Source organism: Lampetra fluviatilis, chromosome 9 (genome assembly GCF_964198595.1).
Source record: "Lampetra fluviatilis chromosome 9, kcLamFluv1.1, whole genome shotgun sequence".
NCBI lineage: Eukaryota > Metazoa > Chordata > Hyperoartia > Petromyzontiformes > Petromyzontidae > Lampetra > Lampetra fluviatilis.
The window spans coordinates 2727115-3880547 of record NC_136283.1 but is presented as its reverse complement, the minus strand read 5'-3'; the positions used below and the strand labels follow the sequence as shown (position 1 = coordinate 3880547).

Sequence of the window (1153433 nt, the reverse complement as noted above, 5' to 3'; positions counted from 1 at the left end):
TGCGTGTCTCTCTCTCTCATCATAACCACGGTGGCTATGAGATGTTAACTACCTCGCCTGGTATGCAGGAGGTCGTGGGTCCGATCCCGATCCTGACGCCTGCTGCTGCTGTAGATTTGGAGTTTGCGTGTATCTCTCCCCGTGGTCGCGTGGATTTTTTTTCTCCGGGTCCTCCGGTTTTTTTCTCCACGTTTAGAATCAACACGCGTTCAGAGTATTAGGCTGCTATAAATGTCCACACGATAAGCTTCTGAAAAAAGAGCTACAGAGTTCAGCGGGGCTTTACCTGGTGAAAATAAAAAAAATAGTTTAGTTTGTGAAAGTTAAGTTCTAGTACCCCCCCTCCTCCTCCTCATCCACCAAAACTCTCCACAACTCTCCCCCCCTCGAAAAAAACATCGCAGCCGTCACACGCGGTGGCACATCGTGCTCTCCTCTCGCTCGCACAGCACACAGCGCACAGCACACAGCACACAGCAAGGTGGAGAGATAAGATCGTGAGAACGCGGATGGCGCGCACGGGAAGAGCGCACGAGTCACCGCAGATGCGCCCCCACCCACCCACCCCTCCCCCCACCCCTCCCCCCACCACCCCCACCCCTCCCCCGTGAGAGCGCGCGCGCGACTCTCCCACCCTCCCCCACCGCCCCTCCCCTCCCCGCCCCGCCCCCCCTACAACTCCGCACGCGTCACGGACTTTGTGATGTCACGTCCACGCGCTGCGCCCGCAAGGCGGCCAGGCCCAAGTGCGGTGGGGAGGGCGATGGGGGGGGGGCGAGGTGGGAGGGGGGTGGGGGTTGGAGGGGGGGTGGGGGTTGGAGGGGGTTGGAGGGATGAAGGACGCGATCGGGGTGGGGAGGGGGGGATGTCACAAAAGGTGCAAGTACAGGGTGCTCCGGATGTCTTGTGACCACCCCCCCCCCTCAATTAATTGACACCTTACTTGAAAAAATACGTTTTATAGAATTAAATGGGGGGATCTGGACCACCCTGCATGTTGTTGTATGTTGATCTTCTTTCGCAGCGTACGTAGCCCACCGTGCTCATCGGAGGTGCGGTGGGGGGGAACACAACAACAAACACAACACAACAACAAACAAAACGCAACAACAAACACAACACAACAACAAGCAGCGGGGGGAGTGATGGGGCCGTGATGGGAGGGCCACTCCCCCGCCCCCCCTGTTCACTCGGCGTGTCAAATGATCGATCCGCCGTCACCTCCACTCGCTAGGAGCTCGCTAACACCCCACGGAGTAAATTGACGCGATTCGAAGGAGTGGCGATTGGATTCATAATCGATTATTTGTTAAAAAGCCGTGACTTTTATTTATTACGCAATTTTATTTAACCTGCGCCTGTTGTCCGCTTCTATATCTTTTTTTTTTTAAATCCTTTGACGCTTAATATCTTCGGATATGCTATGTCGAACGCGCTGATATTGTGTAACGCAGACTCGTCGTGACAATCCAAGATTTCATTTAAAGAACCGGTCCAAGTCTCGCCGATCCTGGGACTTTTCGCGTGTTTTTTGTTTGTTACTTAATTTTGTATCTCTCTCACTCGGCATCTCAAGGATTTCTCTCGCGGCATCGCACGCCGAGAAGTGGCGACGGACACGGGTTCGCCTTCATCCGGCAGTGGATGGACAACAGATGAACCTCATTTGCGGGAACCCGAGGTCCCGAATAAAGGGAAGTCAAAATCGTAAATAATAAATTGATTTTTGGCGACTCCGTCCCCACCGCGCACATCAACGCCGCGACCCGCCTGGCGCGGATCATTCTGTTGTCAGAAGAAACAAAACTTTGAACTTTGATTAGCGCATCGTGTAGCGCTCGTCGAGAAGAATAGATCGCCGTGCCGTTCGCCTTCAACAGATATAAAATGACGTCGCAACGCAGTTTGTGCGAGAGCCGGGGGCTGATGGGACCCCGGGGTCCCGCCATGAGGTTCAGATGATGATGATGATCATCATCATCATGATCATCACGATGATGCTAAGATTCGCTAGCCAGGCGATTATATATGATTCGTCACTATTCGCTTCGATAATCAATATGCTGTTGTCTCGTGTTAACCGTGTGGTCTGTACGCCCATGCCAGTTTGTGTACACATTATCTCGATGGGACCTTTTTTGCGTCAGTATAAGAGTACGGACATTTGGAAGAGACGTTACCGTTTCTGACAATAAAACCGGTGGTTAATGATCGAGTCTGCACTCGCCACGCGTGCTTTGTGGCAAAAAAAAACATACGAACAAACATACTCCGATGATAGACAAGCAGAGCTTGGGCAATTGTTGACGCCGGGTCATCACATGACTGCTGCTGCAGCCTGCCCCCCCGTCCTCTCGTATTTCATTCCTAGCGCCTCTGAGTTCCCTTCCTCTCTACACCAGAGTGAGCGAATACTGCGTGGATGTTGTCGTGTAGTCAAACAATCCCACCGCGATTGACACGAAGCGGGGAGGCCTTCATCCGGCAGCGGAGCGACTTATGAAGGGCCGTGTGCAATGACACCATCGCAGTGCCGGATGAAGCTAGTGCGGGGCCTGTAGCACATGTTATAATAAAGGGGCCCTAAATAATTAAAAAACACTTCAATATTAACACACACAATTTTTTTACTTGCATAGTAAAGTAATTGTATTTTTTCATTTGCTATACAGCCAGAGAAGACGACAAATCGCTAACCTTAAACACCCAGTCGTTCATAAAAATTGAAGGCGGTATAGTACTATAGTAATAGAGCAAGTGCAGAATCACTGAATCGGAATTGATAGCTTGAAAGCATTTAGCGCGGGGCCCTTGAAAGTGCGGCCCCCCCATATCTACTATATATGTAGTAGCTACACATGTGTAGTAGCTACACATGTAGTAGTGTAGTGTAGCTACTACATGTGCAGCTACTAAACGTGCAGCGACTACACGTGTAGCTTCTTTTGCTACGAGGATCATCCGGCAATGCACCAACGACGACATCCGGCGTCATCGTCATCGTAGCCTGCCTGACTAGTTAGCAGAATAATGTAAAGCGCCCGTACATCATTGCTGCTGTACAAAGACAAAGATGCCACGTATAGCCTTGACACACTATTGGGGCACGTCCTGTTAGCGAGCACCTATGAAGGCCGGCACCGCACACGAGGGGGTGGGTGGCTAGCAACCACGCCGAACCGCTTTTGTCTCCCCAGTGGCGATGTCTACACATCGCACCAGGTACTCATTTGAGGCCGAGTTGACCTAGGGGAGGCCCAGAATCGATTAAAAAAATCGTCACCGGTGTTGGCCGTGAGCGGGAATTGAACCTGGGTCGCCAGGTTCGTAGCGCAGCGTAGCGCTCACGGCTACACTACCGCTCCCCGTATTGCTGCTGTACGCACGCACACACACCACACAGCACACACAGCACAACACACCACACACACCACACACGCACACCTCACACACCGCACAATACACCACACACACCACACGCACCACAACACACAGCACACACAGCACAGCACAACACACACATAACACAACACACACACCACAACACACCACACACACCACACACACACAATACACACACCACACACACCACACGCACCACAGCATACAGCACACACAGCACGACACACCACACACATAACACACCACACACACACACCACACACATAACACACCACACGCACCACATACACCACAACACACCACACACACCACACACATGACACAACACACCACACACACACCACAAACACACCATACACCCCACTCAAACCACAACACACCACACACACTCCATACACCACACATTACGTAATGCGAACGCGTGCGCGGGCAGTATTTTCATTGCACATTCGCCCGTGCTCGCGCGGCCTGGGTCCGAGGGCCCCCCCGCCTCCCCCCGTGTAATTGCCATCCGGCTTTCTCTTCGCCGCGACCCCGCCCGTGTTTACTCTACGCTAGATTAACTCGCTAAATGAGATTATTAAGCGTGAGCCCCGCGGGCTCAAGCTGGTTGCCAGGGCCCCCCCCCCCTTGTTTTTTTCTGGACAAAGTCGTGTTTATGTGCTCGGGTGCAGGTGTCTCTTGCCTCTCCTCCAACCCCGCCTCTCCTCCTCCGTCTCCCCACTCCTGCCCATTCATACGAGATGGTGCGTTCATAGATAATGATGACGATGACGAGCAGCAGCAGCAGGCCCTTTCTCAAGACCTCCTCGCTGTCGATCATAGGGGGTTGTTTACCCATAACTCACCACGATGGTTAGTGCGAGTTGTGGGGAGGAGGGGGTGGGAAGTTGTTATATCACTCACCACTAAGTTTGAGTATCGAGCTTATTTTATTTGTAACACGGATGATCCCGTTAAGCCAGTTGCCCGGCTATAATTTTTTTTTTTACAATGGAAATCCGCGATTTCGTGAGCACAGCAGCAGCAACGACTGAACACTGAGAGCTCTCCAATGTGTATCCAGTTCCCGACGAAGCTCCCAGCACGCGGAGCGAAGCGTCGGACGTCGTACCGTAGAAATACGCGGTTGCAATCAGAAAACACATCGGAGGGATGCCAACTCTGATGGTTCTAGGGTACAGTATTCGTAGAATGCACGGTGGGTTTTCTTGCGGCACTCCGATATCCGCCCACGGGCCACTGATTCAAGGCCATGGCCAAAACGTCCCAATCAATGCAGGATCGTCCCGAAAAAAATTAACCCGTAAAAACAAAGTTTTTCACTATAAATCCTTTATATGCGTGGCGGCTAGAGTCCTCTCGTCCTCTGGCTTGAGATGGCTGCCACCTATGGGTCAGATGATTGCCTGCCACCATTAAGCAATTGGTAAATAAATATAAAAAAAAATTCCTAAAAAGTGAAAAATTTTGGAAACATTTTTTGCACAACGAGTCTGTGTGCAAAATGTCAGCTCGATTGGATCACGGGAAGTGGGTTAAAAACGACCGAAAGATTTGCACGGTCGTAAGCAAGCAAGCAAGCACGCAAGCACGCAAGCAAGCAAGCAAGTGAACTTAATATAAAGGATTTAAAAAGCCACGGAATTTATTCAAGATTTGCGGTATGGCGAGCTTCCTCGAGTGCCGTGGTTCTCAACCTTGTTTGGCTTACCGTACCCCCCTTGCCGAATTTAGTTTCAGCCGAGTACTGCCTTGCCTGACCCAACAAGGATTTAAACCAATTGTTCGTTTTGCGAGGCATCCCTGACTAGCCAGAGACTGCAAGCGAACGAAACAAACTTCTGCGAGCGTGATGCAACTTATTCGCGCTCGCTGATTACTCTTGTAAATCACATTGTTTGCAATCAATTACTTTAGAAAGGTCTTTTACATCGTTCTAGATCACCATGCAGATTTAAATGTTATCGTAGTTATTTCACATTGGCGCATTCGTTACGTGACTATTCACCAATGGCTCATGCATGAAATAATTTCACACGTTTACGAATCACTGCGCGTTACCCACCTGTGGGAACATTTGCTCACGTGCCCCCAGGGGTGTTCAGCGTAACCTCCAGTTGAGAACCACTGCTCTAGTGGGAGACCCTTTCACCAGCAGTGGCGTGAGCAAGGAATTCATGCGCTGCACATTCACCGCTCTTACCCTGGGCAGGCGAAGGGGCTTGGTCCAGACACCACTGTCAGCCATAGGACCCCCACGGTTGCCCGGTTCAATCGCGTACACTGGCTCAAGGTTTTCGTATCGTCGGGCGGTCGTGATGCTTAAACACGTTCACATTTACGCTTCGCCAAGTCTGAAGCTGCGTGTTTTCTATACAAACCGTAAGCATCAGTATCTGCTGGATGAACGCCTGCCCAAGCCGTTGGGCATCTCTATCTCTCGATGCATCGATGCGTTTAGCTACTGCATGCGAGCTCATTCCATCGCTCCATCTCCACGGTGGTACTTCTCTCGGAAAAAAAGGCGCGTATCCTCCTTTGGCTGCCATTCCGTCGTTAGTCTCGACCACCGGCCATCAGCCCTTCCAGCAATGTCTCCTGTCCAAGCCAACTTACTAAAACAAATATAAACGGTCAATGTGAAGTGCCTGACGTGCGTACGCTCTCTGATCCCGCGTGTCCCTCTGTCTGTCTCAGTGGAATTCCCAGCACGCTTCTTTGCGCACATTTAAGCTTTGCGTTCCATCTGCCTTATAAATGCGCGTGTTTTTGATCCATCGGCAATGTTAAGCAACGTCAAGCAATGGTTTTCGATACTATACGACTGTCCCGCATGTTATTCTGAGAAGTATTTGTTTTTTTATTTTAGGAGAGCGATAAATCCCCTGGCTCCCAGTTGCAGAAATGAGATCCTGGGCCGTGTCTAGATGGGTGACCACCATCCACAAAAACAAATCCATCGTTGTGCTGCACTTCTATGCTTCCACGTGGATGCTGCCCCGCCGACAACCCTCGTTGACCAGGAGGGGGTAAAGTATAAACAATTAATTGTCCAAGAGCCGTAAGGCGTTGAGGGGGAGGCCCTCATCCAGCAGCAGATTGACAATTATGGCCGTACGTGTGAATTACTCGAGGCAGGGGAGCATGTCATTTGCTGACGTGTGACCCCGCGGAGGGCAGCGAATGCCCTCCCGGCGGAATAATAATTGCACTGCATTTGGCTCCAACGTAATGAACGTTGTTGAGATTCAAAAAGCAAACACTGGGGGGTGGGAAGGCAGGAGGGAAAGTTACCACTTTAATGCGATCTGTGAATTGGTAAACCGTTTGAGATTCCAAAGCGGTACAAAATGTAACATTTTTAAATACACCACCGTCATCATAGCATAACTCGGTCTCACGCCCTGGCAACGCATCCACAGATTACACTGTTTATAGCGCGGAGTGCCATGAACCTCCGGCCACCTGGGTTCAATTCCCGGTTCACGGATAACATCAGTGGAGAGTAAACTGGGCATGCCCCCCATCCACCCACCCCTAGCCCACTTAACACCAATCTGCATCGACCAGCGTGGTGAAGTATGGTCAGGTCAACCAACCCTCTCCCCCCCCCGCACCCCCCCCATGTCTGACACAGCAAGGGGAGGGAGGGCTTCATCCAGTAGTGGATCGACAAAGGGGGGCTAGGCTTATACCGAGAGAGCCGATATGTGGGGGGCACTGGACACGTGTATATCTCGTGTACATTTATATAGATAATAATACATTTTTTTTTTACCAACGCTAGCGAACTATTAGCAGACGCGCTAAGTTTGAATTTAATAACTTAAAAACTGAAGGGAAAAAAGTACTACGGTTAAATAATTTATAAAGATGTCAATGTTAATCGCCTAACATTTACCGAGGCGTATATTTTAATTCGTGCTGTACATTTGTGAAAAGGAAACAAAAAAAAAACACATTATTATTTTTCTCATCATTATGAAATCAAATCAAACAAATCAAAACCAATGCGATATAATATTGGTAACGTATACATAACAAGTCATTGCCGTTAAATACAGACGTATTATATTGTTATAAAGTGTTTCTTCTTACTGACCATTACGACATCGGTATTGATCTACTGACCCCCACCCCCCCCCACTCCATAACCACCGCAACAACGTTACGATGCACTGCGTTGTGTACCTACGCATGCACGTACGTCCGCTGAACCTCTCTCGCACCCTTACGTTAGCCAACGTCGCTAATCGGAGGTGCGCGTAAATGCCCGCTCGATTGTGTCCGTTGTGTTCGCTGTGAGATTGCCGTGGCCACGTGACTTGCCCTCTTGCGTGCTGCTAAGTGTCCGAACGAGCCTGAATGCGCCCCGATCTGTGTCAAATATCTGAAGTTCGCTAAGCAGGGCGGCTTAAGCCTGGGTAGTGTTCGCATGGGGTGACCATCACCACGCATGCACGGGTTGCCACAGGGTTGCTGCGGCAGGGGCGGGCGGGCGGGGGGGGGGCTACTTTGTAAGCAGCTGAGGAAAATGCAGAAAAAAAAACATTGTTGCATTTTACTTCCCGTGCTCCTACATCTACGCTGCCCACCGTCGACCCACCCACACTGCCCAGCGTGGTGAAGTGATCCCCACGTGCCGCTCCTGCATCGGAAGGCCTCTCGTGCAGCCGTAGATCGAGAGGAGGACCGTACATGCCAGACAAATTCTGTGCATTTTTCGATTTAAAGCTTTCGTGACTGCAGGGATTCATCTTCTTGGTTCTTTCGGTAAAGTCACGTAGAAGGGAAGTAATAACATAATAAAAATAAAACATAATAAAATAAAATAATTCTCACGACGTTTCGGCTACAACGCAAGCAGCCATCTTCAGGTGAAGAATAAGCTCCTAGCTTGGCAGTTTCTCATTCTTCACCTGAAGACGGCTGCTTGAGTTGTAGCCGAAACGTCGTGAGAATTATTTTATTTTATTATGTTTTATTTTTATTATTTTATTACTTCCCTTCTACGTGACTTTACCGAAAAAACCAAGAAGATAAATAGCGTGCAATTGAGTAATTGTGTTCGAGAGTTTCATTCACGTTTTGCTCGACACGTACTCGTGCATAGGCACTTAGTGTGCATGGCCGCTGGGATATTGAAGTGTAGGTATTGTGGGTTGGCCGCGTTGACCAATGATTATTACCACTGGCTTAGTTGGAATGATGCCCTATTCCCCATAAGCAAGTATTTGCGAGGAGCAGTGTAGCACAGCGGTTTAGATCGCGGTGCTACAATGAACCCAGTGATCTCAGTTCAATTCCCGGTCACGGCTAACATCAGTGATGGGTAATATCTAAACCGGTCCTTGGCCCCCCCTTTTCGCCAATCTGAACTGACCAGCGTGGTGAAGTATGGTCAAACATGATCATCATGACCAACATGGCGTGTGGGATGTCTTCTCCCAGCAGTGGATTGACAAAGATCGATAACTTCTTCTCTAAAGCATTTATAGGAATTACTTTTGAGATCTGACTTTACAAACACCCTATGTATAAGACCAATACGGCTATATATTTACTACATTGGCGGCTAAACTTATATAGGAACTTGTGTAAAATACTCTCCATTGCCTTTAGGCTAAAGTCTGCACCGACACACACACTTAGCAGCAGAAGCCAGGAAGGCGACTTGGATTTTAGCCGCGATTCAGCGGAATAAAATATAGTTTAAGATGGCCTCGTCTGTTTTGACCATAGCATCGACTCTCTGGGGAGTGGTGGTGCAGTGGTTAGCGCACTGCACGAGGAACTCGGCTACCAGGCTTCATTTCCCAACCGCGGCCAACATTCGTGGCACGTGATAACCATACTTCACCGGCATGGTGAAGTATGGTCCAACAAACCCACGTGACCAGCACAGCATGGGAAGGATGTCTTCATCCGGCAGTGGATGGACAAGGGGCTGTAAATGATCAAGTGTGGTTTTCATATAATTTGGCTCATTCGGTAAAGTCACGCAGCTATGGAAATAAAACGAAGAATAATAAATCACGACGTTTCGATCGCAACACAAGCGGAAAAAAATTAATCCAGCAATGGAACTGCTAGATTGCTTTGGGCGATCGAAACGTCGTGATATAATATTTTTTATTTTATTTTTTATAACTACGTGACTTTACCGAAAGAACCAAAGAGTATGGATTCCTGCAGTCACGAAAGCTTCAAATCAAGATTATTGTTGTTATAATTGTAACCGTCATTGTATATAATGTCTGTGCCATGGAAATCTTGGGATCATTTTTTTTTAGTTCGCATAGCTTATCGCTGAGACGCGCCAAGGGAAAATATAATGCGCATACACTCGTGATGGCATCGACAGAGATCTCTGACTGACGCCGGCAGTGGGCACGTGCGATCTCGTTCATCGATAACGTCATTCTGCGCGCGACTAAGCTTTTGTCACCTGCACTCAATGGGACTCTGCCACGTCAAAATAAGCATTTACTCGTTACAAGATTATACAATGCCATTAATTATACCCTTGACATTTAAAAAACAATATCACGATATGGATAAAAAAAGGAAAACGTTGAAATGCGGCACACTCGTCGCACGTTTAAGCCCGAGCTTTGTTTCTCATTCAGAAAGGCATCGTGTTACGTAACGAGTGGAGCCACGTGATGGGCCTGCGTCGTTTATATTTGAAGAAAAAACGACTGACCATCTGGGTGTGCGAGAGTGAACCGAGACACACGTGCCGCGCTCACGATCTACACACGGGAGGTGACGCAGTGGCGCTCTGTGCAACGATGGCACGCGGTTCTTTGTGATTTATGACAAGTTCCCTCCCCACGTAGTACTCCGCGAGTCACCGCGTGTTTCATTTCCGTGCCTTATGAGCTCTAAAAAAACCGATAAAACTATATTTTTTATTTTATCAGGTAAGGCCCACTGAGCTATTTATATATTTTTTCAGAAGGCATCACAAATGATAGCTCAGCGAAGTGACTTATCACGTGGATGCAGAGAAACTCCACGCGACCATGGGGGAGAACATGCAAACTCCAAATATACAGCAGGCGCCAGGGTCGGGATCGAACCCATGAGCTCCTGTGTACCAGGCGAGGTAGTTAACATCTCGCCACCGTGGCAGACCTGGGTGAGCTGCACTCGACAGACCAAACATCACCGTTCACCCCTATGCGATAGCAATTCAGGAAATGTAATTTAGGGCCAATATTGGCTGACATCACGTTGCAGTGATGGACCAGCGCAGGTCTAGATTACTTTTCTGTCGAATATATATGTAGCTACATGATGTCTTTTAGCTTTGCGATCACTTCACAAAACACTCCGACACTATAAGCAACAGCATGGCATGGTAGCTGGCCAAATCGGGCCTGTAATGGCTACAGTTTGTTGTGATCCCAAGCCTGTCCACTGGGCTAAAGAAAATGAGTGGAGGGCTGGGGTCAATCCCTTGCGCTGTACCGCGCCTGCGATGGATTTGACAAAGAGCAGCGTTTGCACCTTTTGAGTACGATGCGCGTGTCGCAACGGCCAATCCAGGCTCGGGGCGCCAGTGATGGCCAACACTGCTCCCACGAATCAATTCATCATCTGCCCTGGGTGTGTGTTACAGTCTCTGTGAATGCAAACGGTGGTGGTGGTGGGGAGGGGGGAGGTGTGAGGGGTGGGGGTTCTTCTCTCAGTCTCTGTGTGCTGCAGGAGCGCGCGTGCCCTCCCGTGTTTATCTGCATGCGCACGTCTCCGCCACCATGTTAGGGTAGAGCTTGAGCACGACGTTGTAGTTCTGGTCGAGGAAGAGGAGGCTGAGCGAGGACATGCTTTCGGGCACGCAGCACGGCTCCGGCACGTTCCGCACGATGCCCACGGCGCGGACGATGCTCTGCAGCGTAGCGTGGTTGGACGGGCGTACGGCCTGCGTGTGCGTGTGTGTGTGCGTGCGTGCGTGTGTGCGTGTGTGCGTGCGTGCAGGCGTACGTGAGGACAGCCACACAAGTTAGCCGTTCGGTGGCGATTCCAAGGGGTCGTTTGTTTACCCAGTTGAGGCCTCAAATTAGTTTTTGTACACCGTTTCAGGAAGGTCCTGCATTGTTTTTGTTTGGCCAATTAATTTGCGGGGGGATGTTTTGCATGCTGGGGTGGCGTGGAGGGAGGGGACGGCCGAAACTGGAATACACACGAGAAAAATCAAACACGCAAACAGATCTTTTTTTTTTTTACGGATAAAACGGAAGCCGATTTTCTTTCCTGCAATGCACTGGCACTTGACTGGTGCCGAACAAACCGCGTGTCCTCGTTGCGCGCAACAAAAACGCGTGCGTTAGAATTAACAGAGGAAGCTCATGCGCGCGGAAACATCTGCACGTGGAACTGGGGCTTAACTTCTGCGCTGCAACCTACTGGCACCCAACTAGCCGCGCGTGTCTCTCTCTCTCTCTCTCTCGCGCGCGCCCACGGTCACGGAGCGGCTCGATCAACCGCGGCCTGCCGTGAAGGCGCTCGGCCTCACCCACGTTCGATCGGGGCCCCGACTGTGGGAGAGCAGCGACGAGCGGGTGCGCCGCCCCCCCCCCCCACACACACCCCCACACACACACCCCCCACCCCCCCAACAAGCAGAGTGCCGCGTGAGAGCTAAAGGGAAAAGTTGCCGAGGGGTGGCAGCCGTACACGTGATGGGCATCGTGACCTCAATCTCCGCAGCGATAAACACTGCAGCCAACACCTCCTGTTGGGGCGGGCTGCGGGGCGCAATGGAATATTGTTTTTTTTGGTTTTCCAATGGGGGGGTGGGGTGAGAGAGGGAGGTAACGAGGGGGGGGGGTTGAGAAGCTTCTGCCCTCTGTCCACATGCAAGGAACACCACCGACAGATAATGGCTAATTGATGAACCGGACGACGTCGGCGGCCCACTGCGGACTGCGCACGCGGCCACCGAGGATGTCGTCACGTGGCTCGCCGATTACGCATCTTACGACGGACGAAGCGAAGTGATTTGTACTCAATCTGAAGTTTGTCGATGAAGCTCGGGTTGCTGTCCGCGATTGAGGGCAAAATCGAGAATCTTAACCCCGAACCGTTTGAGTCCTTGTTTGACTATAATGTCATTCAGCCTCCTCGACCAGATGTCAATCCGATTGCTATCTCTCTGGGTTGTCTTTTTATTATTAAACGAATAGTTTAATGATTCGTAGTTGCTGTTTGAATTCCGATTGGCAGGATTCGCTTTTTATTTTTTTTCATTGTGCGATGTGGTCTTGCGTTAAGATCTTGCGAGAGGACGTAAACTGCATTTTCCAAAGCCGAGGTGTAAATGGAATGCCAATCGATAGCAGTCGCGTATCCCCTGTTATCGCATCATTCCATTTCAATCCCTGTGTCAATCTTTTAGCTGGATGAAGGCCTCCCCACGGCGTGTTCGTAACGGAGGTTTTGTGACCGGACTTCACCCCAGTGATTAGTGCGGGTTGATGAAGCGAGGGCGAGGTAGTCAGCATCGCTTCGAACATCACTCACCGCCGAAATTCACATTTCTAATGACCAGGTTCACAGTACAGTGCGCTAACCACTGTACCACCGCTCCACCACCTCCTATTGTCAATGTAAGGACCTATTGTTTTCTCTCGCTGGCAGGCCGGCTTGGCTAATCCACGCAATACGGCCTGAACAAAAGCGTTCGTTTCTTTCCTCGGAGTACGCTTGACTGCGTACGGTGCGAAAGAAGTTCAACTCGGGGTGTTATGGTATGGGGCCGTCCATAAATGACGTCACGCACCTGGGGGGGGGTCAGACATTTGTGAGGATGCGTGACGAGGGGGGGAGGTTTGAGAAATATGACGTCACATCAAAATGCGCAACTTTAAATGAATATAGACAACACGTTCTACTTAATTAAATAGACTTTTTAATAAATGTGTCTCCTATAACATCAGAATTCAGCGCCACATTAAATACGCACTACAATGACAATAGTTTAAAGCGATTTGAAGCATGTTTTATGGTTTTAGGGGGGGGGGTGGGGAGAGCTTTGTGACGTCATATTTGAGGGAGGGGGGGGGTCTGACTTTTTGTGACGCCGTGTGACGAGGGGGTTAAAAAATCGTCCAAAATCGCGTGACGTCATTTATGGACAGCCCCTATCACGTCTCGTGGAACGTTACCGACGGATCCGAACATTGGCGCTCACTTTCAGAGAGCGCGTGTGTCGCCATCTGGTGGTGCAGCGAGGGAAGTGTATTACTCCATTCTAGATTTGAAGCTTTCGTGACTGCAAGGATTCATACCCTTAGTTCTTTCGTTAAAGTCACTTTACCGAAAGAACTAAGAGTATGTATTACTCCAATTACACAATTCCTAATTCAGCTGTTCCTCTACACTTCTATCTACAGGCTTTCCGATTGTAATCGCGCGCATTTAGGAGGAGCGTTTAACAACACACCGGCTGCATTAAAGGAGCTACATTGATGTTGCTACGATGTAGGGCCATTACCCAAAACGTCGCATGTTATATATTTGTCTTATAAGGCCACAGCTTCATTGACGGATTTCGACTTTTTGTTATTGTTAATTGTGTTTGGGCACCACTGCCAACGCAGCTGTTTACCGCGGTGGCGAGATGTTAACTACCTCGCCTGGTATACACGAGGTCGCGGGTTCGATGCCGACCCTGATGCCTGCTGTATATTTGTAGTTTGCGTGTTCTACCCAGTCCAAGCGTGGATTTTTCTCCGGGTCCCCCGGTATTTCCCTCCACGTTTAGAATCGACATCACGCGCTTCGAGTAGTCGGGCTGCTGTGAATGTCCACGTGATGAGCCACTTCGTTGCGCGAGCATTTACGGCCAGGTCGTTTCTGAACGAAGATCGATTAAGCTCCGTCGGCCTTACCCGGTGAATTAAATAAAAAGTTTTGTTTAATGATCTACACGGCAGGGCGGAAAGTCGCTGTCTCTGGTGCTGAATGGTGAACGATGTACTCACTCACGGAGTATCATTTAAGTGGCGTATCGGTGTGTTGATTGATTCCTCGATTAATCTATCTTTTATTACGCGGTAACTAAAGGCCGCTACGATTTAAAAAAAGAGGATCGATTCTAAAAACGAATAGAATCCCAAGTAAAAATGCACAACCTTACAATAGCGTGTTTATTGCAACTCTATTTTAAATGCACCACGATGCATGGAACTTGAATAAACATTTAGCCCTGCTAAATATACACGTCGTGGTTTAAATCCAACGTAAACATATACTGTATGCTTAAATGTAAGAAGTCACTGCACTTGTGCCATTACAGTCGCCGGTAACCCGATCTTACTTCACAAAACGCGTGTTTATACACAGACACACCACACGTACACACACACACACACCGCACGTATACGACTATGCAACCATTCAAGGGTTCTATTTCCATCGGCATAGGGAGGCCTTTGTGCGTATGCTACATTAAGGCAACTGACGTCTATTGACCTCTACCGAAGCATAGACACGGGAGGCAGTGCGATTATGAAATGCAGACCACGAGGGGGAATATTCCCGTGCTCCAAGGACCGATTGACGATGCTCGTTCCATCGGAACCTCATTTTCCAGTAAAAAATATGATGATTGTTTTTTTACCCTTTTATCTGGCAACAAAACTGACACCTTTTTTACAAGGAGTCATGTTTGCATAGACCACAATACCTGCAGTCATAATGCAAACACAAAACATAACTCTGATAATGTATGCACTGTCCTTGAAGTTGATTGGTCCACACCCGAGACAGCTTTCATTAGAGCCTAGTCTCACATGGGTTGGACCAGATGACGCCAAAAGGCGCACAACTCAAAGACAATGCACCATCAGAGTATGAGAGCTCGGGGTAAGCATTTACACCATTGGTACCTCATTTGCCAGTAAAAAATATGATAATTGTTTTTTAACCCTTTTATCTGGCAACAAAACTGACACCTTTTTTTTTTACAAGGAGTCATGTTTGCATAGACCACAATACCTGTGCAGTCATAATGCAAACACAAAACATAACTCGGATAATGTATGCACTGTCCTTGAAGTTGTTTGGTCCACACCCGAGACAGCTTTCCTTAGAAAGCTGTGCGCCTTTTGGCGTTATCTGGTCCAACACCATGTGAAACTAGGCTCTAAGGAAAGCTGTCTCGGGTGTGGACCAATCAACTTCAAGGACAGTGCATACATTATCAGAGTTATGTTTTGTGTTTGCATTATGACTGCAGGTATTGTGGTCTATGCAAACATGACTCCTTGTAAAAAAAGGTGTCCGTTTTGTTGCCAGATAAAAGGGTAAAACACCAATTATGATGCTCGTTTCCTCTCTTGGCCCGACGGACGTTGGGGACATTCCACATTACTATGGCAAGACACAGCCCCCTCCAAATTCGGAATGCTCCCCCTTCCCCTGTGATTCGATTAACCGTTGTGATCTAAGGTTGTGATTTAATTCACAATATCTAATTGTGGTGGTGGTGAATGTAGCGGCCACAAGTGGCTTGCAGGGGTTCAAGTTGAACCCATTTCGCACAACACGTACGAATTTAGATACAACGATGATTTTTGCACACGCAATTTGGATATTTTGGATTATGGATATTTCAACATTGAAGCGTATCAATATATCTATCCACCACTCCACGTCTACTTTATATTTGTATACATTTTGTTGAGACGGGGGGGCAGGGGGGGCATTAGAAAACGGATTCAACGCAATGCAGAGCCTAGCTATGGAAAGTGCCACGTGACCCTAGGCATGGTAAGAGCCACGTGACCCTTGCAATGATAAGAGCCACGTGATCCTAGCTATTGTAAGAACCACGTGACTCTAGGCATGGTAAGAGCCACGTGACCCTTGCAATGGTAAAAACCACGTGACACTAGCCATGGTAAGAACCACGTGACACTAGCCATGGTAAGCGCCACGTGACCCTAGCCATCGTAAGCGCCACGTGACCCTAGCTATCGTAAGCGCCACGTGACCCTAGGCATGGTAAGCACCACGTGACCCTAGCTATGGTAAGAGCCACGTGACACTAGCTATGGTAAGCGCCACGTGACCCTAACTATGGTAAGCGCCACGTGACCCTAGGCATGGTAAGCACCACGTGACCCTAGCTACGGTAAGCACCACGTGGATTGACGTCTTGACCTAACGGACCAAGGGCATCACTGGTGATTTATGCTATTTCTGGGCATGGAGATAATCGCAGATTTTCGATAAGAAATGCACGAAAACAAACGATCGCTGACGAACGAATTTTATATGAATAATACAAATGCCACTATCCAGGAAAGGCTTACCGAGTCGTAAGAATATTTTTTTGTTTCAGGAGGGTCATGCATGTGCATGGTTGGCCAACTCTGTGACCGAGTGTGTGGATTTGGGGTGGAGGAAACCTGAGCACGCGGAGAAAACGCCGCGCGTACGACGAGGGGAAAACGTCCTCAGCCCCGAGCGGGATTCAATAACCAACTGGTTGTGATCGCCATCTCTTGACTACCTCGCAGCACAACGGGGCTTCGTTGCTTCTTTACAAATCTGCTTCATCTGCCAGCCAAGCACCCGATCATCGCCGCAGCAGCGCTGGTTCACAGGGCGTGCGTGGCCGAACCTCTCTCAAACGACGACGGCGGCGGCTTCACTGGTCAACAAAAAAAACATTTTTTTCTGGCCTGGACTTTTGCAGCTGTTTTAGACTAAATTCAGGGTGCTGATTCCAAATCTGATCTCAGATTTGCTCTGTCACATCTCATTTTTATACTATCGGCATACCCCATTTTCATTGATTTTACCCGAAATTAACTCTGTCACTTATGATTGCAAGTTGTTGCGAGTCAGTGACTGCTTTAGTGTTAAACTATGGTGCTGTATTTTTAGGATAGTGTGTTTATAATATCATTTTATGTAGATATCCACATTTATTTAATATTTTTCTTCTGCAGTTTTTATTGAAAATGCAATATTTGATATCTCAAAAACCTCATGTGATAGACAAAAACTGATGCCAGATTTGTAATCAGCACCCTAAAATTATCTTAAAACCGTTGGAATACCTTATGCCATAAAAAGTGTGTTGATCAGTGTAATCAGCGAGACATCGCAGGCCATGTCCTATAGACGGGGCGAATGTTTGTTTTTGTGTTTTTCCAGGTCCGCAATTCTAATGACATTTGCACGAGTGTCGTGAAGCCTCCTAAAGCTACGTGTGTAGTAGCAAGGGGGTTAAAGACGCTTCCAAAACACCGTCGGTCTAGCATCGTTCCGCTATTGTTTTTCTTTCACAGAGATCAAAAGCCATTGGTCGTACATTGGCGATAATCAGCTCTGCAGGCTGTTTCGCCGAAATTTTAAGTACCCGAAGCAAACCCCGGGCATGCAACAGGATAACGCCCAAATCTCCACGCAGGATGACGTGACTGACGCACTAACTGGGAGACGCAAACATGAAGTTGGGTAATTGCTGTCCAGGGCAGAGCGGCGGTGCCACGCTTAGCGCCGCCCTATGGGGCCGTCCATAAATGACGTCACGCGATTTTGGACAATTTTTGACCCCCCCGCCTCCTCCGTCATCACACGGCGTCACAAAAAGTCAGACCCCCCCTCAAATATGACGTCACAAAGCTCTGCCCCCCCCCCCCAAATATATACAACATTCTTCAAATCGCTTTAGACTATTGTCATTGTAGTGCGTATTTAATGTGGCACTGCACTCTGATGTTGTAGGAGAAAACATTAACAAGTCTATTTAATTAAGTAGGACGTGTTGTCTATATTTATTTAAAGTTGCGCATTTTGATGTGACGTCATATTTCTCAACCCCCCCCCACTGTCACACATCGTCACAAATGTCTGACCCCCCCCACCCCCCTAGGTGCGTGACGTCCCTCGTGTTTGATTCAATGACGGGACTAACATCGGCGGCGAGTTGGCGAATCTGCATCGATCGTGGGAACTTCCCTAGGTCGACTTAGCCTGAAATGAATTAGCTGGCGTTGTGTGTAAACAACAGCACTGGGCAGACAACGGCGTCCTCGCTCCGCATCGCTCAGCCTGAAGTGTGCTCCAACAACCCACCCCCACTACCGACAGAGCTCGGCAGGGGAGGCCTTCATCCAGCAGTGGATAGACAAAGGCCCGTATATTATTATTATAATATTCGTTTTCAACATATGGCATGTTTTTTTAATCCTTTATATTAAGTTCACTTGCTTGCTTGCTTGCGCGCTTACAACCGTGCAAATCTTTCGGTCGTGTTTTAACCCACTTCCCGTGATCCAATCGAGCTGACATTTTGCGTGACAATTTATTTTCGTGAAAAAAAGTTCCAAAATTTTACACTTTTTAGGAAAAAATTTAATTATATTTAATTACCAATTGCTTAATGGTGGCAGGCAATCATCTGACCCATAGGTGGCAGCCATCTTAAGCCAGAGGACGAGAGGACTCTAGCCGCCACGCATATAAAGGATTTATAGTGAAAAACTTTGTTTTTAGGGGTTAATTTTTATTTAATTTAATTTACTATAGATCTGATTTTAAGGGTGCAAAGAATGTGTTCGTAGATGGTACATTGTCCTGCCAAGTATGTCGCTACAACCTCGCCACGCATCCCACCCATCCTCCCCCGGGTCTGCTGCTAAGTTTGTCGCGGCCATCATCCAGCAGTGGATTGCCACAGGAGACGTAAAAAAACGAAATATTAATTTAACAAGCAAGACGACTGCCATGGCTGTGGGTCGCGTGATGTTAACTACCTCGCCCGGTATGCAAGAGGTCGTGGGTTCGATCCAGACTCCTGACTCCTGCTGCTGTATATTTGGAGTTTGCGTGTCTCTCTCTCATCATTATCACGGTGGCTAGGAGATGTTAACCACCTCGCATGGTATGCAGGAGATCGTGGGTTTGACCTCGACCCTGACGCCTGCTGCATATTTGGAGTTTGCACGTCTCCATCGCAGTGGTCGCGTCGATTTATTTTCCGAGTCCTCCGGTTTTCCCCTCCACATTTAGAAACACGTGATTCGAGTATATGGCTGCTATCAATGTCCAACGTGATGAGCCACTTCGTTGGGGCTATCATTTGTGACCAGGTCACTTCCGATAAAGCTCAGTGGGGACCTTACTTGGTCACATAAAAAAACCCAACATAATTCTCACGACGTTTCGGCCACAACGCAAGCAGCCGTCCTCACATGAGAAACGTCGTGAGAATTATTTTATTATGTTTTATTTTTATTATTTCCTTATTTCCCTTCTACGTGATTTTACCGAAAGAACCAAGAAGATGAATCCCTGCAGTCACGAAAGCTTTAAATCGAAATTTAAACCCAACATAGTTTGTTACTTTAATGGTTTTCTCACCCGTCACCCACCCGCCCTCTCCTCACCTTGGACATGGGGAAGCGACACACGCCCGCGCAGTAGTGCGCGTCGAACGCCTTGGGCGAGATAATCCATTCGCTCCACCCGATGTCCGCGAAGTCCACGCGGAGGGCGCGCCGGGCGCACGTGTGCGGCTCCTTCATCTGCCTCCGCCGCGCCTGCCGGAGCGTCTGCTCGTCAAAGCTCAGCATTCTGGACGCCGCCTGCTGCTGCTGATGATGCTGCTGCTGAGCTCCCGCTCCTCCGCGCCCCTTGCCCACCACCACCGCCGCCTTCCTGAACGTGGCCTTGCCCCTGCGCCTCTCCCCCTCGCGTCTCCTCGACGCCGCAGCCTTGCGTCGGGACGACGTCTTCGTCACGGTCGAGCCGACGCCGCCCTCGGCGCCCTCGGAGCCCTCCGCGGCCGCGCCGCGTGGCCGCTCGCTCCACGACGCCGCCTCGCTCGCGTTGTTGTCCTCCTCCCCCGCGAGGCCCAGGCTGACGACGACGTCGCGGTGGTGGTCGTCGTCGTCGGGCAGCTCGTTATCGAGCAGGGACGGGGGCAGCGCGGCTCTGCGCTGCCGGCGTCCCTGCGCGGCGGCCGTGGCGTTGTGCGCTCGGTTTGCGGCCGGGTCGCGCTCCTCGTGCAGCGGGAAGCGCCCGTAGCGCTGGAGCGTCGTCACCACGCTGTTGGGCTCCAGGATCTCGGAGTCGTTTGCGTAGACGAGCAGGTAGGGCGAGTTCTCCCACGGGCCGCCGTTGCCACCGCCGCCGCCGCCGCTGCTGCTGTTTTTGTTGTTGATGTTGTTGATGTTGAAGAGCACGTTGTGCATGTCTCGGCGGCGAGCGAGGCGCGCCTCCCCGTACAGGAGCGCGTCTCCACGCGTCCTCGCGTTCTTCACCAGGGAGGTCACGTCCCGTACCTGCCAGCCCTTGGAGCCCGCGTGGGAGGAGGACCACGACGAGGAGGACGATGAAGATGACGAGGAGGATGAGGAGGAGGATGACGAAGTGGTGGGGGATGACGAGAAGCCACGAGGAAGGCCGGGACTTGAAGAAGACCCCCAGAGGGCGAACTGAAGGAGATCCGCGGACCTTGGACCCAGGCAGGGCGAGCGACGATTGTGGGCGCACCAGGAACCTCGGCCTGGGATCATCTCGTCGGCGGTGAAGTGGAACGACGCGGCCAAGATCTTCTCCGAGTTGGGGATGGACGTGAGGTTGAACGTGAAGATCATGCCCTTGTCTCGAAACTCTACGGATCGATGGCGGAATCAAAAATAGGGCAGGGTCATCGAACCGTGTCGAGCAGTCAAATCGAAAACATTTTGTGGGAGGAGGTGGAATCAATTGATAACTGATTAACGATTGTCAGCGTAGTTGTTAATCCACTGATGCACGTGTGTATGTGGGACTTCTCTCGCACCGTGCGTAAGCAACGTGCTTATCGGAGGTGCCGGGGAAATTGACGACAAACTGAACACAACAAGCAATTCTGAAACACAAAAGCAAGCTGACAGAATCGAGTGACATTCAAGAAGCCGACGACTTCACTGCGGTTTCCATTGGGTAGGGTGGCAATCTCAAGAAATCCGCATACATCGAGTGACTTTCTAGTTTCTTGAAAACGGAATTAATTATCTTTAACGGCCTCTGCTGGCATCACGTGTCGTGATCGATACCTGACAGTAGCATTCCCAAAACTAGAGCCCCCTGTTCTTGGGTGTAATCTGTCTCGTGTAGCGAATTTCGACTTAAAAACCCATCAACGGCCGTCTTCAATGCATTCATTTTACGACGTGTTCCAGACGTGTTACAGACGTGTTCCACTCTAACAGCCCGATCCATGTTCCAAGCAACTTTTATTCTGGTTAAATAGCACTTATTCGAGTAAACAAAGCTCCACGATTAATTGTAAAGCGCGCGTCAAATACATGCGGAGTGCACCTTGAAGGGAACGAACGGCAGAGGGCGTTCTCTAAAACTCAGCGAAGACATCAGAATACTCAGAATTTTTTGGAGAAATGTTCTTTAAACCCACAGGCGGGCACTCGGGTTCGCAAAGGGAAACCCCGCTTTGAAGGAAACTTCTTTAAATAACAAAAGCTTTTGGCTGCAAAATAATGGTTGGCTTTGTTGTTGTTGTTGTTGTCTTCAGCAATATTCACTTAGGGCCGTTAAGTTATTTTTCGTTGTCGTAAAATTGAAATATAAGCGGGAATATAAACATTGTCCGCTTGTGTTTATTTTAATGGTTATTAAGGCGCTCGCCACTCCAACCGTGAATATAAATACAGCTCAACCCCAAGTGCTTAATTTCCCTTGAAGGTAATGCGCAACTCTTGAGAGTCAAGTCAGGACTTAGCAGCGCCTCTTTGGATGTTTACATTTTAAATAGGTTTATAAATCACGCTAGTACCAATTCCAATAACAGCAACTCGACGTCAGAGTTTATATATATGTATAAACAAAAATGTTAATTTCCATTGTTTTAATTAGTAGGCATTGTAATGAAAGTAATATTCATTTAAATCTGACATTAGAGTAATCTATTTGAATTATACAAATATTGTAATAATCGCACCTTCGATTAGCGCGGGTGGCTACGTACGGTGCGAAAGAAGTTTAACACACATACAAGGATATTCCGCAACAGATAACTTACAGCAAAGACAAATGACACATACCACACAAAACATAATATCATAACGAAGACAAGTAACTTGTGTGAGACATACAACAACACGTGTATACATACACTGCTCCCCACTCCCCCCCCCCCCCCTTTGTCAATCCACTGCTGGATGAGGGCCTCCCACCACAGACCGTGTCGGTTATGGGGGGGCGCGGAGGGGGGTGGGTGATTTGACCATACTTCACCACCACGCTGGTCAGGACGGGCAACGTAGACGGAGGAGCCGATTACAAAGCACGCATTTTTGACGATTCGGTGTGGAGACGGTCACATCACTCGCAGCGCCTATTTGTTCATTTAAGCAAAGCAAGTCGCGGTTGTCACGCATCGATCATTAAAGGCGTTCGCTGTAAAGTACTCTCCATGTGTACGTGCATCGACACATCTGAATGAAGGCTGGCACAGCGATGCGGCGAGCACCCACAAACGCCACCACTCGCTAACCGCACGTGGCACGCGTCAACTATTTGCAAAGTCAAAACCCGCACAAGGAGTCCCCGGGCTTTCTTCTCTTTCCAGGAGGTCCCTGCTGCGACACCGAGACGCCAGGAATATTCCATTATTGAGTACGTGGCTCCGTGTATGTATGTTGCACTTCTTTCGCACCGTACGTGCGTGAGGTGGGGGGGAGTGGAGAGGACAAGAAACGTAAACCAGAGGTCGCAAACGGGTTTTGATTCCTTACCCGTACCGGGCCGCACCAGGGTCGCAAACGGGTATCCGTACCCGTACCCGTACCCGACCGTACCCGTATCCTACCCGGCCGGGTACGGGTAGGGTACGGGTATCGGGTACCTGATTGCGACCTCTGGGATGAAGCCAATTTGCAGGCGCGGGTGGGTTGATTCTAGGCACTTGAATTGTGAGAAGAGACAAGACGTTGGGAAATGAGTGACAAGCGGTTACTCACCAGTGACTCACGGTCTACCCGTACCCGGCCGCACCAGGGTCGCAAACGGGTACCCGTACCCAGCCGGGTACGGGTAGCCGGGTATCGGGTAGGGTACGGGTATCGGGTACCCGGTTGCGACCTCTGACGTAAACGCAGCAGAAGGAAGCCAGAAAATCCGGAGAAAACCCCCCACCAACACACGAGGAGGTGACAATCCGCGCTCCCATCTGACGGTCACCTCTCGCAGCCGCACGCCTCCTACAACACGCGGCAAAGCCCAGGCGGGCCGCACAACCTGATGGTGCTGATGGTGGTGATGGGGGTTCAGTCAACGATTAAAGTTTTATATTTTTTGTACCACGGTTGTACCGGAAATCTGCAGTTTAAAAAAAAAGCTCAACACCTGCTTAGCCTCAGATATCCAACAGTATGGGTAGCAATCCGGCTGATCTGACTGTGTGATGGGTGACACGTGGACCTTGATTGATAGACAGACGTTCTGTTACCAGTCGAGAACACCCAATCGTAAGGGTGGCATGGGTCATCCCAGTGACAACGCGATGCGTCACAAGCAAGCCGAACGCACGAAGCTGAGACCAAGATGCGTCAGAACATGAAGGCGATTGCACAGAAATCAGTAGTTACGGGAGGGGTACGGTACGCCTTCTGATTATCCGTTTAATTCCCCGTCGTGCGTCAGGACACATGCCGAGCACAAACCCGCAAGGAATTCAGCAATTGGGAATCACGCGCACCTGGGCTATGTTCAAGTCCAACTGTTCCGCTGAACAGACGGTACCGCTGGAGCTGCCACGGCGCTAATCATCGTAGGACGCGTACGCGGTAGGCACACACGCGCTGGCTACTGCCCCTCGATTTCAATAATTGTTTTAATCAAATTAGGCAATCAGTGTAGAAACAATTACCCGTGCGCGCGCACGCACTCACACGCACTCACGCTCGAGGAGCTGTCGCGTGCGATTAGTTAGACAGGCGCCGGTGTTGGTCGTACCGACTGCGGGCTTGAAGCTGCGAATGGTGTTCTGCTCGAGGAAGCGGCTCCCTCCCTTCATGTACTTGTCGTAGAGCTTGAACATGTGCGCAGAGGCCATGTCGTGGCCCAGGGGGTGATGAGAGGTCCTGTCCGCAGCGGTGCTCCTGGGATCGCCTGCGCGCGCTCCTCCGACGCACAGCAGCAGCAGCGGCAGCAGCAGCGACAGCATCGCCGACGTCGCCACGAAGGCGAGCGCGGGTTTTCTCGTCGTCGGTCGCGGCATCATCGCCTCCCCTCCCCGCTCGCGCTCTCGAGGAGGCAACGACAAAGTTGCGGCAAATAAATAATAAAAGGTCCGGAGAGAGATCCTTGGGAGTCAAAAAAAAAAACACCCACCACCAACAACAAAAATAATCTCCCGTGAGGATTTTATGTAATTAATAATATCGATAATGTTGTCTCTGCAGGAGACCCTACAAGCGAAACGTGGCTGGTCTGGCCAATTTGTGCGCGTGAATTTTTTTCCCCCTCTCTTCTCGCTTTAAATTTAAAATAAAACCCGCGACAGTTTCAAATAGTCGGGTTTGTCTGATTGATATCGGAATCGGCTTCCCGTCCGATCTACGTCTTCCCCTCCTCTGTGTGCGCGCGTCTCTCTCCTCCTCGACCCTCCGAGCTCAACCGCCTTCCTTGCCCGGGTCGCGAGTCGAGAATCACCGCGTGCGTGAGAGCCCCTGGGTGCGACTGAGACGCAATCGGTTTTTTTTTTGCGTAAAACTCCCCGGGTATTGCGAGCCGAGTACGCGCGTCTGAGTGACTGTGTGAGTGAGTGTGTGTGAGAGAGAGAGAGAGAGGAGTGTTAGGCGGAGGGGGGGGAGGTCGAGTTGGTTGGTGTGGAACAGAGGGAGGGGTGGGGGCAAGCTTGTTGGCCCCGGAGGGATGGATGGATGGAAGGGAGGGGCTGGAGCAGAGCGGTGAGTTCGTGTAAGTTTGGCAGTGGAGAGGAGGCGAGTGGGGTGCAGACAACGCAGTGACATACATTGCCCTGTGTATGACTCCTGATAATATCATCTTCGTGTGTGTGTGTACAGCAAGACGACTCTTTGAATATTTTGAAATAAACTGCGTGTTGAAGCGCGCGTACGCGCTGCGTGACAATTTTTTGGTAACGGGAAAATGCGCGAGTTCTTCTGGAGTTGCTTAGCCCCTGAATTCTTAGATGGGGGGGGGGCATCATGGTCACCATAGATCTTTACGGGTAGCCGAACGGCCGTCTCGAACCTCGATATAAAGAACAAGAACGTACACTGTCACACGTGGTCTCTCTCCGTCTCTTACATTGCCTGCATGCGTAACATCGTATGTCAATCCACGTCTGGATTAGGATCTTTCCCCCCTCACGCCGCACTTTCAGATCCGCGTCTGCGGCCGTCTGGAACGCTCTTCCTTCGATATTAGGAAGCCCACTGGAGCTGTGCGCTTTCACACCGTCTACATTGACGAACTAATTTCTTTAGAACTGCCTTTGTGTGTTTAGTCTGTCCTTCCCCCGCACCTCCGGTTAGCACGGTTGGCTACGTACGGTGCGAAAGAAGTTCAACGTACGTTCATAACTCGGGTCACCGATTTCGTTTGTGCATTGTGCAAACCCACAGCGCCACCGCCCAACTCCGCCGCTCTTATTATTACTTCGAGTTGTTATCTGCTACCGACATCGACTCAAGCATTCCACATGAACTCGCTCTTATGCAATAAGCGGACCCTGTTAGTGGGGGGAGTTTGCAACAGCAAAAAAATTAATTGGATGTGAAGTTGGGTTCAATTTAAATTACGATCGGCAGTTTAAAATGAGCGTGTTGTTTCCAGGACCTATTTCATACGAAGCGAAGCAAAATAATAATTAGTTTAGACGGTATCACGCTAAGTGTAAAGGTAGGGGGAGAAAGGAACGTTGCTAGAAAAAAAATATTCATTCTGCCGACATTACAATTGGCTTAGTACGACTTACGTTTCCTGAGAAATATCGGGTTAAGAAATCCATTTAGCTCTGTCGTGACGTGGCTATAATAGGGTAAAGCATGTTTAATAACATAATTTATTGTACCAACTTGAAAACGCGTATGTATTCCACGTAAAAAATTACAAAGATCCCCCGTATATCCTCGGCACATTTCTGGGGCAAGTGCTGTTAGCGAGGCACCTATTCAGGTCAGCACGGCACACGAGGGGGGGGGGGAGTGGGGTGGTGTGGCCAGAGCCACGCCCGGCCGCCTTTGTCTCCCTAGTGGCGATGTTTACACACCGCACGGGGAGTGGACAGCACGAGTGGCTGTAGGCAGGAATGTTACTACCCCGAGTCAATTCACCGATTGATGAAGACCTCCCCATGCCGTGTCCGCCATGGGAGTGCTTTAGCCACACTTCACCACGCTGGTCTGCGCGGGTTGGTGAATGCAGCCCCCCCCCCCCCCACAACGACCGATTCTGAAATCTCTCGCCACTATTGTTGGCCATCTGGCGCAGTCAGCTGCAAAGCAAAGCGCGTCAATTGCTGCGCCACCGCTCCTCCGACAGTAAAGGTGTGACGTGTAGGGTTACTCCTCTTGCAAAATAAATGTACCATTTTTTTTTGAAAGGCTATTAAAATCACATTTCCTAATCGCTTTAAAAGCCTGCGTCGCCTTGCAATTACTGCCGAGCAAATACGTTTTTAAATGGGGGGGGGGGGGGGGTGACAGGGACAGCCCTGCAATGTGTGGGTGTGTCGGTTATTTCTGGATTCTAACGACGCTCCGGAAATCAAGACGTGCCACCAAACACTTCGCGTCGCGTGTCAACAAAGTGAGGCAAATCTGGTCTCGCACACAACATGCCTAATCTGGTTATAAAAACGCGCGCACCATTCACTTAATTTTTTTTTTATATAAAGAAATTAGTGGGAGGGGAAAAGTGCGTCTTATAATCCGGTGAATACGGTCATTGTTAATGTTGCAATTACGTGCTGCAGCTGCAGTGATGCGTTCAAACGTGATTACCTGGATCGCGCATTGTTCAATGGGATTAGGCAACCGCGAGCCCAGCCCCTGTAATTGAAACCAGGCATAGGGGCTACTCGTGTGCGCTGGTGTGTGGTGGTTGGTGATAGGCCAACTGGGGGGGGGGGTCCTGAGCAGGCATGTGGAGCGAAAACGTCGGACATCGTGGCGAAACAACACGCAGAACGGCCAACCCAGAATACACGTGCTTGCTCGTGTGGAGCGTCGTCCCCTCGAACGCGTGGTGTGAGGCGTTGTTGTTGTTGTTGTTGTTTTGCTGGTGCTACGGCTCCCCAACCACATTTATCGGGCAGCACAGGAGCTGCTCAGTAAAAATCTACGTCGGCCCCCTGCCCCACTTCTTGCATGCTACGGCCAGCTGAGTTTGATTCCCGACTACGGCTAACAAACAGTGGCGAAGGATCAAGACGGCTGTCCTGCCCTCCCCTCCCTACTGACCAGCACGGGGAAGCATGGCCAAAACAGAACCCCCAGAAGAATCAAAATATTGATTCATGCTGGAGGAATCCGATGAACTATGAAGCTCTTTACCCCCCCCCTCGCCCAGAGATGTCCAGTAGGGTCACGGTCATAATGTCACAACAACAATAACAGCAACTTGGAGAGAGATCCTCAAGCGCAAAAGTGGATTGACAACGCAAACCGGGCGTCCCGTGTCTCTCTGTCTGTCTGTCTCTGACCTACAACACCTACACCTGGATAATTTATTTTAAACGTGGCTTTTTTTAAAATCGCATCTGGCTGCTGCAGAAGGAGCACTCGCCCCGACTCGTGACTTCAGTTTTTATATGGGGCGGTTTTTTTTTTAGGACCACACCTTTTGGCAGCAAGTGTCACAAAGGCTCGCTCGCTGGGTGGAGTGACTCGCATTGTGTGACAACGACGGTGATGATGATGATGATGAAAGCCGCTTATTATCCCCATGACGTTATGGGCGCGTGGACCGTGTGCGCGCTACAGGTTTTCCGTTTAAAATAATCATAACAACAATGAAGCCACTGTGTGTTGAACTGCTTTCTCGCACCGTACGTAGCCGACCGTGCGAATCGGAGGTGCGTGGGGTAAGGACAACAAACTGAACGTTTGCCACCGTGTGCCAGATGCGGTGTGGTTTCTTTGTTTGTTTTGTTTGTAATAATCTTGAGACTTTTTCTTGTTTTCTGTGCCAAGAAAGCACAACCCGAGAGAGGCGCTTCGTCTCGTTTTACGGAGCGCCACGCCGAGGGTCACGTTTGTCCCCTTTTGCGGACGGATAATGTTCGTGGCTTTTGCGTCGAAGGTGCGAAAACAAATTAATAACATCGTAAATAATGAATGCGGTGATTTTGATGGAGGGGGTGGGTGGGTGGCTTGGCCGTACGCGTCACTCGGAACAATCTACATTGCGCACTTGCGAAGATGCTCACTTCCGAACCCTCCTCGGTGAATGCAGTACAGGTACTCCTCTACTTACGAACGAGTTAGGTTCGTGAGTCGATTGGTTCGTAAGTCCAACTTTACTCCTGTCGATTCCAAACATGTTGTACGGCATATACACTAAACACGGAGAATGGCTTTGACAGTTGTGTAATCTCCTGTAGATGTAGATGCCACTGGGTCTTCACGTTCTGCAGATATAGATGCCACTGGTTCTTAATGTTCTGCAGATGTAGATGCCACTGGTTCTTAAAGTTATGTAGATGTAGATGCCACTGGTTCTTCACGTTCTGCAGATGTAGATGCCACTGGTTCTTCACGTTCTACAGATGTAAATGCCACTGGTTCTTCACGTTCTGCAGATGTAGATGCCACTGGTTCTTCACGTTCTGCAGATGTAGATGGCACTGGTTCTGCACGTTCTGCAGATGTAGATGCCACTGGTTCTTCACGTTCTGCAGATGTAGATGCCACTGGTTCTTCACGTTCTGCAGATGTAGATGCCACTGGTTCTTCACGTTCTGCAGATGTAGATGCCACTGGTTCTGCACGTTCAGCAGATGTAGATGCCACCACCACCACCATCTATTACGTGACGGTTGAATTTACTACTCACGATCTGAACCGACAACTGGACATACAGACGGGTTTTTTCGCATTTCCTAAAAGTTCGTAAGTCGAGTGTTCGTAAGTAGATGAGTCCCTGTAAACACACGCGGACACGAGCCGTCAGTCCGTTTTTGCACAATTGCGTTGTTTAGCAGCAGGTCGTATGGAAGAGAATGATGCGCCGTTAAAATTTCACCCGCATTAATTCCCCTTGCACTCAAAAAACGACGTCGTGAATACGTCCGAAAATGTATGAGCTTGTTTTGTCCTTGAATAGCCCTTGTTATTAATCCACTGCTGGATGAGGGCTGCCCACCGCTCTGTGCAGGTCAGAATGGGGTTGTTTGTCCAGACTTGATTCTCGCTCACCGCCAACAGCAGTGACGATTATCTGAACCGGTCCTGGGCCTCCCCTAGGTCGACTCGGCCTCAAATGAGTACCTGGTGCAGTGTGTAAACATCGCCACTAGGGAGACAAAGGCGGCCGGGCGTGGTGCTGGCCACCCACCCCGTCGTGTGCCGTGCCAGCCTTCATAGGTGCTCGCTAAACAGCTCTTGCTCCAAGAGTCTTAAGGCTATACGGGGGATCTGTGTCCTTGTCTTTGACCACACTTCCCAATGATGTGTTGCTGAAGGCGGGGGGAGAGCATAGACGTTTTGAAGCGTTGTACAACACAACAACGGATGCTGTTTGGGTTTCCCTCTGCTGACAACGTGGTCCTGACGCAGCCTACAGCAACTCGGACACCTTGGTTTACGCTTGGAAGGAGTGATCCAGGCTCACCCCCCTGCTTGACTTCTGAGATCTGATGATGTGTGTGCGTGTGCGCGAGATGGAGTGATGTGGTACAGGAGGACGTGGAGCTGAGTGGACTTGCCGATGACTGGTACCAGCGGTGTCAAGATCGGCCTCTGTGGAGGAGGCTCGTGAAGGACGTTACTGGGCAGTTTGGAGGCAGTCGCCCTCCAACAACAACGGAGGGCGGAGGAGCGACGCTCACAACAACGAGCGGAGCGCCGGGTGGCTAAAGCACAGCAAGTTGGTACAGTAGGGGGCACAGGTGGTGCATCAGCCAGTCATCTCGGTCATCTCGGTCAGTCGACCCGTGGCACCTGCTGGGTCTGCCCCGTGACCTCCTGCCAGCGGGCGTTCGACACTTCACGTGGCCTCAAGGTGCACTTGGCCTGGCACAAGCGTCGTGGTGACGTCACCGCCACTTAGTGGCGAATGGCGGTTGTTGTTGTTGTTGAATTCCGGGTGATTTTATTATAATAAAATCGGCACACCGACTGATTCATCGCTCCCTGCGTTACGCTCGTGGATAGTGTTGGCCATTCCGTTCTCTCCGTCTCTCACCTCGTATCCGCGCATGCCCTCAGCCCTGATCGGTGGCATCGAGCCATCGCGCGTGCAGGCGGTGCAACTGCGCAGGACTCCCACGGGCCCATGCCGACCCCGAAACGCCACTGCTCGCAACTCTGCTCGGACGCTTCCCAACGCTGTTCATCAAACCCGCTTCTCGCCCTCACCCTCTCCTCCTCCTCCTCCTCCGTCTGTCCCTCCCCTGTCCCCTCGCCGCCCCATTGTTCATCCTCGTTCACCCCCTGCCACCGCGTGAGAATGGAGCTCCTGTGGGAACCAAGCGGAGGCAGCAGGGGGCCCCGGGACCGTGCCCACTTATCCTCCACTTCACTCCGCCCCCCTCCCCTTCACCGCAGCAACAGGCCCTCTCATTTTAACCCCCTTCCCCAAACCATCGCCCAAAAAAAGAGCCGCGCGCTTTCATCCGACTTTATTTGCCTCGCGTCCCTCCTCTGATGTTGCCCAGCAGAGCGTGGCTTGCGCCAGCCTCGTGCCCGCGCGTTCGCCAAACGCCCCACGTTGTCGCGTTACTTTCCTCGCGGTGCCCTTTTTTGCGGGTTTTACATTCTGTTTGTTGTATTTCTGTCAACAAAATAAAAAAAATGTTCACGCGAATCGCGCTGTCACGAGAGGCGAATGAATGCGTGCGATTCTCTCGCGAGCACAAAAAACTAAAACGGTGCCCAACCAACTTAGTGTTTTTGGAGAACGGCCCTACGGAAGTGGATAACACAAAGCTACGTCCTGGCCATCCCCTGCAAGTGAACTGCGGTCCGTAAAAGTCGAGAGGGGGTGGGCGGTGGGTGGGGGAGGCAACCCTTTCCCCCACCCACTCTGCATGCGACAATTAATGTTTGACGGACGTCTGACTATCCAAGCCAAAAATTGTAATTGTGACAGCTGGAAATAAACCAAAACTGAAGTGTAAAATAAAATGTGGTGTTTTTTTGTCTAATTCTACAACGCGCGACGCGGTATTTGCCAGGGTTCCGGCTTTTCAAACGGGGTCGCCTGTTTTGCTCTCTAACCAAAGTGCATTGCGAGCAATTTAACTTTTTTAACCCAGTTTGCTGATTGGGTGGTTACTGTTCACCTGTCAAACATGTGAACAAATTGCCTCCTTGTTAACATGACTGCCATTGTCGGTGCTTGCTGGCGGCTAGCGCCACGCTGCTCACGGCCAACACCCAGTGACGATTATCTGAACCGGTCCCGGTGCTGGGCCTCCCCTACGTAGACTCAGCCTCAAATGAGTACCCGGTGCGATGTGTAAACATCGCCACTAGGGAGACAAAGGCGGCTGGGCGTTGTGTTGCCCACCCCACCCCCTCGTGTGCCGTGCCGGCCTTCATAGGTGCTCGCTAACTGCACTTGCCCTAACAGTCTGTCAAGGCTATACGGGGGATCTTTGTTTTTGTGCAACTTTGGGGCGTTTTTTTCCGCGTGTGGGTTTGCTCGTGCAAATTTACACGAGACATCTCGCTCCTGCCTACGTACGCCTAAAAACATCTAAAATAGCTCGGCTAAAATGTTGTCAATGTAGATATTATGGTTTTGTATATATTTAATAAATACCGATTAGCTTCTACTGAGTCACTGAAATAATACTATTTGTGAGAGTCTCAAAGCTTGGTAGAAATATATATTTAAGATTAAATGTTTCCAGAATCTTCTTGGTAGATTTTGTGGTCAATGGGATAAAGTTTAACATTGCGTAGGTGTCCCCCCCCCCGCGTCCCCCCCCCCCCCCCGCGTCCCCCTCCCCCCGCGTCCCCCCCACCTTCATCCCACCCCCTTTACTGAGCCCCAAAAATCACGACTCCTCCACTACCGTGAAAATTGGTTTTTTACCCTTCTATCTGCCAACAAAAAAAAAACCAATTATCATATTTTTACTGGCAAATGAGGTTCCCATGCTCTACTACCGCATGCGAATTGACGATTCCTAAAGTTTCGCTTTAAAAATGTTGTTCCTTGGAGCAAACAACTTTATTTCCTCGTGTGAAAATTGTAACGATTGACATGCATTTGGCATTAAGCGATACTACACTTTGCACATGTAAAAAATAACAATAGTCACATATTCGCTGAAAGTTAAGTTGAGTGCTCTCTAATACCACTCTCCAACCTGCTCTTGCCAACCTCCGTTGTGTCATCATTCTAGTCCCGGTTCGCCTTTTAGGAATAATCGCACGGATACTCTCCTGCGTTTAGACCAGTTGTGGGGGGGGGGGATGCCTTTTCACAGATTGTCCTCCCATTATATTTAGCGAACTTGTTACGTAACTTGAGTGTTTGCGCGCAGGAACTAGGAGCCAGATGGTTTCGTTGCATCGTTGGATCGAGATCGATGTCAATAACTTGGGATGGGAGGGGGGGGGGTGAGAGACCTTCATTCAGCAGTCGATAGATCACGGCTGGTGATGTCTTTAGAATACTCTACCTAGAAATATATAATAAAGTACAAATTGGAGGAAGGAAAAACGCGGTCTAGAATTCTTGCTTAATCTCATCGATCGTAACTGCTTTGGCCTGTGCCAACTCACTCGCTGCAGTTTGGTGACCTCTGCTCAGGGCTATTGAGTCTCCAAAGCACAAAAACCGCCTGTTTAATTTTGTCCTCACCTTTTGCTGGCCCCATATATAGCATGTGCCCCATTTCGCTGGGTTCACTATTTTAAAAGGCCAACAGATGTCTGCAAGGCAAGGCTTTCACCTGCGTAAATGCCGCAAAGGGCATCGTTAATTTCGCAGAATTCTGGTTTGTACCATTTATTCGGCCGCTGGCAAGGTTTTCTTTTTTTTGGGGGGGGGGGGAAGGGGGTTATTTTTTCGTCAACTCTTGGGACGGCTTTGTTGTCAATCAAATGTTAAAGGTGCAGGCCCTGCAAATTCTTGGCTCATGCCGCTGCTGACTGAAGGGCCTCCACATGAGAGGGAGTTCTAGGGAGGTCCGCTCGAGGGTGTTTGGCCTACCGAGATGTGGTGGGCGTACCCACACTGTACCCCACCATAATCGACCTGCTGATTGCATAACTTACTACGAGGTTGTTGCCTTGTCATGTCTAAATACAGCTCAATCTGTACAGAAGTTCAATGGTAATTCCCTTTTAACCTGGAGAGCATGAATAGATGTATTACTTATCTTGGACAAACGATTTGCGCGTAGTCTCCATGTGTTGCCCTTCTCTAATGGACGCCTGCCTCAAAATACAGATCCATAATGCAGATTTTGATGTTGACCTTACATTTTTAATATGTAAAACTATGATATAAAACCGCTTCCAAAATGTATGACCTGCATGGAAGAGAAGGCCAAATACTTTTTTAGAGGAGCGCTGTGTAGAGTTTATTTAGTGGGAAGGCCCTTCTGCCAGCAGTGGTATGCGCAAGAAATTGCAGGGCTGCACTTTTAACCGTGTATATATATAATAAAGCAGTCCTTCACAATATGAATCGACATAAACATTGGGGACGTGAGTCTACATCGAGGCTCACACATCCTCATGCCCTACGACTACATCGTCTCTTTCTGCAGCAGTGGAATTATGGGCATATACATCAGGACGGCAGTAGGAGTACATTGATGATGATGATGATGATCTTCGGAATATTGTCATTGAGGCAGCTGTCAATAGGCGTCTCGAATGAACAATCGCAACGAACCGAGGACCACGTGAACCGGGTTTGCCCCCCCCACACCCCCATCTCCAGGCCATACCGCACATTTATAAAAGAAACCAACTTGGGGACAGGGGTTGGCGGGGGGGCGGGGGGGAATTCTTCACGCCTCATATCTGCCGCTGCGCTGCCCGTTCTCGTAATTTGCCGTTTGGATGTTTGAGCTTCATTCGCAATCGCGCGTAAGCCCGAGCCGATGCTAATCGACCTGTTTCGTGGGCCTTAAACACAACGACGGACAACCACGCACATCGACGGCCGTGGGGGTAGCGTTGAAGGTCCTCCTCCTCCTCCTCCACTCCTCTAACGAGACCCCCCAGGAAAAAATTGCCACTTTTGTGTTTGATCGCGACAACGCACGCCCCGGGTATTTCGAAGAATCACGCCGTCTCCAATTTCGCCTCGTGCGCTTCTTTTGGTTGACGATTGCACTCGCGCCCCCCCCCCCCCCCACGTTTCTTGAATGGACAAAGGGGAGAGGCGGAAGGTAGTGGGTGGATTCTTCTCGCGCTCCGCTTTGTGCACGGAGTTTCATCGGGATATCGGATTCCTTTAATTAATTCAAAATGCCTTTACCCCACCCACCCACTCCCCCTTATTCAAACACTCATTGTGGAGCTTAGCATTCCCATCCGGCGGGTCAGGAGTGAAAATACGAGATTTTCAAGCACGCTAATAACAAAAAGCCCTCCTCAACGTTTTCTTAATTTAGACATTTCATTGCCATGGCGAAGGGCGTATAAAGAAATGCTGAAAGCGGTCAAAGCCATCATCAGACTTCAAGAACTTGTTCTCAAATCTTTTATTTCCTGTTGAATACGTCCCTAATACCTAGTGAATATAGGGGGCACACCAAACACAAAAACCGATTCCCAATTTCCCCATCTTTGGGCCCTGACCCTGCACCGCACCACCCTGAGAAGCTCTGGGGTTGAGCCGCGTAATGCCCTCTGCGCGGCCTGCCAGCGGCTCTGGGTCTCGTGTAATCGGTTTTCTTTCTCCTTAAACTCAATTTCTCTCGGCTAATCGCTGGTTCACGCTACGCAGTTCCGAACAATGGTTGGGAGGTGGGGGTGAGGGTGGGGGGGTGAGGGTTGGGGGGGTGAGGGTGGGGTAAGGGTGGGGGGTGACGGTGGGACGGTGGGGGGGGTGAGGGTGGTGGGGGTAAGGGTGGGGGGTGTTTGTGCCTCGGACGAACGGACGGGGGGCTCTGCCCGGGCCAAGTCAGCGCGCGCAGAAGAAAGGAGGCCGCTTTATTTATTTATTTCAAGGTTTGCGGCCCGGAGGGTGAAAGCTGCAATTAAATGAGGGTGGGGGGACGCCCCCCCCCCATGCTGTGATCTTCTATTAACGAGCAATATCAGCGGATTTGTATTCCTTCTTCTGCTTCTGCAGCTCCCAGCATTAGCTGGGAGTGTGTGTGTGTGCGCGCGCGTGTGTGTGTGTGTGCGCGCGTGTGTGTGTGTGTGCGCGCGCGTGGGTGTGCGCGTGTGTGCGTGTGTGCGCGTGCGTGTGCGCGTGTGTGTGTGTGTGCGCGCGCGTGCGTGTGTGCGCGCGTGTGTGTGTGTGTGTGCGCGCGCGTGGGTGTGCGCGTGTGTGCGTGTGTGCGAGTGCGTGTGCGCGTGTGCGCGTGTGTGTGTGTGCGCGCGTGTGTGTGTGTGTGTGCGCGCGTGCGTGTGTGTGTGTGCGCGTGGGTGCGTGTGTGTGCGTGTGTGTGCGCGCGCGTGGGTGTGCGCGTGTGTGCGTGTGTGTGCGCGTGCGTGTGTGTGCGGATGCGTGGTGTGTTTTTTAGCGCGTGCATTTTTTGCCTTTTTGCCGGTTGGGTGGTCAGGAAGTGGGCATTGCTGCTGAGGGCGCTGTTTGCGGCCGACGGTGAAAGTGTCCCGCTGTCATGAACGGAAATTAAGGAGGGGAAAAAAATCAACTTGCATTGTTATTGAGAGGGATAGAGTGCTGCTGTGGGAGGTTATTCTTTTTGTAGACGTGTAATGATAGGAATTACTCACTCCACCATACCCCCTCCACCCTGCAATTCAATGAATTATCACAGTTTGAAGAATCGATTCATGTTGTTTATCTGCCTTTTTAACCATCTCCTATGCGTTTCGCATTCGCATCGTTTCTCGCATGTATGCATGCTCAACTTCTTTCGCACCCTACATAGCCGAACGTTAGCCTCCTGTACAACATTACGTATACTTTACATAAACTGTGAATAATCGATTTTCAGTGGAGTAGTTGGCTGGGAATTCATTGCCCCCCCCCCTTCATTCAATTCCTCCCCTCCTCATAGGCCGGGTCCCTCCATCCCGAGGGACCCTGCGCAGTTGCACCGCCTGCACACTCGATAGCAAAGCCACCCGATAGATTTCCACGATCTGATACTTGTATTGTGAGCATAATTCTTGATTTCACTCGATCGTTACATGCCTGGTATTTTGCTTGGTTTACACACACCCACACAAATACATTTTTTTTAAAAAGCCGAGTAAATTAGAACCTTGAGCCGAAATCGAGAGCAGAAATATTGGCTGACGTTTTCTCGCGTTGAAATGTTATATCGCGGCACATGTTAGCTCTTAATAGGCCCGACCAGCTCCTGTGAAGCGGCAGTGTTTTTGTTATGGACTACGGCGGCGAGGTTTTTTCCAGCACGTGGTGGCACGGTTGTTAAGCATTTGCTCGATATGTTTTTTTTCCCCCGCAAATAACGAAACGAAACATATTGGTCATATCTGACACGCTCGCGACCAGGAAACCCGAGCCGACTTATTTGGTTACCCCCTCCCCCCCCCCCTCCTCCTCCTTTTGGACCTGAAATGGAACCTTGTGTTTAGGTGTTTCTTTTTTCCACTCGGGCGGCGAATGCTATAGGTTGAGAACAATAAACAGATTTAGTGTATTTTTTTAATGTCGCGTATGAGCGAATGCGTTGACATCTGCTACGCGGTGGCTAGAAGATGCTAACTACGTCGCCTGGTATACAGGAGGTCGTGGGTTCGATCCCGATCCTGACGCCTGCTGCTGTATATTTGGAGGCGGTTGCGTGGATTTGTCTCCGGGTCCTCACTGGTTTCTCCCTCCGCATTTAGAATCAACAACACACGTTTGGAGTATTTCTCTGCTACACATTTCCACAATAAGCCACTTGGTTGAGCTCTCATTTGTGGCCAGATCGCTTCTGAGTGAAAAAAACAACCCGTCAGAGCTCAATGGGCCTGACCTGATAAAGTCAAAACAAAAGTTTTAAGTGACTTTCGAGATGTTCCCGGCGACCCGCGCACTCTTCCTCCTCCTCGCGACTGCTGTAGCGATTCTTTTCGGCACCGCGAGGTGTCTACCACCAAGTGCCCCCGACCCACCCACCCCACCCACCCCACCCCTCTCCGCAAGGGGGAACGTGCGAGCGACGTGAAGGTGGCACGTCGGCTATTTGTTTCCTTTCGAAAGGGACATCCAAGATGACAACGTGCAAGTAGTAAGTAGACGTTTCGTGCGGCGACTCCTCTTGGAGGAGGGGTGGGAGGGGGAACCTGCCACACAACAGGTGGTGGACAGGTCTCAGGGAAGAGCTTGATACGGTTTTTACTCTGAGATTGTTTTTTTTCTCTTTTTTTCACATCAAAGAGGCGGCGGGGGTGAGGGGGCAATCCCAGCCACAGAGTGCCCTAAGTCCATGCAGGTGCAATGATTATCGTGCCAAGTCTCTCCGTGGCCTCGTGGCCCCACGCTAAATGTATGCCTTTTATTTCCCGCAAAAATCAACCTCTCGAGCCGGGCATGTGTTTGCCTTCTCTCACGTTGACACCTTGGGCTCGGCTGCCATGCCGTGCCCCCCCCCCCAACCCCGCTCCTGCGTGCTGTAATAGAGAGCCATCGCACGTAAGAGAGAAGAACCTTACTCTTAGTTCTTTCGGTAAAGTCACGTAGGTAAAAATTAAATTAATAAAAAATAAAAACAATAAAATCACGACGTTTCGGAGGCAACACAAGCTTCCGTCTTCAGGTGAAACTGTCACAGCAAAAAATCTGTATCAAGTGACAGTTTCACCTGAAGACGGAAGCTTGTGGTGCCTCCGAAACGTCGTGATTTTATTGCTTTTATTTTTTATTAATTTTAATTTCATTTTTACCTACGTGACTTTACCGAAAGAACTAAGAGTATGAATCCTGCAGTCACGAAAGCTTCAAATCGAGAGAAGACCCATTGTGTGCCGAGAAGTGCGCCATGTTAATGCAATATTCATATGTTTTTTTTCTCTCTCAAGATGATGCTGTAAAATTATTGTCTTGCCTGTAACTACCGTCTATGATAATTGCACCACACTCAAGCAGTGTGGTGAAGTATGGTCAAAGAACCCCCCTATTTTGGTGGTGTAAGGTATTGGGAGCGCTTCATTCAACCGTTGATTTGATAATGGGCTGCACATTATTTTTCGTAACGTTTTTTTTAATCATTGTAATTATAAGCAGGAAGTATGTAAACATACCCAACTTACCCAGATGCCAAGCATTCCAAAAATACACGGTTTACGCACATGTCCGTGTGTGTGGAGCGGTAGAGTAGCAGCGGTTAGCTCTCTTCACTCCAAACTCGGCGACCAGAGATCGATTCCCGCTCACGGCCAACACCAGTGACGATTATCTGAATCGGTGCTACCCCCCCCCCCAAGCTCGACTCGGCCTCAAATGAGTACCTGGTGCGATGTGTAAACATCGCCACTGGGGTAACAAAGGCGTGTTGTTAACTCGTGTGCCGTGCCGGCCTTCATAGGCGCTCGCTAACAGCATTCAATGGGACATCCTGTTTTGGTGAATCATTCCAGTTGTGTGTAGGTAGCTCTTAAGTTCAGCCGGAAAATTCCAGAATGCCGTTCCAGGAATATTTTGGGATGCCACATCCATCTTGCCATGTTGCGTCCTCATACTTTGAATGCCACTTTAATGGAATCGTTGGAATACAGGGGGCGACAATAATATATAATCGTTATGCATAAGTGTACCTTATGCCGATAACACATGCTTCAAGCCAGCCCTAAGCAGCGTTCCACGAAATGTCGAATGAAAAAGTTGTAGGGCATACGTGCTGGTTAGCAGAGTGGAACTTGCAAACCCTCCAAGCTTAATGCAAATCAGAGAATATTTCCACATGGGCCATTGGGCTGGGCTGGGGGCGGACCTTATTATACTTTTTTATTATTATTTATTAATGAATACATTTCACAAGGCCTGTGATTTGTACCGCGAGATGGTGGCAGAAAGGGAGACCAGGAGGCGGTGATAGGCGCGGTTATCTGTAATGATTAGCGGCTGAAAAATTGCCGTGCTTTTTTTTTTTTGGAACTGCGAAGGGTCGCTCTGAACCCCAGGTGTTTGAGGATTTTATTCCCCCATTAACCCCGCGCTATGTGTAATGCATTTCATTATCGGAAAAGGATGGAAATACGCGCGCTCGCTTGCACACATGGTCACAGTTGAGCCGCGCTCTGTTGGTTTCATTTGTGACACTTTAAGCATGTTATTTGCTGGGTGATATCACATTACATACGAGTACAATTTGTGTCCTCCTTGTTTGTTTTCTTCTTATTCCCAAAGTTCATCGCTCTTCCGTATATACGTGCAAATGAACGAGCACGGAGCGCGCATCACATCTGTCTCGTCGCTCGCTCGGTTTCAAGAGGTCGACTCATTTAAAATGTCTTTTCAATATTGAAAGCAATAGATTCAGCAACGCAGTTTAAAGGTTCACTTTGATGTGGCTGCCGGTCTGTGTAAGTCGTGTGTGCTTTCATTAACGCGCGCGCTGCCTTTGATCCGCGTTCAACACTTTCGTAACCTCCCCCCCCCCCTGATTTTTTAGTTTTCCCTCCTCTGCTTGAAAGCTTCCTCCGACCAGAAACCAGAAGAGGGGGTCGAGGGGGTCAGGGTGCAGGCCCCACGCCCTCGCCCGCTAGTCCCGCTTCGGTTTCCCGAGCCGGAGTCTCGCTCCCACTCGCGCTCGCGGGCTGCGGCACATGGAGGCAATCACATTTTGGGAGTGGATTTGTTTTTTAAGAGTCGTCAAGAAGCCCCTGCTAAGAGGTTATCGTTTTGGCTCGGAGACAGAAGACGGTTCGGTTGAATGAAGAGAAACGTCGTTCGTCGAGGAGAGCACGCGGTTTTTTTCTTCTTCTTTAAAACCATCTCCGCATTTTTGGACTCTCGGACAAATCGTTTTTTTTTTGTTTGTAGCAGATTGGAAGGATCGTCTGCTGTGTGTGAGCTCATGGCCCGGGTTTGAGCGCTGTTTGTGAGTGGGGAGCATTGCAATGGCATGCTCTTGAAATCCACATCCGTGTCTTGAATTCCTCCCTAAAATGGAAATGTTCCCGACCCTCTGACCGTATAGTTTGACTCCGAACAAAAATGACTTTGCTTTGTTCCCGTTTATTTTTGTTAACGTTATGGTAACTGTAACGCAGCGAATCTTGAATAGTCTTGCACCAAAATATACAAGGCGAATATTATGTTTGCATTTTTAGCATTTCCAAATTTATTTTGCCTGCTTGCTTGAATCAAGCGCGGACGTCAAATTTGTAATTCGATTTTACACGTGCGTTTTCTGTTTTGTGTCGTTGTAAACCTTTTATAACATAATATAAGCACAAGTATCGAGTTCTCCAATGTTAAAACCACGCTGTATTCACGATATAAAAAAACTGGGAGACGCATTACCAACTCCTCACAATGATTTGTTGCTATAAGTGGCAACTGTTCGTATTCATCGGCCATGATCTATCCGCTGCTTGATGAAGATCTCCCCAAGCCGTTGCCATCTCACGGTTAGCACCGTTGGCCACGTACGGTGCGAAAGAAGTTCTACATTCATACATCTCTCGTCTTGGTAATGCCACAATCCATCCAGCTCCTGCGCATGTCTTCTCAGCCATATGCCCTTGTTTTGGATGCCACTCCCATCTCCACGGTGGAAGTATACAATGTTACACCAAATTAAATCCAAGAATATTTTTTTAAGTGCATAATGACACCAATTACGGTACAAGCATTGCATTGGCATCACAACATATTCAACACAATTAAAATATTCGGCATTTCTAATTGCAATCACGTTTGCTTTACTGCGGAAAAAGATATATTTAAATGCATTACAATTATTTACAACTTCATCAAAACGCAATTAAAATGTAGCGCTCAAATCAAGTGGTAAAGCGTAATTGCAATGGGTCTAAGGAGAGTAATTACATGAATTGTGATTATAATTACCCCCGAGGCTGGCCAGATCAAGAATTATCCCAGCTTGTGCTGTGTGCGACTTTTTCTTTTTTTCGGTGACTTCGTAACCCTGGTTACACATAAATTAGGAAGGACCATCGCCCGTCCAGAGTGGCGTGGAACAAAAGGCGGCTGTAAAATTTACCACCGCACTCATAAATAACTTGAGCACAATGGGACTCGGCTTATTGAAAACATTCAGTTCATTCCATACCAGGATCACAAGCCGAAATAAAAAAAAGTAAATCATTCTGTACAGAAAGTAAAAACCTGGGGAGTGTAAGATCCAATAGATTGTTGCCGTTTGAGTTTTTCAATTCTTTCACGTTCATTGTTTCTCTATCGTTTGACCTTATGGTGAACTCGTCCAAATGTCGCATTATGCTTCACTCTGCCAAAGCGTTCCGAATTCTCTTTTTTGCTATATTTTCATTTTGGCTTGTCCCGGTGTAAGTTTTTAAAAGGGAATGCGAACGTTGATAGAAATGTAAAGAATAATAAAACATTATTTTGCAGAAATGTTACACAAATAAACACGTTTTGAAATGTTCCGATACGACACTTCACATTTTGCGCTATTTAAAACGCGCAATGCGCTCACTTTGAACGCAACGGGTAAGTGAAAACAAGAATGACAGGTATGTGGCATCTGAGTTTGCTTTTTTACATGTATTTATTTATTATATACATTTTCTAAATCATGTGTGGCCGCTCCAAGTTCACGCAACCCAAACATCTCGCGGCGCCACGGCGCCGCCGCCGACGCCGCCGTCGTTCCCTCCGCGAGATCCGCGCACTCCTCGCGGGGCCGAGCGAGTGGCGCGTCTCAACGCACGTGACACTCACTCACGCACGTGACACTCACTCACGCGACACTCACTCACGCACTCACGCACGCGCCACTCACGCACGTGACTCTCACGAACGCGCCACTCACTCACGTGACACCCACTCACGCACGTGACTCTTACTCACGCACGCGCCACTCACGCACGTGACTCTCACGCACGCGCCACTCACGCACGTGACACTCACTCACGCACGTGACTCTCACTCACGCACGCGCCACTCACGCACGTGACTCTCACGCACGTGACACTCACTCACGCACTCACGCTCACCACGACACAGAGAGAACCGCGCTTCCATGATGAACCTCGCGCCATTGTCCCAGCCGTGGAGTCGATCTGTCATTTCTGAAGAGTGCCCCATTGCGTTGTGTGTCTGTGTGTGTGTGTCTGTGTGTGGGGAGCGGTAGTGTAGCGGTTAGCGCGCTGCGCTATGAACCCGGCGACACGAGTTCGATTCCCGCTCACGGCCATCATCAGTGACGATTATCTGAACCCGTCCTGGCCCTCCCCTAGGTCGACTCGGCCTCAAATGACTACCTGGTGCGGTGTGTAGTAAACATCGTCACTGGGGAGACAAAATCGGCCGAGCGAGGTGCTTGTCACCCACCCCGTCGTGTGCCTATCAGGCCTTCATAGGTGCTCGCTAACAGCACTTGCCCCAACAGCCTGTTAAAGCTATACGGGGAGGTGGGATATCTTCATCTTTGTGTATGTACGTTAAACAACTTTCGCACCGTACGTTGCCAACCGTACCAACAAACTAACCACGCCAGGGGCTGTCTTGTTGATTGTTTATTTTCGAGTGCACATCACTGGCCGTTCAACCTCGCGTGTGTACATCGCACGACTGGGTAGGACGTCGCCGCTTATGCGGCGTAGCTCTCCGATGATGTTTTTCGGGTTCTCCTACGCGATCTTTCGTCGGCGCAACCTCCGCAGTTTTGCTCCACGTGCTGCCTGCCGGGAGCTTCACCCAGCTGGCAGCTTCTCCGGCATGGCGGAGCGAAACGTTGGGACATTCGTGCCGAACAACACGCGGTTAGCAAAAACGCAGCTCGCGTTTTCGGAGCGCTATCCACGCGTTCATAACGCGCGACACATTCGTCCAATAGGAAACGTGTTTAGTTGGAGAGGTTTTGGGCAATGGCTCTTCCTCACAGCAGACACCACTTACATATATCATCTTAAATATGGGCTTTCTGTTGCACAAACGTTTGGAAATGACAGATTCGAAGTGTTTGTTTTATGATTTGCTGGTAAGGGGTGTTGGCCGCGCTGCTGTGACATTCTGTAACGACGCCCCAATATTCTAGGAGTCGTAGAAAGTCCAAAAGGCTACATGAGCAGTGAACGATAATATATTTGGCCTCGTGTCAGTATCAAATTCGAAGTATAGGATGTAATGAATCACCACCTGTATCCGTTGATGAATTGTTATGACAGAGGGTCACGATACAATTCACAAGTGTGTTCTTTATTGCCTGAATAGTCTATGCCAAATCTAAAGTGGTTCAATACAATCTACGGGCTCAGTAGTGGAATAGCGATACAATTATTAATTAACAGGGTAACCTACACAATTGCATGCATGCATTGTGAGCATGTAATCGATGATGTAGTGTGAACATACTAATCATTGAATTGTGATATTCCCATCGAATCCTATTATCGCCACGATCGCACTCCCATTGAACCTTTTTGCTGAATATGGCGCGTTCCAGTTCATTGATTGATCGAGTATTTTCTCTCCACTGCTGGATGAACGCCTGCCGATACCCATCACCGTTTGCCGTAATCCTGCAATGCCAAATCCCTCGAACGTAGTAATGCGTCGTGAATAAACACGGACGTTCGCAATTAAAATCCTAATTTTTACTCGTTGGAAAATTGTTAACAATGAGCGCCATGCCTGCTATCGGTGCTACTTGTAAATTTTTACATCGTAAATTTCCGTTCGTTTCAGACACGATTTTTGCCTGCAACCTCCTGACGTGTTCCGCTCAACTTCGTCACCCGTTCCCTCGCACGCGCCGCTGTGACGATGTCGCTCTCGTTCCGTGCCGATGCCCCACGGAACCTCTCCCTTGCAAGCTACAGCTGGGCAACCCGGCTCCATCGTTACTTTCCGCATAACAAACAATCATCGATTTGACACGTGCAGTAATACAACTAAAAATAATACGCCCGCGCGCTTAACACCAAATTGTAATTTTGTTTTGCACAACAAACAACAACAACAACAACACTTCACGCGCGCTTTTTTGGCCAAGAAGCATCATTTGGCGCGGTTTTGACCTCTCAAAAGCCATTTTTAAACACATTGCTGAATCTGTTTGAGTTGACGCAGCAAAGTGATCCAGCACACACACACACAGACACGCACACGCGCGCGCGCGGCAGTTTTCCTACGGCACAAAGGTGTACGCGCTTGACAAGAGGTCCTACGTACACATGCAATAGAACGAATGAACAAAAGTGGCTTTGGTCAAGGGTTGGAAGAGATTTGTTGTTCTTTTGCTTTGCCTCTTTCCTCTCTCGCTGTCTCTGAAGCGACGGCGGTGAACAGAACGAGGGAGAAGATGCTGCAAGGTGACACTGACGGCTGCTCTGTGCTTCCAGTGTTCAGGGGCCTGCTTAAGGCGCGGCTCCGGCTGGAGCACGCCATGTACCACACACATGCCGGTGATGTGCACGTCTTCCTCGAACGCTGGGGAGCCAGTAAAGCCCATCTCTGTACCAGCGTGGACGGCACCCTCATGTTCACCTTCTGAAGCGCTCGCTCGTCACCGTGGCGTGCGCGATGAACACCACCACCACCACCACGTGACTTTTCATTCGTGTTGTGCGCGCTGCATTTAGCGCCACAGCGCGTGGATTTGTAGCGTTTGTTTATTTGTTTGCTGGTGACTTTGTATTTCATATCGGAATCGCCTCCAGTGCGGTTGCTGCTGGCGGCAATAAAAGTTGTTTAAAAGTCAAGTCGAACGCGGCTGTTACCCTAAACACAGCCCCGGTGAAGGTGGCGGGGTGCCAGCGAAAATCATCGGCACTGAATCTCTCCAGATTGTGACGCAAAGAATTAGAAGAAGAAAGCATCCAGTGTATATGTGTTTTGGGTCGGATCGCGTAAATATAAATGCGTCGGGAAACCCGCCACCACCCGACACGGACAATTAGCAAGGCTGCGTCACGTACACCGAACATGCCAATTCGTTATTAGTTTCGCACACCGGTGTGTTGGAGAGGTAAAGCCACAACATTTTCAACGTTCTGTTTACGTGACAAACCTTCACTTAATTGGCCGTGTCGGGTGCTGGCGGGTTTAGCGACACGTTTATATTCACGCAATCTCACCCCCCCCCCAACCCAAAAAAAAGAATGAATAATATTGGTCGCGAAAGCCAACTTACTACGTGGTTTACGAAGAAGACAATTTCGGCGCAAGTGGGGAGGTTGTTTCAAATCCTGGACACCGTATGTTGTGGTTTTTGTGACGTGTTTTTGACAGATTCCCACCGTAAACCCACCAAGAAATATTTAATTAACCCCCCCCACCCTCCTCTCGGATTCGTGTCGGACGCGTCGACGGATTTGCCGCGTCTCTCTCCGAGGGCCACCAGAGTCAAATGTCGGAACGCGTCAACTTTTTTTCCGGCGTTTCTTGCGTGCTCGTTGTGTATATAAAAAAAAAATTATAACACGAGTCGAGCCAAGGTGGTTTCCACTCGCTTGCGTGTACCGGTGGCACTCTCCTCCCGTCAACAGCCCTGAGTAGGGCGCTGACATTCCACGTTCCTATGGTGGGGGTAGTGAGTCGTCGATTCATCGGAACGACGTCTTCCACGACTGTTTGCACTCCCTTCATCGATCCCACCGAGGGTTGAGCACTAAATCAACCATCAACTCGCGATCACGATGCGAACTCTCAATCTTCTCATTTGCAGCCTTCTCGTCCTTCCGCTCTGCCAAATGGCCGAGTTTCCACCTTGTGCGTTGGTAGTTTGTGTGGTTGTCCTTCCCGCGCAACTCCCGATTCGGCACGGTTGGCTACATAGGGTGCGTAAGAAGAAGTGTAACACACACGCACGCGCGCACTGTACATATGAATAACAGCCACTGCCGCTGCCACCCTCGGGCCAAGTTAAAAACTCAACTCTGAATGGTTGCCACAGATGTGGCGCTCTTCATTGTCGCTGCGCGCAAGCTGAAAGGGACTGCACTCGAATTTCACGACGGGGTCTCTTTCATTTCTCTCTCTCTCTTCTAGCGCAAACATTTTTTTGACTCCCAGAAGCTAATTAGGTTGGGTTTTTTTTGTATGCCCGGCACAAACCTCACCTTGGTGGCTACACAAGCGAAGTTACACGGGAACCAGAACCCCAAGGACGGTAGTCGATGGTGGTTGGTTGGTTGGTGGTCAGTGGTGGTGGTGGTTGGTGAGTGGTGGTGGTTGGTGGGTGGTTGGTTGGTGGTCAGTGGTGGTTAGTTGGTGGGTGTTGGTTGGTTGGTGGTCAGTGGTGGTGGTGGTTGGTGAGTGGTGGTGGTTGGTGGGTGGTTGGTTGGTGGTCAGTGGTGGTTGGTTGGTGAGTGGTGGTTGGTTGGTGAGTGGTGGTGGTTGGTGGATGGTTGGTTGGTGGTCAGTGGTGGTGGTTGGTGGGTGAGTGGTGGTTGGTTGATGAGTGGTGGTGGTTGGTTGGTGAGTGGTGGTGGTGGTTGGTTGAGCGGTGGTGGTGGTTGGTTGGTTGGTGGTGGTGGTGGGTGAGTGGTGGTGGTTGGTGAGTGAGTGAGTGGTGGTGGTGGTTGTTGGGTGAGTGGTGGTGGTTGTTGGGTGAGTGGTGGTGATTGGTGGGTGAGTGGTGGTGGTAGTGGGTGAGTGGTGGTGGTAGTGGGTCAGTGGTGGTGGTTGTTGGGTGAGTGAGTGGTGGTGGTTGTTGGGTGAGTGGTGGTGGAAGATGGGTGAGTGGTGGTGGTGGTGGTGGTGGGTGAGTGGTGGTGGTTGGTGGCGCACAAGGGAGTTGGCGGTCGCTGTCGCCGTGAAAGGCTGATGGGACATGGGAGTCGATACAATGGCGACACACCTGTGCTTTGAGTCGCAGAATCATGCCTCCTCTTTCTAGCGAGCGCTGCTCACACAGAAGGGGATTGTGTGTGCGTGTGTGTGCGTGTGTGTGTGCGTATGTGCTGGCGTGTATGTGAGTGCCGGGCGTGGTGTTTGGCCACTCACCCCCTCCTGTTCCACAGTGCCGGCCTTTTCATGGATGCTTCGCGAACAGCACTTGCCCCAACAGTCTGTTGAGGCTATATGAGGTGGGGGGGGGGGGTTTGTCTTTGTTTGGGAGCGTTAGGGGAGCGGTTAACGCGCTGCGCTATGAACCCGACAACCAGACTTCGATTCCCACCAACACCGGTGACGATTGAACTGAACCGGTGCTGAGCCTCCCCTAGGTCGACTCAGCCTCGAATGAATACTCGTTGCGATGTGTTAACATCGCCACTGGGGAGACAAAGGCGGTCGGGCGTGTTGCTGGCCACCCACCGCCCCCGTGTGCAGTGCCGGCCTTAATCGGCGCTGCTCGCTAACAGCACTTGCCCCTAGAGTCTCTGTCAAGGCTACATGGGGGAGCTTTGTCTTGTGTGGGTGCGCGTGCGCGCGGAAATGAGAGAGACACGCTTTGTGGATGCTGAAAATCCACGCCACCTAAATCTGGCTTCATTTGAAGATTTTTTTTCTTTCACTTGAATGACCATGGGAGCCTCCCGTGGTGTTCATGGTCAGCATTCCTGACGACCCCAGGTTAAACAATGCGCAATGACACCTGAAGAACGCGAACGAGTGTGCGCTATCAACACGTGATCAGCGTGTATCAACATAGTTGATAGCTGACGTCACAATGGCAGCCAGTGGATGGGGTAAGCACACGCGCATTGGGAGGCCTGCCGAGTAGATGGGGGCTAATGTGGGGAGAGGCCTTCATCCAGTCGCGGATAGATCATGTCTGATAAGGGCGTGTGTGTGTGTGTGGCCTCCTGAATGAGTCCACATCTGCGCGAAGTGGATATTGCTCCAGACGTTGTCTGTTCTCTATAGCCTCGTGTAGTTCCAGTCCCTTAAGCCTGCAAAAACAAGGCCCGTGAATGTGTTCTCCGGGAATTGAAATAGATCTCATCCGACCCTTCCAGCATTGCAAAGAGCGATTCGCTGGTGAGCGACCCTCTAACATTTCCAATAGTTTACGAAATTTTTCTGTCCGGCCACTCGCAAAGTATTTCTGTAGAACAACAACAAACATTTTAGTGCTCCGAATAAAGTGGAGCGAAGTGGTTTGTTTTAAAGAAGATTTGTAAGACGAAGCTCATTTCTGCGGCCTCTCCGGGGTCACTGATTGTGGAACCGGCGGGCATTTCCTCACCCCTGGGAGTCCCGCAGGATGCATTAGTCAAATATTGTTCAGTCACCGGCGTCGCCTCGTTAATGAATTCCGAGTTCTCAGCCAGCACGAGTTGAGCTGCCGTTGGAGAAAGAGGGGGGGGGGTGAGGGAAAAGAGGTGGAAGAATGTCATAGCCAGACCTCCGCCGTGCTAACAAATCACAGCCCCGAGCAAATGACATCCTCTGCCCCCACCACCACCATCACCACCACCACCTCCTCCTCTTATTATCCCATCAACTTACTCTGGGCAACCATTAACCCCTTGACTCGGAACGCTCCTTCCTCACCATGCATCCCAAGTGAGTGGAGGCCGCTGCTGCTGCTGCTGATGCTCCGTTTCCCGTTTCGCAGCAGTCGCTAAAACTCAACACACGCCTCGAGTCTTTTAGTTCCCCCCCCCCCCCACACATAAACACGACCTAAGGAAATGTATCGAGCGTTCGTGGGTTTACACACACGCACCGAAAAAAAAACACCCGAAAAAAATCAATTTGCTGAACTTTATTGCGCGGACATATGGTTCCCCTCGAATCTCTTCGCACACCACCAGTTTCCGTTATTTTAATGTAAATATTTGCGCTCGTGTAGAGTTCTAATGGATAAACAACGCGGACGTGTATTTGTCCCGGGCAATGTAAAGACACGAACTTGTGTGTGTGTGTGGCGAGATGTTAACTACCTCGCCTGGTATACAGGAGGTCGTGGGTTCGATCCCAACCCTTATGCCTATATATTTGTAAGTTTTTATGATCTCCCCATGATTGCGTGGATTTTTCCCCGTGTCCTGCGATTTTTCCCTCCACATGTAGAATCAATGTGCGTGGAGAGTATTTGGCTGTGATAAAATTTCCACACGATCAGCCACTTCATTGGGGCGATCATTTGCGGCCAGGTCGCTTCTAAAAAAAAGAACCAAGAAGATGAACATTTCATCTATTGTAAAAAATACAAATCGTGCCCAAAAAAAAATGCAGAGTACGGCAACAGTGATGCCAAACAGCTTTCAATAGCAAGTGCAAAAAATGTACCCGAGCGCACTTCTTCTTCTTAACAAGGCGCATGCACGCAACACGTGCGCGGCTCGGGCCCACGCACTCTCCCAGCCGCCTTCTACCATCCATCCTCGTGCCGCGTCTGTCCTCATCTCGCTCGCCCGGCCCTGACAGAAAACAGAAGGAGGTGGTGCCTTGCCGCGGGGGTTACAGGTCGTCCGTGTGATTTTGGAGCTTGAGCTCTGTTCTGTATTTTGTTTTTGTTCAGTCCCTTTTGTTTCTTGCTTCAAGAGATCCTGGGAAATGGCGAGACAAAGGACTCGCGGAGCATGATGGGTACAAATGCGCATGAGCAAAAGCGTTGTTATGCCTCCGAATATCAATGACAAAAAAAAAGTCGAACTGCCTACTTTTTTTTTGCTTTCCAGACCAATATCAACAAGCAGAATTTGTTTTAAGCGCGCAAACTCTGGACCGGTTTTGACCTTCTGGGTTTCATCAGCAGTCAGCCTTGTTAAACGCACGCTCCCGGTGTCACCCAATGGTATTGGCAAGATCGCTCTTTATTTCGTCCCCTAAGGGAGGGGCACGGCAATCATGGGAACTTCCCGGAGTTACTTTAAAATAATTGTAGAATATGACTCGCCATTGCTTTTGTAACGTTTTTTTAATCAGCAGTGGATGTGCACAGTACATGACGCTTAAGTTGAAAGTCGGCTCCGTGTGGCAGGTGCTGGGTTGGTTTATCGCATCGCCAAACTGCAAGAGATGGTGACGGCTTGCGGGGGAGGCCTTTATCCAGCAGTTGACTGAGCATGAAACATAGACTACTTCCAACCAAACAGAACGAGCTTTCACGGTGTAGTTTCTCACTGAGAAAAAAACCCATATCTGTAACCTCTACCTAAATAAACAACTGAGACGATGAGAGATGCAGGGTCATGTAACCACTTCAGGACTTAAGCGGGCACACTGGGCAACACTCCATCATTACAATATACACACTTTACTTAGAAACGTGGTTTTTTTTTGTTTGACATGTGTGTAATAATTTCAGAAGAAGGTTAAAAACGTCACACCACCTCGGGTCTGACTGGTTATTGTTTCGTAAAAAGGGCTCGTAAAATGAGGATTTCAATTGTCCAGCGCTCCTCAAACCGCAAAGAAGCGCCAACCGGGGAAGGGACGACACACTCAACACAAAAGCAGTTCTACATTATTAAAAAATGTCAATATAGATGATTTAAAGTGCATGGCTCCAGTGACTTCCTAATATCGGAAGGAAGAGCGTTCCAGACGGCCGCAGAAGCGCATCTGAAAGCGCCGTGCGATGCGGTGACCGCCGTCTCTGTTCGGTGGCCAGCCAAAAAGCCGCTCCTTGGAGGATCAGCGGAGTTCGCGTGATGGTTCATGCAGCAAGGCACTGTGGTTCATGTGTGGCAGCAGCATCATGATGATACTGCTGCTGACGATGATGATTATCAAACAATTAGTAACAGCAGCTGGCTCTTGTACTCGGGTGACGTTTCGCGCCGGTGCTGCTGGTAAGGCTGGTGGCTCGGCAAGGAAACAGGTGATTTGGCCTGTTGCGTGCAGCGCGCGCACGTAACACAGACGCTATTGTAGCGCCAATGAGATGATTAATGAAGGGGAAAGCTCCTTGGGGGAATGTTTGCACCTCGGTGACTTTTTTAGTCGCAGAAAACGATCAATTACGCAAAACTAGAAAGTCTGCGTCTTGTATTTGTGCGGCGACTGTCGATCGACGCCGGATGATTTTGTGAATGTCATGGATTTTTTTTTTAGTTGCATTGGATTTGTTTTGTTGCACCCATTCGCGATACGGTACACGAGGACGCGGCGCACACGCAACATTGCCTCATGAATGTTGAAGTCACAGCAACATTGCCTCATGAATGTCTAAGACAAGGCAACATTGCCTCATGAGTGTCCAAGTCAAGGCAACATTGCCTCATGAATGTCTAAGACAGGGCAACATTGCCTCATGAATCTTGAAGTCAAGGCAACATTGCCTCATGAATATCTAAGTCAAGGCAACATTGCCTCATGAATGTTGAAGTCAAGGCAACATTGCCTCATGAGTGTCCAAGTCAAGGCAACATTGCCTCATGAATGTCTAAGTCAAGGCAACATTGCCTCATGAGTGTCCAAGTCAAGGCAAGATTGCCTCATGAATGTCTAAGACAGGGCAACATTGCCTCATGAATGTTGAAGTCAAGGCAACATTGCCTCATGAATATCTAAGTCAAGGCAACATTGCCTCATGAATGTCTAAGTCAAGGCAACATTGCCTCATGAATGTCTAAGACAGGGCAACATTGCCTCATGAATGTGTAAGTCACGGCAAACATTGCCTCATGAATGTCTAAGTGAAGGCAACATTGCCTCATGAATGTCTAAGTCAAGGCAACATTGCCTCATGAATGTCTAAGACAGGGCAACATTGCCTCATGAATGTGTAAGTCACGGCAAACATTGCCTCATGAATGTCTAAGTGAAGGCAACATTGCCTCATGAATGTCTAAGTCACGCAAATCATGGGCTCAGCGGTGATGTGAGTCATGTGTGTTAATGGAATGAATTAATGAGTCGTGTAGCCACTAGAGCATTATCTTTGCGCCCGCACTCAATGGCCCCTATGAGGAATGGCAGCTGAAATCCGTAAAGATTAGACGTGTTAAAACAAAACCCAGGAACAAAAATAAATATTCTCAACATTATATCTTTTGGAAGTAGTTCTCGGCAAAACGGTTTACCTTTTAAAGGATGTCCACGACTAAAAATAAACAGACGTTATTTTTCACGCGTACTAGTTTAGATAAAATTGTCGTATAGCAATCATAATTTGCAGTTTGTGCCCCTCCGCTGCCGGATGAAGATCTGACCACACCGTGTCAGTTGTGAGATTCGTTTGACCCTACATCACCGCAATAGTCGGTGATGGTTCGTCAGCGTACGTACAATATGTTGAACTTCTTTCGCACCGTACATTAGACATTCATTGCCAAACTCGACTTAGAGATTCATGGCCAATTGGGGCGTTCCTCACCGGCAGATTCTTCTACGATTTGTTGTTATACGAGTTTTTTTTTGTAACCGTGTGTGTTTTTAAAACTCTAACGCACCGATAGCTCGTAAAAAAAACTAATTCGCCGGGTTATTGCGGTGCCACACCACACCACCATGGCCCCGTTATTACAGTGTAAAACACAACGGAACCCCCCACAAGTTTTGTTTATATGCCACCCCCTCCCCTCCCCTCTCATCTCCTGTGTAAAAGCGCAAACGGCGATGACCTAAACGACCTAAATCAAATTTCGAGTTAAAGCTTTCGTGACTGGAGGGACTCATCTTTTTGGTTCTTTCGGTAAAGTCACGTAGAATGGAAATAATAAAATAATACAAATGAAACATTAAATAATTCTCACGACGTTTCGACAGACCTGTTCTTCACCGGAGGACGGCTGCTTGCATTGTGGCCGAAACTTTTGAGAATTATTTTATTATGTTTTATTTTTATTATTTTATTAATTCCATTCTACGTGACTTTACCGAAAGAACCAAGAAGACCTAAATCAAGTGTCGCGGTTTTCACGCGTTTGTTCATCAGCGACGATTGCGTCGTTGTGCGCGCGCGTGTGCGAAGCAGCAGCGGCAGCAGCTTCTGCTGCAGCAAAAATCAGCAGCAGCAGTAGTTTCTGCTTCTGCAGTTGCCGCTGCGTGACTTGACCGTCGTTGACGTTGAATCTGGCGACAGCGCTGAAGACGTGAATGGCGGTGGCGGTGCGATGGTGCACGGTGGCGCGTTGATGATACGTCGCATCCTTGACATTAGGCAGTAGCGGTGGGGAATCGGTGTCACGTTTGCGTAAAAAAAAACGTTGAAATTGTTACGGAACAAGCGAGCAGAGCAGTGTGCGGCGCGTCTCTTTGAATTTTTTGTGCCACTCGCGAAACATTTAAACAAAAACGAAGGGCCTTCCTTCCTGCGACCACTTAACAATAAACAACAATACGTGGAATGTATTCATATTATATCCCTGCGGTTTAATGAATGCTCCTCAACTTGAGCACTGAAACGATTGGGCAAGATTATTCAATCTCCCCCCCCCCCCAACCCCGGCCTCCAGTCAAGCCAGCAGTATGAATGGTGACACGATCGGCAGTTAGCGCGTGGTGGGGTACAGTGTGAGTACTGCCACCGCCTTCCAAGATGTCTGGCCAGAGTGAAAGAGTAGGCCAAGCCACTACAGCACTCAGATTGTTGATGTTGTTGCTTGGCTCTCCAACACACAGGTGTGCTGTACTAGTGACAAAATTCCACGTTCTGTTGACGTGACAGCCCTTACTAGTTGGCTGTGTCGGGTGGTGGCGGGTTTTAACGACACATTTATAAATTCATGTGATCCAACCAAAAAAAACACGACTACATTCCGTGTTTTTCTTCATCGTAAGTAAATAAATAAATACACCACCGAGTAAAATTGCCCCGTTAAAATGTGGTTTGAATTGCCGTCATAATAATATGTACGAGTGAAAGCCACCCCTCTCCTTCCCCGCGCCAAATTAACAGCTGGAGAAACACATGGCACTGCAATTGAAGTGTGATAAGGTTATCTTGGTTTGAAAAGCTTCACTTTTTACCCTTTTGATATTTTGCAACGCGGGAGGTGTGGGGGCGTGGGGGGGGGGGGGTCCCCAATGATCTCTAAGATTAGACAATCCCAAATGATCCCTAAGATTTAGACAATCCAGGGCTGTGCCCTCGACTGAGTTCCGAGGGTCGCGTGGTGTCGCCCAGCGAGCGGCGCGACATGCGGGCCCGTGCGACTCGGGTCTGTCAGCGTCGCAACAAACTCATCATCTTCTTGGTTCTTTCGGTAAAGTCACGTAGAAGGGAAGTAATAAAATAATAAAAATAAAACATAATAAAATAATTCTCACGACGTTTCGGCCACAACGCGAGCAGCCGTCCTTAGGTGAAGACCAGGTCTGTCGGGGAGACAGCGTCTGAATTAATTTCAGACGCTGTATTCAGACGCTGTCTCCTCGACAGACCTAGTCTTCACCTGAGGACGGCTGCTTGCGTTGTGGCCGAAACGTCGTGAGAATTATTTTGATTATTTTATTATTTTCCTTCTACGTGACTTTACCGAAAGAACCAAGAAGATGAATCCCTGCAGTCACGAAAGCTTTAAATCGAAAAATAAAATCTTCATCATCCCCCCCCTCCTCCTCCGCCCTGTTTGTCTCTCTCATCGTTTAACACCACCCGCCTGGGCGAGGTTATCGATTGCGTGATCGCGGAGGCGAAAACGCCGTAATTGGACCGTGCTTTTTTTTTCATAGATTTTGAGCAACGTGGTTTTAAATCTTCATAATCTACGGAGCTTACGCAAGTCTCGCTCGCGTATCTTTTTTTTTTCTGCAATTCGCACGTTCCGGCCTCCATTCATTCGAACGTTTTTGGTTCATTGACATTCCCTTGACAGCGTGTAGGGCTTCCAACACCCCCCCCCCCCGCACACACCTCCACCCAGGCCCCGGTCGCGCTCGCAGCGCCTCTCGCAGCAGGGTTGCTGTAGCGGCGTCGGCGAGCCGAGGAAATGAAACGTGGCAGGGGGAAACTGGCGAAGCAAAGAGTAAAATGTCCGTGGTATTTGCACTGTGCGCCCCAGGCCATTACCAACACCACCACCCCAACCCCCCACCGCTTCATGTGTTGGTGCAGATCTGCGCACTGCCATTGTTGCCTCCTTATGGCACTTAACAACAACAACAAAACAACCCGCTCGAACGTGCTCCAGGTGTTTCAGTGGGGGGGGGGAGGGGGTTTGGGGGGGCCCAGTTGGGCCACAGAGCATTTGGGTTAATCTCGCTCGGAGTCCTGCACTGGAGCGGCATTTCCTGCGAGCGTAAAGTGTCGCGGCTTTTCAACCCGCGCTGAGAGGTTGCGAAGCCTAATTTGCAAATTATTGTACACAAGCCGAATTGTCTTTCGTGGAATATTTTGAAACTGCCGTCTTCACCCCCGGGGGAGGGGGGGGGGTTCCATAATTCAACTTTAATTAAGTGGGGAAATTATGTAATTGCACGCGATGCCTAGACATACATTAATGAGGAAGTAGATTTTAATTGCAGTGATTTTCTTAAGGCTATTAACCAGATAATATTACTCTGCGGTTTATTTATTGAGTGTCTCGGCCAATGAGTTTTCCCATTTTAGGAAGGCTTTGTAGCCCTGGTCACAAACAAATGTCTGTTTTTGTTTGGGAAGGGAATGTGTCAATGCACATGAGCACATTCGGACGTGATGGATAGACAGTGGCCAAATGTTTCCAAGTGTCCCTGATTGATGAATAGCGCTTGCATCTCGTTTACTTATACACTCAAGGCTAGAGTTCAGCGTACGAGTAAAGATGCTCTTACTAAGCGGGCGAACGTGGCGAGATGTTAACTACCTCGCCTGGTATACAGGAGGTCGTGGGTTAGTTCCTACCCTGACGCCTGCTGTATATTTGGATTTTTTTTACCGGGGTTTTCCCTCGACATTTAGAATCAAAATGCGTTTTGTAGTGTTTGGCTGCTATACATTTCCACATGATAAGGCCACTTCGTTGACTTAACAATTGTGGCCAGATCGCAGTGGGATCTCGCCTGGTAAAATAAAATAAAAATGTTTACTTTTAGTGTCAAATATGGATGTTGTACATGTGTTTGATTCTGCCTGGCAAATATTATCAGCATTGCAGGAGCTCTCTGCACATATTATTTACCATATTGCACCATACGTGCCGATTTCAGCATACTGGGCAGCGTTTAAATTCCATTCCATGTCGAACCTGAAGGCAGCGCATGGAACTAGTTAAAAACAAATTCCTCTTAATAAATTGTACAAGCACAAAATATTACACAAACTATGCACTGTTTTTTTTTAAATACGCACATTTTGATAAGTGAAAAAAAAAACTGGCAAAGCTTTCTTAATTTTCATTTATGGCTTTGCTTTTAAGTACAGTGCCGCTATTGTATGCGGCACTGAAGTAAGTTTGGCAGACAAGAAGTGGCTTTGTGCGGTTTACTGTGTTTGTCAAGAGGTAAGTTTCCATTGCTTTCAATCATTCGCCCCCTTTACGGCACTCGGTGGCATTTGCAGGCTGCTCATGAAAGTCGTCGGGGTTTTTTTTTCCCTCCTCCGTGTTAAAATCAAATGATTGACCCCCACCATTCCCCGCCCCCCCCCCCCCCAACTTTACTGCCAAGCTTTTACTTTCAAAAACTATACTTGACGTCGCAGCTAAAACCGATGTGGTGGTTCACCTCCCTCCCCTCCCAAAAAATCTGACATTTCACCCAACATTTACGTGAAAGCGTTTCTTCTCGACCACTTGTTAAATGACGTTCGCTCTAAACGCTCACGTTCGCGGTTTGACTGCTCCGACAATAACGACGTCGCTAATTTTGCTACTGCTGCGCTTTTAAATTTAGTAATTCCTCCAACGCCAACGTTTATTTTGGCTGGTCTTGTTTATTTGTCAAAATGATTGTCTCACCGCCAAACGAGGAGGTAATGGTGTTTTCCACCCTCCCCCTCCCTCCCCCGCTCTCTCGTGAAGATATTTGTGCGAACGGCGAGAGAAATCATAACGTCTCCTAACACGAAACACCAGTGCCCCCTTTAACACGTTTCCTTTACGGGGTCATTTTATCCACCTCTGACCACATTTCCACGGAGCCAACTCAAATAAACACCTTTCCAGTAGCCTAACGAGCCTAAGGGCAGGGGGTGCCTTGCCCCCCCCTCTCACCCTGGTGGCCAGAGTTACGAGTTGGGGGGGGGGTCCTTGACAACCACCACGAGAGAAGTTTTCAACAACGGTGTAAAAGAACAAAAACGAATTTAAAATGCGGTTTAAATCTAATTGAATGAAGATGCTCTTATTTGCTTTCCACTTTTAATTTTAATTTAATTAGAACACGAGCGTAATATTCCACCAAAGAGGTGAGACGGAGCTGTAGTGGCTTGCGAAGACGCAGCGGCCACTTACAGCGTTAAATGTTCGAGACCGTGAGCTGAACGATGTGCTTAGGCAAGAGGAGACGCGAAACAAAACAGCCTCGAGGTGCGACCGTGCGAGACACATCAACCAGTGCGGCCACCACCTGAACAATTGCCGCATCCCCTGAGCTGGTAATGGAGCTACTACGTCATTGATAGTGTAGCTACTACACCACTGATAGTGTAGCTACTACACCACTGATAATGTAGCTACTACACCACTGATAATGTAGTCACTACGCCACTCGCACTGCCGGAGGACAAACTCCACACGCGGTGCTGTTTTGCGCTCCCACTAACGCCTCTCTCTCGTGCGCTCAGCAACAGAAGCACTCAATGTTGCACGTGCACACGTAGTGCTGCTATACTCGACGTTATTATTTAATATCGGATCGTAACCATAACATTTTTACCCCCCACCACCGTTTAAAGGTTTTGAAATAGTTTGAAATACGCTGCCAAGATGAAAAGTTTGAGACGCCACCCTCCGCACCTTTCCTTTTGAAGGGATTTGCGGTATTCTCTGCATCATAAGATGCTTCAGAGAGTGATGAAGTTAATCCAATCTGCTGGTTACTCACAAAGGCGAACATCTCCAATGAGGCTTTCACCTGTCGGCCTGCAGCTACGAAGGCCGACACGGCACGGGGCACGATGGGAGTGGGTGACCAGCACCTAGCCGCGACTCCCTTTGTATCTCCTAACGGGGATGCTTACACACCACACCAGGTACTCATTTGAGGCTAAGTCGACCTAGGGCAGGGGTCGGCAACCAAAATAACAAGAAGAGCCATTTCTTTCCAATTCGGTACAAAATTCAGTACTTCAAGAGCCGCAATGCATCTGAGTACATACTGTACATACGTACATATCGTCAAGAAGCAGCCCGTGAAGAGCCGCATGCGGCTCCGGAGCCGTAGGTTGCCGACCCCTGACCTAGGGGATGGGCGCGCGACGCGTTCAGATAATCCGTCAATGGTGTTGGTGGCCGTGAGCGAGAATCTAACCCGGATCGCCGAATTCGCAGTGCGGCACGCTAACCGCTGCACCACCGCTCCCCACTGACACACGCACGCATAACAGTCTTGTGAGATCCACCCCCCCCACCCCCCCCCCCCCAAAGGTTACTTTAAAATCCAGGTGGAAAAGTGCGTCATATAATCTGAAAAATATGGTACATCTCATCATTATCCACTGCCGGATGAAGGCCTCCCACAATCCAGCGATGTGGTGGTAATCCACCTTGCACACGATCCGATTTCATCGCTTCATCTCCTCCATGAACATCTGGCCCCTCCTGCGAAATTGAGGCCGTGTGTTTGTTACCGTGTGTTTGTTACCGTGTGCTTCGCTACACGCGTTCTGCCAAGACGGCAGGGCGTGCGGTCGTAGCGGAGTCGATGGCCGTCTCGTGAGGTTGATTGCGGCTGTGTTCGTCGGTCATTGCCAACGGCAACAGTTAGAGAGAGAGAGAGAAAAAAAATGATATTTGGTGAAAAGGAAAGTCGTGCTTCACAATGTCCAACTGTTCCACGATCCCTGGGATGTTGGTAAGAGTCGCCGCGTGTAAGAAATAAAAATTATAGTTGAAAAAAAAAGTTTCCCCCTAACCAAAGTCTGCGCACATTTCGGCTGGGTTTTTTTTTTCGTTTCATGCTGCGTTGGTTTAAAAGACCGCAGTGCGTTTTTCACTTGGCTCGGAGTGACTGAAGGAGACGACTTGGAGCGAAGAATAAACAAAGCACAATGTTAATCGGTAGCACAAACAAGTGCTAAATACCGCCACAAATTACGGTGAGAGATGCCGTATGGTGTAACGTCATCTGGGTCACTCGGGAACAATGGAGGGCCTTAATCCGCAATGCGAGAATTACATCCTAAACATGTGCACACATGTTTAAAATACAATGCCCCATACATTATACGAGTGTGTGCGTGTGCTCGGCGCTTGTGCGCGCGTGCGCGTATGAAGTTGCTTCGCAGAGTAATAGACTTCGTATCGGCACATTTAGTCGGCAGTAAAATCGCTGCTGTGTGGGACTTCGTGGTTGTGCTGTGTGTGTAATGTAGGGTTATACTGGTAGGAACCTCCTGGTTACACCAGCCCACAGGGGATTATTGTGTCCGTCCGTCGTGCAGGGAGGGGCTGGGTGAGGAAGGAGGGTCTGGGTGGGGAGTGGATGGTGGGGAGGGGCTGGGTGGGGAGGATGGGGCTGGGTGGGGAGGGGCTGGGAGGGGAGGGTGGGGAGGGGCTGGGTGCAGAGGGTGGGCCTGGGTGGGAGGTGGGAGGGGTGGGGCTGGGTGGGGAGGGGCTGGGTGGGGAGGGTGGGGAGGGGCTGGGTGGGGCTGGGTGGGGATGGTGGGGAGGGGCTGGGTGGGGAGAGTGGGAAGGGTAGGCCTGGGTGGGAGGGGTGGGGCTGGGTGAGGAGGGGCTGGTCACCCCGTGGTGCCCTTATAAAACTCAACGTGTAACCTACTCACGCCGGCTTGTGCCCGACCTTACAGTCGGGCATATATGCGGAATACACCACGCCGCCGTTGACCTTGGCCATTGACCGAGCAACCCAACGTTCCTACCAGCTCCCTCCGCAGGAATATGTTCTACCACGAGGGGAGCGGTAGTGTAGCGGTCAGCGCGCTGTGGTATGAACCTCGCAACCCGAGTTAGATTCCCGCTCACGGTCACCAACACCCAGTGACGATTATCTGAACCGGTCCTGGGCCTCCCCTAGGTCGCCACAGCCTCAAATGAGTACCTGATGCGGTGTGTAAGGATCACCACTGGGGAAACAAAGGCGGCCGAGTGTGGTGTTGGCCACCCACGCCCTCGTGTGCCGTGGCGGCCTTCATAGGTGCTCGCTAACAGCACTCAATCGTCATGTCCCACGACTAGCTGCACGTGCTTGCGAAAGCTTCAGGAAATTAAGTTGAGCAGCTCCCAGAGCACATGAAGCGGCTCCCGTCGGCGTGGTGGCGAAACGCGCGCGGTGCAACCACGGGACAAAAAAGAACCTTGGTAAACTACATCGCCGTTTGGCCAACAATAAAATGAAAATAAACGTAACATTTGCTATCGTACTAAGAAAGCTTGGGGGGGGGAGGGGGGGGCTGCTGTTTCTTACGCAAATCCCAATGCGCGCGAACTCATAAATCATCCTCCTGGCTGAACAAGACGGCGCTGTCAGAGCCAGGTGGCACCCGTGGCATGCCCCCTGCACCCCTATTTAGGAAGAGCCACTACCTAATACTCTGCAATGGTCTTTCATGAGTTCCCCCCCCCCCTCCCATTTATACGTTTGGAAAGGAAGTTGTTTTGGAAACATGTAAAGTGCTGCAGACTTTGAATTCGCTCTTTTGATTTGGGCTTCGCGGGTGCAAAGTTCACTGGCCGGGTACGAGCGCGGATATTTTTTAAGAACCCGCAGTGAAATGTCGGACCCGTTGGCGTTAGCTGCGTCTCCGCACGATGATTTTTCCACCCACACCCCCCCCCCCCCCCCCCATAAAACATCACTGAGCCCACCGCGGCGAATGACGCAGGTTTTGTGGCCTGGATATTTAAAAAAATTAATCCGCGAGAGATACAATTGCCAATAAACAAACAGGCAAGACCAGCATATAATAATAATATATCACGACGTTTCGATCGCAACACAAGCGGTTTATTATATTTTTATTTTTCTACCTACGTGACTTTTACCGAAATAACCAAAGAGTATGGATTCCTGCAGTCACGAAAGCTTCAAATCAAGATTAGGCAGCATACATAATGTAAGCGAGCCTCGCGATGAAATTGGGGAACAAAGGAATACGATGGCAATCCTCTGAGTTTTGTATCGTTTTGAAGTTGAAAAGACATGATACTATGATTATGCGTGGTTCGTTTTCTATTCACGCCACAAATCACCGACTCGTTTTTTTTCTACCGTCACTCAATTCTCACGCTGGCAATTACATACATTTAGAGAGAATTTGATGAAGTGACATTCGCAGACTGCTGTAAATATGCGCTCGCCACCCGAGGTCGCACAGTGATTCGAGCCACTGGGTTGTGGACACTGCACTGCGAAACCAAAACACATTCCTGCGGAGGGAGCTGGTAGGAACGTTGGGCTGCTCGGTCAATGGCCAGGGTCAACGGCGGCGTGGTGTATTCCGCAAATATGGCCGACTTGTGAGCGCGGGCACAAGCCGGCGTGAGTAGGTTAAACATTGAGTTTTATAAGGGCACCACGGGGTGACCAGCCGCTCCCCACCCAACCCCACCCCTCCAACCCCCTACCCAGCCCCACCCTCCCCACCCAGCCCCTCCCCACCCAGCCCCTCCCCACCCTCCCCACCCAGCACCTCCCCACCCTCCCCTCTCCACCCAGCCCCACCCCTCCCATTTTTGGATGCACGACGGACAGACGGACGGACGCAATAATCCCCTGTGGGCTGGTGTAACCAGGAGGTTCCTACCAGTATTATCCGAGTTGAATTCCTGGCGATGGCTAACACCAGTGGTAGGTGACATCGGAAATGACCATGAGCATTCCCTCGGTAAATTCGGCCTTAAATGAGTACCTGGTGAGATGGGATACACCAGAACTTGTTCCGGGCCACACCAGCGTGCATTGTGCAAGCCTTAATAGGTGCTCGCTAAAAGCACTTGCCCCTAGTGTCTGTAAGGCTACATAGTGAGTCTTTGTCAGTGTACTGTCGATCACGTCCATTTATAATTATCCACCAGAGTCATTTCCAAATAAAAATAGAATGAATCCATATGTGTAGATATGCGGAATGGATGACTAACCCTGTGATTTAGAGCGTGAAGACAGAGTACATGTTATCTCGCTCTGGTTCACGTATTGACCAGGTTCAGTGAATGTATGAACTTCTTTTGCGCCGTACGTAGCCAACCGTGCTAATCGGAAGTGCAGGAGAAGGACACCAAACTAAACACAAAAAGCAGTTCTAAAAAAATTAACCCGTAAAAACAAAGTTTTTCACTATAAATCCTTTATATGCGTGGCGCCTAGAGTCCTCTCGTCCTCTGGCTCGAGATGGCTGCCACCTATGGGTCAGATGATTGCATGCCAGCATTAAGCAATTGGTAATTAAATATAATATTTTTGTCCTAAAAAGTGTAAAATTTTGGAATTTTTTTTCACGAACATTAATTGTCACGCACAACGAGTCTGTGTGGAAAATGTCAGCTCGATTACATCACGGGAAGTGGGTTAAAAAACGACCGAAAGATTTGCAAGGTCGTAAGCAAGCAAGCAAGCGCGCAAGTGAACTTAATATAAACGATTTAAAAAATTAGTTTTCAATCTAGATTTAGCTCCAGTGGCTTTCTGTTATTGGAAGGAAGAGCATTCCAGACGGCCGCAGAAGCGCATCTGAAAGCGCGCGATGCCCATTGTCCAGCCAGAAGCTGGTGCGAGGATGACCGGAGTTTGCATGATGGTTTATGCTGCTCAGTGACAACTCCCTTCCATAAACATTGGCAGCTACACCCTGGAAGCTGTTCAGGACTTCTCCTACTTGGGGTCCACCATCACCTGAAATTCATCCCTTGTCACAGAGATTGACAAGCGCATTGGGAAGTTGTCTACAGCTATGTTCAGGTTGGCGAAAAGAGCGTGGGAGAACAAATCCCTACCGCTCGACACCAAAGTCCTTAGCACCCTCCTCGATGGGTCCGAGTCCTGGGCAACATACGCCCATCAAGAACATCGACTAAACACATTCCACCTCCGATATCTCAGGCGCATCCTCGGTAGCAGATGGCAAGACCGCATTCCCAACACCTCAGTCCTCAACATGGCCAACATTCCCAGCGTGTACTCTCTACTCAGTCACAGACGCCTGAGATGGCTTGGGACACGTGCGCAGGATGGCAGAATACCCGAGGATGTCTTGTACGGCGAGCTGGCATCAGGCACGCGGGCCACTGGTCGCCCAGTCCTCCTTCGCTTCAAACATGTCTGCGAACGGGACACGAAGAGCTGCTGTGAATAGAGGCCTCGGGGAGAGGCGAGGAGAAAAGAAACACCTGCTTGGCAGACCAAGAGAGAGCGACGTCAAGAAAAAGCAACGAACACCTCTGGAGCTGATACTTGTTTTTTTACCCTTCTATCTGGCAACAAAACTGACACCTTTTTACAAGGAGTCATGTTTGCATAGACCGCAATACCTGCAGTCATAGTGTGCCTTTTGGCGTCATCTGGTCCAACCCATGTGAGACTAGGCTCTAAGGAAAGCTGTCTCGGGTGTGGACCAATCAACTTCAAGGACAGTGCACATTATCAGAGTTATGTCTTTTGTTTGTATTATGACTGCAGGTATTGCGGTCTATGCAAACATGACTCCTTGTAAAAAGGTGTCAGTTTTGTTGCCAGATAGAAGGGTAAAAAACCAATTATCATATTTTTACTAGCAAATGAGGTTTCCATAATCGTGGTGATACTTATCACGTATTAACGCCTCAATTTCATATTGTCTCGATCTCCATTCGTTAGGGTAGGGCAGTGGGACAGTGGTTAGCGCACTGCGCTATTAACCCAGTGACCTGCGGTTCACTTTCCGGCCACGGCTAACATCAGTGGCAAGTGATCTCTGAAGCAACCTTTCAATCATGGGGGTTGTTTGACCGCATTTGGCCGCTCTGGTCAGCGTGGGTTGGTGAAGGTTGGAGGGGGGGGGGAGCTCCAGGAATGGTTAATAAATCACTCGCCACTGATGTTAGACGTGACTGGGAACTGAACTCGGGTCACCGGGTTCATAGGGCAGTGTTCAAACCACGACGCCACCGCTCCACACACAGTCCATAGGGAGAGAAAAACGATCTCTAACATCAACGACTACATTGTCACCCATAATTTAATGTTTTACGTACAGAACCCATTCTGGATGTAAACATTCATTGGTATTTGCACTCGGTAATAATTTGAACACAATTTTAACCATTTGCATCACCTGATGTTCATTTAAATTTCTGCCACGCACGTGTTTCTGTGATCGTCCATTTAGTCTCCATGAGATACGGTCAGGCGATACTAAGCCTATTTTGTTAACGTAGTATATTTTGCGAGCATTTTAATTACAAGGCCAAATTGACAATGCAATATGAGTATACACCAAAACAATACAAACGCCCCAGTGGCTGGCAACGCGCGGGTGAGTGGCAGCTTCTCATTGAGAGGCGATCTGACGAGACGAGGCGCTTGAAAGTCTCCCGTGGCAAAGTCCCGCAACCCAGGGGTCCCCTACCCCCGTGCCTGGTCCGTGTCCTGTTAGGAACCGGGCCGCACAGCAGCAGGAGGTGAGAGCGGTGAGTCCGCGCGTGGAACCCGCCCCCATTATTGTATCATTTACCCCTAGTAGCCAAAATGAGTAAAAAAAACAACCGTCGCTGGAGAGCTTCTTTGAATGAAAAGGGGGAAAGACCCAATGATGAACCGCCCCCCCCGGTCCGTGAAAAATGTGTTTTCTTCCACGAAACCGAGAAGATTCGCCGGTGAAACTTTCATCGCGCGAGCGGATTGTTCTCGAGGCGCGCGCGTGCCGTGAGAGAGGGACGAGGCAAGAAGGGCTTCGCTTGCGTGTGTGTATGTGTGCGTGTGTGTGCGTGTGTGTGCGCGTGCGTGCATGTGTGTATGTGCGTGTGTATGTGCGTGTGTGTGCGTGTGAAATACGGACCTGGCGACCTGAGTTCGATTCCCGGCAAACACCAGTGACGATTATCTGAACCGGTCCTCCCCTAGGTCGACTCAGCCTCAAATGAGTACCTGGTGCGGTGTGTAAACATCGCCACTAAGAAGACAAAGGCGGTCGGGCGTGGTGCTGGCCACCCACCCCCTCGTGTACCGTTCCGGCCTTCATAGGTGCTCGTTAACAGCACTTGCCCCTACAATCTGTTAAGGCTATACGGGGGATCTTTGTGTGCGCGCGTGTGTGTGGTAGGTCAAGTATTACCGCCCCACGACGGTCTAAATACCTGCACTCGGGATTATAGCTCGCAGGTGCATGCTGGAGTGTTTCACCTCCCCCCACTCACCCCCTTACTACCACCACCACCAACCCACTCGTCCCCATCTCCCGTACTCCCCCCAACTCAACCCACCTATTTCAGCCGCCAACTCCCCCCCCCCCTCACGCCTCCAAAACCCCACGTCAAGACGAGTGTGAAGCCCGCAGATAAGCAAGGTCACCGCGTGGCCCACATCAAACGCCGGGTGCTGTAATGAGGGCCCGGCCAAGCGATGAAAGACGGAGGGGAACCGAAGGACCGGTCACAAACCTTTAAACCTTCTCCTGCAGGCGCCTGTACGATTTTCTTCCCCAATTTGCGAGAGCCACTCATCCCACCTCGCTCCTCCACTGCTCCACCTCCCCGCCCGTCTCTTGCCCGGACTACTGTGTACACACACACACAAAGATAAAGATCCCCCGTATAGCCTTAACAGACTGTAGGGCGCAAGTGCTGTTAGCGAGCACCTATGAAGGCCGGAACGGTACACGAGGGGGTGGGTGGCCAGCAACCACGCCCGACCGCCTTTGTCTCCCCAGTGGCGATGTTTACACACCGCACCAGGTACTCATTTAAGGCTGAGTCGACCTAGGGGAGGCCCAGGACCGGTTCAGATAATCGTCACTGGTGTTAGCCGTGAGCGGGAATTGAACCCGGGTCGCCAGGTTCATAGCGCAGCGCGCTAACCGCTCCACCACCGCTCCCCATACACACGTGTGTACACACACACACGTGTATACACACACACACGTGTGCACGCATACACACGTGTGCACACAATAGTACCTCACCGCTGTTCGAGCCAAAGGATTTTTTTCCACCCAGTTTTTATTTGTTTCATTTTTTATTTCCAGAAGGGGCAAGCGAAATTTCACGTGGTTTCTTTTTTTGGTCGGACATGAAGGGGCGCGCCAACGGGGAAAGCGACACTTATTTCTCCCTCTGTCTCTAATAATTAGAATCGTATTAGCGTGGTTGGCGTTGTTAAAAGTGTGAGGTAACCCGCGCTCGCTTTGATACAAATTATACAAATTATAAACCGGAGGGGTGAGGACGTGGAATAATTGGTGCGCGTTCTTTTTTCGCGGTGCAGTCTTCCGTCTTGGAAGAGCGGCGGGGGGGGGGGGCAAAGGCAGAAATAAAACCGAGGTTTATGTCGTAGTGATTGCGTGCGGGAGCGCATATTGGTGCGTACCATGGATGTCGATAGGCCTGGCGTGGTTTTTTTAACGAAAAAAAAATTCAAAAAAAGAGGTAATAATGCAAGGGGGAAATTGCTTCATATTTGCGTCTGTGAAAGTAGTCGTGTGTGTTTAGAACAGGCGTGTGTACACTCCTCTGCACGCAAGCGACACAAGAGGTCCAGTCTCTCGTTCGAGGAGGAATATTGAGCTAACTTTTCCCAAAACAAACGGTGCTTTTTCTGAAAGTTTTATTGTTTTTTATGTAGGGGATGTTTCAATTTGCGCGCAGTACATTTTAAATGTATCTTGCAATTGTATTGTTTGTTGCGGTTGCACCCGAATCAAGAGCCGAATTGCTCACAGGGTTATTCCATTTCGATTTAAAGCTTTCGTGACTGCAGGGATTCATCTTCTTGGTTCTTTCGGTAAAGTCACGTAGATGGAAAATAATAAAATAATAAAAATAAAACATAATAAAATAATTCTCACGACGTTTTGGCTACAACGCAAGCAGCCGTCCTCGGGTGACTGCTTGCGTTGTAGCCGAAACGTCGTGAGAATTATTTTATGTTTTATTTTTATTATTTTATTATTTTCTTTCTACGTGACTTTACCGAAAGAACCAAGAAGACGGTTATTCCAAATAATTGAAACTTGAAACTGAAAAAATATTCTCGCGATATTTGCCGACTCCACGTGGACGCGCGCGTTCGCTCGCACACACACACGCACACACATACACATACACGCACACACACACACGCACACACGCACACACGCACGCACGCACACACACACATACACACACACGCACACACACACATACACGCACACACACACACGCACACACGCACACACGCACGCACACACACATACACACACACACGCACACACACGCACACGCACACACATACACGCACACACACACACGCACACACGCACACACGCACACACGCACTCACGCACACACACACATACACACACACGCACACACACATACACACACACACGCACGCACGCACACACACACACACATACACACACACGCACACACACACATACACACACACGCAAACACACATACACACACATTCACACACACACACGCACGCACGCACGCACACACACACACACGCACGCACACACGCACACACACGCACACACACACGCACACACACACACGCACGCACACACACGCACACACACACGCAAAAACCGGGGGGACATTACCTCATTGTCTTTAATGCCTTAACTCTGCAAGATTAACTCAAATCGATGGCTAAGGGCCCCTCGAGCCGCGGCTACTCCAGAGCATAATACAACGGCGTGTCCAGAGGCTCAGCCTTGCGAGAGCCCACGTGTTGATGAGGCACACGGCGGGGTTACAGACTGCGTGTTGTAGCGATTTCGCAAACCTGAAAGCTGCCCACGTTTTTTTGTTGTACCTAAAATTATTAGTAGTACACAGGGGAACGGGGGTAGGGGGAAACGCTAGTGGTTGGCGCTACGGGAGCTGGCGGTCTTTAGAGTTTGATTTCTGACCACGGCTAACGAGTGGTGGTGGTGGTGGTTGTTGAGATGTGAATCGATTCTGATCTTCCCATTCCCACTTCGTCAACGTGTACCGACCAGGAAGTATGGTCAAGCAATCCCCGTGACCAACACAAAGTGCTGTAAATGATGATTACTTTCTTAACGTATTGCACGTTAATGAAATATTTAGTCTATATTTTTTGGGTCAACTATCGATCTTATTTTCACAGCGCCAAAAGTCGTCGTCGTCGTCGTCATCATCACCATCATCAACATCGTCACCGGACATTCTCAATCCACTGTTGGATGAAGACATCCGCAAGTTTCCACCACGTTGCGTCGGTCACGGCGGGGTTGTTTGACCTCCACCACGAGGGTCAGCGAAGGGCATGTGTGTAAAAGTGCGTCTTTAATATCAATAATAATGCGTACATTGCTAACATTAGGTCAATTCAGTTTCGCTAAATTCTCTGAGGTTTTCCTCTCCCCTTCACCCTCCCAGTCTGCTTATTTGAGCGGGGGGGGGGGGGTGCAGGGAGGGGGTATAACCCGTGTCCCATGACCCCATGTGGTGCCGGTTGTGTCTGCGGGACAAAGGACTGCAGAGATAGTCCCTCGGGCAAGAGGAGAGAGGGGGGGGGGGGAATTGCACCACAAACTCCACCACCACCACCACCACCACGCCCCCACTCATCCGCCCCTTCAAAGCAGATTCCTCAAACCTGTAATTTACTCCCCCTTGAAAGGATTTTGGGTCCGAGTTTAAATAGAAGCCCCGAAAGAAAGACGCACTTTTGTATTACGTACAGCGAAATAGCACGCGGAAAAGAGACCCAGTGGTCTAAGAAGCAAACCCGATGAATACGTTTTTTTTAAATGCCAGACAAATGTCACCCACTATTTCAAACTTTCACAAAGGTTTGCCGTGTAGATAAGTACATATTGACAATGTGTCGTTGTATCGCAGAGCGTGACGACGCGCGTTCAACTGTTATCCCCGTAACCATGGGGAGTTGGCCACGTCTGGTGAATTATATCGTTGATTCATGGGGAGCCCTCCTCCTCCTCCTGCTCCTCCTTCCCTCGCGAGGAAGTTTGACTCGTCCACCACGAGCTGCGGAGAGCGAGAGTGTGAGAGAGTGTGTGTGTGTGTGTGTGAGAGTGTGTGTCTGTGTGTTAGAGAGTGTGTGTGTGTGTGTGTTAGCGAGAGTGTGTGTCTGTGTGTGTGAGAGAGAGCGTGTGTCTGTGTGTTAGCGAGAGTGTGTGTCTGTGTGTGTGAGAAAGAGAGCGTGTGTCTGTGTGTTAGAGATAGTGTGTGTGTCTCTGTGAGAGAGAGAGAGTGTGTGTCTCTGTGAGAGAGAGAGAGTGTGTGTCTGTGTGAGAGTGTGTGTCTGTGTGTGTGAGAGAGTGTGTGTATGTGTGTGTGTGAGAGTGTGTGTCTGTGTGTGAGAGAGAGAGTGTGTCTGTGTGTGTGTGAGAGTGTGTCTGTGTGTGAGAGAGAGTGTGTGTGTGTCTGTGTGTGAGAGAGAGAGAGTGTGTGTCTGTGTGTGTGTGAGTGCATGTGTCTGAGTGTGAGAGAGAGTGTGTGTGTGTGTCTGTGTGTGAGAGAGAGAGTGTGTGTGTCTGTGTGTGAGAGAGAGAGAGTGTGTGTGTCTGTGGGTGTGAGAGAGAGAGAGTGTGTGTGTGTGTGAGAGAGAGAGAGAGTGTGTGTGTGTCTGTGTGTGTGAGAACGGTCGTGTAGCGGTTAGCGCGCTGCGCTACGATCCCGGCGACCCGGGTTTCATTTTGCTCTACGGCGACCCGGGTTCGATTCCCGCTCACGGCCAACACCGGTGACAATTATCTGAACCGGCCCTCGGCCTCCCCTAGGTCGACTCAGCTTCAAATGAGTACCTGGTGCGGTGTATAAGCATCGCTGCTGGCCCACCCCCCCCTCGTGTACCGTCCCGGCCTTCATAGGTGCTCGCTAACAGCACTTGCCCCTACAGTCTGCTAAGGCTATACGGGGGGATCTTTGTCTTTGTCTTTGTGTGTGTGTGTGTGAGAGCGAGCGAGCGAGCGAGAAAACATTTCCAGGGCAGTAAATCACGGGGCCGAGGGCCAGGACAAAGTCCGCGTGAGCGCTGCGCACAGGCGCGCGCGAGAGAGGGCGATCTCAATGGTCTCTCTATAAATCACCGCGCGAATGGAGTGCGAGTTAGCGTGAGTGTGCGTGAGTGTGTGTGCGTGCGCGCGCGCGTGTGTGTGTGTGTGCGTGAATAAATCAGTGCGGCGAGACAATGAACGGGGCGAGGGCTGTGGGCCAAACAAATGTATTGTGGGGGTTCGAGCGTGTGCCATCAAGTGTTTCCGCGAGAACGCAATTGCCTAGGCAAACATCCTAATGGACTCCCGGATTCTTAGGATTGTCAGTGTTCGATCAGCACTCACTCACCTGATGTCTCTCTTACTTAGGTCCAAACCGATATTGCCCACATAAATAAAGGTTAATAATTTGATAAACGTCCGCTAACAACCGTGTGCTTTGCGTGGTGGTGGTGGTGGTGGAGGTTGTTGGCGGTGGTGATGGTGGTGATGGTGGTGATGGTGGTGAGATTGTATGCCCATGAGATAGGCAGCAAGGCAAGTAGGTTTGTGGCAGGCTCTCTTGTTTAAGGGCTGAGTGTGTGCTTAGCGTCTTGCATGCGAGTAGTTTCTGCAAGCGCTTTTGGTTTCTTTCCCCCCTGAAAATCTGCTAACAAAGCTGGACAAACATGACCTGGTGAGTTACAGAGGCTCTGCTGCATTCCCTGGTGAAACATCTTAGAGACAATGGCGTGGAATACTCACGAGATTCAATCGCGTGTCGTTAAAGATCACTTGCATCATCATTCGGAACGGGTACGGCGGTCACTTCTTGTGAGTGACAGATGCCCTCTACCCCGCACAGCTGAACATTGTATTTGAAACGAACTATACCAAACTATATTTTTACTGAGCTATATAGCTATTTTTTTGAGAAATGTTAGCTCAACGAAGTGGCTTATCACGTGGAATTTTCCATCAGCCAAATACTCGAAGCGCATATTTCTAAATGTAGAGGGGGGGGGGGACTCGGAGGACCCCCAGAAAAGAATCTACGCGACCACGGGAAGAACATGCAAACTCGGCTTCAAATATACGGGGTCTGAATCTTACCCACGACTGTCTTTGCATACCAGTCGAGGGAGTTGACATTACGCAACAAACGACGCGCGTCTTTCCCGCACGGAGGGCCACACGTGGGAAAATATCACCGATTTTTTTGTTGGGTTTCTGAAAAGACGGCGGTGGATGGGTTCCAGTCCCTCGCCATCCACCACGTGTCCGGCAAATGGTCAGTTAGTTGGGTTAATGTGCATAATGGCCCCTATTGTGCTCTTCTGTGGGGAGAAAGAAAAAGAGTGCCCTGAATGTTATGGTCTTCGAGGACCATATAGAGAGGTAAGTGCCACCTGCGGTTCCTTGTTTCATTGCCTGGCAAACAAGGGTGTGTGTATCCAGCACCGTGCCTGGCTGCGTGTTGTGTCCACTGTCCACTCGTAAAACTCACACTCGTTCCAGGACAAATCGCCCTTTGGGATTGACCTCACTGGCTGTAGCTGCCGATTCAGATTTTTTATTTTATTTTATTTAATAATAATAAACTGTTTGAGCCTCACCCTGCCACGCTGCGTAACCACGTGCAGATTCGTGAGGTGGGAGAGCCCTGCAGCGTTAAAGTAGCCGTGAAGGATAAGTCTGGAACAATCTAAAAATGCCATGACCTGTAACTGACATTGAGATCGTACGAAGCGGGGTAACAGTGAATCGAGACTGAGCGCCATGGATATTCTTTCTGAGTTTTACGCGTCGGCTTTCGCGACCAATATCATCCATAATAATCTGGCTGTCGCCTGATGAAGCTAGTTGTAATTTATGGCGAAACGTCGTACTCCGATTGTAAATGTTGTGGCTTGGCTCGCCAACACGCCGGTGTGCTGTTCTAGTGACGAATCGACACGTTCTGTTTACGTGACAACCCTTACAAGTTGGCTGTGTCGAGTGGTGGTGGGTTTAACGACAAATATTTACGCGATTTAACCCAAAAAAAAACTTTCATTGATGATTTAATTTGTGCCCCATCAGCCAATGGAAGGGACAGATGATAATGATGAATGATTTTTACGAGTGGACTTTTTTTCGAATATCACCGCCATAAAAAAAATATGGAATTCTGAATACGACCTTAACTTAATTCGTTGTTTTTACTTTAAGTCCCCGCCTAATAAAATGTCCGTGTTTTTACCAGCGCCGTGCACGCAAGAGACGCACAGCCGCACGAGAACGCCTCTTAAATCCAAGCAGTGTAGTGGTAATGGCCCATCGTGCCCCCTATGAGGCCTGCCCGTTCCCATTGCCAAAGTATTTATTATTTTGTTAATTTACAGCCCCCTTGTCCAGTTCGCCGCGTGCGTTGTGAGCCCAGGTTATTGCAAACCCCTCTCAGGGGTGGTCTAATGTGGCTGTCAAGCTCTGTGCATCTCAGTCTTTCATACCAAGCTGGCTTTCGCCCCCATGAATAATAATAGTCACGATGATAGCCCACCGACGTGTCCGCGGGTTGTGCCACGTGTTGTTCGGTACGATGTCCGACGTTTCGCTGTGCGTGCTTGGGAGCTTCTTCAGGAACGGCCAGCACGTGGCGTAAAACGTCGGACATAGCGAACATTGGGTGCGAGCTGGCGAAACCTCAGAGCTGTATCACAACTTCATCGCAACTATGCGTGAACTTATGCAAGAGAAGTGTATTCATAATTTGAGTATGCAGTTGTGTTTATGTCATCTAAATACCCAAGCTTCTCAATGCACTGTAAGCAAGAACTTCGATTTAAAGCTTTCGTGACTGCAGGGATTCATATTCTTGGTTCTTTCGGTAAAGTCACGCAGAATGGAAAAAAATAAAATAATAAAAATAAAATTAAAATTAAAATAAAACATAATAAAATAAATGTATTATTGTATTATGTTTTATTTGTATTATTTTATTATTTCCATTCTACGTGACTTTACCGAAAGAACCAAGAAGATGAGTAAAAACTATTTTGAGTCCAGTCCGTCACGAGTGCGCATTGATCCCACGTTGAAGTGGGCTCTCCGAAACAACAACGACAACAACAACAACAACGACAACAACAACAACAACGACAACAACAACGACAACAACAACAACAACGACAACAACAACAACGACAACAACAACAACAACGACGACGCCGCTTTGAGTCTGTTGCAGAACTGGCTCAGCAGACTCAAGGATAGCACCCGAACGTGAGCTGGCGGCAGCGTGTTCCAGCGTCTTTGGCCCGAGACCCTCGAAAACTTCGCCGAGCCGTATCGCGCACAAAGTTCACACAGCGGCGGGCACAGCAGCAGGTCCGCCGCGAGCCGTAGTCGAAGTCGACTTGGGTCTGTCGAAGCCAGAAACGCCACTGATCGGTGAGATAGGACGGAGCAGATGCACGGTTTGTTGTACTTCCCCCGCACCTCCGATTTGGCTCCGTACTGCGCTAAAGAAGAAGTTCCACATCCATGCAATAGGCAATGTGTGCATGCGGACAAACGTCGCCAGGTGCGCATGCTCGCGTTTGTGTAGACGAACAATAGAAGAGGAAACGTGGCGACGAAATCGGCACATGTCATGAAACAAGCAAAGTGTTGAATTCTCGTTAAGCTGACTGGCTTCTAGCATCAGCAGCAAGATTGTAATTTTGTTTTCACCTACGTGACTTTACCGAAAAAAACAGTCACGATAACTTCAAATCTAGAATAAATCTCCACTACGGGGAGGAATTCCACCTATCTGTTAGAGTTTTTAACTTCATACGCTACAGTAATTTTGCTGGAGCAGTCACACCTGATGACGGATGCTTGTGTTGCTTCCGAAACGTCGTGATTTAATTTAGTTGTTTTATTTTTTATTTTATTTCGTTTTCACCTACGTGACTTTACCGAAAAAACCAAAGAGTAAAGATTGCAATTGTCGACATGGTGGGGGGGGGGCAGAACGGGCGAGAGCCGATCCGTTTTCTGCTCATTAATTAGCCACCAACAATTGCAAGACGGCCAGAACACGGCAGTACACCAGCAGATCCTCGAATCTAAACTACATTTGACTATATTTGTTTTTTTTTGTTACCAAATAAGGCCCACTGAGCTTATACGGCTCTCTTTCAAAAGCGACCTGGCCACAAATGATAGGCCGAATGAAGAGGCTTATGTGGAAATTGACAGCAGCCAAATATTCGAAACGCGTGTTTTCCTAAATGCGGAGGGGAACATCTGGAGAAAAACCCACGCGACCACGGAGAGAGAGAGAGACACACACGCAAACTCCAAATATACAGCAGGAATCAGGGTCGGGATCGAACCCACGACCTCCTGTATAGCAGGCGAGGTAGTTAACATCTCGCCACCCATGTGTTTGCCAGGCTTTCTCCGGGTCGCTCTGGTTTCCTCCCACAGGCCAAAGACTCGGTAATGGAATGTCTCAAACGTCTCAATGCAGAACCCTCCTGAAAAATAAATCGCCCTGTGACTCGGTGAGGCTTTCTTAGGTAAATAAAGGGCATTGTTACTATTGTCTGTTAGTTATACTATACGTGAAGTCATAGCTTTTTCGTAGAATAAACGTATAAAAATCACGCTAATTAAAAAAATGTGTCTTACCGGGTCAGAGTATCCTGGGGCCATTTCTACACGAACAGACCATTCTTGCGGAAAAAAAATAATTAGAGGCTCGTTCCGAACGCACAGGTGCTTAAGATCGCGTGCAATCTCCGTTGTCCATTCGGACAAAAGTGTCGTTGCGACAGACTTGCCAGCAGCCACCTCCTCTCATCTGGCTTTCCGTTCCATTCTTAAGCAATTACACGTGCTTATCTTTCATTTCTCCTTGTTTCATCATCCGGCTGTCATGTTTCCATCAGCCCCACGTGTAATATATTACTGTGGGTTGAAAGGGCACCAGAACTCAGCCTTGTTACTCAACACGCAAGCTTTGAGTCTCTCTCTCCCCTCTCTTCGCACCGTCCGTACCCCCCACCCCCACGAACACACGCCCCTCGAGGCACAGTTGAACAAAGACAAAGGTTCCCCGTGTAGCCTTCAACAGCCTTTTTAGCGAGGGGCAACTATGATAGGGCCGCGACGGCACACGAGGGGGTGGGTGGGCAGCACCACGCCCGGCCGCCTTTGTCTCACTAGTGGCGATATTTACACACCGCACCAGGTACTCATTTGAGGCCGAGTCGACCTAGGGGAGACCCAGGAGCGGTTCCTGTTAATCGTCACTGGTATCGATCTCGGGTCGTCAAGTTAGTAGCGCAGCGTCCTAACCGCTGCACTACCGCTCCCCAGGTGGACAAAGACAAAGATCCCCGTGTAGCCTTAACAGATTGTTGGGGCAAGTGCTGTTAGCGAGCAGCTATGAAGGCCGGCACGGCACACGAGGAGGTGGGTGGCCAACACCACGCCCGGCCGCCTTTGTCTCCCTAGTGGCGATGTTTACACACCACACCAGGTACTCATTTGAGACTGAGTCGACCTAGGGGAGGCCCAGGACCGCTTCAGAGAATCGTCACTGGTGTTGACCGTGAGCGGGAATCGAACTTGGTCCGCCAGGTTCGTAGCGCAGTGTAGCGCTAACCGCTACACCACCGCTCCCCAGATGAACACGCGCACACACCACACACACCACACACACCACACACACACCACACACACCACATACACACCACACACACACCACACATACACACACACCACACACACCACACACACACACACCACACACATCACCACACACACCACACACACACCACACACACACCACACACACACACCCAACATACACACCACACACACACCACACACACACCACACACACCACACACACAGCACACACCCAACACACACCCAACACACACCACACACACCACACACACACACAGCACACACCCAACACACACCCAACACACACCACACACACCCAACACACACCACACACATCACACACACACACACCACACACACACACACCACACACACACCACACACACCCAACACACACCACACACACCACACACACACACAGCACACACCCAACACACACCCAACACACACCACATACACATCACACACACATCACACACACACCACACACACACCACACGTGTACCCGTGCTCACACGCACACAAGTGTCACACACGTGGGTGTGCGTGCGTGCGTGCGTGCGACGAGTAAGCTAATGCGTCTTCACCCCTCGTTCGTTATGTCTTGTACAGCGAGCGGCTTGACGGTAAGTGGATATCTAGAAGGGGGGCGGGTGGGCAAAGAGGGCGGATACTTAACACCTGAGTGCCGACCGGCGAGGTTGCGCCAATAAACTTGCTTTTGCAGCCCCCCTCGCTTTTTTTAGCTCGACGTTGGCGGAGGAGGGGGGGTCTCCGCGCCACATCGCAATCTGCTAATTGCTTCTCGACAGTCCAGGAATGCACTTGAAGAGAGAGCTTCGCAAAATGTCTCGGGGGGGAGGGGAGGTGGGAAGAGAGGAGAGAGAAGGGGGGGGGGGGTGTGAAAAAAATACGTAATGTGACAAATGTGCAAAAATAAATCGGCGCTCGGGATTTGATGAAGATCGTGGTTCTAGGCACGGGAGGGGAGCTAAATGCGGCTGGCTGGAGAAAATCAATCGCGAGCCCGTGAGATGTTGGCTCGCGCAGACACGGACGAACGCTTAACCAAGCTTGAAATGGTTTGTTGTGTAGACACTGTTAATGGATTTCTTCCCACCCCCCCCCCCTTTCTCTGGATGATTGACAACAAAACTAGACTCTGAACTAGAAGCAAGAGCATCAAAGATCAACTGGAGGTAACACGACTTTGCAATGCAGCGTTTAGCAAACGTTTTATTAAGGGGCTGTGAGGAAGTTCTAATTTTTTTCCACAAGTCAAACTGTTAATGACCTAAAGTTTTAGCTTTTTTTTTTATATGATATTTAAAGACAAATCCATTTTCTTGGTTCTTTCGGTAAAGTCACGTAGAAAGGAAAATAATTGTTATTTTATTACTTCCCTTCTACGTGACTTTACCGAAAGAACCAAGAAGATGAATCCCTGCAGTCACGAAAGCTTTAAATCGAAAAAGACAAATCCATTGTTTTAAACAGTTTTAATTGCCTCGTCTTCTTTCGTATGGCTGGGCGTAGATGCAGAGCAACAACTATAATTTCACGTTCAGGTCGTCAGGCCCAGGTAACTGCGTCAGGAGTAGCGGATTGTATCATCGCTGTGATGTCTCCTTCGTATTTGTAGATCGGGCATTGCGATCTCCTGAGGAAGGATGACAGATGCACATATTAAGATGCAATGGAATAAATGTCGTGGATTTACGCCGATTGTCGACCTCACGAGAATCTTGTGCCACACTCTCGCAACGAAAAATAGCCACAATTCTCGACAATTTTTTTGTTATATATCCCTCGTCACCTCGGCAACTGCGCTCATGCGAGCTGGGCTGCCCATGCGTTTGGTGCCGTGAATTGATTATCGCTAATTCATTACGCAAGGGAGTGCCTTCGCAAAAAAGCTTAAACACAACCTTGACAAAACGGGGCGATATTTGTGTGCGTGGGATTTAACTGTGCCAATCTCAACCTGGTTTCAAATAACAAAAGGGGCTTGTAGGCATGGTGTTAATGGTGAGTGTGCACTGGACTTGCAGTCCGGAGGTCGCTGGTTGGATCTCCCGGAGAGGCAGGTGAAACAACAACAACGGGGCGTGTTTTAGTTCCCGCTCAAGCTTTTGCCAAGCACTTACAGTATATCGCGGCCATTTTCAAGAGTTGACGAAAAATTACGGGTACGGTTTTTTTCAAAACGGTGCAAGTTTTTTGCAATCACACACGCCTCTGTCCATGACCCAGCAGTATAAATGGATGCATCACGATAGTCTATTAAACTAAACTTTTTATTTTATTTTACCAGGTAAGGCCCACTGAGTTTCAGATGCGATCTGGCCACAAATGATAGCTCAACGAAGTGGCTTATCAGCACGTGCAAATGTATAGCAGCGAAATCCTCTAAACGCGTGATGTTGATCCTAAATGTGGAGGGGAAAACCGGAGGACCCGCAGAAAAATTCACGCAACGACGGAGAGAGAGAGAGAGACATGCAAACTCCAAATATATAGGAATACAGGGTCGGGATCGAACCCACGACCGTCCTGTATACCAGGCGAGGTAGTAAACATCTCGTCACTTTGACAACCCAATTACCAGGATGCATGTGGTGGCGGTGTGGCTACACCTACTTTTTCCAAGACATTTTGCTCAGGGTGGAAGAGTAGGCCAAAACAAATACCCTTGTGCCAGCAGTGGCTTGAGCAAGAAAGTGTACGGATGCACCTTTGGCTTTTCTCCTTTACCTTTTAAAGTGCTAGCGATTTTTTTCATTTTGTAATGTTTAAAATTACTGGAGGCACATGCAAAAAATATATATACTTTTGTCAGAAGTAAATTCAAGTGGACGATCAAATAATGTTTCAAAATAAGTGTTTTTTTATGGCTCTGAGTAAATCAAGTCATCGAACAGTACCAGATTTATTTCAGGCGCGTGCGTGTTTTTCTTGGATAGAAATGTGTTGAAAATAACATTCATGTGTTAGGAATCTACGTCCTTTGCACACATTACAAAGGGTGTTTTCGATTAATGGCTGTTGTTTTGAATTATGTGACATCTGTTTGTTATGACTAAGAGTTGAGATGTAATGCAAATTGGCACCCGCTCTATATAATGTCGCCTTGGCTACATTTCTAGATATTTATATTGGAAAATATAATAATCTAAGCGATGCCGTAGCACGCACAGCTTGTCCTTGTGCACATCTGTAGAAAATCACACAACACGTATGTAATACATGCGTATTATAATAATAGCACGTTTCATATGTTCACTAATACCATAGATTGTATATTGCAATATTGGAGGTGGAGTGGTGGTAGTGGTTAGTGTATTGAACCATTAGAACCTGCCACCTGAGTTTGATTCCCAGCTATGGCTAGGTGACGTCGGTGGTGACGTCGGTGGTGACGTCGGTGGTGAGTGATACTGGTAGGAACCACCTGGTTCCACCAGCCCACAGGGGATTATTGTGTCCGTCCGTCCGTCGTGCAGGGAGTGGATGGGTGGAGAGGGAGGGGCTGGGTGGGGAGGGGAGGGTGGGGAGGGGCTGGGTGGGGAGGGTGGGGAGGGGCTGGGTGGGGAGGGAGGGGAGGGGCTGATGCGGAGGGTGAGGCTGGATGGGGAGGGGCTGGTCACACCGTGGTGCCCTTATAAAACTCAACGTTTAACCTACTCACGCCGGCTTGTGCCCGCCCTCACAGTCGGGCATATTTGTGGAATACACCACGCCGCCGTTGACCCTGGCCATTGACCGAGCAACCCAACGTTCCTACCAGCTCCCTCCGCAGGAATGTGTTACCTGGATCCCCCATCGTGAGCAGATTCAACTCGGGATGGAGGCAGTGGTGGTGCCGTCGTCAGCTTACTGGGCTTCGTTTTCTGCTGCTGCTGCTGCTGTGTCCACGAACCACGGATCCCCCGTGTGAAGTAGCCGTGCAACTGGTTGAACAGGACCATCCGAGTAACAAATCAAACCAACACAAACTCACTCTGACTTAAATCGTCGCTGGCCATGGCTAACATGAGTGGCGAGTGACCTCTGAACCGTAGCTGGGCACCATCGCCTCCACCAACCAGCCACTGCAAGGTCTAACAACGCTCATACACCGAAAGGCAAGAGGCGGGGCTTTATCCAGACGTGGCAAAGGGTTGTAAATGACTAATTTCTCCTTCTGATGTTCTTTGGTTATTTGGGTAAAGTCACGTCGAAAATAATAATAATAATAATCATAATATTAAAAAAAATCCCTCATCAAAACGCTACACCATAGAGCTCAATGTATCTCCGACCATGAACACCTAACCAGTGAACTCAAACACGTACACCAAGCTCTCAAGGCGAATGGATATTCTGACTACACAATCCGCAAAGCCATCACCCCGACCGCGAGGAAGGAGCCATCTGAGGATCCAATCAAACCATCACCCTGCCATACATAGCAGGGGTAACCAAATAGATTTCCAAAATCATGAATAAACGCAAGATCCAGGTCCGATTCAACACAGTACATAAAATTCGTGATCTGACCCCATCTGTGTAGGACAAGATTGCTGACATGCAATACCCCGGCGTCTACAAACTAAGCTGTGTCTGCGGCAGCAGTTACATTGGGGAAACTAAGCGACGTGTCTCGGACCGTGTTCGTGAACACAAGGCAGATTTGAAACACAGAAGGACCAATACTTCTGCCGTGGCTGATCATTATTTTAACGCGGCTGGATCACACGAAATTGATTTCTCGAAGACGATGGTACTTTGCAAGCCGACTGGCTATCAACAAAGATTCGTTCATGAAGCCATCCATATATACAGACACAGACACAGAGACAATTTCAACCGAGAGGAAGGTTCTAGACTCAGCAATCATTGGAAAGATGTCATCAACCACTTTGGGTTATGACTTGACTTGTGTTTTCTTCTCAATCAACCTCCACCGTCAGCAGTGTGGTGTGTGCAGCGGGGTGCAGTGATTTCCTGGCGGCCCTTTGCTGCATTGGCATTGCTGCTGCATTGACATTGCTGCTACATTGGCATTGCTGCTGCATTGACATTGCTGCTACATTGGCATTGCTGCTGCATTGGCATTGCTGCTGCATTGGCATTGCTGTTGCGTTGGCATTGCTGCTGCGTTGGCATTGCTGCTGCGTTGGCATTGCTGCTGCATTGGCATTGCTGCTGCTGCATTGGCATAGCTGCTGCATTGGCATTGCTGCCCCGCCCATGCTGTTGGTGCTGCTGATATACTTGGGCTAAGCCAATCTCCAAACCTTTATAAACAGTTTGCCTTTAGGGGATAACTCCTTTCCTGATGACGACCGCTTGTGTTGCGATCGAAACGTCGTGATATTTGTATTCACTTTATTTATTATTTTTATTTTTATCTACGTGACTTTACCGAAAGAACCAAAGGATATGAATTCCTGCAGTCACGAAAGTTTTAAGTCTAAATTATCCTTCTGATTGTATTTCTAAAGTGAGTGTCGCAATTATTCTGCTATGTTTGTAAATGTTTATAATGAAATACAAATGCTCATTGGCACCATTTTTGAGCTTAAATTGCAATGTGGTACTCTTGGCAAAAGAAAACCCCGACTCTTTTTTGTAAAGGAGAAAAATAAATAAATGAAGACACGATAAATAAACATGCAAAACACACACGGAAATAAATAATTTGACCTATGCCACTGCCCCTCCCGAAACAAAAGACAGTCCCTCCTTGTAAACACGCTGGTGGAAGCCTAATGGGACAGCCCGGCACAAAGATATAGCATCAATCAAACAGAGAGCTCCTTTGTAAATAAGCTCTACCCAAAGCCATGGCGTTCCTCTTCTTTACGAGGCAGAGGATGAATAGAACGAGTAGAATAGGGAGGGGGTGGCATCTTTGTAACCCAGTTGTAAGCTTCACCTCCTGGATAATATATATTTTTGTTAAATGAATCTCGTGTGTGCGCAATGGTGTACTTTACTAATGCTCCATGAATAAGGAATATCGAGCATTGATGAGAGGATGAGGGATTCACCACGTTGGTCAATGTGGATTTATGGAGGTGGGGGGGGATGTTGATGTTGCATGGCTATCCAAGCGTAATTGTGGCTCGCCACTCGACTTAGTCTCCAAGATCTGATGAGATCATCGGTGCATTCTGGGTGGTTTTGGGAATGAAGGGATCACGTGGTCATGCATTGGTGACCTACTTCTAATGATTGTTAGTTTAGTAGCATGTGTGTGATGATCTCCCAGCAACGCACGTTGGTGTCTAAAGCTGTCCCTTGGTGGTGCGCGCCATCTGAACCGGTCCTGGGGTAGCACGCCATTCACCAGCTCGCACGAACCAGCATGGTGAAGTATGGCCAAACAATTGCCATGACCTATGCAGCACACGGGGAGGCCTTCATCCGGCCAATGGGTTGACAAATACCTGCACATTATAACTATTATTACTACATTAACATTACTTCCTCTAACAATCTATAATTAACTGGGAACAAAGCTTTCATCATTGTAACCCACGAGTGTGTGTGTCTGCGCTACGAACACGGCCATCCGAGTTCGATTCCCACTCACGGCCAACACCAGGTGACGATTATCTGAACCTGTCCAGGCCCTCCCCTAGGTCGACCCGGCCTCAAATGAGTACCTGTGCGATGCGTAAAACGTCACCACTGGGGGAGACAAAGGCGGCCGGGCGTGGTGATGGCCACCCCACCCCCTCGTGTGCCGTGCCGGTCTTCATAGGTGGTGCTCGTTAACAGCACTTGCCCCAACAGTCTGTTGAGGCTATACGGGGGGGGGGAGATCTTTGTCTTTCCAATACTGTATAAATAAATCCGTGGCTATAACACGAATATAAAAGTGAGCAATTTTGGTCGCGAGGGGTGGGGGGTAAATGTAGCCGCTCGCTTGTAAACACTTGCAGCGTAAGCACTTGGGTACACAGCGACATGCGCGGAAACAAAGGGGGAATGGGGTGGGGGGTGGGTTGTTTTTGCAGACAATTGTTTTGGGTGGGTTGGGGTGGGGGGCCTTGCAAACCTGAGGGGGGGGGGGCTTGCGTGACGTGGGGGCGGGAGGAGGAGGGGGGTGCTGAAGAGAGCTCCCTGGAGCGTGCATAATTCTGTGTAAATAGAGTCGTTGCCCGCCACTCATCTCCTCTCTTGTATGGGCAATGAGTCACGGCGGAGTCGGCCCCACCACCACCACCACTACCCCCTCCACTTCGAACAGCGTCTCCTAGGCACCCGAATGGAGCTGTCGCCACGCAAATTAAAGAGCCCGTTCATTAACTTAAAGCCAGAAGCAGCCCCCCCCATCCACGCCCTCCGTCCAGGGGAATAATTAATGAAGTTGTCATTGTCTTTGCATTCGGGTTTTATTTGTGACGCATTCCAGTCAATTGCTGCCAAAGCTATACTAATAATAATAATAGTATCGTGGCATTTAACCATTGAACTAATTTCATGCCGGCGCCACCAATTTAAGTGGATTTGTCATCGCAATAAATGGTAAATGTGTGCGTATCTGTTAACCAAAGTCGCCCCACCAATGCGTCCGATCTCATGAGATGTTGCAAGCTCAGCAGGAAAAAAAAATAAGAGCCTGGACATTTGCTTGGATGGGCTAACCACCATTCACAAAACTCGTTTTAGTTATCGGCTGCGGGGAGGGGGGGGGGCTACGATGTGAGCAGTGCAGAGCAAATCCACTGCTGTTACCCCCACTTACACGCCTTCACATCGACGCTCCCCCGTCTTCACCAACCCGCACTGGCTAGCGTGGTGAAGTATGCGTGGAAATACCACCTACAGGCTGTCGACCGCGGGGAGACCGGCAATGGTGGGGGTTTTTTTTATTTAAAAAAAACAAGGGGCTGTATACGGTGCACATATAAATAAACATAGTCGGCCAAAGCTATTCTTTTGTGTACACATCTGCCGGTGCTGCTAAGTCTCTCCGCTCGCTGTCTGGGTGCGCGTGCGCAAAACACACGCCAAGTGGGGGCCGGAATGCCTGACGGCGTTGTCATTGGCGAACGCAATTATTGCGGAAATATGCAACCCGGCGCGATGAAGAGTCAAGGGAAGAGGACGACGAGACGGAACTTTTAAAATAAAATAAAAATTGCGAGAGAAAACATGCGCAGGCCATCCGATGCGTCGCGTGTGTGCTCAATCTCATCGCCACGCGTTCTCTCTCCCCAGCCCGCGGGGCTCGAGACGCGCGCGGTCGTTTGGAGCCAAATGATGGCGACAGATTTGGAACCTCCTCCCCGTGGGTTGAACCTTCATCCTCGCTCAAACAATGGGTCTCGGCGTTCAATTGAACCCGCGCGCGTCTCGGTGCAGATCGTCTGGCCCGCTTCGCCCTTGGCGAGTGGAGAACCCATGGGAAGTACGCCGCGACATTTTGCAGAAACAACAGACCAGACAATCGACCGCACATTGGTGATCCTGTTAAACTCGTTTGCGTCTGTGAGTCCCTTGAGTCCGTGGTTCTCTATGTGGCTCTATTGGTCTCTGTGAGACTACGGGTCTATGGAAGTATGCGCGTCTCTTTGGGTCCGTGTGAATTGATGGGTCTCCACGTGCGTCTGTGGGTCTCTTTGCGCATCTTTTGGTCTGTGCGAGTCTTTGGGTCTCTAAATGATTGTGGGTCTTCATTTAAGTACACGGGTCTCTACGTGAGTCTATGGATCTCTATGTGAGTCTATACAAGTCCATGGGTCTCTATTTGAGTCCCAGAATCTCGATGTAAATCTCGGGGCGCTCGGTGTGAGACCACACGGCAGTGAACCGCAGTGAAAATTCAACGGGGGAATTGAATCCGGTCCACCGCACCGCCACTGCGGCGAATTCCTGGCTTACCAATCTGGACAGTGTCTATTCATCCCAGCCAAACGTAAGGAGGAGAGAGCGATCGAGGGCGAGAAGAACAGCTGATGTTGAGGCCACGAGCTCTGCTTGAAGTTCCGTTGCACGCTTGCCGCTGCGAAAGCCACCTCGCCACAGCAGCAGTAGCAGCTCAATTCGCCGGTAGTTGTTGTCGCCAACTGCCCGGGGCAAAATGTATACGGTGGAAAATTGTTGTTATTTTTTCCACCAAAAACAACGATCCCCCACATAGCCTTCGCAGACTGTTGGGGCAAGTGCTGTTAGAGCGAGCACCTATGACGGCCGGCAGAGCACACCACGCCCGACCGGCTTTTTTACCCCCAGTGGCGATGTTTTTATACACCGCACCAGGTACTAGTCTTAGGCTGAGTTGATCTAGGGGAGGCCCGGGACCGGTTAAGATAATCGCCACTGGTGTTGGCCTGGTGTTGGCCTGGTGTTGGCCGTGACTGGGAATCGAACTCGTGTGGCCGGGGTTCGCAGCGCAGCATGCTAACCGTTTCGCGATCACCATCACCAACCACCACCAACCACCACCCACTAAGCAATATGCAGCAACCATTACACTATGTAGCACACTTTGTGTTTCTGGGTAGTAAGTGTTATTTCGTAATTGCTTATGCCTAAGAAGTATAGAAAATGGCTATTATTCCCCACAAACTTTGCTTTTGTGACCAAGACGGTGATATTTTGAAATGTACCTATTTTCAATGAGAAAACAGGCGAATTTGTGTATTTTCGTTCACATAAAGTCAGAAAAAAAAACATATGGATCAAAATTTACATGTATTTATACTAAGGTAATAAAAAAATTACTAGAAAATATTTTGAAGTGAGTAGTTTTTCTAGATTTACGATTATACTGTAAATCACTTTCACGAATCAGCTCCCAAATGTAGTCTCCCATCATGTTCTCGTTATACTGTCCTTGGTAGCGGCATTCAAAGTCCAGTATATCCTGGTGGAAGCACTCGCCTTGCTCTCCGAGTACGCCCCCATGTTCTCCTTGAATTTATCAAGATGAGCATCAAGGATATGGACTTTGAGGGACATCCTACAGCCCATTGTGCCGTAGTTCTCCACCAGAGTCTCAACCAGCTCCACATAGTTTCGCCCTTGTGATTTCACAGGAAGCCACGAATCACTGCGACAAAGCTGTTCCAAGCCACTTTCTCCTTACTAGTGAGCTTCTTGGGGAATTAATTGCACTCCAGGATCTTCTTTATCTGTGGTCCGACGAAGACACCGGCTTTGACCTTTGCCTCAGACAGATTAGGGAAAAAGTCTTCAAGGTGCTTATCTACAGCTCTGACAAATTGTTTCATAAGGTCCAATTTGATGTGCAGTGGTGGCATCAGCACCTTCCGGGGGTCCACCAGTGGCTCCCACTTGACGTTGTTCCTCCCCACAGAGAACTCGGTCCGCTGTAGCCAGTCCCGCCTGTGGTAGTGCGCCTTGGTGTCCTTGCTGTCCCAAAGGCAAAGATAGCAGGAAAACTGAACTGGTGGGCTTACGGCCCCGGATTTATATTATTATTTATATTACTGGAAAGTCCTGGAATGTTCTAGAAGTTATTCCAAGTTTACTCAGCACTGAATCTATCTGGAACGTTCTGGAAAATAGGTACATTTCAAAATATCAATGTCCTGGTCACAAAAGCAAAGTTTGTGGAAAATAATAGCAATTTTATGTACTTTAGAGGCATAATCAATTCGGAAATAACACTTACTATCCAGGATCAAAAATAAATTGTTACACAGTGTTAGCAATAGCCCATCTACAATCATCCACGTGGACAGCAGCGTGAAAATAGCCCGCAAAACAACATGCTACGGATGCTATCAAAAGTAATTGAAGAGCTTTACCGACGCGCCGGCGTCTGCGAGTGTTGCTAAGCAGATGCCAAACTCGCGCTGCGTGTGCCCCTTGTGATCTTACGATTCACGGTAAGCACAAGGACTCTTGTGACTCATCGCCGGTAATTAACAAATAAAGGTCACCGGGTGGATCATGGGTCAGAGCGCTAAGCCGGCACGGATGAGGGCATGGGTTTGATTCTGAGTCTCAAGCCGCGTGTGATTTAAACCGGTTTTTGTTGTTGTTGTAAGTGCAATGCAGTTGATCGTCTCAGCCTCGATTACAAATGACTTTCCGACACAACTGGAATATTCAGTTTGTTTACACTTAATTTGGCAAGGAAAAGGTAACTCGAGACGCACATTTGTCGTAGAGATGTATGCACGTGCATTAGTCCACAAGTTCGATTTCCAGCCGAACAAGTTGTGGAAGCATGTCTGTTGAACATCTTTCGCACCGTACGTAGCCAACCGTGCTAATCGGAGGTTAACTCTCTTCAGCAGCCTACATTGACCAGCATGGTGACGTATGGCCAAAGTCTCCATGCTATCAACCAGCAGCGGATTGACAAAAGGGCAGAAATCTATTGTATGTACAGGAATCCCCGTGACCCCTTCAGCCACGTGGAGGCACTGACATTTTCCACAATGTTGAAAAACAAAGGAAAAAAAAATCGATTCCCGAGTCGAATTATGTGAATGAATCTCGCAACAATGAATCAAATCGCGGGGCAGGGCGAATTGTTCCACCGTTCTACGTCGAAGTGGCTCGCATCATCATCGTCAGAGGCCAACAGAGCCCACATTCATAATCCTTGGCTGATGCGGGGTTTTTTCTTGGCCTCATGATATCAAGGGAGTGCGCACTTTGGTCCGACGCTTGTTCTTCCCAATCCCGCTCCCCTCCCCTCCCCTTTTTAACAACTGCTTTGTTTTCTTATTGCTTTGAGAGGCAGAGTGCCGATGGCCACAATGCAAAATTCGTGGTGGCCAAAATCCCAATTAATAAAAAAGAATAATCACTTTTTTGTTTTATTTTATTGTGATGTGAGGTTACTGCCATTTGCAGGTGGCCTCTGGTATGGCGAGCGGGCAAATGATGCCCGATTTCAAATGACACCGGAAAAGAGCACAGTCCGCTGTTTTTAATGCCACTTCAATGATTGCTTGACAAATGAAAGCTTCTGCAGAAGCTTCGTCTTGGTTCTTTCGGTAAAGTCACGTAGAAGGGAAGTAATAAAATAATAAAAATAAAACATAATGAAATAATATTATTTTATTATTTTATTATGTTTTATTATATTATTTTATTATATTTTATTTTCATTATTTTATTACTTCCCTTCTACGTGACTTTACCGAAAGAACCAAGAAGATGAATCCCTGCAGTCACGAAAGCTTTAAATCGAAATTCTGCAGAAGCTGTCACGACAACGCACATCCGGGCCGCTCCATTGTGATTGGGAGCAGATTTAAAAGTGACAAACATTTCAAAACGAGTAAGAATTGCACGGTTTTTTTAAATTTCAAAGCGTAAATAATTCGGGCACCATAAACGAACCATCCCAACTGAAAGAAAAAAAAATCTGTCTTGGCACACCACACTGGTTTACCAACCCCCCCCCCCTTCTCACCCCCCCCCTTCTCACCCCCCCCCCCCTTCTCACCCCTTCCCCTTACCCCCCCCTCTCACCCCCCCTTCTCATTCCCCCCCTTCTCACCCCCCCTTCTCAACCCCCCCTCTTCTCACCCCCCCCCCTTCTCACCCCCCCCTTCTCATCCCCCCCTTTCTCACCCCCCCTTCACCCCCCCCCTCTCACCCCCCCTTCTCACCCCCCCTTCTCACCCCCCCCCCTTCTCACCCTCCCCCCCTTCTCACCCCCCCCTTCTCACCCCCCTTCTCGCCCCCCCCCCCTTCTCGCCCCCCCCCCTCTCACCCCCCGTTACGCTGTGATTTTGGTCTCTTGGCAGAAGCAGAGTCCCCCGGAATACATTTCGCGTCCCGAGTCGCCGTAATTGTGGGTGTAATTAGCATAATGCATAAAACAAAATAATTGCGCTGGCGCATTTTTTCTTGCGGGGGTTTAACTGATGCGAAATTATGGTCATTTTCAGGAATTGTGGCGGAGGGAAATGGACGCAGAGTTATGGGAATATGAACTGTGGAGCAGATGAAAGGTTAGGAATGGAGAGCGTTGATTCGGGGCAGATAAAGTCTGCGACGTGATGAATTGATGTTTAGTGGGCTAGTCCTTGGCAGTGCAGATTGATAGATTACCATTAATTGGACCCGTCCTATCTTCTACATCAATCCCTGCGATTATGCAGCATAAGGGGTAATTCTTATTTGCAGCAGCTGGATACTAACAATATACAGCTGTCGCAGCTAATGGGAAATCGCCAGGATTTTTTTTTCTTTTGCAAATTTGTACATTTTGGCAGGGGGGTTGCTGAGTGGGTTGTGAAAGTCAAAGACAACATTTAGAAAAAATACACGAGCGTGCTAAAAGAGCGTTCGTGTAATAACGGCGTGGAATGCCGCAGCTGTTCATTATCAAGGGCTCCAATACGCTCATCCCTAAGCCCATTAACTCATTACCGGCAACGATTGCCTTGGTGCTGCCACCAAAGACACAAAAGACAAAGATCCCCGGTATAGCTCTTAACAGACTGTTGGGGCAAGTGGCGTTCGCGAGCACCTATCAAGGCCGGAACGGCACACTAGGGGGTGTGTAGGTGACTAGCACCACGCCCGACCGCATTTGTCTCCCTAGTGGCGATGTTTACAAGTAATCATTTGAGGCGAGGCCCGGGACCGGTTCAGATAATCGAGTCTGGGTGGCCGGTGCGTAGCGCAGCGCGCTGACAGCTCTCTACTACAGCAGCGCTCCCCCTGTACGCGGTGTCACCAAACCCCATCCAACGTTTCATCCTTTCGAGTTCCCTGGGCTCCCCCCGACTGTCCCCGCACACTCCACCGGCCTCATGGAAAACCAAAACTAACGAGGCGAATGGGGCGCGCGGCTTTCTGGGTTGGGGAACTGCTGGGCGCCGCGGTGGAGTTTCCATCCTCGAGGGACACTTTTCTCTCACTCACACTCACTCTCTCTCTTCTTCTTCTCTCCCTGGAGAAATCCAGAGCCTGATCGACGCTGCTGCTTCGGCTGCCGTTTTGTCATCTTCTTGAGTGGCGTCTGCGACAACAGCTGCGACCTGCACCCACCCACCCACCCACCACGATTGCCCAGTGATTTGTAATTTGGGGTAATTCGTCAGGTTTTAAATAATTGAAGAGTGGTTATTTTCACGCACGTGATAAAGTAGTGGGGTTTTTTTTCATATATAATCGCAGCCGGCAGTTTGAATAATTGAGCGTCTTGGTGAGCGTCGTTAATGGGAAATTGAGAAGTCAAAAATGAAATTGGACTGATAATTTAAGTGCTGGTATATATTTGTTTTGTGAGAAGATTTGAAATGTTACATTTAAACTCAAGTTTTTTTTTTGGTATGATGTGGCTTAGTCGTATTGATGTCTATATTGCTAACACATAACCGCAACTGCGTGTGTTTGCATCAGGAAATATGAGGGAATGTTGAAAATAAACAAAAACAATTTCAATCAGGGTACACGTCAACTGCATTTTCTACGAACTTGGAAATAATCTTGCAGACCCCAAAACACAAAAATAAACAATGTACACTGTATATTATGACTATACTTATAACCGGCGCAATGATGATAAATGCGCTGTGCTTTGGACCCAATGAGCTGAGTTCGTCCCAGCCACGGCTAACATCAGGGACACGTGGTGTTTCACCTCTTCCTGAATCCTCTACTTGAGCAATGCGCACTGACCAGAGTGGTGAAGTATGCTCAAACAACACCCGTAACAGTCGCGACGTTGTTTGAGAGGCCTTCATCTAAACGTCAACAGTGTTTTGACAAAAGCTTGTAAATAATACATTTTTCTAAAAATAATAACCAATTAAGATCCTGTTTAGAAAATGTTTTATTATTATAATTGTAAAATGGTCCCTGGCATTAATGGCAAATAAATATTATGATTGCAATAAAAAACAAGTCGGCACGTGTGCAATCATACGTCGGTATGCACTGTTCAAACAAACAAATACATAATTATGTAAAAGAAAATCTTATTTTACTAATTATGGAGGCATACGCTGGGTGCTTTTAATCCAGTGATCAAAGTTGTATAAATGTATTAACTTTGTAAACCAGTAAAATGGAGGCCATGTTTTGAGAGTATAACGATGCATTTATTCATCGATTAAAAATGTATTCTTAGGTTCAACGATACACTGCATATACACATGCATTTGAGAATCGATTACTTTCAACATCGGAGTGTAATTATTTCACTGGAGACGATTGTAACCCAGTAGAATCGTTACGAGTTTACTCAATCGAGGAGCCGCGGTGACGAGTTGTTAACTACCTCGCCTGGTATGCAGGAGCGCATGGGTTCGATCCCTACCCTGACGCCTGCTGCTGTATATTTGGAGTTTGCGTGTTTCTCTCTCCCCGTAGATTTTCCTCCGGCTCTTTCCCTCCACGTTTAGAAACATGCCTTTAGAGTATTTGTCTGCTCGACATTTCCACGTGATGATGAGCCGCTTGGCTGAGCTATCATTTGTGGCCAGGTCGCTTCTGAAAAAGAACTACACAGCTCAGTGGGCCTGACCTGGTAAAACAGAAAACTAGTTTAGTTGAGGAATCGACACCCCGGACACCCTTGCAAACTAAGAGAACATGTTTTTAATAAATAAATAAACATGTTCTATTTATGCAATGTGGAAATATAATGGATGTGGTGGAGGGGGGAAGGCATGACAAATCATATCCATACATAGTACGTCATGGGTTCTCTAGACTAGTTGACACGAGCCCCCCCCCCCCCCCCCTGCATACCTACCTAACCTTTAAAATCGTTCACACGTGTCTGACTGCGCGCATGCACGGTGAATCCCACAGTAACGGCGTTACAACACGAGGCCACACATCCACCTGACAATCACAGCATTCAAACACCGGGGCCGGCATTCGAGCTCGCCGCAGGTTCTAACACCGGTCTCATCGCAGGGCGGAGCGGCTCGATGCGATAGCGAACAATCAAAGCTGCCCCATTGCATCGCTGCCACTTGCCCCATGTGCCCGTCTCATCTGCCCGTCGGGATCGTGGGAATTCCCGTAACCGTGAACTCGCCCTTATGCTGCTACGCGCGTGTAACACAACGTGTGGTGTGTGTGTGGACGTGTACAGCGGTTACATCGGTGCTGCTCGCTAACAGCACCTGCCCCAACAGTCTGTTAAGGCTATACGGGGGGTGGGGGGTCTTTGTCGTTGTTTGTCTTTGGGGCCGTCCATAAATGACGTCACGCGATTTTGGACGATTTTTGACCCCCCCCCCACCGCCTTCGTCACACGGCGTCACAAAAAGTCAGACCCCCCCCCCCCTCAAATAGGACGTCACAAAGCTCTGTTTACACGGTTCGGATATCCCGGTGGAAAAAAAAATAACGGGACGCAATATGCATGCGGTTGATCGTGCAATTCCGTAACCGTAGAGATCGTTGTGTGCGACACAGCCTGGCAGTGTTCACTTCTCCCTGCCGCCAGCAGCTGCCTTGGTGTTGTGAATGGGGCATTGGGGGTGCTGATTCAGAGACACGGGATGGATCGTCTGCACCCGGCTCCCCTGACTGACGGCTTCCTCGTTGAAACCACAGCGGGGGCTTTACGTGGCCTGATATTACGAAATCTTAGAGCGTCGTCTCCATTACAAACCCAACAAATACGGGGATTCTACCTTTCCCCTTCACTAGCTCCCCCCACCCCCACCTCCCCCCCCCCACTAACCCATCTCTTTAATTGTTTCATTAAAATCTCGGCGCACCGCATGAGAAAAGGAACTTTGTTAATGTCTGCCACGGTCCCACAGACTCTCACTCCGCCGGTGCTCGTCAGATGAAACCTAGCTTCCTCCTCCTCCTCCTTCAATAAAAGGAAAGAGACACGCTGCCATTCACGCGTGTGTGCCCCGTTTCACGAGGACAATGCCGTGCTGTGGTCTTTCAAAGCTGCGCGAAACTGCATTCGAACGACGGGGGCAGTCTCGGACGAGTGGAATACGCCGCATAACCCGGGAGTGGGGTGGGGGGGGGCACTGATGTGGGTTTGATGATGTTGAAAAAATTAACCCGTAAAAACAAAGTTTTTCACTATAAATCCTTTATATGCGTGGCGGCTAGAGTCCTCTCGTCCTCTGGCTTGAGATGGCTGCCACCTATGGGTCAGATGATTGCCTGCCACCATTAAGCAATTGGTAATTAAATATAATTTATTTTTTCCTAAAAAGTGTAACATTTTGGGAATTTTTTTTCACGAACATTAATTGTCTCGCACAACGAGTCTGTGTGGAAAATGTCAGCTCGATTGGATCACGGGAAGTGGGTTAAAAAACGACCGAAAGATTTGCACGGTCGTAAGCAAGCAAGCAAGCGAACTTAATATAAAGGATTTAAAAAGAGCTTCATAGCTCATCGGATTCCTCCGGTACAAAATGAAGATTCTGATCATTCGATGTTGCCCTCTTCTTGACTTGCTACTTGACGTCACCAAGCTGGTCGGTGTGCCAAGGTGAAGTTGCGGCGAATAGATGCGGAAGAATGGAAGTCAGTGCTACAGATGAATAATGATCTATCCAGAAAATTACTGAGATACCGGTATCAGGCTGGTGTGCGTGTGCGTACGCCACGGCTAGCCGAATAGCAAGGTCGCGTGCGGCCGCTTCTCCAACACTCTTCGGAGACACTCGGTCGGCGTGGAAGAATCGGCGAAATAACCTCCAGAAAGTGCTCTCCAGAGCTCCCTCAAGGTAAAGGCCCCTCCGCCTGCAGTGAGACGGACAAAGAATTGCAGTACGAGCATCGCTTTACCTTGGTAAGGTCCGTGGCCGGAGCTGACCCCTGACCTGTGTAAAGACAAAGACGCCCCGCCAATCGTATAGCCTGTAACAGACTGTTGGGGCAAGTGCCGTTAGCGAGCAGCACCTATGAAGGCCGGCAGGGCACGCGAGGCGGTGGGGTGGCCAGCACCACGCCCGGCCGTCTTTGTCTCCCCAGTGGCGATGTTTACACGCCGCACCAGGTACCTATTTGAGGCCCAGGGCCGGTTCAGATAGTCGTCACTGGTGTTGGTCATGCGGGAATAGAACTTGGGTCTCTGGGTCCGTAGCGCCGCGAGATAACCGCTACACCACCGCTCCTTCCTTGACTTGTGCACTCACTCACTCACTCTCTCTGCTGCACTCAAACACAGGGGAAGCTTCAATGTCTGACGCTTGTTTGGCCACCGGGTTGACTTTCCGTTCATGTTCACCTATTTCTGTTCAACACGAAGTGGGATTTCGCGACCAATATTATCCACAATAGTGGGGTTTTTTGGGTTTAGAGCGCGTAAGTAAAAATGCGGCAGAATTAGTCTCCAAGACACCAGTGCGCTTGTACTCGCAACGATTTGGCCCGTTTATGTGACACACATCACTGATTGTCTGTGTCGGGTGGTGGCGGGTTTAACGACACAACCTTATATTTACGCGATATAACCCTCCCCCGCCCCTCCCCCACCAAAAAACAAGTTTAGTTGTTGTTGCTTTGAGCAAGGCCCCCATGACTAGCCCAACTCTGATGATGAGACCCAGGCGGTTGAAATCGGTGCCAGGGTTTTCTTTCTTAAACGGCTTCTGCTGGATAATATTGGTCTCGAACGCGGGTAGAGTAAGAAACCGTTTTGTTTATGTATGGAAAGAGCAGACGGAGTCCTGGTTGGAAATGTTTTCCCTTGGACGGAGTGGAGTGGAGTGTTGTATGTTGCACAAGGCTTGGACTCTGGGATGGAACACACAAGAAGAGCTGGAAAGTCGAGAGATGTGAAATGTGGTATCACGTAGAGAAAATAATTTGGATGTAGAGAGAGAGAGAGAATATTGAGGAGGGCCCTAGAGCAGGTTCAAGCAGAGAAGTCTAATTTGACCAATCCAGACTAGGCACTTTGTGGATTGGGCACGTGTTCAGATGTGAAAGCTCGATGAGGGAAATTCTGGAACGAAGTTGACCAAGAGGCCAAGAGGCGGGGAAAAAACCGATGCTCGACGACTTAAAAGAACGAGGTCGCGGTGAGTTGAATGAAATCTGTCAAGATCAGGCAGAGTCGTGGGAGTCAGAGCCAAAGATCTGCCACTGATTAGAACACAAATTTAAGTATGACCAAGTCACCCTGAAATAATGTGCCTGATCTCATTATATCTCACAAGCTAAGGTGGATTAAACCAAATATCTGGTTCGTACTTGGATGGCAGAGTGCCTGGTAATGTTAGGCACTTGCAGGCGTGGGCTGGTAGGCAGGACAGGAGATGTTAATAATTTCTAAAAATTAATCTGTACAGCAGAGAGTTGAGCGTTTACCCCCTTCATATACGCGGGCTATCTCTGTGTGCTCCGGTCTCCCACTCGCACACAAAACCAAAACATATTTTCATGGAATTGACACAAATCACGCAGGACGACTCACCTGCAAAAAGAATGTTGAGACTCGGTCCGGGCTTCCCTGGGAAAATAAACAGGATTATTATTTTGTCAATCATCATTGAAGAGTGAGGAGAGGGGGTGGGGGGGGGATACTGCCCTCCCTCCATAACACGAGATCAACCTCACGACTTCACTCCACATGCGAGTTGCAGCACAAACGCAGCCTCACGTTACGCGCACACGAGTAATGCAAGATGCTAATGCAACCAGCCTGGCTTCCCTTTGTTTATTTCCCATTCCTTTCAAAAGCAAAGTAACACATCACAAGGCGGCCCCTGTTTCCAAGCGAGGAGATTTGGGGGCGCCACGGTGGATGAGATGTTAACTACCTCGCCCGGTGTGCAGGAGGTCCGTGTGGTGTTCGATCCCGACCCTGATGTCTGTATATTTGGTGTTTGCAAGTTCTCCCCGTGGTCGCGTGGATTTTTCTCCGGGTACTCCGCTTTTCCCCTCCACGACGAGAATCAACATCACGTTTCTCGAGTATTTGGCTGCTTTACATTTCCACGCGATAAGCCACTTCGTTGATCTATCATTTGCGGCCAGGTCGCTTCTGAAGAAAGATCTACACAGCTCAATGGGCCTTACACCTGGTGAAATAAAACATAGTTTAGTTTTAGTTTATATGACAAAACGTTTCTCATTTCCTTCGGCCCGAATTGACTTGGGTAACGCTTGGACCACCGCATACACAAAATTACTTCTTAATTATCGCCCTTTGACCGTTCACAAACAGCGCTAAGCAAGCTTGGCTGTAATGGGTTTTATAAGCATGCAGAGTTGAACGCAATTAAGAACGTAAATATTGGTTTAATTTGACACGTCCGCCCTTGCATAGTGACAAAGCCCTAGCTGGGATTCTCGGTTTATTATTTCTAGGCTACTGTAATTGCCTAGGGCTTTAGAAGTTTAAAGGGTAATAAAATTAAGGGTAATACAAGAGGGTTTGTAACCAACCATTTATTGGGATTGCATGGGGCATTGCAATGCCATGCTCTGAGAAAATATCAGCCCTCCCAGATAACAAACAGAACATTCCAATATCCAACTACATTCTTCTTGTATGTTCCAATTCACATGTCTTGATGCTGTTAAAACACAGTTGTGTGTGCGTGTATATATATATGAGGTTGTGTGTGGGGTGGGGGAGCAGTGGCGCAGTGGTTAGCACACCTACGAATCTGGCTATCCGAGTTCGATTCCCGGCCAAGACTAACATCGATGGCAAGTGCTTATAGAAACCATCATGGGCCAAACGCAGGAAGCTTGTCGAAATGAGTACCTGATGTGTAAACATCAGCATTGTGGTGCTTGCAACACCTGACTTTTCTCTTCCTGTGCTAGCCTTAACAGGTGCTCGCTAATAAGCTCTTGCCCCCAACGGTCTGTGTAGGCTACACAGGACAATTGTTCTCTTTTTGTGCCTGTGTGGTAACGGTAACGTCAGCAAGAGTCAAAGTTTCCTAACTTATATTCTTAGGTTTTTTCGGTAAGTCACGTAGGTAAAACATTAAAATTAATAAAAGTAAAATCAAATAAAAAATAAAAATCACGACGTTTCGGAGGCAACACAAGCTTACGTCTTCAGGTGGAACCGTCACAGCCACGACAGCTGTATCAAGTAAATGAGAGATTGCAGGAGCTACCACTCCGTTTATATAATGGTTGGAGAGGGGGGAAGGGCCAAGTAACATATGTTGGGGTGCCAGGGTGGGACATATGCCATGCAAAGTGAGCCCGAGTTGGATGATTGGAATGAAAGTGTGTGACCATAATTGGTTTTCACCTGGTAATATGTATATATATACGTGATGCGTTTATTCAATGTATCGACGTTTGCGATTCCTATGGACAAATTATAATCGGTCAATAGGAATAACTATCCTGAGTATGCTCCATCAAAAAGTATATCTCAAGCGAGGCAGGGTTGATCCTCATGAGGCTGCCTAGGAACGCAGTACAACAATGGCTTTTTGTATCTATCACGTGACTCCCTTGCGTGGTGTGGTTGTTTCTATGCGTACGCCGGTGTCTCTCCAACACGTCGCAACACGATCACCACTCATCGCCAAACATCCCCAACGCAGGGAGTGGAGGGATGGGACCCTACTTGGGAATGAACCTTGAGGCTCACCCGAACCTTGAAACTCATTGACGCTTCTCTGAACAAATAAAAGACCATCATCATCATCGTCGTCGTCGTGGGCAGCGATGGAAGGAAGGTCTTACGATGTTGTCGATAGGCTCACTCGGAAGGTCTTAGAACCACACGTGGCAGCAACACCCATCGGGTTTGCGAATACCGCTGGAGTTTATTATTGCGCCGGGGAGAAATGGGGAGTGGGGGGGGCATGGCTGCAAACCCAACCCTGTTCTCACCCGAACCCGACCAAACCAAAACCTCCCCACCCCGACTATACAAATAATCTTGCCGGCTTACACGGGGCGGTGTGACCACTGACACAGCCTCCTGGGTGCACGGGGGGGGGGGGGGGCTGGTGAACAGTGACCGCACCACAGCTCGTCCAAGGCGGACACCTCAAGAAAATGCCTTCAAGTCCAGCCCTCCACCCCATTAAAGTCGTGTTCAGATTGCTATCTGCCAGAGAGGCCTCAGTGCCCCGGGAAATAAACACCCGCCGGTTTCCATTCCACACTCCTCTCTCTCTCTCGCTCTCTCCTCCTGTAGCTTCAACAATGTCCCCTTTAAAATATTAAACAGTCCCTAGGACTCACAAAAAAAGGGGGAGCGGTGTGGGTGTGTTGGCCACAATGTGCCTGAGGAGGTCGATTGGGGCCTCACTTTGTAGCTGTTAAGTAGTTACCAGGCGGTTACAATGCCCCCCCATTGTGCCGTGCAATTACTCGTAATGTTTATGCAAATGTACCGACTGTTGCTGTACTTCCTTCCTGCGGAGAGGTTTGGGAACGATGGGAAAAAGAACCCGACGTGTAATTACGATACGGCGGACCCTGAGACGAAGTTTTCTTCTTCGAGGAGACTTCCTTACTCTTAAGTTTTTTCGGTAAAGTCACGTAGATAAAAAAAAATAAAATAAAAAAGAATACAAATAAAAGTAATAATAGAAATAATTTTATTTTTAATTATTTTATTTTATTTCTATTATTACTTTTATGAATTTTTAATTAAATTTTTTACCTACGTGACTTTACCGAAAAAACCTAAGAGTATGAATCCTTGCAGTCACGAAAGCTTCAAATCTAGAATGTCTTACTCTTCTTTAGACTCTGTTTGTGTTAACGCAAGTTCTGCCACGGACCTCTCTCTTGCCGTCTTGCTTCATACGCATGCTGAGGAGGTCATGGGTTCGACCCTGACGCCTCTATATTTGGAATTTGCAATTTAGCTCCGTGATCGTGTGGCTTTTTCTCCGGTGTCCTTCGGTTTAACCCCTCCACATTTTCGAATCAACATCGTGCGTTTCGAGTATTATAAATGTCCACATGAGAAGCCACTTCTTCGTTGAGCTATCATTTATGATAGCCATTTGGCTTCTGAAAAACAGCTATGTAGCTTAGTGGGCCATACCTCGTTTAATATTTAAAGAAATATATAGTTTAGACTGGGATTCGAACCCGGAGAGTTAGGCTTATAGACTAATTCACTAAGCACTGGCCCAGTAAGCCTAACCTATGCTATTGGTAAGCACACACGCCACCGCTAGAGGGTATATTGACCCCATTCTTACACACTGTCCAGACAACCAAAAAGATATACGAGTTCCCCACACTTTACCACACAAACACGTGACTTGCAAATCTACTAACTGTGGTGTACCCATTTATATATGCTGGGTGGACAGAGGTGGAATGGGGGTGGTATTCAGAAATGTACCCAATGTTTCAACTGCCGCACCTGGAGATCGTACCGGCGACCTCTGGACACCAAGTCCAGTGTGATGGCCTTTACACCATGGAATCGCATCATATGGTCTGAATATCTTAGTGTTCATTCCTCCAACACACACAAAAAAACAAATCGCCCTCTCAAAAAATGAGTTACCCAGCAAGCCTTTCCTGAAAAGAAATTTTAAATTATTCGAATGTTCCATGTGTCACGTTCAAAGCGTGACATGCATTTTCGTAATTATGAGTCAAGCTCGTGCCCCCCTTTCGTTTTCACGATTTGTCTCATCGCACAGAACCCATCCTGGGATGGTTCTCTGCCTTCACGATGCCTCGTAGTCCACGAATGTTACCGTGGGCTATAAGAGCCCTTCCCAATCCGCAGTGAGCTTCATGTGCCCACTGCATTCAGGGACGTTAGCGTGTACAACTCTTGTCGCTTAAATCCCAAAACTAATTTGGGACCAAAGCTGGGATGGTTGTCTGCATTCAGAAGGCCTCATAGACCACCAAGGCCACCGTGTGGGCTAAGAGCCCTTCCCAATCCGCAGTGGGCTTCATGTTCCCACGGGAGCCAAGGAGGTTAGCGTGTAAAGCTCTCTTCGCTTAATTCTCAATTCACCTGGGACCAAGGCTAGGATGGTTATTCTTAGGTTTTTTTCGGTAAAGTCACGTAGGTAAAAAATAAAAAAAATAAAAAATGTAAATTTTTACCTTCGTGACTTTACCGAAAAAACCTGAATCCTTGCAGTCACGAAAGCTTCAAATCTAGAGCTAGGATGGTTGTCTGCATTGAGGGGGCCTCACAGACCACCAAGGCTACCGTGGGCTAAGAGCCCTTCCTAATCCGCTGTGGGCTTGATGTTCCCACGGCAGCCAGGGAGGTTAGCTTGTAAACTCTGTCGCCTAATTCCCAAAATTCATCTGGGACCAAGGCTGGGATGGTTTTCTGCTTTCACGAGACCTCACAGACCACCAAGGCTACCGTGGGCTAATCCGCGGTGGGCTCGATGTGCCCACGGCAGCCAGGGAGGTTGGCTTGTTAAACTTAATTCCCACAATTCCCACAGGAGAGCGTCCGGTCTGTAGCGGCGCCTACACGTGATCTCCTCCTGACCTTTCCGTGACCCTCCGGTTGACGCTCCACACGTCACCCTCCAGGGCAGACTCCTGTGGGGGATGCTGCCACCATGGTGTTATGTCGAGCACACTGGACTCAATCCAGAAGTCGCTCCCGGTTCAACTCGGCCTGCCATCGTGGCAGTTAAGACAATGGTAACATGCCCTTTGGTTCTTTCGGTAAAGTCACGTAGGTATAGAATAAAATCAATCACGACGTTTGGGGTGCAACACAAGCGTCCGTCATCGGGTGGGAAAGCTTTCCCACCCGATGACGAACGTCGTGATTTATTTTATTTTCTACCCACGTGACTGTACCGAAAGAACCAAAGAGTATGGATTCCTGCAGTCACGAAAGCTTCAAATCAAGAATGGTGACATGTTTTTTCTCAATTTCTGCCCCACACCTCTGTACCACCCAGCAGTAAAACTTGGCACACCACCGTGAGTCGATTGATTGGTCGCGGCTGTGGTATAGTGTGCGTGCGGTACCACCACCTCTTCTGAGATGGTCTGGCCGATGCGGAAGAGTAGGCAACATTTCCCATGGAGAGCTTCTCTAGAGCGCCCATCGGAGGCCCTTCCGCCAGCCGTGGCTCTGCAAGAGAGACGTAGAAAAAAACAAAACATCAATTCAAGGAGAAGTTTATCTGTTCACAATAGGGAGTGAGTAAAACATATATTTTGAGAGCTGGAATGTAGCCACGTGAAGTGATATACTACATTACATGTTTGTGTGTGTGTGTGCAGTCATTGTGGGTGTGGTTTGAGACCGTTAGCTCAAAGGTCAGTCCTCTGACCTCTGAGCCCTGTCCCACTTAAATTATATTTTTTGTAATGTACTCGAGTGTTAAGTGCCTGTGCATTGCAGTGAATGTAGCGCCTCTAGCGGCTGCAAGGGTCATATGCATCCATTGTGTACAATTAATGAACATGCATGAAATGTGATGGAGATCATGAGTGAATCATGACATGCCGAACATGTTATTCCAACCCATGGAATAACATGTTTATGTTTTATTAACAAGGAACAGAATAATCTCAGTGTTAGGTCGGTATGAGTTTATGATTCTATTTTGCTGTCAAATGTTTGTGGCATGTACATATGAGTTGGATGTAAGCATTAAACGAACGTCAACAGCGTACAGCAATGTAACAGCGGTCCCACGCAACAAATTGCGTGGTCAATTTACAGTGCCAATTCACATTTCGAGTCTATTAAAACTGACCTCCCCGCGCACATAAACATCATATTCGGGTTACATTTTGACATATATAAACATATTAGAACTGTTGATAAACCCATTAAAACAACCACTACAGTATTCGCCTGTTTACAAATAACTCGCATGAATGCAATGTATTTATGCGCAACGGCGCATTTTTCATAATTTATTATTCCCTAGTGTGTGTTCACATGCCCGCTATTTTTAATGGTGTTACTAGAAGGGTTGGTATTTTTTTCCCTCTCCAAATTAATTTTCACCAACACTCAAACGTCGTGTTTTGGTTTCACGCGCCGGCGTGCGCTAACCCTGCAGCGACACGCGTGGTTCAGAAAGCACGGGCTGCTCAAGGAAAACGACGGAACGTAAACGTCGCGGAGGGTGCAAAATAGACGTGGAGAGAGATGGCCACGCACGCTTGCAATGGCAACGAGAGACGGATGGATGAAGGAACGCGTGAAGTCAAGAACAGCCCCGCAGGTTATAAAGACTTCGCTCGAATCGTCAAGGAAGTCGGCGATGGGCTTGGACGGGGACGCGTCGCCACGACGGCTGACGCCTGGGTCGGTGGCGGAAGAATATGAACCAATATTCGTTGGGTCTTTCGGTAAAGTCACGTAGATGTGTGGAGATAAAAGAGGGGTTAGCTTCCAAAGCCAAACGCAGAGGCTAACCGCTCTTTTTTTCTCCACCTGATGACGACCGCTTGTGTTGCGATCGAAGCGTTGTAGTTTTTTGCAAAAAAATGTTTAACCTATTTACGTGACTTTACCGAAAGACCCAAAGCATATGAATTCCTGCAGTCACGAAAGCTTTACGTCAAGGTTTAATAATAACTAAGTGGCAGCCAAAGGCATGGAACGTGTCCTGATGAAGATGCCCTCTTTAGGAGGTGGATCGATGGATGAATTCACGGTTAGGTGCCAGAGGGATTGTGACGTGACATTCAACTCTTAGTTCTTTCGGTAAAGTCACGTAGGTAAAAAATGAAATTAAAATAAATATATATTTTTTTTTTTCCGAAAGAACTAAGAGTATGAATCCTTGCAGTCACGAAAGCTTCAAATCTAGAAATGACATTCAACGTTTATATTGCCAATGTTTCGTTGGTACTTGAAAATAAAACTAAAATATCCCGCGTAGCCAGTTACCCAGCTATAATTTGCAAGAGAGACCGGTGGTTACTGTCACCGTAGGACGAGAACGGCCACATCACAGTGGGCAACGAACAGGCAACATTGGAACAGAACGCATCAGAGGTAGATGCAAAAAGAATGTGCAGACAACAACGCTTAACGATATGAACAATATTAACTGGCATGCTTGAACCAAAACACAAGATTGTGAGAGGTGGTGGTGGCTTGGGGAAGCCTTCATCCAGCAGTGGATTGGCCACGGTAGATAACAAGCTCTCGGCTTCTATCTTTGAACCTATTGGGGTCCCCCTTCTCAATTGTTGGGGGAGAACAAAAAAACCCAGAATGGAATGAAAAAAAAAATTCTGCTGAGGTAGAGAGATACACGGTGGAGTGGGAAATCTAATCTGGTCCCCACCTCCACTCAGCCTGAACTGGCCCATTGTTGTGATGCTTATTAATTTATCCCCCCCCTACACGCGAGTGTTGGTGGCGCAGCGGAGCGTGCGTTTCCCGATCACTCAATATGATTAAGTCACCTTTTTAATTTATTTATATTTTATTATATATTTTTTTATTTCGCCTGTGCACCGCGTGATGCGCGAGTGTTGGTGGCGTAGTGGAGCGTTCGTTTCCCGAGCACTCAACATGATTAAGTCACCTTTTTAACCTGCTGCCAAGACCTTTGCTTGACGGGTGTTCAAAGGGGTTCTGGGAACAGCATTTTAAAACTGAGCGAAAATTAAGCCGAAGAAAAGTTTTAAATTATTGGTTTAATTTTTTTTGTACATCCCTATCATAATCGTCATCATCAATATCACAAACATTCACTTTATAATGAGGTATACTCAACGTAAGCTTCCATCCGTATGTTTACAAAACTCATGATATGGTCATAATCATCAAATAAACACAAATTATAACGCGCGCATATCTCGCTAATCAGACGTCTTGTTCGATCATAGAACTCGAAGTCCCCTCCTTGTATGTCATCATCAACAGGTGCGAGCCTTGAGCGGCTGCATGAGTCTGTTATATTTCGTTCACATCTGAAATGTGTTTATGAACAGGAGGGAATGTTTGTATGTTGAATTTCTTTCGTGCCGTACGTAGCCAAACACGCTTATCGGAGGTGCGGGGGAAAGACAACAAACTAAACACAAAAAGCAGTCCCAAATACAAGAGTTTTCAATCTCGATGATTTAAAAGTGCACAGCACCAGTGGCTTACTAATAACGGCAGGAAGAGCGTTCCAGACGGCCGCAGAAGAAGGTCATCTGAAAGTGCGCGATGCGGTGAACGTCTTTGTCCGATGGTTACGCGTGTATGTTGAACTTCTTTCGCACCGTACGTATCCAATCGCGCTAGTTAGCCGCTGCTGCGAGGATGACTGGAGTTTGCGTGTGATGGTTTATGCGCCTTGACGAAAATGGTGGCACAGTGGTTATGGCATCGCCGCGCTACGAACCTGGTGAGCTGAGATGGAGGCTCAGTCCCAGCGAACATGGATGGTGAGGTGTTATCCACCCCTTCTTCACCAACACATCATGGCCAGCGTGGTGCAATATGGTCAAAACAACGCCCACGGTTAGACATGACATGGTACCGGCCTTCCTTCACCCAGGAATGGATTGGATTCACTCTTCGACACACCGGTGGGCTGAAGTAGTAATTACACAGGCGTCAGGGTCGGGATCGAACCTACGACCTCCTGTATACCAGGCGAGGTAGTTAACATCTCGCCACCGCGGCGTGTCCTGTTATGCTCAGGAATATTCTTCCTATTAAAGTGGATAATTGTCCAATTTTTTTGTTCCCACTTCAAAATGCATAATCGTTTCCAATTGATCTACAACATTTTCACGGTTAAGTGGCATTCGTCCAACAAATGAATCACATCATCTGCATTTTTTTTACTTTTTTTTCCCACGGATAGAGTACATTTGTGGATAGCGTCAGCGGTTAACAGGATGCGCGATGTTCGTCCTCCACATCGCTGCTGATCAGAGGGCTCTTGTGCAGCACAGTGTGCATCTCATGCACAGCCATAGGGCACATTCAAAACACAGTGGCTAGTGTGGAATGGGGAGTGGTCTCAGCTTGGCCGGGTTGGTCAAAAGGGGGCCCAGAAGCCTCTGCCATTCCAATGCTTTCATATTCCTCCCTGGAAATGTTTTCAATTATGGCTCCATTCGAAGGAAAATTCCATCTGAAAAGGAACCCTTAGCTGCCTTCCCCTCTTGGGAGTAATATTAGGCAATAGAGCTCATTACTGGTACAGTATCCTTTGTAGTTGGACACAGATGTGCTCGGTAGAAGCCGGCACACATCGAGACGTCTACACCGTGCAGTACTTTGAGTAGATAATGGACCGCCTTGGCCGTTATGGATCTTTGGAAGCAATTGCTTATATAGGTGAATATGATTACTTCAGTGTAAAATGAGCCCTGGACATTATTGCACGGTTGTTGGGGAAACAAAGTCCAATAAAAGTTGTTTTTTTTACTTATATCACCAAAAGAAAATAACGAAAGTGTTTTTATTTGGGGAATAAGAGGAGTTTAGGGATTTTTTTTTTATTAATGCCCAGCAGCGGTAGCAGCTGTAAACCATGCACACATTATGTAAAAATGCATACAAAAAGTAAACAATGTAGAAATACGAGAATAATTGTATTATTGAATTATCGACAGCTATTACACGATTTTATTTAGGGAAATTCCGTATCAAACGACAACAGTGACATTTCAAACAAACAGCGGGCAGGAAGATTTTTTCCAAAAAAATATAAATACATACAAATGGACAACGTAGACCTCGTTCTTTGGTTCTTTTCGGTTAAGTCACGTCTAAAAATAAAATAATAAATTAAAATAAGTAATATGTTATTTTAATTTATTATTTTATTTTTAGACGTGACTTAACCGAAAAGAACCAAAGAATAATTCCTGCAGTCACGAAAGCTCCTAAATTAAGAACGTAGACCTCGTAGGCTGTGACCTAACAACACGGAATGCAGCCCGATCTCCTTCGACCCTCGAGGTAGAGAGAGGGGCTGGGTTTGAACGTGCACGCCAGGCTTGTCGCAGGCAGGGTGCAGGCCTACACGCGATAAGGGGCAGCGCACGGGACATCTCGAGTCCAATGCTTGTCCTGTACTCTTCTCTGCTCCCTGCTGTCAGAAAACCCGCACTTGACCGGGAACGGTATGGCGAAGTGAGGTCAAATTATTGCCCAGTACCCCGACACGGCGTGGGGCAAGGCACTCTTACCCCAAGGAGGGAACGGACAAAGGGGGCTGTAACGCGATGCACAACTCTCGCGTCACAGAATCCACGGATGAACTTGCGATTTTTAATGGCAACTTGGCACTTTAATGTCAATTGAGGAGACGTCTGCAGGCATGGATGAAATGAAACAATTCCTTGTAATAACTTGCTCGACTCGGCACACACACATATATATGATCTGTAATACCCGTGCAATATTTGTGTTTGATCCATACAACTCGAGTTACATTTCGATTTAAAGCTTTCGTGACTGCAGGGATTCATCTTTTTGGTTCTTTCGGAAAAGTCAAGTAGAATGGAAATAATAAAATAATACATATACACATTTTGTTATGTTTTATTTTTATTATTTTATTATTTCCATTCTACGTGACTTAACTCGAGTTACGTTGCAACGAGAGAAAAAAAAGTTTAAATGAAAAAAAAAACACTTCTATACCAAACACTCGCACTGAGCGCAGCTGTGCAAAATGTCAAGTGTTCTAGTCATGAACATGTATGTATGTATTTGTATCTCGAGGGAATCATTGCGGAGATTTGCCGACTCGCGAGTCACCGGGATAAAGGGGACGAGTGGAAATCCCGCGCTGGACGGGGGGGGGGGGGGGCGAGGGGGGGGGCGAGGGGGGGGTACCTAAGAGGCCACCTCCTGAAGGGGGCCCACCTTGTTCCTGTAGGGGGCCAACCTTGTTCCTGTAGGGGGCCCACCTTGTTCCTGTAGGGGGCCAACCTTGTTCCTGTAGGGGGCCCACCTTGTTCCTGTAGGGGGCCCACCTTGTTCCTGTAGGGGGCCAACCTTGTTCCTCTCGAGGGCCCACCTTGTTCCTGTAGGGGGCCAACCTTGTTCCTGTAGGGGCCCACCTTGTTCCTGTAGGGGGCCCACCTTGTTCCTGAAAGGGGCCCACCTTGTTCCTGTAGGGGGCCCACCTTGTTCCTGTAGGGGCCCACCTTGTTCCTGTAGGGGACCCACCTTGTTCCTGTAGGGGCCCACCTTGTTCCTGTAGGGGGCCCACCTTGTTCCTGTCGGGGGCCCACCTTGTTCCTGAAAGGGGCCCACCTTGTTCCTGTAGGGGGCCCACCTTGTTCCTGTAGGGGACCCACCTTGTTCCTGAAGGGGACCCACCTTGTTCCTGAAGGGGACCCACCTTGTTCCTGTAGGGGACCCACTTTGTTCCTGTCGGGGGCCCACCTTGTTCCTGTAGGGGGCCCACCTTGTTCCTGAAGGGGACCCACCTTGTTCCTGAAGGGGACCCACCTTGTTCCTGTAGGGGACCCACTTTGTTCCTGTCGGGGGCCCACCTTGTTCCTGTAGGGGGCCCACCTTGTTCCTGTAGGGGACCCACCTTGTTCCTGAAGGGGACCCACCTTGTTCCTGTAGGGGACCCACTTTGTTCCTGTCGGGGGCCCACCTTGTTCCTGTAGGGGGCCCACCTTGTTCCTGTAGGGTCCACCTTGTTCCTGTAGGGTCCCCACCTTGTTCCTGTCGGGGGCCCACCTTGTTCCTGTAGGGGTCCACCTTGTTCCTGTAGGGGGCCCACCTTGTTCCTGTCGGGGGCCCACCTTGTTCCTGTAGGGTCCCCACCTTGTTCCTGTAGGGTCCCCACCATGTTCCTGTAGAGGGCTCACCTTGTTCCTGGACCGTGCCGCGGCCAAACGAAACAGAGTCGGTGAGCCGCCACCTTTTCTGGAGCCGAGCAAGCGTGGAGGAAAGGCAATTTATTGTGCGGACCACTGGAGGACGGTTTTAATTTACCTGTGGGTCCGACGTGGCAACTGGTAACACGAGACACACGCGGGCGCAAGCGCTGCAAAAAAAAATCCCTTTATCAAATAAATAAATACTGTAACCTCTCTTTTTTTCCTGCCTTCTCCTTTTCCACGCGGGGTGACTTCACGGGATTTGGAAAGCGCCTCTGAGCGAGCGACTCTTGCTCCGAAATGTCGACATTTGGGAATAGTGCGTCCTTCTCTCTCTTTTTTCAATTCGGTGTATTCATTTGCGAGAACCGGTGCGTTTCAACACACACTCGCTCACTTCGCGCGAGAGGCTCGCCTTCATTGCGAGTTTGTTGGTTTAAACTGCTGACACACGGGTGCGTGACGAGGGTGAGAGTTAATAAATGAACCCGGCCACTTAGCGGCAGGCGGGCAATAGAGGACAGCCGACGCCCACCGAGGCTGCGTTGTGGCTCCCTAGGGCACTCGTTTTCACCTCCCAAAAACCCAATTTCATCTTCTCGCAGACCAGATCGCTGCAAATTGTATCGCGCCAGTCGAGTCCGCGTGTGGCAGCCAACAGCCGCATGTTGTCAATGCTTCTGTGATGACGACTTGACACGCTTCTCTTGAGATGGCACTTTATTGAAGACACGTTCGCTTGACATAAGGCGGAGGGAGACCCCCACTGCAACAGCCCCGAGTCTCCCGCGCATCTCCCCCTTTTATACCGACATGAGGCCACGCCCCCCTTCTCGAACCTTCTCGTTGACTCTGGACGCTCGCTCCACCGGCAGACTCCACCGTCCTCTTCCGTCACCTGACCACGCCCCCTTCTCGAACATTCCCGTAGCCACCAGTCCCTTCGCACTCACAACTGATGCCCCCCCCATTACCTCCCGTGGCCACCACCAGTGCATTCGTACTGCAGGCTGACCTCACCTGTCATTACCTCCCGTGGCCACTAGTCCGCTCACACCGCATGTCATTTAACTTCTGTCATTCGTAAAAAAAATAACACCGTCAAATGAGGCTACTTGCGAAGTAGAGGCACGTTTAAAAGTAAAGCTGTGCTCCGTATTAGAAGCCACTGGAGCCTATGCACTTAAAAACATGTCAATTGAAGACTCATTTCTTTGAGAACTGCTTTTCGTATGAAGTGTGTCGTCTTTCCCCTGCACCTCCGATGAGCACGCTTGGCTACGTACCCGTGCGAAATAAGTTCAGCATGCGTTGAACGTGAATCCCAGATCACTCACACACTTGCTTTCCCAACAGAGATAAGCTCTACTGCGTACGTTTATCTTAGCATTACAATTTCTAAGAAAAGATCAGCTTAGTAGTACGCCTGTGTGCGTGTGTTTCTTGTTGAGCTCCAAGGCATTCGGGCAAAAATAAAGAATGAGTAGAGCCTTGACACCCACTGCGGGGAATGGTATCGCTCAACTTATTATTATTGACCGGTTCACAGAAAGACGTTTTCCCTTGAAGTCTTTAAACAGAATTGATGGGTGGAGGTGCCCGAGTGAGCAATATGTGACACACACGCACGCACTTACTCCATCTCCCCCTCTAAACCCTCTCTCGCCCTCTCCTTTCTCAGCCGTGTGCTCATTCTGCCACGCCGCCTGTTCCATAACAGCGGCTAACATGTTGAGATATAAACACGGCGTCAAACAAAAAAAAGCATTTCACGAAATAACAGCAACTTTCACTCGCAGAGTTGTTTTTTTTTGTGGGGGGGTAAGGGGTGGAGTGGCTGAAGCGGACCATCAGCGGCCCATCACTTGACTTGAACACAAACACAAACGACACATCGACGCCGCGTGGGATGATGAGACTGAAGCGCGTGCCCGAACGTCGACAACGATGGCAGCTCGCGAGACGCCGGGCAGAAGAGCGGATTTTGGCAAGCAAACGCAGAGACGAGTTCCTACTCCGCTCATCCTTACACCCCCCCCCCGTCCAGTCGCTCGCTCGCTCGCTCGATCTCTCTCTCTCAAAGAGGCCCAACAGCTCTGATGTCGTGGCCAATTTAAACAAGGTCGTGTGGGCAGCGGTGCCGGATTAAGCTAGTGCCGGGGCCTGTAGCATATATTCTTTGGGTCTTTCGGTAAAGTCACGTAGATAGGAGATAGGGTCAAAGAAAATAACAAAGAATAACGTGACTTTACCGAAAGACCCAAAGAATATGAATTCCTGAGGTCGCGAAAGCTTCAAGTCAGGAGTTTTCTTGTAGCATATGTTATAAAGGGGCCCTAAATAAAATAAAAAAATTAACACATACATTTTGTACTTGCTTAGTAAAATTATTGTATTTTTTCATTTACTATACAAATCGCTAACCTTAAACACCCAGTCGTTCATAAAAGTTGAAGGCGGCATAGTACTATAGTAATAGAGCAAGTGCAAAATGGCTGAACCGGAATTGATAGCTTGAAAGCATTTAGCGAGGGGCCCTTGAAAGTGGGGGGTCCGTAGCATATGTAGCTACTTGTGCTACTAGGATCATCCGGCGCTGGTGGGCAGGCCTTCCCCATCTGCTGGCCCGATAGAACGCGAGCTGGTGCCGGTGGCATGGAGGAGGAGGAGGAGGACGGGGGTGGGGGGTGCTGACGGGATGGGGGAAGAGGGAGGGCATGGAGGGCCCTCAATCTACGTTGTCGGACCCACCACGGAGATGTAACAGCCACGCACGCTGTGGAGCTCCCACGGCATAACCTCTCACCTCCGAGTATCCATTGCAAGACCGGAACTAGAGGCTGCTGGAATTCCATTATTTTTTTTTGCCTCCTCCCCCCTGACTCTGGGTGTTAGTGGGAATATCGGATTCTGGGGTCGTTAGCATTTTGCCACTGCACCCCCCCGCTCCCCCCAACAGTTAAGTACATTATAGGCAGTGAGAGCGCGGCGGGTTATAAAACTGACAAGACGCTTCATTTTAGATGGAGATAAAAGGGTGTTCTGTTACTTTTGCGTACAGGACATCGCGGACGAAATGTCTTTCTATTGGCTGTGAGTGGGAAAATTCAGCTTTTTTTTGGCATGGAAAATGAACGGAAAGGCCGCTTTAAAGATGACACGTCACCGCGTGAATAAAATAACTTGCGATTTAATAAATGCGCAGAGGCGGCGCGGTGGGGCAATAGTTAATGCGCCTGTGCTCTGCACCCGGCGATCTGAGTAGGATTCCAGTCCATGGCTAACATCGGTGTCAAGGGCGATACTGAACCACTTCAAGTACTGACCAGCATGGTGAAGTATGGTTAAACCACCCCCATTGACTGACTGACGTGGCATGCGAAGACCTTGACCCTGCAGTTGTTTATCAAAGAGTTGCAATTTATATATTTTGTATTAGATGTCAAATGCATGTTTTTCTGTGCATGCGTATGTGACACCATTTATTGAAAGCTATTGTTTACTGAAAATTGTGGATTTAATGACGATTAAATCTAAATACGCACCACGTATGTCTCGACACTGGCAAAATACTGCTATTATTAATTCCATGCAAGGCTGTGCGTGCACATAATTACAACAAAATACACTCTTGCTGCATTGACATGAAAATCGAACCAAATATATGATGTATTACAAGCATCTGATTACTTAAAGGCATTTTACTCCTTAAAATAACTCGCAGCGGTGAAATCCATCCTCGGAGCGGGAGCCGAGTGTGGCGAGTGCGAGCGTGCGCGTACACTCGCGCACACACTCGCCCACAACATCTGCTTGGAATAAGCCACACAGCCAGGGGCTTCATTCCCTCCCAAAGTCCTCTGTGAAAATGAGTAACTTGGTGCACGAGACACCATCGTTTAATGTGGTCGCACAAAACGGATCAAAATTCTGGGGCTGGGCACCACCACCACCACTAACAATCCAAGCTGTATGAAAACTGGGTTTTTCTTTTTGGCCCCGTAGTAACATTGTTCTGTTCGGCAAAGCTTTTTGAGGGGGGGGGGGGGCAGGAGAAGTGGGGGGGGGCAGTCTTGTCAACACCATGTGTCTTCACGTCTGCGCCTTGAAGCGGCTGGTGCAAGTTCCCTGCGCACACGGGCCGACTGACCGACCACGTCGTCGAGCCGTGCCAAGATCGGAAATTTAGGAACGGGACCAAAAAAACAAAAAACAAGTTTAGCCAAATGTACGAAACATGTGGAATGTTTAACGCGTGCAAGGCTGTTTTCTCTGCGTGTGTGCTTAAAAACAATATAGGTCGACTAGGCCTCAAATGAGTACCTGGTGCGGTGTGCAAACATCGCCACTGGGGAGACAAAGGCGGCCGGGCGTGGTGTTGATCACCCACCCCCTTCGTCTGCCTTGTCGGCCTTCATAGGTGCTCGCTAACAGCACTTGCCCCAACAAGGCTGTTAGGGCTACACTGGGAGGGATTCTTGTATTTTAAACACGACACATACACGGACACGAGCAGTTTGAAGAGGCTCTGGGTTCATGGATAATCAAATATACGCTGGAATTCTAATTCTAATAAACATTCATAATAAACGCTGACTTTACCGAAAGAACCAAGAAGATGAATCCCTGCAGTCACGAAAGCTTTAAATCGAAATATAATAAACGTTTTTGAGTTAGATCGCGTTATTTAAAAATGTGTCATAAGCCTCCACCACCCGACACGGCCAATCAGCAAAAAAGTGTCACGTTGACAAAAGACAAATAGTTCACTACTTTAGCCCACCCGTGTGTTGAAGCGTGAAACCACAACATTTACAATTTTTGAGTACGACGTTTCGCTGGTAATTGCATCCAGCATCATCGGGCAATTCGCCCGATGATGCTGGCGAGTGTGTGCGCGCGAGGGAATAATATGGGTCGCAAAAGCCAACGTGTTAAACTGCCTACCTCTAATAAACATAATAAACTAAAACTAAATCATGGGACCTCCTTTGCCAGTACCAAAATATGAGAATAGGTTTTCCCCTTTATCTGGTCTAACACTGTTTGAGACTAGGCTCCAAAGAAAGCTGTGGTGTGGACCAAATCAGTTTCAAAGACAATGCATATATTATCAGAGTATTCAGACTCTGTCTACTCGACAGACCTGCTCTCCACCTGAGGACGGCTGCTTGCGTTGTGGCCGAAACGTCGTGAGAATTATTTTATTATGTTTTATTTTTATTATTTTATTATTTCCATTCTACGTGACTTTACCGAAATAACCAAGAAGATCTTAACATCTATTTTGTTGCCAGAAAAAAGGGGAAAACCTATTCTCATAATAAACAAATTGACATAAAATGGATGTATATTACTCGTCGCTATTTTGTCTCTGCTCTGATCTAAATCCATCTTTGTCTCTCGTGTCCATCTCTATCTTTTGTCGACATCATCACGCGACATCTACCTCTTGTCTATATCACTCCTGTCATCTCACGAGCAGCTGATACATGGAAACGGGTGTGGGGGGTGGGCACCAACAATACTTGATGCTTGGGCCCCCAGAGAAGTGAGGTTGAAGAATCAATCATCGAAAGCAGTCGCAATTTTTTTTTTCAGCAGCATGTTCAGGGACATAAATGCCAATTGTCGAGGCCTGCTCGGCACGAGAGGGCTTCAGGATAGAGTTTCATGCCGTTTTTTTAGATTCCTCCGTTGAAGGAGAGTAAACTACCATCGACCATATAGTAAACCACTTTATAATAGAGGGTTTTTTGGGTTAGATCGCGTAAATATAAATGTGTACTGAAACCCGCCACTACCGATACAGCCAATTAGTAAGGTTTGTCACGTAAACAGAACGTGGCCAATTCGTTACTAGTCCAGCACACCGGTGTGTTGGAGAATAAACCCACGACATTTACAATTCTCGTACGACGTCTCGCCATTAATGAGTTGTAATTACTGTCGTCTGGTGATGCGATTTGTAATTAATGGCAAAACGTCGTACTCGAAAGATACATTTTGTGGGTTTACTCTCCAACACACCGGTGTGCTGTACTAGCAACGAATTGGCCACGTTCTGTTTTCGTGACAACCCTTACTAGTTGGCTGTATCGGGTGGTGGCGGGTTTAACGACACATTTAAATATTTATACGCGATCTTACCCAAAAAAAACTCTTATGGATAATTTTGGTGTGCGAAAGCCTCCGTGTGAAACCGCAGTAGGCTGTCTTACTTCAACGGATGAGCAGCAAAACGACACACACTCTCTCCAGAAGACCTCTCGTTGTGGCCGGCAGATATTGCCATCATGCGCAAGAATAGAATTGCTTCAGTCGCAACCCATCAGACACCACCAGCATCAGAGAAGGAGAGACCTCCCACCATGCACACCGAGAATGCGCTGTGTTTTGGAGTGGAGGGGGGATACGCAGGAGGGAGAATAAAGGAAGCACGATCACACAATTGAGCAAGAGCCAGACCATAAGACGACTTTGATGACAAAGAGAAAGTTACTCTTTTTGTTTAATATCACGTACAGTCAATCATTGACGGGAAATTGTGTGTTGAATACATTATTCTCGTTGGAATAAAAACAACATTTTGTTGCATCCTAGGAAGTGGAAGGCTGAAAAGGAGACTGTCCACAGGCTTGACGTGAGGACTGGGTTTTAAAGCAAGGGCTTCAGCAAAGCACTTCACTGCCCCCTCGTGACCATCGCTGCGATGCAACTCTCGCGAGTTTGCTCCCCTTTAAAATTGACGACACAATTAATTCCCACGATTCATAGCCACGGTATGAAAACACCGACAAGTCACTCGTCGTATGCGTCCTCGCTTTGTGCGATTCTGTGCTGTACCTGCGGCTAACCTATTTCTTCTGAAAACAAAAACCCGCTATATTGTGCGATTTGAATTCACTCTGCAGGACATGCGGCTATTCCAGAGCAGGGGGGGGGGGCTCAGCAGCCAAAACAACAAGGAGAGCAGTGATTTGTCTTTTTTTTTATTCGACGGACGGACGGACGGACACAATAATCCCCTGTGGGTTGGTGTAACCAGGAGGTTCCTACCAGTATTAACCGTGTGACTTATATTGCTGTCCGAGGGTTGCACGGTGCGAAGTGTACAACACCAAATGCAGAGGTTTTTTTTGAAGAGGCTGTTTTATTGACGTTTGCATTCAAGTAAAACAATACACGGTGAGCAATGTAAACCAAACAGCTTCGCTTTGAACCCCACCAAACCTGCCCACTCATAAGGCACCAGCGCTTAATTACACACCACATCAATCTCACCTTATTTTGTCCACGTTGTACCCTACTTTTCTATCAACCCGAAATTATGTATGATTACACCCCCCCCCCTCTGATCTTCGCACCTGATAGGCACAGAGTGATGTCATCATCTTACTCGAAGGCCGAAAACAAGAAGAAGACTTCTCCATAATTCTGGCAAATCGCCTGATGAAGCTGGTTGTAATCACTAGCGAAACGTCGAACTCAAATTGGAAATGTTGTGGGTTTACGCTCCAACACATCGGTGTGCTGAAGTCGTCACTATTTGCCACGTTTTGTTCACGTGAAAAACCTTACTAATGATTTAACACGTAGGCTTTCGCGAACAATATCATTCAAAATATAGTTTTTTGGGTCAGATCGCGTTACTAAAGAGCTGTGTCGGATCGTAGTGGGTTAACGGCAGATTTATATTTACGCCCACAATCCCGTAAACCTTTATTGTGAATATCAAACCTGTTTGTTAGATATTATGTCGCTATTTCATTATACCTGATGATGATTGCTTGTGTTGCAATCGAAACGTCGTATTCTATTATTTAATTTATTATTTTATCTTTAGACGTGACTTAACCGAAAGAACCAAATAATAATTCCTGCAGTCACGAAAGTTCTAAAATTAAGACTGTTTGTTAGAATTGTAGAAATATAGGGTACAATAATACACGAGTAGTAATAGGTTTTACCCTTTTAACTGGTACAAAATCTGACACCTTTATACAAGGCATCATGTTTGCAATAACCTCAACACAAGAAGTCAAAATGCAAACAAAAAGAAACAACTCTGATGATGATAATGATATGCACTGTCCTTGAAGTTGATTGGTCCACACCCGAGACAGCTTTCTTTAGAGCCTAGTCTCCATTGGTGTTGGACTTTTGGCGTCATCTGGTCCAACACCAATGGAGACGAGGCTCTAAAGAAAGCTGTCTCGGGTGTGGACCAATCAACTTCAAGGACAGTGCATATCATTATCATCATCAGAGTTGTTTCTTTTTGTTTGCATTTTGACTTCTTGTGTTGAGGTTATTGCAAACATGATGCCTTGTATAAAGGTGTCAGATTTTGTACCAGTTAAAAGGGTAAAACCTATTACTATATTTTGCCACTGGTAAAGGAGATCTCATAGTGAATAATACACGAGTATGGACGGATGTAACCGGTGTACTTCTCGTGGTTAGTGCCCGAACACCGATAATAATCCCAACTCCCAAGCCAAGCCTAGCAGCGTTCTGGAAAATATCGAGTGTGATATCAAGCCATGTAAGACGCTCAACTCTACACGAGGAACGCAATAACTGTGCAAATGCATGAGCCTGAATATTACTCATGTGCTACTCGTACACTTTAACATCAGGGTCACTGTGCTGACCAGTCAAGTAACGGGCATATACTAAATTACACTAAGTGTGCAATGATGGTCTGATGGTACAACTCTGCTCGTAGAAGTTGTATATGGTAGAACTCCTCTTATCTGCGACGCCATTACTTGCGACTCCTATTATTCTGTGGGAGCCGTAGAACCTGCAAATTAATTATTATTCTATCTGCATCCACTATTCTTTCAACTATCCACGAATATCTATGGTTTTAACATCGTGCGTTGCAGAATAGTTTACAATAATTTATGGACATTTCACCGGATTTGTTTGGAAAATTGAGCCAATTATCCGTGGGTCTTAACTGACACTTTCCTCCAACATGCACTTAAGTCGTAACTCATAATCCGTGACTTTTTCGGATGAGTTCCCCGGCAAGTTAATCGTTTCATCTACCGTCTTTTTGTGGCTAATCTGAATACACTGACAGCTTTAACAGACAACAGAATCCACATCAAGGCCGATGAGAGGAGTTATACCGTAGATAAACGACAAAAGGCAAAGTTAGCGTTAGATGAGTGGTGTCGTCATCAGTTTTTTCAATGCTAAAGTTTATAGTTTGTCCCAAAGCTCAGAGGTGAGCAGCAACTCAAAGTGTGCCAAGTTTGCGTAGACCCTCGTGAGCCAGGGTTCCACTGATTGTGCTTTCACAACACGATAAGGCAAATAATTCATCAGCAAACATTCACCGCAACCCAAAACGTATAAATAAAACACAGGCAAAAGTGTCTCGAAACAATACAAACACGTGCACACCCGTAGTCAGGAATCGACATAATGCCATTAATAACCTGATGCAAATACATAACATCTTTGGAAAGAGACAAAAAAATCCCACCAGGCCAAATTTGCATTCTTAAATACTATTATCTAACCCATAAACCGTCATGTTGTGCCCATTGTTAACCTCCTGAATTTCTTTGGATTTCTCACTCTAAAAAAACCCATTCAGATCTCAGTGAGACAATGTTACCAGCCAATTAACCTCTTAAATACCATTTCAGAAATCGTAAAATACCGAGGATTAATTGCACTTCAGTGAGTCCAATATCTTCATCCAATGTGAGGAGACCCACACCCCTCTGCTGATCGGTTCTGAATCAACACCTCCCCCCCCCCCATCCTCTCCATAGCATGAGGCTCTCATAACAATCCTTGGTGTTTCCTGAAGATCAGTCGACCGAAACGTCAAGATCTTTGTTTCCCCCAAGTGACGGTGAGAAAAAAAACCAAACCGTTAGTATATATATTTTTTTTACCGAAGTAGCAAATTTACACCGAAATCTAAAACTATACGGGCCGCGGCCAAAACTGCAAGCGTTACACGACATGCATTTTAGAGGCGGCACAAACTGAAGTCGGCATTCATCGCCGTGTACGGTTGCAAACCACATTCCCGCAGCCTTTTGAGAGCTAAGGCAGCTGAACAACCACTGCTGTCATGAAATGAAACTTAATTAGCTGTGACGGGAACAACCACTCCTGTGAACGTTAATGCCACCCCTCTCTTTCCAGGGCACGACTGCGAGCACGAATTCCCAACCGAGGGGAATTGGCTACTTCATAAAGCTGGATTTCTTTTCATGCACCGTGTTTATATTTAAATCTTGCTTAATTGGTTTCGAATGCAGGCACATGCAACTTTACGCATAAGTGTCAACCATAATTTGTTAGTGCTTGTAATTCCGTTACAGAGCGAGTATATCTCTACGTGCTGTCGGGCACATATACTATTTCCATGCATATATAACAGCCCTAATGTCAATCCACTGCTGCACGAGAGCGTCAATCACACCGTGCAGTTCATTGGGATTTTGACCATACTTCACCCAACTGGTTAGTGCATGTTGGTGACTGGTTAGTGCATGTTGGTGAAGGTGGGGGGACTATGTACGCGCAAGCACAGGCGCACAATACAACATCAGAGCCTGCTGCACTGCCCTCTGCTAACCACAACATAGTACAGCCCTGCAGCTACTTACTAATACGCTGGCATGCATGGTCACCCACACTATCCAAGTGCTATGTAGGCTCAAAGCCCGGCTTGGCTTCCAAGATCTGGCAAAAAGCCGGGTGCATTTCGGGCGATTTTGTTAACAGGGTGCGATAACTCTTTGGTTCTTTCGGTAAAGTCACGTGGGTGAAAATAAAATAAAATTTTAATAACTAAATCACGGAAGCTTGTGTTGCCTTCGAAATTTTCACCCACGTGACTTTACCGAAAGAACCAAAGAGTATGGATCCTTGCAGTCACGAAAACTTCAAACCTAGAACAGGGTGATATTTTCACGTACCATCAAAAGAGTATATCTTTGTACGTGCAGATTTTGTTTTTTTTTCAACATTCACCACATGAAATTACAAACGGACTTTGAGGAGACGGTTTTGGAGTCTGCATTGTAGCAAGTGGCTGGAAGGCAGATATTTTTTTTCTTTTCTGAAAGTCTTTTTACTTGTAACAGCTCCGTTGCCATGCACGTGCATCGCGCATCTATCTCGCCACCCCTAAAGCAGACACAACTTGCACGTAGAGGACGCTGCATGCGACAGTAACTCAGCGCGATTTGAGTGTTTTGCTTTATGAGTGTAGACTGTAGACGAACGTCGTGGAGGTGTTACACTAGATGGATTTTAACTCATGCCGTAATTTTAGCAGGAGCTCTATCTGGGGTTGATTTCCAGAAAATATTCCAGAGGAAATAAAGCCTTGCTCCTCACAATACGATAACACTCGATTCGCACAGTGCTTGGAAAAAATGAGAACACGAGCATTGCATTATAATTTCTTTGGAACAGCTTATACCGCATGTGCTTTGTCAAGTTCGGCTCAGAAGTGCATACATTTAAAAACAAGGCAAACGTACTCTTAATTATAAAGTGGTTTGCGATGTGACGGCTGCGTTCGCAGCATAACACTACTAGTGCCACACGAAACAGTGTTATTTTGGGATATTGTAGTTGTTTTGACATTACGCCTCGTAAATTAATACACAGATACAGTGAAAACTACCGTCTCAAACGACGCAAATGTATACCCAATTGCAATGACTATCCATAGTTTTAAAGTGAGAATGTAACAGCATGGCCATGTGTACATTGGACAGGCAAGATGTAAGCTTAAGATATGGAGACTGCAATGATTACCAGAACAGAGTGCTGTGTTTGTATTATGTACGTGTGTGTGTATATATTTAAAGGTATGCATATTTCAACCATGCACAAAGGTTGAATTAAACTCCATTTCACTTAGTAAAATTAATCAGCCATCCTTCCCGTGTTGCGCGAGGCCAATCCACTTACAGAATGATTGATGGTGTTGTGTGAAATGCACATGCTGTGTGCAATCTGCTGCCGTAATCGTCACCACTCCTACTCGTGGGCATGCCCATAATAATTTACGTGATTATTCCATCTTGAATAGCTTGACTGAGGAAGCATGTTTTGTATATGTTTAATCCACGAAATAAAAAAATCGGTGGCTCCCATCTCTCGACCATCAACGCGTGTAGACGCGTTGATGGTCGAGAGATGTGATCCACCGATTTTTTTTTTTTCCTGGATTAAACGAAGCATAAATTAGACGGCAAATTTCGCTTATTTTTACTTAAAATACTCGCCACACCTAACGTGCAAATTTCCAAAAGTGCCAATCGGGTTAATTTAACTAAGCGAATTCTTTCAATCTCCCCGAGCCGTGCGCTCACCCTCCGCTCATGTTTTTCCTCCGTGTGGTCCGGCGCTGACGGGCGGCTCATTCGCCCGCCGCCGTCTCTGCGGCGACGACGCCGACGACGCCGGCGCCGCCGCCGTCTCTCCGTGCGTGTCTCCATCGCCCCCGTCGTCTCCGCGGTGGTGGCGCGAGTAGCGCGCGAGCGCCTGCGGGCGGAACGGCTGCACGCTGACGCTGTCCAGCAGCGATGCGGGCGCGCGAGCCTTGACCGCCGGCGGCGCCACCGCGTTCCTCGCCAGCTCCTCGCCGTGCGCCTGAGCTCGCGCCCGGAGGTCGGCGATGTCTGCGGAGAATTTCTGCGGGATCGTCCGTCGCTCGTGGCCGACGCTCGCGCCCTGCGCGGAGACGCCGCGGGTCGGGTCCTTGGCTTGCGCCGCGCTTCCTTCCTTCCCGACATCCCGCGGCCGAGCCGCTCCGTCGTCTGCCCTTCGGACTTGGACGGGAGAGCCGTGGGCGCTGGCTCGCGGCAGGCTCCCCCGAGGAGTCTTTTTCACAAAGGGAGCATTGCGGAAGATGTCGTCTTGCGCGGCGGGTTTGAAAGGAGCCTTCGAAAATATGTCTTCTCTTTCGTGACCGATGGGAAACGGTGCCTCCGAAAACACATCCACCTCCGTTGCACCAGATGTAACGTGGACTTGGGTGGCAGGATCACGAATTGTGGCATTTCCCTCTTCAAAAATGACCACCGGATGCTGCTCGACTGGCCCTCCAGAGATGGAAGCCGTTATGCTCGTTGTGTTTTTCTCTGTAGAAAAGCCGGCTCTCCCAGTCCCATCTCCGATGCTTGTTTCGGGAGTTTTACCCCTAAATTCCGTGGAAGCATCTAGGGGGGATGCGTCATACGCCTCGCTCGTGTCTTCCTCTTGCTTCTCAGGGATTACATTATCGGTGGTGGTGCGTGGGAGGTCAGAAGCCGCTGAGATTATTTTTTTCTCAAAGTCACTGCCATCATAGAGCAATGACGATGCAGCTTCCTTGTCGGCATATGTCGGCGTTCCGTAAACACCATACGCAACTTCGCCTGTGTTTTCTCGTTTCACCACGTCACTCCTGCTTTCTTGTAGAGTGATATGGGGTACGTTAGCAGCTACCTTGTTCAAGTGCACTGCAGCCTGTGGTGTGTACTGTGAGTTTCCAACACTAACAGAACTTTTGGCCACAACATCCCGAGTCCTGGGATTAGTGCCTGCAATGGAATGAAAAAAAAACAGCAATTTGTTAAACGGCCTACCGTGCGCACGAAACATTAAATAATCGTATTATAAAACATCAACGTTGGAATGAAATAATAATATAAAACTAGGTCGATATCGCAATATTGGCGATATAAAACATACGTGGAATAAACACACAGCGATACACGAAAATATTGTATTGACTAGTTACACATTCCGTGTTGGTTTCATAAATGTGCAACACAGCATGGTAAGCCTGTTACAACTCAAATGTAATGGGACTCCTGAACACCAAAGCCGATTTTAATGATGGGACACACACAATGGAAACTTTTTTTAACCACAACCGTTGGTATGATTGCAACAAGAGATGTGTCTGTGTGCACACATACTATGGGTGCTGTGTACAAACACTCGGAAAGGGAAATGATATGACCACAAGCAAAATAAAAGGACACCAAAGCCACGGACAAACGTTGACACTAAACTACAGAATGATGTGCATGTTCTCTCATCCTTACATTTTTTCAGTTACAACCTCTTAAAACACAATCCTGGCAAAAAATAAGAGAACATGAGAGCAATAATAATTATTGGGGGAGTTTTTTTGTTTTGTTTTCGGAAACATTTCCACGAAACACATGCGGGTGGGTTACCATGCGTTTGAAACACAGCGTGTTCAAAATGCCTTGAAGTAACAGGAACTTTATTGATAAACAGCTTCAAGCACACAATTTTTTGTACATTTGATATAATAAAATCACCGCACGCCACCATCCGACCGGTGGTAGCGAATTGCCTTTTACAGTAGCTTTTTGAAATGGCCGACTATAAACTGGCGTACACAATTTCACATTCACTACACATCACTCAAAGCAGCTAAGTGGGCTTCCTAATAATGAACCCTTTGTAATGGTTTTACACATCAGAATTCAGCAGTTACAACAATGCCTTGTTCAAGTCGGACAGACTTGCCTGGTACGCAAAAGCAAACAGTGAGCATGAGAACATTCATTTGGAGAGAACACGTTAATAACACTAAAATTAATACAGACAGGAGACGATCCATTGCGCCCCTGTACACGCACGTGGCGAGGCGGATTTACAACTTTCTTGATTCAATTTTCCGATACAGTGCTTTACACAATCTCATAAAGTAGTCACGCAAATAACAGACCCATTTAAGGATTCCAAGATTAAATCTTTTTTCAACAGAAAGGATTTTTTCAGAGCATTTGTCCATTATATGGGACAGGAGGTGGATTCCTTACACAAAACATTTCCAAGCAACTAATCATACTGTTGTTTTTTGTTGTTGTAAAGATTGGGACTTAACACATCAACAATGTGCATTTAGGAAACCGCACGAAACTATTTTCCTCCAAACACAACCGCGACAAAGGGTTAACAACATTTTCATTTCATGAAAATATACGGGGAAGAAGGGAACGCTGCTAAAGAGGCAATGGAGTCATTCTCTTTCCTTTTGGACAAGAAAATCAAAGAGGTAACAGGAGAGAAAAAAACACCACACAAACGACAGGGAAAAGTTCAAAGAATGATAGACAAAATATTTTTGGGGGAATATCTGCTTTTTGCATAGTACATAACTAAAAACGCACAATAACAAAAAAATAAGAGGTAAACGTTTAAAATATGGCAAAAAAAGAACTTGATCCTGAAGCACATACAACTCAGAAGGAACAACAGCTTTGCATAGTAATCAAATGCTCAGCTCTTAACAGATTAACAAAATGAGGAAAACAGATGTGGATTAGACATGCTTCCGTCGAGCAACGTCAACACAGATACGGTGGAAGTGCCTCCTACGAGTTTTTTGTTTTTAAATGTTGCTTTGGGTAAACTATTCCACCATATACATTTTTGGAGAAAAAACAATCTCAAAGTACAGCTTTCAGCCATAATCACTGGTTGGTCTGGTAGTGGTGAATCGTTGAATGCACGAATTGGACTTGCAAATGCCCCACGATACGATAAACAACACAGGGGCGAGTATTTTGTACTGCACAACAGCACATTTTTTTTAGACGCTGCACCTCCTCAAACATGTTGGGATGCAGTCAAGCTCACATCGAATGGTATCGCCAGGAATTGTTAAAATTACGGAATGAGTTTTTTAGTCCAATTGATAGTCAACGGCGTAAAACACGGGCAATGCATCGTATTGAGTTTTGTAAAACGGGCAAAGGAAGCGACTGGTTTTCAATGTTCTTGGTTCTTGCGGTAAAGTAACGTAGAAGGGAAATAATAAAATAATAAAAATAAAACATAATAAAATACAATTCTCACGACGTTTCGGCCACAACGCAAGCAGCCGTCTTCAGGTGAAGCACGTTGTGGAGAAACGTCGTGATAATTGTATTTTATTATGTTTTATTTTTATTATTTTATTATTTCCCTTCTACGTGACTTTACCGAAAGAACCAAGAAGATGAATCCCTGCAGTCACGAAAGCTTTAAATTGGTTTGCAATGATTAAACAGCTTTGAGAATGGAGACTGAAAAAATAACAAAAAGACCAGCTGTATTCACTTTCACTCCACTTGTGTATTGGTTGCACCAAATGTGAAGGAACATGTTTCTTAAGATAGAATTACACGTGTAATTTTGGATTATAATCAAACATGCAACCTTTCACAGAGGACAATTAAACGTCCTGTTCTACAATGTCGCATCAAAAGGAGTGCCCCGTGGTTCGGAAAATCTCACGGTAACAAACTGAGAAATAAATTGCATCTTATCACAGTATGTAAGCCTTTGATAATCTGTAGCTTTGTTGAAACACATAGAATGATTTACGCCGGGCATGCTTCATTCGTTTATTTTCATGCAGGGGGCGATGATGATTTAGGTTTTGCAGAGGGAAATGTAAGATTATTCTGCATAGCTGCAATGGCTTTTTAAAGTAAAAACTTGCACCTGCTAAGGTTACACACGTAAGCTAAGCTGAGGACAAGCAGCATAAAACAGCGCTACATTGTGTAATTTAGCACAAAATGGAACACCTTAACGAGTCAAATTATATCCTCACCTACATAATGGTCCCAATTTTTTATGAAGTGTGTTCAAATTGGAATGATCACAATAAACCGGATTCTAGTGGAAACGTTAAAATGCATAAGGAATGGCGATGACTTAATTTCTGAACGATTTAAAACTGTTTAAGCAACAGCAACAAAAAAATTGCTGCACTGCATTGAAATTAAAGTGTTGAAATATTTTAAATGAAAGAAAAAAACACAGTCAGAGTTTTGTGCGAGGCTTCACAATGTCAATCCTAGGCAATCATCCGTCTCGGTTTGCTCACAATAACAGAGACGTCTGTTTTCTCGTGCGCCGCTACACACCACGTTTGTTCTGCGCACGCAACGAATCGACGGCACGTGCTTGTTGTTTCCCCTTTGTGCGAAAAGAAAAACAAAATAAGCGTCAATTCTACCTCGTGGACATCTAACATATCCTGGTCACGTGGACAGTTTCCAAATGAAAAATAAATCCCCCCCCGTGAACTTCTATAGACAAGCATGTGCAAGGAGGGATCATAAGAGGAATGCGACCAAAACAGTCTTCTGAAGAACATGGCCACCACCACCTGAGCGTGGACAACGTGTAGGCGGTGGCATCAATGAAACTCGTCCACTTGTTTCAATTCCCATCGCAATTTATTTTGCAATCAAATTCCACCTGTTATGATGGTTCACTTTATCGTGCGATTTGTGTAAACAATAAATTTGTTTGCTGCGTAAAAGGTGCAGTGTTGGTTAACGATTTGGAGATAATTTTTCGTTCTTGCATTTGGAGAGTGGAATAATACATAATTTATTTTTTGTTAAGCTTAATTCAATGGTTTAAACCTGCCACTAGTGACATGTAATTCCACAGAAAACTACGTGTACATTGTAAAATGTTTATCTCAGGATCATCAGAAATAAACAAAAAATCAAATCACCAATATACATGAGTGCTAATACAATTGCTTCCAACAAGTATTACAAAATAGATAAAATGACAGCTGCGGTCAATTCCATCACAATCAAGTCTTCACAGGTTGGAAAAGAAAAAAAATTATTACGTTCGAAATTGTGTGCAAAATTACTTCAAAGCCATATTTTTTTTTAAATAACCGGAAATAATCAGGCTTCGTAAAAACCTGCAACCTAATTTCAAATTTTCAAAAATAACAGGAAAAGCTTCACAATCCACCAAAAAAGAAAATAAACCACTCAGTTTCTCCTGTGAAAGGGGAAAAAACCATACCAAAGCAAAACAGGAAATATTATTTATGCCGCAACCATTATAAAGCCAACGGACGTTATACATTGCAAGAACCGAATGCACGAAGAGCAGTTGTTTTTTTTACACTAGGTCCCCCCCCCTGGTTCTCTCCCACTGCCTCCCATTAAGCGGCAATTCTTTTGGTGAATCCCCACAACTTTCCCCCGCCACACTGCAATGACAACAGCACGGCTAAAAGGGGGAGTAGAGGCACTGGCCGTTGAGTGCCGCCTGCTGCTGCCCGGCCCGCCGGAAGGCCGCCGGTTTTGCCATGCGCGAGGCGGCGTGACCAGCCAGCCCTGGAGGGGGGGAGACAAAGCGCCGCCGCCCAATCAAAACCGTTCATCCCCCTCTCCGCGAGCCACGCACAACAACACCAACAGTGGTGCTGCTGCCCTCAACCATGTAGCCGTCACTCCTGTCCAAAAAGTAAACGATTCGTTGTCGGTTTATAGCTCGCCGGGGGATGCGAGTTTTCGGGGGTTGCGCCGCGTGTTGTTCGGCATGATGTCCGACGTTTCAAATCCGCGTTCTTCGAGAACCGAAGAAACTCCCCAGCGCGTGCGGAGTAAAATGCCGGATGGACATCGTGCCGGACAGCGCGCTCGCTGTACAACGCGAAAACACACCGGAGGGCTCTCCAACGACATAACTGCAAAAAGTTACGCAGGAGTATGTCATCATCAGTTTGCTTTTATGATCTTTGCAGTTAAGTAAAGTTTATGAAACGTCGGACAGGATACCGAACAACACCCTTCGGCACAGCCTGAAATACCGCATCCGGCGAACTATAAACCCACAACAATTGGAGAGCGTCATAAATTTATCTTTAAGATCTTTACAACGAAGTCAAATGATAATTTAGTATTTACCATCGTTTCAAATACTCATGGAAATTTTAAGATGCAAGCAAACATTTTTGTTGGCCTAAAACGATTTAAAAGCAACACATTTCACCACTTATTGGCCGTCAACCCAGTTAGTTATGCATGGTTAATGCCAGGTTAGTAATGCCATCAATAGCATGTTAGTAGTGGTGAAAAATGTCAATGGGCATTATTGTGCCGATAAAATATGACATTAAGCCTCGTGTAGCCTGCTTTGGGGCGCATAAAGCTGTTACTGTCCATGTGCTCGTCTGACTTGCAGATTCACAGCTGCCACATTTACAGTTCTTGCAATGTAACTTGTTACCGTATACGAAGACCACTGTATTAATATACGTTATCAGTAGGCAAGGCAATAGAATAACAGAAAATCGGCAGGTATATATCACACGTCTGCCGCTTTCAGCAGTGTTAAAACTTGATAAAACTCAGACCAAGCCCGACCTATAAACTAAGTTTTTGTCTGATGTGCAAAAAAAATACAAATTGTTCTTTTATGAAAACCATAACTTGACAATGCTGAAAAGGTCATACATTCTCAAGCAGGTGGTCAATTTTCGTGACTTGCTAAACATTTGTTCGTGCCGCGCCTGCAGATCGGCAGCAAGCGAGCATAACAGAAGGTCATGCTCCATCCATGTAGTGTCAGGCGCATGCATTTGTAATGTAGGAGGATATTAGTGAGAAAGAAGCACCTTCTGTAGGGGAGCGTCTGCGAGACAATTCGTTTTGACCACTGTCCGCTAGACTCGTATTTCGTTAAGATCCAGTATGTTGGTTAAATAGTTGTTCTTAGTTATATGGTTTGAAAATAAAAATCAAGAGTTCAACATTCGCACAAGGAGTTTTACTTCTACAGTAGAGCACAAGGAGGAAAGTTAGCACACGACTTACAAATCGGTACATACAAAGTTTACAGCTCATTGACAAATCACAAACTAAGGGGAGTGAGGGGAGGGGGGCAGCAAGATATTGCATGGTTAAGAATAAACATGATATACAATCTCAAACAATCGTGTCATCAACCTTTTCCGGTGAGGCTTCCCGCACATTTATCTCATTGATTCACATCGCAATATAATATTCACTTTTAAAACTGTGTCAATTTCAACGTGTTATCATTTCCCATCCAAATTTTTCACGCGAGTGAGAATATTCCCAGAAGCAAGATCCTTGCACGTTCACATTTCACTTTGATAATTCTAGAGATTTTCCAAAGACATTGCAATTTTACATATTATTTGAGTCGGGCTGTGGGTGTGCTCGTTTAATACGTCTTTGAAATGAATTTTTACGTTTATGAGGAATATGAATTGTGTATGCACTTCAACCAAATTATTTTCTTACACTTTGGCACCCATTGTATAAATAAGGAAATGTATGCTACATATCAGTCAGTATAAGTATTTAACTTGGAACACAATTATTTATTTTCTCAATTCCTTGCTCATTGTTTCACAGTTTATCAGCAGAGCACGCTTAATACAGAACAGTGTATAGTTCTCTCTCTCTCGTCTTTTTTGCAGAAAAACTATATCGCGTAATTACATCCGACACCCAAAAGTAATACGAATATTTAAGTTTAATATCACGACGTCCAACACCACTTAAATAATTCACAAACACTGGCACTACTAATCATTAACTATATATAATAATTGTCTGCTCTACATCAAGTTACCCTATGTCCCATATACATTCTCATCTACACACAGCTGCAATCAACGCCGGTGGAATTAAATTAAAAGCCCCCTTCCGAGCGACCGCACGCGCAATATACTAGGGAAGCAGGAACGGGAAAAGGCTGATGAATCTCAAGGTCCCGAAGAGCTAACGTCTACATGGCTCGAATGTCACAGCAATAAAATGGCAATGATGACGACAAAATGTGGCGTTCACACCAGGAATACAGCAGAAAAGGTACTGCAAGAAAAGGAGAGAGACTAAAGGAGAGCCCATGTTCGATGCTTGTGCATCTAAAGTACTGCGATGAGTAGTGCAGCTGCGCCCCAGTTCACACACAGAGCTTTGCCCTTTATTTTGATGGTCGCTCCACAATTTGAAGGTCTCCCCCCCCCCACCCCGCCACCCTGGTACACAGTCTTTTAGTCTTCATGCACGGAGTTCTCGCGTGGGGAGGAGGAAGGGGAGCAAGGGAAGTAAGAGGAGGAGGATGCTTTGGAGCAATGCAGCAGATTTCAACACCGGTACAGCCACAGTATTTAGCAAATGCATTTCAGCTCAGTGCTCATCGCATCATGTTCCATAAACGTACCATCCAAATTTTCCCATAGCGGAATATCATAAACAATAGGCTGCGTGGGTAAATAGTTTGGCCATTGTTTTTTTTTCTCATCACTTATTTCAATTATCATTCAGTGCAGTACGAATACCGACGCTAACCACTGACAATCAAATCAGAATCTTTAGGCTGGAGGAATCCGATGAGCTATGAAGCTCTTTCACAGATGTCCAGTACGGGCGGGGTCAGCAAGATACATTGGGCGCGGGGGGGGTCAGCAACTGGACTGCAATGCTGTTGTGTAGCAGGACAAAGTGGTTCGGCTGTTTGGGTTAAGTATGGCTGCGACGGCACTGCCGAGTGCACAAGAGGGAGGGCGAGCGAGCGAGAGGAGGGAGATTGGCAGCAGGGAAGCCAGCAGTGGGATTCAGAGCTCTTCTCTCTCAGAGGTCTATCAGCTGGTCCACCAGAACCAGGGGCCTACCTAGGCTGGGCAGCCCACCCTCCGCTGAGCCCTCACTGCTGTTCCGCGAATGGCCTGCACGCACGCGCACATGCGCACACACACACGAACAGAGAGAAATCATGAAACATTTACATAAATTCATCGTGTGGAACAATATATCAGTTACACTCTTGCAACAAGAATCCATCTGCTTACAGGTTCATGGGTTGCAATAGTTTCTGATGTTCCTGGCTCATGTTTGGTGTTTTGGCATTGGCTATGTTTCTACTAAGAAAATTAGCTGTTATGCACAGTATGCACATATGAACAGCAACCACGTGAGACTTTATGCAGACACTTGCTTTCATTCAAAAATTTCAATGGGCCTTACCCAAAATAAACTTGACTGCAAGCATAAAGACGGATTGAATTACATTAGGTAGCGATTCAGAGTTTGCAAAAATATGCTGTCTTCTGAATTTTAGACATTTGTGAGCCGTATCTAAATATGGCTCTCCATTGTGCTTGTACGATGTTTGTTCATTCGGCCACATTTATGAAAACAGCCATTGTCGTTTGAGAGGACTTGTCATTTGAATATATGCGTTTGTCAATTAAGAGAAATGTAATTGCTCGAGTGCCAATTTTTTTTTACGTAACATTGCAAAGGAAAGTTAATGATAACAAAGACAGGAAGTATTATTTTGTGCGGTATCTCTCAAAATATGCATGCCCGGTCTTCCTAAGAAAAAGTGTTTTCTATCAAAAAGTGCTTACCTGGTCATGTACACATTTATCTAGATGTAACATATTAAACATGCATTTGCACGGACCGGGGAAGCTATATAAACAGAAGCAAGCACAATTACTTTACTCTCCAAATAAAGGATAAGCAAGGTTTTGGTCTACGTATAATTTAATTATAACAAAGCACAAGGGCTTGTGTTAAATGTAAATTGAGTGCAGTGGTGCGATTAAATAACTTGCGGATGTGTGGTTTGTTAACTGCTAAAACAGTCGATTAAGGTAAAACATGAGCTGGCATATAATTGCTTAAGTGAAATGCAGGAAGTTATTAAGAACAATCAAGACAAACATTTTGCACCATCGCCAATCCAAGCTGAGCTTAAATGTATTTCATTGTTCTGTTGCCAGAGTTGCCAGATCGTGCAACTTTGCGTACAATTTGGTTTTCTTTAACGCCGTTGTGAATTGTGATTTTTAAAAAATACAATCTTTAAAAAAATGTGAGCTCTAACCTGCCAAAATGGGCATTTTGGCCTGCCATGGCCAGAGATTTGAGTATTTTGCACCTCAGGATAACTGCTTGTGACCCCTTCATCATGCAACTCGGAATGCAGGCAGAGAAGAAGTCAGCTAGAATGTGCATATACTTCTTCTAAACTTGGTCTAACAGGCTTGGATGTACTCAACACATGGCACTGCACTCTTGATGGATTGGGATTGAGCAATTACTCAAGACATATAATACTGTAACACATTAAACCAACAAGAAAATGCATGCATAAGTTGAACGTCAAAACACTCCACAAACTATGAAGGTAAACATACAAACTGTATGTTTATTACAACTTTAACAACTACAACTTTAAATCCACCAAATGGAAGCTATTCTCTGGTTTAGAATATTTTAATAACCATGCCCCTTAAGTTCTCAGCAACCAATTTAAAAAACCAGAGTATAGCTGGCGGTTAACACCGAGTTCATATTGGTAGTGGGGAAAACAAATATTTCATTATAGGACACAAACACAGTGACGTTCTCAGTGTTTCACCGAGTAATGTTCTCAAAAACATGCGAAAAATTGATGCTTCAAAGGACATGATATATACTCTGAAGTCCACATACTTACTGGGCGAGCTCTTTCTGGGAACGAGAGGAATAGGATCAAATTCATCGTCTTTAGGCTCTGCTGCCTCCTGGTCAGACTTAATGCTAGCCGGCAGGGAGTTAGCCTCCCCTACAGCGCATTGCAGTGATGCAAATCCCACCGATCCAGCAGTAGAGAGGAGCAGAGAGAAGAAATCGAATCTCAAACGAATCGTCGCAAGATCAAACGCAAAATGTGAGCGGCAAAATGTGTCAAGACAATGTGAAATCTAGAATGTGAAATGAGCAATCCCTGTAGTAAAAACACGCGCCGTTTTGTGTTTAGCAATATCCTATTGAGTAGATGGTATTAGTCTGCGTGTTCGTATAAAAGCGTTAGTATTTCAAAGGTCGTTAAAGCAGAGTGGAATGCTTGATTTATAAAACTCAAAGTTAAACATTAGCTTTTCAAATGAAATATATTAGCAAAACTAAAACCCAGCTGCGTTAGTAATGTGTTACCATGCATACTCTCGCCAGGGCTGCCAAATGGGTCTGACGCAGGCAGCAGATCAGGAAGCAAGAGGGAAGGCTCTGGAGATTTTAGGCCTTGGATCAGTTTTTCTACGGGAAAAGCAGCCAGCCAGAGACGGCACATGAGTAAAGCATACACAGTTGTCAAGGGCCATAGACGGAATTCTGAGTGACAACTTACATACTCATCCCAATCGTCAGTAACATTAGGCGTTCTTGTAGGCACAATGATGCCACCTACTGCCAAGAAAGGGACTTGGTAGCTAAACTGGAATTATTTTTCAGGATATAAATTGCCAAAATACATTTTATTTTATTGGCTTGAATATTATGATACTTTGATCGTGATCACCTGCGAACTAGGTGGCTAATATGCTCTGGTTGCCGAACAATAAATTATACAGTCGCACTCATTACAACACAAAGTGCTTGTCATAACATGAACCAACAAAACCTTGCTGAGCTTTTCAAGGAGCATAAACCATCAAGCAAACTCAGGTCATCCCAGCAGCAGCTTCTGGCTAACCATCGAACAAATACGGTGAGCACTGTATCGTGCGCTTTGGAGATGCGTTTCCAAGGTCGTCTGGAATGCTCTTCCGTCCAATATTAGGAAGCCACTGGAGCTATGCACTTTTAAATCTGAACTGAAAACCCATTTCTTTAGAACTACTTTGTTGTGTTTAGTTTGTCATCTTTTTCCCCACACCTCCTATTTAGCACTGATCCAGCAGTTGGCTACACGTACGTTGCGAAAGAAGTTCAACGTACACATACGTAGCTGATGTGAGAGGTGAGATCCCCCCTTGGTGACTGTTACCTGGATGGTCGGAGTCTGGCAGCGGAGAGAAAGGGTCGGGGGCATCAGCGAATGCAGGGGGAGGAGGGAGCGGAAGGAGAAGGGACAGCTCTGGCGCTTCGCTGTCTGCGCATAGAGAGCCAGAGACAAAGAAATAAAATGATAGACAAGGAGGTTGAAAGAGAGTGATAATTACAGCAGCAGCAGCAGGAAACAGGAGCATTTGGTAATGAGTGTGTGGGTACAGTAAACCATGAAAGCGCAAGTCAACGTATGACTCATGCAGCAGCAGCAACAAAAACCTACGTCAATACTTGAAACGGAACTCGTGACTATGTAGTGCGTTTTCTACTACCTGGTCTAAATCTAGTGCCGTATTTGGATGACTGGCAAAAAATGTTCCTGAACATCACTGAATGCACATTTGTGAGATAACAGTGTTACACATGATTACTTTACACACAGCGTCAAGACGTTTTTTTGAATGCCTTCAGGCGGATAACAACAAAAAAAAACAAGTTTGGCGACCTCATTATTCCTCGGTATTGAGGGTGCACAGTACCTGCTTTGGAAACAAAGGGCACGGCACCGAAAATGTCGGTCTGTGCCGGAGCTTGCTGCGTGGCCACCTGCCCCGTGGTCGTTGGCGGGTGTTGAACCTGCACCTTGGTTTGGGGAGCCTGTAGGCCAGGAATCAAGCTATCGACAGGGGTCCGTGCGTCTTCCTCCTTGTTTCCTGCGAGATAAAAACGATCGACTCAAGTACGGGCCTATCATTCCGTCATGGAGTTGCGCATGGACTACTGTTCACAGGCATCTTTTCAACCCGGCTCAATTTAACAACCCACACCGGCTTCAATTACACAACACCCCATCAAAAACACTGATCTGTAAAAGCAATCGTGCGTTGTTTTTTTTTGTTCCTCCCAGTTCAAAAAAAGACAACCTCCACCCACTCGCACTCGTAAAGACGTTGCTGCACTGCGTAAGAGGAGAGGGGGGGGGGACTGGGGAGAGAACGTTACCAGCAAGACGCTCGGACGAGAGGGAGGTGAAGTCGTCCCCAAAAGGATTCCAGGTGGTGAGGTCCGGGGCGTTGGCAGCACACCGGCTAACATCCTGCTGCGACGAGCGTGGGGAACCTGACGGGGTGGTGCTTGCAGATCTGTGCAGGCAAGCAATTTCGCCACGCTAAGGTTAAAATACAAATGATGACTCAAAGTCGAACTGGGACTGCGGGCAATTTCAGGAAACGTTCAGTAATACGTACACCACTACAATGAGGGATTGTGGAGCCCTCAGCAGACCTCCCGAGGAAAGGCACTTAAAGGGTACAGATTTCCAAACGTTTCAGATTGTTTGATGCTCTCCTGTGTATTTGTATTGACTTTTATCAAAAAAACTACTTCTGGGCTGAATGAATTCAAAGTCTAATGTTGATTTTTTTTTTAGATGAAAGCAATTGTTTTGTTGCACGATAATTGTATTAAGGCATATAGGTTAGAATTGATTTAATTTGTGTAATTTTAGATGTTGGAGATTTTCCAGCCAACTGCCTCAACATAATTAAATTATACAAATAGAGATGCATGGAAAGTATGTTATAAACACTCAGCCCTTTGTAATATCCACTGCTGGATGAGGGCCTCCAAATTATTTGACTATACTTTACCATGCTGTTCAGTGAGGGTTAGTCAAGTCCGGGAACATAGATTTGGTAGCAAATACAGTACAACACGCATTTTTCTGCCTACTGCATTATCCCTAAAGTTCGTCATATTTTATAAATATTTCCAAACGAATGACACTTTACAACATTTCTTCTCTCATATTATTCGCCGCTCATATACACCAACCTCACATTACTGTAACAAGACAAAAATTACATTATAGCCTGAACAGACTTTTGAGGAAAGTGCTGTTAGAAAGCACCTATGAAGGCTGACACGGCGCACTAGAAGGTGGGCGGCCAGCTCTACACCCGATCGCCTTTGTCTCCCCAGTGGTGATGTTTACACACCACACCAGCTACTCATTTTCACACGCGTCGACCTCGGGGAGGCCCCGGACTGGTTAAGATAATCGTCGCTGGTGTTAAAACGTGAGCAGGAATTGAACTCGGGTCACCGGGTTCATAGCGCAGCGTGTTAACCGCTACACTACCGCATGCATACACACATTTGTCAGTCTGTATGCATGTTGAACTTCTGTCATACCTTACATAGCACACCATGCAAATCAGAGTTACGGAGAAAGGACAACTAACTCAACTCAAGAACTGCTTTTGTCCTTTCCCCCCCACACCTCCGATTATCACAGATTGCTACGTACGGTGCCAAAGTTCAACATACATACATACCTAGAGCTGGACTTGAATAATCTCATAACAGACACGCATATATATACACAGTTCAAGTCACACCGTCCACCCGACTCAACCTGCTCACTTGGACTTGTTGAGTGAGGCTTGCGCGGCGGCGGCCGCCATGACCTGTGTGGAGCGGCTGGCCGGCACGCCGTACACGGAGCTGTAGGTCACGTCGCTCAGGATGCGACGGTGGCCACTCGCTCGCTGAGCCTTGGGGGACGATGGTGGCGTTACCGACAGCAGCCGGGGACCCTGCTGCTGGCTTGCCTGGGCCGGCTGATGCATCTGGGCCAGCTGATGGGGGAGCGCAAGTAGGGAAAAGGAGAGCGAATGAGTCATCTGCGCAGCGATATTAGCATTATAATGGTAGGTGAGAGGACGAGAGAGAGTGTGAGAGGACGAGAGAGAGGGAAGGCGATGAGATCACCGTCACTGCGGGGCTTAAAACGAGCTTCGGAGGAGGAGAATATGAGGTCACATCAGTGCAGGCCCGCACCGTTTTCAGAATACATCAGAATTGTCCCCACAGCCCGTGCTAATTTACCGTGCAGCGACAGCTCTCAAGCTGGGGTATGAATCATCCGTCTAAAATGTGTGGGGCTTTGTTCTTACACCCTCTTCGTACGACTATATTTTCTTCCATCTAAGTGCTCGTAATTATTTTCCTCATGTATCGTATTTTATGATGACTGAATTGTTTACATCACGCTGCAGAGATATATAATTTAAACAAATGAATGCAAGAAGAGTGGCCTTTGATTAAAATAGTTTTGGTCAAACAATGTATGTCGTTTGGTTGCAATTGCTCTAAGAAAACACAACCAATTTTTATCAAAGACATGACATTTCTTTTTACTCAATCCTGAGCTATAAGGAATGTATTCATAATTGGTGACCCTTTGTTCCCTCACTCTAATAGGCAGTAATGGTGTAGTGTGGAAGGAGCAGTTACAGATTAGATAAACACGACAATATCTGAATTTCGGCCTTGGAAAAAGTAATACTCACGGCTGTTCACAGCAGGGCGAATTTGATTCCCGGCCACAGTTAACATCAGCACCTCCTATTAGCACGATTGGCTACGTACGGTACGAAACAAGTTCTACATACACACGAGAGATATCTGAATCAACCTCTCCAGCCCACCCCCCGTCCTTTACCAACCCACACATCCAGCATGGTCAAGTATGGTCAAACAACAAACACGACCGATACGGCATAGGGAGGCCTACATCGAGTAATACATTCACAACGGACTGTGAATTTTCATCATTGTTGCTCCTGGCTACCATCTTGTGTGCTCCCTTTTAATACGCCAAGTGCAGTAATTTGTAACGATGCAGAAGAGTGCAACACAGTACACACCACACTCTGCACTTCTGCCGTTGTGTGCGGCAGCCCCACTCACCATCGCCTGCTGCTGCGCTGCCTGCTGTTGAGCCGCCTGTTGCATGGCTGCACACTGCTGCATGTACAGCTGCTGTTGGAGCAACATTTGCTGCTGTTGCTGCTGCAAGAGGAACTGCTGCTGCTGCTGTGGATGCATGGCCTGGAGCTGCTGTGAGTGGACAGCACAAAGAGGTAACACGCGCTTAAAATTATTTGGCTGCTAAAAATGTCCACGTGATAAGCCACTTCACCATTGGAACCTCATTTGCCAGTAAAAAATATGATAATTGTTTTTTTACCCTTATATCTGGCAACAAAACTTTTGGCGTCATCTGGTCAGACCCATGTGAGACTAGGCTATAAGGAAAGCTGTCTCGGGTGTGGACCAATCAACTTCCAGGACAGTGCATACATTATCAGAGTTATGTTTTTTGTTTGCATTATGACTGCAGGTATTGTGGTCTATGCAAACATGACTCCTTGTAAAAAAGGTGTCAGTTTTGTTGCCAGATAGAAGTGTAATAAAGCTCGTTGAGACGACTTCTGGAATCCGTCTTTTATTCATCTTATGTTACAGTTACTTCACACTGCTGATAGGCAGCGTGAGAGGGACAGATAGACAGAGAGAGACTCACTGCCACGTGGCACTCGGAGCCCCACTCCCGCGTGGCCTCATTCCTCTGTTCGTTCCCGTTCTGACCACGTGTCGCTCGTCTCCACCCCTATTTAAGTCCCGCGTCACGTGGTGCGCTTCCGCCAATCCTCGTTAGCCTGCATCGAATCTTCCAGGCTCCCTCGTCAGCTCCCGGGACCACGCCCCTGACTCATCTCCCCATTGGCTGAGGCCAAAGCCAGCAGAACCAATCCTTATAGCTGTCACCTTTCCATCACGTCAGGGCCATGCCCCCAGGCTTCCCCCCATTGGCTGTAAACCAGGACCGGCAGAGCCAATCACCATGACGAGTTGTGATACGTCAGTGAGCCGGATATATCCTCATATTACAGAAGGGTAAAAAAACAATTATCATAAGCCACTTCATTAAGCTATTATTTGTGGCCAGGTCCATTTTGAAAAAAAAGCCAATAACTCAGTGGGCTTTAACTGGTAAAATCAAAAGTAGTTTGGTTTTATTTGTATTGTCTTTAGTGATTTATGATTTCTCCAGTAGAAATATCCCAATTCTGAGGTACACACGTAACCATTTGTTGTCCGGTAAGAGGCAATGGAGGGTGAAGCTGCGGGCGCAGTGGCCTTATACTCCGTGCTAGAATCCTGCCATCTCGCGTTCGATTCAATACCATTGCTAACATTAGCGACCGGCGATGTCTCATTACTCATCCTGAGCCGTTTCCCCCACCCTCACCCCCTAGTTCACCAACTTGTACAGACCAGCAAGATGTACGGTCAATCGACCCCCCCCATGTCCGGCACGGCGTGGGAGCTCTTGTCCAGCCGTGTAGATTGATAGTGGGCTGTATATTATTTATTGTTACATTCAGAGGAAACTATTTCCACTGGGCATTTATGACCATGCAGCTCTTAGTCATTAACTGGGACACAACACTCACGATGAATTAAGTTCCTACTCGTTGAAATTAATGGTGCGTTAAAAGCGAATAAAACATCTGTACATCACTGCACGTTCAAAATATTACGTGATTGTAAAAACAATAAAAATGGTATGCGTGTAGTATTTGTGCGCATGCAGTGCTGGGTAACTCGTCACTAATTCATCTTCTTAAATGCAGCGTTATTTGTCAAGGGAAGCCACATGGAAAACATGTTTAATCAACTAATAGTTTAATTCCATTATTATACCCAGCATGTAAAAGTCAATATCTAGGTTACAAGTTACAATCAATATGTTGTAAAAGAGCATGGTGATTTGTTTTTTAAATGCACATTGCAGTTTTACTCATGATTGCTTGTTGGCAATTTAGCAGGTGGATTCACATAAATGACTTTCGTTTTACGACTGCATTATTCACAATTAATATACTTTTCACGTGTTGAATGTATAAATGCAAATTCTTGCATTCTTTACAGCATAAAAAAACTGCTAGAAAAACTATTCTGTAAAATCCTTCAAAAAGCCACTTTGACCCAACTCCAATGTTTAATTTACACAGCTATGCCAACTCATGCTTTAGTTTTTCCTTGAAAAAAATATAAAATTCAGCACAGCTATAATGCATTATCATTACACCTAACAGCTTTTTCCCAGAATTCAAGAAAACCTCGAACCTGTTGGGCTTGAGCTTGAATCATCTGCTGCTGCAAGTAAGCCTGCTGTAGTTGCTGCTGTTGGATCAGCTGCTGTTGTTGCAGGAGCTGCTGTTGCTGCTGCTGCTGAATCTGGACCTGCTGAGCTTGCTGAACAGGCTGTGCGGGTTGAGCCGGCTGTGAGTTCTGTGCTGGAAGCTGCTGCTGCTGCCCGTTTGGCGGCAGCGCCGGCTGAGGCTGGGCTGCTGCCGGAGGAGCCGTTTGGCTCGCGGTCGCATTGGACGAGTTGTTCACCGGCATGGGCGCTAACAACACGTACACGCACCGGGCAGGCGCAGCAGAAGCAGAGCACTCGTCAACCTTCATTTTTTTCCCACCGAGACGTATTAGAGTCAAGTGTGGGAGTGTACGGCGAGTGAGGGTTGCCACCTCTTGAGGCACAAATAAAACCAGGACATATCACGGGACGAAGAATATCTCACAATGCCGAAATAGGGGAGAACTACATGTAAATACATTGTCTTGAGTGGGGTATCATTACGCCAATGCCAAAAACCGAGACTTTTAATGTCCTGGGAAAACTTTCATATTTCCGAGGATGACAGGTGGCAACCCGGGCGCTGAGAGTGCATGGCAGTATCTACCCTCCAGTTCCTAGTCAAACTGAAGCAGCCAGTGTCCCTGCCCTCACCTGCTCCCACCCTGTACAGATGGCTGAAGTACTCAAGCTAAACGGGTCATCCCAACAAATATCTGTGATGCCACCAGATCTCTCAAGGAGCATAAAAACTCCATTCGTCCTCGCAGCGGCTTTTGGCGAGCCATCGAACAAAGACAGTCACAGCATCGCGCACTTTCAGACACGCTTCTGCAGCCATCTGGAACGTTCTTCCTTCCGATATTAAGAAGCCACTGGAGCTATACACTTAAATCTCGATTGAAAACAAATTTCTTCAGAACTACTTTTTGTAATTAGCTTGTTGTCCTTCCCTCGTTCTGTGCTAAATAAGTTCAACATACATACATACATACAGATCTCAAAGTCTGCTCTTACAGTATCAACCAACTAATGCAATTTTACATCCCCCCCCCCCCCTATCCCCCTATCCCCATATCTTGAGTGGCACCCCCCCCATATATACACTGTGCCCAAGCATCACAAACTGCTTACCTGGCTGGGTGGCGACGTTAGCGGCGGTTGCCACAGGCCTCTTCCTGGGCGTAGAGACTGCCTGCAGGGGCAGGATGCCCACCGCACCGGGATTTGTCTGCCCTGCCTTGGGCCTTTGTCGTGGGGCAATCGACGTTTCAGTGGGGCCAACCGTTTCAGTGAGTCTGCGTGAAATCGGGTGTGGAAATGTTAGCGGGTAAACGGTCGGGCGAACGGTCAACAACGCTGAAGACGGCGTGTAATGGGCCAAGGGTCGCCAGATTGCTGGCTATAGATGTGGCTGCTTAGGCTGCATGGTGTAGTCGATGATTGTGCAATTGTTGTAAAAATGCACCTGATTTGAATGTCCGAGTACGCGCACGAATTGAGCTCCAATGCTTGCCATGATTTGCTAATCATTTGAAAAATATTGCAAGCGACCAGCTCACCATGTAGCCCTTTGGCAAACCACTGCCATGAGGGGGCCTCCCCCACACGCTGTGGGTCATGGGGGTTATTTGACCGTACGTCTCCACCCTGGTCCGTGCAGGTTGGTGAAAGCGGGCAGCATAAACATTGGCGCACAGTACAACGGATTTTGCTGCACAACCCAATGATGACAATGTGGCCTTGCAGCAGCCTACAATACCTGTTTTATGCACAGTGGTCATCCAGGCAGGCACTGTGCAGGTTCAACCCCTCCCCCACCCCTCCTGGAGGCATGATTCAGCCACGTTCTGCGCGATCTGAAGCCATCGGGTGTATTCCAGGTAAATTTGATAAAACTCGCATATATATCCAACCATAATGATAACCCAGAACAGATGTGGAACTACAGTAAATGGAATTAAATGGGGACCCTGGACTGAAGACGACTGTATTTTGTACGAGAAATCTGATTAGGAAGAAAGAAAACTCACTTGGTTTTGGACTGTGTCTTCCTGGCAGCAGCTTCACTTGCTTTCAGTGGCTCCGGCAGTTTATTGGGAAGGGACAGGCCCTGCAAACGACCACGCGCAGTCAAACCAATGGCACTGTTCATTCACACGATCTCAGGGACCGTTGTGAGTTTTGTTGCCCTTTTATAGTCTATCTCAAAGGAAGAACCTTTGAAGAACCCAAATGGAAAACGGCAAATACTGGTCCAAGGTCATGGTGATAAATTACTGAAACCTAATAAACAATTTGATGCTGGTATTTTTATTGACACAGACACACCTTGGCCATGCTGTGAAATTAAAACTGTGCTCATCATAATGCTAACAATGCAAGCAAAACATCCTCAAGTATAATCTTGAACACCATTCTGGCCCGCTGGCCAGTATTATCCAGTCATTATCTACAGTTAAACGAAACATTATACTCCCTTGGCATAACATGGACATTATCACCGTGTAGCATAAAACATACATACAGTATTCCTTAGTAATTAGCTAGTGATATGTTGCAGAGATGCTCTTGACTAGCAAATTTCAAGACAAGACTGTTGGCAACCATGTGCAATGCTATGTCATTTGTAATAAAAAAAACATCAACGGAACTTTATTTCTTTATCCATAGGCAATCCAACACATAGTGCGCGCGCACCCATGCACAATTGCTTTTGAAAAGTTACAAAAGGTAACAAAGCTAAATCTATGTTCCCACAGCTTGCTTTGATTACCCGCAAACATGGATGACATTCGTTTAATTTCCAAGACCATGCAACTTTAAGTAAAAAAATATATGCAACGCGTAATTTATACGAGGAGATAGTCAACAACAATAGAAAAATAGTAGCTTACGTTGACATTCAGAATGGGACACTCTTTGCCAGAAAGCTTGAATGCAAAGCAGGCCACCTGGTAGATTTCCGGCCTGCTGTCTGGATCAGGCTCCAGCATGTAGCCTGATACAAAGATAAGGGTTAATAATATTTGTAATGGTATAGCCTTTTGTCAATCCACTGCTGGATGCATGTATAACTTATCCTTTCACACCGTTACGTAGGCAACCGTGTTAATCGGAGGTGCGAATTAAGACCTCCCCCATGCTGTGGTCACAGGGGTTGTTTGACCATACTTGACCACGCTGGTCAGCGTGGGTTGGTGATGGTGGGTCCCAGGACTGGTTCAATTATCACTCGTCACTGATATTAGTCATAGCCAGGAATGACCCACGGGACACAGGGTTAATTGCAAAGTTGTACGAAACACGATGCTATTATTGCTTTTTTACAGGCATTAGATACAATTATTTTATCATGCATTCAAATTATATCAATATTGGCCCTGCGGGAAGATGCTCAATGAAATAATGAATAATTCGTCTTGTGGATGGCAGCATTGACATCGGAAGAGCAGCGGAGGCAAACCGCTGTTACCATATTTGTGGCGAGTCTGCCATGAAAAATTCAAGAGAGGACAATACGCATGACGTAATGCTAACGTCTTAACAAAGATATTTTAAGACAGCAGGGCAGGCAAGGTGAAAGAAAGCCTCGTTAAAGCAAAAAAACAAACGTACATTTCAGGAGCGCCAAATTAGCAAAGATACGCAAGTACTCGGCAGTGCACAAATGCACGGAAAGGTCGTCATAGATGAAGACAAATTAAAACCTGTAATTTCTCCAAAAACGATAAAGATGTATTTATTATAGAATAGCATTTTCAAATTAAATTATTTAATGTATGAATTTTTTTTATAAACTCAGCTTTCAGTAATGACGTGTCATTACAAATATTAGGGGGTGATATTTAATAAATAAGCAAACCCACCACTCTCGTACGTCTAAATGTGCTGCTATATTCGCCTTCCCTACGCCGTGCAGGGCGTTAAGGGATTATTTGACCCATATCTCACCACGATGGTTAGTGCAAGGTTGGTGAAGGCGGCAAGTCACTTGTACAGTTGTAGCACAGAAATAGATTACAACGGATTTTGCTGCAGTGCCCTCTGCTGTCCACAAGATATTCCCATAACAATATAATAACAAATTAAAGCTTTCATGACTACAGTGATTCATCTTCTTGGTTCTTTCGGTAAAGTCACGTAGAAGGGAAATAATAAAATAATACAAATAAAACATAATAAAAATACAATTCTCACGATGTTTCGGCCACAACGCAAGCAGCCGTCCCTCAGGTGAAGAACAGGGCTGTCGGAAAGACAGCGTCCGAATGAACACCACCAAGCTTGGCAGCGTATATTTAAGCAGAAGTTAGAGGAGGAGAGTGCCTTGACAAAGGAATTTACATATCAACAGAGGAATTTAGCATATTTATGGAAAATGCAGATATGGTATTAGGCACTACTTGTGGAATGTGTAGGTGGTGGGGGGGTGGTCTCAAAGTCATATTATGCTCGTGTATTATGTAGGATTAGCAGTAATAAAGGAAGTAGGATTAGCAGTAATAAAGGGAGGTACATTTTAATAGTAAGGAGCTGCAGCAGCCAAACCACCACGTAAAAAAATAAAATATAAACTGCATCAATACCATCAATATACTCAATATACTCTCCTTATATTGAGTATATTGATATTGATACACCAATATCATCAATATACTCTCCTTATATTGAGTATATTGATGCAGTTTATATTTTAGTTTTTTACGTGGTGGTTTGTATTTTATGTTTTATTTTTATTATTTTATTACTTCCCTTCTACGTGACTTTACCGGAAGAACCAAGAAAAATATAATAGAAATTAAATATTCTCGTAAACAATGCCATACCGCCGTAATGTTGTGTGCCATGTGTGGAAGAAATGCAGACGTACGTATAAGACAGTGCATTTCATGCGAGTAGCGGGAGTGGTCCGGTATGGTGAAGTTCCCGTCGCATATTGCCACCTGACTCTCCCCGAACGGCAGCGTGAAGAAGCACAGCTTGTACAGCAAACATCCCAGGGCCTAAAGGGAAGAATAAACGAAAGCTAATTGTATTCATCCAAACAACAACCGCTCTCTTATATATATTTAAAAATATGATTTCAAGCGGTGTTCCCGAAATGTTGTACACTTTCCAAGCGCTATAAAAGTATACGACTCCATTTGTACGGCTGTGTTAATACAAAGATAATGAAATGTATTTATAACTATGCCACCGGTGGGATCTATACCAGCTGGACAAGTGGTGTTTGGATTCTTCCTTTGCTTTTCCAGGCACCTTCAAATGTCTTAGGTCCCGTGGCAGGCCACTTGGCCTTTTGCAGGCCTCTTAATGTATTTGCATTCTTCCTGGGACACATGAACTCCTGACTTCGAACCCCTGACATCAAGTATATTATTTTATCAATGCATCTAATACATAAACATTACCTTCAGACTGACAGTTGCTTTTTATCTCCACATAAATAAAAATTATATTTTCGTCTATTGGCCGGCTGGCCTTCCAACCTCTGGAACTAGTTTTGCCCTTGCAGGGTTAAAATTTGGCTGTTTTACATAACCCTGGAAGGTATACGGGCTGTTAAACTGAAATATATTTTGTATTCATGTGGAGATACACAGCTCATGTGTCTGTTTTATGACCCAGAATGCAGTGTTTGTTGAGATTTTATACAACATCGTTCTTTCGTCCATTATAATTCGCCTTTTAACCTACGAGTTAAATAGATGTTTGCTTGAATAAGTAACGAAAAAATAATCTTCACTGATTATCTAATGGCCCTTCTCCTAGGTTGTATAAGTGTGTGCAATATACAACGAACGTGTACCCAAATGTCGGACTTTGCTGTTATGGGTGTGCCGTTGTATAAGTTGACCATCTCCGGAGCCCTGTATGACAGCGTAGTGTACCTGAACAAACATCACAACGTCCATATAAATTATACCTCCTACCACCCCCCCCCATCCATCCATGAGAACATACCACAGTGCATTCACAAAATTCCAAAAATGTCAACATCATATTTATCACACACACGTATAGGCAGATTACTATTTACGAAGATTGGTTGAGATGAATCGGCAATCAACATAGCAAACATATTGTATACGGTAGTGCTGAAAAAAAAATCTTTAAAAATATCAATTGCCCAGTTGCAACAACATACGAAAAAAAAAATCAATGCAAAGCTATGTATTTCTTCCCAGTCTGCATTTGTTTTGGTTTCAGGGCCATCTGTCAAGTCTGCTTGCATAACAGATCTTGACACTCACCCCCCCCCCTTCTGAAATGGCTTCCAAGGATCTAACCTCTGTCAAAAAGGAAAAATAAACTGCAAGGCAGGGTTCATAGCTTTTACGTGCAATAATTTAACAAAAAATATGAAAAGCGGTAACAGGTCTTATTTTAATGGTGATATGTAGTAGCTCCAAAACCAGGAGCGTTTAAAGTTCTTTTGTCAGCTGTTTGTGAACAATTTTGCCACCATTGTCTGTTGTGATATTACTGCCAGTTGCGGTGAAATTACTGTCAATCTGTAAGTGACAATGCGACTGTAGCATAAAAAATATTCTTACGTCTCCTTACAAAAAGAAACAAATAACCTCATGCACGTCTAACCGAAAACTTAAAAAAACAGTAAAAAAAAAAGAGAGACTCGATTGCAAAAAAACACGTCAGAAGAATGTGCCGCCGTTAGGTTAAATGCCACTGCTGCTCCTGGCCAGCTTTCAGCGGGTGACGCAGAGAGAGACTTATGGGCAATATACTCTTAGTTTTTTCGGTAAAGTCACGTAGGTAAAAAATGAAATTAAAATTAATAAAAAATAAAATAATAATAAATCACGACGTTTCGGAGGCAACACAAGTCTCCGTCATCAGGTGGGACCGCCACAGCCAGATTTGCTGTATCAAGTGAGGCAGGGATTCCAAGATGCGAGTTCTTAAACACACAAAGCAAGGGTTGGAGGCATCCGGCCTGGCTCCCCCTTGGTGAAGCCATGTGAAAAGGCCAAGTTGGATCGTACTTTTTAATCTCGTCTTCAACGGCGCTGACCCCGTGCGCTTGAGGGTTCAGGATTTTGTTGGTGGCGCTGCCAAAGTCGCACAGCACGTAGTTTCCGTTGTCGTGAAGCAGGATGTTCTCAACCTGCAGCACACAGAGACATCATTTGGGCTAGGCATCTTCAAGCAAGCTTACACATTAAAAAAAAAAAAGTGATTGGACACTTTTGACACTTTTCTGCAAAGCCGGAAAATATCATGCTGTGTTAGGACACTAATAAACTAATAATAATCCTGTTAAATGAGATGTTCATAAATAAAGGATGGATATAACTAAGGACATGCTAGAATAGTTAATGCCATACTTATCAAATTATAAAATGTCAATTGATACTAGCCGACAGCAACACTATATATATAAAAATGTCTGGATTATTATATCTCTGTATCATTGTACTTATCTAAAAACATTGAAATTATTCTACTGTCGGCCTAGATCCATATCAAATTCAACTGTTGTCATGCATCTAAACAAAGACAGGATTAATATTTAAAGCCCCGAGTGTATGTAGTGCAGTGGTGGTTAATCTGGCTATTATTTGAAGATATCTTGTGCGTTCACTTTCAAACTAATAACCTGCCAGCACATTCTACGGGCACTCAGCAGGGTGGCTAGCTGTAAAGCCAACAAAGCGAAAGGCAAGCGAGATGATCGGTGTATAATAAACAGCTCGTGATGTCAGTACAGTATATTCCGAGGTACCTTCAGATCACGGTGGATAATCGGCGTTTTGCACTGGTGAAGCCTGGCAACAGCTTCGCAGGTGTCACAAAATATCCTGAGGACCTCGCACTCTGTGAATCCTGTGCTCAACCTTTGATTCATCTGGTTTACCACCTGGCCGGCTAGAGGTGAAAGGTTACACAGAAACAAGACAGACTTCAGGGTCCCATTGCATTCACTAAAATAAAACAGCGAGCTTTCACATTTAGTCTTACACCTGAGAATAGAGGCACGGATGCACGGTAATTTACGCAGGTGACCACAGCTGTTTACTCTTCCCTGGGGTGATATGAGAAGAAATGGGGGATTCGCAGGGCAGAACTCAAAAGTGAGACGGCTGGCAGGTGCTTTTATGCACATCACATGGAAGTTTATCATTTGCAGTGCCTGCCTCGACAGTAAAATCCCACCAGCAATTAATAACTCTGCAGTGATCATACCGGTGCCTACTTTTACAGTGGCTATAGTTCAGTGCTCCACATAAACCATTTGAAATGTCATTTAAAACACAACAGTGCGCAGTAAAATCAACCACATGTGCTTCGGTTACCATTTTACCATTATTTGGATACGAGACCACCGCAGGTTTTATAATAAAGGTTAGCCCAGTACACTTCAGGCATACATTCATAAAACATGCACAATGCTGTGTGTGAGAGCCCTTGGCTCAAACGCCGGCGACAGCAATGCTGAGCGGCACGTGCGTTATCGGGCCCAGCCGTATGGAAAGCACGCGCGTTTGAAGCATAAGCAAGCGAGCGTTGAGAGGACAAGCACAGCCACTCGCGCGCACACACATTAACACACAACGGCAGTGCTGAAGGCAGCGATCAATTGCGTCCATGGATAATCTACATCTAGGTAGCATGGTGGGACGACTCGTTAGCCTCATACTGCTTGAACAAAACAAAAACAACCACACAAATTACAAGCAAGATAAATTACATTAGATTGTATAGAGTAAAGACACATGCAAGATGGTTCAACGATTGGCTGGGAGGCTTCCAAGTGGAACAGGGAATTACTATGGCTGTTGTGCTGATTTAACACGAGGCTTGAGCTGGGCTTACCACGGCATATCTCCATGAGAATGAGCACTTCCCAAACGCCGCTGGAGGTCTGGGCATTAATACTGGAGTCCAGATAACCTACTATGTTTTTATGTCCGGACAGCTCTTTCTGTTTCAGAGTGAAAAATGGAGAAGACAAAAATAAACATGCATCATAACGAGATCATTCGTCGAGGTTCGGTACACGCAATACAGTGGTTTATTCTGTAATTGAAATAATCCACTCGATGGATTGCCTTAGGTTTTTTTCACGTATTTACTTTACATCATTACAGTTCACATGTCTTCATTGCAACAATGTCCAGAATGCACTTTGATTTAGTGTTATTAGATGGGGACTAACGAGTCTGAATAGGAGTGGAAGAACGTAGGATTTAAAAACATCAGTTTCATATGCAAACCATAGGTCCTGAAAAATAAGTGGGAGTTAACTGTGAGAGCATTTTCCATGCCCTCATGACATTATTAAAGGTCATATTTTCCAAAACATTGCATTGCAGGTACCTATCAATTTCTCCAAAAATATAGCTGCTGTTACACATCATATGGAGTAAAATCAACACGAGTGAAATTAACATACGAACCCCAATATTTATGTGAAGAATATATGACCAAATCAGATGGAATAAGCCCGATCTCTTCACGTCTCAGTCTAAGCAGGGCTGAGCATGTGCGACTGCCATGCACGCGAGGTTGTCATACGTGTCGGCTAGGCAGTGCTGTGCGGCAGTCGGCAAAGGGCAGCGCAGAAAAATCCACCGTTGTATTGTATTTCTATGCTCCCACGTCTACGCTCCCCGCTTTCACCAACACGCACTGACCAGTTTGGCGAGTTATGGTCAAATAACCCCTGCAGTGCAGAGGCCCTTATCCAGCAGTGTACTGACAAAGGGCCGTACACATGTACACACGTGGGATGTGTAAGCCATTATCGGGAAAGGTGATGGTGCTTCTGGATTTTTAAGATATACTGACATATTCTGGCCTTTGTAGAAAACTCTTACCATGATGGTGATTTCCCTCTGGCAGACCTTCAGATCGTGTTCATTGTTAACGTACATACGCTTGAGTGCAGAGCGAACTCCGCCCGATGTTTTCACAAGAAACACAATGGCAAAGCCCCCTGCGGAGAGAATCAAATTGCACAGATTACAATGTGCGCGCCACGACCACCAGAGGAATAACCGACCGACGTGGCATTACGTCACCCGGCCAGATGATCCATTACTGCCAAGTGCCAGTGGCTAATTTAAGATGAACCGTAAAATAATTAAATAATGACACCGCCGCTTCAGATATATGGTACAGTTCAACACTGGCGTCAAACTTTAATTGATTCAATAGAACTAACATGCCAGATATTCAGCCTCAAAAGAACTGGCTTGCCAACTGCTAACTTATCCAGCATTCAAAATATTAATGCCAGCAGAGGAGAAAAACGTTATCATATTATCATCACAAGTTCATTAGTCAAGGTTCAGGTTTGGCACACCCAACAGAGCGGTAAAATCTGCTATTGAGACTATCCACTAAATGATTTGCCTTCTGTATTATCTCAAGTGTTTATATTCCATTATCATGGTTCATGCGATGCAGAGCCCTTATAATGCTATGGCTCAGTAGTGTTCAGCCTTGAATTGTTCGTGCCCCCTATTGTTTAAAATCGCATGGACACTCTACGATTGTTTGTACAAATTCTGAACTGTAAGAACAGTAAACAAATAAAGAAAAAAACGTGACAAAAACCAACATCCTCCATGAAAGAGCGCGTTTTTTTATTCATTCACTATGTCAACAGAGGAGGGGCTCTTTGAGTATAGCTGTCCATGTGCCTAATAGATTGTTGCCCATTCCAAATACCAACATGGCAAGTCCATGGCAACAATGACTCAACTGGCGACCAGTGCCGGCTGATGAAGCAATACAGTACAATAATAAAGACTTGCAAAAGGATACCGGTCTCGAGTCAGGTATTATGAAGGGTGCCTGGGCAAGTTTGGCATGAAAAAAAAGGCCTGACGTTAGCAAAGCAGCCCCGCATGGAACTCGATAGTATCTGTACGACCAGACGTGTTGTCCCGAGCAAGGTGCTACACCATCAGCGGGCGAGTTACAACAAAAGTGTGTGTTTGACTGATTTCCAACGCAGCCCAAATAATAAGAAATCGTGTAGAATATAGATTAAAATAGGGCCAATCAAGGATGCTTCCCTGCATCACTGCAGAGCTACGTTATAACCAAAAGATTAAGCTTAAACCTTGAGCTATTAAGATTCAATGACTCCACTTATTTTCATAGAGTCGTACTCCAAACAAAACAGGTGTGTTTCATGTTATAAATGGATTGACAGCGCTGTGTATGTTATTTCATTACACTATTTCAATACACACGGTGCACCTGCCCAAACACTTTTGTTTTAGCTAAAGGGCCCGGCAGGAGGGGGCTTACAGTACATCCTGTTTGGCAATTCAACTACCCACTTCAAATCACTTGCTACACGATGTTTTACATTTAACTTTAATACAACCTTGCATTTCTAAATTATCCCGGAATAACAAGGCTGCATTATTACTTAATTACAACATCAATTTACAAATGCCATCATCAACTTACAAAAATTGTGCCATTAAGCGGTGCCTTTCAGGGCCTTGTGCAGTGTAGAAATACATTTTAAAACACTTTTTTTGGCCTAAGATGTCGGTTAGTTCTTCAACTTTAAGGCAAACTGGCATCTTTCATTGCTGCAGTTTTCAAACTCTCATCTGACACAATTTTCTTCACGCTTGGACAAGTGAATGATACACACGCAATGTGCTGAATGAGTTAATCTGGGAAATCTAATGCTTAATTTAGCCAGGATTTTGTACTGCAAAGCACAGCAGCACTGTTCTCCAAACCATTACGTCAGCCCAGTGAGCATAAGTCCGACTGTACATGCTGAATACATAGGAAACCTATTAACGTTTACTGATGGTACAAAACAGCAGATATAAATATTTTTGAGCGTGCATTACATTTGAATGTCTCAAAACACCGTGTACTGCAGTAAACATAATAAATGGAATATTCTGTTAGCATTTCTAAGCATTTATGTCAGTATCCATGTCACCATTAAATGTACTCAATGCACAATTGTATACTAAAGTACAAGACAGAACTAGACATATCCAGTATTTTGTCATAAAAGTATATATAGGTTTATAGATATAGTCATACAAATTGTATTATGAAACATATGACTTGTGTAAATATATGATTGTGAAATGTACGTGTGAAAATGTAGCATATTTTTACTCTTTATCTGAGACATGAATGTGAAATGAATGCACAAAGTTTTATTTACATTGCAATATTTGAAACGTAGTTTTTTTTGTTTAGCCAATCTTTTAATGTAAATATATGGATGCGTTCATGTAATTTACTTGTAAAAATAGGGTATGTTTCAGGGAACGATGACAGTATAACAGTAATACGTTACTGGAATGATGGCATTGCAATGAAATGTTGCATATGTTACATAAGGTCATATAGCTACCACAACAGCTATGTCTTTCAAAATAACAATCTCTGTTCCATTACGTCAAAACCGGTCAAACACCAACATTGCCAAGAATCGTAACCATTAAGATACTTCCTAACAAACAGTAAGCAACCACCCTTTTTGGAATAACGCAGCCAGCATGTAAAAGGAACAGGGTATATGCGCACAGTCTGTCCAAAAAAACATGCTGCAATGCGCTCGCATACAGAACTACAGTATTAATATTCAAGAACCCAATTATACAACTTGCACAGGGAAGCGCAGCCCTCATCTGAATGCGGTGGCAGGCTTCATCATACGTTGTGCTTGATCTTTGCAGATTTATTGAACGTTAGGAGAAGCGGTGTACTAAAAAAGCCAGCGGACTGAGTTACATTCCCTGCCACGACTAGCATCAGTGGCGAATGACCGATCATGGGCCCCCCATTTAATCCACCTGCACTGACCAGAGTGGTGAACTGTTGTTAAACAACCACCGTGAACGATTTGGCATGGGGAGGTCCTCATCGAGCCATGTGGGGCATGTTGAAGGGGTTGGATGCTGTATTGTTGTGGTGGAGCTCTAAATTAGATAGAGTAGTATCCTATTGAACTCTGGTGTACACAACTAAAATTAGTTAACGTTCATGTCTAAAATGGAAAGGATTATGCTTAAAGCCCTCAATCCTCTGTGTGTTAATCTGCACTCGTCTCCGGCAAAATGCGTTGGCACTTTCCCCTCTTTTAGCACAAGCCAGAAACCTCGCGGCCTGCATGGAACTTTGTACATTGGTAACATCCTACAAAGCTGTTGATAAAAATAGCAAAAGCCTTCCCCCCAACGTAAGTGCTATCATTCTTTAGAGCATGCACATAAATCACTCTATTCGTAGATTGCAATTGGGCACCACTGTGTTAAATTAAAATTTGCAGCGATTTTGTAACCCGTCCAAGAATGTACTGCCTTGACATAGAAATCCACACGTCTTTGTAAAATACTCTGAATAGGATGAAACGATTATGATTGAGTAACTTACAGGCTATAATGTCAATTCATTTTCTATTTGTAACACGACACTGCAATAAAACAAACAGTGTTTATTTGGGTTTCTGACATTACTGAAGCTAACAATAAAGACGTTTTGACGTTTGTGCAATGGGATCAACAAAACTGTCGAGGTGAAGGTAAAGCACAGATAGCAATTTAGGATTAAACATATGCTGTATGGCTAATGAAATGCTGCGTTGGGGAAATAAGTATGGATTTCGGGTGTTAAACTCGTACACACACACGACACAGGCATTTATATGCATGTAATGATTCAATCCAAAGATGCAATGCATTTCGTCTGATTTGTACAGTTATTCCTGCTCCATTAGTCTAATTGTAACATTAACATGTAATTTATATATATTTATATAAACATAAGAATACATTTTCATTGTTTAATCTTTGCACTTAAATTGCATTGACTTTAGGGGTTACCATATTTTAATAAGTATGCCTATACCTCTAACAGTTAATATATCTTTGACCGCCCCCCATTTATCGTATGCGTATCAAGTACTGTATATGTCTGCAGACAAAGCATAATCAATACCAGCTAAAAATGGTATTGTCTTAGCAGACTATTATGGGAGCATGATGGTCTCAGATGCAAACGCATGCAATGTGAGTACTTGTTTAATGAGACCGTGGTGCAAAGTCATAGCAAGATCACTGAATTGGTTGCCTGATCGAGATACTTTACAACTTACACAGGTTTGTACTTTGCACACATGCATTACCCTCTGGTCTGGTGTCAATACAATTGATTTTTAAAGCATACATGGGCAATTGAATCAAAATTAAACATTTATTTAGCATTTTAAGTAATGAATATCATAGTTAAATGTTGATTTCATGGAAATTATGTGTCCCCTGTGTAACAAATTAAGGATTATAATCATGCAAATTTATCATGGAAACACAAGTTTCACGTCTTGGTAAAATGTTTGTGCCGATTAATGGATGACCAAATCAATCTAAAAATATACGTAGCAAATGGTTAATCTAATATGGTAAATTGTACGGTCCTCTAAATACTGAACCCAGCAGAGGCCACAGTTAAATAAATGAGATGTGGCAAATTGTTCATTGTGCCAAACCATTGGCGTTGTTGGTCTGGCACGCACCCCATGGAAAAGCTCCATCTCATTACAAGCTGAAGCACTTGTTCACAGTGACGTACGAGAAGTGTTAATTTAATTGAGCCTAATGACCTGGAGTTAACAGTATAACATGATCCACCCCAATGCATGTCACCAGTTTGAAAATTGATCCGGTAATGTTGACGTTAAATAAACCAATTTCGTTTTTTTAATCCGTAAACGACTCATTGTGCTTGTCTCTTGCCTGGAGGAAGCTGGCCACATTTTTTATTATTATTTTATTAAGATTCTGTACTGCTCAGCATTTCTTGTCAAATCAAAACAAACTTTAAACAATGTTCAATGACGAACAATGTGAACCCCATATAAGTAAACAATGTGTGAAAACAGCTGAGACTACAAAAAAAACACAGCAATGGCCTGTCCCATACTGGGTCGGCTAAATGCCAGGGGCAAATACACATCGCTGTTTTAAAGGGTGAAAAAATGCTTTACATAATCGCTCTCAAAAAAATACTTTCATAATAGGATTTTATAAATACAGAAACACATCTGAACATATGGTGAATGTTAAAATTAAGACAATGGACTTTGTTATCTACAATTAGTGAGCTGCGGGTCAAAATGTCATGAATCACTTTAATCGTAATTTGCTGCATCAATCAGAAGACATTTATACAATTGCAAAGTAGGTCAATTAAAATTAGTATGCAGGGCCATTAGGGGAACAATGCGTGTTAATTTTACACATGCACTACTCATAAAAATAGAATATCTGGTTACATAAAAGCATATTATCGCCATCCCTTGAATCTAAGAGTTTAAGGAGGGGAAAAAAGTGTTGAATATGCATGCTGTACTTGTGAAAATATCAATTGACAGCAATGTACCATTAGAAAAAAAATATTTAATAAAGTAGTCATCTGCTATATAGTTTATTTTAATGTAGAGCACTTATTCAAAATGTTTCAAAATGCAACTGTGTTTAAAATTGGCTTAATAAATCGCAAAAGACCCATTTCGATGCGGGAGCTAAATCGTTTGATGGATACTCAGCTTTGTTACGGCATCATTTTCAGAAAACACCCTACATTAAAAAGGTTAAGTAATATTTATTTTAGAAAAATACAGTTTGTCGATATAACTATGGGTTCCATTGCAAGCCCTGTACGTATGTTACCGATTTTGAGTTATATATAGTGTGTGGAAAGACGTGTATGTTACCAAGTTTGAGTTCTATATGTTATGCATGAGAGAAAGCAAATACAGAACATAGCAGTTAGTTTGTGAAATGTATTAAAATAAAAAATAAATAAACCCCAAGGCAACACTATACAAACTAATTACAGTTCAAAGAACGAAATACTAACCTTTGACAATTTACCATAAAATAGCGTATAATGCTGCATTGTACACCACAGGGCATAAACAGATGACGAGCTTGTTGTAAATCAGCCTTACGGTGACAAAATGTACAAGTGTACATTTATTTTTTAAAGGGAATTAAAGAGGTATACAGTCAACGCAGGATGGATTCAAGCATCCCCCATGCCGGGGTTCATTTTTACCAAACTTTACCACGGATGGTGTCAAGGTGGAGAGCACAGACTTAGAAGCACAGGCACACAGTACAACATTGTATGTGGTGTCACTCACTGCCCTCTGCTGCCCACCATGTAGGCCCGCAGCAGCCTATAACAACCCTCTGTGTGCATGGAGATCACCCACCCATCCAAGGTTCCATCCTGCTTAAGATATTTTTCCAAGAACTGATGGAATTAAGTGCATTTCGGCCACAATTTGGTCATGGGCGGTACAGAATAGGATACGCAGAAATGGTTTGTGCCAAACTCCTGAACGTTATTGTAAACCTCTGGTTCATGTGCGTCAATTTTCCCACACCTCCAGAGAGCACGGTTGGTTGCGTACGGTGAAAAATAAGTTCACCATACATAAATTCAATCAAATGTTACCTTTAAATAACAGTCACTTAAGTTTACACAAGTGAGGTCATGTGCGAGCGTACATAACAGCTCATTATGGGTAAAAGGTATTTGTACGTGATAAGAGAGGGCATTGAGAACTGGGAGTTATTTCAACAGTACAGTGCTAAGCTGTTGCATTCTGACATGTTAGAATGTCAACCTGACCGGACAAAACAAAACAACGTTACCAGTAGTTACACGATGATTCTACCTTACATTCCTATTTCGACAAAAAACAAAAACAAGGTTTTTAAGTCGTCGAAGAAATAGCCTTCTAAGAGCCGGTTTTCATGTCCTGTTTTCTTTCAGTTTCAAGCTTTATCCAGCTTTAACCAAACCAGTAAAGCTACGATGGGATTCTATGTGCGACATCACAAATGTTTTAGCACAAATCAGCACATTTACGCTGTGACATATTAACACTGCCAGGCTGGAAGACCGGCTCTCTGTTGGGCCCCCTTCCTGATAGCCTGCAGTGATTTAAACTGTAAAACATCTAACAGCAGTGACCCATCCTGAAAAACGTGCTGCGTAAGAAAACCTGACTTTATCTCAAGCGTCTGTCTAAATAATTGTATTTTAATCTTTTTTTGTGGTTCAGTGACGAACATCGCGGTGTGTGAAATGCGATACAAATTTAGGAATGTGTTCCGCGGTTTCCCAGTCAAGCAGGTAAAAACGTCTGTGTTCCTTTCTGAACTTCTTTGCTGGTCATTGGCAAGCTTGTGCAAGGGAGACAGCTGCATAGAAACCGAGCCAACATTACCAAGCATTCCACAACTGTTATTGCGAAACCACCCGCAAATTCCGACAATTTTACCTATCACATTTTAGACATTCAAATGTAAAAAGAGGGATGTTTCAATACCGTTGTTCTTCAAAAGATGGATTTAAAAGTTCCACATTTTATTTGAAATAATTACTGATACAAAGCTAATGCATTTTCTTACTAAAATGCATCGTGTTTTCTTTTGTTCCCAAAGGTATGTCTGCTTCTGAGATTATTAAATAAGTATTGGACCCCATCCAGTTTGCTAGTTAAACACTTAAAAAGAACCACATTGGCCACGTCATGTTGAAACACTTATACAACAGGCTGTCAATGAATGGCTCACCCTGGAACAAAACTCAACCGTGGATGAGCCCAGATTAAATTAAATGGAAGCTCTTTTGCTTTTACATGTTTCTTGTTCAAATTACTGAAACATTTAAGGCTCTGAGCAAAAACATCTTTTCGTTGAAACAGATAGACATTGGCTCTGGCCAATTAATGTATTGCCCCTTTGAACAATAACTTAGATAATTTTACAAACATGATAATCAATGAAAAATTGTCGTAGTAAATATACCCACAGTACAGGCAGTCACACAGTAGGTACACATCACATTGGAGTTCTTTATGTCGATAGAAACAAGCTGTACAATGATACAGTACGGTTAATCTCCAAACAGAAATTATCATGGATATCTGCCCAAATGAAAGTACAGTACGTACCGTGATCATCATTCCTATCAAACATTCAACTATGTGAGCGATTTGTGGCGATGAATATTACACAACACTACAGGAAAAGCCAGCAACATTACACCCTCCTAACATTGCAACAAGCAGTGTTGGGTTGATGGTTACAACATGTATTATTCTATGAAAACAAGATCATCAAACCTAAACCACGGGTGACGGCATCGTATTTTCAGCTCATATGTTTCCTTAACGCAAGTCGACTGCTTGAGGTGGACTCATCACGAAATGCCAACATTACAATTCTTTATTTAGCCATCTTAATAACCACATTTGTTTCTATTGAATCCACAATGACCTTTTTTGTATTGAACCAAACAAATGATTCAACGATATCATATTCTTTTGCAATGCAGACCTGCAAAGCCGCAGTTACAAAGCGACAGCACAGCACTGTATCGATCGCATTTACAATTTATTAGCGGGTCATTGTAAATACATTTTGCACCTCTTGCAAATGGTATCACTGGGTCTTTAGACAATGGCACACAAACTGGATGTGGACAAGCATAGTGGCGCCTAGGATACACAGCTGCATATATCGCTTGAACTTTTTATTTAAACAAATTCTACTGGACATATGTGAAAAAGAGCTTCATAGATCATCGGGTTCCTCCAATATAAAAATGCTGATTCTGGCAGCTAACTGTAGACAATAAAACATATGGAGAATAAGGTTCGAGAGTTCAGCGTATATCCTATAATATATAAAATATATTTTAGCATATTTTCAATTTGTTATATTAGAGTATATATCCCTCCTAAGTGGATTTATTGCATTACTGTACAATTTTCTACATTCTATAATGCCTTCCACTGGATTAAATACAGTATCGGTTTATACAGCAGAGTGTATATAACACGATAAGTTAGATTTTGTTCAGGTACCACTATATTTACGTCCATACAATGCCTTGTGTATACTGTATTTGCTTAAACAGCATGTATTGGACACTGCTTGTGACAGTAAAATATGATATCTTTGGAACACAACTTTGCTATGTATACACGTGTCGCTCCATATAAAACATATACAACCTTTTGTCAATCCACTGCTGGATGAAAGCCTTCCCACGCCTTTAGTATTGTGCATCTAACAATTAAAAACTCATCAACCTTCTTGCCCACGAGCTGATGTCATCGATCCGAGACACCATGAGGGATGGTGCCAAGTTGGGGAGGCCTTCATTCAGCGGTGGATAAAGCATGGGGGATGATAAGTACTGTATATTAATTGAGTATTGAATGCAGATTGCATACACATGTTGTAATAAATGGTACTGCTTGTATGTGGATATGTCTAACCATGAGTGTCACTGCTACTGTACGTGTCTCTGTTGTGTTATCTACTGCAATACTGCAGTTCTATAAACTGCATGAAGATACAAGTACAGGATAGATACAACCAACCAAATGAGATATGCACGTACTTTTAAGGACGTGGCAGAATAATTTAGCCAGGCAAGGATGGTGAGTCACACAGATTCCTAAAACCCTCAAAACCACAATGCTGGCTGCATTGAAGCCAGAGATGGCAAATAGGTTTGTGAACCCATCTGGTATGAAACCTTTGAATGTTATCAACTTGTATACGTGGATTTTATCTGCTAAATGCCAACATAACACAACTGTTAAAAAAAAAAAATTGGTTTACTAATAAAAAAAAATTGGATCATGATATAGACATGAGACTGTTAGGCTTTTCTAGATAGACAAATTACATTTCCATAACATTTCAATTATTCCATGCAAAATTGTCAAACCTGCTGACCTAATTTGGCCTTGAGGTTGAATAGAATGAGATGTAAGAGGATGAGATGGAGTAATGCTGCAAATAATGGAAAGTGTGACCAATTAGGGGTGATGGGGTGGGAGACGAGAGGTATTGGGGTGAATGCGAGTTAGCCGGATGGGAGTTGGATGTAAGTTGGATAGGAGACGGATACGGACGCGATGCGGATTGATCCAGATGGAATATATAAGGGTGACAACTTGGGGACTGATAGAGGATTGAGACTAAAGGGCCTTGGAGCCGCACGGATGTTTAGCGAGGGGGACCAGGTGAGAAAGATGGGAGTGACTGGTGGAAAATGGATGGAATAAAAAATGGTTGTACTGTAGAATGCAAGTCGGATGACAAGTAGACGGATGAGAGAGAAATATAGCAGACGGATTGTGCAGTGCCGTACTCGAATTGAAGACAAATTGGCAAGGCGGGCGGGGAATACAGTACACGTGGGCGGACGGACGGACGGCAGACGAACGAAAGTGAGAGGGAACGACGTTACACGAATGGGAAAACGAACGAAATGTCCTGGCCGGGAATGAAGAGCGGGGGGGAGAAGGATGGGGTGAAAGAAGGAGGACGAACGAATGAAAGTCGCATCGGAAAGAGAAACCGACGATTTAAAATCAAGATGGAATACAGCTGGGAGAGGACGGGTGGGACGACACCAGATCACGATGCCATCCCGTCTCACCCGTCCTCCCCAACTGCATTCCATCTTGATTTTAAAGGTGGAATGACCGATGCCGGATGATGACGGGAGACAGCGGGTGACCGAGGAGGAGGATGTGGAAGGTGGGATCGAGGTCCCCGTGAATTTTACCCTCTGCCAGGACCTCCTCGACCGTGATCTGGTGTCGTCCCACGGCGTACACACGGCCCACGAAGGCGCCGCCGCTGCTGCCACCGCCGCCTCCTCCTCCACCACCTCCTCCGCCGCCGCCGGCGTTCCCCTCCCGCCGTGAGTCGAAGAATTTCTTCATCTCCCGGCGATGGCGAAGGGCCCCCCCCCCGACTGTTAAAAAACGAAGCGCGGTTTTTCGTCTTCACCTCCTCGCCGGTGAATTACAAGCAGGGGTTGTGTGTGTTGCTTAGAGGGGGGGTTGTGTGTGTTGCTTAGAGGGGGGGGGGGTGGGGTGGGAGAGCTCTCTCTCTCTCTGTGTGTGTATATATATAAAATGAGGCTTCCTCTCGTCAACGGCGAGCGGGAGGGAGGCGAGCGGCAGCAGCGGCGGCGACGCCGCTTCATTGACGGGGCGACCCCGCGCCGTCGTCGACAGGCTGGAGGAGGGGCGGGAGAGCGAGCGCTGGGCGCGCGGGAGACGTCACTATACGCGCGTCGAACTAAATAGCGGCCATCTTGGGTAGGGAAGGGGGTTGGTGGCGGTAGCGGAGCTTGGGTTGGCCTCCTCAATCGAACGCGACGCCGCTCGCCCGTCGTGAATTGATGACGTCAACTTGCCGGGCTGTTTGTGAGGGAGAGTTCAACCCCCTACAAAGATGGCCGGGGCGGGGCGGGGCTTGGCGGTGCAGGGCGGGGCGTGCGTCGCGATTTGTTTGATCTTTTCGCCATAGGTGGCGCGCATGCGCGTAGCCACTGCACCACCAGCAGCACCACCAGCACCACGAGTCGGACCACCCACGTGCCACTCCCCTTTTCCACACAGCCACCCAGCCACCCCAATTCACTCACCAAGGCCCTCCTCAATAACCGCGTCCACTCTCGTCCATCACGTGGAGGAATCACGCCGAGGACACTTTTAGACCCCCATGCGTTTTCATAGCTGTCAACCCGTACGGCTTTAACCCCTTGGGGGTATTCAGGGAAATGTAGTTTTCGGGTCCGTGCGGCATACAGCCGTTTCAATACGGGCAAAACTAATTTTTGTTTTCCATTATTTAGTTTTTTTGGGGGGTTCGATCGCGTAAATATAAATGTGTCGTTAAACCCACCACCACCCGACACAACCGATTAGTAAGGTTTGTCACGTACAACAAAACACGCCAATTCGTGACTAGTACAGCAACACCGTTGTGTTGGAGAGCAAAACCACAGCATTTACAATCTGAGTACGACGTTTCGCCAATAATTACTACCAGTGGCGGCTCCTGCAAAATCTCTCAGGGGGGGCAAATGTCTGGATGATGTATAAGGATAAGGTCCACCCATGCAAAGGATAAATTAACAGCTTAAGCATGTAAAGGCAACTTCACTTCTTTAATATTAATGAAAAATAAAGTGACTCTTACAATACATCTTGTTTATTTCTATACTCACTATTAATACAATCCACTCAAGTTTCTTTTATTAAAGATTCCACTAGGTGGCGACAAATAATATTGTTGGATGCAACGTGCTTACGTCATCATACGTAAGCACGTTGCATCCAACAATATTATTTGTTAGTGCGAGCCCTCCCGGAAGCCATAGAGAATGCATTGCAGCGCCCCCCGTTCGAAAAAAAACATCTTTGAATGTAAGTCTATGGGACCACTCTGGGCGATTCTCAGCCGGAGTGAAATCGCCCAAAAAGAGGCGGTACTCCACAGAACGTGACATGACGCTGATTGGACTATATCCAGAGGCACAGTGACGGCTAGCGTGACTCTGTGGTTGAATGACATTGGTGGTGCGTCGCCCAATCGCCCTAATGAAGAAACCGCCCCTGATTACTACTATCAGGTGACAGCCAGATTTGTGCGTAAATCCTCCAGTTTCGTTGCTTAGGGAGATAAATGTGATGATGTCACTTGTGAGCCCTTTTGTCTATTTGTGTTTCTCCCTTGTGATGGGACTTTGTTGGTTGAAGTTGATATTTATAATGGCACGGCGTGACCAATAAGGTCTGAATTGGTCTGTAATAAGGTAGGCACTGATAAGGGGTTGACAGGGATTTGCTTTAACCTTAATACGAATTCAAACTACATCAACCTTTCAAGGAAGAAGAAGGTTGCACTGTAAGGACTGGCCCCGGTTCGGTGGGTCACTTTGCAGTGCTGATGATTCGCAAAAAAACCGTGAAGTTATTTATCCGTAACATCAGTGGCTTGCGCGAATTATTCTCCACGTCGCATTGATATCCAATGACCATTCCAGTTTAGTGACCGATGGATGCGGCGTGTGAAGTATTTCATCCAGCAGCAGATTGACCATGGCGTAACTTCTAGATAAGCCTGAACATCTTTTGCAAATCTCTGCAGCGAAGCATGCATGAGCCTCGATAATGTTTGGATGGGTAAATACTACACATACATTACACTGCAGTTTAGCTGAGCAGCTACGTGGTGGACAGCAGAGGGCAGTGCGGTAATCCAATGTTGTGCCGGAGTACTATGCTCCCCGACTTCAACCTTGCACTGACTAGCGTAATGAAGTATGATCACATAACCCCCATGGACTTTAAGTCTCCGAAATGTTCTGGTTCGACAAGCCATGGCATGAGCTGTTTTGTGTAAAGGTGTGGGGTATTTCCGTTCGGAAAAAACAATACGCATTTAGGATTTGAATGCTACAATGTACTACTTGCCAACTGGAGATAACCTTGTTAATCTGGAGACAGGACCTAGGGTAATACATTGAGCAATCCACTATAATTGAGCTCAGTTAGGTGATGGGAAAATGAGATAATTCTATATATTTACAGAGCCAACCTATTCTACCATAGAAGGGACACATTAATGTACTGAATTATGGAGTGGGTTTTTAGGATTCCAGAGAACTCTAATTCACAGTTGATTCGCTAAAATGAATCTTTTTGAACCACTGAAAAAAGATCATTTAAATATATGAGTTGACTGAAATATGACTGAAATATAAACATTAAATTAACCTATTTTAAATTAGGGCAAAAATAAAGTACAACACCAAAATGGGTAACTTCAATACAAAGGTTGGTACAAGGTTCAGGTATAAGAGGATGATTGGTATGTTTAGCATCGGAGAATGTCAGAGTTTACAGCCTACAGGAACATGAAGATACTACAAATTGATACAATTTTAAATTAAATTGGTATGCTTCTCAAGGACAATCCCAAGGTTGTCACTAAAATCCCTGTCATTACTAAATGTAACACAGGAAGTAATTGCGGGTTGTTATACTTCAACATCGACAAAGAGAGGACAATGTTAATTACAGGACATAACAATACTTGACATGAAACGTATAGTTCAGGAGGTAGGGGAATTTAAACTACAGTGATTCTAAGCAACAAATGAAAAACCATCGAGAAGCAAAATTAGTAAATAGATGTTACCCGTTGAGTATTGAGCAAATGACATTGTAATTGGAAGCGTACTTTTTCAGGTTACCATTTTCATATTCATGACAGCAATTCATGCATATTAACCAATATTATTGTTCTGTATTTAAAGAATTGTTTTAACACATCCACAATAGATATCGAATAATACTGGAGTATGTATAAAATAATTTAATGGCACGACTGCAAAACGCTGAAAATGTATCACTTTAAAATGACCGGGTTTAGGAATCATTGCAATTTCTGTATTTCACTTGTAACGGTGATCATGCAAAATAAATCTAGAAAATAATACAGGAATGTTTATTAAATGACGTGAATTCACACAAGAATGCAATGCTATCGCGGTATTATAATCATGCCAACGAGACCGTTAAGAATGCAGTAACATTTGTTTGTAAAAATATTCAGGTTAAATGGTTTATATAGGAATTTTTTGGGGTAATGTGCAGTTGTTGTGGAGTCTGGAATTGCAGGGAAACGTAACGAAAAATAACCTTAGCTGCTTTATAGTTCACTTTCATATCCGTATCTCCCGTTTCTTACTCCCAGCCCTGCACACTCCCATCACTTGGAAATTTGCCGTGCATTGTTCTGAGCCTGCAGCTTTCCACTCTGACCCACGTTTCCCTGGGATAGTGTTTGCCACTCTCCTCTGACCCACGCCCCGCCCCTACACTCCCCTTGGCTCCTCCCCCCTTCCTCAGCTATATAATCCCTTGTCACAATCAGCTCTTTTGCCTACTTCAGCGATTTTCTTGCTGTGGTTGTCACCACCTGATGACGGACGCTTGTATTGCGCCATAAACGTCGTGATTTAAATTAATAAATAAAAATATTCATCTTTTATTATTATTATTTTTACCGACGTGACTTTACTGAAATAACCAAGAATATGGATCCTTGCAGTCACGAAAACTTCAAATCTAGAATGGAAAAATAACGAATTAATATTTTTTTGGTTTCTGCAGGCCCAATATTTCTCATAGTAAGGAAGAACGAGTCCAGATAATTCTACTCATAGGAAATCGGAGTCAGAGGGAGGTCGCTGTTCAATTTAACAGACTGCATCCAGACCGCGAGCTAAACTTGTTGCAAAGTTAAGGGGAACGGGATCCATACAAGATAAACCACGCAGTGGACCTTTTTGGAGATCCACCGACGATGACAGCCACTGCCATCCTCACTCATTTTAGCAGAAGTGTCGAATAAAAGCGTTATTATTGCCTTTTTGAAATATTGTCATATGATTCCAGACTTATGGAACACCTTGTGTATTGGTGATATGTTTGCCATCTGTCCTGGTTTTCCCAGGACGTCATTTTTTATCCCCAGGATCGGCATTTTTTTTTTATCTGTTAGGCTTCCTGAAACTTTAAAAGTTCCGAATTTTGTGGATTCTTCTTACCTCGATCTGGCTCGGGATTTTATAGGTGGAAACTCCTACCTGGTGACTGAGACAGCGGTGGTATTTTCCAGAGGTGTGGACTCGAGTCATGTGACTTGGACTCGAGTCAGACTCGAGTCATGAATTTGATGACTTGCGACTCGACTTGGACTTGCATAACAATGACTTTGTCCCACCTATGAGATGTGGACTCGAGTCATGTGACTTGGACTCGAGTCAGACTCGAGTCATGAATTTGATGACTTGCGACTCGACTTGGACTTGCATAACAATGACTTTGTCCCACCTCTGGTATTTTCACAATATTATGGCAGGTAGCCAGTATCCATTGCCTGACAAACAAGACATCATGCACTTTTAACAATACGGCGGTGGTGGTGGTAGTCAGTGAGCAGCACACGCAGTGCGAGTTTAATATAATCGGGACGCTTCTTCTCGTTTGACGAATGTCTCCCAGTCTCTCTGATGAGTGTGTGGGGTGAGCCGCGCGCGCCCCTCCCCTCCCTGCGCCCCCCCCCCCCTACGGCCCCCCCCCCTACGGGCGCCCCCCCCCCCCTACGGGCGCCCCCCCCCCCCTACGGGCGCCCCTCCCCCCTGTGCCCTCCCCCCCTATGGGCGCCCCCTCCCCCTGTGCCCTCCCCCCCTGCGCCCCCCCCCCCTATGGGCGCCCCCCCCCCCCTACGGGCGCCCCCTCCCCCCTGTGCCCTCCCCCCCCTGCGCCCCCCCCCCTATGGGCGCCCCCCCCCCTTACGGGCGCCCTCCCCCCCCTCTACGGGCGGCCTCCCCCCCTGCGCCCTCCCCCCCCTACGGGCGCCCTCCCCCTGCGGCCTCACTCCCTCCCCCATTCACTCTGTTGGCTTCAACTCGGAAGCGGAAGAGCGCTGGGTAAAACAAAACAAATTAACAATTGTTTTTATTTCTTCTTCTTCTCCTCATAAATCGTACGCGTGTTTGTGTCTTTCCTTTATTTGTTATCGTCGTCGTCGGTTGGAAGTGTTTTTGTTTTTATTTTGTTTTGCATTTCGCTGCTTGGGTGCGAGGTGAGGCCCGGTGTCGCTTAGAGCAGCAGCCCGCGTGGTGGGGCACCGCTAAACCCGCTTTCGTGTTCACATTTTAAGGAACGTAACGTTTAATTGTTCCGTTTGCACGCTCGGTGATGTGCCACTGTAGTATAAATGGCATTGCAACGTGTGCGTTTAAGCTACAATGATGTAAAAGTGAAATGGAGTACAGTACGGTATTGTGGATATAAAACTGGGGCATTGCAAGAGCTTTGTACCGTTATGAGACACCCATTGACTTAAACATTTTTTTATCGTTATGTATTTTTAAATGTTTGTGTTATGACTTTCTAATACTATTTAAACGTGTAATGCATCGATTGTGGCAAACAAAGTGTCGACAACAATGGCTTTGTCGTGGTTAACAAAGGATGTCGTCGTCCATGTTAATGGGTTAACGTTGATCCACATTGGTACCGAACGCGGCCTTTATAAAGTTACCATCACGAGCCATCGTTTCTCCACTGCTGGATAAAGGCCATCACCCCCCACCAACATCTCACACGAACCGATGTAATCGCTCCGTCTCCACAGTCGTTCCGTCACGGATCTCATTCAATTGTCCCATCAATTCCACAGAGCGATGGGTCCTGATCTCATCAAGCCTACATTTCTTTTGTTAAATAATCAAGCACTGTAAAATAAGGAGGTTTGAATGTGAAATCTCGTGTTATTTAATCATTGCACGGTAACTTGCAGTGGCCAGCAGCAATGGGTTAGTGCAGCAGCATCATCATCAACATACGTACAGCATCAATTGCATTGTACTCTTTTATTTCTTTACCTTCACCATCGCACATTGTGATCAAATCATCCCGACGACTGCAGAACGTGATGGGCAGGCCATCATCCAGCAGTGGATTGACAAAGGGCCATGGCGGAGTACTTGCGTGAACTTTAAAGTTGGATTAAACCGGCCACTTTGGCACAGACTGCGACTACTAATCACTGCATTCGTCAATTAAACGTAAACACCCTTGACTAGGCCTCGGCAAGGGAAGGTAATTTACGCTTTTTACCGAGTAGAAAGGTAAAGGGTAAAGGTGTCGACATGCCAAGGGGTAAGGTAAAGGGTAGGGTAAAGGTAGCTCGAAAGAATTACCCGGTAGGGTAAAGGTAGCGTGAAGTATTACCCGGTAAATACGGTGCCTTGTTTACCGCTAAAAGCTCCGTGGCGCAGTCCGTGGCCTCCAATTAATAAGTAATATTAAAAAAAAATGTTAAACACGCTTTTATAAAATGTACTAGTAATGGCAGAACTCCACGACTCCAGGAAGTGGCCCCGAAGCTTGCCATAACGTAAGGGACTGTGGCCAATTACAGCCAACGTCAGTTGACCGTGGACAATTAGAGCCAAGGCGAAACACAACATATAAAAAATAATGTTTAAAAATATTCATTTTTTATGATAGAATATAGTATTGTCATCAGTATGACATAAGTATACCACGTTTGCAGTCGATACCACATTGGTAAGTGGGTTAAAATTGAGTTACAAGATTTGAGGATACAACAGCAACAACGACAACAAGCGTGTATTTTATATGAATGAAGCTCTATACCTAGCATTTAACGTTATAAACCTTTTTCATGTGTAGTACCCCAGTAATTACCCTGTAATCGGGTCATTTGTATGGGGTAAGGGTAAAAGGTGGTGTAAGGGTAAAAGGTAGGGTAAAGGTAGGCCCGTTGCTTTTTACCATTTACCTTTCCTGCTAAAGGGTAAAAGGTAGGGTAGAAGTGATTGTATTGTGGTAAAGTAAAAGGTAGGGTAAAGGTAGGCTCGTTGTTTTTACCTTTTACCTTACCTTGTCGAGGCCTATCCTTGACAAAGTAACTACCGCAATGAGAAATTGCAATGTTTTGGCTGCAACCAACAAAAATGTGCGTTATTGTAATTCGAAACACTCTGTGATAGTTAGCCAGTACTGTTCTCTGAATATTGTAATTTGGAATTGTCTTCTTTTTTTGAATGTGGAAATTGATATTTGTTTCTTAAACGAATACACTCATGGCCATTGAAACAGTCAGTGTCTGATGAAGGTGTTTTTGTTTTGGCCCATTTTCATAATAGGATTACTGAGAAATTACTAATTATGTTAAGTGCCATCTGCTCCTCTAACTCTGGTACCAATATGTTAACATTAAATCAGAATTACATTTTTGAAAGACACTAATTACTGGACAGTAAAGTGCTTTCGTGATGCACGTATACACATAATTTGTACATTCTGTGGCTAAAATTGTGTCCTGTTCCTGTTGTAAGTTGCATATGCTGTCACTGCAGTGTGCCTCAGTAATGTATTGTACAGTACATGGTTCGTAAAAACCCAGGCTTGTAGTTCATTGTACATTATTTTATAGAACACAACATTTTTATATGTACTTTATCATATGTATCAATTTCTTTAAAGCATGCCCAACACAAATGTGCATATGCATGTTTGAAATGTGGATGGAATTGAGATGAGCCTGATACATAATACTGTATACCATAACATTTTTGTTCTGATTTGTCTAGGTTTGTTAAAAGTCTGGTTTAGCGGGAGCATGGGAGATGATTTAGTTGGATGTGATGACTCCACCAGATTATGCATTGGTGAAGGCAAGATCATCTCTAAGTAAGTCCCATTACGTTGCCTTTCCCCCTTCCCCCCACAGTAACAACACCATTTGTTATTGAGTGTATACATTTTTGAATGGTAAAAGTAAAGCTGCAGCCATGACATTTCTTGCTCAGGGTCTCTACTAGACGGAGCTTTAGATACCCTCTCTTAGATGGTATTTTGACTTCATCGTCCATGCTGACCAGATGGCTTGGAAGAAGAATGTATTCCTCCACCGTAACCTGCCGATTGACAAACACCTCCGTGTGGACAAAACAGAGGGGATTTAAGAAACTGTCCCATTGTTTTCTTCACGGCAAATAAAACCAGTGACCTCTGGTTTGCAAGTTCAGAGTGCTAATTGTTACACCATGGCAGTGTCCTATTTTTTGTGTATACTATTCAACATTATTTATGTTGTTTAACTTTATTTACTGTTGTCACTAGGGTAACAAATGAACTAATGCTAGTTTGTATATGTTTTTTCCCGTACAGGTCAGATCTCATGGCCCAGTTGAGGATTTATAACTGTTATCATGAAGGAAAGACTTTACAACTGCGGTACAGAGAGGTAAGTGGTAAAACGCACACTTTAACACAGTCGACATTTACCATTCACATGTACATTACTAACAAGTGAATTGACTTTGATCTTAACACTATAATCAATGTAGTTGACCAGCACAATTTTATATTTTGGCGATATTGGCAGGAAAAGTTTCAAACTTAATGCAAGAAAAAATATATTAGTCTTATAATGCGTGTGATTTTACATATTAAATTATGATTTAATTCTAAAACTGTTCAATAACAGCTTGTTTCATCTTCTTGGTTCTTTCCCTTCTACGTGACTTTACCGAAAGAACCAAGAAGATGAGTCCCTGCAGTCACGAAAACTTTAAATCGAAATTTAACAGCTTGTTTCTTTAGTTATTGTTCCTGTATTTTTTATCTCGTGTATAACTATTGTTTTGATAATTTATTCTTATGTACACGTAGAGCCTTTAGCAATGCACTGCTAAATGAAGGCCTCCCATACAAATGTGGGTTGGAGATGGCTTATCTGACCATACTTCACCATGCTAGTCAATGTGGGTTGGTGAAAGTTGTGATCATAGAAATACAGTACCACAAGGGATTTTGTTGTACTTCCCATTGCTACCCACATTGATTCTAATTGTACATTGATTATTCATACAAACAAGACAGTATATCCAGTACGAGTTGATACAAGACAGAGACTCCGTATTTTTTACAAAACAGTGGGTTGACAAAAGGCTGAATATACTTTTGAAAATGTTTAATTGGGAGAGCAACTGCATTTTGTGAATGAAGTTTTTTAAAGATATATCGACTGTAACCATAGCTACCTGACAGACACCAGCATATTAAGTGTCAATGAGGAGTTATGAAGCCACTTACGTTTTTTGTATTGTCTAGCCCATTCACAATTTTTTAAAGGCTGTTTCAATTTTGGCTTTTTCTAGCCATCTGTGCAATTGGATCTACCAAAAGTAAACGGGATGCTTGGTTCTGCCAGCTTCTTGATGGAATCCATGTAGTCACTGTCTGTGAAGTTGTGATCAACCACTGAGTATCTTGTAGATGCGACTCTCTTGTTCATTCTTACAAGTGTTGTTGTGAGGTCAACGGACGGGATTGTCGATTTGTTATGTATCTCACTGAGCGTTCCGGTGATGTTTGACATCACTTGTACATTTTCCAAGTTGATTTGTTGGTTGTTGTACATAAATGCATCAAAACAAGTTGGTGTGCTGAGTTTGCGTCTTGTAGAGCTAACATATCCATATTTGAAATGTCTTTGAGTAGTGGGGATATATGGCTGGACTTTGTTCTGTTTGCGATCTGAAATGTGGGCCATGCCAACACTTTGCTCCAACAATCTTGAGCTTGTCACCATCTCTGAGGCCTCAGAGATGCTTGGTAAGTAGCCTCCAAGGTTGATGTTTTCTATTTCCATGGCTAGGGAAGTGCATGGAAATATGGGTCAGCTGTACTGTATACAGTTTCTAAAGCACACTATTTTGTCTTTTCAATTAAACACGACAATATTATAGTTCAAGCATATTTTAAAATAGTACGGTATTAGTTAAAATTTTCTAAACAGTTATTATTGCAGTCAATGAAGGTATAACTTCATATACAAACTCACGTCATGTAGAGTGACATTTTCGTTTCTGAATTTAATTTGTTATTTGCATCACAGAATAAAAATAATGATTTATAATTCATCAATAATGCTTGACGTATTTGCATTTATATTCTTGACACAATTCATGCTTTATCAATATGGCATAACAACGAAATACTGGATATAATCAAACATAGATACAGTCCAGTTTATGGTCTTAGTTCACAGTTTCCACCTGCAAACAAAAGCTGCATGTAAAGTAGTGTAATTGATCTCACCGTAAAGTTGAGTTGAAGTGCAAAGATTTTGCAGGTTGTTGGACCACCTCTGTTGCAAGGTGCCTTTCTTGTTCAATTCAGAATCACCAGATTTTGATTTGACTGAACTGCTGGTTTGGCATCTTCACTGAAGGTGGCGTCTTGCAGCATATTTTATACCCTCTGCGGAAATCACGTGCAACTTCCGGGATCAACTTCTATGTCTGCATAATTATCTTCAATATGTATTACCGCTCTGTATCCACAGACGTATGCCTCTTTGTACTCATCGCTCTGTGTTATATATTCGTCCGCCTAATACCATGTTCGTATTTGTGTAATCCTTAGAGTAATACATTGGTCTACAAATATTAGTAGCCTGTAAAATTGATTAGTCTGTATATTTGGGTTAGTAAGGGTTGCCACATGAACAGAACATGCCAATTCGTCACTCATACAGCGAACCGGTGTGTTGGAGAGCCAAGCCACAACATTTAAAATCTGAGTACGACGTTTCGCCAGTAATTACAACTAGCATCATCATCAGGCTGTGTTCTCTGTTTCTAAATTTGTGAGAATTTTGTTTTAGTATTTAGCACATCTGAATGCATTTATTGTATGCTCTTTTTAGCCAGTTGGAATATAAGCCAGCTTGATAAGGACTATAGTTTTTCAACCAGGATCAAGTTTTAATCAAACCAATGAACATTCAAAGTAGTTTCGTTTCATTTTGTAATAATTTGAATGCCCCGTGTATGTTTTACCGAACAGGTAAATGACTTGGAAAAATAATTGGCCCAACCTTGCAAAATAGTCCTCCTGAAATGTAGCTTTGTGACTCAGTGAGAGCTTACTGAATAAATAAGGAAAATTGTATTAAATAAATGTTATAAAACATAGCACCACATGATGCCTAAATACCACTAACTGTGCAACAATAAATCCATTCAAGGTAGTTTATTATTATTCAAATGTGTGGTGACTTTGCGTTTTGGTTGCTAAAATACATCGTTTATGAATGATGCCCAAGTCACAAGTTTCTCATGGCTCTAAAACAGTAGTGTTTGTTCTTTTCACATTGGAAAATATGTAGCTTGACATTTACATGTTACACGCCTGATAGAGAATGCAATAGCAAAAGCGGTAACACAGTGGTTGGTGCGCCAAACGATGAACCAGGTGACTTGAGGTCGATTCCTTGCCATGGCTAGCGGCGAATTGTTCCTATATCAGTCTCTGTCCTCCCTTTTCACAAATGCTATGCTAATCTGGCGCGATGAAATAACCTCCATAACTTATGCAGTGTGGGGAGCCCTCCATCCACCAGTGGATTAAGAAAGCGCTGTACATTTATATAATGTCTTTAGTTACCAGGGGACTTAATGCTGTATAACATTTATTGAGTGGAAGCCTGAACTAAATGTGTGGCTCTTTAAAAAAAAATCTTATTTCATAACTGTGATTGTTCATATCAATTGAAACTTCACTTGCCAACATCTGTGTCTTATAATGTTATGGGTTGAAGTGGTTTCTTTTATACAAGAATGCATACTCACCACACTTAAATATTTTTTAATGGAAGAAAATAGTTATTCTTTATACCCTGTTTTTTTAAATTAAAAGCAGCAATTTAAGCTTTATCTTTTTCTTTATTAAAAACATGAATGGATCACAGAAAATAATCATTAAATACTGCGCATACTGTCATTCTTTTGACACATTTTCTTATTCTAGCTGTGGGCCTTATTTCCAGTATATGAATAAAAATAAAATGAACTTTAAATTTACATTCATAGGTGTTTTTTTGTTAGTTATGCAGAAACACGAATACAGCTAATGATGATCACACAATTTTCAAAATTCCATTTTCAATATATGTGTAGGGGTGTTGTGGGAGGGAAAGCGGACAAACACAGGGGTGTCTACACCCACACAGGGGTGTCTACATCCACGTCCGCAACGGTTAACCCTGGGGGGCTGTGGGTGGTCGCTGGGATCCCCCATAGCCCCCACCCCTCGGGGGAAATTGGTATAAAAGGCGGGGAGCCAGAGGGCTCGTGGTTGGAGTGTAAAGCTTTAACCAGCGAAGACTGAAGACCGGCAGATAGGCCCTGGAACTCCCCTGGCTCGCTGTCCTTGTCAGGGCCGGGCAGGGCAAGCCAGTGGCGCAGCCCTTAGAGCCTCAGGACCGCTGTTCTTGTAAGAGCCGGTCTGGTTGGCTGGGTGCCGGGATCCGTGCTTAACCAGGACCGGATCAGATAGCCTCCCCTAGCACTCTTAGCGGAGGACTGGGAGTAGATCAGTCGGGGATAGTGCTGGGGGTGCATTCCTGTTGAGTACGGGTGAAGGGGCCGTTACCCTTTCAAGTGTTGTATCTTTGACCAAGTATTGCAATAAACGTTGTGCCTCGACTACGTCGTCCGTGTCACGAGTGAACCCACCACATATGTAAACTGGTAAAGTGAAATAACTCCAAACTTTCAGTGGATTCAAGCCAGTTTAAGACGTAGGCTTTTGTGACCAATGTTATCCATAATCGAGATTTTTTTTGGGTTAGATTGCATGGATATCAATGTGTCTTTAAAACCGCAACCACCCGACACAGCCAATCAGTAAGGTTTATCACGTAAACAATTCTGGCTGTCACCTGATGAGGCCGGTTATAATTACCGGCGAAACGTAGTACTCGAATTGTAAATATTGTGGGTTTACTCTCCAACACATTGGTGTGCTCCAACTAGTAATTCACACCACCATGTGTTTTGTTGAACATTGCTCTAGATGACCATGATGGTGTGCGTTATGATCTTCATCAGGATGATGGTCAACTGATCATCGAAGGCCTGCTGAACATTGCGTGGGGTCTGCGACGGCCCATTCGCTTGCAGTTACACGACGACAATGAACGAATTCACATCCCTTCACCTCCAGAAGCAAAGGACCCGGGGAAGCTGCCGAAGAGGCGGTAAAACTGTTTCCATTCATTGATGGATGTATATATGTATGTTGAACTTCTTTTGCACCGTACGTAGCCAACCGAGCTAATCGGAGGGGCGGGAAAAGGACAACAAACTAACCACAAAAAGCAGTTCTATATAAAAAAAAAATCAATGTAAATGACCATGATGGTGTGCATGTAATGTCACATTTAAAAGCTTCTTGCATTTCCCATTGTGTGAAGTAATACATCTTCAGCATTGAATGGTTTTAGTTTCAAAGGCTTAGCAATAATAGAGTTTATATGATAATTCCAGAAGTGCATTAGGATCATAGACAATACTTTTTTTTCGGCTGAGTCTTGTTTGGTCAATAACATTAATTAATGCTTGACATTTTGGAGGAAACCAGAGCCCCCAGAGAAAATCCACACATATGAGAGGTTACATAAACATGCATATGAAAAGTAACACCCACCGCTACCAAACTTTTGGCCACCTCATAGGCCCATGCCAACATCACCTGGTAGTGTTACCCATCCGAGTACTAACCAAGCTTAAGGTGAATTGGTGATATGCCACATTAGGAGTTTCCATTGTCTGCCGAAAAAGAAACCATGAAAAATAAAAATGGACTTACACAATTTGAAGTGTCTCTTGGCACATACGCGAAATGTAATATATTCATACCAATGCTCAGGGGGGCATTTCAGTGTAGTAGGAAGATGCCTTGTTTGGCTCATGGTGGAAGGTTAATTCATGAATTTAAAATAGGCCGAAGGCACATGGGACAGGAAGGCTGCTGACGGGATGCAGGGGTACAGGGTGAGGTGAGGCGGGACAAATCCAAGGTGAACAATAGATGTGAGCGAGCGACGTGGACAGTAAGATGCATAGAGCTGGCAATGGGATGAGAGTAGAACAGTAGCAATGTTGGGCAACATGGGGAGGAATTTTATGACTGATGAGAAGACAGTGACATAAATGGAGTGAAAGGTAATGAAAGGTCAGAGGATTACCAGGAGGTTAGCGGAGGATGTGCCAATTGTGTCAGCTGTTCATGGAGTTTAGAATAAGGGTGTATTTTGCATTGCCATAGTTTGCACATGAATAAGAATGTTTCGACTGCTGTTGAATTCAACATTATAATGAAAAGTTTGGTTTTATGGTGGAATTGCGAATAGATTAGGGTTTTTTTATTGTGTTCATGAAGCTTTATAAATATAGGCTCACATATTGGGCAAATATAAAAAAAAACTAATTAAAGTTGTAATTGAACAGTATACATCATCTCACAAGAAGCAGGTCTTCAAAAATAGTTCAATTGCACGATGCAAATGTACAGTCAATAAATATACTTGTGGTTAAGTGTGTGATTATTTGTCTTGTGATGTACAGTTCTCAATGCCGTGGTAACCCAGTATTAGAATAATGTTTCCATTGTCTTATAATAGTTGCTCGCTAAAAGTTGGGTTGCGTGCTTCCAGATTGTAGACACTTAATTTTTCTATTTTCATTTCCCACAGGGGTATGGCGTGCTGGGTGGTAACAGAAGAGAAAAAGGAAGATATTGTTGATAAATGTGAATTGCCGACCAAAACCCAAAAAATGAATGATGTGGAAGGTACGTGTGTTACTTGGCTATTAATCATTCAGTTTCACACGTCGGCTTTCACGACCAATGTTATTCATGATAAAGGTTTTTTGGATAGAATTTGTAAGTATAAATGTGTCGTAACCCTCCACCACCCGACACAGCCAGAAAGATTCGTCATGTAAACAGAAAGTGCCAATTAGTTACTACTTCAGCTCACCTGTGTGTTGGAGAGAAAATCTACAACATTTGCAATTTTAGTAGACGTTTCGCTGGTAATTACATCCAGCATCATCGGGCGATGTGCCAGAATAGTGAAGCAATCCACCTGCTTTGGTCTTAAATAGAGCAAGATTTTATCGTTACTTTGAGCTAATTAGGTACGGAGAGCAGAGGGCGTGGGTTATTGTAATTACATAAAAATAGATTGTTAATCACAGTTGATTCGCACGCATTTGCCTTTACAAGGAATACAGTTGTAAGGTATTAATATTTCATATTCTCAGTTACTTGGACTCAGTATGCAGGTGGAGGGGGTAGGGCAGCTTATGAGATGTAAATACGTCCTAACACATTGAATTTGCCTGTTTTAGCATACGACACTTGATAAAAAAAAATTCCATTCTCTATCATTTGACTTCTTATAAAACATGCTGCTGATAAATAAAGTTAACGTTTTTGTACATCGTAATAAAGCTAAGACTTGTACATATTTAGAACATGTGTTTCCTAGTTGGTACAATAAGAATATTTGAAACACTATTTGTGAGTGACAAAATAAGCACATTTGTCTCAACCTGAACTGAAACAATGCTCTCCTTTTGAATCAGACTCTTTGCCAGTGGAGAAGGAGCTCGAGTTTGAGCCAAGGCTGCCACGCACCAAAAGCGACGCCAGCTGTTTCCTCCGTCACAGCGTGAACAGACGGTCGGCAGCTGACATGCAGCGTTTGCGGAGGAACCGTTTCTCAATCAACGGACATTACTACAACCACAAGGCGAGCTCGCCTCCGCAGCTTCGCATATATTTTCGGCTCCTTGGGAGTATTTTTCTGGTTTATAATTTATAAAACGCATGCTCGCACGCTTACATAATGCGTACACCAGAAAGTCTGTACATAAATTATACTTTTAGCCCAGTGGTTTCCAAACTTTTTGGACCCCTGGACTGCTGTCAGTTTTCAAAAAATGTTGGTGGATTTCCACCAATTTCCTGTCTCTCACCAAATGCATTGTATGGCACCAGTACTCAATGCCATCAATCAGCAGTTTCAGTCAATAGTCGACCGTTATGAATAAAATCTAAATAGTTGTGCAATGGGTAGGAAAGAAAATATGCTGCTTTGGGAAAAAAAGTCATACAGTATCCGCAACAGTTCCACGGTCCACTTCCCCACAGCTTTGCAGACCGTAGGTTGTGAACTGCTGCTTTACACTATGACCAAATCACGAATGCCACGGAAACCCAGCAAGTTTTGAGCCTGGATAGTGCGTGGATGGGTGACCACCAAACATTACAGGTCTTCTAGGCTGCGAGGGTTATGTTGTGGGTAACAGAGGACAATATCCAACATCCATTTTTGTATGTACTTTTATGCCCCAATGTCTGTTCTACCTGCCTTTACTAACCTGCATTGACCAGCATAGTGAAGTATGGTCACAGGGATCAGTTCAGCTCATTAGCTTCCTGGGATTATAACATGAATACCACTGTTTGGAGTAAATAGGGTTAGAGATACCTTGAATTTGAGTTGAGAAAATGTTCAACCAAAATATCAACAAGTCGTACAATAACAATAATGGAATTATTAACTTTACCGTGGAAAGCCTCCCTGAGTCTCTTTTTCTTTTGGCTTCTGCATTCAGATGTTTGGCCATTGACATGAATGAATGTTTAGCATGTTGGAGGAAACTGGAGTAACCTAAAGAAAATACACAGCTTGGAAAGGGTAACACGCCAATCTCTCATTCATTAATTCATCACGCGTAGTCAGCGAAGGACCATTGCGCCAAACGTGTGACCTCTCGCGACAGCATTCACGTCAACTGCGCTTGCTGCCGTACATCAGCGCCTCGAGTGATTTGTTTGACCCACGGATCATGGGGGCGGCGACCACGGGGGTGGCGATGCCATTTCTTTGAGGGTCACAGTCCACTTGGAACATCCAATCGCCAGCTGAAGGACACACGCTCTGCACAATAAATAATTGTCGTCTGTTGGGGTTTTCTTTCATTCTGTTGTAACTGGGCATTTGGTTTATTTGTTATGGAATAGAAATCGGATTTAAACAATTTGTCAAATTAAGATTTGACCGCCTCTACGGGGGGAGGGTTTCCACACAACTATTAGATATTTTAACAGATTTCCTGCCTCAGCAGTTCACCTGCTGTATTTTTTCACCTAAAGACGATTGCTTGTGTTGCGATTGAAACGTCGTGATTTGTTTTATGATTTTTCTATCTACGTGACTTTACCGAAAGGCCCAAAGAATGTCAAGTGTTTAATAAGTGTTTCTTTTAAATTGCTTTTAAAGCAAAGATACGTTTTATACGTGGGAAAGTTTGAATGTGTTTCTTTTCTACTTGTTTTTGCAGACATCTGTTTTCACACCAACCTATGGCTCTGTAACAAGTGTGAGAGTAAGCAGCAATATGACTTCTCCAGAGGTGGTGTCATCTCTGCTGTACAAATTTAGGGTGAGTATTTGAAACAGAAAATATATAATTCGTGAGTTTTATCTCTGCCTGAACATTCTGGTGCTGAAATACAAATCTACCAGATTTATTGTGAATGATCATCTTGGTGTTTTTGCTAAATTAATTGCATGTAAACAAACATGCTCTGATAATATATATGCATTGTCTTTGAAACTGATTGGCCTAGAACAGAGGACAGCCTTCTTAAGGGCCTAGTTTCACCAGTGTCAGACCAGAGAATGCATGTTCATCACAAGTACATGTGGTGAATGTGAACTGGATTCCTTGCAAAGGTTTATATTTGGTGTTTGAACATCTTAACACTTTAAAACTTTCGTGACTGCAGGAATTCATATTCTTGGTTCTTTCGGTAAAGTCACATAGAAAACAAAATCTAAATTAAAAGCAAAAACCCCACGACATTTCGATCGCAACACCTGAAGAAGACCGCTTATGTTGCGATCGAAACGTCGTGGGTTTTTTGCTTTTAATTTAGATTTTTGATTTCTATCTACGTGACTTTACCGAAAGAACCAAGAATATCTTAACACCTGTTTTATTGCTAGAAAGGGTAAAGCCTAATGTTATTTTTTCATACTTTGATACTGGCAAAAAGGTCCCATTTTATGTTTGACTTTAATTTATCTATCTGTACATTTCCGTCATTGCCGACCCCAGTTTAAAAAAATATAACTCGGAATTTTTTCAGCGAAAATACAATTTACATTGCAACCCCGAGATCACAAATTTGATGGTGGAGATTGTGTGATAAACGATTTTAACACTCCATTTCTCTATTTCTTTTTTTGTTGATACACAGGTGGAAAACAACTCAAGCGACTTTGCACTGTACATAGTTCGAACCACCGGAGGTACATTTTTCATACAGCCATTAAGTATTGGGGACGCTGCCGCATGGCACACTTGACTTCACCAGCCAGCAATTGTCCGTTTTTATCTCCCGGCTCAACAGTTAAAACAATGTACACATTTCTTAAACTTTTCCCCGACTTCTGTCCCCCCATCAGTGTAAATGTGTACCATGCAGTTGGTTAATCGGCTGGTTACATTTGGCAGCGTCAAATGGTACGCCACCACTTCCAAGACGTTAGGGCAACTTGGAAAAGGAAGCCAAACATATAATCTAGATGGGCTTGAGAGCTCTTTCTAGTGGAGGCTGTTTTCCTGGCAGTGGCATGAGCAAGAGGAGAGGGGCACCACGGTGGCGAGATGTTATCTAGCTCTCCTGGTATACAAGAGGTCGCGGGTCGATCCCGACCCTGACACCTGGAGTTTGCATGTTCTCCCCGTGGTCGAGTGGATTTTTCTCCGCATTCTCCTGTTTTTCCCTCCACATTTAGAATCACGCGTTTAGAGTATTTGGCTGCTATAGATTTCCACATGATAGGCCACTTCATTGAGCTATCATTATTGGCCAGGTTGCTTCTGAAAAAAAAGCTATATAGCTCAACGGGCCTTACCTGAGAAAATAATCTTCACCTGAAGACGGCTGCTTGCGTTGTAGCCGAAACGTGAGAATTATTTTATTATGTTTTATTTTTATTATTTTATTACTTCCCTTCTATGTGACTTTACCGAAAGAACCAAGAAGATGAATACCTGCAGTCACGAAAGCTTTAAATCGAAAAATAAAAATAGTTTAATAGTTTTTTTGTTTTAATGTACTGCAGGGCTGCACCTCCACCAATAACTAAATCTTTCCCTTACTAGTGGCTTATTCTGTCTCCATTTATGTTTGAATGCAGAAAAGCGGCGCCTGAAAGTGTCGGAGTTTCCACTGATCACGAGGATCCTGCACGGACCCAGCGAGAAGATAGCCAGACTCTTCCTCATGGAGGAGGATCTGGGCGAGGAGGTCACGCATGATGTCAGTTTACAATTGTAGTCCTCTTATTACTGTTGGTTTTAATGCTATCATTTTATTTGGAAATCAAATAAATAACAGCAATTATTATAGAAATAACCGTACAAGTTTGGTGTACAGTTTTAGCCTTAATGCAAGTACTGTCCATTAAACATGTATTTTGCATATGTTCAGTATTCATATATTCAATGTCTAACATAGTTGAAAGGCTCAGTTTATGTGTATGATGATGAATATGCTGAAGATGTGAATTGAAAATGGTTCAAGCTTATGTGGATAGGTGTGGGTTGATGAGAGTCTGAGCTGGTATGGGGTTATTGTTCCTTTCAATCTATAGGCTTGGTTCACTTCATATTTAATCATGCATCATGGTGAGATTACCAAACTAAATGTGCCACATACTGAAAGAGCGTTGTTGAGAATCAGAGCCTTTCATTTTATATTATGGTAGCATAGGTCTCCATGTTGACAGTTTCTTACATCGATAGCCCCAGTTGGTTAAAGAGGGCTCCTTTGCATTTCAATGTCCAGTAAAACCTTGGATTGCGAGTAACTTGGTCTGCGAGTGTTTTGCAAGACGAGCAATTTTTTAAAATAAATATTAATTTGATAAACGAGCGAGGTCTTGCAGTACGAGTAGTACGTATACGCTTTGTCTGCCGAGCGTCACGTGATCACAACTCGTATACCAGTGCTTTCATATACGAATGTTTTGGATTACAAACACGTTTCCGGAACGAATTATGCTCGCAATCCAAGGTTTTACTGTACTATTTAATTATGCTAACATTTCAAGTACAGTTTATATTTAAGCTTTAAATCGCCAGACCATGTAACCCTAAGTGTGCCCAGTCTGGTCAGATCTCGGAAGCTATGCAATGTCGAACCTGGTTCGTATGTGGGAGGGGAGTCCCCAGAGCTTGCAGGGTGTTGTCAGCTGGGGCTGCAAGATGTCCAGCAGATGGCAGTGTTGAGCGTCACCCCGTGATCATGTGCATGGGTTTTCTCTGCATACTCTGGTTTCCTCCCACAAGCCAAACACTCATTATTGAAATTGACTAAACATCCTGCATAAAGAATGATGTTTATGATTGATAAATTCACTGTTTTTTTTTTTCCCCCGAATTAAATTGAGTGACTCTTTGTTGCGATACACAGGTGGCGCAATACATCCAGTTTGAGATGCCAGTCCTGGAGAGTTTTGTGTCCAAGCTGAAAGAGGAAGAAGTACGGGAGGAAAATAAACTCAAGAGGAAGTGAGTCCTATGTTGCAGCACGAACGCACACCGGGACGCCTCGGTGTTGTTTTGATGTTGATGAACATCGCAAGAGCTGTGCGATTAACTTGTTTGTCTTCATCTGTTCCCAGATATGATGCTTTGCGGTCAGTAATAGAACAACGACTCCAGGAGCTGTTGGAAGCTGGAATACAGATCTGAAAAATCCCTTTGTAGTCTGCACCAATTGGCGGTCTTTACACTCGGGTTGTTTAGCACAAGAAGTCTTCCTTTTCTAGACCAAAAATAGCTTCCCCTTTTCACGGGAGGCACGTGAACAGACTATTTTTCTTCCTTGAGCTGTCTTTTTTTTCTCTCAATGAGCACTTGCTAAATGTTTCCACGTTTTTCAAATGTGTCCTTTTAGACACTGAGCTCTCCTTAATGTTATAGCATTGTCACAATGTTAATATCGTAACATGCAATAAAGTTAGAATACATTAGCAATGTGTACTGTATTAGAAATGTTGGGGGGGTTTCCATCGTGAGGGTAATTACGTGTTAAGGTATCCTGTTAATTGTCTATTTAGTTGAGTTTCTGTCTCTTATATATTTTTATATGTATGGTCTATGAAGCAAATATTTAAAAGGTCTAAAGACGGTTGTATGATTTTCATGAAGAAAACCATTTTTAAGGTTCAACCTGAATTATCTTAACATTCACTCGATTTTTATATGTATAACATTTCAGCGACTGGTTTTCAGATCGTGTTTTTAGGGCAGTGTTTTACTTGAAGATTACCTCTTGAAAATCTTGACTGCAGTTATTGTACTGTGCCACGAGTGGAAGTGAAATGTGAATGTTAGCGACATCGGACGAAGAAGATGCGTTGAGCCTGCTGTACATTTATTTGTTGCACCATTTTCCTGATTTATTTTTACATTGAATTGGTTTGACACAGAAATATAGCGAACAGCTTTGCCCGAAATGTCTATGTTTCCAATTTACTTTTTGTGTACACGTTATTAAGTGCTTGTTTACACGTATAAAAGGTACCATCATTCCTTGTTGTACGTATGTATGTTGAACTTCTTTCGCACCGTACGTAGACAACCCGCGCTAATCGGAGGTGCAGGAGGTGAACAACAAACTAAACACAAAAAAACTTCTAAAAAATTCAGTTTTCAATTTAGATTTAAAAGTGCATCGCTCTAGTGGCTTCCTAATATCAGAAGGAAGAAATGTGGGAGAGGAGCGAATGACTGCTTTGCGCAGGGGAGCCAGTATTTATCATCTCATTTCTGTTTTATATTTTTGAGGGCCTGTGTATTTTTGCAACAGACACATGTTGGCTAGATTGAATATTATTTTACAATACAATGGATTAAAACTCATTTTTATTTGGCTTAGGCCGCAATGATCTGACCAAATTCGTTACGTCGAGACCTACCCACTCGACACGGTCAAGCACCGTAATTGTCCTGTTTACAAGTGTTCAACACCCATCCTTGATTCAGCTCACTGGCAAGTTGAACAAGCAATTGGATACGGCGTTTCATTTGAAACTACGTCAAACAGGATGTTGATGTTGGATACATGACCGGGACGTATAATTGGTTATTAAATTTGAATTGAAAATTTTGCTAACGTGGAAAGATTGATAATTGGAAAGCATAATTACTGACGGTTGTTTCTCTATAGTGCTTGTGTTGACTTTACACACAACTAATTGCCTAAGCTGTGATATACTTGGATATTATGTCTTTAATACCACTTTCTAATGTGATAATGTGTAATTATGCACAATCATTATTTTTTTATCTACATTTATATTTACTGTATGTATTTTACATCAAAGTGTATGTGCAAAAGTTGCATTTTCATGACAACTGTGCAATTTGCCTTTGTGGTCTTGACATTTTTTGTTTACTGCAAGGGGCCTGAATAATTTTGCCTTACGTCTTTGCTTTAATTGCATTGTTCAAGCATGAAGCCTTTGGTTATGTTATTCACTTCTGTAAGAGATGGTGATACATTTCCAAGCACATGCTTGAGCTTTTTTGTCTTATTTGTCGCGAAATATTTTTCAACATGTAGAATAAAAAATGTGCACTGTCTTTTCATTATAAAATTGCAATAAAAGACCAAGTTAATTGTGCATTCGCTCATTTGTTTTAGAGTTGATTGTTCAATGACCAATAAAGGACATTTTCCCACGTAATACTTTATGTAATTTATTTTATCCTATGTTAACGAGGCACCTATGACTAAAATGGCTTAGAATTACACTATACGCAATTGCGTTAGGTTCATTTAGGTAAGCCACAATGCAAGTCATTGTCAATCGAATTTACCGTTGAAAATATTTCAAACATTTTCAGCATAGCAAAATAAATGATCTCGCAGCATTCTGACACTGATGCTATCATTGGCCTCGTAATATAAAGGTACGACTCACACATTGTCTCGATAATTTTTTTATGATCGTAGCATTAACTAACAAGTACTGTCACTGACAAGGAAATTGTAATATTTTTCTAAGTCCAATATACATGTAAATTCATAAAGTTACATTCTGCCCCCATTATGTCCAACGTGCTTTTGTACCGCATGAAATTTGCGTAAAGCAAATTAACAATACTGTTTAAAAAACTTTTGGAATCTCCACACATGCACGTGTGTTCATATTAAATATGCATATAAATGTTTTTGGGTTAGATCGCGTAATTATAGACGTGTCGAAACCCTCCACCACCCGACAAGGCCAATTGGTAAGGGATTTGTCACGGAAACAAAAAGACAGTTACTACTTCAGCCCACCGGTGTGTTGAAGAGTGAATCCACAACATTTACTATTTGAGTACGACATTTCGCTGGTAATTACATCCATCATCATCGGGCGATTTGCCATAGCAAATCCCTTACTGATTGGCCTTGTCGGGTGGCGGAGGGTTTGGACACATTTATACTTACGCAATCTAACCCAAAAACCTTTATTATGAATAATATTGGTCGCGAAAGCCTACGTATTAAACATTAAATATATTAAAACACATTTGGCAATATAAAAACCTGCCAAGAATATTTACACTATCCATAAGATTTATAAACATTGTGAAATAGGTAAATTAACATGTATACAAAAGATAGCATTTAAATATAGCATCTCGAGCGTTCTATTTAATATTTCTACAAAGCAACAGCTGTTTGTGATGAATGGGAATGATGAAAGCAATGATAATGCAAATTAACGAATGACTCACCCGTGCTACATCTGAATCAGACACGAATTATTAAATAAAGGTGGATGCTCTTGATAAGATGTGTGCCGCTGTTGAAATTGTTTAATCGCACGCTGCTCGACTGTTGTGTGTTCGTTATCCATGTTCACGTAAACCTTGCATTGGGCATGATGCTGAGCAAAATAAATGGATGTTTTTGTCCGTATATCCTCCAAAATGAATTATTCAGCATGAGATGCCATTACCTTGGTAAGTGACTTTGAACTTTTCCCATACCCCCTCGATGCGTCACTGCACATGTTTTAGAAGTTAATTTAAATTGTCCAAAACAAACCATCAAAGGCTATATATATTGTTTCCACAGAGTTTGGGCCACCAAGTTTTTCGGACAATTTGAATGCCATTATCTGAGGCCTCCACTAGAGGGTGAAATAGGGCCTTGTTACAAAACATGTGCTTGTCCAACGGTGTTCGGAGATATAAATTAAATGTGTACAACGTGCGATTTAGAAGAATGCTCATGATGATATGCCGTACAAGAACGGTCAATTGTTTTATTCTAAAGCCAGTGAACAAGCAACATTCTGTTCACTTGAGCGACATTCAAAAAGTGTTCGTCACGAGAGATCGAGCGAATACACAACGCATGCTGGCTTCCCGAGTAGGTAGTAAAACCCACATTTAATTATCCGGGATGCACAATCCATTGATAGGAATAACAACGGCATGGGTATTACGTGATGACAGACAGCGTATGAGAATATGACCCTTAATCTTTGCTCAACTCTTTCCTGGAGTTCAGTTATTCCAAAGACGAAAGCACGACTCTCTGCTCGGTATAGACCTTTTCCGGTTTATTTCTCTCTTTCATTCCCTCTCTTCCTTCATTCTCCTTCTTCTTCTACATCTCTCGCGACGTCGCCTGTCCCATATCCACTTCATTTACCTTTCCTTTACCCAGTGTAACCTCAAAGAGTCAAAGTGATTTTCTGCCCAATTAGCGTGGCATTCTTAAATTTGGAGCTTTCGTGACTGCAGGAATTATTCTTCGGTTCTTTCGGTAAAGTCACGTATAAAGATAAAATAATATTTATTATTTTTATTTATAATTTTATCTAATTAAATTTCTTATTTTATCTTTATACGTGATTTTACCGAAAGAACCAAAGAGTAGCGTGGCATTATCTCCTGATTTACAGCCCTGAGCCAGTGGAAAAATTCCTCATTCTTATGGCGGGGATGGGGGGACGGACTATCTATATGACAAGAGACATTTTTATTCAAAGTCTGTAACAAACAAAAAAAACCTCTCGATATTTCAAGAGCCGCCTTGCTATGTGGATAACGTCACGAAGCAGTCGTTAAGAGTCCCATGCCGACCAGTGCCAGATGATCCTCGTAGCAAAAGTAGCTACACGCATATGTAGCTACATATGTGTATATGTGTAGCTATATGTGTGTAGCTACACATATGTATTAGCTACGAGCCCCGCGCTAGGTGCTTTCAGGCTATCAACTCCGGTTCAGTGATTCTGCACTTGCTCTATTAATATAGTACTATACCGCCTTCAACTTTCATGAACTACTGGGTGTTTAAAGTTAGCGATTTGTCGTATTATTTGGCTGTATAGCTAATGAAAAAATACATGTACTTTACTATGCAATTTAAAAAATGTAGGTGTTTTAATATTTACGCGTTTTATTTTATTTAGGACTCCTTTATTACATATGCTACAGCCCCCGCACTCGCTTAATCCGGCATTCCTGCCGTTTTGCAACTTGCGACATTAATATTCTTAGGTTTTTTCGGTAAAACCTAAGAATATGATTCCTTGCAGAATATGATTCCTTGCAGTCACGAAAGCTTCAAATCTAGAATTGCGACATTAACACTGCGGGCACGCCGAGCGCGTTATCAGTGCACATTTGACCTCGATAGTAGGTAGCAAGCACACGACCAATGTCTAGGGGGCAGAGAGGGGGCCTTTGTAATCTACAGATGTACGCTCGTGTGCGCGTGTGTTTGCACTCCTGAATCTTGGCAGGGATAAGTGTGCGCGGAGTCAGCAGTTCGGTTGTAAACTGTGAACCAACCCTGGAAGCGTGGCCTTGTTTATCGAGGGGGGTGCATTGAAACTCGGGGTTTTGGGACGCAACGCAGGCAAAGTTAACACGACGCCTTACACAACTGTTAAATGGTGGGACTTGATGAGAAGCAGCGATGCGCTTTCAGAATCAGAATATTAAATTTATACTGGAGGAATCTGATGAGCTATGAATGCTCTTTCTTTACAGATGCCCGGTACATTTGCTCTTTGCTATCTGGCATTCTGCTCGACAGAGGTGGGACAAAGTCATTGTTATGCAAGTCCAAGTCGAGTCGCAAGTCATCAAATTCATGACTCGAGTCTGACTCGAGTCCAAGTCACATGACTCGAGTCCACATCTCAGAGGTGGGACAAAGTCATTGTTATGCAAGTCCAAGTCGAGTCGCAAGTCATCAAATTCATGACTCGAGTCTGACTCGAGTCCAAGTCACATGACTCGAGTCCACACCTCTGCTGCTCGAGCTCGCAACCCACTCTTGTGTGAAGGTGGAAAGGCTGCGACTCCAAAAACCTTAATTGACTTAATGTTTGTGCCAGCATATTTTGACTTGACTAATATTTTTTAATTACGGTCTTGGTATGTATACATTTATACAATTTTGGCCAATCGTGCTTCTATTAAAGTGCATACAGTCCACCCCCCTCATTAATATTCATGAGTGGGTGGATTTTTACACTAACGCAGAAGGTCGAGCTGAATTAAAAAATTATTACGCAAAGTAGCTTCAAATATGACGTTTCTTTACAGAAAGTGACGGTAAAAAATAAATCTACGCAGCACAGTGCTACATCCGTGCGTGACGTCACTGCAAAAGAGCCCCCCCCCCCCCTTTCATTAATATTCATGCCCGCGTGGAAATTTACATTAACGCACAAGAAGGTCAAGCACTCCACATACCGCACCCCTCCCCTCATTAATAATCATGAGCCGGTGACGTCACTCCACATGCCGCACCCCTCAACAATAACCATGAGGGGGTGACGTCACTCCACATGCTGCACCCCTCCACAACAACCATGAGGGGGTGACGTCACTCCACATGCCGCACCCCTCCCCAATAACCATTAGCGGGTGACGTCACTTCACATGGAGCAACCGCCCGCTCATTAATAATCATGAGCTGAACAATTTTCTATTGAACGTTTCAGATTTACTGCAATAAACACATGTCCTTGGACGGGCAAAAAAGCTAGCGATCAATAGCGTCCTTTGTGGAGAATATGTCACAAAATAAATAAGCAGACAATGTGTCCTTCGTATATGTCTGGAGAAAAAAAGGACTTACTAATAAATTTCGATTTAAAGCTTTCGTGACTGCAGGGACTCATCTTCTTGGTTCTTTCGGTAAAGTCACCACGTAGAAGGGAAATAATAAAATAATAAAAATTAAACATAATAAAATAATTCTCACGACGTTTCGGCCACAACGCAAGCAGCCGTCCTCAGGTAGAGAACAGGTATGTCGGAAAGACGCGTCTTTCCGAGACGCTGTCTTTCCGACAGACCTGTTCTTTCCGAGACGCTGTCTTTCCGACAGACCTGTTCTTCACCTGAGGACGGCTGCTTGCGTTGTGGCCGAAACGTCGTGAGAATTATTTTATTATGTTTTATTTTTATTATTGTATTATTTCCCTTCTACGTGACTTTACCGAAAGAACCAAGAAGACTTACTAATAATTATAGTTCGTGTCATCCTCGTGCCCATGTCTTGAAGAGAAAGACCATGACGACAACTCTATGCTGTTTACTCTCTGCTATGCTCTTCTTATTTTACAAGGTAAGGTCCACTAAGCTGTGTAGCTCTTTATTCAGAAGCAACCTGGCCACAAATGATAGCGCAACGAAGTGGCTTATTATCACGTGGATATTTATCGCAGCCAAATACTCGAAAACTCGTATTTCTAAATGTGGAGGGGAAAAAATCAGGCGACCCGGATAAAAATAAAAATACACGCGACCACAGGAAGAAGATGCAAACTCCAAATATACAGCAGCAGGCGTCAGGGTCGGGATCGAATCCACAACCTCCTGTATACCTGACGAGGTAGTTAACATCTCCTAGCCACCGTGATGATGATGAGAGAGAGACGCAAACTCCAAATATACAGCAGCAGGCGTCAGGGTCGGGATCGAATCCACAACCTCCTGTATACCAGACGAGGTAGTTAACATCTCCTAGCCACCGTGATGATGATGATGAGAGAGAGACGCAAACTCCAAATATACAGCAGCAGGCGTCAGGGTCGGGATCGAATCCACAACCTCCTGTATACCAGACGAGGTAGTTAACATCTCCTAGCCACCGTGATGATGATGAGAGAGAGAGACGCAAACTCCAAATATACAGCAGCAGGCGTCAGGGTCGGGATCGAATCCACAACCTCCTGTATACCAGACGAGGTAGTTAACATCTCCTAGCCACCGTGATGATGATGATGAGAGAGAGAGACGCAAACTCCAAATATACAGCAGCAGGCGTCAGGGTCGGGATCGAATCCACAACCTCCTGTACACCAGGCGAGGGAGTTAACATCTCCTAGCCACCGTGATGATGATGATGAGAGAGAGACGCAAACTCCAAATATACAGCAGCAGGCGTCAGGGTCGGGATCGAATCCACAACCTCCTGTACACCAGACGAGGTAGTTAACATCTCCTAGCCACCGTGATGATGATGATGATGAGAGAGAGACGCAAACTCCAAATATACAGCAGCAGGCGTCAGGGTCGGGATCGAATCCACAACCTCCTGTACACCAGGCGAGGGAGTTAACATCTCCTAGCCACCGTGATGATGATGAGAGAGAGAGACGCAAACTCCAAATATACAGCAGCAGGCGTCAGGGTCGGGATCGAATCCACAACCTCCTGTACACCAGGCGAGGGAGTTAACATCTGGCCCCCGTGGCGCCGACGGTGGCCAGATGTTAACGATAACCTCTAGCAGGTCACCAGCATTGATTTCAGAAAGCCTGACACTGCTGATGAGACACGGACTATCGAACCCCAATCCGGAGTTTGCTTGTGTTTGAATCAATTCTGCTGAAATTATGCACTTCCACTAATAGGCTTTTTCCCCTTTTTTCTGGCAACAAAACTGACACCTTTTGCAATGAATCATGTCTACATTAACCACAATATCTGCAGTCAAATGCAAACAAAAAACAACACTTTGGTAATTTATGCATTGTCTTTGAAACTGATTGGTCCACACCAGAGACAGCTTTCTTTGTCTCATATGGTGTTCGACCAGATGACGCCAAAAGGCGCACAAAAAGGGGAAAAACCCTATTAGTATATTTTGGATTCTGGCAAAAGAGGTCCCATGAGATATGCACTTCCATTGAAGTGGTATTTACACACAGTAAGTATAGGTGTAGATCACAGTCGGGCTTTTCTCGGGTAAAGGTGAAATAGTGAAGTTAATTGCATTTATTATTTTATTTCCCCCGACAAAATCTCAAGGAATGTAATGCGCGTGTACTTTCAATGCTCTCCACAAAGTGGCGCTGTCGCTATTATTCGCGTCCTGACTGTTCGGTGTGGCACTGTCCCAACATAACGATGAATTATTATCGCTGTTCATTCAAACATTAATAATTCCTTGTACGCGGCGGGCTCCAGTGGCCGTGAACACATCACCTCTCCACACTGTGTCGGTGTTATTTGATAATTCTTCAACAGACCGATCGGTGTGGCTTGGTGAGCTGGGTGTGTGATCGGAAGGGTTCAGATAAGAGTATCCCTCGCCACCCATGTTAGTCGTGCTCGCGAATGGATCTCAGGTGACCTGGTTCATAGTGCTGCGCGCAAACCATTGCACCACCGCTCCATCGCGTGTGGGTTTTAAGATTGGGAATTCAGTGTTAAGCAGCGTCTACTGCAGTGCTAAGATATGGCATAATCTTTTTTCCCCCCAATTGGATATTAAGCCCAATTGTTAGTAGAAATGTCAAGAGTGTGGAATTTCTGTAGCTTTCTTTAAAACTTTTTCCAATGCGTCTTGCTCTGCAATTATTTTAAAAGTGTGATGGTACGAGAGTCCAATTTGAGTCCCAGTGATTGAAAGGAGAGCACAGCGGATTGGTTTCATGACGATTGATTTGAACGCTTGAGAAAATCCCAGCTGCAAAAGTTAATCGGTCATGGCTAGATACACGTTGCTAACTATGACATTTATTCTGCCGACTGGATAGGAAGTATGTTCAGTAAGGACACCGGAAACCTTTGCCAATGACGTATAATTACCTTAAATTTCGATTGAAAGCTTTCGTGACTGCAGGGATTCATATTCTTGGTTCTTTCGGTAAAGTCACGTAGAAGGCAAATAATGAAATAATACAAATACAACAATAAAATTCTCACGACGTTTCGATTGCAACACAAGCAATCATCATCAGATTGCTTGTGTATTTATTCTACGTGACTTTACCGAAATAACCCAGAATATAATTACCTTTGCAATGCTTTGTTTTCCTTTTAATTGTTTTCGGGTTTTTTAAAGTGTTTATTTAATTGCCCTTCTGTCGAAAACAATCGAAGCGTGAGATTGGTTTTCTTTTCAGAAGTGTTTACTTCACTAAAGCTTAATCAAACATGGGACTCCCTAGTCAATTTCTGCTCAACGTTCCACATATCGGCAGTCTTCTCGTAATAACCTTCGACTAATAAAAATAAAACAATTGTTTTGTGAATATAACACTGCTGCCGCTGCTACAGTCACTTGTTTCACCTTTCTGTAAGAATTAAACCTTGTGCCTTTTTATAAAGCGGTACCGTTATCCACACTTCCCCACACCTATGCTGATTAAAATGAGTTGATTACACGTGTAATAAATCGTGTGTCAATGCATGTTTTAAAATGCACGGTACGTTACGGTCAAAAGTAATTTCCCCGCCTCAAATGATCATTGAGACGATGCTGATTTCCTGTTTTACAACCCTGAGCCAATGCTGTGTAAGATGTATATTTCTGTGGGGGCGATCCTCTCCATTGGACAACCACGTGCGTGACTTGACAAACAGACTGGCACCCATTTTATAGAGCCGAGAGTGTCGGTCGGCTTGAATCTACACACCCAATGACGACTTTACACTTCGCAAACTTCCCACCGTCAACCGCTCGTCATTTCGCCGAGCCCCATGGCTGCAAGCCACCATGCAATTAAAACATAAACAACTCTGCAAATCGGACAGTTTATTAAAGGAGGCTGCAGCATTATGCCGTGAAATAATTTAATAATAATAATAGTTTAATTTGTAACGCGCGCAAATTTGCAGACATAGTGGCCGCAACTCAGAGGCGCGGAGCCAAGCTCAGAGTCGCTCGAAAGCATGATTGTAGAGGTGAGTTTTTAAGTGTCTCTTGAAGGAGGCGATTGAGGTGATGCTGCGAATGTGCAGAGGGATATCGTTCCAGACTGTTGGGGCTGCCACCGAGAAGCGGCGCATAGACATGACCATCCTGGATCTTGGTATCAAGAGGAGGTCGTGAGTCGCGCTGCGCAGGCATCTGCCGTGTGCCGAGCTGCAAGTTGTCAATAATGAAGAAAGGTACGGCGGGCAGGCGGATATGAAGGCGTTGTGGCAGAGGCAGGCGGTCTTGTATGTGACCCTACTGGCGATGGGGAGCCAGTTGAGAGCACGGAGACAAGCTAGTGAGTCGAGACGGGGATGAGTGTGGGCAATGACGACGCGTGCTAGGTTGTTTTGTAGTCTTTGAAGTTTCTTTAGGTTGCCAGCGGAGGTCCAGACTAGGACGGAGTTGCAATAGTCAAGGCGATTACTGGCCGCTTAAAGTACTAGAACAGTTGGTTGGGCTTGTACTACTCTGGCAAACCCCAGTAGGCCACAGGGGAAGATTTGATGTCGCCACGGTGGTGTATAACACTATGTAACACAATTTTTGTTTCTGGGTAGTAAGTGTTATTTCGTAATTGCTTATGCCTAAAAAGTATAGAAAATGGCTATTATTCCACACGAAACTTTGCTTTTGTGACCAGGACAGTGATATTTAGAAATGCACCTATTTTCAATGAGAAAACGGGCGAATTTGTGTCTTTTCGTTCACGTAAAGTCATAGAAAAACAACATATGAATCAAAACTAACATGTATTTATCCTAAAGTAATCCTAAAATTATTACAAAAGATTTAGAAGTGAGTAGTTTTTCGAGATTGTTCCTCCCTACAGAGAACCCGGTCCGCTGTGGCCAGTCCCGCCTGTGGTAGTGCGCCTTGGCGTCTAAATCTTTTGTAATCATGTTTATATCACTTTAGTATAAATGCATGTTAATTTTGATTAATATGTTGTTTTTTCTGACTTTATGTGAACGAAAAGACACAAATTCGCCCGTTGTCTCATTGAAAATAGGTACATTTCAAAATATCAATGTCCTGGTCACAAAAGCAAAGTTTGTGAGTAATAATAGCCATTTTTGTACTTTTAAGGGATAAGCAATTAGGAAATAACACTTCCTACCCAGGAAATGTTTTTTATTACACAGTGTTATTAAGCAAGTGACAAAAAAACAATATTTTTAGTGCCCTGGGCAAACTTGCAGATATTCTCGGACAGCTAACTGAACACTTCTAATTGAACACATTCGGTTTAACACGTGGTAGGCTTTCGCGACCAATGTTATTCATAATCAACGATTTTTGGGTTTAGATCGCGTTATTTATAAATGTGTCGTAACCCTCCACCACCCGACACGGCCAATCAGTAAAAATGTGTCACGTTGACAAAAGACAAATAGTTCACTGCTTTAGCCCACCGGTGTGTTGAAGCCACAACATTTACAATTTGAGTACGACGTTTCGCTGGTTAATGAGTTAATGATGACGTCACCCTGCTGCTGCTCTATATAAGAACGGGAGACACAGCAGAGCTCACCATTCTGGCGAATTGCCCGATGATGCTGGATGCAATTACCAGCGAAACGTCGTACTCAAATTGTAAATGTTGTGGCTTCAACACACCGGTGGGCTAAAGCAGTGAACTATTTGTCTTTTGTCAACGTGACACATTTTTACTGATTGGCCGTGTCGGGTGGTGGAGGGTTACGACACATTTATAAATAACGCGATCTAAACCCAAAAATCGTTGATTATGAATGAACACATTCGTTTTATTGACGAAAAAGTTTCGTTTTATTTTTTTTAATCTGTAATGTGTCACAAGAAAAATAAGTTGAGAGAACGATCCTGGGGAAAATTAGGGCAGGTGACAATCCCCCACGTCACAATTCTGGCTCCACCTTTCGAGCAATTCCAGCCGGCCGTCGGTAAAAAAAAACCCATATGGCAAATAATCACAGCGAAGCCCCGAGCAAACCTCGAGGAAGGATGACAGTGGCAGACAAGAAGATAATTGTAGAGGAAGGGGAGGAAATGGCCTGGAGGCATAAAGAAAAAGAAGCCGGACGCACGGAGCAAACGGACACTTAAAAGGTGTGCAGGTAGTCCCCGATTTACGATATTTTCGACTTACGATATTTTCGACTTACGATATTTTCGACTTACGATGGGGTCGTCGTAACGCATCTCCATCGTAAGTCGGGGACTACCTGTACTCTGATATGCGTTCCGAGGGCATCTGTCCTCGCGCTTGTCGCTTGTGGAATATCTGTACACCATCCCCGTCGCTCGCGCTCTGTCCCAGGCTCTTCTTTAAAAAAGAACAAAAAAAACAAATATATAATCTGAAATTTAGAAGATTTTTTTTTGTGAAAAACCACAGCCAAACAAAAGCAGGAGCTGAAAACAGCCACACCGTTTATCCAAAGCAAACACAATTATCCAGAAGTGAAGCTAACAATTTAAATAAATACTACGTTGGTTTTTTGTTGTGTGTGTGTGGTCGTGCGTTTTCAGGCTTTTGCCGCGTGGTGCTGGGCACGGTGTCTAATGTCCCAGCACGTTTAGCTCCTTGTGCTAGGAGCGCTTGGAACGAAACACCACACTAAACTAAAACTACATATATGTTTTACCGGTAGGAACCTCCTGGTTACACCAGCCCACAAGGGATTATTGTGTCCGTCCGTCGTGCATCGAAAAATGGGAGGGGTGGGGCTGGTTGGAGAGGGGAGGGTGTGGAGGGGCTGGGTCGGGAGGGTGGGGGCTGGGTGGGGAGGGGAGGGTGGGGAGGGGCTGGGTGGGGAGGGTGGGGCTGGGTGGGGGGTGGGGCTGGGTGGGGAGGGGCTGGTCACCCCGTGGTGCCCTTATAAAACTCAACGTTTAACCTACTCACGCCGGCTTGTGCCCGCCCTCACAGTCGGCCATATTTGCGGAATACGCCACGCCGCCGTTGACCCTGGCCATTGACCGAGCAACCCAACGTTCCTACCAGCTCCCTCCGCAGGAATGTTTTTTCACCAGGTAAGGCCCACTGAGCTGTATAGCTCTGTTTTTAGAAGCGACCTGGCCACAAATAAATAATATCTCAATGAACTGGCTTATCGTGTGGATATTTATAGCAGCCAAATAATCTAAACGCATGGTTCTAAATGTGGAGGAGAAACCCGATGGACCTGGAGAAAAATCCATGCGACCATGAGGAGAACACGCAAACTCTAAATATACAGGCGTCAAGGTTTGGATCAAACCAACGACCTCCTGTATAGCAGGCGAGGTAGTTAACATCTCAACACCGTGGCGTGCCAAACAACGCACGCGCTACAATCCAAAAACGCAACGCAGTGAAAATTCCCCAAAAAACATTCCTTATTGTGCAAAGCCACTTCTTCATTAAAATATAATAAACCATTTTCTTGATGATGCTTTATGGAAAATGAAAGTCTTTTAAAACCGTAGCTATTGTGATGACATTGCTTCGGAAAAAAAATATGTTAAAATAAAATCTAACATCCGTAAAGATCGAGATGAATACCGTGCATGCCAAATTTTCAGCGTAGGCTTGAAGGTTGACAGGCACATTCCCTGGCACTCCCTCGCTGGGTGCTGTGGATGGTGTCTTCATCATGCATTCAATTTCTCTTCATGCCAGTCGCATCCAGACAGAGGGCTTCTGTACCATGTGGATAGTTAATCGCCCCATTTCGTAGGTTCTTGCGTTTCTTCTTTTGAAAGGTAACCTCCAAGAATACGCTTCCCTACATTGGCAATCCCTGCCACACGCGCGGTTTGTGAGCGCTGGTCGTAATCCCATTCCAAAACAGCCAAGTCCCTTCCTTGCCGTCGAACATATATGTGTGTTGAACTTCTTTCCCACCGTACATACCCAACCGCGCTAATCGGAGGTGCCACTTCCCCGCTCGCAGCCACTTTGCAAAGCTCCAGGCATCGCGACACCCACTCGCACTTTTCGGCAAAAGGTGTTGCCCCTGTCCGATGGCAGCGGCTTTTACCATCTCGCTAACTGCCAGCACACGACGGCATTGCGCGTCCTGGCTCGCTGCCGCAGCTGATACTCGGCATGGAATGGCAGCACCAAAGACAGGTGGCCCTTGTGGGCGTGTCGCGCACACACACACACAGCACCGTTGTACTCCTTCTTTGTGGTCCTAATTGCTCGCACGCTTGCAGCAGGCCATGTGCCGTGGCTTCAGTGGAGGTAGTCGGTGAGGCCCCCGGCTTTGGCTTTTGTAATTTTCAGGTGACGCGGATCAGGGACGTGATTTTAATTAATTTTGGAAACCCGCAGGGAAATGGAGGCAATATTTAATGCACCACATTGGCTGTTTGTGCGCCGTAGGCCAGATCTGTTGTCCCGGGAGAGCCAAGGGGATGTATTTATTTTTTTCCTCCATTCATTATTCGGAGGATCGGAGGCTCCGGTAGTAAGCAGGCTGCATGGATTTATTTCTTGGCGCAAAAAAAAAAAACTACAGTGGCGCTTCCTTGCCAATTTGCACTCGTGCCACGGCGCGTTCCCTGATTCAGACCCAGGTCAGTGGGGGTGGGGGGGATTCTCATTGTTACGTTGCATTGATAAAGTGAAGGAAGACGTAGAATGGAGGGGATTAGCGGTGAATGAAGCCGTGAGATTGGTAAAATAATGGACGACAACAATGGAGGGAACTTCATTCGGACCGCTTGCTATACCTGAGCAGACGGACGGAACCTGGAAAGGCGTCAAAAGATTGTGTGGCTTTCAAACAGAGAGACGTCCTGCCATCTGTCCTGACAGGTGGCAACCTTCTCGGAGACCATGTCACGATTACGTTGCCATCACACGGGAAGATCACGGTGATTTAGAACAGATTCTCCGACCAACGTCGCACCATCTAGAACCAGTCGATCCTCTCCCGAGACGCGGGACACCTTGGCCAGAGGGTGCCTCGTGTGTCGTATTGCGAGATATGTTATTATTCGATAATTAAAATTGCTTTGAAGTGGAGCAGATCAAACGTCTGCCTATTAGAGGGTCCCATTCTCGATTCGGGCCCATCAGACCCAATCTGTGCGCTGCTGTCATAGAGAGAGGCAATTCCACGGAGATGACAATCGTAAGAACAATGCAAGAAAATCAGACACACGGGGAGTGTGTGTGTGTGTGTCGCACCAAATGGGATTTGTTTTACGTATCGCACCAACCTGCTCTAAAAGGAAATTTAAAAAAAGACTATAAAAACCCAGAGAAATGCTTGGGTAAAATGTTACGATCATAAGGTTTTGTGACCCATGCTGTAATTCGATTACCGTGAAAATGACTGGTACTTTGGGGCTCCATGAAATCGTACGAGGACACTTTACCCCCACTGTTACATTGCTTGCATTGTGCAATAGAATAAGAAAGTGACCCGATGCAAATCGTATTCTAGTGGGTTATTTAATGTCATCTGTACAATATTCCATAGACTAAAGGGCAAACATAACTAGCACGTGTTCATTTATAATGATATTAGGAAGGCACAGCAGCTATGCACTTAAATTTCGATTTAAAGCTTTCGTGACTGCAGGGATTCATCTTCTTGGTTCTTTCGGTAAAGTCACGTAGAAGGGAAATAACGCTGTCTCCCCAACAGACCTGGTCTTCACCTGAGGACGGCTGCTTGCGTTGTGGCCAAAACGTCGTGAGAATTATTTTATTATGTTTATTTTTTATTAATTATTGTATTATGTTTTCTTTTTATTATTTTATTATTTCCCTTCTACGTGACTTTACCGAAAGAACCAAGAAGCTACGCACTTTTTAAATCTAGCTTGAAAACTCATTTATTTCGAACTGCTTTTCTTGTTTAGTTTGTTGTCCTTCCCCCTGCACCTCCGATAAGCACGGTTGGCGACGTACGGTGCACACACACACGCTTGTTCAGTATTCCCACTAAACGTTTCTGTCATCATTGGCAACGGGATCACTGAGGTCATTGTATGATGGTCCTGGGAACCTAAACTCTCAGATAGCTCTAGATTTGAAGTTTTCGTGACTGCAGGGATCCATACTCTTTGGTTCTTTCGGTAAAGTCACGTAGGTATAAAATACAATAAATTAAATCACGACGTTTCGATTGCAACACAAGCAATCATCATCAGGTGGGAAAACCACAGCAATACATTTTTTTTTCAGATATCTCTCCACTGATGTTGGCCATCGCTGGGTATCAACATTGGCTCGCTGAGTTCATTGCACGTTGCACACTCGTTTTTTTTTACAATAACGCATGTTATAGGAGTTCCTGACCATACACATATATATGGATATGGCAAAGTGCAATGGGTTCATTGTGTAATCTCATCCAACCATTGGTGATATTTATCTTCTTTCATATTTTGCCCCCCCTCCCTCCAACCGCAATTACAAATGTGCTACTCGCGTCTTGAATGGTCCTGGCAGAAAACATCATAGACCTACTTATAATGTCCCTTCAGTAAGCATCTCTTGGCTATTTCAAGCTTACAAAAAAATGTGACAGCAATATATATATTTTTGTTGTTACAATGTTTTTGTCGCAGCTGCCTAATTCCATGAAAAGTACATTTTATTGTGACTGGATTTTTGCGTGGGTAATGGGTGACCACGCTGAGACCATGAACTCACTCCTATTAAAAATTCATCTAAACGATCAAGATGCTGCCCAGATTCGAACCCAGCATCTCAACAGCACCAGCTTCAGTGCACTGATGTATATTAAATGCATATTTCTTAAATAATCCTTTGAAACCTCAAAAGTAAATTTCGGCTATTTCTTTATCATCAGCCCTGACATATCCACTGCTGAATACATGCCTGGCACGAGCTGATCTCATCTCTCCATCTCAGCAGCGGTCATTCCGTCGTGCTTGTTACCACCTTGGATGCCATTCAATCACCACCCTTGTCCATCGGTCACCATCCCTTCTGCCCAAGCACAGTGCATTTTACATGACCGTCAATGTGATGTTTCCAATGTTCATGTGCTCTCTGATCCCCATGCTTATGCCTCCTCGGTGTGAGCATCTCCTCCATCCTTCTTTGTGTGCACTTCTGTTTTTGCTCCATTTTACTTTTGTCCGTGTCCATGTATGTGTACACTTTTATCATCGACAGGCAATGGATACTGGTTGAAAACTTCCCTCGTTAAGCACACTGGTCTTTACAAGTCGATGATCAGTTATGGAAAGTGAAGCAGTTGGCCAAACTCTCATGAATATAGTCCTTAAGAAAAATTATAAATGATAATGATAAAAGCCTTTTGTGAAAGAACAGCTACACAGATATTACATTAATTAATTGACAATATACATGTTAGAGGAGGCAGGCATTACAAAAGAGGACATCACAAAAAGAGGATATATTTAGAAATGTTGAATTGGAGAAGTAAAGGGATAAGCATACATCATGAATCAATCAATTTACAATCTCTTGCTCACAGTATTTATTATTAAAACAGTAAAAATTAACCACGATAAATTCTTGAACTAGCAGTATAAATACATATATAGAAGGTTTACTACAATGTTAATTAAATACCATAACCATGTGTGTGTGTAACTACTCATGAAACAAGCTACAGAGTATTATATTTGTTATTGAGAAATATTTATAATTTATTCAATTATACGTTATGGTGCAAAATTAAACGCACACCACAGGTGTAATTGTGAAAGATAAAACCCACTATAATCTGTATTTGTCATCATGCCCGCATTTTAATGAGTTTTCCTGTTATTAAACAAAATTATCTCTTATTCAGTGTTTTAGATATTGTTTAAATACATTATTCTGGTCGTTTTAGTTTGTACATTTCTATTCAACTGCCACGCCAACGCAGGTTGAGAGGTGATGGCATAATAATGATGTCAGCTCTCTCTTGGCCACAGTCTGCTCCACTTAAGGAATTATAAACACACAAAAGGTCACCCTAAATTAAATTCCCCGTGTCTTTTGTCGTCTCTGTGGAAGTGGGGAGGAATATTTGCATAGACCTCACTTTGTCGATCAATGCTGCAAGAGAGGATAGGTCATGGTTTCATACACAATGTGTCCTCCTGTGTACATACATTTGCATCGTGTATGAGAGTGCTGAATGGCTCGGTGGATGATACTCGTGTGGTCTCACGATCCACAGGGCACCTGTTTGAATCCAAGCCCGTGCTTTTGTACTGTAGGAATATAGTCATGAAATGCGGTGCCTGCTGCGTTTCAACGAGATGTGAATGCCCACTGACCGTTGTGTGTAATTGAAGGCTATTGTGGGTCTGTGTCGTGACAAACCTTGGAATTTTTTTTTCAGGGCTATAAATCCTCGGGCCAGGCTGTGGCATAGAGGCTCAAGTCATCACTCGTTGGCTCGTAGAAACGCGCACACTTTTTTCACTCTCACACACATGCATATGCATGGTGGCCATATGTATGTATGCATATTACAATTATGGTCGTTTGTTAATCCACTGATGGATGAATGCCTCTGCTCATCGTGGGCCTTGTTTGACCATACTTCACCACGCTCGTCAATGTTGGCTGGTGAACGATTTGCGCAAATACGTTTGAGCAAATGAGCCCCCTACAACAATGCGTTTTGCTGCGCTGAGCTATTTTGCGCCAGGTGTTATGAATTGCATGTAACACGAGTAACTTTACGCCTCGTTAATTCACTGTTGGTCGAAGGCCTTCCCTTGCTGTGTCGGTCACGGGGATTGCTTGGCCATACTTCGCCCAGCTGGTGAGTGCAGATTTTGGAAAGCAGGGATTTAGTTCCAGGGCTGTTTTAAATATCACTCGACGCTGATATTAGCCCTGGCTGGGAATTAGACATCGAGTTGCCGAGTTCATGGCGTGCTGTACCACAGCTCCCCCTGTGTTATTTCTTAATTTGCAGTATTTGTGAATTTATGTACATTTTCAGGCATCAAGTGTTAATTTGCTTGCCGAGTCCATGATGCAATTATGCAACAAACAATTCGCTGCTGAGTTAATAGAATGTACTGATTGGAGGTTGTAATGACAAAACACTGTTATGAATATATACTTGATTTTGGTTTGAAATGTGAACACTTGACTGATTTTAAACGGGGTGTTTTTGTGCACGTGAAAGATATTTCCTAATTTATCGCAATGCTGCCACCAACATTTAATCGATATGACATTGCACCAGCTTGTGGCGTGTGGATCCTAGGAGTATAGCGACGCGTACAGCGTCGTACGTACATCGATCAACGTGGACTCCTGAAGTTCATGATACACGCATCATAACGCATGCATACAAATCAGCGTTTGCTTTTCATGCAAATGCGATGATAATGCGCACACGAGCATGTTTACAGGCACGGCCCTTTGTCGATCTACTGTTGGATGATGACCTCCCCACAATGATGCGCGTTGAATATTTTATGCTGAAGTTGGAGCATTGAAGTAAAGTGCAGTACACCACTCGAGTTTCTGCTGTCTACATCATTGCCCTGCAGCTTGTGAGACATGTCAGGCATGCTGGTTGACCATTCTAAGCGCTGTCCTGTCTCAAAATACCTGCTGAGCTTCTGAGATCGGGCTCGTTCGCGTGGTGACTTCCTCATCGGCATAAAACACACGCAAAAAATACAGAAACAAGGCAACAGGGATGGTTCAATTGGACGAATAAATAATTCCGCGTCGGATTAAAACATCTCCCCAAAAAAATCAACAATTCACTGTGTAACAATTGTTAACATTTTTTTGATCCTGCGTAGTAAGTGTTATTTCCAAACTGCGTATGCTTCTAAAGTACAGAAAATGGCTATTATTCCCAACAAACTTTGCATTTGTGACCAGGACAGTGATATTTTGAAATGTACTAATTTTCAATGGGAAAACGTGGTGTGCATTTGTGTCATTCCTTCACGCAAAGTCCTGGTCACAAAAGCAAAGTTTGTGGGGAATAATAGCCATTTTCTGTACTTATGAGGCATAAGCAATTAGAAAATAACACTTACTACCCCGAAACAAAAAATCGTGTTACATAGTAATATAATACTGGTAGGAACCTCCTGGTTACACCAGCCCACAGGGGATTATTGTACCCGTCCGTCCGTCGTGCATCCAAAAATGGGAGGGTGGGGCTGAGTGGGGAGGGGCTAGGTGGGGAGGGGCTGGGTGGGGAGGGTGGGGCTGGGTGGGGTGGGGCTGGGTGGGGAGGGGCTGGTCACCCCGTGGTGCCCTTATAAAACTCAACGTTTAACCTACTCACGCCGGCTTGTGCCCGCCCTCACAGTCGGCCATATTTGCGGAATACACCACGCCGCCGTTGACCCTGGCCATTGACCAAGCAACCCAACGTTCCTACCAGCTCCCTCCGCAGGAATGTGTTGGGAGGTCAATCGTTTGCAGCGCTTGTGCCTCTGGTCTAAAGGAAAAGACGTGTCATTCACAATGGTCGGTGCAAATCTTAGCCTGCGAACATAATCAATTCCCTTGTGTTTAGGATGAAAGTGGTAATTGCACGCCATTTTTATCCAAACCAATTGGACCGGATCTAATTTTTCTCCGTAAATATTATAATTGCTGAGGATATTACAGATTAACTTGAGGAGCATTAAAGTGGCTGCAGCTTCTTAAACTGTTACGGTTGTCATATGCTATAAGAGTGTGCTGCAGTGTATTATTTAACAGGTATAATTTAGCAAAAATAAAGGCCAAAGCCATATATATTAAAAAATAAAATTCCAGACACTACCACTTTCCCATAATTAAGACGTATCTATGATTTTGTATATATAATAATACTAATAATACAAACTATTGCATTAACTTTGAATCTTACCTGTGTATTGACAGTGCAATGTGTATGTGACCACTTTATTGAGGGACTACTATTACTGTATATTTATTATCTACTTGTATTTAGTGACTTAATTTGGCATAATCGAAGCCCTCACTGTGATAATTTCACAGTGATAACATGAGAACATGTCACCACTGCTGCGTAAAGAATACAACAACAACAAAAATAACCGCTTGAAGGATTTCTCAGAGCCCCCCTGTGAAAACAATTGGTGACACACGGAGCAAACCGCCTCTGTGAGATTTCCGAATTGAATCCTTCATCTCACGATGTGACAGACGTCACAGCTGGGACAAATTGTTGGGGTGGACGGAAACCACCCAAAACAATTGAATGCAGCTCCCGTTATCGTCCCGCCTCTCACTCAAGAGGCTGTACCCCTGGCCACCACGGCCGTAACAAAAACCACCTTCACTAAAAATGTCATTTGTAACTTTGATCATTACCTGTGTATCGATAGGCGCAATGTTAATGTGCCGTTTTATTAAGGGGCTACTCCTGTGTGGTGTCGTCTTGGTGTGGTCTGGGACTGGGTTGTTGTTGTTGTTGTCTTTGCTGCCTTACCACAGCTAGAACATTTTCTAGCTGTGATTTTCACACCTGATGATGATTGCTTGTGTTGCAATCGGAACGTCGTGATTTAATTTACTTTATTTCAATTTTTATTTTGTATTTTTTTTTTACCTACGTGACTTTACCGAAAGAACCAACGAGTATGAATGTATTATATATTAATATTTCGTTACTTGCTTACAATTTTCTCTATGTTGCACTCCTATTGTTATTTTTGTATTGTTTGCTGTTGTAACTTGCTGATGGAGAGGCCGTGCCAACTGCACCGTCTCTCCATCTCCCGGTGGAGAGATGTTAACTCCCCCACCTGGTGTGCAGGAGGTCGTGGGTTCGATCCCGGCCCAGACGCCTGCTGTATATCTGGAGTTTGCGTGTGTCTCTCTCCACGTGATCGTGTGAATTTTTCTCCGGGCCCTCCAGTTTTCCCCTCCACATTTAGAATCAACATCGCGCGTTTAGAGTCTTTGGCTGCTACACATCTCCACGTGATGAGCCACTTCGTTGAGCCGTCATTTGTGGCCAGGTCGCTTCTGAAAAAAGAGCTATGTAGCTTAGAGGGCCTTACCTGGTCAAATTAAAATAACGTACAGCTTTCTTTGCATATTTTTTATGAAGATACTTGTGATGAAGTGTTCAGATGGAGAAAGTTGAGATGCTTGAATGCAAATGATTCAAACTGCAATGGGCCCTCGCATTATGCAGTCTCCATGAATACAGAATTCGGACGGTCTCAAATGAAATGCCAATATTACATTTTTCCATTTTTTTTATGTCAGCTATTATGCAGATGTGTTATTTTATTGCCGACAGTGAAAGACACTTCTGAGAATAAACGTTTCTTGATTTTCAAAACGTATTCAAGTGTTCATTTCGCATATTTTGTTGATGTTTGTCTCTTGCGTTTAAAAATGCAATCAGTTTGTGCTCCCGTGGTGAAATGAGCCCTCGACCTTGATTATTTCCACTTGGAGTTCAGATTCACCGTGGTATAAATTCCACATCACCACGGTGAGGGCCAGTCTTTATCGGTGGAAAGTGAACCAAATGTTGACTGAAGCCTGCTACTGTTGTCTTCCTATCGAGTGGTTTCAGCAGCAGATGTTCATATTATTGGCGCCGAAGGGACGGTGTCTTCAGTTGATCCTGAAATGCGATTTGAACTGACCGTTTTCATGCTTCAAAGCCTTGTCCTGTTACCATTTGAGCTACCTCATAGCATGACAAAATTCAAAAACGAAAATTCTACTTCACATATGCTTGCATTAAATTATGCAATAGATCATCAATAAAAATGATGCTTTTATCGTGTCCTTGACATTCAAACTGCTAAGAAAGTAAGTGGGCTTGGGCAGGACATGTCACTCCAAGAGTTATGGCCAATTGGGCCAGAATTACGACAGGGAGTGACAGCCAAGGAACGGGATGCATCCAAAACAGTCACAGAAGCCTCACTTGAGCCTCAAAACACAGTATGCAGGCGTGATCACGGTCGCGAAATGTTATCGACCTCGTCTTGTATACAGGAGGCCGTTGGTTCAATCCTGACCCTGATGCGTGTATATTTGGAGTTTGCATGTCCGTGGTTGCGTGTATTTCCATTCGGGTCCTCCAGTTTTTCCCTCCACATTTAAAAAAAGCCATGCTTTTAGAGTGTTTGGCTGCTATAAATGTCTACATTAGTAGATAAGCCACTTCGTTGAGCTATCATTTGTAGCCAGGTCGCTTCTGAAAAAGAGCTGGAAATCTCAGTGGGCGTTAACCGGGTAAAATAAAAATAGGTCATAGTTTTATTGTTTTAATTTGATTTCTGAAAGTCTTAAATGGCGTTCTTTAACGCAGTTCCTGGTTTGAGGAGAGATTTGCAAATGAGAGATCTCAAAAACGGCGAGGAAACCTGAACAAGATTGAAACACATTCAGAGGTCTTCAGATAGGTTCACCAACATAATTGGCTCGACTGACATCACCTACTGCGATGCAACAATCCAATTCAGCAGCTGCACACGAAGCGATCTCATCGCTCCATCTCCCCGGTGGACGTGCTCCTGGACGCGTTCCACCCTTGCGAGTGAGTGACTTGCTCCGTCATTGCTCGATACGCACAGCAATAACCTTGTTGGCACAATGGCACAAAATAAGCGTTTTCGTGAGACAGAATAGTAAAAGTAAACATAGAGTTTTATTTTGGTAACATAACACACGTAACTCTACATTGTGCAACATATGGCGAAGCAGATATTACATACAAAAGGAACTCTTATTAGGTATATTTTAAAGTGTAGTTTGGTAAAGCAGTGTTTTGAATGGGAGAATATATATACTGAACTATACAATGTAGGACTGTGAAAGACAGCAATAGCTTCTGTAGGGCTTTTTCACACATTCAGAAGTGGATTGATGATGGCTGATAATGGTGATGTTTGTGTGTGTGTCTATATATATTACTGTGCGGAGCGGTGGTGCAGCGGTTAGCACATCGCGCTACTAAACCTCGCCACCCGAGTTCATGCTTCAGAATTCTAAGACTGTCAATTTAGTATTGAGAGAACACGACGTGTTTCTGTTTCGCGGTGCATGTTCCATGGGGAGCGGTAGTGTAGTGGTCAGCGTATTCTGCGCTACGAACCAGGCGACCCGAGTTCGATTCCCGCTCACAGCCAACACCGGTGACGATTATCTAAACCGATCCTGGGCCTCCCCCAGGTCGACTCGGCCTCAAATGAGTATCTGGTGCGGCGTGTAAACATTGCCACTGGGGAGACAAAGGCGGCCGGGCGTGGTGCTGGCCACCCAACCCCTTCGTGTGCTGTGGCGGCCTTCATAGGTGCTCGCTAACAGCACTTGCCCCAACAGTCTGTTAAGGCTATCTTTGTTCGATCTCTTCTGCATGTGAAAGAGTAAACAAGAATGGGAAACTACACAGCATCGAATCTTTATTGAGCTTGAAGGAATCCGATGAGCTATGAAGCTCTTTTGAACAGATGTCCAATAGGCTGTATGGGGTATCTTTGTCTTTGTTATAGACCGCTATGATTGTATTTATCAGCACTACTGTTTCCACAGTTAGCCTTTTTTCTTTATTTTTATTGAGCTGAATGCTGGTCCTTAAAGTTGCTCGCTGCAGCCAGAGAGAGGAATGATTCTTTTTTTTCCACGTGGGAATTGTATTTTTTTTCGGAGTTTCTTATTTTTCCTCTCATCCAATTATCTTGCTTGTTCTCTTTCGCACATCGTGTGTGTTTATTGATAGGCAAGAGAATCAAGAATACATTTGCAACTATTTTTGGTTCATTACATTGGCAGGCTTATTGTAATACGTAACCACAGCTTACGCCCACGCATTGTGCATGTCAGTCCGCTGTTGGGTGAAGGCCCCTTTGCGAATTGTTGGGATTATTGACCATACCATGGCTTATAGTAGTAGCTTTTTACCCTTTAAACTGGTACAAAACTGACACCTTTATACAAGGCATCATGTTTGCAATAACCACAACACAAGCAGTGAAAATGTAAACAAAAATAAACAACTCTGATAATGATAATGATATGCACCGTCCATATCATTATCATTATCAGAGTTGTTTCTTTTTGTTTGCATTTTGACTGCTTGTGTTGTGGTTATTGCAAACATGATGCCTTGTATAAAGGTGTCAGTTTTGTACCAGTTTAAAGGGTAAAAACCTACTACTATATTTTGCCACTGGTAAAGGAGGTCTCATAGCATACCGTGGCTTGTCACTGCGGGTTGGTGAAGGCCGGGAAGGCGGCGAGCATATAAATAGAGTACAACAACACCTTTTTTTTCATCACTGCTCTCTGCTGCGCCATAATGCAGCTATGGCTCAACTCTCGCTTAGTGGACGATGATGATGATGATGATGATTGGAATGCCAATAATATCTATCATCAAAGTTGTCTGTCGAAATAAATAAATTCCTACTGGCATCTACGTCGTGTATTTTCTGACTAAAGGTAACAGAGTACTTATGATAATCGGTCTTCATATGCCTCAATTTAATAATAGCACACAAGCAACAGGGTGGTACATTTTTTTTTATAAATGCCCACTGATTTACAATAACCGCCTGACTTGCTTCACAACAGGCGATTGGATATTGCGAAAGGGATGTCTCCGCGTCTTACAAAGGAGTAATAACAAAGGGCATCGCAATTAGTGAGATACAGGAATGAGCTTTAAAATAAATGTATCACGTCTCCCTTTTGGCAGTATTCAAGTGGGGTATCTATAAATGAGTCGCCTTGCATTGAAACACGACACGTCACATGGGGTGTTCCATTATTTACAGACCGCGTTTCTTAACAACGGCTAGCAACCCTACTTCCCCTGCCTGTACACCCACAGAGCGAATGACATGATACTTCTTGTGCAGCTCTGCCATTGCACGCCTTGTGACAGGCAGACCTGTAGCGTGCTCTTCGTGCAAGACCACTTGCGGTTAATTCTGCGACGACATTGCTCAAGCAGATGGGGGTGAGATATTTAGTAGTTGGTCCCGTCTCTTACAGATCCCCAGGAGGACCGTTTTCCCACCCGTGTGATGCGTAGAGATTTTCACTTTAGTTTTCATTCGTATAAATAGGGACAGTGCATTAAATCTCGTTGATCTTACACTGTAACCTTGGCGTCTCCCGCCACAAAAAAGGCCACGTGACTTCAAAGTAGCCGCGGCGCAGATGTGAATTTGAACTCCAGTCCGGGCAAAAATGAAATAACGCGGTTGTAAATTGAACAAAACAGACCGCCCTTGCTACGGAATGAATAGCAGTCATCGCAATGTTAACGGTACAATTCGTTCAGGATACAATACGTACGGGATACCTACGGTGACACAGTGTAGCTGCTGTCCAATCAATACAGTCCTCTTAAAAGAAGCATTTACTGAACCTCCGTGCCTTGTTGTACAATGTGAAGGTTGCCTTTATTTCTAGCACAGCCATAGACATTTTCTGAAAGCGGAGATCCACTGATTAGAAGAAGAAGAAGAAGAAGAAAGCACAACAAACATACAAACAATAATTTTCCTCCCGGCTCAAGATTTCCATTAATTTTGCCATGTTCGTGATCGGTGACAATGATATGCCTCCATACGAAGTCCTTCATTTGTTCTCTGATTTTTTAAAAAAGCTCACTTTATGTGTAGGTTTCCAAAGACGAACCAGTTACGCTGCAACAAAAGAGAACAAAATATCGTCGTGTTAATGTGAATATACGTGGAGTCTGATTTGCATTGGTCAGACGATGCACCGTTTTCTAACGCAACTTGAACATTCGCTGCAGTGGTTGAAATGTGTTTGAATTTTCGGTGGCTTTCCCATTTGAAAATAGTCATCCTCGTCATTATCCTCATAAAATCTTGAGTTGTGTGTTGTTGTTGTTGTTTGCAATCTATATGCATTGATGTTAAAAATGCTCTGGACTGTTCCATGCAGGGGGACAAGAAGGGTGTGTGCACCTAACCCTCTGTGGAGTGGACGGGAGTGCCTGCGACGAGAAGGGAAAGTCAAGGGATGACCTAAAACCGTCTCCACTAATTCGGCCGTATAGCGGATACAGCTGGGGACTTGCAAAGTGTTGGAGAAAATTTCGATTTAAAGCTTTCGTGACTGCAGGGATTCATCTTCTTGGTTCTTTCGGTAAAGCCACGTAGAATAGAAATAATAAAATAATATGTTACTTTATTATATAATATTATTATATTAATTTATTATATTATTTTATTTTGTTTTATTTTTATTATTTTATTATTTCCATTCTACGCGACTTTACCGAAAGAACCAAGAAGATGTTGGAGAAAAGTCGCAGGTTTTTTGACGAAGGTATCTTTTCCATGGACTTTTTTGGCAATGCTAGAGGCTGGACACGAAGGCATCCAATTGCAACTGTTGGTCCCCTTCTGCATTGGCACTGCTGTCAATAAACACAACGTGTGTCCTGCGTGGGTGGCCTGGGGTTAGAGGAGTGAGGCCAGGACTGACGAGATCCTGGGCACAAATCCAGGCAGCCCAATCGTGGGTAAATTTGCCTCCTCGAGTGTACGAAGTTGAAAGTCTATGTCGAGTCGTCGATGACTGCACGCAAAAACAAGCCGTCCATCGCAAGTTTTTTTTTGCACAAACATTCTAACTTTGAGAATACCAATGTCACTTTCACTACCACTCGGTAAAACTCCCTTGACAGCAGGGCACATGGGGGAGGTGTAGTACTCTTAGTGGCGGAGAGGAGGAGGTCACTTGGAGAGCATCTCGAGAAGTTTGTTCTCTGATTGTAACATTCCACGAGCCGTTCTCAAGTAAGGAGTGATGCAATTGGTCTGTGACCGTTCTCCAGTCAACTTTTTCTGTTATATTTCGATTTAAAGTTTTCGTGACTGCAGGGATTCATCTTCTTGGTTCTTTCGGTAAAGTCACGTAGAAGGGAAATAATAAAATAATAAAAATAAAACATAATAAAATAATTCTCACGACGTTTCGGCCACAACGCAAGCAGCCGTCCTCAGGTGAAGAACAGGTCTGTCGGGAAGACAGCGTCTTATTGCGTCTTCAGACGCTGTCTTCCCGACAGACCTGTTCTGAGGACGGCTGCTTGCGTTGTGGCCGAAACGTCGTGAGAATTATTTTATAATGTTTTATTTTTATTATTTTATTATTTCCCTTCTACGTGAGTTTACCGAAAGAACCAAGAAGATTTTTCTGTTATCTCATTGCATGATGTTGTCAGCACATTGTGAATAAAATGGTGATTTTTTTGTTGTTGTTCTTGTTTAAGAAAGACAAACACTCCCTCCATTATGGGCCAACTAAAACCACACGCTCAACCCACACGACAGGTCCACTGAACTGGAGAGGCCCACGAGTGTTGCCAAGATAAGGTGACACCACAACGCACCATATCGTACAAGAGCCGCCGTATTCGTATAAGTAGATTCGAATAAATATTGTGCGAGCGAGATTCTCGTGTCTCGAATGCGTACGTCGCAAATTATTTCCTGACAAAGTATATTTATGAAATAACGACAGCACAACATGTGAATTAACAGCTTTGCCCATTTTAAATTAGCATTTTTGGCACGCAAAAAAAACAATTCCAGAGCAATTGATGGTATTGAGGGGTGATATGACCTCATCTGTTTTCGTGATCATTTAATTATTCCTTGTGTGACTGGCAGCATGTGACTTGTAAGCGTTATAGGATCATAAAGTTTTCGCAAACTAGAAGACTTAGTCGCAGTTCGCGTCGAGTGAATTTGAAGTGGAATACATTTAACCGCATCATGACCTTGCAGCGTCGTCGTGAAACATGTAACATCGCCGTTACGTATCGTGACAAAAAAATGTCTTTAATCTCGCGGGATCGGGTGTTCGTTTTTAGAACAATAACAACAAAAACAACGACGTGGGACGGATTCACCTTCTGTCAGGTGGCGCTGCGTGCTGATTGTGGTGGTTCCCAGCCGCTTGCTGTGGTACCGTGTCCACCGTGAGGTAGGTGCGCACAGAGCTGCCCAGGGGCAGGGTCTTCCTCCCCTGCAAGCTGGAGCGCATGCTCATGCTGGAGCTCTTCTGCTTCTTCGCCTTGCTCTTGTCCCCGTCGGCCGCGTCGCTCCGCTCGCACGGGCAGTCGAGGCAGGGCACGCCGGAGCAGAGGCGCGAGCACAGCTGGCGCAGGTCGGCCTGGGGGGGGGGGGGGAACACGGAAAACCAGAGAAAAATATTGTTTAAAACCCAATAACCACTAAAAACCGGAAAAAAATCAATAAAAACCGAAAAAAAAACCCAAAACCAACTAAATCCAACCCCCCCCCCAAAAAAAAAAACAACAACCGGGGAGCCTCATTTGTGAGCGATCGCCCCTGGTCTTGGTTGTTCTGCAGCTCCCGAAGAAGCTGGGTTGTTGTTTTCTAGATTTGAAGCTTTCGTGACTGCAAGAATTCATACTCTTAGGTTAATTCGGTACTAGTCACGTAGGTAAAAAATAAATAATAAAATAATATAAAAAATTATATAAATAACATAATAAATCACTATTTTTTTCTATTATTTATTATTATTTATTATTATTATTAATTTTTACCTACGTGACTTTACCTAAACAACCCTAAGAGTATGGGTTGTTGTTGTATGTAAAGGTATGGAAGGATGGTAAATATCGTATGCTATTTACACCGCAGTCGCGCTAAAATTGCAGTAACCATGTTTTAAAATGCAACATCTCACGTACTACTGTTTGCACGCTAAAAAGGCAAAGATCCCCCGTATAGCATTCAACAGACTGTTGGGGCAAGTGCTGTTAGCGAGCACCTATTCAGGCTGCCACGGCAGACAAGTGGGTGGGTCGCCAACACCATACCCAGCCGCCTTTGTCTCTCCCAGTGCTGATGTTTACACAACGTCAGGTACCTATTTAAAGCTAAGTCGACCTCACGAAGGCCCATAAACCAGTTCAAATATTCACCACTCGTTATTGAGCATGCGTGGGATTCAAACTGAGGTCACAGGGTTCGTATGGCAGCGCGCTAGTGAGCAAATGCACACGTATACTCAGAGCTTTGAGCTGAAAGTAAACACTTCAATCCAATCATAGATTAAGCTTTTAATTATTATCAATATAACATATGAATGAAAATGAGAACTTAATCCATTTACGAGATGGGGAAGAAAAAAAACCTTGCATAATGATTGCTTGGCAGCATCACGTGTTTGGAGTGTGGCTTCAATTATGTTCTGCTGAACAAAATTAAGGCCCTTGGAAGCCTAAAAAAAACTTAATCCATTCCACATCTTTGTGTGCCCCATCGTTTGACATCGGTTATGATCAATCCACTGCTGGATCAAGGCCTCTACAGGCAATCGCAATCTCTCACCATGGGAAATGTAACTGGTTAGTACATGATGTATCCAGTGACAGCAACTGGGGAAAAAAATACGTCTCTGGCTTTTGAATACGAAGAATTTCGTGGAAGTATGATGCGAGCAACTGGGAAATTCCCATTAAAACGTGGCAAGAAAGTGTTGCAGATGCAATCAGCAACAGAAGGCATTTCCCATGGTCCAAATGCAACGATCAATCTCGCATCTGTGCGGGAGCCGCTTTAACTGCACACGAGCTAATTTCATTGCTCCATCTCCACAGTACCCCCGCAGGCCAATGCTACATTGGTGTTTTTTGCTCAAATGGGCAGTGACGAGTATTGGCCTCAGAGGAGAGAGATGCAGTGATCGTTCATGGTTTTTGTACTTGATCTGTCATTTTGGATTAGCTACAGTTCTGCCTTGTTATCTAACAGTTTCCCTTTCACGCTTCAGCTGCCATCTATTTATATATTTTTTTTTATATTATCAGGGATGGATGTGGACCATTACAATAATAATAATGTTCTTTATTTTGCAAGCCGATTTTCAACACGTTTTATAACAAACCTCAGGTATCTTATATAAACCCATTTTGCGTTGTCAATGTGCATTACGGGTAAAAAAAAAACACACACACACACACAAACATTTTCCGCGACAATGCGTAATGGGTTTGTGTACGTGATTGCCTTTAGCGTTGAACAAGGTCCCATACTTCACGTGTATCCCTCTCGCCAATACCATCTGTTCACCCACCAGCGTTTTGTTTTAACAAGCCCAGCTCTGCGGTCGAGAACCGACAAAGTTGAAATCGGTACATAATTGACATGCTCCAACATATGGTGCCGGATAAGATTGTCTTGGAGAGCTAAAAGGCTGATGGACTAAAACAACAACAACAACAACAACAACAACAAAACCCGCGTGTGTTTTATATCTGGAGACGCAATGGCGCTGTACGTAAATTCACTGAAACGGGTTATTGCGTGCGGTACATAAAGATGGCTAAACTTTACGCAACCACTCTACGTAATTTTTCTTGAGAAGGATGTACAGTCGTTTTGTTTGCAGTTAGGAAATTGTGGAACTTTGCTCGGGGTTCCACAGTATAATGTTTCACGATATGGCACGGCACAATGTACACTTTCTCAACGAGGTGATTGTTCCAATATCGAGTTTTCCGTAACTTTGTGATTGTAGCTCACATTGTATGGTATTGTGTTTTTGTCCTTTGCTGTACCGTCGGTACAAATACATGTTACTCCAACATTCTTCCATCGCAGATCACTCCGCTTGAGCCTGCTATGAGCGAGCACAAGTAATTATCATCGTGAAAATTAATAACACTAATAACGCGCACATTGTAAACTATGGAAAACAAATGACATAATCGATTAACTACAGTAAAACGGTGGCATCATGACCATCTTGGCATCAATTATTCTAAACAAAAATCACAATGTGGCGATATGTCGTGGAACAGACGATCGCTAGTTTCGTGGATCGATTATAAAACGTGTCGTATTATCACCGCATCGGAGCAACCTTACACTTTACTGTAATTGCCTCTGAAACATAAACGTAATTTATGACAGACAGACGAAAACATTTCCACTAAGAAGTCGGGTACAGCGATTCGCAAATCATGCAAATTATAATTTGTCCTGTTAATTCCACGTGTAATAAACTGTGCTTTAAATGGCAGAAAAAATGTAATGCTAGAAACAAAACGCGGGCAGTGATGAGAAAAAAAAACTGGAACTATTTTGGACACAAATGTAGGATGAACAACAACAAAAACAGGAAAACTAAAAGTGTTGTTGTTGCTGGTGGTGTTTGAAAAAAAATGGAAGGATCCAGAAAGGGAGGAAGACCTCACAGAGAATGGGATCGACGACACGATACAGAGATCGGTGCAAGGAAATATGCGGTGCGCTACTTGAGCATATTGACACTCAGAGGAAAGTGCAAACGAATGCCGAAATGTGCGGTGGACAACTACACGCCATCGTGATGGTGATGATGAATGAGAAGAAAGCATTTGACTGCCAACAAATAGATTTTACCTTTGAAACCTCCTTTGCCAGTGGCAAAATATAGTAATAGGTTTTTTACCATTTCAACTGGTACAAAAACTGACACCTTTATACAAAGCATCATGTTTGCAATAACCACAACACAAGCAGTTGAAAGGGTTAAAACCTATTACTATATTTTGCCACTGGTAAATGAGGTCTCATAGTGTAAATGCTTACCCCGAGCTCTCAATACTCTGATAGTGCGCTGTCTTTGAGTTGTACGCCTTTTGGCGTCATTTGGTCCAGCACCAATGGAGACTAGGCTCTAAGAAAAGCTGTCTCGGGAGTGGACCAATCAACTTCAAGGACAGTGCATATCATCATCATCATAGTTGTTTCTTTTTTTTGCATTTTGACTGCTTGTGTTGTGGTTATTGCAAACATGATGCCTTGTATAAAGGTGTCAGTTTTTGTACCGGTTGAAAGGGTAAAAACCTATTACTAGATTTTACCATTATTCAGAAAATTATGGGTCACAAATGGGTCAAGCCACACACACAGACACAAGGAGTGACGCTGTCCCTCGTCCTCAGTGCCTCCTACGCACGTGCACAGCAGAGAAACCTCAAGTCCCGCATGTGTCGGTCGATGATTTTGACTTCGCAAAGGTGCATTTTTGTGCGTTTCGTATAATTACAATACTGCAAAAAAGTATCTCGAATTGCGCATCAGAATTGTATTGCGCTAAATTTCATTAGCGTGGATGTGTACAATCTTACCGCACAAAAGAGGACGCAATGTTGTGCACCTGGGTGGAAACCTCCCTTCAAAATGCAGAGGCGCTCTGCCTGGAGAGATTTATGAAGTATGCAATTTGTGCCCATTGTATAATACAGTGGCCACGATAAATCTCTGGCGGTAGAACAGCAGGGGCTCCTGTTTGAGACCATCAATTCAATTCCCGGCCACGGTAGGACCTCACTCTCTGGGGTGACGTAAAAATTAATACGGCGAGGTGAGCTTCGATTGACGCAGCGTTAAACGTGGCTGGTCTACGGAGAGGCGCTCTTCATCATATACACAGACAGCAGCAGTTCGTTTGTCAATCCACTGCTGGATGATGGCCTCCCGTCGTCAGGGTTGGGATCGAACCCACGACCTTCTGTATACCAGGCGAGGGAGTTAACATCTCGCCACCGCGAGCAATGTCCCAAGCCCATTTAAGAGCTAAAAACACGCTGACCCTTCTATATACCGTGTGTGTGTATGCACGTGTGTGTGTGCACGTGTGTGTGTGTGTATGCACGTGTGTGTGTGTGTATGCACGTGTGTGTGTGTATGCACGTGTGTGTGGGGGGGGGAGAGCGGTAGTGTAGTGGTCAGTGTGCTGCACTATGAACCCGGCGACCTGTGTTCGATTTCCGCTCACGGCCAATACCAGTGATGATTATTTGAACCAGTTTCTGGGCCTCCCCTAGGTCGACTCAGCCTGAAATGAGTACGATGTGTAAACATCGCCAATGGTGGAGACAAAAGCGGGTGGGCGGCCGGGCGTGGTGTTGGCCACCCACCCCCTCGTGCGCCGTGCCGGCTTTTCACAGGTGCTCCTCGCTAACGGCACTTGCCCCAACAGTCTGTGCAGGCTATACGGGGGACCTTTGTCGCGTGTGCGCCGTCGCACGCACCCTGAAGCTGTCGTTGTAGAAGCCGTAGACCAGGGGGTTCCACACGCTGTGCGACATGGCGAGGAAGTGTGAGCAGAAGTAGAGGGCCGTGGCGGAGCCAGGGTGGTGAGGCAGCAGCGAGGGCCCGAACTCGAGCAGCGCTTGGAACACGTTGAGCGGCAGCCAGCACACGGCGAACATGAGCACGATGATGCTCAGCATCTTGATCACCTGCAGCGCACGCAAAGGAAAAGTCTCCCGGCGAGATGTGTTGGCGCCATTTGTTGTGCGTGAACGCCAAGCGGCGGGTCATCTTTTCGTGCGTGTCCGTGCACGATCTGATCTTGTTCAGCTCTCACGCGATTAACGGATTTAGATTTCAACAATTCCTCCCCCCCCTATCCCTTTCCCCCCCTCCCGGTTTTATCCAATGGCGCTATGGTCGTCATGCCGTGGAAATAAAAACATGTCATCCGTTCGGATTTCTCGCAGGGCAGTGCAACAATTGGTGCTATAGAGGTCGGCCCGTGGAAGCGGACATCACAGAACTACCTCCTGCGATCTCTTCCAAGTGACCATCTGCGCCACGCGACGGAGAACAACGCTCTCCCACACCCACTCTGCGTACGAGACAAATGTTTGTCGCATTGCAGTCGAATCGATATTTCATTCCCGGAGCTGGGATTAGCCCAATTAAGCGCACGTTCCCACATGTCCCGCGATAGAGATAATGCCCGTTACATGGCAGTCAAACCGAAGCTGGAATATTGCCATGTGAAGTAAAACAAATATAATGCGATGGGTTTTTTTTAGTGAATTGGTGATCGGGCTGAGACCATTATCTCTCGACATTTGAAGACCCGGCTTCATTATGGGTGAGCTAATACTCAGTTTAAAAGCCAGGATGTGAACCCCCGTGAGCCATCCGGGGTCACCTCGTTTGTCACTCGCTTCTCACTCTCAATGTAAATTTCAATGCAAACAACAACAACAACAAAAATCGTGGAGGGGGGAAAAAACAAAACAAGGTGACGGAGATGCGGGAAAAGCTGGACTTGCTGTGAATGGCTTTTCGGGAAGAGCCGCACAATCACCGCACAGCCGAGCCCCACACTCCACCTTCCGCTTGGAGCGCTCCTGGTGGAGCTCGCGGTTGTGGTCGACGTTGCCGGGTGTCCTCCGGCCCCACAGCCGCACGGCCACGCTGGAGTAGGCGAGGGTGAGCACCAGGAGGGGCAGCAGATACGTGCCGAGCAGCAGCGCCACCGTGTAGCTCTGCTGGTATCCGCGGCTCGGCCAGCCTACCTCCAGGCATTTCCCCTTGCCCAGCTGCAACAGCGGGACACGCGGCGTCACGGAAAACGTCGTCGTCGTCGCTGACATACGGACACGCCGACCTCACCCCCTCCCCTACCATTGATCCATCGGCTAGTCATCACCATTGATCTATGGGCTAGTCATCATTCACGTTTCATCAACCGTTTGTCACCGACTCGCCCATCACCCACCCATCATCATCTCATGACTTATTCATCACCCAAACATCTGTCAGCCCTCCACCCCCCGCCCGCCGCTCCCCCACCCATTATCCATTCCACCACCCAGCTATTCACCCAGCCATCACCCATCCTACTGTCACCCACATACTCATCACCCACCCACGATCACCAGCCAGCGCACACCTATCACCCGTTCAACATTCAAACACCACCAACCTTTAAGCCACCTACCCCCCCATAATCCGTCAAACCATCACGCACTCATCACCACACACAAATCAACCACCCATTCATCAGACACAAACCGATCACCCACCCAAAACTCACCCATCGCAAAAACCATTACAACTTCTTTCCACTCCCTCCTGTGCATCTGGCTGATGACGTTGGGTGTTGTTTCGATCGAGGATCGTGCGACATGGATTTGTTGGTATGGGTTTTTTTTTATTCCACCGTTAATAGTAAAACGTTGGAGCCGAATGATCTTTGCCTTTTAAAGCATTGTCAAATTGCTTGGCGTGGGCGCCTCCGGGTTCGAACAGCATGTCAGGGCACGGAGCCGGCACCGTTGAGACCTTGGGTTCAAAGTTGTGCAGTCACCCGTGATTACGCCGAGTCATAAGGTGCTGCAAGTTGATGGCCTCAGCCCAAGTCACCACTGGGTGCACGAATGGAAAAAAAATGATTTTCCACTTTCTGCGAAAATTCAAATCAGTTTTATTTTGTTGTCACATGAGATGAAACACTCTTTGCCATGGTGAAATTGATCAGAATCAGAGTATGGGCTATGAAGCAATTTTTCACAGATGTCTAGTAAAATAAAAATAAAATATGCCACGAGTCTAATAAAGAAGAGACTTTCAGAAGTGGTTGCGCGATTTAAATTTTCTGACGCCATTCTCTGACACAAGGCGGTGAATTTGCCCAGTTTAAAAAACAGTCTAAATGCAATTGTATTCGTCACGTGACAACATGGTGCCAACAGCACATTTTGGAATATAATTGGAATTTTTTTTAAAAGCGAAAGAAGCATATCTATGGAGCACCTGCACTCTTTCACAATTCAGCTGATTGCCTGCTGAATATCTGCTTGTGTTTCATTCTCTTGGGATGTTGGCAAGTCACAGAGGAGACCAAAGTGAAAGCAGTGATTTAAAAAAAACCCCAAATGATGAGGGAGAGATTTGGAGATTGGCCGAGCCTTGAGCCGGTCACGTAGAGACTCGAGAGAAGGCCAGCAGCAGAAGTGTTTATAAAGGGAGGAAGAAGGCCGGAGGAGGAGGTGGATGGAGTGGATGAAGGTGTGAGGGCAGAGGGGGGGGGGAGGGTACGTCACGAGGGAATGGAGAGAAAAAAGAATGTGTGGCGAGGAGGGAATGTGTGATCTTGAGATTCATCGCAATGCATTCGTTTCCAGCGAAGGGAATGAAACTGGTGACAGCTTGGGCCTTATCGGGAAAAAAACAGCTCAACAACACCGCGTTTGGTACCGAGGCAGTTTGAGCCCTACCAATATAAAACACGCGTTCGGAAAAATATGTATGCATAATCTTCACGCATTTTGTCTCGTCACTACTGGATGAAGGTTGTCCCGAACACTCCACGTCCCTCGCAGCCCAGTGCGGCTGCCGTTCGTCGTGCTCTTGAGCGTGGAGCGATCTCATCGCTCCATCTCCACGGTGAGCGATCCCTTTTCGGACGCTCTCCCTCCTCTCGCTGCCGTTACAACTCCGGTCTTGTCCACCGTTAGTCAGCCTAACTGGCGATGTCTTTTGCCCACGAAAACAATATGACGGTCGCGTAAATACAACGTTTAATAGGCCAATGCATTAATGGTGGCATAGGTCGTACGTTACAAACGATTTTAAACTCTTAAGCTAAACATTTTGGGGGATTTTACCAGGTCAGGCCCACTGAGCTAGAAATCTATTTCTCAAAAAGGATTTGGCCACACATAATATCTCAACGAATTGGCTTATCACGTGAGAATGTATAGCATTGACATACCACAAACGCACGTTTCTAAATGTGGATTGAGAACGCGGAGAACCTAGACAAAAATCCACACGACAACGGGGAGAACACGCAAACTCCAAATATACAGCAGCAGGCGTCAGGGTCGAGATACAAACCCACGGCCTCCTGTACACCAGGCGAGGGGGTCAACATCTCACCACCGCAGCACTCTACAGAGGCTGTTAAAATGATGTCTACCTGCATGGACAATGTTGTTTCATTGCGGTAAATGCAATTAGGGGAGACTAAGATCCAGGTAGAGTGTGGGTAACGTGACCTCTTCCAGCCCAGCAATGTTGGCAAATTGCCCCCACAAAATATCAGCACTCTGCTCGCAGTGGTGTTAAAGACCCAGCGAGGGTGGATATTTCACCCTCAATTCACAATCGTAAGATCAGCGTCGTTATTGGCCATTCTCCGCTGACGCCTTTACCACATAGGCGGTGGCACGGCGTCGTTGGTGGCACGTTCGGAGCTTGCTGCAGTGGCCGCCCTGGTGATGATGACTGCGGGGGTATTATTAGCCGGAGTAAATATGCGCCGTCTGCTTCACGGTGGATGACAAATGACCTCGTGACGTCAATCTCCGTACTAGGCGGTTGTTTTTTTTCTGGCGTACAACAACAAAACAAAAAAGCAAAATTCGGAAAATGAAAACGTTCTCAAATGTACGTGGCAGTCGCCGGCCTCTTCTCAAATGAACTTGGCAAGACCCTCGTGAAAAGGAGTCCTGAGACTCTGTGTGGCTTTTCTGGGTCAACAAGTATAACACGTTAATTTAAAGGTGAGAATCAATCTCGCCACGTATTCCTGCGGTGAGAAAAATACACTCCGGCGTATAATTGCGACAATTAAACTATTGCGCGCAGTTATCGAGCAACCCACTTATCCAAATGCACGCTGGGGTCAAATGCCCCCTTGCTCTTGCTTGAGGTGGAACCCTCGGGGGAAGGGGGGGGTCTAAAATTGCAGGAGGCAATACCTCATGGCGTGTACCGTAATGACTACCTCGGTGATGAAATACAAAAAAAAAAGATATTATTCTCATTCGGCTCGGAGGGTTGGTCGGCCAGAGAAGGTCACAGCTGGCTCTGTGGCTCTGAGACCGCACCTTCTCCCAGGGAGGTGGATGGGTTGGGAGGGAGGGAGGGAGCGAGCGAGCGAGGTGGACGGGAAGGTGGGAGGGGTGGGATCACGGAGAGAATGGGGCATGTGGCGGCAGGGAGAGCGTGAGCAGCTTTAGAGAGTGGGCGTGAATCGTGAGTGTGTGCGAGACGTGGATCGGTGTAGGGTGGCGGTTAGCGCTACGCTGCGCTACGAAACCCGGCGACCTGAGTTCGAGTCCCGCTCACGACCAATAGCAGTGACGATCATCTGAACCGGTCCTGGGCCTCCACCTCGGACGACTAAGCCGCCCAATGAGTACCTGGTGCGACGTATAAACATCGTCACTTTGGGAGACAAATGCGGCCGGGCGTGTTGTTGTAGTACAGAGTTAGACTGATGGCCTTAATCTAAGTTGTCTTGTGGTTGTTGTTGATTGTTTGACTTGCATCCCACTGGGATTTTTGCACACAGCGTTGGTGTACGGTGTTTTTTCTGCAATATTTTGCTGTCTTTTTTCTTGGATTTTATGTTTGCACTTAGTCACATATTCACTTTAAGATGGTTTTTGTTCATGTTTTTGTTTGTTTGTTGCGGTTGCACCCGATTCAAGAGCCGAATGGCTCACAGGGCTATACCTAATAAATGAACTTGAACTTGACGGCCACCCACCCCGTTCGTCTGCTGTGCCGGCCTTCATAGGTGCTGTCCAACAGCACTTGCCCTCCCGCCCCAACTGTCTGTCAAAGGCTCATGCGGGGAGGAGGAGGGAGGGGGGGGTCTTCATCTCGTGCGAGACTCACCCGAGAGATGCCCAGTTGCACCGACGAGATGCTGATGGACACGGCCCAGATGAGGGCAATGAACACCTTTCCTCTGGATTTGGTCATGCGCGAGTGTAGCGGGTGACACACCGCGTAGTAGCGGTCGATGCCGATCGTCGTGAGCGTGTAGATGCTCACGGACACGGAGAGGGTCTGAAACGCGAGGAAACATCGGGCGAAGGTTGTTGTGTTTTTTTCGATTTAAAGCTTTCGTGACTGCGAAGATTCATCTTCGTGGTTCTTTCGGTAAAGTCACGTAGAAGGGAAATAATAAAATAATAAAAATAAAACGTAATAAAATAATATATTATTTAATAAATTATGTTTTATTTTTATTACTTTATTATTTCCCTTCTACGTGACTTTACCGAATGAACCAAGAAGTTGTTTTTTTTTGTTTTACTTCCAATGTTGCACCCTCGGCTGCATCCGAGATCCCTTCCCGATGTCTGAGATCCCAGCTGCTACGCTGCCGGATTTTAAGGCGAACGCGTTTTGTAAAAAAAATTTACTTAAGAGGACACTCGCCACTTTTGTCAGCGCCCAATGCCTTCGCAGCAGCAGGCACTTTTTAGTAAAACTCAGTTGAGATGCAGCCGCATAGGCAAGAGAAAATAAATGTGGTTTTCAGACGAGAGCCTAAAAAATAAATGTGGTTTTCAGACGAGACCCGTAAAAAAAACCTCGACTGACGGAGCATCTTTCGATGTAAAGCTTTCGTGACGGCAGGGATTAATCTTCTTGGTTCTTTCGGTAAAGTCACGTAGAAGGGAAATAATAAAATAATAAAAAATACAACATAATAAAATAATTCTCACGACGTTTCGGCCAACAGACAGACCTGGTCTTCACCTGAGGATGGCCGAAACGTCGTGAGAATTATTTTATTATGTTGTATGTTTATTATTTTATTATTTCCCTTCTACGTGACTTTACCGAAAGAACCAAGAAGATGACGGAGCATCCCTAACGGACTGGGGCGAGGCGTTTCAAGAACGCGGCGCCTAACGACTGAAAGTTTCATCGCCCACTGAACGCAGATTTATCCCGCTACATGTAGCACAGAGTGCTACATGTAGCGGGATAGCGTCCTGCTCAGCGACGCATTATTTTTCAGGGAAGAGGGCAGCCGCCGTAAGAATAACAATTGCCTCGGCTATTCAGACAGGGCAGTGGCATCCTTTTCATCTGGTTATTTGTGACAGAGCTGGTCACCAAATATATTAGTTACAACAGTGTATTGAGATAAGGCACTTACTGATTATTTTCTTAATAAAGCGCAAAGCAATGCTCACCGAGTATTTATTTTTCCTTCGTCAGAGAAACTATATTAAACTTTTCTAAATCAGCTTTTCGCCATTAACATATATATTGCATCTTAGGTAGCAGCAGCAGCAAGATAAATCCTGGTTTCGATACACGTGCAACAACAACAGCAACAAAACCTGCAGTCTACTAATCTTCGCAACAACCAAAAACAAAATGGGGTTAGGAAGAGATAGGAAGCGAGCGACCACGGTCATCTCTATAAATATTTCCTGAGGATTCTCTCCTCCATGGAGGTCTGCATTGCGCGGAGGTTCGAGACGACCCCCCCCCCCCCCCCACACACATTAGCCCCCCGCGCTTTGCAGTAATCATTCTGGGTAAATGACACGTGATGCTCCGAGTCACCGCGTGTCACCCCCCCACCCCAAGCCCCCCCCCCCCCGAGACGACTGAACGTGCGGCAGTTCACTGTTATTGGCGGAACGTTTTAAAACGCCACGCGTCTCTTGACATTCGCGGTGGACCCCCGGCTATTGCACGTGCAATTCGATATATATATTAACACCCGAGGGGAGGGAAGGGATTTTTTTTCTCCTTCATTCTATTTATTATTATATTCGTATTATTATTCCCGTTATAAATTTACAAGCGTTTACGCGCGCTTATTGACAAGCTGCCATGAAGCTTTCGTCAACCGCTCACGGCCCCCTGACGCCCTGGGGGTGGAAAGGGGGGGGGGGGGTCACTCGTCACAACGAGTGGGGAAGCCTGCCTCCTCGTGTCTATTTACTCTCAAGTCAGTGGGGGGGGGGGGGGCGACGTGGGGGGGGGGGCTGGAGGGGGGTCTCACCCCCGCGTACCCGCACCCGGCGCGCCTCGGTCACTCGCCTGCGCAAATCTCACGAGGGGGCACAGCAGGGCGCCGAAGTGCCAACTCTGCAGCAGCACCTCGGTGAAGGTGAAGGGCAGGCAGAAGAGGGCCATCGTGAGGTCGGCCAGCGCCAAGTTGATGAGGAAGGCCGAGATGTCGGTACGCGCCCGGCGACCCAGCGCCAGCACCCAGACGACCACGGCGTTGCCGGAGAGCGCCAGCACGGTGGCGAGGCCGTAGAGCGCGATGATGACCGCCTGCCAACGAGGGCCCACGATTGGCTCCGCGTCCTCGTCGCCAAAGACCCCGGTGACGTTCGGCCCCGTGGAGCTGTTCTCGCCAATGTCGCCGACGACACCGAAGACGCCGTGTGGCAGCGGCGCGCTCGACGCATTTCCCGGCATCTCCATTGTTGGGATCTGAGCTCACGCACGCGCACGTAGGCGAAGATTCCACCACCACCACCATCACCCCCCCCACCAACCTCCACCCCACGTAGCCCGTGCAGGCTGTTGGGGGCAAGCGCTGTTCGTGAGCACGTGTGAAGGCAGGAATGGCGCACGAGGGGGTGGTGTGGTCAGGAATCACACCCGGCCGCCTTTGTCTCTCGAGTGGCGATGTTTTTACAACATCGCACCGGGTACTCGATTGAGGCTGAGTCGATCTAGGGGAGGCCCAGGACCGGTTCGTACACACACAGAGAAAGATGCCCCATGTAGCTGTTGAGGCAAGTGCTGTTCGCGAGCACCGATTTAAGGCCACCACGGCGCATTGAAGGGGTGGTGTGGCGGAGACACGGCCGGTCGCTGTTATCCAGCTAGTGCTGATGTTCAAGCGCTGCACTGGATACTTATTTAAGGCTGAGTCGACTTAGGGGAGGCCCAGGACTGGTTTAGATCATCCCCACTGATGTTATCCACAGCGCGGTGCGCTAACCGCTACGTCACTGCTCCACAGCGGACACGCGCACAGACGTGCACACTCGAAATGTCACAGTTGTCATGTGGAGAAAAAAAGGCAAGAATTAATAAACTTACAATGACTGGTCCCGTAAATTCTCCTCCCACAATGTCCATTTAAGTCGAATTATAACCATTTAAAATTATAAATCACTTTCTGCAATGTTCACACCGCGTCCGACCCACCCACCATTAGAGTGATTGGGTGGATTTCATTTAACCAGGAATACACTGAACATTGCCTTTGACTTATTCGACGACGCCTCGCTGTGGCACGAGACGTCTACTTCGTGGCTCGTGCTCGAGGTGTTTGGCAGTTGCTGAGAGCGTGCGTGCGTGTGCGCGTGTTTGCGTACTGGGTATAAACAAGGAGTGCCTGAAGAAAACCCCACACGCGTAATTGAAAGAAGAAAAACACTCAGAAAGGTCAGCAACCCACAATTGCCGTTCTGCTTTCTCTCCTGGCACCTCCCCTGTCCGGTGCGGGGCAATTAATTGATTACTTATTTACGGTTACAACCATTTGCTCGGGAAAGTTCGCGTTGAGTTGAGTCTCAAGACTGTTTTGTAGGAGGATCGAGCTGGCAGGGCCTGGCCCGAGGAGCGCGAGGTAACGTGTCTACCAGACGTCTGAGGAGCCCAGACGGGACTGCAGGTACTGAGGACCAAGGCCAAGGGAGAATAATACTGGTAGGAACCTCCTGGTTCCACCAGCCCACAGGGGATTATTGCGTCCGTCCGTCCGTCGTGCATCCAAAAATGGGAGGGGTGGGGCTGGGTGGAGAGGGGAGGGTGGGGAGGGGCTGGGTGGGGAGGGGCTGGGTGGGGAGGGGCTGGGTGGGGAGGGGCTGGGTGGGGAGAGGAGGGTGGAGAGGGGCTGGGTGGGGAGGGTGGGGCTGGGTGGGGGGTGGGAGGGGTGGGGCTGGGTGAGGAGGGCCTGGTCACCCCGTGGTGCCCTTACAAAACTCAACGTTTAACCTACTCACGCCGGCTTGTGCCCGCCCTCACAGTCGGGCATATTTGCGGAATACACCACGCCGCTGTTGACCCTGGCCATTGACTGAGCAACCCAACGTTCCTACCAGCTCCCTCCGCAGGAATGTGTTGACTTGGCTCACCGATGACGAAAACCATCTCAAAAAGTGTCCTGTGTGCACGCGTGTGCGTGTTGTGCTGTCGGCATCGCGCTATCAGGCGGAGAATCTATTCGGAGATCTTATGGAGCGGTGGAATCTGTGTGTGTGTGTGGGATGTCTGAAAAAGATTTCGTGACCTTTTTTTGGTGTTTTTTTCTTTTACGCAGCTGGGGGAGTGGGGGTCGCACTTTTCCACGCACTCTGCAATGAGATTGTCAAGGCACATTTAACTTTTTTTCATTCTCAGAACTGGGATTTTTGTTGGCGAATGAGGTAGGAACCCAAATATAATGATGTATTTGTTTTGCAGCGATCGGCTGGAAAACAATCAGCTCGCAGTCCAGTTCAATCACGGGGAGAGCTGGCCACAATCATAACCCGGAGCTCAGTTTTACCAGCTCGCCACCCAGCCACCTCAGGGGATCGGATATTTCTAGGCGTTCGGCATGAACACATTCCTGCGGAGGGAGCTGGTAGGAACGTTGGGTTGCTCGGTCAATGGCCAGGGTCAACGGCGGCGTGGTGTATTCCGCAAATATCGCCGACTGTGAGGGCGGGCACAAGCTGGCGTGAGTAGATATAACGTTGAGTTTTATAAGGGCACCACTGGGTGACCAGCCCCTCCTCACCCAGCCCCTCCTCACCCTCCCCTCTCCACCCAGCCCCACCCCTCCCATTTTTGGATTCACGACGGACGGACGGACGGACACAATAATCCCCTGTGGGCTGGTGTAACCAGGAGGTTCCTACCAGTAAAATGTAAAGCAATGTAAAACTATAGGCCGACTCTGCCGTATGAGTAAAACCAATATATACTCTTTTTTTAAATGTCCGATTAACATCTTTTGAAAAATCTGATTAAAGTAGCTATAGTCATACACTTGACTATATTTGTGTTCTTGTTTTTTTTGCTTTGTATTCCTTCTAGACCTCCATGATAATTAACATCTGCCTCTTGTTTTTCGCATTTGAGATGTCCTCAACTTTTCTGTTGAGCTCCTCGTCCGCACGTCCGTGCGTGCGTACGTACGTAAGCACGTACGGTTGAACTTCTTTCGCACCGTACGTACCCCAACCGTGCGGGGGAGAAGGGGGGAAAGGGTTAACAAAAAAGAGGAGAGGGTGACCGCTTCCCTACCGCCGCTCGCCCAACACGCAAGGCTGGAGATAAACCCTTTGCTTCGTGATTACACGCGGTGGAATTTTTTGTTGTTGTTGTTGATCCTCTCGTGATCACTGCCTGGGTGGTTTTTTTTTTACAAGAGCCAGACAGCAGCAAAATTAGTTGGGGTGTGAAGTTGACAAATCATATCCAAATAAAATCTCGCCGCACGTCAGACTTGTATATATTTGTATTAATGCCCTGCCTGTTCCCTATCGCGCCGCTATGGTGCTTAACCCAGTTTCGTCTATACATCTTTCACAGATTCATTTTTTTTTACATCGCTCCATAACACCCTTGGCTAACGTAGGCGACACAGGGCGGAGGATGGGGGAGCGGTGGCACAGCGGTTCGCCCGCTGCGCTGTGAACCCGGCGACCCGAGTTCGATTCCCGGCCGCAGACTAACATCGGTGCCGAGCGATATCACATAAAGTCTTGACCAACCCTCCGCTTCGCCAACCTCCAATGACCAGCATGGTGAAGTATGGTCAAACAAACCCTCGACCGAAGCGGTGTGGGGCGGATTTCATGCAGCAGCGGATTGACCTGGAGCTGTATATTTATTTTCAAATTTATTTATTATATACCCACAGCATGCTGCGGTGGTGTAACGGTGAGCACCCTGGACTTTCAGATATCTCCGATTCGATATCTTCCTGCGTGGCAGATAAAAAAAATGGCCCCGTTAAAGTTCCCTCTGCCTCCATCCATCCAGCAGTAGATAGGGTTACACCGCAGTTAGTCAATCGGTCGGTCGGTCGCGTGCGGTTGTAGCAAATGGGATCTTCACATCGATTCCGTATGTCTGGCTGGTGTGGAAGAGTAGGCCAATTACCGTCTAAAGGTGGTATCAAGTTCCTTCCAGCTGAGGCTGTTCTGACAGCTGTGGTGTAAGCAAACAATTGTGTGGCTGTGTTAATATCTCTGTTTACCCAGCATGTATAATATCCTTAGGGAGCATGATCATAGCGCTGCGTGTGTAGTATTTCTGAACAAATGTGCATCGGATAGTATTCTAATGCATATACACAATTTTTAAACGATGACACGAACACACGAAACGTGCTCGTATGCATTTAAAACACGTGTTTTGTCTGATTTGGCACGTAAAATATAATTCAGACGGTAAGTGTGGATTCAAAAGCCATTAAATGTCCATAAAATAATATTGCTCGATTGGTGCACAAAACACCAGCACATCGTGCATGATAGTGTGCGTTTAAATATGTCAGTTTGACACGTTCTCTAAAAAAGCCTAAAAAAGCCAATTAAAACGGCAGCTGTGCCCTGCTGTTCCCTGTGAAAGTCATTCGTCCTTTGCCAGGTCTATGGTCGATTTTGGATTATACCATCAACATGTACGGTCACCTTTTTGCCACTAAATGTGTCGCTTAAGGTAATAATGCGGCAATAACAAAAGCACACAAGCAGTCGGTCTTTTATGCCACTGGGCACCCCATTGCGTATACACGAATTAGTATCGAGCACGGCACAAAGCGATATTACAGCAGTGCAGAAGATTTGGACGCACAAAGGCGTACGGAGCCATTTGCAAATCATTACCCAGGTGGCTCATGGCACGGAGATCTCACTGCACTTTTGTTCGCACGCAGGGAAGCACCTCAAGGAGTTTGGTGATTTTTTTTCTTTCTTTGGCACCCTTCGAACAGCTTCGCGGGCTAAATTTCGATTTAAAGCTTTCGTGACTGCAGGGATTCATCTTCTTGGTTCTTTCGGTAAAGTCACGTAGAAGGGAAATAACACTGTCTCCCCGACAGACCTGGTCTTCACCTGAGGACGGCTGCTTGCGTTGTGGCCGAAACGTCGTGAGAATTGTTTTATTATGTTTAATTTGTATTAATTATTTTATTATGTTTTATTTTTATTATTTTATTATTTCCCTTCTACGTGACTTTACCGAAAGAACCAAGAAGAAGCTTCGCGGGCATTCACTTCGGATTGGAAGCAACCAGCGGTCTCCCAAACGCACCGTGGACACAACTCAACCGAGCGTTGAGTGGTGGGGTGGGGCCGCGTGAGACAGGTCACGCTGCGTGCGCGACGAGACGAGACGAGATGCGTGATTTGACCCCGAGGAGGTCGGGGCATCGCGGCAAAGGGGTAAGCTTCTGCCGGTCATTGCCGACAAAACGCAACGAACCGCGACTCCCACGCTCGGGGGTGGGTGACAATTGGCGTGGCAGGTTTACACGGTGGATACGCGTGGTACATGGAGGGGCTTCTTTTTTTTTAGTGTTCTTTCCTCGTGACGTTTTTGGGCGGATTGCAACAGGTCACGAACTGATGTCGAGTTGCAATACCCGTCCGACTGCTTCGGGAGTGGCCGCGCGTGGAATTTGTTTCAGGTCGCCGTTTGGATGATCCGATTTTGTCGGTCGGGTCAGAGCAGCATAGAGAGGTGCTTAATGGCAGCCTCCTCAAGAAGAGTACCTCGAGAGGCACAAAAACACTCACACACACACTCACACACTCACACACACACTCACACACACACACATTAGGAGCCGTAGACGCCCCTGACCGTGTTGAGCCAGACGGCGCGATAGCCCCCTTGAAAAATATTCCGAAGGCTGTCGATTATATACACGACGACGTCGTCATTAATACATGCAACAACAACAACAACCGCCATTCGCCACTAAGTGGCGGTGACGTCACCACGACGCTTGTGCCAGGCCATGTGCACCTTGAGGCCACGTGAAGTGTCGAACGCCCGCTGGCAAGGAGGTCACGGGGCAGACCTGCCACGGGTCGACTGACTGAGATGACCGAGATGACTGGCTGATGTACCACCTGTGCCCCCTACTGTGCCAACTTGCTGTGCTTTAGCCACCCGGCTCGTTGTTGTGAGCGTCGCTCCTCCGCCCTCCGTTGTGAGGGTGTTATGGAGCGATACATGCACACACACACACGCGCGCGCGCACGAGAGTATGTGGAAAAGGCCACCTCACAATTTTGACAGCGTTGATCCACAGACTAGCAATCACTGGACAGCTGAGACCGACAAAGGGCGATGCAGGGAGCACTGCCGTGGGCTGTGTGGGTCATCGCACAGGAGGAGGACATATACAGACAAATAAACATATACTGTATCCTCCAGAGGAAAATGTTTGGCAAAAAAAATCACACGGGGGAAAAAAGCTCCTGTCACAAAGCAGGGCTCCAGATGATTCTAGATTTGAAGCTTTCGTGACTGCAAGGAATCATATTCTTAGGTTTTTTTCGGTAAAGCCTCCGAAACGTCGTGATTTTTTATTTTATTTTATTTTATTTTTATTAATTTTGATGTTTTACCTACGTGACTTTACCAAAAAAACCTAAGAATATGGCTCCAGATGATGTTTTGGGTCTCGTAGGCTACTACCAATGGGGGAGCCACGATTTTCAGGTAGGGGGGGGGGCAACCCCTCCAGCAATGAAAAATGATAGAGGAGTTGTTAGTGAGTAAGGACTTGTCCTTTGGTTTTTATTCGACGCGTGTGCGGCGATGGCGCAGCCATCGATCGAGGGTCGAATTCGAACCGCGTTGTGTGATCGGCATCGCGCTCGCTGAAGGTGAATGCCTTCAGGGAAGCCGTGTGCTGTATACGCAACTGCGCACAATTCTGTGAGTCACTTATAACCGTTTTGCCGTTACTTATTGCCAATTATGGACTATTGTCCTATCATCTCATATAGTCCCTGGCACATAATAATATGCTACACAGCGGCAGTGGGGATCGCAAAATGCCGATGTATTACTAATAAACCCCAATGATCCGATCTAAATTAGGGATTTCGATCGGATGGTTGGGGGGCATGTGCCACCCCCCCCCCCCCAACTGGCTCCGCCAGTGGCTACTACTGTGAATCCTTAACCTTGCATACATCTTCAACCTCCTAAAAGATGAAAACTAAGTAAAGGGTCAATAAAAACCGTATCTTTTTGGGGGAATGTGTGCTCAAAGTTGAGTTCTGAGACTCTTAAAATGGCTCTTGTGTTGCCGCAGATTCCTCTCGTGAAAGAAACACCCCCACCCCCACCCAATGCCACAGCGTGGCATTGGGTGGGGGTGGGGGTGTACAATAGTTCTCCAAGAATAGTCAATCTGCATTTATGTTCGGGACTCATTATTTCCAGTCATCTGTTTAATTTCTCGCCACAAACTCCCGGGGAGCCGAACGGCACTCGATCACCGAACGGGAGTTGCTCGCTTTCGCGCGACGCTCTGCAAATATATCCGCTCTTGGTAGGGAATTCATCTCGGGGAAAGATCACGAGCGCGTAAATACTCACCACAGGGCAGGGAGGGAGGGGATGGGATGGTGAGGCTGATGTGGTGGTGCAGGTGGCAATACAAGAGGACAGTTTGGGTACGGACCTCGTTCGTCGCAGCAAAGTCCGAGTTTCCGTCCGCTTGGAACACGTGCTCCATCGTGCTGCATGGAGCCAACGTCGATCTGACGTCAATCTGACGTTGGCTCTTCGCTTCCGAGGGAGGCGACGCCGAGGGCACCAATGCGCGCTCGTATTTTAACCGGGCAGTGGTATACCACATTCAGTTAACCGTGTGCGGTCGACGTGTAGCTGACTCGGTCAGATGGATTTCTTTTTATTCGCCAGCAATTGCGAGATCCTCGTTAGCGTGTGAATGGATCTGGTTTCAGGAGAGGTTAAACCAGTCAACGCTCGGTTAGATGGGGAGGGGGGTGTGGATACTGGGTTTGACATTAGGGTATAGAGAAGAGGAAGCTTTCGAACCAAGAGGCAGGACAATTGCTCCTCTCGAGATGGCTTCTCAGAACCTCTCCAGGCCGCAATAATTACCAGCAACGATTGACACCGGAGCCAGCTGGCATTGAGACCCAAGCAACGCTGGGCACTTGGGGAAGGGTTCCACAGTAGACTCGAGCGCTTCCCAGACCCGCACAGCCAGTGACAGCTTACATAACGACGGGTGCCCACCATGCAGTTTGTTGTGTTGTTATAAGTGAGAAAAGTTTTCCCGTCTCTCCCTCCACCCAACCCCTGCAACCTTTGACCTGTGGTTGTCGACGATCGAGTGCCTCCCTCCCTCCCCCCGAGCTGTAAAACTGCGGGCTGTGTGCCCACAAAGTTGTGAGGTTCACCGCGCGGGTGTCTGGCTGGGCACGCGCAGTACGTGAAGGGGTCGGCGAGACCCGCAGAAAGCGGAGAAACGCTGGGGGTGCCAGGTGAACGGGCGTTGAATTTGTTTCGCACCGCGCTCATCGGAGGTGTGAATGGTCTGAAGTGCACTGACATGTTTCAACTGATGCGTGGCGCTGTAAGTGGCGACATCAATAACGCTGGTTAACAAACAAATTTTTTTTTTTCTGGCCTGGACTTTTGCAGCTGTTTTAGACTAATTTCAGGGTGCCGATTCCAAATATGATCTCAGATTTGCTCTATCACATCTGATTTTTATGCTATCGGCATACCCCATTTTCATTGATTTTACCCGAAATTAACTCTGTCACTTATGATTGCAAGTTGTTGCGAATCAGTGACTGCTTTAGTGTTAAAATATGGTGCTGTATTTTTAGGATAGTGTGTTTATAATATAATTTTATGTAGATATCCACATTTATTTAATATTTTTCTTCCGCAGTTTTTATTGAAAATGCAATCTTTGATATCTCAAAAACCTGATGTGATAGACAAAAACTGATGCCAGATTTGGAATCGGCAACCCAAAATTACCTTAAAACCGTTGGAATACCTTATGCCAGAAAAAGTGCGTTGATCAGTGTAATAATAATGCTACTAGCAACGACACTGTGTGACCATGGAGAGCGTTCAAGTGTCCTAAATGCTGCTGTTATAATACATCGGATGCTCAGGCATTGGGGGGCACTAACGCTACCACGAACCGTTCATCGGATCCAGGGTGGCAACGAGACGCAACGTCGACACACGTCTTCTTGGTTCTTTCGGTAAAGTCACGTAGAATGGAAATAATAAAATAATAAAAATAAAACATAATAAAATATTATATCATTTTATTATGTTTTCTTTTTATTCATTCATTATATTATTTTATTACGTTTTATTTTTATTATTTTATTATTTCCCTTCTACGTGACTTTACCGAAAGAACCAAGAAGATGAATCCCTGCAGTCACGAAAGAAGCTTTAAATCGAAATTTAGCCGACACACGTGCTGAGTGTCTCCATATTGTGTGAATACGCAAATCACAGTGTTGTTTGGATCGTCGGACTCGTCACGCCACGGAATGCACATTCGATCTGGGTCACGTTTCGACGAGGTCACATTTTAGAGCACGCGGAACAGTTGCTGCTATTTCCACTGTGGGATTTTGTTTTTTCGTCTTTATTTTTTTTGTTTCTCCGGAGGTGCGATGCACGAGCATCTCCCTCGACGTTGGTGAGAGTGGAAACGAACTGCTCGAACCGTGGCGCGGGGGGGGGTGGGAGGGCATCTCTGGTATCTGGTTTTGTAAGCGCCCTTGCTGCTGAGCAAACAATCACCGCCCCGTGCCACGAGTCACTCTGGTGAAAGCATAATCCAATCTGGTGAAACCATTTGGGGAAACCATTTGGTGAAAGCATAATGCAATCTGGTGAAACAATTTGGTGATACCATTTTCAACTTTGTCCGGGTGACTCACTCCGACATGGGAAGCGATCCTAGCATACGCGCCAGTCTGCAATAACCAGTAATTAGTCAGACGCTAGTTTGCACAATAGCAGTGAATACGTTACGTAAACACGCATTGCGTTTTCGTGTCTCACTTCAACTGCTTTAGATGACAAATTAAGTGGGGAAGGTCTGAGGTGCAACCAGTCATAGAACACAAGTCCTACCACGATGGCTTACATAATTAAAACTGAATAATTGATATCCACACATGCAATGCATAACATTTCTACTCATGCGCACAACGCCGCGTGTTTCATTTAAATTAAATTGACTTTGACATGAATAGCATGAATCACAGTGTGAACCCAAAACATCGCACGATGACTTAATAATAACTTATATTTGACACCGATGCCCAAAACATTTATCATAATGACTTAAAGCTTTCGTGACTGCAGGAATTCATATTTTTTAGGTCTTTCGGTAAAGCCACATAGATATACATTTTTTTATAAGGTCATTATTTAGATTGTTTTTCTATCTACGTGGCTTTGCCGAAAGACCCAAAAAATATTCATCAAAATATAGTCTGTGGCCAAATCGACAGGACCATGCCCAGTCTTATTATATCTCAGAAGGTAAGCAGAGCTGAGATTGGAAAGTGGTTGGATCGGCGACCACCGTGAATACGAGAAGCGTCATAGTCTGCTGCGTTTTTCTCTCGTGGGGCAGTGCGGACATGGAATTATGGTCAAACGATCCTTAACACCGAACGGCGTTGGCTTAAAACCTTAATGCACCGGTGAAATTGACGGGAAAAAATGCCGTACGCAAACACTACACTCGACACACATAAATACCAAAAGGAACTTACCTCCGAAATGTCACTTTGCAGGCGAAAATTGACACCAAAGTTCAACGGGAAATGGTCGGGCGCGAGCGAGGTCATTTAGCAAGAAGAGGTTTAAAAAAGAATCATGAAAATCTACTTGATGAACATTGGATCGATAGAGCGCGATTGTCACACCGCTTCGTATTGACGATTCAAAAGCACGACCTAAGCCTCTGTCGCACACAGTCTGTACCGCTTGCTGCTCCGAGGCAGAGCCGCTCTCGAGCTCTGCCTTTAAATACAATTACTGCCACCCCCTACCGGTCCCAACCACCACCGCCTTTCCCCCTCCTCCTCCTCCTCGCCCCAGATCCTTTATGAATGAGGGACGCTCATTCACAATTCGCCACTTGCAGATCTGCGTATAGGGTGCATGGTGTAAATACTGGGGGGGTGGAGGGGGAGGCGGGGGGACGTTTCCACGCAAGAGAGAGGATGAGCTGTTTGGCGGTGCTGGTCTCTTGAATATTATTTTATAAAATGCGTCATTAGCGTATGTACGATTCATGGCAGGATTCGTTTCCAAGCAATCTTTCAACAACAACAACAACAAAATATTCCATCAAAAAGTAGCGTGCTTGTGGTTTAAACGAGGCCACCTTTTAAAATGTGGATCATCAGCACCATCAATTAATATCCGTGTTGGTACATTGTTCTTGATATCGATTCTTGGTCATTGTTAGCACGTGTGGCTCGAAACGTGTGATCGTGGTTCCAATCACATTTTTTATTCGATTCTAAAAACTACGTGCGTAATACAATGATCATTTATCCAGCAGTGGATTGACCATGACCAATGCGGTTTTATTTTTTGTCGGGCGTGGATTGTTTCGGTTGTCTCGGATTTTAATGTGGCGATGCGAGTCAACCCCCGCACCCATCAACACCGTCGCATTCCGCTGTAAGGGATCGACTTGCGCTCGATATGTGGATCAATTATGGTGAAGATGAGACCCAAACAGGTGTGTGTGTGCGTGTCGCGAGATATCCGACAGATCTTTAAGGCTTCTATGGTTGTGAAAGAGACTTTCAAATTAGTCCGGAACGATCTTGTGACATCACTTGTAGCGAGGTAGAAAACATAATGACCTTGGGGGCTGCAGTTATTCTGTGACAAAAACGCGTTACAGCTCGTCGGATTCCTCCTGCATGAATACATATTCTGATCATTATTCGGCGTTTCCAGATTCGTGTGGAGGCGCTAACACTCAAGGCAGTGATTTTAAAGTAATCGATTCTAGAATCCAATTGCGAATGCGGAATCATGACATTCCACACCCCGAGTAGATACGAGATCTACAACATAATAGGTAACTTTAACGCGTAGGCTGTCACGACCAATATTATCAATAATAGAGGTGTTTTGGGGGATTAGATCGCGTAAATATAAATGTGTTGTCTAACCCGCCACCACCCGGCATAGCCATATAGTAAGGTTTGTCACGTAAACAGAACATGCCAATTCGTGACCGGTACAGCACGCCGATGTGTTGGAGAGTAAAACCCACAATATTTACAATTCGAGTACGACGTTTCGCCAGTAATTACTACCAGCAACATCAGGCGGACAGACATTTATGGAGAAATCCTCCTCCTGTTTTGGTCTTAAATGTTCTCTTTGCGTGACAAACCCTCACTAGTTGGCTGTGTCGGTGGTGGCGGATTTAACGACACATTTATATATTTACGAGATCTAACCCAAAAAAAAACCTTGTTTATAAACATAATAGGTGACGTTTCGGACAACGTCCCTTCTGCATAGCCAATAAATGATACGTGATGTGGACTCATTTCAACGCACACTGTTTATTTTTTTTGTAAGATGAATGTGCTGTGAAGAAGGGCCATTTCCCGAAACGTTGACTATTCTATACATATCCTGTAGTTTCTTTTTTAGGCAGCGTTATTGAATACATTGTATTCGTTTTTTTTCACCACAGTTAATTAGGCTTGTGCAGCACTGCCAAAAGCAGTGGCATCACCAAATAATATATTCCGTACACCATAATAGCCGTTCGTTTACGGTTTGGGGTCCTTAAGCATATTTCAATGAAAAAATCTAATTACCAATAAAACGATATGCAAACGCATGTTTTTGCACTAGAATTTATATATTTTTCAAAAAAACGACCACAAGTTTAACATTTTCCTCCGCTATTTATGCGAAATTGTAATAAATTAGAAATGTACTTTGCATAATTTGGGATGGCTCCACATTTTACCTGCGAGTCGGCTTGCGAACCCAATTTCAAGCTTTAATTTGCATCCATCATCTTCTGTTCGCTTGCAATAAATTAACGATGTGATTACATTTGTTTTTATTTTGACGCCGTAATACTTCTTTTCTCCCAGTTTCCAAACGCCAACATTTAATTGGCAAACCCCCTCGTCCCCCCCCCCCCGCCATTGTTCGTTTATAATTGCAAATCCTTTGTTTTGGAAGCGGCGAAAAAAAGTATCCATTGTGATTCGCCACCAGGAGCTTAAGATCAACAGTGTGAGTATAGTTACTTTTTAAAATTAAGATAGATGTCTATCGTTGCAAAGCGGAACGAGTTGAGGTGGAAAACACATTCGTTTAAAGGCTCGTTTCAATGGCATTGTTTGTTTTGCTTAACGCGTATACTGCGAGTGGGTGACTTAGCCTGTGGCTCCGAATGTTAACCACTTGTGTGCCTATCACTGTGCCATTTATATGTTGGGGTGCAGTGGCGGTGTTCGGTGTTTAACACCCTGCGCTATGGACCCAGCAACATGAGTTTGATTCCCTGCCACGGTTAGACACCAGGGAGTTGTACAGTTTATTGAAACCGTTTATTGAAACATGCGGTTTTGACAGGTTGCAACAATTGCACTGTGATCTGTAATGCGTTTCTGCTGGTGACAACCACCTTTCACGTCCTCTGCGGTGTGTACCTGAATCGGCTTGTTCTTAAAATACTTTTGGGAAGGAAAAAAAAAACGTTAAAGTGGAACCGATCATCCTGGGCTACTCACCATTCACCCCCCCCACCCTCCAAATTGGCCAGAGTGGTGAAGTATGTTCAAACAACCCCCTCCCCTATTACGTAACATGACCAGAACGGCTGAGGGGACGTTAAAATTCACCAGCGGTTTAACAAAAGGCCGTGATTTTATATTTTTTATTCGAACTTCCGAGTGTTGCGTGGTTACGACCCAATTCATGAGCCGTTGCAGCCGTACGGTTCGGTTTGACCGGCGTCACTGTCTCGCAGTATGAACGAAACAAAAACGAATCGCGATCATTTGGCATTTGGCTCTTGCGTGCGCTGTTGTCTCTGAAGGACGCTCCATCAATAAACATTTGTTAAAGCCCCCCTCCCATTCCCCTCCCCCCCCTCATCGGCAGAGACCCTCATTGGCAATTCCGCCATATTGAAGGAGCTATCCTTGGTGCTAAGTGCACATTCTTGCACCATCTTGCTCGTCTCAGCGACTATAGGAGCCGCTTCGCACAATTCCTTCACCTTGGGCATTCGTGGAAACCAAATGGACCCCCTTGCAATGCACGAGCTCACGGATATAAATCAATGAGCGCAGGGGGATGTTACACCCAAGCGTTGGTTTAATTTAAACGTCGCACGTTTGTGGCTCAGTGGGGACTCTTTGTTGAGATGATCAACAAAGCGACACGTGCGAGTGTGCTACGGCGTGCTTCTCGTCTACCTGTCGCGCCAACAATGCTCGCGAACATGCACGAACGCTGTCTCACAACGCGGTGCATTCTCTGCCTGTGATCCACAGACCCCCACCATGATGCTCACATTCCAAACATGCCTCCGATGTGAAGACCACATCGACAAGAGTGACCGATTTGAATTGTAACAAAATGAAAGTCTGACAATGCAATCCAATTTTTTTTCATTGTTTCGTCGGATTATAGTGACAAATTAACGTCCTCTTTGTTGCGTGGAAATTTCTTCTCAAAATTTAGTGTCTTGAGTCTTTCCACGGAGCGATATTACCATTTTCTTTAACATGTGTTTAGGATGCAGCATGGGACTCTATATTTGGCCTCACTGTTGCCACTGCACATTATATATTTAACAGATACACATTCCATTATGTTCACTGGTGGTATAAGTAATGCATGTTAAAGGTCATGATTGAAAAAAACATGTATATTAAGTAGCTGTAAACTCCCACGTGTTGTGAAATATTAAAATACAAAACTCGAAATGGTGAGAGATGGTTGCAGTTCCTCCATATGCCAATTTGCTGCCGAAATATTCAGGCGAAGATGCCAAGGGCTTTTAAAAGCAGGCAGCCAGCAGCAGCAGCAGCAGCGTTCTATATAATTAAATCGTTAGTGGGAGTAGGGAGGGTAATGTGAGTGGGTGTATAGGAGGCAGAGGGAAGAAACGGGTGAAGTATCTCCCAGGTGAGACCCTGGCTTTCCTGCTGCTGGCTGGATACCGGGAGGCTGTTTCAGAGAGAGAATTTGGATGTAAGAATTAAAAAAAGTGTCTTCCATTGGCATTCTGTGTCGTTTGCTGGAGAATGGAACACAAAAAAAAACCGTACGCTTAGTTTTGATTTAAAGCTTTTGTGACTGCAGGGATTTATATTCTTGGTTCTAAGTGACTTCACCGAAAGAACCAAGAATACGTATGCTTAGTTGTTCTTTGTTTTCTTTTCCCCAAGGGAAGTTTGTTTATTTTTTTGCTGATGGCATTGTGTGAAATGTTTTAAACATTGCGAATAAAAGCAGCCCTTCATTTGAAAACATGTAAATGCCCTGCATGGAAAGAAATGTTATTCAGCCCAACAATGACATTTCTTTTCGGTTCAAAAACCGACATCCTCAGGGTTTGCATTTTAAAGTGTGGGGTCAGGATATGTTGGTGTCTGCGGTGGTTTGCAGAGGGAAGGAAGGAATCCATGACTCAAGTTGGGAATTTTTAAGTTGCGATTCACTGGAAAGTTTTCCAGATATAACCTTTAATCAGAGGTCAATTTGGCATGAATATACCTCGACAGCATACATGGAGAATTGCATGTAACAGAAAATCCCTTGTGCTAGCCAGTAGCCACCAGAGGTGGGACAAAGTCATTGTTATGCAAGTCCAAGTCGAGTCGCAAGTCATCAAATTCATGACTCGAGTCTGACTCGAGTCCAAGTCACATGACTCGAGTCCACATCTCATAGGTGGGACAAAGTCATTGTTATGCAAGTCCAAGTCGAGTCGCAAGTCATCAAATTCATGACTCGAGTCTGACTCGAGTCCAAGTCACATGACTCGAGTCCACATCTCAGAGGTGGGACAAAGTCATTGTTATGCAAGTCCAAGTCGAGTCGCAAGTCATCAAATTCATGACTCGAGTCTGACTCGAGTCCAAGTCACATGACTCGAGTCCACACCTCTGGTAGCCACGGCCAGTGCTTTATCATCTTGTAAATGTATTTGAAGAGGTGCAAAGGAGGTGTGACCAAGAGTCAAAACAAGTATCAATCAATCCCCTGCTTTTATTATGCCTAGCTGGATCAGACATAAAAACGTATTATTTAAATAGGATGCCGTGAACGGTGGGTTTAACAAGGAAAGACAGGGTGATGAATGAGGAAGTGAGGGAAAGACTCACGGTGGTAGAAATCACAGAGAAGATGAGAGAGAGAGAGAGAAGGCTCTTGTGTGGTTCGGTCTTGTGGAGAGACAGCAGGAAAATGATGCGGGTCTGAAGGTGCAAGTGGAAGGAAATAGATCAAGAGGAAGGCAGCAAAAGAGGTGTGTGTGTGTGTGTGTGGGGGGGGAGAGGTGTCTAAGGAGCGGAACGAGAGGTGTCGCAGGACAGGGCAAGGGTGGAGAAGGTTGGTAAGGATAGCGGACCACCCCAACGTGAGTGGGACAGACGCGTGGAATAAGAACAAGAAGACGGATGTACTCTAATCCCACCTTCAATTATCCTTACTTCCAATTACCCTTGAACCACAGATACACGTTGAAGTTCGCTTTGTATTATCTGTGTACATTTGTTTCTTCCTTGTCTCCCGTAAGCGTAACGTAGCGTGTCTCTTAATTAACATGGTTTATCATTTAACATTTCCTGCAGACGCGAGCTCCTCTTGGCCCCTTTATTTTAATTTGAAGGGACTCCTTCGGTTAAGGGTGAACAAATGTGCACGGCGCACATCCCAAATGAGGTTTAACGAGAGCTCTCGAAAGCATGAAATCCACATTCTATTTGTGCTTTGCATAATGAAAGGTGCAGGCAGATCTCGCTTATAACATTTTTTTTGGAAAAATTGCGTTCGACGAACAATAGGCCCCATGGAAAACAGGGTTGCGTTCCTGAGTATGACATTATCACCCCCTCTCTCTTTGTTTATTGTTATTGTACTAAACTTAATGATGATGAGTCCCTCTCAATGTCTGGTGTGTGTGTGTGTGTACGATCTTTATTTTTCAATTTGACCTTAACGCATTTCTCTGACACCTAAAAGTTGACGATTGGCCATCGTTTGTTTAGTTTGTTACCGCACCCCGACCCCGCGCCTCCGATTGGCACGGTTGACAACGTACGGTGCAAAAGAAGTTCACCACACATACATCAAGGCGTCCGTGTGAACTGGCGTCTTGGACGAGTGGATGGCTAGATGCATGCGACGCTTCCTGAACATTTGCCATTGTTCGTGAGCGTTTCGAGTGTGTTAAATTAGCACGTAAAAACACACACACACACACACAACACGTGCATAATGTACAAGTGGAAAATTAAAGAATATCTCTCTCCTGTCATGCGGCCGCAGCTACGAATGGATCGTACAACTTCGCACTGCCACAAATTGCGTACGATGGCAGTTTGGTGCGTGTAGCTGCAATTGGCCACCCTCTACGCTCCCGACTCACGACCGCCCTTCTCTGTGCTTCCACCCCTGCGCCGAGTCAGGCTTTCGTTCCTTTACCCCATCATTTATTCCAAGTGCTCGCTGTGTGTGCGCGCCAGGGTCAAGGTTTTAACGTACACAACCTGGGGTCATCGTTGTTGATTCCTGAAACTGATCCATCACATGCAGACAAGATAAGCCGTCCACAATTACAGCTTTAATGTAATTAGCTACAAGAGGATCATTGCTCTGAGGAATCTAAGATCAGCGTTGGCATGCTGACCGGCCTATTTGAATATTTTCAGATAAATGTGAGCAAGCAAAGGGAAACCAAAAGAAATATTACCATTTCTGAATTTTAAAACCCACACTAATGAACCATTTTGTATGCTTGGCACATTGGTCAAATATTTATGTAGCATTTAAATGGCCACAAATATTTTTTTTTGCCATTTAGAAACTCCGGGGTGTTTCACATGTCTTCTGTGCAAAGGATTTGCGCTTTTGCAAATATTTGCCATCCTGTCTGCGCAATATGTTAGCTGGTATAGGAGCGTGGTGTCGTGGCAGTGGGTGCATGCATTCAAGGCTCTCAATTCTTTGGGAGGAAATTGAGTCACGTTAATTTGGCCGAAGATTCAAAATCAAAATCTTTATTTAGGCTGCAGGAGGAGGAATCCGATGGCCTATGAAGCTCTTTTTTTAACAGACGTCCAATATGGGCGGGTCGTCAAAGTTACAACAGCAAACAATAACAAAACTAACGATAGGAGTGCAACATGGAGAAAATGGTAAGCAAGTCACTAAATATTAATATATAATACATTAAATACATTTCTCCAATGTATCAGGCTTGGGCAAGGCAGCAAAGACAACAACAACAACAACGACCCAGTCCCAGACCACACCAAGACGACACCACACAGGAGTAGCCCCTTAATAAAACGGCACATTAACATTGCACTATCGATACACAGGTAATGATCAAAGTTACAAATGACATTTTTAGTGCAGGTGGTTTTTGTTACGGCCGTGGTGGCCAGGGGTACAGCCTCTTGAGTGAGAGGCAGGACCGTAACGGGAGCTTCATTCAATTGTTTTTGGTGGTTTCCGTCCACCCCAACAATTTGTCCCAGCTGTGACGTCTGTCACATCGTGAGATGAAGGATTCAATTCGGAAATCTCACAGAGGCGTTGGTGGCCCTTTGTGTCACCAATTGTTTTCACAGGGGGGCTCTGAGAAATCCTTCGAGTGGCTTTTTTTTTGCATTCTTTACACAGCAGCGGTGACATTTTCACATTTGATCACTGTGAAATAATTGTGACGTGACAATGCTATGATTTTCTTTTCAAGCTCAGGGCTTCAATTACGTGCCAAATTAAGTGGAAAACCAAATTAAATGTGGTGGGTTGGTTTGACCATGTGATACGTTAGGGACAGGGGGTGGGGGCTGTGCAGTCGTTTGTGACGACGACCATCAAAGCGGCCTCAATTGGGGGGCGACGGGCGGTGACGCGGCCCAGGGGTAGAGAGCGCTTCGCCTTTCTAGATTTGAAGCTTTCGTGACTGCAAGGATTCATATTCTTAGGTTTTTTCGGTAAAGTCACGTAGGTAAAAAATTATAATTAATAAAAGTAAAATCAAAATAAAATAAAAATCACGACGTTTCGGAGGCAACACAAGCTTCCGTCTTCGCCTGCTGCAGAGATTCACGGTTCGAATCTCAAAGCCAACGCCGCGGGTTACCTTAACGGTGAACACAGGCGCCGCCCGCTTCACAGCTGACGTTTAAAGATCCCGTGACATAATTCCGAAAGAGTGAGCCAACATTTGGCAATTTAGGAAAAAAAATGTACACGCGAATGACTAAATTGTAATTCACATGGCAATTATCGCCCCCTTCCTGAAAAGATTTACGAAGCTCAGTGAGATGTTCCTGGGTAAACAAATATTATAAATATAATGACGATAAGAGACGAAGAGAACGCATTTTTTGTTATCGTGGGTAGCTGTCTGGATTCAAACCCAGAAGTGTCAACGGTGAGTTCAGCCCACTGACCGCTGATCCACCCATCCACAAAATCGAGTCGAGTCCGGAAGAGTCTTTAAGTCCTTAAGTCTTTAAAGCCCTTCACGGTCAGTTATAGGACACGAGGAGGGCAGAACGTTTCGTAGAGCTTATACAGCTCAAAGTTTATATATTTTTGAAGAAAGTTTCCAATGAACGTGCAAGTTTAAATTGTAATCGAGGTTTAAAGATGAACTCGCCGGTCAGGTAATAAAAGATAAGACAGCACAACAATGCATTTTATATGTTAAATACAGCGCAATATAATTAATATATGTTCTTTAAGCGCCACATCAAATGTATTTCGTGATTTACATGCATCATCTTATAATAATAGGGTTTTCCCCCTTTTTTCTGGCAACAAAACTGAAACCTTTTACAAGGATGCATGTCTGCATTAACCACAATACTTGCAGTCAAAATTAAAAAAGCCGTCCCTTGGTGTGGACCAATCAGTTTCGAGGACAATGCATATATTATCATAATGTGTTTTTGTTTGCAAAAAAAGGGGAAAACCCTTATTATTATATTTCGGTACTGGCAAAGGAGGTCTAATGATGCATCATCTTCTTCTTGTATATGGCAACATGTTCAGGAGCCACACGTCAAAGTCTACTCCCTACAAGTTCAAGTTCATTTATTAGGTATAGCCCTGTGAGCCATTCGGCTCTTGAATCGGGTGCAACCGCAACAAACAAAAAACTAAAACATGAACAAAAAACATCTTAAAGTGACTATGTGCAAACAGAAAATCCAAGAAAAGACAGCAAAATATTGCAGAAAAAAAACCGTACACCAACGCTGTGTGCAAAAATCCCAGTGGGATGCAAGTCAAACAACAACAACCACAAGACAACTTAGATTAAGGCCATCAGTCTAACTCTGTACTACAACAAACAAACATGGCAATGAGAGCGCTTCAGGAGAGAGTTTGTGTAGATTTGCCATTGCTCCTCCTCCGTTGAAGGAGCGCAGACTGCGGTGTTTTGACTCCGCGGGCCCTCGTTTGGGTTGCATGGCCACCGTCACGCGGCGGCCTGTGTCTGAGACTTCTTCACTCGTGGAGGAGACGCGTGCATCGCCCTCTTGCTGATGTTCTGACACGGCTGACGGTTACAGCAGCAGCAGCGTGGGGGGAGGGTTTTTTTTTAACCCTTTTATCTGGCAACAAAACTGACACCTTTTTTTACGAGGAGTCATGTTTGCATAGACCACAATACCTGCAGTCATAATGCAAACAAAAAACATAACTTTGGTAATGTATGTACCGTCCTTGAAGTTGATTGGTCCACACCCGAGACAGCTTTCCTTAGAGCCTAGTCTCACATGGGTTGGACCAGATGACGCCACAAGGCGCACAACTCAAAGACAATGCACCATCAGAGTATGAGAGCTCGGGGTAAGCATTTACACCATTTTTTGCTGGCAAATGAGGTACCAATGGTGGGAGGGGGGTTGTCAACGCCAGGATGTTGAGATGTTTGGGTCTGGAATGAAGGAAAGTGCTCGAGTTGTGACTATCGTGCAGCCGGAGTAATATTGTCATATAATGAGCGGCGGTGTGCTGATTTAGATATTTGTTCAAGTTACGTAGATGCCAGGACACTTAGAGCAGCGCTCGCGGACGGTGACGTTCGCTCTGCATCGCTTGCAACGAAAAATTGTTTTCCACGAAGGACTGCTTATTTTCTCTCGGTGTATCTTCAAGCGTAATCATGGCATAGCGCGGAAGCCAGCTTCCACAAATTTAATTTCAAGCCACAAACGAACTCGATGTAAGCAATCCTTGACTACACAGAGTGCTTTGAAACCCATGCATACGGTCATTAGCAACCTCTCAGAGCGGTGGTTTTAAATGTCATCCTTCGCCACTGGCTCATGCTTCAGAATTCTAAGACTGTCAATTTAGTATTGAGAGAACACGGCGTGTTTCTGTTTCGCGGTGCATGTTCCACGGGGAGCGGTAGTGTAGTGGTCAGCGTACTCTGCGCTACGAACCCGGCGACCCGAGTTTGATTCCTGCTCACGGCCAACAATCGGTGACGATTATTCAGCCCGGTCCTGGGCCTCCCCTCGGTCGGCTCAGCCTCAAATGAGTACCTGGTGCGGTGTGTAAACATCGCCACTTGGGAGACAAAGGCGGCCGGGCATGGTGCTGGCCACCTAGCCCCTCGTGCGCTGTGCCGGCCTTCATAGGTGCTCGCTAACAGCACTTGTCCCAAACAGCCTGTTAAGGCTATACGGTGGATCTTTGTTGATCTCTTCTGCATGTGAAAGAATAAACAAGAATGGGAAGCTACAAAGAATCGAATCTTTATTCAACCTGGAGAAATCCGATGAGCTAGGAAGCTCTTTCGAACAAATGTCCAGTATGGGCGGGTCAGAGAGCGAACAATACAAAACAACAATAGGAGTGCAGCATAGAGCAAATAGTAAACAGGCCAATAAATATAAATAAACAATGCATACATTTATTATATAAGTCCGATTGATCAAGTGTATTCACAAGTGCCATGTCTAAAAACTACACAACCATCCTCGTGCATCATGGGACCTCCATTGCCAGTATAAAACACATTCCTGCTGCGGAGGGAGCTGGTAGGAATGTTGGGTTGCTCGGTTAATGTCCAGGGTCAACGGCGGCGTGGTGTATTCCGCAAATATGGCCGACTGTGAGGGCGGGCACAAGCCGGCGTGAGTAGGTTAAACGTTGAGTTTTATAAGGGCACCACGAGGTGACCAGCCCCACCCTCCCCACCCAGCCCCACCCCTCCCACCCCCTACCCAGCCCCACCCTCCCCACCCAGCCCCTCCCCACCCAGCCCCTCCCCTCCCCACCCAGCCCCTCTCCACCCTCCCCACCCAGCCCCTCCCCACCCTCACCTCCCCACCCAGCCCCTCCCCAGCCAGCCCCTCCCTGCACGACGGACACAATAATCCCCTGTGGGCTGGTGTAACCAGGAGGTTCCTACCAGTAAAATATACGAATAGGTTTCACCCATTCTGGCAATAAAACAGGTTAATGCAGACATGATTCCTTGCAAAGGGTTCAGTTTCATGCTTTAACATCTTAACACTTCCTGTCTTATCGCCACAACGGGTAAAACATCTTCTTACATCCTCGTTCTGTTGTGGTCAGAGAGCATCGTGTTAATCGTGTCCACTATCTGAAATCCCTTTACAATCTGTGTCCATTACTACATTACATACATGTATTTCCCCCCATGCGCTCGCAATGAAAGCTGCTTGCTACTACACCTGACGCAAAGTATCCGGAATAATCTTTCGCGATCGGGTTGCTTCCGCACGTGGATTAAATATTGAAGCCTTCGTTTGAATGAGAACACACACGGCGTGCACGCCTAAGGAATGGCGAAGCGAAATGAAGGATTCACACGCAGCCATCCATGGTCTGGCACGTGTTCAATTGTCCGGAGGCACACTGCAACGCACGTATGTTGAATTTCTTTCGCAGCGTATGTAGCCAACCGCGCTCATCGGAGGTGCAGCGGGGTGGGGGGGGCAACAGACTGAACTCGAGAAAAATTAACCCGTAAAAACAAAGTTTATAACTCCTTTATATGCGTGGCGGCTAGAGTCCTCTCGTCATCTGGCTTGAGATGGCTGCCACCTATGGGTCAGATGATTGTCTGCCAGCATTAAGCAATTGGTAATTAAATATTTATTTATTTTCTCCTAAACAGTGTAAGATTTTGGAAAAAAATGTTCACGAAAATTAATTGTCACCCACAACGAGTCTGTGTGGAAAATGTCAGCTCGATTGGATCACGGGAAGTGGGTTAAAAAACGACCGAAAGATTTGCACGGTCGTAAGCAAGCAAGCAAGCACGCAAGCACGCAAGCAAGCAAGCGAACTTAATATAAAGGATTTAATTAAAAAGTGCACCGCTTCAGTAGCTTCCTAACATCGGCAGGGAAGAGCGTTCCCGACGGCCGCAGAAGCGCGTTTGAAAGCGCGCGATGCGGTGAGCGTCTTTGTTCGATGGCTAGCAGCCAAAATCCACCGCTGCTGCGAGGTGTGACCAAAGTTTGCGCGATGGTTTATGCTCCTGGACGAGATCAGCGATGGTATTGTGGTTCATTTGTTCCAAGCACTTGAAAAAAACGTTAAACATTTATACGGGACTATCGTTTTAATGGCAAACGAACGGAAAATACAGCACTGTAACATGATAACAAATGTGATGTTAATAGCTTCAAAAAGTCAAAAAGTCTCCACTTGCTCGCCATCATGGTCAACACGTGCCTGGAATCTTCTCCAGATGGTCTCCAGAGCCAGGAGGCACATTTCTTGTGGTGTTGTTGCAAATTCTCGGAAGTGTTAACATTTTTTTGAAGCACCCTGTATTACATTGCTTGCATTGATAAATCTGTTCATCTTATGTAGACTGTGTTACGTATTATATAGTTTTGTGCTAAACACCAGCAGTGTGACCGTTTATACAGCTGTGTGGACAATGTGCAAGGATATTTATTTTTCGATTTAAAGCTTTCGTGACTGCAGGGATTCCTTTTCTTGGTTCTTTCGGTAAAGTCACGTAGAAGGGAAATAATAAATTAATGAAAATAAAACATAATAAAATAATTCTCACGACGTTTCGGCCACAACGCAAGTAGCCGTCCTCAGGTGAAGAACAGGTCTGTTTCACGTCGTGAGAATTATTTGATTATGTTTTGTTTTTATTATTTTATTATTTCCCTTCTACGTGCGATTTACCGAAATAACCAAGAAGAAAAAAAAAGCTAATGGGATATTTTTCATAAAGTACTTTTGTGTGTTTTCCAAGACTAGTTATTGGAAGAAGGCATTTGCCCGGTAATTTATTTTATTCAACGGATTGGTTCGGTATATTTAGAGAGAATAAAAATGTCTCAGTTATGCTCCATTCAAAGACATATTTGGGCGATGCTCAGCTACTTTTTCCAGTCATGAGTCAATTATGATCGCCCCCCCCACCACTAACTCACCTCACAGATGGTGAGGAATGTTATACCGACGATGACTACGATGTCTGTGCTGTAGTCGACACGTCTCGCTCATGAAAACAACAACAATCATCGACTCACACGTGGTCCGCGTGATGTGTGTCAAACCCGATGCTCCGAAGCATGGAGGGTGGCCTACAGATATGGGAGGCAATAACACCACCTCCGACGATCGTGTATCTCCCAAAAAGAAAAAAGAAAATCGATGTCTTATCACGAAAAGTCTTTCAGAAAAAAAATCTCGCGTAATAAAACGAGCGCGGTTCCGTGCGGTTTCCGCCAGGCGCGTTCGGCGGAGGAAGAAGAGGACACCCGGGACACCCAGGAGGGCAACGCCTGCACATTGAGCGCCTTGGCAATGAATGAATCTCATTCACTGCCTCAGCCTCGTAGATGTTAGAGGGGCTGAAGGAGGCAGAGCCCTTCCACCCCCCCCACACACCCCGACACACCTCCATCCCTCCTCCACCCCCACACATTTAAATTCATATCGTCAATTCAAAGAATGCTGGTACAATATAGATTTTTATCCTCGTGTCCATAGGGGTCGTGGTTCTCAACACCGTAGATTGCACAAACCCGTCCCCCCGTCCCCCCGATACAGGGCTGGGGGAGTCGCAGGTAGAGGCATGGTTACCGTGCAAGAGAAATGGTGAATGTGCAACAGGGCGCATCAGCGGCACGTCGCGGCAACACAAAGCGCGGATACCAAAGCGCACTGGTGCAGCACAACAAATGCCTTACTAACACAAACCTCACTAGTCACGCGAACATGGAACAAATGGCTTACAAACAGCGCGTTGACTTGAGGCGTGGACACGCGTATCGTGGCCTGAGTGATTTCGGTGGTGATTTTAGGGCTTAGGGGGAGGGACGCGGGGGGGGGGGACCGGTGGCCTTGATAAGGGGAGGGGGGCCGCTATGCCAAACAGGCTGATAGCCTCTCACATAGGGTGCCATCGTAGCGAGCTGTTAGCTACCTCGCCCGGTATACACGAGGTCGTGGGTTCGACCCCGACCCTGACGCCTGCTGTATATTTGGAGTTTGCGGTGTCTCTCTCTCTCCCCAATGGTCGTGTGGATTTTTCTCCGGGGTTTTCCCCTCCACGTTTAGAAACAGCATCACGCGTTCAGAGCGCCTTGGCAGCTATGATGAGCCACGTGATTGAGCTGCCATTCGTGACGGCCAGGTCGTTTCTGCAAAAAGAGCTCCCTTTGCTCAGGGCGCCTCACCTTACCTGGTCAAATAAACATAGGACGGTGCGAGCCAGCCAGAGCCTTAAGACAAGAACAGATTATTGATGCTCGTTCTGTTCGGCGTTCAGCATTTGTTTAAAGGTGGTTGAACATCGACTGAGTTTTGTTGTGTGTGCGTGTACCCTCTTAAAAGAAGGTCACCTTACCGGGAGGCACTGCACGCTCAATCACTCTGACCGCGTGGTTGAGCCGGTCTTTCTTATTCAATGCAACACAATTTGTGTTTATAGAGCGTCTGGACACGACCGCGTCTCAATACGCTGTCGAGAATAGAGAGCATTTTTCATTTTTTAGAGAGGGGCAGTCAATCATAGACAGAGGTGGTGGGGGAGGGGATGGAGGTTTTTGAGCCTGGACCTGAACAGGGAGCAGGTGGTAGATGGCACGGTTGGCTACTTAGGGTGCGAAATAAGTTCAACATACTTCCATGGACATGAAAACATGGCCTTATGTCAATCAAATGTTGACGGGGGAGAGTAACGAATTGTAAATATGCATACACATGGTGGCTAATTTCAAAATTATTCAGGTGTGGGAAGTCAATTGCCCAGTAACAGCATGGGAGCATGGGGTAATGTCACAATGTCATTTGCATCGCCCTAAATGCGGGGATATTTACCCCCCCACAGTAGAAATAGGCCATGCCCCCCCCCCCCATCACCACTTTGGCGAGATGTCAACTACCTCGTCTGGTATACAGGAGGTCGAGGGTTCTATCCCAACTCTGGCGCCGATATATTTTGAGTTTGCATGTTCTCGCTGTGGTCGTGTGGATTTTTCTCCAGGTCCTCCGGTTTTTCCTTCCACATGTAGAATCGACTTTATGCGTTTGGAATATTTGGCTGCTATAAATGTCAACGCGATGAGCTCCTTTAATGAGCTATCATTTGTGGCAAGGTCGCTTCTTAAAAAAGAGCTACAAGGCTCAGTAGGCCTTACCTGATAAAAAAAGAAAAGTTTCTAATTGTTTCATAGCCTTGGACCTCCATCCCCCAGCCGTCCATTCTTTCGTCTCTATGCCTCTGTTTATAGCCAGGTTCAAGACCTTCCTTTCTACCTCTATGACTGATAGGTAGCCTTTGTCCCTCTCTAAAAGGTAAAATGCGCCCACTGTTGTAGTACAGCGCCTTCAGATGCAGTTGCATTTCGACGCTATACAAATCCAAATGGCATTCAACATAATACTGCAATCCCATTAACTTGGAATCACACGTGTGAACCGCTTATCAATAATCAATCGCACCCCTTGGGCTACGTGATACGTGGCACAAGGTGTTTTTTGTTTTGTTCCGGGCACTTCGTCGCCACGTTATTGTTTTGCACAGCGCACGGAATCGCTTCCATCGTAAGGATTTCTCGTGTGCCTCTGGCTTTGCACGGGGGGGTCGGGGGGGGATGGCGCCACATCTTAGTGCCGCCACATCTTAGTGCCGCTAACCTGCGTGCATTGGGGTGCCCCGCGACAATCCTCAGCATTGCCCATGCCAGCCCAATGATGCTCATCTATATGTAAATGAGATGATATGCATCGTACGCATTCTTTTTTGTCGATTGGTGGACGTGGCAAGGGGCACCTCCGTGATTCCTCGGATCGGGTGCGGCACCAAAATTTTCCCAGCCACCGCCTGCAAAGCAATCGGTCCCGTGTACGTGGAGATGGTTTGAATTTGCGGTGTACTTGGCGGAGCGGGCGGTTAATGATCCCCGATTGTATTTGGCGATGCGGCAGATCGTGCGTTGAAACGAGAAGGAAAAAAAACCCACCTCGATTGGTATTGAAGTTTGGGTGACCCGATGTTCTGATATCAAACAGACCAACTCTATTTTTAAACACAGGGCCTCCAGGAGGAATATATAGCTATATAAAATAAGGAAATCTGTTCACACCGCGCTGATGGAAAACAGCTGCACACACATCAACGCATTCTTTGGTCGATGTCGTTTTTTGTTTGTTCGTTTGCTACGTCGCGCTATGTTTCCTGGAAAGATTTGGATCCCGTCATCTTCTCAAATCGTCAGTGTTGTAAAGGCACGGGAATTGCATGGGATGCAATGGCAGTTGTATTTTCTTTTTACACTGTATAACACGCTATTTATTTTTTACCCAGGACAAGCTTCAAAATTCTATCTTTTTTCAACGATTTTACTTAACTTGACACCTATGTTTGTCGTGGTCAAATCTTGTAATCAAAATTTAGTCTACTTCATGTTGTCCAATCAATGCCAAATGTTGCACACGTACTCGGGTCCGATGACAATGCATGCCTGTATCAAAATCGGCATCAATTAATCAATTAATTGGCTTTATAAAAGCAATTCACATTTTGTATGGACGGCGTATTAATACAATATTTATTTGGCTAGGTCAAAAACGCCGTGGGCCCTAAACTCTGGAATCGCCTCGCCCAAGAAGCAGGCGCCACGTGTCCTCATCAGGTGCGTCTGCTCCGTGTGAACGAGTTACACAAGTAATCAATTAATTCAAGTAAACGTCGATGTGGGAGCAGGCGCCGTATCATTGACGTACTTCTCGACGGTGAGTTAAACGAAGTTGTGAAAAAAAGTTTTTAAACTTCATTCCTCTGTTTGTATGTCGTGGTCAAATCTTGTAATCGAGATGTCGTCCACTTCCCGTTGTCCAATTGCGTTATTTACTTTTTAGGGCACTTTAAAATAAAAGCGTTGTTTTTCTTAATATTTTTAAAGGAGTTTTTTAAAATGTGGATTCAGATGTTTGGCTAATACCATTCATGAGTATTTGGCTTCATGTGGACTGAGAAAACCCATACAAACTCAACATTTACATCTCCTGGCCCACCTTGCATCTCCACATCTACAACACCTGGCAAGTCCTGTGCTCTCCCATCCAAGTACTAACCAGGTTCAACTCTGTAGCGTTTGAAGTCGAATACAATCGTGTAATTTCAGGGTGGTTTCCTCTTAGGCCCAATCAGGAATGAGCTCAGAGTTCTAATAATTCACACAGCGGTTTTCACTTACCTAGCTGATGGTTAATTCTTTCGTTTTGTTCATATGTACTAATTCTATTTGTCCTCGCGAGCACGTGAGCTCACGTCTTCATAAACTACCCACTTCCAGATATGTTAACCCCTGACCACGTTTGACCTTTGTATTGTCTTGGTCTGTTCCGTCGTGTATAAAGATGCAAGCACGTATTGAGGTGCAGTAGCAGTCCAAGTCGTAGTTGCATTATCAGTTGAATGTGACATTGGCCCAGATGAAAAGCCCCCTTATTCTTTTTTTGTTAACATCACACTTTAATCGTACCATTTGCACCGTGATCAATTGAAAAATTATTTTTTTATTAAGTATTTATTTTACGTCGTATTCGGATGCGTTCGGTATTCCATCAAATGAAGATGTTTTTTTTTCATCGCGACTGTTAATAGTTTAGGCACGGCATGACGCGCCGGTGGATTTAATTACGTGCCGTATAATTTGTCATTACGATCAAGCGGATGACATTGAGATATCGATGCCTGCATCCGGTAAATGTCAGCTGGGGGGGGGTCGGGGATAGGCTTCTCGCATCTCCTGCCGGACCTCTTTAATTAGGTCAAGAGTTTGATCGGTTGATGTGTACAGGTGACACCCTCTGAGAATTAAAAAGGCTTCACATGACAGCTGAGTTAACATGAGCGAGTGTGCGTGTGTGTGTGTTTGTATGGTAAGGAGCGAGGACAGATGGGCCAACGGCAGCAATTAACCTTTTTATTGTCTGGTGTTGTGTTTCATCCACTCAACGTGCGCTTTGCCCACAGCGCTCGCTCGTGTGTTTGTTTTGCAATGTAAGCAAGCCGGCATTGTCGTTGCCTCTGACCAAAAAATCATCCGGAACGGTTGAGCCGGAACATTGCTCGGATGGGTGACCACCATGCAAGGACAGAATGTCGGAGGCTGCTGTGGGGCGCCACGGTGGCTAGGAGATGTTAACTACCTCGCCTGGTATACAGGAGGTCGTGGGTTCAATTCCGACCCTGACGATGCCTGCTGTATATTTGGAGTTTGCGTGTCTCTCTCTCATCATCATCATCACGGTGGCTAGGAGATGTTAACTACCTCGCCTGGTATACAGGAGGTCGTGGGTTCGATCCCAACCCTGACGCCTGCTGCTTGTATATTTGGAGTTTGCGTGTTTCTCTCCCCGTGGTCGCGTGGATTTTTATCCGGGTCCTCCGGTTTGGCTTCCACATTCAGAGTGTTTGGCTACTGTACATTTCCACGTGATAAGCCACTTCTTTGAGCTATCATTTGTGGCCAGGTCGCTTCTGAAAATAAGCTATGTAGCTCAGTGGGCCTTACCTGGTAAAATAAAAAAAAATGTTTAGAAGTTTAGTTTAAATTGTTCCCTGGTTCCTCTTGGTAAGAAATGAGTTGAACTATCCAAGAGCTATGAAATTTGACCTGGGAAAAAACCGACACCAAAAATGTTCACAATGCGAATCTCACGCGGCTTAGAGGTGTATGTACCGTTTTCTGTTTGCCATTTCTCAAATTTTACAAGGTTTACGTTTTACTCGTGCAATGCAATAAAAAAAATTATTCAACGTTTGTTGTCCGCGACAAAATATTTGCCTCATCTGTCGGACAGCTTGGTAGCAGTTTGTGATAACATATATATATAAATATTCATAAGAACAATTCTCACAATCAAATGTATCAGTTATACGTGACATTTCGCATAAAACACCGTACACATTATAATTCCGACATTTGGATGTGAGGATCGACCTCCAACTTATGAAATTATGCAAATTCACGCGTTACGGTGGTTTTTGTACACCACGCAACACTTTCACTTGTTTGGAAATTCCGTGTTGTGCATGCTCTCAACGACTCCTAATTTGGCCAGATCATTGCGTGGCCTCACCCCAAAAATGAGTCCACATCAATCAAAATATTGCCTATGAAAATGCGCACGTTAAGTCAAGTTTTAAAAGCTTAAATGTGTTCGTTTTTCTCATTTCAATGGAATAAATTTACATGCGCAATTTAAGGGGGGGGGGGCCCTTTTATCAAACGACGTCTGTGTCTTTAACGTTGTCTCGAACCTTTCAACTGCGCGCCATGCGCCATGCGCCATCAGCCATCACCCCCCCCCCCACCGCAAGCCTTTCACCATATCTCACGGTTCTGCGATGTTCATATCCACATTCTAGATGTGAAGCTTTCGTGACTGCAAGGATTCATACTCTTAGGTTTTTTCGGGAAAGTCACGTAGGTAAAAAAATAAAATAATAGAAGTAATAATAAAAATAAAATAATAAATCACGACGTTTCGGAGGCAACACAAGCTTCCGTCTTCAGGTGGAACCGTCACAGCCACGATTGCTGTATCAAGTAAAGAGAGAAGTCCCAAGAGACCCGACCTTGTATATATACTGGTTAAGGGGGGAGGGGGGAGCCAGGGTTTTACCCACCCAGCAGCAGAGCAAGGGGCTGCTTGGTCCTGACTTGCTTATCTGCTTCTGCCATCTACATGACAAAGGCTCAGTACAAACAAGCAGCAGACGTCCTAACCATCTCACAACAACTCCTCTCCCGCGGCCCACCCTGGCTCTACCACCCCTTAACCTGTACATATACGAGGTCGGGTCTCTCGGGACTTCTCTCTTTACTTGATACAGCTATCGTGCTGTGACGGTTCCACCCAAAGACGGAAGCTTGTGTTGCCTCCGAAACGTCGTGATTTTTATTTTATTTCTATTATTACTTCTATTTTTTCATACCCACACCCAGCCACGTGCACACGAGCTCATTCCCTTCAAAGAGACGCGTGGGTTTGCATTGTGCTCCCTGCCCGGTGCTCTCTGCACGTGTCAACTCTGCAGACGCGCCACGAGCCGAGGCTATGATTGCTGCTCTCGTTCGATGCGTGAATGGTGACCGCTGTTACGCTCGCCCACCTCAGACGCCGACGTTTTAATGAATCGCTCCACGCGTCGTTTTTTTTTGCAAGCGTCGGTCTTGGCTCCGTTCCAATCGTGTACAAACCCATCATCGTCAAATGAGCGATTAACTCGCCTGTCTCACTGGCAGTGCGCGTGTGCATGAGTCCCTATTAGGCTTCCCGAAATACTGCTCTGGCACAGTTTGTTGTTGTTGTTATTATTAATGGGGCACTGTATGTATTTTCACTTGGGGAAGGCGCGGGGGAAATCTACATACGCCTCTATGTAAAGCGTCTTTAGATTGCGTGCATTTATTTACGCATGCATGTTGAACAGTCGGCTGTGTCGGGTGGTGGCGGGTTTTAACGACACATTTATATATTTACGCGATCTAACCTAAAAAAACTCTATTATGAATGATGTTGGTCGCGAAAGCCTACGTGTTAAAATGTTGAACTTCTTTCGCACCGTACGCAGCCAATCGTGCTAATGTATGTAATAGTCTAATTAGAATAACATGATTGTGTCTATGCAAGTGTAATGACGACTTGACACGCTTCTCTTGAGATGGCACTTTATTGAAGACACGTTCACTTGACATCAGGCGGAGACCCCCCCCACTGCAACAGCCCCGAGTCTCCCGCGCAGCTCCTCCTTTTATATACCGACTCGAGGCCACGCCCCCCTTCTAGAACCTTCTCGCTGACTGGACGCTCGCTCCACCGGCAGACTCCACCGTCCTCTTCCGTCACGTGACCACGCCCCCTTCTCGAACATTCCCGTGGCCACCAGTTCCCTTCACACTCACAACTGATGCCCCCGTCATTACCTCCCGTGGCCACTACCAGTGCATTCGTACTTCAGGCTGACCTCACCTGTCATTACCTCCCGTGGCCACGAGTCCCCTCACACCGCATGCAGGCCCCATTGTCATTACACAAGCAACCACATTATCTTCTCTTTAAGCGCTGACCGTGACGTTGAGGCTCGTGAAGACCCTTGGATGGATGGAGTGTAGTGTTGTGTGCAGCAGACGCTTGGATACTGAGAGAGGAAGACACGACGAGAGTGCAACGTCTTGAGATGTGGGCTTTGTCCTGAAATAGATTAAATAAGGTAGATTGATGGAGATAGAGAAGAGTGTAAGGAGGAGAGAGGTCCAAGTCGAACGATCCGGATAATACAAAAAAAAGTGGATTGGGTATATTCTCAGAGTTGAGAGTTCAATGAAGGAAGTTATGGAATTAGGGATGCTGGGAAAGAGGCGATGATGCAGAAAAAGGGGGGGGGGGCGAGGGGGGGTATAAAGAAAAAAGGACGGATTGAGGGAGATTGAGCCAAAGACCTGCCACTGGGCACAACACTAAAGAAGCATTAATGTAATGCAGCCCTTTGTTTTATCAATGGCCCAGCAGGATCAAACGCAAAGTCGAGAGCCAAACTATGCATACACGCCTGGCTGAGAGACGAGGGGCTAAATTCACATTCTGATGAAATGAATGAAAGACATCGCCTTGGGAAGGACACACATCGTTTATAGCGGAAGACGTTGGCTCATGTTTCTTGTTTTACAACTCACAATCATCCTGTGCAAAGTAAATACGTCAACATGTGAATTCGGCCCCAGAACGTTGTTAATGATGAACACAGAATATCAGTGATGCACAGCTCAGAATCTGAATATTTCTTTATACTGGAGGAAGCCTGTGAGTTATAAAGCTCTTTTTGAAAATGCTGAAGATAATTTTAAAATGCTGATGAGTTCAGTGATGAGGTCGTCTTGCTCTATTTAAGAACGGAAGCAGGTGGATGGCTTCACTATTCTGGCAAATCGCCCGATGATGCTGGATGTAATTACCAGCGAAACGTCGTACTACTCAAATTGTAAACGTTGTGGATTTACTCTCAAACACACCGGTGGGCTGAAGCAGTAACTAATTGGCGCTTTGTTGACGTGACAAATCTTACCGGCTGTGTCGGGTGGTGGCAGGTTTAACGACACGTTCATACTTACACGATCTATAAACCCAAACTACTTTATTATGAACGAGCCTTTTGCCCGTCCAAGCGCGGGTGTATTGCAGTAAATCTGAAACTTACAAGCGAAAAGCAGACCGCGCCGTGATGTTCATTAAATTAATTCGTGTGCAATTTGACAGGCCGCGGTGACACAGACGTATTTCATTTAAAGGTTATAATCCCTTGTTCATAATGACGTCCTTTTTACTTTGATGTCTCAATAGCGGAGATCGCGTGACGTGAGGGTTCTGCCTTTGTAGCGAGGGTTGTGAGTTGACGCCGAGGAGGGGGGAGGAGGCGCCTCGCCCCCCCCCATGTGGAGTGACGTCACCCGCTAATTATTATTAATGATGGGGGGGAGGGGTGTCCATTTGGAGGACGTCACCTGGTCATGCTTATTAATGAGGGGGCCTGTCGATGTGGAGTGACGTCACCTGCTCATGCTTATTAATGAGAGGGGCTGTTCGATGTAGAGTGACGTCACCTGGTCATGCTTATTAATAAGAGGGGGTTCTCCATGCGGAGTGGCGTAACCTGTTCATGATTATTAATGAGGGGGGCTGGTCGACGTGGAGTGACGTCACGTGTGGGACACACTGACATTCTTGGCTCATTGTAGTCGTAAATTGTGGGTGGTGATTTCGATATATCGGGGGGAGGCAACCTGAGTTTGTTTCCTGGTCACAACGAATATTGGAAATGAGTAATACGTGAATCGGTCCTCACCCCATTCCCCCCTCCCCCTCTTCACCAACCGAGATTGCCCAGCGGGGTGAAGTAGGGTCAAACAAGCCACATGTCCAAACAAGCCACTTCCAGGGCCGTCCTCCAACAGGGCTGTAACATTAATCATAATGTGCATATGCCAACGCGTATGCTTGCTCTTGCGCAGATAACTTAGAATCCCATCCCGTGTCGCCTGAAATTCGAGTCTGCAATGTTATTTGCTCATGAATCAAATCATCATCGTAGTCTATGCGCATGTTGTCTTGCTACTGTCACAGCGAGAGTAAATGCCACGCGGTTCATTACTTTGAGCATTCCTGTAGGGCATTTAGAAAGCTAGTGTGGCAATTCATTGCCATTTTCCGAGAGCGCCGGCTATCGAGTGATCATAATCAATCATTTAAATAGAGTGTTCCCGTGTTCCCGCAGAGCATTTCCTGAGGGTCTGTGGTTTGGCTTGAACCCACAAGACCCCCCCCCCCAAACCAAAATAACCCACCCAGAGTGCACTCCACCACCGTGCCACGCGGTCACTTCCGCCGCCCCCCACAAAACATTGATATTCAAGCGAACACCTAATTCACACAGACATCGCTGCTGGGACGTTCCATTTTACGAGGGGAGGGGAGTGGGCTTTCGGTTTCCAAGTAGCCATTCCGTTACTGACCCAGCATAACACATAAATCTGCTCCTTAAACAATAACAATAATGTGTGTGTAGCCGGTGGTGTATCGTGAACTATTGAGGGGAGCGGTGGTGCAGCGGTTAGCGCTACGCTGTGCTACGAACCCGGCGACCCGGGTTCGATTCCCGCTCACGGCCAACACCAATGACGATAATTATCTGAACCGGTCCTGGGCCTCCCCTAGGTCGAGTCAGCCTCAAATGACTACCTGGTGTATCGATGTGTAAACATCGCCACTGGGGAGACAAAGGCGGCCGAACGTGGTGCTGGCCACCCACCCCCTCGTGTGCCGTGCCGGCCTTCGTAGGTGCTCGCGAACAGCACTTGCCCCACTAGTCTATTAAGGCTACACGGGGGATCTTTGTCTTTCTCTTTGTATAGCTGTGGTGTGCTAGGGCAGGGGGGAGGGCGTCAAGGGGTTGCAGTCGAGGTGTGCTGGGGAGAGATTAAATTACGTTTCCCACCATGGAAGTGACTCCCACGACTCATTGCGTGAAATGTTAAGGGGATGGGGGAATCCGAGCGGTGTTGGTGCGCACGCTGCATTTGCTTTGTATCCTCCGGCAACATCGCCTCGGTGACAGCGCTAACGCGACGATGTCTTCCGTGAGGCCGAGCTGCTGCTGCTGGGTAACGATCATTGTTGACGTTACGTTGGTAAACAACAACAACAACAACAAAAGCGAGCGTAATGTTTGATTTGACAAATACGGAGGACCTAAGAAACAAAAAAAGCTTTCGCACTAATTAAGTGCTATTATTATAAAAAAAAATTGCAAACGAAAAATCACGGTGTTATTTTTGTGTGCGTATTGTGTAGCGGTGTCAATCGCACGTGATCACCAAGGTTAATTCATCATTGCTTATATTGGCACATGCTAATTGCATCGCGGGTGGCCTCTGCAGTACGCGCCATGCACTGTTCTTCTCCCCGGACGCGATGTGACGTGGAAGGGGGTGAGGGAAACGCAGATAAGGGGCCGTCCATAAATGACGTCACGCACCTGGAGGGGGGGGGTCAGACATTTGTGACGATGTGTGACGAGGGGGGGGGGGCGGTTGAGAAATTTGACGTCACATCAAAATGCGCAACTTTAAATAAATATAGACAACACGTTCTACTTAATTAAATCGACTTTTTGATAATTGTTTTCTGCTACAACATCAGAGTGCAGCGGCACATTAAATACGCACTACAATGACATAAGTTTTAAGCGATTTGAAGCATGTTTTATATATTTTTTGGGGGGGGGGGGGCATAGCTTTGTGACGTCATCTTTGAGGGGGGGTCTGACTTTTTGTGACGCTGTGTGACGAAGGGGGGGGGGGGGGGTCAAAAATCGTCCAAAATCGCGCGATGTAATTTCTGGACGGCCCCTAAGCAATGCCCCCTCGCTCCCGGTATTGGTGCATTTAATAGATCATCATTCTTTCTCTACGCACACGTTTGGGTGAAAATAGCATTCGGGTTACAACCCGGAGATTCCTTTTCATCCATTACATTATAACGAGCGCTGATTTCAGAGAAGGTCGTTACTAACCACATGCATTTTGTCCTAAATAATTGGCAACCTCCCGTACGGAATTTGGACACATTAAATGAATTATGCTCTCATTAACCATAACCTGTGTTCTTGAAATTAGCAAACGTAACTTTGCCCAAATATAGGCCTTGTGGTTGTTTGTAACGTTGTACAATTGATTGATTGATTATTTCCTTGGACAAGGAATAAAATCTCTGCTCGGTGTGAATACCAAAATTAAAGAAAAAAAATCACGGAGATCTCCTGCTCAAATGAGGATTGAGAGCGGCGCTCATCTACCGTTTGCAGAGCTGAGTATGAAGTGGTGAAAGTCCACGTTCCTATTTTGGCGATGACTATTTCTGGGACAACGGCGGTTGAATTCCCCACATAGTGGTTCTTGTTTTTTGTTTGGCCATGAAACGACGATGGGCTGAGTCAACCGCCCAACCGGGGGTTTCAACTCGCGACTTCCTGAATGCGACCGGCTCGTTCTACCGCTGGAGCTGATAAAGTCTATGGCGAATATGTTGCGAGTCGGAAAAACACAACACTGCAGTGTGAAATTTACCTGTGCAACGAACACATGTTATAATATCAGTGCCGGAGTATCCTAGTAGCAAAAGTAGCTACATATGCTACGGGTCCCGCTAAATGCTTTCAAGCTATCAATTCCGGTTCAGTGATTCTGCACTTGCTCTATTACTATAGTACTATACCGCCTTCAGCTTTTATCAACGACTGGGTGTGTAAGGTTAGCGATTTGTCGTATTATCTGCCTGTATAGAAATGAAAAAATACAATTACTTTACTATGCAAGTAAAAAAATGTGTGTGTTTTAATATTTACGTGTTTTTTTTTTATTTAGGGCCCCTTTATAACATGTGCTACATGCCCCGCACTAGCTTAATCCGGCACTGCCTATCGTGAGTTATTTTTAAACATAGGCCGAGACGCCACGACTCATTTTCCAGAACAGGCATTCTCGTCTGCTTTCTTGTGCAGCCAGTGGAAAGTAATAGTGACAAGAGAGAGATCGTGTTTTAGCGGTGAGGTAGCGAAATATCATTGGTCATTTAATTTTCGGTGCCAGGGTGCTGAGATGTTAACTTCCTCGCCTGATATGCGGGAGGTCGTGGGTTCGATTCGCACCTGACGCCTGCTGTACATTTGGAGTTTGCACGTTCTCCCCGTGGTCGCGTGAAGTTTTTTCCGGGTCCTCTTGTGTGTCCCTCCACATTTAGAATCAACGTGCGTTTAGAGTATTTGGCTGCTTTAAATGTCCACGTGATGATAAGCCACTTCGTTGAGCGATCATTTGTGGCCAGGTCGCTTCTGAAAAGAGCGATATATCTCAGCGGGCTATACCTAGTAAAATAAAATATGAAAATAGTTTAAAGTAAACAGTTTAATTTAAATAGTTTCTAGTATGGGGTTTGCAGCCTACCTGTGATACCCTGGTAATCGCATTAATCACAATTGGCTTTCCTTTGTAAGATTTATCTTAACACCGGAAATTATGTCACGATAATGACTTCACTTTCATGCTTTTCCTTGCAAAAAGTGAAATCACGTGGCACCGGGCGATGTAAATTTTGTTCTCGCAAGGTCATTTACATTGTTACGTAACGGAAATATTCTAAAAATTAAAAAAATAATCTGAAAAAGCAAAAAAAAAGTTGTCTTTAAAATCGAAATATCGGAAATTCATTTTTTTAATCAAAAGCGAATCCCTTACCTGAGTACATTTTATTTCTTTTGAAATTTAATAGAAAACGTGTATTCAACTTTAATTGTATGGGTATAAAAGTGGAATGGAAATCCCACGTTATTTTCAGGAGACATTACTTCTCACACATTTTTATAATCTTACTGCAAATAAAATATGTAATTGTTCGTACTGTGCTAATTTGGTCATTTATATACTGAGATTAACACTATGTGAATTGGGCGTTCCAAAACATTTCGGGACCGATTCTAAGCTAACCCAATGAACAAATCCCAGAGGAGATATACACGGGTGCGGTTATCATACCTCGCTGTACATTTTTCATCTCAATCCTTTCTTCGTGTTCCCTCCTGGCAAATGAGTTCCGTGGATTTTTTTTTATGAGAGTCATTTATTTTTGCACTGGGGACAAACTATTGGAAACTTAAAAATTATGGCTACATTGTTGAAATATTTGGCCTTTGAGAGCATCCGTTAGCTGTTGGGAGACAAAAAGAAACGAAACAAATAAACCCGTAAAAACAAAGTTTTTCACTGTAAATCCTTTATATGCATGGCATCGGGGCGGCTAGAGTCCTCTCGTCCTCTGGCTTGAGATGGCTGCCACCTATGGGTCAGATGATTGTCTGGCAGCATTAAACAATTGGTAATTAAATATTTAAAAAAAAAATTCCTAAACAGTGTAAAATTTTGGAATTTTTTTTCACGAAAATGCATTGTCACGCACAACGAGTCTGTGTGCAAAATGTCAGCTCGATTGGATCACGGGAAGTGGGTTAAAAAACGACCGAAAGATTTGCACGGTCCTAAGCAAGCAAGCGAACTTAATATAAAGGATTTAAAAATAGGTGCGATTGTGTGTCAAATCTGCAGTACCAATGGGATGGCTGGATGCAGTAAAGCTCATCAACGGCATGGGCTCGCTCTTGGCACAAGTTTGAATGCCACGACTCAACAGCGACGAGAGGTTTGTCATTTTTCCAGCGATTGTCGTTTAGAAATTAAAAAAGGAAACAAAGGAAAAGGTGCAACCCTGCAATTAAACTTAAACTATTTTTTATTTAAATTATTTCACCAGGTAAGGCCCCAGCTGAGCTACATAAGCTCTTTTTTCAGAAGCGACCTGGCCACAAATGATAGCTCACGTGAAAATGTATAGCAGCCAATTACTCTAAACGCATATTTATAAATGTGGAGGGAAAAAACCGGAGGACCTGGAGAAAAATCTACGCGACCACGGGGAGACAGACATGCAAACTCAAGGATCGAACCCACGACGTCTTGTATAGCAGGCGAAGTCGGTAACATCTCGCCACCGTGACGACTTGGCGATTGACTGGTGTTCTCATTTTACAGCTGGGTGGAGAGGTGGTGGAGGCAGGAAGGGGTCGTGATGTAAGATAGTTTCACCATTGTTCAACGACTGGCCCGGTAGATTGCATCGAACCGATCGCAAGACCAGTGCGTTCAGAATTCAGAATATGTATTTGTCCTCGGGAAATCCGACGAGCTTTGAAGCTCTTGAGCGATCACCGCAGCAGCGGCAGCATCCTTAGCGGATGTGACAGCCAGATTGCGCGAGTGCGCCTGAATGTCTGCACCAGAGCACGTGGCTGAACGCAAGAAGAAAGGGTGGAATCGGAGCCACCAGCTTTGGTGACGAGTGTGCGTCAGTCGCATGCTTACACAATTTGACGGCGCTGTTGACAATGTCCTAGCTCTTCTTATTGGTTCTTTCGATAAAGTCACGTAGTATGGAAATAATAAAATAATAAAAATAAAACATAATAAAATAATACTCACGACGTTTCGGCCACAACGCAAGCAGCCGTCCTCAGGTGAAGAACAGGTCTGTCGATAAGACAGAGTCTGAATGAGTCTGTTCTTCACCTGAGGACGGCTGCTTGCGTTGTGGCCGAAACGTCGTGATAATTATTTTATTGTGTTTAATTTTTATTATTTTATTATTTCCATTCTACGTGACTTTACCGAAAGAACCAAGAAGATGAATCCCTGCAGTCACGAAAGCTTTAAATAGAAATGTCCTAGCTCGTTGACTCGGATTCGGTCCGTGGGCGCGATGCGCACTGAACTTGCAGATTGTCAAGAGGTTGGAGGTCGCTGCGACCTTGCCGTGGAGTTAACGTGTTTGTGAATGCCACCACGGCGTGATGTTCCATTTTCAAATTTGTCTTTCGATAGGTGTTATCCGACCGAGCCCGTGATTCATGACTATATTTATTTATTATGCTTCCATGAGTCTCGAGAGGCAGTCGATAATGAGTGGAGGGAAAGGTGATGAATGGTGTCAATATCATTAAAATACTTAGATTTAACATTTTGCTTCTGTCATTGTTGCAAAGAGCCACGCTTGTTTTTTGCACAACGTAGAAATCCTCAAGCGAGAAAGATGATGGTAATAATAATGGTTTTTTGAATTGCATATCATGGAGATATCTATTCGCAAGGTGGCTTGTTCATAGACTTGTAAAGATAGATCAAGCATATGAACGATTTTCACAGCACTCAGAGAAGCCTGCTGTGACAGGCAGCTGACCAGCGGATCCACAGTGTTGAACCAACGCACCTTTTCAATTCGTCCATTGCCCGTGCCAATAAACACCTGGCTATGGAGTCGTAATAGCGCCACTGCTACCTCCAGCGAAGCCATCACCCTTGCAATTTCTGGGCCCTGTCCTTCAGGTGACAAATTGAAAATGTTCATGATTTCTGCCCAACCCTATTCTGGGGGTGAAACCATGGAACAGCGCTCATTGCGCTATAAACTAGTCAACCCCATTGTTTGATTCCTGGCCACTGCTGACATCAATGTTTTGTTTTTACTTACAGGGGCCAGGCATGGGCCACATGAGTGGAGGTGTGCAGTTGACAAATCGTATCCACGTAAAATCTCGCTGCATGTCAGACTTGTGTGTATTTTTATTTATTAATGTTCTGCCAGTTCCCTACCTCATCGCTGTAGTGCTTAACCAAGTTGCGTCAACACATCACTCTATAAAATGTTGCTAATGCAGGCTACACATGGGGCGAGGGGTGGGGAGCGGTGGCTTGACGCTGCGCTGTGAACCCGGCGAGCCGAGTTCGATTCCTGGCCACGTCGATCATCGGTGCGTTGTGATATCAGAACTGCTTTCCCTCCCCCCACAACCGCCCTGCCTCCTCTTCACCAACCTGCACTCAGCAGGGTGGTGAAGTATGGACACAAAAAAAACACTACGCGTGAGTGATGCGGCTTCGCAGGAGGCCTTCGTCCGTTGGTGGAGTGAAAATTGGTGAAATATATTTTCAATAAATAAATAATCCCTTTTAAGAATGTAGAAATAATAAAATAATAAAAATATTCTTATGTTTTATTTTTATTATTTTATTATTTCTACGTGACTTTACCGAAATAACCAAAAAGATGAATCCCTGCAGTCACGAAAGCTTTAAATCGAAATTTAATGTACGTGTACTTTGGGTGCGCATTATTATAGGCGAGCTAATATGTCTATGTATTTACATGTTAATAGTGTTATAAAAGGTGTGCTTTATTTGATTCAACGTGACTATTAGCTTTTAGAAATAACCAAAAACAACACAAGGATTATTCACCCGCCATGGTTATTCTATTAATTATGCCGATTGAGAGCTGTGATTTGAAAATAAAATATTTTTTAAAACGAGTTTATTTAACTTTCACTGTCCTATCTGTCTATTTAAGGCCACCCCACAGAGACGACCACCTCTCTCTGTTACCTGTGTTGCTCTCTCTATGTATCTTGGTGATATCTGTCTGCTAATATGTCTGTCTATAGTTTTCTGGTTAGATTTTATGTCGCTATTTCATTATACCTGATGATGATTGCTTGTGTTGCAATCGAAACGTCGTATTCTATTATTTAATTTAATTTATTATTTAATCTTTAGACGTGACTTAACCGAAAGAAACAAATAATAATTTCACTGTCCTGTTTGTAATGTTGATATTTTAAATGTTGCACCTGTGCATTGCTATTCTCCCCATTATCCTAAATGTATTATTAACATAGAATGTGCATACACATGTCGCAACTTGATAACCACCGATTATTGCACACACCATTCGGTGCACGCATCGTGAACCGTAGCCATTCATATTAACCAATGAATGCATGCATCGTTCTACCCCTAGACAAGCAATATAGTTCACGTGTGAATTGCTTGGTCACTTCAGGGACTATCACGGTTGTTCATCAGGGGAGCAGCTGCAGTGTGTTGCTTAACACACCGGACTTGCCATCCAGAGATCGCTGGCTCGATTCGATCTCCTGGCTCGGCAGGTGACACAATGGGAAAGGTTTCTGGCTCTACCCTCGCCTGCCGACCAAGCAGTCGAAATGGGTGCAGCACGGTTAGCCGACCGGCATGTCGGTGTCTTTCAGGTTTATTTTAGCAAACCAGGAGGGAACGCAACAACAGACCGAGATGGACTCATTTGCAAGACTGACCCAGGTCACCAAAATGACAAAAAGCTAAAACAATTCAAATCAAATACAAATGATTGAAGCGAATAAAACATCATAACAAAAACAACTGCGTCCCGTGAGGAATTGAGAATATTACAGAAACATTCATTAATGTTCAATAACAAATTGCCCCGGAGAGTCAGTCTGTTCGGGCATATTATTTTCGTGTGCGGTGGGGCAGTTCTACACGACTTGTCAGTGTGGCAGAGTAGGCCAAGTAACATCTCAAGGGGCTCTTTAGAGAGAGTATTTCTGAAATAAATTAAGACAACCATACGTTTGTGAATTCCTAATACAGCATAGACCGTGCATCTAGTCCCTTGGCTACTTCCTTCACTGCTCTCTCTCTCCTTGCAGTGGCTTCTCCACTTCACTCTGGCTAATGCGGCATCTTTAAACTGGAATATTTATCCAATATATATTTTTCACGTGATGCATTATCGTGGTCGAGATGGTGTTCCTAAATAAAATTCCGTGGGTTGTTTTCCTGCCAATTGGACATGTGGTTCCAGTATTAATTGGACACGTGAGAGTCAGTAGTTCACGGATATGACTTATTTGAGACTAATATTGGATATGAAACAGGCTGTCTTTTTCCATAAATGTAATATTTCAAGAGCGTGACATCCTCTGCTGAGAACACCAATGTGCATTTCATACAATTTGTCAACAATGCGTGAGTGTTTGCAGAGTAGTAATGCAGAACAGTAAGAAAGTGATCTTAAATAAGCTGTATATATATGTATGTGTATTTAAAGTTGTACGAGTTAAATTTCTAATACAGTTGTGTACGCTGTAAACTCTACCGTCGCAGGACGAACATTAAACGGGGCTGAATAGCTCATCGGACCCTTCCTGCTGAAATTACAAAAAAAACCAGTAAAATTTCGATTTAAAGCTTTCGTGACTGCATAGATTCATCTTCTTGGTTATTTCGGTAAATATTCTCAGGTTTTTTCGGTAAAGTCACGTAGGTAAAACATTAAAAGTAATGAAAGTAAAATAAAACAAAACAAAAATAAAAATAAAATTCACGACGTTTCGGAGGCAACACAAGTCTCCGTCATCAGGTGGGACCGTCACAGCCAGATTATTTCGGTAAAGTCACGTAGAAGGGAAATAATAAAACAATAAAAATAAAACATAATAAAATAATTCTCACGACGTTTCGGCCACAACGCAAGCAGCCGTCCTCAGGTGAAGAACAGGTCTGTCGGAAAGACAGCATCTGAATGGGCCCTGAATTTTAAATTTTGCACCTGGGCCCATTCAGACGCTGTCTTTCCGACAGACCTGTTCTTCACCTGAGGACGGCTGCTTGCGTTGTGGCCGAAACGTCGTGAGAATTATATTATTATGTTTTATTATTATTATTTTATTATTTCCCTTCTACATGACTTTACCGAAAGAACCAAGAAGATAAATCTAACAGTGTCAAACGTATTTTATTCAATTTTTTTGACCTGTGCTTTTTTTTTCTCCTTTTCACAACCGCAAATTTTATTTTATTTCAAATCTATTAGCGTTTTCTTGTTGGCAATGTTACGACTTGTTTCATGTCCAATTCAAAGTGGCAGAGGGCTCTCTGGCTGTTCCCCATGAAGTAGAACGTCCGTGCGGTGGTAGAAACCCATTAATCGTAATGGCTCAGCGGCCGTCGTAATGGCAAATTGTATGGCGCAGCCACAAAACAACACATGTCGCAAGAAAACATTTACAGATGGATAGAAGCAAAAAAGCCTTTATTATGGAGGTTAATAGTTTTCACTTATGAAATATTTTCAACACCCACACACAGTTTGACATGTTTTGTGTATTTAAAGTTTCGCTCGTTTAATGTTTTCAATTCACGACTGTTTGCAGTCCCTATTATTAATTTCTACCAAGTTATGTTATTCCATTATTCCCATTAAAAAAACTGAAAATAAGTCTTATTATGGTAATAAAACACGATGAAAAAAAGGCAATTTAAAAATAATCATGGAACGCTATAAGACAATTACTAGTAGCCTGCATTTTAAGATCCAGTCTCGTGTTTTATGTTAAATATGTTTAACTTTCTTTTGAAGTTATGCATTAAACTGAGTGAGGCAAGTATTCGTATTTAACATGACTTCTTTCAAATTAAAATGTATACCACATCTATTTACAACAATCAGGTTTTTAGAATATGATAATTATGAAGGCGGATTCGACATTAAAAATGATTCTCTGAAAGGATAATTATAATAAGGCTCCACTTTGGTTTTCATACATCAAGATACTTTATTTCTGTCATCAGCAGGAGACGTGCCGAGTGTAGCTAATTCCATTCTGTGAATTAATCCCATCCTGTGTTAATTCAAGAGAGTGGTTTCTACGGAACATGAGCAAATTAACTTGGTGAAAAGCTTCATTCAATACTGAAAACGGTGGGGACTTGCAACAGTAGGTTGCATTACTGACCGAAAGGCTTAATTACATTATCCAGCCGGACATCTCTTCTTTGCCGAGATGTCCTGGCCACGCAGAGTCGTTGCTAAAGTGACCACGGCAGTCGCAGCTAAATTTCGATTTAAAGTTTTCGTGACTGCAGGGATTCATATTCCTTTTGCGCAGATAATTACACCGTGTAACAAAAACTGTATTTTTTTGTCCCTGTGTAGTGTTATTGATTAATTGCTTATGCCTCAAAACGTACAGAAAATGGCTATTATTCCCCACAAACTTTGCTTTTGTGACCAGGACAATGCTATTTTGAAATGTACCTATTTTCAATGAGAAAACATGTGCATTTGTGTCAATACTTCACATAAAGCCCTGGTCACAGAAGCAACGTTTGTGGGGAATAATAGCCATTTTCTATACTTTATAGGCATAAGCAATTAAAAAATGACACTACCCAGGGACACAAATCGTGTAACATAGTGTTACCCACCCGCCCATCGTGTGCTGTGTTGGGGGTGGGGGTAGATGCATATGCTGCCAACATTGTAAGGGCCAACCCCTATGTAATTGGCCTTGTATAGAGCGTGGCCTAGCCCTAAACTATAACCCTTGAGCTCAACTGCCAATCCAGAGGAGATGGTTATCAGGCTGGACTCTTAATCCAGAGGTCGCCTGCTTTGGAGTGTGAATCGGGCACATCATACATGGGTGCTTCCACCCCTGCCCTGTTGCTACATTTTTATTCCCCCAGCAACAGCCAGCCCCCACCCCGAGCCAGAGACAAGTTGATTAAAACGTGCGAGCCCATATTGCGTTTGAGCCAAGAGTATTATAATTACGCCATGGCCTATAACCCGCATTCTTGGAATTGTGTTCCAAAGGGATTGTCATCAACGGCGATTAACAATTCACTGCTGGATGAAGGCCTGAATATTTGCAATACCGTGTTTCATTTCACTTGCTCCATCTCCGTGATGGCCGTTGTCTTGGGCACGCTCCGTGTCTTGGCTGTCACTCCCTCGTTAAATTCGCCCATCGGCCATCAAAGCTTCTCGCGAAATCTCCTGCCCCCAAGCCCACAAACTCTTCTTAACAATCAAAATAATAATGTTTCAAAATTTTGTTTGTTCTTTGAGCTATTTCTTCTCCCTTCCATCTGTGTAATTCCTTATGGACATGTTTCCATGCTTTATTGTTTATTTGTCATTTTACATATTTGCCAGAAGTATGTCGTGGCAGGCAATATGCAGCAATGGAAAATTCCATCGCTTTCCATGATCAAATTACATTTTCCTAAACCACTCCACCCTGCGTTTGGATTGCCTCTTTATTTCAGGACTTTGATCCCTATCCACCTTCAACATTTACTCCAGAGATATACATATTAATTCTGTAGTGTTTTCTAATTACGTGGATACAACCATTGTTTTCTTTTTTCGAGTGACCTAGCTTCACATACATTAAATAATTTATTCTAATTAATATCCATTGGACGTTGTGTTGACTGTAATAAGAAAAAAATGTGAGACATTTAATACTCCATTGGAACCTCATTTGCCAGTAACAAAATATGATAATTGGTTTTTTACCCTTTTATCTGGCAACAAAACTGACACCTTTTTTACAAGGAGTCATGTTTGCATTGACCACAATACCTGCAGACGGAATGCAAACAAAAAACATAACTCTGATAATGTATGCACTGTCCTTGAAATTGATTGGTCCTTGAAATTGATTGATCCACGGGTGTGGACCAATCAATTTCAAGGACAGTGCATACTATATCAGAGTTATGTTTTTTGTTTGCATTCCGACTGCAGGTATTGTGGTCAATGCAAACATGACTCCTTGCAAAAAAGGTGTCAGTTTTGTTGCCAGATAAAAGGGTGAAAAACAATTATCACGTTTAATACTTAAAATACGTAGACTTTCGCGACCAACATTATCATTCACGATTCATTTTTGGGTAAGTACGTGCGAGTAAAATGGTGTCGTAAACCCGTCCTCCACCCTACACAGCTAATCCATAACGTTGTCACGTGGTGAACAAACGCGCCGACTTTTGAACTGCTTCAGCAGCACCACTGGTAATGCTGGAGAGCAATCCACGACAATTAACACTTTTGCACAACATTTCCTGAATAGGTTCCTCTATTTATATGTATGCTTTCATATCTCCAATCCACCAATGGAAAAATGTATTCTAATTTTGCTGTGAATAGTCTAGGTGAGGGTACGTCTTCTTGCCTGGCTCCGATTCTGATGTGTTTCCTTAGGGGCCGCCCATAAATGACGTCACGCACCTGGGGGGGGGGGGGTCAGACATTTTTGACGATGGGGGGGGGGGTTGAGAAATGTGACGTCACATCAAAATGCGCAACTTTAAATAAATATAGACAACACGTTCTACTTAATTAAATAGACTTTTTAATAAATGTTGTCTCCTACAACATCAGAGTGCAACGCCACATTAAATACGCACTATAATGGCAATAGTTTAAAGCGATTTGAAGCATGTTTTATTTTGTGGGGGGGGGGGGCATAGCTTTGTGACGTCATATTTGAGGGGGGGTCTGACTTTTGTGACGCCGTATGACGAAGGGGGGGGTCAAACATCGTCTAAAATCGCGTGACGTCATTTATGGACGGCCCCTTACTCTATAGGCAACGTCAGTGTAGTTGTTCCAGAGTTATCATTGTTTCCGTTTATATCTATATATTTTTTTCATGAAAGCTTAATGGATTGTAAGACCGTGGATTATTGCATCAGTTTCTGCTGATAAAATACATTTCTAAAGTCTCTAAAATCCAGTGGGAAAACAATCGTAATATTTTCTTTTGTCTTTCCATAGTCTGATTGACAGGTATGTATGTTGGCAACGGTATAAAAAAAATTCTCCAAATTTATTTATCGCACATGGTTGGTTCGTCTCTAAATTGTCCATCATGTGGTTCCTTGTAACATCCATGAATGCTTTAGATGTGTAATAGTAATCGAATGGGTCTGTAAGCAACCGAGCCTTCAGTAACCTCTGTTAAGTCATACACACACACACTTAGATACCACTAACCGTGGAGATGCCGTGGTGCAATGATCAGCGCACTGCACTTGCAATCCAGAGGTCACCGATTCAAGCTCCGGACTTGGCAGTTGAAACGATGGGGCAAAGTTTCTTGAATCTCCCCGCCTCTCTCCACTCGGCAGTATAAACGTGTAATGTAGCTCTCAGAGACACCGTCTTGTCCAGTTACATGTATATTTATTGTGAATAAAGTCCGCCGACTCACTGATGACTCAACGAGTAACCGTGAGTGACTTGTACACACCTGGGTAACTTCTGTGAGTCTACGCTACGCTCCCTGTGTAGCTGGCTGGCTACACAGGAGCGGACGCGTGGTAATCACGGAGACAATATTAACTCTAGCCTTTCAAGACTACAAGGTGCCGAATCCAAGATGATGAAGATGACGCGCTTCAAGATTACGACAGCGACGACCGCTCCTTTGTTCCCCCACAACAGCAGCAGCAGCAGCCCAGAGCCCCGTTCCACGTCGGCTTTTATCCCCCTCAAGACCCGGCCACGCCCTTTTTCCAGAACCCTCTCTCACCGCATCTGGCCTTGTCTGTCCGTCCCAATTACTCTTTACGACCCTTCAGGTCCCGTGCTTATCCTAACGCGACCCCGTCGCATCAATCATTATTAACTACCACTTAAGTCCCATATTACCCTTACGTGACCCTGCCTGTTCCCGTCACGTTAATTAGTAACCACGGCCACAGGGGGCCGTGCTGTCCCCACATCCCCCCCCCACCCCCCGTACTGTCCTTCCAAATGTATTCATGTGTACACCATCGCTAGTAGACCGGCAGGTCGTGTGAGACGGAGTCAAATCTGAGTCCTCCCACCTCCTCCATGTCCGGCCAACTTTGAAGGCAAGCGACGTGACCAAGTATTTTGTGTGTGGAGCTGCGATAGCAAAATGTCATCACCCTCGCTTTGTACGCAGGAGGTCGTGGGTTTGACCCCGGCGCGTGTATATTTGGAGTTGGCAAGTTCTCCCCGTGGTCATGTGGATTTTTCTCTCCGGTTTCCCCATCCACATTCATTCAGCTACGATAAATTCGTACACATGCTATAAGCCACTCTGATGAGCTATCGCTTTTGGCAAGGTCACCTCTGAGAAAGAGATCATGGCTCAGTGGGCTTTACCTGGTAAATAAAAGAAGTTAAATACTGTCGTATTTTTTGACCACTAAACGTATTTCGCCATGTTTGAACATACCATGTCTAATTTTGGGTAGCATATGAATATGGACGATAGACATGAAAGTGGATGAGTGGGAGTTTAAGACAGCAAAGGTTTATGCATTTTATTTGGAGCTAATGCGGTGAAGGTGTGGTAAATTTGGGCTTCTTTGAGGGAGGAATATTGTTGGCGATAGGGATTATGGGTAATTGTGGAGGCAGACACAGGAGGGAATTTGAGTCGTGAAAAAATATCGACAGAAAGAGCCAATTGAACCTTAATCAAACGTAGAAATAGTATGTTTATATACGAACCTTAAATGTGTGTGTGTTTTACAGCCCTTTGGATAATGAGGTATTTTTAGAAAAGCATTTCAGACACGTCAAAACTGACAACCACAATAATGAGCTGTTAATTAAAATGTCAAAATTAAATACAATTAGCATGTGTGGGGAGCTGTGTTGCAGTGATATCTTCCACTGTGTGCTATGAACCTGGCCACATGAGTTCATTTCACAGCCAAGACTAATTTCAGCAGAAATTTGGTGTCAAAACCTGCCATGGGCTTCCCCTAAGTCCACTCCGACTTCAAATGTGTACCTGATGCGGGGTGTAAACACCAGCATTGGTGCTGACCGTGCCAGCCCCTCGTGCACCATTCCAGAATTGATAATACAGTCGAACCCCTCTTAACGACAGTTATTGGTTCAACGAAACTGGTCGTTAAGCGATCAGTCGTTAACAGGGGCGGTCGTTAAGAGGGGTTTCTACTGGACGTGCTCACTAACAGCCACTTGCCTCAACAGCCTCAATGGCTCGGTGGTGGAATAATTGGCTTTTTGAACATACGTGTGGCTAATAAAAATAAAACATAATAAAATAAAATTCTCACGGCAGAGGACGGCTGCTTGCGTTGTGGCCGAAACGTCGTGAGAATTGTATTTTATTCTGGTTTATTTTTATTATTTTATTATTTCCCTTCTACGTGCGATTTACCGAAAGAACCAAGAAGATATTTATTTTCTTTTTTAACTGTGCACACATTCATATGTATGCGATCTAACCCCACAAAAAGAAGGGTGGTGGTGGTGGGGGAGGGGGAGAAGGGGGAAAACCTCTACTCTGAATAATATTGCTCGCGAAAGCCGACCTGCTAAACTGTACACAATTGTTGCACACCTGCTGCGCTGAAGCATTGACAATCGGCACCCTCGCGATGGCAATTCCAGCGCGCTCACCGCGACGCCTCGGCAACACCCTCGGCTAATGAGCTCGAGACAAACGAGGCTGCGTACGAGGATGTCCCTGAGAGTCAACGCCTCGCCTCGCGCACAATCGAGCGATGCAAATGACGCCCCAGGCCGCGAGAGGGTTGGTTTATTCTTCTGTTGATCAATCCCGTCAGCATGCGCCGTGTTGCCATTATCATATTCTTAGGTTTTTTTCGGTAAAGTCACGTAGGTAAGAAATTAAAATGAATAAAAGTAAAATAAAAAATAAAATAAACAACCGACGGTCCTACCTGAAGACGGAAGCTTGTGTTGCCTCCGAAACGTCGTGATTTGTATTTTATTTTTATTTTACTTTTATTAATGCAAATTTTTTACCTACGTGACTTTACCGAAAAAACCTAAGAATATGAATCCTTGCAGTCACGAAAGCTTCAAATCTAGAATCGCCATTATCACGTTGAGCAGTGACAATGAATTCCATTACAATTTTTACAACCACCCGCCCCCACCCCCCCCCCACAAAAAAGCTCCCTTTGGGGGGTGAACACCACATTTTTGCAATTGTTGAAGAGACCGAACACACATTCTGTACTTCATTGTCGACATCGCGTGTCCTTCAGCGTGCTTGTGGGACATGTGAAATAATTCCATGTTGATGTGTTTGTGTGAGCTCACGGAGCAATGGAATGTTTTCTAGGGTTTTGAGTGCGCTGCATCCATATATTTTATTATTTTCTATTGATGTCAGTCGTCTATAATGCAGCCCTCCCAGGAAGAATTATTGCCGAACTTAAGCACGAGCTTGACACGGGCAGAGCGCCCGTGTCTTGCCCGCCGATCTGTTTTCGGGGCGTAGCACGAGACGTCTGACGTTTCACTCCACGCTCTGGGACCTTCTTCAGGAATTCCTACAGGGGGTGGGGGTGAGGGAAACGTCGGAACATCAGGCCAACCCCCCCCCAACCCGAAACTCGCGCATTTGTGATAACGGCACGGCCGTGACAAGCCTACGGCAGGCAGTGTAACCGGTGCGGTTTTGTTTGTAAACAGATGGGAACGAGTGTGCAATTTACCTTGAAGAAAAGCGAACAGCAGCAACAATAGCAGAAGTAGCCGCCGCTTTTCCTACGAACAATAACAGGATTCACTGCGAGACGGGAATGCTCGTGCAATCTCGTCAAGTGGACGTCCACCCACCCCCACACCCACCCACCCCACCCAACGTTGACTTTCAGAGACTCCAAGTAGCGGCCCAAATCCACTCAGTCGCTCACTTCGGCGCACCGACCTTGTCAGTCGGCGCATATCCCTTACACGCCGCCCCCCCCCCCCACTGGATACTAATGACGGCTAGTGGTAATTAGTGGCCCAGGTATGCTCGAAGCGTGGGGATTTCCACGGACGTTTTAAATATTTCGTTTAGGAGCTGCTGAATGAGGTGTGAATTTGTTAACGGCCCTTCCCCGTGTTCTTCCCCCAGCTGTGGAAATCACTGCCATCAAATATTCGATCTGCTGAGTCCGTCGGCTTATTAAAATCTCGTCTTAAGATATATTTTTTTACTTAAAGGCCTTTTCTCCCGATTTGTTTGTGTTTTGAGAGTGAGGGGGGGGGGTTAAATCATGAGCCTGCGTGCTAATATTAGGTTTTAAAATTTCGTTTTGGAATTCTCTGTGCAGCGGCTTGCGACTTCTGGGCGAAACGCGCTTGATAAGTATAAACTATTATTGTTGTTAAGATATCTCGTGCGTTTTTAAACGTATCTTAACCACTCGTAGGAAAGCTATACTATATGCATATACCCAGTGAACCATAACAAAAGTCACCAATTGAAATGTATCATTGTTTGCACAATTGGCGCCTTGTTTGTACGTACGCATGTACGCATGTACGTACTATGCATGTACGAGGCATGCAACGATTAATTCCGGAACCGATTATTTTTGCTTGCAATTTACATTGAGTTAGCGGCGGCGGTGGCCACTCTGATGGAGGCCTTCATCAAGCGGTAGATTGACCACGGCAAATGATTATGATGATGATGTTAGGCTAACGTTACATTTGGGCTAATGGCACAAACACATCCGTGCAAATGACGTGCACACAAACACAAATGCGTGTGGTCAATGGTACAAACGCGAAGGCAGGATTTATTATCGAGTCCAACTGTGACCTCAATATTGTTGAGGGTGGTGGGGTGTAATCGTTGCGTGATGATGATGATGATGACGACGATAATTGGTACTTCACGTTTCGTCCAGGGTCTCGGGGATTGATGCAAGGCCGACGACATTCCGGAGTCTAATACAACACGAGTGGTGGCGGGGGGGCAGCGAGAGGAGGAGTGTTGCATGCGACGGCTGATGCGTGCGACTGGTGCTGGTGATTCAACTGTGGATATTGATTTGCACGGGGATACTGACCGCTTACCTTCTAAACAAGAATCAGATGATTTCTGACAATGTGTTTTTCTTTTGAAGGGGGGGGGGGGTTAGAAATTGATGGGTGGTGTTGGGGAGGGGGGCATCACGCATTCGTATTTTTTATTAACAGACGGCATTGCACGAATGATTTGAAACGTTACGTTTGTGCACTCTCCCGTCAGTTTTTTTTTCAAACCAAGGTTTGGCAAACCTTCATTAATTCTAGTCCCGTTTGGTTGACCATGATTCACATTCTATCTGTTATCAATCAAATGATTGCGATGTGCAATTACGATACGAATGGAGAGCATTGGGGTGTGTAGAAAGGTGGCCTTCGTTTGTTTAACACGTCGGCTTTCGCGACCAAAATTATTCATAATAAAGGTTTTTGGGTTAGATCGCGTTATTTATAAATGTGTCGTAACCCTCCACCACCCGACACGGCCAAACAGTAAACAAAATGCGTCACGTTTACAAAGGACGAAATAATTCACCTCTTTAGCCCACCGGTGTGTTGTAGAGCGAATCAACATCATTTAAAATTTGAGTAGTACGACGTTTCGCTGGTAATTACTATCAGCTTCATCGGGCGATTTGCCGGAATGGTGAAGTTCTCCTCTTGCTCTCGGTCTTAAATAGAGCAGCAGCAGGGTGACGTCATCATTTAATTCAATTATTATGGCCCTTGTTTGTTTATGAGTATTCAAAGATTGGAAAACCCGTGATATGAAATGACAGCATTCTGTTCTGTGTTCATATATAATTGACATAATAATTATGTTTCTTACGCAGCATTCCTAAATTGTCCTTTAAAATTATAATTAAACGAATATCTCATCAAGTACAATACCCGTGTACATTAAAACGCCACTTTGCATCTTGAACTAATTAACAGCAACTGTTGATCGTGGACTTGCAATGCAACTCAGTGGACGCAGGTGAGAGCAGGTACTCTTGCAAATGAGACTCTCTATCCCTGGTCTCTTGAGGTCTCACCTGGTTCAACAAAAATCAACTTCAAACGCGATCGTAGCCGCTCTATTGTCGCTACAGGTGCATGCATTCACACTCGTTTCAAATTAAACATCTTAGCACAACTGTGGCCTCACTGAGCCAACTCTCTATACAGAACTCATCCCTCCCAATAACAAAAGACTTCAATTTGCTCAACTTCTGCTAAACGTTCATTCTGCATTTCTGGCAGGATCTTTGCATGTGGTTTCCTAATGGGTTCTATTTTTAAATCCTTTATATTAAGTTCACTTGCTTGCGTGCTTGCGTGCTTGCTTGCTTGATTACGACCGTGCAAATCTTTCGGCAGTTTTTTAACCCACTTCTCGTGATCCAATCGAGCTGACATTTTCTACACAGACTCGTTGTGCGTGACAATTAATTTTCGTGAAAATATTTTTCCAAAATTGTACACTGTTTAGGGGAAAATAAATAAATATGTAATTACCAATTGCTTAATGCTGGCAGACAATCATCTGACCCATAGGTGGCAGCCATCTCAAGCCAGAGGACGAGAGGACTCTAGCCGCCACGCATATAAAGGATTTATAGTGATAAGCTTTGTTTTTACGGGTTAATTTTTTGCACGCTCTTAACGCTCGGAGGAGGAAATGCTAATGACGGTTGATTACATTTCGTTCTGTTGCCATGGCAAAGTCTCAATGCATGCCGTGGACGTCAGTGGCTTCACTGCCAAGCAGAGTGAGAACACGTGGAGTGATTACGACTCCGTTTTGTGGTTCGGTAATTATACTTTCCGTGTGTTTGTGTTCTATCTCTCATCAACCGATACGTTACTCGTGGTATTTTGAGCGAATGCTAATCATTGCAACCTAAATTGTGCTTTTGTTATGTATAAAATATTGTTGATTCCACATCCTCCCTCGCATCATTCATTTTTACATTTCATTTTCAGTTATTTATTTCATTTATTAGGTATTATCCTTAGGTATGACTCGGTGCAACCGCAACAAAACAAAAACATGAACAAGAAACATCTTAAAGTGACTACATGAAACAGAAAAATCCTGGAAAAAACAGCAAAGTCTTCCAGAAAAAAACACCGCATTTCAACGCTGTGTGCAAAAATCCCAGTGGGATGCAAGTCAAACAATAACAACCATAAGACACTGTAGATTAAAGTTAGCAGGCATTAGCAGGGAAATCGACGGCATCAGGCACACGGGACTCACCAGAGCAGGCGGGGGTTGGGAGATATTGGCCCGCTCATTTCCGTTCTGGGATCAGGTATTTAAGACTCTTCTAAGATTTAGGGATGGACCCCATGTACGCGCTGTATTCTTCTTTCATCGCCGACTAATTTAATCTCATTCGTTAAGAATTTAAAATTCGCAACGGTCCCATTGTCGTGCCTTTGCGTAGCCCGATGAGAGCTCGTTTGGCGAATGTGCCCGGTTGAAAATATACACAGACTCGTAAGTTCGGGAAACATATTTTTAACACATTCCTGCGGAGGGAGCTGGTAGGAACGTTGGGTTGCTCGGTCAATGGGCAGGGTCAACAGCGGCGTGGTGTATTCCGTAAATATGTCCGACTGTGAGGGCGGGCACAAGCCGGCGTGAGTAGGTTAAACGTTGAATTTTATAAGGGCACCACGGGGTGGCCAGCCCCTCCCCACCCAGCCCCACCCCTCCCACCCAGCCCCACCCTCCCCACCCAGCCCCTCCCCACCCTCCCCTCCCCACCCAACCCCTCCCTCCCCTCCCCACCCAACCCCTCCCTCTCCACCCAGCCCCTCCCTGCACGACGGACGGACGGACACAATAATCCCCTGTGGGCTGGTGTAACCAAGAGATTACTACCAGTAAAACCACGCTTACACCGTGCACAATATCATTGCACTGGCTGTGGGTGGCTAATTGCTCGGGATGGACACGCGACGCTGTATTGCGTGCATTGCAAGAGAGGCCCGTCGATTTGCGACGCTTTTAAAGTGAAAATCCAAAGGCTCCCTGACATCTTCTTGGTTCTTTCTGTAAAGTCACGTAGAAGGGAAATAATAAAATAATAAAAATAAAACATAATAAAATAATTCTCACGACGTTTCGGCCACAACGCAAGCAGCCGTCCTCAGGTGAAGAACAGGTCTGTCGGAAAGACAGCGTCCCTTCTACGTGACTTTACCGAAAGAACCAAGAAGATGAATCCCTGCAGTCACGAAAGCTTTAAATCCAAAGGCTCCCTGACATATTTTTTTATTCTATCAACGGTAAGCCAGAGTCACAGTGACGCGGAACGGCTTACTCCTCCGAGTAATAACATCGCGGGAGTCTATATGATTTTCACTTGAGCAGCATTGCAGGTTGGTGAGAATATCTTGCGATGAAATCAAACGTCGCACGTGCGCGCCCTCGCCAGCGAATTGCGCACACCAGCTGCGGTTACCTTGGACGGTGCGATCTTCATCTTGACGATTCAAAGGTTCGTAACTCCAAACACATCCGTCTGCACCTCAGTCACCCAGTGAGTCAGATATCCGACGACGTCCTGTAACACCGGGCAGCGGAGGATACAGATGTTGCTAATAGGTGGCTCAAAGGCGAGGGCACTGCTGAAATACTCGAACCCAAATATAACAAAATCACACGCACGTACTGATGATTATGTACAATCCCCCGGCTGTTACTGCTTCGCAGTGGATGGTAACGATGGCGTGTTATTTTTCGGAAAGGAGTAGATCGTGTCTAGTTCAAGTTCATTTATTAGGTATAGCCCTGTGAGCCATTCGGCTCTTGAATAGGGTGCAACCGCAACAAACAAAAGACAAAAACACGAACAAAAAACATCTTAAAGTGAATATGTGACTGAGTGCAAACAGAAAATCCAAGAAAAGACAGTAAAATATTGCAGAAAAAGCACCGTACACAAAAATGTCTAACAGAGTAGTTGTCAATTTTAGAGAGAGAGAGAGAGAAAGTAACTTTCCCACAAATGACTAATGACTTACTGTCAGACTAATTCCCACTTGCATACCGATGCTACGGCTCGTGCTGAACATGGACAGCTGCTGCCAGTTGTCCCCTAGGCTAAAGCAACTAACATTAGGCACTTGGAATGATTAAGATGAGAAATGCCATTGGGCGCCTTAAAATGCTTTGGGGCTTTTAACTGCACAGTGGCAAACCCTCATTCCCCGATTAAGACCAGCAGTACGTTTTCGCCCGGTATGTGCGCGGCCAAGTCTAATTATGGTCTCATGAGAAATGCCGCTTATTTGTTTATTCATTTTGAATGGGGGAAATTGATTTTACATATATTTTTTTGTAATATCCGACATCACTAAATACAGGAAAAAAACATTGAAAGGTCTTACATATTTTGGGAAAATAACAATCGTGTTACACATTGACATGTTTTTTTTTTTGCAATAACATCGTCAAAAAAATTCAAAACAAAAGTAACAATACGATATAATCAGCGATTCACAGTATCTACGCACAGAGTTACTAAAGATTGCGCTGTCAAAGCTCCGCGTGGGCGACCTAAAATGAACAACAGGCCGCGGCAAATCTCTAAAGCACAGACCACGAAGCTCATGCCCTCTCGCTCGTAACGAGAAGCAGCTGCAGCGGTGTTGATTAATAATCGCCGCTTAAACCGCGTGCTAAATATAAATGGCCAGTGAGCGCGCAGCGGTTTCGGACAGCCGGACATCCCCGTTCACCATCGCGTGGCTCGTTGAGCACCTTGCCATCGGTGAGAGTGCCAACGGTACGCTTCAACATTCTTGAGGTGTGCAAGCCAGACTCCCCTATCCCCCCCCACCAACACCACCACCACCAGACCCCCATCACGAATCAAATGTCTGTGGTTCTAGATTTGAAGCTTTCGTGACTGCAAGGATTCATACTCGTTTAGTTTTTTTTCGGTAAAGTCACGTAGGTAGAAATAAGTGAGAATTATTTCATTATGTTTTATTTTTATTATTTTATTATTTCCTTTTACGTGACTTTACCGAAATAACCAAGAAAATGAATCCCTGCAGTTACGAAAGCTTTAAATCGAAATAAAAATAAATAATTAAAATAATAGAAATAATTATAGAAATAAAATAATAAATCACGACGTTTCGGAGGCAACACAAGTCTCCGTCATCAGGTGGGACCGTCACAGCTAAATTTACTGTATGTATCAAGTGATACATTGACTTTACATAGGCTGAACTATTGTTTTGTACTTGCAATATTCTTACACGGGCTACGAACCAGTGAAGCTAGAACACGGCTGCTAATCCGCTGCTGCTGTTGTTGTCATCATTGCCCGTTGTGTGCAAAGATGCCACTGCCGATGGTCTTCCACGTGCTGTGTTCGCGGCGGGGTTAGACACGATGCGTGAGTGGCATTTCCTCTGTCTCGTTATCTCGTTATCTCTACCGCATTGGTTCCACTTGCAGCTTGATGTTTTTGAAGGAAGGTGGTTGCCCGTTGAGACTTTAATTGTGTTCGAGGTTGGCTCTCTGTCTCCAATCTTGGAGTGACGTTGGCTCTCGAGCTGAACTACGCCGTGGTCAACGCTTGAACGCCGAATCCAGCGCTAATGATGACCCCCCCCCACCCCCCGCGGCTTCCCGTGTCAAACGTCGCGCAGTGAAGCTGCGTCGACTTGTCTCGCGCTTATATGCGGCGGAGACGCCAGATGTATGCACAATCACATTGTACATTTTATTTTTGTAATAGTCGTCTCTTATATTCGGTGGAGGGGTGGTATGAATGTGGCTGTATGTATGCTGAACTTCTTTCGCACTGTACGCAGTCAACCGTCCTAATTGGTGGTGCGGGGGGGGGTGAACAAACGAAACGCAAAAGGCAGTGCTAAAGAAACGAGTTTGTAAATCTGGACGACGACGACGATGACGATGATGATTTAGAAGTGCACAGCTCCCAGTGGGCTTCCTAATATCGGAAGGGAAGAACGTTCCAGACGGCCGCAGAAGCGCATCTGAAAGCGACGATGCGATGACCGCCGCCGTCTGTTCGATGGCGAGCAGCCAGAAGCCGCTGCCGCTGCTGCTGCTGGGAAAGACGTTCGGAGAAGATTCCTGACCACGTGAACTCCAGCGGTGATTCCACGAACTGGTCGTGGTCAAGCAAACCTCGTGACTGACATGGCCACGTGGAGGCTTTCATCCAACATCAGATTGACAAATGTCCCTATTTTTCGATTTAAAGCTTTCGTGACTGCAGGGATTCATATTCTCGGTTCTTTCGGTAAAGTCACGTAGAATATTATTTTATTATTTCCCTTCGACGTGACTCTACCGAAAGAACCAAGAATATAAATGTCCCTACGTTATTATTATGAAGACAGTAAAAAATTAACCCGTAAAAACAAAGTTTTTCACTATAAATCCTTTATATGCGTGGCATCGCTTTTATTTTATTATTCATTTCTGTTTTTCTTGAGTAAGAGTTTCATTTTTATCACATTGGTATTTTAAATTAAATATGAATTTTTTTTTTCCCTAAAAAGTGGAAAATTTTGGAACAAAAATTTTCACGAAAATAAATTGTCACGCACAACGAGTCTGTGTGGAAAATGTCAGCGCGATTGGATCACGGGAAGTGGGTTAAAAAACGACCGAAAGATTTGCACGGTCGTAAGCGCGCAAGCAAGCAAGTGAACTTAATATAAAGGATTTAAAAAGCAGTCTCCCTTGAGCGTCTGTCCGAGTTGTGTGCTTATATCAAAAGCTCCCCTGCCCCACCAACCAGTGTGCTATAAACGCGTGCGGCATGGAGGTGTCTCGCGTACATCAGAATCGCCCCTTGCATCTGCACGGCGTGCTTCGAATCCAGCCTCTGTCGCACGATCCCACAACGCGCGCAAACAGCACGAGGCTTTTGGGGGGGGAGGGGGGGGGAGGGGGGGCCACGTTAAAGCTGTCGACGCGACCTCCGGCGTCACGTGACGGGGGGGGGGTATAATGACCATTACAGGGGGGGTTTGATTATTCCCAGCTGATTCCGTCACCCGCTGTCGCCCCGCCCCCGCCTAACTCTACCCCCCCCCCACCTTCTTCCCCCCCCCCCCCCGACTTCAAGGCAACATTTTCCTGACCGCCTAACACCCCCTCCCCACCCTCGCAAACTTCGCGATATAACGAAGCACCCCGCAATGCGCGCCGCCTGCTTCTTCCTGCGCAGCTCCTCACCCCCAACTCACCCCCCACCCCACCCACCCGTCTCTCTCACCACCTCCCCTCGTCTCCTCCGCGGTGTTTACTTTCATCAGGAAGGAGCGAGCGAGCGAGTGAGCAGAGAGCGCTAAATCCGGTGGGATTTGCACATCTCTAATCCGCTAATGACAACGGGGGGGGAGGGGGGGGGAGGAAATATTTGCATGCAAGCGGCGTGCGATAATTGTTCAGCTTAAACGTGTCCAAGAAAAAAGAGACGACGACAACAACACAAATCACAAAGCGCTCCTTTTGAAAGTTTGCGCCACCCGCTTGCGCGCAGGGATCACAGCGTGAACTGCCCATCAATCTTCGCTGCGTGGACGGGTATCCTGTGATGAGCAGCAGACTTTTGTCAAACAACTTCTGAACGGTGGCTTGCCCATGGCCCTTTTATGTTTGTTTAGTTTGGCCACTGCCAGGGATTGAAGGCACTTGAACCACCAGCCGGTCGGTGAAGGTCGGGACGGCCGTGGAAGTCAAATGCGATATCGCGAGCCACTGGTGTCACAGCCCTGGCCACAAATTCGGATTCAGGCGGTCAGATTCATAGGCCCCAGGCACTGCCGCCAATCACTGCTTTGCCCCCATTCTGAATAAGACGTCAAGAAATCAACAATGCATTTTCTTTCCGGTATGGTTTAATTGAAAAAAAAAACATTAATTTAGAACGTAAACTGTTAACTATTACAATGGTAAATTCTCAAGTGGCAAAACAAAGGTCACAAAATAAATGTCGAAAAAGAAAGGGGAATGTTTCGCAAACGAATTAATGATGCTCGTTACGTATGCACAGCATCCTTCTACTGTGCCACAATGTAAATTAATTCAATATATTCAAAGTCATCATTAGACCTCCTTTGCCAGTACCAAAATATAATAATCGGGGTTTCCCCCTTTTTTCTGGCAACAAAACTGAAACCTTTTAACGAGGATTCATGTCTGCATTCACCACAATACTTGTAGTCGCGCACCAATTGGGTTGAGGCTCAAAAGAAAGCCGCCCCTTGGTGTGGACCAATCAGTTTCAAGGACAATGCAAATATTATCATTGTATGTTTTTTGTTTGCATTTTGACTGCAAGCATTGTGGTTAATGCAGACATGAATCCTCGTTAAAAGGTTTCAGTTTTGTTGCCAGAAAAAAGGGGAAAAACCCGATTATGATATTCAAAGTGTGCACGGTAAAGGGATGGACTTATTTGTGACACCGTTGGCATTGCCTCCGCATGGACACGGAGTGGCAGTGCATTGCAAAATGTTTATTGCAATTCATCGTTCCCTTAGGCCAGGGGTCGGCAACCAAAATAACAAGATGAGCCATTTCTTTCCAATTCGGTACAAAATTCAGTATTTCAAGAGCCGCAATGCATCTATGTACATACTGTACATACGTACATATCGTCAAGAAGCAGCCTGTAAAGAGCCGCATGCGGCTCCGGAGCCGTAGGTTGCCGACCCCTGCCTTAGGCGGAGTTAACTGCGGTGGCGTGTGGAAGATTAACTGTATACATCTGCCCTCTGCAGGATTCACTCGGCAAAGCCCACGGATTTAGTTCAATTCATCGGTGGGGAAAAATCGGCTCCCTCTCTCATCAACATGCAAACATTTCCAAACTCCTGTCTGGATGTTGTTGCCAGTGTGATGTGAGTCCTATAAATAAATAGGTCACTTATTTTCTCAAATCTGGACCTGAAAAAGAGTTGTTCAGCCCTCATTCTAGTTGACACATCAACATTGTCCTAACTGGGTCATCGTGGTCACAGAAACGCAGACGTCCGAGGAGTTTGTGTTTAGCGGCCGTGTGTTTGCGGTGGCTCCGATGTCCGATATTTTGGCCCAGCTGCCGGGAGCATCTTCAGAAACGTTGCAACTTCAGCATTGCAGTTCAGTTCCCGATGAAGCTCCCAGCACGTTGGTGCGAAACGTCGGACGTCGTGCCGAACAACACGCGCGCACGACCCCAGAAGCGCATCGGAGAGGCATTTCCAATGTCGCGCTTAGATCACGTGCAGGCTTGATGAGCAGTTGTCTCGAGGTGGCGAGGAACCAATGTAACCGACATCACTTCATTTACTCACTCATTGGCCGTTTATGTTTAGAACGATCTGTTCGTGGAGATAAGAGGTTTCCGAGAGCGATACATCACAACCGCGTAAAAACCTACACCGTAGTATTACAAATCTACGCAGTGGTATTTAAACACAGGTGAAACAGAATCAACAACTTCTGTTTTACACTTTTCGGCCTCGTAACATCGATCTTAAAAAATCTCCAAAACAGAGACAGCCGAATCACGAATTCCCCACTATGTGTTGGTACAGCTGAGAACACTCAACCCTCATTCCTTTAGAACTGCTTTTTGCGTTTAGTTTGTTGTCCTTCCCCCACACCGACGATTAGCATAGTTGGCTACGTACGGTGCGAAAGAAGTTCAACATACATACGTACTTTGAAAAATATACGAAAATCAGTTTGTTAATTCGCCCCCCTCCCTTCAATTCTATCCCGATTGTGCTATCGGCATCGCGTCACGAGATGAAAACCCCATTAAAATCTCTCGCAGCGCGGTGCAACTACGACGCCGCGTCAGATTGGGCCCGTGGAAGTGGATTTCACAGAGCTACCACAGATCCCTGCCCAGTAGAGAGCGGCACATTCCTACGCACTCCCTCCCTCTCTCTCTCTCGTGACAATCCAACCAATATTGTCATGATCAGAGCAGGAAGTTTAGCCAAATAAAGTGTGAGAAAAAAATCCCCCCAAATTCGTTGCAACAATTCGTTGCAACAATTGTTGCAACGAATTTGGGGCTTCACGGCCCGGCTTAATCGGCGGTGCCAGCTTCAGTGCTCTTGACCTCTGAGGCGACCCAGCCGGGCCTCTCGCTTGCACACGCGGCTAACCGAGGACACACGGAAGGGCGGTCCGAGGCCTGGCTGGTGCGCTGTGGACGGGCGGGGGGGGTGGGAGCCCTTAAAGTTCGTCCTTGTCCTCGCCCTCGCAGTAGCACGAGGCTCGCTGGCTGTTGAGGAAGGACTTGCAGCCGAAGCTCGTCACCGTCTTGTACAGGAGCTCGGCCCCCGTTTCGCAGGCTGAGGGGCAGACATGGGAAGAAGGGAAACACTAATAAAGCCAGCCTCGTGTAAGACAAAATCGCACCACGCCCACCCCCGTCCCATTGGCAAGCATTGGCAAGGGCTACCGCCCTTGAATTAGCCAAGCAAGTCGTGAAATTGTTTGATTCAGTTTGCAACTGTCCATTGAATGATAATTTGTTTTTTACCCTTCTATCTGGCAACAAAACTGACACCTTTTTACAAGGAGTCATGTTTGCATAGACCGCAATACCTGCAGTCATAATACAAACAAAAAAACATAACTCTGATAATGTATGCACTGTCCTTGAAGTTGATTGGTCCACACCCGAGACAGCTTTCCTTAGAGCCTAGTCTCACATGGGTTGGACCAGATGACGCCACAAGACGCACAACTCAAGGACAATGCACCATCAGAGTATGAGAGCTCGGGGCAAGCATTTCCACTATGGGAACCTCATTTACCAGTAAAAATATGGTAATTGGTTTTTTACCCTTCTATCTGGCAACAAAACTGGCACCTAAGGAAAGCTGTCTCGGGTGTGGACCAATCAACTTCAAGGACAGTGCACATTATCAGAGTTATGTCTTTTGTTTGTATTATGACTGCAGGTATTGCGGTCTATGCAAACATGACTCCTTGTAAAAAGGTGTCAGTTTTGTTGCCAGATAGAAGGGTAAAAAACCAATTATCATATTTTTACTGGCAAATGAGGTTCCCATAGTGTAGATGTCCATTGAATCTCCAATATACTCAACAGTCAGAGTCTGGTCAATTCTAGCCCATGGAAGAAAATGAGAACACACAGAGACACAAAGATCCCCCGTGTAGCCTTAGCAGACTGTAGGGGTAAGTGCTGTTAGCGAGCACCTATGAAGGCCGGAACGGTACACGAGGGGGTGGGTGGCCAGCACCGCGCCCGGCCGCTTTTGTCTCCCCAGTGGCGATGTTTACACACAGCACCAGGTACTCATTTGAAGCTGAGTCGACCTAGGAGAGGTCCAGGACCGATTCAGATAATCGTCGTTCGGTGTTGGCCGTGAGTGGGAATCGAACTGGGGTCGCCGAGATCGTAGCGCAGCGTAGCGCTAAACGCTCCACTATCGCTCCCCCCCACCCCCCCCCCCGCACACACACGCCCCAAGCAACAGCGGTGTGATGAAATATAATATGACACCATCATCATTATCATCGTCAACATCGGCACATTTCTGCTCGTTGCATTGGCAGGCTGTGACCTTTGCTCGCTTGTTGTCCTGATACCGGCGTTCGTAATTCTACCGCAGGTGCAATCAGCGTGATCTCACCGCTCCTCATCATCTTCTTCTTGTTGTTCGTACGTCCGTTCACTCGCTTGATTGACATTCTGTCATTATGTTTATCCGATTGTTGTCCCTTCCATTTGCAGCAAAGTCGCGCACCATTCCTTTGCTTTTATCTCACGGATGGCTCTGATTCTGCGATGTCCCTGATTCTTGTTTGCCCTCTAATCCACATCTATTCGTGGCTGCACATCAGGCAAGTTTGACTGTGATATATCTATCACAGCCCTGATGGTAAAACATTAACTTTGTAACTTCACTCCACAAAATAACTTAGTGGTGCATCACTGTCACATAATCGTGCATCTAAATAATGCAAGTATCATCGTGACTCGTGTAGACGCTACTTTAATAAGTATTATGAAAAGTCATGATTAATATGTCATTGTTATCAATGTTATTATCAAGCCAGATGGCGCAGTGGTATAATACGCTGCTCACAATCAAAAGTCTGCGAGTTAAATTCACCCATCCAGGGTTCACCAGGCCGCGCATCTCTCTGAAATTTGTTACATTTGAGTTTCGCTTCACGAGGAAGTCATGGGTCGTCGTCCTTTGGATATGTTTTTCTCCCTCCATAGGAACGTGGAGTTTCCATCACTGGCTCATGGGTTCAATTGAGAGATGAGCATTGCCCCATGCTCAAATGAATGGGAAACCACTCTAACTTGTCTTTAATGATTGAGGTAGCAATGCGTTTTTAGCTTGCATTTAATAATAATAGCAATTATTTTTCGATTTAAAGCTTTCATGACTGCAGGGATTCATCTTCTTGGTTCTTTCGGTAAAGTCACGTAGAAGGGAAGTAATAAAATAATAAAAATAAAACATAATAAAATAATTCTCACGACGTTTCGGCCACAACGCAAGCAGCCGTCCTCAGGTGAAAACCAGCAATTATGTTTTAATTACTGTAATGTACAGCCCCGTGTTGGTCGTAAGGGGTTACTTGACCATACTTCACCATGCCAGTCAATGCGGGTTGGTGACCTGTGGGTGGGGTGCCATGGACCGCTTCTGCGATTGCTCTCCACTGAAGTTAGTCGTGACAGGGAGTCGAACTTGGGTGGCCCGTTTAAGAGCCCAGTGCGTGTGTGCGTGTCTGAACCACTGCGTGCCAAACCAACCAACCACCACCGCCTGAACATGAAATTGTAGTCGTTGCTCTACATCTACATCGGCCGTACGAAAGAAAGAAGATGATGGTGTTCATCTTCTTGGTTCTTTCGGTAAAGTCACGTAGAAGGGAAATAATAAAATGATAAAAATAAAACATAATAACATAATTCTCACGACGTTTCGGCCACAACGCAAGCAGCCGTCCTCAGGTGAAGAACAGGTCTGTCGGAAAGACAGCGTATGATGAAGGTGTTTACCTGCGCACCAATTGCCCTCCGCCAAACGGCGCGAGAAACAAAGTAAATCAATTTCACGCAGCAACAACAAAAAACAACGACGACGACGACCAAAATCCGGCTCTTGCGGGCGAACGCACCGTCGATTTTGGAGATAAACCCGAGGGTCTTGCGCAGGTCCGTGCAGATGGAGGAGAGACAGATGCGGAAGCGAGCGTCGCACACGTTCTTGCTGGCCCCGCACGACTCGTAGCAGATGTCCAGCTGATTACAGCACTTGGTCATGGACGGGATGCCAAGGTCCAGCTGCAAGACGGCACATTTGGTGGTGGGGGTTGGGGAAGATCAGCCGGCGCTTGACATCGGAGCCTCCGTATGGCGCTAAACAATTCGCTCGTCAGGGGGGCAATTTTCTAATGGGGGCTGGTAGGGGTGTGGGGTGTGGGGGTGTTTGCCGTCGCTTTATTACGAAGCCAATATCAAATTCCCGAAAATCGCTTTGTTGCACCGCAAATTCTACTTCCGGTGGCTCCGGCGTTCGACAATGCCGGTAATTCCTGACAACGGCTCCGCACATTATGTTGTGCGGTGCGGCGCGCGGCACCTGACACGTTCTGGGGCCCAGCCCTCCGTCCCCTCTCGTGCCGACGAGTTTATTTCCCAACAGGCAATGGGCCAATTTCCCGAGATGATCCCATGAAAATCACTCACTCCTGTCGTAAAAAGCCTGTGGGTTTTTCAAGGTGCGCTTCTCACACCCCCCATCCCCCACCACCCACCATTCGCTCCCTGCTCCTTAAGAACCCTCGCGGATTGCACGGATGCAGGCGGCGCGCGCGATTGTCTCACGATTACAAAGGAGCCGTGTGACATTTTTCACTTCTTGTTTCCTTGCTCGTTTGTTTGCTTTTTTTTTTTCCACTTGCCGAATTGAGATGAACCGTGAGGCCATCGTGCGGCACGTAATGTAAGGTGTTCATCACCCGGCGGGAAGTGATGCCGAGATACAATGGTAACAAATTAATTCTAGATTTGAAGCTTTCGTGACCGCAAGGATTCATACTCTTAGGTTTTTTCGGTAAAGTCACGTAGGTAAAAATTAATAATAAAACATTTAATAATATGAATAATCATATAAATAAAATAATAAATCACGACGTTTCAAAGGCAACACAAGTCTCCGTCATCAGGAGGGACCGTCACAGCTAAATTTACCGTATCCAGTGAGGCAAAATTCCAAAAGACAAGCTCTTAAATACAAGTTAAGGTGGGAGGGGGGGGAGGGGCTTATCTGAATGTGGTAGCCAATGAATGGAACGTGTTGGGGGGTAATAAATTCCTTCAAGCGCTCACAGGGATCTCATCCAGACTCCTCGATGGCACACACCTAATCTGTTAAATGTTTAAAAAAGAAAAAGAGAATCCCGTCACTTAGTCTTGCAAATACCAGATTAGATGAGCAGTGCTGGGGTCGATGAGGCTAATCAGACCAAAGGTGAAGAGAGAATAAAATGTGACCACGTTGGCATAAACTACGTCCCATTATGCAATGGGAGGCTTCGTTAGCTGAAATCGGCACAGAGGTTTAAGAGTATCTCCAATTTTGGCCCATTGCCTGTTGGGAAACAGGTGGAGGACTTCTCCACAAATCTGGCTGTCGCCTGATGAAGCTGGTTGTAATTACTGGCGAAACGTCGTACTCAGATCGTACATGTTGTGGCTTGGCTCTCCAACACACCGGTGTGCCGTACGAGTACACTACACTATACACTACACTAAACACTACTATACCACTACACTACTATACACTTCACTATACACTAGTGCTGTACTAGTGACGAATTGGCCACGTTCTGTTTACGTGACAACCCTTATTAATCGGTTGCGGCGAGTTTAACGACACATTTCTCTATTTACGCGATCTAACCCAAAAAAACTCTATATAGAGGTCTAAGAGTTTGCCGGTCAAACGTACAACCTTGCAGCACTGGCTTTGGTCAAATCGCCTACCACCAAACCCCTCAAAATCGGCAAATCTGCCCATCGTCGGTCTGTCAAATAATTTCAAAATCCTCGCCATCGACAACCCCCCCCCCCCCCGTGCTCAGCGCATTAAAGGCACGGCGGTCGCCACCTCAGGGCCTTGCCACGCGTCCGCCCAATTTTGACCGATACGGAGACCGCAAACAGCACTCGGGCTTTTTTGCGGCACTGGCGGCACTCGCCACGATTGCCGCAGCGTCGGGTCACCCCTTGCTCGGACAGCAGGACGTCGCCTCGACGAACCACAGCGGACCTCAAAAACCAACCTGTCCTGGCTCGCCATTTAGGCGCGGCCACATGACTCCCGTGGCTTCGCTAACAAAGACGTCGCTATCATGTGCCACCGGGGTCTCTCCCTCTCTCTCCAGGTTCTCCCACCGTACCTCTCTCCCCCACCCTTCTCGCACGTCTAACAATCTGCTCATCGCACACCCAAGAACCAGGACTGTCCTGGCTGAGTGGAATTTCTCCGTGGCTGCATTGGCGGCCACCTGGAACCCTCTCCCACTGCACACAGGCAGCGGCGGCAGCAGGCAGCGGCGGCAGCAGGCAGTGACAGCAGCAGCAGGCAGTGGCAGCAGCAGCCAGCGGCGGCAGCAGCAGGCAGCGGCGGCAGCAGCAGGCAGCGGTGGCAGCAGACAGCGGCGACAGCAGCAGGCAGCGGCAGCAGCAGGCAGTGACAGCAGCAGGCAGTGGCAGCAGCAGCATCAGCATCCAAGCACTCTCCACTTTCAAGCAGCAGAGCTAGGCTCACCATCCAGGCTCTCGCCTGCTTCAGGCTCTAACCTGTCCAGGCACTCACCTGCTTCTGGCTGAAACCTGGTTCAGGCTCTCACCTGGTTCAGGTTCTAACCTGGTTCAGTCTCTCACCTGGTTCAGGCTCTCACCTGCTTCAGGCTCTCACCTGGTTCAGGCTCTCCACCTGCTTCAGGCTCTCACCTGCTTCAGGCTCTCATCTGGTTCTGGCTCAAACCTGGTTCAGTCTCTCACCTGGTTCAGGCACTCACCTGGTTCAGGCTCTAACCTGTCCAGGCTCTCACCTGGTTCAGGCTCTAATCTGTCCAGGCGCTCACCTGTTCAGGCTCTCACCTGGTTCAGGCGCTCACCTGTCCAGGCTCTAACCTGTCCAGGCTCTCACCTGGTTCAGGCTCTAATCTGTCCAGGCGCTCACCTGTTCAGGCTAGCATATGAGGGACTTTAAGCTTTGGCTTGAAATATGCACAGGTTATGAATTGTTTATTATTAATATAATGTATGCAGACAAATTAGCCGCTATCATGCAGATGCAGTGTCTGCATTCAATTACTGAACAAGTGAAGAGAAGGCAAATGGCAGGGATTTTATATTTCACCAAAGTTTGTTCATTTCATGCCTGAAAGTCTTTGTAAATATGTTAAATGCTAGGACGTAACTAGGTATTAAATAAAAGCACCTGTTTTAAATTGATACCAACGACGATACAGTGGATTATATATCTACGTTTTGTAACTTCACAAATGTTTTTCGTGGAGGTGTAACGATTCCCCTAAATAGCTCTGATTATCGGCTGAATTGTCACGATTCAGGCTCACAGATAAATTTAAGGAATCCACTATTTCTTGACATCAAGGTGACTGACAGTACTATTGGCTGTCTACAGAGCTCACCGTGAATCTATATCTTGTAACTTACACAAATATACAAAGATCAAATTGATACACCGTCACTACCGATCAGCATCCCGCACAACCGATTATCACGATTGGCTACGTACGGTGTGAAAACAACGAGATGTTAACTCCTTTGCCTCGTATGCAGGAGTTTGTGGGTTCGATCGCGTCCCTGACGCCTGCTTTATATTGGGAGTTTGCATCTTCTCCCGGTGGTTGCGTGGATTTTTCTCCGGGTCCTCTGGTTTTTCCCTCCACATTTAGAATCAACATTCACGCGTTTAGATTATTTGGCTGCTATACATTTCCACGTGATCAGCCACTTCGTTGAGCTATCATTTGTGGCCAGGTTGCTTCCGAAAAAGCGCTATACAGCTCAGTGGGCCTTACCTGGTAAAATACAAAAATAGTTAAGTTTAGTATATACGTCATAAATATACCATTGATTTTACACTCATTTTATGGTGCAAATGAAACTGTGTAGTTGTTCCCTATGAAGCCTGTTAGAACGTCCTGAGGCCCATGTCAACAGCTGTTCCTTCCCAAAAACTTATAAGTGCTGCTTCAGGTTAACGCGTTCTGAAAAGTTCGCGTATTCGTGTTTGGTGTTCTGAGAAGTGTCGATATCGCTTGCCGTCGTACAGCAGCCCATTTCAACCACTGCTCTCAATGAGATGCTTGGCAGCGGAAACGTTAAGCCAATCTTCAATTCTCTGCTTGGGGAGGCCTTCACACCTGCGGTGTTATTGTTCACCCCTGTTGATGACGATGACTTAAGAGACACATTGAAAACAACTCTTCTTTTTTTTTTGGTGCATGCTCTCTCGAGTTTTACAGCGGCTTTTTTCATACGTGGCTTCAAACACCGCATGACCGCTTCGTGTCGGTAACATTGTGTTATCGCTCAGCGACATGTTGACCCTGGGCTGTATTAAAATGTGCCTTCAGCACACAATCTGAACTTACAGCCGAGGGGGACTTTGCTCTCGGTCAAGGCAGGGTGATGCTGTCAGCTCATGCAGAAAATAAGATTACCCCTCGGTAAACTCGGCGATAATCCTCAACAAACAGCGGGCAAACATTTACAGGCGCATGTCACCGCATTTTTTCACATCTTCAGACACATGCTAGCTCAGAAAAAACCCCACTGACCCAATACACTGCAACAACAACAAAAAATAAATTGCCATCAAGCTCATACGCAACAAGACCCACTGTTGGGGTTACACATCCAATGTTGTTAAAAAAAAAATGGTTACCAATTACAGCTAAATGACCACAACACACAAAATAACACGGAAATCGATGCGAAGAGGAGAAGGGATGCCGCGCGCCAAAGAGCCACGCTACCCCCCGAGCGGACATCAACTTACGCCGTCAAGCGCCTGCACCCCCATGAGAGACGTGGCACAGCCGTTGGGCAGCGCCGCCTTGTAGTCCTTCCTTGGCACAGGGACGGCTCCTGGAACCCCTGACGAGAGGGGGGATGTGTTAGCAACACGAGTCCGTTGTGGAGGCAATTCGCACGGGTTATTGCCGAACGCGAACATAGTTCTGGGTTAAATTTCAATTTAAAGCTTTCGTGACTGCAGCATGAATTCATCTTCTTGGTTCTTTCGGTAAAGTCACGTAGAATGGAAATAATAAAATAATAAAAATAAAACATCATTAAATAATTGTCACGACGTTTCGGCCACAACGCAAGCAGCCCTCCTCAGGTGAAGAACAGGTCTTCAGACGCTGTCTTTCTGACAGACCTGTTCTTCACCTGAGGACGGCTGCTTGCGTTGTGGCCGAAACGTCGTGAGAATTATTTTATTATGTTTTATTTTTATTATGTTATTATTTCCATTCTACGTGACTTTACCGAAAGAACCAAGAAGATAGTTCTGGGTTGTCACTAGGTCTGTCAGCAACGTGTAGTGGTACTGCTTGTTGCTCTGCGTCAACATTAGTCATACGAAAGAAGCGTCCATTACATTTTTACCGCAACACAATTCAACACAATACCAGATCTCGTCACAATTCCAAATCTGGCCGGCCGAACACAGACGCCAATTGCCGGGTAAATCCCGGACAGCCGGGTAACCCCCACCAGCTGTGTGTAGCTCTACCGATGTGTTTTGAATTGTTCCGCGTGTTTATTCCACTCGACGCCTGACATTTTCATGAAGTTCTCAAGAAGCTCCCGGCACGCGGAGCCAAAAGCACGCTGGGGACACCATGCCCCGAACAACGGTGCGCCGCAACCTGCCGGCGCATCGTATAGAGCCATTTCCAACGTCGCGTTTAGGCCACGGGCTCATGAGGCAGCTGCCGTGTATTAGCGAGGAACTGATGTGAGCGACATGACTTCATGTCGCCACTTTATTGACCATTAGGATCGATCTGTTCGCGGAGACACACAGGTTTGTATGCCAAAACTCAAAAACGCATTGTGGTCGAGCTGAACTCCATTGTGGTTTCACAATCATTAGCAAGTGCGGAAGTGAGAGAGAGTCAGGGGTGAGAAGTGTTTGTGTTTTTGACAAGAAGGGCCTTCCATAAAAAAACTTTTTGTTTGAAACTAAACTATTTAATATTTTACCAGGTGAGGCCCACTGACCTATATAGCTCTGTTTCAGAAGCGAACTGTCTATCAGAAATGATAGCTAAACGAAGTGGCTTATTACGTGGACATCTATAGCAGCCAAATACTCTCAACGCACGTTGATTTGAAATGTGAAGGGGAAAAACCGGAGGACCTGGAGAAAAATCCACGCAACCACCGGGAGGGAGACATGCACACGCCAAATATACAGGCGTCAGGTTCGGGATGGAACCCACGAACTCCTGTATGCCAGGCGAGGTAGTTAACATCTTGCCACCGTGAGAATGAGGGAACACCTCTACATTTATACCGTTTGGGAAAAGAGAGATCGGGTGTCTAGAGTGTCAAACGTGAAACAAAAATGTATCTAATGTTTATGAAAACTATTTGTTAATTCACCGCTGGATAAAGGTATATTCATGCCGTGTGGGTCGTGGGGTGTCTGTATAGGTCGTGGGGTGGCCGTGTAGGTCGTGGGGTGGCCATGTGGGTCGTGCGGGGGATGGGGAGTTTGACCAAACATGTCGGGAGGGCGGTGGGCCCGGTTCAGATCCCACTCCCGAGGGGCATTATCTGGCGTTGAAGGTTGGTACACTCTGTGGGATTTGCGGGCCCAATTAAAGCAATTATTTCACTGATTGGGAAAAGGCACCAACGGTAACAAAACAGCGTCTGTACAATACCCTTGGCAGTTTTTGTCAGATCACAGACACAATATAATGCGCGTCTGGACCACATTTGTTTGGACACGAACAAACATTGTGTCGTGCCACAAAAAATACTTGTGCAGTAATTTTTGTTTTTCTTTTACAAGGTAGTTTTTACTATTCACATGTAACCACCCTGTTAAAATTACCTCGTTATATCTTCTGTTATTCATTCGTCTTCAACAGTTGTAGATCACAAAACAATTACGTAGTTTCTATACGGGGTTAATTATGTGCAGGACACAGCTGCTAAAAATGGAATCCTTCACAAATATCTACCATCCATTGCCAGATAATATAACTTTGTTGTTGCAACAATTACCGGCTTGCACATTGCCGAAAATGAAAACGTACAAAGTGTAGCAAAGGCAGTGCATGCAATTATATTTCATATCCAGAAGACTGTCAAGTAAAAGTAAAACTGTGTTTAATTCCAGATTGGGCGGGGTTGGGGGGTGGTGGCAGCATTGTTTATTAATTTGTTAGTAAAAACTATTTATCTCGGATATTGGTGTTTAACCTGGGGGGGGAGGGGGGTGCACACTGCACCCCCTGGGGATGCGAGGTGTCCTTTTTGGGGGTGCGAGACACGGCCAGATTTTTTTAGAAGACGAATCATCGAAAATACAAATTAAGCATGGCCACGTAAGAACAATTACTTTGTTAATAGAACCCAATGTATTAACATTATACCTTTTTTACGCTTGAGAACCAAGAGGATGCAAGGCTACAGTAAGGGTTAATAATCACTGCTCTCGAAAATCCCTTGAGATGCACACATCACGTGTGCAAGGGATGTCCGGGGAGTCACGTGATGAACACCAAACGTCGTTCTGCACGCTGCAAGATGATCCCAGCGACCTCAACTGGATTACTGTCCGTGGCTAACGAACGTGGGTGGCGAGTGACCCAGCTGCTGAGTCGAATGCTCTGTATGTTGAACTTCTTTCGAAGCCGGACGTAGCCGCCCACCGTGCTAATCGGAGGTGCTGGGGAAGGACAACAAACTAAACACAAACATCAGTTCGAAGGAAGTTCGTTTTCAATCTGCCATTCAACAACCAGCATTGACCAGCGTGGTGAAGTATATGGTCAATCCCTCGAAAGAAACCGTGTGGGAAAGATTTTAAATCCAGCGCTGAGTTGACAAAGGGTTGTAAACTATTAATCATTAATCCAGAATGTTCGTGTCACTAGCACAACACGCTTGTTTAAATGCCGGCGAGAGCCAAATATTAGTTTTGCTGACCAATGTGGTTTGATTGAATTGATCATGTTTCACAGGAAAATTGTACAACTTCATGCCATACAGAATCAGAATATTTATTTATCCAGTTTTTCAGCGGCAGTCGATACATTTCTAATGTATGGGCAGCCAAAATCCAACTAAATTGTTAAGATGAAAATGTAACAAAAAATATTTATATATTTTTTTGCCTAAAAGCTCATTTGCAAGGGACAGCTAATTGCTCGGTTGCATTGCCCTGGGCATTGTTTACCGGGCTACGAACGCGATGTCTTTCTAGATTTGTGTCAACAGAGATCGGTGGCGTGAGCCCTGCGAGTGACCTTGTTCAATAAGAGTGGGGCATGCAAAACTCGGCGAGCAGGGGCTGGTGTGCACTCACAGTCGATATTCAAACAAACTCCCGACAAATGGAAAAACAAAAACGTTAAACAGAATGTTGGACGATATAATCCGCTTTTGTCAATCACACTAAGTACGTATGTTCAGCTTATTTCACACCGTACATCGCCAAACTATTTTTTGCTTCTTGTTTTGAATTTAGGTGTCCATCACCCCGCACCTCCGATTAGCACGGTTGGCTACATACGGTGCTAAAGAAGTTCAACAATGCTAATGTATACGCGAAAGGGCTGCCGCTGGGTGTACCGACGTTTTGTGACTTGACCATGAGCATTAAGGACGGGGAAGGGTGGGGGGGCTTAGCTCCACTTCAGCACTCCCATGCCGAGGATGTCATGGTCGCGATATGTGAACTTCCTCTCCTGGTATACAGGATATCGTGGGGTTCGATCCCGACCCTGACGCCTGTATATGTTGGAGTTTGCAAGTCTCTTTCTCCCCCCCCGTGGTCGCGTGGACTTTCCTCCGGCTCCTCCGCTTTTTCCCCCCGGCCGCTATAAATGTCCACACGGTAGGGCCAGCATCTAGATTTGAAGCTTTCGTGACTGCAAGGATTCATATTCTTAGGTTTTTTCGGTAAAGTCACGTAGGTAAAAAAATAAAATTTATAAAGTAAAATAAAAAATAAAATAACAATCACGACGTTTCGGAGGCAACACAAGCTTCCGTCTTCAGGTGGAACTATATCACTTGATACAGCTATCGTGCTGTGACAGTTCCACCTGAAGACGGAAGCTTGTGTTGCCTCCGAAACGTCGTGATTTTATTTTTATTTTACTAATTTTAATTTTTTTACCTACGTGACTTTACCGAAAAAACCTACGAATAGGGCCAACATCGTCGGACCTCTCATTTGTGCGATAGCCCTTACCTGGAAAAATAATAAAAAAAAATAAGTTCTGTTTCATTGAACCGAGTTGCCGATGTCGGTTTGCGTGGGTTTACTGACCATGCTTGCAGCGATACTGGCACTCCCCGTTGTAGCCGCCGAAGAATTCCACCATGGACTCGAGATAGTTGTCGACCTTCTCGATCCCGCGCCGCAGATTCTGCACGTTAAGGCCCCAGCCTTCGGGCTCCTCCACCACCACGTTCGTTGTTGCTGCCACCAACGTTGAGATGAGAAGCAGCAGCGTAGCCAGGCAGGACGCGGATCTTGTTGGGCACAGCGGCATGGTCGCGACGTGACTCGCTCTCTCTGTGTTCGGACACAAACGGAAGGGGCGATGAATCTCGATTTGCGGCTTTGCGTCGTCGGATGATTTTAGTCTCCTCTGCAGTTAATCATTTGATTTGAGCAGTTGGACTTTAGGACGCGTGAAGTCACCGGTTTCGAAATCGGCTCCGGGCGCTATTTTGTGTTACTTTTCAACGTTATGTTGTCTGCACCGTTCGGCTTACACTGCAGCGCAGATGATTTCAACGGTGGCCGTCCAAGTGTGGGATCGGTTCAGCCGGAAGGTTCACTCCTCCGTATGAGCTATCTGGAAATGTTGAGGGCACGAGCTTTGTGTTCCCACCTTATGTAGACGAATGTGTTCTACAGTGGCATGTCTGAGTCGAAGTGGTGATTGGTTATTGCGAGCGAGGGAGCCATGAATGTAAGTGAATGATTAGCTCGCAGTCCGATAGTAGGGACGTAAGGTACGTAGTTCATGCTGATGTTGACGTGTTGGCAAGCTGCAACAAATGTGGTCTTCATGTCTGGTTGCGACATATCAGTGTTCGTCATGATTATCATCAGCAATGTCCCGACAACACGTATTTGTAAAGCATCCCGGATAAATTAGAGGGTATACTACATACGATGCCATCAACTTCAGTGAATAACAATGGCTAACGAAGGCATTTTAAAGGCTATGACACTGGCTCCAAGGGAAACGTTTATCCTTCACTTTGTCAAAAAAATATTAGGACAGTTGCTATTATCATGTGATTTAACAACCCAGCATGCCTCATTCGCAAGAGTTAGGCCATCGTGGCGAGATGTTAACTGCCTCGCCTGGTATATAAGGACGTCGTGGGTTCGATCCCGACCCTGGCGCCTATATACTTGGAGTTTGCGTGTCTCTCTCCCCGTGGTGGCGTTGAATTGTCTCCGGGTCCTCCCGTTTTTCCCTCCACATTTCGATTATTTGGCTGCTATAAATGACCACGTGATTAGCCACGATGTTGAGCTATCATTTGTGGCCAGGTCGCCTTCGAAAAATAATGATATAGCTCAATGGGCCTTACCTGGTAATATTAAAACAGATATATATATATTTTAATAGTTTGTGTGCCAGTATCTTAGTCGAAACTTGCCAAATGTGTAAAAAGAGAAACAACAAATTCCTCTGTGCGAACATACGTGGCATTGATCACCACCTACTGAAACACACTTGGCAGCACCCTCTTTAAAAATGAGTCACGAGACTCACTGAGGCTTGCCGGGCTAAAACCCATTACAGGGCACACCTTTGATATTGTTCATAAGGCCATTGCACATTAAACGGCGTTCGCATAGTAAGCAGCAGAGTACAGCGGGGGAAAAAAAGTTGTACTGCACTTATATATCTTTATTTGAAGCTTTCGTGACTGCAGGAATCCATACTCGTTGGTTCTTTTGGTAAAGTCACGTAGGTATTTTATTTCACGTAGGTATTTTATTTTATACCTACGTGACTTTACCGAAAGAACCAAAGAGTATGCACTTATATACTCCAACATCTATGTCCCCAAGCTTAATTTGGAGCTTTCGTGACTGCAGGAATTACTCTTTGGTTCTTTCGGTAAAGTCACGTATAAAGAGAAAATAATAAATTAAATACTAGCATACGACGTTTCGATTGCAACACAAGCAATCATCATCAGGTATAAATGAAATATAAACAAAAAATCTAGTATACTTAGAAATGTAATCTATGTCCCCCTCACCTTTAACCCACAGCGACCATCATGGTTCAGTACGTATGGCCGAATCACCTCCACAACGCGGTGTGGGAAGGCCCTCGTGCAATGTGCAGTCAATGTACAGAGTAACACCTGGACAGGCATGATCATAAGCTGTGCTCATGTTCGACCAGCATCGGGCAAACTAACCAAAGCGTGAGTCATCGCTGACCCCTCAACAATCATACCCCAGCGCTGCTGTGAACTCAACGTATCTCGGGTCTCAACGCACCAGGCGTCACGATAAGCAGCGCAAAGGTCCTCCCATTTCAGTAGCATGGGCTGATGGTGTTTGTCTTGCACCGTTAGCCCTAGTTGGCAAGATAGGCTCCGAGGTGGCAGACCCAAGCTCAGGGTTTAAAGGTTGACGATAAATTTCGATTTCAAGCTTTCGTGACTGCAGGGATTCATCTTCTTGGTTCTTTCGGTAAAGTCACGTAGAAGGGAAATAATAAAATAATAAAAATAATTCTCACGACGTTTCGGCCACAACGCAAGCAGCCGTCCTCAGGTGAAGACCAGGTCTGTCGGGGAGACAGCGTCTGCTTGCGTTGTGGCCGAAACGTCGTGAGAATTATTTTATTGTTTTATTTTTATTATTTTATTATTTCCATTCTTCGTGACTTTACCGAAAGAACCAAGAAGGTTGACGATAGTTTAAAAAAAAACTCAGCCACGGCTCTACGGTGTGTGGTTCGAGGCTTCCTTCTTGGCTTGATTTTAGTGCGGGGGTCGTGGCGCGCTCCACATTAGCCAATCCGCTGCAGCCGTCCAAGCACCGTGAAGGCTTACACGTTTCATCTGTCGTCCAATTGACAATCACAAATCCTGACAGTTCCTTGAGAGCAGGGGTCCCCAACCCCCAGGCCACGGACCGGTCCGTGGCCTGTTTGGAACCGGGCCGCACAGCAGCAGGAGGTGAGAGCGGTGAGTCCACGCGTGGCCCGCCAATTGTTTTATTATTGACCACTTCCATCCGCGCCTCTTTCCCGCACTGCGCACTTGTCTCAGTCACAGTGTTGGTAAGCCCACAAGCTGCTAACCCCTAGTAGCCAACATGAGTAAAAAAACAAACGTCGCTGGAGAACTTCTTTGAAAAGGGAGAAAGACCCAATGATGAACCCCCCCCCCCCCCCGGTCCGTGAAAAAATTGTCTTCCACGAAACCGGTCCCTGGTGCCAAAAAGGTTGGGGACCGCTGCTTTAGAGGGTATTACAAACAATGCAATCGTAATGACAATGGGGACTGCATGCGGTGTGAGGGGTCTAGTGGCCACGGGAGGTAATGACAAGTGAGGTCAGCCTGCAGTACGAATGCACTGGTGGTGGCCACGGGAGGTAATGGCGGGGGCATCAGTTGAGTGCGAAGGGACTGGTGGCTACGGGAATGTTCGAGAAGGGGGCGTGGTCAGGTGACGAAAGAGGACGGTGGAGTCTGCCGGTAGAGCGAGCGTCCAATCAGCGAGAAGGTTCGAGAAGGGGGGCGTGGCCTCGGTTGATATATAAAAGAGATGCGCGGGAGACTCGGGGCTGTTGCAGTGGGAGTCTCCGCCTGATGTCAAGCAAACGTGCCTTCAATAAATTGCCATCTCAAGAGAAGTCATCATTACACAATTATCTGGCCGTAGCTACAGATGAGGGCATTGTGGCATTGCCGACATTCGACTGAATTTAAAAATATATTTATACAAAAAAGCACGTGCAATAACATGAGTACGTGTTAAAACATAATGCACACAGAGCCGTTGATTCACATATGCATGTTGAACTTATTTCACACCATACATAGCTAATCGGAGGTGGGGGGGGAGGACAACAAACTAAACACAAAACTGTTCGAAAAAAAGGTAGTTTACAATCTAAACACAACTTGCTATTGATACACGTTGAAACGCCATTGAATGTTTACATTGATATACCTGGTTCCCATTGTATATACAGGGTGCTTCAAAAAATGTTAACACTTATATTGGACTCTCGTTTTTTATGGAAAAGAACGAATACACTGCACCATAACAAATGTATGTCAATAGCTTTTAAAAGGCAGTCTCCACTTGTTCCCCATCATGGTCAACACATTGCCTGGAATCTTCTCCAGGTGGTCTCCAGAGGCCAGAGGCACATTTCTTGTGGTGTTGTTGCAAATTCTCAGAAGTGTTCACATTGTTTTGAAGCCCCCTGTACATCTGAAAAGGACGTTGATTGTAAGTTCCGCTTGGCAAAAAAAAAAAACCTCGTATTTTTTTTTCCCCAGTGCTATTTCCATTTTATGGTGTAAAAAGTTCTTATAGAGGGGAAGCTAGCCGACTTGTTTGTGGCTTTAACTGGCGTGACTCAAGGCTGTTACAACTTTTTGTGGACAGAGACTAAGGCGCAACCTTTAGCACAGTAGCATCAACACCGCCCATTCTCGAGCATATCCAACTAATTTAACACAAAAAAGCAGCATTGTAAACCTTGCAGCCAGTGTGCATACGTGGTACTTGAAGAACGCAGCTTTTAAAATAGCAAAAGAACATTGCCCGATGGCAAAGCACTGCAATCTGGGTAAAGTTCATTTTCAAAGTCGAACAACTTCATTAGCTACGAATAACATTCGCAAAATCACATTGTCATTAGCACAAAGACCTTCATTTTACCTAGAAGGAGAACGTTTTGACTTAGATTTACAATCTGTTCCCCACAGGTATAACAAAATATATACAAATGCAGTAAGTTATGCTTTTTATATAATTAATGCGCAATACAATTAACATTTTAATGCGTGTTGTGCCTTCACATTTTGAAATGCCAAATAGGAAAATGTGCCATCTGGAAGGGAATGCCAAAGGGCGTCATGAATGGAGCACAAAAAAAACCACCAGCATCCAGATGTACAGAAACGAGTGTCATCTTAAAAACCCACGTTTATTCAGAAACACTCAGCACTGCAAACAAATACATCCAATACGGTATATATGTATACAAAAAAAATACCTCCAAGGTTTCATTTTTAAAAAAGTGAAATATACATCGCAACGGAATCTGGACACAAACAGTTAATCGTATTGCTCTGGCTTAAGTAACACAACACTCATGCAAGCGAACTTATTTATTTGTTGGCAACCTTCTGGAAAGAACTACAGAGTGACATGCATTTAGGTTTAGCTGCAAGATGAATTAAATGTTTATGGACTTACACGGCATGCAGCAACACTAGTCGCATACACAATAACCACACCTAGTGTGCTTCTTTCGGCACACAGAGTGACCAAGGGATCTTTAAATTGCATTCTCCAAAACCTTAAACATTGTGCAATGTTTCAGGATAGATTGTCCAATCTTAGTTTTCAAGTACAATTACTTTCAAATTGGCCTCAATGTAAAATATAGGAAATACAACTGTGACATGGACACGAGAAAAATGTCATTGTTAAATAATACAGCTGCACTGTTTCCCAGTAACTTTTAAACAAAAAGGTGGTAATGATATTCATGAAAATTAGGTTTTGAAAACTAATTATTGTCCATAGATTCCAACGGAGACATTAACTATTGCAATTTACATGCAGAGTATAAATTAGCCAAAGCATGCAATTTTTTTTTGTTACTTCCAAAAACAATTTAAGAACAATGTCAAAGGTTAAATTGGAAATGTGAGGAGAATGGAGTTGAAGCATGCAATAAACTTTGTCCGTGCAGAATATACAACACGAATGCCATCTCATCTGGTCTACGACTGAGACAGTGCGGCCAAGGGTGGCGTGTTAATATTGAGATTCATTAAGACCCGCCAAGACATTTAACCACTATAATTTCCTCCGAGCATTGCGCCAAAGAGTTCATAATCTCCCAAACTCTACAAATCCAAAATTACTTTCTCAGGCTTAAAATAACAGATTTTGGATACTCAAGCCTAAGTGATTAAACGAAGGTGAAAAAGACCAATTTGTGCCCAGGCAAGAAACAGTTCCTGGTGTTAGGACGTCACTCCTTGACATTTGCCGTTTTCTTGCTGGGGAACTCCCAGGTGGTCTCCTTGGCGCACTTCCACATGGCATCCACGAGGCGCGTAAAGCCCATATCCTTGGGTTTCTCCAGTCCTCGCATCAAGCGCTGCTTCATGATCGACACAAACTCCTTGTTGCTGAGCTCGCCATTTCCTGCGAGCGACAGGCACGTGAAAGGGAGGAGAAGACGCATTCGTACACGAGTCTCGTATTATTCAAAGCATTTGGGACACACACAAATTATTAGTCGTAGCCAGAGTAGGGGATAGTCTTTGAATCGAACCGGAGATTGATAAGAGGTTATTTTGGGTTAGATCACATAGTTCAGCACCGGTGTGCTGAACTACGCGATCTAACCCATTAATTCAAGCCTACATTATTTTCTTAAGTATATGGATTGCTTTCCATATGCATAAAATAACTGATATCACAATAAGAAAAACAAGTTTGATGCCGTCCTGTACCTTGTCAGAGCGTTACTTAATGCATCCCGTTGTAAAACACTGTTGTCAAGGATGGCAGTGTGTCGTTTGAAAAAAACGTAAATTATAGTGCAGCCACCTCTGTAAGGCGAGCACTATGAATAACACTCGATATATGATCCTTGGAAGAAAACACCCTACAATGTATAACATCTACTGGCCAAGAAAACGCATTCATGGATGCCCTGACTGCCAAAGAACCACCCTACCGTTTTTTGCAGCTGAAGTAATCTTTTTATCCTAATGAGAAGTAAATATTGCGACAGGAGCTTATCCAAGGCTTAAGTGGATATAGTTGAGAAGCGGATTGTAAGCAAATGATTGACGGTTCTTGTAAAATGCTCAGAAACATCATGCATTGTAAGCGGGGTGGCCAAGTGTCGGTTTACCACCTGAAATTATATGCACCTGATGTTAAGTCAACATTACTGTGAGGCTAAGCACCAGCTTACCATTGGACAGTGAACATTAGCCTGAAGCTAGGCCAGCTACTCAGTAGTCTATTCAAGAGCAAAGCAAAACAATGGGCATGGGTTGAAGAGTTCAGTTGGTTAGACGGTTATGGTTCAGTTGATTAGGTGGGTTTTTATAAATCTGAACATGGTACCGGACGTGTCTTAGTTTAAATCCACACAGACTGCACGTGTATTGTTTGCTGTTGTAACTTGTTTTTACCGGCCCCTAGTGGACATCTGTGAAAAAAAGCTTCAAAGCTCATCGGACTTCTCCAGAATAAATACACAAATATTCAGATTCTGACATGTGGTGAGCTCTTACGAGAGAAAAGACAAAATGTCCCTTGCACATAGCTCCCAGGAGAAATGTACCAGCGTAAAGGATGATTTAAGATTTCCATTCAAATGCAGCGTTTATCTGACTTGAAGCTACTCGCATTTAGACCATTTACTTTGCATTTAAGCAGGTCTGTCAAGTGGGCTGAACGTGATAAGATGGGGATAACACTCACCATCGCAGTCGAAGAGGGTGTACACTACGTCGCACACGTGGTCGGATAACTCCACTTTAGCCACAGTCCGTGCCACCTGCTGCATCGTGGCTGCAAACACAGATTCAAATAAATGAAAAGTTCTTCACAACAACCACGAGTGGGCATTCCATCCTACGGAACACTGCCTGCACCACAAATGTATTATTTTTGATTAGCGAAGAACGCTTTCTCGTGACTATTTTCAGGAAAGTCTTGCCAAGTTTTCAGTCGGGGGCAATGACTGCCACGTCTATTGCCCGTCAGTGAATGAGGAACATATTTCTAATTTTGACGACACGACGCTGGCACGCAACATTAGCCTCCTCTTGCAAATCACATTTCAGAATATTTAACAGCAACTGTGTAGCAGTGGGTGCATATGCTTATGGTAAGTACACCCACAGCCACGGTGTCGAGATGTTAACTCCCCCGCCTGGTATACAGGAGTTCGTGGGTTCAATCCCGACCCTGACGCTTGTTGAATATTTGGAGTTTGCATGTTTTCCCCGTGGCCGCATGGATTTTTCTTCGGGTCCTCCGGTTTTTTCCTCCACATTTTGAATCAACATGCGTTTAGAGTAATTGGCTGCTATCCATTTCCTAATGATGAACCACTTCGTTGAGCTTTCATTTGTGGCTAAGGTTGCTTCTGAAAATAGCAATATGGCTCAGTGGCCTTTACCCGGTAAAATTAAAAGTTTTCATCGTTTAGTTTTATAGGCAGCTTCACATTCGCCATACACATGGTAATAGAAGCTAGGAAACCATAGTTACGGTACTTAGCGAGTAATGAGATTTTATATATTTTTGGAATCCAGTCATTGATTCACGAATCTAATTTGTTGGTCCAATTTTATTGTCTTGTTGGAATTTTTCAACAATTTGTTTTGGCTTTTAGACATTTCTCGGCAATTTGCAGTAAATATGAACCAATATATTCTCATAAGCATGATTTTATGCATGTCTAAAATATACAATTTGAAGCTTTATTTTGAGTTATAAAAAAAGAAATGTGAATATGGACTATTATGACATGGTCACAATGCCCTACTCTTGCAATACAATTACAGAGTCTTTGATAATGCACACTTTCCAACGGATGAATTGTTTTGGAAATGCCCGGTAGGACTTCGCCGGGCAGTGGAAACCCAACAATGAAATCTATAATCAAATCCACGCAGAGCGGGCGAGCGCGTTGACCAGCGTGCGAGCCAGGAGCATCAATGGCTTCACGGCGGGATTATAGATTGCCGTATGAATTCACCCAAACACCGGTGATGCTAAGCCTTATTGAAACACACAATTTTGTACCTTATCCAAAGTGAATTAATGGACTTAGGCCGAACAAAAGAACTGCATATCCACATTGATGCAATAAGTCACCCAGCAGACAAGCACGGTCCATGAAAGTGTAATGTTAATCCAAAATAAGGACAGATTAAAAAAGCAACATCTCCCCCCCCATCCACACTCTCAGCCAAATTCCTGCAGCATTCAATTATCCCCAGAACATGAATTAATCAGTGCCGAATCTGCTACGCATGCTATTCCAATTATGATCGTGTTGTAGGCGCGAGTGATTATTTGATGAATGTGGTATACACATTACGTTCCACATGGAGCAGTGTGGTTTTGAAACACGACATCTTGAACGGGTAACTCACACTTATCAATGGATGCTCCAGCCATGTGGTAGAATGTTAAGGCTGTGTCCACATCATTGATGTTCTTCAGAAACGTGAAGAAGTTCTGAACTTCCTCGAAAGTGATTCCCTGAGAAAAACACGTTTAAAAAAAAATTACTTGCAGGCTTCGAAATATCAATCATTGCTCCGGGATGTGGTACTGCGAGGGTGAAACTGGAACATTGCTCACACCACACTCGTGATGTCAGCCTGGCGAGTCATACACGTACAGCCGTTGAGGATTTCTCAGTAATATTGAAAAAAGCATTACTCTGTCAACAAAACTTAGTGTGCGTGTCTTTGAAATCTGGCTGTTGTACAAGTTGGACAATGCCACTGCGTATAACATTCAAAACATAATTAACAAGAGTAATGCATCACTTATTTAAATATACAAAAGCAAACCATAATGGTCACCACCCTCCTTTTCAATTCATAGTATTCTTATCTATCGTGACATAACCAAAATATACAAGGACCTCCTGCATCTAATCGTATGCCACGCATTTACATTTCTCAAGGCAAATATACAATTCTAGATTTGAAGCTTTTATTAATTTTAATGTTTTACCTACATGAATTTACCGAAAAAACCTAAGAATATGAAATATACAATTCTCCGTTTGTAGACCATATTCCCCTTGTCATTTTTAACTCAACGTGACAAAAACCAAATAACATTCGTGCAGTGCATTCACCAAACGGAACAGCGTCCCAAAATGTAGCGCGAAATATCATTTGTGACCCATCGCTGTACCGCGAAGCATATTATACAATGACAACGTAATCTTACCGGCCCATCTTTAAACTCCTTCTTGACGTGCTTGAGCATGTGCGTGAGTTTTTTGGACTTGACCCCACTGTAGGCCAAGAGCATGTTTCCAAACCGTCTCTCCGAAATGTGCCCGTCCACGGGATCTTGCCTCTCAAACTGACGGAATACAATCGCCGACGTGCATATTTTCATTCGACAGTGGGCATACGGAAGCGGTAGGTCATCTTTAAAATGTCAAAACGAGAAGGCTCGCCCTGTTTTGTTACGAGGCCATTAGCATTGCTCCAGGAGATGAAACTTACACTTTTGGAATCTGTAACGAGTTATTTATCCCTGCATATTGAATTTAAGATGCAGGAATGGGCATGCCAACACCGCATATTGAATACTGTACAAGTGAATTGTTAAAAATATTGCACGTTTTTACATAAATACAATACAAAACATTAATGACGAAAAATAATGTTAGCTTGCAAAAGTAGACCTTGAGTGTCATTCACAACAACCATTAACCGTGCAGAATTTCACTTTCCAATTTGTAATAAGAAATCACCACGTGCACAAGAGATGACTGTGTTCCAAATGAACAGTTTTAAGACATCTAATATAAGTTTCTCATGCATGTTTAAAATGTCAGTTTTGTTAACGACTTAAAGCTTTACATTATTTCTCAACAAATATTAATCTTGGTTACACTTCAGTTTCCTTCGGTACATATACAACCACTTATAGACACAAAGGGGAGAGGGGTGGTGAATTGTTTAGTACACTGCACTTTTAATACATCTAACCCGAGTTCAATTCATGGCCATGGCTAATATCAGCAGTGAGTGACATCTGAAGCGGTCCTTGCACTCCTGGTGTCCTCAAGTCTTCACGATGTATGGTCAAACAATCCTCTTGACCTACATGGACACAAAGCTGTAGCATAGCATAGCTAGGAAATGTAAACACGGGAAGACCAGACTTGGGATTACGAGCGGCTACGTGAACCTACGTGCTAAAATTATCCAAATTGCTGCAGGAGAGTGGCAATATGCATTAGCTTTGCTCGTTCGGTCGGTTTCTACCCGACAACAACAGCAACACACTTCCAGTTTGAGGATGTCGCGTTGGAGACGCCGTTGGAACTGCAGGAACTTGTCTATGGTGAGCTTCCCGCGGAGGTCCTCGCCAAAGAAGAAGGTGGTCAGTGCAGAGTTGAAGCCAGACTTGAGCGTGTTTCCCGTGGTGGAGCGATCGCGGTGCCTCATGCCCATGCTCGTTTGCGAGCGCACGATGCTCTGCACCTGCGGAGGGAGGATTGAAGAGGGAAGCGAGGCGTCGTATGTTGAACTTATTTTCGCACCATGCATGGGGTAACCGTGCTAAATTGGAGGGGTGGAAAAAAAATTAGGTGTGAAAAAATTACCGAGGGCTCCGTCTTCAAGACTTGTTTTTATTTGGAACCTAACATTTATATATTTTTTGTTGTTTAAAGCACCAACTTCTCTGCTTGTGCACGTGTGCGCAGGTTGTATAATAAGTGAAGTCCATACATTTTTGGTGATTGACAATATGGGGAGTGATTTCATTTCGTTGGCACTTAGTTACGAATCTGGTGACCCAAGTTCGATTCATACCGCCTTAGCAAACATCAGTGCGAGCTATATTTGAGTCTGTCCTTGCCGCACCACCCATCTTCACGAACCTCTCAACGGACCAGTGAGGTGAAACATGGTCAAGTAATCCCCATGACCAACGTAGAGTGGGAAGGCCTTCATTCCGCAATAGACTGGCAATTGTGTTGTACAATGATTTAGATTTATATAGCATCCAAATATAACCCCATGTCAAAGTGCTGTACAAAACAGTCGGACATGGGTGGGGGGGGGGCATCGTGGAACGGAGGCAATTTTCTTTCTACAGAGAAAGTCAAAAGACAGAGGAAAGTGAGTTCTGGAGCTGGACTTGAATTGGAAGTCTACAGCAATGATGGCTGCCTCTGCTACTTGCCAACACCGAGGTTGACTTATTGATCTTAAAATATGTGATGCATTAAAAATCAACGCGCACTGTGCGCAAGTCAGGTTTGTGGAGGGACATTTAAGCCTGACGGATTGCCCCGTCTCAGTGAAACTAAATGGCAAAAGGGGCACAAGAGAGAGAGTGCGCAATCAACCGTGCTTAAATAACCCTCCGCCAACATGAGAATTGCACCCACTCATTTTAAGAATTGTTAAGGTTTAAATTGCCATCAACAGATCACTGTTGAATAAGCAAGTGGGCGAATGATTAAGATGCACGCTCGAAAGGTTATATTCTCTAGATGGTACCAATCAAGTATAACCCACTCATTATTTTTTTGCCGAGCCTTGTGTTTTAATAGAATATAGCGGAGCTAGTTTGAGTCGAGGATACGACGTATATGAAATACAACGAAGTATGCCACTAGGCATGTATAATACTGGTCGACCCTATTTGCAACTAATTTTGAATGTTTGCCATTTTTCATGTAAATTATGGGAATTCTTGACAGCTTCATCGTACCTTGTCCTATGAGAATTGATGTTATTCTAATTCATGATACAAACATTGGGTTTAATTGTCATTTTTGTTGTTGTTGTTGCATTCCTTTGTATTGCCGGGTACCTGCCTGGACAAGTCTGAAATTTATTGTATCCCCCACAAATTACAAACCCAAAGGCACGCCGTACACATCACGATTCATCAAATGTTATGCCAATACCATACTTTCCCCCCATGAAACCCGAGCAGAAATTTCTGACAACAAGAATTCACAATTGGGAATTCCATTGATCACATGAACCACAGAAAGAATTCAGCTGGTGCCAGCAGCGCATTAAATCTTTATCAAGGACACTAAAATATCAATAACACAAATAATGACAGTCACTAGCTTTTGACTGCTGTAGCCACGAGTGGCTAGGCTATATATATCTATCCATAACATACAAGCTTCATGAGAGATGGAGTTACAATTTTCCACCCCGAGCCACATTTCAACTAAAATCCCAAGAGATGCTGTCACGGGTGCTCCGATATGCGGGCTTTGCCTACCAAATCACTCTGAAGATGCATTTATTATCTCACACACACACACACACATTTATACAATGCAGTGGATATTTTTTACAGCTTTATACTCGCAATGTTAATCCACAAATTATCATTAATGCCAAGTAGTCCACTTACTCTTTCAAATTCTTCAAGGTCCACCTCTCCGTCCCCATTGAGGTCAAACATTTTAAATGCAATTTCAAAATTCCTCTGTGGAGCTGTTGAAAAGGGGGAGAAAAATAATTACGCCGATTCAGCAGTGTATTTAAAAGAGACCTCTTGTTTTTGCAGATCATTCTAACAAAATGGATTTTTTTTATTCTTTTACACAGTAATGGTGTGCAAGGTGAAATCACCACTTTTTTATGCCACACATCAGCATGAAAAGTGCCGAAACGTTTGTAAAACTGTCAAGCGTGCTTTTTTGTTTTGTTAGTTAAAGATATAAAGTGATTGACTTACTGGACAAAACAGTTGTTAGGAAGATGTAGTCTGAAAAAGAGATCAGGCCACATTCCCCCAGCACATGGAAAATGCTGTCTTCATCCGCAAACATCTCCCGTTCGTGAGCCAGTTTCTGAAGCAGGCATCACACAACACCCATTAATCTGCCACCTACAAAAAGCAGTGCTAACGCAAGGAAGCACGGCTGTTCCATCAACGCACGACCTGCGAGCATTTAAGGTCAACCCGTCCCGTGGGATGCACACTTAAGAGAATGAAAAACCCCCGAAACATGCACGCGTTTTGCTTCTCTGATTGAATGTGCAGCGAGGTATATAATCTGGATGTGGTGGGTGTGAGCGGACAAAGATTGTGTCATACAAACCTGTTGTCTCCAATAACAAGATCAATCTAAATGGCCAGCAAGTGACTAAATGAAGTCATGTTGGTTACAGTGGTTCCTCACTAATATGAGACAGCTGTTTCACAAGCCCGCGCGTAATCCAAAACACGACATTGGAAAAACGGCTCTCCGATGTGTTTTCAGGTTGTAGCACAGTGTTGTTCGGTCATGATGTCCGAGGTTTCGCCTCCGCATGCCGGGAGCTTTATGCAGGAACTGAAGAAAACGTCGGAGATCATGCCGAATGCGCAGTACAACACGACAACCCACGGGGAGAGCTTTTATAAGCACAAGCGCAAAAACCTACGCAAGAGGGGAATGAGCGTTGGGAAATGTGTAAAATGTCTTATTGCCGTTCTCCCTTAACATTGCCATGAAGCATCAGTTTACGATCAGCCACCTATATCAAAATGTTACCTTATTTCTTGAACGTTGTTGGCCAGCCTGAAATATAGGATACATACCTTTAGCGCCTCGCAAAGCCATCAGATGCTTTACCATTCGTCTGTATTATGTATATTATATATATAAAAAAAAAGAACCTCTCCTGGTCTCAACCTTTAAGCTGTTTATATATACTCAAATATTGTAGTTGGTAAGGCATCTTACAGAAATGCCTGCCAATGATTTATTTTTTCATAAATCCTGTACGTATGAATATATACTAAGCGTATATACATATATAGTCCCAACATGCAAGTACCGTAGAGTGTATGCCTTTCAAATAATGTTTTATGATAGACTTACGGACCAGATACAAATCCCAGAAAAGTCATGCAAAGGACACCGCTGGGAAAAAAAAGATAATATCTTGTCTTGAGCCACAAGATGAAAATATTGTGGACACACTAAAAATAAAACTAATTATATTTCAGCCAAAGGTCTCCAGCGACCTGTCGGTACAAACGTATGTGCGTTTCTAAGACACAGGCAGCAACTGCCTACCAGAACCTAAATATCCAAGCAGTTTTTGAACACGCATAAGCATTCCTCACCGAGAATGTAAAATGATGACCGAGGAAAATGCATTGGACAAGTAAACCTTCTTGGGAGGTAGCTTGCCATTTTAACCATAAAACTAAAATGCACATCCTGGTGAGATACACTTTGACAACACTTTAGACGTAAAATCTCGAATAAGGTATGTATTCAAATCCAAGTGAGTGCAATCTTCGTGAATGCAGCTCAAGCAAGCGTGTAAGGAGACATTGCGAAGCCATCTTGAAAGTGGTCTATGTGAAAAAAAATTGCAATGTTTTACAAAGGCCTCTTACACTCGAGAGGACTAAGTTGATGACGGAGTCAAACTTGTAAGTGGCAGACGGGTAAATAAATGAATTCACATTTCGTAACGTTGAGAGCATTCGCTGTGCATGATTATATAAGCAGAGGGGGGGGGAGCAGCCACTGCTCACCGTAATTATAAATGGGATATGAGGCTCAGACGGACAAATATCACTCTACTGGAGACATGTGCATATAGAATGATGATTATGAAGCATTATGAATGTATAAAACAATAAGGATCACCATCGTGTGCTATTTGAAATTCTGTATCCAACGTTTGTAAACTAATCCCACTCAATACAAACCATTACCAAAGTCTATCACATTTCTCAGGCATTATTTCTCAGAGGATCATTTAACCCATGGCTGCTGGTGTGCAAAACCCTCAGACACCCCTGATAAGAGCAGACCCTCGTGCAGATATGTCCAAACTGTGTTCGTTAAATTTGTAAAAAAAATTAACCCGTAAAAACAAAGTTTTTCACTATAAATCCTTTATATGCGTGGCATCGGGGCGGCTAGAGTCCTCTCGTCCTCTGGCTTGAGATGGCTGCCACCTATGGGTCAGATGATTGTGTGCCAGCATTAACCAATTGGTAAATAAATATTTTAAAAAAATTCCCTAAACAGTGTAAAATTTTGGAAAAAATTTTTCACGAAAATTCCTTGTCACGCACAACGAGTCTGTGTGCAAAATGTCAGCTCGATTGGATCACGGGAAGTGGGTTAAAAAACGACCGAAAGATTTGCACGGTCCTAAGCAAGCAAGCGAACTTAATATAAAGGATTTAAAAAAAGAGACTCTTCTTCAGAGAATTCCTTCGCGACATCATGGAGCCATCCACAAGAAAGACAATAAGCAGACATCTGCCTGGACACCGAGCCACCACCATGCACACTGTGGTCATGCCGCATTCAAAGTGCTCATAGATTACTGGGCAATTCGTATGCACTATTACTCTTGCACAGTAATTTTGTTTCTTGCTGTGGTTGTCCCGCCTGATGACGGAAGCTTGTGTTGCTTCCCAAACGTCGTGATTTAATTTAGTTTTTTTTCACCTACGTGACTTTACAGAAAGAACCAAAGAGTTTGCGTGAATGATGTTTGTCACAGGAGTGGCATGGCAGGTATGCGCCACATTGGAATATCAAATACAACAAAAACATAGCCATCAAAACAGAATATAGAATTCTTATAGAATGCAATTTCCTTCCATTCCTTATCATCTCAGGTTGCACTATCACAACTTGCTATTTATAGTTATGTAACTGCTCGATGATTAATAGCAAATATAGCATTGAGCAGCAGGAAAATCATTCATCAGGGGCTCGGTTTTTCTCAATACACAATGCGCGGATATACGCGTTCCAGCACAAACAATGGTGCAGGAACAGAGCTGTTAAAAATAAGTCCTGGCATTTTGGGGAAAAGATAACGAGCAATCTTACAACACTGCCACTTGTCATTCACCAGTTTCCTGTTGATGCCGTCGCAATGTATATCTCCCAGAACGCATTTGAAGCCACCAAAAAAATAAATCACAAGTCTGTTTCAGTAAATATTTCGGCCGAATGAAAATATATTTTTGTGGCGACATAAAACACCGCCGGACCTTAAATAATGTATACTGTGCCCATTTGCGTGAGAGCACTGTGCCCATTTGCGTGAGAGCACACACACAAATGTTCAAACTAGTTTAATGAGGAGCACACTGAATTCTGTCGCTGTGATGACACGGGTGGTGAAGAACACTGCAGGGGGCTCTTCTTCACTTGTAAACAATAAGACACGCTCTAAGAGCACACAATTCATCCTCGTATTACACCAGACGGGGGCACAATAACCTAAAAAATATCCAAGCATCTCTCTGTGGTTGACTCGCGTATAAATCCACTACCGCTTTGGGTTTTTTGCATTTGCACGATTTGCCATTATTTTAAATGTTCGTCAGTGCAATTTTCCATATTATCATCTGGGGGTTTTCGGTCTTCCACTAGAATTGGGGCCGATCAAGATGACACCCACCACACACCGTTCTGATTGAACGCACACATGTCCGATACAAGTTATGAAAATAAATAAAAATCGTGACATTTTAAAAGCAATTTCGAAATTAAGTTCAGGGCAATTGCTGCTCACCCATATACAATCCATGATTAATAACACAAATGCAATATATGAAGTGTGTTCTGAATTTAGTGTAACGTATCAATATTTTATTTTTTTAACATACTGTATGCAATTTACCAGTCCTACCCAATTGGAAATCTATTGGACGATCCTTTGGATTGTGTTTAAACATATAAGCACTACAGAACATGTCAAATATGATTTTAAAAATATTTAATAAATCGGCCAATGTTTTCGTTTTTGCAATTTATACTGTACCACTCTACTCAAATAAAACCCCCGTTAATTAAGCACAGAACTTTTCAACATAAATTTAATTCAATATTTGCACAATGTTTTCCGTTTTAATGAACACATGGTATGCTGCTTTAATCTTCTGAATCTACTGGGGCGTTTTCTGGTCAGGCATATTGGCCCTTTAAGATCAATAACTACTTCCGTGTGAATGGGGCTCATCGTTCGCAAAGCACATCAATCTGGTAAGCATGAGCAGTTTGCTGAAGATCTTTGCAAACACACAAGATCATAGAATAAATTTAAGGTGAAATTTCACGAATATAATTTTTCCTTTCCCACCCCACCCCCACCATGAATGTAATGCCATTAGGAGCCCAGTTAAGCTGCATACATGCCATTTTCACCAGAACATGCCACCCACGCACCGTGCAAATAGAATTATGCCAGCAGCGCTTATACACGATTTCACGGTTCTTGCAAAGCATTTTGACAAAAAGCCATAGTAATCTGACTATTTGAACGTAGCACAACACAATAATAGCAATGTGTAGCAAGAGCATGAAAAATACCCTCATACATATTCAACCGCTGCAGGATGCATGACGGTTATTTAAAGATGTGAAAAAATGCAGCCAATCATTTTCTTAACTACTGTAACTATAACAACCACCTACAGTGATACCATCCAGTCTTTAGTTTTTAAACCCACGAGCTTAAATGTAAGAGTAGTACCGTATTTATTTTACATAAATTGTACATAATGGATTCTTCCAACAATATTCGATGCACATTACACGAGCCTAAGAATCAAAGTAATTAATTCATGTGTCACTACATGCCCAGTTAAAATATTGATTACATTAACTCTACATTTATACATGTATACACTTAAAAGAATGTCTGGTCGAGACTAACATCGTTTTACGTTCTAATTTTGACGGCTCGTTTTTTGCAGCAAAGACTAATACAATTAATTTCATAATTGGTGTGTAATCAGTGCACTTGATACAATTACCGTGTATTCACTAAAATACTGGGAGGATTAAAAACATAGACGCCTATTCTATTTTTGACAGTGGGAGTTATTTCTGCAACCATGAGTAAGTGTTATATAGAAGCCAACCGGCCACCTGTCTCAATCTGTCAATATTTGTCCCAACACCCATGCGGTTGTAAAGATGGCAGATCCTTTCTGTGTTCATCATTTCGCAGCTTTGTAGCTTGCATGAATGGACGCATGCACATATCTTGCCAGTGCTTAAATTGTAATCTTAAACCATTTTACACCACCGAAACCCTATCCTGTACGGTTAGCCACCATCTTTTGTTTATTTACGGCATGCACTCGTAATTGATTGCGTTGTATGTTTAGGTCTCTGACAGTTCCAAAAATAATAAAAAAAAACCAGAATGTGTGGTGTGCTGGAACCAAAACGGTTAGATAAAATTCAATAGCAGCAATATAACACTGAAGGAAAAAAAACACGGAATGAATAGTCCACTCGGTTGAAAGCAAGACCTTGATGCTACTTGAAGGTCAAAAGCGGTTTCCCACCCACACCCACCATGAACAATGAATGAAAATACAAAGCACATTTCTCAGAGAAAAGAAACATGTAACTATATTTACCCAGCATTCTGCCGAACACTTTTTTGTTTTAAAAAGCTAAAAATGTATATTTTAAAAGAGGCATCCACTGTTCGTTTTGCCACAATGCTTGTCTTTAACTTAATATATTAAAGGCACGATATTGAAAAAGGTATTTACCAGAAGAGAATTCGGCGATCAAGTGAACCGAATTAATTGAACATTTCCGGATATCAATGGAAAGTCACAACGTATTGACGGTACACCCCAGTGGGATACTCAAGGCTGCATGAGGTGTGTCCCATAGCTGCCACACAACTCAACAATTTTAGGCAGCCAAGTATAGCTGTGAAAGTTTTTTTTTTCCTCGGGTTACGACAAAGCGAGTCTTCGTGAGATGTACGTTTAACTTCTTTCGCACCGCACGGAGTCAACCGTGCGAATCGGAGGTGCGGGATGAAATGGGTTGGTTCCATTATATATGCCGAATTTTCAACCCCGTATTGCTTACACGTTAAATACCATACGTGTGGCCAATATCAAGCTGTCTATAAATCAAAACTATTACAAAAATATTTTAATCAGGTAAGGCCCACTGAGCAATACAGCTCTTTTTTTAGGAGACCTGGCCACAAATGATAGCTCAACGAAGTGGTTTATCACGTGGGGATTTATAGCTGCCACATTTCGAAATATGGAGGGATAAACTCAAGGATCCGGAGAGAAATCCACGCCTGTATGCCAGGCGAGGTAGTTAACATCTCACCACCGTGGCATCTACCAATAACAGCAGCGAAGACGAGCATTCATCCCTTTTGCCCCAGATGGCCTCTTTTCTCAACGCAATTAATTTCAATGAGTTATCATTGCTTTGTACATTGCCAACACTGTTGAGTTACAGTGGAAGGCATACAAAATACATGTTCAGAATACACATAAGCCATCTGGTTGTACTGTGAGAAAAGCTTGCATTCAACGACACTTTACACTGCATCTTTAAAGATCATGTCAAGGAAATAAGTATGATGAATGGCACCACACTATTTGCAAGTTATAACCCGAAGTGTAAACATGAACAGGTTCTCGTTTTTAATTATTCTATGATCATACCCTTCATGCACATTACACACACTATACCTCGAATTATTGTATTATAGTAGAAGCTTTCAATCGTGATATTCTGGGCGTTTTAAATTTCAAAGGTGTATTCATTCATCTATAATGGAGCCTGTACGTGTCAACATTTTGTATAAACATACCTACACATGGCATTAAGCAGTAAATACGATGTACACGACTTAAACACACCCATGTGGACACAATTCAATATTGAATCTATATATTTGTGCGGGTGATTTACAGACGATATTGTTTGAGTACCAATAGAAATATTGGACACAATTAGTCTTTATATAATGGCTGTTTCTAAATTGCAGATGTCAACGTGGAGTCTGTAAATGTTAATCTTAAATTTGATTGCATTCAATATTGCGAAATGACGTTGTCTCTAGTTTATGGCATGACGAGGGATATTTCCACTGGCAGTTTACAATGGACATCGTGGTTGATTGAGCCCTCCGCTATGAGATAACAGATGTGCTGCTGCTCGTACCAAGATATTTGAGGCGTGCGCCGAGAATACTAACCGCTTCGTACGGTAAAACGCCGCCCCGTATTTTACGTACTCAGATGCACACCGTCACCCTACGGGCAACGTGTTTTGTAAACAAACAAAAACGTACAAAGAAAATAAATCACACACACACACAAGAGCACTGCCTTGACATTTTCAAGGCAATAAAGTTACGCTATTGAACCATGAACATGACAGCAGATGCTGCATGCATTTTGGTTTGCTGAACATGCCATTCTTGTAAATATCAAGGCTGCACACTACATATGCATAGCAATAAAACATTCAATGGTATCTAAGCTGGAAAGAAAATGTAATTGTTTTCACATTGTACAATTATACATGTTTTACAGTTGTATTTGAATGTATAAATACAATTAATTCGTGGTGAAAATTAAGTTGGGATGCACATTTTGATTCAGGTGATCAGTGTTTTTAGGGCTTGTCATAGCCAAGACAGTTGTGATTGCAACTATTTGAAATGTATTCTATTATCATATAACATGAGATTGCCCCCAAGAAGACACCCACCATAGATACAACGACGAAATCATTTCTTGTACAGGAGATGGACTGTCACATTACAAGACTGAGGGATGGGCTTCATCCAGCAGTGAATCGATCATGCCTGATGATAGCGATGATTAAAATATTTCTTACAAAGGTGGCTTTTATCCGACAGCCAAAAGATATGAAAATGTGCATTAAATTCAATCTACTGTCCCTTTACTAAAATGATTCTTTAATCCAGTGAAGTGGAATGCATTACATGCATACAACCACCTTCAAGGGCACCGCATCGTTGATGAGTTTTAGCAAACATAATTAAAGCACTCATGTGTGTAACTTGCAAGTCATAACTAATGCGATTGTGTTGGCGTTTAAAACATAATTGCATCAAATTGTATGCAATACGGTCCACAAAAATGTTTCTATCATGAGACCGTGGAGTGATATTTTCTATCATGGCTATTTCAGCTTAATTTATACAGCAGTGAGATAATCAAATATTTCCCAAATTATTTTGACAATGTAATGAATTGCTTTTATTTAACAGGGAAAACTCCACCTTAAACATACTTAACGTTAATTAAACACATGCATGTTTGCCAAGTGCTAAAATTACCCTTTAATTATTTTCAATCAACTATACAGTTCTATATATTCTCAGACATTAATTATAAACTGTCCACTTGTCAAAGTACAATGTACAATTCTGTGGCCTACATGCTAATCGTAGGTCACATTAAATATTATATACAACTTAACAGTACAGTAATCCCTCGCCACTTCGCGGTTCAAGTTTCGTGGCCTCAGTGCATCGCGGATTTTTCGAACTGATTTAAAGGCCTCATTATACCTGTGCAGTAACACCATCATCATCATTCATCATCACATTCATCGAACTGCACAGGTCTGTCATCGTCGTCATTGTCATCGTCATTGTCATCGTCGTCGTCGTCATTACTGGAGTCAAGTCTCAAGATACTACTGTCATTGGTGAGTGTAGAACACCATAATACGTATCGTATGAGGGAGAGAGAGAGCGAGAGAATGTATAATATTAAGGTTTTATAATTAAATAGATTTAAGTAAAATATATATAAAGTATAAATATACATATTTTAAACATTCTGGTACCCACACACACACATATACGGAAATTCCTAGGGGGCCAATCCTACTTCGCGGATGTTCACCTATCGCGAGGGGTTCCGGTCCCCATTAACCGCGATAAACGAGGGATCACTGTACAAACAAGCATTGCAACAGCAACTACCTCTAATGATGAATCAGAAACACTAAACTGAACCATACAACAAATCAAGTAATGCCACCATTTTAACAACTCTTTATTTGTGTTACCACTTGTTCTTTATATACGTGGACACAAATGTTAACTTAATTTGTTTTGAGAGCCACACCACACCTAACCTCCCCCTCCACCACCCCCCTATCTTTCTACCCTCGCATGTTAATTTTAAATATAGCTCAGGCAACCCTGTATAATCCCAACATACGCTCTGTCGGTAAGGACATGTACGACCTGTAACATCGGATAGTTTGATTATTGTTAGAATGTAACATACGTCGAACATGTGAATATAGAAATTTTTTTTTTTCATGAGCAATACTACAAAAAGCACATGTTAAATACTGTAGCAAAAATGCACTCTTACAAAAGAGCCAAGGAGACCGCAATGGTTTGCATATATCTTATGAATGGATTCTGTCAAAAAAACTAATTTGGTAATGCACACCGGAATACAACCAGTGAAAAGTAAAGCAAGACAGAGTGCACGCTGGATTGATGATGGTGAAGGAAGATGTCGAAGAGGGGACTGCCCCTTCGACATGCCATTGGTAGGCAACAGGCAGCAGTGGAGGGACTTAATTCAGACCCATTGTCACTAAGCGCAAGACAGATGGGACTTGAAGAAAAATAAAAACCTAACTTAAAACACATTTGTATTTACATTTAAACAAATATTTTCCACAAATCTTATCCTAAACGTGCTAACAGTATCAAGTCACGAGGAAAAGTATGTACATTATTCGAATCTCTAACAGTGCAACCCTTAATGTGTCCAGTATGGCCGTGCAGAAGCAAATATTACAGAGCTACCTCCGAGATTGCTTCAAGTGACCTCTTTCTGACAAAGTTTGGGGCAGCACTTTCCCACCCAATTTGTCATTGCCAGCAATATTCTTCACGTGACAATACAAGCAAATAATCAGACTTGAAATTCAACAAACTTGATTGCACAGCAAAATGTGATGCGATTATTGTTTTTGTGCAGTCATTGGTGACTGGGCTGAGCCAATCAACTCATTACATTTAAGAACCCGATTTTAATGAACAGGCCGACTCTCACTGTTGCCAGCTCAGCGCTTTGACCTCTGAGCCACCTAGCCACCTTATCTGCTATCACATTCTAACTGCTGATCTAAGATACCATTAATAAAGCCAGCTGGGCAAGCCAATCCATTCAGGCAGCCTACAAACGTGGATTTATAAAGCATATAAATGTACGTGCATCCCAAGACATTGAGATGTCAACGTACAAATATGTTGCACAGAAACAACCAAAAGCACATGAACAAATGGATACAAATGTCAGGTTACCAGCTTAGACCCACACGATCACATCCCAACACTGTAATGCACGGACACTACCAATTATTTTCAGGAGCTTATTATTCTTTAAATTCAAATGCCCGTTTGCAGGTCTTTCATTGCTACTCTTGCCAAACATCTGCCCAAATCTGGGCATTTAGCATTGGTAAGCTGTGTTTTGGAAGGTGTAATAAAGCCAGACTGTCATGTCTAAAAACGACAACAGAAACACTTGGGACCGAATTAAATATGTACATTCACCATTTGCCATCTTGCATTGGCAGGATGAAACAAGATAAACACATTTAAAAACACATTCACACTGTGAAACGGGAAAACATGGCTCCACGTACCGTACAAAAGCCAGTTTACTGGCACAAGCTCCTTCGTCAATTACATAATGGAGGATTTTCAAACATGAATGTTTTTTTAAAAAAAGATGCAATTTATCAAGAGCTTTACCTGTGCCAACTTGTTTTTTTACATGCAATATATTTTAATTACACACATCATGGTTTGCCACCAGACAAAGGTCCATTTTATATGGAATCAATAAACTACAATGAAGGCGATAAAACGTCTTCATTGGTATGCAGTCGTTTTCATTAACGATGGAGATCCAAGAGGAGTAGCTAAACTCTGAATATTAATGTTGGAACAAATAATGAAATTAACCAATGAATGGTCTAAATAAATTGCAATGTATAATCGTATTTTAATACACAGGAATATTGGTCAAGCAAAAGTTGTAAATATTTGTAGCAATCCATGAATTTTTGCCATTTCTTTTCTTTTTTTCTGCAGTGGCTTATATTTTGTTACTTTTAAATGTCGTCAGGATTTAACCGGTCATAAATTTTATTTCGGACGTTAATTAAAAGCATTGGACCTTGTAGGACGAGTGAAATGTTGCAGCTTGTAATGTTTCATTACAATTATGCATTGCTTTTTAAAATCCACTAACAAATGCTTGTGATTGATGTATTCCAACGCTTTATTTAACGCAGCAACATTTGGATATAAACTAACTCATCTTATCTGCACTCACATGTCTTATGCCGTCTCAGAATGCATTGGAAAATAGAGGCTTTTCCAAAGGTTTGCATCATGATTTCACACATTTTCTTACGTTATTACTCTAACCTATAACTCAGCAACATGCAAATAGTGCAGATTTGTTTTTAAATGCTTCACATTTTATAAGTAGGGCTGGGCAATGAATCGGCACTCTGATAGTGTCAGCTCGAAGCTATAAATAGTTGCCGTGACATCTGTCCTGTTGGCAATGGCATGCAATGTCACCAATAAATACATTGCCCTGCCTTCCTGGAAGACCAGTGCTGGAAACAAAATATAGCGGTATAGTGATCGTGACTGTTAATGTGTTATTGTTTTTAAACAAAACTTACAAATATACTGCTAATTGTTTCCACTCCTGGTTCTTGTGGCCATCCATCTTTAAGCTATTTAAGCTTATCTCATGTGATGGGCAGTGAGACTGCAATGGCACTACATTAATTATAAAAATGTCACAATTCCTCCACGATGTAATATGCTGAAAAAAATGTCTTACCACCCAGCCCTAATTATAAAATGCATACAACCGAAATACGGTACTGGCTTCAGAAGCAATCCATGGTCTTCCTGGTGTTCCAGACAAAACTAATTTCGAAGACTTGAATGAAGAACCGATTTAGGTTAGTATGAAGGATGTGCAAGAGATTGTGCATAGAACCAAGACATTGAAACATGCGGAGTTACCTACTGACGGTATTGAAGTCAGATTACCCAGAATGCACACGACTGAAGAGAACCATCAACCATTGTTCATTTTATTTTTATGCAACTGTGAAAAATGTTTTGTAAATTAACTTACATGGGTGGATATTTATTTAATCAAGCGGACGCCGATGAGAAAAAGCTTTGCACCAAGTGGCTATTCAGTAATGACACATTAATTTACACACCTGGTTTATCAATGTTTTACGAATCCATAATTGTATTTTTGTTGTTTAATTACTCATTAATATTTGAGTAGCGGCGTCGAAATAGTATTGAATGTGTCATTTTAAATTAAGCTTTACTTGCGCACCCAATATTATTTTACGGTAAAGCCTTAAGTGTACTCCAGACATCCACCTTTGGTCTTACCATTTCATGAGATTTGTCTTGGTGCATCCACACATGCCATTTCATACAATTGAATCCAAATCACTGCTTCAGGAAGGATTTAAAGCACAACCATTCCCACGATGCATGGTATAAATTTGTTGCCAAATTGCACAAAACTGCTGTTTTTTAAAACATGTGCCGATACACTAAAAGACAGAGATAGTTCAATACATAGTCACAGTTGCATAAAATGTTTGAAAGAAAAATGAAATATATTAATCCTGTTTTTAATTGAGAGAAGGTAAAAAATGATTTATTGATAGGAAGATAATCATCCATGCTGGTTTGAAATCCAAGTGCGATAAGCACGGTACAATACCTTCCAAAAGTCCTGGGACACACGTGGAGTTGAGTATGAGGGAACAAAATACAGTTATCCAGTTACCTGTTGGCTTAAGATCCACAAATTTCTCCAAGTATTATCTTACAGCACTGAAAGGTGTTTGTTAAGATTCATTTAAAAATTAGTTACTCTTAATTTGAAAGTTACATATTTGTAAGCCAATGAGGCATTGAGAATTTATCAGTATTTACAAATAGACTGCTGACAATACTAACAGTTATTATAATATACAGAATTCATTTGGTTCATTATTATAGATTTGTGCATACATTTGAAAATGACGAGAAACTTTGAGAATTCTTAATTTAAAAAAAAGTTTATATTATTTTACAATGAATAAGAGATAAAAAAAATTAAAATAATATAAAAACCCACCAAAACTTGAACTGTTGTAACTATCAAATTTGTCTTAGAACCTAGTTTTTGTCCAGAATAAATTTACATTTTTGTTTTTGGGCCATGCCAAGAGCACACCAGGACCTACTCCCCAAAAACGATGTCTGTCACTTTAAAATCTGTCAAAAAAGGTCTGCATTGGTATGAACATTACCAGACAATAGTAGGATTCAATCCAATTGGCTCAGTAGCAAGATGCATGAAATATAGATGATCTAAGCTGCCTAAATTGAATAGAGATAAACTATAAATGAAAATGCTATTTAATACATTTACACGATGCCAATGTAAAAAATTGTCAACACCACATTATTCACAAAGTAAAACAATCCTTTAGGGGGAAAAAAAGGGATAGTAAATTCCTGGTGAATTTGAGAAAACTTCACTTAGTTGCCATGCCGATTAAATAAATTAAGATTTACATGAATGCAGGCATAGGACTTTAATTATAGAAATTGTTTGCGTGGTGTGACAATACAAAATGTAAATTCTAGATTTGAAGTTTTCATGACTGCAAGGGTCCATACTCTTTGGTTTTTTCGGTAAAGTCACGTAGGTAAAAAATAAAATAAATTAAATCACGTTTTGGAGGCAACACAAGCTTCCACTTGATACAGTAATTTTGCTGTGACGGTGCCACCTGAAGACGGAAGCTTGTGTTGCCTCCTAAACGTCGTGATTTAATTTATTTTTATTTTCTACCTACGTGACTTTACCAAAAAAACCAAAGAGTACAAAATATAAAATTTTGATACGAGCAGATCTATTGCAACCATGTTGCTCTTTAATATTCGATCAGCAACCTTCCATTGTCTTGCAATCTTGACAATTGCTTTTAAAATCTAAAGATTAATTATTAAAACACTTTGAAAATAAACAAAACACTAATTTAACATTTACTTAAACAGATTACACGATACCTACAAATAAGATCTAGTAAATGGTTGAATATTTAAGTGTAGTTCTAGTTCATTGATGCTAAGCTTCTTTTTATAACCCATTAAATTAACGGAGATGGTTTACGAAAGCAATATCCGAGTGCTGGAGACCAGTAATTTTTGTTGCGATGAGGCCTTCAGCAAAATGTTTACAGCCATGCTGATGTGCACATTTTCTAAGTGCACGGCTTCAAATGCAGATTAAGCTTATAGCCATTAAAGCGCCTGCAGTAGCAACGTCAGAGAATTAGCGTAGCAATTAAAATTAAAGAATGAAATCTTCATGCTTTTTTTTATACAGAGCAACGGCGTTTCAATGTCAGTCTTACCTTGCCATCATAGCGCTTAACTATGAACTGATCCAAACCGAGATCTGAAATGAAAAACAGATGCAAATTCCATTTTGTTTCTTGAGATTAAATTAACTGAACCATTCTTTTTATATGGCAAAACATTAAAACATAAATGTCTCAGACTAACATAGTTTTTTTTTTATATATAAGATGAATTACTTGCTCAACTGCAGATGTCACTCAAAATTGCTTATTTGATAAAAAAGACATCCAAAAGCCACTAGTGTTCTGAAACATTTTATCATATAAAATTCACCATTTATATGAAGCAAAAAATATCAGGATGGAGTGCATCAATATTTCCAATATAGCCCAGCATTATTATTATGATGCATATACTCATAATATATATTACCTTAATCTATGAAACAAAATTGCATAATCTCATCATTAGCAATGATGCCACCACCCCCCTAAGCAATTGCCATCTCTCATAGGCTTGAGGTGCAATAATACAGAGCCCGTCCACAACTTGATTTTATCGCTCCATATCCCCGGTGATTTCTCTCAAGCATGTTCCCTCTTTCGACTGCTGCTCAGTCATTCGTCGCAACCATCGGCCATCATCCCGATGAGTGCAATGTCCTGTCAAAGCCAACTTTTACTTTTCCGAATAGTCAATACGATGCCTGCGTGAGTCCTCTGATCCATGTTGATTTTTTTATGTTTGCGTAATGCCAACCGTGCACCTATCTTTGCTTCTTTGCACAGTTTTCAGCTTTTGCTCCATTTTCTTTGTCAATGTTCGCGTTTCTGATCCATGATAATTGTTTTTTTACCCTTTTATCTGGTAACAAAACTGACACCTTTTTTACGAGGAGTCATGTTTGCATAGACCACAATACCTGCAGTCATAATGCAAACAAAAAACATAACTCTGATAATGTATGCATTGTCCTTGAAGTTGATTGTTCCACACCCGAGACAGCTTTCCTTAGAGCCTAGTCTCACATGGTGTTGGACCAGATGACGCCAAAAGGCGCACAACTCAAAGACAATGCACCATCAGAGTATGAGAGCTCGGGGTAAGCATTTACACCATTGGTACCTCATTTGCCAGTAAAGATATGATAATTGTTTTTTTACCCTTTTATCTGGCAACAAAACTGACACCTTTTTTACGAGGAGTCATGTTTGCATAGACCACAATACCTAGTCATAATGCAAAAAAAAACATAACTCTGATCCATGTTACAGCAAAAGGCATATACAAATTCCTATACAATTTATTTGATTAAAGTTTCTACTCATGTTGATTCCTGCAGCCAATGCTTGAAAGTCACATTTCCTTTGTAATATGAAGTTGTATCGTCATATGGTGATGCATGTATTGTTTTGCTTCTTCAGGATGCCTCAAGTTTGGATCGGACTGCAATGTAACAAACTTTAGTGGTCAATCATTTTTAATTGAAATAGTTCATTTAGAACTAACAATTGAAAACAAAACATTGCCCTTGGATCAAATTACTTTTAGTTGAAGTAAAACATTCATCATTTTGGATGAAAGCATAACTGATTCACTCCTCATTAATAAAATATCAGCCAGTTTCCCTATCGAGCATATGTCCTGTGCTGACAGCAACAAGCAATTAGTATATAATTACATGATGCTCCCTTATTAATGATATCGTTGATTGACCGCTGTTTCACAGAATGCTCAGGATCAGTGGTGCAAAATGCAGCCAAAGGTGCATTGTAAAGTTAGAATGTGCAGCTGGCTTTCACCAATAGCCATAAAAACAAAAAGCAATTAGCTTGAAAGGATTCCCTCATTCTGCATATTAAAAACACGTACATTTTTTAAAATAAGAGGTGTAAAGGTGCAGCCCTGCAACAGCTTTCTCACGCCACTGCAAGCAGTAGCGCCTCCACGAGATCAGATTTGGAATCAGAATTTGTATCCTTGAGAAATCTGATGAGCTACAAAGCTTTTTTTCACAGTTGTCCAGTACGGTTGGGTCTACTTTTCCCACTCACCAAATGTCTTTTAAAAGGAGGTGGGAGTACTTAGAACTTCATACCACCATGCACACAACCTGTCGATCAACTAATTGTGGCGCACCAAATCATACTGCTGGGTAAACAGAGGTGGTGGGGTAAGTTAAAAACTTGCACCATTATTTCAATTGCCAAACGGACCGGTACCCTTTGGATTGCAAAGTCCAGTAACGCTTACGATTACATGGCTAAATCATACTTTTTAAATGTGTTTAAGTATTATATTATAATTACTATTAGCTTGCCTGTTTTTTAATACTTTTATAACTACAATATTACCATTATAAAAAAATCCAATTTTAAAAATGTTAAGCTGCACCTACAATTTAAAAAATAATTTGTACATGTGATATATTTTTATTTATTGATGGAATTGTATGCTCATGCACGAACTTTTCAAGAGGAAACACAAAAAACATTAAAGGTGTATGCTATTTTCTAAGTGCCAAAACATGTCCAAAATAATGGTTGCATTTATATTTTATAAATCAAGTATTATGAGCAGGTTGAGTATTTTAAATTCGTTCGAGATTATATATTTGTTTAAATTGCAAGCATTTAAGATAATTCAATGTTGTAATCCATACAAAAATTTCACCAAGGTTAGGTCCTTGCAAAGTACAATTCTAAGCTAATTCAGTCAAAATCAGTCATGGGGGAAAAGCACTCTGGCATAACCATTCCCTGGGCTCAGATGTCTGCTGTTTTGTGTTAAATTCTGAAGCCAGAGAGCTTTCTGTATTTTAGGCTTAGAATTTCAACTACACATTTTTTCTTCCTTCAGGTGATGCAAATGAATTAATCAATGCATTAAGCTATTTAATTTCATAAAAACATTTATCCAACTTTAAATGCTAAAGCAACTCAATGCATTTTTTCAATAAAACCAAAAAAGTATTGTTTATTTATAGTATATTTAGTTGTATAGTCTAAATGCAACCGCATCTCAAGATGCCACAAACAGTGCAATTTTATGCATCACAGGGACAAAATGGAAGCGAGGGATTTCCATTACTGTACTTAAATTAAAAACGGTGATTCAAGCCACATTACAGATAGGAAAGGATCATAGGCAGATGAGACTATCTTCTCACTGGGAAATGCAGAGACCGCTCACAATTACGAGCGCATTTCAGGCAGCAATTTCAGTACACTCCACCGCTCACTGCTCAAACAAGATTATTGGCGTGACCTTAAAACAAACTGGAAAGTTCTAATGACATTGTGCTGGTGGCAGCTCACTTTCAGGCTGCTTCTCGTTGGGTGTAATCGAGCGCACAAAGTCCTGAGGTGTCATGAACACGTCTGACTCTCCGCTCTCATTGTAAATTTTAAGCGTTGCAAAGTAGCGGAAAATTTTATCTGGCGTCGAGAAGGCCCGAATGCGGTTTTCGTACTCGATCACCTGGAAGAAAAAGGCAAACAACTGACAGTCAATAACGTTTCACACATAAAATTCACACCAGCAGGTTTTGCTTGTATGGTATACGGTATACAGAGTTGATAAATAGGCATAGGGCAACATCACAGAACAGTGTGAATGACTTGCAAAATAATGTAAACCATGCACTTTTTATTGTTTAAAAATAATTGAAGTAAAACATTTCATAAGCCATCGAATCGCAATACTGCGTGTGTCGTCGATGCATTATGGCTTAATGTCTGTATATTACTATAAACTAAATTGCCAACTTCAATTCGCCGTACGAACATGTTTTAATTAGCTAATACGATAGGCGACAGCTAATTTAGTTTAAAAAAATAAGTGCCTTACTGTGCTGCCTGACGTGGAATGAAACTTTTCGGATATGGCTACATGCACAAAGGGGGAGTAACAATTTTATGGAAAGAGGATAAAATTGCCTTAAGTAATGTCTAGGCATGTTTTGCAATGTGCCAATTCAGAAATGCAACATTGCACACCCTAATGTGTCATATCATTCAGGAAATGTGGTTAATACGCATACTTTGGTCGCATGGCAACTGAAATGTGATGTTGTAATACCAATCAATAAATCAATATTAAGCAACTGCAGTTGCCTGCTAGCTTTGCTGCTATATGCAGCAAAGCTAGGACATGAATGTGCTTAATATTAGGTGGAGCAAAGTTACTTGATAAATTTGCTAATAAATTAGGACATTTATACACCATTCGATCAAAGTTAAAGAAGTTAATTCTATATGCCCAAACAATACACCATTCAATAATTATTTTAGCCAGGTCTGTGGTAGTAAATTCAAACATTAGCAGTGCACGGTAATGTCAATGCATTGTACTGAATAATTCCACATGTACGTACATACAGTACATGTCCAATTGATATACAGTAACATTGTAGTTCAATTCACTGCAATTCGACATAGCAGTTAAAACGTGTTGAACAAATAATTTACACCTCTTGATATCGTCAGGTTGCACCTTTCAGGTCTCTTCCCCAGGTACAGTACCTCATGTGTGGAGCAAAATGTGCTCCATGTGCCTGAATACAATCACATGGATGAATGTATTTTAGAGCCTCCAACTGATAATCCAAGCAACACTCGAGACCAACCGTGTGTAACGGTCGGGCCCTTGAACCCGATTGTTCAATTGTTGTACAGGCAAACATTTCAAGACGCTGTACAAGCCTCTGCTTGTAGAGGCAGGATCAGCATGTATACCGATAATAAATCACAATGCAGCAGACAGTGTCCTGCTTTTATAGGATTTAGCAACAATTATCCCCTCTCACGGGGACAGCGTCGATGGCACAGTGGTTGGCGTGCTGCGTTACGAACCCAGTGACGCGAATTAGATTTCTGGTCACAGGTAACATCAGTGGAGAGTTATCTGGGCTTATCCCCTCTACCAACCTGCACTGACCAGAATGGCGAGGTATGGTAAAACAAATATACCATTTTCTGACGTGGCATGGGGAGGCCTTCATCAACCAGTGGATTCATTTAGGACATTAATAATAATGCCCTTTCACTCAGCTGTTTGCAGCCTGACTATAAAAGAACATTTTTGAGAAGGCTTGCGTTTGCTCCAAAACCCATCAAATATGATGTACTAACATAAGGGTGAATGCTTTTCGGTACAAGCTACATTTAGGTTAAAATGAGGTCATTGGTGTTATTCAGGAAAGTGCTGTGACCATAAACAGCAACTGATCAAAGTGTATTTGGTAGAGCGCACAATTGAGTAATTGGTCATTCCAGACAGGCCTACATGCTTAGCCAGGTTTTCCTTAGTCAGCACAGACTGAATGAATGACCTCAAAGAGACAGCCAATACACCATGATGCCAGTGGCTCAATACTGCTTTGCTCGTGTGCTTGATAAAAACAAAGCTCTCAATCCCAAAAGAGACGGATTACAACGCAACCACGGTTATGTTGTGCGCGAGTAATCGCGGTTTAAATATATATAGTTCAGGTTTAAAAAAGAAAAATAATGACAAGGATAACAAAATGTTGTAAATTTAGGCTCGCTCTTTTTTTTTCCCCCCAACAAAGATTTTGGGCCAATTTAGTTTGAAGCTTTTTTTTATTATTTGTACAAGACAACAGCTTGTATTAGCTACTCTGAATATCTCAAAATCTCTCCCATCCACATGTACACAGATTCATCTTGTAATGGATGAGCTGAATATTGTTTATGTTATCGCTTCTATTTCTCATGTTAAAAATAACATTGTGTTAGTCTAAAGCAAGCTGTGACAAAAGATCTAAGCCGATAATGATAATGCACTAATAACCACACGTTTGACACACTGCTGGTAAGCCAGGCATGAACATGCTTTCATTGTTTTAATAAAACAGAAATTACAGTATGCATGTTGTTTACAACTGGCATGCTGTGAGAAGATTCCAGAAAGTATTAATTGAGGAAATGGCTACACATTTTAATGGTTAAACTTGGGGATGTGTTTAAAAATTCTAAGTGCCAAATAATTTTTTACCCAAGACATCTTTATATTACTGTCCAAAAAACGTGAAAGAAAGGATTAAATTACCATCTTTGCTGCTAACATATATTGCTAACTACGCTAATGTCTGCGACAGATGCTCTTTGAATTGTGGGGAAAAATAAAAATAAAACACTGCATGACTAGAAAATTACATTGTGTAAAGAGCAGCATCTTTCTTTGTTACATTAAATTAATCAACGAGAGCAAACATTAGCTCAAAATTGGCGGCAGTGAAATCGATTTTTGTCACCACAATATATGGGTAATATTGGCACAAACGTGCCGACATGTACTGCAATTGTACTTGAGGAATATATGTTGAATGAAAGCCACACATGACAATGAAATTACCTGAGTGGCACACCCTAATCATAAACATATATACGTTTTTTTGGGTTAAAAACATATACATTTTAATGTTATTAATTTAATTTGTGGAAAACACTGACCCCTATACTGTATTTTAGGCTTTTTATTCTGAAACTTAAAAAGCTCTTTGGAGCCCACTCAACTTGAGTAATGTTTCCTATAAATCCTAGTTCTCTCCGTTTATGCACATTCATGTAAATTACCAATTCACTTTGCCGTCACATTTGCATTGTTTTTATTTGATGTACTTACATACCATGGGATTATACTCGTGTCCCTTGCCATACTACTTTATCAAGAGTAGTGCATTATGGGCCAATGTCACGGACGAATTTGGCAAGAACGTCTGCAATGTCTAAACTTCCCAACAGCAAGTGTAAACAACGTCATTGCATCTTGACTTAAAGCTTTCGTGACTGCAGGAATTCATATTCTTTGGGTCTTTCGGTAAAGTCACGTAGATAGGTTCAAAGAAAATAACAAAATAACAACTACGTTTCCTGATGATGACGAAACGTCGTAGTTTGTTATTATTTTATTATTCTCTTTGAACCTATCTATGTGACTTTACCACAAGACCCAAAGAACATGAACTTCATTGCAAACAAGCTGCATGTGGTTAAATAAATATTCTCATTTAAACAGCAATTAAATTCTGCCAGTTTTCAGCAGCGTTTTGCTTTTAACAGCGAATTCAAAAGAAAATGTTAACAAGTATAAAGCACATACTTATACCCGAAATATTTTGGATGTAGAATTATTTAAAATTGATGCACTAGTACACTATTATGTATGCAGATTTTATGTTTGTTTACTGCAATTGAAATATATTCACATTTTTCTCCTGAAAGTGGCATTTTATTCGTTTTGGAAGGGCAACAGTTTCCATGTTATAAATCATTCTGAACAGCTACGTTGAGCAAATATTAGAACGTGTTTATATGTGCACGCCTTTACGATATTCATTTACAACGAAAAACATTTTTGATACAACCCTTCATACATGTACTCCCATTACACTTTCAACAAGATTACATGCTACATTTTGAGCCACTGTTAATTTGAAACATGTTCTTAGCCTCCTGATATTTGTTCTCTGCATTATCTGCTCTACCTACACAAAGGCAATTTACAATCACACGTTCCATTATGTAATGGTGTAACCCGAAGTTATTTGCACAATACTAAAATGCTTGAATGAACTGCTTTTCTGGAAAGGCTTGCGTCAAAAATATATATTTTCTGTATGAGTCTGTGCCACCACATTGTTACATGGCTAGAATTCACGTACAAGCTGAAATTGATCTAAACACGCTTGCAAGTTAAATGCAATGCAGATGTGTGGCATTTAAAACCCTCTTGCGGGTAGAAAAACAATAAATTATTTGAAACTGCAACAGCTAATACCTATAAACCTTGTCAAAAAACGGGACAATCACAGTACTGTATTTCATTTTATTCCGTTTTGGAGAAATGTAATCAGGATCAAATTAATTACTGCATTATAATACGAAACAATTTAATGAGGGTAGTTTTAGATCAGTGATTCCTACCATTTCTCTAAAGGGTTATCCTGGGGAAGATATTCAGAAAATGAAAAAAGTCTTAGAAAAATCTGGCAACACCATGCTGCTCTAAAAAAAAGATTGTGATTAATTATTGATATCCCTGTAGGATAGTGTTAGGAAGCCGAGGCTTGATTTGAACTTGCAAACCTTGGAACTATTTATTTTTTATTTTCCAACACTCAACATTATTATACAAATAGTGCACACTTTAAATACAGTAAAAGGGAAACAATGCAGCACTGTAGAAATCTAAAGGCGACCGGTACTGTCACTTCAAACTGTGGTTTGATTTTATAATTAGGGCTTCTATGGTTTTCCCAAGCGGTTTGTGCTGTTACGGTAAAAATAGGACAAGGAGGGCATGTTGCATTAGCCCCTTTCTGGTTCGCCAGTATATTTCACCGTGAGAAGAAAAAAGGGTTTAATAGCTGCAGTGTCTGTAATGAGTGCATTACAGTATCCCGAGGGCTGAATTGAATAGCAGGGAGTCCTGAACCATTTGACCCGGTGGAAAAACTGCAGCGCTGACAGGATTTGCTGGTTGAAAAAGGTGAGAAAGGACAGGATTCTTTAAAATTAATATGGTTTATTTGCTGTAAAAAGCCAACACTATTTATCCATTAAAAAGATAAATCAAATACCTCAATACCTACCTGTCTTTCCTCAGGTCTATTCAAAAGTACAAGTTGGCTCATGTTCTCAACCCACAAGCTTGTTCAGTACAATGTGATATGCAAATAATAAAGTTTAAGATTCTCCATGCACATCTACTGATTAACTGCGTGCAATGATCAATCCACACCGAGATGTACTGTAATTGATAGACCTACAAACCTGGAGCATTGCCGATGACGAACATGTAATGTTTACATTTTAAGTGGAACAGTAATGATGTTTGGTTGAAATTTTTATTATTTTACATTGTCTAATGTAAGACACATAAATAAGTAACCAGATAGTGGATACAAGTTTTATCTGGTTGAAATGAAATTAGTCTCAACATAGCACCATAAAGAAAAAACTGGAAACTTTAAGACCTATTTTGTCCTTCCACTTTTCGAAGTCACGTGATATTTACATTTTAAACGTGCAATAATTTCCCAAAACTGTATTGTAACACCAGGAGGTGGTGTTGTATGTGTTGGGTGTGAAAATTTTGATGTGTTGTATGCGTGCGTGGGTGAAATTATTATGTTGTATATGTGGGTTATGAATATTCAGTGAAAATAATAATAATCAATCGAAATTTGGCCAAAGGTGTAATTATCCGGAAATACTTTAATCCATGTAATTACGCACATTTAATTATGCCAATTCGAGAGGTAATTGTAGTAATTATGCGAGTGGGTGTAATTATGATAATGCAAGTCGTTATGATAACCAGACCCCGCCTCGGTGACGAGGGTGGGTTATCGATCGGAATAAGGCAATTAATCGTATGCAGTTATGCAGGTGTGGTGTAAGTATACAAGATTAACTTAGATTAACTCGGCCTCGTTGTCTAGGTTCGTCTCATTCTCGCTTATTTAGGTCCCCGGTTCGCCCCGTTATCGCTTTAACGTTTACTGAGTATGTGTTAGTGTGTTTATTAAGGTCACCAAGTTCAGATCTCAACGCAGAAGCAGATCTTATGCATAGACTTCAGGAAAGAATCACACAACCACTTCTGTATTAATCAATTTATTACTAATTCAACTTCGACTATGATATAGTATGCGAACTCTCAATCCCGGAACGTCAACACGGCATCAATACAGTATCATCAATGATTGTCTGATTTCACTTGACAACGGCACATGGATCCCGCGTAACGCGATGGTTGTTAGTGAGAGAGAGTCGTTAAAACATGCAAATACTATGCTAAGAAAACCTTAACGTTAATGAATGAAGGATGCTTGAAAGATTATACGGCGATAAAACACAATCAAAACAGTTGTTATTCTTAAAGGCACCAATCTCAACAGATACATCGCAGGTTATCTGACAACAGAGTGGCTCGGCGGAAGGAGGTGCCAAGAATCAATTCGTATTGATGGATCTGTTGGGAATTTATGCGATTAAGAGTACAGTCCACTAAATATTAAAGATAATACTCTTACAAATGACGGATGGCCATCACTCGGTCTCGAGTTTTTCTTCACAGCCACGGATGGCTTATGGGTTCGAGTGGGTTTGAGTGGTAAGAGTTGTCTTCAATAGTCAGTGTTCGGAGTCGGTTCTTTATGTCAAACAACGCCTGGTGGTCGTGTGGTGAGGGGGCGGTGCGCGTCATACGTATTAGTCGCTCCTCTGTCGCCGTGGGGAATTGGTTGGATGCCTGTTGATACGCTGTCGTAGTTCGGAACCCGGTCGGTAGGTGGCGCCCGCAGCTCGCTCGCAGCGCACCGTCGTCCTCTCGTCCAGACCGCGACCCTGGCTACCAGCAGGGGCTTCTGACGCGGCAGGTTGAACTGTCAAGCGGGTCTTGCCCGCCTGCAGAGGCGACGGGGAGTTGCTTGAGTCGAGCCCCGAGAGCCAGCTGAACTCGGCTGAGTCCCAGAAGCTGAAGAGTCGAGCCGACCCGTTAGTCGCAGCTCGGCTGGTGAGTTCGACCCTCTTGGTTGAACTCGGCTGATGAGTCGAGCCGACCCTTCCGGTCGAGCTCGCTCATGAGTCGACCCGTTGGTCGCCCTCGTGATGAGTTGACTCTCCTGGTCCAACTCGGCTGATGAGTCGAGCCGACCCTTCCGGTCGAGCTCGCTCATGAGTCGACCCGTTGGTCGCCCTCGTGATGAGTTGACTCTCCTGGTCCAACTCGGCTGATGAGTCGAGCCGACCCTTCCGGTCGAGCTCGCTCATGAGTCGACCCGTTGGTCGCCCTCGTGATGAGTTGACTCTCCTGGTCCAACTCGGCTGATGAGTCGAGCCGACCCTTCCGGTCGAGCTCGCTCATGAGTCGACCCGTTGGTCGCCCTCGTGATGAGTTGACTCTCCTGGTCCAACTCGGCTGATGAGTCGAGCCGACCCTTCCGGTCGAGCTCGCTCATGAGTCGACCCGTTGGTCGCCCTCGTGATGAGTTGACTCTCCTGGTCCAACTCGGCTGATGCTCAGAGTCCTTTCTTTTATGCCGAAAAATCCCTTTGGGTCCTGCCCACAAGGCGGGGTTTTCTTTTGATTTACTGTGTCAGGATCTGTCCGTGTGTAGGTGTGTTCATGTGTGTGTCCGTACGTCCGTGTGTCCTTGTGTGCATCACCCACGATATATCCCGTGGTCATATTCCCTCCATAAAATCCACGAGCAAACAATCAGGTGTTACAAATTGCCTCGAGGTCATGGGTGCGATTCATCCCTTGTTTGGCCTTCTTCATGAACCAAAACACAGACGTTACAAATCGTCTCATAGGCGTCTTTGTCCGTGTTACACCACCTGGAGGGAGGGGCACACTCCCCCCGACCCTCGCTGACGCATGAAGAAATGATTAAAAGTTTTAACATTTGTCCCTTACCATTTCCCAGTTATGATTCTGTATTTAACCTAAGGTCTGTCTTTTCCCATCGTGGTGCTTGACTCAAGTGGAGGTTTCCCCGAGCGTGTACACACTCATATCCCGCGCTGCGGGGATACAAAGACGGCCGGGATCTCCCTTTCTCTCCGACCCTGGGTTTAACATCGCTCTTTTATTATGTATTTTATTTCGACCTGGTGGTGATTTATCCCGTTATGCTTCGGGTCGAGTTGTATCAATAACTTTAGCCTACCCTGTTGTTAAACTCCGACTTTAACGTTATTTTAATAGCAATACAGAATAATTGAGCTTTTCGACTTAACTAGGCGAACACGAACTTTTGGTAACCCCCCCCCCGCAGCCTCGCTGTTCAGCTGAGCCTGCAGCCTTGAGAGAGAGAGCAACACCCTTATTTTCGTCTCACTGTGGTCATCCAACCTTCTGCTCTGGGAGTGTGATTAATTTCAGGACAAGGCCCCCTCACGTTCAGACGTGCAGTGGTTGTTAATCAGCCCCCTCTCCTGTATACACAACCTTGAGCTGAGTTTATCTTTCAGCTGCAGAGAACAAGGCGTGTTCCTCCTCCCTGTGTGCACGTGTTCCAATTAGCTCGAAATCCCTAACACACAATCAGTGATGACCCCCCCGGCCTTCTGTGGCCGTGATCCAGACAAAGGCGCCTCTGCTCCTTTCATTGCCCAATTATTTGCCCATGTGCTGAGGTCATAGATGGTTGGGCTTTTTGCTTTAACTGTCTGGCTGACTCTCCCACTGCCTCTGCCCTTGCACGGGTGACATGCCCGTTTCTCAGGCCTTATCTATCCCTGAAGCAAGGTTGCAATTCTGCCATCTTAGCCCTCCTCCCGTTCATTACTACAACACCTGGTGTTTTGCAGTTTGCTGCGCTTTAGTGTTTTCATTCATTATATATCAATGATGATAATATATAAAAATATCAAGTTTGGAAGAAGGGTTAGGATACAACAGTGGGATGGTAGTGCGATAGGCATTGCACTGCATCACAAACACAGTAACCCGAATTTCTTTCCGGGCCATGACTAACATTAGTGGCAAATGAGATCTGAACCAGTCTGAGTGACCCCCACCAGCCACCCGCACTGACCAGCAGGGTCAAATATGGTAAAAAAAAAAGAACCCATGACCAACACAAAGTATAGATGCCTTCACCCAATACTGGACTGTTATCATGATGTTCTATTTCGATTTAAAGCTTTCGTGACTGCAGGGATTCATCTTCTTGGTTCTTTCAGTAAAGTCACGTAGAAGGGAAATAAAAAAATAATAAAAATAAAACATAAAAAATATAATAAAAATAAAACATAAAAAAATATTTGTTATTATTTCCCTTCTACGTGACTTTTACAAAAGAACCAAGAAGATGATCTATTTTAACAAAGCATCACGATACCATTCATAAGATCCTCATGAACAGACAACTGTACTCCAATTTCACCGTTCCTGCTACAATAGGGTAATGACAAATGGGACGATTACTGATAGCGAAAGAACAACATGCAAATGAGATCGGGGAGTTGAATATAATGAGCTTTTCCCCATACATCTTCAGTAAAATGAGGTTGCATAAAGTAATGAAACTGGTGAATGCTTGTCACAACTAATGCTTCACATTTAATAGTATCCCTGTGGGGGCTTACAGGTCAACCGATTTTAGGACACATACTATCTGTGCTCATGAGAAATATATCAATAACCTAAGTGCAGCTCACACAATTTTTTTTCACACAGCGTGATAGATGGTCACACGTTTATGTAAACATATTAACCCACAAAATGATCACCTCGAGCATAACATTTTAAACGCAAAAGAATATGAAACGGCAAATATCTGTGTTAAAAGGAATCGAATAAACCGCACGCGGCTAGTACAGTGTGACGGATTGTTGCACGCTTGCGTGATTAACTAATCAACAAAATGATCATTTTCACCTTGAGGGTAAAATTGAAACAATTAAATATCAAAACCAACTGATGTTAAACATAATTAAAACCCATATATTTACACGGCTTCATATACTGTATACATCTTAATCCTGCGATGCAGAAATTTATTCGAGAATGTCTACTGCTTGGAAAAATAATTTTAGATAGAGTATAGGGAAATTGGTCTATCAATATTTAATATATTTTTTATGATAAAATCAGTTCCTGCAACAACACATTTGCAAGCTGCTCGGAGCTGTGGCATATGGACAAAAGGGTTATATGAATATACATATTTTAGTTGCCTCCTTTCACATGGTAGCTGAATGTGATTGCACTCATAAACTAAAATAAGCACTTTGCATATACAAAACACGATATCCCATTGCACTGGAGGTTATTATAGAAAACAAAATCACATTCGACCTACCCTGCGATCCCTGAAGCCAACCTTCTGTTTTTTCTTCTTGCAATCTTCTTTTTGCTCTCCATCGCTTGATTCGCTCTCTTGGTCCGAAGTCTCCATCGCTTCATTTTTCTCAGTTTTTTCCTTCACAGAACCCTCGGCCTCAACACGCACACTGAGCCATGCACAGCAAGAGAGCAACAACCACAATGCTGTATGAATGACCCATCAGTCAAGTTAATAGGTTAAGACGTGGTTTCTCAAATGCCATGTTTTGTATCCCATCATGCTTCAAGATTTCAGTGGAATGTGTAACCACTTAAAGTCTATTTTGAATGGAGAACATTGGTGAAAATGGACAGGTTGACTGCAGCGGGGGGGGGGATGCAAGAATGAAATTTGACGATTCCCTGGCCTACTTTATGTCCCCAGGACTAAGGGGGAGGGGGTATCGTCACACTCTCCAGAATTGTTTTCAATGTTGCAGTGTGATTTGATAAATGACAAGTAAAAACAGCATGGCTCCGTGTACTGTATTGCCTTTTTCGGTGCACCCTGCTTAGTTTTTTTTGGCACTATGCCCTTTGTTTTCATCTCCACGTGTGAATAATGGGAGGAACTCCCAACCGTACCAAGCGCCCTTTTGTGTGCCATCTATCCTACATTTGTTTTTTCCCTGCAGGAAACACAATTTTATATAAACTAGAGGATACAGCTGGTGGCAACCCATTCGACCTCTCCTGTAATGCAACAAAAAATTACAACATGGAACATTTAAAAATGTTGCACGACAGAACTGTTATTTACAAATATTTGGTGAAGAATCTGTGTCATACTTATTTTCGGTAGGTATTAATTAAAATCAATACCAACAAGGTTAAGATGATTATGTGAGTGTTTAAAATTCTGCTTCACAACACGATTTTATTACATTATCTGCAGGAGATACTAAAGGACACAAAACCATTGATGTACAAAAGTTATACTGGTAGGAACCCACTGGTTCCACCAGCCCACAGGGGATTATTGTGTCCGTCCGTCGTGCAGGGAGGGGCTGGGTGGGGAGGGTGGGGAGGGGCTGGGTGGGGAGGGGCTGGGTGGGGAGGGTGGGGCTGGATGCGGAGGGGCTGGTCACCCCGTGGTGCCCTTATCAAACTCCACGTTTAACCTACTCACGCCGGCTTGTGCCCGCCCTCACAGTCGGGCATATTTGCGGAATACACCACGCCGCCGTTGACCCTGGCCATTGACCGAGCAACCCAACGTTCCTACCAGCTCCCTCCGCAGGAATGACTTTGTAACTGCCACTAGCGGCTGCAGAGGTCATGCAATCTATTACACTCAACATATTAAAATATAATTTCGGATTCTTACACATGGGATTGATGCATGTAACATGAGCTTACGAATCGATAGGTACATCTTTATAGCTCTAATATGCAGTAGAAGCTGGACATAAGCACAGTTCTGGTAAAGTCACGTAGGTACAAAATAAATTAAATCGCGATGTTTCGGGCGCAACACAAGTGCCCGTCATCAGATGGAAACAACCACGGCAATAAACAATTGTTGAAGTGCGCAAAAGGAGGCTGCTTGTGACACGAGGCTATATATACGTAAGAGGGGGGGGAGGGAGGAGCCAGAGAGGAGAGATAGAGAGGGTGGAAGTGTGGGGTAAGGGGAGTGGCGAAGTGCAAGCTGCAACCCGAGCACGACAAAATGTCGGGTCTGGGAAGTGAGCGGGGCTGGAGGGTAGGAGGCTGAAGAAACTGCAGATGTGGATACGAAGGCAAACTCTAAAGCTGTTAAGGTTTTACCTGGTTAATAACATCCTTCCAATGATTTCTCAATTTGTATCCATCATTAGCAGGAAGTGTTACTACCTAGGCCACATTGCCCGAAACGACCACAAATACCAGCTATTAAAGCAAATCCTGGAAGGAAAAATCGAAGGGAAAAAACGACCAGGACGGCCAAAAACGACATGGCTCAGTAACATCAAAACATGGCTACAATTAACAACAGCACAAACTCTACACGCCGTGCTAGACCGGGACCAATATCATCGTGAAGTCGCACACGCCATTAGGCAGCACTAAAGAAGAAGAAGTATCCATCTTCTCGGTTGAAGTTATGTCTATGTTTATATATCTGGATGGCTTCATGAACAAACCTTTGATAGTAGCCCGAAGGTGTGCAGAGCACCTTGGTCTCGGAAAAAACAATATAATGAGAGCCCACAGCGTTATAACAATGGTCAGCCACAGCGGAGGTATTATTCCTGCCGTGTTTCAGATCTCACTTGTGCTCGCGAACACGAGCACAAGGCAGACCATTGTTATAACGCTGTGGGCGCTCATAATATAGTTTTTTTCCTGAGACCAAGGTGCTCTGCAAACCTTCGGGTTACTATCAAAGGTTTGTTCATGAAGCCATCCCGATATATAAACATAACTTCAACCGAGAAGATGGATACAAATTGAGCAATCATTGGAAGGATGTTATTAACCAGGTAAAACCTTAACTTGCACTTCGCCACTCCCCCTACCCCACACCCCCACCCTCTCTATCTCTCCTCCCTGGCTCCTCCCCCCCCCCTCTTACGTATATATAGCCTCGTGTCACAAGCAGCCTCCTTTTGCCCACTTCAGCAATTGTTTATTGCTGTGGTTGTTTCCACCTGATGACGGGCACTTGTGTTTGCGCCCGACACGTCGTGATTTAATTTATTTTGTACCTACGTGACTTTACCGAAAGAACCAAAGAGTATGGATTCCTGCAGTCACGAAAACTTCAAATCTAGATGTAACACATGCTTACATTACACTGGTGGCAGGAAAGCCAAGGGAAACTTCTGATAGAGCACACTTCACAGTTAAAGCGTACCCTGCCTTGTTCCCAAGGGGTGTCGTTATATCCAGCATCCGCTGTATCGCCCAAATATATGGGGTCTCAAACAACAACAATTCACGGAATGTTCTGAAAATCTAACAGTTAAAAGTTTTTTTTTCTTAAGGTCAAGAGGAGCTTCATTTGTATACTCCATCCTTATGCGCTGCAATTAAAATACGCCAAGGTGATGACAACACACTCGGCAAGAATGGAAATGCTGTGGTGGGTGGGGCTCAGCTGAGCCATCGAGATGTATAAATTGACAAGCCTGGTGCCCGCCCGACCGCCTGCCCTATTACTCCTTGAATATGAATTAAACGTGAACGCTCTGTCTCTATTAAACATTAAGTTACAACTATGAAAGTTGAGAGGACACGAGTATGAACAAGTTGAAAATGAGGCTTAATGAGACCTAGTTGAAATAAAGTTTGACTTAATGCCTTATTCACGAAGCAGTCTTTTCATCGTGAACAGCACTGACAGTGTTCTATCTGCTGCTGGATGAAGGCCTCCTCACACCATCTACATCCGTCAGGTGCTGGAATGCCACAATCCATCTGACTCATCACTCCACCTCTGCGTCCAACACTGTAGCCTTCTTCATCATGTTCTCCTAACATGCTTAATTTTGTCTCCATTTATATTCATGCCTTTGTTTCCCAAAAACAATCGAGGTAAAACAGCTTGTGTTATTTTGAATAACTTTTACTAAAGCACGTTTCCTTGTTTGACTCCCTTTCTCACAAGCATTCTACTAATTTCTTCATGTCATCTGCATACAGCCATTCCATTTTTCATAAATTGCTGCATTATATCAAAACACATTTGATTTCTTACTTGGTTTGTGAGAGCTTGGTTGACCGCATTAGTTTTCACTCATTGTAATGCATTTCCATAGCCTATAAAGCTCAAATGGTAAAGAAACCCCTCCTACAAATATTTAAGATAGTCTTTTTAAATGCAGGACACCTTCATGCATCATTCCATAAATGCAGTTTAATCTAATTTAACATTTAGGAAAGAAGTCCAATAGTTTTGCTCCAACGTGTCCTGTTTCTTTGGTAATGTTCACAGTTGTATTATCTGGTCCAGGAGCTTTCCTTATTTTAATGCTCTAAAGGGTAGTTTACTTCGAATGTGATATCTAGAACTTCAATATCCAGTTTGATTCCTGGTTTTTTTTTCTATCTCAATGTGCAAAAATTTACTCCACTAATTTTAAGATTCTATGCTGATCATGTGATATCTAAATGTATCCCTAAGTGCTATTATTATTATATTTCAAATCAACCTTCTGTTACTGCTTTCATGTTCCAACGGTTTGCTATGATATCTTTAATAATTTCTGTGTTACATTCTCCAATTTCTCTTCTCATTCTTTCCAAAATCATATTACAAAGTTCTGTATATTCCTTCTTTTGTTAAGCATATCTAGCTTGCATATTTTTTTCCTCAGAATGTATTGTGGCTTCAGATAATAATTTTGTTTTGCGTTTAACACTTCCTCTCACTTTCAATGCATTATCCATTGCTGTGCTAATTCTATAATTAAAGTATTGACGTTAATTTAAATGATTTTGACTCTCGGTATTTGAATGTACTGCTTAGTTAATCTGAAATTGTGTTTTTAAAATTTGAATTCTCTCGTTTTTGACTGTACAGCAATTAGCTTTGTCCCCTCATTGGTTATGTTGAAATGCCACCTTGCATCACACCAGCCTGTGATCCCTTTGTGGATGCGATATAAATCCAAGTTGTGTTGTATCAGGTCGAGTTGACTTGTTACACTGGTCTACAATTTTTTTGACGTCTGCCGCAGAGATGAAATGTGCCGTTTATTATGGATTTTGATGTGCTGAATTCAAATATACTGTTCCCAAGATATTTAAGTTTTTACATCTTACGTCTATTCATCATGTCGAGTTTCTCATAAATTGTAAACCTAGGTTTTTTCATGTGTTTATGGTTGCTTTACATGATAACATGTCACCTGTCCTGTTCATGCAACACTTTAAAGATCAGCAAAAGGGTTATATAAAACGTATTATGAAAAAAAACTATAATGTATAGGAGTACATAGTTTAGTCCTTATTCAGTGTCTACTCGGCGCTTCTTGGCTTGTCTCTTGTGTTAATTAAATAGAGCATCTCTTGTCACTGTCCAGCAATAGTCTGCAAGTATTTATGGGCTCCATTTGCCCCGATAGCGTTTCTCCATTGTTGCAATGTCCTGGTGGCATCGCTCGCCATGCTCGTCGCTCACTGCTCCGCAGTTCGGTGGGAAAAAATCTAGATGAGTGGAATTGTTTTTATTTAGTGACATCTTGCCACAAAGGCTTTTGTATGCCTTGAGGTTTTCCACCAATTCCCTGTAGTTGTCCGCCTTGTTGTTTCCGAGAAAATGTGTTGCCACTTACTGGAAGGCTTTCATGCCATCTTTTCCTTGCCACGCAGTGCACTGTCATATGCATCATCTCAAAGAAGTTCACGAATCTGAGGAGCAACAAAGACACCTTCCTCTATCTTAGCTTCACTTAACCTTGCAAATTTTCCAAGGAGGTACTTGAAAGCTGCTTGTGTTTTGTCCATGGCTTTGACAAAGTTCTTCATCAGACCCAGCTTGATGTGTAAACAGTGGTAACATTTTCCTTGATTCAGCAAGTGGTGGATGCGGAACACTTTTCCTCCCAGGCTCCAATGACTGTCGGAGTGGCCAAACTGTCTTGATGTAGTGGGAATCTCTTGCACGACTACCCTATTCGCAGAGAAAACACCGGTACTTTGTGTACCCAGTCTGCAGACCAAGCAAGAGAGCAACAACCTTCAAATCGCCATTAAAGCTGCCACTGATGTTGGTCATAGTTCATGCACCTCAAAAGTTGTTTCATGTTGTCATAGGTTTCCTTAATATGGACTGCTTGACCAAATGGAATTGATGGCAAAACATTGCCATTATGCAGCAAAACAGCTTAAAGACTCATCTTCGATGAATCAATGAACAGTCTCCACTCATTTGGATCATAAACGATGTTGAGGGCTGCCATCACACCAATGTTGTTGCAGGCTACAACATCATCTTCCATGAAGAAGAATGGGACAAGATCCTTTTGACGGTCACGGAACATGGAAACCCGAACATCACCTGCTAGGAGATTCCACTGCTGCAGCCTGGAGCCCAACAGCTCTGCCTTACTCTTGGGTAGTTCCAAATCCCTGACAAGGTATTTCAGTTCACCTTGTGTTATGAGGTGTGGTTCAGAGGATGGGAGAAAATCTGGGTCATGTGACCTTGATGATTCAGGACCAGAAGTTTCATCATCTTCCTCAAGTGAGCCTGGTGCATCAGGAACCGTCAGTCCTTCTCCGTGGGGTACTGGGCGTATAGCTGATGGAATGTTTGGATAATGCACTTTTCCTTCTTTGACACACCTTTCCCAACTGCAGGCACCATGCAGAAGTAGCAATTGCAAATATGATCTGTTGGCTCTCTCCAAATCATTGCACTGCAAAAGGCATACATTTCCTTTTCCTGCTCAACCACTGGCGAAGATTTGTTGCATAAGTGTTGCAGCATGTGTGGGGACCACATTTTGTCCTGATCTCCAATCTTGCAGCCAAAATAAAGGTGATAGGCTTTCTTAACCAGTGGTTATACTGCACTTTTGTGATGCAAAAGTCACTTCACCGCAAACACAGCAGAAGTTATCTGCTTTGTGCACACAAAGTACAAGGCATCTCTGCTCACTTTGGCTAAACATAAATGTGCCCCTTTGCAAAATCAAACACTGACAAATAAGAGAGCACGACACTATAATTTCTAGAACTGATATAGTGCTATTTGTTCAGCAGAGGGATGCAAGCTTAGTTATGATTGCATCATCCATGACTTCTAGGAATAACATGATGCAATTCATATAATGTATAGTTCAGATTGTATCATTCATTGTTTTGCTCAAAAAGCAAGTACTCTCCAAACCCCGTCATAAATGTATTCATAGATCCAGTCAAAAATATATTTGTCATTTCTGGTTTAAATTGAGATCCCTTCCCTTTATAAATCACTTATACTCTGCCATTCCCAAGTCAAGGGTCGTAGAAACTGACCCAGAAGCATATCTTGAAAACTAGAGCCAATCAACAATTTTAAGCATAATTTTCATTCTCAGTGATGCAGAACTAGTAAAGTTGGACGACATTTATTTCAGAAGCATTTTGGCTGTAGACCAGTGTTATGGGAGGTATGGGTTTCTTAGACAAAGAAGCAATACAAACTATTGTGTTTATATCATACACGTCTTATAAAGACCAAGTTAAATTGGTTAACTGTATTTGAATCCAATCTCCAGAATGTTTTAATCACATACCTACCAATGGAATCTCTTATAGATATTAAGGATTGTTAAAAGAATAACACCCTCTTGTGTAAAAAATATTGGGTTTTAATGGACTGCAGCAGACCCCAGTATGTGTAATAATTCATAAGGATTGACTATTGGGCTCATCATGTTTCTAAAATGCCAGGTAGGACGATCCCGAGTGTCACATTACATGGCAAACCGAAGGAAAAAAAACAAAGGAGAAAAGAACAGGGTTGTGTTGGGAGTGCCAGGCAAGTGGGAATCATTCAACAGCTCTGCAAGAAAACAGTATAAGCCTCTGGCTGCACACAACCCACAATGTGCAAATGGTGCATTAAATATATTTCCAGGATACAGTAAAGTTAATTTAGTTTTGTCTAACAGTGCTCAACAACTATCTTTGACAAGAGGCAATTCCTTAGTATTTTCTGACATGACTTTAACTCCCGAGACAACACTATGAATATATATAAATACAACAATATATATTTCATATGCATGGTTTACACACAAGCTCACTACAGGGCCATTTAATAAGCAACATGCCACTTATAAGATATGTCACGAAGTATATGACAGTGGCCCTGTTGACAGTGTGTACTCGTATTCACAATGGACTGCTTTGAAATGGCATTGTAAAACACACAAAGCGCACACACATATCCACTACATAGCAGTTATTTTCAGTCTACAGTAATTAAACATTTGCGATGAAGGAGTGCTGGTGTTGTCCAAAATGGCATATACATGATAGTTAAAATTTAACAATCCCATATTGTTATTCTAAGGTTAGCTAGTGTAATCATGGAAAGTTCAATCGATTCATTGATTAAAATAAATTATTGTGCTCACGATACGTGTATGAAATCATGCCTGTATCAAATCATTCTCAAATTCAATTCAAGGACATGTTAATTATATAAGTGCTATGCAGGATCAAACCAACAAAGCTTCCGATATCTGATGAGATCAGGCACTTTGTGGGAAATTTGGCCATTGCCTGAAATTTGGTGCAGTGTTCCAACCTTGACAACAACAAAAAAAACACGAACATAACAGCTTACTGCTTCCATATGAGGGCAGTGGACAGTGAAGCAGCTGTAGCTCCAAGCGTCGCAGCAACCAATATCCTGCGCACATGAGGCTGCCCCTCCTGCATGCTGTGCTGGCACGTGTAACCACGTATAGCACATGGCAGGACCCGCAAGGCATGGTACACACGGAGCCTCCACATCGCCATCACCTTGGGAGAGACACAAATTACACGGCAGATGTATTTTGTTAATTCAAGTGACCTCTAGTTGGCCCACCCAGATGTTGCAATGCTTTCAAAAGATACAGCGTAAAGGCGCAAACCCGTCATTATTTCCCCCTCGCCACACAAAACAGGAGGACCTCCACTCGAGCGGGCTCCTGAAGAGCCTTCATGGAGGGCATCAGGCTTACCCTTCCACACTGGCCAGACGTCTTGGAAGAGGTGGGAATACCCACACTTAACCTTCCCACACATTACTTCCCAATAGATTCAGCTATGGTGTACCCATTTATACTGCTTAGTGGACTGTGAGGAGGGGTGGGGGTTTAAGTAATGTGCCCATTGTTTCGATGGCCGTGCCAGGAGATTGAATTGAACCTGCAACTTCTGGATTGCAAGTATAGTCTTCTAACCATTACACCAAGGCTGTATCTTCTCTTTTCATATATAGAATTTAAAAAATCTACTCCATACTGACCAATTAAACACGCATATGTAGTATTTGTGCGTAGTGTAACTGTAATTTTATACAGAAGTTCACATATCGGACTATTTTACATATCCCCAAATGAGTTGTATGTGCGACATTGTGCAGTATTGTGCAAATAACTTTCGACTAATGCCCCATGGCTCCAGCTCAATAAAGAACACATTAGAAGCCAGAGCAAGTCCATAGCAACGGTTTTAAAAAATAAGTGTATTAGGTTATGCCACAGCATATGGCAAACAACAGTTGCAAATACCTCCACAACGTAAAAAAAATTGTTTAGAAATTTAGTGTTATGCATTTCCTTGTGTATGTGGTCTTGTAATTTGCAGAGCTGGACAATTCCCAGAAGGTACCCCCAATTTCATGATCTAGTGAGGTGTTGAAGTGAGCATTGACAAGGACGTAACCATAGACACAGATTCCCTGTAGAATTGAGTGTGCAGCCACTGGCTGTAAATACGTGTTGGTCATCACGATAGCTTGGCACTTGCTCTAAATGAAGTTTATCATGTTATAGTAATTATTACACTATTGCCTATGCCTCCCCATCATCCGCCTGTGTTTACAGAGAAGTTTTCCGATTCAAAATATAAATACTGTAATAGCCTTTGTCCACCCCGGAAACATTAACGGAGTATTGGGATGTTTGGCCAATTCCATTAGTGAGTGTTTGGCATAAGGGGAGAAACAAACAATGCTCAATACTGATAAATTCCAGAATATATCGCTCTCCTGTCCGCGTCTAGACACTACATGATCAAAACTACAAAGTCCAGCATTCCCAGGCAGTCTCTCAGCCAGTACAAAGTTCAACCCTGCTTACCTTCCAAAATCAGACAATATTTTGCACATTCAAGGCGACTGGTCATACACACATCTATTCATTCGGAAAAAAAGAATGTAGTAATAGATTAGCACCCCATGTCAATCAACCGCTGGATAAAAGCCACCCCAGGCACGTTGGTCAGTATGGGTCGGCAAAATTCTAGAATTACATTTTTGAAAAACCAGATGTAAAACACCAAAGGTGTCTTGATATCAGCACAAATGTCTAACATTGTATTATACTGTATTTACAAAAAAATTACCAACTGCCCTGCTGTATTTAGACACTTTTGTGAGATAGAACTTGCCATCTCACAATATACCATTACACTAAACGAATTGACAATGAATGTACACTTAACGTTTACCAGCTAAACAGAGTTCAAACCAGCACTAATCTACTAAAATTGTCTTGTGCGTGCCTGTCCTATAATTACTCTCCTGGCAATCATGCATCATTTATTTAATAATGCAGTCCTTTATATGACCACATGATAGCCTAAGAATACATACGTAGTGACTGCCTCAGAGACACTAGGAGTAGGAGGCACTCTATTTATTAACAGCCTTCACGGTTCACAAGAGGTAACTACAACTCCCAGTCAGGACAGCTGGCAGACTGCCTGACTGACGACGCCGAGAAGGTGAAGACGTTGACGAAGACTCCAGCAGCACGACAGGATCCCACTCCAAGCAACAGCCCCGAACCTTCGCTCGGCGTCCCCTTTTATCCTCCCGGCGTGGCCTCGCTCCGCCCCAGTCACACCCCCCTTTCTAGAACCTACCAGCGGGTTCCCGGAATTCCCTCACGTGCCCCTCTGTAACCCTTCCCCTACATCCCTCTCTCTGGCTTATCACGTGACCTGATGTCAGACAGGGCTGCTGTACCTGCAGACACCCTTCTCTGCCAGCAACCAGCGCTATGCTACGTAGTGACCCATTCCATGTCACTACACATATGTATTCTTTAAAGAGGACCTTGAGATATCACCCAACATATCAGGGGAAAAAAAGAGACAAAATAGGAATTCAATTTTACAAGAGAATGGAGGCAATAAAACGTCGCATTTTCTAAAATATATAAGATTTAAACAAATGTTGCAAACACATTGAAAATAAACTTTATAAAGGTTGCGGCCGTTACGCAATGGCTTCCAAGCGCCGAGATTGACGAAGGCATATGAATCATCACTGTCGAGGTGCTTAGAAGAAAACACATCTTTAAACAAAATAAATTGAATTTCAAAACACGTGCGATTTCACGTGTCAAGATGGAGTGGGCCCCACGAGCCCAATTGAACACTGTACTGTATTTGTCAATTTTCTCACAGTAGCCTAGCTTTTAACTGTCTGATCGTCATCAGGCATAATAAACCCACTGCTGAATGAAAGCCTCCTCCAGCCGCCTTCCCCTCTCACGAGTCTGCGATGGCAACATTCCAACCAGAAACCTGCACAATGAACTGATCGAATCACTCCAAGCTTTACAAAACGTCATCATAACAATGCACATCACAGCACTGTGCATTACGTTTGCTAAGTGTTTCAGGTGATAATGGCCATATCAGAACGGTACCAATAGCGTTCAGTTCATGGGGGTTTGAATTCTGGTTTCCGGGTAGCTTGGTTTAATCCAGCAGGGAATGTTAGTTATAAGAGTCCATATAAACACGTTATACTGGTAGGAACCTCCTGGTTACACCAGCCCACAGGGGATTATTGTGTCCGTCCGTCCGTCGTGCAGGGAGGGGGTGGGTGTGGAGGGAGGGGCTGGGTGGAGAGGGTGGGGCTGGGTGGGGAGGGGAGGGTGGAAAGAGGCTGGGTGGGGAGGGGCTGAGTGGGGAGGGGCTGAGTGGGGAGGGGCTGGTCACCCGTGGTGCCCTTATAAAACTCAACGTTTAACCTACTCACGCCGGCTTGTGCCCGCCCTCAGTCGCCCATATTTGAGGAATACACCACACCGCCGTTGACCCTGGCCATTGACCGAGCAACCCAACGTTCCTACCAGCTCCATCCGCAGGAATGTGTCATCAACATGACATTATAGTTGTAGATTCGCCAATAACAGTAGGGTACTGTATAAAATGTATCAACATCAGTCAATACAAATTACACAGCAGGCCAAATTGCCTCTAAGAGGCGCTCTTTAGAGCCCTCGAATCCGAGTCGATGGCGAAAGCCCTTCCTGCGAGCAGTGGCGCGAGCACGCAATTGCAGGGCTGCCCCTTTAACCTCCATTCACCATCATCACCACAATCCATGCAGACAGCCCGTGGGGTGGTGGTCCACTGCACATTTTGTAATTAGGTTTTTTCGGTAAAGTCACGTAGGTAAAAATAAAAACAAATAATAAAAATGATATGATTTTATTTCTATTATCATTTTTATCATTTATTTTTTTTACTTACGTAACTTTACCGAAAAAACCCAAGAGTATGAACCCTTGCAGTCACGAAAGCTTCACATCTAGAATTTTGTCATCATTAGTTTCCACTTTCCTCCGATTTGTGCCAGTCTGCTCAAGTAGCGCGCACATCTTCCTGGCACCAATCTCTTACGTCGTGCGGAGTTTACCTCCCTTACCTGTATAGTAAAGCAGTTAGCCCAAAATACGGTACCACTATTGATCCATACTAACGCTTATTATAAGTTGGTAACAAGTTTACTGCTATACATCAACACAGAGCGAAGCCAAACGCTGTACAGTACAACAGTATAACTGTACAACGTCACGATGCACCGCTGCATTTGACTTTACGCGCCTGACGAGAACTTTCCCGGCTATGAACGGGCCTTACATGACACACAATACACGCGGATACAACGAATCTATTGAGAAGTAATCCACACACCTGATGTGAAACATCGCGGTTTTACTCTCAGCCGCCAAACATCGCGACGCGACTCCCTGAGTAGGGGATGGAAACTAATGCCAGCGCCGTAGACTGCTAAAATGAAAGGCCGGCAATGGTGTACCACGCGGCATCTTTGAAGTTTTTTTTATAAACAAAAGTCTATCGCTCTCTCTCTCAAATTCTTACCGTAGCCGACGTGCGGATGGGAGCTGTTCCCACTGTAATTCCGTTTGCGTGAGGTGCGCATGCGCAGTTGCGGCTACGCGACGCCACTTGAGCGCGCGTGGGTGGGGGCTGCAGGGGGGGCGGTGGAGGATGCCCCTCCCCCTCACCCGGTGGGGGCTTCCGTTTATTGGGATCCCAAATTCTCAAAAAATGCCAAAAAATTCACATTTTTTTCTGTTGTGATGGAAATTGATTTTCTCTCTCGTCATTTACAGATCTCATCGATGGCAGATTCTGCAACAGACCTGCACTCTACAACATAGATGAACAAACAACATGTCTCATTCATATATCTGTCACGCTACATAAAATTAAAAAATTACACAACCCATCGGCCCAACGGCCTTCTGGGAGTGAATAATTTCAGCAGTACTGATTAGTAATGTATAAGCAAACTCTGGACCGGTTTCGACATACCGTGTCTCATCAACAGAGTGCCGTTGAACTGCCAGATGTTATAGGCAATAACCATCTCAGATATCATAGTTTGATGACAATAGGTTAGGTAGTCTATGGGCCAGGTTAATCGTTCTTGGGTCAGATAGTCTATGGAACACATAGTAATTGGACATTCTTTGGCAAGATATCCTATGGTAAAAATGGTTCTTGGGAACCACTCGCAAATCATCTATGGCAGTGGTTCCCAATCTGTAGTCCACATACTCGTGGTGGTTTTCAATGCCAAGGGAAGTGCACAGCGAACTGTTGCAGATACATTACTGTACTACAGTTTAGAGTACTGCTATTTTACTTTTGATCATGTTATTGGTCTATTATGGTCCGTATTTATTTTTTCTAGGATTGATAGTGGTAACCTTTCTTTTTACTGTCATTGTATCGGTCCAGAAAGGTTGGGAACGACTGATGTATACGACAGATAATTATTGGGCCAGAATGTCTGTGGACATGGGCCAAATTCCGTTGACCAGTTAATCTTTGGACCAGATGCAATCATAATGCATTATGACTGCAGGTATTGTGGTCTATGCAAACATGACTCCTTATAAAAAAAAGGTGTCAGTTTTGTTGCCAGATACAAGGGAAAAAGAACCAATTATCATATTTTTACTTCTGGCAAATGAGGTTCCAATGGTGTAAATGCTTAAACCGAGCTCTCATACTCTGATGGTGCATTGTCTTTGAGTTGTGCGCCTTTTGGCGTCATCTGGTCCAACACCATGTGAGACTAGACTCTAAGGAAAGCTGTCTCGGGTGTGGACCAATAAACTTCAAGGACAGTGCATACATTATCAGAGTTATGTTTTTTGTTTGCATTATGACTGCAGGTATTGTGGTCTATGCAAACATGACTCCTTGTAAAAAAGGTGTCAGTTTTGTTGCCAGATAAATGGGTAAAAAAACAATTATCAAACGTAGGGTTGTCTCTGCTTGTAGAAATACAGTAATTTTCGAAAGTCCATTAGTCTATGTTTTTTATGTTTGAAGACAAACAGCAGTTTGTACTGCAATCACTAAAGTCGTATTTATATATGTATAATCCATAGTTTTCAACAATAGTATCAGTTTATTTTTTATTGATGCTAGGCATGTAAAGATGGATCAGTTTGTCAATTGAATCTCATGCTCACCATGTATTGAATTGTGCACGTGAGAGTGAAAATCTGATTGAGGCAAATGTTATTTCATGGAGAGGCGAATGTTACATTTAGGATAACGGAGTTGAAAATCAACTGTACAAGCAAGTAAAATCTAAAATCAATACGAAAATAGTAACACAAACTTATATATATAATAAAAAACAAGAAACCATCCCAAAATCGCAGCAATTCATTACTCCTTTGCGGGAATGAATTACTATGTGCTGGCTGGATACCGATCTTAGTCTATGAAATTGAACTTCTGTACGCGGAAGTGATAACCTACCACTCTTTTTCGAAAAGGATGTTACATCACTTTTATTGGTCACGTATATAAATTGCAACTGTTAAAGTTTTTGTCACAGCAGATGTTATCATCTTGTCTGAGCCCAAGCACTTATTCATCATGATTTAATTCTTATTCACTCCTCGGTTGGTACTACTGGTTGATGCCAGTGTAGTGTATTTTTTGTTAAACCTGCATCCGTGAAACCCTAACCTTTGTGTTGCGATGCCCGTTACACGAACGTACAAGTACTACTATATTACAATAATGTGGATTACATAAAGTATGCATTTGTAAATTAAAACGACGGTACAGCACTTCCAAACGGACTATTGTGTTTAAATAACTGCTGTTTATTTGTGTATTGTACACATTTTGAAAAATCAACCAGATTGACACAAATAATACTCAACCTTAAAAAGGTCAACACCAGAACACACCTTGAGTGCTGTATTGGCACGCTCTTAAGTTTGATGAGGAATGTAAGATGCAGGGGATGGGAAGCTAAACACTGCACAATACACGTATGGTATATTTAACATTTTATTTTGAGTACAGTAGCAGTTGTTACAGTACAAAACACCCAATGCAACATTATATAAACGAAACACATTTAGATCGGTTATAACATAATCATGAATAATTAGTGTGACCTAATGTGTAACTCATTCTTATCTGCTGAGTGAGACTGGAGATTCCGTACCCTGGATACGGTGGTCCAGATGTATTGTGACCCCCAATTAATTGACCCCTAATTTTTTTAAATAAACCTCACTCTTAAATTTTTTTACGTTTTACAGAATTAAATGGGGGTCTACAAGACATCTAGACCACCCTGTTCAGCAACAGCTCTGATCAGTGAGCTGAGGAAATGCTCTTGGAACGCATAATTGAGTGAATACAAAGGATCTTAATGGAATAACAACATTATTTTAAATCAGACGTGCCCTCGAGCTAAAAGCTGATTAATGTATAATTGTATTGTCATCCAGTTAATTTAAGTATCAAGATTCGTATACAGTACGTATATTTCCAATGGAAATGTGGTACTGTGCAGTAACACAGCAGTTCACAACCGGGGACATCCTGAAAATGTTAGAAACAGTCCTACTTTTTAAATCCTTTATATTAAGTTCGCTTGCTTGCTTGCGCGCTTACGACCGTGCAAATCTTTCAGTCGTTTTTTAACCCACTTCCCGTGATCCAATCGAGCTGACATTTTGCACACAGACTCGTTGTGCGTGACAATATATTTTCCAAAATTTTACACTTTTTAGGAAAAAATAAATTATATTTAATTACCAATTGCTTAATGGTGGCAGGCAATCATCTGACCCATAGGTGGCAGCCATCTCAAGCCAGAGGACGAGAGGACTCTAGCCGCCACGCATATAAAGGATTTATACTGAAAAACTTAGTTTTTACGGGTTAATTTTTTTACAGTCTAGCAATCATCAATGACAATTTTATGAATTTCAACTGCATGACATTTTTATTGGCTACATTTTTTCAAGTGCACGTACCAGCCCTATGGAAGTAACACAATGCATACACGGGTCATACGCTCCTGGTAAACAGATTTGGAATGCGGTCCATATTTGGAATACTGGGGTTGTTCAAAAATGTAGTTGGCCTCTGCTGGAATAATGGGCTATGGGATGTTGATTCTTTCCCTGTAGAGACTTAGATTTCGGTATATTCTATTGTAGATGAGTAAAGTGATTTATGAAATGAATTGTGCAAATTACTAATGTGTGTGATGAATTCCCTGAACAGCTGAAGTTATTAAAGTTACATTTTCGGTTCTGTGCAGGCAAGTGGTACATAAGCACCGTCGTTTATGTGCAGTGAACGGTCATTGCCTGAAAGGTTACCCTCGTAAGTGAAATAATTCAACTCGATGAGTTCCTGTCTGCTTCTGACCTGCTAAAAATGAACTTGAATCAAATTGACAGTAACCAATAACTAAGACACCCCATCGGTGCACGTATCTGCTGCTACATATATATATTTTTGTTAAAGTCAAAATAACTTCACACAGCTTCAGAGTACTTGGACACAAATGTGGTAACCGCAGGGTTCATTCTGAGTTGTTTGTTACACAAAATACGAATGGTGGACAAGGGAAATCAAATATGCCACGAGCGTTAGAACACTTTGGACCGCACCCGATAGAGAACTTGTCTAACAACAACCACACCTACCTTCATTTTTTTAGACTTGAAATTGTTTCGCAATGACGTCGGGAGGTTAGTACAGTGCTCACGAAATAGCATTGTTCTCAGCTTGGTACACGTGGAACGCTGAGGCTTTAGGAACACAGAATTACGTATGATGAGTTTAATTAATTTCAGCTTTATGTTATAACCTGATGCCACAAACGGCGTCAACACTTTTGACACCGTGCTACAGTCGTGCAAGCGTGAACGTCAGACGGCAGGGTGGTCAAGATGTCTTGCGATCCACGATTAATTGACCCCATGTGTTTCCTTTGCATATTCATTCCTGTTTTAAATATGTTTTACTTGACAAATATTACGTTTGAGTGGATTACATTGGGCGGTCACAAGACATCTGGACCACACTGAACTGTAATTCAGATTCGCCTTGAACAATGCAACGTTTTTTTTGTTTATCCACAAAGGACCATACATGTACATGTGCTTGTTAGACCCAATACTTTGACGCCACTAACATAAACATGTACTGTATTGAACTATGCTGCTCCTAAATCTTGCGACACGGTATACTTTAAGCAAACAAGGCGTTTGCTTTTCTCCGGCAAACAAATACAGCAGCACATTCATGAGTTGGAGTTCATTGTGGCTACAGGAAAGCACTGTACATTAAAGATGGTTGTGTTTTAAATTTAGCAACGTAGCATAAGAAGCTGTCAATGGCATGCAACCATGTTCCATATTTAGCACAAATGGCACATAACTCTAAGCGCTTTAACTTAACACGCTGAAGCAGGATGTAGAATATCCCGCCTGGAAAAGGATAAACCTCTACATTCCATCGCCTTGCATGGAATTCCTTCTTCCTAAAGCAGTTCGTCTTGAGCCAAAATCCATTGTTCACTTGAAAAAAGTTACTGTTTTCATTTTGGCTTTACATGCACTCAGTTTAAAATATTAATAAAACATGGTCACTGCCGAGTAGGGGTTGCAATTGTGAAAAGTCATGAAACCACAGCAATGGAAAATACATTTCAATGAACCTTACACATGAATTGTATTACAATATAGATGAATTTCAGATAAAATATGTTGTACTTAATAATCTGCTTCAATTATGCAGCAGTGTTATCAATAAAATATCACCACATTTATCAATAATATTGTACTAGGCTGATGTTCTTATAGGTCATGGCATCGTCTATGCTCTGAATGGGAACTGCTCCGAATGTCAGCCTACTTAAGCACTGTACATATATTGGCACTATGTCAGTGTTACCAAGTGAACCATAACATCACTAAGACATTTACGAATAGGTTTTACCCGTTCTGGCAATAAGTAATATTTTAAAAACTTCTTTCAAAACACGCTTTTATGAAATGTACAAGTAATGGAAGAACTTCACGACTCCAGGAAGTGGCCAGGAAGCTTGCCATAACGTAAGGGACCATGGCCAATTACAGTCAACGTCAATTGACCGTGGACAATTAGACCCAAGCCGAAACATAACATATATAAAAAAAAATGTTTAAAAAATATATATTTTTTATTATAGAATATAGTATTGTCATCAGTATGACATAAATATACCAAGTTTGCAGTCGATACGACATTGGGAAGTGGGTTAAAATTGAGTTACAAGATTTGAGGATACAACAACGACAACAACAGACCGAGTGCGTTAAATGAAAGCGTGTGTTATAAAACAGGCGTTAAGATGTTAAAGCATCAAACTGAAACCTTTTGCAAGGAATCAGGTCTGCATTAACCACATATACTTGTGGTGAACATGCAAACAAAAAAAATGCTCTGATAGTATATGCATTGTCTTTGAAACTGATTGGTCCACACCAGAGACAGCTTTCTTTAGAGCCTAGTCTCAAACAGTGTTAGACCAGAGGACGCCAAAAGGCGAATAGCACAAAGGCAATGCCACTATCAGACAATTGAGAGCTCGGGTGAGCAGCTACATCATGGGACCTCCATTGCCAGTATCATGTTCACCACGAGTATATGTGGTTAATGCAGGACATGATTCCTTGCAAAAGGTTTTAGTTTGGTGTTTTAACATCTTAACACAACTGTTTTATTGGCAGAAAGGGTAAAACCTATTAGTATATTTTGATACTGGCAAGGGAGGTCCCATGATGATCATTGAGACGCTTACACCTTATGCCAACCCTACCATCATCATGACAAAATCAGGGTTATGTAACTGAGGACTAGTCTGTGCCACCATTGATGATGATGATGAAGTCAATGTTAATGAGGCATGCGGCGAGGTTTTTTGTACAATTGACATATCCTGAAAACTTATTAAAGCGACGATTGTACGTTAAACATTATAGAAGCGAATTGTGTACGCAAGCAAGTCTTCAGTTTCCAGTAAGTAGGACTTGTTTGGGAATGTATATATATTCTTGGTTCTTTCGGTAAAGTCACGTAGAAGGGAAACAATAAAGTAATGAAAATATAAAACAATAAAATTCTCACGACATTTCGACTGCAACACAAGCAGTGTTTGGGAATGTTACGTTGGTAAAGGCGTGTGTTATCAAGATTAGCGCGGTTGGCTACGGACGGCGCGAAATAAGTTCAACATACATACAGTGGAACTGCAGACTAAACCTATAATGCTTGGCATGGTTACGTGAGTATAGTGTTAGTGCCTCAATGATTATCACAACCACCAGACAACAGGCACCCAGCAAGACTCCCTTATTAAGACATCCCATGAAGAAATGACTCGGGCAGAAGGAGTGGTCGCCAAAGCCCAAGTCTTACAAAAAAATAGAGTACATTACGTAACAAGAAACGCCATGTGTCCAGAGAACCCCCATCTCACAACACCGAGTCTGTTATGTATTAGTTTTGCTTAAAACTAGGACCCACATCTAACAGAGAGGGAGAGTCATTGCCTTTAAACACCTGGCATATCACCAAAATTGGTTAAAGTATACCGATGAGATGGATTGCTGAAACCAAATTGCCGTTACAGTATTAAACTAATGCTGCTGAATCAATGCACTCCAATACCATGTGGCCGATGGAATGTGTAAGAAAAACTTCATTTTTTGGTGGAGACAAATATCCAAACTACAGCAGTAGTCGTATTTTTAACTGATTGTGTTAACACAGTTAGTGTGTGGAAAGGTGTGGACCCAACAGGATGGGTGAGGGAGTGGTTTATTTAACCAGGTGAAAGTCTACTGGTGTCTATTACAAGTCTGTCGTTTGTCAGGGAGATCTGGGGTTGGTATTTACCAGAGGTGGGACAAAGTCATTGTTATGCAAGTCCAAGTCGAGTCACAAGTCATCAAATTCATGACTCGAGTCTGACTCGAGTCCAAGTCACATGACTCGAGTCCACATCTCAGAGGTGGGACAAAGTCATTGTTATGCAAGTCCAAGTCGAGTCGCAAGTCATCAAATTCATGACTCGAGTCTGACTCGAGTCCAAGTCACATGACTCGAGTCCACACCTCTGGTATTTACATAGGCACACATACAGCTGTTCAGCAACGTGTATATGTAATGCTGCTAACGAATTCTCTAAGCGGCCAGTTATGTACTAAAATACGTATGTGGTTGATTATTTGACAATGGTGACCGCAGTGTGGGCTATTTATTTAAAAAAAATTTTTTTGCGGGAATGCACTTTTAATGGGCAGGTTTTTTTGTTGCAAATGTGGGAGTGACCACAAAGATTTGTTCTGCTCTCAAGAGAATTTTGTTCAGTCTGAGCCTGTAATGATGGACATTTCATCTTCATGTGGCAAAAACGATTGTTTCTGTTTAATACTACTGATATAAGTTGGCTTCAATGTCACCTTCCCTGGGATGGACCATGATACAACAGTAATGCACTACCAAGTAATTCAGAACAACGCACACTGATGATGCCTCACAAAAGTAGTCTCAAAGACAACCGGCAGTTGCTTCTACGTGTGACAACTTCACCCTTCAAACAAAACCACCCAAAACGTTCAATCTTCGACGTCTTCCAACAGAAATGTCTTCCCTCAGTGCACGGCGCCCCATGGCCAAGCTTGCCACTACAACCGCAGTCAGTGAGCGTCTTCATGAGACGTGTGGCAGGGCCGGACGACAGCGGCAGGAATCCAACCGCGCAATCCGTCAACACGCGCAGCAGCCACGGGGGTTTGAGGGTGGGGGTTGATCCCCCCACCCCCGCAGTGGGCGTGAACTACGGGATGCCACCCACAGCCGATTGGCCAGCGGCGGCAGAGCGGGGCGGACTCCTCATTGGCGATTGGTCGGAGGGGTCGCCGAGAGGAGGGGGAGGAGAAGTTTGGGGAGTGAGGGCGTGTCCAGTCGCAAAGCCCCGCCCCCTCCACCCTACGTCTGCCTCGTGACCACGCCTCCTACGCCCCACACCGCGGCGTGGCCACGGCGGCGGCAGCAGCAGCAACAGAGGCAATGGCGGCCGGAGGCGGGAGATTCCTCGCGTCGCGACTCTCGCTCGGCTGTCGTCGGGCTCTCGCTGCTGCTGCTGCGGACTTCTCGGCAAAGTCGCCACTCCTCGGCTTCGTCCCGCGGCAGGCGCCCATTGTGAGTAGTCAAAGCAATGCACGTTGTTACCCCCCCCCACCACCACCACCATCCCTCCTCAACCTCCCCCCCTAAGCCTCTCCCCCTCCCCACCACCGCCTTGCGCTTGCCCGCTCCACACCCACCCGCCCGTCCGCTGCGACTTTCCCTCCAGCCTCTCTCGTTTCCGCGCACAAGTTGTGTTGCTTGATGTGTGGATGACGCTGTGATGAATCGCTGTCGGAAGCGAACTATAGCATCGCCTATGGGTCCAAACACACACACGCGCGCGCGTTGTGACAAGGCAGTATATGTTGACTGTATTTAAAAAAAGCGGTGTCACGCAAGGTCCCACCCCACCCCCCACTACCACCACCACAAGAGGAACTATGGACTTCATTGGGGGTGATGCACCAATAGGGCTCTCAAGCACACTCGTATTTCTTACGGGCCGATGTTGTCATGTTGCCATGGGGTGTGGGCCGCCGGGATCTTCCTGCACTTTGCTCGTCAAAGGCATTCCCTGTTGTCACCACAGCCACTTTTATGCCCCAGCTTTGGTATCATTTCACCTCAACGACGGGGCTTGCTCGTCCTCTCGAACCCCATGAAAAAAATAAAATAATTTTGTCGAGAGAAGCTACATAGGTCCTGAATATCCACCAAGCGTACAACTGCATAGCAGAGGATTCCAACCGCAGTTATGGGCTGAATTCGTAATTTGGGTATAACCCACCAATCTGCCTCCTAACAGCTGTGGACTCGTGGGGGTGATATGCCAATGGGTTTCACCCACACGTATTGACGAGAAGGACTTGCGTAACCTAATTTGGGTAGGACCGCCTGTCAGCTTAAAGGCTGAGCGAGTGGCCGGGTGGCCCCCCATGTCCTCCCGTGTTTATGGAATAAAGTATCTCACTTTGTTCCAACACCCACTTCTATGTACGCATATGCCACCACCCCTCCCGGTTTGTCTACTAAAGTAATTGCAATACCCACTCTTCAATCCAACTTCTACATGCAATCACTCCAAACTTATGACTTAAGGCAAATCTAATAGTGGGGTCCCTTGAAATTACCACCCTCCTTATGGCCTCGAGTGGACAGGGTAACGTTGGGGAGTGATACCAAATTAGTGACTGTACCCTGCCTGTCTATTATAAGCTAAAATAGATAAATGACACTTCAGTAAGCCTGCCCGTCCCAGCTTTTGACAGCGTCATTGGGGAAATGGCACATCACGTCAACCAGCACCATTCTTTCCTTTCCTCGTGATTCACTTGGCAGTCGTCGTTTCACCATGGTTGATGCGACTTGCAAGTGTTTTGTTCACTGGCCGTGGATCGGGTTGAGCCGCATTTGTTTTCTTTGTCAGGGCGAGCAAAATGCCCTTTTAACGGTTACATAGGCGCACACGCAATGTTGTATAGAAGGAGGGTTGTGATTTCTCTGGATAGCACATGCAGGCGGGCCTGTGTGTTTGCTGAGCGCAGTTGAGACGGCAGAGTAAAAGAGAGTTAGTGATTCATGCACAGTAAGGGTGTGGTGGGGTATGGGGGCGAACAATTCCTTTGCGTTGTGTCGTATAAAGTTAACGCTCAGACTTTTCGTAAAGGGTGGAACCCAGGCTTTTTTTATGAGCCTCCCAAAGAGTTCCGTTGGGAATTTCTTGTAAGGTCTAATAATGTAACTCAATTTGACATGTGAGCAGCTGGGGAACTTTATCCTTGTTTGCACTGGAAGGTGATGTCATTTAATAATCTATCATTATTGAATGCCATGGTAGTTTCTTTCCGAGTCACTGAAGTGAATGAAATAAAAATGATGATTTTATGTGCAATACGATACTGTAAGTGCGGTGTATATGTACAGTTAATTGCGATTGCTAAGACGACTTGACATTTTTTTTTAGTCTACAGTACACAGTATACCAAATGCATCAGCTTATGTTTGGTAAGGTACATTAATTAGGCAGTACAAATTATGCTGAATGTTACCAATTGAATGTGGCTCTGATTTTGAAAAAGAAAACTTGAGTATAGTGCTTAAAATACTTGAATATTTAGTAACATCGAACAATATATACATATTTAACTGGAATTGCACGGACTCTTATCTGCACTGAATTATAGTTGATCGCTTTTGGATGGAGGCTTTTCTGATTAAAACCACCGTGGCTGAATCTCAATAAAGTAAAATAACTCGTGTGATAGGCTTGAACATGTGGGGCTTTTATCACTCGCTGTCTCATGTGAATACTCAATGCTGTGCTGTATGTAAACCACAACTTGTGCTAACATGTTGAGGGGTTCCCTCCATAGCATTTAATTGACCAAATGTAAATACGATACTTTGGCTTTTTCAGATCAGAACCACACAGTTATATTACGCAATTTAATAGTCCATCATTGAGGACATTATTAAAGTTAGAAATTATTTGTCCAAAAACAAGTGTTTTAAATTTACGCAATGTGCTATTGGTCATGACTTTGTGTTCATTAATAACTAGGCCACGTACAATAAATTAGTTGCATTTTACCACGTGAAATAACACTCCTGTAAAGAACAGAACATTAACTAGTTCTCAAAGTGATGAGTACCTGCCCAAGTTAATTTCTGCAACCTGTGTGCATTAATCAGTTGCAGTCAATACCACATCCTAATAAAAAAATAGTTTTTTTATTCCTGGCAACGCAAAACTCACAAATGCACATGCATACGTACACATGAAAAAAATTACGCACAAAAAAGCCATACATTTGGTTTGCTGATAATTACTCTTATGAATGTACATGTACACAGTGCAGGAATTAATTTTTTGAGTGTTAGCACATGCTGCGTATAAAACAGCTAAAATTATTGACACAATAAACATGATTTCCATATACTCAATGCAAACACTTACACCTACGGATAGGTGCCTGCTTACGTGATATACAGTACTAAGATCTCTTTTCTCAGTGCATTTGCTCATTGGAGAAAGTGCTCCTTGGAAAATACTCCTTGTATGCCAGCACGTATTATGAAATGGTCGATGGGCCAGTTACCAAGTTTGACTTTCTTTGATTTTTACAGATTAGGATATAATACACCCCCATCAATATCTTATTTTTAGTCAGTTTACAAAGGAATGGCCTATGTCAGGTACAGATTCAAAACAATTCTAGAGCTGTGTGAGAATAGGAATTTAAACTCTGTTCACTCAATGCATCAACAGACCACTGATTCCCACAGAAATGCACAGATATCTGCTTGGACTAATCTTGCATCTACATGTGGTCAACTGTATTTATATAAAATGACCTTTTCACTGTAAATACTTAGTTTGGCAATTTTTGTGTGTTTTAAAATTAAAAACGTTTTTATTTAACGAATCCAGAATTGCGCATGTTACAATTTTTTCACAAATTAGTTGCTGCTCACTTTTGGCCTTTACTCCACTGCACTCAATACATAATTTACCAACTCATCAAGATTTGCATTGCATGTACGAACACACCACCAGCTTGAAGAACTGAATGTGAGGCCATTTTGTGGCCTCTCCATACATAGGGGTTCCCAGAGGTACATGGCAGCAGCAAAAACATTCATGACTACTGATGTATCCTAATCTTACTGATGTGTCTGTCCTAAGGTTGGTTGGCTACATTTTCTCAAGTCTGAGCCGAGGGTCTTTCATGACAAAATGGCCATGCATTCAGTTCCTTTGAGCTAGTGTACTGGATAAGGCTGGGGCAGTGCACATATTTGTGTTGTTCAGTCTATTTGTTATCCTGCCTGCACTAATTTTCTGTTTTGATGGGTTTTCCCGTCATTTTAATAATTTTTCATGAACATTAGCATAGAACAGTTGATATTCTTGCCACTCGCGACAGCATCAATGAATTTATAATACAATTAAATGTGGGGTTCACATTCATTTGTATTCCATACAATAAAAATAAGCAAATTGGCGTCTCACAAACGCTTTGGCCCTGTATGTTCAACTGACCATATAATCATTAATTATCACGTTAACTTTATAGGCGATACCTTGACCTTTTTATACAACGCAAAGAGAAGTAAAATTAGACTGGGTACTAAGGTTACACACCAACCATGGTTGTGCTTGCATGCACCTGAACCAAATAACTGCTCATGGGTGCCCGATAAGCTCAGTGCAGTAAAATCTGTCATTGTTGAATGTTTAGATTTTATTTATTTACGGCAATGTGTAAAAGGATGTGTTTTTTTATCACTTAACCACAGAAGGATCCCCCATTGTTTTATAAATTAAACTTGACATTAAAACCTTGACAATCTATTTAATGTTGAGATAATTTTTGGGAAAAAAATTGAGAGTTTAAAACCTACGTTCTTTTTTTGTGTTTAAGGATAGTTTGTCAAATTACAATGTTAAGACTTCATTTGGCTGAAAGTTAATACATATTACGATGAATATTTTGACATCTCATTCCTTAACTTTTTGGACTGACTTATACTTTATTAAAGCCCATGAATATGCCTTTTAACTTTGAAAGACTTTTAACTTAGCATTAATTATGTATAATGTTTGATTTTTAAATTCCATAACTGTACGATGAAAATCGTATCTTGCTCCATGTAAGTGGGTTATAACAAATAGATTTCTCAAAATAATAGAATTTCCCAATGTAATGATGTAAAAAAATGAGGTGATACTTTATTTATTTCAGGTGGATTTATAAGTATTCGAACTCTAATAATGAATCCACCCTTTAACAGGGTGATGCGACCAGGGAATGTGCATGTTTTCTGGCCAAAGTGTTTTTGGAAGCATTGATGTAACTGAGTTGTATCCATTTCCCACATCAGTGATCAGGATTCATATTTCCGTCTTTATCATCAATGGCAATAAACATCAAACACTACAGTCCATACTGTGTATCCATTTATCTAATTAGCTTTAGTGGGATGACCACCACATTGTTGAATGGACACTTCATCTTGTTTGAACAGATTTAAAGAGAATGTGCTTGCAGTCCCTTAGTTACTAATTAAATTGTCTCTTTCATCTTCATACAGATAACAAGAAAATGTTGAAAGTTGCATAAAATATTAATGATTAGTAACCAAAGAAAATTCGTAATTTTTATGTTTTATTTCACATAGATGAATAATGTTGGTAATTTTTTAGGTCATCTAGGGTATTTCACCAGATAGATATAAACCTTAATACATTATGATTCTGTCATGATAGAAATAAAGATAATAAATGCAGGCTGGATTTATGGAATGTGATGAAAAGTTTAGATTCAATAGCTATAACAATGAATAATTCGAATGGAAATCCTTCATTGCCTTGAAGATGAAATGGATTTTGAATGTATTTTTGACATCAGTCACATTACTTCCCACAGCAATTGAAGTGTGTGGCTGTTTCTGTGGAGTTAAACATAAATGTATTTGTTCGTGTCATCTTTGTACAGCACATACGTTGCAGCAATGCAGGAGAGCATGTTTTGATTGCCATTGTGTACATGTACACTCGAGTCATTAGAGTCCATGCAATTAATTTAGGAGACAAGTTGTCAGGACAAGCCACACCAACACTTTTCGTGCAAACACTAATGCAGGTCATACTAACTTGAGAAACGTATTAAACCTTTGCCCCATATACTATATAGTCTTCATCCAAATAGGTGTTGACAAATAAACATTACATCCTAATGACCAATAGCAAGCCCAGGAATAGGAGCAACACCGAGGTTGTGCTAATACTGGTAGGAACCTCCTGGTTACACCAGTCCACAGGGGATTATTGTGTCCGTCCGTCGTGCATGGAGGGGCTGGGGAGGGAGGGGCTGGGTGGGGAGGGAGGGGCTGGGTGGGGAGGGGCTGGGTGGGGCTAGGTGGGGGGTGGGGCTGGGTGGGTAGGGGCTGGTCACCCCGTGGTGCCCTTATTAAACTCAACGTTTAACCTACTCACGCCGGCTTGTGCCCACCCTCAGTCGGGCATATTTGCGGAATACACCACGCCGCCGTTGACCCTGGCCATTGACCGAGCAACCCAACGTTCCTACCAGCTCCCTCCCCAGGAATGTGTTATTCCTGGATTGCTACTCGGCTCATGGAACATGATGCTCCTTGAGCCCAGAACAAGGCTGCAGGACTTGGCCCCTCCTGTTTCATTCCATTTTCTCTCACTTCCCTTCACTTACCTTCCACAGTAAAGGGAGTTGGAAAGCCATCTCAAAAAAAGTTTGGTTTAAAAGTAACATTTGAGCAGAAACGTGGCTAAGGATAGGACCATTACAAAGCTAAAATCAATTTTGTTTTTTAAAATAAGTTTCTGCCTTGTATTTTGTGACCATTAACAAGCCTACAAGGTACTGTATGTAGTTGAACGAAGAAAGTAATTCCAAGTGGAGCATCTCACTACCGTGTTGCCCCTGTCGCATCAGGACGAATTGTGAGGTTGGCCCAAGTAAAAGCCTGGGAGCCTGGTGCTGAGCTCACGTGCGACCGGATCGGGCTCGCCTGGGAGGAGTTACCATTGCATAGTAGCCTCATGGGTTGCACCTGGTTAAAATATCGAGCTATTCGAGTTGCCATAACGATGCATCTGGTTGGTCCGAGTGGCTCAAGCTTCAATAAGCCATGCATTTCCAAATACATACACACCATAAGGCCTCCCTTTCCAGTTGGCAGTGGTAAAATATGAAACAGTTTTGATTTGCTAAAGCACAACATTTAACAAGACTTCCTGCAGGGCAAGGCTAGACCAGCCCGTAATCGTTATCATCTTATGTGATGTGATTGCTACAATACTGTTCATATTAAAAATAGCAACATTTCATTTGGATATATGCTCCGCGTTTAAAAAGAGTGGTGAATGTTTATTCATCTTCTTCCCCCCTCCCAATGCGAGGTCCCCACTTGGTTGGCACAGCGGGGGCCCTACTCCCATTGTTGGTTGGCACAGCGGTGGCTCTACCCCTCTTCTTGGTTGGCACAGCGGGTATCCCTACTTCACTTCTTGGCTGGCACAGCGGTGGCTGTACTCCTCTTCTTGGTTGGCATAGCGGTGGCTCTACCCCCCTTCTTGTTTAGCACAGTGGGGGCCCTACTCCACTTCTAGGTTGGCACAGTCGGAGCCCTTCTCCGCCTTCTTCCCCCGTCGCCATTTCGCGTGGTTTCTGGTGCGCCGAAACGAATCGCCGCCAGATTGTATTTACCCCATCACTGAAATCTTTCAGTCGTGTTATATCGGGCTCGCGTTGTATTGTAATAAAAACACATTTGTTAAAGGTAAATGTTTAATCTTGTAATATGGACAAATGTAATCAGTTTTGAGATAGTAAACATGGCTTTCACATGACAACCACAAGTTTATGGTGGAAATCAGCATTTTCCATAATCGTAAGTCAAACTGTTGAGATACACTCTTTGGTTCTTTTGGTAAGTCACGTAGAAAGAAAATATATTAAATAATAGAATACGACGTTTTGATCGCAACACAAGCAACCGTCATCAGGTAGAAAATAAACGTAGTGAACTTAGAAATAGAATGCAATATAACAAAGATTGCTGAATTTGAGAGACAAAACACAGACAAAACACACAGTCTATGTTGTGTCTCTCTGTGTGTCTCTGTGTTGTCTCTCTGCTTGTGTGTCTGTCTGTGTGTCTATGTTGTGTGTCTCTGTGTTGTCTCTCTGCTTGTGTGTCTGTCTGTGTCTCTCTCAAATTTAGCAATCTTTGGAAGAACGTAATCAACCAGGTGAGGTGCTGACTGTTGTGTTGGCCGACTTTTTAGGTTGTATTGCATTGTATTTCTAAATTCACTAGGTTTGTTTTCTAACTGATGACGGTTGCTTGTGTTGCGATCGAAACGTCGTATTCTGTTATTTAATTTATTTTCTTTCTACGTGACTTTACCGAAAGAACCATAGAGTAATACCTGTAGTCACGAACGCTTCGAATCAAGTTTGTTGAGATATCGAGTGGCAACCTTAAGGTTCATTTTTCGAGTGAACAGTCGTGCAGTGGATTTTTTTTTCCAACTGAAGCTACAGTGAAAATCACATTTGCCTCATCACCATCGTGAAGTAATTATATATCTAGTGTTAGCCATGGGAAATATTTGATTAACATTCATCCCAAAGCCAATTTTATTACAGTTGTCTTATAACATACAAACTCTAAAATATGGTTGGTGAACACATTTTTTACTTTTGTGTAAATTATCACCTCTCCACAGTTCAGTCCAAATTGGATCCTCTACTCATTGAGGCAGTCAATTTGCAGAGCTCTCAGGTGTGGCAAATACAATAATTATTGAATCAAACTAAATATGCTAATGTGTGCGAGCCTTTTAAATATTCTCAACCTCTACCACTTTACAAAAAAAACCTTCCAAAAGAATCTTACCCGAATTACAAGATTTCAAGCGCAGCAAATGACGATTTATTTTTGCATGAATATCTGTATTAGCCAGAGGTCGCAACCGGATACCCGATACCCGTACCCTACCCGATACCGGTACGGGTAGACCGTGAGTCACTGGTGAGTAACTGTTTGTCACCCATTTCCCAACGTCTTGTCTCTTCTCACAATTCAAGTTCCTAGAATCAACCCACCCGCGCCTGCAACATGGCTTCATCCCAGAGGTCGCAATCAGGTACCCGATACCCGTACCCGGCCGGGTACCCGTACCCGGCCGGGTAGGGTACGGGAACGGCCGGGTACGGGTACCCGTTTGCGACCCTGGTGCGGCCGGGTACGGGTAAGGAATCAAAACCCGTTTGCGACCTCTGGTATTAGCTAAGTGGTGGACTCAAAGGTTGCAGTGTGATTGCAGCCTTTATGCGATTATCAGTCACCACTTTCCTCGGTTGATTTAAATATAGTTACGCTTCATATTCAATTTTAAAGATGTAAAGTGTAAATTATAGTCCCACTGCCTTATTTAGCTGTATAACAATAGACTATTCTTTTGAAATTGTTTATTTTCGAAATTACAGTTTGAAATTTATTCGGCAATCTATCATAATGCTTTTTTTTGGTTAGAACAGAGTTTAGAGTCATGAAAAGATATAATTATTTTGGATACAGTAATATTACGATAAAAACACATGTCAAGTGTGATTTTCAATATTGGATATATTACATTGTTACTTAACATGATTTTGTGAAATAAATTTCAGTAATCAAAATGATATATTTTGCCTTTTAGATGTATGGCTCATGTGGCAACACGTTACAACTCTCATCAGTATATGCTTGAAGCACAAATCTCTAACCTTGAACAGCACAAAAATAACATCACACGTTATATTTTATTCAATTGGTGCGCTGGTGGTCATCATTAATGTAAAGCTGCACTTAAAGTGTACAGTAATAAAATATGGGGTGGAGCTGTTGTCTAATGGTTAGCGCACTACACCATTAACCATCTGAGTTTGATTCCCGGCCATGGATAACATCCTTGAAGATATTAGTAATATCTACCCAGTTACCCTTCAACATACACTGAGTAGCATGGTGAATTATGGTCTAACAACCCCCATGACGTTTAAAGTTGTAAGATTACCTTCATTGAGCAGTCCATTGACAAAGGGCTGATAACTATAAAAAAATAAATTAACGTAAAATGGAAGATTAATTTAAATTCAGGCTGTAGTTTGATGCATCCTATGTTATGCAATCATATTGGAGTGAGCTTAGCAGGCTCTACTAGAGTTCCTTACATTAAGGTAACATCTTTTTTTTGTGGTTTATCCCATTTTGGTTTTTGTCTTTTTTTATCCACTATTGAATCCAGATTTTTGTTTTATCGCAAAATTCTTGCATCATGCTCACTGCAAAGGATATTTGACAAAAATAGGGATCATAGTTTCTTATCGTTTTCACTTTATGCCCTCTGGTTTCTTTGTTTATTTTCATCTATATTAACTATTAACTAATTAGCAGCATTTTAGAATGCGTAACATACAATAGATGTCTCGTTTGAGGCTGTATGTATACCTGCAAAGTTTTTTAAATATACAATTCTGGAACCCCTATCTGTTGAAGAAACAGAGCATAAAGCAACTAGGCTAAAGGCTATGAGAACTCCAAATATAGTGCACCATTCTTCCCTTCACCTCTCATGACACGGTGCCTGGTGGTACCCACCACTTATCGTGGAATTTCAATGCTGCATAACATGCTGGTTTTAACATTAAACATTGTGTTGAATGTAATGAACAGTAAAGAGTTATTCGTGCAATTGTTTTCCCATGTCACTGCTGGCAGAAGGACCTTGACTCGACGCAGCTCTGACGAGCTTGATGATATTTTGGCCTTCTCTTCCTCGCTGGCGAGACGTATTGGAAGAAGTGGGAGTGTACCCATACTTTGCCACTGCACATGTGATGGGGCCATCAACTTGTGTTCCCATTTATATGTTGAAAGTAATTTAATATTGCCCATGGGACAGCGTGATTGTGCAAAAGCTATATAGAGATTATTTACTGTTATAACGATATAGCTGCAAAAACCATGACGATTTATTCTGGTGGCATTTGTGTTTATATTGTCCTTTTAATTGAAGGAAGACGTATAATGGATGGCTTTTGCGTGAAACTACAAATCTAGGTATTTATATTGAAAACACTAACTTAAACAGTTGGTCCGGTGATGTTTGTATTGACAGGCTGAATCTTTGAAAGCACCCTGTGCATTGCTATGCCTTCTGGGTTATTGAATATATATCACAAACTAAGTTGGCAGAAAACAGTTAAACCACATGCTTAGGAGATTGGGCAAAGTCAAGCTTTGTATGCACAACGGGGTGTTTGCTTGGCTGCATGAGGCATAGCAGCAAATGCTTGCATTCCTCATGATATTTGAGTGGAGGGACAAAGCGGACTGGGTTGCTATGAGAAGATTCGTTACTGCTGTATTTGTTGACTTAAGGCTTTCGTGACTGCAGAAATTCATATTATTTTAGTCTCTCGGTACAGTCACGTAGATAGGTTCAAAGAAAATAACAAAAAATAACAAAAAACTACGACGTTTCGATCACAACACAGGCGATCGTCATCAGGAGGAAAAAAAGATTCCGATCGCTTCTGATGACAATCGCTTGTGTTGTGATCAAAACGTAGTTTTTTTTTTCTTTGAATCTATCTACGTGACTTTACCGAAAAACCCAAAGAATAGAAGTTAATCGTTTAGTCCTTATTATTCAGTGTCTACTCGGCGCTTCGTGGCTTGTCTCTTGCATTCATTGAATGGAGCATCTCTTGTCACTGTCCAGCAATAGTCTGCAAGTATTTATGGGCTCCATTTGCCCTGATAGCGTTTCTCCATTGTTGCAATGTCCTGGTGGCATCGCTCGCCATGCTCGTCGCTCACTGCTCCACAGTTCGGTGGGAAAAAAATCTAGATGAGTGCAAAAAATGTATCTTTAGTGACATGTTGCAACCAAGGCTTTTGTATGTCTTTAGGAGGTTTTCCACCAACTCCATGTAGTTGTCTGAGAAAATGTGTTGCCATTAACTGGAAGGCTTTCCATTCCGTCATTTCTTTGCCACGCAGTGCACTGTCTAATGCATCATCTCGAATAAGTTCACGAATCTGAGGACCAACAACGACACCTTCCTTTATCGAAGCGTCACTTAAACTTGGAGATTTTCCACGGAGGTACTTGAAAGCTGCTTGTGTTTTGTCCATGGCTTTGACAAAGTTCTTCATCAGACCCAGCTTGATGTGTAAGGGTGGTAACACAATCTTTCTTGATTCAGCAAGTGGTGGATGCTGAACATTTTTTCTTTCAGACTCCAATGACTGTCGGAGTGGCCAATCTATCTTGATGTAGTGGGAATCTCTCGCACGACTACCCTATTCGCAGAGAAAACAGCGATACTTTGTGTATCCAGTCTGCAGACCAAGCAAGAGAGCAACAACCTTCAAATCGCCACAAAGCTGCCACTGATGTTGGTCATAGTTTATGCACCTCAAAAGTTGTTTCATGTTGTCATAGGTTTCTTTCATATGAACTCCTTGACAAACTGGAATTGATGGCAAAACATTGCCATGATGCAGCACAACAACTTTAAGACTCATTTTCGATGAATCAATGAACAGTCTCAACTCATCTGGATCATAAACGATGTTGAGGGCATGCATCGCACCATCGATGTTGTTGCAGGTTACAAGATCACCTTCCATGAAGGAGAATGGGACAAGATCTTTTTGACGGTCACTGAACATGGAAACCCAAACATCACCTGCCAGGAGATGCCACTGCTGCAGTCTGGAGCCCAACAGCTCTGCCTTACTCTTGGGTAGTTCCAAATCCCTGACAAGGTCTTTCAGTTCACCTTGTGTTATGAGGTGTGGTTCAGAGGAGGAGGATGGGAGAAAATCTGGGTCATGTGACCCTTGATGGTTCAGGACCAGAAGTTTCTTCCTCAAGTGAGAATGATTCTTGTGCATCAGGAACCGGCAGTCCTTTTCCGTGGTGTACTGGGCGTATAGCTGATGGAATGTTTGGATAATGCAGTCCACTTTTTCTTCTTTGACACACCTTTCCCAACTGCAGGCACCATGCAGAAGTAACAATTGCTGATATGATCTGTTGGCTCTGTCCAAATCATTGGCACTGCAAAAGGCATAGATTTCCTTTTCCTGTTCAACACTGGTGAAGATTTGTTGCACAAGTGTTGCAGCATGTGTGGGGCCCACATCTTGTCCTGATCTCCAAATTTTCAGCCAAAATAAAGGTGATAGGTTTTCTTAACCATAGTGGTTATACTGTGCCTTTGTGATGCAAAAGTCACTTCACTACAAACATGGCGGAAGTTATCTGCTTTGTTCACACAAGTACGAGGCATCTCTGCTCACTTTGGCTGAACAGAAACGTGTCCCTTTGCAAAATAAAACACTGACACAAAAAAAGAGCATGACACTGTATGATTTTTAGAGCTGATGTAGGGCAATTTGTTCAGCAGAGGGATGTAAGCCTAGTTATGATTGCATCATCCATGACTTATAGAAATAACATGATGCAATTCATATAATGTACTAGCTTTACTACCCGGCTTCGCCCGAGACTTGGATTTTTATCTTTGATTAATACATGGCCTACGCAGAGAGTGGAGGGGGGGTGATGTCAGCAGGCAACACAGCGTGATGCTACCGCATGCGGGTGACATCACAGATGTGACGTCACCACTCACTTGCCGTGCAAAATATATCCATTATTGCGCCCCTCCCCCCCCAAATACAAAAGTCTATTTTTATACTTTTTGCATTGTGTACAGCTACCCACGTGCCAAATTTCAAGTTTGTTGCATGTTGGAAAGTATGCTAAACATTTTGAACAGACACACATATTCATATATTTAGCTTTTTTATATATATAGATGATGCAATACCAGGTTCAGATTGCATCATTCATTGTTTTGCTCAAAAAGTAAGTATCGTAAGCACTGCCCAAACCCAGTCATAGATTTATGCATAGATCCAGTCAAAGATGTATTTTAGTCAATTCCCCCTGATGACGATCGCTTGTGTTGTAATCGAAATGTAGTTTTTTTTTTAATTTTCTTTGAACCTATCTACGTGGCTTTACCGAAAGACCCAAAGAATATGAATTCCTGCAGTCACGAAAGCTTTAAATCAAGATTTCTGGTTTAAATTGAGATCCCTTCCCTTTATAACTCACTTATCTTCCGCCATTCCCAAGTCAAGGGTCGTATATACTGAGCCAGTAGCATATCTTGAAAACTAGAGCTAATCAACAATGTTAAGCATCATTTTCATTCTCAGTGACCCAGAATTAGTGCAGTTGGATTACATTTATTTCAGAAGCATTTTGACTGTAGACCAGTGTTACACACAACTGTTATCGTTAAATTCCTTTCCCTTGGTCATCGCGGTGCCGTACCGGGGCTTGCCATGCAAAAATGGACGAATCTCCATCTGCACGCGCGTCAGTGTTGCCCCATCACACCCAGCTGGGTTTTCTCCGGTTGCTCCGGTTTTCTGCGACACGTATAATCATTGGAAGGATGTTATTAACCAGGTAAAACCTTAAATGCTTTATTGTTGTTCCATCATATTTGCCGGGCACTAGTCTATTTTGCCGAGTTAATTGCATCCCCAGCGTTTGGCATTGCTGCTGTATTGGCATTGTTGGCTTCATTGGCATTGTTGTTGCATCTTCCCCCCTGCGCATCTCCAGCTCTCTCAGCCTCCCACTTCCAGCCCTGCCCACTTCCCCCCCCGTCCAGCTTCACGTCCCTCTCCTAGCGTCTACGCAACGCTCCCCTCCCCCTACCCCCCTCCCTTGCCCCTCCCCCCTCTCTTACCTATATAACCTCTTACCACGGCATCTCTCTCCCATTTCAGCAAAAACATTTCTTGCTGTGGTTTTCCCACCTGATGATGATTGGTTGTGTTGCAATCGAAACGTCGTGATTTAGTTAATTTTATTTTATACCTACGTGACTTTACCGAAAGAACCAAAGAGCACGCATAAGTTGGATGAAATTGTCTTACAATATAAGACCCAATGCAGGACCCATCTTAAAAAGAGTCCTCGTGACTTTCTGGGATAATTTTTTGTGGAAATTATTTTTAATTATATATGTCATAAATGTCACAACTGAAATTCTAGTTATATTACACGGTCTAGACACCACTGATGCTTAACAAACCACACCATCTGCAAAAATGTTTGCACTTAATGTAACAAGGTTCAATCATTTTAATGCATTTTAATTGAATTTAAAAATGTATATGCTTATTGTTCTACCTGTCAAGTCAGGTTGTTTAAACTTAGAAATGAAAAAAATAATGATTCCATTCTGGAATATGAAATGTGCTTTGAAAAGAAAAACATATTAATAGCAGTGGATTGGGAAAAAATTTTGATAAGGCCAAAAAGTGAAACCATTTTAGAGCCTTCAAAGAAATAAACCGCAGAGTGGAGTTTATCTGTTAAAGCATTCTGAATCACGTTGTCAGAACTGAGTTGAAAGCCCCACAGATTCAATAAGACATTTAATTATTTTACAATTGAGTAGTTGAAAACTGCTGACTTTGGATCTCACTGCATGGCCCCAGGGAGGGTGTGGTTGACGTTCATTGTCTGCCAATTGCATGCAGCCAGGTCATGAGTTAATTAATTTAAGCCTCTAGCTTGGCAGTGCTTTTCCAATCCTAGCTTACCGATGAGTCCTTTGCCGGTGCTACTTGACATGGGAAGCTAGCATTAGTTTACCTAATGGTCACGTGGTAATATATGGTAATTCACGTGTATATTGATCTGTCGTGATTTGATACTGAAATCCTACCTGCATGGTTCCATGGACAATGCCGAGGCTTAGTGGTGCTTTGTTTAATAGCGCAACACCATAGTCATGAGAACTATGAAAATAAAATAAACTCTGTTAATATTAATCAATAAAGCTACCTGAAAAAACATTTAACAATTTTTAAAGTAGTTTATCATCTAATATAACATTTATAATTCATCCCTGGTTGATAACAGTTGAAAATGCAGTGCATTTTATGAGCATTCCTTTTGGCGATTGCTTTATATTCTTTCGTCGTGCTCGAGTCTCTACTTGTGATGTACTGTATTTAATCATGTTTAAGACCCCGCACATATGGAGAGGTTTGTGAATATTTTTACCGAGGTGGTTAGAATACAAAAATAGGTTTGGCTCCTGGGTTGTTTAATCGCCTAATGTTGAATAGGTTTGCTCATTGCCTAATTGCTTTACATTTAGCAGACATATGTTGTGTATGTTCATGTCAGTTTTGTAAAAAAAATTGAACTCCTTCCAATGCATTTTTAATTATCAGCTTGCCTAAAATCAATCTCTTAAGTGAAATCAATGGCCTACACGGAGAAAGACTACTTATGTACTGTTAGCTATGCTTCTGGAAAATTATAATGGTTATACTGCCTTTTTCCAATGGATGCTTGAAAAAGGGAGGAGGAGGAAGCTTGTAAAATACCATTTTTAATGGCCACTTGAGAAAAGCGAGCAGGAGGAAAGTAAATTTACATTATTCTTGGTTCTTTCAGTAAAGTCACGTAGAAGGGAAACTAAATAAAAATATAAAACAATCAAATTCTCACGACGGTTTCGATTGCAACACAAGCAATCATCACCAGGCGTGAAAATCACAGCAAGAACATTTGAAAAACCGCCACTTTTTTCAAAACCACAGCAAGAAAATTTGAAAAAAGTGGCGGTTTTTCAAATTTTCTTGCCGTGGTTTTCACACCTGATGATGATTGCTTGTGTTGCAATCGAAACGTTGTGAGAATTTTATTGTTTTATATATTTATTTTATTTTATTGTTTCCCTTCTACGTGACTTTATCGAAAGAACCAAAAATATTAATCCCTGCAGTCACGAAAGCTTTAAATCAAAATTTAAAGTGACATTGTTTGAAGCAAATCCGCCTGGTTAGTTATTCCCGTCTGCAGTCCTTGAAACTGAATAGCTCCTTTATGTAATCTTCTTAGTAAGTCTTACATGTGCTATTTATTGATTTGTTTTTGCTGCCTGTATTCAATTCCAATTGAAAATTAATACTGTGCGGGAGGGATGGGAGAGCATTGTCACTGTAGTTAGGACAATAAAGCCAGAAACCGACCTGAGTTTTATTGCCAACCATGGCTGACATCAGTGGAGAGTGATATCTGAACTGGTCCCGGCCTGGATCAATCCACCCCAGCTCCCTCCCTTACACTGACCAGCGTGGTAAAGTATGGTCAAACAGCCCCTATGACCAATATTGTGTCGGAAGACTCTATCCAGCAGGTCTTCCCTGACATTGAAGCCACCCTAATGTCGGCACTGTCTGGGTTGTTAGTTTAGAACACCAAGAACCAATTACGTGTCAGCCCAGCGAAGGTACAAGTTAAGTCTCTTCCTTCTCCGGAATTGGGAGCCCAACAGACAACTCGGCATCACGTGGAAGGGGGGGACGGCTGCACGCTCACTGCTGGAATCCTGCGTACCTTGGAGTGACGTTGGATTTGACACTCTCCTTCAAGGCACACCTGGAGAAGACAAGCAAAGCCAGTGCCTGGAACAAAATACTCAGGAAGCTCGCAAACTGAGTTGGGAGCCAACCCAGCTTCACTACATTCCACTGTACTTTGATATTCCAAGGGGCGAATGCACATGCTTGGCTTGGGAGAGATTGGCTCATTTAAGAAACTGTGTACCCTGTGCTGAATGACAGTTGCCAATGCATTACCGGATGTATAAACCAACAACTGTGAACAGCCTTAATGTACTTGCTGGAATCACTCCACCGGACATCAGGAGTACGGTCGAAAAGCAAAATAGAATGATCACATCAAGCGGAGGACACCAGACATTCACGACATGGCCACACCGCAGCTGCATGCTGCCTGAAATCACGGAAAAGCAACTCAACGTAACCACTTTAAAAAATCACCGACGGCTACATCACTGGTAATTTGGTAAACAAGGCTTGACACAATAATCAAGTATGTCAAAATGCACATCGACATTGCCGAACACCCTGACGCTTGCGCAGAGTAATAACGGTCAACCTGGATATGCTTAAATCTCCTTTGAATGGAAGTCGGCAGCTCAAGAGGTCAGGCATGTGGAAATGAGGCTACTTCTAACAACATTGACACACCATGGATCGTCTATTGCTCTGTCGGCTCCTGGAGGAGCTATGCGCCATGGAGGAGCTTGCCAGGGTCACAACACCGGGCCTCTTCATCGTGTGCCCGATACCACGTAAACATGCAAATGAGCACCAAGATGCATGAAGAAGATCCAGCAGTGGGATTGGCAAATGTGATTCGGGAACGTGAAGTGCAGTTGAAGACATTTTTAAATAAGATGTTAGGAATTCTAGATTGGCTTAATAAACAGCTTATTTAATTCTAGCGTGAATATTTATTTGTTAATTATGCAGTGTTAAAGATTAATGCTGATCCCTTGTCATTAGTTTTATTGTTGCCTTGGTTTTGAGATGGATGAAACAACAGTTATCGATTCAAGTGAGCCTCGAGGTGTTATAATTCTCTCTTAAAGAAAACAACACAAAGCGAATTCACTGACACAAAGTTAATATATGAGCATTATAGCCCTTTAACCCTTCATAGCATATCGGTTGATAAAAATAATTACCCATATATTTTTTGGATGGACTTTTCAGGCAGTTAATCCTGTGACAATCACTCACGTCAGTGCAGTGGTTATGGAGGCTCACCAAATGATATTCTTAGGTTTTTTCGGTAAAGTCACGTAGGTAAAAATTTTTTAATTTAAATTAATAAAAGTAAAATAAAAATAAAATTAAAATCACGACGTTTCGGAGGCAACACAAGCTTCCGTCTTCAGGTGGAACCGTCACAGCACGACAGCTGTATCAATTTACCTATGTGACTTTACCGAAAAAACCTAAGAATGTGAATCCTTGCAGTCACGAAAGCTTCAAATCTAGAATTAATCACCAAATGATGTTGGCAAAAGGGAAGATTGCAATTTATTGGAGCAGTGCATTGATAATTCTACGTAAACATTGTTGGTTTCATGAAGGCTACTGATGAATAGGTCTCTTGAAAATCCTTGATCATCACCAGCCCATTACTCTGTAAAATTAGGAGCTTCGGGCCTTCCTCAATACCGATAAAGCCAATAATTCCTACTTATTGATCAAGGAAGAAAACTTTTTCACAGAAATTAACATTTTTGGCCCATGTTGCAGAATCACAAGGAAGGTTTATTACCCCTAAAGCGCCGTTTGGCCACACTGTTTTTGGGTTTTTTTGCCTTAAAAAAAATCTTTGTTAGAGGCCAAGTATTTTTTCACAGACGATGGTGACATTGATGGAGGTGGTCTGCATGAAAAGGAAATAATACATATGACCATAAAATATGTTTGCTTGCGTTGAAATGCTTGCATTTTCAGGCACTTGGAGTTAAACAGCTTAACTCTTCATCTCGGGGTTAAAGATTTGACCTGATGTGGCTGTTTGGAATTATAAAGTCTGACCCTCTCTGGAACCCAATTAGTGAATGATGAATTTGTCAAATAGCTATATAAATGTAGTTTGAGGGTTGATTATGTATTTTTAAAGGGGAATAATTTATTACAATGAATATGAAAAAGTGGGGTGATGTTAAGGTTAACTTAAAAATTATAATTGAACCAAATGTGTACATATTGTGCCGTCCCATTATGAACACATTTTGAATGTTTTACGATGTGTTATACATTATTTTTGTTGACTTACCCATTTGCATTTTAATCTGGAAATATGAGAAACATGAAATCGGCATTTTTCATAGAAGAGTCAATTTATTAACTTTACCATACCATAGTTTGTGAGCCTATAATAAAAATATGAATTTACAGCACTTAACTTTCTTCACGTGGTTGTTGATGTAAACTTTTCCAAAATGATAAGCCATCAAATATATTATTTTGCATTACTCTTTTGCGTGTTCAGCAATAATAGAGATATTTGCAAAATGTATTAATGACTTGCTCGTTATGCTTCTTGTTGCTGGAAAGCATTGAATAAAACGTATACAGAACATCTGTGCAAGACAACAATCTACGTTTAATATCGCTACTCAACAAAACATGAATGATTAGGTGAGAGTGTATTAATATTTATACGTGGAAAAAAAGTAACGATCTTCTACCCTTTCCGCCAAAGTGGATTTACTCTGGATTATATTGCATATATCAGACTTCATTCTTTACTCTGTACTCTATTGTCAATGCAGTGAAACTCACAAAGCACTGCAGTTCACTCTTTGTTGCCTTAATTTGGATGTGTGATTCGATATTCGTAGCGGTTTCAGAGATGTCTTTTCCTGAATAATATTTTGCAGAAAGGAGTTGAGTTTGTCTTGGTTAATGGCTGTGAGATAGTATGTTGCCAATTAGTGAATTGACATGTTTCTTAGGTGGTTTATGGAATCCCAATGGGAGTACTATCCACCAGGTGGCATTGAAGATGTTCATTTTAAGATTAACACACCCAGCCTCCGTGTTAAACACCCACCCTGTGTCACAATTAATTTGTTGGTGAAACATTGAGACTTTGTGCTCTGGCAAGTGTAATTTTCGGTGGTTTTCGCTGACCCCACGCCACATTGTTCTGTTATCAACAATGGGGGATCGTATGTGTAAGCATACTGGCATCTTACAAATATGATCCTACATTGGCAGATGCCAGTATTCTTACACATAATCCTACATTGTTATAAAATGATGATGCTCTCATGAAATCGTGCATGCACAGCTCATAACCATGCTGTCTGCTGTCTTAGTGCGGGTGTGGTGGTTACAATCTGGTCGTATACAAGCATAACATGGACGACCTCTCGGGATATCAATGTCGTTGCTGTTGGATTAGCATGGGGTTATTGTATGGTGAAAACATATAACCTTATAGCATACGTGCGAGCATTTCCAAATCATTTTTTTATGTCAACACAAACCCTTCTATATCCAGCTGCCACCCATGTAATAATAATAATAATGATTTAACTCGAACCCAAAGGCTCCATAGATTTTCAAAGGATCGAGTGAAAAAGACACGGGCACATTTTCTGAATCCTCTCTTGCCATGGACCCCTGATTGTCCTCCCAGATGGTGGTGTCACTTTTCTGTCATTGGCCATTGCTGCAACGGGGATAGCTTTGATTGCTCCTCCATTGCTCCATTTGTTGACAAACTCTCTTGTTGAACTCGCACATGTTCAGATTGGGTGCTTTATTTAGTCTAAGAGCGACCTTCTGATGTAACAAAAAAAAAACCGATGCATATATCTTGTATGCTCTGGATGAGTAAATGACAATATATTTAGCATTTCCTCTGTTGGAGCTCACGATCTCCAAATTAATAGATAATTTGAAATTACATTTCCATGGTTTTGAGATGGGTTTCCATACTTGTTTTGTTTCCTTGACAAATCACATTAATAAAATGTGAATATCTGTAAGGAAGATTATCATTTACACACTGTAATAGCCTTATTCCATAACAAGTTAACATTAATGTTAATAATTATGACCCCTGTTAGGACAAACAAGCTTACCAACATAAGTGCAATAGCAGTTTTTAGATTTTTATTTTAAAAAAAATGTAAATCTGTTTGATTTTCCATTAAATAATTTAATGGAGTTTTGTCTAACACATTGAGCACAAAATAATTATATTGAGTAAACTGTAAGGGGTGCTCCATGTATTATGGGCCATTTTGTGTTCTTGTTTATGAGTTTACTGAGAGATTGGTCAGCATTCTTTCGGAGGCATTAACGAAGTTAAAGGCTTTTAATTAAACATGAGCCCTTCGTGTGGACTGAATCTAGCCCAGCCAGCTGATAAATGGTAACAATAAAAACAGCAATCAGTTGGAAAGGGTAAAGGGGTTAGACACTCCATCTGCTGCCATGGTAATATCCATCACTTCCATATTGGTGTAATACACCAACATCTTGCTCTAACAGAGCGCTATACAATTTGATTTGAAGAGAAAACAAACTGCTTCATAGCTGTCATGCCATATATAACGTCATCGTGTGGATTGCGTTTTTTGTTGTTATTTGAGTGGTTTTTAAATGTTTCTATTCCGTTATATTTTGTGGAATGTATTGTTTCAGTTATCACAATTCGCAAATAACTTGAATTCGATCATTATCTTTAATTTCATGGTGTGTCCTTTCATCACTTCGGGAAATTAGGGGTTAGAGGTATTTCATTTCTTCTGTCATACTACCGACCATCACGTAACATATACACCAAATATAACTATTAAATAAGGGTGCACATTTATAAATTTATTTAATGAAATGTTCACCTTTTCTTTTTATAAGGTGTACACTTTTTCATCTTAAGATATGATCATAGGGAGATTTGTAAATGGTTTTATTATTTGAGCAGCAATCAACTACCAGCTGGTCTTCTGAATAATTTAGAAGTTATGTCTGCCCATAGTCTCTGGGCATTTTTGCGTGGAGTGAAACCAGACAGAGCACCGCTACACAAATCATTCTTGCTAGGCAGATCAACACAGATACAGGATGATGAATTCTACGATACGTGTTCACCCACAGTTAAATATGTTTTACTTATTTTGTTATCTGAATGGATACAGTGAATAGTTACAATGTCAAAATGTTGTTTTTATTGAATTGCTTTGCCTGTGGATTGTAAAAGTACTTGAGTATTGGTTTCCAAAAAAGTCCAAAAGCAATTGTGCAATATGTTATTCCGTTTACAATCAGAAAAACTGCCAGATAAATTATAGTATGCTTCAGTAAGAGGGACATGGGAAATAATAACAGAAAAACCCATTCATATACATTGTTTGTAATGTTTCCACTTTTCAAATTTGGGATATGGCCCATTATATCAACGGACAATTTAAAAGGAACATTAAAGACCTCGTGAATTATGTAAAAAGTCATGTTGTCTTCTTTCCCAAATGCCACATTTCTAACTATTTCCTACACGTTCACACAGCTGTAATGATGTTCAATGAGGCTGTTTACCTGTCAAAAATCAGCCTCAATATTATATACGTTGTGATTTGATTGCATGCGGTATTATTTTAATACCATATCGTTTATGCAATTATATTTTCATAATCAACGTTTTTGGGTTTAAATCGCATTTATAAATGTGTCATAACCCTCCACCACCCGACACGGCCAATCAGTAAAAAAGTGTCACGTTGACAAAAGACAAATAGTTCACTGCTTTAGCCCACCGGTGTGTTGAAGCGTGAAACCACAACATTTACAATTTGAGCACGACGTTTTTCGCTGGTAATTGCATCCAGCAACAATTTTATAGTTAGAATGTACCATCTTAAGTTATAACATTGCATGTTGCGTATCTTAAACCCGCACTGACCAGCGCGTTGAAGCCAAGTCGCATATCATCCCTGCAGTGGTATCGTTGACTTGGGTAGGCCTTCATCTGACAGTGGATAGATCTTGGCTGAAAATAACTATTCCCTGGAGTGCTACTGGGTAGTCTTATATTTAACCCATTGAACCTGTTCATATTGGCTCAGATGCAGCGTCAATTAACCATGAGACTATCCAGTTATTTGTTATCCTGGGAAGCAACTAATGCAATGAATTCCTTAGTTCTCTGTTACTATGTATAGCAATTCACCATGCTATAAAATACTGTAACCTGTTTTAAAACTAACTTTATCCTGCCCTACGTTTATTGATGCTGAACGTTGTGATGTGGCATGGAATGGTAATTAAAATAGTATTTAGACTGATTTTAAACCCCTTCATCTCTGATGACAAATCAATCAGACAGTTGTGTTTTAGTCTTGTGCTGTCTCTACATTGTTGTTTGTTCTGCCTGGTTAACTTTTACTCGTAATGTAAGAATCAAATAACATTTCTCATGAATAGAGGATTAGATATTTTTCCTTGCACAACTCCATGCATTTATTGTGACCAATAGAATTGAAGTTCATTGAATCGTTGCATTATTAATTATTATCTTTATTTTATTTCTCAATACAGAATTGACTATTTAGTGTTTAAGGAATGTGTATGTGTAAAGGCATACTTATTCCTGATTAGAATTCTATATTACAATGACAATTCATGTTTTTTATAAACCGCGCTTGGAATGTTAATCACTATATTCCCTTAAGGGTGTAAACAAGCATGACTTGATCATAATGGTTTTGGCAAAAGTTACTCAAGTATTATGAAAAATCGAAATACGCTTCAGAGTTTTCATACGTAACTAAAATAGAACAAAACCTTGCATTTCAAAACCACAGTCAACATTGTAAAAAATAGGATGAAGTGATAGTTTGAAATGCACATTTGGACAGATGGTAAGGCATTTTAATATGACTGTATCTAAAGAGTATATGACGCTTAGGTGAACTGTTTATTATGGAGATGGGGGCAATTTGTGAATATTTCCCTCGAGAATACCGTGCTTACAATTTTGGCCAAGGTTTAGCCAATCAGTGATGTCAATTTCATTTTCTCCACTTTGCCAAGCCTCTTGACTGGGATTTAGTCGAGTGCCAACTCTGACCTTGATCGCTGAACAAATTAATGAAAATCTGGAAGAATGGAATAAATGAAACTTTTGTGGCATTTGGGAGTAATGGAGTTTCTTGACCGTTTAGTTTTAGAGCGTAATTATTTTGTTTATTGTTCTTTTCCCCCTCTCTCTTCCAGGCTAAACATTTCCCCCTGTGGAGGTTCTGCCCAGTTGCTTGCAGCAGCTCAGTGGTGCCCTCTGATGGTGAGTAAGCAACACTGCGTGGGACGGTCGCACTCATTTCACACAGTGGTTGCCGAACATTAACCACAATACCTCGCTGATCACGTCAAGGAGCATAAACCATCACGGGAGCTCTGGTCATCCTCGCAGCAGCTTTTGGCTGCCCATGAGATGCGCTTCTGCGGCCGTCTGGAATGCTCCTTTTCATTAGGAAGCCACTGGAGCTATGCACTTTTTCACGTGGATTGAAAACTCATTTCTGTTGACCTGCTTTTTGTTTTTAGTTTGTTGTCCCGCCCCCCCCCTCACCTACGATTAGTACGGTTGGCTACGTACGGTGCGAAAGAATTTCAACATAACGTACATACTACTCGTTGTGTTGTCACCGTGATTGTGGCGTAAATTAACAAACCACTGCTGTTAGCAGAGTGATATTTCTTACGTCGTAAGATAAAGTGAAATGCATTTGAAGCGTGTTTTATGCTCCAAGCTGATTTTCAGTAAGTGGCACATTAACATATGCGTTACATTATTTTGAGTCGTGTTACGTTGTACTATAAACGTCCGTGCTTGTGTTTACAGCCAGCGGTTAAAGCTCAAACCATATTTGTAATTATCAAAATGGGCCTTGTACCCAGGACGGCTTGTATCCATTAAATTACAGACGCCGTTAAACGAATCTCAACGACTGTAACGAGCAACTAGATAGTTTTGTCTCACGAAGAAATAGGACAATCAATGATCAAAAGGCGTTGAATGTTATCGAGCGCCGTGGTGCACGCTTTGTAACCTTTTAGGGACACATTTAGGGCACCTAAACAGCACGTTTTGCACCAAGGGAGAGGGAAAAAAGTGCAGCAATCCTGTGGGTTTCAACTCTTTCTTTACCGAGTGTTCATTGTCCCCTCAATTTGCTGGCAATTTATGTTGAAATTGGACTGTCGGGTTGGATTTTGCTTGGTGGGGAAAGACTTTGAAAGTAAGTGTGGTGTGTTCCTGCACATTCTTTTGGGTAGGTAGCGTGTATACAGATGCACAGATATGTGCAGCTTTTACATTTGGTTCAAGGTTGTAAATTACTGCCTTGCCTGCAAGACAACCATCAGTTTTATAAATGGACACACCCTTTTGCAATAGTGTTTTTGGCTTTTAAATCACACAGGAATGTCGTACCAGACTAAACCATTTGAATGACAGGGACATGCCTATGACCTTTCCAAGTTAAAGGTTACATGATTGTCAAGCCGGGTTTTTTTGTTTAAAATGCTAAAAATATTTTTTCGTGAATTTCATGCATTTGCTATCACGGTAAGATATCACTTTCCCTTGCTGAAACACGGTTTTTTTAATTTATCAGATATTAGAGCGAATAATCGAGTGTTATTGACAAAGTAGACTGGCAATCCTAAGGGAGGGATGAGATGACCACTAAATACATTTTAAATGCAAACTGTGAATGGCCCTCATGGGATTTCATGACAAACATTCATCAATCAGCAGCTCTGGCATGTAGGGGTCACCCTTGGTGGGACTGCACACTTTATACTTGCCCGGAACATTAATTTCCTTACGGATGCTCTGGGGTTACCAAATCTCCCAGAATGCGCCCAATTTCATGAGATCTCAGAAGCTAAGTGGGATTTTAGGCCTGGATAGTGCTTGGATTGGGTGACTTCTATGCATAACAAATGTTAGATCATGTAGGGGCACCGTGGTGGGCAGCATATTGCAGTGTACTTCAATTGTCCCACGTGTCTAACAACCCCGCCTTTACGAATCCATGCGAGCTAGAATGGTGAAGTATGGTCAAATAACCCCCTCAGCCCACATCGTGTGTTGAGGCCCTCATCCAGCGGTTGATCGATACATATCTGTACATGTACGTGCATTTGCTCTGGGATGAACCTTTTTAATATCAGCGTTTTTGTCTCGCATGTTTTGCAGAGGTAACTGTGTCATATGCCAATGGACTGCCGGTGGTGGCCATTACCCTGCCTTCACGAAAGGAGCGATGCCAATTCACACTGAGGCCTGTACTGGAGAATGTCGGAGACTTCTTGAGGAGTCTGCAAGCAGAGGATCGGGGAATCGACCGTGCAGCAATATACACACTAGGTGACGCTGGAGCCATCGGTGGTTTTGAAATCGTTGCGTTTGGCGCATGCCGAGTTGTTTGGCACATTCATTACAATTATTTAAAGTGCAGCAGCAGGTGATAACGGATGAATGTGTGGGCTATTATTGCATTAAATGTGTAACGTTTCTGCTCCCGTGACCTTGCGTAATCAGTAACGGGTTAATTAAAAATAATGACTGGCATCTTTAACTGTTGGTGAGAGGAAACGATTTTTACTGGCACTGAGTTAAGTGATGTAAAAAAAAAACCCGTTATTTTTAATCAACCTGGTATCGCAAAAAAATTTCTCATGGCACAATTATATTTAAAATATATTTTTTATGTATTTTGAAGAGTGCTACTAATCGTACATTAGTAACGTGGTATACAATTAATAAATGTTGGTGGAAGAGGACATACCTTATATGGGGCAGTAATGAGAAAAAAACATTCATCACTATATGCAGCAGTAGCTGTATAAAAGAAGATGAAAATATCTTGAGTTTGTTAATGTGTGTGGGTCTCGTGTAAATACCTCCACGCATGGTTTCCTTCCCTGTGCAGATGGAACCAGAGTGGCAGCAAGCACGGGGGTTGATATTCTTCTTTTGGAAGATTTTAAACTTGTCATCAACGAAGAATCGTATCTGGTTCAGCCTCCTAAACGAGGTACAGTAATTAATGCCCGTTAGTTTGTGACTGACTATTTGAAATGTTTTTTGAATACGTTGTAAAAAAAAAGCTCGTTTAAGTAATGCAAATGGAATGCAAAACAATGAAAGGGACTATCCAATTTTTGTCTTGTGTGACTAATTGAAGGAAACTAATTGAAGAAAACAGTTTTAATGGATTCCATTAAGATAATTACAGAGCTGCAACTTTTGCCGAAGATTTATTGATGTCAATATTACTCAACTAAAAACCCAACAATTTAAGCACGAGACTAGCCAACATCTTCAAATTATGTACTGCCCTTCGTCATTCCACTGCGAGATGAAGGCCCACCCCTGTTGTGTTAATCATGGGGGTTGTTTTGACCATACTTCACGCTATTCGGTGCAGATTTGTGAACGAGTTGGTCCATGCCCGGTTCAGATACCTTTGGCAACTGATGCCAGCCATGGTCAGGAAGCTAACCGACAGCCAGGATTATAGTGCAGTGTGGTAACCCCTCGCCGCTGTACTATTGCTCCCCCACCACCACAAAATAAACGTTAGTAATTAATTGGTGTAACAATTGTTAGAGGAAAATACAAACTTTACACTTCTGTAAATATGCCTTTGAGATTAAGGTAGGATTTCTCTCAAAGTCCTCAGTACATACTTGCTTATGGTATAATTATAGACTTAGTTTGACAATACCTAATGAGATTTACATTCATTACATTTATGACCAATCTGTATCGATGTGTAGTATTCTCCTTTCGTACTTTAACCCATGCGGTTTTTTCCATCCACTCATGATTTCGTCTCACCTGCAAAAAATACTAATAATGGAATTGGAAGAAAAAAAATCTTGGATCAAATTCTATATGAGCTTGTACTAAAATATAAATGGTGCTCGAATATGCTGCAAATCTATCTCAAATGGGTTTTATTCTGCCAATAAATTTAAAGAAGCAAAAGCACATAGACCACAGCTAGAGTGCCTTGCAATGCACACATCTCCCAAATTGGATTTTAAGGATGGCAAGCAACCAACCTAATGGTTAGAGAAATAGGATTGTTTGATACTGGAGCCAAACGCTGGGAAAACTGTTAAAGGGACATCTGCAAGCATCTTACGCTGAACACTAAATGTAGTGGTCCTTTTAACATCACTGCTGCAAAACCATATTGGCAGCCATAAAGAAATGTTGCTTCTTATTTTGGACTTAACGCGTGCATTATTTAAAGGTGCTGGGTTTGGCTGTAAACACGAATGCTACCCGGACAAAATATGTAATTGAAACGATTCCTTTGAACTTCAAAGTTACTCATAGCAGGCACAGTCGATGCATCTGTGCATCAATGAGTTCGTACTTGATTTTATTTTTTACGTGATATCTTTTTGAGTTAATGTTTCCCACCCCCCCCCCCCCCATCTTCCTGTGCTACTGCTGCTGTTGCTTTGTGGTACTGTCCAGGAAGCCTCAGTGCTGACGATGTGACCGCCCTCGGAGAGGTGAAGGTGTTGGTGCAGCAGATGTACACCACGCTGCGCATCGAGGAACACCAGCTACAGCGCGAGAGAGAGTTGCTCACCAAGCTGGACAACCTCCGGGTCCAAATTGAGCCACTAGAAAAGGTTTCCCCCCCCCCCCCCCCCCGATCACTTCGTACCTTCCGATGTCATTCTCCAAAATAAATGAGATCCTTGGCTGTTATGCTGTAGTACAGGGGCGCTTAAATGTGCGGGCCTTCGGGCCACATATGGTCCGCGTTTCATTTTGTAAAGCCTGTTTACCATACGTGGGCTACTGCTTTGAAACGGCTTGCAAAACTCTATAGGTCACTGCAAGGGTCTTCTTGCATGCAGTCTGGTACTAGGGGGAAATATTTTTGATCTGGAAACACTGTTTGCAATTTTATCACGCTCGGTCACTTGTGCCTCTTTATGCTCTGTTGACGTGCATGTTCGGTTTCGTCGTTCTTGTGCACAAACGTGTTGGAGTATTTGCGTTGCGCGCTTAACACACGGCGGCGCAGACATTATGATCACCAAACAGCGGGACGTAAAGTGAGCGGTGAGCGAGTTGGATAACGCCGAGGTGTATGTTAATGCGTAGCCCGCCCAGACATATTTGAAAGTGAAGTAAAGAAAATGTTACTCCCACTTCCCCACGACCACTGCTATAACGGATCTAAATTGTCCATGTGAGCTCGGTGTTATTTTTATGACACTTTAATGAGTTATTTTTGCTTTTAATCGGGTTAGAGGAGGCTTGGTAAATATATTACAATGAGATAATTTTGGCAAAGAGGGCATTTTAATATGCCAATGTTTTACTTTTTGTACTGCAGATTGCAGTGTGGTTGCAATTTAATTTTAACAGTTGCATCATAGAGAAAATACTCGACCAGAAACATTACTCGTTTTTGTTTCTGCACTCGGTAAGGTGGTGGATGGCAATCACATGTAGATGCTATATTAATCCAAATAGTTGTTTTATCTTCTGATGCATCCAATGTCTATCATCTACTGCGTGTAACATTACCTTGGCTGAAGCCACGTAAAATAAATGCGAAATATGAATTTTCAAATCCCACCCCCTTCCTCGTTTTGTCCTCTCTCGACACAGGCACTAATCTCAACACTGCTCCACCCTGTTTTCTTTCACAGGTGAAGAAAGATCTGAAGCTGAAGGCAGAAAAGCGCACACGTTTGGTGTTGTGGGGGGGCCTGGCGTACATGGCGACGCAGTTTGGATTCCTGGCACGCCTCACCTGGTGGGAATACTCGTGGGACATCATGGAGCCTGTCACTTATTTCGTCACCTATGGCAGCGCCATAGCCATGTACGCCTATTTCATCCTAACTCGACAGGTGGGTAAACTTGGGAGGATGAACCTTCAGTGGATCTGCAAATAGAAGACCTTACAATGCGAAAATGTGGTTATGTATATTTTATTAGCAATCTGTGCTCGCGTCGGAAAGTGCTGCTGCGTGTACCCCGTGTTGGTGACAAAATAAATCCATCTGCTGACCTCGGGAGTACAAACAAAAGAGATGAAATGCTTCACAAGGTGCTGCTTTGTTGCGTGAATGAGCGTTGAGTGAGAATATGAAGTCTTTTAAGTGACGGTGAACTTGCTCATTACAGGAATACATCTACCAGGATGCAAGGGATCGTCAGTACCTGCACTTCTTCCACCGTCATGCTGAGAAGACTCGCTTTGACTTGGCCGCTTACAACAAGCTCAAGGATGACATTGCCCAAGTAGGTCCTCAGCAGGAGAGAATATTTACATTACACAGAGTCCGAAAGTGCTTTTTGAAATGCATTTGGCATGCCACGCGTGAACGCACCTCGGTCACTTCAAGGGAGCCTTTGCGAGCGACTCAGGGGACAGAGTACACTAACATTTGAAAGTGTTGCCAGGTTAAAAATATGGCCTTGTAGTACCTGATTATTTCAGCCAAGACGTAGTGAAGGATGATGGGTATTGTTTGCAGGTCGTTGTGAATTGGTAGACTTCGTGTGGCCGTGGGTCATATGAATTGAAGTCGCAGGCCTGGTAGGTTCCACTGGGCTACAGGAGAGCTCATTTGCCATATTTTCGTGGCTTTCCCTCAGTCGTATCATTATCACCATACTCTTTGGTTTTTTCGGTAAAGTCACGTAGGTAAAAAATTTAAATAAATTAAATCACGACGTTTCGGGCCCAACACAAGCGTCCTTCTTCAGGTGGGGACAACTTAGCGAAAGCGCACCGCTTAAGTGTGTCATATCATTATCACCTAGTTCAGGGGTCGGCAACCAAAATAACAAGAAGAGCCATTTCTTTCCAATTCGGTACAAAATTCAGTATTTCAAGAGCCGCAATGCATCTGAGTACATACTGTACATACGTACATATCGTCAAGAAGCAGCCCGTAAAGAGCCGCATGCGGCTCCGGAGCCGTAGGTTGCTGACCCCTGACCCAGTTAAAACTCAATTGAGACGAGAAATCTTGTTGGCAAGGGACCCCTGGGAAAATAGTACAAGAGGACAATGGGAACACGTTAACTTATCACAGGATTATACAATTGACTTATCTTTTGTGACGTGTACTATTTGTACAGATTAAATCACACTTGTCATCCAACTCGAGCTACCCGATTATTTTTTAAGAAAAATGTAAACTGCACTGGCGGAGGAGCAATTATCCTCCATACATTTTATGGAAGATTGTATGAAAGAGTGGTTAAATGTTCGCTTGAGGCCCTCTGACGATTGTCCGTTTCATCTCTCCCGTTGTTATTTAGGCCGAGCTGGATTTGAAACGTCTAAGAGATCCACTTCAGCTTCATCTGCCCACACCGCAGCTGGAAGGCAAACATTAAAAATGTTAACATCGAAGAGCCTTTTATCAGTGAGGGACTCTGCTGCTGCTGCACAACTGCAGTTCTAGCCAACCTTGAGTGACTCCAGTTTTACGCCTAAAATGATAAGCTAGTTCATCTGCGTTGGCTTTTGGTGAGAAGGGTTTAAAAAAAAAAGAGTTATACGACAATGATCATCAGCATGATGAGAGTACATGTACTTGTTTGTTTTTTTTTGGTGCCTTGCCCAAGAATATGTAGTGTTTGAAAGGCTAGTGATGGGATACCATTGAATTGCCTAACCTGTATGCATGTTAAGCGGTTTAAACCCGTTGGAGATTAAAACAAATGTTTTGGATGCACTGGTAATATGTTGGGGGTTATGCTGGTGTTTTACGCTTTACGATACAAAATAATTTTACATTGTTAAAGTTAAAGTTAATTCCAAAAAAATGTATGCATTTTAACTATTGAGGTAATTAAGGTCAGGGTTTGTGTGCATAACTGTTGTGTTATGACTTATGTACGATGTATGAAAACACACTTATACAAATCCATGTTCTGTTCATAATAAAAGATTTTGAAATAATACACGTAATTTTTTATATGTCATGTTGGGTTTGTTAAACGTGTTAAGGTTTGATTAATGAGGCCATTTGCGGCGTTAGCGCGTGTACAGTTTAGTCCTTTGTTTACATTGCAGATGCGTTCCTGAAAAACGTGTGACGTAAGGTGAAACGACGTAAAACGAAACCAATTTTTACTATTGACTTAATGATACAAATTTAGGATACGTTCCTGGGGGTTATTTTTTTGTTGGTAAAAAAAAAAATTCTGTAAAAATATAGAAATAAGTACATATTTAAGCTTGATCCAAAAAACAAGTTTAAACAGAGTACTCACCAGAGATGGCAGCAGAGGTTGCATTTAAATTGTACTCGATCGTGCCCAGTATTGTGATGTAAACACTGAGGCCTGAGTCCCTGACACACGTGTCTTAGCGTCGTCTGCAGTAATTTTACTACGGAGCAATTTTTCCCATCAATTTTTTTATACAACGCACAATAGTGTGTCCAGAAATACAGGGTGATTCAATTAGAGATGCTCCACTGATTGCTAATGACTTTGGTTTTTAACAGGTGACTAAATATTGTGAACGGGGTGGCTCTTTTACTGACGAAGAGTGTCGAAAGGTTTCACACGTGTATTGCGATTGGCAGGTGGTATACATAGTGACTTTGAATTAAAATGTGTTAATTTTCCCCCTATTATGTTAGTGTAGTATCTATAAATGAATCGCCCTCTTGTTTTGCTCATTAAAGATGGTGAATTCTGCCCTGTTCTAAATGCAGCCCTTGCTCCTACCATATTTTTTCACAATATTTGAAAATCTTAGGCAGCATCTGCACCAAGTGTGGCATCACGGCAGAAAATTTAACGTCTGAACTGTAAATTGAACACTGTCATACCACAATTTTTATATTCCTATAAATCATAGCCAATATACATTTTGAGGGTATGCGTTGGTAGGTTTTGGTAAGACATTAACTGAAGCAGAGTTCTGCTTTTTTATCAGCAGGTGTCGCCCTATCGACAATCTATGGCTAAACTGGATATTTTTCTTTTAAATTCCTCGGCACCAAATGGTGCATTCATATAACATTAAAACACAATTACAGAAAATTTAAGAGGAGACAAAAAGTACACAGGTTTTACAAATGTCTATTTGTCTTATTAGCAACAACAACCCCTGAAATGGATTTTGAAAAACCTGATTAGTGGAAATGTGTGGGTCCAGTTGTGTGTTTTCTTCTTGATGCCAATATTGATAACATTTTAGAGTACTTTTGTCACTCAAGAGTATTGAAGTTTATATACGATAATTGACTTTAATTATTCTGGAGGTAATTATCCATCAAATTATTTCGCTCAAGATACATCAATTAGTGAGAATCTGCTTAAGCGAAGTACAGTATATGCTAATCTTTATTTGCATTAATGGTATGATCAAAACGGACCATAAATATGGGGACAACACAACAAACGAGACGCGACAAATTAATACAAGATGGAAGACAGTATGATCTGGACAGCACAAAATACGATACAAAGATACTACGATATTAGACTAAATGAAATAATAGGTTTTTAAATATCGAATCACAAACCTGAGTGATGACAATTTAGATGTGGTGTGCAGTTGAATCATTACACGATTAATAACCATGTGGACAAAAAAAAGCATATTTTTGAGAACCATTTTAAACAAAACCTTTTTTTTATTTTAGCGGGTAAGTCCCACTGAGCTTTAAAGCCCTTTTGCAGAGTCAACCTGGTTATCACATGATAGCTCAACGAAGTGGCTTATCACGTGGAAATGTAGAGCAGCCAAATACTCTAAACGCACGTTTCTAAATGTGGAGGGAAAAAACCGGAGGACCCGGAGAAAAATCCACGCGACCGTGGGGAGAACATGCAAATTTCAAATATGCAGGCGTCAGGGTTGGGGCTGAACCCACGACATCCTCCATACCAGGCGAGGGAATTAACATCGCAACCGCGGCACTATCAAGGGAAAAGGCCAACAAGAAACGCATAGGTATTGTTTAAGCTATCAATTTATGGTTTCCAGCCAGTTATTTACAATAAAGCATGAAGCTGTCACTTCCACGGTACCCTTGGAGATGGCAAGAATATTGTTTAATAATGCAGTACATATGAAATTGGATTCCTCCTAATCCATAGACCATGTACTGGCAACTTAATTTAAGAAGTTAATGGTGTGACTCCTCACCATCACCCCGTTCTCAACTCTCTCGGGTACGGCGGTTTGTGGAGTGTGACTTCTCGCACTAAAGGTGAAACAGTTATCAACATTGCGTGTTATTTCATGTGAAGCCCAAGCAAGTTCCGATAAGTGGTGTTCACAGAGGAGGAGCAGTAAAATCTAATCAAAATCATTAAGAGGGGCTGTGGAAATGGCACGTTATTGCTCATCACAACAAGTGGCTTTCAAAATCTTGAGGTAGAATACAAATTCTTGGTTCTTTCGGTAAAGTCACGTAGAAGGGCAATAATAATATAGAATAAAATTCTCACGACGTTTTGACTGCAACACAAGCAATCATCAGGTGTGAAATCCACACCAAGAAAATTTGAAAAAAAAACTTTTTTTCAAATCCATAACAAGAAAATTTGAATTATTTTTTTTCAAATTTTCTTGCTGTGGATTTGTGTTGCAGTCGAAACGTCGTGAGAATTGTATTGTTTTATTATTATTTTATTATTTCCCTTTTACGTGACTTTACCGAAATAACCAAGAATATGGATCCCTGCAGTCACGAAAGCTTTAAATCAAAAGTAGAATACAAAGCCAATCGAAGGAAGTGTAATATAATGAAAACCCATGAGATCTTCTTTCTCTATGTAAAATAAGTTTTGTCCATTGGCTTAGGGACTTTCTCGGAACGATGCTTTCCTGCAGCATTGGTTTTAGCAGACAAACTCATCTCATCTCGACCTTCTGGGTGCCATGGGGAGAGTTCGACCTCGCAAACAAATACTGCTGCATTGTCATGGGACCCCCCTGAAAAGCTATACAACACTAAGTCGATTTGCCCACACATTTGTTTTATATTTATGAAACTAAATGATTTCTGTCTTCATTTTATATCTATAGCCCATGATTCTCCACAACATCGCACAATCAGTTTTGTAGTTGGAAAAGAAGTGCCTTAGATTTTAAAGATTATGAAAGAGCCTACCTGCAGAACGAGTTCAACATGTAGCAAAATACCAAAAAAGAATTGCCAGTGACTCCAAATGATTACTGATCATGGCATGAACCTTATGCATATTTAGGCTTATGTCAGCAACAATAAATGCAAAACAAGTTATATTTTCACATTCAAATTTGTTTTTATCGGGAATGGTACATCTTTTAAATAAAAATATAAGCTTTATTGTATTCAATATACATTTATTTGAACGTTTACTTGAGAAAATCTGCCAGCAATTCCGATATTTTTGCCCAAAAAGCCATCTAAGCGCGTCATAATTTTTCTATTTTTTCCAGACCAAAATCTGCCATTTTTCTTGCATTCATCAAGGTATAAATTAAACTGAGTTTAACGCAACCAATACCTCCGTTTAAATACTACAGATAAAGCATGTAATTGCGTTTAAAACTTGCTCCTTGTACGGCGATAATTTTTGTGACGGCAGTTTTTTTTTAAAACGGGTGACGTCACGCTCACGAGTGCCGCCATGTGGTTTACCTGATTCGATTCAATCACGGATTCACGTGGGGTGCCTCTTTTCAAACGTGAGATGTCCTCAAAAAGACTTCGACAAATTGCAATTGTTTCACGTGCTTTGGAAAGTCCGTAAGTGTCTTGATTTAAACTGGACGAGATCAGCAAAATAGGCTCGTGACAGGGCGTAGCACCGCACCTCGCTTGATGACGACGCTACAAGTCATGTTTACGACTTTATTATTTACAAGAGCAGACACTCACGAGCTGAACTCACACAGACCGTACTTTATAGCAACACGCACTGGCCAAGAAACCCCGGGGCTGCAGAGCCAGAACAGTAGGCCTCTAAATCTGATCCAAGATCCTGAGCCATTCTGTCTGGCCTCGGGGTCATTGTCCAGGGCAACCAAAAATAACAAGAAGAGCCATTCCCCCCCCCCCCCCCTTCAAATTAGTTTTATAAAAACGAAGCAACCTCAATATTTCAAGAGCCGCCAATGCATGTGGCGAATACGAGACGGCGGCGGTCCTGAATAAACGACGGTCACGAGGGGCAGTCCCTTTACAGAGCCACGTGCGGCTACGGGAGCCTCCAGGTCACCGACTCCCTCGGGCAATGGCCAAAGGGGGGCCACCGAGGTGGGGTTCAACATAATGGGGGGGGGGGGGGGGGGGGCGCAGGTTCAGGGAAAGCAACGTCGCACGGGCATCTTTCACGCGGAATTTTTCTCGAGGCGGATTCGGCTGAGTACGGCACCCCATGGAGCCAGTCGTGGCTTTAAAAAAATATATTATTATTGCTTTTTATTAGGAAATCAACGGTTGAATAAGTGAGACAAATGAAGGGCTTTCAGCAGACCTCGGCGAGGGACATCGTGGGCAATAAATTATCCGAAAGGAACGGAAAATTACTTTTATATTAAAAGCCACGGCATCCCATATCAAATCAAATTCTTATATCTGTAGTACATTTGATATTCGCACCATTGTTATCGTTGCAAGGATATCACAAATGCGCTAAGGTTTTGACAGGCGATGTTGCTTTGTGGATTATTTTTTATCCCCTCTCTCGCCCAATTTGCCAGTAATTGTCAAATTTGGACAATGAGGCCGGCACACGTGGCCTGCTCTTAGAAAGCAACGTTCGATGGGGATCCTTCGTGAAGCAGGTGGCGCGTAATTGTCGCGACGCTGGGAAGTGTTATCCGGGAAGGCTTGCTAGGTCGCAGTGCCGGATGAAGCTAGTGCCGGGCCCGTAGCATGCCATAAAGGGGCCCTAAATAAATAAATAAACAATTATTCAAACACAAATTTTTTACTTGCATAGTAAAGTAATTTTAGGTTTTCATTTGCTATACAGCCAGATAATACGACAAATCGCTAACCTTAAACACCCAGTCATTCATAAAAGTTGAAGGCGGTATAGTACTATAGTAATAGAGCAAGTGCAGAATCACTGAACCGGAATTGATAGCTTGAAAGAATTTAGCGCGGGGCCCTTGAAAGTGCGGGGCCCCGTAGCATCAGTAGCTACTTTTTCTACGAGGATCATCCGGTACTGCTCGGTCGCACGGCTAAACGTCTGCAACAAGCAAGCGGACCTTGCTGCTGCCGCTGCCTCTAGCTTGCTTGCTGGCCCATGCCACCGCCCCGATGGTTTCTCACTCCGTGGAACGTTTGTCAAACGTTCGGTTCGTGGAGGAGATCTCGCTGTGCGAGAGGAAGGACAAAGGGTGTAGGAGAGAGGTGTGGGGTTGGTGGGGGGTCCAGGAGATGACTGCGAAAGCTCCGCTCTTCGATGTAGGCCTCGGTGACCCTTGCCCGTGATAGGAGTCTCGGTTTGAGGGTCTCTTGGTGCACTTGAGGGACGGAGAACATCGCGGGCGGATTGGCTCAGTGGGGTACTGCTGCATCTCGGAGAGCGATCATTGAGCAACATGTCCTGTAATCGGATTGTTTAGAGATTGGTGACCCTTAAGCTGATTGGTTCATCTCAAGGGTCGGGGGCAGTGGGGTGGGGGATGATACAGATGCCTTCACACAGAGGTGGAACCAGTTGCTGGGTTTATCCCTACGTTCATTTATCCTGATTGTCACGGGTTTGCAGAAGGTTCCGAGAGATGGGGTCAAGCTGAATCTGATAGCACCTTGGCTGGCCAAGACACTGTTGGCTTTCAGAAATGTTTCAGATGCAGCAGCGATTCTGTTCAACCCTGCTGCCAAGCTGGGATCGGGTATCACAAGGGGTTATGTTTTGCCTTTAGCTGACGAGGTTCAGCTTGTCAAACTGGCTATTGCACGGGTTAGGTTTAGCATGTTACATTTGACCCCAGAAGCGCATGAGTTGTTTTGCAATTGTAGCTTCTACCTGGCCTGGTTATCAAAGCAATTTGAGGTATTTTTGCCTTTGGCATGTGTAATGGATACAGTGCCCTGTAGCTTTCTGGATATAGTATATGTCATGCCTCGATCAAAGTTGGGGAGGCAGGCGTTGTATATTTCTACACGGTGGTAAAATAGGCTTGTGTTGCTTAGACCTTTAAAACGAAATAAAATATGCAAACGCTTTTGAGGACGATTCCAGCAGAACGTCTCACATCACGTTGGTATTCACTCTTTCAAGATTTCCAGCACATCCGATTAGCACAGTTGACTGCGTACGGTGTGAAATAAATTGATGAAGGTTTTTTGGGTTCGATCGTGTAAGTATGTGTCCGTACCCCTCCACCACCCGACACAGCCAGTAAGGTTTGCCACGTAAACAACTACGCGCCAATTAGTTACTGCTTCAGCCCACCGGTGTGTTGGAGAGTAAATCCACAACATTTACAATTTGAGTACGACGTTTCGCTGGTAATTACATCCAGCATCATCGGGCGATTTGCCAGAATAGTGAAGCCATCCACCTGCTTCTGGTCTTAAATAGAGAAAGACGACGTCATCACTGAACCCATCAGGTGCAGAAATCAGAGGTGGGGGAGGGGGGGTTATTGTAATTATATAATAGTTTAGTAATCATTTAATTAGTAGGTATTTACTCTCTTAGTAATTGTAATTGTAAGACGTCGTCTTCTTCCACGCCTTTGTCCCACTCGTGTGGGACAAACGCGAACTAACTCAAAATGTGTTATTATGAATAATATTGGTCGCGAAGGCCTAAGTGTTAAACTGAAAGAAGTTGACCATACATACACCACTGTAAGGCCCCTTTTGAATCTGTTGGCTCTTATGAGTAAATAATAAAACTCATTTAAACTATTTTTTAAATCTTAATCATGTCGGTTAAATGTGAGCAAGCTCGATGCTTTTTTTAGTTAATGCACCTTTTGTGATCTTGTAATTGGACAAAGTTGTTCTTAGACCATTACTTATTTCATTCCAAAGGTAGTATTATGGTTTCATTGTGCCTGGGAGACCGTCCCCGTTCTTGTTCGAAGCAATTGAGGCAGTGAAATAGACTAAAATACACACGTTGAGTGCACTTAGAGTGCTTTCCGTTTCATGTAATCATCCAGAAAAGTTTGTAAAAGCTGATAAATTGTGTAGTTTGCAAATACTCTTTGTGTCTCAGGCCCACAGGCTCTCAGGATTTTCTTTGCTTTGCCTGTAAGGCTCATTTCACTCGAACCATTGAAGTTCCCTGGACTGGAAGAGCTAAGGCTTGGACTCATATCGATGCTTAAGGCATTGGCACCTCGACACATCTATGCCACTTTAGAGGCGAGGTTTGGAAGAGCAGTCTGTAACTGTAATTTAAGCCCTCTTGCCAGTTGTGGCTTTGTTATTGATTCAAGGTTTTAGGGATCATGCCAGTTGCAGCAACAAGAACATTTGGGTTTTGAGTGCTTAGTTAGACTCGATTGTTTTTTTTAGCAAACTATTGACATGCACATGTGCTCTCCGTCTCGTCTTGAGAATTAGAGGTGTTTGTTTGACGGATTTGACTCCCTTGGCTTATTGATGTTTGTGATTACTTTGGTGGCTAACTGCTGTTTCATTTCTTTTCGGCATCCTGCACCTAGGGTTGCTACCTTTGAGGTACAAAAATAGGGATGTTTCTTGGGAAGAAGAATATCTTTCACCAGTAGAAAAGTGGAAAAACATTTGTTCAGCATTGTGTTAGGTGTATTGTTATACCCAGGACTAAACCTGGGACTTTTAACGTCCCGAAGTGAATTACAGATTTCCCAGAAAGGTGCCTGATAATGAGGACGATCCCTGGAAAACCAGGACATGTGGTAACCCTACCTCTGCCCAGTCGAAAGATGTTGTACTGAACTCGTGGTCGTGCGGTTTGCGGAAGATATGTGGTAGGCATAGGTTCTGCTGCATGGACTAGCTCATTCAGAAGCTTATTTAGAAGCTAGTTCATGTGGCAGAGGTCAAAGGTCAAGTGGAAATGTCACCGCTTATATAAAAAAAACACAAGCATAATGTAAGTACAGTACTGAAAACTTTTAATCCCAAAGCTCAACACATTTGTCATCACCACTGACTTAAAAGGAATAAAAACAACCCTGCAACAGGAGACATTTGGGCAATGGGCCTCCTTCATAGCATATACATGCAAGATGCCAAGTTATGCTGAAATCTGGGTGTGTAATTTTGTCCAATAAAATGTTGCAGTATTTGTCCAAAATTCCACAGGTTAGTATTCTACAGCTCTTTAAAATTAAATTATTTTCTTTCTTCGTGACTTTACTGAAAGAACCAAAGAGTAATTCCTGCAGTCACGAAAGCTTTATTCTACATCTGTATACAATATGAATCAAACATTTCAATGCGTGGCATGTTTAATTGCTACGTGCGTAGGTTCGAGTTTTAAAATACATTTAATCTATTTTATTTCTCCCGTTATCATCAAAACAATGATCGCATTACAGACGCACGCTTCAGGATAACTTGCCATTTCTCTTGCATATGGCGCCACGAAGCCCCAGTAACAATCTGCTGTTGTGCACGTACAAATTGGACGCGATGGAATTCTCATTTGTCAGAACACTTTATTGGCACGGTCAAATTTGCCGCCCGCGCGCGAAACTGTTGCTCTCCTCTGGACAATGCCCCTTCCACGAGCCAAACCTTTTCCGGTTGCACGCAGATCACCGTGACCTAAACCCTTTCAAATTCCATTTGCCAGCAATCATCTTCAACGGCTACCGTGGGTTCCCTTGAGCTGTTTAAAAGGAGCACGCCAAGATGATCGTCTCATTGCAATTCTCAAGCTGAAATGGCGGGGGGATGTTGGGTACAAACAGACCCCTGTATAAACAAGAACGTGGCCTCTGCTAGATTGATGCGATGTTTATTCCACCCTCAATTTGATATGTGCGCACGTACCGGACATGCCGAATGGGAAAGCACAAATCGGCGCTTCACAAACAGGGATCTTCGGGGTCAGAGTTCAGCTCTGCACCGTTACCGCAGCGTGTACACATTCTCTGGCGCGTGTCGTGACGGGTTGCTGCAAGACGCGACCGTGTCCGTGCTGTGCTCGGCTTCCGGTTGCCGAACAAACACATTGCAAGGTCACACTCAGTACACTACACACACAAAAGTACTGGCCACAAATGAACCACAAAACCTCCGATTACCACGGTTGTTGGCCACGTGTGGTGCGAAATAAGTTCAACAGACCGTCGCGAGAGACAGAATCCCGGCACTTCCACGGTCGCGTCCGCAATTGTGATTTTTGTTTGCCACGTTCATAGCCGTCCCACCACCCTTCAGAACATCGAGTGGCCCGGTGTCTTTATTTTCAGCTGCCAGAGCGGTAGAGGCGCGTATCGAGAAAGGCTTCCTGGACTCAAGCCAACGGCATGGAGTGGGGGGGAGTTCCTTTATATCTTGGTGGAGCGGTAGCGGCGAGGTTTTTGACGATGTTGTTGTTGATCGTCGCCGCATCAACGTTGCATGTTGGCTGGAGCGACGTTCGCAATCACGAGAAGCCCACGGGAGTGTAATGAGGTTGAAAACGTAGAAGCTGTCGCTTGGTGTCCTCGATTCTTGCAGCAAATTGTTTCATTCGCCGACAACGTTTGCGGGCACGCAGGCTCCGAGTCGCTGCCCCAATGATAAAGGGGACTCAGGCAATAGGGGATAAAGCACCCAGCACACACACACAAATACAGGTGCGATTACTTGATACAGCTATCGTGCTGGGACGGTTCCACCTGAAGACGGAAGCTTGTGTTGCCTCCGAAACGTCGTGATTTTTATTTTATTTGTATTTTACTTTTATTAATTTAAATGTAATTTTTTTACCTACGTGACTTTACCGAAAAAAACCTAAGAATGTGAATTGGGTGTTTGTGCAAGTCTGCCCTGCTGATGGATGTTCACGTGCGTTGCCTCTGTAGTATCGTGTGTGCCATTGAACAGTTAGCATTGACTCCCGAGTACAGGTAGGTAACTTGCACAAAACTCGTTCGCAATTCACTACTCGACTTGAGAATGAATCTCCTGAGCCCGGCGTTCAAGCAATCGGCGTAAACAAAACGTCGTGAACAACTCGGCTACGCAGCACGGACGCGACAATCAGTCCAGCACATAACCATCGACCGCTATCTTATAATCTTGCAATAAAATGGCTTGGGAGGAAAACGATGCACCATTTTAACGTCTTCCTAAACGATCACGGGATTTTAAAACGTGTTCAACCAACACCCCTTTTCAGCATTTTTATTCATTTCATTTTACAAACTGTAGCTGCCCGGCTGACAACGGCCACTTACCATTTTATCGAGTATTAATGTGAATGCGGGACTAGTTTATTGAGAGGTGCGCGGCTTGGAACAAAAATTGCGTTAATAGCGAGGGGAACCCGTGGGCTGAAAAACGCGCCTCGGTTTGTTTAAAGACGTCGTTTTCACTCCGTCCAAATGAGTGGGTCTTGGGCGGGATATGTCGAAGGCAGGGATGGTGTGGGCTGGCGGTTGAGGACTTCCCGTGGAGTGGAAAGCCAAGGAGAGAAACACGACGGAGAGGACCCGACCGTGACGGAGATGGAGCAATGAAATCGGCGAGCCGTACCCTGAACCGTGGCCACTGTCACATGGCCGACCCGCACTGGCCAGAGTGGTGAAGTATGGTCGAAGCGAAGTGTTGGCAACCGAAAGGCTTGGGGATGCCTTCATCTAGCAGTGGATTCGTAATAATAACAACGGGGCATTGTATCCCCACGTAGACCCTCTAACTAACTCCTGATTGATGGCAATGCCTCCATGGGCATCAAGGGAATCGTGACATCGACAGACAAATTATTTATTAAGTTCATTTATTTGTATTCGAATTGTGCATCTGGTTCTCTCGCTGTGTAAAAGTCACGTGTTAAAGCATTCGCTAAGTGAATACACCCTAGAATGTCTGACCGTAGTGTAAAAGTAGACCAAAATACCCTCTAAAAGGGTGGGGGAGTGGCTGGGTCTCTCTACAGCTCCTCCCAGCAGAGATACTCCCTCCGGCAGCAGTGGCAATGAGTGGGCAATTGCAGGGCTGCGACTTTATAAGTACGCGTGAACAGCACGTTCAGCACGTCCACCCTGCTTGTTGACAGACGGTTGTTTACGACGGCTGTCATGATAACAAATATACTAACAAGCACAGAACTCGTTAAATTCAACAAGAGGCAGCCGCTGTTCTACATTGCCATTGACGGATCGTGAATCGTCCATGGTGCTGGCAAAATCCAGGATGCGTCATAACCACCACCACCTCCTCCTCCTCCCCCCCTTCCACCCCCTCACTGAAGCACGGCAAGCTCTGACCAGCCTCTCGAGACGATTCGTGTGTAAAATAAAAAGGAAGGTGAAACTCGCTCCCCGGCCGAGGATTGGGTGGCTCCATGAGCCAATTCCCAGGGGGGTGAGAGTCCTAATTTTAGGGGGGGGGGGCATAACCTTCATCTTGTGTTGTTGTTGTTGCTGCTGCTGCTGCTGCGATGGCAAACCCAAACCGAGCGTGTCAAAATAACAATTTAGATGTCGAAAAAAAACCACAAAATCGCGAGTCGCATCGCGGCATTATCACGGTGCGTATTGAAGTGTCGATCCAATTTGAGGAGGGGAATGAAAAATTTGACGGTAAGTGAACACAGCGAGACGGTAAGTGAACACCGTGAGACGGTAAGTGAACACAGCGAGACGGTAAGTGAACACCGTGAGACGGTAAGTGAACACAGCGAGACGGTAAGTGAACACAGCGAGACGGTAAGTGAACACAGCGAGACGGTAAGTGAACACAGCGAGACGGTAAGTGAACACAGCGAGACGGTAAGTGAACACAGCGAGACGGTAAGTGAACACAGCGAGACGGTAAGTGAACACAGCGAGACGGTAAGTGAACACAGCGAGACGGTAAGTGAACACAGCGAGACGGTAAGTGAACACAGCGAGACGGTAAGTGAACACCGTGAGACGGTAAGTGAACACCGTGAGACGGTAAGTGAACACAGCGAGACGGTAAGTGAACACCGTGAGACGGTAAGTGAACACCGTGAGACGGTAAGTGAACACAGCGAGACGGTAAGTGAACACCGTGAGACGGTAAGTGAACACCGTGAGACGGTAAGTGAACACAGCGAGACGGTAAGTGAACACCGTGAGACGGTAAGTGAACACCGTGAGACGGTAAGTGAACACAGCGAGACGGTAAGTGAACACAGCGAGACGGTAAGTGAACACAGCGAGACGGTAAGTGAACACCGTGAGACGGTAAGTGAACACCGTGAGACGGTAAGTGAACACAGCGAGACGGTAAGTGAACACAGCGAGACGGTAAGTGAACACAGCGAGACGGTAAGTGAACACCGTGAGACGGTAAGTGAACACAGCGAGACGGTAAGTGAACACCGTGAGACGGTAAGTGAACACAGCGAGACGGTAAGTGAACACAGCGAGACGGTAAGTGAACACAGCGAGACGGTAAGTGAACACAGCGAGACGGTAAGTGAACACAGCGAATTGTATTTTTTTATGAATTCCAATCGCATTAACACAAAACAAGAAGAATGTATAATCCCCCTCCCCCCCAACAATGTTAATGGCCTCTTAATTGGACACAGAATGTTTGAGTGTTCAAACAAATGTTAACACTTGCACGGTAAAGTCACGTAGAAGGGAAATAATAAAATAATAGAAATAAAACATGATAAAATAAAAATTATCATGACGTTTCGGCCACAACACAAGCAACCGTCCTCAGGTGAAGTAACAGAGCTGATGGAAAGACAGCTCTGCTTGTGTTGTGGCCGAAACGTCGTGATAATTTTATTTTATTATGTTTTATTTCTATTATTTTATTATTTCCCTTCTACGCGACTTTACCGAAAGAACCAAGAAGATGAATCCCTGCAGTCACGAAAGCTTTAAATCGAAACTTCCATGGTACTTTCGTTTTTAATGGAAAAAGAAGGGATAATAAAGCACTTTAACATGATAACAAATCTATGTTAATAGCTTCTAAAAGTCAAAGAGTCTCCACTTGATCGCCATCATTGCCAACACGTTGCCTGGAAGCTTCTTCAGGTGGTCTCCAGCCGGAGGCAAATTCTCGGAAGTGTTAACATCTTTTTGAAGCACCCTGTATATGCATTTTATCAATGTTTCGTCTACTCTTTGAGATGATATATGAACTGTTGATAGACTAATTTGATGACAAGGTTGAGAGCCAAGGTTGGCTATGCTGTATCTATGATTGATATTTGCTTCACAGCTGAACTTTAGAGAACATGTTTGGCTTTTTTCATGTTGGTAACCGAGGTCTCTCGCCGATGAGACTGTCCTGTTCTCTTGAGGATTCACCATGAAATAAAAACTTGACTTCAGTCGGTAATTTATTTATAAGGTGCCTCCGGTGGCGAGATGTTAACTGCTTCGCATGGTATACAGGGGGTCGTGGGTTCGATCGAAACCCCGACGCCTGCTGTGTATTTGGAGTTTGCGTGTTCTCTCTGTGGTCACGGGTATTTTTCTCCGGGTGTTTCCCTCCACGTTTAGAATCAACATCACGCGTTTCGAGTATTTGGCTGCTATAAATGTCCACGTGATGATGAGCCACTTTGATGGAGCTGTTCGTTGTGGCCAGATCGCTTCTGAAAAAAAGTTACATAGTTCAGTGAGCCCTACCTGATAATTGTTTTTTTACCCTTCTATCTGGCAACAAAACTGACACCTTTTTACAAGGAGTCATGTTTGCAATGTGCACTATCAGAGTTATGTTCTTTTGTTTGTATTATGACTGCAGGTATTGCGGTCTATGCAAACATGACTCCTTGTAAAAAGGTGTCAGTTTTGTTGCCAGATAGAAGGGTAAAAAAACAATTATCATATTTTGACTGGCAAATGAAGTTCCCATAGTGTGGGCCCTACCTGGTAAAAAAAAATCGTTTAATTTTAGTGTGTTTATTAATTTTAGTGTTTTTATTAGGCTTGGGCATAACATGTCCGTTGGAAGGAATGATGACTGAGGGTCAAGAATAGTGACAGAGTGGCAATCGCCAAGGAATGGAATGTGTCTGAGAGGACACGGGCCAGCTCGCTTGTAGGTGCCATCGCTGGGTCGTGGTTGGTGGCTTTGGGAGACCCAAACCCAGCAGTGAATTGACCGTGGTTGATGACGATGATGATGTGCAATTGTGATTCTGCACAACGATTGTGCTGTATGGGTGGCTCACTGACGCATGCCCCCGCGTTTTGCTGCTTGTGGACTCGTTTCCTCTCACCTTGCCGTGTGTTCGAACAAATCTCGCGGCTGGATAAGGCACCATGGTCACAAGCGCGTCAGTGTGTCGAACCCCACAGTCATAACCCTCTCATTAATATTGCTGACTGATTGTGTTCGTATGAACACGACGAAACATACAAAGCCCGATGTGTGTCAGCATATTACCAAAGAGAAGCATGAGTGATGATTCTGTTTTTCCACACGTAAAAAAATAATCTGATTTTGAAGCCTACAACATCGTTGGGGCTATTATCTATAGTGCAGATGTATAAAGCGATGTCATATGAATTTCGTATTTCTATTTGTACAGTCATCTTATCCGTGACAGGTTTAGGGGTTTAAATTCACAGCGGATAAAACATTTCAGATCGGTGGAGTTTTAAACGTATTGGTTTTTAAAATGAACCTTATGTACAATATAAATTAGGGATGATCATAGATCATGAGACGTTTTAGCTTGTGCTGAAGTACAATGCTCCCGCTCTCTAGAGCTCCCTCCAGTGGAGACCCTTCTGCCACACGGTGGTGTGCTCCAGTAATTGCAGGGCTGCACCTTTAACTCGCGGAGATTATTATTATTATTATTGTCCGCAACGGCCGCGCGGATAACAGGATGACTTTGAAGATAGCAGCAAAAGACGGCGGCGACATTTGCAATATCATCAAAGATTATCACCATCACCATCATCGGTGCCTATCATCGTCTTCATCATCCTCGTCATTATCCATCATCACCAGCGAATAACCGCTGACTGGTGGATGAATTCGCCACACGTTCCAGCGTGCGGCGCTCTGCAGCGAGCTTAAATTCTCACTGAATATTCTCTGGATCGCTGGAAGCCTGGAGTAGGTGGCACGGGGGGCTTGTCGCAGCCACGGTGATGATGATATCTATCCTGGATGTGATGTGCCAGATGCAGAAATATTTTGATGGGTTGCTGACCCCCAGACGGATTTGGCTAAGAGTAAGCCCTGTCCTCCTGCACATGGCTGCAGTGACATTTGACTTCACTGAAGATGGCAGTGAAGACACAGACATTCTCATTGTCGCCAAACATCGTCTCAGCATCATCAGCATCATCATCATAAATTGTCATCTTTCATTATTGCCATCATATCGGTCCATTATCTTCATTCATCGTCTTTGTTGCTGTCACCATTAATGTTCATTTTATCATCATCAATTCGATTATTTGTGGATAACCGTGAATAATACGATGTGCTTGCCGCGTGCTGCAGGGATTTCATGCATCGTCAGCAGCTTTTGAACAGGGCAGTGAGCGCAAGGACATCCTCAAACGTCATTATCAGCCTTGCCACCCCTCGTGGAGGTGCCTTGAGTGCTGCAGAAAACGAGATGGATGTACTGCCCGTCTGTGACTCCCTCCTATTATTCGCCGTCACAAGGAAAGAATCATGGATAATTATCCGTCATGATCATGGATAGTAAGGGGGGCAATCAATGGATATTGTGAATGATCGCATTTCAGACCAACCTTACGGATAAGAGGAGTCAAAGATAAGAAGGTGGCGGATAGATGGAGTTTTCCTGTACGTTGCCTACAGGCATTTTTGTCTTTGCTCGGAGAAAAAAAATGAGAAATAATCGTCATTTGTTGCGGTGTTGAAGTTTTTGCTGTGATATACCGCCTCAAAATAAGAACCTTAAATCACAGTGAGAAAAAAACAACCACTGCCTAAGACCCAGTGTTTTTGACAGGCAGATATTTATTTAGACTCGTAACCAAACATTGACTTAAACTTGCTCTCTCCGGCATTCTTTAATTTATTTTCTATTTCTGGACAGCAATACCTAGGTATTGATTTTTTTAAAGCCGTCAGATTGCAAAGCATGGATTTCTCTGTACAGTATCTTAAATTTTACACACTTATCATTAAATCCGTGTCTCAGAACATTGTGATATTCTGAAATAACTCTATGGTAATTTGCCACGGAGACGTGCTCATGGCCAACACACACATGGCAATATAAAATATTTATCTTTAAGCTTTTATCGGAGAGAGATAGAGGAGTGACATGGAGAGTATTCATGTAACACACACACACGCAAGTACATATATATATGTGTGCGTACGCACGCACGGCAAAAAAAAGCAGGCCCGTTCGAGCACAGAAATCCACCTCCTGTAATCATGAACTGCGCCGCATTACCTCTCATTCGTTTTTCATTTCAAGTCTATTTCTGCGGGATAGATCCGCCACCGAAGAAGCTGCATCTCATTTTACAGGATTTCCAATGCCAGCCCATGAACTCGGGTATGTTTTCTTATCTCTATTTTTTTTCCCATTTCAAACTTATACACGCCTCCACAATGCCGCATTTCGTTTTCAAGGATATTGCGGCGCCCACATTGGAATGGTTTTCTTGGGGGACAAATTCAATTTTTTCCCCCCGTTTCTTTCATACGACTAATTTAGAGAGTAAAGCGACCTTACGCGTTTTATTTTTGTAATCCTCCTGAAACCATCCCGTCTCTAATATCCAACTTGCAGCAGACGGCGCTGTTTGGTAAAGATGCTCTCCGCAAATTTACAAAGCCGCTGCTGGAATCACGATCGTGACATTAACCAAACGACCGAGCAACCAAGCCACGGGATAAGGAGCGCAGTTTATACAAAATCTTGCGATAAGCCGCAATGTGCTCATTTAATTTACACCATTTATATTTGTTAATACGGTGCCATTTTGAGTCATTCAATTTCGAAAGTGTGACAAATTTTGTTTTGGTCTGGTAGAAAACAACGCTTATCTCAAGTGCATAATTGTAGATAGGTTTTTTTTCAAGTTATAGCGATGTTCTGTTGACACAAGACCGGCAGCCGCTGCGGGTAGTTTACACATCGAGCGTGCTTTGGGATTTGTTGGCTTGTAACTCTGGTGGTCTAGAATACCAAGCACATCACGCTTGCTGACTTTAGCGATATCCGCGGCACTAAGAGCAACCGCTGATGCATGCAGCGTGGAGAGCGATAGAGAATAAGGGCGTTTTAATAGCTCACCTGTTTGTTTTCAGATCTGTCTCAACATCCACTGGGCCTGCCAAAAACCTCTACGCTTAAATAATATTATCCCTGGCTCCATCTCTGTCGACACACGATGTTTTTCATTCAGCCCTTATGTATCGTACCGAATGCGGCACAGTCATTCCTAACAGCACAATTACTGTATGCCACACTTGAAAAGCAATCACATGGCAGCAGAAAGCTCCGAAGACTGAACGCTGCCTTTATTGCAATCCAAATGGAAATGACTGTGCTTGTGAATAAAAATAAGATCATGAGACCACGTTTGCCAGTACCAAAATGTGAGGATAGGTTTCCCCCTTTTTTGCTGGCAAAAAAACAGGTGTTAAGATGTTAAAACACCAAACTGAAACCTTTTTACAAGGAATCGTGTCTGCATTAACCACAATACTTGTGGTCAAAATGAAAACAAAAAACACACTGATAATAGATGCATTGTCTTTGAAACGCATTGGTCCACACCAGAGACAGCTTTCTTTTGAGCCTAGTCTCAAAGGTGTTAGACCAGATGACGCCAAAAAAGAAGTTTTATAATAGTTTGAAAAAGGAAGAAATTCTAGATTTGAAGCTTTCGTGACTGCAAGGATTCATACTCTTAGTTTTTTTTCGGTGAAGTCACGTCGGGGAAATAAATAATAAAAATAAATAATAAAATAGTAGAAATAATAATGCTTTATTATTGTATTTCTATTATTTGTATTATTTTTATTATTTATTATTTATTTTTACCGAAAAAAACCTAAGAGTATAAAGGAAGAAATACTCTTAGGTTGTTTCGGTAAAGTCACGTAGGTAAAAAGTAATAAATAATAAACATTTATAATAAAAATAAATAATTCAAATAATAGAAATAATAATAGAAATAAAATAATAAAACACGACGTTTCGGAGGCTTGTGTTATTATTTTTGTTTATTATGTACTATTTATTATGTATTATTATTTATTACTTATATATTTTTACCTACGTGACTTTACCGAAAAAAAACTAAGAGTATGAATCCTTGCAGTCACGAAAGCTTCACATCTAGAAAGGAAGAAATATTTAGGCAAAGATTTGTTTACAAAAATTGGAATGAGACTTCTGAAAGGACTTCTGAAAACAGATTCACATGATTGGAGCTCGATGTTAGAACCGCTCCTTTTGCCACATGAGACATTCGAATGTTGTTGTTTCAGCTGAAACTTTCGGAAGCCAACATCAAAACAGCTGCCTGTGTCGCGTAAAGCTCGAGCACACACGCTTGACTTCACAGGACGCAACGGACTGTTAACAACATTATAAGTGAAAATGTTGAAGCTAATTTGACGAAACATTTCTTGTGGAATACCCTTTTTACGCAGCAACTTAAATGTCACTAAACCACGAGCACTTTTATGGCAGCATTAAAGAGTACCATTCCGTGGCTAGCAAAGACACGAAAGCTTAAACAAAGCTATAAAAATTGCACGCTTACAACATTTATATGTTGACTCGAGCTTTATTATGTTCTCTCATGAAAATTAAGCAAGTTCTTTATCAAGCGCTTTCACGACGATCAGAATGAGAAAGCAACCGTTGGACACGAGGCCATTCACCATACCGTAAATACTGAGGGCGCTATCAGCAATGCTGATAGCAGGAAGAGAGGAAAACAGATTGCCCTATCTATACGGGAAGTCGGCACAAATCTCACCTCCGCATCCCAACCTCGAAACATCCTCACCACGCAGATAGAGACATCCTCGCGTCATTGCTGGCAAAATAGATGGTGCACCAATTTTCCCGTCGAGATAGGAGCTGGGCTGGGGGGGGGGTGTCTCTGAATATTGGGGCTGAGCTTGTGGGCGTGGGTTCCCACTGAGGAGGATTGGTGATCGAGGGAGTTGATGGGGCCGTGTGGTTAGTGGACAGTCGTGTGATGATGGGGGCTGCTGTTGGGTGGGCGAGCTGTTGAGTTGAGAATTACAGGGCACATATTTATTTTGGGATGGGTATCCATGGCCAAGGGATGCTGTCGTGCTGTAATTGTTAGCTCACTGGACTTGCAATGAAGAGGTCAGCGATTTGCCCTCTGGCATGGCAGTTAAACAACGGCCAAGTTTGTTATATGCCCCCACTGCCCGTCTATGTCCACCCAGCAATTATAAATGGGGAGTGCAGATCAGTGGGGTAAAGCCTGGATGCTCCGATCTCTTCCAAGACATCTGGCGACTGTGCCACGGTGGCGAGATGTTAACTAGCTCGCCTGGTATACAGGAGGGCGTGGGATCGATCCCGACCCTGACTGCTTGCTGTATATTTGGAGTTTACGTGTCTCTCTACCCGTGGTCGCGTGGAATTTTCTCCAGGTCCTCTGGTTTGTCCCTCCACATTTAGAATGAACATCACGCGTTTCGAGTGTTTGGCTGTTGTGCATTTCCACTTGATGATAAGCCACTTCATTGAGCTATCAATTGTGGTAAGGCCGCTTCTGAAAAATATCTATATAGCTCAGTGTGTCTTACCTGGTGTACAATTAAACATTGCTAAGTCTAGTGGACCAAAATACCATCTAGCAGAGGTTCAGAGCACTCAATCGTGAACAAGTAATTCAGGGCTGAACTTTACCTTTAACCGATCTATGACCATTTGTGACGAGTCCATGAGTGGCAGGAAACCACCCACATCCAATGTGGTCAGATTTTGGTTTATATAATACATCGGATTTACATGAAGCAGTGCAAATTTGATTTGCTTAGATTGCACATACATTACAAAGAAAATCATAGCTCCTAATATAAACGCCGAATTAGCACGTAATATACAAAATATGTTTCAGATGTTTTATTACAATAAAACCTTGAAATAATATGTTTCGGGCTACATGCCAAGTGGAATGTAAGATGCAGGGAATTGTTAAATCAGGATTCATTGACTGTAATTGTCAGTGGGGATATTTTTAGGACTTCAAAAATGAGATGTTAGCTACGGGAAAATGCACAAAGTGGGAACAATATAATATGGTTTCATTGCGCTTAGAAAATGTCGATATCTTCTGTTGGCAAGTTAGGCAAAATATTGAAATGTAATGTATTGAAATGTGGTGAGTGTTTTTCACAGCTGTTTTTTTCGTCGAATTGTGGGCATTTTGAGAAATAAAATGAATTTAGTAATACACGCAAACCCACATCTAGGTTCGTGGCAATATTGTGGCCCTTGTTAAATCAAAATAATTCGATGTATCCAGTGAGTTTCACAACAGCCCCACCCCCACAGCCCCGACCCCACACCCCACCCCCCACACCCAACACCCCACACCCCCCACACCCTTAACCCCCCACCCAACACCACCCACCACCCCCAACACACCCCACCCAACAACCCCACCCTACACCCCCACCCTACACTCCTACCCCACACCCCAACCCCCCACCCAACACCCCCACCCCACACGCCCCACCCAACACCCCAAACCCCCACCCTACACTCCCACCCTACACTCCTACCCTACACCCCCACCCCCCACCCGACACCCCCACCCTACACCCCCACCCCACCCTACACCCCCACCCAACACCCCCCACCCCACACCCCTCGCACCCCACACCCCCACCACACCCAACACCTACACCCTCACCCCACACACCCCACACCCACACCCAACACCCCCCACCCTACACCCCCACCCAACACCCCCCACCCCTCGAACCCCCACCCCACACCCCCACCCCACCCCACACCCCCACCCCACCCCACACACCCCCACCCCTCGCACCTCCACCCCACACCCCCACAACCACACCCCCACCGCACCCCACACCCCACACCCCCACCCCACCCCACACCCCCACCCCACACCCCCACCCCACACCCCCACCCTACACCCCCACCCCACACACCCCCACCCTACACCCCCACCCCACACACCCCACCCTACACCCGCACCCCACACACCCCCACCCCTCGCACCCTACAGCCGTCACCTTCGGTGCTGCCACTCCAGGCCTCATCAATCCACTTCCACCGCCACCCCCCACACCCTGGGAGCCCCGCCTCTATAAACCAGTGATTAATAACAAACAGACACACACGTCAACTATATATACACACACAGCAGGCGCGTTCTCATGCCACAACGATCACAATCCGAAAGGGACAAACTCATATTCGACTGGAGGCAAACGAAGCGACGACAATGTTTGCCGCTCTGTTGGTGTTCGCGATTCTGACGACGTCTCGGGCTTTTGGTAAGCGGTAATTAGTAAGCGCGTGCCTGTTTGTTAACTGTGCTTTGTAAACAAAAAACTATTTCAGTTTGACTTTCTGTAAATGAATGGAAATTCAGGAGACTGAATGGTAATACAAATAAAAGTGGTGCACATTTTAATGGGCATAACATTGCATTTGGATGCCGTTACAATGCATCCAATTAATCTGCGGGTCAAATGCAAAAGGTTCAAAGCATTTTCATTGGGCCCTGGTATTCATCTCACTTTTCATTTAACCTCATTTGACACGAGTCGTGACATATGTTTTTTTATCAACACTTTAAGTGTTGATGCTGAAATGAAATTTAACTCGCAGAGTGAAATAAAACTGTTTGTCGAGCGGCGAGAGCAAGAGAATCAGGGCAACTGGAGATTGTGTACCGCACTCGACTATTGTGTTTGACATTTTCTCCCCTATAATCTCAGCGATGCTGTCCGTGGTGCTATGGTTATCACGCTGCAGATGCAATGCAGTGGTCGCCGGCTCGATCAATCTCCTGGCGCGGCAAACTGAATTTGTGGCGGAAATTTTTGAAATCCCCCCTGCCGCTTTCTACCCAAGCCAGTTTAACTGAGTAGACCACATGTGGCGTGCCGTGGGAAATCATGTGGGTACTCCAACCTCATCCAAGATGTTTGGCCAGCGTGAGAGAGGAGGCCCAATATGCTCTGGAGAGGCCCTCTACAGCTTCCCTCTCGCTGATGCCCCTCTGCCATCAGTGGCGTGGGCATGTACATTTAACTTCTTTCGCATAGGAGGCGCGGGTGAAGGACGACAAATTAAGGACAAAAAGCATTTGTAAAGAAATTTGTTTTCAAACTAGAACTCGAAAGGTCACAGCTCCAGTGGCTTCCTGATTTCGGATGGTGAGAACGTTCCAGACGGCCGCAGAAAAGCGCTCCTGAAAGCGCCGCGCGACGCGGGGTCACCGCCTCCGTTCGACGGCCGGACAAAATAAATCCGCTGCGAGCAATCGCAGCGGGCTGCACCTTAACCGTTCTCTTTTTCTGTTAATCCCCCGCCCGCCCTCTCCACTCCACACCTGTAACCTGCCCACCCGAGACGACCGAGTGCTGTACGCGGACCTGGACCCGTGCACCTCGTACATCAGCCTCAGCGAGGAGTGGCGCAACACCGAGTTCGCCATCAACGGCAGCAACGGCAAGCCGGCGTGCGACCGGGACATGGCGGGCGAGTGGTACCGCTTCACCGGGCTGGCGGGCGACGTGATGCCCACGTTTTGCGTCGACGAGAACCACTGCGGCACGCACGCGCCCGTCTGGCTCAACGGCACGCACCCGCGCCTTCTGGACGGCGTCGTGAGCTTGCCCGCCTGCGCCGCCTTCCGCGACAACTGCTGCATGTGGCAGTCGACGGTGGACGTGAAGGCGTGCTCCGGTGGCTACTACGTGTACCGCCTGCCGCGCCCGCCCGTGTGCTACCACGTCTACTGCGGACGTAAGTTGCCCCCCGGGCGGGCTTCTCGCGGGGCGAATTGGTGCGGCGACCGGTGGCACGCGCGCGCGTGTGTGTGTGTGCGTGTGTGTGCGTGTGTGTGTGCGTGTGTGTGTGTGCGGTGACTCGCGGGGGGAATGTTTCACCCTCTTACTGTGCTCTCAGTGTTGTTTACTGCGTGTTGTCCGACGGTGGCTAGGAGATGTTAACTACCTCGCCTGGTGTGCAGGAGGTTGTGGGTTCGATGCCGACCCTGACGCGTGCTGGATATTTTAAGTTTGCGTGTCTCTCTCTCTCTCTCATGGTGGTCGCGTGGATTTTCCTCCGCGTTCTCCTGCGGGTTTTCCCTCCACATTTGGAAACAATGCGCGTTCAGAGTCTTTGGCTGCTAAAAATGCCCACATGGTGACAAGCCACGTCGGCGAGCTGTCATTTGAGGCCAGGTCGCTTCTCGAAAAAGAGCTATATGGCGCAAATGGGCCTTACCTGGTAAAAAAAAAAGTTTATCTTACTTTCGCTCCAATTTGCTGGGAGCTTTGTAGTGCTACTGAATTGTAGTAATGCACTTTGGACATCGCGCCCAAAGCGCATCAGGGTCATGCCAATGCAACACGGCAGCTCCATCGACTGTGAATGGTGCACGGTTAAACAGAGATGTATATTGTGAGACTACGCAGCGAGGCTCAGCTGTGGAATGAAACATAATACGATGATTGATGATGCATTCTGATCTAAAGTCCACATTTGTAATATCAGTGGTAAGTCGTCTGACGTTCGTAAAGCTGCAATTCCAAAATAGTCATCTCATTTACCCAATTTGCACTACATGAACACAGCGTCACCTTAAACTCAGGCTAAATAAATGTTTTGCAAAGTGTTAGCTTTTTATTATTATGATTCATAGTTTAAAGAGACCATTGCACACAAGAACTCCGCAGCACAAGACCACAACAAATATACCGCATCTGTCTTCCACAGAGGAGATGAACAGGCAGTTTTGCACAATAATATTGGCTCGTAAGTTTAAATTACGTGTAATTACCACATACCTCGTAAATGTATTGGGTTTCGTAACAAAAAACTGCCCTACCTTTCTAAGCAGAGGGACAGAAAACATTTGACAAGGCGATTGGCACGTCATCGCGTGAAATAAATCCTGCAATTTTCGATTTAAAGCTTTCGTGACTGCAGGGATTCATCTTCTTGGTTCTTTCGGTAAAGTCGGCTACTTGCGTTGTGGCCGAAACCTCGTAAGAATTATTTTATTATGTTTTATTTTTATTATTTTATTATTTCCATTCTACGTGACTTTACCAGAAGAACCAAGAAGACAAATCCTGCAATTTCTCAGTCTTTAGTTTTATGATGCCGACCGAAGGCTGCGTGCATCTACGCATTTGATGCAGCACAGACTGAAGCTAATCTTAGCATGTTCGTAAATAAATAACGATATAAACAATGGTCTGTGTCAACACGTAAAGGTAACGTCACATTTCATTCACCGCCAGACCACGAGCATGCCAGACCGCTGTAAACTACCGGCATTTATTTTACGTGAGACAACCCTGAACCGCGTTTAACGCTCTTGTTCTCATCGGCAGTGTGGCCTGTTAACGAAATTCTCTTTGGCAGCCTGAGGTTATCGGCAAGAGCTGTCCAGGAAGAGCACACAAACCACGTAGTCAGTTCAGCGGTTACAAGATGTTCGGAATGAAAGCCACGACTAAAATGCCGTTCTATCCTTACTTCTTGGCACGGACCATTATCTCTTTATTTGCGATCATCATATTAGCCGCAATCCACAATGACAGCACCTCCGAGAGGGTGATCAATTTATAGCTGCCCTCCTGTTTTCTCATGATCCTCTTTCTTCTCAACGGGCGACTTAATATTGTGAAAGCGATCGCCTCCTCCGTGTCCTATGCTACAGAGGATAGTGCGAAACGATTTGCCAAGTCCAATGAGCTTCGTGGGAGAGACGTGGCAGAGGCTTTAAGAAATAAAAAAATCGTAGTTTTTCTCCGTAATTTCTCTCTCTCATTACTTTCGCCGGGGTATCCATAAACGGGTCACCCTGTACATTCTGTACAAATTAGCTCGTTGGTGGACAGACGCGCCGTGGTCGACTGAGTGCAGTGCCCTTCGCTGCTCTCCCCACAGACTTCTACGAGCCGTGCGAGAGAGAGAGCTCCTCCTGCCAGGGGGAAGACTGCGCCCAACCTCCCAGCTGCCGCTGCGGCCATGGCATGCTGCTTGCAGAGGACGGCAACACCTGCATGGGTGTGTGGTGTGGCGTGTGTGGTGTGTGTGTGTGGTGTGTAGTGTGTGTGTAGTGTGTGTGGTGTCACGTGATGGTGACTGGTATTGTGACGGTTAGCACTACGCTGCGCTACGAACTCGGCGAACCGAGTTCGATTCCAGCTCACGGCAAACACCAGTGACGGTTATCTGAAGCCGTCCTGGAGCTCCCCTAGGTCGACTCAGCCCCAAATGAGTACCTGGTGCGATGTGTAAACATCAGCACTGCAAAGTCAAAGGCGTGGTGCTGGCCACCCACTAACATCGTGTGTCGTTGCGATCTTCATCGCTGCTCGCTCAAAGCACTTGCCCCAAAAGTCTATTCAGGCTACACGGGGGATGTTTTCGTTGTTGTTGTTGTTGTTGTCTTCGGTGTCACCTGAAGATGACGGTGCGCTTGGTACCGAGCCCGTCCACTTTAGGCACGGCTCTCTCGTGCGGACGAGAGAAGGTGGAGCGAGTGCTGCGTCGTTGTGTCCACCGCTGTAGTCTGTTCCGTGGCCTTGAGTCCGTTGTGACAATTCCCCGCGGGACTAGAGACTCTTCCACTCCCACACGCTGTTGTGGACCGCCGGGGTTAGTGTGACCGGACTTCGCTCTGCCGGTCGGTGCGCATTGATGAAGCCGGGGAGCAGCAAATTGAAATTCTCGTAGCCACGGTTTACGTGTTTTTTTTTTCTGCACTGCCCTCTGCTGCCCGGACCTGTTGTGCTTCGGTGATCGATCCACCCAACGCGCCTCGCGGGCTCGATTCCTGAGATTTGATGAGATCGGGCGCATTTCCCGGGTGACATTAGTTGCGGGCGGTCGCCATTGGTAGGCACTGAATGATTGAGCGATTAAGATGGATGGCTTGCGCTCAAGATTCGTACTTGGGTGGGTGAGTTCTACAACAGGTTTGTTGTTCTAGGCTGTGAGGCGGGGTTGTGGGAAGCAGAGATGGGCAGCGCGTAAAAGCAAACGGTCGTTACTGCACTTTATGTGCTGTCACTTCTAAACAAAATAAAATATGATTGTGCTCAAGATGCATGCATCGAAGTGGGTAAGGAATCGGCTATTGCTAATTTATGCAAAGCGTTCACGAATGTTACGAAGAATAATTTTTATTTGTGTGTAAATATTTGTTTTCATTTCAACGGCGCAAACGAGAGACGAGACCAAATAAGCGGGAACGAGAGGGACGGTGGTCACGAAGGAGACGTTCTAAAAACCGTGGCGATACGTGGCGACGTTTGAAACTCAATTACGTCAAATCGCTTGGGTTAGCGACGTTGCCTTTTGCTTTCGCCTTGGAGAGCAACCCTCGACAAGAAAGGTGGCGGCTTTGCCGGATTGATGATTTGATTCCTCCAGCTGTGCTGTATTCTTCCCCGGCTAGAATTACCAAAGCATCCCATCTGCTGTCAAGCTGAAATTAATGGCAGCCTGTAACACGCTGGTGTGCTTATTTTGATTGGTAGACATAGCACGCTCGGGCTGGTTTTATATCTATATGGTGTTTATATAAAACAATCACAAGTGATTTTGTTCGTGTGATTTCAATCTGAAGTCGTATAAACCAGTGGTTAGTAAGAAATCAAGTTAATGTGTTCATTTAACTGGCTACTCGGACTCCAGTGGGTCCAGGCAACTGGGATTTCGAGCCTATGCGCTGCAATATTCTGTTAAAAGTGTTTGCGAGTGTTTTTCACGGGCGTTTTTTTTGTAATATTTGCAGCGTGTTGACTGCAAACGAGACGCGGCAGACAGACTCACCCAACACGAAGTGGTTTTCGCAAACAGCCTCGCCAATCGTTTTCGATGTTATTCCAACTTACCCGGTAAATATCTCGAGTTTCCGCAGTAATTCCAATTGGGGCAATTCGCAAGTAAATTTTCAACGCTGGGACGTTTGGTCAACGAAGCTAGGCACGCTGTTTGTTTTGTTTCAGCTGTGGCAGGTGAAACGGAGAATTCGGAGGAAACCCCACGCATAGGGGGGGGGGGGGATACTATACGGTACAATCCCCGCACAGATAGTTGCCCACGATGGGAATCGAACCCAGGGCCTGCTGGAATTCTGGCTGCAAGTTTTATCGTTGCGACAATGCATCACCCTGCCGCACACATTGTTTCGCGTGATTTGTCCCGTTGAACATCTCGGTATCATTGAGGTTCGTGGAATATATATATATTATTTTTAAGTCTCTTGTCGTCGCAATAAAGCAGATGTAACATATTGCAACCCGCGATGGCAATGATAACACCGCAGTGGAAGTCTAGAGGGATGTTTTAAATCAAGTAACTATCAACTGGAGACCACCTGGAAAGCCAGGCTCTCGACGGTACAAACAGCTGCTAGGAGCCGGGAGTGCACTCCCTCCAATAAATAGTCTCCGTGCCGCAGCTTCAAGAGATGATATAGCGTTTACAGCTGTTCGTGTCCTGAAACTACAAAAGAAAGCAGATCGGTCGCGTGATATTACCTCTTTAAAGTCTCACGGGTTAAAAAAAAAAACCCCCACCAGCTCAGAGTCTTACAATCGATGCTGTATGATTATCAGTGTCGCAATCCTATTAAGCGTTGCAAGAGATTCTGAATGGATCCTGCTCGTCACCGTTACCCCCAACGCAGGCTTATCTGGCATCCCGTTCCACAATTGGTGTGGTCATGACAGCTGCACCAGCAATAATGACATCGCACCTGGCCACGGCAGCTTTGGTGGAGGGCGCGTGGGCGTAATCTTCTCCAAAGTCCTGCTGCGCTGCAAGGGAAGAGATGCAACGACGCTAATAAGATGTCCGTGTTTAAAGAGCCGATGGATTGCGTGTGCATGGGGGGGGGGGGTGTGGGGGGGGATGTAACCGTTGCGCTCCGTGAAACGGGCTCGGACGCTCGGCGCGTGCGGTTGCACAAAAATAAAACTTCAGTGTCACGGAGCCGCGGCGATCATTGGACAGCGCCTTGGGTCTCTCTGTGTGTGCCCGGCAAGGGAGGCGTTTGGCTCGGCGCGCGTAGGTTTTCGCGGTTGTGCCGTTATGGCTCTCTCAGATTGTATTTATTTTACATTTTCGTGTTGTGCGACCGCGTGTTTTGTTTCGGGCGCAATGGTTTACCCCCTTATCGATCCCCTCCACGTTTCGCTCCGTGCGCTGATCAATTCCATTCCCCGAGGAAGCTTCTCGGGCACGTGGGAGCCGAGCAAAACGTCGGAGATCACGCCGAACGACACGCGGGTCAAACCTGAAAACAATACACGAAGAGCGCTAAAGGCAGGCGGAAAGCAAGACCACTGACTTCCAAGCACAGCATGCCTTGTCGGGAGCAGAGCGGTGGCACAGTGGGTTCATGTCCTGCGTGTCATGAAACCTGGCGACCTGCGTTTGATTCCTGGCCACGGAAAACATCCGCGGCGGTGGCTGATAGTCTGAATCCGGTGCCGGGGCATCAAACTGTACACTGACCAGCGCAGTGAAGTATGCTCAAGACAAACACCCTGACCGACACAGCGCAGAGATGGGGAGTGTGGGGGTGGGGGACCTTCATCCAGCAGTCAATTGTCAAAGGGCTGAGTAAACGTAATCCTGCCACGCAAGTGGCCAATTATTGGCAACGCAGGAGACGTCGTGTCGAGAGAGGGAGGGGAATCCATTGCGCTCAGCCACCCCTCGTGATAGCTTGAGGCCGAGGGCCATTTCACGTTCGCCACGTGTTCGTCGGGACTGCGTTGTCGTATGGAACGCGAAAAACAGATTCACACCCACCCCCCTCCTCCCTCTCCGCTCTTGATTATGTTTTTAGAAGAGAGAACACCCCAAAAAAAAATCACAAATCTATGCAAGAGCGAAGCTGTGCGTGGGAGCCACGGCGAGGGGTTGTGGTCTTGTTGGGGGGGTGGGGGGGGTGCACGCGCACGCACCGTGGCGCGTTACGTGCGCTCACTTGTGATGTATTGCTAAAACGGCTTATGGCATGCTGCCGCTCGGAGGGGAATAAATAAAGCATGACAGTGCAATACTCAATATATATGAAAGTGCAAAGAAAGCAATTGGGTCAATATCTGCAGCGTGTGTGGGCGGGGAATAAATCCGCACTAGCCCCCCCCCTCCTCCTCCCTCTTTGTTTTGCTTGCCCTCCCCCCCCACCTCCATCACCACCACCAGAAGTAAAACCGCGGGTCTCATAAATATTACAGGGCGGTGGGTGGCGTTTTGCGTGAAATGCATTCGACTCTGCCCTTGTCTTGCGACTGTACGCGCGTTTCGTTGGCAGACGTGAACGAGTGCGAGGAGGCGAACGGAGGCTGCGCCGAGATGTGCGTCAATCTGCGCGCCTCCTTCAGATGCGAGTGCCCCGTGGGTCAGGTGCTGTCCCCTGACGGCCACTCCTGTCTGGGTGAGGGACAGAGGGCCGTGGGCCGCACCGGCGGGATCCCACGGCACGTCTCGCGCGAGCTCCCGGAGATGCGGGCAGAACGTACGGAGTGGTATAATTTAAATTAAATAATACATGACTTAATTAAGGCGTACCAGTCATGTCCTCGCGTGACCCAGTTTCTTTTTTTTTTAAGTGCGCATTGCGCAAAAAAAAAAAATTCTTCTTCTTTTTCTCGGGGTTTTGTTGGCAGGGAGTGCCGCTGCTGCTGCCGTTTACCGGATTCCACACTGGTGCACCCTCTCGTCCTTTTCTTGAATTGGCAGGATGTGCTACTGCAAACGTGGGCTTGTCTAGATACAACGGGGTTTGCATTTCAAACGCTTGCTGCCAAACACAATCAGCCAACGTGCTAACAACACCCCCACCCACCTCCCCCCCGTCTCTCTCATCGCAATCCACACTGGTGCACTCTCTCGTCCTTTTCTTGAATTGGCAGGATGTGCTACTGCAAACGTGGGCTTGTCTAGATACAACGGGGTTTGCATTTCAAACGCTTGCTGCCAAACACAATCAGCCAACGTGCTAACAACACCCCCACCCACCTCCCCCCCCCCCGTCTCTCTCATCGCAATCCACACTGGTGCACTCTCTCGTCCTTTTTTTTAAATCGGCAATATGTACCGCAAACGTGGGACTCCGTCTCGATACAACGGGATTGTCACTTACTGCCACCGCTCCACGCCTAACACGATCTGTTACAATGACGCTGGCCTTTAAGCCCTTCAACCGAGTGGCGAATTCAAACTGAACGCCACAAATCCCCACTGTTGGCAATGCGGTCAAAATCTTTGATCCCGCATTTGTTTAACTTGTATAAATGACAAATACAAATGACACCCACAAAAAAACTTTCGCATATGAAAACTCTTCGTAAATGTAACGTATCGCTCGAATCGAACGTTTCCATCCATAAACATCGCACCGTTTAATTTAAAACGTATGAATAATTTATTCCGCTGCACCTTTCACATTTTTAATTCGTGTATAATTTTTAAAGATGTGTTATTTAATATCTGCTGCATGCGAGCTGGCAATTACTTTTCACGTGCGAGTAACTTCACCAACTTTATTTTCCACGTGGAATTCACGCTCCAGAGTATCTCTTGCTTCTTTTTTTGCCCAAAACAAGAACCATAAGACAAACCGTTCACCTCCTAAATGGTGTGACCTTAATCGGAATCCAAGGCAGCGTTTGTAAAAACTGGTAAATAGATTTTGTCCACGACGATATCTGCATTGCTGCCAACACACCGGGTCCTGAATTTTTATTTGAACTACAAATTATTGGGTTGCTTCCTTTGGAGGTACAGATAAAGTAACAATAATATTTCACAATACCACGTGAGTGGAACACTACACGTAAACGTATCATCTTTCGTTACGCATTTTTATTAATATATTATCATCATCATCATTATTACGACGCAAGCGAGAAAAGCCATCACTTTTAATGGGTCGACAACGAGATACCAGCAAGGATTCTAGATTTGAAGCTTTCGTGACTGCAAGAATTCATACTCTTAGGTTTTTTCGGTAAAGTCACGTAGGTAAAAATAAATAATAAAAATAATAGAAATAATAATAAAAATAAAAATAATAAATCACGACGTTTCGGAGGCAACACAAGTCTCCATCATCAGGTGGGACCGTCACATCTAGATTTACTCACTGGATACCGTCACAGCTAGATTTACTCACTTGATACAGTAAATCTGGCTGTGACGGTCCCACCTGATGATGGAGACTTGTGTTGCCTCCGAAACGTCGTGATTTAGAATTTTTATTTATAATATTATTTCTATTATTTCTATGATTTATTTTTACCTACGTGACTTTACCGAAAAAAACCTAAGAGTATACCAGCAAGGATCTCCTACCGGCAACGATCTTCCAGGACTGGAGGGGGGGGGGAGGGGGTACCAGGGCGGGTGGCATCCCACTGCAAACAGATCAACGTTGTTTGCCAGTGACGTCTCGCTTTGTTTTATTTTCCCTCTCAGAAATGACCCTGTGCGAGACGAACAACGGAGGCTGCAGCCACCTGTGCGTGGCCGCCGAGAGCTCCCACCGCTGCGAATGCCCCCGTGGGCTCCTTCTGGCCGAAGACAACCGCACCTGCCAGGGTAGGAGCCGTGGCAGTGGTGGCGGTGGTGGCGGTGGCGGTGGTGGCGGTGGCGGCGGTGGCGGTGGCGGTGGTGGCGGTGGTGGCGGTGGTGTTGGTGGCGGTGGTGGCGGTGGTGGCGGTGGCGGTGGTGGCGGTGGTGGCGGTGACGCTGGCCGGCTGACCACCCGCCCGGCCGTGGGCCACCGACGCGAAATCGTGGGTGCCACCAGGTGGTGACCAGCTCGGTGACCCCGGCGCATTCGTGACAAAAGAGCTGCGCGTCCAAATATCGGCTCGAATTGAATGCCCCCTAATGGACGCGAGATAGTAATTCACGTTCGAAGACAATCAACGTGAGAGGCGATTCGTCTCTTTCTTATCCCCATTTGTTTCTGCAACTCTGTCTTTCCCCACATCTCTCTTCGTCTCATCTCACCGCATCTCCATTTCGAATCTGCGTTTGTCTTTTCTCACGACATCCGAGTCTCTTGCACCGCATCTGTTCCGTCATCTCGCTCGGATGTTAGGGAATTGAAGGGGGCGGCTCCCAAACATAATGTCCGCTTAGGGCCCACCCCCCCCCCCGAACGTGCCGCCACTACCACTGGGTACGCGTGCTCCGACTTGCTAATGCGCGATTTGTCGACACTTTTGGAGACGTGAGATTGCTCCGTTTCTCGAGAAGCAGTTTGCACAAATGGGCCATTTGTATGACGCCCAAAAAAAAAAATCCGCAACGAATGTTAGGGGTGGCAAAAAAAAAAGATTATTAAATCGCTCTGGAAACGCACAGCCCTTCACTGTCTGGTCACAGTTTTGTTTTACCCTTTAAATTAGATTGAGCTGTAAAATATCAAGTTAATTGTCATATTAATAATTTAATAATCATGCTTCCACTTAATTATTTATCGTGTCGCACGCATTAGTGAAATCGCACTGCAAATTTTTATCACCCATTTCCAAACCCATTTTTACCAGATGGTGGTTCTCTTATTACACATTGCACGCACCCAATGTTGAACCAGGCCTTACTTAATCGCCATTCGTAGCACTGCCATGCGCTGTGACTCAGAAAACATTTTCGGAAGCCGGTCCTAAATGACTTTTGAAGGAAAGGCGAGATCCTTTGGGAGCAATTAAGCAATGTGTAACTGCATTGATGATGTAAAATAATCGGAGCAGAGTAATTTAATACTTTAAACAACATAAATTATCATAAATTGCCGAATTTAGTTGGAACTTGAATTTTTAAATAGCATTTCTCCCCCTGCAAATCATTACATGGGGCAGCGTTGGTTAACAGCGTGCGTCTGTGTAACATGAGCGGTGGCGCAGCGCTTACAGCACTGCGCTACGAACCTTGACCAACCGAGTTCGATTCCCTCTCACCATCAACGTCACTGAGGAAAAATCCGGACTGGTCCCGCACATTCGAAGCCGACTCGGCCATAAAGGAGTACCTGGTGCAGTGCGTAAACATTGGCACCGGTGAGACAAAGGCGGTGGTTCTAGCCACACCATGTCCCCGTTATCTACGCCGGTGTTTGCTAAAAAAAAAAACTTGTCCCAGCAGCCTGTGCAAAATACCCGGGGGATATTTGTGTCTGGTGTCTGGTGTGTGTTGTGAAAACGTGTACGTATGTACGTGTGAGAAATGTCTTTTTTTGCAGTTCCCGTGAGATGCAGCCCCGACGCGATTGATGTGGCCGTGCCAAAGGACCAGGTGCGAGGACTGGAGCTCTTCCTGGCCAACGCCTCCTGCAAGGGCGTCTCCAACGGGACCCACGTCAACGTGCACTTTGGCCTCAAGACGTGCGGCACAACATTGGAGGTAACACCGCCTCGGATCGATAGCACCAACCCAGCCCGCGCACGGCGGTGGAAATGCTTCGCGAAAGATAACAACTCGCCGGGATCGTTTCCTCTGTGTCGCGGGGACGTTTCCGCATACAAATCGATGTTTCTTTTGGCAGGCATGGGATTGGTTGTTGAATTAACAGCGTTGAGGCTCTTATGACGGTTGTGTTTTTTGTGCGTGTGCGATGGAAGTTGCTATACTGTGCGCCGGCAAGAGCAAAAGCATTCCGTAACTTATCTCTGCAATGTGTACAAATGTGTGGCCTGGAAATGCGCGCACACACACACACACCCCCACGGCAGGTCACAGCAGATAAGATTATTGCAAGCAATGTCCTGACGGGACTTCCCAAGCAAGGTCCTGGAAGCAACGGCGATATGATCATCCGCACCAGCAAGCTTCTTATTCAGGCACGTATCAGGCCGAACATCTCTTTACTTTTCCTTCGCTTACCTCCGCTTGTTTTCTTTCGGTTCATATAGAAACATGACCCGCACGGTCAACACATAAACACTTCCTCGTGCTGGCCTTGCTAACGCGTACAGTATCTTTGGTTTCAGTCCAAAGATCCCATTAGAAGTAATGTGCAAGGAGAAATCGATGTAATATGCTTTATGTAGAGCCTGGCTCGGTGCCAGCTCAAGACATCGTGACATTGAGGCCAAGGCTGTACAGATTTCTACGAAGACATTGCACGTCGCAGCGCGTGCGAGCGTGCCTGCGTCGATATTACACGCGGCCGTGGGCAATCCGCTGCTGGATGAATTGCCTCCCCCAAAGTCGCCGCCACAACATTGCAACCTTCCGATGCGACAATACACCCAGCAACTGCGCACGCAGCGATTTTGTCGCTCCATCTCCTCAGTGGGCGTACTCGTGGGCGATTTCAATTCCTTGGCTGCAAATCTGTTATTGTCCATCATCCGTTTTAGGGACATGTCTTGCCGAAACCCACTTAGTAAAAGTCTATATATGAAGCTTATGGCGGTACCCCGGGGTACCATAGATAGTACCACGGCTCTCGCATAATGTCCGCGATGCAGTCATTTGTAGTCTGTTGATGGTCGGCGATGTGGCAATCGACTCATCTCGGCGAGCTGTACACGATGCACTATTCAAAGTTGCATTTTTCGATTTGATTTCTGATTGATTGGTACCCCAGTCGCGAAGTTAAGTAACACCCCTGGAAAAAAATAGTGTCCTAGAAATAAAATATTTAATTAAGGATCACATCATGTAAAAGAAAAACTGGAATAGCGCTTTGCTGATTTTACACAAGTGTAACATCGCAATGAAAGCAGTAAATCTGAATGGCTTTCCAATTAATGAAAACTTCCACGAATCGATGAAGGAAAACAACTGCGGTGCAGTAAATCTTCGTTAATCACATTATTCCACGGAACAATTGCCGAATTGATAAAAAATAGATTTCGCGTCTTCCTCGTAAGCAGGAGGCCAGGTGCATTACGTGTGGAGGGAGTCGTCCCCAATTTAAATGTACGCAGCTGCACATGGTCGCGCACGTGCCGAGGTTTAAACAGCACTCGATTTGCGACGCTGAGGATCATCGTATTTTGAATGTGGCGGAGAATCCGTTTCCCTCTTCTTCATTTACGACTCTATTTGTACCTATTTTTTGTCATGCCTTTTTTTTCGGTTATATTTTCCACTTTCATTTGGAGGAAAAGAAGCAACTGGCCAGTCCATAGATGGGAGCAGTGGTGCAAAACCTATAATCTAGCGTAGAGCTTGGATGAGTCGTCATATTAGTCGATTAATTAACCAAAAATTTAAATCGACTATTTTTGCTGTGGTCACCCTGACATCCTGCCCCCCCGAAGGTGGGAAACCCCCTACAAGCCACGCCCATCCAGCGGCACACGTGGGCACATCAGGGAGACATTTTCTCCCCAACTATTATTTTGTTATCCGATAAGATGCGTAATTGAACCGATAATATAATCGATAGAGTGATCAATTACTGAGATAAACGGAGAGCCCGGCTCTAATGTTATTATTTGAATGTGGAGTTGGTAAATAATGTGGCCACGAATCAATAACGTGCATGAGATACCCACCTTGTATAGCAATTGGGCAGCACAGCAAATGTTTCTGAAACGATAATTATGTAAATAAGTGATGTGCTTTTACATGCGTTGGGCACTCCAGCTGTCGTGGTGTAACGGTGAGCACAGTTGACTTGCAATCCAGTGCTACCTGCCACAGGAGCAGTTGAACGTATGAGCAAGCGTCTGTTATTCCCCGATGAACGGTTACATCTCATTAAGTCCATCGGCTGGGTTTTGTCCGGTTGTTACAAAGTGTGAGTAATCCCACCTCTAGATTCGAAGCTTTCGTGACTGCAAGGATTCATACTCTTAGGTTTTTTATGGTAAAGTCACGTAGGTAAAAAATAAAATTAAAAGTTAATAAAAGTAATAATGGAAATAAAATAAAATAATAAATCACGACGGTCCCACCTGATGACGGAGACTTGTGTTGCCTCCGAAACGTCGTGATTTATTATTTTATTTCCATTATTACTTTTATTAATTTTATTTTTTACCTACGTGACTGTACCGAAAAAACCTAAGAGTATAATCCCACCTCCTCCAAGGGCGCCTGGCCAGTCTAGAAGACGTGGCTGACGCCTTCCCCAGAGGGCTTGCACGGAGCTTCCTCCAGTGGAGGCCCTTCCTTCTGCCAGCGGTGGCACGAGCGGGCAATTGCAGGGCTGCGCCTTCACCTTATCCATGGCCATGCTCCAGTTCCCAAACGCTTAAAATATTGCATCTACCAACAAAATGCAGAACCATGCCCCCCTCTCTCTCTCTCGCAAGGCAAGTCGCAAAGCGAGCCGAGGCGGAGGAGGGCCTGATGGATGTGGCCCATTCTGACCTTAGGAGTGTCACGAGGTTCATGCGAGATCTATTCTCTGATCAAATTCAGCACTTTTGGTCTGTTGGGACCAGGAGGTGAAACCTGGATAAAATGTAAAATATGGCATCTGCAATCAGCCGCCGGTCTTTTGGGGGTAAAGGCAACTGGTAGCAAAAGCTATAATAGATGCAAAGGCGGTGATTTGGTCTGCACACCGTTATTGTATGTTGGGTGGAACGTATGGGGAAATTGGGAGTATTTGACGGGCGATGCTCTCCGTGCTATTTCATTAGCATGGCTGGTGTGCCATTATTCATCTCATCCAAAACAAGAGTCAGTGGAGATGATGTAAGTTATGGACAGGCATGATTTCAAGATTTAGAAACAGAAAGTAGGGCAAAGTCAAGATTCTCAAATGTATTTTTTTTAGTTTATACGTGGATTGCCTGGCCGAGTCTTAGGACCAGATTTTTTTTTCAGGACAATCTCGCTCGTGGCATTTGGCCACACTTTTCTTTTTAACAATATACGGCGTGTGGGAGAACACCCAGAGTGGGATGATGAGAACACTCAGAGACTTCACGAAGGCCTTTTGATAACACCAAGAGAGTCGGCGTACTCCCTCCGTACCGCGGGGTGAAATACACTTCAGCGTCATGCGGGGCGATTATTGCGGGTAAAGAAGCATGGAGGGTTACGGAGAACCGGCATCTGCGTGGCGCAAACGAGCGCGGGACAGACGCACAGCTTGGAATTACGTTGAGAAGCGGCGAGGAAAATGCGCGGAACACGCGCACATCAAGAGAGGCATCGTTAAACACGCGCAGAAAAGTGGTTGGGTTTAGGCAGAACACGTCGTAGCTCAAAGGGGGGATGGTTGCCAATGGGTCGAGAATGACGGCGGCGAGAGGGTGGCCCAACAGGGAGATGGAGCCGTGAAATCAGCTCATGTACAGCGAGCTGTGATGTTGATTATTATTATACACCGCAGGATCATGGGATATCGCGATGGCCTGGCGAGGCCTTCATCCAGCGACGATAATAACGAACGCCAGTCCTCGTCAACCCACACTCAGCAGCCTGAAGAACGATCAAAAGGGTTTAAGAGGCCTTCATCCAGCAGCGGATCGATCACGATGCCGACGTTGGATCTGCTTCACCCCCCCCCCCCCCCCCCAGGTGTTCTGCGAGTTCCCCCGCCACGAGCTCCTCTCCCAGGGCTTCCTGCCCAAGCCGGGCAACCCCATCCCGAGGCTTTGGGGTCACAGCCAGGGCCACTTCCCCTTCGCCCTGCTGCTGTACCGCGAGCCGAGCTTCGAGGCGCCCGTGGGGCCCGGCGAGATGCCCCTGGTCGTGAAGCTGCACCAGCCGCTCTACTTCGGCCTGGCGCCTACGACGCGTCTCGACGGACTCGAGGTGCTCGTGGAGCGCTGCTACGCGACGCCCGGGCAGAACGGCAACCACCTCGTCAAGTACTTCCTCATCCGAGACGGGTAATGAACTTGGCTGCGCTCACCACCAGCGGCCGTCTGGAACGCTCTTCTTGCGGATATTGGGAAGCCGCTGGAGCTGTGCGCTTTTAAATTTGGGTTTGAAATTCTTTTCTTTAAAGCTCCTTTTTGTGTTTAGTTTGTTGGACTAATCCACCGCATCTCCAATTAACACGGTTGGCTATGTACGCTGTGAAAGAAGTTCAACATACAAACATTCTCGGTTCTATATGCCCTACACATCAATTATAATCATCCTGATAGTTTACCTATTGCACTCCACACACAGATAGATGGCGTTCAAGCACTCAATTAAAATTGCAATCTTTTTTTCCTCTTGGAGATAGCTGGTTTGAACTTTGTTTTAAATTTGGTCGGATGCTCGAATGAGTGCCCCAGACAGCATGATAATCATTGACAAGATTTGAAGTAAAACAAACCCCTGTGATTCTTGTTCTTAATAGTATATGTGTTTTGTTAACTTGCGCATACTTCGATATACGTAATTGTTTGTCGTTTCAGTGATAAGTTAAGAAATACCCAAGTCTGTGCTCTCCGATTGCCTGGGTGAAAAGTGGGCAATGCATTTGCCCAATCGTGGCCTAGCCGACTCCAAATCGCATAAATAAACTACGTGGCGGCATTCGTGAAAATTTCATCTCAAAACGCAGGATATTTTAACCCACCACACAAATACCGTAACCCCCCTCCCCCGCCGCCCCAAACAAATTAACATCACAAGACAGGTACGAGACGAAAAGCACGAAGGCAAACGATGTGTGGACCACTTGGGGAAACACCGATCACTCGAGGACTCGAGCCCTAAACAATAATGAGGATGTCAACTTGCAAAGGCACCGCGCAGTGTTATTCGCTCACTCTCGTCCAGAGAAGAGAAGGTGCAAAGGAACCACAGACGAGCAGAAAGGCAGCCACGTAAACAGATCCCGAGAAACTAGGCGTACGTTCACGATTTTAGAAATCTGAACAAAAACTAAATTCTTGTGTGAATTTTTAAGGTTTGTTCAAACCATTTATTCGTTTCGGGGATTGATCTGCAAAATGTTACGTCGGGAACGAAGTGATGTCGCTCTCATGACATCGCGTCTCGCACCTCTTGATTAGCACTGGTTGGCTACGTACGGTGTTAAAGAAGTTCAACAAACACACCGTACTTGCATACGTCCGCGTTTTTACCACCAGGTGGCGTCACGTGGCATCGGGTGGCCGAACTTTTGTTCGCACGAAGGCACGTCAAATTAATTGCAAACTCGAAATGATCCGAAAGTGTGAAAACATTTCCAGGCTTGTCCTCAAATATCCTAAAAAAATCTAAAATCCTAAAATGTGGAATATTAAATTCGATTGCGGAATACGCAGATACACCGAGGTTTATTGAAACGCGATGCGAGCGTCTTGAGACGTCTGTTTTTAAATCATTTATATTAAGTTCGCGTGCTTGCTTGCTTGCGTGCTTGCTTGCTTGCTTGCGTGCTTGCTTAGGACCGTGCAAATCTTTCGGTCGTTTTTTAACCCACTTCCCGTGATCCAATCGAGCTGACATTTTCCACACAGACTCGTTGTGCCAGACAATTATTGTTCGTGAAAAAAAATTCCCAAAATTTTACACTTTTTAGGCCAAAAAAATGTATTTTACATATATTCAAATAGAACTCATTCACAGTATAAGAGCCCAGAGCGTAACCCCTCCACAGGCCGTGGCGGAGTAGCGCAGTTGGTAGCGCCCTTGCTTCCCATGCCAAAGGTCGCAGGATCGATCCCCGCGTCCTCCACAGGCGAATATATTTTTAAATCCTTTATATTAAGTTTGCTGCCACGCATATAAAGGATTTATAGTGAAAAACTTTGTTTTTACGGGTTATACTTATTTTTTTCTTAAAGGGAGACACCTTGCCCACGAAGCAACGCGTTAAATATTTGAACAGTTGAAATCACACATCGATTGCTCAAATCGAAATTAAACATTCAGCAGTTGGGAATAAAGTATAATAAGTTTATACTTAATGAAGAAATACATATTCTGACTTTTATCCAGCTTTTAACATGGGTATGGTGTAAAGTAGAAAAGCGTATTCATAATGAGCATAAAACAAATACAATCCCCATGAACAAAAAATTAACTGGGAAGGAATGATTTTTAAACATGAGAGGGATGCAGTGGTGTTCCACACGTGAAGAACATCTCAGGAAAAATAGAAATAATGTCACATTGCATACTTACTGTTGGGATATAATGTAATACATTTGAGGCAAATTTCAATTTAAAGCTTTCGTGACTGCAGGGATTCATCTTCTTAGTTCTTTCGGTAAAGTCACGTAGAATGGAAATAATAAAATAAAAATATATAAATATTATATAATGTAATTATACAATGTTATTTTATTATTCTTTTATTATGTTTAATTTTTATTATTTTATTATTTCCATTCTACGTGACTTTACCGAAAGAACCAAGAAGACATGAGGCACTAATTGTTCATTTAAAACGATCTTTCGTTTACTCAGAAAAAGCCTCAATTGAATGTGAAGTTGTATTTTTGCACACGTGTGGAAATTTACAGTAGAAGATGCAGAGAAATTGCACGCATATGCGGGGAATGACAAACAAGAACGTTGTCAAAAGGTCAATTACCTATTTGCTGAACCATCATCTACTGGCACCTTGCTGTCCTCTCAAATGGAGGTATCGTGAACATTATAATTTGTAGTAATAGGTTTTTACCCTTTCAACTGGTACAAAACTGACACCTTTATACAAGGCATCATGTTTGCAATAACCACAACACAAGCAGTCAAAATGCAAACAAAAATAAACAACTCTGATGATGATAATGAGATGCACTGTCCTTAAAGTTGATTGGTCCACACCCGAGACAGCTTTTCTTAGAGCCTAGTCTCCATTGGTGTTGGACCAGATGACGCCAAAAGGCGTACGCTTTTTTATTATCATCAGAGTTGTTTCTTTTTGTTTGCATTTTGACTGCTTGTGTTGTGGTTATTGCAAACATCATGCCTTGTATAAAGGTGTTAGTTTTTGTACCAATTGAAAGGGTAAAAACCTATTACTATATTTTGCCACTGGTAAAGGAGGTCTCATAGTATTATAATTAGTATTTTTGGTTCTTTACCGAAAGAACCGAGAATATAAATTCCTGCAGTCACGAAAGCTTTAAATCAAATTATAATTTGTGTGTGGTGTCCAAAACTTTCAACCGTACAGCTGGATTGAAGGTGGATACAACCACGCCTAAATAATATTTTCTAAGCTATGTTTCTGCCGTACCTTCTTTCAAGGTCAGCCATCATCCAAAACAAGTTTTCAGGAAGTGTTTGTGAATGCCACTGGGGACAACTCATTCTCAGTCTGCTCTTCAACAAGTTCGCAGTGCAGTCTGGAATAATTATTTGATGTCGTTGTGGGTTTAATTTTTTTTTTACAAATGTGCCATCAAACAAGGCAGAGAATCTTTACTGAATGATCAGTACCGTGTAATTGATTAAAATGGAAAAGGGGGCATGTCATCCCTCCATTAATTTAAAAGTTTTCACATTCATTAGTCAGTCGCTGTCACCTGAAAGCTGAGCTAAACTGAAGGTTGTTCATGTGAATGTCTTGTCAGATAGTATGCATGTATGTATGTTGAACTTTCTTTCACACTGTACGTACTCAACCGTGATGTTTGTCGGTACGTTTAATATAATAATATCAGCATCACAAATGTTGTTTTGGCCGATGACAATTTTAGACTTTGGCCAGGTCAGATTACTATTACTTATGCATTGAACGTGACGCATTATACATTGGATATATATTTGTTGCATGTTCGAAATTTCTGAAATAGATGCAACGGTTCTTTTTGGTGGAAATTAGTATTGGAGTTTTAGATTGGTTTGGAGGAATGAAAACAGGGGTGTGCGTGTAGGCAAATAAAAAGGTAAATAAATAAACAAATACTCCCATTAAATGGATGGAGGGGGGGAAGAAAAGCAATATAATGCATGATTTTATCAGTTCCTTTAAAGGGGAAAAAATTAATTGCTTGTGAGCCGACGAATATAATCAGTGTGCAACACCACACACAGCGCTGCTCCGTAGTGTACGACGATAATTACCACACAACAGAGATTTCTAAATCCAGCCCAATCTGTTACTTGATCGTTAATTGTGGCAAATTGTTGAAGTTCAAATTGTCTCCTTGCTGTGTGGCTGTACAGGTGTCTCGTGGACAATACCATCCGACTCCTCCCTTCCAGTAACTTACTGAGCAAGCATTACCAGGTGCAAGTATTCAAATTCCTGGGCAAAGAGAACATGGTGAGTCTCGTGGGGGAGGGGGGGGGGTGTCCCTCTACAATCACTACATCAGAATCGGAATCTTTTATTCAGAATCCGATGAGCCGTGAAGCTCTTCTTTTCCACAGACGTCCAGTATGGGTGGGTGAGCAGGTCACCAAACAGCCAACGATACAACAACAACACCAACAGGATAGGAGTGCAAAACTGAGAGAATGGCAAGCAAGTCACAAAATATAAGTAAACAATGCATGATTTAGTGTCACAAGTCCAATTCATCACGCTTGGGCAAGATAGCAAAGTCAACAACAAACCAGTCCCCGACGCACCAAGATAACATCACACAGGAGTAGTCCCTCAATAATACGGCACGTGCACATTGAAGCTCTCTCGTGTAATTATGAGCCAGCAAGAACACACCTACCACGCGTTCTATTTCAGCCATTCGCCAATATTTCAAGCCATATGTCATCCACAAACACACACAACACGTTTCACTGATCTTCAAAAAAGCAAAGGGATTTCGTAACATAATTAGGATTTTTTTTCTTTATTCCTGCATGCCCATGTATTTCAGAGGCATTTAAAAAAAACACCACACAATAAGAATCCTATTGGGATGTACAACGTCTCATTTTTGAAGGAGTCCTGCTGGCATTCGTAATGCAGCAATTATTGCAGTGAGGTAAATTAGTCATGGGTGGTACAGCTGTCACTGGGAGGGGAAACATAGTGAACTTGACAAATGCATTTTAATATAGTGTACATTTAAATAATTAATAATGGCATAAATATAATTGAATAAAAACTTACATGACGGTGGAAACGCAGCAAGAAGCCACTGGGTTCGATCCTGACAAGGGAATCTTTCTTTAGTCAAGTTTGTATGTTCTGCCTGTGCTCTACATTGGATTTCATCTGCAGTCTTTGGTTTCCTCCCAATGCTTGATAAAATAAAACAAAAACCAGAACGTACAATACAACTGGTATTGGCCAAACATCCCAATGCGAAACAAAATAACTGCAAATTACTGAATTGGGATTACACGTAGCAATCATTCTCCCCGACTGTGACAACTTCTGAAAGAGTCTTGAGTCTCGGTGAGATTTTCCTGTAAAACAACCATCACAACAATACGACAATTCCAGCTATTGTGAATCCACCAATGAACGCCCCACCAATGAACGCCCCATCAATGCCATGTTGGTCATGGGGTGTTTTGTTTAGCCCCAGATAAGTGCCTGATGCGGTGTGTGGTAAACATCGCCACTGGGGAGGCGTGGCGCTGGCCACCCACCCCCTCACCAGCCGTGCCGGCCTTCATAGGTGCTGCTCGCTAACAGCACTTGCCCCAACAGTCTGTTCAGGGTACACGGGGGATCTTTGTCTATTTTTTTGTTTGACCATTCGGCACCACGCTGGGTCAGTGTGGGTTGGTGAAGGTGGTGGGGCTATGGGTTGAACCGGTTCTGATATCACTCACGACGGATGTTAGCCGTGGCCGAGAATACAACTCGTGTCGCCGCGATTTCATCACGCAACACGCTTTGCCACTTAACCACCGAACCTCCCCCCCCCACGCAGTGCGTGGTAGACTTTTAATAGCGACAAAAGAAATGAACCTCAGTGAAAAAAAAGATAAATCTCAGTAAAATGTGTTGTTGTTGTTAATAAAAGCACACGAAAAATGCGAGCCAAATAAATGCGTTTCGTGCCGAAGCTTTGGCGATTTGATGTTGAACCGAAGTGAAACAGGTTGAAGGAACAAAACGCCACTGCTAAGAGACACTGCTGTATTAAATTGACCCGTGCTTATGCTCCCTGCGGTGCTTCTGCTGAGCGGCATCTCCCACTGCCTTTCAGCTGCCCCCCCCCCACACACCACCCGCCTCGAGCTCCCTCCCTCCCTTCCCCCTTCCCTTCTTCGGGGGCGATGGAGGGGGAGGGTTGGTGGTTCACACGCATGCGTGAGCACGAGGGTTGCCACCTCTGCGGTACAAACATTGGGACGCGTGCTTTGTTCATGCTGCCTCTCTCTCTCTCTCGTCTTGCGTGTTTTTTGTCTTTCATTTCCACGTTTTAGACTATGTTACAAACACGGCACTCATCTTCTTGGTTCTTTCGGTAAAGTCACGTAGAAGGAAAATAATAAAATAATAAAAATATAATAAAATAATTCTCACGACGTTTCGGCCACAACGCATATTTATGGGAAATGATAAATTCCTCTTGATATGCAAATTATTTTGTCAAGACGCTCTTCGCCCCTCCATCCCAGCATAAATAGTCGCTCCAAGCCTGGGGCGTGCCATTCAGACTCTGCCTTCTCGACAGACCTGTTCTCCACCTGAAGACGGCTGCTTGCGTTGTGGCCGAAACGTCGTGAGAATTATTTTATTATGTTTTATTTTTATTATTTTATTATTTTCCTTCTACGTGACTTTACCGAAATAACCAAGAAGATGAATCCCTGCAGTCACGAAAGCTTTAAATCGAAACACGGCACTGTTGCCAGAATATCTGGTTAGCATTGGAGGAATGCGCCAATACCCTCTCGGGAGGGGGTGGGAGCTCTCTCTCTCTCTCTCGTGGAAGCCCTTCTGCCGGCAGTGCTGTGAGGAAGCAATTTCAGCGCTGCGCCTTTACCCTCGAATGCAGTCTTCCACATAACGTGACCCTCATTCTCCCTTCGTGGTTCGAGTTGTCACTTCCGAGATACAAAAACACCAGGAAATATCGTGGGAACGGGGCTATCGAATATAATACTGGAAGAGGAGAACTACGATTAATGCATCGTTGGTGTATTATTAATAAACCGACAAAACACTGGGATTTTTTTTTGCCGTTCTGAAGACATCAGATTTCCCACGACAGTCACATCGAAACTAGGAGGGTAACAACATTGTCCTGCCCAATATTGTGTTAGGTCAACCAATCAGTGTGAAGTCAGACAATCTTATTTTTTATGCATATGCATCGAATTACATTTTTTTTGTTTGCCTTTTCTCAGCTCACTGCATTCTTCAATAACGTTTCTAAATTATCTTTGGCCTGCCCGCATCTTCATTTACACAACTCTGTCTCGTCGTAGTCGGTTACGCTCAGCTCTTTTGTGGGTAAGCAGTCAACGTCATCAATGACGCCCGAGATCTTTTTCAGCATCCACCCGTAGCGATCGTTGACTAAAATGCCCCCCCGGCCGCCCCCCCCAAAACCCCCACTTGATTGACACGATTACTTCGTTTCTCGTTCGTTTCTCAGTCCCCTTGTCACTGGTGAGGGTCGCGGCAGCAGACAGATGAGCAGGGCGGTCCAGACCTCCTTTTCCCTGGCGACACACTCCAGCTCTTCCCGGTGAATTCCCAGGCGTTCCCACGCCAGCAGCTGAGCGACATCGTCCCTCCAGCGTGGGCCGGCCCCGGTTACTTCCTTGGCTAATTTCGCGAACGAGATCAACACTTGCGGCACCCCCCCCCCACAACCACCGCCGCCTCCGCCGCCCTCCAAGGGAGCGAGCGAGCGATCGAGCGCACGAGCGCGCGGATGTGACATCTGCTGGGATGGCTGTGTGTTTGCAGGAGGTGTTCCTGCACTGCGAGGTGACCGTGTGCCAGGCGTTCGACGCCGCGTCGCGCTGCTCCCAGGGCTGCATGCGCCGCATGCGTCGCTCGGCGCAGGGCGGTGGTGCCAGGCCGCGCCTCGCCGGGCCGCGGATCCCCGTGATCACCGGGGGGCCCATCGTCATGCACTCATCGACGACGACCTAACTCCTTGGCTCGCCTGTTCATGGGAAGACCTCTCACTTGTTCATGGGAAGACCACTCATCGACGACGACCTAACTCCTTGGCTCGCCTGTTCGTGGGAAGACCTCTCACTTGTTCATGGGCAGACCACTCATCGATGACGACCTAACTCCTTGGCTCGCCTGTTCATGGGAAGACCTCTCACTTGTTCATGGGCAGACCACTCATCGACGACGACCTAACTCATTGGCTCGCCTGTTCATGGGAAGACCTCTCACTTGTTCATGGGCAGACCACTCAACAATGACGACCTAACTCCTTGGCTCGCCTGTTCATGGGAAGACCTCTCACTTGTTCATGGGCAGACCACTCATCGACGACGACCTAACTCCTTGGCTCGCCTGTTCATGGGAAGACCTCTCACTTGATCATGGGCAGACCTTTCACTTGTTCATGGGCAGACCACTCATCAATGACGACCTAACTCCTTGGCTCGCCTATTCATGGGAAGACCTTTCACTTGATCATGGGCAGACCTTTCACTTGTTCATGGGCAGACCACTCATCAATGACGACCTAACTCCTTGGCTCGCCTGTTCAAGGGAAGACCTTCAGTCCTGCGTCTCCGTATGCAAATACTATACACAGTATGTATTTTAACTCATCGACCTATTGGCTTTCCAGACCGATCGTATCCAGCATAAATGTGTTTCAGCGAGCAAAGTCTAGACTAGTATTGACCTTCTGGGTCTCGTCAGCAGAGCTGTTCAGTGCCAAGTTGCCATTTTCTAAAGGTGGCCGTGAAGGCATCGATGCAGCCGGCCGCAGTAACAAGACCAACAAACTCCACGCGTTTGTCAATAGCACCGTGTATGTGGCCTTAAAATGAAAAATGAAAAATGAAAAAATGCATTCAAACCATATGAAGAGAAAGGCCAGAGAGACAGGGTGGTCATACTTCAGAAAGATTACCTCTGGAATTACAAATGTGGAATCGAAATTCATCATAATTCGTCATCATCGAGTGTCTCATTCACAGCGGGTTTCTATGTGGAACCTCTGAGACACGGTTTTTCTTGATCTGTTCTCTTTGGCACGGCCACCCACCCCCCGCAACTCAGCCCTATTGAACCGTGACCATTTGTGGGTGACAATAGCCACTGCGCAGGTGTTCACTGGTGTGCCGTACGGGTCTCTGAGGGATTTTTCGGGTCGTACCGAGCGCTGTTCGTCACGATGTCCGACGTTTTTCTCCGCGTGCTGGGAGCTTCTCCGGGAAACTGAATTCAGGAGAGCGCAGTGTCGGGCATCATGCGGCGAACAAGGCACGGTACGACCAGAGTCACGTTGCTATTTTTAGATTTGAAGCTTTCGTGACCGCAAGGATTCATACTCTTAGTTTTTTCGGTAAAGTCACGTAGGTAGAAAATAAAATTAAAATTAATAAAAATTAAATAATAAAAAATCACGACGTTTCGGAGGCAACACAAGACTCCGTCATCAGGTGGGACCGTCACAGCCACATCTTTGGACCACGTTATCTTAACAGGTGGCCACTGAGGCCTCTGTGCAGCAGCCACCTCTTCTCCAACCACTTATTATATAATAGCCGACCGAATAAACTTCCTTTTTTTACACGTCTAATAAATCGCCGGTATAACGCAGGATAAATGCGCGTGACGCTTGGTGAGATAAAGTTGTTTCCTTAATTTTTGCGCACGGCGACAATTCACATAATGCCGCATTGTGATTTTTTTTCTTTGCTTCGAAAGCTTGTCCGTAAAAACCCCCGAATTATAAAAGTTGGACGCGCTTTTTGTGACCATGCTACCGACGATGCTTTAATTTTTCATTTTTTTTTAATGTTTCATGGGTTGCGCATTTCGACAGTATTAGACAAAAAAAAGTGTAGCTCACAAAGTATTGAAACTTCAGATTACAAATATTTCATGCCGTTTGCTCTGAAGAAACATATTTTTATTTTATTCGGGCGGTGGTAATGAAATATTGTAGAAACTAAAAAAACACTTGTCAAGTGCACTTGCAAGGTAGCTCACATCTTTAGTGAAATGCTTCCAGCCTGTATGGGTGTGCATAACGTGCATGATTACGTGCCAGGAATGTTTTATGCCAGCCAGTATTAACGAGATAGAAAAATCAAACCGCTAAGTAAGAGCGAATCTATCTGGAGAGACCAACGGGGTTTCAACGTGGCCAATTGCACATGCATTGAGGCGAGATTCTTGGAAATGTCACGTATATTTTCTTCTAATAAGATTTTCCATTATTGGTATTGATGTGTAGTAGATTAAAACCCTGCAATGTAGGTGAGGTTTAAGTTTCTAAGCGGTAATGTTAAAGAACATTCATTGAAGTGCATACGTTAGGCCGATGGATAACGTCATTTAACAGAGGTGGGACAAAGTCATTGTTATGCAAGTCCAAGTCGAGTCGCAAGTCATCAAATTCATGACTCGAGTCTGACTCGAGTCCAAGTCACATGACTCGAGTCCACATCTCATAGGTGGGACAAAGTCATTGTTATGCAAGTCCAAGTCGAGTCGCAAGTCATCAAATTCATGACTCGAGTCTGACTCGAGTCCAAGTCACATGACTCGAGTCCACATCTCATAGGTGGGACAAAGTCATTGTTATGCAAGTCCAAGTCGAGTCGCAAGTCATCAAATTCATGACTCGAGTCTGACTCGAGTCCAAGTCACATGACTCGAGTCCACACCTCTGTCATTTAATATTATCACATTTAATCACTTTTATGCATTTTTCTTTGCTCTGTTCTCTTTGCCATTGCACACAATACGAATGTGTTACTCTTCTCAGTTTCATATTGCGAATTTTTTTCATTTCATTTACATTTTTTGTTACGCACCGCATTTCATTCTTGCAACTTGGTGTGCCTTTTTAAATGAATAATCATTAATAATATTTCTGTCGTATTATCGGGAGCTTCAGAAACACGGGATACAATTCAACATATCTTAAATATTGAATCGCTTTGTAATTACAGCAAATGAACTACTGACAGTCCCATTTGTTTCCAAGGGATCACTTTTCTCAACATCGGTGCATTGCATTTGTCAGCACTGCGGAAAAAAATAAAAACACTTTCATCTTCCAACCAACAGCAACCACCACCACAACACAGAACAATCAGAGCCCTGGTTACTTTCGGTTTTGAAGAACAAAAACAACCCCCTCAGCTTGTTCATGTTGTGTTGCATTTGATTTGAAACGCGTTTAATAACTGAACGTAGTAATGTAGAACAACTGAGGTTTTACGCAAATAAGAGAGAGAGAGAGAGGTGCAAATGATCACAGTGTGACGGCGCTTTGCACAGGCCCGGCTGGTATTGGGGAGGTTGGTGGGGATGGGGTTGGAGAGGCTTCAGCCCCACCTCCCCTTCCCAATTCTTATAGACATTGGCATTTAGACATCCTGAATAAATTGCAATATGCAAGGATTCATACTCTTTGTTTTTTTCGGTAAAGTCACGAAGGTAAAAAAATAAATGAAAAAACAACTAAATTAAATCACGACGTTTCGGAGGCAACACAAGATTCCGTCAAGTGATACGGTAATTTGATACGGTAATTTTGCTGTGACGGTTCCACCTGAAGACAGAAGCTTGTGTTGCCTCCGAAACGTCGTGATTTAATTTAGTTTTTTCATTTATTTTTGTACCTACGTGACTTTACCGAAAACAACCAAAGAGTGTGAATCCGTGCAGTCACGAAAACTTCAAATATAGAATGAGAGAAGAGTCAAGTCAAAAAAAACGTCTACAATGTTTAACACCAGTGGCAGACTTTTTTTCTCTCTCTCTCCAAAGTTTTCCAGTTTGACGAACACTCAACCATACATAATAATAATGCACCCATGCGCATTTATTTCAGTTGAGTGAATTGTCAGACACTTCAAGGCTCTCCAACCATAAGCGATGGGCACATTTCAGCATGTATTCATAAACACCTGGGCTGAGAGCTCAAGCGTGGAATGCACGACAGACAAAAGGAGACCATCGTGTTGTTACTCCTCTTTCTGTTCGCCGTCTAACTGACCCGCTCACAGCGGCTGGAGTCGCCCCATGCATCGCCCCATGCATCCGATCCGTTAGTCATCCTTTGCCCTCGTCAATTTTTGCTCCCCTCTAATTTACGCATCACAGATTCCCCGATGACTCCCCCCTCTCTCATCCACGTCATTCGCTCTCAACTCCGCCATTACATTCAAAGCGCCTTGGTCAAGGCGCCGAATAACATGTAGGAGCCCGGACTTCACCAGTTTCCCAGGCGGACGAGGAAGACGTGCAAGACGGTGGCAGTAATTACGGTTCAGCTGATTGATTAATTGGATAACTCATATTGTCAAAAAAGAAATCACTTCGACTCAGCGGCATTCGGACAGTCAAATGAAGTGCTGTTCTGCAATTGTTGGCAAGTCGGTGGCAAGATGAGATGTGCAAATTTCCATTCAGATTGAAAAAAGCAAGGACCGCGTAAGAATTGAACTAAGAGCAATCAACTGCAAAGCATTTTTTTTTTACTCCATACCCGCCGTGAAACCGAAGTAATATGTCTGTCCAAGTACTATACTTTATGGCTATTTCAAAGTTAAAGCTTCAAATCTGATGCCTTAAGCCTCAACTGGATGATGCATTGGAAGGGGGGGGGGTGGGGGGAGAAAAAAAGAGACCTGCCCCCGTCAGTCCAATTCAATCGCGACAGTTATGACGGTTTGTTGGGTGGAGGGGGGGGGGTGCAGCTTGGTCACGTGTGACGGGAACGCTGCTATCATCCCAACCCCCGGTTGCCAGCGCTGCCCAACACGAGCTGTGGGGGGCACAGGTGGGACACAGGTGGGACTCGAGCTGGCGTGCGGCCTTTAATGAAAAAAAAAATCAAATGGGGATAGGAAACAAAGGGCTCAATCAATTTGGACACCTTAAATGTGAATGCTACGTTGGACGCATTCTTTGCCGGAGAAGTGGGAAAGCGATTGAAGGCGTCGATGCTGTCACCTGGCAATTTCTTATTATGTCCTTTGTACCGCGTTCATCAGATGGACGCGCTTTGTCCCGAGACATATTTTTCGATAATTTATGGAGGGGGTCGATTGTCTCGAAAAAATGTTTTTGCATATGCAAACGGTTGATGATTTGTTTTAAACACTAAATATTAATGGGGCTTGCATATTTCACTAGGATTTTACTAATTCGTATGCATCTGAGCTTTTCTGGCCAGGATGACTGTACCAGTCAGATGATCTCTCATGCATTCACATGCCGAGCATTCGTAAACGAACACTGCTTGTATATCTCTGCGGCCGTAACAATGATTATAATGATACAATTACTACCTTTTAGGATGAGGGTTATGGTCAGCTCTTGTGTCGGTCATGGGGGTTGTCTGACCATACTTCACCACATTCTGTCAGTGCTGATTGACGAAGGCAGGGAAAGAACGGTTCAGAACTGGATCACAGATATCACTGTCCACCTATGGCTTGGAGTAAAAGCTCAAATCGTGGGGTTCATGATGCATTGTGCAAACAACCGTGCCTTCGTTCCACCCACGACTGCTATAATTACTCTCTTGATAATTTGATAACGAAGGTAAAAAAAACAACAAATTCAAATGTAGCTTTATATTGCAATATAAGCACGATGGAAAATATTGTTCCTGTGGAGAAAACAATTGAAACTATATGCTAAATAATAAAACGTAAATGAAGAGTACACACACGCACATACACACATGTACGTGTGCAAATGCGCACGCTGTTCAACATACCAATTAGGTTAGTCTTCTTGTGACCTATTTTGCAATAAAAGTAAATGCATTAAATCCCAAAACTACCCAGTGAAAGCATGCACAGAATTCCATAACCGGTCGTGGAGCTCAATAAGATTTGCTTCAGCTCTGTATATTTATGCAAGTGTGTACAAACATTGGGTGCCTACTAAACCACATAAGCTAGAGTTATTTCCAATTAATTGTTGGATCAAAACACACTGTAGAGTTGGCACGCAATGGCCTGTTAATAATGCAAGTTAAAAAACTTATAAAAAAGGGATTTAATCGTTGCAGACAAAACACACCCAAATTAAAAACAAAAAAGTGCAAATATAGCATGTGAGCAGGAGGCACCTGAAAAAGTAGTCACATGTGCAAATAAGCAGTCGGTGACATACACCGCAAATCGAAAAAGACAGTGCAAATATGTGGGAAGAACGAGATGCCAGAAAAAAGTTAGGTACAGGTGGAAGAAATAGAGATCCGACTGGGGATAAAGTTTTGAGAAAACAAATATTAAATATATTGGTATAAAAACCCTATGCAAACGCGACACGTTCGACCAATCGATGAGGTTACTGCAACGGTGTGTGTGCGGTCCGCTTAACATTTTAGGCGGAGAAAATATTAAATCTCACCTTGCCTCACCTCGCACTACGCAATCACCCCCAGCTGCTTGCTCATCCAATGTGAGAATAAATCTGTGCAGCTTTGACCTAGACTGTGCTGGCCCTTGCCTGTGTCCATGTCAGGAGGGAGGGGGGTGTGAAGGAAAGAGCCACTACTTTTGTAATCATAGGTTCAAGCCCTCTGATGGACAAGTTAAAAATTGAAAGAGTGAACGATTGAAAAATATAACGTCCCCCAGGTTCTTCCGGGTAGAGAGTTTGCAGCCCGTAGCAGCACGAGATGAGTAATTGAGTAAATAAATGATATATACCTCTGCTTCACTTGTATTCTATGTTTGATCTCACTTAGTTCTACCAGTACAGGGTAATTTTTTTCTTAAGTTAGCGCAGCAACGAGCACAATCCTGACTGCTGGAATGAATGTGTGCATGCGTAAATATTGAAACGGTTTGTGGGCAGATTCAAACAGCTCGGCACTCGTGAAATCTAAACATTCGGACTAATGTCAAATCCTCTTGATAATTGTCAAGAGGATCAAGAGGATTTGACAATCGGACTAATGCAAATCCTCTTGATAATGATCAAATCCTCTTGACAATTATCAAGAGGATTTGCATTCATCCGAATGTAACACGACTTTTTGTTCCTGGGTAGTAAGTGTTATTTCGCAATTGCTTATGCCTAAAAAGTATAGAAAATGGATATTATTCCCTACAAACTTTGCTTTTGTGACCAGGACATTGATATTTTAAATTGTACCTATTTTCAATGAGAAAACGGGGGAATTTGTGTATTTTCGTTCACATAAAGTCAGAAAAACAACAACATATGAATCAAAATTTACATGTATTTACTGTATACTAAAGTAATAAAAAATTTACTAGCAAAGATTTAGAATTGAGTCGTTTTTAGAGATTTACGATTATACTGTAAATCACTTTCACGGATCAGCTCCCAAATGTAGTCTCCCATCATGTTCTCGTTATACTGTCCTTGGTAGCGGCATTCAAAGTCCAGTATATCCTGGTGGAAGCACTCGCCTTGCTCCTCCGAGTACGCTCCCATGTTATTGAATTACTCAAGATGAGCATCAAGGATATGGACTTTGAGGGACATCCTACAGCCCATTGTGCCAAAGTTCTTCACCAGAGTCTCAACCAGCTCCACCTAATTTTCGACCTTGTGATTGCCGAGGAAGCCACGAACCACTGCGACAAAGCTGTTCCAAGCCGCTTTCTCTTTACTTGTGAGCTTCTTGGAGGATTCATTGCACTCCAGGATCTTCATGATCTGTGGTCCGATGAAGACACCATCTGTGACCTTTGCCTAAGACAGCTTAGGGAAGAAGTCTTGAAGGTACTTGAAGGCTGCCGACTCCTTCTCTACAGCTCTGACAAATTGTTTCATAACGCTCAATTTGATGTGCAGTGGTGGCATCAGCACCTTCCGGGGGTCCACCAGTGGCTCCCACTTGATGTTGTTCCTCCCCACAGAGAACTCGGTCCGCTGTGGCCAGTCCCGCCTGTGGTAGTGCGCCTTGGTGTCCTTGCTGTCCCAAAGGCAAAGATAGCAGAGAAACTTGGTAGAACTGCCTTGGAGACCCATCAGGAATGCCACCATTTTGAAGTTTCCTATGACCTACCAGCCGTACTCATCATACTTTCGCCCATGACTAATGTGTAAGAGATTCTCGCAACATTTTTCATTTTAATATTTGTTTCAATAACATTGAAATTTGTAAAACATTTTAAAATTAAAAACTTTTACAATTCAAAAATTTTAAACAAATTTTATAACGTAAAATTCCGAGAAACAATTGTCCATCTTACCTACCAGAGTTTTTTTTTTGCATTGCTCGCAGGTGAAATGAGGTGAACAGGGTTTGTCTTGATCCCCGACAGGCATAACATCACCGTTCTCATCAATTGTCCCTTGGAGTTGGTTGCCCATTCAAACCCTATCCAGGCTCACCTTGCTTAGCTTTCGAGAACTGATAAGATCCACCACGTAAGATCATGCAGCTTGACACATTCCACGACACAGAGAGCATCACCGTGCTAATCGCACCTCCAATTTAGCACAGTTGGCTACGTACGGTGCGAAAGATGTTCAACACACATACATCAGGCCCTGATTCCGTCGGGCTGGCTGTCTCGAAACTCTCAATCTCACCTCGCCTATTTTCTGGTTTTCTAACTCTCCCAAAAGTGATCGCAATCTCACAAGTTCCACCGCAAGCAGGCACAGTGATGTCTAGACTCTGCGTTACCCAAACATGGCAGATGTTTTATTTAATATTTTTACGTTGAGATCATATGAACAAAATCCCCTCCTTACACCCCCCCCCCCACAACATATAGGGCCCTCCCAAGTTTATGCTGTGCTGACAGCAAAGAGCAGACACACACGCTCTCGTGTGTCTGGTTTATGACGCCTACAACCATGTCAGCTCACACCAGCATGCTTTTCCTAAGCAATAAATCTCAAGGTCTGCAGTCTGAAGGCCTGTAGCGTGGCATTGGGGCTTTGGGGCATCGTATCCCCCGCTGCCCCGTGGTGCATGTACACAGCTAAGACCCTGTTGTTGCTTGTATCTGTTGTTGTGTGGAATTTGATCGGTCCACGTGTCATTTTGCACCGGCCGCAAGGACTCTGCACGCTGCGTTTTGTGGATCGGCGGCGCGTTTGGTCGGCGCTGCGGCCAGCCGAGTTCAATCACCAGTCACGGTCAGCAAGATCGGTGAACCAGTCCTGGGTGGACAGATTTGTGAAATATGGACAAACAACCCTGATGTATGTACACGTGTTGAACTTCTTTCGCACCGTATGTAGCCAAGCGTGCTAATCGAAGGTGCGATGCCATGATGACCGACTTGGCGTTGGGAGGCCCTCATTCAGCAGTGGCTTGACAAAGGGCTGTAAATGAGTATGTATATTGGATTCGCCAGGACGCGCTTTTATAAATCTGTGATCGGTTGTGTGTGTTAGCAGGCGAACACACGTTTTAAGCGTCTGAGCGAATTCATTGCACCCGGTATTATTTATAGGCGGCCATCTGCACCTTAACATTCAGAGACGTATTTTCATGCTGCTCCCAGTGCTGAGCTGCTCAAAGTCTTATCAGCCGTGCTCCCTCAAACAAACGCGCGGAGGACGCAAGCCTTTTGGCATCAGGTCATCAGAGTATGTGACACGTCCAATCTTGATCAAAGTAGCATGGTGCCTTTAAAGCGAGATGCGTGGGGGAAGGGGGAAAAAATAGAAGGCCAGTAGCTGAGATTGTGTAAATACCCAATGGGAAAAAGAAGATTTGTCATTGCCAGGACCGTAGCAAGTTTAAAAAGGCGTCTCAAACTTTTACTCTGGTGCTAAAAATCGAGCTTGAAGAAATGCTACGGAAGTCGGCAAGATGCTTCTGCATAAAACATGAGGCAAAGGGACATCATACCTTGAGAATTTGGAGTTAATTGCTAGTTTGAAAAGAATGCATTCGTGCACATTATATAGTTTGGAAAAATATTTCCAATCTGATATGAAAAACATGATGATAAAAATAGAAAAAATATATATAACGATGGAGTGGCAGTCAATAAATTGAATGTGCAAGGGAGACCATTCACTGAGGAGATGGAGCAATCAGCTTATGATGAGATGGATCGATCATCTCGTGATGAGATGGAGCGATCATCACGTGAGGAGATGGAGCAATGATCTCGTGAGGAGATGGAGCGATCATCTCGTGCGCAACTACTCGGTGAACTATGACAGCCCAGGGTCGCGAGAGGTGGCAACACATTGGTGAGGCCTTCATCCACCAGCAGATTGGCTATGGCTGATGACGATGAAATAAACAACTCTAGTATAGTATGATAATTTAGATTTTTTTTTAAACAATATGCAAACTATATTAAACACTTCTAGAAATAGGATGATTTCTCCACAACTCTGGCTGTCGCCTGATGTTGCTGGTTGTAATTACTGGAAAAACGATGTACTCGAATTGTAAATGTTGCGGGTTTACTCTCGAACACACCGGTGTGCTGTACTGGTAACGAATTGGCCACGTTCTGTTTACGTGACAAACCTTACTAATTAGCTGTGTCTGGTGGTGACGGGTTTAACAACACATTTATATTTACGTGATCTAACACAAAAACAACCTCTATTATGGCCTTCTTGTCTGCTGCACAATCAGTTTTTTTTATTCTTACAATTAATTCACAGGCTTACTACATTCAGAATGTAAGGATAAATTCTTCAGCAATTGTGGCTCATAGTTTTTTTTTTAAAATAGACATAACATGCACACAGCTCTGCCTTGATCGTAATGGATGTGACCAACGACAGTGCTCGCTTGGTGCATTGCAAAGCTTTTGGTGGACAATCTGTTGGAAGATGTGATGTTTTGTTTGAACATGAAGACATTTCACTTAAGTGTATATGTTCCTGCACTCCACACTGTGCATTAAAATCAAAATCAGACTGCGGAGTATAAATCACAGCAATCGGTCACATTGTTTCCAGGTTACCCTGGCCTCTCTCGCAAGAACATTTTGAAGTGTGCATCTTTCGCATTCACATCGAGGGAACATTGTTACGGCAATTGTAGATACATTGGAAATTTTGTAAAAGCAGCGAGATTCCAAATGTAAGCATCAATCAATGTTGGGTTGGACACAACTGGCAAACGCAACAGAGGTCGGCCTTGTATGTCTGGGGAAATTAGACACGAACTGAGATCCAAATGATGAACTAAAGAGGCGAGTGACAGCAGGTTGCAGTGCTTTTAGTAAAATTTAATTTGAAAGTCAAAAGCTACGGACTAATGTGAGTCCATCGACGCACTTGCCTGCTATTACCTAGATGATTGGAAAACGCGGACATGTACGGTTTAAAATGTACCAACAAAAAGCATATGGAGAGAGATAAGTGAATAGGAACACGTGTGTAGTGTTGACCATGGAGACACACTTGCACTTTTATTTCAACTCTCCAACAGGGTAACTAACCAACTAACATACACGGGTTCTACTGCTAGGTGATAGCTACACGGTTAACTATGTGAGCAGCGGGTTAACTACACGAAAGGGGTCAGCCAGCATACACACTGCCTGACCCACGATGCCGAGCAAAGGCCGAAGACCGAAGCGACGTAGCACCCAGGGTTGATTCCACAGACCAGCTACGATCGCTCTCGGGGCTTCCCCTTTATACTCCCCCCCCCACCCCGAGTGCGGCCTTGCTCCGCCCTCGGCCACGCCCCCTTCTGGATCTTGCCAGAAGGCTCTCAGCTCCCCGTCACGTGTCCCTCGAGCCCCCTTCGGCCCCCTTGCTACCCTGTCTCGGTCACGTGCCCTCTCGGATTCATGCAGAGTAGCACGTCCTCACTTGCTCTCCTCCAACCGCCACCAGAACCATGCCCCCTATGGCCACTGCTCTCATGTCAACCGATGGTCTTGGTGGCGGAGAGGACTGCTGACGTGCGTTTCCACTCCTGCGACAGTAGCTGGCACTATGCGCCATAATGGCACCCATAACATGGACCAGAGAACAAATGCCAATTGGAGACATCATGTTTGATGACGAACTAAAGCGCGTGGGCTTGGGCAGGACACAGAAGAAAGGGGCAATGATCAATGCACCAGACTGGCGATGGAATGATAGCTCAAGGAGCGACGATGCCCATCAGGGCGACCACCATGGATATGGAGCGATGACATCAGCTCACGTACGGGAGTAGTAAGATGGATCATGGAATCGCGCGACCGAGCAATGACGACAATGCCGTGGGGAGGGCCTCGTGCGGCAATGGATTGATTGTGGCTGTTGATGATGATGATGATAATAATAACGATTCAGCCGAAACGAATGTGGGTCCGTCAATCATATCCCGTCGAAAGAATTGCAGGAGCCTGTATTGTATAAAAGGGGTTTGATTTCACTCGAGGTCAGTGGGAGGCATTCACCGTGTTCTTATTGAATGTGAAAAGAGATAGAATCCTCGTAAGGTGGAAACCAGGGATTTCTGCGATTCAATGAGGAAATAAACACAACATATGTCTTGCTCCCAAGCCCCTTTTGCCATCGTGATCACAACGCTTTGAAAGCGAGCAGAAGATGCCAATTTCAGCTGATTTTTTAAAGATATTATTCACTTTCCAACAATAAAATTGGGAATAAAAAAAACATATCGCATTTGGACAAGACCATCTGGCAAGCAGTTTGGCGGTGGAGAGAATGCGAGGACATTAACTATTTACTGGTAAGGTCTATTACCATATGGTGTCAACAAAAACATTGTTTATTTTATTGAACTTACTCAATGGACATTTTGAGCAAAGCATAAATGAATGCGTCTAAAAAAGTTGGATGTGTAGGAACCCCAGTGATTCAATACAATGCAGGGTTTCTGATGCTTAAAAATAATAAGTCCGTTACGAATTCCACAAAATCACTTGTTAAAAAACAACCTCCAGTCAAGTAATGAACTTTGATGTATAAAATAAAGCTGCACAGTATTCTGAATTTAAATATACAAATCTGGCAGATATTGGGAACTTACAAAGCTGCCTATTTTTTGCGACCATTTTGTAAAAATCTACAAGTGTATCCTTTGACAGATAATGGCAGTAAAGCAACATGGCAACTCTGTACCGGTTGTTGTGTTGTTTATTACGACTCGTCAGTACAGTGGAAGCCCCAACACACCCTTGTCACAAATTGTACAGATAGCTTTATGGAGGACAGCTCTCTCTAAGAGCTGTGGCACCTACATAAAATAGAATAATTGCCATTGCCCAAAGGCTTGTAAAACAAGCTAACATCCTTTCTAATCATAGAGAATCCGTATCCAATATAGCAGTAAATATAATAATGCATGCAGGGAATATCAAAATATAATATAATAAACCATAGTTTTCACAAAAAAAAAATCAGCAAACTAAATAACATTTTTTTAAGTGAGCTAAAGGTGAATTGAATTTGTGGCGCCCATTGAACATGCATATAAAAGCAAACCTTATTCAGAGTGCACTTACGTCTCATTTGTAGTGAGTGGTCAGCACTACCATCACTACCACTCTCCTTTCCATTCATGAAGCATCAGGGTTGCCGTTTCATGATGGAATTGTTACAGGGTAGGAACACTGCCTTGGTGTAATGGTTGGCACACTGGATTTGTTATCCGGAGGTCACAGATTCGATATCTTGGCGCAGCAGTTGAATCAGAATGAGAAAATGTATTTATACTGGGGGCATCCGCTGGCCTATGAAGCTCTTTTTCACAGATGTCCAGTTCATTTAATTCAGCCCCCCCCACCTGCCACATCTGTGCACCCAGTAGTTGAAATGGGTACACGATGGCTAGTCGATTGACAGGTTGCGTGTGGTGGGATAAAGTGCGAGTGCTTCCTCCATTCCTCCCCTTCTAAGGAGTCTGACCAGCGTGGAAGAGTAGGCAAAATACCCTCTAGAGCTCTCTCTCTCTCTCGTGGAGACTATTTCGCTAGGACGAGCATGAGCAAGGAATTGCAGCGCTGCACCTTAATCTTTGTTATGGGATGCCATTTCCAAATGGGAGAGGCCTGAATCTGGACAAGGTTGTTCGGCTGATACAATTCTACTTTTCATCTCGCTCTCTTTCACCCATAAGAGGAGATGATTCACTCAACTGCCATGCATGCCTGAACCATGTGGCGCGCGTGTGACCTGGTGTTTGTACCCTAATGTGGGGATACACGCGCGCACACCCCTATAAACCACCGGTGCATGTGAACTCTCTTTGACCTCCTCTTAAGCAGTCCTGAGCTCGAAGAACAAAAACTCTTCGCTTCAATCATCATCAGCCATGGCGAATCGACTGCCACCATTTCTTGTTACCCTTCTATGCAATAATCCACTGTTCACCTTCACACGAGATGATTTTATCGCTCCATCTCCACGGTAGACGTGCTCTCGGACGCGTTCTTTTCCTTGGCTTCCACTCCATCATTGTTTTTAAGCCACGGACGAGCACCCCCTTCGAGGTGAAGTGGCCTGACCACGTCTTTAGCTTGCGAGTGTTCTCTAATCTCCGTGCTGCTCACCTTTCTGTCTCTCAGCGCAAGTCCAAACATGCGTCTCTCTCCGTTTCTTTGTGCACTTTTTAACTTTTGTAAAAAAAAAATCTTCATTGACAATGTGTCTGAACCATATGTGATATGCAATTATTACGACGTTTCTGCCTTAGTATGTATGCTGGACTTCTTTCGTACCGTACGTAGCCAACCGTGCTAATCGTAGGTGCGGGGATGTGGAGAACAAACGTCAAAAGCACACCAAGCCTGTGCCCATTCGCCATTTTACTCCATCATTTTTATTCTGACCTGCTTTCAGTCGCTGTCGTGGGTAAATAGACTCCCCTGTGTTTTCCAGTTGTCTCTCCGACAAACGCCTCCGATTGTGTGTGTTTTTTTTTTTATAGCAAATTGGTTACCCTCGACCTTTGCTGTGCTCACAGCGACTGTGTTCACACGCTCGGTTGTTGGTGGCGAATTTCCCGCATATCCGAGCCCATCGGGGCTTCAAGCAATTTACTCTACGTAACGAGCAAGTTGGGGAACGCAAACTTCTTGCTAATACTCCTCTCAGGCCCCCACTGCAGAGGTCGCAACCGGGTACCCGATACCCGTACCCTACCCGATACCCGGCTACCCGTACCCGGCCGGGTACGGGTACCCGTTTGCGACCCTGGTGCGGCCGGGTAAGGAATCAAAACCCGTTTGCGACCTCTGCCCCACTGCGCGCAAAAAAATAAATGTCCTTTCTTGAACACTTACACAAGCGTGCGCCTGTGGTCACGGGCACATCAGCGTTAGCAATGCCAGGGCTCCACCGTGCGCCACAATTTCGTTTTCCTAATGAATATTTTAGCTCCCTTTTTATGAACGCAGACACCTGCCGCCATGGCTCTGCATTTTATTGGATCGGCATAAGCCGCTTGTGAAAGCTCTTCTTGGCATAGAATGTAGATGGGTGGGTTCCACCGGTCCTACAACAGAGATAGGAGCAAGGTCAATTCCGAGTTATCGTTTGCTGTAGTCATATTACTAAAGGTAGCTCTTTAAGATTGCATAATTCACTTTCGAAATGTCAAAGCAAAAAAAAAGACTACAGGTGACAAACTGGTGACAGAAAGGAAACCACGTGACTGTTGCCATAATGAAAAAAGTTAAACACAGACATTAATCATCACTCTCTAAGCTACGTATACTCAACATCTCTGTGGCTAATTTAATAACAATTATATATAACCATTGCTTGTTAACCCCATTTGGGCCTTTGGAAATGAGAATGAATCGCTCTGCTAATAAATAAAGAAAGGGGCCAACACGAAGCGTAAGAATTGGCACGACAGTCAATACCTCCTTTACTGCGGTAAACACAGAGGCAATCCCAAAACGTGGCAGAGGGGTGACCTCCAGATCCATGGAAGAAAAAATAAACCCTACGTGTGGTCAACAAAGACGTGGTGGGAAACAATATCCATCGATACCGTATAAGGTTTGCTCTTTTGCTGAAGGCTTCAAATAACTGTTTATTCCTTTCTCATTTTCGTTAACGACCATTCTGCAGCAATGATTTTATTCTGTGCTCACACTGCAACACGAAGCTCGTGCGTGCGTGTGTTTTTTCTCTCTCTCTCTCTTGGCTAATACTACTGCCTCATATTAACTGATTCACCTTAGTGCGCTTTGCCACGGCCAAATTAAACTATTTAGTCCCGGGGCATATTGGGAGTCTTATTATTTCATCATAACTGTGGAGGGTTACATTTCCCGCTTGTATTATTGACATGGAAATATACCGATACTTACTGTAGTAGCTTTATTTCTCAGCTGTTCTGTTCTCTCCCCCACCCCACCGCAACTCCCGTAAGATATTCACTCACTGTAAGTTATTTTGAAATGACCTTAGTGTCTTCAAGAAGAAAAAAAAATGCATCAATCACGGCACTTGAAATTGTCCAAATCTAAAGCCCTGGATGAGTTTATTTCTGCGTGAATTATTCAGCGGCGCTTCAATATCGTTCGTGAGCGAGGATCGATGCTCCCTTGTTAAGGACCGACTTTAATCCTCACAATTTGAGATGAATTATGCATGCGGCCTAACAGTTGCACCTTTCCTTTATCTCTCGCGGAAACTTTATTCTGCCCTGCAGAGGCAAGTGTTGTGTGCTTTTTTGATTTTTTTTTTCTGTCATAAATAGTTGATGGGTTTTCACCATGGTAGACGGCGTATTAAATAACGCCAGCACGAGACGATCTTGAGCAATGCGCTACAGTGTCCCTGTAATGAACAACGATATTACAAGCGCGTGTGACGGCACGTGTGTTGTTTTAGTTGATAAATTATTACCATTCAACACAACTCAATCACCCCTGTGCCAATTTTCATAAAACCCACGGACGATAATTCACCGTGGCTCATATATTCATGTCTATGAAGGATTATTTATTTACTTTGCTTTTCCATTTACTCGTTCATGTAAGGTGAGCCAACAATAAGAATATGCTGAAAACATAAATTGCATCGTGTCATTTGTTTTTATATTATTGTTGTAACAAATGAGTGCAGCTATATATTTCAGAGTGGTACATGATAGCCATTAATGCAAATTTTGTTTTGGCATTTTATACTCATAATGTATCTTCTAAGGGCAGTTATTATATGTGCATGCTTTATAAAAGATAGAGGCTATCAATATCGTATGGAGTGTGGAACGGTGTGGTAGCAGATCGTACACGTTGCACTGAACCAGTTGACCAGAGTTTGATTCCGAGCCATGGCAAAACGTGAGTGGCAAGCGATATCTGAACACAGTCCTGGCCCACCTAACCTTCACCAACCCACATTGACCAGCGTGGTGAAGTATGGTCAAACACCGCCCATGACTGAAAGGCATGGGGTTAGACCTTCATACAGCAGTAAAATTGTAAAGGGCTGTGAATGAATATTCATTATTATGATTTTGTTTGCTTTATAAAAATTTGGACGATCGGTATGAATTTTTTTTGTTCATGATATTAAAGGTTAAGCAAGATGAGAAGGGATGTGAATGGTGTGGGAGCGAATGGGAAGGGCGGGGGGGATAACCTTTCGAACTGACCCTGGGGGTGCCTATCGTCCTTTACGCGTGCGATCTCCTGCTTGCTATGAAGCGGCATGCAACCTTCAGCACGAGCCAGTGTAGTATCTCGCCAGCGCCATAGGGCCCTCCCATGGTCCCCGCATCATCCAAGCGTTGACAAAAACATCATTACCGTCTCGCAAAAAACAACAACAACAACAAACATTTCTCACATTTGTTTTACATAAACACATTTTAGAAGCGATTTCTTGCAACAGCTTTTGTTTGCCCTTGCTTGTGAATTTGCCGACGATTTACAAACATATTTTCACTTGTAAAATGCTATATTTTGGGATACTTATGCGCCCTGCCCCAAAAAAACACAATATTTCAAGGCTGTTAAGCAGCCCTTTCGATGAGCCTTGAAAAGTATTCATTTTTGTTGCGCTTTCTATGAAACCTCTGCTATGACTGCAACACAACAGCTACAGAGCCCGTACTTTCTCTCATCATAACAGTGTGGTCGACCTCTTATGCAAGATCTCTCCAAACCGTTGTCGGAACAGTTTCCTTCGGGATGTGTAGATAATTGCTTGGGAATATTTTTGCTTCTTTTACGTGCAGGTGGAAGCTCGTCGCTCGGCGTGTAATGATGGGGGCTTGAATTTGTCGATAGAAATCGATTCCTGCGCACACAGCACCACTCGCGTTAGATTTATTGTGCGAGTGGGAAAAAGTCAATACTTTTCAATTCATGCGAATGGAATGCCCATGTTACGCTAATGAAGCAGAAGAAACTGTGCAAATGCGACAGCATAAAAATGAGAAATAATACGATTGGTTTGGGAAGAATTAGACAAAAATAAATAAAGTTTTCCTGAATTGAGCTACAACTCTGATAATTATTGACAATCACATCCCTGGGGAGGGGTGGAGCCAAGAGGAAACATCTCGCACGGTGCCTATGAGATGTTAACTACCTTGCTTGGTATACAGGAGGTTGTGGGTTCAATCCTGACACTCACACCTGTATATTTTGAGTTTGCAAGTTCTCCACATGGTCAAGTGGATTTTTCTCCGGGTCCTCCAGCTTTTCTCTCCACATTTAGAAACATGCATTTAGAATATTTGGCTGCTATACATATCCACATGATACATCGCTTCGTTGAGCTATCATTTGTGGCCTGGTCGATTCTGAAAAAGAGCTGTATAGCTAAGTGGGCCTTACCTGCTAAAACATCTAAAAATGGTTTTGTTTAGGTTTAGAATACTAAAACTGCACTGAGGAATTCTCTGAAGTGGATTCACTTCACTCACTGCCAGTCGATGCCCGGTTGGCCTGTCTTTGGGCGTCTCTTTGTACGCATGCTGGTTTGAGTTCTTCACAAACCATAACACCCTGCTTTGATGATCCACGATCATAGGCACAAGCCATTACACCAAGCCAAAGCAACTGGCTTGCTCTCTCTCCTGTTATGATGTTGCGCATATAGATGGCCAGGTCTCTCAGCGGTAACTGCGGAAGGTTGCGAGTTGAACTCGTGGTGTTTTTTGGTTGAATCGCTGCAGGCGGTAGATGTGCTGCTGCTACATTGAAGGATTTTGAGAGGAGATGGCGGCTTGGGGGAAATCCTTCACCTGGCAGTGGATTGACCATGATTAACCATGCCGATACTTTTTAAAAAAAACCTATCCTTTACAATTTTTAAAACCATCTTTTCGAATGACTAAACGTCACTATATTTCGATTTAAAGCTTTCGTGACTGCAGGGATTCATCTTCTTGGTTCTTTCGGTAAAGTCACGTAGAAGGGAAATAATAAAAAAATAAAACATAATAAATTATATTATGATATTATTTTATTATGTTTTATTTTTTTACCGAAAGAACCAAGAAGATTAACGTCACTAATTTGAATAAAAACAAAACGTAAATTTTAAATCCAGAAGAAGTTGAACAGCACTGGTTTTGCACGTAGAAGTTTGCGTCTGCGTTTCTCGATGTCAAGGTGTGAGTGTGGGAGGGTACAAGTGAGAGGGCACGCTGACTGTACTTGGCGATGAGTAGAGAATGTCTCTTTGACCTTCCCATTTTCAATGCTGATCAGAGCAGTTATTTCTTCTTTTTTCATGGGGACATCAAGGTGCTGCACTGACATGCAGAGGTGGTTCACGCGGCTCGGTTGTTCGTCGAGTTCCTCAACTTCTGTCCCCTCTCACCCGTGTCAAGGTCTGATATCCCACGACTCCGTCTCTTAACACAAAACGTGTTTGTGTTAGCATGCGCACAAACAAACAAGGATGCATGTCAACAGCAAGTGGTGATGGTGGCCTGTTGGGAGCCCCGAGCATAAATCTTCTTTTGGCAGAGGACACCCACCCCCCCCACCCCCCCTTTCAATTCATAACCTCCTAGTGGGATGACAGAAGAGACTGGCGTGTGAGACAGAGCTGCAGTGAAATGAGAGAGAGAGAGAGCTGTGCACAAGAGACAAAGGATTGGGAAGAGAGACCAACTCACATTTTTAACATTCATTTGCTTTTTAAGTGTCCTTGGATTTTATATTTTTAAAATTCAAGAATACGGAGGTTTTTGAGCTGTGTGGAGGCCTATGCATTTGGCTCGTTTGCTTTATGGCTCGTGGCAGCCCTATAAACGACCCTTGATAAAATGACGGGTTTCTGTCATCGTGCCTGATATATTCAAATGATTTAATTCATGCGTCAAGGGAATATATATATATATATTTGCATGTATTTCCATTAAAATGATTGTTTCATTCATCAAACAACGCTTCACGCAATATTTTCATTCGAAAAGCCTAAAACTGTTTCATATCATCGTTTGACGGACCAAAACAGTTCCTTCCATAGTACTTCTACATTTCACGGACATTAACTTTATACCTGGTGAAATAAAAATAGAGTCTATCAGTCAGTCAAGTTAAGATTACAATAAAACATCACCTTGCTCTGGCGAGATATATATTCTCCCCCCCGCTATAAACGCCGGTTATTCCCAATCGTGATGGAGGTGCCTCGAGGTCAGGTGAGGACAGTGCTTGTGCTATCCCCACGAAAGATTTTCAATTTCACGATATATTTGTTGGTAAACTATGGAAGAGACTCAGGCTGCGGACACTTGATTTAAAAAAATATATCTACATTTAAAAAAAATCAATGAATGATTTTGCTTATCTGGCGTAGATGTGTTTCCATAAAGTAAATAATTTTTGGCCAGATTCTTTTTTTGTTTGTTTGTGGAACAATTCCTTGGCTTCTGATAAACAAAAAGAGCTATCATCAAATCATCCTTCTTTCACGCAGATCCGTCATCACCAATAATTAACTGGTGATATGCGGTGTCCACGCAACTGTTTTAAATGTTATAGCAAGCATGGTGAATGGATACATTGCAGTCGCATTTGAATCATCATTCTCGCTTTTCAAACTGCATAATAATAATAAAATAACACGATGATTACACCATTGATTACAACATTAAACACGACGAACTTAAAATTAAAAGCAAACATGCAGGAAATAGTTGTATTCTTAATGTTCACTGATTAAGATGCATCAAGTTCAAGACTAAATAGTTCGCCGATTGATTTTGTATTCTCAAACTGTTGTTCTTGTTCAACAAGTTTAATGGCAGGAAAGAAAACCCAAGAGGACACTTCAATTAATGCAAAATGCCTGGTGAGGATTGGGTTGGTGATCCAATCTGTGCTGTTGACGGCATTGTGTCTGCGTGTGTGCGTGTGTGCGAGTTTGTGTGTAGTGTCGTAGTGAGCGCGCTGCACTATGAACCCAGCGGCCCGAGTCTCGATTCCCGTTCATGGCTACCAACACCAATGACGATTACCTGAAGTGGTCCTGAGCCTTCCCTAGGTCGGCTCAGCCTCAAATGGGTACCTGGTGCGATGTGTAAACATGGCCACTGTGGGAGACAAATGCGGCCGGGCGTGGTGCTGGCCACCCACCCCTTCGTGTTCCGTTCCGGCCTTCATAGGTGCTCACTAACAGCACTTGCCCCAAGTCTGTTAAGGTTACAAGGGGGATCTTTGTCTTTCTTTGTTTGTGTGCCTATACAAAGCAGTACACGATATGTAATCGTACTCTGGAATTAGACAAAAATGTTGGGTTTCTCATTTAACATTGGCTTTTGAATTGATATTGAATTACACGGAGTTTGAGTGGTCACCGATGGAGAGCGAGATTGCATGCTCCACCAGGAGGCTGTAATATTCACAGGTGGATGCAATTTATCCGTGTATAAAATCCAATGGAACTCAGGTGGTCAATTAAAGTGCATGCAACTCAATGATTGGTGTAATCAATGTCCCAATCAGAGAAGTGGTATTGCCTACCCTTCCCCCAAATAGCCCAGCGATCACTACAGGCACACACAAAAACTCCCGAAACATATATATATACTACAGTATGATTCAGGGTATCATCATGCATCAGAACATAATCAGGTGACTGTTGCTTCATGTTATGAAGGCTCTTGTTGATCTGGTGATAGCAGGAGATGACCACATTTGTATAAATAAAAAACAAGCTAAAGTCTTGCTGACGTTAGCCATCACCGGCATCAAACTCAGGTCCCCTGTGCCATCTTGCAGTGCGCCAACCACTCCACCCTTTAATGGGCCATCGTGCACTCATTCTAATTACAGGGCCTCTAAATTGTTATGTTTCACCTTTGTGTTATTTGGATAAAAATTTGGCCAAGAAAATGATCGTGGTGCCAATGTCATTGAATATTTTTTTCTTCTGCCTCTTGCCCTCATGTTCAACTTACGCCTAAGGACACACTTGTGCAAGGAATTTCCACATATTCTTGTTTCTTTCGGTAAAGTCACGTGTTGGTAGCCATGAGCAACAATCGGAACTCGGGCCGCTGGGTTCATAGTGCAGCGCGCTCACCACTACACTACACACAGACACACAAACTCGCACACACGCAGACACACACACACTCGTGTCAATGCCGTCAACAGCGCATATTGTTAGTCGCTGCCAGTGGTGCTAACGTTAAAAAAAAAAACGCCACTTAAAAAAAAATGTTTCTTGCTGTAGTTTTCACACCAAATGATGATTGCTTGTGTTGCAATCGAAACGTCGTGAGAATTGTATTGTTTTATTTTTATTACTTTATTATTTTCAAGGCGCTTTTCCCCCTCCAACCCAGCTTAAATATACGCTGCCAAGCCTGGTGGTGTTCATTCAGACGCTGTCTTCACCTGAGGACGGCTGCTTGCATTGTGGCCGAAACGTCGTGAGAATTATTTTATTATGTTTTATTTTTATTATTTTATTATTTCCTTTATACGTGACTTTACCGAAAGAACCAAGAAGATGAATCCCTGCAGTCACGAAAGCTTTAAATCGAAGAATGTAAACTGATTTTTACCTATATAGTGATAAAATACAATACTTTTCTTCTTTATTTGTAAACAGAAATGACCATTGTAACATTTTATTGAATGTGGACATTCATGATCAATAGTGATTGTGTTGCAGACTGTACATGACATTGACCATTATCGTTTTCATGGGAATTCAGCGGCTTTAAAATAAAATTGAAATGTATACATTTTTAAATTCATGGCCATTAATCGATGAGGCACAAGGGGTAATAATCAGGATGTATGCTGCTCGCTCTTCGGCAAAAAAAGCAACGCTGCAATCGCAAAGATGACCTTAGTGGAAAGGCTGTCAGTGGGGGCTTTGGCGTGAATTTTCCTTGCGCCAACTCTTTGTGTAGCGCCAAATAGTGGATTCACGAGCAATTGATCTCTGCACAGCCGAAGCAAGATAAGGTGAGGGATGACCTGTTCTGTTATCTCCTTCGCCCAGCCACTGTGAGCCTGCCTGATCTGCACAAACATTAGGTACGAGGGTTCAATTCTCTATGCAGCTTGGCTTAGCACGAGTCTGAATTTGTACCTTAATTACAGCAATCACAACAATCGTGCTGTGAAATGACAGCCATCCACTAAAAATGATAGCAGCTGGTATGTCGTGCGTATGTCATTGATTTTTATGAAACAAATCTTAATTTTGGACCCAGAATTGCTACTCGTATTGGTGAGTTTTAAAGAAATGTAAAATAACACCAAGGCGGTTGTATATTTGATGACTAATATGCAATCATTTGATTTAGAATGAATCTGAAATTAAAGTTTTATTCATATTAAAACATCGAAATGTCAGCAAGCTTTTTTTTAAAATACTTTTAAACGTAATGTTTGCTCTAATTTTCCATTATTGGTGGTTGAACCACACTTAATATGTTGGAAATTATGTGTGTATATCAAAGAAATAAGTAAAATTTGCCGGCAATGTCAGATTAGTTAGTTAAAAATAAACAACAAAGGTAAGTCAGCTGTCAAAATAAATCCGTGTTATTTTTTAATACGTGTAAGTGAACCGAGACATTTTACATTTCATAAAGGTCAACAACATATTATCATTTAAATCGCATCGCCCACACCACAATTGTTTAGATAGAAAGACGATTAAGGCTGTGTTGTCCTGTGGTCTAGGAACTTTCAGTAGCGTAAAAAAGATTGATCGTGGGGAGTTTACACAAGCGGTCGGAGGGTAATAGGAAAGAGTCACATCCAGTGCAGCATTTATTGTGAGCCCAGCGAGTAGTTTAAAAACCATTCCAACCACGGTTTACAAAGGTGCAAATCTGTATGACCGGGGTAGATTAGAGCACTGTATATAAATACCTGCACTACACTTATCGGAATGCTATGTGTGGTGGGGTACAGTGTGGGTAACTCATACATCTCCCAAGTGTGGAAGATTAGGCCAAAATACCATCTATTATAGGGTCTTCACTAATTTTCAGAGGTAGGGGGGGGGGGGCCCACTTTCGCCGATAAGACATCATCACTCTTTGGTTCTTTCGGTAAAGACACGTAGGTGAAAAAATGAAATAAGTTATTTTAATTAAAAAATAGGTTGGGGAGATTTAAGAAACTTGAGAGTTTTAGAGTACAATAGTTATTAAATCATCACAAGTTAAATGTAAATCAAACGTACACCCCCAACAACATGTCAGAAAGATGTACATAAGCACAGCTTTCACAAATAAGTTTGACAAACTTACACACCCGCTTCTTCATTGAGAAGACAATGTCCCAATCCTTTTTTTTAGGATTCTGTATATGTTCTGCACCTGTAGATTGTGCATTGCCACGACACCGATGCCTAACGCTTATTCCGAGAGCGGCTTTGGGTGTCCCACGTGTCGCTTACACACGCTAAGGAATATAACACAAAACACGTAAAGCTCTCACCATTGGAACCTCATTTGCCAGTAAAAAATATGATAATTGTTTTTTTACCCTTCTATCTGGCAACAAAACTGACACCTTTTTTTACAAGGAGTCATGTTTGCATAGACCACAATACCTGCAGCCATAATACAAACAAAAAACATAACTCTGATAATATATGCACTGTCCTTGAAGTTGATTGGTCCACACCCGAGACAGCTTTCCTTAGAGCCTAGTCTCACATGGGTTGGACCAGATGACGCCAAAAGGTCCAACCCATGTGAGACTCGGCTCTTAGGAAAGCTGTCTCGGGTGTGGACCAATCAACTTCAAGAACAGTGCATATATTCAGAGTTATGTTTTTTGTTTGTATTATGGCTGCAGGTATTGTGGTCTATGCAAACATGACTCCTTGTAAAAAAAAGGTGTCAGTTTTGTTGCCAGATAGAAGGGTAAAAAACCATCTTCTTGGTTCTTTCGGTAAAGTCACGTGACTTTACCGAAAGAACCAAGAAGATGAATCCCTGCAGTCACGAAAGCTTTAAATCGAAAGGTAAAAAACCAATTATCACGTAAAGCTCTCCTCTCACTCCAATTGCCTCCTTCTCCACCAATCACCTCGGCACTCATGGGCCCTCGAGACGAATCGTCCAAGTGAACACCCTGCCGTTATATAGACTTCTCCTGTCCTCACGTGCGCCTGCCTGCATGCAGGTTACACATTAGCGGGGCTAAGTAGGGTTACCATTTTTTCCACTGTAGACCGAGTGCCGGACAGATTTCTCAGTACGCAAAAAAATACGCTCACCGCAATGACGTTCAACGCAATAGCGGCACCACATTTCGGCAAAAATCATTTTCTGCCACCCGAACACGAGATGCCAATTCCCGGACTGTCCTGGTCAAACCAGTAGAGCTGGAAAAACCTCGGGCTAAGTCACAATAGCAGAGCTGAAAATGGTTAGGAGAAGCTACACGTGTAAAACATTGATTCATAGCTATCTCTCTTGCAGACTGCTCCAACGTGCATCCATCTACGTGTCTATCAATGTGCTCTATTCATATGTAAAATACGTTACACTTATTCACGCGAATATTTGGAAAAGGGAGTTATGAAAAAAGACTGTTTGTGGAGCTGATGGCGATGCCGGTGTGGTGGTGCTGATGGCGAAGATCAATGGCTGCCTTGCTGCAGTTCTCGACTGCTGACAGAGCAGCTCTTCATGCGCAACAATCAATGGACAGTGTAACGGTACATTTACATATCAATTGTTGTCTAGTTTGCATGTGAATGCAGAAGACCGGCTGGAATTAAATTCTGGAACATGGGGCGTTGCAAAGACCGGAGGCATTTCCGAATTGCTGCTGTAAATCAGACCAGCAGCCACTCCAACCCGGCGCACATGTACAGATCTGTGAGTGGTGAGTTCATGAAATTTCGAGAGAGGGTTCGGGGCATTTGACATGCTGCAATAAGCCCGAAGACAAGATTCGTAGTTTCGTGCTGGGAAACTGATTTGGGCTCCCTGGGATTTTTTAAAATTAAAATCACAGCTGCAAATAAAGCATGCGGGTTTGTTGTTGTTGTTGTTAATACTAATTATTTACAAAAAAAGTTTCTTTTTTTTTAATCCACTAATTTGTTTTGGCCATGTTAGGTACCTTCTGTTGACATTCCGCACAAGTCAGTTACAAATATGACATGTTTCACCAAATGTATAATTGCGGGGCAATTACAGTACATCACATTCACGAGTAATTACATAATCTTCTTGGTTCTTTCGGTAAAGTCACGTAGAAGGGAAGTAATAAAATAATAAAAATAAAACATAATAAAATAATTCTCACGACGTTTCGGCCACAACGCAAGCAGCCGTCTTCAGGTGGAGAACAGGTCTGTCAAGTAGACAGAGTCTGAATGGCACGCTCCAGGCATGGAGCGACTGTTTATGCTGGGATGGAGGGGCGAAGAGCGTCTTGACACAATAATTTGCACATCAATAGGAATTTAGCATATTTATGGGAAATACAGATATGCGATTAGTACTACTTGTGAAATGTGTAGGAGGTTTGGCGAGGGGTTTAAAGTCATTATGGCCATGCATTATGCAGGATTAGCAGTATCAAAGGGAGGGAGTAAGGTTAGAATTAATAAAGGGAAAGAATGTTAATAATATGGCGCCGCAGCAACTAATATGGTTTTTAGACTATACATTGTAATATTACACTATGTATTATTCTACCCACCCAACTGTATACCACACTGCTGTATATTCACTATACAATTACGATACTATATATTACCTTATACATTGTATTAAACATTACACTTTAATACTATTTATTATTATACAATATGCTATACACTATACCATTGACCGTCGCGTGAAAGGTACTAATTCCATAATGTTATCAATTCTCATTTCGAAGTGAATGCAATTTTTTAAGACAAGGGCAATTTAAAGTGGGAACACAGATGCAGAGGGGGGGGGGGATATATGTTATTGCACGTTAAACGGCTTGAAAATGATTGAAAAAAATGATATGCCCTTATCAGCACTTGCTTCTGCCATTGACTCCAATAAATATGCCTATGCACGCTGTTGTGAAACAGGGTCGGGCATGGTGTAGGAATTCTCTGGATGAATACAATTGAAAAACTCTGTACCCGTGACAAAGATCTTATCGTTCTGACTCATTCCACTGTCACTAAAAGGACATTGAGTGTGTCACGAAGCAAATTTTTCTCGAAAATAAATTGTCGCGCTCACTGGCTCCAGCTGTGCACACTAAACGAATGTGACCCCCCCCCACACCGTGTCCAGTGGTCCAGCAGTCAGTTTTAAAGGGGGGGGGGGGGGAATGCCAACACTCTTTACTTTAACATAAAACTGCCTTTTATTTGTATTGCCACCGAAGTTAACTTTGTCCCCCGTTAAACAAAAAAGAAAGCGTCCGATTGTTTTATGAAGCCGTTACGATTGTTGCGCTCGAAACGCGGATGCAATTTGATTCAACGTGTGGCAGCCAGTCGATGGTAACGGAATTACACAATAAGTGAGGTGGTGGTTGGGGGGGGTATTAGACACGCTTACGAAATGGGCTCGTTTATGTACCGCACCGACCTGCTGCGTGCGAACATTAAGAAACTATAAAAGTCCAAATAATGCTTACGTTAGATTTACCGATTATTATTGGGTGCGTGTTCCGCGCTGTAATTCCATTACCGCAGAATTGACCATGTGTGAAGATGTTGGAGGTATATTAGCAGGTGACGGACATTATACTCCATCAACACTTGATGGCCGTCATCAACATCATCGGCTTGGATTTGACGCTGCTCTGTGGGAAACTGTCACTCACACTGAGAGTTTTGCTTTCAAATATGTTCTGGTTACGAATGAACCACTCATTGTTATTTCTCTGAGCGACGTTCTTTCGGGATTCATTGATATAATTTATATTCTTGGTTCTTTCGGTAAAGTCACGTAGAAGGGAAATAATAAAATAATCAAAATATAAAATAATAACATTCTCACGACGTTTCGACTGCAACACAAGCAATCATCATCGGGTGTGAAATCCACGGCAAGATTTTTTTTTTCAAATGTTCTTGCTGTGGATTTCACACCTGATGATGATTGCTTTGTGTTGCAGTCGAAACGTCGTGATAATTTTATTGTTTGATATTTGTCTAATTTTATTATTTCCCTTCTACGTGACCTTACCGAAAGAACCAATAATATGAATCCCTGCAGTCACGAAATCTTTAAATCAAAATGATATAATTTTATTACAATAGTATGTAAGTGATCTGAAACCTGAGATTAAAATATGAATATGGGACTTTAAATATGTCCATTCCGAGTTTTTGCGCTTAGAAATGTTTTGACCTAAACAGCCTATTGGAACAAAACAAATGGTTAAGTTACGAGTTTGTATCAACGTGTGTTCATATACCAGCCCACAGACTACTCATAGTGCTGATAATTTGCAAACATTTGGATCCATGCTAGAATTTCCAACGATTTAATCTTTTGGGTTTGTATTGATTTTTTAATAAATATTTATCTTGTTAATGGTATGTGGATGGAAACTCCAGTATAGTGGCACTAATTGAAAGCAATAAATCAGGATGATAAGATTAGAGCTGTACACACGAGGGAATTGGGCTGCTGAATGTTCTTTGCAACTTTAAACGCGTGAAACTATACATTCTATACACGCAATTTGTCAATGGTATAACTTGCAATTAAAAAAAGTTCAAAAATAGCTTCATAATAATACAAAAATGTAAATGGCAGTGAATTATTCATATGTATAAGCGGTCATTCGAGAAATAAAATTGGTTTTTCTAATCCCCAGTTTATTAAAGCACCTACGCACTGAATGCTTAAGGATTTCATGAAATAAACTGATAACGTTTCCATCACCATTATTAGCTATGATATAAATCCACTGCTGGACCAAGCCTCTCACAATAATCCAACTCATCCACACATTAAATAACTCACACACTCAAGTCACACACCTACCCACACACCTACCCACACACATACCCACACACATACCCACACACATACCCACACACCTACCCACACACCTACCCACACACCTACCCACACACATACCCACACACCTACCCACACACCTACCCACACACATATCCACACACATACCCAACCACCGTCTCGCTCACCCATTCAATAACCCACACGGTCACCTCCCCGCCGCCACCGCCGACCCACCCACTCACCCACCCGCACCTCCGGTTAGTACGGTTGGCTACGTACGGTGCGATAGAAGTTCAACATACATGCATACATACACTCCTGCGATGAAATAATCCAGTGAGCACCTGCCCCTGAGCTGAATTCACTGCTCCATTTCCCTGATGGGCGTCCCGTGCTGTCGTTTTTTTTGCATAAATGTACAACCAAGGTCCTTGAAAACTCTGCAAATGTAAGAAGCCCTGGGTTGGTGGTCGATAGAGATTGCTATCAGGCAGGGATGATGCTTCCTCCATTGGCCCAGAGGGAAATGGGGAATACGAGGCCCTGAACTACAGCACAATCCCATGCTTCTGATATTTTTTTTTTGCCGGTGACCTTATACGTATGATTGACATTTGAAACATGGCTCTTCCATACAGAGAGCCAGCTAATATGCCGAATGAGTGGCATTCAAAGGCAAAAATCTGATTTAGCCTTAACTGCAATATTTTAAAATTGTCTAAAATATTAAGAAAGTGAATTACTTTCTTGCCCACTCATTACAAAAGTGCATGGGTTTTGCCACAAATTGCAGTGGCATCAGTACAAAGGGCATAAGATTTACAACAGCATTGTGCCGTGAATCTAGTCATGCAGCCCGTCATAAAGTAGCAGCGAGACCTCAAAATACCCCACCCTAGACATATACAGTGAATAACTAAGGTAAGTAAAGCGAAATTATATTTTCAAGATATTTATGCGATATGACATGATGCTTGTGTGTGCAATATATTATGAAGTTATGATTCTGCCGTTCACGAAGCAAGTGCGCGCCATGCTTCCGCGTGGCATTTGCAATGTCACGTGCACTCTTGCACGGAAGAGCTGCTGGTTTTGTGCATTTAATGATATGAAAAATTTCAGGACAATGAGCTCACGGAGATGGGTCATTTTAATGAGCCGATGAAAGTTCTCTCAATGATCTCTCTTTCAGCAGCAACCCCTCTTGACCCCGTTCTAAAAATACTTCCTGATACTGGTTGATAAAGCCGCTTTTGGCAACATTTATTATAAAACATGTGTGCCGGCGACCTAAACTGATTCTAAGCCTACTCAAAGGATACATATGTATAATTACATTCACATTTAGTATTCTATAAATGACCATTCAGTTGAAATTTCCTGGCACGACCGGGCTGACACATTTGTTGTGAGGGTGACGTTAGCTGGGGTTACCCCGGGCATCACCCGCTGAATACATTTGCACATCTACAGGGGTGACATTAGTATTCTTAGAATTTCATCATGATACATTTTAATTTGCATATTGTTGACATCTTGACAATCCTAATTAGTGCGAGGAAAAGCCATTATACATTTGTAAATTGATAATTTTGTACCTAAGAATGGATATAAACGAAAAACTAAACTTTTTTTTTTTCACCAGGTAAGACCCGATTTAAAACTTTCGTGACTGCAGGGATTCATCTTCTTGGTTCTTTCGGTAAAGTCACGTAGAAGGGAAATAATAAAATAATGAAAATAAGATCCAGTGAGCTGAAACCTCTTTTTCAGAAGTGACCTGGCCACAAATGACAGCTAAACGAAGTAGCTTATCACGTGGAAATGTATAGCAGCCAAATACTCTAAATGCATTTTGATTCTAAATTTGGAGGAAAAAAAACGGAAGACCCAGAGAAAAATCCACGTGACCATGGGGAGAACATGCAAATTCGAAATAACCAGGCGTCCGGCTCTAACCTATGACGCCCTTTAGACCAGGCGAGGGAGTTAACATCTTGCCATCATAGGTGACTGAAATATATCCAGAGGGGGAAAAAAACACTCTGGGAAGTGTGTTTTAAATATTGCTGGATATAATTTAATGAATACAAATATATTGTAGAACACGTCAGTTTTTAGCTTGCTTTTTTGGTTTTACATTTTGGCACAGGTCCTATGAAATATCTGTAATTAGGATATATATAATAATGTTATAACATCTACTGTACATTTATATGTTTGTTAATTCACGGAAACAAGTCTATTTTTGCTCATCAACAGAGTGGTATTTAGTTGTATAGGCAAGTTGTTTTAAGCATGCAATTGCTGTAACGTTAATTTAAAAAGTGCAATTTTTTATAGAAATGTCAAATGTGTTGACACCTTGTCTCCTTCTGGTGTGAAAAGCACTGTCTGATATTTGTAATTGAAATACAGTCTCCTGCGTAACGCTGCATAAACCCGCGACTAAAAAATAACCTGGAAATGTGTTTTCACGTTTTTTTAATTACTTTAACAAAAACCTATAACTGCCTGTCGAAACATAAAACTAATATTTTTGTGATCCTGCATTGGCAGTGGTGCAACAAGCAGAAATAGCATTTAACACGTTTGTCAAAAACACCTACGATTAGCACGGCTGACTATGTACGGTGCAAAAGAGGTTCAACGTACATACACATACAACACTGTCCTAAAAGGAGAATATATACACTGTAATAGGTGATAGGTATAATAGGTGAGGTTTGGGGCAATGGGAAGATGACATCTCTTTGAATTTTAAGACCGTGTCAATACATGAAAGGCCCTCCCTCCAGTCTAGTTTAGTGGGTTATTTTGTGAGTAAAGAGTTTTGAAAAACTCGTTGGTGTTACTTTCACACTGAGACACATTTTCATGTTACAAGAGCACAATGAGAAATAAATGGCAATACATTGAGAAAAGAAGATGATTATGTCAATTCTACAGCAATGAAAAGTGCATGTGAAAATGTGTACAAATTGATTGAACAACTTAAATTAAGCCCATATATCATTGTTCATTAGTGTAAACCAATAACCAATAAATAATTAGCGCGAATTAAATTAAGTAAATCGCGGGGTTGCGATTATGACACAGCTCTCTTAAGATTCAACCTTTTAGCATAATGAATACAAATTTCGATTTAAAGCTTTCGTGACTGCAGGGATTCATCTTCTTGGTTCTTTCGGTAAAGTCACGTAGAAGGGAAGTAATACAATAATAAAAATAAAACATAATAAAATAATTCTCACGACGTTTCGGCCCCTTCTACGTGACTTTACCGAAAGAACCAAGAAGATGAATACAAATGTTGGAAGTTACAATGGATGTCGCAAATTTTCCAAGTTGTGCTTATTACAGCCACGTCATTCCTGGTAATGTAGCATTTCGTTGGCCTCATTTCCTTCGGCCGAAGTCTGAAATTCATGAAATGCCCAATGGGTTCCTGTCTCCCTCTGTAGTATCGGTGCATCAGTGCCTTGATTGGATTGTGCATGAGAGCATGTCTTTGGCTCTGTGTTGCGTCGCTGATGTGGTGGACGACTGCGTGCATCGCCACTGATCCAAGATCTCACCTGGCCAATGAAAACTCCATCAGACCCCACGTGAATATATCCATTTGAGCCGATGGTTAATGCACACATTCAAAAGTAAATTTAACGCACGCCCCACCCTCCCCCTCCCCCACTCCTCATCTGACAAAACCACATTGCGGGCGAACGAGAAGGGCGACTGAGTCACCTCTAATCACCTACTGTTGAGAAACGCAGTGTTTTTCGGAAAAAATTGCCGGCTTCTCTGAGTGAAAATCAATAACACTACTGCTTGGATTGGGGTCACTGTGAATAGCCCCCATTAGTCGTTGATCAACCCAGAAACAGTTAATTCCCTCCCAGAATCATTAATGCTTATCCGACAAAAGCCATCTATGTGCAATTCTTCTCTAACTATAAACAGCAATACCATTCGAAATAGACTGAAGTACCGACTATGTGTTATTCAGCAGCGCTAACTAATGGCGTTGCAGAGGGCGAAACATCAGTTTGTAGGATGTAGCCTGCATGTACAACACTAGCGAGTGGAGCGCACCTGCCTTGGGTTAGCACACTGCACTATGAGCCCCAGTATCACAAATTCAAAGTTTGACCATGGCTAATGACAGTGGTAAGATATAACCGAACCGGTAATGCTCCACCACTCACCCGCCCCACTTTTACAAACCCACACTGGGTGGTGTGGTCGAGAATGCTCAAACAAACCCTATGACTGGGACAGCGTGGGAGAGGCCTTCATCCAGCAGTGGAGTGACACAGGGATGGACATCATTGTTGTTTATATTTAAATGTATTAAAACGGTAGGCATATGTAGAATACGATTTTGACTGAGATGACATTCAGAATAGTGAAAACAGGGGCATTATATATATATTTGTATTTTACGTACAACTATAACATAAGACGCATTAACTTGTGCAGCAGGATTGCTAAATAAAACAAACAGAAAGGCAATGATCAATTGACATATTTATATTCTTCCTCTTTCGTATGGCATTTTTGGGGAATATTTACATTTAATGGTTCTGAATATATATACAAGCACACACAACAGTGCTGGCAAAAAAAACAAACCTAACATTCAATCCTTTTGCTCCACACACACTGGGCAATCACTGCACCTCCCTCATCGAGGGTTCTTGACTAGAAACTCGTCGACCATTGGGACACCCATCGCTCGACAAGGGAATGCCTACAGACGACACGTTCTAACGTCTCTCCATCGCCACAATTTTCACATGCGAGCAACGAATACAGTTGCATGGCCTAATTTACATGTGTTTTGCATTATCCGTTTTTTTTTCCTACTAAATCCAGGGGGCAACCTCCCAAGCCCTGGCTAATCTAGAGTTGACTGTATATCTAAAATTAATGGTGCCTCGACTGCAGAGGATATTTATGAGATAATTTCCCAACCCCCTCCCCCCCCCACCACCACTGTAACCCAAATGCAAAACACTGGACAGTCAGTTTCCACTGAATCATCTTGACCATTGCAAGAAGGGAAATGGTAAAAACGTACGTTGGCTACAGCACGCCTGAAAAAATTGAGCATTTTTTCTCGTATGGCTTTAAATGCTTTATTTAAAGATGCATTTAAAATGTAATATAATATCGAGGCTACTAAAAAGGATTTTTATTTTTTATTTTACCGAAATAATGTCCCCATTACTCATTCACATTTTGGCCGGTGACGAGTGGCAGTCTGCACCGAAGTTTAATATGTGTGCGCAGTAAAATAAAACGTTTATTTTAAGGAACACTTACATTTTACACACCTTTTTTGAAACATGAATTCCACTTTTATAAAAAAAAAACCTATTTCTCAGTTTTTACACTTGGAAAGACTCGAAATAAGTGGTACGATCCTAACACAGAACCTTGATGCGAAAGGGCACACGTGCTCATATTTAATGTATTCGTGTCGACGTACAAAGAATACACACTTTTATAAACCCTGTAAGATGTACCCTAAAAAAGACTTGACTAATTTTCAGGCGGCTGGATGGCTCAAAGGCTCACAATGCCTCCGTCTAGCTACTGAGCAAGCAACTTTCAGAACTGGGATTCAAGCCTCTGGTCAGTCTTGAGGACAACACATCTGACGAACACACACCAAGGCTATTCTAATATTAGATATTGCTCTCATCTTTGCAAATACAGAGAAGCATCATCTGAGACAAATATAAAAACACAACAGTTGCTGCCACATCTGATGTTTGTTCTCTACACAGGGACAATAAAACCTTTATTAAGGTTGTACAAGGTGCCCTATTACATCTGAGCTGGTAGGCATTTTGCTGCGAATTATATTACGAAATATCTGACATCAATTGTAACATGCACTGCGTTTCTCAAACATGAGTAACAATAAAATATAACTTTTTTTTAAAACAAAGTTTAGTACCAAAGTGTTTTATTTGAATGCAATAAAAATAAATATAAAATGCAAGAAGTAATTCATAAAAGGCTAAAAGTGCATGATAAAGTACCAATAAATATAATCAGGAGTGTAATTCACATGTTTGGATAAAACGCAAGGGTACATGTTTAAGGGATGTTATTTATATTTGTATATAACGTATCTCTAATCGCAATCGATAGTTAAACAAAAACGAAATCACGTTATGTTCAATTAATATGAACACAACCAACAGCCAAAATCAACACATTCGTCAATAACACTGTGGCATTAACAGAAACAAGGTTACATTTTCGGCAATGTCCGTTCTTTATAGCACAACCAACGACGATAGTGCCAGTAGACGACATCAAGGCAGACATCCTGTCCATTGAGTTATTGTTGTTTTCGTGCCATGCGGTAAGGAGAGAAACAAAGGCGGGGGGGGGGGGGACAGGGGGAAATTATCTTCAGAGATGGGGATACTCAGCATTCTTAAAAGAGAAGAAAGGTCAACTGACATACTGCATCCCGCTTGATCGTATTGTTAAAAGGGAATGTGAAGAAGAGGGCACCGATTCTTCTTCAACACCTCCATCTCTGCACGATCGGTGGAACTTCTTCTCCAGGCTGACCGCACAAAACAGCTTCGCACTCCGAGCCTGCAGAGTTGGCCACTTCGTGTTGTTTCAAATAATTTACAATTAGCATTTGGACTTCCTTATCAATCAATCAATCTGCAGCGATATACGTTGTTGCTTTGATCTCAAGTGACAGCGACCTGAGGTTAGAAACGACATTGATCCGTTGCGGGAGAGAGCGAGATTTGCGCAGGCTTGGTTAGAACGCTACAGTATCTGGCAAGGCAGCTTTCACACACGTGGACACGACCAAGATGCATGCTCATGCGTTTGCTGAGTGTTCTGAGGACTTCTGAGACAGCGAGGCTCCATCAGAGGGGAATACCCCACTCTACACGTGTTCGCATGGTATATCCCATATCAGCATTTAAACTAAGTAAGTCTATTCTAGATTTGAAGCTTTCGTGACTGCAATGATTCATATTCTTAGGTTTTTTCGGTAAAGTCACGTAGGTAAAAAACATTAAATAGTAAAATAAAAAATAAAAATCACGACGTTTCGGAGGCAACACAAGCTTCCGTCTTCAGGTGGTACCGTCACAGCCACGACAGCTGTATCAAGTAAATGAGAGATTGCAGAAGCCACCACTCCGTATATATAATGGTTGAGGGGGGCAGGGCCAGGAACGGCACACTTTTTATTAATATGGTAAGGTGAGGCTGAAGACTAAGAATAGACTGCATAACAAAGGCTGAGCATTTGTTATGGAGAGGTGCGGTTTGTGACTCAACCTGTAACAGGGAGACCACCACTAGACATGGTAAAACTGTGATGGTTGTCTGTAAAATCAGATTGGCAAATAAGTGTAGTTAAATCTTTTTTGCATGGTTAATCACATCTTTCCAATGATTACTCAGTTTGTAACCGTCATCACGGTTGAAATTATGTCTGTGTTTGTATATTTGTATGGCTTCGTGTACAAACCTTTGATGGTAGCCAGGAGGTTTGCAGAGAACCTTGGTCTCGGAAAATACAATTTCATGAGAGCCCACCGAGTTGTAGAAATGATCGGCAGCCTTTGATATGCAGTCTATTCTTAGTCTCAAGCCTCACCTTACCATATTAATAATAAGTATGCGGTCCTTGCCCCACCACCTTCTCCAACCATTATATAAACGCAGTGGTAACTCCTGCAATCTCTCATTTACTTGATACAGCTGTCGTGGCTGTGACGGTACCACCTGAAGACGGAAGCTTGTGTTGCCTCCGAAACGTCGTGATTTTTATTTTATTTTACTTTTTAATGTTTTTTACCTACGTGACTTTACCGAAAAAACCTAAGAATAAGTAAGTCTAATTGTTATCAGACTGCCAGACCTCTATACGCCCAGCAGTGTAAGTGGATCCACCATAGTAAGTATATCGGCAGGCCGCATGTGGTTTGGGTAAAGTGTGGATGCACCTACCTCTTCCAACACGTCTGGCCAAAGTGGAAAACTAGGCCAAATGCCCCCTCGAGGTCATTGGAGTGGAGGTACTTTCACCAGCGAATGGTGTGACCTGGTAATTTCAGCCCAATTAGTTAATAGTGTCAGATATAAAGGTCCACCACTCTTGCTTTGAAACACGGCGGTGTGTTGTTCAGTTCTCCACGGTTAGTGTTTGCGTATTCTATAGATCTTTCAGAAAAGCCACGTAGATATAAAAATAACAAAAATATCACGACGTTTCGATCGCAACACAAGCAATCGTTTCACCTGAACACAATTGCTTGCGCTGCGATCGAAACGTCGTGATATTGTTGTAATTTTTCTATCTACGTGGCTTAACCGAAAGACTCATAGAATATGTATTCTTGCAGTCACAAAAGCTTTGAGTTAAGAATTAGTGTTTGCGGTCTAGGTGATAATTTATGTTTAAGAAGGGCAAAGGACTTCATTTAAAATTTGCAATATGATTCGAGGGAGTTTATAGAGCCATGTAAAAAAGACGTGTTTAAAAAAAACGAGTTTGGGATCTTAACTGGGATTTTCGAGGTGTCTTCAGCTTTTTGAGATTAATTTGGCTGATGAGTGAAATTGGGAAGGAATCTCAATGATATAAGTTATTTTATAGCATTACAAATCAGCGGAGTAAATCAATTGGGATATAATTGAAAGAGATAAAAAAAAGGAAATTTACCCGTAAATATTTTATTTCAGTTGATTTCCAGATATGTCTGGGTGAGTTCTCTCCAGTAAGAGGGTTAAGGGGAGATTATAAGACGTACCGTGTGCACACTGCACTACAACACAACGACATTTCTCGACAATAGAAAGTAGAGAAGGAATATAATTTACTTTTGTTTGTTACATGTACGGTTATTATTGCCTTGGTACAAATCATACAGGAATGCCCCCGATCCCACTGGATCTCAGAAGCTAAGCTGTGTTGAGTATGGATAGAGCTTTGGATGGGTGACCACCAAGGATGAAACCAGTGTGCTTGTAGGATGTTGCAGGGTCGTCCTGTCAGTAGGGGGACGGTTCAGAAAAATCCATTGATGTACTGTTGCGCTATTCCCCAAAGTCTATGCTCCCCACCTTAACCAACCCGCATTGAGCAGCGTGGTGAAGTATAGTCAAATAATACCCATGATTCATACGGTGTCCGGAGGCCTTCATCGAACAGTGGATTGATAAAAGAGCCGTCTGTACGTGCACTGTGGCTATCACCGTGTAATTTTGAACCAGAGCTAATTGTATGAAATATCAAATGAAGTGGAATTCCCTCGGACCCGCTCTGTGTGACGTATTGAAATGTCTCGAGGTTCAAATAAATAGAATACATGATAGAGGTGATAAAGCGCTGCCTTGCCCAGTGCCTCTTGAGAGCTGAGAGAGAACTATACCTGTCAGTACAAACTGTTGGGCATGGATGGGAATACACCAGCTTGCCAGGAGTAAATAAAACCATTGTCCAAACCTAAAGACTTCAAACAGCAAGGAATTTAATTACAGCCGGTCCCACGCATTTTCATAATCTCAGAGCTACCAACGCATGCACATACTTTTATAATCGGAGTAATGCTTATCTATTTTTAAATGTTAATTTTGGAGTACAAAAGGCGTTGGGTTTTCTTTCTTCCGAAAAATAACACCTTCTGCAATTCATATCATGTACCACCGTAACATTTGTGACAGACAAGAATGACAACAGCTTGTTACGGTGCTTAATGACTTGCTACAAATTACAGCCATAAATGCTTAATTTACTTGCATTCATCATCATAAACCTGTATTCAAATTCTGCATATAATGTGCCTAAAAATGTTTGAGCTAACAGCTAATCATCATCATCATCAGTAAGAGCCACCTTAACTGTAAAACATTTTGCTTTGTGACCCACGATGGCATGCATTAATAAATTTATAGCATTGAGAAATGTGTGCGGAAGAAAGCTCTCCGTACGGGATTTCACAAAAATCCCCATGCAGTGTAGGGCGTTGGGCGCGAGCAAACCAAACAACGTGTTGGGGCTCCAAAGGCCCCATATTCATGGGCGGGGAATAATTGGAGGAGGCTTTTCAAGTATCAGCTCAAATTCTAAATCTAATAAACACAAGCTCGTGAAGACAAAAACGGCCGATTAATCTATCTCATCTATATCCTGTCTCCGTCTCTCTCTTCTCTCATCTCACTATATCTGGATTTTTGGCCACCCTTATCTTATCTCACTATATATCTTTGTCTTGCCTATATTCATTCTGTCACACTCACGAGTATTTTATAAATAATTTAAATGGGGGGCCCTAAATCATAATTTGTGCTAAGGCCCCCCCTACCCCCCCCCCAATGGTTTAACAGAGGCTTTCACGACCAATATTATTCATAGCAACGTATTTTTTGGGTTATATCGTGTAAATATAAATGTGTCACTAATGGTCAAGCATGCCAGATAATCACCCCCCCGGCCCCCATGCAATCAGGCATTGCCTCTGGTTTGCATATTTTTTGGACAGTGTTAAGAAATTAAACTTGTAAAAGATAAGTAATAAATGACATTACTTTTTCAACCCAGAAAAAAATATATATTTGAAACACTGACAGGCAGCGTTTGAACAGGTGTCGAGAATTAATCACAGCAATTTATCAACATGCTAGCCGGCTTTCATTCTAAGTGACAGTGAGGCCACACAGCACAAGGCGACTCCAATGCATGAAGACATTTAAATGGATTTTCTAAGTTTCGCTGCGTAAACAATAACTTGTCAGCCCCTGCTGCAGGACATTAAACTGTCGCAACAAAATGCATGTATCGTAATTACGAAAGTCGACTTAGGTATGCAGTGTAATTACACGCAATGCTCTTTTCTATTTCGCCGCGCAATGCCGCCCACCGCCTTTGCAGATTACAGTTGGCCAAAGCAAGAGCTCGTGAACGATGACCGCAATAACTGCTGCTGCTGCGGAATATGAAAGCCACGAAGCTGACAGAAAATGGATAAACCCCCCCCCGGCCACCACCCCCACCACCCCCCCCCAAAAAAAAACTGTCTTTGGCTCAGGAGACATTTACCATTATTTCTGGCACATAACACGCACCAGTGCGTAATCGGCAAGCATTGTAAAACACAGCCGATGTGTTTTGTTATATATTTCTCATTATATAATTCAGATCCGTCTGTAAAGCAGGGACAACATTTGGCAAGGTGGCAGCACTCCCTCGAAACAGATACTTGTATCGCCTTCGGTGAGGTTGATAAATAAACCTCATTATGTTTGATTTTAAAATATCAATTTTTTTGTTCATCGATCGTAATTGAATAAAGTGTTAAGAGTAGAGAGATCAGTATAATGGCATCACAAATGTACATTGTGCACAACGCAGACAATGACCTGTATATAGCATGTGGTTATTGCAATCGACAGGTCCCTCCTTGGTATTAATGATTGGATGTGTACATTTACGAAGATAATGAGGGTTTTGCATATTCCAAATGTGTTTTCGCCTAATTTCAATAAGTGTGCATACGAGCTTAGCTAATCAGCAAAGTGCACATGCTGTGTTCTACATGGCGTAATGGTTAACTCAAGTCAGGCACGTCACGCGGGCAAATAATTTGTTCAATTGGGTTTTGTTGTTGTTGGCTTGATTGAAATGATCTCATTTCAAACTGCAGGCTTGCCACTGTTCTCCGTACACGCAAAGCATGGGACATTGGACAGCAGCGCATTGCATAGATCTGTTGTCTACAAACGCCAAGTGATGAACTACATCGAGGCCACCCAGACAAGAGGTCAAGAACCGATGATCCAGGAAAGATGAACTCAGAAATAGCTACCGCTGTGCTTATAACCGCTCAATCAGATAACAACTCCGACACCCATTAGCCAAAAAGCTTTCGCAACAGTTGCTCTGGAAAACAAATTTACCCTCCGTGCCAAAAGCAATCTGAGCCAATGCATCTCCGTAACCTCATAAATACACGTGTGAGTGCGGTCCTTTGTTCAGTTACACCAGAAGCCGTGAGCGTAGATTGACGAAGAGCTTTCATCCCAATATTCTAATACCCTCATGCCTTTACGTACTGACAACATATTTACAGTGCAGACATTGGAAGTTAATTTCAAATATGTTTTAGATGGAATGTGCACGTAATGATTTCAAAGGAAACGTAGTGAATCAGCAGCTGCTATGAGCAAAATGACCTGTTATTGCCAACCCTGAAAACATACACCGACAATGAACTCATAAACAACAACAACAATAACAAAAATTTGATACGGAAGTAATAAAATCCTGTTAATCAAGGTTTCTGATCCCACGAGTCCCAACAGATGCAACACGAGCATCAGTCGTGGCGGAAACAGGATTACATTTTTTATTTATATAAAAGCTCAACACACGGCCCTTGAGGGCAACTTAGCCTCATTAACTCTCACTTGCCTGTCAGTAGGATTCAAGCGAAAGCACGGATAGATGTGATTGTTTCTGCTGTAGCCTCTAGACAAGCAAACGGTGTCTCCGAGTTTGCTCGTGTTATTTTAGGAGGTCCTCTGAGAATACCAAGAAACACATCCTCTTAGCCACCAGCCAAGTGATGTAATGCCTCCTTTGTCTTTACCTTGAATGTGTAACGAGGCTTTTAAAGGGTAAGCACACATGAGGGAGTCGTAAGAAAGGCAGTTAACATTTGAAAATTTGTAAGTCATACTGGATAATTTTATCTGTGATGGTGCAAAGCAGTTTGAGTCGAAAGCAGTTTTAAAATATCAGTGGCAAAGAGCATTGATTTCTTAAAGCCCATGAAAGCTACGTTGCACCGGTGTAAAAATCCAGATTTGACACTCAAGTTTCTAGAGACTCTTTGAGCCAAGTGCAGTTCGTGAGCGCCTATTAAGCCTGGCGCAGCACGAGAGGGGGTGGTGAGGCAACTGCTCGGGTGGGGCCGGGCCACAGGGCAACAACTTAACCTTGTGGTGGGACCCCGGGGTCCCGAATAAACGGAAGTCAAAATGGTAATTAATCCATCTTCTTAGGTTTTTTCGGTAAAGTCACGTGACTTTACCGAAAAAACCTAAGAAGATGATTCCTTGCAGTCACGAAAGCTTCAAATCTAGAAGTAATTAATCCATTTATTTTTGGCAACTGCGTCCCACCGCGCACACAAACGTCGCGACCCGCCTGGCCGCGGATCGATCTGTTTGCCATGTCGTCCAAGCGCAGCGGCGAGGACGAATGCGCAGAAGAAACAAAATTTTGAAACTTTCATACTCTTTGTTTTTTTCGGTAAAGTCACGGTGGTAAAAAATTTAATGAAAAAACAACTAAATTAAATCACGACGTTTCGGAGGCAACACAAGCTAGACAGTCTGTGAAGACGTCTTTGAAGACGGAAGCTTGTGTTGCCTCCGAAACGTCGTGATTTAATTTAGTTGTTTTTTCATTAAATTTTTTACCTACGGGACTTTACCGAAAAAAACAAAGAGTATGAATCCTTGCAGTCACGAAAACTTTAAATCTAGAATTTGAAACTTTCATTAGCGCATCGTGCAGAGCTCGTCGAAAGGAATAGATTGCCGTGTCGTTCGCCTTCAACAGACATAAAATTACGTCTCAACGCAGTTTATGCGAGAGCCGGAGGGCTTATGGGATCCCGGGGTCCGGCAATGAGGTTCTTAATGTCCAATTGCCTGAAGGCACAGGCCAAACCCTAAACAATTACACCGTTGATCCACTCGCTACTGAAATTGATGCATCACACACTCACACATTACTCTCACGTTATGATGAGCCACGGGACCAGGGTTTGTTAACCTTTACTGCAGCCTTGCCACCCCTTGGATTCTGTATCGTGTAAACACGTACAATGTTAACAAATACACAGGAATTCATATTCTTGGTTCTTTCGGTAAAGTCACGTAGAAGGAAAATAATAAAATAAAATAATATTAATATTTCTCTTCTACGTGACTTTACCGAAAGAACCAAGAATATTAATCCCCGCAGTCACGAAAGCTTTAAATAAAAAATACACAGGGGTTTGATGAAACAAAGTAGCTGTTCTAATGTGCCCGTGCTTAATTTATGTTTCGATGATTTGTCTCGCACTCCCCAGAATGGGCATTTCGCACCCCCAGGGGGTGCAGGGTGCACCCCAAGTTAAGAAGACGAAGAACACGAAGAACCGCTTGCACGAGAGGAAGCCTGCGTTCGGTTGTGGCCAGGAACCAAACTGTGTTAAAGCAGAGCAAAGCGCAGCGCAATAACAGCTGTGCCTCAACTTGTATGTGTACCGAAATAGACAAGCAGATAACCACGTCTCCGTTCATATGCCTGTCACTCCACGTCAAAGCAAAAACACCTCCCACACACACAACACATCTTGTGCGCAACTCGTCAGCACCAGGGCCGTGTGGAGAGTGCACAACCTCAGCAGCACTGAACCACGCCGAGTGAACTCGCTGTTAGCGAGCACCTATTTAGGCCGGCACGGCACACGAGGGGGTGGGTGGCCAACACCACGCCCGGCCGTCGTTGTCAATCCATTTCTGGATTAAGGCTTTCCCTCGCCATGCTGATCGTGTGGATTACCTGACGATATACCGAAAGAACCAAGAAGATGAATCCCTGCAGTCACGAAAGCTTTAAATCGAAATGTACCTGACTATACTTCACCACTCTGGTCAGTGTGGGTTGATAAGCTGCGTATAGATATGATTGTATGGGTAAAAAAAAATCCCCAGTATATTATCTCGTGAACATAATTATCAGACCAACATCTTGTATTGCAACTACCATACCACAGTAATAATGTCTTCATGGGACGCAGAAATTAAAACATCTAAATATTCGTGCTTATTTTGCAAATGTTAATGATTTCAGACATTTTTCGATTTAAAGCTTTCGTGACTGCAGGGATTCATATTCTTGGTTTTTTCGATAAAGTCGCGTAGAAGGGAAATAATAAAATAATAAAAATGTCACATAATAAAATAAAATTATCACGCGTTCATGTTCCTGAGATGTCAAAATCCATCTCCCTCCCGATGCGCAGACTCATCTCATAGCTCCATCTCCGTGGTGGTTGTTCTCTCGAGCGCGTTCCCTCCTTTAGCTGCTATTCCGTCACCAGTTTTATCCATCGGCCATTGTGTGTATATGAACTGAACTAAAAAAATCAACTTTTTTTGTTCACCATGTAAAGCCGACCTGAGCGATATAGATCTGTTTTCAGAAGCGACCTGGTCACAAATGATAGCTCGACGAAAGTGGAAATGTTTAGCAGCCAAATACTCTAAAGGCGTGTTGCCTAAATTTGGAGGGAAAACCCGGAGGACCGGGAGAAAAAGTCACACGACCACGGGGAGAACGTGCCAACTTCAAATATACAGCAGGCGTCAGGGTCGGGATCGAACCCACGACCTCTTGCATACCAGGAAAGGTCGTTAGCATCTCACCACATCTCCTGCATTGTCCCACATTCATTGTCAGTATTCACTTTTCCTCTGCATTTCATGGCAGATAATGACCTTATTGAAACCATCTTATTGGTTTTCATGATAATTTTGTTTTAATGTGCGTACAATTAATATTATTTATATTTGCTGTCACGTGATCAATATCGCAAAATATATTTCAGGCCAGGATAAAATAAGGTCGTAATTTGAATCTGTACAAATGCTTAGAGGGACTGGGAATAAACGTAGAAGAACGCCATCACAGAGTTGAAAGGGAGTAATAAGAGACATGGAGAAGAACAATGTTCATGGATATTGAACGAGAGAAAGACTGAAAAGACAAAAGGGAGATGGAACATTATTGCCAAACCAACTCTGCCAGATACAAAACATAACGGGTGATAATGATGATGACATTAAAATGAGGCAGCTGCCTTTTCCTCATTTCCAATTTTGCAAATGAGATATCCTCCAGCTCGGTGGACAGCATTCAAAAAGAGTCACGCAAACATTCATAACGGACAAAAGGCACTGTGGTCATTCCTCGGGCGCATATATAAACTGATTACGTGAAATGCACTTCAATGAAATGTCACTTGCAGTCTGGTCCTGCCTCCAAGCCAAGACGAAATAATCTGAACCCCCTGGCCTGCCCTTTGTCACGACTGCCCTAGTGACACGTGCCCTGCTCGAGGGGGGCATCACATTCTCTTTGAAACCGGCACAGCAAGATCATCGCAAGTGAGCATTTCACATGCAGTTGCATATGCAAACTTACCCATTTGCCAAATTTTATTTTTTCCCCTGCAATTTTTACACGTTTCACTTTAATCCAGCACACTGTGAATCGTGGGCCTAAGGCTGCATTAAAGGGCTTAGGAAACAGTGGTGACTTGTGTACACATCACAAACTGGCTTTTGCGTGCATGCTGGTGCACAGCTTAAAGAACAAAATGCTCCAACTGTGCCCAATACAAAGGCAATATCTCCATGACTGATTCGCCACAACGCATTATGGATAAATGTTCCTACACATGGAGACAATGTTTTGTGCGGACTCTGCTTGCAAAAGTGGCATTCATTGCCTAGGGGCGGTGTGTAAGTTATGAAACAGTGACCTAATTTTTCTAATAAAATGAAAAAACTCTGCATTGCCAAATGAATAAGCACATTAAACGATTTAGATTATGTATAAAGCAACCAAACATGCCCTTACAATGAGAATAGTACCATCTAAAATCCTACATAGCACAGTTCCTCCCCGCCAAAGTTACACCGATGGTGGATTATTTGAATCAGCCTTAAGTCACGAGACAAATAACCCATTCAAAACTCTTTCAGAACAGTGCTTTGCATTGCCCGTGGAGGTGGAAATTAGAAAACTATTTCTGAGATCACTTCGAGTGACATCTGATCCACCTACTGGAGGGCAACACTTTCGCACCCACCCTTCCGCAGAGCAAATATTTTCGCGCAAGTCGCACGTATGTTTAAATTATCATTAAACACAGCACCGAACGTAATAAACTTTTGGTACATTCCTTGTTTGATAGGGTTAAGATAATCAACGCACTAGGCATGACTTGAAAAACAGTTTTAATCAAGCCAGCTACTTGGATCTAAACCCAGGAAGTTATCGATGCCAGCTCAGCCACCCGAACCACTGTGGCTTAATATTTTCTCTCCGATTCTGTTGGCTCACTCAATACCTCGTCGAATCGTAGTTCCCTTCGAATTTTTCCAATCGATGGTCTCTCCACGCACGTCGGTCATGGATTTTGCTTAACCATAATTCACCACTCTACTCAGCGTTGGTTGGCACAGGGCTGGTAGGGAAGGCAAGACTGGTTTTGATACCACTCACCACTGATGCTAGCTGTGGCCGGCGAATGGAACTCAGCTCGGCAGGGTTCATTCAAGACGCAGCACACTTATCACTGTGCTACGAATGCTCTGTCTACCACCACTTATATACAACAAATGACACTCGCATGGACACATTTGTCTTGTGACACCAAACAGAAGAAAGAGACACAATAAGGTGGCACGGCACAGCAAATGTAAATTGATTTTATTGTTTTAATGTCTTGGTTTGGTCATTTGCAATGCATAATATACATCAACAGCAGGGACGCTTAAGATTTCCTTTTTGTGGACCAGGGCAAGCAACTGTGCGACCTGACAAACAAAACAACAAAAAGAAAGACCCCCATAGGTCATTTTTTTTTAATATATATAAATACATATATAATTTTTCTTTTATTTTTGTTCTTTTTCTTTTACAATTTTTAAATGGGTTTTTTGCCATTTTTTGTTTTATGTAACTTTTTTTTGTATTATTGAGCTTTTTTTTAACAAAAAAGAAGCTAAGCTTTACATACGTACAGCAAAAATGATCGTTGGAAAGTCCACAGATTTAAACGTACAATTTTGGGATAACTTTCAATGCAGGATGTTTAGATGTAAACTCGTCTTTTTTATTATAAAGTAGTAAAATATTAAAAAGCTCAACCATTTTCTTTGAAATAAATTAAACATGTTTCCTATTCTAAACACTTATGTCCTATTTGTAGATGCAACAATATGTGGAAAAGATGGCGTATAATAAAACAAACATTAATATGGTATGCAATGCTTACGGCTGATTGATATAACAATTATGCAAGTAAATAAATAACATTAACACTCTATTCTATGTGGAGAAATGAAAAAAAGTATTTACAACACTCCGCTAATGCAGCTGTACCTAGTTATTTCCCCCGCTAAAATCCTTATTTGTGAGAGAAATAAAAATATTCCTCTTAAGTCTTTGCAAGAATAACTGGGTCCATATGGAATCGGTTGGGCACATTAGCACACGAAAATATGAAATGCTTATTCCAACAAAAAAGCAATAATTAAAGCAATACATATGTGCAGAAAAAAAAATAAAAGTGGTTAAATAGAATTGTTAAACCTTCAAACTATTAATTTACCATAGCATACATGTCAAAATTAAAACAAAATAGAAGTGGTTATTTGCTAATGCTTACAGATAGTAACTTTGTTCCAACTACCCAGAAACCACCCTATCACATTTTTGTTCATAAAAATAAAGCACATTGTATTATTGTTTGATTTTGCGTTGAGACTTTCAATTTGAGAGGGTGCATTTGAGTGAAAATAAAATAATCGAACCAAAATGAAATAGTCTCAGATGAAAAGGGCATGCAAATTACTGCAACAAGCTCTCAGGGAGTCACACTGGATCCTGAAATATAATAATTAGTGAAATATTAATTAGAAACGTGACTTAAAATACTCAAAAAAACACTCAACAAAGTTTGGCCTATGTGTATATGTATTAATTTATTAATTTTCTAAGAGGAAAACCATCTCAATAGAAGACTATGTGGCTTTTGTCAAGTGATGTATAAAGGTTGGCTGTATTAAAAAGAGAATATCTTAACATTAGCAATGCATTCCTCACGTAAATGTAACATTAACATTTTACACATTTAACTCGCTGCTCTGGGGTGATGACCGTGAGTCATCGTTTTGGCAGTTGTCAGCTTTGTGGCATCATAATATTTGTATTTCTGTGATTCCATTTAATACGCGCAATATCACAACACTCTGTTTTCTGATGGCAGGGTAAAACCTGAAATTAAAAAAAGTTTGTGTCTATGGCAAGTACACACAAATGTAATTTTGAGCTTTGAGAACATCAACAAAGCAGAGAGTGAAATCATGCACACACGACCCCTTTGTGGAGGTCTTGTGCCTGGAAACTATTTAAATAATACATTTACATTTGTAATAATTTCATCCGTTTTTGTTTATTCATGTGGAAACAGCGTTTTTTTAGTACGGTCCAAAAGTGAATATATCTTGTTATATAATAAAAAAATATTTCCTACCAGGTACAGCTCATAGGCCTTTTAGCGTGTGGAAATAATTGCATGAAGGGTGATCAAAACATGTTTGAGGCCCGGTTTGAAATATGCACTCACAACTTAATACCGTGGTGTATTTTTCCAGTGAGTAATATCGAGTGAGAATGGACTTGCCAGACGTAAAATTGCAGCTTTGTGTTCCATTTCGGTAAGGGTGCAATGATGCAACTGCCCATGCAATGCAATTAATCGTCGCAATTTAGGGTCACGGTTCGATTCTTGTGTCAGCATTCTGTGGCTGCAGGGGATCACGTGAGCCCATTACATAACACGAATGAATTGCATAATGTCGATTCTCGCACGTACCACTCTAGGCATGCATTTCAAGCTTAGGAATTTAGATTGATTGGTCAAATTACGCAAATATTACACCCCTAATTTTTAGAATGTTCATATATTGGTTTCAAAATAAGGCAGATATTTTATTCGAGTTGTTTTTAGTCCCTAATTCTCAAAACCTTTAGATTACCCCTCACACATGTTTTATGCACATGACATCAACATAAATGCAACTTTTGTTCCCTTGAACGATGATTTCATTAACTCAAAAAATGCACACACACACACGTGCTAACTTGTACATTTTGTTTTTCAGACATGTAAATCTAAATGTTTATATTTGTGGCTGACAAACCAATCCATGTTAGCCTCATGTCAAATATAACACGAGTTAAAGGTGAATAGAATTTGCAATAAATTATTAAAATATTCAGTAGAATACATTTTATTAATTTATTCTAGTTTTGGGCAAAAATGTTGATCTGATTGTATTTTTTTTACAATAAAAGGACACACCAAGCAGACACATGTCCATGAGCCAAACATCATAATTTGCAAATGCCAAGACTTCCCATTGCAGCAGCACTTCCTCCAGTAAACATACAAATAATTTGCATACCGACATCAGATATAGAGAGAAACCACATGTGATGCAAGTAAAAAATACTTGAAATTTACAATTCCTTATGCATTTGCACACTCGGAAACTTTGACGTCGACACGATAAGTTCGTATTCAGTGGGGGCTACAAATGAAAAGAAACAAGCAAAACATGAGTTGAATGGCCGAAACGCAAAAGAAATATACATTCTCTGCAGGCATTAGTCTCATCTCATGCTTAACGGAATCGCTTCTTTCAAACATTACAAACTTTGGCAAGGAAAAGAAGGATTCTAGTATGCCTTAACCTACTGCTCAGTAAAGTTCTATTGAATGTACACGGTACAGCAGGGCTGGTTATAACATGAGAAATAGTTATTCCATACTGCAATTTCCACCCATGCCTCGTAAGACATGTGCAATATTAGGGATGGACTGGGGATAACAGGAAGGTACTGTAAAAAAAATATCCGTGGACTTGTATAATGTCATATGTCAATATACAAAACAATTTCTGTAAAATGGGATGCACGCAATGTACAGCTTTGTCTACCTTACACAAGTTTGGCTCCTAATATTGCACAAGTCCTTTTTTTAAAATCATGACTACTAAGTGATGACAAGGTGTTAGGGTGTATTTCGATGTCCCGACTGTATTTAAAATAAATATGGTTAAATGATTTTGTAATATGCCAATAAACAAATTACCACAATTTTAAAATTTCGTGAAGCGTCCACAAAGTTTATTTGTAAACGTAATTATCAGCTTTGGAAAAAGGTGTTTTGTTAAAATGCTTTATTTAAAACTGCATATCAAACTTTTAAGTATTGTATCATATATAGAAACAAAGGCCTGTTTTAAATAGATGATTTCAGACAGTTATTTTTGTGTATAATTATTTTTTTACCATGATTGTACTCTTAAGAAAATTAGAACCCAAAAACACATGTAAAATTATTTAAGGGAAAGAAATACAAAATTAGGAATTTAATATAAAAATCTACACACGTACTGTGATCCTAAATATTAACGTTAATAAAGAAATGACTAATAAATATTACAGTTTCAAAAACATACAACTTTAAGAATTAATGATTTATAATATGTATTAAAAAATGCTATTATTGTGGTTAAAGCCACCCACCCACCAATATTCATGGGAGACGAAAGATTATCTGTCAGCACAATTTGAAAACAGCACGTTTACTAAGATGAATCTGCTCATGTGCATAGTTACATGCTTTCCTGTCTTTTTAACGACAGTAAATTTGTATGCACAATTGTCAACGTTGCCTGCAATTGACTTATTGATTTATATCATTAGCACATTGCAAAATAGTTTCGTATGAACCAAGCCATCACTCAATAATCATGATTTAGGCTTATCAATGCCCAGATTGACCTCTGCTATAGTATAAATAAAGACAAAAAGGCACAAAAAATAACATATCTTGTATACAATATACAATATGCAGTCTTTATAATGCAAATTCTACACAATGTGTAATATGGCACTATGCTGCATAATACCCAATCAGAAGAGTCACTAGGATTTGCAAAGAGCAGTTTCTGAAACAGTCTTGTTAATTTCACTAATTCAGCATGTGCGTTACTTATGTTGAATAACTTGCATCTATTAAATACTTCGTTCAGTTTAATGAAGCAACAACAGACAAGGGTTCGATCCTTTTTTTTTTGTTTTCTCGAGAAAGCAAGTTTAGACGGCTATGGGATCCTGTCTACGGAGCGCGTTTCCCAGCCTCGCCTGGAGCTCCTCTTCCGAGCTGAACTGGCTGGTGGTGAACGCCGACGACAGCGAGTTTTGCCGTCCGTTACCCACCAGCCGGGATGGAGACTGGCTGCCCAGCCGGGGGCCAGAATACTGGCCTGAGAAGGACCGTGGAGACACGACGGCCGTCCCATCGCCGTTGGCGAAAGAGGCAGCGGAGAGCGGGTTCTGGATGCTCAGAAAGGGCGTGTTCTCACCAATCTCAAACTCACTCTCTTCCTCCTCCTCCTCCTCGTCGGACTCCGTGCCGCTGCTGCCCGTGCTAAAGTCGAAGGCGATGGGGCCCTTTGTGGCACCGGCCATCACCGTGCCATTTTTCCGCTTGCCGTTGCGTCGAGACGACTGCTTCACCCTGTTGAGACCCTTCACCGGCGCCACGGACACCGCCGCTTGCGCAGCGGCACGCTTCGGGTAGTCATCGGGCGGGATCTCGTACTCCTGCGTCGTCTCGTACTCCTCCTCCTCCAGGAACCACGCTGGGCTCGGCGGCACGCTGCTGCTGCAGCTGCCGCCGCGGCTCGCGTCGCCCCAGCCGCCCCGGTGCTGCTGCTGCTGGTGCTGGTTCGGGGGCCGCCAGAGCCGCGTGGAGGGGCTGTCGGCGCATTGCGCCGCCGTGCCCAGCGGCGGCAGTGGGGGCGGCCTCGGCGAGTGGGCCGAGCTCTGCGCGCCGTCCGCCGCCGCGTGCCCGTTGTGCCGCGGGAAGTACAGCTCGACCGGGGAGCTCCGTGCCGGCGTCGTGACGGCTGACACGTAGCTGCGGGGGGGAGGGGGGGCGACAGAGCGCGTACGCATGGATGTGCTGCGTGCGGTTTGTTGAATTTGGGTTGCGCCGCGCGTAGGCGACCGCGCTAATTGGAGGTGAATTCTGATGCGATGAACTTGACTTGTCAGCAAAACTGGCCCTCGGTGGCTCAGCAGTGGAGCGAGCGGAAGGTCGCGAGTTCAAATCCCGGTTTGGTGGTTGACTACGCCCATCATCCCCCCCGACCCCGGGGTCGATAAAGTCGGACCACTTTACGGGGAAGTCAACAATGGTTGTCATATGCACAGACTTGTGCTCTCCGTAAGGAAAGTGGAATTTCCACTGCTCTTTCAGGCCTGTAAACAGCAGAGGAGCACCGCCTCAATGCTAATTTTGACAAAAAATCACGTTAACCTGACAATTGCTCTCAGCGCTTTCTGTAGGTTCAGCTTTGTCTCCAGATTGCAGTGTCACGAGTATTTTTTATATTTTTTATATGATCATCCATAAACTGGAGACAGTCTTAAGGCATTGCTGACTACAGCTGTTGGAATATAACACAATGTGAAGCTAAATAGAAAAGTAAAAAAAAAATATCAGGGTTGCAAGCCTGCAATATTCTTAGGTTTTTTCGGTAAAGTCACGTAGGTAAAAAAACATTAAAATTAATAAAAGTAAAATAAAATAAAAATCACGACGTTTCGGAGGCAACACAAGCTTCCGTCTGTTGCCTCCGAAACGTCGTGATTTTTATTTTATTTTACTTTTATTAATTTTTATGTTTTTTACCTACGTGACTTTACCGAAAAAACCTAAGAATATGATTCCTTGCAGTCACGAAAGCTTCAAATCTAGAAGCCTGCAATAGCTGACGCCACTACTGGCACAAGGGCCTATGACGGCATATTCTTCCATCTCACACGACCTGCTGATTGACTGTGGTGGGCAGTTTTAAGAAACCTGTTCTATTGTTTCAACTGCCACGCTCAAAGAAGGAACTGGTGACCTTTGGATTACAAATCCAGGGTGCTGACCTTGACACCAGGGCAGCATCCTGGCAAGTTACGTAACTAACATGACGTAGTGTGTATAAAGAGCATTTTGAATTGCCGCTTATTCAGCTCTTGCACAGGGGGAAATTAACTCATTATATATAAGTAATTGCTGAGAGGGAAAAATCCATGGCATTTTAAGTGGTTGGCTTTCTTTAGGAATTTCTGGTGCAAGATATAATTTATTGCCTAATTGTATGAGATCTATAGGATACACTGTGGATGAGAGGACATCAAACTACTGCATTGTTTTACATATGTGACTTTAAAATAGTGAAGATAATTTTAATTATCTACTACTTTTCAGAGGAATAACATATTATGATGGGTTTTCAATATATGAACTCACATTTTTGCTGAAACTTAATTCTAATGTCAACTTAGACCATGTTATCAACCGTTCATGCATTTTACATTATGTCAAAGAACCCAATAACAAATCGCATTTCCGGAAAATGTAATTTTACACTGTGCTTACTTGTTGGATTATTAAAATGATTCTTTATATATGTGAAAATATATAAAATTACCAGCACTCTCCCTGTTTAAGTAGCACATAAAAACAACTTAACCTTTGCTCAATGAGTTTCATTATGCAAACATATTCAAGTACAAACATTAACCCAGCTAGGACACAACTAATATTTGAAAACACTTATTTGTGCAGCTTCGTTTGCGTTTTGCGACATTCTGTTGGCACATTTTCTCAGCGCACAATAATGACACGAGCCCGTACGGGAGATTTTCATGGGTAATTCATTGTTGGCCAAGTTTGACAATCAATCCGGCACCTGCAGGAGTAAACACTCTGTGTTTGTGTAAAATCTGAGACCAAATAACTACGGGAGAAATACGACACTTTAAAGGCATCTGTGTCCACAGACAATGTCGTGCATAATAGGCTGATACAATTCGCTTAGGAATGTTTTTTTTTATATCCATTATTTAACAAAAGTCACGGTCACAGGTCATTAAAAAGGAGCACAAACATTTGTTCATCCCGAGTCTCACAGACAACAGGTAGGCATTACAGCACGGTTGGTTGCCATCTTTCAGTCGATGGATAACACCAAAGTGTTCCTGATAACACCAACACCAACGCGTTATCAGTAACCACATCCATCCACGTTTCCGCTTCGAGCAAAAGTGGGTAGTTATACGACCTGCATGTGAGTAGAAATATAGTATACATATGATTTACGTATCAATGGTAGAGATTGGCTGTTGTAAAGAGAAGCACTTTGGAACTCCCGAAGGAACCTTTGAGGTTTAGAACTCAGGCTCTAAACAAGAGCATTCTGTCGAGGACAATCCTCTGATATTTTCGTGGCAGTGAATGCGGATTTTTTAAATTTGACAATATTTGATATTAATTGCATGGATTTGACATTCGGGAAATATGTTTTTGTAGGTCTGAAGATGACAGCGATTTTGTTGAAATAGTTTCATTTCTATTTCAGTTTATGACATTTTTTAATCACAGAATGTCAGCATTGCCTCCAATTAAGCTATGTTCCTGTCAAGGTGGCTGAATTAATAAACTGTGCATATGTCTGGCCATCAGATGCAAGTATAAGAATAACATTATTTCCCAATATTTTGCAAGGGGGCACTTGTGTCAAAGAATACTGACATATCTAAAAATAAGAGTTATTTGAGAAAATGCCGGTATATTTCAGGAATGTATTTAAGTGATTGAATCCAATAATAAAATGCATTCATGTCAGTATCGTGCTATGCGGTTTACCATACATCCATGTGGAGACACAAATTAACCACACGATCTGATAGAGGGTTTTCTCAATTCCATTTAGAACAAATTAACCCCTAAAGGCAACATAAAATGACAAAAAGGTAAAAGTGCAGCCCTGCAATGTCTTGCGTATGCCACTGCTTGCAGAAGGACCTCCACTTGAAGTTATAAAGGGTATTTGGCCTATTCTTACATGATGATCAGTCGTGTTGGAAGACTGTGGGAGTTCCCCTCACTTCACCACACCACACACGACCTGCCATGTGATCACACCAGTGACCTCTGCATTGCAAGTTGAGTGTGTTATCCATAAAAAATTCAATCACCCCAAATAAAATTACAGTTAATAATTCCATTGTCTTTGTACAAAAATTACCTTTTGGACAGCCCCTCATATAAAAAGCAAACAATGCATCTGTTTATATATAGCTTCAAGCACATATCTAAATATTTGGGAACAAAACACTATGAGCCTGGCCCTCAACTTATAACAATTCAACTCCTAAACGCAACGAGCGAATTAATCGTCAAAAATAATTTATCATCTAAAATAAATAATGAATTTATACAAGTAGATAAAGCAAATTAAGAGAGCCTATTTGCACGCGCAGCTTTCGAGCACACGCACACGACAAAAATCACGCGCAACTGGGAAGCTTTGCGCCAAAAGGCTCAGCGGAACTGGGCCCTCACCGGTCGCTAAGCGGCGAGTCGGGGTAGTCATGGGCAGGGTGTCGGCTCGGCGTGTCGCCTGGGCCTCCGGCAGCATTGAGTCGCCCTCTTGCCGCCGCCGCCGCAGCAGCAGCAGCCGCCGCCGCAGCCACCTGATTGGCTCTCTGGCTCGTCTCCCGTGACGACGGTGCGGTGGAAGTGAGCGCTCCAGATCGCGTCTCCGTGGTAACGCTCCCTTCCGAATGGCCCGAGCCCCAGCATTGCCTAGGGGTGGGGGTGGGGGGTGGGATAGAGGCAGGTGAATATTTGGTGATTGGTGGGAGGACGGAATGGAGGGTTGATGCATGGAGGGATGGAAAGCAGGCGGAGGAGGCAGTGGATAAAGTGGTTCTGAAATGTGTCTGCTAATGAGAGTTCATCAATAATAAAATGAACAGGCTGTGTGGGTTCATCCTAACTTTACAAAGCTGGAGAAACTGAATAAGTATTACAGTCTTTTCTTTTTGTCTCCCGAGAATAAGAGGGAATTAAAATACCACTGCTCTCAATACTCACTTAAATTAATTTGGGAAAGGCCCCCATAGATGCAAATAAGTGTTTACATAACTCAATTAAATCAGATAAATGTTGCTAACAAGCCGAAATGTTGACTAAATTATTTAAACAAATTTTTAATGACATTTAACTAGAATGTCCTATTTACAATAAAGTACCATAATGGTAATTCATATTACCTGTGTTTAAAGATAGTCTTTTTTGCCAATCCATTGCTGTATGGAGGGCCTCCCCACACATTGTGGGCTGTAAAATAAATGATACCATACTTCACCACGCTGGTCAGCATGGGGTGTTGAAGGCGATAGGGAGTGCAGAACAACAATACAATTTGCTGCAACTACTGCTCACAGCGCCTATTGTGTCTGCCTTTTGGACACCGTGGCCACCCATCCGAGCATTATCTAGGCTCAAACTCTCCTCAGCTTCTGAGATCTCATGAGATTGGGCACGTTCCAGTTGATTTGGTCATATTTCATTTATTATGAGTGAAGACAAGTGAAGGAAAATTACCCATTTGCCAAGGTGCTCACAATTTCACAATAAATTACGTAAAGCTCGGAAGAGCATGTATAGTCCATTGGATAAGAGACGAGTCTGCGCTGGTCTCCAAAATAATGAAAAGAGGTTTTAGCGGCGGCAGTGCTGGGAACAAAGAATATAAATATTTATTCATATTTCCACATTGTACGGTGGACACTAAAGGAACGTGGGCATGGAACATACGAAAACTGCATTCATAGATGAAAATATAATATACTAATGGCAATTACATAGTGAAGTGCAAATGGTTGTAAATGATACGTGAAAATAATAATGGAGACAATTATGCATGAGTTGCTTGACAACTTATCGTAAGAGCCAATATGTCCTGGAATTATTTCACCATTTTACATTCTGCTCGGAATTAATTTTGTAACCCATCACAAACATAATATTGACATTTGAATGAAGCGTGAGACTGTGGCACTGGTTGGCAGTTTTACAGAGGACAATAGCACAAAAGAGACCTAAAAACTGATTCCCATTTCCATAAAGTCACTTTTTTTGGCATACTGATGGCCATTACCATAAAAACATAGGAAAAAACCCAGCATTTTGTGGCTCGTGTCAGCAATTCTGAACAAGAAAATATAAATTCCACCACTTCTCATGCCACAATTGTAGAATGGGCAAAAGTGGGTGGGGAAAGGGGGAGCCAAAAATGGTGGTAACTGTCTACCAAATTTGGAAAACCTTGAGTAGGGATCGCATCAATCACAGTTTGAAGGCACGACTTGTGTAGTTGAGAGGGCATGAAAGTTCATCACGCAAAAATGCACGTGCTTGTTTGGCATCTCCATTATGCAATGCACATATACCTTAGGGCATATATTCTTGTGCTCAAATTTTTTAAATTATAAAATGCTGAGATGAAGACTCACACACACAGGGATATGACAATGATTGGTTGGCTTGGTCTCTGTTAGTTGGGCAAGCAAAGTGACATCAGCACTCCCGTGCCCACTGATTGGCTGTCGGAGGTTTTATTTGCGTGGAATAGGGCTCCATACATTTCCTATTGGAAAAATTCGCTCCAAATCTGCTTCGTGAATTAAGCAGAATCGCTTTTGTTGCGTTTAAAGTTGGCTGTAAAAAATTTTGTTCATGTATATATGAACTTGTTTAATCCAAAAAAAGTGTTTTCTATCTGAAATGTATGTAAATAAGCAATTGTAGATTTTTACCTAGAGAAAAAATATACAGAATGCCACACATGCATCAAGAGTTTAACAATGATAGATGACCAAGTTGCTTAGAGCCGTGCCAAAGCATGTAAATTGCACACACTGACAAACCTGTCGTGCACGTACCATTGTGGCAATAAGTCGACTTGCACTCAATCATAAGTGAGAGTATTGAATGCGTGTCTGTCCATATCACTTTACAATCCCATTTAAAAACAATGTTTAATTTGGTCATTTTTTTGTTCTCCGTGGTCAAAAATTGACCAGGCCTCTGCTACAAAGGCAGCTATTGATGCGGGTAATGGAATATGTTTTCGTACAGGTATGAGCTCCGTCTCTTAAATGCATTACAAATTTGTACACGTAGATTAATTTCCAAATATATATATATTTCTTTCTAAGCATACGCATATCTGCATGTATTTGAACACGTTGCTCGATCACGAAGTTAGGATACAAATAGAAAATTTGGTGGCTTCACAACATGAAACACACAAGTATATAAAATAATTATGACATGCATTTTAGTTACAGTAAGGTCTCAGAACGTACACGGTGGGTTAGGTGTCGTATACCCCCCCCCCCCGCCTTAGCGCGAATTCGCGTAAGTTGGGGTTCGCCTATACGAGTGGACTATACACTACTATCTTACTATATTGTACTCTATACTACTATACACTACTATATACTACTATGCACTACTATATTACGATAAACTACTAGACACTACTATATTACTATACGAGTGTAGATATAAAATGTAAGAGTAAATATCAAATGTATATGAACGTACGTAAATGTTTAACAATGTACAGAACTGTACAGTAAATTATTCACTAGATTATTATCAACAGTATAGATTATTAACACTAAATTAGAACACGAGAGATGCTTTTGGAGTCGTTTCTTGCGCGGGCGACACGGTTACGCGTTCAAACCCACGTGCGCTTGATGGCGGAGTGGGAGGATTTGAATCTTCGCGTGAGTGTGAATCGGGGTCGGTTGCGGATGAGTCAGTCCACGTACTCTGAGTCCTGACTCTAATGTGTTTGACTACATGGGAAATGATGAGACAATATAAAATATATCAATTTTGATGCTGTAATGCAAAAAAATGTGGATTTATATATCATCCATAATGCAGGTTTTTTGTGGGTTAGATCGCGTAAATATATAAATGTGTCGTTAAACCCGCCACCACCCGACACAGCCAACTAGTAAGGGTTATCATGTAAACAGAACGTGGCCAATTCGTCACTAGTACAGCACACCGGTGTGTTGGAGAGCCAAGCCACAACATTTACAATCTGAGTACGACGTTTCGCCAGTAATTACAAGCGGCATCATCAGGCGGCAGCCAAATCTGTAAAAGTTGTGGCTTGGCTCTCCAACACACCGGTGTGCTGTACTAGTACACTACACTATACACTACACACTAGTGCTGTACTAGTGACGAATTGGCCACGTTCTGTTTACGTGACAAACCTTACTAATTGGCGGTGTCGGGTGGTGGACGGTTTAACGACACATTTATATATTTACGCGATCTAACCCAAAAAAACCTGTATTATGGATGAGATTGGTCGTGAAAGCCTAATTCGTGTTAAACTGGATTTATATATCATCAAAATGTAGCGGAACCTCAAGTTGCTGTAAGATTTATAAAGATCCCTTCTGTACACCTGTAAAATATCTCAATGAAAAACTCAAAACCCCCAGGTACCACCGTCATGTTTCTTAGAAAATGAATAATTTCATTGTATAAGTGAAATAACGGTAACAGAAGCACATTTGCAGTATTTCTCTCATGCAATAATTTCGTTTGTAATAATACATGCTTTTCTTGTTAAAAAAGCAATTATTTGTCATAATAGCTTTTCAAAATTATAAAGTTACTCCCTTGTGGGGGTGGAGCAGTGGTGAGCACTCTGCCCTAGAAACCATGAGCTCTGAGTTTGATTCCCAGCCTTAGCTTACGTCATTGGTGGGTGATATCTGAAGCAGGCGTGTGTATCCACCTCCCCATTCACCAGTCTATACGAACCACACGTTGAGGTATGGTCAAACGATGCTCATAACTGACAGCGCAGGGAAACCTTAATCCAGCAGGGGAATGACAAAGGGCTGTAAGTGATGTTAAAAAAACAATTATCAACCAATTCGTAGCAATGTTATGTACACTGCAGGCAGCAGAGAATAAGTGTCGGTAAACAACTATCTGTTGTGCAATTGTTATGTTTTTTTTTTAATGAGCATACTCTAAGGCTGTACAAAATGGATCTTTACTCATACATGTGAGTGCAAGAGACCAGTAGGCCGGTTGTTGTTTTTTGACGAGTTATTATTGAATGCACAACGGTCGACACACATTGGAACGAGCAAAGGTTGTTATTTTTTTTTGTTAAATCGTTACATCAAAATGCATACACTTTTATTCATGTACTGCCCATCATTCCCATTGACATCCACTCTCTGTTCCGCAGGAATAGCAGAATGCGAGTGGCCCAACTCGAGGTCCGTGTGCTTCCAAAGAGCAAACGACCCAGGTCAAGGGTCACTTGCTCTTTGTGAGAACTGGCAGCCGCTGGCCCAGCACTTGTAGTATTTGACGCACATATTTGCAGCAGCAGCAGCAGCAGCACCGCCAGAGAGGATACAACATATGGGGCATCGTTTCTGCAAGCAGCCATCCTAATGGGCTTGCTTGTACGACTCCTGCATTACTTATTCACTTTACACAGACTGCAGAGGCACCAGCTGTGCTCTGAGAGAGTAATGCTTAGTCGGGAAATGGTTTGAAGGTCTTACAAGGGCCTCGTGGACTTTCCCATTTGTCATACACCACTGTTGCAGACCTCAAAAGCCACCGCAGACAAAGATGGCTATTGAACGATACACTGGCGTAGATTTCCCCAGTTGTACAGCTCTCTGATAGATATTTTTCGGGTTGTGCTGCGCGTTCCTTTGGCACAATGTCCAACATTTCGCATCCAAGTGTGGCGAGCGCCGGCAGGAAGTAAAGGCGGTTCTGTCTGTCGTTTTGCTCCAAATGCTGGCAGCTTCCACGGGTGATGGATTTGCTGCACTACGTGTGGTACAACCCAGAAACGCAACGGACCGCTATAATTGTTAAAAAATGACAGCTTTTTATAAGCACTGATTTTTTTAAAATCCTCTTTTGATGATGTGAGCAAAACAGCAATATTAGATAATATTAATAAATTTTGAGGAGTCACTTAACATACCCATCAGGATTGCTTGCGGTGTTAACTAGATACTGTGAGAAAAGAAAAAAAAATCACCGCGCAAATGAATTTCTAATCCCTAGTTGGTTACATTTCTGGTGATGCGGAAAAAGAACTATTATAAATTGATTGCGGTTATAATTGAATGAAATAACGAACTCTTATTATTACAACGAATAGAATAATTGATGGCTTTCTTGCACCATTCACCGTGATTTGCATGGCAGCCTATTAATAATTCAATTACGCGTCCTGCACGCACCTCACATGGAGAACACACCCGAAAAAAAGACCCCATACATCCAATCACGGGGTGTATCACCCAGTGAACGTCCGGGGCCACCCAGTGGGGCTTGGTATTTGCCTCATTGAAATGCAAGATTGTTGCTTGAGTCAAGAGTTAACCCCCACGACATGTAAGCAAACCAAAAAGAAGCCCTCTATCCCTCCCCCTCCCTTCCGCCGGGGACAGCCTATCCGCTTTAAAGGCATGCTTGCATTGGTATAATTATAATCTGGTGCCCCGTTTGTCACTCCAATGCTAGATGAAGGCATCACCACACCGTGTCAGTCATGTGGGATTTACGCGATTCGTATTTCAACCACGCCCGTTGATAACGAGTAGGCCCAGGACCGATTCAGATGTTCATTAGCTGTGGCCGGGAATTTAATTTCAGGCCGCCGGGGTCAGAGCTCAGTGCTCTAACCACTGTGGTGCCACTCCATCCCATAAATGTGTCACCGAGTAACATCATCTCTTCCAAGACATTTAACCAGCGTGGAAGAGTAGGCCAAATACCCTCTGGTGGGGTTGGCGGGGGCGGCTTTTATAGCTCCCTCTCGTCGAGACCATTCTGCCAAAAAGCGGGGTGGGCCAGAAATACCAGGCTGCGCACTTTACTTTTTTTTAACCCTGTACACATTACTACATCTCGCTTGTCTTCATAAATTGTGGGATCCTTACGCTCGAAGCATAAAATTTAACCATCACATTGGTACAGGGAGGGCTCAAGGTTTTCCCAAACGGTGCCTCTTGTGTGCAAAGAAAACCAGTGATTGTCGCCATGCTGTTCCCCCTTTCCCTTCCCTCCCATTGCTTAGTAAAGCCAACTGCCAATATCTCCATTTTGTGGGACATTTTTCTTCTGCAGGCAATTGTCTACGGGCGAGCGAGCCAAGACCGTGAAACACGTCGGCACACCAGATCCATTTACAGCCACTACAGGGGGAATGAGTTCCAATCAATCCTCGCCGGGACAAAGGTTAGCGTGGATGTCGTTTGCACGCTGACAGATGTGCACGCGTGAACTTCTGTGTGTCTGTTATTTTCATAACTGAACTTTATTCTCGAGCCATCTGAGAGGTCGCCTCTGTGCTATTATGTGATCGCAATAAAATATCACATGCCACTGAGCTAATTGTGATTTAGACAAGCTTAAAAATAAGATGATGGTAATTCAGCTGTAATTGCATCGCATTTAAATTTAGATCAAGACTTGTGGGAAAATGGTTGCGTAGCAACATAAGCACTGCCCGCATACCACGTTCTTTAAAGCGTTCTACAATTGCCATGCTTTGGTGAGCACTTGAAAATCGTCTGGTGAAAATGATGAAATTATTGTTGTAGGAATGTTGATGTTATGCCGTTGTCTCTTCGCTTAATATATTCCAAGTGTCGAGATAGACTGCCAACACTGCTACATGTTAAATTGACACAATGTGAGTTTGTAAAAGAATCAAATCTTTTTATTATCGGGCTAGACTCTGGGTAAATTGCAAAATAGAATTTTTTCAGTATTTAAAAAAGAGTATTGTTTAAAAATAAAATGTAATACTGTATACGCATGCCTTTTTCTCACTGTATCCTCATCATCCTATAGGAACCATGCCCTAAGATGAATAATCCATTGGGAAGTCTCAGAGAGCGGTGCAATGACCCCATGTTACTGAAATGTCCGTAGAAGAAAATATCACAGCACTCTTTCTGAGATCCCTTAAAGCAGCAGTTCTTCTTCTTAACCTGGGGTGCACGCTGCACTCCCTGGGGGTGCGAGATGCCCTTTCTGGGCGTGCGAGACATGGCCAGACTTTTTTAGAAGGTAAATCATCGAAAAACAAATTAAGCTCCGACACGTAAGTACAAATACTTTGTTTCATCAAACTTATGTATTAATGAACATTCATTTGTTTACGATTGAGAACCAAAGGGGTGCAAGGCTGCAGTAAAGGTTAAGAACCATTGCCCTGAAGTAACCTTTGATCCGTAATAGAGGTCAGCACTTTTTCAGCCACCATGCTCCAGAGTAATGCGCGTCACGTGACAGTCAAACCAATGTATTTTTTTTCTTAGAACTGGAAATTTGTCATATTGAGTGCAAACCCTAGTTTAATGTAATGCCATTCTTGAAGATGCGTTGATGAAAAGGCTGCCTGGATTCGAACTGAGGATTTCCACCGTGCCAGCTCAGCACCTCTTAGCCACCTTACCACTTATATAATGCTTACAAAAAAAACCCGTAATTTTTCCCTCGTCGAGTATGACAGACAGCTGCGAGAATTTTACATTTCAAACGGAACGCGCAATGAGAAAATGCTATCAAATTTAAATGATTTAATGTTGAATTAGCAATCGTTATCAAACACAGAAAGAGGAAACGTTTGACCTTTATGTAATAATTTTCAAAAGTAATGCATTTGAATGAAAATGCATGCCATAATTTTTTCGAACAAAGAATGAATGTTACAAATCAGCCACATCATCTGAAATAGATATCTAACAAAGCTCTTTGCTCTAAGAAATGTCTTCTGAAATGTGGCTCACAAATTAAATTTACGTTTCATTTCCTCCATACAAAAGCGCAATCATATATGTACATGCATAAAAATGTAACAATTTGATCATTAGTTGATATAGTTGCTGTTACTGAAATTCCAACTGCTATCGATACATTTCAATGGAAATTGACATATAACACGAACAGCGGAATCAAATGAGCACTTTGCACATTCCTCTTGAAATTAATCTCAGTGAGGCTGGTAGCGACTGTGATATGGTTTAGTCGCAGATGGTCAAGTACAGTTTTTTCTCCATTTCAGGCCCTAATTTTTAAAGGAGAATGATTACATACATGACACAATCATGTATCTTACAACATCCACAAGCACTTAGGCCAACATTCCCTGGACTTTTAACACACAGACACGACGACATATTACAGTAAGAAGAAAGGTTAGTAAACACAATAAAATACCCGAGGGATGACATACAATCTGAGCAGCAACAGCAGCAGCAGTCACGTGCTAAGCAAGGCAGTGCAGTGAGATTGGCAGGCGGCTCCAGCTATCACGGACAAAACAAGGAGTCAGGCAGCAAGGCAACAGGACTCACCGGCAGTTGTGTCTGGGTGACATGGTGGGAGTGGTGGAGTGGTGGCTGGTGGAGAAAGAGCAATCCGTCTCCTGCTCCGTCCTGTTCTCAGGCGGACCCGGGTTCTTCTGAATGTACTGCGCCAAACATAAACACGTGGCACTTGAGACAATCGGACGTGGGGACATTGCACGCGAATGTCTGTCTGTCGTGAGAGCTTGTTAGAAATAATCATACGAATAAACGTGCAGCCCTTGCAATGACTTGCTTGTGACGGTGCTGGAGGAACGGCGAGTTGAAGAAAGGGCCTATTCTTTCTCGCTGGCCAGACATCTTGCACGAGGTGGTAGTATCCACACTTTACCCCACCGCACGCAAAAAAATGCCGATCGGCTAAATGTGACAAAGCTATTCAGTGAGAATTAATATTCATTGCTCGTGTTGGAATCATCACACTTTTGTAGTGTCGCTACACTTTTAAGCAGCGCGGTGTACATCCCAGCACGGGGTGGCCATGGGTTACATTAATCATGCATGTTATCCCAGCTCAAAGGTACTTTGTCATCATATTACTTCATCTGTGCATTCAGCGGGTCATTAAAACTAAAAGTTGGTCGAACTTTTGACAGCACTGTGGAATGCAAAATCGTCAAGCGAGCATTCACGGTTCGGATGCAAAATGCACCACGAAGTTTGAGAGAATTATGAAGCTTATTCATCTTGGCGCTTACGTGTGCAATTGTTTACTATTTACACACCACGATCTGCTGAGAGAGATTAGGTGCCACACCAATGCTTCATCAAATGTCACGAGTGATTCACACATTGCGTGCGATTGTTTCATGTGTCGGACCGCTGATACAATTGTGCCGAATAAACGTGACATTTGTGTTTTCGCATTGACATACAAATAACAGTAGACTGCTTGGAAACCACAGCTCTCGTGTGTAAATATACCACATTTAATAAAAAAGATGTACTCCAGTAATCCCGCCATGTTTTCTTAACGATTGCACCACAATCACCCATTCACTTTGGGAACTCCACATCATTTGTTCCGAGGCTGCGGGGCAAGCGGCGGTTAGTGTATGCGTGAGACCATGCGCATGTTCATCAGATGTTTAAAAAGGGGCCTTCAGGACAAGTGTCCACGGGGAACGTTGCGAGGTGAGCTCAATTATTGACTCGACATCAATGGTCCCAAATTCATTTGGCAAACGAACATTGCCCCCCACCCCATCCCCTCCTGCGCGACAATAAATCACAAGCAGGGATTGGTTAATGATATGTTTCAGCGGTTTGGCTCTTTCAAATGAATCACTGCGGAGGTGGAGGGGATTGCAGCTGGGATTTGCAAGCCTTTTGCAAGAGAGTGGGTGGAAGTGAATGAATGTTGTACAAGGCAACATCTACGTATGCAATGCTTGAAATAGATGCGCGTATGCGTGTATGTACGTTGAACTTCTTTCCCGCTGCACGTAGGCAACCGTTCTAATCGGAGGTGTGGGGGAAGGACAACAAACTAAACATAAAAATCCCTTCTAAGGAAATTCGTTTTCAATCTAGATTTGAAAGTGCATAGCTCCAGTGTTTTTTTTTAAATTTAAATGACCACGATAAGTAAATTACTAAATAATCACCAATAATTTCGACTTAAAGCTTTCGTGACTGCAGGGATTCATCTTCTTGGTTCTTTCGGTAAAGTCACGTAGAAGGGAAATAATAAAATAATAAAAATAAAACATAAAATAATTCTCACGACGTTTCGGCCACAACGCAAGCAGCCGTCCTCAGGTGAAGAACAAGTCTGTCGGAAAGACAGCGTCTGAATGAAAAAAGACACTGTCTTTCCGACAGACCTGTTCTTCACCTGAGGACGGTTGCTTGCGTTGTGGCCAAAACGTCGTGAGAATAATTTTATTATGTTTTATTTTTATTATTTTATTATTTCCCTTCTACGTGACTTTACCGAAAGAACCAAGAAAAATCACCAATAATATTTACGGACCTATGTGAGTCCACTGCTTGATGAAATCTCCCCACGCTGAACCAGTCGTGGTCATTGTTTGACTATATTTCACCGCGCTGGTCAGTGTGGATCGGTGAATGGGCCCACGACTGATTCAGCTATCACTCGCCACTGACATCAAACACGGTCAAAATAACATTCAGATGATCAGGCAGATAACACAGTGTGCTAATTACTCTGCCACCGCACCACCTCAAGTTAACTACTTAACTAAATACCGTACATCAGTTTCACTCAATACTCCTTCATTTATTCCTACAACGTATTCAAGCGGAGGGCCAATGGGTGGTGCCGTAGTTCGGGCGATGGTGCGGTGACATCGGTTACCTGGAGCCATCGCTAACATCAGCGATGAGCGACATCTAAAGTGGCCCTGCACCCTGCCCCCATCCAGATATCGACCCGTAACGCCCCGAAACATTGAAGTGTGGGTCAAACAACCCCCTGTGAAGAGCGCGGCGTGGGGAGGGCTTCATACGGCAGTGGACTGGCAAAGCGACTGCATTTTGTTGTAAGAGTTATTGTTTGTAAAGCGATATCGAAAGAACATGCAGAGGCAGACTCTGCACTTTACGTTTTATGATCGTGACTTACAACGATGGACTTATTCCACTGTGAGGAATAGTAAAATATGATCAGTATGAGGTTGATGCCACTTTGCTCGGTCCCATATTAAAACTTCAATAACCTCCGTGAGATTCACCCGATACGATACAGTGAATGCAAACAAAACCTGCCGCATGATTGAACAACGATGGAGTGGCCGTTTTAGCATTCCGCAATAACGAGGTGTTTTTTTAGTCCCAAAGGGGCATTTAAATCACACGGATCATCCGATGAGTTACATCGTTCAGCTCGTTGCGTTATGCTCATCCACAGATGACTTTGCCCGACAAGCATCCAACCCACTCACTTAAAGCTAACCTGTGAGGCTTGCAAGGCTTGCCCCCTATTTTAAATGGGGTTGGCTGCAACGCTGAGGATCAAAATGACGAAGTGTCACCACTACAAATTCACGTTATATGTGCCAGCACATATACACACACAGAGTAATGCATTCTTTGAAACTGTAATCTTGGGCAATGGCTTAGCCAGCAAGATAATCCATCTTGGGTGTAATGTGTCACTTTTAAGATTAAAGCGGCAATTGCTACACACAGGCACTAAAAACATTTCGGATTGAGAGAGAAAAAAAACCACCCACCATTCTCATTGCAGCTCAACAGTGTAAGTAGGAAATGCAGAAACTCTCAATTATAATGGAGCTTATGCACGGAAAAGAGTGCTGCGTTTTTGATGAAGGGCAATGCAGCAAAATCCGTTGTTGCACTATACTATGATCCTATATCTATGCTTCCTGCCTTCACGAACCCAGGCTGAGCAGCATGGTGAAGTATGGTCAAATAACTCCCATGACTAAACTAGCGTGGAGAGGGCCTCATCCAGCAGTGGATTGATAAAAAAGGGCTTTACACTACACCTGTATATACAACAAAAACTATTGGCTAGGTATGCCAAAAACGATTCTAATTGAGACTTAGAAAAATTGTAGCATTTCATAACTGGATCAATGATAAGGCATACAAGGTATGCATGGGTTGCATGTAATGCCTCCTACGAGGCGAGGGGGATACAAATCTTTCCTCTGTCCTTTAGAACTGCTTTTTAAAATTTAGTTTGTTGTCCTTCCGTCGCACCTCCGATTAGCACCTCTGATTAGCACGGTTGGCTACGTTCAGTGCAAAATAAGTGCAACAAATATACATACGCAGTGACTCAAATACAAATGCTAGTGTTAAGCCAGCATGATAAAAACGACAATTCTTTCCTGTCCCCAGCTGTGTGGGTGTAAACCCATGAACAATTTTTGGTAGTGGCAGTGGGGGGGGGGGGTGTCAACTTAATTGGGCATCACTGGGTTTGCTCTGTGCCAAGAGCTTCATATTTGGCCTTTTTTTGCGACGCAAAAGTGTTCTGCGCGGAACTTTCCGGTGGGATTTATGACACATATAAGACAAACCTTCTTCTCCTCCCCGGTCTTATTCTAACGAAAACAACCTTTTCCTTCTTTCTCTGCCACCCTGATCCCGTTGAGGCATCTGTAAAGGTCACTGATACTTGTTTAAGTTGCTATTCATTCAGCCATACGCAGGAGCATGAGAAAGACTGCATTAATGCAAGATGATCTCATTAGAAATTTGACTTGTAATGCGAAGTCAATTATATAACTCTTGTAAAGACCAGACCTCAGACAACGAACATTGGGGAGCTTCGCCATATCACATTTTGTTCCAGTACATTTTAAAATGTGTATAATATATCTGTGCTAATGAATATGCATAAATAATCACGTTGCAGAGTTCATCTGAGCCAGAATGGGAAATTACCCCAACTGTGAATCCATCCGACGACGCTTTCTTTTTAACACATTAATGAATACAATAATTCATTTTGTGCGCCTGAATTGGTTCGACATCGGTCATTGCAAAACTGTATTATGTGCACCGAATTTATGTTGAATCGGTCGCGCAGAGAGAACGATGCTCTCACAATGGGATTTATTCAAATGTATGAGATTCACTGTCCCCAGCATTAAACGTGATTGCTCAAATGCACGAGGCATGCTGCTTACTTACACAGTATAACGGCTCAATATTAATTAAAACATGGTTTGAAATGTCTGCTCTGCATTGACTCCAAATTATTTTAATCTCTTCCAAACAATTATAATCAATTTAAATTGCTCCAATTTATACCATGCTAATCACGTTGATTGTAACTGATGAGGTGCTTTAAAACTGCAAAGGAAATGTGATCCACAGCCATATATAATGATTGATTAGCATCCCTTGAAAATGATTCGAATCATTTATAGTCAATAAAGAAATCAAACTTGAATTATATACTTTTTAAAATGCCCGACTCTAAATATTCACAAAAGGGAGGTGCATTGACAAACAATGCTACCGCTAACGATGCCTTTTCTCAAGTGGACAAGATTCGTGATGAACACTAGGGGACATGGTCATTGTATACGATTTTAAATAAGAACAATAATTTTCAGTAAAAAAAATAACTAAAATAAAGGTGGAGCCGTGCAACTGCTTGCTCACGCGACTGTTATTGGAAGGGTCTCCACCACAAGAAGCTGCAGAAAAGCCATCGAGAGCGACCAATTGTTTCTTGCTGTGGTTGTCCCACCTGATGATGGACGCTTGTGTTGCGCCCGAAACGTCGTGATTCAATTTATTCTATTTTATACCTACGTGACTTTACCAACCCCTGGGGTTGAGGCCACCATGAGCTCTTGTTCATAGCAGATCTTTCTCCTAAATCAGCAGTTGTCCTGCTGTATCGGTTCTGCCTGATGACGGTCGTTTGTGTTGCGATCGAAACGTCGTGATTTATTTTATTTTAATTCTACCTACGTGACTTTACCGAAAGAACCAACGAGTATAGCGAGCATATTTTGGCTTGTTCTTCCACACTGACCGGGCACACTGAAGGGAGAGGTTTCAGTTTCATTTATTTGGTATAGCTCTGTGAGCCATTCGGCTCTTGAATAGGGTGCAATCGCAACAAACAAAAAACTAAAACAGCAAAATATTCCAGAAAAAGCACCGTACACCAACGCTGTGTGCAAAAATCACAGTGGGATGCAAGTCAAACAACAACAACAACCACAAGACAACTTCGATTAAGGCCATAAGTCTAACTTCGTACTACAACAAACAAACAAACATGGCCAAAGTTGGGGTGGGAGTACCCACACTTTAACCCACCACGCAAGACGTGCCAATCAATGAACTTTGGTGGAGAGGGATCTGAGAAACTCGTCCCATTGTTTCAACTGCCGGGCATCGTTAGGAGATTGAATCGAACCGGCAATCTCTGGATGGCAACTCCAGCGTGCTGGCCCATTACGCAACAACAACAGCTTCCACTACAGCCGTTATGTTGAGGTTAAAAAATAAATCGGAATATATGTTGACAAAAGTTTGTTCTTTATATATATAACAAACAAAAAAATATCCCGAAGGGTAATCATCATCATGGCAATCTAACATTGAGGTGCCCTTGGTTCACATTTGATAATTAAATAAAGAGGCACAACATTCATCACATGAGCAATGCATTGACACAACCGGCAGTGTATGAGCATTTGCTATCACTGCTTATTTTGTTAAAAAGGCAGAACAGATTTGGTATTTATAGATGCGACAGACACGTTTTTGCCGAGAATAAAAAAAACCAACATTGAGTAATGAATGTTAATGCCGTGGTCAGACATGGCTATGAATTCAAACGTAGATGGCTGATTTAGTGTTACTGCATTTATCACCGGGGGAGTGTTTACTGACAGCTGCAGTGTAGTAGGTCAGTTAAAATTCTACGTGTATGGCCATGTAACATGCAACGCTTGTTGGTATGCAGGGCGGGTGGTAGGCAATTACTAGATCTGGCAAACGTGCGTATGCAAGCACACTATTGCAACATGCACTGCATAGCAAAGCAGCATTATCTGATGCCGGAATAAAATATTGTCTTGGCTAACGTGCGTGCGCGTGCGCGCGTGTGTTTGGGACATGTGCATGCATTTGGAATACTTACATTCCGGAGTTGAATGCTGTTGTCGGGAGCTGGTGCTGGGCTTGGTGGTGGGTGTGGCTGATTGTGGGGCCCGTTTGGTGGATTGGCATTCATTCCATGCATTCCATGTCTCAGCCGGTTCTGCAGCCTTTGTCTCTGCTTTCTACAATGAAGTTAATAACATTGACTTATTTACAATATAATCGAATGTTGAGTGTAAAGTTGTTGGTTGTGCTTATGCTAGGGGTGGGTTCGTTATTTTTAGATAATAAAAAGTCACAGTGTAATCTTGAATAGTCCGTTTCAAGTATATTACCATCCCGAAAATGTTTAATATGAGCCTCAATGTTACTAGCATTTTTATTTCTGAAAAATTATTTTCATTCCTTTCATAAAATGTCTTAATTATATTTCAAAAATATATCCTCTTAATCCTTATATAGCTCTTAGAAATAAAGATTCTGATATGCCATACCATACTACGTTTTGACAATAATCTATCCTTTAAATAACTATTTAACATTTTTCAGGGACAGGAATATTTTCCCACTTATTAAACATTAAAGTAACGATTGCGCTCTTTTTGAAAGTACTCAAACAGTTCAGCTTTCAATGACAATTCTAAAATCCTCACCCACGAACTCTTCAGAAGATATGCATGCCTGCTTTGCACTTTCATCATTTATGATGAAAGTTTTTTAAAGTTATACTTTTTACATGACATATTGGACAAGGGTCCCTCTCATGAACACAATATTATACACGGATTAACGTGATGTTCCTCTAGCCTATTGGTCCCTAGTTTTCACCATTGGCCAGCCTCAATAACATTAATAAGTATGACTTTAAACGTTCCATGTAAATGTCTGGCATTAATTAAATTACTTGGCTAGAGAGACTGAGATTCAAATGCTTCCGCGATTTCGCACATTTTTAAGTGACTTATCCTTTAAAGGAGAATAAGCAAATACAGGTGACAGGGGTGGCTCAGTTATCAGAGCGCTGAACTGCCACCACTAAGATCCTGGGTTCAAATATGACCATCCAATTGCGATTAACCGGGGCTTTTAAGTGCAATAAGTTAATGGTCTCGGCCCAGCCTCCAACGACTGCATATTACATTGAACTTTGTACTTGAATAAAAAAAATATTCTGAAACATTTGATTGCCAAGTAACAATCTCACAGCAACGTGTATGGGAACGTGTTCTTGCTACTGTAACAAGTATGAAAAGGCCACTTGAAGGCTTTTGAAAAACCCTGTGAAAAAGTCACACCTGCACACACACCATTTTAGACACGTTGAATGCTGAGATTTCCAAACGGATTCCTTGTTTAAAAACGCAACGGTGGCGAATGCGCAGTTTGATTAAATTAAGTAAATAATTTGCATATTAATCTCAAACTTTTAACATTAATGATTAAATTTTGATTTAAAGCTTTCGTGACTGCAGGGATTCATATTCTTGTTTTTTTCGGTAAAGTCACGTAGAAGGGAAATAATAAAATAATATAAATACATAAATAAATATTTAGGACATTTTTTTTATAATGCAAATACATTAATTAATATTTATATTATCGTTTTATTTCCCTTCTACGTGACTTTACCGAAAGAACCAAGAATATTAATGATTAATTTAAGCAACACGTGGCCGCAATAGGTATGCATGCATGCATGCCAAACTTCTTTCGCACAGTACGTAGCCAACCGTGCTAATCGGAGGTGCAGACACGAAATACAAGACGACTTTGAAATCAACACCTACTTGGTTTTGCAGTAGGCAACAACACACATGATGCCGACTACGAGCAGAGCAATGCAGATCCCTGTGATGGTCAACACCCGCTTCTGATACAGCTCCTCCGCTTCTGTGCCCACGCCCCAACACAGACCGCACACCAACACAAGCCATTCATTAGCAAAACCAGCACACGCGCAATGAGCTTACGTTTGCGAATCAGGATTTCCTCGAGTTGTCTGCCTGCGGTTTTTTTTGTAATCCGGGGAGACAAAGGCGGCTAGGCATAGCGTTGGCCACACACCACTCACTTTACTGTGCCGTGCCGGCCTTCATAAGCGCTCGCTATAATCGCACTTGCCACAACAGTCTGACTTTGCAGGGGATATTTTTGTTTGCGTGTGCCAATTGTCATTGGGACTCTCATTTGAAACTCAGTTAATTGTTCTTTTTTTTTTTAACGAGGCGAAAGCCCATGATTCTCATCGTCTCTTTCGCAAGAGACACCTGATAACTGGTATTAAATTATGTTTATTAAAGAGGGTTATTAATTAAAAAGGCGAAGGTGTAGGCCCTTCTGCCCTTGCTGGCGGAAGGGCCTCCGCTATAGGAAGCTCAAGAGAGTCCCTCTTGAGGGTATTTTGGCCTCTCATCCACACTGGCTCGGGTCATATTTGGCAAATGTATTGAAGGATGATTTGATTACATTAGACTTAGTTAAGGGCACTGGCACAAGCTTGCCCTGCTCGTGCGAATGATGTCAAAGAATAATTCACATTTGCTCTTTGGTACACAACTCACTCACGTCATTCATGTATAGTTACCTTCAGACATTACCGGACGCCTGCGGCAATTAACCAGGTGATCTCATGCAAAGTAAGTAAGGGTGCGCCGACCAGTAGGCTAAACGCAGCCGCAAAAAATGTGATGCAGAGTAGCCTTGTGGTCAAGTTTCAAGATGTGACTGGAAAATGGTTTCCTTCACAATGTGAAGGAAGATTACAAATATGTATTCTTGTCAGCAGCCTTGCTTCGATATCAATATTTACGTTAATTGCATTTATTTACAGGATGTAACGAAACAATAATTAATAATGTGTTTCCATTGCTAGTCCATCCTGAGATGAAAGCCTCCCCCACCCCGTTTCATTTCAGTGGTTAGGGGTTGTTTGATTTTACTTCCCCACGCTGGTCACCGTGGGCGGGTGAAACGGGACAAGGGGCCAAGACTGGTTCAAATTTTAACTCGCCCCTGATGTTAGCCATGGCTGGGAATAGAAATGAGGTCACCGGGTTCACAGCGCAGCATGCTGACCACTGCACTATAGCTCTAAATATATATTTGAAAAACAACTATGTTATATTTTCAAGTTATATTGTGAACCTTTATCATAACACATATTTAAAAAAAATCATATGCCACCTTTTTTATGAAGAATTTATCTAGTTGTTTTTGTCTTACGCTAAATGCAGAGAAAAATCTCAGGCCGATAATCATTTGGTGTGTATCTTTTTTTTTACTGAAGGTGGTAACTACAGTAAATGATGTGAGAGCAATTATGTATCTAGTGATGATGCCACAATGGCACAATGGTTTGCATACTGCCCTATGAACCCAGCATCTTCGGTTTGATTCCAGGACACGAAGACTCCCTTGACTGACCAGTAGAAGTATGGCCAAACAACCCCCACAACTGAGATGGCGTAGGAAGACCTTCATCAGGTAATGGATCGACCAATGAGCTGTACGTTATTTATAATATTAATCACAGCAATCATCTGGAGTTGTAATCTCCAAGGCAAGGCTTCTCCAATCAACACCACTGCTCTTGGAAAGTTTGAATTTAGCAATAACAAAAATTTATGTAATTACAGTTTTTCTTTTAAACTCAAAATATCCGAGTCAACCTTTATGTGTATGTTTGTATTTGTAACAAAAAAACAGCATTTGGCTGCTCAGTATTTATGGCTAAATATATGATGACGTACTAGGCTTTTATACACATAATTCCAGTCACAGCTTGATCTTAAAACACAACTTTGAAAAGATGGAAAAACCTTATTTTTCAAAATAAGTTACACATTGAATTTTCTTTAGGATGAGAGCCTCCGTGAAATGCATAAACATCAATTCAAGCAATTTATGATCAAAGCAATGGCAGGCAATCTGCATACTGTCACATCAAATTATTGCCAAGATTTTAATGGGTTTGTTAGCATGATGGGGGATGGCAACCATGCGATAAAGGATTACAGAGCTCTGCTGAAATTATGAACATGAGCAAATGGAAAACTCAATTCTACATGCATAACATTCATGCATAAACTCCATTCACTTCATGTCTTTGTGTGCATGTGGGTTGTGTTTGTGGATTTTTTTTCTGAGCAGCACTGCATAATTGATGCTCATTAGCAATAGCTGTGCCCAAAATTAAAATGTCTAAAATGTAATGGCAATTTGAAATGTAACGGGTAGAAATGTGCAAAAAAATATCGGAAAACAAATTGTAAATGGCATTTTAAAAGGGAAATTGCATTAAATGTTACTGTTTCTCTGCATAAAGTACATTTATTTCTATGTAGATTTGTGTTGCGCCCGAAACGTCGTGATTAAATTTATTTAATGTTTTATACCTACGTGACTTTACCGAAAGAACCAAAGAGTACATGTATTTATGTATACATTTCATCTATTGACGTTTGCATTTATTTGGAAAAGAAATAATTTTCGAAAAAGGAACTTGAGCAATATTACACTCTCACAAGCAGTGTTCCTCTAAAATGATCTTCAATTCATCACACACAATTTAAAATCATGATTCCCAATACTGCATTAATTTCAGTACTTGAGTTTGATTGTTAAGTGTTTATGCTATCATATATCACATTTGTCTCCAGCAATTTGAAATTAGATTTAATGTTTGTAAGTTAACTGCTGCAATATGTTTTCGTTAATTATTTATTATCTTGAGATTTGAAAACAAATACTGCTTTGGTTCTCAGGAATTAACGATGAATATATATGAATATGTATTCGTACAAGAGTTTTACTTGTGTTTAACACCATATTATATTGTGTTTTTGTATCTCTGAAAACTGTTTGTGTAATGTAATACAGAAAAGTGTTTATTTAAATAATTTGTGCATGAAGATGACACATATTTGACAAATTATTACATTTATATTTTAGCATAATGAATCTGTCTGAATTTACGAGATTAAATTCATATTTAATAGAATCTGAATGTACACCATAGGCATGCTTCGTGTGACAGTGGTATGAAAATGCATTGACTGAAAATGTGCACAAACTCAGTTTGCATAAAGTTTTTACAAAAAAAACATGGCTGTTATTTCACATCTGTCATGCAGTGCAGGATTAATGACAATCAACATAGTTAGGGCGACAATACACGTGAGCATTTGTTAGAAAACTGTATAAAAACACAAGTACCATACCCATAAATTCAATCCCCAGGTGCCCTGTTGAGACAGCAAGTAGGCGACAAAGCAAAGGGAGACAGAAGAAAGATGTTTCAGATAACAGTGTGATAAAAATGCAGAAGTAATTTAAGGGAAACACACTCTCGGCACTTATGAACACTTGGTTAGTTAAGGATCTGTAGGAAAAAAAAGTAGGGAGATAAGGATGTGAATTTTGCTTCGTAAAGATTGAAAATTTGAAAACTAAATAAAACACTGGAACACCCGTTGTCCTGCAATTAACCAGCTACAGCCCTTCAACTGCAGTAATGCAGTCTATTTTAAATGCCAATGCAAGTCAAGGCCATGATTAGTTTGAACCCACGGTGCGACTCAGCATGTAAAGCTCATACGTTCTAATTTACCTTTGACCAACCTAACAGTGGGCGAATAATTTGGATCAGCTGGAAAATGAGGTGCCCAAGATAAATGGGAAAATCCTATTTTTATGCAGCAGCCTAAAAAAAAAAGTGTTTGGCTGGAAATTTACGCTGCCCCTTGTTGGCATCTTAAATTATTCCCTTAAACAAACGCGCAGCCCCTGAGCTGAAGCTTACGGGGAAGAGATTCAAATTACCATTGTGCACATTTGTGACGAAAATGCAAATAGGACCTTTAACCAATGAGACATCAAAAAAAGCAATGGGTGCACATTCCATCCTGTACACTGCTGTTATGGATAGATAATACATGTTTAATTATAGTCGCCTTTAATTGATGCATATTTAGTAATTTTTGTGAAGATTTAACTAACATTAAGATGATTGATCATTTGTTTGCAATTCCAACAACACGTTGTACGCTTACACGTGATTTTTGAATGGTTAGCATTTTGTTCCATTATAACGGTGAGATATTGTTTAATCGAGCTTTTAAATAGATGCTGTCTGGTTCCATTTCATTGCTAGTTGTACATTTTTATGCAAATTCAACTTGTATGCTATAGAGTTCAGTTATTGGTTAATATGTTCTAAAATGTTTTACTTTTCTGCTGATGAATCAGGCTTAAACCTAAAACAATCATCTAAACGCTAATTCATGTTTATCCTTTTCAACCTTCATGATCATCATGTCAGGTCACGTAATCAAAATCTATTGCCGACCTTTACGACAATGGCACCAAATAGAATCACAAATTCAATCGAATGTTTTATTCATGGAATGGGATGCCTCAACCGTTGCCACCATGTGACATTGTAATGTAGTGTCAAAATAGAAAATAAAACTAACTCGTGTATGAAATCAGAAATTTCTGCTTAAAGTTAAATTAACACTGAAATTAAACAGGGAGGTTGGTGGCTATTGTGTAAATACATGTGAAACGTTGCTACATGGAATTTCACAGAGCCGAAATTGTATGAAAATAATCTTAAAATATTTGCAGGGTCATAAAGGAACTAACAGAGTCTGGAGAACTAAGTGTCTTGTGTTCTATTATCTTATTCACTGTCTACAAAAAAGCTGAAAGTAAAAGTATTTTATTTGTTCATTGAAACTCTGGTCAATAACTGGTTATTGCATTATCAATATTTTAGTTCACCTTGAGTAACATGTAAATAATGGGAATTGCTTAAGATTTCATCTCGCCTAAAATCAGTGCTAACTTTGAATTGGCTAGCACATATATATATATTTCGCCTCCACTGTCATTTAATGACACATGGGTGTCACGCTCTAGTAGGATTAGTACTTTCTTTGGCGAAGGTGTTCATTATTAAGTGATCTCATGAAATATATAAAAAAAAATCCAACTATGGTTATTTCTAATTTGTATTTTATTAAAACATATATATATATTTATAACATATTAGAAGTAGGTTTAACATTTTAATGCAGTTAAACTATTTAATGAAGCTAACCGCGAAATTGGTTTAATTATGTTACTTAATATTTTCCAAAGATTTGATTGAATGCTCCCTTTACCTGACGAGCTAGCCTGTCGAATATTCAAAAATTAGACTGCACTTTGTAAGATTATCGATTTTTTTACATTTGCCTTCATCAAGATAACCATTGTAAATATAACTGGTTTAATTATATGCCCAGAAATAGTCTGCCAATTGTACTTACATTTGATGCATCACACATAAATCCTGCAATATGGCTAAGGATTGGTGGCAATATCTTTGAGGCAACATTTCATTGGATGGTGGCTTCACATTCCAATGCAAATGTTGAAATACTTCCAATTGTTTGAGATTGCTTATTAAACTTCGGGGACATGTTCACGACTATTGAAGCCATCGTGCATAACCATCTTTGCAAACAAATAAATTGAGTACCATTGTTGTAAACTTGGCTAGAAATTTAATTCAACTTCATCATGGGGCCTCCTTTGCCAGTACCAAAATATGAGAATAGGTTTTACTCTTTTTTTCTGGCAACAAAACAGGTGTTAAGATGTTAAAACACCAAACTGAAACCTTTGTTTATTTTGCATTCTGACCACAAGTATTGTGGTTAATGCAGACACGATTCCTTGTAAAAGGTTTCAGTTTAATGTTTTAACATCTTAACATCTGTTTTGTTGCTAGAAAAAATGTGGAAACCTATTCTCTTATTTAATTTAACTGTCCGTTTATTTAAGCATTGCCTGAAAATTAAATAAAGCATTGTTAAAATGTCCATAATTAAGACAAATTTCGCTCTATAATTGTGTTCAATCACCAATGCAATTCAGGTTTAAACCACGGTGGATGAACAATTTTAATTCATTGCTGTCTGCAGTTTATATACCAATTTTTTTTTTTTATAAACTTAACAAATATATAAATAATGATTATTTATGTTTTTACACGAATAATGGAATGTACAACACATGCAAAAGCACATTAAATATTCCATAAATAAAAAAAATCAGTTCGGCAGTGCACATAACAAACATGCTCCCACAAACTTATGCTCGATTTTCTGAATTTCGTTTTGCTTTTCGCAATTAAAAAACAATTATATTTTTTGGTATGGGGGCAATCAACGTGAGATATAGGAAGGGTTCAAAGTGGATACTTTGGTGCCATTAAGCAAGGGGCAGCAAAGCATGTCCCTACCAAGCCAGCAGATCGGTGGCCAGTGTGCAGAGGAATTACTCCACTCCTCGCTGGCTGATTGCAAGCGTCAGGGCCGATTACCCTGAATATACACTTCAGGCGGTCTTGTAATGCAGGCTATGTATGCAAGTTTCCATTAGAATGTTTAAGTGACGGCTACATTTTTACGCGGTATTATTTAAACTGCGCAACATTGTGTGTTTGTTAATACTGAAGGATAAATAAATTAACGCAGTGTAAATAACACGGGTTTTTTTTTGCGTCCAATTTTCCAAGGCAATGGGGTAATTGCAAAATAAATATACCTGCGGTCAGCTATTTGCAAATTAATAGAACAAATCATGTTGTAAAATTATATTTTTAATTAGCTAAATGTGACTTTAGGGTTGTAACATATGCTACTTTGGGTGTTTTTCTAAATCTCATTTTGCCAAGCGCTGTAAATAATATTATAAATTTTTAAATGCCCCTTAGTTAAAGCAACCTATCTTTTAATATATATTTAGTAGTGGCAATAACCATCCCTCACCATTTTTAGTGCACTAATCTATCATGAACGCTGTTCAGGTGTAGGATGCTTAATAAAATAAATGTTGCTATCTCAGTGTGATGCCCGGCATGGCTTCATCAGATTATTAATAGGTCACTTTTCTGATCTGTAATCAATTTCAATTACTGCTCTAAGCATAGCCAAACTTTCAACCAAATTAATCCTTGTTAATATAGGATGTTAAATGGGGTACACCTTTATATATTTTTCTCCCTCTATCGCAATTATGCACAGTTGAAGGACCTCCATTTCCATATTTCTGTAGTGCTTATAGCAGACTACTGTGTACATTATGTACATTTGCATATTCATAATTTTAAAATAAGTTTTTATAGAAATTTCCATAGCAGTTAAACATTTCAGATGAGAATGAGCTCGTCTCTAAAAAGTATGATAGCAACACTATCTCAACTTACATGTGTCACTTTAAAGAATTCTGTAACAATGTCCTGCAATACTGCATACAAATTACAAAACATAACGCTTAAGTTATGTCTGTGTAGCTCTTCAATAAACCTACCTCTTCCAACTATAAAAGGCAAGCAAAGGTTGTTAAAAAAATGTGTTTAGCATGTGTTTGAATAGATATTATTTTGTTATGAAGAAGTTGGAGGAGGAGAAATACACGGATGTTGGGAAGAATTTGATTGAAATTAAGAAAAACAGATTTTAAAGCAACACGCACCACCAAAACAAAACAGTGACTTAGTACACATAAAACCAGCATCCACAGCATTTACACACAAGCAGCACCTTAAATAAAGGGAAAGCCAATGTACTGCTTCGATAATTTTGATGAGCATTTTATAAAATATAGATTTTCTTTTTTCAAATTATATTAACGGTTAGGATATTGCTTATTTTAAAATATTAGTAAAAAAAAACTACAGATTTTTTTAAAAGATAGAAGGTATGGGCTTCTTAAAAACAAATGATAGATAATGTTTCTATGAAAGATGACATCATTTGAAAGATGCAATTTATACAGTATATATAACATGGCAATACACATTTATGGCCCAGGATTTATTTTACCTACTGGTACATATATGCACTGTACATACAATCTATAATGAATTTATCACAAAACTCTATATGTGGTAAGCTTGTGCACATGTCGGTAGAAACCTCACAAAGTTAGTGAAATGATCTGAAAGTGACGAATGGGGGAGATGTACCATACACATGCGATGTCGTAGTTGTCAAAAGATTTAGTCAAATTTGGCCGTACAACTTTAAAGTACAACACAGTATGAAGTCTTGGCACATGCCCAACAAATTATTTCTGCGATAAACAAATTGTTGGGCTTCACTTTGATATCTTGCATTGCCAAGTTACACATCTCAACATGAGTTCATCTTTTTTAAGTCGTCACGATGCGCCAATGCACAATAGACTTTGCCTTAAAACAATATTTTGCTAGTAATTATATAGCAATGTATGTATAGTGCATATTTGAATAGAGTGGAACTCATTATTATGGTGTCAGTCTCTAACATAGACTCATTTTTTGGTGGTAAAATTAATTGTCGTAACTATAATGAGGAAAATGGACATACTATAATATCAAGGCTAGATGTTTGAAACTCTAATATTTCCCATATGAATGAAGATTGGCTGCCACGAAAAAAACTGTTGCATTCTTGGGCCAATTGTAATAATTCAATTCCCCTTATCCTAGCAATTGGAATATTTTTAATGCTCAAGCAGTTCGAATTTACATCAGTGGATCTGTACCGGCAGGGGAAATATATGATTTAAATTTTCAGAAAACAAAATGGTATTTTTTTTTGCAAGGGCAATAAGGCCGTTACTTGGGATAAAAATGGACACTTCAGATAAGGTATTTTAAAACACATTCCATCTGGTATTTTATGTTTTTGTGCTCTGAAAATGTCACGCTGAAATAAAAGGAAACTGTATTGCCCTTGCAGAAAAAAATTACTGAAGCGTAAAACTTACATTTAATTTTCAAATTAAAGTTACAAGATGTCAGAAGCTTTGCCATACGAAATATCTTTTCTGGCCACCATAACACTTATACATACTACAGCAACGGAACGATTTAGCTTGAACAAGAATGGCTGAAGGGAGAAAATTAGTAGCACTGAACATGTTCAAAACGTATGATGGGGATAACAAAAAAAAACATCTACGGTGGGTGACTACCCAGAGGAAGAACGCTGTCTGGCTCAGAGGAGTGGGAGGGTAAGACAGTAAAAGAAACCAGACGTACTGTAGAAACTGGCCATTATCGAGGTTTGACAGCGGTCGCCTGTAAAGTCGGTGGGACACCTGACGGAAAAACAGATCACAGAGAAAAAAAAAAGGAAAAAACAAAAAAAACGAGATTGAACTCAAAAACACTGCCATGAAGCCCCATAACCATGCATCCCGAACAAGGCCCCAAGGGAAAGCTTCCAACTGCTGCCAGAGACAGCAATCAGGAAACTGGCTGTCATTAGCGGAGGGTTACAGGACATGTCTCAAATTAGCATAGATAGTTTGCGAAAAAAATCTAAATCAAATCAAAATTCATCATCTGTACCAATATGGAATTTGAAATACAATTACGGAGTAATTATATATATACTGTGCCGTATATTATTAGGTAATTGCTGATAGAGAAATTGCACCTACCACAATAAAAATCCAAATAATACACCAATTAACAAAGATAATTATGGAAATGTGGGATTTATGTCACCCAAATTGAAAAGTCCAGTTTCCCAAAAGACAGGTGGCATCGCAACAGCCTTGGTGACCTTCCCCAAAGGCCTTGGTCGGTTAAGAATATAAAAACATCGTCGACATACTTTTGCCATTAATAACTGTATCAGTTCGGGGCTCGGTTTCCATACACCTCACTCCAAAGTAGCCTTCTTTGCACCTACGAAAGGGTGGAGGGCAGAAAGGGGGGGGGGAAGGGAGGGAGAAGGGGACAAACCACAGAACAAACGCATGCGGTAGTCACATGAGGAGCAAAAGGATGATGGGTCAAGTTAGTTGTACTTCATTCATCACGGTGTTATTCATACAGATGCGAGTGTTAATTTCACAAAGGAATACACAGTTAGTCACCATACAATTTTGGAGGAGGGTTTAGATGCTTAAGGTTAATGTAATAGCAAGTGTGTATTTCATTTTGTAGATAACTGTTTTTTTTGCGTGTAATTTTGTAATTGCTAAAATGGCACGGCTTCTTTGTTCTCCATAAATCTGTATATTGTCATATTGTGCTTGTGTAGTTCTCTCTGTCTGAATTTGAATTGTACATGGTAAACACAGCGAAAATCATATGGTGCCCTATTTTTACGAGCCAACTTAAAATGGAATGGCTGTTAAATAAACACACAAAATATATTTTAGATTCCTTCGAGTTAATCACATTCCTGATATATAACATGTGCACAGAAAAAAAATTACATGAGGAAATAAAATAAATAAAACAAACGGTGAAATATCATAACGTGGTCTACGAATATTTTAGAGAATGCTCAAATCAGCATTACTTTTTCAATTCTCTCTGGATGTTTAAGGGGCTGAATGGCCAAGAAAATTGAGCAGGTGGCTGGGATTGTGGCATCAGCTTGCCTGAAGAAGCATGAAATTAAACTGGTCCACATTGAACTAATTAATTGAACCAAAACGAGAATATTCTTAAGGTCGATGGGCAAAGGATTATCAGATTTGAGGCGAAAAAAATATTTTTACAAAAACATTGTCTGTGGGAATAAAATGCTATGCATAGGTGCAGGATGGCAAATATATATTTAAGAAAAGTTGTAGGCGTGTTTATTTTTTATTTAATCCCATCCACCCAGAACAATCGGCCTCTCCCAAGGCTGAGCAGTTTAATCTATATCCACGCTCCTCACAGACCAAGCACACAAAGCAGCAGCAGCAGCAAAACCCGAAAAAAAATCTCAACATTAGTGACCGCCAGGCATGGAAAGCCATCGCAAGGCAAGTGGGATTTGCAGGCAAGTCTGAATGGATCGTAGCACTTCACATGGCTTAGGGTGTGCTCTTGCTCTGTTAATCGAGCCAAGCCTTCTTCCTTGACAGACCTTCCCCCCCCCCTTGCCATGACAAGATAAACACCTTCACGCGTTTGACCATGCAAACAGTTCCTGCAGCTCCCTCCTCTGCCCCCCCCGCCTCGAAGAGCAAATACAGGGACTGGCACTCGTTCCCGTGTATGCGGAAACACAAAGCGGAATAGAAAAGTGTACGTGTCGGATAAAGGTGCTTATTCAACAAGTTGGCATTATTTTGGATATGAAACTTTTTAAAAATAGATTTTATTACTTTGTAGTGTTTATTTTTTTAATGTAATGGTCTTGTTTTGCTATGCTCTTGTGGGCTATGTCTTTATTAAATATGAAATGTTATCTTGGACAATACGTATGCACTATTTAGTTATTGAGGAATACATTATGGTACGACAGTATAACGTATTCATACTTCGGACAATACCCATTAAATATAAAATTGAGACATTTTCAAAGGACATCTGCAGATTTCTTTTTTTATCATAACAATTAATGTTGTTTTTAACAATAACTCAAACCATGGCGATTCATTCACATGCAATGCCCCATGCATGGTCACACTCACAATAATTTATCCATATCACAATAATAAGAAAAGTTGATTATCTGTGGTGGCTGATTGGCTCAGAGGTCAGAGGTCAGAGCACGAAACTCATCGGATATCCTGAGTTCAAATCTAGGCATCTGCCTGCGCTTAAACTGAATTCTTAAGTGGAGTGAGTTGATATATTTTTTTAGCCTCGTCACCAATTGACTGCACACATTAAGTTTTGGTCTGCTCTTAGTTTGGACAGAATTTGGCTCTGAGAACGAAATGTTAGTTTGAATGTCACGTGACAAACATCGCTCCAACATGTGGAGTGGGGAGGGAGGGTGCTACCCTCTAATGTGTGCACCAGAGGTCATTTGAAGGAAACTTAGAGGGTAGCTCTGTGTTATCCATCTCCGTGGGCCATTCTTCACACAACGAGTCTCACTGGGGCTTATGTGAGAGATCTGAAAGAATACTTCATCTCCTGCCAGGATGCCGATAGCACAATTTGGATCAAATTAGACAAAAACATGATATTTTCAGAACGATCGTCATTATCATCGTCGCCGCCAGTGAATCCGATGCACAGTGGTATTCATCCAAACTTTATTTTCTCAAATGGATTAGTAAAGCATCCTTTCCATCTTCACCGCTGGTTGGCACACATTCAATTGTCGGGGCCTCCGAGCTAAATGTTCACTCCCCTCATAATTTTTTGCCCGTTAAATATTCAACTGCAGTGGCACGGTATTGCACATAACCTATTGCAAATGAATACACGTTAACTATTTATGGATGGTCCATTAATTGGAACAACAACCAAAACAAATCGTACTAACGACTTAGATTGGTGGACGGCCACACTAGTCTGGTGGACGGCTCTGCCTGTGCGCTTTACCGACACGTCCCTACGCCAATATGCGACTCATATTGACACACTGGAGTTGCCTCTAAATGCGAGCAAATCATTTTGCTGCCGTATCAGCATTGGGTCATCTGATTACAATCAGATGGCCCAATGAAGTGACCAGTCTGTTCGAGGCAATCGGAATCGCCTGTAACCAGAATGAGTGGCGCCTCTTTATTGACAGCTCATCCAGGAGCCTCAAAGCCGTGCTGTTCCAAACAGGTAACAACCCGTCTCTTCCCCTGGCTCACTCGGTACACCTCAAAGACGATTACAACAGCATCAAGACCTTGCTGGACGCCTTGAAGTACGATGAGTTAGGCTAGGAGGTCATCGGACACTTCAAAATGTTGGCATTCCTAATCGCTCTCCAAGGCGGTTTTACCAAGTTTCCCTACTAACTTTGCCTTTCGGACAGCAGGGACACCAAGGCGCACTACCACAGGCGGTACTGGCCACAGCGGACCGAGTTTTCTGTGGTGAAGAACAACGTCAAGTGGGAGCCACTGGTGGACCCCAAGAAGGTGCTGATGCCACCACTGCACATCAAATTGGGCCTTATGAAACAATTTGTCAGAGCTGTAGATAAGGAGTCGGCAGCCTTCAAGTACCTTCAAGACATCTTCCCTAAGCTGTCTGAGGCAAAGGTCAAAGCCAGTCTCTTCATCGGACCACAGATAAAGAAGATCTTGGAGTGCAATTAATTCCCCAAGAAGCTCACTAGTAAGGAGAAAGTGGCTTGGAACAGCTTTGTCGCAGTGATTCGTGGCTTCCTGGGCAATCACAAGGTCGAAAACTATGTGGAGCTGGTTGAGACTCTGGTGAAGAACTTTGGCACAATGGGCTGTAGGTTGTCCTTCAAAGTCCATATCCTTGATGCTCATCTTGATAAATTCAAGGAGAACATGGGGGCGTACTCGGAGAGCAAGGCGAGTGCTTCCACCAGGATATACTGGACTTTGAACGCCGCTACCAAGGACAGTATAACGAGAACATGATGGGAGACTACATTTGGGGGCTGATTCGTGAAAGTGATTTACAGTATAATCGTAAATCTCGAAAAACTACTCACTTCTAAATCTTTTGCAGTCATTTTTGTATTACTTTAATATAAATACATGTTAATTTTGATTAATATGTTGTTTTTTCTGACTTTATGTGAACGAAAAGACACAAATGCGTCCGTTTTCTCATAAAAAATATCACTGTCCTGATCACAAAAGCAAAGTTTGTGGGGAATAATAGCCATTTTCTATACTTTTTACGCATAAGCAATCACAAATAACACTTACTTCCCAGGAACAAGAATTGTGTTACATATTGTTATTGAAGGCATTGATTGCTCTACAGAGTTGGTGACGTCATTGACATCATCATCATCAGCCACAGTCATGCTGGGCATGGCTTTTATGGGGTTTCCTGCCTTCAGGAGGTTGGATGTGGGTGAAGCTATCGTTTTTAAAGGAGTCGAGTCCAATATTTAGGTAATTAATAGCCTCAAAATCAGCTAATTGCTTCATTGCATACTGCATTTTGCGAGTGAAACAAACACAATTATCAACATATTTATGATAATATTTTACAGACATTTGTCAATCAATGACTGGATGAAGGCCTACCCGTGCTGTGTTTGGTCAAGGGGGTACCGCTGACGTTAGCCGTGGTTGGGAATCAAACTCAGGTGCCGCCACTTATTTATAGCAGGCGAGATACCTATACTTTTGCAAAAAATTGTTATGCTGTGCGCTACACATTATTACGATTCATATATATAGGGCTTAATTTCCCACTGAACGGATTCAGGATCACTGATACACTGGAGTAGTCATATGTCTCGTGTATCCACAGCCATCGCGAGTGGTATATTCCATATGGTGTTCTGGGTGAGAAAAACGCATTTCAGGGTAGGCTGAAATGAAGCCCTGCTTGTACTGTATGTATAAACATCTCCTAACTGTCCCTCCCACTTTGTTTCAATAAGCCTTCGTATATGCCATTCATGCTTAAAATTATGCAATGTTTTTCAATAATTAGTTTCAATTATATAAATATGCCAGCGACATCCAAAATAAAGCCCTAACCTTGGAATGCATAGAGTTTTGGAGGTTAATATATTCACAACAATGGGGCTAACGTATTTTCGTTCAACCGAGGTCTAAAATAATAATAATAATAATGTGAAAACACACAGATGTGGATAAGCGCAAAATAAATTTGCAATCCACAACTAAATTAGTTTTTTACTATCAGTTGAAAATATTACAAATGACAACACTCAATTTAACCAACACTACAGAGATATATTTTGACAAAGCAATTACTAAAAAATTCTGGATATGTTAACAATTTGTCACGAGGTGAAACATGTTAATTTGATATTGTTATTAGACAATTTGAAACATGTCTGTTGGAGATTGTTATTCGTACAATTTTCCTCGTTATTTCCCCCCGCAAATGTTGTTGTATTGAAATGTAGCGTGCTATTTCAGTCACATAGTGTGCTGTTAGTGAAAATAAAGGTTACTACGAAACACCTGCGATTATTTAGGTATGCAAAATATACTATTTTGCCACGATAGATGAAACCGGCATGTAGATTTATTTTTTGTATATCCCCTCTGTTGCTTAATCTTTGTCTAATACAAAATATCAGTTTAACACGTAGGAGGCTTTCACGACCAATATTATCCATAAAATGTTTTTTGGGTTCGATCGTGTAAATATAAATGCGTCTTTAAACCTGCCACCGCCCGACACAGCCAATTAGTAATATTTGTCATGTCAAAAAAACAATGTAAATGTTGTGGGTTTACTCTCCAAAACACCGGTTTGCTGTACTAGCAACGAATTGGTGTTTTGTTTATGTGACAAACCTTATTAATTGGCTGTGTCGTGTGGTGGCGGGTTAAATGGCACATTAATATTTACGTGCTCTAACTCAAAAACACATTTCGATTTAAAGCTTTCGTGACTGCAGGGATTCATCTTCTTGGTTCTTTCGGTAAAGTCCATTCTACGTGACTTTACCGAAAGAACCAAGAAGATCAAAAAAACGTCTTTTAAGCAACATATCACTTAAGTTTAAAATAAAATAAAACATGCTAATCATTTAATGAGTGTCATACAACATTTAATACATATGATAAAACTAAACATAAAAGGTAATTATCAATGTTAAACTGTTATTTTACTCACGATATATTTTTTGGAGCTACTTCGCTTCCATATGTATCTCATTGCAAGCCAAATTAATGTCTACAGTTTCCATTCACGGAATAAAACTAAGGGTTAATATATAAAAGTAAAATGCATCTCAAATAGCCCCGGGAACATTGTTGCGTGTGAATATCACAAATTTGCCATGGGCATGGAGTGCAAATCTACAGACTTGTGCAATAAATAAAAAAACGTATTCATGATGAACACCCTTGACTAACCAATCGCAAACTGTTGTCTTGTTATAATGCAGGATTTGTAATGCATGCAAAGTAAATACAATAATCTTCTGTATTATTGCGGTAATTTTCCAGCCACATAGGCTGTGTGTCTTCATGCCTCAATGCACACGTTGATGGAAAGGTGCCGGACCATGGAAACATGAAATTTAATACAAGCGTTCACGTTTTTTTTGCTTGTTTCAACAATCCGGCCATTAACATATATACGTATATTTATATTAATATTCTTTTTGTTCAAGATAAGCAAGGTAACCCAGATATGATTTATATGACTGAATGTGTATAAAAGAGCCAAAATATATACGGATTAACATCTGGTAGCGTCAGTTTAATTTAACATGAATAAATGGGTCTGCGCATTTAGACTCTAACCAGAGTTGGTCTAAAGAACAAACACGAATCGTACTTTTGCCACAAAAGAGGGTTTGACATGAGCTGCTTTTCTGGATTTTAAGAATAATATTACTTGGAATACACTTTACACATCATGTTATAAGCAAAAAGCTTAATTCGGCTATTATCTGAAATGCCACCACCAATTGGATTCAGCTATGTTAATTTGACCCTTGAGCACTGGAATCCGAAAGCCAATCACATTTGCACATTGGCCTAAGACCCACATGACACACTAATACTGAAATGACACACTAATACTGAAATGCAATGTACGAGTACCAGAAGAGCTTTTGTTCTCAGTGGATTTAACTCTAAACTGTGGTTGATTTCAAAGGGTATTTGGAGTTGACACATTCACAAGTGTGGGTGGTTTTTTAGAAGATAAGCATCGCTTTTTTCTCAACCAGGCATGCCACAATTAGATTACACTTGCCCAGTACAAAAGCACCGGGACAATTGGATGCATGCTGATAATTTATTCCCACCTAAAGGATTGCTATGTCCGGTCACAAACATCACACTAATTTACAAGTGCCCTTTGCAAGAGGTGGTTACGTGGTAATCGCAGATTTGAAAGCTAATCTGAGTGCTGAGCTTCACCGTCTGATATGCAATGAAGAAGCAGAGATAGTAATATAATGTATTTCTGTTACCCTGATAGGTGTTCATATCTCCAATGCTAATGTGGCTTATTCAGATGAGATAAAGCCATTGCAAACACATGTCAAATATTACCAATGTATCTCCTGGTATACAAAGCCATCATTGTGATGTTTATATATATGAAAATATGTCTCTGTTAATTTTTTCAATAGATTGTTTCTAATGTCCTCATTCGTTGTTTTTCATATTAATTGTTTCAAAAGTAAAAAGGGTTTTAAATATTATAGCATAAAAATGCATTGATTAATCAAATTGTTTTAAATGGTAAATAACGTTTGAAATAAAAATCAGTTCAACATTTTAAGCTTTAACTCGGAACAAAAAAACACTAAAATCGTTCCGGACGATCCAATTCATCGGAGTTTTATATTGGGGAAAATGCAATTTCACTGAGATCACATGTAATAAAGCGTACAGTTATATAGTTAATGTAGCATGAAAAATAAACAAAAGGACATCCCGTAAGGGGAGGGAGCATGACAAGATTATCTTTGTAAGCTGGGGCAGCAGAAAAAAAAAGACTGCAGCTGACAACACAAGAAATATTATTTTTCTCCCAGCAAAGGGCACCTATGAAGGAGGGGCATTGAAAGGATGACTTGAGTAAATGCAGCAATACAGCAAAACCTGGAGGGCGGACAAAGGACTGTAGGATTTGGGAAAGAGCAAGGCGCCAAACACATAGAGATGAAAAACGTGATGGTTGCGTGAGATTTCGGTGACCAAACGGAACTGAACAATATAAATTCCTACGAATGGACCACAAAACAACGTACACAAAGAGGACACGCACACATCAAAGAAATCCCCACATGTTCACTCTACACCTGGGTTTTCTGCTGCAATTGTGCTTACATTCTTGATTGAACAAAAATACCAGTTGCAACACATATTTACGGTATGAGGGCATGTCTTCTTAATCCAAAATGGTACCCACTAAAGGGAGCTCTAGAGAGTCCCTTTAGAGGGTATTTGGCCTACTCTTCCACACCGACTAGACATTTGGGAAGAGGTGGAAATACCTGCAGACCTGCTAACGGTGGCGTCCTCATTAATACTGTTGGGTGGATAGAGATTGGGGGGGGGGGGGGGAATAAAACACATTCCTGCGGAGGGAGCTGGTAGGAACGTTGGGTTGCTCGGTCAATGGTCAGGGTCAACGGCGGCGTGGTGTATTCCGAAAATATGGCCGACTGAGGGCGGGCACAAGCCGGCGTGAGTAGGTTAAACGTTGAGTTTTATAAGGGCACCACGGGGTGACCAGCCCCTACCCACCCAGCCCCACCCCTCCCACCCCCCAGCCAGCCCCACCCTCCCCACCCAGCCCCTCCCCACCCTCACCTCTCCACCCAGCCCGACCCCTCCCATTTTTGGATGCACGACGGACGGACGGACACAATAATTCCCCTGTGGGCTGGTGGAACCAGGTGGTTCCTAGCAGTATAAACGTTCCCCATCCTTCTAATGGTCACACTCAGGATTGAAAGTCCAGTGTGCTAACCATGACACACTCGCGTCCTGCGTCTTGAAAGTCTACATTCTACAAATATAGAACCTTACCCATCTGCCACTGCGTGAACAATGAGTGACGTCACAGCAATCATACGAGTATTGAATTTGAAGCCGATAATTGAGGCACACTCTGCTGAGACGGAAACTTTTTTTTTAATGGGTGAGAGCCATCGGCACTTATTTTCCAATCAAGCACAAAGATAATAGTCGAACTATGAATTTTGTTTCTGAGCAATGGTGGATTTTGCAGCACCTACAACCGAGAAGTGGCACTTTTTATACAATTTAGAACAGTTGCACAGCAATTCCTGGCAAAATGACAATGGCTGGCTGGAGCTTTTCGGTTATTTCGATCGGGACCAGCACGTTTAATTTAATATGGTTTGAAAGAAAATTTCGCATGAATTTTACAGACTGTTAGTTAACAAAAGCTCGAAGATGATTCAATTTAAACGTTTGTGTACCACAGACAACAGGAATATATATGTTAGAGTAATCTGCGCTATTTAAAAGTGTTCATTCGTGAGTCTCTTTCATGTCAATATTGACATAATGTACAAAATATAAATACCATTGAAGGAATATATTCATACTCTTTGGTTCTTTCGATAAGGTCACGTAGGTAGAAAAATAATAGATCACGACGTTTCGATCGCAACACAGGCAATCGTCATCAGGTGGGACAACCACAGCAAGACAAAACTGCTGAAGTAGGCGAGAGATCTGCCGTGGCATGAGGTTATATAGTGTAGTGTGTCGTGTAGTGTATAATGTAGTGTATAGTGTAGTGTAGTGTATAGTGTAGTGTATAGTGTAGTGTATAGTGTAGTGTACAGGTGCATAGTGTATAGTGTAGTGTAGAGTGTAGTGTAGAGTGTAGTGTATAGTGCAGTGTAGTGTATAGTGTAGTGTGTAGTGTATAGTGTAGTGTGTAGTGTAGTGTATAGTAGTGTAGTGTATAGTGTAGTGTGTAGTGTATAGTGTAGTGTATAGTGTAGTGTATAGTGTGTAGTTGTGTAGTAGTGTAGTGTGTAGTGTAGTGTATAGTGTAGTGTATAGTGTAGTGTATAGTATATAGTGTAGTGTATAGTATAGTGTATAGTGTAGTGTGTAGTGTATAGTAGTGTAGTGTATAGTGTAGTGTATAGTGTAGTGTATAGTATATAGTGTAGTGTGTAGTAGGCCTCGGCAGTAGGGGGGGGAGAGAAGTGGGGGGGAAGGAGGCGGGGCAAAAAGTGGACCCCGCAGCAGCACTGAAGAGATCGGCTACAGGGAAGGGGGGAGAGAAGGGGGGGGGGGAGGCAGGGCAGGAGGCAGGGCAGAAAGTGTCGTCCCACCTGATGACGGTTGCTTGTGTTGCGATCGAAACGTCGTGATCGATTATTTTTCTACCCACGTGACTTTACCGAAAGAACCAAAGGGTATGGATTCCTGCAGTCACGAAAGCTTCAAATAAATAAGGAATAAATAAAAATAACAGTTTACTGTGTGCATTTATTTATTTAAAGTACATCTAATTTTCATACCCTGCAATTCTTAACAGATGATGAGTCCTATTTTAGTTATATCATGTGTGAAATGTACATCATCAGCATTAGCTCAAACATGACATTACTTAATGCATTAGGCTGCATGTGTATGTTCCAACATGACATTAATCGATGTGTGCAATGTCTGCTGGCTTTTTGGTAAGTATGATTAATTGCACAGTTAAAAGGTAATGGTAAAAGCTTACGTATGAAAACTGTTAATTATTTTAAATTATATGTGTGTATATTACCATTTCAGTAACATTAACTAACTGAAAATCTATATTGAGTAAAGTGAACAAATTGCAAAACTACCTTCAATTGGCAACAAATATAAGATGCTCGCTAAAGCACATATTAAAAACGTGCGGTCATATTGCATGGCTCTCTGAGGTTCTCAAAGAAATCTCCCAGCGCAAGGTTGTGCAACCAACGTCAGTGTAGGCTATTGTGTATTAGTGTCACGTTTTGCAATTTGTCAAATAAAAAAATGACTAACTACGAAATAATTTCCGAGATGAAAGTCTTTAGAAGCTGAAGCATAAATGAGGGCTTGCGATTTATTTTACTGCTAAGACGAATACATACATCTGCGCAAGTAAAACTAAATACACCATCACACTGCAGGTCTGCAGAGGGACCACCCCACTCATATTAACGATCATTTATGTAGCGCTGTGGCATGGCAAGCCAAGAGCACTGTGGATCACGGTGTGGGGGTGAGGTGAAGGTAGGGAGCACAGAAGTACAGTACAATAATGTATTTTTTGCTGCACTGTCCTCATCGGCCTACCAACAAATTCCCACAAAAGCCTTTCATCATCGTCATCGTCATCATCGTCATCACAATCCATGGGTAGGTAGCCTGGAGGTGTCCATTGCACATTTCGTCATTTATACTCTTTGGTTCTTTCGGAAAAGTCACGTGGGTATAAAATAAAATAAATTAAATCACGACGTTTCGGGCGCAACACAAGCGTCCGTCATCAGGTGGGGAAGCATAGTCTGCTGTTTAAAACAGTCTGCCTCAGCAGCAGACCATGCTTTCACTCTGTTTAAAACAGTCTGCCTCAGCAGCAGACCATGCTTTCCCACCTGATGACGGACGCTTGTGTTGCGCCCGAAACGTCGTGATTTATTTTATTTTCTACCCACGTGACTCTACCGAAAGAACCAAAGAGTATGGATTCCTGCAGTCACGAAAGCCTCAAATCAAGATTTCGTCATTTGTCGTTTCCACTTTCCTCTCTGTCTTGTGCCAATATGCTCAGGTAGTGGCCACATCTTTCTGGCATCAATCTCTTATTTCATCAAGCCCATTTTCTGTTAGGTCTTCCTCTAGATTAGGTCTCCCAAGAGCCTCTAATAACTGCTCTATGCTTGGTGGTCACCCATGCAAACGCTACTCAGGCTCACACCTGCTTAGCTTGGATGAGATTAGGTGCATTCCCAGCTGATTTGGTCATTGGTTGGTAAAATACAACCAACATGACTTGTGTATATACGTACATAGCATTTGTATATAAACTGATACATATTTAAAGGTTGGTTATTTTAAAAAAATGGTATTTAGCTAAATTCTTGAATTGCATGTTTACGTCGGGAGATGAAAAGGTCAAGGGTTTGTTTTTTCATTCCTGTCTCACCACATCTGAACAACGTGTTTCAGTGAAAAATGCAGCGTTCAAAAAAAGAAAACCTCTGTTATATTTATTTAAACGTTGATTTGGTTATGCATTAAAGGGTTTATATTTTCAGATAATGAATGCATGACATAATACATCTGCTCACAAAAGCCACCGAGGCATTTACCGTGTTTTATTTTGACAGAACCTGCCAAAGGTATACTTAAGCGCACGGGGTAGATGAGAAGGCCTTATGAATATGGAAAAGACAATATTTTTATATTAGGTCACCGTTCCAGCTCTTTCCACTTACCTGTAGGAGATGCATCACTGAATGCAAAGTAAAATTAATGCAATACTAGCAATGAGAACCGGAAAAAAAGTCCAATCATTTTTGTCATTTGTGGTGAAAAAGGGAGATATGAAATCACAGATAGAAAAAAAAGTTAAATAGATCACACCAAATATATGTATATCTCACTCTACTCTCTTAAATACAGATTTGCAATGGGATTCACGTACATAAGGTTTTATAAATAGCTGGAACAAAATAGGTACATTGCAAAATATTTAGAAAAATCTACATCTAGTTGCATAACATTCATCATGAAACGTCAAATCTTTACACTTTCTGTCTATACAATCGACAACGATCAGTTATATATATATATAACCATTAAAGGTGTTGTTCCACCAGCCTTATTTGTTTCCTCGTGGACCGTAAACAAATGAAGATGTTCTTCAATTCCAAACACATCCTCTATGCTTACCCAACAAACAATATGCCAAAAATCACTGTGTGCGCTTTTTTTACGCTTGTTAGTGAAATCCTCTGCATGAGGCCACGTTGGGACAGCCCTGACCCTTGTAAGCCTGTAGCTAGGACAGTGACAGCCTCGTAGACAGCAGGTCATGGGTTTGATCTCCGACCCTGACACCTGCTGCTGTATATTTGGGGTTTGCGTGTCTCTCCCTCCCACGTGGTTGCGTGGATTTTTCTCCGGGTCCTCCGGATTTTTCCTCCCCATTTAGCAGCGCGCGTATTCGCGTATTTTGCTGCTCTACATTTCCACATGATAAGCCACTTGGTTGAGCTATTAATTGTGGCCAGGTCGCTTCTGAAAAAGAGCCCAGTTGGCCTTGCCTGGTAAAATAAAACAACATTTTTTAGTTTAGCGTGAATTGGAGAAACCATGAACACTGAGTACTGCGTTGTTCGGCGTTCTCTGGTCTGACACTGGTGAAACTAGGCCCTAAAGAAGGCTGTCTCTGGTGTAGACCAATCAGTTTCAAAGACAATACATATATTCATCTTCTTGGTTCTTTCGGTAAAGTCACATGACTTTACCGAAAGAACCAAGAAGATGAATCCCTGCAGTCACGAAAGCTTCAAATCGAAATTTAATACATATATTATCAGAGCATGTTTGTTTGCATGTTCACCACAAGTACGTGCAGTTAATGCAGACTTGATTCCTTGCAAAAGGTTTCTATTTGGTGTTTGAACGTCTTAACTCCTGTTGTATTTCGATTTTAAGCTTTCGTGACTGCAGGGATTCATATTCTTGGTTGTTTCGGTAAAGTCACGTAGAAGGGAAATAATAAAATAATAAAAAGAAAACCTGATGATGATTGCTTGTGTTGCAATCGAAACGTCGTGATAATCACGCTCCCTTTGTGCGGTTTTAAAGCTAATAAAGTCGTTGCATGGGGATATTTGGTATCGAAAGATGAAAGGCACCTAATGTCAATACTTAAATCAAATGATGTATTTATTTAATTGCATGATGTTTTTCACATGCATTATAATCTGAAAGAGGGCTGCTGACACATTGACATATACTTGCCCATGTTGTATGTTTCAGAATTACTTTGTAGGAGTACAATACACATATATAATGTATATAAAAAAACAACAATCAAACTAGTGTTGGCCAAACATCCCAATGCTGAAGTTATTCAAATGGAATTACAGAGAGTAGCATCGCACCCTACTGCAAAAACTTGCAAGATCCTTCTGAAAAAGAGTTCAGACTTCGTGAGAAGCATTATAATAATAATAAAATTACGGTATTTTTGCTGTGTTGAAAGAAAAAAAATGTTTTAAGTTTGGCTAATATTACAAAAGTACAATTAGCTAAATAAATTAGGAAAAATATAATCCTAAATAATTAAATGTTACCATTTACACTTTATGTTAGAACACCAATTTTTTTTTAAACAACATAAACCACATCTGGAAAACAATTCTACAACGTAACAATTTGCATGTAATAAAAAAAAATCATGAACACAATTAGGAATTATAATTAAAGAAATGTGATTGTGTAAGTGTCAGTGATTTAGTTTTTTATCTGGAAATTGCATTTCTTCGACAGCAAAACCATCACCTCCAGCTCCCAAATTGTCACCTTGCCAATACTTATTAACTAACAGGTTTGGAAACCAGAATTAATTTATTTAAGCTAATTATAACAATAGACGCAAAATTAAACATACTTTACAAAATACACACTACTCAAACGATACCATGTGCTCATAATGAACATTGGTTTGAAGTGTACTAATCTGAAAATATTCTAGTCTCTATTATATAGGGAACATTTTTAGCATTGAAAGAGTACATTCACACAAAACCAAAATAACCCAAATCCCCTTTGGACAGTTGTTAAACCTCAATAGACTCCAAAACATCCTGACAGATCCAACATTTCATGACCTATCAATTGACGATTCCATAATAGCAGCAATCCACCATAAGACTATAAAGTGCCATGTTGCACATCAATATACTCCAAACTGTGATGACCTATACATAAGTTACAAAGTAAAAACTACAGCAAAAAATATTATAGCTGAAATTTTAACTTCAGCTAAAAAACTACTGCAAAAAATTTGAGCTGAAATTTTAGTTTCAGCTAACATTTTCTTTCTGTAGTTTTCACACCTGATGCTGATTGTTTGTGTTGCAATCGAAACGTCGTGAGAATTTTTATTATGTTTTATTTTTATTATTTCCCTTCTACGTGACTTTACCGAAGGAACCAAGAATATACATATCAACTGTTGAGAGAAAATTACATCTTGACTTAAAGCTTTCGTGACTGCAGGAATTCATATTCTTTGGGTCTTTCGGTAACGTCACGTAGATAGAAAAAATAATAACAATAAAATAATAAAAATAAAGTGAATACAAAATAATAAAAATATCACGACGTTTAGATCGCGACGCAAGTAATCGTCATCAGGAGAGAAAAAAATATATTACATCGTGCGGTGAATGTTTTTTTTAGAAAACGCGAGGGAAGCGTGTTACGTATGCATCCATGTTGAACTTTTTGCACCGTGCTAATGGTCACGTGACTACTGCAGTCATCATCATTATCAGCAATGACAATGCACTGCTGGATAAAGGCCTTTCCAAACCATTTCCATGTCTCAGAGTCTTGCAATGCAACACTTCCCATGCATGAGCTGATTTCATTGCTCCATCTCTACGGTGCGCTACCTCGTGGGCGTGTTTCCTCCTTTTGCCTCGAGGATATTCTAGCAACGATCACAATACCATCTGTTGTGAATGCCTCATTATTCCGTAGCAAAAAAGGTAGAAAATAATGAAAATTGTGTCCCTGAGTTGCACTGTTAAAGGCAAGATGAAATGTGAGGACATTTTCTTGCAGCTTCTTTGACAATTACACGCAATCTCAGTCAGAATAGCTATGCACGCTGTCTTCTTGGTTCTTTCGGTAAAGTCGCGTAGAATGGAAATAATAAAATAATAAAAATAAAACATAATCAATTCTACGTGACTTTACCGAAAGAACCAAGAAGATGATTCCCTGCAGTCACGAAAGCTTTAAATCGAAATATGCACGTTGTGTTTGCAAATCCTGTTTGAAGTGCGCTGATTGGGAGTTTCAGGCATGACAGCTGGAATTATTTAAAAGCTAATTGGCAAACAGATAGACGTGTTAATAAATGATCCATCTTGCAATGCAGCTGTATGTGGTACTACTAAGATTTAACTAAATTTCCCGAATATTTGTAATTGAACACTTGCTTATCTATCGCAGGATCGTGAAAGATGGCGATAGCTTGGAGAGGCTTTCATCCAGCAGAGGATTGAGCAAGGCTGGTAATAATAATATAGCCATTACTTGTAATTGAATACTTGCTTATGCATTAGTGCATCAGCGTACACTTTTAATTCTCTTCACTTTTGCTGGCACCATTACCATCATGATTTGTTCTACAATGCATCAAACATACGATATAGTAGCAAGGCCTGAAAATAAAAACAGACGCCACATTCTAATAATCGGTTTATGGACATAAATCGTGGGCTGTTTGCAAATGGCCACTTTAGAAATTGCTGCAAGTCAGTTTCACAGATAATTAATTCCTTAGTAGGCTCAGGCGGTGAGGTACAGGCCTCGAGGACACTTCTCATTAGTGGCCCTGGTGCACATCGCCATTGAATCGCTCCTCTTTCTGGGTCTTGTGCCATTTATGAAAGTAAACTCTACACATACATATTTCTCCCCATTTTTTTTTCACGTGTATGATTTGTCCCTATATAATATTTAAGAACTACTTTTTATATACATACTAGCTTTGCTACCCGGCTTCGCCCGGGACTTGGATTCACCCGGGACTTGGATTCACCACGCCCGGCCGCCTTTGTCTCCCCAGTGGCGATGTTCACACACCACACCAGTTACTATTTGGCTCCCCATATGTCCTATGACTGGTGTGTTCAACTCTAAGAAGAATGGGAGTTATTGAAACCATTAATCCGTAAACGGATTTTTGATGCAGCGCATGCTGTATTGGTGTAAGGAGAGTATCATTTGCGATCAATTCATCATGTACATAATCTATCACGTTCACATAGGTTCAATGGCTATGTATTCATGTATTAGGAAATGTACATTTTACAATTTAAATAAATATCCACTATTTATCAAACCACTGCTGGATGAAGGCTTCCCCATGCTGTATAAGTCAATTAAGTTTCTGGACCATATTTTATCGCGATTGTCAATGAGGAGGGGCCCAGGACTGGTTCAGACAGCACTCAATATTTTTTTGGGCGTTATTAAAAGCACACATTTAATGGCGTTAGGTTTTTCTGCATTCTTGTGTACCCACGAATTTTCTATGGATCCAATATTTGCGTCTGCATTTTTTAAGTCTCGTGCAAAAATGGAAAATCTACTTCTAAAATATCAATTGTTAAATTTTAGAACAATTATACACAAAATCGACGTGATCTTTTAAGTCTATTCAGATACCTACAAACGTTCCGTGAATAGATTTAAATGTTAGTGTGAAGGCGAATTGTTTATTTATTTTCATAACATGAAACAGCAATACATGAGGTTTCATTTCAAAAGCAATGAATTGGTGACACCTAATATTTTTTTCATTGTTTTTATGTAAATTTATTGTGATGAAATGATTAAACTACTTTATTTATACATGACCACATTTCTTGAATAGAATACAATTTGCATATCAATTACGGTAAATATTGTAACTTTGCATTTTTAATGCCATTGACCTATATCTTCAAATATATCCACCCACAGTCAAGATAAGATAGCTGTGTTGGTTAAAAAAACATTCATTACGTGTTACTAGGAGGAGAATGTGGAACCCAATGAATAGCAATAATCATAAATGTAATCTTCATTGTTTAAGAAATTGCATAAAAAAATATTTATTGATGTATGTAATGTTGTGATATGTTTTCAAAACGGTTTATTCGTTATGCTATCATTACATCTTTAACATACAGCACGCCTTAACACTTCATCGTATAAAAGTGAAGATGTATTTTGTCGCCCTTTGTAAAAATGTAAAATTGTTTCCCGGGTTGGTAATAAGTGGAGGGAATGATTGTACTCTACCACAATGCAAGCGATCTGCCAACGGGCTTAGGATTTATGTGTTTATTTTAGCCCCAAGGTGAAATGACAAGATGATTAAAACCTGGCCGAAATGTTAACTACCCAGACCTTGGCATTGAAAACAAACAGTGACATTATATCCAAATGTGGTGGATAATTTAAATGTACATAACAACATTTGTTTGTCCAAGATGCCAATATCTTTGTACTTAACGCATATGACTCAAAGGAAAATATCTGCACATGACAAATACTTATTGATTTTACATCTTTTTAATCACAATACCAGTAAATGTCAGTTAAAAATCAATGCCAATGCATCTTTTATAGCACTGTCCCCACCTACACGTAAATTAAGAACATATATTGACACCACATGGCCTATTTAGCCTTTTAATGCAATGCTTTACAGCAGCAATCTTAATTAAGCCATCATCACTTTGCTCTAATAGCTGACATATTGTCAGCTTTGTAAATGAACATAAAGCATGTGATTGTTATTTCATATATTGTAATGTGTTTTTCTTCATATAATCCCTACTCATAAAGGTATTTAACAAGAGGCTTGGCAAAGCAATCCATTTAGGAAAATCTCCTCTCTGAACACACACACACACACACAAATCTCAACAAACAAACATGAAAAATTAACTCAACTTCATAGATTCGCAATGCATCTGTGCCTCTAAAGGAAAGCAATTATGCAGGCTTCTACACATGGAAGGGGCACGCGTGTGCCCTTACACGATCCCTTACACGAGCAAGGACACTCGTACATGACACCTTACGCAGCACATAGCCTCGTGCTATCATTTATTCCAAGCAATCACGGACGCAACACGCGTGTGGACGCCGTACTAAACGTTTTCCGCAGCGTACGTGTAATATTGGAGGAGTGGTGAGTGCAGCGATTGGCGCATCGCACAATCCGAGTCTAATTCCAAGCCAGACAGGTGTCAAGTGATATGCACACCAGCTCCAGGTGTGCATCCACCACCACCACTTCACCCACCTCCTCTGCTCGTCGTGGTGAAATATGGTTAAATAACCCCCACAGCTTGCACGACATTGGGGACGTTGTCATCCAGCAGTGGATACGAGCGTGCAGCTCACAAGGTGGCTATGGATCAGCACGCAGCCTTCACAGCGGCTGAAACGCTGCCTGATTCTGACTTTGAAGCTGTACAACAGTGGCAGTGCACCCGGGTGTCGCATGGCCTTTAGGATTGAGGGAATATTCCTACATTCCCCGTGCAAGGAGGAGGTCCTATGTCTACCACTGTGACACAGACACAAGATGACGGATGCCATGAAAGAGGATAGGGAATCGCAAAACAGAGGCTGGCAAGTCACCCGCGATCTTTTTCCCGGTGAACAGAGACAACCCCCAACAGAATAATGCTGCCACACATTGACAGCGGTGTTGCCAATGCCTGGAATTTAGAAATGTGCAGCGGCAGTGTTGTTGTGAGGCTAATGCAATGTGTTTGGTGTGACATCGGATGGCACTCCAAGCAATGTGCTCCCCCCCCCCGCCACCACATTGCAGAATTCAATAAGCAAACTCATTACAACATACAAAGAGCTTTAACAATGGAACTTCTACAACACAAGATACAACAACAAAAAAGTTCCAGTACGGGTGTTCACATTTCATTACTAGAACACTCAAACTGTCGCTTTTTATGCCGGAAAAAACCTCCCACCGCTTTGTCAATGATACTATCTTAAATGAACAAAAGAAAGTATTTTCTTTTGCGACCAATTGTTTTCGAACATCGGCTGGAAACGAATGCTCCTCAACTCAAGAGGAGCCTCTGCCGTGCTCACGACGATTGTGCTCTTACAAGAACACCGTTTAAATGTACGTCAAACGATCTCAGCACAGCTTTAGGAAGGTTGGATGCGTTCATATCGCCAACATGTAGGCCCGCATGAACATTTAGTTTCGAGTCACACACGAATAAAGAAAAGGTTTCCATGAATAAACGTGTTGTATGGACACCGCATGTAACGTGGGCATTTTTAAAGTTGTTACGTGGTGACTAACAAAACGTGTCATCACACCCCGAAATATTCATTGCAACTGTCAATGAGCCGTGACATTGAATGAAGACTCTGGGTGTGAATTTTATTCGTAACTTTAATTCAAAATGTCATATTCTTGGTTCTTTCGGTAAAGTCACGTAGAAGGGAAATAATAAATTAATAACAATTTAACAATAAAATTCTCACGACGTTTCGATTGCAACGCAAGCGAGAAACTTTGCTGTGGTTTTCACACCTGATGATGATTGCTTGTCAAGGACAGTGCATATATTATCAGAGTTATGTTTTCTGTTTGCATTATGACTGCAGGTATTGTGGTCTATGCAAACATGACTCCTTGTAAAAAAGGTGTCAGTTTTGTTGCCAGATAGAAGGGTAAAAAAACAATCATCAAGTTTGAAGCTATGATATCACATTTTCATAGAAACATGTACGATTGTCAAAATAAAAAAAATCACATTACATTTAAAAGCGTCCATTTACATGTTAACTCAGTTATTAAGTCATATGTTAATGGCCACAAAACGCTTACACTGCAAGGGTTTTTATACAATTGTAATAACAGCCATAGAGGGTTCACGTGGGGATTGGCTTGCCGGTCCTGCTTGTAGCCAATAAGGGTTGAGATAGGGACCATGGCCCATGCGTCATCACGACAGGTCATCAGGAGTGATTGGCCTAGCCATTCGGGGCCCCAGCTAATGGGGAGCCGGATGAGGGGCGTGGTCCCGGGATTGACAGGGAACCATCGAGAATGGTCGAAGCTGTCCATGAACGATTGGCTGGGGGAACCACGTGACGAAGGTATTAAGAGCGAGTGGAGGTGAACGATCGAGAGCAGACTGAAACTGACAAGAGCAGGGTCACGCGCGGACGGGGGCTGGGGTTGCCACGTGCGCGGTGGGGACAGTGTGTGGTCTGTCCTCTCTCCGTTGTCTGCCAGCAACGGAGAGTGAGTTAGCAAAGTGTATTGTGGAGTGGAAATAAAAGGACCGATTCCGAAGCCGTCTCCTGAAGGATTATTACACAATCTAAAGTGGACACGCTAATTTACGGATTACTTCCCTCTTTCCACTTCAACGTTGTCCCACCAAAAAAGTTCAAAGTTTTCCAAAATGCGTTATAATAAATTACAAGTATTATCCAAGGTTGCTAAGATTTAAACTATGGCTTAACCTACAAAAGTTCTGCAAGAAAGAGTGGAAACAAGATATTTTTTAAAAAGGTCTTGCCCTCATTATAACATATCATCACACAATATTGACCTACTCCTAAAGCTCAACAAGTGAAACTCCAAACCACATTGTAATATTGTTCCTGCTTGGGTAATGGTTATGAATTAGATGTTGGACCATGTACTCCCTCTAGCTTTTGGACAGGCAGTCTACGTGAGTAGTCACGTAAATTGCTGACCATTCAATATCGACATCAGCGGTAAATAACGAATAAATCTACTGGTGGATGAAGGCCTCCAAAAGCTGTCTCCATCTCTATAGTGTAGTAGATTATTTACATTATATATAAATGCATAACTATAATCATATAATACAGCCCTTTATCAATCCACTGCTGAATGAAACGTCTCCCAGTGATTTTTTGGAGGTCGTTAGACAAGGAATCACTCCCTTCCTACCTCCACTTTTTCAAAAGCATTGATCAACATGAGTCCACATAGCCGCAATGCCATCTGTAGAGTACACTACTCCACATAGCCACTACTCAGCAAAGCTAACCAAGCAGCCATCAGCATTGCGGTCCGAATGGCGGTGCATGAATTTCAACGAATGACGCCGTGTTTCCCTGTGCAGGCCACTTCGCTTTTAGGGACGATGACCAATGGTCAAGAATAGTGACAGATTGGTAACTGACTGATGGACGTTCAAGAGGAGATGGAGCAATAACATCGGTGCATGCGTGCGTGCACGCGTGTGTGTGCGCAGGGGCTCAGTGTCGCGGGTAGCACGCTGCTCTATGATCCTGGCGACCCGGGTTCGATTCCCGCTCACGGCCAATACCAGTGAGATTTTCTGAACCGGTTCTGGGCCTCCACTAGGTCGACTCAGCCTCAAATGAGTACCTGGTGCAGTGTGTAAAAACATCGCCACGAGGGAGACAAAGGCGGCCGGGTGTGGTGCTGGCCACCCACCCCCTTGTGTGCCGTTCTGGCCTTCATAGGAGCTCGTTAACAGCACTTGCCCCGACAGTCTGTTAAGGCTATACGAGGGATCTTTGTCTTTGTCTTTGCAGGGGCTCAATGGATCAATACATCACAGAATCACGGGAGATGGCAGATTAGGGGAGACCCTCAACCAGCAGTGGGTTAATCATGGCTGCTGCTGATGATGATAGATTCCCTGCCGAATGGGAAAATATCTGTTTTTGCAAAATGACGTTCAATCATCTACAAAACCAACCAATTAAAAATGATCAATGAGGAGTAGAATTAGCCCGGTGATCAATGGTGCCTTAACAAAATGTCAGTAATAAATTTGTGTTTAACATTATTAATTTAAATGTCAGCAAGCAGATATAGCTTGCACAATGGGTAGCAGCGTACAGGCCACATTACCTGCACAGCCAAAACTCCTACACAATTGCAATGATTTTAAAACGTGCACCTGGATACTTGATCCGGGTGATTTATTTACTTGCATATTCATTTCAACACCAACCCAAAACCCCTTGCAGAAACTAACCATTACTTAATGTCTTCATAGCATTCATAGATTGTTATTAGATTTGCATCACTGAATCAGGATTAAAAAACAAACTCAAATGGCTAAAACACCACAAGGGCTGCAATTATGCTGAAAACGAATAGGACAACATGATGTCCCAATTCTGTCATTGTGCTACAAGCTAAACCCTGACATTGCTCAAGCCAATTACTATTAAAATTAATAGGCTTCACAAAAAAAAACTGCCCATTTCAATTATCAATTCGCGCAACTGAACAAAGTGGTTTCCAAAGTAAGTACAATGTGACCCTGTATTTCACAACGGCCGTGGAAATGATGACCACACATGTCGTTTCACAGCTGATTACCCAGACAAGCTTTGGGGCTGCGTTTTTAGTGTCAGAATGCACTCACTCGAGTAACAATGCCTTTATCCAAAGGATGATAAATAATACTGGTGAGATTGCATTACCGTTCAAGGGATGCATTTAACTCACAGGTGATTGACAAAATGAGCCATTCCACATTTTTCAGGCAGCCCACATCAGAGAGAGCTTAGGTAACTAATCGAATGATGGATAGTTGTTCGGTGCAGCGCACACACATTTGAATAAATGATTAATAGCTCTCCATGAAAGTCACATTACATTCATTGACCACTCACCACTCCATGATTTGGCTCTGTGGAAAACCCGGGCTAGCTATTTTACTCTGATGAAGGGAAAAAACGTAACATTACTGCGCGTGTATAATGTGACGCTAACCGTAGTAAAATTGTACAATCATAATTACAATTAATTGTAATTGCAATTAAAATGGCCTAGACTTTTGAAAGAAATGGGTAATAAAACAACACAATGTGCATTAACATAGCTTTGATGTCTTAGAACCTTCTTTCATTGAGTTTATAAACGAATAAACCTCATGAAACCGGGCACTGCTTGTGCTGCAATCTGGGTAGCAATTGGGGTCAAGAATATCGTGATAGAAAGACAACAGCAGGAATAGTCATGAACCAAAATGGCCATTAAAAAGCAGATAGCATTATAAAAAAAATGTTAAATAACAAATGTTCAGACTTTTGTCAATACACTGCTGGATGAAGGCCTCCCGATGACATGTCAGCAATGGGGGTTGTTTGATCATACTTCACCACGCTGGTCAGTGCGGGTTTGGTGAAGGTGGGGGTCTAGGGGTGGCCGTGTTTGGGAATAAACTCAGGTCGTTTGATTTCGATTTAAAGCTTTCGTGACTGCAGGGATTCATCTTCTTGGTTTTTTCGGTAAAGTCACGTAGAAGGGAAATAATAAAATAATAAAAATAAAACAAAATAAAATAATTGTAAAAAATAATTATGTCTTAGCAATAATAAAATAATAACAATATAACATAATAAAATTATTTTATAAAATAATTTTATGTTTATTTTTTATTATTTTATTATTTCCCTTCTACGTGACTTTACCGAAAGAACCAAGAAGATCAGGTCATTTGGTTCATAACCCAGTGCGCTCACCACTCTATCCCATGCTCCCCCCCCCCCAATAAAAGTATAGCTGTGTACAGTACAGTACTTCAACCGCACACAAAATCGTGGGCGCGGCTGAAGTTTTCTGCCTCCTCACTGAAGGCTGGCAACCCCGCGTGACCCGGGGACCCGCGATGGGCCGCTTGGGAGACAAGGTGGGGTGGAGGGGTCAAGACGGCACCGAGCGTTGTTCTTCCGCGGCAGCAGCAGCAGCAGCATCATCAACATCATCGCGAGGAATCTCGCGGTCGATCGCGAATGGCCGATACATTTGGAGCACGGCCGCAGAAGTGCGACAAGCCAAAAAATAAAACGACCCGTGAGTGGGAAAAGGGTTTGCCATGCTCAATAAAAAAAACCGGTGTAAAACATTGTAAAATCGTGATGCTAATAATATTCGTGGACTCTGCGAGCACGATTATTTATTTGATGTAACTGTTGGACTCTATTACACCGATTTTCTTATTCAGCTTTCTACAAAGCAGAATCATTTTCCAACGACGTGGCCATGTGGCTCGGAGTTCAGAGCAACCAAGCTGGGCGTCGCTGAGATCCTGGATTCGAATCTAGGCAGCCACATGTATTTAAACGCGGTTATCTTAAGTATAGATAGTTGATGGTCTTATTCTGGTCAAAAATTACTGTACAAGAAACACCCCCCCCCCCTCCCCCGATCCGTCACATTAAATATTGTTCCACACTTGGTTTGGCTAAATTCCAGCTACGGGAATTACCATTTCCAGTTTGACTGTCATGCGACAGACATTTCTCTCAATGGCGTGGAAAAATGTGGAGGAAAAAAAATGTTCCCCCCCAAACATTGCGGATGAAAGGTCACTTGAAGGGGTGTCAGAGGTCACTGCGTGATATCCGCTTCCATGCGCCGTTCTTTACCACTAAGGCGTGCGCGTTGCTCTGGGAGAGGTCCGAATGGATTCTTGGTCATGTGATACGATATCAATAGCATAGTACAATCGGAATAATAATTGGGGTGGGATGGGGGCGGTGAGGAAGGAGGTTAATGCAACATCCTCTGCCCTATTGATGTACCTACATTCATAAAGTTTTATTTCGTTAGTCATACATAATGCGATGTGTTTAACATTTTACATCACCTCCCCACCAGTGTAATGTGAGGATGCGCTACTTAAAAATAAAAACGGACGCGCTTAAAACCAGCTACTGTATTATGGATGAATAAAGATAACGGTTTTTTTTAATGTTTCACATACATCTATTTAATTTCAATCAAGCCAGATGAGCTTCCGTGACCTATGAATAGCTCACTTGCTCGGGGTGCTTTTGCATCTCGCTGTACCTTGCAGTTGCTTTAGGCCCATGTGCTTTTTAAAAAGCAAAATCCATCACGCTGATGGAACACGGCTACAGGCTCTATCGAGGCCTGATAGTCAATTCTAGTTTTTTTCCTCAGCAAACATTGTGCTAATGAAAAATAAATACATGGTCCGAAGAGCCACCTGATTTTTATGTGCAAACATCATGTCCAATTGATTTGAGAATGTAGGATGGATAAAGGATGACCTCAACAACACAAAATGTGCTTTCTAGTCAATAAATGTACACACATTGCCAAACTATATAAAGGTATTCAATGAAAGATATTCATAATAAATAAGTCAATTGTATATGCACTGATAATACCGTTAGACATTGCCTAGTTACCTATGACCACAGCCTGATCTGGGATAACAGACAAAACTGACAGTATTGCATTTAATTCAATAAAGTATTTGTAAACATTAAAAATGTGTATTTAAGTGGCAAACTACATTCCTCGCATACATTACCTGCCACCAAATTTGTCTTCAATATTGATATTGGTAAGACAAGTAGATTCATATAATACCCAAATATCACAAGTAACATTGGGAATTGCAGTGCTAATTGCATAAAAAAAAATGTCTAATTTTATCATTCTGGTGTTAAATAAGTGTGACCCAAAGCCATTAATATGCAGGCCATCTTCTGTCATGATAAAGCGTAAAAATATATATTTCGGATATTTGACCACGTCGTCTTTTTAGACCTGCTTGGGGAACATTATGTTTTGGCCCATTTTTGTGTTGCATATTTATTATGTCTGAGTGGGTGCAATGTTGTATTTCTTGACTGCGTCGTGTCGTTCCGTAGTATTTAGTTTAATTTGGATCGCTGTATCAATATAACTGAATTGATCAGGAGTCTGTGCTCTGGCAATTGAATGAGCCAAATAACCTATAACCCTGTTAATTAGGGTCATATCGTCTCCATTACGGTTAAATTGTCATATGCGTAATTTATTGTTTAAACATCTGGGGCATTACAAATATGCGTGACCAGAAATTACATCAGCATATTAATTAAAATAGATTTAGGGAGAAGGACCAAATATGTAGAGGTGGTAATTGTGGATTACGTGATTCAATTTACGAGAATGATATTTACAGCACAAGCAGAGGTTAATATTGTTATTATGGAAAGTGTTACCAGGTGGATTGTTAGTGTAAGAGCAATAGGAGGCATACACAAAAGCTGGGAAGTATAGTGAACTGAGTAAAGGGAATATCTCAATAGGATCACAACATAAGCTTGACAAGTTTGATTAATTCTTTTCACTTCATAGTTTCAATTCATTGCGACAACAAAAAAATACAAAAAACACATTTTGCACCAACAACAACTTTTTAAACATCGTCCATTGTAACATTAACACACGCACTTTTGACTTACCTTTTTTTGCAATGGAATCAGGTTTTGAGGGAAGATGTGGAACATTCTAAAGCACACAGCTTTTTTGAAATTGTCAAGAAGATGAAAGAAGTAAGGGCACAATGAGATATGGGCCAAGCTCACGCAAGAAGAACATTTAGTGCTGATGAAAAAAAAAGATGATAAGGAATACTTGCGGAGTATATTTCGATTTAAAGCTTTCGTGACTGCAGGAATTCATCTTCTTGGTTTTTTTTTTTACCTGAAGACGGCTGCTTGCGTTGTGGCCGAAACGTCGTGAGAATTGTTTTGTTTTATTTTCATTATTGTATTACTTCCCTTCTACGTGACTTTACCGAAAAAACCAAGAAGAAGAAGAATACTTGTGGAGGTGAAAAAAAGAATGTCGATGAGCCGCTGTAAAATTGTCGAAAGCAAAGCGGTCGTGTGAGTGGACTGCGATGCATTTAAGAGTCGCTGGTAGGGAAACAAAAAGTACGGAAGATCAAATAATTCTGGGAACCTCGTACCGAGCATGCAGTGGGTGAGAGAGAGAGCGAGCGAGCGAGCGTGTGTGTGTGTGTGTTTCCATGGGGCGGCACGGCGTGGCGTTTCCAACATCACAGCTGTCGTAGCAGGGACGCATTACCAGTGTGAAGCTATTTTGGCGAAGCTGCATGAGAAGCGGTTAGTAAACACTGTTTGGAAGCAGAATAAAAGATTCATTTCATCCGTTACATATGCCGCACGCTGTGAAATAGCAAAGGACGGCACAGTGCAATGCGCAGAATGTAAAACGCATTTCCTGTACCTACTCTCAAAAATTGAGCACTGCAATAACTCATCTCTGAAGAGTACACATTAAAGGAAGATTATCTTTTTTCAATGCGTTATATAACAAGTAGTCTATCTCTTAAGCCAGAGATGAAAGGCAGCTGAGTGAAAATACAGAGTGCAAGGAAAGCGAACGTAAGAGAAAAAAAGTCATTTTTTTTTATATATTACACAGCCAAAGTTTTACAACACTCCGAATAAAAATGTACTTTTCACTGAAAGGATACCTATATGTACCGGGCACCCATGCGCGCGTGCGCGGGCGCGTTTCTCCCACTAATATTTTTCCAGCGTTCATTTTCGCGAGGCGCGACGGCGGTTCCGGGCGTCTGCCGCGCGTTCGACTCACACGCAAGAGAAGGTGTAGATGTCGGTGCCCTCGACGACGAAACAGCGGCCTCCGTTGACGCAATAGCCCCGCTCCGTCTCGTTGCAGGCGCGCTTGTGCCCAGACCCTGGAGTGGAAGGGGTAGTAGTAGCTACGTGTAAAAGAGGCAGAGTACAACAACAGAAGAAGAGGCAAACAGGTCATTATCCATCTCACTGGCTCTCTCCGTGTGTTGAGCGTTTTCGGTTGACGTTTCACAAAAACGGCGTTAAGAAAATGTTGAACCTGCGCCGTTGATTACAATTGGCATGCGACTTTAGTCGAAGCGAAAGGGAGAGACAGTGAGTGGAAGCAGACCAGCAAGTAGGCGACGATGTTTATAGAATTTTATATTTTACAAATGCAATGTTAGTCTGAGTTGAAGGGTAGTGTTAGTTGTTCTCCTTGGCAGACTATTTAAGCAAAAGGAGTCCAAAGATAGTTTAATGAGAATAAGCCAAATAAGGCATTCCACAGCAAGACATTTTCATGAAGGTCACTGACAAAGAAGCATTTCAAAAGGAGTTAAGCAAAATTCACAATTCGTTAGTAGAATGAATCAAATATCAAATTATTAAGTTTATCACGAAAATACAAATTGGATTAAATTCCACAGATTGTTTTAAACATCCATTGTGCAATACCATTTAAACCGTCTTTAAACCAAAAATTGTACGTGACTTGTGTGAAATTAAATGTAAACCGCAAAAAAACATCCATCAGTATGAGAACAACAACAACAAAAACGTCAGCAACTGGGAACAAAAAACAATAAGAGTTCGATCAATACGTGTGTAAACAACAACTAACAAAACACCTCTGTAAATTGCTCTTGCACCGTGTCAAAAGTGAACTCCCTTGGACTTATCGTATGTCATTGGCTGAAGTCAAGTGGAATGCATTCTAAGCTGCTGGGACAGAAGGCGAATTTTATTGCACGTCTCATGCCTGGCACAGAAGTAGGGAGGGGGAGCTTTCTTTATGGCTGAACAGTGCCAACCACAATTCCGGTTGAGTGAAATGCTATTTGAACCAGGCGACATCAGTTTCAGGTTCTACTGCCAGCAGCAAACTGACGAAAACATTTCATGAAATTGAAGACAGCCAAAAGCCCCCCGCCCCGCCCCGCCCCGCCCCCGCCCCAACACCCCCACGTCTGATGCTCAAATAGGGGGGGGAGGGGTGGGGTAAGAGTGCGTAACCCTTGTGAGCATCGCGAAGCCTAAAGGCACTCGTAAAGTACGCTGCAATGTATAGATGTTACATAACTGGCGTTGAGTGGGGTGGTTTTATTGAGGCCGCAAATCCCAGAATAGCCTAAGGGGCCGTCCATAAATGACGTCACGCGATTTTGCACGATTTTTGACCCCCCCCCCCTTCGTCACGCGGCGTCACAAAAAGTCAGACCCCCCCCCTCAAATATGACGTCACAGAGTTCTGCCCCCCCCCCCCAAATAAAACATGCTTCAAATCGCTTTCAACTATTGTCATTGTAGTGCGTATTTAATGTGGCGCTGCACTCTGATGTTGTAGGAGAAAACATTTATTAAAAAATCTATTTAATCAAGTAGTTTATATTTATTTAAAGTTGTGCATTTTGATGTGAGGTCACATTTCTCACCCCCCCCCCCGTCACACATCGTAGGTGCGTGACGTCATTTATGGACGGCCCCTAAGCAATGGATAGCGTGCTACCCGCGTGCTCGTGCCAAGTATTTGCGATTGTGCTGTGAAGGCTCGCCGAAACATCGGACATCACGTAAACCAGCAGGCGGCAACAGACCCAGAAATACGAAGGAGAGATAAACGCTGAACATGCTTGACCAACGTCTACCCCAGTCACGGCGAAACTTGTTGTACTCAAAACATGTATTGCGTTCTCGTGCACCATTATGAGAAGTGCCCCCTACTTTGTCAAAGGACATCATCTTTGTGTGTGTATGTATAGGGCATTAAAATGCCTCAGCAACTCAAAGTGTCTGATATGACATCTCACCGCAAAATATTCAGAAGGGGGACCTCAAAATGACAGCCGTCTCTGTGCGTTACAAGGTGACTCGGCCTACTCGTGGGCATCATCAGCCTGCCAGCAGTAGAAGGGCTTTGATTGCTGCTACGTGTAATCCCAACAGTCTTAACAACCCTGAGCACCGATGGGACCCAGAAGGCCGATACTGGTCCTGAGTGCGCTTTCTGAAACAAATTCTGCTGAATTTCGATTTAAAGCTTTCGTGACTGCAGGGATTCATCTTCTTGGTTCTTTCGGTAAAGTCACGTAGAATGTAAATAATAAAATAATAAAAATAAAACATAATAAAATAATTCTCACGACGTTTCGACCACAACGCAAGCAGCCGTCCTCAGGTGAAGACCAGGTCTTGCGTTGTGGCCGAAACGTCGTGAGAATTATTTTATTATGTTTTATTTTTATTATTTTATTATTTACATTCTACGTGACTTTACCGAAAGAACCAAGAAGACAAATTCTGCTGGTTTATATTGCTGCAGAAAGCCAATAGGCCGAAGGAATGAACAATATTGTGTGCGTGTTGTATGCGGAGACACAGAATGGAAGGTGGTCTACGCTTACATCTGTTACTAACCTTGCTGTAAGGATGCAGCTCGTGCTGACCTTTGATTGATGACTTTTCTTTTTAGGTTCACAAATTTTGCTGACATTGTTTCGGAAGCGCGGGTTATATTATGCGCTCACGGAAGGGTCAAAGAGGACACGTGTTCCCGCGGACGTGCGATTGTGTGGACGTGCGTGTTTGGGTGACGGTGCGTGCAAAGGGTGTGCTGTTGCTCAGCAGTGCCGATGCCTTGAGCTTAAGTGAATTGAGTGGTGCGTGTGTGCCGAGGCTTATGTGCCAATACGCGCAGAGGTGAGGAGGTTCGGCAGCAGACTTCCAACTACTATATTACCAGATTAAGAGGCTTTATCAAACTTTTTGTGTCTGGCTTGCTTGGGGGTTTATTTTTTTCCGTTGTTCCGAATCTACGCATTGGATCCACTCAAAGTGACGGCGTGAAAATGGCACGGGCTGCATTGAGAACACATGCTGAATTTTGTTGATTTCTTTCGCATGATTTTACTCGAGTGTTCTGATATAGTGCTACAAACTAATGGGAAAAATGCCTCCCCACAACCTTGGTGAGTGGACAAATCCTCCTTCAATTCCCGTGTCTTCTTCCCCATGCCTGCTTTGATTGTCTTCTTTGATTATGTGGGGCATTCTGGGTGATGAATTAAATAAATAAAAACATTCCGTGTCTTCACATGAATACCTTCCAGTCCTAGAAGGTTTCATGTCCTTTGACAATCTACTGCTGGATGAAGGCCTCTCTATGCCATTTGTACATTAAGCAGTCCCCCTCCATAACCTCCTTCCATTCCTCTCTTAAATCTTTACCTCTTCTCCATTGCCCATTCCCTTCCTCTACCCCTCCCCTAGTCCGGCCACTCCTCCTCCCCGTCCCTCCCTTACCCTTCCGTGAATCTTAAACACCGCTCCGTCGCGGTAACTCATTCCTCAACCAAGGCACGCCCATGCCATCTAAATAATTTCTATCGTTAAATCTTGACTTAAAGCTTTCGTGACTGCAGGAATTCATATTATTTGGGTCTATCGGTAAAGCCACGTAGATAGAACAAATCATAAAAAGATCACGACGTTTCGATCGCAACGCAAGCAATCGTCATCAGGTAAGCAATCGTCATCAGGCGGATGACGATTGCTTGCGTTGCGATCGAAACGTCGTGATATTTTTATTTCTATCTACGTGACTTTACCCAAAGACCCAAAGAATACGTGTCACCGTTGGTTTAAACTATGTTAAGCGTGTTGAGTAAAGCCGTCCTATAAATACGCAATAATATGGTGATCGTGGGAGATGTTTGACCATACTATAGTACAACGCTCTAACCAATGTTCCAAGACCCATGATGTTATTTCTTATTATGCTGTGCAATGGGGCATAATGAGTTGTTAAACAATATTGTTTATTTATGCTGATGACTCCAAGGTTTGCCAACAGCATATGTTACACGAGTGGTATTTAACATGCCTGAAATATGTGGATGAGATCCAGAAAGTTGAAACTGGTCCAGAGTTTGCATGCTTCAACAATTGTTGCTGGATCACAGTTTAGAGAACCAACAGATAAGCCTGGCTGTTGGCAGCCTATCTGCCTGTTGGCAGCCTATCTGGAGATACAAATAGGATGGCAATTTATTTATTTATCTTTTTAGACACTATTTTTTTCGACCACTTTATGGTTATACACACAGAATGCGGTATTTTTTTGTTTTGAATGCTCAATAGATCTGGCTGAATAATTTGTGTTTGATGATTAAGGAGCCACAAAATCGTTCATTTCAAAACACGCATACAAATATCTGGGACATTTTTAACAACTGGCTGTATAGTCATGATTTGAGATCTGTCTTATTAACCCCGACTGCTTTGAACTAACGCAATGGATAGAATAATAACACTGTCGGGCGTTCTCTTTATCTGCCTTTTATTCTAAATAGGTAAATACACGTGCGGCGGTGCTCGATAATAGGGGCTGCATTTGCATTTGTGTAATTATGGCCAAATGAAATCCCAGATGAGAACCAATTGAGATGCAATTTCTCCCTTGTAAGCGGCACCTGGGCCGGGTACACAGAGAACACATGTCACGTGACTAAACAGGGCTGGGGCAGCCGTGCAATGGTTAGCGGCACTGCATTAGAAACCTGGTTGACCTAAGGTTTCATTCACAGCTCATGGTTAGCGTCAGCGACGTGGTGAATACAATCGAAACTGGTCCCTTAACCCCCCCCACCACCCCTCCTTAACCAAGCCACATTAACCAACACGGTGAAGTATGGTCAAACGACCCCCCCCCCCCCCCACGACAAACATAGCATTGGGTGGTGGCCAGCAGTGGATTGAAACAGAACTGCATACTTATTTATTTGTTTTTTTATTTCACCGATTTCCAACTCGGAGATCCGGACAATGGGAATTGCACACAACAATAGCCTACTCAAAAAATGACATGGCTCACAGTTTATAATGGTATGCTGTCGTAATTATACTCCGAGCCTGTACAGAGCAGACATACAATGGTGAGGCCACTAACTATGCGGCTATTCAGCCAGACGGCATTGTGCTATGAACGGTATTCCTTTGACACGTAGTCGGCTTTTGCGACCAATATCATCCATAGTACAGGGTTTTTTGGGTTAGATCGCGAAAAATATATAAATGAAGCTAGTTGTAATTATTGGCGAAACGTCGTACTGAGGTTGTAAATGTTGTGGCTTGGCTCTCCAACACACCCTGTACTAGTAACGAATTGCCATGTTCTGTTTACGTGACAACCCTCACTAATTGGCTGTGTCGGGTGGTGGCGGGTTTAACGACACATTTATATATTTACGCGATCTAACCCAAAAAAAACCTGTATTATGGAAGTATTTCCTTTGAGCAAACTCACATTGGCTCACGTGGCTGCCACCCTAATTTCGAGGTACACATTCGTACATGACTGTTAAAAGAAAGGGGGACATTTACAAAACTATCCATAGGCTATACTCTTTGGTTCTTTCGGTAACGTCACGTAGGTGAAAATAAAAATAAAAATAACTAAATCACGACGTTTCGGAGGCAACACCAGCTACCGTAATCAAGTGGGACAACCACAGCAAATTATTTTTACTGTAGAACTATCCATGGCTTGCGTTGCACAGACCTTATCAGCCATTTATATACGTACACATTTCTTGTCGATGGAGCGGTTTTGACATTTTTCTTCACCCAAGCACGCAAATGGTAATTGAATTGACAACACGACCACAGAGCTCACACGTGTCACAATAAGGGCCGAGCTCTGCCTTCATTGCGACATTGCGAAACAACTGAAAACGTCTGGAGGGTGGTAATCCCATGGCAAAGATATATGTGTGCATGTCGAGTTTCTTTCGCACCGTACGCAGTCAACCGTGTTAATCGGAGGTGCGGGCGACTGTAAACAACAAGTGCGCAACGTTAGAGTTAAAAGATTCAGCTACGAGGTGAAAATAATACTCTACCGAGACCCAACGCATAGAATGGTCTCGCATGGACTTTTATGCCTCCCACCGCTCACACCTGCTGCCTCCTCCCAAATCCCCAATACCTTCTCTCTCTACCTCCTCACATCTCAGCCCTCCCTCCTCCTCCTGCTTCCCCAGCGCTGCTCCAACAACACCTGTGCACACATCGGCACGGCGGGGATAGAGAGTCTTGCGCAATGGCCAAGACAGCTTGCGTCTGCGAAATTGTGCAATCGGCCAATTTGAAACCGCACGAGAGAGGAAAAAACGGATGCAACGTGAAAACTCAACCGCGGGTCACCATGAGTCACGATGTAAACCTACCCGGCATGGCAATGGAAATCAGGTGACGTGTGAAATTAAAATGTTTACAAGGTTGTAAAAACGAAATGGCACAATGCCGAGGTGATGCTGCTTTTAAGGCGATTGGTGTGACGTCGGCTATTTGAAAAGCGCCCAAAAGGACTCACAATGAGGACGTGCCCTTCCGTTGTGTCAGAGGGTGATATTCTCAGAGGCGATGTATCTCTGTCGTAATAAGCGATGTTTATAAGCCTCTATTGTGCTCTACTTCGGGAGGAATTGTCTAATCATATCATGGGTTGTGGAAGAAGCTTAAATTGGGCAAACGTGTTTCATGACAAGATCGGAATAACTCACCTATTTGTGAACATATTCTGTCGTGCCCTTGCAAAACTTTTAAATTTTAATTCCCATTAAGGTACTTAGATGGGAAATTAAAGTTGCATTGGAATTGGAAAACTCCAGTAACTTTAAAGCGACTCAATTTTATAGTGCTGATTTAAATAAAATCTAAGTAATACGACCATGAGTCGAAATAAAATGACCCAGGAGATAATTATGAGTCCACAAATAATAACCACTAAATTTTCTCTTCATTGACCCCCTGCTTCTGGTAATTTTTCTTTTCAACCCTCAAGATTTAAACTACACCACCCTGGACATAACCAACACCTGCTTTTTTTTCCTGCATTACAATTCATGAGATCAATAAGTGATCAATTTCACATGTTTTCACATGTCAACAGTAGTGAAAGTTTAGGAATGATAATTAATTATACACAAGTTCCACATTAATGCACGTTTGGTTTTTGTTTTGACAGGGCTAGGGTAAGGTGAGGTTATTGAGGGCCAGACACTTTGACCATGAGTAAAAAAACAACTGCATTAGCAAGCAATGATGATGCAAATTGCTAAAATATTACTCATAATCAGTTTGTGATAAGAACAAACAGAAAAAGGCACTAAGATATGTAATTACTATGCTAATGAAGTTTCTCAAGTGCCACAACGGAGCCTAGGCATTTGCTATGTCTGGTACTATTAAATATCATCAATAAATATACAGAGTTCTACACAGAGCAGATGTAATGTAGATAAAAAAAGGGAACCAATAAATGTATAAGGACTTGTTTTTAAGTTTCACATTTAAATAATTGGGAAAAAAATAAATATAGTTTAAAAATGTTATTATGAAGCTTAGTGTCAAGAGATAACCTTTATTCCAAGCAAAGTCAAACTTTAAGAAGGCGCAAATTTAACTGCAATGTTGGTAACATACATTATCCCGACGCTGTGTGTGATTTCCCTAATGAGCCACCTTTGCAGTGTATAATAGATGGCATTTGCGATAATAATGAGGATTAACTCAAAAGTGAGACGTTTTGAGAAGTTCGCATTACACGAGATATGGCAGTACTCATTGTTTAAGTAAAAGCAGAAGCAAAGTTTCTCCTGCAGCACCATTGAGCAGAGAGGCCTCAAATGACAATGCCAAGAAAGCATCTAAAGCATTGCGGTTCTGCAGAAACCAGAAAGTATTGATTTATAAAATGTAATCCTAAGCAATTACAGCGTATGTTAACGGATATGGGTTTACCATCGGTTTGCAATCAGATTCAATTTTACTTTTACAACAACAAATGGAATCTGAATGGACGCATCAGATTGACCAATTATCGATCGTAATGTGACATGAACAAAGATCGGGTCACATACTAATCAGTTGATCAGGGGAAGCTGACTATTCAGTCAATCAAATTGGAAGCATCATTGTAAATTGTTGCAATCATTTGTTTGAATATTTCCAAATTAGTATATTCTAATGTGAACATTTTAATACAATTTACTAAAAAAAATGTATATTTGCATGCCACGAGTTGAATATTAATCTATTAAACTAGGACCTTTGTTTTTGAAAAAAGGGCCTCTATTCTGGTGGCTAAGAGAGACTATTTTAACTTCTATCATGTACATAATGAGTATTCTTTTTCTTATTGTGCTCACATTTCTCGTAACGTGTTGCATTAAAGCCTTTTTAAAGCGTCATTATGCAACAATTAAAACAATAATCACTTAACAATTTGCTCCCCTCCCCGTTCGATGAATTGCAACGATTCTGAGATTTGAGAATATGTAATTTTAATAATTCTGGTCAATATACATCTTCCAGTGGCAGCAGGGCTTCTGTGAATTTATCACAAGCGATAGCATGAAGAGTTAAAACAAAATGTATTACAAGCACAATTCAATGCACGCATCATGAGTGTAACAATGGATCAGGGGCGGTTTCTTCATTAGGGCGATTGGGCGCCGCACCACCAATGTCATTCAACCACAGAGTCACGCTAGCCGTCACTGTGCCTCTGGATATAGTCCAATCAGCGTCATGCTACGTTCTGTGGAGTACCGCCTCTTTTTGGGCGATTTCCCTCCAGCTGAGAATCGCCCCGAGTGGTCCCATAGACTTACATTCAAAGATGTTTTTTTTTCGAACGGGGGCGCTGCAATGCATTCTCTATGGCTTCCGGGAGGGCTCGCCCTAACGTGCTTACGTCATCATACGTGCTTACGTCATCATACGTAAACACGTTTCAGTCAACAATATAATTTGTCGCCACCTAGTGGAATCTTTAATAAAATAAACTTGAGTGGTTTGTTTTAATAGTGAGTATAGAAACAAACAAGATGTATTGTAAGAGTCACTTTATTTTTCATTAATATTAAAGAAGTGAAGTTGCCTTTACATGCTTAAGCTGTTAATTTATCCATTGCATGGGTGGACCTTATCCTTATCAATCATCCAGACATTTGCCCCCCCTGAGAGATTTTGCAGGAGCCGCCACTGCAATGGATGTGTCATCACGTGCCGAGTAAATCATCCCAAATGATCTGATCCAGATCTGATAACACTGGTCAACACACTTTTTCTAGCACAATGTATTCCAACGGTTTAAGGTAATTTTGGGGTGCTGATTCCAAATCTGGCATCAGTTTTTGTCTATCACATCAGGTTTTTGAGATATAACATATTGCCTTTTCAATAAAAACTGCAGAAGAAAAGTATTAAATAAATGTGGATATCTACATAAAATGATATTATAAACACACTATCCTAAAAATACAGCACCATAATTTAACACTAAAGCAGTCACTGACTCGCAACAACTTGAAATCATAAGTGACAGAGTTAATTTCGGGTAAAATCAATGAAAATGGGGTATGCCGATAGCATAAAAATGAAATGTGATAGAGCGAATCTGAGATCAGATTTGGAATCAGCACCCTGAAATTAGTCTAAAACAGCTGCAAAAGTCCAGGCCAGAAAAAAACGTTTTTTTTTTTGTTGACCAGTGTTATGCTTCCGAGTGACCAATCCGAGGATCAGATCGGATTGCATCAGAATCATATTCAGGTTGGGGTCAGAAGAGATGTCACTAGGTTCTATTTAGCTGAACCATGCACTCCTATGATCAATCCGTAAGACTAAATCACACTGCGTGTTACAACGCCCGACTCTATGCAATGTGATAGCAAGTGAGCAGCTTACGAGGAACATGACATTTAATTTTGGGTTAGGCTATTGCGTTAAGGTTAATAATACATTAAAACAAGTTAAGTGGTTTGCTACTCAAACAATCATAGGGCACTGCTCATATTGTGCTTAGAGCCTTGAGCGAGCAGTGGAAATTCCTCATTCCTAAGGCAATGGTGAGTCTTCCAGAGGATAACCACAGCTGACTTCCCACAAAGTTGGACTCAAATTTCTTATCGAACTCCGTGAGATGAAGGGTTGAACCAAACCTCTAACCAGGATTTGAGCTTGCAGTCCATAGCTAAAACATTATATGTGGTCATGGAGGTAGTTTGGCCATACATCGCCGGTCGGTGAAGGTGAGGTGCCCAGGATCGGTTCAGATCTGACTCGCTACTGATGTTAGTCTTTGGCAGGAATCGATCAAAGGCCATCGCGTTGAGAGACCAGTTCCCGCTACCCATTGCACCGCTGCTGCACCCACTAGATGCATTTATATGAAGCTGGATTTTTTTAAAATCTTGCTTACAAATAGCTACAATCTCAGTTGCTTGGGGAGGTAACATGTGGATGTATTTTAAAAGACAGTTTTCTTAACACAATAAATTTTCAAATCATGGAGTTAGCCCAGTAAACACAAAATTGTATCTTTTATGGATAGTCTTACAAATATGCATATACGGTCACTTGATTTTACAGCATAAGTTTCGTGCATCACTTAGACAAGCCATCTTGTACAATAATGGAGATCCATCGGCATCATTGCAATCTCAAGGAAATGGACAGTTGGTCATTTTGCGTTAATACAATTATTCCCAAATGTGGCTCTTAGAATCTTGTCCCAGAACATGCCCATTTTCAAGTCGTTATGGTACAACTTACTCCCAAAAGTACTGTGCGCATGCAGTAGTTCAGCTTGTAGCTCAAGACAGAGTTTTTTTTTCCTATTTTACAACATTTGCTGGCAATGCAAGCAATTTCTGTAGAAAAAATATGCAAGGATATACTACGAAATGTGTGAGCGTACTGGATCTTTTCATTTTATTTTGTTATTTTGAACTTCAACAATAATGCAAAGCAGACGTAGAGCCACAGCTGGAGTAGGAAAATATTTTAAATACTTTTTTAAGTATGAAAATTAAAAGCGTTGCTTTGCTTTAGAACAGAATTAAACGCAGGAATTTTCTGTGGAATAAAAAAAGAATCCTTAAACATTGTGACTCACTTCATATGCCTTCATTGGCTTCGTCAAAGCATTAAAGGTATTGATTATTGAGTTCAGAATACCAACATTATATATAACATAAACAATTTCATCACTGCTATTCTTATTTAGGAATCTTGCAGTATATGTCTCACTTTCAGCAGCTAGTTAAGTAGCATAATGTCATGAAAAATATCATTGATGACTTCAATTTGTAAACTCTTGGAAAAGTAATAAAAATGCATTATGCAGAATTAAGGTTTTCGTTTATATACATATAGCTATAGTTTTAGCTTGTCTCTACAAATGAATCTTATAATGGAAACCATTTAGAAATAACTGGAAGCCATTACAAACCGTTACCATGCGAGTGTAATCTACAGCCTCTCACATCAGTCTGAGCTAAATTTTCAATTTTGGAAAGGTTTTTCTTACTCATTCCAAGGGCCTGCAATGGGAAATCAGTAATCAAATGCACCGGGACAGCGAGTCTGAGCCAATATTTCCCTCATAAAAATGAAATTAACTAATTTAGAAAAGGTGAGGTTTATGCAATGCTGTTATTTTGTCTGGACAACCCACCCGCATACACGAGATACCTCGGAGGGATTCGCATTTGGATATTTTTGAATTTTAAATTATACGTTGTACCAAGCGGTGCACGGTATTGCAGATGAGATACATTTGAACAAAAAAGAAAAAGGCGCAGCCCTGCAATTGCCTGCTCATGCCACTGCTGGTGGAAGGGCCTCCGCTAGAGAACGCTCGAGAAAGCAGCTCTCGAGGGCATCCAAACTAAACTATACATTTATTTTATTTTACTAGATAAGGCTCACTGAGCTATGTAGCTCTTATTCAGAAGCGACCCAGCTATCACAAACGATAGCTCAACGAAGTGGCTTCATTATCTAGCTGACTCTCCCACCACGATAGCCAGACCATCTTGGCAGAGGTGTCAGTACCCACACTCTACCCCATCACACGTGACCTGCCAGTCAAGCAACAGTGGTGTTCACATTGATATTTCTGGGTCGACAGAGGCGGGGGGATTTAACAAACTTGGACCCCCCCCCTCCTCCCCCGCTTAGCCTCCCCCGAGAGTTGAGTTTATGACTTAATTCACGTTCCTCTTTTGTCGCACGTGGCATCACCCCCCAACTTTCTGCCACTGACAACATCCCTCCTACTTGCCCCACCAGACGACAAAGACAAAGACCCCCCCCCCCCATATAGCCTTAACAGACTGTTGGGGCAAGTGCTGTTAGCAAGCACTTATCGAAGGCTGGCAAGGTACACGAGGGGGTGGGTGGTCAGGACCACGCCCGACCGCCTTTGTCTCCCCAGTGGCCATGTTTACACACCGCCCCATCTATTCATTTGAGGCCGAGTCGACCTAGGGGAGGCCCAGGACACATTCAGATAATCGTCACTGGTGTTGGCCGTGAGCGGGAATCGCTACCCGCTACGCACCACCCACCCTGACTCGCCTCCCTCCAGACACTTCTCCAAGCATCGCCCCTCCACTCTGTCGCTTCTACTTATACCCCCCCCCCGCGCCTGCCTGTGTGGGATCCTAACTTGCTTGCAGGTATTCTTGGTTCTTTCGGTAAAGTCACGTAGAAGGGAAATAATAAAATAATACAAATAAAAAACAATAAAAATTCTCACGACGTTTCGACTGCAACACAAGCAATCATCATCAGGTGTGAAATCCACAAGTGAGAAACGTCGTAAGAATTTTTATTGTCTTATATTTGTATTATTTTATTATTTCTCTTCTACGTGACTTTACCGAAAGAACCAAGAATATGAATCCATCTGCAGTCACGAAAGCTTTAAATCAAAATTTGGCTTGCAGGTGTTACTCCAAGATACCTTGCCAACGTGTTTCAATCTGTCGCACCTGGGGACGCTGAATCAAAGACCTCTGAATTGCAATTCCAGTGTGCTAAACATGACACCACGGAAAGTATCCACAGCCGATAATTTTTATGCGATACACACTCTCAGTTTAGTATTCTTCTGCCCCGAAAAGAAGAGCTTAAAATAAAAAATAATAATAATACGTTCCGTACTTATGTAACAGTATTTATTGAATCACAATTCAATTGTTGCAATAGTGCTCATTCTATGTAGAAACATCTACACTGTGTACACCAATGCAGGAGGCCTGAAGAAAATAATAATTACGTAATTTTCCAAACCAATTTATTATATTTTAAGATTGCTTTACCGAAGAAGAAAATGTTTTTGGTAATGCGTTCAGGAAGGGCTTTTATATTTAAGGGAATTTTTTCAATTATTAGAAGTTGGTGCATTCGTGTATGCTAGTTTTGCAGAGTATATGACCTTGGGATATTAAATTAATTATGCCTCATAAATATTTGTATGCTCAGTAACTCTGTACAACAATGCTTTTTTCACTTTGTGTTTTAAAATACTCATTCTGGCTGTCTGAGCATTGCACAGCATTTGGAGAAAACATACCCACTATAATCACCCAGGAATGTCTGTCCTTAACGCTCGTGACGTCACTCCACATCGACCAGCCCCCCTCATTAATATTAATTTGCAGGTGACGTCCTCCAAATGTACACCCCATCACCCCCCTTCATTAATAATCATGAGTGGGTGACGTCACTCAATATGGAATACTCCCCCCCCTCTCACTAATAATCATGCGCAAGTGACGTCACTCCACGTCGACCAGCCACCCTCATCAATAATCATGAGCAGGTGACGTCACTCCATATCTAACAGCCCCCCTCATTAATAATCATGAAGAGGTGACGTCTTCCAAATGGACCCCCCCCATCATTAATAATAATTAGCGGGTGACGTCACTCCACATGGGGGGGGGGGGGCGAGGCGCCTCCTCCCCCCTCCTCGGCGTCAACTCACAACCCTCACTTCAAAGGCAGAACCCTCACGTCACGTGATCTCCGTAACGCTGTTGAGACATCGAAGTAAAAAGGACGTCACGATGAACAAGGGATTATAACCTTAAAATAAAATAGGTCTGTGTCACTGCACCCTTACACATTGCACACGAATTGATGCAACGAACATCACGTCGTGGTTTGCTTTTCGCTTGCACGCTTCAGATTTACTGCAATACACTCGTCCTTGGACGGGCAACAATCGTGAGCACATTTAAATTCAAATGATGAAAAACATGCCCAGTGCTATTTTGATTGTACTATATTTTGCAGTACATTCTTGACCAATGCAACAGTGCGAACGTACAAAATATGTACCGTTTCGTTTCTTAAGTTTCGAGTAAAATGTATTAAAATCATATTGGCATTTTACAAAAAAAATCAAACGCGCATTTAATGTTTTTTTTGTCCATAATAAAATCGACTTTTTTGCATCGCCATGAACGAGTATAGAACCAATTTCAACACTCAGTGACATTTCACATTGGTCATAGGATTAGCTGATACATCCCGGTCATTGCATTATGCCATGCAGCAACCTCTTCCCACGACTGGGCAATGCAGATCGACACAAAGAGCCAGCAGCTGCATTATCGCGCACGTGCGGGATGCTAAAAACTGTTACTAATTGCGAGCGTGTCCCAATCTATTCATATGAACAAGCGCAGACACAATAAGTGAAGATGGATGCATTCACAGATGGCTGACTTAAAAAAAAAATCAAGCACTTACACGCAAACACAGCAAACCCCAAAACATGATTCGGTTGCTTATGTAGAAACTTAATGACAGAGGAAATTAACACGACTAAATACCTTGCTTGGTTAAGTCACAGGAGTTGCTGTTTCGCAGCCTTGATTACACGAGCAAACCAATGAGTAGCTAAGTGTGACAGCAAGCTACACGGGTGCTTCTTGCAAACTGCTCATTCACTGTGCTGGAAAATCAAATGCCAACAATTTGCATCTCCTGCCAGGCTGAACCTGGAGGTCCCATGGCCTCTAAGAGAATCACTGGAGGTTGCCTATAGCTCATCAGTGTGGTCTACTTCCAGAAAACAGAGGCATTGACTGCATGACTTTTTTTTATAATTACACAAAACTATTATTTGTGGTGGTGGTGGTGCATGGGGGAATAGTTAATGCACAACGCTATGGATCACACAACCTGAGTTCAATTCCCGGCCATGTCTAACATCAGTGCAGAGGGATATGTGAATCTGCCCTGGGCCCTGGCATCCCACACTGACCAGCACTGTTAAGTTTGGTCAAAACACCTCCCATGACCGACATAGCATGATAATGCATCCAGCAATGGATTGCTTTTTTTGTGTATATATATAGTAATGTACTTATTTTCTTTGCAAGGCTTTATTATTTTCAATTTTGTTTCATACCTTGTATTGAAAATCAAAGCGAAGATTGAAATTTGAATTTCACAATAACAGCGTTCAGCTACGGAGGGAGTGACCTGCTTAGAATTGCATCGAAAAATCCGTGACTGCAGTGACATTTGTGACGTCAATGCTGGAAGGCATCTCGTGCGCTCCCTGGCGTAACCAGGCTTAGAGTATTTGAGCATATCAGCGACTTAGATAAATATACACACTCATTTACCCATCCCCTGGTGTGTATACTGCAGGGCTAAAATGTCGTGGACTGGGTCACTGATGTTACTTACACATTTTCTTACTCGGACTATACATTTTGTTTCTCAGATGTGTAAAGTAAAAAAAAAAAGTCCAGTACAATGTCACATATCTGGCCATAAAAAAAACGAAAAAAACATTTCGATTTAAAGCTTTCGTGACTGCAGGGATTAATCTTCTTGGTTCTTTCGGTAAAGTCACGTAGAAGGGAAATAATAAAATAATAAAAATAAAACAATAAAATAATTCTCACGACGTTTCGGCCACAACGCAAACAGGACGGTTGCTTGCATTGTGGCCGAAACGTCGTGAGAATTATTTTATGTTTTATTTTTATTATTTTATTATTTCCCTTCTACGTGACTTTACCGAAAGAACCAAGAAGATAAAAAAAACATTACCTGCTTGGCCTGGCAAAAACAGATGAAACATTTTTTTTTTTACAAATATATGGGATTTAGATTAACTGAATCATGTTTTTAATCACATAGTCTTTAAGTTTAATGGAGGATAATAATGCATGCACCGAGTCTTTGGTATATGAAAGGTGCCTTAAGAGAAATAGCGTTTGATTGATTGATCTGCCCTGACCAATTAACTACCAAAACTGAGCACAGTATGTGCATGAGGTGACCGTGACTGTCTAGAGATGTCCACACATTGCACCTTTTCACGTTCAGCATTATATTTCTCATCTCAAAAGCGTTTCCCCACGATGAACGTGATTTGTGCTTAAATGCTTGTCCAGCAATCTCCTGTGCACGGATTTACTGTCCCCTTCTCTAGATGCTTACATATCCGCCTGCACCTCCTTCCCCAGTGAGTAAGATACGTGACATTACACTCTAAATAAACACGAAGAGTTACGTTTTCAACTAAAACCACAATTTCATGCCGTGGTTGTCACACCTGATGACGATTGCTTGTGTTGCAATCGAAACGTCGTGATTTTTATTTTATTCTATTTTTTTATTACATTTTTTCACCTACGTGACTTTACCGAAAGAACCAAAGAGTATGGATCCTTGCAGTCACGTGCGGGGAACAAATCAAACAACAACAACAATACACATTTCCACAACAATTTCAGAGCGCTTATATTTCAGCACGTTTTTGGCCATCCGCTGCTGGAGGCAACTGGTGCGGAGTGAGCGTCGTATGAAGCCAAAGCGACGAAGCAAATCACAGCCCTGGAGATAACTTCAAAAGTGGGGAAAGCGAATGACCTTTAACCGAGCGTGATAAGTGGAAAGGTCGTGCACGGTGACACACACCATGCGCCGCTGCGGTGGAGCGGTTATAGCAGCAGCTGCTTCTGGGCAGCTGTAACCCCCCCCCGCTCCACCACTGGCGTAAACTCTCACGCCATCGCCTCTTCATCCCGTAAGGTCACGGCCCCCACCCCCCCTCGTTTGCCTAGAGACACACACTCAGCGACGACATAGCTGACAAGTGCTAATTAAGATTCCATCAGTGTTATTGACGGCGGTGACACGACGCGGGGTGGTTTTTTTTTTTGCGCGCCACCAATTATCGTCCATGTTGCCCTTAATTTATTCCGTCAACAAACGCGAGGTTCTGCTTAACAGCGGTGTACATGCACCCGTTTCTAAAGCTCGGCATTGTGTCCACAGGCAAATTCGACCGTCTGAAAGAGGTGTGCATTGCCTACGAACAATAGAGACTCAAATTTGGTTCAGTTAATGAGTGAAGTTGTTGAAGAAAAGATAGTATGATAACGTTTGCAATACACTAAACGCACAAAAGGCCCACTATCCGCCGTTAATCCCAAAGTATTTCACAGCCTGTGGCACGTGCATCGTTATCTGCAGAGTGCTCGCTCAAGTATCTACGACCTCCCATTAATTGTTGAACTTTAAATGTGGATCCAATCTTCCAAAACGTATTTGTCTTCACACCTTTGTCGCGTCTTTTTGGACACAGGCATCATCAGCACACCGATAAATGTCAGCCACTTTGCGGCTGGACTTCACGCTGAAAACATATATGTTGTGCCTTTTTAAATCGGGCAGCATCTGGTTACTCGCACGCACAGAGCAAGTGTGGAATGTCATGAGACGCACTCACTGACTCTCCAGATGTTTATATATATAAAATACATTTTAATTGTGATTTAATATGATCAAGAGTATGTTAATGTCAGCTTGAGCAGTGACGTTGATTATTTGTCCAGCTGCCTGCAAAGTCAAAATTATTTTTGGTGATGCTGCATTATCAGTGGTGTACAAGCAGTTCCGTTAAAGGAAAACAAAAATCACGGTTTGTGCAACAGCACTTCCTTACATGCTATGAAGAAGGGTTATTAACAAGGGCCATTGCCTGAAACGTCACCTTTTATATATTTATCCCTTGAAGGCAGCGTTTCGACGAATGCGTTCTCGTTTTTCAATGGCCTACAAGATCTCAGTTTTATTCTATTTTACATTTTATCCAGCATGATACGTGCAGCTAGATTTTTATAGAGAGCCCTACAAGATCGTTCTCGTAAATTTAATCGCTGTGGACATTTTCGCTGCTCAGTTTCTGTGAATTCAAAGTGTGCTCACATGGCCTGGAGGTTAAGAAGCCTTTTTGGGAACCATGGTACATGGTCCATGAGTCGAGGTTCATGACAGTTTCATTAAAATATTTTCAGGCTTCTGTCCTTCATTAATGTAAAATATATCAAAAGGTCCATGTAAGCTTCTCCGCTGTCATGAACTCGAACATTATAGAGGCATAGCTTGCTGTTAATTAAAATATTCCTTTACCTTTATGATACTAATGATGTAAGTAGGTTGATAAATAATTACATATTTTGCCATTGTGTCCAACAATATATACGAACGAGTAGCAATTTATGGACACATGCAAAACGTGTTACATAAGCCGCATGAAAATTTAAACCTGGCCTTTATGTTAATCGAAATGACTGGATGGCATTTTTGTATATTGCTAAATCAGCTAATTGGAACTCTCATGAAAAAGGAGTTCTCTTTACACAGTCGGTAATGAGCCCTAGATCACACGAATGTAATCTTTTTGTGTTGCACATTTCGAAAGGTGTTTTTGTTGTTGCTAAACCAATGGAACACCTTGCAGACACGCCATAGAGTAAAAATGATGGCGTGTGTTCTACCCGGTCCACATCCCGAAATCAATGACTCATTTTCCACGAAATAACCGCGGAGATAACCACACGAGCAATGCCTCGCGAGACATAAACCATTACTAACTGACATTATTTAAATTGCATGAGAAAGTAGTGTTGCATGTGTTTGACTATTTCACATAAGGACACAATGGAGATTGAGCTGCATAGCGGACTGTTATATTATTCTGAAACTATGTTTACATTATGGGGTATGATACGTTACAAACTTTAGATAACTTTCAACCCCCCCAAAAATAAATACACTGTTATAGTATATATGTTTCGATTTAAAGCTTTCGTGACTGCAGGGATTCATCTTCTTGGTTCTTTCGGTAAAGTCACATAGAAGGGAAATAATAAAATAATAAAAATAAAACATAATAAAATAATTCTCACGACGTTTCGGCCACAATGCAAGCAGCCGTCCTCAGGTGAAGAACAGGTCTGTCGGAAAGACATTATTTTATTATGTTGTATTTTTATAATTTTATTATTTCCCTTCTACGTGACTTTACCTAAAGAACCAAGAAGGAGTATATATGTTACTTTTGGTTATTAATGATAGAGCAAGTTTCCACATCGTTTGTACGTATAATGTACATAATCCAATAACATGATATGAAATTGCACGATGCTAATCACTGCTCAATCACAGCCTTCCTCGTTGTTTACCCATGAACAGACACGTGCAGTGCATGATAGACATTTGTCAATCCACTGCTGTCTGAAGGCCTCCCCATACCACGCCAGCTATGAGGATTGTTTGACCATATTTCGCCACTGGTCAGTGTGTTGGTGAAGGGGTGGACCCAAACCAGTTCAGATATCACTTAATACCCGTGTTAGCCATGGTCATGGAATCGAACTCGGTTTGTAGAGTCACGTAGGTAAAACATTAAAATTAATAAAAGTAAAATAAAATAAATCTCCAACCATTATATAAACGGAGTGGTAGCTCTTGTAATCTCTCATTTACTTGATACAGCTGTCGTGGCTGTGACGGTTCCACCTGAAGACGGAAGCTTGTGTTGCCTCCGAAACGTCGTGATTTTTATTTTATTTTACTTTTATTAATTTTAATGTTTTACCTACGTGACTTTACCGAAAAAAACCTAAGAATATGAATCCTTGCAGTCACGAAAGCTTCAAATCTAGAATCGGTTTGTAGAGTTCAGACCACGGTACGCTCACCACCGTGTCACTGCTCCGTCTGCAAATATGCGTGACTTAATCTGCATATCAGTTGCTACCAGGTCTTTCTATTGATTAAAAAAAACGACTGGATGACATTTAAAGGAAGGCTTGCAAGAGCTAGAGCTAAGACCTGCCGATGAGCATTTACAAATTATGATGCAAAGCACAGAGGGCATGTGATTAACATCAATAAATTAAGCAACCCCTCTTCCCCATCAACCGCGTGAGTCATTCTCGATTTTACAATTGCCAATACTATATATTGAATTATGCGCTTTATTCAATTTGCATTAAATAAAGTGACGCTCAAACTTAGGTATTGAAAAACAAACTAAGATGATTTATGTGCCTCATTTGGGGTATAATTTGACTAATCCGTTGCATTTGCAGGATAATACGAAGCCAACTTGATTTTTCTTACAAAAAATGCGGATAGGCTCGCATTAAACACAGCAAACCCCCCAATAACAAGCACAACAAAATCCATATCTCAACATCAAAATTACACCAAAGTGAAAATTAAAGTACGATGAGGTATCAGGAATAGCCAAATTATGTTCAACACAGGGCACTCATGCACTCGATCATAACACGCGCAGAACCCATTACGGGATGCAAAAAGACCAGGAACTAATTCCATCACGATCAATCTGTGGTACAGCGTGACATAGTGGTATTGGTTCCGTGAGCATGAGGGGGCCTTCAGGTGTAATGCGATTTGTAACGGGAATTCAGGCGCCACGATATGTTAACGACATCACAGCTCTATCTTTGTGCTGACATTATACAAGACGGGGAGGGATTCATCTTGTGACATGCGGGGCCCAATCAATAATCCACAAACCCATCTCACAACACCCCTTTCCTCCTCGTGCTCTTTTGTCAAAGCATTTATTTACCCCCCCCCCCAAAAAAAAAGGCAGGAGAGAGATGTAGAAAGGTGGCGGGAGGGGGGGAAAAAAATCTGAAACCTCCATTGGAGTCGGGGGGGGTAATGATTCTGGCCAGTGGTTTAAGATTGACGGCGTGTCATTCATGTCAGAACACTGACTAATAGCAGCGGTCCAATGAAGTACATTATAATTAGAAGGTAGATTTCCATGCAAAAAAATGGTGGCTCACCGAGGCTGGACCATGCGAGACAAATTATAGTCCGTATTTTGAATTTAAAATCAAATGCTCAGAGGCTTCATATATCCTTAAATCATGGTTGCAGAGCACAGGCTCAAAGGCCCAACAATGCAAGCATCCAGGAACAAACAGAATTATTGAAGGCGCCTGAGTTAAGAGTTAATACATTTCTTTGAATATGGTGTAGTGACTGAAGCATGCAACATATCCGTACACTTGCCGTCAAGTTTCAAGGTTTACTGCATTTACAGTATCTTCATATTTTGTTGAAAGCAGGAAAGCGAGGATTGCTGCACCATCTGGTTTAATGCATTTTGCAACGATCCCACGAGGAAGGAAGCACGCTATAAGGGATGGTACACGCTATTTAATATGTCACAACTGAGCAAGCTGCAACAGCGCTCACGACGCCGCACGTGCATGCACTGCACAAACCGCCTGGAATGTGCCGTCTCTCACATGGCCGCTGACTTCAAAGTGCCCCAATTATAGGACCAGCCACAAGAGGAAATATTCTCATCATCATGCGAACCCCCCACACACATACACCCCAAAAATATACTTACATGTGACTAATCTGAGTAAAGTTAGATAAGATTCTAATTGTGTAAGTAAAAAAATGATAACTTATTGGATTCGTTTTTATGTAAAAATGACTTTAAATATCCCAAACTATAATACACTATGTTGCACATTCCAAATGCCATCTTTTAGCATTCGATTATCAAGTGGTTCAATAGGAAGCTGATGCATTTCATTACGCTTTACATAACATAAATGTGATTTTGTTTTCCTTATTTCTCTGGGATTTGTAGTTTTATAATCACAAGCACTATCATCTACAATCATGGTAAATTCCAAATATCATTATTTAGTTGAGAGGAATAGGATGACAATTTGGGATTCTGGAAAAAAGAATTGGCTTAAATTTGTATTCATGACGACCATAATGAAGCACAATAACTAAATATGATTTTCCAATGACAAGCACCACAAATATAACTTGTAGAACTCATATTGGTTGGGTCTTTCGGTAAAGTCACGTAGATAGGTTTTGGTTATTTTCTTTGACGTGACTTTACCGAAAGACCAAAAGAATATGAATTCCTGCAGTCACCAAAGCTTTTGGTCAAGATTTGTAGAACTCAGTCACATATCAATTGTAATACGATAATGCGTTCTCAATATACATGTTTCCTTTAAGTTGTAGAATTATGTAACACTAATAATTGCTTAAACAAACAATATCACAAGTCAATATCAATAAAAGCACTTCCAAATATAAATTGTTAGTCGATTTCACCAAGAACAAATATGAAATGTAATATTAATATAAGAAAACGCACCTATTGCATTACTCCGAGTAAAACAATCATTCTTATCTTGTCATCACAAATATCATAAACTCACAGTGATATTGAGTCCATAAAACAAGTTTCCCAACACTCAGGCAATAAATATTGCATGCATCACTAACACATACCCTAGCTGTTGACTTTTATATGCTCAGCCACCTGGCCTTTCAGAAGCAAGGTCATCATTGGGACGTTTATTTGTTTGTATGGTAGTCCGTCTTCGTTGTTTTTTTGTTGCTTTTTTTGTTACACATTATGAAAGGCTTCTTCTCTGAGAACAGATTAACACCACTGGCATTCTGCTGACAGCAAAAGTAATGACAGCACAATCTAAAGCTCCTACGGAAACAAAATACCCTTCCTTGATTCCCTTTGATGAAATTGTGTTGCTATTTCTGATAAGTGAATTTTGGAATACAAACTAAGTTCAATGATATGTAATAAATATGGACTACAGTATATAATGTATGGCAAGGAAATACCGTACGTCAAGATTATATTCGATGGCAAAGCTAAGAATGAGAATTTGCATATCCATGAAAAGTATTTGTACTACAGTATAGGCCTATAGGGTTACAGCACATTGGCAAGTTTGTTATTGCTTGAAAATTTCTTGACAAAAATTGCAAATCATTTGAACAACAACAATAGAATATATAAAAAAAAATATCCGCACGCAATAAACCAAGTGACCACCAATAGTAATACCATCACAGCTATGTCTAACAATATCGACGAGCCAGAAATGATACCATCGTGGCGATTGATCAAAAGCCACTTAGTAAGAGTGGATAGGATGACGGTGCTGGTGCAAGATGGTGGACAAGCTATACATTTCCTGTTTCCTGGAACTCGCAGAAGTGAGTGCAGCACTCTGCCCGATGAATTATCTCTGAATGTTCATCTCTCAGACATAATAGTGGACAGAGGAAGTGCTCTTAAGCAGAACGCATCAGTGTTCATTCTGCCAAACGAACCTTAATAAACCATTTTTCTCGAGATGTCGATGTCGAGTTTTAAGGCTGAATAAGCAAAACATCCAGCAGATGGCGATGTGCCAGTGACTTATGGCAACATTAATAGGATAAAAGTAGCTTCTGTAGAATCATAAGTAAATTTAGTCAATCTTGTCTACACAAGACATGGTCTATGTACGTATCTGCGGGATACAAACCAAATGTTTTTTCATTAAAAAAACATAAAACAGCTCTTGACTAGTGTGTTAGGACGAGCTATATTTTGTGAATTGGTATATTTGTTTGCGTATGATGTATTGAACAACGCTTTAAATACAATTTTTGTTATCGAAAAGGTGAATATGAATTTCATTGATGTAGCCTATATTAATTATCACTATATGGGTAAATTCTTATGAAAGTCACCGGAAAAAAAAAATCTACTTTTCTTTAGATACAAAACAACCTTTAATTACAGCTATAAGAATCAGAAAATGGCTTTGGTAATTTTTCACTCCAATGTACAGTTCTAACTTAAATGGTCTTTTGTTTTACTTGTCAATATAGCACCACCGCAAGGAAGGTCATGCTTTCGCTTGACGGCAAAAAAGATGTACAGAGCAAGGTCAGCTTACTCTGTAAACAATACACCATTGTCGTGATTCCTCCCAGAAAGATTCAGCACCGAGGACAGCACTTATGTCGGCAGCATTCTTGCAGCTTTCCATATGGCAAACAATTGCTTGCTCTCACAACATTGCTGCACGGAAATACGAAAGACTGCCTGTCGTGATTTCAAAACATAAATTGCCCCTTGTTCATGATGAAGTTAGAAGATTTTATAGTTTGTTGGGCAATGATATGTCACATGGCGAGCATAACACGTGTTTTATTTATTTGTAGAGCACTCTGACAGGATGATGCCATGAAACAATTAAAATGATGAATAGTGTATAACAGGAAATTGAAATTGCCAATGTTTACTTAATACTCAGTTATGTCACACTATTGACAGTGGTGTTACCTGTAATTACATTAACGACCTGTCAATTAGAATCTTGAAGGTATAAATGTGCTGTTTAAGTGTGATTTAGTTTAATGAAGCAACTTTAAAAGCAAAATCTTCCGTCAATGACGGCTTATAAAGTTACTTTTTCCGGAAATTACGTAAAGATGGCTTGCTGTCTGCACAAGTTATGTCATCATTATCTACACAGATTTACATGAAAAAAGTATCTCGTACCATGCAGAGGGCGGAGTGTTTGCACAGTTATGAGTTATATATGAACTAGTTCAAGAACCTTCCTTCACAAACCGGCACTTGCCAGTGTGGTGAACCATGGGCAAAGAACCCCATGGCCGATACAGAGTGAGGAGGTGTTCATCCAGCAGTGGATTGACACAAGGACTGTAAATTGCAACAAAATAAAAACATATGTGAACTGTGCAGAAGTTTACAAAATCATCCAATGTTGCCTTTTTATTGGAATCGATTAATTTTACTTAAAAAATAAAGATCATTCCTCATTGCGGGTCTTTATAATTATACATCCTCTATGCCAGCTGAAATATGGCTTTGTTCAGGAGACAATAATTCAGCGACTGTACCTCAGGGCTCTGCATTACAGGAAGCTATTTATATGGTGAGCACAAAAGTGCCCAATTTAGAAGACAGGTGGTATCCTGGGGCTTTTAGAAATCGAAAAAATGCATGCATGTGACCGACTCGTACAGGTTTCCTGAGGTCAGAGGTAGATCAGTGATATTTAGGAGGATTACTTCCAAGGTGTTAAAGACCCATGAGGATATCACTGTTGTGATTAAATATATATGACTACTAAATCAATGTGATTGTGGAAGCAAGAGTGACATCGACACATTATCCAAAATTGACAAACAAATGTCTAATGGGTTCGCTTTAGCATTGAGGCGTAGTCTCGTCTTCTGTTTACAGGCCAAAGGCAGTGGTGAAAATTAGCCATTCATATGGTGGGGGCGAGTATATCCACAATGTTAAGCACTGCCGACTCCCCCACAAAGTAATACTTGGATTATCAACCCTAGAGAAATGACGAGCTGATTCAACCCCCAGGCAGGAGTTGAACTCGCAACCAGACCCATCATCCAGCCAGCAAGGTTGCTCTCATACGTAAACAAGATTGGGATACTTTCTTTCAATACAATGGTAATACGCACTATTTTATTTGCATGATCGTATTTTTAATATTCGTTACAATATATACTTCTCCGAGAGGTAAAATACACTTAGCATGAATGTGAATCTGAAAGCATCATATGTTGCTGCAGATTTACACATTAAATTGGTATAAAATGGCTTAGTATATGGGTATGTATGCCACCCACGGAATTACATATGCAATCATACGTCGAGCTATAATAAGAAGAAAATAAATACGCCAGGTTGTCAAGGATTTTATTTTTATTTGAAATGATCATATCCATGCTCTGTTTTTTTTTCTTTCAACAAAAATAATGAGTATTTTGATATCAAAGTATACACTTTATGTCAATTTCAACATGCACTATTTTCACATATGGTAAGTGCCTGTCACATAGCTGGCAATAGACATCTGTTAATATCTTACAAATATCTTCGTAGTCCAAATCTTACATTGTCCCTTTTAAGGGGAATTGCAGAGACCAGTACGTTAATTGTGAATAATTAATTTGTAAAGAAATAAAAATAGATGAAATGAGAACGTGCTGGTCTCTTCCAAACTGGATATATTTGTACAGCATTTGGCCATCCATTGCTAACAGCTTGCAAGTTAGAGCCATTTTAATTGCTATTGCAATGAACGGTGACAGCGCAATATATTGACATGTGAAATGGCTGGTAACATAACCGTTAATTACCTAGTCATGTATCCAGTCAGAATGATGCTGCTTGCAGTTAATATTCTAATTAGTGCATTCACTTCCTGTAAGATGTTTGTCTCATTACAGTGTGCATTTTCAGGACTGCTTATGTTTGAAATACATTCACAGTCATCACAGACCCTCCCACAAAGATCAACCGTGAGCCGGAGATGTTCGTTTCACATGGCTGCTCCAGAAACACCATCAACGCAGATCCCTCCCTTTAACGCGGGGGTGCACAACATCGTCTGCGGTTATCCGATCTACGCCATACGGACGCACGCAGTGATTTTAACCACTACTGGTAGGACATCCCCGAAACCCCGCTGCAGCTCAAACGGCATAATTGCAGTCACATGGGTTCCCCCCTCCTCCTTTTAAGAAATACCCCCGTGTCCTGGAGTGGCCCATCAATCTTGTCTATAACGAGCTGTGCCTGGCTCGGGGAAATGCAGGCATGAGGTCTGTTGGCAGAATCACCTGGGCATCTGCTGGGAAATGTCCTGGACAGCCAAAGAGAGAGAGAGAGAGATAAGCAGGGCATACTTTGGGGTCTGACAGGACCTTCAATTGAGTGTCCTTGCTGCACACGGACACTGCAACTTGAATGATATTTGTTTGAGCCGAGAGAACGGGGGCAGTTTAGTTTATGATCAAGTTGTGAATGCAGCAGATTGTGTAGCGTGTGATCAGATATTGTCGGAAAACATCGTGCGTCGTATTTCATGTGGGTGTTCTGGACTGCCTCTTTGCACCAAAAAACCCGTGTTGGATGTCTATACGATGCTATTGTGATCTTTAAAAATATATATACAAAGTGCACCCTTAAAATGAAGTAAGAATGGAATCTGGAAATTAAAAAAGATACGAAACACATTTCCACCTAGTAGGTCAGCAAATTATGAAAGTAACAGCATTCACAATGCATACCAACTGTTTGTCGTCTCGTAATGTGTCGAATGGCTACGATTGATTGTATGTGTCCATGACAATTGCCTTCGAAATGCTTCCCCCCCTGAAAGGTTGTTTTCAAAAGGAAGCGTGTGTGTAATTGCACTGGTGTGCTTGCATATGGCAAAATACCTTAAGCAAAACACCCAAGACCACAGATCGTCTTAGGGCATAGAGTTTATATCAATCACACGAACAATATACACAAGGAGAGAAATTAGGTATGACAGTTTGAGTGTTGGCACTATTAGCCAAGTCACCTGTTACTGATATGACTCATAAAGTTAACACCAAATAGAGCGTTTCTTTGGATAGATGCAGAAAAAATATGTTTCTGCACCAAAACAAACGGGTGTTTGTTATTATTTGCTGTTCAATTTTTCTAGATATAATTCTAAGATGAATTTTCCAATCGGCATGAATCACCTCGTCCATATCATTGTTATTGATCTCAATGAATGCAGTAATAACTCACTGAATGAATGCCCTCTTCACAAGGCAGACCGAGGTGATGCTATGACGTTGAGACAGTTAATATTTAATTTAATAAAATATACTTGTGGTCACAGTGATTTACTTTTTGGAAATTGTGTCACTGGGGATTTGAAATCCACTTGCAATGAAGGGACTTCCCCCCCCCCCACCCTTTTTTTAATTCACTACTGAAAATACCCGACAGAACTTGAAGATAAAACAGTGATTCCAATGAGAATTAGCTCGGCAATTGTTATCCAGGTTATGCACCGCATGGGAAAAGCCTAAAGCTAGAGTAAAAAATATATATAAGTAAAAAATATACATCGTCATCGTCACAATAACTGTCCAGATTTATAAAAATATATAATAAAAAATATAAAACAAGATCTTGGTAGAATATGTATTTCGTAAAATACTTGCGAAAAGCCAAAAATGCATATCCCCTTGCGAAATGTATACCTTGCTATAATGTATTCTTGGCTCATTCATTAGATTGCATTAGCAAACCAGCACACGGGGAGATGTCACTTTGCCGGGGCATGCCCGTGTGGAGCATAGATTATGGGGCTGGCCTTGTTCTGGTTTAATAAAATCGCCTAATTGAGTCATTGAACTCGGCGAGGAGGAAGACGAGGAAGACGGTGCGAGGCTGATGAGAGACTTTACGAGATAACGCACAAAGCCTCAGGTTCTCCTGCGGTCTCTACAAACCGCTGGGCTCACAAACCGGTGGGTTCTACAAACCACTGCACGTGGCTGTCCTCGTCCTAGCTTTAAAATAAATGTTCTAGTTGATTGTGGTTACATATAAAATGCATAAAAATACCTGATTTTTTTTATTTTATTTAAAACCGTGCAGTTAAGAGAAATGATTGCAGAAATCTTTTTTTTTATGTTTGATTGGCCGTCTTGATGCAGCCAAATTACAGACTACAATGTTAACTGAACATGGTCAAAATTGTTTGTGAGTCACAGGACCCTCACAATGGGAATAGGTTGTTGAAAATTGTTGATGGTTTTCTACCATCAGTGTCATTCTGATATGCACGCGCATATTGTGATAAAAAATAAGACGTGGACGGTAGTCATTTCATCTTACGTGTACACGTTTTGTATTCAAATTAATTCAACTGTGAATACATTGTCATCGCAAATATATACATTTAAATATGTCATTTCAATTCACACCTTATTTATAGTGTTAAAAAAAATACACAAACAACAGAGGCGCTTATACATGCACGAAGCACGTAGGCACATCGTGAAATGCATTAATTTGTGTGGTTTACATTCGGGACGGAACGATTTGCCCACTGAACATCTATTGTGAGTGGTAGCACCTCTAGTGGCGGCAGTGGGCCCCGTAAACCAATTTCATACAACGCATGCAAATTGAATAAAGGGTCGATTCTTATACGGACACGTGCACAGCACAAATCGTGAAACTTAAGAATGTATTTTAACCGATTCAGGAACGCATCACTCTGCCTCAATTTCAGGTGTCACGTCGGAGAAATATCCTCATTATAACGATGTAGAAAAATTATAAACTCTTTGGTTCTTTCGGTAAAGTCACGTAGGTAGAAATAAAATCAAACAAATCACGACGTTGCGATCGAAACGTCGTGATTTGTTTTATTTTATTTTATTTCTATCTACGTGACTTTACCGAAAGAACCAAAGAGTATGGATTCCTGCAGTCACGAAAGCTTCAAATCAAGATAAACTGAATAATCAAATTCAAGCTTTCGTTCTTAATAGAATTTCGCAAAACTAACACTGTGTATGTTTAAACAAACACTGATGTTATACATTGTAGTTATGCTGTTGCTCAACAGAATAGAGCGCGCGATTTCAGATGCGCTTTTGTGGCCGTCTGAAATGCTCTTCCTTCTGATATTTGGAACCCACTGGAGCTATATGCACTTTTAAATCTAGATAGAAAACTAATTTCTTTCGAACTGCATTTTGAGTTTAGTTTGTTGTCCTTCCCCCGCACCTCCGATAAGCACGGTTGGCTATGGACGGCTCAAAATAAGTTCAACATACACACATACATATACCGCCGTTCATTCACAGGCTCCGACCAGAGTTCACCGAGCCAAAGTCAAAAAGAGGCGCTTGCTAGCACTGGCGGCAGGGAAGATGTGAGCGGAGCGATGGTGTTGGGCACGGTGGACGTGCAGGGGGGGGGGGGGGATAATGATCTATGCACAAGGGGGACCCACGCACATGCTTTGGCTTTGCGTGGCCAAACCATTACCGAAACAAATGTGACAAGTGTCTCTCCCAAAGGCCAGTTTTGGCCAAAGGAGGCCAAAATTTTCGAATGTTATTCGAGGGAACAGTTGTGTGAGAAAACAAGGTCGAGGTTTGTGAACTGAAATCTGGGGCTTTGCAATAGAGGGTGGCAGCTTTCCCAAGAGCTCACCACCTCCCATAGACATGCATCTTTTTAAAAATAAAATAAAACAAACACCCCTCTCTCCTACCTGCTGACTAGTCTAGCAACCGCTGAATTTATAGATGTGTGGTATCGATCCGTTACGCTTTAACAAAAAAAAACTACTTCCTCCCACGGCGAGAGCATTAAAGCAATTGTGTTGCATTACAGAGTTCTCTAACTAAATGCGTGCACAAGTGGCTAATGTGTTTTTTAAAGCTGTTTATTGCAATCTTGGCAATGGTCATTCTAATGCAGACTTAATTTGTAAATTAAAATTGCCACAAAGAATGCCTATCAATGGGGTTGCTGGGGGAATCATGCTAGGTTTTAAATCCATTACTCAATAGGAGAGGACACCTCTGTGGAAAAGGGATTTGGCTCCACAGGGAGGACAATACACGAGTGACAATTATCGCTACCTGAAATTGCATATTTAAAGCCAGCATGTGGATATGCCGTGCCTGTGATACACGCGCCTGTGAGCATATCTGTAAGCCTGCGATTCTCTGACACTCAGAGGACAAGGTTTCACGAGTGATGTGCAATAAAGTTGTGAATTTTAGCGATCCCAATAGCAATAAGGTATCCCTCCTATAACCCTTCATCTGGGAAAACATGTGGGGAAACCCCCCCCCCAAAAATGTTGAAATGTAGCGGCCAACTGGTCGATAGTTCTCCTGAGGTTAAAATGACCCAGACTCTTTGCCGTTTCCACTTGGAAACTACTCACGCTCGGTGCGAATGATGGCTTATAGTTGCACTGAGCTTTCTAGCAACAAGACTGAGATTGCGTTTGTGAAGCGTGTATAAACACTGCTTGCCTAATGCCATCTGCGGTTTAAATGAAAAGCTAATGAAGTAGATGACACACTCGAGATGCAACATTTCAACAATTCCTGAAGCTATTTTCCCCGAGGTGATTTTAGAGACACTGCAGCTATCCTGATGCTTCTACTGGGACCCCCCCCCGCTCTCAATGAAATTGTAAAGCTGTTACTGATGTTGTGAATGGTACATACAGAACTTATACATGAAATAAAATGTTAGAATTGCGTGGAAACACATTTTTGCTCCCTGAACTACCAACGCACATCAGAAATCCCATTCAGCATCCAAATCAGGGATTTAAATATGTAGTATGGTTATTGTTCGTGTGGAACAATGCACCGCCCTGGCAATTTGATCAAATGTCAGAATTCAATAGTCAATTTGTTTATTTTTTACTTTGTGGAGAATAGTAATTTCTCTCATGGCTGCAGAACTGATGTGAACCCATTGCATTCAATGTACACAAATACAAACATTGATTTTTGGCAGGAGCCCAAGAATCGATATTAATTTATGAATCGATGCATCTTCCCACTGCTAGTTACAGTAAAGCTCACACGCACAGCCACTGGTCTGAGAGGCGAATAGATATAGGAAGAGAGACAGCATCTAGATGGCAAACAAACAGCGTCCCATTTAAAGACAATCTTCTGCTAATAAAATAAAAAAAACCTGTTGTATGCAGTTAGAAATAATAGTGGCGAAAAAACCAGGTTCATCTGACTTGTGATAGCTGGCCCCATCTTTTCTCAGTGGCACTGGCAGGTGTGGTTAATGAAGGTATATCTGAACAGTGCATGGAAATTACAATCTGCATGCATCTTTGATTAATTCAATTATCCACACCCAGCCCAGCGACTCTGAAAGACCTGCTGTGTGGGTGGCTAGGAAGGTGAGCCCAGGAGTTATTTAAAACCTTGGGTTTTACATTAATACATGTGTGTGTGTGCGTGCCTGGATGTGTGGTGGAGTGATAATGTAATTGTTAGCACACTGCGCTATGAACCCAGTTACCTGAGTTCGATACCCGCTCATGGCCAACATCAGTGAAGACTATATGAACGAGTCATGGGCCTCCTCTAGGCCAACTCAGTCTTAAATGAGTATCTGATGAGGTATGTAAACTTTACTGGGGAGACAAGGGTGGTTGGGTGTGATGATATCCACATCACACCCCAATGTGGTGATATCCATATCATCTCCGAATGTGGTGTGATTGCCTTATAATAGGCACTCACTGACATCACTTGCCCCAACAGTATGTTAAGGCTATATGGGGGATCTATTTTTTTATTGGAATATGATTTAGATTTTTTTTTTGTAAATACAGCAAAACTAACGGAGGTAATTATTAAATGCTTCAGGTCCATTGCAGCACACACCTTATCTATGGGCACCCTAAAGTCTAAGGTTATATAAGTGCACTTATGCACATTAAGGCTGTATTTATGAACATGCCCTGAATGCCTATTGATTAAATGCACAGCTGATTTGATGGTAAATACGATAACACTGTATGGTCGGTAACCCATGTATCCCAGGCATTAACTAAACTCTGCTTGCAGTAAAACTCCACGTCAACTTGATGAGTGGGAAACCATAACAAATTGCAAAGAGTAACCTACTGCAATTAAAAAGGTAATGGCACTTGACTGAAGAGCAAATACAAAATGCGGACGCAGGGAAGCATTGGGAATGGATACACGTTGGAGATACTGAATGGGATTGGGAGGATCTTGCATTAAAAAAAACCGAAAACACAAACCATGTCTTGTGTAAAACGCCTTTAGAAGGTCACAGCAAGTTTGAACTCAGGCAAACAAACTACATCGATCCCCAGCTGTAACGAGTCTCCGGAGACAGACACATTCTGAACATTTATAATGAAGGATGATATTTTTGTTAACAGGACACTTCACATTGATTTTCTTCACACTATTCTACATCGGATGTCATGGCAGAATAGTGGAAATGAAGCAAGTTAGGAAAACACGGTAAGCCTATGAGAGCAAAATATTCCGATAAGAAAGGCAATATTTCTACTGCATTATTATTTTTGATCACGTGAAACCCGTGCTTATATTTGTATGTTGCTGTTGTCGTCGTTTTCCAATTATTATTCCACCAGTGCTATCGGCATCACATCAGGAGGTGAAGTATCCTTGAGCAGCTCCGTATGTTCGAGAGCAGCCCACAAAACAAGATCTCACAAAACTGCTTCTGATTATTCTCTTCGGTGATGTTTTTTTTCATCCATTAACTTGGGGGGTGGTCACATTTTCCCAGATGCTCTCTTAAGTAGAAATTCGCAGTGCTGGGATGTAACCAGATTAAGAGCAAACCCACAAATTAATGCGATGGGTTTGTTTTGTGTACTCAACGATGATCAGGCTTAGGCGACAGACTCACTGACCCTTGAATGACCCTACCACCTCTCAAACACAATCTCTTAAACACCTCCATACATTTATGGAATAGGGATACACAAACAGGCTGCATATGAATGCATGTTTGTCAATATATATATCTGTTTAGAATGGTTGCAATCAGGGATTACATTCAGATGGGATGTGGTAAAACATTTTTTATATGGATTGTATGCATATTAAAAGGTTTTAAGACCAAGCATATGAACCCATAGGCTTGGTCTGATACCTTGAGTGACGTCATTTTTTTGACACTTCGAATGAAACAACATATTGATCTGTGAATTGAATAGTAACCCCTGCAGCCACAATAAAATGTTGTATATGTTTCACAAGGTAAGATGCATATCAATGTGTTGTTAAAAGAACGATCCATGCAACCGATACATATTGCAAATGCCCCGCAAATATATTATTGAAACCTATTGATTCGGTAATCGAATTCTGACCCGAGCGGCCACTATTATCGAAGAGTTGTTTTTTTTACAGGCGCCAAAATGGTGAAAAACACACATGTTTAAATGTAATTATACTGTCAATTCTAAAGGCTCCACAATAATAAGAGTAGTAAGAAAACGACTTTGATGAGGTGGTGATTTCAACGCTCACTGTGTCACCTTCTAATCCATCCACCCCCAGTAACACAAGTGGCCATTTTGATTTAAAGCTTTCGTGACTGCAGGGATTCATATTCTTGGTTCTTTCGGTAAAATTTGAAGAAAAAATTATTCTTTTAAAAAAAATGTGTAATTTAAAAAATATATATTTTTTTAAATGTTCTTGCTGTGGATGATGATTGCTTGTGTTGCAGTCGAAACGTCGTGATAATATTTATTGTTTTATATTTATATTATTTTATTATTTCCCTTCTACGTGACTTTACCGAAAGAATCAAGAATATAAGAGGCCATTTGTTTAAAGTTTCACTATGATAAGCACATATTGCCAGCTAATAATTTCTTACTGGCTTTTGGCATTTGATGATATGTAAAAAGGACAATGAGATCAGTAAACATTGTGAATAGGCAGCAAGACTATTACAGTTTGCTCTTTGAAATAGATACTTTAAATTTTTATTTTTTAAATACATTTCCAAAATATGTTTCATGTTTGCTGAGACAATTTTTTTGGTAATGAGATTGCATCTCTTTTCCCAAATACTTTTTTGATTGCTGTAACAACATTGTGAATGCAGGCATTGTTTATCGGTGTACCGAGTCACCAGTAAACAGTGACAACTGGGCTCCTTAAGCCACCCAAATAAATCAGCACAAACAACAAAAAACAGCTCACGCGTATGTGTAGCTATACCAAATATATCATTTTAAACAGACAATTGCATCAATTTGAACCACGGAAAGCGTTTTTGATGGAAATACTCGGCTACCGATGTGCTTTTTTATTTTTTTAGTCGACATTTTAAAGGCAATGAAAGAGACGTGATAATTTCCATGATTTGAAGACTGCAATTCCACTTGAAATTCTCTGCCGTACTCAATGATGAATGGGCTGAAGTTTGTAAAAAAGAGTGTCAGTACTATTTTGGGATGTGATGGACAACTGAAAAGATTCCACAAATAACTATAATGAGTTAAGACGAAGAAATGCATTTAGTTCATTGAAATAGTATTGCTTATTGTACATGGCAAATGTGTTTCCAACAAATTATATGTTAAAGTTAAACAAATTTAGTTTGTATTATTGTATTGGCAGTGGTACACAAGCACAGATAACACAGACGTAACTCAAAACATGTGTTCATAACACTACAGTACGTTAATCGAAAAGTGCCCATAGTTCCCCAATTTCGTTCCCGTGACATTTCGTCAAGCGAACGTTCATAAACCACGGGGTACCTAGAAAGTTAAGCATGTTCGTGTTTAGAATTAACTCGACGGGTTTGCTTGTTTTTAAATCCTTTATATTAAGTTCACTTGCTTGCTTGCGTGCTTGCTTGCTTGCGCGCTTACGACCGTGCAAATCTTTCGGTCGTTTTTTAACCCACTTCCCGTGATCCAATCGAGCTGACATTTTCCAAACAGACTCGTTGTGCGTGACAATTAATTTTCGTGAAAATGTTTTCCCAAAATTTTACACTTTTTAGGAAAAAAAAAATATATTTAATTACCAATTGCTTAATGGTGGCAGGCAATCATCTGACCCATAGGTGGCAGCCATCTCAAGCCAGAGGACGAGAGGACTCTAGCCGCTACGCATATAAAGGATTTATAGTGAAAAACTTTGTTTTTACGGGTTAATTTTTTGTAAGCCTTGGAATGGCGCAGTGCTGCTGTTTGGAGTTGCATGAGGAATCATTTCAAACTGGAGGCTTCCATCGCAAACTATCTTATCTGCAACGCGTAGTGCAGAGCTGCCCGGCAGTGTGACCTTGTTTAAAGGGGGAGGGGTGTTTGTTGCGACGTGCCCAACCTCAGGGGAGCCACTACACAGTCGATGTTAAACAAATTTTCGACAAATGTTAAACGCCAAACACAATGAGTAAAGATACAATCTGCTTTTGTCTGTCGCGCATTCTTCTCCAGCTCTCTCGCCCCACATACTCAAAGCCTGAGGTGCACGTAGCTTAATTGTGCTTATATTTGCATCTTCTTGGTTCTTTCGGTAAAGTCACGTAGAAGGGAAGTAATAAAATAATAAAAATAAAACATAATAAAACAATTCTCACTGTGAGAATTGTTTTATTATGTTTTATTTTTATTATTTTATTACTTCCGTTCTACGTGACTTTACCGAAAGAACCAAGAAGATGAATCCCTGCAGTCACGAAAGCTTTAAATCGAAACTTATATTTGCAGTTTGTCAACAGCTACCCTTCATTGTTATACGGTTGCTTGCAGAGCTATAGCAGTGAACGCTCAAGTAAAAACTGCCAACGTTGTGCACGAAAGTCGCTCGCATGTTTTCACTTGAACAGAAGAATTTCACGGACCTAACAGAGACTGGCTTAACGACATAAGAGATCGGTGCCAGAGAGACGTGGCCAATACCTTTGATACTCCGACTGATGCTCCTGCTGCTGTTGTGGAGTGACTCATGCAGCCAGCTATGGCTGCAGAGTTTGGTAGTACATGTTGTTTACGTCGTTTATTGTGAAAATTCGGTCACAGTTCCTATGACCTGCACTGTTTCATTGCTTTTATGGCTTTATTTTGGTGATTTTCGATACGTTTTTTGGTTTGGCCATGTTTGTTTGTTGTAGTACAGAGTTAGACTGATGGCCTTAATCTAAGTTGTCTAGTGGTTGTTGTTGTTTGACTTGCATCCCACTGGGATTTTTGCACATTTTTGTGTACGGTGCTTTTTCTGCAATATTTTACTGTATTTTCTTGGATTTTCTGTTTGCACTCAGTCACATAGTCACTTTAAGATGTTTTTTGTTCATGTTTTTGTTTTTTGTTTGTTGCGGTTGCACCCGATTCAAGAGCCGAATGGCTCACAGGGCTATACCTAATAAATGAACTTGAACTTGAACCTGAGCATAGTGTGCACAAGACAGAGAGGAAAGTGGAAACAAATGACGAAATGTGTAGTGGACACCTACGGTCTATCTGCTCATGGACCATGATGATGATGATGTTTAGAATGGGGATGGTGGTGGGGTTGGAGGGTTCACAGCTCCTCACACCTCACCCACGCCCTCACAACCCCCTGACCAATCCCCTCACCCATCCCCACGCTATGAAGATGGCAATGATGACGTTGCTCCTGCCACGTAAAATGTCTGTTGGTGAAGCAGCAGTGTGGGTATTGTACACACCATGGAGACACAAGTCATTTCCCTTGATCGAAACTGGGCCCTCCCTGGTAACTATTGCACGGTAATAAAATAATAAAAATAAAACATAATACTTCCCTTCTACGTGACTTTACCGAAAGAACCAAGAAGATGAATCCCTGCAGTCACGAAAGCTTTAAATCGAAATGTAGATATTTATAAGCCACCATTTTAAGATTTCATGCCAGTCAAAAGTAGCTGTCTTCCTATAATAACAAAGGTGGATTTGTAGTTTGTTTTCATAATAGTGTTTTTTTGTGTATTACCAATAAAGAAGTTTACTACTTTATGGTGGGATTAAATAATTGGAATAGTATTGGATGGGGGAAATGACTCATTGTGATTTAAGTTTGAACAGCATTGGTATCGGCTCATTATATTCTTTGTTAAAGTCGCTTGCGGCTAAACCAATTCTACATAAACTTTTGCAATTTGTGCATATTCAAACTTGTGCCTCAAGGTCACAAGAAAAAATATTTTTTTTAAAACCATCCTAGCGCAGTCTACAGAGATATACAAATGCCATCGATGCCATATTTTATTTTTTACCGTTCAGTATTCTGCCTCATGTGGTATTGTACGTTTATCTCATCTCTCATGTCGTCGACATGAACAGCCAAGTAATGAAGTTTTTTTTTTTATAACTGCAGTAGATAATAATGAGGAAACGTTACATCATGTTATAACAGCAGAATGGACTGCCTTTGGAAACATGAACATGATCATGAAACAGAGCATACCAATGGGAATGCAGAAAAACGTGTTCAATTCATACATATTGCCAGCTATGCATAGGTATCAAAAACATGGGCACTGGGAGGTCTCATGACGAAACATGGACACTGACAAATAAAGTAGAACGAAAGCTGGAAAATGTTCAAAGAAGCGTGGAGAGATGCACGCTTGGAATTACACTGAGATTTAGGAAAATAAATGCACGGATCAGGGAACAAATAGAAATCAGAGAGGCCACATTGACAATTAAGGAAAGTATAATGGCTTTGGCAGTACACATCACTAGAAGGGATAATAGCAATTGGACAAGCAGAATGATGGTCCAGCAGCCAAAGTAAAGAATGCATCCAAATGGAGAACGGTCGTTGAGATAGAGCAATTAGATCAGATCACAACTAGAATATCCATTTATACTGCAGGAATCCGATGAGCTATGAAGCTCGTTTTCACAGATGTCCAGTCAATCATGTGCAGGAGTGATATGGATGGAATTTTGAGGGATAGCAATGGCATGGGAAGTCCTGCAACCAGCAGTGGACAATGGCTGATGGTGACAATTATTGCAATCGTCAGTAGGCACATATGATCCTGACATGAACACTGATTGAAACATACTGGAATATGAATGCATATACTTTTAGCTTCATTCGAGTTTTGTTCTAATGTACACTTTTTGAATAACAAAACCGTAAAAAGGTATCGTGTTAATAGCGTATTTACACAGCAAAGTATATTGAATGAAAGTATCTATTTTTTTACGTATTTCCAAAACATGTCTGTCTCCAAAGCTGCAAATGAATGTATTTGACCTACGCAAGAAATCTATTCTCATTTTCACCTTAAGCTCAGCATGTGCGCGATGCACAACACTCAGCTGTACGCAAACCCAATCATGAGATGCAGTCCATGATGTTACTCATGGGAAGAGTGCTAATTAGGTTTCCGTGAAGGTGGGTCTTGCAATAAACTGCTAAGGACAGAAAGACTGCAGGACCCTATCTTCCAATTAACGGCGCAGTATTCCTGAAGCATTTAGCCGGTTGCCAGGCGACGGCAGATACCACCATTGGAAGTCTTAAGGCGAGAGCCGTTGTCAAGCATCTGCCCTGACTACCATCGCTTCCCGACGTGGAAAGTTGTAACAAATGCCATCTGTGGGATTCAAATGGGCTATTTAGTATTTCCATGGCTTTACACACGACGTTACGATGTCGAGGCACACGTAAGCCGTTGCATTGCGGCTGAGGCATCGGTGAAACGAGAACGACTTGGAATGTCGTTATGAGCATGATTTATTTAGCAAGCAAAAGGGTCCAATGAATTGCACTGTTTAACCGGTTCATTAGTCCGCATTGATACTAATCTAGCACATTAACAGTCAAGTGAGGCAAATAATATGGGCTCAGGTTGAAGTAATTACTCTTGGGGTTTGCTTTGGTCGACTTTGCAATACTGGTTCAATGAAATCGATCATCACCAAAGTCAAGTAAAATGAGATTACGCAAAGAGCTGCCACTAATATAATTTGGTTATTAATGACATTTTTTTCTTGCCAAATTAACTCTCATTAAACTGTTTAAACATTTTTTTTAAAGCATATATACGGTATTACGTTTTAATGACCACTTCTTCAAATCAGTCTCTTGTCCAATTACCCCTTGTGCAGTCATGTAAATGCCATGAAGCATTTTACACACCCAAAATATACAGCATTTAGTATATATATTTAACATGTATATATATACACGTAATAAATGATAATCATTGACAAAATTGTATGCATGCATGTTGAACTTCTTTCGCACCGTACGTAGCCGACCGTGCTAATCGGAGGTGTGCAGGGAAGGGCAACCCAACGAATTAAAGAAGGTAACAATATAACTAGATTCCATTGAAACAGACGCTTCAAACGACTGAATCATGCGCGTTAAATAGGCGGAGACGCGATTCGAACTGTCAAAAAAAGAAGACGAGGGCCACGTGGCAGGAGACACTTTTGCTGGAAGGGATCGTGAAGATGAACAGACGGCACAGGCAGCCGTGGAACGGCACCAACTCTCGAGGAGCACGTCCAACGGCGGAGACGGAGCGATTGAGCATCGTGCTCATGTGTGTGTCGGTGCTCAGGTGGATGATTGCAACTTAAGATCGCAAGAGATGGTGCCGGCTCGCGGGAGGGAGGGCAGTGGCTGGTGACGGCGGCGATGATTAAAAAATTAACCCGTAAAAACAAAGTTTTTCACTATAAATCCTTTATATGCGTGGCGGCTAGAGTCCTCTCGTCCTCTGGCTTGAGATGGCTGCCACCCATGGGTCAGATGATTGCCTGCCACCATTAATCATTTGGTAATTAAATATAATTTATTTTTTCCTAAAAAGTGTAAAATTTTGGAAAAAGCAAGCAAGCAAGTGAACTTAATATAAAGGATTTAAAAAGTGTATTTGCATGTGTATGCATATTCACAATTACGACGTGATAGAATTTGGATTGATAGAGCATCCGCACGGCAAGGGACGCAGTCAAAAAACTTCGAGGGGCAAATGCTGAAGAGAAAAAAAACAAAACCCTCACCCGTGTCGCGATGATGTACGTGTCACCACAAGACGGTGACTTATAGTCCCAGTCAATCGTCAATAATTGATTATGACATCAGCGCAACAACTTATGCATCGCGCATGAACACACAATGAACAGTGAGCCAAGTTGATGTTCACATATTTATTCATTTTAAATGTCAGCGCTAAGTTATGCAGCGTGACACTTAAATAGATCCATAATAGAGGTTTTTGGGTTAGATCGTATTAGATCTCAAAAACCTCTTATTATGGATGATATTGGTCGCGAAAGCCTACGTGTTCAACTTAAAAAGATTCCCCAAAACGCCATTAATTTTTAATGCCTCTATTGTTTGTAAAATGTGGTCATGCTTTCCAACTATTCACTTCATTTTAATTATTCATATGTTGTGCCATTGTGCTTCTGAACAGGGTACAGGGTACACGTGCTGCCAATGCATTGTTTAACAATCGCTTTTTTTGTCTGCAGCAACAATTATTTTATTTTGTTTGTATTTTATCAATAGACAATTGATTTCTGTGTGGGTGAGATTACATTACTCCTTCCTCTCATCTATTGCTAGCATCCGTGCAGCGACTATACGGTATTATATTTACCACTGAGTTGGAGACACCCTGACTCCACAGCGTGTGTTCTAGAAAATCCCTCGTTAGTGGCAAGCCTCATTAAATTGCATTTCTACAACAACAACAAAAACTTGTCTTTGTTAAGGAAATTAAACGAAGAGCAAAACAGATGCTCTCTTGATGCTTCTGAGTGTGCATTCAGGACGTACTGCCACAACATTAGTGAAATACGGGGAATTCGGGTTGATTTATACAGATTCAGTGGCCTTACACTCAATTGACACATTAGCTCCTCGGCTTCCGAGCTGACAGACCACGGACGCGTATCAATGCACCGTGAGCAGTGCCCTATTTAAAGCCCACTATAACACGTGATTATACAGCAAGTGGACGGTGTAGCCGCGCCTCAATGGTCACGCACTGCGCGAGGAACCTGCAGACCTGAGTTTAATTCGTGGCCATGGGCAACATTGATGGCGAACGCTATCTGAAGCTGCCCCGGGGCGCTGGCTCTTCACCAACTGAATCAGGACGGGAATCTTTACTTAGAATGGAGGAATCCGATAAGCTACGAATCTCTTTTTCAGAGATGTTCAGTTGTGCCGATACCAATGAGTGTGGTGAAGTATGAACTTGAATGATCATACAATAATCACAGTCTGAATACATGGGGAGAAAAAAGGGTGGATTTTCCATCGCATTTATTTTCAGCAAATTTTCAATCTACGCAATTTATTTCTGGTCCACTACAGATGTGTCAAGGCATATGGAATTCATGAAGAATTATCAAGTGCATAATTACATTTCAGATTCCCCTTTGATTTAAGGCATTCATTTATTTTTTTGTAAGAACTAGAAACATCAGATTTAAAGGCTGCATTTTTACGACGTTTTTGTTTCATATATTTAGACTATTTCTATGACTTCAACATGTATTCATTAAATGCAATTTGGTTGGAGAGTTTAAGCTTTAAGGCTATCAACAAACAAAACGTATGTGCATTTATTTACTTTGACGAATGCCACATCGTCTAAAAGCCCTGTTTCAAAATGTACTTAGCTCAGATTTATATATAATAACACAGGATGCACGTTTTTATTTGTGGACAATTGGTGGAATTGAACTACTATCAAATGGAATGCAAAACGAGGTTTCGGATTAGCTCATGCCTGACCAGCACTGATCCAGTATAAGATCTACCTTAGCAGATACATTTACAACACAAATCCATTTTAAATCAATTTCATAATACTTTGAACTCTTCACATTGTGGATATCCATTTACTTTAATATTTCCTGTTAGCTAATGGAGTTTACGCTCTACTTTGGTGGCTCATATTGATTGTAGAAATTCAAAAAGTGCAGAAAAAGGGAGGATTTTCATGCACCAATTCTCCGAAATGTCTCCTTTATTTTAATGCGCAGATATCCCAAATAACACAAACAGATTGAAAACATTGTTGGGGATAAATTCAGAAAGGTGAGGGATGTAGGAATCAGTGATGTGGGCGGTAAGGGTGTTGATGGGGAGTGGTGGTGCAGCGGTTAGTGCGCTGCGTTATCAACCGGGCAACTCGAGTTCGATTCTTGCTCACGGCCAACATCAGTGACGATTATCTGGGCCACCCCTAGGTCGACTCTGCCTCAAATGAAACGAGTAGCTGGTGCGGTGTGTGAACATCGCCACTGGGAATACAAAGGCGGCCGGGTGTGGTGGTGGATCTTTGTCTTTGATCAGGAGCAAGAGTCAATGATCTCACGTGCACCCTTTTTCAACGTTGTTTTCATCGGGTACCAGCCACAATAAAGTTCACACAGGAAGGGTCCCCATACGCCTGTCAATATCAAGTGTTTGCCACATCGCGATTTACGTTTGCTCAATATGAGTACAGTATGTCTGACATCAACAGCATTTCTTCGTAAGCTGCATGGCTCCAAACGTGTTGACAAATGCACTCCGTAATGTGTTTATTTGTTTCTATGTGAAGTGAAACGTCTGACATTGCACCGAACAACAAGTGGCACAACCCAACAATACATCAGAGGGCTGTACAGCACAGCCATGACCACCTATATATATATCTTGTAACATTAACAATTATTTCATGAAAGCAGAGATGAAATTAAGAAATAATCTCATAGTATAGGTTTAACGATTCTCCCCCTGGCGATTTAGCATTGCATTAGCATTGCAATTTGGGTTCGCTATTCAATTCAAGAATCAATAATACGTTTTATATTTTGCTGCATTTAGCAGCCTCTAGTGGCTGAAGGGGGGTGAGAGACCCATTGCAAACATCCTTCCTGAATCAAAAAGCCTGGATTTGTTTTCACATGTGACTTGAAGTGGGTCTCATGAGCTTAATAATTTCTACTAATCAATTAATAGAGGCATGGTTCTGCCCTAAGTGCATACAGTTCAGATCAATGGTAAGAGAGAGATATATGCAGGGGCTTAGGATGACACAGCAAGAAAATCTGAGGTCAATTGCAATTGGTAAAGTTCAATATATCACAATGCACGAGGGCCATCACACTTGATGAGGAAATACATTTTGCGGCCATTTTTGCCATCCTGCTCACAAAACATTTCCTGTTCATTCACCTTTAAAAATTTTAACATGAGTTTAATTATTATTATTAAGCTTGTTTAGCCAGGAAAATGTCACTGAGTCGAATGACTCTTTTTTTAGGAGAGTCCTGCCATGTTTTCACAGTAGGGACAATGAGTGCTACGACACAGCATCGGCATTTAAATTGAGTCAAACTGATTGGCAATGTGGCAACTTGAATCTCTCGAAAGCTGTAATTTCCACTCCCCAACCTTTATGTTTCAGAAATGCCAACGCTTAAAACCTGGCATGTTACGTGAGCATGTGTTTCTCTATCATAATAATTAAAATCACCATATGAATAACTTATGTTTATGTACTTTGTAAATATACAGTGGTCATGGCAATGAAACATGCACGTGTAAAGGAGATAAACGTGGTTTGACAACAATATAAGTTTACGATCATTTCTACAGTAATACACTGAATTACATGGTGGGGGAAAAAAAGAGCATGATAATCGCCGCATTTAATGTGAGTGTACATTGGCGCAGTGACGCAGTGCTTCATGCAACCAGCTGCCTTGGCAGAGTGATGTCTCAACTGACACTGAGCCCACAACCCTTTTGCCAACCCGCATTGACCAACGTGATGAGCTGCGGACAGGCAACCCTCATAAACCAAGAGATGCCGGGGAGCTCTTCATCCAGGGGTGAATTGACAAAGTGATAAAACATTATTATATTGAGCTATTATATTTTGCGCATTTTCCATGCACAGCAGGATGGTGCAATATATTCAAGCGCCCTTTCATCGCTATATCTTGCGTATCTGCATTGTCCCCGTAGTTTCGTTCCCGTGGAATCGCCCAAACGCACGCATTTCATCACCGAATTGATCTTTGACGTTTACGCCGCATCTGTGATAAACCAGAGAAATCGTTGGAATAATTTGCATAATTTATGCACGTTTGACATTTACTTTTTTTACGAAATTGCATTATATTTAATCCGTTTGCAAAAACGATCATGAATAAACGATGATAAAATTCATTCTCGGAAATAAAAAAAAATGTATCAGAATTTGTATAAAATTACAGTAAATATTTGTTTGGAATAAAAACAAGGAGCAATTAATAAAAATATGAGCCTTGTCATGAATTCCCGTGGAGTTTAACATTTCACTGCAGTTAAATCAAACCGATATCTTTTTTAATCAATACAATAGTTGAACAAAAGTGAGAAAAAAACCCACTAAAATGTATTCATGCATATATTATATTCTAGAATAACACAGCACAGCATACAGTGCATTAATCATGAGAAGGATGTAAATATAAGTTTAATAGATCAGTAAAATATAGCATGCTATATAGCAGGTTAGGCAGTTCAATTAGATGGATTAATGAACCTATATCCATTCTCTTTGCTTAAATCTGGTTTAGATGTGTTTTTCATTACATGACATGCTATGAAAGTAGAAAAAAATAATGATATAGCGACCATTTACTGGCCTCTTTCAAGAAAACAGTACTCTTTATGATTAGAACACATTCTCTGTGATACTGTTTTCCACTGCAAGAAACCCCCAAATGGAACGTGTGTTATTTATATATATTTACATTTTACATTTCGCGGCTTTAATTTGGTCACCAACTGACGGGCGCCTGATCTTGTCAGATCTCAGAAGCTAAGCAGGTTGTTTTTAAATCCTTTATATTAAGTGCACTTGCTTGCTTGCGCGCTTACGACCGTGCAAATCTTTCGGTCGTTTTTTAACCCACTTCCCGTGATCCAATCGAGCTGACATTTTGCACACAGACTCGTTGTGCGTGACAATTAATTTTCGCGAAAATGTTTTTCCAAAATTTTACACTGTTTAGGGAATTTTTTTAAAATATTTAATTACCAATTGCTTAATGGTGGCAGGCAATCATCTGACCCATAGGTGGCAGCCATCTCAAGCCAGAGGACGAGAGGACTCTAGCCACCACGCATATAAAGGATTTAGAGTGAAAAACTTTGTTTTTACGGGTTAATTTTTTTTTGGAACCTGGATAGTCATTGTGTCGACTAATGCACAACAGACGGGTGCAATAGACGTTGCCGGCAGTGGAGGGCATTGAAGCACAATCCAATGTTGCCCTGCACCCACCGACTTGCACGAACAAGTGTGCTGAAGCATAGAGATAATATCCCTCATGGCCCACGAGGCAGATCTGCTGTAAAATGTATTCCCTCACTGCTAAACGCATTCTGATATGGCCCGCGAGGCATGTGCAGGCCACCAACCAGTACATGTGCACGGACACTTTGCTCTATGTACGCTCGTTATTTTCAGACAGAGACATATTTATGTATTCCTTAAATGTCCTTCGACACCTGGGATAGTCACAGAGAGTGTGCTGGGATGGGCAGAGAAAAGAGTGGACGTTCATCGTCATTATCTGTGAAGGAAACCCGTACGTGATGTGACAGTTAAAGCAATGCAGTCAGTGTGGAGGTGCGTGGATGGTGTGCACAATTTCACCTCCTGAGGCCTTATTACCAGGCTTGCTTTACAGGCAAACGTACGTGCGCCTGTGCCACCCACACTGACTGCCACCACGAACACACCACAGATCTGAAAATTTCGATTGGGCCGATGCTTGATTCTGCTGGGTTTTTTGTTGTTGTTGACAATGCCAAACCATGTTTTTTCCACATTGGGATAATATATATTAATCTCAATAGTCAGCCCTTCATCAATCCGCTGTTGGAGGAAGCCCACAAAATGCTGGGTCGGTAATAGGTCCTAGGACCGGTTCAAATATTACTTTCCAATCATGTTGGCTATGGCCGAGAATCAAACTCAGGTGACTGGGTTCACGGTGGAGTGCACTCATGACGAAGTTAACTCATATAATCCATCTCGCTTCTGCACACAAACCGATCTCATCGTTGAAGTTATGCCGTGATCAGGTCACAAACTAAGACAGCATATATATCACAGTGAGCACCAAAAATATGAGCAACATTCAATGATGGAGCTAAAACACTCGCACAACCCATAAACGCCAAAAGATAAACATTGTAGATGATTGGCACTTTACTAAACAGGGGCAATCGCGTGGCATCCAAATGCATTGACAGGACATATTCGCGTTGAAGGCATTTTATAAAAAATATGTTATCTTCACCATCACTAGCTGAAGAAATATACATTGAGAAGGATGAAATCAGTCCCTCGTAGGCAATTACACATCAGCTATATTAAAGAATGAGAACATGGAGAGGTAATGTCAGTGGCAACATCAATGGAAATCCAAAAATGTTTGGTGTTATTTATAACAAAGTCTAGGATTACCTTTGAAAGGTAAAGCAAGGATGCGTGGGATAGATAAAAGAAATACATGAGCACATGCCTTGCTAGATGCCAATTAAGATGCCATTGAAGTCAAGATATTAATAATGATGTGCATCTTTTATGTACTTTCGGTGACTTGTGGTTTAGCATTCCATGTGAACCCAAAAAGGCAAAGCTTTGCTCATCCCAAAATCCATTTAATAACCACATCCCATTCCTTACAAAGATCCTCAAAAAACTTTACAGTTAGCAGTGTTGAGTGCTCATAAGGCATGGGTAATTGAATGGTCTGCTTAAATCCAAGAGTAGTTTTGCAATACAGATGCGAACAAGTTTGTTCAGGGCCATAATGTGAAGCTGGGATTAAACAAACCCACCGGCGGTAACTTTCAACAAAAGATATATCCATATTAAAATATATCCATATATTATTTAACATTTAATATACCATTAATAGAAAACAAAGTATACGTATGTTTTGAGATGACTGAGAATATTATCACACATTCAGCCCAGTATCCCAATGTTATATTCTTTGGAACAATGAAGTAGAGAAGGAAATTATAATTGTCATGTTGAATTACTTTTCTTAATCTGCAATATTTTGATGATGAACTGTTCTAATAGTTAGCAGTGAAATAACTTACATAATTTATTTATAGCTTCAAAAAAAATCACTGAACATAAAATATAACCTAAAAACACCGAAGGAATGGTCTGTAATAAAGTGCCGGCAAGGGGAACAGATAAGCTCTTAACTTTTTTTAATGAATACATGCATTAATATATTAGTACACTTAACTTTGAGAAAGATGTTATTGATGGCGGTGAAGTAGTTTTTGAATTCCCTAGAGTTGGTATATCCTTTTATAGAAACAACGTTATTCAGAGGCACTTTCCATTTGCTATATCTACAAAAACAAACATTCGTTTTTCTCGTAAAAAAAAAACTAGCCCGTTAAATAATGTGCACTGGAAGCTCAGCACCTCCCTCATCTGAATGGAGTTTTAAAAATGTGTTTGAAGAGATCTGGTCATCCAGGTTCTCCTCCAGTACCAGCGGATCTGTTAATATACTAAATGCAGTGTCTTTAGTTATCTGAAGGGTAGGGAGAGATAATGTCGGATGAAGAATTGCGCACAGAGTATTAGCGGTCTCAGGTGTGCGAATTATACTGGACACCTCTGGCTTGTAAGTCAAGCGCTTGCAAGCGAGCCGCTGTACCACACTGGCCCCCACTGATATCCTCGTTTTGTCCCGATTAATATTTTGCACTACTATACATTCTACCAGTTTTGGAATACAGAGTGTTGGCACGGGGAACAACACAAACAACTATTTTTCGATTTGACAGACCTGTTCTTCACCTGAAGACGGCTGCTTGCGTTGTGGCCGAAACGTCGTGAGAATTATTTTATTATGTTTTATTGTTATTATTTTATTATTTCCATTCTACGTGACTTTACCGAAAGAACCAAGAAGACAAACAACTATGTTCATGAAATCTAAGCAAGATGCATGCTATATTCGAAATCAAACCAGCAAGTTAAACGGAGCTCAGAATAATATCGAAGTAAATTTAGGCATGTGTTCGTGCAAAAAAGGAATGCATATAAGACGATTGTATTTAATGTGAAAAGTGGGGTTATGGCACGGTGGTTAACACAGCCTGAGTCAAATTTCGATTTAAAGCTTTCGTGACTGCAGGGATTCATCTTCTTGGTTCTTTCGGTAAAGTCACGTAGAAGGGAAGCAATAAAATAATAAAAAATAAAACATAATAAAATCATGTAATTCTCACGACGTTTCGGCCACAACGCAAGCAGCCGTCCTCAGGTGAAGACGGCTGCTTGCGTTGTGGCCGAAACGTCGTGAGAATTATATTATTTTATTATGTTTCATTTTTATTATTTTATTACTTCCCTTCTACGTGACTTCACCGAAAGAACCAAGAAGCCTGAGTCAAATTACCAGTTCTGGCTTCTGCTCATCTTATCTGATAAGAAAAAACGTTTAAAGCTACATACGATGTACGTATTACTGCTAGTTGCTTATTTTAATTCAAACTTCACATCGTGACTGATGATGAATATCCATGAATCATCCACTGCTGGATGATGGCCCTCTCTGAGTTGTCACCATCTAATGGTGTTAAGATGCAGCAATCCATCTCGCTCCTGCATACTGTGCAAGCTGATCTCATCACTCGATCTATGCCAACGATGTCCTTTTGGATACTTTTCCCCCCTTTGGCTGCCTATTATCATTAGCCTCGACCACCAGACATTATTCCTTTTACTAATTCGTCCTTCTAGATCTGAAGTTTCCGTGAATACAATGATCCATACTCTTTGGTTGTTTCGGTAAAGTCACGTAGGTATCAAATTTTTTTTCAAATATTTTTTGTTTAATTAAAAATTTTACATTATGCTTTTTTATAACAAAATAAAATGAAAAATAAATTAATTTTTTATTTTAATGAAACATTTTTTATTTTAATATTTATTTTATTTTATACCTACGTGACTTTACCGAAAGAACCAAAGAGTATAATTCGTCCCTGCCAAGCCTATTTACTTATCTTAACAAGCAATATGATGTCTCTAAATTGCATATGTTCTCTAAACCACGTGTTGCTATTCCCGTCTCTCTAATTCCAAGAATGCACCTCTTGGCGCTTATTTGTTCACTTTAAAGCTTTTTTTTGTTTGTTTCTTCGTCGATGTCAAGCTGAGGTTGACTCTGGAAATAGAACGTCACCACGAAAAATTATGTTCTGACAAAAAAAAACCCGTTCCGGAACAAAAATACAAACAAACGAAACTAACCATGACATTAATGAAAGGTCAATGTTGCGTATTCCAAAGTGGCAGCACTGTGTACGCATAGGGGAAGTAACAAAAACCCATCGCTAAATTAGCCTGCTTTGGAAAGCGCGCCATTTTTGCGAAGGTCAGTGTAGCGAATTAAATAGAGTCTCAGGAAGAGGAAGGGTTTTATAAATAGCTGCATTGTACGTAACAGTGATGCTGCAGGTGTTCGCCCTTCACTATTCGACGAGCACACAAGCCTCGTATTGTGGCCGCAGAAATGTTAAGCGGTGAACGGTGAAGGCGTTCATCATTGCATCATTGTCTTCAGTCCACCAAAGGTATCAGGATGCTGGCACGTTGTGATTGTTAGCGTGCTGGGAATTGCAATCCAGGCGTCGTTGCTGGAAACAATGGAGCAAGTTTCTCGAATCGCTCTACGTCTGTCCACCCAGCATCTTAAAATGGGTACGATTGACAGGTCACGTGTGGTGGGGTAAAGTGTGGGTAACCGCCCCCCCCCCCCCCATTTCCCAAGACATCTTGTCAGTGAGGAAGATGGGCAAAGGCATCTTCTCCTGCAGGAGCTCTGGAGCTCCTTCTAGAGGAGGCCCTTCCGCTTGCTTGCAGTGCTGCAGTGGCGTGGAGCAGGGAATTGCAGGGGCTGCACCTTTCCCCTGCTCATGACCATCCGAATCAAGATGCGAACGACCAAGAGCAGGCCGCTTTTTTGTTGCTTCCACATTTGTTGCTGTACCAGTGGTGATGTTGGAGCCGCTATATCCTTGGCATGTAACTCGTGCCACTTTGTCCTTGTGGATTTACCAAAACTAATTGCGAAACCGCCTTGCTGCTTTCACCTTTAACGCTGCATTCAGCTTGTATGTTCACTCAAGGACAAGGTTATGTGAGAATAGCAGCCTGCCCTCAATATTACGAACACCAAAGGCACGTGTGCAGCCCATCGAACACGAGTGGCTCCAATCATGCATGCGTATATATGTACACAGATTCTAATATTTTCTTAAAGCATTGCTAGAGATGCTTGCTTGTTAACGTTAATGAATAATACCACCGTATTTGATTATTCAACAAAGTGGATGTATTCTGGTGTATTTTATGAATCCAAATAGAGGCAGGAAAGAATATACTTTCCAAGGATTAAGATATTATAAACTGAATGAAAAAATAGACATCAAATGACCTCAGGTTAAACCAAACATCGTTGGCAGATGTGAAAGGTCATTAGTCAAGGAACTCGTTACCTCTGTGACAATCACAGCTCCAACAAATTAAATATATCTCTGTGAATATATTACGAGCCTCTATTATTAAGAAATAAGAAGGCCGATAAGGCACTACTCTTGCTGTTTACGAACTGATTACAACAATTGTACATTTTCCATTTCTAAATATTAAATCGAAAAGGACAAATGTGTAGCACAAAAAGTTGAGCTTCATCGTTGGGAATTAAAACCGGTAACATATTTCCCTGCATCCCACCTCCACGAGCAAACCTGTCTTTCGTCAAATATCACAGAGAATTTATCGAATGTCTTGTCACACTTGGAAACAAAATATGTTGGGAAAAATATGTCAATTGTGGAATACTGATAGTTTATTTGGTTTATAATGCATAAAAAATTATTTTGAGAACAAAACTTCACGGATCTTAATGTTTCTAAAACACGGAGAAATTATTAGTAAAGTGAGGAATACTGAGGCTAATATGGTAACAGGCCATGGAAATCCATGGTTAGTCAAATCCTGCAAAATCTAATCGGCTTTTTAGCTGCAGCAATCAAACTTGTGTCGAGAATTTCCAACTGTCGAAACCACTGAGTCTCAATTTACTACAGTACAGAGTACTTTTAACACGTGGTTTTTAAAATTATTATTAGAGCTGTTTCGTACAGTGATTTCAGGAGAGCTTCAATACTTCCTTAACTTGACACTTGCTTAACGGCAATTGAACCATGAAATGCACCAATTTTGCGTAATAACCTCACGTCGCTCTACTCTCTGATGTGCTCATTTGTATTCTTTGCTCGAGTGAGTTGCTCTGCTGTTTCTGTATCAAACTCAGTGGGGAAGCAAAATGTCCCAAGGATTCATACATTGTGTTTTTAAAAAATAATTTATCACCCACTCATTCCGAAGACTTGCAGACGCTGCCGCTGTGCAATGGTTTGGCCGAGACTGGACTTGCAAACTGCGCGTCGTCTTCTAGATTTGAAGCTTTCGTGACTGCAAGGATTCATACTCTTAGGTTTTTTCGGTAAAGTCACGTAGGTAAAACATTAAAATTAATAAAAGTAAAATAAAATAAAAATCACGACGTTTCGGAGGCAACACAAGCTTCCGTCTTCAGGTGGAACCGTCACAGCCACGACAGCTGTGTCAAGTAAATGAGAGATTACAAGAGCTACCACCCCGTATATATAATGGTTGGAGAGGGGGGGAACGGCCAAGTACGACACACTTTTTATTAATATGGTAAGGTGAGGCTTAAGAGGTTGAGCCTTTGTTATGGAGAGGTACGGTTTGTGACTAAGCCTGGCCTACATAACAATACCTACGTGACTTTACCGAAAAAACCTAAGAGCACGTCCTCTTGTTTGTTCTCCGGTGCACGGCAGACGAAGCAAGGGGCGAGTTTATTGTTAAACCCACTTCGCCACTGTCCAGCCAGCAATATGACCGCGAGCCATCAGCGCCGTTCGTCGATCGGGTCGCTTGTGGCAGGAGGGTAAAAGTTGTGGGTACTGCCGCGACCTCACAATAAGTATGGTCGTCGTCGAAAATAAATGGGCAAAACACCCTTTAGACGGCCTTTCTGTAACTAGCGTGGAAACCCTTGTGAGTAGTGGAGCGATCATGCAATTGCAAGGGTTGCATCGATACCGATATAAGACCACAAAAGAGATAAAAAATCTGACAGTGGAATATTACCTTTGAACACCCTCAATGCACAACAGTTAATAATGTTGAACGTGAACACTTATTTATCGCTCTAATTCAACTCATATGAATAGCACAATTGTCATTTTTCCTATCGGGTTTTCAAGTTTTCGCTCAGGTGCCATCATCATGAGATAGGTGCGGTGTTTAAAAGTGTATCTCCCTCCCCTCTGCCACGACGCTATTCGCATGTGCCCATTTCCCTTTCATCCCATTCCTTTTATCGCCCCCTCCCCTGTGGCTATTCGCGTTGGCCGTTATCGCTGGGAGAGTTTTTCTGAGGAATATTTAATGTCTCGGAGGCGGCAAGGGACCACCGTTGCAGTCTCGGCGACGTTTCTTCCGCGAAAACACCATCGGCATTCACGTAGCAACCACGACTGAACACCCACAGCGCCACTGACACGTCCATTACAATGGCCTAAACAAGTACAATGTTGCGTGCTACCGCCCTACACACAGTAAATGCGAATTATGTAAATTCGCGAGGGGGGGGGGGGGGTTGGCATTTGAAAATGATGCGCGTGGAATATGCATATAAAGCGAATGATCAGTACATACGCAATGGCCTGGCTATTGAACGTTTTAAAATAAGGACCACGTGCATTAAACAAAGATGCGCTTTGCATGTAGCATGCTGTATTTGCAGCTATACTGTAATTCCATTAGCAGGACAATATCACCACCATATCAGGAATAAAGGGCTAAAGAGAATGGCATGCATTTGTTCCTCTGGGCTTGACTTCCCATGCGATCAGATTAATGGTAGCCCTGCCACTCGACACAATATATTTTAAAAAAGAAATGGTCAACACAGGATTGCACATGTAGTAGAGCAGCCTTTGTGTAATAGTTTGCAAAAAACTGCAGACTGCTGGCACACTGGCCAGACCTTGCACAATGCAACTGTGCAGTAGTCATTTTCTGCAGAGCCTATTATTCTGCATTCCGGTAACCGCTTACTGTTCTCAATTATTGTTTGTTCTGTAGCTTCCCAAGGTCGCGGAGTTTCTGCTTTGCTAACGCTGTACGTAATAAAGTGCATGCATTCCAAATCGATGTTTGATCCAGAATTTGGCGATGTTTAATACACTGCCGTCGTTTTCATTTCGATGGGAAATTTATTCAGATGAAATGCGGTCCAACAAAAAATGCAAATATTGCGTGTTGCCTTTTAACTGCTTGCTCCGTGCCAAAACAAAGGACATCTGTTAAAGTGTTTTAAAATCAAAATATCAATAGTGGGCATACAGTCGGATACGTATCCGCATGTCATCCTTTACCATACAAGACTAGTAATTTAATTTTGCATAGATACTGAAGGTATTATGGTGGTTGGATTATGGAACACATTTCCTGTCTAATCATTGCACTTGTGGCATATAAAATGCATCAGCCGCCAAAGCCTGTAAGGTGAGTCATCAATAACAGCCACACTAATGACATTTCCATCTAGAATAGCGCGGGCAAGCTGCCAGCCCTGAGCTGCTGTAATACAAAAAACTCATATTCCCACTTTTATAGTGGGGTGCCGCTTAACAAAACAACTGATAAAAAAAAAATCGAAAAAATGCATTCGTTCATTAACGACCGAATAGGTTTTTCGTTCAGTCTTGCCATTCCCGTGACCATTTTGCATGTTTTGGAAAATTGAGCAATGTGCAATCATTACACAACCTACTTTGACCATCGTCAGCTTATTAAAAAGATATCAATGTTGGAGTGGTGGTACAGCAATGAGTGTTCTAAGCTGTGAGGCTGGCAAACCCGAGTTCGATTCCCTGCCATGGCTAATATCAGTGGTGAGTGATATCAGATCTGGTCATGCCAGTCCCCTTCACCAAACCTGCACCGACCAGAATGGTGAAGTAAGGTGTGAAAAAAATCCCCATGACCAATGTCTTGGGAAGGTATTCATCCATTGGTGGATTGAGAATTGATGGAATGTATTCGAGGACGAATAAGTCTTGAATTGACAAATAAAGGTAAAATGTTTGCGTTTAAGCGTCTGTGAAGTCTCTATGTTAATGCTGTAAGTATATACGTAGGCCACGGTGGCCCTTAAAACAACATCATATCTGAAAGTCTTTTGCTAATCAATACGTAGCAATTTTTTTTTACGGAACAGACATGCAAGTGTTTTTCTTCAAATTGTGACTCATTCACTAATAAGCAGTTCATGATTATTTTCACTTAATGTACATTTATTACAAACTTTTTAACGTTGCTATTTTTCGACCGCAATTGTTGGTTGTTATTTTCGTACTCACATTTTGTACATTATTGTGCCATATGACTGTCAATAATGTCATATGGCATAGACTAAGACTTGATGTACTTTATATATCGGTTCATGAAGGGAGTGCTGCATTTGAAATTATAATTACACACACGACTGACTATGGATTATTGCTACTCACTTGGGATTACCAAAACTAATTTCTGCAAACTATTGCTGGCGCTGATACGAGCATCCGAGGTCAACATGTCAAATTAATAATAGGAATTTTCCAAAATGCTCTGTGTGTAGTTGTATCAGCAGAATTAAACACACACACAAGAAAGACAAAGATCCCTATAGACAGCCTTAGCAGACTCATGCGGCGAGAGCTGTTAGCGAGTACCTATGGAGGCAGGAACGCTGCTCGAAGGTAGTGGTGTCAGGAGAACCACGAAGGCTGTCTTTGTTTCCCCAGTACTAATTTTTACAAATCGCACCAGGTACTTTTTTGAGGCTGAGTCAACTTAGAGGAGGCCCAAAACTGGCTCAGATGAACACCGTCAAGGTCAGTCGTGACCAGGGAAATTAAATTCGGTCACCGTGCGTTACGTTTCCGTTCAACACAAATAGAGAAAGATATCCCCCGTATAGTCTGAACAGACTGTTGGGTCAAGTGCTGTTAGCAAGCACCTATGAAGGTTGGCATCGCACACGAGGGGGTGGGTGGCCAACACCACGCCCGGCCGCCTTTGTATCCCCAGTGGGGACGTTTTTTTAACAGATCGCACCGGGTACTAATTTGAGGCTGAGTCGACCTAGGGGAGGGGAGGCCCAAGACCGGTTCAGATAATCGCTATCACTGGTGTTGGCCGTGAGCAGGAATCGAACTTGGATCGCCGGTATCGTAGCACAGCGCGCCAATCGCTACACTACTGGTCCCCACACACACACTTGCACATACACATGCACACACACACACTAAGAGTGGACAATTAATGCATATCTGAAATTTACAGCCCATATTTGAAAACCTTTTAGGTCAACGCTACTGCTAACATTTGGAGCCGGGTTATGTTTTAGTGATGACAATGAGGGTCAATGGAGCGTTCTTAATTGCACTATAAGCTAAAGAGCACCGAAAGAGTTAAGGTGTCCACCTGCTATAACCACAGTGTAACATTTAAATGCAAAATGCAACCCCGGCCTATTGCTCTCCAGACTCACAATGTCCCTGCAGCGCCCTGCACACTCACATCTTATCCCACCTAATCTTGAGATAAACTGCACCATTGCCTCACCTTTTTTTGAAAATCTAGGGTAAAAAAATCAATTTCCATATAATGGGAGAAAATTGTCTTTCACACGTGAAGTGACTTAAGATTATGCTATAATATATTTGTATGCTTTAATAAATGATTGCAACGTGTATTACTTCTTCCACGCAAATCCACAAGTGTGCCATATTTTTTAATAAGTCAAATTATCTTATTTAAAATCTATTTTGGTGAGATACTGAGAAAAACAAGTGAAATATCAAGTCGTTGCTTCATAGTGATCTCTTATTTAAATGTTACTTATTAAAAGCTATGATTCAACAAATTCACGGAGAACAATCCTGATTATGGCAGAAAGCCACTAAGGCATATGTAGCAAGTATTAGCATTCCATTTTTTATTTATATATCTAAATTTGTATTGCACGAATAAAATATATCGTTATTTTTTAGAATAACACCTTGCCACTTGCGCATGCATTCGTTCAATTTGTTTAATCTCGAAGTCCATTTTTTTTAAAGCACCATATCAGTGGAGAGTACTATCTTGACAGGTCCTTGGCTCCCAACTTCACCAACCACTGATCACCAAGACGATGAAGTCCGGTCAAAAGAAACATTTGCACGATTGCCACGGCGTGAGAAACCCTTCTTCCACCAGTGTACTGACAATTGGCTTTAAAGTATTGATATTGTTAATGTCATTAAACATTAACACAGCCTCGTGCCTACGACAGTATTTATCTTTTGATTAAACTCTAACGTCAATGCACTCTCATTCCATTGCCCTATATGTTCAGCATATGAATATTGGGCTAAAAAATATATCTTACTGAGGTTGCATTCCACACTCCCCCTTCTCAATCCAAGAAGAAATTATCAACCCTTCTAAATATGGACAGTATATACCGTACAAAGTATATAAACACTTTAATACATTTTAACACCGTTTTGAAAAACGAAGTCGATGATTTACAAATTATTCAGCAATTCACGGAAGAAAGAAAAACTTCATACGATTCATCTCACTCAGTTTATTGTAAAGCGAGTTACTGATACCGCCACAGTGTGACTCATATCAGCATACATAGCTGCAGGTCATTTGACTCTTATTTGAAGAAAAAAAAGTAGGAGCGATTACCTCATATCGGCCGATTGACCACTGTGGGTATTTTATGTCGCCAGCTCAATTTTCATAAACATGGCTTGTTGTGAGGGTTTGCATAGCATTGACGCTCTTGTCCTTAACATACACACGGTGAAACTAGTCAGAATGCAACTCTAAAATGTCCGTTGCCTACCAATGTCACACACACACACACATCTCTGCTTCATCAATTAATTTGTCGAAGTTTTTGTCAAGAAATACAACCAAACGTATCGAGTTGGACAGTAAAATAATGCTACGTCTTGCATGAGAAATTAAAATAAAGTAATTTCCTCATTATTTGAGTACAAATTGAAGTGCCATCCAAAAGGAAATATAATAAATAAATACACATTTCTCTTAATCCTCAGAAGTCTTGGAGTAAATAAGTTACTTAACTTCTGGTGCCATTACACAGATAAACTTCGAAGTTGTATCTATTTTCTCTATACCAGTTTATTAATTGGCAGTGAATTAGAAGATGACTAAGTATAGACGGTGATGAAGATATTTGCTTGAATAAAGTCACCAACTTATAAGGATGAAGCTTTTGAGGCATTACAAATAAGATAAAAATGACAAAACATAATTCTCATGTCCAATTGAGACCCTTCTTTGACCACCTGCTGTACACAACACTGCGACACAGATACCGCAGAACACATTATAATTGTGACCTCGTCTGAAAATTAAAGCAATATAAGCCAGCACAGATAAGCAGTCACATTAGCCTTGTGTCACTGCAGTGCTGGCAAGGAGGGTTAAATATGGAGCTGTGAAGGTCACGAAGCGAGGAATTTTAATTTGAAATACGCAGCAAATCAATGGAGCCAGTCGATGGCTGGACACGTCCCCGTGATAAAGGCGTGCCGTAAATTGTAGGAGAAAAAAGGGGCTGCTGGTCCTGGAGGATTGGGGGGTGGGGGGTGTGGACATAGTGCGGAATCTGTGCCCTATGAGTGCCGCCGTGAATCAGATCGGCAAATGTGACAGCCAGCACAGAAAATGGTGGCATACATGCCGTTTGAAGAACAAGAAAACAAAAACAACGCGATGAAGCTACGAGTCTTGTGCGTTACACTGCCTTCGAGGCAAACAACAGCAACAACATAAAAAAAATACTGTAAATTGTCCAAAGTATACAAAAGGGCAAAGGTGTAGAACTGCAATAATAATAATAATGTGTTCATGCCACTGCTTGCCGAAGGGCCTCTCCACTGGAGGGGAGCTCTCAAGAGCCACCTCGAAAGCAGATGTTGACCTCATCTTTCATGCTCGCCATGAACCTTGGAAGAGGTGAAAGCACCCACGCTTAACCCCACCAAACGCGGCCAGATGATCGGTGTACCATTCTTCGTCTGGAGTGCAGGTTTCAGGGCGCTTATCAATGTGGTGACCATTACACCATGGCAAAACCTCTCTTGTAAATTCCATTGGAAATAAATGTGATGGGTTGTTGTTGTTGTTGTAAAAGCATTGGATCACTTTGTACAGTACTGTTATGCATAGTTAATTGAAGCATACATTATCATTTGAAAATTCGATTATATCGGACGTTTTGGATGTATTATTGTCTTCGAGGTTTTGTGTTTTGTACAAATTACAGACACCACTTAAAGAAGGGCAATACATTTTCATTCATTAAAATATAACGGTGGAATTTTTTTATTATTATGTAGGATTATTATGCGAAAAAAAAAACAATTGTTATTGGTTCCCCTTAATGAAGATCATTGTGATAGCAGCAGGATACTGCTGCCTTGCTAAATAATGCACATTCATATACTTAAAATTACAAATACTACAAGTTATATGCAGGCATTAAGATAAATTAAAAAAAACCCATTGGGAGAAAGATTAATTAAATGGTGTGTTAAGAACATTTCAAAATGATCTTATATTAAGCCCTGAACCCTGGTGAATCCTTATCTGATGTATTACTGTACTTTAATAGAGGAACTCTGACCTTTTCTAAGGCTTACAGAATGGTTAAAAGGGCTTTAGTGTGACTCATTAGCAGTGGCGTCACTCGGGGGGTGCGGGGAGTGCGGACCTCACCGGGTGACACCATCAGAGGGGGTGACACCAAAATTACTCTCTATAACAATGTTGTGCAGTGTTTCAGCAGAAATGTATATATATACAAATATCCCTGTAGTTAGTTATAATAACAAAAACCTTTTACGTAAGCCCAACTTACATGTACTCTATCAATATACCTACAAGGCTAAAACTCGATGCTAATTAACCTTTTGAACCTTCTAATGCGCTGCGGTCAGATCTGCCATTGTTACAATGACGCTTCGAGTCACGTGGTCTCGGCTGCACGCGCTACAAGCACGTGCTGTTGTTTTCGTTGCTGCTCGTGTTTTTATAGTCGCCGATTTTGTCAAATTTTCTGGTGTTTTAGCTACAATATTGTGGTAATTAGTATTTGTGAACCTATATCAATAACTTGTTTGAGAATGAAGTAGTAATTAAAGGAAATATTGTAATTTAAAGGTGTAATTTTAATTTTGCTAGTTGTTTATATCACTACTATTGTATGGTATGGTACTGGTGGAGGTCCATGAGGGGTGACACCGTGAGTTACCAACCCTCGTGACGCCACTGCTCATTAACACTTTTGACACTGGAAATTTGCCACTTGCTCACCAGGCCAGGAACCCATAGACCCACCGGTTTATTAGCGAGCCGTACACAGGTTTCTGATGAAGCAGGGTCAAGAGAAAACTATTCCAAGTTAGAGCAATTACAAACGAGATAGTTATTGCAAGGCTATCGTGGCGGGTTAATACGGTCAACCATACTTAAAACAATACGTTCTTCCTCACAGCACATGCATTCCATTTACTGAAAACAATAAAGGTACGTACCATTGGAATCATTGCTGCTGACCTTTTTGCTCAGGAATTCTAGTTATAATTGGCAAGACCACAGGGATTTGAGAACCACGGTGGCAGTATCTTTTACCTTGCCTGGTATACATGAGCTCGTGGGTTCGATCCCAACCCTGCCCCCTGTAGATTTGTAGTTTGCGTGTTCTCTCTCTCCACGTGAATTTTTCTCCGGGTCCTCATGTTTTTTTTTACCTCCGCATTTAGAAACACGCGTTTAGAGTATTTGGCGGCTATACATTTGCACATGATAATCCACTTCATTGGGCGATCATTTGTGGCCGGGTCGCTTCTGAAAAAAAAGAGCTATATAGCTCAGTGGGCCTTACCTGGTAAAATAGAAACAAAATTAAATTCGTTGCTGCCAATTAACAACGCCACAACTTGAATGAGCGCAATATTCGTGTATGCGTGTGCGCGCGCGCTTGTGTACACAGAGACTGCGTGTCAGAATATTGAGTCTCCCCCCCGCCCCCCGCTAAGAAACTGCGCAGTTGAAATCATAGGCGCGGGGTTTTCACGCAAATGTTCACGGGCTCAGGCTGCAATTTTGCGGCTTAAAATAGACTTTGACTGCAGACTGCAACGAGGAGGAGGAGCGAGGCGGGTGACGAGCGCACAGGACTACCAATGCATCGTGATTGCCCCCCCCACCATTCCATGCCCATTCGCAGCGTAAATATTAATGTGCATAAATCATCGTCGGAATCAAGATGGCGTGCAAAGACGCAAACATCGAGGCCTCGTCTATTGAAGGCAGACACTAATGGGACGGGGGGTGGGTGGGGCGAACATGCTGCTCACACGCGCGCGAGCCATTAATGTTGGCTACGACCTGGGCGGCGGTGCGTTTTTCATGGGCTTGTAAGCAGCCCCGATTCCAGCTCAGCACCCACCTACCCAACGCATCACCCCCCCCCTCCACTTTACCGAACTAATGCCACCAGGCCAGCGTCCTCCCCCCACCCCTCGTCCCATCCCCTAACGCCATTACTCAACACATCCTCCACCCTTCCTGCACACCCCTAGAGGATTGCTTCGCGTTGAGGAAGCTGTTAATAGTTGCTTGATGTAATGGGGTCAGGGATATGATGCGCACAATCAGCCACGATCGTTCACACTTGGCACATTCGTTTGTGCAGGTGAAGCCAGAAACGAGAAAACGTTTAAAGTGTGCAATTGATGACTAATTGTAATGTATGGTAAAAATTTACAATACATTGCAAATAGCGTACATGCATATATAGGTATGAATGCAGGATGCTCATAAGACAGATGTATTCAATAGTACACGTACATGAATTGGTGAAATGTCGACTCAGGGAACACAATCATCTATCGGATAGCGTGACAGAACAAACAATGTATGCTTATATTTCTTCTTGACAGGTGTCATGATATCAACAGGGGCTTTACAGTGGTATCAAAGCTCTTGATCTAATGATGAATTTAGGAAATAAAAAAATGATTTTTACTGCATTAATCATGTGCATTTAAAGGTTGTGTCAAGCATTATAGCTCCTTATCCCTTTTGTGCTGTATCTGAATAAAGATACCGCAGTACTTACGCCGGGGATGGGGAACTTGAGACTTTTTATTAAGTCAGAAGATATTTTACAATAATCTTGTAAGTCAGAAACAATAATTGAAACAGTTATAAACGCAAATGTTGAAAATATACTTACAATTTCATAACATGCATATATAGTAGAGTTAGATGTGTGACAATATGAAAAAATGGTATACTATTTGATGAAAATCAGTGGTGCTAGATAAACATACACATTTTCAGATAGGGAGCCAAGTTGAAATAATTACTACGATGGCTATCTTGGGCACAATCGGTAACCAATTTATCTAATATCTACAATTCTAAGCCAAAAATAACTTTATTTTGATGACCATTCCCCCACGTATTTGGGGCAAAGAGAGCTTGATCAGAACACTTTTAATGGACACGTTACCCTGAACTCCAATATTGCTGCCATTTACCCAAGATGGCCCTCAATTGTGACTAAAATTGAATGCATCCAATTTCACCCTCGATATTCTTTAGTCGGGCTAAGCGCAGTCACGTTTGTTTTCTTGCAGAATGTGAGGGAGATTCTTGATCTGCAAATTGGACGAAGTTCAATGCATAATGTGGCAATAGTGGCGGTTGTTCTTAAGCTTACAGTGTAGCGATTTGTATTGGCTCAAACCTAGTGGCTAAAACTGTTGATAATCTGAAGAACGTCAAGGGTATGTTAGTACAATGACATCAGCCCATCCGAACACAATAGTCTCACCATGTCATACAGATAGGAGAACGTGTGTGATTTACCAAAGGCATAAGCCAGGCAATCCACTGCAGTGATCTGCAGGGCATGCACATGATGATGGGGGTATGTTATGAAACGTTGGCCGTGAACCTTATTAATTTTAGTCGCTTAGGTTGTTTGACTTTCAATATAGCCGAGTTATATTAAGGAGATGGTGTTGAGGAAACTCTACTACGGAGCAGAAATATAATACAAAAACGATGTGGAGGTTGAATGGCAGTAAATACAGATTGTTGAGAATACAGACGAGGACACATACAGAGGAGGATTCTGCCAGCTTGAAGGAGTGTAAGAAATGTACCCAAAGGAGTGACCCATCCTCATTGTCTGGAAGATTAAAGAGTCATAATCAAACTCTTTGTCCATATCAATGTGGTATAACCATTACATCAAGCTTCTAAGTACTTGGAAAGTGCACGTTTTAGGTAAATAGTGGTGGTTGGTGATGGCAGACATTTTAAAATCCAAGATGGTGCCCGTAACAAATTTTCTTTTTATAACGGCTTGGCTTTGTCTGTGCAAATGATTAGTTTATATTCATATAGCACCCTTCCAACTGTAAACAATATACTGTATTCCTGCAAAAGAAGCAATGGCATTTATGATTTCTTTTTTAAATCAAAGCTCTGTTTTTTTATTCGGTTCTAAAATGTATACTTTTCAACTGTTAATAGATACCAAATAATATTCAATTCCAAATGACTAAAATTTCACACAACTACGTGAAAAATAGATAATTTTAAAATATCCGGTTTTTTGTTTGTTAAGTGACACAGCATACCATTAAATCACCGGGATGTTGTCAAGCATTGCCGTAGTCGTCAAGCGGAATTCTATTTTAATGAACCAGTGCCATTCCAGTTGCTATTGGCAGGCAGCTGGAGTATATGAAATCTCAGTACTTCCTCTCCCTAGGAGATGGCACTTGTGCGAGAGGTGTTGGTAACAAACTTATCACACCCATCACGGGGTGTTGATGTGATCTTTTCAATCCAGCGACCAAATTTCATTCTGAACTCATTTGAATGACCACTGGCATGGGTTGTTCATTTCTATGCATTCCCACGATGGGAAAAAAATGACAGTGATACGATAGGGAAGCACCTGCAGCCATACATTAGTGTACTTTAGCAACACAAATGTATTTTGACCCCCTATACACGTGTATATTATGGATTTATGTTTACAGGGTCACACTGTATATGCCTGCGATTTGTGTGCAAGCACCACTGCAAATGAAAGTGCATAACGTGCCATCAAAGGCATGGCCATATTTACCAAAATGTTCAAATAATTTGTAGGCAATGCGCGCACGCACGCAACGCAGACTCCGCTCTCCGCACCTTTAACTGTGCCTCTGCTCTAGAGATAACCGTATATTTCATCACAAGGCGATGAAACTCACGCAAAACAAGCAGACAGACGCGGAGCATTTGTCGGTGCCAGTTGTGCCCCTGGTATATTTCTGCACGGGACTGCAAGCAGACTCAGCAACTAAAGGAGCCAGCAACGACTGTGGTAGGTCAAGGACGTTCAGACAAATTGCTCTGCAGTAAGCTAGGCTAATGGAAATTGTGGTTGTGTCGACGGATTGGTTCGGCCTATCACTTTGGAGGCTGAAGTCAGCAAACCTCCATGCGTCGACTCAATTGCAGCCTCGGAGATGCTGTCATTAGACATCCCAGCAGCACCGTCGTCAAGATGACACATTGCTTGCGTTTTTCTGCCTTTCCTGCACTCAAGATTACAGATTTCAGTTTACAATTTTCCACAACTGTATCTTTTCACGAGTGTGTTTTTTCGTAGGAAAAAAATATTATGACAAGGCTAGGATGACAAGGTGATCTATAACCTGAAATTTTTCTTTGAGCCTTTCACATCGCCTGGGTTTCTGCATGGTTAGGTTAGAAAGCAGAGCCATATTCAAAATATTACATGCCTAGGAATTTTATTAGTGTTTAACAATACTCTGCTGTGGACTTATTAAATGTTTTGTCTCATTAATAATGATAAATGTGTAACATCCTCAAGGTAAGATACGAATTTAACAAGCATGGGTGTATATTTTCGTGTAAAAACATTTAGCCAATAGTCAGCACTGTCAGAATGTCCTTGGATTTGCCATATCCATTATGAGTTCAATTTGTCTGGGAGTTTAGTATAAGTTTTGCTGGAAATCAAGTGATTATTTAATTTGGTTACTGAAAATAAATATTATATTCCTTTAAGCAGTTGCAAATCTCCTCAAGGACTGCTTTTGGAGGTTAAATGAGTCTTGATGTTTCAAATCAGTGACCTGTGCATATATTCTACCGTGCTAAACTTCCACGCTGAAAATTGCTTGATATGACGCAATTGGTGGTGATAATTAATCTTGATAATAGTGGCAAAACTGTTATAACAGTGATTGGTAATGACGATAATGATGCTTTTAATATTGCTTTAATATAAAAAAAAATACGAAAAATAGGGGAAATGTGAAAGTGGTTCCCCTGTTTCAAAGTGATCTGCAAATATTAATCCATTAAGTTTGAAATAAAGTGGTACCAAACCGTATAATGGATGGTCAACGTTTAAAATTGGAATTAATTTTCAGGCCACCTTGGGATGCCTGCTGAAAACCTTAGGAAGGCCTCATATGAGAAATGGCAGATGAAGGAACACACACTGTTGACATTCTCAGTGGACATTCAATATTGTCCATCTCATTGATATTTGAAATATAATTCAAGAATATGTTGATGGGTGATCATAGTATTACATATTTAGAAAAAAACATTTAAAAGTAAGGATTTTACTCTTCATGTGTGCTGCTACTCTATCTCGTCGTGAACATAATCCAGCAGGATCAAATCACTGCTGAATGAAGACCTTCCCCCATGGATGACTTGAACCATACTTTACCACTCCGGAACGGGGTTAGGGGGGCGGACTGATTTAGATATCACTTGCCGCTCGTGTTAGCCGCGATCGGCAATCAAGGGTCCCTGGGTTCGCGGTGCAGTGGACAAACCATTGCGCCACTGCTCTCCTCAATGCAGTAATGGAAGGGGGGTAGCAATTTCTGCAAGCAGGTTTTGACATTTGCTTTTGAAGTTTCCTATGATTAATTGCACGTGTGCTTTCTTTAATCCAAGCAAAGCTTACTGCATGCATTTCACATCACGCAATCAATCACACCCACATCACAAAATAGAACGCACTGTCGGTCCATTTGAAAGTGTCAACATACTTAAAATGGGTATTGACTTTATTTACTGCTTTGCTTCTGAAATCAACCAATTAACAAGGAATGAATGCCTATGCCGTATAGTCCAGAGGTGTGGACTCGAGTCATGCGACTTGGACTCGAGTCAGACTCGAGTCATGATTTTGATGACTTCAGACTCGACTTGGACTTGCCTCATCTTTGACTCGACTTGACTCGGGACTCGAGAGCAAAGACTTGAGACTTACTTGTGACTTGCACAACAATGACTTTGTCCCACCTCAGAGGTGTGGACTCGAGTCATGCGACTTGGACTCGAGAGTCAGACTCGAGTCATGATTTTGATGACTTCAGACTCGACTTGGACTTGCCTCATCTTTGACTCGACTTGACTCGGGACTCGAGAGCAAAGACTTGAGACTTACTTGTGACTTGCACAACAATGACTTTGTCCCACCTCAGAGGTGTGGACTCGAGTCATGCGACTTGGACTCGAGTCAGACTCGAGTCATGATTTTGATGACTTCAGACTCGACTTGGACTTGCCTCATCTTTGACTCGACTTGACTCGGGACTCGAGAGCAAAGACTTGAGACTTACTTGTGACTTGCACAACAATGACTTTGTCCCACCTCAGAGGTGTGGACTCGAGTCATGCGACTTGGACCGAGTCAGACTCGAGTCATGATTTTGATGACTTCAGACTCGACTTGGACTTGCCTCATCTTTGACTCGACCTGACTCGGGACTCGAGAGCAAAGACTTGAGACTTACTTGTGACTTGCACAACAATGACTTTGTCCCACCTCTGCCGTATACCATACACATTTGACAGTAATAGAGAAAGCATCCGCAAGTATATCGACGTTGATAAATCCTCTCGCTCTACCAATTAATTACAGTACGGTACCTAGCGTTTCCCTATGCGAGGGTTAATGTCCAAAATTAGCAGTTTTCCCAGAACAATAGCGAAGGAATTTAACACCATTTGCCCAATTATCACCTACAGCAAGTTATTTTGTTTGACTCCCTTACATGACAGAAAAAACAAGACCATGTTCAATGTCAAATGGTTTTAGTACGGATGTTTTTACTTGAATATAACCACATTGTGCAAGATGTGAAGAACGCTTGGAATATGCCCTGCTTAAGGAAATTATCGTAATGACGTTAGTGTCAAGTAAGATAGCACAAATTAGCAAGATACCTGATATCACTCATTTGGGAATAACAAACCTAAGCTGAAGTAGTTAAGCAATTCATACATTAATTATTCTCGCTGTGGTTGTCCCACCTGATAACGGATGCTTGTGTTGCGCCCGAAACGTCGTGATTTAATTTATTTTCTACCTACGTGACTTTACCGAAAGAACCAAAGAGTATGGATCCCTGCATTCACGAAAACTTCAAATCTAGATCAAATCTAGATTCATTATTTCATCTTTTTAAGTTGACCGAATCTGAATCGTTTAGTGTACCTGATGACCAATGTAATTGTAATTGTCTTCCCAGGAAAGCCTCACTGAGTTTCACTAAATTTCGATTTGAAGCTTTCGTGACTGCAGGGATTAATCTTCTTGGTTCTTTCGGTACAGTCACGTAGAAGGGAAATAATAAAATAAAATAAAACATAATAAAATAATTCTCACGACGTTTCGGCCACAACGCAAGCAGCCGTCCTCAGGTGAAGAACAGGTCTGTCGATAAGACAGAGTCTGAATGAGTCTGTTCTTCACCAGAGGACGGCTGCTTGCATTGTGGCCGAAACGTCGTGAGAATTATTTTATTATGTTTTATTTTTATAATTTTATTATTTCCCTTCTACGTGACTTTACCGAAAGAACCAAGAAATGAGTCTCACTACTCTATTTTTTAAAAGGTTCCTGCCATTTTCTTTCGCATAAGGTGATGATGTTGCTATGTCTAATCCTAAATGAGGCATTTACAGGTAGTTATCAGCTTCGGGATGTTTGGCAACTACTCGGTACCATGTAGGTGTTTTTAGCTGAGGGAGGAAACTGAAGAATCATGGAGAAAACCCGTGAAGAGCAGAAAGACACCTGGGTTGGAAATCAAACCCATAGGCCTATTGTTGTGAGGCACAAGTGTTGACATTGCTTTTCTATTCGGTGAATGATGATACAATCATTGTCAAGAGAATATCCTAGCAAGCCTCGCAACCACAACAAAGCAATCACGTTTGTATTATACGTTTCTGTAAGTGCCATTGTGCACAAGAGTGAACTGGGGAGTGGCAATCAGCAATATAGTCGGCATGTGCGCTGGCACATATAGAGGTGGGGGATTTTTCGTGATTCATCCGTAAGTCGTTATGAATTCGGACCGTGACACCTGAATGCAGTGGCTTAATTCTTGCCGCAGCTATGTCAGGGGGTTACCATTCACCATTTTACAGGAGAAATCGCACATTAGAATCCATGAAGACTGGCCACTCGGTGGACAGAAAGCTAACCACAAGGCCGTCAGTCGCACAGATACATTTTCCTGGTAAACCACACACTTTGTACAATGAACATAACACGTGAAACTGCTTCTACACAAAAAGAGACATTAAAATAGCAAGTAAATAATCCGTCTTCAAGGATGAAACTACATCTGACCAACACAGATATTGGTTCTGCCCGTATTACCTCCTCCTTCTAGAATGATTTGAAATACTGTTCATCATAAAAGGTCCGCGACTACTTGCAACAAAATAGATGTCGTTGGGTTCTATATGCTTTGCAATTCTCTGGCCAGGGAAGTTAGATCAATAGCGAGGGGCTGTATAACTTTAAGAGAATGATAAAACATCACTTTGCAAGAACTCAAGGATACAAAGGCAATACAATGCTTGTTTGCCTGAGGAAATACATTGACTATGTTTATCTTTAAGTAAAAAATATGAGCGTTTTCACTTTGCAAGTATATTTATGAGAGCGTGATTTCTGCGAAATGTTGAGAAAGGAATAATAGCCAATTCCTATAAAAATACAGAATGTATTGAATGTATGACCTCGTTTAAAGAAAGAGACGTAACATCATTTGAACATTCTAACTATTTTGCTCCAAATGGTTAATGGCAGTGGTTGAAACATACATTTGATGTCTACAATCTGGATGAATAAGTAATGTTAATATTGTGTACAGAGAATACACGTAGATGACAATCTATCAGGCCTTGCATTGACAGACATTTAGTGAATGTGAGCTCAAAAATGAAGGTGAGAGTAAAGGTGCAGCCCTGAAGTTGCTTTCTCACGCCACTGCTGGCAGAAGGGCCTCCACTCGAGGCAGTTCCAGAGAGCCCTTCTAGAGTTGAACTTCTTTCGTACCGTACACAGCCAAATGTGCTAATCGGAAGTCCACTAACTACTATCGCCCAACCGAGAACCACCAATGTACAGCTCTTTTTCAATCCATTGATGGATGAGGGCCTTTTCATGATGAGCAGCTTGTGGGGAATGTTAGACCACACTGGTCATGTTTGTATTCGGCCTACTCTTCTAGTGGTGTTTGGCCTCTCTTCCACGCTTGGCCAGACGTCTCTTGTAAGTGGGCGGGAGGACCGACCCACAACTTTAGCCCACCACACGTGACCATTAATCGCCTTGCCTCGGTGAACCCATTTAGGCTTTTGGGTGGACAGAGGTGGGTGGTGGTGGTGGGGAGGAGGGTGAGGCGGGGAATTTAAGAACAATGTCACAATGTTTTTGTAACTGCCATGGCAGGGAATTAAGGAGAACTGGCAATCTCTGTATTGGAAGCCCGGCGTGCCGACCATCATTGACACCATGGGAACGACGCAAGTAGTACACTCTAAAAGCTACGGAGGCCTACATTTTCGCTGCCCATTATGCCGCGGCTTAAAGGGATTGTGCGGCATGTGCCATTTATTCAATGCTCATAGTGAGTTTTTACCTTGTAGGAGGAAAAAAAAAGAAAGAAAATACGAACATACTTTGCCTAATTACTGAGATTAAAATTTTCAAGCTTGAATGCCTTAAAAGCCATTAGGAACATAATTTGCTTGTTCCAAAGAGGATTACCATTTTTAGCAGGAATGGCTAACAATTAAGGTTTAAATGACCACATTTTTAAAGCACTGGCTACAATACCATTTATCCTTAATATGGCTAAAATAATTATATGAGCAATATGCTTTGATAGCTGCTATAATACAACGCTATGTATATTTCAGAACATATATTCTTTGACACTTGCCAAAATTGTTGTTAGGCATTCTGTAGAGCACTGCATAGCATCTGGATAATTTACTACCGACAATGGATATGCCACAATTCAAAATGGGATCCTTCATCGGCATTTAAACATATTTACACAGAAATGCTTTTCGAATCATCAATGTAAGTGGAGACAACCTAATATATTCGTCACATTAATGTAAAACTGACACACAAATGTCTACATGAAGCAAGAATCTTCTCCTGAATAACCATATTTTTTTGCATAGTAAGCAATTCATGTAACACACCATCGTAAGTTGCTTATAGCACAGTCCTGTCAATGGTGGCCAACTTATGAATAAAGAATGGCCTGCTGCTTTGACAACTTCTTCCTGGACAAAGCACATTTTTAGGTGTATACAATAGATTTTTTATTTTAATAGAGAACAATTTAACGAGATATGCTCTTTTCCAAGAATGTATCATATTTGGCCTTAAACTAATCTGTCCATGATATTGTGTATGTTTCAATGTCAGTTCTATTATTTGATCATTTTCAACATCCTTTACAAAATATTTGCATTATTTAATAATATGTATGATATCAGCATTCAATATATGCTGTCATTATAGGCTCATGCAATCAATTAATATTTTGTTAATAATACTTCCTGTCAATCATTTTCAATTACAAATAGGATCCATCATTAATATTCATCATTATTAAGCATGTCCTGAGATTTACAGTTTGATTGGTATATTTGAATTTTAATATGATGTATTCGTTTGGATAGCTCTTGAATTTGAAGGAATATAATTTTCTTAAATTATATTTAAATAATCATGAATCCATCATCATCAGTCATCATTATATCCTTAGCATCATCATTAATTGTCAGCTTTCAGCAACTATTATATGCATCAAAATGCAAATTAACAACCTTCAGCGAGTCACCAATGGCGAGTGTCTAAATACTGTGCCTACTTGTTCCTGGGTATCGATCGAAACTGGGGAGGCGCTACAGCATGTTCATTTATGTTACATTTGCACAGTACACTGAAATAAAATGTTCATGACATTAACATTTTAAATTGTGTGGAGTGGTGGCGCAGTAATTTGCGCACTGCAATGTAAACCTGGCCATCTGACCGTCATTCCAGTCATGGCTAACATCAGCGACGAGTGACATCTGAACCAGTCCTGGTACTCCCCCTCCCCCCCTTCACCAACCCACACTGACCAGCATGGTGAAGTATGGTCAAACACCCCCCCCCCCCCATCAACCATAACCCACACGGTGTGGGAAGATCCTTATGATTGACAAAGAGCTGTCGACTATTATCCACATGTTTTCATGGATGCGAAAAATGACTTGGAATTGTTGGCAAATATATACGCTGAGTGCCATATTCATCCCCTTATCCATGCAGCCCCATGGTTCTCTCACCAAGAAGTAGCCCAGTAGAGGCGCTGCGTTAATTCGACTACCCATGTTTATGCACGGATCAAACACACGATTGGGAAGTGGCAGAAAATTCACAATATCCGTGGAAATACCCAATCTTTCATTTCTTATACTTCATTGAATAGAGCCTTGGTTCTTCAGATCTAGATCCTGATCACGGAGAACCTGATAAACAGAGGACAGATTGCGCATGCATGTACACACTTAATGTGTTGCTGCAGGCTTAAAAACAACAGGGCTTTATATTGCGGTTTTACGAAAATTGTGCAATTTCCGTTGAAACCGTGAATGAGGTTGAACGGCGGCGCAATAAAATGCTCACTGCATATGACACCATCGCAATGCGAGACAGTGGTTGGCAGATCATATGGCACAAGGATTCGTGGTGGGGGCGCAAGGGTCGGAGTGTGCATAGCCTTTGTGTGCAAGATGCATCAAGTTCTATCATGTATCAGAATACAGTGCTATGTGTTCCATCAATATTCGCCTCACGGTCAACGCTGCTCTGCTTTTAAGTACTCGGATGTGGCGACTCGCATTGATCATGGAGAGGCAACAGGTTTGGGTTCAGCGTATACCACATCCCCGTTGAGGCTACAGAAACGTTAAAGGCTTTCGCGTATGGCCTTGGTGCTGGTCTATAACCACAATGCGCTGTTGTTTGGTCAGGGGCGGTCTTCCAAATGGTCGTGGATATTGCAGCTTCCTCTCTATCCTTCCTTCCCAAGGGCTTGTATCAGCATGAGGGCCAAATTACCATCCGCGTTAATATATTTCTCACCAATAAGTAGATGCTCATTGTCCTGTGTATTTACGACCTGCTAAAGTTTCCTAGAGCTTCCTACGTGCGCTGTGCATGGATGTTTTGCTATGCGGTGATATCTTTAAATATTTTAAATGCTCCATCATACAAAGATTAAAGTGCAAAACGTACCAACACAATATGCAATGTACACCCCATGCTGGCATAAAATCTATATGGATGCACAATTTTTATCCACCTACATGAAGTGTTTTCCAACTACCACAATCTTTGCATACTTTTAGTTCAAACAATAATCCTAATGCTGATTTAAAAAAGGATAAAGTAGATATTTTGCAACTCTTCCGAAGCATCCTAAGGTAAAAAGAAAACATAATTAAGAATTCCATATTGATATGAAATTTTTAATGACATTAAACAATGACTTACAAAAACAGGGAGCTGTGCGATTTTTCAGTCCCTAAGTTATTTATTTCAGGAATTTTAATTGAATTCTGACCCACAACCAATCGCATGGAATTCAAAAAAAGTTGATAGTATTGTGAGTTATGCAATACCAACCACGCCAAAGAAGCTGTATCATTAATGCATGTGTTGTGTGAGTGTTGTTGAACTACGATTACGTACAGAAATGCAACATCCTCATCTGTAATGCGACACAAGATGATGTCCTGATACAATAACTGATGGTAAAATCACAAAGTTGTATTGTTTGTCTGAATCGTATAGATGCAACCGTATGCACCGATGACGTTTTGTATTCTGCTTCAATAAGAAATAAATTATTACTTACCTGGATTTGGAAGTTCAAGAGTTCGTAATTGTTTTCCTGCTGCATTGCAAGCAATCGTAAAATAAACCTTATGGTCATAAGGCACCTAAACACGTCAATAATTATATCTGTAACCGTTTGTGAAAAAAAGGTTATCGCTTTTAGTAAATAATAATATGTACATAGATGCAGAGTCAAGATACACTTTGATCGAATGAGACAGTGCCATTAATTGCATTGCCTGCCCTGGGCACTTGCCAGCTATGTTTATGAGCAATTTCTTTATCTATGGGAAAATTCCACGAACAAAATAAATTGCGTCTCCTATAAATATTGCTAATGCCAACAATTTTCAGTCAATTACATCATTTGCATGCGTGACCTATGTGGGCATGTTGTTAAGTGTGAATTATCGTGTCAGTAGCTTTGTTTCAAGCTGTCAAATATCTATCCTTAAGCAATTGCATGTAAGTGTGATTGGCTGTTTCCATGAGCAGATGGTACATTTGGCAGTGACCTCCTGTGCAGCAGCAAACACGCTATTCAGGGGAAGCCTGGTCACATAGGTACCAATGAGGGATTAAAAGGCATTTTTATATTTTACAATACAGATGCGTCATTAAAGACGCAAATCAGGTTGAATACTTTTATGCTACACACAACAGAGTGCCATTGAATCAAGTTTATTGTTTACTATGTGGTGGTCTGGACGAATACAATATACTAAGACGTCGTGTAGTGTATTTATTTTAAACAAGTATACAACATTCATTGAAAATGTATATTTTACGTAATTATTTGTGGACCTACACGAGCAATAATCGGACAAAACAAGGTCATAATTTAAAGTTTAGAACGACTGTATTTACAAAGGCTTCGGGTTTTGTTTACTCTTGACGTTTAACAATGAGCTAAAAAAAAATCATTTATCAGATATTATGTTTTTTGCTAAAAATGTTAATGATGCAATGGACTGTATTATTATTATTTTGCCTCAATTAAATATATTATCAAAACAGTTTTTGATGATTGCCAGGGTACAATAAAAAAGTATTTATCTTAAATGCAAGGGCGCTCTGAAAAGTCAACAACAACTGGCCATTTTGTAGCTGATAAGCATAGATCTGTGTTGCCAATACGCGGTCTGCTGTTAATCAGTCGTGCATTTTTCAAGTGGGTTTGAAAAATGTCCCAACATCCCTTTGTGTTGTTTTTGACTGATCTTTCAGAGCCATCCATTTCATTGTAATGTTTGAAAGAGGGGGGTAAAAAACAACAGAGCACAGTACAATGAATGGTAGAAAACCCACTTTGGGTCAGGGTGACACAAACAGATGCCCTTGCTGTTGAAAAAAAAGGAAAATTTCAGCCCTAAAGCTAAACGGCACATCTCTCTGTTAAATAGATACAGATGGCACAGCTCCACTGCTCAGACCTTACATGGAATGAATCATCCCTTAGCTCAGCTGAGACTCGCCTTGGGCTCATACATTATTTATTAGAGTAACCTTCTTTGCGCAATGCACCACGGAAAAAAAGGCAACACAATGTGAGCAAAAGGATGGGAAGAGAGGCTGGGTGGGTGGTGGTGGTGGGGGGAGGGTGGATATGAGAAAATCAATACGAGAAAACAAGCCCTAAAATGAACACCATTTTCACAAACCTATCTATTATGGTAAAATGGCCCATCAGGGTCATTAAGAGTGGGCTAGATTAAGGGACTGTGTTTTTCTATTAACGCCACCCGCAGTTAAAATGACAAATGGGCTTTTCGACGGTACAGTGTGTCTCACCGGGAGCACGGAGGAGGGCGGTGTGGCCTACCGAGGAAAGCCTGCCGTAATCAACTGGACTGAGAACACCAAATGAACTGCCAACACCGCCATTGACTTACGGCCATGTAAAGTGGCCCATGCCGACTGCATCCACTCCGTTAACCCAATCGTTCCTCCTCCTCCCTTCGCGAGATGAACCCTCGCATTGCAATTTAATTATCGCATTTTACACTTGTGACAATTTATTTGCACCAGCAAATCATTAAGCACAACGTACCTAAACCGTTGCGCATTATGGCCCTTTTGCTTTGCATAGAAATGGCTAAGTGGACATCATTTACATTTATTTTCTCTCATTACCAGAAGGAAGAAAATTAGTCACTCAAACGACTATAGCAATCTGAGCAATACAAACACCTGGAAGAGGTCGGGGAGTAATGATGCAGGGGTTGATTTTTGTTGTTGCAGGCTACATTTGCCTTCTCGTCAAGAAGCATAAACCATCAAGCAAATTCCAGTCATCCTCACAGCGGATTTTGGCTGACCATCAAACAAAGATAGTCACTGCATCACGCGGCCGTCTGGACTGCTCTTCCTTCCGATATTAGGAAGTCACTGGAGCTGAGCACTTTTAAATCAAGATTGAAAACCAATTTCTGTAAAACTGCTTTTTGTCTTTAGTTTGTTGTCCTTCCCCCGCACCTCCGATCATAACGGTTGGGTACGTACGGTGCGAAAGTTCAATATTCGTAGATGTGTTCCCTAATACGAAAAAAAAGACCAAGGTGGTGGTATGGTGGCTGAGGGGTCTGAGACACGGAGCGGGCACTGCTTAGATGCCTGGGTTCTAACCCAGGCAGACACCTGAGATTAAACTGGGTTCTCAAGTGCAGCGAGTTAATAGACCCAGCTTGGTTAACGATTAATTACAGCACCGCAAATAAAGATAGCATTCAATTAGGCATTTATTTATTTAACAGTCCACTGGTTTACTTATTTAATTGGGATAACTTAATTTTTGAGTCTTAAAACATTTCAGTTTGATGTGATAAAAATTAACCCGTAAAAACAAAGTTTTTCACTATAAATCCTTTATATGCGTGGCATCGGGGCGGCTAGAGTCCTCTCGTCCTCTGGCTTGAGATGGCTGCCACCTATAGGTCAGATGATTGTCTGCCACCATTAAGCAATTGGTAATTAAATATTTTTAAAAAATTCCCTAAACAGTGTAAAATTTTGGAAATTTTTTTCACGAAAATTAATTGTCACGCACAACGAGTCTGTGTGCAAAATGTCAGCTCGATTGGATCACGGGAAGTGGGTTAAAAAACGACCAAAAGATTTGCACGGTCGTAAGCAAGCAAGCAAGCACGCAAGCACGTAAGCAAGCAAGCAAGTGAACTTAATATAAAGGAATTTAAAAAAACACCATCTCTGCAGGACCTGAACGGTGTGTCCCTAATGTGAATCAGGAGGTCTTTAGAAGTGACTTCTAAAGGTAGTTCTGTGACATATTCCGTGGCCATCATATTACGCAGGGTGATACGCTGCTCGCTGCATAGTTCTGAATGAAAATGTCTTCAATTCATGCCCAAAGCTCAATTAGCAGTCCGCCGATTCGTTTTGGGTTATTACCACATTGCTAGTTGCGTTGTCCGACGTTTCGCTCCCAATTGCCGAGGGCTTCTTCAGTTCCCAGTTGCTGAAAAGGTTCCCAAGATCGTGCGGCGAAACGTTCGACATGACGATCGAAAACGCGGTAGGAACTGAAAACGCGTGGGAGAACCGTGTAGCACATCCACGATAGTATACGTGGTACTATTCATTGGGGGATAAAACATTTTTCAACATACGTGAACAGATTGGTATGTGATGACATAGAGGTGTAACATTTGTTTGCAAGGCTATATTTCGCACTGAATCTTCTTCTCTCTGACACTCCCCCCAACTGTTGAGAAATGACAAAGTGCTTGTGGGGGATATCCTACTTGCCATCAGATTGCCGTTACAGCAGAGAAAGTATACCCGGGAAGTCCAGTGCAGCAAGCAGTGACAACACCCACATGATAACTTTCAAGTGTCAAGAAGGGCAAATAACTGATACCTGTACACGTCCATGCAATGTGAGGCACGCTTAGAACTGTGCCAATGGCTTCATGTCATGTAAGTATCACTGACTGCACTGCATGAATCACATTTCAAGGGCAATGTTGCAACCAGAGATGGTAATAACATGAGGCATGATTATGTCGAGGCTTGTAATATCCTCACAGTAATAACCTTCAAATTGGTTTAATTAATTATTACCGTTATTGTCAACAGTGTGCGTACACCCATTAATAGGAGAGACACTTTCAGAAATAATTTATATTTTATATTTTAATTTCTCAAGGGATTTAAGAAGTAGGGGAAGGTCTACTATTTTTATTACGTGACATTTAAAATTAATAACAAACCATATATATATCGATCCACACAGCACAAGAATGAGTCAGTCATCAGAATCTTATAACTTAGTCTCATTAGGTTTTAACTTCAGCATATAAGCCTGGCTTGTACCAACACAATAAAGTAGCATATTTTGAAGAAAGCTTAGCTTTATTTCAATTAAATTAATTTAATTCGTCTGTTGCATTTTGCTACATCGTTTGCAATTTCTAATATACACATCAACTGATATATGGACAAATCCTATTCGTGTTCAGATGGTTTCTCCCTCTTATCTGGAAGCGTGGAATTAATCCTGTTGTCTGTGCCCTCGTGAAAATGTAATCCCATTATCAACGGTCATTTGCAGAAAATAGCAGGTCATCTACAAGTATCAGCGTTTGTGTGTGTAAACAAGGGAGTAATTCAAGAGCGGTGGTATATTCATTCTATTATGTGCAATTTGTCTGTTTCTAAAACGAAAATCTTCACAAGTGGTCTCCCAGAAATGGTACATTCATTAGGCTAACTAAATGTGTCCACAAACAACGTTACGGATAAAAGAAGTGGCTGCAAACGCACCCCGGCCCAGAACGATATGGATAAGAGGAATTTCACCCCACATCACGTGAAAATAAACGGAGCCTTTTCAAATAGTTCAGAGAGTAAAATCGTCGTTGACACTGTGCACAATGGGGAGAGTAATGTAAAAATATTGCAAAATGCTCCATCGCCCGAAGTGCCTGTAATTTCTGCCTATGTAATAAAACTAATGGAAAGGACTGTAACAACATTGCATTCGTGAGTTTGTGGGCTTCGCCATGATACGATGCCTCCTTTCCATGACATGAAATCATCCAAGGGCTTTTCTTACAAGAATAGCTACTCTCAGCTGAAGGGGATTAAGTACAAACTCATCTACAGGTTCATAATAAAGATTTTTGGATTAGATCGCGTTATTTATGTGTCGCAAACCTCCACCACCCGACACGGCCAATCAGTAAAAAAATGTGTCACGTTGACACATTTATTATGAAAAATACTGGTCGCGAAAGCCGACGTGTTAAACTCATCTCCAGGTGTTGTTTTGAAAGGATACTTGACAAAAGAATTAAATGATAAACAGGCGAATCGTAAAAAAAAAAAATTCCCCCCTCTTTAAGGAATTAAATCTGAATGTTTAACATTTAATTTGTACTTTAATGAAATAAAATGTTGTCACAAAATAGACTTTTGTCAAGCAATTGTGTTTTTTTAAAATCCTTTATATTAAGTTCACTTGCTTGCTTGCTTGCGCGCTTACGACCGTGCAAATCTTTCGGTCGTTTTTTAACCCACTTCCCGTGATCCAATCGAGCTGACATTTTGCACACAGACTCGTTGTGCGTGACAATTAATTTTCGTGAAATTTTTTTTCCAAATTTTTACACTTTTTAGGAAAAAAAATATAATATTTAATTACCAATTGCTTAATGGTGGCAGGCAATCATCTAACCCATAGGTGGCAGCCATCTCAAGCCAGAGGACGAGAGGACTCTAGCCGCCACGCATATAAAGGATTTATAGTGAAAAACTTTGTTTTTACGGGTTAATTTTTTTATAATCATTGTCGGCCGAAGGCCTTCCCCCACGCCGTCACCATCCCCCCTCCTGCTTATTCGATGCCACAATTTATCTCCTTTCTGCACGTGAGCAGATAGTATCGCTCCTTCTCCGCCGTGGTCATTACCGCTTACGCACTTGTGCAACTGTGCGTGCATGCATATTAGTAATTCACCCGCGGTTACAAATACAATCTCAATGTTCCACTCACTTGAATCCCAGAATGCATCGAGTTGGTAAAACTTATTTTAGCTCTACATGGTTCTGATGTAATCAACTTCAATTATTGAACCACCAATAGCGGCGGTAATAAAAAAAAATAACGGAATGCATTCACAACATTACTGAAATGTCGATGTTGTGTGTAATCGCAAACGGGAAATGCATTTATATGAGGCTGCATTTATTGGTCTATTGGTCGAAATTGCTCCAAGCTAAAACTAATATTGCACACAAATGAATATATAAATGCCTGCATCAATCTGTGCATGCGCGTGTATCATACGCCATTGTCCGTCATGCCTTTTCGACTGCAAGAGCGTTGGGTTTGGCTGATGCAGAACAAGTTATGATCCACTGCCATTCCATTTTCAAACATTACATTCACAAAATGGCTGAAGCAAAGCTAAAGGCCATCGCATTAAAATATGACGGGAAAGAAACATTTCTGTTAGAATTCTGAATTATAAATAGCAGTCATATTCCTCGTGAACTGTCGTGATTCATTGCCAGCTGTTAATTATGCCAAAGTGCTGAACTGCGCTAACATTACAACTACTTTCTTATATAATCTACATCATGGATATAAATTCTCTCTTAGGAGACGTTGTGATGTTTCATTGCATGCCCCTCCATATTGAAGGAGCTGAAAATAATTCTGCGAGGTTTATAAGAGTAATTAACATCATTTTGCAGACAAAGATAAAACTGGGTAAAAGAAAAGCCTTTGGAATGTCCCTAAAGCTCTCAGACTCGGTAGTTACAAGGAGCAAATAAAAAAACATTAACATTGTTGCTTCGAATGCGATTGTTATTTCTCGCAAAGGTGACCTGATTGCGAAGGTTGTAACAAAACACAAAAGTGCAATGCTAGTCAACCTTTGTACACCCTTGTGAAATCATGCATAGTTATATTCAGTCTCAGCAATATTGGGTTTCACTAATTTAACTAAATGAAATGGATAAATCCTTAAAGCCATCCTCACATAAGTTACAAGGGAAGTCACCAGTCTACAGTTATTGTCTACATTTGAGAATCCAAAGTGAATACCTCTTTGGAGGCTATGCCATCGCATAAATATCTCCTAAAAGGCTTCCCATGAATGACCGCTATTGATTTAGTTAATGTAAAGAAAGAGAACATCCCAAAGTTTACGAGTCTGTGAAAAAGGCTAATAAATTGGAATGCTGCCCAGTGTAATGGTTAGCACACACTGGACTTGCAATCCAAACGTCTGACGGTACGATCTCCGCATGCGGCAGGTGGAACGATGGGGCAATATTCTGAAATCCCCCCCCCCCCCCCAGAATTTGACCGCCCAACAGTATAAATGGGTACACAGCATGGGTACACGTCTGGCCGGTCTGGAGGAGTAGACCAACGAACAATCTAGAGGGGCTCTCTGGGGCTTCCTCGCATGGAGGCTTTTCTGCCGACAGTGGGTTTGAGCAAGCATTTGCAGGGGGTGCATCTGCACCTTTACCCAAAAACTGGATACGTTGATAAACGTTCCTGACAATCAAAATTAACTGAACGCAATGATTACATTTTCCATGCAGTGCACAGCAATGTTGATGCAGTGAGACAGTGGCTGCCAGAAACTGTCAGGCTGTTTCAAATTGTAGTTCTGTTCTTGTGATGTCCCCACATTATGGCAGTTATTTTTGTGATGAAGGACATCGGGCACACTCTAGTTATTTCATTTTATTCATACGATGAGGCAGTGCACACTTTTTGGATATGTTTAAAGGTCATATTCTCTGCAGAAATTTTTTTTTTGATGGCAAAAAAAAAATCTCTAGAGAGAATATACAACAGCTTAAACCACAGTGACAGCGGGAGTTCTGAGTGATGTGTTACACACTAGTGGGGGCCACACAGCAATTTTCAACAATTTATGTACATGCTTCGACACGATGTCGCTGAATATAAAGTGTTTTGGTGTAGCGGTGATGTACATTTCTGTACTCTGCGCAATGAGCCCGGCGATCAGAGTTCAATTCCAGGCCAAAGCTAACATCACTGCGAGTGCTATCTCAACAAATTTTTTTTATTTGACCAGGTAAGGCCCACTGAGCTATGTAGCTATTTTTCAAAAGCGACCTGGCCACAAATGATAGCTCAACGAAGTGGCCTATCACGTGCAAATGTATAGCAGCCAAATACTCCAAACGCATGTTTATTCTAAATGTGGAGCGAAAAACTAGAAGATCCGGAGAAAAATCCACACAACTATACGGAGAACAAGCAAACGCCAAATATACAGCAGGCGTCAGGGTCAGGATCGAACCCACGAACTCCTGTATACCAGGCGAGGGAGTTAACATCTCGCCACCTGACCTCCACACCTTGGGTCAACCCGCAATGACCAGCGTGGCGAAGTATGGTCAAACAAACCCCACGATTGAGAATATGTGGGGCGGCCTTCATTCAACAGCAGATTGACAAAGGGCTGTAGATGATTGCACGTGTGATTACGTGTGTATACAATTATACGCAAATTCCGCTCTTGTTTCACTTTCATCAATACCTAAGAGGTGTATCCACTGACGTGCAGCTGTAGAAACCCTGTGTTTTTTAAATTAAATGTTAGCGCCTTGGTTAACCAGTTGAGCACTCAAGAGGATAAGTCTCATTTGCCTGCAAAACAACAATCTTCATTTTGGGCTCTAAATCAGCAATATTCATTACGAGAATTCAACTACCTACCGCACTTTCCTTTTCACAAGTTAGAGGGAGAAATGGTAGTTCTTAAAAAATATGTCGATAACAACTGCGCCTAATGAGAATGTGCCCCCCCCCCCACGTTCCGCGGCACTGCAGCTGTACGTTAAAAGCCTCCTCCTGAAGGTGGCAGTGCCACCAAAAATGCCACGCTGCTTTCCATTAACACTGGTCAACACACTTTTTCTGGCATAAGGTATTCCAACGGTTTTAATGTAATTTTGGGGCGCCGATTCCAAATCTGGCATCAGTTTTTGTCTATCACATCAGGTTTTTGAGATATCAAATATTGCATTTTCAATAAAAACTGCAGAAGAAAAATATTAAATAAATGTGGATATCTACATAAAATGATATTATAAACACACTATCCTAAAAATACCGCACCATATTTTAACACTAAAGCAGTCAATGACTCGCAACAACTTGCAATCATAAGTGACAGAGTTAATTTCGGGTAAAATCAATGAAAATGGGGTATGCCGATAGCATAAAAATGAGATGTGATGGAGCAAATCTGAGATCAGATTTGGAATCAGCACCCTGAAATTAGTCTAAAACAGCTGCAAAAGTGCAGGCCAGAAAAATATATGTTTTGTTGTTGTTGACCAGTGTTATCTTTTTCGAGTCGCAAGCACATTGCTTCTTAGTTTCCCCGCTTGTCAAAGCATGTGTGTGCAGGTTGGCTGGCGGGGAGAGGGAATTTGCTCAATTGCTAGCAAGACAAACCCCCTCCCGCGCGCACCTGCGACGCAGACGCGGAGCGAGTGCGCTTTTACTTTGTAATCATATCAGGGGATAATTCTAATGCCAAACCACAAACTGGATTTAACATAATACAGCGTTAGCCCCTTTTCAACGACGCGTATACTCGCCGACACCCAGGAGTTTCTTTGCACGGGGGGAAAAGTTGTTTTACTGGCAACAAGTTAAGAGGTACAACAACTCGCGGGAGAGCCTTTGGAAACAAATTTTGGGGCGCAAAAAGTTCGTCATGCTCAGCGCACACGGCGCTGTGATAATGATGTTGCGAGGGCGTCGTGTTCGCGAGGCGTGCGTGCGCGCGTGTGGCGAGCGCGTTTGCGGAGCGAGGTCTTTGTACTCAAGGTATAAAAAAAATCCCATTGGCATCAACACGTGTTCGTTCTCTGCATAGACGGCATCTCTTTACTTAAAGCTTTCGTGACTGCAGGGATTCATATTCTTTGGGTCTTTCGGTAAAGTCACGTATTTGTTATTTTTTATTTTATTTTCTTTGAACCTATTTATATGACTTTACCGAAAGACCCAAAGAATATAGATGGTATCTGTTTTGTCCTTCTTTTTTTAGATGTTATGGTGCATTGGTGTTTATTTAATTGACATCTATATGCCGCATGTTTCTTCATGTTTTGTTCAGGTTTTCAATCAAAGGGCATATTGGCGCAATCAACTTTTGTGCGTGGGTTTCTCTGCGATCTTTGATCTGACACATGAGATGACTGTGTGCCTTCAGATGTCAAAGCATCAGTTGCTATGGGTGAGCCTTTTATATGAACAATTATCAAAACCCAGAAATAGTACAATTTTCACACATCGTTAATGCTGATGGTGTAGTCCTGGCCAACCTTGCCCACAGACGTAACTTGTTGCGGCGTTTGATAGTTCTATGTTGGTTGTAAGCACGTATTATAAACAGTTACATAGCCACCATGTACAAGCACACAACATTATTTATTTGCACCGGACGTTTTAGATATATGCTTATTGATCAGACACGACAACACTCAAAGTATAGTTTACTCAAACAACTGCTGTTATCGTAGCAGACATGGGATTGCACTCTGAAGTTAATTTAACATCATCTCAATGAGATGGAAAGAACAGAAGGTGGTTTTAATTGTGTTCAAGCTTAGTTTTTGCCAAGCTGAAGTAAAAAAAGCATCTGGCAGAAAGGAAAGAGATTGGCATTTTCCTTAATTCACCCACATCTGCTCCTTCTGTTTCTTGTTGTGTACCTACGTAAAGAAATCAGTAGCATGTTTGCAATTAGTGACATGATTAATTTCGGCGGACATGTGTTTGCCGATATCAGATTCCATGAGGAAGTTATCCATTACTGTATTTTAAGGACCTGCCCATTCCTTGACGGGAAATACATCCTGTATGCCATCAATGCAAACGTTGCATACGCTATATATATAATGAAGTAACAAAAAACTACTTTTTAATAGAAAAAATATATATTCTGCCACGTAATGCATTAACGTAGTGCTTACAATTATATAGTTGATTAACTTTAGTGTGTTTGTAGATGCATTTTTTTTTATCAGTCGTGTTACAAAACGAATGTTAAGGACAAATTAAGTAAATGAATAAATAAATGTGACTTAGGTGTCTGGCTTCTTATCACAGATCCACAATTTGACAGTGTCACTTAAGATTGCTTCTTTACTTTAGCTGTTAGTGGGTGGCATCAATAGCCCTGGCAGTGTGGGCCATGCAGAAATCATTCTGAAGTGGCATTATAATTATAATAACAACAACAGTAAAAATGTGTTCCATCAAAAATGTATCCTAAAATTTTTATTGAGAGTTTCTTGAAATGCATTTTCAGCTGTCACTCTTTATTTCATAACGTTAATTTTAAATAACTTCAGTTAAATTTGAAACCGATGGGTCATATTTCTTTACTACAAATCTAGACATTTTTATATATTTTTAAATTATGTTGTGAGAAGTAGTGTTTGAAGATGTTTAAAGACAGATAACACATGCATAATGAATCTGTGTACAGGTTGTTCTCATCAAGTCAGAAGCATAATGGTTTCAGTCGTAAATATTTATTCACGCACAGTAAAACTTGACTATTATTAGAGCAGTCGTCCGTCATTTTCTCAGTATCGTATATTCAATTCAGTCCTCAGGAGAAGACTCTCATTAAATAGCAGTTGGAAACGGCCAGTGTAGTTCATTTCACTTCTAAAGCCTTGAATTACTTTGCATCCTAACTCGGGCCCTCCCGAAACCACACGTATAAAAATGGAAGGAAAAAAAAATATCTCAGATGCACATGTATTACTGCAGAGACCTATGCACTGTAATTTAGTAAAACAAGCTCATTTGTTTTAATATGGCTACAGCATATTATGCAACGTTCCTAGCCCAGCTATGACATATGAAAGGCATGGGCAGTGGAATAACCGCTGGAACTAATTACAACGTTGTTACCAATTTTCATCCTGACTGATGGGGTTCTCCGAGTGGGATGTAATAGTTTAATTCTGTGTGGCATTCCATAAGTGTACTTTAGCCACACACGCATGAGTACCTCTGCTTGCAGTCTAATGTGCCCACCTGTTTAGAATATGTTCTTCAATTATTATATAAATTACTACATTTGTATTTGAATAAATTGTTCCAGAAAAAAAAGCCCTTCCAGGCAAAAACCTTCCTGCTCGGCTTAATTGATGCGATTCTTACAGTGGCGGTGGTGACCCTTGAGGGAGCAAGGGGGGGGCTAAGCAGAACATTATTTTTGAGGAGAGCCCCTTTGAATCTATACAAAAAGAGACCCCTAGTGAGATGACAAAAGAGATATATACAAGTGAAACAGATGCAGTGAGATAAGTGAGGAGGTGCAGACAAGATAGAGATAAGAGTCATACATTAATTAGATGTTAAGTTACTGCACATTATGTTTATTATATGAGCCTAATATTATGTTCATTAATTCAGCTCGCCTTGATGCTCTAGGCATTGACTTCACTTGCTTATGCCCTAAGTGTCACCGCTGGCTGTTAAGGTCCAACTGTGGGGAAAGTGAAATAGACTGCTCGGCTAAGAACTGCCCCAAATCAGCTCCCTGTCACCTTTCATTGTTTTTGTGGGTTATATCTTGGTGCATTTGCCCATGACATTTTTTTTGCGTGGATAATGGCTTAATTTTGAGAAGAGTGCTGTGGAATATTTAAGTGTCAGGTGGGATGTCACTGTACATGGATAGGTCACGCTGCAAAAGATTCAACATGTTGCCAAGTTGCAAGTCTTGCACCCTTTTGCCAGACATTCTCACGATAGTTTTAAAGTCGTGAAATATAAACAGCTGCATTGTCAAGGGTGACTCATTTTACAGTGTACATATCACTTCCACCTCTTGAGTTGTAAAATCGCTCTTGATCTCGTCTTGTTTGAAGCCATAAAACATGCGTCATGGCCTTCAAGTAATTTGTTCAATTTCACTTTTTTGTACAGTATATCAAATAGACTATACATATAGAAATACCTGAGATATTTAACAGCTACAGAATGTATTTTACTTAGATATTCATTTTAAAATAAAGCTTCGCAGAATTTTAGTGTTTTAATGGCAAATTTGGAAGAAATAATAAAACAATGCTGTTTTAAGACAAACTACATGGGTCTCCTTCGTCATCTGTAGAGTTCCAGGTATGATATAAACTATCTAGCTGAGCGAGAAGATCCCATTACCATGGCTATATTTGTGATCAAGCAGGATTCATTGTTGTCAAGCATACTATGACAGAATAATTATGTTCTGTCCGTGTTATTTTATTATTATTATTTTATATTCCAAATACCGATTGCTTTTCTAATACTCTACTTTTATAGTGGTAGGCATGGCCATCTCTACGGAGAGTGATACCATTACATATAAATATACAACTTCACAGCATAATTAAAAAATAAATCACTCCATACCATTTTGTCGTCTTGTACAAGCTGATTAATACTGTTTTTAAAATTGCACTCCGCTAAAAGTGGTATACCTGCAAGCATTATAATTCGTTATTTCTGTGTAAATTATTCATATTAATGTAGGTGAAGAATGGCAGAAAATGCAAGCATCATAAATGTACAATGTGAAGTCGAGATAAATAAGCATTGAGCTGTCAAGCAAAACAATTTCTGCCACAAACACATCAGCAAAAGTGTGCGATATAGCTATGTAACTACTTAAAAAAAATACACCAATATTAATGTTTCTCAAACAAACCTAGACGTGCAAGTATCACACGGTTTAGAAAAACACACATCTAGTCCAAATTACCAGGCTTTGACTATCTCACGATGAAGCAAAACTGGGTCAACAATAAGTGCCTTTCGCATGACAAGAGATGCGAAAGCCCTAATTACCCCTCTACCTGAAATGAAAACATTTGACTGTCGTGTGCACGAATGTTGTGCAACGCATTTTTGTAGGAATATTCAATCGAGTTAAATGACGTTAAGACCGTGGTAAACATGTGAATTGTGAGTGGGTAGGGGTCGGTATGGGTGTGGGTGAGTGGGTGGTTGGGGGTGGGTGTGGTGTGGGGGGGTGAGTGTGGTGTGAGTGGGTATGGGTGGGTTTATGTGGGTGTGGGTGGGTGTTGGTGGGTGTTGGTGGGTTTGGGTGTGGATGGGTGTGGGTGGGTGTTGGTGGGTGGGTGTATGTGGGTTTGCGTGGGTGTGCGTGAATGTATGTGAGTGTGGGTGGGTGGGTGGATGGATTTGGGTGGGTGGGGGTTGGCGGGTGTGTGTGTATGTGGATGTGGGTGTATGTGGGTGGGTGTCGTTGGGTGTGGCTGGGTGGGGGTGGATGGGTTTCTGTGGGTGGGTGTCTGTGGGTGGGTGTGGGTGGGTGTGAGTGGATGTGGATTAGTGGGTGTGGGTGGGGGTGTGGGTGGGTGTGGATGGGTGAGTGTGGGTGGGTGGGGGTGGGTGTATGTGTGAGTGGTTGGGTGAGGCGGGATTCACCAGGACCGGTTTAGATTTCACTCGCATTATTATGTTAGCCCTGGCCGGGAATCAAAATCAGGTCACCCAGTTCATAAAGCAATGCACCTAACACTACGGCACTGCTACCCCCATAGATACATACATACAATCAAACCTGCAGATATTAGCAAGCCATAATTTTACTCTGGAGCGTCTGTCCAAGAATAATGATAGAGTGAGAATTCAAGGAATTGAGCTCATCCAAGAATACGTCCGCCAGGGAGACGGAGTGATGAAACCGGTCCGTGCACAGGTGCCTGGTGGATTGTTGCACCACGTGATCACGAGAGCTGGGCAGCAGCTTGGAGAGGCATTCACACGGCAGTGGATTGACCATGGCTGCTGATGATAATTAATTTTAATGATGAATTTCGCTGTCATGCTGGATGGAGGCATCTTTATTATTTTGGCTGTGGCATTGTGAAACTGCACGCTATCGAAATTCCCTTATTTTCCTTGATTTAATTATTACTCTTTCCCTTTGGTCATACCTTTACGTGACATGTACTGACTCTGCTTTTCTCAACAGGCAATTTGATATCTCTGCTCTGCAATCTGTGTTTCCAATTTTCTTTTCTATTCTCTTCAATGTATTTCAAACATGTACTGCATCCATTCATATATTATGCACGAACACTGTACTGCACATACACACTGGCATACCAACAACTGCAATGGCCTTGGATATTTATATGAAAATTATTAATTTATATCCATGCATATATTTAGCCAATTGTGAATAATGTAAGGAAATGCTATCAAGGAAAGTTTGCAGTTAACATGTTTATCATTAATTGTCCTCTGGATGTGAAAATCTCCTTTAAATCGTACATGTTCTTCATCATCAGCTATGATCGATCCACTGCTGAATGAAGGCCACCAACAAGCCACTGTTATCTCTCATGATCCTGTGAAGAAAATGATCCACCTGCACACAAGCTGATTTCATCACTCCATCTCCATAGTAGTCGAGCTCTGGGACATGTATCATCACCTGATTGCTACTCCATCATCACTCTTGACTATCAGCCATCATCCATTCTCGCGACGTGTACTTGGCAAGCACAATGTCATTCCCAGCATGCATTAGACGCTGCGCAAATCCAAATTGCTCTGCAATGTTTTTCACAACAAAACATACCGTATGACGCAATTTTATTACCGCGCAAAGAGGTTGATTTGACACAGCCAACCCGAAAAGAATGTTCCTTGTAAAATCAATTAAACCTAATACCACCTCTCGATTCTTTTACATAAACACAGCTCTCACCTAAATAATCTGAGAATACAATCTTCAAGCACTGTGCATCATGAAATGCTCACAAAGGACTAACCAACATTTACTTTGCAATTGACCAGGAGTAGTGCGTTTGTGCATCATAATCCCATTTCAAAAATGCAATTTAGTAGCCTTGAACTTCCTAGCAGGCCAGCGTGGATCAATATTTAATATTAAGGTGAAGCCCCTTGCATATATTATACATATGTCATAATTGCTCATTTTGATTCTCCAGGATGTGATGAATATTGCAAAAGTAATACTTGCAGGGCCTCTTCAATGACACAAGAGGCCACATTAGGCCAACCACTTTATCAATTTTCAAATTTGCTCTACAAGCATCAAAATACATGTTTTTTGTTCCAAATACAAATATGTATAATATAATAAAATTCTCACGACGTTTTGGCCACACCGCAAGCAGCCGTCCTCAGGTCTTAAGACGCTGTCTTTCCAACAGCTGTTTCTTCACCTGAGGACGGCTGCTTGCGTTGTGGCCGAAACGTCGTGAAAATTTTATTATGTTTTATTTGTATTATTTTATTATTTCCCTTCTACGTGACTTTACCGAAAGAACCAAAAATATGAATCCCTGCAGTCACAAAAGCTTTTAATCGAAAAATGTAGTTACCCATGAACTTATAACTATGCAATAATATATATGACTTTGAACATTAGTAACTAATGCAAAGTAATCAAAATAATGTACTTTCTACATAATTAGTGCCTTCACCAGAGATCGACAGAGCCCCTCTATGGGGTATTTTTTGCCTACTCTTCCAGAGATTGAAGCACCCACGCTTTTACGCAACCTGGCGATGTGTTAGATATTACCAAATAAATATATTGTTTGTAAATTCTGAAGAATAATTGGTCAAAGCTGGCTATTTATCAAGTGCTAAAATATTTTATATATTTGTGTACATATATATACAAATTAAGTTGTTATTTTTTACGTACTGAATACATTTTTGTAATCTTTTTTTAGATGCTGAAATATATTAGATGTCACTGATAAAAGGGTCTGTGGGATGGAAGCTTTTATTAATTTCTCTAAATCATATATGAGGGCTAGGGTCCTGCTATGACTTCAAATATCAATGATATTGCCGAAACTTACGAAGCATACTAAAGTCAAACACAAAAGGGTAGCTTGATCACACACAGGAGATGAATTGAAATTTAGACTTAAAACTTTCGTGACTGCAGGAATTCATATTCTTGGTTATTTCGGTAATAGATAGAAGACCGCTTGTGTTGCGATCGAAACGTCGTGGGTTTTTTGCTTTTAATTGTGATTTTTGTTTTCCATCTACGTGACTTCACCGAAAGAACCAAGGAGATGAATTTACTTTCATCTCTGAGGTCAGATAAATGTGATATGTGTTTAGTTTGTTTTTGTTCATCGCTAAGAAGGAAAAACAATATTTGTATTATTTTCAATACCGCCGTACTTTATCTTTCAATCATCTTCAACAATAGCTCTATTGATCCTATTGCAAGAAAGCTCAAAAGATGTGAGTTTCCATTCAAGAATTTAATTGAGCATGGAAATATCCCTTATCTTATGAATTGAAGCTAAATAAAAACCATTGGGAGGGTGGTGGCGGGAGGGGGGGAATTACAATTGTATGAAATGTCACATCGTGAAACTTTAAATGAACCTATATCAGAATCTGTATTTATACTGAAGGAATCCGATTAACTATGAAGCTCTTTTCACAAATGTCCAGTAGGGGCGGGTCAGTAAGTTACAGCAACAAACAATACAAAGACACGATAGGAGCGCAAAGTATAAGAAAAGTAAACAAATCACAGAAAAATGTAAAAAAAAAAATGTACAATAAAAGATCACGTTATATCTTTTGATAATAAAATAAAAGCATGGACGAATATCAACGAGCAATCCGGTATCATTGTCCTCCAATTAGGTTTCTTGCAAAACACTAAGTAAAGACAAGAACACAATGGGTACGTACAGCATCGCTACTTAGTGTAATTCCACAATTAGCTGCCCGCTGAGGTGCTCATCCTGTCTGCACCTTTTACTCCCAGTTTCAATTTGAAACCAACAATTGGATTTTTGTTGTTGTTGTTGTAGGAACACACACACGTCGTCAATTAGTCACGAGGGCTATTCTTCCTTCCTGTCTCACCTTCACCAAATACAATTATTTAAGAGCTAAGTTTGCATGTGCCAATTAACGACGCTGCCATAAACAACGATATGCTACGTACAGCAGTGTCAAGCCATGCTTCTCTGCTTTTGTAAAATTCATGCACCGCGTGTTTTTTTTATTATTGGCTTAAAAGCTTTTTGATACGTTATTTATTAATTTAGGGGTTTCTTTCGCCAGCAGATTTTAACGAATCATTTTATAGCTGCCCTCATCATAAAGTCGCACGTACAATAGCTGTAATCTACTGACTGTGCGTCGTTTCATTTATTACGCTCGAAGTAAATGGCTTGACATCCTGATCTGGATAATTCAGTGCAGAAAGTTCATGGGAGCAATGCCTATTTATGTAGGTTAGGGTAATTGAGTCTCAATAGCTGCACCATACACCGGCAAAACATTCAGTTATTAATGCTCGCGTGTGGAAAACACAGTGCACTGATAACAGCTGGGGTTATATACGACTTAAGATGTGAGCATATATAACCGAAATTAAGCCTCACCTCAAATATATCAAACACCGTATGTAACCTAATTTTCCTTAATCCAGAAAATAACTTGCAAATCCTATGAAAACGCATTCTTTTTAACAGCTTAATTACAAATTTTCAAACCGAAAGTAAAACGGCTGAAATGCACACTCACTAGTCACAATATGCAGTGATTTACTTCATATGCCTGCATGATCGTATTTCTTATTTTGATTTCACAACAAATAATATGTTTCAATCTCATCACAATCAGTACGCAGGTATAAATAATTGTTTGCAGAGTATGCCCCCTCAGGGCACTACCAAGGGATGCTTTAATAACAAGGTAAAATCAAGTGTCTTTATCCTTGAAATTATAATGGGGCATTCTCATTTTCACTGGCGCTCCTGAGCCCATGGTGAAAATGTTTGCAAATGCAAATTAGCGAAAGATGTAATTGTGGGGAAAAACGTATATGTCCAGAAAAAACACCTCATTCGACACTCAAACAAGGCACCTCTGGCTTTGACAATCCTCAAAGTCATTCGTGGAAACCATCAACCTCATCGGAACATCAACAGGAACTTCAACACGAACATCAACGCACATTTACTTCATGAATAGAACATTAAAGACAAGCCACATAGAGACTCTAGCTATGCAACCCGGACTATGTACCATAGAGGAAACCCACAGAGACACATTGAGATTCATAGACTCGGAAAGATAAATCGAGACCCATAGAGATGCATTAAAGGAAAGCCACAGTCGTGCATTTGTGGCCTTGCAAACCAACCCACGGTTCGTTATAGTAAATCACTGTAGTAGCAAAACTACATAAACTCTCTCCTGAAGCCCTCTCGTAGCTAATAGACCTGCATCTTGGCATTTTCCTCCTCAACGTATTGAAGCATGCAAGAATGACAAATGTATACAATACATACCATATACATGTACTTTTTTAACATACAGAAACTTTTTCCGTATTTTTTCATAAACAATGGGCTTCCATTCCATATCTCTGGATACAATTTTTTACGTCTTACAATGGAACAAATTATACGTACGTAAGAAAAATGCTCCCGAAAACAGCTCTATAATCTGAAGTTATTACTTTCAAATAGATTTGCAGCAATTGTCTTTAAAAATTGCTTTTGAAGGACTGGTAGTTTTGTGCTACATCATGATGTGTGCTCTAAATATGTCCTCTTCGTTGAAAACTAATTTCAAAATGAAATATCAGAATGTGATGTTTGCAATTTTGAAAATGCAAAACGCGATCCCAGAAGTATGCAACAATGCATATAATATCTTACTTTCACAATACATACTTGAATAGATCAAAACGTAGTAACCCTCTATCTCTGCATACATAGAACATAATAAATGCTGAAATCGTCAGATCCATAATAGCGCATGATCATGAAAACAACTATTACTTCTCGAAATGGGATATACGATGATTTAAGAAATCAATGACTCTATCGATTATCGGCTCGATTACTCAACGAACTAGATAACAGGATAATCCACCTTTGTTGCCACGCGTGCCGCTGGACAAGTAGGTGATGGGCAGGACATGGTGACATCATCAGTACGAGAAGCTGCTTCACATTAAATGTGGGCTTGTAGGGGTTTCCTGCCTTCGAGAGGGAGGATGTGGGGGAGTGGTCCCCGTTTTTCTAAGGGATCAGAGTAATTGACCGCAAAAAACAGTGGTTGATAATAATTAGTAGCCTATTAATCAACTTGTTCCACGAATTGTCCCAGGTTTAATAGTTCCATGAACTGAGCAGGACACCATTGCAGCTTGCTTGGTTAAAATATGGCCGTATTAATTGAAGCTTTATAGAGCTTTACATTGAACATGAGAGAAGATAAATAATTAAGGGAATGAAAAATATATCATTATGGTTGAAGGAGGCACAGGAGTGAATAGTGTACCAATGAGATTGAATGAGACTGGCCATACATGTTGAAATAAAAAATGGGAAATGTTAGCTTAATAAGAGTATTAAGCAAAACATGTTAAGGGAAATGGGTTATTCAAAAGTCAGACAAAGACAAGGCCTCTAACAGTTTATTATTTCCCTTGGTAGACGAATGTCTAGCAAACCAATCATCAATCTGCTAGTAATGTTTCAGCACAAACTGCTTGCTTATTATTCTTGACTATACCATTAGGTTAAAAAGAAATTCTGATGGGAGTATGGAAATAAATTGAGCACATTTTGTCTTTTTTTTTGTTACCGACAGCACTGTAGCAGTTCCAAAATGACACATAATAGATGTGCTTGCTCGTTAACTGCCAACCTACCAATTCACGATGTCAGCCTGCAGAGCATATTGCTATTTTCTCCCTCCAAACTGCTACAGAGCTTGCCAAATTATTTGCATTCGTTTTGCAAACGAAACGCTATGATCCATACAAATATGCCCACAATGTTTTTTTTTTAATATGGTGGCTTCGAATGAAAATGTATTACTTGAATAAATCCATTTACGAATTAATTATGCTTTTTGTTGTTGTAAAAAAGCAATATATTTAATTCTGAATTACAGCTGTAGTTAATAAGCCATTCAACAAAACCAAGTTTTTGCTCTTGTCTTACAGAAGAATATTTAACGGTGTCCTTATTTAACAAGAACAATTATACGTCTACAAATGAAGCCGATATTAAGTTTCATTGCGTTTTATTTTGACATGTGAACAAACGCATGCTTGAGATCGAACTATTGCCTGGAGTTGATGGTTCATAATGTACCAACACAGTGATGCATGTGCTCATCGAAGGCATATGCCCCAAAGCAAAGTTGGTGGAAATTTTGGCAAACATCAGAAATCAGGTGTTCCACAAAGATTATTTCATTTACAACACAAGGTCCTTCCTGTGTGGCTACTGCGGCATTGCAATTAATTTCACGACAGTGTGGCTTTATCCCCAGACATGACACTGTAAAACATACAAAAAACTCCACAGGAAAGCATGTCCTTTGAGTTATAGCTGGAGGAAACTTTAACATTGATTTCGGCCATCATTGCTCTCTCTTTGCCCGTGCTTATTATAGTAAACAGGAATTCATGAGCTTTGGTGTGTTGTCTGCAGACATAATAACATCATCTTCTTCAGCTATGGATGAGCGTTTACCCGAAAAGTCGGGCTTCAAATATTGTGAGATTCCTCTCTACACGTAACCTTTGGGACAATACAGATGCAATATAACCACAGCATAAGACACGACATACTAAAGTGCAGCGATATGTAAACAATGCAATATTAACATTCGTGAAAAGTTAACAAATACCCATATACTAACAAATATATATTGCTAAGAAAGAATCAATCTTGATTTGAAGCTTTCGTCACTGCAGGAATCCAGACTGTTTTAACCTTTTAGAACAGTCTGCATCAACAGCAGACCATGCTTTCCCACCTGATGACGGACGCTTGTGTTGCGCCCGAAACGTCGTGATTTCCTTTGTTTTATTTTAGACCTACGTGACTTTACCGAAAGAACTAAAGAGTAAAGAAAGAATCAATTCATTTCCCAATCAAGCTCCCAGCATGTGCAGTGAAACGTCAGACATCGTGCCAGAGATGGCACAAGCCACAAACACGCCGGAGAGCGGTGCAGCCCAACCGCGAAAGCCCTACGCAGAAATAAGGAAACATAACAACTGTAACATGTGACTTACACAAATAAAGAGCTTTTGATGCGTAAATAATTGCGGCCCTTTGCTTATTCCAATATTTGAAAGCAATGAAGTACAGACGCTCATTTAGAATGTCACCTCCGACTAGCGCGGTCGACTAAGTACGGTGGGGAAAGACGTTCCACATATTTCGACTTAAAGCTTTCGTGACTGCAGGGATTCATCTTCTTGGTTCTTTCGGTAAAGTCACGTAGAAGGAAAATAAGAAAAATAAAACATTATTTTATTATTTCCAAATTGTATAATGTTTTATTTTTATTATTTTATTATTCCATTATTTTATTATGTAAAATTTTTATTATTTTATTATTTCCATTCTACGTGACTTTACCGAAAGAATCAAGAAGCCGTTCCACATAGGCACGTGCGTTGATGTATTTATTTATTTGCACTTTTTCAGAGGGCAGCTTCAATGCTCTGAAACCTTTAAATGTGAAGCTTTGCTCCCCCCCCCCCCTGCAAAATCACGCACGGCACACAGCAGGTGCCAACCCAGCCCTCCAGATTCGCCGCACTAAGTCAGAGGCAGTTATCTCTGGTCTCCGTGTCATCCCAGAAAAGTCGAAAGCGGTGGTGGTGGTGGGGGTGATGGTGGGGGTGGTGGTGGGGGTGGTGGTGGGGGTGGTGGGGGTGGTGGTGGTGGGGGTGGTGGGGGTGATGGTGGGGGTGGTGGTGGGGGTGGTGGTGGGGGTGGTGGTGGTGGTGGTGGGGGTGGTGGTGGTGGTGGGGGTGGTGGGGGTGATGGTGGGGGTGGGGGTGGTGGTGGTGGTGGGGGTGGTGGTGGGGGTGGTGGTGGGGGTGGTGGTGGTGGTGGGGGTGGTGGGGCTGGTGGTGGTGGTGGGGGGGATACCCACGTTTTTGCGCAAATGGAACAGATCCATTGATACCCATTCTCGTTGTTGAGTAGGCCTGTCTGATACAATAGCTCGTCACGTTGTTGCAAATGCCGATGGGAGTTAACCGACGTTCATCTTCACTGCAGGATGTTACAAAGCGTTAACTTCAATGCTACAAAAAAGGGTGTCTATACACTGTGTGTGTATATATATACTCTATGTAAATGTATGCCCCTTTTAAAACTACACTATAAACATTTTTTATTTTACCAGATAAGGCCCACTGAGCTATGTAGCTTTTTTTCAGAAGCGACCTGGCCACAATTGATAGCTCAACGAAGTGGCTTATCACGTGGAAATTTATATCAGACAAATGTTCGTGCTTCTAAACGTGGAGGGAAAACCCCGGAGGACCCAGAGAAAAATCCACGTGACCCTACAGGGAGAACATGCCCAGCAGTACAAATGGGCACACCGCAGTTCGTCTTTCGGCAGGTCGCGCGCGGCGGGGTAAAGCGTAGGTGCTCCCACCTCTCCCAGTACGCATTGCCAGCGTGGAAGAAAATGCAGGAAGCGTATAAGCAGACGCATAGAAGTACAGTGCAACAATGGATGTTGCTGCCCTGCCCTCGGCTGCCCATCACGTAGCTCCGCCGTAGCCGAAAACAACTTGTTGTGTAAACAATAAAACATATACACAGACACTATGTCGCCTTGAAAGGAGACAATTGACATTGCTTCGCTAATTATTATTTTGAGTCATGAATTATATGATTTTGTGTCCAACTAGGACCCCATAGCATAATGGGGGTAAAGGGGTCCTTGCCTGTAAAATCGGCAGTTCATCAGCGTTGATTCAAGCAAGCCTGACTCTACTGATGAGACGGCGTGTGTCAAAACCATTCCAGAATTTGCTTGTCTGCTGAATGTATTCACTGCCAAAAGACTCCGTAGCTAATGGGTTGTGTAAGAAATATGTTAAGAATTTATTTTCTATTTATTTTGCTGTGCATCATGGTTACACATTTATATCCTATCCAGGTTCAAACCGTGCTTAGGTTCCCTGATCTAGAGAAAATGAATGCATTCAGAGTGATACGATTGTAGGCTTATATTCTGTATATGTGCACAGAATAGTAATCCACATTTCATCGAGGACTGGAATGTTTGGTATGTTCCATTTGTCTGTTTCATTTCCATAGATAATTTCACTGTTCAGCCATTTGTTTATTGAAAACTCTATAATCGTGTGATCATTTTGTGTTTTAAGGTGGTAAAAACAAGTTAATTGTTTATACTATGCATTCACGAACAAACCACGCATTCATAAATAGGACTTTGCATGGTTACCGAGCTCATCAATAGATTATCACGCTCGTAGCAAAGCAGCAAATCAAATGTAACATTATCTGAATTCTGCTGACATAAAAAAAACTAAATTCTAAATTTGTGAGTTGCTCCAGCATTCCCCAAAGGAGGCCATGCAATCGTGCATTCAAGAAAAGAAATATCATCCATTTTCTAGATCAACGGGAAGAAATCGACAAGGTTTTCCCTCTGCCTCATCGACCTAGAAAACAGACATTAATTTACAATCTGCTGATTTCGCCTTTTTTCCCCTCCACTGGCCAACTCTCTTATTCTATCATGCAATCACTAAGGAGCTAGTGAGGCGTGGAATTTCAGGTTGCCTACAGAAGTGGCACTATCACGGAATAAAATGGGGATTTAATTAGTCTTCTGAAGAAATACGCGAGTGATGTAAAATACCAATCGCTGACGTTTTAAAGTGCTATCTTAAACTCATCCTTTACTTTGTGATCTTACATGAAACATCTCTTTTTATTATTTAAATGTACCGTGAGGGCATGGTTTTCGCATGAAAAAAAATTCGCGTTATCAAATAATATTTCATAATATTCTTACCCATACAACCACAATATCTGTTTATTTTCCAAATTAAAATAGTGAAAATAGTTTGACTTAAAATCGTATTCAATTAAACTTCAATCTAATGAAATGGAAGACCATTATATTTATTGCAGCTAATGTTACAGATTGAATTGTAAATGTAATAAGCCTATGGGATTTTAATTCTGCTATTAAAATACTCTAAGAAAAGGACCTTGGCAAAATTTAAATTGGATTACCCTAAAGGAACATGTCCACTTCAAGTCCCATTCATATTTCCCTCAATCCCTTCTTTAATTTTAAGCGTGCAATGTTAACTTGAGGTTTGCATGAGGGACTCCCCCATTGATCAATCTTTCCACGAATGTTTGCTGGGAATTCTTACTCCCATATATGCTCAGAATATTATGTAAATCATATCTGCTTGAAAATGTATCCCATTAAGCATCACAGTTTGCATGCCAATAACGCATTATTATTAAAACACATTTTCATAATCTTGGTAGTTATATTCAGACTCAAAGTCAAAATAAAATATTTTAAAAATATTAATTACGTTGCAATTTACAAATAAATGCACAGATTGAGAGGTACTTTATGAAACACATTATTTCATCCACATGTTATGGCAGAGACCAAATATTTTCTTACTTTATGGACAACAATCTTGTCAGCCATTATAACTAACGACCATGCTAAAGAATGAACATTAAAGTTGTCACAAGAAAGTTTCTCTCTTATTATTTCTCAACAGAAATAAAATGGGGGAAAAAGAACATTGATAATCTCTAAATATTCCAGACTTTGATTACATTTTAAATCAATTTTTTTAATAGGCTTGTTATAAACAAAGTTAATTTATATGCACATAACTGCAAAATAACCTGCAAATTAATTACAGCTTGTCATTAAACATATCTGCCCAGTTTTTTTTTTATAGTTTTAGTCATTAAGAATTTTACAGGAATTGCAAAACGCGTATACGCTGAAAACGGAATCGTTTAGAAACGTAACACACGATTGCTGCAGTTTATGGATTGAGATGGCAATATGGGAAATTCTGCACCTTAAAAAATTATTGTTTCATTCTCATTCTCAATTGCTATTAAACACCCTTTTTCCGATTCTCGTGGAACTAATACCGTTAACATATAATTATGTTTCTACTCCAATCTATCAAGGTCGCACAAGTTGCTCTTAAGATCACTGTCACTCAAACGTTTGCACTGGTTTGTTGTCTGACATTGCGAGTGGCCATAACATGCACCCCGCAATTTTGTACCAGCATTACATTGTTCCAGCAGAGTAAATCACGTCTGGGGACATGGTGTTCCTGATGCAAATAAGAAATTAAGGTACAAGCATGCCCTGGGAGAGTTCCTGTGTATCATATACAGGGACTATCCAACCCAACGGAGAGGAATCGTTGCTCTGTACGTCTCCAAAACGATTAACTCGTACAACCTAAACAGAGAAACGTCTGCTTAGCCGCCTTTATAAAAAGCACTGCTTCCATTGAAAGAGGACTCATATGTTACCCTTATTTGTATCCAGTCCTTTGCCCACTCGCTCTGACCAGGATGCCGAAGTATGGTCAAACAAACAACCGCCATAGCTAACACGACGTGCATTGACAAACGTACGTCAACTATTATCGTTGTTACAATTAATATCCAGTCCAGTGATGGCACACGCTACGAGAGGTCTCCGCACACAACGCCTTATAGAGGACAGATCTTTGCATCAGTGATGTGCAACTGCTTCAACAGCTATGAAGAGCACATGCGCCAGGTGGGGGTCTGAAGATGACTCAGTCAAGATAGGCATCCTTGAGGAGACGCAGAAGGCAGTCCAATCATTTGGTTCTCACAGTATCCGCTCAAGGGAGCTCAGGAGAGCTCCAAGAGAGGCCCCCCCCTCTAGTTTGTACTTTGGCCTACTCTTCCACGCTCGCCAGTCGACTCGGAAGAGGTGGAAGTATTCGTTTATTTGTACTCCCGAGTGGATAGAGGCCGGGTGACTTAAGAAGGTTGCCTATCATTTCAACTGCCGTCCAAAAAGCAGGCCAAGCAGGGTAAAATAATGAAAATGAAACGTGAACCTTCATTTGTAAATCTCTGACAAATATATTTTGTCATGTTTACGTTTATTTAATTCAATGTGCTTAATGTAATGAAGGCAGCTGCCCTCGCCTGTAATTTGTATAACATTACGTCTTTTTCATGGGATGCAATAAACAATTTCCACGCAATTTTCATCGTATCGCTTTCATCTTTGAAGTCTAACTTACATTTGTGCGACTGTGCTTTCATCAACTATCAATTCTTTGGTATTTGTAGAGTAAGGCAGCCCTTATTATTGCGACGCTTGCTTACCCAGGAAAGCCTCACCGAGTCTCATGACTCGTATTTAGGAGGGTGCTGCCATGTAGCTACAAGTAAGTGGGCAATGATTGCCATGCATTTTACGACGGAGTAATTTGTCGATTAATCTTCAAATATGCCAAAAACACAAATGCCTCCTCTCGAGAATGACGTCAGCGATCTTTAACGCCCCACCGTGAAGCGTACGGCACGTATTTTAATGCCCCCCCTGCTTCCGCAGTATTAACCAGGCCGGCCGCTGGGCTTGAACCGCAAACCTCTGCAACAAGCTGCGAACGAGCCTACCGCGAGACCTTACCACGCCGCCTGATTTACATCAAACATAGTTTTTCTAACGGTTGTTAAAAATAGCAATGTTTAAATCGGGTCGGGCAACAGCATATGTTTTATGTGTAATTCTGCGGTCTCAGACCCTTGATGTTCGCGCGCGTTCTGGCGCGCTGCATACAAAACAGGTGAGGAGGCCACTATTGGGCAGATGAATGGCTGCCTGGGACCCGAGTGTGCAAAATTAGGCAACCTGTCCACGCATTACTCTGAACAGCTCTTTACCAATCTAATTGCAACTGTCTGCCATCTGGTCGCATGGCCTGTGCAAGCTTTTAATAACCCATCTCACCAGAACGATAATCAATCTCTGTGACTCCCGTATTAACTTGCAATTTATTACTTACACCTCAGTCCCAGAGACAATCAGACACCACATTCACTCTAATGGAATACTGGGGAGCTACTGGACTGATAACACATGGTGAAAATGACGGCAATGACTGCCGTTAGTTTGTACCCAAAGATTGTTATTAAAAAATAAAATATTAAATATTCCAATGACAACACCTCCAGCGCTCGAGCAATAGGACTACAGTGATCTTCGCCACTGAACCGTCTCACAAGGAATGTCCAGAGGGGAAGTTTGAGTTGTTAATGCCAATGCAGTATCACACGGACAGGCTCTGTAAGCCCTAGACAAATTCTATTATTCCAGATTACTAAAGGATACACTTTAAAACAACTATACCACACTGCATTAGTACACCAGTCCATAAACCCAAGTGGTCATCGCCGTAAGCAAGCCATAACATTGGTAGAAGATATAAATATTGTGAACCAATGAGCCAATAGCCTAGTATTGGTACTGACGTTAATAATAATAATGACTTCCTCTTAAGAGTCTGCTGTTGCCGCTCTTACAGTTTGCAAATTTAGTTTGACGTTTTATTGCAATTGCTGAGCAGCGCAAGCATAAAGGAAGTTCTACAATGCAAAGCGACCAGCAACTGAGAGCACAAATGGAAGTAGGACAGAAAATAGCAAGCGTGTTCAGTTGAATTGAGCAAGGTAGTAGAAACTTGGGAAAAGAGAGGATGGGAAGCAATCCCAAAATTCCAAAGGGGCGCCACGGTGGCGAGATGAAAACTACCTCGCCTGGTATACAGGAAGTCGTGGGTTCAATCCCAAGCCGGGCGCCTGTACATTTGGAGTTTGCGTGTTCTCCCCGTGGTCGTGTGGATTTCCCTCCGGGTCCTGCGGTATTTCCCTCCACATTTAGAAACATGCGTTTAGAGAATTTGGCTGCTAGAAATGTACAGGTGACAAAGCCACTTCATTGGGCTATCATTTGTGGCCAGGTCGCTTCTGAAAAGAGCTACACAGCTCAGTGGGCCTTACCTGGGTACATAAAAAATTGTTTAGTTTAAAATCGAACAACGCGAGAAATGAAAAAGTAAGAGATGTGTCGTACCCTGCGACAGAGTAGATGAGCACACTGTGAACGAGGAGAGAGAGAGCCACTCAAGCAAAACGAGTCCTTGACATTGGCGGAGCCATCAAGGCGTGAAGTTAATGAGAACAATGACCATGGTAGCGGCAATGAAATTGCGACAAGGAAGTGACCGAATGGCGAGAGAGCGATTGGAGTGAATCAGTGAGCACTTGGGCATTGATCAGCCACACTGCTTCACGTTGGATGCTCCCGAGCAGAGTTAGGGTGGCTGCACTCTGACTTTGTGCTTTGGACTGCTGTAGTAACTGCAGAGGGGATTTTTTCAAGGAAAAAGAAATGAAACGTCTTCGATATCTCTTTCACCCGATTAGTAATGTAGCCGTTCCATGACGCGTCCGAGAAAATGATCATGCCAAGCGGATTGACGGATTCATGGTGGATAAGATCAACGTTGTTGAATGTGATAGGGAGAAACCATGCTGTTGGCAATCTTGTGTAATGCAAGCATCGACTGAATGCCGTTTTAGTTGAAAGTGACCAGGTGCTTGTCACTCCTGCTTAAGTCAGACGCTGGCAAGGCAGTCGTTTACGAAAGCCTCCATTTTGCTAGGGGATTTCACTGCACTAATGTTACACCGCAACACGATATGCACAGGCAAAGAGACGCAGTTGTTATACGTGCGAGCTTATAACCCACGAGCACTAATGCGACACTCGCTAATTGCGCTCGGATTCAGCCTAACGTCATTTACTTTTTTTTACATGAAATTCTCCCGAGCGAAGGTGTTTCATGGGTGATCTTTCCCCCCCCCCCCCCCCCCCCCAAAAAAAAGACTTTAATGCATTGGCAAGCTCAGTGGCAGGTTTTAGTGGCGATTAGTTTCAGGGTTTGCCAAATTTCGAAAAAATGTTGAAGTGTTCTCGGAAATTCGAATGTACGGACTTAATATTTCCCAAGGCATAACAATAAGTAGCCTTTCAGCTCCCCTCATAATGAAGTGAGCGATAGCAATACCGCGCCATAAGCATGGATATTAGCCTTAACAAGCCATCGTCTAGGAGGAGGCAATAATGAACTAATACATATTGTGCCGCACATATAGCTTGTTAAAACTAGTACTGCAGTAAAGTCCTAATGGGGGGTCACGTAACCAGAATGCACGATTGAAAGAAGACAAAGAAAAAAACGCACATGAAACCTGCAGGAACTCGACGTGCAAAAGGCGAACAGACTTGTATTGGATGGGCGAGGGTGAACGGTGGAGGGGGGGGGGCAAGCATCATAGTACGCATATTACATCTAATGATGGTTGCACAGCGGGCGATGCTGATGAACCACTGAATTACATGCTTGTATGAACACATGTGCGCACGTAACGCATGACACATGGGCATGAGCACACACGCCCCCTGCACATGCGCATCCATGCCTAGCGAGACCCCACTCACAACACACATCGGTGTGCACCGATACACACGAGTCACACACGCGCACAGGTGCACTGGCATATAATGGTTCAATAATTTTACAATTACGCCCGGGTGCGTGTGCATGCAAACGTCTCCGCGTGCCACACAAACAACCGCGTACACATACAGCGCACCTGCTCTGCAAGAATACTACGCGGACACGTGGACGCTATGCACACATGGCAAGCATGGGCAGGCGAGTAGCACATCTGTTGTGGCTGGCTTTGAAAGAACACTAGGGTTGTGTATTGTATTCTCGAGCAAAGCACGGATTGCATATTCGTGCATAACTGTGAAAACGGTTATGCGTGTTAAACAGAGGATTCTTTGATGGATACGATTTTTTCTGCGTTCACGCATGCAAGTCCATTTGTGAAGTTCAAGTGGCCAGCACAGAATTTAAAAAATAAGTTAACGCTGTTTTTGCACACGTACAACCAAGGCGCACACACACACACACACTATGTACATGTCTTTTCATAACAAAATGCCAGCGATGTGCTCTTACGTAAACAGAATTTGCACTGTGAGCAACTGGCATTTTCATCTCATTGTTTTCGTACGCGCTGCGCAATTTATATTCCACGTTGTTAATCGCAATAATATTTTCCTTGCCGAGGCAATATTAACTTAGCGTCAACTCTCACGGAGGATATGCATCACAATAAAATTGGCTGGATAATAAGACCTACTGTGGAAGCACACTCAGCAGGAAAAAGGCTTTCCTTCCCCTGGCCACTCGTTATTTCACTCCTCGTAAATTTTGTCAATAATGGCTCACCAAAGATGGAGTTGGAGTAAGAAGGAATGAGAGAGGAGGAAGTAGAGAGGATTGATTTTCCGCAGAGGCAGGCACACATGACCATGGGCCAGTATTGATGAAACCAAGGGGAATTTGACAGGCTGAGATATCAGAAATTTAAAGGCAATAGTCGGTGGCCTAAAGCCATTTAATCTGGCCTTACAGCAGTTCTTGCCAGTAGCAGACCTCATCTGCTTTGTCCCAACCCACGGTGATCCTGCAAGTCGGAGCCAGTCCCCTTCAGAAGCCTCCAAAAGCCACAGCCGAAACTTGGCAGCACCAGGGTTATGCCATCAAATGTAAACTGTGAGAATTACCTGCAGCGAGGTGAGCAAATGTTGAAATAAACAAATCTTTACATGTTATTGTTGCGTGCAAAGGTGATAATGCATCTCAATGGGGCCTTAAAGTCAGCAGCGGTATATCTGATACAAGTTGCACTTTGTTACGGAAAAAAACGTAGTTTCTACGTAGTATAATCGTGTTAACGATAAGGATTTGCATTTATTTACCACTTACATTATTTAGAATTTCAAAGTGCTGTAGAAAGCGCAGGATAACACGACATGAAAAGGGCATAACATCAGGGAAAGATACACCACAATCATAACTTCCCAAAAAGCGGTGCTTATTTTATTGAATTATAATGGATAAGAATTGAGTTCACCTTCAACAACCATGTTTTCAACCGGTGACTTTTTTTAATTTAAAGTGAGACTCAATTCAACATTGCCATTGAGTCAAAGGAAGGCCAAATAAAAAAAAAACAGCACGGACACGTTGTCAGAAACAATAGCATCACATTGGTGATGGAATAGTAACATATACAATAGGTTATCATATTTGATATTTCATTTGCATCATTTTCAAACCTCTACATATGTATTGTAAAATGTGTAGTTATTATGTCTTGATAAAAAAATGATTGTTTGCATGTTCACCATAAGTACGTGTGGTTAATGCACACAGGATTCCTTGCAAAAGGTTTCTGTTTGGTGTTTTAACATCTTAACACCTGTTTTATTGCCAGAAATAATAAAACATATTCTCATAGAAATTGACACTTTGACATCTTCTGCACCCACCTTGAGCACAACGTTCAACAAACTACAGATGGTTTCTGGCTTACTTTGAAATTTTCCATTGATGGTCAAGAATAATATCAAATAGTAACACGGAATTGTTTACGTTTAAAAAATACTCCCCTACCGATGTAAGCAAGCATTTACAGTGGTGAACTTTCCGGTCAACGTGAGGATACATCTTATAAATTTTAGTTTCACAAAATTTACATCCTACACGATGAATGAGGTAATGTAGTGTAAAAGGTCACTTTCCTTGCTTATTAATGGTTAATGGCAATCTTAAGATTTTGGACCTGGCAATTTAATGCTATAATTTAATTAACAAGCAATCACATTCTCAGAAAACATGTCATTGGCTAAGTCGAGACCCTGGCCTTGTTCTATATTTAGCTTTGTTGAAGGCTACTTGTGATTTTCAAAACATGAAGCAGGCTATATGCAAGGTATCCAAAAAGTCACAACGTTTTGCCATTTTAAATTGCAAACAGACAAATGTTTCCCTGAACGAAAATTAGACGACGTTAATCAATGAGCCTAGATGAAGCAAGGTAACTCTGAACTGCTCTCAGCTTTTTAAGTTTCATCAGCAGAGTATGGGTCATTAAACACGTGTTTTTGGATTACCTGATTTTATAGTCCAGAACCTGCACGGTCACTGTGAGGCCATTAAGCATAGGTATTCATGGAGGGTTAATGTTGACAACATTTTTAGCATAGTGATGTGATGCTTAATACCGACAAGCTGAACCTAATTGCAAGTATCACCATTCAAATGTGTGGCTGATGTATTATGCATGGGACTGACCTAATTCTATCCCGATTCGAGTTTCAAACTGCAGAGGAGGGCCTCTGCAGTTTGGATAGGCTTGTCACATTTTCCTAACACAGATTCTATACAAATGTATTGGTCAGCCTAGGTCTATCAAAACTGTGCACTATAAGATTAGAATGTTCAAAGCAATACCACCAGGTCTTTGTGAAGCCCAATTCCTGCCACCTGAACACATGCCAATTCTCGGACTGTCCATGTTAAACCTGGACAGGTGGTAACCCTATCCGGGTGGCCTAATGAACGCCTAATGAAGGCCTAGGCTATCCAGAGAGAAACACAGGGTTATAGCCTAGCTCTAGCACATACATTGCTAGATGAGTACTGTAGTTGAGTCGTCCTTGTGTTCACAACTTAGCCAGTTTTGACATATTCTTAGTTTTTTTTGGTAAAGTCACGTAGGTAAAAAAAATGTAAAATTCAAATTAATAATTAAAATTTTCTTTATTAAAACATTTTTTAACTTTTTTTTTTACCTTCGTGACTTTACCGAAAAAACTAAGAATATGAATCCTTGCAGTCACGAAAGCTTCAAATCTAGAACCAGTTTTGACAGTTGAGAGTTTTGTTTTTCCATCTCGCTGCTGTCCAGTGCTACCCATTAATGTGCAGCGTTAGAAACAAAACAAGCAAACCGTGCCATTCACTGGAAGGTTGAAACGAAAGTGTGTGCATATTTTAAAATGTAGACCACGATTTGAAAGTTTAAAAATCACTCACAATTATATTCCACCCCCACCCCGGATGACGATGATACATCTAAAGTGGAAATCGCTGGAAAAAAGTACACTGAATGCTCAAGTATATATTCACTGATTTTGAAAATATTTGTTTTAAGCTAAAGAATGTTCGTTTGATTATTGAAAGGAAGAAAAAAAATGTCAATCTTTTGCCTTACGAACCTTGCTAATTAATGATTCCCACTGGCATTTGTTCAACATGGCAGCTGTGTTGCTACAAGGCCGCCCTGTTGAATCAAATGCCATTGGGAAACATTGATCTGGAAGGCTCACAGGCCAAGAGATTGACTGATTTTCCATTCAGGGATTAAAACAAATAAAATGTTTTTGTATTTATATATTTAGTTGTGATTTCTCACGTATATACAGAAGCTGGATATACTCACACCTGGCAACAGATATCTACGTTACATTAATGGGGAGGAAGTATGGGGAAATCTCTGACAAAAGCACCCACTTGCTTCAAAGGGCTTTGCTTATATGAAGATTTCACTGCAATCAAAATGCGACCACAAGGACTGTTTCATAACCATTGGAGACAAAACCACTTGGGTATGGACCTGGACAGACAGAAACACCCCGACAAACATGAATGACCTTAGATTTTTTTGTTTAATGTAAACCATATTTCATGTATAACGTGTAGGCAGAAAAGATAAATGAGCTCTCCCTTTTATTCAATAAATAGTGTGTACTAACAAAGACAATGGGGACAAATGTGAGAGGTCAAATATAAATAACCCCCCCCACCCCCCCGCTAACAAAATGCAAATGTATTCCTGATAATAGCAGCTCATTTGGCTTTGGTAATGCATAATGAGTCAACGAGTTGATAATACATATCCAGTGAGCGTTACGTATGCCCTTTCAAATGGGTTTGTAATATGGGTTTGACCTCTGGGTGTCTCTTCCCCCCCCCCTTCTGTCTTTTAAACAACGCAAAGGCGGTCCGAGATGTCTGTGCCAGTGCTTGATTTGTGCGTGGCAAGGCTGGCTGCAGCGATAGCACTGATGCCGTCACCGTGGTATCTGTAACCACAGGCAGGGAAACACATATCCCCTGAATAATTTAATGCGTCATCAGCAATCATCAGAGAAACCGCATGACATATTACACCAATTCGGATGCCACTGACATTTTAATTAAGGGAAATTACACGTAATTTTCTCCCGTTCGCAGGTTTACCTTTTTCTCTTCTTGTAACCTTATACATGCAAATAAACATTCATTAAAAGCTGGAAAGAATTAATCCCCGCCACTTTGGGCATGCGTCCAATAGGGGCGATGATCTTGCTGGTTTATTGAACCGCATCCCAGTTTAACAAATAATGATTGTAAACTGGAGCCATTTTAATCACGACCCAGGGAAATGCCCCTTTTTCATGCCCGTCTTTGTTTGTGTTATCTCATGCCCCTCGCTAGTTGCCCATGCATAATGACACGTAAAATGGCTCCAGCCGTCAATAACGAAGAGTAAAATCACACGTTTCCCTAGCACAGCTCAAATGTACCAGCGAGTATTGCAGCCCCAGCATTTCCCCCCAGGGTCAAACTGACACCAGCGTAACCATGTAATGATGAATGTAGTTAGAAACAAAACATATTCCAGGGGTGGCAGGGAGGGGGGAAGAAGATATAGAAAGAAAACACAACTTCACGTCGACTGTCACCTGGGAGGCAACATTTTGGGCACCTTTTTCTCCGCTCCCCACCAGTTTTTTTCTGGCCTTGTGCCATCCACACGAAGAATCAATTCAGACATCTCAGAGAGCAGAGACTGTCCCAAGGGGGAGAATGGGTACGGAAGAGATTCATATTCTTAGTTTTTTTCGGTAAAGTCACGTAGGTAAAAAGTTAAAATTAATAAAATAAAAATAAAATAAAAATCACGACGTTTCGGAGGCAACAACAAGCTTCCGTCTTCAGGTGGAACCGTCACAGCACGATAGCTGTATCAAGTAAGAGAGATTCCAAGAAAACAGTCCTTGTATATATACCGGTTGAGGGTGGGAGGAGCCAAGGTAGGCCCTGGATATTACGGAAGAGATCTTTGAAAACACATCTCGTGGAGAAACCCCTCAAGTCGACATGCGCAATATTATTATCATTATTTTATACATTACGAGTGACCGTCTGACATACAATTTGCCACGAGATTGTTTGGTGCATGAGAGTCAAACCGATGTTTTAATTTTTAGAGCTGGAATGTAGGCAAAATGACGTGATGAACTCTATTTATTTATCACCTTCCTTACGTGTGCAGTCAATGGTCACCAGGCGAAAACGTCAACTCGCTACACTTGAGAACCTACGTTAATAATCATAGGTGTGCTGCCTGAGATTTAAACCCGTGATCTCAGCAGTGCTCTGCCTCAGCACTCTCTGAGCCATCCTGCTTCCCATGAGAGACACAAACTGTTACATATAAACAAATGCTAATATGGTTATATAAAATATCCCTTTAAACAAAAACTATTATGTCAAGGGTACAACTGCCCAAGCTGTGATTTGTTTTACATAATATGAAATCAAGCCAAGCTTCAAGGCATTATTTGGAAAGTAAAACAAAGACACTTTGTGAGCCAGTCATTCATCTGTACAGCCGAGGCTGAGAAGAACACAGTGGTATTGTTGTGTAATAATTAAGTCTTGATACAAAAGAAGAAAATAGGTATTTACAATCACCGTAAGGTTTTTTTAGAACAAGAAAATAGTTATTATAACGTCCAAAAGCCCCAAAGGCTTTAAAGACTCTTGAACAAAGAGATGATATGACAAATGTGATGAGTACAATTTCAGAAAGAAATAAGCAAGCTAATAAATAAATTAAAATGCAATAAAAAAAATAGGAGCTAATAAATAAATAAAAATGCAATTTAAAAAATAGGAGGATAATATCTCATTTACTTGATACAGCTGTTGGGCTGTGACGGTTCCACCTGAAGACGGAAGCTTGTGTTGCCTGCGAAACGTCGTGATTTTTATTTTATTTTACTTTTATTAATTTTGATTTTTTTACCTACGTGACTTTACCGAAAAACCTAAGAATATTAATCCTTGCAGTCACGAAAGCTTCAAATCTAGAATAGGAGGATAACCTGTTTAATGAGTAGACTGTTTTTGCAGGTCTTGTAAATATTTTGTTCTCCATTACTCAAAGCAAATATCGAGTGGCCAGGCAATACAATTGGGTAGGGTATGTTTTGATGATCCAGGTACGTGAAAAGATGTTTCACAATCAAAAAATATAATTTACAATTCCACATAGCCTCATTTAGCACAATGCAGGATGCAGTTAATGAGCAGGCATTTTGTCTTCGGAACGCTTATTCGTTCAGTAGTGTATTCACAGAACCATTAATTACCACACGTTTAATCACAAATAACATTGGGCCAACAGCAATACTGTTTGAATGGAATATCCACGCAATAATTAATCTCATTACACTTCAGTCACAAATCTGAATATGAACTACATCAAACGATGTTGCAAATGCTGATCACTCATTGTACCACAGTGAGTTCATTGCCTAACAAAACTCAGTACCTACACCAATAGTATTTAAGACCGTTTGCTAACGGCAATATTTTCTGAAGAATGCTAGTTGGACAAAATGCTCAGATATTCCTTTCATCCGAGGGACAAGTGAAATATATTTTTAAAAAAAACACCTGTGACTCTTTGACATCACATATGCAGCAATGTGGTCAAATCTACAGTAGCAGCTTGTTGCTATGGACTACCAGGACGATATTTAATCTTTCCAGTTTATGAACAACGCGATTATCAGAAAGTGTCACGCATACAAATTCAAAACATGCTACAATCTTTAATATTGTATTCATGGGAATTTAAATACGAGTAGAAAAACCCCACTAAGATTAGCATGTGTTTTTTTTTTGCCATCTCGAAGCAAACATGTTTCAGAACATATTTTTTCGCAAATAGAATCTAAATTTAAATGGAACACTTAGTTAAGTTGTGCTGTTTGTGACCTAACCCATTTTTTTATTTTACTTTTATTAATTTTAATTTCATTTTTTTACCTACGTGACTTTACCGAAAAAACCTAAGAATATGAATCCTTGCAGTCACGAAAGCTTCAAATCTAGAACTAACCCATTGGCACTTTTAAGCAAATTAACCCAAAGTCAGATTGCAAAATGCTGTGACAATGTATCTTGACCACAACAAAATCCATCGTATTAACCGCCACTGTAATTTCCCTCTCTTTTCTACCTTTTCCTATCCTCACCATTCCCATAACTCTTTCTTGCTTCCTCTCATTTCCTAGAGCCCAGCTGACGAATACTGCGATTGTAAACGTGTATGCACATTGGTCATTCGGTAAGTGTGTATTCTGGTTCTGTTTGCTTCTGTGTTGTTGTTGTAAATTGCAAATGAAAACAGGCCACATGAAACAGGTGGTGTGGCCGGGTTAGTTGTTTCTTCATCTGTTCGACAAACGGCACCGTGTGAGCAAAAGATTAACGATGAGTAGACCTTAAAGAGGGCCTAAATGAGAAATGGTTATAGAGGCCAATTATATTTGCTGGAATTTCAGGTCCCAGAGGATAGAATCAAGCGCTGAAAGCAAAGTCATGCTATGAGGAAGTATTTTTCTATATTTTTCGCAATAATAAAGCTAATCTTTTTTTTCTGGAAAATAATTGGTTAGCAATTTTTGATTAACGTACAGAGCTACTGCTGCTTATTAAATGCTCTTCAAATAACTTTCGCATTCATCTATTCGCAATGGTCGTAACAGTTGCCATGATACAGCTAAAGGTTGTTCTCTGTGATTCATGTTCATCAATGTTTCATTCATAAAGAACAAGCGTTTGTCTGCCTTAAACAAAGTGCTAAAATTAATGCAACCCATTTCCGTCACTTTTTTCAGCTCGGCTGGAATGAATTATAATGTACCAATTATGCCTCGGGCATCTTCAGTTTGTGCTTATAAAATGTTCGTGTTAACATTTGTCAAAATGTACTGCATTTACTTCAAAGGTACACGTGTAGTTTATTTATATGTACATCAAAGCGATAGGGAATTGGTTACCATACTGATGTTTGGCTAAGACTAACATCAGTGGTGACTGATAATTGAAAACCCGCACTGCCCAGTGTGGTGAAGTATAGAACAAAACAATACTTAACAAAAATATCAGCTCATGTATTGCTGAAGCGAGCGAGATAGAATAATACAACGGTTCACTTCACAGGATTGCAATCCTAGAATTAGGATGCCATCCTAGAAAAGCAAGGCTTTTAAAAATGAACAAACTTAATTGTATCTAATATCTGTGAAAATTGTTCTTTTATTCATGCATTGATTGTCTTTAAACTAAATATTACAATGTCTACAAAACTCTATACGCTGTGAATTAGACTATGCAGCAATGTTGTTGTTTTGATAAGAGATGAGTTAATTTTGTTCATATCTAATTGTTAACATATATTCAAGATTACTAATGCAACCCACACTTGTTTCGTTTTCTCATTAATGTATATCAATTGTACATTTCCAAAACCGCGGAATAAGCACGAGTGTTGGATTTGCTTGTTATTTTGTATGCTGGCTCCGTGTACAGTATTGCAAACTACATATTCAGATTTCCTTTATTGCTGCCAAACTGCAGTATGACCTCAGCAATATGGATGCCGTGATCCCGAGTTTGAAAAAAAATAACATGAGCTTTCATAATGATAAAATAATGTTGTTTTTTTAAAATACATAATATATCAAACGAAACTTTCCATAACATTTCAGATTGTAAACGATATTTCGTATTTTACCGATAATTCATGCTGCCCTTTCCAAATATTAGTATGCTGTACAAAAAGGTAATTTCAACAAAGACGTTAAATCAAAAGTTTACAATCCAAATGGATTACGCAATTTTTTTAAACAACCATACATTATACATTTATGGAGAAGCAGTGTTGATAAAATCCCAAGTAAATAAAAAACAAGGTACAGTTGGACGGAAAAAGAGGCACCAGATGAAGCCACTGAGCCCACTTATTTAGAATATCCATTGAACTCGGATCAGAATCGAGGTGCGGGAAACTTGGGCCCCCATAAGTGTCTCTGCCCCTTATCCCATGCACCTTTGATATCCCCATTTATTCCCTCGGAAAGATGGAAGTTCATAGCCCTGGGGCAGTCACTGTGATTGTTCCTCCCCTGCCAGTAAGCTTGCATGGACGGGTATACGGTACATGAGTGATGCTTTAAAACGTACGGTGGATTCCACTGCTCTGTAAGTAATGAGGGAATGTTTTGCGTATTATTCTGGTTGCCACGGATCCTGTATTATTTGTTTGGGGAGAAAATAATCAGATTTTACCAACATTTAACTTTATAATCCGTGGAAAAATCACGTTTCATATCTTAAGTACTTGCCAAAATTCTTAATCAATATTCAGCGATAAAAAAAAAATGCGTCGATAATTGCCAATGGTCTCTTCATACGTGTTGAGTTTTCCCAAATGGAGGCCCACGTATGTATCAAGGCTCCGACACTAGCAAATTACTTATTATGTTCAAACACTTGACATCAATGTGTTGTGAAAGCCTTAATTTCAACAATGCGTATTTAGAGATAAAAAAATATCTGAGTCGTGAGGCCCTTTCAATTCACAGCAGGCATCCGCCACAACCTCGGCAAGCACATCACACTGCGACATCGGCTCGCTCCAAACTGCTGTAAAGCCAATCCCACTCCTCTTTGTGCCGTGGTCATAAAATAAGGATGCTTGCTAACAGCCCCAACCTTGACTTTTAGTCTCATTCATACAATAATGGTGCTCTAGCTGTGGATTAACTGCACGAGGAAAAAAATTCTCATTTTGTTAATTTAACGGAAACACAGAGAGATCAAAAAAATATCAGCCATGTGTATCCGTGCACCCAATCCTGTGACGTCGCGTTTTGTTGGAAAATACCCACGTGTCTATTATTTAATTTAAACAATTGTTGCTGTTGTTTTGTAAATCCATAGTTTGAGTGCCTTAATAATACAATACAATTAATACTTTAAAAAAATTGAGTTTATACATTGGTGATGTCTGAAAGGTGATATAATATTATATGTTCAGCGTAATGGCATCACAATATTGCATGATATGAAATTGTGATGCATGTCCCTAGATAACTCATCTTTTCAAAATGATGTATCTCATAATTTGCGTCTCATCACAAGTCCTGACCTACAACAAATAGGACAGGCCTTTGTCAATCCAATCCACTGTTGCATAAAGGCTGCCTCATGCCATGCCAACCATGGAGTTGTTTGATCATATTTCACCAGTGCGCTTTGGTGAAGAGAGAGAACCCACAACCAGTTCAGATATCACTCGCTACGGATGTAAGCTGTGGTTGGGAATTGTATAAGTTCAATGGGCTCATAGCACAGTGCGCTGCTTTCATCCTTTAGTTTGTTGTCCTTTCCCCACATCTACGATTAGCGCGGTTTGCTATGTCTGGTGCGAAAGAAGTTCAACATACGTACCTACACGGCACCGTCCCACTGCCACCACCCCATTCCCAAGATTATGTTTGGGATAACTGTTCAGAAAAAAATGGGGAAATTATCCCACCAAGTGTTTTCAGAAAATGTGATTACCAATATCACAAAAGAAATGTATATTGCAAAATTATAACATTTCACTTTCAAAAAAGAGTAGGTGATCCATACTACTTGCTTTTAGCAAATGAGGCACAGGCAGTGCTTGGCTTTCCAAGTGTTAAATCAATGATTGATGACACCGACAGTTTACTCAGCAAATTGCACTGGCAAGCATAAATGCTTCTGGCATATTAAATGCGCGTTTGTAATTTGACAATTCAAACGGAACCAAAGTTAGCCATTTTGTTTAATTAAAATTGGCCTGGAGAGATTCTTTTTTTGGAGTAAATTATTGCATAAAATACAAGTGGCACACTTTAGATATCGGACAGGACTTTGAACGATGGAATGAATAATTGACGTTGACTATAATAGGTGCAGAAAACTGCACGCAATACGAAAACTGGCAGTGAACTGCGATGCAATTTCACTGTAAACACTCCGGTACTAGTTGATCACCCATCACCAGCAAGCGTCACTGTAAATGGGCTTAGTGAACATAATGAAAGCGTGACCAAAGTAGACTGCCCCATGGTTTCTGATTAAGTCTTCAGGACGAACAGCAGCTTTCATGTAGCTGCAGTGGAGGTATCTGCGCATAAAAGGATGTTCCATTTCACGAGAAGGTTGCTTAGCATTATCCCAGCCATTGAATAACACTCTGGCCAATCACAGCAGTTGTTTACGAATGTAGCCTTTTGGAACATTGGTCCGCCTCATTCATGGCTCAAGGGGAATGGATTGTCATGGGGCATTTAATACAACTGGAATAATTGCAATCATTGGTAGTCTCAAACAATCGCGTATACACCAATGAAGGCGAGTAAAGGCATTATGAATGTTTCATGCAATGATCCTTTACTTTCACGAAGGGACTTTTGCTTCAATTAACCCGAGGGCAATCGGTAAAAAAAAAAAATCTCTTTCGACATTAAATGCTGCTGAAGTGTTTATTCACAACTTGCTACAGCATTGGGGTTTACACATTTAATAAATAGATAAATTAATTAACAAAAAACATATGCAATGTTGCCATTGTTTAATATTGGTAGACTTGCCCCATATCATAAAACAAACATGTAAATATTCTTAAAAAACTGTACAGCGGTCTCTATATAGGTAGAATAATTGCGTAATTCCATGTATGATAAGCATACAACGACAGTGTAAAACCAAGTATTGCAATATATATAGTAAACTGCTCAACATGCTTGGTACAAATCATTTGCGGAAGAAAAAAAATATTTCCAAAATATTTACCTCGCTATATATTGTACACATGTGAAAGTATTTACCAAAACTAAATATAAACCAGAAGTCCGACGGGAGACGTGGTGAATAAGTTTTGAAATGTAACAATGTGTATGATGTGATCCATTAGGGTTGCGTCTTGAGACTAGCACCCTGGACAGCTCTCTGGTAACGATGAAATGTTCTTGAAATTGAACACAAAGTTAAGGGTCGTACAGGGGGAGGGGATAGTTGCGATACTAACAGCCTTCAGCCTGCTTGTAATATCAACAACATCAATTCAGCAACCCCAAGGTGTTTTGCCATTTTACAGAGTAAACAAGGTCAGGCTTAATTAGTTTTCAAACCGTATTAAATAAGGCCAATATTAATGTTATCACTACGTTTAAAATTTAGAATCACTCATTACATTTTAAAACCATGGTAATTAAGACAGACCCACAAAAGGGTTTGTTGCAGTTAATTAAGAAGGGGCTCCTTAGAAACGTTACTTTTTTATAATTTAAATCTCCCCAAGGTAACGGCTTACTGGGCAAAATTAGACGTTGCTTTACATTTCCGTAATAAGCTTATCCAGTGTTTAGTACAGCGCACTGGTGAAGTGGGATCGCGTGGGCTCTAGGAGCTTGAGCATTATCAGCTGACCTTACTCCTTCACCCGTTTACATGTCTGTGGCCTATGACCAGATCTCCTGGAAAGCATCCGACCTCGTCAGATCACGGCCGCTAAACAGGGTTGAGCCTAGATGGTGAGCGAGTGGATGGGCAGCCACCTTTATTAAAACAGGTGTACGTTGCCTGCTGCAGGGATAACGTTGTCAGCAGATGATGGCGCAGCAACATCCAGTGTTGTGCTGTACCACGCTTCCACGTCGATGATCCTCCACTGTGACCGACCTCGCACTGACCAGTGTGGTGCAGTACGGTCAAAGAATCCCCACGACCGCGTGGGATAGGCCCTCACCCAGCAGTGTAATGGCAGAAGGGTCATAAATAATGATCAGTACATGCACATGAATTCGATATGGCTATATTGGGTTTATTATTGACACACCAATAGAAGTTTCTTGACCACCACTTACTCATTGTGCATTGTTTTGTTGGCTTGCTTGAGAAATCGCGTGCATGCTGCGCCATGTAACGATTTCTTGGATGCATCTGCCTAAATTGAGTGGATAAGGGATCTTCGCAGAGCTCTCTGCAATGCCGGGATGCCACTCCCCGGGACGATAAGCTGAGCATGGGGGGGGACATTTGCCAACACAACGCGCAAAGGGAATATTTTAATAAGTTGTAAGCCTCAATGTCTCGAGTGATAGTAACTGCGAGTGCATTATACACAGCGATGTGATGGATGCCTTCAATCACGTAACACTATCATCATGGAGGTGTGTGTGACCATACATCACGATATTGGTCAGAGCAGGCGGATTGAAGGGGAGACCCCTGAACCTATCTGGATATCACTCTGGATAAGTCCAGGTCTGATTCACTTTTGATGTTTGCCAGGGTCAGGAATTGAACCCAGTAAGTAAGAACATTTGTTATTGCGCACTCGTATCAGTTCAGTCCATCACGAGTGCGCACTGATCACACGTTGAAAGTGGGCTTTCCGAAAAAACAACACCGTTTTGAGTCTGTTGCAGAACTGGCTCAAACTCAAGGCTGGATCCTGAACATGAGCTGGTCGCTTGTTCCAGGTCTTTGGGCCAGAGACCTCGAAACTGCGCTGGCTATATCACGCGCAAGGTTTACACGCAGTCGGTACAGCAGCAGGTCACGGCGAGCCGCATATCGTAGCCGGAGTCGATTGGTGTCTGTTGAAGCTGGTACGCACTGATTGGCGAGATAGGATGGAGCAGATCGATGTGGACTCTTGAAGACGAATAGACATAGTTTATATCCAATCCTGGATTTAATAACTGAGGTCGCTAGGCTACTGGGTGCAGAGAGCAATGATAACCACGTGACCATTTCTGTCACCCTACCATTTAAAAGACCCCTATTTAATATAATGCTCATGTATCAATTCATCCGTGTTGTGATTTCAGTAATATATGTATTTGCTTAGTCCCTTCTCAAGCATGCATTTCAATGTTGCAATGTTGCATTCAAATGAATTGTTTATTCTATCAACAGAAATAATTAAAAATGCTTATATTCCATAAGAACAATTATTAGTTTTCCAACACTAAAATAAGCATAACTGCAATGTGTATATATGTCAATATTATATAAATATATACGTTTCATTTGAATGCGGTTCCAAGTGCCTTTTTGCATTATTTGATACATCGAAACACACCCTCATACGTGATAGCTGAGTGTTTATAACATAACATAAAGCATAGCATAGGCAGGTAGCAAGCTTTATAAACACATTTCCCAGTGCCATTCTGCTCTTCTGCAATGAATCATGAAAATTCATATTGCATTATATTCCGTGCTGTATAATCACTCTGCTCACAGTTTATTTTAATGGGAACTTGATGTTAGTGGTGGGTGGTATGGTTCTCTCTCTCTCTGCCTGCTTCAGCTCAGTTGACTTAATCAACTTACAAGCCAAATCTATTTGCCACAGACACCAATATACATTCTCTAGGTAAATGCTATAGATCAAGGCAGAGAAAAAAGTTACCCCTTCCAATAACAAACCTGACAGCAGAAATAATGTATAAAAAAAGTAATTTTACCAAAACCTAATATTTGCAACATTTAATGGTGCACAAAATATATGTGACTCATCCTCGCCTACCGTATTGATTGCTCACCATGAGCAAAAAACGAATTCAAATTTGCATGCATTTTCAATTTGTAATGCTAAAAATAGGTGTATCTTTGTTCCTTCTGCAGAAAGAACATCTAGGCAGAGAGTTTGCCCAATTAGGCGAATACTAATGAGCCTCTGTCAAGCATCTTGTGCAGAACAGCTTCACTTGCACGCGAGGCGTACATATTATTCTGCATTGCTGCGGGCAGATTTTTTGTTTGTTTGTTTGTTTTAAACCCAGGGTGAACTGTTGAAAGGGGGTTACCCAACAGTGCAACTGAAGGCTCAGCGAGAGTATGAAGATTACGAAATTAGAGTTCGTCCCACAGGAAGCTTTCCTCGTGTTGCCGATCACATCGCACAGCACCAATTGCCATTCGACGTGTACGAGCTGCAGCAAAACAAAACGTCGAAGGTGCAACTCTGCAACTGCTGGCTCTCTCGCTCACGCCCCTGCTGGCAGAAGAGCCTCCGCTAGAGGGAGCTCCAGAGGACATTTTTTTGTGTCTATACTTCCACGCTGACCACACGTCTCGGAAGCGATGGACAAAGCAACACTTCTACTTTTCGATTTAAAGCGTTCGTGACTGCAGGGATTCATCGTCTTGGTTCTTTCGGTAAAGTCACGTTGAAGGGAAGTAATAAAATAATAAAAAAATTAAACATAATAAAATAATATAATAATATTACTTCCCTTCTACGTGACTTTACCGAAAGAACCAAGGAGACAACAATTCTACCCCACCAAATTGAGAGCTGCCGATCCACGAACTGGTGTCCCCGTTCATAATGCGAGGGGCAGACAGATGGAATAGAACGGGCAAAGTCTGAACATCCTGTGTGCTAAACATTACACGAAGGGAAACTCCCTCGAAGCTACAGTAAGTTTGAATATATATTTATGAATGACAAGGACTACTAAGCCATTGACGCATCATCAGATTTGTCATTTTTGTACCAAGAATCACCCTGCACCGCCCTGCCCCCAGCGATTCAATGATTGTTAGGATTTTGGGTTTCAATTCAGTTGAAAAAATTCATTATTTGTAACAGCCACTAAAAGTCTGCAGGTGTCACACAATGAGCCCAATACATATCAAGTATATGAAGTGAAACACATTGATTACACACACATGTGGATCGATCCAAATAGCGTGATCTTAATCATTCATATGAATCAATACATCGACGCACCGGTACACCTGCACACAAAACTTGAATTAAACGAACAACAGTTTTCCATCACTCAAAGAAAAAAACCATCAAAGCCAACCCAAAGTGATGTTTTGAAACAAAATATACCTTTCCTGACCAATTATCAAGCCAATTAGTGCAATTAATCAATAAAGCTGTCGGTGGAAGCTTGTGAACCCTTCACCGAATCACTTATAATCTTTGCTTTGATTTGAGAGAAAGAGGGGGGAAGAAAGAAGAGAGACAGAAAAAAATCAAATTGTCCTGAGAATTTGAAATGCAACATTGGATGTGACGAAATCGATGGCATATTGGACCCCGACAGAAACCCGGAGGAGAGCAGACATTTTATTTTTTTCCCCCGCTCGGACATTTGGCTCAATGAAGCTGTATCGCACAGCGACCACATTATATGAAAACGAGGTCGGGGTGCCAGTTTACGGTCCAATCTCATGTTTGACCTTATCCCAACTCATAACATTCAATATATATAAACAGTCCAAAGAGAGAGAGAAAAAAATGTGACTGTGGCATTTGCTAGAGGTCTTACTATTCTATATCATTTTAACTGAGTCACGCAAGCAGTATTTATTTATATATATCTCTTCACACTTACTTGTCCAGTTAGTACGGTTTTCATTGTTTTATTTTTCTTCTTGGTTCTTTCGGTAAAGTCACGTAGAATGGAAATAATAAAATAATAAAAATAAAACATAATAAAATAATTCTCACTGAATTATTTTAATTAAATAATAAAAATAAAAAATAATAAAATAATTCTCACTGAATTCTTTTATTATGTTTTATTTTTTATTATTTTATTACTTCCCTTCTACGTCACTTTACCGAAAGAACCAAGAAGATGTTTTTTTTATGATTTGAAAAGGTTTAGATAAAAGCGCAGTCTTGCAATTTCTTGTTCACGCCACTGCTGGGAGAAGGGCCTAAAAACTGGAGCGAGCAAGTCCCCTTCAAGAGATGGCATTCATGACTAACTCTTCCATCCTGGCTGCACGTCTTGGACGTGGTGGGATTACCCCCAATTTACCCCACAAACCCACCGACTGGCTAACCGCGGCGCACCCATAGACAGACGCGGGGGGGATTTAAGAAACCTGCACCGTTGTTTCAACTGACACTGAAGCAGCGACCTCTGAATTGCAAGTCCAGTGTTCTCACCATTACGCTGCAGCAAAAACTCATTATTATTAAGCGGCATCTTATTGTTATGGGCAAATTAACGTTGAGTTAATTAAGCATCCTAGCCCAATTTGGCAACAATTTGTGTTAAAATAAAAAAAAATTTGAGACATTCTCGTTTGGATTGTATCCACGTACAATTATTACGCTACGATTTTACTTGAAAACCGATGAAACATCGAAATTCACCATAAGGTTTGGGTTTAGAAGTAAATATTACATGAGAAAAGAAAATAAACGCAAGTAAATGTAGTGGTATTGTGATGTACATGAATAAGGTTAAATAAAGTGAGTTACGTTTAACGGAAATAAATGCCTGTTTTTTACTTAAACAATGACTAAAGATATGGAATTGTGAACGGAATAAGAAATATGTTTCAGACATTGGGAGCAGCATAGAAAAAAAGCGACATATAACGTCATGCACATATTTCGTGGAACATTTGAGCTAAGACGTCGAGAGAAGGCAAGAGAAGTGATGGTGGCCAATTGGGAGCCCGAAGCAGGAAGTATGTTTAGGGTGGGCGGTGGGGGGCGGACACCCCACTTCAATTTATAAAACTCCCAAGTGAGGTGATGGAAGATATGTAAACGAGAGATAAATATGTGGCAAATATGAGAGGAATATGCACGAAAAATGATGGAGGTGCAAGAAGATGGGAGGAGATAGCCTGCGAACGATACGGCCATATATCGCAATGCGATAACCAACAGAGATATGGTGTGGAGAGAAAAGAGAGCTCCTGACAAGATAGTGATGAGAATGGTTAGTTGGAATTTTATTGTAATTGGTTTTGTGCTCATTAGGATCTGAACATTAGTATTAGGCTGCTAAATATTTCCACACGATAAGCCACTTTGTTGGATTATCATTTGTGGCCAGGTCATTTCTGACAAAAAAGAGCTACATAGCTCAATAGGCCTTACCTGATAAAATAAAAATAGTTCAGCTTTATATTCTTGGTTGTTTCGGTAAAGTCACGTAGAAGGGAAATAATAAAATAAAAAAAATATCAAACAATACAAATTCTCACGACGTTTCGACTGCAACACAAGCAATCATTGGAAGGATTTGATAAACCATTTCGGGTCTTAATTGATTGTGTTCACGATTACGGTGACTTTCAGACCGCATTCCATTTTCTTCTTCCCCCCTCCTCTTTTCCCGAACTTAGATGGACTCGTCCATCTGGCCAACTGCCAAATCGCTGTCTGTGGTGCTGATGTTAGGAAAAACCGACACTTTTTTCAAATTTTCTTGCTGTGGATTTCACATCTGATGATGATTGCTTGTGTTGCAGTCGAAACGTCGTGAGAATTTGTATTATTTTATTATTTCCCTTCTACGTAACTTTACCGAAAGAACCAAGAATATGAATCCCTGCAGGCACGAAAGCTTTAAATCAAAGTTTAGCTTTAGTTTAGTTTTAATAAAATTTGGGTTGATATTTGGTGTATCCCAATTTAATAATGAATCTGGGGGCCCTTGATCTGCCTGGGGCCGTAGACTCTTGCATAGTTTGCTTATGCCTTGAGCCACGACTGGAGAAGACAAGGTGCTTTACTGGAGCAGTGGGAGTGGGAAGATTTTAGAGTGCGGTATGAAATAATGAGAAGGTAAGAGCAAAGCCTGTGAATATTCTTTGGGTCTGTCGGTAAAGCCACGTAGATAGAAAAAAATATAAAAATAGTAATTTAACGATGTTTCGATCGCAACACAAGCAATCGTCATCAGGTGAAAAAATATAGCGGGAGAGCTGCTGAGGCAGGATGTTATAAAGGTGTGAGATTGGGGGAAGCCCAAGGGTAAATGGGCGGGGCTAGAGATTAAATTTGCATTTTCGACTCTCTGAGTTACATTCACTCACACAGCTACCGTTGCTTGTTTTCCTCGATGTGGCGGTGGCTCTTGCCGAGCTCTCTCCCATTTTTCACCTGATGACGATTGCTTGTGTTGCGATTGAAACGATGTGATATTGTTATAATTTGTATTATTATTATTACTATTATAATTTTCTTCTTCTATCTACGTGGCTTTACCGAAAGACCCAAAGAATATGAATTGCTGCAGTCACGAAAGCTTTAAGCCAAGATTTAAAGCCTGTGAATGTTTTAACCAAATCTTCATAGATGAAGCCACACCATAGTTGCAACAATTAAGTTTCCATGCAATTTCCTTTGAACTGCACACACACACACAGTGTATGGTTAAGGCATTGGAAAAGTGCCTATTATGAACATTTTGAGTTATTTCAGGAATGATATGTCGGTAGTGATTAAGTTCTAACTCAATTGAGTGTGGAGGCAAATCGTTGTGAAAAAAAGCACACAACAGCATATGCAAATATGTTGTCTATATATGCTTACCAGTCCGTGAAAGCCGTAAGACCTTTTCAGAAATATAATTACTTTCAATTACCATTGATCAACACAGTATTGACAGTTTTTAAATCACTGAAAAGAGAACTTATGTTATGTAAGGAGGTGAATAAAAAAAGACAGGTCAGCTGATTGCTTCTGGCTATAATTAGAAGGGAAAAATGGTTTCCTTCCCTGTTTCATTACCATACAATGCACGGTCCATATATCACCATCAAATATATGGCTGGCAATTTTATTTTTCATAACAAAAGAAATCGAACAGTTGAATGCACAAACACACTGACGACGATTACAATGAATTGCTGTAGGTATATGCCACGGCCAATGACTCTACAAGCCTTGCCGCTGTGTGCTCGCGAACATGTGAACAGTTGCTAATTGTATTGCCCAGGGTGATTCATTTCTACGCAGTGCTACTTCAAATTGGCCTAAAATTGACTTTTGTGTAAGACCGTGTGCATATTTAGAAAGTTTATGTTGGTGTCTTAAAATAGCAGCTCAGGAGATAATTTGACAATCTTGAAGGGTAGCATTAAATATGTAAATTGTACATTTGACAATTTTTTTTTTAATGTTTACCGGGTAAGGCCCACTGAGCTATATAGTTATTTTTCAGAAGCGACTTTGCCACAAATGATAGCTCAAAAAAGTTGCTTATTCTGTGGAAAGTTATAGTGTCTGCCAAAATCTATTAATGCATATTATTTCTAAACGTGGAGGGAAAAAATGGAGGATCCAGAGAAAAATCCACGTGACCACATTGAGAACATGCAAACTCCAAATACACAGCAGGCATCAGGGTTGGGATCGAACCCACGACCTCCTGTATATGAGGCGAGGTAGTTAACATCTCGCTACCGTGGCACTAACTACTGTGCCACCATTATCCCTCTATGCTATAATGTAAACATGTGTTAGGGAAAACTGTATGTGAATGAAGGTGTGGGAAGGGTTCAAAAGTTGGCTGTTGAATAAAGCCAAAAAAAACAGTAACATCCCATATCTGGCACAGATGGCTAGCATCACAAACTAAAAGTGAAGATATTTACTTGTTAACTAGGACAATTTTCACTGCTGTTCACTATTCTGATGATTGAGGACATTGGTGGCAGGACATTCTGCAAAAGTAGAGAAGCCATCTGTGCCAGGCATGGAACATTGTGGTCTGCAGGGAAACTTGTCGCTAATTGAATTTAGTTAATAATGCCTAAAAACAATATCTGATGCACATGCCCACATTCTGCTCTATATATTTTTAACAGCAATGCACGCTGGAGGTGAAGGCTATCGTTTATCCATTAGACTTTGACATAAGTGTCATGTACTACAGTATAAGAGAGTGGGCACATGGCAGTCACTTTAGAATTTAGTCCAGATTGCTTCTTAGACATTAATGTCACAGCACTAAAATGATAATCTCACATTACATTACATCAATTAAATATTAATCAGACCATAAATAACTTTCACAGGACACAGCTGCAATGCACTGTGAATTATAAAGGGCAAAAAACCATGTCCACATCAAACTAAGTCATAAAAACATTTTTTTATTTCAATGTAGACCTCTCTTTGGCTTATTCGGAATTAAAACAGTGATTTACAGCCCCTGTTAAAACACAGTACCTCATTACCCACGATTCCTCTCCCTTTTAATTACAATTAGCACACAGATACTTCACATTTAGGTAGAGAAATGCATTCATTGTGCTTGCTTCACCATAATTAACTCTGAATCCTCTAATGAACTGTATTCAAAGCAAACATAGCGTTCTTAAACAAAATGCCAAGGCAATAATAAGCAAGGTAAACGAACAATATTCATTTTAATGCTGCCAACCAATTAGCATGTAAAACCATAAACAAACACATTATGTGAAAAGCTTATCTCGATAAGCAGCAAAGATCAGAGATGCCGCTTGATATGTTAGACCAGACCTAACTTAGCTCCCTCCTGCCCCTTGAGCAAAGTCCCCACCTATTGAAGCCTGTGTATGAATACTGAAGTGACGCAGATTTTAACTACAAGGCCAGTAAATATCATGAAGCCTCAATATTTCATGCATGCAGCACTCGCTGAAATGCGAGCGAGGCTTAATAGCGTCCGCGTATTCAAATGACCTTTGAAAAATGCTCATTTGGAGTGTATGCTACCTCGTACTGAGAAGCCCATCGCGTTGTCTTACTTAACAAGAACGGAAGGTGCAGCCCTGCAATGGCCTGCTCATGCCACTGCCGCTGAACACAACCCGTCCCTCGAGGAACTCTTGAACTGAGAGCCTCTCTATGGGGTATTTGGCCTACTCTTCCACCCACACTTTGCTCCATCACACGTGACCCTGCCGATCGAGTGACTGTGGTGCACACATCCATACTGACGGGCAGACATTCAGCGAGGGAGTTTAATCAACTTGCTCAATGTGACGAGATTGAATTGAACCGGCGTCGTCTGGATTGCAAGTCCAGTGTGCCAACTATTGCACCACGGTAGCGTCCTTTATTGCCGCAACATACACGCATACAAGTCTTCAATGAGGCTTGTTTATGAAATGCCTTCTCAAATAAGCAAACACGTCCCCACGTACAATGTATCCACAGCGAAGTGAAATATCTGCTAACTGTAATCTGTGTGAAATGTCATCTTGCCAAGTTGTGTCACATTAATGTACTCCTCTGGCAACATGCGTATACGTTGTGTCATCACGACCAGACTGGAACAGTGCTATTGCCCCACGAGTAGGCAGCATCACAAACAAAAACAAATATTTACAAATGTACGATTTGAATTGATGCGTGTATTTCGCCTGTAGACCCAACTACAGATCAAAGGAGATACTTTAAAAGACGGTTATATTAAAACAAAATGTTTAGAGAAAAAAAGAGCTGATTGATGTGTTGACAGAAGCCATTATTGTGAATTATTGTGGAAACATGGACAAATATCTATAAAGCGTGGAAATTATCTTTTTAGTCTGCTTAATATCGTCAGAAGACTACCTTTTCACCAGTAAAAAAAAACAAGTCCAAAGAACAAGTCCAAAGATGCTACCAGGCCAGCATTATTTATAATCATATGCTAATACATATATACTGCTGTATATAATTATACGATAACATTTAACTTAAATAATGTTCCCTTGAGTATAAAACACGAGCCTTAGTAAATATGTGAGTTTCATTCATACACCGTAGTTTACCATAACGTGGTTGCGTACCATCGTTTAACCATTTGAAGGTCATTGGAACCATTATCATTGCGTACCAAATGTAGGGACACGCTGGTCAGTCTGTGACCCCTTTCCTGTGGGTGCCCCACAAGCTTTACCTGCAATGATCGTTGCTGCTCTACGTGTGGTCACTTAGAGACGTTAACACAACACTCTCAGATTATTGTGGACGCGAATCAAACGACATAACTATTTAAGGGAGGAATTTAATCAAGAAATACGATTTGGGGTGAAAAAGTACGAATACGCGTGGATTACGTTGCACTTTTCCAACAAATGTTTGCCTTTTGTAAGTGTTTAATCATCTATACGGAAGCCTACGGGTAGCTGTCAGGGCAAATATTATTTGGATATTTTACAATAAACTGTTTCACTATGGTTTGTATCACCAAGTTTTGAGAATCCTTCGATCAATTTGTCAGTTTTTTATTACAATAGGGCAAGTTTCTGAGAGCAGCACATAGTTTATACTTGTTTTGTTCGCGATAGGTGAAAGTTTCGTCTTGCAATAGTCTTAAAGCAAAGTTCTGCTCGCAAAAGATAGTCTCTATGAAAGTTATCACGCACCCCAGGTAGAGACAAACAGACAGAGCTAATGCGTCATTGCTTTCAACCTCGGTTGGAATGCGTTTAAAAGGATACGCCTGTGACAGACGAATAACTGCTTTCTCATGCTCTAAAGATATATATAAAATAATCAAAGGCAATAATGTGCGCACTTTTAAAAATGACTATTCATCAGCAAGCTCCACTTTTAATAGGCGAGAGCCAAACACGAGACGAGTAAAGATATTGATTGAGTTTGTAGTGACTTGGCTGTCAGTTCTCAATTCCAAAAAAGATCCATCGGAGCTCCCCCCAAACCCCACCAGAAACTCAAGACACCCATCACTCCGAGAAGCCAGCTCTCCGTGCCATACAATGTTCTTCTGGTGCCCATTTGTAACCGTTCCATGTCGCTCAGAAAACACATGCTCGCACAAGTGTGAGACATAAATAACAACACAATAATGCCCTTAATCCACCTGGGGAATTCCTCACTGATACTCTGAATAAACTATGTCAGGAGGGTTTTGCATTGGAATATTTTTACCAGTTCCTCAAATTTATATTTGACTTCGTGTGGAAGGAAAGCAGACTTCCCGGAGAAAATTCAGAGTGAAAGGGATGACACAGAGCCTAAAAAAAGATGGATTCAGGACTCCACTGCTAAACTAAAATTCGATGTAACATCACAGCCTGACCTGACCTTACAACACTTGGTATTCTCAGGCAGTCTCCCATCCGAGTACTAACAAGGCTCCACCCTCATTACCTTCCAAGGGCTGACAAGATTGGAGACATTCAGGGCGATTTAGTCACTGGGTGAGAAATGGGGAGAGATATTGATGTCAATGAAAGAGCATTCAAATATACATTTAATGTAATTTTGTGCAGTTTTCATATATAAGATATCAATCAACAGGAACATAAACAGGTAAATGTGTCAATAAAAGCGTTATATGTCAGGAAGATGATCACGTGGACTAGAGATCATACGTAAGCAGAGATGTGAAATTGACGTAAACAAGCGAGTGGGCTCGGATAGGGGGGCACACGTTCCTGGAAGGGGTCATGGCCGCTGGTCAAGACTAACGCTTGAGCGGCAGACAAAAGATGCGACATTTGCACCGAAGAGACGAAAACAATGTTCCATGGTAGCGAGATGTTAACCACCTCGATGAGTATACAGGAGGTTGTGGGTTCGATCACGACCCTGACGCCGGTATATTTGGAGTTTGCCTGTTCTCACCGTGGTCGCGTGCTCTCGTTTTCCACTCCACATTTATGATCAATGTGCCTTTAGAGTATTTGGCTACTTTAAATTTCCACACGATAAGCCACTCCGTTGAGCTATCATTTGTGGCCAGGTCGCTTCTGAAAAAGAGCTACATCACCGAGTGGCCCTTACCTGGTAAATGTTAAATAGTTTAGAAAATTAAGTGGCCAATGACGAGACAAACTCTTGCTTCATAAATGCAGACAAGGAGATGGCTTGAAAAGGCATTCATGCACCATTGGATAGATAATGGTTGCTACTTTTTTTTATTAGAAAATGTTTCGTTCATGTATTCAAGTCTACACAGTTAAAATGTCTCCCTGTTGAAGACAAAAAGCTCATCTCCGTCGGCGGCCTTGAGAGCCATAGGCGTAGATTTGGCAGTCTCCCTCCAGAACGACCAACTATTCGCTTCCACACAAAGTAATTCTCATTTCTTTGCGCTCGGAGGGATTGCCAGCGTGAGTCTAAAACTTGACCGGGTATTGAACTTGCAAATTGTGTATTTTTGTCGTCGCTTTCTACTTTCCAGACTTTGTATTTTTCATGCTGTGAACAACAGACACTTTTATCCTCCTGACCATAGGGGGAAGTGGTGTTTGCGAGCGCCTGCTAAAGTGTTTACGCACTCCAAATCCCTCTGCATAATTGCCGCACGAGAACGAACAAACAAGCTTCTATAAAATCTTGCCAAAATAAATTACAATTTTCACACACAAATTCTATTTTATTGCATTACATTTCCATGACATGCTTATACCTTTAGCTCACTAATTGTTATGGGGGGGGGGGAAATTATCATAAAATCTTGTTTGTTTTAAATTAGAATAAATTATTCAACATGCATATTTAAATCGAAGCATAGAAAATAATAGACCGTCGCTCTGTAAGGAGAATGCTTAGCTATAAAAATTTGTTGCTGTTCGTAATACAAACGAAATGGATGCACTATATATTTTTCTCGCCGATCCAGTTGACCTGGACACAGAGGGCGATCAGGCATAATTGGAGATTCTTATCCTCTAAGAGCAATTCTAAGTGTAAAAGACGAGACTGTCCACACCTGGGAAGTAAATTACTCTATCGTTAGATTACTGTAAATGGCGAGATAACTATGAATGTTATTTCAGCTGCCGCTGCTGCTGGATTGTGCTGTTTTCTCGAAGTAAACGAGTGTGATAATGATGCATTCGATGGATAAACGTGAAGGCAGTTTTTTTTTCTGTTTCGATTTTTGGGATCTGCACGAATCCCGCACCTGCGCTTCTCTGCAGACAAGAAACTGTGGTTTTAGACATTCGTATCAAGATGCAATTATCTGCAGCATTATTTTTGCCATTTTTGTAGAGCGCTTAAACATAAAAAGCAGTGCATTACTGTGCAATTGAAGGGTAAGATTACGCTTGAAATGGTATGTTTAACGGTTACAATTATTCAAGCTGTATGCATTGGGTTAAACGGAAAAGCAACGTTGATGATGGGAAATTATTGCATTTAAATTTTCTTTTGAAATATAAGTTTCAAGAGCATGCATGTGTGTGATCGAGAAATATTCACCACAACAAACATGTTAAACTCGTGTAATTGTTCGTCACATGACGGGTTCATTAAAACAAATGAATGAAAAAGGCAAAAATGTAACGATTGTATTGAATTTACTTAATCAGAAATGGTGTGCAAAACGAAAAAGAAAAAAATACAAAAACAGAGGCACATTGCCTTCTATCAAAAGCGGCGCTGGTATTTTTTTGGAAAGAATTGATGATTCTTGTAACAAACTAATAATTAGTTACAATTTTAATATAAGCCTACGATGAAACACTATTTTTTTATTGCGCGAAGATCGACGTACAACTACCCAGCAGCGTTATGCACAGCGTACAGAGTGCCAGGCGTTAGACAAAGGTCACCAACACTAGATGTATAATGTACGAGTCTAGAATAAAAACATAGTTATCATACTTAAATGATGTTATAATGCTTTGCTCAAACACACACACACGCGCGCAGTATGTGTACATAACATGGTCTCATATTTTCCAGCCGAGTCCATCTTTCACCTTGCCACTGAGATCTCAAAACGCGTCACGATAAGTGGAGTTGACATTAAACTGAATGTAGCCAATAAGATTACATGCCAAGACGTCACTTGTTGGTCACAACAAGCACAGATAACATCAGATGCTAACACGTGTGTTGGATGTTGCTTCCAGTTCTTCCTTTACGCTTATTAGTACGGCAATTATTTGCAAATGCGTCTTGTACATCTGCAGAAAATATAAAAGATGTGGGTTTTCAAGAGTGTTTAATTGTAGGCATAGTGTGGATGATAAAAAAAAGAAAAGGCGTGTTAAAGAGTCAATTTGACCTTCGAATAAATCGTTTGGCATTCCCTGAATCTCTGCAAAAAATCACTTAATATTGCATTGCATTGGTTTTACAGGCAACTTTCTGTAAATAATGAAAAGCAACGAAGCATGCACTAACCCTGTGTGTAATTGTGTCATCCTGTTCCCATAGCATATAGCATACTCCTGTATGGCACGTACACAATACATATGCTTCTTAAAAAGTATTCAATAGCGCAGAATGAACCATACCACCTGCATTTCGTACACGACTGAACAATATCATACGTTGTCATGTTAACACATCACGTTTGTTCCATTAAACAAATCCAATTTCCACCTATTTTAGCTTGAAAAAAATATATATTGCAACGGTAGCAAATTACACGTAGAAGCTTAACTCTGATAAATTACCGACGGTATTGTATCCTTCACCGCAGCAGAAGCAAACGCAGGGAGAGGCTGTGGATCACCGTCTAATATTTCGTTCACGTGGTCAGCGCAGTTTCCCGACAGTATTTTCTTTAATAAATGCAGTCGTTTGTTGCAATGCCCATAGCTGATGATAACATTTGCCACTGGCTACAGCTCTAAACATTGCCTCTCTCTCTCTCACCCTTTCTTTCAAGACTCCATTTTCCCAAACGCCATTATTTAATTTATTCATCGAATCCTTCGTACGCCGATATTTCCGACACCTTTGTTGTTTTAGTAAATTAACAAACCCCCTCTAGGATTTATTTTTGTTATAAAGTGAGATCTTAAAGAGAGATCACCCCTCGGGCTGCTTACAACATTCGCAGCGCATTGATGCATCTCGAAGCTGTGCACTTCAATCGAACGACTCAAAATGAGCAGGCCAATTTCGCTTTTTCTCTCTGCAGGTACGACAATTTTCTGCAGCGCAAAAAATCAAAGCCAGGCATAGCCAAACGAATGGGACATGATTAGACCAGATAATTGCATTATGTAACAACAAAAGGTAAAGTGCCACTTTAACGAAACATTAACACAGAATTGAGTGGCGATTAAAGATGTCCCGTTTTTTTAATGTAAAAAAAACAAACATACTCGAGTTTTTTCCCCCCGCCCCCATCACACACCACAGCAAAATGGTTGTGACTTTCCAGGTCAACTGCTGTAACTAGGGTCATCTGTCAAGGTTAAAGGTATGGCCAGGATGGACACGTGTGCCGTCGTGAGCCAAATGCAATCAAGTTCTCCTCCTTCGCCACCTCCAGGTCACGAAAACAGCAAAAGCTCACAGCGACACTTCTCAAACAGCCTATTTCAGAGCCTATTTCAAGATACACACGCGATCCCGACTCCGTGTACAGCTGCTGACTTCGTTTTTAATGGCACGGACTTTTCTATATGAAGGCATTGTATGTGTTTCATTGCATATACAGTGACGGATTGCTTAATGGCTGCTCACACTTGCAATAATCTATAATGTCTAACCTAAATGTGTGCATTCAGCTGTATCCCAATGTGCATTGCTTTTTAACTACGATGCATCAACGAAAGCTCGTGACGTAAAAACGGCTGCTTTTTTTGTTACGATGATTATTTTAGTTTTTCCACTATCGTGAAAAAGCCCAAAGTACTCACAGTCGTCGCCTGTATCGACCACCGCTGTGTTTTCTTCCTCCTCCGAGTCCTCTCCAGACTCCGGCGCTGCGGAGCTCACATATCCATCCTCAAACTCGGAAATGGATGAGGAGGAAGATGGGGGAGCGATGGGGGACAAATTGGATGTAGGGACAGGTGGAAATATTGGTGGTGGCACAAGCGTGGAGTGGTTGATAGACACACGGGGGGTATGGAATTTTGACGGAGTTCTCGTGACGGAAGACGGCTTTTGGGATGGTTTTCGGTTGAGGTTAACCGTGGGAGTTCTGTTTGAGTCAAATGTCGGTCGGTTGATGTTGACCTTGGTTCGATCTGGGTGATGAGGATGGTGGTGAGTAGTCCGGTTCCGGGTCGAATGCACAGTCATGTCCATGTTGGAGTTTTGATTTTGATTCCAATTGAAGGTCGGGGTCGTTGAACTGGGAAACTTTGTATCTGGGTTGATGGAGCGATTGTTGTGCAGTGTAGGAGGCGGTGGGATAACTGGTTGATCTTGCCCAACCCGATTTGGATCTGGATAAAAGTCTGTGTAGGGAGGAGATGGCTCCGAACTTCTGTCGGCAAACACCCACTTGAGGCCCGTAATGCAGAGCCCAAGGGCCACGAAGCAAATGGCCATCGGGATGATGCAGAGCATCTCCAGCCGTCGGCAAACCCGGAGCGGCGACGCATTTGGCCTCGCCGGTTTTTCCACCGTTGACTCCGCAGGCGTTCCTTCCTCCGGCACAACTTCGGCCTCCTCCTGGGCCGGTGGTCCAATGGTAATTTCACAGGCCCCATAGCTTGCTGCCGGCTCAGGCATCGTGGCTGCCGGAGATCACCACAATCCCCTTCCTGCTGCCACACACCGCTGCCACCTCCTGGAGGCCTTCCCCGAGGGGTCCGTGCTCTTAACGGTCAGTAAGAAATCAGGCGTGAGCGGTGATCAATTACTTCCTCATGGCCGCAAAGTGATCTCAGCCTCCGGCTACAATCTGATCCTCTGTGCCTCGCATTGAGATCCGTCGATACAGCGAAATTTGTGGCTCAGCTCAATCATATCAGCCTCAGCAGCTGTGTAGGATAATTACTGCAGCTAAAATGTCTTCAGCCCTGCTGATTCAACACACCTTTAGGCAATTGCTGGCTGGAAAAATCCTAATTGTGTATTCGATTTCAAACAGACCTAAATTGATCTTGAAAGCTAGCAATGCTGAATACTGAAATTGATACACTGTTACAAGCAGGGCATCTCCTTATTGTGTTCGCCACAAAACAATAGTATCCAAAGCTAAATACCAAGCCAAGCTTAATTATCTTCTCACTGCAGATTGTTTTGTTCTGAGCGTCACTGCTTATTTGCATTGCTAATATAAAAGAAATTCCATTTAATTTTTAAATATATTAAAAAATAAATAACTTATTTAAATAATTACACGCATTTTTACATATATTTTCTTTCACAATATATTGTCGGGCATTTTCTTTTCAAGTGTCACTGAAATTTAGCTGCCAGTTTAATTGCCAAAAGCATCGTCGATAACTGACCAGCCTCCAGATGACGACGGGATGAATCTTTGTCCTCATACGGAGGGCTTGCAGGTTGTGACATGCCATCAACAGCAAATCCAATAATGAGGCAATCCAGGCTGCATAAGCAGAACAATTTGGTATTGCCTGATTGACGTTCACAGCCAGGATACCCCAATTCTTTTTCTGATGGGGGAAAAATCACTCTAGAGCCCTCCTGCGTCAGTCATTCAAGGGCGTCATCATGAAAGCATATGTTTGCTTATTCCTTTAGGTCACTGCAAGCATCTTCAGCCTCCAAAAGCAAGCATTCATCTGGAGATAGATGTGCACAAGACTCCGGAAGATGGGGTTATAGGACTTAAATGTTACTTGATATTTTACCCTTGCAAGGACATTATACAATGCCTCGAAAATGAGAAAATAATACTCAAATATATATTTCAAAAATGTCAGTAAGTCAACCCTATACTGATGGATTCATTGCCAAAACATCAACTGATTTTAACATTTTTAAAAAATGTCTATGACAGTATATTTCTGAAAACATATCACATGATATTTAACCTCATTACATTTTACATTACCAAAGACATACAATTTGCACGTAACAATAAAGCATACGCTAAACAGATAAAATATGTTTCAGTAATGTTTATAACACTTACTGTGAATTGTGAAAGGTATCCGCCTCCAGATTCCCTGTACACAACGCTACTTTCATCTCTGGCGCTCTGGATTTTTTTTGCACGTATTCTTTGCTCGTTTTTTCCTCCGAAGAAACAATCTTTACATTTGCACAATGCGCAAAAAAATTGCAATTTTCCAAATATTACAGGCCGCCGGAATTCAAAGTTCTCCCATGAAAATGCCTCGTCCGCCGTAATTACATGCACAATTGTAATGAATTGAAGGATGGTCCATCATCGAATTCTGACTTCCATTCCACCAGTCTCCTCGGAGCGGCGGCGAACATTTCAGCGATCGCGCAGGACCCACTGCGACAGAGGCAAATATGCAGGAGGCTCGCTCCAAGCGTTGGAAAAAGGGATGAAGGTCCGTCCAAAGGTGATGTGCACGCGTCACGCAGCTACATCGCTCTCTCCTGCCTCACTTTGTCACGGGAAGCACGCGAAAGCCGATCCCAGGAGGAGCTCGGCATGGTCTCCAGCCTCATTCCTCCACTTGGAAGAGAGCTTGCGAGCACCACCCTCCCACTGCCTGTCTGCCCTGCTCTCTCCGGTCTTCCTCGCGCACAATTGCTCCCTGACAGCGGACCGTACCACGTGGGTTCCAGAAAAAGGGGGGTGGAGGCTCGTGGCTGTCAGGTTGTTTGGAGTGTACCAAAGTGCCGTTCTCCGTGGGGGTAGGATGCATGAAGGTTGCAGGCATTTTGTCGGTCCTAATCATTCGATGAACAAGCCTATCGGCCAGGATTTTTTTTTTGTTTACGAAAAATGTAAAATTTAAAAAATAGGAACGATTGCTCATTAATTTTTTTTTCTTCAACACAGGCTCTGCAATTAATGTTATGAAACAAATTTTACCTTTTGGGATGCAGGTAGAAGTTGGTAATGAATCTGGTAAGATTGTAGTAATTATGTAATTACCAATGCATTTCCAGTTCAGATGGAATAATGCATGGGTTAATGGTCAACATCTGGAAAATCATGAAAAAGCACCCCCGCCCCTCCCCTAAAAATCACCCCCCTCACACACCACGACCGACATCAAATCAATGATGTACACAGGTTTCATGACGGCCGCTTTGATCAGCGAACGTAAAAAAAGAAAAATTTGAGACGCATAAAATTTGGCATACAACATCGAGAGAAGCGGCAAATGCGGTCTCATACTTCTGCAGGTAAAGTGGGCCCCACAATGGATAACAACCATGTCGAGTGATTAATAATTAAATGCAACGGGGCTGGGAGTACGGAGCGGGGAAATAGACTGCTTTATCACTGCGAGGAAAACGGGTGGCGGGGGAGAGAGAGAGAGAGTGTGTGGTTCCTTCGGGAACTCATGCAGCCGAGTCTGAAATTAGTGACAAAGCGCTACCCAACGTTGACGTGTGAAATATACCACGGGAAGTCATGCACCGATGCTCCAGAGGGCCTTTTTTCGGTTGGGCCTTTAGTTCAAAGAGGATAATGTATGTGTATTCCTATAAGGGAAAGGTACGCTTAATTGAGGAGCAATACGCTCTCAGTACAGATTGGATCAAAGGTGACATTGTACATCACCAGAAATTGGTAAAAAATTGTTAGCAACTTTGCACTCATTGCATTTTTGCATCTATGTTAATTGCTTGAGGCGAGGGCTTATTTTTCAGATGGAGGTGTCCAGGTTAAGCTCCAGAAAATAGCCCCTCCCCATACTGCTGTCGGGGGGAAGGGGGGGTCTGAGGATTTGAGGTTTGGGTAGTTGGGGGTTGGCAGAACCCAGAAAACATTTGGTGAGAAATGAAGCCCTTTTTGAGACACATGCTCCCTGAGGTTGACAGATATCTCAGCAAAGGATTTGCAGCATCTCTGGCTTACGTGATAATTCGAATACGCTTATAACAAGATTCACACGCAAACATAACTCTTTCCAAAAAACAGTCTCATACGCGCTGTATTATTTTGCCAAATGAGCAGGTGCATGCAATGCATCATTACCTCATTTAAATATGGATGGAATATAATGGAACACGTGCAAAGATTGGCCATGTCGCTGAATACGTATACAGACCATATAGCGATGAATTGCACCAATAGCGTATTACGAAGTAAACCATTACACTCGCTTAACATTGAATGATATAAATGTATTGGCAGAGTGTCATGTATGAGATCAAGCTGAGGTACAAATTAGGAGGCTGTGGGGAGCAGCATATTGGGAAGCTTACAAGAGAAAGATCAATTTACTGTATGCGTGTGTCCTTTGTGTGCACGTGTGTGATCGTGTGCCGGTGAGCATGTATACGAGAGTGTACGTGGTCGGATATTGATCAGAGAAATGCAATATAATCCCAGCCACCCAAGTTCAAATCCTAGGCATGCGAATATTGCATTTGAAACCTAGCCAAATCAGTTGCTATGTCAACTGTGCTTAACATTAGTAAGGGTCCAATATAGTGTTTTAACGTTGGAACATTTTACATGATGGTATTATTCGGTGTTATCTGAAAGTAGTAACATTTACTATGGATCTCCATGCGATAATATCATAGTATTTTCTTATTGTGTTTCCGTAAACATGCAATTGGAATGCTACACATTTGTATTTCCTCAAAGATGCTCCCGTGGTGTAATGATCAGCACTCTGGCCTTGCAATCCAGAGGTCACTGGTTCAATCTCCTGGCGTGGCATTTGAAACAATGGGCACGTTTCTAAAATCCTGCCACTTCTGTCCTCTGCACAGTATAAATTTGGTAAATCAGCAGGTTGTCTGTGGTGGGTGCTCCAACCTAGTCCAACACGTCCGGCCAACATGGGAGAGTAGGCCAAACACCCTCTAGAGCAGTGTTCTTCACTAAGTTTCAGGGTGGGGGGGGGGGGCATTTTCGCCGACAAGACATCAGTGTGAAGGCATGCCACACATTTGAAACCACTGCGGTTTGACACCATGATGTGTGGTGTTTTCACATCTGTTGCTGTATTGTCAGGGGGTGCACGTCAGGGGCCGCCATTGGGCCGCGCAGTGAAGAACGCCGCTGTAGAGGGCCTTTGTAGAGCTCACTCTGGTGGAGGGCCTTCCACCGGCAGTGGCTTGAACAAGCAGTTGCAGGGCTGCACCTTTACTAACACACTATAAAATACGTCCCCCAAAAAATCCAAGAATTCCAAAATGACGCGGCCATCCCCGTGGGGCTGAAAATCCTAGAACCGTCGAGTTTTCGTGGACCTTTTCCGCTTGTTTGGAGGCCAGATACAAACAAAAACTCGTCTAATCCGTGACAATCCCTGATATTTTTTCTCGACGTGGATCTCTGGAGCAATGTCCAAGGTGTGTTGCGCACCCCGTGGTCTGCAGCACCACCCCCGAGCCCACGTGACCAGGGGATTCATGGAGTTCCACCGCCTTTGAAGAGACTACAGAGGGCGTGAATAGGCTAATGAGCAGCCCAATGTGATGTGTTGTCTTCTTAACGTGCAACAAATAAATCCTGCAACTATTTTGTAGACTTACTGGCAATGGTACACAAATCAACAATTCACGCACACCGCATGCACATCTGTGTGTTGAACTTCTTTCGCACCGTACGCAGCCATCCGTGCTAATCGGAGGTGCGTGAGAGTTGTTGCAGAGTGAGCGTTGTAAAGAATCGTTGGTGAATAAGTAGAGACGAGTACAACTCAAGGAGCATACCGACAAAGAGGAGAGAACACCTCCTGCGCTGAACTGGACCAATCAAGTCACAAGCCGCAGTCAACACGAGCTAAAGAGTGACTTCTTCTTGGTTCTTTCGGTAAAGTCACGTAGAAGGGAAATAATAAAATAATAAAAATAAAACATAATAAAATAATTCTCACGATGTTTCGGCCACAACGCAAGCAGCCGTCCTCAGGTGAAGACCAGGTCTGTCGGGGAGACAGCGTCTGAATGAGCCATTCAGAGACAGCGTTTGAATGAGCCATTCAGACGCTGTCTCCCCGACAGACCTGGTTTTCACCTGAGGACGGCTGCTTGCGTTGTGGCCGAAACGTCGTGAGAATTATTTTATTATGTTTTATTTTATTTATTTTATTATTTCCCTTCTACGTGACTTTGCCGAAAGAACCAAGAAGATGAATCCCTGCAGTCACGAAAGCTTTAAATCGAAATTTAAAGAGTGACTTTATAACTGCTTGGACTATCGCCACGGTGAAGATATCTGCCCGTCTGTCACCTGCACGGAGAGAGAGAGAGCGATGTATCTGCCTACACCCACGGGGAGAGCGCGTCCATACTTCGTCAAAGTCCCCTAGCCGCCACTGCCGGCGTGGGGCCAAGTCACAGCTACGTCCAGGAGGACGAGGACGAGGAGGAGACATCGCAGCGCAACGACTCCTACAGGCGAGGGGAGGACGCCCGCTCATCGACTGCGACGAAGGATGCCCGCGACTGCCCTTGAAGTCCGTTCATCAATAAGTATCGCGGTTATTTCGGGTGCCTGTATCGCGTCCTTTTAATATTTTGACTCATTTTGATATTTGGTTGTTTCATGTCGATTGCTTTTGCATACAGAGCATTTGCAGACGCAAGCACCTTCGTGACAGTATTCTAACGTTGTACCGAACACCGGTTGCATATTAATGACCGGTATTCTGGATTTTAATCAAGAAAAGACTCGCGTGCAATAAAGTCGCGTGTGTAGTTAACCAGGATGTTCAACCATTCCATTGGATGCGGATATAAACACATCTGGCATCCATGGGCTACCGTCATTATTCAATTATACCCTAGACAACAGAAACACGAAAACAATTTAAAGACACCAATTGGAATAACACTTATTTATTGTATTTAGTGGTATAGAATTTAAACAATAGATGAAACTAGACGGTGACATACGACCTCCTGGCTTTTGTACATGATAAGAGAGTAGCTGTACAGCCAGCCCCATAGTTCAATCGCAATGAGTAGAATAATCCATATCTGATTTACAGCAAATACGCCTGCAAACAGGTGACCGTTTTGCATACCAAGTCGTACCTTTGATTTATTTCCACAAGGCGCATCAACTCTTGATGCTCATGATGCCTAATTATAAACAAACACATCGGCTTGCAGAGAAGCTAGACATGATGATTAGATTGCATGGTTAAAACAACTTATATGAAGATTATTTTGAATGCTGTTAAATATGTCAATAGTGCAGACGGTTAATCACGTGGCAAATGAATGCACCAATATATTTCGTATAAATAAATTTGAATTACCAACGAAAAGGCACATTTAAGGAATATAATAACACTCATCAATCAGCCAGCCCCGGTCACACAGAAGGGTTCCACCTGGCAAATGCTACCTGCCAAACGTAACAATAAACATCAACCACTGAATGAGCTTCGCTGGGTTGGCTGAGCTCCTAACACCGGGGGGGAAAAGTCGATGCAACACTAGACACATCATTCTTTTAAACAGTAAAATAATGAGTACTTGACTTCACAAACGCACGGAACATTAATATAACTGATCCAGGCCACTCCGTGGGCATTGACACGTACAGGCAAGAAATGAAATGTTCTGAGATTTTATTTTATTTTTCACATTCTAAGTACCCCTAAATTAACGGACATTCCATGACAATTGAAAGTGGTGAAAATGTATTGTCGAACCACCGGACCTTAAAATTAGCCATCCAAAATGGTATGCCATAAGTGTTTCACTTATGTGTGGACCTCGTATTTGAATGTCAACAACACGTGAAGAACGCGTCAGAAAATGGTGGAATCTAACCGTACCCCGTGGCCTGCAAGAGTTGTGTTCTGCACACGCGAGTTAATTCATTCCAGTTAATTGCAACGTGTTCCCAACTGCGTACGTAATGGGCTCCCGACAAACAAAGACAAAGATCCCTCGTATAGCCTAAACAGACTATGGGGCAAGTGCTGTTAGCGAGCACCTATGCAGGCCGGAACGGTACACGACAGCACCACGCCCGGCCGCCTTTGTCTCCTTAGTGGCGATGTTTACACACCAGGTACTCATTTGAGGCTGAGTCCACCTAAGAGAGGCCCAGAGCCGGTTTAAATATTCGCCACTGGTCTTGGCCGTGAGCGGGAATTGAACTCGGGCCGCCGGGTTCGTAGCTCAGCGTCGCGCTACCCGCTACAGAACCGCTCTGTCACACACAAACACACAACCAAACTAAATGAATGAAGGCAATGCTACTGCTTTTCCCTTTTTCACATTTGGCATTCTGCTAAAGCAGACACGAATTAAATAGGCATTCAAACAATACAGAGTCTAAAAGTTGCATGTGCAATAATACGACGTGGATCTAATTATGCGTAATTATTGTATGCAGGTATCCCGAGCACAATTTGTAAAAAAAGAAAAAGTTGATTGCAACTTTTGTGCTGTTCGTTGATGAAGTGATACATTTTAGGAATATTGCCTGTTTAACGTGTTATAAACTCAAAACATATAATAAGCAACAGACTTACATGAACACACATGCATGTGTACATGCAAATGAATATGCAAATGTACATGCAAATGTGATTTTCATTGCACTGCGGCTGTAATGATGAATCAATTTAATCAACGAAATGTTCTGTAAAAATGATCAAGTGCCATTCTACGAATTGATTAAGCCCGTAAAACAGACATACGGTGCGAAAAGAAATGTTAACTTGTATATCGATGAACCCATCACTTGATAGGCCAGTTATCCACAAGCATTCAGGCATTCTCCAAGCATATTATGAATACTGCAAACAGATATAATTTTGCATGCACATCTCCTTTGTGATTCTGGCTTTGTCATTGCACATTTTGCTTCAATTATTCTGTTTGATTGAATTATCTGCCCTCTGCCAAAATCACCCGTGGAATGTACCCAATTTGATTAACTATCAGAAGCTAAGAAGAACGGAGCCTGGATTGTGCTTGGATGGGTGATCACTCCGAAAAAAAAGTGTCATAGGCTGCGGTGCTCCATTGTGGGCAGTAAACGGCCGTGCAGCAACATTTTACTCATGGTGTTACTCTAAGTCTATGCTCTCACATCTACTCTACCCACTGTCGCCAACCTGCGCTGTCCCGTGTGGCGAAGCATGGCAAAATCACCCCACAACTCGCACTGCGTCGAGCAGCAGATGGCCAAAAGGGCTTTACATCACATTTCTGCAGAACGTCATGTAACAACTTCTTCTCAAAGTTACAAATAATGTGTGTGTAGGTTATTTAATTTGGCCGTAATGTTCAGCTCAGCAAATGAAAACAAAAACCCTTTGTTTATAACGCTTCACGCACGAGCATCTGTGCGGCACGATGTAGGGCCGCACCTTGACCGGCTCGTACGAGGAGACGACCCACACAACGACGAAGAAGCGTTGGTAAGTTTCGTGGCTTTTACAGACGACAACAAGGGGATTCACCCGGTAATGCGTCAGCATCACAATGCCCGTAGCCGTACCCATCGGTGGCTCTCAAAGTCTTGAGGGGTTTGACTGCAAGTCCGATTCAACGTAAGGTTTTTTTGAGCCAGTCGTGTCGGGAACGGCCAATACAGCTAATTGAATGGTGGATTGTTAACCGAGCCGTTCACAGTCAAGTGGCTTGGAATGGACAGACAGGGCGTGATAATTTTTTGCTTTAACCTGCGGGGAATTCCTGGATCAGCGACCTCTGTGGAACATGGCATCTCCATATTGCGTCCATCCCTGCTAATTACATAATGTATCACGGCATAATATGTATATTAAACACGTGTTAATGTTATGTAATACACTACAAAATGACATTCACAGATAAACTGAAGATATGGTTATGGCACACCGTCTATATACGTATATTTTGCTACTATTTTTATTTTGCCAGGTAAGGCCCACTGAGCGAGACAGCTCTTTTTCAGAAGCCACCTGGCCACAAATAACAGCTACCAAATGATAGCCACTTCCTTGAACTGCAGCTGAAGTATAGTTAAAGGAAGTGGCTTATCATGTGGGAATTTACATCGGCCAATACTTTAAACACTTGTTTCTAAATGTGGAGAGGAAAACTTGAGGACCCGGAGAAAAATCCACACGACCACGGGGAGAACATGTAAACTCTAATATGCAGGCATCAGGGTGGGGATCGAACCCACAACCTCCTGTATACCAGGCAAGGGAGGTGGCATCTCGACATCTCGCCACCTCGACACCCTATCACGTAAGCCATCATGTTTACTATTCATAGTCAATTACACATACATCGGAATTGGATAGAGAAGACGCAAATATATGTGTCATAAACTGTTAAGGTTGTAAAACATATCGCTGGTAAAATAAATAAGCGTATATAAAAACAATGACTAAGGAATCAACAATGAATTCTAACATCAAAGCCCAGAGTCAATCACATCCAATTAAGGCTGAAAAAACAGAAAGAACAAAATGTGATCTTACATCTGAATAAATGATACATTGTCCGGATTGCTTTGTTTATTTTTGTTCCCCAACACAATTCATCCCTTATCATTTTGATTTATTATAAAGCATTCTTTTTGCAGCCAGGCTTGTGATAGAAAAATTATAATGGCAGTCACATAAAACAATGGAATATATGTACCTTTGTTGATTCGTTTTGTTTTCTCTCCATGATTTTTCAGGAAAAACCAGGCGGTTAGCACGGTCGGCTGTCACCCCCGCAAAAAGGTCTCTGGCTGCATTAGTCACTCAATTTTGCCTTCCAAATTACAGTCCAAATTCTCCCTTCAGGTTTCCCAGCTTCAGCTGGCCACACACTGATAGATCCTGGCCTGATTGCTTCAAGGCGGTTAACGCGCGACTCTGACCCACATCTGATTTGCCACTGAGTTCCTCAGCGGTCTATTTTTGGGCCGATACTTGGCCCCATCCAAATAAACAATCTTCTCAATGCCTTAGTGAGCTGTTGAGTCATGATGCATGGCAAGGGCAGCACCTTTTCCCCGACTAAACCACAAGCTTCGTGGCTTGCGGCACTGCTGGAACCTGGCCTTTCTCATCTTCCCAACTGGTTCACATTCATCGCTCCGTGCGCGAAAGCCAATAATACACAAGCTCCACACGTGCCTACAAAGAGTGATTTTACACACCTGGATACCTCCCAATAGTCCAATAGCAAAGTCGAATGTGTAATACTAGACAATTAAGCGTTTTTTAAACGATATAAATAACGTTCAAACATTTACCAACATTTCAGTGCACTAAGTCAGTGGATTTTCCTGAACAAAATATCCACGTTTACGACAACAAGATACCGTTAATGTTGTGTTTTAGAGGGATGCGCTGTGCGTAATTTGGATCTCATCCGATGGTCAAGACTAATGATGGAGTGGTCGCCAATAAACGGAATGCCTCTGAAAGAATGTCCACCAAGGAGATGGGGTAACGACCGTGACGGCGATGGCAACGGCTTGGCGAAGCTTTTATCCAGCAGTGGATTGATCATTGCTGATGATGATGATGATGCTGCTGATAAGTAGCACAGCAGTATGTGTGTCGCCTTATGCACCTGGTGCATTGAATGGAATTCATGGTCATAGCCAACATCTGTCCGTGACGTCTAAACCATTCCTGGGATGATCTCTCCACCACCACGCTGCATGGTGGTGAAGTATGGTCAAACAGCCTCCACGATGGGCACGGTGTGGGGGAAGCTTTCCTCCAACATTGCCAAAGGGGTTGTTTGATATTTTTGTCTTCTTGGTTTTTTCGGTAAAGTCACGTAGAAGGGAAGTAATAAAATAATTTTAAATTTTTTTGTTGTTGTATTACTTCCCATCTACGTGACTTTACCGAAAGAACCAAGAAGATGGATCCCTGCAGTCACGAAAGCTTTAAATCGAAATTTGATATTTTTGTATTAATAATAAATATTACACGTGTTACTATGCGCAAACATACCTCCATATGAATTGCATATTCATCAGTAACATCATGCTCCTTTACCGATGAATGTCTCTAATGCGAGCGGATAAAAAAAAAAACATTCCCTTAGCGCTACCTACGTACACCATTGAGTTACGCGTCATGAGCACAGTAACCACCTATACATGTCATTGTCTGACTCGGTCATCATTTAGCAAGGAGGAACAACCCTGCATATGCATGGATTCTGTAAAGTTTTCCAATATATGTATGTTTCTCCTCAGTAGAACTTAATGATAACGATTAACGAAACATTCCAAGCAGCACAGTGAGGTGATGTCGTACGTTAGGGGCCGTCCATAAATGACGTCACGCGATTTTGGACAATTTTTGACCACCCCCCCCCCCATTGTCACACGGCGTCACAAAAAGTCAGACCCCACCTCAAATATGACGTCACAAAGCTCTGCCCCCGCCTCCAATTTTTTTGTTTTAAAACATGCTTCAAATAGCTTTAAACAATTGTTATTGTAGTGCGTATTTAATGTCGCGCTGCTCTGATGTTGTATGAGAAAATATTTACTAAAAAGTCTATTTAATTAAGTAGAAGGTGTTGTCTATATTTATTTAAAGTTGCGCATTTTTACGTGACGTCACATTTCTCACCCCCCCCCCCCCACCACTTGCCACAAATCGTCACAAATGTCTGACCCCCCCCCCCTAGGTGCGTGACGTCATTTATGGACGGCCCCTTATGACGTTATCGCCTTGGCCGCAAATAACAATAATTTTAGCAGAGTTTTTTTTTATCGCCAATTGTTGGGCAACTCTTCAATTAATTTGGCCGGTTTTCCCAAGAGTAAAGTCGCTAATAGCCACACAACTTAATCCTGACAATGTATCCCTACATTTATTGCCTTTACAAGAGTTATTGTGCTCCCCCTACAGACAGACGGGAACTAATGCACAAATGTCTTCCAGCCTGAGTTGGAAAAAAAAACATTAAAAACGGTCGACGTTCCCGAAAATTAAACGCTACAATGCATTGCCATGCTGTCAAAAATACATGAGAGCCAATCACGAGCGAGATGTCTTCCGTGCCTCTGTTAAACCTCCCGACATCATAGCCGTGCTCATTAATTTGCTCCGACTGAAACATGCAAAACACGCCTGTGATTGCACGCGCGTGTGTGTGTGTGCGAGCGTGCATGCCTGCGTTCAAATATTCGTGTAAATATAGACCGCGTACGCTTTAACTTGCAAAAAAAGAACAACAAATTATCAAAGATGCCCAGCGTTGTCTGTACTGGCTGTTGGGGTAATTGCTGTTAGCGAGCGCATGTGAAGGCCGGGGCAATGCACACGGAGGTTCTGTGGCTCACACCACGCCTGTCCACATTTGCCTCCCCCCAATGATGGTGTTTACACGCTTTATTCTAGGCAGAGTCAAGCAGTTCAGATAGTCGCCACTCACGTTAGCGGGATTCTAACGTGGGTCGCCGGGTTCGTAGGACTCGGGTTAAATATTGTAGTATCCGCATGCACACAAAAATACGAAGATTCCCCCTGTAGCCTTAACAGACTGTTGGGGCAAGTGCTGTTAGCGGGCGCCTATGAAGGCTGGCACGGCACACGAGGGAGTGGGTGGCCAACACCACGCCCGACCGCCTTTGTCTCCCTAGTGGCGATGTTTACACACCGCACTCGGTATAAACACACATACTGATGCATGTATGCATAAAAATATATCTGTATGAATGGATTTATAAACTAAATTGTATATGACAGTATGAACGTCTTTTAACTTATATTTCTCAGACTAATGTTACGGGTCCTTATTATGTTCTAGATCTAAGAAAGTAGGCTTCCAATAATTAATTTGACAATTACATTCAAGCCCTCTTCGCAAACTATTGTATGAATTATCACATTTCAGGCTCACATGTAAATTCAATAATCATTTATCTGTCTTTTTTTCTGTTTCCCTTGTACAATTTGTCTACTCCTTGATCTCAAATTATGCATTGGCATATCATTTGAATATAATTACCATGAATTAACAGATAACTCATTCTCACATGCAGGATTTGATGCACGATGGTGAGTATAAGAGTATTTTTTTTTTCTAAAAGCATCGTAACCTTCTTCCTTTATCCAGTGCCATGACACATGTCTGTAAAATAGAAATGATGGAATTTGTTTATTCCTACTTAACAGCTACAAGCAGCGTGTTATGCAGAGATTATAACGCTATTCGTCATCATTCATGATCCACTCCCGGATAAAGGCCTCCACCACAAGCCACGATGAACTCTCACGACGCAACGATGCAACACACCACCCCAGAGTCTGCGTGCGTGCCGATTTCATCACTCCATCTCTTGGGAAAAATGTCCTCTCAGATGCGTTCCATTTCTTGGCTGCCACCGCCATTATCTGAGACCATCGGTCATCTGCCCTTCCAGCAACGTGCCCTGCCCAAGTCTGCTTGAATCTCAAAGCAGTTTGAACGGTGTCATTAACCTGCTCCTCTTTCAGCCCCTCAATGTAATTCCGAGCAAAGCATATCTCTCCACGAGCTTTTGTACACTTTTCAAAAAAAAATTCCATTATTTTTTTGTGTTTTGGTGATGACCACCTTTGTGACCCCCCTATTGCAAGTAAAAGCAAAGATTTGCAAGGGTAGTGTGATAAAATCACGTGCACTGGAGTTACTTGCGTCCAAAGAGCATGTTGTCTGTGCCCATTATCACCGATTTGCAGTGATTTTAAAATAACATTTATGGGATTTAGTATACACATGTTTCTTCTATCTCTGCGGTAGCATGTGGCTTTATGTTAGGCCTCGCCATTAATGCGTCACGGTGATGAAGGTTTTAATGTTGATGTATTGCGGGACAAAGCAAAGCCTACTCCAGTCCCACAGCTAGGGTTATATATTTACTCTGCAGATTGCTGGGTAAACAATATTAACATTCGCAAAAATTTGAGCATGAGCCATAAAAGTGCAGAATTTTTTGAAATTGTTCGAGTGGCCTTTGTGATCCGAGGAGTAAATAAAGTAAAAATGTTTCCTATTTGCCGATTAATCTTTGAGAGTGTGTGTGTGTGAATGAGATGGAGTGCTGAAATCAGCTCATGTGCACATGCCAGAGGGGTTATTACTAAACTCAACTATGAACGAAACAATTTCTTTTTTTTTTATTTCACCAGGTAAAGCCCACTGAGCTATATCGCTCTTTTTCAGAAGCGACCTGGCCACAAATGATAGCCCAATTAAGTTGCTTATCATCTGGAAAATTAAAGCAGCCAAATACTCAAAACGCGTGTTTCTAAATGCGGAGGGGGGAAAAAAACAAAGGACCTAGCGATCAGTCAACGCCACCACGGGGAGAGCACGCAAACTCCAAATATACAGGCATCAGGGGCAGAATGAAACCCACGACCTCCCGTATACCAGGTGAGGTAGCTAACATCTCACCACCGCGGTGTCCCTTACAGGAACGTAGGAGACGGTGACGACTCGAGTAGGCCTTGATCCAGCAGTGGGTTTGATCATGGCTGGTTTTTATGAGACTATATAAAACAATATTGTTTGCATATTTAGATTTGTACCCTGGATAGATTTGATTTTTTTTATTCGTGGCTAAAGAAATCACCGCAAAAAAGACACGCAACTGCTTCTAAAGAGTTGCGGTAACATTTCAACGCAATAAAACATGTTTTAACAAAATGGCTGGTTGATAACGCTTACCCACTTTACCAAGATAATATTCTCCAGCTTATTGCAATTACAATTAATTCTGTGACGTCATTTTACAATAAATATATATATACATATGTATATACATATATTCCTTTTTCTTGGTTCTTTGGGTAAAGTAACGTAGAAGGGAAGTAATAAAATAACACCGAAAGAACCAATAAGATGAATCCCTGTAGTCACGAAAGCTTTAAATCGAAACATATATTCCTTATAAATGTTTTTTTTTCTAAAAGTATTTAACATAAAATTAAACACATGGAACCCAAAATGTGTTCAACAGCTACCCTGCTCTAGAAAGATGCATAATGTAAAACACCTCATTCCAGATGCAAACATCTGACCTCCTGGCTTCGACACTGATTTAACCCTCAGCGGCATTAGAATATTAAAAGGCCAATGCGCACATCTCGTTCATAAATGAAAAATTAAAGACAATTCATGGTGCGACCGTAGCCATGCAAGCCAAACTCTGGACCGTTGAAGTCTGCCCTCCTTCAGTGGAGGAGTCGAAAAAGCAACGCAAACTCTGAGCTGAAGCCCTCTCGTCGTCGTGGACATTAGCATATGACTCCAGAACTTATTGGCATCATATGCAAGAATATAATACAAAATATTAAGATCTGTGTTTGTCAGACGCATCACATGATGCAGCGCAAACAACAATTCAATGTTATAGCTGGGAGTCAATAGTATGTCCCTACAGTGAAATCAATAAACAAACAAAGCATCACGTTGGGCACAACCATTTTTATTTGTATTGCTGTGATGTTTTTTTTATTTAATATTTATCCTACAAAATCAAGAATAGCCCATTTCCTGGGAATTCTCATCCACTCCAAAGGCTACTCTCATAACGATTGAAAGTTCACCCATCCCTCTTCCAGTGTCTTACACAATTGCGTGCTGCTATTACAATTATTGGCTTGTGTGCAACATTCTCATCGCGAACGATTTGTTAGCCATGGAAATAGTGCAGAGATGCTTCGACGGGCGTATGGCCATCAAACTGCAGCATTATATTGTACCGCCCTGAGGTGCCATTTTGTCAAACCCAAACATCTCATCAAAGACGTGATGCTGAACTCTCGTTTGGGTTAATACATCACTGGGTTTTGCCTGGTAGGATGGGGATGGTTTAGTTTCACTTGTATGTGTTTCGGTGATGTTTTTTTTTTTACCTTTTTGGTACTCTGTACTCCCATCATGCATTTTTTGTACCGTTTGTTGTTGTAACGTTCTAATACATCTGTGAAAAAGAGCTTTATAGCCTTACCATATTCCTCCGGTATAAATACATCTTCTGATTCTAGATTCCTCTAGAGACATCGCATCTGTCTCGTGAGCTGGCAACTCCTTAAACGCTTCACCGAGATTTGAACAAGAGGGTGTCGTCGCATGAGTTTCTGCCCTTCAGCTCAAGAACAACTCTTTAGTCGCTGAGTGAAAGCGCGTAGCTCTCCGATGTGTTTCTTGGGTTGTTGCCGCACGTCGTTCCACGGAAGCCTCTCAGTGCATGAAGCGAAACGTCAGATGCGAAGACGACGAACACACCTTCAAACTTGAACATGCATTGTAGAGCTGTTCAGCACAACCACAAACACAAACTAAAAACAGCAGTGCCAAGTAAGGCGTTTCTGCTTAAAGGATGCCAATCTGTTGCAATAAAACTGACCACATGTTTGCATATGACCTCTACAAATAAGCGGAACATTTTTTTTGCCAGAGTCTCATGATCCCCAAATAAATAACAGCAGTTATTTACAAAAAAAATGAAAATCTACGTGTCTGCTTTATCCTGGTTTTTAGCCAGCCATCAGATACATGCAGCCCAGTCACCACGTCCATAAATCTGTATGCTATAAAAAAACAAGTAATGCTTTAAAGGAATAAACAACAACAACAATTTAAATGTATGCAGCATCTAAATAGGTTCGTAATTTATTTATTTGCTGCATTAAATCCACCTGAAAGACAAAGGTGTTGAACTTAGTGACTATATAATATAACATCATCGTTGATGTCTGAACGACACCAACTGAACGACATCAATGTCATCAGAGGAAATTCTTTCGTGACAAGCGTAGAAAAGTAAGCTCTCTGTTAAAAAAAAAAGATCCTTTCAGCGAAAAAAATATGTGTTGCTATGTTGATTACACTGGTCAACAAAAAAAAAATTCTGGCCTTGACTTTTGCAGCTGTTTTAGACTAATTTCAAGGTGCTGATTCCAAATCTGATCTCAGATTTGCTCTATTACATCTCATTTTTATATACTGATTTAACCCGAAATTAACTCTGTCACTTATGATTGCAAGTTGTTGCGAGTCAGTGACTGCTTTAGTGTTAAAATATGGTGCTGTATTTTTAGGATAGTGTGTTTATAATATCATTTTATGTAGATATCCACATTTATTTAATATTTTTCTTCTGCAGTTTTTATTGAAAATGCAACATTTGATATCTCAAAAACCTGATGTGATAGACAAAAACTGATGCCAGATTTGGAATCAGCGCCCCAAAATTACCTTAAAACCGTTGGAATACCTTATGCCATAAAAAGTGTGTTGACCAGTGTTATTCACATGCGTCTAATCAAATAAATGAATTAAACCATTTGTATAATTGGTATTCATGCCATCCTTAGAGCACAAGGCAAACATGAACGTACTATGTTTCACAGACATAGTCTGCAGGAGGAAGCATTACTCATGCCATTGGATGGGTTATCCATGGTATTTCTATGAAAGACTACACGTCGAAAATATACAATTTGATGTACTGGCAATGGGTATTTAAAATAAACAACTATTTTTCACAACCAGTTACAATAGTTCAAAATTCATAATTGGGGTACAATGTGTGCTATAAAGCTGTCAAACAAAAGCAAACACATGTAATAAAAAGGAGGCAATTTGTTCTCATACTTAAAATGTATAATGTCTAGAATATGCTGTTAGCTCTGCAGTTGCAAGACAACTATATATATTAATGATCCTGCAATTTGCCCTACCTTATTTAGACAAAGAATACCATTAAGATGGAGCACCATGTTCCGAAAACTAAAAATTATGTAATTTACTAAATCGAAATAGTATCCATGTGAAATGTTCATGCCATCAATGCAATCCTATATTATTCAGCATTTCATTGATCACCATCAGCCACTGTCTATCCACTGCTGGATTGAGGTCTCTCTAAACCGTCACCATCATTTATGGTCCACTTCTGCCAGAATCCATGTCACCCCTCCACGTGAACTAATCTCATCGCTCAAACTTTGACAGCGGTCGTGTTCCCTCCTTTGTCTGGCCATTCCTTCCCGACTCTCATCCATGGGATATCATCCCGTCGTGTCTCTCGCTCGTGTTCGTTCCCTGACCCGTGCGTCTCTCAAGCTTTCTTGTGCAGGCACATCAGTTGCGCTCCTTTTCATTGTCAGGTTCAACCCCTCATACATGCGCTCTACTTGTTCTGATTTTGTATGGCATGGGAGTGGGTGGTGGGGGGTGGAGCATCAGTTTGTATCGATGATGTCATCGTCGATTGTTAAGGTCCTTCAACCAATCCAAGGCAGCAGTTGATGCTGTGTGGATTGCAGCGATGTCGTCGTCATGGTGGTTTGTTTTATGGTTTGGGCTTTTCCACAGTCACAGTTTGGCGATTCTTTGATTTTCTATTTATGGAACGTGTACGAGCATCTCCCGTGCTGGATAGCGGTTGGGACATATTTATTAATTTATTTAAACTTCTAGTGATTTTAGAGTCCTCATGTGAGTTGGGCAACAAAATCTGGTATGTATTCTTTTTATTCTAAAACGATGTTTGATTCCTGCAAAACTAGGAAACCCACTCTTCTGTAATTGCTGTAATTGTTCCCTCTATGGCAGAAAAAATTGCCACGATTTAATCATAGTCTCCATTTGTCGTTACCTCAGTGTATACACATATATGATTTGAAATCTATTTTAGACGTCAAAAATAGGACTTAAAATATGCACCCATATTTTATTATTCGCTGAAACATATAGCGCAAAGAAAATGCTGGAAATGCTTAAAATTTCACCTTGTTTTCCAGATAATTGTTTTTAAAAACAAGTGAAAAATATATCAAAGGTAAAATTACAACTGATTAAATGCACATTACGGTATTCAAATCCTAATTGACAAAATGTATTTTGTACCGAAATGTTAATACCTTATACAGTTTTACAACTTATTTTGACGCTATTTTCCCGAAGATTTACATTTCCATAATCATTAGACGGAACTTAATCTATATTCAAATGTTACCCATTAAATAAAAAATACAACACCCAAGGATTTAAACTAATAAAATTGATACTGCGTATAATGCATGCTCTATTAATATTAATCCCACTACCAAAAACACTTATAGAGCATTCGATTCAGAAATGGCATAATAGTGCTAAAAGACCCATTAAACAAATTGAATTCTGGTTCAAATGAGCCTCATTATGTTCCTTTCCAGTACAGCACCATGCATTTGAGGTAATGCAATTTTATACTAAATGTTACACTGCCTTCAATTACGTTAATTCCTTTGCTTATAGATTATTTAGAAAGGGCTTTATGACCAAATGGTATGGTGCATTTTTTTTGCTTCAACTCGAAATTGCAACTGGTAAGTCGCGATTAAGAAAAAAAATCTAAAATTGCGTGTAATCTCAAAGGATAGTTGTTCTGACAATCACGGGCAACGTCAGTGTCTACCTCTTGTCGAAGTGAATTTTAGAAACGTCGCATTCGGCACGAATTTGCAACAACAACAACAAAAGCTGAATCACGCCACCAAGAAATGGCGCAAGCATCGTGGTCACCTTACAATGTTCACGTTGCATTGAAATATCAGCAATCAAATTGCAGATGTAGTATGGCATCGCTCACCTTTAATTCCAACGGATAATTTCAACATGTGTGCTGGGTAGGGCCAGCGGTGCGGCAACTACTCAAGGGATCCAATTTGGAGTAGAACAAAGTCCGAGGGAGATGGATGGAAGGGGAACTCGCCCCCCCCCCCCAGTCAGACACATTTTAAACTTCACTGAACTGAAATGAACTCCCCAAAGCGCCCATTGAAAAGCAGCGTAGATCGTGATGTTGGCGCAGAAGTGTTTAAGTCTTAAAAATAATAATTGTCGTGAACGAATCATTTTTTTACACGGCATTAATTAGATAATTGCTCATAATGAATCATTGCTGTGAATGATTTTCATGAGGTGTAAAGTTTTGTTTAGAAAAGAAAAATCCCCAACCATGTGTACACGAGGGGTGTGGGAAGGAAACAACGTTCTGAGAACATGAAAAAGTGTACGTGCGTGTTTCCTAGTAGATATTTACTTTATTTTCAATCTGTGACCTCTAATATCCGTGCGCTTTGATTCACTTAAATTGTGAGCACCTAAAGATTATACTTAAGAGTGTATTGCCCTTTTATTTTGTCTTTGTTCTCATACACCGTTGGCAATAATTCTATATATGCAACTTGCTTGTACGACTCCTTTTTTTAATTACAAACTACAGTGGTTTCCATATTTTAAACCAGGAAAAAAAAAGCTTCCATCACAATGTTTTATTTCAATATTAGTTACAAAGGACTTTTTTTTCAGTCACACAGAGCCTTCATTTAGAAATGTCGGTGAAGCGCATGCTGGAATTAAAATGAGAATTGTCATCGATCACAGTTAACATACCTGGTTTGCTGCAATATACATTATCTTCCTTTGAAAATGTAATTATTACGAAGCACTGTGCAAGAATATGCCTAGATTGGCAGTGAAGAAGCTCAAATAATGTACAATGGCATTGTGTTGTAATATCATGATGAAGTAGATTCACATTATCTTGCAATAATGGCATTTGATTTGTGATCGCATGACGAGTCGATAAAAAAGCAATTAATCAACCAACAAATGTAATCGACTGCTTTTTTTCTTATTCCTGGGACCTTAAAAAATTAACCCGTAAAAACAAAGTTTTTCACTATAAATCCTTTATATGCGTGGCGGCTAGAGTCCTCTCGTCCTCTGGCTTGAGATGGCTGCCACCTATGGGTCAGATGATTGCCTGCCACCATTAAGCAATTGGTAATTAAATATTTAAAAAATTCCTAAAAAGTGTAAAGTTATGGAAAAAAAATTTCACGAAAATAAATTGTCACGCACAACGAGTCTGTGTGCAAAATGTCAGCTCGATTGGATCACGGGAAGTGAGTTAAAAAACGACCGAAAGATTTGCACGGTCGTAAGCGCGCAAGCAAGCAAGCAAGTGAACTTAATATAAAGTATTTAAAAACAGCGACAGCCCCTCCCGCATGCGGCCTTTCGAAGGCAAGAAACCCCCTACAAACCACGCCCAAAGTGACGTGCGCTGATGCTGATGACATCACCAACGCCCCGCCCATAACCACTTGTCCAGCGACACGCACGTGGGAAGAAAGGTGATTAAAAAGAATTCCAGAAAAAAATATTCGTGTTATCTGATTAAGTCGAGTAATTAAACAGCTAATCAGTAGAGTAATTGATTACTTAAATAATTGGATAGCCCAGCTCTACACTCAACACATAAATGTTTAAATTGCTTAACGTACCTGACAGGGCAAGAGTTTTGTTTTCCTTAAGCATGGGGCAAATGGGATAATGATGCACATTTAATGCGTTAATCTGCAGAAACATATTACACAATAATATAAATATAACTATACATTATGAAGCACCCCGAAAAAACAATGTAACAACGCGTAAATGATTTATATATATACAAACAGCATACAAAATTATCTCACGAAACATTTGAATGCGTATTCCCCGCCACAGTCGCATAATGTATTTTGTTTGCTCCACATTACTCAAATGAGTCAAACGTGCACATTTGTTGGTAATTAATCATGTGTTGTGCAAAGCAATTGGTTGGGATGGGTACTGTGTTATTCTGCATACACAATTATCATCCGTAGACTATTTCTGCAATGCACGATGGTCGACATTGGGTGTTGATAATATTCAAGTGATTATATTTATGGCCGCTGATAGCAGGGCGAGAAAGGAGGTGTCAACGGAACACGTGTTTTTTTGACACTAATAATTATGTTTTTTAACATGAAACAATGCGAGAAGGGAAGAGGGGAGGGAAGTGCGTGTAAGGTGGAGGGGGGGCGTGGGTTGTGGGGGTTGTAGAATGCTCATCTTATCAGCCCTACAAGCAAACCGCCCTCTCTTGTGTTTTATATTCCCCCAGATGGGCTCAAGGTGAGGCTGAGGTGAAACGCTGCTCAGGATGAAACACCTGACCAGGATCAGCCCACCACCGAAATGCCACGGTATTTCATGAGCTCTAAGAGGCAGACAAGAAGGCTTGAAATTCCCCTTGCATCAGGTAAGATAGAGGAAAGGAGACCACGGGGCAATGTACAGCTCAAACAGCAAAACAAAAAAAGAATCGGGGATAAAATTTAATGACCCTTGAATGTGAAAATTAAATATATATTAAACACCTGGAGCAGAAGAGGTTATGACCAGATTCACCTGATTTATGCAGCATTCGGTAAGTCAGTCAATACATCAATAAAGTGTATAAATAACTCCAAACTACGGTAGATGCACGTGTAATAGGCAAAACTGAAAACGTGACGGATAACCAGCTTTGCTTGACTTTTAAAGGTATAAAATGGAAAGACCAGACATGTGTCATGTTTTGACATGCAGCACATGTCTGTGCCAATACATGTGTTGTCCAGTGGGTCCGCGTCAATGTCGGTGTCAATGTGTCAGATCTTGTTTTAGCTGGAACAAACTAGAGAACGGGCAAAGTACAATCATCCACTTATGTCACTACCATTTGCAGTGTCTATGTTATACCCCATGTGTTCATATCGACATTGAAATATGGGCAACCACCGTGCATAACAGGTGTTATAGAGTGTGGGGCTGTGTGATAGGAAGCAGAGGGCATAATGCACGGGCATGATGACTTTAAACCCCCCGCCAAACCTCCTACGCATTTCACAAGTAGTACTAATCGCATATCTGCATTTCCCATAAATATGCTAAATTACTCTTGATATGCAAATTCTTTTGTCAAGGCGCCCTTCCCCCCTCCATCCCAACTTAAATAGTCGCTCCAGACCTGTTCTTCACCTGAGGACGGCTGCTTGCGTTGTGGCCGAAACGTCGTGAGAATAATTTTATTATGTTTTATTTTTATTATTTTATTATTTCCATTCTACGTGACTTTACCGAAAGAACCAAGAAGAAGCAGAGGGCAATTTAGAAACGATGTTTCCCGACTGCCCCAATCTGCACTCACCAGCGTGTTAAAGTATGATCATACAGTGTGGAGAGGTTCTCCATCCAGTAGTGGATGAGCAAAGGGCTGTACACATAATAGCATGGTGCATTGTGCAACGTATACATGTACTGCGCGTACGTATGTTGTACAATGATATGATTGAGCCAACCGCGCGCCTCCGAATAGCACGGTTGGCTACGTATGGTGCGAAAGAAATTCAACATACATACCAAGTGCACCTAGCCTGGCACAAGCGCTCTGGTGACGAGACCGGCTGTCGTCGTTGCTGCGTGTGTATTTTTTGCAACGCAGGCGCGTGTGTGATCGCGCACAAACAATTACGCGTAGGAATTTAATTATTCGTGCAAAGGTTGCCTTCGCTGCTACGAGGCCGCGAAGAAATTGTAGAACAAGCCCCCTGACGGAACGCAAAGGGAATGTCAATGTACATCCAAGGGAGAACGCGAGGTGCGCCCAGTCCTGATTTACAAACAAAAAAATATCTCCCTCCCTGGCGACGCGTCATAAATAACCATTTACGCAGAAATCTTGCATATCAATGTGCAAACATGCTTAATAATCAATGAGCGAAGGTTCCTTGGGTGGGTAATTTTGGTCTTTTGCGAGAACATTTTGGCACGTGAAAGTAAACAGTTGTGAAATTACTTTGGGACTCTTTACGAGTGATTGCAACGGACTGCCGCTGCGATAATATTGGTGGAATTCCAGCTGGTTTTAGCAAAATGTGCTCCCACTGGAACCACAGAAGGCTGCAGTGTTTGCTCGAATCTGCTCACTGCGGAGACATCACAACGATTAACCATAAGAAACACTCTTTTCTCAAGCACGTCTAAGCCCTCGGTCAACTAATCACGTCAACATATTTCATTTCAAATTCCTGTATAACTAAATTAAGTAAACCTCAACCATTACAGTGCTGTGTGATTATGCCTATGAAACACAATACGTGCTAAGACATTGCATCATCAGCATTAAATCATTATTTATAATAAAAAATGACACCGCGAAATAACATCTGCTTTTGCAATAGCCATTTGAGTTCATCTAGATTAATGTAAAAACAAATCCATTGGCCTGCTGAATTTTTGTGATACAGTTACTCTTGATTCGGTAGAAAAAAATATATGCAATAATAATTTATCTTTGATCCAATAATATTCCATTTCCTTTATTCCAATGTTCCTATCGGCATCAAGTTGTTAAATGAAGAATCCATTCAAAAGCCTCGCAGAGCCGTGAGACCTGTCAGGGATTGGCTGGAGGAGAGTTATTTGTTCCACGGGACTTCATCCAAAAATCCTGCATGTGCTGCTTCGAGGCTGTCGCATGACAGTCAAATTGATATTTTCTATAATCAGAATGAGCGCTGGAATTGAGAAAAATTCACTGAAAATGCAAGTTTGATAAGATGGATTTTTGTTGTTGTTTTCACTGGGCTGAGACCATCAACTCACGACGCTGGCGAGCTCAGCTTAATCATGGACGGTTGTCCAGATTTGAACCCAGGAACTCGGCAGTGGTAGCTTTAGCCCTCTGACCTCTGAGTCACCCTGTTACCTCTATTGATTTATTTCTCTGAGACTCACGAATAGCCGAAAAAGAAGCAAATTAAGCAATTCAAATGCCATACGTTGGTGTGTGCCACAATACAAGTGGCCCCTGTGTTGGCGTGTTAACCTAATCACAACCACACGGAGGGCTCTGTGATTGACAATTCACCACGAACAAAATGTTTGACACACAATCCATCCAACACTTTCAGATACACTTCATAGAGTATCAAGAGTGGATTTTATTTAAAGCATGACAATTGAAGGCTACCGCAACATTGGTTTATGAAGATCACTCATTGCAATAGATGTCATCTATGGCCTACCATAATTATGAACACCAATGGTTGACAGAGCCGCTGGTTAACTTGTTCCTTTTCTCTCTCTCTCAGAATAATTTTCATCATCCGGCATTTGTGGTAACAAAGAGAGATGGGCATGGATGAAATTTGCAATGCCACAGCCAAAGTATGCTGCCAGGCTGCCCAGCAAAACTGTGCAAGGCCGATGAAGAGACCTGGCAAGATGACATACAACCCTTTGATCCATGTCAATGGGACCATCTGGGCTTTACTGCTACCCTTGGGTAGCCGTGGTTATTTCACCCTTGAGCCGCTTCACGGATGAGTTATAGCACCCTATTGATCTAATCTTTCTTTTTTTGTAATCCATTACAAAACTACACACTACACAATAAAAACCTCAGGTGTATCCAAGTTCCCATTTTATGATCGCGCTTTCTCAAAACGAAAGCCAATTAAATAAAATTTGCCTCTCCGACGTGCGGCGTGCTTGGGAATATCAGCGGCGCGAGCTGGCAGGCTCACGTACCATTATCACCTCTGAAATTAAGCCTCTCAGGGTGCAAAACAACATCTGGATTCACCCAAGTGCTGCCATGTGCCTCGCCCTTCAGAGAAAACGAGTGGTGTGCGCTCCTGTCACCCTGCGTTAGGTCAAGACACGTATGCCGAGTAACTGCAGCATCTACAGGCGTAATCGTTCACTTGTTATAAATGTGATAGACATTTTTTAAAATTCCATCAATTAATAACATTTTTGCTGCCCTTTTTTTTGAGCCAGAGATCTAGAGAGATAGATAGATATTATTAGAGAAAGGTAATTTCTCTAAATGGGATTTTTTAATTAACATAATTAATACTGGCTCTGAGTGCTGTGAGCGTTACCAATGCAATATAAAATCCCTTTAGGTACAAAGCGTATGCAAATGAAAAACAATCCCAGAGTTAATGGAATGTTTTTACTATTCGTAATAAATTGTCTGCTTTGCAAGATAATTTTAATTATTCACTTCCAAACATGTATAAGTATGTCTTTACATGTGAAAGAGGATTACTGGATTTTTAGTCAGAGATGTATTATCTACCATTAATGGATAAAATTGGGTAAGATTGCGTCCGTATGAAAAAATATAGAAAGCTTATTTGCATCTCATAACTACTGATCACTAAAAGTAACTTAATTATTGATCATACGAAACAAGTGCATACCGAGATATATTTCATTTGAATGAATATAAGATGGTCAATTAATGTTTTTATTATTATTCCATAAATGCAGGACTCAGTGATGGTTTAACATAAATATATAAACGACTGAACCAATATACAGGTTTCAGTAAAGTGTAGAATATGTATTATCAGTGGGTGTTAATTAACAAACCTGTACAGTTAATTTTAATAGAATCTTCTGTAAATGTGAATGATATTTTTCAAGTGGTTAATGATTTATATTTTGTCCTCATCCATTCAGTTGTATTTTCAGCTTAATGGGACTCACGTATATAGAAAAAAACAGCCAATGTTGTGAATATACCAACCTGCAGTTAATTTATTTATCTGTTAATTCTGTTCATATTTTTCTTTAAAAAATAAACAAATATGTAATTCCAGGCCAAACTCACCCAAGAAAAGAAAGAGGTCCCTAATTGTTGCTATATAACACCTGCCCAATTCCATTCCAAGTATTATAAAGAGTAGATACAGAGGTATGAACATTTCTTATTACACTTTGCAGTATTTTAAGTAGTAACAAACTTTCTCAAAAAGTCCCTGCAGTAGATCTTAGCAAGTAAGCTTGCTGGCTTTGTGTATTAATTTCAGCTCTACACATTGTCATCCAATCTCAATAGCATGACATTAAGCAGGCACCACTGTATCCCTGCAATTACAAATAGAAATGTCCTTTATCATCATCATAGTACTATAGTAACTGGTATATTATCATTCCTCTTGTGTATTTCTGACAAAAGTATGCCAGGTGGTAAGCACTGCTCTAAAAAGGAGCATTCACAATGACTTCCAAATACAGTTGAAGCTGATACACGTTAAGTGTTTCAGAAATAACGAAAGTAAAATTCACGTGGAGGAAAATAATACGTAAAATATATATATATATATTTTGTTTCATTTTAAAACAGCTGTTATAAAGGCATTATTTTTAATTATGGTGGACAATACCATGTGTATGTCTTTCAGTGGTCAATATGACGTCAATCTTTCAAATAATGCTGGTAGGAACCTCCTGGTTACACCAGCCCACAGGGGATTATTGTGTCCGTCCGTCCGTCGTGCATCCAAAAATGGAAGTGGTGGGGCTGGGTGGAGAGGGGAGGGTGGGGAGGGGCTGGGTGGGGAGGGTGCGGCTGGGTGGGGGGAGGGGTGGGGCTGGGTGGGGAGGGGCTGGTCACCCCGTGGTGCCCTTATAAAACTCAAAGTTTAACCTACTCACGCCGGCTTGTGCCATATTTGCGGAATACACCACGCCGCCGTTGACCCGAGCCATTGACCGAGCAACCCAACGTTCCTACCAGCTCCCTCCGCAGGAATGTGTTTACAACACACTCGATGCAAAGGATGTTTTCAATGGGTAAATGTTGACAATGAAGTTAGAACTTTCTTAATGAATTTAGCGAAGTAAAAAAAAATCTACTATGACGTACAATGTAGGTAGCTAATGCATCTGATTTGTTTCATTTAAGCAGCAAATTCCGAGTTATGTGCCCACGGGCATTTATTGCAAGTGTACTTGGGTCAATTGTCAGGACACATTTTAATTCTCTCATGCCAGCCAATTTCAGAAAGCGCAGGCTTTTATTTGCCACCAATTAGGTTTGTGATTAGCTGCAATTAAAACTTAAACACATGCAGATTTCTGGATGTCCTTTAGCACACATAATGCTCACAGTATTATCGTGCGCTTATCACACGGAAGCGGCACAGACGTTATCAGCTGCCCCTTTGGATGCCTGAATGCGATAACATGCATGGTTACTCATTTTCACTGCGGCTTAATGGTAGCTCTTTGTAATTTGTCTCCTTCTGTCACTCTTCCTATTCAAATTTCCATTGGTAGATAATTTCCCAAATGGCTTTGGATGTTGAATGGATGCTAATTTATGCAGTACTCATCAGCTTTGTTGAGACCGCAGCCTGCCTCCTCCGCCCCCACTTACGACCCCCCAAGACACTTTGTTGACATTTTCGCGAAATAATCATAAATTGTCTACGCTTGAAAGTGGCCAAATATTTCGCATACAGTGGACCCCTGATGAGACACGTCTGTAAAAAAAACAATAAAGATATCGTCAAACGATACGTAGGTGTTATGAGCAATCGACCTGACTATATATGTTCGTGAATATAATGCACATACATGCAAGAAATTATTGCACATCTGCACATCTTATCAGTTAAGTTTTCACTGTCAGGCGTTGTGAAGTAGACTACAGGGATATTAAACAATACGGCCAAATGTTATATTATGGTAAACGTATACTGTAACCCTGTGGGTGAATTTATATGATTGGTTATGTGCTCCAGTGTAGCGGGCAGTGGGCTGCGTGTGACTAAAGCCTGGGTGGTTCGTGAACAGGAACACTCCCTGAGGGCATTGCTGATTAGAACTACTACAGGGCAGCAGTGGAGGCATATTGGAGATTACACCCGTGTATAGGTCATTCCCATGGGCCACAAGTAGGCCGTGCCTTCTAAGCTTCGACCAGAGCCCAACGGTGAAAAGAATAAGGGCAGAAGAATAGAGCGGAGGCCGTATTAAACATCCAAGCAGCACTGCGGCAGCGCGAACACCGGTCTGGGGGAAAGGTATGAGTGGCAGGACAAAGTTTTATAGCCTGTAATGGTAGCAATTAAAATCCTGTCTAGAACACCACAAAGTTAGCAAGTGTGCAGGAACCGATAACCAAGTGGTAAGCGAGCGGGAGAATTGAAAGCGACAGCCATTAATTTACACTGGAATATCAGAGTGATGAGATTTATGACGCAGCAGTTCTTCAGGCAATTCGCCCAAACGCTCCATCGCAGGGGTCAGGGGTTGAAATGGGGGAGCAGCGTTAGAGAGGGGGGGGGAGTAAGAATATAGTGAGAAATAATAATGATAAAAGGGATTTGTGACAAGATGATGAATGCAACTACGTGAAAATGAATAATTGGAGCATAATACTCATAATTGTTAATTATATTAAACTGTAAAACGTACATACATAGAGCCATACATGTTTGCATACAGCCATAGCATGAATTAAATTAAAACATACACACGTGTATATATATAACCTATAACTAAATTAGCCAGTTCATTCTGAGTTTTATTTGAGAAGATTGTAAAATGTATCCGTAACCCTTTTGTTTGTTTAATTGAATTGGCCATTCACCGTACAATCGCACGGCACCACGGCGCTTGGAGGAAGTGTTCTCAAATTGCGCACAAAGACTTCAAATTATATTGCAAGTAAATCCAAGTGTCTAAGAATAACTGGCCGAAGGGAGAAATGCGACTTTGATCTTTGAGTTTTTGACCTTAAAATCAATCATATGTGAGATATTGGCGTCGCCGGCCATTTGTGAAAATGGCATCGGGATTGATCAAACTGTTAAAGGGATCTCATGGGTACAGGCCGAGAGAGGGATAACTACCCATTTTCTTACACCTTCTGTTCAACGATTATCGATTGTTCACCGTGGTAATATAATTGTTGAAATATTATTGTGTGTCCAATGAGACCGTTTGGAATTCGGTCCTTGCAGTACTGTACGAGAGCTATACACCAACACAATATATAAAGAAGACAATAATGTTTATAATAATAACCTAATTCACTTTTACAAGATACGTATACATTGCACAACAATAGAACAACCTGGAATTTAGCTGGAAGCATACAAAGACATCACCAAAAACTAAAATCCTGCAACACAAATGGGCCACACATTTAGAAGTTTTGTTTACTTTACCTAATGACAGCTGGGCTTTCTTTTCACTTTGCAAGCACTACATTGTGTACACACAGATGCAGCCGTTCATGAATACATTTCAGAGGTAAATGCGGTACACATCAATAAAGTCGGGACCAATGCCTTTCAGTCACAATATTTGCATAGTTGGTTACTGTAATTCCTCAAATGACATCATCAATGGTGGGTGCTTTGAGAGTGAACGTATCTACTAATCAAAGAGCAATTGGATTATCAGCCACAAAACAAGCTCGAGACATTTTGAATTGATGTGCAACAGAAAGTATATCGATATGAAATGTTTAATGCGTGAAAGAGCGATACCTCAAAAGCCAACCCATTAGACTGTACTGTGTGCATGCAGTGATGTGCCAGTGTGTACACAGCGGCAGTACACACCATTGTACACACACTCCAGCATCTTGAAATATACAGGGACAAACACAGACGCACACCAATGTCTCCATACACAACATGTTCTAGCAAAGGGCATATTGTGGCATGACTTACTCATAATTTACAGCCCTGTGTCAATCCACTGCTGTACTAAGGCCTCTTCACGCCGTGTCGGTCACGAGAGTTGTTTGAACAAATCTCACCACACTGGTCAGTGCAGACGGGTGAAGGAAAGAGCGCTGGACTGGTTTGGCTATCACTCACTACTGATGTTAGCTGTGGCTGGGAATTGAATTCAGGTCACCGGGTTCACAGCACTGTGCGCTAACCGCTGCACCACATCTCCCACCCACCACCCCATTAAATGGTAAGGCAAGGGGACAAAGCGGTGCTCAAACATTTACCTGCCAGGAGCCGCTGTGTCACAAAAGAAGGCGCTTCCGACTTGCCTCGCAATGCATTTGAACTCCATTTAGAAAGCCCTCTTTTTGAGTAAGAACATTCTGAAACTTGAATGGCCTGCCCTCAGGGGATGGGCCAGTGGGTGCCGCGGTGCACGTAGATTTACATCATGAGCTCTCTGTTCACACCACGTCATTTTGTGTCATGCTCAGAGTGCACTTATTACAATCAATGAACGTTTCAAAATATCACGGTGACCTGCTCTGCACATTACACTCTGAGCAAGGAGGCCTGTGCACTCGGCACATTTTTTTGCCTAAGCTTCATATTTCAGACAATAACTGTTTATTACACTGAATAAGCACATTCGTGATAAAAAAACAACATTTAAGAATATTCTAATGTGTGGGCCTGTGTATATGAATGAATATTACTTGAACAATACATACATACGATGAAAAATAGCAACTGACACCTATTGTATTTCTCCAGCAGAATATACACAGAAATGTCACAAAATCCTTTATTCTGTTCCAAAAAACCATACCCAGAACTGCAATGACTTGCCAATTCCATTGAATCACAAAATTACCTATGGCACGACCATATGGGTGGTAATTTAACATTCACAGCGGTGCACAAAGAGAAAAAAAATGTCTGACTCCTCTTTGAATACGTATTTAGTTCTTTTCTTCGTGAAATCTCAGTTCATTTGTTCAATTAAACAAAAAAAATAGTTCAAAGTTTTTTTTATACCTCGGTTGGTGCGATCTTGGGTAAATGTCTACTGGATGAAAGCTGGACATTAAGGTATATTATTTTCATTTGTCAAGAGAAGTGATGATAGCTGGTGCTCAAGACTAAAGAAAGAGTAGCTGCACATCCAACAGGACATTTATCGTGAAGATGAAGTTGATGAGATCAGCTCGTGTGCAGGAGCCATTGAGATAACATCCTGAACCACGAGGAATGGTGAAGTCATCGGGAGGCATTCACGTGGCAGTAGATTTTGATTCAAAGCTTTCGTGACTGCAGGGATTCATATTCTTGGTTCTTTCGGTAAAGTCACGTAGAAGGGAAATAATAAAATAATATAAATATAAATCAAATTTTCTTGCTGTGGATTTCACACCTGATGACGATTGCTTGTGTTGCAGTCGAAACGTCGTGAGGATTTTTATTGTTTTATATTTATATAATTTTATTATTTCCCTCCTATGTTACTTTACCGAAAGAACCAAGAATATGTGGCAGTAGATGTTTGACATGCGACCGTTTTAGTAAACTGTGCGAAAATAAGCCACTTCAAATCAAAGTACAAATCTAGAATTTGCAAAATATTTTGCCTTTCATGTCTATCATATATGGGCGGAGTGCATTGGTTAGTCCGCTGCACTATGAACCTTGGCGACCTGAGTTTGATTTCCAGCGAGGGCTAACATCAGTAACGACTGATATATGTACCAGTCTTCAGCTTTCCATTCACCAATCTGCAGACCAATGTGGTGAAGTATGGTTATAAAAAAACATGACTTAAAGGCATGGGAGGCCTTTGTCCAGGCAGATTGAAAATGAACTTTACATTGTTGTCATCTGTCATGCATGTTACATCCCTTTGAAACCCATCACAATTATATATAATGATACAATGATATGCTATTGCTATAACTTTATATTATTATTGCTATAGCAGCTCTAACCACTGCAAGGACATCGAAAATAGAAGGTCATGTATAGTGACAGAGTGGAAGGAAAAACGATTAATTGTTATTTGCTGTGTTGATATATAAAACGTACAAAATGTTACTTTAAATATTATGTCACATATAATAATGCAAAACATTAGCGAGTGCATAGCAATGTGACAGCACAATCTTAAGCCGCGTTTTCGAGCGCCCGTAGCTATGCCCAGTGAATTTGATTGGCCAGTGCTGGGAGACAACAGGGGTCAGAGGTCATCAGGAGCTACTAAGGATGGGGATGAGACCAGACATCTCCGCTCTCTTCGCTGAACATTGCATGACACGCAGGATAATTACTTTTTGCTCCAGTGCATGTGTAGCCACATGCATACGTACATATACAACGGGTTCCTGGCAACAAGCACGCGTACGTGCCATTAAATTTGCAGTAACGGTGGACAATAAAGTCCTAAAATTATGCAACCAATGGCGCAAACGCTCTGTGCGCACGTGCATTGCCGCTGCACTGCACGAGCATGTGCATCACCGACAATTCGGCAAAAAAAAAAACCGGTTACAAAAATATGCAGAAAAAGACAGCCCATGTCATGCCGCCTTACCAGAACCTAAAACTCAAACACCATCGCGTACATCACACATAAGCAACTGCTGCTTGCCATTTTTTGAAATTGATAACCTTTAAAATGCTAATGCGATAAGATAACATGAAATGTATCGCCCCATTTTGAAGTGGCAGATAAAAGATTAGCCTACCAAATTCAGAAATCTAATCTTCAAGCAATGCCCCGGTATTGAGTTGGGTTACAGAACACAAACGAAAGCGCGGCAATCGTGGAATGCAAATGCGAGGATGGCAACATCATCGTGATGCTCTCTAGAAAAAAAAAAGGTGCTTTGGATCTCTACGCAAACACCACAATGAAGGTCAGGATAAAAGGGATTAAAATCCACAGCCCCTCATTTCAAGAAAATACATGAATGGGTTGCTGTGATGTCTCAAAAGAACGGAGACTACTTTTAAAGCATTTGTATTTAAAACATGTGGATGTGTTATTACCATTTCATAATTACATTACTATAGATTAAAAACCATACGGTAAATAGTATGTGTATTGCATTGCTACTGGAAAATTGCGAATGTAGTGGCTGTGGTTGTTCGATATGGAAGAGGTAATGTATAATGCAAGCTTGGTCAATGGGCTAAATAATGCTGAGGTGTTATTGTTGCGAGCTTTGTTGACACAGCCGCCAAGGAATATCGGGAGGTGCTTCTCAAACCAGAATTGCCCTCATTATATCAGGACAAAGGTTTGGCATGACCACAATAAAATACATGTAAGTGTCTGTAATTAAATTAAATAGTTCCTCAGCAGCTCGAGGCAGCCACGCACTGCTGGTATTTCATTTTAAATGACTAAAAAATTTCCTCCATGAAATATGTACGCGATTTCATACAGTGCATTTATTTAAGGCTTTCTAGCACTCTGACAAAAGGTGTGGAGAAAACAAAGACCCACACGTTGGTTACATACGTTACGAGTTATTTAATCGTTATCGTCAGCCATGATCAGCCCACTGCTGGATGAAGACCTCCATTCCATCTCCCATGGTGATAATCCATCGAGGCCCTGTACACGAGCTGATTTCATCACTCCATATACCTCGGCGGGTGTCCTCTTGGACACGTTGAATTCCTTAGCTGCCACTCCATTCGTTACTTTTGACCGTCGGTCCATCATCAATGCTCGCGGCATGTCACAATTATTTTCGTGATTAAATAACAACAACAACCACAACTGTGTCTTATAATACAGCTAATTTATTTTCGCATATAATTCCTCATGTGTCCAAATATACTTACTTGCTGTGCAACTGAAATTGCAAAATGTTTCCTCCGAATATCGTTTCTGCAGGCAGAAATTGGTGCTTCCGTTTAGTATCACATTTGGGAGGCACATTTGGAGCTCATGAGTTTATTCTCATCCCAGAAGAGGTTCACCAACGAAAGGGAGCAATGAAATCAGTTCACGTGCAAACTGCTAGGTCCATTATTACATTACAGAAGCATGAGAGGTGGTGGCATTGAATTGACTATTGCCGATGATGATGATGGTGATTATGAAACCCCACATTTAAGATAATGTGATCACCAACAACTGTCAATGGCAAACTGAAGTTAAGAAAGGTCTACCAGCAATATGCTTGGTATGTACTTGACAATTGGTATCGATATTTGAGCTGTGTTCTTCAAAGGAGGAGTTGCATCTGACTTAAGCGGTGGGAATCTACTTTTTGCGATGGACATTGTTATCAATCACGCATGTGCCAACAGGGAGTCCTTTTACTTTTCCTGGCCGAAATGCCAGAGCGTAATTTGACAAGTCACCCATTAATGTCATTAATCGTTCTTGCTTTATTGCATATCAATTAAATTATCCTCAATGGCCATCACTGTAGTCATCTTTATTTGTTTTACAGTGGGCCATTCGATAAATGTGTGTGATGCCAGACACGACATTAACTTGCAGAATGCCTCCAATACCCAAAGCACTAAACGCTGGTGAATAATGTATACTTCACGAAGCAGTAAATATACTGCAATATTTAGGTATCCTTCCATGATTGAAAGCATAAGGTCTGACAAAATGTTCATACGGTATATTATGATGATATACACTTGTCAATCCAAATACTGCAATATTTGTACATTAACCGAATGGGCGAATGAAGGCCTGCTGGGTAAACAGCGTTGCAACGAAAAATGAGATGACTTTGCACAAACAGGGAGATGCTAATAACAACACTGTACCAATTATCTATATGGCTGGTGTGAGAAAAATGTATCCATTACAACATGATAAGTTCTTCAATAAAATGTGAAAAAGAGATCACAAAGTAGCAAAATATGATGTTTATAAAATCATTGCCATCATCAATCACCACTTATTATTTGTAAAATGCTGCACACATTACAAAATATCATTATATTTAGTAATGCAAACCATTTATGGCTCTTTGTACATCCGCTGCTTGTGCCCAATCTCGTTTTCGATCCTTCTCCCTTCTTGCACCCCGACACTGGAATCAACTTCCCCTGTACATGAAGCGGTTCCCCTCCTTAACCACCTTACATTCCTCTCTCAAAGCCTCACCTCTTCTCCATCGCCGATTCCCTTCCTCCTATTCCCTTCCCTCGCGTCTACACTCCGTCCTGTCCCTCCCCTACAGACCTTCCGTGACCCCTACTTGCCCTCCGTGAGGGTCACTTATTCCTCGGTCCTTGCACACACTGCACCTGCCATCTAAATCACTCGATTTTGTGACCGCTTTTTAAACAATGTTAAGCGCCCAGAGCTACGGCGCCTTATGAATGTAAAATGAAATCAAATTAATGTATTTGTCCATACTTCACCGCATTGCAGTTTGGTAAACGGGGGGGGGGGGGGGGCAATATCAGCTCAGGTGTCACTTTCCACTGATGTTAGGATGTCCATGGGATTGAAATCAGGTTACCGGGTTCACGGAGCAGTGCACTCAGCAATTCACCCCCTGTCCTAAGACATGTGGTTAATTTTTAAAAGTTTGTAGAAGAAATAATTGTGGAGGGAGAAAAAAATTACCAAATCGGAAGCCTCTGAGTAGTGCAACCCTGTTAATTTTAGTGTCATAGAAGTCCATTATCAAACTTGATGTAATATTAATTCATACCTTTTATGTGGGGGACAAAGTATAACGCTGTATGAAAACGGAGTGAAGTTAAGTAGATTTCATAATTACTACCCTGCTCGCCATGTCATTTAAAAACGTTTTAAAAAGTGATCAAAAGGCATGTGCCACCATCTTAAAGGAATGACCAGGCCTGTGCATGCATACAGTCGTCAACAATCATGCTTCAACACCCAACAGCAAACATGCAGTCGTTGAAGCTAAATTGTTTCTTTTATTTGGTTATTTTGAAGGGAAGGATTGTGAATCAATGTTATCTCCCCTTGTCGCACCTCACACCTGCCACTTGGTTACAGCTGTAGGGGGTCTCACATACACCTGCAAGGTAAAGGTGCAGCCCTGCAATTGCTTACTCACGCCACTCCTGGTGGAAGGAGGGCCTAGACTAAATGGATCTTCAGAGAGCCCCTTGGGAGGGTATTTGCCCTGCTGCTCTTGCACGATGGACAGACATCTTTAAAGAAGTGGGAGCACCCATACTTTACCCCGCCAAATGTAACCTGATATTTCACTATAAACTATATATTTTTTTATTTCACCAGTTGAGGTCCACTGAGCTATATAGCTCATGTGCAGAAGCAACCTGGGCCACAAACCCACGTGACCATAGGGAGAACACGCAAACTCCCAATATACCGGCGTCAGGGTTGGAATACAACCCACGACCTTCTGCATACCAGGCGAGAGAGTTAACATCTCACCACAGTGGTGCTCCACCAAACTGCTGATCGTCGAACAGCTGATCACTGAACAGCTGATCGCCGAACAGCTGATCGCCAAACTGCTGATCACCGAACAGCTGATCACCAAACTGCTGATCACCGAACAGCTGATCACCAAACTGCTGATCACCAAACTGCTGATCACCAAACTGCTGATCGCCAAACTGCTGATCGCCAAACTGCTGATCACCAAACTGCTGATCACCAAACTGCTGATCACCAAACTGCTGATCACCAAACTGCTGATCACCGAACAGCTGATCGCCAAACTGTGGTGAACCCATGTTTACTATTGGGTGGACAAAGGCGTTTGGGGGGATTGAAGGAATCGGCACATTTTTTTCAATCGCTGCATCAAGAGAAAGATCCAGTGACCTCCGGATTGCAAGTCCAGTGTGATAACCATTAGACCACAACAGTATCCCTGCGCACATTTTATCCTGCCAAAAACGCCTTCAGAGATATGTTTATGTACGCTTTTGTTTACTTTGCATTACAAACAATAAAGAGCAATTTCATAACTTGATAATAAAATTTGTATAAGTAAATTTTATCGTGGGTTTATATTGTTAAATATATTTTTTTGTATTGTATATTTAAAATATCCGTGCAATTCATGCTTGGCTGTGCATGATGATATATTTAAAATATATAAATTCCCGATATTCAATTCATATATTACCACTGAAGTTTTGAGATAATGTGCATAACCATTGCATGATATGCACATTGTATGCTATTAAATACATGCACGGAAGCATTTATGCACAGTGATCACTTAAAACATATATTTATGGAGCACTCTAATCTCTCTGCTGGACTTTTAATAACAAGCCTAAAAGTTCCATTTGCTAGATTCTGTGCAACAATAGAGTTGGCACGCTGCATCCTATTTATGTAATAAAATATTTTATACCGGGGCATTTTGAAAAGAAAGATAATCCAAGTGCAGGGTAATGCTCAGAGGGCCACTTATTCACAGATAGGATTCCTCAGTAATCCACATGTCAGGGCTATATTTCACAGCGTTTGGTACATTGCATTATAATATCAATACACAATTGCTGTGCAGCTAATTATTTTCTGTATTACATCATAATTTACAGCTCCTTGTTAACCTACTGCTGGATGAAGCCCCCCCGTGATGCCTTGCCATCGGTCATGAGAGTTGCTTACTCGTTCTTCACGCTGGCCAGTGCGGGTTGAAGGTAGGACACAGAGGACCAGTTCAGATATCACCCGTTACTGATGTTAGCCCTGGCTGTGAATATAAATCAGGTTGCCAGGTACATAGCGCAGTGCGCTAACCACTGTGCGACTGCTCAACCCCCAGTACAGTATGAATAAAGTGTGTAACAAAATACTCTATCACGTTTGTTTACGCATCACGGCATCATGGTGGGCATAACATGTGCAGCATGTGTAGATAACTTGTCGTTTGTAACCACGACCTATGCAACCGTGATTGTAACGAAGATCTCCGCTGTACTGTATAACGTATGTACCGTCGTACGCAGAGCCTCACAGCTTATTGGGCCCCTCCTGCTGAAAATAAATAGAATCTATCAAATGTATTCACTATTAACCGCACAATAATTGGCCTTTGATTGTCATCTATGAGCATTGCAGAGCTCCAATAATGCAGTGTGCAGTGGGTTTCTGTTGAAGTCGTCACTAGGGGGATGTTGAGGGTTTCCGCAGTACAAATAAGACATATGCTAGCAGACACTTGGTGTCAGTGAGGGTGGTGATATGGAACAGACGACGCGGACAGGGGGAGACTGAAGGATGCTCGCCTCTGTTTCACAATCACAAAATATAACCGAAGCGCAATGAGAACAGCTGCCTCCAATACTTTACCTCTCCAATCCCCCACCCTCACATCTTCCTGGACTGGCCCAACTATTATGGAGATAGATTTAGATTTTTTTTTTATACGTCGTCTGAGGTGGAGCCAGATGTCGCTGCATCTAATCACGGTGACAGCACTAAATTGTTTTTTTTAATATACATCGCCTTTTTTGTTGTTGCAGCTATTGCAAATGAGCATTCGTGTCAATTAAATGTCTTTATCATCGCTACTAATTGATTCTGTGTTTGGCCCATTGTCTCCAATGCAATAGAGGTTCAATGTCACTTTTGAGACCTTAGATTAGGGCTGTTAACTAGTTAAATATAAATATATATCCTCATACAGTGCATTATAAACGTACATTTAATTTAATACGTAAAAAAAAATCGATATTGCATCACAAAATGTGAAGCGCAGAATTTTGAAAGTCATGCAAATTGATGAATACCAACAAAATAATGATTACAGCCCATTGGCAACCGATGAAAGGCCTCCGCATACCGTGTTAGTTTTTTGTGGTTGTTTGACCATACTTCACCTGACTGGTCCGTGTGGATCAGTTAAGGCGAGTTCAAATATCATTCGCCAGTGATGTTTGCCATGGCACGGGAATCGAACTCAGCCCACTGGAGTCCATAGCGAAGTGTGCAGACCACTGACACCAACACTCCACCCCCCCCCCCCCCCCCATTTATACACGCTCGGACAATTACACACCGTGCCTGTTTTTGAATGCAGACAATTATTTACAACGATTTTATGGAGAAAATAAATTGAGATATTTGCATGAAAAAATATCCTAAAGGCCACGCATGTAAACACTCGGTCCAATCAATTTGCTGCCTCCACTCTGGAAGTGAAAAAAAAAACTTAAAGAGATACTTTAGAAAAACCATTCGTCACAGGTTGCTTCAGACAGGCTCTGTAATCAAAGTGCCCTGACCCCTGTACATTTGAGCCTCAACCGACGCAAAGGGCATTTTGCAGCATCGCAAATGCACAGGCTTCCTTCGGAGGACGACACACATGGGATGACCATGCGGGGAAGAGCAGAGTGTGTGCACAAGCCACCCTTTTAAAGGGTCACGAGGTATATCCGCACCAAATGACACGTTCAAAGGCCCCAGCTGACAACTCAAGATGCAAAAGGAATTGAAAAAGTAGCAAATAGATGTTGGTTGAAGGTCAGACGACGAGTACCCGTGTATGGTTGTTTTTGTAACCAAAAAAAATATATGTGTACATTTACATATAAGGAATAAAAGGATATATTATAATATGTTGCAAAACATCCACCACTCCATAGATATTTTCAGTTGCTTGCTGGCACCTCCTTAAGAGTTTACAACTGTGCTGTATGTTTTAATATCATGAGCCAACGCTGCCACGGACCAATATTTGCCAATGGTAATGTTATACGATGGGCATAAAGTGTAAGAATTTCATTGATATAAAGGTCAGGCACCATATAAGTCAATCAAGGTCACTTTGTCAATCAGATAAACATAGGAGCTTTTATATGGATTTTGATTACCTCGTAAATTTGATAGCACAGTTGACCCTTCACTATCACCTTGTTTAAACCTTGAAATAATTCTGTTCAATATCCTGCAAAAATCCATTTGCGGATTGTCACTAAATATCTGATGTTACTTTAACCTCTGGACATCAAAGGCCTTGGAGAAGTAACGCAGGAATTCATTTGGCCTCGAACGCATTTCCTTGGACGAGGTCATGTGGATTCATTTCAAATGAAGGCAAAAGATAAATCAAAGTAATCGTCGTGTCAGATGCAAAGAGCACATATCAACTGCTGGACAATTAAAATTATTAGTCCTAAAAGCAACACTTGGCAGGACCTATGATTTATTTTGGTCCTGCAGTGGGCAGAGATGCTAGCTTGCATGAATGATTTAGCAAGGACCGTCATAGATGGTCTGGAAGGCCTATGTTGCATTCTTTGCTCCAGGGAAAATTGATAATTTTAAATGCTAGACTCTGATATGCCGACTAAGGGCATTCCCCGTGGTGCCTTAAATCACTGATTAATAACCACGGTCTGGGGAAACCCAGAGCCATCATGGTTTGATGGTGCATGATGATAGTCATTCTAATAATACCAATATGACAACCTCCACACACTCTGATCGGAATCAGGTCCATTTTAATGCTTTATGTCTCACAACATACAACATCTTTGGTGGGTGTTGCTTGAAACTGTTTTTCCAAGTGCTGCGTGCAATAACGAGACACATCGTTTATCTCCATAGAGATGAACTTACCTTGCTCAAGTTTGCATCGTTGTATCTTAATGTGTGCGTTGCCGATGGTTTTCGTTTACATGTCTAAGCCTCGTGCTGCTGTTAGTACATACGTATTATAGCCGTTGCGTATCCCCCAGTGTATTTATTACTGCAAAGGCCTTTGATTCATGTACACAAGAAAACCAACATCTCTTCATTAAATCCAGTCCCTAGTTTTGAACCCATGTCAAAAAACGTGGCTAAGCTTCCCACATAATCATTTGAATATGCGCACGAGTTAATGCACATCAATTTAAATACAGCATGTAAGACTTTAAGACATTTTTTTAAATATGAGAAGGTGTTCTTTTTCCCCCCCCTAGAAATTTGCTTGCGGTATGTTTTCCTGAATTTTCAGTGATTTCAACTCGATCGTCCCACAGATAATTAAATGTCGAGGGCGTTCCCAGTTACAAGATTCACCCTGAGGGCCGAAACTGGACAGGTGACATTGATGGATGGCATTTAAATATGCAAGGCATGATCCAGAAGCAGGTATATGATTTATATATGTACAAAAAAGCCCCAAATATGTTCCACAATGTGAGAGTATGTGCATCACCCACACCGGTTTAGTGCAGTTCATCTTCTACCAGTACCATGGCATCTTTCACCGGCTCCTTTAGCACCCCAGGGTTTTATGATGTTAGATTTATGAAATGGTTTATCACTTTTTTTTCATTTACACCCCTAGTGCAGCATTATATGTGAAGCCATCCATTTTTTTTTTGGGGGGGGGGGGGTTAATTTACTGTGGGTACCCCCTTACTCCCCCGAGATTTGGAACTGATATTTTTTTTAAACCCGCGCTTGTGGGTGTAATTTTCCACGTGCAGTGTCACAAAATGCCCGATTATTAATGTTATTTTAAATAGGCATTTCCAGTAATGTATTCGACGAGTTGATGTAAATAGCTCACCCCGACGTATCGTTCAATTCCACTGAGCCCCGGCAGTGACTCACCTTTTTTGCTGACCGTGACGGATCCCTTGACTTCAGCCTTGCCCAGGAAGTTGGAGGCCTCACAGCGATATTCGCCCGCGTCGCTCATCTTCACCTTGCTGATCTGCAGCCTGGAGTTCTTCCTACGACGAGCAAATGGGCACAGAAATTGTTAAATTACAGGTCAACGCTGACCTCACGTTCTTTATCACCTCGTGCCTTTGGCCAACAACAACGCGACGCCTTTGTGATTAATGTTGTTAATCATGGCAAAAAAGAAAGATACATTCGGTCAATTATAAATCTAAGGTGTTATTTGTTGCACAAAAATATTTGACCTTTTGTGCGAGGGACGAATAATCACTCTAGAGAGTTATTATTGCAACAGATTATCCACCATGGTTTTTTTCCATGTGCATTAACTCTGTGGCTTCTACAATTCTCCTGTACAGAAGCTGAATGATAACAATACTATGGACCTTACGAGGGTGATGAATGCACATTATCGATAGGGCTGCAATAGCAAAATCTCATGTGACCAGCTCGAACCCCTTTCCCCCAATCCCATATTGTCCATCAGTGAGCTGCTACCGATGCCCATTACATACGAGTCAATAATGACTTCCTGATAAACCATTAATGGAGACACAATAGCTTTTTAAACATCCCCAATGCAATAAACCCGCGTGGCCGCATAAGTACCGCACCACTTGAGCAGTGGGAAATGTTTGGCGAAAACAACGAACCGAGGCCATTAATCAAGAGAATTGAAACCACAGCTGAAAAGAATCGTGAGGGAGACGCGCGCTTGGAATTACACCGAGACCCAGACAAGAGGAGTACGTGGTTTAGAGATGAAACAAAGTTAAATGGCATCTCATCCAAAGTGTTAAAAAAGCAGTAAGTGGGCTTGGCCAGGGCATGTCACACGATGGGATGGTGGCGGACGGTAAAGGAATTGCACGCGTGTGATGTGATGTGTCACTGAGGGAGATGGAGCGATAGAATCGGAGCTGACGTGCCTGTGGCTAGGTGGATTATTACACCGCAGGATTGTGGGTGATGGCAGCAGCGTGTGGAAGCCTTCATCCAGCAGTGGATTAACTCTGGCCGTTGATAATGTTGATGATGAAATGTGACCGGTGTGCAGGCAGCGCTAAACATTGTTAACAGTAAATGATGCATTGCGATCTCGCTTATATATCCTAACGGCAACTGACGTCCGTAGATTTAGGAATCACCACGTGGCAGAGAAGGGTTAACGCCCGGGATCTCCATATATATGAAAAGTAATAAACTGGGTCCATGGACAGCCTTTGGGTGTTACCCGTCACCATAACTCATTTAACTCAGTCGTAATAACTCCGCTTCTTGCCATTACTGTTGCTGCTGGCAAAAAAATATAACAGCAGCAGCAGCATGCAGCTGGCAAAGACTCCTCGACTGACCATTCAAAGAGCTGCAGGTGTATTTTATGCACCTACATATCAGCCAATAAATGCTTGATTACCATTAATGTCTATAAAGTTCTACAGGCTACATTTTACTTTCACCAGCCTTCATGAATGACCATCCCATTGTTGACGTCCATGCAATTGCATGCTCTAATCAGTCTAATGGAACGTGGTGCATAGTCAAAATCCACAAAGAACATCATGGAACCTTTTTGTCAGTAGCAAAGTATGAATAATAAGAATAGCTTTACCCTTTCTGGCAATACAACAGTTGTGTTTAGATGTTCAAACATCACATAGAGAAACCTTTTGCAAGGAATCAACTTTGTATAAACCACCATATACTTATGGTGAACATGCAAACAAACATGCTCTGATTATATAGGCAGTCTATGAAACCGTATCTGGTGGAAGCCAATCACTGTTAAAGACAATGCATATATAATTGTCAGAGCATGTTTTTTTGCATGTTCACCACAAGTATGTGGTGGTCTATGCAACGTTTATTCCTTGTAAAAGGTTTCTGTATTTGGTGTTTGAACATCTTAACACCTAAATTTTGATTTAAAGCTTTCGTGACTGCAGGGATTCATATTCTTGGTTCTTTCGGTAAAGTCACGTAGAAGGGAAATAATAAAATAATACAAATATATAAAACAATAAAATCCTCACGACGTTTCGACTGCAACACAAGCAATCATCAGCCGGTGTGAAATCCACAGCAAGAATATTTGAAAAAAGTAGCGGTTTTTTCTCAACGTCAGCACCACGGACAGCGATTTGGCAGTTGGTCAGATGCACGAACATAGATGGACTCGTCCATCTGACCAACTGCCAAATCGCTGTTCGTGGTGCTGACGTTAAGCAAAAACCGCCACTTTTTTCAAATTTTCTTGTATCACACCTGATGATGATTGCTTGTGGTGCAGTCGGAACATCGTGAGAATTGTATTCAATATTTTTATTATTTTATTATTTCCCTTCTACGTCACTTTACCGAAAGAACCAAGAATATGAATCCCTGCAGTCACGGAAGCTTTAAATCAAAACCTCTTTTATTGTCAGGTCGAGTAAAACCCATTCTTATTTTTTTAAATCCCGAAAGCACATTCTACAGAATTCACCGTAGACAGAGCTAAAAGTGCAACCCTGGCAATTTCTTGTTCACTCCACTGCTGGCGGAAGAGCCTCCACTCTCGGGGAGCTATGGAGAGCCCTCTCTTGGCGCATCTTTGGCCTACTCTTCCATGCTGGCCAGGTGTCTTGAAAGAGGTGGAGAGTAACCCACACTTTACCCCAACACACGTGACCTGCTCGTCGACGAACTGTGTGATGTGCCCGTTTAAGTCCACTGGGTGTACAGAGCTGGGTGGGGAGAAGGTGGAGTTAAAGAAACCTGGACCACTGATTGGTTCAACTGGCACGCTGGGAAGTCGAATCGGTGCCCGCTAGATTGCAAGTCCGGTGTGCTGAAACTGTTGCACGCACCAGGACAACAGATAACCTATTACGGGTCGGTGTTCTGCCTGTTTGCTAAAAAAGAGTGATGTTATTAATGCTGAAAGAGGCATTGCCCACTCATTGTAAAGACGGCCATTCTCATGGCAGTCTAATTTAGTATAGCTAATTAAACTGATCAATGGAAATGGAATGAGCTTGTTTTGTTATTGATTATCATTACAAATCCATTGTCCTGGTATTCTTCTGCTATTCATTAGCAGGCAATGGGCACAGCATGTTAAATAGCAAGGTAATAGCTAAGATAAATTGGATAGTAATTGTTAATCCTTTATATGTATAACTTATGTTTTTTGGATGTGAACAACTATCCATTAAAACAGTTTTCACTTTCCGAGAATCTTATTTTATAACTATTATTTCACAATGTAAATGCCTATGTACATAAAATGTAAAACAAGTATATTGCATGGCAATCACACATGTACTGCATTCTCTAGATCAGGACAAACTTTGTCGCCTGTATTGTGAAGCTGACGTTTGAGTGGTGTGTGCCTTGCCACCCCACATGTCCGGACGTGCGTGGCCACGTTTTTGTAACTTTATTGACACTTGGCCACAAGTTTTGAGTGCGTTTTTCTTTCTGGAGCACCTCAATAATAATCTGGAGAACATCGTGCCATTTGCGAATGGAGGCTTGATGGTGTTTGCTGATTGAATCAGTAGTCCTTGTCGTGATAATGTGTTACTTGTTTGTAGATGTCGTAGGTATTGCGCATTTAGGAGAAAGATAAATAATTAGTAATTCATTGACAACAATGTGTTTCAGGTGGCCTTGTAGATTTGCACATGGGGAGACGTGTTTAAGAAGTAACCATGAACATTTCCATGACATAGATCTCTCCTATCACGTGTACATACACGAGTGACATTTATATTTCACGTACACAATACAATTTATATCTATTCTATGCTGATGATGCAATATCTGTGTTTGAATCACTGCTGTGATTTAGTGTGACTTTACTGGCGAGTATAAATCCTTGTACCTCAAAAACACATTGTTGAAGTTATATAAATATATCATTTAACAAGTGACACAATGATTATAATGTTTTACAAATTAAATGTTCTTACCAAAGACAAAAGTAACAATTTATGAAAAGGAGTATCTGATTGTATGGTCTCTGCTTAAATTAGATTTTTTAAATAAAATATAGCACGAGGGTGTGGGCGGAGCAGTGGCAGAGTAGTAGCGCACTGCACTATGAACATGGCAACTGGACCATCATTGGTGGTGAGTAACATGTGAATTAACTTCCCGCCCCCCATACCCCCCACGCGTACCCCCACGCGTACCCCCACGCGTACCCCCACACCCCCACGCGTACCCCCACACGTACCCCCACGCCTCCCCCCCCCTTCAGCAACTCATGCTGAACAGAGAGATGAAGTATGATCAAACAACTCACACAGGATGGTGAGGCCTTGCAGTCATGGATTGGACAAAAGGGCTGCAATTTTTTAAAATGTTATTCAAATAAATATATAAAACATTCGATGAACGGTATTGTTTCAAAAATGTTATTGCATGTGTTTTCATGTTTTACGAAAAGAAGTGTAAGGTGTGTAAGGGTTCAATAGGTCACCTTTAAAAGTTAGGATTGCCCATCGATATTCCTTCACTGGGCTTGGTGATATACATCAGCAGGTAGATGCCAATTAAGTAAGGATTACTAGAAAACCCCATGGGCAAAATTGTCAGCCTTCAAAATTAGCATCGCATATCTCTCATAGAGTTGCAAACTTGAAAGCTCTTAAGCCAGCTTAATTCCAATTAAGTGTAGTCTTAAGATGACATATAACAGGCAAAGCTGTTTCCTTTACAAGTGGAAAAGTTCAAATGTTTTGCACCGCATGGGGCTTCATAAGATACATCGCCAAATGGAACACCTTCCTGCGTTTCTTTTGTATGAAAAAGCACAATGGAAATAATTAATGTGCTGTCATATTCGAGCAACTTTTGTTTTGGTATTAACATCATATTGCGTCTCATATTAACCATTTGGATGTACACTACTTTCTTTATTGAGTGCGACGGTTGCTGGATTGTTTCAATCCCCTGGCCTCCGCCATACGTTGGTAGGTCGTGTGCGGTGGGATCCTGGTCTATTCCTGCATACGGCAAGGAGCTAAATGTCAATGTCCGAGCCCTGGCTTGCCATGACGAGAGATTTCGTGTTGTTTTGCTCCTCCTCTATTGAAGGAGCGCAGACCACAGCGGTTTACAATACGGTCCATAGTTTTGGTTGCATGGCCACAGTCGCACCGCTCCCGCTTGACTTTCATCTTTCCATTCAAGGAGATATGCAACATCAGCCTGTTGATGTTCGGACGTGGTTTACGGTGCACCAGTGTCTTCCAGGAGGGTAGAGGTGTGAGTACTGCCACCCTTTCAAAACACGTGGTCATCATGGAAGAGAAGATCAATTACCCTTGAACGGTACTTTCCAAGAGCTGTGGTCTCGTCGAGGCTTTTCTGCCAGCAATGGAATGGCCAGGCAATTGTTTAATAACGTTGAAGTAATATCCATATAAAATAAAGTAAAAAACGATTCTCCCCCTTCTTCCCTTGATCATCTCAGAAAAACGTGATCATTTACAGCCATATAGATTGAGTTCCCTGGTGATGAATTAAGCAACATTGGGCAGATTAGAAAATTGTCTTTATTTAATTGTTGGGTATTTTTCAACCATACAAGTAAAATGCAGCCTTTTTAATTCTGTACAGGTAGATACATAAAATGCAGCCATCCATGAAATTTCCAGATTGCAAGGTCCTCAGATACATGCATTTGGCTTTTTGGCTAACTATGTTGGCTCTAACATGAATAAATTATCAAAGGCATGATTTATTACAATCTTTACATCAGTGCTTCTTTGATGATGTATGTGTTATTGGGTTTTTCAAAATTTTTGCACGGAAAATGTTCATAAGAAAGCAAACAAATATATAAAACAAAAGCTTGCGAGTTTTTTTTTTTTGCCGAGAGGTATTGTAAACATCTCGTACTTGATGGTTAGCTATATCAATGAAATACAGAATGACAAAAAATTATATGTAGGTATGAAAGCATATTTTCATTGCTGAATATTTAACATTCTCAAGCAATGTTCCCTTCAAAATTGCACCACTGTATAAGCACAACAATACCTGTTAACATATGATTTGATAAGAAAAAGTTGCAGTTTCTGGCCTTGAAAATCTTGCACCTCTTGATACTAAAGAATTGATCACAGCTGGAAAAGAGATTTAAATCAACAAATGTGCCTCCCCCTGGTTTTGGCAATGATCAAGAGGCTGCTAAAATACTGCTGCTGATGCAATGCCATTTGAGGCATTATAATAGGTCATCACCCATACCACATGCTCCATGCAAGACCTGAGCAGCAATCCCCTGACATTCATCTCAGCAGCTTGTGCGCGACTGAGGAAGGCAAGCTTGGCCAACCACATGGCTAATGTCACAATACATTAAAGGAAATGTCGCCAGCGATGTCCTGGACTGGATGTCCTGCACACCCGTGCGGCACTTAGAACTTGCACAGACACACATGCACACACCTGAATCTATGCCGGTGTACGTATGTTAAGGATATCATTTTTCATGATGCGATGCGATATCAAAGTTCTTAATTTATGACAGTTATCACGATATCAGTTTACTGCATCAATGCACGTGCACAACATCTGTGGTGAAGAGGAAAAGCTTCCCAAGTTGTAAATTCACCTGAATTTTTGGTGTCATCATGGATTAACACAGATAGCAGAACGATGAATCCCTTTATCCGAATATTTGTCTTGTTTTTGCGCTCTCATGTGCTTCACGTACAGAGACTGCTTTAAAGGCATTCAACTGCAGTTCGCTCAATATAAGCCTGCCGAAAGTATTTGCAAATAATTCCAATATATCACAGATTAAGCACACGTGCTGTCACGAAATGATGACGTCATATACCCACAATGCCATGAATATCTCCAAGAAACATTTGACAAAATTATAACTTTGACAACCAGCGTTATTATTATTTTTTTGTCAGTAAAAAAAAAGATATTCAAGAAACATAATATGAGCAATCATAATCATGACGTAATAATATAAAAATGTAATAATATATAATACGATAATAGTGAATCTTATATCCCACCATATCACAGTAACCGCTATGTGGCTATATATACGTTTTTAAAATGTCTACAGGATACATATGAAGGCATAACAAATTGAGAATGGCACGTAAAAAATATGCGCAAAATCACAAATTGCTTTTGTTTTTTTACAAAAGGTTAATTTGTACTTATGAAGAAAATAGTTTCATACAGTTCGGAATTCTGTCATCTAAAAAGCATGCGATGTTCTGATGCATGAGTGGTACTTACAGATACAATTGAAAAATACGTTTAATAGATTTTTTTTATTTACAACATTTTATTATCTGCTTCCAACAAAACACATCGACTCCCTTTACAAGATTTCTGTTTATATACTCATAACAATTATAATAAATCATAATATACCATCCATTATATATCTGCGGCTGAATGCAGACCTCTCCATGCCATGTCAGGCATCTGGGTTGTTTAACCATACTTCACCATTCTGGTTAATGTGGTTGGCTAAATGGTGGTGGTGGTGGTGGTGGTGTGATGGGGGGTGCTGGACCAGTTCAGATACCATTCAGCGCTGACGTTAGCCATGGCAAGGAATCGAACTCAGGCCACCAGATTCACAGCGCAGTGCTGGGTAAAAAAATCCACCACCACCCCCCACGTCGATATCCACGTGAGTTTAATTTCTACTGCGTACGCAGAAATACCGCACCTACAATTGGCACGGTTGGCTACACACGGTGCGAAAGAAGTTTGAGGGAGGGGGGGGATGCGTTGTTACGAACCCAGCGACCCCGAGTTTGATTCCATGCCACGGATTGCCATGAGCAGCGCGCGATGTCAGCGTGAGCCGGTTGTGCCCCATCCCTCCCCTGCCGTCACCGACCCGCACTGACCGGCATGCTTAGGTATTGTGAATAAAACATGATCGGGGAAAGCGCCTTCGTCCAATGGCGCGTTGAGAAAAGAGGACTGTAAATTCGTTGCGGATTTATTTTCTCCCGCAATATATATAATGTGCGTTTTGTGTATAGAGGCGAGCGGTGTGCACGAGGCGCTGCTAATCAGTATGTGAGTGATGTCATGCCATCAGGAGCATGAGGAAATTGGTTACAATAACAATGAGGGGGAGCACATCTTCTTTGATGTATATTTGTTTTGTTTTGGTAGCACATATACAAATGAAATCTGCAGTTTATATTAATCAACGGTGAGGCATTATAGGGCACTCTCAATGCCACATTTCACTCACTGTCAATACGTTGCAATGCAAATCCGTGTGTACGAATGCCAGAGTATGTTTGGATACAATATGTATGTGCTAATGTGCAGAAGGTTACGTTGTATTAAGAGAATGGAGAACGTTTAAACGTCAATCCATTATATTAAAAACAAAAATGCAGCACACACGGCCCATGATTAACAGCCTTTACTCTTTTCTAATCAAGATTCAATGCACACACACACACATGAGCACAACAGGCAAACCAGTCTGACAAATGAGATCTGCGAACGTGTTCGCGTACATAATAAAGAAATGCATCCAGCAAGTCAACATTTATCTGAATTCTTCATTTTCATGTGATCACGATTTTTAAGTGTAATAGTGCACATTTTTAAGTTCCCATGCTCAACTTAATCAAGTTGCATGCTCACAAAAGGGGAAAAATATTGCAAACAATAGCAGTGAGACAATTTAACTAAAATTATCGCTTTATCCTCTTCTGTTTAGGATTTGCTTTCGGTCTTTTTTGGCAGACAGTGTAGGCATACAACACAATCACTGCATAAAGGGACATTTACAATTCAACAGTTCTATTAATATCCATGGTGGGTGTAACATTCATTTACATAACTTAAGGCTGCCTTCATTACACCACCAAAATCCACATCACACGCACAAATGTATTCCGGCAATTGTAAATCGTCCATTCCCAAGTTTACGTATTAGTTTATCTGTATAATAAAGATATGTTTGTTCAATGGAATACATATATACCATGAAACTCATTGCACCTGGGAATCCAATTATTGACAGCCTGAAATGAATCAGCAGGAAGCTTCAATTATCTGGTGATTGATTATTCTCATTGGCCACAAATATTTGCAGATCCCAGAATTTACCCCATAATTGGTCAGTGTATGTATGGTGAACTTTTTTACACCATACGTAGCCAACCGCGCGAATCGGATGTGCGGGGAAAGACAACAGACTAAACACATGAAGCTATTTTAAAGAAATCCGTTTTCAACCTAGATTTGAAAGTGCACTGCTCCAGTGACTTCCTAATATCGGAAGGAAGAACGTCATCAGATGGCCGCATCTGACAGCGCGCGATGCGGTGGCATGTGCTGAATGCATCCCATCATTCGCAGCGTTCACGGACAAGAGGAGTTTGCCCAACCAACGCGAGACCGCGATGCCGTCTGCACTGCTGCAGACGACGAGTGGCGATTACGGGGGGCAGCCACATTTCGTGGATAACGGTCGGCGCTAAATTAATCCTTTTATGTGCAAGAAGATGAATGTGGAGCTCAGCTTCTAGACGCTTCCATGAGTTCCATCGAGTGGAATAAACATCAGTGATGATTATAATAATTACGTCAACAGTAATGAGGATCATCCACATTATGTCTTTGCTGTTGCTGATGATACTAATGTTGATGATGGACACTATTGCTTGTGTTACTGTTCGTGCTGCTGCCGCTGATGATCATGATGATGCTATTTATTCCAGAAAGCATCGAATGTGACTGAAAACAACTATTTTAATGGGTGCTTTGCATTTGGGAGGAAACGGGAGTAAGCCATGAAACACCCCAAAAAAAACCACACTGCGCGCAAGATGGCAACGAAGATCTGCACGGCTGAATTCACGCACCCACTTGCTGTACTCCCGTTTCCTCAACCACTTTGCAGCCTCGGGAGTTTCACAGGTCCGTGTAATTCACATCGCCTTGATCTCTGACACGCATGCTCACTTGATCTCACTCACTCGTGTGCACACTCGATCCCTCGCAAGTGTTCATGCTCCCTCACACACGTGTTCAGTGCTTAAATTGTCACTGAATATTTTCCGGGTCACTGGAGGACTTGGGGTAGGTGGCACGTGACGAGCAGTCACAGTCAGAGCGAGAGGATACACTGGACGTGGTTTACCGGGGTGCGGAAATGTGTTTTTTTTCTCTCCCGGGTCGTCGACCCAGACGGACCGAGGCTGAAATGAAGCCCCTTGCGCGTGTGTTTACGTGCAACCTCTCCGCTTAATCTCTCCCGCACACCCACGCCTCATCTCCATCACGTGAGCGTGCTCGGTCTCTCGCACACACGCACGCACAGGTCGCTCGCTCGCTCGCTCTCTCTCGCTCTCTCTTTCTCTCTCAAGAAGAGCGAGTGGGCTTTGCCAGACCACATCGCTAGAAGGGATGATGGACAACGGGTGAGACCGGGGATGAAAGTGGCAGCCAAGTGAAAGGAGTGAGCGTGCACCCGAGAGGACACCGACGGCAGAGGTGGGACGAGGAGATTCGTGCGCACGGCTGAGAAGAATCGAGAGATGCCGATGGAGTGGGCGAGGGCTTTATCCAGCAGTGGATAGACCATAGTTGATGTCGCCGTCGTAGCAGCCAGGAGGTGTGTATGTGTGTACGTTGAACTTCTTTGCCACCGTAAATAGCCAACCGTGATAATCGGTGGTGGAGTGTAATGCACACTGCACCGTATCGCAAGGCCATAGAACACATTTACTGTATCAATGCACGCGCACAACATCTGTGGTACAGAAGAAAAGCTTCACAATACCCACAACTTGTCACGTATGAGAGGAGTCAAGTTGTAAATTCACCTGGATTTTCGGTGTCATCGTGGATTAACACAGATAGCAGAACGATTAATCCCTTTATCCGGATATTTGCTTCGACATGAATAGCACCTCCTACTGACATGTGCATAACGGGAGATTAACCGAATTTAGTTTTCGTTTACCTAACAAAGAATGTAAATTCCATGATAAAATCCCGATCAAACTGCAAACCATATTAACGTAGGCTTCCATTGCTTGACACGAACGACATTTTCTCGCATACGCATGTAAATATATAATCTAGTGGCAGTGTGCTCTGTTTGATACAAATCAACACATTGCACTTACTATGTATGTAGTGTTAACATAAGCTTGTGGTAATACATGTTGATTCAGTTAAAGGAACTCAAGCCTCCATTTAAACGATGCCACCTCATCACAGGCAAACAATTCTGCAATGGAGACCGCAGAGTAACTTAAACACTGGATGCACTCACGGAATTGTCTATGTTTTATCTAAGCTATATATATATTCTTTAGCAATACAATTGCAAAATTGTAAATCAGTGGCTCCAGCTCACTGAGCACAATGTTTATCTACGTACGTTCTACCGGGGGGTGAAGCGAGCAGACACACAATTCGGCACGGAGAATTGAATACGAATATGATCATACATTCTCCGCAGCTTCAATCAGTGTCTTGCTTCTGACACTCGCTTAACAAGTTGTAAATCTACCATGTCTACCTACCAGCATTGGCGGGGGGAGGGGTGGGGAAGGGGAAAAAATGAAAACATTGGTTACAGAGTTCATTTTGAAGTCCAACTGGAAGGCCAGAATCCGCTGAAACGAGACCAAGGTTCTCCTCTGACGAGTTCGCTGGCCTGGCAGCCGCATACCGATTGGAATTGGTCGCATCACTCAACAGTTTCACTCTGTTTTTGTACGCGCATTAATATTACCTTTCGTATCACCTTGCGTCTGCGTTCTACTGATTACAGGGCGTAACTTTATTCCACCTAAAATAAAAAAAAATGTAAATCTCTATTCGAGATGCGTCTTGTAATTTGGCCGGCGCGTGTGTGCTCAGATTTGTATAACTTTATTGACACTGGACACAAGTTTTGCATGGGTATTACTTTTGTAGTGGTGATACGCGCTGGGTGTATATGTCGTGTGCCAGCGCGTATGTACGGGTGTGTGTGTGGTGACGCGCGCTGACGGGGAGGAGCAGGCGTCAGTGCGCGGGTGGGGGTAGTGCTGCTGATTGGCTGTGTGCCGGTGACGCGCCCAGAGGGAGTGATCGGGTAGCAGCGCGGTGTGATTGGTCGGGGAGTGGAAACACGCGCTGAGCGGAACCGGATCGTAGGGATAGCGCGTGAGGATTGGGTAACTGAGGAGCGGTGCCGACGTTGAGGTCCGCATCCGCTCCGTCTCCCGGGAAGAAGGGGTATATAAGGTGATGCACAGAGGAGCAGGGGCGGAAGTGGAACCATCTAAGAATGAAGACGAAGGTGCAGAGATAGAGCCCGGAGAGGAGAGTAATGGAGAGTAGAGGAGAGTAAGGTATAAGTGTGTAGCCAGCGAGAGAGAACGGTCTACACGAGCTGAGTAAGGTATAAGTGTGTAGCCAGCGAGAGAGAACGGTCTACACGAGCTGAGTAATGTATAGTGTGTAGCCAGCGAGAGAGAACGGTCTACACGAGCTGAGTAATGTATAGTGTGTAGCCAGCGAGAGAGAACGGTCTACACGAGCCGAGTATGCATACGGTGTAGCCAGCGAGAGAGAAAGGTCTACACGAGCCGAGTATGCATACGGTGTAGCCAGAGAGAGAGATGCAAAGTCTACACGAGGCGAGTGGAGAGTGTAGCAGAGGCGCAGAGTCTACACGAGGCGAGAGAGGAGTGTAGCCGAGGCGCGGAGTCTACACGAGGCACAGAGAGCCGGCAGCACAGAATCCAGAGTCAAGAGAAGCGCATTGTGAAGAAGAGAGGCCACGCGTTGTATTGTTACAAGTCAAGATTTAATAAAAGAAGTGTGTTCCCGTCAAGGAGTTTCCTGCCGTCATTTTCCAATACTTCATCTGGCGTCAGAAGTGAAACGGGCTTCCAAGTATGGAGACGAGGAAGACCCGTAGGACCCACGGGATTGACCGCGAGGAAGACCTGGACGACTCGGGGCCGCTGGTGGCGGGGGGTGAGGAAGAGGACTTGCCCACGCTGCAGGGTCCGTCGACGGCGCCGGCCGAGCGACCGGGGACAGACGCCGGGCTTCGTGAGGCGCACTCCCGACTGGCGGAGCTGCTGCTCGCCGCCGCGTCCATCTTGGCGGAGATCAGCTCGTCGGGAGGAGCGGGGACGGTGGGGGACATTTTACAAGGTCGCCCCGCAGATTCCCGCCAAAACGAATGGGGGATTCCCGCCATTGCGCCTGGGCCTACTTTTGGCGGGAACGGCGAGCGCCACGTGGTGGTGGGTTCCCAAGCGCGCGCATCGACGTCATCAGCGCGCGAGGGGGTCCGCCATCTTACGTCTGCTGCTGGAGCCGCCATCTTAGACACCGACGGACAGGCGGAGAGGAACCACGAGGCGGATGACTTCATTTTTCAGCAGCGCCTGCCCACGTTGTCAGCCTTCAAGGCGGAAGGCGGAGACTGGGGCCAATTTCAGCGAAGGTTTTTGGCCCATCAAGAGATGTCAGCGTGGTCCGATGCTACGGCGCTGCGGGCATTGCCCGCCATGCTGGACGACGATGCGCTCGCGGCCTTCAGGGCTGCACGGAAGTCAGACCGCTCCACGCTGAAGGATGCGCTGGGGTTGTTGGCCAGGGTCTACGGGCCTCCCTCTACGTGCCGCCATCAGTTCTACGCAAGACGGAAAGCGGCCACGGAGACCGCGCTGGCCTATCGCACGGCGTTGCTGGCTCTTGCTGATGCTGCGTTCCCTCGGATGGACGAGGAGGGCCAAGACGCGATGGTTTTGGAGCAGCTGCTCAAGTTGGCGCAGGACCTGGGGGTCCCTATCAACACAGCTGACGAGATTGATATTTCTTCTTTGAGAGTCGCCACGAGTATTCAAGCGCACGAGGCCCTACAACGGAAGCAAGGCGTTGGTTGCAACGCTGCTGTCGTTGCAGCCCCGGGTTTGGTGGTCGCCGAACCCCAAGTCGTCAGCCCACGAGAGGAGGCGTTCGCCACGGGACGACCAGGGGACTGGAGGCCGGGGGCCCGGTCGCCTCTGCGATCGGGCCGAAAGTCGGAGCAACCAAGATCTACTCCGACCCTCGTCACGTGCTATAACTGCGGCCTCCGGGGCCACGTGGCGTCCGGGTGCCGCGCTCCGCGGCAGCGCGCCATGGGAGCTCGGCTGGACGACGACCGAGAGCCCAAGTCATCTCTACAATCCCCGGCAAGTCGCGGCACCTCACACGCTCGGCCTGTTTATTCGGCACACATGGGACGCCGCGTTGCGGCGGAGGAGGGCCGGTTAAGGTTCGGGGATTCGGTTCGGCGAGGGGGGTTCGGCCGGGACCAGGGAGACATTGAATGGGCGGAATTGGGGCATAGAATTGTGGCTGCTTCGGCGGGTTCGTCCGTTGTTACGGGATCTATTGATGGGGTTGAGATTAGGGTGTTAGTGGACACGGGGGCATCGGCAACTATTATATCGGACCTCATTTATAATATTCTTCCGGTCCAATGTCGTCCGCTGCTTCCAGTGGATGTGCCATTTTACGCCGCTAATGGGGGATCGTTGGGCATTATCGGTCAGGTTAGGGCGTCCATTTGCATTGGAGATATCAAATTGTTGGGACCCGTTTTCGTTTCGTCTTCTTTGGCAGTTCCGTGTCTTTTGGGCACTGACTTTTTGGCTAAAATGCCCATTAAAATTCTTATCGATCAACGATGCATTGAACTGCCATCGGGTCGCCGGGTTTCATTTTTGACGGGCCCTACTGACATTCGGACGGCGTGCGCTACGATACAAGCGGTGGCGACGCAGACAGTGCAAGTGCCCCCGGGTTCACAGATGTTGATTCCCCTCCGGTTGCGGAAACCATGGGTGAGGGAGGCTTCGGGACAGAGTATGCTTTTGGGTCCTTCTAACAAGGCTGTCGGGGGTCTTGATTTATCGGTGGCTCACACTTTGGTGCGGGCTGACAGGGATCCGTTTGTGATGGTTTTGAACGCGGGGTCGCGACCAGCTGTCATTCCGCAGGGCACCGTGCTGGCTCACGCGGCGCAGGTCCCTGGGGATGATGGGTTGGTTGCGCAGGTGGGCTCGAGCCCCGCGCGGAACGTTGAGCCAAGGGAAGACCTTGAGTGGGTCCATTCGTTATGTGCCGCCTCGGACGATTTGTCGGCGGCGCAGTTGGGTGCGCTGCGCGAGTTGCTCATTGAATTCTCTGATGTATTCAGTAAACATAAGTATGACATTGGGTGCACGGATTTGTTGCACCATCACATTGAAACGGGCGATGCGGCGCCGGTCAGGCTAAATCCCTTCCGACTGAGTCCCGTGGAGAAGGAACATGTTCAGTCGGCTGTTAACGATATGCTAGAAGCCGATATTATTTCGCCCTCCTCTAGCCCGTGGGGAGCGCCTATTGTGCTGGTTAAGAAGCAGGACGGGTCCCTGCGATTCTGCGTTGATTTCCGTCGCCTGAATAAGATCTCTGTGGCTGACGCGTATCCGCTCCCCAGGATGGATGAGTCCCTCGATGCATTGTCTGGTGCGCGATATTTTTCGACTCTTGATTTGTTATCGGGGTTTTGGCAGTTGCCGCTCGACGAAGAGTCGAAACCTAAGACAGCATTTCGGACTCCAGGGGGGCTGTTCCAGTTTAACCGGTTACCCATGGGACTTCACTCCCCTCCAGCGACGTTTCAGCGACTTATGGAGCTGGTTTTGTCGGGCTTGCAGTGGGATACATGCTTGATTTATATGGACGATGTCATTGTTTTCAGTAAAACGTTTGAGGAACACCTCCGGCGATTGAGAGGGGTGTTCTTGCGAATGCGATCGGCTAAGTTGAAATTTAAACCGGCCAAATGTCACCTCCTTCGTAGGTCCGTTAGATACTTGGGTCACATTGTCGATTCTTCGGGGATCTCCACCAATCCCGCGAAGACGGATTGTGTCGGTTCGTGGCCGACACCTACGTCCGTTTCCGACGTGCGTAGTTTCATCGGGTTTGCTTCTTATTATCGGCGGTTCGTTGAGCACTTCGCCACTATTGCAAAACCCTTGCACGCTCTAACGGCGAAGGGAGTGAAGTTCAAATGGGGACCGGAGGAGGAGGCCGCGTTTCGCTCCCTCCGGGACGCCTTGGTGGGTGCCCCACCCTTGTGTTATCCCGATTTTGCCAGTCCCTTTTTGCTGGACACGGATGCTAGCAACACGGGCATTGGGGGGGTGCTATCCCAAGTCGTTGGGGGTGTCGAAAGAGTTGTCGCCTACGGTAGTAGGGTGTTGTCTCCGGCGGAGCAGCGCTACTGTGTCACCCGTCGCGAGCTGCTTGCCATTGTTTTTTTTGTGCAGCAGTTTAGGCCATATCTTTATGGTCGTCACTTTACAGTCCGAACGGACCACGCGGCGCTACAGTATTCATTGAGGGTCGCCCAGCCCTCGGGCCAGTTGTCGCGTTGGTTGGAAGTCCTCCAGGACTATCAGTTTACGACTACGTACCGTAAGGGGTTGCGACACACGAATGCCGATTGCTTGTCGCGGTTGTTGCCTTGTGATGAATGCGCGTGTTTGTCGGGATCGGCGCGCTGTAAACCGACGCTTGCGGGGGAGATGGGGGCACTGGCTGCGACAGCGGGCGCACCGATCGGGGATGATTCCACTGCCTCTCAGGGTCGGGACTCGCTGCTCTCGCTGTCGCTCAGCGAATGGGGCCGCCTCCAGATGGCGGACAGCTCGCTGCTAGCATTGCGCCGCAAGGTTGGGGGTCCCGAGGGGGACCAGGAGCGTACCGGCTCCTATGTACTTGAGCGGGGCGTGTTATTGAAATGGGACAGTTTGTCCCGGCGGAACGCACTCGTGGTGCCTTCCGCTGTGAGGGGGAGGGTTGTCTTGGCGGCACACGAACGCCTCTTGCACTTGGGAGTTAACAAGACGCTTGCCCTGCTTCAGCGTGACTATTACTGGCCGGGAATGGGAAGTGATGTGGTGCATATTCTGAAGGGGTGCGTTGAGTGCGCCAGGCGTAAACCACCGGCCGTGGCAGCTAATCCACCGCTGCAATCTATTCAGGTCTCGCGTACCAACGAGCTCGTTGCACTCGATATTTTGGGGCCCTTCCCAGTCACGCCGAGAGGGAATAAATATTTGTTAGTGGGGGTCGAATACTTTACCCGATGGCCTATGGCGTGGCCTCTCGCTAACCAGTCGGCAGCGGCTGTGACGGATGCCTTCGTCCAGGGCTATGTCCTGGACAAGGGGGCTCCCGAACGCCTGCTGACCGACCAAGGTAAAAATTTTTCGAGTAAATTGTTGCAAGAGGTGTGCGATCTGTTGGGTACCAAGAAGGTGCGTACCTCCCCGTACCACCCGCAGACTGACGGGATGGTGGAGAGACTCCACAAAACCTTGACTTCCATGCTGTGCCAGCAGGTGTGCGAGGCACATGTAGATTGGGACCTGCAGGTCCCGGGAGTCCTTGCCGCGTATAGAATGGCCCCCCATGCAGCTACGGGGTTTTCCCCATTCTATTTGATGTACGGTCGGGAAGCTGACCCGCCAATAGAAACGCAACTTGGCCTGTCCGCTCCACGAACTAATTCTAATTTGGCAGAACATATTAAGTTTAATATTCACAAGCTGACAGAGGCGAGGGAGGCCGCGCGGCTTAATTCGCGGGCTCGCCAAATTGCTAATGAACGGTTGCGGGCACGGAAGGTGTCCATGCACGAATGGAAACCAGGTGACAGGGCCTGGCTGCATTGCCCTCAGGCACCCTTGGCTACGTCGCCTAAATTGTTGAGACCGTGGAGGGGACCCGTGGAGGTCGTGCGCGTTGCACGGCCCCAGTGCGTTCAGATAAAGTGGGGAAAGCGCCGGTGGTACGTTCACCCCTCCCGACTGAAACCGTTCTCGCCTCCATATGGCCTCCCCTTGTGTCGTGATGGCCGGGCGTGTGACGTGACCGGCGACCCAGAGGGGGAAATGTCTCTGCCTGATCCACACGTATTTTCGCCTGATCTGCTCCCAGGTGTCTCGGAACTGACAGCTGCCGATCACCGGCGGCCGGATCTCCGCGGCGGGGCCGGCCCTTTCAGGCCCGTTCCGCGCCGTCTGGAGCAGCCGGAACCGCCGGACGGTCGTCAGTGTCCCGCCCCATACGATGGACCAGCCAGACGGACTCGCGCCAGGTCGTGCTACTTTGCATGACCTGCCTCGTGAGGAGTCGGGGCAGTTGGAGCGCCTCGTCACTGCGTGTAGTCGCAGGGACGTGGGGCGCGTTCGTTTCGAATTTGCTCGTATCGTGTTATTGTTGACTTTTCGGGTTCATTGTCAATCTGTACATAGTTATTCTTGTTGTTGTTGGTGTTGTGTTATGTTACGGGGCACACTCGGGGGGTTACGGGGTTTTTTTTGTTAGTTGTCGTTTTATCGTCGCGGTTGGTTGTTGTTAGCAGCCGGGCCGGCTGCGAGCTATGTGGGAGGGGGTGATGTAGTGGTGATACGCGCTGGGTGTATATGTCGTGTGCCAGCGCGTATGTACGGGTGTGTGTGTGGTGACGCGCGCTGACGGGGAGGAGCAGGCGTCAGTGCGCGGGTGGGGGTAGTGCTGCTGATTGGCTGTGTGCCGGTGACGCGCCCAGAGGGAGTGATCGGGTAGCAGCGCGGTGTGATTGGTCGGGGAGTGGAAACACGCGCTGAGCGGAACCGGATCGTAGGGATAGCGCGTGAGGATTGGGTAACTGAGGAGCGGTGCCGACGTTGAGGTCCGCATCCGCTCCGTCTCCCGGGAAGAAGGGGTATATAAGGTGATGCACAGAGGAGCAGGGGCGGAAGTGGAACCATCTAAGAATGAAGACGAAGGTGCAGAGATAGAGCCCGGAGAGGAGAGTAATGGAGAGTAGAGGAGAGTAAGGTATAAGTGTGTAGCCAGCGAGAGAGAACGGTCTACACGAGCTGAGTAAGGTATAAGTGTGTAGCCAGCGAGAGAGAACGGTCTACACGAGCTGAGTAATGTATAGTGTGTAGCCAGCGAGAGAGAACGGTCTACACGAGCTGAGTAATGTATAGTGTGTAGCCAGCGAGAGAGAACGGTCTACACGAGCCGAGTATGCATACGGTGTAGCCAGCGAGAGAGAAAGGTCTACACGAGCCGAGTATGCATACGGTGTAGCCAGAGAGAGAGATGCAAAGTCTACACGAGGCGAGTGGAGAGTGTAGCAGAGGCGCAGAGTCTACACGAGGCGAGAGAGGAGTGTAGCCGAGGCGCGGAGTCTACACGAGGCACAGAGAGCCGGCAGCACAGAATCCAGAGTCAAGAGAAGCGCATTGTGAAGAAGAGAGGCCACGCGTTGTATTGTTACAAGTCAAGATTTAATAAAAGAAGTGTGTTCCCGTCAAGGAGTTTCCTGCCGTCATTTTCCAATACTTCACTTTTACAGAGTGTCTTGTAGTGTGGAAAATAAATTGTAACGAAAACTTTATCATTGAAAACTTTTACTAATGTATGTTGAACTTCTTCCGTAGCCAACCGTGATAATCAGAGGTGCCGAAATGTTTATATTTTGGTCCATTTTGCTGTTTTTTTTTCAAATAGTGTGTTCATGTAGAAATCATTGGCCTCCCCTCATATCCTGCAAACCTAACCCAAGAATTCACACATTTGTTATTTAACTATGATGTGCTCTTCATTGACGGTGGAGCAGTGGCACAGTGGTTGGAGCACTGCACTATGAGCCCAGTTCGATTCCAAGCAAGGGCTAATGTCAACGGGAAAGTGATTGCTGGACCGGTGCTGGGCCCTCCACCACCAACATGCACTGACCTGCATGGTGAAGTATATCCTTCATCCAGCAGTGGACTTACAAAGGATTTTAAATAACGACGTGATAATTATTTTAGTATGTTTTATTTTTATTATTTTATTATTTCCATTCTACGTGACTTTAACGAAAGCTTTAAATCGAAATTTTAATCGAGATTTTAAATAATTCCATTGTTATGAAGATGCTCTTCTGAGACAGAAAGAGGTTACGCATGCATCACGTGTGATTCATAGACGTAATGTTAACTGTTAAGAAAAGTAAGTGGGATTGTGCAGGACAACGCCAATAGCAGGAATGACGGCTGGTGGTATAGACGAATGACAGTGGCAACCACACGGAGAAAACACTCCCCAAGACCACGTTCACCATGGAGATGGAGCAATGAGATCAGCTCATGTTCACGAGCCAGATGGATTGTTTGCATTGCACAACTGGGTGGGATGGTCATAGTGTGGGGGAGGCCTTCATCCAGCAGCAGACAGATCATGGCTGATGAAGATAATGTTCACTGGCTGCTAATGACTGAGGATTCAAACTCATATCTTTGGAGTCACTATCAACTGAACTGTTCAGTTAAACTTGTTGCATGCGGAATTAACTGTTACAACACTCATACTGGTCCTTAGGATTACCAGTAATATAGTTTTTTATTTTATTTTAGATATTTGCTTTTCCAATGCATCAGTGCTTCCCCCCCACCCACCACCTCTTCTCTCCCCTCTGAAAATGGATCCTGCTCGATGACATGTTACATACGCTCTCATTTAGCGAGGACAGGATTAGTCCAGTTTGAAACCTCACCCCTGGCTTGAAACAAAGTGAGGGGCGGGCGAGCAGGCGGGCGGGCAGGCGGGCGGGTCGCATGGCTGAACTGCGCTGTGGTGGAATCTCAGGAGTTGACGGCCATTCGTTTTTTTGGGGGGAGGGAAGGCAAATGAGTCCGTGGGGGAACTCGTGCGAAAGGAGTTTGGGCTCAACAACGCCACGCTCCGTTTTGCTCCAAACAAATTGAATACGCTGCGCTGAGAGTGATGCACGGAGAGAGACTTCATCCAGCAGTGGATTGACTCAAGGGCTACACAATGTATGCATACAGTAACACGATGGAAAAATGTACAAGAATTGCAGAAGTTGGGGAATTTCTCTTCTTCAGAATAGGGAGAAGGGAACAGTAGATAGAAAACAAACAAAACAAATTTAAGATAAAAAATAATATAAAAAAGAAAAAATAATTTTGAAAATAATAAAAGCTATTTTTTTTAAATAAAAAAAATAAACACTTGTGTTGCGATCGAAACGTCGTGGGTTTTTTGCTTTTATTATTTTATTTTATTTTGTATTTTTTATTGTATTTTATAATTTTTTATATATATATTTTTTAAATGTTTTATTTAATTGTATTCTTTGTATCTGCTTTTTGTTTTTCTATCTACGTGACTTTACCAAAAGAACCAAGAATATTAATTACTGCAGTCACGAAAGTTTTAAGTCAAAACAGAAGGGAACAGGTTAAAGAACGTGTTTATTATTATTTTAGTTTAAAGCAGATAGTGGCTCAAACTATGCCCACTGAGTATGTTCTAACATTGAGGTCGTATCCCACCACAATGTATTGCAATCGTGCTATCAGCATCGTGTCATGAAAGAAATAATCCACTTGGAAATCTCACCTAGCAGTGTGCAACCCTCCCATCTCTCCGTGTGTGTGTATCAGAGAATAGCTTCCAAATGCAGTTTTTTTTAGTTGCTGCCCAAAGAAAACTCTGCAATCATCCTGTGTATCCTTCACCCAGCACCGTCCCACACTTTCGCCGCACGCGGCAATGTGAGAATGTTCGTCTAGTGACACTCGAACAATATTTTTTTCACTCTCACAGATGGCATTTGGCCACTTTCGCCAAAGTGCAAAACAAAATGTAATATCATTGGGGAGGTGTTTTTTTGTAAGTGTGTGTGTGTGCAGTCATTCGTGATCACGCTAACAGACCATCAACTCAGGAGGCTGAAACCCAGAATGGAACTCAGCGCTCTGAACTCTGGGCCACCCGATCACTTCAGCTTTGTCATAATTTCTCACCTAACCCCTTCCTGTTGTTCTCGTGTTTCAAAATGCTTCTTAAAATATTACCTCTTTAAGTACCTTTTCAGTTATCTCTCTATGTGCCATGGCCTTTCTCAAAGACATCAGCGATCATGGCCTTTTCCGTTTAGCTCGGTCCATGATACTACTCAAGAACTTTGCATTATATACTGTGCCCCCAGTTGCATCAAATTGTTCAAATCGCTGATGTACTTAAATCGTCGTCTCCGCCGGCCTCTTGTAACGATAACTTTCCCAGTCCAAACATTACGATGAGTCTCTGCTTCCAGCTATGAGGCTAATATAGCGATGTGTAGTACATGCACAACCCATTTTCTTCCACCCCTCCCCCCCTAACCCCATTCACTGCTGGATGAGGGCCTCCCCACGCTGTCGCGGGTCACGAGGGCTATCGGCCATACTTCAGCACGCGGTTAGGTGCGGGTTGGCGAAGGTGGGGGACCTAAAGAATAGCAACGAATCTCGCTGCACTGCCCTCTGCTGCTGAGAATGCCCACAACGCCAGGTGCTTTGGTGGGCGGGGTGGTTTGGGAAGCGGTCTGCACAGTGATCGCCCATCGATGCAACCCTCCTTAGCTTCCGTGGGCTGACGGACTCAGACGCATTGCATTCCAGGTCATCAGCAATGCCAGTTGTGGAATGTTTTCAGCTTGTAATTTTTTTGCTCCTTTTCAAAAACGACGGATAATGTTTCGTCTCTTCACCCAACGCACGGGCTACAGCTCACAATGAAATCGCCATTAACGCCGCACTGAAGTAAACACCCCACGCTGTGTAACTAAATATCTGTCCATCAATTCATGTACGCGTGCAGGAATCATTCATGCAGTCCAATATTGCATTACAGGAAACCGCAGCATTTATTCACAAGCAGGTGAGAAAAGTCTCTTTAATTTTTTTCCAAAGGGGGCTACAGGGAATAAGAATAAATAAAAGAGGGCAAGGTAAGGTAAACATCGCGCTGATTGCGGTTAGCTTCCTGCTGCCTACCAGCCGCAGAGATGACATCAGCGGGCGAATGTCAATGTGCTTTAAACAAAAGTATTGATCCAGATGAGAGGTCACGCATTGCCATGCCCACGCCGCATGTACCTCCGACACGCATAGCGGCACAAGCACCATCTGCAGAGAGGTATTTTAGTTGCTGTTGCAGCTTTGCAGTTGGGGTCCTGCTATCGTTTCCAAGTGTCCTGCTTCTATTAAGGGGTAGCCCTCTTTTTCGAGGTAGCTGTATTTGGAAAGCTACAAATCTTCCCATGATATTAAAAACAACACATCTCATAAAAAAAAAATCTTAATAATAGTACACTCAACACAATGCACTAACAGGTCGTTCTCTCCTCGTCTGCTCTTCGCGAGATATTCTTCTTCCGCGAAATGTGACCTGGAATTTGTTTTCACTGCAGCGGTGGCAACCGCGCGTCCATGCGCACAGGGCCGCACCGCCAGATGCCAGCGGCACACAACGCAAACGACACTGGTTTCCAGACAATTTTCCAACACCCGGGGGTGGTGGTGGTGATGGTGGTGATGCACCAGCAGGCCAATTCGCGTGCAACAGCTGCACCGTACCACCCAGTGCGTCCTCACGAAACAACGGCGCCGTTCCCAACCGCACCCCACCTGGGCCCCACCTCCGAGCGCGTGCCATCTGTACACTCAGCGCTGGCCCACACGCCTTTTGTGTCCCATCGTTTGAACCTCGCGTGCTGGTGTGCTCGATCCGGGGTTGGCTACGAATCGAGGGACGTGACTGACAATGGTTTCAGTGGCCTTCCGTACGCACCCGCTTCTCCCAACCCCTCTGTATGCAAGCGCTCGGGGGTCCACGTCACAAACAAATGAGTTGATCTTTATATTCTAAGGTTTTCGGTAAAGTCACGTAGGTAAAAATTTTAAATGAATAAAATAAAAATAAAATTTTACTTTTATTACTTTTAAATTTTTACCTACGTGACTTTACCGAAAACCTTAGAATATGAATCCTTGCAGTTACGAAAGCTTCAAATCTAGAATTAAACGAGTTGATCCTTTGACAAGAGTCTCGCTGGTAACCCTGAAACTTTCAGCCCGTAACAATTATGTAAACTGGATATTTTTCAGCCAACCTAAACCCCATGCCCACCCACCACCACACATTTGTGTTGCGCCCTTCATTATTTTTCCTTTTAGCCATGCAATGTGGCTTCAGGAATCGTGTCAGAACATTACATGTTTCAGGCAAATTAGGTATGAACAAATACTGATGAATAATTGAATGGGTCACTAACCAATATGGAAAAATGCATGATATATCACTTGCAGGAAAACATATTCTATGCTAACTGCGATGCATCAGTTGATTTGCGACCATCATTTATACTGAGAAATACCCTCATATGCTGATGTGACGTACCAGTTCTCCTATTCTAATTCCTGCTGCATTTAACAAGGTCAGCAGATTTATTGTGCACTTGCCGACAGTGTCGTGTGTATGAATAAATCACGCCGGTGAGATAGACGGGAATGCGTTGAGCACACGAAGATAGCAAGGATCCTGCAATTTGTCTGTGCGTGTGTGTGGAGTGTGGGTATGTGACTGTCTGCGACTGTGTGGGGAATCAGTAGAGCAGTGGTTATAGCCCGCTGCGCTACAAACCCGGTGACCCGGTTTCAAATCCCGCTCATGGCCAACACCAGTGACGATTATCTGAACCAGTTATGGGCCTCCCCTAGGTCGACTCAGCCTCAAATGAACACCTGGTTAGACGTGGTGCTGGCCACCTACCGCCCCGTGTGCCGTGCTGACCTTCATAGGTCCTCGCTTCCAGCACGTGCTCCTACAGTCTGTTAAGGCTATATGGCGGATCTTTGTCTTCGTCTGTGACTGCATGCACAAGCACCTGGGTCTGTTCCGTGACTACCTGCCAGCGAACCTTTGATACTTCACGTGGCCTCAAGGTGCACCTAGCCTGGCACAAGCGCCGTGGCGACGTCACCGCCGCTTGAGAGCGAATGGCGGTTGTTGTTGTTGTGGGGAGCGGTATAGCAGTGGCCCATGCATTGTGCTACGAACCTGGTTACCCGAGTTCTATTTTTAGCCACGGCTAACATCGGTAGCAAGGAATACGTGAACGCGTCCTGAGCTTCTCCGAGATTTTCCTAACCTTAGATGTGTACCTTGGCGAGTCGTGTAAACAATGGGACAAACATGCAGCTGGCCACGGTGTGGGCCTAAAGAGGCGCTTGCTCACAACACTTCACCCAAACATCTAGGCTGTGTGCGAGCAATTTTTACCTTTGCGCTTGTGTGCATTCAGGGATTGTTTTTTGTTTAATGAAAGCATGTTTACCATCGGCACAGGATGTTCATGCAATAGGATAATTTCAATGCAAACGATCAAAACAAACGCGGCCATCCAATAATCGTTGGAATTATTTTGTTCTTGGAAATGAGGATGATTTTAGAAGCATTATTGTCGGCAAACATTGTCTACTCAATAGCGGTGGAAAGGTATAAGGTGAGCAACGCAAACTTTTAAACAGATTTAGTAAATCTCGCGTGGAGCCACGTATCCAATTAGGGGTCTGTGCTGCAGTATTCGCTCACCAGTGCCTTTTGCATACGGAACGGCCTTTTGAAGATATTTTTTCCCCCCATACAACTCTCCCCCAGTCCCGGCTCTTGCCAGCGTTACGTGCGCGCATAATTTATGAGCGCAGCTTCTAACACCCCACCGCGGGAAGGCTGTATCGCTGTATGTGTTTATATTACACGCTGGGGATATGACCGACAGCACCGCTGCATAAAATTCAAGTTATTTATGGCGCAATTTAAAGCCACTGCAGCAGTCTCGGCCAGGTGTAGCGTCAAAGCCCTCGCTGCAGTAAAAGACGAAATGAACGAGATGTCCGTATTCCACGACCGCATCTGATGTTGTTTGCTTCCGCGTGTTTTTCTCTCTCTCATCGCGATGCCCACGGCCTATTGCACTCAACTGGCCGAGGCACAACATTGCATGGCCAATGGCGGAAATTTAATTTGCATCGCAGCAGCCGTGGGTTTAACCTCTTGTCGGAGAGGGTATTGCGCGCGTACGAAGTGAACGCGTCAACATTTTTTTTAATGAAACAAACAAAACTAAATTCTGAGAATAAATTTTCCCTTTTTTTTCTGGCAACAAAACAGGTGTTAAGATGTTAAAACACCAAACTGAAAACCTTTCACGAGGAATCATGTGTGCATTCATCCACAACGCTTGTGGTCAGAATGCAAACAAGGGAAAACTTTAATAGCACATGCATTGTCTTCGGTCCCAACCAGAGACAGCTTTCTTTCGAGCCTAGTCTCAAACGGTGTTAGACCAGAGGACGCCAAAAGGCGTTCTAAATTCGGACAAGCGGTTTGGTGGGCAGGCGATGTCAAGGTAGCTCGTCAATAATGGGGCAGGAAATGCACTCGGCACAGAGCTTTCTGGGTTGCCGATGATTTCTGATGTGAAGTGTAACGGCTTCATCACTTTACAAGAATCCAGACATCAGCATTTTTCTCATGCACAAAATGAATGCACTTGTCATGCTACATTAATAAACCTCACCCCTGATGCTCTTTTCAAGGTCTGTGTGAATACTAATGGGGACGGCCCATACGGTCGTTTAGTTGGACACGTCTTTTCGGTGCAGACATCACATTTTCTTTATGGACAGCATGAACTCCAACACAAAAATGGCAAATTCGTGTCACAGACAATGATCTCTTGCTACATTATTAGCTTCCTGTGTGAATAAACCCACAGTTTGAAGAAATAAAGTACAACGGGAATGCCTTAACTTTGATTTCCACCAAATCTCTTTGAAGCCAAAAAAACGTCCATATACATAATTGTGTGCCTTTGTGCATAGGGAACGTCCAATTTAAATATCATTAGTCTAACCCTTACCCTTGCAGTATGTGTGGTTATAGTGTCGAATTCAGAATTTGTTGTAACAGTGTTGGATTTTTCCTGTCAACATTACTACGAGGTGAACATTTTACAAACTGCTGAGAATTATTTTCTACGTTCTATATTTATTTGATTATTTACCTCATTTTATTCAGGCAATAATCTAAAACATTGTCTCATTTGTCTGAATCCACTTTACATTATTCTGAACTGTTTTGCAAAAGATTTGAATCTTAATATAAAAGTAGTCATGCAGTCTTTTTAATGGCTTCACATTCATGAAACACCTTCAAAATATCATAGACGACAGTCAATTAAAAAATGATTGTATTACTAATCCACAGGCGTTTGTTAGTCCACTGCTGGATGAATGGTTCCCAAACCATGTCGGTGATGAAGATTGTTTGACCATACTTCACCGATGCTGATCAGTGAAGGTTGGTGAAGTGGGTGGGGGTGAATACCAGGACTGGTTCAGACATCACTCGCCACTGATCTTGGCAGTTAATGGGAATCAATCTCAGGTTACTGGGTTAAATACAGAGTGTGCTCACCACTGCACCACCGCTCAACCAAAGGCCATTCAGACTCCGTCCTCTCGACAGACCTGTTCTCCACCTGAAGACGGCTGCTTGCGTTGTGGCCGAAACGTCGTGAGAATTATTTTATTATGTTTTATTTTTACTATTTTATTCTTTTCCTTCTACGTGACTTTACCGAAAGAACCAATAAGAAGAAGAAAGGCTACAGTGTTGGACTTAAATTTCTAACTATTTACACACAGGAATCACACTAACTATTCCAAGGCTTATTTCTGTACGTAAAGTATTGGGTGCACACAGTGTTATTGCTTTTAATATGTATTGCGTTTACAAATTAGTTTCAATATTAAATTGATAAAAGCTATAAGAATGCAACACTCCCATCGCAACATCTGCTGAGGAGTTGAAGCGATTGCAGTATGATGAGGGATGGCGACTTCTCAGGCGGGGGGGGGGGCTTCATACAGCAGTGGATTGACCATGGCTAATGATGACAGCTATTTCATTATTATTAGTGCAACTTTTGATTGCATAGTTAATTGTCCAGGTGGCCTGCTGTATCTCAAGAGAACGTGCACTTGCCTTTGTACAGAGGATATGGATGATTGATTGCTCAATAGTATTGCCTATTTGTTCCCCTTACAAAAAACCCCATGACATCATGCCGGTTGCTTTGAAGTCCATGTATATTGCCTTAAACGGTCTTTATTCCTTTCCAAATAAAATCTAGAGATACTATTTTGAGTTTTCCTTCAAACTAATTAAAACAAATCTGTCACTTGTTGATAAAAATTTAAACGTGTTCAAAACTATTATGTTAATTCCTTATGTAAAAAAAACAGGGTTATTTTAGGACCGAGACGGCAACACGTTGTAATGTGGCAATGTGGCACTTGCGACCAATCAGACTCACTCTTTTCCCTGCTGCTGTAAATGCCAATGGCTGACTTGTAGCAAGAATCGACCGCTGTGATTCTCCACCAATCAGTGAGAGCCCCTGGGATTAGTTTCCTCGATACGAAACTTTGTTCGCGCTTTTTCCACCCCGCCGCGGTCACATGATCTGTACCAAAACAGGGCATTTCCTCCGAGGTTACATAACCACTTCCTATTACTACGTTTCCCCTGAAGGGGCAACCTCCTCCAGTGGAAATGCCACCACCTGTCACAAAGCCAAAAGTATAGCATTACGCTATACTTAGCTAGTTATATACTTAACCTGATTTTCTGTTCCTCTTTAAAACATTTGCTTTAATTAGTCTACTACAACGTATTTGTGATTGCCTACGAGTAATTTTGCTTTTCCTTATTTAATGGTTCACATCTGTGCCATTCTACCTGATAACTCTCCTATAAAAATCAGTCAAAGGTATTACATAAACACAGAGTGGAACTTTCATTTGCTTACGGATGTAATTGGGCTTGTTTGGGTTACATAAATAGCTGCATTATTTCGTGAATTTTAAAACCCACGTTGTTTAACTGTTTAATGTTGACCATGCCATATGGTATTTATATTCATCTATATCCATTCAAGAATTTATGCAACACAGATGTTTTCCCTGACCGGTGAGATAATGAAATAGCGCGTGTGGCTAAAATGCCGTGTCGTATTCTTATTGCTAGAATCATCGTTTCACCCAGGAAGGTTTATTTAGAAACATCATACTTTTGGTAAATACACTACTAAGTAAAACAAACAGGTGCTGTGTTTGTGGCATAAACACTCGTTTTTAAATTCAAAGACCATTACACCACCCCCTCTGCTAGTTTCGGCAAAGATTAAATGAAATTCTAGATCATTTGTGTTTTGATGGGGGATTACAAATATTCTTGTTGAGGTCATGACCGTAAATGAGAACCCATTCCGTGGTTTCCCCCAGCTTAAATTAAAACAAAATTACTCATTCTATAATTCTAAATTTGAAGCTTTCGTGACTGCAATGATTCATATTCTTAGGTTTTTTCGGTAAAGTCACGTAGGTAAAAAACATTAAAAAGTAAAATAAAATAAAAATCACGACGTTTCGGAAGACGGAAGCTTGTGTTGCCTCCGAAACGTCGTAATTTTATATTTTTTTTTATTTTACTTTTTAATGTTTTTTACCTACGTGACTTTACCGAAAAAACCTAAGAATACTCATTCTATACTTTGGTACATATAAAATCCTAATTGCGCAAACTGACCAGCGATGGACATTGCTTGATGGTAAACTATTCTCGGAGGGCCCTATCCGTGTGGAATTTACTCCAATATGAATGCAGAGCGGACGTGAATGGGTCAGGTGTGCTGCAATTAGATTGGGTAAATCCATAAGGAATAAGGAAAGGCAGATCTGACAGCAAAATACCATCTCCAATAAACTCAAGTGCCACCAATCGATCGCGAACATCAAAGACATTTTTCAAAGGTCGCATCTCTACTTTCCACCCCTTGCTGCGAAACTTCTCGTTTATAATTACTCTTCTGTCTTTAGACTTAGATTTGATTTGCAGGTGTCTCAAACATTATTTGTAAGACATTCTTGCGTGGGGACGTACATTTCGAACGTTGCGCACTCACAGAGGAGCGTGTTCCCATTCCATTTGTGGTATGGAGAAAGAAAACAAGACACACAAGCTGCACCTACCTGTTTCCGGAGTGTCACAGGCAGCAGTGCTTGCTCTGTCAGGTAAGGAAGGGGTCAATGAGCATCTATTGCCCCTTTTAACTGTGTTTTCTCATTACGCAGTGGGCTTGCACTTCGCTGATAAGTCAGTCAGCCGGAGAAGAGTGAAATTTTCTTTTTGCTGGCACAGTGTCGTCGAAAAAAAACCGGGCTAGGTTTCAGAACTCATGCTGACAAAATGGCTGGGCTGTAAAACCATCAATCTTGGCTGAAAAAGGCAGGAAATTAATAAAATTCCTGCCAGGTTTTTTCCTTCAATTTTATCTAAAAGTTGCAACAGTTTCAACCGAATAAAATCAATGTTTCACCTCCAAGGATTGCAATTACGAAAATGAATAAGTGGTTTATGGCCTGCACGATGGAGTTGCAGTACATCGTGATTTGTGGCTAATACACCTGAAATAAATATGATTTGCTTTGAGAGGCCATGTGAGCATAAGTCCCAACGAAGCCTTTGTAATTCATTGGTTTATCAAAAAATAAATTCAAGGGCACTGATGTGAAGGTTTTCTTTTACATTAAAAACAAATGACCTACACTTTGTGGTACAGATCAGAATGACTGAATTCCATAAATCTACAAACAAATGTATACATACGTAATTTGAAAATAGAGTGAAACTGAAATATATCTAAATATTGCAAAGGGCGGTTAGGGGATTTATTTTTTCCACACTAATTGGTTTGAGCATGGGGCTATAAACCTGGAAACCCGAGTTGACCATAACTACCATCTGGTGAGCAATATATGAACCTGGCCTCGGAGTCCCTTCAACAACCCCAACTGATCAGCATGGTCAAACAACCGGCATGATCTGTAAAGGCATGGGGAGGCCTTCATCCAGCCATGGATTGACAAAGATTGACAACGAAATGGACATTGTTATATGAATAATAGTGAGGAGCTAAAGGCAACCATTTTATGATCAATGAAGTACTGAACAAGAGGAGTAAAAAAAAGTGCAATAGCACTCATTTTCAATATTAATCTGATTAATTTATACAAATTTTCAATATTAATCTGATTAATTTATATGTATTATTTCTTCTGAAATATTGTTCCTTCCCAAGGCATATATTAGGCCTATATTTGAATTCATATATTTATTTTTGCATCAATGTATATTTATTTGTTTAAATCTGCTTTCATTAAATACACTTATTATAATGCACATATTTTTTGAAATTGTAATCATGAAGGATCAAATTTTAATTGTTAATTGGTGAAAGGATTCTCTTTCTATCTGAGAGCACGCATGAAATCCCTTTTATCCATGTCGTTGTCAGCACACCACTCTACACTTTATTGTGACGATACGTAATTGACATCGCTGTTAAGCACGTAAATATGCAGCACAGATAACAATGACGTGCATCCATCACTGAGTACCATTCTAATTATAAATTGGATAATTCATGGCTGTAATGCAGACAATTCACGCTGCCGTGACGTACTATACAATTGAACACAAAACAATGTCATTTTCAGACACGGAAGATGAACATATGCTTCAGGTCACACCACGGGGATGTATTCTGCCAATCCAATCAGTAAGCGAGCTAACAATTGAGAACAAAAATTGTAAAATGAAAAGTAATTACCATTTATCATTTTTAAAAGGCCTGTCACAAGGGCCGTTATTTCAGTTTCAATGCAAAATTTACCAAAATTTAATTTTCTTCTGCACTGGAGGGACAGTGAACGAACGCACGAGCGTTTGGGATGGTTTCAACCAACGCGACATCCCTGTACACAAGATGAAAGACCAAATAAATAGCACAGGCAATTGTGGCTTTATACATGGGTTGCTTTGACAGGTGTCCGCCATGTTATTGAAAGTACTCAATGTTGTCACGTAGACATGACAGGATCCAACGAACTGCGCAAACTCACGGCCTTGTCATAGATTTTGTTGTTCAAGCACGCCTCCCCCCCCCCGTCTTGCAAGTGGGTGAATCTGGTACGGATCAATAGACATTGACTAATCTGTTGTTAAATTGCTACGTGTGTCACACGCTCGCTGCTGGATTCACGTTATTAAAGTCAAGTTCTCGTCTAAATTATTTCACTGAACAATCACAAAGGGCAGTAATGCGCAGCCCACAGATTTTAAAGGCAACCAGGTTTTACATTTAAGAAATAATCATGCAATCAGCATTTGAGCTGAAGCATACGTTGTGGCTCATACAGTATTTGTTTAAAAGTTGCATTTTAGTGTAAGGGCTTTCGTCACAAACATAACTTGAGTATGCAGCACAAAGCTACGGGTGTTTTATTAATTAGCTCAGTAAATTGTTGCATAGCACAGATCTCGGAGAAGGGGTAGAAAGGAAATTTTACAATGAAAGATATTTCAATTATCTTTTATTGTTGTTATTCTTTAGATGGAATGGCAGAATCACTTATCCAACGGCGCACTCTGCAAAAGGTCAGAGCAGATGTAGCTAGAGGTAATAACTCAGGGAGTGTGGCTTTACTGGGTTGTTTGTGTCTCCAACATCTCGGATAGTAGGATCACCAAGGTCGAACAACAAATAAATTAGATAGCATTACATGATAAAACCAAAATAAAAAATAAAGAGTACAAAAGTGAAGAAATATTTTTTGAAAAGTAAATTAAGGGAACTAATTTAATTTCACCACCGCCTGCCAGCATATACGATTTTTAAATATGGGAACAATAATATGCATTTTCTCCCCATGGTCGCGTGGATTTTTCTCCAGGTCTTCCATATTTTCCCTCCACATTTAGAATCAACATGTGTTTAGAGTATGTGGCTGCTATAAATGTCCACATGATGAGCCAATTTGTTAAGCTATCATTTGTGACCAAGTTACTTCTGAAAAAGATATATCTAGCTCAGTGGGCCTTACCTGGTAAAATAAAAATAGCATGTAGTTTAAATAAAAAAAAACATTTAGTTTATGATGATCAAATAAATCTAATTGACTTGAGCCCCATATTCTCAGTGATTGCTTTGTTGGTTGACAAAATTGAGACTGACTGACAAATGACCAATAAATCCAGGACACATAATAATAATAATAATAATGATAGCAACATTACACAATTGTATACACAGTATTTACTAGAAGGTTTAAGCCTATATATATATTGTTGCACGGATGGTCCTATTTAGCCAGTTGCCCGGCTATTTTACACGGGATATCCGTGGTTCGTGAGCGCAGAAGCAGCAGCAGCAGGAGCAAAACAAAGGTGACTGGGTGACTCAGGGGTCAGAGCACTCTGTTTTGCACCGTTACCATCCTGGGTTCGATACAGGCAGCCATTACAGATTAAACTGGGTTCTCAAGTGTACTGAGTTGACAGTTTCATCCTGATCAACAACCCTATTATATTTCTCACTGAATTTGACGTATTGCATCTCTGATGCTGAAAGATTTGGTTGGACATGTGAAAAAAACATATAAAACATATTTTGTGGATAAAGGAATCTATATCAGTCACTTTTCTGAAGTTTTCTGACACACTACTAGTTGCGGAGTTCTATATGGAAATGCATTTATCTCATGTTATTACTATGCTTGTTTACCAAGGAAAGTCTCACTGAGTATTGTGAGACCTTCTAAGTTGTTACAGGAGGGGGCGATGATTGATATGTATAATCCAAATTGAGCCAATTTATTTTGGTGACGCTGCGTTGGCGGTGGCGTACAAGCACAAATATATTTTAAAAAATCTCAGCACATTAATCAATAACGCCATTTTATAATGACAAATATATCCCCCCCCTCCTCCCCCCTCTCCATTTTCGATACAGATCCTCTCCCCTCTTCGGGGTTCCCTATTGAACGGGACGGCGGAGGCCCATCTACGTATAGACTACTCCCCCCCTTCCCCCCCCCCCCCCATCTGTCAAAGGTTACAACTGCATTGGGAGCATACCAGGCAAACAGTTATAGTGGGTTATAGGAGTTTTGTGAAGCACTGTGATGGGGCTGTGTTTTGTTGCAATAAAAAAATGACAAATATATTCCAGGTGGGGTTTCTTGCCATGGTCCTTCTTCATAGCACATCATCGGATTGAACAACTTAAAAAGAAATACTGAATTAATAATTTGAGCGTACTTTTTCTTCTAATTTTTGCGAATTTGGACCACGGTACCAGTACACAAATGGCATATACCGGAGTATGAGGAGAGACGGCGATTAACGTCGATGAAGCAGACGGCGCGTATTTTTACGTTTAATTCACCCACAGTGATAACCGGGGCGGCTGCCTGGGTTCGAACCGCGAACCTCTACAACAAGCGGCGAACACGCTTACCGCTGGGAGACAATAGGGAAAAGAAACACCGTTAAAAAAGCAAGTGCGGCACAAGTACTCTCTTTCATCTTCTTGGTTCTTTCGGTGAAGTCACGTAGAAGGGAAATAATAAAGTAATACAAACAAAACATAATAAAATAATTGTCTTATTATGTTTTATTTTTATTATTTTATTATTTCCCTTCTGCGTGACTTTACCGAAAGAACCAAGAAGATGAATCCCTGCAGTCACGAAAGCTTTAAATCGAGATTTACTCTCTTTCACATTTATGGTGTGTGTTTCTACTTCCTCTGCCACACGCGCTTTTCCTGTGAGTAATGACGCGCTATCTATCCAACTCCTAGCCACAGATGACCTACAGGTTTTCCAGCTCAATGAAAATTAGCTTTATTGCTGACAGATTTTTAATCCATAGCCTGTAAATACGAGCAAAAAACTAATTTTAGTGATATTAGCCACAAACCTCCCACCACAAGTCTCCTTCAACATGATTGATATTAATGGAGAGAATGTCAAAGCAGCTATCCGCAAAGCGTAATAGCCACATAAACAGGTCCATATAATAACACGGTATGCATAATTAATGATTTGTAATTGGTTTATTTTAGGTCAGAACATGTATGTACGTCAATCAGAGCTATGACCCTCCACCACCCAACAAAGCAAAACAAATCAAGCTTGTCAAGTCGGCAAATGCACCACATTGATTTTGTTCGACAGCAAACCAGCGTGTTGACAAAGCGAGTTAAATTTTGACAATTTTGTACGACGTTTCACTGGATATTACACCGGGAATTGTCAGGTGTTAGCAAGAGCTCAGATTTTGAATATTGGTCAAGGAAGCCTACGCATTAAAATGGATAATTGAGGTCTACAAAACCAAGGCAATCTTGAAACATTGTAAAATCACTCTACCATTGTTCCACAAAAAAAACAACTTGCCGATTACCCGTCATCATAATTAGCTAGTTCCAAACCACTTGTAAAATTCCATAATGTTACATGCAGCAGTCATTCCTATTAATATGTGCAGTCTACTGGAGCAGAAAGCTCCACACTTGCTTCACACCAATTACTTGCGCTAAGATGGGCTATTCACAGCTTGCAAAATATAGGTCAAGTGACCTCAAAAGCAATCTTTTTTTTAAGTATACCGCCAATGGCAGATATTGCATGTGCTGTACACGTACAACATTTTTGACGATCCACTGCTGGATGAGGGCCTCCCTTCACCATCTGGGTCATCAGGGTTACGTGACTGTATTCCACTGCGCTGATCAGTGCAGATTGGTGTCAGTGGGGAGCACAGGTGTTGGTACAACACAATTCGCCACCGCAACGGAATTCGCTGCACTGCCCTCTGTTGACAACACAGCCCGACAGCAGCAGCCTATAGCAGCTGCTTTATTCATGGCATTCATCTATTGAAGGACGATCCAGGCTCCAACCAGCTTCGCTCCCCATGTCTGATAAGATGGGGAACTTTCCTTGGTGAAGTGATAGCCACTGAAGTGGTAGTCACGGCAATATTGAGATGTATACTGGATGCAGAGTGTGGCAAGCGCAGAAATGTTGTCGAGATCGCTAACCTGGGCAAGCCCGACTGAATTTAAGCCCCGGGTATATGGCATTTCACAGGTTGTTGACAAACCTGTTTGTTGAAAAAAAAAATAAGTATGTGGCTGATGTCAGTACAGTACTCAAAATATCATGAAAATATAACCATCACCAAATGATTCAAGTAATTAGCACTGTTTTGCATTTCTAATATTTCCTTGTTTCAATGTTTTTTTGTTTTGTCCGTCTTCGGGTGACTGGCTGATAGGACTGCACACCCATTCAGGAGCTCTCCATGACTACTTTACAGCTTTGCACAAAGTGAATTGCGTCGGTTTTATAGCAAAAGTACATTGGCTGAAAAGGCATTTGTGATCTCAAGGCTACGCAATGGCGGCCTGCTGCAACAAAGCTGTTGGACACAGCAGTAAATGATAGCCTGTTGAAGACAAACTACTGCATGTCCTGGATTATGCTCAAACATGGTGTGAAATGAATATTTGTTTTGGCATCGTGAGCAAAGGGATGCTGTTGTTGTGTAATGGCTAACAAACTGGACTAGCAATGCAGATTTCGCTGGTTAGATTTCCCAGTGTGGCAGCTGACACAATGGTGCTGGTCTCTTAAATCTCCCCCCCCGCCCCCCCCCCAGACGTTTGTCCACCCAGCAGTAATACATGAGTTCACCACGGTTCATCGATCGGCCGATTGCGTGCGGTGGTTAATGTTTAGAAATGCCCACCAACTCTTTCAAGATGTCTGGCCAGGGTGGAAGAGGAGGCCAAAATACCCTCCCGTGAGGCCTTCTCGGTCTCAAGGGGCTCACCGGAGCCCCCTTCACATCGCAGTGAAATAAGCAGTGATTTTCAGGACTCCGCTATTATTACCTTCTACGCTTAGCAAACACGACCTGCAGTGAACATCTTTTGGGGTTGTAGAGAAGAGGGCTTTGTAAGTGGAGCAACATAAAATATAGATGATCTGGTTTATGGGCAATATACCTTAATGCAGAGTGATAAAAAAAAGCATTTCAGAAGTTATGCCACTTGCATGGGCAGACATTCAGTCAATTTCCTTTCAGTTCCACTAAATTATGAAATAAAAATGGAAATACATTGGCACTTTTAAATTGCTCAAACCGGAGATTATAGTTGTAAGTTTGTGCTATATCTGCAGTGGTAGGAAATAGGATGTTTCCCACGATAGTCTTCACACGTATATAGATACGTGGAGATTGTATGTTTCTTTTTTTTCCACATAAAAATAACTAAAAGAGAATATGACAATTTGTGTAACTTTCATGACCCTGTATTTCCCTCGTCAAATGTTGGGGTGCAAGACATGCATTAACACATTTTTATGCGAAGCGAGTAAAAATGTGTCATCTGTAGGGAGAAAATCTACAAGTCAAAGGACACTTTTTAAAAAAACGGAGAAGGAAAAGCGAATTTTTTATGAAGCACATCGTTGTAACGGATACGTATTTTTAACTTTTCTTTCATGCATGAAAAAAACGAGGAATATACAAAGGTCAAGTTAGCACAGATTCAGCAAGTGTAAAAAAAAAATGTTGTTCTATATAGATTCGATTTTTTTTATTCTCCGTATATCATAGGCAGGCATGGAAACAAAACTGACACCATGCAATAATTTCTTCCGACTCCTCCTGCTGAAGAATGTGTTTACAGATGCCGCTGTCAGCAGCAGTAGCCTACAGAGCATGCCACTGGGGGTTTAAACTATTAAAAACACTACAATTTCTGGCTTAAAAATATAGGATCAGTTCCCCTCGGGGGTAGTTCTCAAATTCTAGCTGGCGGGCTTCTGCAGAGTCATGTTACCATATTTACTTGCACTTTTTTCAAATGCAGAAATACAGGGATATACACGTACAAAGAACATTTACAAATTGCGTCACAAACTCTGTGGTTCAATTTGTATTACAAATGTAAAGAAACAAAAAACGGAGCAAGAACTCCGAGAACCTGAGGACAATCTCCTTCTTAGTAATGGATCATGGTGATGTCGAGCAACAACCGTGAGTTTACGTGGAAGTGTTTTGAGCAAGTTAAGTGCGTCAGCAGCAGGAGGGGAGTGCGTCGCTCTGATGCCTCCTTCATATTTTTAAATCCTTTATATTAAGTTCGCTTGCTTGCTTGCTTGCTTACGACCGTGCAAATCTTTCGGTCGTTTTTTAACCCACTTCCCGTGATCCAATCGAGCTGACATTTTCCACACAGACTCGTTGTGCGTGACAATTAATGTTCGTGAAAATTTTTTCCAAAATTTTGCACTTTTTAGGACAAAAATACTATGTTTAATTACCAATTGCTTAATGGTAACAATGCAATCATCTGACCCATAAGTGGCAGCCATCTCAAGCCAGAGGACGAGAGGACTCTAGCCGCCACGGATATAAAGGATTTGTAGTGAAAAACTTTGTTTTTACGGGTTATACTTGTTGTGAATCGGACAGAGTCATTTTGCGTTCCGTGGTCCATTCTGGGTGACCACAGTCACACACCGTTTGGCATTTGCACATCAAGTATCCGCATTTGCTGCTACGACGGTTTCTGTGCAGATTCGGTTCAGGGGTTGTTGGCCCAGAAGCTCTGTGGAAGATCGAAGCTAGGGATATTCTGCGTCGGGTATTTCACGAAGTGTTTGTTTGCGACTTCCACTGAACAGAGTGTGTCGTGAATACAGGAACCCATGCTTAACTGCCCTCAATCTCAACCCATGGTTGTGTAATTTTGCCCTATTATTTTAGGCAGGTATCTTATAAATAGATCGCCCTGTATATTGCACAGGCTAGTAAAGGTCACCTGTGGGAATTTGCATATGGAGAAGCAGGAGAATAATTTTTTTTTTAAACCTGCGTTAGAATACGGTGTGGGGAAGAGTTTGTATGACACACATGCCCCACGTTGTGCCTGTTATTACCACTTAAATGTTCTTTTTAATTAAAGCCAAATTGTAAAGGCATGAGTAATGGTACTGCCAGGCACATAGGGAATTTTTTTAAAAATCAAATTAGATCTGCATTTGAACACATAATTAAAATAAAAAAGTAAGCAAAACCATCAAGATTGTCGTTCATGGTTTGCGGTGTTACACTTAAGTGTAAGAGCTAAATTATTATTTATTTCAGCAATGCATGATATTTTAAGTTCAAACTTACTTTAATATTCAATTGCAAAACGCATATTCACTGAGTCTACTGAATCTGCTGTTGACAGCCCATGCTTGCTCAAATTATTGGTTGTCATTGTCATTAGGCACTAATCTGTTACCTTTATACATCATGATTCATTATTCAACTGTTTAAAATATATATCATATACGGTTCATAGACCATCTGTTTTAATCTTGTAGAAAAAATGGGACTAACACTATTGGTATGACATAACGCCAATAATACTCATAGATTAGACGTACAACCCACGGATTTAGATTTCATTACATTGGCTTTAATGCAGAATATGTTTCATTTTCATGCGTTTCATGTTTGATGTCTAAAAAAAAAGCGTAATGTCAGCACTATGAGATATATTTAGAAATGTGATAATTTTTCATTGCAACAGTGCACTTTTAGCCAATTAAGTTTGTAAATAAATAAAAATTTATATTATTATCTGGACGTTTAGATAATAGTATGTTTTTTCATCTTCGGTTATCATTTCTCCACATCAGATGACATGTTTTAATTACTGGCGCACTTTCTGTCAAAATCCCATCAAAGGTTAAGTGCTCAAAAGTAATGAACAAGAGATATACCGTGGAAAGACATAATTTCAGATTACATATCTGATAAATACTACGTGCTTCTTCTTGGTTCTTTCGGTAAAGTCACGTAGAAGGGAAATAATAAGAATAAAACATAATTAAATCAAATAACATATTATTTTATTATATTATTTTATATTATTTTATTATGTTTTATTCTTATTATTTCCCTTCTACGTGACTTTACCGAAAGAACCAAGAAGATGAATCCCTGCAGTCACGAAAGCTTTAAATCGAAATACTACGTGCTTATCAAAGCTGGCAATTCCAATGCCACGAGCACACGTACACTTACCAGTCTGTAGTGGCATTTTAGAGCACGTACAAACATGACTGGAGTCTCTTTCAGCTTGAATATCGAACTCTTATCGAATCCAAGCCATTTTTAAATTAGAGCAATAAATATTATTTCCTCTCTCAACGCTGCTGGGGCAATAAAGCCGCGGGAGATTGTATTACTTGATAATTGCAGGAGTAATTTGGAAAAAAAAATACTTAAAGCTCAACGGTAAATATCATTGTGGAAGGTTTTAACCACGCTCCGCGTAGACAATATAAGAACAAATCTGCTTGCGGAATTATCGCGAATACAATAAAATGTTTATTTCTAATGCCCAGGGATGATGGTTTATGGAAAAGCAACAGCACCCCCCTCAGTATTTATGGCAGTCACGTGTTCATTTCATAATTTACCAAATGCTTTCAGCATATTTAATCTCAACATATTTTCTCATAAATAAATTGCAATACAAAGTATGCAACTTTCTTCTTTTCATGTTATTTTATTCCAAACACATGTCGCATTTATTGCGTTTATATAAAAATACAACTATGTTTATATCTATATAAACAAACCATGTCTCCTTAGCTCATACAAGATCCTAAGAACTAAGAAAAACCACCCTGCTCTTTAGCATACCTGCCTCCCCGAACTAATAAGACGGCTGCATTTGTTGAAGCATACGAACTATGGACTAGTTTTGGCCTGCATGGGGCTGATCAGCAGAGTAAGGTGTGCTCAACAAATCACGCTGGGTTACCAGAAGCGACTGCTAGCGGCCCCTCGCTCTTCATCACAGGCAATCGGCATACAAACACGTGACTGTCGTCGTCAAAACAATGGTGTTGTGGGGCATTCTGGGAAAAAAACTACGTCTCTAAATAGGGGAAAGGTTCAGCTCCACTGCTGATGGCGGCGCCTCCACTAGCAGGAGCTCTCAATAGCCCCTCTGGAGGGTATTTGCCAGAGGTGGGACAAAGTCATTGTTATGCAAGTCCAAGTCGAGTCGCAAGTCATCAAATTCATGACTCGAGTCTGACTCGAGTCCAAGTCACATGACTCGAGTCCACACCTCTGGTATTTGCCTACTCTTCCACACTTGGCAAGACGACCACGTGCAACCTGCCATGCACATGTGTTCTACTCATTTATAATCAACGTCACGCGTTTATAGTATCTGGTTGCTATACATTTCCACGTGATAAGCCACTTCGTTGAGCTAGCCAGGTTGCTTCTGAGAAAGAGCTACACAGCTCAATGGGCCAATACCTGGTAAACGAAAAACATTGTTTCTTTTTAGGTTTATTTGTACTGCTGGGTAGACAGAGGTAAAGGGATTTAAGAAATGCTCAACTTCCACTTCTAGGGGAAAACATGAATGATCAACTCGGGCATCACGTTTATGTTATACTATTTTCGGTTGCGTGTGGTTACATTATCCCCCCTCCACCCTTCCCCCTCTTCCCTTCCCCGTTAATCTGCCACTCCGGATCGTTGGTATGGCACTGAGCCCCAAGTCTCCTCCAGTCGGTCCCTTATTTGAGGGCGTATCGCGCCGGGTTCGTTGGGTGCTCTCTGACCTGTTTTCCATCTTTGATGTTTGCGTTGTGGATTGGGTTCTTGAATAATAATAAAAAATCAAAATCAAACTCTCAACTGCTGTGCCGTGAGATTGACCCCGACGACCTTTCGGATTGCAAGTCCAGTGTGTTAACAGCCACACCATGACATCAGCATCCCTGTGTGTGTGTGCGTGTGTGTGCACGCAAAGAGTGCGAGTCGCATTGCACGAGTGTCATCTTCTCCAGAGGAAACCCATTGTCACCTTGAAATGGGAATTTCTAGAAGAAAAAGTTATTTGAGAGACGTAAAAACACACACGCGTTAATCGCAGCGAGTTGACGCTTACCTCGCATTCTTGATGCGGATCTCTTTGCTCTTTTTCAAAGGTGTGCTGTCCTTAAACCACTTGTACTCGGGCTGGGGGTTCCCTTTGGCCTCGCATTTGTATGTCAGCCGTTCGCCCTCGCTCAAGTTCTGGGCCTTCAACTTCTTGGTCATGCGTGGCGAGGCAGCTGGAAGGAGACGTGAGAAGTTGCAGTTAGAATGTTGAATGTCGGGCAATGTTGTTGTTGTTGTTAATTTTCCACTATCTACAACGAACAATAATAGAACATTTGAACCGTTCGTAAAAATTCATTTGTGTTTTCTTAGCCATGCCCAAAATATTAACTTTTTACAGATGATACAGCAAGTGAACATTGTGCAATCTGAGGGCATAACATTGTACTAACAGCCTTGGCACAGCTATATAACACACTCAGATGACTATACCATACGATCCGATTTATTTTCTTTTGCAACTGTTGGATTCGAACATATTTAAATAATTAAGTGAACATCAGAGATAAGGCGCACATGATGAAACCACAGCAGAGCTCAATACAAATTACAGTACCGGCACTTTCATAAGCTCGCTGACAAGAATCTGAACTTTGTATTATTGCATATCTTAGAAGGCGGCAAGACAATGGAGAACTCCGATTGTCCCAACTAAGCACACGCATCCCACGTATCGCACCGGTTGAATTAATCACTTCAACACTCATATTTAAATTCAAAGACAGCGTGTTCAGCTTCCGTGCGAACGCACAGATAGAGCTATCAAATGCTCGTCAATAAACAGCCCTTCAAGCGGCATCGACAACATGACCCCGTGTGCGATATTGTGGACAAAGGGTGCTGCACTTTGCTGCCTTTAATAAGCATCTGACATTGGATTGACATAGCATGCACCCCCCCCACACCGCCACCCATTTCTCTGAGATAGCGCCTCATATGAAAACAATTAGAAGCCTGCACGCGCACTGTCAAATCAATCAGCGCTCAAATTTATGGTTGCAGATGGAGCACACTTTGAGATGCTCACCCTGTTTTGACACGTGCTTCCGCCTGGGAAACTGGATATGCGCTGGCACTGCATACATTCGGGTTCATTAAGCTATTGTGTGTCGCGACCTTGTCTTGTGCTTGTGCCATTATGCAATTTCCAAAAGCCATAATAACATCCGATGCGATTAAAATTCTTTTGAACTAATTTAAGCCATCGCTGAGAGCAAGCTCAGCCAGAAATACGCCAATTTAAGCATTCCGTATGATTTATGCAGATATGTTGCATTCTGCTAAGGCATGCAAAGTTTCACTCCTGTTTACATTCCTTATTTCGGTGGGTCTAATAGTATTCATAGTAAAACTGCCTTACTAACGGATCCCATGCAAACAACGGAGTGCATTATATTTGATGTATGAGCAAAGCCACCTATTTCTCCTCCAACTCACTTATGAGGATACGTCTCATAATAATTTAACTTAAGCTTCACGGCTATTTTTTCCCATTATCTCAAACATTATAAAAGTGAAGACGGTTGCCGTGTAGGGATAATAAGGTCAAGAGGTGAGAGCAATCCCAACAGGGGTTTGTAAGGGCACGGCAGTGCCATGAATTCCGCCCATGAAAATGTAATTCCGGGCAGAATTCACATCACATTCATGGGCCTGATGTACAAGCAATATTTATTACTCTGGAACCCATGTTGGGATGTGAATTCCCTAGCGAACTATCACAACATTAAGAACAAATATGAATGAATTGGGTTATGAGGTCATACATAGGATTCCATCTGCACACGCAAATGGTTATTATATATGGGGGCAACATAAACTAAACAATAGGTCCGTGTGTAAACAATAATGCACCTTCACAAGCTCTGTATAAATATTGGTAAATTGCAATATGGTCATATGCAATAAATGGTAAAAAAAAAAAATGTCATGCAGGTCTTTGTTAAAGCGCTGCCAGATGAGGGCCTCCCTTGTCAGTGAAGAGGGTTTGTATGAGCATACTTCACCACGTTGGTCATTGCGTTATGGTAAAGTGGGGCCAAGGACTAGCTCAGCCATCACTCGCCACTGATGGTCAGCCATGGCCAGCAAATGAGCTCGGGTTTCTGGGTTCATAGCACAGTGCACTAACCACTCAGCTACTGCTCCAACGCACATATGGTATATAGTACAACAACAATTTAATTCCTCTCGCTGTCTGGGAGAGATTTGATTTTCTAAATTACACCCGCTGATAGAAATGTATTTTTTTTATCTTCATCTCTTCGAGAGTATGTTTTGCTTAACATGTTGCTTAACCTGAACCCAATTAGATATGCACTGCAAAGAAAATCAACATTATCCTCAATGTGCTCAATGCTGTATGCAAGCATTTTAAGTGTTTCGTTTAGTTAATGAGTTAGACGTATTTTATGATTGCATTTTAGTGGGGGGGGGGGGGGCTTTAAATTCAATATTCTATTGCCATTTGCAGCATGCTGCAATGCCAGCACAGCGATAAGTATGCCACAGTCATCCTCAGTTTGTGTCCATATTAGTTTTTTCTGAAGCAGAAACCCGGCTCAGGTTACTGACAGTGCATACAGATTTCAACACCCCCCCCCCCTACCCCGCCCCCACCCCCAAACGCTTAACATTTAACAAAGCAACACACGCCATATACCGTATGAGCAGAACCGTGTAACGGGAAAAGCAATTGTGCATTCAGAAAATCTCTTATAGGTTACGCATACAGTGATATCATTATCAAAACCGTCACGTATCTCGCACTCCGCTGGTGAATAACAAGACGGTAGTGATAGACTGAATCCACATCCACGTCTTTCGTCGTTTAGCAAAACAAAAAGAACCCCGACATGACACGGAAGATGGGTACCTACCTAACACACTTAGTGTTGTTGCTAAAATGCATGCACCGTCGCTGGCGATGCAAACAAAACCCAACAAATTCCGTCGATGCACGCACACGCCTCAAAATGCACGCGAGAGGCTTGTTGGGTTTCAACTCTGACCGTGTTTCACCTTGAGAGGGGGAAACGGTTGCGTTTGATAGAGACGGAAGGTGGCAGGTATACGGGTCCTTGGGGTGATAAGTGGAATCAACAGGAGGAAACAGCCACAGGAACGGATAGCAAAATAGCTGAACCTAAAAAGGAAGTTGTTCTACCCTACCCCCCTCTCCCCCCCGCTATTTTCCTTGACAAAATAACAAGCAAACACATATTGGCACTCGCCGGTTCACCGCAAATTAAAGCTCCTTTTGTATCAGAATCTGGGACGGCGTGCGTCTGCGTAGTCGAAGAGGCAATACAAAAAATACGTGCTTGCACATCGCGTTTCGCAAATGATGCGCGCGTGAAACAGTAACAACACACGTATAGGAATTGCGGTGGAGAACGAGAGAGGGATGCATAGACGACCTGTGTTCGGATGGATATTGAGAGAGAGAGAGAAGTGGGTAACAAACTGTTAAACAAATATGCGCCGCACCGTCTACGCCATTGTAATTACGGACCTAAAGCCACAGGCCAATTGTGGATGTGGAGCTGCTGCTGCTGCTGCACCCCCAGCTGGTCACAGGCAGGTCACAGCCTGAGCAGATTTCTAAAACGTGTGAGGGGGTGGTGAGGGGGCGAAGCGTTCGGGGCAGGTAATTGAATCTATGGATGCAATAATGGCAACGCAGGGAGCAACAACAAAAAAAATACAAGGGAAAAGAAAAGGCACGTTGATATATCGAATCCAATAAGATTTTGAAGGAATGATGCAACCTGAATCGGGTTTGAGTACAATAAATAAAAGGTACTCATAGAGGTAGTTTGTGGTGTTCTCGGACAAATGATGATGGGAATGGTGGCAGTGTTCACGTGCGCAATACATGTATTGCTAACAAGGTCTGAGGATTTCTATAGCACATCTTAGGGTTAAATTAAACTCGAAGACATGACTCTACACTGTCAAGCTAAATGATTGAACGTGGCTTTACTCGAGATGAGCCGACATTTACGGGTAATGGATTTGCCGAGCAGCGTAATATCAGTAATTTAATTAACATCACTGGACACTTGAGTATTCTGATCACGGCTGACCCATTTTGCCCGCAGCATTGTGAGTTCAATCGATTTGAGTAGAGATTACCGACGAGTGAAACATTCGAGGCACTTACAACGAGAACGAAACCCTCCCCCCCGAACCTCCATACCTGACGTAATTAATAACAGGACGTCACTTTAATTGGGCGGTTTCATGTGCTCAAGCTATTTTTTGTTCAAATACCTGAAGGTTGTTGGAAAGATATACGGCAGACAGTAAGTGCCCGCCATTTGAGTGCAGTGAGTGAAATCGAACAGTAGATGGGGGTGTCACCCCAGAATACAGCGGCACTGTGAGCGGATGAGTGTGGGGGCAATTCACGCGCCTTCAATTTTCTCATTTCACACTACACAGTGCCAGGAATATGGAAACTACGTGAGACTAGATTGAACTGTTTCAGAGTAGTTTGCTTCAAATATATATATGTAAAAGAAAATGCAAACAAATCCTCTGCTTTGACAAATTGCCTTGGTCTCCCTTCCATTGGCTCTGCCCCACATAGTACTAAACTAAACATTTATTTTTATTTTGCCAGGTAAGGCCAACTGAGATTTACAGCTCTTTTTCAGAAGCGACCTGGCCACAAATCATAGCTTGACGAAGTGACTTATGCCGTGGTAATTTATAGCAGCCAAAAAAAATCGAACCACACGTTTCAAAATGTGGATGGAAGACCCTGAGGACCTGGAGAAAAATCCACGCAACCACGGTGAGAGAGAAAATGCTAACTCCAAATATACAGGCGTCAGGGTCGGGATCGAACCCACAAACTCCTGTAGACCACGCGAGGTAGTTAACATCTCCCCACCGTGGTGCCCAGTACAGTTAAATGCCATTTTCATCCACTGGAATATCCAACTAACTCATAAGCCCAAGTGATTTTCAGCTCAAATGTTAATTGAGGCAGTGTTTATCTCACGTTTACAGCCCAAAGACCAGTAGAGGAAATCCCACATTACTTTGGTGGGGAGGGGAGGGGGGCGTGATGAGTCTCTCCATCGGACAACCACGTTTGATATCCTCACAAAGTGGTTCTCGTTTTATCGTCCCCAGGGGGATGATGGATTCGGAACCTTTCGACTGTGAGGCCACTGAGACACCTGGCTGGCTAACTAACCACTCATACATCTCCTATACCGGCGCCAGGAGCGTCGTTGGCATATTTACGTCGTTCTTTTTTCCCAGCTGACTTGTTGTTGGCAAGGTACTGTGTGAGAATTTATTCTCAAGGTAAGTCAAGTTACGGCCTTGCCTTCAACCATTTAGGCGAGTTGACACGATTCAGTCACCGATATGTCACAGAGCTCGTCTAAAAAAAAACGGGAAGGGAAGGATTTTTTTTTTGCTCCAAAGCGGCATTTTGCGACAACAACCGGTTCGTTGGTTTGGTTGGTAGGTCCCGTTGCGGGCACAGCCGTACAGCAGTCATTTAGCAATCAACGCATTCATGCAGCAGCAGCAACATGAATGCAGTTTAACACGTAGGCTTTCGCGGCCAATATTACATTCATAATAAAGGTTTTTGGGTTAGATCGCATAAGTATACATTATTCTGGCAAATCGCCCAATGATGCTGGATGTAATTTCCAGCGAAACGTCGTACTCAGATTGTAAATGTTGTGGATTGACTCTACAACACACCGGTGGGCTGAAGTAGTAAACTAATTGGCGTTTTGTTTACGAGCCTAATCCCTTACTGGCTGTGTCGAGTGGTGGAGGGTTACGACACATTTATACTTACGCGAGCTAACCAAACAACTTTTATTACGAACATGAATGAAGTAAACCCAGCGAGGAATTGAGGAGATTGGCAGCTGCAGAGAGGCTGGATCAAGGGTGGTATGCAGAAACTGATGGTTCGATAACCGCTGGCCCAAAAATAAATGTGCATGACATGAAAGGAATGCTCCTCCTTGAAAATATATTCCAACACAAAGGTCACTTTATGACATTCATTGACCACGATGGAGTACCATATTATGCAACTATAAAATACTTTGTTTTATTTTACCAGGTAAGGCCCACTGAGCTATGTAGTTCTTTCCTAGAAGCGACTTGGCCACAAGTGATAGGTCAACAAAGTGGCTTATCACGTGGAAATGTATAGCAGTCATTGAGCTATAACCTGATTAACTCCAACCCGCTTATGTGTTACCCACGAAACTTTATTTTATACTGCATATGCAACATTTTAACTTTTATATTTCTATCTGAAAGCCTGCAGCGAACAAAAGTCTACATTCACATTACATAATCGGCGCTCTTGATTCTATTAGTTAATGGCGCTTGAACTGGGACGAAAATAAAAGACTGCCTAAAGCTAATTGCTTTTTTTTACAATATTTTTTTTACACCGTCATTAAAAATTCACAAGTTTACCGAAGTGTCATGCACAAACACACGCGCGCATGCACACACAGGCACATACGCCGAAACTGTTAATTACGGACCGAATTCACTGCTTAACACTGGTGAAAGGAAAACAGTATAGGGAAAAAGATGTCACCATGCTTCCTGGATGTTTAACAAAAATATCCTGAGCTAATTTGCATTTTACTATCCTTGCTACCCAAATGATTCACTGTTGCCTTGACAAATTAAAAACAATTGGCAAAATTCTTCTCTACCTTATGCCAGAGCTTAGGCTTCGCCACAGTCTAAGTGCTCCCCATGCAGTTGCATCAACGTATGGCACCAATATAAGTGTCTGTTATCAGGGTGGCTGGTAAATGAATACAATGGTATATGATCACCTTATACCATGTTGCTGTAAAAAAAACGTCTGAAATTGCGTGATTTAAAAGTAAACAACATTATTCGCTAATATTGCGTTGGCAGTGATGCACAAGAACAAATAACAACACCAAAACCCTCAACACAATCGTCAATCACACTGCCTTAAAAAAATATATAAAATAGATGGCGTTTCAGGCAATGGTCCTTCTGCACAGCGTGAAGAGAGGCCTCTTACGCAGTGTCATTGATAAATATGTTGCGTACGTTTGTTATTTAGAAATGGGTCTGTCAGATTGATGCTGCTGTGCAAATACTCAGCATCGTCATTGGATCAATTATTTGCAACGGCATATTGTAATTACAAGTAATGCACTGCTGTTATATGTCATATTGCTCCCCGTACATTGTGTACCTCGCCAACCACTTCATTCCACTGGCAGGTGGAAGTTGGGCCAGTTGCCTAAGACCTAAATGTGTCCAACCTGGTCGGAACTCAGAAGAGAAGCAGAGTTGAGCCTGGTTAGTCCTTGGTGGGTAACCAGCACAGCTTGCCAGATTTTGGGGGCATGGGGCTCTAAGGTGGCTAGGAGATGGCAGTACTGAGTGTCACCTCTTCATACATAGAACTATTTCACTCTTTTTATTTTACCAGGTAAGGCCCACTGCACTATATGGCTCTTTTTCAGAAGCCACGTGGCCACAAATGATAGCTCAACAAAGTGGCTTATCACGTGGAAATCTATAGCAACAAAATACTCGAAACGTATGTTTTTGAATGTGGAGGGGAAAACCAGAGAACCCGGAGAAAAATCCACGTGACCAAGGAGAAAACTCCAAATATACAGGTGTCAGGGTCTAGATCGAACCCATGACTTCCTGTATACCAGGCGAGGGAGTTAACATCTCGCCACTTTGGCTGGGCTTTCTCCAGCTACTCTGGGTTCCTCCCACAGGTCGATATACTGTACTCATTCATGAAAGTGGCCAAACATCCCAATGCAGGACCCTCCTCAAAAGGCGTTTATAGAATCAGTGAGGGCATTTTTGGCTAAATAATTGGCATTACCTTGCACCCAAACACCCCTTAATTCCAAAAAATGCAGATGTTTTGTGTAAGTGCAGTTCTAGTTAGTAAACACGGACTACATTGACTGAATTAACATAAGCAAATTTATCTAAAATGTAAATCTTCCATGCAAAAACATTCCAAGAGAGATGATGCAGTTAGGTAACCTGGCTGACATTGAACTAGAATACATAAGAATAAAGTGCAAATCCTCTCCTTTGCACTCTGATCCAAACTTAACGTGGCTTGTGTCCCCTCTGGGAAATCACCGTTCACACAACGTAGGTAACACTCTCTCCGCTCGCGTGTCCAATCAAACTCATCAAGCTTAATTAGGTACGCGGAACATCTATAAATATATTTGGTAAAGCTTCACCAAAAAGGAAAGGCAACTTCATGACATAGACTACTGTACCACATAGACAACCACATCGACAAGCCTATGACAACCTGTTGGTGTATATTGGTCATCCATCTATGGACTATCCAGATTCAACTCTGCATAGCTCCTGTTAAGAGCAGTCGTATTCTGAGTGATATAGTCCTAGACCACAATAATACTACATCTACTGCCCCATGTCAACCCAGAAAATCCTCACTGAGATTTTAATATGTATTTTTTTGTCAGTGTGTCTTGCTAAATTTGGATTGTTGGTAACATATTGTTAACTGTAAGGTTCCCTCTGCCTAAAACCAAGCACCAGTTGCATGATGTACAACTGGATCACCAGTATGAGATGATCTGTACGATCAACAGCTAAACGAGTATAAGAACACTCAGTGCTTAATTTTAGCCGGAAGAGTCTGGAATGCTCTTCCAGGAATTATTTTAGTGCACCCCATCCAACGCACCTTGCAATGTCCTCTAGATACTGATTTTGCCCTCCAATGATTATAGGAATATCACGCAAGGTACAAGTAATATAGGATCATTATGTAAATTAAGCCCAGATAACACGAACAAATGGTACTGGATAATAATGGTGTGGAAAGCCAATAAGGCCGATGGACTGAGACGTTCATTTACATGTGGAGGTACAGAATGGAGTTCCACTTAAATTTCCTTTTGGCCATAATGCTCCACAGTAGCACATAATGAGTTCGCAATGTATTGTTTTAAAGTAGGTTTCCTCTGTAGATCGCTTCCATGCACTGCCATCAACGGTCGCATTAAATTGGAGATTTGGGCTGTCTTTGCCTTTCAGCCCCCATGGGTTTGAGGCAGCTCTTGAAGATCCGACCACTAGGGTGCGCAATGGCTAACGTGCCACTTTTGTTCTTTGGGCATAATTCTCACAATTCCGCCCTCTGGGGAGGTCTGGGAACACGGAGGGGCAAGGCAAATTGTGTTCACCACCAACGTGAAGACAGACTAAAGGCTTTCACCAAGGCCAGTTTGCTTTAACCACCGGGCGTCCTTGACAAACAGGAAATAAACGACCGATTCATTTTACCGTTAGACATGAAACGGTCCGTATTTTAAACACGGCAATGGATGTGTTTTTAAAGATTTTGAAATATTTCAAGTTTATGAAAGCAAGCTTTAAACTCTTTGTTATTATTACATAGATGTACCCTGCTGTATGTGGAAACTGGGGAATATAAATCACGAAAGCTTTAAATCGAAACCGAAGTACAATTTATGGAAAACACTCACATTATTTTCGTCACGTGACATGCTCTGCAATATCCCCTGAAGGTGAAGCAGGGCAAACATAGCCAAGCATTCATTAACTTTAATAAAATGTATAAATATATTAAATTGCTAAATAGATGAATGACAAACATGATTATGGTAATATACTCCACGACTGCACATTAGTAGCTCTTGCATTAGACACCTCGTAAGAGTTGGTGATGTGATGTGATGTTAAATAAGCAGAGTACTATATGTCGTTAAGAAAAGTTTAACAATAGCGTCGATTTTGATTTAAAGCTTTCGTGACTGCAGGGATACATCTTCTTGGTTCTTTCGGTAAAGTCACGTAGAAGGGAAGTAATAAAACAATACAAATAAAACATAATAAAATAATTCTCACGACGTTTCGGCCACAACGCAAGCAGCCGTCCTCAGGTGAAGACCAGGTCTGTCGGGCAGACAGCGTCTGAATGACTGTCAATACTGTGCACTTTTTTCGTATTACAGCCATTTGTCGATCCACTGCTAGATGAATGCCTCTCCATACCATACAACGGAGATGAAGGCCCCGCCTGTTTGACCATACTTCACCACTTTTCCCAATCCGAGTTGGTGAGTGGGTGGGTGGGGGGCATCATCATGAATCGATTTCAGGTCTCTGAGTTCATTACACTGTGCACCAACCATGACAACACTGCTGCGATTCAAATGATGAGACAAATTAAAACCTTGCGTCGTCAATTAGCAATGTAAAAAACAATACCGACACAACGCCTGGGGCCACATTCGCAGGTACGTTACCACGTTTCAGGCATTTTCTTGGTAATATTCAATCGTCACACAATTTGCACGGCGTGGTATTTGACTGCAGTAAAGACTTGCGATTTATAGAGAACAAAAAAATTAACCCGTAAAAACAAAGTTTTTCACTATAAATCCTTTATATGCGTGGCATCGGTTTTATTTTATTATTCATTTCTGTTTTTCTTGAGTAAGAGTTTCATTTTTATCACATTGGTATTTTAAATTAAATATGAATTTTTTTTTTTCCTAAAAAGTGGAAAATTTTGAAAAAAAAAATTCACAAAAATAAATTGTCACGCACGAGTCTGTGTGCAAAATGTCAGCTCGATTGGAACACGGGAAGTGGGTTAAAAAACGACCGAAAGATTTGCACGGTCGTAAGCGCGCAAGCAAGCAAGCGAACTTTATATAAAGGATTAAAAAAGATAGTCGGAGCTATAAATGTTGCCATATAAATACTGCACACTCCTCAATATAGTGTAGTGTAATATATAGAGTGCACAAAATAAACGTCAGTGTCTCACACCAGCTTCCTTGAAATTCTCCCGTGCCCGGCCATCTAGTTGGTACGCATTCATCATGTAGCTCTTCCCTCTCGGCCCCATCCCTTCATCGATACTCCCCGAAGAGGCTGTGTGCTTTGTAAGATGCACGGGGGGGGGGCGGGGGGGTTAGAGAGATGGTACGGCCAGACGACCGCCGTTGGGGCCCTGGGTGGGTGGTGCGGTGTGGACGAGAGAGCAACTTGACCTCGACGAAAAAGAGTGCACAGCTGGGCGGCCTTAGGAGACCAGCAAGCAGTGAGTTGTGGAGGATGTGCTCAGGACAGGCAGGTGCACGTGAGGTCAACATCACCAGTGGCGCTCGGCTCGACTCGCACGGCTTGCTTTGGGGGGGGGGAGGGTATCGACGTGCTTTCTCGAGCGACGTCACAGCCTCAATTTGAAAACTGCTCAATCAATAAATCGTTCTCTTTGTAGAAAAGAGAGATCCCAATAAGGTATCATACCTCTATGCTTTAGTGGGGGGAGGGGGGGGGATCACTGTGTAACGTTTAACAAAATAAAGGGTTATGTTATGGGGTATATTTCAAAGTTAATATTTGGCCCGTGACACACAGTTTCATAATGGCCTGCACTTAGGAATGATGTCAGATGACCTTTAACTGCCACTTTACAGCCTGTGACGTGGCCGAGGGATGCAGCAGATTGTTACGGTCTGGGGCAGCATTGCAAGAGGGGAACCCACGCTCAGTGACCCAGTGACATGTCAGCTCACCGATCTATCAATCAGCTGACGATTAACACAAAATGTTTGATATTAAACAAACCCCCCCCCCACACACACTCAAATCATTCCTTATCGCCATCAGTACACCAAAGCAGATGATCAAAAAAAACAATAGACCACGTTCAGACAGAATCGCCATCATGCAAATGTAAACACAGATGACACGTACAGAGGCTTGTTCTGGCATGTCCTTTTTTAGCTGCACAAATAAAGTCCGCATATTGATACCGGTCAAAAGGGGCTCAATTAAGAGTTGCGATACAAAAACAAAATTGCTATGACAGTACGTGAATACCTTCCAGAACCGATTGCTCAAATGCATGACACAGGAATGCCGTGTTGTACAACTTAATCCACTCGGTGGGTTTCATTAAGGAGCAACCCTTTGCCTTTGAGCTTGTCGTGGAATGCTATTGACCTTTGGAATGATGACGCGCACGCCTCGTGACCATTTTGCGAGTTCGCACATAGAGAGTCTCGCACGCGTCATAGCGAGAATCAAAGCACGTGCATTCCTACAATTGCCTGGAGCTCGTTAAACCACCACCCCTCTCAGCCACGAACTCTGTGAGAGTTAAACATGTTTGACGAGAAGAAGAAGAGAAATACAAACCCAGAATGCCCCATTTGTAAATTTGGCAGTGAAGCATTGTCAACAGCAATCTCATACTGTGAGCATAATTGCATGTTTTGTGTACGTATATACACTCGCTGCTCCAACCGTCGTACATTGTTTTACTGCACATGTATTTATACACCTTACAATGTCAATTACATCCAGAGAGTCGCCACTCCTACAATAATTATTTAGGAGGGGCAACTGTGTGTCCACTCGTTCTTTATGGAAAAAAGAGGTCCCTTTAAAAAAAAATAACGATTTTTCACGTTCCGTATAGACTGGGGGGGGGGGGGGGTCCTCTGCCTCACAGAGGAATGCACGATCTTTATGACATTCGCATTGGTAATCTGAACTTGACAACCGGTGCGTCACATTCTTCGAGCGACATGAATACATTAATGATTAACTCGAACGTACAGTCGCCTGCCGTTTGCTGCCTGGTTGGTGGCCGCATTTTTGTCACTATATATAACCCTTCATTCACTCAGCTGTGCAAAGATCAGCTCAGATTATAAAACAAAAGTAGGCAGAGCTACTTCGGAATGCTCTGCTATCTATGCACCGGCACCGGGTCGCCTATATTTGATTACGGTCTTCTAGGTGCAACAGCCCTTTGGTATTCCGTTTGAAATATAAGATAAGGGGATCAAAAGTATCAGAAAAACGCTTAACACTTCACATGTGTTGCGTGATACTGTATTTCAATATTTTAAGTTAGTACTGTAGTTGGAAAGAAAAACAATTATCACTTAAAATCATTCAAAGCAAACTGTTGAATGGAGGCCTTCCTACACTGCGTCAGTCATGGGGGGCTGGGTTTGACCATACTTCACCATTCTGGTCAATGCTGCTGAAGGAGTGTCCAGGAATGGAACTTGGGTTGCCGGTTTCCGGGCGCAGTGGGCTGACGACTACATCACCGGCTCCACCACAACACATCGACTGCACGAAACTCAACACGTTCGTCAATATCACTGCCTTAAATGAAAATTAAATCATAGACGACGTTTCGGGCAATGGCCCTTTTTCAAAACAATTCGCTTAAATAAATTTTAGTAGACATCAACGCAAATAACGACTAAAATGCAGAGACAGCAAGGCTGCCCGTCTTTGTGCAAGCTACTGAGTATTCAAGGGAATTGCAAATCCGAAGACACACTCTGCGGCTATGAGAATGACTATGAAACACGGGGTTGCTCAGAGAGCTCTGAGTTGGAACCACTGGTAAACGCCAATGGCCATTGCTGCCTCCTGGGAAGAGCATGGCCTCTGCGCTGAATGGAAAGCAGGCATTTTTCATAAGATTTGGAAGACATTTCTGTAAATATTGTTTTGGATTGCAATTTATACTCCATGGCCAGTATCCTTTTCATTTTTTAAAGAAGTTTTGTCTACATCATGGGACCTCCTTTGCCAGTACCAAAATATGATAATAGGTTTTTCCCCTTTTATCTGGCGACAAAACTGGTGTTTTTGTTGCCAGATAAAAGTGGAAAAACACCTGTTTTGTTGCCAGATAACAGGGGAAAAACCTATTCTCAAGGTTTGTCTAGTTGGTGTTTCTCATAATTCGTAATTATTTTTTCCTGGACAAGAAGCCACTGAGGCCAAGGGAACGGTATTGCAGTGGTTAGTGCACTGCACTATGAATCTAGCGATCCAAGTTCAATTCTCAGCCATGGATAACTTTTAGTGGCTAGCAATATCCAACCCCCACCACCATCACCACCACCCCCCTCCCCCGTCCACTACTTTCACAAACCTGCACTGACCAGCGTGGTGAAGTATGGTCAAATAACGCCCATGACCGACACGGCATGGAGATAACTTCATCCAGCAGTGAACTCAGCGAGGAGCGTAAATTATAATTAATTACAAAATCTATTTATAGGCAGTGTATACCGCAGCAAGATAAACGTGACAAAAATGCAAGTCTGTCCATGACGGAGGTGCATATTTGCAGGGCATATTGAAGCGAACGGTTTTTGTTTTTCGAGCTCAGCACTGCTTTAGAGAAGGTCAGAGGGAGTTCACATGCACCGGTGGTTTATTGGTGTGTGTGCGTGTGTATCCCCACATTAGGGTACAAACACCGGGTCACACGCACGCCTTGGTTCTTAGACACATGGTTCAGGCATGCATGGCCAATTGCTTTAGCACAAGCCCTTTTGCCTTTATTTAAATGTCCCCAAATATTTTGTTGGCAGGAGTATACGGACTATATTTATATATAATATAAGGTTGCCTGTTTGTCTCTGACATGTCACCCTCTGAATCCTTCTTGTATTTTCCCGCTGAAAACATTTGATCACAGTTTGAGCCCATAAACAAATCATGGTTTACTGCCGAGGGAGTTTTGGAGGTTGTCTGAGAAGGTTCGGGACAGAGCAAATGCAACAAGCCAAGCTCTTGGCTCCCATGGTGGAATGGGCAGGAAGCAATGTCATAGCTTTCCTATCGCGTATCTATAATTTTGTACACAGAGTACATAAGAACAAAATACACTTTAGATATGCATAGTTACTCAACGCAACTGCATATTTTAAAAAAACCGCCGAACAAATATATATTGGCATTACTCTTGGTTATTTCGGTAAAGTCACGTATAAAGAGAAAATAATAAATTAAATACTATCATACGACGTTTCGATTGCAACACAAGCAATCATACCCGATCATACCTGATGATGATTGCTTGTGTTGCAATCGAAACGTCGTATGATAGTATTTAATTTATTATTTTCTCTTTACACGTGACTTTACCGAAAGAACCAAAGAGTAATTCCTGCAGTCACGAAAGCTCCAAATTAAGTTTATATTGGCATGTTTACGACGGGAAAAGAGGGAGGCGGAAATATTTATTTCGAAATGAAGCGAACAGAGAGTCGCTCATGAGCAGAGGAAAAGAGGAACTCCTTGAGCTTGGACTTGACCAGGGGAGGGGAGTCGAGAGCACAGATGGCTGTGGGAAATGAAGGAACACCCTAGAAGGGACCACGAGCAGACAAGGCGAGGCTCCACACTGAGTGATGATGGCTTTGGCAGGAAAAAAATTAACCCGTAAAAACAAAGTTTTTCACTATAAATCCTTTATATGCGCGGCATCGGGGCGGCTAGAGTCCTCTCGTCCTCTGGCTTGAGATGGCTGCCACCTATGGGTCAGATGATTGTCTGCCACCATTAAGGAATTGGTAATTAAATATTGTAAAAATGTTCCCTAAACAGTGTAAAATTTGGGAAATTTTTGTTCACGAAAATTAATTGTCACGCACAACGAGTCTGTGTGCACGCAAGCAAGCAAGCAAGCGAACTGAATATAAAGGACTTAAAAAAGCCTCGGTTGCTGAATGCGTTTATGGTGATTGCTATACGACTCCAGCGTGGGCTTTTGCAGATAAATTCAACACTGGAGAGACAAAGGGGATTGGGAAGAGTCCACCTGAAACGTGCCAATAAAACTAAACCAATTTTAAACTAATTAAGTAGTTATATATATAAGTCCTTTGTCAATCCATTGACGGTAATGGAGAGGGTGTTGTTTGACCATACTTCACCACACCGGTTACTGTGGGTTGCGGAATTTGGGGAGCCCAGGAACCAATTTCAATTCACTGGCCAACTAACCTTAGCCATGGCCAGGAATTGAACTCAGGTGGCCAGGTTCATAGCACAGTGTGTAAACAACCGTGGCCACTGCTCCATATTAAGCAGCAGTAGGAGTGTCAAATTGCTATCAACACGCTCACGCAGATAACCTGTCGACTGGCATGCGTATATTCTTAAAGGTTTGGTTATATGCCTACCCAGGTGTATTTTTTCACATGCAAAACATTACAAACAACAGATCCAGGTGACCATGAAAGGCGCACCGTATTTGCATTTTGTTTCTGTTCCACTTATTTTGATTGAACATGTAGCTCCTCTCATCCACATCACAGTCAATCCATGTACATCAGTATGTAATTACTTAATGTGTAGTGCTAATGGGTGTTGCGTATGCACACCCACTAGATATAACATCGTAACGATCTTTTTTTAAGTATTCTAATACTGAGACTGCAATCGGGCATAATTCAGTGCTCATGGTTGTTGTTTTGTTACACACATTGAATGCATCTCATCAGTATGATGCAGATGAACCTTGATATTCAATCCGGGGGGGGATACCTTAAAATGCACACCACCGAACTTTTACAATCCTTGTGCAAAGGTTGTACACCAGCCAATGTGGATGTCGGGTCTTTGGCTCAGGTAAATATTCACACGTTCCCTTAACTACCTGGAAAATACGGCCAAGGGAGTTACACCGGCGCTATAAATGGACCGTATATGGCAATAAAGCGAATACGTCGTTTCCATGGCGATAAAGCGAGTACGTCGTTTCCATGGCGATAAAGCGAGTACGTCGTTTCCATGGCGATAAAGCGAGTACGTCGTTTCCATGGCGATAAAGCGAGTACGTCGTTTCCATTGCGATAAAGCGAGTACGTCGTTTCCATGGCAATAAAGTGAGTACGTCTTTTCCATGACAATAAAGCGAGTACGTCGTTCCCATGGCGATAAAGCGAGTACGTCGTTTCCATGGCAATAAAGCGAGTACGTCGTTCCCATGGCAATAAAGCGAGTACGTCGTTTCCATGGCGATAAAGCGAGTACGTCGTTTCCATGGCAATAAAGCGAGTACGTCGTTTCCATGGCAATACAGCGAGTACGTCGTTCCCATGGCAATAAAGCGAGTACGTCGTTTCCATGGCAATAAAGTGAGTACCTCGTTCCCATGGCGATAAAGCGAGTACGTCGTTTCCATGGCAATAAAGCGAGTACGTCGTTCCCATGGCAATAAAGCGAGTACGTCGTTCCCATGGCAATAAAGCGAGTACGTCGTTTCCATGGCGATAAAGCGAGTACGTCGTTCCCATGGCAATAAAGCGAGTACGTCGTTTCCATGGCAATAAAGTGAGTACGTCGTTCCCATGGCGATAAAGCGAGTACGTCGTTTCCATGGCAATAAAGCGAGTACGTCGTTCCCATGGCAATAAAGCGAGTACGTCGTTCCCATGGCAATAAAGCGAGTACGTCGTTTCCATGGCGATAAAGCGAGTACGTCGTTTCCATGGCAATAAAGCGATTACGTCGTTTCCATGGCAATAAAGCGAGTACGTCGTTTCTGGTTGTACAAATGCCGAGAAATAACTCAGTTACAGTGGACAGGTGATTCCCAGAATGTCATATGACGTGTTTCCCCCCACCCACCCATCATCACGTTGGGGACGTCCTCGACATATCTGTGGTTTCAGAACTGTAGTTCGATATTTATTTATATTATTCAAAGTTGTGGATTTTGAATACAGGTGCCCAGAGGAGAAAACGCAAATGTTTTCTGTTTTAACTGATAACCTGTACAGCCGGGTGTTTCAACTTAGAGATTGCACGCCGTACAAACTCATAGAAGGATTTAAAAAAAAACATATTTTACAATTATCGCCAATCGCGTGTATACATGGGTTGTACTCTCGCGTTATACCTACGTGTAATATTCCTTCGCTCTTTCACTCAACACGAAGATGTGCCCTGAACAAGGTACGCATGTTTTCAATGAGGCACGTCATTTATTTATAATTATAAAAGGATGCAGCCGAATGCGCTTCCACGTTTTTGGTGTTATTGGGTAAAGTGCCGATTTTCAGACTGTGAAGGCCAACTAGGCATGTACGCAAATAAAAAAAACACCATCTCGACACTTTTCGCTGCAAACAATGTGCTCATTGTTCCCGCTCAGCCACAATAAGTGTGAACGTGATGGGTCGAGAAGAAGACATCCGAGTGCACGTGTGTCTCGGCCTTGTGCTGTGTACCTGTCTTTAACAGTAATACGATGGCTTGAGAGTTTGCGCGTTCCATTGTCCGAGGGATCTAACCCAAACTCCTAGCGGCTTATCGCACATGTGGGTCCAAAGATAATTGGCTCGAAAAAAGAAGTTAAATGCAAAATTTTTACAAGCATGAGTTCAGCTGGGGCATGTTTTTTTTTCTTTCTTTCTTTTTCTCTCCAGATTTAGTTTTGGAGGCATTCACAGACATCCATAGAAAAATGACGTACGTCACTTAGTTTCGTGGCTGGGCGCTCTCTCACGCAGGCAAAACATAGTCTCGGAGGATAACAACCGAGGAACTGACATTTGATAGAGATCCCTGCAGTGATGGGGCGCCATGGTGTAAATAAACACAAATCGCAGCACGACTACTGCCAACGAAATAATAACACGGAAAATGTTAAATGATGATAAAAAAAAACCAGTGAATTATAAAGGCTTGAGACCGCCACTGAAGATAACTACTTGTTCTGTTTATACATGTTCCAAGCTTTAAATTATCATTTTATTACATGGTTCATTTACGGCAAATATTGTAATATACAAATTGGCATAAAAAATTTAGCTTTTAATACTTCATAAAAAAAAACCCAGCAACCCCACGAAGCTAGCATACCTCTGTCATTGCTTCCTTGATCACGAGACATAAACACATCGCAAGATTTACATCGCTGCAATTAATCGCGAGCTAAAGCGTGAATGAGGAAATAGTTGGCAATTGAGCGCGTGTGAGAAAAGTCCACTTCGTTACCACTTAACACTTCGCCGAATAAGAAGCACGTCCACGAAGCCATACATACGTTGAGCATCCTGATCAGTTCCTTCTTCAATACGCTTCCCTGTGCCTTCCTTTTTCTTCTTCTCGTTTCTCGCTTTCTTTTGCTCGGACATCGTGAACAGACTTGAGAGTCGAAGCCAAAATAACACCACCACCACCACCAAAAATCACCAAACCCCTTCACGAAGAGGGGTGGGTGGGTGGGGGGGCAACTCAAATGGTAGTCCGCGAATCTCGAGAAAAGCTGCAGTACAGTACGTGTTTGGCTGGCTGCCTGGCGGCTATGAGTCCGACTGACAATGCAACATACAAACGCACACATAAAACAACGGAAAGCAAGAAACGCCCACCCCCATGTCTCAGCTGATCACAGGTTGCGACATGATGTCTACGGCTGCAAGGTGGGTGGAGAAAGGCGAGAGGGAGGAGTTAATAAAAAATAATATAACACTCACAGCTTTTGTAAAAGTTAGGACGAGATGAAATCCACGCAAACACCACCAACAACAAACGACATTCAAACGTCCCCCCGCGTAGCCAACACAGATTGTCGGGCTGAGTTCTATCAGAGAGCGCCTACTGAGGCTGACATGGGCACGTCATGGGGTGAATGTGGTCACCAGCATGCGTGTCCACCATGGAGTTCACAGTGATCATGTTTTCACTTGAAATAAAACACTCATTTAAGGCTGAGCCAGCCTTGGGAATCCCAGGACCAATTTCTGAAATACAAAGACAAAAGATCTCGCCATATAGCCTCTAGAGACTGTTGGGGCAAGTGCTGGTAGGGAGTACCTATTCAGGCTGGCACAACGCAAAAGGGTGTGGTGACGAAAACCACATGCAAGCCACCTTTGTCTCCCCAGTAGGGATGTTTACACATCATACAAGGTGTTCACTTGTGGCTGAGTTGACCAGGGGGAGGCCCAAGAACAGTTGACACACCACTCGCCACTAACGTCAACCATGGCCATATATCGAATTGAGGTCGCCGGGTTCATAGTGCAGTGAATTAACCACCTGCACCTCCGCTCCCACTCTAAAATCACACACGCACACGCACTATTGAGTCTATAAAGCTCATTTGACTACAATTTAATGTGGTAATGACCAGTACATGACATTCTGAAAGCTAAGTAGCCAATATAGTTTATTGAATCACTGGCTAAAACTCATCAAATGCAATTGGCATGCACACATGATCTCCGAAAGAAATATATTCTCGCTAAAGTTTTTTAGGTCACATGTTGCACATCTATTTTGCATGGTGTATATATTGTATAATTACTACGTGTAGAGTGTGTTCTCCAGATCTGTCTTCAATGTTTTTTGGAAGTTTGTTTAGCATTGGGAAGAAAAAAACATTTTCTAATATCTTATTGGAAAGCACATGAACAATGTATTTAGAACACATTTTATGGTATATTCATGTAATTCCTTTCTGAAGCAAAAAAAACTGAACAAATCCATGCTTGAGTAGTTTCCTTAAATTTCCTCATATAGTTTTCCTAAATGTGAAATTTAATGGAAAAATATTTCACAATTGGACCTGGCAATACAATACAAGATCATTTAGTGCCAAAAATGTGGACATTTTAGCCAAAAACAACCATTAAAAATTCAGCAATGGCACACATTCAGATATTGCACACATAACTCTACTGATCTGAAAATAATGGAGCTGGGATCTGTTCAAGTCATTGTGAAATTGGGATTCATGGGAATATGCAATTGACAGTTAATGTGAATGCAACAAAAATAGCAGTGTTTTTCAGCACTTGCTCGACCCATCGCATTAATGTGATTCAAACTCATGGTGTCTCCTCTTAGTGAAGTAAGTGGGTGTTTCAATTGGGTCACAATTTATATAAATTAATGGTCGCCACCTTTTTGCAAAGACCAAATTCTGACGTATCTTTCAGTCAGCACTCGGCCTGCCGTGACTGTGCAGTTGACCGGAATAAAGTCGAACAAAATGCCACCAGATTTCGCTACAGGTGCCACTTTCTTGACTGCCCGGGTCAAACTGGGACAGTTCGGGTCAAACCAGGACAGGTGGCATCCTTAGGGTGCACTGATTGAATCTATTGATGGATAACGGCCTCCCAATGCTGTCAATCATGGGTGTTGTTTGACCGACCATACTTGTCCACGCTCGTCGATGCTACTTGGTGAAGGTGGCACCGAAGACCAATTCGGATATGAGTTGCCACTGATGGTAGCTGTGGCCATGAATCAAGCTCAGAGTTCACAGTGGAGCGCTCTAAACACTGCACCACCACTTCACAATTTGAATGATGTTTTATGAATTTCATACAGTGCTCTCTATTTAGAGAAGTGTGTAAAAATAGCAATGTTCATTTTAAAAATAAAATATTTTTTTACATGTTATAATGAGCTTCCCAAATTATAAAATGAACATTGTCAATAAGGAAGCCACAAAATAGGTTTGTAGATGATTCCGAGCCAGGGAGTGCTCTGCATGGGGAAAAAAACTCAAACACTCATCAAAACGCTGCCTTAAAAGAAAACAAAACATAATCAGCAACGTTTCAGGCAATGGTCCTTCTTTGGAGAAGATGTGTGCTTTGATGTACTATAAAGGAGAGCCACTGCCCCAAATGTCGCTGATTACATTAATACAATTAATTTAAGGCCACGAGCGTGTTGCGTTGTCTTGTTTGTTAATTGTGATGCCAATGCATCACCAAATTATCAGCATGGAAAGCTCATCTAATTATAATCGCTATCACATGCAACGTACTTCTCTGTATTAATAGTTGTGCATTAAGCCTTACACGTGCTCGCTATAGTCGCACAGGCAGTAGAGCGCGCCGTTCACCATCGGAAAGTTGCGAGGGGGTTGACTCTGCTCATTCATCACTCCGGGGTCGATAAAATTAGTACTACTTTGTGGGGAAGTCAACAGTGATTGTGCTATAAAGAATCTCAACCCCCATAACATGAATGTGGAATTTCCACCATTGGCTCAGGGCTGCAATCAGAATATGGACGCCGCCTAAATGCTAATTTTAGCAAGAATTACATTTGGATTGTTTGACACGTAGGCATTCAGAAGACATGCCTTAAAAGGTAATCACCGTCAATGCATAGCTCACCGATATGGTTTCAGCTTGCATCATGTTATTCAGCGTGATATCTGACGTTTCTCTCCAAAGGCTTCTTCAGGGATGTGCAGTGAAACGTCAGACACCGTGCTGAGCAACGTGTGTTACAACCCCAGACGCATCAGAGGGATGTTACGGCACAATTTCGAAAACCTACGCATTGGCGTTACTATGCATGTGCCAATCCAATTTAATTTCAGATGATTAAAGTGCATTATGATCTCCCAGTATGGCAGTGGTATAAATGGGTACAAGAACACTTCGTACTCCCAGTCTTCCCAAAACGTCTGGCTACTCTGCAAAAATCGACCAAAGTTCCATTTAGCGGAGGCCATTCCACCTATGCAGTACTGTATTCCCTCGTTATTCACGAACTTGCAAATCCGCGATTTTGGCTATCCGCAAATCGCTACCTGGAACCCTACGCAACTGCACCGAGAGAGAGAGACAGAGAGAAAATGAAAGTGATGAGATAAAGTGATGAGAAAGAATGTGATGCCAGAAAGTGATGATATAAAAGTGAGGTTTCCGTAGGGAAATATCATTAACCGCAAAAATGTGCCATGCACGAGCATCTGCGGTACGTGTGTGGCCCCGGTGTGCACACTGGGTGGTTTCATTCCGGGGGTTGGAGCAATCCTTAAAAAGGCATAGGACAGAACAAAGACAAAGATCCCCCGTATAGCCTTATCAGACTGTTGGGGCAAGCGCTGTTAGCGAACACCTATGAAGGCGGCACGGCACACGATTGGTGGCCGGCACCACGCTCGACCGCCTTTGTCTCCCCAGTGGCGATGTTTTTGCACACCGCACCAGGTACTCATTTGAGGCCGAGTCGACGTTGGGGAGCCCCAGGACCGGTTCAGATAATCGTCACCGGTGTTGGCCATGAGCAGGAACTGAACTCGGGTCGCCTGCTTCGTAGCGCGGCGCAGCGCTCACCGCCACTACACTACCGCACCCCAAAACAGCACAGAGCAGAGCGCTGGTAGTGGCCTCGACCTGGGCACGCGCGCCCTGTGGATACCCCTGTGGCGGGGGGCGGCGGGGGTGGGGGGCCTACGCAGGCGTGCAGAAATAACCACAGCGTTCCCCCATTTCTACTCGGGGCATTAAGCGACGCGGTTACTTGAGCTGTGTTCACCGCTGCTGCCAAAACACAAAAGTGTAGGACGTCAGTTAGTGTGTGTGTAGGCATCGCTCGTGGCAAGAGATGCTGCTGCCCTCCCGACCGCTGGGAATGTACAGCACTTCTTCTTGGTTCTTTCGGTAAAGTCACGTAGAATGGAAATAATAAAATAAAACATAATAAAATAATTATCACGACGTTTCGGCCACTACGCAAGCAGCCGTCCTCAGGTGAAGAACGATTCAGACGCTGTTTTCCCGACAGACCTGTTCTTCACCTGAGGACGGCTGCTTGCGTTGTGGCCGAAACGTCGTGAGAATGATTTTATTATGTTTTATTTTATTATTTTATTATTTCCATTCTACGTGACTTTACCGAAAGAACCAAGAAGATGAATGAATCCCTGCAGTCACGAAAGCTTTAAATCGAAATGTACAGCACTTGTTAATTTATTTATTGTTTTACCCCATTAAATACAAAAGCACCCGTTGGAGTATAACGAACGTTTGAATTGTCAAGCGCGCCAAGCAGATTTCGAATGATGTATCTTAATGTATTTGCTGTAACGCAAGACATTTTTCTACACGTGTGCTTTTTTGCGCCTTCCAAAAAAAAAGAGGATGTTCCAGTGGACTTAACTGAGATAGGAAGTTACTTGAGAATGTAAAAACATTGCAGTGATGTGAGAATGACTACCACGCAGTTTCCATGAATGGTTATTTTATTATCTCATTTACACGTAGGAGTGGTGTTTACTACAAGAAACGCCAGGTTTTACAGCAGTGAATGGGTCATGATCGCGACACGCCCATGGGTTTTACAAACTAATTTCGAGCAAACTTCGCACACGTGGCATGTATAAATGACCTACTGAAAAAAAGGATTATAAACTTTATTTTTTATTAATTTTTATTTCATTTTTTACCTACGTGACTTTACCGAAAGAACTAAGAGTATGAATCCTTGCAGTCACGAACGCTTCAAATCTAGGATTATAAATGACTTCATGAACGCACCTTGGAGGAGCAGCAGGTGAAATTAGAAAGAGTACGCAAAATGTGAAGGGCAAAACGTTGCTCTGTTTCATAAATAAACTGACGGCGTGTACTCGCATTACGAATACTCACCTAGAAAATTAATGCACTTCAGAGCGCACCAAACATAGCAAAGTGTTTGTCGAATTGAAATAATCTTTTTCACGGAACACAAAAAAACACAAGCACTGACATTAGAGAAGGCTGGACGGCAGAAACAACAATGCCGATAGAATGTAAAGGCATTCCACGGGGCTCTTGACGTAACGCGCGGTGATTGAAGACTGCAAAGTTTTCAGAGGGGCGCTCTCAGATTCTTTCAGAGCCACACTCTGGCTTTGTCTAACTGACGTCACTCATCAAAGAGTCGCAGACAACAACGACGACGACGACGACGACAACAACAACAACAAAACCCGCCGTTCTGAGGCTCAATGGCAGTACGCGCAGACGTCGATCAGCAACAACAAAGAAAACACGCTTCTTAGCGTGTTAACATAAACATGGTCCTTCAGCAGTATTCAAGGCATATGTCGACAAACTAGACGTGTTTTTCTTTGTTTAAATCCCTCAGTACATAAACAGTCAAAATGTACACCGAAATCGTGATTCTCGTAATGTTTTACTGGGGCAGTGATTGCCGGGGTTCTTGCACTGCCATAAGAACCCTCTCACCTGAGTTTGATTCCTGGCCATGGATCAAATGAGTGGCGAGTGTTATTTAAACTGACCCTGGTCGCACACAGCACGATGCCGCTCCCAACCGCACACATTCACCAACCTATGCTCCTCTGTCGTGGTGAAATATGGAAGAAAAGAAACCATCAAGCCCAGAGACCGACGACACTGAGGGGAGGCATTCATCAGGCAGTTGGTGAGAAAGGGCTGGAGATCATTATAGTTGTTGTTATTTATTCAGAGGGTGAGGATGCTACCCTGATGTCATAATCACCGGCTCAATTTCCCGGGGCGCGACATTTGAAACACACCGTGCACGTTTCTTAAGTCCACCCTTCCTCCGTTCACTAAGCGGTCAACACAAGTGGGAGACTATAGGTCGTCTAGAGGCAGACACGTCATGTGCGGATGGTTGTAAAGTGTGGAGACTTCCACCTCGTCCAAGATATCTGGCCAGTGTGAGAGTCCTTGAAATATTTGTTTCCAGAGAGGTTCTCTTTAACTGCCTCTAGTGGAGGCCCTTCCGCCGGCAGTGACGCAAGCAAGCAATTGCAGGCCTGCTCCTTCACCTTCACCCACGTCTCAAGATTCTTTCCAACTCAACAGAAACGAATGTCCTTCAAAGGAATCCTCCACTTTGAAACGTTTAGACTTAACATTTAACCTTAAGAAGCACCCGCTGACAGAATTACAAGCGCATCAAAGGGATAAATACTATGTAAGATAATTAGGAGGCATTTAAAGGCTTATATGCAATGTGAGTATTAGCCATGAGAGTTCACATGGCTCACGTTAATCTCACTCAACCACGATACACTTGATTAGAACGTTGCAGGTTTACCGAGCAGTGGCAATAAATCACTCTTGGGAACTTTTATATCAGACCCGATGGCTAGGGCCGGTACCTATTTTTATCCAAGAGTAAACATTCTTAGTTATTTAAGACATTTTAAACAATGTCACTATAAATGTATTGTAACACAGTGCAACCCACTCTTATTTATGACCCTATAACCCACGATTTAGAATTATCCGCGGGAGTTGTAGGGTCCGTGATGAGTGTGCACGTATGTTGAACTTATTTGTACTGTACGTAGCCAACCGTGCTGATCAGGAAGGACAACAAACCAAACACAAAAATCAGTTCTGAAGAAATTAGTTATCAGTCACGATTTTAAAGTGCATAGCTCCAATGGCTTGCTAATATCAGAACGAAGAGCGTTCCAGACGGCTGCATTAAACACAACAGCATCCTGAATGTCATCATATATTGTCATCATTATCATCAGTAGCCATGACATATCCTCTGCTAACCAAAGGTGGGAACACGCCCAATATTTACGTCCGCTGTGGAGATGGAGTGAGCTTGTGTACAGAAACTAGATGGATAGATTGTCATCGTCTTCATTATTCTCGATCGTCATCACTATCCTTGGTAAATGTATCCCATAGGTGGCGTAACCATCCTCATCTCTTCACCAACATTTCTATCATCATATGGCTTTACTCGTACTGAATTCCACCACGAGGGAAGCGCAGGCCCACGTCATCATTATCCTTGGTTGCCTTTCTAATTCCCAGTCCAGTAAACCACTTCGGTGGCAGTGACTGGCAAGAGCGATACCCTGAGAGTCATTGTCATTTATCATCGAAAGCAGTAACAGTGGTATTTTGACCCCTTTTCCTGACGACGACCGCTTGTGTTGCGATCGAAACGTCGTGGTTTTTATTTGTATTTTTATTCTTATTTTTTTTCACTTTATTATTATTCTTTTTCTATCTACGTGACTTTACCGATAGAACCAAAGAAGACAGTAACAGTGGTGTCAGTAAAAGATAAGACGAGCAAGGTGCATCCCTGCAATTAATTGCTCATGCCACTGTTGGCAAAAGGGCCTCCACTAGAGGGAGCTCTAAAGCACTCCCTCGAGACGGTATTTGGCCTACTCTGCCACACTTGCCAGACATCTTGAAAAATGTGCGAGTACCCACACTTTACCCCTCCACATCTAACTAAATGTGGTGTACCCACGTGTAGTGTAATAGCGCGCCGGCCGGTGAACAGCAGCGGCAACTGGGGTGGACATGTAGTACACAAGCCGGTGAGGGTGTGCACAGTGTGGGCAGAGGGGAGGAACTAGGGCAAGGGTCACAGAGGACCCCGTCTAGAGGCCCCTGGAACCTGCCCGCGGGTTCGAGAAGGGAGGCGCGGTCAGGGCGGAGCCAGGCCGCGCTGGGAGCATAAAAGGAGCCGAGAGCGGGGGGCTCAGGGCTGTCGGTTCTGGGAGTGGACTCGTCTCGTCGTCACTGTCGGCTCGTCGGCGTCGTCGCTGAACGTCTCCGCTAGACACTGCGCTACGAAGGAGAGTAGTTGACTCTCTCAGTCAGCGCCGTCAGCGTTAGACGGCTGGTGTTATGTCGAGGCTAGGCTGAGCTACTGTGGAGTGTGGACGAGACCGTGAAAGTTGTTAATAAAGAAGGTGCCTCTGAGAAACTCGGTCTCTGAATCGTTGACACTACGCATGTATGCTGCTGGGAAAACAGAGGTCAAGGTAAACGTGCCCATTCTGACGGCAGGAATCGGATGAATTGAGCACCTCACTGGGCTGTGGCAATGCCATAATCAGTGGACACCATGGAAATAAATGGGGAACAATTAGCACGGTTGGCTACGTATGGTGTGAAAGAAGTTCAACACCCATACATACATACATTAGCACCTTTCCATGGCTTTTTTCACAATTGTCATCGTATCCATGACATCAGAGATAATAGGAAGGCTGATCTGCAGATAAAAGGAACAATCGCAGATATGCCGGACCTTGCGGATATTAGGAGGGGTAGATAAGAGGGCTGCAGCCAAGAGAGGCTGCACTGTATGCCATGGCATCATGGTTTTGATCTTTGACGACTGCACAATCTACATACATACAATAAAAGTGCATTGCTGTTGCAATCCTTCATTTTAATATGAAAATGTTGGTCTTTTGATCTGGAAGTAATTTTATTTGGGATCACTGATCTATCAAAATAACTTTCCCAACACGAGCTAATTAATCAAAATCATACAAAGCATTCTGATTTTATCCCTGGAAATTCTCCAATTGTCTCGGATACATTTTTGGAACATTGAGAGAGGAAAAATACCTGAAAAGTTACTATTTCCCAGACTTTACAAATATTTAACTTTGGCACTTCTGTGTTTAAAGAAAACAAGTTCTCAAGAAGTAAATATTATTCATACCTTCATTGCTCTGAAATCCTGTGATCTGATTAAAAAAAACACAAGGTATCCAAAATATGAATGGGCTGCTCAGTGTTCAAGTGTCTAATCCGTTTTTTTCTGACAGCAGAGTCGTTTATTCCCAACTTCGTAATTATTTCATCACATTGTGTGTTGCCACATGTTTCAAGTGTTTTTTTTTTCGTGCCTTCGACAGCTCCAAACGAAGGAGGGGAACCTGAACCAGGTGTGAACCATATATTTGCAAGCAAGCTTGTGATGAAGTCGCTAATAATTATTCAGCACTGGGAAACAGGAGCTTGGATAGCTCACAAAAAAAGACATAATACTGATAGAAGCAATGGGGGGGGGGGGTCAGGGCATTCTGATGGTAGTTGTGGAATCTGCAGCTCCCTCGCGTGCGTGACCGAAACAAACAGTGGCACGCAAAGCAAACAGGGGTCTGTCAGGGGTGGCCCAGTCTCACACGCAACCCCGTGTCAAAGCGGGGGTAGGGTGGGGGTGCCGGCAAGGCGGGCAGAAGGGACGGAAAGAAAGGAGGCGGTGGAAAAGACAGAAAAAGAGAGAGAGAGAGAGAACCCATACAAACACATCGCTTCAAAGGTGCCGCCTTCCGGCAATTTTGGATGAGTAAACTCAGGTGGAGGGGGGGGGGGAAGAAAAAAAGAGCACATGAAAAGACTTCTTTTGCTTTTTAAACTAAAAGGTCGCATGTTTGTTTCGGGGGCTCCTCTGACACAGACACAGTTATGTAGTCGAGTCTTAAAAATTCCAACAAATAAAACCTTACCCCCCCTCCCAGCCCATGGCAAAGCTAAGCGTTTTGACTGTGCAAACAACGCAGTGGGGAAATCCTCCAGGCAAACAAAGGACGACGACCCTCTCTGCATTATGATAATTCCTAATGTCTCTGTAAAGACGACTTCGACGCACTTGTCTTCCGATGGTTTTCGTTATTTATGAGCCACGTTCCCGCACTCGGACAGGCGCAGACCCCCACTGCAACAGCCCCGAGTCTCCCGTGCATCTCCCCCATTCCCGAACCTTCTCGCTGGCTCGAGACCGCTCGTTCTACCAGCTGACTCCACAGTCCTCTTACGTCACCTGGCCACGCTCCTATTCTCGAACATTCCCGTAGCCACCAGTCCCTTCGTACTGCAGGCTGACTCCCCTTGTCATTACCTCCCGTGGCCACTAGTCCGTTCGCACTGCAGGCTGACTGCCCTTGTCATTACCTCCCATGGCCACCAGTCCGTTCGCACTGCAGGCTGACTCCCCTGTCATTACCTCCCGTGGCCACCAGCCCGTTTGCACTGCAGGCTGACTCCCTTGTCATTACCTCCCGTGGCCACTAGTCCATTCGCACTGCAGGCTGACTCCCCTTGTCATTACCTCCCGTGGCCACTAGTCCATTCGCACTGCAGGCTGACTCCCCTTGTCATTACCTCCCATGGCCACTAGTCCATTCGCACTGCAGGCTGACTCCCCTTGTCATTACCTCCCATGGCCACTAGTCCATTCGCACTGCAGGCTGACTCCCCTTGTCATTACCTCCCATGGCCACTAGTCCATTCGCACTGCAGGCTGGCTCCCCTTGTCATTACCTCTCGTGGCCACTAGTCCATTCGCACTGCAGGCTGACTCCCCTTGTCATTACCTCTCGTGGCCACTAGTCCATTCGCACTGCAGGCTGACTCCCCTTGTCATTACCTCCCATGGCCACCAGTCCATTCGCACTGCAGGCTGGCTCTACTGGCATTACATCTGTATGAATGTCCCCTATGTTGAGGCCAATAATGGTTGATGAAATTAAGCCATTTAAATTACCCGTTTCTGCGTTGCTTTCATGGGGTGCAGCAATGGAGAAAAGCAGTCATCGCATTGCACCGTGCAAGTCGGCATCAGTGGTGAGCGGTATCTGGACCAGTCCTGGACCATACTTCATCCAACCTGCATTGGCCAGTGGGGTGAGGTATGGTCAAACAACCGTTAAGACTGACACGGTACAAGGAGTCAATTCACTGAAAAGTGGATTTATATAATTACTTTAAAAGGTTATTCTCATTGCCTTAATGACACATTTATGAATATTGTTTGGAAGTGTTGGCCAAAAATTACTCACCCTACTGTTGTGGAATATGGTAGTCGATCTCTCCGTTAATTAGATATTCCAATGATCCTTGATCCAAGCGTGCTGTTCATGCTGCTGATATTGCCCATCGCAACTCCGATTTGCACGGTTGGCTACGTACGATGTGACAGAAGTTCAACATACACACATAGAGCAATGTAAAAAAAAAGTGGTGCACAGGTGCAGTAAAAATGGTCCAGGGCTCAAATCAAGCATATCCAATCCAGCTAAACCGAATGATTGATGGTTTTACATACATTGTAAAATAACTGTGTTGTATGCTACCAATCACTGCTCTCAGGGACATTTGGCATGGCTTAGTGTTGTGTCTTATGTACCGTCAACATTGAACAGCTTTCAGATCTGTCCCAACCACGTTCAGCAACAAAACTTATTAAAACGACACATCATGTTTTGTTGCACGGCACGTGTAATTCCCAGCAGCTGCAAATTTGTACTCCAAGGACTAAATTATTGTGGCTAATTTCAAGCAAATTAAATTTGATCGGTAAAAGCTATATTTCAAAATGATAATACTGTACAAATTAAAATAATATATAATTGTGTTTGACATTCAGATTTATTGTTAACGTGCATAACCGCAATATAGATTTTTGACTTATTAAAATAAACAATTGTAAAAATCCTTCAATGTCAATATAATTACACTAATTAAAAAAAAAACTCCATAATTCCCGGCACTCATTGTTTCCTTTTAAATCCAGCATGAGCACACTTGAATTTCGTAGAAACACAGCTGGTTGAGGTTTAGAAGTTCATGAATACTCTTAGCTTCTGATTAAATCAACAGACGACGGTTTACGTTTGGTGCTGTTTAAACAACATTGTATTGATAAACAAAAGTGGATGTTTCAATTCAATAAACATCTCCAGCAAGTTTTCACTTCCTCTAAGACTGTTTTATTACAAGTCCAGCGATCACAAAATGTAAAGAGGAACACATCTGTAGAAGTATGTTCAGTTTGCGTGATGCACGGTTGTTACGTGTTTTGTTTCACTGTAAGCTGCGATATAATTTAGAGATTGAATGTATTCGAAATTATTTTTAATGTCTGCCAATCGCTAATGCCTATTTGTAAGGATAAGTGTGTGCGTTTCTTATGTTGGATTCAGTCAAGTGACCAACTGTCAGCAATCTTCGAGGAGGAACAAGGTTGCAATGTCCCCTGCTGCTGTTAAATAAATATTTGAAGATGGGCTCATAATTGGGGTGGCAGCCAAGGAACGGAACTTGCCTTCGAAGCCATCAACCGAGGAGATGGATGGAATGAGCTCATGCGCAGGTGCCTTGGTGGATCAGTACGTAGCGGGATCGTGAGCGAGAGAAAGCGAGGGCATGGTGAGCCCTTCATCCCGCAGCGGATTGATCTTGGATAATTATGATGATGAGCAACACGAACCAATCTTCCGCATGGAACGAGGTCGCGATGTTCCGCTGCCGTTAGGTAAATGTAAAAAAAATGATGCAGTCATCGCTTAAAAGCTTCTTTGGAGTACGCGAACATAACTTCCTAAAATTACGCTGAATGCAAATGATGAATGGGCAGGGTGGTCGTGCTATTTGTCAAAATTGTAGGCTTGTCAAGACCGCTAAATCAGCATGACTGTTGGTGTAATCTGCATCAGAGTGGCAACAAAGTAATATGTATTTAAAAAAAAATATGCACACCATTTGTGACAATAAAAAAGAAACCCCATTAAATTTCGATTTAAAGCTTTCGTGACTGCAGGGATTCATCTTCTTGGTTCTTTCGGTAAAGTCACGTAGAATGGAAATAATACAATAATAAAAAATAAAACATAACAAAATAATTCTCACGACGTTTCGGCCACAATGCAAGCAGCCGTCCTCAGGTGAAGAGCAGGTCTGTCGAGAAGAACAGGTCTGTCGAAAAGACTGTCTTCCCGACAGACCTGTTCTTCACCTGAGGACGGCTGCTTGCGTTGTGGTCGAAACGTCGTGAGAATTATTTTATTATGTTTTATTTTTTATTATTTTATTATTTCCATTCTACGTGACTTTACCGAAAGAACCAAGAAGAAGAAACCCCATTGTCAGCGGCAGCAGCCGTGATCTGTCCACTGCTGGATGAAGGCCTCCCCGAGCCGCCACCGTCTCTCACGGTCTTGCTGTGGAGCAATCGACCGAACGCCAGCACATGAGTCGATCTCACTGCTCCATCTCCACTGTGATGGAACCTCCCTTCAGGCACGTTTCCTCAATCAGCTGCCACTCCATCATTAGTCTGATCAACAGCCATAATACTCTCGACATGTCCTTCCCAAGCCCACGACTCTCCTTCTTATTCACAGTCAATACGATGTCTCCAATACGTATCTGTTATCTGATCCAAGTGATCTTCCTGTTTCTCAATGTGATTCAAAGCATGCGCCTCGCTATGCTTGTTTGCGTGTTGTTCAGCTTCATTTCCATTTCATATTAGTATTAAGAAACTCCTTATATGACTGTATTCTTAACCTAAAGAACGTGTCTCTCTTTCAGCAATAATACATTTGAACAACTTAGAGGCAGTGGCACACCTAGCTGGTGCACAGGCATTGCAATTGCACCAAAGCTCATGGGCCGCAGTGGCCCAGGTACTGGGCTACGAAGGGAGGGGGTAATTGGTCAGGTGGCCCCATTTGATGCCCCACACCATTGCCCATGAAAAATATGTCACGTCGCTGCTTAGCGGTTCTGAATCTGGTGACCCGAGTTCAAATCCTCGCTCAATCCTCGCTCGAGCAAACATCAGTGGCGAGTAACATCTGAAACTATCCTGTGTGCCACCCCCCAGCCTCCATTGCTTCATCGAATCGCATTGACATGTGTGGTGAAAAATGGTCGAGATTGGTAAAAAAACAAACTAATAACTGACACGTTGTTGGGAAGACTTAATCCAGCAGTGGATTAATGAAGGGCTTTACATCGTACAATTTTACAAGCTATATATGGAAAGGTTATACACTTTTCTCATAACATAGTTTGCGTACTCTGACGGATTTATATTCATGTATATTGTGCAGCCACTGAAATTCAGTACAATGTATATCTATTACTAAGAGCTATCATGTGACAGTGTCGAGATGATGTTACAGTAACTGTGTGTATAAGTCTACCATGGTTTTAAACAGCACTTTCTCTCAATGCACTATGTCAACATTGACTCGCAAGCATATATGCTATCCGGAAGAACAAAAATAGACGATAAAAGCTTTAATTGTGTAAACGATTGCAGGTGCCACTATCCGTGCTTCTTTAGCGGGTGTCCACATACGCACAGAGACCACTTCTGTCAATCGCCACGCTGCACTTTGTCATGGCGGGGGCTATCTGACCATACTTCACCACACCGGCCAGTGCGTGTTGGTGAAGGCAGAGAGCGTCGATGCTGGAGCACAGTGACACACTTCGCCGCCCTCTGCTGCTCACAACATCGCCCCACAAGCAAGCCCCCCATGACAAATTGTTTGTGCAACGTGGTCGCCTGTCCAATCCCTATCCGGGCTTACTTCCAATATCTGACAAGATGGGGCACGTTCCAGGTGGTTTGGCCATGGGCAGAGAAGGAAGGTGTTGCACTGACAAAATGAAATAAAAAATGTCATTCATGATTTGAAAAATATAACACACGTGCTATGTTGTCTCATTTGTGTCTGACCTGGCTGGGCATACTGATGGTTTGCTTGATGTTACGAAGGGCATATTGTATTTAACACCTCCAAGCACATGGAGGAGGGGAAGGGAGGGAATTAAATGTCCTTCTATCTGGCACCTAACTGTCACCTCCTTCACACAATTTAAATCAAAATTCGATCCAGAAGCAGGAAAATAATTGACTCGGAGACACGAAAGCTACCGCTTACCCGACTGTGATAAGTGCGCACTGAACAAGTATTCTTACATTTTTAAGATGCTTCTTCTGGTAACAATTCACTAAATGATTTACTAGTCTGGCTGCAAGTAATTTGTTTTTTGTTCACAAACTTTACCCAACTCTGTGTTTATAGTAACACATGCCGCAAAATTCCTGGACATGGGCGTAACATAGTATGTTTAACCAGAAGGCTGTAAAGACTTGAAAGCTTAAATACCTTAAAGTCTTCAAAATTAAAAGAGAAAAAGAGTGCACGCAGCGATAATGATCTGCATTTGCATGGATATTAAAAAAAGTAAAAAGGTAAAAAAAAACTATAGTAACAATCTTTGACAACTACATCTGTGCACACCTTCCACTCTCGGTGTGTTAAGGCTAAGTATCTCTAAATGATCTTTATTCGCGTTAAATAACCGACACATATTAAGGCTTCAAAAAGAGGATGCTTAAACGTGTGTTTTTTACTTTGTTTTCTGATTTGCACCATTACAGTAAGTGTGCAATGATGCAAACATACGAAGTTAATACAGCATAAGAGAAGTAACAAATGTGTGGAAAGCCAAGACAGAGCCACATACCTGAGACACCTACGCATTGTGTGTGGTTGGACAGGAATGCTCATCCATTCATTGAATTAACCAGACAACGCACTGCCTCAATAACCCGCATGCTACACTCACCCCTGGGATTACCACACGCACGACAACACATGGAACGGTGCCCAAGGTAAAACTAAATTCATGTAGGAGGTTATACCTTGGTGTAACCTCCTACATGAATTTACTGGTACTGGGGTATTTTTTGTGTGTGTATGAAGATAACTGAAATAGTTTTGTGATGTCTCAGTCAGGGACAAGCAAGCAAGCCCGAAAGCCCTGAAACAAGTGAGCATTTGTAAAGTGCCATGTTAGATATACAGTTCTTAAAATACTTGAATTGTTTTGTAATCCATAATATAGGTTTTGTTTTTGGGTTAGATCGCGTAAATATAAATGTGTCGTTAAACCTGCTACCACCCGACCACGACCAATTCGTAAGGTTTCTTGCGTTGACAGAACGTGGCCAATTCGTTACTCGCACAGCACACCGGTGTGTTAGAGAGGAAATCCACAACATTTATCCACAACATCAACATTTACAATCTGAGTACGACGTTTTGCCAGCAATTACAACTGACATAATCAAATATATAACTCTTTGGTTCTTTTGGTAAAGTCACGTAGATGAAAAAAAAAATTAAAATATTATTTTTACTTTTTTCTTTTTCATCTACGTGACTTTACCGAAAGAACCAACGAGTATGGATCCTTGCAGTCACGAAAACTTTAAATCTAGAATAATCAAATCTGGCTATCCACCTGATGATGCTAGTTGTATTTATTGGCGAAACGTCGTACTCAGATTGTAAATGTTGTGGATTTGCTTTCCAACACTCCAGTGTGCTGCACTAGTGACGAATTGGTGTGTTCTGTTTACGTGACAAACCTTACTCATTGGCTGTGACGGGTGGTGCCGGGTTTAATGACACCTTTATATGAACGCGATCTAACCCCCCAAAAAAACTATATTATGGATGATATTGGTCGCGAAACCCTTCGTGTTAAACTTATTTTGTAATACCTGCATACAAGCTGCAGTAAAAAAAGCAATTTCTAGGAAGCCTAAGCTTTTATTGAAATATGTAATTTAAAAAAAATTAATTAAACGGAAACTGTGATAGTATTATTTGGCTATTAAGACGCTATGGAAAGTAAGATGCACTCCAAATGTATGCACGGTGTCAATAAAGTTAGACAAATCTGATCTCTCTCTCACGTACTGGATTATAAGACGCACACCCAAAGTTTACTTTATACTCCAGGTGAAAAAAAGGGCGACAATCCAGATAATATTATCAAATGGACACGTTTACATTGATGGTCATTCCAAGCATCAAGAGATACACTTTTCGGGGCTTATTACGAGGAGAGAAAAATAAAGTAATAAAAAGCATTCACAACAAAGTGTATAACCAATTGCCTCAGCTGTAAAACTGTCAGCAATTGAGTAAAACAATTCGTTTTCCTCCACGCTAAAAACACCACCAGCGTTTACCGCTTTGATAATTGTTTTCATTCATTTTTGTTTTATACCATTCCGCACATCTCAATATTGCCATAAACCTGTGAAGTATCCATTAAATTATACCAACTAACCTTTTCACACGTAAATAAAGCATTCTTACTCATAATGTTGTATCAACATTCCGCTAAAGGTCACTGTGTACTGAAGGCTTTGGAAATGGATGAGAAATAGTTTTCACCATGATTCCCGTGCGCGTGTGCTTTCTGAAAGATTTCTGCTGGACGCTTAAATTTTAAAGGAATGATATTGTACGTTCCCGTTAGGCTTCATAGTGGTTATTACTGGATAATATTATGGTCACAGGTTTAGTCATGGTAATGCCACTGGGATGGAATGGGGTTTCATAGATAAGCCGCAATAATCCTAAACCCTGAACAGAGATTAAAGCTCTAATACTTTTATTTCTGTGAAGATTTGTCAGTTATTTGACTTGGGGAGGTAGGAGGGAGATTTTCTACCCCTTTCGCACAAAAGCTGCTGCTGAATTCGACTTAAATACTTTGCTTTGTAGTCTAAAATTACTTAGTTTAAATTCTGACCCAAAACAGTGCCAGCTTGGTAGACTGAGGTTTTGAAATGCTCAAAGAAAGTTTCAATGCTTATTGTCAGATAAACAACACCTTTGACCTACAGAGTAAATAAACTTTGGTGGCTTACTATAACAAAGATAAAATAGATTAATGTTTTGCTCAAGACAACCATAATTGTTTAGTCAATCGTGTATGTCTATACATATGTCTGTGTGTATACATACATGGTATGAGATCACCACGCCATACCAGGTACTCATTTTAGACCAAGTCAATTTAACTGAAGGCTCAGACCACGATCAAATACTAATTGCCGGCGGCATGCATGGTCAACAATTGAACCTGGGTCAAGGGATCAGAGCACATTGCAATGCTACTCTTCACACACACAACATACATACACACCAGCAGTAGAGACGTACGTATGGTGTGGATCTATGGGGACCAGCAGTGCAGTGGTTAGCGCACAGAGCAACAACAAACCCAACAGCCCGAGTTTGGTTTCCGGCCATGGCTAACATCAGCGGCGATTACCTAAACCAGTCCTGAGCCTCCCCTAAGTCGACTTAGCCTTGAATGCATGCGGTATGTAAACATCAGCATTTGGGGAGACAAAGACGGCTGGGCACGGTGGTGATGGCTACACCACCTCCTAGTGTGCTACACGGTGGGGGGGGGGGGGTCGGATCTTTGTGTTTGTGTCTGAGTATCCGCATGTGCGCGAGTGCTATAAAGTCATAAAAAGTATAACAATTCCATACAAATTGAGTGCATTGAAAATGCGAATTTTCAACGTGCACAGGAACAAGGCGAGACATGTGGCAGGCCAGATCCAAACAATGTTAATGTAGCGTGTAAGAAACACGACCGGCACAGAGGGACCAACTTGCTGGCCACCCACAGCAGGGCCAGTCTGGGCATTCTCAGCAGAAAGTTGAATCTCGAACGCTGCCTCTGGTTATGTAAACGGAAGAGCAGCGGGCTCATCAGGATGCCAATTTGTAAAATGTTTATTTTCAGCCAATAAAAAATTACGCGACTCAATTGTTTCTGTCGATGGAAGAAAAAAAAAGGGCGAGGGCATGAAGATTAACGCTAAGAGTTTTCGAAAATAAGTAAAGGTGCAAGCTTGCAATCCTTTCTCACGCCAATGTTGCTGGCAGATGGGCCTGCAATAGAGGGAGCTCCAGAGAGCCAGTGTAGTTAATGTAAACATTATTTATAACAATTCACACAAAGGCCTAATTGGAATAATTGTATGAACAGAAGGCATTCTCAGGTGCAGAAAATATGAAATAATGTCACTTTTCTCATTCAAACATTGCACAGAGACTGCTTAATCGTTTTTTTTTATTAATCGGTTTCCAGATGGTATAAGCTTCAACTAACTTGCTTAAAATAATTATACGATATACGTGGACAGTTTCAATGGCCTGTTACACAGCGTATGAGTACGCGATTCTTAGCCCACACACAACTTGCATGAACGGAGTTCAATATTCAGTAAAAACAATGAGCAACTGGCACTTGTGCTGGGAGTGGCCTTAGCCGTTCAGCATTCATGGCTTAGAGGAATGTGTATAGCGTGCAAAGCTGTTCCGTCTCACCAGCAGAAAGCATTCACGTCCTCATCTCGTCAGCGCGAAGGTGGGAGAGTGCCGATTGCCCCCCCGGAGATTCTAGATGTTGACCATCGGTTTCCCAAATGTAACAATCAGGATCGTGGTGTGGTGACGAGGTCAACGAGGTATTTCTGCTTGCCGCTCGCGGGCTGCTGTGCTGGAACAAACTGTACGGCCTCATTCTATTTCAGGCCAAGCCCTCGTTAGCGACGCACGGACAATCCATGGTGTCAGACGACCCGAGTTCGCGCAAAGGTTTGTTTCGCTTTACAGAAGACCATAGGGTTCTGCGCAAGGCCCGTAGAAAGAATAACATTAGGAACGCTCCCCATTACCTGGGTTGTTTAAAAAAAAAATACACGCAAGCATAACATAACATTGATTCATCTTCTTGGTTCTTTCGGTAAAGTCACGTAGAAGGGAAGTAATAATTATTATTATTGTATTATTTCCCTTCCATTCTACGTGATTAATTTTTATTATTGTATTATTTCCCTTCTACGTGACTTTACCGAAAGAACCAAGAAGTTGAATCCCTGCAGTCACGAAAGCTTTAAATCGAAATAAAATTGATTACGTGGGTTAGGTTTAGTTCGTGGAGAAAGACACACCGCAAGATCGCACACGTGTTGGTACAACTGGCTGCGTGGCCACAAAACAAATGCAGTTTTTTTTATTTTGAGTTGATTCACTGAAGCAAACGGTCTTGTCCAACAAATGTGCTGAAGTGGAATTACAATATCATTGGCATTCTTGTAAAACCAGGTGACTGACATTACAGGTGCCACTCTGCAATATGTGAACATGAGCATAATGTGCAATAAGTGACACTAAATGACGAGACATTTTAAAAATACATATGCCAATATATAACTCACGAAAGAAATGGTTCCAAAGTTTATGTCATAATAAAAATACAGACCATCATGACTGAAAGAATTAGTGATGGCTAAAAATATTAAAATTGGCATTACAATTGTTGATTCTATCCTTATAACAAATTGTTGCCCATTGAACAAACCTAGATTCATAATTATAATAACTTTAATAAAAAAACAGCCATATGCAATAAGACTTGTTTTTGTCCCACTCATTAGTTAAGCTCAGTATGAATATGAATTGCTTTAGGTCTCATGCAAGATCCTTTAAAACGTTTTCAACTTTGATCATCAGGAGACCAAGCAATTTGCCTAATTTTGAGAGTAATGCGAAAGCTGATATACATCTTCTTGGTTCTTTCGGTAAAGTCACGTAGAAGGGAAGTAATAAAATAATAAAAATAAAACAATAAAATAATTCTCACGACGTTTCGGCCACAACGCAAGTAGCCGTCCTCACGTGACTTTACCGAAAGAACCAAGAAGTTGAATCCCTGCAGTCACGAAAGCTTTAAATCGAACGCTGATATACAGTAGGCAAAAGGTCGTCACTGGTTACGAATACAATATATATGTGAAGGTACATTGATTAATAAAAAAATCACGGCCATAATTCAAGATAAAGTACTCACTGATAAGACTGCGTTGTCCTTCCCCACACCTCCGATTAGCACGGTTGGCTACGTACGGTGCGAAAGAAGTTCAACATACATACAAGACAAAAACTGTTGATTGCAACGTTACACTGGGTGATAAATTATGCTAATGGTAGAACGGAAAATAACAAAGGCACCACAACATCAAGGAAAGGCCACGGAATGACCTGGATATCAGCTACATGGACCATGGAAAAGCCTCTGCCTGTGTCGACCTTTATCTCGGTGGCTTGAGAATTAATCCTGCTGATGATACGTGAATACTTTGCACGAAATTAGACCATTCCTTCGCCATGGTGGTCAGTGCAAGTTGGGTTCTGCCGAGTTTTGTTCGGCACAATGTCAGACGTTTCGCTCCACGTCCTGGAAGCTTCTTCAGAAATTGAATGGTTCCGTTCAGTTCCGACAGTTCCAGCACACGGAGCGAAACGTCGGGACATCGTGCTGAACAACACGAACAGAAAATGCTTTTGGAGAGCCGAACAGCACAACCACTATAACCTAATACAACAATACAACATATTTTACCACAATATTAATTTACAAAAAAAAAAACCTCCAGAACGTACAATTACATAAAATAAGGTAACATTTCGAATAATAGGTTTTTTTCAGAAGGTCAGGTATGACGAAGGACACATCTGAAGAATAGCAGCTCTGAAAAAGGAGGACTGCCCTTAAAACAGATAATTATACACATCTTCAGTTATAAGGTAGTATTTTACCACGACTATTTCTAGACGATTCATTCCATTAAATGCGATACGCTGCAATTCACATGCGTCATATATCGGTGAAGTAAAGATGACCGTCGATCAGCAAAGGCAGAGAGCGTGATGCACGAGTGTAACGTGGAAGAATATAAATAAATATGCTGAAAAAACACTGATTAATTTACATTAACTATAACAGCAAAAAAAAATCCATCAGGGAGCGAATCACACCTTATCTGTATGCAAGATTGGTCAGGTTGTGGAAAGCCACAGCTGATGAAATTGCCTTGGCTGGAGGAAGTGACCTTGACAAAAAGAACCCCCTACGACACTAACAGCCACAGGCAGGTGCGATGCCACTTTTGACTTTTCACAGCCGAGTAAGTTGCAAATTGTGAATTGTGGCCCAGTGTGGCTTCGCTACCAGAAAAGCGTCGCGTTATTACAGTATACAAAACACGTCTAAAAATAGGCACGGGCTGATGGGAAATAAATTGTCACATATGGCATTGCTGGCTGCACCGCGTTCTGATTGTTTTAAATGAAAGCGGCCTGCACTTACAGATTGTGCGAGTGCGTGTGGAAATTACTGGACCTCTGCCATCAATATTAAACCCGTGCACGGGCTACCCTTAATTGAGATCGGCTGTGATATCAGGGGCTATGCAAACAAAATAAAATAAATTACTAAAATTAATCACAGGATTGAACTCAATTTACCCTTTTAGTGAACAAATTAACCATTATTTTCTCAACATGCCCATTTGTCTTGGGGACATTGATACAGCTGGAAACAATAGGAATTGCCCTAATTGAAAGCAATCTGTGAGCACAGCGTTGAGATGCGCGAGTCGTATCTAAATGCAGATGAGAGAAGGCTTTCGCATTTAGATTTTTGACACATGTCCTGTGAAAGTTAAATATATATAAAGGTGCAGTCCTGGACTCGCATGTTCATGCCACTACTGGTAAAGGGCCTCAACTAGAGGGAGTTCTTGAGCATCACGCTGGAGGGTCCTTTCGCCTACTATCCCATGCTGCCAAAACATATTTTGAAGACGATGGGAGTACCCACACTTTTGCCCACCACACGTGACCTGCCCATCGACTGTGGTCTATCCATTTACGACTGCTTGGGTGGACAGAAGCTGTGGAATTTAAGAAACTTTGGCATTCTGTAATCTGCCGGTGCCAGGAGATTGCACCCGATCCGGTGACCTCTGGATTACAAATTCAGTCCGCTAACCATTAGCACCACGGTAGCATCCCTACGTGTCCTGTATATAGATTGATTGGTGCCGGTGTAACGCACTTTACGCTGCCATGTATCGAGGCTTGACTCCAAGGTGACGTGAAAGGTGATGGTATCCATGCTTTCCATGTTCGCCTATATGAGTGCCGCGAAAATGTGCACTGGCTGGTGAGAGCTTTAGCAGAGGAGCCGACATCCATACGGATTGCTATATTCCGGGTAATCTATGTAACTTCGGTACTTATTTGCTCACGTCGTAAACTTTATGAAGTGTGCGCGTGAAGTGCATCTGTTTGGTGAACGTCGTATCGAAGTTGGGAGGCTGTAAGTTGGACATGAAAATGCGATTTGGCGGTAGTTTGTTTCGTTTTAATGTTATGTTTACCGAGCACATTTTTTCTTATCAACCTCTATACATAAAATAATATTATTTTATTTCTGTTATCATTTTTATAATTTTTAATATTTATTTATTTTTTTACCTACGTGACTTTACCGAAAAAGCCTACGTGTTAAACTGAGTATGAATCCTTGCAGTCGCGAAAGCTTCAAATCTAGAACCTCTATACAGTACTACGTATATGCTTCATCCTTCCGCGGTATCAACATATCGGCATTAAAAACAACAACATTAAAGGCGTAAAATATGTACAAGGTACAAATAAAGAAAAAAAAATCATACTGTGTGCAAATCATGAAACGAATCTTCAGCACAAAGACACTTTGTAGCCGATATACTTATACTTATTATTACCGTAATTCTATGATTCAACTCCAAACGGTTTCTGCTCTTTCTCAAATTGCTTGACATGAACATAAGTGATTTTCCACGAGTGTAGTTATCGTCTCTAAAAATCACTTAAACCACCAGAAATGGTTTACATCCAACGGTGAACGTGAGCAGTGACGGCCAAAGGCGTGAGGATTTGCACGCAAGTTGCTCGCCAACGCGGCAGAGTTACAATCGCCTGAAAAATACGATGTGTTTGTATCACATTCACAACCAAGACGTGTCACATTAAAGTTGGCCCGTGTTTACTCACAATAAAATAATAAAAAATATAAAAAATATTTTATTGTTTCCCTTCTACGTGACTTTACCGAAAAAAACCAAGAATATGAATCCCTGCAGTCACGAAAGCTTTAAATCAAAATGTAGTTATTTTTATTTAGTTGTATTACTATTTTTCTATCTACGTGACCCCATGCATTTGTTAACATTATATATCTTCTTGGTTCTTTCGGTAAAGTCACGTAGAAGGGAATTAATAAAATAATAAAAAGAAAACATAATAAAATAATTCTCACGACGTTTCGGCCACAACGCAAGCAGCCGTCCTCAGGTGAAGACCAGGTCTGTCGGGGAGACAGCGTCTGAATGGTGTCTCCCCGACAGACCTGGTCTTCACCTGAGGACGGCTGCTTGCATTGTGGCCGAAACGTCGTGAGAATTATTTTATCATGTTTTACTTTTATTATTTTATTATTTCCCTTCTACGTGACTTTACCGAAAGAACCAAGAAGATCAATCCCTGCAGTCACGAAAGCTTTAAATCGAAATTTACTATAATTTTATTCATATTACCACAACATAACATATTTTTTTAACGCAGCTGTAGATTTTTTGTTTTTTAGGGTTGGCATTTAGATCTTAGGGTAAGGATGCTTTACTCAGGCTAGTTTACCTAATTACATTCTTTAATCAAATATATAAGTCAAATATTAGTACATTTGCGAAACAAGAGGAATAGAAACGTTGTCGTTACTGTCCGGATTGACCTGCATTGGCATCGCCACCTGGGGGAGCGTCGTGGGCCACCGCCAGAGAGAGTATTTTTCACCGAGTCTTCCACGCCGTCTTAGACATCTTGGAAGAGGTGGGAATAGCCACCCTTCGCTCCACCACACACACACACGACCTACCGATTGACCCACCGCCCTTTTCCTGCTGGGTGAATAGAGGCGGAGAGGTTTAAATAACGTGCCCCATTGTTTCAAATGCTGGACCGGAATATCCGGTGTTCTCACCAATTCGGATCAAATATGACTTGTGGGTTTCACTCCAAGTTACATGGATTTAAGTATAATCCAAGTTAAAAATGTAGCAATCGTTATGATGGGAACTGAAATTATGTAAATGTTGACAGATGGGCAGACAGATTGAGCAATGCCCATGCCATCATGCTCTAAATCACTAAATCATTATGCCTCATCAACATTCCGTGCTGAATGTTTTAAAATCGAGCGTGGAAAAAATATAAATCTTAAAATAGAGTTAGTGAACAAACCTTATGACACATTATATATGTCTATTACTGTATTATCACATTAAAGTTTTTTAAATATGTACACAAAAGTTGGTTTAAAGGTGGAATCCCTGAGAACAAAAACTAAAGCGCCAGGTACTTGAATGGACACTATTCAGTTTTACGCAAGCCCAAAGTGACAGGGTGGGATGTGAGTCTCTGTCATTAGCCATTAATTTTAAATAAAAATATACTGTATAAAGTTTAATTAACTGTACCTCAATGCATTCAATGAGGACGGTTTTATGTAATGCGCGTAACTAGTTAATATACGGCCTAGTTCCAGGGAAACACAATGTAAAAGGAACACTTAAGTAATAAACGTAATTGGACATTACGAGGATGATTAAAACAAAATATCTGTGACAATGATGCATTGGGTTACGTTTTACAAAACGTCTCGCTTCGTGATCAGCAGTGCAAGAGAATTGGGCATCGCCGTTCTTTGTGCGAGGTTAGTCTGCAGTCGTGCAGCAAGGAGGCACATTCTTCGAGGGCCACATTATGACACCCACTTTGGTTAGCTGAAAATGATGTGTCCTATTTCATTTTAAATAAATAAAAGGAGAGAAACCTTTCCCACGGAGAGAGAGAAAAAAAAAGAAAACTGACACACCCAGCTTCAAATAGGAGCAAAGAGCATCGCGTGCTCAGGCGTGCATAATAAACCAGCCGCCTCCACCCACCCACCCACCCCACACACAACACACACACACTACCCTCCCATCCCACACAGACTTGGCATTGCTGGGGCCTCAGCGCGTATAACTGGGGCACGCAAGTGATCTGTCAGCGTTATAAAACTAAGTACCACGAGTTGCCCCATCTTCGGCTGGCAGATAGCGAGAGAAAGAGAGAGAGAGAGCCACGGATGGCTGGCCGTCGACTTTAAAGGCCCTTAGCGACCACTCAACTCTGCCGGGCCAGTGTCAAGAGCGGCATTGTCGCTATCGAAAATCGCCATCCCAACATCGACCCCCCCCGCCCGCCCCCCGACCACAGCTGTGGCTATCATTATGCCATACTGTACTTCCTTACAGCATGCATGAATGACAAAATGTTTATTTGAATATCCAAGCTGGAGCGAAAGTGTTCATTTTTTTTTCTTCCACCCACTAATGAACGCGGCCACTTTTTTGTCCCGAAAGATACCTCTGGGGGGTTGTTTAACAGCCAGTTAAATGCAAATAATTCACAATAGTTTAGTGTCACGTAAAGCTCAAAATACGAACGCGAACTGCGGGTGATATACTTGGAATTTGGAGTAACATGCAAGCACTCGACACAGTAAATACCTATGGGCACCTGTGCTGTTCTGCTATTTGTTCAGAAACTGAAATGCACGTTAATTGCTTGAGATATGCGCAACACTTCTCCCGTCGGGTAGCATTGTGTCACGGACAAGCCAGTGGGTCAGTGTACACCACTAAGTACGGCCAGAGCATACCAGCCCTGAATGAGGCAATTATCATCAGCAATTGGTCAATCCACTGCTGGATGAAGGCCTCCCAATCCGACTGCTGCTGCTGCCGCCTCTCACAATCCTGCGATGTAGTAATCCGTCCAAGCACCTGTGAATGAACGGATGTCATCACTCCGTCTCTTCGGTGGACGCGCTCGCGGATGTATTTCATTCTGTTGCTGCCACTCTCGCATTATTCGTGACAATCGGCATTCATCCTTTATTGCCACGTGCGTGTCCTGCCCAAGTCCTCTTGCATTAAAATGCCTTAGACGTATTGAGACAGGTACAAGCTCGTGCAAGATATCCGTTCAGTGGGTCTCGGTGCCATTGCTACGCAGGGCAGCCAAAGTTACACACCTATAACATTCCGGTGGTTTGGCATGTAACCACATCAGTCGAATCAATAAACATTAATTGGTCATCATAAACCAGAGCTCACGATATCACATGCTCGTCAGAAGCTGTTTAATTCTGAGCCCTTAATCAACACTGAAAATGTTAAAAGTTGATGGTAAAGTTGATGGTAAAGTCAAAGTGACGTCTGCTTTAATGGACATTGCCGGCAGTGCTCATTTCCGTTCACAGCTCTGAGCCAGTGGTGGAGCTTCCATATTCCTATGGCCGGGGTTGAGTCTGTACATCGGACAACCACTGTTAACTTCCTTCAAAGTGGAATGTATGCCATAGATCCCAGAGGAAGAATGAGCCGAGTAAAACCCTAACCAGGATGGGAACTCGCCACCTTCCAATGACGAGGCACTCGCAGTTCTAATCCTGAGCCACCGGGCTGGATACAGGCTCCTTGCAATCATGCTTTGGGCCTAACATATTTTAGGAACATTTATTCCTACTTCAAGAGCAATGTTGCTGGAGAATGTTTGACCCTAGGCTCAAAAATGCAATATAAATGAACAAATATGTGTCCCCAGTGATTGTGCAAAATATAAAGCATGGAGTTGTGAATCATTAGAGCGTGATCCAAATTCTTAACTTAACATTTCCGCTTTAAAGCCACTGCAAGCATGAGGGGCTGAGTTATCAATTTCCAGGCTATGGAACACATTCATTTTGATTTTTTTCCAATTTGAAGGCCTGTCAGTACGCAGCCAGTGTTGATTCCTCTATGTAAAAGCTAATGTACTCTGCTGCATGCATTTAATGTATACATTTTCAGGAGTCAACAATCAACATTTTTTCAGTAGGTAATTTTAGACTTTAAAGTTTTATTTTAATCGAAACTCAACTTGTTGTTGTTATATACTGTGATACCGCATTGGAAATAGTGCACGAGCTCACACAACCACATCTCAACTCATTTTCCAATAACATTTCCTTAGAGTGGAAAAATAGTGGCACGCTGGTCGCTTTAACACAGTGGACATCTCTCTCTCTCTCTCTATAGTTGACGCTTTAGACGATGGCACCTCATCACAACAGCGAGATATCTCAAAACATCACCTATTACATATCTTCTCCTCATTAGGGCAGTGTTAGTGATGAATGTGTTGAGTTTATCTCGTACGTATGTATGTTGAACTTCTTTTGCACCATACGTAGCCAACCATGCTAATGGGAGTTTGCGGAAAATAAAAACAACTAAAATAAAATAAAAAAAATTGGAAATTGGGGAGGTTAAGTCCTTCCGTCACCTGCGGCGATGTTTCCTCAATTGACCACGTGGCCCCATCAGCTGTTGCCGATGCTCAGTTTCCCGAGATTGCTCGGACAGGTGAGCTTGTTGTCTGCGTCAGGCTTTATTGATTTGTCCCCAGAAATAATGTGTCCAGCAGCTGCGCAGACACCGATGTTAACATGAAGCATCTGCCTGGGATTTGCACAGATCTTCTGGGCCAAGCAGACTCACGGCTAACAAGCAAAACACAACTTGCGGAAAGCTCCCGCTAGACTAACCTCCGTCAAACCAATTCTATGGTTCTCCCTCTGGCAGAGACAAAAAAGTACCCCTCCTCCCTTTTATGCGCCACGCTTCGATGTCCCCAGAAATCTCACATCAACCCCTTACCCTCCCCCGTGGCGGCGTTGCCAGATTGCACCAGAATCTACTTGTTTTGAATGCACGTGAATGAATATTTCTTTAATGCTGGACTGGAACTGATTTAACCATCCGTTGTTTGTACTGCCATGGAGAGAAGAGACACCCCACCCCCTCCCTCTCCTGGCGTGCGAAGCAAAATGTTGGATAAAGCTTGTTTACCATCATTATTCCGCACTTCGGAATTTCAGATGTATTTTTATTATTAAAAACCGCAAATACCTCTGACACATTTCACCTGAGCGCATCAAGTGCCACAGCCACCTTGTTTGTTCAACTACCATCATGGGCGGACACACACACTTGCTCCGGTTAAAGCCGAGTGTCCCGTGCCGTTCTTGCGCTGAGTTTTATTTACAAGCACGTTGTGCCGAGCACATGCCTGAAGACTCGATATGCCCCGAGGCCAGCGACAAACAGCACGAATGAAGGCATCACAATCAAGTTCGTGGAAGATTGTGACCGTCCACCGCGATTTAAAGTCTTTATCTTTAACGGAGATTCCTTTTCTTGAAGGACAGAGAATATTGGAGAAATCCACCACCGAGTAGTTTCTTCGAAGGGGCAGTTAACATGTGTACGGATATGTGCCGCAAAACATACAGCAAATGAGTCTACTGTTGACCTTTAAGTGGCTGTATACAGCAGACCCCACCTTGGCATAACCGTAAAATAAGTTCTCTATGATCACTTAACTTCCTTTGTCACCTTCCTGTCCTTCTAAACAATTTTACTATGCTTTTTCATCCTTTGTTTTTTACATACAATAGCAGATGATAAAGATGCCTTTCAACCGTTAGTAGCACTTGACGTGGCATTTACGACAAAAGTTTCCTTGTCATCGTGCAGTTTGCATTTTTCTCAGAACGACAGCTTTCCACATTGAGCCTACGTATATGCAAAATTGGGGTTTTTTTGTGAAACATTGTAGGTTTCGTGAATAGAACCAAACGTGTAGATCATCATATCGGAAGAACCTACAACCTCTTCAATGCATTAATAAAACCGTTTTCAATCTGGAAAGTACCCCCCAAATAAAACATATTGTGGTGGAGCAATACAAAGCCACAAATATTCTTTCTCATCATCATCATCATCACAATACTACATTGGAGCAAGTGTGAATTTGTCTTACTCTGTTTGTCTCTCTGGATTTGTTTTTTTAAAAGCCCATTTGTTGAGGGTGCAACATTTGTGCAATATTCACATTCAATCAGGTATTGATTTTTGTGTATTTTTCTGCGTCTGCAAAGATATTGAGTTTGGGAAACATTACATCCAGTTTACGACAGACCGATTTGCGACACGCATTTACGATGCCAAGTGTGTGAGTTTTGTATGTTGTTACAAAACATGTAAAATGCCAAAAGGCTAAGAGGGCAGTTATAACAAATAAAAAACAAGGGTGGCATAGCAATATTTTAAGACTTTAAACACATTCTTACGTCTTCAGGTTCAATAGCAGTTAAGACAAAACTTTGACTAAGAAATGCGCAAGTTAGCGCCTGTATGTGAGTGAATATTGAAGTTTTGTTTACAGCAGCGACCTCAATGGGGCTTTTTTTCTCTCCTCTCAGAGATTAAGCCCTTTGATATAACAGAGCACGTTGACTGCCGCCACCTGTTTCATCTTGGTCGTCGCTTTTATGTCCTTTATTGCTTTCATTTGATTTTTGTTTTGTTTTGCAAGCTAAAAAAAATTACATTCCGGAGTTTGCGTGTCCTTTTAAGCAATTCAATGTACGCTTACCCTCCCGGAGCTGTGGCCATTCTTGTCCGGGTACTCAATCGCTCCAATCCCCCCCCACCCCCGCCCCTCCGACATCTGCCTACCTCCCCCATGCCCCATCACGCAGCTAACTATAACGATTCTCAAAAAAAGTTTTTTGATCTGGTATAATGCTCGAGTTGGTTCTTTATTAGCTTGTTTTCAAAGAATTTTTTCACGATCTACGCCTACAACAGATCAGATATTGTATTTTTTGGACCACCCACCAAAGCCTCGATCCTCTGGATAGGGCGAGGGACGGGTTCTGTGTGCTTTTGCTCATGTGCATTTGATTTGTTCTGCCGATTTCTTAGAATAAACAAGATTACAATTAAAAATACAAACATTCCTTCACATTTTCACGGTATTGCTTTGCAAACTGAAAGGAGGCGTGGGCTGAACACCCGCAAATTATAGTCAACTTTTTACGGTTTCTCAATCTCTTTGATCAAAAATTCAAATCTATAATTGAGGACTTTTAGGATTCACGTCACAACAATACTACACACATTACACAGACAGACAGAGAGAGAAAGAACGCAACATCGCAACATTTTCAAATTCCAGAACAAATATTCATTTGATGAAATTAAATAACCACTTGAAGGTTGCCACAAAACAAATAGCTATCAATCCAGTTGTGTAGCAGTCCACGTCTAAACAGCCTTGTCCGTTTTGTTACAACCCAAGTGACAGGTAACTAGTTTGTTGAGGTTAAGGTGTATCTGCCCAAGCATGCGAATGACAAAAGTGGGCACGAACTCAAGCAATGTCATTCGTTTGGAGGGGGCCTGTGACATGGTAATTGCTTTGTAAATTTTGCTTTAAATCAAAAACAGGTTTGGCCTCAGGTTCACCGGCAATTATCCCAAAGGACTTGATGCTCAAGCAGCCAGACACTCCAACTGGGTGCAGAAACTCGTTCAGAGCCTCTGACAGAAACTCCCACTTCTGTCGGCATTCATTACGGGCGGAGGGACCCAAAACGAGCTGCGTGTGGCTTTCAGGGGGCGGAGAGAGTTGACAGACTTAAACTGATCTCCAATCGCAGCCCTTTTGCTCAACCAGCTCCAGTGTTTCATCTTCTTGGTTCTTTCGGTAAAGTAAATAATAAAAATAAAACATAATAAAATAATTCTCACGACGTTTCGGCCACAACGCAAGCAGCCGTCTTCAGGTGAAGAACAGGTATGTCAAGGAGACAGAGTCTGAATGGGAAAGCTTTAAATCGACATTTACAGCTCCAGTGTTTTTGAGGAACCCTGTACGAAGGAGCAGCAGCCCCGTATCTGCGCATGTCAAACGCAAAAGAGAATGGAACAATCATTGGACCCAGGACCATGAGGAGATATTCCTCAAAAGTGTCACCACTCGGTTGTATCCAAGCAATGTCTTGCTCATGCCTCTGCTGGTAGAAGGTCTGCCAGCCCTGGGGGCTAGAGATAGCTTATCTAAAGGGTATTTGCCTACTTTTAGATACACACATTGTTGTCATTCCCCCGCACCTCCGATTAGCGCGGTTGGCTACGCACGGTGCGAACAAATTTCAACATACATGATACTTTTCCACGCTGGACAGATGTCTTGGGAAAGGTTGGGATTACCCACGTTTTACCCCGCCACACAGGACCTACCGATGGACTAACTGTGATGCACCCCTCTATATGGCGGGGTGGATGGATGTGGCCAGCGGCGATTTGAGAAGCGTGCAGCAGTGTTTCGGCTGCCACACTGGGAGATCAAACCCAGTGACCTCTTCATTGCAAGTCAAGTGTGCTAACCATTTACACCAGGGCAGCATCCTGGGATATCCATGTACTATATATATACTTATCATATTGACCAAAAGGAGTCCTTGTGATGAAATCCTATAATAGATGTAATTAGATGGGATATAGATTCCTAAATGTACGTACACATTTAAGTTCATATGTAGGATGCCTGAATTTCGTACAACTCAATGGATCCAAAACGGTTTCAATGCAACACCTATACTGTATATAGCCAATTCAGAGTCAGTATATATGTGCATTGTATTCCATACAATAACACTCTGAAATCTACATTGCCATTGCAGGAGAGGCGAGCATGCAGATAGTGTATGATTAAGGAACATAAACAAATGTAAACTGTTCATATTAGAGATTGATTACATTCTGGAAGTTTTGCTTTGAAGGTGAGCAAACTACCACATTGTCCATCGCTAAAGTAATTAGCTGTAATGAAAAGTATTCGACGTAAGTAATATTTTTTGTAATGTAGAAATCCTAAATGGTTGCCTTAACGACTGTCTCGTGAGTAATATATTTAAGTTTTGCCACTTAAAACAAACCATCTATGAAAAGACCAAATAAAATATCACGTGAAAAAAAGCTCCGTGAAACATCTTTTGGTACAATATAATTCCCTTTAACGTCTCAAAATTACGGTGACTACAATTGATGATTAAAAATTAAAGTTAATTGCTTGTCATAATGTGTAATTTAAGACGTGTTTTTGTATTACACTGCAACTGGAGACACATTAACTGTGGGTTAGCATGCATTTAACGGAGAAAACAGCGCACAGAATGAAAGCATGAGCCATGTCATGGAAACGGCTAATTTCCCTCCTAAATGCAAAGCAGCTGTTTAAAAAAAAATACCGCATGATTAAAGGCATGTCGAATGAGATCACTCTCAAAATAGCACAAATTGTGTCCATGGCAACGGCTAATCCAATTTCCTACAAATTTTCACCAACGCCACCACCTCTTGGTCAGACTCAAAAATAAAGAGTGTGGATCTCTGCGATGCCTCCTCGGGTCGGAACGACGAAGACGATCGTCCGACGTTACGCTCCACGAGCCTTGGGGGGGTGGGGGGGGGGCTTCTTCAGGAACTGAACTGAGTTCAGTTTTACGTTTGAGACTGAATTCGGTTCCTGAAGAAGCTCCCGACGTGTGGAGCGAAACGTCAGACCCCGTGTTGCACACAACACACGGTACAACCCGAAAACACATTCAAGAGCTCTGCAGCCCATCCATGTAAACCCACACCGTGGTATAACACAAACATGTTTGTTTGTATTTTTTTCGATTTAAAGCTTTCGTGACTGCAGGGATTCATCTTCTTTGTTCTTTCGGTAAAGTCACGTAGAAGGGAAATAATAAAATAATAAAATAAAACATAATAAAATAATTCTCACGACGTTTCGGCGACAACGCAAGCAGCCGTCCTCAGGTGAAGAACAGGTCTGTCAGAAAGACAGCGTCTGAATGAACACCACCACGCTTGGCAGCGTATATTTAGGCTGGCCAAATACACAGACACTATCCCAAGCCAAACAATTTTGGGAATTCGATTAACAACCCACAAATGCATAGAGAAATTTACCAAAAGTGCATGCAAGTGACGAAGAGAGGTCACTCCCGATAGGCCGTCCACCAGAGAGATGAAACGATGAAATCGGATCGAGCTGGATGGATCGCTGCACTGCGAGACTGTGAGAGATGATTGACAGCACGAGAACGCTTTCATCCAGCAGTGGATAGATGATGGCTGATGATGACGTAATTGATTGGAGGTAAAAACATTACGTGTGCCTTTTAAACATGCTTAAAGAATGTAGACTTTAAATATTGCGTTGCTCCTTGAAATCATTTATATTTATACACCAAACGCAAAAAATAGTTTTCTATATTTTTGTTAAGCTGTTTCATTAGCAGCACAAATGGACATTTATTTTATATTTAGCCTGCGGTCCATTGCCATGTGTTTCAATTTAAGACAAAATAACAAGAGTCCAAAATGGACATAATATTGTATTTTGTGCTAATCCTAAGCTTAAGAGCTAGAAGTTCAAAAATGTCCTTAAATTCCAGTAAAGGTTTGAACGAATGTACAATGCCTCTCCGTAATAGGGATGAAAACTCACATTTGACAGGACATGGGGATCTGGGCGAATGCAGAATTTATTTTTCTAAAATCTATTTCCTCCGTGCGGAACCACAACAAGCATGCTGACATCAGCATTTTCTTTTACAGGGCTGGATAATAATCAGAGTAGAAATGATAATTATCCACAGCGGAGCCATCAAAACAGACCGGAGTGGGCTGTTTCTCCCAGCGGGCTGTCCAGAAAGAGAGAGCACTGTTGATTAAAGCCTATTGCCTCTCACCTTTATCACGCACACACAAATTAATTTCATGTTAACTCAAAGCACCGTGAAGAAGAATAAATATATATATATATCCTATAAATATGCACAATTGTAGTAAAACCACAAGCTGTCCCATTTGTCTTAGGATTTTTATTCCGTTAAAATTAATTGCTGCCAGATGTGCCCATATATTGTATTGTGTATGAGAAAGAGGTGATTCCCATCATTCCTGTGCCCACCCCCAACCTCTCCTTTGTCTACGATTCTAAGGGTTACGAAAAGACGAAGTGGGTAACCGTTTGAAGAATGACAGATCACAGCACAGAAACGGTGGTGCGATGCACTAAAATAAACATAATCATTTGGGGACATACACATATGAATGTTGAATCGTGACTAATTTGTTTACTTAGGGCACAGTTGCACCCCTGTAATTGCTTGCTCATGCCACTGCCGGTATGAAGGGGGTCCACAAGAGGGAGCTCAAGAAACCCCTTCGGAGGAAATTTGGTCTATTCTTCCACGCAGACCAACGTCCTGGAAAACCCGATCAACTAACTGTGGCGTATCCATTCATTTTGCTGGGTGGACAGGGACGTGGTGATTTAATGCAATCGCCCAGCGTTTAGTGTGCCACACCGGGAGATCAAACTGAACTGGCGAACTCTTGAGATTGCCAGTCCAATTTCGATTTAAAGCTTTCGTGACTGCAGGGATTCATCTTATTGGTTCTTTCGGTAAAGTCACGTAGAAGGGAAGTAATAAAATAATAAAAATAAAAAAAATAAAACATAATAAAATAATTCTTACGACGTTTCGGCCACAACGCAAGCAGCGTCTCCCTGACAGACCTGGTATTCACCTGAGGACGGCTGCTTGCGTTGTGACCGAAACGTCGTGAGAATTATTTTATTATGTTTGATTTTTTAATTTGTTTTAATTTTATTACTTCCCTTCTACGTGACTTTACCGAAAGAACCAAGAAGATTGCCAGTCCAGTGTATGAACCATTACACCACGGACGCACCGCGTTCTTTGGAACATCCCTAGTTTGTTGTTTTACTTAGTAATGCATTATTCAGAGCTAAGACTCATCGTACATATTTAAAGCACGTCTGAAAATGATCTACTATTTATGGTGGTTATATAACGCGGGCACGTAAACATAACCTTGCACAATTTTTGTACATGCGGACTCGTGGCCAATGAGGCTAAGCAAATGAAACCTCTAATACCCCAAGATCCCATAATGTGTTGTTTAAACTTGGCAGAAGCAAACGCTTGGCAGTGCCCATGAACAGATAGGATGTTCCCACACAGTGTTTCCAAGTTCGAGGTTAAAGTATCCACTGGCTTTTGGTGTGGTTATCAATAACTCATATGACCCAGCTAGGCGCACCGCATTAATGGCCATCACAGACCAGTGGGTGGAAAAAGAAACATTGGCTATGTGGCTTCGACGACGTAGAGAGCATCTGCTTCTATGATTTACGGTTCACAGCGCGAGCATTGCGAGGAATACTTCAGTGTGAAGTATTACTATACGGAAACCTGCTGCTCGACACTAAACATTCTATAGATATTTCACCGCACATAAACATCATAAAATGAATACCGTTCAATTGTAAAAAGTGAAACTGTGGTGAAAAATTGATTTCTTGTGTAATATTTATATTTCCCCTCCATTCGTCACCAAAAATGCACCGAGAACATTCTTTTGGCAGTCAATTTTGACCGCATTTTTCGCAAGAACTTTTTTTTCCCCTCTCAAAAAATGCAACATGGTACAATGGGTTTTATTTGACAATTATATATTCGAACGTAAAAATGCTTGCCCGCAATATTTTCAATAACATGTGACATGCACGAGGCAACAAATGGGATTCGATGGTTGCAAAATGTTATTGAATTGTAACGATTGCCAAGCAACTCATATTCGGTATTTCAACGCATTCCACGGACTTGAATTTGACCCTCACTGACAACAGGTGGCGTGTGCACAAATGAACTCTCGTGAAGCATTTTAATTATTATTATAATAAAACGTGGTTGGACCATTTCACATTACTCTGTCAAGGGATCCACGTGGACAGTTGTTTTCCTCATATAAACTTCACGCTGGATCAATGTCGTTTTCTTGCATGCATTTTGATTCCGTTTCATGAAATGTTTTCAGTTAGCCAGAGTATTTTTTAATTAAACTGAGGAATACATGGACATGCTCATTGTTTTTTTAACTTCACAAACAACAAAAACACACACCATAACGACACATTATGTACGGCTAGTTTAGATGTGTCATTGCAGAATGTGTGTTTGGCTGGCAGGGCGGCACAGTGGTAACACTCGTGCCTTGCAGCCAGTTCCCAGCAAACATGGAACGTTGATATTCTTAGTTTTTTTCGGTAAAGTCACGTAGGTAAAAAATTAAAACTAATAAAAGTAATTTACATTTTTTTCGGTAAAGTCACGTAGGTAAAAAAATAAAATTAATAAAAGTAATTTTATTTTTTTACCTACGTGACTTTACCGAAAAAACCTAAGAATATGAATCCTTGCAGTCACGAAAGCTTCAAATCTAGAATCATGGAACGTTGGTCCAATGGCTCCCACCACAAGCCCACGTTGCATACTTCCTGGGAAAGGCCTTGATTCGATTCCCGACTTGTGCTTGACGCCTGCTGCAAATTTGGAGTTTTCGTGTTTCTCTGCTCGTGGTCGCATTTTAGAAACGTGTGTTTAGAGTATTTGGTTGCCAGATAAAAGGGTAAAAAAACAATTTTCATATTTTGCTACTGGCAAATGAGGTTCCAATGGTGTAAATGCTTACCCCGAGCTCTCATACTCTGATGGTGCATTGTCTTTGAGTTATGCGCCTTTTGGCGTCATCTGGTCCAACACCATGTGGGACTAGGCTCTAAGAAAAGCTGTCTCGGGTGTGGACCAATCCACTTCAAGGACAGTGCATACATTATCAGAGTTATGTGCTTTGTTTGCATTATGACTGCAGGTATTGTGGTCAATGCAAACATGACTCCTTGTAAAAAAAAGGTGTCAGTTTTGTTGCCAGATAAAAGGGTAATAAAACAATTATCATATTTTGCTACTGGCAAATGAGGTTCCAATGGTATTTGGTTGCTATAAATGTCCACATGATGAGCAACTTCGTTGAGCAATCAGGTGTGGCCAGGTCGCTTTTGAAACAAAAATTGTCAATAAAAAAGATAAACTTCCCCTCCTCTGCATGGGTCCTCTTGATGTTTTCTAATTTTCTCCCGTAGTTAAACAAAACATAGAATGAAGATGATGTTTGTCAAACATCCCAATGATGAAAGATTACCTGCAAAATTACTCATTTGGGATTAACGCAGCAACATCGCCTCCTGCTTTGAAAGATTTTCAGGATCCTCCTGAAATTTTTTTTATTGAAACTCAGGCTCTCTTGGATAAACACGCATAATAATAATAATAATAAAACAACAATAACAACACGACCAGATTAATACGTAGTAATAATAAGTAGCATTTTCACCATCCATTGCTGCTAAAACTGTCTAATTTGTGGGGGTTGTTTGAACATAATTCACACCGAAGCCCAAGTGCCGGTTCGGGTATCACCAGCCACTAATATTAGCCTTGGCTGGGAATCAAAGTCATATTTGACCAGGTTCGCAGCACATCGTGCTAACCACTGTGCTAAAGCCTCACCCCACCAACACAACCACATTACCACTTTAATACCATTATGAAGATAACTACAATTTTTCAGCTGGCTGGATGATGTAATTCCTTTGAAAAAAAACCGTTGAAGCGTGTCAGAATGGTATCTGTATATCATCACTCTTGCGCCGTACACATCTGGCTATATAAAACATCGTTAAACATACAACAACGCATTTTTTTGTTGTTGCTCAAAAGACAGTGGATAATGCTGCAGTGTAAAAACGGGGACATCAAACACGGCTCTAAATGATGCTAACTTGGCTTCAAACCCCCGCAGGAGTAGTTCTTCAAAGGCTCCTGGATAGACTGCTTTTGGCTGGAGTGCAGAAAACTGTAATTACACCCTCAAAGTGTAATTTGTCTCTCCTTCAACCAATTGTCACGAATCAAAGGATCGAGAGATGCTATTTTACGCACGACTGAGACGCCACACACACCAACATGTATGTCTGCGGATGCATGCGATTACACTGCCGCTCCTCACACCTTCTTTCATGCAAACCCAATTAGTCTTCAAACGCCTCTTTATTATCCATTATTTATGGAGTCACGTATCTCTACCCAATTTGCCTCGAGCATTAATGCGTTGTAGTAAAACACCTAACAGATTGAGTGTTTTTTTTATCCTCAAAGTGCCTACTTTTAAAAATTCTACGGCGCTGACCTTTGTATTGAAACAATTTATACAATGGAAGATATTTAAATTAATCTAGGCCTCATGTCTGAAAACTTTAAAAGGTTGTACTGTCTCTTTAAAACATTTTACAGCCTGGCAAAAGCCCACAGGTATGAATATGAATATTTGCTCATGTGCCATGCCAGCTTTAATATTTACTTAACAGGTGCTCACTAAAAGCAATTGCCTTGCACCAAATCGTCAAGATTGCACCCAATATTGTCAGATCTCACAAGCGAAGTTGGAATTTTGACATCTCACAAGCTCAGCGGGTATTTTGAGCCTGGATAGTGCTAGAATGTGTCACCACCATGCATGCCACATATTTTGGGTATTAGTCTACATAATGAGCAGTAAAGGGCAGTGTAACAAGAAACACTGTTAGACTGTATTCTATGCTCCCACATCTGTGCACCCCACCTCGCCCAATCCTCAAAGACCAGTGTGGTGAAGTATGATGCTTGGAGACGCCCTCATTCAGCAGTGGATTGTCAAAGGGCTGAACTTATTATACACGCAGCCTGTAGCATATGTGCTTGTACAAAGGCACCTGTTTCAGCAGCCTTTACAATCACAGGAAAGCTCAAGACCTGACAATGTGGAAGAAGTTTGAGCTACAGGCAGACCTGCCATCGGGCAGAGGAATAAAGAAGACAGCGAATATTGAGAGTCCCCTTTATCTGCCCAAAGCAATGGCATAAATTTTATCCAAACCATACAATTGACCGTGAACATTGAAATGACATGTAAAAAAAAATCAGTGTATATGGAAAGAAAAAAAATCAAAACTATTCAGAAAAGTGGTTTTTGGGCAGAACACGCAATGAGAAGTGACGATGACTGATGGTTAAAAATATAATCTCGTGGCAGTCAAGGGATGAAATTCATCGAAGAGGACATCCCTCCAAGAGATGAAGTGGTGGCATCAGCTCGTGTACAGGTACCAGGTGGATTGCTACATCGCAGAACCGTGACAGATTGTGTACGGTTGGAGAGTTCTTCATCCATAATGGATAATTACAACAAAGTGCAGGTGAAAGGTAAGAGAGTTGATGATCGATTATTTATCCGGTGCGCGATTATCCAGTTGCTTACATCATTATCCGGCGGTCCTGGGCAGATCCGGCAAAATTGTCAAAATCGGCGATCGGCACAATGTGCGTGACAAAAAAGGTAGCTATGCTTGATTTCAGTGTTAAATATTATATAGAGTACATTATACACTATATACAACAACTTAAACAATGAAAACACTGCACTATTTAGATCATCCCACACAGAGTCTTCGAAATTAGAGTGGTAAGCACGGTATAGTAAATACAGTAACTCGTTTAAAGTAGGATAATTATTGTAGTCTATTTGTATGTTAATGTAGGTATGCCAATTTCATATAGAAAACAAATTATCGACACTAAACTGCATATGACAACACCTAAACACAACGTCATACAATAATGAGCAAAAAAAAGCTATTTAAATAACGATTCGTGATTATTCGGCGTTTTTGCAAATCCGGCGCCTCTACCCCCGAATCCATAACACGAGCTAATGAATTAGCTCGTGTTATGGCCCTGTTCATTTGGTTAAAACTAAACTGAAATATGTTTTATTTTAACAGGTAAAGTCCACAGAGCTCCATGGCTCTTTTTCAGAAGGGCCATGATAGCTCAACGAAGTGGCTCATCACGTGCACATTTACAGCAGTCAAATACTCAAAATGCGTGTTGATTCTAAATGTAGCGGGGGGGAAAAAACCTGAGGACCCGGAGAAAAATCCACACCACCTCGGGAAAAGAGAAAACATGCCAACACCAAATATACAGGCATCAGGATCAAACCCACGAACTTCTTGTATACCAGGTGAGGGAGATAACATCACACCACCACGATGCCCCATGGGCAGTGTTTGACTGATTGAAGTGTCTTTCCTCCCACGGTAAATGGGTTCTAATGCTCGCATCATATTAAATTGCGAGGTTTGTGCGTACACTTCCACAATACAGCTGAGAAAATCAATGATGCTATCCAGGAATCACATCCATTTAAACATTTCCTGGCGTTACAAAGAATTGTCTCCAGGCACAATCGTTACTGGTTTGCTCTTCGTTGTCAACCACTGCCTCGCTTGCTATATTTAAATATCTTACAATCAATGTTCTAATTTAACCAAGTGCAAGCCTGTTTGAGATTAATTACATCTCTTGCAAATGAGACCAGGGGCAAATGTACAACCACTTGAATTAATTGTTTTTTTCTGTTTTCTTTACATTCATCCTAAATTATGATTCAGCATCAGCTGATGTCATACATCCATCACTGGACAAATATCTCTGTTCATTTAACAGTGATAATAATAATAATTCCAACTTGCAATGCGCCGCACAGTATCCACGTGCTCTAGAAGAGATGAAACGACCTAGAGGTGAGACGAACCACAGGCAAGTGGGAAAAGGAAGCCAGGCGATGAGCCAGTGTCCAATATTCTCCCAAAGTCCCACACTCCTCTACGTCTAAAGGTATCATCAACCAGTTAGCATTTGGGAAGGAACCGGAACGCATGAAACAGACCCAAGTATGCGAGGGCGCAAAACTCTTATCTCATACAGATGGAAGAGGTGGAGTCCACATTCGCTGTGCCGCCTTCTCCTGACAAAGGTGTGGGAACTCCTTGATGTCCATGAGAAAGGTTTTGCAATCTTTGTGTGATCCAGCAACCCTCTCCTCCACGGTGCTGGATTACGGTCGTGCGTCGCCACGATTGTCCGGAAAATGACCGTACATCGCAGTCCGGCAAACCGTCACCATTCCTCACAGTGCGAGGATGGCAGAACAAACAATGGGAGCATGAGATGAACAAAAAGCAAGTTTATCAATGACGCATCACACAAATTAGCCACTAGCGAGCAAGAGGGAAGCATAATTCATGCTAGATGCCGAATCGTACAACTCGTGAGGGGAATGGTGTGCTGATGTTTCTGGCAAATAAAAAATCATATACCCCAGAACATAAATAATTATTGAGATAAGGAGGGCAATATTCTTTGTGTCACACTTGAAGACGCAGTCACTGCCCTTCACAGTATGAAAAATCAAATCTCCTGAAGCACATGGCATAATTGTGGTCGTGATGAAGAAGTGAGATGAACTGTTGGATTAGAATCATTATGACAGTTTTTGCCACAATAGAATTTAAGAGGATGAAAGCGATATTGTGGTTGCAGTCATATCAATGCTAATGTTACACTGAAAATAAGCACGTCAATTATCATCCGCTAAAAGTATATTTAGCTGGGTGGTGAAACCGTGGAGTGTGTGGCACGCAATCAGAAGGTTTCAAGGTAAACACCTAGTTGGTGGTTGACCGAGCCCCCTTCATCGCTCCATCATCACAGTCAGCCATGGTGGATCCACTGCTGGGTGAAGGCTTCCCCAAGCCGCTACCACTTATCACGAAACTGCTACGTAATGATGTACCAAGTACCTGCAGATGGTCTCTCATTGCTCCATCTCCCCGGTGGCCTTGTTCTCAGACATGCTCCATTCCGTCGCTGCCACTGTCATTGTTCTTGACCTATTGGCCATCATCTCTTAATCCCTCGAGGGTCGTTAAATTAAGTACCACTGTGTGGGTTAACAGATATTGTCCTAAGGCAGACTCACATTGCGAGAGGAATGTGCAATTTCCGCTATTGACTTATGGCTATGAACATAATTTGAGCGAACACCCACACTGAATTGAGTGGGGAACCATTTTGACTTCTTTTGAATCATCAGCCTTGACCTATCCACTGCTGGATGAAGCCCTCCCCAAACCATCACACATCCATCGTGATGTTGAGATGCAACAATCCATCTCGCTCCTGCACACAAGTTGATTTCGTTTGCTCCATCTGGCTTCCACTTTCCTCATTAGTCTCGACGACTGAGCACATATTGAAAAACACTGAATTGTAACAAGAATCTGACATCACACACCTCTATAAAGCATTGCGCTCTGTTGTACATTCTAGTAAATGACATCATGCATTCAACAGCTTCATTTGGTGACCTCAGCAGACAGTCTTCCTGTTTTGGGAGAAAGACTTGCATATTTATCTGGGCGAAAATCCGATAATGTTAGACACAGTAGCAAGCCAGTCTGGTTTGAACCAGCAGTTGTTGTTTGTGTAACCTGGCAGGCAACTCCGTTGTATCATAACCAAACAGACAAGCACGCGTGTTATTCAGATCGCGTCCCAAGCCTTATCTTAGGACAAAAAAACTGAGTCACTTCCATCGTGTCATACTGCGACAGATACCAACATTCCGAGAGATGTGGACCGAGTAATTGCCATCAATTGTACAATTACGCACAACACGCTCTGCAACTCAATGAAGCGATTATTAGAATGAGATCATGTTCAATATATTTAAAGCACGGACACGTTTCATCTGGAGGTATCAAGGATAGTTCGGGATGCGTTTAAAGTATAATGGAAATATTTACAATTATGCTGTCAGTTCTAAAATATTAACTTTAGCAATTCATTGCCATGCACAATTACACATCCAATGATTTCTGTTTTATCGTGACAAGGAGTCATGCCATAAATTTGATGGGTTCCTATAGAGGGCATCTCCTGGAACAACAGGGAAGAAAATGTTTTCCAAATTCAGACTTGTCTTTTTAAGCAAATAATCATAAATCCGAAAGCGCTGCCTTATCTGCTGCATAAGGGAAGCATATTTGGAGCAAAAACATTGAAGGCAGAGCTTTGTTACTGCTTGTTTTTAAACACTGAACCCATATCATGCAACGCCTATTACAACACATTAATTAGACGCTAAAAATCGGTTGTTATCTGTTACACAAGAATTGCCATGTTTGCCCTCCGTTTATTTTTTTTTCTTATGAGGAATGCCAGCACTATTTTAGCATCGCGACCAAAAAATACACACGCGATCCTGGGAGCAGCTAAAATTTCAACAAATGCACCTTCACTGCATGCATGCATGCCTGAGTTAATTCGCAGTGCAATTACAATGTACTCAAATATTCCGGTTGGAATGCCTTTCAAACTTTGGCCCGCTGATAGGAAAAAGCTTGGTTACACAAATACGTTTGTATCTGCAATCCATATCTCTCAGGAGCATCGTTAGACGGATGAAAAAATATAGAGTAGGAAGTGTATCATCACATTCCGATGAATTTTGAGTCTGTTACAGCCAAGAATAACATCCTACTGTAATGTTCAGACTCGGAACACAGCATTTGTGCGTGTTCCTTAATCTCTGTGTAGGCATCGCCAAGAAAAAGGAATGTCTTTCTGTTTTTCTGCAACAAACGGGCAGACGTGATTACACAGCTCGCTCGCTCGTTTGGACAGATATATTTTGACACAACAAGAAAAGGATTAAAAAGATATTTTTTGTCTTGCATTGACCGTGATATTTTGGTTGCATTCATTTAATTATTCATGCACAACATTCCGTTAAGGCAATTTCAACTTTGCTGTTTGAAACCGCTTCAAAAGATCCTACAGATTTTTTTGGTCTTTTAATTAACAAATTGCTTTAATAAATTACAGATCTGCAGCACTTCACATGAAACTGGCAACAATAATCATCAGCAAAAGCGTATTATCAAACTGAAAATAAAAGAATGTAAAAACGGAATGTAAGTTTATTCATGAGTATAGGCGTGTTTTTATTTTTTACATAAGTACCATATCCTAAAAATATGTGAGTAGCATGTTGACAATGCGGCATTAATGATTAGCACTAAGTACAAGACACTATCTTGATTTGAAGCTTTCGTGACTGCAGGAATCCATACTCTTTGGTTCTTTCGGTAAAAGTCACGTAGGTATAAAATCAAATACATCACGACGTTTTGGGCGCAACACAAGCGTCCGTCATCAGGTGAGAAAGCGTGGTCTTTCGGTAAAGTCACTTGTGTCATCAGGTGGGAAAGCAGCAGAGGTGTGGACTCGAGTCATGTGACTTGGACTCGAGTCAGACTCGAGTCATGAATTTGATGACTTGCGACTCGACTTGGACTTGCATAACAATGACTTTGTCCCACCTCTGAGATGTGGACTCGAGTCATGTGACTTGGACTCGAGTCAGACTCGAGTCATGAATTTGATGACTTGCGACTCGACTTGGACTTGCATAACAATGACTTTGTCCCACCTCTGGAAAGCAGCCTGCCTCAGCAGTATACAAGACACTATGTTCAGTATTTTTCTTTCGGTATTTTACAGGAAGATAGAGTAACTGCTGCTGGACCAAGTCGAGGGGGTTGAGTTAGAAAACCTACACCATTGTTGTTGTAGAGATGAAATCAACATGTGGATGGCAAGTTCAGTTTGCTGACCATCACACCGTGGCGGCAGCCCTGCTTTGCTTTCTTAGCCGTTGGAGACAAGCAGGTATTTTATAGTACTGCTATTTAACTTGCGACTAGACGTTAAATAAAGCACAGCATTGCATCAGTGAAATGTTAAAAAAATAAAACCTCGATCTCAAAATGCCTCGATCTGCATCACGTATAACGCAATATTGGCTTCAAGTTATTTGAATGAAACGGTCTCGTTTGGTGGGGTAAAGTGTGGGTACTCCCACATGTCCCAAGATATCAGGAGGATTAGGGGGAAATGCCCTCGAGAGTGGAGGCCCTCCTGCCACCAGTGGCATGAGCAAAGACATTGCAGGGCTGCACATTTATCTCCACGATCTATTAACACACAAAGACACCCTGAATTCTGGATGCAGCCATCCTTTGTCAAATGCAAGCAGCAGTTGGTTTATTTGGCTCCCTATGGGGTTAATGCTGTGCGCTAATGGACCCTAGCAGCTGGCAGCAAGTAAACAAGAAGGCTCGTTGCGTTCCTCCGGACAGGCAGCCAAAAGGCCCACCTGAAGACCTTGGCAACGAGCGGAGGTGGTAATTGTAGCGAGGAATGATTGGTTCCTCCACCACCCTTGCTGCTGTGAAAATCCTTTTGAACTTTGGTGCGGTCGTAGCGCGTATAAAAAACACTGCCAGGAGTGGGTCGCTCCCCAAAGCCCAGCCGGAACCACGCGGACAGATTTCCCCACATAGTTTCCCCATTAATACAGGCCTCGCAGGCCAGGTGCATCATCACAGCCTGCCCAATATAAAGCCGCAGCATTTCCAATGCACAGCACGGGAGTGGCCGCACTTTTGAATGTAAATAATTAAAGGCTCCCATAGGTCACGTAGCTACAAAAATGTACCGTGCATGCGTGTGCGTGTGTCTCAAGCAATGGGCACTGCGTGGAAGTGCCATCCGATTACCCGTGTCTTTTCATCCATTCCACGATCCACACATGTAACCAAAGATAAGGGGGTACGTCTGAATGTAGCATAAGAGCAGATATGAGCGAAAATATGGCGGTGACTGCATTGCAATTTGAGCACAATGCAACTTACGTTCGATTCCTGGCCGTGATTCATTTCAGAGGTGATTGGTATCTGAAGTGTTTCTGGGTAACACCCCCATCCTTCACCAACCCCAATTCATGAAGCAACCTCCAAGACCAACACTGTGTGGGGAGGCCTTCAAAAGGCATTATCATCCAGAAGTGGTGCAAGATTCACCCTAGTATCCACATTTATCTGCGGATAACCATGTGGATATCTAACATATCAATGCAGCAGAATGCCGGGGTGGCATGATGTTAACTACCTCGTCTGGTATGCAGGAGATCGTGGGTTCGATCCTGACCCTCATGCCTGCTGCTTTATATTTAGAGTTTGTGTGTCTCTCTCCCTGTGGTCACGTGGATTTTTCTCCAGTTTCCTCCATATTTAGAAACATGTATTTAGTGTATTCGGCTGCTATAAATTTACACGTGATGAGCCGCTTCGGTGAGCTATCATTTGTAGCCAGGTCGCTTCTGAAAAAGAGCCGTATAGCTCAGTGAGCCTTACCTGGGTAAAATGAAAAAAAAAATGTATTGAAAATAAATAGTAAGTACACGTACAGCTCTTTTGTAAATCCACTGAGGTATGAGGATCTCCCCATGCCATGCAGACAGCGGGGGTGTAGGGGAACAACCGTCAATGCTCCCCCACCTTGACCAGCCCACGCTGAGCAGCGTGGTGAAGTATCACTTCAGAGCACGGCGTAGTCTACAAACCGCACAGCAGTCCACGCCTGCTTGATGCATGCCACTCGCCCATCCAAGCACTATCCAGGCTCAGACTTGCTTAGCTTCCTCGACGAGATGGGGCACATTCCGGGTCAGTTGGTCTTAGGCTGCAAGGCATGTAAATATCTCCTGTATAAATATCAATGTGTCCCTGTGTGGGTGGTGTCACTGTGTGTGTGTGTATTCACCTGCCCACAAGCGGTTCGGTACACGCATTGATACACGTGTTTGAGGGAGGCGGTGTCGCATCCAAACAAAGTCTGTGAAATGTGCATTGTTTACACACCTGGGCGCAGTGTGCTTTGAGTGGCATTGTCTCATGCTGTTTGGAATGCTATTTGGTATTGGATTTGAACGGCTATTTTTGCTCATAGAGACGGCTAAAAAAAAAGAGAATGGCAGTGATCTATCAAGGATTGTCAACGCTGTGGATCGCCCTGCTCGCTTGTTTGCCATTCACCTCGCTGACCCTCAAAAGTCACAGACTGTAATGGCTTTTTTTTCACTTTCAAAATAAGTTGTTTTTCTTATCTCGTGAGACCGATCACCACCATATTTTTCCCCATAGCCCAGGTAAAGACACTCAACGTTTAATATGTACGTATGTGGAACTTTTTTCTGCAATATTTTGCTGTCTTTTCTTGGATTTTCTGTTTGCACTTAGTCACATATTCACTTTAAGATGTTTTTTGTTCATGTTTTTTGTTTGTTGCGGTTGCACCCGATTCAAGAGCCGAATGGCTCACAGGGCTATACCTAATACATAAACTTGAACTTGAACTTTCGCACTGTACGTAGCCCAACCGTGCTAATCGGAGGTTTAGCGCGGTTGGCTACGTAATTCTCAAATCTGTCAAGGTCAGCCACTGCTGAATGAAGGCCTCCCATTGGTGGACATCATCTCGGACGAAGTTCAATCTTTCGCTGCCTCTCCGGCAATATTCTTGAACATCTGCCATCATTATCATCATTCTAGCGATAGGTGTTGCCCAAACTCGATTACTTTTCCTTAACAGATTTGAATGTTGGTGTATATCCTTAAAAACAACCCATTAACCTGTGTGTGTCCTCAAAGCATCTCCATGTGTTTACCTGTTGAGCTTTGGGAATATACAGTATGGTCTCACGTACACGTGAAGTATTTTTCTTATTCCACTGCTGGATGAGTACGTCCACATGTCATGCGGTTCGTGAGGGCTATTTGACCATACTTCACCACACTGGTCACTGTGCGATATGCGTGGCGGCATAGAAGTAGGGTACAACAATGGATTCTGCTTCGCCGCCCTCAATACGGGCGGTGATGCGGCCGAGTGCTAGCGCATCCCACCACTGGTTGAGGTGAGGTTCACGGTTCGAGAGCCAGCGGCCGCCCTGATTAATACTGCAGGGGCGTTCACCGTAAGAATACGTGCCGTCTGCCTCACTGTGGACCTTCATTATCCCGTGACGTCTTTCGTAAGAATAGGCCATTGTGTGCTGGCGTCTCCATGAGCACTGGGAAGACAAAGGCATGCAAGTCGCGTGCCAGCCAACCCTCGCGAACTGCAACTGCCCTACAAACCTGCGGAGCTGAACGACGACGATTTGTTATATTAGCATTCAATAAACTGTGGAATGTTTTGAGAATTAGATAATGTTTCACGTCGATGAAAAGAGTTTTCCTGACCAAAGATCCAAATAATATTTTGAGCTAATTTTGTGGTGCGGTTACGTGAACCGAACACGTAGCATTCCATTACACTGGCACAGATTCTATCATTGAATAGTGCAATGATGGCCAACACAAACCTTTAACATATCACGTTCGAAGCACTTCGGACAAACCACAACGTGTAGACATTACGGAGTTTTAAATCGAGCGTGCTGACCACCAGAGCCAAAAGGCTCAAAGGGCCAAGTGGCGAGCAACAAACAGCACCACCGATGGTGTAAACATACCGAAAGTAAATACGTTTCGATGAATTCAGCGAAGTTTTTACAATTCGCGAGAAACAATAAAACAAAGAATGGGAGGTAATTCTCAAGCAGTTCGAGAGAAGAAGCAGATGCATGTGTGTTGACCTGCAGTATGGTGGTTAAACATCGTGTCGGATGAGACTAAGCAGTAAGTCTGGTAGATGGACTCCTGAAACGCGAGCAAATTTCATTAACGTCACTTCGACTAACCTTTCCATCAACAGAAAAGTGCGCGAGCTTTACCGATAGGCGTGCAAACAGGACAATGAAGCCTGTTTTCTGTGCCTTGATAATGCGCAGGCTCACACATCCTCCTCCAGCTAGAAATTGGACAAAACGCCGCACTGCCATAACAGAGACACGGCCAGATAGGCGTCCAGTCCTGTCTGTTTCTTCTCATGGAATTGAAGACAGAGGGAAAAAAAATGTGCATCCTGCTAAACATGTATATTCATCAACCGACGCTTTCAATTTCAAACTTTTTAGGTCTTTCATTTTTTTTTTACTCCTCTGGTTCAGAAAAAAAGAGTTGAATTCCTCCGAGTTGGAGTAATGCACATGACATTGCATTCCAACTATTAAGGCCATTCGTCTCCAAAGTAAAATATTATCATAAACCTGAATTGCCATGAGCCGTCGTATGGGAAAATTGCACATGCAGCTGTTTCTCCAACCATCATGTGTTCATGCATCATTTCATCCAAGTTGGTCTGTTTAAAGTTAGCTCTCAAACCGCGCTCTATATTGAGCTTCTATACTTTCGAAACATCAAAAATAAACGTGAGCAGAACATATATATATATAACGCATAGGCATATATGATGTATATATGTAGTATGCATCGCAAAAGGGGAGAACGTACCAGAGAGTACATCGACCACGGAGATGGAGTGATGAATGTAGCTCATGGGCAAGTGCAAGATAGACTGGAACAGCTCTGAGAAGGCCTCCATCCATCAGTAGTTTGATAATTAATGTGTATTATATGTTCACATGATATATGTTTGCTAAACATTATGCATCTGCACTTATCGCGTGTGCATACTGAGCAAATCAATACTGTTTGGGCTAAAGAGAGAGAGAGTCAATGCAAGAACTGTTATAAAGCACCCCTACTAAAGTCAACTCCAATGCACGATAGGATGTTCTAACAAAGCGCAATGTCTGACCGCATTCATCGCCTGAGTGTTGGTCTTAATTTGACGACACACTCGCTGTTTTGTTGTTGTTGCATCTCTCCAAGCGAGGCCTCAACAAAGATTCCAATACCAAATAACGCCGGTGTTGTACTTGACTAGGTGGGAAGATGTTTTCTCTCTCGCCTGGTATGCAGGAGGTCGTAGGTTCGATCCCGACCCTGACGATGCATGTATGTTTGGAGGTAGCGTCTTCTCGCCGTGGTGGCCACGTGGGTGTTAGTCTGAGCCCTCTGGTTTGACTCTAAACATGCGTTTAGATTAAATTTCGATTTAAAGCTTTCGTGACTGCAGGGATTCATCTTCTTGGTTCTTTCGGTAAAGTCACGTAGAATGGAAATAATAAAATAATAAAAATAAAACATAATAAAATAATTATCACGACGTTTCGGCCACAACGCAAGCAGCCGTCCTCAGACAGACCTGCTCTCCACCTGAGGACTTGTTTACTCGACAGACCTGCTCTCCACCTGAGGACGGCTGCTTGCGTTGTGGCCGAAACGTCATGAGAATTATTTTATTGTTTTATTTTTATTATTTTATTATTTCCATTCTACGTGACTTTACCGAAAGAACCAAGAAGATGCGTTTAGATTATTTGGCTGCGACTATAAAATTCCCATATATCATGGCGGTGATGATGACATAAGCCACTTCGGTGAGCTATCGCGTGTGGCCAGGTCGCCTCTGAAAAATAGTTAATAGCTCGGTGGGCCTTTCCCTGATGCATAAAAAATAGCGGTGGTGATAGGAGACGAGGAATCAAACCTGGAAGACTGTCATCGCCGTGAGGCGTGCACTCACTGCGGTTTCAACACCGCCCCCTCCCCCACCCACCCACCCCACGCACACCCGCATGCTCACAAATGAAAGCAAACGTTGTTCAACACCCTTGTTGGCCCTCATGGCCAACTTGTCAAGGACATAAATCCTTTGTCGGACAACACGTGGAGAGGAATGACCGATGTCACACAGTCCCCATCGCTGCTTTCCCATCGTGCAAGAAATGCTGTGCCAGGTGTTCTTTTTGGAACCGAATTGATCTGGTGGGAGAGTCCCTATTGCATTGTAGAAGCAATACGTTTCGCTGATGTAGCGGTCTGTAATAATTCTGGCAGTACACATGTCCTATAATTCCAGGACAGTCCCTGTTATTATTTTTTTATCACGCTGTCAAAACATTCCTTTTGGGAAGTCTGTGCGTCCGGGCTATTGCATTCTGTAGCTCAGCATCCACTTGAGAAACGTATACTTTCTAATTTTTCCATGTGAATTTGGACATGTGCCGCCATTGTTATTGCAAGATCAACCATCTGCAGACGACTGCGAGCATGTGTTGTGAATAAATGTTAACGTGTAATTATTTTATTTCTTGATTTATTGTCTTCGTTACAAATTCGTTTTCAATTTCATGAAGTAATTTTGAAATGTACTAAATTGTAATGAACAAACATTAGAAAATTACGGGGAAGAAACATTTATGGTTTTGGTTTTTTAATAAGGAAGGTTTTTGTATTTTTTTTTATGCCAAAAGCTCATACACCCTTTAACTTATCAAGTATTTTCATGAATACACCCATACATTCTCCTGCATAGGTTTTCACAGTTGTGTTGTATACCTTTCTAATGTGTCTTCAGGTTGTACCCATGGCATGGTGCCCGACATTTTGGTTCACACTCCTAAAAAGAAGCTCAACAGCACGTGAAGCGACATTCCCAGACACCATTCCATAGCACAACCAGAAAACACATCGTGGACTCCAAATATGTTTCTCATCAAGAAGCGCTATTGATCCAATGCCCGGTTGCTTTGCGTGCTCCTTAACAAGTGGCAAAAAGCATTTACTAACCAGTGTCCCCAAGCACGGAATCCTGATTTAATGCTGCATTTCCAATAATCAAAGGCTATGCAGCTTCTAAGTCACGTGTGCCTCAATCGCACACACGAAAGTGCATTGAATTATAATGCCGAAATGTGGCATATGCGGACTTGTTCATCGTGTAAACAGCGCATGCACCGGCACGCTTCAAAGCGATTTTAATGAAGTATTGAGCCGAGGCCTATTCCATTCCTGCGAGGTTGTTGCACGTGCCCGCACGGCAGTGTGTTACCCCGCTGCGTGTCGGTCAAGAGGCAATCGGGACGCATCTATTTGAACCAAACCCCTTCCAGAAGCCAGTGCCGTTCACACGCTGTGACGAGCCAGCACAGCAATGCGCCAATGTAGCGACCTGCATGACTGTTTATAAAAGATGTTGTAATTCCCAAAGCTCTTGCTGGGACGCTTCGGTGAAACTGGTGGCTGCACTGATTGACCGATTGTTTTTCTCTCTCTCTCTTCCTATTGCACTCACGCCCCACCCCCCTCCCGCACGCTATTGAATTACGCTGATTGTAATTGCCTGCTTTAGCACCGCTGGCCTGAATGGCATGCCAGGTGCGCCATTGATCAGCACGCCGTTTGTAACGGATCTTCAGAATACGGTTCAATCGAGCGGCCAATTAAAATCAGTGCTAAAAAAATCCCATCAAGCCCAGCAATCACAGCAGGTCCTCTCTTCCCTTCCCACTTCCTTCTCGTACCTACACCCACCTCCCGATCCACCAGTATCAGCGGCTCAACTCATACGGCAACATTTCGAAAATTGTCCTGCTCCTTTGATCGGGGGATATAGTGCGCTAAGCACTTGCGCAGCTGATGATGATGATGATGCCTACATTCGACATCGCATGCAGTGTATTGGATATGAACAACAGCCACAGCTGAAGTCCTGGGCCCACTTCATTCACCAATCCGCGCCGATCAGCGTCGTGAAATAGTCAAATAACCTCGGTGACTGACGACACATGCAGAGGCCTTCATCCAGCAGTGGATTGACATACATCTGTAAATTATTATTATGTATTTACTTTGAATGCAGTCTGCCTGACTGAGCTACTTTACAGGCATTGCACGCCGATTATTATTTTGTGGATGCACACAGGGCATCCACAAAATAAAGTCATAATTTGGAGGCACTCTCTTGCCAGTCGTTGCACAAGCACAAATAATCGTAAAACAAAAAATACATGCCATTATCGTCAATAACGCTATGGCCTGAAAAAAAATATATACCAGTATACAGGAGGTGATGTTTCATCCAACGGCTCTTCTTCGTGGCTATTCGAAGTATCTTCTTTTTCCTTTAAAGGGCAGCCTTATTGACAAATACTGTTTACGAGTGCATCCAAGATTGCTAGTGCTACAAATAAGGCTTCCATTTTTCTGCATCACTAATGTGATATTCGGAGCATATTCCATGCAATTAATACAATCTGCACTTAAGTTGTGGCTTTGCTGTATTCGCCATCTCTTAGTACTGTTAACATTGGCTGAGTGGTGACTTTATTGACTACTAGGCTTCTCGGTACCTTTCACCCGTACCTCCAGAATAACCACGCTAAAATATAACCCCACGCTAATAACTGCAGTTGGGATGCCCTGAGAAATTGTAGAAAGTAAAAAAAAAGTTATATAAGTGAAGAAAAAATCCCTCCGCAAAAGCCACTATGCCTAATTCTGTAAACTCTTGGTTAAAAAAGAAGCATACATAGCCACAATTCCAGCAACATGACCAATGTATGTGCCACGCTCCTTCAATGATTAGAAAGCTGCGTTCAATAAGAGAGTTCTCAAAGCACTACATTCCAGTAGCTTGAAGTAAATTATTTTTGAGCGGTCAGTATGTTAGGATCTTTATTTTTCGCCTTGGATAGTTGCCAATGTATAATAATCACATGAAACATCACTTTATGTCCATATCATTTAGATCACGTGAACGCAAAACTTCCCCGCGACGCGTTTCAATGACCATATCATGTTCATTGCTCAACAAAGCTGACCACATTGCCATTAGTAAAAAATAAAATTGTTTTTTTGTAAAAGCCTCCGTGAGTAATGCTCGCTAACGGTAGTCGGTGTGCTGCCACAGATTCTCGAGGCAACTTTGTTGAATCAAGCTCGAATGTTGCGATAACGTTGGGGAGGCGGGGGTTGAGGTGCATGGGGCGCGCAGCGATGTGCTGCGGTGGTTTCTTTCACACGTGGGTTGGGATGTTGGCAACAACAGGAGCGGAAGCAACCGGCTTTGCCTGCTGGGAATCCACTCAAGACATCTGCGCTAAACTACTGGGAGTGACCCTCTTAGGCACAGGCCTGCAGAGAGAGTGTGTGGTGTGTGTGTGTGCGTGGGTAAATGGAAATTAACGAACAAAAATAATAATCCGGTACTTCCATACCACGTGCGTGCAGCAGCCTGTCGTAGCGTCAGTGGAGAAACTATGCAATGAGAAAATAAACGCGTTAAATTTGTAATGTTGTTCAAACACTTCTGTCTAGGGGTTTTTTTCCCCTTCAGTACGGGATTTTTATAATTGGTGTATTCCCATGATGCAAGAAGACATGATGCAACGTATTTATTGTGAGAACGTACAGAATTGAATTGGGCCGAGGTGTTTAAGAGAGCAACTGTTGTTCAATGGTTGCATGCTAAGGGTGCAATTTCGTCAGCCCTTTGCACTATTTGTGTCCCATTTTTAGCCCCCCGTTTTCCAACGTGCCCGCCCATTCAATGCAAATCGTGCCAATACAATGGCGTCAACGTGGCGTGAGGTACAAATTGCCCGAGAATTATTGAAATGGGCAAAGAACAATGAGCCCTCGGACAAAGACAAAGATTCCCCGTATAGCCTTAACAGACTGTAGGAGCAAGTGCTGTTAGCAAGCACCTAGAAAGGCCGGCACGGCACACGAGGGTGTGTGGCCAACACCACGCCCGGCCGCCTTTGTCTCCATAGTGGCGATGTTTACACATCGCACCACGTACTCATTTGAGGTTGAGTCAACCTAGGGAAGGCCCAGGACCTGTTCAGATAATCGTCACTGGGTTTTGGCCGTGAGCGAGAATCGAACACGGGTCGCCAGGTTCGTAGCGCAATGCGCTAACCGCCACACGACCGCTCCCCACACACCCACACGTCCACGCATGGAGCTTTGAGTTCATACGTTCAGTCCAACTTATATTGAGACGGGACGAGCAACAGAAAACAGGCAGAGAAAAAAAATCTCCGCCCCAATTGGTCGCACCACTTTCACCAAAAAAAAATAAAACAACAAATACTCGGGAAAAAGGGAACTTTCCAGAAGAGCTAAAATCACCTCTGCCTATTGGCCTGCGTCAAGACAGAAAGTGGTGGCGGTGAACAGTTCACGCGACGCGGCATCTTTACCGGCATTTAAGGCAGCAAACTCCGAGGTGCCAAACAACAAGGATAAATCAAGAATATCTCATAGCACTGCATGCAAATGCATTGTCCTGAGTGCAATATTATTACCCAATGGAAACAAATTGTGGGGGGTTTAATCCCCTTGGCTGGCAGACAGACAGATGCCCCAGAGCAACAGCTACCTCCTGGGAAAACCTGGGCAGGTGGCAAATCTGCCGACAGAGCACCTGCGTTTTTGTGTTTTTTCCTCTGCGCGCAGCGGTTTCTGTCACCCTATCGACATCGACCACAGACGGTTATAATGATGACGATGAAATGTGGTCACAAAGCCTCCACGACTGATTCCGAGTGTGGAGGACTTCATCAAGAAGAAACATGACCAAGGGCTTTAATTGTTTGAATTATATACTTGGTTACGATTAACCAACCAAATTCAAATGTAACACCTAACATTGACGCGATATTGTAAAACAGCAAACATTCGATTTCCCCACGTGTGAATTATCAACACATTTGCCAAATATGATTCAAATAAAGCTTTACAATGTTAAGTTATCCAATACCCTAACTCGTGCAGTCTTTGGCATTGCCAAGAGCTGGGCAAAAAAAAAATAATCATCAAGGGATCAGTTTTTCTCCCTTGTAATTTTTTTTTTAAAACCTCTTAAACACACGAGGAATAAACCCTTGGTGGCGGGGTGGCCTGGTGGCATAAAACTCGGCATCAGAGCGTCAGTGCTGATAATCTGGGCTTCGGAGTTCAAACATGCAGCCCAAGAAAGGAAATCATTTCATTCGGCTCTGGTGGCCACTGAAGCCACATGTGCTGCGAGTTGATAGGCTCGTTGTCTCGATTGCCCACAGACATGAGGTCATGCACCATCTGCAGACAAAGTGAATCCCAAAGTTGTAGGATGAACACTTTTGTTTGGCGTTGCTCAATAAACGTGCGGCTCTTTCACGTCAGTTCGTGTTTCATTTGAAAATGGGTCCTGGGCACACGTTGAGTTGAGTGGCCATACAGAGAACATTCTTTCTGACATCTTCCTTTCCAGATACATCTGGTTTCAGAATCATAATAATTATTCATTCGGGAGGAATCCGATTAGCTATGGAGCTTGTTTCCCACAGATGTCCAGTAGCAAATTGACGGCCTTGTCCTTTGATGGACACTTCTGCGAAACACTCCTGGATCTCCAATGAGCGATACTTAAAAAAAAACAAGAAGAATTATGATAAAAAAAACAATAATAATTTCAATAAGGCTATGCATCTTAATAGACTCTCGCTGATGATAATTATTTAATTATGTTAAATTTATGAGATGTGCACTGCATATGACAGGTAATGCAAATTTCATAGGAATTCAATTCCACTAAATGGCTACATTTAGTGATGATGCAGTAAAAAAACACTTCAAATAACTGCAATAGCTTTCTAAATAAAGTAATCAATATATTTTACGAAATACATTCATGATGGAAAATTTGTAATATAATTTATGAAATAACTCTTATTGAAATGTTGCTTATTACAAATGAATCATAGGCAGAAAATAAATATCAAGTCACTAGTATAGTATTGCTCCTTGGGCTTCTGTAGTAATAGCGAATGCCAGACCACGATAATTAAAATAATCGATCGCATTTATATATCTTTAATGGGAGCACTGTCAATATTTCATATTCTATTGATCACCATCACCCTTGGTAATGTATTGGTATGCAGCAATAATTACTGAAACAAATACATTTTAATAACATGAAATGAATGCGTATAAATATTTAAAGAACAGAGCAAACATGGTCACTTTCATTGCATAAAACAGCACATAAATGTTATGGATTCCAGATGAATTTTTAAAACAAAGAGACTAGTATCTAAAAAAAAAGGCTGACACTCACGCACTCACACACAATGCAAATATGTATTGCACTTTGGGGAAAAAGGTTTTATGTTACAACATCATTTTCCCCCAGCTTGGACACTGCTGTAGTGCTGCCCTCCAATTCGCCTGTCTGTTTCGATTATTCAGGGACCTTCTGCAGGGCTCTGAAGAGAAATCCAGCCTCGTTCTCAACCCCCCCCCCCCCTTCGACGTATCCGCGCAAAACAACGTACGGGGCGATGGCAGCAGGGGTGTAGGAAGCCGTGTTGGCGCGTCATATTCTGGGGATTTCTGCCATGGAAACGGAAATCAGCTGCACAAATATTTCGTTGAAAGAAAAAAAAATGTTCCCTCCGCAGTCGCTTAACACTTCGGGCACGCTGGACTTTTTACATTCGCTCCTCCACCATTAACGAGTGTGGCCCGGCGTCTAGGAGTGGAGACGGAGGTTGGGTGACCGGCTCAGGTGATATCCTCTTCGGGTCAATAATGTGTCCACCGGCTGACCCTTGCCATGTTTTGCACCGTTAAATAAGATTGATTTTGATGACTCACGTTTAGGAGTCGGCGGGGCATTTGAAACGCTCATCAACCATAACCAAACGTGGATCAATTACAATACTCACACGCTTAAAGCAGCACAATTCGAAAGCTGCCAAATGGCCAATTCCAAGTTGTCCGACTCAATACTGCAGCGCGCAATGCATTGGGTCAATTAACACCGCAGCTATTTCACGATTTAACTAAGTGGAGACCTAAACAGCGTCCTAGTGCGATTCTAGCTTTTAGTACCTCGTTCTAATGCCCTTAATAACGGTTCTCAGTTATATCCCAGCTTCATGTTACTCGTCACAAGCCCACACCTCATGCCGACTGATGTAAACCATTTGTAAAAGGCTCTATCGGTTGTCAGTTCTAAATAAATATTTACTCGCTAAATGCACAGCTCCAACGTTGGCTAAGTGATGGGTATCATCTTTCAAATGCACTTAAATATGAGCTGTGTGTTTCTCTATCAGTCTTCTTGGATATGGACTGAAAATATTTAAATGTTCGTATTTCAATATTTGCATCAAGAAGCGAGACCATTGTTTTCCGGGTCTTGGCCACATAATACCGTGTAATCAGCAGAAGAATGCTTTTACACTCATTGCTCAAGCAAGACTCAAGAATCCCAGCCCTGTTCACATGCTCCTTGCTACATGTGAATAAATAATTTTCTTGATTTTATTTTTAAACCACTGTTTTGTTTAATTATATCACAGCTGAAATTGTCTTATTTTTTCCTGTGTTTAATATAGTTGTATTGCAGGCTCCGTCAAGTGCAATTAAATGCCACATTTTAAACATCCATTTAACCTTAGACTTTGTATAAACTGCCCTTTAAAAAAAAAAGTTGTTGAGGACGCATTACAAAAAAAAATCAGAAACACAAACCTCACCGCATTAAAACCCAACTTGTCATCAGGGTGTACGCAAAGCAAACAAGGCACAGCCAACAGCTGGTTCTGAACCTTGGGACTAACAAGTGGTCAATATTTTGTGGACTTGAACCTAGCAACTTGGGAGCAACACACGCTTAAAACTCTCACGCATTTTTTGGAAGCTCTCCTCTTTATACCATGGAAAGTGAAAACATGTGCCCCATGCTGTTGGGCAGTAGCGAAATAATTCGTGTTCGGCAGAGGGGAGTTAGGTGTTGTTGGTAGCGAGAGGGCTGCTGCTTGTGGGCGGAGGTTGTTTGTTGGTGGTGTTGGTGGTGGCGGTGGGGTTTTGGGTGGGCGCTGTAGAGAAAGAAACGGGAGCGAGGCTTTTTTTTGTTCGTGGCAGAGGCAGGGAGAAGTGAGCCGCGTAACCTTTTCCATCTGTTTACCAAGAGGGATCTGTGACTTAGACCTGGGCACGACCCAGAGCTGAGCTCTCGACATCCTGCCTAACCCCAGAAGAGCCATCAGGCATCTTGAGTGAGGATGCCGGGCAGCTGCCTTGCGCTTTACAACCCAGCTACAAGTCCCTTTGCCACTTGTTGCTCTGGCTACTGAAAAGTGCCTCTCCTTTGAGAGGCGACCCTTTGCTTATTGGTCACAATTCTTAACACTGGGGGACAAGAACTAAAAGAAAATAATCAAGCCTTACCGTTCTTGAACTTCAATGGCACGATTCTACAGGCAAATCCAAATCAAGATTGTGTGAAGGAGCCCGGGTGGATTGATCGTCGCTTCGCAAGACCCTGAGTGATAATGACGGCCTGGCAAGGCCTTCGTCCAGCAGCGGATGGATCATGCGTGATGATGATCATGATTATATAACAATATTATACGCAATAAAGTTAAATTATCATTTACAGCCCTTTCTCAATCCACGGTTGGATGAAGACCTCCCATAGCGTGTTGGTCATAAGGATCGTTTGACCATACTTCACCCTTGGTGTGAAGCAGTGGGGCACGACAGGCCTGAAATATGACTGATATTTGCCAAGCCGGGAATCAAACTCTGCATTATACACAGTGCATGTTGGTAGGCCATTGTATAATATTCACATTGTATTATTCACGTGATATGTGCAAATATATAAGAATACAATGTAGTGCCAGACAGCACGTTTCGAAATAGAGACACATTGCTCAAGACTGCTCTGTAGTTACATAACATGGAGAGGTCAAAGTTTGAACTCTGAAATTCCAAGCAAGCGGCAGTGCAACATGAAGGGAAACACTGCTTGTGTTTTGCGGTTTTTGTTGAAGCATTGGGGATTCAATTATGTCTTTGTCTAGAACTTTGCGTCTCAATCCAATCATAGTTTATTCAGCTGTTTGGACAGAGTGCAAATATAGTAATAATAATGAAGTCCATTTTAACTTCACATCATCAATTGAAGACCTTATTATACTCATGTATGAAGCTGCTTTTACAAATCCAATGTACTGTTCTGTAATAGGCCTGGTGTAAATTTTCCACCAATATGATGTTGTTTTTGTAGCTGTGCTATGAAAAGATAATGTTTAATATTTCAACATGTGTTTTTCCCAGTCGCAAATACAATTAATTTGTATTCGAAATATTTCCTAGGGTCGTCGATATCAAGTCTCACACATGTGGTATTCAAATACAGATGTACAACATCATTATACATTAAGTAATATAGACGCATGAAGTTGTTCTCAACAGCACTGAGATGTGTACAGTATTTTTAAATCTGCCAACCAAGGAATATTGTTCTATTAACACTAGCCAATATTGGCGGTAAGCACAACAAGAATAGCAACTTTGTGGCCGTTCATTGTGACTTTTATCACCATTGACTGAGAAATGAGGAAAAGGAATCTACGTGGATATAAGTGGTCACCACATGTTGCCAACATTTCCACCCTCGTTGTATACACGTTAATTTTTGTTTTCTTCAAGAATAAATGCCGAAAATATCCGCAAGATTCATGAAAACCCGCCACCCCCTTTTAAAATAAAAGCTTACCAGGTCCCACAGGAAAGAAAAATATCAATCAGTCAGTTCACAAGGAATGTGGCGATTGCGTAGATATTGCATTGTCGAGCAGTGAGGACACTGGGGTTAATGTCGTTGATATTTACGGAACACTACAAGGAGATCATTGTTGTGCAACAAAAAGGCCGGCCAAGGGGGATTTAAAATCTCAGCCTAGGAGAGATGGGACTGCATACAACACAGCACCAGGTGAGATTGCAGCCTGACATAGGGGAACGTAATATACAGTGGCAGCACTGAGGTCACGCCGGTGCATGCTCTCGAGTCAAACTGTGCCACTCTCTGTTTATGAAAAGGTCTCCTTACAGAAGCACCTTAAAGAAGCACTGCACATGCACCAATCCGGATATTTTAGCCCTGCGCAAGAATGTCTTGCCGTGTTTTTGCCTTAACGTCACATTTTCGTCATCATCAGTCACTCTCAATCCATTTCTGGATGAAGGTTTCCCCAAGTCATTGCTATTGCTCACGGCACTGCGATACAATAAACTACCGACATCACCGGCACACGACGATGATTTCGTCTTTTCCCAAAACTGGACGGCCTTTCGGATGTGTTCCGTTCCCCGGCTGCCACTCCATCGCTCCTCTTGACAAGATGTAATCCCGATTTAAAGCTTTCATGACTGCAGGGATTTACATTCTTAGTTCTTTCGGTAAAGTCACGTAGAAGGGAAATAAAAAAATAATAAAAATTCAACTATAAAATTATCACGACGTTTTGATTGCAACACGAGCAATCATCATCAGGTGTGAAAACCACAGCAATAAAAAAACCGCCACTTCTTTAAAAAAATTTCTTGCTGTGGGTTTCAAACCTGATGATTATTGCGTGTGTTGCAATCGAAACGTCGTGATATTTTTTTTTTCCTTTCTACGTGACTTTACCGAAAGAACCAAGAATAAGATGTAATCCCTTCGAGCAGAATGTCGTGCCCAAGAACCTCGGGGTGATTGGGCTTTTGTTTCTGGAACTCACTGCCTTGGAGGCTAGCAACTCAGAGTTAATGGAGACGTTTATGTCCCGGCTGAAGACCCCACCACCTGCATGCGTGTATGTATGTTGAACTTCTTTCACACCGCACGTAGCCAACCATGCTAATCGGAGGTGTGCGGGTGAAGGACAACAAACTAAACATAAAAAGCAGTTAATTTTTTTTTAATTTTAAATCTAGATTTAAAATAGCATAACTCCATTGGCTTCCTAATATTGGAAGGAAGAGCATTCCAGATAGCCGCAGAAGCTCACCTGAAAGCGCGCGACGCGGCGACCGTCTTTGCTCGATTGCCAGCCAAGAAGCTGCTGCGAGGATGACCGCAGGTCACGTGATGGTTTATGTTCTTCGACGAGATCAGCGAGGTTATCGTGCGGTTCATTTGCGGTAAGCATTTCGTGTGTAATGAGTGCGACCCGACTTAGCAAGGCCTCCTCTCTATCTTGTCGCTTCAATATTTCTCTCCCCAATTACCGCCTCTACTTACTCCGTCCTCCTCTGTATGCACGGCACGCTGAGATCCATTGCTGAAGGGTGCCATGTAAATGTATTAAGTCCGCGAACTTTCCTTCACAGTTTAAATGAGGATTGACCTGCGCATGCTCTCGAATCCACGTGTTCATCTTTCCGTCTCTCAAGTCATTCCAAGCACGCTTCTTTGTGTGCAACAAAACGACGCAATCACTTCGCGAACATTTCGTTGCGTTCAGCGTTCCATAACCACAATTGAATGAAATAGAAGGGAGTGCGAATTTGACAACCTCGGGCTTGTGCATGGAGCATACATTCCAATGTGCAGCATTTAGATGTAGAGACAAAATAACCATATATGAGTGTGAGGGACAGTCACGTATTCTAAGGACAGGACACACAAAAGAACACATTTAACAATCAAACGCATAACATGCATCATTTGTTGCCAAAATAACCCAGTCTCCTTCATTGTGCAAAAAGATGCATTTGTTTAATGCCAATTTTTTGGAGCAGACTGCCAAATTGTCACTTAGAAATGTAGGCTCCAGCATTCACAAATACAGATGCACAATTGCCCGTGTTTAAACACATACGTTTGCTTTTATATTCGTGTTGTTTGACTTTGTTCTTATGTAACGTCGGACAATTTCATCTGGCTAGTGTCACCCGAACGCGTAAAAGTGTGCGAAAGTTGCAATGTTAAAAGAATAAAAATAACTACACGGGCAAGAAAGTAAAGCAATAACTAAACGAACGGGAATGAATGAAAACAAATTTTTCGCTATGGCATGTGAACAAAGAATGCACCAAACAGAAATATTAGGAATGACCAAAAATGCGTTATTTTTTCCCCCTTTCTCTCCTTCAGAAATGCCAGCCAGCTGAAAAACAGCTCGGTGCTGATTATATGTGATTCTATCCACTGGCAGAGAAGGACCCAAAGGAGGGTTCGGTCTGAAAGCTTTTGCAGCTGCTAGCTGATCTCTTTCAGGCTCCAGAAGCAGTCCTCCGGAGTTCATCAGATGGTCCCGCGGCCCGTAACCCCCCCCGCCCCCCCCATCGTTTTCTTCCCCCGTGCATCCATTGCCCCCCCCCCCCCCACCAATTTTTAGCCCACCAGTGAACATCAGAAAGGGAAAAAAAATCTCACTGGGATCATTAATCATTGGTAAAAATGCTCTCCAAAGGCCCGCAGCATTCCATCGCGAGCCCTTCTGTAAGGAGCAGGAGGAGGAGAGCGTCGTCGTGAACATCCCAACACCACTCGCTGCTCACGACAGCTCCTTATTCTTTTCCACGTGCGCCATGCTCGGGAAATGTGTTTCTGCGTCCCCTTCTTGTTGTGCGTGTAACGGGTTTTTTGTTTTCCTTAGAAAGTGTGTTTCTTCTAACACTGAAACCCAGTTGACATGTCAACTTCAAAGGAAATACCGTCACTTTTGGCGAATTATGTAATATTCACACTTGCGTTGTCCCGATTGATGCTCGTGTCGCCAGAAACAACAAGCACGCTCCGGGAGGGAAGAAGAATCATTATTGTGTTAGCCCTTCAGCAATGGCTTTCAAAGTTGTTTTCATTGCTTCTTTAAATATTATCACATATAACAATTCCAGTGTACATGCCCAACTGTGTGATGAAGTTGCATATGAGTAAACTGCTTTCTTGGAAGACACCATGAGCAAAACTAACATTGCAAACGTATTTACAGGGGCACTGCTTTGTCATTTGAATGATTTAATCGTATGCCGTCATAATATGTGGATTTTCGCTTGCTTTTAATGTCGGAATTTATTAATATATTTTCCCCACCAGCAGCTACAGCTATTTAATTGCTTTATTCCGGTTTACAAACACTAACATATACACTTGTGATCACAGTAAAAAGCATCTGTGAATTTTCACAAGTACAAGCAGCTCGCATATCATACATATTTGGTCTTCAGCAAAATGATAGTTCCCAATTGTATTCCCCTTAAATTTCGATTTAAAGCTTTCGTGACTGCAGGGATTCATTTTCTTGGTTCTTTCGGTAAAGTCACGTAGAATGGAAATAATAAAATAATAAAAATAAAACATAATAAAATAATATTATTTTATTATGTTTTATTTTTATTATTTTATTAGTTCCATGTATTCCCCTTTTCAACAACTCAAATTGACTATCCTTACACGATAAATGTGACTACTGTAGAATGCAAAGTACACAGAGTTCAGTTGGATATCTTACATGCGGCGTTCTCTTATTGTCACATCAGAATGTTGGGGTTGTTCTGGTAGGTGGAAGAAGACACAAGCATCACCGCATTTCTGACTCATCAAATGGTACTGCCATCCATCGCGCAACCGTTGTCATTCACAATCCATCGATCATCATCCATCATCCATTTCATCATTACACGTGATCTATTTTGATCATCATTCAATGATCAGCCATGATTTTACATCATATATCATTCACAAAATGTCATCCTTTGATTGATAACCGCAATTGTAATGTAAAAAAGTAATCATTGAAGAGCTTATTACTTATGATAATTGACAGTTCTTTCTCAATATGCTGCTGTATTACAAACTCTCAACGCCATGCCAGTCATGGGGGGGAGGTTGTTTGACCATATTTCACCACATTGCTGTTCATATCTTGATTGGAATTAACAATGTCCATTTCTCCCAGATGACTATATTAGTTGAGTTTAAGGTTACGTAAAAACACACATCAGGTGGACATCGAAAAAGTTGCCACCTCCCATGGAGTTAACCACGATGGTCTGCAGTCCTTCAACTGAGGAGGAATAGTACAACTACACGAATCTCTCCTGAAGCCCACTCGTGGCTTGCAGACCTCGACATTGGCATTCAGCTACTGGGCTACTGAACACTTGTGAAAACTACTGGACACCTGTGAAAACTAATGGACACCTGTGAAAACTACTGGACATCTGTGAAAACTAATGGACACATGTGAAAACTAATGGACATCTGTGGAAACTAATGGACATCTGTGGAAACTAATGGACACCTGTGAAAACTACTGGACACCTGTGAAAACTACTGGACATCTGTGAAAACTACTGGACATCTGTGAAAAAGAGCTTCAGAGCTCATCGGATTCCTCCAGTCTAAATTAAGATTCTGATTCTGAGCTCGTGAACATATTGCCAGCATACGTTGCCTTGGGGGTGGGGGGGGGGAGCCCAGGACCGATTCAGATATCACTCCCCACTGATGTTAGCCATTTCCGGGTATCAAACTCAGGTCACTGGGTTCATAGCGCAAATGTTCAATGGGCAAATAGATAATTTATTGCACACACACTTAATGAGTCCTTTGCTGAACGGAGGTCTCCCCGCACTGTGAAGGTCATGGGAGTTTCGTGACGATCACGTCGCCACACTGGTCAGTGCGGGTTGGTGCATGTGGGATGCATGGGCAGGGTGGAATAGTGCAGTACAAGATTCGTTTTTTTTCCGCACCGCCCTCCGTTGCCCACAATGTAGCCCCCAGTAATCGACAACCCAGTCAAGAACATGATCATGAGTTGCCCATGATCAACCATTACCCATCGTAATGTTGCAGTGAGAGCACTGACACATTTAAGTTCGAAGGGGGCCATTTCCACTCAATTCAAGGACCGCATCGATGCCAACATAGGCGCAGCAGCAGCAGCAGCAGCCAAATCCAGACCGTCCAACCACAGCAGCAACGGATGCTTGGCATTGCCTGCGACAGCCTTGCCAGCCAGCTGCCCACTTATGGATGGGCGCTTCCATGGTGCTGAGCCATGCCGGTTCGTGCTTCACGGAGTGGCTGCTACAGTTGGCAATTGTGCAGATGTGGTTAACCCACGAAGCCCACACACGCGCACGCGCACACCTCTCGAAGTTGTGACTTCAAAAGCCTCCTCTGGCTGCATCGATAGTCCGGGTCATTGGTTGGTGACGGGACGAATGAGGGAGCAGAGGGCGTTCACTTAATGCATTCTTGGCCCGATGGGACCCCTTTACATAAACGCCTGCCCGGCACCGTTTTTCACGATGGTAATCCTCACCGCCAACAGAATCAGCCAGTGTATCTACGCATCGGAGCGCTCAAGCGGTCCGTGCCCCCAAGGCCACCCTCGGAAAAAAATGAAAAGCTGAGCCGCCACGGACGGTAGGCGTTGCTGCCTTGCTACCAGATCCCTCCGCTCTCAGCACCCCCCCCCCCCATCAGCCCTCTCCACCACACAAACAACACCAACAGCGAACTACTAACCCTGAACACAGAGGGAACTTCTCGAACGACCTGAAAGAAGAAATGTAACTTCGGAGATCGGCATCAGGGCCGTAACTAATGACTGCGAATGCGGTGGGGGGGGGCGGCAATGTTTTTACTCTTTCGGCTCTGAGACAAATGAGGGGGGGCCTACAGTGGGGAGAGAGAGAGAGAGCGAGATAGGCAGACGCGAGATAAGTCGGGTTAGCTCGGGGTAAGTGAATGATTGACAGTGAATCGCAGGGCTGCCTGCAAGGTTGTGGACCGCAGTGTGACGACGCACATTCTTCACGTGTCGAAGTCGCGGTTTATTTGTGGTCGGTTTTTGACGTTGTTAACGACTGCTTCGTCACCGGGGCCAAATCGCAGGCGAAGTGGTTACAAAGTCCTCAACTGCGCTGTGCGGGGGCACTGCTGGGAATGGAGGGGGGGGGGCAAAGAAGACGCCGGAAGGGAGAGGCATGGCAAGGACAAACACTCACCGGAGTTGGCTTTTGCCAAACGGTTCCAGCATAGAGTTCATAGCTCCAATAATACACAATGCAACATTCCACTGTTTCACACCTGATGATGATTGCTTGTGTTGCAATCGAAACGTCGTGATTTGATTAACTTTTATTTATTTTTATTTAATATTTTATCTTTCTATTTTTTTACCTACATGACTTTACCGAAAGAACCAAAGAGTATGGATTCCACTGTTTATTTTGTCACCGCCGCAACACTGTACCGGAAAACGGCTATTCCTTTGCTTATTGATTTATTACATGCTGCCAACTTAAAAGTGTATCCTGTGCTCTGCTGTCTTAGTTATTCTTCTGTAGTAAGACTGTACTTAAAAAATTCTATCTGGAAGTTAATTAAATTTTGATATGAACTGTAGATATTTAAAAAAAACCACTAATAAGAAGCACTTGAGACTTTGAATCGCATCACTTTTAAGCACGTTATCTGATCAGCCGTGAAACATTGATTAGCAAATGCATGTCGACCAAATCTGATGTAATCAGATATCAAATGTAATCTACTAATGGGCCATATTAAAACAATGTGCTGACACAAAGCACGGATAAATATGAAAGATTGATGAGCACACGCGTCTATGGAATTATAATCTGTACACATCTTTGCCAAAATCATTCGATGTGTATCCACCAAAATAACAGGGCAGGAAAAGATCAAGGATCTGCTGATTATAGTTATTAAACAAAAACAGCCACGCTGAGGTGGGTGGGTGGCCCAGGGGGTTGAATCACTGAGCCGCCGTCGTTGAGAACTTGGGTTTGAATCTAGAAAGCCTCTCACGGTTAAAGAAGATCCTCAAGTGTGGTGGGGTTTTGGTCTCAGCCTGGACACCAATGATTACACACAACAACGCCCATGACATTCACTTGAATTGGATTATTCCGGCTCTGAGACTTAACATGTTTTTTGGTTTGACACATGGATGAACATTCTTTGAACGGGGAGTATAAAATGTATTCCTGAGTCTGTGCATAAAAATGTCGATTTAAGGAGGTCAGAGGCAATTAGGTGACGTCATCTGAGGCGGTTCTTTGACGCAAGGTGATTTTCTGCTAGATGCAGAGTTCCAAATATAAATGTCTTCAACCTCACGAAATAAGTCAAGATGTAATAATGGCCAAATACAATCATGTCACCTGACGTGACACAGAACAATTGGAATATAATGTCCATAATGTACACGCACACACAATTGCACTACGCTTTCAAAGTATAGTCATGAAACTAGTTCAAGACACATTTACAGCCACTTACGTATTTTTTAAAATTGTGTTCATTCGATCAAGCAAACGCCGCCTTAAACACACTTAGCTTAAAATGTTTTGATCTTACGTGTATGTGACATATAGGTGTACGTTATTTTCAACAACAGCTGCTCCACATGTTTAATTTAAAGAGAGAGGTGTGTCACGGTTGGAATGACATTTCATGGATGCACCTTTAATTTTGCAAAGAAATGCATGAAAGAGCAGAAAGAAAAAAAAAAGCACACGTGCAAGCGTGCGCAGGTGCGTTTGGGTGTGGAGTCGTGTCAGTGGCAGCACTGTCATTTAAAAATGATGAATCTCACAAGCTCCAGGTGCACTGAAAGTTCGTCCAGATTTTTGCCAAAGATTTTAAGTAAGTCTAAGTGCAGCTGACAATGTGAAATCTCAAATTACCAGCAGTGACGTCACAGAAAATTAAAATGTCACATCAGATGGACTCGTGACGCAATTGTCTGCATCGCAGCTTTTAAAATTGTGCATGACACGCCATTATTTTAGAGAAGTACACAATCAAATTCAGGTTGAAACCTGAGATTTGTATAACAACTAACGAAAAACCAATAGACCATGTAAGTGTAGCTGCTGGCCCTCCGATACCATATCAAAAGGCCACGCTTTTCAAAGCATATTTTTACAGCTGTTCGTGTACATACTTATGAGGATTTTGCTCCCCTTTCATAATTGCTCGCTATAGAGTAAAGTAATTTGGCAAGAATTACAACGCAGAAAAACGATCCCGCAAAGAAGAATTTGCTTCTGTGTGTCAGTTCGCATTAATTGATTCGCGCACGCGCTCGTGCAGCGGGAGAGAGCATTTTCTGCAACCTTCTAATCTTTTCCCCAAAAAAACACACCCAAATCAGCTTAATTTTTGTAACTAACACTGCTCTCTTCCTGCACACACACTTTACGCTGCTGGCAGAGGAAATGAAATGGGGCCCCGTAGACAAGGGGTTGACGGCACCGCGCGGCACAACATTTACGTGTGCACGGTCACGTGCGTGGTTGGGGGGCAGCGGGGTAGGAAGTTGTTTGCCGCATTCAAGTGTGTACATCACCCAAGTGTGTACATCACCCAAGTGTGTACATCACCCAAGTGTGTACATCACCCAAGTGTGTACATCACCCAAGTGTGTACATCACCCAAGTGTGTACATCACCCAAGTGTGTACATCACCCAAGTGTGTACATCACCCAAGTGTGTACATCACCCAAGTGTGTACATCACCCAAGTGTGTACATCACCCAAGTGTGTACATCACCCAAGTGTGTACATCATTGGTAATATTTTACAATCACCATGGCAAGCAGAGTCTCTTAAAACCCTAACATTCACACACTAACAAGCAGATGAAGGATAATGATAATGTCACCCACCTCGGATTTCAGACTGTTGGGGCGTGTGCTATTAGCGTGCCACATGCTCAGGCTGGCTGCGCGCAAAAAGCGCCATGCCAAGCTTTCCTTTTTCGCTCCTCACTGCTGGTGTTCACGTACTACATACTCGTTTGAGGCTGAGTTGACCTAGGCGAGGGCCTGAAAAGTTTAGGTAACCCTTGACACTGATGTTATACATAGCCAGGATTTGCACTTCTGCTGGTTTGTAGTGCAGTACAGGGACCACCCCACCACTGATTCTCATGTTCTCATACCCTGTTGGGGCACGTGCTTGCGATCACCTACACACCATGCCAACTCTTTCTCCCCCAGCGCTGTTGTGTGCACTCCACATGTTGAACGGTATTCACTTAAGGTTGATTTGACCTAAGGGAGGCTCATGACCGAATCAGATATCACTCGCCAATGATGTTTGCCATGGCTGGGAATTAAACTCGGGTCACTGGGTTTGGAGTGCACTAACCACGGCACCGCCCACATATGCCCACAAACGCACGCACATCGAGCAGATGTATGCCAATTTTTCTAGTTAGCATAACAAATGAATTCATGAACATAAAATGTATTTTACTAAATTGTGTACGGTTTAATACCAACCTTTCTATTCTTTGGGTCTTTCGGGTAAAGTCACGTAGATAGGTTCAAAGAAAATATTTAAAAAACGATTGCTCCTTTAACTTTTAATGCTCAATCAATGCATACTACACAAATGCAAAAATGCCTACACAGAATTGCCTCAATCCCATGATATTCTTTGCAGCAGTGGGCCGGCATTTTTCTGGCAACTTTTCAAACATTACACACACGCTAATGTCATTCCCAAGGGACATAATTCTCGCCGGTGGCCGAGTGCAAAACTTCTGGGGATGGCTTCGTCTGTGGGCGTCTTCGTGTTGCTTTCTCTAAAATCAACTCACCCACTGGTCTTCTCGCAAGTCCATTACGCCACTATCTGTTTCGAGCAGGCTCGAACCCCAACCGTGTCCCGACTCCTGAGGTTCGAGTGATACTCGAGAGAGGGTGTACACTCGTGTTTCCAGAAACTCGGGAAAGAGCTCCGCTAACCGCAAGCTACAAAGTGCAACTCATCAAAGTCAAGCATTCCCCCCCCCCCGCCCCGCCTCTCATTAAACAAACCACACACCTTATAAAATTGAGGCCATACCGTGTACGACGAGAGGTGTTTGAAGAGTTTGAAACGTTTTATCGGCTTACTTAAAAATACGTATACAATATATGTATACAACGAATGAATTGAAAGTACGTGAATTGTGGTTTTGCATTTAGATAGGAGCAACGTGTTACAAGTTTCAGCGAAATTGTTCAATGTTTGCATGCATGACCCGCTCAGCATTAGGAGTGAAGGACGGGCGCTGGGGGAAAAGGCCTAGCCCCCCAAACTGCTTACAAAAAAATTTGAGGGGGGCCGGGGAAAACAACGTGAAAAAATTCGCACAATGAAGCATCCTTTGCTCATCTACACAGAGGGCATGAGTGCTCAAGCAATGCGCAGGCTCAGACAACATCGGATAACGCCGTTGTTACTCACTCTGAATTTGCAATTTGTTTAACGTTTGTTGACCCCCCCTACTGAATATGGCAATCTTTAAATCGCTGCATCACATACCAAACATTCTCTCAAGGGCAACGTACAAGTTGCTGCTCAAAACCGCGCCGTATCAATTCATACAAAAAAACACATCACAGATTGATTTCCTTCAGCAAGACAGCAACTTTCGCCAAATTGAGCATATTGTGAAAGTGTGCACACTGGTGCAAGATTGAGCCAAAAATACCGCATTCTGGCGTTCCCGGTTGTGTCAAAATCAGTGCAGACCTGGCTCGCAAAAGGCAGCAAAATGTTCAAATTTAGAATTATTCATCAAGCGTCAAAACGAATGATACCCTTTGGAGCAGGCATGGCAAAAGTTGTCCGAAAAGTGAAAATTCCAAACCACGCACGATTTTTTTGTTCCACATGCAACAACAACAAAAAATACTCCAGGTGTCAGGTGCTTTCGTTGGCAAACTTAAAGCATTAAACTAATTCACACGAACATTGCTCTCTCCCTCTCTCTCTCTCCTCTCCCTCCCCGCTACCAAACCCTCTCATTCTCTTTTAATTCAGAGCCAACAAAAACCAAAATCTGGAGTGGAGTTTGTGAGAACATTCCAAGGACAGGGTGGAGTACGAGCGCAAGGGGCTCCTCAGCCCAAATGTTGAGAGAGGGCTTTATATTTTATATTTCAGAGGCGGTGGAGGGGGGGGGGAGGTTGGAAGAGGAGTGGTAAAGGCGCAAGGTTGAGGGGTGATCTCAAACACAAGGTGCCAAAATCAGGGCACGAAAAAAAACCACCCAGGCTTGAACGGACGCCGCCCCTAAAACAGCCATTGATGTACCATCGGAAAGATAAATGATACGCCCTTCGTGATTGCAAGCACTCCAGTAAATATAAAGCCGTAAAGTAAAAAGAAAACAATTCAACAACGAATGCCCCACATACCGCATGCCACATTTTCAACCAGTGCCACATATACAGCGCTGTGAACGTCACGTTGCATTATGCGCTGCAGTGAATGGGAATTCTGGAAATTAAATTATAATGTTGTGTCGATAAATAATTTGAAAAGTGTGTGTTATTAAAGAAAATAGCTATTGTTCATACGATCTCTGTAGACTGTTGTTTTGCCAGGATTTGGTGAAACCCAGAACATTGACAATATTGCATTTTTTTGGAACAGTTATTACGTGGCTAAATCATAAAAACACTTTTTTCATTTTCTTTTGTGGGAATTGTTCTCTTGATTCAAAGAGACCAAACAACAGCAGCAGCAGCTGTATATTCCAATTTTTTTTTAAACGCACAAAAGGAAGTGAGTATTATTATTACATATCTGATTTCGCTCTTATGCATTTAGAGGAAATCTCAACGACCACAAACAAGACTGGTCATTTGCTTGAAGGCCCGTGGGGTCGACATGAATAGTCCGTTATGTGATTCGACTTGCCAACACACATTACACTGGACATCTTCATGTGGAATTGATGTTTTATGCAAAGCATGATGCACCGAGATTCGTTTCTTTATTGTTTCCAAAAAAGTCGAATAGCTTCTTCATTTGTTCAATTTTTCATACGGAATAGGTCTTCTTATACACGAGCACTTCATGCGCGGCGACTTAATGAAGTATAATGCACGTTGTTTTGTCTGTTGTCAAAAAAGGTGAGAGATAGAGTGGGCGAGAGCTTTTGGACCGGCATAGATAAGATAGACGAGCAGGAATTGCCAAATGTTTCTCGTTATTCACGCATCACGGGGCTTTGCATCGTCTCTTGCTGAGCTCAAGTTCGACGCCTTGAGATCAAAACTGCTGCAATGCCGAACAAAAATGTATTATTGGGAAGATACGTATTCCTTTTTTGAGATTTGAACATCAATTTCCTTCTGCAACGACCAGTTAAAACGTAGAACAAAATATTAATAAAATATGCTCAGCACTAAATTGGGTATGTTATATTCACTAGAGGTCATAAAGAACAACGCTATACCAGTCCAATCTAGACAGTCCACTGCCAGTTCCCAAAGGACAAAAGGCTTTTTTTATCATGGGGTTTTGGACTCCAAAGTGCTCAAATTAATTCAAATGCTCCTCTGCTGACATATCAGGTTAAATTCAGCATACCAAACATCAACTTTATATTAAACAGCTCATAAACTTTGCAATTTTAATAATAGCCCAGACCAGAAAATGGCTGTCAAGGGAACCCCATTTCCTAAACTAATGTGGTATTCTATGTCGCTAACAGATTGATGGCTCGGGCCACCGACATAAACCCTTAAAATGTTACACTAATTGAAGATCGCTTCTGTCAATATATGCTCACAGTAATATTCCAAGTCTCGACCCCACTACCAAGCAAATGAATACATTCTTGCAAAAGGTGTACTATTCAATATTTAAACTGTGAGATGTGCATCCGCATCGAGGCGTGTGTGTGTTGTTTTTCTGACATTTTACTAAATACGTTGTTACGAGCTGAAAGCGTAAATTAAAACAAGAGCGCTGAAGCTTATAATTCCATATGTATAGAGCCTTTGAAATGACCACGTTCAAATATATTATGAGCATGAGGATGCAGTCTTCTACGAATTTGCATTCCATGGAAAATGAATGTTTGTTTTCCCCTAAAGGCATTTGGAAAATATGCAGTGAATTAAACTGTGACAACGTGCGAATTAGGAGTTCAGCAATGGACGGGCAATATGTCAGGAAAATAAATAAAGAAAATTGACCCCTAATGTGAATGAGAGCATATTTTTAGAATACATTTTTCTGTAATCCACTACAATAATCACATCACTCCAACTTCCCATGATTGTAAGTAACTGCAATCAAGAGTTTAATTACTTTTGCCCAATCTAAATACTCTGTATAAATGTAACATTACACGAATACTCCACTCACAATACAGCCGTCACAACTGGTACCAGCAGGTACAATGCATTGAACACCAGGAGGCAGCAAACCGCTATCGGCAACACTTTCAGCACCTTGGACAGGTACTGAACACTTCTGGTTCCCTAGGGGTCAAACACATCTTCACATGAGGTTAAAACGACCATACTGGGCATTGTATCAAACTAATGACACTTCAGATGGTCTATAACCAATTGCAACTACCCCTATGATGAGGTAGCACAAGATGTAAAGAAATCCTCATTCCAATTCTTAAATAGAAACCTTAAATAGCATTCCTGTAATATATACAATTAGAGCATGTGGGATATAATGATGCCATAAATCTCAAGGTCAATGCAGAATGATTGCAGCACATTGTTAGTGATTAGGTCATGCATAAATTGTTTTGCAATTAGCATTAAATGGCTCAAGTGATATGGGGTAAATCCAAAGGCATGTGGACACATATGTTTGTGATGAAAAGGGGTTTTGTGCACGTTAAAATGTACCACATTTAACATTTCGTTTGCACCAGTGTGTGACAATAACTGCGCAACATAATTAACCAATCAACAGTGATTTTTTTTTTTACGCACGGAAATCTAAATTAACGTATCAACAGCAAATGTAACCGTGCTTGCCGGTAACGCACACATACACACACGGCACACACAATATCCAGTTGTCTTGACTCAGTGGGAGCCATGAGAGCCGCAGTCTAATGACTATGTTATGTAAACCCGACTGCTGCAGCTGACAGCGAGGGCCGAGGAGATTCAGCATGGGCGTCCATCGACGACACGCGATTTAGCGTTTGTCACCGAATACAGAAATGCAGCAGGGACCGCATCCCAGCGGGGCCGCGCCATGTGCAGTTGCACGCGGCTTAGTCATGTGCGAGGCAGTGTCACACTTTAAAGTGCAGTGTAGACACGGTCGTGCATCTGGCAAAGGAGAGGGTTATGTAGCCTTTGGGGTGGTAAAGTAAAGTTAAAAAAGAGACCCAATCCATATTTATTTTGTTACATTGGAGCACAACTCAATGGCCCCCACGCCCTCACTGCCCTCGGCAAGTTGGCGACAGCTTGCGATGTGGAACACAACGTGTCGGCGAGATGTATCTTTACTTTTTAATCATCCTTGATGGGAACTGTTTTATTTCTATTTAAAGCTTTCGTGACTGCAGGGATTCATCTTCTTGGTTCTTTCGGTAAAGTCACGTAGAATGGAAATAATAAAATAATATAAATAAAACATGATAAAATAATTCTCACGACGTTTCGGCCACAACGCAAGCAGCCGTCCTCAGGTGGAGAACAGGTCTGTCAAGAAGACAGCGTCTTAATGTCTTCTCGACAGACCTGTTCTCCACCTGAGGACGGCTGCTTGCGTTGTGGCCGAAACGTTGTGAGAATTTATTTTATTATGTTTTATTTTTATTATTTTATTATTTACATTCTACGTGACTTTACCGAAAGAACGAAGGGGAACTGTTTTTTTTTAAAGAAATTACAATAAGCTTGTCAAATGCCACGCGTACATTTTTCCGTGATATTTCTTATTTTTGTTGTTGTTGTTGTTGCACACATTGAATGACCGCCTCGCAATGGGAAAGGTTGCGAGCTCAAATCTCGTTTGAAAGTTGACTCGGCACATCATCATCCCACGTGGGATAGATCAAACAAGTACTGGAAGTCAACAGTAGATATCCAAGAGATATACTCGTCCCCACCATATGAATGTGGGATTTCCACCACTGGCTCAGCGCATCGATTTTGACACAACGCACATGCATGGGCAGAGCTGTCCATGTACGAAAGCGCTTTAGAAAAAATGTCTTGAGCGATAACACTCGTCACTTACCATGACCTTTAATTTGTATTCCTACACAGCGCTCGACCCTCCGTGGCCAAATCTGGCCACATCTCAAATCTCTCCGATGATTCTGGAGGAGCACATTGAGTCATTGAAGAAAGCGTACGTGACGTTTATTAGCCACCATTTAAAAAAGAAAGAAATGAACCCAGTACAAAGGTAAGGTTATACATAGAAGGTATTTATAACATGAAAGGTAAGCATCAGAGACAAAGCAAGGAATTCCAAGGGTTCCCTACAGTCTAATCTCCAAAGGGGATTTCCACCATCCGAGTTTTATTTTCGCTTCAAGAGACGAAGCTCCCTACGCCTTGGACGAAACGGCATCATCACTCAGTCACCCTTTTACTCCACCCTGGTGGGATAACTGCTGCCAGATGTTCAGACTTACAAGGGCAAGAATTGGTACGCAAATATGAAATATAGGTGAGGGACGCTCTAACATGGCACCACGTGTACGCATGACAAACTGTTCAAGCATTAAACGCGATGTGATTTTTGCTCGAAAACCTGCAGAGTTCATGTTTTGAACTATATGAGCATTGACATTTTGTTCATAGGTCTACATTTTTGCTATGCTTGAAAGCGTCGAGAGAGTCTGGTAATGGTGAAACAAAATGTCCCTGAAAGAGAAGCTGTCAGCCCAGTCCATTACAGGAACCTCTGCTTTGTTATTGCATTCTAAAGCAATAGTCGTATACTGTAATATTCTAAGATGAGGATACTCTGAACATAATAACACTATGAGACGTTCCCAAGAATATTACTCCAAGTAGATCCAATCGTGCGAGAGCATACAAATGCCACATATCGAAAAAAAACACAGATACGCGCATGCACATGACAAACATTCATTTACAAGCGGCCTGTGTTGTCGACGCATGAATGCTGGAACTGTATTGATAATAGTATACATACAGCATATGCTTCTTACGTTCAATCGTTTGAATGTATGCTCATTTACACCCATGCTCATGGGTTTTAATGTACACAAGTAATCAGGCTGATATGCTGGATTTGTGCTTTATATACATTTTAAAAAAAAACTTTTAAAAAGTATTTAACATCCAATGTGGCTCAAGAACTACACCAATTTGGGCACTGGTGGTTCTACGCTGTGTGGAGAGTTTGACAGTCATTGGTAGAAACTGGTTTATGGGATTTGCAGTTTTGTGAAAAGTGTGGAATGGACAGAGGGATTGTTGGACGACAACAAGAAATAACATTTACCAGACATAGCATTAGGTAGCCTATTGGCTATTTAAATGTAAAACCTTGTCCTGAGTTATAGTGTTAATTTACAATTTCAATTGCGATAATGTATTATCTCTTACATTTGCCAACTCTCTCTTCTCATCTCCGATGATTTCACGAGGCCAAATAATGTCGAGAAAACTACAAAGTAATATTTGTTTCGTTACAATCAAGCATTTCACATGTAGTTTTGTCTTTTCATTGGCTATTGTAAGCACTGAACTCTTTACGCATTTAAAGAGAGTTTTAAAATAATTCGTTGTAAATATGCTGAAATTTTAATTTTGGACATTTTTTTCTCTGTCATTTTAAATTTTAAAGCATTGCCCAGAGTTATAAAATGCACATATTTTAAAATGCAACCTCAATGCAGAGTGGAAAATAAATTAAGGCAACTTTTTACATGCTCTATAACCAAAACAGTCCACAGATTCCATATGTAAGTTTACAGACACAATGTCAACAGTTGCATGCATTCAAATTCCATTTTGGCCAATGCATTGAATAATGGAGGGGAGCAGTGGTGCAGTGGTTAACCCTTGAATCCTGAGTTAGTTTCCCATTCACAGCAGCATCAGCGGTATCCGAACAAAGTATTTGCTCTCCCCGGCCCAGCCTCTCACCAAGCCGCACTGTCCAGCATGGTGAAGTATGGTGACACAACCCCCACGACAAATCTCGCATGGGAATACGTTCATCCAGCAGTTAGTTGACAAAGAGAGATTAAAATTAGTATGACGTATTTGAATGTCCCACTTGCTGAGCTGAACACAAGTCAATCTTTTGAGATTAAACAAATATTCGTGATGATATCTCCACATCACAGTCTCACGAAATGCAATGCAAGAGATGTCTTTATTACACAAATTCAAATATAATTAATTTATTTCTAGAAAAAAATAACATGCTGTATAAAGCATAATTAAGCTGGAATCGAAACGGATTCATAAATTGTTATTTTAAAATAAGTAACTGTGTCATTACAAGGGACTGAGATAATACGAATTAATACTGCCAATTATTTATCCAGCACATGTATCCCTGAGTCTTGAGACTCTTTTTCAGGAGGGTTCTGTGTTGGCGTGTTTGGTCAATTCCATGAATACATATTTTAATTCCGGTGAAAGAAAACCCCCCTAAGGTTCCACTCAACATTGACATATGTTGGCAACCTTGCAGCCTCGTACCTACAACACCTGGCCAGCCCTGGTGGTCATCCGAAAAAAAACGAAGCAGGCTCAAACCTGCTGAGCTGTACACAATGTCCATAAGATATTAACACTGAACAGGGGACTGCGTTTTGAAGTGAGTGTGCAATAACCTGAAATCTCTGGGGTTATTCCACCTTATTTCAACATATTACGCTGCATCCCATTGTTAAGGTCACTACACCCTTCAACGTGTTTAGACATGCTTGCAGAGTGTGCTCATTCAGAGGCATAAGCATCTATCAGCAGAAATTCATAGTCAAATATTAAAGTGATTTCCTGCTCCAATCATAATTGGGGCAGTGATAATCTCCTGTTCACAGCCCTGAGTAAGTGGTGAAAATTCCACATTTCCATGACAGGGGTGAGTCTATTTATAGGCGACCAGCCTTCCTCACAAGGTAGTACCTATTTTAATGACCCCAGAGGGATGGTGGGCGGAGTCCACCCCAATTAAGATTTAAACTCACAAACTTTTGAATGTGAGATGCTTAGCCGCCATTATATACTTGATCACTTATCAATATATACAGTGTTCTACATTGTATTATATCAATAATTTGCAGTCATTAGTAAATCCACTATTGGATGAAGACCTCCAAATTTTGTATCGGCCATGGGGGGTAGGCGGGGGTTGTCCATACTTCACCATGCTGGTCAGTGTGGGTTGGTAAATTTGAAGGTGGGGGGAGCCCATGAAATTGGGAGTGACAAAATATTACATGTTATTGGCATCAGTAATAATTAAACAAAGAAAAATCCACAGCAATAGGTGGCTCTGATCGATTATAACTATCCCACCTGAAATCAATACCATCAGCCATTGAAGCCTTTCTTCCTCACGCATATCAATAATAGCCCAGTCTGGCTTTATGCACATTCAATGAAATAACTCCTAGCCCATGCTTTATCTGACACGCTTAATGCATCAACCCACACAGCATCAGATACGTTACAATTATTGCGTTATAAAAGGTTCCCACTACCTACACAAAATCTTCCACCGATACATCAAAGCCTGGGTAATCACTACCTTATTGACTGAGAGAACGGTCGTCTTAGTTACTAAGAGCTCAAATATATAGAACGTAAAGCATACAATTACCAAACATTTTTTGAGAGCCATGGTGATGGTACAAAGGCAAAGCGTGACCTCCCGATCCGGCACACAATCCAAAGCACGGGGCTGCACATTTTGCAGACTACGACGAGGCCCTTTGTAGCTGAAAATTATGCTTTTACACAAAAATGGGAGGAGAAAAACTTCCCATGCTGTGATCTTAGTGCCGAGCCAGAAGGTGTCTTTCATGTCTAAACTCGACCAATGACACATTCGTGGCTGAGGTTTGAAGCAAACAAAAACGCTACTTTCTTTGTCCATTTGCCTTAAGTTGCGCATCTGATGGTATCTCAATAAAATGCACACCGTGAATCAAATCTGCACTTCGGTCATTCCAGCATGGGAAATGCCGCAGGGGGTGGGGGTCTTAATAGCGCCTTACTTCCATGTAAAATGCGACGCTCAAGGAACACAGCCATCAGTTCTAGATTTGAAGCTTTCGTGACTGCAAGGAATCATCTTCTTAGGTTTTTTCGGTAAAGTCACGTAGAAAGTAAAATAAAATAAAAACAAAAATTGCCTCCGAAACGTCGTGATTTTTGTTTTTATTTTATTTTACTTTCTACGTGACTTTACCGAAAAAACCTAAGAAGACAGCCATCAGTGTCTGCTTCACCAGTGAACGGGGCCCGCTTAATCGACACCTTGTGATGTCTATGAAGCTCCAAGTGGAAGCTTCCGTTTACTGGCCAGCGGGCACTTAATGTGCTCGAGAAAACAAATTAATAGTGTGAAAATTCTTTTTTACAACGAAACGTAAAACCTTTAGAAGTAAGCTTTACGCTCCGCTGTGATAAAAGCATGGTGTTGTTTGACTCTTAATGGCTAGCCACTTTAGGTACTGAATGCAACAACGCCGGTAAAAAGGCTCACAAACAGCCATTCTGAACCTCAAAGATAAGCATTACTTTATTCTCGTGCAGAGGACGATAAATTGCATTCATGGATTAGAATACACACACTGAACATAAATAGTGCCAAACGCTTGCCAACTGCCATAAACCCCACAGGTATATAACAAAGATGTGACTTTTGAGAAGGCAAATTGTTGTCGAATGTCAGCAGATTTTAAATGGGCCATATTTTCGTGTTAAATTCCCTTCAGTCGACAAACGGCTTATATCAAATTTAAATAAACAGAAATGCTTCATTGCAGGTTTAACTCATGCGTTACTCATTGGCGCTAAATGCGTACTTTCAAGACGTTGAGAACTGTACATAATTTGATCAGCGAGATGGAATGATGTGTCGTAATTTATATCTTTTAAGCACACACCCACTGGCATTTAGAAATAGGCAAACAATCAAGACACTATGGGTAAAACCGCCCTGGTGCTGTAAATTACACTTGGGCACTGGGGCCACGTCCTCTGCGGCATTGGTGTATTGCAATACCAAAGCGTTTGATTGTAATAGGTCTCTAGCAAAATGCTCGTTCAAGAATCCCTCGCTGCAGCCAAGATTGCAATCACGGCTAAAGATGCGGCTTGTCGTGACAGACGAAGAGAGTGTACTTGGCTTCCAGTTAGTATTTTGCCTTTTTTGAGACCACACACATCTCCAATTAAATTATTTTCACCAACAATAATTGCATATTTATATATTTTAAAAAAAGTACACATAGGCCATTCACGTGAATGTTAATGAGAAACTTTTAAAACAATTTTGCCACGTGACAATAATTGGGGCAGGAATTGTTTGTAACAGAATTAAAAGCTTGCATCTGAAGTAACATGGAATACATTTAACGGTATTTCCAGCATATGTCATGCATATCTTGAAATAAATTTAACTAAATCATATGTAAAAATAAGTACTACAATGATGGGAATATCATCTTTCAAAAGGTAAAAACTTTATTTAATGATGACTTCGGAACTCCATCGTTTATTTTTATTACACATAACAGTAAGTGCAATCATGAGTACAAATAGTGAAATTGTATTCAATCACGGTACATGTTAAATCACAGTACATTAAAGTAGCCGCATTGTTTCAGCGCAAGCCTGTCAAGAATGTATACCTTTATTTTATCTCATATTTTATTTACCACATCTTCTAGAATTCAGTAGATGCATTATTAAGCATCTCCTTTTTTTTTTTATAACAAACCATTACAATTTTTTTTACTTAAAAGCACTAGCACATGTACAGGTTAAAAATAGAAGGGAATCAGAATGTACATTACATTTTTTATAACATAAAGTCTGTGGGGAGCTCGTTTTAAAATATATATACACGTGCCACAGTATGTGCCAACTGATTTGGACAGTTTCTTTGAATCTCGTGGTGTTTCTAAAGTTTCCACACTGTGGTCTTCTGGAAATTACGTCCAGAGGCAAACAACTACTTTTAAATGTAGTGGCCTACTTTAGAAATATAAAGGTCCTGTTGGCCTCAATTGGCCACGCATGTCAAAAGTGCTCTGTGATGGATGGGGAAAAAACTTTATAATACATTTTTGGAAACTGGACATCGAGCAAACATTAATTAAGTGCCAGGAGTTTGCAAACTGTTTTATTGGAACAATGAAATGGCAATAAAAGCTCGTTTAAGTGGATTAATATGATAATTAATCATGGCATTTCGTTGTAGGGTTGCAGCAAAAAAAAAACGAAACATACTTCAGTTGAACAAAGATCAATTACGCATGTTCGTCATTCATGTATTCATTCCTTCATTCGCTTCTCATATTCAGGTTGAGCACGCATCAGGAGTATGGCACTAACAATATCTCAGAAGTATATTGGTGAGCAGTGAGTGCAGTCTCCCCCAAAGCAAATTGTTTTCCGTGGCAGAAGCACATGATAGCTACGTTTGGTCCACCTATTTCAAACTATTTTGGCCAGCAGGGAAAATGCAGTAGCATAAACACTCTATACTACGCATACAGTATATCATAATCATCAGTCATTATCTATCCACTGCTGCATGAAGACCTCCCCAAGCCATCACCATCTGTCATGGTCACGTGATACAAAAATCCATCACGAGCTGATGTTACCATCACTCCATCTCTCCCATTGACGTCCTCTTGGGTGTTTTCTCTCCCTTAGCTGCTACTCCGTTTCGATTTAAAGCTTTCGTGACTGCAGGGATTCATCTTCTTGGTTCTTTCGGTAAAGTCACGTAAAAGGGAGGTAATAAAATAATACAAATAAAACATAATAAAATAATTCTCACGACGTTTCGCCCACAACGCAAGCAGCCGTCCTCAGGTGAAGAAACAGGTCTGTCGAGAAGACGCTGTCTTCTCGACAGACCTGTTTCTGAAGACGCTTGCGTTGTGGCCGAAACGTCGTGAGAATGAATTTATTATGTTTTATTTTTATTATTTTATTACTTCCCTTCTACGTGACTTTACCGAAAGAACCAAGAAGATGCTACTCCGTTGTTAATCTCACCCATCGGCCATCATCCTTTCAGTACTGTATTTATAAACACATAAAAGTAGTTTTTCTAACATTGACTGCATTGATACTATCATCAACCAGCACTGACCAGCATGGTGAAGTATGGTCAAACAATACAATGCGCATTTGCATCGCATACAAATGTGACCGCATCTCAAGATGTGGTACAGAGGAAATGGAGCGACCTCCTACTGAGTTATGGTTGACTGGGGCCTTCGACAGAATGCCTTGCGTTGGTGGAGCAGAGAGAGAGAGCGTAGAGGGGAGTGGAGAGTAGAGTGAGATGAGAGGGGATGGGGAGAATGTGAGACCTTCATCCTCCAGCGGATTGATGAAGTGCGATTTTCACCTACTTCACGTGTTACACCAGCTTAATATTTTGAGACTTGTAGAGTTATATATTTGTGTACTGTTAAATTTAATTTCTCGAAACCTAACATGACCCATAAGATACCGCCAAAGCATTAAAACAAAATTGCTCTGAATACTAATATTGCTAAATATTTATTTTATACTAAATAAATAAATTGAGTAAAGCATAAACAAACATTGCGGCTGAAGTGTCTGCAACGTGTCAAAATTGATCGACATCATGTGGTCTTGCACATTTGAATCAAGTGTTGTCAGCCGCGACACACCACCGTTCCTTATTAACCAGGCAGTTGTAGCCTTGGGCATTTACGAAGACTCATAATAAGTAAACATTAATTGAGCCTCGCTAATTACGGATGTGTCCACCGTACGAACACCGCCATAGCATCGAGCACGTGAGCGAGTGGAATGTGTAAACGTCCTTTGAAAAGGGCACATCGTAAACAAGAAAGTGTATTCATGCATCTAGAGTTATGAGCGTGGGTGGTTGTAAACAATGGGGAATTGTTGAAGGGTGATACTTTACAGCTAAACGCGTATGTGCCACGCTGCTTTCAAAAGATTAAAAGAAGAAATGAACCCGCTGGCCTGCTCTCCGCAGTGCCACACTGACAGAATCGCCTGAGCGTTGCGATAATTCAGCATCCATGCGTCGCACGCGCAGCAAGACCGCTAAATCATCGGCGGTTCGATTTGACGAGGAAGTGTTGAGCTGTTGTATAAACGTCCGTGCTTTAAATGGGGGAAAAAATTAATAATAATAATAAAATAACCTGTAGAGCCATAATCTGCGCTGAGCGCCTGCGAAAACACTGCTCATTGAAACATCTTGGAGAGCTGAGTGGAGTTTAAAATAACTCACAAAGAGCTTGCGAAAGACCCGACGCAGATCATCCCCTGGGTTTGTTCTTTCACGAAGCTCATGGTCCAGCCTAAACTGTGTCCGCCCAAACCATGACACATGTTCATACCTAATGCACGATTATAAAAATTTTTTACCCCAATGTGCGATCCTAGGTCATCCAGATCAGACCGCACAAGGTATAACGACGCAATGCCTGATCAACAGACATGATGGAGACATCACAGCGATACACTTCGTTGCTCCTGATGCCGTTGTCTGGGTTGACATCTTGAATGTGAAATTACTATCCCTACTAAACCGATGGTAAAAGTCGTAATTCGTCATTTTTATTTGAAAGGATTCAGGCTGGTTGAATAAAATAAACAATCCGATTGCACACGGAATACACAATAACCAAGCAAAAAGTTATTTTTAAAAAGCCTATTCGCATCCGACACTTGTGCCCCGAAGGCATATAAACAAGGCGGCTTGTTGTCAAACCCATTAACCTCTCTTTACGTTTGTTCATCCTGACAGCGGTCCGCTTTTCCACGGGTTATATACGCGGGCACCGGACAACGGTAAGCTCATCTTAGCAAAGAATGCTGGGGCCACGAGCGTTCTCTCTCGAAGAACAGGGCGCGTTGCCCATCGTGAGCTGCCGAGAGCGCGTCAGGCAAAGCGCGATGAGAAAACGCAGCAATTGCTTGGTGAATGTGCTTGCTTTTGTAAAAAAAAAATACAAATATCCTCGAAATGGAAAATGCATTATTACGGCTTTTTCGGCATTCATTACATTAAGTGCACTGTTTCTGCTGACCTGTTCACAAAATGTTTGCTGATTTTTTTTTTTATATATAAAGCAGCAAGAGGCAAGGTTCAATGGATTGATTGTGTCAGCTAGGAAAGCCCCTTGGGGGTCTATGATTTAATGTCAAAAAATTATATGTCTCTGACAAGCCTTGGAGGCAAGTTTCTCACCTCTTTGTCGAAGATTAATTAATGTGTTGCCTCCACATGCACCGATACTGGAAGGCTGCTGCAGCTGCTGTTATTTTTCAGATAAAATCCTTCAGAATTACAATAAAAAGAGGCCTCTGTGCGAAATGCATTTGTTAAATTGTTTACAGAAAAAAACAACAATAAAAAGTTTATTTTATTCCACATTCACTGTGGAAAAAGAGTTTCACCACCAAAACAAACCATAGTCTTATTTGTTCCGTATTATTTTGAACGGGTATGCCGAATTGCAAATAACTTGTGTTGAAATATTTTTAATGAAAGCATTTAATAATCTTATATCCACCCCCAAACCACCATACTAAGCGAATTTCACTAGAATCCAATTATTGGAACCGAATGCTCTTCACTGCAGCCCCTTGCTTGATGTGCAATCAGTGTGTATTTGTCCATGCTTCCTGAATAATTGTAAGTAAGTGCTGTGTCAACTGAAACTCTAATAATGTGAGCTTATGTCCTTTCTTACAGAGCCTATTGACTTGTTAATCGATTGCCATAGTCTGGTCAGCAGAGACCTGCTTGCTGTCGTTTTTCTTGATTTCACAAAAACACAGGAAGCCATCCTGGTGGGATTGCACGGGCCATTGGGCCTCAACGTTACCATACATTAAGGTGGTAATATCTAGATGAAACCACTTCGTGAAGGCCCTCTCTGGTTTGTCTCACTACATGTACGAATTTTAATCCAACGTCAATGTAAAAGTGCGATTTTGTGAGTCAATGCGTGCAACTGCACACGGTCACGATTAATGATTTTTTTAATATTTATTTTTACAAATATTCATTGCAATATCTCAGCTATTTTCTAACTACTGCTACAAGAGAGAGAACTGATGCCTCTTGTGCAGCAAGCAGTACTGATAACCGCCATGGGTGGTATGCTAAATGATGGTAATGTTAGAGTGTTTGCAATCTATGCGATGTGGGAAGCTTCCCATGCCAATTACTGCCACATTAAAACCAAACTGTTTACATCATGTACGTCGACACATTGTCCCAGGATAAACACGCAACGCGTTAAGTGATTCGAATGTAAAACATGTCTCATGCAAAATAAGTTGCAAATATGATATAAATGAAAGCTATCATCATCGAAGAGCTTTAATTAACAACATATTTAGCACAATAAATAAATGAACAATCTCGCATTAATCAATGTTTATATCAATAACACAGCACGAGTGAAACCTATTTACTTGTTTTTTTCTAAACTTCCTGTAGCTAAAATAATATTCAATAAACGCATATAATGTTCTAAAATTACAAGTCCAATTTACTTTCCCCTCATGTTGACATTTTCACGTGAGAAAATGACTCAAAATTGTTCTTCTTGTTTTCAGCAGAACACGCTATTGTGTTATCTATGTTTTTCCCGCCAAAAAAAATGGTTACACATTTACGCAACCAATTTACATTTGTGAAAATAGATCAAAATAATGCATGCACTCTCGATTAAAACAAGTTAATAACTGCTAAGTATGTATAATGTGTAGCCAAATGTGCATTGTACTACTCAATTAATGCAATCCAATCTTCATAACAATTCAACAAAACACCTTCATTGTAAATAATTGAGAGTGTGTGTGTGTGTGTGATACAAGAGGTGCCGTGCGCGCCTCTTGTAACCTCTCCAATGTACATTTTGAAACGTGCAGACCTGTGTATGGTTCTCTAATTAATTAGTCCATGCCTTGATTTATTTCCAAACAAATTCTCCCGCCCAGTGTGCCTTGAATTAAACAAAGTGGTGCGGTAAATTTACAAATTGCCCATTGTGGTTCCGAGCATTAGCAAACCTTCATTTGAAATGATGAGATAGCGAGAAGCATTCGGTAAATCACAGCGGCGATGCAGTCGCTGACACGGCGCTCCACCTCATTCCCATCGCCACAGTCGTTCCCAGTGATGCATTCTCTCATCTCCCTAATGGATCAGGGCATGTAGTTGCCGTCAGGCCCTTTGATTCGCAGTACGTCAGGGGGATTTATTGCCACGCTTGGCTCCACTAAAAGGAACAGCTTTGTTTTCCGCAGGGAAACTAAACCGTGAACACACGTTGCTCATTTTGCAATGTCCTCATCATCTGATACATCAGTCAAATTCGCAGAATGGCTATTTAGTAAAGTACACCCACAGTGCTTTGCCTATAAAGCGGATAACTTTAAGACGCACTTTAACCCATAAAGAGTGTGATTGCCCGTTTGAAGAAAGCACCGTTATTTCATTTACGTGCGTTCTGCCTTTTGCTGCTTTTGGTTTTGATCATGGGGTGCTTTGTGAGATACAGTGCTGTGTACGTGTTGAAATCGACGATGATATTAGAGATAAGCGAAAAGTGCAGCCAGGCGATTGCTTGCTCATGCCACTACTGGCAGAAGGGCCTCCAACAGAGGGAGTTCTAGAGAGCCCCTTTAGAGGATAGTTTGCCTACTCCTCCATGCTGGCCATATGTCTCAGCAAAGGTGATGATGGTATTAAACATATGTAAATGACCACACACCACTTCATTTATACGTAGTCCACACTAACACCAACCCTATTTACTGTTGTAGGATCCATATTTGTTACTTCAATATTAAATCGGTCGTCTAATGTAGGTTTCATTATGGGTTTAACAAAAAAATCAGTGCATGCAGTCAACACACACACACATCTTTACAAAAAAAAAATTAAATCACCGCCTTAACGGTGGGGAGGGGGGGGTGGGGATTTTAAATTGTGCCAAAGTCACCATAAAATGCACATCCAAGCAACCTTGATGGCCAAGGTGGTACTTTGCATCTAAAGAGAGATCAGCAGAGCCGCTATATTACTGTATCTCAGCATGCCAGGGAGCTGCTGACAATAGCAGCCAAGCATATCGATTTGGAAATTCTGACCCTCGGTAGTATTGACTTGCTCGCTCATAAAAAGGTGACACGTACTTCCCTTGCATTCTGCGTACAGATGCCAATGGCCCCTTCTTTATTCGCCTCATATTTAACCCTTCCTTGTGAAGCAAATACACAATGCTATGTTCTACTCACGAATGCTCGATTTAACAGTGTCCTATTGCATATTTATGTTGAGCCGCTATAATGTACAGCGACAAACAGAAATACAAATCCAGACGGTTGCCAGTTCGATTCAAACTCCCCTGTGTGGCAGCTTAAACAAGGCCAAGTGTATTCAATACTCCTGTCACTGACCACCCAAGCAGTATAAATGGTACACAATTTATATGAATAGTACACCATTCATGCTACAGTTCGTCAATCAGCAGCTCACGTGTGGTGGAGTAAAGTGTGGATACTTCAACTTCTTCCAAGAGGTGTCACCAAAGTGGAAGAGGAGACCAAATCTCCTTTAGAGAGGCTTTATAGAGCTCCCTCTAGGGGAGGTCATTCCAACCATCAGTGGCATAAGCAGGCAGGGACATACATGCATACTTGTTTTTCATGTGTGGATTTATAAGGTGTAATGCGTTAGGCATCGAAGGCACTCTAACACTTCAGTGACACTAAGGTTCAGTACTATGGATAGCTCCAAAAGTCCGTATCCAGTGTCAGGTACATTTTAGTTGAAGACAACTTTCTTTTTTACGTATTCATTGTAAGTGATCTTCACCGTCTCGGATTATCCACGTCATCTAATGTATATTTGCCTTTCTTTCCCACACCGATGACGATTAATCGGAAGAGTTTCAGAAGGGGCGAACCAGAACGAGTTCTCCTCGGGGTCCTAATTCATTCCTGGCATAAAACTCACCTTTCTGAATAATCGTTGCGGGGTTTAAAAAAAAAAATTCTCACTGCATCCACACTTCCAACCTAAAGTCCTCGAGTGCCAAGCTAGGCTACGGTTGATAGGCCAATTACTGTGCTCTTAAGCGCCTGGGCGAGCGCCAGTTGAGGGAGCAAAACCTGCCTGACCTCCTCAGCCGAAGCAAACTCTCTTAGCACCAAGCCGTTAGCATTAAACATTCATGTTCCCCACTGCACACAGCCCTCCCCCCCCTCGCCCTCCTCATCCGCCCCTATTTTTATAAAAAGACGTTGTTTTGGCAACATTTCGCTAAATGTTACACTATATTTCATTATTCAGCGAATCAGCAGTATTTGACCACAGCCGCCGGGTGGGGTGGGGGGGGGTTCTTTCGCTTAAGCGAAACTGACCAGGAGGTTGATTAATACGCCGGTCGTGAGGTAAAATGACAACGGATGTTTTTAAGAGCTGGGGGGGGGTGCCTCTGGGATTCTGGAGCGCGGCCCCACAAATAGGCAGTGGCCTGACAGCTCTGGGCTACTCTGCCGCAGCAGAATCAGTAAATACGTCAATTTTTTTTTTACAAAGCTTCGCATTTCAACACCGCTGGGACCGGCAACGGCTAACAAATGTGTTGCCGCAAATGCGAACTTTTAAAAAGAGAAACATTTTTTTTTTAGAAGCTCTCCTTTTAAGATCGCTTCTTCATTTTTCGTTGATCGACGTGCTTCGACAACACGAGCGCATGATTCATTCTCCTCTTTAGAGTCACTCTCAGTCGCCGTTGATTTTCAGAGCGTATAAGAACGAGCTCACGAATGGGAAAGGCGGTGCTTTAACCCGTATAATCACAAACGGGCAGAAACAAAAAAAACAATACACTTGATTATGTTCACGATTAAACTGAAGTTGCAGCATGAAGAGTTTGAAAACGGCGATACCTGCTTTGCATAGTTTTATTTTTGTCCTAAACCTTAGCAATGTTTAGAGTGTATCAAGTATCGTGATTCTCATCATCAAAAACAGCCACGATTAATCCACCGCTGAAGGAAGGCCTTGCCAAGCCGTTGCCATCTCTGCAAAGCAATGATCCACCCAGCACCTGCACACGTGCCGATTTCATCGCTCCATCTCACCTGGTGGACATCCAGGGGGGCGGTGCGTTCCATCCCTCCCTTGGCCGCCACTCCGTCATTATGATTGACCATCAAGCATCAATCCTTCGACCGACATGTCCCTGCCTAAGCCCACTTATTTTTGGTGTCCCTCATCGATCGTTTTGGTCTCTAATCCGCGTACTCAGAGCGTGCATCTCTCCGCATGCTTTACCTTATCACGCGCGACCAACGAAAATATTCACAAATCTCCACTGTTGGAAGATGCACGATTCTTACCCAAAATGCTTTACTGCAAGTGAATCAATGTTGGCAATCTTACAAATTAAAAAAAACAGGACAAAATATGAACTTTAAAATTATAAGTTTCCTTGAGTGATATAGTTTAAAAGAAAAATTAGTGTGCTAATTATTTTTTTTAATTGCAGGAATGATTAACATGTGCTATGAATTGTTGTCTACGATGCTTATCAATGCATGCTGCGAGAGCCCTTTTAATATTCGCTTCAAATTATTTAAACGACTTTTATATCAGATTTGTTTTTAAGCATCACTCATCACGAACTACGGCTGACTCTGAGCTCATTGTTTTGTAAGTAGAAGGTGAAAAGGCAAACGGGCAGCCCCTGCAATCACTTTTCTCAGGCCACTGCTGGCATCAGGGCCTCCACTGGATGGAGCTTGAGATTGTCCCCCTCGGGGTGCGGGAGGGGGCGGGGGCATTTTGGGCCGAAACCACCACGCTGGCCAGACGTATTGGAAGAGGAGGGAGTTACCCACACTTTGCCCGACCGCACGTGACACCATGTACCTGTTTGTACTGCTGGGTGGGGAGAGACGATGGGTGTGGTGGTGGGGGCGGGGGCGAGAGTGGGGAGGAGGGTGGGTGGGTGGGTGGGGGGTGATTTAGAAAACTCGCCCCCCATTGTTTCCAACTGCCGTTCCGGGAAATTGAACCGCTAACCTTGGCCCGTCAAAAATAATAATGCTTGAGCATGCACAAAATAATTGCCAACTTGCACGACTTTTTCTATAACCAAACAATTCACCTGGATTCCGCCACTGCTAACGAGCACTACAACTTGAGGTTGTGGGGGGGGGGGAGGTTGTGATTTCTCGAGAGCGGATACGTTTCCAGACCCCCCATCCCCCACCTGCCCCCCCACCCCCCCCCGTCAAAAATGTCCAGATGGCAGGCATGTAATAGGACCAGCACTTGCATATCTGTGGTCGCGCTGCATTACTGAGGCTTAGAGAGAGAGAGAGAAAAAAAAGAAGACTGTGAGGCAAAAACCTTGGAGTGTTTCCATTCCAACAATTAATGTGATTTCAGCCACGTTTATTGCCAGCCTTGCTCCTTTTGGTCTCCCTGCTGAAATGGCAAAAAATAAAAAGCCAAGCCTTCTACAATTACGCTTTTGATCCTGGTTAATGTTTGACGGCTGCTGTCTTGAAGCCAAAGTGGGAACGTAAAACCGGATCATTGAGGTGGGAGGGGAAAAAAACGCGAAGCATGTCCAATAAATTAAATCGTTGCATTTGGATTTTAATTTCCCTTTGGGGAATAGAGAGCATTAGATAAACTGAGATGTTATAATTTGCTAAAATGTAAATGTTTACCATTCCGCGGTTAGCAGTTGGAACTTGCAAGGACGCGTTACTATTGCTTCCCAAAAACACCTCCTGCACCGCTATTCTCCAGTCCAGTTACACAGTGGGACCTAATGTCAAATTTGAAATGGTAATTAATGTCATATTTGTGGTTGAGCAATTAATTAAATGAAAAATTATACTACGTGTCACCCATTAATATCACTCCAATAGTAACAATATATGCAAACAAAATAAGTTCATGCTTTTACAGAAAATAATTGTTCTCCACGAATGTTTTGAGTATGTCTGCTGAACTTCTTTCGCTCCGTACGCAGCCAACCGTGCTAATCGAAGGTGTATACATGAGTGGCACTCATGTATACACACACACAGATCAATACCATGCAAATAAATCCACCATCCTTCACCCGACACACATCGCCGCGTATGTTAATTGCAATCGTTGCAACCATTGATATCGGATGAATGTTAATAACCGCAAGCGTACGCCAACACCGAGAGCAGCTATCCACATTCTAGATTTGAAGCTTTCGTGACTGCAAGTATTCATATTCTTGGGTTTTTTCGGTAAATTCACGTAGGTAAAAAAATTAAAATTAAAATCACGACGTTTTGGAGGCAACACAAGCCTCCGTCTTCAGGTGGAACCGTCACAGCACGCTCGCTTTATCAAGTAAATGATTTACCGAAAAAACCCAAGAATACACCTATCCACACTCAGCGTGAAAATACATTCTCGCGACAATCATACACTGGAGACAGCAAAAGGTGCCTGGGCGAGAGGGGACGCGTACATTAATCAGGCAGCACAGACCGTGGGCCCTCTCACGTGCCACAATGACAGCCCAAACTCTTCACCCTGGCAGAAATGCGGATTTGTCCACGACGGCAGAATTCGGGCTAGAGCATTCAAAAAGAGTCGGCGCGTTGAATGCGCAACGAGACGTACAAAAGTTTACACCCAATGAGCGGTGACGCACATTTCACTGAACGCAGGAACCTTTAAGTGCAGCCTAATGCCCTGACCCTGTCCTCGAGTACTTATGAAGTGGATACAAGTAAAATCTATTGAAAGCATGTGCGATTCACGGACAAAAAAAATCCTCCTGCTACTTGTTTTCCCGTCCATTAAAACGGCACGGGCAGTCACACAGAAATGCTACTTCAGCATTTGTGGAACATGCCAAACGGTCAGCCATATGGCAAGCACAACATGCGAGCAGGTACAGCAACATGTGTTAACGGGGCTAAATTTAATGAATTATTGGGAAGATCGTGTTACTCATCTCTGCCTGCCAAACAACAAAGTAGCTCACATTGATTATTCGCACCCCTCCAAGCAGCTGTTAATAAATAAGGTAATGCTATCAACGGTGAGAATTTAATAAAATCAAACGATATTAAAATTCCCTGCGTAGATCATGTTGTGGTTTAAATGGAACTGCACCTCGCCTTCAACTTTTTCTGCAATTGTCTGCATCGCAGTCTGAACAGAATGCCGGTTAAACCAAACAATTATTACACTTCGTTACTGTAGAGTTTTTGCTTTGTACATTATCGCAAATTGTTTAATAATCTTAATGGTATTATGGTTACGTGAATGTAAAGAAATGAATTAATGTTGAAAGGGATTAGTAAGGGCACTAAATTTTAAATCTGACGCCAAAATAATCTGGTAAATTTCTTAACAACCTTGCCCTTGAAATGAATCGTGGTATTTTATGCCCTGCACTGATGACTAAGCTTGAGGTTCAATTCATCACTTCATGTCGAGTTCAATTTCTTTGATCCAATGCAAACGGCAAAAGGCTTTTAAGTGTTTTCAGCTTCGGGCCAAAACTGAAGCCAAAATATACATTATTATCAGGCGACGTTACACTCTGGTATTACAATTATGGTAGCATTTTCGAAGACAGACATTGTGAGCACGGCCTCTTATAACAAAAAGAAAGGAAAGAAATGAGCTCCAATGTTGGTCCAGAGTCGGCATGTAATCAGCAAGTTGCCATGTAAACAGACTCCTCAGAGTGCAATAATAATCATCATCTGTTATTGTCTCCCCATCCACGGTGGTCCATACATCTTTGTCATGTGCTGCGGGCCAAGTGTCCTCCAGTTTTCTTTTCCCCGCAAGGGTTAACTCGGTTGTTTTTTTTTGCCTCTATGCACAATCGCAACTCTTCCGAATGCAGATGTCTTTCAAACGAAAAAAAAAATTGGCAACAGATTCTCATCGCAAAAAACAACAACAAAAAAGCGTTTGGTCATATAAGGAAAACAACTTTCATTTTAGCATGATATAACATGACCATCTTGATGCTAAAGTGTTTTTTAATTTAATCAATATTGCAATGTGTTAAAATAAACAAAAAAATATGACTTATTATATGGGGAAAGTTATTTATACATGGCTGTGAGGTCCCGGGTAGTTTGCTTGTCCACACTCGTTGTAGAAGGTCAAGGTTTTCTTGTAGTACTCACAGAGGAGTTCATGGCCAGATGTCTTTGGCCATCAACGCTTTGAAATGACATTTCGGTTGGTCTCGCAGATGCTTAGACAAAACAGTGGCATTTGCAATTATTTCTTTATTTTTTATTTTTAGAGTAAATCCTGATATTCAAACGGTCCATAAATATGCTTGAGATTTCACCTGCCCTTCAGTCTCTTTGCTTCAACCACATCAAAACCTGACCTTTTTCAAGAACAAATAATATAACTTCATAAGTGTGGATGAGTGCTCACTCAAGTTAGCCTTTATGATGGCATGACATCCTTTTCTTGCGAGTGCCCACCTCATTAACTCACGAAACCACAACATAGGCGATGTAGCTAACGCAAGCCACCACAGCCACAATTGTGGGATGAAATATTTACGCGCATGAAAAAAAAACAGACAAAACAATCAAGAGGCTGAAGTTAGCATGTGACCATTAAATAGCTGTTCCCTTGTGGGCAAGATGTCCTAGGCTGTGGCTGCTGCTCCATCACCATCGATGGTTCCATCAAGGTCGCGTCAGTTCTGCACAGCAGAACACAACAGCAATGCCACATCACGCGTCACAGCAAGCGTAGCTCATTGCCACGTCTTCCCGTGTCACTTTTTTTTCTCATAAAATTTCACTCCCCCCCACCGCCACTAACCCCAATGACAACAGGTACAGGCGAATATCTAACCGGAGTAGACGGCATCTGAGCGACCGACATATCCGTGTGTAACATTGTTTAAAGCACCTGGGTACAGCGGAGGAGACGGCAGAGGGGCGAGGGAGAGGACAGGGGAAGAGAGCGAAGGCCAGACAAAAATCGAGACGAGATAGAACATGTGGGAAGGAGTGAGTTTTCTCTCGTCACTTAGCAGCCCAAGGCAGAGTGGCTTTGCGTTTGTTGTTGTTGTTGTTGTTTTTCAGGGCCGCTCAAATATGAGGTTGAAATGGGTGAGAACGCGCTGCTTTTGTTCCACTCAAATGGATGCGCAATCACTGGCCGAATAGCCCCACTTGTGCTGCGTCTTTCTGCTGGGGTGGCATTTAGCGACGGTTCAGTGATCTGAATCCCACGACCTCCTCCTCGTGGTGGTAATTGTGTGATCACTAAGGCAATGGAGGCTGCATTGATAAGCAAGCAGGGCCCTTCCCTAGCTTGGCTAGAATGGTGTTGATTGGTGGTAATGATGACGCATACATAGCTCTCTCCCATCATCTCTCTTTCATTTTGTCTCAATGCTTCTCCCATATCTCACAAATGCATCTATAATTGCTACATTTAAAGAGGTTTAAAATTTTCTATTAGCTTAAAATTGTCCATTGCAACCTGGGTCGCCCTCGCAAGAAAGGCAATGTTTAATGCATCTTCACACGTTCATTTGATCTCCTGGTTAAATAAAGGATAATTAGATATCTCATGTACTGTTAAGAACACATCTTCCTGCTATTTCTTAGAAATGCATCTTTATTTTTGCAATATTTTTTAGCAGATACAACTGTTCCCATTACTTCAGAACGATAATTTAAGTTGAATTGCTGGGCAATTGTGATTTTATTTTATATATGCAAAGTTCACAAGAAAACTAAGGACACTGCATGATGGGAGCGAATGAAATCGAAACGGTTGAGTATTCGTTAAGCAGAGCAGCCAGGTGGTTCCAGTGGTAGAAGAAGCAGCTCGCGATCGGAAGATTGGTAGCTCAAGCCCTGGTTAGGATTTGGCTCAGCCAATCATCCCTCTGGGGTTTGTAAAATAGGTACCGCTTCATGGAGAAGTCAACAGTGGTTGTCCTACTACAGCGAAACTCACCCCTGCCATAGCATCCTAGAACTTCCACCACTGACTCAGGTCCGTAAATGGGAGATGAGAAAACACCGCAAAGCTCGCTGGAATAGAAAATCACTTTGGCTTTTATGTTTATACATTTGTCATGGCAAAATGTGTTGCATATTAAGTGTCAAAGAAAACAGCATTTAGTGCATATAGGTTTTTGTTCCTTTCAAATATGCATTTTTGCATAAATGCCATTTCTGAAGAGTGGATTAGTGAAATGGCCAGGGTGAGTGAATTCAACCGACATAGGAATTACACTACAGTATGCACTGTATTACATATTAACTGCAGGCTTAGTTGAAATAACGATTTAAATGAATTTGTAAGTTACATGAAATCAAATACCAAGATCATAACCCACCCATCCACCCACACCGCCACCCACTTGCAGAAATAAAATCTTGACTTGCATTTTTTTTACGATTCTCAAATTAAACATTATTGTAAAAAAAAACAATATCGTAACCTTTAGACAACCACTAACACTTATGTTGTACGTTTTTCCACGCTGGTAACATGGCCTTGAATGTTAAGACTAATGCAATAATGTTCAAGCACAGTGTGTCAGAATTCATTGCCTTTCGTCTTAACTTGGAGCGCGTTGGTATTTTTTCATTATTTATTTAACCACCAAAAATTTGAGAAACTATGATGTTGTACGTTTCTTTATTTTACAAGGCACACGATGCTTTTTTACGATGAGGCTTTCTGAAACATTGAAACGCTACCATCACGATAACATTTAGGAATATTATCCAGATAAAACTCAAGGCAAGAGTACTACCGGAGCAAGACGCTGTCTTCCCGACAGCCCTGTTCTTCACCTGAGAACGGCTGCTTGCGTTGTGGCCGAAACGTCGTGAGAATTTTATTTTATAATGTTTTATTATTTTATTATTTCCCTTCTACGTGACTTTACCGAAAGAACCAAGAAGATGAATCCCTGCAGTCACGAAAGCTTGAAATCAGTGTTTTTAGTGTTCAAATGCATCGCTTAATTATTTTCTGTTTAATTTTCGATTTAAAGCTTTCGTGACTGCAGGGATTCATCTTCTTGGTTCTTTCGGTAAAGTCTTTCCGGCAGACCTGTTCTTCACCTGAGGACGGCTGCTTGCGTTGTGGCCGAAACGTCGTGAGAATTTTATTTTATTATGTTTTATTGTTATTATTTTATTATTTCCCTTCTACGTGACTTTACCGAAAGAACCAAGAAGACGAAGTACACTACCGCGCACGTTGACTTTCTGGGCATGCACTTGAAGCTCTCCGGTGTGTTTTTAGGTTTTTTTGGGGCATGTTTCTGAACTTGAGAAAGCTCCCGGCACGAGCATTGAAATGTCGAAACATCGAGCCGAACAACGACGCGGAAAACGCCACCACATGGTCAGCTCATATCGGCGGATACGACGTCCAACGTTTCGCTCCATGTGCCGGGACCTTCTTCAGTTCACAGGCGCACGGTGTAACCCAAAAAACATACCGGGGGAGCTCACTTGGAAAGTTGTTTCTTACATACAGGATTCACACGTAGATACTCGTGCAATATGTTGCATTCACTCTATGTAATATACATTTTGACGTCAGCCACGCACGATAAACATGTAAAAAGACAACAACACAATCCCCCGTAAAGCCTGTAGGGGCAAGTGCTGTTAGCGAGCACCTATGAAGGCCGGCACGGCACGCGAGGGAGTGGGTGGCCAACACCACGCCCGGCCGCCTTTGTCTCCCTAGTGGCGATGTTTACACACCACACCAGGTACTCATTTGAGGCTGAGTCGACCTAGGGGAGGCCCAGGAACGGTTCAGATAACCATCACTGGTGTTGGCCGTGAGCAGGAATCGAACTCGGGTCGCTGGGTTCGTTTTGCAGCGCGCTAACCGCTACACTTCCGCTCCCCGCTATGAACACACAGAACACACACACATATCATATGGTGGTCAACGACCACCGCTGTGTACCTGTAGACAAATAGTAAAAGTGTAGATGTTACGTTGTCCAGAAGAAAGCATTCAATGTTTTCGGAAGAAAATCTGGACAAGGCGATGTTGACCTCTCCTCTCTGTAAGTGTGTCAGTTAAAATGCATTGTGCATCTTGTTCACTGATACAGTGCAACACGATATTTGGACTGCTCATTCACAAGCAATGCTGTAGCAATCTTCACCACCACCACCACCACCAACAACAACGAATGCACCGACATAACCCCCATGCCAGCTAAAGACGGCTGGCAGTAAGCACAGCTGACGGGAGATTCCAAGCATTGGTGTTTGAGGGATCACACAGCCGCATGGCTTATTCGTGCCAAATGTGGGATTAGTCGTTGTCATTTTATGATGAAAATAATGTTTTTTTTTTTACAGAAGACAGTGATTCTCGGTAGCTTTTCTGTCCTTTCCCTGCGTGGATGTTTTGGGCATGATGAAGCTAGGCCACGATACATTCTCAAAAAGATTCACCTTGATCATTTGAGGCTCTATTTAACAAACAAGACCAACATATATGAAGCTCCCTGCAAACACTCCATGCTGGTTTGGGAATTGGTGAATGCTGTTGGGTAAATATGGTCTATGCAACATGAGTACGCGTGTACCACATGCAATGTCGTCTTTTAATTGCGTGTTAATCTTGGGATGACCAACACCATTAGTGTGCTCAAACCCACTTCTGTTCTACTCCTCTACATAAGCATCCACTTAAACAAAAGCAGACTGTTTTCTTTTACTTTTATGTGTTTTATAATCAACTTCCTTTCAAAATGTTTTTTTTAAAAATATGCCCCCGAGGGAAGCATATTTCCTTTTAGGATTTTTTTTTAATTCCAATTTTTGCTAGGCAAACGTGATGCAGAGTAATTTAGAAAAATCTGGAACTAATGAACAGCAGGCTATCTGGTGATTGGCTTGTGGGTATATAGTTCTGTGTGTTCCCGAGAACGCTTTGCCAGATTGCTTAGCCGTCCTTGCCGGCAACAAACCTCAAACCACATGATGCATTCCATCAACACAGAGCCCCCCTCCAACTAACATCGAATACTAATTACTGCGTTTCATCCAGCCCTCATGCCACCATGCACACAACCCTCGGCTGCATACTTTGCGGCTAACGTGGCAATAGATGCGTTTATGTTTTTCAAATGCGGTATTTTTCTCATTTGATGGCCGATTCTTTGTATACGATGTGCCAGGAGTGTAAAAAAGCGCTCATGTTCATCGTTAAGACGAACTAACCTAACTTTACTTCCAGCTCCGTTGTCAATCCACTGCCAGATGAAGGCCTTACCCATAAAATGCCGGTAATGGAAGTTGTTTGGTCAACGTGGGCTGGTGAGAAGGGCCGCAGGACCAGTTCAAACATCACTCGCTAACGATGTCCGCCATGGCCTGGAGTTAAACGTAGGTGGCCAGGTTCTTAGTGCAATGCCACACACACTGTGACACTACTCCCCATCTCCTATCCTACTATTTATTCTCTGCCAATCCACTGCTGGATGAAGGCCTCACCATGCTGTGTCAATCGTGTGGCTTGTTTGAACAAGCTTCCCCATGTTGGTTACTGTGTGGTAATTAAGGTTAGTGCTAAATAGGTCATCGATTTTTATAACATTTTTCCCCATGAGGTTATCGACAATGATTAAAGACAGAAATGAAATAGTTTGTGTGTTCTAAATTAAACAATTCTGGTTTTACCAGGTAATGCTCACTGAGCTATATAGCTCTTTTTCAGAAGCGACCTGGCCACAAATGATAGCTCAACAAAGTGGCTTGTCACGTGTAAATATGTAGCATCCAAACACTCTAAACGCACGTTTCTAAATGGGGAAGGAAAACCCGGAGGACCCAGAGAAAAATCCACACAACCACGGGGAGAACGTGCAAATTCCAAATATACAGCAGGCGCCAGGGTCGGGATCAAACCCACGACGTCCTGTATACCAGGCGAGGTAGTAAAACATCTCACCGCCATAATCAGTGGCTCCCGTTACTCACGTAATGCTGAGAACGTTTTAATTGCTGCATAGCTTCAGCCGCAAACCTTGACCGAAGGTCTGCAGAGTTGAATGGGACCTTATAATAAATGGGGCACTGGATTTCAGCTGACGTGGATTTTTAATCATTTGTTCTGACCTGGGAGAGCACCATGGGAAAAAAGGAAAGTGTCAACACAAGCAAACGCTTTTAAAGAGTGGGCACTTGCAAACTAGGGACTTGTCTCAGAAATCACGAATGGAATTTCCACGAAAGTTGTCATATACCGAACGTATATTGTATGCATGTTGCGGTTTACGTTGGTACGTTGTGTCCTTGTGTGTAATTAAAATAACTTTTGCTGGATTAATTAATGCAGCAATCCCAATGGTGTGGCCTCAAATCTCAAATAATATCCTTCTGGAATAGCAAATTCTGTCTAGGGTAGGGGTTTAGGCACATGTAATTTTATGGTTCATCGAAATAAGATTGTAAGGGAGGTGCACGCACATACACACCCTCTGGTCCTACAGCCTCCCACAGCGAATTATCGCTCAAATGAAAAGCATTACAAGTGATTGGACATCACAAGCTACAGAATACATCACGTGTGTCTGTGTGTGTGTGTGACGTGTAAGAAACTGGCACGATGCGGTGATCTCTTTTGATTCTCTTTAAACACTGCAGTCATTTTTCATATTCTTAGGTTTTTTCGGTAAAGTCACGTAGGTAAAACATTAAAATTAATAAAAGTAAAATAAAAAAAATAAAAAAATCACGACGTTTCGGAGGCAACACAAGCTTCCGTCTTCAGGTGGAACCGTCACAGCCACGACAGCTGTATCAAGTAAAAAAACAGCTCTGAATACCCCTGCAGTGGTTGTGCGGATGGTACACATCGTGTATATATATGAATTGATACATAGAAGTGGCGTAACGCATTTGGAGAAGTGTGGTTGCATCAACAGCTTTGGCAATGATGGCTGGTTTGATGTTAACTTTAGGTGGATAAGCACTTGTTGACATGCTATTGTTTGGTAATGCATTTCAAGGTAATAAGAATACCAAATGTGAAGATGCTGATAAAATGTCAGCTGCAATATCAAGATATATTTTAAATACGTTGGCCTTAGATATTTCATCATTTATATACGCTTTTTCTGAGCTGAATAGAATTAAATTTAAAAAGGCATATTAAATAAATGTTTCAATGAAATTGCCAAATATAAAAAGCGAACCAGCATGAACCTTTAAAAACATGGCCAAAAGAAGTCGATTTTGGCCCAAACCTGTGATGTCTCAAAATACATGGCTCATCAAGCAGATACTTGAAGCCAACGGCCCAAGAGAGAGCTATCCAATATGCTGTGGTTATACAGAAACCAGGAAAAATGTGAAAATTATGTTCGGCAACACAAGCCATCTTGCAAGAATACAATTTCTGAGTAAAATGTGCAAAACATTGCCATCCGTAATAGGAAACACCATCCTGATGCTGATATTTGCTACGCCAAACGAATACAATGAGTATTGCATCGCGTTTAAATACTCCATGGATGCGGTGCTTTTTTTCGTCGGCAAAGGAGCTGCCACCCGTTACCAAGAGAGCTACGAGGAAAAATCGGTTGTTTTTGTTTTGGCCATCCAGCCTTGTTGAAAACAAATATTATTTATTTTAGAAATAATTATATGTGTGTGTGTGCAAGTGTGCAGAATTTCCTGTGGCAAAACATAGCAAAAAAAACTGAACTGTTGTGCATGGCCAACCTCACATGTTCGCACAAAGAGTGATGACCATGATTATGTTGTTCAATGCTCATAGCACAAACAATTAGCCGCGCTGACCAACATATTTGTTATGATATAATATAGTCACGGTTATGGGAATAGTTAACCACTGAAGCAAGCCCTTGAGACAAGGTTGCATGGATCAAACGAGTCGAGCAGTTAGGGAATGAATGACTGCGATGAAATATTGGAAAAACATCCGCACGTACATTTTTTCAATTCCCTGACTTTGAGTTCAAACCTTTGAGAAGAATCAAAGTGCAAAATGCAAAACGAAAAAGAATGACCTTTTTTTTTAAAGACATCACGAAGCATATCTGTGCTCATTTTTAGCCAATTACGCAAATGTCCCACGAATGGCTGACGCCACAATATTTATTTAACATCTTACGAGGACCACAATGTCCTTTTCACGGTGTAATTTTTCCACAAAGTGGTGCACGACTTTTTGGCAAGGATTTAATGCAAGGTATTTTTTTGTACTTTTTCGGCGACTATAATGGTATGAGTCAAATGGACCAATTTTACAATTAATGTCTTAAAATTGGTTATTTTATAAGTGGCTAAAATGTAAGCAATGGACCAAGTGAAACTTTCAGCCACTGCGGAGAAAATAATGTATCATGCTGCAGATTCAGTTTTTTTCCCCTCCAGATAATCTGAAGGTTAATCAAGTGAATTATATTAAGGAACAAAGAATTCTAAAGGCAAGTGTAAGGGATGGAAAAGGGCATTTGGCTCATTTGAACAGAGTTGTGGCCTAGGACATCACAGAATCCAATCAATAATCTTCGTTTCATGTGCACAAACAAGAAGAAATGTTTTATTTAGTTTAAAAGGCCTTTCCCTGCACCATGCTGTATCATTCCGACTGACAAATTCCATTACATATCTTGTAACTAAATTGCATCATGCATATGAGAAATTAAAATGCAAATGGTAAAAATACAAGCCGAAGATATTTGTTATTTTGCAAGCGCTTTTCACTGATATCCGAATTTAAATAGATGAAGTTTAGAATCCATAACGTTTAAAAATAGTACGCAGTTCTGCACCGCATGAAAAAAAACTGCTTCAATATTGTTTTGTTGATCTAATTTCACCAATTATTTCAAATGATTTTTTTCAGGATGGAATGCAGTCACTTGGGTACCTTTCATTCTAGGTTATCCGTAATGTTCGTTATTAACAACAGATGTTGCCATTGCATAGTCGCAGAGATTTAGATGTTCTCTAACTACACAAATACAACAAATGCACTTTTCGTCTGGACAGTTGGCATATCCACTTGTGTGTGGGGTTAGCAAATCTGCTCCCCGAATGTAAACCATTTATATATATTAAAAATTTACAATTTAATATTACTTTTCAACAATGAGACACTCAGCAAGTTTCAACAATTACAGATTTTGGCAAGGACCTCAAATCCTCATTAGACAAACAATTTGTTTATTATTTGTCTATTGCTTGGCATAGATATATGCGCCATTATGATTATGGATTTATCATCATTTGGCGATGTTGAGCAGTGGCCAAATGCTTTGCTTGAACTCCTAGAAATTGTCTAAGACAGGTGCTCGTATTGCCAAGAGAGTAGTATTCAGTGCATGCTGCTTGCTAGCACTACTGTAATTTGATAAAATACTGCCTGTCACTGAATACCCGCAGGAAAGCCAAACAACTAACCTCATAGTCGTATACTTGCCCTGTAATTCTCAAGGATTATAATTCTCACCGACTGCGCGGTGAATTTTAAGAAGAAAAAAAATGGCCAAAAGAATGTTTAATGTTTATTTACAAAGTGTGATTGCACAGGAAAGGCAAAAGCACCTTTTTTTTAAAAGCTAGCGACCTTTTCATGTCCAATTTAAGTTGGGCTGAGCACAAAAGCTTTTATCCATCGGTCTCGTAAATTTCCTTGTGGATGTAGGCGATCTGTGCCGTATAAAATGGGTGGCATATTGTGAAGTATGGATTTGACCACGTAGTTTAAAAAGGGGCGAAAAGTAGAGTGGCAAGACAGCGCATCGCTTTGTAACCATTCATTCTCATGTAACGTGCGTGACAGAGCGATTGTTTGATGGGAAATGGCCCGCGAGTTTAAAAATGTGGCACCACCTCAAAGTCATGTCAGCAGGTAAATACTGTTTGCAAAAAAAAATGAGCCAACACAACTAGCGATGTATTTGTGTCTTTAACGTCTTACATGAAATCAAAAGCTGTGTTTTTTTTGCCGCCTTACTAAAGACCCGTCAGCTACGACATTTGCAATAATGTTAATTTCTTCATAGGCCTGAGATGTACGCTTTAAGACACGAAGCGGCTTCTGTTTGGACAAACAGTGGAGCTCTGTGGAAGATGATCTGAGAAGACAAATCAGCCGTCTTTTTTTTAAATTTCCACTCAGCACACAAAACGAAAAGGAAAAGTCACGGGCGATTTTTAATGACACAGGCTGAGGAGAGCATTACAAAGGCCTCACAACCGTGTGGAAGACAACAAATAAGAATAAACTGAAAAAAAACCCATAATCAATCGTTGTCCGAACCCGGGTTACGTACAACGGCCATTCCACACCGGAGCGGTTAAAACGTAACATAAACTGTAACCATACACACAATCCGCACACATCTAAGCGTACAGTGGGGTGCCATTTTAACAAGTCGCAATGTTACCAGGCAATGCGTTTGACAGTTTACACGGCTCTACATTGATTTGGTTTTTTTTTCCTGTATTTCACGCGCAGGCAAAAAAAAATCAGAGCCACTCTCCGTCGCAGGTCGCTGCGGTGCGTCAGCGATTTCTGATCAACAGAAGAGCAAAATAAAAAAAATGTTGTGGTTCTGCACACAAGAGCCCCCCCACCCCCGCCCTGGCTGGATGTCTGTAATGCGCACTTTTATAACATCCCCGTTGCGTTGAAAGAGCGCGCCGAGCCAAAGACAACATGCCGTTTTGAAATTGGCTTTGTGCTTTAAATCCCACCTTTGCATTGCAAAACCTCCCGGAATTAACTTCCCCGTTATATTTTCCACACACACACACACATATACGTGTTTTGTGAATAAAGTGTCGCGGTTAGAAATATAGTGACAACAAATGGAAATGATATCACCGTAACACGCCTAAACACACGCGTAGCTTACATTTAATGCAACTAATAAAACACCATTGTTTAAAAGATCTACGCGTTACTGCAACAGACCCACATGTCAAATGAAGAACATGGAACTCGCTTATAAAATAACGGAGGAGGTATTTTTCCATGAAAATGTCATTCTTCATGTTAAGTCCACACTCACTTAACAACACTGTGCATCGATGCAAACAACATAAATAAAGTTTGTTAAGAAGACCGTTGTGAGAAAAGTGACACACACACATCTAATCCAAATGTTACATATGAGTGGTGGCGCAGTGGTTAATGCACTACGATACGAATCCAAGATACCCGAGTACGATTTCCAACCATTAGCTACCGTCAGTGGTGATCCATATTTGACCCGGTTCTGGGCCCACCACCTCAATAACTCCCGTTGGCCAGCGAGGTGAAGTATGGTCAAACAATCTCCATGACGCATATGGCTTGAGGAAACGTTCACGCAGCAGTAGATTAACAAATGTCTGTACCTAACATCATGCCACGTCTTTGGTATATTATCAACTGTTTACGTGCTGCTTTTTCAGCGGTTGATGAGCGACTGGCAATGTTCGCTTGAGCCCCGTGTAATGATCGTTAGTATGGATGCGGACGCAATCAATGCGATGCCCAATCTCAGTGGGCGGCCTCGTCAAATTAATACCATCTCTTTTCCAAGCCAAATCTGGATCAAATAGTCGGCCATGCATTCAATATTGAAGCGGTACTTTTTATTTATACAATAACTCACGATAAAAGTTACATCCATCATCACAATAAAAGTTACATCCCTTTGCAAATTCACTGCCGAATAAAAGCCACCCACCGCATTGCACGTGGAACTTCCTCTGCACCATAGGTAGCCAACCGTGCTAATCGGAGATGTGCGAGATAAAAGCCGTGGCTGCGAGTCAAACTCAGGGCCGCCGGGCTCACAGCGCCGTGCGCTAACTACTACTAAGCGCAGGTAAATGTCGGCATTGAGATTTGCATTGTGGCACTGGAATGCATTCTCTTTCTTTATTAAACAATGCCATAAGGGCTGCTTGTTGGCCGCCAATGTAGGACACGCTCGCTGGCGGTGAGCATCAGGGACTCATCTTCTTGGTTCTTTCGGTAAAGTCACGTAGAATGGAAACAATAAAAAAATAATAAAATAAAACATGATAAAATAATTCTCACGACGTTTCGGCCACAACGCAAGCAGCCGTCATCACAGCGTCTCCCCGACAGACCTGGTCTTCACCTGATGACGGCTGCTTGCGTTGTGGCCGAAACGTCGTGAGAATTATTTTATTATGTTTTATTTTATTATTTTTTATTGTTTCCATTCTACGTGACTTTACCGAAAGAACCAAGAAGATGAATCCCTGCAGTCACGAAAGCTTTAAATCGAAAGCATCAGGGACGTTGGACTCTATCCCCGCTGGCTCGGTGGCTAGCATGCTATCCCCGAAAGCTGGACATCATTGCAAACGAGATGTCCCATCCGAAGAGAGTATCTGGTTAGAACACTGCAATATAAACGAAGCGTAAATACGCCATTCGTACTGCCGGCTCCCCCACCCCTGTTCAAGTCTATGCTCAAGATCATATTTTTCTCCTCCCAGAGTTAGAAAATATTATTAAGCGTGTTTACCCGGTGTATAGATGCATCCAGTTCCCCTAATGAATTTCCCATTTTCCCACGATGCACCCGCCACTACGTAATACAGCATCTCGAGATGCGGCTGCACTTAGACGCTCCACAAATTCGCTTTGCAATGTTCGCCGTCGGTCCTAAACCACTGGTCGTCATCGCCTTTCTAGGCGAAGCACCCTGCACGAACCCACTTACTCTTCTTAACGGTCAAAAGGACTGTCCGTGGCCTGTGCACGTTCTATAATCCACGTGGTCACCCTCCCCTTTCTTAACGATGTAATGTCGAGCATCAATTGCAGAATTGCATTCGATTGAATGGGCGTGGTATGAGAGAGACGCGCGCAGGGAGATGTCCTCTCCAGACGCACCCTGTGGCAAGATGTGCCCTGCGCGTGCTACCTAACGCCTTTGCTTTGGGCACTTGAAGAGCGCCCCCCAATGCTTCACCTCCCGGCGCCAAACGGCAGCATTCACCCCGGGATGAACACTTCCTCATCAGCTTTCAAATCCCGACGAGCACTTCTCTCCGAGTCAATTTCATTAACCCAGTCACAGCTAATACAGTTGCAGGCCCCTTGGCATAATGAGATGGGAGAATGTGCCCATCGGGTGGCCTATCACGAGCCAGGGAGGACAAGCAATCGCTGTTGAAGGGCGTGCATTGTGTGTATTAGCGGCGAATAGTTTATTTATTTAAGCACGGCTCGCAATAACAAATCGCAGGTGATATTGAAGCGAGCATGTAAAGTGCCCTTAGTCTCTACTCTGCTCCTGCATTGGGCTCGAAAAAGGCTTTCTATTAGGGTGAATTACTTTTGAAGAGACACAGTGCCTTGCCCTTCCATCGCCTTCTACCCAGGTTTATGCTACCCACACAAAGGTGGAGTCATGAATTCTGTAGCCGTCGCGAATAATAAGAAAAAATGTCACCTACTTTTTTTCCTTCCTATTTTTCCCCACCTTAAGCTTTGTTCTTTAACAAACACCAAGTCAAGCTGACACGCTATCATTAAGCAAAGTGCACTAATGCTCAACAATAAATCTAGCCTGTTTCTTTACGTGTAGTCTGTACTAAGCTGTAATAGAGTAGAAAACTAAACAGATTCCTTTTTTAAAAAGAGTCGAACCTAAGGATGACATATTAAGATGCTGCTTGCAATTACACATTCACTTTTTACTTAACAACGTTACAGATGAAAGTCGTGAATTTTTTCCCCCTGAGCCAGTTACATGAAATACAATCCCTGAAGGAGCTCACAAAACTTAGAGCAGAGGGAGATGGATTGTTGGATATTTAATGGAAATAGTAATTACGTTTCCTAGGAATTTACGGTATAATTATGACTTGCCATAACAAAGCATTTCCACAAAGAGACTTATAAAATAAAATATGAATATTTAAGGAACAAAACCTACAAGCTCATTGTCTGTGTCATAGATATGCACAAATACACTTTGGATAACGAGAACACGGTTATTGTTATCAAAACTCCAGAGTTGACTCGTCTTAATCAGACTACGCGAGAACAATATTTAAACGTTGCCAAATAATCCGTGGTGAAATTTATTTATTCATATTATGGCTTTATGAAGCTCTCTGGGTGTCCTCCAACGTTTTTAATGTAATATATATTTTTAGGTTAAAACGTACAAATCGTAATACATTTTACAATATGAACATGAAAATTGTAAGTTTTTTTTTTAAGACACGATTGCTATATCACGATTGTTATTTTTCTCTTTATATATTTGATAATTTATAAGACATTAATGATTGCACTGTGTGAACATTATCATAAACCGGATTGGTTTCAGAATCAATTTACGCTAACTGATGTAATTTGCATTTCCACTCGTCGGCTATTCTGCACTGGGCCTTCACAAAAGATAATTATCTCGTAAGGCTGCACGGAGCATTACAATAGCAACGCTTTATCAGAACCACAGTTAAAAATGTTAATAGAAGGCTCATTTGCATGTATCATGTGTTGTCACAATCGCATCCGCCCCACGCATTTGCTCCGAAACATTCATTATTGTAAATACCAATGGCGTGCAACATATATAAAGTATGTTTTTTTATTCGTCAAAACGTGAACTTCCAATGGTACATTTATTGTTTTACTCTGGGCTCGAGTCAGACATTGTAAGAGGGTTAGGTGAGGGTTACAGCGAAGGGTGTCTGTTTTACAGCTCCTTGTTAACAACAGAATGTAATAACCTGTTTATTTGCATGTACAGAGTGTCCAGATAAAGGTTAAATCGATTACTATTAAAGAAATGTAACAGTAGTGCAGCTTGAGCTAGGTTGATGAAACTACACACACGCACACATTTCATCGAGTGAAGAGTTTATTGTACAAATCCCTCTAAACCTGCACATGCCTGCTATGGCTTTGGCGATGCACACTTCGCATCGAGATTTGAGAAAGTCCCAAGTGATCCCCGACATCTCTGGGTGCGACTGCTTCCAAAGCTTGTGCTATGCGCTGTTGAACATCGCTCTGAAATCTCTTCGGTTCCAAAATAAAATAAAATAAACCTAAAACTGTAGCACATTGTACGCAATACGCTGCCAATATTTTCGCCACTGCAGTCCAAACCGCCGTCTGATAATACTAATTTCGTAATGGATGATACCTTTGTAGACACCCTGTAGTTTAATTGGTAGCATGAGTTCTGCTAGATGTTGGGCTTAATTACACAGAAAGTGCAGTCACTGAACTCACCTGCCATATCATAGTCCAGGAGAGCTTACAGATCTAATTAGCCTTCGTCGGGCTCCGGAGCGTCGAAAACACCCCTTCCTCGACCCTCCCTGCCTACGAGAGGCACCTTAGCATCCAGCAAGCTGCAGGAGTGTGATAATTGCGGCAGGAAACACGTGGGAGCTGCATACAGCTCAGCCCTGGTCAACGGTGACACCTAATGCTGCCACTGGCCCCTTAGCACAGGGTACCGCGGCTCGGAAAAAAAATGTGTTACACGACATATGGTGCCATTGGGTGATTGTCTGATTTGCTAAGGTCGCTAAGCTGCGGCGATAATATGTCGGTCGCCAAGTAGTGCACAACACCCCATACCTCAGATTAGCGCCGTTGTCTGCGTACGGTGCAAAATAAGTTCAACATACATACATAGCACGATTGTGAAAATAATTGAAACCAGATCGAATCAGAATTGTTCTTGGGCGCTCATGGAACGTGATGGACATGTTGTTGGAGGTGGCATGGCTCGTAGCGCAACGCACTGTGAACCCAGTCAACCGAGTTTGACGCCTGATATCAGAACTGGTTCTGCCCCCCCCCACTATCTCCACCACACCCCCACCCCACCCCTATCCCCACCCACCCTTCTCCTCCTTCTGCTTCACCAACGTGAACTAACGAGCATGGTCGTGTATGGTCAAACAATCCCACATGACCGACAAAGAGTGGAGGTACTTTCATTAAGCAGTGGATTGGCGAAGGGCTGTAATCTGCTTGGTTCTTTCGGTAAAGTCACGTAGAAGGGAAATAATAAAATAATAAAAATAAAACATAATAAAATATTATATTATATTATTTTATTATGTTTTCTTTTTATTATTTTAAAGTCACGTAGAAGGGAAATAATAAAATAATAAAAATAAAACATAATAAAACATAATGAAATATAATATTATTTAATGATGTTTTATTTTTATTATTTTATTATTTCCCTTCTACGTGACTTTACCGAAAGAACCAAGAAGATGAATCCCTGCAGTCACGAAAGCTTTCAATCGAAGGGCTGTAATTGTATTATTTTCGCAACACGTGCACAATGGACGTCCACACTCTATACACGAATGCACCGCTGCAAAAAAAAAGTGACTGGACCATGATCATAAACTTACGACACTTGGGAATCCAGGTTAATCATGGGTGGCTGCTCAAATTCAAACTCAGGATCTCAGCGTTGTTAGCTCAGCGGCCCTCAGAGCCCACCAGCCACCGCAAGCAACACATTCTTGACACGTGCAAGTACATGGTTACAAAATGCTCCCTCTATTTGGAGTTTGGATTAATAAGCTCGTGGTCAGCGGGGCTCTCCAATGGTATGTTTCTTTCCTTGTTTTTAATTCAGAGCTGATTTGTTTAATTCCCAAAGCCACCCCTGAATTCCTGTGAGAAATTACCAAAGTGCACCGTCTGATGTAGAATGGACATCAAAGAACTCCTGACGTCATCATTTGCAACAGCTGACCTGCTTCCTTTACCACGTTCAATACGCGTATGCTGTGCCCACTTGCTAACTCTATCAATGGCATCGTCACCCTGCCAATGTACCTGCTATTTACATTTTAAATTTATACTTTAATAATTGTTTTCATTGAGTGGCGGCTTCGACGTGATAATGTGTTTCCTCTTGGTTATTTTTATGTATTTTATAAATGTCACGCTTGTCTTTTCTATTCCGACAAAGCAGACGATATCACTATATGCGCAATGATAGGTTTGCCAAACAAGACCGCATACAATACAGCAGAACTCATCGACATTGCTATTCACCGCATCTCTTGCATAATCCGCGATCCCAAATTGATTTGTGCGAGAAAAACAAACGAATAGTCCTATTATCCATACTTCTTCGCAGATATGAGGAGTAACCTTGAAGAGGTGTCAACGTGTTGACGTTTTCATAATGAACCTGCAGACAGGTAAGCTGGAACTGGTTTTGCGGAAGTACTGAATTCGTCCAATGACAGCAATCTGGAGCGGTGACATGGCGAAGCGGTAGTGCGTTTTGTGACTTGTTGCAGAGGTTCAACGGTGCAACCCCTCCCCCCCCTCCCGGTGGCCACCCTGGTAAATACCGCGCGTGAGTCAACCAACAAACACGTGACGTCTGCGTCACCGAAGACGTTATAAATCCCGTGACATTATTTCTGTTGTTGTTGTTGTTGTTGCTGTAAAAGAGTCGACCACGTGTTGCCAGTGGCATGGACCGCGTTTCTCACGTTTGAAATGTATCTCGATTGTTACCCAACTGGGCAAACCGACCGGGAGCAACGTCGTCCCCTACTGGAAGACCATATCTGTCGGGAAGACATAGCACATTCGTGACGACTGTTCTGGCACCATAAGACTGGTGCAAAGGCCACATGCATTTATTGTTATTTTGTTGCTAAGAGACAATTGGGGCATATAAACCATATCTGCGTTATTTCACGGGTAAGGAGTGATTTGATAATATCATTTGATAATAGAACATCAAATTCAGGTAGTAGGAACCCAACATCAACAAGAATATGAGAAATGTAAGCTTAACTACCAGTACATGCATATATCCATATGCGAGTCCAACTGACATGGTTTATACAGTATAGAGTGGAGCAGTAGCAGAGTTATTAGCGCACTGAGCAATGAACACCATAACTTCAGTTCGATTTCTTGATGTCTGAACTTGTATTCGCCCCCCCCTTCACCAATCCACACTGACCAGCATGGTGAAGTATGGTCAAGTAACCCCCTTTTGGCTGACATGTTTGTGGGAGGCCCTTTATTCGTGACAAACAGCGCTGAATATTAGTAACGTGTGTTTTTTTAGTAACTTTCGTTTATTTACAATTTTTATGTTTTTCATACATTTAATACGCTGTTTTTTGGGGGGGGGATTGTGTTTCTGTATATCATAACAATACTTGTAAAAAAAAGGGTGCTTGGAGTTGGGAACTTGGCCCAGCTGTGTCTAGAATAAATGTTTTGCTGTAATCAGTTTTTAAATGAAGCGAGCCCACAGTTGTGATTACATTAAACATATGCTGGGGATATGATGAAACGTGTTTTTTGTTTAATACGGATATTATATTTGCACCATTTTACTTCCCCCCCTCAAAAAAAGCACTTGCAATCAAACTTTATGGCAAAATGTGTGCACACATGAGTGCAAGAATATGGGCGTTGTTGCATTTAAAGAGCAATGCACATCCACTGGTGAAGTATGGTCAACCGGCAAAGCACACCCACCAAAACAGCTGCGACAGAATTGAATGCATGTAACTTTACGTGCGATCATTTGAATACTCCTGCAATGGGAAATAATCTTGACTTAAAGCTTTCGTGACTGCAGGAATTTCTATTCTTGGGTGTTTCGGTAAAGTCACGTAGATAGGTTCAAAGAAAATAAAAAAATAACAAAAAACTAAGACGTTTCGATCACAACACAAGCAATCGTCATCAGGAGAAAAAATAGCGGGAAAGCTGTTGAGTCAGGATGTTTCAAAGATTTGACTAGTTGTAGCCTAGTGGTCGGAAATACATTGAGCTCCATGGTGTAGAGTTTTGATGAGGGAATTCTTCTGGGCTGGATGGTGGTGGGAGCCAGGTTTTAGGTAGGCATCCGTATGGGTGGCTTTCCTGTAGACAGTGTCCCATTGAGCCATCAAATCACTTACAATATATGTACAAATAAAGCTAAACTATTTTTTATTATACCAGGTACGGCCCACTGAGCTTTTAGCTTCTTCTTTTTTAGAAGCGACCTGGCCACAAATGATAGCTCAACAAAGTGGCTTACGATGTGGAAATTTAAAGCAGTAAAATAATCAAAAAAATCTAATTTGGTTTGCACTTCCAATAATTGTCCAGACCTGTTAGAAGAGATGGGCATCCCCACAATTCACCCCACCACATACAACCTGCAGATCGACTGTGGGTGGGAAGGCGGTGTGGAAGATTTGACAAACTTGTCCTGTAAGTTTTAACTCCTTCGCCGACAGATGGCATCGAACCAGCGACCTCTATACACTACCATGGGTGCCACGGTGCCGAGATGTTAACTACCTCGCCTGGTATACAGGAGGTCGTGAGTTCGATCCCGACCCTGCCGCCTGCTGTATATTTGGGGTTTGCATGTTCTCCCTGTGGCCGCAGAGATTTTTTTTCCGGGGCCTCCAGTTTCTCCTCTAAGTTTAAAATCGACACACGTTTACATAATTTGGCTGCTAAAAATGTTCACATGATGATAAGCCACTTCGTTGAGCTATCATTTGTGGCCAGGTCGGTTCTGAAAGAAGAGCTATTTTTCTCAGTGGGCCTTATCTGGTAAAATAAAAGTTTAGTTTAGTTTTACATCGTCATTAAACCTTGCCAATACATACAGTTGACTGACAGGGACATTTACCGTCTGAACAAAATAGTTTTTAGATATATTTAGAACTTTCTTTGCTTGCAGAAAAAACCTATTTTCATCCTTAAATCTCAATATTTTTAGTTATCATCCTTTTCAAGCTGCCACAATAGACTAATATCTAGAGCCGAATTTGGGTTATCAACGCAGATGTGATAACATGCCAACCCAGAACATGCTGTTGAGCATTGCTGAATATTTAAATGAGAATTTAAGGGCTAAATTAAGTTTTAAATAATTAAATGTATCCTTCGAATATATACGTATATATGCAGTCTATTTTAAAAGCTTAGTACGGAGAAAATCTAAGTTTTCAGTGGCAAATTAAGAGTTTCAGTCTTTCTGCAGTCCAACACATCTGAAAGCCCTAATTACATTCATTGAAATGTGAACAAGCAAACTGTCAAGTTAATACTTTAATGGATTTGTGCCAAAGTTAAGTATTTTTTGTTCACTTGGTTTGATGCCCAAAATGCAACACGGTACAAATTTCTTAAAACAAATATCCCTCGCCAAATCCAATTCATTGTGAACGACTCAGAAACTCTCACAAGCACACACACAGCGCTTCTAAACGTTGACTTGCTAACGGCTTCGCCCACCTCAATTATGTCGATGCGTATACATCTTGCTCAAAGTTGCACTGAGAAAGTAATTGCTCGTTCAAAACCTTAACCTTTTCACGTCACGACCTAATTGGGACTCGTGCACGTTGCGCTGAAAACGGCCATACAAACGCAGGCAGAAGGCTTCAGCGAGTTTAGTCTTGCAGACATGCCACCGCGGTGATCATGGTCTTCTTCTTCTCCTTTCGTATGGCTGATGCTGATGCAGACCAACAACAACAATTTCACATTTGGGATGGTCAAGCCAGGTGCAATGGTCGGCACACCGGACTAAAAATCCAGGGGTCGCGAGGGTCAATTCGATCTCCTGGCACGGCAGCTGAACCAATGGGGTACATTTCTTAAATCATCCCGTACCTTGACTTGAAGCTTTCGTGACTGCAGCAATTCATATTCTTGGTTCTTTCGGTAAGGTCACGTTATTTTTTGAACCTATCTACGTGACTTTACCGAAAGACCCAAGAACATGCATCCCGTACCTGTCCGCCCAGCAGTACAGTTGGGCAACACCACAGTTAGCCGATCGGTAGGTCGCGTGTGGTGGGATGAAGTGTGGGTACTCCAACCCCTTTCAAGGTCAGTTTAACACGTAGGCTTTCGCGACCAATATTGTTCATAATCAACGATTTTTGGGTTTAGATCGCGTTATTTATAAATGTGTCGTAACCCTCCACCACCCGACACGGCCAATCAGTAAAAAAAAGTGTCACGTTGACAAAAGACAAATAGTTCACTGCTTTAGCCCACCGGTGTGTTGAAGCGTGAAACCACAACATTTACAATTTGAGTACGACGTTTCGCTGGTAATTGCATCCAGCATCATCGGGCAATTCGCCCGATGATTCTGGCGAATTGCCCGATGATGCTGGATGCAATTACCAGCGAAACGTCGTACTCAAATTGTAAATGTTGTGGCTTCAACACACCGGTGGGCTAAAGCAGTGAACTATTTGTCTTTTGTCAACGTGACACTTTTTTTACTGATTGGCCGTGTCGGGTGGTGGAGGGTTACGACCCTTTCAAGGTGTTTGGCCGGCGTGGATGAAGAGGCCAAAATAGCCCCGTGGGGGGGGGGGGTCTTTTGCGCATTTTGACTGCGCATTGAACAAAGATGGTGGTCACTGCATCGCGCGCTTTCAGATGCGCTTCTGCGGCCGTCTGTAAAGTTCTTCCTTCCGATATTAGAAAGCCACTGGAGCTGCAGCACTTTAGAATTATCTGGATTGAAAACTACGTTTAGTTTGTTTTCCTTCCGCCGCACCTTTGATTCGCACGGTTGGCTTTGTACGGTGTAAAAGAAGTTCAACATACATACATAAATACCTGTTACCTGAAACCCAACACAACTCACCAAGGAGGTGAGGTGGAGCAATGGAGCTGCGTTTGACACGAGTGGTTGTTTGTAATCCCGCGGCACTGAAGCCACTCACTGGCATCTCCTGTGCACAGCCCATGCCCTCCAGGGCCGTGTGGAGTGGGTGTCTGTGAGAGCTTATGCCCTTTGAATTCACTCTCGCACAACTCAGATGCCCTAGCATCTGGCCTGGGAATCAGCCAATGTCAGCCGCTGTAATGGGGGAAAAAAATCACTGACGGGCCCAATTACATTATCTGATAAACAGTAGAGGGCCGGCTTTTTGTCGACCCATTGCCAGTCGCGGCCACTGCCAGCTCACCTTTTGAGATTTATCAAGGCCTGCAAAGGAAAATTAGTGGCTTGGAAGCATGAAATAAAGGATTTTTATAGAAACGCCGCTATATTTTCTGCGCAGCGTAACAAATTAATGACAGTTGCGGTGTCACGCATTACGTTTCCCGCTCGGCTAATATCTCTCTGGGGAGCGTGGGGGTGGCGTTTGAGGAAGGGTCAGGCGGCTACTGGAAGCGCCGCGCTCGTGGCCGTCTCTCCCAGCACAGATTCCGCTGTTAAACTGCCCCGCGCCGATAACGCGGGCGCAATATATTTGCTTGGGTCCTGTTAAATCGCCGTCACTTTTAATGCCGACGAAGACGCCAGCGGACCGCAAATGAGCGCATCAACTCCTCGGGGTTCATCCGTAAACACATGCCGTTAATTATCATGGCAGCGTTAAGCATTGAGAGTCTATTGCACCTCGTATATTTCAAGTATTTCATTTATTCACATTGGTGGTGGTATAGTGGTGATCGCACTTGCGCTATACATCAGGAAACCTCAGTTCGATTCTAAATCAAAGTGATATCCGAACTGGTCCTGGGTCTTCTCTTTTACCAACATGCACTGACCAGAGTGGTGAAGTATGATCAAACTACCCCCATGACTGTCACAGCATGAGAACTCTTTTGTGTATTTACAAAGGGCTGCAAATAATAATTACAATTCCTATTTTTTCATATATCATAAAATACATAGTGTGATAATGTAACAGAGGGTATTGCTGACCAACAGACGTGAATCATGAGTCTGTGTGCACATCTAATGTTCTGTTTCCAAACACTTATTGACTGCCTCTCAGATGTGCGTGCGAAGGGTCAGTCAATATGCCCCCCTACCCCCCCCCCCCTTCATCGCTGGCTAATCGGGGCGCTCGTTAGTGGTGTTCCACTGCATGTCCTGCCAACAATGCGTACAGCCATGCCTCGGTGCCAGATCCAATGCCGTCCGATCTAGATCCCACCGAAAACTCTTCAGCTAGATGTGGGGGGGGGGGGGGGGGCAGAGGCACACTAGGTAGGTTACGGACCCAGAAATCTGAGTTTGATCCGCGGCAATGGCTAGCATGTGTGGCAAGCACGTATCTGAGCTTGAACTGGTTCCAGGCCTCCGCTATGCTAAACTCAGCCTTAGATAGTGCGACGTGTAAAACATCAGCAAGGGACCTGCACGGATAATTCCAGCCTGTGTTTCACCAATAGTTATACAGATTACCAAATTTGCCCTTACACGTTGCAAAACATTTATCTTAAAATGCACGTAAAGCAATGAAGTGTCTGTCGCATTTCTTGCGACATCGTTTGGCAAAGCCCAACAGTTGGACCCTTCCCTCTGCCAAAACGGTAGTCAAAGTGCCCGTCGTATCTCGGTTCCAATGTTGTGAACCCAATCTGGAGTTGGTCCAGCTCCACAACTAGCCCGGTACACAACTCAGCTGCTGACCCTGTACACAAGCAGCGGAACGAATGCTACAGCCAGACTGCCTCGCTTATGGTGTTGGCCTTCACGTATGTATGCTGAACTTATTTCACATGGTACGTGGGCAACCGTTCAAATCGGAGGTGCAGGGGAAGGACAACAAACTGAACGCAAAAAGCAGTTCAAAAGAAATTCGTTTTCAATTTAGATTAAAAAGTGCATAGCTCCGGTGGCTTCCTAATATTTGGAAGGAAGAGCGTTCCAGACGGCCAATTCCACACTCCACCAATTCCCTCCTGATACATACAGGTGTGTTATCACCTGGTCACCCTATTACTGCATACGGTATTTAAAAAATACTAACTGTATGCCTGACTTGCCCAGTTGACTATTAAATTGCAAAAAACATATTCCAGCAGAGACGTTTGTCACATGATGGGCTGGTCATGATGCCAAAGAGATACTACTACATCGCTCGCAACTCTAATATGATACACATCAGCCTAGCACAGTGCCAATGAATGAACTTCATCAATCACCACGGAAAACTCTTCTACGCCATAGGTTAAAGTAAAACTTCTGCATCACAATTGCTTGCTTATGCCTCTCTAAAGGGCATATTAAAAAACAAAAATATGTTCTTATTTTACCGGGTAAGGCCCACTGAGTTATATAGGGTTTTTTTCAGAAGTGACCTAGCCACAATGATAGCCCAATGTCGTGGCTTATCGTATGGAAATGTATAAGCAGCCAAATACTCTAAACGCGTGTTTTCACAATGTGGAGGGGAAAACCAGATGACCCGGAGAAAAATCCATGCAACCACGGGGAGAACGTACAAACTTGAGGGTTGGGATCGAACCCTGCATACCTGGCGAGGAAGTTAATATCTCGCGGCACCCAGAAGGAGCTCTAGTGAGCCCCTCTCGAGGGTATTTGGCCAAACGTCTTGGAAGAGGTGGGAGGAGCCCTACTTTACCCACCACACGTGACCTCTCCGATCGACTAACTATGGTGTACCCATCTTCTTGGTTCTTTCGGAAAAGTTACGTAGAAGGGAGATAATAAAATAAAAAAATACAACGTAATAAAATACAATTCTCACGACGTTTCGGCCACAATGCAAGCAGCCGTCCTCGGGTGAAGAACAGGTCTGTCGGAAAGACAGCGTCTGAATGGGCCCAGGTGCAAAATTTTAAATTCAGGGCCCGTTCAGACGCTGTCTTTCCGACAGACCTGTTCTTCACCTGGGGGCGGCTGCTTGCGTTGTAGCCGAAACGTCGTGAAAATTGTATTTTATTATGTTTTATTTTTATTATTTTATTATCTCCCTTCTACGTGACTTTACCGATAGAACCAAGAAGATGAATCCCTGCAGTCACGAAAGCTTTAAATCGAAATTTATGGTGTACCCATTTATACTGCTGGGTGGACAGAGGCAGGGGGGATTTAAAAACATTCTCCATTGTTTAAACTGACAAGCTGGGAGCTTTGAACCGGTGACCTCTGGATTGCAAGTCCATTACACGAAAGCAGCATGAGCCCACAAGTGAACTGTAGAGCAATGTGTAGCTACACTCCTGCAAGGTATTTCATCAAAATAGGTAAAACGTGCAGAGAAAAAAATTATCCTCATAAAGCAAATCATCAAACAAATCAGGTGGGTGCAGAAATGTAATGACATTTAAATGTGAGTCTGTAATATATTTAGTTGTTCAGTTATTCATGTTTTAGTTCTAAAAGCAGCACGACTTCCGTATGATATTTAATAAATGTCAAATCATAAAGCTGTATTGTGAATGTTAAATAACAATTGATTTAGAATTAAAACGTAAAAGAAAAATTATACATTGTCAATTCAGACTGCACCAGTGCAGTTTCTGATTGGTTTGTAATCTAATACAAAACAAAAATTGCTTCATACCGCTTCTGAGCACAGCAGCACACACCCAAAACATCAAGCGGACAGCAACTAAAAGCACTCACAACATTTTAAATAGATGAGAATTCAACATATCTGAATTAAATAAAGTTATTTTAAGAACTTGGTGTCGAGATGTTAACTACCTCGCCTGGTATGCAGGAGGACGGAGGCTTGTGTTGCCTCCGAAACGTCGTGATTTTTATTTTATTTTCATTTTACTTTTTTATTAATTTAATTTTTTACCTACGTGACTTCACCCAAAAAACCTAAGAATAGCAGGACGTGGGTTCGATCCTGAACCATGATGCCAGTTTATTTGGAGTTTGCAAGCTCCCCCTTCGGTGGTGTGGATTTTTCTCTGGGTCTTCTGGGTTTTCCCTCCACATTCAGAGTCATGTGTTTAAGTGTATTTACCCGCTATAAATTCTCACACGATAAGCCACTTCGTTGAGCAACCGTTTGTAGCAATGTCACTTCTGAAAAATAGCGATATAACTCAGTGGGCCTTACCTGCTAAATAAAAAAATAGTTAGTTGTAGTTAGGTAACCCACACCAAAATCAGACGGATTAAAAAAATATATTGGTGATAAAGCTTGGCATTGTCTAATAGACACAAATATTTTGGATAAATATAAATTATAGTATTGACCCAGAGGTCCTGTTCCGCCATTCTGAATGACATTGCTTTAAAGTGCAAGAAAAAGTGGTGACATTTATTGACGAATGATTTCAAGGGCCCTCGTTTTATCTTTAAAAAAATTAATGATCCAAATTCTGGTCACAAAAAGGTTGCAGGAAGGGGTAGTTTGTGTCACCGTCAACCACAAATGACTCTCCCTGTACGATCAGAGAAACTCAGAGACAGCGCCGAGCTAATGGGCCCACATTGACATGGAGACCTTTCCTTCAACCGACGTTTGCTTGATTTCACATTCATCATCGTTTGCTCCATTCACCAATGCCATCACACCTAAATAGCTCTCATTTGTCGAGTAGCTAGCTCACAAACAGCGCGTCTCGTTTCATGGCGCCGAAGCCACGCAACGCATTCCTTCGACAAACTAAGTCGGCAGGTAAATACGACGTTTGAATATTGCATTAGCGTTCGTCTGCCGGTTTCAGTGCCTCGCTATAAAGGCTTGGAACGTGTGAGAAATGAATGATGAATTACCCATGTAGCGGCTTTCTTGAGAGACTGCCCTCTTATGTTTCAAATGTGATGGAAGGGTGTGTGTGTTTTGAGACAAATGCCAGGCCCACCATCTTGCTTTTAAAAGTGACAGGTTTTGGCTGTGAAGACTTTGAAACAAAGTTAAGGAATACAAATCATTCCTCTCCCCTTTGTTGCGGTAGCGCTAACACGATTTCGTGAACACACACCACACCACAGCCTGAGACAACGCAAGGAATCTAGCCCCGTGTCAACAAGGTTGGACTCGTTGATGAATGGAACGTTACACGAGAAAGATTATATACAGTCGACAACATTGGAGGTTGATTCTACCGGCTGGGCAATGTCACGATTGGACGTTGCTTGTTTATATTTTCATTCCGTAATCAGTATGCAGACCAAATATATTATCATAAAAAACGAACGAACCAAAGGTTTCCTTAGATATTTCATTTGATTTTTATTGTCTTCCTGTTTATAAACAATAAATGTTTGCTTAGCAAAAAGAAAGAACATGCTATTATAAAAATGAAGTGAAGTTACATTCGATAAATCTATTCACATTCACCGAGGACTTCCTCAAAGCCAAAATATGTGCAATGTACTGCAAGTCATCACCGATTAGCACGGTTGTCCATGTACGGTGCGAAAGAAGTCATACATACAAATAATGATTCATAATAGACCGAACATATAGCTCTCCCATGTGTGATTTTGTTGTTTGGCGATGTCCGACGTTTTACTCCACGTGCAAGAAGCTTCTCCAGGAACTGCAGCTCCCAGCACGTAGAGTGAAACCTCGAAAATCCGGTCCCGAAGAAGCTCCCAACAAGGGAAGCAAAACGTCGGACATCGTGCCGAACAACACACGGTAAGAATCAAACACACATCAGAGAGATGTACTGCACACGCACGACATCCAATGCAGTACAGGGAACCTTTGTCACGCAAGGATCATTCTAGATGTGAAGCTTTCGTGACTGCAAGGATTCATACTCTTGGGTTTTTTCGGTAAAGTCACGTGGGTAAAAAAATAAAATTAATAGAAACATTATTTTATTTTGTTTCTATAAATTTTATTTTTTTACCTAACGTGACTTTACCGAAAAAACCTAAGAGTACGCAAGGATAAGTACTGTCCTGTACCTGGCCAATGAGCAATTTCCGGGCCCCTCACAGCACTAATCACCTGAACCATTACTGGCCTGAGTTAAATGAGCAATCCAGACCTATTAAACTTCCTTCACAAGTGCTCCGGCCTAACTTCATTTGGCCCCCACAAAGCATCGCAGATCCCAACTTGCAAATAATAGTTTGCAGATGTACCAAATAGTCCTAATAGCCTCTCCCGTGATGGCATAATAAGCTCCATAATTACACGAAGTATTGTGGGCAACTCGCCGCCACACTTACGTGTCACGGTTGTACTTGCGCATTTTTTTTTTGTCTTAACAATTAGACGCTGCATAAAAAAAGGCTTATGTATTTAAAGCGTAATTATGCCCGTGCATAAGTGCTTGTATTGGATAAGCTAAAATGGAAAAAAAAAACTCCGGTTTGTTCTTCGACACTGTTTGAGCACGTGATGTTAGCGAGCACCTATTAAGAGGCAGCGTGCGAGTTGGGGGTGCGGCTAGCGTCGTGCCAGGCCGCCGTTTACTTGCGCAGCGATTGACATCAAAGCGATTCGGTCAGGTGATCACTTTTTAAATCCTTTATATTAAGTTCGCTTGCTTGCTTAGGACCGTGCAAATCTTTCGGTCGTTTTTTAACCCACTTTCCGTGATCCAATCGAGCTGACATTTTCCACACAGACTCGTTGTGCGTGACAATTAATGTTCGTGAAATTTTTTTTCCAAAATTTTACACTTTTTAGGACAAAAATATGATATTTAATTACCAATTGCTTAATGGTGCCATGCAATCATCTGACCCATAGGTGGCAGCCATCTCAAGCCAGAGGACTCTAGCCGCCACGCATATAAAGGATTTATAGTGAAAAACTTTGTTTTTACGGGTTATACTTGTTTTTGTTGTGGCTGAATCAACCCAGGTAACAATTTCGATTCGGGATTGTTAGTGAACAGACATCGGAACTAGCAGCGCCAGAATTCCATTGCACCTCAGTGCACTTATCAAAGTTATGCAAACCGACATTAAAATGTCTTCGGCTCCTGAACCCGTTAATAATTATTATGGCAAGTGAACTTTTTTAATTGATCTGAAACAAAACCAAAGGGTCCATGGGTCCCCGTGATAACGAAATAATTCTCTTTAATGCTTATTCTTGTTTGAATTCGTTTTCCTTAACGTCCTAGCCCCCTCGGAGCTGAATATGAAACAAACGCATGCACACTACTCAGGTGGTTAGTGTTTGTTTAAATATCTCTGCTAACCCACAGACGAGTAGCTGTCGCCACATGCTGTTAAGCCATATGTCAGCTCATGGAGTAATTTCGAGCGTATGTTTGTCCACGTCCACCGCTTGAACTCAGGTGGATCCGTGCCAAAGCAAATATGCGAATTATTTAAAAATGCACACCAACTAGCATAAAGTACATTCTCAAGTAGCCGCTGTACATTAAACACATTTCCTTGATAATTTCCTTTGTGACATATATTTTCAAATTGCACGTGAAAGGATTAGGGTCTGAGATGAATAGTTTATTTTTCAATTCGATATCTACTGCCGGTCAGTGTGTTAGCCAACACTACGGCACATAAAATGCAACACTATCGTCATGCTGTACAAATGCTTTGTCAACTTTCAGGATGTTCACAGGCTATGGACTTCATGCCCCTCCATGCTTTGCATTTCCATGTTTCAATCCTTCAACCGAATCCTTAATCGATGACAAGTTGAAAGCCGACCAGAACAATGGGCCTCATTTTTTAAATGTCATCATGGTAAAGGTGCAGCCCTGAAATGTATCGGTTGCACTACTGCTGTTGGAAGGCCCCCCCCCCAACCAATCTTGGGATATCTCTCCAGGGTCCCTCCAGAGGGTGAATATCGGTCCACCCTTTCGACCCACTCTTCCGTCCCGGTGAGATGTCTGGGAAGAAGTGAGTGCACCCACACTTTAACTCGCCATACAAGACCTGCCGATTGATTGCGGTTGTATCTATTCATGCTGAGCATCTGTGCAAAAAAACAGCCTTCATAGCTCATGGGATCTCTCCAGGGTAAATAAAGAGTCTGATTCTAATAATGTTACTGGGTGGATAAATATGAGCATATTTTAGCAACTTGCAATAGGGTGAAAGTCTTGTTAACCAATGTCATACATTCCAATGAGATTTGTTTAATGATGCACATGTCTGCTGCTAATTAAACAATGAAAGATGCACCACAAGGAGCCTTATATTAAGACCCATTGCCCTATAAAATGAATACACCCGCTCTTTCTGTACAGTGCTGCGAGATGCAGTCACATTTAGACGCTACGAATACAAATTGGATTTGCATCGCAGTGTTGGTAAATATCACATACTGTGCCAATTGAAGGCAGAGAGTGTTTCAGAGCAAGCGAATTCCATTTTTGTTTTGATTGCCCTGAAGGGTATGCATATTGTAAATATACATGGGCAGCTTTAAAATAGAGTTGGCTATGAACTTTGATGCACTACATCAGAAGACCTTGATGCATGGCAATTCCATATGCATTTATTTATCTATTTATTTTGCAGATGCCTGCATGCCAATTGCCTCGAGGGCCACTGAAAGGCACGAACATGATGCAGGTTTCACTTGCTATTTTTTTACAGCACGCAAAATAGTGTTAGATAAATAAATAAAAATGCAATTTGCATGCCAAAAAAACACAACGTACACTTTGTACACCCACAGCCACAATATTGACATGCTCTGGGGCACAGCATACTTGCCAATCCTTTCATTCGTCACCAGGATACTTAACTAAGATGCAGCATTTAACACACGACATCTCAACTTTACACACTTAGCTGCCAAAGTCAACGTGCCCATCTCGTGTCTACAGCCGTGAGCCCGTAAGTGAAAATTCCACATTCAGATGGTGGCGACGAGTCTATCCATATCACAAAACCTAAACTAAAAAAAAAGTAAACTTTTATTTTAAAATAAACTTTTATTTTACCAGCATAAGGCCCGCTGAGCAATTTCGCTCCTTTTCAGAAGTGACCTGGCAATAAATGTAAACAACGAAGTGGCTTATCACATTAAATTTTACAGCAGCCAAAGACTCTAAGGGCATGTTTATAAATTTGGAGGGGAAAAAAAAGAGAGGTCCCAGAGAAAAACCCAGGCCACCACGGGGAGAGAGAGACACGCAAACTCCAAATATACAGCAGGCGTCAAAGTCGGGATTGATTTCATGACCTCTTTGCATAACCAGGCGAGGGAGTTAACATCTCGCTACCACTGCGCATTGTTGACTGCCACAACCATCGATCATTTGCCCACAAATTGGCAAGTAAATATTTTACTGACCCCTGATGCGACGATGAGGCTGAGTCGACTCCCAAGCAGGATTTAAATTCGCAACCTTCCATATGTGAGCCACTCCCTCCACCAACAGAGAGGGCGCAGGCATACGATAGAATGTTCTGGATGCTGCAATGTACGGGAACATCCATGTGCGTGCGCGAGTGCGTTGCGCGGCTTGCATTTAGATTATATTTTTTCATGCCCAACTGCTCTTAGGCATTTTGCTTACACTGTACATGGCTTACGTGCTGCAAATTCATCGTATCCACTCGGCGGCAAAACACACAGGGCTCTCCCTCTTGTGTGGAAGGTGTAGCTCCATGGACAAGTGGAGTGATAGGTAATTTGCAAAGCTAAATCCACAGAGCAATACAATGGAAGGGTAATTGACTGCCATCCTCTATTTTGTCTCATGGCCCTGGATATAACTCTGCCACTGATTACTTTATTCCCACTGTGATAGAGAGAAAAATCCTAATCCGATGCAAGTACATGCATGTACAAGCATCCCTCCAAATCGTGGTTATGGTGCGCGTTTTGGCAAGCACATGAGGCGACAAGTTTATTCCGTACATGGGCCTAAAGCGCCCGTTTAAAACCAAGAGCAATCATGACAACGCAGCTATTAGGAATAGCAGTCATTTAACAGCGCTTGAATTCATGGGAATGACAATGCAATCGCCGAGGATTTTAACATCTTCTTGGTTCTTTCGGTAAAGTCACGTAGAAGGGAAGTAATAAAATAATAAAAATAAAACACAATAAAATAATTCTCACGACGTTTCGGTCACAACGCAAGCAGCCGTCCTCAGGTGAAGACAGCGTCTCCCCGACAGACCAGAGGACGGCTGCTTGCGTTGTGGCCGAAGCGTCGTGAGAATTATTTTATTGTTTTATTTTTATTATTTTACTACTTCCCTTTTACGTGACTTTACCGAAAGAACCAAGAAGATGAATCCCTGCAGTCACGAAAGCTTTAAATCGAGATTTTAACATCGTCAAATGCGGCCCATGTTTAGTGGTAGCCGACCCAATATGGAGAGAAAATTACTCGTGCCTGGAACAATACCGGCATTTACATGATGCCAATTTGGATGTGGAATGCATGAAACTGGCTACAAGGTTACGAATTCTACAAATTCTGCACATGTCAGGTCCATTATATTGGGTACGCCATGATTTTTAAATGAATAGGTTTTCAAAACTACAGCTCGCATTAAAAAAATATTATCTTTCAGCCCAGAAAACATTAATTGTCAAAAAAGATTGTTATTAATCTATACACGATATAGTAATGCTCATGATGCAATTACCTAAAATCCAATTATATTCTCACATTAATTAAAAGACACTCAATTAATGAATCTCTATTTTTATAACCGACGTTTTAATGTTCATCTTAATTCAACCAATATGTGATTAGCAAACACGAGGTATGTATATTGACTTGCGCTATTGACAGAGAAATTAATGAAAAATTGGATCAATAAACACTGTCAAAGTTTTATAATGAACATAAATAGCGAACTTCACATCAGCCCATGACATACAATGCAATAAATGTAATTCAGCATTGGTGTTCTTGCATTCATGCTTGTCTTACTTTTCATCAAATGTTTTTTTCAGATTGGATTAAGCCTAGCTATTGTACATGGGCACCTTATAACAAGAACTTAAATAAAAAAATGTTCAATGCGAGTACATATTCAATTACATGCAAATGTGTAACACAATGTGAAATGTAAATGTGGTCGTAACTTACCCTTGTACCTGACCCAGTCTGAAATCACGATAAGTTATAATCCTGAAAAAGCGTTATTACTTTTGGCTTAACAGGTTTATTTTTTCAAAAGTTCTTACTTAAACATTCGCCAATTGATATTCTCGTTAAAGAAATGTTGAACAAAACAAAAGTTGAAAGCTGACGAACTTGTATTGCACCCGTATTACAGGCCATTATGGAAGAATTCACTCCGGTGATATTCTACGGCTCATGTGCACGGTGCAGTCTCTCCCCAATGGGAATTAATAAGTGTACCGCGTCATGCTGTGTTCCTCAGACCCTCTTTCATTCAACGACACGCGTAAACCGAGGCTGAGAACACAGTAAGGCGGGGTGAACAAAGTGACATTCAAAAATTCCGCCTTGTGGCATGAATGCATGTCAGCAAGAGTCACATGCATTATGGTTCATCACTCAATGCCGTTTTGCACTCCGTGGGGAGTGCTAGTGAAGTGGTTAGCACGCTGCTCTGCGAACCCGGCGGCCTGAGTTCAATTCCCGCTTACGAGCCCAATGACGGTGGCGTATATTTGAAACGATCATGGGCCTCCCCTAGGTCGACTCAACCTCAAAGGAGGTCGGGCGTGGTGCTTGCCCCTCGCGCCCTCGTGTGCCATGTCGGCCTTCACAGCTTGCTCGCTAACATAACTTTCCACGACAATCTGTTCAGCCTAAATGGGGATCTGTGTCTGTTACGTTTATACTTTTTGTGCAAGCGGCAATGGTGGCGTGAAGTGGACGGTGAACGCAACTGGGAACTTGCATTCTTCACCGGTTCTATTGTATCTTCTGGCATGGCAGGTGGTGCAAGTTTCTTAACGTGCCACCCCCCACACACCATCCGCCTCTATCCAACCCCAGCAGCATAAATGGGTGCATGACAGTCGAATGGCAGGCTAAGCGTGATTGAGTAAAGTGTGGGTACTGCCGGTTCTTACACAACGTTTGGCCAGCATGGACACGCAGGCCAAATGCCCTCTAGTAATGGATTTCTCGAGGGCTTTCTCTAGTGGAGTCTCTCCCACTTGGAGTATGTATGCACATTGAACCTCTTTCGCACCGTACGTAGCCAAACGTGCTCATTGCAGGTGTCAGGGAAAGGACAACACACTTGACACAAAAATCAGTTCTAAAGAAATGAGTTTTCAATTTGAAGACTTAAAAGTGCGTGTCTCCAGTGGATTCTAATATCGGAAGGAAGAGCATTCCAGACGGCCGCAGAAGCGCATCTGAAAGCGTGCGATGCGGCGACTGTCTTTGTTCGATGGCCAGCCAAAAGTAAGTGGCGTGAGGAAGTAATTTCAGGGCTGCACCTTGATCTTTTTACTATGCACCACATAATGTATCGTATAAATGCACTGTTACTTGCAGAATAGACAATGTCATTGATATTCACAGGAGACTAGTATGCTGTGCTATTTGTACAATTTTCAAATTCATTTAATATGACCATATTATTCCATCCTAATATGTTGAAGTTACCCAGCTAATTAATAATCTGGATAGCTATTAAAGCCCATGTAACAAAAGCTGGACTTGGTTAAACACTAATTTCCCGTAGCAAGAGGTTAAAAACAGCTAATTTCCTTCATAATTAACGGCCACATTTTCTTTCAATTTTAAAGTACCGGTGAGATTAAAACTACTGTGTAGTGTCAACATTGCAGTGTATACATTTTCTCTTCTGCAGGTCACGATGACAAACCGTACAGTGATTTCCCCTTCGTGTCCAATGACAGGACAATGAAAAAGAAACACGAGCAGCGCATGTCACACATCATACCTCGACTTTGTATGTATAAAATACAACCGAGCACAACATCCCATGAGGACGCGATTGAATTATGACTTACCAATGGAAATGGAGAGAGAGAGAGGGGGGGGGGAATTAAGAGTACATTTCTTTGAAATGGAACCACTTATGTTTATTGGAGGGGAAATAAAATCGGGTGTCGTCATACTTTTTTCATTTTTCTTTGTCACTGGCTTTTACGGAAGAAGGCACTGGCTTCTACGGAAGAAGGCAACATTTATAAGGTACATGTATTTTTTTTACAGGCTGAGGGCGAATGCAATCACAAAGGTCTCACCCTTTGGGGAAATCCGATTTAAAAGGCTCTATAAATAGCCGCGCGGATGCGGTTGGCAGCGTCAGTCACTGGGTGGGAATGCCTGCCGCTGCGTCGGGAATAATAAATGAGACCCAAAGTCAGTCAGGTTCCCCTCGATTGAGGAGCAGCCCGGGTTTTTTTCCGTGGGGTTTTTTTTTATTTTTCACACGCACTCTCTCTCTCTCTCACTCTCGTCATAAATTAACGCCTCCCTCCTGCATCGGCTGATATGCTGAAAATATAGAGTTGGCCACTTCCATGCCACTGAGCCAATTCCACGGCTTTAAAAAAAATGTGTGCATTTACACTCGTTGTAAGCTTCAGCAGTGCGATATACATTGGCTTTCATATCGGAAGTGATTGGAATTGAAGTGATTTTAATTTTGCTTGAACTCTATGATTTTCAGACACAAGCCTGAAATTTGGTATTGGTAGAGGCTCTGAGTGTGCTGCGGTGACTGCTGTTTGTAAAGCAATCTACAGGGTAGTCCAAATGTCTTGTGACCCCCAATTAATTGACCCCTAACATCGTTTTTCCCCCTTTGCATATTAACGTCCGTGTTAAATTAACCTTCTTGATTTGAAGCTTTCGTGACTGCAAGGATTCATATTCTTGGGTTTTTTCGGTAAAGTCACGTAGGTAAAATTTAAAACTAAAATTAATAAAAGTAAAATAAAAATTAGAGATTTAAATTGGAGTCACAAGACATCTGGACCACCCCGTACACGACGTTTTATGTTAACCACTCTCCACACCCCCACCGCCCCAATCACGGTAGGCGGCCTTCACAGTGTGCGGCTGCGACGTGGAAATTTCCATCGGGAACTCTTTGCAGGAACAAGTGCGCACCGCCTTGTGTTTGGGGAACAGACGAGGGAACAGAGCCGGTTGCTGCTGAGGCACCTCGAACGGGCCTCTCAAATGCACGCATACCGTGGGCACATCTACGAACCGTTTGCTTCGTTGTAAGTCGTACCGTATTATCAGCGAATACAGAGAACGTACAAAAAAAATACCGAAAAGTTTAAGCCCAAGAGAAAGCAAGCTATTTTCATTAAATTAATACGTCGCTTTGTAGTTATATTTTATAATGTAAACCAACACGATAAGTATTTCCTTAAGTTATTAAGTCATGAATGTGAACATTTCCAGACACCGCTAAGTGCTGGTGCGCATGCTTTTCTATTAAGTCGAGGTTCATATGCTGTGTTAGTGGATTCGACCTGTCCCAGGCTAGACACACACACACACGTGACCGTACACACAAGCAAGCTTCTCCAGAGTACATTGGAGTCATTTTAATTATAACCCAGGGGGTCAATCATCAGGTTTAGACACGTGACAGCTCGGGCGATTTTGATTTACTATTTTGAAATCATACTCCTTGGGTTTTTTCGGTAAAGTCACGTAGATAAAAAAGAGAAAATAAATAAAATCACGACGTTTTGGAAGCAACACAAGCAACCGTCTTCCGAAACGTTGTGATTTAATTTATTTTCTATTTTTTACCTACGTGACTTTACCGAAAAAAACAAAGAGTATATGGACCCTTGTAGTCACGAAAACTTAAAATCTAGAATATTTTGAAATCCCCGTGCAATTGCAGAGATACTTTACACAATGACGCACAACGGAGAGGCCTTCATCCAGCAGTGGATTGAGAAGGGCTGTAATTCATTACTATACTTAAATTTTACTTCTGTAAAACTGGCAGCAAACATGGGTGCACTATGCTATACAAATAATACTATAATGGTACAGTTAGGATAAAGTCTGCATTCTTAGTCTATTCAAATGTGTTTATCCAGTGGGGTTCGATTTAGCTAAACACATTTTCTGTCTGTATTTATGCTCAAACAAAATGCGCGCATATTTTCGCACAAATAGATGTTGTTGCCTATGTACTGTATGAAATGACAATGTGAATACAGTATGCATCTGTACAATGGGAGGCTGATCAATGCCACGTTGCGGTCAAGGGATGGCTCCCTACTTGCTAAACATGTTATTGATGCTAATGTCCGAGCGATTGCTGCCCATTCTGTGAATGATTTAGAGACCTCCCCCCCCCCCTCTTCTACTGACCGTGAAGCTTGCCACGAAAAAAAGACGTGGAACCTCACGATCAGCCCCACCAACACAAAACACCAGTCTGTCGTGCAAAGGAAAAAAGAGCCAGATTTATATCATGCACGAAATTCAAGCAGCAAGTCGCAAATACAAGTCATGAAGCATTAACAGCCCTCACTCTTCACGAGTAATGGAGTGCTTGCGGAGTGAATGAAGGAGTTTCGAAACCTGGGCAGTGTGCTCATGGTTAACTCTCGGTTGGGTTCACTTTGAATCAGCGACATTAATGCTATTATTCCATTGGCTGCGTAATGTGCAAGGTGGTCTAAATGTCTTGTGACCCAGATTTAATTCTCTGAAACTTAATATTTTAAAAGTAAGGTTTATTTAAAACAGAAATGAATATGCAAAGGAAAAACATTTTCGGGGTCAATTAATTTCGCGTCACAGGACATTTGGACCACTTTGCAAAAGCCGCCTAGCCTGTTGTTCCACAAATAAGCACAGTGTTCTCAACCACACACATCCTCTTGCTTCTTTCTATACGCCTGCAAAATATGGACGAACTTACAGGAAGAGTGGCAATGGCTTGAAACATCCATGGGTTCACATTGTTGGGATTGGATGAGAAGCTCCAAGATTCTTGAGAGATGTTGGACAGTCCCATCGATGAGCTCCTCCAGTAGGCTGCGGTTGCATATCCCGACATGCCGACACATCACATGACCATGCACCTTCTGTGTGGCCGGGTGTGGAGAGAGGTAAATGGGCGAGCGACCTCAAACCGAATCCATACCCCGCTCATGGAAATCCTGACCAGACCGCAGACCGCGATGCTACCCACTGTAAATGTGGTGAAATCAACGGTGGGCATTGAAGACGTACATTTCAGCCTTAACCCCGAGGCTATCCTTTGGCTAACAGACCTGGACACGGACCAAGCGAGTTGCTATCCAAAGCCATAAGCAAGAAGAATTAAAAACGAATGTGGGCTCGTTAGAGACGAGGCAAGCGCATACGCGCAGCCACCCTTCAGCAACAAAGGGAAGCAGAGGAGAGATGCTCACAATCACGCGCGGTAAGGTTTGTCACGTAAACAGAACGTGCCAATTCGTTACTAGTACAGCACATCGGCGTGTTGGAGAGCAAATCCACAGATTGTAAATGCTGTACTTGTAACGAATTGGCATGTTATGTTTACGTGACAACACTTTACTAATTGCCTGTGTCGGGTGGTGGCGGGTTTAACGACACATTTATATTCTTAGGTTTTATCGGTAAAGTCACGTAGGTAAAACATCAAAATTAATAAAAAATAGAATAAAATAAAAATCACGACGTTTCGGAGGCAACACAAGTCTCCGTCATCAGGTGGGACCGTCACAGCCAGAAACGTCGTGTTTTTTATTTTATTTTATTTGTTATTAATTTTGATGTTTTACCTACGTGACTTTACCGAAAAAAACCTAAGAATATGAATCCTTGCAGTCACGAAAGCTTCAAATCTAGACACATTTATATTTACGAGATCAAACCCCCCAAAAAACTGTATTATGGATGATATTGGTCGCGAAAGCCTACTACGTGTTAAATGCAACGAGCAGATTGTCAGACAGCTCAAACACAGTGAGTTGGCACGGTTGGGTGGAGTGCAGTTGGGGCAGTTGTTCTCCAAGCCAGTGTGTTGTCCTGTGAGTTGCCGGCAAACCCTTCGCTACTCTACGTGACCTCAGAGTGCACCTCGCCACGGACTGGCACCATGGTGATGTCACCACCACTTAGTGGCGAACGGCAGCATTGCTGTGTGTACGTGTGCGGAGGCAAGCGATGGCACAGCATTTAGCAGACTGCACTGGAACCCGGTGACCTGCGTTCGATTTCACATCATGGATGGAAATTGGTGTCAACGCTGTCCTGGGTCTCCTCGAGATCAACTCAGCCTTGAATGAGTACCCAGTGCGGTGTGCAAACATCAGCACTGGGGACACAAAGGTGTCCAGATGTGGTAGTGGCATCCATCGCACAAGCGTTCATCACGTGATGATGGACGCTTGTGTTGCGCCCGAAACATCGTGATTTATTGCATTTTATTTTCTACCTACGTGACTTTACCGAAAGAACCAAAGAATATGGATCCCTGCAGTCACGAAAGCTTCAAATCAAGATTACCCTCCAAGATGATCTTAATAGCTACTTCGAGTACTTTTTCCAACAATTCGTAATACGACATGGTAGATCTTGTATATATATAGCGTTAAAGTTGGAATGAAAAAAGGTATCATTAAATCATTGAAAACACACATATAAAATGTAATGATTGCCCATGATTCACCACTGGCAGGGGCATTTGTCTGGAGCTACTCATCTGTGACCAAGATCGCTGTACCGACCCCCAGGTTCATGATCCTGCTTGTTACCCTGCTTTTTACCCACAATTCTGGTGAACTATATCATTGTTGCCACACAAATACACTGCACAGCTGATGGCGAGTTCTCCGCGTTTCTGGCTCTGCCCGAACATTCCACCGTGTTCCATAATCGCTCTTGAGGGTTACCGTTTAGAATCTCTGTGTGGCCAGAAAGCATGCAACGGCACATTATGGCAAATCGACGATTCAATTGTAAAAAAAACATGAAATAGACATTCACAAAGTGCTGCTACTATAACTTGATTGGAACCTCATTTGCCAGTAAAAATATGATCATTGTTTTTTTACCCTTCTATCTGGAAACAAAACTGACACCTTTTAACAAGGAGTCATGTTTACATAGACCACAATACCTGCAGTCATAATGCAAACAAAACACATAACTCTGATAATGTGCACTGTCCTTGAAGTTGATTGGTCCACACCCGATACCATCTGGTCCAACCCATGTGAGACTAGGCTCTAAGCAAAGCTGTCTCGGGTGTGGACCAATCAACTTCAAGGACAGTGCATACATTATCCGAGTTGTGTTTTTTGTTTGTATTATGACTGCAGGTATTGCGGTCTATGCAAACATGACTCCTTGTAAAAAGGTGTCAGTTTTGTTGCCAGATAGAAGGGTAAAAAATCAATTATCATACTATAACTTGATTAGTCAATACTCGGTTAATAATACTACTAATAATGTCAATACAATTTCTTTAATCTAACTATTTGTTATTTTACTAGATAGGGCCAACCGAGCTGTATAGCTTTTTGGCAGAAGGGACCTGGCCACAAATGATCACTGAACGAAGTGGCTCATCATTTGGCAATATACAGCAGCCAATTACTTAAAATGCGTGTTTCTCAATGCGAAGGGAACAACCGGAGGACCTAAAGAAAAATCCACGCGACCACGAGGAGATTGAACCCACGACCTCCTGTATACCAGGTGAGGTAGTTAACATCTCGCCAACGTGGCACCCAATTGGTGGATTCTCAATCTGCCAATGGATGAAGGCCTGCCCATGCCGTGGCGAACGTGGGCATTTGTTTTACCATATTTCACCACGCTGGCCAGTGACGGCTGATGAGTGGGAGAGGGCTGGACTGGTTCAGATATCCGCTCACCAATGTAGTCCATAGGCCAGAGTAAAAACTGGTACCTCCAAAGGTTGCAAAACCTTGCAGCACCGGTGTAATTGTCTGGCTAATAAGAGCAAATTATGTAATAACCCACTCATTTGAAATGGTTGTCACAAAGTTCACTATTACTGGCCGCAAGGAAGTTGAAACCACTAAAGTTATGCCATCTTGGGGTGGTAATGACGAATTCAATATCTGGGCTCGGCTCATAGACTACTGATGGACTACTCGGCTGATGGATTACTACTCATGAACTACTACTCATGGTCTACTGATGTTATCTGTGGCTGACAATCGAACTCGGGTCGTTGGGTTCACAGCACAGCGCACAAACCGGCATACCACATCGCATGCAAATACTATACGCACCTCAAGATTATGTACGGTGCAAGTATACAGACATACAACGAACACATTCGCACAACATGAATGATTATAAAAACAAACCAAAACTGCTCGACGGGAATATTGAGCAGTGGAGTGACCACTGCACGTGAAAGTCATCTCAACCTCCGTGACCACCGCGCAGATGGTGAATTGTACTGCACCTTGATGACTGGGGAGTCGACAAAACCTCCGATGCATGCGACCACGGTGGGTGACAACAACGGCAGAGATGGAAGGGCTAATTCGGGAGGGTTGCTGTAAGCAAGCAGCGTGCCAACGTCAAAGCAAATAACGGAAGGTCTCAGGTCTGGGCTCGAGGGGGATGATGCTTGAGGGTAAATGGACCGCTGGAATGCGTGATGTGCATGAGGCGTTGCGATACAGGAGCCACAAGTTGCGATGACTCGTCATGCTCACTACTTTGAAGACAATATTCATATTAAAGACTTCATTTTCTCCATGAAAGCAATTAAGGTAAAAAAGGTAAAGGTGCGGCCCTGAAATTACATGTTCATGCCGCAGCAGGCCCAAGTGCCTCACTAGAGAGCTCAAAAGAGAGCATTTTGCCCACTCTTCAATGCTGGCCAGTTGTCTTGGAATTGCTTGGAGTGCCCACATTTTACCCACGTAAAGTATTATACCCTTGACTTGATTATTGTAACTGTTGTTCAGTACACGTTCAGTGGAAGACATAGACCACCGCACTCTGTCGTATGATTCGTGATGCTTGTGACACATGGAGGGGGGAGGTGGAGCGAAGGGGGGGTGGCAATTGTAAAGTTTAAAAGATGTGCCTCTGCATTCACCATGACTGTCAAGGTCATCGTCAGACGCCTCTGCATTCAAGTGTTCGTTGATGGCAGTGATTGGAGCGGCGCAATGTCGTGGAGTGCAGTCCACGCCATCTGGGCCCCCCAGGGGCATTTTACCACAATGAACTCAATGCCACTGTCACAGTGTATTGGATATTCCAGTTTTGACAGCATCTGTCCCTTGCACGGAGTCGCAACAGAGAGAACCGATCTCAACCACATAGAGGCCCTTTGGGGAGATTTGTCAAGCATCAGTTCGCAGCCAAACCTCAATGCCCACAAAATCTAAAGTAACCCAGTATTGCCATACTGAAGAAGGCGCGTGCTATTTATTCCACCAGACATGTACTGGAAATTGGTTTAAAGCATTCGCTTCAGGGGTATACCGCTTGATGACGTGAATAGAATCATTCAAACCAATGTCGTCTTAAAAGTGATAATAAGGACTGTTCATCACGTTTTGTATGCCAATTTTTTGTGCATGTCACATTGATTCGTTTACTCGGCGATTAAGTTCTCGCTGAATATTTACCAGGACACTGGTAGACTGCCGTCGAAACGTGATCAAGTAGCCACAGCCATGGCAAGAGGTATTCAGAATGTGGTGTGCCGGTGACTGAACATTTTCCAGGTCAGTGACCCAGAAATCTACGGGTGAAATTGAGACCTGCATTTAGTGGCACACACATTGTCATTTTTATAATCCAAAGACTATGTAAGCAAATTAGTGGCAGCTGTCGCGAACGTGTCCCGTTTATTTATTTCTCGTTGATTTCAAACCGTATCTTCTTCAGAAGCTGCCCAAAGTACGAACAGTAATGGTTGAGCCCGAAAACCTAAACTCAAAATCCCAACATTTTCAAATGTTTTGAGATATGTTGTCGTCACATCCTTCTCCGGAGTAAGAGCCTCCTTAACTCTAAATATACTTTTCATCATTTTTACTGCTTCAAAACAGCAAAGACTTTGGTTTAAAGGCCTGGAGATGCAATATTTTTCTTTACAATAAATATTTGACGAGAAGCCATGCTTGTATATTTTTAAAAAAAACTGCAAATAAAGATCGGAGGATAGTGTAACATATAGTAACTTTTAAATATTCAATTTAAAATTCGTGTGTCCTGCTTTGTATAAAAATGGAATGCAAAGCTTTGAAAGAAGATACACATGCGTGCGCATGCACGCACACAAACGCATAACGTTATTAGATATCTCCCAATGGGAAGAAATGAGTAAGGGTAATAACCGAGTTTTAACACGTTTTGAATCACGCTTGACATGTGTGGATTCTCAGCATCAGCTTAGCTATGAAATATTAGGAATCAACAGGGTTGAAAATGGCCCAACTCTGTTAGGAATACTGTGAAATTGTAAGTGAGCACACTTCAATATGGCAGCGTTAAGTCTCGTGGCTGAAATCACAGGTGTGAACCTATAAGATTGAACATTTGCAGATGAACCGCTTATCGTCACATTTTCCTAGAAACATTCTACGGTACAAATTTTGTGCAACTGCTGCCTCATTCTCGGCTAAAAACAGCACAATTCAACGCTCAACCACAAATCCAGATGCGTAACTAAATATGTTTGTACATTTTGCTGAAATATTAGATTATTTTTCATCAATTATGTAATCATCCCTGATCAATCCACTGCTGGATGAAGGCCCTAGCAGCTGCACACGAGCCGATTTCATCGTTCCATCTCCTCGGTGGCCACCCTCTCTAACGTGTTCTATTCCCTGGCTGCTGCTCCACCATCATTCTTGACCAACTAGCAAGTAAAAACATGTTTATATTGCACACTCTTACGAGTCCAGTCCATCACGAGTGCGCATTGACCTCAGATTGAAGTGGGCTCTCCGAAACAACAACGACAACAACAACGACAACGCCGCTTTGAGTCTGTTGCAGAACTGGCTCAAACTCAGGGATGGCTTCCCGAACGTCAGCTGGCGTCAGCCTGTTCCAGCGTCTTTGGGCCGGAGACCCCGAAAACGTCGCGGCGGGCACAGCAGCAGGTCCGCCGCGAGCCGTAGTCGAAGTCGACTTGGGTCTGTCGAAGCCAGAAACGCCACTGATCGGCGAGATACGGCGGAGCAGTTTGATGGAGACTCTTCAAGACGACCATCATCCCCATCTCAGGGGCGTGTACTGCCCAAGTTCACTTCTCGTAATTATGTAAACGATGTCGTTAACCCGTCCATGTTTTCTAGTCCCACGTGCTCCTCTTTATGTTTCTCAATTTTAATTCATGCACCTCCGCGTGATGTTTTTGCGCGCTTTCAAATCGTGTTCCATTTGATTTGTTAACAGCAGGTAGTACGCACTGATTGAAAACCGCCCTCTTTCAGCACATTGGTATACTACTTTTCCTGATCAGGTCCCAGCGTTATTATGAATATATTATCATCATCTTTACAAATGCACTGCAATCTGCTGCCTTGCAGCTTTGAAATGTATTTTGAAGCAAGTAAAATGATTTTAGTTTCAGACGCACGCATATGGGTTTACGTCGTTACTTTTTCCACTGCAAGTTTGATGTTGTTTCTCAATACTCTTGAAGATTTAGGAAAAGCAATGCCAAGCTTGTGACCAAGCATGACAACTACTGGACCGCCTAACCAGTCACGACAAGTAACCCATGAGACTGAGAGGGAGGCCGTCTCCCGTCTGTTCAATTAGGTGAAGAGTCAGGGCATGCTGAAGAGTCAGAGACAGGCCGACACAAGGAGGATTGGCTCGCGTGAGGAGGGAGGTGGGGGGGGAAATTCTTCCCGTGGCGTGTCGTCGGACTCTCTAGGTGAAGAATTCTGAAGTTGTCATGTCTCTCTCGCTCGCCGTGGCCGCGTGGGTGTTTTTTTTTCTCTCCAGGTCCTCCGTTTTTTTCCTCCACGTGTAGAAACACGCGTTTCGAGTTTTTGCCTGCTGTGCATTTCCACACGATAAGCCACTTTGTTGAGCTATCATGGGTGGCCAGGTCGCTTTAGAAAAAGAGCTATACAGCTCAGTGGGCCTTACCTGGTAAAATGAAATAGAGTATATCGTATATCGAGTTACGGGTGTAGCGAACGCCCTCTAATCCCACCGTGAGCGCTGTGCGTTACGTTTCCATCTCGTGTATTGCTTCCGCTGGCGATGCTCTCGTGTTGACTACGTTATATATGCGAGCAGCCCACAGATGAGAGCAAAAGCGGTCGAGGTTACTGACCCTTGCTCGCACTCTACGGTAATCGATATTCTACAGCCGCCGCCGCCGGCGTGTTTCATTGACAGACCTGGGTGAAGGCGTCATCCCCCCCCCCCCCAATCAGAAATGGAACAGTCGGTGGCTGACATTCCATTCGCGTGAAGGTAGAATGTTCCATATTTTGCAAGGATGACTGAGGTTCGTGCTTCACCGCTTTTGAGGACCCATCAGATGTGTTTTATAGCATGCGTGTGTTTTTATTGTTTTATTTGTAGAGACCACTTTTAAGGGCACGGGTTTTATACTCCAATAAACATGCATATATATATATAAGTATATCCCTATGCAATGTTCTTTTAAATTACCCGTACAACATCCAGCATATGTAAAGTGCAAGCCTACCACGTAAAACATTCAACCTGTACAGACCTGTACAATTTACAATTATTCACCAAAAGACGGCGAGGCTGTGAATCTTCTGCAAGCCACGCGTCTCTCCTAGCGACTCCTGCTACTCCACGCAGCGGCCGGAGTAAATTACTCAGTGAATTGCACGTCACGTCGCAATCCTCCTGCGGCTTCGATGGCCCGCCACAGCAGTGGACGGGCAGGGCAACGCGCATGTGTTGCACAAAAGGATCGTTCATATTGGAAATCCCGGGCCACGCAAATTACCGTACGCTTATAAAGATTTCGGAAGGGGCGGTGTTGCCTGGAAAATGGGATTTCAATGATACATCAAAAATATTACCATATCTTCGTGCTCATGAAATGGGCATTCAAGCGTGCATTGGGCTAATTTATAAAATCAACACATAAGTGTGAATCCATTTAGCCTGGACATTATAAAATCCTCTTAGGTTTTTTTCGGTAAAGTCACGTAGGTAAAAAATAAAATGAAATTAATAAAAGTAAAATAAAAAGCACGACGTTTCGGAGGCAACACAAGCTTCCGTCTTCAGGTGGAACCGTCACAGCACGATTGCTGTATCAGGTATCAAGTATCTTGATACAGCAATCTTGATACAGCAATCGTGCTGTGTTGCCTCCGAAACGTCATGATTATTATTATACTTTTATTAATCTTTATTTTATTTTTTACTAACGTGACTTTACCGAAAAAACCTATAAGTATGAATCCTTGCAGTCACGAAAGCTTCAAATCTAGAATTATAAAATCCGCTTACTTCGCGTTATTTCGGCATTCAAAATATTACGTAAACCGTACTCACGTTTCTGACTGAAGGATATGTGATTTATATTTAGGATGCGTTAATTTTGATGATGTTTGTGTGCTGGAGCATCGTATGTTAATGTTGTTTTCTGAAGCAACTGCATGCAGTACGATGCACACTCACATTAGACGGACTTAAGAGAAAACGCCGATGGTTTGGGCCGAGAGGCAGCCTGTCAAACCGGCCCATGCGGAATGCAATTTCCCAAATCTGGCGCTTCTCAATCAGCATTACAGAAAGAAAATAAAATCTCCGGTTTCAATTGAGATCGAAAATTGAGTCTGGATTTTTTTTTTAAAGAGGCTAAAAATTCCTCCTCCCTAATGAGCAGCAAAAGGCCGCCGAATCACTGGAAGGAACTCACAGATGTTCACGTTACCTTCCAGGCTACACAACACCACAGTCAAGGTCCACACTTGCGAGTCGCGATGGCCAGCAGGCAGTTTACCAGCCATCCCAAGACGTATGAGATAACGCTGCCTTAGCATCACAATCGTCCGTTCCCTCCACCCGAACTGTAATCTCCTAAAGTGATTCGCATGCAAACGTTTATCACTCCAGTGGTAAAACACATTACAGCCCACAGGTCAATATGACTGATTGAATTAAATGTGTACAAAGAGATAGCTTCTAATTGCATTAACATACTTATTGTTATAACAGGAATGTTATTTAGCACGTTTTCAGAATGTAATGCGGTCTCTGGCGTGCACGTGTAAGACCGCGGTGCTGTTTTCGTCACAAAAACAAGTTGTCGGAGTTTAAACGCAGGTGGAACCGATGTGCCACCTCAGAGAACAAGCGGCAATAATGATAACCACAGCCATTCATAATTATGCTCGTCCTGTATTCACTGAGAATCGATGCACGTGCAGCGCACTCAATCTTTTAATTCGGTTATTCACCCAACCCCCCTTTGCCTTCGTCTCTCTGCTATGCGCACACAAAAACACATTTCCCAAAACGTCACCTAATGTACCACATTATCTAGATTGAGATGCATTTTCCCCTCGTATTTTTAAACACATTTTGGGGGGTGCGTCTTGGAATCCGAAAGGTTTGTGTGTACGACCAGAATTGTATAACTTTGCTAACACCGGGCACAAGTTATGGGTACCGGCTTACTTTGGGGAGCATCTGACACTCCAGTGAATGCTGTACCCTGTCCCTTTCATCCTCCACCCATCCAAGCCACCCAATCACCTTCCCTAGACTGAGCAGTAATTCCTATAACGTCCCTGAACAAAAATGGTATCAATTAAAAGCTAAACGTGCATCCATTTACATGCCTGCAAAGTTGTCCGGAGTAACATGACACACCTTTAAACAACTTGAAATAAACGGCAGATATGTGTCACGTTTATTGACACCTCGCACAAGTTTTTGGGGGTGTGCGTCTCACTTTCCGTGGCTTCTTAGAACCCGGAGAATCTGGTATATATGTGTGTTCCTTTGCGGTCAGTGTTCTTGACGGATGCGCTGAATGCATTCAATGACCAATTCTAGATTTGAAGCTTTCGTGACTGCAAAAATTCATACTCTTAGGTTTTTCGGTAAAGTCAGGTAGGTAAAAAAAATTAAATAAAAAATTACTAAAACTCATAATAATCTATTATTACTTTCAGTAATAAAAAAAAATACCTACGTGACTTACCGAAAAAACCTAAGAGCATTCAATGACCATTTCCTATTACTGTATCGGTGTTGAAACGTGTAGAAAAAAAACTACGTTTAAAAAAAACAAAGTTAGGTGCTGTCGGGGAATACTTAAGAAAGGAGTGTGCAAAAGGTGCCAATGCACACGCCCGTCAGGTTATCAGAGGAGAAAAACCCATGAACGATATTAAGGAAGACAGCGAAATACCACAACAACACGGGGCAGATCCCAATGTGTAGTAGCATAGCAGTGATGTGTTCTGCATTACAATGAATACATCCACATTTGCTGACACAGGGATGACGCTGCTGCTGCTGCTGCACGCTGCACGCTGGACTTGACACAACCTCCCGGCACGGCAGCTGAAAGAGTGGGGCAAGTTCTGTGGTGGGGAGAAGTGTGGGTACTCCCACCTCTTCCAAGACGTTTGGTAAGCGTGGAAGAGTAGGCCAAATACCCAAGAATAGAAAGCATTCTGCCAGCATTGGTGCATGCTGGCATTTGCAGGGCTGCACCTTTGCCTTTTAAGCTCACCCAAGTTTCTATTTCAGATGATGTCTATTGAGCAGTGGATAATTTGAACAGTGAAAGATGAGTATTGCTTAATTGATACAATATATAATGTCATCTACACATGAGTACGCAATTACTGATGTAAATCAGCTTCTTATACATACATGCACCTGCAATACTTCAATGTAATGTGAACAATTATGCTAATCGTCACCAATAAAAAGCCTCACTGAATCTCAAGACGTTTTCAAGAGGTAGTCGCATTGGGACGTTTCACCAATGACACGAATGGGTAGTTTGTATCGTACGCATGTTGAACTATTTTCTCAACGTGCGTAACCGACCGGAGAAAGCCCACGCTTGTGAAGAGGGCTCGACTCAACACTCCCCATCTCCTCGCAGCACCATGGCCCACAATGCACTACTCGGTGACCACCAGACAGCGCTGGTGGTCACCGTTCCAAGTGCTCACCAGGCTCAAGCCTGCTTGGTCGCGTTCATGGCGATTTGTCATAGGTGAAGGCCCGCGTCAAAATACGGAGCGGTGAGATTGGTGGCTCTTGCGGAGGAGGAAGATGGATGGATGGTAGCAGGATTGTAATGCGAGGGAGACTGAGGGCATAGAGAATGGCTGGTGATGAGTACGGAATTTCAATATACTGATTTCATACGCGCATTGATTTTTTTTTTTACAATGCATGTACGTTATCAATCTAAAGCACTCTATTATATCAATCTATGACTTGGTCCAGGGACTATGGATTAGGAACCCAGCAGAATGCCCTGAAATTTTCACTAAGTTGTATATTATTTAAGGACACAACGTAAGTGTTTACAACCTTCTGCTTAATTGAAAAACGCAAAAAAATATTTAGCGTCTGCTAAGCAGTCCATTGCAAATGTAAAAATCAAAACTCGTCATCACCATGACACATAGACTCCAGTCAAAGTCAAGTCTCGCTCAAACCCTGAGCTGATGGTGTCAAATTCCACAATCTTCAAGAAGAGGTGGAATCTATCCAAAGGACAACAGCTGTTGACTCCCCCTCCCCCCTGCACTGCCGTGCTAATTTTTATTGACCCCGGTGGGATGATGGGACAAGTTAACCGGCGGCCAGGGTTTGAACTCTCGAATTCCAGCAGTTGACGCTCTCCCTCTTGCCCTGAGTCACGAGAGACCATCGCATGGAACTCCGTGTTAAAAAATGCCTCGCCTCTACTTTCGCCAGCACACTGTATACACAATTGTATTACAACGTGGCTTTCGCGAAAGCTGTTCAGCGTCAGGTGGCATTAACGTGAAGCACACAAAAAAAAAATGTGCTACCTTATCTGCATTTAGAGTTTGGCCACTTACAAAATTTCGCTCTTTGTGTATTTAAGTCACAGCTACTGAACTACCCTGTAATAATATACAGCCAAACGATCGACTCACTGCAAGACCCACCGCTAAACTGCAGGGATCAATCGGCAAGTTTCGTGTAAAATTGGGTTGATTTCCACTGAAGATTTGCAATTAAGATAACTGTAATTGTGGTAAACACGACAGTTAGCCTTTTCGGTGTAATTACCATTGTTTTCTTTCCAGATTTCCAAAATGAGCAAAGCGCTTAGCAAATTGCTTTCCCAGTAACAAAAAACCCGTTAGGCGATACGTAGAGCCCTCGCCAAAGTGAAACATCCTGTCTCATCTCGCCACCGTCGTAATGTCTATTCCACGTAGCGAGAAAGAGAAAGAAACATGTTGCTCAGCCCACTCTGGGGGGCTTCTCCAACAAACCCGTGCCCCCCACTACCCCTTCCACGACCACACATTGTTGTCAAGTGGCCAGCCAACACCGCAGAGGCCACTTTGGCAGCATGGCGGTGCCGGCAAGAAAGACACAAATCAGAGGTGAGAGTGACTGGGCGTGGGGGGGGAAGCTGAACATGCTGTAAACCGTGAACAGGAAACCTGCTTCAAATCGAAAGAAAGTGAATGGGAAGGCTGCATTTTCTGTGCCGTAACAGAGCAACGAGCACTAACTTGGGGCTTGTTTCTTTTTTGTGTGCTTCCACGTTATCGCGAAAGGGCAAGATTGGGTTCGTGGCATTAATTTGTTTAAACACGAATTAATTACTCGAATTTGATCATGCGCATCAATCACATCAGTTACCCGTATATTTATTATGCATTTGAATACACGTACAGTATTTTAAAAAAATGCGATTCGCATCCATGTTTCATGGCAGTGCTGATATATCAACAATACATCATTTTCAGGACCTTGTCACAACACTGTTGAATGAAGTCCGCACCACGCTGTGTCATACATGGGAATTGCTTGACCACATACTTCACCACGCTCATCCATGTTGGTTTTTGCTAAGTGCTTGGTCCAGGGCGCGATTTAAATGCGACTCGCCGCTGACGTTAGGCATGCCAGTGAAACCAACTGAGGCTGCCAGGTTCATAACATGCCACTGTTGGTACAAGGGCCTCTACAAGAGTAGCTCCAGAAAGCCACTCTGGAGATGATTTAGCTGACTCTACCTGGCAGATCAGAAATCTGGGAAGAAGTGATGGGACCCATATATTACCCCATCGCAAGCGACCTGGCGATCATCGACTAACTGAGGTGTACCCATTGATACTGCTGGCCAGGGGAGAGAGAAGTGCTGGTAGGATGGGGGCGGATTTTAGAAACTTGCCCTCTTGTCTCCACTGCCAAACTGAGATATCGAACTGTCGACATCTGAATTGCAAGTTCAGTGCGCTGCAACCTTCCACCACGACGTATCATGGAAGGTTCCCTCAAAGTCAGATAGACAGAGTGAAATATACCGCGCTCGGCATATCAGAATCGGAATCTTTATTTTGACTGCAGGAGGAATCCGATGAGCTATGAAGCTCTTATTCTTGGTTCTTTCGGTAAAGTCACGTAGAAGGGAAATTACTTTACCGAAAGAACCAAGAATATGAATCCCTGCAGTCACGAAAGCTTTCAATCGAAATTTACGAAGCTCTTGTTCGCAGATGTTCAGCATGGGGCGGCATCAGCAAGTTACAACAGCAACGAGTGGAACAAAAACGATAGGAGTGTAAAATTGAGCAATTGGTAAGCAAGTCAATAAATATGAAATAAATCTTACAAATATTTAAATGTCTAAGTCCGATTGATCAAGGTTGGGCACGGGAATAAAAACAACAACAAAACATTCCCAGACCACACCAAGATAACACCACGCCAGCAGTAGTCCCGCAATCAAATAGCACGTGAACGTTGAACTATCGATACGCAGGTAATATACAAACGAGTCGAGGAGCGGTCCCAAATGAATACCGTATACAGTGCACTAAGAATAATTTAGGACAAGTCTAATCTGTGAACATAAAACAGCACGTGGGATCCTTTGTGATAGCTCTTACGAGATTAATGTTGCTTTAGAAATAAAACCCGGCGCTGATTTTCCTAAACCTCTGAGGCCTGGTACATGAGGGAGCCATTAGAATATGAAGCTGAGAGCGAGGCGCTCAGTTGCACAGGAAATGTATGAACAGTTAATACTAGGTGTGCACGCGCGCGCGCGTGTGTGTGTGTGTCAAATAATAGCATTAAGGGAATTAAATTAATCTCTGTCCAGTGATAATATTTGCCTTGCTAATTTAACATTACTACATTATTTACGGTGCACAATTTTCTCGGGCAAAATGTGTTTACAAAAGGGGTGCAATCATCTTAATATTATATGGGGGCCTTTATAATGGTCCAAACCAATCAACTATGATCATTGTTACACTTAAACAAAAGATAAACTCTCTAACATTAATAAAATACATATAAGGATATATATATATTACGAAAGCCCTGAGTTCCGTTTGTATGTTTGTCCATCAAGTAAATTATAAGAGCCTTTCAGAAGGCCTGATTGAAAAAGTTATTGAAGGTGGAACCACGTCCAGATGTGTAGGTAAAAAGTTGATCCAACGGGGTTCCAAAAATTGTCACCCCCCTCCAAAAAATACATGTATTTTGTAAGCATATATGCCTACATACCCTGCATACAATAGTCAGTAGTATCGACTAACTAACAATCTGCCTACATACCCTACATACAACAGAGTCAGTAGTATCGACTAACTAACAATCTGCCTACACACCCTACATACAACAGTCAGTAGCATCTACTAACTAACAATCTGCCTACACACCCTACATACAACAGAGTCAGTAGCATCTACTAACTAACAATCTGCCTACACACCCTACATCCAACAGAGTCAGTAGCATCTACTAACTAACAATCTGCCTACACACCCTACATACAACAGAGTCAGTAGTATCGACTAACTAACAATCTGCCTACACACCCTACATACAACAGAGTCAGTAGTATCTACTAACTAACAATCTGCCTACACACCCTACATACAACAGAGTCAGTAGTATCGACTAACTAACAATCTCCCTACACACCCTACATACAACAGAGTCAGTAGCATCTACTAACTAACAATCTGCCTACACACCCTACATACAACAGAGTCAGTAGTATCTGCACACATTTGGAGAGCGACGAGAGAGGCGCGAGTATTAGAAAATAGGACGTCATCAAAAAATGACGTAATTTTTTTTTATCACTTGGTCATTACGATGGAAATAACATTGATCGGTGCGGCACTTGCAATTTCAACTCACGCGGTGCGAGTTTCAAATCCGTGCGTGACAGACCCGTCATGAAGAGCAATCCTTCATAATATGCATTGTCACGAAAATTTAAGTATACGTTTTTAATTTAAAAAATGTTCAGATAATAAAGCAGGTAACGAGGAAGATTAAACAAAATAGAATCCAAATATTTTCAAATAGATTTTTTTATCATTGTTTTTTTTTCCCGAACAGAAAAGGAAACAAAAAAGAATCCTGACGATCTAACAACCACGTTCTACACTAAGTGCAACGGCAAACCATCATGAGCCCCGGGGAAAAAAAAACTATTCAGCTAAAATGCGGGCTCTTAGCGGTTAAAATGGCACATGAGCGATAATATGTAGCTGCCTCGATTCTGACACGGAACGAGGTCCAAATCGAGACACTTTCACCGCCCGACGAGTGAAAGCTTGTGGGGAGGTTTTCCTCCCCCTTGGGGTCGACTGCAGATTACCCAGAGGGAAGAAAATGGGGGGCGGGAAGCCAGTCCCAACTGCGTGTGCACGGCTGGGAAAAGGCACCGTAGCTCCCCCACCCCCCCATTCCTCCTCCTCCTCCCATTGCAATTCATCAGCGCCCCAATGGCTTCCAACGCTGCGTCATCAGAAGCGAGAGAGAGTTACCGAGGCCAATGTACGCGACCCGCCGCTTTGTGCCGCTCACGCAATGTCACGGCGCCTCCTTAACCCCCTCGTCATCGTCGTCATCGCCGCCGCCGCCGCCGCAGGCTCGCAGGATAACACAAAATCAAATCAAATAAAATCAAACAAAATGAAATAAAATAAAATGTTGACTCCGGAGGAACATCCACGGCGGTAGTCAATTAATGAATTCGGTCGCGATAAGCGGCGATGACACACGCATGCCGATTTAAAATCGAATCAAGTTGCCGACTACGCATTCATTTGAATTTGAAAGGCGCTTTTGTAGCTGTTGAAATTCATCGTATTCGTTGTTGTAATAATGAACGTGTACAATTTTAAGGATTATACAATTCGGCGCCTATTTGCTAAACATTCACTTATATATTTCTCGTGCCAGCCATAGTCTGGTACACAAAGCCCCCCTTACCTATTTTATTTATCACACAACAAATTTGGCTCATACTTAACCCAGTGAAATAATAACATTCGATCCCGCTCGAGAAAATAATAGTTTTAACTGAATAGCTACAAGTCATTATTGGTTTCCTTCTCTCTCTCTAGTATGTATGCTAAGTTTTAGGTGCATTGGCAAGATTAAAGCAGGAATTAGTTTCAGCAAACACCCAAAGGCTCGGTGCACCTTTTGTGATTTGACACATATCACATCATACTCTTAGTTTTTTATATCACATCGGCCCAAATTCCACATGCGGATTCCGCTGATGCAGACCTGCTCCTGAAAACAGGATACGATGAAAAATTTGGTTTAATGTAGCGTCAAAATAATGTCTCGAGAGAAATGATGGCCTCAAGGTAAGCAAGTCATCCTGGCTTGCCAATCCCTTCCTCCAAAAAGACAAAGACCCCCCCCCCCCCCCCCGTATAGCCTTAACATAATTTTGGGGCAAGTGCTGTTACTGAGCACCTATGAAGGCCAGCACTGTGCACGAAGGGTGATGTTTGCACACCACACTAGGTACTCATTTGAGACTGAGTTAACCTAGGGGTGGCCCATGACCGGTTCACATAATCGTCACTGGTGTTAGTGGCCTTGAGCGGGAATCGGACTTTGGTCGCCGGGTTCGTAGCGCAGCTTGCTAACCGCTACGCTACCACCACAACCAAGACAACAACACGCACCACGGCAGACGCACACGTGTGCTTCTCTGTATAAATCGAGTGACGGTGCATCATTTCGACGATTCTTATCATACACTCTATCGACACCTGACTGACATGGTCTTTCTTTCGAGACGTGCCACCGCATTTGGAGAACGGCGGGGAATATTTTATAAGACGCCAACAATTTTAGCAGACGCTTCGATGGAAGGCCAGCGAATCTTTCTTACGCTTCTTCTTCTTGATCATCGATTCCAGCATTACCGTACGAAATATAACCTGCGAGACCCCTACAATAGGTGCATGCAACAGCCGTGAACCGCAACATGTGCTTCAAAGTGCGCCACGTGGCAAACTCGTGCAATGTTTTACTTCAACGCTCGTGTTTTTAATGTGCGGGCCATAAAGATGTTTCCACACAATGGTCTCACTCACTCGAACCTGTTTACTAGCTCGAAAACAGCTGCCTTTCACGAAGCCTCGGGGCTGCACACGCGGCAGCGTTAAGCAATGGGATCACATCGCTTGGGTGGTAGCCACCCTTCCTCTCGCTCGCTACGCCGGGGAGGGCATTTGTGAATATCAGCACAGGCACTCTGCACTCGGGCAGCTGTCAATTGCATGTGGCAGGTTGGTTTGCTTGCATTACGTTATCTTGTGTTCGTTTGCTTACAATGTGTGTGCACGGCTGTTGTACCCAATACATGTGCTGTGAAACGTGGGCGAAGGGTAGTCGTGGCAGCAAAGGACTTGCGCGCTTGATTCTTTTTTTTTTTGACACACGTCTGCTAAGAGTGGTCTCTTTTTTTGCGCGCACATTATTGTCAGCGTTGTCTCCGCGCCGCTTTGCACCGGAATCTGTTCCAATCGCCGGGCTTGAGCGGCGGTGCCGGAGAAACGGGGCTGCATTCACGCACTTCGCTGACCCGCCAGGTGCATTGCATGGAAATGTCACGTGTATCTCTTCGCCGTTCAATTGCCGCAGATGACTATGCAGTTCCTTTGTCATTGCACATTTGCATCCAATGGTTTAACACCTCCTTTAAAACCAAGATGACGCCCAGGCTAGAGCTCACAATGCCCTTTCAATAATTTGTATCGGATGCGGACGCTGCTAAATTCCGTGTTATGTATGTTGAATTTCTTTCGCACCGTATGTAAGCCGACTATGCTAATCGGAGGTTACGGGTGGGGACAACAACATTGATTTATACTCTTGGTTCTTTCGGTAAAGTCACGTCGGTAAAGAAATGAAAAAAAGATTTAAAGAAATGAAATCACATTTATTTACACGCTGGACTTGCAATCTTTACTTTCACCGGTTCAACCTCCCGGTGTGGTAAGTGCGTTAAATACCAGCCGAACCATATCCACCTAGCAGTGCAAATGGATAGATTGTAGTTTAGTTAGTGGGCAGGACGGGTGTAGCGTGGAAAGGTGTGGGATACTGCCACTATCTTCTTGGTTCTTTCGGTAAAGTCACGTAGAAGGGAAGTAATAAAATAATAAAAATAAAACATAATAAAATAATTCTCACGACGTTTCGGCCACAACGCAAGCAGCTGTCCTCAGGTGAAGAACAGGGCTGTTGGAAAGACAGCGTCTGAATGACAGGGCTGTCTTTCCGACAGCCCTGATCTTCACCTGAGGACGGCTGCTTGCGTTGTGGCCGAAACGTCGTGAGAATTATTTTTATTATTTTATTATTTCCCTTCTACGTGACTTTACCGAAAGAACCAAGAAGATGAATCCCTGCAGTCACGAAAGCTTTAAATCGAAATTTATACTGCCACTACTTCCACCACGCCTGCCCAGCACAAACTCTCACTCCAAAATACCCGCTTAGATTGTCTCTCTCTCTCTCTAAAGCTCCTTCGCATGGACTCCCTGCTGTCAGCAGTGGCTTGAGCAAGTAACCACAGGGCTACACTTTTCCATCTCTTACATGACCTGTTTGTATAGCACGTTTCACAAACACATACAAATCATCTACAGGATAGACTATTTCCTCCCTCAAGCCAGGCAGCAGTCGCCAACGCACAAACCGACACCGCCCGTTCGTGAGACCCATTGACGCAGTTTGTGCCGATTTTGGCCGCTTACGAGATTGTCAGCTAATTCGCGATGTGCGTTTGCGTCCGCGAGAGCAGACAGGGCGGCGTCAGTGATCCCCCGACCGGTATTTCAGATGCCCGTCAAATTCACTTTCCGTGGGATTTGTACCCTGGGCCAAATTTCCGTTGCCGCCGGTAACAAGCCCAAGGGTTGAAATGAGTGTGAGCGGGATCATCTCTGGAGCTGCCACTTGGTGTCCGTTGCTTTGTTTACAGCCAAGCCGAGAAAATGTCAGCATCTGCATTTTAACCCGCACATTGCTCAGCTCGCAAAATGTCACGGAGGGAGGGGGGAGGATCAATTGCGGAGACAACTGCGTGGTGAGATGCGGGGGTCAACAATCCGACTTCCATGCTTTATTGTTCACGTGAAATTGAGCGCATGGAAAATTCATGGCTCCAATTTTACACTGAACACGAGAGGACTGTGAAATCTAAATAAATTAATTGGTGCCACTGCCTTTGCATGAACAGATCCCAAGTGCCAATTAATGGGCGAATTAATCAATGAGAAGATTCCTTTACATCTGCATAATAATATTTATGTCACGATGTAACAGCTTGCTTTTGAAAACGATGCATTCTAAACAAAACCGACAAGGCTGGTAATTGTGGAACCACCGTCAGTAGCAACGCATTCATTACCACAGGCAGCATCACACAATTATAACACATCAAGGAGCATAAACCACCACGCCCACTGTAGTCATTCTCACAGCATCTGTTTGCTAGCCATCGAACACAGACGGTCACTGCATTGTACGCTTTCAGACGCGCTTCTGCGGCCGTCTGGAATGCTCTTCCTTCCAATATTCGTAAGCCATTGAAGCTCTGCACTTTTAAATCTAGATTGCTTGAGAATGCTTTTCATGTATAGTTTGTTGTCCTTCACCCGTACCTCCGATTAGAATGGATGGCTACATACGGTGTGAAATACACTAAACATACATATGTACATACAACGGAAATCCAGTTATGTAAGAATGTATCTTCGTCTGTAAACGAAGGTCAAGCATTTTAAACGATACCTGGGACCGTTTCTTTTAAAGCCCATTCTACTACGCTCGCTTGGTGACTGCGGTAGAGCGTGGCCGCTCGCAATTGGAAGGCCGTGAATCAAAATCGTGGTCGGGCTTTGACTCAACCCACCATTTTCTGTGGTCGTAACATAATTACCATTTCGTGAGAAAATCAGCAGTGCTCGTCTTATGGATAGACTCACCCCTGCCATGCGAATACGGAATTTCCACCAGTGGCGAAGGCCTGCAAATGGGAGATGACTCAATGCTCACTTGAGCAGGAAATATCACTTTGACTTTTGACTGTGCCTGTGTCCTGTCACAGATTCCCACCGTACACCTACGGCGAACCCAACACTCTCTTCTACCCACCGTCACCACTACCCCGGCACCCCTCAGCCCCCCCACAGCAAATCCCTCAACGCTCCCTCATATTAAACCAATAACATTTCCGCATATGGTTACGGCCTGGCGCTGAGGGGGTGATGCTGAGTGCACGATGATGCCCGATGTTGAAATATGGACCCCCGATGCCCCTTGGGCACCGATGCAGACAGAGAGCAAGAAAGGAAGCCGTCTGCTCTGTGAAGTGATACCATTGACGTGTGGCATACGAACGCTGCTGCAGAGCGAACACAATCAACCAAAACACACTTTGTTCGCCTACACCTTGGCAACTAATCCTCAGTATTGCTTTAGAGTGCAAGTTGTTCTTTTTTTAAACCAACAACAAAGGTTAAATAGAACACTCATATTCTTGGTTCTTTCGGTAAAGTCACGTAGATAAAAAAAACTATCAAACACTGGATGAAGGCCTCCACCCCACACTGCCAAATGCCTTATCAAATGCGCTTATGGGGCCGTCTGGAACGCTCTTCCTTCCGATGTTAGGAAGCCACTGGAGCTGTGCTCTTTTAAATGTAGATTGAAACGTAACTTATTTTAGAACTGCTTGTGGTACGGTGCAAAAGAAGTTCAACATACATCCACATCGGTCACATGGTGTTTTAAACATACATATGAACAACAATTCAGCCATTTCTCAATCGATTGTCAGTCATTGGGGATGTTTCACTACCTTCCACCACACTGGTCTGTGTGGGATGGTGAAGGGGAAGAGGATCAGGACTAGTTGTGATATCACTCGTCACTGATGTTAGATATGACCTGGATTCGAAGTCAGGTGACCGGGTTTAAAGTGCAGTCTGCGAACCACACAAACACCACTCCACCGCCAACAATGGCAACACTTCACTGTGCTACTTTAGAGACCAGTGCTCCGAAAGTATTTTAGTAAATAATCATGATAATAGTAACGTTTAACGTCAACAAAGTAACACGAAAAGCATACAAATAAACAGAGATACACAACATACAATAGAACATTTCCAGCTTTCTTGGTCGTGCAATGAAGTCATAAATCATCAGATTATATTGCGAAACTTGGACCAAAAAGGCACACTCGTGTTCCCAAGAGAGTGAATCCAACATGACAACATTGAAAGCTTCAAAACTTATCCAGAAATGTTTGCATTCTTGTACAGACCCCTGCACCCCAGTGAAAATCTAAACACCAGATCAGTTATTTAATCCCTTTTTACAAAGCACGAATGCCAGAGTATTACAAACGTTAACGCAATTTGCACGTTCATTACATTTATAAAACTAAGATGTGATCGCGAATTATGCTCCAGAATAGAGGTTTTTGGGTTAGATCGCTTAAATATAAATGTGTCGTTAAACCCGCCATCACCCCGAAAGCCAATTAGTAAGGTTTGTCACGTTTAACAAAATATGCCAATTCGTAACTTGTACAGCACACCGGTGTGCTGTACAAGTAGTACAGTGTCTATTATAGATAATATTGGTCGCGAAAGCTTACGTGTTAAAATTAATTATGCTGTTTTCAAAGGGTAATTAATGAAATGACATATGAAGTAAAGCAACAAAAAAGGATGCATTGCTTGAATACCGTTATTTCCGCTTGAACTAGAATGCACCAACATTTGTGAGAGAGGTCCCAGGCCATCTGGTTTACCTATGTCCCTCGACAAGAAACATCAAGGCACCCACATGAGCAAGCTGACAGGTCTGAAGGCTTGTCCGTCACCAAGTCACGTGTTAAGTATGCCCGTTAACCCTTCCCAAGGCCCGGGTCAGACACTGCATCAATTTTAAAAGTGAAGCCAGCAGCAGCAGCAGCAACAACAACAAAAAAAAAACCGTCAGCCTCTGCAGCTTAAACGATTGATGTGTTTGCCATCTTCAAGCCCAGTCGACAACAACTGAATACGTCTCTTTTTTTTTTCTCCACCTTTTTTTTTTCTCCAACATAATTGCTTCCACCCATATTTAACGTATTAAAATGTACCACTTTAGCCGATCCCAGACACACTGCACAACAGCGGACACCACATACACACTCGAGTGCTAAGGATCAGCGCCAATAGGAAATGTTTGAAATGTAAACAACTCGAATGTTATGAGGTCCTCTGAATTAGAAATGAGCAAACTTAGGACTGACCCAAAATACACAGCAAAACGGGCTCCAAACCGAACAGTTCTAATGTTACACACAGACAGGTTGTCATTGGAGAGTTTACACACAGTCTCTTCGGAGAGGGTTTGAATGTGAATCTTACTCTTCTGAAAATAGCTCTGCCGAATTGCTTGGAATCGTGCACAGGCAAATTTCACTCAAACAATGAACTCGACTCCAATGACAACAATGCAGGCTGACTTGCAAGCCAGCAAAACACACGTGCACTTTTCAGGGTCATATGATTCTCATAAAAAAAAAAATCCAACGATAATACGTTCGAGGAAAAAGTGGAAAGTAGGTACGCCATGCGATCATTTGTTTGCTCCTGAATAAAAATGAGAGTGAATTTTTCTTCGGGAAAAAAGAGCAATTTTATTCTGGCTGTCATGGGAAAAATTGAACAATCAATAAGGTATAATTTCCTCCCCGTAATGAACTTTTTACATAATTGCAACAACGCTATATGTGTGGTTTGCTCATTTCAGATACGTGTACAGCATATATCATTCAATTACAATGTATAGTTCAATTTTTTTTTAAATACATTGATGCTTTGTAAAAGCAAATTCCATTTAGATTGTTTTTGTTATTATTACCACATTCTGAGTCATGCCATACAACTGGATGGGATACTATGAAAATATTAGAATTCTCTGCAATAGGCTAATACATATGGCACGAGGCCTATTCCCGTTGGCAAATAAAGCAACAATATACATACTATTCTTGGTTATTTCGGTAAAGTCACGTAGAAGGGAAATAATAAATAATACAAATTAAACAATCAAATTCTCACGACGTTTTCTTGCTGTGGTTTTCACACCTGATGATGATTGCTTGTGTTGCAATCGAAACGTCGTGAGAATTTTATTGTTTTATTCCTATTATTTTATTATTTCCCTTCTACGTGACTTTACCGAAAGAACCAAGAATATGAATCCCTGCAGTCACGAAAGCTTTACATCGAAATATATATATACTCATTAGAATGAGTATACAGTAGGTGACATACACGTACAAAAATAAACTCTGTGAACTTTTAAGCTCATACTTCCCCTCCCCCTCCATTCCTACCATTTCATGGCTCCCTGGACACTAATGAAATGCTTCACCTTCCTTAAATCAAAAATTTCACGGCAGCAGTTGATAGCTTGCATTTAGAGCAGCTTGCCAGGTGGCTCGTCGGTCGAGCGAGCGGTTTTCAATCGAATGTTTGCAAATTCAAATCCTGGTTGTGGGTCGACTCAGCCCATCATCCCTCTGAGGTCGATAACAAACACAAAAAACAAGCACCACTTTGTGAAGAAGCAACAGTGGGTTGAACCTGCAGAGAGAGAGACTCACCCACAGCGGGTGAATGTGGAATTTCCACCAGCGAGTTAAGGCTGTGACAGGCGATGACCACTGCCTTAATGCTCAATAGAGCAGAAATCTATTTTATTATAGCAGGTAGCCAGAACGCATCCACACCACGTTTTTGAGTGCCGGTTAAAAACTCAGAATCAATTAATTTGTTATAGATATAGGTTTCCCATGGGGATGTGCTCCCAATTTTTGCATTAATCAGAAAAATGTAAACGTTGGAGTTAATGTAATACATTTGGAATAATGAGGCGAAAACATATTTTGTATTGGTTTGAAAACTGCAAGTGATTTTAGATGAGTCCCAATTACATCCACCCTATTCCCGCCAAAAGTGGATGTGAGTAGTATTGGATGATGCCACTCATGTTAGCACACAGACACGCACATATATAACAAATGTTAATTATCAGAAAATCCCCTCCCCCCAATTTCTTCTATTTAGGAAATGTTTTAATAAAAAAACTCATTCATAGCTATCAGATATCAGATAACATGATACTATAATTATCTGGACATTGTCAATATACTTTAAAGTTGAATGTAAATAGTGAACGTCCATTACTGTTGTAACAACCCACTGTTGTACTGTTCTTCTATACCCCCACGTCTATGCTTTGTACTTTCACCAACCCAAATTGACCAGTGTGGTGGAGTGTCGTCAAGTAACCCCAACAACCGGTATGGCACAGGGAAGCCCTTTTCCAACAATTGCATGAACTGCATTGACGACTTGAACATTCCACCTAATCCCTCAAGTCTCTATTTACCTAGCAAGAGTTCAAACACCGAAATAGATCTGGTGTCACATGCTGTGCATGACTTTATATGCAAGCCTGCATAATAATAATAATACCATTACTGTCCTGAAATTCAATACAAACTCGAAGCAGTTTCCAGCAAAGCCCTCGTCTTCACTTAGCCATTAAAATAATGGGACTGTTAGGGTGGGGACTTTTTGCTGCAACTGATTTATGTTCAAAATCAGATCAAATCATCAATTTCTTTTGAGGTCCTATTTTCTGAGCACATGCATATTTTCCACAAGTTTATTTACTGCGCAATCCTTCAGCGTGTGATAAAATTCCACAGTCGTAAAAGAGCGGTGTCACAATATGAGCTCTGCTTGTAATTTTCTCCCTACAGTTTATATTAAGGAAATATGCACCCGTCTAAGCCTATCAAATAGAACAAATCTTCTTTCAGTTTTCTATTGGCTATTCATAATATAGTACTTTGATAATAACACAATATGTCTTGATAGCTTAACACTCCGTGTGTGTGTGTGGCATATCGATACACTGCTATTCTTTTGACAATTAAATCTTGGCTTAAAGCTTTCGTGCCTGCAGGAATTCATATTTTTGGGTTTTTCGTAGATAGGTTCAAAGTAAATAATCAAAAATAACAGAAAACTACGACGTTTCGACCGCGACGCAAGAGGTCGTCATCAGGAAAAGGGTGAAGACGACCACGTGCGTTGCGATCGAAACGTCGTAGTTTTATGTTATTTTTTATTCTTTTCTTTGAACCTATCTTCGTGACTTTACCGAAAGACCCAAGAAAATATATTTTGACAATTGTTTAATGAAATGCCCTTTCCTTGACACGCATTCTAATTTTCTCCGTACATGTTCACCACGTGAGTGCCTTACATGTTCACACTCTCATCAAACGCGGAGTGGGACTTCCTTAAATCCTTACGCTTTGAAAACAAAAATAACACTCGTTTACACGATTATTTGTGTCTGACAAAGCATACAATTAAAGATTTATATTATATTTTAGAACATATACTTTCATCAATGCCATTTCGGCAATCCAACGGTTGCTCATTAATTCCCAGGTTTTTTTTTAAGTTGTTCAAAATAAAGTCAGTGATTTCCCGCTCAAATGAGCAGTGAGGTTGTGTTCAACGCTGATGAGGCAGTTTTGGAAATTCCATTTTTCTATGGCGGGGGGTGAGCTTGCAGGCTCTCCCCACGGTTCACGCGAATTTTTCTCCAGGTCCTGTGGTTTTTCCCTCCAAATTGAGAATCATCCGTTTCAGAGTTATTTGGCTGCTATAAATTCCCACATGCTAAGCCCACTTCGTTGAGCTATCATTTGTGGCCAGGTCGCTATCATTTGTGGCCAGGTCATAGGACAACCGCTGTTGACTTCCCCCCAAAAAATTGACACAAATTTTATTGACTGAGACGGAAAGATGAGCGGAGTCAACTCCGAACCGGGATCTGAACTCACGACCTCCTCGTTGCGAGCTGCTCGATATATCACCGAACCACCTGGCACGGTTGAATACATGCGGTGCGAAAGAAGTTCAACGTACATACATACCGGCGGGTAAATACGCGTTGCTTCAAACTGACAACAAGTTAATGGTTCTGGCATCTGTCAGTGACTGTATGCATATGAGACGACCTAATGAGTTAAACACTCCTGAATGAATTCTGCTTGGGTGTCTGCTACTAAAAAGAATAACTTTTCGAGACGTATCTGTCGGTGGCCAAACGCGCCGGTTTACTATGAAATATGCATTACATTTCTTAAGCACAAACTTCGTGAAGTTTTACTATTAGTAACCGTGAATACGGTGCAGCAAATGCGGCCAATCCCACGACACTCATCACAAAAGTAGGCCATTGTGTGGGGGGTACATAATGGAATAGTATGATCCCAACAAGGGTGCTCTAAACACTACTGCATTATTGCGCCGCTGATTTAGTGCGTGCTAAGTTGGCTATTCAGAAACAACAATTGTTAAAAAAAAATGTTTTACTATTTTCTATTTTTATTTTACCAGGTAAGGCCTACAGAAAAAGCCTGGCCACAATAGCTCAATGAAGCGGTGTATCACGCGGGAATTTACAGCAGCTGAATTATCTTAAACGCATGATTCTAAATGTGGAGAGAAAAAAACAGAATACGCAGAGAAAAATCCACGCCACCATGGGGAGAACCTGCAACCTCTAAATATACACCACCAGGCGTCAGGGTCGGGATTGAACCCACGACCTCCTGCATACCAGGCGAGGTAGTTAACATCTCAAAGCCACCGTGGTTATGATGAGAGAGAGAGAGACACGCAAACTCCAAATTTGCAGCAGCAGGCGTCAGGGTCGGGATTGAACCCACGACCTCCTGCATACCAGGCGAGGTAGTTAACATCTGGCCACCGTGGCACCCACATGGACATGTATACAGCCTGTGTGTCAGTCCACTGCTAGACGAGGGCTATCCCACGCCCGTGGCATCCATGGGAGCTATTTAATGAGACTTCGCCATGCTGGTCAGTGCAGATTGATGAAGGCGGTGGCGAGTGTTGCAGTCGGAGCATAGAATGGCACTGCAGCAATGAATGTTGCTGCACTGCCATACTGTGCTGCCTATTGACAAAATTGCACGCATGGTGGTCACTCATCCAAGTGCTTATTCAAGGCTCAACTTTGCTTAGCTGTCCGAGGTCTGACGAGATCAGGTGTATCCTAGATATGTCGTCGAAGGTGAATACGATAGAATAATCATAGATTTTTATACAGGACTTTTCGTCTCAAGATCACAGAGCGCTGTACATGTGAAAACGTCAATGTTCCTTATGTAACAAGATCAATTTGGGCATCCAGAACTGTGTTTATTGCTACTATACAAGACAGTATGCTTATATATAGAGACCCATATACTTACTGAGACTCTTAGGATTACGTAGATACCCATGTGCTTACATATAGACCCATCAGCTAAGATAGAGACTCATATAGGCTTGCATAGAGATCCATAGACTTACATACTCTGTGTAGCATGGTTGGCTACTTACGGTGAGAAACAAGTTCAACATAAACAGAAATGTGTGTGGATTCGCTACCTAAATACAATTGTAATTAATCGTGATTTTAAGCTTTCGTGACTGCAGGAATCCATACTATTTGGTTAATTCGGTAAAAGTCACGTAGGTATAAACAAAATAGTGATTTATTTTATTTTATAGGTATAAAAAAAAATAGTGATTTATTTTATTTTATACCTACGTGACTTATCCGAAAGAACCAAAGAGCATACAATTGTAATTGTTCCTTGAATGCACAATAATTGCATACGTCTAATAAATCCTGTATGGTATTAGTCATTACATAACTTAAACCTTTAAGTCAACTGAGAGAATACATCTACAATTCTTCCAACGACGCGTGAAATAATTCATGAATACAATTTTACGCGGAGCAAAAAAGTGTTGTTACGTCAGCTGAATATTCGTTAAAAGCCTTACGTCCGGGGAATTAGGCTTTGACCCACCAGGCAGACTCCAGGGTAGCCCCGTGTTGGTGTTAAACACATGGCCCCAAACACAGGGGCAAACCAACATTGCACTTTGATAGCTCCGTGAAGGTCAGCGTGAAAAGCACTCATTAGAGAAGAAGGAAACAAAAATTCACACGTGCGTACTCACACGCACACACGCGCACGTACTCACACGCACGCACACACGCGCACGCGCGCACGTACTCACACGCACACACGCACGCGCACGTACTCACACGCGCACGCGCACGTACTCACACGCACACGCGCACACACGCGCACGCGCACGTACTCACACGCACACACGCGCACGCGCGCGCGAACCGAGCCGTTGCAAAATTAACACCAGCATTGGGAATTAGGACCGAACGCCGACGTTGGGAAACCCCACCTCGCATTGGTACGTAGGGCCAATTGCATTGTCACACGTCACCTGCACGGTTACCGGGAGGCTGCTTGTTTGAGGAGTGCGCGCACACCACTTTGGCAACCAGCCAGCCAGCCAGCCGGACCGCATGAGAGCCCACCCCGCCCCCCTGGTAAAGGACTAACCGTTCCGAAACGAGAAACTTGACGACAGAGGGTGTGAATTGCTATGTGCCCTCGAAGCTCCTACCGTTAACGCTCTCACCACGCACCCCCGTCAACGATTTTTGTTCCTCTCACTCCACATTGTCACCTTTGGCTAAACGCTCACATATTATCGCGGACAGCGCAAAAACAAATATATTTCTGGAGCCCGGTGCCACCACCGGTATTTTTGTCGTAAATTTTTCACAATCCAGAGCCACAAACCGTGTGATATCATTGCCACACACCGTGCGATGACAGAGTAGATGATGTAAAATACGTGACGAGTCACCTCCGTTTAATACCTTCGCAACCACGTTTGTAAAACTGCGGGTGAAAGGGTTAAATCAATGGAAATAAAAGCATTCCACAGTCGAGGTTGTAAGGTGACATGGGCTGCATTAAACTAAAGACAGTTTTGTAGATGTAAAGCTAACGGATCCTATTTTTAACCAATGACATCTGTGAAAATTAAAAAAAAGGAATGTGCACGTAATGATTTGTTTCAGGTTCAGCTGTCACTGAAATCATTCCCATGCAGCACACAAAAGAGGGCAGCTACGGTGCTGCACAAACATGACAATAGTCAAGTTCAATCAGTCCTAATGACAGAGAAACAGACCAGCCAGAGGAGAAGACAAAAGGGGAAAAGGCCTTTATAATTAGTCCAAGAATGGTATTTATTTTTTCCCTCCCTCAACATTCCACAGTCGATGGCTCAGGAACAAGAGCCGGATTGGCAGAGACAAGATGCCCTAACCTCTGCTGACCAGCTGAATAATTTGGGTTCAGTCAACCCTTACTGGAGAGTTTTTTTTTACTTGATTAAAACAAGCCCTCCACAGTGTCCATTTTTCTGGCGATTTGACAATTTTTTTTCTCTCCCTACAGCGTGGCCCTGTGTTTAAAAAAAAAATCTTGGACATAAGTGTCACATTGCAGATGACCATCTGTGGTGCTGGCTGTCCTGCTGCACCACATTACTGCACAAGTTTTTGTCCGACTAGCTGCAAGGCACCACAACAATGCCCGGAGTTCGTAGGAGCCAAGAGGAAGGGGGAATGTTGCCTGCAATTTGCAACTTGGCATTTAAATCAGTATTGGCATTTTAATGGGATTACACAAGATAATTAACTCAACGCCACTCTCCTGGAAACATTTTAATTTGAAATTAATGTGCATGTAAATGAACACAAATAAATGCAAATGTACAGACAATAATCATTGTCAATAAAGAGAATGTTCAAACATGTTTTGGTCTTATCATCATCTGGCACGATTAATCCACTGCTGGATGAAGGCCTCCTTAAGCCACTGCCACATCACACCACATTCCACATATAATTGACTTAACGACCTCTGGATTGCGAATAAAGTACGCTTACCATTACATCAAGGGGACATCAATTGACCATGGTATGGGCACTAACTCAAAACGGCTCTTGCAAAAAAATTTGTTCCAAATAATTCCCAAAACACTTTGAAAAAACAAGACATTGTGTTCCATCATGAAGACTAAATACCTGCCACAATATTCCACAAAATACCAATTTTAAAAAATCACTCTCTCATTCATGCGTGTAGCTTAAGTAGAGTCATTTTGCACAACTTCCATGCATCATTACAGCAAAGTAAAGATTTAGGTATTATTAAATATTAACGTATTGCATATTACAGTGTTCTATCTAAACTCGCAGTCGATATTCGCCGAGTGAGAGGTGGCTCATTCTTTTCTGCTTCTCCCATAGTCTGGAATTTCCTTCTAGATTTGAAGCTTTCGTGACTGCAAGGATCCATACTCTTAGTTCTTTCGGTAAAGTCACGTAGGTAAAAAATGAAATTAATAAAAATAAAACAATAAAAATCACGACGTTTCGGAGGCAACACAAGTCTCCGTCATCAGGTGTGACCGGAGACTTGTGTTGCCTCCGAAACGTCGTGATTTGTATTGTTTTATTTTTATTAATTTAAATTTTTTACCTACGTGACTTTACCGAAAGAACTAAGAGTATGGAATTTCCTTCCCCCAGCTATTGGTGCTGTCGACTACTTTGCCCGTGATGAAGTCGCGGCTCAAGGCTTTCATTTCTTCCTCTGCCTATGACGGGCTGCTTCTGTCCATCGAAATAAACATTATGGGAACCTCATTTGCCAGTAAAAATATGATAATTGGTTTTTTACCCTTCTATCTGGCAACACGTGCGCCTTTTGGCGTCATCTGGTCCAACCCATGTGAGACTAGGCTCTAAGGAAAGCTGTCTCGGGTCTGGACCAATCAACTTCAAGGACAGTGCACATTATCAGAGTTATGTCTTTTGTTTGTATTATGACTGCAGGTATTGTGGTCTATGCAAACATGACTCCTTGTAAAAAGGTGTCAGTTTTGTTGCCAGATAGAAGGGTAAAAAAACAATTATCGAAATAAACATTTAAAAAAAAAATTCTGTACAGCGTCTTTAGATGCATTCCCATATGGATGCTAAATAACTCCAGATTGCATCGCATTGTACTCGCATTGCTTGAAAACAAAAACTAAAAAATGTTGAAACGAAAAGTCACAAATTTAGAAAATGTTACCACCGTGTGCGATTGTGGGAATTCACGAAGATTGACTGCAAAGTTGAACTCATGCAGAAGCACTCATCCATCTCACAAAACTTGAATATATTTTAACAAAAGTCTAGTCATACATGGCATTAACTCCCTAGTTTAATATAGTTCAAAATCATTGCTGAAATTTCACGACACATTAACGCAACCGCCAGAGACACCGAAAACTATTTCAATGATGGATTACTCAATTTAGCATAGCATTTAATATAAGGGCACTTCCCCCCCCCACCCCACCCCCAAGGTAAGCCAATGCATGATATGCATCTACAGAAGGGGAAAGGATGAAGTGGAGGCATGCAGACAATGAACCGTCGATGCAAAATGTTTTAAGAGGCAGACAGATCAGTCCCCTGACCAAAGCGTACGCGCCAAACCCACAGTGGACACACTGCACTGCTTGCGAGCGTGATCCATCAGTGTTTCAATAATAACCTTTCAACCACTGCACCTCTGCTCCCATACAAAGCTTGCTCGTTTGTATTGCTCCAAGGGCAGGACTGTTGAACAATCACCAGCTTTTGGCAACATTTCATGCCTGCCTCGAGCATGCAGGTTTTTCCAAAATAAAAAAAAATTCAAAGCAATGAAGGGGCGTTTATGAAACTTTTAACACAATAATCACTTTGTGCCTATAAGATAGCCAATAAATCGTGCCTTCTGTGTGCGCCTAGGGGCCTCATCACATGCTTCAGACCAGGAATGATTTGATTAAGCATTTCTGCAAATGATCTTACCTTACCTACGAAGACCCAAATCAGCCTCTTTAGTATCGTGCAAACCCGGTACTGTTCTTTTGTTTAAGACGAGTTATAGGTATGGCCTTCACAAAAGGTAGGAGAAGCAAGACACATTTCGCGAGTATCAATTTCAGACCATTTGAGGTCAGTTTCTGTTTACTCTGGATGAACTAATTTTCTAGTGAGCTGCGTGGACTTACAGCGAGGCTTTGAGGCACAGTAAACAACGCACAAGACTTAAACGTGGACAAGCAATTTCTGATATTATTGTTTTGTCCATGTTTCAGTGCACCGTTATGTAACAATGATGTATGCCCAATAATTACCTAAAAGAATGTTAAAGAGACCAAGTTTTGAACAGATGTTGTGTTACTTAACCACACATTAGCCCATGTTGAATTACCGTTACTGTAAACGGTTGTGTTAAGGTATATGGATAATTGCAAACTTTAATAACTGCTCTTTAGTTTCTGATTTCTGAAGTTACCCGATTTCCTGCAACGTCAGGCCTCCAAAAAAAATTCTTTCCTGACAAATTTACCATTTCTGAACACAAAATGTGAACCACGTGCAACCGAGTCAGCTCACTGTCTCTAGGCAAGGATGCAAGAAATCCCGCAAATTTGTAAATATCCCTTCGACGTGGCATTTAACTGCTCATTACCAACCCTGGGATTACTATAATCCCTAATCTCCTGTTTCACAGTTCACGTATTTTTTTTTGGCTGAAAATCATACCACAAGGCATGGAGGAATAATACATAGGTGACTATCTGCAGTTAGTTTCCCTTATATCCAAATTCTGGAGGAATAAAAAAGAAGAGTCCCATGCGGAGGCTGTTACAGGAATGTGTCAGCGATTAAACATCTGGTATATTGTTTATCTCTGAATGAAATTCGTCGTCAACAAACTGAATTTTTAAAGCGAACAAGTAAAAACAACAACAAACGACGCACATACAAATATACTTATAAATAAAAAACCAAAAACCCAAACAGCTTATTTCTTTCCCCCACGAGAAGCACGATACGCAATTATTTATGTGTGGCGTCCAAAACTTGTTCTGCATAAGAGGCTACAACTGTGCTGCGCCCTTGGGGTGTTACGTATGACTTGTTGAGCACCATCTGTCTGCAGCAACCGAGTAGTGGAACATCTCCAAAGAGGACGATGGAGCGATGAAATGAGTTTGGGCACTCGACGGATTATTGCACCGTGGGATCTTGAGAGGTGGCCGCAGCTTGGAGAGGCCTTCATTCAGCGGTGGACTGACCATGGATGATGATGATGATGACCATCTGTCCACGGCAATGCGAGCAGTCCACATGGTGCCCAGATTTTGCAGGCAGATTTCTTGGTTACGGCAGTCTCCTCCAGGTGGGGTTTGAAGAACAGGGGGATATAGTGTTTGCAGTTTGCCTTAAATACCCTCTGCATGAGCGCGGCTCTGAAAAGCAGCCGATAAGAGGGCATTTCATCGTGGCTGGTGCAGAGCAGGAGGAGAGGGAGACCAAGGGTGAGATGGGAGAATGCGGTGCAACGAGATATGAGGACGGTGCATGTGATGAGAGATGGAGGCGCGGAATAAAAATGACGGTGCTAGCAGAGGGAAAATCCGAGCAGCCGACCCCATGCGACAATCGGACTTTGGACTCTGAAGAAGGAGAAAAAGAGAAGAATGTCTTTCAAGGGCCACGAACATATAATGTGTCTCGTGCAGCCCCGATGGCCAACATCCCTGGTGGACCTTGAGTATGCCCGTGCGCCTGTGAAGTCATTCAAAAACAGCTGTGAGGCTCTACCGAGTCAATAATGACCCTGCATGCACTGGCAAGAACTAGCTGTGAAAATATGTTTGCATTTGCCAAGTGGTTTTTTTCTTCCCCTTCCTGATTCTACAAAACCAACAATGTTGTCAATGCATTTGCTCGCCATGCAAATGGAAGCCGCTGCTAATACCCACGGCTCAAAAGAGGCAGCAAGGTCAAAAAGATATTCCGCAGTTTGTCTTTTTGTTCAGGCCTATGCATTTTTTTGTGTTGTGCAGACTTTAGAAGCCAAACACTTTAAACAGTCAGAGGAAAAAATAAAAGACGTGTCATTTGTTTAAAACCCTTGAAAGTCAATAGCCATGCAATGCTTTTTCTCTCTCTCTCTCTCTCTTCACTTTAACTCACAATGGCCAAAGCTAAAAATACTTTCGAATGAATTAAGGATACGCATTGAAAGACAGAACAACAAATACACTTGAGACACCGTTCAATCTAAAAGCTACATTTGCCCGTAAAGAAATCAATACTTTGTTAATACAGCTAAGTGCAGTCATGTTAAAATTGTATGGTATTGAATGGCTGTCAAACATTTCATCAGTTAAGAGAACAGTTATTTTAGAGGACTGACCCATACATCATAAATAATTGCCTCCTATCAATCTATTGAATTAACCAGAGCCATTCATTTTTCTGCCACTGCCCATATAAATACACCGTATATATTTGCCTTTAAACTTTTACATTTAATCCAAAATGGACTAAACCGGTCCCATCTGACCTAGCCTGGCCTGAGGCAAACGTCAGAATTCTAAAGCAAATTGATATTTGGTCAAATGTGATATTTCAGCATTAAAAAAAAAACCTAGCAAACAACCACGGTATATCCATACACCTCTCTGTCACTTTTGTAAATAAAATGCACTTTGAAAGCCAAAAAAAAACTTGCTGCTTGCCACCAGAATTTCTTTGGAAATATCAGCCTGGCTGAAATTGACCCAATAGTGAAATTTACCAAACTGTGAAGCTCCATGAAGTGAGATCTACTGGGCATGCTGAGAGCAACATTTCTGAAAAAGCCCATGATATATTCAGCCCTTCTGTGCAGAGGGGAAAGCCATTTGTCTTGTGGGCTGGCAAAATAGCTCCAGTGCCACTTGCTATGCAGAGGATGTTAACGGCCCCAGCTAACTCAAGCAAGGCTTATACAGGATAAAAGTAACCAACTCCAGGTGTTAAGTTGGCACGTCTGGCTGTCAATCACATGCCAATCTGTCCGGCAGCATTACCGCCTTACGTGCCAACACGCAACGCCCATTTCGTTTGTGTTACGTTTAAACTGCAGCATTCCATACGTGTGTGTTTGTTTTTTAAGATGCTGAAGTCATTCTATTCCATTGGGGAAGGTGGGGGGGGGGCACGTTGAGGAGAGGGAGGCGAACATCGCTGCGTTTAGTCTTAGGTCTGAGCCCACGTAACCTGTGTGTACAGAATGATTATAATTCAGGTCATGTTGCTACGTTGCAGCGCTGTTCTTTTCTAGAATAACCCTGTGTGTTCCTCTTCTGGGCGAATATTAACCGATGAATGAATGCCCACGTGTATGTGAACTGCAGGCATTGTCTTTCCGCGAATGATTACCACGGAAGTTTTAGAATACAAGTTGCTAGTTTTAGCTGTGAGCAGTAATTAATTAAGTCATACATTAATATTCATCATAATTTACTTCCCTGCGTCAATCCACTGCTGGATGAAGGCCTCCCCATGCTTTATAAGTCATGTTGTTTGACCAAATTTCACCCCACTGGTTAGTGAGTAAATTTTAGTTACAGGACCCAAACAAAAATCTGAGCTATTATCAACTTTCTAGTTAACACGAGACAGGTTAAAGATAGCCTCCCCCATGTTAGAATCTCTGAAGTACGACCCTACAGAAAATCCAATTTAAGCATTATGTATTGCCCTAGAGCTGGCCAGGCAGATGGTCAGTCTTAACACATGGTTCATGAAATGCCTGTATAAAGCCAGCGCTTAAGCAGCACGCGTACTTCGGCGCATGACCATTCATTTCTCCAGCGAATGAATGCAGTGTCACATTTCAAGGGTACGATTTTTACTCGATTATCAATTCCTAATTTTTATCGTTTCTGGTTTTTTTTTCTAATACATTTCGTTTAGCGGTTGGCTTGAACGTAACATCGGCGTAGCATTTGCGTAAAATTATCATACGTAGAAATGACACGCGTAATTCTACGCATGTACCAAGAGTGTAAGAATATATATTGATTTATCAATAGATATATTATCGCAGGCCTTATATGTACTATAAGGCGGGGGAGGGGACAAGATAACCTTTGATACAGTGGTACATCTATAACAACTGCAGACCCCAAGGTGGTTTGAAAATACATTCACACATTGATGAGAATGCAATAGGCACAAACAATATATAACGCAACTAAAGCATCAGCTGTACGTTTTACAACATCCGAGCAATCACAAGAACCTTCAAGAAGTGCATTGTTGATAATGAAAGTGATGCGCTAACAGCAGTAGTGATTAATCCAGAATCGTTTTTCTGCAGAAACTGATTAAGACGAATGGGGGTCAGAGACAATTAAGAATGACAATCAAATTAATCCTTTCATGTGGATGGAATGCTCCCCAGTTTTTAATTTCATTCCGCATTGCAGTAGAATGTGCAATCCCTTTTAATCCATGCGACCGCTTTTGCTTGCCTGTTTGGCATCCGATTTGATGAATACTGCGTCCCATTGTTTGAACGCAAGCATTTTTAAACATGGGCGCTTTAAAGCCCGCTCGTGTATTCCTGAGCAAAGGCAATTTGTAAACTTCTATTAAAAAATTCAACAAGCACATCTCAGATTCTGTACCAGCGTAAAACGCAATGATTTAAATCAGTATTTGTAAACAATGAAAACACTCCGTGCTTTATATTCGCAACTTATAAAACACATGTAAGAACATATAGAATCGTCGTTCTCAAACTATTTTTGTTGTTGCCGCTGATGGATGAAAACCTCTCTCATTCACTGCTAATGGTTTGACGCCACTACTTCTATTTTCACAGAGTTTGAATCTTTTACTCCACATACGTGTGGTCTTCTGTCGAGTGATGAGGTTTTGCCTCCATCATAAAAAAAAATCTCACAAGGAATTGGACAAATATCCCAAGAAGGGCGTTGTTTTAAAAGGGACACTCGAGACTTGATGAGGATTTCCAAGGCAAATTGAAAATTCAATTCAAATTAATTTGCTCTCAAATTCGCTGAAATTTCATCACACCATCTCCACTTTAGCTCACCTTTCTTGGCTGCTATGCCATCATTAATTTATCTGACGATGTTCATCACTTCTAGAGACAAGCTTCCCATTTCCTAGCCAAGTCCATTTCCTTTTTAGTCTTATTTATTCACAATACCATTTGTTGACATTCTTGAGTCTACGTACTAACCGGGCACACTGCTGCGCCGAATAATCAAACGCTTTACTGATCCGTATTTCATCATTTGTTCTTTCTCTTATTATTTTTCAAAAAAAATGACAGACATTAATCTATGATTGAAGATTTTCATTTTTTACTCAGGCTCCTAGTGAATAATTCAGCTGGTTTCATTTTACATTTGCTCCCATTTTCTTAAGTAAACCGTCCGTGTTTACATCGGGGCCCATAGGCTTCTGCTGTTCATGTCGCAAAGGGCATGACTCATCTCCCCACGTACAATACCAAGGATGACCTCTCCAACATTGCCCTGCTTGTGTCTTAGCCATTCGATGCTTGTTTCACTTTGAGTGTTTAACACACTCAATGTCCTCTTGACTCATCAATGGTCACTTACGTGCTTCTGTTAATAATGTGACTTACCCAACTCATCCTGAATGCACTTCCCATCCTAGTCAAACAGTTCTCCGACCAAATTTGCCTGTTTTGCATTTTGTCCGATTTCGCGTGCCTAAGTAAATGCCACTGTGTGCTTTTCCTTCGCTTCTAACGTTGACCGTACGTTCCGTACCTGTCAGCAATTATTTTGGGGGCCTTGGCATCGTTCTCATATTGCTTGTTCCTCCATAATTACAAATGTACTGCGCAGACTCACTCCGAAGCTGTCGCTCTCCTACATTATATTCCCCATGTAATCCCTACTTGGCACCAAACAACGCCGTGGTCATTCTATTGCACGCAATTTGTCGAGGTCTTTGAAGCCCAAACACGTATTGAAGATACACATCTTTGAGGATGACGTTGCCAGCGGTGTGGCTATCGAGTGTGCAGGCAGTGCAATTGCACTGGGGCCGATTCAGGGTTGGAGGGTCCCACGTATCAGGCCGTTGAGAGGTGGGGGGGGAGGGGCAGGCGAACAGGGGAAGAGGGAAGGGCATTTAATTCCTTGCTACGCCAATTGGTTAAGCGTTAATTCAAAAGCCTCGTAGAGTCAGACTAAGGCTCCCATCTGCTTCAATTAAGGAGCATGTAGCAACGAGTGTGCAGGCGGTGAAACTGCACCAGTGTCCAGGGGCTGGAGGGATCCAGGTGATGGACTACGAACAGGAGGGGATATTGAACGGGGAGGGGCGTATTTAATTCCTTGCACCACCAGGGGCTCATGCCAACCACGCTATGATAATTTTATGTTAGTTTCCCAATTACGTCTCCATCCTTTCAATTTGCAAAAACTTATATTTTTTATGTAGCAGTACACATATGTCTAGTAAATGCTAATTAGACATAACTACGTTAAATTACGTTGTATAACACAGCCAGGCCTGCTGTGCGTGAACGTGTGTGGAGCAGATGCTTGAAATATCCACTTTCAATCAACCCGTGCACACGAGACACAATACAGAATATTCCTCATGTAGTCTTCATAAAACACACAGTGGCAATTCAAATTAACGCTTAAAATAACAGATTGTGTTACATGAAATGTAATAAACTCACTTCGAAATGAAATTCTTTACATCAAGGCTCTTAAAATAAATTAGCAAGGGTCCCAAGTGACAGAGAAAAAAAATTGGCAATGTAGTAATGTAATTTTATATCACGGGAACACTGCGATCAACACTGCACGTTAATATTTAAAACAATATTTTTTGAAGTTCATTTCTCATTATTATTCAATTTGTAAAACTAAATGTGCGTAGCAGAATACAAAAAAGTGTTGCTAATTAAGCTTGCAACTTTGCTAGTCCATTGGACATCTGAGCACTCATTTGACAATAATTCCCCGAAATCGTTCATGTTCCCATTGTTTTGTAAGCTGTGCAATGCTAAGCGACAGACGGTGTTCGAGGTGGCTTGGCAAAGGAAGTGGCCTAGAGAGGCCAAGAAGCCAGCATGATTCCACCACAGTAAATATATTTGGTTCGCACTGCTTGGTTTTCATTTTAACCGTACGTGGGAATTATTTTGTAGCGTACGCAGCCAACCATAGTAATCGGAGGTGTGGGGGAAGGACAGCACAAAACACAAAAGCAGTTCCAAATAAATGCGTTTTCAATTTAGCTGATTTAAAAGTGCATAGTTCCATCGCTTCGTAATATCGGAAGGAAAAGCGTTCCAGACGGCCGCAGGAGCACGTCTGAAAGCGCTCGATGCAACTTGCAAACATTCTCATTCCAATCTACCTGACGTAATAGTGCAACTGAGATCTATACCCCCCTTTGGCACGAGCATATCGAAACCAAGCTATTATGGCATACTCACGGTAACGAGTATCTCCCCCCCCCCCCCCCCCACTGGCTATTTGCCGAGCCAAGCCAGAACCAACTCATGAAACTCATAGTAAACATCTAAATCTGGCTCAGGGGGGGGGGGGGGAGCCAAGCAGGGCCAGGGGCGGGGCTAATACTTTTCGTGATACATTGCATCGGTCAGCGCTCGCCTCGTTCACTGTACGTGAAATCAGCGGCATGCCTTCTGTGGTGGAAACACAATCAAACATTTGGTGCCTTCTTGAGCCACGTGGGCTCTGAAATGCACCGGCACATCTCGGTTTGCACAGTGGGGGGGGGGGGAAGCATTACACGCGCACATCAGCTGCAAGAGGAAGGCTTTCCTCCATCACGAGGCGTTTAGCCCGCTATTTGGTTTGCCGTTCACCGCTGGAAAGGTGGGTTGAAGGTGAAGGGTAAACCCGCACTTAAGCCGCGAAAATGGGTTCCACCGACGGACTTAATGAGGTGCGTCGCTTTTACTGCTGGGTGGACAACTGTATTCTGCATGACAACAAAGCATTTCTACGAATAGAACACTGCAGTTAGGACATTCCGTCTTGGGGGGAGGAGGGGGGGGTTAGGAGAAGATTATTGCAAATAATGACGCATATTTGATAGCTACATTAGAAATGCAGGGAAATGAATGGCTAACAGAGATTCCACTTATTTCACATATTGCTGCAGTCACAATTAGGTGTTAATACAGGCCCATTGAAACATTTAGATAATTATGAATCGTGGCTATCGTTTGTTTTATGTTAATTGTTTTCATCATTATCAGCAGCAGCAATTATCAATCCACTTTTGGATGAAGGGTTCCCCCCAAGTCGCCTCCATCTCATACAATCCAGAAATCTATCCAGCACCTAAACGCAAACTCATCTCGTCCACTCCGACACATTCCATCCCTTGGCTCCCGCTCCGTCACTATTCTTGACCGTCGGCTGTCATTCCATCCAGCGGACATGACCTACCAAGCCCAGTTTTTGTTTAAATTTGAATCACGTCTTTAACCTGCAGATTATCTAATCCACGTTTTCCTCCGTCTATCCCTCAATGTAATTCCAAGCGTGCAATTCTCCATGCTTCTATGGACACTTTTAAGTTGTTGTTGCATTTTTTTGTGTGGGCTAATGCCCACGTTTCTGAGCCATAGTCAAAGCAGCTTGTACTCATTGATAAAAAAAAAATGGTTTACTACACCTTAATAATAATAATGTCGTTTGCCTGGGTAAGCCTCATTAACTATCGCGATTTTGGATGATTGGACAATTCCTTTGCAGAGAATTTCCACGAGCAGAGAACTTCGTGCGTGGGAGGCAACGGGAGAAAACCCACGCGTGCCAACGGAAACACGCGCGTCCCTCCGGCTCCCAGAAGCCTACCCTCCGCACTGCCATTCGCCAACGCTCTGCTACGACGGCCCATTGGGACAAGACAACGTTGTGTAACATTGCTGCGCCAAATGAAAGTAGGAAATGTGATTGTCTGGACAAATGACACGTGCAAGCGCATGCAATTGTGTTCAGACTTAGACATAGCGGATGCATACAGAATGAAGACGGTGACAATTAATCAACAGATTGATATTCATTAATCATTTGATCAGCAATCGATTAAAGCTGTTGGCCAGCGGGAGGTTGACTGTAAGTGAATAATGCATTCCGCGGATTCTTCCCACAATTCTATTTGCGACGATGCTCAGGCCAGCAGTATATAACGCACCCTTTGTATATAGTGAACCTGAGTAGTACATGATCTATTTGCAGTATGCACGCACTCGGTGTTTCCGCTCTGGCATCGACAATGAGATGGAGCAATGGCATTCGGGCTCGTGTGCAGGATGTGGATGGATTGTTGCATGACAAGACCGCGAGGGTTGGTGAACAACTCCGTATGCCTGTATCAGGCAGTGGATAGAACACGATTGATAAATAATGATGCTGATGATGACGACGACAGAAATCACACCAATCATGTTTTCTATTCCGCTGTCAACATGCATTTCATAAACATGCAATCGTGAATGCTGTGAGAAAAAGTCACTTTCAGTCATGTGGTACGCGACTGTTTTGCGATAGCCATTGAAATGTAACTTTCTTCCAAGGCTACCGAAATGTTGCGCCGTGTATATGACATGTACTGTATGGCTGTGGCTGGAGCAGCATTATAATTACATGAGCAAAGGGAACCAGCCCCATAGCATGGGGGTGGGAAGGGTTGAAGGCGTTTGAGGTGGGCATCTGTGACAAAGAGCTTCATAGCTCATCGGATTTCTCCAGGATAAATAAACATTCTGAGATTCTGAGCGCCCCCCCCCTGTCCTTCCCCCGCACATCTTATGAGCACGGTTGGCTACGTACGGTGCGAAAGAAGGTCAACATACACACATCCGAAATTCTCATTGCAGCCACGGGGTTGGTGGTTGCGCACGTGACCGGCAATCCAGCACTGTGAAGGGTTCGTGGATCACCGCACAAATGTTGTGAAACTCCCTTCCCATGGGCGTCGAAGGGGTGCCATACCCTGGCTCGCCACGTGAAGGCAGTATAGCAAGCGGACTAGTCGCCATCTGTTTCCATCTGTAGGGATTAGGGGTGTTGTCCTTTCACAGGCTTTCTCCGGGTGCTCCGGTTTCATCTCACAAGTATAAATGCACATTAATTAGCCGAACACATCTTGAAATAATACAAATTATAAAGAAATAAAATACGACAAAGGACTCGGTATGGATTTTTTGGAAACGTAAGTAATTATTGTAAAGTCAACACATGCAATAGCTGGAGGGGACTGAACAAAAAAATATACAATTAAGCAATGGGCATCGCTGACTTTCATCTTTTACATGGGAGGGTGAGAGCAAGTGCTGAATGAATGCATAGTAGACAAAAGCCAAGCGAATCATTAAACTGTAATCTATTTTTAATTTTTTTATTTAAAGCTTTCGTGACTACAGGGATTCATATTCTTGGTTCTTTCGGTAAAGTCGCGTAGAAGGGAAATAATAAACTAATAAAAATATAAAACAATAAAATTCTCACGGCGTTTCGACTGCAACACAATCAATCATCATCAGGTGTTAAAAACAGAGCAAGAAAATTTGAAAAAAGTGATTACTCATAACACTCTATTAACCCTCTTCATTTTTGTTATTTTTTATTTTATTTTATTGTTTTCCTTCTACGTGACTTTACCGAAAGAACCAAGAATATATTTTAATTTTGCCAGGTAAGGCCCACTGAGCTGTATAGCTCTTTTTCAAAAGCGACCTGTCCACTCATGATAGCTCAATGAGGTAGCTTATGATGTGGGAATGTATGAGCACTTTGAGCAGCTACACATTCTAAACACGTGATGTTGATTCTAAACGTGAAAGGAAAAACCGCAGGACCGGGAGAAAAATCCACGTGACCATGGGGAAGAACACTCAAACTCCAAATAAACAGGGTCCGGATCGTACCCACGACCTCCTGTAAACCAGGCGAGGGAGTAAACATCTCAATCTTTTTTAGACTCGAACATTTGTTTACAATTTGCTCAACATTTACGATGTTGTTCCGCCTCCCTTCTCCGTTAAACATGATCACATTCCTGCAGGGTTGAAGAGAACATGAGCTTGGCGTGGGATGAGCAAAAACCTTCAGCTCATCCCTGGCATACACCTTGATTACTCATAACACTCTATTAACCCTCTTCACAAAAAATCTGATGCACTTCATATTTTCCCCCATTGAGGTTCATCAAGCATACTGGTGAGAACTGTTCCAGCTGCTTTTTTTTTCAAAATGAGCTAATTTGATATTCCTCCGACTGAAGATGCGAGCACCATTCTCTCTTTACTCATTTCTGAAGTGTGTTACGCTTTTTTTGTATTTGCTAAATGGACCCGCGCTAAAATCTGGAAGTCTTCACAGCCCCTGGCACATGAACACTCGGTACAGTAGTAAATGCAACATGTAGCGCTTGCCCGAAAGTCATGCATGTTTGGGATTTCATTTTTTTATGCTTTCAAACATTCACGTAGTCCAGATGGTGTTAAAATTCAATACATTGCGAGTACGGTCCTGTGCTTTGTGTAAAGCATTCTGTGATGGTATCGCCAATTCTGTTCCATTAGGGTACCTTCGTTCTTAATGTGATTCTCTTACCCTCAGGCAGTCTATTTAATGCTGTCAATCTTAGGGCTGAGAAAAAAATACAAACACAAACACCGACATATGTACAAAGCAAAAAATGATTGCGCATTCGACTGTTGAGGTAATTACTGTGAGAGAATACCTGTTAAGTCTGGCATACCACATGAGGAGGTGGAACAGGCATAGCCGTAAACCTGACTGCCTTTGTCTGCTGAATGCTGATGTGCGCCCATTCTGGCCGAGCTAACCAACGGGATACTTAGGCCAGGTTCAAATACCAACATGCATGGCCAGGGATTGAACTCAGATTATTGGGATTTAGAGACACTATGCCCCCCCCCCTCTCCTTCCCCAACGATAATATAGATCTATAATCCACTTATACAGTAGTTAAATATATTCTGTAACTAATGTAAAAACCATCCCACAATCCCGCATGTGCAATTGCTCAATGTAATCTCCCATCTCCTGTGGATATGCGGATTCCTGATGAAGATAATTCCTCGCTGCGCCTTTCCATCGTGGCCGAGCGGCCCTGTAAGGAGGTCATTTTCACACTCTCCAAGCCTCTGCTGACCAGGGAGCTCGCGGGATGCCTCCCTGTGATGTGTGAGGTCTGGACTGCGGTGTGGGTGGGACGGCGCCCCATGTGCACAAACACGTGTTTGTTTGCCCCCCCCCTCTCCCCCCTCGCGACCAGTCTCATTGGGGTTCCACCTGGCATTGACCTTGCAGAAGAGCAAATGGTCACGGGGATTATGGTTTCCACAGGCTCGCGCTGAAGCCTTCAGCCTCGCTAATGTCCCGGATCGTGACGAAGAGAGAGGGTCTGCAAAGCGCGGCCTTTCCAACACATGTGGCGCTCGCTCTTTGTTTTTTTACAGCGTGTCCATGGCTCACATTTGCACGACAGATTGATCATCGGGGCACTTCCCAGAGTCCTCGGGGTTGGCCACACCGCTCAAAAATGTTCTGGCTCGACAGGCCAGGCTAATTGCTGCCTGGCAGGAAAATGCTACCGACTTGTTTGCCTTCAGCAGTTAGAAATGGCTTTAATAACCTTTAAAAGACCTGTCTTGCAAAAGGGTCCAATACCCCAGAAATGAAGAATGTTCCCCTCTAAAATCCATGAGCTGATCCACATATGGGACGAGGAATTCCGGGAGGAAGCACATTACCATCAAGACTTGACACGTACATCAATCTCTTGGGACACACACATTGTGCTGTTTACAATAATTAGACGTGGAATATTAGGAGTGTTTAAATTCACAAATGTCAGCTAATGGCAATAACGCAGACCTGCTGTCATCTGCATGCATTTGTTTGTTTACTTACGTGATAATGTTTATCGGAGACATAAATTGGATACAGCATCTCGTTACCAGGAGGGGTCCCTGTGACGGCATTGGGTTATATGGCGTTGCTAATGGAAATGTCTATGATTACATAAAAAAATGACATAACCTATTAACTAATGCACACGAGAATAAAACAAAACTCCACTGAGTATATGAAGGACAATTAAGGTCAAGTACTCAGGACAATTCAAGACAGAATAGTGGCGGTTATGTTAGAGATGAAGGTGGGCACGCTTACTCGTGAGAACAACACAAACATGCTAACTCGTATGTAGCCAATCGTGCTAATCGGAGGTGCGTCCCTCATGCTAACCACACCCCAAAACGCGGTAGGGTATGTAGCGCGTGCAAGTTGTCAGATAGAAGTGCGGGAAACCAAACGGCAAGCGGGAAGGCAACCAGCGGCGGGCCCTCCCAACAATTGCCCAAGTTCCATGGTCCTATACTAGGATGTTCGGCCAACGCCGTGCATGAGCGTTCATACGTGGACAGATGGGGTGAGTTAATGTGCTGGAGCGACGTGGGTTTCGGCATCGCAGGACCAGGAAGGATGGCGATTGCACCAAAAAAGCCTTCATCCAGCTGCGGATGGGATTTGGCTGCTGATACTGACGATGATATAGATGGTGAATTATTAACGGATTTATAAAGTGTTTCGCTTTTGCGTATCACGCCATAGTGCATAAAAGAGTGCATAAACCGCATGAAATATGCCAAAGCAAGTCCCGCTTGAAGGGTGTGCACGTGCGTGCGCGTGTATTAGAATGCAACCTAAGCTGCACATATGTAAATTATTAAACAGAAACTTGCGTGCATATTTATTTTTGATGCCGTGCCACCACCATTGAATGTAACTCCATGATAGTTAATTTGCATATTCTCTCATAGCTGGATGTTAGGGATTTTAAATATATATATATATAACCAGCAGAAGAGAAAAATAATGTTGGGGCAGAATGTTGATTGTTGTGAGAACAATGTGTACATATTTATATTTAACTACGCCACTTTTAAAATGACATATTGATCCGTAGCTTAAGGACAAATTCTTGTTGACACTATACTGCGCGGCATTTACAACATTTGTTGTGGACTTTAAATGACTAAATAAGAGGTTGCGGATATTTGGTAAATGTCATTGTCAATACAGAGAGACATATCGATGTATCACAACAACTGCATCAATAACAAGCAAAACACAGATTTTTTTACAATTGCAGAATACATGGTGCAGGATTCTATAAGTTTAAAGAAACATGTAATGTTCTGCCCTTTGTCAATCCACTGCTCAAGGCCTCGACAAAAAATACGCGAGTTTGGTTTCTAAGCCACAGATGCCACCTTCCATAATCGAGGTTTTTGGGTTCGATCGCGTCAATATAAAAACCCACAAGATTTACAATTGTGGGTTTACTCTCCCACACACCGGTTTGCTGAACTAGTAACATGTTCTGTTTACGTGACAAACCTTACAAATTGGCTGTGCCGGGTGGTGGCGGATTTAACGACATTTATATTTACGCGATCGAACCCAAAAAACTCGATTATGGAAGGTGGCATCTAACCCAAAAACCTCGATAGTGGATAACATTTGGTGGCGAAAGCCTAAGGGTTAAGATGCTGCCTTATTTACAATAAAACCCACAACAACTCTCGATTCTTGCTAAGATTTCTCTTTCGCCATTTCATCGGCGGATCATTTTTACATTTTCTGATTTGCACCGCAACGCCGGCTGCACGACGACCTTGGAGGTCTTAAAAGTGACGTCACGGAGCTGTTGCATTCACTTTAGAAATAGAAACACAAATCTAGCATACTTAGAAATGTAATGTAATACAACAGAGAGTCGGAAAACATAACATTCAACGCCCTACCTGGTTGATTACGTTCTTCCTGAGAATGCTAAATTTGAGAGAGAGAGAGATAAAACACAGAACCAGAGACATATAGTAGGGACAGATATCACAGATTAAGTATTCACTTTAGAGTACGCTGCGCTTTTTTTGCGAAAGGCCCGCAGAAATGACACCAGCGGCAACAGGATTTCAAAGGCTGTCAACCACAAGGAGCGCGCCACACCTGCGTCGGCGAACCTCCAGCGTCCTGCCCGCTCGCTAAAAAGCCATCATTTTAAAATTAGGCCATTTGTGGATATGCTATCGTTAAGGATGCACCCTGTTCAGATAAAGGGCGCACGCGTTTAACAGATATTTTACGAATGTTCTATTTCTCGAAAGTGGCTCTTCCCCCCCCCCCCCACCCATTTGAAGCGGAGCTGTGAAAGATACTTAAATCCCACACACACCACACACACCACACACACATGTGATGTCCATGCGTCACATGCATTCAGTGAGCAGTGGGGCATGGCTTTCTCGTTTCCATGACAACACTGAGCATCTCCTTGTAATGGTTTTAGTGCTTGTACTGAAAACCCCGCTATATATATACGTTGCAGTGTAATAGTAAGATGCAGCCCTTTGTCAATGCACTGCTAGATGAAGGCATTCCCTCGTGCTGTGTCTGTCTGACTGCCTTGGGGTTATCTTGCCATACTTGTGTGGTTGGGCCTCTGAAGAATCGTTCAGATATAACTCACGACAGATGCGAGCTGTGGACGGGATCGTACTCCGAGTTCATAGTGCAGTGCGTGAACCCGCTGCAATGCCATGCCACTCAAAATTAACAGTTTATACACACACACTCACTCATTCGTAATCAGTGCACGTAAAATGACAAAGCTAATATAATGTTTCGGTTAAAACAAATTACATTGAATTTTTTTTTATCTATTCATGCATCTGCTAGCAAATATAAACAAACAGTTAATTTTATTATCTATCAATGTTTACATAACTTTAGGACCGATACGATATGTATCAACCAACAGCGTTGAAGATAACCCATGGCCACGCTACTTATTTCTCTAAGCCTTTATGTAAACGAGTTGAACAAAAAAAACAGGGATTCTAATTGGGCTTGGCACAAGGATGTGACTTCAAGAAAGCCAGACTTTATTTTCCCATGGAATGTTTTACCATTTCATTGAAACAAAAATTCAGGAACATTTCAACAATATAACTCGCCATTGATGTTCGTCACGGCCAGTAAGTGAACTCAGATCACCAGGTTCATAGTAAGGTGCACAAACGACTGAATGTATAACAAATCAGCTGTATTGTCTTTCGCTGGATGAATAATAGTTTACAATAATGTACAGTCCCAATGTCAATCCGCTGATGAATGAAGACCTTCCGAAATGCTGTCGGTGGTCGGATTTATTTGACCATACTTCACCACACTGGTTTGTGTGGATTAGGTAAATTGGGTCCTACACCAGTTGAGATATCTGCTCGGTGGCGGGCGTGAACCTCAGCATCGACACAACTATACAAGCGTCAAATGAAAACCCAGTGACTATTGTACTGGTAGGAACCTCCTGGTTACACCAGCCCACAGGGGATTATTGTGTCCGTCTGTCCGTCGTGCAGGGAGGGGCTGGGTGGGTAGGGGAGGGTGGGGAGGGGCTGGGTGGGGAGGGTGGGGCTGGGTGGGAAGGGTGGGGAGGGGCTGGATGGGGAGGGTGGGTCTGGGTGGGGGGTGGGAGGGGTGGGCCTGGGTGGGGAGGGGCTGGTCACCCCGTGGTGCCATTATAAAACTCAACGTTTAACCTACTCACGCCGGCTTGTGCCCGCCCTCACAGTCGGGCATATTTGCGGAATAGACCACGCCACCGTTGACCCTGGCCCTTGACCGAACAACCCAACGTTCCTACCAGCTCCCTCACACCGAGCTCGTAGGCAGACTTGGCAGCGATGTCGAATTTACATCCAGCTTCGCCACAGAGAGGCACCTTAAACCGGCATCCTAAAGCGACGCCTCCTCTGTTCACGCCAATTCCATGATGCCGTGGAGGCTTTGGCCGCGAGCCGCAGCAGGTAACACTCACGTTCTGATAACGCCGCGAAGTTGCTTTGCGTGTTTTTTTTTTACATCTTAGTTTTTTTTTACCCTTGAGCCGAAATTCAAAGGCAACGTGTGGCTGAGTGAAATCCTTGAACTCGTCAAAATCTCACCTGAGCGGCGAGATTAAGCCGGGGTGAAATTGACGGCGGCTTCGGCGCTGCTACTACCCTGGAGCTCAATCCGCTCGTCCATCCAGCAACGGTCTCTTGAACCAAGGGTGCGTTGAGTGGAAACCACTTCTTGGTGGCGTGGTTATCGAGTGTGCAGGCTGTGCAACTGCACCGAGGCCCCCACATGTCAGAAACGCCCAAGTGGTCGTGGTACGACGAGGGGGAGAAATGGGACAGGAGGCGCTCCCATTGTTCTAGCAAATACCCACAATGCCAAACACGCAATGCCACACTGCAACCATTACGGCCGGTGTTGTTTCCGTCTGGTAAACGCACCTTAAAAATAACAAAAAATAATTATCCTTTTGCATTACTGCATCTTCTCGATGGACTGGCGCACAGGAGAGATGTTTTTCTTCAATTACCTTAGCAGTCTCAGCGAAGTCCATTAAGGAAAGGTGGAAATAAAGGCATTGCCGTTACACTTGCGCAGTAATTAATTAGGACTGCCTTTTTTAGTTTCATCAGTCAACGTTAACGCGCGCGGGGCTTTTAATTGAGCAGACCACCTGCTGAAGGAGGTGAATTTGTCACAAATTCTCCCAAGTAGAAGTCTGTCAACGTTTCTTTTTTCAATGGATTGGTTAATGCGTTGCAAACTATAATTATGATTGGCATCATGTTCCTGCTTGTAATACATAAACCAACAAAAGACCAATAATATAGCAAGGCTTCATACATTAATACTCGAACTCTGCTGTTTAAATACAGACGTTTTGCTGGCTGGCTGGCTGGCCCGGTGGTCGCCATACGGCGCACATCGACCGTGATCTACGTGATGACGTCATCCGTATCCCACAGCGGTGAGCCGCGGTCCGTGCGTCGTGCCGACGTCACGCCCCCCCCCCCACTCGCCCCCCCCTCACCCACCCGTCCCCCCACACCCCCCACTCGCCCCCCCCCCCCTCACCCACCCGTCCCCCACACCCTCCACTCGCCCCCCCTCACCCACCCGTCCCCCACACCCTCCACTCGCCCCCCCTCACCCACCCGTCCCCCACACCCCCCACTCGCCCCCCCTCACCCACCCGTCCCCCACACCCTCCACTCGACCCCCCCCTCACCCACCCGTCCCCCACACCCTCCACTCGCCCTCCCCTGACCCACCCGTCCCCCCACACCCCCCACTCGCCCCCCCCCCCTTCACCCACCCGTCCCCCACACCCCCCACTCGCTCCCCCTTCACCCACCCGTCCCCCACACCCCCCACTCGCCCCCCCCCTTCACCCACCCGTCCCCCACACCCCCCACTCGCCCCCCCCCTCACCCACCCGTCCCCCCCCCCCACTCGCCCCACCACCGCCACCCCCGCACAACGAACTATGTATTAGAATGGTTGTGCACTGCATTGTATAAAGTACATTAAGGATCAGCGTCCTGGGTTCAATACCCGACCACGGCTCAGATCAGCCCAGACCCCAGGCACCCGCATCACCGGGCATGCGGGACCAGCGGAGTGGCAACATCTCTGCCGAATTCGTGGGGGAGGCCTCAGGGGCCGTCCATAAATGACGTCACGAGATTTTTGACGATTTTTTACCCCCCCCCCCCCCCTCGTCACGGCGTCACAAAAAGTCAGACCCCCCCCCCTCAAATATGACGTCACAAAGCTCTGCCCCCCCCCCCCCCAAAACCATATTTTCATTTTGAAAATAAAACATGCTTCAAATCGCTTTAAACTAGTGTCATTGTAGTGCATATTTAATGTGGCGCAGCACTCTGATGTTGTAGGAGGACACATTTATTAATAAGTCTATTTAATTAAGTAACACGTGTTGTCTATATTTATTTAAAGTTGCGCATTTTGATATGACGTTACATTTCTCAACCGCCCCCGTCCCCTCGTCACACATCGTCACAAATGTCTGACACCCCCCCCACCCCCCTAGGTGCGTGACGTCATTTATGGGCGGCCCCTTAATTCGGCAAGTAGATTGATAAAGGGTTTTGCTGTACAAGCACATTAACAATGCAAGACACTCCTTTTGTCCTTCGCATAATTACATTCGTGTTATTTTCAGTGGCAATAGAAAAAAAAGTGCGTAGGGGGGGGGGGCAATGTCGCATTGATTGTGTGAACAACGCAAGGCTAATACAACTCGGTAAGCTTTGCGTAAAATTTAACGATGGCACTTCATTTGCCAAGGCCAGGGCGAGGCTTCTGTGCAATGAAGCTAATCAGCTGGCAATGCGGCCAATCGCTCGCTTACGTCTGTGAGATAGCGAGCAAAGACGAGCACTCGTGGAGTCTGGTCAAATTGAGGCAACGATTTTGAGATATGGATGGAAGTTTCCAGATTGGTCAATGCAACCGTGTCTTGCTCGAAGCTCACGGGTCTTTCTATACTTTGATATTTTGCCTCTCTGTGAATCCTGTCTGATATACGACCATTAACCCAGGAAATGTTCTTGCCTTTGTTTTCGTTGTTGCATAATTTATGCATCTAATTAGTCATTTATTGATTTGTAGATATACCCAAGTGTAGAAGTAGCAACCCATCTGTTTGTTTATCTGAGCTGTAACATCACATACAACGCAGAGGCAACACCTTAGCCACAAGTGTAGAGATGGAACAATTACGTCGATTAATTGAAACAAATGTCAGTCGCTCTGACATCAGAGGTAGGAAATTCCCCTAAAATCCACAGCCGATGTCAGTTGTTACCATCACCTCCCGTCTAGCGGCACACGTGGGAACAGTTGATACTCTTTATTATAATCTTGACGTTCTCCATTAGTCGAGTTACGCAACTAATTATCGGCGGAGTGACTTCTTGACTAATTTGATATTCCAGCTCTACGTGTATGTGATTATGGAGATGGCAGAGGAGTTAACGTCTTCCGATCATTTCTATCCACGTGCAGATATGCTAAGATTGTAAGTGGTGCACCCTGGACTCTGAATAAACGTTTCTCGCAAACACCGGCTCCAAGTATAATTTTTCTCAAGGTGTCCATGTGAATCTCATCTCGTGTGGCGGTGGATAAAATAAATAATGCCATCTGTGAAAAGGTTAAAGAGATGATTTCTCGTGTTTCGGCAGTGAAACAGCCTCGTGTTTCAAAGTTGTGAATCATAACCCCAGAATTCGTGTTACATACCTTCATATATATAAACATATCAGTACCCACAGAATGGAGGCAGCTGCCGCGCAGAGAGTACTCTGCGCCTTGAAAACTCGGAAACCTAAGTTCGATTCTCGTGCTCAGTTAGCATTATTGGCGAGTGATGCACGGACCGGTATTAGTATCACACTGCCCCCCCCCTCCCTCCATCACCAGCAGCATCTGTTAACGTATGAAGACGCCTGAAGCCAGCGGTGAAACATCACGAAACAAATATCCCACCAAAAAAGTGTTGTGGATCAGCCATTGGTTATGGCACTGTGCTCCGAGTTGAGATCAGTGGCCCAGTTCAATTCCCAGCCACGTGTAACATGACTGGTGAGCGATAACTGAAATTATACCCCCACACACACACAATTGAACCAACGCACACACTGGCCAGCGTGGTGAAGTATGGTCAAAAAGTCATGATGACCCGCACGACGCGGAGAGAGATGTTAATCCAGCAGTGAAGTGACAGGGATGTAGAAATGGTAAGCACACAATCTTCGTCCACCTGTATCCTGTCACTCATAAGATCGAGTAAAGTGTATCGCTCTTTCAGAAACGCCACTTTGTCCTGCAAGTTGGATACAACTGTAACCATAAATGGCACAACAATCAGTGCCTTTCAAAATATGAAGGAAAAAAATGTTGACACATTCACAGATGCTCCACCATCGGGTTGAGACGGCTTGGAGCTTACAGACCACAGCAGGAATGTGACCACCAAAATTCACAACAGTCCACAACTAAAATTTTACACACGGAGAAATGTAAGAAAAGCTATTGAGTATGATGTTTGCGGTTTTCGCCACGTAGCTCTCCTATGCGTTTATGGGTCGTGCTGCATTCTGTTCGACGCAATATTTGGAATTTTAACTCCGTGTGCTGGGAACAGCACATCACCGTGAACAGCACACGGTACAAAACTGAAAAAACACAGCGGACAACTCAAAGTATCAACTGTTGGTTAAGGCTGAGATCATTTGCCCGGAGCACGTGTGTGTATTGGACAATTGTGTCAATGCGCACTTGTGGTAGTAGCAGCAGCATACAAACAAGCATAGCTCTCAATGTTTTGCTCGAGGGCTAAGATCGTGCGATATTTTTTTCTTCCCCCAGAAAATGTCTACAGCCATAAAAGTCAATTGCATCCCCTTTTCAAGTTAAATGTGGCAATTCCTGAATTCCCCCTTATGAGTTGCAGAATTGGTATCGTGTAAAATATCCGCACTGCTGCAAGTGTTTATTGTGCATTGGTACCTTCCGATATTTCAATATATTTAATGTGCTCGTGTGTTTTATTTGTGTGCAAAACCAACGTTCTTATTAACGTCTCAACATTATGGTCTCATGAACCCGAAACCCAGAAGACAATTTCCTATTTGGAAGGGGTAGGGGATGGAAGAGATGCCATGGCAATGATGAGTCGACTGGAAAGGAAGTGTCAAATCCTTTACTCATGTCAGCATTAAACGACGCTCCAAATATGCGTGCCATTTAAATACATACTCGAGTGAATAATTCAACACAAAACAACATGTTTTTTTGTTGACTAAAGCCCAGATGAGCATAATCACAGGACAAACGTATTGTATGGTCTCACGTCCCTGATGTCGCTGCTTAAAGACGTACATTTAATTAAAACGAGCTGCACGGTAGGCTTAAAAATACCATAAAAAGGTCATTGATCGTATGCTATACTTTATCCATGGGTTCTGAATGAATGCTGCAGCAGCCAATGTATAAACCGCAGCCTATAAATAATTGAGCAAACTAAATAATGAATGCTGGCCAATGAGTAATTTATCGACCAATCATGACAAATCTTTGCAGAAACGCTTCAATCCCTCGTTATCCTGGAATCACCGTGGCTTAAGACCAGAGCTGATATTTAACATTGCGCATTGTTCAAAAACCGTTGGAGTGGTGATGCAGTAGTTCGTGGCGCTCTGATGTGAACCCGATGACCTGACTTTATGTTTCCGGTCACGAGTAACATCAGTGGCAAGTGATATCTGAACAGGCAGGTTCCCAACCCACAACACTCATCCCCCCTTCACCAACTGACAGTGACCAGTATGGTGAAGTATGGTCAAACAATTTCCATAACCAAGCTGCCATTGGGAGCCTTTTTCTTACCAGTAGATTGGCAAAGGGGTGGTATTATTGTATCGTGTTTGTAACGGTTTTGACCGTGCGTTCACGTCACGGCAATCTTGCCATGTGGCAAGAAAACGGTGGTAACTCCGGTGATAAAATAGAGCCCATGCACCCTTTGAAAACGATTCTCGTAAGTAGGCTAATGTAAGTTTGAGCAAATGAGTGCCCGTTTCCTGCGCGTGTGACATTAATTGGGCACAGTTATGTGAAACGTGATAATTTTTAAATCGTTACTCCGCTGTTAGACTTAATTACTCACCCGACGTGGTGCATTAAAAATCAATGCACCTACGCCGACTCTGGGCGAATTCTGAAGTTTAAACTTGTTTTTGTTCCTCAACACGGATGCTTTCGATGCGCATTTTTCTTCCAATCGCATTCAAAACTTCGCCGACACCGCACAGCGGAGGGCCGAACCCGGGACCGCGCGTTCACGCGTCGACACAATCAGAGGGGGGGGGGGGTTCACGCGTTCTGAACGCAATTTAAAACAAATCCCAAGCATGGTCCGCTTCTTGATGAATAAGCGAACTATAATTCCACGCCCCCCCTCCCTCCCTCCTTCCCCGTCGCACACATCTGCTTCTCCACGTAAAAACAACACGTACATTTGTTTTTACACATCCAATCAACCGCACGACCCCTTCTGCACAATTCCAGCAGCAGCAGAGGTTCAACACAAGCAAAACGGCGGATCAGTTTGGACATTCAGCGTCTCGTCCGGCTTGCATTGGACACTTCTTCATACACGTACATGGACTGGCACACGTTCAGCGGTCGCGTGTGACGCGAGCCATGACACTCCTGCTGATCGCGAGCCAGGGGAGTCTAAAGTTTAGTCATTTCGAAACTTTATTTCAATCGGCCTCACCCCTTAGTTGGATCGGCTCAAGAGCTGATGTAGTCGCAACAACCCTTGCAGCATGACCTTGTTTAAAGAGGGGGGCATACAAACCTCCAGGGGATGGAAGGGCACGATGCAGTCAATGTATAAAAACACTTTCTCAAACGTTAGACGTTAAATAGAACGAGAAACGACCCCTTCTGCGGTTTTTTTTAAAAACGAGTTATACTCTTGCTCCCGCAAATGCCGCGACGCGCATCACTTGATTGTACTCATTATTGTTCTGCGATTTCAAGAGTTACCTGTTACGAATTTAGAAGGTGAGCTGAGCGTTCAGCTAGGGGGTGGACGGCTCACACGCAACAAGAATCATTACGCTGAACATCCTCCCTTCCCTGTCCCATCCCTCCCAGGTGCTCTCTCTCTCGGCGTGGCCGGAATAAATCTGAACGCCGCTTGGAGTTGGCACGTTAAACGCTTAATTCTGCCTCTATCTGCCCCACAATGGTCAGGCCACATGAAGCTGGCAGGGGGAGGAGGTGCAGTTTATATATAGAGAGAGAGAGGAGCCACACGAGCTCACAGGGCCGTGAGATATGGTGGCGATCGCAATGCCTGCCGCAAAAAAAAAAACGTCACAGCGACCCCGCCACACACTGATGATGAATGCGTGCCGTGACGAAGATCGATTTTCATCTCTGCTTGCCTATCCCACGTGTGGATCATTGAAGCGGTTATAACAGGCGCCGCTGCAGCATGTCTGACGTGCGCGCGACACACTGCCGAAAGTAACAAACAATAAACTGCGTGGTAAGACGAACGCATTCGTATGCATCATTCGGTTGGCCCCAATAATTGTTACGAATTCCGTTTGCAATTGGGTTAAATGCCCCCCCCCACCCCGCACATTTTTCGCGTTGCGTTATTGTCGTGATTGATGACTGATGATTATGATGATGATTAATATTATTAATTTATAACACAATTTGAAGCGCATAATACGTTTACATTTTTAGCATGAGAATTGCGACAATTACAGCGGTCGGTATTACCGCTGATTGGATAATCACCGCGTTACAGTCTATTTTTTTAAGCTCGTGTTGCTCTTAACTTTGCCACCACGACTAGAGAATCCATGGGTATCGCCTTACCACTAAGCGTCGTCATTATAACGACTTTACAACACACGCACACGCAGGGGTGAATATCGCCAACGCGACACGAACAAGACAAAGGTCCCCACGGTGGAGGAGCATTCTAATAGTTTGTTTCGGGGCACCTCGTGTTCGTGAACACACGAGGGGGGTGGGTGTGCCGAGCACCACGCCCGACCGCCTTTGTCTCCCCGGTGCTAGTGTTTTAACGCACCACTCCCATACTCTTAGGTTTTTTTCGGTAAAGTCACGTAGGTAAAACATTAAAATTAATAAAAGTAAAATAAAATAAAAATTCACGACGTTTTGGAGGCAACACAAGCTTCCGTCTTCAGGTGGAACCACTCCCAGGTTCTCATTTAAGTTTGAAGCGACCCTAAGGGGAAGGTCAATTCCTATGTCGTTACAATATTTGTATCCCCGTAGCATACCGATATTTCCGTGGCCGGGAATCGAACTCTGTTTGCAGAGATCGTAGTGCAATAACCCCCACCCCCCCAACCCCAACACACACACACGCCACGCGTATAGAGTTGTGAATCTAAGTGGCACGGTCGTGACACGGAGCGGCCGTGTCACTTCCACCCGTTGGGGTTGAAGGGGGGTAGGTGTCTCGCTCGTCCGGCGTGTTCCAGCAGAGGCCACGTGTCTGAATCATTTCGCGTTCACGGCGATCGCGCAGAATGACGCACGCGCGCCCTGTTCGTGCAAGCTGCGACCCAGAGAAATCCCGCTCGTCCTGCACACAGAGACAAAGATCCCCTCCCTCCCGTATGGAGCGTAACAAAATGTTTGGCAGGTGCTGTGTTTGCGAGTGCCTATGAATGCGCACGAGGGGGTGGGTGGCCAACAACACGCCCGGCCACCTTTGTCTCCCTAGGCGATGCTTACCCGCCGCACCAGATACGTATTTGAGGCCGAGTCGACCTAAGGACGGCCCAGGACCGGTTCAAATAATTAATAATTACCGGTGTTGGCCGTGAGAGCGGGAATCGAACTTCGGGCGCCGGGTTCGTGGCGCCGCGCGCTAACCGCTACACTGCCGCTTTCCCACACAAGTCCACAGAAAGACACACACACACAGGTACGCACACACACACACACAGGTACACACAAACACACAGGTACGCACACACACACAGGTACACACACACACAGGTACGCACACACACACACACAGGTACGCACACACACAGGTACGCACACATACACAGGTACGCACACACACAGGTACGCACACACACACAGGTACGCACACATACACAGGTACGCACACACACACAGGTACGCACACACACACAGGTACGCACACACACACAGGTACGCACACACACAGGTACGCACACACACAGGTACGCACACACACACAGGTACGCACACACACAGGTACGCACACACACAGGTACGCACACACACACACACAGGTACGCACACACACAGGTACGCACACACACAGGTACGCACACACACAGGTACGCACACACACACAGGTACGCACACACACACAGGTACGCACACACACACAGGTACGCACACACACAGAAAGCTCCTTTCTCGCGTGAGCGGCACTTGCAGCAACAACCGGAAGCTTTGTACAACAATGCCAATTCATGCTGCCCGCAATTGATGACGTCGTCGTACTGGTTTTGAATAGGTTCTAGAATTGAATAGGTGTAGAATTCCCCCGTATGGATTTACTGCACATGAAGAACCCATCGCATTGATGGCGCAACAGACATTTTGAAACGATCCACCTACCACGTTTTTGTGTTTTCACCCTCCAACGCGTGGAGCGTCTGAACTAGTCCTGTACAATGTACTGTTCCGTTATAAATCCACTGCTGGATGAACGTCTCCGCACACACGCTGGTCGGTGCGGGTTGGGGGAGGGGCGGCAAGATCGACTCGGACATCGCTCGCCACTGATGTTAACCGTGACCGGGAGTAATTTGGCTTCCAACATTTTTCTGCTGATAAGCCACTTCGTGGAGCCACTTCGTGGAGCTTATCACCTGTGGCCAGGTCGCTTCTGAAACAAAAGCGCTATAAAGCTCCGTGGGCCTTAGGTGGTAAAAAAAATAGTTTAGATTTTTATTATAGTTTAATTCACGTAACCGGGTTCATTGTGCAGTACGCTAACCACTACACTACAGCTCCACGAAATTTTGTTAAGTAATGCCAAAAAAGTATTTTATATGTCACACATTGTTGTCTCCCTTGATTTTTTTTATCTTCCTGTTGTCACTAATTGACATTATTATACGTAATCTGACATACATTGTAAGTCAGTAAATAACTTCATTACGATTCTTAATTTCAGCAAAAAAAAACGTGATCTTACGTTCAGTATTGGCTGAGTTTTCTTAACTTGCTGATCTTGATGTTTTTTTTGTTGTGGCCACACCACACCTATTTCAAGAATAAATTACTCCTCACACGAGGCAGCCACCTTTACCACTTCGCATTGACCAGCGCGGGGAAATGTGGTCAAACAGCCCACGTGACTCACACGGCGTGGTGAGTTCTTCGCCCGGCAACAGATCTCCAAAAACAGTTACATTCATTATGAATGTAGAACTCAACTCCGCCACAGCTAAGAAGAGTTTCCACCACCGAACCACTCGGGGCCACCGACGGATTTGACGCGCAACCTTCTCATTTGTGCGTTTGACACCAAGCAGAGAAACGCTTCAACTGTGGCGTGATCGAGCGACGGGCAGCCTGCGACGAGCTCGCAATTTCCCACCGCTCCTTAGATCTCACGATTGGTTAGCCAGGTCACCTTTGAAAAAAAATTACACTGGATACATCAGTGCAGTCTCTCCCAGAAAAAAAAGTCAAATCAATCGTAATAAAAATCATAATGATTAGCAATAATTTACAGATGCGCTGTTAATGGGGATTGCTTTTTTCTTTACCATACTTCACCAATCCGGGTTAATGCGAGGGAGAGAAAGCAGAAGCCCAGCACGGGGGTTTCGATATCACTCGCCCACTGAGGTCAGCGGTGGCTAGGGATCGAACTCGGCTGAGGGGTTCCATAGAGGCTCAAGTGCGCGAGCCACGACCTCACGACAACTGAAATCAACGAAGCGGCGGATGTATCTCTTTATCACCGTAGTCTCCGGATTATAAGACGCACACTCCGCCCCCTCCCCCCTAATAATATTATTTTACGTTGGCGGTTCATTTTAAAATCGGGTAGGTGCGTTCGTGTGTGTGAGAAAGAGAGAGGCCAGATCTGTATAACTGCATCGATACCGGGGCCAACAGGTTCGGAGTGCGTCTCATTTCCCGGTGCGTCCTAGAATGCGGACAATACATTATCTGTGCATGGATGAGCTGGCCGCACGCACGTGCTTACCCACGCACGCATGCCAATCGATGATGCATCCACGTCCCTCCTCCACGCCTGCGTTGCGTAACGGCGCCGCGCGTAAAGGCAGAAGCCGAACGACAAAGACAAGGGGAGGCGATGTGGGCTACTACCGCGCAAAGCCGATCTAGGGCCATTTCTTTCTTATTCTTCTTTTTTTTACTCGGGGTGTTCACAAATACAAAATAGCAAATATGAACCTGCGGCCCCTCCACCGCTGATTATGGAGAGGGCGCCGTCGCGTCGTGTTGGTGTTGAAAAGCGCGGCTGAGTTAAGCGACAGAGACATTCTTTTTTTTGGTACGTGGCGGTTGCGGCGGCGGGGGGGGGGTGGTGTTGTGGTTTATTTTTTTAGTGCGCCGTGGGTGGCCTGCCCAATCTGAATGAACTAGCAGCTGTCGAGCCGTACACACGCGCGGTGGATGATGCACGCACGCACGCGCGCGCATGTTTGCAGTGCGCGTAAATAAAACACGAAAGGGCCGCCTTCTCGCCCACGACACAGGTCGACCAAAGAGCTCTCGGGTTTGTTTTGCACACCCCCGTTTGGCCGAGTACTTAGGAGACATCATCATCATTATCTTCATTGTCATCATCTGCATGCCAGCAGTTTGCCTTGCGGCAGTTTGGTGGTGCTGGAACCACTCAAAGAGTTCAGCTACTTACAACGGCATCGTTAGCATGCTTACTATGTATGTGATGGTCGACGGCTCACTCAAATTTACACACTTTAAAGAACATGCTTGTGCTCAAAGACGTCCCACCGACCTGATGTTTGCTGATTTATTGGAACTTTTACGTTTAACCCACTTGTACAACGGCGAAGCGTGTGCGTACCGCTGCCAAGAGTCGCAACTCACACACATATGAGAGAGGAGTGTAAAATAAATAATTAACGGCAGGTCTCTTTGCGCACTTTTTATTACCTAGTTCTCACAAGGGTTCCCCGCGACTCGGGCGCGCGCGCGCGTGTGTGTGTGTGTATATGCGTGCATCCCAGGAGAACGCTAACACTTCAAAAGAGACGTGCATAGGGCACACCTGGAAGGTCACGGAACACCCTGGAAGTGAGCGTCATCATTTGCTGAAGCACATGTCCCGAGCCTTGCGAGCAAGGCGTCAATGAGCGAGCCCTCGCTCTCTGCTCAACACCTGGCAATGCTTGGGTGCTAAACGTGTGCTGATATGGGGGTCTAGAGTCCTGTGCGTACCCGCACACAGACACACACACAGAGACCCATTAGACTGCCGACAGTCTGTGAGAATAATCTATTCGTAAATTAGAAAATGTATTGCCCATCACGATCTAACAGAACTTGAAATACATTGTTGGAATTTTGTACGTACCTATAAAAAGTGGAGAGAGAAATAAATTAAACACATGGCAAAAATTACGCTCTAAGATGTTTGCTCAAAAGTTGTTTAAAAAAGGATACACGAGTGCGTTTTCCTTCTAACGTCCATGTGAATTCAACGTGTCTTTATGTATTTGCGTTAAAGCGATTTATTTTATGCGTGGGTAACCAGTTTAACACGTAGGCTTTCGCGACCAATATTGTTCATAATCAACGATTTTTGGGTTTAGATCGCGTTATTTATAAATGTGTCGTAACCCTCCACCACCCGACACGGCCAATCAGTAAAAAAAGTGTCACGTTGACAAAAGACAAATAGTTCACTGCTTTAGCCCACCGGTGTGTTGAAGCGTGAAACCACAACATTTACAATTTGAGTACGACGTTTCGCTGGTAATTGCATCCAGCATCATCGGGCAATTCGTACTCAAATTGTAAATGTTGTGGTTTCACGCTTCAACACACCGGTGGGCTAAAGCAGTGAACTATTTGTCTTTTGTCAACGTGACACTTTTTTTACTGATTGGCCGTGTCGGGTGGTGGAGGGTTACGACACATTTATAAATAACGCGATCTAAACCCAAAAATCGTTGATTATGCGTGGGTAACCGTTGTGCTTTGACATCAGAAGCTACAAATGTAAACACGAAATTCATCTGAGATACGACATTCGTTGCGGATGCTTCGTTGACGTTGCACTCTGGTGACGTTTGGTATCTGGAGATTTCTTGTTTCTATAAATACAATAGAATAATTAACTAGTGCGCAGCGCATGGACGTCTATTAAAAAAATAGAGAAACACGTGCGGTTATGTGTTTCTGGCATCATACACGCTACTGTTTATAGGCTGGAGTAAAGTTCAGTGAGTGTTACAACAAAAAAACGTGCTCCTGTTTTAGAAGGGAATGGCGTTTTTCATTGAAATAACTCGAGCGTAAACATGTGCAGTGACGTCCTAAAAGGTTTGTGAGTGCGAACCAGATCAGATTGCACACTCGGGTACCCGCTGCGAGTTTCTTTCTCGACTAATGTATCCCGTCGATTAATTTTGAAACTTTGACCAACACTTCAACCCCACGTGTTACCTGGAAGGTGGTGCCGGACAGATCACGCTCGACGCAGACTTTCTGCACACACACCAAGACCCAGACCTCTCTCCTGCCCATCATTTCATAAAGTACCGCACGATCACAAAAACACGACTGAAGCATCTATCTCTCTCTCTCTCTCCAACTGCACCAGAACATCCCAATGACCCACGATGGTGGCCAAATACAATACACGAATGAGAATAGTAATGAGCCAAGCAGCTTCGCTTACCGCACTGGTCGCACAGTATTCCGTTGATCTCGCGCTTGATGTTCTGTCCACTGGACGCCGTCTGCCGCGGGGAGTAGACAGCTCTATACATGCCGCTGCTCTGTTGGCTTCTCAACTGGCGGTGCGTGATCGTGGTGGTGGTGGTGGTGGTAGTGGTGGTGGTGGTGCTGCTGCTGCTGTTGCTGCTGCTGCTCGTGGTGGTGCTGCTGCTGCTGCTATTGACGGTGGCCTCCTTCCCGTTCTCGTCTGGGACGGACACGTTGGCCACCAGGCTCCACGTGGTCGGCGCTGGCACGAGCAGCTCCAAGAAGAAAACGTAGCGCTGGTTGCGCCTGGGACGCACGCACGAAGGCTCCGTGCCGAAGTCGCCCACGGTGATGAACTGGCCGCGCTCGAGTCCACCGTTGTTGACGGACCACACGTCGGAGACGCGTACTCGCAGCGTGTAGCGACTGCCCGGGAACGCGGCGGCGGCAGCGGCAGCAGCAGCGCCTTGCGACGTGCCCGCGAGCAGCGCTGCCGCGGAATTCACCGGGGTGGCCGTGGCGGTCTGCACCTTGCCCTCAATCACCACGGCCGAGCGGTAAGCCTGCTCGGCCAAGGAGGGCAGGCTGGGCGCGTAGCACGCCTGGCCGGGCATGACGTGCCACAGGGTGCACATCAGTAGCAGCGGCAGCACCGGCAGCAGCACGGCAGGAGGCTTCATCCCTAAGGAGAAGACAAATGACCCCCCCCCGGACCCCGGAGAAGAGCTGCGTTCCAAGCAACCTCTCCCCGGCGTGCGCGCACGCGCGTGCTCGCAGGAGTTGTGCGCGGCGCGAGTCCCCGTCAGGCAGTGGCGAGGAAAGCGCTCCGCAGACGACGGCGTTGCAATGTGCGGCACGGGTTTGTGTTGACTCCTGCACTCATTAAGTATCCCATGTCGCGGTCCTCACGTTTGAATGGGGGGGAACTCCGGATGCGGAACGACGTCAGTCGAGCGAGCAAGCACACCCTCTCGAAGCGGCGCATTGCCGTATAAATATATATATACACACACTCACGCTCACTCACACGCGCGCGCGCGCGCGCTCACATTCACACTGGAAGAAAAAAAAGCACCGCCCTTTCCCCCAGCGACAGCGCTTAGTCCGAGATGCACCTCCTCCGGGCGCTACGATCGGTGCGCGCGGAGCCTCCTGGCATCTCCAATTCTCTACCGATGCGAACGAATACGAATTGGAAGACGACGAGGAGGAGGAGGACACGGATGGTTACGTGGTCCGCGGAGAACTGCGACTCTTGTTGGCCGAGCGAGGAGGGATGGATGGATGGGACGCACGGCAGGAGAGAGAGAGGTTTAATTTTTTTTTGGTAATTCCTGCAGAGATACAGACAGACGGAGGAGAAGAGAAGCACGAGACAAGACAGAAGACACACGCGCGCGCGTGCACACAGCTGCGACGCTCGCTCGTCGTACAGTAAACACGAGAGACGCGGCGAGCTGGCCAGCTTGCTGGCGATCCGGCGACACTCTCGCGCGCGCGTGTAAACCCAGCTCCGCCGCGCGTTAGACGCGACCGACAAGCAGAGAGAACGCCAGAGAGACAGAGAGAGAGAGAGGAGGATGGCACTGAGCGAGAGAGAGAGAGAGACTCTGAACGCACGCAACGCAAACGCACGCGCCGTATGTGCACGCAAGCACGCACGCACGCAAACGCAAACGCCGGCTCGGTCGTGTGGGCTGGGCGGGCAGGCTGCATGCGGACGGGGATCAGGAGGGGAGTCGTCCGATGGACGGACAGGCCATGCGAACCGGCGGCGTGGCTAATATTACATAATCATTCAGCACCACGCTAGCGGGACATCTCACGCGTGCACACACTGTACCTTGCTGCACCGCTGCGGTACATGTGGTATACTGCACGGCATGCAGACATTTCTGAAGAGATGCGGCGGGGGGGGGGGGTATTTATTTTTTTATTATTCTCCGCTCGTTCTCTCTCTCGCTGTCTCGTGTTATTTTATTATTACCATCACTATCATTCGCTCGCTTTCACTACCAGCGTGCCTGACCCGCCTCCCCCCCCCCCCCCGCGTTTTTTTGTTTTTTGTTTTACCTCTTAAAATCTGCCCAGCGCAAGGCTGTGAGGTGAGCGGTGAGAATGGGGAGTGTGGATTGAGAGTGAGGCTGTATATATTTATGCCTCTCGCATAACCCATTGGTCACGTAGGGATATCCCCCCCCCACCACTCTCCCTCTACATACGCGACCGTGCGCTCTGTGTGATTGCGGAAAAAATGAACGCATCAGCAGCACTTTAATAGCCGCACCGGCCGCCAACACCGGCAAAGATGCGAGCAACGCACGTGTTCGTTCGAGCATCCCCCCTCTCTCATGCGACCGATAATAATTGGATCCCTCCGCACACCACCACCACCACCACGACAACCTCTAGAACAGCCACAGATACGCATTGTACATGGGACCACAGTCACACACACTGCGGAATTACGCTATACATCATCATCGGTGCCGTGTTGCACGCGGTACAGAAACGTCAGAACAAATGAACAAATAAAACACGTCGGAAGAGTGCGCAAAGAATCGTGGCGAGGATGAATGCACGCTGGGAAATTGCATTGAGTGACAGAATGGGGAACGAACACATGGGTTAGATAAAAGATGGATACTTTCAAATGTTGATGAAAGTAGATGGACTTGGACAGGACCCGTTGCTGAAACCGGATGATCATAATGCACTAATAATAAACCAATATTAGCAATAATAAACAACTTGCAAGGCGCGCAATTTGGTCCAGGATAACGACGGAGTGACCGCCAAGGAATGGCACGCGTTCGCGAGCATAGCTCCTCGGAGGAGATGGAGCGATTCAATCAGCTCGAGTGAATGTGCTGGGTGAATTGTTACATCGCGAAATCGCGACAGATGAGGGCGGAGGCGGTGGTAGCTTGGGAAAGCTTTCATCCAGCAGTGGATTGAACGTGGTTGATGATCATGTAGTATCGATTTAAAGCTTTCGTGACTGCAGGGATTCATCTTCTTGATTCTTTCGGTAAAGTCACGTAGAATGGAAATAATAAAATAATTAAAATACATATAGTACATACATCCCCCCAACGTGGTATGTCACATTATTACCTTATGCGTAGGCTAGACTATACGGATGGAGTAGAGGACGTGCATATGCATGACTGGTGTAGCGTTTTGGACTTTTTATTTAACTGTGTGATTCACAAACGGTGCTTCTTGAGTGAAATAAGCGATTTGTGAAATAGGGCATCATTTGTTAAGAAACCTGTGGCATTACATCGCAGGGTCGCGAGAGATGTTAGCGGCTTACGGAGCGCTTCATCCAACAGTGCATCGACCATGGCTGATTATGTTGATTATTCAATACAGTATCTCACGGATATGATTCTGGATTAGAAATCGATGCTACTTTTTAAATGTTATCTATTGGCGCCTATCCCTTAACTAAAAACAAAGAATCGAATATTGTATCCAATTCTTTTAAATGACGCATTCACAAAGAAACAATAAGCGCACGTCAGCGATGACTGATAACAAGAACAATGCGTACATTGGGCACAATATTATCGAGGGAACATATTTGTCTAAAACACGAACCCCGAATTCATCGGAGTTTAATTATTCATGGATTAATATCGACTCTAAAACGTGTATTATACGCATTGAAATCGTAAAACAAGCGCGGTTTTAAATCGTGCACATTGTCATCAGCTAACGTGACGCCTTGCAGCCTCGATCGGCCGCTAATTTATTCACATTTGGAAAATAAAACAATTGTCTTCTTGGTTCTTTCGGTAAAGTCACGTAGAAGGGAACAAATAAAATAATACAAATAAAACAATAAAATAATTCTCACGACGTTTTGGCCACAACGCAAGCAGCCGCCCTCAGGTAAAGAACAGGTATGTCGGAAAGACGCTGTCTTTCCGAGACGCTGTCTTTCCGAAGACGCTGTCTTTCCGACAGACCTGTTCTTCACCTGAGGACGGCTGCTTGCGTTGTGGCCGAAACGTCGTGAGAATTATTTTATTGTTTTATTTTTATTATTTTTTATTATTTCCCTTCTACGTGACTTTACCGAAAGAACCAAGAAAATGAATCCCTGCAGTCACGAAATCTTTAAATCGAAAAACAATTGTCGATTATTGATTCGATCAATCTTGAATCTCGGCCTATTTGTCCAATCGTCGCTGTGGGTGACGAGCAGACGGCGAGTCGTTGCTCGCACGGCTTAATTTCATCCGGAGAATTCCGGGACTGAGCTCCGGAAAATACCCCTCCCAAGCCTCCGAGAAATGATGAGGGCAGGGGGGGGGGATACTGGGGATTGAAGCGGCCCCGAAAAATATCCCAAAAAGCACGAAGTTCTAAGCGTCCCACAGTTAAGCATATGCGAACCCCACTATCCCAGTCAATCCATCCTCCCGCAACGGAGAGCAGAGAAACCGTGGGAATCGGTGTTTAACTTGTGACTTATCGGCGCTCTCTACCGGAATTGAGATGGCAACGCGCTGTCTCGCCTCCTCCTCCTCTTCCTCTTGCTTTTATCCCCACACACACTGGCGTACAACACGCGCACGCCGCTGAGACATGCTTTCACTGCCACTCAGTCGGGTAAACAACGGCGCTTTGATGTGTGGAGGCGGTGATTCCGGGGTCAGGGGTAATTTATCGCGGCGTTTTAATTCGGAGGCCACCTTCCCAACACCAACAACGTCCCTCCGGATGGCCCCCCAGCTCAATGAAGGTGCGGATTGGAGCTCCATTGTGCGTGTTTATGTATTTATCTTTAGTGACTCGCTCACCTTTCTTGCACTCCTATCGATGTATTGTTGTTGTGACTTTCCGACCAGCACCGACTGGACGTCTGTGAAATAGAACTCCGTGGCTAATCGGATTTCCTCCTGCGGTTTGAATAAAGATTCCGATTCTAATTTTCTGGAGCTCGTCCCCGAACAACTCCGGCTGAAAAGAAGCCCTAATCGATGGACTTCAACAAGAACACGTGGTCTTCGTGTTGTTTGACGAATTAGAAGCCTTTATTGTTTGAATCTAATGTGATTCATCAAGGGGGGAGTCGGTGATTTGAATTCCTCCGCCTCGTGAACTTGACCGTGAAGATGGTGAAGGAAGGGCATTATGACATCACAACATCACACAATGTCCGGCACAAACACCAACAAGAGATTCAACGAATACAACCCTAGCAGATAAAGGCGTAGCCCTGCAATTAAATCGCTCACAGCCACTGCCGGCGAAAGGCGTCTCCACGAGAGAAACCGCCCCCCCCCCCCCTCTTACAGAAGATTTGGCCTACTTTTCCACACTGGATAGACGTACGTATCAGTCGAGGTGGTGGGAATAACCCACACTTTAACCAACCACACGTGACCTACCCGTGCGACTTAGAGACGTTCACATTTTCATCTTCTTGGTTCTTTCGGTAAAGTCACGTAGAAGGGAAGTAATAAAATAACAAAAATAAAACATAATAAAATAATTCTCACGACGTTTCGGCCACAACGCAAGTAGCCGTCTTCACCTGAAGACAGCTACTTTACCGAAAGAACCAAGAAGATGAATCCCTGCAGTCACGAAAGCTTTAAATCGAAATATGACGTTCACATTGTAACTGGCGGGTGGACGGATGCAGCGGATTGGGGGTGAAGGAGGGGGGTGGGTGATGAAGACGTTTGACAATTGTCTACTCTTTTTTACACGCACCTTTACATCATCCGCACCTAGTTTACACATTCCTAACAGCGTGCTTCAGCCGCACCGAACCTCACAAAAATAATATTCAGGGCCCACCTTGGTTCCTCCCACCCTCAACCAGTATATATACAAATACTATGTTCTTGGAATTTCTCTCACTTGATACAGCTATCGTGCTGTGACGGTTCCACCTAAAGACGGAAGCTTGTGTTGCCTCCGAAACGTCGTGATTTTTATTTTATTTTTATTTTATTTTTATTCAATTTTATTTTTTACCTACGTGACTTTACCGAAAAAACCGAAGAATGTGAATCCTTGCAGTCACGAAAGCTTCAAATCTAAAATTGTCTACTCAGCCGCGGCGGGAATTTGACCACCTATGGAATGCAAATCTAAACGCGCTTACCCATTACGCCACTGCATTGCACCGCCTTATTAAGTTGTGCTGACATTTACACTCGAATAGTATTGTTTTTATTTCGATTTAAAGCTTTCATGACTTCAGGGATTCATCTTATTGGTTCTTTCGGTAAAGTCACGTAGAAGGGAAATAATAAAAGAATAAAAATAAAACATGATAATTTTACCTTATTATTTCCCTTCTACGTGACTTTACCGAAAGAACCAAGAAGATATTGTTTTTATTATTATTAAGTACATCATTGCTTTTACAGTTTGAAGCTCGGTTTCTACCACACACATCAGGCGTGTATTTATTTGCATATTTTCATAAAAAAATACGACAGTCCACGGTTGCTTGTAAACGCCAAATAATTTTAACAGCATGATATAAGATAATAAAACAGGATTATAAAAAGTGAATTTGACCAGTAACCGGGGGCAATAACTCGTCCTATTTACTAGCAGAGCTCATTTAACTTTACCAAAGGTTGAATGAGTGCAAACAGATGCTCAGCGTTCAAAGGGAAATGCTATTAATACACAATATAGCTCTCGCATCATCAACAACCATGGTCAATCCCACTGTTGAATGAAGATCTTCCTCCATCCGCCGACATCTTTCGCGAATCCTGAGATGTATTAATCCACCCTGCACCTGCACACGAACTGATTGAATCGCTCCATCTCCTCTGTGGAAGCAACACTCGTACGCGTTACATTTCTTGGCCGCCACTCTGCTAAGGGTGCCGCGGTGGCGAGATGTTAACTGCCTCCCCTGGTCTGCAGGAGGTCAAGAGTTCGATCCCAACCCTGAAGCCTGCTGTATATTTGGAGTTTGCATGTCTCTGTCCTCGTGGTCGTGTGGAGTTTTCTCCGGGTCCTCCGGTTTTTCGCTCCACGTTTTAGAACCAACGTGTGTTTAGAGTACCTGTCTGCTGTAAATTTCCAGGCGATAAGCCACTTCGTTGGGCTATCATTTGTGGCCCGGTCGCTCCTGAAAAAGGGCAGTATAAATTTCGGTTTAAAGCTTTCGTGACTGCAGGGATTCATCTTCTTGGTTCTTTCGGTAAAGTCACGTAGAAGGGAAGTAATAAAATAATAAAAATAAAACAATACAATAAAATAATATTATGATATTATATTATTTTATTATATTATTATTTTATTTTATTATATTCTATTATTTTATGTTATTATATTAAATTATTATATTATTTTATTATATTATTTCTTATATTATATTATTATATTATTTTATTTTATTATGTTTTATTTTTATTATTTTATTACTTCCCTTCTACGTGACTTTACCGAAAGAACCAAGAAGAAGGGCTGTATATCTCAGTGGGCCTTACCTAGTAAAATAAAATAAAGAGTGTACTAGTTATTATTCTTGACAATATGCCTTCATCTCTTCAGGCGTTGCGCCCCCTTTTCTGAATCGTGGGACTGATGTTATCATTAACCTGTTCATGCTCTCCAATCCACGTGTCCCTCTGTCTGCCTTTCGATGTAATTCCAAAGTGTGCATCTCTCCGTGCCTCCTCGTTCACTGTCAATTGTTGTTACGTACTCAAGTTGCTCATCATTATCATCATCGCGTTTCTAAACAATGTCCCATCAAGTAATGCTCACTGATTAAAACAGCCCTTGCAAGTTGCCCAGGTATTACTTTCAGAAGCGCCGTGATGATGTCGCTGCAGCCACGTGTGCGTTAAAGTTGGTGAAAAGTGTGTGCCACTAAGTACGCTGTATAGGACAAATCTTTCGGTGTGAATTTGCAAGAGACGCTTGCATTAAGATCGTGTCTTTGTAGAAAGGCAACGTAAGAGTGCTCTTCATATGCACCCATATGAATCCACTCTTCCTTTTGGAAACAATTCATTCATAACTCGAAGTTGCTTGAAGCAAGACAAATAGGTTATTTAAAACAGCTTGCTTTAAATGGCATGTTTTCAAAAAACATTGTTTTGTCTTGGTTGACTGAATGGACTTCAGCTGTTGCAGCTGCCATTCATTTGCTCAATGTAAGGTTACATCCCATGACGTGAAGATATTAATACATTTATGGATAGAAGATTAAAGACATACGATGAAAGGCATACATTTTGTCACGAGGATGGGTGATCTGTTACCGAGATTTGGAAGCTTTTCAATGCACGTGGAAAGTTGCAAAGGTTATTCCTGCCTTTTCAAACTAATGCTGGTGTTATGAATGTGCATGATGTGCAATCAGGTGGGTCGTCAAGGCTCTACAACATTCATCATAAACAAGCCCAACAGGCCCAGTAGACAAGTGATTCATAGGTCAGCACAATTAGACCAGGCACACTTGAGCCTACGTTCTCAAGTGTTGCGATTTGGCTTGAGCCAGGTCCCGAATGACCGCACAAAAACTAGCATATTAAACTTGGTTCTTCAATTTATTTGGCTAAATTCCTGCCCAGACAATATAAAAAAAAAACATCTTAGTTGGACTGTCATGCGAGAAACAATCTCATTGCAGAGCGCATGATAACGTGCGTCGCCTACTGTGCACTGGCTAAAAGTAAATTTGAAAGATTTTTCAGCCAACAGGCCTTGGGATAAATACCCTGTGCGTGCCATTCCGTGACACATGGGGGCATGCTACTGGGTGAGATTTCCGAGTGGATTCTTTATCTCATCACATTACTCTCGTGGCATAAATTGAATAAATTTGATTTTTTTACAAACCACAAAGCAAAACATAGAGGCCACGTAAATTCTTGATTCACGATCCAAATTATTATGCACAATGCAATTAAGTGAACTATGACCAAGTCATCATCACAGTCTTTTTGCTTGTTGTAATGAGCGGTCGCCCCATAGTCAAGCTGCCACAATGCAGAACTTGTACAAGAAATATTGAGGAGTGTTGAGAGGGAAATTGTACAGGAGGTACACACATGGAGAAACAACGTGAATAAATAATATTAAAACAAATCCTGATGATGTATTCACAAATGTATTCACTTTCATCAAAAGCCATTCTCGAATGTATAATTCAATTGCTTACTAAATGCGATAACTTAATTTAATACCATGATGTGATAAAAATCACACGGTTTGGCAAAATTCTCGCATACTTTGCTTGAGAAGCAACCGTACGTTCTCCCAAAAAAAACCTATCCTCCGGCTCTTTTTCACTCCAGATAGAAATATGGCTCTACAGCAACTGGCAAAAGACGCTGGGACATGAAACAATTAGTGTGCCATCTGCCATGGACACTGGTCGAGTCTTCTGGGTATGAAATCCAGCGATTGCTTGCCGCTGGTGGAAAATAAATCGTTGGTATGCAACCAATTCGGCACGATATTAATATTATTAATACATTTCATGTAAATAAGTTATATTCATGAATGGTAATACATTCCCGTAAATAGCACAATTCGCGGATAATGATATTGGCCGAATTAATTACGAAAAATAAATACTTAAATAATCTATGAAATACATGACAATTATCATACTGTAACACAAAACAATAAAACATTCTTACGAGAAACAAAGTAAATGAAAATAAATATTAAAGTATTAAATCATAATTTATAAATTAACTTCCCTTAAATTGTGCTTATGCTGCACATCATCCCTTTATCTCATCACTCTCTCGCATCGCATCGTTAATCCCTCTCGATGCAGTCGGGTAGCGGTCCAGATGCGATTCGCGGATAGCCAAAATCGCGGATAGCAAGTTTGTGAATAATGAGGGAATAACTGTACTTCATGAACGGCCGTACAGAATGTTTGGTGGCAAAGCAAAGGCCAAAATTGACAGATGGAACACTTGTGGTCGGTGCTTCAAATTCTAACAACTCACTTGTGTGTGCGTTACGGGTTGGACCGCATGTTGTTTGGTACAATGTCCAACATTTCCCTCCACGCACCGAGAGCTTCTTCAGAGACTGGATGGAGCCGAGCCCGTCCGGCGCTTTGTTGAGAAACGACACGCGGCATAACCCGATATCGCATTGGAGCGCTCAAGGCAAAATACTCGAAGTGGACATTTACAAACATTTTACACATTCTACTTTGATCATATCGGCAGGACCAGCAACAGCAGCCAACGATTATGCCGATTAGATGTATTAATGGCTGACAGGGATGTTGTTCACAATTGCAGCCTGTGAACAACAACAAAATCGAGCGACGCGGGCTGCTCAGTTCGCTTCCTGAAACGTTGGACATCATTTCCGAACAATGCGCGCTTCGCGACCACCTACGCAGCAGTGTTCCAAATTCGTTTGGATATTTATGGCCACGGAAGAAGAATATGGAAAATTAATAAGCTGCCCCAACCTGCCTGGAGATGCGCGAGTGTTGCATAGAGAACCACCAAATTGAAGAATTTTATCTGGCCAAAGAAATTAATTAAAATTCCCCTTGAGTGTAAATAATGAGTAGGCAGTACTTAGCTGTAGGGTACCAGCGAGTCTAAAAATTAAACTAATGTAGAGGTGGCTCGTTGTCCTTCTGTTTTAAATGCCCTCCACCATTGTCTGCAGATTATTCACCTTGTCCCTCATGATTCAGATGACACGGTAAACATTACTACTGAGTGGCAGCTATTGGAAGGAGAGGATTCCAAGAACACCTCCACCGTGAAGATGGAGTGACGAGATTGACTGGAATGCAGGCAGGTGGCAGAGGCTCGGATGGATCGTGGGGCGATACGGTGGCGAAATGTTATCTCCCTCGCCTTGTATGCAAGGAGGTCGTGGGGTTTATCCAAACACTGACGCCTGGATATTTCGAGTTTGCGTGCCTCACACTTTCCCTGTGGTCACGCGGATCTTTTCCAGGTCCCCCGGGTTTTCCCTCCTCATTTCGAATCAACATGCGTTAAGAGTTATTTGGATGCTCGTACATTTCCACGTGATAGGAGACGTCGTTAAGCTTATTATTTGTGGCCAGGTCGCTTCTGAAAAAGAGCTGAATAGCTCAGTGGGCCTCACCCGAGTCAAGAGCCTCATGGCTCACAGGGCTATACCTCATAAATGAAACTGAAAACTGCAAACCTACTAAAATAAAAAAAAATAGTTTAGTTTGAGATGATGATGATGGTGGTGGTGTGTGCTGAGATTGGTTTTTCTTCCTTGCATTTTTAGAGATTGCCAGAAACCAGGTGGATGATTTGCGTGCTTCGTTTCTTCCTTTCTCATTGATGCACCCCCTCATTTTTTAATTATGGAGCGGGGGTTATGTCCGGTGTAATGATGTGATGTGATAATAACTGTAATGCTATTTATATCTCTGTATGTCACTTTTGATTTTAAAAAATAAAGTAAAAATGAAAACCCCGCCAATCTTTAGAACTGGTTTCGATCATAATGATGTGACAGAACATGGACGGGAAGTCATATTCTTTGGGTCTTTCGATAAAGTCACGTAGATTGGTTCAAAGAAAAGAACAAAAAGAACAAGCGTTCGTCACCAGGAAGATGACGAACGCTTGTGTTGTACGAACGCTTGTTGCGATCGAAACGTCGTGGTGTTTTGTTATTTTTTTGTTATGTTCTTTGAACCTATCTACGTGACATTACCGAAAGACTCAAAGAATATGAATTCCTGCAGTCACGAAAGCTTTAAGTTAAAATTCATGCACGCGAATGGTAATGTCATCTTGCCACGCACATCACGCTGCGATTGTGCTCCTTCGAGTGGAGGCCCTTCTGTCAGGAGTGGCATGAGCATGGAATTGCAGGGCCGCACCTTTATCTCTTAAATGAGCAAACTTTCACGAAGGCATGACATCAGTAAGGTAGAATTACCTATGTCTGGGAAAAGTGTGTGTGTGTGCACCATTCAAATCCTCGTTTGGTTGACGGTATCCTGCTGTAAATTAATTCAGTTGCTGGGCATGCAGTTGGTGGGATTGTGACACCACTGCTCATCGCTGAAAGATGGAGCAACTCGAAAATGCTAGAGTGTACACAACAGCATCGTCTCATATGGCTTTAAAGTCCCAAATTGCATCTCGTTACTGGGAAATGGCAGAGTCAAGAGGAGCTGACCTTGCAGCATGAGCTTTGCGATTTCTTGTTAGACTGTATAATACGTGCATTAGAGGGTTTTTTCCAGCTGTGTACCACCAGGCTGTACAAATACGCATCAGTAAATCAACTCCGCTGGTTGATAAAACGAAGGGGTCGTGCGGAGACGCAGTGGTTCCTACACGGCACAATGTTCTCCGCGTCCTGAGTTCGATTGCCCTTCCACGGCTGACATCAGTGACAAGTGAAATGTCCGAAACCGGTTCTGCCCCCCCCCACCACTCGACCACAATATTCACCAACCTGTACTGAGCAGCTCGGCAAAGTATGAATAACTTGTCGTGCTGTCTTCATCTCTTCAAAAAGCTGTACATGACTTGTCCTTATTATACAACGCATTATTAGTATGATAATCATTTAACACGTTTGCCAATATGGTCAAGATTCGAGCCTAGTTTGAACATCGGATGTAGTTGTGACAGCATTTTGGCGAAGCTTTTCGTTTCAGGGAACTAAATCAGGGAGCACATTGAGACGAATGTCCTTTAATATGCAGGGCATTTTGTAACAACCGGCCTACCAATGAGTCAGGGTCTGGGTTGGCTAGTACTGGATTACCTTTTGTAATGTTTCATCCTCTTTAATATTAAATGACTCCCTTAAGGCGCGTGCTGCTTCTCATTAAGTCTATTTCATTGTTGCTGTCACTTGGTTAATGCTCTCGTGTTTTCATATATATTTCAAAATAAAACATTTGATTAGTATTTTGTCAGCTATACTAAAACGGTCAAATAATATAAATTATCTGCTGATGAAAGGATGTAATGGTTACTTTCCAGTATACAACGATATTGCTCCAACAGTTCCTATTAGACATTCAGCAAATTTATCAATAGGAATGTTTTATACTCGATAGGTAATGTTATGCGAAAGTAATCCTGTTGTTTTCACCAAATTGTCAGTTTTTATTTTTCATGTTAAAATGTTCCCACGATTGTGATACACTTAGCTTCCTGTTAAGCCAATATCTTGCTCGCAAATACCTGGACAGCGTATCAGGCTTGGCTCTTGCCTGCTTATACATTCGGCATTAGTCATGATTGATTAAACATTGTTTTGGTGGGACTTGAACCACTACCCCAGGAGGTGACTGGTGAATATTTGATGCACGCCATCATACCGCGTCTGTGCCACGAAACTTAATCAAGCAGCCCACGTGGTGGTTTAGCTTTTTTGTCTCCATAGAGGTGTCTGCGTGTACGCCGGGGAACATTATTTTTTGTTGACGGCAACAAAAATATCCGGCGAAGCACGAACTCTGGCCATCAAAAACAAGATTATAACGGCGCGATCCGTTGCATCGTTTCCCGTCACAGAAAAGTCAACCGCGGGTGAGTGGCGGAGGGAGGGAGGGGGGGTCCTTTCTTTCCTTTTTTGTCTGAGCGGACGACAAGTCCGGAGGCATGATAGCGAGCAGTGCATCACCTCCGCGTGACGCCTGGGTTACTTGAGCCGCTGGCGAGACACTGTCGCAAAAGGCCAAATGAAGCGTTTTGTTTTACAAAGATAAAAGTTAATGCATTCTAGTCCTGTGACATTCAACGTTTTCCTGTTAATAAAACTACAATAAAAAAAACGTCGCCAAAAGAAAGTGCCTGTGCTCAAACGAGCATCCGGGCTGTGCTCAAATCACTTTCACGAATACGAGCCCAGGGTGGAACATTCCACATTTCCATGGCCGGGAGCCAGTCTCATCATCGGATATTTTCTGTTGACATCCTACAATGTGGTACGCATTTTAACATCCCCCAGGGGCTGATGGGATATTTTAATATCCGCAACTGGAGTTTGAAATCAAAACTTTCCAAATCTGAATCAATTTAACTTTTTTTCTTTTCTTTCCACAGCACCAAGCAGTGAGACATTGTAATTCCACGAGGCACGATGTAAACAAACACACGTCAATAACTTTAGATGGCTAAGCATCGGGGTCTAACTCGGACTTGTGCCGCGGTAAAAAAGCTTACATCGATACATAAATAAGCTGAACCGGTGTTAGCATTGTCCTCCGTAAAAAAAAGTTTTAAAAGCACAATAAACAAGTGGCGATTTAAAAACAGGGGCATCTTGCACGTGTTGTCCACATGCGCTTGTTTGAAAGGCCCATAAATTACATGATCCACGTTTTGCCACAAGAGACAGCCAAGCGCGATGTCGTGAGACGCGGGGCACAGGCACAGAGATGCAACATTAGATGTGTTTTTCCTCCTCTTATTTTCCTGGAACTTGTAAATGATTATCACTCTCCAACAACCGAGGGGCCCCCTGCCAAAGTTTCAAATGCTCTCTCTACCATACAAGGGAGGCAACAAGAAATGTAATCGAAACAGATTTTTTTTGTGTGTGTGTGTGTTTTACTCCAAAAGATGGCCCACTGAACAACATTCACGAGCAGCTTATTACGTAAAATGTTTATAAAATATATAGCGACGTCTTATTTCTGCGCAATGCACCGCCGCGCTTGTACATTTCACCGGTTTGACACGAACAGATCAACCCTTCTTATCAGGATAAAAAATAATAAAAAATAAGCCTTTTAGATTAAGGTAAATACGTTGTCGGTGCGAATAACGGACTGTCACTCACATTGGCTTGCAAGTTTAATATTCTTAGGGTCTTTCGGTAAAGTCACATAGATAGGTTCAGAGAAAATAATACAAAAAATAATAAATTTAAGTAGCGTTCCATTGGGCGTGCATTGTGTATCAGTAGCTAGGGATCCTCTCGTGGAACAGCGCAAGAGCAGCATATCCCACGTTGCATGCGAAGCCGCGAGAGGCGAAATGTGCGCGAGCCCAGTGTTAATTTTGTTGATAGTGGAGCTGGTGATGGTGGAGCTAGTGATGGTGGAGCTAGTGATGCTGGTGATGGTGGAGCTCGTGATGGTGGAGCTAGTGATGATGGTGATGGTAGAGCTAGTGATGGTGGAGCTGGTGATGGTGGAGCTGGTGATGGTGGAGCTAGTGATGCTGGTGATGGTGGAGCTCGTGATGGTGGAGCTAGTGATGATGGTGATGGTAGAGCTAGTGATGGTGGAGCTGGTGATGGTGGAGCTGGTGATGGTGGAGCTGGTGATGGTGGAGCTGGTGATGGTGGAGCTAGTGATGGTGGAGCTGGTGATGGTGGTGATGGTGATGGTGGAGCTGGTGATGGTGGAGCTGGTGATGGTGGTGATGGTGGAGCTGGTGATGGTGGAGCTGGTGATGGTGGAGCTGGTGATGGTGGAGCTGGTGATGGTGGAGCTAGTGATGATGGTGATGGTGGAGCTAGTGATGGTGGAGCTGGTGATGGTGGTGATGGTGATGGTGGAGCTGGTGATGGTGGAGCTGGTGATGGTGGTGATGGTGGAGCTGGTGATGGTGGAGCTGGTGGTGGTGGAGTTGGTGATGGTGGAGCTGGTGATGGTGGAGCTAGTGATGATGGTGATGGTGGAGCTAGTGATGGTGGAGCTGGTGATGGTGGTGATGGTGATGGTGGAGCTGGTGATGGTGGAGCTGGTGATGGTGGAGCTAGTGATGCTGGTGATGGTGGAGCTGGTGATGGTGGTGCTAGTGATGGTGGTGATGGTGGAGCTAGTGATGCTAGTGATGGTGATGGTGGTGATGGTGGAGCTGGTGATGGTGGAGCTAGTGATGCTGGTGATGGTGGAGCTGGTGATGGTGGTGCTAGTGATGGTGGTGATGGTGGAGCTAGTGATGCTAGTGATGGTGGTGATGGTGATGGTGGAGCTAGTGATGCTGGTGATGGTGGAGCTGGTGATGGTGGTGCTAGTGATGGTGGTGATGGTGGAGCTGGTGATGGTGGTGATGGTGGAGCTAGTGATGGTGGAGCTGGTGATGGTGGTGATGGTGGAGCTAGTGATGGTGGAGCTGGTGATGGTTGAGCTAGTGATGCTGGTGATGGTGGAGCTAGTGATGGTGGAGCTGGTGATGGTGGTGATGGTGGAGCTGGTGATGATGGAGCTGGTGATGGTGGAGCTGGTGATGGTGGACCTAGTGATGATGGTGATGGTGGAGCTAGTGATGGTGGAGCTGGTGATGGTGGTGATGGTGGAGCTAGTGATGGTGGAGCTAGTGATGGTGGAGCTAGTGATGGTGGAGCTGGTGTTTGTGGAGCTGGTGATGGTGGAGCTAGTGATGGTGGAGCTAGTGATGGTGGAGCTGGTGATGGTGGAGCTGGTGATGGTGGAGCTGGTGATGGTGGAGCTGGTGATGGTGAAGCTAGTGATGGTGGAGCTAGTGATGGTGGAGCTAGTGATGGTGGAGCTAGTGATGGTGGAGCTGGTGATGGTGGAGCTGGTGATGGTGGAGCTAGTGATGGTGGAGCTGGTGATGGTGGAGCTGGTGATGGTGGAGCTGGTGATGGTGAAGCTGGTGATGGTGGAGCTAATGATGGTGGAGCTAGTGATGGTGGAGCTAGTGATGGTGGAGCTGGTGATGGTGGAGCTAGTGATGGTGGAGCTAGTGATGGTGGAGCTAGTGATGGTGGAGCTAGTGATGGTGGAGCTGGTGATGGTGGAGCGAGTGATGGTGGAGCTAGTGATGATGAAGCCAGTGATGGTGGAGCGAGTGATGAAAATATTCCACAAAGAAGCTTTTATTTTATTTTATTCAAGTCAGCAATGACTATACGTCCTTGAAAATCATCACGCCTGACGAAGATAATGACAATATGTGACTAAGACGAGACGAAATTAATTCGTGCGAATAAAGTTGACGCAGATTGAGATGATATCATTAGGGGATTGCAGTGCACTGGAGGAAGGCCAAGAATTGTAATCGACTATATGTGTATAAAGAAAAGCCTGAATTCACCGATTGGCTGACCTGAAAAAATTTCAGTCGTTAAAAAAAAATGACGCTTAGACGATGACACGGTTGTTGTTGTTGTTGTTGTTTACCCCTTTCAGTAGTAGACTCGTCTAAAGAGAATGCATAACTTAAATCCACAAAACTTAATCCTTGAAGCAACAACAACAGCAACAACAATCTCCACCGGCTGTCGTCGAGCAGACCTAAGACTGCGACCGAAGTTATTTTTTTAAAGCTTAGACGGCTACGCGAACACTGCGGTGTGCGATCATGAGACACGGGGGCGTCAATCGGAGCACGCCTCTTCGCCTCGACAAAGCGGGCGACGCTCGTGCCGGGACGCCACTCGGCCGCTAATTCAAAGCAGCGGCGGGTTTTTGTTTTGTGTGTGCTCGGTTTGCCGCACTCGTTTGACTTTGTCCGCGCAAAACACTTCCCCAGTGCTGAGTGCATTCCCTTCCACGGGGGGTTTGCGCTGATTAGCGCTGCGAATGATGAATGGCTATGTTCGTGACCATACATCGTTTATATATTTTTTTTACACATTTCTAATTGATACCGACGCCTTTCTTAAACGTCGTACGAGGATTTTTTTTTCCCAACGTCACTAAATTGAGAATATGCGGTCACCAGAGAAGAGGTGTGGGGTTGTTGTTTTTTGTTCCCTTACGACGATCATGCAATAAAAGATCGGTGGTCTAAAGCATTCGCAGGTCAGGACTTAATTAAGCGCCGCTCGATCCAACCAAACCGCAAAGGAAATAAGAAGCTTACACAATTAAATTACTTCGATATGCCTAACAGACCTTTAAACTCAACGTTTATATTCTCTTCTCAAAAGCTCTCGAAGGTTAAGACTGGTTGTTTAATTGCGGCGGGTGCAATGGCTAGGACACACTCCACTTGCAAATCCCGTGGCCACTGGTTTGATCTCTAGGCACGGCAGCTGAAACATCGGTGCGAGGGCCTAAATTCTTCCCCGACACAAACATGGACACACCACAGAGAGTCGATGGGAAGGTTGTATGTGGTGGGGTAAAGTGTGGGTACTTCCACCTCTTCCGAGACATCTGGCCAACATAGACTAACAGACCAAATGCCCGCTAAAGGGAGCTCTCTAAGTTCCCTCTAGCGGAGGCCCTTCTGCCACCAGTGGTACAAGCCAACAATTGCGGGGCTGCACTTTTTACTCAACACAAACATATAATGAAGAATGCATGCTACGATAACACGCATGCTTGCAGGCCTATAACATCGTAGAAGTAAATGACATTCCACCATAGTATTTCAATCTTTGGTCTTGTGGTATTATTTCCAGCATGCCTTTGCATTTGAAGTCGTGACAACTCGAATATCGGGAGTTCGATATCAAGCATTGACCCAAGCGCTACATTTGTGAATCCAGAACATCCCAAAAACTCTGTTTTGTAATTGCAATCCTGCTTGTGGCCCAGGTGTTATGGGTTAGCGCGAATCATCTGTTCACACGCACGCACACGCGCGCGCACAAAATACACACAGACGCATTGATGCCGCTACTCAAGGCTGCCAGATTGGGCAATGTTGTGCACAATTGGAGATGTTTTAAAGCTGTTGTGAAACGCGATTCGGAAGAAGAAAAAAACTTTAAAATATTTCTACTCTGGGCCCCATTGTAATAAATGGGGCATTTTGGAGGTCTCATTTACACCAGACATTTGGACGCTATTTACCACAAAAATTATCCTGCCAGCCCTGCCATTACATTGCATACGTACTCTTATGTATTGTATTGACTCGAGTTCTGGATAGGTCCGTCCATTCAACAAACATATCGAGGGCATATTAATTACATTTAGATACATCCGATCAGGGCCTCCGGATAACATTGCCATTCGCTCCACACTACGATTGCCGTCCGTGCCGGCCCATATACCTCCGGTCACACGCAATGCCGTCAAAGCGCTCCGGGTTATTCACGTAGCAGTTTCACCTTCCACCCCCCACCCCCACGCTCCCCCCGCGACACGAGCAGAACGGCCGCAAGCCACAAACGCATCTCAGGCATCGGATAAGCAGCATGTGCCCGCCCTAGCTCCGGGCGAGACTTCAGCCCTAATGGTTGCGCTTAGTGGCAGGAGGAGGTGGTGGAGAGAGGGGATGAGGAGGGAAGGTGAAGAGAGGAAGTGTGCTGGCTCCCACATGGCGGCTACTCGGCCTCGAGGTTAAGGCGCACGAGCCGGCCTCTGGGATGGAGACGGCGGAGGCTTTGTAAGAGGTGGGGCGCGGGGGGGGAGTTCGGTGCTGATGGCTTTGTAGCACCTTCACAAAATTGCTTACGCCCACAATTAAAAAAATGTTGGGGGTGGGGCGGGAAGGGCAGTTTCAATTTTTTTCTCGGCGCGCGCGTTTCGCTTGACTCCGTGTCCCCTACCCCCCGACCGCCACCTTTTGTCAAGGTCGCGGTGAAGCAGGAACGCGGTGACACCACGCGACACCCGCGACCGGTAGAGCCGTCTTTTTTTTTACGATCAGTGGAAACAAGAAGATGCTCGGTGTATTCGGCACTTTGCTTCGTTCATCATTTCGTATTTTTTTTAAACTTAGCTTTACGTAAAAACCCCCACCTCTCGCTCACTCTCTCGCTCACTCTCTCGCTCTCTCGCTCTCTCTCGTTCTGCACGCAGCCCTTCTCGCAGTCGGACGGCCTCCGACGGGTAGTGCCTTCTCCCTCCGACGGCGATTGACGAGAGAAGTTCGTGCGGCACGCCGCTGGCCGACCCCGCGCGCGTGGCCAAACTTTTGCCGGGCTCGTTCACATCTGCTTAGGGCTCTTTTATTGGCAATACATGCCACATTTGGTCATGTTCCAGCTCGTGTTTTGTGTGTGTGTGCGGAATTTACAAAAAGAGATGCAGTCAATTTATTTGGCTATAATGTTGTCAATTCATATGTGTACCTTGGGGCGCATGCACTTTTGATTACGCGTTTTAAAATGTTTTATTTGCGTTTTAAACTACAAGACCGAGAGCGTGCGTTCACTTGCGTTCGTTTTTTACTACGTTCCTCTTGTTAACGTTATGAAGTCTTTTCATTGTCCTTTTTTTCAATCGCATTATGCAAATTGTTTTGGTAGAGAAAATGTTCCCAGTAAATGTCTGTAAAAAAGGGGGAAATTGTTTATTATCAAGTGAACAAAGCGAAATGAATCCCAATAGTAAGAGCGCTGCTTCAACTCCGCTTACACAATGTGTGGTACTCATTTGAGGAGGCACGCTCACAGGCAATACACATCGCGTTGAGGGAAGGGAGGAGGAATACACTGATGTAGTTTCCCCCACACTCTGTCAGTGTTCTGGGGCCCCAGTAAATTATCGACACTGCATGCTGACCGCGGCTGAGTTTGACAACCCAGCGAGAATCAAAACCGAAATATGTATTTATACCCGAGGAATCGGATGCGCTATAAAGCTCTCTTCGCACAGATGTCCCGTAGATTTGAAGTTTTCGTGACTGCAAGGATTCATACTCTTTATTTTTTTCAGTAAAGTCACGTAGGTAAAATAAATTAAATCACGACGTTTCGGAGGCAACACAAGCCTCCGTCTTCAGGTGCTGTGACGGTTCCATCTGAAGACGGTAGCTTGTGTTGCCTCCGAAACGTCGTGATTTAATTTATTTTAAAAAAAATTACCTACGTGACTTTACCGAAAAAAACAAAGAGTATATATGTCCCGTAGCCACGATAAACGTCAGTGGCGAGCGATAGCTAAACCAGTCCTGGATCACCCCCCGGCTCCCCACACCACCACCGACCTACACTGAGCAGTACGGTGAAACAACCCTCATGAGCAAGACATCATGAAGAGGCCTTCATCCAGAAGTGGATTTAATGTCAAAGAGCAGTGAATTATTACATTAACTTTAAGTCGTGTTCATTTACATCGAGGATGCCAAGATAGGTAAAAACACGGTGTTACACAGTTGGGTACGAACTGTTATTCAGACTAGAATGGAGCAAGTGTGAGTTTTGTCTGTCTGGATTTTTTTTTTTTAAAGCGCATTTTTTGAGCGCATAACATTTGTGAGACATCAATATTTCAATCAAGTACTGATTCATGTGTCTTGAAATGTCAGTAAAAACGTTGATTTTTAAAGTTTGGGAGACATTATATCCCGTTTATGACAGTCCGATTTGCGACGCCCATTATAAGGGCACCACTGATCGATGTATGGCACAGAAACTTAATTCGCGGCCCATCTTCAGACGTGACTCGCATTTGAACGTCGTAGGAAGTGAGTGAGTTTTTTCCACAAATGGTTAGTTACTGAAGCAGAGGAAGAAAAAAGAAACTTTAAGATTTTTTGGGGGGGGGGGGGTTAAACCTATTCTTCTGTTTTTCTTACTAAGATTTTTTTGTTTAAACATTTATAAAAATGTATGCGTCAATTTCAGTAAAACCTGTCATGTACAGTATTGAACTGTACACTTAACACTATTGGCTTATTAATATATAGCACTAGGGGACTTTTCTAATATGTTATAGCATGACGAATAGTTAGTACATTGTTTTTTTTTTACTTACAGTAGTCTCGATTGTACCATTGCATGCCTCAGGTTAGGCTTCATATGTTCTAATTAAAGCCCCCACCTCAAGCCCCCCACAGAGCCCAACATCTTCTCGTATAGATAATTGGTCTTTCGTGGTTTCTAACGTAACATTATTGGTTTTAAGGTTCCTTTTCATTTCAGCTGAGGCATTGCTGTGACTTTGTCAGGAATTCAATCCAGCACGACTCACGATGTTGTGCTTTGACCCTACAGTAGTGCAGTGTATTTTAACTTACACATTTCCAGTTCCAATAGTTTATTAGCGAACTTTATCTTTAAAAAAATAATGACATTCCACCTTGTTTTACACTTTGCAAATGTAATAAGTGCAATGGGTGGAGTGGCAACACGGTGGTTAGCACATTGCGCTGTGAACCTGGTGACCCAAGTTCAGTTCTATGAGCCGCGGCTAACACCAGCGGCAAATTAAATCTGAACAAATTCTGAACCCCACCCCATCGCAGACCTGCACTCAATTAGCATGCTGAAGCATGGGCACGCATCCCCTTCATCTCACATATGCCTACCGTCGCAATAGCAAGTCTGAACTTTATTATATTCTTGGTCCTTTCGTTAAAGTCACGTAGATAGAAAATACAAATAATAAGTAGTAAAATGTAATAACATTTTTAAAATATTATTTTAATTTTATTTAACATTTTATTTTCTATCCACGTGAATTTAACGAAAGAACCAAGAACATGAATTCCTGCAGTCACGAAAGTTTTAGGTCAAAATTGAATTTAATTTATTTACGTGCAATGTGGAGACCATCATCCAACAGTGGATTGACAAAGGGTCTGTATATTCTAGATTTGAAGCTTTCGTGACTGCAGGGATTCATATTCTTAGGTTTTTTCGGTAAAGTCACGTAGGTAAAAAACATTAAAAAGTAAAATAAAATAAAAAAGTAAAAAACCACGACGTTTCGGAGGTACCACCTGAAGACGGAACCTTGTGTTGCCTCCGAAACGTCGTGATTTTTTATTTTTTATTTTTTTATTTTTTATTTTATTTTACTTTTTAATGTTTTTTACCTACGTGACTTTACCGAAAAAACCTAAGAATAGGGTCTGTATATTAAAATGGAACAAAAAAAAAAACACAAATGGAATGTGAAATGCGCTTCAGACTCATCTGCGTTACATTCGCATTGAGACAGTGCAGACCGCGAGCCAGAGCAGAGCAAAAAGGAAATCTCGCGTGTTATTTCACATCGCGGGTCCAGTGGCTTACGTTACCGTTAGAGGCTTCCACGTCGCCTCCGTACGCCCAGCGCGGCTCCGGGAGGTGAGGGGGGGAGAAGTGAGAAATACGTTAAAAAAATGTTGTATAGTGGCAGTGCCTTTGTTTGTGTCTCTCTATGTATCTCTGTGATATCTGTCTGCTTATATGTATGTCTATATGTCTCTGGTTCTGTGTTTTATCTCTCTCTCAAATGTAGCATTCTCAGGAAGAACGTAATCAACCAGGTAGGGTGCTGACTGTTACGTTATCCGACTCTCTGTTGTATTGCATTACATTTCTAAGTATACTAGGTTTGTTTTTCTATCCATTTATACCTGATGATGATTGCTTGTGTTGCAATCGAAACGTCGTATGCTAGTACTTAATTTATTCTTTTCTATTTCGATTTAAAGCATTCGTGACTGCAGGGATTCATCTTCTTGGTCCTTTCGGTAAAGTCACGTAGAAGGGAAGTAATAAAATAATACAAATTAAACATAATAAAATAATTCTCACGACGTTTCGGCCACAACGCAAGCAGCCGTCCTCAGGTGTTCCATTCTTCACCTGAGGACGGCTGCTTGCGTTGTGGCCGAAACGTCGTGAGAATTATTTTATCATGTTTTATTTTCATTACTTTATTATTTTCTCTTTATACGTGACTTTACCGAAAGAACCGAAGAGTAGAACAAAAAAAGGAATACGCGAGTATACATCATGCGCCCCTGAACTGGCAGCACCGCACGATTGATCGCCGCGGTGCGCGCGGGACGTCTGGCGGCATGAAAGGCGGGAAGGGGGCGATGAGGAAGAGGCCAGGTGCGTGGCTCCAGGAGTGCGTGAATCCAGGGGAAGAGCGGTGTCCGATGACAGCATTCCCGCAACAGATAAACCGCAGTTTTTGTGCGCCCGTCACCGCCGACGCTGCCAAGTGAAGATTCACAGGCGCGGGCTTTACATTACCACGAGGACACCCGTCAATAATTGGCCCTTTCCCATACCACAAGATTGGCAGAGCAAATAAATAACTAAATGTTATAAGAAATTGCTCGGTGTGGCCAGCGATACCTCGATTGAGTCTCAAGGCTTCTTCTGTTTTGAACTTTTTTTCAGAGAGAGTCCTGCTGGGCATGTTTGACCAATTTCCGATCAATCATTTGTGCATGTGGGAGAAAACTGGAGTATTTGGAGAAAGCCCACACGCGTGCCTGAGTTAAATCTCAAACATCGTCGTAGGTGGGGTCACCTCATAGTTCCATAAGAAAGAAAGCTCATTTTCCCAAGGTATTGATAGTTTTCTGTTTTTACATACACAGCCAAGTTTTGGAAGAAAAAAAATGTACCTTGAATACAATTTTTTTATTATATAGTTACTCGATTACCACGGTTGACTATGTATGGTGCGAAAGAAGTTCAACGCACATACATTTCTGGCCTTAACCGTCCCATCCTATTTGTGTTCACGTGGCCTCAAGAGTGAACATAGCCTGGCACTTCGTGGCGATTTTGCGGTTTTTGTGGTCTGCACTGGTGCAGATTTCAGTTACTTTACTTGTATTCCAACGACACGTATTGGCCACGCTTTCGCTTGCTTGCTTACTCAAGCACATATTTCAAATTTCCAATTCAATTGAATAATTGTTTTTTTCACTGTCTTCCGTTTGTTATTAGGGGTTTATGTTACCATACAGTCACAAGCTTTCTTTGCGGTTGCCATTGTTTGCGAGGCGGCTTTAAGTCCAATCAACTTTCTTACCGATGGATGCACCTGGGTAAACTCTTGTCTCACGCATAACAATTTTAAAATATTAAAACGACACAGGTAAATAAACAATTTTTTCAAATTTTTCGCTGGTTTGCCGGTGGGGGGGGAAATCCAGCTTCTGCACTACAATGCCAAACCCAAAGTGACGCGTTTTGGCAGCAGGCATAGAGAAATGCAATAATTGCAAACAACGCAAATACTAAGCCTGTGGCTCTCTTTCCCATTACTTTGGTTCAAGCTGGAGAAAAGATTAAAGTCCTTTCGCCTGCGGCTCTGTGTGAATCATTGCCAAAGCTGCTGTACGCATCGCTTCATTGATAAATTACTGTGCAGCACGTTAGCGTGGAGGGAACGGGGCAGGGACATGAAGGAAAATCTCTCGCGAGGAATGCCCAAGATACAAAATCCCGAACTTCAGAGATGCTGGCCAACTTACGACGTGTAAAGCAAGGCATGCATCGGGGAAGGGGGTCACATTTTTCTCATTGCCTCCTCTCTGCCGTATTAAGGTTGTGGGAATCTCGGCCGGGTAATGCGGATTAAAGCATTGGTAATAAACACTGACGATACCGCAAAGTCGAAACATCTGGCTGCGGTCAGACATCAGGACAATCACATTGGCCTCATTTAGAGGCTCGTTTGCAATATTCTCATCTTCCCCGTTACTTCTTTCGGTGATTATGCGCGCGTCACTGTAACACTGTTCATGCCATGAGCCTTGGACACTTAATTGTCGCCCCGCAAAAGCATTACACTCGAGGACCTTGTTACTAATTGCGGCATGTGTCCAAGGATAATAGTCGTGCAAGAAACAGCCCGCTGGAATGCAGCATCTGCAACACATCTTCCAGAGAATTAAAAGACAACCCCAGGGTGCCAGGTTTAGGCCATGCAAGTCAAGCCAAGAATGCCCCCACCCTCCACCCCACGTTTTTTCTGTCAATTCCTACAATTTCCGCTACATCGCCGACTCATCGTTCAGGAACCAAGAAGAACAATGGGTGTGCAACAGCAATTTCACGAGGACAACTAAGGACGCTTTGATTTTATATCGATGGAGAGAGTTTCACATCCATAGGGACCTGAGTATCGGCGTGTCTATCAACTCATTCGCACCCAATTTTAAATCTAGATTTAAACGTGCATCGCTCCAGTGGCTTCCCAACATGCTCGACAAGACACCCTAGTTTCAATGAAACTCTTGAAAATCCCTCCTGTGATCGTGTTTTTTTTTGTTATATCATCTGCCGACAGGTGGTCACGCAACAAACTTCCAGCAGTCGTTCACTCCATCCACGTAATCCACCCCGACTATCCAGGCTACAGAGCTTATGTGGATTATCAAGGTTTCATTTCTTCCTCCAGAATACCCCTCACACGCGACGCACATTTCGAAGCAACTTTAACGCGTAGGTTTTCGCGAGCAATATCGATAATATATGTTTTTTGTTGTTGTTGTGGTTACATCGCGTAAATATAAATGTGTTTGTTAAACCCTCCACCACCCGACACAGCCAATTAGTAAGGTTTGTCACGTAAACAGAACGTGCCAATTTGCGACTAGTACAGCACACCGGTGTGATGGAGAGCAAATCCACAACATTTAGAGTCTGTACGACGTATCACCAATAATTACAACTAGCATCATCAGGCGACAGCCAGATTTGTAGAGAAATCCTCCTGTTTCATTTCTTAAACAGAGGGATAGCTGTGATGACGTCACTTGTGTACTAGTAATGAATTGGCAGGTTCTGTTTACGTGACAAACTTTATTATTTGGCTGTGTTGGGTGGCGGCGGGTTTAACAACACATTTATATTCACACGATCTAACCCCCCTTAAAAACAAACCCTATATTATGGATTTCGAAGCAAGACTTTCTGCATAAAATGTCAGAATACAGAAAGCAAAGCACGAGCAAGTAAGTAGCTTAAGTACATTCATCATCAACTTCATCATCAGCCATGGCCAATCCACAATGTGATCAAGTCCTTCCCCAAAGCCACCACTACCGAACACGACCCTGCTCTATAAACAATCCACCCCGCACCTTGCGCAATGACAGAATCCTTGGGCAATGGCTGTATCGACTCCTTAAGTTGAACAACAAAAACATTCTTCTTGAACCGCATCATGGCCCCCGAATTGTGACGATTCGTCCAATTCGTTCCTGGGAGGAAAGATGCGTGCGCGGTCGTTCGCTGCGCGCCACGGCGAAGGAGGTCAGGGACGAGGATTCATTTGAACAGCTCCAGCAGACGCTCGCCTCGGCAAGAAACCAGCTGCCCACGTTTTATTTGTCCCCGCGTGCTGTGCACATCCCCCTACATCAGCGATATGCTCACCGCTCGAGTCTACCGTTAGCGCCCTCTCAATTAAATGGAGGGGTTCCGGTGAAATTGCGGTAAAAAATTGGACGTAAAAAAAAATACAATCCTTTTTATTAGTAGTATTATTATCACCACCATCATCGTCATCAGACATCGTTCCAGTCCTTCAATCAGGCTTTATGGCAACTCATTACTGTCGCACTGCAAGCGTATGAGTGTGTGTGAGTGTATGATAGTTTCAGTGTGTGTGTGAGTGGGTATGTGAGTGTCAGTGTGTGTGAGTGTGTATGTGAGTGTCAGTGTGTGTGAGTGTGTATGTGAGTGTCAGTGTGTGTGAGGGTGTGTGAGTGTGTGAGTATGTGAGAGTGTGTAAATATGTGTATGTGAGTGTGTGTGAGTGTGTGAAGGTGTGAGTGTGTGAGTGTGTGAGTGTGTGTGAGTGTGTGAGGGTGTGAGTGTGTGTGAGTGTGTGTGAGGGTGTGAGTGAGTGTGTGTGAGTGTGTGTGTGAGTGTGTGAGTGAGTGTGTGAGTGTGTGTTAGTGTGTGTGAGTGTGTGTGTGAGTGTGTGTGTGAGTGTGTGAATGAGTGTGTGTGTGAGTGTGTGAGGGTGTGAGGGTGTGAGTGAGTGTATGTGAGTGCCAGTGTGTGTGTGAGTGTGTATGTGAATGTGTGTGTGAGTGTGTGTGTGAATGTGTGTGAGTGTGTGTGAGTGTGTGTGTGAGTGTGTGTGTGAGTGTGTGTGAGTGTGTGTGTGAGTGTGTGGGGGGCGGAAGAGTTGAAAGAGTTGACAGCAGGACGCCACAGCTAATGAATATAGAGCGCCGCGACTTCTTGGGAAGCTCTATAATTACACTCGCTCAAGTTTATATTTAAAAACAAATCAAATGTGAATCCACAAAGCTTACTGGTGAACCAAACTGAGGTTAGTTCCAATTCACCTTCAGTCGGAGTTATCAAGGTTTTCGGACACGGGAGTTCAATTAACTTCAGCAAATTGCCATTGGCCTCGTGTTGTAACAGGTAAAGTTTCAGGCCTGCAAATGCCTTCTTACGCCACTGCAAGAGCAAGCTCCTAGATAGGTCCTCCTTAGAGTACTTTGGCCTACTCTTCCACGAAAGGTGACAATGCCCACACTTTTCCCCACCACACGGGGACCTTCCGGTCGACTACTGTAACTATATCTAGTGCAAACTGGTAGCTGGACAGAGGTGGGGAGACTTAATAAAACTTGCCCCATGTTTTAAATTTGCCGTTGCAGGCGATCAAACCGGCGACCGCTGGATTGTATAAACTCAGCTATCAAGGCGAACGGAACTTGTCGAAAATGCCTCGTCGTAGCCACGTGACAACGAAAATCATTCCCAACGCGGCCGCAATCTGCCTACCTTTGACAAAAAAAATAATCTCAATAACTTGCTAGAAATGTGCTAATTGCAGCAGGTGTTTGCGATAGGAGGCAGCTTAATGAGTATTGATAACTGACTGAAAAGAATTTGTCTTTTGAATGCGCGTGATGCGAAGCAGTGCGCACTTAAGTGGGACGTCTCATGCGATACATCGGCATCATCTACAGTATGCAGCTGTCAGTCGGCGGGGGTGGGTGGCTGTATGGCTGTTACGGCACCACGTAATGCCGAGCTCACCATTCCAGTTGTGACGCACTCGCTCGTGCGTCGTCATCACGTGGGACTGCATGGGCAGTGATTTCGAACGCACAATTCGGCACACGCTTTGGAAAAAAAAAGTGGTTAACCGTTTGTATAATCGTGAAAAATGACCTTTTGGGTTTTTTTTTTTACAAATCGGGCTTAGAATTACGTCATCAAATTATCGTTGTGATTCAGATATAAATAATTTGTCCACCTTCCTTGAAAATGTAGAATTGCTCGTAAACAAACTGAGTTTTTCATCCACGCTGGGATGGCGAAGATGCGTTCATTTTTGTGTATGCGTCACACCATTCACTTAATTCATAAATAAGCTGTATTTTCCTTACCTATAGATCAGTACATTTGAAATTGGCGTCGTGTATTATTATATGGATTAAGAAACGTTCAACTGTGCGATCGTGTCATTTACAGAATTTCCCACACGCGACTTTGGGTTGCCTCGTATTTAACGCACACGAGACAAGCCCATCACAAAATTAATGCTTTCAGAGACGTACACAAATCTCTCCGTTTTTTGTGTTGTTGTTCAGGAAAATTAACAGTTGCTTTAAACCCCCTGCCATATCATCGAGATTTGAATTTCTAATAAAATACCAAAAACCAATGACGAAGCAACAACAACAACAACAGCAAAATGACTGCTCAGCACAACGTTAACGTCTGGGTCATCGTGACTCATAATGGAACAAGCGTGCAATTGTGCGTGGTACGTACGCGCAAGAAGCCATACTTTATGTCTTCCTAATATCAATTCGAATAAATATGTTTCATTTTACTCGGCAGACCAGGGTTCCTCCTCCGTTTGGCAACAGGTTACGATCATCCTTCGACGGAGGCATCTCAAAAACTGCGGTGTGGGCAGAGTTGAACCAATAATTTGGTGCCGACCCAACGGCTCGTAATGGCATTTGCAATTTAAATGCATCGTCTGCCTTCTGCTCATTTCAATGGATCCAAATTGGGTGGCACTAAATAGAGCAAAATGTGGTCACACACTCGAGCTAAAAATATTAACACCAAAATAAGGGCAACAACTGGCAGCTGCGAACAAGGCAATTACAACATACTCACACGTCAGTGTCTTCCTGGGCGTTACAAACAAAGGCTCTCACAAGAACCGAGGCTCCGTGTTATCGGGAACTACGAGTCACGCTGAAACTGTGTGTGTGTCATCTTGCAATCATATCATCGTGTTCGCTGAGACACTGGAAGGAAGGAAAAAAAAAATATTGAAAGACTGTGGAGCTGTTCTGATGTGTTGGCGGGTTGTACTCTGGCGTTGTTTGGGGGAACTCTGCAGCACAACTGCAAAAAAACAAAACTGTGTAGTAGTATTGAAAGATGGTTTTGATGAACATGCACAGTTATTGTGTCAGTCCACTGCCAAAATTAGGCCTCCCCCAGGTCATGCGGATTGGTGTAGGCAGGGGAACATAGATGCGGGAGCGTAGAGTACAGTACAACAACAGACTTCCCTGCATTGTGCTGTGGTGCCCACCAGATAAACCCACTAGTTTATAACAACCTGTTCCACATGGCATGTTGCACACAACCTGTTGCATATAGCAGTCACCCATCCACGCACGACCCAGGCTCAACTGTGCTTAACCTCTGAGATCAGATTATTTGGTCGTTGACTGATTTATATATAGATGACACACACATATGAGACAATTACCAAATCATACATATGTCGTGACATTGAATGTGTCACTGTAGCGCGTGCCGCTGGGAGATTGGTAGACAATAGAATTAGGGGTAAGGAGCCCGTTCTACCAGTTGCACCTGTGGGCAAGGCACGGAGCCCTCTAGGACAGGGGTCGGCAACCTGCGGCTCCGGAGCCGCATGCGGCTCTTTTGAACCTTGACCGCGGCTCCGGGGCGGATGCTAGCGAGGGGAGGAGGCGCACTGTGACACCTGCTGTGGCGTTGCCGCTGCTGACAGGTCGCCGCTCCGCTCCACACTGCCCGCCCGGTGACAGGCAATAACGTTGCCGTTGCTTTGTCACATGTTTGGAAGAAGTAAAAACCTTCCTGGGCAGCAAAGAGCTCACCTTTGCTGAGCTGGAACAGCCAGAGTGGCTGGAAAAATTACATTTTATGGTAGACATGACAGCACATCTAAACACGCTAAATACAACCCTTCAGGGGAAAGGAGGCACAGCCCTGCACATGCTGGAGGAGGTTTTGGCATTCGAGCACAAGTTGACAGTGTTTGTCAAAGATTTACAGAGAGGTACACTGTCTCACTTTCCCTCTTTGAGAGAGTTCAAACAAAGTCATGATACGATAAATTTGGAATATTTCAAGTCTGCAATCACCACAATGCAAAGTTCGTTTGGGAAACGATTCTGTGAGTTCAGAGAGGAAAAAACGACATTATCCTTCCCTGTCACTCCCCTGGCGATCGATCCATCCCTATTGAATATGACTGCATTTGCAGGTGTAAGTCAACCTGATCTTGAGATGGAACTGGCCGATATAGCTGACAAAGATATATGGGTGTCCAAGTTCAAATGCTTGACCGCTACTCTTGAGGATGTTGCCCGTCAGAAGGCCATTCTGGCTCAGAATCATAAATGGAGTGATATTGAAAACCTTCCCAAACAGGACAAACTTGTATTCGAAACATGGAATGCCATCCCCAACACTTATATAAACATGAAAAAGTATGCATTTGGAGTCCTGTCGATCTTCGGCTCCACATGTATGTGAGCAGGTCTTCTCCAACATGAACTATATTAAAAACAAACATCGATCACGCCTCACAGATGACAGCTTGCAAGCCTGTGTGAAAATGAAGGTGACGTCTTACAGCCCTGATGTGCAGACACTGTGCACTGAGGTTCAGGAGCAAAAATCCCATTAACCAGGTAATTTAGCTATTAATTTGCAAAAATATATTTTACATTGTTAAGTGAAAAAGTCAATTTTTTATTCAGATTGACAGCTGACTGCACGATCCTGTATATAGCAATAAGGTAAGAAACAATATATGCAGTGTTATATTTGTTTTAAATGTTGCAATGGTTTTGCGGCTCCCAGTTTATTTTTTCCTTCGGAAACGGGTCCAAGTGGCTCTTTATGTCTTAAAGGTTGCAGACCCCTGCTCTAGGAGATCCAGAGGGGGGCGGGGCCGAGGGCGGAGCCTGGCCACGCTGGAAAGGATAAAAGGCGAGCTCCGCCTCGCTGTCGAGGCTGCCGTGATCTGGAGTGGAAATCGTCGTCGTCGCAATCTTAGCCCTCTTCAAGCTGTGGGTCTGTCAGCGTGTTGGCTGTCCCGACCCAGTGTGTGGTTATCCCCTAAGGCTGTGAAGGCCGGAATAAAAGCGAGAGAGTGCATCTTCCTCGTGTCTGTGAATTGGCACACTACACATCTCGTAATGATCCTCAAAAGAATATTAAATCCGCATGAGACAAATGTGGATCAGGTTCAAGCATGGATTCATTTGATTGAAAGCACGATATTTGTAAGGCCAATATACAGATAGTAAAGCAGAACCTAGCCCTCCTTTATCGAACTTTGGCTCACCATGAGCTGCTGTCACATTTCTGTTTTTTTTTAATCGTTTGCCACAACATAATTTCCTTTGCCATGTCAATGCCCTTGCCAAAAGATGTCTGGCACTGCCACTGGTGTATAAAGCGTGCACACTGTTCAACATGTGTTTTTTAGATTCTTAGATGTTATGATGAATGCCCAAAAACGTTCTACTAATAAACTCGGGAACCTGATTTAAAAAAAAATACTCACATTCGTCAATAACACTGTGGCCCCTAGGAGTTAAAGTATATAACAGGTGATGTTCCCACCAATGGTTCTTCATTAAAGAACACGTGCTATGAAAAAGGGGCCCCATTGCTGGAATCATCGCCTATTATATATTTGTTTTTCTTTTTGTCAGTGGCCAATGGCTGTGGAGGTTGATTACATCTGCGATGCAATTTGTCTTGGTTTAAAACTATTTCGCCTGCATAAATGGTCAGTCACATTAAGCTCTGATGAAGATGAATATGAGTAAAAAACATATTTACAGTGTCGAAAAAAAAGTTTGTGAACCCCCAATGATAATCATGGAAATTCCATAGTTCTACCATGATCGCGTTCTTAAATCAAAACCAGTATCTTCTTAAATACCCAATATGGTTTAAATTAACCAATTCCGTGACTTTTCAAACAAAATTATATATTAATTAAACAATGAGGATCAGGGTGTGAAAAAGTAAGTGGAACTCCTGGTTTCATTAGCTCAATTAAGAAAATAATTTGAATCAGGTGTTTAAATAATTCGCGAGATCTTCAGGGGAGAGTTTGGGAGGCCCCACTCTATGTAAAGATCAGAAACATTGTGAGTTTGGTCTTCACCATAGAAGTGTGTGGAAACAAGTCATGGCACGATCAAAATACATCTCCCAGGATCTCAGAAAAAGAGTTATTGATGCTTATCAGTCCGGAATAATGGTTACAAAACCATTTCTAAGGATGTGGGGCTCCACCAATCCACTGTCAGACATATAGTCTACGAATGGAAAAGCAGTTGTCTTACCAAAATCTCTCAAAGAACACACCGGAACATCATCAAGGAAGTCACAAAGAACCCAGACACACATCCAAGGATCTGCATGCCACTTTCGCCTGGGCTAATGTCCATAACTCAACTATTAGAAAAAGACTGAACAGGAATAGCGTTCATGGGAGGATAGCTAGGAGAAACCCGCTGCTTTCCAAAACGAATATTGCTGCCCATCTGAAGTTCGCCAAAGAGCACACAGATAATCCACAAGACGAGTCAAAGCTAGAACTTTTTGGCCTCCATAAAAAAACCTTGTTTTGCGAAAACCAAACACTGCTTTCAAACAGAATAGCCTCATCCCAATCGTCAACCGTGGTGGTGGGAATGTGATGGTTTGGGACTGATTTGCTGCCTCGGGACCTGGACAGCTTGCCATGATTGACAGAACCATGAATTCTGCATTGTATCAAAATTTTCTAGAGGAGAATGTCAGACCATCCGTCCGTAAGCTAAACTGAAAGTGGGTCTTGCAGCAAGACAATGATCCTAAACATATAAGTAGACCTACAAAATAATGGCTGCAGAAGAATATATTCCGTGTTATTACAATGGCCTCGTCAAAGTCCGAACTAAAACCCGATAGAAATGTTGTGGCAGGACCTGAATCGAGCTGTCCGTGCAAAGCAACCCTCATATATCACCGAGTTGAACGAGTTTTGTAAGGAGGAATGGGCCAAAATTCCTCAAATCCGATGTGAGAGAGACTGGCCAATGGTTACGGGAAACGCGTAGTTGTAGTCATTGCTGCTCAAGGGGGTGTCGTCAGTTAATGAAGCTAAAAGTTCACGTACTTTTTCACACGTGGCTATTGAATGTAGAATCAATTGAGAATGAATACATGTTGAAAAAGTTTTTGTGTAATTTGTTTAATCAGGTTATCGTTTTCTACTATTAGGAATGAGATTAAGATCTAATAACATTTTAGGTTTTACAAATATTAAATATGTGAACATCCTGAGGGGTTCACAAACTTTTTCTCGGCACTGTATATTATTACTGTTTGCGCCGAGTTAAATGTTAAAATTAAAAATATATATCTTTGCGAATAAATGCACGCATGCATTTCTAACAAAAAAATGTATGTTTTGCTTATGAAAGTTTGCACTTCAATAAACATTTACTGCACACAGCTGTACTGCTCCGACTTATCTGCTACACATGTATGGCCGACTCGTGTGGCTGTGTGTAAAGTACATTTCATGGAAGAGAACTGTCATTTTTCCTATACATAGCATCGGAGTGTCTCCAAAAAGGAGGTTTGCATTAAGGAACAAACCTATAAATTCAAGCCAAAAAGGGTTGCGGAGAATTTCCGTACATCAAAGTCGCCACTCGTGTTCAAACCATGAAGTCAAAGACTACAAGTTGTCTTTGCAGCTTCTGATGCTTGGGCTTTTGCATCTTTTTTCAATTGGGGGCTCTCTGGCCTTGTCAAATCCTTCACAACAGCAATAAAAAAAATACAAAGCTTTGTTCACTGGCCCCGCTGGAACGTTCTCCAACCGCACAACTCCGCGTGCGAGCGGTGTCCGGCCACCGGTTACGCACCGCAGACATCGGCCGAGTCGGAGCTTGCAAAAACCTTCTCGCCACGTGGAATGTCGCGCCATCCGTCCTGGTGTGTGTCAGCCAGCCGCGTGCGTTTTTTTTTATCAGCGTTTATTTTATCGCCGCCGAAGATACCTTGAGTAGGGCTGTCAGCACCTTCGCAGCTTCATCTATTACACTGGTCAACACACTTTTTCTGGCATAAGGTATTCCAACGGATAGACAAAAACTGATTCCAAATCTGGCATCAGATTTTGTTTATCACATCAGGTTTTTGAGATATCAAATATTGCATTTTCAATAAAAACTGCAGAAGAAAAATATTAAATAAATGTGGATATCTACATAAAATGATATTGTAAACACACTATCCTAAAAATACAGCACCATATTTTAACACTAGAGCAGTCACTGACTCGCAACAACTTGCAATCATAAGTGATGGAGTTAATTTCGGGTAAAATCAATGAAAATGGGGTATGCCTATAGCATAAAAACGAGATGTGATAGAGCAAATCTGAGATCAGATTTGGAATCAGCACCCTGAAATTAGTCTAGAACAGCTGCAAAATTCCAGGCCAGAAAAAAAATGGTTTTTTTTGTTGACCAGTGTTATTGTTATTCTTAATTTTTATGACACAATTTGTAACGCGCCAGCCCCACCCGTGTTGTTAAGGGGCATCGCCAGGCAGCAGTGGATGGTGGCGGTGTGTGGCCCATTGCGGGCGGGGGGGGGGTCACTATGCAGGAAAAATTTTGCTCGCCCCCCACACCACGCACCCGTTTTGAATTTTTAACACGGAATGAGATGACACAAAATATACAGACAAGCGATAGAGACGTAGCAAGATGAGAGGAGAGATGCGGATGAAACAGAAATATAGCGAGGCGAGAGAGACAAGATGTACAGGAAAACCGTGCACTTTCGTCTGGTTAGGGACGAGAGCATGGACGATTGTCAAAAATTGTCGAATGTCAAATCAGAGCCTTTATGAAGTATTTTGCAATAATCACACACATGAGCACAGTATGAATACTGTACACGTTTTTTATAATCACGAAAATATCTATGAACAGCGTAGTGTTATAGTGTTATCACAAAAAAAGCTATGCATTGTTTAGAGTCTGATCACAAAAATCAGTACAGCATTAATAATATATGAATCAACACAAATGTAAGAGATGCTCACTGAACGACTTCTATTGAAAGTCCGAACGAAAAAGGCGGCGCGTGGCGCGAACGTCGTGGAAGGTTTGGGGATGAAATCGGACGGAAAAGAAAAGCCGCGTGGACGACATTTGAAATGTGGTTATCGTTGAAAATTGGCCGAAAGAGCGAAGCGTCGAAAGTCAAGTGAATGAAAGTCAAGCTGATAATTGTTTTTTTACCCTTCTATCTGGCAACAAAACTGACACCTTTTTTACAAGGAGTCATGTTTGCATAGACCACAATACCTGTAGCCATAATGCAAACAAAAAACATATCTCTGATAATATATGCACTGTCCTTGAAGTGGATTGGTCCACACCCGAGACAGCTTTCTTTAGAGCCTAGTCTCACATGGTGTTGGACCAGATGACGCCAAAAGGCGCACAACTCAAAGACAATGCACCATCAGAGTATGAGAGCTCGGGGTAAGCATTTACACCATTGGAACCTCATTTGCCAGTAAATAATATGATAATTGTTTTTTTACCCTTCTTACTGGCAAATGAGGTTCCAATGGTGAAAGTCAAGCTATCGCTGTATACAAACAAGGCGAGATCAAGAAAATTAGTGTGGTTGTGTAAATACGTCTTTGTATATTTAATGTGATTCGAGTTAAAGCCTTTCGTTGCTAAACCCATAGTTTATTAAACCCTGGGCCCCTTGAGCTACTTGGAGCCCACAACACCTGGCGAACGGTCGAGTGATTCAGCGTGCTAATCGCCCAGTTGGCACGGGTTTTACACTCTCAGATCTGTCCACTCGGCGATTTTTGTTTCACGCTGGATGAAATACAAAGATCATTCGACACCATTCGCAATTATTCGAAAAAAAATATCACAAAAAAATGGAAACAAATGTAAAGGTTTAGAAAAATAATAGATATGCACCTCGTAAAATCTCCCCTGTAAAATAAGATATGACATGTTTAATGTGTGGCCATTTATTAATCCACTGCTGAATTGTCGACTCCGATACCGTTTTTTTTGTGCTGGGGGTTGTTTGACCATACTTCACCATGCTGGTCAGTGCGGGTTGGTGAAGGGGGAGGCAGAGGACCGGATCAGGTTTCACTCGCCGCTGATGTTAGCCGTGGTTGGGTATCATCATTAGGTCACCACCTCTGCAGGATTCACCAAGTTTTTTTTATTAATTAAACAAAGAATACAACAATTCATACGAATGTGTTGTAAGTGAACGAGACATAGACCATTGTACAGTTACAACAAACGGCAGAACAACAGACATTGTTATTATTGTAATTTAATTTGCATGTTTGTTTCAGGGCCACATTCTACATATAATACTTAGTGTGCCACTGGCATATCGACCGTGTGTATATATATTCACACAAACACACACAAACCAAGTGGCCTAGTCATGCACAATAAAGCATGTCCATACATCGGTGGCTCATAGGGCAAGACCACGACCGCTTTGGATCTCTTAAGGGTCAGTGTTAATGACCGAGGTTCGTACAGGCAGACTCACATAAATGCTGGATTTTTAAAAAAAGAAATCAGTGACGATGACTGAGGCTCTAGTTTTCAAGCACAGCAATACCACATACAATCGCTCAGTTGTTACTAATGTTTTTTGGCAAAAGAGGCTTGGGTATTTTCACAAGGGCAAATAATAAGGATCCTACATACAGCGTGTATAGCGTGCATCTCCAAGCTTAGTCCTTGATCCTGCCCGAGCTGATTTGCATCATTTTTTCAATCTCGCGGATATTCTGATTGGTGCATACCACGTACCTCCCCATCTAGACCAATAAAATGAAATTTTGACAAAAGCTAGGCTAATGCTCAGTAATAAACATAATCTGCAAATAAAATCCATAACGAGCCGCCGCATGACCCAGAATAAAAAAAAAATCACTCCCAAGTTGTACAAAGATAAAAACAAAGATCCCCGTATAGTATTCCTACACTGCCCGGATCAGTGGCTGTTGATGAGCACATGAAACGGCTTGCACAGCGCACGAAGGGGTGGTGTGGCTAGCATCCCATTTGTCATTACGCCCAACCACCTTTGTCTCCCCAGTGTCGATGTTTACACATCGTGCCGGGTACTTATTTAAGGCTGAGTCTACCTAGGTGAGGTACCGAATTGGCGGCTGTCATCACTTGCCACCGATGCGAGCCATGCCCGGAATCGAACTCACGCCTCTGGGTTTGTGCCGCAGTGCACTAACCACTATGCCACCACTCCAAGTGGAACTAAGATAACAAAGATCCCCATATAGCCTTAACACACTGTAGGGGCAAGTGCTGTTAGCTAGCACCTATGATGGCCGGAACGGTACACGAGGGGGTAGGTGGGCCAGCACCACGCCCGATCGCCTTTGCCTCCCTAGTGGCGATGTTTACACACCGCACCAGGTACTAATTTGAGGCTGAGTCGACCTAGGGGAGGCCCGGGACCGGTTCAGAAAATCGTCACTGGTGTTGGCCCGTGAGCGGGAACCGAACTCGGGTCGCCGGGTTCATAGCGCAGCGCGCTAACCACTACACTACCGCTCCCCACAAGTTGAACAACAACAACAACAACCGCCATTCGCCACTAAGTGGCGGTGACGTCACCACGACGAACACGCACACACACACACACGCATAACACACGTGCGTGCGTGAATGCAGCTTTGTGAGTGAGTAATGATTTTATGATGCCATCAAACCGAGACATTTTCATTACGCGCAAATATTACAAAGCGAAGCTGTCAGTTTCTAAGTCAATCTTCGAATTATGGTTCATTTCCATTACTGCCACCAATGTTTTTTTTTTTATATAAGCAACGGGTATACCTTTTCAAGTGATTAAACTGGGACCTAATCAATACATGTTATGAGTTTGAAGCACCTATTATCCCCAATGGGGAAAAAATACCCGAAATATATGCAGCGGAAGATTACATTAGCACCAATGTACCGAGGCTCTAATCCACTGTAAGTAAACTCATCTTCTCTAGATTAGGTCCGAATCAATGTTTTGGACCTCCACGACACAGATTCTTAGCAACCGCTTTGCTCGTTTCAGCACTTAAGAAGCTTACTAAGATTTACCAGCACGCAACCCAGCAATACAGACCTGGAACTCAACATCATTACGGTTTAATCTTTTTCCCTCGTTTTCATTACCTTCATGCGCCCATGTGATATAATTATGTTTCTTTCCTATTCAATGCACGCGCATTTAAACGAATATTCCTGGATTATATATGTGCGCGACAGTAAACACGCCACGCATGTACACGATGTCGAATGCAAGTCGTTGTCTGTGTTAAACAACTAAGCAGTGCTTACATCAAAAAGTGTTCCGTGGCTCGAAAAACTCACATTCGTTAAGATCTCAGAGTTACCGCTGCACGTGCCATACTTCACCACCAGCGTGGTGAAGTATGGTCAACCAACCCCCACCTCCCCCCCCCCCCCGCCCTTGATGCATTGTGAAGCCGCCATTTGGTGAGGCCCTCATCCAGCAGTGGATTTACTTTGCCTGATGATGACACATGTAGACTGCCAAAGTAATAACTTACATCATTATATAATGCGTAGTCTCGACTCTAAATCGTTGACCATGGCTGATGATGACGACGCAATCATCTTGTGAAGGATGTGCTGTACACAAGTGGTGTAACGTGAATCAGTCTATCGGGTACGAGCCGATGTGATGTTCTTATATCAAAAACGTCTTCTGAAACAAAAGGCGCTGACACCCCCCGCACCCACCCCTGTACTTCCGCAAAGCAGAATCTCATCTGCAGCTGATACACGAGCCCATCAGGTCATTACACATTTGAGATATCCCCCAAATAAGTCGATTTCCTACCACGTGCCTGGTGCTGCACGAGGTGCTGGCTTTACGCCCCACGTTCTGGGAGCCTCGTCGGGACCTTAGAACGGCATGACAAAATAAACTATAACATCTTGTCACGTTAGTCATTTAAATATTGCTTTTCTGAAACAATCAGTCCTGAGCCAAACCGCCTTCACCACGCCACACTGGCCGAGGTGGTGGAGTACTGTAGCGTCAAAGGGATCCGAATTCTATTCTTGCGCATGGCTGCAATTTTGTTCAGGAGCTAAATGCCAATTTCGAGGTCGGCTGGTCACGACGAGAGGGCTTCAGGAGAGAGTTCATGTAGTTTTGCCCCCCCCCACTCTCTCTCCTCCGTTGAAGGAGCGCAGATTATGGTGGTTTGCCACACGGACCGCAGTGTGAGTTGCATGGCCACAGTCGCATTGTCGCCTTGGTCTATAACTTTTCCATTTGTCGAAGGAACATTTTAGTTCGTAAACAAACCTCCGATCACGTGGAACGGAGCGTCGGACGTTGTGCAGCAGTGCCACGGTGAAACACATCGGAGAGACAACGTTGGTTTCAGTTTAAAAGTCTATCTCAACATCCAACAACGAAGTCTCTGACTCCTTTCCCACCCCACTGTTACTTGCTACGACCTTGTCCCAAGCAGACCCGAAGCATAGCTCAACTTCCCCTCCAAAAGGGCAGCTCGCTTCGGCTCCCAAGATGCTGTTGCTGTGCCGACGCGTAGGATTTTAAGGGCAACGCGATGGTGCACACGACAATACAAGTAGAGAGTTGATTTTGTGTTAGAGATTCGATTTATATTATGAATGAGGCCTTGTATTTTAACCACACGGTGCAATTGAATTTAAACAGAAGTCGTATACATTACATGAAATCCAGGTCATGCCCCCCCCCCACCAGTCCGGATTTCTTATAAATTTTGTCTGTACACCATTGCCATACATATTATTCATGAGAGGTTATGGGGAGAGCAATGGCCCAGTGGTTAGCACCCTTTGCTAGGAAACCAGTGACCGCTTCCTCTTGTAGCTAATATCAGTTGTGAGTGATATCCGAATTGCTCCAATATCACTGGTGAAGCATAGGTAAACACCCCACCATGACTGATTCAGCAAAGGATGAGCAGTGGGTTAACAGGGGCGTATACATTTATTAGTTATTATTTTAGCGACTTTTGAGAGGCCACCTGGACAGACAGCAAACATCCACTTAGTATTCACAAACTGTTTTTTTCTTGCAATGAAGCCGATTCTATGCAAATTCAACATGTAATTTTTTTTACTTGGTCAATAACGTGCCAATGAGAGCATTGTGGTAAAACATCTATAAAATATTTCGATTTAAAGCTTTCGTGACTGCAGGGATTCATCTTCTTGGTTTTTTCGGTAAAGTCACGTAGAAGGGAAATAATAAAATAATAAAAATAAAACATAATAAAATAAAATTATTTAAAAATAAAACATAGTAAAATAAAAAATATATATTATTTTATTATGTTTTATTTTTATTATTTTATTATTTCCCTTCTACGTGACTTTACCGAAATAACCAAGAAGATCTATAAAATAGTAACAAAAAAATGGAGATATACATTTTCCACGCATTCTTCCTTTTTCATCCCTCGTTGCACGTCTCGTTTTTTTTCTTCCCCCTGGATATTGGAGCGGCGCTCGGCTGGTGGTAACAGCACGGGGGTGGCGGAGATCTGGGAGATCTCGGACACACGACGAGGGTGTGGGGGTCATCCGGCGTGCCACGGTGGCCAGTAGTGCCAGCACCGCTGCTCTGCATCTTCCCACTCCGTCCCCTAAAATCGCGGCTCCAGTTCCCGCGCGAGCTCGCACCTCCACGAGCTTCGATCCACCTCCACACACGGTTCATCTTATTAACGCCTCGACCACACTGTGGGCCGGCGAAGACCAGATAAGAACGAGTTCGTTATTTGCGTGGGTTACCGAGGAGTTAAAACAGCATGATAAAGCCTGTTTTTGTCCTCGAGTAATTAGTGTACCGCATTGGAATAAAGACTGAAGAGACGGTAATAACATTTGCTAGATGGTATTCTAGGCCTGGCTTGATGACTCACTAACGGGCATTGTGTTTTTTATGTATTTGTCATTGTCACATAATGTCAAATGTTGCGTGACAGAAAGAGATTTGCATTTCATGCAGGTGAAATTAAACGTTTTGCATTTAATGCAGAGTGCGCTAGTTTATCATAACATTGGCACAGAGCACTGGTGTTTAGTCTGGCTATAAATAACTACATTCTCCAAAACCAAACATATGATTCTAAAATAAACTATATTTATTCGTGCTATTAATTTAAAACATTGCTTTTAAAATATGCTTGCCTTTTTAAATGAAATTTTTGAATTATATTAAATGATTCCTAATCAAAGTGGCATATTTAATGACATATCCACTGCATTTAACATAACCTTACCCTCACCCCGTTTCTAGCATAGCCTTCGGGATGATTATTTTTTTTAATGCATTGTTCATACTTTAATCTGCAAAACATTAAATATAACCAAAATTACACGTTTATTTTCACTGCTATTTTTAGTTTTTTTTTAAAAACGTCGAGTGAGGTATCCATTAGCTCCAACCATAATTTGATTTCCAAGATGTTTAACCTTGCTCTACCCTTTCCCCAGTTACAACCCTGGCCCCAACCTTACAGCAAATCACTTCCTTCCGATGTAATCTGCCACTATGTCGTCCTGATGGCCCCAGTCCATCCGGTAGCAATCATTTGCTGCCGAGATGGACTGAGTTCTGTTTCCCCACCCCGGCCGTAACCCTTGCCCCTGCGAGGGTTTGACCTCTGCATCATTGCCAAAGCTCAATCAGGGCCCTCTTAGGTTTATCACAAGTTCAAGAGGTGGTTTGTTTTCCACCACCAAAAAGATATGCGATACCGTATAGTTTTAAAATGTAACATTTCGCATATTTGCAACTATTAGTTGGGAGAGGTAATAAGAGTATTAGCAACAGCAGACCTCGTATTGACCGATGGCAAGGTAATTGTTTTACTACTGGTTTCAGACATTTCCCTTTTCACAGTAATGGGATCTCCAAATGTTATTCTGGCTATGCAAAACCACTTGGGGAGGGGGGGAGAATGCCCATCGTAAAAACAAGAAATGTTCATCATGTCAGAACAGTGCAAGAAGCAATATATATTTTTGCAAGTCCTACTGCCTTTTTTCCGGGCAAGCCTTTCAGCTCTTACAGCAATCCAATCTGTTCAGGCAGCATCTGGGTCCAAGCAGATTTTAAGATGAGCGAAGAAAGGTGCAAACAAAAATGGGAAATGGTTTATATATATACATGAACTTCAAAACATTTCACACTGCTTCCTTTCAATCGCACAGACCACACTTTCCCCTATACAACTGTCTGTGTAGTCTCCGTTAAATGCCTTCTTTCGAAATCCCGCGCAGTGTTCGTGGGAGATAGAGTGTGACGCGCGTGTGTGTGTGTGCGCGCCTCTGTATCTGGACGGCTGATAAGTGCAAAGAAATGAAATTACAGCACCGGCACATTCACTTTCTCACTTTAAAGCTGGGTGTCTGCAATCAGATGTTTTTGTGTGTGATTTATGTAGCTTCAGCTGGCAAGAATGCATTTTTTTTACGCACCATCATATTATTTTAAAAGTGATTACATTAACAATTTGCGCATATTCCCTGCATTTGTGGAGTGTAGCAATTTTCCATACAAATTACGTACATATATCAAACATTATGAAATAGCAAAGGATGGATTTTCAAACACACCCATTACATGTAATCATTGTAAGTGAATATTCATTGCGTTTGAAGTGCTAAAAATATGCTCGTGCATTTTCAGATTTTCCACGCTTTGTAAATGTCTCGATTTGATATTAATCCATATGGCATACATTTATGTTTGGCTACGGATTCAACCGATGGCCTTTGTTTAATTAAGATATATACTTTTCGGCGCACTGTGTTATGGTGCAGTGCATTGCGGGCACATTATAATAATGTCCATGCAAACAGATGGGGAAGAGAAAATATCATCGGGATTATGAATGCCTGATTCCATCTCGCCGGCAGAAAATCCTTCATAGGAATTCAGCTGTCAAGCAGGATGGATATTTAAAGATAACCCAGTAAATCCATGTAATTTTCTAAAGCATTGCGATTTACATCAAACTGGTATTACAGGGATTTCAGGCTAACACAGGCACTAATCTTAAACATTTCGTAAATAATGAATTCAATTTTTTGGCAAGGTTAAAACGTTAAAATGTATTTATCTACAGGATTTAATATCAATATATATTTCAGCTTTGGGGTATTTTGTTATTTAACATTACCTCGAGATTATTTTAACTTTCCATGTAAACGTCGAGTTTTTGATAATGTTCTAACCAAACAGATATAATGTTGAGCTAAAATACTTCTAATAATACGAACCACAATTTACTGCCCTTGATCAGTCCACTGCAGGATGAAGGCCTCTCCAAACTGTGTTGGTCATGGGGATTGTTTTATCATACTTCACCATTTCGGTCCGTGCAGGTTAGTGAAGGGTAAGGGAGGTGCACAGGACCGTAAATATATCTGGTAAAATATAGCACACTCCGGCATTCATACAAATGAAATTGCAAATTTGTTTGTTTTTATCACATTAGATGTTTTGCTCATCACATTTTCACACAGAGATATCATTGTACATCTGTGGCCACATATGAATCACGTCACTTTATCAGAACATATTCTGGCTGCCTGTCTATGGAATTGTACTGCCCGATGATGACTGTATCAGACCAGACAGACACGGGGATGAGAGCATGGCTTGGACACACAAGAATGATTTTCCCGGAAAGTGAGACTCACAAACTCCCTTAGGACCCAAATAAAGTATGTCTCCATTTCATTTTTTTTCCTTGCAGAAAAGCCCATATTCAGAGTTGTAGAAAAGGATTACATTCGTATATGTCATGAAATTACATTTGTTTCAAATCTTCACAAATTGGATTTGCTGTTTATTTTTTCAAAGAAGACTTCCAACTTGCATAACATGGCATGTGGTCGGAAATATTTCAAATCAGCCTGCGCTGAGGTATGATGTTCAGTGGTGCAGTAAAACAATTCTAAAATAACACCCCGTACAAACTAACCGCAAAACCATGGAGGCAGTTTGGCTTCTAGATTTAGAACAGCGATCACCATCAGGTTTTACTGTAATAACAAAATGACTCATGCAAAGTCTGACGCATGGGGTAACTATTCAGTGGCTTGTTTTTTTCCACACTAAATGCTTAGGCATGTGGTGGGACTTTCACACAAATACGCTTGTTGATACAAGCTATTTTTTTCATGAAATATTTATGCTAATTTATTTAGTTTTTTCATGATAAGTATTATTTGGGGGGGCGGGGGAGCGGGGGCAGAGAACAGATGCACTTCCATTCCATTCACGTGGAATGGAACAAAGATGCAATGATTAGCAGCACACTAGACTTGCAACTCAAGCCACCGGTTGGATTCGATCAACCCAGGGCGTCAGTTGAAACAATGGCACAAGTTTATACTCCTCTCTCCACCACTGTCCCACCCAACAGTGTGTAAATGGGGTACACTGACCACGATTGATTTATAATTAATTTAAATTTAGCTAATTATTTATGTAATTTGATTACTTATTTAGGATGTGGTTGGGTAAAATTGTGGGTGCTTCCAGGATGTCTGGCAAGTGTGCAAAAGTAGACCAAATGCCCCTGTAGAAGGGCTCTCTGGAGCTCCCTCTAGTGGATGATATTCTGCCAACAGTAGCACGGGTGAGTAATTGCAGGGCTGCACCTTTGCCTTTCCCATGAGTGTAGGGGAAGGCACCGATTTTACTGACATTTAATAATAAGTTGAACGCACATTCGGGGCTCTCAAGCCACACGCAGGCATCGATGAAACTTTGTTAATCGATATCATGGGACCTCCTATCTTTAAGTCAAATTCTTCTCTCCGTAATAACAAAAACATAAAAACATCTCTCAGCAAGGACAGACAGAAAGCCACTGTGGGGCAGAATGCACGCTCCAACTCGCATGAGGACTGCGGGCTTCCGCAGACACCAACCGTGCCGGTCGCCAGGATACCGGAATAGTGCCACAATTGTGCTTCAAGAATTACTTTTTTGACAAAGATGTGACTTGTCAGAGACATGACAGATTTAAGCTGCGGAGCATGTATCCTGTGTTTTTTTTGCGGCCAAATTTATAGCCAAGATTGACCCAGGCAGCGTACAGCTGTGGGGGGGGGGGTGGCATTCGCTTTACCACCCACCTTTAAAATGAATTCTGCCACCCAAGAGGCCACATTTGCACGAGAGTTGATCGCCAAAAGGGCAGGGGGGGCATTGTTCATGCGTTCTCACATCAATCCCAAAACCGGCTTCTTTTCTCTTGCCGATTTTAGCTGGTGTTTGTGACGGAGTGTGAAATTAGTCACCCTTCGAACTGTTCTATCCATTATGGCCTACGTACGAGTGCAACGAAACATCACGCGGATACATTTGTTGCCCATTACACCGTTTGACCCCGAGACGGTTTGACTGATGCTGCACCAGAAGTGATCGTCAAATGAGATGATTATACGAACATCTGAAAATTTATTTTGGGAAAAAAGGGAAGTAAAAATATTTCAGCTGTTGAAGTTTTGCACAATTGCATCCGTCAAGGTTTATGAAGCAGCACCGCCACTGTATCTCAACATGGCACCTGCAGGGAAATAACTTTCTCTCAGCGCGGCATTGTTCACCGTCCTGTCAGATTCTTAAATATGAAAATAAAACGCGTGTCTTCCTCGGCCCTCAGGCAAGTTGGTTCAGCAGGCCTATGCCTTCCCACCCCCTTCACTGGCTCTTCAATTGTCCAATTTTTTTTTTCCCTGCTGCTGTCTGCTGTCACATTCCTTATTTTTCCCAGCCACGATCTCTCTGCCATCTGTTTTGTGTCTCCAAAACCAATTAACCTGCTTTTTAAACTTGACATTTTTGGAAACTTGCCTCTTACTTGTGTTCATCATCTTGAAGATACAAGCCAGACAATTATCAGAATGGGCATGCGACTCTAGGGACTTCCTAAAAGCCATTCAACTTGCAACTCTATGTTTTACGTCATGGACATTTCACATTCATAAAAAAATCAGTCGCAGCATCCCATCATTTAAACTGGAAACATAAAAAAAACAAGCCCTGCAGAGACTTTGAACAAGAACAGAAATTAATTAATTCGCAATTACTTGTTCACTCCACTGCTATGTGGAAGTTCCTCCATTATAAGGAAGCTGCGGAGGGCATATGTCCTGCTCTTCCAAGCTGGCCAGACGTAATGTAAGAAATGGAATCAACCCACACTCGACCACACCATAGGTAACCTGCCGACAAGCTAACTATGGTGTACAAATGTATACCGCTGTGGGATTTTTCACACCCTCCCATCGTTTCAACTGCTTCACCATGAGATCGAACCAGCGGCCTCTGGACTGCAAGTCCAAGTGTGCTCACCATGGCAGCATCCCACTGCAATAACATCAATTTGATTGAGAAAACAAATCTGCTTTAGCTATGATTTTTCAAACAATACTGCCTGCAACCCCACCATTGAAAATTTATATTGGCTCAAGTACAAGTATTATTATATTGCCACTAGCATTTTGCCCGTCCAAGGGCGGGTGTATTTCAGTAAATCTGAAACTTACAAGCGAAAAGCAGACCGCGACGTGATATTCATTGCATCAATTCGTGTGCAATTTGTAAGGCTGCGGTGACACAAACTTATTTCATTTAAAGGTTATAATCCCTTGTGCATCACGACGTCCTTTTTACTTCTATGTCTCAACAGCGTTACGGAGATCACGTGACGTGAGGGTTCTGCCTTTGAAGTGAAGGTTGTGAGTTGACGATGAGGAGGGGGGAGGAGGCGCCTCGCACCCCCCCCCCCCCCCATGTGGAGTGACGTCAGCCGCTAATTATTATTAATGGTGGGGGAGGGGTGTCCATTTGGAAGATGTGACCTCTTCATGATTATTAATGAGGGGGGCTGTTTGATGTGGAATGACGTCACCTGCTCATGATTATTAATTGAGGGGGGGGGGGGCGTGCTACATGTGGAGGACGTCACCTGTTCATGATAAAATTTTGACTTCAAACTTTCGCGACTGCAGGAATTCATATTCTTTGCTTCTTTCGGTAAAGTCACGCAGACAGAAAAATAATAACAAAAATTAAGTTAATAAAAGTAATAATAAAAATAAAAAAACACTCATGTAGACTGTAGCCTGGTTGTAATTCAGAGTGAGTGTACTGGCAGTCTATAATGTCGACTGTAGCCTGGTTCTAACCTGAATATTAATGAGGGGGGGCTGTTCGATGTGGAGTGACGTCACCTGCTCATGGTTATTAAAGAGGGGGGGGGGGTGCTCCATGTGGAGTGACGTCACCCGCTCATGATTATTAATGAGGGGGGGCTGGCCGACGTGGAGTGACGTCACGCGCGGGACACACAGACATTCTTGGCTCATTATAGCAGTAAGTTAGACCGGTGGGTGTCTTGTCAAAGTAGATGGCAGCATTGAGCACGTTTTGGCATTCAAGCACAGTGCCTGGCATTGAACAGACTACGTTTCAAAGAATAAGTAGAACTACATCAAAGTATGAACAATAAGAATAGGTTTAACCCTTTCTGCCAATACAACAGGCGTTAAGATGTTCAAACACCAAATAAAACCTTTTGCAAGAAATCACGTCTGCATTAACCACACGTACTTGTGGAGAACATGCAAACAAACATGCTCTGAAAACATGATTCCTTGAAAAAGGTTTCAGTTTGGTGTTTTAACATCTTAACACCTGTTTTGTTGGCAGAAAAAAGGGGGAAAACCTATTATCATGCTCTGATAATTTAATATGTGGTTAATGCAGACTTGATTCCTTGAAAAAATGTATCTGTTTGGTTTTGAACAAGAAGTAGCACCGCAGGAACTTTTCATGGGGTTTTTTTTGTTGCAAAATGCACAGGACCGAGTTCTTTTTGTATGCAATTATGCGTGTTGTTTTAAACTTGTGGGTTTTTTATCGTTCTTGGTTCTTTCGGTAAAGTCACGTAGAATGGAAATAATAAAATAAAATTAAAATAATTCTCACGACGTTTCGGCCACAACGCAAGCAGCCGTCCTCAGGTGAAGAACAGGTCCGTCGAGAAGACAGAATCATTCAGACTCTGTCTTCTCGACGGACCTGTTCTTCACCTGAGGACGGCTGCTTGCGTTGTGGCCGAAACGTCGTGAGAATTATTTTAATTTTATTTTATTTTTATTATTTTATTATTTCCATTCTACGTGGCTTTACCGAAAGAACCAAGAAGATGAATCCCTGCAGTCACGAAAGCTTTAAATCGAGGTTTTTTTTCTGTTATAACGCGGGTTTGCTCGTCATTTACATTTTTTGTTAACGAACAGACCAATCAAAAACCCTACACGCTTAAAGGGAAATGTGGCCACGCGTAATTATTCAATGTTTATTTTTTTTGGCGTGTTTGCACTAAAAGTGTTGAACACTGTCCCTGCGGTGCGCTGCAGTCATGTTTTGCAATTGAGTCCCGCATTTAAATATTCACTCCATACGTCCGTTCAGGAGCCACCTATTCCAAGTTGCAAAGGACCGTCTTTTATCATCAGGAGTCCCCTTTAAATCGGCTTGAGCAACTAAGAATGTATGCATTCATATAGCATCAAGGCTTTTCATGCATGTAAAATTTTGCTCAGGACGCATTTGCTGAATTCATTCATTGGTGACCTATGTTTCGTAGTTTGCAATGTGTTCATTTTCGGAAATAACTCGAATTTAACTGAGACTGGGCACACGTTTGGGATGCATTTTACTTTCCAGAGCATCTGATGATATTGAAAAGACGGTCATATTTTTCACGATATTCATTTTAATCTGCTTTGCATATATTTAAGCCCATTTTTTTCAGTTTCAGATGGTCAAATAAATATCTTCATATTGCAACATAATGACATGTTTTTTTCCTAATTAACTCGTATCGTGATGGGAACTTTACTTTAAACTCAAATGAAAGTGTTGAAATCAATACGTGATAATACATTTTTAAATAAAAATACACATTGATTGGGTGGTCTCCCATCCTCCTACCAGCGTTAAGGCAATGCCACCAGACAGACAACCAGCCATTTGCTCAGAAAGCCGGTCCTAATAGCTGGAAACCGCACACACTCGACCAAATTAAACTACTCGTCATTTTCATAGCTTTGCCTTGGATACTTCTGCAGGCTGAGCTGAGGGTGGTGCTCCCCATGCGAATGGCGAGTTGTCTCGTGGGTCAGTATAACCCTGGTTCCTCCTTCGAATTTTAATGGAAAGAATCCACCCCCCCCCCCCACCGCTTTCCTTTCCACGCTGAATGGACCGACAGAGCAAATCGTGTTCAAAATTCGAGTGCCAATTGAGGGCAGCACAGCGAGTGCACACAAGCAGTGAGTTTGGCCAGCAACGTACACACGGGTTCCTCTCACATTCATCTCCTCGTTCTGACGATGACAACGTCACAGCAGGTGCTCATTTTAGGCCAATTCAACCCCCCCCCCCCCCCCCCGTACCAGCGCCCGGCTCCAACTGGCAATGAGGTGCAGGGCCAGGAATCAAATATGGCTTTCCTGGACCGTAACCAAACGTACGTACCGCGAGACACGGTCATGATTCACCATCTAACGATGGCAATTGTTACAATTTTGGGTCGCGATTCAGTCAAATAAATGAATTATTATACTTTGGCCTGAATTTTTTTTTACCAATTCTTTTTTAATGTTTCTCATTTATTACGTCTCGTTCGTACTGGGTTTTTGCTTGTTCCTTTAAACCGCAACATAATACTAATTTGAATAGGAAACTGATTTGTTTATGCTCAATTAAATGTATGCACGTAAGACCTGATCAAATAAATTAATTGGTGCATAATAACATGCCCACTTCCATTTACCACAAATCCCCCATATAGCCTTAACTGACTGTTGGGACAAGTGCTGTTGGCGAGCACCTATGAAGTCCAGCATGGCGCACGAGAAGGTGGGTGGCCAGCACCACATTTATCTCCATAGTGGCGATGTTTACACAGTACACGAGGTACTCATTTGAGGCCGAGTCGACCTACAGGAGGCCCAAGATCATTTCAGATAATCATCACCGGTGTTGGCCGTGAGCAGGAATCAAACTCGTGTCGCCGGGGTCATACTGCACCACTCCCCATCAAACATCACCCCTCTCTTCTAGATTTGAAGTTTTCGTGACTGCAAGGATTCATATTCTTAGGTTTTTTCGGTAAAGTCACGTAGGTAAAAAATTAAAATTAATGAAGGTAAAATAAAAATAAAATAAAAATCACGACGTTTCGGAGGCAACACAAGCTTCCGTCTTCAGGTGGAACCGTCACAGCACGATAGCTGTATCAAGTGAGAAAAATTCCAAGAAACAGTATTTGTATATATACAAATATTCACCGCTCTCTATACAAATATTCACCCCTTTCACACACAAATCGTCAATTCTCCTATTAACATCACAGATACAGTATTATTGTTAGTTTTTGTTATTGAGAAATATCATAGATGTATATAATACATCTGGTGATGAGCAACAAAGAACATGTTTTTTTTTTATCATAGTTCAACTCTTAAGCAATGGAACGGAGCACTCTTACAAATACCAACATAAGTCCGTGACGACAGCCAAGACGATGGTGCAGAACCTGTAGGTTGGGTCCGACAGTCGCCACACTCCAGAGGCACGAAGAGCAGCAGCAGCAGACCGTGGAAGGGGAGTGGACAACTTCATCTACCGCGGCCCCTCCCGTCGAAGTGAAGTGTGGATCCTGCAAAGAATCGGCATGGCCACCTTCCCCCAAAACTTCGCCTCTCCCAACAACAAAAACTACGCATCTATGGGCGCCAACGGTGGCGAGATGTTAACTACCTCGCCTGGTATACAGGAGGGCATGGGTTCGATCCCGACCCTGACGCCTGCACAGTTCCTATGATCACTGTTTCGTTGCTTTCATTGATTTATTTTCGTGATTTCGAAAAGTGTATTGGTTTAGCCATGTTTGTTTGTTGTAGTACAGAGTTAGACTGATGGCCTTAATCTAAGTTGTCTTGTGGTTGTTGTTGGTTGTTTGACTTGCATCCCACTGGGATTTTTGCACACAGCGTTGGTGTACGGTGCTTTTTCTGCAATATTTTGCTGTCTTTTCTTGGATTTTCTGTTTGCACTCAGTCACATATTCACTTTAAGATGTTTTTTGTTCATGTTTTAGTTTTTTGTTTGTTGCGGTTGAACCCGATTCAAGAGCTGAATGGCTCACAGGGCTATACCTAATAAATGAACTTGAACTTGCTGTATATTTGGAGTTTGCGCGTCTCTCTCCCCGTTGTCACGTCGATTTTTCTCTGGGTCCTACGGGTTTTCCCTCCCAATTTAGAAGCAACATCAACGCGTTGAGATCATTTGGCTGCTGTAAATTCCCAAGTGATAGGCCACCTCGGTGAGCTATCATTTGTGGCCAGGTCGCTTCTAAAAAGAGCTATACAGCTCAGTGGGCCTCACCTGGTAAAATAAAAATAAGTTTAGTTTATCGATACACGCGCGCATCCTGCCAGGTGCGCGCGGTCGCTCAGAGACCTGGACGCTGCTCGCGTCCGACATCAAGCGTCTGGAGACTTCTCACGTTCACCTGAACATCGGCGCGCATGCTCAGGTGGTTTGACTTCGTCGCAAGCGTCACCGTCACATCCCGCACTCGCCTGCCCAACGTAGAGGACCTCGTCCGACACCGCCGCCTGGGCCTATTTCGGCCGCGTCGCTCGTCTTCAACAGAACGTTCCGGCTCACCCTTGCCCTGCGGTTGAGTGTAGATGCGGAACAAAACCCGACGCTCAACCTGGTTCTCATCGATCACTAGTCGGGCATAATCACGTGAGATGCTTCATTGATAAACATGTGGGTTGTTACCAGTGTCAACGTCAAACGTCAAAGTGATTTCTCGCTCAAAATGAGCATCGAGGCGTTTCTCTCAACTCCACGGCAATGTGCTGAGCCAGTGATTTAAATGTCACATTCCTATCTATCCGTAGGGCAACTACTCTTGGCTTCCCCACAACGCGACACTCAATTTAAATAACCACAGAGAGAGTTCATGTGCCAAGTCAACCCCTCAACCAGGTTGTGAACTCCCAAGCTCCATGTCGCGAGCCGCTCGCTCAACCACAGAACGACTGGACCGGTTATGGGCGATGTACACCTCCGATGAGCATGGTTGGCTATGTACGGTACGAAAGAAGTTAAACATACGTACAAAATACAATCGATGATGGATTACCGAGAAAAAACGCTTTTGGTCCAAGTTACGTTCGAAACCAAATCGAACAGAGCGTTCCCATTAAAACTCAACACAAAGTGGGTGGCCAGGCCTAACGACATTACATGCTTCCCTGTTATAAACGTGGGCTGTCCCCTGTGCGCCGCACGCTTGCTATTTGTATGCTGTGTCCGCAATGTCTTATCAAAAACGGGGCCCCGGGCCACGCGTGCTTGTTCAAGAAAAATAAATTGCAACACAAACAGCTATTCGCCCTAAAACCCCACTCAAGCGGCGACGCAATCCCCCAAAGTCAGTCACTTCGAATTCGAAACAAAGACTCCGTCGGTGTTCGTTTTTTTATTTGTTTGCATCATTGCGATCCGATACCGCAAACAGTTGCGATTGCTTGCCAGGAAGGCAAATCCGGGCCCGAAATTGAATTACCCGCCCGTGAAATATCAGTGCAAGTCTTGATGCAACGGTTGCCAAAGCTTAGCCCACTGATCAGCTTTAACAACGGCGAGTCACATTGCCGAACACGCGATGGGAGTATCTCGTTGTTTTATCGCCGGTACCCAAGGTTGTTGTCTGTTAAACGGGCACAGCAGCGGTGTGCCCCCTCTGCTCTGAACTATACTATCCAACGTGGATTCATATCGTCGTTTAATATGACCGTATCTCACGATGCCGTACAGAAACACTGGGCATGTCTATTTTATAGGATGCTAGTAGGTCATCGTTCCCTCTTAGGACCATATGGGTTTCTGTGTGACTATATGGGTAGTTACATGAGTTTACAAAAGACAATGTGGATTTATATTACACGGTGTGTTTTTGTTTTATACGACTGCATCTCAAGACGCTGTAGTCAAACAGTGGGCTTCCTTCACGCAGAATGAGGCAGTCATAGGCAGAAGAGAGATAGCAGGCTTTTTGAGCCTGAACTGAAACAGGTGCATGGAGTCGACGGCAAGGATGGTTGTGCGGGGTTGAGTATGGCTTCTAGATTTGAAGCTTTCGTGACTGCAAAGATTCATACTCTTAGGTTTTTTCCGGTAAAGTCCCGTAGGTAAAAAAAATAATAATTTAAAGTATGGCTTTCGACAGAAAGGTCTCAGTTGTTGTAGAAGAGTGGAAGGGAGTTGGGCGACATGAAAAGGTGGAGAGGTTTGAGAGCATGTGGAGGGGAGTAGAATGAGATGAGAGTGGAGAGGTAGGCAGGGTGGGTGGGCACATGGGGATTAGTGAAGAATAGAACCTTGGAGAGTAATTCCAAGATGACACGTGTAGCACCACAGGAACAGACCCAGAGCAGCACCTCACCTGGGCACATGTCAGTGGAGGAGTTTTGTGTGTGTCAAGCTCACGTCCCCTGGCGTTTCCCAGGTGTGTCGGCTCCTCAGTCACCAAACGTAAACGTAGTAACGATGTGGCAAGGTTGAAAACAATTAGTTCACTCGAAATGTTCACGATTTTTTGTCTGCAAAGGTTAAGGGAGGGTGTCACGATTATACGATTCGTCGTGATACTGGGTCACAATTAAATCCGATAACTAATTCGTTTTTAAAACTGCGGTGAACGTAGCGGCCTGCCGTGTCCCCAGGGGTCACGTGAACGGACGGCGTACAACGTGTACGAATAGAACAACATCGATTCATACACACACAATTCGACGTACGCATTGCGAGCTTACAGAGTCGTTATTAATCATTTCATCTAAAGCATCGCTACACTCCTAATGGGACTTGTCAAGTGGCTCAGCGGCAGTGCGAGCAACTGGCAATCGGAAGGTTGCGAGTTTCAAGCCCTAATTTCGAGTTGGCTCGGCCCATCATCCATCTGGAGTTGATAAAATAAAGAACCACTTTCTGAAGAAGCAATAGTGGTTATCATGTGGAGATACTCAACCCTGCCGTCGGAATGTGGGATTTCCACCTCTGGCTCAGGGCTATTAAACAGGAAATGATCACTGCCGAAATGCTAATTTGAGCAGGAAATCACTTTGACTTGTGACTGACCACCCTTTGTGCACATCGCGTCTGTGTGTGAATGTGCACATGCTTGTATATATATTTACAAAGAATGTAATGCCCTAAGCGCACATACATAATGCACGCAGAAGCACGTAACGTCAAAGTGCTACAATGTGACCACAAGCGTCGTATAACACGGCTGCAGAAATTTATGCAGGAATCTCAAACGCTTGGCCACAAATCAGTCGTGAAAGAATGTCTGCTTGGGATACAATATCCAGCCTGTAGCTGCGGCTTAGGGGCCAAAATACCACGAGAGCCCTATTCCCTAAAATAAATTGGGGCTCATCAGCTCTCCGCTAATGGCCAAGTCCATGGAATGACTTTCGGTGCAGCTTTAATTACAGACTTTGCCCTTCCGTGTCTAATCTTTGCTGCTACCAAATGTGCCGCCACATCAGCCGGAATAGGCACAGCAGGAGCACTTGCGCTGGTCGCTGTGCTAAGTGTCTTGTTAGTGAGAAATGTTAAAATTGCCGGAGCAACACACGTACAGCTGTTAATAAAATAAGATGAAGGGAAATGCACAGGCTTGCAATCGCCTCCTAATGCCACCGCCGGCAGAAGAGGAAGCCTAAGAGTGCCACTCTAGAGGATACTTGGCCTACTCTTCCACGATGGGCAGACAACTTGGAATAGGTGGGAGCACCCACACTGTACAACCCGTCGCATGTGACCAGCTGATCTACTGCGGTGGCTCCATTCACACTGCGGGGTGGATGGAGGACGCACGTGGCGTAAACGACCGGATGATTCATTCACGGGATGATCCATTTATAGACACCCCCATTGATTTCTAATGCCCTTTTTACACCTCTGAGTTGGCGATTGGATTTCGTGAAATCGATTGCTCTTCGTCTTACAGAGGAGGAGAGTTGTTGAAATATTTTAATAAGCGCATTGAGATTGGTGTGAGATGTGTAGAGGATTTGAAATAAAATACTGTTTCGTCTCCACCCCAATGAGTATCGTGGGGTACCTATATATATATACATCACCTTATATATAGGTACGAGTCATTGGCAGCGGGCTTCACCACCTTTCTGGTGGCTTTTGAGTCAGACTCTTAACAAAAAACGTACCCGCAAAAAATATTGCTATTGAATGTTCGACATGGGCGTAGCGTGGGGTATGTGTAAATGGATCACGCCGTGTGCATCTTCCCCTCCAGCATTCCCACCACATCTGGCCACCTTAATTACCTCCAAAACATCTTTCCTGCTGGAGATTTAGCCGAAGCAAGGGAGATGGGAAGTCATTAGTTTCATCAGTTCATTAGTTTTATGGAGCGTGTTCGTGAAGACACACCCATACACAGGAGTGATGTCCTGATTAAAGCATTAGGGTGTTTCAACGTAATGTGTGAGAAAGAGAGGGAAAAAAAACCACACACATTGTCCTTGCGCTGCTTGGGATGTCTTAACTGTTGTGGGTTCAGGGTGAGTGGTCTTTTAATTTATCCCAGTTTTCCCCACGAGACGCAATGAATTTGCGCATTTCGCGCATAAATATTCCAATAGAGGGGCCCGAACACATCTGCAATTAATTTCTGTTCGGGGGAAACTGATGACTGCCATTAGTTCGATCATCTGCATTGGGTCTCTTTTTTTCTCCCCCTCGTGCCTCAGACTCCCCCCCCGCCTCCTCCCAAAGTGATGGTTATTTATTTATTGACAATCGATCCATCGCTGGAGTCACTCTCTTTGATGTGTATTTGTAGCATCGACGAACGCTCACGTGTCCGACCTCCGCCCGCTCCGCTCCGCTCTCTCTCACACCTGTTGAGCCAAATGAATCTGCTCTAACGAGAACAAATGTGCGCAAGAGAAACGATCGTGCAATGAGAAGCATGTGATCGCGTAAAATAATAAAGCCAAAATGTGGCCACTTCAAACCTGCGCAAAGCCCACAGAATCGCGTCCGCAATAATAGAGAAATTCGAAGCGTATTTTATTCAAGCTAGCAGCACTTTTGCACGACTGTGTTACATTATATAACAACCCATGCCGAGAATCCCTCATCAGCACCTCCATCCAGGTGTATCCCATCTCCATTCCCCCCCCCCCCACCAAATGTTTTTTATTCGACGTCGACAGCTCCATCTCTCGACAGCCACGTGCTCCCCACGTGCTCCCTCCCCATGTCTCTCGTGCCACCTCCATCAGCTCCACCGTTACAATCTCAGAAGAATAGTGTGCAAAGCACTATAGTACAATAATATAAAAAATATAAATATATATATAGCATTACCAAAACGTAATTGTTGTGCTTCGTGGCTTTGTTTCAGGAGAGTTAAGTTTGATTTTTGCGCAGTAGGGGGTGGGAGGGGTGGGCCGATGTTGCGATGTGCAATTTCAATTGAGTGATTTGCGGGTCGTTTTTCAGCATTTTTTGCGATGTGTGGCCAATATCAGTTACGTTGTGTTTAGTTTTTTTTGCGATTAGAGGAAACTGAAGAAGCCAGAGGAAACCCATGCAAAGTAGCGGGAGAACATACAAACTCCACAGAGAACATACAAACTCCACAGACAACATACAAACTCCACAGACAACATACAAACTCCACAGACAACATACAAACTCCACATACAAACTCCACAGACAACATACAAACTCCACAGACAACATACAAACTCCACAGAGAACATACAAACTCCACAGACAACATACAAACTCCACAGAGAACATACAAACTCCACAGAGAACATACAAACTCCACAGACAACATACAAACTCCACAGACAACATACAAACTCCACAGACAACATACAAACTCCACAGACAACATACAAACTCCACAGACAAACTCCACAGACAACATACAAACTCCACAGACAACATACAAACTCCACAGACAACATACAAACTCCACAGACAAACTCCACAGACAACATACAAACTCCACAGACAACATACAAACTCCACAGAGAACATACAAACTCCACAGACAACATACAAACTCCACAGAGAACATACAAACTCCACAGACAACATACAAACTCCACAGAGAACATACAAACTCCACAGACAACATACAAACTCTACAGACAACATACAAACTCCACAGACAACATACAAACTCCACAGACAACATACAAACTCCACAGACAACATACAAACTCCACAGACAAACTCCACAGACAACATACAAACTCCACAGACAACATACAAACTCCACAGACAAACTCCACAGACAAACTCCACAGACAACATACAAACTCCACAGACAACATACAAACTCCACAGACAAACTCCACAGACAAACTCCACAGACAACATACAAACTCCACAGACAAACTCCACAGACAACATACAAACTCCACAGACAAACTCCACAGACAACATACAAACTCCACAGACAACATACAAACTCCACAGAGAAAGGTTGCAGAGTCTGTAATTTAACTCAGGGCCTTCAGGCACAAGTGTTACCACTGCACCACCCCAAATATAGTTCGACGCAGTGACAAACTTTCAGTCCTTCCGTTTTTTTGTGTTACCTTTTAAGTTCTCGTGTTGCTACGAGAATGCGCATTTAATAGCACGTTCCTCTATAAAGATCACGTCCCTTGATGTCTTAGAAGGCTGATGTTTCTTATGGCGACAATTTGACCATACTTGACCATGCAGGTCCGTGCAGATTGATGAAGGTAGTGAGTGTCTGTGTTTGGGCAAAGTACTGCCTTGCCACATCGCCCACAACAACTGTTAATGCACGGTGATCGCTCATCCAAATACTATCCAGGCTCAAGCATTTGCTGGCCTTCTGTGAGATCTGATGAGATCAAGAGCATTCCACGTGATTACTGCATAGGTCTGTTACACGAGGAATTCAGGAAACGCGGAGTAAATTAAATGTTCAACGTCGAGGACCAAACACAATCATATTGGGTCACCAGTGACAGAGGATGGAGAGGACGCTCACATTTTTTGGCCGTTACATGTCTAGTTCATGACAAACCAGACATTGTACACGTGAAAAATAAGAATAACTTTCCCACCTGATGAGGGACGCTTGTGTTGCGCCCGAAACGTCGTGATTTGTTTTATTTTGTACCTACGTGACTTTACCGAAAGAACCAAAGAGTTTGGATTCCTGCAGTCACGAAAGCTTTAAATCAAGATTAAATAAGAATAGCTTTTGCCATATTCTTTGTTTAAGAATCGCTTTTACCATTGTTGGCTATAAAACATGTGTCAAGATGTTTAAACACAAAATAGATAACTTTTGCACGGAATAACGTAATGCATTAACCACACGTACTTGCGGTGAACATGCAAACAAACGTGCTCTGGTAATATATGCATTGGATTTGATACTATATTCTTAGGCTGTTTCGGTAAAGTCACGTAGGTAAAAAATTTAAATTAACATTAATAAAAGTAAAATAAAAATAAATAAAAAAATCACGACGTTTCGGAGGCAACACAAGCTTCCATCTTCAGGTGGAACCGTCACAGCACGACAGCTGTATCTCTTGATACAGAAGCTTGTGTTGCCTCCGAAACGTCGTGATTTTTTAATTTTTTTTTATTTCACTTTTATTAATTTTAATTATATTTTTTTACCTACGTGACTTTACCGAAAAAAACCTAAAAATATGAATCCTTGCAGTCACGAAAGCCTCAAATCTAGGATTTGAAACTGAATTGGACTACACCAAAGACAGCCTTCTTCGTGGCCTCGTCACACCAGTGTCAGAGCAGAGATGCCCCAAAGGCAAACAGCTTGCTTGTTCACCACACGGACGTGTGGATAATGCAGATTTGATTCCTTGCAAAAAGGTATCTGTTGGGTGGTTAAACATGTTAGCATCTGTTTTTATTGCCATAAAGGGGAAAACATTTTCTTATTTTTCATACTTTGACACTGGAAAAAGGTCCCATGATAATGACTGCCCACATGTTTGATTTTTACCATGATTATGACAATCACATTTAGAAAGCACATATATATATAAAGTATAATCTTCCCCGGTTCTTAGTTATATTACATTATAACGATTTCCCACCAAACCCACAACTCATTGCTGCCTCCCCAGTCCCAGCATGGCAGAGAATACACACATCACCGTTAGGGGAAATTAGATTTCTATCTGTAGTGACAAGAATTCATCCGTCTTGAGAATGCAATAGTATCTTCCTTTCCCTTTTCTATCTCTTCCAATGCTTCCCTTTCTCTACACTTGCTTTTTTTTGCTTGTCTATTGGTTTCTTTAACCATAGCCTGGGAGCAACTACTGTTATAAATATGTATGTCAGTTGCCTGGCAGTTACGTACGCTGGTTCTCCGTTTTCCTGTACTCGCTGTTTCTGCAAAATATTTTTAAAAACACAATTATTGTTGTTTTTTTATGGAGAATTATACGGACCCACTTTTTCACATGGCGAACTTACTCAACCGTGGGTGCGCTTTTTCAGAGACTACACGTTCCGTGGGCCTTAAATGAACATGTTGAACAAAAACATTACAGACAAAACACAGAATCAACAAACACGGAGAACTCTAATTGTTTTGTGCCTCTGGGTAGAGTGTCTCTCAGAGGTTAGGCCACACACCCAATACATCCCTTAATGATTAAGAGTTCAACTTGGGTGGGGGGGGGGGTGTCCATATATCCCAGGAGGCCACTGAACGGGAGACGCTATGGACGACACTTTGCGCCTGGTGACGAGGAATGTGCACCTCGCACCATCGCAATGTCCTCCTCCCAGCACGGCACAAAAGGAGCGCTCTTGCGCCTCCCCGGGGACGGTTGGATCTTTTATTTTTTGCGCGCACGCGCGCGCGTGGTGTTACTCAACACTGTCCTCTGTCGCACGCCGAACAAAAACAGAACCCGACGCGTCAATAAACGTCCGAAAGTCAGAGCAATGAAGCCGCGTTCCCATCCATTGCCTCACCTCACGGTGGAGGTTGCCCGTTCCTTTTAAAGAAACAACTGCGGAGGAGGAGGAAGAGGAGGTGGGAACTCGCCGAGGAATATCGCCACAGCGTCTCCAAGTTAGCTCCCCGTTCGTCGCAGTCAATACCCCCACGTCATCTTTCCCGAGCTGCGGGCAAATTTCTCCGCCGTGTCCGTCGAGCGAACACGAGCTCCAGACGGTGGCGCAGACCTTCAAGTGGGCACGTCACAACGAGGGTTCCTGCTTCTTTGGCCAAATGTCTTTAAAAAGGGGGGGGAGAGAAGGAGGAGGAAGGGGGGCTGCTTTATTTCTTTCCATCCAGGAATCGCGCTCAAGTCTACGAGGTGGGAGGGGGGGTAACGAAGGTCGACGCACGTGTAGACTATGAAACAAAGACAAAGATCCCCCGTGTAGCCTTCACAGACTGTTGGGGCAAGTGCTGTTAGCGAGCACCTATGAAAGCCGGCACGAGGGGGTGGGTGGCCAGCATCACGCCCGGCCGCCTTTGTCTCCCCCAGTAGCGATGTTTACACACATCACCAGGTACTCATTTGAGGCTGAGTCGACCTAGGGGAGGCCCAGAACCGGTTCAAATAATCGTCACTGGGTGTTAGCCGTGAGCGGGAATCGAACCCGGGTGGCCGGGTTCGTAGTGCAGCGTAGCGCTAACCGCTGCACCACCGCTCCCCACGCTCGTGTCAACAATCACGCACGCACGACGTCATTCGGGGACCTGCCGCCGAGTCGCCGGAGGGATCGTTGCAAATGTGTATCTGGTCAGGGAGGATGTTGTGCATCGATTTGAATTAGTTCTGGATGAAAGACTTCGACGAGTCACTCGTGAGCGCAAAGCGAGCGCGCGACTGGGCCGTGAGAATTCTGCGTCACGTGACCTCTGCTCCGTGTCACCTAATGTCCTAAAGAGTATCTCTATCTCTCACACACACACAGCCAGTGGTTTAACACGCAGGCTTTCGCGACCAATATCATCCAACATAGAGGTGTTTGGGTTAGATCGCGTTAATATAAATGCGTCGTTAAACCCGCCGCCACCCGACACAGCAAATTAGTATGGTTTGTCAAGTTAACAAAACGTGCCAAATCGTTACTAGTTCAACACACCGCTGTGTTGGAGAGTAAACCCACAACATTAACAATTCGATCACGACGTTTCGCCGATAATGACAGTTACACAGCCAGCAGTCGCATGCTTTAAAGCAATAACGTCCCAGTGGCGAGATGTTCACTACCTCGTCTGGTATCCAGGAGGTCGTGGGTTCAATCCCCACCCCGATGCCTGCTGTATATTTGGAGTTTGCGTGTCTCCCTACCCGTGTTCTCGTGGATTTTTCTCCAGGTCCTCCGGGGTTTTCCCTCCACATTTCGAAACATGCGTTTAAAGTATTTGGCTGCTATAAATTTCCAAATAAGCCACTTTTATTGAGCTATCATTTGTTGCCAGGTCACTTCTGACAAGAAGCTGCATAACTCAGTGAGCCTTACCTCGTTAAATAAAAATAGAAACGAGCTGCCAATACCAGTTGCATCTTCTTGGCATGCCGTCGTCTTTCTCTTTGACAACTTATCACCGCGTCGTCTTCCTCCTCATTGTCCCTCCTCCTTCCCTCAATCTTTTGTCTTTTCCGAACTCTCATTCGAACGCAGCCATGCCGACCCTCTTGGCCACGAGTCGACCACACCCATCTCGGTCTGTTGACGCTCAGCCCCCCCCCCCGAACGACGCACGTGGTCTCACACTTTCGTCGCATCTCGAATGGTCTCTCGCACCGACTCCGCACATTCACCTCGGCAGTCTCAACTCCGTCGCCATCATCGAGTGCTGACGTCGCTTTCGTAGATGTATTAACGATGCAATGAACCTTGCATGCCGTGCATTTTAATGCAGCCGGACACTTTGTGAATGCAACGCCTCTGATTTGAACACCGACACATGCACGCTATGTAATGTTACTTCTGATGCAATAAAAGATTAACGTAAAGAAGATCAATATGCCAAACAAGCCAGAAAATCCAATCTTTGTATTTTTTTTTTACGGGACATGACCTGACCTGGAGAGCGGACAATAGCATTTAATGGGTTGGATCGTGGTAATTGCTCACTTATAATTGACAGATGTCGTAATTACATTTTACGAATCATCAACATCAATACTGCCCATTAAATGAAATAATCGTTTAATCGTCATCATCATAATTATCGCAGTGCTACGGATCTATTAAAATATGTTTCGTAATTATTCTGCTCTTAACTTGAGAACCAAACGTAGAACAATGGATGAGAGCCTCTGTTTACACTCCAGCCTTCCCGTGCATATGGTTCTTGTAGCTTGATGGCGAACAAAGTTAGATTCTTGATTATGTATTAACTATATAAATATTCATGTTTAATTCATCCATTTAAAATCCACCAATAAATTAAGGCCTCTTCACCGCCTTCTCTGTCAGTTTTTTTTTTGTCGCACCAACAATTAGCACCGTTGGCTACGTACGGTGCGAAAGAAGTTCAGCAAACATTTCAGTCGTAGGTTGTTTATTTTTTACAGATACCTTGCTTTACCATGCCGGTCAGGGCGGGTTAGTGAAAGAGGGGAGGGGGGTGAAGGAGCTTTTCTGACATCAGTCATCACCGATTAGCCGGATATTCAACTCTGGTTGCCAGGATTCCCTCGTTGATTGTGCAGTGTGCCAACCGCCCCTCTCTCATCCCTGATCGACTGTGCGCTGACCAACTCTTATCCATCGTCACCACACATTGAGAATGGAGCCGTCTTTTTTTTTTGGTCGAAACGCTCCTCGCACATATATTCCAGGAAGAAATCATATTTCTGTCAGCTTTCATTTTAAAAAAAAAAACTTTCTCGCGCTCAGAGACCGCATTTATGGGGGAAAGCGGTTAAAAACGGAACCCTATTTTTTACATTTTGCCACGAGGAACAAAAGCTTCAAACGGTTCCCCAAGACGGCCAAACACACAGCCCCCTAATTTCAGTGTCGCATTGCTGCTGAGCGTTCAACGCATGTTCGTTTGGAGACCAGCTTTCGCTCGCCCGGCCTTGGTGAAAACGTGCAAAGTGCAGCTCCGCATATCTAATTATAAACACAGCGCGGCCAACAAATGTGGAGTCCCATCTGCACATCTTGGCTTGGCCTCGATGCTAATTCGGAGGGACCGCTGCGGGGACGATTGCGCAATCGGCGATGGGGAGGGGTGAGGGGGGGGGAGTTGAGCGTTTGGCAACTGGGAGTCCGATCGACTGGTATGAGAATCAAAACACTGTGGTGAGGCCGAGATGGTCACAGGAACGCCCCCCCCCAGCGTTTTCACGCGTTACGGCGCGTATCTGCAACTTGGCCACGTGTTTTTTTTACTGCAGCAGTTGAACAAACAAGCTGGCAGCTCCAAACGTTCCTGCACGCGAGAGCAGAAAAAAAAACGATGAAACCGAAACATTAGCGAATGCCTTTATAATGTAATGCTTTCGTATAGTTTATTTTTCTTTGCTTAAAAAAAAAATTCTAATTGCCGTCAAGCTACACCGTGCATAAATGTGGAGGGGGGAAAATATTCCACATTTTAATTATAAAATGGTTGTCACATTTATAAATATATGTTAGTGTTATTCCATATTATATAAGCTTTGAGTCTGCACTTCAATGTAAGGTACGTATTTAGTGACATTACTTACGTTTAATTAATATACATTGCAGCATGTAATTCCAAAATGCAATGTAAAATGTTTACTTTATTGAGTTATGAATCTAACATGAACTCTCAGGTGAGTCTGTAAGGTATGTGCTTGAGTCACACTGCCAATTCCTAGGAGGACTTAAAGGCAATGGAGATTTAAATAATAATACCACAAATTGTTTGAAATTAGTGACATCTCAGTTGTGCCAAGAGCAAAGGTTATTAAATTGGAGGTAGCCTACAGTTGTTCCATTAATTCTGGCATGTTTATAATGCTTTCAAAAGGAACCAGACAGAAAAGTAATAAGCATTGTGGCTGTACAGTAAATTAATTCGTAGTAATAGTACTTTTAAAAAAACTTTGTCATTATTTTTAAATAATTATTTAAAAAATGCACACTTAATTAAATTTTAATGTTGATTTGTTATGTACTTGCGACCAATCTATAATAGTAGGGGTGGTTATTTGCGCTTTTAGTATTTAAAAAAAAACACACATTTAGGGCTAGAAAAACATGGAATTTATTTATTCAATTTCATCTCCATTTAGAAACGGATGAGATTGCTCACTATTCCAAGGGGTATAAACCACGCAAATAAATCGTGGATTTTTTTTTCGCCCATAACAACTTAACGCAATGTTCAAATGTGTGCGTCCGGTTGTGATGCCAGCACATAGTGCTCTGCTGTTGGGAACATCACCAGAGTCGTCAATGTCCACCTGATGTTTGGACGTCCCTCCTCCTCCCCTCGCTCTGTGCTCGCTACAAGACCTCGACCACCCGACTCCTTGCGAACAGAGAAACAAGTTGCGACAATGGGTGTTGTAGTTAGCCACTTTTCAGTGTCGTGAAAAATACATGCATGGTTTGTGATGATGAGGATAATGAAGAAGACGGGATCATTTATCACTGAACATTTTCCAGATCATTGCTCGACTGGGATAGGTGGCACACGACGAATAGCCATAGCCATAGTGAGAGGTCTACTGAATGTGGTGTGCCGGAATATGAAAGTATTTTGTCCAGTTTGCTGACCGAAACAGACCCATCTGAAATTACGTCCCAGTGATGAGCTATTTCAATACAATGATCCAAAATAAATAAAAAAATATTGCGAACACATTCAATGGATCAATTTTTTCTGCACTTAAATGGGAAATGTAGTCAAGAGTTATTTACTTGCAATTGCTAATTGATACAGCTCCTCTCACATTGATCTATCTTAAATACTCTTCGAGGGTACTACAACATTTTGGTTGCGTTATTTACCACGAATATTGCGAAACTTTGGAAATGCGGACCACGTGCTGAGAAATAGCAGGCTTTATTTTCTATGTTTCATTTTATACGGCGCAGTTACAAAGTAGAACAGAGAGGAGTGGAAAAAAAGGCAACCCTCGTTTCGAAATGATTATGGAAAGCGGAACCATTTGAGGAAACGTAAACAAGATTACGCGTAGTATTTATCAGATGAGCCTCTTCCACGGAGCACTGCATTTGCCGGGAAGAAGAGGCCTTTTTACTTTAAACAGGCCATGTGTGAAGAAAGCCTCCTGTTGTTTTGATTTGTCAACGATGCTTACACATAGCTGCCAGTGATTTTCCACTTAAGAAAATATCCTCTTTTTTCAAATTATCTCAATATGCATGGTCCCGACTCAAAATAATAAAAATTAAAAAAATCGCCCGTAAATTACTCATCTCGGAATTGTACAAAACAACCATTGCCAACAATCGCAAAACAAAACTTGGCAGGATCCTCTTGAAAGAGTTATGACACTCAGCGAGGCTTTCCTAGGAAAACAAAAAAATAATACAACTATGTTGTGCAATGAAATAGAAATGCAGCCACATATTGATGCTCTATTAATCCAAATGTTATCGGCGTGTAAATATCAGAAAAGCTCTCCAAATTACAATGTCTCTACCAAAATATAATTAAGCTTCGTCCTGTCTTCGATTTCCTCATGTATTTTCAATAACACGACTCTATAAAAGAATGTAAAAATGCACAAAGTGAAGGAAGACACTTTCCTGGCATTTTGCGTAAAAAATATCCATTATAATGAATCAAAACAATGAAAAAACATATTTTGCAATAACGATCCTTCCTTACGGATATTCCTTTGCACTTAAGATGCAATCCCTGGATCGTAGAGACATAGCAATGAGATCATTTATAGGCAACGTGAACCTCATAGTCTTGGTTGTGCAAATTAAAATAGTCTACATATTTGACAACGTACATTCATACAATCAAATGTAATTATCTTGCACAGTTTTGTGCAAATACTTTCCAGAAGTACTCACATCGGTTCAAATGATTGGCCTCAAATGTAATCATACATGTCAGGACACTCACTCCGTTGGCTAAGCAGCTGTCCAACCAGCTGCAGTAAGGAACATTTTTATTTCACTGCCCCATTCCTTCAGATTCCCCGACACTCCACCGTTTTTACGATAGGGGATCAAAGCAAGGTGCTATTCTGCAACAGCACCCGAGTGTGGTAGCGCATGTCATCCGGCACTTTAGAGGGCAAGGGTCGGCGAATAACATGCATGTTATTATCAAGTACGTATGTAGAACTTCATTTGCACCTTACGTAGGCAACTATGATAATCGGAGGTGCGTGGGAAGGACGAACTAAACGCAAAAAGCAATTCTAAAGAAATGAGCTTTCAATCGAGATTTAAAAGTGCACACGATGTGGTACAGGCGCAGCTCGGCAATTGCTCACTTATGACACACTGCTGTCAGAAGAGCCTCCACAAGATGGAGCTCTGCAGAGACGCAGTCTCGAGAGCAATGTGGCCCTCTCTTCACACACTGCAAAGATGCATACTCTTTGTTTTTTTCGGTAAAGTCACGTAGGTAAAATATATAAAAAAAAATTTTTACTGTAGCTGGAGCAGTCATACCTGATGACGGATGCTTGTGTTGCTTCCGAAACGTCGTGATATAATTTAGTTGTTTTTTCATTTATATATTTAAATATTTTTTACCTACGTGACCTTACCGAAAAAAGCAAAGAGTACATGTAAACCCTGCCAAAAACACCCTGGAACATCAAGGTTTCCTGCTGGGTGGATCGAGGTGGGGCGATTTAATGAGATACCATGCCAGCGGATCAAATCAATCCAGCGGCATCTCAATCGCAAGTCCAGTGTGCTAAGCATTTCCCCAATGGAAGTTTCACAGTTGAACACGTAGGCAGTCGCGATCAATACCAGCCACAAGAGGTTTTTTTTTGTTAAGACCGAAACAAGAGGAGGATTTATTCTTTGGTTCTTTCGGTAAAGTCACGTATAAAGATAAAATAATAAAGTAAATAATAGCATAATACGACGTTTCGATTGCAACACAAGCAATCATCATCAGGTATAAAAGAAATAGCAACAAAAATCTAACCAGAAAACTATAGATAGACATATAAGCAGACAGATATCACAAAGATACACAGAGAGAGAACACGTATCGGCACAAAGAGAGAGGTCGTCTCTATGACGAGGCCTTAAATATAGAGAGGGGGCGGGGGCGGAGAGAGGGAGGGGGCAGAGAAAAAATTAGCATGTCAATGAGTGAATAACTCCTGCAGTCACGAAAGCTCCAAAATTAAGAGGAGGATTTCTCTACAACTATGGCTGTCGCCTGATGATGCTGGTTGTAATTACCAGCGAAACGTCGTACTCGAATTGTAAATGTTGTGGGTTTACTCTCCAACACGTCGGTGTGCTGAACTAGTAACGAATTGGCACGCTTTGTTTACGTGGCAAACCTTGCTAATTGGATGTGCGGTGTGGTGGCGGGTTCAACGACACATTTATATTCACGCACTCTAACCCAAAAAAAAACACCTCCCTTCATGGACGTTTCCAAGATGAGCATTAATTATTTATATCTGAAACTCCCAAATCCACTGAGACTCGGGGGTGGAGAGGTGATGGCTGGTACACCAGAATGGGTTGTGAACCGATCTGGTGTGGAACCCTTTGAGTGATCTCCCGCTACATGAGTGGCGGTTTTCTCTGAGTACCATCAGTTCCCTGCTCACAAGCAAAATACCCTTTGATGGAAATTGGCCAAAGGCATCCCAATGCAAGCAGGACCCTCCCGAAGTGAACTCTTGAGGCTCAGCGAGGCTTTTCTCGATAAATGACCACGCTGACGTAAAATTAAAGCCGCGCTATATACGCACATGCTATAAAAAACTTTTTTTTTTTATAAAATGGGGCACGTGCATATTTATTTACGCAAATGCAAATACATTGCACCGTACGCGTCAGATATTTATTTCAATCGTTACTATAGCAAAACAAAAAAGACGTAATTTGTAGTCGATATAACTCGCTTTTCGGCCTGCACATCTGTGCACTGGGGTACTCTCCAGTGGCGAGGCGGAGACGACAGTCGAATTTGCCATGGAGCGAAACAAGCTCCGAAGACGCTTGTGGAATGGTTCAATTTTCACATGGAACGCTCACCCCTTTGCCCCCCCCCCACACCCCACTGCCCACCCCCCCCCCGTCCTTCCCTTTCCACCTTCCCGTCCTCCCCTTTCCCGTTTCTCCCAATGTGGACACGTGCAGGCACCTTTGTACGTGTGCGTGTAAAAATGGAAAAAAAAAAACTATTTTAAAAGAGTGCGCGAGCGTGAGATGGGATAAATAAATAAATAACGCGGTAAGAAACACACCCTGTAAAACTACTTATGCCTAGCCGAATAGCCCCACGAGACAAAACAGTCTTCTCTCGCTCGCTCCCCCTTTTTTTTTTTACAAACTCCCACTCCAAACAGATGTTTTTTAGTGAATTTCGTGCCTGGGCAAAATTATAGGCAGCGGCATGGACTCAATTAGGTCCTAGCACCGTCTCTAGTTGACTTATGGAAGGATGCCTACCCGCGGACTGTAAATTACTCAGGGTATGAAGTTACATTGCTGATTAGTTTTCCATTCAAGTCCCGCGAATATTTTTTTCGTTTTTTTGTTCCCCGCTAAAAAGGATCCCCCCCCCGCCCGCCCCCCTACCAGCCAAGGTCACTCCCGACTACACGGCCGCCGCTGTGGCCCCACGGTGCCGTGGCTGGTGGCTGCAGCAGAGGAACGTGGCGTTCCCGATGTCCACAGTAGCGCTGGGAGGGAGGAGAGTCAGCGCTTACAACGGCCGCCAAAGCCCCAACGCTCGTGACCGCTGATGGTGCCAGCCCACGGTGCCGGAGGGTGGGGGGGTGCCTTGAGCAGCAATTAATTTTGGTACATCACGTGACTTACATACATTACACGCTGAACAAAATTATGTAAATGATATGATACAGTCGTGTGAAATAATTAAGCTTCCGCTCCTACGGGGGAGACGGAGGGATGAAATCAGTTAAATGTGCAGGTGCCAAGATTGTGAGAGGTGGTGGTGGTGGTGGCTTGGGGAGGCGTTCATCCAGCAGTGGATTGATCATGGCTAATGATGATGACGATAATGAACACCTGTGAACAATTAAAGTTATTGTACCGTCATGCGAATTATGAACTTATGATTATTCAGCATCTGAATGCGAGCCGATACAACACATTTGGGGCACCCCCTATTTTTTGTTCACGATTTCGTGACCTTCGCCTGGCAACACCCTCGAGCGACTTGGGGCACCTCGCTTGTGCCGCGTTGGCTCACCATGCCCCGTCACCACGACCACTGCGCCCCCCTTGGCCAACGTCTGCTCAACCTACCGCGGCATCCCGTGCCAAAGCCTCTTTTTGCAAGCACCCTCGCACGCAAACCAGCCGCGGCAGCCAAGGATAACATTTGAATACGTTTGGCAAGGTAATTTTGGGTGGTTTTTTGTTGCATGCGCCAGCCACTAGAAACACATTTCAGTGTCACCGTGCGCTCAGCATGGTGGCAAGAGGATTGAAATTGGAAGATTGCGCAAGTTAAAAAGAACTGAGGAGTTCCATGCCCACACAATCAGTTCTCTACGTTATTATTCATAATCAACGTTTTTGGGTTTAGATCGCGTTATTTATAAATGTGTCGTAACCCTCCACCACCCGACACGGCCAATCAGTAAAAAAGTGTCACGTTGACAAAAGACAAATAGTTCACTGCTTTAGCCCACCGGTGTGTTGAAGCGTGAAACCACAACATTTACAATTTGAGCACGACGTTTCGCTGGTAATTGCATCCAGCATCATCGGGCAATTCGCCAGAATGGTGAGGGCTCTGCTGTGTCTCCCGTTCTCGGGTGGTGGAGGGTTACGACACATTTATAAATAACGCGATCTAAACCCAAAAACGTTGACTATGAATAATATTGGTCGCGAAAGCCTCACACGTGTTAACCTCTCTACGTCATTCTATGTTTTGCAGCGAAAATGAATCCTCATCCTAAGGGAAATCCATTGCCATGTTTGTACTTGAACAGATAAACTCTCCAACTATTGATGGCTCCCCAACATTTTCGCTTCGGAAAAAAATTAATAGATCTTTTCAACGCTTGCACTAGTTTACAATGCAACAAAGGGTGCTGCCGTGGTTATGGGGTTTTGATGGCAATTTTGGAGGCAAGCGATTTTAAACATCTACTCGTGTGGTCCAACGTGATGAATTCTGCAATTCGTGACCTTTGCCAGCCCGGCTTCATTCATTCCGCAGAGCCCCATTTTTGGCAGCCAAACTGTGCCTCGCTAAGGAGCAGCGTGCAAGCAGATGACTGCCGGCCATAAAGCAGCCTTTCACTGGCAAATGACAGTTCACCTTCGACGTATCTGCGAGATAGCCGTATAATTCACCATATCATCTCAAATCGTGTGCAAAGGGAAGGATTATATTAGCCACGGGACAAAAAAAATCGCCAATTTTCACCGTTTTCTTTCTTTACTGCTATTCGTGGCAATTTTAAGGCTTGGGTGAAAAGCTGTAAATCGAGTTATTGAGTAGCAATTTCTTTGGCTTTCCGTCGGTTTACATAGCTGCTATAATACGTGGACAATATATTTCATGGCTGAAAAAATATCCTTCTTAAAACCTTACAGTGGGCATGATGAAATTATCCCACGACTCCTGTGCTGCAAGCCATGAGAGCACTTGCTTTTTCCTTTATCTGTGTAGCACCGTCTCGCCGTGGTAAATACGAAACAGAACTAAGAATTCAGGATCCTGCCATGGTGTAACGGTTAGCACACTGGACCTGCAGTCCAGAGGTCACCGGGTTCAATACGACCTCCTGGCATGACAGTTGGAACAATGGTGCAGGTTTCTAAAAAGTACCCTGCCTCCCATCCACCCAGTAGTATCAATGAGTACACCACAATTAGTCGATCGGCAGATCCCATCTGGTGGGGTCAAACCTGGGTTCTGCCATCTCTCCCCAAGACGTCTTGCCAGCGTGGTGTATATGTCGGCTAATAATATCCACCCCAAGAGGGGCTGTATCAAACTCCCTCTAGTGAACCACCTTGCACCAGCAGTAGCTTGAGCAAGTAATCTGAAGGCTGTACCTTCATACCGTTAGATAAACGCAGCCTATATATGTATTAGCCTGCAGTACAGCACCTCACGGGGAACAAAATAATCTGTAGAAGTCTTTCATGAGCATAATCTAAAATGACACGTTTTCAATGAAACGCGCTTAAAGCAAAGCACGTGTACAAATTCAAAATCACTCCCCCTCCACCGCCAAATAACATTTTCAAAACAGAATTAAAATCCCTTCAACGAATCATTTGCTCGACCGCCTCGGACAGGTTTAGCATTGATGGACAAGGAGCTGTTGAAAATTCGCGCAAAAAATATATTGCCCACAATTATGAACCTATTAAGAAACACGTTGCCAACCTAATTAAATAAACGTACCCAGAGCAAAACAACTTTCATTTTCTTTTTTACCCCCTTGCACCTGCGTCTTTTCAAGTCCCGTTTTGAAGGTGGGCCCTGCCTCTCTCTCCTCTCTCTCTCTCTCCTCTCTCTCTCTCCTCTCTCTCAGGGCGATTGGATTTTGCCGCGAAGCTGACACATGCTTGGAAAATGGCTAACAGATGTACCTTTGTTTGCAAAACCGCCACACGCTGCCGCCATTTCCTGCGTTGGGACCGACCGAGAGAGAGAGAGGCCACCGGTCTAATTGCCGGCCTCTCCAGGGCAGTTTGATTGTGCCGCCCGATACAAAAAAGATAATAAGCTTAAGCAGACAACAGGGGCAAAGAGGGACATTTCAGGGAATCGTGGTTATTAATTTAGCAAGTAATTCTCTCTAACTTCTTCCTGCCTGTGTTTTAAAAAAAAAATGTGTGTTGCACTTTAAACGCACACGCAGCACGCGGAGAGTAAAGTAAGCCTCATAAACACATTTGCAGCTCAATTAATGTCGCGCCCATCAAATACAAATTGTCTTCCGAATGAAGGACAATTATTCCAATAATTTATACGACTAATATGTGTTTTTTCATTCGCTCTACAAATCACATCATTTAATACAATGCATTTTCATGGCTCAATTATGACAACACGAGGGCCCCAACTACCATAGATAATATAATCGACCACAATGAACATTTGCCGATATAGATTGCGTATTGTTCCATCCTCTGTGCTCCCACATTTATATTCTCCCTGTCTCTACCAGCTGGGAGTGGCCGCTATGGTGGTGTTTGGTCAAATCATCGCCAGGACCAAACAGAGGCGTAGGGAAACCCTCATCTAGCAGTGGACTGACAAAGGCCTAGTGAACATGAAAAGTTGGGCCAACGTTGCTTCAACGGTTCCAATTACATGCGAACGTTCACCCAAACATTGCCCGTTTACTGGCAGGGGGTCGTCCATGTACAAGAACAAAGATCCCCCGTATAGCCTTTAAGAGGCTATTGGGACAAGGAATGTTAGCGAGCACCTATGAAGGCCGGAACGGTACACGAGGAGGAGCGAGGCCAGCGCCACGTCCGACCGCCTTTGTCTCCCCAGTAGCGATGTTTACACACCGCACCAGGTACTCATTTGAGGCTGAGTCGACCTCGGGGAGGCCCATCGCCGGTTCAGATAATCGTCACTGGGTGTTGGCCGTGAGCAGAAGTTTGTAGCACGCCACGCGAACCGCTCCGCCACGGCTACCCACACATCCGTGCACACGTGAAACGAGCGTCAAAACTTGCTTGCGAAAATGTTGGTGCAAGTTTTAAAAAAAGTATGACCAGTAATACATTTGGTGTCTCCTCTCAGAACGCATCGTACGTCGCGCCGAACATCCCCGCTTGATTTGTCTCGATTTAAAAACGACATTGCGGCGCGGGCAATGCCTCCCTAAATCCAGAGGCAGATATATTCAGTGAGCCCTGGCTGAGCACCCAGCGCAAAGGGGGCCCCTCGGTTTTGACAAACACAGCCGCCACATTGCCGTCATGCCATATGTCAGGTAGACAGAGTGTCGGTGTTTAAAACAGCCGCGAGCGAGCGGTAGCAAAGAAAAACAGCGCAGTCATTTCACGCGCAGTGGAAGGGAAACAATCTGTTTGTAGGCAAGAGACGCGCTCTGTATGCCGGCACGCATGCAACACACGGACTCACACGTGTGTATGAGCGCACGTGTGTATGGGGAGCGGTGGTGCAGTGGTTAGGGCGCTTGGTTACGAACCTGGCGAGCAGGGTTCGATTCCCGCTCACAGCCAACACCAGTGACGATTATCTCAACCGGTCCTGGGCTTCCCCTAGGTCGACTCAGCCCCAAATGCGTACCTCGTGCGGTGTGTTAACTTTGCTACTAGGGATACAAAGGCGGCCGGGCGTGGTGCTGGCCACCCACCTCCTCGTGTGTCGTGCCGACCTTCATAGGTGCTCGCTAACAGCACTTACTCCACCAGCCCGTTAAAGCTATACGGGCCATCTTTGTCTTTGCGTGTGTGTGTACACACACACACGTGCACCATGCCCACACACAAATGCGCGGACACGCACACACAAGCAGGAACACGTGTGCACACTCGTGCTCATGCACGTGAAAACGTGCTCGCGCAGGCATGCGTGTGCTGATGAGATGTGCGCGCACACACGCGCGACGCACGCGCGCGCACACCACACGTTGCTGCAGATGTGAATCGCAGTTCACCTTGAAATGGGTCACCCAGCCCTTTTTTTGCCACCATCCATCATTAACTTCAGCGCGCGAGGACTGTTTTGGTGGGGGGGGGGAATTCTTAAAAGCGCCGCCGGTCGCCTCTGGTGAAGGGGCCCTGGCAGCAGAGGTCGCAAACGGGTTTTGATTCCTTACCCGTAACCCGTACCCGGCCGCACCAGGGTCGCAAACGGGTACCCGTACCCGGCCGGGTACGGGTAGGGTACGGGTATCGGGTACCTGATTGCGACCTCTGGGATGAAGCCATGTTGCAGGCGCGGATGGGTTGATTCTAGGAACTTGAATTGTGAGAAGAGACAAGACGTTGGGAAATGAGTGACAAACGGTTACTCACCAATGACTCACGGCCTACCCGTACCCGTACCCGGCCGCACCAGGGTCGCAAACGGGTAACCGATTGCGACCTCTGGGATGAAGCCATGTTGCAGGCGCGGGTGGGTTTATTCTAGGAACGTGAATTGTGAGAAGGGACAAGACGTTGGGAAATGAGTGACAAACGGTTACTCACCAGTGACTCACGGTCTACCCGTACCCGTATCCGGCCGCACCAGGGTCGCAAACGGGTACACGTACCCGGCCGGGTACGGGTAGCCGGGTATCGGGTAGGGTACGGGTATCGGGTACCCGGTTGCGACCTCTGCCTGGCAGTGCCTTCGGCCACGGCCGCGCTGCGAGGTCCGGTCACAGCTCGGGAAAGCGTCGAGCACAAAAAAAAGATGTGAGATTAAAAACACAATGTCCGTTACGAATAACTTCCGAGTTGCCCTCTTGTGACGGATGTTTTCCTTTTTTCAATCAAAAGCGATAAATTATTACACGCGCTTAAATTTTCCTGGCATATGGAATATGGGGGCTGGGGTAGGTTGGAGACGGGAAGGAGGGGGGGAGGTAACGGCAAACGCTTTGGATGTGCCGGTGGTGAATGACCAATGACTGCTTTCTGGAGCTCTCTCCCTTGGGTTATGTCATCATAATGCGTTCTTGCCGAATTTTAATTAAAAACCATTATTTTAAAACGTGTGTGTGTGCGTGCGTGTATATATATATGGCGGGGAGCGATGGCGCAGTGGTTAGCGAACTGCACTATGAACCTGGCGTGTTCGAGAGTGAAGAATATTTGAACCGGTCCTGGGCCTCCTCCACGTCTACTCAGCCATAAATATGTACCAGGTTCATTGCATAAGCATCAATTCTGGGGAGACAATGGGAGTGGTGCTGGCCACCCACCCCGTCGTGTACCGTGCCGGCCTTCAGGACGTGCTCGCTAACAGCACTTGCCCCAAAAGTCTGGTTCGGCCATAAGACGGATTTCTGTCTTTGTTATTACATACATTTTTTTAAAGTGCCTTAATAGCATTCAATATTACAATGAATTTACCATGAATTGCAATTTTCAGCAGCCTTGATCTAAGTCAACAAGCCGTCGGACATCCCTGATGAGCTTTGTAATGCAAAGATCCATCTCGCCCCTTGGACACGCTCTGCACGCCAATCCCATTGCTCCATCTCCGTGGTGGATTCCTTCTTGGGCATTTCGTCTCATTTGGCTGTCACACTGTCATTAGTCTCAGCCACCAGCCATCGTAATTTCTGGCAATGGTTCCTTTTTTTCTCAAAAGTCAATATAATTGTGTCGATGATTTCTAATGCTTTTGTTTATCTTTCTGTCTCAGTGTAACACCAATCATGCACGTCCCTCACACTTCCTTCTGCACTTTTTAGCTTTTGGTAAATGTTCATCTGCTCCTTGGTCTTCTTCATGTCAACGTTTCTGTTTCAAACGTCACAAAAGGTAAAACAGTGTAACGCCGATGCAACACTTCTTAGGCACATTGGCAACAATGGTTTTCATTCTCAAGATATCTGTTCGCTGGACAGAACTGGAAAACACATCAGAGTGTGCAGACCTAGAGCGGTTGTTGGATGAGGGCCAGGATCAAAAATGATGACTTAAAGAGGGGGACAAGGAGCAGGTTGGGAAATAAAATGTCAGTTAATCTTCAAACAAACCATACACATAAATTATGGGCTGACATCCAACAATGTCTAATTAGGCATGCATTCCGTTGGTGCAAGTGCTGTTAGTGAGCATGCATTAAAACAAACACGGCATGAGGGGATAATGTGGCCAGCCTTACACCCAGACGCATTTGCCTTCCCATTTTGACATGAACACATAGCACCGGTTACTCATTTTAGGCTGAGTCTACCTTGCAGTCCTAGAAGAGGATCAAATGCCACTTTCCACTGATGTCATTCGTGGCCCAGAAATGAACTGCGGTCATCGCTTGAATAGTTCTAAGTTAGCTAACCACTGCACCATCGCTCCCTAATGTCCAACGCATACATTCGGCCATCCGTGCGCACGCACGCACACACACGCACGCACACACACGTACACACACGCACGCACGAACACGCACGCACGCACACGTACACACACGCACGCACGCACACGCACGCACGCACGCACACGCACGCACACGCACACACACACGCACACACACGCACGCACGCACACGCACGCACGCACGCACACGCACGCACACACACGCACGCAGACGCACGCACGCACACACACGCACGCACGCACACGCACGCACACACACACACACACACGCACGCACGCACACGCGCACACACACACGCACACACACGCACACGCGCACACACACGCACACAACGCTCGCTGTTCGTGAGACAGGACTGTTTCCACCGAATGCATTCCTGCACCAGGGCTGGGTGATACATTTGGTAAAATGTTGTCATTCCATTCCGACCACATACACATGGCCGGCCCAAAAGGTAAGTCAGCCGCAAAGGGGGTTCAGACTTTTGAGGTCCCCTGACCCTCATTCCAAACAAGCCATCAAGCCTTGGTCGCTGTGATATATTACGGCGTCCCGCCCACGAGCGCAGGGTCCGTACACGCGCGCGCGCGCGCGCGCCCGTTGTGCCCCTTCATTCCACGATATTACCGCCGTATCATCTGGCGGCGAGCACACCCGGCACATTTCTACTGGGGGTGGTGGTGGTGGGGGGGAGATATTTTTTTTCTCGTGCGAGCTACGACTGCCACACGAACGAATGGCTTTTGTGCTGGGATTTCGACAACCGGCACACGGCTGCGGCTCTCTCTCTCTCTCTAGCACACACACACACACGTCTTCGTTTGTACGAAAGCGCTACCACCAAATACAAATACACACACCTCGAATCACTGACATTCGCCAAAACTGCTGCGGTAACGCGTGCAAAAAATGAGTCGGCTCGCAGTGGAAACGCGTGGCGTTACATTCCCATCCTCGTTTCACAACCAGGATCTCCAGCGTTGCTCTCCGGGCCACAGCAAAGTCGATCATCTGCCAGCGCCCAACAAGCCACGCGTCGACCTGAACGCCGAGAGAGGCGGACAGGGCGATCCGCTCCGAATGTAAAACCATCACGACTCGGGTCTCCTGACAAAGCCACGAATGGTCGAGTTTTTAAACGAAGGGAGGTGCGGGGGGGGTGGTGCCTTGAAAGGTACTCGACCCAGCTGTCTTTTCCGTTCATTTTCACAGCAGTGGCACTTAGCGTTGCATTGAAACTTGAATCATTTAAATCGGGAGGGAGAAAATCCACCTTTGGTTTGTACACGATTTCATACTTTGGAGAAGAAAAAAAGCACACGTTACAAATTTAATAGCATTTCAAACGAACTAAAATAAACACGAAAAAAGGCGGCGGTTCAAAATATATTGTGCCGATAATGTTATCCAAGAAGATGCACTGGAAAGACTTCTTCTGAAGTAAGAATGCTATCACAATAAATACCTAAATAATTCCATTTACCGGTGCCAGCACTAATAAAGTCATTTGGTTATCAGTGGAAAATTTGCCACTCGGGATTGCTGAGGGGCGCGGTTGCCACCCCAAGGGTTATCCTGGTGGCCCACATTTTTTAGGGTGTCTAGTTGAATGCAACTGGGGGCAGTGCAATCAAGGGTTTGTTAAGTTGTAGGCTCAATATAAATGCAAGTAGTTGTTGACTTTAGTAACGAGGAAAGGCGAGGAGAGTGGCCTGCGGATGGTGGAGCGATAGTCCAGGGCTTTCAAGGAGCCGAATAAACAATTTCTTAATTCCCAATTGTATACAAGCTTACCCAGAAATACCATTAATACATCCAACAATTGATCAATATTAGAATAAATAGTTCATTTTCAGATAGTGTATGAATTAAGTGGATCAGATAGAAAGCAGTCCTGCACACATTTTATATTTTCAATGAAGTTAAAGCACATGTCTTGTGTAGATCATCTACATTGTTGTAACCTAAGCCTCTCTTGCAAGCAGACAATGTTGTTTCACGTGTCCCAGTGGGTTAATTTAATCCGCCGATTAAATAAAAGCAGACTGACTGCACTGCCACGTTTTTAAACAATGTATTTTGCCTGCAATAACTTCCTAATTATCTCAATTAATTATCTCAATTACCTCTTTTCTGGCGCCTCCATACGAGATATGTATACACAATGATGATGATGGCAGTACAGGCTGCCTGCAACATGGGGGAGCCTGCATTGGGATTTTGTTGTTCTTTTTCCCCCACGCCTCCGATTATCACGGTTGGCGAACGAAGTTCAACACACGTGCAACATGCATTTAGGTGCGCAGTTCCTCTCAGGAAGCAACATCGATGGAACCCATCAAATACCGTCACAAAGTCCAACAGAACTTTGTCTTGGTGCCTCTCCTGGCTTCACCTAGCCCTTACATGATTTTAAAAACGGTATACCGTGTAACCATCATTCATAACACTGGCCAGTCCTCCCCCAGTGTGTACCATTATCACTGCCAATTGCTCAGTACCAACTATTCCAATCAAAGTTTGTTCTTCCGAAACCATTCCCAACATGTTATTTTTAAATCAAGCCCCCATGGTGCATTCACTCGCCGCTCGGTCAAAGTGCCCGAAATGTCGCCTACTTAAATGTGTATCCCTTTGATTCCACGCGGTGTTATCGATTAATGTATGTTGAGTTTATCATTGTTGTACTCTTAGGTTTTTTCGGTAAAGTCACCATGTAGGTAAAAAATGAAATTAAAATTAATAAAAGTAATAATAGAAATAAAATGATAAAAAAATAAAAAATCACGACGTTTCGGAGGCAACACAAGTCTCCGTCATCAGGTGGGACCGTCACTTCATACAGTAAATCTAGCTGTGACGGTCCCACCTGATAACGGAGTCTTGTGTTGCCTCGGAAACGTCGTGATTTTTTTTTCTTCATCATTTTATTTCTATTATTACTTTCATTAATTTTAATTTTATTTTTTACCTACGTGACTTTACCGAAAAAACCTAAGAGTATGAATCCTTGCAGCCACGAAAGCTTCAAATCTAGAATTATCATTGTTGTGTTTTGGCCACTACCGCCAATGCAGCAGCAGCAGCAGCATCATCCCCAAACGATGTCCGACTTTAATTTGCTGCTCACCACACTTTGAAGTTCTCCGTCTGCACGAAACTAGACTCGAGGATTCGCAGCTCCACAGTGCTTTTCTGAACTCCCACTGGTTGCCCTTGGGGTGTAAAACCCGAAGTAGCACCTCAATTCAGAGGCTTTGTTTGCCTCCAGCAAACCGCAGTCGACTTGGGTGGGGGGCGGGGAGGGGGGTAGTGGCCTCCAGCTGAAGCTGCCAAAATGGATCTGCGACACCGAGATGTACACCCCCGCCGCTCCTACCGTTCTTCAGTGGTTCTGTGCAGAGACCCCCGTGAGCGAGAGGTGGGTCCGCGTGGCTCGGGAGGTCAGAGGGCCTAGCCAGTGCCGCTGAGACGCTGGCTTCCAATTAGAGCTCCCGCCATCTGCGATCAAACCATCGGTTCTCAAGTGCGGCGAGTCCGATGGCCCTCGGCCCAGTCATCAGTGGCTACACCAAAAAAAAAAAACTCCCGTAACATATTCTTTTTTTTTGTCACTTAATTTGGTTAATTTCAGCTCGGAACACGTGCGCATTTTGATTTTATTGGCATGCAGTGGAGGAGTTTTTCCGGGCGTAAAAAAAAACGTGTTTCTCCTGGTGTGGCTAATGCTGGGCGACTTCAGAGACGGCCGTGTGACGTTATCTTCCGAGCGCCTTCTGACACGGGCTGATGCACCGTGGAATGGAAATTTCTTCACTTTGTGACAAGATGCCAATAGCACATTTGGAATATAATTGGGGGGGGGGGGGGGTAGGGAAGCATGAAGAAGGAGGCACCCACTGCTCCACAAGCCGTGCATATACCTCAGATGCATTTTCGTTCGGGTTGTGCGGTGCATTGTTTGGCAAGATGTCCGACGTTTCGCTTCACTTGTTGATTACGTCATCTGCTGAAGACGCCTCATGCAGAATTCAGTGGCGGTCAGATTCAACGATGGGGGCGATCACCCCCCCGCCCCCCCCCCCCTGCCCCCAGCCCCCAGCCCCCACTTGCAACCCTGAACAGCGGTATTTTATTAAAATTAACCATTACAGTTTTAAAACATATAATATTGTTGGACCCTATTTTAAAAATCTTGACATATTAAGACCACCTCGCCCTCTGCACCCCCCCCTCCACTGCCACCACTATCCCCCCCGTCCCCCCTTCGTGAAGTTTCTAGATCCGCCTCTGAAAAAACCACACAGCAAGCGTGTACAACCCAAAACAATCTAAACATCACAGAACCCAGACGGCACAACCGCGAAAAGCCTCCACCGCAGGCCTCGTGCAACTCCTCCGGCCCTGGAACCGGGCAGTAGTCCACAAATGTCTGACACCCGGAGACGCTTTCGCAAAGTTCGTCTTTGAACTGAACACACGCGCACGCCACAACCCTCTCCCCCTTCCCCCGCGAGATGCTTGTGGTCTCACCAGGCAGCCACCCGCACCCCCAACAGAATCTGCGCACCAACCCCCCCCCCCGTCACCACCAGGCAGTTGATACCACCGCTGCGTCCGTGTAAGGAACACTCAACTGGATGTGAATTCAATGTGGTTGTTGAAACTATCATTTTTGCAGAGAAAACGTGTTTTTTTTTTTGCACTTCACTGATGTTTGATACAATATTTTTATTGCGTAATATGAGGGTTCTTTTCCGCTTCTCTTCACTATGTGAAAAATGTGATCTCTGCAGCCTCAAGAGACACCCGTGTCATCGTGTATTTTATACGTCTAATATAATATTATGCGTCTGTATCCAGATGCTGTTTGTATCAGAGTGAAAAGTGAGATCATATCCTAAAATAAAAAGTTTCACAACCTACAGAAACCAAACCACCAGCACGCAATAAATTAAATTAAGCTTAAATAAAGTTTGCTTAATCACGAATATAGCTAATTTCATCTCACGAGTTCAGTGAAATCGCTATTGTCATGTGTTTATTTAAAAATGTCTTGTAGTAGCAAAAATAGACCTCCCTAATATTCCCTTGCAATTCCTCTCCTCTCCAAAAATACAAACGCAGCCATGTATCTGCCAAGAATAAGGAAACAACACAAAATCTCACCCCCCCCTCCCCCCCCAACTTCTCTATTGTGTCGTGGGGCTTCGCTTCGGAGTAGATTCCTGCCGTATCAACACGGCAAGAGCGAAAGGCGCCAAACTTTCCGAAGCCACGGTCGCCCTGCGCTTTGTGCGGGCGCGTGCTCACCATCCACGCGGGGTTGTTTTTTTATTTTTTTGTCCAAAATGGAAAATTTTGACTTTGACATCAAAAAAAAATCTGCCGGGCTAATCAGTGGCACGCCACGGGACACGCCACGGGCACTACCGCACGCCGCCCCTTGGCGTAACCGAACCACGGCCACCCTCGCGAAAAAAAAAGTGCAAGCGGAAAGCGTTTTTGCGCCCAAAAAACGCACGCCCTGACAAACAACAGCGCGCGGAAGCGAGATTAACAGAATTCCAGTTGAGGGACGATGCAACCAAGTGCTGCCGGGCATTTAAAACCAGCCGCAGAAGGATGCGGTATTCTCACCACGTTGCCTTTTGGGAGGCTCCATATTTTCTACAAGCAGAGTAAATAAATACACAGCAGCGCCTCCCCGATCTGTTTTTTGTTAACGACTCCAGATGCCTTCCGAGACCCCCCCCCCATCCCCCGTGCGAGGCTTTCTCCAAAGTTTAGCCGTAAGCTGCCCACGTCCTCGCGACAGCTACTGCCTGTCAAGAGGTGAAATTTTAAGTGTTACAACTTAGCCTAGGCTTCGGCTGTCGTTCTCCGCGTCTCAATGGGAGACAAAATAAATTGTGGCATGTTCGTCGGCGCGCCAGAGCTAAAACTCCGCGCGCGCACCCACGCTCATTACTCATTCGAAAAAATCTCAGCGGTCGCGGAACAATGTGTTTGTGAAAGATGAACGCCGATGTCGCGTGCCCTTTCATTTCATTGTTCCGGTAATAGCCGAGCAAGGGATGAATTGCACGCGACTTCTGTTTTTTTTTGTTGCCATTCTGATGGGCGACGACTCACCGCCGTAATAGGATTCTTAGTCCGCTTCAACAAAGGACAATGGAACACGCCACGTTATTGTTTTGTCCATTACAATTTGGCGAGCGATTCAAATCACCGCAGTTGTTCTTTTTTTTTCTGGAACAAACGGGAGCCTCCATTTCACCTTTACGATTGCCCGTGTGGTGTCGCCTAAAAAAAAAACACGCCACCTGGGTATGTGAATTGTCTCTCAAATTGGTTTTCATGATTGAGGCGTGCTTTCGCTTTCCGAGGTCGTGTCGACATATCGGGGGTGGTTTGACAAGGTGGATTTGCATCCTCTGGCAGAGGAGTGAACGCAGAACAGTGATCCTGAAATTACTACCGAGCTTGGGGTCTCAGTCATAGATCCCGGTCACATATCAAGACAGAATTTATAAACACGCGTTTATATTATTTGGCTGCCATAAATTTGCACGTGATGATAAGCCACTTCGTTGAGCTATCATTTGTGGCCAGGTCGCTTCTGAAAAAGAAGCTAATAGCTCAGTGGGCCTTACCTGGTAAAATAAAAAAAATGTTGTAATAGCTTTAGTTTATGGATTGCAGGGTCATTCCTTGTTTCTCTGCTGTTGTTGTTGTTGTTATCAGCCTCTGTGATGGAGCGACCAAGTGTTCCGCCTCCTACTCATCTCTAGGTGTGCACTACACAATATGTAACATGAAGACAACATGACACTTCATATCTGTCCCTCCAGCATCGCATCAAGCAAGCTGGTAAAAATGCCAAACGTTTATTGACAAGCACCCTTTCTGTTAAACTGCAGAGATCAATTTCGATTTTTGTTTTATTCGGATTCAAGTCCTTTGGAACTCAAAGACAATTTCAGATCGTCTTTTTGCACTTTAAAAAGACGTTTAAATTATATTTATTAAGTGACTATCACGTGTCTTTGTGTGCCACCCAATGCCTTGCGACGCCACTTTTTGGCAGGAAAATCACGGCAGTGATGTCATATAATTCACGCCATTTCCTGTAATGTAATAGCTTCGTATAAACCCGAAACAAACCAAAAACATTTAGAATCTTCCAACATGTCGTATACAGGCCAGATGATCACATTTCTCGGATGAATCAAAAGGTCAGGAACACATCACTGCTATGCCGCACTGGTCGAGTGTGGTGAGACGTGTTTGGAACCCAGCAAACCTAGCACGTGGGGTTGATGAATTGCACCAAGTTCAGCCTTCAGAAGTAACATGGGACATAGAGCATGATGCATTACAAGAAGAAGGCAGCTGATCTTTGGAGGAGTTTAATCATTCTTCCCACAAATGTTCACTTTTCTACAGCCGCTTTGGTTAGCCCCTGCACATAAATTAGACCCATAAAACAGATACATCCAAGTGAGTCGATCGGTGGGTACCCCCACGTCGTTCAAGATGTATGGCCCGCATGGAAGAAGAGACCAAATCACCCTGCAGGTGCGCCCTTTCGAGCTCATGCTAGTGGAGGTCCTTCTGCTAGCAGGAGCAGGGACAAGTTACTGCAGGGCTGCACCTTTACCTTTGTATACGATTTTCTCTAAAGTAAGGTACGGCCCGAACTTCGCAAACAAGGGGCCAGTGGTGTAACTTCATTATCAGCTCAGGGGGTGCGACAATAGATCAGGTGGGGCCCCCCAATATTAGATTTTTGCGCAATGTGTCGAAGCCAAACGCTCCTGCTCTAATTAAATAAAAACAAAACATGTAAAGTAAATGAAAGCATTTTAATTAAAAAAAAATCATTAAACCGTGTTTTAAGTGCGTTTTTGTTAGTTTACACTGTTGTTGAACACACATTTCACGGTGATTGTCGAGGGGGGCCCAGACTCGTAGCTTCGGACACCAGGGGAAGAGGTGGGGGCAAGGCACCCCCTGCCCCCCCCCCACCCTCGTTGCGCTACTACAGGGTGATCTTGAAAGAAAGTGTTGAGACCCATACTCTTTGGATTTTTCGGTAAAGTCACGTAGGTAAAAAATAAAATGAAAAATAAATTAAATCACTATTTTCTACCTACGTGACTTTACCGAAAAAAGCAAAGAGTATGGACCCTGCAGTCACGAAAACTTCCAATCTAGAATTAATGTTGAGACCCAGTGAGACTTTTCTCGGATGGCAAAGAAAACAGACTCACTGGCTGCTCTTATTGCCGTGTTGTTTAAGAGAGAAAAAAAATCACCGTAGCGACTAATTTCTGAACAGAGTTGCTGCAATCGTCCAGAGACTCATCAGCACTCGTCCGATGACAATTTCCCACAGAGGTGATGTCCCGCAAATCAAAAGTCAGTCCAGCAATCGGTCCCTGCGAACTCGAGCTGCGCGCGAGAAAAGCCTTTTGGGGTTGGGTTCTTGAGTCTATCTTCTTGGTTCTTTCGGTAAAGTCACGTAGAATGGAAGTAATAAAATAATAAAAATTTTACATAATAAAATAATTCTCACGACGTTTCGGCCACAACGCAACCACCTGAGCACGGCTGCTTGCGTTGTGGCCGAAACGTCGTGAGAATTATTATTTTATTATGTTTTATTTTTATTATTTTATTATTTCCATTCTACGTGACTTTACCGAAAGAACCAAGAAGATGAATCCCTGCAGTCACGAAAGCTGTAAATCTTGAGTCTATCTTTGCCAAGCGCACAGCCGAACAGGTAACGAATTCCCCCGGTCTGATCGAGCACAACCCTGGCGTGCCTCGCGAGTGTTTAAATGTGTTCAGGACAGTGCATACATTATCAGAGTTATTTTTTTTTGTTTGCATTATGACTGCAGGTATTGTGGTCTATGCAAACATGACTCCTTGTAAAAAGGTGTCAGTTTTGTTGCCAGATAGAAGGGTTAAACCCAATGATCATATTTTTACTGGCAAATGAGGTTCCAATGGTGTAAATGCTTACCCCGAGCTCTCATACTCTGATGGTGCATTGTCTTTGAGTTGTGCGCCTTTTGGCGTCATCTGGTCCAACTCATGTGAGACTAGGCTCTAAGGAAAGCTGTCTCGGGTGTGGACCAATCAACTTCAAGGACAGTGCACATTATCAGGGTTGTGTTTTTTTGTTTGCATTATGACTGCAGGTATTGTGGTCTATGCAAACATGACTCCTTGTAAAAAAGGTGTCAGTTTTGTTGCCAGAAAGAAGGGTAAAAAACCAATTATCATGTATTCTAGATTTGAAGCTTTCGTGACTGCAAAGATTCATACTCTTAGTTCTTTCGGTAAAGTCACCATGTAGGTAGAAAATGAAATTAAAATTAATAAAAATAAAACAATAAAAATCACGACGTTTCGGAGGCAAACTGTCACCTGAAGACGGAAGCTTGTGTTGCCTCCGAAACATCGTGATTTTTATTGTTTTATTTTTATTAATTTTTATTTCAGTTTTTTCCTACGTGACTTTACCGAAAGAACTAAGAGTAACAATTATCATGTGTTCGGGGCTGTTAAGCGGCTCGCCACGGCGACCAGGGCGACTTGGTGAGAGCGAACACGCCGTTCAATTATGTGTCGCGCGCATTGTACGACGGTGCACGAGACACCTTGGCCACGGTTTCTCTCAACTTTCACAGGACTCCTCGTGGGTTACGTACGATGCGAATGGACTTCACCATACAAACGTCAGAAGCAGCAGCAGCCACGAAGCTTACAGGGCAGTGGTTGACAAATTTTTGCTTTGGCGGATCACCAATCACTGGTTCCTGTAACCCCCTCTGCACCCCCCCCCCCCCCAAAGCCCCACACGCCTGCCCAAGGTTACCAATGCAACAATAGAGCCAGATCACGTGCCCACGCGTCTAATCAATAGAGGGAGATTACATGCCCACGCGTCGAATTAATGCGCTGCAAGTAATAAAAGAAAATCAGTTGCACGATGCGTATTGATGAAGTCAGTTTTGTCACCGTAACTTGTTTTCATTCGAAATGTCTCCTGCATGGTATCAATGCCACAGCCTGTGCCCCCCCCCCTCCCCCAAAATGGCTTTCGTGCTGTAGGGTACATTTTTTGGGGTTTACCATCCAATGCCGCTCGGGCACTGTAAATCCAACATTTTGGCAAATCGGGAGTTTAGGCTTCACAAGAAGTAAACCTAAAACAACTCCAACGTCTCATCTCCCACCACCCGCGTCTGGCCTATGACTCCGCTCTCCGGGCCCTCCACTGGCTCCCAATCCCCATCAGAATCACCTTCAAAGTCGCCTGACTCTGTTCACACCGCCCATAGGACCGGTTGCCCTCCGTGCCCCTCGGACCTCCCTGATGACGCCCCGCACCCAAACCCCCGCCAGAACTGCCCGCAGCCCTGCGCAGGAGGCAGGACCACGATCGCCACGCGTCGTTTCCCTGTTGTCGGCCCCTCCACCACCTGGAACGCCACCACCTCCCTCCGTATTCGCATCGCTGATTCTTTGCCTACCTATAATTGCCTTCTCAAGCAACACATTTTTGTAATCGTGGTTGTTTCGGTAAAGTTACGTAGATGGACGTGACTTTACCGACCTGACTTTACCGAGAGAACCAAGAATATGAATTCCTGCAGTCACGAAAGTTTTAAGTCAAAATTGAGCACATTTTTGCGTCTGACTTTAACTCAACGTAACTCTGAGCTGTTCTCCGCGCCTCCGGGTCGCTGCCATCGGGTAAGTGAACATTGTGCGCGTAAAAAATTATCATTATTATTATTATTATTTCAAGCCCTTTCCTGTCATTTCAAAATACATGGGGACCAAAAGTGCTTTAACCGTAGTTCAAATGCTAATTGGAACCATAGATCCCTTGTCATGCAGCCAACACTCTTAATTGGACAAAATTAAGTCTGAATAGCTGCTTAATTAATATTGTCATCGGAGCAAACAAATAGGAGCACATTCTCTTTGTTTTTTTCGGTAAAGTCACGTAGGTGAAAACAAAATGAAATAAAAATGAAACAACTACATTTATTTTATTTTGTTTGGATCCTTGCAGTCACGGTAACTTCTAATCTAGAAATAGGAGCACGTTTGTTTTTAAAATAAAAAATAAAGTAGAAGACACACGTTGGTCTGAGAAAAGTCTCCATCTGCAAACATCTTCAGGATTTGACTCTGTGCAGTATTGTTCTTTAAAAAAAGAACAGACACATTGTATTCGTTTTCTCTTCCCGTTGCTTTACCGAGTAAACGCCGAACTGTGTCCCCAGCCCTAGAACCTGTACGCATTCACTATACACGCAATGTCATTTGCACTTGAACGTGAGATGCGAGCTCCTTCAAGATGCCAAGCCAGCTAAGGCCAAATGGAATATCGCCAGCCACGTAAACAGGAAAATTGTACACCCCTGTAATGCCTTGGTCGTGCTACTGCTAACAGAAGACCTTCTAATTTGAAAGCTCTATCAGAGCTGTTATATAGGATATAGCCTGACAACGATTTCTAAATAATAAGAAAATCTTCAACATGAGGTGGCTCATTGGTAGAGCGAACATTTCACAATGAGAAGGTTGCGAGTTTAAATCCTGGTTAGGGGATGGCTCGGCCCATCATCCCTCCGAGGTTGATCAAAAGAATCAGTGCAACTGATTTCAGTCGAACTTCATGTGCAAGACAGGAGTGGTTGCCATGCGGGAAAGACCCACGCACAACATAGGAACGTGGAATTTCCATCACTGGATAAGCGTTGCAAACAGGAGATGAGCGGTCACTGCAAATCGGCAGGAAATCACTTTAACGTTTTCTTATTCAACAGCAATACCATGGCTGAGGCACAGGAAAATATTTTGTATAGGATGGATATTGTCTAAAACATACAATATTGCATGCAATGATTTATATATGCCGTGATCAAAAGTATAATATTTACAATAAACATGTCAAGAAAATCTCCCTACGTGTATAAATAAATGGGTTTCAGGCCATGAACGCTATAGAGTAACCGTTAACAAAAGGGGCTAATAAATGAATAAATTCGCGTCCAAAAAAAGGAACGCGTGCAATTTCTCTCGGGTGGATGGGGTGAGAGCCATCGTCCATCCTACACTCCTCGTGTGTGATCACGCACCAGAGCCGCGGAGATGAGAAAATTATTGAAACTGGACGTGAGAGTTCAATGGAGAAACACGTGCAGAACAGAAATACAGAATAATAAAACAAAGCACAAAACGGCATTGCATTACCGCAAAAACCTCCTGGGATGCGGGTTAATTTACCACGGCAATATCTAGTTACAGCTGCACGGTGCCGACACAGTCTTGTGAAGGCATGTGCCTTTTTTTTCTAAGCCTCCAACAAAAGTGGGCACATTTTTGTTATAAATGAATTCAAAAAGGTGGGGTTTTTTGGGGGAAAAAAAATACAACCCCGCCCAATCGACCACCCCCTACTGTTGTTCAATTTAGAGCGCCTCAAAAATACCGCCCTGCCTTTTTTTCTCTTTAACCCGTTCTATTTTTGGAGGTCCCATCGCAAGAAAAAAGATATACAAATTAAATAATCCCATTTTCGCTCTCGTGCGGGTTTTTTTCGACGATTTCTTCTGAACACGGTGCCCATCAGATGCTCTGTTTTACATCAGTGGATGGGTTGGTGTCGGGGTGGGGTGGGGGGGTTGGCGACACACACCCTTTTCAGAGGAAGGTGTTTGATGCTCGCCAGAAGAAAACAAGGCAGAGACAATTGTGCGCGCTGCAGAAATCAGAAGCAAAATGCCCACCCAAGTAGGTCAGAGGGCTTCGGATTTGCACCACCGAGGCGCCCCTAACCGCAAAGCAATTGCCACATTTAAGAAAACAGGACAATTAGGTCAACTTCAAAGCACACTTGGACTCACGATCTACTTCCATCACCGGTAGATTTATCGTGCACCCATACATCACGCTTGTGTGATGGGCCACCAGTAGTCTGTTTGTTGTACGCACTATGCACGCGTAAGGGAGAATATTTGAATGTTTGTAGATTGGAACGTTAATAGTTCATGTAGCTTTAGAGTTAAATATGTTTGCACTTTTCTATTAATTAATGCACGGCTTCACAACTCAGATTAATACTAAACAAAAATCTCACTTGACATTGTTTTTTCGTGTCTGTGTAGTTTGTTGTCCTTCCACGCACCTCCGATCAGCAGGGTTGGCTACGTACGGTGCGAAAAAAATTCGACATACACAGATCGTATGACTTCATTTGGTTAATATATCATCATTATTTAAAGCGTTAAATGACCTCTCGAAAATCACGCGATGCCGTTTTCAGCCATCTGCAGTTCAGCGTTCTCGTTCTCCCCGTCCTTGCCACAACGCAGACCTGGGCAAAGGATCCCCCCACAACGTCTCCCACTCACGCGATCTCTTTTTGCCCCCTCCACCCAGTGTGCCCCCCTCCACACCCCCCCAAATCTTCCATCTTCTCCTCTTGTCCACCACCCCCCCACACCCGCCTCCATCTCATTTCATGTCGACCTCTCTCCGTCCACCTCATTGCGTTGTCACATTTCACCATCCGTCATTTGATGTCCACGCTACCAGCTACACGTCTTGCTTCTTCAACTCCATTTAATGTTTTTGTCGTCGTAAATTCTCCGTTTTGCTCGCGGTAATTCTCAACGTCTTCAATTCATACGTGTGTGCCTGTGTGTTAACATTGAATACTCTTAACCCACGTCCGACGGATGACATGCTCGTATTCCATGTAAGGTTAAACGTCAATGTATTTGGCCTGATAAACTATGACATCATCATCATCGTCAGCCATGGTCAATCCACCGTTGGATGAAGTCCTCTCCCATGCTGCCGCCATCTCTAACGATGCCCGCAATGCGAGAGCACGCGAGCCGATCTCGTTCCTCCGTTTTCTCGACGGATGTCCTCTCTGGAGCACGCTCCATCCCACGTCTGCCGCTCCCCCACTGTTGTTATTATTATTATCTGACCATCGGCCATCGTCCCGTTGTTTGCGCGTTGTTATTGCGCACGCGGCTTGGGTCAGAAACAGGAGACGGCGTGCGCGTAAGACTCACTCGTCGCTGCGTAGCGAGTGTTCCCGATCGGAGCGGAATCGGCGTAATGGCCAAATAAAATAAAAAAAAGATTGAGATGTGTTTATTAGAAGTCTCGATGCGAAATAGTAAAAGTTTGTCGATTTTATAGCGCTCCATCACCATAAATTGGAACAGTTGTGGGAATGTGGAACAGCCAGTTCACCATTTGAAAGTAGTACATTTCAATGCCTTACGCATTACATTGATGGGGCAGTGGTTAGCACGCTCTGCTATGAATCCAGCAACTAAAGATCGATTCCCAACGATGACGAACATCAGGTGGGGAGTGATATCAGAATGAGTGATGGCCCCACGTTCACCCCCGCCAATTCGTATCACCCACTTCACCAACACGCCAGTGCGGGGATTGACCATGGCAGATGACGATGACAACTCTACGACACTCCGCACGTATTTAAATACAGTATTCCCTCGTTGTTCGCGAACTTGCTGTCCGAGATTTTGTCGATCCTCGAATCGCATCTGGAACTCGATGCGACTGCGTTGAGATACGAAGAAAGTGATGCGAGAAGTGAGTAAATGAAGCCGTGGGAGAGATAACGTGATGAGAGAGAAAACGTATTACTGGTAGGAACCTCCTGGTTACACCAGCCCACAGGGGATTATTGTGTCCGTCCGTCGTGCAGGGAGGGGCTGGGTGGGGAGGGAGGGGCTGGATGGGGAGGGGAGGGTGGGGAGGGGCTGGGTGGGGAGGGTGAGGCTGGGTGGGTGGGGAGGGGAGGGGAGGGTGGGGAGGAGCTGGGTGGGGAGGGAGGGGCTGGGTGGGAAGGGGAGGGTGGGGAGGGGCTGGGTGGGGAGGGTGGGGCTGGGTGGGGGGTGGGAGGGGTGGGGCTGGGTGGGGAGGGGCTGCTCACCCCGTGGTGCCCTTATAAAACTCAACGTTTAACCTACTCACGCCGGCTTGTGCCCGCCCTCACAGTCGGCCATATTTGCGGAATACACCACGCCGCCGTTGACCCTGGCCATTGACCGAGCAACCCAACGTTCCTACCAGCTCCCTCCTCAGGAATGTGTTTATGTATTTAAAGCAAATACATTGTTTTAAAATGTGTTTTCGTCGGCTAATATCGTTATTCGCGAAATTTGCTTTTCACGAGCATCTCCGCAACGTACCCCCCCGCCCCCACCGCGAATAACGAGGGGAAGTCGTGTACGTTTTAAAAGAGCACGTGCTTTGCACACATCGCGCACACCATCCGAAAACCGCCGGCAGCAGCCACGCGTTTACTCGGGGCAGGTGGTGCTTACATTTATTTCATCTCGTTTTGAAGGAATTGCGGTTACGATGTACAAATAGGCCCGTGGGTTCTTGTTTTTTTTCTCTCTCTCTCTTCTCTCTCTCTCTCTCGCTCAAGAGCCAGAAGAAAAAGCCCCTTTATATTTGCCGGCAGATGTACATGACTACGGCACCTACCGTACTCATTACTATGGTTACGGAGCACTTGCCGTGGCCTGTAAACAAGCGAGCAAGAGGCTGCACTCGTGGGCTCTAATCCCTTCCATATGAACGGCAGATGCAGCCCCCCCCCCCCCCCCAAGTGAAAGTATTGCAAGGGACACAGTTGTCAATAAAAATGGTCTCTGCTTTAAAAAACCCGCAACAACAACAAAAAAAGAGGCACAGCTTGGAGTAATTAATTTCTAATTATCCTAAATGTATTGTTAATTGAACAGGAAATTTAATGAAATTAACAGTGCAGTTATGCATCTCTTTGAAGTGATCTCAAAATATGCACTTCCTCAATTCCTTCAAAGGCCAAACAAGTAGCCAATTGAGAAATATGCATACCGACTATTCTAAGCGACAGTATGCGGCTTTTAAATGGGACATACTGGTGGACATCTGTTTGAAATGCTACCGTGTGTGCATATGCAGCACACATACACACACGTGGCCCAGCAACCAAAAGGCGTGTGCTTTGTCAACGTACCGCAGCGGTGAAGCAATTATTTTTAATAACTTCACTACAGTAATTATTAATGTAACAAATGACTTAATTACCGATTTATTTAATCAACAGCAGAGACTTGTTGTACATGCTGGAAGGAGTGAACCAACTTTTTTTACGTTCCAAGGAACGCACAAAAGGTCCCGTGCCTAGGAACAAGTCGCGCGGAATACGCCCGATCGTCAGATCTCGCAAGCCAAGCGAGGGCCGAGCGTGGACGATGGTTCGGATGGCCGGCCACCATCCATAATCAACTCTTTGGCACATGTCGTGACGGGAGCTGCGAAGATCTGACGATGTCCGCCCAGTGCTCGCTGAGCCGCATTGGGCTTCCAGTTGCCGAACGCATGCGTAATGACGGTAGAGTCAGCCTACGGTGAGAGTGGACTAGTGGCCACGGGAGGTAATGACAGGGGAGTCAGCCTGCAGTGCGAATGGACTAGTGGCCACGGGAGGTAATGACAAGGGAGTGAGCCTGCAGTGCTAGTGGACTAGTGGCCACGGGAGGTAATGACAGGGGAGTCAGCCTGCGGTGCGAGTGGACTAGTGGCCACAAGAGGTAATGACAGGGGAGTCAGCCTGCGGTGCGAATGGACTAGTGGCCACGGGAGGTAATGACAGGGGAATCAGCCTCCGGTGCGAATGGACTAGTGGCCACGGGAGGTAATGACAGGGGAGTCAGCCTGCGGTGCGAATGGACTAGTGGACACGGGAGGTAATGACAGGGGAGTCAGCCTGCAGTGCGAGTGGACTAGTGGCCACGGGAGGTAATGGCAGGTGAGTCAGCCTGTGGTGCAAATGGACTAGTGGCCACGGGAGGTAATGACAGGGGAGTAAGATTGCAGTACGAGTGGACTGGTGGCTGCGGGAATGATTGAGAATAGGAGCGTGGCCAGGTAACGGAAGAGGACGGTGGAGTCTGCTGGTAGAGCGAGCGTTCTAGAACCAGTGAGAAGGTTCGGGAATGGGGGCGTGGCCTAGGACCGTATATAAGGGAGATGCGCGGGAGACTTGGGGCTGTTGCAGTGGGGGTCTCCGCCTGTTCGAATGTGATCACATGGCTCCATAATAAAATAAACTATCTCAAGACAAGTGCGTCCAAGTCGTCATTACACATGCATTAAAAAGGGTGGCACTCATTGCACACAAAGTGCTTGCCACAAATGAACTGCAATACCTTGCTTATCTCATCAAGGAGCATAAACTATCACGCGAACTCCGATTACCCTCGCAGTGGCTTTTGGCTAGTCATCGAACAAAGACGGTCAATGTATCGCGTGTTTCAGGAACGCTTCTGCGACCGTCTGGAACGCTCTTTTCCTTCCAATATTAGGAAGCCACCGGAACTATGCACTTTTAACTCATCCAGATTGAAATCTCATTTCTGTAGACTTTTTTGCGTTAAGTTTCCCTTCCTCCGCACCTCCGATTTAGCACGGTTGGCTACATACTGTGCAAAAGAAGTTCAACATGTGAACATAACAGGTATTATAGGCTACAGTGCTTCACCAACCCGCACTGACTAGCATGGTAAAATAGTCAAATAATACCCCCCCCCCTCCCCCCCCGCCTTAACCCACAAGCCACTGGGAAGGGCCCCATCCAGCAGTGGCTTGACAAAGGCTGAATATGGGAACAATATTAGTGCTGATGATGAAACCGGTAGTCTCCCTGCTGATGTTTCATTGGCTGGACCACCTCCTCATGCGCCACATTGGCTTTCATAGCCCCCCGACAGTGTACAAATGTTTACTTGAGTGTCATTGTCCGTGTGTCTGCTTGTTCATTTGTAAATTATCAATATAAACAAATCAGTGTTTTTTTTAAATTATTATTCCATCTCAAATCCATTTTTCCTTTGGCGCGTCGGTATTGTTCTTCAGTAGCAGATGTGGCCTTTCGCCTGTGCATGGGCTTGTTATCCTGCCCTTCTCCTATGTTGTCTTAGAATGTGTTACTTTATATAAACTCGCCTCTCCCCTGATTTCACCGATTTGTGCTTTCTGTATTGTGTTGTAAAGTGCTGGAGGGTGCTCCGGCATTCAAGTGCCACAAAATATATAAACCTATATTCTTATCCGTTTTCGTCATCTCGTTTCTCAATTGTCAATCACAGGTGACATCTCAAAGTCAAGGTCTTGACAAGTTTCCGCTCGATACGTGCACTGCAGAACTATAAGGCTGGGTGATAATATTTGTTTCAAGCTTGTGGAAATGAAGGAACATTGTTGTTCTTCACTGGCCATCTCTAAGGTGTAAACGTTCATCTCAGTTAAGACCCTTCGATCACATTTTAGGGGAAATGTTCCTCCTGTTTGGGTCATTTTTTCCCCCAATGCTATCCAGATTGTGCTCTCAGCATCATGAAATAAAATATCCAATAGGATTTCTCACATAGCAGTGCAGCCCTTTGTGCCAGAGAATTCATGGCCTACCGATGCAGCTATCACAAAACTCCGTCGAAGAACCGTTCACGTGGCCGCTGTTTGACACAATAGATAAGCAAGTGATGGTCTCCTTCACATGTCTGTCCACGTAGAAAAAGAAAGAAACATTTGTACCCAGCCCATCAGCCCTACGGCCTTCGAGGATTGCATCATTCCAGCAGCATTGATCAGTGCAAGCAAGCGCTGGACTGGTTTCGACACAGTGTTTCATCAACAGTCATGCCAAATGGAGAGTCTGCTTATTGATTTTGTTATTTATGTTTTCTACAACAGCGTGAACGATTGTTCCGCTCCACACAGTAGGGGGCAGACATTTACCACTCGCCCTGCCACATGAGGCATGTGTGTGGCATGACAGTCAAAGCAAAAGTTTATTTTTTATTTTTTAGAATGCGGAGAGTTGGAATCAAGATAAATTGAATACACTAAAACTTTAATATGGTGGGGGTTTTTTTTGCGTGCAATAATTGGTGACCTGGCCGAGACCAACTCACTACACTTGTGAACCCCAGTCTATAATCGCAGGCAGCTGCGCGAATTGAAGCTCAGCATCTTGGTGGTGCCAGCGCAGCCACTCTGACCTCTGAGCCACCTCGTTTTAAAGGACGTGGCTTTTATTAAGCCACCAGCATAAATGTTTGCAGATAAAAAGTGGCCGATTCTCTGCCCAGGATATGATAGAAACGAGGGCTTTCGCTCGGGGGAGTTTGCATTTTTTTATTATTCTACGATGCCAGTTCATACGATTTGACTAAAACCAGTGCCGAATTTGCAGCGCACCACATGCGTCGGTGTTACGTGCCCAGTTCCTTAATTATCCACTGGTAGAATACAGTTTTGCACGCAGAGGTAGTTGGTTAATTAATCTTTTCACTTGGTGAAAAAAAAAACATCACGGTGGCCTTTCACATGCCTTCTATTAATAAAAAAGGCACGAGTGGCTTTTGCTTCGTTAATTATTTACATTAATAAAACGTAAAGTCACGTCTCTTTCACCCTTACCTTCTTGTGGTTCAGGTGGGGGGGGGGGAGGGGGGTCATGGTTTCAGAACACTTACCTCCCCTGCCTTTACATTTGTCCTAAAATTAAAATATTGAAGTTAAATTACGTATTGAAATAATTTGCCCGGTACCGTATTATTACGATGATTGCATGCAGAGTACAAACCCCAGTAATTGTGTTTATGTGTTCATAATTTCATACTGAATGCTTCGTTATGCAATGTTAATAAAAGCTGTCAAAAAATCCAAACTGGGACACTTGAAGTAACGCATTGCTGGCATGTTGATGGGCACGCAAAGCAATCTTGCCGCCAGTTTTGTTATGACATTCATTGAATTTGGATTTTTCTTTAAACTACTCCCGGGAGGCCACCTAATGGCAAAGAACCATAAATAAATTAGCCATCGTAATTACAACCAAAAAATATTTTAAAATGCATAATTATAATTAGCCTTAAACCAATAGCAATGAAGAAGTCATGTGGATAAACATTTAAATTGAGCACTTTCTACATGGGTATCATTATGGGCCATTAAGAATACGACTTTTATAGCCTCCGATTTATTTACCCTCAAGTACACAACACATTTAATTTTACAATCAATCATAATCTTTCTCACAGCTACAAAGCACTGGCAGGCTTCGCCAAACAGATGGCAATCATTATCTCAAGCTGTTCCGTGCCTACTAAGTGTGCGACTTGTGTTTAAATTAGACATGTGCACGGGTGTATGTCCGAAGCAGAACAGGCGAGCGTGGTTATATCGGGGGAAGGGCGGGGGAGGAGAGCGGCCTCAATGAAAGTCAGCGCTGTCCCCCCCCCCTGATCGCAACAACGCGTGGAACAATCGAGATACGAGTGTGACAATAATGAAACAAAAGAAGAAGGAGGAAAATAAATAATTGTCTTGCACGCACGCACGCGCGCGATATCGCCGAGTGATGTTCACTCCGCATAATGAATCGACTGAATGAGGGAGATGATAAACGTTGATTCGTATTTAAAGGCCTGTACGCGCCCTCGTTTCGGAAATGTTTAGGCATCAGAGCCGCCATTTACAGTCCAAGGTGACCCAAAAAACGTCCCCGAAGCCACTCTGAAATTCATTATGCTAAAAATACTCGTCTCTGCAGGTTAAGTGCATTTTATAATTAATTATAAGTACGAAACAGACAAAAATGCCAATATTTGAGTACGTCTCTAAAAGCAGCGGCAGAAATGTCCCGACAGATGTCATTCCCTATCAATGGTCCAATTTTGCACCAAGTGCTACGCGTTTTTCATTTCCATAAAACACATGCTTTAAAAATGGACAAAAAGAAGAAAAACAATCTTTACATCTTTAGGACAGACAAAAGGGGTTGCAGCACAGCACGCATTGTCGGCGGATTCGTGGCCGCTACATTATCCTCTCTCCACGGCTAAGCTCTGTACCCTGCCACTCAATACTTAAGGCATGCACTTCAAGTAATTGGGTACAATCCGTTCCCCCCCGCACCACCCCTCCTCCGCTTGGCACTTGGCAATAATTATAGGAGTGGAAGCCGACTCGGGCAGCACTGTCGCGAACGCAGTCGCTGTAAGCTCGGTACGCACCTGCGCCACGTGTCCCCCACAACGACGCGAATATTTTTTTGAATTAAGAAAATGATTCATATTCTTGGTTCTTTCGGTAAAGCCACGTAGAATGGGAAATAATACAATAATAAAAATAAAACAATACAGTTCTCACGACGTTTCGATTTTTTCAAATTTTCTTGCTGTGGTTTTCACACCTGATGATGATTGCTTGTGTTGCAATCGAAACGTCGTGAGAATTTTATTGTTTTATTCTTATTATTTTATTACTTCCCTTCTACGTGACTTTACCGAAAGAACCAAGAATATGAATCCCTGCAGTCACGAAAGCTTTAAATCAAAATTTAAGAAAAGGATGGTAGAAATAAAACAAGTTCTACCCATTCATGGCAATAAAACAGTTTCGTTAAGATATTCGAACACAAAATGGATACAGCTCTTGCAAGGAAATCAAGTCTGCAGAAAGCACACGTGCTCGTGTTTAGAGAAAAAAAGATGCAAACAAACATGCAAACAAACATGCAAACAAACATGCAAACAAACATGCTCCGATAATATAGATTGTCTTTGAAAACCGATTGGCCAACACCAGAAACAGCAGCCTTCTTCATGGCTTCGTCTCTCCACCGGCGTCAGACAGAAGAACAACGCCAGAAGGGCGAACGGTACAAACAAAGGCAATGCAAGAATCAGCGCATTTATGGTTTTTGAAAACGGAGCGAGTTTAAAACGGTTTGGGAGTCGCCCCAAACCGCGCGACAAAACTCAAGAACACAAGCAGGCCGACAGGAGCCGAAACAAGAAGCGGTCGAACAACAACAACAACAACAAAAACAACAACAAAAACAACAACAACAAAAACAACCGAGCAGTGAGCAGGCGCAGATGGGCGCGGCGGCATTGCAGGTTTTGCAACCCCAAAAAAAGAAAATTCCCCCGTGACAGATGTAATTAAGATCGCACGCGCCTGCACTCTTCTCTTATTTGATGTCTGCGCGCGCGCGCTTAGAGGAAAAAAAATTGGAAGGAAAAAAAAGAATCGGGCACCCGTTCGCGCGCGTGCACGCGCTCCCTCGGAATCGTTCATTTCTTTTGGCCACGTTTCGCCGGCGTTGGTAATTTGTTGAAAGCCTTGGATGGGGGCTTGCAAGCAAATGCAGCACTCGCCCCGCCTCCCCATTCCCCTATCATTAAACCTAAGAGACAAACTGCCACCTGTGGTTCAAGGGGACCGCTGCATTTATTTATTCATTTGCCACCGCCGCCGCCACCGTCTTTTTTGCAGGCCGTGCGCGAGCTGGTCACGACGCGAGTCGTTAAAGGAGGGCCCGGTGGCTCGAGCCGTTAACGACAACAACAACAACAAAGGGCACCGGCCGCGTCTCTCCGCGCTGCCGTGCAGGGGACGGTCAATCTCTCTTAGCGTCTCATGGCCAGTGGGGGTGGAGGGGGGGAAGGGTCCAGTGAGGCCACGAATGAATGTCGCACGCGCTTGTTGGAACATTACGGGGGTTGTGAACGTCGTCGTCAACAAAAAGCCATCAACCACGCTTCGTTGTGAGACGCTGCGGTGGGGGTCATGGTGGAGGGGTTCACGGACCTCCCTTTTCACGGTGACACGAACGTTTTTGTTTCTTTCCATCGGGCATTGTGCTTTCGGCAATGCCACGGTGAGCTAGCGGATGACCTTCTTGCACGGAGCCGAGCCTATTTGGATGGCTCTCCAAAAATGGGCAAACCATTCAAAACGGGGTGGGGAGGGGGTGGCCTGAACAGCGGTAAAGGATGGATTCCATAATTGGGTAGGCCGTGACGGGGCTGTCCGTTTCATTTAATAACACGAGATTCGTGTCCATTACCTCCAGGAGCAGGTTACCCAATGCCACACATCAGGAGATGCCCCCAGCCATAACCTCGCCCATTAAAACATCACCATTGATGAGTGGCTAAAGCACAAAAAGGTAAAGGCATGCACCCTTACACCACTGCTGGAGAAGGGAATATTCTCTCGTGTAGATGTCCTTTCATGGTTAGGCTCCGTAGCAGAAGTTATTGGCTGCCCATTGTTAAGATGACACAAGCATAGAAAATCTAGAGAGAGAGAGGGAGAGAATAAACCCCCACCGCGTCTCCCATCTCATACACACAGTCTCGTAAAGCGCCGTCAAGACGCACGGAGACGCGATGCAGCGCACGGATCGGCTATCAGCGGCCCAGACCTAAATCGCTCTCGCTGGGGTCCCAGAGCGAGTTCAGAACCTCATCACGACGTTCAGCAGCCGTCCGTCTGTCCACCTTTCCGAAAAAGAAAAAAAAGAAAAGATCTGGCAGCTGCAAAACGCCCCGTGATGCCGCGTGGGACTAGACCTCTCCTCGCCCCGACGTTCAAAGAGCCGCGATGCTGCACCGCGCCTCACTCCCTCTGCGGGAGGAGGGTCCACCCTGCAGGTGAACCGAGTGTCCGCGAGGCTTCGCCGGATGACGGTGGCTTATCGTGGTCGTGGTGGACGCGCGCGCCGGTGACACGCACCCATACGCAGACACACGCACACACACAAAGATCCCCCGTATGGCCTGGACAGACCGTTGGGGCAAGTGCTGTTATAGCCAGTCACCTAATCAAAGCCGGCACGGCACACGATGGGGGTGGGTAGCCAACATCACGTTCGGCCGCCTTTGTCCCCCCCGGTGGCGATGTTTACACACCTCACTAGGTATTCATTTGAGGCTGAGTCAACCTAGGGTAGGTCCATGACCGGTTCAGATCATCGGCACTGGTGTTGGGGTCGCCAGGTTCGTAGCGCAGCGTGCTAACCGCTACACTACCGCTACACTACCGCTCCCCACAGGCACAAAGAAAGATTCCCCATATAGCCTGAACAGACTGTTGGGGCAAGTGCTGTTAGCGAGCACCTATGAAGGCCAGCACAGCACACGAGGGGGTGGGTGACCAGCACCACGCCCGGCCGCCTTTGTCTCCCCGGTGGCGAAGTTTACACGCCGCGTCAGGTACTCATTTGAGGCTGAGTCGACCTAGGTCAGGGGTCGGCAACCTACGGCTCCGGAGCCGCATGCGGCTCTTTACGGGCTGCTTCTTGACAATATGTACGTATGTACAGTATGTACTCAGATGCATTGCGGCTCTTGAAATACTGAATTTTGTACCGAATTGGAAAGAAATGGCTCTTCTTGTTATTTTGGTTGCCGACCCCTGACCTAGGTGATGCCCAGGACCGGTTCAAACAATCGTCACTGGTGATGGCCGTGAGCGGGAATCGAACCCGGGTCGTCAAGTTCGTAGCGCGGCGTGCTAACCGCTACACTACCGCTCCCCGTGCTGGCCTTCATAGGTGCTCGCTAACGGCACTTGCCCCATCAGTCTGTTCAGGCTATACGGGGGATCTTTCTTTGTGCCCACAGGGCACTCACCCAAACACACACGCGCCGCACACTGCCCCCAAGCTCGCACGCAGCATCAGCGAGCTTCCCCTGGTGGTGGCTTGGGTGGCGTGGTGTATGACATGACATGCCCCTCCCCCCTCCTTCCCATTTCCCCCTCTCGCCTCCCTCCTTGTTAACTCAGCACCTTGAGCCCCTCTTTCGCGTGGGCCCCCCGGTGCAGTTGCACCACCTGCGCACTCAATGGCTACGCCGCTGCTGGGCTATTCAAAGAGAGAGAGACAGAAGGAAATTGGGCAGCGCTCGCATAATCGCCACGTTGTTTGCGGGCCTCTTCTCTCGAGGCGACACAGCAAAGGGGCATTGGAGCTGATTACTCGGCAAGTGATTGTAGAAGACACAATTCTCAAAAAAACCGATGCAGTACAGACGATATACACAACAAACGTAGAACCAAATCTAAAGGCCAAGAGAGCTACATTGTATTTGTAAACTACCTGGCAACTCATCCCACAGACCACGCCTACACCGAGATTTCAACGCCTGGTTGGCCAATGGGAGATAATCTGCAGTCTGGATCTGGTGAAGGGGTTCGTTTGAGAAAAAAAACACCATAATGTGCAGGACAAAACTTTATTTAGTTGTTACAGCCCATTGCCCATTGCTGGATGAAGGCCTCTGTTATTTTGGATCACGTGGATTGTTTGACTGAACTTCACAGTGATGGTCAATTGTAGGTGCGGGGATACCCAGGAACGGTTGAGGGAATTTAACGGAGGGCATTGGGATGGTTCGTAGTGTGGTGCGCTAACCACAACATCAACGCTCCCCCCCAAGCGCACGAGTATTGGGACAAGCGGCATACCCGAATATGTTATCGTCGCGTCCAATAAATGACATGGCCCCTTGAATAGACCTTTTGAATTACTTGCAGTCTCGAACTAAATTTGAGAGAGAGACAAAAACAGACACGGAGACACACGCAGAGAGAGACAACACAGACACAGAGAGAGACACACAACATAGACAAAGATGTTTTTTTTTTACTAAAAATATCAAATGCTTTGTGGCCTCTAAGAGGTGCATTTATCCTTCAACAAGTCTCCAATGCTAGAATTGAGAGCACAATACAAAAATGTATTCTTAACCACCATCGGCAGTAAATGTTTTTACAATAACTCTGACGTTGTCTGCAGTGATCTCCATCAACCAAGAACAACAGCAACTGCCTGGGTCAATGTAGCCAGCAAAACACTGGTCAAGAGATAATACAAAAAATGTGTGTTTAGTTTGTTGTCCTTCCCCGCACCTCCGATTGGCATGGTTGGCTATGTACGGTGCGAAATAAGTTCAACGTACATACGTAAAATAATATTTACGAACGCCACTGCGATGCTGCCAATGTGGCATGGTTAGGCCACCGGGTTCAAATGCGATCTCCCTGCAAGGCCGTGGAAACAAAGAGGCAGTATATTTGTATATATATCACCATTTTATTATTGTCATTAAAATGTACCCCGAATACAGTGGGAATTTCAAAAAGGAGCGAGAAACAACAGATAAATGCGTTCAACAAGCTCGCTCGACCTGATGCACCCTCAACGCGATGGAAGGAACGAGGGCAATCCGGAATCGCTGCCCTCCCGCGGTAAGGGGTAACGATAGGGGGCAGTGACAAGCAGCCATCCCATCAAAATCACTGCCCCCGTCCACTAGGCAGTACTGGATACCCTACAAGATTGATTCACCACCGTCCGACGATCAGAAGGCAGATGACTTGTGATTAGAGTGGAGGTAAGGCGGGGGGGGGGTGAGTGAGTCCTCTCCCCCTCTTCCAAGGCGTCTGACCAGCTTGGAGTAGTAGGCCAAAATTGCCCTCGCTTGAGCTCCCTCTAGTGGATGTCCTCCCGCTATCAGTGTCCAGCAGAGGGTCGTTGCAGGGCTGCTCCTTTACCTCCTTGACATGATGTTGAGGCAGCGAATCGGCGATCGGGAGATGTCTCTTCGTAAAAACGTCACACTTCGGTCCGCCTTTTCCCCCTTTAGAAAAAAAAACAATGTAAATAATGCTTGCCCTACTCCACCCAAGACCTTAAGATAAAAGAAAATCATTACATTCTCTGCGTGTTGCCCTTGAACGCACCTGCGCAGGTGACGTGTAACGGCATTATCTGAAAGGTTGGAATCTGGGAGTGTGTGTGTGTGCTCTTTGCAATAATAATCTTGAGTCGCAAACCTGTTTGACAATGGCAAGCGGCAGTTACGCAATCATTTCATTGTCGAGCCAAACTTTGTCGACGTCGGTCGATTCGCACTCTCGGTTTTTGTTTTTTTTGAAAGGCCAAAGGGGGGGGGGGGGCTCGGTGACTGCCAGTCACAGCTCCGGAGGGCAACAAAAAAGAAAATGACAAAACGGTTCCGCCGCACACACACACACAAAAGAAAATGTATGATATTTTTTTTCTCTCTTCAAAATTGTGAAGACGTGCGCATTCGCTCGATGACGCGCGACAAGATTTGTTTGCGGGTCGAGGGAAATCCTCTCGAGACGCGAAGTCTCGAGCGCGCACCTCCAAACTGCGGATTTCTTTTTTTGGGGGGCGGAGCGAGGGTGGCGAGAAAATCATCCAGCCCCATGACTGCACCCCCACGGCTCGATTCGTTCTTATAGAGAGACCTCTGCTGACAAAAAAACAGAATTGACATCTTCCATAATACAGGGGTTTTTTTTCGATTTCAAGCTTTCGTGACTGTAGGGATTCATCTTCTTGGTTCTTTCGGTAAAGTCACATACAATGAAAATAAGAAAATAAGAAAATAAAATATAATAAAATTATTCTATTATTTTATTATGTTTTATTTTAATTATTTTATTATTTCCATTCTATGTGACTTTACCGAAAGAACCAAGAAGATGAAGACAGGGTTTTTTTTGGGGTTATATCGCGTGAATGTGTGTCGTTCAATCCGCCACCACCCGACACAGCCAATTAGTAAGGGTTGTCACCTAAACAGAACGTGCCAATTAATTACTGGTACAGCACACCGCTTGTTTGGAGAGCCAAGCCACAACATTTACGGACAGATTACTGGCGAAACGTCGTACTCAGATTGTAGGAGCTCCAACACACCGGTGTGCTGTACCAGTGACGAATTTGCACGTTCTGTTTGCGTGACATACCTCACTAATTGGCTGTGTCGGGTGGTGGCGGGTTTAACAACACATTTATATCTTTACGCGATCTAAAAAAAAAAACCTCCATTATGGATGATATTGGTCGCGAAAGCCTCCGACGTGTTAAACAGAATTACCATCTGCAGCACGGGAAATTATTTTATATATTGTACCCCCCCCCCCCCACCACATCACGGTTGTTGAACGCAGGCCCAGTATGTTCAAAGCGCCAAGCGGCCAACAACAATCAGCACGAATAACGCTGTGAGACAAAAGAGAGACAAAAAACAACTTTATTGGATTGAGCCAAGTAAATGAGGACTTGGGAAAAGAGAATGCAATGGGGGTGGGGGGAAATTTCAACAGCTCAGCACGTGCGAGGGGAAAAGCAGTGGTTGTTAAACGACAAATGGATGAGACGAAAAAAATAAGAACAGGCTGGTGGACGTAACTGTGGGTACACGAACAGGCGAGTGAAGTTCACGGGCAGTAACGATCGAAGATTGACTGGAGCGCATCAATGGCTCGAACTAGACCATGATACACCATTATTATGATGACCCAGGATCCTTTATAATACCGTATTCTCTGGAATGTGAGACGAACCCCAAATGTTGTGCCCAGTGTCAAGGAAGTCATGCAAATCTGGTCACGCACACTGCTCCTGCTGGATTGTACGATGCAACACCAATTATTTTTTTTATTAAAAATCAGGGGAGAGAGGCGGGAGTGCATCTTATGATCTGGAGAATACTGCAATTGCAAACAGAACATTAAAAAAAAACTTCCAACTCGATTTCCATACTTGCCAAATTATTCATATGCAGCCGGTGCGTCAATTCTTGAAGTAAAAGTCACACGAACACCATTTATTTCTAAGACATTCACGAAATTCTACAAGATCGTTTTAAATTTCGGCATATGCATGATTTTGTTGAAAAAAATTGCCGACCCTCTATAAAACATGGGCAAGCCAAACAATTGGAACGCGTCCAATAGGATGTCCTGAGGAGCTGGAGTGACAAATTCAATTCAAGAGGTCTCTGGCCAACGTGGAAGAGTAGACCAAAACACCCTCTAGGATGTGCCCTCTAGAGTTACATTCTCGTGGAGGTCATTTCTGCCATCAGTGGCGCGAGCGAGCAATTGTAGGGCTGCCCCTTTGTCGAAGTGATGTTTTTCATCCTTACAATAGCAGCATGCCTTCACTGACACAACAACAACAACAATCAGTCGTCTCAGTGAGCCAATTCAGCAACATGCCCAGGAGAAACCTTTGGTGGTTTAAACGCTGTGACCTATATTCATTTAGCCCCATTTTTCACATTCAATACCAAGCATCCTCGGCTCATTGTCCTTACCAAAGAAAGGCAACTGCGGCATTACCTTAACTTAATTTGGGGCTACATTATTAAATCTCTCAATGTATTTATGGGACACTGATGTGGAACAATTTTCAGCGTGCAGTGTCCAAGGGCCGGACACAGGGGGTTCCTCCCTTAATATAACTCGGTGTTTCAAGAGGATTTATGTCCAAAAACATTTCTCTTTTTTTTAATATGGAAGCAATAAATGTACTAAGTGGCATCACGTCAGAGTTAGTTGGTGGATTTCTTTCCTTAATAGGCCAGTTGGATTCTTGCCCACGACATCCATGAACGTAAAGCCAACCCCCCATGGCAGAACGTTAAGACCCAGAAGAATATAAAATATTTGTAAATGTCCACTTCAAGTAATTTCACTTCAGCTCTCGGACGCGATTTCGGCTTGTGCCGCGTGTTGTTTCTCAAGAGAGGAGAGGACGAGTCACTGCTCCATCCAGTTCCTGAAGAAGCTTCCAGCACACGGAGCGAAACGTCGGACATCACCACGAACAACACGCGGTACAAACTAACCGAAGAACACAGCGCTATGCGGCACAACCATGAAAGAAACCTAGTTTGATTGCGTCTACTGTGCTCTCTTACTCCCACTCACGCAACATGAATTGACGTACATCTCCATCGGAGTGTTAAGACAACAGTGTGCATGTCACGTGAGCCAATATTTAGTTTGTCCGGAGAAGAATTTTGTTTTCGAATCACAAAAGGCTCATCGAATGTGTAGAATATTTTATTTTGTTTGTTTCCAATTCGGTTTCTAATGACAGAATCAGAATATTTATTTATACCGGAGGAATCTGATGAGCTATCAAGCTCTTTTTCACAAAGGTCCAGTCGGGGCAGGTCAGAACGTTACAAACAATACAAAAACACGATAAGAGCGCAATGTATACGAAAAGTAAACAAATCACTTAAAATATAAATGCAAATAAAACTAAACTATTTTGTTATCTTGCCAGGTAAGGCCCACTGAACTATTGGCCTTATTTTCAGAAGCGACGTGGCCACAAATGACAGCTAAACCAAGTGGCTTGTCGTCTGGAAATTTATAGCAGGAAATTAATGGAAGCAATCTAAACGCACGACACAGATTTGGTCAGATCATTATGCGGCAGTCGCCAACAATCAATGAGGACTAATAGGGTTTTTCCCCTTTTTTCTGGCAACAAAACTGACACCTTTTGCAAGGAATCATGCTTACATTAACCACAATACTTGCAGTCAAATGCAAACAAAAAACAATACTCTGATCATTTATGCATTGTCCTTGAAACTGATTGGTCCACACCAGAGACAGCTTTCTTTAGAGCCTCGTCTCATATGGTGTTCGACCAGATGACGCCAAAAGGCGCCTGTGGTTAATGTAAGCATGATTCCTTGCAAAAGGTGTCAGCCACTTCACGATTAAACAGCAAAAGGTGTCAGTTTTGTTGCCAGAAGAAAGGGGTAAAAACCCTATTAGTATATTTTGGTACTGGCAAAGGAGGTCCCATGATGTAAATCAATGAGGAATCAATTCCCTTCGGTTCGTGCGCTTCAGTCGAGGAGGTAACTGGAGTGTCCGGACAAAACCCAACAACACTTCACACGAGGTAAGAAAAATACCCTCACAAATGACCTATCAGTGGCCTACATGCCCCATTGCTTCCCAGAGGCCCACGTTTTGTCCTGTGGGTTCATGTCCTGTGGGATGTTCTGGGCTTTCAGACGTATGCATCCATCAGACGCTATAAAATATCTGGGCGATCACGAGTATTATTTAATCGTGAAGTGGCTTTTTTAATTTTTACTTTGGAATAAATAAATGTGCCAACCAATTGGGAATACAAGTCATATGTAAATAATTAATTTACCTTTTTTTTTACAATGGTGAAATGCTCACGAAATGCCATGACGTGCAACTTGGACAAACCGATTCGTTGTTTTTATTTTGTCCATACCGGGTGGGTAAGTCAAACCATTGACCCGTTCCATAAATAATCCATAATTAATAAAATAACGATATTGCATTCAAATTGATACACCGTATACCATTGGAACCTCCTTTGCCAGTAGCAAAATATGATAATTGTTTTTTTACCCTTTTATCTGGCAACAGAACTGACACCTTTTTTACAAGGAGTCATGTTTGCATTGACCACAATACCTGCGGTCGGAATGCCAACAAAAAACACAACTCTGATAATGATATGCACTGTCCTTGAAATTGATTGGTCCACACCCGAGACAGCTTTTCTTAGAGCCTATTCTCACATGGTGTTGGACCAGATGAAGCAAAAAGGCACACTGGGCTCGACGCTCATCCAGCAGTGGATTGACAAAACAAAAGGTTGCACGTGCGCTGCATGTTACAGTTATACGCCGCTCCAAAGTTCACGATTCACGTTCGCCTCTAGAGCACGTTTAAGTAGTGTTACCATCCCAAAAAAAAGTCGTTTACAAATTGCGAACAAAAAGTGTGACCATTACATTTGTGTGGGGGAACGCTGTGCATTGGTGTGATAAATAGAACAAGGGACTTGCAATCGAGAGATCACTGGTTCGATTCTGCCTCCTGGCACGCCAAATTAACTAATGGGGCAAGTTTCTTAAATCCTCCCCCCCCCCCGGTTCGCATGTAGTCCACCCAGCAGTACAAACGGGCCCCACCAGTTAGCCGATTGACTGGTTGCGTGTGGTAGGGTGAAGTGTGGGGGTGCTTCTGCACTCGTCCGAAATGTCGGACCAGCCAGAAATAGCCCTCGAGGTCCTCCCTTGAGCTTTCTCTTGCGGAGGCAATTTTTGCCAGCAGTGAAGCGAGCCTAGACATTTCAGGGCTGCACCTTTACCATGTCCTCAGCGGGGCCGAGCTGAGTTACCGCACCCACGTGGGTACACGATTGAGCCCGGCAAGGTCACGGAGCAGAGCTTCCCGATCGCTGAAATAAAGATGCCACAAAGATGCAGTTCAGCAGTTCTCTTCCCCTGCTGCATTATATTTCTGCGAATCCCGAGCTCGGGGGAAAAAAAAGACTCCATGCCCTACACGCGGACGAAAAGTAGAGGGCATAAAACCATGTCCACAAAAATATATCAGCACATGGCAGCCTCTGCAAGTACTGTACCCCAAATATGGCCTTGCGTCTAAAGTCGGATGAAGGTGAACACATATAAGTAGAGTGAAAAAGAACAGGGCTTTCTGATGAGTAAAATTTTGTCAAAATGTCATCATTTTGAACAACGATGGTAAATCCACTGCTCACAAAGCCATCTCGATCTCCCACAATCCAATAATGTAGCAATCTATGCAGCAGAAACCTGATTTTAATCACTCAACATCCATCGCCAAATATTGTTACTTTATACCAAAAGGTCAATTTGAACACCTTGAACAATGCCCACGTTCTCAAATCTCAAGGGAAGGTTAAGGGGCACTTGAATGCAGCCACAAAAAGCCCAAGGTGCCTTACAGCTCTGTGGTCACAGAGGAGATGGCTGGCCAGGTGGCTCACAGGTCATCCTGGATTCAAATCTAGGCAGCCCATCCTGACTGGCTGCCTGATGTGACTCAGCTTGATGGAGAACGTACAGCAGAGGATCGACCGTAGCTTCTACTTCGTTCAAGATTTTAAAAAACTTGGTAACTAATAAGACTAAACTGAGTTCTCAATTGCAGTGATTAGAAGATGGTGTTCGCTCTGATATGACCTTGCATGTTCATTCGTCAAAATGATTGACGCAAATAGGGTGAATAAAAAATGTTTCACTTATGAGTTGAGCATCTTCCAAATTGAGTCCTTGATTCCAATGGTCATTTTGATGTCCGTGACAGCCGTCAACTTTCCCAAATCTCAAGGGAGGGTGGATTCCATGTGGTGCCAACATCTAACGATTTTTTTTACACCCATCTGCTTCTGTGCCACATGCCGGCCAGGTGTCTCTGTGGCAGAGCGAAGGGCTCGCAATCGAAAGGCTGAGAGTTCAACTCTTGGTTGGGGGTTGACTCAAACCATCTTTCCTCCGGGGTCAATAAATGAAAACCAGTTTTTTGGGGGGCAAATGAAGAGTGATTTTCCTGTGGATAAGCTCATCCCCGTCACAGGAACATGGAGTTTCCACCACTGGCTCTCTGGGCTGTAAATAGGACATGAGCTGCAGCTAATTGCTCATTTGACCAAAACATCACCAACCGTTTTCTTTTCCGACTGCTTCTTAAAGTTGGCTCTGAATCAGTGAGAGGCAGGATCGTGCTTAGTGTGAAGCTGATAAGCCCTTGCAGCTGTGTAGTTATAACACATCGCCGAAGTGGACTAAGCGCTAGTTTAGTGGCTTCCAAAACACCGCTTTTTTCCACCATAAAAAAACAGACCCATGGCAGTGCCGTTATGAGTCGTTATATTGCTAGCATGGCTCAGGGAGGCACCATGCTGGTTTTCCACTGGAGAACCAGAGCCGTGCCACTGATGTCGCATGCAATGAATGAGGTCGCAAGTCTGCCGAGTGACAGGACATATGACATTAATTAGTAACCCCGCCCCTGGCCCTGTTTTGTCCCCAAGCGAAACTCAGGATGTATTTGTGAGGCCGAAGTCTGACAGTTTCGTTTTGGCTCGGTCAGGCATCTCACGAGTGTAAAACACCCGTAGCACGAGAGCCCCACGCTGTCAGCCTAACAACCACGACTACAAGCAGAGCTCCTTCATTGCGAGTGCTACAATTGAGAAGTGTTTTATTCTTACGGGGAAGGAAAATAATAACTAGGCAAAAAAAATTCCAACACAACCAAAACAATTCAATAAATGTTAAGTCTATCAGCGAAAAGGACTTCAAGACAGATGTTTTCCAGCAGTGTTTGTTTCAGCAGGCAAAAACCATTAACTCGTTTCAAATTTCCAAGCATCATGAGCAGGGTGTAAGCCCGGTAAACAAAGGTTGTGTGGTGTTATTATGCAAGATTTCCTCCATAACACACACAAAAAGGTAAAACTCTGTGTGGCGCAGCAACAGTCTCTTATCGAAATTCAGGCCCGATTTTTGCATTCAGTCACTGAGATGTCGACACGTCAGGCAAAAAATTACTGTGGTCCCAAAAACAACGCCACGCGTTGGGTCTCTCCACTGTTGGATGAGGGCCTTTCCCTATGCTGCCGCCACATCTTCGCAAGCCACGTGGTGTAACAACCCAACTCGCACGAGAGCCACTGTCACCACTCCATCTCAGCGGTCGAGTCACCTCTACTGATCCCCGATGGATTTGAACTGCACACGGAATTGCTCCCCGAAGGGAAACTTTCAGAAGTTGGTGTGTTATTTCTAGATTTGAAGCTTTCGTGACTGCAAGGATTAATAGTCTTAGGTTTTTTTCGGTAAAGTCACGTAGATAAAAAATTAAAATTAATAAAAGTAAAATAAAAAATAAAATTAAAATCACGACGTTTCGGAGGCAACACAATCTTCTTGGTGTGTTATAACCGTCAAGCACCTTTTGCCAATTGTAACGACAACAACAACAACAATAACAAATCTAAAACAACAACAACAAAAAACACTCGAGTCGAAAATAAATAGCTGGAAAATGTTCCCACGTGAATATTTTTTTGTTTAAAACGTGCACTCACTTATTTTAATCAAAACGCGTTTTCAACTCTACAAAATGTCGGTCAACGGTGCAGCGCAAAGTTCGATGAATACGCTGAGACGGAGTAGCACTCGGTAATATTTCATGACAAATTGCTTGTACAAGTCACACTTTGCACGGCGGATATTAAAAGAGAAACTTTTGCCAAGTCAGGGTTTTTTCTCTCTCCCTCTCCCTCCGCGTTCCAATTATAATATTGGTTTTCAGTTTCATAAGACTTCTCACGGCACATGTCACGTAAATAATTGTACGGCAGTCCAATGAAACTTCCAGCGTGTTGACTGGACTCATTAACTTTCATAGAATGGACCCGGGCTCCGTTAAGCTATGAAATAAATCTTAAGCGAGACGTGTAACTCAGCGTAATCTCCACAGTGCAGCACATTCTGACATTTCTGCAGGGTGCTTGCACTTTTTTTCCCCCTGCTCTGTTCAATTCAGACTGATCTCTAGTGCTGAACAGAAAGAGTTACATTTGGACCTTGAGGCAGCCCCCAAACAAGGCTCATCGTAACCAGCCGTGGTGGCAAATGTCAACGATGATTTTATTTAAGAATTTGTTCTCGAAATCACGATCACGTGTGGTAGCAAGATCGCCGTGGTAGCCTTTTATGGGGGGCGGCGGGGGGGGGGAGACATCGTTAAAAGGGTGTCAAAGTATGTTTGATAGAGATTCTTATACGACACAAAACATCTCTGCGGTACATGGAAATACTGTAAAAATGAAAGTGGCTATGAAAAATACAGAATACAAACTAAGATTTATGCTCATAGTTGACAATGCCCAGGGTGGTTTTGCATAGCCACCCCAGCTAGTACTGACCAACACTCGACTCATTGTGCTGTAAATAAGGGCTATTGCCCGAAACGTCGTCTACGTAGAATTTTGTTCTTTCAAGGCCACAGCGTTAGTGGAAAATGTGGTTAGTTCTTTTCTCTTGGCTTATGCCCTAATTGGATAACTCAAAGCTGTCACATCTAAATGGAAGATGGTTTAAATGGAACTATGATTTCACTGCTAGATTATGGCCACGCCAAGTTGCTCCAAGCTTACCAAAGTCGTGTCCCTCCAAGAGAGACGGCCGCTTGTTTAGCGAACTTGTCACTTTTGTTTGCTCATTTATCCGGGGCCCAACTTTGCAGACTTCAATGTCATGTCCATCTAACATTGTCCTGTGGCGCATTCCTGTTGGACGTTGTGAATGGCTCTCATCGGCAAGATTCTAGAGCGGTTTAGTAGATTGCTTAAAATGTCGTGACACCCCCCCCCCCCCGCCTCCCCACACAAATGAACCACAATACCTTGGCGATCTCGTCATGGAATGCGTACAGAAATTGTCACGTCAATGTTGCACATCGTGCATGTCTTGTTGCGCTGTGGAAGATGCCTCGGTGCACAGACTGGAATTATCTGAGGGGCGTCCAAGGGGCCGATTCGATTATATTTTTTTACGCAGCGGCAGTAATATATGTATATATTTATTACACAGGTTTTTTCAATGGACTGCTGAATGAAGGTTTTCCAGAGGTCTAATTGACCATACTTCACCATGCTGATCAGTGAAGGTGATTGGTGAAGGGTCAAGGCCCTTGGACTGGTTCAGGTACCACCGTCACCTGATGCCGAGGGGTACCAAGAATTGAACTCGGCCAAGAATGTAAGTCATCGCACGCCGTGCCATCGCTCCACACTCCCAGCGTTGCTACGTGCATGGTCCGAGTGGTCACGTGGCCCACCGGGGCTCATCATAGGCACATCAGGAGACACAGAGCCAGCGCCGCTGGGATTCTGGGTGAGAAATTGAGGTTTGTGACACCAGTGATTAATCCGTTGTCTTCTTCTTCCGTGTTCACAAGGAGTAGCGAGTTTAAAAAAAAAAAAGGTCTCAAGCCCGGTCACTAATGACCGCACAGACACAGAAAAAATAATTCCTTCACTTAAAATGTATCTTGACTTCTCACAAAAAAAATTCCATTCCATTTGAGAAGGTGCATCACCACCTAGTGGAGAACCGCAGTAATTGGCTGTACGTGAGTTTTTAGACTATGAGACCTCCTTTACCAGAGGCAAAATATAGTAATAGTTTTTACCCTTTCAACTGGTACAAAAACTGACACCTTTATACAAGGCATCATGTTTGCAATAACCACAACACAAGCAGTCAAAATGCAAACAAAAAAAAACAACTCTGATGATGATAATGATATGCATCATCAGAGTTGTTTCTTTTTGTTTGCATTTTGATTGCTTGTGTTGTGGTTATTGCAAACACGATGCCTTGTATAAAGGTGTCAGTTTTTGTACCAGTTGAAAGGGTAAAAACCTATTACTATATACGTGAGTTCTAAAGTAACGTCCTTATTTGATGTGACAATTCAGAAGTCGGGGCGATGATGCAACTCACCACTGCCTTCTGCGAGTTCTGAAATGTAAATGACCTCGTCTTGTGACGTGACTCGCACGGCTGACCTGTAACTTTGGTGAATAAAGAAGACAATAAACATCTTGAAGGACATGATCCCGCTGAGGATTGGTGGTAAAGACTCCTGATTTGAAGATGATAATAATACACACGTGGTTTGAAGCTTGAATGTTGCGATAGAAAGGGGACCCGCGATATTTGTGTTTAATTTTCCACCCCGCGTGTGGATTCGTGTGTTGCGAGAATTCACGCCGATCCTCGTCAACTTCATTTGGCGCGATGAATTCACGACAGAAATGTAATCAAACGGCCGAAATGCATCACAATACTCTCTAAAAGGTCCCTTTAGAAAAACAATAAAGGATTAATCGAATCATGTTGTCACCATCCCAGAAGGAGTTCCCCCCCCACCCACAGCACACAACAGGATGTCCTGAAAAATAGCACCGTTAGGTTGAGTATAATTATTTTAAACTATGTTTTTATGTATATATAAATCATCCCATGTCAACATGTTAAACATATTTCCGAGATGCAGCATTATTTCCAACCGTCACCAAATCTGTTGTTCGTTTTCCTCCTGCCCGGTGGCTCAGCGGTGGAGCGAGGGGCTCCGCAGTCGGGAAGGTTACGAGTTCAACTCCTGGGTCGGAGGGTTTGACACGCGCCATCATTCCTCCGGGGTCAAGATCAATAACGACTACAACTTTGTGCAACCCAGGGCATGAACGCCACCGCGATGCTCACTTGAGCAGAAAGCAAATTTTTTGCCCACTAATCGTTACGCTCCGTATCCCGCACGTCCGATTGGCATTCTTGGCTACGTATACCGCGCGAAAGAAGTCCATGCGTACATATCTCGCAGTTAGTACGCGCATATCTAAAATTCGTGGCGACAACTTGCCCCGACTCTCTCACACCCACGGCAACACGTCGCAAACTGATAGCCCAAACGAGCCGGAGTTAACTTTCGGGCATCCGTGGGCCGCTCACGCGGGTTGTGGGTTAACGGTGCTCACCCTCGTGCCTGTCGACTCCCCGTGCTCGATTCGCGATCAGCTGCTCCCAACTCGTCGAGGGTCAGCGAAACGCGGTGCCCCGAGTACAAAAAATCGCGCTCTTTGTCCGCACGCAGCCCAAAAACGAACCGCAGTCGCGTTGTGCATCGTCGCACGCGTCTATCGTATTTGCGTCGTTTTAAAAGTATAATTACTGGGGGTTACTAGCTGTGACGGTCCCACCTGATGACGGAGACTTGTGTTGCCTCCGAAACGTCGTGATTTTTTATTATTTTATTTCTATTATTACTTTTATTAATTTTAATTTCATTTTTTTACCTACGTGACTTTACCGAAAAACACTAAGAGTATGAATCCTTGCAGTCACGAAAGCTTCAAATCTAGAATTTACTGGGGGGGAGGGGGGGTTTATTGCAGCCTCGTAAGTTTGAATTATCAGCGTGTTCTTGTTGTTGCTGTTGTTGATGTTGTTTTATTCGGGCCAGACTTTCCTCCACGCGACGCCGAATATTCGAGAGGCGTTTGCACTCTTACAGAATCGAACACCTAAAAGAGCCAGGTTCACCGACGGATCCGGCACTCGCCGATTCACCGCAGTCACGAACTCGCCGGCGGCCAGTCGCCTTCATTATCACTCTCCTATTGCTCCCGGACACTTCACTCCACCGTTCCTCGTCCCACGTTCGAGGGCTTCTCTCGTCTCCGCCTCTTGCCTCCTTTCACCGCTGCGCGTTTAGGAATTAAAGAATCGCCTCGCTTCAAGTCGAGAGGCTCGTTAAGCTGACCCGCTTTACAACTTGAAACATGTTTTTTCACCTCTCATCCATCAACAGCTGTTATTTGTTTGCAACTTTGCAGCGCGGTTCGTTTCTGGCCGCTCCGCGTATTTTTGGACCCTTTCGATCGGCTGCGTTCGGCAACCGTGATCATCCAAAATAAACAATTTTGACATTCAAAAGCAAATTTTCGAATTGGTCACGTGGTACGCAGTTACCTACGACTGCCGCCGGAGGGCAGCACTTTGCGTCAAGGAGTCCACACTCCACACTTAGGGGAGGGGGGTGTTAAACGTTAACCGGTAACCTGCAGAGGTGGGACAAAGTCATTGTTATGCAAGTCCAAGTCGAGTCGCAAGTCATCAAATTCATGACTCGAGTCTGACTCGAGTCCAAGTCACATGACTCGAGTCCACATCTCATAGGTGGGACAAAGTCATTGTTATGCAAGTCCAAGTCGAGTCGCAAGTCATCAAATTCATGACTCGAGTCTGACTCGAGTCCAAGTCACATGACTCGAGTCCACACCTCTGGTAACCTGTCCAGAACCCCGTAACCGGATCGTGAAAATCAGGAACCGATAATCGTTTCCAATGGAACTTTTGCAACGAATGAGGCAATTTAAAACAAAACAAAAGTTTACCCCATCGTTTCATACTGCCGCGCCGTGAGATGGATACGAAGCCTGCCGATCTTTGGATTGGAGATCCTGAGCAGAGAAACATTGCACCACTGTGGCAGCTACCTCAGTCACTCAGTTGGATAAGGTTAACGTGTTACATTATTTTTTGCTGGACAGTTACGTATGTGCGGGAAACCGATAGCCGGTATTTTACCAGTGTTTGTCCATCCAATGCATTTACCGGTGATGCAAAAAAACCACGGTTTTAAACTAGCCTCGACGAGACGTATAATAACCATCGGGAGCTCTGTAGGATTATGCCCGGGAGTGATATGCAATGGCACAAGAGTGGAATTAATACAAAACGAGCTTAAAATCAGAATATTTATTTAAACTGGAGGAATCTGATGAGCTATTAAGCTGTTTTTCACGGATGCCCAGTCGTGAATAACCATCTGCTGAGTTGCATGGGCCACATTTGAAATGATGCCAAAAATAAACTTTAAAAAAGCACACCTCGATTCAGCAAAGGAGCAGTTTCGCAGGAGGCGAGAGGAAGTAATATTGTTGTACTGTACTACGATGTAGAACACCGACCAGAGTGGTGAAGCATGGTCAAACAACGACGCAGCTGTTTTCACGGTCGTGGAAACGAGGTCCTTCGTCCACATAAGTTTATCGACCCAAAGGGTTGTTGTTGTTACGGTGCGCCTACAGAGAGGCCCCGTGTCATGCTAAATTCGCCCACCAGGCGGCAGCCGACACGCGCGATCCAACACTGAAGACACTTCTTGGTTCTTTCGGTAGTCACGTAGAAAAGAAATAATAAAATAATAAAAATAAAACATAATAAAATAATTCTCGCGACGTTTCGGCCACAACGCAAGCAGCCGTCCTCAGGTGAAGACCAGGTCTGTCGGGGAGACAGCGTCTGAATGAAAAGACGCTGTCTCCCCGACAGACCTGGTCTTCACCTGAGGACGGCTGCTTGCGTTGTAGCCGAAACGTCGTGAGAATTATTTTATTATGTTTTATTTTATTATTTCCCTTCTACGTGACTTTACCGAAAGAACCAAGAAGATGAATCCCTGCAGTCACGAAAGCTTTAAATCGAAACTGAAGACACTTTTCGACAATCAACTAAAATAATACAGCACCAAGATAATGTAATTTACATCAACCTGTACTCTAGTTGTCACACTGGGAGATATATTATCTTCTCAAAATGCCCTGGGTTTTTCTTTTTTGCACTCCGCGTGGCAACCCCAAGTGGGCACAGACATGACCTTGAGTGCCATCTTTCCAGGATTTTGGAACGCACAATGTCCGCAGACAACGTGTTGGCAAAATTGTGTCAGATTGCAAGATGGGGGATAAGATTTGTTTTTTTTAATCATACGAACTCACGTTAACGCTTTGGGTAGCTTATTATCACTACTACTACCCTTTTTATGAGTTTAACACGTAGGCTTTCGCGACCAATATTATCCATAAGAGTTTTTTGGGGTTAGATCGCGTAATCTAGCCCACACAAACCTCTATTAAGGACCCCTGTTTACCCAGGCAAGCCTCATCGAGTCACGCGGTTACTTTTCTCAGGAGGGTCCTGAAAAAGTTCAAATTAGAGGACCATGATTGCGATGTTTGGCGTCACTGGACCTTTAGCGTCCACTTGAGTGGGGTCTTAGCTTCCGAGACTAGGACGGTGATTAGGTCATCGGCGCATATGCATCGTAAGCGTTATGTGCAGTCACGCCGTTCAAATGCATTTACCGAGTTGAACTATGGGGACCCGATTTGAAATGGTCAGCGCCACAAAACAACCACCGATATTCGGGGTGCGAGGTGGGGCCCTATATCAACAGACGGCCCGGAAACCAGTTTTCCGCAAGCCGTGCGTCAAGTTTGAGCGTTTCGCACGCACGCACGGGTTCTGCAGACGCAATTTCCTCCAAAGCATTTTTTTAAACACTTTTTCATCAGCACGCAGGCATGATCAATCTACCGCCGGAGCAAAGCCTCCCCGAGCTGTAGACATCTCACGGTTCTGTGCTGTAACAATCCACTCGGCACCTACACGCGCAGATTTCACCGCTCCGAGGAATTATTTTAGGTGTTTTTAAGATCCAACAATCGTAAAGCGGGAAATCTCTTAAAAATCAGTCTTTAGGCTCTATACAAATACAAGTCACTGCTTAATACCAACCGAAAATCCGTTAACGCTGTTCCGGGAATACGTTTGGCACTCGACATCCATCTCGCCTCTCTTTTGTACCCAATTTGTATGCATCTCTTATTAAAGTTATAGAGATATAGGGTACAATGCACACACATATATATGGGTACCTTACACTGTTTGACAGCGCCTTGTGCGCACTTCTCAATGCTAGCCTAGCAGCGTTACGAAAATAACTCGAGCGAGAATAAAGTCCTGGAGGACAGTCAGAGGAGTTATTTGCAACAAAAAAAAACGGTTTGCCGAGCACAGGCCCAAGAGAGGCCCAACCCATATTGGGGGCAGCAACAAACGGCAACCAAAATTGTAAAACGGATAAAAGGAGGAGTTGATAAAACGCGCAGTTGTTTCTTTTTTCACACTATTGTTATGTAGGCCAGGCTTAGTCACAAACTGTACCTCTCCATAACAAAGGCTCAGCCTCTTAAGCCTCACCTTACCATATTAATAAAAAGTGTGCCGTACTTGGCCCTTCCCCCCCTCTCCAACCATTATATATACGGAGTGGTAGCTCTTGTAATCTCTCATTTACTTGATACAGCTGTCGTGGCTGTGACGGTTCCACCTGAAGACGGAAGCTTGTGTTGCCTCCGAAACGTCGTGATTTTTATTTTATTTTACTTTTATTAATTTTAATGTTTTACCTACGTGACTTTACCGAAAAACCTAAGAATATGAATCCTTGCAGTCACGAAAGCTTCAAATCTAGAAGAAAAAAAAACGCGCAGTGCCTGGGGAGGGAAAGAACAGAAAGACAAGGGTCTATCGACCCGCAGTTGTGCATGGAGACGAATCAGTAAGCGTGCCCTAGGCACGGATCCTCAACACGGCTGGAGGAATATATGGACGATCCCTCCACCCCGGGTTTGGATGAAGTTCATGGGGCCAGTAACAATGGCGTGAGCGGACTACGAACAGTTTTTTTTATTTACCAGGTAAGGTCCATTGAGCTATATAGCTATTTTTCAGAAGCAACTTGGCCACAAATGATAGTTCTGGTTCTGTGTTTTATCTCTCTCTCAAATGTAGCATTCTAAGGAAGAACGTAATCAACCAGGTATGGTGTTGACTGTTATGTTATCCGACTCTCTGTTGTATTACATTACATTTCTAAGTATACTAGATTTTGTGTTTCTATTTCATTTATACCTGATGATGATTGCTTGTGTTGCAATCGAAACGTCGTATGTTAGTATTTAATTTATTATTTTCTCTTTATACGTGACTTTACCGAAAGAATCAAAGAGTAATTCCTGCAGTCACGAAAGCTCCAAATTAAGTATTAAACACAAATGATAGCTCAAAGAAGTGGCTTATCGTGTGGAGATTGAGCATCCAAATACTCTAAAGCGTCTAAAATGTCGAAGGGAAAAATCGGAGGACCCGGAGAAAAATCCACGCGACCCACGGCGGAGAGGGACACGCAAACTCCAAAAAATACAGCAGGGGATCGAACCCACGACCTCCTGCATACCTGGCGAGGTAGTTAACATCTTACCACCGCGGAAAAAGATGGGTGGCTGGGGAGAGGCGGTGAGGTTGGTAAGGGATGGGATAGACCAGGCGGGGTGTGTGGGGTCAACGTTACCTGCACCTTGTGTGAGACCATCCACGATTGCTCGAACCGCTTCACAACGCATCGGCAGTCACTAACTATCATGGGCGTTGAGCGAGAGTTGTGTGTGACCCATGCATATTTAATACGACGCTCTTCTGCAAGTCAGCCGACCGTGGGACCTCATCCAGTGCGTTTATTTTCTTGGTTTACCTACTCATTTATTTATTGCCAGTACAGACTCCGGCTGGGTGGGGGGGTAGATGCTGCTTGTGTCGTTTTTTTTTATCACAAAGGGGCCACGCGTGACGTCCGCCATGCCAATCACACGCGACCCTGTTGGGGAGAGAGGATGTGTGTATGTATGTTAAACTTCTTTCGCACCGTACGTAGCCAACCGTGCTAATCGGAGGTGCTGGGAAATGACGACCTATAGCGTCCAGTTCCCTTGCATGACCATACTTCGTACGAATGCTGAACTTCTTTCGCACCGTACGTAGCTAACCGTGCGAATCGGAGGTGCTGGGAAAGGACAACAAACTAAACGCAAACAAAACTATTATAAAGAAATTAGTTTTCAATCTCGATTATTCAACTTCACCACTCTGAGTGCACGTTGTTGAAAGTGACGGGAGCAGGTTTTTTGTATTTTTCTCTACGTCGCTGGGCAATTTAATAAGTTACAACTATTGTGAATCTACTGCTGGATGAACGCCTTTCACGCCGTGTCGGCAATAAGGGTTGTATAATAATGAAAAAAACGTAAAGGCCCCTCCTGAAAGTCATACGACTTAGTGTGGCTTTTCTAGATAAGTAAGCGAATTAATTATAAAATCTCGCTGATCAGTGGGGGTTGGTGGAGGGTAGATACCCGGATGTTAGACGTGGTCAAATGCCATGGAGCAAAAGCTGAAAACGACACGTCGCGAGAAGGGGGTAGACATCTACTGAGCATCTGTGAAAGCGCTTCATAGCTCATCGTATTTCTCCAGGATAAAACAAAATAAAGATTCTGATGATGACGGATGGACAAGACGAAGGACGGCATGACAGCCAAAGGAGGAGTAAATCAGACCAAGGAGGAACGGCCAATGTAGAGATGAAGCGATTAAGATCAGCGCATGTGCTAGAGTATGGATGCCTTCAGCCAGCAATGAATGGATCATGGCTGGGTGGCTTGAAATTTGTATTTTTTTTTAAGTGGAGAAAAAAAATAATCAGCGGGAAATGGCAACTAATACCATTAGTATCACGTCCCATGCGCGCTCTGTAAAAGTCAGGTCCCACGACCCAACCTCAGAATTAACACATTTGCACCACCGAGCGCTAAAATAGCACAATCGCACACATAAGACATAGCGTTTGTTGTGTAGCAGACTTGCCCAAGTGTCACCCGCTACAACGCAACCCGGCAGCGTGACTCAGCGGTGCGCCGTGAGTCTCGCGGGCACAACGGGACGAGTTCTAATCCTGGAGGTCGGGAGTTGAAAAATCAGCCCGTCATCGCCACTTCGGGGTTGTCCCATGGCCAGACACGTGGAAATCCCACATTCCTATCGCGGGGACCACTGGCTCAAAATGTTTACATACATATATATGAACAGCAGAGTAAGGTCACCGCTACTCATTTGAGTAGGAAATCAGCGTCGCCAAATGCTCGCAGAGATGTTTGACCTTTTGGCGTTTTCGCATCGTCCATTCACGGCCGTAGCCTCGGCCCCCCGCGGAACAAACACAAAGTGGCTTTTCGGTTGAGAGTGGCCGGGTTCGAATCTTCGTCGGACCGCGTGAGACGTTTCAAATGAAAGGGAACCCCCACTTGTAAAGAAAAACGTTTGCGTAAATACGCCAATCTGTTAATGTGCGCAAATGTTTTTTTGTCTCAGCGTGGTTTGTCATGTCGATATCATGGAATGTTTGCATCACATGTCATGTCGATATCATGGAATGTTTACATCAGCTGTTATCATCAGCATCATCTAATCCACTGCTGGATGGAGGCCTCCCCGCGATAGGCTCAGCGCGATGCCACGAATTCAAATCCGATTCGCTCCATCTCTGCGTAAATTAAATTTCACATCCGGCTGCCGTCACCGATCTGGTCCCTCGGCCTCCATCAGTGCGGGCGATCTCCTTCCCCCAAGTTCGCGCTCACCTTGTGTGTGCCGACCGTCAATGCGACGTCTCCAATCTGCCCGTTCTGCCATCCTCCAAAGAACGCGCGCTTCCTTTCCGTGACGTTTTTAGTTGTTGTTGTTGCGCGTTTTTAGAAATAAAGACTTGTCTTCATTTTATTTTGACGTTCGTGTGTGTGTGTGTGATCCACATGCCCTACCTGGCAATACGCACTCATTGTAACTGTTAGAATTAAAATAAGTGTGCGTCTTTACAATGCTAATACATTATAAGATTGTGTTATACCTTAACCAAAATACAAATTTGTTATATTTCATTGATATTTTAATTCATATTTTTATATATATGCTGCGTAATTTTTTCGGGGTTGTGCTGTAGACATCTGTTGTGTGCCGCGTGTTGCTCGGGCATTATGTCTGACGTTTCGCTGCACGTGGCTAGCGAGAGCTACTTCAGAAATGACATTTTTGAAGCACGTCTCCTGCAGAGAACACGCGATACAAACGGGAAATACGTCGGAGATAAAACGATACACAGTCATACGTATTAAATCCACGTTACGTGTCGCGCGTGTCAAGTAGTGTAAATGCAGTTACGCGAAGACGTTTGCTTACGTTTACCACATGCAGAAATGACCACACGTGACAACTACTTAGCCTCTCATTCTCAACAATAGAATGCCAACCCCAAGTACGCACACGCGACAAACGTGATGTTGATTACCGTATTATATGCAATGCTTTAAAGCCGCAGTGTAGCGGTCCTATTATTTTGTACGTTCCGACACACGACGTAAGCATAAGGAACCTGGGTATGTACAGGGCGCTTAAACAAATGTTTTAAACACTTATATGGGACTATCGTTACCAATGGAAAAAACGGATAATACACTGTAACACGAAAACAAATGTTAATAGCTTCAAAAAGTCAAAGAGTCTCCATTTGTTCGCATTCGTTGTCAACGCGTGCCTGGAATTTTCTCCAGGTGATCTCCAGAGCGCATTTCTCGTGGTATTGTTGCAAATTGTCAGAAGTGTTCACATTTTTTTGAAGCACCCTGTTACATATCGTCACACGTGACTCAGTGAGCTACCACGTGATCGTCGATGGGACCCCCCCCCCCCGCTGATATCTCAGGGTCAAGACCGGATAGTCGGAGTGGAGGGAGAATGGGGGGGGGTAGATCAGGATCCAATGAACCAGTGAACCGGGTCTCATTGGACACCATTCGATGATCCATACGGCAGAGCCCCCAGGTGTTATGAGCACAATTGTGCTCACGCGAACCGCCATTAACAACGTTAAGCAACGTACCACGATGCTCTTTTAAGACCGATTTTACGAATTTTGTTTGTTTATCAAGACGGTAAATTTAGCAACATGTGCATTCTTGATCGTAAACAAAAGGCACGATACTTAGGGGAGGTTTCAATGGGAAAGTTAGGGGTCACGGGATGAACGCCACTCGAAGCCAGGTGTCACCTCGATTCGCAACGCGCACTGCAGTGACCTGCAGCTTTTTGCTGTTGTCATTTTGCAGCCAACAGAAAGTACGAATTGTACACTTTTACACGAAAGGTGGAATCAAAAACAACCCACGGCTTTGAAGACTTGTTGTGTTTCCATCGGCGTCGCAGTGTTCTATAACAGGGCTTACGCATTAACCGGCTTGCAAGAATCTCGTTCTCATCTCCTCCTCCGTCGTCGTCATCCGTGTTCAATCCACGGCTGCATGAAGGCTTTGACAAGCCTCCGCCAACTCGCACGAACCCACCATTTAGTTAATCAGCATCGGAACACGTAGATTTATATTTTTTTAAGAAAAACCCCAAAACTAAATCCTACGTATATAGCTACTATTTATATAATCGATCAAGTGGATAGTTCATATTTTGGGTTTCATAACACAAGCCGGACTTTGGCGTGAACTCGGTCGTACATGAACGAGACAAAGAGCCCCCGTATAGCCTGTACCAGACTTGGTTCAAGTGCTCTTAGCGAGCACCTATGAAGGCCGGCACCGCACACGAGGGAGTGGATGGCCAACACCACGCTCGGCCGCCTTTGTCTCGCTGGCGACAAAGTTAACGCACCGCACCAGCTACTCATTTGAAGCCGAGTCAACCTAGGGGAGGCCTAGGACCGGTTCAGATGATGGTCAGCTGGTGTTGGCCGTGAGCGGGAACCGAACAGGTTCGTAGCGCAACGCGCTAATCGCGGTACGACCGCTTCCCCACACATGAACGAGCAGACACACGCGCGTTCCACGTGTTATACGCTACTTAAAAGAACAACCCCGTACGCGGTAGAATTATTTAGCGACAGTCGCCAAAGATCAACAAAAGGCTCACGATTACCGTAAGGGTCCATCAAGTCGTCGATCCCGAAATCGAGCTTTTTGTCAGTCCCTTTCACTGCTTGAAGCCGATACGATCCCTTCATGTAAAGGCGCATCCCTTGAAATTCCTGACACGTCAAACTCCTCGGCCCGAAGGAGCCTCCACCACTATCCGCTCTTAAAGAGGGCACTTGACCTACTCAAATTGTTAGGAGACCGTGGAAATTACTGGAGGCTCACACACACACGCGCGCGTGCGTTTCCAAACTAAGACACAGGGAACAAGAGCAGCAGCAGCAGCACCAAGGTGAGTTGTTTTTGTTTCTTCCAGTCGCGCTGCCACCAGAGTTGATGAAGACGACGAGCCGGATGGAGATCTGTGTCTCGGTGCTGGTCATGGCGACACCAGAAGCGTGAGAAGACACTTGCGCAGTGTGCCGAGGAGGACGAGAGGTCATGATTTGATTGAGTGGGTGAGTTTCTGCGCAGGGTGGTGGTGACCGATCGACTGATTGGATGATTTGATGAGAGTGGAGCGTTACGGAGGCTGATAATACACGCAGACCATCAGCAGTAACAGCAGAATTCGTCTCCTCCGAATGGAATACCCCCCCCCGCCCACGTGTTTTGTCACTGCGCAACACACCTGCACAGGTAAACGTGATTAGCAATGGTTGAGTGTCTACAACGAACACGCATTAACACAGGCACGATTCCTCGTCTTGGCGGGTGTTTTTTTTTTCTTCCCCTAGTCCACAAATCAATTGGCCTCCCAGACGGTTAATCGTGATCTGTGTACACACGTGCACTTGTACGAGTTTCGACTCTGTCTCAACAGCGCCGTTATGTTGCCAAACTTTATTGGTGTGAGCCATACTTTTCAGCCAGTGGCTCTTAACCTTCACTGCAGCCTGCAACCCACTTGGTTCTCAGAAAGGGCATCTCGCACCCTCAGGGGATGGGTCAACCCCAGGTTAAGAACCACCGATTAGAGCTATGCCACCCACCCACCCACGGCTCTCAGGAGTGTTTTGGTTTGGTCGGAATGACGTCCAGCGTGTCGCTCCACGTGCTGGGCCGTGGCAATATCCATCCCTGGGAGTCGGACGAAATAAGCACGGGGAGTGAAACGTCGGACATCATGCCCAATACAATCCGCGAAAACCTACTCGGTCAGATAGGACCCATACACAAACATGTTTGGTGCGAGGATATTAAAGACCGCGCGTAATCAACCAATGCGTAAGGTTTTGGTCAATTGCTATGATTGCTGAATATAATCATTCAAATGTATAATGCGCATTCCATCCTCGGAACCCAATGCTTATGATATTGCATGATGTATGGGCGATGTACGAACGCATGTCAACCTCGGCGAATGCCACGTGATTCCACCGGTGCCCTCCCCTGCTCGTCATAGGATCACAAACCATCACCACGCGAACTCCTCTCATCCTCGCAACAGCAGGCGCTTTGGCTCGCCATCGAACAAAGACGGTCACTGCATCGCGCACTTTCAGATGCGCTTCTGCGGCCGTCGGGAACGCCCTTCCTTCCGACATTAGGAAACCACTGGAGCCATGCACTTTTAAATAATCTCGATTGAAAATTAATTTATTTGGAACTGCTTTTTGTGTTTTAGCGTGTTGCCCTTCTCCCCGCGCCTCCAATTAGCACGGCGCGAAAGAAACCCAACATGCATACGCGTGTATAAGCCCCCACCAGATACACTCGGCCACGCCCAGTGCGATATAATAAAGCAGTCCAACATGCATCGGTTTTGAATGTGTGGGGTGGTTTTCGGAGGGCAAAAAAAGTGCCCCCAGCCACACGAACTGCTGCGTTGGCGCATGCATCGCGTGTGCCTTGACCGCCTGCCGCGGCTTGCGTGGCCGAGTGTATCCCGGTGGGTGCGTGCAAGCCACGCAGCAGCAGGTCGACGTCTTGCAGAGGCACTTCACGCTCTCAAAAACCTCGACCCCGTCGCCAGAACCCAGGGCCCGTCGACTGGCACTCAAAGTGGCGAAGAAATTTAAATTTTTCTTGCTGTGGATTTCACACCTGATGACGATTGCTTGTGTTGCAGTCGAAACGTCGTGAGAATTTTTATTGTTTTATATTATTTTATTATTTCCCTTCTACGTGACTTTACCGGAAGAACCAAGAATATGGTGCAGGACAGTCAACTTAGTGGCGCGTTGCATGTATTTTTTTTAGGGATATCATGCAACAAGTTGAATGTTGTCAATCCACTTGCCGGATTGGCCGTGGGCGGGTGATGTCGGGATACGGCATGCGACTGGTTCAGACGGCACTCGCCACTAATGTGAGCCGTGGCCGGGGAATCCAACTCAGTGCGTTAAAACCACTGTATCTTTTTTTGTGATGCGTTTACCTTTCCTATACTTCGCACTCCTATCGTGGTTTTGTTAATTCTTTGTTGTTGTGAAGTTATGGCCCGCACCCTACATCTCATTTCACAGTCACACCCCGATTTACGTTTTACCCCGTTACGTCGTTTCGCGAATTGCGTCGTCAATTTGTTATGAATACCACCACCTGCTTTGCGTCGCCTCAACCCCACACTTACGTCGCTGACAGCATCATCGTCCCTCCTGTCTCGTTACCCGTCGCACTCTCAGCTTTCGCCTCCTCCACCACCAACGAACCTGAACATCGCTTTGATTTACGTCGTTTTGGTCATCGTCGCCGCAACGACACAAGGGGGAGGGGGGGAGGTGCTACTATTAGTTTGGTGAATCGGGATGTATTTGCTCGCTAGCTCGCGCACATCAACCCAACAGCATCTCACTTCAAAAGCGTGCGAACCACGCAGCTTTGCCCCGTAGGCAGGAGCCATTCACCCAGACGCGTAAAGTCGCAGCGCTCATCAAAAAAAACAACCCCCAAGGTGCGCGCCTGGCCAAAAAGCCGCATGGCGACCGAGGAGGCACATCCCGGTCGGAGGGGCGACGTGGGTGACATCACGTAGTCGAGCACGTGGCTGTCGAGAACACTTCGTTGTGCGTGCGTCCCAGGCAAGGCAGGTCGCCGTGCGGGAGCAAATGTTCTGGCTTAAATTACGCGCGCGAATTAGATTACCCAAACGGAACGACGCGCATCCTCGGAATAGCAGGACGACGGACGAACGAGCAAAAAAAAATCTGCATAGAATCCAGTCGGAGCGAGAGACCGACGTGGGATTTGAGACGAGGCAGATCGACGAGAGAGCGACCTGTGGCGGCTCCCCAATTTAAACACCCCCCCCACACACACACCACACACACACACCCCACACACACACCACACACACCCCACACACACCCCACACACACACACACACACCCCCCACACACCCACACACACACACCACACACACCACACACACACACACACCCCACACACACACCACACACACACACCCCACATACCCCACACACACACCACACACACACACCCCACACACCCCACACACACACACCCCCCACACACCCCACACACACCCACACACACCACACACACCCCACACACACACCACACACACACACCCCACACACACACACCCCCCACACACCCCACACACACCACACACACCCCACACACACCACACACACCCCACACACACACACACCACACACACACCCCACACAGACACCCCACACACACACCACACACACACCCCACACACACCCCACACACACACGCCCCACACACACCACCCCACACCACACACACACACCCCCCCCACACATCCCTCACCCCCCACACACACCCCCCACCCAACCCAACAAGCGATTTCCGACTCCCGAGTCTCTCTGGCGTCAAAGTTTGGCTCCGGGCCGTGGCGTTGTCTCTTGCTCCCACTGCGCAGCGCAAATTCAACGCAACACGCGCACACACACACAGGCACGCTCACACACACACAGGCGCGCACGCACACACGCACACACAGACACAGGCACGCTCACACACAGGCACGCTCACACACAGGAGGGCAGCGAAGAAATGAAACGGGCTCCATCTTATGAGCGAACACAAGATGGACGCGCGGCCTCACCCTCTTGGACCACGCCCGGGCAGTCCCAAGACATCTCCCGATCCACCCCCAGCCACCCCTCCTCCATCCCCCCCCTCCCGCATCTCCCACCCACCCCCTCCCGCATCTCCCACCCCCCCCTCCTCCATCTCCCCCCCTCCCGCATCTCCCTCCCACCCACCCCTCCCGCATCTCCCACCGACCCCCCCCCTCCTCCATCTCCCACCCACCCCCTCCCACATCTCCCACCCCCCCTCCTCCATCTCCCACCCGCCCCCTCCCGCATCTCCCACCCGCCCCCTCCCGCATCTCCCACCCACCCCCTCCTCCATCTCCCACCCACCCCCTCCCGCATCTCCCACCCACCCCTCCTCCATCTCCCACCCACCCCCTCCCGCATCTCCCACCCACCCCCTCCCGCATCTCCCACCCACCCCCTCCCGCATCTCCCACCCACCCCTCCTCCATCTCCCACCCACCCCTCCTCCATCTCCCACCCACCCCTCCTCCATCTCCCACCCACCCCTCCTCCTTCTCCCACCCCCTCCCGCATCTCCCACCCACACCTCCACCATCTCCCACCCACCCCTCCTCCATCTCCCACCCGCCCCTCCCGCATCTCCCACCCGCCCCCTCCCGCATCTCCCTACCGCCCCCTCCCGCATCTCCCACCCGCCCCCTCCTCCATCTCCCACCCACCCCCTCCCGCATCTCCCACCCCCTCCCGCATCTCCCACCCCCTCCCGCATCTCCCACCCCCTCCCACATCTCCCACCCACCCCTCCTACATCTCCCACCGTATTATCGCGGCGGCGGCGATAATCGCCAGACCTGCAGCCACACGGACATCGCAGCTGCCTTGCCCCCCCCCCCCCTCTGCGCCTGTATATAGGTGACAAGAGTTGCGAGCGCCTGTGTAGTAACATCAAAAATACCAACAATGATGATACCACATCGGTGCGCGCGTGCGCTGCCCGCCTGCCAACTCACGCCGTCATTGCTCGTGAGCTGTTAGCGTTCGAGACGAGAGCAAGCGGCCTCGCTCCCAAGTGGTTTACGGTCGCTTTTACTTGATTGCGGTCCTCGTCTTTGTTTTTAAATCCTTTATATTAAGTTCACTTGCTTGCTTGCTTGCGCGCTTACGACCGTGCAAATCTTTCGGTCGTTTTTTAACCCACTTCCTGTGATCCAATCGAGCTGACATTTGCACACAGACTCGTTGTGCGTGACAATTTTTTTCGTGAAAATTTTTTTCCAAAATGTTACACTTTCTAGGAATTTTTTTTTATATTTAATTACCAATTGCTTAATGGTGACAGGCAATCATCTGACTCATAGGTGGCAGCCATCTCAAGCCAGAGGACGAGAGGACTCTAGCCGCCCGTTTCAAAGACCAATGTGGGCTGGGTTGTGGCCCATTGAACACGCATATAAAGGATTTAGTGAAAAACGTTGTTTTTACGGGTTAATTTTTTATTTCGTGCGGTGCCAGAGAGTCGATGAGCCACGTTCGTGGGTTGCCGACTGATGAGAGGCCGTCGACTGGTGAGGCGGATCGCTTCAGTGGCCCCGTGACGAAGATCGGTAATGCTGCCAACAAATAATAATTATCGGATGGGTCAGCGGTCTCAGATATCGTGTAGACTGACCTAAAGGTGCATAGGCTCGCATAGTGACCCCCAAAGACTCGCATAAGAGACCCGTAGACTTAAACAAACAATTGTCCTTTGTCATAGTGGTTAGGGGTCACCTGCCAGTCGCCCACATATTGACACAACCACGCAAAACTTTACGTTTGCACCCTTAACCACGACGCCAATGCCACGCTGTTAATCGAATGCCGTATATGTTCCAGAAGCTGTAGTATATTCTTTAAAGACAATTTGGCATTTCATTTTCAGTATATATACACGCATAGCCAACGCCTGTGTTAGTTGTTATGAGCGCACGATATACGTGCCATACCGCAGACATACGGGTCATGTGCACGTGGGCTCTGCGTGTGCACACAGCACGCGTAGACTAATTTGCATCAGTGCACGTTGCAACATTGGCTCGGTTTTTCCAGTCTCGGGCAATGATGCGTGCACGTGGATTCATTGAGTAGCTGGGATGCGCCGGCAATGACTTCACCATAAGAGCTTTGTCGCACCGACTCGGCAGAACGTAGTCGCACACAGAGAGACCCGCAGACTCGCACAGAGCCCCATCGACTCGCAAAGATGATCAGCGAGAACTGTTACAGTGGCTTCACGATCAGCGGTGTTTCTTCTTCTTCTCGCAGGAACCTGTAGACTCACATAGAGGAGGACACATCGGGTCACGCACAAACAAAGGTTCACACAGAAACCCAGAGGACTCACAAAGCCACGCACGGATTAAATGAAATTGGACGATTTTGTGCCTACGAAACCGTGAGCGCTTTCGACCGACAGAAGGGCAGATCCAGCCCGCGACAGCATCCCGGGAGAACTGGTCTGGTGGGAGTCTAGCACCGCAGCAGTTGCAGCAACCTCACCGCTATCATCGCCACACCCGTTACCTGTGTGTGTGTATCAATTATCAATTAACCCAAGTGCACGCGTAATCAGTCTTGACTGGTAACCCCCGTGGCGAACGCTCCACTGCTCTGCAATTAGTGCCACTAACGTTTAGAGACCATTTCTGCAATTCGAACTCCATCCATATGGCGACGGGGTTTTTGTTATTGCTGTTGTTGGTCCAGGGATGTTTAAAAATGTTTATTTCCGTATGTGTGTGCAGCGGCAGCACCATCTGCTCAACTCACGGTTGGATTCCCGCACCCGTCCGCTCATTAATTCACGGAGGAATTTTGTGAACACCAAAACGCCGCCGCCGTCGCTTGCTTCAAGAGTAGACGTTAAAGACCCCGTGGCATAATTTGCAAGAGTATATGCTGTTGTATGCATGTGTTACATCCCACCCTTATCATTAAAATGTACACTCGCAACTTATTCTCATACATAAGCGCTATCAAAAATATATAAATTTGGTGCCAATAACGTTAAATACGCAATTATATTTACATGTGTTTTGTAAAATGAATGCATTGCAATATGGTATAGACATTATCATCTGGCTAAATAAATCTACTTAAGTATTCGCTCGAATCAACGATCCGCTAACAAGAAAAAGTTTCAGGCATTGCTTTAACATTTTAAATGACAGTTCCAGGAAGTTTTGTTTTACTGTTGTGTATTTTTATTGGGTTTTGTATGAGATGAGTGTGGCATTGAGGTCCGTTTATATTTGAACTTTATGGCGCGACCCCGGGGTTCCATAAGCCCCCGGCTCTCGCATAAACTGCGTTGCGACGTCATTGTATGTCTGTCGAAGGCGAACGACACGGCGATCTATTCCTCTCGACGAGCTCTGCACGATGCGCTAATAAAAGTTTCAAAGTTTTGTTTCTTCTGCGCATTCGTCCTCGCCGCTGCGCTTAGACGACAAGGCAACAGAATGATCCGCGCCAAGCGGGTCGCGGCGTTTGTGTGCGCGGTGGGATGGAGTCGCCAAAAATAAATGAATTAAATACCATTTTTTTTACTTCCGTTTATTTGGGACCCCGGGGTCCCGCCATGAGGTTCATTTTACGCCTGTCTTGTGGCTGGGAGGGGGTAGGGGTGCAGGGGAAATGGGACGGGGTGGGGTGGCGGGGAGGTTTCGTCTTTGATAGGGAGGGAAACGTAGAGCGTAGACGGCCTACGAACCGTGTACGTAGATTCGGCGTCAATTATCTTTGAACATGCTACCACCGCTTTGGTAGAGAGGCCATTTACTACAAATTGGATGTTACGTAATAATCTGTGTCGACACAGGGATGCGAGTGAGCATAATGCTTCCCATGAAATGTTGGGTTTTTTTTCTTCCTAAATGCAAGTTCCCAAAGTTCAACGCTTTGTTAAATAAAATAAGACACATGTTTACTGAACAATCGAGCTCTCCGAGCCAGCACGATATTACCAAAGATCCCCCATATAGCCCTAACAGACTGTTGGGGCAAGTGCTGTTAGCGAGGACATATGAAGGCCGGAACGGTATACGAGGGAGGCCAGCGCCACGTCCGACCGCCTTTGTCTCCCCAGTGGCGATGTTTACACAATGTACCAGGTGCTCATTTGAGGCTGAGTCGACCTAGGGGACGACGATGACCGGTTCTGACAATTGTCACTGGTGTTGGCCGTGAGCGGGAATCGAACTCTGGTTCGTAGCACGGCGCGCTAACCGCTTCACTACCGATCCCCACACCAATCTATGCGCGTTCAAAGTTAAACACCGATCACGTCATCCTTGCGTGCAGACATGACGCGCGTTGGTTCTTGACACACGGGTACGCATGGTATTCAAAGCTCGTTCACGAACGCTTGGCATATTTAGACCCATGATCTGTGGTATGCGTGCCGTGTGCTTCATTACCGCAGCTGGGGCTAAGATACAACCCATGTTTAAGTAAATAACCAACAGGCGCACTCAGAATTTGGGCTTCAGTTTCTCACTACGTAGAGAAACTACTCACTACAGTAATTTTGCGGTGGCTGTTCCACCTGATGACGGGAGCTTGTGTTGCCTCCGAAACGTCGTGATTTTATTTAGTTATTTTCATTTTTAAAAATCCCATCTACGTGACTTTACCGAAAGAACCAAAGAGTATTTCTCACTCAATATTTGCCCGGAACGCTGGCGTGGAGTAAAGAGTATTGGCGCAAGGCACTACCACTACCACTAGAGTGCGAGTTGTACGCGTACCCAGAATAATCATACATCGTCGTACATTTGTATATGCTTATAATCCTATGAGCAAGTTTACCGTTATATATATAATGTAAATATACATACAACAATCGATTACACAACAGGACAAAATGTGTGGTGTCAAAATAAATCCCAGACCACCGTTCCGAATTGTCCCAGGATCGTTCCGGCTGAAATGAATCACTCCACACAATCAAGATATTTGTAGGCATGAGCGCGCGTAGATGTGTGTGTGTGTGGCGTGCTGGTATGTAGTGAGGACGATAACTTATGTATACGTTATACAGCGCATCTCGTGAAAGCATATAAAAGCAAGCAGACGGACAGTTGGGGTTTCATTTTATTTTTAATACAAGTTGTACATGAAAGCAATCAGACTAAAATAAAATATAAAAGACTCAAATTAGCACCGAGTCTTGTTAAAGAGCAGAAGAGTTGGTCAGAAGATTCAGCGCTACGCTCCAAAGTATGCAGAACCCCGGTTTTGTCTTGTTTTGTTGTCTTGTTTTGTTATTCATATTAAGCAAAGCATATATAACGACGTAATAAAGAAAGGCATCTTTCCATACATCATATAGGCCAAGCGACAAACGAGAAAGAAATGTTTTGAAAAATAAAACCTACAACAGTAAAACACAAATAATACGAGCACAAATGATCAAGTAATACATTGCAATGGACATTGCAAAAAACAGACCATACCCAAGTTACGAGATGCGAAGGAATACACAACAACAGGACGGGGTGTGGATAGATGATGTTTTGGAGCGTGTTTGGAAGAGATCATTTTGCAGAGTACACATTTATACACAAACACGGAGAGATACAAAGACGGGGGGGGAGGGGTGCATGGCTTATAGGATGTTCATGGTTTTAGCGGGGTGGGGGTAAACTTGGTCAAATCAAAGTCACGCTTACGTGCGTGCACAGCTTTACAACGCAATTCTTGTTTTTACTGTCCATTCATACAATTAACTCTCGCCTACACTGCTCCAATGTATAGTCAAAAGGCATGGGTTTTCTGTTGTTGCTGTTGTTGTGATTATTGATGCGACGGGTGATGGTCGGTCCGGTGTTATCGTTGTAAATATAAAGAGGGCCTCAATGAACCGCGATGCCTCGCGTAAAAAACAAGAAAGCAAAAAGATTGCACAATCCGGGCCCCGGCTAAAACATTTGCGGCAATGCAGCAGCTGTTTATTTAACCCTGTCTGGGCGCCTGTGGGTGCTTCTTAATATCGGAAACCATCGGTGCTGTTATTACTCTAATTATAATACGTACACTCAATGTGTGTGGTTTGTGTGCACGGGTATAGTACGCAATTAGATGCGTACAAAGTGCGGTCAACGGTTGCAAGAACACGTTGCTGAGATGTGTTTTGGCCGTGGTGTTCATGCCTTTTGGTTGTGGTACACACGGACGGGAGATAACAATGCAACTTCGGAAAAGACCTCGCAAAAAGTCTCGGCGCGAACCGCATCCACTCCCGAACCGTTGACCTATTGACCGCCTGCATGACACGGACAACATAACACACCGAGTGATGCGTGTGTGCAGCTCTACACACATGTGCGTACGAATATGTCAAGAGATGCATACATACAAAGACAAAGCCCCCCCCGTGTAGCCTTAACAAACTGCAAGGGGCAAGTGCTGTTAGCGAGCACCTATGAAGGCTGACACGGCACACGAGGGGGTGGGTGGCCAGCACCACGCCCGGCCGCCTTTGTCTCCCTTTGCACGCCTGCTTGCTATTCGCGCCTCAGAGACATACTTCTGCGTGATTGCGCTGTTTAGCTCTCTGATCGGCGTCTGTTCGGGCTGTAACACCAATTGGGAATTGAAGCTACCAGCACGTGGATCGAATCGTTCGACATCAAAAGCCGTACAACCCGCGGTACAACCCGCAAAAACATCACAGCTATATACTCACACACACACGCGCGCGCCTACGGACTCGTTAATGATGATACTTTACACACGCAAATTGTATTTTCAACAGCAAGACAATGGGAGCGCCCCCAGCATGCTTTGCATGTCAAGATGACATTGGGGCATAGACACTCGCCAGGTGACCGGAGACTCCCATTGCAGACGTCCGTTAACATGTGTGTATATATATACACACAACACGGTTAACCATTTACAGATACCCCATTACTGTCCAATGACCCTTTCACTTTCTTCTCAACAGCTGATTGACTATTGGAAACAGCGACCGGGTCGTCATAGCATTGCTGTTGATGGAAGACGATGTAAATGTGTTTTTTAAAAAAACTGGTTGTTTTACCCCCGATGCCTGCACTCTAATTTCTCCATATTATTCAGTGGGGTATCTGTAAATGGATCGCTCTGTACGTTACCGTTAGATGCCTGCCGTACGCAAGGAAAATCGCGTCTTCAACGGCACGGCAACAACAGCAGCAGCAGCCCGACTCGGCGTAACTGCGCGTGTCAAGGATGATGATAATCGGGAACGAAAAGCCACACGCGTCAAATCAACGGACGTGTCCAACAGCACTGAGCAGCGACGCGCATTTGTGACCGCGATGAATGAACGCACGGAGTTATCCATGCTACACCTGCACGGCAGCTTATCAACACCTGTGCATGCGATTCATGTAGCCTGTAGTACCCGCCCCTCCCACCCCATCCCCTCCGAAAGTGGTCGCCAATTGACTGCGATGTCATTTCCATGTCAGCTAACCGGAACTAAAGTCCGTGCCGAGTTTTTTTGTGTGTGCCAAAATCGCGTACATTAACAGCTACGTCAACGCGTTCTAATATATATAACTACTAATATATATACCGACGACTAATTCTGCTGTGCGAGTATAGTAGTAATACGAGACGCAGTTTTACATCGCCATGAAGAGCAGAGCAATACTAAACAGCGTGTGTCGGTTGATGCGCAACATTCATTACGTACAAGCAAAGTGACGAGCGTCTGTCTATGTTAAGTGTAGAGCGGACGGGTGCACGCATAAACATGGGGCACACACGATACGCGGCGTGTAGCAGGTAGTGTATTATTATTATGGGTAAGTCACAACGCTCCCAAAACAATCTGAAAGAAAAAAAATGAAAATCGCTCACAATTTCCAACGTGCCCTTCTCGACATATTCGAATGCGCTGTACGTTTAGAAGATGTTGGGCCATTGCCTGAAACGTTGCCTATTATATATTCTTTTTGTAGCTTTTTAGGGGCAGTGTGAATTACACAATGTCGAGTTTTTGTTGATTGTGCATTGCCGTCAATGCCGCTCCACCGCCCTGCCGTGTAAACTCACAACAAACACAAACGAATCTCACAGCCCCGTTATGAAGGAACAACAACAAAAAACGCCTTCGGATCGTACACTCGGCGAGGGTACTGAACGCGGCGGCCGGTCAGAATGTTCAGGACACCGATGGTAGAATTCCAAGGCGGTGCTCGCGACAAAGTTTCGCGAATTCCGAGTTTTACCGCAATGCAACTAACTGACGCCACTCGCCCGTCTGCATGTGCATGTAGGCATGGAATTCGTATACAGATATGCCATTGTGTTGATGTATAGTTCATATACACACACACAGAACTAAGCGGAGGGATTGCTTTCCACAGAACCGATTTAGTATATGTGTAATTTTAAAGCGCGGATTTGCGGCATTGGGAGTGTATACAGTAGTTGACACGCAGAATAACGTTACACAATCATTTCACGCGAAAGTAATCGTAATAAAGTGAGAACAGGTAATCGTGTAAAAAGCGGGAGTTTTATAATAAACACTACGGAAGTGTTTTGACATTCACTACGACGGATAAGACTAAGTGACCACCTAATACACATGTATAGAACAAGTACTGCATATATACTGCATAAGCCACACAACACCCGTGCCTTTTGCAGTGTGCGTGTGTATGGATGGAAACTTGTAATGCCACTTTAGTTCATGCTACATCATCACGCGACACCAGTTGGAAGGTGGTCGCACCGTCAAATATCCCCCCCTCTCTCCCTCCGTGTAGCCTTCACAGACTGTTGAGGCACGCAAAGTGCCTTTAGCGAGCACCCATGAAGGCCGGCACGGCACACGAGGACGTGGGTGGCCAGCACCACGCCCGGCCACCTTTGTCTCCCTAGTGGCGACATTTACATATCGCACCAGGTACTCATTTGAGGCCGAGTCGAGCTAGGGGAGGCCCAGGACACACACACGCGCGCGTGCGCGCATAGATATGCATGTATACAAATGCTTAGCTTGCAATACATTAGCAAGACAAGAAAAAAATTCCGTCCTAAAGCATTGTAATGTATAAAATAACTTCATAGAAAATGTAGATATATTTCTTACGTATTAAGGTATCATTTACTAATAAATAAGCACCAGCACAAGGAGATACTTGTATTTAAAATAACTCCACCCCCCACCCTCCCCAAAAAAACGTACCCAAATGTATTGTCGTAACGTACGCAGAAGCTGCTTTGGCAATTTTGTATTCTTGAATGTGTTTATTTATTCGTTTTTTTCTGTTAATTCACACAAGATAATGAGATGATTTTGTGTGTGTGTGTGCGTCTATACGGGGATGCCCTTGTTGATTAGGAGTATTGGAGCAGTGTATAAAACATATAATTCTATATGTCAACCACACCGGCGCTCAAGCGACGTAACGGAGCGGTGTGAGAACAACGTGGACGGTAAGAGGTGACATTGAGACACACGCCTTTACACATCAGTACACAACACGCACACACACAAACTGACGAGGACATACACCACATTCTGAATTTCAGTTCGCCTATAGGAGGGATGGAAATTGGGGCCGATGGGAGGAGGAGGGGTGGATGGGTAAATGAGCCGCACGCGCAAACAATGCCACAATAACATCAACATATTAGCCAAGCTTCGTGAAGTTACAACCTTTTTTTAATTAACGAAGAAAAATAAAAGAACGTAGTAGTAGTAATAATAAGGAACTTCAATATATTGTATTATGCAAGTAAAAACCATGTGCATTTTAAATTGAACTGCACTTCAAGCACAATCAATATAGGGTTAACCTACACATCAATAAAGTGATGGCAAGTGTGTCATTAGCACCATAACACGTGGCAAATTCAGCACAATTTCTGATTGTGGTTTGCCACAGATAGATTATTAACGGAATAGAACTTTATATTTTATGTTTTTTTTATTTCATAGTGCAAGTCTCTAAGATTTTTATGTCTGCATTGGTCTTTACGGACGCGCTCTATAGTTTGCTATAAAGTCCTATAAAGTAGTCACAGCCAGCTTTTTTTTTGAAGAACCTCATAACCAGTCAGTATACAAGAAATCTTTACCAAAATAGTTGTAACAAGGATTAAGCTCAGCTGTTACATGCGCTATACGCGCGCACGTTATATTGTACGCGACTCTTCCTTCGCCTCAGTGAACCTTCTTTTTGTTTTACAGCCTTTAAAATGATCTCTTCCACAGTCCACTTTGAACAAAAACACAAGCGTTATTCATTTAAATCAGACTTTGTATTTCTTTGCTAACACGCGAGTCACTGGGTTTCTTACCTCTCTGCGCATTATACAGCAGGCAGAAGAAAAAAAGCAACACCGCTTGAGAAATATGCACCCACAAAGCTAAATATACTTATTTTATCCAAAACTAAGGGGGGGGGAGCAACTATGGAATAAACACTTAATCGGCTTGTGACTTAAAAAGAAAAGTACACACGAAGGGTGGAAGAGAGGTTAGGGAGGAGGAGGGGGGGTCAAATCACGAAAAATCTAGCACTTAAAATAAAACTTAACAAGCATCAACTGTAAATGTTTTTCTTTTACATCCAATTTCGTATGCGTGCGTTCAACATGCCACTCGATCCGCTGCTAATGTATATGTCACTAAACACCAGCTTATTCCAAAGTTCTATATCCATGACACGCGCGCACACTGCACACGCACGCACACAGAGTAAGTTACTCTTAGTAAATCTACAAACTCGCAACGCTAAATACAGACGAGACCCCGTACACATTTAAACCGATGCGGTAAAGTGTTCATTTTGGGGGGGGAGGGGACGAGGGGAGAGGGGGGGGAAGGGGGGGAAGGGGGGGAGCTTTCAACTGCGTGGGATATGCGAAGCTGGGTCACAAAGCATGGCGACAGAATACGTATATATATGTTTAATATCGTGGACTTTTGACTTTTTTTAGTTTGTATTTTTTTTAAAGTGCTACAACGTTTCAGACACCGCATGCCTGGCCTCCATAGATACGCATTTTTTTTTATGTAATATATATGTAGAGGTTATTATGCTCAAGACGTGATGTTACGTAGTCTATACACGTTTGTGAAATAACTCTGTTGGGAGGGGTTTCTCTCCTTAAATTGACACAAAATTAAAAAAAACTGTTGGAATTCAAAGCTCTCAATTTTGCACCTGCGGCTGTCAAATCAGGACACGAGAGTTGAGTTGCAAAAGGTGTCCCGTAAACCTATTGATTCGCAAAACTCATGATTTTATTGTACTGTTTTACGGTAAGCTGTACATATGCAATTTCGTTTCAATATTGATGTCCTTTTTTGGTTTTTGTGTATCTACTGTAAACATTACGTATACCGTAGTGATAAGGCATTGCTATTGTTTCAAAACGCATTTAAATGCAAGCTGAAAACGGTTGGATTGTCCAATGGCGTGTTTATATTGCATCCCAATAGGCCACATTTCACCTCTGGAGAAGAATCCCATTGTGCAAAATCGTTATTTGTAAGCACACTGCAACTTTACAAAATTAGACTAAAAAAATAATAACGTTAAGCAACAACAGAACTGTTCAGATTAGATAGCAGGCTAACGCATACTACAATCCGGCTGACTGGTCTACTATTGTGCATGTATGCGACGGATCAAGGAGTCGCAAAAAAACAAAACACAATGACAAGATTACGGTTCGGGATTGTGGTCGGTGACGTCCCTAAGTGAAGGGGGTGAAATAGCTTCCCTCTGCCCACAGGTGACGACAAAGCTCCCGATATTGATAGACAAGCTCCGACTGCATAAAGCAAGTGATGAACTGAATGTCATAAGCCCCTCCCCCTTATCTCCCTCCCACCTTTCCCGAGTCCATCAACGATTTGTAGCGAGTGACAATACCCCCCCCCCCTATTGTACGCAAAGATCAAACAGCGTCAACTTGAATCCGTACAACATTTTTTGACAAATTGTTTAAAGTCTGCATCAACGCTCAAGAAAAAAAACAACCGATGCAAAGTCTATTTCAATGCCCATAAGAATGTCAATCAGAAGAAGCCTTTCGCATTCTCAGCAACAAGGACTGCCTCCAAGGCAGAAACAAATCAACAAAAACCACGGACAGGTCTTGTTTTTTTTTTAACAAGATGTGCTTCAGCAGCACTTGGGACACACAAAAAACCCATAAGCTATTGTTAAATGTTAGTTTAAGAATAAAACGCCGAGGCAGGAGGGGGCGATCATACCTCCTCCCAACGGTTAATGCTTTGTAAGGAGGGGGGGGTCAGCACCTCTGCATAGCCGCGAGCCACAAAAGTTAAACATTTATAGAGCTGGGATGATGAGTCGATCGAGCCAAATAAATTGACTGGAAATTGTAGTCCATTGGGTGGATTACCCGTGCCCCTTTAAATATAACGGCCATCACTAGATCTTGATTCCCGAAGATGAGAGACGCCCCACAAAGCCACTTGGAAAGACGCCGATATTACCAAGTTCCGCCCATCACCCCCACCTCAAGTACTTTCATGTCATCCAATTGCCTAAGTCATCAAACCTAATAAATCGGCAGAGTAATCGAATACTTCAATAATCTGGAAATCCCAGCTCTAAAAAATTCCAAAGGACAACATAGATGTTTCAAACTGCTCAAGTTAATTTTCTTCCCTGGAAAAAAAAGCTATGGTCAGCTCTGGCCTTCACCGACTGCTGGAGCCCATCACCACCGGACAATGCATTGGTAAAGCGTACACAGGGAAGGGGGAAAAAGCATCACCTAGAGATGTCACAAAAATACCGCTAAATTATATTTTAGAACGCTTCAACCACCTATTTCAGATTTGGTATTTCTGTTTAAAAATCATTCGTCGATTCACTAATTTACATGTCATTACCGTTATCATCGTTAATATTATATAAAGAATAATATGCTGAATACAGTCTCGGGGTATTTACACGTACGCAACGGGATCTTGTCGGGCCTGTTGTAAAGCATGCTGATAGCACCTTCGCCTATCGAGAACAGATGACTACGAACTCCTGCAATTAATTTCTAGAAAGGAACCTGGAGTTACACATCAACATAATCGATCATCCATTAGCAGCACATTCAACAGAGGTTGAATTTTCGCTTCGGGTTTCCTCGTTCTTAGTACTCAGAACTGTCTAGACAACGACCTTTAACCCCCCCTCCTCCGTTTGCCTTTGGAGCATCATATATACGGCAAAAGCCAGTAGCTGAAGAATGCACAATTACCAAAGAATATATTCTGTAACTGCTCCGCATGAAGTTAGGAACCCTGCCTAAATTAGTAACCCAAGCGGTATTCATTGGGAAGGCCTTTTGTTTTCTTTGTACTGTACAAATCAAGCCTTTTTTCAAAAGAGTATATACAGATGGATCAACTGTAGTGGATGAATGGGGGCTGGCAACAATTGCAGGAACACAGAATGAAGATACTGACAAGGGGACCCTGCATCATTGCCTGGGACTTGGCCTGCCCGTAAAGCTTTGCTGGCCCGTGCACTTCTTGTTACAAGTTTATAGTCCTGGACTGCTGCCGCTCGACGTGCCAGAGAGTCAGACCGTCCCATTGACTTTACAAGGGGAAAAGCAACTCTCGTCACTCACCTCCTTCCCCTCCCCTCCCACCACCAAGAACCATCTGACATTCTGAAACCCATGCTTCCACGCGTGCGCGCGCACACACACACAGACAAGCACAAACTTTGGCCGCAGTAGTTGCAGCAGCCAGGAAAGTGCATAAATGACGCACTTCCAGCAGCAGTGATGTCGAGCTCGTCCCACGTGGCGAGGGAATTGCACACGTGGTAGCGTGCCGATGACTTGTAGCAGCTTTTACCCCCCCCCACCCCGCAGCGGGGCAAGCAAAGATGATAATTTTCAATTCCAAAAGAAAAATGATTCCTTAGCAACTGCATGTCCTTCCTAATTGTGTAGGCTAACCGGATTTGTAATCACGTATGTTAAAACTTCCGTCGGAAATGCTTCCAATGACACCGAAGCTGTCCGGATTTTGTTAGGCCAAGACTGCCAAGTTTAAGGTTGCAAGCAGTTGTTTGATTGCCACATGCAATATTGGAATCATTTCCTTTATTCGCATCACTTAATATTTACTCGACCCAAAACAGAAGCTTGAATGATAGCTTACATTTCTCAAATACCCAGAGGCCAAAGAAATGTATCTAAATTTCATTGCTCTACAAGGTGCACAGCACCGCATTAGAAGATCAAATCACCTGCCCAGCATTTAGAAAGTTTGAAAGCATACTCCACAGGCATTACAGAGAAACCTTTTCCCCCAGTTACCATTTTTTTAAGTACGTTACACTCCGAGATGTATGATAAGATAAAGTATATCTCCCAAATGTTTAATGTCACCTGAAAATCCTCACATTTTATGTTTGTACACCTGGTGCAAATTTAAGATCTTCAGTTTAAATTACAATAGGAATTCATTCTCGTGTATTTTTTATGTTCCTTACAAAATAATAAAAAGGTCAAAATGTGCACAAGTACATTCATTGTAGCACAGCAATATCTTCTGTTTTAATGTTAGCACCATTGACGTATTTTTAAAAAATGCAAGTAAATGCTATCCATTTCACAATAATTTTCATTGGGAATATTCATAGGCTTGAAGTTACATCTCACTTACATTTAATACTAACCAAAAATGTACATTGCTTTATCCTTGTTAAACTTTGATGACCACTTTAATAAAAAAAACAGTGCCCATGCAAGACAAAAACACAAATAGTTTTTTACCGTGACTCTACATTCTAAAGACACCTAAGATAAACCGAGATATACCTACAGTTTCACATGGGAGATTGAGGAATTACAACGTAGCAAAAAAAAAACAAGGAATGCTGAATTCTGATTTCATAAGCCTTAAAACTGAGTGAGAAATAATAATTACGTTTGAAAGGGAAGAGGAAAGCTTCCTAGTTGGCATCAGCAGCACTAGGTGGCAGTGCACGAAGGTTGCGTGGCAGCTCTCCGTTCACTCGGCCAATGCGTTTCTTTTGGCCTGTGGGAACCATCATTGCTTCTGCAATGATGCGTCAGAGCCCAAGCAACAAGGAGGCATCCAACGTTCAAATGAAAAACCCTCTCTCGAGTTTTAAGTTACAGCGGAGTGCCAAAAGCCTCCCCTTCTGGGTTGCTTGACCCGATTACTGTAAATTAATCACATCCTTTTCCATCCCCCCCCCCCATACCGAATTTTTTTAGGAAAAGCAACTCCACTGCATTAATAATAGTGCACTGCTGTGTATGAAACGCTTGGTTGTTAAATTGCATCCCCCCTCTACCCCTCAAAAAATGCGTTGGCAGACTTAGGTTGTATTTGGATTGAACCTGCCATTCAGCTTTGTCACAGCCTTCCTTACCACCGTTTTCATGTGGGGGGCACTTGAGAATTTGTTTTCTTTACGTCACTGCATACAACCGGAATTAAACTTGTCCGTACTGATCAATGAAGATGAAACGGCGAATAATTGGGAAGCAAAGTCATAAACGTGCGCAGTAAAACTGTATCACAGAGGCCAGGCGACGGCACTTAACTGCACGACCGTGCTGAATTCGGAAATCCTGTCGCATCGTGATAACGCTCACCGCTACTGCAGCGTTCGAGTCTCTCACACACCGCTGATTAGCACGGTAGGCTACGCACGGCGCGCGAAAGCACTTCAACATACATACAGGGAAACGGAGATCCGCCGTACAACAGAAGAACAAAAAAAAGAAAACCCACCGGGCCACCAGACTAAACGCCTGCAAAGCAGGATATTTACTCTAAAGGCCGCAGGGCAAAGGGGGAAAAAGGGAAATTGGAATCGCTATAATATTAACATACCAACACCACGCTGCAAACGCCAATCCTCGCATTCTTTATATTTTGACACAATCAGGTTTAAACTTTAATAACAGGCATTTATGTTCGTCTGCCCTAAGTTTGCCTGTTACTGGCCCACGCCCAACTTAACCAACCACCAAAATGAAAAGAAAAAAATCACAATCTTGAAAATGCTTCTCGGTTAAGAGGAAAGGTAATGAAACCAAGCAAAAAAATACACGAGTGGGCTTTTACGGCAGCCATTTTAGCAAACCTGCAATAATTATAGAGACTGTAAACATTAAGTCGTCCAGTTCATGCAAAGCGAGTGTTGCTGCATCACTACAGGCAAACCCATCAACCTCGCTCTGCATTATCCTCCAAATTCTGGCACAATGTCTGTGGCTTCTCATTTGACATTGAAGCTAGCCTGGTGCTGGCGAGTTAATGTTATCGCAGTCAAACCCAAATGAAAAAGCATAACAAACAATGTTAACATTTCTACTGGAAACATTTTTGTTTTACAAACCAAACTCCGCTTTTTTTTCCTCTCAATCATATCCTCCTGAAAGTGTACGCTGCACTGTAGAGGACTCGTGGCAATGGCCAATTTGTACAGCCTGTGAAATTGAACCCAGTTTCTCGAGCCAAAGTTCAAAGTTCACTTACAGTGTGTCACACCACTTAAGACAGCTGTTTAACCCCATTCCTACAATCGGCATTGCAAGCCAACGTGGACCTACATTTGAATTTCACTGCAGAGACCCAAGAACTCTGCAAACAATTCACGCCACCCGTGTATGTTACCGACACATTTGGAAGGACAACACAAGCGAGAACACGAGCATTCGAGCCAATCGGAATGCCAGTTTTAAAAAAAAAACTTGTCTTGTTGAGTGAAACATGATGGGCCATGCATTTAGAATGCCCGCTTATTAATTCACTTTGCCCGGTTGTAGACAGTCCATTTCCGACACTTCCACCCGTCAGGAAAGGGTTAACACGGTGCCAAGTCAGCCAGCAGAAATGTAAAAAAAAACACACTGGGAAAAACCAAATAGCCTAGGTTATAAGAGTTGCGCGTTTCTAAATGGACTTAACATTAAGTTAACGCACAAACGCAAGGCTCAAAAACTCATGACTTACTACCCCCGACCACTTTCTAATGTTGTTTATATCTATGTATATTATTGCCTTAACACGACGTCCAATGAGCTGAGTGTATAGACACATGCCGAGAGGCTGAGTGTAGAAAGGCGTGCTGGCATCTTAAGAGTTGGTTGGCACCCAATACGCCAGCAAAGCCGCACCAATTGTTGCCGTTTCTGTACACAACAATGCAAACAAACTGCAATTCTAGCAAGTACTGCACTACACCCGGATTACAAGTTGTCCTAGTTATGGAGGTGCTCATGAGTTACGGAAACATACATTTATCAATGACGAAACAGGTGTTGTAATTGGTTTTATATATAAATAGCAGCATATATTGGAACTTTGTTGTCCTTCCTGGCTGCCTACCTTGGGCCTTTTGCTTACAAGAATCACAATGGTTGACTACAACTTTTGAGACCACCGCTTTTGTTTTTAATTTCAAACCTGTGATGGACACACAAATTCATCCCACAGCAACACACTGTTAGGTTGCAATGTAGCAAAAGAAAAATCCAATGGAACATTATCCATTAGCAATCCAGTCGACAAAAACACTCAATTTGTGCATTGCCTGCCCATCCCCGACTCTGAACCCCACCTAGCAACACAGAAAATGAGCCCAAGGTCAGGTTGAGATGTGCGGCGGGGTGGGAGAATGGGAGGGGGGTCAATTAATGGGAGGCTATTGGGCCACGGACCTCGTAAAATAAAATAAAAATCTGCCACGTAAATAGATATTCTTTTTTGTGTCGTCGCATATTTTTTTTTTACAACCGTAAAATATATATAGCTATATAATAACCCAATCCCACAATCGACGTGGCCTACATTTGTGTCCGGACACTCGCTGTTGGATCGGTGGCAACTCCAAAACTATTACAAAGAATAGCGAAAAAATGCCTTCCCTTCAAACTATGGAATTCTTTGGGGCCATACATGGTCTGAGCTCACTGAACTGGCTAAAAAACGAACATGTACATTGCTTTACGTGGTTTACTTCTTGCAGTTAAAAATAAGCAAACTTTGGGCGGACCTGCATTTGCAATGATGCAGCAGCGACCGTGTTGTATATATTTAACCTAAAACACAAATAACACGCATTTTTCATTCTTAAACCACGAGTCCGTAGTGGCTGGATAACATTTGTTTAGCCTTTGATAGAACCCCAATTCTGATTGTGCCAAGCTATTACATAAAATCCAATCAAAAGACATAAAACGATAGTGTGCATACTATTCGAATGTTTTTTTTCGCCACTCAAATTGCACAGTCATTATAAAACGTAAGTTACCTTTTGGGAAGGGAAATGTTAAATTAAAATACGTTAAGATATTTCTTTTTTGTCAACTCCCCCCCCCGCCCCTATACGAAACAAGTACGAAAAAACAGTGCTCATTAGCAATGTCTAGGACATTTCATGTCAACTGCTTCCAGCAAATGTGGGATTGTGGACTGCGCAAGAAGATAACAGAAGGCCGAGATGCGACAAACCTTCCAAAAGCACTGCTGCTGCTAACAGGTGGTGGTGAAAGTGGGGTCATCGGGAGGAGTGGTGGTTGATTTGAACTTTAATCTTCAGATGCTGTTCTGCTCTGTAGTGACGTCTTCACCTTAAACGATGAATGACTAGAGAACAGGACAGTCCAAGCCAAGTTCAACTCACAATTCACTCTTCGTTTCTCACATTGGCATTTTCCTTTTTGCATTTTCTTACGTTTTCTCTCTTCTCCATCATTCTTGTGAATATTTTTGTTTCGCAGTTTTTTCGTTTTTTCTGTTTCCGAAAATAGAATAATCAAGTGATGACAAATTAAAATCTCACCCACAGATGCCCCCATTCCTTCCCCCTTCACCAAATCCCAACCCCCAACACCGCTCACACCAACCCCAAAACACCACGCAGAAGGGCTCCATCTTCTGAATAACGACAAACCAAAAAAAAAATTAACCACAATAAAAACCAAAAAAATTATTAAAAACAAAACTGTGAATGGGCATAACATTATTTTTTTGGAGGGGGGAGGGGGAGAGGGGAAAAAATCGTAAAATGAAAACATTAATAGTAGTAATCATGGTGGTAGTAGTAGCAATAACAATAATAAACCATCAACCGATTGAATCAATCTTCTTCTCCATCGTCGCCACCTCCTTCCTCCTCCTCCAGGGGCTCGGCTCTCTTCTCACGCTGCTTCTCCTGAATCTTCTTCATCTCGTCGGAGTAGCGACTGAACGTGGCACCGAACTTGGCCCACGCCTTGAGCGGCACCGTGATGGAGTTGCGATAGCTGGGCTTCACTTCGCTCACACGCATGAACACGCCGTACTTGTTGGCACCCACGTCGAAGAAGAAGCGCTTGTTATCCACCGTCACCGCCGTGCCCTCTGGCAGCTCGGCGGGCTCTTCGTCCACGCCGAAGTCATCGATGAGCTTGGCAAGCGCGTCTCGGAATTCGATCATCCCCTGTGCCGGCAGGGCGATGGTCTGGCCCTGGGCACCCAGGCCGGGCCCGCGGCTCACGGTCTGGCGGACCCGCAGGAATCGCCCGCGTTGGTTCTCCTTGAGGTCCATGTAGTACTTTCTGTTCTCCCTCACCAGGAACTCGCTCTTGAGGGCACGGCGTGGCTCGTCCGGCTGCTGCAGCTGCTGCTGGTGGGATTGGTGGTCACCGCCGCTGCCGATGCCGACACCGCCGCCGCCACCACCGCCTCCTCCTCCACTCATGGCGGAGCTGGGCCCGAGCTGCGCGTAGTGCTCGATGAAGTCGCCCAGGTAGTCTCGGAACTCGACGGCCACGGACATGGAGAGCGTGAGGCGGCTCTTGCTGCCGCCCGCGCCAACCTCGGCGATCTTGAGGAAGCGGCCCTTGGCGTTCTGCTTCACGTCCAGGTAGAAGCGTTTGTTCTGGATGTCGACGCGTTTCGACGCCAGCTCCTGCGTCTCCTGCTGCTGCTGTTGCTGCAGGGGGTGCATGATGCCGCCGCCGCCGCCGCTGCTGCTGCCGCCCGCCGCTCCTTGCTCGCTGCCGCTGTCCCTATCCGCCATGATATTAGCCTTCTTCCAAGGCGGACGAGAGGGGGCGGGGCCACGGGGGGGGGGCAAGGGGCGGGGCCACGGGGGGCGTGGTCAGGGGCGGGGCGGGCAGAGTTGGGGTGGGGAGTGGTGGGACAGCGGTGGGGGGAGAGATGGGATGGTGGTGGAGGGGGCGGATGGGTGAGTGGGGGGGGGTTGGGGGGGGGGTGTGGGAGAGTTGGTGGGTGAGCGGTGTGGTTTAGCAAATTTCGAGTGGGTTTTGGGGAGTAGGGGGGCGCAGGGTAGGGTGGGGGTGTATATATGGGGTGGGGGTGTATATGGGAAATGAGTGTGGGTGGGAGAGTGAGTTAGGAAATTGGGATTTAGGGGGGCTGTGGAGGAGAGGAGGGTTTATATGGCAGGGGTTAGAGAGAGGGGGTGTGAGTTTTGGAGGGTGGACAGGGATATACAGGAGACGTGGGGGGGGGGGGTCTGAATGAGTAAGTTGTGGGGGGCCCTGGAGTGGAGAATAGATGTATGCCAGAGACGGGGGGGGGGGGGTAGAGTCGCGGTATACGAGACGGGGTAATACGTGGTGGTGGTGGTGATGGTGATCGGTTTGCAAATACGATGAGCGGACGAGGAGTGTAGGAAACTGATGGTGAGTGGGGTGAGTGATGCGGTGGTGCAGGGGGTAGGGTGGGAGAGGTCCCCGGGAAAGAGACGGGGAGTGTTGGAAACTGATGGTGAGTGGGGTGAGTGGTGCGGTGGTGCAGGGGGTAGGGTGGGAGAGGTCCCCGGGTAAGAGACGAGGCCGTGTGGGTGAATGAGACGGATGCCAAGAATGGAGATTCGGGAGGAGCACGAACGAGTGGCCGAGGCAAAGGCAGGGTAAGGGGCGGGGCTGGTTTAAGAGACGGAGGGAGGGGTGCGGGGGAGGGGGGTACGCGTCACGATCTCGTGAGATCACACGCGAGGGGGGAGCAAATGGGGACGCGTGAGGAGTGGAGACTGGATACAGTAAAATCGCGATGTATTTTAGTTCTCGTTTTTTTTCAATGGGTTTATTTTGTAGTAATCGTTCGTGGAAAATTACAGGAACAGTTAGGGAGAACAGACGATATCCCGAGTCAAAATAATAATACAAAATTAGTGATAATGTTTTACTTTTGTTTTAATGTAGCAACTAAGTCACTGTACCAACATTTTGGTTTCTGTTGAGTTAAAGTTTCCACCTACATTATACATATTAGGAAAAAAAGTTTTGCTGGCTTCCTGGTCGACTGGCTGACTGGCGGGGTGGTGATGTCACCGCGCACATTTGCGTGATGACCTCACCCGCATCCCAACGCTGAACCTAGTTCGTGCATACTGCAAGCACAGACAAAAAAACACTACGCTACTTTGTATCTATAAAAAAAACAACTCAACACATTCTTCAATAACACAGCCTTGAAAAATATATGATGTGACGTTTTTGGGGCAATTGGCCCTTCTGCATAGCAATATATTTATGCATTTTTTGAGTTAAGGTCTAAGCAGCGGAAATTACATTTCCTACCTTTTATACATGACAGTATATTTCATCATCACCTTTAGCCATGGTCAATCCACTGCTGCATGAATGCGACCCCTATCCTGGGCCATCTCCCATGGTCACGTAGTGTTAGTAAAGTTAATCCACTTAGCATCTGCACGCGAGCTGATGCTACAGTGTAGTTATGCACTCCATACGTACTACATTGCATTTTGCATGCGTGTCCTTTACGTCAAACCTGATACATTAAGTTAAATTGGTGCTCTACAACCACGCACTCACCAGTTTGGGGAAGTATGGTCAAGCAACCCCCATTACCGATATGGTGTAATGAGGGACTTCATCAGCCAGATGACTCATAAATCCTGTAAATTGTTATTTAAGAAGCCACTGAAATGCAGTTTTCTTTTCAGGGGAGACCTACATTTTTCTTAAAAGTGCACGAGCTAGGTTAATTACACGAGCTCAACAAAGTAGGCATAACTTAAGATAAAATCATCTTAGATATTTTTAGATAGATGCACTTAAAAAAAAAAGACAAATAACTCCAAATAACTGGATGTGATTGTAATGATAGAGAGGGGCGCCAGTACAAATGCAATCAATGTCATGGGTAGTAGATTGCACTTGCAAAACCAGAGGTTGCCGGTTCAACTTCCTGGCTCGGCAGTTGCAACATTGAGCAAGTTATACTGGTAGGAACCTCCTGGTTACACCAGCCCACAGGGGATTATTGTGTCCGTCGTGCAGGGAGGGGCTGGGTGGGGAGGGAGGGGCTGGGTGGGGAGGGGCTGGTCAACCCGTGGTGTTTAACCTACTCACGTAGGCTTGTGCCCGCCCTCACAGTCGGGCATATTTGCGGAATACACCACGCCGCCGTTGACCCTGACCATTGACCGAGCAACCCAACGTTCCTACCAGCTCCGTCCGCAGGAATGTGTTTTTAACCCCCTTTCACCTCTATCCACCCAACATTTTAAAAGAGTAGACCCCGAAATCGGCAATTGGCAAGTGCCCTTCTGTGGCGTAAGGGGCCGTCCGTAAATGACGTCACGCGATTTTGGACGATTTTTGACCCCCCCCCCCCCCTTCGTCACACATCGTCACAAATGTCTGACCCCCCCCCCCCCCAAGTGCGTGACGTCATTTATGGACGGCCCCTAAGGTGTGGGTACTCCTCCACCTCTTCCAAGACGCCTGGTCAGTGTGGAAGAGTCGGCTTAAATATCCTCGTAGAGGGCCTCTATAAAACTTCGTCGAAAGAAAGCCGCCAGTAATAGCGTCAGTAAAGGCAGGGCCGCAAATTTATTTCGCTTTTGTCTTTTGAGATATTTTTCTTACCTTTCCAACTTCATAACAGTTTGACCATTCTAATCATCAGCCTTGGTCCATCCACTGCTGGATGAAGTCCTCCCCAAGCCGTCACTATCTCTCACGATCCAGCAATGGAATTGATCTCGCACCAACACTTGTGCACGAGCTGGCCTCATAACTCCATCTCCACGGTGGATGTCCTCTCATAATGTGACAGACTTTGCTTAACTTCCTTGTATGATCACTGTTTCATTGCTTTTGTGGCTTTATTTTGGTGATTTTCGAAAAGTTTTTTGGTTTGGCCATGTTTGTTTGTTGTAATACAGAGTTAGACTGATGGCCTTAATCTAAGTTGTCTTGTGGTTGTTGTTGTTGTTGTTTGACTTGCATCCCACTGGGATTTTTGCACACAGCGTTGGTGTACGGTGCTTTTTCTGCAATATTTTGCTGTCTTTTCCTGGATTTTCTGTTTGCACTCAGTCACATAGTCACTTTAAGGTGTTTTCTTGTTCATGTTTTTGTTTTCTGTTTGTTGCGGTTGCACCCTATTCAAGAGTCGAATGGCTCACAGGGCTATACCTAACAAATGAACTTGAACTTGTAACAAAGCCACCATGGTCACTACGGTTATCAGTGCCTAGTACACTCGGCATGCAGGCTGGCTGGCGAGCTGTAAGAGGGCTCGAATATTTAGGATTTGTTATTCCAGCGGGACCACACTGAATGATGTATAATGAATTGCATCGCCACGTTTCTCGTGTTAAAATACAGGTATTTTAAATAGAAACCACGTTAATTGACACCAACTTATCGATTAAATGAAGGGCAATTTCCCCAATACGTTGGCTGTTGTGTTTTCTTTTTTTGACTGATGTGTTAAAACAACTTTTGTTTGATTTGTATCTTTGCACCACTGCCAAACACAGTATCACAACGAAAATGTACTGTACATCTAAACTTTTGCAGCGAATGTTGGCTCGAGGCAACAATTTATGCTCGCTTCAAAAATATTCAAATCGATTCATATTTGTTCGTGATGCTGTTAAGTGCAGAAATAAGGGGGTAATGTTTCGATTGGCCCCATATGTATGGGGACCCATACGAAGTGAGGGCTGAGGGGAGGGGTTAACATGGGGGCAAGGGGGGTGAGGGGGTGGGGAGGAAGAAAAGAGGGGGGCGGGTGCAAAACAAAAGTTCCGAAACTGAAACGCCACTTCTCATTGGTCCGATTCACCGCGTTCGTGACGTCGCCGCAAGTTTTCAGCCAATGGTAGCCGCTCTTACGTTGGCCTCCACTCAACCCACCCACGCAATCCCCCGAGCCCCGCCCCTGACTCATCACCCCCCGCCCACCAATCCCCCCCACGCCCCATCTCAGGTCACGTGACGTCTGGTCGCAGCCGCCGCTTTGCATTTCATATTCAGAATGCGCGTGACGGCGCTCGCGATTGGTCAAGGTGCCCCCCCCGCCCCCCCCCCCCCGCGATATAACGAGCAACGCCATAGGGCCGAGCGCCTATTCGTTGTAGGGAATGCAACCAGCTCTGTCAAAAGGATCCGCCCCCTTTCTGTCCTCGCAAAGCTCCTCCCCTCGTCGCCCCTAAGCCCCGCCCCTCAGCCCTGGAGCCCCTCCCCCTCCATCCCACGCGCGTCCCATGCGAGGCGTGCTTTATATAACACTACGGCTGGAGGCACTGTACTCAAGATTGGAGCACTGTACTCGGCGAGACACCCCGGACGGTCACGCTACAGCATTATGGGGCAGCTGTGACCCTATCCACTGCTGGATGAAGCCGCTCTTCAGTTGAGCGCTGTCATTTGTGTGCCCTTCTGAAACGAGATCATAGCTCACCTGATAAGATACGAAAACAAATGGTTTAGGTTTATTTGTAAGTCATTATTTTTTTCACCTGTCCTATACTCTGCACTCCTGGACATCGTTTTTAAAAAAAAAAAGAGCTTTATAGCTCATCGGATTCCTCCAGTATGAATAAATTCTGAGTGGTAATCTTTCACGGCTCCTCCAATACACTAATGTATACAATCCGGTGAATCCACTTAGCTCCTGTGCACACTTTCCCTCGTTCCATCTCGCCATGCGGTCGTGTTCCCGTGCGCGTTTGCCAAAGGCAACCACCACCATCACAGCCACTGCTGATATCGCCACTAAGTGGCGGTGACGTCACCACGACGCTTGTGCCAGGCTAGGTGCACCTTGAGGCCACGTGAAGTGTCGAACGCCCGCTGGCAGGAGGTCACGGGGCATACCCAGGGTGCAACGGGTCGACTAACTGAGATGACCGAGATGACTGGCTGATGCACCACCTGTGCCCCCTACTGTGCCAACTTGCTGTGCTTTAGCCACCCGGCGCTCCGTTCGTTGTTGTGAGCGTCGCTCCTCTGCCCTCCGTTGTTGTTGGCGGGCGACTGCCTCCAACTGCCCAGTAGCGTCCTTCACGAGCCTCCTCCACAGAGGCCGATCTTGACACCGCTGGTACCAGTCATCAGCAAGTCCACTCAGCTCCACGTCCTGTACCACATCACTCAATCTCTTCTCTAGCCCGTGCAACGCGCCCGTTTAGCCCCCTCGATCCGGCCGAACAAAAGCTGTTTAGGCATGCGGTGGCTGGGCATGCGGGCTACATGACCCAGCACACACACATACACACGCCTGTTCAACTACGAAGCTACATTCATAGCGATAGCAATTTTCTATCTTTAGCCTCGGTGAAGTTATGCACCGAGTACGCATATATGGGTCAAATGGTGGTTGTTGCAGCGGTGTGCGCACTGCGCTATGAACCGGGCCACAATTGAGTTCAATTTCCGACCGCGGCTGAAACGTCAGTGGCCGAGTGACATCTGGATTACTGTGGACTCTGGGTATCCCTCAGCATTAAACACATTCCTGCGGAGGGAGCTGGTAGGAACGTTGGGTTGCTCGGTCAATGGCCAGGGTCAACGGCGGCGTGGTGTATTCCGCAAATATGCCCGACTGTGAGGGCGGGCACAAGCCGGCGTGAGTAGGTTAAACGTTGAGTTTTATAAGGGCACCACGGGGTGACCAGCCCCTCCCCACCCAGCCCCACCCCTCCCACCCCCCATCCAGCCCCACTCTCCCCAGCCCCTCCCCACCCAGCCCCTCCCCACCCTCCCCTCCCCACCCAGCCCCTCCCTTCACGACGGACGGACGGACACAATACTCCCCTGTGGGCTGGTGTAACCAGGAGGTTCCTACCAGTATTACTGTGGGCTCTGGGTATCCCACAGCACTAACCAATCCGCTCTGACAGCGGTGGTGAAGTATGGTCAAACAAGCCCCAACGATTGACACACCGCGCGGGGATGGTCTTGATGTGGGCATCCGTGAAAAAGAGCTTCATAGCTCATCGGATTCTTCCAGTCTCAATAAAGATGCTGATGTATCGGTGGATAAACAAAGGGCATGCGTTTTGTTAATTTAATGTGTACGGTGCGAAAGAAGTGCAACATACAGAAAGTATATCGATATGCGTGCATCTGCATAAGGCAATCCAGCAGGAAGTCAATTGACATTAACATATCGATCAGTGCTCATTAAAACCTTAGGGCGGGACCCCGGGGTCCCGAATGAACACAATTCAAAATCGAAATTCATAAATTTATTTTTGGCGACTCCGTCCCACCACGCACATAAACACCGCGACCCACCAGAAATCAATCCTCTCGTTCTTCACCAAGCACCCGTCGTTGCCAAAATTGCCGTCGTCATAAACACAACTTTGAAACTTTGATTAGCGCATCGTGCAGAGCTCGTCGAGAGGAATAGATTGCCGCATCGTTCGCCTTCAACAGACACAACATTACATCGCAACGCAGTTTATGCGAGAGCAGGGGGGCTTATGGGACCCTGGGGTTCCGCCATGAGGTTCATTTCTCCAATTGCCATTTGTGGACTCCATAGGGGGGGGGCGATACTGGGCCCTGGGCAAATCCCACTGAGTGTGCCTCTCGACGCCTCCAAACTAAACCCCAAGTACTACATCTGACACCGTGACGTCGAGGCCCCTCCCCCAAAGCGCGGGGCCCGGGGCAGTCGCCCCAATTCGCGGTACCCTAGGGACTGCTCTTGCCTCCATGGATAGTGTGCGTGCACATGTTGTGATAATACAATAAAAGTACAATTAAAGTACTTTATAATGCACTAGCGGAAGTACCCGGCTTTGCCCGGGTGAAAAATATATTTCTTAAAAACCTTACATTTATATACACAGATACTAAGGTATTGTCAAAGCCCGGTGGGCTGTTTGTACATTTCTCCACCAACAAATATATAAGAGGCTTTCACAAGTCCAAAACGTTGTAGAAAGTGTGGGGTAAATAGTTGATGTCAAAAGGTTTCCGAAAATTGCGGTCTCCCCCCCCCCTCAAAAAATATCTTTACCCCTCGTAGGTATATATACTAACAACACCTTACATACAACAGAGGAAGTGGTATCTATTGACTCTGTAGTAGTATCTACTGACTGTACCGTAGTATCTACTGAGCCAGTAGTAGCTACTGACTGTGTAGTAGTATTTAGGGACTGTAATAACTACTGACCATAGTAGTATTTACTGGGCCTACAGTAGTATCTACCGACTATATACTCGTAACGACTAACTGTATAGTATCTGCTGACTCTATAGTTGTATCCACTGACTATAGTAGTAACTTCAAAATCTATAGCAGTATCTACTCACTCTATAATAGTATCTACTGACTCTAGTAGCTACTCACCGTGGTAGTATGTACTGACTGTATAGTAGTATATACTGACTGTAGCAGTATTGACTGATTGTAGCGGTATATACTGACTGTTTTAGTATTTACTATAGCGGTATCTACCAACTCGATAGCAGTATCTACTATCGCTACAGCAGTGTATACCGACTGAGGTCGTACCTGCTATCACTACAGCAGTGCATACTGCTGTGTTGGTACCTGTTATGATGACAGCAGTGCATATTGCGGTGGAACCTGCTATGATTACAGCAGTGCATACTGCTGTGGTGGTATCTGCTATGATGAGAGGAGTACATATTGTGGTGGTGGTACCTGGTATGATAACAGCAGTGCATATTGACTGTACTCATCATTCACCCTCACCATTCACCACTCACAACTCACCCTTACCACTCATCCTCACCACTCACCACTCCCACTCACTATTCACCATTCACCCTCACAACTCACCACTCACCAACCTCCCTCACCAATCTCCCTCACCACTCACCCTCACCACTCACCCTCACCACTCACCCTCACCACTCACCAATCACCACTCACCCTCACCACTCACTCTCACCACTAACCCTCACCACTCTCACTCACCACTCTCCCTCACCACTCACCACTCACTCTCACCATTCACCCTCACCATTCAGCCTCACCACTCACCCTCACCACTCACCCTCACCACTCACCGTCACAACCACCACTCACCCTCACCACTCAACTTCACCCTCACTACTCACCATTCATCCTCACCAATCACCACTGACCAATCACCACTCACCACTCTCCACTAACCCTCACCACTCAACCTCACCACTCACCCTCAAAATTAACCACTCTCTCACCACTCACCCTCACCACTCACCCTCACCACTCACCCTCACCACTCACCCTCACCACTCACCCCTCACCGCTCACCACTCACCCATCACCACTCACAACCGCCACTCACCCTCACCACTCATCCTCACCACTCACCCTCACAACAACCACTCACCCTCACCACTCACCCTGACCACTCACCACTCATCCTCACCAATCACACCCTCACCAATCACCACTCACCCGCACTGCTCACCCTCACCACTCACGCTCACCACTCACCCCTCACTAATCACCACTCATAACCGCCACTCACCCTCACAACTCACCCTCAACACTCACCCTCACCACTCACCGTCACCACTCACCCTCACTACTCACCACTCATCCTCACCAATCACACCCTCAACAATCACCACTCACCCTCAAAACTCACCCTCACCACTCACTCTCACCACTCACCACTCACCCTCACAACAAGCACTCACCCTCACCGCTCAGCACTCACCCTCACTACTCACCCTCACCACTCACCACTAATCCTCACCAATCACACCCTCACCAATCACCACTCACCCTCACCACTTGCCACTCACCCTCACCACTCACCCTCACCATTCACCCTCACCACTCTCCCTCACCACTCACCAGTCACGCTCACCACTCACCCTCACTACTCACCACTCACCCTCAACACTCACCCTCACCTCTCACCACTCACCCTCACCACTCACCCTCACCACTCACCCTGACCACTCATCCTCACCAATCACACCCTCAACAATCACCACTCACCACTCACGCTCAACACTCACCCTCACCACTCATGCTCACCACTAACCCTCACCACTCACCCTCACCACTCACTAATCACCTCTCACAACCGTCACTCACCCTCACCACTCACTCTTACCACTCACCCTCATCACTCACCCTCACCACTCACCCTCACAACAACCACTCACCCTCACTACTCATCCTCACCAATCGCACCCTCACCAATCACCACTCACCCTCACTGCTCACCCTCACCGCTCACCACTCAACCTCACCCTCACCACTCACGCTCACCCTCACCACTAACCTCTCACTAATCACCACTCACAACTGCCACTCACCCTCCCCACTCACCCTCACCACTCACCCTCACCAATCACCACTCACCCTCACCACTCACCCTCACCATTCACCCTAACCACTCACCCTCACCATTCACCCTCACCACTTTCCCTCACCACTCTCCCTCACCACTCACCCTCACCACTCACCAGTCACGCTCACCACTCACCCTCACTACTCACCACTCACCCTCAACACTCACCCTCACCGCTCACCACTCACCCTGACCACTCACCACTCATCCTCACCACTCACCACTCCCACTCACTATTCACCATTCACCCTCACAACTCACCACTCACCAACCTCCCTCACCAATCTCCCTCACCACTCACCCTCACCACTCACCCTCACCACTCACCCTCACCACTCACCAATCACCACTCACCCTCACCACTCACTCTCACCACTAACCCTCACCACTCTCACTCACCACTTTCCCTCACCACTCACCACTCACTCTCACCATTCATCCTCACCATTCAGCCTCACCACTCACCCTCACCACTCACCCTCACCACTCACCGTCACAACCACCACTCACCCTCACCACTCAACTTCACCCTCACTACTCACCATTCATCCTCACCAATCACCACTGACCAATCACCACTCACCACTCTCCACTAACCCTCACCACTCAACCTCACCACTCACCCTCAAAATTAACCACTCTCTCACCACTCACCCTCACCACTAACCCTCACCACTCACCCTCACCACTCACCCTCACCACTCACCCCTCACCGCTCACCACTCACCCATCACCACTCACAACCGCCACTCACCCTCACCACTCATCCTCACCACTCACCCTCACAACAACCACTCACCCTCACCACACACCCTGACCACTCACCACTCATCCTCACCAATCACCACTCACCCTCACCACTCACCCTCCCCACTCACCCTCACCACTCACCCTCACCAATCACCACTCACCCTCACCACTCACCCTCACCATTCACCCTAACCACTCACCCTCACCATTCACCCTCACCACTTTCCCTCACCACTCTCCCTCACCACTCACCCTCACCACTCACCAGTCACGCTCACCACTCACCCTCACTACTCACCACTCACCCTCAACACTCACCCTCACCGCTCACCACTCACCCTGACCACTCACCACTCATCCTCACCAATCACATCCTCACCAATCACCACTCACCCTCACTGCTCACCCTCACCGCTCACCCTCACCACTCACCCTCACCACTCATGCTCACCCTCACCACTCACCCCTCACTAATCACCACTCACAACCGCCACTCACCCTCACCACTAACCCTCACCACTCACCCTCACCACTCACTAATCACCTCTCACAACCGTCACTCACCCTCACCACTCACTCTTACCACTCACCCTCACCACGCACCCTCACAACAACCACTCACCCTCACAACAACCACTCACCCTCACTACTCACCCTCACCACTCATCCTCACCAATCACACCTTCACCAATCACCACTCACCCTCACTGCTCACCACTCAACCTCACCACTCACGCTCACCCTCACCACTCACCCCTCACTAATCACCACTAACAACCGCCACTCACCCTCCCCACTCACCCTCACCAATCACCACTCACCCTCACCACTCACCCTCACCACTCTCCCTCACCACTCTCCCTCACCACTCTCCCTCACCAGTCACGCTCACCACTCACCACTTACGCTCACCACTCACCCTCACTACTCACCCTAACCACTCACCACTCACTCTCAACACTCACCCTCACCGCTCACCACTCACCCTCACCACTCACCCTGACCACTCACCACTCATCCTCACCAATCACACCCTCACCAATCACCACTCACCCTCACTGCTCACCCTCACTGCTCACCCTCACCACTCACCCTAACCACTCACGCTCACCCTCACCACTCACCCCTCACTAATCACCACTCACAACCGCCACTCACCCTCACCACTCACCACTCACCCTCACCACTCACCCTCACTACTCACCACTCATCCTCACCAATCACACCCTCAACAATCACCACTCACCCTCACCACTCACACTCAACACTCACCCTCACCACTCATGCTCACCACTAACCCTCACCACTCACCCCTCACTAATCACCACTAACAACCGCCACTCACCCTCCCCACTCACCCTCACCAATCACCACTCACTCACCCTCACCCTCACCCCTCACCACTCTCCCCCTCACCACTCTCCCCCTCACCACTCTCCCCCTCACCACTCTCCCCCTCACCACTCTCCCCCTCACCACTCTCCCCCTCACCACATGTTAAGGGCGATCCTAAAGGAATCTACAACCTTCGATGATTCCTTTGCGCGATTCAAAGAATCGATTCCTGGCGCATAGGAGGTTTCCATTTTTAATTACAGAGTTTTATTTTCATTGTTATGTTATGTTTTAAAGTTTTCAGGAGTTTTTAATTATATTTTAGCCCCGGTCAACGCCGGATATTTCCCATTCGTAGCAGTTTATATCAACTCTATAACCAACTAATATTAAACGGAAATAAGGCGATTCTAAATGAATCCACAACCTTCGATTCCTTTTAGCGATTCAGAGAATCGATTCTTGGCGCGGTCGGGTTTAGAGTTTTAATTACACAGTTGTATTTTCATTGGGATGTTATGTTTTAAAGTTTTCCGAAGATTTTAAATGTATTTTTCCCCCGGGCAACGCTGGGTATATCGAGTTTATACCACAAAGTCGACGCCTGACAGACTTGCGTGTCGAGGCCTAGTACCGTGCAGAGCCTCCGGCCTCGCCTAGATTGCCCAACCGGCTGAGGCTGGGTACTGGGGCCGTTAACCCCCCCTCCCCGCGCTACAATAATACTGTCTAATCACTATAATTTTATTATCTACCGACCCTATAATAGTAATTGCACACATTGGGGTGGGGGAGGGAGTGAAGAGGACGTGAAACTTTGATGAATTTACCTCAGAGTCGCGTGTTAATGCGTGCGCATATTTTTTACGGGAATTAAAAATGGCGTCCACCCCGCAGCGAAGTTGTTGCTACCCGTTGCCAGGGGCAACCACCGTGGTCCGCGCCGGTCGGCGATATTAAATAAATAAATAAAGATTAAAATAACTAATTAAAGAGAAATCGCACTAAATCGATAATCGGTCCGATTTAAAGTTTAGAGACAAAAAATCGGAAATGCCTAAGTTTACCGCGGGGCCGGGGGCGTGCCCACCTGCAAAATTTAATCTCGGCGAACCCCACGGTCCGAGAGCTACATCCCCCGCAAGGGAGCGTACGCAGACGGACGGACAGACAGACAGATAGACAGACAGACAAAAAATGAATTATATAGGTTAGATTAATTCCATAGCAGTTGTCCCATCGCTCATTTAAACAAACTTGGATAGGTTGTCTTAAAAAATTCTAAGTTAAACTATCTATAGTTCAAAGAGTTAGCCATAAAGGTTGTTGGGGAAAGTGCTGTTAGCGAGCACTTATTGAGGCCAGAACGCCGCACGAGGGCTGGTGTGACGAGCACCACGCTCGCCCACCTTCGTCTCCCGAGTAGTGATTGTGTACACATCGCACCAAGTACCATGGGTACACATCAGATACCCACAGCACGTATACATACATGCACACTGATGCGTATGGGTACATGTGCAAAAACACCTTAACATTTCCCACTTTCTTAGATGCATCGATACAATTGATTATGTCGTCTTGTTCTGTCTTCACTTTCGAAATTCACATTTTGTCTCCCTGAATTTCCACGCAGACCTATAATAAGTATGGCGTGGAGCGGTGGCGCGGCTATTCAGTGCGCACTGCACGGTGAACATCCCTTCTTCATCTGTCAATTCGATTATTCGGCCACGGCTAGCGACAGTGACGAGCCACATCCAAAGCAAGCCCGCGTTGACCAGCGCGGCCAAGTATTCCCAACCACTGAGCCACGGCAGTCGGCCGGAGCCTTCAACCGAAAAGAACAATGGAGGACCACGTGCTTACGACCCCCCCCCCCCACCCCACGGACTGCCTGATTCCGGTCACCACCTTCAAAACGTGGGCAAATCGAGCGAGGTTTGCGGAGGAGACGCTGGCCAAACCACGGGGGCGCATCGCGAAAGTCACAGAGATCTAACTCAGGAGGCAGAACAATAGCAGGAGCAGCAAATCCATGCAAGCTCAGTTTACCACGCAGGCTTTCGCGACCAATATCATCCATAATTATAGAGGATTGACGGGTGGTGGCGGGTTTTAACGACACGTTTATATATTTACGCGATCTGACCCCCACAAAAAAAACCCTCTACTATGGATCATTCAACCTCACCTGAAGCCGTCGCACGTGCCTTTAAAACGTGGATCGAGATATTTAACGTTGCTATTCGTTAAGCCGTACGCATGAAGACGGATTTTAACAATCCAGTGGAGACCTTCACCACCACTGCCCGTCGATCAGGTTCAAGTGGGGCGAGTCTGGAGCATTTGAGATGTTACTCCTCACTGATGTGAGGCAGACCGGGAAGCGAACGTCGGTCACCGGGTTGACAGGGCAGTGCGCGAACTACTGAGCCACCGCTCCACCTTCATTAATTACGCTGCTAATAAAACAATCGTCACATTCGTCAACAACGGCTCCGCTATGTAGAAGGGCCATTGCCTGAAACGTCGCCTATTAATGTATAGATATTTTCCGCATTTTCGGACAGTGCCATTGACAACTGTGTTTAGTTTGGCTTCATTGTATGGTAATCAATTATTGATTACAAATACAAAGAAAAACGTCCCCTCTATCTAGCCTTTAAAAACAGACTATTTGTGCAAGTGTTGTTTGCAGTTTCTGTCTTCCCAGTGGCGATGTTTACACACCGCATCAGCTGCTCATTGAGGCTGAGTCGACCTAGGGGAGTCCCAGGTCTTTGTCAGCGAGCACTTTTGAAGGCCGGCACGACGCACGAGGGGGTTGGGAGGCCAGCACCACGCCCGGCCGCTCCAAAGACAAAGATCCCCCATATAGCCTTAGCAGACTGTAGGGGCAAGTGCTGTTAGCGAGCACCTATGAAGGCCGCAACAGTACACGAGGGGGTGGGTGGCCAGCACCACGCCCGACCGCCTTTGTCTCCCCAGTGGCGATGTTTACACACCGCACCAGGTACTCATTTGAGGTTGAGTCGACCTAGGGGAGGCCCAGGACCGGTTCAAATAATCGTCACTGTGGTGTTGGCCGTGAGCCGGAATCGAACCCGTGTCGCCGGGTTCATAGCGCAGCGCGCTAACCGCTCCCCCACCGCTCCCCCACCGCTCCACACAGACGCACACGCACATCACCCACTCACTACGTGATACCCGGCACTGTTTGCGGCAGTTGGCATTGCGTGCTTGTGCCCTGTGTCTCTGCGCCTGATTACGTAATGCTGTGCTAAGCCGCCTTAAACTAGGCTGCCGTGGCAAGTGAATCCGTAAAATATATATTTAAATAAAAAATTTCCTGTGCTAGTGTGCCTGTAAAAGACAAACCTCGATTTGCTTACACTGTATGTCTGACCTCTAATTGCGCATGTGGAAGAAGTAAGCTTTTTTGTAATGGTTATTTAAATATATAAAAAAATCCCAAATAGTTCATGTCATGGATATCAATGCATTGCCCTATTTAAATGTTGCTTTGAATAGCCACGTTCCTACAGAATACTGTTTGTCGCAAATATGAAACAACAGTACTCATGTCAGCCCTGCATGTGCTAAAATGGTTGAGACGAACGACGGATTGGCAGCCGAAGGAGGGAACAACACGGCCAATTGGACGTCTGCCGCACCACGCAAATCATCAAACTCGCGCGCGTGCGCTTTGTGGATGCACCGCTTTTGCATCGCAAGACCCTGAGAGATGGCGATGGTTTCCCGCACCTCCGATTGGCACGGTTGGCTACGTACGGTGCGAAAGAAGCTCAACATACATGCCTTCATTGTGGTGGACTGAATATAACGATGATGAGCATGTGCTCATAAGGCAGTGCTCTATGAAACCCGTCACGCAATTCTGGATTAACTATTCACCCCCGCAATGCGATGGCATACGCGGGTTTACGTTTGCAACTGAGACTGTGCTGGTCTCGTAAGTTCTCTCACCCTCTGCCTAATCGTCAACTTGAAACTATTTTCAGCTTCGTAGGAGAAAGCGCCAATGTCTTGAATCACGTCGTGTCGTGTCTCCAATTGTATCGCCACGGATGTGTTGAAGGCGCGCTGTGAAGTATGGAAATGCATCATCATCATCATCAACAGCCTTTATCAATCCGCTGATGGATGAGAGCCTCCTCAAGCCGTCGTCACCTCTCCTGCGATGGAACAATCCACCCAGCAGCTGCACACGAACTGATTTAATCGCTCCATCTCCTCGGTGGTCCACCTATCGGATGGTGTTCCACTCCTTGGCCGTGACGTGTACTTGTTGGTAATAATAGTTTAGTCATTGTATCCACTGCTGCTGAACTATACTCCATCACTGTGGCTCGGTTTAGATATCATTCGCCACTGATGAGGGTGTTGAGCGGTGACCCGTTGCAAATGATGGAAGACCACGATCTCACTGGATGTCTCACATCAAACACGGTGGCGAGATTTTAACTGCCTCGCCTGGTATACATGAGGTCGTGGGTTTAATCCCGACCCTGACGCCTGCTGTATATTTTGAGTTTGTATGTTCTCACCGTCGTCATAACGTGGATTTTTCTCCGGGTCTTCCGGGTTTCTCCCTCCATATTTAGAAACATGCGCTTCGAGGATTGACTGCTATACATTTCTACATGATAATCCACTTAATTGGGCTATCATTTGTGGTCAGGCCGCTTCTGAACAAGATCTGTATAGCTCAGTGGGTCTTACATGCCAAAATACAAATAGCTAAATAGTTCAAACAGCGGACGAGATGGAAGCAACGTCATTCGCAAGACGCAGCGACGGACAGAGACCGCTGCAAGGAGATAACAGCGAAGAAAACGTCTCGTGCTATATACGATCCAAAGCGCCAAGCCATGGGAAGAAGACCCGATGCTAGCCACGACAGGGAATATGACTTAGATTCGTCGCGTTCATAGCGCGATGTGCTAACCCCCTGCGCTCACCAGCCAACCCCAAGCTCAATAACACAGGCGTGCGCGCGTACAAGAGAGGGAGATAGATTGCACGGAAAGATATAGACGTTGGGGAGAAGGGGTGAATTGGCGGTGCTGTCCGAAACCAATTGCATTTGCCAAATTAAATTCGATTCCTGTTTATAAGAATAAGGTTGGCTCCACTGACTGGTGATCCGATCACATTTGGAGCTGTAAATATTTTCATCGCGTTTCAGTGTAACGTGTGTTCTCTATTGCTTTCAAACAACCACACACACACCTCGATATTTTTTATAACAGCACACGAGAAGGCGCTGTGACAAAATAGATCTTGAAGTTGTTGTTGATGGCGTTTTGTTTAAAATATAAGTCTGGGCAACGATTGTCAATATATAATCAGACTCCCTGGGTTCGAATCCTGTCCGCGGCTAACAATGAATTGCGCGTGATATCTTAAGCGGTACATCCCACCCCCTCTGTATTACTCTACACATTTACACACGTAGCTTATGGCCATATTCACCCGCAATCTGTACGATCTCGTCAGATCCCGGAAGCTAAGCGGTGGTTAGCCTGGATAATGTTTGGAGGGGCGACCACCATGCATAATTCCCTGGCTGACAACAACAATGTGGACTCCACGTGTCCCGTCTGTATGGGATAGAGTGTTTCTCCCTCGCACGCGTTGGCCATCTCAGGGTGCTTTGATTTCCTCCCACATGTAAACAGTAATTAAGTGAGAATTATTTTATTATGTTTTATTTTTATTATTTTATTATTTCCCTTCTACGTGACTTTACCGAAAGAACCAAGAAGATGAATCCCTGCAGTCACGAAAGCTTTAAATCGAAAAGTAATTAAGTGGCCGATAACACCTTCATATGTAGAAGACCGCAAAGCTTGGGAAATTTCTGACACTGGCTCACGGCATGGCTGTCTTCCTGCTCGTCTGTGGTTCCTCTTCGCGCCTCTGAGTCGTTCTCTCTCTCTTCAAATGAGTGAATACTGTGCACGTTACAGGTTTAAATTGTTATTACAACAAGGTTGTATAGGCTGCTGCGGGGCTGTGTTGTGAGCTGTAGGTATACATTTGGACGAATAACCCCTATGGCCGACATGGCGTGGGGAAGCTTTCCTCGGTCTATAGCAATGGATTGCCAAAGGCCATTATATCGTGATATGCAATGGTATCGATTGCCAATAGTGTATTGATTGGTTACAAAAAAGGTTATCGAAGGGTCATCAAGAGAGCACGAATTACCCCAATGGTTCATTTGAACGCTGTACACAGACGACGCGAACGATGCACCTCAGTGGCCAGCATACGCAATGTCATTTATTTTAAAGCCGTTTGTCGGTCCACCGTTGAACGAAGACCTCCCTACGAGCGCCCGACATGGGTTATATTATTTTCTTTACCATACATCATCACGATGGTCAGTGCTGGTTGATAAAGAGTCGAGGGCAAAGGGGGGCGAGAGGCGAGGTGGGGAAGGAGAAGGAGGGGGGGGGCAGTATCATCTGAACCATGAGTCACCACTGAATCAAACTCGCAGTGCGCGCAGTGCGCGAAACGCCGCGTCACTGTCTGATCGCAACTCAACGTACACATTGAAGAGTTAGTGATTTATTTCATTGCATATTCGGAGTTCAGCGGGCGTGTGCGTGTGATGAATAATATCGGAAGTGGCTCGCGTGTTTGGGAACGCGCCAGGGGTCACGTCGACCGCGGAGATGGAGCGTTGTGATCGGACTCGGGTGTCGCGGGCTCATAGCGCAGTGCACGTGCTATCCCACTGCACCGCTGCTCCAGCCCAATTGTCTGATGAGCACTTTCGTTCTGTCGGAGAGGATGCGTTTGCTACACTCTGGCCCGTAAGGCGGTCGCACCCTCGGCGTCATTGATGCACCACCAGTGCACAGGGATTCGACATACAATAGATAACGCTCCATTGTGTGTGCCTCTGCGCTCATCACATCCACATGCACATCGATGCTCGGTGTATCACCTAGCTCTCAATGCAGCGCCCTTGCACCGTCAGCTGGCAAACGAGACAAAAGTCGCCGTTTGCTTTGACCTCTACACGACCAAGGTCAAACGTTGCTTTGTTTATTTCACTACGCCCAACGCAAGTTTCTGTGCTGTGTTGCGTTGCTCGCTATACTCGGCAGAGCGGTGCTCCACTGAGCTGAGTTCGATTCCCAGCCATAGCTAAAATAGTAGCCTTGCACAGCCTCCCAACCCACACACACGCACTTCACCAACGCGCACTGGCAAAGCGTCGTGAAGTATGGTAAATCAACCCACATGTGTGAAAAAGAGCTTCATAGCTCCTCGGATTCCTCCAGTGTAAATACGCACTCTGATTCTGAACTCCCATGTGCCACGCACGTAGGGAGGTCTGCATCCAGCAGCGAAGTGACAACCCGTTTAGATTATAATACCGTGGTTCATCACAAATACATTACGCAATGGCAAGGCGTTCATCTGAATCTTGCCCATTAATAAACTACATAGATGGATTTTAATGAGCGAAATCCTATTCAAAACATTTGTGAATTGCATAAATAAAGACCACATATAAAAACAATTGTGGTGGCTTGGCGAAGCCTTCATCCAGCAGTTGATTGGCCATGGCTGCTGCTGATGCTCCTGATGATGATAACATATCTGTATGTAAATATCGGTTCATGAATCACCATCATGAACCGAGGTCTGACCCCCGAGTGTCAGCGCTCTGCAAAGGGTAACGGCAACAGACGAGACAGACATTCTACCCACGCCTGTGCTGTCATCATCAAATCAACTCGTGAGGATATTTTGGCATTCACACGCCCATTCGCCATGGTGGCGAGATGTTAACTACCTCGCCCGGTATACAGGATGACGTGGGTTCGATCCCGACCGTGACGCCTGCATGTTTTGAGTTTGCGTGTCTCTCTCCATGTGGTCGCGTCGATTTTTTTTCGAGGTCCCCAGGGGTTTCCCTCCACATTTAGAAACACGCGTTTAGAGTAATTTGACTGATATAAATGTCCACGTGACGATAAGCCACTTCGTTGAGCGGTCATTTGTGGCCAGGTTGCTTCTGAAAAAAAACTTTAAAGCTCAGTAGGCCTTACCTGCTAAAAAAATATAGTTTAGAATAGTTATAAATAGTTTAACGCGCAAGGCTGCCACGAAGGTGCTGATTCACGCGCACACAGTCTTCAGTAGTGTCGCAGTAGAGCACAAATGATTGCCACGTGGTCTCAAAATTTGGTAATTTTCGGGTAACTTTTTAAACGTGGCAACATATTTGGACCGTGACGCGGGCACACGTGGCCCAACTCCTTATTTTTCCGAATGACGCCACGACGTGCGTTAATGTTCTCGAACCGCGAACATTTGCAACAAAGCGGCATTGCATTTAACCGCTCAATCATCTGGGCTCAATCACCGCGTGCACGTGACTCGCCGGGGAGCATCGCGCGAATTTGTTTTAATTTTGTTCGCGTTTGTCTCGAAACGAACCCAACCCATCTATCGGACGTCCAGGCCGCTCGAGAGCCGCGTCCTTTGAACCACATTGGTCGACCAAGGAACGCACGCGTTGGAGAGAGAAAAAAAACGCGAGCTGTAGAGAGGTCATTTGTTGACTTGAGAAAAGTAAGAGGTGGGTTTTGGGGCACGACTGGGCAGGACATTTCACGGCTCGAGACAAAGGAGGGAAAGAACACGCTCCAGGTGACGTGGACTGCAGACGTGGAAGCGACACGATCATCTGGTGTGCTTGTGCGTAGGTGAATCGTTAACGTCGCAGAACCGTGACAGATGGTGACGGCTTTGTGGAGGCCTTCATCCAGCAGTGAATTGATAATTGCTTAACGATGATGATGATGATGGTGATCGACAATTATCGACCCAGACCAGCTGATAACGCCAACCGTGCAGACCAGTAATGATACCCATTTAAAAGAGACAACCCACGCTTGCATTTGTAGGAACATGATAACCCCTTTAGCACGGCACCTAACTCTGAATGCATCACGTGGCAATGCACACACACACACAAAATCGAAAGTTATTCCAATTCGAAAAAAAAAACCCGTCCCAGAGCATCCGATGCATATTCACGGCACATATATGCATGGTAGAGGGCAGGATACTCATTATACAATGTAGTCAGTGGCGATTACATAACACGTATTTACATATACAGTAGAGCAATGAATATGCACGTGCACGGCGGCACGAGAATTAATTCACGCAACGCGTTGTCCAAAAACCTATCTTTTGAAATATATTAAAAACAAACACATATACTTGGCATAGTACGTCTGCACTCGATATTTATACAGAGCCGACACCTAATAGACCTCATCGTCATCATCAGCCATGTTCTATTCACTGCTGGATGAAGGCATCTCCCCGATCCGTCGCTATATCTCCACGCAAACTCCGGTCATCCTCACAGCGGCTTTGATGCTGGCAATGGAACAGAGGCGGCGGTCAACGCATCGCGCGATTTCAGATGCGCTTCTGCGGCCGTCTGGAACGCTCTTCTTCCCGACATTCGGAAGCCACTGGAGCTATGCACTTTGAAATCATCATCTAGGTTGACAAACTAATTTACGTCGTACTGCTCTTTGTGTCTCGTTTGTTGTCCTTCATCCGCACCTCCGATTCGCACGGTTGGCTACGTCCTGTTGTAAGGAAGGTCAACATACATTACACAGTTAAATACACGTCTCGCAACGCATAATCACATCGGGCTCTTTCCTCCTCCTACACGCGCGTTGATTCCCATTGTTCTATTTCCGCGGTGGGTAGGCGGGGGGGGGGCGAAACGGGCGCGGCACGGGTTAGAGAAGAGATGGAATGATGCGTGCTACGAGAGGATATGGAGTCGAGTGGACTTGCCAATGACTGAAAGCAGCGGCGTCAAAATCGGCCTCGGTGGAGGAGGCTCGTGAAGGACGCTGCTACTGGACAGCTGGAGGCAGTCGCCCTCCAGCAACAAGGCAGGTCAGAGAAGCGACGCTCACAACAACGAGCGGAGCGCCAGGCGGATTAAAACACATCAAGTTGGTACAGTCGAGGGCACAGGTGGTGCATCTGGCAGCCATCTCAGTCAGTGAACCCACGGCACCTGGGTCTGTCTCGTGACCTTCTGCCAGCGGGCGTTCGACACTTCACATGACCTTAAAGTGCACGTAGCCTGGCACAAGCGTCGTGGTGACGAGC

At 43.6% G+C, this 1153433-nt stretch overlaps 11 protein-coding genes and 1 long non-coding RNA gene across 26 annotated transcripts; 3 read left to right on the top strand and 9 right to left on the bottom strand.

The window, feature by feature from the left end:
- Positions 1–9269: 9269 nt before the first annotated feature.
- Positions 9270–25210, bottom strand: GDF10 (growth differentiation factor 10). The gene is made up of 3 exons (XM_078859596.1): positions 24391–25210; positions 19818–21046; positions 9270–11332 (listed from the first exon to the last, which is right to left on the bottom strand). The coding sequence occupies exons 1-3, from the start codon at positions 24656–24658 to the stop codon at positions 11141–11143; spliced, it is 1689 nt and encodes a 562-aa protein (XP_078715722.1). The 5' UTR covers positions 24659–25210; the 3' UTR covers positions 9270–11140.
- Positions 25211–120412: 95202 nt separating this feature from the next.
- LOC144934131 (uncharacterized) lies at positions 120413–122353 on the bottom strand. The gene has a single exon (XM_078859594.1). It carries the CDS (start codon positions 121871–121873, stop codon positions 120608–120610), a length of 1266 nt encoding a protein of 421 aa, XP_078715720.1. The 5' UTR covers positions 121874–122353; the 3' UTR covers positions 120413–120607.
- Positions 122354–122486: 133 nt separating this feature from the next.
- Positions 122487–159942, bottom strand: AAK1 (AP2 associated kinase 1). 6 transcript variants are annotated; one of them, XM_078859584.1, is made up of 20 exons: positions 159482–159942; positions 148699–148817; positions 147695–147803; positions 146604–146746; positions 145864–145985; positions 144666–144747; positions 143727–143859; positions 141751–141854; positions 140887–140966; positions 139988–140151; positions 138838–139121; positions 136612–136761; positions 135283–135497; positions 133861–134000; positions 133398–133571; positions 132857–132961; positions 132025–132126; positions 131546–131653; positions 129711–129764; positions 122487–126396 (listed from the first exon to the last, which is right to left on the bottom strand). In XM_078859584.1, the coding sequence occupies exons 1-20, from the start codon at positions 159639–159641 to the stop codon at positions 126290–126292; spliced, it is 2655 nt and encodes an 884-aa protein (XP_078715710.1). In that variant the 5' UTR covers positions 159642–159942; the 3' UTR covers positions 122487–126289. The 6 variants fall into 6 exon arrangements, with proteins under 6 accessions (XP_078715710.1, XP_078715713.1, XP_078715711.1 ...); XM_078859587.1 differs by having other exon boundaries at positions 131546–131559; XM_078859585.1 differs by having other exon boundaries at positions 132857–132871.
- A 7966-nt stretch (positions 159943–167908) lies between these two features.
- RASSF4 (Ras association domain family member 4) lies at positions 167909–182883 on the top strand. The gene is made up of 10 exons (XM_078859595.1): positions 167909–168008; positions 168489–168564; positions 173219–173367; positions 174865–174962; positions 175763–175929; positions 177527–177628; positions 178449–178500; positions 179395–179516; positions 180672–180769; positions 180883–182883. Exons 1-10 carry the CDS (start codon positions 167938–167940, stop codon positions 180950–180952), a joined length of 1005 nt encoding a protein of 334 aa, XP_078715721.1. The 5' UTR covers positions 167909–167937; the 3' UTR covers positions 180953–182883.
- A 25097-nt stretch (positions 182884–207980) lies between these two features.
- Positions 207981–233994, bottom strand: LOC144934050 (RYamide receptor-like). Its single transcript, XM_078859416.1, has 7 exons — positions 233744–233994; positions 223005–223406; positions 220827–221000; positions 216524–216733; positions 215426–215635; positions 210281–210543; positions 207981–208037 (listed from the first exon to the last, which is right to left on the bottom strand). The coding sequence occupies exons 1-7, from the start codon at positions 233816–233818 to the stop codon at positions 208004–208006; spliced, it is 1368 nt and encodes a 455-aa protein (XP_078715542.1). The 5' UTR covers positions 233819–233994; the 3' UTR covers positions 207981–208003.
- Positions 233995–285717: 51723 nt separating this feature from the next.
- Positions 285718–299481, bottom strand: PLA2G12B (phospholipase A2 group XIIB). 3 transcript variants are annotated; one of them, XM_078859413.1, is made up of 5 exons: positions 299396–299481; positions 298944–299192; positions 294423–294520; positions 289498–289663; positions 285718–286676 (listed from the first exon to the last, which is right to left on the bottom strand). In XM_078859413.1, exons 2-5 carry the CDS (start codon positions 299167–299169, stop codon positions 286558–286560), a joined length of 609 nt encoding a protein of 202 aa, XP_078715539.1. In that variant the 5' UTR covers positions 299170–299192; positions 299396–299481; the 3' UTR covers positions 285718–286557. The 3 variants fall into 3 exon arrangements, with proteins under 3 accessions (XP_078715539.1, XP_078715541.1, XP_078715540.1); XM_078859415.1 differs by having other exon boundaries at positions 294423–294511; XM_078859414.1 differs by lacking the exon at positions 299396–299481 and having other exon boundaries at positions 298944–299256.
- A 4323-nt stretch (positions 299482–303804) lies between these two features.
- On the bottom strand, positions 303805–353638 carry MICU1 (mitochondrial calcium uptake 1). Of its 2 annotated transcripts, XM_078859592.1 has the most exons (14): positions 353549–353638; positions 349002–349180; positions 340713–340863; positions 330187–330349; positions 326923–326966; positions 325236–325247; positions 313168–313194; positions 312366–312480; positions 312039–312121; positions 309935–310132; positions 308862–308999; positions 308048–308156; positions 306363–306452; positions 303805–305066 (listed from the first exon to the last, which is right to left on the bottom strand). In XM_078859592.1, the coding sequence occupies exons 2-14, from the start codon at positions 349175–349177 to the stop codon at positions 304891–304893; spliced, it is 1482 nt and encodes a 493-aa protein (XP_078715718.1). In that variant the 5' UTR covers positions 349178–349180; positions 353549–353638; the 3' UTR covers positions 303805–304890. The 2 variants fall into 2 exon arrangements, with proteins under 2 accessions (XP_078715718.1, XP_078715719.1); XM_078859593.1 differs by lacking the exon at positions 325236–325247.
- An 8404-nt stretch (positions 353639–362042) lies between these two features.
- MCU (mitochondrial calcium uniporter) lies at positions 362043–394155 on the top strand. The gene is made up of 8 exons (XM_078859583.1): positions 362043–362221; positions 386411–386477; positions 388401–388571; positions 389137–389241; positions 390699–390859; positions 391895–392098; positions 392376–392492; positions 393522–394155. The coding sequence occupies exons 1-8, from the start codon at positions 362090–362092 to the stop codon at positions 393597–393599; spliced, it is 1035 nt and encodes a 344-aa protein (XP_078715709.1). The 5' UTR covers positions 362043–362089; the 3' UTR covers positions 393600–394155.
- A 21603-nt stretch (positions 394156–415758) lies between these two features.
- Positions 415759–440462, top strand: OIT3 (oncoprotein induced transcript 3). Its single transcript, XM_078859412.1, has 10 exons — positions 415759–415810; positions 416895–417290; positions 419448–419567; positions 423838–424041; positions 426003–426125; positions 427777–427937; positions 428267–428374; positions 432024–432337; positions 436572–436671; positions 440230–440462. Exons 1-10 carry the CDS (start codon positions 415759–415761, stop codon positions 440416–440418), a joined length of 1767 nt encoding a protein of 588 aa, XP_078715538.1. The 3' UTR covers positions 440419–440462.
- Positions 440463–487305: 46843 nt separating this feature from the next.
- Positions 487306–983449, bottom strand: LOC144934126 (pro-neuregulin-1, membrane-bound isoform-like). Of its 7 annotated transcripts, none has more exons than XM_078859577.1 (11): positions 982369–983449; positions 768606–768771; positions 726674–726795; positions 551134–551263; positions 522634–522692; positions 516776–516799; positions 513344–513446; positions 511597–511738; positions 504978–505093; positions 496084–496326; positions 487306–492597 (listed from the first exon to the last, which is right to left on the bottom strand). In XM_078859577.1, the coding sequence occupies exons 1-11, from the start codon at positions 983072–983074 to the stop codon at positions 491772–491774; spliced, it is 2637 nt and encodes an 878-aa protein (XP_078715703.1). In that variant the 5' UTR covers positions 983075–983449; the 3' UTR covers positions 487306–491771. The 7 variants fall into 7 exon arrangements, with proteins under 7 accessions (XP_078715703.1, XP_078715704.1, XP_078715701.1 ...); XM_078859578.1 differs by having other exon boundaries at positions 513344–513443; XM_078859575.1 differs by lacking the exon at positions 522634–522692 and adding an exon at positions 523214–523287 and having other exon boundaries at positions 982369–983448.
- Positions 983450–1046408: 62959 nt separating this feature from the next.
- Positions 1046409–1111572, bottom strand: LOC144934127 (uncharacterized). Its single transcript, XR_013637135.1, has 3 exons — positions 1111554–1111572; positions 1047910–1047996; positions 1046409–1046928 (listed from the first exon to the last, which is right to left on the bottom strand). It is a non-coding gene; the product is annotated as an uncharacterized LOC144934127 (long non-coding RNA).
- A 5071-nt stretch (positions 1111573–1116643) lies between these two features.
- Positions 1116644–1131634, bottom strand: LOC144934124 (transcriptional activator protein Pur-alpha-like). Its single transcript, XM_078859574.1, has one exon. It carries the CDS (start codon positions 1131594–1131596, stop codon positions 1130673–1130675), a length of 924 nt encoding a protein of 307 aa, XP_078715700.1. The 5' UTR covers positions 1131597–1131634; the 3' UTR covers positions 1116644–1130672.
- Positions 1131635–1153433: the final 21799 nt, after the last annotated feature.

Excerpts from the sequence above, each read along its gene's own strand:
- LOC144934131 (XM_078859594.1), bottom strand. The coding sequence starts at position 121,873 with ATGTTTCGTGCGCACGGTAGGCCGTTTAACAAATTGCTGTTTTTTTTT.
- MCU (XM_078859583.1), top strand. The coding sequence starts at position 362,090 with ATGGCGGCCGGAGGCGGGAGATTCCTCGCGTCGCGACTCTCGCTCGGC. Across the intron at positions 389,242-390,698 it reads GGTTCAGCCTCCTAAACGAG|GAAGCCTCAGTGCTGACGAT; the intron begins GTACAGTAATTA and ends GGTACTGTCCAG. Across the intron at positions 392,493-393,521 it reads TCAAGGATGACATTGCCCAA|GCCGAGCTGGATTTGAAACG; the intron begins GTAGGTCCTCAG and ends GTTGTTATTTAG.
- GDF10 (XM_078859596.1), bottom strand. The coding sequence starts at position 24,658 with ATGATGCCGCGACCGACGACGAGAAAACCCGCGCTCGCCTTCGTGGCG. Across the intron at positions 21,047-24,390 it reads CAGCTTCAAGCCCGCAGTCG|AGTTTCGAGACAAGGGCATG; the intron begins GTACGACCAACA and ends ATCGATCCGTAG. Across the intron at positions 11,333-19,817 it reads GTCGCTTCCCCATGTCCAAG|GCCGTACGCCCGTCCAACCA; the intron begins GTGAGGAGAGGG and ends ACGCACACGCAG.
- PLA2G12B (XM_078859413.1), bottom strand. The coding sequence starts at position 299,169 with ATGCCGCTGTGCCCAACAAGATCCGCGTCCTGCCTGGCTACGCTGCTG. Across the intron at positions 294,521-298,943 it reads CCAGTATCGCTGCAAGCATG|GGGTTCCAGGAGCCGTCCCT; the intron begins GTCAGTAAACCC and ends CCCTCTCGTCAG. Across the intron at positions 289,664-294,422 it reads GGGTGCAGGCGCTTGACGGC|CTGGACCTTGGCATCCCGTC; the intron begins GTAAGTTGATGT and ends GCCGTCTTGCAG.
- RASSF4 (XM_078859595.1), top strand. The coding sequence starts at position 167,938 with ATGGGAGATGATTTAGTTGGATGTGATGACTCCACCAGATTATGCATT. Across the intron at positions 168,565-173,218 it reads TACAACTGCGGTACAGAGAG|GATGATGGTCAACTGATCAT; the intron begins GTAAGTGGTAAA and ends GATCTTCATCAG. Across the intron at positions 177,629-178,448 it reads CTCTGCTGTACAAATTTAGG|GTGGAAAACAACTCAAGCGA; the intron begins GTGAGTATTTGA and ends GTTGATACACAG.
- MICU1 (XM_078859592.1), bottom strand. The coding sequence starts at position 349,177 with ATGGCGATGTGGAGGCTCCGTGTGTACCATGCCTTGCGGGTCCTGCCA. Across the intron at positions 308,157-308,861 it reads AGGAGTTTAAAGATGGGCCG|GGAATCACTTTCGAGGAAGT; the intron begins GTAAGATTACGT and ends TGTTTTTCTCAG. Across the intron at positions 306,453-308,047 it reads TGGAGCATCCATTGATAAGT|CCACGATGCAGCAGGTGGCA; the intron begins GTGAGTTACCCG and ends CTGTGTTTGCAG.
- LOC144934126 (XM_078859575.1), bottom strand. The coding sequence starts at position 983,074 with ATGAAGCCTCCTGCCGTGCTGCTGCCGGTGCTGCCGCTGCTACTGATG. Across the intron at positions 726,796-768,605 it reads ATCCGCATCAAGAATGCGAG|GAAGAACTCCAGGCTGCAGA; the intron begins GTAAGCGTCAAC and ends TGCTCGTCGTAG. Across the intron at positions 511,739-513,343 it reads GTTGCCTACTGCAAAACCAA|AAAGCAGAGACAAAGGCTGC; the intron begins GTAGGTGTTGAT and ends ACTTCATTGTAG.
- LOC144934124 (XM_078859574.1), bottom strand. The coding sequence starts at position 1,131,596 with ATGGCGGATAGGGACAGCGGCAGCGAGCAAGGAGCGGCGGGCGGCAGC.
- AAK1 (XM_078859584.1), bottom strand. The coding sequence starts at position 159,641 with ATGAAGAAATTCTTCGACTCACGGCGGGAGGGGAACGCCGGCGGCGGC. Across the intron at positions 136,762-138,837 it reads TTCAAGCTCAAGCCCAACAG|CAGCTCCAGGCCATGCATCC; the intron begins GTTCGAGGTTTT and ends GTCCACTCACAG. Across the intron at positions 135,498-136,611 it reads CAGCGCAGCAGCAGGCGATG|CTGGCCCAGATGCATCAGCC; the intron begins GTGAGTGGGGCT and ends CTCCCCCATCAG.
- OIT3 (XM_078859412.1), top strand. The coding sequence starts at position 415,759 with ATGTTTGCCGCTCTGTTGGTGTTCGCGATTCTGACGACGTCTCGGGCT. Across the intron at positions 424,042-426,002 it reads CCCGGAGATGCGGGCAGAAC|AAATGACCCTGTGCGAGACG; the intron begins GTACGGAGTGGT and ends TTTCCCTCTCAG. Across the intron at positions 436,672-440,229 it reads TCCTGGGCAAAGAGAACATG|GAGGTGTTCCTGCACTGCGA; the intron begins GTGAGTCTCGTG and ends GTGTGTTTGCAG.
- LOC144934050 (XM_078859416.1), bottom strand. The coding sequence starts at position 233,818 with ATGACCTCGCTCGCGCCCGACCATTTCCCGTTGAACTTTGGTGTCAAT. Across the intron at positions 210,544-215,425 it reads TCTACAACGACAGCTTCAGG|GCCGACCTGCGCCAGCTGTG; the intron begins GTGCGTGCGACG and ends CCCCCCCCCCAG. Across the intron at positions 208,038-210,280 it reads GCAGCGCCACCTGACAGAAG|CGTAACTGGTTCGTCTTTGG; the intron begins GTGAATCCGTCC and ends CTTTTGTTGCAG.